Source organism: Bacillus rossius, chromosome 1, assembly GCF_032445375.1.
Source record: "Bacillus rossius redtenbacheri isolate Brsri chromosome 1, Brsri_v3, whole genome shotgun sequence".
NCBI classification, from domain to species: Eukaryota; Metazoa; Arthropoda; class Insecta; order Phasmatodea; family Bacillidae; genus Bacillus; species Bacillus rossius.
In genome coordinates, this window is record NC_086330.1 from 15,883,505 (window position 1) to 17,036,937 (window position 1,153,433).

At 39.8% G+C, this 1,153,433-nt stretch overlaps 3 protein-coding genes across 3 annotated transcripts; all 3 read right to left on the bottom strand.

Moving 5' to 3' along the window:
* Nucleotides 1–257,874: 257,874 nt before the first annotated feature.
* On the bottom strand, nucleotides 257,875–854,758 carry LOC134546148 (zwei Ig domain protein zig-8-like). Its single transcript, XM_063388705.1, has 6 exons — nucleotides 854,462–854,758; nucleotides 548,375–548,535; nucleotides 475,726–475,936; nucleotides 288,442–288,569; nucleotides 265,642–265,810; nucleotides 257,875–259,283 (listed from the first exon to the last, which is right to left on the bottom strand). The coding sequence occupies exons 1-6, from the start codon at nucleotides 854,550–854,552 to the stop codon at nucleotides 259,174–259,176; spliced, it is 870 nt and encodes a 289-aa protein (XP_063244775.1). The 5' UTR covers nucleotides 854,553–854,758; the 3' UTR covers nucleotides 257,875–259,173.
* Nucleotides 263,921–264,808, bottom strand: LOC134528590 (uncharacterized; the record flags this gene model as incomplete). Its single annotated transcript, XM_063362342.1, has 1 exon — nucleotides 263,921–264,808. A coding segment is annotated over one exon (888 nt), but the record flags the coding sequence as incomplete, so codon positions are not given.
* A 125,465-nt stretch (nucleotides 854,759–980,223) lies between the features above and the next one.
* Nucleotides 980,224–996,891, bottom strand: LOC134546156 (uncharacterized). Its single transcript, XM_063388719.1, has 6 exons — nucleotides 996,719–996,891; nucleotides 993,050–993,157; nucleotides 992,730–992,828; nucleotides 990,239–990,349; nucleotides 987,618–987,728; nucleotides 980,224–980,572 (listed from the first exon to the last, which is right to left on the bottom strand). The coding sequence occupies exons 1-6, from the start codon at nucleotides 996,795–996,797 to the stop codon at nucleotides 980,532–980,534; spliced, it is 549 nt and encodes a 182-aa protein (XP_063244789.1). The 5' UTR covers nucleotides 996,798–996,891; the 3' UTR covers nucleotides 980,224–980,531.
* Nucleotides 996,892–1,153,433: the final 156,542 nt, after the last annotated feature.

A 1,153,433-nucleotide genomic window follows, 5' to 3' on the forward strand; every position in this document is an offset into this window, starting at 1 on the left:
GCCACCTTACGGCTTCGCTACATCACCCATGTTGGATTACGTCACTTCCGCCAGCCATACACGCACGAAAAAGTGTCCCGTTACGTTCATCAGCCATGTACGCACGAAAAAATGTCCCGTTACAGTAGTTGGAAATAGGGGGTTCAAGCACAGGCGCAGGAGCCAGGAGCCCGCCATCTTGGATGACGTCATCGGCGGCCATCTTGGATGACGTCATCGGCGGCCATATTGGATGACGTCATCATGACCTTTGACCTTGACCTTTGACCTTGACCATTGACCTTGCTAATCTATGCTAATCTATGCCAATCTATGCTAATCCATGCCAATCTATGCCAATCCGTATGCCAATCTATGCCAATTCGTATGCCAATCTATGCCAATTCGTATGCCAATCTATGCCAATTCGTATGCCAATCTATGCTAATCCATATGTTAATCCATGCTAATCCATATGTTAATCCATGCTAATCCATGCTAATCCATCCGCCATTTTATATTTCTAGAAATTTCCACCAACTTCGAATCGTGACGTCACCGTTGCACTTTTCGTCACGGCCGCCATCTTGGATTCGAATTTTTTTTTCGAACTTTTGAAATTCGATGTAATCATCAGCCGCCATCTTGTTTCGTCTGCTGGTGGCCGCCATCTTGTTTTCGTCTACTGGTGGCCGCCATCTTGTTTTCGTCTGCTGGAGGCAGCCATCTTGCGACGTCATATAGTTCTGTTGGTCGCCACCAGATAGCAGCAGGGATTATTTTATTTTTTTTCAGTGCCGAGGCTGGGATTCGATCCATGGGACGTGAAAACGTCCAGGATGTCGTGGTTACGAGGCGGACACCTTGACCACTAGACCACGAGACCAATTGGGATATGGTGGAATAAATAATCTATATATGCCACGTACTGACGTCAAGTTTTATGATAAAAGGGGGGAGGGTGTCTTTGCCTTCCCAAATGCATGAGATTCAAATTATTATTATACCATCGCCATCTTTAATTCCAGCACAGACTACCAGATGGCGCCAAATTCAAAAATTAGTTGCCAGAGGCGCCGCCATCTTGGTTCTCAAGTTGGCTGGTAGATGGCGCCACCGTCGCCATATTTTAGTTCATACAATCGATACCAGAGTGTGCCACCGTCGCCATCTTTAATTCTTAAAGTTACCGCCGGAGCGCGCCACCATCGCCATCTTTAATTCATAAAAGCACCACCGGCATTAAAGTCTCTCCTGCTGACGGTATCAAATATTAATAAATGAATGCAGTATGTAGGTATTATCATATTTATTTAAATAACCTCGATCGCTACAAAAACAAATTCTGGATTAAAGAAAAATACATACACATCAAACGAATCTATACAACAAAAAATGAAACCATATAGCAAAAATGAAACCATATAGCAAAAATGGAAACTATACAACGAAAATGGAAACTATAAAACAAAAAACGGAAACTATTAAAACAAAAAAACAGAAACTATAAAACAAAAAACGGAAACTATACAACAGAAATGGAAACTATACAACAAAATGAAAACTATAAAAAAATTGAAACTATACGACGAATGGAAACAACAACCAAACTGCCAAACTATTTACAACAAAAACTATTTACAGAAAAAAAATTATTCATTGCCTCCGATATAGCCGTGGGGGACCGTGCGGATACCGTCTTCACAGATTAAACGTTTGTCGTCCTCCCACGTTATGGCTAGCTTATTGCTGTATTCGCTGTACAGCACATGCTCTCTCGACCGTATGGCTCTAACACCTGTCCTCCTTGTGTGGTGGTCTTGCAGGGCATCCAGGTAATCACCGAATGTGATGCGGTTTTTGACCACACAACGCTGGATGCCCTTAGCCTTCTTCTCGACCTTGCCACCGCACCTGTATGCATAGAGTTTGGCCCGCAGACTGACAAACTCGCTCATTACTTCCCCCCCACATTCATCTTTGAATTTGCCAACAACTTTCTTGTTGATGGGGGAGAAGCATGGGTGGTCAGGAGGGTAGCAGCTGGTGTCGAATTCAGACATGAACTTAGGGTCCGCTCTTAGATCATGGTAGAAGTCCTGTGTCTGAATCTCATACACAAAGCTGTCTGTATCCATATATGCCAGATGAATATTTTCCTGATATTTCGGTTTCATAGTATTATAGTGGAAGTCGTACATGAGTGTTTTTGATAGATCAAGTACTGCGAGTCCGGCATAGATCGGCTTGTCGAAAATGATGGTCTCATGGTTCAGGTGGACAAGACTCAAGTTTGGCTCATACATTGTGCGGTCCTTGAAGGACGGACGACACACCAACTTCTTAAATCTCTTCTCAGAGCACACCAACTCCATTTTGAGCCTCCGTCTCTTGTTCTCCATTAGTTTGCCAAATGTCGAGTTCACAGCGAGCTTGAAGAACTCCTTCTCGAACTCGTTGGCTGCTGCTTTGCGCTTGTTGGTGTTCAGCCGAATATAGGGCTCCAACCATGCCGACTGCTCAAACTGAAGAACTTTATGTATACTTATGATTTTTAGACCATGCGATACTGCTTGCTGTAGGTTTTTGTAGTGAACGATGTAGTGCTCTTTATTTTCCAGCGTTGTCATCAGCTTTGATTGCTTTGAGCCGGGCGGACACTGATTTACGGGAAGAAATGGCAGGTCTTTGTGACTTTCGTGGAGTTCGAGAGGGTACTCCACATCACACTCGATAATGTAGCCTGTGGGTGAATTTTCCGGAATAGACATGACATCAATTGATGTGTCTGTCCATTGGAAATGACGAATGGGGAGCGGCAGAGACATCGCCCACCCGTACAAGTTGTTTGCATCAATGTACTCCAGGAATGTGGATGGCTTGGAAGCATCATGTGTTTCTGGTACGTAGGCATTATTGGCTACGCAATGACGTTTAATGCTTTGCGCTACACCACCGCGAATACCAGCCTCCACAAACATATACATGTCATAATCTGTGAGTAGCTCTAGCTGTACACCTGTGGTTCGAAGCATCGCGTCGAAAGCGAACCCAGGACAAGAAATGTAGTGAGACGGATCTAAACTATATGTTTCCAAGCAAAGACTGCGGAAATTCTCGAATACGTCCGCCAAAATCAGAACATCCGTCTTTAGGTACAAGTCAGCATACTCCCCTAAGGTAGCACACTGAAACTTGTCCCAGACATTTTGTGCATGAGCGTAATCCGTCTCTGAAATCCCAGTATCGGTCAGAATATTAAAGAACTCATCGATGGATGGAAGACTAGTATCGTCTAGTCGAGCAAAAGAATCAACGAAGTCGTAGGGGAAGACTCCCTTGCGGGTAACCAACTCCAACTCATCAGGAGCGAAAAACTCAGCAGTACTTATAAACTTGTCTGCAGGCAAGAACTCGGCGAGCGAAGCGAGACCCCGACTCATAAAACGGAACGTATCGACAAACTGAATGCTGAACTTATCATGTAACTTCTTGGAAAAAGTTATCAGCTTCTCCTCTGAATTCGGAATGATGAAGATGTCTTTACTATCATACCCCAACTTCCTGATAATGAAGTTCTGATCGTATGCCAGGTTGTGGAAGAACACAATCATCTTTTTTGGTCTGCGTCTGAGAAGGTTGCAGTCATTACATGCAGGCCCAATAAATTCACCGGTGAAGTGATTGTGGTCACGAACTTTCTTTACAGCCCCTCCAAACTTTCCCCCACAGTAGCAACAACACCTTGCTTGCAGAAAAGCAGTGTTTTGTGCATGTGTGAGCGGAGTCATAGTAACATATGTAGAAAATATTTTCAGTACATCATGACCAATCTCCACAATGCGGGATATGAATTTATCTTCTGCGTCACACCCCCTGTATATTTCAGGCTGTGAAGGAAGTGAAGAAGTTAGGTGTGCAGGAATGACGGAGTTATCTGCTTTCACATAAATGCAGTAGCTGTATGCTTTATGGTTTTGGTACTGCAGTGTGTATGGCTCATCAGGATTCGGGTGACATGTATGGATTTTCTCCAGAATAGCTTCAAAGTCGCAATACACCACGATGGGCATCTTATCACTGTGATGGAAGTTTTTGAACTTCAGAACAGGTGGCTGGTCGTTTTCATCAAGCTGTGGCATCTGCATCATAACAGCAGCATGTTGTTTGCAGAGCTCACTGTGTTTTACCAAACACTGAAGACCAGTGAGCCCGCTAACCCTATCCCGATCATCGTAATGCTTGAAGCATCTTTTGCAAACATGAATAGCATCATGATGTGTAGTGATTTGGGACCGAACCAGGGCAGAAAAATTTTTAATGAATGTGAAATGGGACGAATTGTCATTGACCAAGAGCAGCAGATCGAAATGATGTTCTTTCTCTTCAGGAGCGACTCGTGCAGGAACAACATTCAGATTTTCGTCGATACTGTAAATGTTGATGGAGACTCCAAGGTTCTGTTTTTCAAACAGCAGTATTTGCTTGATTGGAGTAGGGAAGTCAATGTTGTTGAAGTTGAACTTCCCCTCCAAGTCATGGTAGCGCTGGTTGACACGTTCAGGATTCCATCCTTCCACATACTTGACAAGAATTGACCACTTAAAGCACATGTGGTCTTCGAGGTTCTGTGGATTGATCACCGCATGTTTTGTTTCGATGCATGCAGGTAGCTCGATGTAGGAGCTGGCACAGAGCGGATCGAGCTTGTTTATTCGGAGTTGAAGTCGCTTAACAGCCGACAAAGTCCATCCGGACCCCTTCCCCATGTAGTCTTCCTCCTCCTTGCAGATCTTAGAGATGGACTCGGTAACTACCTCCTCCACCTCATGAACTCCGTAGAGGGAGGCATTCATGGTTTTGAAGGCCCTCTTGTCTTCACTGGTATCTACTGGTTTTTCGTAGTCGCACTCGAGCACGATATTAAACTTCAGCGGTCCGTTCTCTTCAATCTCCTCCACAAGTTGGTTTATTATTTTGTCCTTGATGGAGTTCAGGTACGTACAAATGTCCTTGGTAGAACTTGACGTATTTACAGAAACGTAAGTCTTCAAGTTGCCCTTGAATCCCACTTCGGCCGTGATGAAGCCGTGGGTATTGGCCAAGCCCATGCCGGTCACCACCTTTGTTCGGCTGGTCGACGGTTTAGGTGTAACTGCAGGCTTAATTGCTACCATCCTCTGCTTTTTGGTGGGAGGTGGAGCAGGTCCCTTGCATACCTTGATGTGGGCTTTTAACTTATCTACCCTGGAAAACTCCTTAGCACAGTTTTCACATGAATGTGCTTTGCGGTTAGGGTTTAGTCCGCAAGCCGACTTCTCATGGCGTCTGGCATCATTAGCATAGGTGAAGGTCTTGTAGCAGAAGCTACACCGGGTGCCTGATGTCGTGGCGACAGCTCCAGTGCATGATACAAGGTGCTGCTGCATCTTGTCGCTGCGTGCAACCATCTTCCCACACAGGTGGCACTGCTGGAAGTTACGAAGCTGATTCTCAGCACACTGACGCTCGTGCCGGTAGCGGTTGTTGCCTGCCGTGAAGGTAGCAGGACAGAAACGGCATTTCTGCACGGTAGACGTCATCATAGCAATCGGTAGTCCGGTCTCAACGTACGGAACAGGCGAAGGAAGCTCAACGTACGGAGAACTATAACAAACGAATAAAGAAAACAATGTAGCTAGATGTTAAACGAAAAAGTTGCAAACATAACCTCAAAACTCTAACCCTCAATCTTATTAACCCAAACTGTTAGCAATGTTACTAAATAAAAAATTTGCAAACATAACCTCAAAACTCTAGCCCTCAAGCTTACTAACCTAAACTGTTAGCAATGTAACTAAATAAAAAAGTTGCAAACATAACCTCATAGCTGCTCCTTCATGTACAATCCAAAAAATGGTATAATATTTAAAGTACTGGTAAAAGTTAAAGCTGAAAAAGTATTCAATGTTAACTAAAAATGATTGATTACATAACCTCAAAACTATGAGGCGTTTGCCACGCCTCCTTTTAATTTGGTAATTAATTATATCATATGTTTGGCACTTGGTTCATTTTCGTCCTGAAGATTGATTAAAACATAAGCATTACGGACATTCACGGCGCTGCGCTTGTGTGTGTTTCCGCGAGCCAACACCGCGCGGCGCGCGAAGCCTTATGACGTCATGGTGACGCGTTAACCTGCGACGGTCTGCGGCTGGCGAGCGTGGAGACGGTGCTGGCGGCTGGTGGAGTCGACTTCGGCTCGTCGGGTGCAGGCGTGTTGCGCCGCTGCTAAAATGGAAAAGGCTGTTCCATTCACCTACGCATCGACCAGTGCCCAGCCCGGGTTATCGTCCACCATGCTGCGCAACTACAAGTAAGCCTCGACGCAACCGCTATTAACAGCCGGACACCGGGTTGGTTTTTCAAGGAAAAACTATGAGCAGAAAGACTTGACTGATCATAAACTCAAATTCATTATCTTGCTAGTTTCTTGAATCGTAATTGGGCGAAATAAACTCTACTTCTCTTTTTTACGCTACGTGAGAATTTACGTAAACTGCAAGCCAGACTTATCACGTTGCTGTGGTGCGGGATGTGAGACTCGCATAATTACGTCGAAACGAGAGTCCGGTTGGACCAGAATATTCGGAATTGTGCCTAAATAACATTTATAGACAATTACGTCATCCAGGAGTGTAATCAACGGACCTGTTAGGGAAAAACTTATCCTTTATAAATATTTGTAAAATTACCCGTAATATAGTGTTTATAATATGTGATTACATTAGATGTCCTTTTCTTTAATGCGAGATCTAGATCTTCGGTAGATTTGTGTAAATGGTTCTGTATTTTAATGTACCAAGCCGATGCCAAGCAGGAATATTAAATAGTAAACAGGCAGTGATGTTTTCAATTATTATCCAGGTCATTCTTTTTTGCCTAGGGACCGTACTTCTCACTGCATTTAGTTGGTACACCCTTCTGCGGCTCCCGACTTTAAACTCGAGCGCCTTAAGTAAGGCCTCAACTACTCTAATGCACATCCCAAATATGCTAGAATATTTAAAGTACTGTTAAAAGTTTAAGCTAAACAATTCCTGTTTACCCACACATAAGTGTACAGAGAAAAAACTAGCTATCTTATAACCTACAAAAAAGCTGAGAAACATAAAAATATTAACGAAACATGTAGCATACCTCAAAAAACGATGAAGTGGAGCTGCAGAAGATGATGTAGCGTTGACGGTAGGAATCGTGGTAGCAGCGAAACTCACACACGAACTAACTTACTCAAACTCTAAGAACACACTGAAGCTCCGACAGCTAATCCAGGCCTTTTATAAGCAGTTCTGCTTTTCAACAACAGATGACACCAGGTGTTGTGTTGAGTCATAATTTATTTAGTTCTTTTATGTGGTATGCGGGATGCTCACTAACGTTCGCAAAACAAGGATGGCTTCGCTAGACATCAAGGAGAAGGAAGTTTGTCTTTCATGTTAATGCTTCTCAGCTGTCTCAAAGCATATTATTTGTCTGAGTAAAGTTATTATTTTTTAAATCCACCTGATAAAAATATTGTATGTTCTGATTTATTGACAGAATTTCACTGATTAAATGTAACTCTGAATAAAAATGACATGACTCAGTAAGTAAAAAATTCTTCATGCAGAGATAGATCTCTAACAAATAACCAGGAGCACTCGGTGAAAACCATCAGATGTCTAGCCAGGAATAATCAGAAACACTTGGAGAAAGCCATCAATATAATATCAAGATTAATCAGAAGCACTCGGAGAAATTCATCAGATGTCTAGTTAGGTATAATCAGAAGCACACGGAGTAAACCGCCATAATATTGTCAAGAATAATCGCAAGCTCACGGAGTAAACCGCCATAATATTGTCAAGAATAATCAGGAGCACACGGAGAAAACCACCATAATATTAACAATAATAATCGGAAGCACACGGAGAAAATCATCATAATATTGACAAGAATAATCGGAAGCACATGGAGAAAACCATCACAAGTTTTCTTTGATATCATAAAAATACAGAAAAAATATTTAATATATAACAAAAAAAATTAATAAAAAATTTTAAATGACAAAATAAAATACAAAAATACATAAACAGATTCTGCTAGCTTGTGAACTTCTCATTGTTGAGCAAAGCTATAGTTCTAGTACAAGCCAGAATCTGTTTATGTATTTTTGTATTTTATTTTGTCATTTAATATTTTTTATTAATTTTTTTTGTTATTTATTAAATATTTTTTCTGTATTTTTATGATATCAAAGAAAACTTGTGATGGTTTTCTCCATGTGCTTCCGATTATTCTTGTCAATATTATGATGATTTTCTCCGTGTGCTTCCGATTATTATTGTTAATATTATGGTGGTTTTTCTCCGTGTGCTCCTGATTATTCTTGACAATATTATGGCGGTTTACTCCGTGAGCTTGCGATTATTCTTGACAATATTATGGCGGTTTACTCCGTGTGCTTCTGATTATACCTAACTAGACATCTGATGAATTTCTCCGAGTGCTTCTGATTAATCTTGATATTATATTGATGGCTTTCTCCAAGTGTTTCTGATTATTCCTGGCTAGACATCTGATGGTTTTCACCGAGTGCTCCTGGTTATTTGTTAGAGATCTATCTCTGCATGAAGAATTTTTTACTTACTGAGTCATGTCATTTTTATTCAGAGTTACATTTAATCAGTGAAATTCTGTCAATAAATCAGAACATACAATATTTTTATCAGGTGGATTTAAAAAATATTAACTTTACTCAGACAAATAATATGCTTTGAGACAGCTGAGAAGCATTAACATGAAAGACAAACTTCCTTCTCCTTGATGTCTAGCGAAGCCATCCTTGTTTTGCGAACGTTAGTGAGCATCCCGCATACCACATAAAAGAACTAAATAAATTATGACTCAACACAACACCTGGTGTCATCTGTTGTTGAAAAGCAGAACTGCTTATAAAAGGCCTGGATTAGCTGTCGGAGCTTCAGTGTGTTCTTAGAGTTTGAGTAAGTTAGTTCGTGTGTGAGTTTCGCTGCTACCACGATTCCTACCGTCAACGCTACATCATCTTCTGCAGCTCCACTTCATCGTTTTTTGAGGTATGCTACATGTTTCGTTAATATTTTTATGTTTCTCAGCTTTTTTGTAGGTTATAAGATAGCTAGTTTTTTCTCTGTACACTTATGTGTGGGTAAACAGGAATTGTTTAGCTTAAACTTTTAACAGTACTTTAAATATTCTAGCATATTTGGGATATGCATTAGAGTAGTTTTGAGGTTATGTAATCAATCATTTTTAGTTAACATTGAATACTTTTTCAGCTTTAACTTTTACCAGTACTTTAAATATTATACCATTTTTTGGATTGTACATGAAGGAGCAGCTATGAGGTTATGTTTGCAACTTTTTTATTTAGTTACATTGCTAACAGTTTAGGTTAGTAAGCTTGAGGGCTAGAGTTTTGAGGTTATGTTTGCAAATTTTTTATTTAGTAACATTGCTAACAGTTTGGGTTAATAAGATTGAGGGTTAGAGTTTTGAGGTTATGTTTGCAACTTTTTCGTGTAACATCTAGCTACATTGTTTTCTTTATTCGTTTGTTATAGTTCTCCGTACGTTGAGCTTCCTTCGCCTGTTCCGTACGTTGAGACAGGACTACCGATTGCTATGATGACGTCTACCGTGCAGAAATGCCGTTTCTGTCCTGCTACCTTCACGGCAGGCAACAACCGCTACCGGCACGAGCGTCAGTGTGCTGAGAATCAGCTTCGTAACTTCCAGCAGTGCCACCTGTGTGGGAAGATGGTTGCACGCAGCGACAAGATGCAGCAGCACCTTGTATCATGCACTGGAGCTGTCGCCACGACATCAGGCACCCGGTGTAGCTTCTGCTACAAGACCTTCACCTATGCTAATGATGCCAGACGCCATGAGAAGTCGGCTTGCGGACTAAACCCTAACCGCAAAGCACATTCATGTGAAAACTGTGCTAAGGAGTTTTCCAGGGTAGATAAGTTAAAAGCCCACATCAAGGTATGCAAGGGACCTGCTCCACCTCCCACCAAAAAGCAGAGGATGGTAGCAATTAAGCCTGCAGTTACACCTAAACCGTCGACCAGCCGAACAAAGGTGGTGACCGGCATGGGCTTGGCCAATACCCACGGCTTCATCACGGCCGAAGTGGGATTCAAGGGCAACTTGAAGACTTACGTTTCTGTAAATACGTCAAGTTCTACCAAGGACATTTGTACGTACCTGAACTCCATCAAGGACAAAATAATAAACCAACTTGTGGAGGAGATTGAAGAGAACGGACCGCTGAAGTTTAATATCGTGCTCGAGTGCGACTACGAAAAACCAGTAGATACCAGTGAAGACAAGAGGGCCTTCAAAACCATGAATGCCTCCCTCTACGGAGTTCATGAGGTGGAGGAGGTAGTTACCGAGTCCATCTCTAGGATCTGCAAGGAGGTTGAAGACTACATGGGGAAGGGGTCCGGATGGACTTTGTCGGCTGTTAAGCGACTTCAACTCCGAATAAACAAGCTCGATCCGCTCTGTGCCAGCTCCTACATCGAGCTACCTGCATGCATCGAAACAAAACATGCGGTGATCAATCCACAGAACCTCGAAGACCACATGTGCTTTAAGTGGTCAATTCTTGTCAAGTATGTGGAAGGATGGAATCCTGAACGTGTCAACCAGCGCTACCATGACTTGGAGGGGAAGTTCAACTTCAACAACATTGACTTCCCTACTCCAATCAAGCAAATACCGCTGTTTGAAAAACAGAACCTTGGAGTCTCCATCAACATTTACAGTATCGACGAAAATCTGAATGTTGTTCCTGCACGAGTCGCTCCTGAAGAGAAAGAACATCATTTCGATCTGCTGCTCTTGGTCAATGACAATTCGTCCCATTTCACATTCATTAAAAATTTTTCTGCCCTGGTTCGGTCCCAAATCACTACACATCATGATGCTATTCATGTTTGCAAAAGATGCTTCAAGCATTACGATGATCGGGATAGGGTTAGCGGGCTCACTGGTCTTCAGTGTTTGGTAAAACACAGTGAGCTCTGCAAACAACATGCTGCTGTTATGATGCAGATGCCACAGCTTGATGAAAACGACCAGCCACCTGTTCTGAAGTTCAAAAACTTCCATCACAGTGATAAGATGCCCATCGTGGTGTATTGCGACTTTGAAGCTATTCTGGAGAAAATCCATACATGTCACCCGAATCCTGATGAGCCATACACACTGCAGTACCAAAACCATAAAGCATACAGCTACTGCATTTATGTGAAAGCAGATAACTCCGTCATTCCTGCACACCTAACTTCTTCACTTCCTTCACAGCCTGAAATATACAGGGGGTGTGACGCAGAAGATAAATTCATATCCCGCATTGTGGAGATTGGTCATGATGTACAGAAAATATTTTCTACATATGTTACTATGACTCCGCTCACACATGCACAAAACACTGCTTTTCTGCAAGCAAGGTGTTGTTGCTACTGTGGGGGAAAGTTTGGAGGGGCTGTAAAGAAAGTTCGTGACCACAATCACTTCACCGGTGAATTTATTGGGCCTGCATGTAATGACTGCAACCTTCTCAGACGCAGACCAAAAAAGATGATTGTGTTCTTCCACAACCTGGCATACGATCAGAACTTCATTATCAGGAAGTTGGGGTATGATAGTAAAGACATCTTCATCATTCCGAATTCAGAGGAGAAGCTGATAACTTTTTCCAAGAAGTTACATGATAAGTTCAGCATTCAGTTTGTCGATACGTTCCGTTTTATGAGTCGGGGTCTCGCTTCGCTCGCCGAGTTCTTGCCTGCAGACAAGTTTATAAGTACTGCTGAGTTTTTCGCTCCTGATGAGTTGGAGTTGGTTACCCGCAAGGGAGTCTTCCCCTACGACTTCGTTGATTCTTTTGCTCGACTAGACGATACTAGTCTTCCATCCATCGATGAGTTCTTTAATATTCTGACCGATACTGGGATTTCAGAGACGGATTACGCTCATGCACAAAATGTCTGGGACAAGTTTCAGTGTGCTACCTTAGGGGAGTATGCTGACTTGTACCTAAAGACGGATGTTCTGATTTTGGCGGACGTATTCGAGAATTTCCGCAGTCTTTGCTTGGAAACATATAGTTTAGATCCGTCTCACTACATTTCTTGTCCTGGGTTCGCTTTCGACGCGATGCTTCGAACCACAGGTGTACAGCTAGAGCTACTCACAGATTATGACATGTATATGTTTGTGGAGGCTGGTATTCGCGGTGGTGTAGCGCAAAGCATTAAACGTCATTGCGTAGCCAATAATGCCTACGTACCAGAAACACATGATGCTTCCAAGCCATCCACATTCCTGGAGTACATTGATGCAAACAACTTGTACGGGTGGGCGATGTCTCTGCCGCTCCCCATTCGTCATTTCCAATGGACAGACACATCAATTGATGTCATGTCTATTCCGGAAAATTCACCCACAGGCTACATTATCGAGTGTGATGTGGAGTACCCTCTCGAACTCCACGAAAGTCACAAAGACCTGCCATTTCTTCCCGTAAATCAGTGTCCGCCCGGCTCAAAGCAATCAAAGCTGATGACAACGCTGGAAAATAAAGAGCACTACATCGTTCACTACAAAAACCTACAGCAAGCAGTATCGCATGGTCTAAAAATCATAAGTATACATAAAGTTCTTCAGTTTGAGCAGTCGGCATGGTTGGAGCCCTATATTCGGCTGAACACCAACAAGCGCAAAGCAGCAGCCAACGAGTTCGAGAAGGAGTTCTTCAAGCTCGCTGTGAACTCGACATTTGGCAAACTAATGGAGAACAAGAGACGGAGGCTCAAAATGGAGTTGGTGTGCTCTGAGAAGAGATTTAAGAAGTTGGTGTGTCGTCCGTCCTTCAAGGACCGCACAATGTATGAGCCAAACTTGAGTCTTGTCCACCTGAACCATGAGACCATCATTTTCGACAAGCCGATCTATGCCGGACTCGCAGTACTTGATCTATCAAAAACACTCATGTACGACTTCCACTATAATACTATGAAACCGAAATATCAGGAAAATATTCATCTGGCATATATGGATACAGACAGCTTTGTGTATGAGATTCAGACACAGGACTTCTACCATGATCTAAGAGCGGACCCTAAGTTCATGTCTGAATTCGACACCAGCTGCTACCCTCCTGACCACCCATGCTTCTCCCCCATCAACAAGAAAGTTGTTGGCAAATTCAAAGATGAATGTGGGGGGGAAGTAATGAGCGAGTTTGTCAGTCTGCGGGCCAAACTCTATGCATACAGGTGCGGTGGCAAGGTCGAGAAGAAGGCTAAGGGCATCCAGCGTTGTGTGGTCAAAAACCGCATCACATTCGGTGATTACCTGGATGCCCTGCAAGACCACCACACAAGGAGGACAGGTGTTAGAGCCATACGGTCGAGAGAGCATGTGCTGTATAGCGAATACAGCAATAAGCTAGCCATAACGTGGGAGGACGACAAACGTTTAATCTGTGAAGACGGTATCCGCACGGTCCCCCACGGCTATATCGGAGGCAATGAATAATTTTTTTTCTGTAAATAGTTTTTGTTGTAAATAGTTTGGCAGTTTGGTTGTTGTTTCCATTCGTCGTATAGTTTCAATTTTTTTATAGTTTTCATTTTGTTGTATAGTTTCCATTTCTGTTGTATAGTTTCCGTTTTTTGTTTTATAGTTTCTGTTTTTTTGTTTTAATAGTTTCCGTTTTTTGTTTTATAGTTTCCATTTTCGTTGTATAGTTTCCATTTTTGCTATATGGTTTCATTTTTGCTATATGGTTTCATTTTTTGTTGTATAGATTCGTTTGATGTGTATGTATTTTTCTTTAATCCAGAATTTGTTTTTGTAGCGTTCGAGGTTATTTAAATAAATATGATAATACCTACATACTGCATTCATTTATTAATATTTGATACCGTCAGCAGGAGAGACTTTAATGCCGGTGGTGCTTTTATGAATTAAAGATAGCGATGGTGGCGCGCTCCGGCGGTAACTTTAAGAATTAAAGATGGCGACGGTGGCACACTCTGGTATCGATTGTATGAACTAAAATATGGCGACGGTGGCGCCATCTACCAGCCAACTTGAGAACCAAGATGGCGGCGCCTCTGGCAACTAATTTTTGAATTTGGCGCCATCTGGTAGTCTGTGCTGGAATTAAAGATGGCGATGGTATAATAATAATTTGAATCTCATGCATTTGGGAAGGCAAAGACACCCTCCCCCCTTTTATCATAAAACTTGACGTCAGTACGTGGCATATATAGATTATTTATTCCACCATATCCCAATTGGTCTCGTGGTCTAGTGGTCAAGGTGTCCGCCTCGTAACCACGACATCCTGGACGTTTTCACGTCCCATGGATCGAATCCCAGCCTCGGCACTGAAAAAAAATAAAATAATCCCTGCTGCTATCTGGTGGCGACCAACAGAACTATATGACGTCGCAAGATGGCTGCCTCCAGCAGACGAAAACAAGATGGCGGCCACCAGTAGACGAAAACAAGATGGCGGCCACCAGCAGACGAAACAAGATGGCGGCTGATGATTACATCGAATTTCAAAAGTTCGAAAAAAAAAATTCGAATCCAAGATGGCGGCCGTGACGAAAAGTGCAACGGTGACGTCACGATTCGAAGTTGGTGGAAATTTCTAGAAATATAAAATGGCGGATGGATTAGCATGGATTAGCATGGATTAACATATGGATTAGCATGGATTAACATATGGATTAGCATAGATTGGCATACGAATTGGCATAGATTGGCATACGAATTGGCATAGATTGGCATACGAATTGGCATAGATTGGCATACGGATTGGCATAGATTGGCATGGATTAGCATAGATTGGCATAGATTAGCATAGATTAGCAAGGTCAAAGGTCAAGGTCAAAGGTCAAGGTCAAAGGTCATGATGACGTCATCCAATATGGCCGCCGATGACGTCATCCAAGATGGCGGGCTCCTGGCTCCTGCGCCTGTGCTTGAACCCCCTATTTCCAACTACTGTAACGGGACATTTTTTCGTGCGTACATGGCTGATGAACGTAACGGGACACTTTTTCGTGCGTGTATGGCTGGCGGAAGTGACGTAATCCAACATGGGTGATGTAGCGAAGCCGTAAGGTGGCATGATCGGATCCCCGATCCCCAGCCCCCAGCCCCTGCCCCAGAATGAACCAAATACATCTACTAATAGCCTATAGCACTCAGGGATAATGTAGCTTCCTTTGTCAGAATCGGATAAGTAGTTTCAGAGATTACCTTCTATATCCAAACTTACGAACTTTACATCTTTATTATATTAGTATAGACTAATCGTCTTCTCAAGATATTAAACTTCTTTTTAAAGTCTAGATATTTACAAATAAGATATTTATTCGTATGTTTTAAATTATTTAGGATACCAGTTATCGACATTGTAGGGTCGGGAGAGATAAGTTTTCCTGTGATACATGTTGCAAATTTACGCTAAAAGCGGTGTTTTTCAAGTGGTGAGCCTTGGACACATTAGGGCACCCCTAATGTTCTGATAATGTGCCGCGAGGAAAAAAAAAATAGTGTGAAAACAGAGATAAAAACATCCTGCTTGTTGGAAGAGAAGGATTAGAGGCAACGCTCGGTAAAAGAGGGGGAAGGAATTAGAGTGGCGTTCACTTCGACGGCGTAGAGCAATTAGAGTGTCGAAGACTACCACTCGCATGACACTGATTACTTGCTGATTCGTTTGAATCGTTTCTACTAGGTACAAACTGCCCACCGCCAAACATCAGTCAGCTTGCATGCCGTCCGGGTCTCTCATGTGGAGATTATGGAAGTGCTTACAGAGAAGAGGCATCAGCCGTCTGGAGTGGTCTCTTTCTTCACCACTCTTTCTGTTTTTTTTCTCTGTATCTTTCCCTTCCTACACCTGGGCGATTCGCAAGGCTATCTTGCCAAGTATTTATCAAGATTTTTAACAGAATTTTTTTTTTAAATTTTTTGTGTGCTAAAAACGAATATAGGTCGGAGTATCTGCCGGCCGTCAGCCGTTTTGCACTGAAAGACTCCTCATTTTATTGATTTTGTTTTTTGTTTTGGCGTTTCTTAAGTGGTTAAGTGAATTTCGTTTACCTGTTATATCTTTGTTGGGTTCGAAAAAATTAATGTTTTGAAAAATACACAACACGATGACTCGAATGAATGAGAGAAACCAATTCTCGTAGAAAATGTTTTTATATGTGCTTGAATTAAATCTGTTTGTATTCTAAGAAACTATTTTACAAGTACTAAAACCAACCAAAATTTGAAATCTGCTTATAGAAAACAACATGAGGTATTTACAGTATTTGTTTTATTTAATTCTGCAAAATTATTTGACAACAATAAAAATATGTGTTTCAGTAAATATTAATTTATGAATTATTGTTATCACTAACTTCATGTTTGTTACAGCCAAGCTACACAAAATAAGCGTGAACGGAGATTTTTAATGGTATTTGTTATCTCTGTCGTGTAACTTACCCCAAAACCTCAAGTTATCAAAAAGTAAGTCTACGAATCTTTCGAACACCGTTGTTCTCTCTACGGTGTTTTGAAACAACATGTGGTTTTAAGTGTTCGTAAACTAACATCACGTGTTGGTTTGTAGATGACATTTGAGAAATGGGTACCATCGGTAATATTTTTGTTTTTGAGAATTTTTAAATTCGGGACAAGTTACATGTCTTAGTTTCTAACTGTTTTTGTTAACAAGCATGATTTATTCCTTTCATAGGTTCGGAACCGATTTTGAAATTTTTTTTAAATCGCCTGTAAAACGTTATCGTCCATCCCAAAATGCACACTTGTAATAAATAAACTGCAACTACATTGGTACGTGAATTTAATTGTTCCCTTCTTCTTATCTTCAATTTACTCCGATTCCCTAGAATATATGCATATTTTAACTACAGTTCTCCCTAAAAAAATAATAATTATTTTGTTGCAATAGAAAGTTAAGATAGCCTACAGATACTACATCTCTATGTGAGCAGTTTTATTAATCGATGGTATAATTTAAAAAAAGTTAGGACACCAGACATGTGCCGTATAGATTTAATAACAAATTTAAATAATTGACTTATCGTGTTTCTTGGTTATTTACGATCAGAATGTTTGAAGTTTGTTTCATTTATATAATAGATCTCATTTACAGGAAACTATTTTACTACAGGTCACTGTGTAAATTGGCGAACGAGGATAGAACCGAGTCTGTTATAGGAATTGAAGCTTACTTTAACGATGAAGCATAAGTGTTTGGCATTAGAGAGAAAATATTCTACATTTTACTGTCGTTGAGTATAATTATTCTGTTTCCCTTTTTCAGTATTATAAATATCATAGTTATATTTTTTATTCGAAATAAAATATAAATTGACTACTAATTAGTTTCAGTTATGTAGTCATTAATTACTTTTAGTTCTGCCATGTCTATTTCGAAGCTTTCTCTGTCATTTCTGATAAATTTTAACGTTCCTTTTTTCAAAAAAATAAATCTATGTATTTCATTTTGGCACATATTTTTCAAAAATTTATAGAAAGTCGCTGTGTGCTACATGTCGTAAATTATTTTTGAATATTAATTTATTTTTCGGTAGCATACGTTTAAGCAAAAAATTGGTAAGGTAAAACGACAGTTTCACTTGGTGTAACTGTAAGCTAATGTATTTGAGATACCCCTCACTTTCCCCCCCCCCTCCCCGGTTGGAAAGCATCATATCACCCCACCTTCAAGGAATTAATTGAATGTTAGTCCCCCTGGGCGAGCTAACCTCCGCGCCCGTGATGAATGGCGTGCTGCTAAATGCCAACCTTACCCCCTCCACGATACCCCTTCTCCTTACCACAATTCCACGTTGGCTAGTCAAGCCAAAGGCTGAAGTCCAATAACGCGCTCATAACACACACAAGTGCGCTGTAATCTCCAGGATTCGGAGAGATATGTATTATTGGTCGCCGAGGCTATCATCATGTGCTGCACGGCTTTCAGCGACCGTCACACGCTGCTTTAAGCCAGTGGCTGTACAAACAATCTCTGCCCTTCCCCTCTTCGCAATGCGCTCTGTAGGATATCTATAGGGTGGTAGTGAAAGCTGTATTCAACTCATAATTTTGAGACCGAGGTATTTATTATTTTGATTATTCATCACCATTTTTTTTTCCTCTGAAATTCAGAAGTTAATTATGATTGACTTACGTTTTCAATTAATGTGATTTTGCTGGTAATAAATATCTGCTCTTTTTCCCCACATGATGATTACTGTTATATTTGCTATGGTCAACATTCGCATAATTTCATCAAATAATTTTTTTAATGTCATGTGTGTTAAATATACACCATTTTATGAAATCATCCTATATCATCATTATTGTGTAAAATATATAACAGAAAACTATTCAAACTCCGGTTTACACTTATTTTGTGTAGCTTGAGTGTATAAAAAACGTAGAAAAATATGATAAGGATTCAAAATTACTATTTAGCAAAACCAACTTTTTTATATAGGCTATAGCAAAATAATTTTGCATAATTCAATAAAACAAATACTATTTATTCCTAAATAGGTTTTTTTAACTGAAATAATTTTTTGTATCATTTAATGTTGCTTTCTATGAACAGGTTAACGTTTTTGGTTAGTTTAAGTACTCGTAAAATAGTTTGTCAGTATATAAATAAAGAACACAAATAAAAACAATTTATAATAATTGCTTACTGTCATTCCTTCGAATGTTTCAAAACATGTAATTTTACAACCCAAGGACATTACCGGTTAAAAATTGTGTGCGAAGAGTCCAAGGGAAAATTTTTGCTTATTATATTATTCGGTATGTACTTAATAAAATAGTTAACACTGACTGACAGACAACACATGGCTTAAACCGGTGGGCCTATAATCATGACATTTTACACAGGCATTCCTTATATAACTCCGGCGCGCACAAAGAAGGGATTTTTCAAAATTCATCTTTTAAGTGGGTTAAACAGGGGTAACAGTTTTTTAAGATAATTAATTATATCTCCAAATATAATCAAGCATAAGAATCGATATTAGATACCAAGAATAAGCATACAAAAACTACCAACTAAAATTTTACCATTTTGCAAAATTCAACTCCTAAGAGGTAAAAATGGGGTAAAGCCTATATGGTTTTAAAATAATTACTTATGTCTCCGCGTTTTGATGATTTCTGGGATTTTGTTAAAAATATTTCTAGCTTAATAATTACAGAAATTCAACATTGCGGCTAAGACGCCTGACAAGATGGTGGATGCCATGGTATTCTACTGCACTCTAGAGGGTAAAACTTAAACTAATATGTCGGTAGCTCACTCTAGCAGACGAAAACAACACGAGGGATCCAAGATGGCTGCCTCCAAAAGGCGAAAACCAGATGACCGTCATGACGTCATACTGGCTGACTGATGGAATATCTATCTTGGAATTAGTGGTGGGAGGTCAGTCTGTCGGTGGTTTCCGTGGAAGAAGGATCTGTTGCAATGTTTAATAGTCGGGTTTTAACTAAGGTCTCAAAAATGAAAGTACTGATTTTATCAAATGTATTCTATGAATTTTTTTTTTTAATTTTGAAAATTTTTCCTGTTATAATCGGGTAATAATTACGGATTTTTAAGATGGTGGTCGTAACAGAAATTGCAACGTTCTAGAATCCAAGATGGTGACCGTAACGAAAAGTGTGACGATGACGTAATACCTTTCCAAGATTGCGGTAATAACGAAAAGCACAACATTCTAGAATCCAAGAGGGGCGGCACACTAAAATGGTGGAATGAATTTATTACATTTTTTATAATTTTATTATAAATTTTTAAAAATTAGTCTTATTAAAATCGGATAATAATTACGTCATTTTAAAATGGTGCCGTAACTAAAAGTGCAACAATTTCGTCCGAGGTCAAGATCAAAGCTTCCCACCAGCGGCCAAGGGCTGCTAGACCATGGGAAATTTAAACAGCTTTGGGGACATTTTGAATTTTTAAAATTTTTTTTAAATGAAACCCGGAAATTTTCCAAAAAAACCGATAAATTTTTCTTTGTTTTTGGAGAAAATTTTGTTAGAATTTGAGTAATTAAGTGTCATTTTTTGAGTAATTCTGAAGAATATTGAGTCCAAGATGGCCGCCGTGACGTCAGAGGGCGGTCGGTAACTGTCCCCATCACCCAATCTTCCGCCTAGAACCTGTGTCCATAGATTCCAATACATACTACTGTTATCAAAAAAAAAAAAAAAAGAACGGTTCAGAACGTTGGTAAACACTTAGCAAGATAGCCTAGCAAGTGTTATTTGGGAACGGGAGAGGGGAAGCACGCGATACAAGGGAACTCTTGATCAGCTAAAAACAAAGCAGTATCGTTCGCCCGAGGCATTCTCGTACTGGCGGAGTGGAGAACGAGCCAACGAGAAGATATTATCAGTCTCTGGATGGGAGAGGGGGAGGAATTGAAGGCTGCGTGCCAGCCAATACACACACACTCCTGCTCTGGACGTCGTGGTGGATTCTCTTCCTGATCAGCCAGCTTCTTCTTCACGCGCGGGAAGTTCCCGCCGACGCGACGGGGAAGCTCCCGTCACGCAGGAATAATCCATCACCGGCAACGCGCGCGCGCGAAGAATTTATTGCAACCGGCGTTATCCGTGGCTGGCGCCGCGCACCGGCTGGTCTACGTCGTTAGACATTGCAGCGAAGTTCGCGGACTTTCCATCCGAAGAAGTTACCTAAAAAAAATTGGTTGTCTGTAAAGTCGGTTTACGGACGATAGTTTAACGTGACAACGTCATAACAAAACATTGATAAATTGATTGCATATTTTATGAATAAAATTTAATCATTATTATTGAATTACCACTATTTTGTATGGATACAAAGAAGGAGTGAAATGAAATCTACAATTTAATTGATAAATTTACCTTTATTTGCACTCATTAATTAAAATATGTCTATTACTTTAACGAAGAGATTATTTTAACTATAACTTTTATACATGTTAGCTATTTAACTTCTTCCAATCTGTGTTATTCTGTTAAGGATAGGACGATCATAGGAAAAGTAGGAAACGAATGGGAGTGTTTCAAGTCTAATGTACCTCGAAAAAGTCAAATAGATGGTTGTTCCATTCGAGTGGAAGAGAGATAAATGTGGCGCAAGCGTACATGGAGCGTAAAGGGACACAACGTAACGGAAAAATGTGCGTAACGGGACACTTTTTTCGTGCATGCAGCCGGCGTTCATCGATTTATTAGACGTTGTCACGTCAATAAACGAAGAGTTAGTTCTACGATATTATTTTAGTCTTGTTAGTTGTAAAGTGCCTAAGACGCCCGTTGAAAAATGATGAGTATAAAAAACATTTTAATTTAATACACATATATAATTAGTATAATCAGTTTCTTTAAACATGTTACAAATAAAAATTATTTCATATATTTATGTGTGTGAAACCACATATTTGACAAAAAATTGTTTTTAATGAAACACCTTTCGATAATTACGTGTTAATTGGCTCTGGTCATTTAGTAATCTTCCTTGCTGTCTGTTCGTTTCAACATAACACCAAGATGGCAACAACATCAACATTGCGATTAGTATGAATGTGCTCAAATGAATAACATAATGATGCCACAATTATAATGTAGCTTAAAATGATATTTAATCCTATTATTAACGCTGGAAAACTGACAAAACAGTGGTTGGTAGATTCATATTTGTAGGTGGGGGCCAACAATTTGAATTATAGTAAACAGGTACACGTGGCCAAAACGTTGCAAACTAAGCCACGGCTCGCTACTTTATCACTGGAAAATGCTGGAACTATCGGCCTCGTCAAAACATGACGCTATGCCTCCGTGCATATTATCTTTTCGCCATGGACTCGGCAGCAATGCTAGGAAAAACAGGTTAGCAAATTTTACACTTAGGCGCATGAAAACAGAATTCATACAGTGTTTCAGAGTCAGTGAGTCAGTGATGAGCGTATATATATATATATATATATATATATATATATATATAACTGAGTCTTCCTAGAAACAACGCCGTAATTCGACTTCGGAGTTATGTTTTTCGATACAAATAGGGTAAACACACACGTAAAAGAATTAGGCGTATTTTTACAGTAATATTAACCGGTTTTTAAACGTCTTGCTTATACATAGCAAGGTTATTCTTAAGGACCTATATTTAAAATAAGAGAACCTAGTAGCTACCTGTAACAAAACTACGAAGATGAACGGTTTTTTTTTCGAAGATGCCTTGATAATTTGTAACCAGGGATATGGAAAATTAAGAAAAATTTTTTTAACGGTGTAGCGTCAGACAGTTACTGTCGTGGGATGTGCGCCCTAATTGGCGAGGATCATTCCCGCTCGTTTTGCGCTTAAGTGTATTGTTTACTATTGTATTTCCTAAGGGTATTTTTTAAATTTGCTTCTACTCTTTCGTGTTCTTGCATAAGAATTTAAATTTAAAAGGTAATATAGAAAGTACATACAGTGAAACATCCAAAGAAATTGCATTAATAAAAAAGTTACAAAAAATGCAATAATAGAACGTGGAGGGTGAACTTAAAATGGATTTAACTGATTTCCGACAGCGAATAGCATCTCAGTAAAATAATGTTTTCTTTTATTATCACTGTTCTGAAATAAAAATTGTTATGCTTTTTTATATCCGGTGTTAATTTTGACATTATCGAATATTTTATTTTAATGACACGAGTAACTTTTACAGTCCATGGATCTTGCTCCTTTTGTTTGCAAATATATATATATATATATATATACACATATACATATACATATACATATACATATACATATATATATATTTCTGATAACGTACACGTTTTGTGGCTTACTTCAAGAAAAATTTTCAAAAGGTATTTTTAGCTCAATAATAGAATAAAAAAAAATTATGTAAGCAGATTTCTGAGATTTTTTTAAGTAATTGAAACCTATTTCATTCATAAAAAGACGTGCACCTGTTTACATATTCAATACATAGACCAATTATAACAGACTAAAATCTTAAGACTAAAATAAGTTTTGTGTTTTCGAAAGTTAAGCAATTTAAAATAAAGACTACTGTACCAGTAAAAAGGATTACGTACCAAATCTTATTAAGTTGATTTATTTTGTGAAAAAATTGTTAGACGTAAAAAAAGTTAAAAGTAAATATTATTTTCTGCATTCGATTTTAGTCTTTCAGAAATATTTAGATGTATTGCCATTTATTTCAAATATTTTACAGTAATTAAAACAACTAAGGTTTCAGTTAATTTTACCATAGCATAAATGTTTTGACTTACACCACAGTAAGCCAAGCGTGAGTTATGTAAACTTTTGTTATGCTGAATGTAGGACCAAAAAACGGCAGTCAAAAGATTATTCTGGACGTTAAGTTAGGTTTATTCCTGTGATTTAATTTGTTTCTTTGTTTTTCCTTTTTTGTTCTTTTTTATTTATGTAATTTTTATTTGTTTTATATTTGTATTGCGCCATCCTATTTGGATTAAGTCTGTTTGCCGGTGCTTAATAAATGTATAAATAAATAAACAAATAAAAATCCCCTTTATTATAGCAAGAATCAGCCACTTTACTACCAGTAAGATTGTTTAAAATGGAACAGCAATATTCGTTAAAAAAAATACAGATATTTGTTAATCTATACATTTACTTGAAAACAACTGTGTCACTACATAATAGTGTTCGCAGTAAATCTGGGTTCAGATTCTTACCCGGACTTTATGCTTGGTTTGCTCCCAGTACCTCCAATAGTTAAAGATATTTGTAAACCGTTCCCTGAATAGCTTTCCAGTATTAACTGCGCACATACAAAGCATAATAAAAAATAAATAATAAAGTCCAATTATGGAATACTCGATTAGCTTTTCCATTGCTTAAAAATATTTTGCTTGAATGAAACATTAATTAAAATATAAAATTAAACGTCAATTTTAGTAAGGAATACTCAGTATTATCTATAAAAAAAGTGTTTCATATTTGCAAAAATGACCATAGCCACGTGTTTTACAATATTACAATAACTTTCTTGTTGTAGTACCAACTGTTTCTTGCAACTGGTTTCCAAAGGAATCTTTTGTAAAAGTATAGAACATATTTTTTGTGTACCAACTATGTGCTCATTAGTTATAGTTACTTTTAATTTAATTAAGGAATATAAACCTCGACCATTACCATTTGATTAACACCGAGGACACAATTAAAAATATCCAACTATAACAATTCAGAAAAAAATCTGTTTTACTAAATATAATTTCCTAGACAAACGCTAATGCTGGTTTTCACCATTTGAAATAAAAAACCCTTAAGAATGGTTTTAAATGACTTCCAGTTAAACCAGTAATGTCATATGTCCATGGAATTTATTTAGATCAATCTCCTTCCCTACTATAATAATAATCGAGAAAACGTATTTTTTAAATTAAAGTAGATAATATCAATATCCCATAAAAAGGCTTATCTGCTTTAAATACAAGAAACGACCTAATATGTTATTGTTATTTCTACAAAAGAAATCATGAATCATAAAGAGAAACTCGGCCACAATAATTTTGGGTGCATTTATAATAATAATTGTGTTTCAAAGAGAAAGCTTATAACCCTGTTCGATATTAAATTTCCTGGATTGTGAACGTGTGTATTCGGTGGTGTGCAATTACGTATATATAGAAAGGGCAAAAAAAGTGTGAATTCACTCCACATAAAAGAGCTAATTTTTTTAATATACCTTACAATTTTTTTTAATATTCATTTTTACGTCGCTTGTTAATTCATGTAATCGATGCTAGTTTTTGTTTGTTCTTGCGTAACCATTTCATAAACTGAATTCACACAACAATTGGTTTGCTAAAATGTAAGTATAAATGAATATGTACGTACAAACAACATATTTTTATTTACTGTTTTCCCTTCATTCGCGTGTGTTGTGGTTCACAGAAGACTATTTGTAAACACAGTTATACTCACTCACCCAAACGTTAGCATAAATATTTGAAAAAAAAAATATTATCAATCACTTTTCCACATATCTTTTCAAACGTTAAATTTTCTGCAATATCTTTCTCTTTAAAATATTTGTCTGAACTGTTGTTAAAATTAAAAATAAATATACTTGTATAAAGACACATTTCCAGTTCCGAACAACATATTAGGAAATACGATTAAATTATTTGAATTGCTGGCTTACACAAGTGTAGATATCCTAGGCAAGTATAGGCTAGGTGCTTTTCGGATTTATAAATACGTAATAGATGTATATAATGTAAGTAAAAAAAACATCAACAAAAATGTACTGGGAAATTTTTGTCTAACACATAAACATAATTATTAACACATTATTAAAAACATAAATGTTGTATATTTTTTCTCTTCAACTAATTGTCTGCACCATTGGGTAAATATTAAAGATAAATTTTTTGGGTTCTATAATAGCTTATTTGTGGATGCAGGACTTAAAATTCACACCAAGTATGTGTGTAGATTGTGATGCACTGTTTTCAGTAAACATAGATCCAAAAAGTTTATTTTTACAACCATAAAATTGCCCTTTCCTGACAGGTATTCATTTCGTCGTTTTATCATTCGTGGCCTGGAGTGTCACCAAACGTGGTGCAAGAGCAAACGGAAGATTATCAAAGGCTTCGCTGATATATACCTGCAAAATTCTCGTTTTTTTATGGTAGTACTAGGCTGGACGTCACACACTTGTACGCAAACAAACAAATTCCTTTCGTTAGCTGCGGTCACATTACAGTTTCTGTCCGGATTGTACGTGGTTGATTCATATGGATTTTCGTTATTTAATTATTGATTAGCCCCATGTATTTATGGATGGGTCATAAACACACAATCCAATTAAAATGTTATTAAAATGTTTAATAAATAATACCCAAATTTTGCAGTTCTCTAACTAATGTGTTTTACGTATGCACGGTCTTTACAAGAACACATTTCGCTTATTTTTTTTCGGTCCCTAAATGAACATGAAAGAAGCAAATTTGCTGTTGCTATATTTTTTTGGCAGTATAAAATAACAATGCAAATTAAATTTGAGCTGTTTTTTTGGCATGCTATCTGAAATCCATTTTGTAAGCACGGGGAGAACCAAATATATAACATTTTTATTTCATACGTCTATAAAAACGTGACGCCGTTTGTAGCTGGTCACATCCTAGCGTTGTTTCTTTGCGAACGTTGAAAATAAAGCTTTTTTACATCTTCTTTTTTGTACAGCGTTTGATAACGAAAGTGTTCACAACAAGTGGCAGATGGTCCATAAATGGCGCTTCGTGCTCTGGTGGGTATTTATTAAAATGTCTGTTGTAAATAAAATTCATTACATTATGATGAGCACAAAAAATATAAGCCGTAGTAGTAAATTTTAAGCACATGAGAGAGTTTTTAACATGTGATATATTTCCCCCAGTAATTATAGTAATTAAACTCGTTTTTTAATCGGCGTTCAGTATGCATACAAACCCTTTCATCCTTTTTTATTTCACAGTTGAAGTGAACTGTTTTTTTCCTTCAGTAATTTTAATAAAAAGCTCAGGTTATAGATATAAAACAAACAGCACTATCGTCAGTTTTTATGAGCGATAACTTATCTTTCGTAACGAGTACTACAATTAAGACCCATAATAGAGAAACTGAATTTTATTTAGTTTTTTAATTATGACTGCATTACGTTTGAGGCAAAATTAAAAACATGCATTAATTGCCAAAAATAAAAACACATACACTTTATTTTGTATCAAAAATTGCCATAGCTGAATTCGTGAACAAGTTATGAAATGTTAAACTTATTGCTAAGGGAGCGTTCAAGTATTACGTAACGAATTTGGGGGGGAGGGGTGTCATTGTAAAACGTTACGATGCGTTACAGGGGAGGGAGGGGGGTTTGACCTACGCGTTACGTCACATTGTTTTTTTTTTTTTTTAACCCTTCAGAACGGTCGCGTAGAGACAGATTCTTTCACGCATTTTTTAAACCTTTTTTTTTCTCAAAATTTCAAATGGCATGATAACTTAATTTTTTTTACCTTCACAAAATTGCTTCTGCTTGCTTTACAGGATTAAAGAATGTTATTCTTAAACTCCAAACGTAAACCAAAAAATATATATATATATTTATCAACAGCTGTGATAGTTTTTCCCGTCACTCCAGTAAAGTAGTTAAAAAAAAATACCGCTATTCGGATGGTTTCGTTATACTTCGGTTGTCAACGTAGACTCCAATCGCCATATTAGAAATTATATAGGTATTGATATTCAAAATACACGGTTTTCTATGTTTGAGATTTTCTCTCATCAAAACAGTAATGTGGTACGAAAGACGATTGGTCTGAAGGGTTAATAAAAACACTAGTGAATTAAAATCTCCCAAGTTGGCAACCCTTTTCGTTTATTTTTTACGGGGGATTCCCGATTGAATTGTTGGTATTTTGTTCTCCCAAGATGGGAACCCTTTTCGTTTATGTGCTCCAAGCACTTGACCGACTGTATGAAAATTGACAACTAGGTACGATGTTTCGGCGGAATATAGAAACCCTGAAGATAGCTTGCAGAATCCAGCAGAACCTAATATGGCGTGGTATAGCGCTCACGTCCGTGAATCGCAATATTTCTTGCAAGTTATTAAATGCGCGGATGAATCCTGCTGTTCCCGCTTGAGGAGTGCATTAAATTCTGTCTTTCCAGAAACTTTCCTGCCGCCACCCTGCCCAATCCTTCAAACCACAAACAAGCTCGTGGTACCTAATCAGATAGACAAAGGATCATGCAAGTTTTCGCCACTTCTTGTGAGGTGGTCTGTTGATCTGTCGCCTCCTCTATAAGGGTTTAGCGGATGCCTTACGATTTCTTTTGCCCATCGGTACACTCCGACCTAAAGAACCGAGTATGTTCAACCTGTGGGATTTATTTTACATCCCACAAGAGTGTGCAAATGCACAATAGTTTCATGCATGGCAAGACTGCCCAAGACCTTCATGAAAGTCGAGTACGGCCACAGCGACTTGCTGCAAGAAGGGCAAATGAGCTTCTCTGCATTGTGCGTCGCTGTGAAACATCGTCTGAGGATGCCGATTGGCTCGACGCAGACGATGTTGATGCAAGCGGGTTAACAATTCCGGAACCCTCTTCGTCTGCTCTCCGGATGCCAGTAATGAAAGAAACTGAGTGGCTGGCAAGCCCATGGACAGAGGAGCAGTAAAACTCCAATTTAATTGTGTTTTTTTTTACAATCTACTTTTTTAATTAAAGCTAATTTTATTTTAAATGTTTTTCGTTTTCGTTTGATCGTATTCTTAAAAACGATTATATTTTGACAAATATGTTTTATTTCAGTTAGTTTTATGTTTGTAATTGCATTGCCAAAGGTAAAAATAATTATTAGAAATAAAATTTGTTATTTGATTTTAATAGCTTTATTAGTAAAACGCTAAAATAGGAGAATGCGTGAGAAGAACAATGGCGGATAAAGCAAAAAGTGTGTAATGACAGGGCCAAGTCAGGAAAACGACGTAATTAAATGTATGCTAAATGTATGATTGAGTAGTAAACATTTATTAGGACAAAAAAAACATTAGAAAGCTCTTGCTTTTAAAAACAAGACATTTCAAATGTTAATAAATAACATTAAAGCGATTAAAACAATAACAAATGTATTATAGTGACTTATTCCGGTACGTTACACCACATAATTGTGACTTTTAGGTAAAAATGGTCACTTGGGGTTACGTAACGTTTTACTAGGGGGGAGGGGGGTACAGAAAAACGTTACGGCGCGTTACATGGGGGGAGGGGGGTCAAAAATATCAAAAAATTGCTTTACGTAATACTTGAACGCTCCCTAAACACTTAAAAAAATTGTTCAACCGATTTTATTTTAGACGAAATAAATTGTGACTTGAGTAGAGGTGAATATGAATTTCCAATGTGGAGTTCGAGGATCTTGCTATTGCATGAAGTCTTTTCTGGGCTTGAATACATAAGTTTTGAGTATAATAATCAAGTACAATTTCTAATGATGTTTGTGTTGCCAGTAGAAATAGCACAGCCACAAATTTGCTTTTTTCACGTTCATTTATAAACCAATAAAATAATCAAAAATATTTTACTGACATGGAATGAGACCTTGTAAAGATAATGCTTAAAACTTAATGACTAGAGTCCTGCAAAATTCCCTTTATAATTAGGAGACAGTCTAAATTATTTAGATATAACTCATCCATTAAAATGATATTTTCATAGGGAAATGGGTTAATGACGCACCCTTATGTACACACACACATATGTATGTATGAGAATTTCTTAACTTAAATTTTCTTTAAATTTATTCTGAAGGCTTAGTGGATTTGATGGAGCACATGTGGTAATATTGGCAGAAATTTTTCTGAGCTGACTTGCATAACACATGCCAGATGTCTGTGTCACTGTTGTGTCTCAGTGTTGGTCATTTTCAAGCAAACCGTGTTTCTGACATGCTTGGCAATAGATTTCACACAATTGTCCTTCAACGGTTTTAAGATAATTAAATAATGTTTTTCCTCTCACGGCGTGAAGCAACATTCTCAGGTGGTAGCGCTCAGAATTGCTGGGATGAACAGTGCAGTCACGGCCAATGGCTTGCTGTGCAAACGTTGATATGACCTGGAACTTAAACTCCCTGCTTCATTCTGCAGAAAATGTTCTGTAAACTAGTCCATGAGTAGTATTTCGGTACTTCAACGTAGAGTATGATCTTGTCAAATAGATCTTGCTGGCAAAATTGGAAAAAAAAAAACAGTTAATGATGTGTTGGGAGGCAGTTTCGCCCATTATTTTCCATAAAATTTACTCTTTGTCCTTTCTCTAAGTGAATGCTTAAGTGGACAGCGGTTGGATAACCGTTATACAGTGAAAACTAGCTACCGTATGTCCATAAAAAAATTGTGAGCGAATCTTCAAAACTCGCTAGAGATGTGTAAACCTCTAGTATCGGTAAAGATCAAATTAAAGTGTTCTTATGTTGCAAATGCACTTATAATACGAAACTCGGACACGATTTTAAGGTGGAATTCTTTAAAAAAATTGTCGAGAGCGATAAATATATACAAAAATTTTGGTTTTCAACTACATTTCTTGACGTGAATCGCACGTTTTTTTCTACAACCCGCCGCTAGAATGCGCTGCCGGATCAGCTACGTTGACTGTCGAATGCTTAGATTTGCAGAGCGAAAATTTAAACTATATAACTAAACAGTTCCGATAAAAGTCTTGAAAAAAAATTTTTAACACCGGCTTTGGACATGGTTTTCGACAAGGATTGTTAAAATTTAAAATAATGTTTTATTTTGAAGTATTCCTTTGGCTTATCTTTAATTTTTTCAGTTATTCATCCGCATATATGGCCATTATGTGGTTACACATTTCCGTTCCATGCGACTTCCGTTCCACTCAAATATTTACTCCTACAGAATGCCGTTACGGAGAGCTAAGATGTTGCACATAAAAATTGGTTGTCTGTAAAGTCGGTTTACGGGCAATAGTTTAAAGTGACATCGTCATAACAAAACATTGATGAAATGATTGCATACTTTTACGAATAAAATTGAATCATCACTATTTTGTATGGATAAAAAGGAGTGAAATAAAATCTACAATTTAATTGATAAATTTACTTTTATTTGTACTCATTAATTCATATATGTTTATTACTTTAACGAAGAGATTATTTTAAATATAACTTTTATAGATGTTTTCTATTTAAATTCTTCCAATCTGTGTTGTTCTGTTAAGGATAGGACGATGATAGTAAAAGTAGGAAACGAATGGGAGTGTTTTAAGTTTAATGTGCCTCGAACAAGTAAAATCGATGGTTGTTCCAATCGAGTGGAAGAGAGATAGATGCGGCGCAAGCGTACACAATGAGCGTAACGGGACACTGCGTAACGGGAAAATGTGCGTAACGGGACACTTTTTCGTGCGTGCAGCCGGCGTTCATCGATTTATTAGACGTTGTCACGTCCAAAAAAAATGTTTCAGATAATGATTTTAATCCCCCCCCCCCTTCCCGTGGAATGAACGATGTGCTCCCGCCGTGTGCGGGTCTCGCCGCCCGGGGCAACACGGAGCAACGGATCGCACGCCCCGAACGCTCGCGTGCAGCAGGAGCGGGTGAATAATTGATCGAGTTACGCAGTGTCGTCGTCCTGTTTCCGCCCGGCGACGATGAGCGCCGCTGCTGTGTTAATATTAACGCGCTTTCGCCTCGAATTAACGCGCGCGTACGTGCGACGGGAGAGATAGAGCGCGCGCCTGCACGAACGCGATGATCCGCGAGACAGTGGGAGGACGTTCCGTTAACTTATGCGCAGCCAATTCGTACACACAAGGAAAAATTTTTTAAGTGAAACTTTTTCCGGCGCGAGGGGAGCAAAATTTCAAGGCCAAATTCAAGTTGAACCCTGCCATGCTGCAGGGATAGGCGGGTCGCGGCGGTAGGGACCCGCCTGCGCCTGACTTGCTGGCATCTAGTAAGGGAGTGTTTGGGTAGAAGGCAACACAACGGGGTTTGAGCTAATTTTGAAGTCAGTTATAATTTTGTTGTTCATGTGTTAATTCTCTTTATCTCTTCCTGCCCCAAATGTCATAAATTTAATGTTTGTTTTAGTATATGTTGGTAAAATTTTTCACAATTGGCCTGGGACCAAAACAAGAGGAAAATCAGTGTCCACTTGAGATTTCGAAATAAAATAACCCTATCACTCCAAATGAACTATTTTCTCTCTGTGTAAACCCCGGAAAAAGCTAGTAGTATTTTAAAATAAGATGAATTACTATTTAAAATATTATCAGCCATGAATGCAAATGAGTTTTGTAAAATACACACTTCTCACAAAAACCTTTTGCAGAGATAAGCGTTTTAGCAGCCTTCCTGCAACCTTATTTCATTATGTAAGTCTGCATTATCGTGGGTTTGTCTTTGTTATAAATAATGTGAATAGGCTATATTAATATTACTCCAAATCGATTCGTTATAAAGAAAGTTGTACAGTGATAATCAATATTTTTAATGAAGTTAAAATTAAAGAATATATCATTATACTTTGTACTTAGTGTGGACTTAATAAATCCTAAATGCGAAGTATTAACGTGGAAATCGTCGCATACGTCATTAAGGTTTAAGTGTTGCGTAATCGAAAACTGATTTGTCAACGACAAACACGTTTTATGAACATCTACGCGGCTATTCTGTCACCAAATATGTTAAATATGTTTTTAATCCAGAACATCTCTATAAAAGAAATGTTAAGGTTGTTATTAATAGTTGCACACGTGAAAAGAAGGATGTCCAAATCCTAAAACCAGTTTAGCGTAGGTTCTTGTTAAATACAGCGGTCTTTACTTAAATATTTTTATTTTGGTGTTATTTGAATGATATTGAAAACTCGTGCTTGAAATATTTAACCTAATATACGTTTGTAATAATTTAAGAAATAAAAAAATTTAAAGCAGCCATGAGGACTTCCGACAGAAGTGAAAACTTAAAACTATTAACAAACAGTTTTAAATTTTGGATATCGAAATTAATTGTTTGATCTTAAATGAAAACTTGTAAATCAAAGTAACTATTATTATTAATAAAATAATTAAGAATATACAAATATAATTTGAAATAAGAAATACTAACATTGTAAAATATAATTGTGTAACATGTGAAAATATATTTTTTTTATAAAAATCCGACTTTTTCGCAATTTTTAGGAAATATATTATCACACAACAAATTTGTTTTATCACGTTAGTAAAATAACTCCCAAATTAAAATAAAATACGCATTGCATAGTAATTGAAGGTAATAAAAAATAAATAATGATGTTCTTAATTTTTAGGTTCTATTGATACAAAGACTCCGTTTTCTTCGTTATTCAAACTAAATATCTATAAGAGAACATTAATATATTTTATACTCACTCTTTACTGCACAGTAAACGTAAGATTTAAAATAAAAATTGAACATAAACACAATTTGAACACAAATATGAACATGTATAGTGTTATCGTTAACACTTCACGTGACCGTGTCGATGACGACTTACATGAATTTACTCCCTATCCAATCCTTCCCATAGAAGTTCTCACTTCAAAAACTGGTTGTCTGTAAAGTCGGTTTACGGACGATAGTTGAACGTGACAACGTCATAACAAAACATTGATGAAATTATTGCATAGTTTTATGAATAAAATTGTATCATTATTTTTGAATTATCACTATTTTGTATGGATAGAAATGAGTGAAATGAAATCTACAATTTAATTTATAAATTTACTTTTATTTGCCCTCATTAATTCAAATATGTTTATTACTTATAGGAAGAGATTTTTTTAGCTATAAATTTTATACATGTTTGCTAGTTAATTTCTTCCAATCTGTGTTATTCTGTTAAGGATAGGACGATGATAGGAAAAGTAGGAAACGAATGGGAGTTTTTCAAGTTTAATGTGCCTCGAAAAAGTCAAATCGATGGTTGTTCCAATCGGGTGGAAGAGAGATATATGCGGCGCAAGCGTACACAATGAGCGTAACGGGACACAGCGTAACGGGAAAATGAGCGTAACGGGACACTTTTTCGTGCGTGCAGCCGGCGTTCATCGATTTATTAGACGTTGTCACGTCAAAAAAGGCATTATGAACATATTCGGACACACAGAAATACGAAGTATTAAACACGGAGCAATGCAAATGTGTTTTCGAAATGTGAGCGAGGTGTTGGTTGAATCATCGACGAACGAGACACACGTCGCCTCTTCCGCGCCCCATTCTTGGCCACCCCTGAACGAGGAGCGCACCGCAGGCCGGCCAACCCCTGCGAGCTTGGCTAAGCTAAAACCCGGCGAAGAGTATCGGCAGGTTAGAAATCACCTCGCCGGCGTCCACGACTTACTTCTGTCGATTCCCCGGGACCGGAGACAGGATTTAAAAGGATCTCTCCGTTGGTTCTCTCCATCTCTCTCTCTCTCTCTCTCTCTCTCTCTCTCTCCTTCGCCTGACCCGAACCGCGCTCCAGAGTCCGAGGGCAGAGAGGAAGTCCCGACGGAGTGCAAGAGTGGAACAAGAGGGCACTGGATGTTTGGACGACTCAGAAACGGATATACAAAAAAAAAAATCTGTACTTTCTGCAAAAGATTCCTCTGGAAATCAGTTTCTTAGAAAAAGATTGCAATACAAGAAAGATATTGTAACTTTGTCCAACACACCACTATGACTATTTTTTCATGTATGAAATACTTTTTTTTTGAGTTTGTACTGAGAATTTATAACTATTGAAGTTAAAGGGACAACGCAAAGCATAAATTCCAGGGTAAGAATCTGAAGCCAGGAACACTTTCTTGTAGTGATACAGTTGTTTTCTTACATATACAAATATCTGAACTTTTACAGTAATATTTCTGTTCCATTGACAAAAAAATATAAAGGTTAGGATTTCTTTCGCTCAATGTAGAAAAAGCGATTAGCCCCCTCCCTCCTTCTCATCATTTTCCCAACAACAAAAAATACACCATGAGTAATTTGTTCTGAATCCGTACCGTATAAGCAAAATTTCAAATACATATTTTTTCATACCTCTTGAATTTCCAATGTTTAAGTGTGCGTTTTATTTCACGGACTGTCTTAAAAAAAGATGCATGTAATGTTTTAGGTTGTACGAGCACACACAAAATATTAAAAATTACTTATTTTTAAAAATGCTAGATTTTTAGTTTACAGTTTTGAAAATTTTCTTGACATAAAACAAAAATTAAACTTAATTTAACTAATGTATTATCTAAGTACATTAAATATTCTAGGTTAGTTAAAAAAATTACTATAAGAATATACTCATATAAAATCTCTTAGAGGCAAAAAGTCTGTACATTGGCTGAAATCATGAAAAATAACTATTTGAAATGGGTAGTTATATTATTGAGAACTCATACATATAGTTTTTTAAATTTCTGTCTGTTTGTTTGACCATCAGTCGAAAACTACTTGACGGAATTCGATGAACTTTATTTATTAGAAAGGTCTTTGGCTTACTTAAAAAACAAGGTTAAGTCTAAATACAGAATTCCACCCCAAGGAGGGTGAAAAAAGAGGTAAATATAGATTTTATATAAATAATTATATTTTTTAAACCAGTCAAGTTTAAGAAAATGTATTGGGTAAAAATAACACCGGCGAACATGAATAAATGTAAATAAATTTTAAAACTGATTTAATTATTTTTTGGACGCTTAATCTAAATATGGAATTAGTTGTTTGTTTTTTATATCAGCTCTACTTTTTGAGATAAGCGAAGATTGAAATGTGTTCTCCTACACAATGGTAAAAAATATGGTCCAATACCAAATTGTAAACTTTCTCCTCGGACAGCAAAGTGACCACACCAAATATCCTTGTTTCTTGTGCCTCTGGGATAGCAGATACAAAACACACCACTGGGTGAGACAAGAGTGGCCTAAGAGAGAAGACATGGTAGTTGGGGAAAAAAACGTTATTAACGAACCCTTAGTTGAAGGAGAGAAATTCATCTTTCCTCCACTGCATATCAAGCTAGTCCTTCTGAATCAATTTGTAAAGGCTTTTGATAAGGGCGGATAATGATTTGCATTTATAGGAGAAACAATGCCTCTCTTGAGTAAGGAAAAAATTAAAGCAGGAATATTTAAAGGCCCAGAAATAAGAACACTAATTAAGGACCAATCCTTCGTAAATTCCATGAATGAAGCTGAGCGAAAATCCTGGACTTCATTTGTAGCAGTTGTCGGAAAATGTTTGGGCCAACGAAAAACAGAACACCAAGTTGAACTGGTAAACGATATGCTTAAAAATTTCAAATCCTTGGATTCAAAATAAGTATTAAGGTTCACTATTTACACAGCCACCTGGACCGTTTTCCTGAAAATTTAGGGGACAGCAGTGAGGAGAAAAGTGAAAGATTTCATCAAGATATTAAAATTATGGTGTACCGCTATTAAGGAAGATGGGATACGCACATGATGGAAGATTATTGCTGGAGTTTAAAAAGGGACTATTCCAAAATATATTCAAGAAGTTCACGAAAAAGAAGCTTCCAAAGTGTTGAGTGACTAGTTGGTTCCATCGATGACTTTGTACTATTTATGTATACATAATAATATTAGCATATACTAATAATATTTGTATAATATGATATTTGTGTAAGTTTATAATAAGTATTTCATGTTTAATTTTTAAAATTTATTCATGGATTTCACCTTAAATAACATAAAACGTACATTTCACAAAAACGTTATATCTTAGAAAATTGACCTCCTAGGCAAAAACAAATGCCATATTTGAATGCAGGGCACCATATTCATATGAAATCAGTTTCAAATACCCCGGCACCAAAAATACTGTTGACCTGTGTAATTAAAATACGAAAATTACCTACGACAATTGTTTTACGAAATTCAAACCCTAAGAGTAAGTCGTTTTTCAAAAATTAGTAATAATTTTTCCGAATTTCATCAAGCTTAATGAATAGGCAATGAACATCAAAAAAACTTCCGTCCACTAATTTTATTTTGTGAATTTCAACATCTAAGCAGTGAAAAGGGGGTAAGTAAGTTTTAAAGATTAAAAATTAAAGCTCCGTATATAATTAAGCGTAGTGAATGATTTTGGGTACCTATAATGAGCATACAAAAATTTACAACAGTTTTTATATTTAACGAAATAAATTCCTAAGGGATAAATAAGGGGTAAGTATGTTTTAAGGATTAATAATTATATCTCTAAATTAAATTGAGTGTAATTAATCATTTTGGGTACAAATAATAAATATACGAAACCTACCAACCCACAATTTTTATATTGTACAAAATTCAACCCCTTAGGGGTGAAAAAGTGGTATGGGATTATTTAATAAAAATATCTCCAAATTTAATTAAGCGTTATAATGATATTGGGTACCAACAATAAACACAAGAAAACCTACAACCAGATTTTTTAATTTTTTATTTGCTTTATTCAAATTATAAGGTTGGTGAAAGGGGTATGAGTTTTTTTAAAAGAACACTTCCAATTCTATTAGAACTAGAACTAAATATTTTGCTGCTGTATTCTACTTTTAAAGTTTTTTAAGCGAAACATAATTTCCTTCAAACAATTTCAAATAATTATTTGCTGACAAAACAAAGTAATTTAATTGTTTTCGTGAAATAAAAACTATTATTTTCTCCTCCTATGCCTTACTATGAATTCATTTCATTAAAAAAAAACATTATTATGTATCAAAAGGATAGTCTTGTCATTTCAGCATACCTACAGCTAAAAGTTCAATAAGCTTTTTTACCCTTACCTTCGAGCTGTGCATTTGTAAGGAATAATCTTACATTACTGTACTTCAGAACTTACTCGCTGTAACATCCGGAGCACCGAGCAGATACGAAGTTCCTTGTGCCCTCGATAAAGTTGCCCTTAATATTTCATCGCTACTTAGCGCGGCGTCCCGCGCGTGATAATGCCCTGCTTAGGAGCTGAGTTGCGGGTTTCCGGTCACGCAACTCCTCTTAATTAACGCCGCAGCTGCCGTAGACGTCGAGTGGGCGTCTAATCGGGCCTTCGAGTCGAGGACCGCTCCCACCACGTCACTCGCGAGACGCCAGCCGAGATGTCCCGTCTGTGCTCGCAAGTGCGTCTTCAGGCTAACTTACAAACTGCTTCATAAGGCCCAGCTCGATATGCGGCGGAGGAAAGATTATATTCTTTCTCATCAACTAAAGGTTCGTTAATAACTTTTTTTTTTTAACGTGACAACGTCTAATAAATCGACGAACTCCGGCTGCACGCACGAAAAAGGATGACTCATTGTCCCGTTACGCACATTGTCCCGTTACGCTCATTGTAAGCTTGCGCCGCATCTATCTCTCTTCCACTCGATTGGAACAACCATCGATTTGACTTCTTCGAGGCACATTAAACTTGAAACACTCCCATTCGTTTCTTACTTTTCCTATCATCGTCCTATCCTTAACAGAATAACACAGATTGGAAGAAGTCAAATAGCAAACATGTATGAAAGTTATAGTTAAAATAATCTGTTCGTTAAAGTAATAAACATATTTGAACTAATGAGTGCAAATAAAAGTAAATTTATCAATTAAATTGTAGATTTCATTTGACTCCTTCTTTGTATCCATACAAAATAGTGATAACTCAATAAAAATGATTCAATTTTATTCATAAAAGTATGCGATCATTTCATCAATGTTTTATTATGACGTTGTCACGTTAAACAATCGTCCGTAAACCGACTTTACAGACAACCAATTTTTTTTTCCAACGACCATGTCTTCTCTCTTAGGCCACTCTTGCCTAACCCAGTGGTTACTCACAGGTCGTGATGTCTTAGGCAACTTAACCATCTTCTGGCTCACGACTAAGTTTTGCGAGCTCAAAGTCGGTACCTAACCAAGATGTTGAGAAAAACATGTGGTTTTTGAAGTGACGTCGATTTACACCTCATCTAAACTTTCTCTTCGTATATTTTTGTTACCGTATAGTGAATCATTAAGTTTTATATATATATTTATTTATATTCGTATGTATAATTTTCCAGGTGAAATATGTAAGCACATTACTTAGCGCCTGACCTTTTTCTATAATATAACTAGCCTTTAAATCATGCGATATCATCAGCCAGGTTGGAACACGCAATCTAGCGATACTTTTACAATCAAAACCTATTTTTCATTATATCCTCAAAATTTCACGATCAATTAATCAAAACAATAACAAGCAGGGCTAATATTGGATAAAGTTGACTTTTGCAACATACGGGTTTTAAAATTGTAATATACTTATATATTATATATGTTAACTCGAAACAGAATTATTTATTTTAAAAAAATCGTGTCCACATTTTTGCTGTCAGAGATTTACCTTACTCTTGACACAGTTTCGCATTATTCTATATTGTCCTCAAGTTCATAGCTATGTTACGCTCATTGTTCCGTTACGCTGTCGGCGAGTGCAGTAATAATAGGCTATGTTATAATTGACTAAAAAATTATGGTGATTCATATAATTGATGATAGATATTTGATTACAGATTATTTATATGAAAACTTGTTCATAATTGTATTTAAACTTTATAGCTAGACGCCAGTTTTTAAAATTAATTACAAGTCATCTACGCGTGAACTGTTTCGTAGACTGTTTATAAAGTGAAGTGAAAAGTTAATGTGGTTTCCATTGCTTATTACAACAACAATTTCGGCAATAAAGGTTAATTATTCTTGCATTTTAAAAATCCGATTACTAGTAAACCGACTTTACAGACAGCCCATTTTTTAATTAAATTATCACCTCGTCCAAACTGATTATTAAACTTGAATAACGTAGCATTTTCTGCAAATGACTCTTTGCTCGAGATTTGTTTATTATTATCACTGAAAACAACTACGTCCCATCATCACAATGAGACAGATTCAAAGATTCACATCTCAAAATTACATCATAACTCCCCCAGGCAGATAATCCCGTTAGGGCTTGATCCCGGTTAGGAGAAAGATGGATCTTTTACATGCCATGAGACAGCTGGCCAGAGCAGAAAAGCGACAGCACACACACACACACCAAGTGCTGGTCACTCACTTGTTCGATGCCCACCTCAGCCACCGACGCCGCTACGAGCCCGAAGAACTTTTGCGTGAGTCGATGGGTTTTCTCGGAGTGCTCCAGTTTCCTCTTCGCATTCCATCGCTGCTCCATCTCATCGTTCCGACACTCAGCCATCCACAATAACCTCTTTGACAGATTTTTCACGGTTATGAATGCAATTCGACGCCATCACGCGAAGAAATCAGGGACTCGTTATTCTCTTGTTAATGTGATATAGAGCTATAATTATTGGAAAATGAGATAGATTAAATATTTTATTACGTACAAAACTATTCATACAACAATTATGACTAAAATCGTAATTTAAAAAAAATTACTTTGAGATGTTTCTTAAATTAATTTTCCAGGAAAATAAAAATTTTGAACTGTTGTTTCTGTTGTTGAAGCACTATTTATTATTTTTGTTAAGTTCAGAATACTTTTGTAGTACTTCCGGACGCAGGGATGTAAGGTAATAAACTCTGCATCTTACTTCGAGTGACTACTCAAATTTTTTTATTGGTCTCCATGTGACATTCCGAAGATTTTCCGGCTCTCGGCGCTTCATTTCCCTGTCACGTCACGATCCTCCCTCGGTGGGGGGGGGGGAGGGACAGGGGCGATGCGGAGATGTGGAGGGGGAGGGAGAGAGATATGCAAGAAAGGGGAAGGAGGGGGGTACGGACTCTTAGTATGCCGCAGCCCGCCGCGAAGAGGATGCTAAAAGGCGGCCGGGAAAGAGCGCGGCCAGGGGAAAGGAAGGCGAGGCTGAATGATGTGGTTATTACCGCGATGGGCGTGGTCAGATCCTTCAAGGCGCGGCGCCTCGTCTGCCCTGAAGGAGCTAGCGCCCCGCGGACCGCAAGGGGGTGTTACCGTGCCGGCCCGTGTACCGCGGCCCATTCGTTTAAACCACGGGCCGGTGTCCGGGCAAGCCCTTGCCCGAGGGGGTACGTCACGGTTTCAAAAACAGGCATGAGAAACTTCAAGTCTTATGCGAACACTAAAATTTATTGCACTAAAAAAAAAAGTATCTTTTCTTTGTGAACTAGTTGCCCGTCTTCCGTAGTACGAATAAGAGAGTTATAGCGTATGATATAGTTGTTTTAGGAAAGTATTAACATACAAGCATTTAAAAATAATATGAACGTCAAAATAACATTTAGTCCGGTAAAATTAGACCAAAAAATAGTAGTAAAGTTACAAAAATTCGCACCCAGCTGAAAATTGGTAGTATTGTTCAAAACACCATCATAAATTAAATCTTTAAGTCCTCATCGATCCGGTACCTGGAAAAAAAATTTATTCGGGGTCAAAGGTCACAAAAACGGGTTTTTCGCGATTTTCAGCAAAAGGGTAAGTATTATCATAAAATTAGCTCAGATAACAATTGTAGATCAGATAAATATCTATAAAAATGTCTAAATACTATTATTTTTCCTAAGAGCCACCGTTTTCCAGATATAATGATTCAAAAAGTTGAAAGAGTTGTAATCGTCATAGTATGTATAAGTAAACCACGTATATAAATCACTGAATCTGTAATACAGGTAAAAATATTATTCTATCGGTCAGTGTAACTTACACATATAAAATATTATAAATATGAGAATGTCGGGTTTTCAACTAGACCCAAAAGAATGAGGTTGGAAGTTGGTCGACATTACATTAGAACCAGTTCAAATTTTTCTCCCACCTGCGCCGGAAAAACTGCTAAACACAATTTTTTGCAACTGTTAAAAGGTATGTAGTGCTAAATTTGGTTGCAAAAAGGTTGGACTGTTTTGTTCTGTCGTGCTCCAATTTTGATTGAGGATTCATTTGATACTAACGAGGAGACATGCGATGTATCATTATTGGGGCAGTTTACTTGCACCCAGGATGAAGAAGAAGAACAAGGAGAAGAAGAACAAGGAGAAGAGGAAGCAGAAGTATTAGAGAATTATGAATTAGAGGAATAAATTTCCCTATTTTTTTTATTTACACCGCTTTTATCACTTTTGTCATTTTCAACCCTTGGCAATATCTTTAATTATTCAATAGTTTCAAATTAAACAGAATCACAACAGATCCGTGGAACAGGCCTACCGGGGAAACCACATTCTAAAAAAACGCGCTAAGTACACTACCTCAAAGGTGGCGTCGAAACGTGTGCATATTATGACGATTACAACTCTTTCAACTTTTTGTATCGTTATATCTCAAAAACAGTGGCACTTAGGAAAAAACTTATTTGGACATTTCTTATAGATAATTATCTGATCTACAATTTTTGTCTCGGAAAATTTCATGATAAAACTTACCGTTTTGCTGAAAATCGTGAAAACCCCATTTTTGTGACCTTTGATACCGAGTTTTTTTTCCAGGTGACGGATCGATGAGGACTTAGATTTCATTTATGATGGTGTTTTGAACAATCCTACCATTTTTCAGCTGGGTGCGAATTTTTTTACCCTCGGATGTCTAAATTGACCGGACTAATTGCAGATATAACCTTAAATAAATAATACTATCTTCTTCTTATGAGTTAACGTACCTAGGGATAGTCTAACTCGAGGCAATAATACATGCACATTTTTTATTTAATTAAAAAAATAGCGATTACATTACGAACATACATTTCATTAAAGTACGATAATAAACCTCTGAAATTACGGAACAACCTGGTTTGAAAAAAAATATCTTATTTATATCACAACCGTGTTTTCAATTCTCTCTTTTAAACAACAATATCAAGGACACCTATACATTGGTATCAAGTGTTTGAGACACATCTGCAAAAATGACTAAATATCTTCTTATGCTTCAGCTATCCCGCTATACGTTATATTTACGTCATTTTTTATATTGGCAGACTTTCCACTCTATATATATGGTTTAATAAAATTATTTTTGCTGCAAATTTCTGACGGACCGGCAATCCTGACTTCGGTCTCATACGGATTCTCGAAGTACATGTGGTTGCTTTCCCAAAACCCGTGATTTTTTTCAAAGGTGTTTTTCTCTCCAGAATTCTCTGTTCATTAGATGCTCAGCCCAAGAAAATAAAATAAAAATTCATTGGCTAACAAACATTCCATTAAGAACCACATTATGAGATACTGTGCGGATGTCTTTTACCCCATTACAAATTCTCACTCTATGGTGTTATCAGCAAGAATACCGCCGACATTCCCGTTTGAGATTAATATAAAGTTGCTTATTGTTATATTAGGTCATGCTAGTATGAAACTGACCTAAAAAAAGTATGGATTTGATTAGGACTGTAAAGGAAACAGCTGTAAAACATTTTTACGTCAACTATAAAACTTATGCTTCAACAGTAATTTATGAACTGGACAAGGGCATACATGTTACGTAACTGATTGCAGAAAGCTGAGATAAAAATATTTTATGTGGGCTTGTGTGGTGCTGTTAATATGAACTCCGTGAAGTAATATTATTTTAATTCATATAATAACACAATTTACTTTTACTATATATACTTAAGCAACGTAATGAACAAAAGTGTTTTAAAGGCACGATGGAAAGTTTCCTTAGATATGTAGTTTAGCGTGGACTTTGGTTTTAATGTTTAAATAAATTCCGTTAAATAATAATTATTTGAACTCCAGCAGTGACTGTATATATATATACGTAATGGAATGAGCTTGAAAAAAACCGTCTAAAAAGATCGTGTACCACAAGGACGAAACTAAATTAACTCGAAATATTTATGTAAGTTATCTATAAAAACGTAATTAATTATTTTAAATGTTTGATTTAATTCAGTAACAAAACGATTTCATGGATCCTAAATTCTTCATCCAAAGTTACAGTTTGACGAATACAATTCACTGGTAATATTTAAAACAATTAAAGGATATAGTTAAAGTCGATGGTTATTGAGATGCGGTAGGTTTGTGCTGGTGGTAGGGGTTTGTCTCCAAGTAGCGGGCTCTTTGGCGGGCCCACGTTTCACGTAATGTCACCGCTATAGGTTGTCTCATCATTAGTTGGCATTTACTCTCTCTTTCCAATGCACGATTTCTGACATTAGCGCTGTCCTTGTCTTGGCGTGTTCTGCTACCAGATTATATGCAATAGAGCGCAAAATATTTAGACAGAACTTTATAATGTGTAGAATTTTTTTTTAATCCATGCAGAATATTGCATTTTCTAAAGAAAAAAGGGCATTAATAATTTTGGAAATACATTTCAAATGCAATCTTGGTTAAAAAGGTTATTTGTTAAAATATTTTTATGTAATTAATATTAATTTTTTTACTTTGTTTATGCATAATACTTTATTTAACAGTATGCCTTATTGTTTTTAGTGGCCGACTGCTACAAATAGTTTCTCCTTTGAAATAATAACTTGTGTTTAGCATTGGGATTTTTCCTTCAGAATTTCTACAAACTTAATAATATTGTAAAGTGTCAAATTTTTATAGTCTAAGAAATAAAACAAATTTAACTTCAAAATTTAAAGTTATTATAAAATAATATTTTATACGAAAAAAATGCGAGCGACTCTTTCAATACTAGCTGGATATATGTTCCATCTAACTCGGTAACGAATTCAGTTGTTATCACGTTGCAAACACACTTATAATATGAAACTCGGACACGAAATTAAACGTAGAATCAGCTAAAATAATGCCAACTATGATAAATATATAGGCCAAATGTGTTTTAACTACATTTTAAAAGGGAATCACAAGTAGTTTCTTCACCCGCCGCTTAAATTTGTTGCCGGAAAAGCTACGTCGACTAGTGAATCATTTTATTAGCAGACAGAAATATTTTACTATGTAATGAAATAGCTCGGCTAAAAATGAAAAACAGTCGATGAAAATACTAAACACCGGCTTTGGTCCTAATATCCGACAAGGAATTTTATTAATATAGCCTACTGCCCATTTTGTTAAAATTAATTAAACAGTTATACTAAAAAAATTTCCTTGGGTTTTGTGAACTTTGGTACCCACCATCTGCCACAGAGAGCAGCACCGTGGTTTCACATTTCGTCATTCACGAAATTATTCCTATAGAATGCCGTATACCGAGAAATTAAAGTTTGTCTTTTTTTTTTTGCCCCGTATCCATTCCTATACCATCCATCCAATTGCGATGAAACTTTAGTGCGTTGTTATGCGCATGCTCGCGAAGGTTTCTAAATAAGTACAGCCATTTTACAATAGGTGGCACGTGAATCGTTTCAGCAAATGTGTGAGTTTAATGTAACTTAGAATCAGTTCAGGTGTTTTCGGTGAATGAATGCGCAAGCATTACAGAATTATATTGAAATAATTATAAAATAGAAATGGAATGGTATATAATAGAGAGATACAGAGAAATATAGTTAGAGATAGGCATAGAAAATGAGATAGAGGGTTAGAAAAGGAGATATAGATTTATATAGATATATTTATATATATAGGAGAGTTAGAGATGGATATATAGATTGAGAGAAATATGTGTTCATATTTACGTATACATATACTTAGATACGTAAAAAGAGAGAGATGGATTTTATACTTGTAATTAAAGAGATAAAAAAAAAATTGATTGAAGCATTGCAACCCATGCCGGGATTAAATAGTAATATTTTTAATGTTAACCATCCGGGTAGTGTGAATGGGGCAATAGTGGGCGCCATTTACTATTCACCGCATACTAATAGGGAGACACACTTCAGTAGCTGCTACAGCCTGAAGAGGGAGACATATTACATTAGTTGATGCTACGTGTAGGAGGGAGATATTCTACACTATCTGCTGCCTGTAAGCGATAGACAATCTATAGTAGCTGCTGCTACCTGCAAGAGGGAGACACTCTACAGTAGCTGCTGCTGCCTGTAAGAGGGAGATACTTTACAGTAGTTGCTATTGCCTATAATGGGGAGACACTCTACAGTAGCTGCTACTGCCTGTAAGAGGGAGATACTGTACACTTTCTGCTGCCTGTAAGAGATAGACAATCTATAGTAGCTGCTGCTACCTGCAAGAGGGAGACACACTACAGTAGCTACTTCTGCCTGTAAGAGGGAGACACTCTACAGTAGTTGCTATTGCCTATAATGGGGAGACACTCTAGAGTAGCTGATTCTGCCTGTAAGAGGGAGACACTCTACAGTAGTTGCTAATGCCTATAATAGGGAGACACTCTACAGTAGCTGTTGCTGCCTGTAAGAGGGAGACACTTTACAGTAGCTGCTGCTGCATGTAGAAGGTCACAACAAGAACCATGTTACGCCGACAACGGGGAGACTGCCGTCAACAACATACACGGCCGGTATGAAGGGCTGTCCGCATGAAGCCGGTGTCCAGCTGGTTGAAGTAAGAGGGGAGAGGGTATTATGCACGAACCACTGCCCTCTCAGAAACCGTGGCATGCGTTATTCAGGGCAGGGGACACCATATCCCTGCGCGGCTTTGAATTAAACAACGATGCCGCGTGACCGCATTCAAAATGCACGCAGACGCGGTATTCGCGGCTTTTAACCAACCCCCCCCCTCGTAAAAACTTCACCACGATCGACCGTTGCATCATCGTATAAAAAATTCAGTTGACGTTTTACTATAGCAGGCATGGCATACAGTTAGCCGAACTTCAAACGTTTAAGTAAAATAAAAGATTCAAAGTTTTGGGATTTAAGGTATTGAGGCATAAAACCTTAACATTAATATTTATGAACAGCTCCTCAACTGGTTATAGTATCTTACATTTAGTTTCTAAATGCGAGACAACAACATAAAAATGTTACTATCAAACGTTCAGCAGGGTCTTACTTTATTATACATAATCGCCAAAAAAAGACTATTGAGGCGTTTGTCATATCGTGACTCAAGCTCCTCGATTCCTTCTTCGAAGAAGTTAGCTGCTAGTGAATAGAGATAACAGGGCCAGCGCCTGGATCTCCCTCTCCTTCACGACGCCGCTGTAAGGCGGGTGGACTAATTGCGCGGCGCATTGTTCCACGCTATTTGCATCTCTGGCGATACGTCTTGACGCGGGAGCCAGCGGAGCCAAATTTCTACTGTTTGAGGTTGCTTGCTTTGTGGGTTTCATCCGCAACGAAGGAAAATAGTTCACCGCCGTTTTGGTCAACACCGCAGTCACTATATTTAGGTTCAACCCTGCATTATCACAGAATCGCAGTGGTGAACTTATTGCCTTTGACACTGCTAGCCATTACAAGCCAAAAAACCTCAATATTTTCTTAAATTGGCAGTGACGTCCAGAGAATTTCCCGGAATTTCAAGTAAAATAATTTTTCGTATTAGGTCAGTGGAAATGTGAAAGTTTACGGCTGCCACGGTCAAAGTGGGACCACATTGGTCAGTGTGGAGCAAATGACTGTAAACCATTGGCTCAAGACATCAAATTCCGACACGTATTGTTCAGACGTGAAATGTTCCAAAGAGTACATTGAATTGACCACTCATATCTGAATCTAGCTCTCAATTGTACAAAATAAAATAACGTATAAGTATTAAAAATCTTAACTGTGGCGTTGAAATGTTTTGTCCATTAAACATGTTTCCAGAAACAACACATATTATAATTTCTTTATACAATTAAATTTCAAAAGTACAGTAGCTTGGGGAATGGTAACAGGATAGGTACAAAGAAAAATAGTGACCTTGAGTATTTCAGAGGTTATAAATGTTGATTTTTTGACGTGAAAATTCTTGGGGCGATATGGGAGTAAAAATTTTAGGCCGAATTTTAATGTAACGTTTTTCGTGAAACATTGTTGTGAAATGATTTATACGCTAAAATGTTGCGGACGGTGCAGAGAAATCGTTCCATTGAGCAGGCTCCACGTGGCGGCGTGTGGCTCAGGTTGAACCCCGCCATGCTGCAGGGATAGGCGGGTCGCGGTGGTAGGGACCCGCCTGCGCCTGACGCCACCTCGACTTTAGGGAGTATCTGGGCAGAGTGCAACACAACGGGGTTTGAGCTTATTGTTGTGCACCGCGCCACGGGCCATATTTGCAAGAAAATTGTGTTCTTTCAAGTACTTATTATATTAATTACTTGTGTAAATCAGTATTGTTAAACAGTGTTACATGCGTATTGTTTTAGCTGTGTAACAAAAACATTTTTTTGCCGTTATAATGTTCTTCACGCTTTTGTTCAAGTGGTTAATAGTAGTATAGGAAAGTATTTTCTGGCACAGGATTCAGGTTGTGGTGTGTGGTGGGGTCAATGACCGACCGACCTCTGACGTCACGGCGGCCATTTTTGACTCAAAATTCCTCAAAATTGATTAAAAATTCCTCAAAATTGACTCAAAATGACTCAAAATTTCCCGTTTTAAGAAAAAAATTCCCGTTTTCGAGGGAAAAATTCCCGATCCGAGGGAAAATTTCCCGTTTTATTCCTCAAAAATCCCAACGGCTAGAAATGTCCTGATAGAGGTTTAAGCATCCTTAACTCAAGCCTCAGTTAAGCCTCTATCAGGATGTGACCTTGACCTTTGACCTTGACCTTGACCTCGGCGGCCATTTTGGATCCGACATTTTGGATGACGTCATTGTGTTCTAGAAAATTCCGGTGATGTGTTTTCCGCCATATTGGATGATGACGTCATCGTTGCATTTTCCGTTACACGGCCGCCATCTTTAACTTTTTGATTTATTGTCCGATTTTAAAGAAATTTTTTTTAAAAAATATAAAAAAAAATCAAATAATAAAATTTTAATAAAATACTTATAAAAATATACTTTTACGACACGGAGGTCAGAGTCCTCGGTTCGAACCCGGTGAGGGCAAAAAATTAAAAATGGCGCCCGATTCTTCCCTCGTGGAGGGCGCTGGCATACTGACTCCCACCACTTTTTTTCAAAGCATATATATCGTCAGGTAGTATGACGTCATGTCCGCCATCTTGTCTTCGATGCTGGAAGCCTTCATCATTGTATCGTCGGCTAGAGTGCGCTGACGCCATGTTAGTTTAACTCTTACCCGATAGAGTGCAGTAATCATTTATTACTAAGGTGCCCGCCATCTTGAAATTTGGCCGCCATCTTGAAAATCCGTAATTATTTAGCTAGAAATTCGGGAAAAATTCCAAAATTCATTAAATCAATCAATCATTAATTTACCTATCGAATAGTTACTTGGTTCGATCTAGGATGATGCAAAAAATTAAATATAACATCAATTTAACATAATAGTAACAGGTTCGAGGAATTAAACACAGCAAGTTCTTTTACAAACATAATATTTATTACATAATTTCTATTCTACTACAGGATCACTTGCGAAAGCCATCAATCTTTTAAATATTTAGCCCTGCAGCGGTGTGAAATGACTAATTCTTAGCTCCAATCGGTTTATACTAGACAGAGTCCAGCCAGAACCTTTACAGACATAGTCCTCCTCTTCTTGACAGAGTTTCTGGATACCGTTTTTAACAGTTTGCTTCACATCGTTAGAACTGTAAATTACTGCAGCCGATGTCTTGAATGCACACTTCTTCACTTTGTCATCTAACGGACATGGCTTTCCATATAGACAGTCCAACAACAAGTTATATTTTAATGGACCTTTTGTTGCTACGTCATCAGTAAGCTGATTGATTATGTCCTGTCTGATATCATGAAGAAAAGTACAAATGTCCTTCGACTCACCGAACGTATTTAGATAATAGTAGTCCTTCAATGTTCCACGAAATGCAGACTGCGCCAAGTAGAAGCCATTATCATTCACTTGTAATGCTCCGAACACAGTCTTAGATTTATTTTCCTGTTCACACGCCATACCAATCGGTTGCTGCACATCGGTTTTCTTGCTTGTACGCTCACGAGCCTTCAACCTAAACCGAGGAGTCGAAATTTCTGCAGGTAGTTCAGCAGTAGGCACACGGACTTCACCTTTACAGTTTTTCACATGTCGTCGCAAATTATCAATTCGAGTAAACCATTCATGACACTCATCACAGCGAAACTTCATGCGAGAAGGATTCTTCGTGCATTTGCTCCGCTCATGTCTTCGTGCATCATGGGAAAATGCGAACGTCGTATCACAGTAGATGCAAGGATACCGTGGTGATGAAGACGAGCCTGTCAGACCTGATCCAGATACAGGCGTTGCAACAGTAGTACCATTTCCAGGCATACTCTTATGCGCATCGATGCAGCGTTGTTGCGACGAAACCTTTACTTTCTGCCGCACAGCAGGACCTTTGCATGCCTTCATGTGCGTTTTCATATTATCTTTTCTTGTAAATTGCTTGCGACACTTAATACAGCCAAACATTTTACGATATAGGTTCTTGGCACATTCGCTCCTCTCGTGTCGTCGAGCATTGCTGACGTTTGAGAAAATCTTGTCACAGTAACGACATCGATGTTCGTTAGTTGTTGTTGACGATTCGCCATCCATTGAAGTCTCCATCGAGGGTGAAACAGCGTTCGTCGAGGTTTCCTGTACAGTCAGCACTACCGGCATTAAAGTCTCTTCTTTTGGTGGTATCACATCTGTTGAAATCTCCTCCAGTGTTGACGTCGTCGTTGCCAACGGGATCTGCTCCTTCTCCATCGTAGCTGTAGTCAAGGTTCCCGTAGTCGACGGTACAACCTCCATCGAGTTCGACGTTAAAGACGGTAAAGATGCCATCGAGGTCTCAAGAACAGCTAATTGTAGTATAGGAAAGTATTTTCTGGCACAGGATTCAGGTTGTGGTGTGTGGTGGGGTCAATGACCGACCGACCTCTGACGTCACGGCGGCCATTTTTGACTCAAAATTCCTCAAAATTGATTAAAAATTCCTCAAAATTGACTCAAAATGACTCAAAATTTCCCGTTTTAAGAAAAAAATTCCCGTTTTCGAGGGAAAAATTCCCGATCCGAGGGAAAATTTCCCGTTTTATTCCTCAAAAATCCCAACGGCTAGAAATGTCCTGATAGAGGTTTAAGCATCCTTAACTCAAGCCTCAGTTAAGCCTCTATCAAGATGTGACCTTGACCTTTGACCTTGACCTAGAACCTCGGCGGCCATTTTGGATCCGACATTTTGGATGACGTCATTGTGTTCTAGAAAATTCCGGTGATGTGTTTTCCGCCATATTGGATGATGACGTCATCGTTGCATTTTCCGTTACACGGCCGCCATCTTTAACTTTTTTATTTATTGTCCGATTTTAAAGAAATTTTTTTTAAAAAATATAAAAAAAATTCAAATAATAAAATTTTAATAAAATACTTATAAAAATATACTTTTACGACACGGAGGTCAGAGTCCTCGGTTCGAACCCGGTGAGGGCAAAAAATTAAAAATGGCGACCGATCCTTCCCTCGTGGAGGGCGCTGGCATACTGACTCCCACCACTTTTTTTCAAAGCATATATATCGTCAGGTAGTATGACGTCATGTCCGCCATCTTGTCTTCGATGCTGGAAGCCTTCATCATTGTATCGTCGGCTAGAGTGCGCTGACGCCATGTTAGTTTAACTCTTACCCGATAGAGTGCAGTAATCATTTATTACTAAGGTGCCCGCCATCTTGAAATTTGGCCGCCATCTTGAAAATCCGTAATTATTTAGCTAGAAATTCGGGAAAAATTCCAAAATTCATTAAATCAATCAATCATTAATTTACCTATCGAATAGTTACTTGGTTCGATCTAGGATGATGCAAAAAATTAAATATAACATCAATTTAACATAATAGTAACAGGTTCGAGGAATTAAACACAGCAAGTTCTTTTACAAACATAATATTTATTACATAATTTCTATTCTACTACAGGATCACTTGCGAAAGCCATCAATCTTTTAAATATTTAGCCCTGCAGCGGTGTGAAATGACTAATTCTTAGCTCCAATCGGTTTATACTAGACAGAGTCCAGCCAGAACCTTTATAGACATAGTCCTCCTCTTCTTGACAGAGTTTCTGGATACCGTTTTTAACAGTTTGCTTCACATCGTTAGAACTGTAAATTACTGCAGCCGATGTCTTGAATGCACACTTCTTCACTTTGTCATCTAACGGACATGGCTTTCCATATAGACAGTCCAACCACAAGTTATATTTTAATGGACCTTTTGTTGCTACGTCATCAGTAAGCTGATTGATTATGTCCTGTCTGATATCATGAAGAAAAGTACAAATGTCCTTCGACTCACCGAACGTATTTAGATAATAGTAGTCCTTCAATGTTCCACGAAATGCAGACTGCGCCAAGTAGAAGCCATTATCATTCACTTGTAATGCTCCGAACACAGTCTTAGATTTATTTTCCTGTTCACACGCCATAACAATCGGTTGCTGCACATCGGTTTTCTTGCTTGTACGCTCACGAGCCTTCAACCTAAACCGAGGAGTCGAAATTTCTGCAGGTAGTTCAGCAGTAGGCACACGGACTTCACCTTTACAGTTTTTCACATGTCGTCGCAAATTATCAATTCGAGTAAACCATTCATGACACTCATCACAGCGAAACTTCATGCGAGAAGGATTCTTCGTGCATTTGCTCCGCTCATGTCTTCGTGCATCATGGGAAAATGCGAACGTCGTATCACAGTAGCTGCAAGGATACCGTGGTGATGAAGACGAGCCTGTCAGACCTGATCCAGATACAGGCGTTGCAACAGTAGTACCATTTCCAGGCATACTCTTATGCGCATCGATGCAGCGTTGTTGCGACGAAACCTTTACTTTCTGCCGCACAGCAGGACCTTTGCATGCCTTCATGTGCGTTTTCATATTATCTTTTCTTGTAAATTGCTTGCGACACTTAATACAACCAAACATTTTACGATATAGGTTCTTGGCACATTCGCTCCTCTCGTGTCGTCGAGCATTGCTGACGTTTGAGAAAATCTTGTCACAGTAACGACATCGATGTTCGTTAGTTGTTGTTGACGATTCGCCATCCATTGAAGTCTCCATCGAGGGTGAAACAGCGTTCGTCGAGGTTTCCTGTACAGTCAGCACTACCGGCATTAAAGTCTCTTCTTTTGGTGGTATCACATCTGTTGAAATCTCCTCCAGTGTTGACGTCGTCGTTGCCAACGGGATCTGCTCCTTCTCCATCGTAGCTGTAGTCAAGGTTCCCGTAGTCGACGGTACAACCTCCATCGAGTTCGACGTTAAAGACGGTAAAGATGCCATCGAGGTCTCAAGAACAGCTAATTGACACGACTTATGCACCAGAAGAAACAAACTAGGTGATCCTTACACCGCCGTCGTCAGAAACAAACTGAGTGTCCTGCTGTCTAGGAATCGCTTATATACATGCACCGGATGGAATAATACGCTAGTCAAATCAAGAACAATTTATTATAATACTAGAGTCAAAACAACATTAAAAAAATAGAAGCACCATCAAAAAAAAAAGGAAGCACACTTGGAAGCACCGACATCGAAAAGGCAGCACATTTGGAAGCACCGACAACGAAAAAGGCAGCACCATCATCGAAAAGGCCGCACATTTGTCATTGGCTCCAATATTCATTGGCTCCAATATTCATTGGTTCCATCAGTCTATTGATTCTATCAGTCTAGTGACTCCAACAGTCATTGACACCAACGGCCTTTTTCTTCATCAGCTCCAATGATATTTGGCTAGAATGCTACGAGTCTAAGAGACCATGAGGCTACAATTCTACGAGTGTACAAAACTCCTCCAACTACCTTCAAGTGTATAAAGCTCCAAATGCTCCAACAGCTCCAACACGCAATGTACGCGCAATACATGCAATTTACACGCAATAAATATAATGATTACACAGTACACACACAGGAAACGGAACGTACACACAGTACACACAGGAAACGGAACGTACACACAGTACAAACAGCGAACGGAACGTACACACAGTACACACAGGAAACGGAACGTACACACAGTACACACACAGGAAACGGAACGTACACACAGTACACACAGGAAACGGAACGAACACGTAATATTCACGCAATTGACACACAGTACACGCAGAGTACACGCAATTTACACAAAGTACACCCAATGTACGCAATGTACGCAATATATATGTAATGTACACACAATGACTACGCCTCGTTCGCGCAGGACAAGCATTTAATGAAAACGAAGCACGTTTGGACGGAAATTCTATAAAACGAAAGCTCATTTAACGAAAAGGAGGCGCATTCTCTCGTTCATTCAACTTGGTAGGATACGATCTTCAATGATAAGTTAGGATATAATCTCTCCAACAGTCTATGAATCCAACAGTTTATATTTCCATTAGCCATCGACTCCAACAGTCATTGACTCCAACAGTCATTGGCTCCAACAGTCATTGCCTCCAACAGTCATCGTCTCCAACGGCCTTTTGGTTCATCAGCTCCAATGATATTTGGTTAGAATGCTACGACTCTAAGAGACTATGAGACTACAATTCTACGAGTGTACAAGACTCCTCCAACTACCTTTAAGCGTACAAAGCTCCAACTACTTCGGCAGCATTATGTTATAATAGTACAAGGCTACTTGACTACGAAGCTACAAGTCTACATGGCTCCAATTGCGGCATCTGTCTTCGTCTGAATTTTCTCTTTGACTCCAACTCCGCCCGTCAGCATCTCTTCGATCTGCACCTCGATTATGTTTCTGCTAGCTTGTAAACTTATCATTGTTGAGCAAAGATAGACTTCTTGTACAAGCCAGAAATTTATGCAATTTTTTATTTATTTTATTTTTTTATTAATTTATTTTTATTTTTAAATATTTTTTTCCTGTAATTTTATGATATCAAGGAAAACATGTGGTGGTTTTCTCCGAGTACTTCTGATTAATCTGGTCAATATTATGATGGTTTTCTCCGTGTGCTCCTGATTATTCTTGCCAATATTATGATGGTTTTTTCTCCGTGTGCTCCTGATTATTAATGTCAATAATTTGATGGTTTTTCAAGTGTTCTTGCAATCATTCCTGTGGTTTCTTCAAGTGTTTCTGACTATTCTGAGGAACCACTCTCTGCATGGATTTTTTTTTGTCTATTGAGACATGTCATTTTAATTGGAGTTACATTTAATTCGATAATTTCTGCTACTAAATCAAAACTTGCAATATTTTTATCAGGTGGAATTGACAAATATCATTACTCAGTCAAATTAATATTACGCCATGAGACATCTGTGGAGCACCAACATGCAAGACGAACTTCCTTTTCCTTGGAGTCTAGCGAAGCCATCCTTCTTTTGCGATCGTTAGTGAGCATCCCGCATCCCGCATAAAAGAACTAAATATTATTTACCTGCAAGCAACATGTAACGACATCTGTTGTTGAAAAGCAGAACTACATGCATAAAGTACTTTTGCATGAGATAACCTAACTCTCACCACTGAGTGGTGCTATTGTAATCAGTTAGAGTCATGTAGTCTCGTAGTCATGTAGCCTCGTGTCCTGGAAGCTTCGTAGTCCTGTAGCCTCGCAGTCTCGTAACCCTGTGTTCTGGAAGCTTCGTAAACATGATGCATTGGAACCTCGTAGACCTGTAGCTACGTAACAAAGTATCCATGGAATCATATAACATAATGCTGTTGGAGCAGTGGGAGCAAAAGAGAAAATGCTGACGAAGACAGATGATATAATTGGAGCCTTGTAGATGTGTAGCTTCGTAGTCAAGTAGGCTTGTACTATTATAACATAATGCTGCTGTAGCAGTTGAAGCCAAAGAGAAAATTCAGCCAAAGACAGATGCCGTAATTGGAGCCATGTAGACTTGTAGCTTCATAGTCAAGTAGCCTTGTACTATTATAACATAATCGAGGTGCAGATCGAAGAGATGCTGACGGGCGGAGTTGGAGTCAAAGAGAAAATTCAGACGAAGACAGATGCCGCAATTGGAGCCATGTAGACTTGTAGCTTCGTAGTCAAGTAGCCTTGTACTATTATAACATAATGCTGCCGAAGTAGTTGGAGCTTTGTACGCTTAAAGGTAGTTGGAGGAGTCTTGTACACTCGTAGAATTGTAGTCTCATAGTCTCTTAGAGTCGTAGCATTCTAACCAAATATCATTGGAGCTGATGAACCAAAAGGCCGTTGGAGACGATGACTGTTGGAGGCAATGACTGTTGGAGCCAATGACTGTTGGAGTCAATGACTGTTGGAGTCGATGGCTAATGGAAATATAAACTGTTGGATTCATAGACTGTTGGAGAGATTATATCCTAACTTATCATTGAAGATCGTATCCTACCAAGTTGAATGAACGAGAGAATGCGCCTCCTTTTCGTTAAATGAGCTTTCGTTTTATAGAATTTCCGTCCAAACGTGCTTCGTTTTCATTAAATGCTTGTCCTGCGCGAACGAGGCGTAGTCATTGTGTGTACATTACATATATATTGCGTACATTGCGTACATTGGGTGTACTTTGTGTAAATTGCGTGTACTCTGCGTGTACTGTGTGTCAATTGCGTGAATATTACGTGTTCGTTCCGTTTCCTGTGTGTACTGTGTGTACGTTCCGTTTCCTGTGTGTACTGTGTGTACGTTCCGTTTCCTGTGTGTACTGTGTGTACGTTCCGTTCCCTGTGTGTACTGTGTGTACGTTCCGTTTCCTGTGTGTACTGTGTGTACGTTCCGTTTCCTGTGTGTACTGTGTGTACGTTCCGTTTCCTGTGTGTACTGTGTGTACGTTCCGTTTCCTGTGTGTGTACTGTGTAATCATTATATTTATTGCGTGTAAATTGCATGTATTGCGCGTACATTGCGTGTTGGAGCTGTTGGAGCATTTGGAGCTTTATACACTTGAAGGTAGTTGGAGGAGTCTTGTACACTCGTAGAATTGTAGTCTCATAGTCTCTTAGAGTCGTAGCATTCTAACCAAATATCATTGGAGCTGATGAACCAAAAGGCCGTTGGAGACGATGACTGTTGGAGGCAATGACTGTTGGAGCCAATGACTGTTGGAGTCAATGACTGTTGGAGTCGATGGCTAATGGAAATATAAACTGTTGGATTCATAGACTGTTGGAGAGATTATATCCTAACTTATCATTGAAGATCGTATCCTACCAAGTTGAATGAACGAGAGAATGCGCCTCCTTTTCGTTAAATGAGCTTTCGTTTTATAGAATTTCCGTCCAAACGTGCTTCGTTTTCATTAAATGCTTGTCCTGCGCGAACGAGGCGTAGTCATTGTGTGTACATTACATATATATTGCGTACATTGCGTACATTGGGTGTACTTTGTGTAAATTGCGTGTACTCTGCGTGTACTGTGTGTCAATTGCGTGAATATTACGTGTTCGTTCCGTTTCCTGTGTGTACTGTGTGTACGTTCCGTTTCCTGTGTGTACTGTGTGTACGTTCCGTTTCCTGTGTGTACTGTGTGTACGTTCCGTTCCCTGTGTGTACTGTGTGTACGTTCCGTTTCCTGTGTGTACTGTGTGTACGTTCCGTTTCCTGTGTGTACTGTGTGTACGTTCCGTTTCCTGTGTGTACTGTGTGTACGTTCCGTTTCCTGTGTGTGTACTGTGTAATCATTATATTTATTGCGTGTAAATTGCATGTATTGCGCGTACATTGCGTGTTGGAGCTGTTGGAGCATTTGGAGCTTTATACACTTGAAGGTAGTTGGAGGAGTCTTGTACACTCGTAGAATTGTAGCCTCATGGTCTCTTAGACTCGTAGCATTCTAGCCAAATATCATTGGAGCTGATGAAGAAAAAGGCCGTTGGTGTCAATGACTGTTGGAGTCACTAGACTGATAGAATCAATAGACTGATGGAACCAATGAATATTGGAGCCAATGAATATTGGAGCCAATGACAAATGTGCGGCCTTTTCGATGATGGTGCTGCCTTTTTCGTTGTCGGTGCTTCCAAATGTGCTGCCTTTTCGATGTCGGTGCTTCCAAGTGTGCTTCCTTTTTTTTTTGATGGTGCTTCTATTTTTTTAATGTTGTTTTGACTCTAGTATTATAATAAATTGTTCTTGATTTGACTAGCGTATTATTCCATCCGGTGCATGTATATAAGCGAGTCCTAGACAGCAGGACACTCAGTTTGTTTCTGACGACGGCGGTGTAAGGATCACCTAGTTTGTTTCTTCTGGTGCATAAGTCGTGTCAATTAGCTGTACTTGAGACCTCGATGGCATCTTTACCGTCTTTAACGTCGAACTCGATGGAGGTTGTACCGTCGACTACGGGAACCTTGACTACAGCTACGATGGAGAAGGAGCAGATCCCGTTGGCAACGACGACGTCAACACTGGAGGAGATTTCAACAGATGTGATACCACCAAAAGAAGAGACTTTAATGCCGGTAGTGCTGACTGTACAGGAAACCTCGACGAACGCTGTTTCACCCTCGATGGAGACTTCAATGGATGGCGAATCGTCAACAACAACTAACGAACATCGATGTCGTTACTGTGACAAGATTTTCTCAAACGTCAGCAATGCTCGACGACACGAGAGGAGCGAATGTGCCAAGAACCTATATCGTAAAATGTTTGGCTGTATTAAGTGTCGCAAGCAATTTACAAGAAAAGATAATATGAAAATGCACATGAAGGCATGCAAAGGTCCTGCTGTGCGGCAGAAAGTAAAGGTTTCGTCGCAACAACGCTGCATCGATGCGCATAAGAGTATGCCTGGAAATGGTACTACTGTTGCAACGCCTGTATCTGGATCAGGTCTGACAGGCTCGTCTTCATCACCACGGTATCCTTGCAGCTACTGTGATACGACGTTCGCATTTTCCCATGATGCACGAAGACATGAGCGGAGCAAATGCACGAAGAATCCTTCTCGCATGAAGTTTCGCTGTGATGAGTGTCATGAATGGTTTACTCGAATTGATAATTTGCGACGACATTTGAAAAAATGTAAAGGTGAAGTCCGTGTGCCTACTGCTGAACTACCTGCAGAAATTTCGACTCCTCGGTTTAGGTTGAAGGCTCGTGAGCGTACAAGCAAGAAAACCGATGTGCAGCAACCGATTGGTATGGCGTGTGAACAGGAAAATAAATCTAAGACTGTGTTCGGAGCATTACAAGTGAATGATAATGGCTTCTACTTGGCGCAGTCTGCATTTCGTGGAACATTGAAGGACTACTATTATCTAAATACGTTCGGTGAGTCGAAGGACATTTGTACTTTTCTTCATGATATCAGACAGGACATAATCAATCAGCTTACTGATGACGTAGCAACAAAAGGTCCATTAAAATATAACTTGTTGTTGGACTGTCTATATGGAAAGCCATGTCCGTTAGATGACAAAGTGAAGAAGTGTGCATTCAAGACATCGGCTGCAGTAATTTACAGTTCTAACGATGTGAAGCAAACTGTTAAAAACGGTATCCAGAAAATCTGTCAAGAAGAGGAGGACTATGTCTGTAAAGGTTCTGGCTGGACTCTGTCTAGTATAAACCGATTGGAGCTAAGAATTAGTCATTTCACACCGCTGCAGGGCTAAATATTTAAAAGATTGATGGCTTTCGCAAGTGATCCTGTAGTAGAATAGAAATTATGTAATAAATATTATGTTTGTAAAAGAACTTGCTGTGTTTAATTCCTCGAACCTGTTACTATTATGTTAAATTGATGTTATATTTAATTTTTTGCATCATCCTAGATCGAACCAAGTAACTATTCGATAGGTAAATTAATGATTGATTGATTTAATGAATTTTGGAATTTTTCCCGAATTTCTAGCTAAATAATTACGGATTTTCAAGATGGCGGCCAAATTTCAAGATGGCGGGCACCTTAGTAATAAATGATTACTGCACTCTATCGGGTAAGAGTTAAACTAACATGGCGTCAGCGCACTCTAGCCGACGATACAATGATGAAGGCTTCCAGCATCGAAGACAAGATGGCGGACATGACGTCATACTACCTGACGATATATATGCTTTGAAAAAAAGTGGTGGGAGTCAGTATGCCAGCGCCCTCCACGAGGGAAGGATCGGTCGCCATTTTTAATTTTTTTCCCTCACCGGGTTCGAACCGAGGACTCTGACCTCCGTGTCGTAAAAGTATATTTTTATAAGTATTTTATTAAAATTTTATTATTTGAATTTTTTTTATATTTTTTAAAAAAAATTTCTTTAAAATCGGATAATAAATAAAAAAGTTAAAGATGGCGGCCGTGTAACGGAAAATGCAACGATGACGTCATCATCCAATATGGCGGAAAACACATCACCGGAATTTTCTAGAACACAATGACGTCATCCAAAATGTCGGATCCAAAATGGCCGCCGAGGTCAAGGTCAAGGTCAAAGGTCAAGGTCACATCCTGATAGAGGCTTAACTGAGGCTTGAGTTAAGGATGCTTAAACCTCTATCAGGACATTTCTAGCCGTTGGGATTTTTGAGGAATAAAACGGGAAATTTTCCCTCGGATCGGGAATTTTTCCCTCGAAAACGGGAATTTTTTTCTTAAAACGGGAAATTTTGAGTCATTTTGAGTCAATTTTGAGGAATTTTGAATCAATTTTGAGGAATTTTGAGTCAAAAATGGCCGCCGTGACGTCAGAGGTCGGTCGGTCATTGACCCCACCACACACCACAACCTGAATCCTGTGCCAGAAAATACTTTCCTATACTACTGTTAATTATTTCTCATGATTTATTATTTAATTAACTAAATCACTCATTGTATTATAATTATGAGCGTAATGGCATGTAATCATGTTAAGTTAAACAAAGAATATTCAAGTAAAAAAAATTCAAACAAATCCCGTGCGTGAAATATTATTATTTTTTTTTTACTTTTTGGCAAAATTGTTATAATGCAAAGAATTATTGCTTTTAAGAAAGGTCCATGCCATTACGTTTTTGCGTCGCGGAGTGGCGGACATGTCATTGTTCATTCATTCAACAACAGAACATTTTCAATGCTTATGAATGCATTGCAGTATGTCTATGTAGCCTATTGGCAGAATATGTTGCACTATATTAAATGATAAGGTGATATTTACAGAACTACAAAATTAGGCTATAAGAATGATCGATCACATCTAACCTATACCTTACATAAAATTTAATAAAAAAACTAATTTATTATAATCAATCCTAGTTTTGATACTTACTAAACAAGTTTTCTTTATGGTGTGTGTATTTCAACATTTAGTAATATTTATTGTTAATTAATAATAATTGATTAATCAATATATATTTATATCCCGAGCAGTTATTTTGAAGTGAGTAATAATTTTGTTTATTCATGTTTATTTAGAAAATTATGTTCTTTCTCTCTTTCTCTCTGTCTGCCAGTTGACCCGTTACGATATGCTTACGAGTCGAGGTTTGAATTGCCAAATAAGTTTCACTTCTCTCACATATACAAAGTTACGCGCGCTCTTTTTTTTTAATTTAATTTATTTCCTGTGTAATTTTTTCTTTCGAATCTTTTCCCTCGAATATCGAATCATTTTAACACTATGGATCCGATGGTAATTGAGGATTTGATTGGCCCAGTTAAGGAATGCTAGCGGGTTCCTGGCACACAACACCCCACATCTCGGTCTGACGCGGACTCTGGAAGTGGTGCTCACAGTGCCGGCAGACGGTTGCTCGGGTGGGAATACTTCCGCGGCGTGAATCTAGCTTCGGGCGCCCTCCTGAGCAGATTATTCCGACCTTACGGCTGGCATTCTCACGTTCCCCTCCCATATATGCGCCCTAATAGGGTAGGGTTTGAGTAGCGTTCCAGTTCTCTTTTCATGAACATTCCAGAGCTTTTTAAGAAAAACAGAACTGTGAGGGATCGCTCCCTGTTGTTTGATCGGGAGGGTATTAGAGCTTCCGGCAATGACCAGCGGCTGGGGCCACCATCCCAGCATAGTCACCGCCTCAGCCCCTCTACCGCACTCAGCTGACCAGACAGTTGGCTGTGTCCTGCGGCCCTGAGACTACCCGTGTGAGCAGGTTACCTCGTACAACCTCGCTTCTGGGAGTCTGGCGCGCAAACGCTCGGCCAATGTGCCGGCGAATTTTTATTTTTTCAAATTTGCCCGCCGATGGATTTTGAAATTCCCTCTTCTGCTTCCCTCGCCCCCCTTTTCGCTCCGTTGCCACAGGAAAAACCCCCTCCCCCTTAGTACCCTGTCACTGTCGGCAATCGCGAGATGCCAAGGGCGTTTGAATATCACGCCGAGACGTCGTCCTTCGTCATCCTGGCATCCCTTTTCCACCGTGACGCGCACGCACCGTCAGAGACTAAGGTGAGCTCACGGACTTTACAACGAAGAATTCGCCTTGAAACGAAGAAACGAAACGAAAGGTCCTTCGAGATTTCAAATAACTGAATCTTCTCAGAAACCACACGCGCCCTTTTTTCGACTTCCGAGCTGTATGTCTGGTTCTCAACAAAGGTAAAAAATTGGTTGTCTGTAAAGTCGGTTTACGGACGATAGTTTAACGTGACAAAGTGATAACAAAATATTGATGAAATGATTGCATACTTTTATGAATAAAATTGAATAATTTTTATTAAATTATCACTATTTTGTATGGATACAAAGAAAGAGTGAAATGAAATCTACAATTTAATTTATAAATTTACTTTCATTAGTACTCATTAATTCAAATATGTTAAATACTTTAACGAAGAGATTATTTTAACTATAACTTTTATACATGTTTGCTATTTAACTTCTTCCAATCTGTGTTATTCTGTTAAGGATAGGACGATAATAGGAAAAGTAGGAAACGAATGGGAGTGTTTCAAGGATGATGTGAAGGAAAATGGCTTACCCAACACCAAGATGCAGTCAAAAATAATATATTTGCGCCACGGACTCTGCAGCAATGCTAGGAGGAACGGGTTAGCAAAGAGCAATGAAAATGTTACATTTAAATGAATGAAAACAGAATTACGCCACGGACTCGGTCGCAATGCTAGGAGGTTCAGGTTAGCAAAGAACAATATAAAATGAGCGTAACGGGACACAGCGAAACGGTTCAAAGTGGATAACGGGACACTTTTCGTGCGTACTGCCTGCGTTCATCGATTTATTAGACGTTATCACGTCAAAAAAAAAAAGAGTGTTCTTTGACTTCACCCGGTTTTTTAATGTTTGGTTAGTAGGTATGCCCAGAATATTCTTTTAGGTTCATGTTAAAAGTTAATAAAGTCGGTGTCCGTAAATTTACGAAGATCCCTGGATATATTTTTAACCGGCATTCTTCGTAAATTGGAGGTGAAAATTTTTGACAATAGGGTGAAACCGAGGTATGCTAGAAATTTTGTTCGCTTGTATAAAAAACTCTCACAGGCCATATAAGTAAAAAAATTGACACCTATTGTTTATTTTTATCTTCTACATTCAAGTTAAAATTACATTAAATGGGTCCCTGTAAACTTCGTATTTAGTTTTACCTTTAGAAGCAAACTCAAACAATTTAGTAGAATAACTAACGCGAAAACATGCTGCGTATAATTGATCATTCTCCTAATTACTCCCGAGTTGATGACAATGAACTAATTTTAGAAAAATCTTAATGATCCACAATGATTCATGTTTTTGGATGACTTTTATTTATCAAACATAAAAATCAATCGTCATGTGTATTTTTTTGTTGCTGCATGAGAGTTATTTCTATCATTTTACAAATCAATCCTCATTAATTTTTAAACTTTACACTCAAAATATAAGTAATCATACTTATATTTAAATGAAATAATCATCATATATTCATAACCATTTGTGAAATCATAATAAAATAAATATTAAATAATGTTTTTGAATTTTAATTGATTAGCATAAGCATTTTAAAAGTTAATTCATTTCGTACAGATAGACACGAGTGTTTTTCAAAGTTATATTTCATTTAGGTTTCTAATATTTTTGACAGGGAAAATGTTTTTATTTGTATTAATTCGAAAATCACAGACAGACGCTTTGATTTTACTTGTTTTGTATTGATTGAGGATTGAGGAAACGCAGTGATTCGCCATCTGGCGCAGTAACTACTGTAGAAAGTTTACAGTACACTTTTGTACAGGAAGATGCTGGATGTATTTGAAATATTGTTTACATCCGATAAACCAATATAATAACGAATAAAATTGGTTGTCTATAAAGTCGGTTTACGGACGATAGTTTAACGTGACAACGTCATAACAAAACATTGATGAAATGATTGCATACTTTTATGAATAAAATTGAATCAATTTTATTTTAATAATAAAATAATAAATTATTGAAATTATACTAGTAATCAGATTTTTAAAATGCAATAGTAATTAACCTTTATTGCCGAAATTATTGTTGTAATAAGCAATGAAAACCACATTAATTTTTCACTTCACTTTATAAACAGTCGACGAAACAGTTCACGTGTAGATGACCTGTAATTAATTTAAAAAACTGGCGTTTGGCTATAAAGTTTAAATATAATTATGAACAAGTTTTCATATAAATAAATTGTAATCAAATATCTAGCATAACCTATTATTACTGCACTCGCCGACAGATGTTACTTTTTTTAATAATAAAAGAATAAATACTTGAAATTATACAAGTAATCAGATTTTTAAAATGCAAGAATAATTAACCTTTATTGCTGAAATTGTTGTTGTAATAAGCAATGAAAACCACAGATTAAAATTCGTTGAGAATATTTTACAGTTTTATGTCTTCCAGTGCTCAAAATGATATGCAATTGTGGCCCCGGGCACGACATTTCATTTATAATTCATTAATAATAAAGCCCCTCGCGATAAACAAAGGAAAATATTTATTAACGAGTGCCTGGTTGCCGTGGCAGGTAATAAATAGCGCGATTCATTCGGTTCGCGTCCGTCACGGTAGATGGCAGCACCATAGGGAATAATATTATTTCGTTTTTATAATACGATTTTATAACAAATACACATCCCAAATACACCAAAAGTATTTATAATGTGTTAAAATATTTTTTAAAACATTGTGGAAAAGATCCCGGGTGTAATTTGAATTATTATGTGTAACTGTAAAACACCATTGTTCGTACAAATAAAACGTATTTGAAAATTCAACATTACTTTTAAATAACCGTACCGATTGTGCTGAAAATCGGTGGTCGATCGTTAAATTACATAATATTTATAATTCAATCGACGAAAACATGATTGAAAAGGCAAATCGATGGTTGTTCCAATCGAGTGGAAGATAGATGCCGGGCATGTGTACAATGAGCGTAACAGGACACATCTGTAGTGGGACAATGTGCATAAGGGACACTTTTTCGTGCCTGCAGCCGTCGTTCATTGATTTATTAGATGTTGTCACGTTTAAAATACCCTAAATGTCAAATTGAACGATTTTTTTGCCTTGGGTCAACATTAATATTAAGCCATGCAACTGAACTTTTCTCACTCCTATGTATTACAAACCTTAGAACTGAAAATATACAAAAGTACACTGTGACTAGGTACTGAACTTTGCTTTACACTTTCCAGTAATAAAAAAAATCATACTGTTACCATCTACAGTCACATACACTTTGTAATTTTTCACCATCAATTTACGATGAAAAATGGTTACAAGTTATCGAGGGATCTTCGTGAAGTTACGGTTATCTTCGCAAATTTATGGACACTTGGTAAACCAACTTTTAACTTGAATCCAAAAGAATATTCTCGGTTTATTAGCAAAATATTCTAAAACTGATCAAGTCTACAGTAAGAACACTCCTCTTTTGTCCACCTTTATTGGAACGAATCATACTACTCGAAAGTCAAAATACGGTGTTGTTTTTCTATAAAGATTCAGTTATCTGAAATTAAGAAGATGTCTTCGTTTATTTGAATTAAATTCTTCGTGGAAAAGTCCGTAAATGAACTGTAATTTCTAACAGTGTAGTTGCATGCAGCACAATGGAAAGATTATACACTACTATTTCCCTTGCGCGTCTAAACTGAGAGCCGCCGAAGACGTCCTATAATCTTACTGGGACCTTAGGGGTGTTCGCAGATTCGGCGAGCTAACAGTCTAACTATGGATGAAATATACGGGCGGTATTACAAGAAGTTCGGCGGGTACGGTAGCAATAAGCACTGCCTTTCTGGGACCCAAATGTAACCTAACTCACGGACCATGTTCGAGAACATCTACAAATCTAATTCTAGAAATGGTAGCAGATCGGAAGTCGTTATGATAAACGGTGTCCTGCGCTAGGCTAGAAACTGGTTCCAACGCATTCTAGCAGACATTTCGCAACCATTTATACAATTTTTAAGTAAAAATACTAGAGACAACAGCACCATCGCATAAAAATAGAACGGCCTTTCTAATATTCTCAACTACTTTTAAAAAAAATTTAATCTAGGATAGTTTCGCTATTATAAAGTTTCATTCGGTAAACCAAGAAAATTGGTACGAACTTCCTCCGATGACCACAGAAATGTCTGTATACGTGTTAGTACAGCCTGACCCGGATCAGCCATTTAGACGAATCAACGAAATCAACGAAAAAGGGACCTCTAAGCATGCATGGATTTCAAGAAATAGATCGGCAAAGGAAATCTTACCAAAATGATTTCTTAAAAATAAGGGACTAGCCGTGTCTTATCGTGCATTAAGAATATGGTTATGGTACAGATGTAGCATATTCAACACCTAAACTCTTATTTTTGTGTATTGGAATACCGGCCTTAGACTTGTGACCACACCAGCTGTGAATATCCAGTCAGTATTAAGTAAAAATTAAGTGAAATAAATATATTTACTAAAACTCAGTTTTCTTTTAAATTTGTGTAGTAGTTAAGGATTTCACTATTATGTAACTGTGAAAAGCACCATTTTCCTGGCCAATATGGACTCCTTTACGCTATACAGTAAAACAAATTGCTGTACGTTTTGCAAACAATTTTTTGGAAGCTTGCTGCCAAAATATGTTATTGCTATACTGTTGGATAAATGTTGTATATTCTATATTACATTATTAAGAAAAATACAATATGTATGCTGCGTGCCTTTACCTCAGTTTAGATGACGCCAAAAAATTTTGCTTGGATGAACTATTAGTTTGATATATTTAACGGAAATATAAATTGCCAATTTTTCACCTTTATATTAGTGCAAGAAAGTAATTTTCCGTACACTTTGCTTGAAAATCTTTAGTAAATAACATTTTATTTGTTTGTGGTTTGTGGTTGGTTTCTGCAGAGACTTTCAACAAAGAAACCCAGACAGTCTTAGGTAAAAATCACTGCACATTCCATGTAGACCGAGATCTAAGTACAAAAATTAGTTTTTAATTTTCATTGACGCTCATGAGCTGTTAAGTGGGTTGGTCACTTAGACAACACATTTGATTGCTTTGTTCTATCCTTGAGCATGGCTCGAAGTAAATTGCCTAAGTAAGTTGGAGTTCCTTTTGTGTTATGCCGTCTTGTGTATATACTTTTACCCACTTTTACTTTAAGTGTGTGATAACGGGTCTTTTTCTCCTTGATTAAAGCCATTCTTCGAATCCTTTATGAACACAACTTTAGTTTATCTTTTAGTGAGAGACTTTCTTGTTGTGAGCTCTGATTCGTTGCACACTTAAATCCCCGAGGTTCCATGAGTTACCAACAACGTGACTTAATACCATGCCACGACATTTCCTCCTCAGAGTTCTGCATGCTGAATGAGTAATGAAGCTGGTGCCGGCACCGACCTGGACTGGAGGAAAATAAGGGTTTCCAGGTTTTCCAGGGGTTTCCAGGGTTTACCTGAATAATTCCTAGCAAAAGCTTACGTGGTTCCTTATCTTGACTGATACCTTCCTCAGTTGACCTGCATTATGTTCGCTTTATGTTTTCTGTCTCTAAAAAAACTTCGTTTTTGATACAAAATATTCCACCCAGGCCCTTAAATCAAAATAACATTCTATATTTATGTAAAGTGACTCATGATCGAATAGCGGTCCAGATATCCTTATTTTTGTTTTCTATGTCTTCCAGGGAATCACTACAGGCAATTGCCACATTCACGTTATAAAAATTCGTCAACTCTACTGAGTTATGAGTATGATTAAGTGTGTGACCTGACCATTAACGATAAGAAAAGTCTGAAATAATTTACATTATCACTCAGAAGAGCAGTTTGGTAGTCAACACGAAATATATTTGTCAATACAGAATGTATCAAATATTTTGTTATGAAAACGAGATAATTTTGTAGCATCAAGGAAACCATTTATTAGTGTAAACAAATATTGTTGTCACTAATAGGCCAATTAGCAGACATTACAAAATAAATTTAAATATCAACACAAAATATTTGGTGGGATCTATATTAACAACAATATGTAATGGTAACCACCATGGAGCTAGGATCTGTCAGGAGAGTATAGGCTAAGGCGTATTTGAAATAAATTTAACCGCACCATCACTATATTGCAACACCTAAAATATTTCGGAAGTCGTGTTTGACCATGACTGATTGATGTTTAGTAAATACTAATTATAATTTTCGTCGCTGAACACGGTCACGTCCATTATATACAGTCATATAAAATGTTTTTACAATGCGAGCACTACACTTCATCAATGGCCAGATGCATCATTAGTAGAGACCCAGAAAATTCGCGGGTTCAATGACCTCCAGGATAGACTCCAATATCCTCTACACACTCGGGCAAATGCCAACTGTTCATTGGCTGCTGACTTGTGAGTCGTCTCGACTGGGTGGCCTGTGATTCGACACTTCTATGAGTGAGGGTCTCTAATTGGCCCTCATTACTCCAGATTAACAGTGAACCAATGACAGAAGCAGCACTAAGGTATAATTATTTGAATTTTAGCATAAAACGAAATGAACCGGCGAATTTTCCGGGTCTCTAATCATTAGTAGAGACCGGAAAAATTCGCGAATTGATTTCGCGATAGGCTAAAATACAAATAGTTATACCTCAGTGCTGCCTCTGCTATTGGCTCACAACTCACATGGATGTCTCTGGGCCAATGAGAAACGCCCGACCAAAGCTTTATCGAATCACAGGCTGCTACGTTGGGACGTCTCACAAGACAGCAGCCAATGAGTGGGTGGCATTTGACCGAGTGTAAGTAGAACTGTGGAGTTCATCCTAGAGGTTATTGAACCCGCGAAATTTCCTGTCACTAATCATTAGAGTTCAAGCGTGATCTCAAGTCATAAGCTGGTTTGATTATCGTTCGACCACATTTTCTGTTGCACCATTGAGTTGTGAGCGCTAAACTGAGATGTGAACCTACTCTCATAGCAATGATCTCGGATCTAAAACTGCGCCAGCAGACATGGCCGTCATTTTCACGGTCTTTATGCAAGTTGATTGAATCACACTTAACTATTAAAGTATTACTTACAAAATTTCAGATCATATGTAATACACATATCAAAACATTCAATTATTGCTGTTACAGCCTATTCTCACGCGAAGGAATACCCACTTTTCATATATTTAAAATTATTGTTATTTTAATTAAATGTTTTAATATAATATTTAGTCATGGTTACTTTTAATATTAAATAGAAGCTTTTTTTTTGTCAAAACCTATTCATATATCCTACTGCGTCGTTTTGTAGTAACTTTTAAATACCAGGATGTGTTTTCAGTCGTTATTTTTTTTGAGGCAGCGACTGTATGTGCGGTTATCTTGTGTCAATGGCATCAATAATTTGCTCGCTGTGTCACAATCGATTGTAGGGACTTGATGTCTTTGAAGCCACCAATAGAAATGAACCGAACATTCCTTCGGCACTGTTGCTTCATGTTGTCGCAGATAGTGAAGTCCTAGTATGTGTTGCCGCAAAGTTTAGAAGAATGATCTTTATACAATTTTTTTGGGCTGAGATCATTGGATCGCGGTTTAGAGGGTAGAAAGATGTAACTGGCCATAAGAGTCCCGCAATAATGTCGCAGACCATAATGTATGCTAACAAGCACCCTCGGGTGTCACAGTATTTTATTTTGCGTTATAATTAGGTCCCTTCGAACACCTATAAGTAGAGACCGGAAAAATTCGCTGATTCATTTCGTGATAGGCTAAAATTCAAACATGTAAACAATTATGCTGGTTCTGCTATTGGCTCGCAGTTTAACTGGATCTCTCTGGGAAAATGACAGACTATTGACCAAAGAAGCCTCAAAAAATAAGCTACCCAGTGGAGACGCCTCACAAGTTAGCACCCAATGAACACGCGTGTTTGCTTGAAAAATGCTGAGGATAATGGAGGCTATCCTAGAGGTCATTGAATCCGCGAATTTATCAGGTCTCTACCAATAGGTTTCAAAAACACAGCAGTGTTGCACATAGGTACTTTACTGTCGAGGGAGATTAGGCCTTGCAATCTTGGAATTTCAAATATATTTTGATCCAGTTTGCAATAAAGCTTCCGTGATACTTTATTTTTTTTTTGTTTGACATGGCATTGTACTTAGCTTTGGCTACTTGTTGGGTCAACACTTGTCAACTGGTGCGATTATCACGACAGTTGTAGTCACCAGCGTGAAATAATAAGTTATTTCCTCGCGGCGCATACAAACTTAGAGCCTGTTAGTTAATATGTGGTCGCAACAAGGTATAGAAGGTCTCGACGATATGATATAGCCTATGCCTTGACATGCAAAAAATCGGGATGAATAGGCTAGTTAAAAAAAGGGGAATTATAACAAAAAGATGGCGGCCACCGGTCAGTACTGAGTTCCAGTGGCGGATATAGAAATTATTTTGTCTCGCGGGGGGGGGGGGGGGGAGGGAGGAGTTTTTAAGAAATAAAAATTCAAAACACGTGTAAAAAAAAAACATTACTATCTACTCTAACATAGTGAAATATGGGGCTACAGTCGTAGCTGTAGGTGACTTCATAATGTTCGCAGGCTTTCACGGCCATTGTCTGAAGTAGCTTGGCTTCTGGGTTGTAGCCGTGTCCTTTGCGAATAACTCACCTGACGTTTCAGTCGACATTGCAGCAGTCGCCATCATCAGGGAGCAGTTACCTACTGAGTAGTAGTAAGTAACAGTAGGTAACTGCTCACCTGATGATGGCGACTGATATTGTCGACCGAAACGTCGCGTCGGTGAGTTATTCGCCAAGGACACGGCTTAAAACCCAGAAGCCAAGCTACTGCTGCTGTAGGTGACTTTGGTGTCTCACACGGTAACATGCCCGTCTTCACCGCCGAGTTCAAACAGAGCTGCCGGTGAGCGCCGGCGAGCAGGAAAGAGATGCTCACCGAACAGAAGTTATAAACAGGAAGGGGGGGGGCTTAGATCCCCCCCCCCTTCTTGGAGACCACCGCCCACCGCCTTGTACGTACGTGCGTCGGATGGCAGATCACGTGGGCCCGACGGGGAACAGGCACATGGATTCGCCCCTACCGTGCGGGCGACGTACGGCTTTGAATGCTAATATCCTCTCCCTCTCTCGCACACGCGAACCAACGACAGCTAAACAGAGCGCACTATCGTTCTTTATAACGTGTAACATCTTAGTTCCCGGTGTACGGCATTTGGTAGGAGTCATTTTGTGCAAGGAACGGAAGTAACACGGAGCAGAAATTATTCTGAACGTGGTGCTGCCATCTGTGGTGGATGGCGCGAACTAAAGTTCACACAGCTAGAACAAATAATTTAACAGGATGGTCACTATTTTAATAAAATTTCTTGTCGAAAATCAGTTAGTATTTTTGACGTGACAACGCCTAATAAATCGATGAACGCCGGCTGCACGCACGAAAAAGTGTCCCGTTACGCACATTTTTCCCGTTACGCTGTATCCCGTTACGCTCATTATACGCTTGCGCCGGATCTATCTCTCTTCCATTCGATTGGAACAACCATCGATTTGACTTTTTCGAGGCAGATTAAACTTGAAACACTCCCATTCGTTTTCTACTTTTCCTATCATCGTCCTATCCTTAACAGAATAACACAGATTGGAAGAAGTTAAATAATAAACATGTATAAAAGTTATAGTTAAAATAATCTTTTCGTTAAAGTAATAAACATATTTGAATTAATGAGTGCAAATAAATGTAAATTTATAAATTAAATTGTAGATTTCATTTTACTTCTTCTTTGTATCCATACAAAATAGTGATAATTCAATAAAAATGATTCCATTTTATTCATAAAGTAACCAATCATTTAATCAAGTTATGATGTTGTCACGTTAAACTTTCGTCCGTAAACCGACTTTACAGACAACCAATTTCGTTTCTCTCTCATCGGAGACGTTTCATTATATAAATAGATATTTGGGTCTGATAATAAAATGGTTTAGTAACTGCCCCGGAAGCCATTTCTATTGGCCGTTGCGGACACTAGGTGTGATTCGTGTCCAAAAATAGAGTTGGAAACATATTTTGCGTATATTTTTCACGCTCGTCGTTATTTAAAAAAAATATTACGTTAATTTTTGTACAATAAGTGTTTCTGTAACATGAGAAAAACATGAATTTCCTTGTTTCCGAGGTTACATGTTACACAATACTGGTGAGTACGGAAAGACTAGCTCTTTTTTTAATTAAAGGACGCTGAATGTTTAAGGAAAACCTAAGACAGTGTAATTATCAAAACCACGGAAAGGTAGAATACAATCAAGCCGATTGAAACAGATCTTTTAAACTTTGGGGGAAAAAATGATGGCAGTTTGAAATGATGCTTGTAGACGATAAAGAAGCTTCTACATCAAAGATTAAAAATTTATACATTAATCTAAATAAAGACGCTGATAGCTACGATGATTATGATAACTTTAAGGCTGCTGAAAAAAACAGAAGACTTTAGAGATTTAAGGAATGACAGTAGAGGTGGAAATAAGGTGGAAGCAGCAGAACAGAAGGATTAAGTTTCATAGGACGATCCGAATTGTATAGTTGACAGGCTGAGACCTTAGGTTGCTTCTAAATGTGCAGGAGACTATTCTCGCACAATGAGATATCCTTAATACTTGCAGTCCTAAGAGAAGATGGATTCATAGACTAAAGTTATATGTTACTTAGACGATTTTTAATAGAATTTTTTATACTTATGAGGTTAATAAATATAATAATTCAGCATTCTGAATTGTTTTTGTGACCTACTGAGACATAATTTTTTTATCCATGATGACGAATGTGTGTCCAAATGTGGGTAATTTTCGTTAAATGTGCATCAAAATGTGCGTCCTTTTTCGTTTTATATGTATCCTTTTCGTTTAATTTGCGTCCAAATGTGTGTCCCAGATAACTAATGATTGTCCAAATTTATGTTTTCAGTGGAATGTGTGTCCAAATACGTGTCCTAGGTGATGAATGTGTGTTCTTTGTGTTGTATGTGTGTCCAATTGTAATTTTTAGATATCGAATGCGTGTATATATGTCCTTTTCGTTGAATGTATGTCGAAATGTGTGTTCTACATGACAAATATGTGTCCAAATGTTGTCATTTTTGTTGAAAGTGTGTCCCAGATGAATGTGCGAATCACGTCTTTAGTCAGGACTAAAAATTTAATGGTTGATCAACCTCTTGGTCTTGCAGTAGGTGTAAAATATTTTTCAAATATGCTTGTTGCTATAGTAAGCAAAAAACATGCTTAGTTATTTGGTCTATATACTTGTAATAGGTTACATCCATACATATTTTAGGCGTAATGTAGTAACAAACCAACCAAATGTTTAAAAAAAATTTCCTATGGAAAAAAGGGCTTATGAGGTTACATTCCTGTATGCATCTCTTACTTTTTTCTGCTCAAACCAACTTAAACTATATATTACATGTTTGAATTATTTAGCTTATAAATTTGAATTTTGTGTTTTTGGTCAGACTATGTTCGTAATATAAATAAGAAAAATATAATCCCACAATAACTTACAAAATTTGTTTTGTACTTACAGAATATTTTTTCTTTTTTCTTATTTCAATAATATTATAAAATGTTACATGATATTTAAATTACAGAGGCTAAAACACAAAAAAAATTAATTTCATGTAAACCAAATATTTTGATAACAAACTTTCTTTATTATGTTTATTAATTTTACATATTTATAAATTAGTTATTTTTAAATTTATTGATTCGATCTTATCTTTACGTAAATACAACTTTCAAACTTTCTTATTTTAATCATTTAGATTTAATGTTTTCTAAAAAAAGTGTTAGAATATAATTTAAATGCCTTATATTAATCTATTACTACCTTATTTAACTGATGCTCAAGAATTGTAAAATTTGTTTAATAACTTCAGTTAACTTTTGCACCTATAATAGCAATATAGCCGTTTATAGTTCAGTTAATCAAAATTTTACTTTTCTAGTAAATAAGTTGAAAAAAATTTCATTTAAAATGAAAGAAGAATTGAATATATTAATTTACATAAATAAGAATGGCTTCTAGCATTGCAAAACATCTTTAGTAGTCATAGCAGTAACTTGTTTCTTATATAAAAGTAGGCCTATATTGGACATTAAAATACTGCTGTAGCATTGTAACAAGTGTCAGTATTAGTAGGTTGTTATAAGATAAAATTATTAAATTTTATTGAGGCCTACTGCATAAAGAAATAGGGTTGTACTGGGATGCCTAAAGGAAGCAAATAGCATGTCAAGAGCCGGTGGATAACAATATAATCAGTGGGATTAAAAGTTCTCTCTTTCCTTAGTTCCGAGGAGAAGTATGCAGCAGGAGACGAAGTTTTCCTTTTGCTTACTCGAAAACTTCCAGCGATTGAGACTTCAGTCCGACGATCATACTCCTTTAAGTTTTCCATATCTCTCCGCGGATCGCGCCAACTCCGCGCCGTGCTCCATCACGCTGCTGTCAGGAGCACTGGTCGTCCGAGCGAGCGAGGAGTTCCCACGCCCTGTTCCTTCACGTCACACAGGAGAGAGAGAGAGAAAAAATAAACACACCGAGTTTATTTTTTAATTATGAACCTATCGCCGGTACAAAAGAGCGTGTTTCCGGACCTGTTAACCAAAGTGTTGGACTTCAGTTTGGATGTGTGCCGTATATTGAACATATTGAAAATTTGTAAAAAATAACATTGTTAATTGTAAATATTCGAAATTAAACTGTCATGATATACTATTGAACATGGGACATTATTTTGTGAATATCCTATATAATTTGAATTTATGCACCTGAGAGCTGTCATTGAGAAAATGCTCTAATTCTAGTAATCATGTTCAATCTCAGTCTAAAATGGCACAAAATCAATCGAAAAAAGGCTATTTGTAGTTTGCTGTTTGTACTAAAAAATGCAAATTGGCCCAATAAATTGTTCTTCCATAACTGGTCTTAACCTGCTTTTCCTTCACTCTTGCTCAACGAAAGGTGTAATGTAACTTAAATGATATCACAAATGGTTAGAAGCGTAACTCTTGACAAAAATAACATAAAAGCTTAAAATAAGATCCTTAAAACTAAGCGATTAACATTTTTGCTAACTTTGAGAAGAAAAAAAATATTTTTAAACACAATTATAATTTACCATATGAGTATTCATAATTGTAATGCTTTCTTAAAGCAAAGATAAACATTTTATACTAGTACTGGCTTGTAGGTAAACCATTACATAAAATACATATGTAATGGGATCATCGCGTTCCGTGGCCTGATATTGTAGAAATGTTATGTATTTTTATATTATGAGTTACTCACAATTTTGTATTCTTGAACTTGCAAGAGAGCTATTTCGTTCTACATTGTCACCCAGAAAAAAAAAAGTGACACTGCACTTAAGTTTATTGAAAATGTTCACGTTCTTCTTTCTTGGCACCGAATATATCACGTTTTGTATCGTCTATACGCATTTCCTGTGAAATATTGAATGTCTTACACATCTCTGCTCAAAGCCATTCACTCCAAGCCTGGCAACTTGAAAACATTACAAATACTTTTGTCAGCAAATTGGAACAAAATTCCGCTCACCGTTAGGAATATAATTCTTTTGAACCTGCTTCCTCTATTCATAACCTTGGCGTAAAGTTTCAATGTTGCTGCATTGTTATGAACAATAATACAAATCTCTGTTGACAGCTATAATATTTTATGCACAACATTTAATCATAAACATTTACCGTTTTTGCCTATTGAATCAGTAAACAACTTTATGTGCCTAAATTTTTTTTATTGGTTTGCAACACTCTTTTGCATGTTATTTTTAAGTTAATTTTCAATATTTTTTATTTTCTTATTAATCTAGCTCCTTCTCACTGTCTTTAAATTTATTAATTTATTTCCACTGAATTGCTAGTGTATCGAGTTCCCACCTTAAATTTTTCGTTTTAGTTTTAACAAGTTTTCTCTCAGTTTTCCCAGAGTAGTCCCAGCTCTTTTCCTGGCAATGATTGTACGCAGTTGTTTACTTATTTCAATATTATGTGGGTTTGACAGCAACCATGCTGACGTAATAAATCAATTTTTTATTAAATAGAGCGCAAAAAAAACAGTAAAATCTATTTGGGGTAGAAATTATCTACATAAAAAATGAAACACCGCTGTTAAGTAGTAACAAAACGTCAATTAAAAACGTAAACTTATAATTTTTAATTTTAAATTGCCGGTGTAATATGCTTTAAATAATAAAATATTAATAAATTCCTAATTAAAACACTAAAATTCCTTTCAATTCCTTAGCAAGCACAGAAATTCTTACCAGCCCTGTATGAGAACACAGTGATAATTTTAATTGGACAAAAGCCACTGTCATGTTAAATTCAATTTCAGGTTAAGTTAAAATCGGATTTATCTAACCCCTTTAGCCCTCACTCTGAATACTTTTTTGTAAATATTAGGTTTAAAACATGTAATATAAAAGTTAATGGGGGGAGATCCCCTTTTAAAGGCAAGGGCGGTGACCCCCCCCCCCCTTGAATTAAGAATCCTCTCACTGAGGAGGCCCGTGCAAAATCGTGACTGTGAAACGTCGATAAACTTAAAAGTAAAAACTATGTTTTATGGAAAACTTTCTGTACATTTTGAAGGTTTCTTCTTATGCATGCATGTTGGAAAAAATATGGACAGTGCACAACATAAGAGCACCGTAACCAGAGACGACTTGTGTCTCTTAAAAAACAAATTCTCGGACCGCCCACTCCCCCTCCCGTCAACGAATTTCTGTCTTCTCCCCACCCCCCGTAAGAAATACTACATATTCGCACCCTTGTAAAGATCTCTTTATATATCTGGTGTTGTAGCATATTAAACTCCAATTTATCTACAAATAACAGCGGTTCGAAAAAATTTCTAAACTAATATATATATAAGTATTTAATGTTTTCACATAAAAATTATATTTTAAAGGGCCTGTTATGCCGAATTATCCCTTCAAATAATGAAATCTCCGTTTCAGTTGTATAATCCGGTCACGCCCTGATGAGTAAAGCTCACACATAAATTGTCAACCCTTCAACTGATTATCTTTGTACGGAACGAATATTTAGTGTTTAAACTATATCTAAAAGTAGCCAATTAAGAGTTACCAAAGTTTAAATATTTTTAGCTGTTGCCAAGTTTATCCAGTAAATTAAAAAAAATAAAAGTATCTTGGAATAGGCTTCTGTAGTTGTAACACAGTTTTAAAAATTAATGGATGAAATAATGGCGGCAGCAGTTTTTGAGACGAAGAAAAAGGAATTTAGGCATATAAGTTCACACCGTTGAAAGGATTAAATTTTATTTATTTGGAACTGGAATGTGGTTTAAACTACTGACGTATTAAAAATTACGAGAAAAAATTTATGGGAATAAATAAAAGTTTAAAAAATTTACTCCTACAGTATTAATACCACTAAAGTTATGTATTGAAACTAATATAAATACATTTCGTCCAGGAACTTTATCTATCAGATTAACTGCAAATGTATAATTAAGGACATTTTATCTGTGGTGAGGTTATGGCTGTCAAGGCATCGCGTGGTTCACTCGAAGGGAAACGCAGTTAAACATCGCGGAAGCTCGGTTCGTGCGGAGGAGGAAATGACGCGACAAGGCAGACACCCAGAGCCAAAGAAGCGGCGGCAACGGCGTGGGAAGAAGAAGAACCAATAAAAGCTTTTCCTTGCTTCCAAAAACCACGGGATCCTCTTCAAAATAAAGCGAGGCGGGGAAGACATCCACGGCGAAATCAAGTCTTCAATAAACCATTAGCGGAGTCTCTTCTTTTTTTTCCATGGACTGGCTGGGAAATGTAGGCCAGGACACAAAATGGCATAAAAACTTGAGGGGCGTGTGTTTAGAATGACAAAGCCCGCACTTCACTGTTGTTGCTGCTATATTACCATACGGGGTAGGCAGCATATAGCAGTTCCTCCGAGCCTTTGTGCCGGTGCATGGTTCCGGTGCCGGTCTCCGCCATCTTAGTTTTAGACGTCACGACTGCCATCTTGGATAACCTTGACCTTCAAAATTTGCCAAAATTTCGCTAAAATGGACTAAAAAAACCTGTCAAATTTAACAAAAAATTCCCCAAAGCCGCTAATTATCCAGTTTTTAAGGAAAACATTTTCACCAATAATTTTGAAAAATATCAACAATTAAAAAATTTATAATTCTTGAGAATAAAAATTTCCCTCGTCAAAAACTCCAAATTCTAATCTTCACAAAGTGTTTTTGCCTTCCCAAAAATTTCCTCTTTACGCCCACAATCTTGGATAACAAGTCCGACATTTTGTTTTATAGAATCTTATGAGGCGTGTGCCCCGCCTCACGTGAGTTTAACTGTTGTTTTTTTATTAATGTTATTTATATTCTTATTCATTAATATTCACATTTATTTATATATTCTTATTTATGTTATTCATATTCTTTTGGGTAATTAACTTGCACAGAAACGTGGGGGCAAATATTAATTTCACTCGTACCACGCGTTAGAGACTTTGGCTGGGTTGCAGAACCTGAGTGAGCACAAGTGACAGTTGGCAATGATGGAAGAGTTGGTAGCAAGTGCTGCTGGCGGCTGTGACGTCAATGACTGACACCGAGGCGAGTGTGTGGGGCGACGCGCGGCAGTTAATACTTGGGCGCGATCCGCGACGGGAGTGAATGCCCGGCAGCACGGGAGCGAGTTGCCGGACAGCGAGTGTGGTCGCTGAGGACGAGGCGGAAGGAGTCGTGTTGCGAGGCGCACGCGACTCAGACGGCTGCAAGCACACCCAACGGCGCCTGAGCTGTGGCCTTTCGACACTGCAAACTACGAGACATTCAAGTAAGGTTTCGCCATTTGCCCACCCCTCAACTCGTCTTTAACGCACTCCCATGCAATATTACGAGTCGCCGAGATTTTTGAAAAACTTTTTTTTATACTCGTCTGTGCTGATTGAGCGCCGCCTCTGAAAGATTCGCTCCCCGAAACTTTGATGGTTTAAATGATTTAGTGATATTTCTACATTGACTTTAACGTTTGCGGAGTTGATTAGCTGCAAGATTAGCTTTCACGATCAACGTAATTAAGAGAATTCATAATGATAAGACTGGAAGTTTTGTTTAAATAACTTAATTTCTCCACTTCAGTTTTTTTTTGTTAGTAACGAGCTCAACCCATTTAACACCGGTGGCTTCGTGACGTCACTACGTGTAACCTGCGCACCTTTCCAACTGCGAAACGCTGTGGAGAAATCCCTACGCTATGTCACCCAACAAGTAAACTTGCAATAGTTAATCAAAGGTTTTTCAGACTTTGCTTTTCCGTAAATAATCTTGGTACGAGTGCAACCCACGGACTTGGATTATATCTTTGAACGTACTGTAATATCTGTTACTGTTGTGAATCATTTTGTATTCAGACGTGTAAGATCAGGCGTATAAAACCGCTGCTTTTTATGAAGTTAAGCGTTTGTTTGAAAAAATATATCGCAGTCGGAATCCAAGAACAAGTCATTGTATGTTGTTTGTAGGGCCTGTAGGGCCTAACGTTGCGCGAATTGTTCTCATAATATTCTCCGCCAATGTTTTTTTACTCTGCTTGTATGCGTGGGTGTAGACAGCGCGTTTAATTGGTCGATTTTTTGTGAGATTGCAGCTGGTCTACAGCCAATATTTAAGTTGTGGCCCACCCTGTGGGGTGGTTTAAGGCCTCACTTACATCTTAAATCTTAAATGATGACTTCATAACTATTATTTGGTTTGTCACCGTTTTGAATTATGACTTCACTTCCACCATATTGAAAATCCATTATCATTATCAAAAAAAACTTGGGGAAAATTAGAATTTATAAAAACTATCGATTACAATTTAAAAAAATTTAATTAAAACGCACTTACTTCATGGAATTTGGAGTCCCCACTTCAATTGCCGACGAGGGGAAAAAATTGTTCCCCCATGGTGGCTACTAGCAGACTGACCCCTACTGCAAATGCCATGGAATATAATATACATATTCCACCAACTAATTTGACGTCATGGCGGCCATCTTGAGTGTAATCATTTTTATGTCTGCTTAAATTCGCTGCCGCTATAGGCTATTAGTTTATTTTTGATTCGCTAGAGTACAGTAGCATTATTTATCAAAACATCAGTTGTATCATTCGCCATTTTGAACTTGTTATATTAAAAAAAAACTGTTTGAATTTCTGAAAAGCATCGTGAAATATTTAACAAAGAAGTAACTTTAATTTCAACCTACAATTCCATAACATCCTCTTATTAACTGTTACACTCAGTTGGTTACTTATAACTTTCCTTTATTCATTTACGCAGATATTGATGTTTGAGCAAACACAAAAAAAAAAAATTAATCTGTTTTCTGCGAAGCATTTTCTCTCGCAAAAACGCTGCTCGAAGAGGAAATATACTTCCTTTGAAATCTGAGAGCAAAATTTCTTTGTCGTTTGCGTTTGTTTGCTCACAGAAGGAAAACAGAGGGAAACCAGTGATATGTTCCTAACTTCTCTCTCTTTTTTTTTTCTGCAACAAGCTGCTACCTTTGATGAGAGCGCGCATCATTAGCACAACTAAAAAAAAAATATTCACACAGAATACTGCTACGCGTTTACTTTTTCATCTCCGTACGAGGGTAAATATTTTGACATAATTTTATAACGGAAATTAACTTTCATAAAAAAAATGACTTTTTGCAGACGTGTTTCAAAAACAAAACAAACAAAAAAATACAATATAAATAACACCTCCAAGTATAAACCGAGACTCTAACATGCATGGAAATTACTGCACGAAACAGTGGATACAAATTGATTTAAAAGTAAATTTGATTATAAATTGCCAGCATTTTTTTTATTATTCAACTAACGAATTAAATAGTCAATAAAACATGGTATGAAGCTTAAGTTAGTAAAAATAAAAAAAATTGATTTTTAACAAAAAAAAAATCAGTTTTAATATTTCTATATACGTTGTTGGAATAGAATTTATGATTGCTTAATTGTAGAAAATTATATGATTTAAAGGTTCATTTTATTGAAAAATATGTGTCTTATTCATTTTAAACGGTTAGAACTAACAGTAGATGTCTCAGAATGGAGATCCTAGCTAAGCTAAGGAGCATAATTAAGCACTCTCGTGTCTGGGCGGCTGGAGATTGTCGCACAAGGAACGCTGGTTTGAAGCGCTGCCTGTTAGCGTTGGTATAATCGATGCTGGAGCGGCAAGTTCCCTTCAGGGATCCAGGAGCCAGTGACATTTGCTTCGACTTCTATTTGGTTTTTAACATACGTAGTTACTTGATGTAACCTTTTGGACATACGCCATTGCTAAGAACTTTTTCTGTAGAAGAAAACTAAAAAAATACCCAAAAGACAAAAACATTGCTGTAGTCAACAGGATATAAACACCACTTAATATTCCATAACAGGAATATGGTCAACAAACAAAGAAAAACAAAAAATCAAAATTCTCTTAGTCCATTTTTTGTTTTTCTTTGTTTGTTGACAATACTCCTGTTATGGAATATTATGTGGTGTTTATATCCTGTTGACAACAGCAATTTTTTGCTTAATTTGTGTTTTTATCTTTTGGGTATTTTTTTAATTTTCTTCTACAGAAAAAATACTTAGCAATGGCGTATGTCCAAACGCTTACATCAAGTAATGCACTCCCATTGCACAAATCATTCAAAGATAATACACGTAGTTACCTTGCTTAGCAACACACGCATGCAGAATTCAGGTGTCAATAGTTGTATGTTTTGGTTCCTTCTGGCACAGGTTTTCAGGCTGTGGTGAGTGGTGCCGACCGAGATCTGACGTCTCGAGCATTTCTGACGTCACGGCGGCCATCTTGGATTCAACAATTCCTCAAAATTCCTCAAAAATTACTCAAAATCACTCAAAAATTCCCGTTTTGAGGAAAAATTTCTCGTTTTCTTCCTCAAAAATTCAAAAGTTAGGATTTCCAAAAACCTCAAAAATCCTTTGCCTTAGAAAGAACACAAATTCCTAAAAGAGGTTTGAGCATCCATGTCTACAGCCTCCGATAAGCCTCTGACGTCATCTAGGATTATGACGTCACCGTTGCAGTTTCCGTTACGGCCACCATCTTGAAAATCTTTATTTATTATCCGATTTTAATGAAAAAATTTCAAATTTATAAAATAATTCAATTAATTAAATTTTAATAAAAATATTTAACAAAAACATTATTTTACTACATGGAGCTCGGAGTCCTCGGTTCGAACCCGGTGAGGGCAAAAAAAATAAAAATGGCGACTGATCCTTCCCTCATGGTGGCTGCAGGCAGACTGACCCCCACCGAATTTTTAAAAGTATATATTTTGTCACCTAGTATGACGTCATGTCCACCATCTTGAAAATCCGTAATTTGTATGTTAGAAAATCGGGAACATTTTAAAAAAATCATTAAAATAATTAAACAATCGAATTGAATAATTAAAAATTTAATAAAATATTACTTAAAAACCACTGTTGCACATATCGTCACGGTCGCCATCTTGGAATATATAAATGTTGCATGTTTCATTACACCTGCCATCTTGGTTGATTACGATGTCATCGTTACACTTTTCGTTATGACCACCATATTGGATTCTATTATTGTTGCATGTTTCTTTACGGCAGCCATCTTGAAAATCCGTAATTACAATGTTAGATATTCCGAAAAAATTCCAAAAAATATTTAAGAAATTGCCTACTTCAAATGTTTAGTTATTTAAACGATTTCGGTCCTCGGTTCGATTTTCGCCGAAAGTAAACCAGTAATTTATTAATATTTTTAAAAAATTCCCAATAAAAGTAATAAAAACGTCTTTCATCACACCCGACATTTTGAATTGTCACCACTGTATCAATTATCGTTACGGACGCCATCTTGAAAATCTTTATTTTTTATCCGATTTTAATGAAAAAGTTTAAAATTCATTACAAAATAACTTATCAGAATACTGATTGATTCGATCAGTTCCTGTCCTTGGTTCGATACTTGAACAGTGTCAAGTGTAACTAAATATTAAATCAATTTTAGATTCTGTTTTCCATTACCTTTTGCGGAGATTATTAATCTCTCTCTCTTCAAAAATAAAACTCAAGACAATATACCTGTCCGACGAATTAAATACGTTGTCGCATTACCTAACATGTAATAATAATAATATAATAATGTAATAATAATCTGAATAACCTCTAAACCGTTCATGTACAAAGCCATACATACAGGCCAAGTGTCTCCGGACCACAAGACCGAGTCATGAACAATATCAGACGTATAGACTAGTCATTTCCGGACCGCATGGCCTTCTTCGTCGTTAGCTAATTACAGTAAATTAGACCATCGTGAAATTTTTTACACATACTAAAGGACCAAGTGACCTTTAAAAATATTTTAGCAACACTAACAGGTTTTGAACTAGTAAATATTCAGACACTACAGATTTTACTACGCACAATCAACAAAAAGAAGCACCATCAACAAAAAGATACCACATTTGGAAGCACAATAAAAAAAGGCAGCACATTTGGGAAGCACAAACAAAAAGGCAGCACATATTGAAAGCACAATAAAAAAATCAGCACATTTTAGAAGCACCATCAACAAAAAGTCAGCACATGAGATGTTTTCAAACCGGCGTGTGCCAGGTTGTTTTTTTTTACCGAAATTGTGCACAAACAAGTCTGCGTCTTGTCCATTGGATGCTGCCACAATTCAACTTTTGGCTGGATTGCACGTTACTGGGTCGTCTGAAACTTGTGGTGTTTGTTATTGGGTTCTTGTTGTCTTTAGCGGCGTGCCAAAACCACCGATACGTTATTTAAATGATTTATGCAATGTGGAATTTTGATATAATGTAATTTTTTTGGACATACTCCATTGGAGTTTTGTACTGTTTGTCTTGGAAAAAGTCTGAAAAAAAAAATTGCTGCGCTGTCCAGGTTTTTTTGTCTGCCTGCAATTAACATCTCATTGTTAGCACACTGTGTTCGTCATTGTGTTGTTATATTAGTCTTCACGACTAAATTCCTTCAACGGAATTCTTGTGCTGTCTGATATTTAGAGGTTTAACATTTATTGTCCATGCTTTCGTCGTTGTGTTGTCCATAATACTTGTTTAGTTTCATCGTTGTTTCTGTTAGTCCATCAGCTGATTCAGTCATTTTACTGTGAAGATTTTATCTTCATAATTTTTTTAATTTGAGAAATTTTTCCATGACAAACAGTGCAAATCTGCAATGGCGTACATAAAAAAAACTGCATTAAATCCAATACCACCGATAGTTAGAGTTATGTGGTATGTTTGATGAACATGTATTATCTTCCAAATCTTTTCCACAATTAGTTGAAGTTATACTTTTAAAAAAGGTGAATAACTATAGGTAAATATGTATTAAACGGATTAGCGCCAAAAAAAATCGTACAAATATGAAATAACTTTCATTATATGCTATCTTACGTACTCTCTTCAGAACCGCCTGCGGAGATAAAAAATTCCAATTACTTTAGGAGATATCGAATTTTTTAATCTTCATTTTTTGGCGATTTTTTTTAAAAAAAAATTTAAAAATCCGAAAATACCTTTATTCTGTGCTCTTAAACTTCCTCTTTTCATTAAACCCGGCTGAGATAAGAAATTCCAAATACTTTTGGAGATATCTAATTTTTTTAATTTTCATCCTGTGCACTCGTGCGGCGATAACGGTTGCTTGTTTACAAGTATCATTTTTTTTTTATTGCGATATTCCCGAACGGAGAAACCTAAGATACACATAGAGTTCTGCCATTCCCGATTACACCCGAACAATTCACCTTCGGCCAACCTCGGGTTTATTTATTAATATTTCTCTGTTTATTTTAATGTAGCTATACTAACCTAACTAACCATCCAAATGGCTTTAAAGTGTTTTAATGTAGCTAACCTATCCGACCACTTTTAATATTTCAATTCATTTTTTCCTGCGCAAAAATAAATAAATCCCGAGGTTTCCCGAAGGTGAATATTCGGGTGTAATCGGGAATGGCAGAACTTTATGTGGATCTTAAGGACTCTCACGTAAACGAATACATCATGTAAAAAGAAACTTACGTGAGTTTATTCTGTTCATCCTTTTTTCCGGTTAGTTAGGTCAGGTCAGCTACATTATAAATACTTTAAAACTAAACAACCAATAAAATTAATTTTATTATTTTTAATGTCTGTTCAGTTTCAAAGTATTTATAATGTAGCTGACCTGACCTAATCTACCTTTGTCCCATTTTGTTATGTCAGGTCAGTTACATTATAAATACTTAAAACTATACAATATGTAAAATAAATTGATATTATTTTTAATTTCGGTTTATTTTGAAGTATTTATAATGTAACTAACCTTACCTAATGGAAAATTTATGTTATTTAGACATTCACGCGCACACGGCAAAATATAAAATGGCGACGGTCAAATTATTACACACGTCTGGTATAGCAAAATAAGAACGGCCATATCTCCAAAAGTATTTGGAATTTTTTATCTCCGCAGGCGGTTCTGAAAAGAGGACGTAAGATAGCATATAATGAAAGTTATTTCATATTTGTAAGATTTTTTTTGGCGCTAATCCGTACAATACATATTTACCTAACTATATATAGGTATAGTTCTAACATGAAAAAAATATCTTCTAATTAAATTTATTGGAAATGATAAATAAACATACCTTCAGATACCTTCTCTTATTCAATGTTCTCCGAAATATCAACTCATAAGTTGTAACAGGGGTAAAAATGATTTAATAAATAATAATATTATACTAAGCAAACTAAGAATAACCTAACACGTTGGATAATAAATTTTATATCTGTACCCTTTATTTCAAATAAATATGTGATTGTATCTAATATCCTTAAACAGTTGGCTGTATTTGTAATACGGCGAAATTATTTAATTAATCTAAGCATAGCTTAAACCACAGTTAATGAAAGTGTTAGAGTAAATGATGGCACTATCTTAGTTATAATGAAAGAGGTGCGCGTTCAACAATTGTTTAAATTGTCTACCTCATGAAATGATAAGGAGGTAAGTGTGATTTGATCAAAGTAGAATGTATGCTCTAACATTCTTTAAAATCAGATACATAATCTATACTAAAAATGTATAAGTGCTACCAATAACCATTTTAAAAATTTTGTTTTAAAAAAGTTTTGTTATGATATTAATATTTTATGGACTTTACTATTTTTTGTGTCTATTTAGGTATTTAGTAAAAATTTTTGTAACTAATATTTTTTACTTTATCTTTCAATGGGCAGAATTTAGCAATGCCCTGAAATTGCGCGAACGAATCCGCGGATATTAAGCTTGTCTTTAATAAGAATGAACTTGGAATGGGAGCTAGCCTTATGTTGGTTGCACTTGGCTGTGAATAAAAAAAATAATTGTGGTTTTATTGTTATATGTATATCTCCGGCTCCCGTCATTGTAGCCAGATAAAATACATCCCAGTTTTTAATTATAATCAAAAGCTTTGAAAACAGAATTTTTCGATCAAAATCGATCCTGTAGTTTTTTTTTTTTTTTTGCGTGGTGCTCCAACAAACAGACAAACAGACAAACTTCAGTTTTTTCATGACGCTCTGGGCGACGGGCGTAGCGCGAGAGCGAGGAATCCGGAGAGGTCCTCGCTGCAGCTGTCCGTCCTCCGGGTCGACTGTCCAGTGAGGCGGGGCGGTTCCACGGACGTGCGTCCGGCCTGACGGGTCCGTGTGTCCGGCTGTCCACTCCGCGTTCCCTTCCGCGCGGCCGGCTCTCAGGGGCTGGACGGAGGGCAGGTCCACAACCCCTACCACTCCAGCATCCAGCGGTCGCCTCGAACACCCTCGTGCTCACTTACAAATCACACACACGCACCGCGCAGGGGGGGGGGGTCGTTTTGTGGAGGGTGCAAGGGGGTGCTAGAGCTCGGGGAACCTCATCCCCCCCTCCTCCCCCACAAACAACCCCTCCAGTAATTCCAGGAGGCCTCCCGGAAACACGACAGCGCCGTCACACCAGGCGAGCTACCAAAAAACGGCTCGCGGTCTCTTTTAATCGGCGTGAAGTGGCCCACCCTCCTCGCTGTCGTGAGTGGAGTCTAGTTGCTTCCGTGGCTGACGTACATTTTGTATTTTAAACATTTTAATAAATGCCTATGTCATGCTTCTGCATGGTATTTTAAGGTGGGTGTCTCGCACACCGTGTCAATTTTCTTTTCTTTTTTTTTTACTTTTATTGTCACTTCTATCAGTCAAGGGTTATTTCTGTAAATTTGACACTATACCTCTCTTGACTTGGTTTGTTTGCTCCGTTACAAACACATTTCCAGCTGATATTTGCCGAGAAAAAAAAATCGCGCACGTATGTTTTTGTGATTGTTATCACTTGCGTGAATTTTATTTTACAACAATTATGAAATTATATCACACTCTCTTACTAATAGTAATGAAGGGGGAAAAAATCATCAACATGACGTGGGAGACCCCAAATTAAGCTGCTATTTTATAGAAAAGTATTTTTTGTTTGAAGAGATAATACATGTAATGTATTTTGAGACATGAAAGTCAACTGCTTTACTACTTTCCACTTAGAGAGCCATAGAAGTGTCCAAAACTGCAGACTTAAGTGACCTTTCAAGACATCACCATGCATTAATTTTTTTTTCTAAACGGATTTTTCCTTGGGGAATGGGGAGGGCCTAAAATATTTCGTTTTCAAGCTATGCGCCTGTGGATACTGGAGCGACCGAAGGGCATATTCACAATGTCAACAGAATTCCATTTTGTTTTTTGATACTGCCATTTAAACTTCTACTCCGGTTGCACACAAGTCGCCATGACCACGCCAATATGAATTCACCGCTTTTGGCGGGAAGCTATAGGTTGAGTTGCAAGATATAACGCTTTGAAGTTTCTCTAGAAAACATGTATCACTGTTGTTTCCCAGTATCCTCGCCACATTTATTGATGGCCTAAAATAAATAGAGTGCAATGATGGCAAAATAATGATGTAAGCAAAATATCTAACTAGAAAAAATAAATTACTTAATCTCTTCGCGAAATCTCTTTATCGTGAAAGTGATACATTATACCTTACTCGAAACAAGTTATCTTTTTCGTTCATGATACATATTCATTTTAAACTTACTATAGACCTTTTAAGTATAATTATTTACATTAAGTCTGCAATTATTTTCTGTAGTATTTTTTAAGTTTTATATTTACTTTGGGAATACGTAAACTTTTAAAGTTAATAACTGAAACTGCGAATAATTGTTATTCATGCATTGCACATTTACATGGCACTAAATTGTCTAAACAAAAATTTGGACGCACGTATTTATGTTACGCTCGTTAGAAATTATACTTACTTGTCGTAAGAAAAAAAATTACTTAAAATTTACATGCAAATAATTAACAGGAATAAAATAATAAAATGAATGAAGTTTTATTATAAAGTCGGTTATAAAGTATTAATTAATAAAATAAAAAAATAAAAATAAACAAGCCTACTCAGTATTCAACATTAATATAAACACGTGATAATTATTTAATTTAGTAAAATAATCATTATAAATTAAAATTAATATTGAAAATCAATAAATGTGGTGAATGCAAATAGATAATATTGTTACGAACGTGAGCAAGGCTGGGACATGTGCAGGTGCAGAGCTGGCTGGCGGCTGCCGCAACATGACATGCGCCGCGCGCGCCTGGAAGATAACAAGTATTGTCGCTTTCCCCCCTCCTTCCCACCACTCCCTGCGCGGCGCCATGCCTTTGACACGTAACTGACACCTCAAAGCTGCGAGAGATTTCTGCCGTCGGGACGGCGCGGAATGACCCGACTGGCCCCAGCCGTGCTCGGGAGTTCTGGAAGGTGTCTGGGCCTATATATGTGCCCGGGACGCCGGCCTGGGAGTTGAGTGGAGTTCAGAGAGATAGTTAAGTTGGGAGCCTTCCCACGGCGGAGCTTCCGGGGCGATAGTGCCGCGGGTGCGGCAGAGTGGCGAAGTCCTTGGACGAAGGTTCCAGGGCAAGGAGAGTTCAGAGTGAAGTCGGGAGTTTTCCCGCGGTGGAGTTCCAAGCGAAGTTGCGAGCGAGGCGTCGAGTGGGATCTCGGCGAAGGCAAGTGCGTCGGCGGCAGCGGAGTGCGGTGACGGAGTCCCGCGGCTTAGATCCACGAGGAGCGCTGCGGCGAGAGTTGCGCCAGAGGTGTGGCCCAGCGAGGTGTGTGGATTGTAAGAAACGAGTGACTGGTGAAGCTACATTTTTAAGTGCAATTGATTATTTTGCAATTTTATAAGATTTATTGTAAGTGACATAAGTAGTGGCCAATAATAAAACTGTTTGCGATAAAATCTTTAATTGGGCTATCCTTTACGAACCCGCGGTAAATCGTAATAATATATACGGAAACTTAAACTCACAAACGTTCCTATGAAAATGGCCAGTATTTAGTATCAATCACTAAAGTATAATATATAAAAGCACATATTTAATTTTTATTTGTATGTAAACTTAAATCACTTCCAAACCGATACATAAAATCTAGTAGTGGAAAATCTCGGTCGGGTTCGTTAACGGCCAAATTTTTGACCAAAGGAGTATAAATGGGGAAGGTTTCTTTTAAAACAGAAAAATCACTATAAATTCTTTAACATGAATATCACATCCATTTGAACGTATTATTCGGAGGTGTAATACCAAAAAAGGTTTGTAAAATTAATCTTTTCATACGACCAACCATAATTGCATGGGGTGGGAAAAAATGGGTTGGAGGTCAAAAAAACAATAACTCCCTTCGTACACACACCAGTGAATCCGTTCAGATTGTTTATGAATCTTATAATTTTTATCCAAAGCTATTGTCTAGAACAATTTTTGATAAGATGAATCATTGCTGCAGGGGGTTAAAAACACAGGGGTATAATTAAAAATAAATTTATAATTTCCGTACGATGTACACAAACAAAATTCGTTCAAATTTATTGCAAAACCATGAATTATTATTTAATCCTTTTTTTATATGATCTACCATCACTGCAAGGGGTGAAATAAACAGGGTTTAAATGACAAAAAAATTCATTAACTCTGTAAGTAAGCACACTATCAAATCCGTTAATTTTTTTTGCATACCCAACAAATCTTTCCTAAACCATTTGTCTGAAATAATTTCCGACACAACCAACCACTGCAAAGGGTGGATAAAAAGCGGTTAAAATACGAAAATAAATTCATAATTCCCTTAGTAAGCACACTGTCAAATCCATAAAAATATTTGTAACTCTTATAATTTTTATCTAAAATTTTTGCCGGAAACTATTTTTTGATGATACAAACAATTATTACAAGGGATTAAAAACCTTGGTTTGGAATAAGAAAATAAATAAAATTTTCTTACCATGTACAATATTGAATCCATTTTTATTTTAGTTGACTTTCTAAATATTGTCTAAACCTTTGTTAAATTATATTTTTAGCTAATCAACCAATACTGCAAAGAGTAGAAATATCAAGGGTTGAAAACAAAAAAAAATAATCATTACTATTTTTAGTAAATATATTATAAAATCCGTTATAATTTGTTTAATGAATCCTAAACTTTATCTAAAATTTTGGCTGAACAAATTTTTGATGAAACTAATTATTATTGCAAAAGAGAGGTTAAAAAAATTAAAAATTAAAAACTTCTTTATCATCCAATTTGTTCTAAAATATTAAAAAAATATTAATAACACTGTAAACCTTGGTGCAAAGAAAAATTTTATACGTCAACGTTATTATTAGTGCAAGGGATGAAAAATAGTGTTTGAAGGTAAAAAAAAAAAATGGAATATCTACTTGGCATAATATGAAATTCATTCTAAGCTATTCAATGCTAGATGAATTGAGTAAAACCTTCATTTTATTTCCACTGCATGGAAAATGAAAAAAAAAAAATTAATCCATCAATTCGTAATATTGACGAACATAAAGAATGTCATGTAAATATGTTTTTAAAATGTTCCAGAAAATTATAGTTGTTTCCAGAATATTTCCAGAAGAAATAGTTACGTTGAAATCTACCTACGCCTGTGGGCTGTTCCAAAAGGTATTTTTTTTCCTTTCGTAACGCGCCTAACGAAGTATAACGTTAAACATAAAGAAAAACTAACACGGGAATATTTCTGCTCGTAATAGTACACTACTTGTTACTTCACCGTTCGCGTCACCCTGCACCGAGGTGACGGCTGGAAAATAGCAGAGTGAATCTCTGCACGGGACTGTGTCTCACCTCGTGAGGGGGAGGGGAAGCCTTCTTTTCACAGACGGGAGAGCCAAAACGCCCGATAGTGCATCTTCGGTTTTGTTTATTGTTCATTGTAAATAAATATGGCGGCGTTGATAAAAGGATACTATTGGTCAATTCGGTTAGGTAAGCTACAATACAAATACTTTAAAACATTGTGGACGGTTGATTTGGTTAGGATAGCTACATTAAAGATACTGTGAAATCACGTAAACTTCGGGGAACTTCGGGTGTGGCTCTCTCGTCTGTGCGATGAAGGCTTCCCGAGGGAGAGGGGGGTGGTGGTGTGGTGACCAGGCAGTGACCTTCTGTGCCTGGTCGTGATGTCCGCCACCAATCGAACACGCCCGCTGCACTCGCCGCTAAGCCGTCGCGTCGCTAAAAGCAAAGTTGGACGTCGGCAAGAAGCAATACATACAAGGCTCCAAATAAAAATCTGAAAGGTAAAAAAAAAAAAATAATGAGGGATGACAAAAAAAAAGCAACCAAAAGAAAAAGAAAAAAAAAATTCAAGGCCCGCGGAAAATCTATTACGGCAGTATTACAAAAGAAGCCGGGGAGGTTAAAGATAAAAAGTTAGGTTGAAAAAAAAGGAAGGAAGGTGAAGGGGAGGGGGGAGTGTACGCTTCGACGCGACGAATATCGGCCGCTCGGAAATGAGCCCACACATGGAGGAATTTAATTAAAGCCTTTTGCCTCGCCGCTCTGTAGCGATCGGGAGCAGGAAAAGCGGGAAAAGCGGGAAACTAAAAAGGAAATACTGCATCGCCGGGTGGGACTACCCGCACTTCAGGCACGGTGGAGAGGCTTACACCTTTTTGGATCATCTTTGAGAATTTACCTTGAGTGAAGAATAATGAAAGACTTATAGGTACAAAAAAACTAAGAATATTTTAGTCAAATATTTCCAATAAACGTTTCAACATGCTGGAAGGAATTTAAAACACGTAAATTAAGTTAAATTAATAAATAGCTGAAATAAATTAATTGATAAAAATAAATAACATAAAAAATACATTTTGTTTAACTTAGATTTAAATAACATTTTAGTGCATACTTTTTCAAGAAGCAATCATCAATTAGTAAAATTTACATTTACTTCACACCTATAAAATATTTTTTTGAGACTGTTCAACACCTGTAACTAATATTTATTTTTTTGTAACAGTAAAGATCACAGTTCATGATAAACATATTAAATATTCCAGCCTAACGTATCAAGATAATATATTGCGAGGTTATAGACATACATACGAACGTAAGTATAAATACAATGTACGTGTATGATAATTTAGTGAAATATACCTATGGAAAAAAATTGGAAAAAAATATTTAGGTACAAGATGTGATGTAAATGTTTGTTTATAATGTATTTTTAAGTATGAGTATCGATTAAAACAATATACGCATAGTAATCGAACGCGTGAAAAAAAATAATAACCACAAATTTCGGACATCTCTATACCAACAGCATTCATAAATATGCAAAATATAACATTAGTCAGCATAACTAAAATTATGTTTTAGAAATCACATCTTTTATAATGTTTTTAAGTGTCTTTTGACTTATTTTCTGCGTACTGAGAGTTTTTTTTTGTGATAGCCATGTGTTTGAAAATGTATTAACCGAGAATTAGAAGGTTACCTATGTGTTTTTGGCCATAATTTTGGGGCTTAAAATAACACCGAGCTCCCTACTAATCACATAGAAGTATTCAAGTACTAGTATATACTGCACGAGTATGAAGACTTTAGGTGAGTTGTGAAAAGCAACGTGACTTCAATTTATTGAAGTGAGCGAATCTTACCTTGGGAAAGCGCCTGACGATAGGCTAAACGTCATACGCTGGGGTACGTCGGGCGGCATGTGCCTACTTCCAGGCGGTACAGCCATTCCTGCATCACTGCGTTTGGTAAAACAACGAAATATATTTTCCAAACTTACGTGCATGCAGAATATTCTGCCTGGTTTGGTGTCACATATCCAAACGTACATTATGCGCAATAATTGTCGTCCTAACTTGCATAAGTATCAGATGTAACTATGCATTAATTTATATAGGGGAGACCGGGGTAAGTTGGCGAACGGGGTAAGATGACGAATCGTATGTAACTAATCCAGAAACACAGATAGACGGTTGGCGCACCTGTGACCTTGTGTGTCACCATCTGCACCTACTAGGCAGGTGCAGCGGAATTTTCCAGTCAGTTTGAATGTGGCAGTTTTGAGAGGCAGTCTGTTTCGTGAGCCATTGTTGTAATATTGAAGGTACGTATGTTAAGCTATTACGAAAAAAGAGTCCATTTGTTTTAAATGTTTATATATGTAAAATGAAATGCTGACTTTTGGGAGTATTTTAGTGTATATATTGTTGAAGAAAATTTGTTAATGTTGTTCGTGATTTTGGTAAAGCAAAAATACGGCTGCTGGGGCAAGTTGACGGGGGCAAGATGACGAATTCGTAATCTTGCCCCTGCAATCGTCAACTTGCCATAGGTAATGACAGTGTGAGCATTATTTTGTATTATATGTGTTATTTAAACGAATTATGTACAGATATGACGAACATTTAAGTAAAATAAAAATAATAATGAAATTATAAAGTATTATAAATAATTCCTGTGCTAATAGTCGTAACAATTTTGTTTGATTTTTTTGTAGATGCCTAGGCATATTATAAGCGGAAAACGGAAAGGAGGCGTTGGAGTGACTTAGAGATAGATAGAAGAAGCAGAATGAAGAGAAGAAAAATGAAAGAAAAACTAAGAAAACTGAAAAACAAAGCTCTGATCATTCTGTAGCAAAACCATAAAGCCTAAATAGCGTTTCTTGCCCTGCATGTGAAGAAGTTTACGTGGAACCTCCAAATAAAGACTGGATTCTGTGTTCCACATGTTCTGAGTGGTGGCACGAAAACGTTTCCAATTATGAAGTCAAGGAATTATATCAAAATCGTTCAAATATGTTACAATATATCTTCTTTACATCCTGCACGTTGTTTAGTGTAGGATATCTATAAAACTATTGTTTACTTTGTCCATAAATATATATATTTTGGTTTCGTCATCTTACCCCAATAGGTTCGTCAACTTACCCCACTCCTGGGGCAAGATGACGAATGTGCTAACTAATTGGTTACTTGTCAATAACTTCGGAACTACGCAAATTAATACAACCTTTTTACATATTTAGGTAGAAATTAGTATGTACTTCGTATTGGTACCAAATTAGATATTATATATGCTTATTTATCTGTTAAAGGTGTGCCGTTTCTAGGTATGGCACTCGTGATTTTATGAGTAGGTAATTAATTTATTCACATTCCTTTTTTTTTAATCTTTCATGTTAAATAAATTTTAATATATTTATGCAAAGATTGTATTTGATATTTATTTATCTTCACATATTTCATTATCTTAATGTTAAGGTTTTGTGTAGCTATTTAATTAATAATGTTTTAAATGTGTTTGTTTCTATGATAATCAAATGTGTAAGGGAAACACTACTACAATACTGGTTCTATGAATATTTTGTTTTGTTTGTATAATTCTACTTATTGTAAACTCTATGATTTCTGTCGTGTCTAACGAAAAAGACTTACCTTGCCCTTTTCAATTTCTTTTCGGCCATTTGGCATGTAATTTTTTGGTGCGGATGTAAAAACCACCACAAAATGTAATAACTTATCTGTTACCGCCGTTTTGGGTGAGTAAATGTTTCGTCTGTGGGAAAAGTGTATCCCATGATAATTATTTTTTATGTTTGGAGGTTAATATTTTTGTGGTTTCATTCCATAGCGGTTCGAGTCATGGGCCTCATCCTGGCTTTGGTGTTCCAGGAATCTAAATTCATTTTTGGGAATTAACCTCTTCAAAACAAAGGCCAGAAATTTCATTATTATCATTATTATTATATTAAGGTTATGTAACTGTTTTAAACTTCTACGTGATCATCATGCAAGTTTATACTATTGAACTTGAATCAACGAAATAATATTGATTTCTACACTTTGGAACATTTCCGGCAATTAATTTCATTATGAAGAAAGAATTATAAGAAGACTTCAATAATTTAATATTTGTTTGATGAATTATTTTTTTTAATAATATTTGTTGATAAACTTAACCTGTTTTTACTTAAATCAAATATAAATACTTGGTACGTACCTAGTTGTTCACGAGCTCGTTACTTAATATATAATACTCAGTAATATTTTGTTAATATGTTAATTGTTTTATTGATGTTTGTTTTTCATTGTTGTTTTTACAAAGGCCTATAATTACAACCAGCACCAATCTGATATTTGTGTTATTTGTTCCCAGTGGTTTATTCCAATAAGTTTTAATTCCTTTTAACATATTATGTTTGGTTATAAAGGGCAATATATTCTCATGTCTCTATAGTAATTTATACTAATCCTTTGGTTAATACATAATAACATAGTACAGCAAATGTAAACGATCCGACTTATCTGAAACTTTCATGTGTTATAGTGTCCTTGGGTAACTTCCAATGCCACACATTGAGGTTATGTAGGATGCTATAGCAGATGAATACCTTACAGTCAAAAACAATATGTCACAAAAATGGTAGCAGAGCTTGGGTTTGCTGTTTACTATGTTATTATTTTGTTTTATATATATAATTGTGAAGAAACTAAATCATAATTTTAATTTCAAGATTTTATAACCTTAAATGTTTTGTTGTGTTTTTTTTTGTTTAAGTTTAAATATTTTTTTTTTTTTGAGTAAATTAACGAATTTTAAGTTTTCATAGTTTTAACTTTGAAATAAGTTCCAAGCTATCATCTTGAAGTACTGTTTTAACTATTTAATTTATGGTAATTATTGTTTGATAATCTTTTTTATGGCAATCTATTTATTTTTACTTTAAAGTGTTTTCCTTATAAGGTACATTATGAAGTTAGAATTGTCCAAGAGATTTCTTTGATTTCTTATTTTTCTCTCGTTGGTTTTAATCTTGAAGTTCTAATTTTCAGTTTCTAAGGTGTTTTGTCTTCAGTGACATTTAATCTGCAAGAGATCTAAACTTTGTTTTAAAGTATGCATCTTTCTTAATATAAACAAATTATCTATTTACAGTTTCTGGCTATATTTGAATCAGTGTGGTTGTTGGTCCTGTTGTTTACACCAGTGTGTTGCCTTTATCATGTAGTTTACAGGTTATTTTGGGTAGGTTATTAAGTATTCCTTTTAAGTATAATTTGTGGTCTTCAGTTTAAGTGTGCATTGTTTAGGAACGGCCGCCTAACTTTGTGTCCTACTGTTGACGTTGTTTTGTTATTTTTTTTAACACTTATTCCTGCTTTCAGTTGAAGGTCCACCATTCGGGTCCACTGTTAGCGAATTAGTGTCTTTAGGGTCCTTGACTCAGTTGATCGTGGACTCATGACCCACGTGTCCTAGTCTTTGAATCCCTCGTAACTCGAGTCATAAATAAATAAATAAAAAACCATGGTACTAGTTTTTAAGTTGTTGCAACATTTAATTTTTTTAAAATATTATTTCTGGGGAACAAGTTTGGTTATAGGGTTTTCTTAGTTTGAATTTTTATGTTCAAGTAATCATGTGGTTATTAGTTGGTATTTGGGGTATGTATTTTCGTACAAGTTATTTTGTTATCATCTTCATGTTTGGTTTTCATGAGTTTTTTTTTGTGTCCATTTCACATAATTTAGGGTTTGGTGTATCAACTAGATTAATATCAACACTGATATTTTTTGTTTTAGTTAATCATGTAAGATTGAGGTTATGTTTGGTAATTGTCGTTTAATTTGTCGCAAGTTGTTTGAGAGTTTTAAAATTTATATTCCTTTTAACCTATAAATTGTGGTTATAATTTCATAATTTGCATATTCTTTATTAATATAATTCTAAATGATATTTCAATTTTATAAGATTGTAGGTTTTGTTCGTGAGAGAATTTTTCGCATATTATTTCTCGTTTTCATAATATTTCCATGTTTCTGATTTTTTTTGCAGATTGCCATATGTTGAAAAGTCTGTCGTTTCTTCAGTAATATTTAATTGATGTAATGTTTGTTTACTTTAGTGTATCACCATTTGGGGCACGTTTTTCATAATCTAACTATGCTAGGTATATTTTCTTGTTTTGTTGCCATCGTTTAATAAGTTCTTTTTTTAGCAGGTGGTTTTAATAATTTTAATGTTGTTTCCTTGCCCATGTTTTGTTGTAGGTCATCTTGGGTATGTACTTTATCTAATTTCTTTTCAGAGACATTTTGCCGTTTCCTAATATTTTCATTTAATGTGTGTTCTAGTGCTTTCATTGCACAAGTTAATAATTGAGGTAATGAAGTTGTCTTATAAGTATTTAATTTCCAGTAAACTTATCTTTGAATCAAGTATTTGAGTAATTTTTTTTTCAGGTTGTGTTTGATCATCATTTAAATTTTTTCTCTTGAGCCTATTAATTTTTTTCATTTAAATTTCACTATTTTGCTTTGTTTTGTTTTAATTATTTTGTTTCAGTAAGATGCAGTAAAAGGTCAGTGGTTGTCTTGTTAGAATTTTGTCGTTTTCTCTTTTGAATCTTTTCTTTAAGCACTATTATAAAGTTTTATAGTTTTGATACAATGTATGTATGTAATTTTCTATTCTGGGAGTAAGTGACTTCCAGACGATATTTGGGTTGTGTTTTAATTGTGTTGTCGACTTTGGTCAACTTTTTATTTTAGGCAGGTCCTCTGAGCCAGAGCCAGTGAGCCAGTGCCAAGTCCTGTTGAGAAGTGTTTAGGCTTCACCAGCACTTTTCATTTTTTTTGCAGGCCTCAGTCATTTTTTTATCAAACCATATATCTGCCATGGAAGATCCAATCACTCATTTTTAATAATAGTTTAAATTTAGATTAATATGTTTTGTGAGTTTATTTGTTTTTAAATAATAATTAATATTTTTTTTTGGGTGCTAACTTTGATTCAGTGCTTTTCTATTTTGTTTGTCTTGCTAGTGTCATCTTTTAAAATAACATTTTAATATATCCGTTTTGTTTCTTGTCTGGTCATCCAAAACATATACTTTTTTTTGAAATTTCTGTTTTATAGGTTATGTGTTGTTAGTTCATGTAGGTGTTGTGTGTCTTGTACATCTCTCCACACGATACAGCTGTTTCACATGTGTTCCACACATTACACCGTGTAGTGTCATCAACTTAATTATTTTTTCAATTATTTTGTTTTGCAAGTTTTTGGTTTTGAATTTAGATGTTCCTTTTGTTTTAATTTTGGGTACTAGGTTGTTGCTGTATGACATCTTTCCGGTGGGGTGTCTGCTGCATGAAGTTTGCTAGGGTGGTTGCGGCTTCGGCTCGGTGTTGCTGCGACTCACCGTTTCAGCCATCTCTGGTGAATTTCGTGTAGTGGAGCTCTGCTTGGTGGGATTGTCTTATAGTGACACATTCTTCATTGTAAGGTATGGTTTCAACTTTGATTTCTTCTCAAAAATTTTTCCTTTTAATACATTGCAAGCAGTTCTTTTTTTAATTCACTTCACCTTGGCTGAATCGTAACTTTATTCATGTTATATTTTGTGTTAGTGGTCAAGCTTGCTTTTGCAGGTGCTAAATTATCTCTTGAGTGTCTAAGGTATGGGACTTAGTCATTCACCTTTGGACGACCGTTTTCTTTGTTTTTATTTTCAATTTTGTGTTGTCGCTTTGAATAAGCATTTTAAAGATTTTTGTTTCCTTTTGTTCGGGCTCATGTTTATCTTCATGTGTTGTTTGAGCTGCAGTCTTCAGAGCGGTATCATAAGATCAGGATTTTAGTGACCAGGATTTAAGTAGGGGTAAAGAATCCCCAAGTTTTTTTTTATAATAAGAAGGGGTAGAGAATCCCCAATTTTGTTAATATGGAGGAGGTAGGAGAACCCCCCATTTAGCTGAATAAGTAGGGGTAAGGAGTCCCCACTATTCTGAATAAGCCGACGGGCATTTTTTTTTATGAGGTATCATCCTCTTTTGTTGTAGTATGTAACTGGTTGTCCTGGGTACTTGTACCACCATTCTGTCCTGTTTGTTCTACAATCACACATTGAAAATATTTTGGTATATGATCTTCGATTAATTTATTCTTTAGCTTTGAGATTTTTCTCTCGCAGGTATGTGAGCATCCTACGTTCAGCTAATTGATGTTGATGTCGAGACCGAGTTTTCTATGGTATTTTATTGAGCGAGCATTTAAATATTTTTTTTTAATATGAAGGGGTGAGTAGTCCCCATTTTGTTTTAATTATTGTATGAAGAGGTGTATATTCCTCATTGAGTATGGAGTTTATAAGGAGAATATTTTGTTGTTTCTCAGTAAATATATAGGGGTTTTATGCTCGTGTCTGTGCTGTTTGTTTCTTCAGCAGTATAATGATTTATTTTTGATTTCTATATTTGATATAGTCTTTTCTTTTTAACATATTTAATTCTTATGTCTCTTTTTTTTTGGGTAAATTGAATTGTTTTTGATGGCAACTTTAAAAAAAAAAAAATTTTTTTTTAAGACGGTAGCGTCTGTTTTGAGGGGAGGAGTGTGTGCCGTTTCTAGGTATGGCACTCGTGATTTTATGAGTAGGTAATTAATTTATTCACATTCCTTTTTTTTTTAATCTTTCATGTTAAATAAATTTTAATATATTTATGCAAAGATTGTATTTGATATTTATTTATCTTCACATATTTCATTATCTTAATGTTAAGGTTTTGTGTAGCTATTTAATTAATAATGTCTTAAATGTGTTTGTTTCTATTATAATCAAATGTGTAAGGGAAACACTACTACAATACTGGTTCTATGAATATTTTGTTTTGTTTGTATAATTCTACTTATTGTAAACTCTATGATTTCTGTCGTGTCTAACGAAAAAGACTTACCTTGCCCTTTTCAATTTCTTTTCGGCCATTTGGCATGTAATTTTTTGGTGCGGATGTAAAAACCACCACAAAATGTAATAACTTATCTGTTACCGCCGTTTTGGGTGAGTAAATGTTTCGTCTGTGGGAAAAGTGTATCCCATGATAATTATTTTTTATGTTTGGAGGTTAATATTTTTGTGGTTTCATTCCATAGCGGTTCGAGTCATGGGCCTCATCCTGGCTTTGGTGTTCCAGGAATCTAAATTCATTTTTGGGAATTAACCTCTTCAAAACAAAGGCCAGAAATTTCATTATTATCATTATTATTATATTAAGGTTATGTAACTGTTTTAAACTTCTACGTGATCATCATGCAAGTTTCTACTATTGAACTTGAATCAACGAAATAATATTGATTTCTACACTTTGGAACATTTCCGGCAATTAATTTCATTATGAAGAAAGAATTATAAGAAGACTTCAATAATTTAATATTTGTTTGATGAATTATTTTTTTAATAATATTTGTTGATAAACTTAACCTGTTTTTACTTAAATCAAATATAAATACTTGGTACGTACCTAGTTGTTCACGAGCTCGTTACTTAATATATAATACTCAGTAATATTTTGTTAATATGTTAATTGTTTTATTGATGTTTGTTTTTCATTGTTGTTTTTACAAAGGCCTATAATTACAACCAGCACCAATCTGATATTTGTGTTATTTGTTCCCAGTGGTTTATTCCAATAAGTTTTAATTCCTTTTAACATATTATGTTTGGTTATAAAGGGCAATATATTCTCATGTCTCTATAGTAATTTATACTAATCCTTTGGTTAATACATAATAACATAGTACAGCAAATGTAAACGATCCGACTTATCTGAAACTTTCATGTGTTATAGTGTCCTTGGGTAACTTCCAATGCCACACATTGAGGTTATGTAGGATGCTATAGCAGATGAATACCTTACAGTCAAAAACAATATGTCACAAAGGCCATTTCAAAGCTTAACATCGTCAACTTGCCCCGGTCTCCCCTATATGTACGTATACAATATATATATATATATGTATATATCACTAAGGTCAAAATGATTCTGATATAAAACATTAATTTTATTTAACTATATATTTGGAATGTAGGTAACAAAATAAGCTTGTCAATCGTTAAAAATGCCCAAACTCCGAACTTCTCCCAATGATTCCTAAGCAATCAGATTTCAACCACATTTAAGATTCGTGTGTTCAAGATCCCGATATCTTAGTTGTATAAGCATTTTGATTAATATTTTTACACCTTATTATGATTGTAATGTTCTTAAGCCATATAAAATCTTATCAATTTATCAATTATTTATTAATCTATTACTCCCTGACATTTGAAACCAATTATATGTTAGATGCACACAGATAATAGAAGTCAAAAATTTTACCGTCACATATATAAATAAGAGCTTGAATAAACGTTAAATTTAAATTGATAGTTTATAATCGTGTTGATTTGGCTGTTATACTACTGATACAACTTTTACTGTATGCAGAAACGTTTTTTTTTGGGTTCTGAAACATTTTTAATATCAATGTTTAAAATTTCAAATTCGCTGTAAACCAGGTACATTTGGGAACAAAGCAGTGATGAATGATCTGTTAGATCCAATATGAATCGACGGATTATTTTATTTCGTGAATGAATTGCTTTGATTTTATGTTTTATTAAACTTTTTTGAACAGTTTTTTTATTGCTTCGCTCACGTATTCTCGTTGTCCTGCCGTGATCCGCTAACACGTAAACCATTTGTTTCCAGAATTCGTAGTTGAACGGAATATGAATAGATGATATCATTCGGGGGTCCCGTGTGTGTATGTGCGGGTATGTCTATTGTTTTTTCCACGCTCCAATTACGATTACATCGTCGGCGCTGCTGCATTGCGATGCCATTTTTAATAATTTTTTTTTGTGGCGAAAACATCGAGGGTTATGAAGTCGCTGCAGCTTCCGAAACGGGGCAACCACCTTGTCAACATTAATCAATTTATTTATTTTTTTGTCCAGTGAATTAAATTTATTAACTAAATAAAAGGGGGTTGTCTGTAAAGTCGATTTACGGGCGATAATATTACGTGATAACGTCATCAGAAAATATTGATAAAAAAATTGCATACTTTTTAATTTTCAATTATTATTTACAGTTTTTGCAAATTCAATTTAAATAATTTGTTTAAATATAATCACGAACAATGAGTTATAGAAATAAACTGAAATCAAATCAATGTCAATAAATTGTTAATTTGAAATGACGAAATTGGAAAAAATAAATCAATTTTTTTAAAATTGCTGCTTTTAAAAAACCCGCCCTAACCTGTTTGATATTATAGAAGATTTTCTCGCACGGTGGTTGGCCGGTTATAGCACGGTCGGCTCAGGCGGAACGTGACAATGAGTCATGCTTTTTCGTGCGTGGAGCCGGCGTTCATCGATTTATAAGACGTTATCACGTCAAAATATTACGTTCTTGATGACAATGATGTTCGCGTACATAGTAAAGACGAACGGCCGAAACCAACAAAGGTACCTCACATGGTTAGCCACTTATGTTAACATTCATACCATATCCAATCATGTCTAGTGATTTGTTTGCAAACCGAGATGCCACAATAGGGCAACTATCCTAACTTTCGTTATGAAAATCCCAGGTTCTACATACGATGCCAGTGGATAACGTTACGACCTTAGCCGCAAGACCTTTGGATTCTCAGATTTCTCCCTTCGCACCCACAAGCGTATATTGAAGTTTTCAATTGCGTAACTTGAGTCTGTAAAAATGACGAACGATAAGTCAGCACTCATACCATACGGGTAAATGAAAATATTGTTGCGATTTACCGGGTTCGTAAAGGGTAGCCCAATTAGAGTTTTTATTATACTACACAGCTTTATTTATTGCCACTTTTTACTTCACTAACAAATAATCTAAAATTGCCAAATAATCAAGTGCACTTAAAAATGTTGCTTCCCCAGTCACTCGTTTTTACACACCGCACACCTCGCTGGGCCGCACCTCTGGCGCAACTCTCGCCGCAGCACCCCTCGTGGACCTCCGCCGCCACCGTCGCACCTCCCTTCGCCGAGGTTCCACTCGACGCCTCGCTCGGAACTCCGCCGCGCCCGCGACACTATCGCCCGGAACTGAACTCTCCGCCCTAAAACCTTCGTCCAGGGACTTCTCCACTCTATCGCCCGGAGTCTCTGCCGCGGGAAAACTCCCAGCTTCCAGCTGAACTGACTCCTCACTCTCCGCCCTGGAACCTTCGTCGAAGGACTTCGCCGCCCTGCCGCACCCGCGACATTATCGCACCGGAAACTCCGCCGCGGGAGAACTCCCGACCGAACTCCTCCTGACTCTCGTCCTCGGCTTATATATCAGCCCAGGCGCCTTCTCGAATTCACGAGCGCGTCTGGGGGGCCAGTCGCGTCATTCCGCGCCGACCCGACGGCAGAAATCTCTCGTAACACATCGGCAGCTGCCAGGTGGCTCGCGGGACTCCGCAGCTGTGAGGTGTGAGGTGTCTAGCTATCAGTGTCACGCGGGGAGCGGTCGAAGGAGGGGGGAAAGCGACAATCCTTGTAATATTCCAGGCGCGCGTGGTGCGCCTCAAGTTGCGGCGGCCGCCAGCCATTTCTGCACCTGCGCGTGTCGCGGCCTTGCTCACGTTCGTGACAATATAATCAGTTCTAGCTAACAAAAATAAACAGACACCAAATCAGGGAAAAATATCCATTTTGCAAATTGCAGTAATGAACTAAAAAAAAAAAAAACCACACACCAGGAACATTCACAATAAATATAGAATACTTCTTGGGACATGTATTTTTTGTGGAATAATTACGATTGTTTGATTGGTGATGCGATTGGCTGAGTTTCTTTCAGGTACATTTATACTGTCAATACGTCAATCATAACCATTTTGTGCGGAAGCAAACGTGTCCTGAGGGTTGCTGTCATAACGTATAAACACAACACTTAGAAACAAATAACTTAGTAACACATAACTTAGAAACAACCAATACAGAATTTTCTAAGTTACTATATATCTAAGTCATGATTTCTAAGTTATGACGTTCCTAAGTTGTGTGGTTTGGCGTTGTGTGTTTATAAGTTATAACAGTTTTAATATGTGTTTATGAGTTATGATCGCTCTTATTTGTGAGTTTATATGTTGTGATAGTTTTAAGTAATGACTTTCTAAGTTACGAAGTTGATTACACTTGTGCATGGCGTTGTGCGTTTCTAAGTTATGTGTTTCTAAGCTATGATCGTTCTAAATTAAGACAGTTCTAAGTTATGTTATATTCAAGAATTATAACTTATGACTGTTCTAAGCTGTGACTTTATAATTTATGTGGGGATCCCTGTCCGGAATGGCCCAGCCAAATGAGGCGCTTTCATAAGCCTCCAATTACAAAAGAGAAGCCCCTAGAGTAAGCATACTTTATCAGATTTATTTTATTTAAATACATAAATCAAACTAGTTAACTTAAATTAACATAGCAGCAAGACAGGAGGCTTTTTCGTCACACATATCGAAGCCAGGAGATACAAGACTGTCCACAGTGCAGATCTGCTGGGGTCACATCTCATATGTTTCGTGTTCAGAGCTCACAACTACTTCTGGCGAGAAACACGTGAGACATACGTGAGTATTATTGTCCTTCGCGTTGGCACCTGATAGGTCAATATTTCCAGGTTTTGTATTTTATAATTTAACTTCTGTTTTGACAGAATAGCCTAAAGATTCATTTAATATTACATCAACTTCACAGATAAATTATTTCAGACCAGACATACAACGTAATTCATACGAATTGAAGAATTAATCTCGGCCGCTTTAATTTATGGGTAATATCCGACCAAAGACGTAGAAATGATGGTTTTTCGAAAAACAGAAAAATCGCTAGAACTCCCATAATATGACGAATATCACATTCGTTTGAACGTATTACATCTCGTAGTGGTAATACCAAAAGCGTTTTACTGAATACATTTTTGATACGACCAACCATGCCGGCAAGGGGTGGAAAAAACCAGGGTGAGAGAACAAATACATTTATTTATTAGTACGCAAACTATCAAATCCGTTAGAAAAATTTGTAACTGGTATAAAAATGATCTAAAACACTTGTCTAAAACCATTTTTAATAAAACTAACCATTTGAGAAATGAGATTAGAACAAACTTATGTAGAATTTAAAAAAAATGATTTCCGCACCATGTACACTACTAAACTAATGCTAATTTATTGTAAACCATAAATATTTATCTACGACTTTCATCTGATTTTTTTATGTTACCAACTATTACTGCAAGGGGTTGAAAATAGCAAGGATTGAAGTAAAAAATAGTAACTCCCTTAATAATTACAATATTAAATCCGTACAAATTGTTTGCAAACCTTAAAAATATTACCTTATTATTTTTTCTGAAACAATTGCAGATATGATCAACCACTGCAAAGAGTTAATAAAAAGGTTTAAAATACAAAAATTATTTCATAACTCCTTTAGTAAGACACCACAAAATTCGTTCAAATTATTTTTAATCTATTTTTATACAATTTTTGTCTGAAACAATTATATTTTATAATACCAAGAATTATTACAAGAGGTTAAATAAAACCTGAGGTCCTAATAAGAAAAAAAATAAAACTTCACTACCATGTACGCTATCGAATCCATTCTTATTTTGTTAGACTTTCTAAATATTGTCTTAAACTTTTGTTTGAATAAATTTTTATCCAACCAATCATTACTGCAAGGAGTAAAAAAAACAAGGTTTGAAAGTATGCTATTCTAAACATTATTTAATACTTTGGCCGAAAGAATTTTTTATGAAACAAATTATTACAGTAAAAAACCGGAGTTGAAATTTAAAAATATTCAGATCTCTCATAGTATCTAATCCGTTCGAATTTATTTTAAAATATCTTATTATTATCTTCAAACTTGGTGCAAACCAAATTTTTATACGACCATGTTATTAGTGCAAGGGATCAAAAAATAGTTTTTGTGAGGTCAAAAAATTGACTACGTTTGTTGGCATGATATGTAATTCATTCTGCTGGATACACGGAGTAAAAAAAACATTCATTATATTTTTGCTGGATGGGAAATGAGAAAATGTTTAGTTCATCAAGTTGTTATATTGGAGAACATTAACGTGTTATTGCACATTAAGTTCCTAAAATGTTCTAGAATTATATAGAAGTATAAAAAAAATTCCAGAAGAAATAGGTGTTTGGTAATCTACCTAAGCCTGTAGCTGTGCCAAGATGGAAATTTTTATCTTTAAATTCTGACGTAAAGAAATTATTTTATTTTACTTCACTTTCACAGCGAAGTCGTTACAGACGAGATACGTAACGTTATTCATAAGTAAGGGAAGAGAAGTATTACCAGAAAACAGAGATGCGTAACAAAACTGATGGAAAATTTTAATTTAATTTCTATTTCTATTTTAAGTTACATAATTTTTCATTTTACTGTTAAAATATTGATAAATTAATTAATTGTGTTTAAGGGAAAACATGGTCTAAAACGTCGAACGTAAATAAAAACGAACTATCCTCAACTATTATTAAAAATATGTTTACTAGTAGATCAAGAATACTTAAAAATCACTGTCACCTGAGATTACGAAGTTCATTGACATCGGAGTTACGTGGCATGTCAGGAATCCGTTGACCTCGTGACCCTTTGGAACAGGAATCAGAGGAACTAAGTCTTTTTGTACACGTTAACTTTGATTGTGTTGGTCTTTCCTGGCCCCACGGTTCACCGCTTGCTGTCCGCTCTATCCGCTCTTCCTTCTTCCTGTTCGCTAAGTGCTGGTCCTTGCTGCCGGAATCCCCCCAGCGAGATCTTCGAGATGGACTTCTCCGAAAAAAAAAAATCAGAGAAAGAAGTTTTAGGTTTGCGGCCGGCTTCTTGCAGACTGTTATTTTCGAAAACCATTATTGGCGTTGGAACCTGATTGGTTCGCTCTTTAAATTATTTATGCAATGGGTAGAGACCGGGAAAATTCGCGGGTTCAATGACCTCCAGGATAGACTCCAATATCCTCTACACACTCGGGAAAATGCCAACTGTTTATTGGATGCTGACTTGTGAGTCGTCTCGACTGGGTGGCCTGTGATTCGACACCTCTATGAGTGAAGGTCTCTAATTGGCACTCAGTCCTCCAGATTAACAGTAAACCAATGACAGAAGCAGCACTAAGGTATAATTATTTTAATTTTAGCATAACACGAAATGAAACCGCGAAATTTTCAGGTCTCTAGCAATGGGGAATTTTAATTTAGCAAAGTTCTTGGACATACACCATTGCCGTTTTGCACTGTCACAGAAAACAAGCCTTAATCAGCTGATGTGAAACAGATAAACCCATCCAACGATGAAATTAAACTGATGTTAAAGAAAACACCGATGAATAACAGTTGCGACGTTTCGGGAACTGGCAACTGGCGAAGTCGGAACTGTTTTGTCATAGGAAACCTGCTGTGTTCGTCGGTTTTGTCGTTGTGCTGTCCATAATATACGTTTATCTTAATTTTTGTGTTCGTATATTTGCTGCGTTGTCCAGGTTTCGTTGTCTGTCTGAATTTGCTGTTATTGTTGAAACTATCTCGTCGTTGTTAGCTTGCTGTGTTCGTCTGCGCTGTTATTATTTTTTTCATGACTAAATTCCTTCCACGGAATTCATGTGCTGCCTGATATTTTAGTTTGAATGTGTTCGTCTGTGCGATCGTCGTTGTGTTGTTCATAATACCTGCTTAGGTTCATCGTTAGGTTTATCTGTTTTTATCATCAGCTGATATAGGTTTGTTTTCTGTCGGTTTATGCTATCTTTTGACGTGACAACGTCTAATAAATCGATGAACGCCGGCTGCACGCACGAAAAAGGATGACTCTTTGTCCCGTTACTCACATTGTCCCGTTACGCTTTGTCCCTTTACGCTCATCGTACGCTTGCACCGCATCTATATCTCTTCCACTCGATTGGAACAACCATCAATTTGACTTTTTCGAGGAACATTAAACTTGAAACACTCCCATTCGTTTCCTACTTTTCCTATCATCGTCCTATCCTTAAAAGAATAACACAGATTGGAAGAAGTTAAATAGCAAACATATATAAAAGTTACTGTTAAAATAATCTCTTCGTTAAATTAATAAACATATTTGAATTAATGAGTGCAAATAAAAGTAAATATATCAATTAAATTGTAGATTTCATTTCAATCTTCTTTGTATCCATACAAAATAGTGATAATTCAATAAAAATGATTCAATTTTATTCATAATAGTATGCAATCATTTAATTAATGTTTTGTTATGAAGTTGTCACGTTAAACAATCGTTCGTGAACCGACTTTACAGACAACCAAATTTTTATTTATTATTTAGCATTTATGAATTTTTCCCATGACAAACAGTTCAAAACTGCAATGGCGTATGTCGAAGAAACTGTATTGAACCTTATTGCTGCACGTACATCTCTCGTAAGTAACATATTTAATTAAATAATTACTCCAGATTTTATGACTTGCTACGAGCGTAGATTCAATGTTTTATGTACCTACCAGTAGGCCAACGTTTACGAAATTTTAGTTTTCTGTGCGCAAGGCTGTGGAAAGGCAGGGAGTTTTCTCGTCACGCATAGGACAACTATGACATTTGAGTGGTAACCATAAAATTGTAAAGTGGAGAAATTATGATAGAAGATAGACTCAAGGCCCTTTGAGAGCTTTCAAAGAATCTGTACTGGGCGTCTCGTGCTAAAAATTATTCGGAAAACACTTTTTTTTTAGCGATTTTTCACTCACCTGAAACACGAAAACAGCACTTTCGCTCATTCCTTTCAAAACCCATTGCATTTACAACCAACAAGTTTTTATAACGCCAGAAATTATCATTATTATTTTTGGGGAAGATGACACGTAAGGTTTTGGCGGAAACGTCAAACCGAATAAATAAATAAATAAATAAATAAATGAAAGAAAAAAATCCGTAGGCATATGAGCGTGGCTTGCGCTTATTCGCTATAAGTTAACTGCGCGCTCTTTGCTGAGGGAGGGTAGGTGAAGGGTTGGGGGGAATAGCGGGGGCGAAGGGCATAATCGCATTTGGGCTGCAGCGGAGCGCAATTCGCAGGGCGCGCGCCGGCCGGTAAATCAGCCCCACTTTGTGTCGGCATGTGTGTGTGTGGTGCGGAGGGTTGGTAGGGGCGGGGTTAGCGCGATTACAGACCGCCCAGCCGGCGGTAAACACTGCTGCTGTTGCGCGCGGATTCGACCGTACGGGGGCTTGGCGCCTCGGGCGAGACAGCTGCCGGCCAGGCAACCCCCACCGGCGGCGTCATGAATGACCGCACAGGACGAGCTCAAGTCGACCGACAAACGTCGCTTGCAGGCAATTCACGATTTTAATTTAAAAAAAATTAATCGGACTTATGGAATTATCTTTGAAAGATTTGTGCAATGGGAGTGCATGACTTGATGTAAGCTTTTGGACATACGCCATTGCTAAGCACATGTTTGTCTGTATAAGAAAACCACAAAAACACAAAAGAAAAAAAAACACAAATTAAGCAAAAAAAAAAAAAATGAAAAATTTGTTGAGAGACCTTGCCTTAACTAAAAAATTGGTTTTCTGTAAAGTCGGTTTACGGACGATAGTTTAACGTGACAACGTCCTAAGAAAACATTGATGAATTGATTGATCCAGAATAAAAGGAAATATCATATTCGGCCTGAGACTGAGCCGTAATTGGTTTTTGCAACCAAACCAGTTAGGCATTAAAAATATTATATTCTTTGAGGAAGATTTTTTTTTTTATTTTTCTATTTTTGTATGATAAAATCTACCTCTGCATAATTTTATGAATAAAATTGAATCATTTTTATTGAATTATCACTATTTTGTATGGATACAAAGAAGGAGTGAAATGAAATGTACAATTTAATTAATAAATATTCTTTTATTTGCATTCATTAATTCAAATATATTTATTACTTTTGAAATGTTGCGTGCGCCGTATTTATTTTTACAAGTACAAAAAAAATTTCGCGGCTACCGGGATTCGAACAGACAACCTTTAGATTGGCAGTTCAATTCCTGACGGCGCGGCCACGAGGCCATACTTGTAAACTAATATTTTCAAATGTTATATACATAATTATAAAAAATTTGTTCATGGTAGGGGAATAATATTATTTCGTTAAATAACACTATTTTATAACAAATACGCATCCCAAATACACCAAACTTATTTTAATGTGTTACAATATTTTTAAAACATTATGCAAATGATCCCGTGTGTAATTTGAATTATTATGTGTAACTGTAAAACACCATTGTTGGTTCAAAACGTATTTGAATATTCAACATTACTTTTAGATAACCGTACCGATTGTGCTGAAAATCGGTGGACGATCGTTAAATTACTTAATATTAATAATTCAAACGACGAAAATATGATTGAAAAGTTGAATCGATGGTTGTTCCAATCGAGTGGAAGAGAGATGCCACGCATGCGTACAGTGAGCATGAAGAGAGATGCCACGCATGCGTACAATGAGCAAACAGGACACATCCGTAGTGGGACATCCGTAGTGGGACACTTTTTCGTGCGTGCAGCCGGCGTTCATCGATTTATTAGACGTTGTCACGTCAATAATACGTAATTGTAAGAACGCCATTTCCTTGCGAATATACTCCCGTGGCGCGGTGCACAACAATAACCCCGAATCCCGTGTGTGGCAACATGCGCAGGCATGATCCAACCGGCGCGACCCGCCTATCCCTGCAGCATGGCGGGGTGAAACCTGAGCAGTACGCCGCCACGTGCCGGTCGAGTTCTCTGTACCGTCCACAACATACCAGAGAGATGCCACGCATGCGTAAACAGAACACGTCCGTAGTGGGACATCCGTAGTGGACAATTTTTCGTGTGTGCAGCCAGCGTTCATCGATTTATTAGACGTTGTCACGTCAAAAATTGTTGTTGTCAACAGGATATAAACACCACATAATATTCCATAACAGGAATATGATCAGCAAACAAAGAAAAACAAAGAAAAATGGACTAACAGAACTAAAAAACCCCCACAAATGATGACAGCACAAAAATATTGAACGCAAAAAAAAAATTCAGCACAACAGTTAAAACGAGACAACAACACAACAAAACAAAAATACGAAAGAAACACAATAGTTTTTTAAAACAGAAACAAGCGACGTTTCGGGAACTGCTATCTGCTCCCGTCCTCAGGCAGAGACGCACATGGTACGAAAACACAGGTGCGACAGTCGCACAGCCGACTTATGGTCTCAAAATTCTTTCCAACTTTGCCCTTTATAGTTTAATTTTTTATTAATAAATAATAGACTAATTGTTTAAGATGGAAAACGAAGCGTCTGGATACTGCTCAATTTAAAAAAAATGTGTTTGAGTGGAGTTCACGTGCGACAGAAGTGAAACTACTTGCTTATTATGTACTAGCTGCCCGACCCGGTTTCGCACGGCTATACTAATGAGAAAAATTAAACCACATCTCCCATTTACAGTAATGTTAAATTTAAAAAAATTCAGTGAAAATTTATTACAATGCTGTATAATGTACCGGAGAGAAAATGATAGCACAGATGGTTTCTCGACTCGTGCACGCAACGTACAACTGATGTACCCGTACTTCGCTACGGCAGTCTACAGGCAGATCACTCTTGCGCCGCTCATTATACATGCCCCTCCTTGTGGGTACGCCACTGCCGCGCGATGCCCGTTGCCATGGAGACGCAGAAGGCATGAACAATGCAAAATCCTGTTCTCATGCAGACAAAGTACCCACTGTTGCCTGGTTTTAAACACCCATGGGATCTAATTTTCGGAAAATGTCATCCTGCGTAATATCAGGAACATTACTGTGAAGTTTCAAGTCTGTAAAATATATATATACTTGAAAAAAAGGGCACTAAAGAACCAATTAAACAGAGAGAGAGGAAAAAAACAATAGTTGAGGTTTGCGATTTAAAGTGATAAATGTATTTAAATACTAATTGAACTCTTATGAGGGTACTGATTGCTTCGTTGTTAATATCACACGGGTGTTTTTTACTTGTATGGGAAAATTAAGAATGATAAGGCATCTAGTGCGTGGTAACAATGTTAATAGGCAATAGCGCCTGCGGCATTAACACACACTTCGTACGTGTACTGCATGTTGTATCGAACCCCCTCCAACGCATTTGATTATAAATCGGACTGTTAGTAAGGATCTCTAATGTAATTGATAATATAATATAGCCTATAGACTTCCTCGATAAATGTACTATCCAACACTGAAAGAAGTTTTCAAATCGGACCAGTGGTTCCTGAGATTAGCGCGTTCAAACAAACAAACAAACTCTTCAGCTTTATAATATTAGTATAGATATAGATAGAGATTAATAATAGTATTTTGAGCATGCGGGTATGATATCAAATCAAAAAAAGGGGGGGTTATCTGTAAAGTCGGTTTACGGACGATAATTTTTCTTGATAACGTGAGTGGAAGAGAAATAGATGCGTCTCAGAAGCCGAACGCTTAGGCCGATCGTTCCTGTCTACCGCTTGTTCCGCGCTCTCACTTTCGCGCTCGGCTCAGGCGGTACGTGACATTGAGGAATTGCTTTTCCGTGCGTGCAGCCAGCGTTCGTCGATTTATAAGACATTATCATGTCAAAAAAATCTGAGGAGTAGACAAACACAAGCAGCGTTACGAGGATTCCGTAGCATCACTGCTGAGTCATTTCTACCTCTGCTCTGCTGTCTTCCCTTCAGGCCATTACAACTAGCATATAGCATGCAACACTCCTATCCCTCCCCCCACTCTCTTGTCGTTCTTCCCATTCGACCGCTAGCGCATGCGTTGGAGTGGCGTCGCCGCTGACGTACTCTCCTCCTCTACCGGTTCCCCCACCACGTACCTTACTATTCCCCTCATGCGATCGGAATTTTCGTAACAATTGGAAAGAAATTTCACTTCAAAAGTTTCACCACTGCTTTTAAAACGTTTCACTTTCATTAATTTATTTCATTGAAATAATTGGGCGTTACACACATATTTTCCGTACAATTTTCTGATGTTTTTTATCCCCTCCCCAACAAAATTATTTTAAAGAAAACATTTTACAACAGCAAAAGGTTTGTGGAGGTTGTAGAAATTGGTTCAATTGAACGTCGCGCATACTTTGCGTGGTCCGGCATGCTTTGTTGCATTTTCCTTTCTGCGCGATCTGATTGTGATTCTGGCACTCGCACATGTTGAAATGAGTGGCAGCTGAGTGGTGCTTGGTATGATTGAGTGGCCGCCTGGGATGGTTATTTGATGGACGACCGTTCATGCTGCCTAATATTGAAAAGCGTGTAACAGGAATTTTTGAAGTTATACTTCTAATGCGACTTCCAACAAGGTTGCGTTAAACTTTTAACGCTACCATGGAGAATTATTTGCATGCAATTAAAAACTAATTTTTAATGATGCCAAAGAAGTATAAGTTCTCACGCGCGTACCTTAGTACACGCACCCATTTTTTTTTTTTAAACTACGGCCAACCTCTCAGTTATTGAGAGATTTAATTTTTAGTTCTATGGCCTCTGTGAATATTCTTTGATTGTAGTACCAAATGTTTGCATTGTTTACAGTCTGGTCGAAGTAATTTTGAATTTATTGTCAGCAGCACAGCATCATAATTCACTTAGCCCTGAAAATGCGATAAAACCTACACACTAAGCTTACGAAGTTAGAGCAGAAATTACTATCAAAATACTGCAAAAACTTAAAACTTATGAAATGGTTCAATAAAGTTGATTGCGGTTACGTGAATTAATTTAAAATGGTCTAGTTACCGTCTTAAAATATTATGTATATTTATTTAGTTATATCATTTAATTAAAAATTTAATCATACCGTAATTTTTTATGTTTTTTTTACTGTTCTTCTCAGTTGAAAATATATATATATTTTAATTTGAGTTAAGAAGAATTTAATTTTCTATAATTTTGTTTTACTACAGCAACACAAAAACGATTTGAACTGGATTTATTGTTCAATGAATATGTATGTAACTGAGACCCATTGACTACAAATGTGAGTAATATTTATATTCAAATATATAATGGACAATTATAATATTTTTCTTAAATGCTTCTCAAAAAAATTTAATTTTTTTTTCAAGTAATTTGATTGTAATTCACGCAATAAAAGACTAATACCACAACAGTGTTATATCAGGTGAAGGCGTCTTTAGCGTTCGAGCAGTGAGCCAACATTTCAGTCGACGTGATGATGAGTGGTGCTAATTAAGGCAGTGCACTGCCGAGTATTGATTGTTTAACGGTAATTAGAAACTCGCGCTTTGATGAATAGCTTCCTGGATAATAATTATAAGCGATCTACTGCATGGTGATTTTCTCCTTTATTTTTCAGCTATCCAGTGCAATTAGCAAAGCCATATTTCCAGGTCAGACAAAAATAAACCTCAATCTTTATGATTAATTACAATTATGATTGGAAAAGCTCAACATCTACATTTGTTTCTGTGACGTGAAATTACCAGAAGACTGGAAATTAACGCATACTATTTTGTCAAGAAGTAATTCATTAAAAAAATTCTATTTGTTTTAAGAACAATTTAAAGATTGAAAATAAAGAGGAAATATTAGAATAAAATTAATTAATTTGCAGAAATAACAAGCTTTCTGCTGATTCATTTGACGAGTGCACGGATTTAAGTATTAATTGACTTAACACGTTATCTTAACTATGTAAGAATAACTACGCCAAAATTGAAAAACGAAAACACTAATATGCACAATATTTCCTGCATTTTCCATGAAATATTTAAGTTAGGACGATATAAACACATTATTTCGAACCCTTATGTTTGATTCGTCGGTTTTTTTTCACCAGGCAAGTGATATTTGGCCAATGAAAACTGGTATTATTTATTATTATATCTTACCTTCAGAATTGATGACTTATTCATAAAAAAACACTCCGTCGATCATAATTTTCCTTAAATATGTGACTGAAAATAGTTTGTTTCTGAAAAAACGCATCGTAAAGAACTTTACGCAAAAATTGGGTTTTAAAAATGTATAATTTAGAAAAAAAATTGGTTGTCTGTAAAGACGGTTTACGGACGGTAGTTTAACGTGACAACGTCATAAAAAAACATTGATGAAATGATTGCATACTTTTATGAATAAAATTGAATCATTTTTATTAAATTATCACTATTATGTATGGACACAAAGAAGGAATGAAATAAAATATACAAATTAATTGGTAAATTTACTTTTTTTGTACTCATTAATTCAAATATGTTTATAAATTTAATGAAGAGATTATTTTAACTATAACTTTTATACACGTTTGCTATTTAACTTCTTCCAATCGGTGTTATTCTGTTAAGGAAAGGACGATGATAGGAAAAGTAGGAAACGAATGGGAGTGTTTCAAGTTTGATGCGCCTCGAAAAAGTAAAATCGATGGTTGTTCCAATCGAGTGGAAGAGAGATAGAGGCGGCGCAAGCGTACAATGAGGGTAACGGGACACAGCGTAACGGGACAATGTGCGTAACGGGACACTTTTTCGTGCGTGCAGCCGGCGTTCATCGATTTATTAGACGTTGTCACGTCAAAAAAATGTTAGTTCTGTTCTATGTCTTAGACGAAACACCTTTAAATGACAACCAGATTTAAGAGTTAAGAAACCGTTTTCCGGAGATCCGTGTTGAAAAATCTCAAGGGTGAGAGAACGATGCGAAGGGACTTCCCAGATCAGGGCCACTCCGAACCACTTAGCCATCGACTTCGTGTGCCAAAGCTGGGTCGAGGGGGTGGGGGAAGTGAGTGATGGGCGGATCACGTACTTCGATCTGATTCCGGGCGGGTCCATTCAGGATCCTTCGTGTTTTGGGGTAATGTTGCAAGCGTTGCCGCAGGTAGCCAGGTTTTTTTTCCCCAGGGCCATTCCACTTTCCGCACCAATGCATTCCATCACTACTATGCCTCGTCTTTTTATGCGTCATGTTATTTTTTAATGGTCTCGATCTGGATTAGAATTATTCAGTAATAGTTCTTAAATATAAAAAATATGTCAAAACGTCACTAGGTCAAGTTCGTTAGTCGTAGATTATGTGAAAAGAATTCACACTAAAGGTTTGAAGTTCCTCATTCATGAAGTCAAAATTTTAGTTTCAAATTGCAGACGTACTATGTTTTCGAAAACAATGTGCTTAAATTGTTTTCACAAAGAACGTTCGATTTTAAAATTCTAGAATGATCGGACCCTCTCCATCAGGTGTAGCACGGTTTAAAATTTGCTCTTTTCAAAATACTCCATCAAGTTAAGTTTCATAAACTTTCATGTTAATAATAATTAATAAAATATTGAGATGTAATGTTACTTAAAAATAAAAAAAAATATTTTACACTCCTTAAAAAATGTTTATGAATGAATAAATATATAAAATCTTTCAAAATCTTTCAATATTTTATCTTGACTAACGTGGTCGAGCCAGGTCGAGTTGGTAGATTGATCCAACGTTTAGCTCGGCATTGCAGCAGGCATCTTCAAGATTGAGAATCAGAAACAGTTGATTCTCGGGTAGCAGTCAGTAAACCAAAAGTCATTCGACCGAAATGCCGGAGAAATTATTGTCAATCAAATGAAATTTCAGTTAAATTACTTTCGGCAAAATGACTTTCAGGGAAAAGAACTTTCAGGAAAATTTCTTTCGGTCCACTGCCACGGCTAATCCTCGAAATAAATGGTAGTTTGTCAGACAATAGTCGTGAAAGCTTGCAATTTATTTTTAATATGCGTACACAATAGAGGCGTTTGGCACAAATATCTATGTTCCTATAACAGCATTAGTTCGCTGTATGTGCCAAGTAGAACTACAATCCTAGCTATCTGAATTATTCAGGAAACAATCTAGCGCATGCTGTAAGGCACTGAATCATTCCGACTTGCCTGGGATTTGAACTGCAGCAAATCACTGGGAACATTCCCCGTCAAGCTCCAGGGACGACGTAGTACGATCAACTGATTTGGAATTCAGTCACGTTAATTCATTGATAAATATTGCTCTCAGGAGATATGTAACTGGATTCCCATTTTAGACACATTATTTCCAGCAGTTGTTGGAAAACTTTTGCTGGAGGAAAGAGTAAAAATTTCAACAATTTTCTCTTTGGTAGGAAAAGTAAATAAATAATATTAAATGTCTAGTATTGTTTGGAGACACATAATGCCACCCGTTTAGCTGAAGTGTTTGCGGATTTAACCTTCAACGCCAATAATCAAAGTTTAAACCGTTAAGTTACGGAAATTTGAGCTGCTTTAAGTAAAATATTTTTTTATCTTTCAATTTTCTGTTAGTCTTACATAACAAACAAAGCCATTAGAAGTATTGCACTTAAAAAAGTGGTTTTACCGACACAAATCGTCTTGCGTAATTTTCACAATGAACCTTTTTTTTTCTTTCAAAATCGATAACATTTAGTCTAAGATTTTAAATTATTGGAAGTTTAAGTTTAGAGAACTGTAGTTTAGAATTAAGTTTCACAGGGAAGTTTTGTTGGCTAATAATGATTGGTGAGAAATTTTAATCCCTTCAGGATTATTTTTCGACACGAGCTGAAGGGAAAAAAAACGCAACTATCCAAACGAGCATTACCATGCTAATGCCCGGCAGCAGAAGGAAGGCTGTTCGAGTGAAAGTGCAGCCAACTTCTGGGAACGAACTCGTAGGCTCGAGAGTACGACGCGAAGAGCCCACGGAAAAGGCCAGGTCTCGGAAGAGATAACGCGGAATTGAATTATCGCACGCTTCAGTTTAATCAGGACATGGAGACTCCACGGTGTGGGGGGTGGGAGTCCTGCCTGCAACCCTCCCAGGACATGGAGCTCCACGGGGTGGAGGGTAGGAGTCCTGCCTGCAACCCTCCCAGACAGAGGTCCTTGGGGACTTGGGGAGCTGCCCGCCTCTACTGCTCCTGGATCCTCCCGCTCGACTGAAGAGCCGCAGGGAGGAGAGATTGTCCAAAGTGTTAACGTACCAATTACTCGCTTTATAATGGCTCGTCCATTGCACGGCGAGCGGTGAGGAGGGGGTGGGGCGAGGGTGCGGGAGAAACGTGGGGAGGGGGGGGGGGAAAGTGAAACTAGCCAGATTGCCTTAGGGGGGAATTCCGTTCGCGAGTTCCGAAGCCCGAAACAAGGCCAGAAACTTTCCCCCTTCTCCCTTTCTCCCCTTCCCGAAACGTTTGGAACATTCCGAAGAGGTCGCGCTACCAAGGCGTGCTGGAAAGGTTAAAAATTGCAATTTTTAAATGCCTGCTTATTCATAATACTTAATTAAAGATATTTTTTTGTACTTACATGATAATAGCTCAAATAATTGTTATGATGTATTGCGTTTTGGATCAAAATGTATCGTGTCCGATATTGAATTGATCGCAATTTGTAATGTTTGAAACCAAATTTTTAAAAACCTAGCTGCAAATGAATTAATATGATCCTCACTTGCGTGAATAAAATCCACCATAATTAAGAAGTTAAAGCAGAAATTTACACAGTTATCTTTGAAAAACTCTTTAAATATTTTGAAGTATATTAATAATATAAAAATTTACTTCTAGAACCCAACGTTGTCCTGCCAGTGTTTATTAATTTACATCTATATTTCTCAAATGGATGGTATGTATGTAATCTAGCATCTATAAAGCGTTTTAAATGGTATTTAATTTTAAACTAACTCACCAAATACTAATTACACTCACAATTACTATTGGTTGTTATTGAGGATTACGGACAGTAAATATCACAATATACCAATTTTCATGGCGATCGGTTGAGCGGTATAGAAGTTGAAGCGCCGCAGCGCCATTTAGCGGCGATTTATAGAAAAATGAATAGCATGAAAACCTTCTCCAATGAAAAAAAAAAAAAACACTTCAATGTGCCATTTTAATGTCTATCGGTCGGTCATAAGGTATCGGTGTTTTTCGACGTCATACATACATATATACATACATACATACATACATACATACATACATACCAACATCCCGTTTTGTATCTGTAGATTGCAAATAATTTAGTTGATTACGGAAATAATTTACGAGATGCCAGTAAAAATTATTATGTGAGTAGTATATAAATGGACATACTGGCCCTGGTGCCAGAGCTGGTGCTGGTGCCAGTGTCCGCCATCTTGGATTGTAATGTAATGATGGCCAAGTTGGATGACCTTGATGTTTTAACTTGACCCCTGACGTTTGACCTTAACCATTACCTAAGAGCTTAGACCTTGACTCCTATCTTGACATTTGACTTTGACCTTAGTCGCTATTTTGAATTCCGCTATCTAGAAATCGTACTTCCCATTCCACAAACGTCACAATCTACGTTACGTCCGCTATCTTGACATCGAGCCCCTAAATCCCCGAATGTTGTACTTTTAATTACGGTTGCCATCTTGAATTATAATATCATTGCCGCCATCTTGAATTTGATGTCCCAACCACTTTTTTTTAAATTCTGACGACACAGCCGCCATCTTGTTGTCATCTGTTGGAGGCCGCCATCTTGGATGATTTCACAGTCGCATTCTTGGTTTTTTCTGTTATGCTGGAGGCCGCCATCTGGGATATTGACATCGTAAATTGCAACGTTTGTGGAGTGGTAAGTTCGATTTCAAGATGGAGGAATTCAAAATGGTGACTAAGGTCATGGTCAAGGTCAAATATCAGGGTAAACTTTCAAGGTCAAATATCAAGGTCATCATATCATGGCCACAGTGACGTCACAATCTAAGATGGCAGATACCGGCACCAGGGCCAGTATTAAAATTTGTATACTACTTATGTGATATTTTATGCATACTGCCACATTATTTTAAAATGCTGTTAGTCTAGAATTATTATTTTTTAAATTATTTTGTCGAAAGGTACTTGGTATTTTCTTAATGTTATAATTTGTGTTAATATATCTGAAAAACCAGTATAATGTTAACTAAATTTATCGCTATTTTTAGTTAGCTTGTGAACTAAAAATTTTCGGTTCAAAATAAATATGTAATTTTAAGTCTAATAGGACATTTACCTAGACGAAGCGCTAAAAGAGTATGACATTTTTTATCCAATTCGCACAAATCATTCAAGTGAACATAATATCATTCTATATTTGAATTTCTGTTATTATATTATTTTTTATTAGTTCATCTAAAAATTGTAAAATCTAAGAGTCATTTATTTTATTTATACAATTTTTCACAATAAACATTAGTAAAAAATTCTTTACAACATTCATCAAGGTTGAAGTACAAAATTAAAAACTGTTAATAGCAATTTTTTATTTATTTAATTTTATTAGGTACGTTTAAGTTTATTTCAAAAATGATTATTTTTATGTTCGCATGCTAAACAGAAATTCAAGTTATATGAATCATTACATTGTTAAATTGATAAAGTTTGGTACATTTGAGAAAACTTAGTTTGTCTTTTTCACATCGAATAAATTTTTCAATCACACGAAGTCCAAATTTGTTTTATGTATTTAAAAATATGCTGGTTATTTGTTTGTCTTATAACAGGCTTAGGGTGAAACGCAGACTAACTAGTAAACCTAGGTCAGCGCTTGGATATAAACCTTTTGTTAGGAAACCTTACTATCGCTGAAATTAAATTTCCATAACCAAACACCGCGTAACCGCTAGTTCGTAGTTAGTAGAACAAGTGTTTTATTTTATTTTCCGTATGATAGAATTTCACCCCGGAACTCAATTACCCTTGACCTTAACTATCTGGCTTCGTCTCGCCGATAGAGTTGGTCAACTGCTCTTTGATGGGAGCTATTATAACGCAGAACAATAAGTGGCGTTAACAGAACTGTGACCTACTTTGTTACCAAGGTGAATAAGCCATGCGTTTAAGATCTCCTGGCATTATGCACGAATCAATCATTCCATTAGCATAGTTTTTATTCCCATACGATTTAACTCTAAACGTACATCCGTAGTTATTAGGTATTTGAATACAAAAATTAAATAATTTTTTTTGAACTTAAACATAAATATGATAGGTAGTATATGAATATGTTTTATCCAATGAAAAATTTAATTGTGCTTTTGTTACTGCATGCATAAATAATCAAAAGCAGCAGAAAATATGAATTCAAATTGTAGAGTTTATTTTTTTAATATAACAAAATATTTTTTATTTTTATTTTTTAAGGTTGTTGCCTAATGGGTATAAATTTCACATACCGCACTGGTTATGTTTTGTCTGTGCTATATGTACTTACAAGTGTAAGAAATGTTGGAAAACAATCTTGATAGAAAGAAGCAATTTCAGTTAGAACTTTATTCATGTTCATGAAAGCAATGCAAGTTATTAGATGTTTAATTTTCCATGCTTAATGAATATCATTGAAAATATATAACTGGTTTAACGTCAAAGTAAATTACCGATAAATAAAAATTTAAAAAAGAGCAAAAAATCTTAGTATAAAACAAAACTGGGTTATTTAAATTATTGTTTCAATTTAACCAAAACTTATTAAAAATACAAATTTTAATCATTTTTCTCTGTAAAGAGAATAAATTATTTAAATCACGTTCTTTGCCGCAGAAAACGGTTTGACTGTTCAATTACGAGCGTCTGTAAAGCTGACTATACTGCTGCAAACCAAATTGTTTGTATTATCTGTAAGCAAAAGCAATATCGCGATTTATAAATCGCACCATTTAGCAATTTCGCAATTTAGAAGTAAGGTACTGTTTCCATAAAAACAATTATCATTTTGAAAGCCAAATGAATGTAACCTCAAATTAATATAAATGACCAAAGGAACAAAGTGTATCACGTAAAAAAAAATTACTAGCAATAGTCATATAATTCTAAAATAGTATCGTTGATTTAATTGTACATGAAATCAGCAAAAAAATTGTTTTTACGTAAATAAAGTCGTTTTACAGTTTAAGCTATATTCGTGGGAAATGAATATACTGTGTTCTTAGGGTGTTTTCAACCACCACCAGGGCGGTTGTTGCGGCTTGGACTATGTCACTTAATTTCTATGGAACAGACGTTGGTCCGTAGGAATGCCTGCAACCCCTCCCCCTTCGCCCCGAAACACCCTCCCAAGGCCACCAGCAGCGGAGTGTTTGATGAAAAGGGTTGAAAGGAGAAGAATGGGGAGGGGTGTAGGGACGGGAAGGTGGTTGGCGGTTATTGGAATGCGTTTTGGGGCTGTACGACAAAGCCACGGAAATGTTATTAATTTTACGCGGCGGAGCGGTGTGCGAAGAGTAATTTGGCAGGGGGAAAAGAGAGAGAGAGAGAGAAATAAGGGGAGGAGGGGTTAAACGGGTGGCTCGGCAGAAAGAGAAGCGCTTAAGCGGTCGAGGGGAAAAGAAAGCATACGCCAATTTCATTTCTCTTCCCCCTACTCTCACCCACTTTCTACAAATACCACAAGCTTGGTGCCAATTGCCTTGTTTACGAATAATAGGGCGCCATTGGGGGAAATACAATTTTATTTTTCCTTCGAATACTGGGTGTGGTCAGCCACTGGTGAATCAGCAGCTCTTCATCCCAATATCCAATATTATTTATCGTTCTTTACATTAAAACTTAGAGATTGGGTGTACCTGTAAGGACGAAGATCATGCGGCGAAGCTCGTAGACAGGCTTTTGCGAAGGAGGGGATACAGTATAACCATGTTATCATGTTTTATGTTCAATCTTTCTTTATAATCGAATATTAAAATATTGTCACACTAAAATCTCAGGGAATAGTGTACTTTGAGATCTCCAACGTTTATACAAAGAAATTTAAGTATGGATTTTACATGAGAAAAGAAAACTGAATATATTATATTTTATAATTAAAATTTCAAAAATTATTTGTTATTATATTTGATGATTTAGCTAAAACAAGTTATATATAAATGTAATTATTAACATGAACTACAAATGTCAAGTTTGTGCGAAATATGTGCTTACAGTAACGTTTGTGCAAACCAGAATTAAATACAGGCCACTTAGAAATAATATAGTTCAAACCGCAAGTCCAATTATAAAGGGGAGAAATTACAGTATAGTAGACAACTATGGATTACAATAATCCTTCTAAACTAATCTCTCTGTGACCTTAGGTATCTAAGTTGCTGTAATTTTCGTATTATTTCCTCGCTTGCTAGTTTATAAATCCTGACAGGGAAGGGTCTGACGTCTGACCCCCTTTACTCCCCTCTGGCTTCGTCACTGATACGACACAAATGATATTCGCTCGCGCTTCAAGAAACCACTTTTGATAGGCCCCTGTAGTACTCAAGTACTTTGTAACCGGACGTTAAAATTCAACAAAACAATGAACTATTTCTTGCTTCCTATCGGGTACGTAGGTGATAACTGAGTCGTTTGTCCGATTCGGCAGTATTCCCGGAGTAGTAGTGCCAAAATTAATATTTACGCTGTTATTCCATTAAACTCGCTGGCGTGATCATCGGGTATCTTGATAGTGCATTCTATCTCATAAGTTGAGAAGTTCTGAGGAATATGAGTCTGTACTTCTATGATCCTTTGGTAATGCCAGCAACGCTGATAACGTCTAAGAGCTTAGGACGCAGCCAACTGTCTGGTTAGCTAAGTGTGGCAGGGGGTGAAGGTGGAGTCTATGCTAAGATGGGTAGCCTCAGCCCCTGGACATAGCTGGACCTCTAACATCTCTCCTGTTTCGCGTATACGGTGTATACCGTATCCACGCCCGTGGGGGCCCCAGGCCGGTAGACCTTATGCTAAGAGGGCTGGATTAACAAACCAAAAAGGGGAGCAATCCTCTATACAGTTTACTTTACCATACGTAATATGTTTCAACGAATTTACATACGGTTATGCATTTTTTCTCTCCAAACATTTGTCGTCTACTGCCTTTCACGTGGGGTTGATTAAGGTTTCAACAGCGCCAACTAGTATGTCTAAAGCTGCAATGCGTTCAAAGGATGTTCGACACTCATGGCTCGAGACCTGCAAAATTCGCGGATTCATTTCGTGATATGCTATAATTCAAATAATTATACCTTAGCGCTGCTTCTACCACTGGTTCTCTCTTAATCTGGATTAATGAGGGCATATTAGAGACCCTCGCTCAAAGAAGTGTCGAATCACACGACACTCAGTCGAGACGACTCACAAGTCAGCAGCCAATGAACAGGTGGCGTTTGCCCGAGTGTGGAGAGTGTAGTAGAGTCTATCCTGGAGGTCATTGAACCCGCGAATTTTTCCGGTCTCTACTCATGGTTTAGGGCGTGACGTCACCACGTGGCTGGTGGGCAGTAGATCTACTGGCTCGGTAGAGGCACCAACCCCCAGGGACGCCGCTCTACTGTTGACGGAACACCGACGTGTGCAAGAGCGGGTTTATTCGTTAACCACCCGAAACTCTACAGATGCGGCCTTGACATGGCCCATCCCGTTTCGACTCGTTATGTCACACTTATTCCTGGGGTCACGGGACCTGAAGTTTCGTGTTGTTACTAGCGGTGAATCGTCCGTTGGTGTTACACAGTCGTGCAAACACTGTCGTAAGGAGAGAAAAAATTGGTTGTCTGTAAAGTCGGTTTACGGACGATAATTTAACGTGACAACGTCATAACAAAACATTAATTAAATTATTGCATACTTTTATGAATAAAACTGAATCATTTTTATTGAATTATTACTTTTTTGTATGGATACAAAGAAGGAGTGAAATGAAATCTACAATTTAATTGATAAATTTACTTTTATTTGCACTCATTAATTCAAATATGTTTATTACTTTAACGAAGAGATTATTTTAACTATAACTTTTGTACATGTTTGCTATTTAAGTTCTTCCGATCTGTGTTCTTCTGTTAAGGATAGGACGATGATAGGAAAAGTAGGAAACGAATGGGAGTGTTTAAAGTTTAATGTGCCTCGAAAAAATCAAATCGATGGTTGTTCCAACCGAGTGGAAGAGAGATAGATTCGGCGCAAGCGTACAATGGGTGTAACGGGACACAGAGTAACGGGACAATGTGCGAAACGGTACAATGCGCGTAACGTGACACTTTTTCGTGCGTGCAGCCGGCGTTCATCGATTTATTAGACGTTGTCACGTCAAAAAAAAACAATAGCGTAATGATATGTTGAACAGAGATATTGCTTTCGAAAAATTGTCCAATTTAAGACATGTTACATGATACAGATTATAAACTGAATCCGAGTTAACCAATTCAAAGGCAGACAGAACTTTTCGCTTTAATACTAGCGCACTTGTTTTTGAACTGCATGTTTAAAGAACTCAATACTTGAGCTTTGAATTATTGGACCTGGTTGCCCTGTCTGTGATTCAATACTCCATGAAAATTTCACCTAGGTTTAGAAAAAATAATATTAAATAATTTTTCAAGAAAAAAAATTAATTATTATATTATATGTCTTTAATTATCTACTACGTTAACATTTAAAAATAAGTTTTGCCAGAGTTAAAATAATTTTTTTTTTCGTGGCAGCAAAATTTTAATTTATTGATTTAAAAATTTCCAATTATTTGAAAAAAATAAATAAAAATTCGTCATATGTAGTAACGATGCGCTCATGTGGTCCCAAAGAATGCTACCTGCGTGGGTTGACGGACTAATGGTTGTACAGCAGTAACTTACACTGAATGATAACATAAAATAAACAAAACCCTACATCAATATACCAAAAATTACTGTAGTCATCTCCCTCGGATGGCTGCTTAGCACATAACACTAATAACAATGCAGGCATACCATACCATACTATACGATCGGGATTTTCGTAACACTCGAAAATTTTAGCCATCTCAGCAAAGAAGTTTCACCTCAAGAAGACAATAAAACCCTTGCTAATGAACTTGGCGCCGATGCTGGATTCAGGCGAGCCATGAAATTGCGTGTTTCCCAGCACGAGACGTGAGCGGAATAGCCTTAAAGGAACACGTTCGTTCTTCTTGTGTTTCCGGCAGCCCAGGCGCCTTCTCCGCTCGGGTTTCTCCGTGCCCATGGTGAGGGGGGGGGAAGACAGGCCCACGTCCCGAACTTAATTACTTCGTCGTTTAATTACACAATAGCTTCTCGTTTATTTGTGCCCTCCCGTGTCGCCACCGGTTGAACCGCGTCGCCGTTGCGTTGGGGGGGGGGGGGGGGGAGCTGGCTGGTGCCGCCATGGTCTCGCGTGCCTGAGTTCGTTAATCCAGGCGCCGCCCCAACAGATTTTGGGAGGGGGGGCAGGGGGTCGCACGTGCGACCCCGCGATTTTTTTTTTAACCTAACTAAAACTAAGTGTATTTTAGAGGGGTCCGGGTTAGGGAGGGACCTAGGTGCGTCTCAGGCCGAAGCCTATACGCCTAGTCATGCTGGGATTAGCCATGCAGGGAGAGGGTCGCATGCATCATGTGCTAGGAGGGGATTGGCCAGCCATGGCAGCGATTGGCGCCATGACTAACTCCCCTCACTCTTAAATCTAGACTATAACTAGAGATAGGTTGGGCCCAGGTAAAACCTGCATAGACACAGGGAAAACCCTGGGAACATTCATGCGGGATGCAAATTGGCATGCATTACATGTATGAATTTACAGGAGACAGAGGATGGTCTGGATTTAAGTGTTGGACAGAGTAGAAAAGAGTCTACCATGCGGGGGTTGGGCACTTGGACTCGTGGTCCGCTTTTCCAGTTGTTCAGCACTAAATTTAGTGACCAGGGACGCAAGCGCCCCTGGTGGTGAGTGGTTGCACTGACCACTCACTCCGCCGCCAGTCAGCACCTAAAAAACTAAGAAACTAAAACAGAAAAAAGATAAATGACTTACAAACTAGGCATTTCGTTACGAAATATCGCCCCAACAGTTCTGGTCGCTTCGCGCCCGACTGCGTCCGACTGCGTCCGACTGCACCCGACTGCACACGAAGCCACGCCTCAGCCGTCTGCTGCTCGTTCCGCAGGCGCTCAATCGTCGGTCGGTTGTTCTAGCCTCTGTTCCGTTTGTCTTACAGTTTGCAGGCGGTTTAACTTCGTGGTGTGCACGGGATAGCCAGTTAAGCGATAAAACATGGGGATATATATACATATAAAGCCATACGTACTGTGGAATTTTTGAAAATAGTTTTTGACGGATAAACGTCTTATAAATCAATGAACGCCGGCTGCACGCACGAAAAAATGTCACGTTCCGCCTGAGCCAAGAGTGCAAGAACCGGCCAACCAGCGTGCGAGAAAATCTTCTACATATAATATCAAATAGGTTAAGGCGGGCTTTTTAAATAATTGTTCGTGATCATATTTAAGCAAATAATTTAAATTAAATTTGCAAAAACCTGTAAATAATATAAAAAAATGAAAATGTATGCAATTTTTCATCAATGTTTTCTTATGACGTTATCACGTAAAATTATCGTCCGTAAACCGACTTTACAGACAACCCCCTTTTTTATAGGATGTATAAAAAGGTAGTAGTTTAATTACAATATAGCTTAAAAATGTATTATTTTTAGAAAAGTTAAAAATAATTGTTGCATCTATTTACAAGTAATTTTATATCAAATAAGTGCAAAAAATGATCTTAGCTACTGTAATGGAATAATTTTATAAAAAGTTAGATAGTTACATACATCTTTGTCCCTGATATTGCAAATAAGTAAAATTATTTTTTAAGAGTTCGTGACTCTAAAAGAACTTCACAACGTGGGAAGAAGCTGAGTTGTTTCTCGAGAACAGAAACTTTCACACAGGTTATTTAAATACAAAAATAAGTAAAATTTTAGTATTAATTGATAGGTATGTACGCAATAAATAAAGGTACACTAGTTAACTTGTAAACAAGTTTAATTGGTTTTTAAGATCATAAGAAAGCACAAACCATTTAGTGGTATCACAAACTCGAAAACACCTGACTTATACTTCCCAGTTGATACCATCACTAAACTAATCTAGAAAAAAATAAAACTCTTTTTAAAATCATTTTAAAACATGCAGTGGATTAAGTTATATTTAAGATTATTACTATCCCATTTACACAAAAAAAATTATTTTCAACTTTACAATCAAAATGTAAGTAATGAGACTTGCTATAAGATTTTGGTTTACACTCTTTAAATTTATATATTCAGAACAGATTGAGGTATCACAATAAAATAAGCGTGAATGAATCTTAAGGTTGCTGTGAAAAACGTATTTGAAATAAATTTCAACATAATCAGTATTTTTTTGAGTAAAATAATTTCGTGTGGATTGAAAATTTTTCCATCGCTTGATTTGGTTTAGGTTACGTTTTTTTTATAAAAGGAATGTATTTGTTATCAAATAATTACAAAATAATAGACAGACACTTCAATTGTATTATTTTTTATTACAGAGTTCAAAGGTTTAAAATTTCTTCATGCATGCAATGTTATGTTTTTATTTGTACATATTCAAGACAATAATAATTGTATAACGTCAGTTAAATGACCTGTCTGAGACGCGTCTAAGATTCCACAGAAAATCAAACAAATAACCAAATTAATAAATGAATTTTTATATTAAAATTACGCAGATAAAATTATATTTTTAAAACCGTAGATAACTTTGGCCCCATTAAAGAAAAAAATTCTGTTTATAATTATTAGATGTACGTGCCTAAAATACTCAATAGTGTGTCGGTATTACTAAAATTTTAATATTATTACTGTATAAGCCAAATAATACGCAATATGCCACCTCCTTTTTATCAGTCACTGAAATTGAAGAACTGGTTTTTCAGCTCTTCGATTTCAACGAGTAAACTCACAAAAACTAAAAACGAACATTAGTAAAGAAAATTTTATCAAGGTAAATATGTCAATAATCAATAAGAATTTTTTCTTTTCTAAATGGCATATAACTGCACATTCATCATACAGGTACTATAAATAATAGGAAGAAAGATAAAAAAAAATTGGAAGGAAAATACCTCCAGAAATATCTACCAAAAATTGTAGACAAAACTTGGCTCTTTGAACTGCAGGAAACGTGGCCTCTTTCCTTACACGAACTTCTTAGTTGCTTTTAAGCGCAGGGCAACAAAACGAGCTGAATAGTCTTGTTAGAGTTAAATTAAAAGCCCCAATCTCCGGCTTCCTCTACATCGTTCTTTCCTCTTAAAACAGTTTTACTTTACGCTGCTAGCCTCTGTTCCGTTTTTCTTACAGTTTACATGCGGTTAAACTTCGTGGTGTGCACGGAATATCCAGTTAAGCGTTAAACCATAAGGATTTATACACACACACACACACATATATATCTTAATATATATAAATCTCGTGTCACAATGTTTGTCCTCAATGGACTCCTAAACCACTTAACCGATTATAATAAAATTCGCACACCATGTGCAGTTCGATTCAACTTGAGAGATAGGATAGTTTAAATCTCAAATTATAGTCGCAATTTTAATTTAAGTGCTATTTATTTGTCTGTTATTATTTGACAGTCACAATTATCTGTTAACTCCAAATGATTCTAACAGATGTCGATACCTTTCGACTGGGTTGAGTAAGTAATCAATAGATGGCGCTGCTATGGTAAATCTACGAACGTGTCATATAAGCTACATTTTAACAGCATAATTACCACGTGTTGTTGACGCTATAAAATTAATTAAATTTATTTTGTAGTGAACGAAATACCGTATAATTCAGCTAATTATTTGTCTGTTATTATTTGACAGTCACAATTATCTGTTAACTCCAAATGATTCTAACAGATGTCGTTACCTTTCGACTGGGTTGAGTAAGTAATCAATAGATGGCGCTGCTATGGTAAATCTACGAACGTGTCATATAAGCTACATTTTAACAGCATAATTACCACGTGTTGTTGACGCTATAAAATTAATTAAATTTATTTTGTAGTGAACGAAATACCGTATAATTCAATCATTTCCACTTTTTAAATTTTTGGTGTTAGCATGTTACTTAGACTGAAGTGTAAATTGAATTCATATTATAATGAAGATAATACAGTGAAATTAATCCTGTTTTTTACTTATTTGTGCTTCATTGATCAAAAATTTATAATTTAATTTGAATATATGTATGTAAGTATTATCACATAATTATAAAATTTAATTAAAATGTCAATGCAAAAATGATACACAATTTCCTACACTTTTTCAATAGTTGTACAAATATTTTTTTATTGTTTTTATTTAACCTCTATTAAAAAAATATTTAACACTTATTATTTCAATGTGCTATGATAACAAGTTTTTCATATTTTTTTTCTGATTTTCAATTTTTTTTTTCAAATATTTAAACGATTAATTTATTATTTTCAGTCAACTGCCATGGAAAAAATCTAACCTCAACAACGCGAGCACCAGAGAGGCACGACGCAAACGTATTAAAAGAGCCCATCAGTTGGCAGAACAAATTGAATCAAGAAATCCAGCTCAAAGAATCAGGACAGCAGAAGGTCATGCACAAGAATCTCAAGAACAGTGTAACGAACGTCTTCAAGAGAATATCATAAGAACAAGAGCAGCAGGAGAACGAGACATAGCCACAGTAGGAGCACAGGAACAATAATTTCAATTTATACATGTAAGTAATATCACATAGTTTTATAAAAGTTAATTAATATATCAATGAGAAAATGGCACAAAGCTCCCCACACTTTTTCAATAATTGTACAAAAAATTTTATATTATTTTTATTTAACCTCCATTGAAAATTATTTTGCACTTATTATTTCAATGTGCTATGATAACATGTTTTTCAGTTCCTCTTTCTAATATTTAAACGTTTAAATTATTATTTTCAGTCAAATGCCACCGAAAAAATCTAACCTCAACAACGCGAGCAGCAAAGGGTCACGACGCAAACGTGTTGAAAGAGCTCAGCAATTACCAGAACAAATCGAAACAAGAAATGCAGCTCAAAGAATCAGGACTGCAGAAAGTCGTGCACAAGAATCTCAAGAACAGCGTGACGAACGTCTGCAACAGAATATTACGAGAACAAGAGCGGCACGAAAACGAAACATAGCTACAGTACGAGTACTAGATCGACAAAGGCAACGGATCAGCCGCTCATTAACACGTGCATCATTCGTTCGGCTTGCCTTTGAATATGCACCAGATATTAACTACTCAGCGCATTCAAATATTGCTATCGGTGGAATGGATAAAGTATGTCAATATTGTCAGGCATTGAAATTTCGGAATGAAGCAGCCGGCATGTGCTGCGCATCAGGAAAAGTTGTGCTGTCACCTCTACCCGCTCCGCCGGAGCCTTTATTATCCCTTCTTACTGGCAATTCAGATGATTCCAAATTATTTTTGCGTAAGATACGCAAATTTAATTCTTGCTTCCAAATGACGTCATTTGGGGCAACTAAAATTTGCGATCGTGCATCCGATGGACGTAATTTTGAAACTACATTCAAAATTCAAGGCCAGGTGTACCATAAAATCGGATCACTGATGCCAATGCCTGATAACAATCCGAAATTTCTTCAAATTTATTTTATGGGCGATTGTGAAGAGCGCGTGACGACTCGGTGCCTGTATAATTTTATTGAACAAGCAGAGGAAAGAGCAATTGTGATATTATTGGAAAATTTTTTAGAAGATCACAATCAACTAATTCAATTGATCAAAAGAGTTTCGCCACGACTGCAAAATGACAATTATCAAATCGTCATAAAAGCCGACAAAGTACCATTAAGTGAACATGCTGGTAGATTCAACGCTCCAACTGTTGATGAGGTTGCTGTTATCATGGTTGGTGATCCAGTTGACAAAAGATCTATAAAAATTACACGGCGAGACAACACTGTCAGTACGATTTCGGATCTACACCGTTCATATGACGCACTACAATATCCATTGATATTTTGGCAAGGACAAGATAAATATCACCTTAATATCAAACAGTATGATCCAAATACCGGTAAGTTTAACAATTATCTATTTAATTTCTTACTGTATGTATAGAATTTAATTTCGTATTGCATTTTATTATTTATTTTTTTAGGTGATTACAGAAATAATAAAGTTAGCTCAATGAACTACTACGCAGACCGAATAATGGTTAGACAACATCAAGACAATTATATCCTTCGATATCGTCAGCTGTTCCATCAATACATTGTTGATATGTATGCTAAGGTCGAAAGCGAACGCTTGCGATTCCTTCGATTCAACCAGGCAAAAATACGATCGGAAGAATATATTCACTTACGAGATGCTGTTGCTGGAAACATCGATGGAAATTTAAATCCCAATGACATCGGTAATGCTTTCATTTTACCTTCAAGCTACATCGGCAGTCCACGGAACATGCAGGAATACATACAAGATGCGATGACGTACGTACGTCATTACGGCCGACCGGATTTATTTATTACATTCACATGTAATCCGAATTGGGAAGAGATACAAACTTTACTATTGCCAGGACAACAAGCCATTCATCGTCATGATTTAACTGCACGTGTGTTTAAACAAAAATTGAAATCCTTAATTGATTTTATTGTTAAATATTCAATTTTTGGTATCACACGTTGTTGGCTGTATACGATAGAGTGGCAAAAGCGAGGTTTGCCTCATGCCCACATTTTGGTTTGGCTTAAAGATAGAATCCGTCCTGAAGAAATCGATCAAATAATTTCAGCCGAAATTCCAGACCCATTAATTGATCAAGAATTATTTGATATTGTCACCAAACACATGATCCATGGGCCATGCGGTGCTTTAAACATGACGTCACCGTGCATGGAAAATGGAAAATGTAAAAAAAACTTCCCAAAGCCGCATACGAATGACACGATCACGGATATTGATGGTTATCCAATGTATCGCCGCAGAAGTACTGAGAATGGTGGCCACACATTTACAATGCGACTGCCGAACTTTCCAAATCAAGTTGAGTTTGATAATCAGTGGGTGGTACCATACTCACCACTACTTTCAAAAACTTACAAAGCTCATATCAGTTCTGTTAAATCAATTAAGTATATTTGTAAATATGTAAACAAAGGCAGTAATTTGGCCATATTTGAAGTACAAAACATAAATAAAAATGACGAAATAGCACGATACCAAATGGGCAGATACATTAGCAGCAATGAAGCTATTTGGCATATTCTCAGCTTTCCCATCCACGAAAGAGATCCTGCTGTCCAACATCTGGCAATACATCTTGAAAACGGTCAACGTGTATACTTCACTGAAGAAAATGTTCTCCAAAGAGCGTTCGAAGCTCCGAAAACGACTCTAACTGAATTTTTTACATTGTGTCAAAAACCTGATGTTTTTGGCCAATTCGCGAAGACATTGGTGTATGGTGATGTTCCACGTTATTTCACATGGAACAAATCCAGTAAAAAATGGGAGCCACGGAAACAAGGAAAACCACATCCTTCCATTACAGGCATATTCAAAGCTAAGACATTGGGGAGACTTTACACGGTACATCCAAAGCAACGTGAGTGCTTCTATTTGCGTTTGTTATTGGTGAATGTTCCCGGACCAACGTCTTTTGAATTTTTACGAACAGTTAATGGTCGAGTATTCAATACATACCAGAATGCATGTCGTGAACTGCAATTGCTAGAAGACGATAACCATTGGGACTTAACGCTTGCTGATGCTGCGTTGACATCAACACCGAATAACATTCGTCAGTTGTTTGCAATTATTTTGACGACATGTTATCCCTCGCAAGCACAAACTTTGTGGGAAAAATATAAAAATTTTATGACAGAAGACATCTTGCACCGAATTAGACAAACAAATCAATGCCAAAACATAGATTATACACCAGAGATGTACAATGAAGCATTGGTCTTGATCGAGGATTTATGTGTTCTTATTTCAAATTTACCACTTAATCATTATGGTATGCCATCACCTAATCGTCCAGCCACTGACTTAGTCAATACCGATTTACAACGAGAAAATCAATATGACCATGGAAGTTTAGCAACAATTATCATGAACAGTGAACCATTACTGACAGCAGAACAAAAAATTATTTATTATCGGATTATGCTGGCTGTTGCTGCTGAACAAGGCGGTTTTTTTTTCTTTGATGCACCCGGTGGAACCGGTAAGACATTTTTAATATCGTTGATTCTTGCCAAAATACGGTCGCAACAAAAAATCGCATTAGCAGTAGCATCGTCAGGCATTGCGGCTACTTTACTGGATGGTGGGCGAACAGCACATTCAACATTCAAGCTGCTATTGGACGTTCATAATAAACCAGATGCAATGTGTAACATAAAAAAGAATAGTGGAATAGCTGCAGTGTTGCGGAAGAGTTCTATAATAATTTGGGATGAGTGCACAATGGCACACAAATATTCACTTGAAGCATTAAACAGAACTATGCAAGATTTAAACAGCAATAATAAACTTTTCGGTGGTGCTATCTTACTTTTGTCTGGTGACTTCCGGCAGACCTTACAGGTTATACCTCGCTCTACTTTCGCGGATGAGATTAATGCATGTTTGAAACAATCATTCTTATGGCGAAGTGTTGAAACACTTCGATTGACCATAAATATGCGAGTACAATTGCAAAATGATCCATCAGCACAAATATTTTCCGAACAACTACTAGATATTGGGAAAGGTAAAATAGAACTGCAACCAAATACGCAATGCATTAAACTACCAGACAATTTTTGCACTGTTGTTCAGGATAAAAATGAATTGATTCAGAGTATTTTCCCGGATATACAGAATAATTATTTGAATCATGAATGGCTTAGTCAACGGGCGATTTTGGCAGCCAAAAACGTTGATGTTAACTAAATTAACTTCCAGATACAACAGTTGTTACCAGGCGATCTGATGTCTTTTAAATCAATCGATACTGTTGTTGATGAAAATGAAAGTGTAAATTTTCCGATTGAATTTTTAAATTCATTAGATATCCCTGGAATGCCACCACATAATCTTCGATTAAAGATTGGTTCCCCTATTATTCTCCTCCGTAATTTGAATCCACCTCAATTATGTAACGGTACACGTTTGGTCATCAAAAAGATCACCGGAAACATTCTTGAAGCAACCATTTTGGCTGGGAAGTTTAAAGGAAAAGTGGTCCTGCTGCCACGTATTCCGATGATACCATCAGATTCTACCATACCCTTCAAAAGGCTACAGTTTCCAATTCGTTTAGCTTTCGCCATGTCTATAAATAAATCTCAAGGTCAAACAATGTCCATTTGTGGTTTAGATTTGGAAAATCCATGTTTTTCTCATGGGCAACTATATGTTGCGTGTTCACGTGTTGGGAAACCGTCGAATCTATTTGTGTTAGTTAAAGACAGGTTAACCAAAAACATTGTGCACCGATTGGTGTTAAATTAAATTGAAATTGAAAGTATTTATAATTCAAAAAAATAGATATTAATGTTTAAAAGTTTAAGACTGTCTGCCTTGCCTACCTCATTCATGAGTTTAAGCGTCACATGTTATTTACTGTATTTTACTGTAATATACTTATATTTGTTATAAAATTAAATGGAAATATTAAATCTGATAAATTTTTATTTTGTACCTATTGATTTCTGCTTAATATCAAGTGTAAGAACATTTTAATTAATTGTGTTCAACGTACTTCCCCTTCAAATCTCAATCCAGTGAATTTGTATACCAACATCAACATTTTCGTCTTTGTTCGTAAATAATTTCATTGTACTAAAGGGTTATAGTAGTAGAAAGTCAAATAAGGAGATCACCATATTACACATTCTCTTATTGTTCCTCTTAGATTGTTTACTATAATGTAATATAACAAAAACTTTAGCCACAGCAACGCGTGGCCGGGTCAGCTAGTATATATATATATATATATATATATATATATATATATATATATATATATATACATACTGTGGAAGTTTCTAAAATAGTTTCTTTTAAAGGATGTATAAAAAGGCAGGAGTTTGATTACAATATAGAGTAAAAATGTATTATTTTTTTTGAAAAGTTAAAATAAATTGTTGCATCTATTTACAAGTAGTAATATTATATAAAATAAGTGCAAAAAATGATGTTAGCTACTGTAATGAAATAATTTTATAAAATAAGTAGATAGTTATATACATATTTATTTGTTACTGCTATGGCAAATAAGTAAAAATTGTATTTAAGAGTTCGTGACTCTAAAAGCCTTGCTCCAAGAAAACTGAAGCCTGAGATCACCACTCCTGGCTTTATAATTTTTAAACATTGATTGGTTTATTAATCAGTAGCAGCATACTGTAACCACAATAGGTTTCGTGTTAACCTTCACTTAAAAACATGAAATATTACTCTTTGGTTTATTTTATAAATTAGGTTTAAACACTAGGGAACATTAAATTTAAAATTTTTAGTACACCAAGAACGTCATGTTTGAAAGAAACATTAAAATTTAATTTTATAAATGAGTTATTAAGTTTAGTAGTTAGAAATATGAGAAAGAATACTTTTAAAAAATTAAATTTCTTCGTTGAGATACCTCTGACTTATTTTATTTGAATTTCAAAGACGCATTAAAATTTTGGGCAAATGGATTCATTTACTAAGAATTTTGAACATTTAACAGTAATGAAATTAACTTTACGTTTACCAATAAGAATAAACAATAATGAGTTTAAGTCGCTGTTAAAGCATTTCCTTTCTTATTTTTTTTTTACTAGTGGACTTACTAGTGATGGAATTGTTAACTTTTTCTTGAAATTATTAAAGAAAGTGTTAGTATACACAAGTGATCACTAAACAGTTGTAAAAAAAATTAAATTTGTATCATGCCTATCAAAATGTATGTAAAAGTATTTTTAATCAAAATATTTGGTTTTACAAACGACGAAAGTTTTATAAACAAAACCAAAAAGTCAAGTGAATTACTATGAAATAGCTGCTGAAGGTTTACCATCACTTAGAAATTTTTTTGACGTGACAACGTCTAATAAATCGATGAACGCCGGTTGCACGCACGAAAAAGAGTCCCGTAACGCACATTGTTACGTTACGCTGTGTCCCGTTACGCTGTGTCCCGTTACGTTGTGTCATGTTACGCTCATTGTACGCTTGCGCCGCATCTATCTCTCTTCCACTCGATTGGAACAACCATCGATTTGACTTTTTCGAGGCATTAAACTTGAAACACTCCCATTCGTTTCCTACTTTTCCTATCATCGTCCTATCCTTAACAGAATAACACAGATTGGAAGAAGGTAAATAGTAAACATGTATAAAAGTTATAGTTAAAATAATCTCTTCATTAAAGTAATAAACATTTTGAATTAATGAGTGCAAATAAAAGTAAATTTATCAATTAAACTGTAGATTTAATTTCACTCCTTCTTTGTATCCATACAAAATAGTAATAATCTTTATATATATATATTTCTTGTGTGCGTGTGTATGTCACTGAACTCCTCCTAGACGGCTGGACCGATTTTGATGAAATTTTGTGTGTGAGTTCACGGGGATTCGAGGATGGTTTAGATTCACAATGGGATATTTTACCTCGATTCTAAGTTAAGGAAAACTAAAAAAACACGCTTTATAAGCAAAAATTGCAACGCATTATTAGAAGCCATTAAGTTTTGCTATTGTAAGGAACTAAGTAGAGAGTAAGGAAAAAATAAAGATCCTGACAGTTTATAGTGTCGCCATATTTGTTTCAATTTTCAATACCCTTTTTGTAAATTACAATTTAAATTGCAGAAAAAAATCATGTTTCATAGCCACACAAATAGTGAGTGTGTGTCATTTCTCTATAAAATTATTTGTGTAGTTTATTGATTCCATAACGAATTTTTCAATCATTTTTAATAAAAATTATTCATTTTTTAAATAAAAAACTATTTAAAATAAAACTATAAAAAATTTAAAAAAAATTCTATTAAAAATTATTTCCTTTGGAAAAAATTATTCATTTTAAAAGTTATCAAGCAAAAAAATAATTTTTTATCAAATTTACACGTGAGTTTTATAACAACCAACCTAACCTAAAAAATATTTGGTAGCTTATTGACTTCATAACATATTTTTAAATTGTTTTTAATAAAAATTAGAATTTTATAACGTGAGTTTTATAACAACCAATCATTTTTCAATTGTTTTCAATAAAAATTAGAAAATGTTTATTTAACTAATTTTTCATTTATAAGTAGTTGTTAATTTTGGAATGTTTTACATTTGATTCGGTAGAATGCGGTACCATCTCAGCATCAAATATTAAATATTATTATATTTTAATTTCAGTTTGTCCCGACAGTTGGTGCTGCGATCAAATTGAGAAAAATATTTGAAATTTTGTGTTATTATTGTGTTCGTTTAAGTCGTGTGCTAATTAAAATATTAACTATGAATATAAATTGATGTTTGAAGAGTTTTGAAGTGTTCCTAAAAAACGATATATACTTTTGGGGAATTTAGGGTGGAATCGAAGTAAGTATATAGTTTGTATAAATTTTGTATAAATATAAATACATGTGAGTTTTATAACAACCAACCTAACCTAAAAATTTATTTGTGTAGGTCATTAATTTCATAATAAATTTTTTAAATTGTTTTTATTATTCATGTTTTAAATAAAAATAATTATTAAAAAATTAGAAAAAAATTCTATTAAAAATTACATACTTTGAAAAAATTATTCATTTTCAAAATTAATGACTTTATAGCATATTTTTCAATTGTTTTTAATAAAAACTAGAAAATGTTTATTTAACTAATTTTTCATTTATAAGTAGTTGTTAATTTTGGAATGTTTTACATTCGATCCGGTAGACTGCGCTACCATCGCAGCATCAAATATTAAATATTATTCTATTTTAATTTCAGTTTGTCCCGACAGTTGGTGCTGCGATCAAATTGAGAAAAATATTTGAAATTTTGTGTTATTATTGTATTCCTTTAAGTCGTGTGCTAATTAAAATATTAACTATGGATATAAATTGATGTTTGAAGAGTTTTGAAGTGTTCCTAAAAAACGATACTTTTTTGCGAATTTAGGGTGAGTAGTATAGGATAGCCGGTTCTGAAACAGGCTTCAGGCTGTGGTGACTGTGGTGACACCCGCCATCTTGGATTGTGACGTCACGGCGGCCATTTTTGACTCAAAATTCCTCAAAATTCCTCAAAATTGACTCAAAATGACTCAAAATTTCCCGTTTTCGAGGGAAAAATTCCCGATCCGAGGGAAAATTAGGATTTCGAAAAACCACAAAAGTCGTTTTGCATTAAAAACCACGAAATTCCTGATAGAGGCTTAAGCATCCTTAACTCAAGCCTCAGTTAAGCCTCTATCAGGATGTGACCTCGACCTTTGACCTTGACCTTGACCCCGACGGCCATTTTGGATCCGCCATATTGAAAATCCGTAATTTTAATGCTAGAGATTCGGGAAAAAAAATTAAAAATCAAAAAAATTAACTAATCGAATTAAATAATAAAAAATCCTTAAAACCACCGTTGCACTTTTTCGTGACGGCCGCCATCTTGTCTTCGTTGCTGGAGACCACCATCTTGTTTTCACCCGCTAGAGTGCGCTGACGACATGTTAGTTTAGTTCTTATCTGCTAGAGTGCAGTAATAATTTATTACTGTGACACCCGCCATCTTGAAATTTGAACGCCATCTTGAAAATCCGTAATTATTTAGCTAGAAATTCGGGAAAAGTTCCAAAATTAATTAAATAAATCACTCATTAATTTACATATTGATTTGATCCGCTCCTGTCCTCGGTTCGAAACCGGTGAGGGCAAAAAATAAAAAATCATCAGATCCTTCCTTAACACAGGCGCCACCTTCAGACTGACATACCTCCACCAATAACCAGGTATATCATCAGCCGGTATGACGTCATGTCCGCCATCTTGTCTTCATCCGCTGGAGACCACCAACCGGTTTTCGTCCGCTAGAGTGTGCTGATACCATGTTGGTATAATTATCTGGTCACCATACCTTTGTCCTCAACTGTTGACCTTGAACTTTGACCTTGACCTTGAAATTTGACTTTGTCCTTGAAATTTGACTTTGTCCTTGTCCATCACGGACCCGACATTTTATGTTCAGTAGATGCTACCAGGAGCTACCACCTGCTAGTGGTCATTGCCACCATCTTGTTTTCGTCTGATGGAGGACGCCATCTTGTGTGTACTCATCTTACCATCATGCTAGTTTTATTCTAACCCGATACAGTGCAGTAATCATTTATTACTGAGGTGCCCACCATCTTGGAAATTCGTAATAACTAACACATAAATTCGGAAAAAATTCCAATAGTCTCCGAAAAAATCAATTATTAATTTACAAATTGAATCGATGGATTCGTGTCCACGGTTCGATTCTTGACCAGTGACAGTTGTAACTAATTATTAAATAAATTTTAGATTCTGTTTTCCATTACCTTTCGCGGAGTTTATTGTCCATTGACTCCTAAATTCACCTAAAAAATCACCCATTCAAGTAATGATTGATTCGATACTTGGTTCGATCTATGGTCGAAGATAAAAATAAATTTAAATACCAGATAAGTGTAAGGTTCGAGAAATAAAACACTGCAAGTTCTTTTACAAACATAATATTTATTACATCATTTCTATTCTACTACAGGATCACTTGCGAAAGCCAGCAATCTTATAAACATTTAACCCTGCATAGGCGTGAAATGACTAATTCTTAACTCCAATCGGTTTATACTAGACAGAGACCAACCAGAACCTTTACTAACATAGTTCTCCTCTTCGTGACAGAGTTTCTGGATACCGTTTTTAACAGTTTGCTTCACATCGTCAGAACTGTAAATTACTGCAGCCGATGTCTTGAATGCACATTTCTTCAATTTGTCATCTAACGGATATGGCTTTCCATATATACAGTCCAGCCACAAGTTATATTTTAATGGTCCGTTTGTTGCTACATCATCAGTAAGCTGATTGATTATGTCCTGTCTGATATCATCGAGAAAAGTACAAATGTCCTTCGACTCACCGAACGTATTTAAATAATAGTAGTCTTTCAACGTTCCACGAAATGCTGACTGCGCCAAGTAGAAGCCATTATCATTCACCTGTAGAGCACCGACCACAGTCTTAGGTTTAGTTCCATGTCCAGATACCATAGCAATCGGTTGCTGCGCATCTGTTTTTTTGCCTGTACGCTCACGAGCCTTCAACCTAAACCGAGGAGTTGAAATTTCTGCAGGTAGTTTTGCAGTAGGCGCACGGACTTTACCTTTACATTTTTTCACATGTCGTCGCAAATTATCAATTCGAGTAAACCATTCATGACACTCATCACAGCGAAACTTCATGCGAGAAGGATTCTTCATGCATTTGCTCCGCTCATGTCTTCGTGCATCATGGGAAAATGCGAACGACGTATCACAGTAGCTGCAAGGATACCGTGGTGATGAAGACGAACCTTTCAGACCTGATCCAGATGTCGATGTTACTACTATTTTACTATCTCCAGGCATACTCTTATGAACATCAATGCATCGTTGTTGCACCGAAACCTTTACTTTCTGCCGCACAGCAGGACCTTTGCATGACTTCATGTGCGTTTTCATATTATCTTTTCTAGCAAACTGCTTATGACATTTTTCACAACCAATCATTTTACGATAAAGGTTCTTAGCACATTCGCTCTTCTCGTGTCGTCGAGCATTGCTGTTGTTTGAGAAAATCTTGTCGCAGTAACAGCACCGATGTTCGTTAGTTGTCAAATCAGCATCCATTGAAGTCACCATCGAGGTCGAATCGCCGTTCGTCGTGGTTTCCTGCACAGCCAGCTCTGTAGTCATTAAGCTCTCTTCTGCTGGTGGTACCACGACTGATGAGGTCTCCTCCAATGTTGTCGTTCTCGTTGCCAACGGGATCTGCACCTTCTTCGTCGTCGTTGACGTCAAGGTTCCCGTAGACGATGGTACAACGTCCATCATGTTCGTCGTTAAAGTCGGTAAAGATGCCATCAAGTTCGCAAGATCAAGTAATTACGCGACTTATGCACCAGATGAATCAAATTAGGTGATCCTTGCAACGTCGTCGTCAGTAACAAACTGAGCGACCAGATGTCTAGGACTCGCTTATGTACATGCACCGGATGGAATAATACACTAGTCAAATCAAGATAAATTTACTATAATACTAGAGTCATATCATCATTAAAAATAGAAGCACCATCAAAAAAGCAGCACATTTTGGACGCGCCGTCAATAAAAAAAAGCACATTCTACAAAACGAAAGCTCATTTAACGAAAAGGAGGAACATTCACACTTACATTAAACTCGATAGGATGCGATCGTCAGTGTTAAGCTAGGATATAATGTCTCCATCAGTCTATGAATCCACCAGTTAGTAGTTCTATAAGTAATTGGCATCAACAGTCTTTCGGCTCCAATATTCGTAGGCTCCAATATTCGTTGGCTCCAATATTCGTTGACTACAATTTTCGTAGGCTCCAATATTCATTGTCTCCAATATTAGTTGGCTACAATTTTCGTAAGCTCCAATATTCGTTGGCTCCAATATTCGTTGTCTCCAATATTCGTTGTCTCCAATATTCGTTGGCTTCAATATTCATTGGCTCCAATTTTCATTGGCTCCAATATTCATTAACTCCAATATTCATTGACTACAATATTTATTGGCTCCAATATTCATTGGCTCCAATAGTCATTGGCTCCAATAGACATTGGCTTCAATAGACATTGACTCCAATAGTCATTGGCTTCAATAGTCATTGGCTTCAATATTCATTGGCTCCGACAGTATTTTGACTCCAAAAGTCATTGGCTTCTAAAGTCATAGGCTCCAACTGCTTTTTGTCTCATCAGCGCCAAATATATTTGGCTAGAATGCTACGAGTCTAAGAGACTATGAGCCGCAAGACTACAAGTCTAAAAGGATCTAGCTGGTTACGAGTTATACATGCCTGCGAGGCTACAGAGCTACGAAGCTTCTAGAACTCAAGTTTAAGTGACCGCGAGGATACAGGACTACAAGTCTACATGAGTACTTGACTACGAAGCTACTCATCTACAAGGCTCCAATTGTCGCATCTGTCTTCGTCGGAATTTTCTCTTTTGTTCCATCTGCTCCAACAGCATTATGTTATAAGAATTACAAGGCTACTTGATTACGTAGCATCAAGTCTACAAGGCTCCATTGCATCATTACTACGAGACTACAAGCCATGAGGTTACGAGACTATGCGATTGCAAGTCTTAAAGGTTACGTGATCGCGAGGCTAGAGGACTACGAAGCTTACAGAACGCATAGTCACGAGACTGCATGACTAATTGGCCACGTGGCTACGAAACGTCACGTCTCTAACTGACTACAATAGCAATATTCAGTGGTGAGAGTTAATTTATCTCATGCAAAGGTACTTGATGCAAGTAGTTCCGCTTTTCAACATCAGATGACGTCACGTGTTGCTTGCAGGTAAATAATATTTCCTTTATGCGGGATGCGGGATGCTCACTATCGATCGCATAAGAAGGATGGCTTCGATAATCTCCAAGGAGAAGGAAGTTCATCCTTCCTGCTAGTGCTTCTCAGATTTCTCACGGTCCGCCATATTGGAATGCAACGTCACGGCGGACATATTGGATGGGTGTGACTTTGACCTTTGACCGAAACCGCAAGATTGATCGCAAGCACACAGATTAACCATCAAAATATTGATAAGAATAATCAGGAGCACACGGAGAAAACCATCATAAAATTGGCAAGAATAATCAGGAGCACAAGGAGAAAACCACCAAAATATTGTCAAGAATAATCAGAAGCACACGGAGAAAAACGACACACGTTTACTTTGATATCATAAAATTACAGGAAAAAAATATTTAATAAATAACAAATAAATTAATAAAAAATTTAAAATGACAAAAAAATACCAGAAATACATAAAATTCTGGCTTGTATTAGAACTATATCTTTGCTCAACAATGAAAAGTTCACAAGCTAGCAGAAACTGTTTATGTATTTTTGGTATTTTTTTGTCATTTTAAATTTTTTATTAATTTATTTGTTATTTATTAAATATTTTTTTTTTGTAATTTTATGATATCAAAGAAAACGTGTGTCGTTTTTCTCCGTGTGCTTCTGATTATTCTTGACAATATTTTGGTGTTTTTTTTCCTTGTGCTTCTGATTATTCTTGCCAATTTTATGATGGTTTTCTCCGTGTGCTCCTGATTATTCTTATCAATATTTTGATGGTTAATCCGTGTGCTTGCGATCAATCTTGCGGTTTCGGTCAAAGGTCAAAGTCACACCCATCCAATATGTCCGCCGTGACGTTGCATTACAATATGTCGGACCGTGAGAAATCTGAGAAGCACTAGCAGGAAGGATGAACTTCCTTCTCCTTGGAGATTATCGAAGCCATCCTTCTTATGCGATCGATAGTGAGCATCCCGCATCCCGCATAAAGGAAATATTATTTACCTGCAAGCAACACATGACGTCATCTGATGTTGAAAAGCGGAACTACTTGCATCAAGTACCTTTGCATGAGATAAATTAACTCTCACCACTGAATATTGCTATTGTAGTCAGTTAGAGACGTGACGTTTCGTAGCCACGTGGCCAATTAGTCATGCAGTCACGTGACTATGCGTTCTGGAAGCTTCGTAGTCCTATAGCCTCGCGATCACGTAACCTTTAAGACTTGCAATCGCATAGTCTCGTAACCTCATGGCTTGTAGTCTCGTAGTAATGATGCAATGGAGCCTTGTAGTCTTGATGCTACGTAATCAAGTAGCCTTGTAATTCTTATAACATAATGCTGTTGGAGCAGATGGAACAAAAGAGAAAATTCCGACGAAGACAGATGCGACAATTGGAGTCTTGTAGATGAGTAGCTTCGTAGTCAAGTACTCATGTAGACTTGTAGTCCTGTATCCTCGCGGTCACTTAAACTTGAGTTCTAGAAGCTTCGTAGCTCTGTAGCCTCGCAGGCATGTATAACTCGTAACCAGCTAGATCCTTTTAGACTTGTAGTCTTGCGGCTCATAGTCTCTTAGACTCGTAGCATTCTATCCAAATATATTTGGCGCTGATGAGACAAAAAGCAGTTGGAGCCTATGACTTTAGAAGCCAATGACTTTTGGAGTCAAAATACTGTCGGAGCCAATGAATATTGAAGCCAATGACTATTGAAGTCAATGACTATTGGAGTCAATGTCTATTGAAGCCAATGTCTATTGGAGCCAATGACTATTGGAGCCAATGAATATTGGAGCCAATAAATATTGTAGTCAATGAATATTGGAGTTAATGAATATTGGAGCCAATGAAAATTGGAGCCAATGAATATTGGAGACAATGAATATTGGAGCCTACGAAAATTGTAGTCAACGAATATTGGAGCCAACGAATATTGGAGCCTACGAATATTGGAGCCGAAAGACTGTTGATGCCAATTACTTATAGAACTACTAACTGGTGGATTCATAGACTGATGGAGACATTATATCCTAGCTTAACACTGACGATCGCATCCTATCGAGTTTAATGTAAGTGTGAATGTTCCTCCTTTTCGTTAAATGAGCTTTCGTTTTGTAGAATGTGCTTTTTTTTATTGACGGCGCGTCCAAAATGTGCTGCTTTTTTGATGGTGCTTCTATTTTTAATGATGATATGACTCTAGTATTATAGTAAATTTATCTTGATTTGACTAGTGTATTATTCCATCCGGTGCATGTACATAAGCGAGTCCTAGACATCTGGTCGCTCAGTTTGTTACTGACGACAACGTTGCAAGGATCACCTAATTTGATTCATCTGGTGCATAAGTCGCGTAATTACTTGATCTTGCGAACTTGATGGCATCTTTACCGACTTTAACGACGAACATGATGGACGTTGTACCATCGTCTACGGGAACCTTGACGTCAACGACGACGAAGAAGGTGCAGATCCCGTTGGCAACGAGAACGACAACATTGGAGGAGACCTCATCAGTCGTGGTACCACCAGCAGAAGAGAGCTTAATGACTACAGAGCTGGCTGTGCAGGAAACCACGACGAACGGCGATTCGACCTCGATGGTGACTTCAATGGATGCTGATTTGACAACTAACGAACATCGGTGCTGTTACTGCGACAAGATTTTCTCAAACAACAGCAATGCTCGACGACACGAGAAGAGCGAATGTGCTAAGAACCTTTATCGTAAAATGATTGGTTGTGAAAAATGTCATAAGCAGTTTGCTAGAAAAGATAATATGAAAACGCACATGAAGTCATGCAAAGGTCCTGCTGTGCGGCAGAAAGTAAAGGTTTCGGTGCAACAACGATGCATTGATGTTCATAAGAGTATGCCTGGAGATAGTAAAATCGTAGTAACATCGACATCTGGATCAGGTCTGAAAGGTTCGTCTTCATCACCACGGTATCCTTGCAGCTACTGTGATACGTCGTTCGCATTTTCCCATGATGCACGAAGACATGAGCGGAGCAAATGCATGAAGAATCCTTCTCGCATGAAGTTTCGCTGTGATGAGTGTCATGAATGGTTTACTCGAATTGATAATTTGCGACGACATGTGAAAAAATGTAAAGGTAAAGTCCGTGCGCCTACTGCAAAACTACCTGCAGAAATTTCAACTCCTCGGTTTAGGTTGAAGGCTCGTGAGCGTACAGGCAAAAAAACAGATGCGCAGCAACCGATTGCTATGGTATCTGGACATGGAACTAAACCTAAGACTGTGGTCGGTGCTCTACAGGTGAATGATAATGGCTTCTACTTGGCGCAGTCAGCATTTCGTGGAACGTTGAAAGACTACTATTATTTAAATACGTTCGGTGAGTCGAAGGACATTTGTACTTTTCTCGATGATATCAGACAGGACATAATCAATCAGCTTACTGATGATGTAGCAACAAACGGACCATTAAAATATAACTTGTGGCTGGACTGTATATATGGAAAGCCATATCCGTTAGATGACAAATTGAAGAAATGTGCATTCAAGACATCGGCTGCAGTAATTTACAGTTCTGACGATGTGAAGCAAACTGTTAAAAACGGTATCCAGAAACTCTGTCACGAAGAGGAGAACTATGTTAGTAAAGGTTCTGGTTGGTCTCTGTCTAGTATAAACCGATTGGAGTTAAGAATTAGTCATTTCACGCCTATGCAGGGTTAAATGTTTATAAGATTGCTGGCTTTCGCAAGTGATCCTGTAGTAGAATAGAAATGATGTAATAAATATTATGTTTGTAAAAGAACTTGCAGTGTTTTATTTCTCGAACCTTACACTTATCTGGTATTTAAATTTATTTTTATCTTCGACCATAGATCGAACCAAGTATCGAATCAATCATTACTTGAATGGGTGATTTTTTAGGTGAATTTAGGAGTCAATGGACAATAAACTCCGCGAAAGGTAATGGAAAACAGAATCTAAAATTTATTTAATAATTAGTTACAACTGTCACTGGTCAAGAATCGAACCGTGGACACGAATCCATCGATTCAATTTGTAAATTAATAATTGATTTTTTCGGAGACTATTGGAATTTTTTCCGAATTTATGTGTTAGTTATTACGAATTTCCAAGATGGTGGGCACCTCAGTAATAAATGATTACTGCACTGTATCGGGTTAGAATAAAACTAGCATGATGGTAAGATGAGTACACACAAGATGGCGTCCTCCATCAGACGAAAACAAGATGGTGGCAATGACCACTAGCAGGTGGTAGCTCCTGGTAGCATCTACTGAACATAAAATGTCGGGTCCGTGATGGACAAGGACAAAGTCAAATTTCAAGGACAAAGTCAAATTTCAAAGTCAAATTTCAAGGCAAAGGTCAAATTTCAAGGTCAAGGTCAAATTTCAAGGTCAAGGTCAAATTTCAAGGTCAAGGTCAAATTTCAAGGTCAAGGTCAAAGTTCAAGGTCAACAGTTGAGGACAAAGGTATGGTGACCAGATAATTATACCAACATGGTATCAGCACACTCTAGCGGACGAAAACCGGTTGGTGGTCTCCAGCGGATGAAGACAAGATGGCGGACATGACGTCATACCGGCTGATGATATACCTGGTTATTGGTGGAGGTATGTCAGTCTGAAGGTGGCGCCTGTGTTAAGGAAGGATCTGATGATTTTTTATTTTTTGCCCTCACCGGTTTTGAACCGAGGACAGGAGCGGATCAAATCAATATGTAAATTAATGAGTGATTTATTTAATTAATTTTGGAACTTTTCCCGAATTTCTAGCTAAATAATTACGGATTTTCAAGATGGCGTTCAAATTTCAAGATGGCGGGTGTCACAGTAATAAATTATTACTGCACTCTAGCAGATAAGAACTAAACTAACATGTCGTCAGCGCACTCTAGCGGGTGAAAACAAGATGGTGGTCTCCAGCAACGAAGACAAGATGGCGGCCGTCACGAAAAAGTGCAACGGTGGTTTTAAGGATTTTTTATTATTTAATTCGATTAGTTAATTTTTTTGATTTTTAATTTTTTTTCCCGAATCTCTAGCATTAAAATTACGGATTTTCAATATGGCGGATCCAAAATGGCCGTCGGGGTCAAGGTCAAGGTCAAAGGTCGAGGTCACATCCTGATAGAGGCTTAACTGAGGCTTGAGTTAAGGATGCTTAAGCCTCTATCAGGAATTTCGTGGTTTTTAATGCAAAACGACTTTTGTGGTTTTTCGAAATCCTAATTTTCCCTCGGATCGGGAATTTTTCCCTCGAAAACGGGAAATTTTGAGTCATTTTGAGTCAATTTTGAGGAATTTTGAGGAATTTTGAGTCAAAAATGGCCGCCGTGACGTCACAATCCAAGATGGCGGGTGTCACCACAGTCACCACAGCCTGAAGCCTGTTTCAGAACCGGCTATCCTATACTACTAGGGTGGAATCGAAGTAAGTATATATTTTGTATAAATTTTTTATCAAATTTACACGTGAGTTTTATAACAACCAACCTAACCTAAAAATTATTTGGTAGCTTATTGACTTCATAACATATTTTTCAATTGTTTTTAATAAAAATTAGAATTCTATAACGTGAGTTCTATAACAACCAACATAACCTAATAATTATTTGGTAGCTTATGGACTTCATAACATATTTTTCAATTGTTTTTAATAAAAATTAGAATTTTATAACGTGAGTTTTATAACAACCAACCTAACCTAAAAATTTATTTGTGTAGCTCATTAATTTCATAATAAATTTTTTAAATTGTTTTTTATTCATGTTTTAAATAAAAATAATTATTAAAAAATTAGAAAAAAATTATATTAAAAATTACATACTTTAAATCGTTTTCGGTGATAATAAAAAATTTATTTTCAATAAATAACTCATATTCGTTGTGGATTACTTGAGTTTATTTCGTATAAATTTGTTAACAACCAACCTAACCTAAAAATTATTTGTGTAGTTTATTGACTTCATAACAAATTTTTTCAATTGTTTTTAATAAAAATTAGAATTTTATAACGTGAGTTTTATAACAACCAACCTAACCTAAAAATTTATTTGTGTAGGTCATTAATTTCATAATAAATTTTTTATATTGTTTTTTTATTCGTGTTTTAAATAAAAATAATTATTAAAAAATTAGAAAAAATTCTATTAAAAATTACATACTTTCAATCGTTTTCGGTGATAATTAAAATATTTATTTTCAATAAATAACTCATATTCGTTGTGGATTACTTGAGTTCATTTCGTATAAATTTGTTAACAACCACCCTAATATAAAAATTTTATGTGTAGTTTATTGATTCCATAACGAATTTTTTCAATAATTTTTAATAAAAATTATTTATTTTTTAAATAAAAAAACTATTTAAAATAAAACTATAAAAAATTTGAAAAAAATTCTATTATAAATTATTTACTTTGGAAAAAATTATTCATTTTAAAAGTTATCAAGCAAAAAATAAAATACACGTTTTTTTATCTAAAATTTGTTACAATAAATCTTTTTTGTTAATTAATTTAAATTTCGTTCTCAATTAAAAAAACTCATATTCGTTGCGTATTATTTTACAGTATTTTTTTTTTTCAGAAAAATGCCACGTCTTCGAGGAAGAGCCAGAAATATTGGTCGACGTACTCCGAACGCGCAATTGGTCCATGATCGTCGAATAAATAGAACAGATGAAGAACACTCGGCGGATAATGCAAATCTGAGATATCAAGTTGCATCTACACGTGCGAATGAAAATTCAGTACAACGCACTCGACGTCTTCGTGCTAATGCAGTAAGACAACGAGAGGCACGTCAATTAGCGACGGATGCACATAGAGAACGTAACCAACGCCGGATGCAAAATGATCGAGCATTGACAAGAGCACCACTCAATCGCCTTGCGTTTGAATATGATCCTGAAATCAACTATTCGTCACATGCATTAATCTCGATTGGTAGTATGGACAAAAAGTGTCAACATTGTCATGCTTTCAAGTACAAAGGTGAATCAGCTGGTTTATGTTGCGCATCTGGAAAAATTTCACTGCCATCGCTAAATCCACCGCCGGAACCTTTAAAAACACTTTTAGCTGGCACCACATCTCAATCGAAATTGTTTTTGCGAAAAATTCGTAAATTCAATTCATGCTTCCAAATGACATAATTTGGAGCAACAAATATTGTTCATAATGAAGATGGTCGTAATTTCGAATCTACATTCAAAATTCAAGGTCAAGTGTACCACCAAATTGGTTCATTGCTCCCAATGCCTGATGCCGATCCAAAATTTTTACAAATTTATTTTATGGGCAATGAGGAGCAACAATCACACACACGCTGCGCTTACAACTATATAGAGCAGATGGAGGAACGAGAAATTGTGGACATTTTGGAAACGTTTTTGCAAAACCATAACCAGTTGTTGCAATTGTTCAAGACTTTTTCTAGCAGACTGCAAAACGACAACTACGCCATTATTATTAAAGCAGACAAAGCGCCCTACGGAGAGCACGCAGGCACATTATAATGTTCCAACTATTAATGAAGTTGCAGTTGTTATGGCTGGTGACCCATGTGAACGTCGGGACATTTGCATTCAACGCAGAGATAATACGATGCAAATAATTCAAGACAATCATCGTTCTTACGATGCATTGCAGTATCCATTGATATTTTGGGAAGGAGAAGATGGATACCATTTAAGTATTAAACAAAGGAATCCAACTACAGGTACAACTTATAGAGTATCTTACAGATTTTTTTTTTCAAATAATTTCTGTAGCTCTCATATATATATTTATTTGCAGGTGAAGAACTGATCAAGAAGTTAGTGCTATGAACTTCTACGCATATCGATTGATGATTCGTGCTAATGAAGACAATACCATTCTCCGATGAAGACAGCTATTTCATCAGTATATTGTCGATATGTACGTAAAAATCGAAAGTGAGAGATTACGATATATAAAATTTAATCAAACAAAACTTCGTGCTGAGGAGTACATTCATTTGCGTGACGCCATTATTGGTAACGTAGATGCATCTAATGACATCAACAACATCGGTAGCGCATATATTCTCCCATCATCATACATTGGTAGTCCGCGTCATATGCAAGAGTATATTCAAGACGCCATGACTTACGTACGTGCATATGGCCGACCAGATCTTTTTATCACATTTACGTGTAATCCAAACTGGGATGAAATTCAAAGTTTGTTGTTGCCAGGTCAAACATCGATGCATCGCCATGATATCACTGCACGTGTTTTTAAACAAAAATTAAAATCTTTGATGAATTTGATTACACATCACTCGGTATTTGGTGAAACACATTGTTGGCTTTACTCTGTTGAATGGAAAAAACGAGGTTTACCTCATGCGCATATTTTGATTTGGTTGGTGGATAAAGTACGCCCAGAAGAAATCGACAAAATTATTTCAGCCGAAATTCCAGATCCGAATGTTGATCAAGAATTGTTTGACATTGTAACTACTAATATGATCCATGGTCCATGTGGTACTCTAAACATGATGTCACCATGTATGGACAATGGAAAATGAACGAAACGTTTTCCAAAACCATGCCAATCTGATACTATCACCAATATTGACGGTTATCCATCTTACCGGCGTAGAGACGTAGACAATGGCGGTCAATCATGTGAATTGCGTCTGTCAAACGGCGTGACAGTAGATATTGATAATCGCTGGGTAGTTCCATATGCACCATTGCTGTGCAAAACCTATAAAGCGCACATAAACGTTGAACTATGAAGTTCAGTGAAATCTATAAAATACATTTGTAAGTATGTTCACAAGGGCAGTGATAAAGCTGTATTCGCTGTTTAAAATGTAAATGATAATGACGAAATTACACGTTATCGAATGGGTCGATACATAAGCAGTAACGAAGCTATTTGGCGCATTTTTACGTTTCCTATACATAAAAGGGATCCTGCTGTTATACATTTGGCTGTGCATCTTGAAAATGGACAGCGTGTTTACTTTACAGAACAGACTGCACTAACCAAAGCTTTAACGGCTCCAAAAACAACTCTTACTGAATTTTTCAACCTTTGTTGCCGACAAGATGTTGTTGGTCAATTCGCAAGGACATTAATGTATACTGATGTTCCTAAATTTTTTACGTGGAATAAACAATCAAAAAATTGGGAACCACGGAAACGAGGCATTCCAGTCCCAGGATTCACCGACATATTTATGACAAATACTTTAGGTCGAATATATACAGTTCATCCTAAGCAACGCGAATGTTTTTTTTTTTTTGCGTTTGTTATTGGTTAACGTTCCTGGACCAACATCTTTCCGATATTTGCGAAAAGTCAATGGTACTTTATACGACACTTTCTTTGATGCGTGTCGTGAGTTACATTTATTGGAGGATGATAACCATTGGCATCTCACACTTGCAGATGCAGCACTGAGCTCATCTCCACAACAAATTCGTCAATTATTTTCAATAATATTGACAATGTGTTTTCCGTCTGCTTTGTGGGACAAATATAAAGACTCAATGAGTGAGGATATTTTACATCGGATTAGAATTACTAATCAAAATCAAAATATCGAATTCTCCGCAGAAATATATAATGAGTCATTAATAATTATTGAGCATATTTGTATTCTTATTTCGAATATGCCGCTCATCCATTTCGGCATGCCAGCGCCGAACCGCCCAGCAGTAGATACCATCAACAGCGATATTCAACGGGAACACCACTTCGATAGAACTTCTTTGGCTACATTTGTTGCCAATAATGAACAATTGCTCACTGCTGAGCAAAGAAATATATATCATCAAATTAATGTATCAATTGCAGCGCAACAAGGTGGATTCTTTTTTTTGGATGCACCAGGTGGTACTGGTAAAACATTCCTCATTTCATTGATACTTGCGCGCATCCGATCACAAAATAATATTGCATTGGCTATTGCTTCATCAGGAATCGCAGCAACGTTACTTGATGGTGGACGGACGGCGCATTCAGCGCTTAAATTACCTTTGAATGTTCACACAAATCCCGAAGGAATGTGTAACATAAAGAAGCATTCAGGCATGGCTCAAGTTTTGAGAAAATGCAAAATTATTATCTGGGATGAATGTACCATGGCCCACAAGCATTCGCTTGAAGCTCTCGACAGGTCCCTGAAAGATATCAAGGATAATACTAGGCTTTTCGGTGGTGCTCTATTGTTGCTGTCTGGTGATTTCAGACAAACATTACCAGTCATTCCACGCGCGACATATGCAGACGAAATAAACGCATGTTTAAAAGAATCTTATCTATGGCGAAGTGTCAGAAAATTATGCCTTACTATTAATATGCGCGTTCAACTTCAAAATGATCCATTAGCGTCAAGATTCTCTGAACAATTGTTGGATATTGGCAATGGTAAAATTGAATTGTATGAAAATACACAATATATTCGACTTCCAGAGAATTTTTGCAACATGGTGGCTACCAAAGATGAGTTAATAAACAGTATCTTTCCAGATTTGAGAAATAATTGTACTAATCATGGATGGCTACGAGAGCGAGCTATTTTAGCTGCGAAAAATTTAGATGTTGATGCCATCAATTTCAAAATACAACAATTACTGCCTGGTAATGAAACTACATTTAAATCGATCGACACTGTTGTTGATCCTGATGAAGTTGTTAACTATCCTGTAGAATTTTTAAATTCATTAGATTTACCTGGAATGCGACCACATAATTTGCGACTGAAGGTTGGTTCACCTATAATTTTGCTTCGAAATTTGAATGCTCCGAAATTATGTAATGGGACTCGATTAGTTATAAAAAAAATCATGGGCAACATTCTTGAAGCTACTATTTTGAGTGGAAAATTTCAAGGTGAGGTTTTACTTCCACCACGGATCCCAATGATTCCTTCAGATTCGCTTATACCATTCAAACGTTTACAATTTCCAATCCGCTTGGCATATGCTATGACTATAAATAAGTCACAAGACCAAACCATGACAATTTGTGGCTTAGATTTAGAAAATCCGTGTTTTTCTCACGGTCAATTATATGTTGCGTGTTCCAGAGTTGGAAAACCATCGAATTTGTTTGTTTATACACCTCAAGGATTAACTAAAAATATTGTACATCCAATAGCATTAAGATAAATTAAGTTTTTGTAAATTAATAAATAAATGTTATAAAATAGTTTCATTATAAGATTGTTTACATTTACTTAAAACAAGGTAAAGTTTGTATTTACGATGCTGTTATGGCCACACTCCACGGGTAATATCCCAACATGTAATCAGTCATTTCATTCACTTAAAATTTTCGGTGACGCCTAGAAATATCTGTGTCAATAATCATAGAGAGTGGCTGCTATTATCCAGTCTACAAATTTCATCCGTGGAGTGTGGTAATAGATGCATCTTTTTAGTTAACACAGCTTCTACATTTCACTTCACTCATACAGTATATGCATACTTAAACACACACAGTATATACTCACATGCTACCGATCGGTCGAATTTGTATAAGTGTAGTACATGTAATGAAGTTAGATATTAAAATAACTCTTGAATAATAATTTTCATCAAAACAGTCCAGATTGTTACAGCTTATTGAAGAATGTTTGAAATTTTCGAATTAACGACGTGTGTACAGGACAACGTCTGTCGGGTCTGCTAGTTCAATATAAATTATTTAATTTTATTCATAAAAGTATGCAATAATTTCATCAATGTTTTGTTATGACGTTGTCACGTTTAACTATCGTCTGTAAACCGACTTTACAGACAGCCAATTTTTTTTTTCTATGGCGGGTGTAAACTTTCCCGCAGATATGCCACGGAAGGACAGACGAGAATACCGAGCATATGGTAACACTCAGACGCAGTTGTGACCTGGCCTCGGGCCGTCCGCAGAGACAGCAGCATTCCCGGCTGTTCGGACCAGCTCGTCGATCAGGGAGGGGGGTTGTCCGCCCCTGATCGCTTATCTCCGGAGCACACATAGTTGGCCCAACTCCGCAGGCATTCCATAACTTAGCCGATTATCTCTTGGCCTGTGTTCAGGACGCTGAGCTAATGAATTGCAACTTGGAGTTTGTTGGAGGGGGGAGGGGAAGTAAGGGGAAGAGATCACCCGCCATTTCGCAGCAGTGGTGCCAACCATCAACCTTACGGAACTTAAACTAGCTCACGTATAATGCCTGTTCCCGAAACAAAGGTGGTCTAAGTGCTAGTGAAAACGTCATTTTTGTGTAAGTCTCTAAAAAAAAAAAAAAAAACATGTCTTAACTTAGTTACCACTCACACTGCACCAGATCATTATCAAAACTGTCCCCACATTTCCTGTATTTCGGAAACCAAAAGTTTCTAATACTCCTTTTAAAAAAATTTGGTTAAATAACGTATTATCTTTGAAAGATTTGTGCAATGGAAGTGCATGACTTGATGTAAGTTTTTGGACATAAGCCATTGCAAAAACTTTTTCAACCGTTGTGCTGAATTTTTTTGGGTTCAATATTTCTGTGTCGTCATAATTTGTGTTTTTTTTTCTTTCTCTTAGTACATTTTTCTTTGTTTTTCTTTGTTTGTTGACCATATTCCTGTTACGGAATATTTTGTGGTGTTTATATCCTTGTTGACAACAGCAATTATTTGCTTAATTTGGTGTTTTTTGTATTTCTTTTGGGTATTTTTATTTCTTTATTTTTTATTTTTAGTTTTTCTTCAACAGAAATAGTTTTTGCAATGGCGTATGTCCAAAAACTTACATTTAGTAAATAACGTGTCTTAGAGATTTGACCAAACTTTAGTAAAAAAAAATTACAGATCGAGAGACGTCTTTTTGAGAACCAAAAGAATCCTACGATATTATCAAATGTATATTTCAGATAGTTTAATGACATTTTTAGAATGTAAGCCTGTTCAAAATCAGAACCAAATGTTTAAGTTGTTAACTTTGTAGTATCGTGAAGAGAAAGGGGAAATCCACATCACTTTACCTCAATGACGTTAACAATAAGAAACATAAAAAAAAACTATGGCCCTTGTAAAGGGACAGGCAGAGTGCCAGACGTGTTGTGTAACCCCTAAAGAAATAAGCGTAAATATCAGATATACAAAAATACACAATTTTATTATTCTTTAAATCAAGCCCCATATGAATATAGAGGGGCAACATATAACCAGAATTACGAAAGAAATAATAACGTAAACAGGTACTGATGAGCAATACAAATAGCCAATATACAAATGTTATGTGCTAACGTTATTTAAATCATGGTAATAGCAGGTAGAATGCTGTCTGTCCGGACGTGAGAGGTGCGGCGGAGAAAAACGACAAACGCCCCAACGGAAAATGGGTCGAAAGCAAGAAACAAATTCAAATAAATGCACAAGGTGAAACACACTGGCAATGCAAACCAGGAATTACGAAACAAATTCGGTGTCCAGCAAACATTACTTTATGAGGCCAAAAAGGAGGCAAACCAAACATGACGCAGAAGGCAAATTACATAATTATCAAAAAAAAAATAAATGTAAGACACCGACCAGAGAACACCTCCTAGCCAAGCGTAACACGGCGCGACGCCGAAGCACCCCTCACGGCAATCGCTCCCGGAACAGAACAGAACGAGCAAAATAATTACACCCCTATATATAAAAAATCCAGATGGCGCTAGTGTTGCATTCAGTAGGCCAGGAAGGAGGCGCCTACGTCACGCGGATGTCACAAGGAAGTGCGGGAGGGGGCTTTAAGGGGAACGAGGGAAGGGAAGGAGCCGGCGGGCCTCTGAATGCCGAAGCGCACGTTGCAAATTCCCGCCCCCTGGCGAAGCCTTCCGCAGGACGATGAAGCAGATGAATGCGACGATACGAGGAGCGACGAGTCGAGTATCTTGTATGTGGTTTCTTCGAAGTAGAGTGAAAACTCAGCGAAGCCAGTAGGCAGCTGGAGTACAGATGGCTCGCACGCACCAAGTCCAGTCTGCAGACGGGGGAAGCTTCGAGCAGGACTGCAGCACCCGGAGCACCCCAGCAGCGCGGGACGGCGATAAGCAGGAGGAAGTATCTAAAGCACAATCCATGAAGAAGCCGCCATACGACACACAGCGCAAGCGCCCGCCCCCAAAACACCACAAGGGCTGGTGGCAGGCGAACTAGAAGAGGGGGCGGCGGTAACGGAGAATAAGAGCAGGTACGTATCACAGCTTCCGATCCAGCCCGAAACTGCAAGTCTCACAGGGCACCACCGCCTGGCGCAGCAGTGCACGGAGGGGAGGCGGCTCGCAGCGGCGCTCGAAGAGGGGCGCCAGCGTGCTGCCACATCACAAACACTCCGACGAAGCGCGCCACAGCAGGAATCACTGCTCGACGAATCTCTGGGCCAGGCAGGGGCTGCGTAAACAGTACACGGGAGTCTCTAACACTACGAGAGGGCCCACCTCGTAGGAGACAACCAGCAGGAGCGGCGGGCACACCGACGAGAAGAGATGGCGCAGTCACTGTCGAGGCTTACGTCCATAACACGTAGGAAGCAGGAGCCGCGGGAATAGCGTGACGCAGGCAGTGAAGAGTGGACGTCTCCTCTCTTCGCTGGGTGATGACTGAAGAGCAGCGAAGACGGCTCGCCAGCAACAGGATAATGGAGTGGCGGAGAGGAAATTACAAAGAAAAACATACAACACACTGCGCCACCCACAAATACTAAAAATATAGCTTCCCAATCACACAACTTACTTTCCAGTGCACTGGAAAGATTCACATAATTTAGTAGGGAAAAAAATATACAATAAAACATAAAATACATTGTAAAAAAAATAGCACCCCTCTCAGCCAACAACCCTTTTATAGAGCTGGGCTGCCATACTAGTTGCGTACTGTAAACACTTATTCAAAGATTATTAGGACATAAATAAATCATAATATGGCTATAACTGTTAAAATACAAGTCTTAAACTATCCCTAGAAAATAATTCCAAACTTCCATGGGAAAATTTTAACAATAAGGCTAGGCCAGAGCAAACAGCTCCAGATGAATATTCATAAATTACATGCAGGTAAAATCAATAAAAATACAACGGGAGAGAAAACCTGCTAATACTTACTAACAAAACAACTTACACGTTAAGACACATAAATTTTCAGCTGGCTTACATGGCACTTTTTATACCTGGATTTTTTCTTACAATCCTGGAGAAGTACAGTATTACTGCCCAAAAAACGCACAATAGTGAACGGGCCCTCATATGGGGGAAGCAACTTAACATTGATCTGTGCCGCTAAAGAAGGGAGAATACATGAACGCACCAGTACAATATCGCCAACCTTAAAACCATGGGGCTGCCTACTTTTGTTGTACTGCGTCTCGACAATGTGGCGGGCCTTCTGGAGATTACAAGGAACAAGATCAAGAATTTTCTCGAGGTCAGCCTCAGTTAGGGCGGAGCTTAGAGACGGCAGTCCCCAGAGATTCAGGAGAGGGTGAGTGAGCTCGCGGCCCAGAAAAGGAATGGAAGGAGGAAAACCGGTGGCGGAGTGCACAGCAGAGTTAAGACCCATGTTAATGTAGTCCAGATCGGAATCCCAAAGTGTCTGATCTGAACGATAAAAGGAAGTGAGAACCCCCTTGAGCACCTTGTTGACACGCTCTGATTGGTTGCCCTGAGGGAAATATGCCGAACTATAGATAGGTTTAATTGCCCATTCAAAGCACATATCCTTGTAGATGTTGGACTGGAAGTATCTGGCGTTATCAGACACGAGCATGGCAGGGGCTCCAAAGAGCTTCCACACTTGTTCCCGAAGGGCTTTGACAATCGAAACTGCTTTCATGTTTTTTAGAGGTATAAGTATGACAAATTTAGTGAAAATATCGACCAAGACAAGCAAGCATATATTACCCTTACGCGAGCGCGTCAATGGTCCAAAGATATCTAGATGGACAACATGCCAGGGTGCCACTGGCGGGTCTGCACAGTACAGGCCCACCCTAGTGTTTTGGGGTGGCTTCGAAATCTGGCAATCATGACAGGATCTGACAAAGGCACGAACGTCGTTGCGAATATCCGGCCAGTATAAATGCGCAGAAATGCGGCGGAAGGTTTTATCCATACCAAGATGGCCTCCGATCAGGGACGAATGGTAGTATTTAAGTACCATAGGCCTTAATATTAATGGCACAACTGCCTTACGAGCTCGACCCGAGTTGCCAGTAAAATAAATCAGACCCTGTTCCTCCACAAATGGGACCACTTTCTTGTCTCGCAAGTCCTTACGGATTTTCTGACAAACGACGTCGTCAAGCTGACACTCACGAACATTAAGGTAGGACTCCGGGAAAACCTTGCACACACATAGGAGTTCATCGGGACTAGGTGACTCGTTCTCTTCAACCAAAAACTCCTCGGGACAAAACATCCGCGAAAGCGTGTCGGCCACTACATTGTCGGCTCCTCGAACATGATGGATAACAAAGTTAAAACGAGAAAGACGAAGTATCCAACGTCCCAGCTTGCCCAGTTGTTGAGGATGGTTACAGAGCCAGCTCAAAGCCTGATTATCTGTAAAAAGATCGAATTCCCTACAGTCGAGATAACATTCGAACTTTTCCAAGCCGAACAGGCAGGCAAGAACCTCCTTCTCGTAAGTACCTAACTTTCGTTCAGACTCCAGTAACGAGCGGCTGGCGAAGGCTATTGGCCGGAGTTTGCCCTCTTCCAGGTGGTCGAGAACAGCTCCTAGAGCAATGAACGAGGCATCAACAAACAGGGCAAAACGCTTGCTGAAATCAGGCAGGACCAGAACGCGAACGGGAGGAGAGCCCAATTGAGACTTCAGGGTAGCGAACGCCTTTTCCTGTTCCGGGCCCCAAACAAAGGGAACGTCCTTTTTACGAAGGGCATTTAAGGGGGCACAAAGGGCAGCAAAATTCTTGATGAAGCGGGAATAATACCCAAGCATGCCCAAAAAACGTTGCACACCCTTGATATTCTTAGGTCTGGGGAAGGCGACAATGGGGGCAACCTTATCCGGGTCCATGAGCAAGGAGCCCTCGGAAGTAACATAGCCCAGGAACTTCACGAACTTTCGGCCAAGGGAAATTTTCTTAGGATTGACCGTAAGTTTGGCAGCACGAAGGCGAAGGAAGACCTCCCTAAGGTGGTCAAGGTGCTCCTCAAAAGAATGGCTATATACAATAATGTCGTCGATGTAGTTGAAAACAAAACGAAATTTGAAATCACTTAACACGTGATCAAGCACGCGGCTCAAGGCCTGGCTGCCAAAACTGACGCCCATAGGAATTCTGTTAAACTGGTAATGACCGAAAGGGGTTGAAAAGGCAGTATATTTACGGCAACTTGGGTCCAACAGACATTGGTGGAAACTATGATTAAGGTCGATAACAGAAAATATACGAGCCTTCCCCAAGTGCTGTAGAGCACTCTCCACTGTAGGTAATGGCCATCTGTCATCAATAATCTTCTGATTCAATTCCTGGAAATTGTGAACTAATCGCCATTCCGTACTGTCCTTCTTGGGTACCAAGAAGGTTGGGGTACTGAAATCGGATGTAGATGGGGTAATAACATCGGCAGCCAACAATTTTTTTATAATTTCTCTCATGAACTGAAGTTTCGGGGGTGACACTTTTATATATCTGCTACGAACGGGTACCTCATCCCTCACATAGAATCGATAAGGCAGTACATCACACCTGCCAATATTGCGGATTATCACATCTGGAAACTCGCTTACTAAGTCAGCGATAGCCTGGTCGGATTCGTGACTCGTCAGTTCCTTACAGGACATGACAATGGGCACGCGTTTTTCGTGCCGCAGATGAATTTTTATAGATGGCGCAAAACCAAAAGACAACTAGTGTCTATGCAAATCCAACACGCAACGCGTGTTACTAAGGAAATCGAGACCCAAAACAAAATTAGACGCAAGTCCAGAAACCACAATAAACTTTCAACTCCAAGAAAATCTGTGAACCTTAAAGTGTAAAATCACCGAGCGACGGGCGCGCACGATGTCGCCATTGGCCACGGAAATGATTACATCAGGCTCATTGACAACGAAACGCTTCAAATGACGATGCTGGCTAAGCAAACTGTCAGAACATGCCTCACTGATGCACGAACAAGTGGCTCCTGTATCGACGAGAGCGGGGTAAAAATTACCCAGTACAAGTAAGGGAAGAAAATGTAAAAACGCTTGAGGAAAGGATTTGGGCATAACACGACGACTACGACCCTTCCTGCGTGTCGTCAATGCCGGTTTCCCGGACATTGGACTCGGTAATGGCCCGCCTGACCGCAGCGGAAACACCGCCTATCGCCAGCATTAACTCGAGAACTAGTGCACTCGGCCGTAACGTGTCCGAAAACACAACAATTAGCACATCGGCCACGGCCGCGAGTATCAATCCTAGCGGGGAGCGCGGCTGCGTTATTCACGGCCAAGTTCAAGGTCGCGGCAAGGGGCGGCTCGCTTACACGAGCAAGCGCCGCGCCGCTCGACACACCGCGGGGGCTAGCAAGCGCGCCAGGCGGCTCGCTTACACGAGCATGGATACCGCCGGTCGGGCGGCCACGCGGACGGGCCGGCCCGCCGGGAGACTCGTTCACATGAGCGCGTGGCGACATGCGGGAGCAACTCTTCGAACGAATGACGTAACACGTCACTCACTGGGGCGCGTCTCTCGAAAACAGGCGCGGCGTCGCCGTAACATGCACTTCCGTCAGGTGGTCGCGCATAAGTAGCAGGCCGACAGTCAGTCATGCCGACATGCCTGGGGGGAAAATATTCTCTACTGAAAGGTGGCGACTTAGAGTCAGCGCCGCGCGTAGACACGGGAAATTCAGAGCGGTACTTGCTTGCCGCAGCGATACGGCTTTCTACCTCACCGCCCCACTCACGTAAGGCATTCAGGGTAGATGGAGGTGTCAACATAGCGCAGTTCTGAAGCACCACCGGCGCAAGATTACCTAGGATCAACTGCACAAATTCCCCTTCAGGAATTCCCAAACTCAAAGCATCGGCATAATCACTAACAGAATTTACAAACTGAGTAACAGATTCATCGGGTTTTTGAAAGCGAAAAACGAGCTCTCGTTTACACACGTCGAGAACACGGGGCGGACAAACAGTGTGAACCAACTAATTTTTAAACGCCGCGAAATCGTCGCCATGTGAAATAGCCTGCGTAAGAAGTTGCACGTAAGTGCCAGTGCACTTACTCAGTAGGGCTTTCATGAAAGCCTCAGCAGGAACCAAATTCAATTTAAACAATCGCTCCGCGGCGATCACAAAATCCAAAGCGGCACGCGGCTCGCTTCCGCCCAACACGGGGAGCGGCTTTAAGGCTACAAAGAAGAGCTTCTGATTAAAGGAAGCGCCCGTGGGCGGACTCACGTCAGGAGGGGACTGCCGTGTCCGGGGCTCAGGAATGGCTGCACACGAGTCACGCACGAACTGAGCGAGGCGCGCGCGAAGCACCGCCACGGTGTCCGTCGCCGAAGCCTCTAATTGATTTTCTTCGCAATGTTGGATGAGTTCCTCCTTGTGCAGCTTATATAACCAGGCAACCCCCAGCGAAGACATGGCTCTGAAACAGTAAACACAACAGCAAAAACACTCCGCAAGCAGAGTTGCGCAGAATTTGTTGTATCGTGAAGGGGAAGGGGAAATCCACCTCACTTTACCTCAATGACGTTAACAATAAGAAACATAAAAAAAAACTATGGCCCTTGTAAAGGGACAGGCAGAGTGCCAGACGTGTTGTGTAACCCCTAAAGAAATAAGCGTAAATATCAGATATACAAAAATACACAATTTTATTATTCTTTAAATCAAGCCCCATATGAATATAGAGGGGCAACATATAACAAGAATTACGAAAGAAAGAATAACGTAAACAGGTACTGATGAGCAATACAAATAGCCAATATACAAATGTTATGTGCTAACGTTATTTAAATCATGGTAATAGCAGGTAGAATGCTGTCTGTCCGGACGTGAGAGGTGCGGCGGAGAAAAACGACAAACGCCCCGACGGAAAATGGGTCGAAAGCAAGAAACAAATTCAAATAAATGCACAAGGTGAAACACACTGGCAATGCAAACCAGGAATTACGAAACAAATTCGGTGTCCAGCAAACATTACTTTATGAGGCCAAAAAGGAGGCAAACCAAACATGACGCAGAAGGCAAATTACATAATTATCAAAAAAAAAAATGTAAGACACCGACCAGAGAACACCTCCTAGCCAAGCGTAACACGGCGCGACGCCGAGGCACCCCTCACGGCGATCGCTCCCGGAACAGAACAGAACGAGCAAAATAATTACACCCCTATATATAAAAAATCCAGATGGCGCTAGTGTCGCATTCAGTAGGCCTGGAAGGAGGCGCCTACGTCACGCGGACGTCACAAGGAAGTGCGGGAGGGGGCTTTAAGGGGAACGAGGGAAGGGGAGGAGCCGGCGGGCCTCTGAATGCCGAAGCGCACGTTGCAACTTAACAATAATCGTTACGGCTGTCTCTTGCAAGCTCACCGTTGCCGTTGTCTGTTATCAATGAAAAAAAAGTAAGTTTACTGTACAAGACTGGTTTGCAGAAAATAAACATTTTTTTTTGTGAGAAGAGGGAAGGGGTAGAGTTTTAATGTTGATGGATAGGGACCGGAAAAATTCGCGGTTTCAATAGCCTTCAGGATAGACTGCACATACCCCTGTACACTTGGGCAAATAACGCCAGTTCACTGGCTGCTGACTTGTGAGTCGTCTCAGCTGGTTTGTCTGTGACTCGATCCTTCTTTGGTTGAGGGTTTTATAATTGGTTGAGATTCGTACAGATGAACAGTAAGCCAATAGCAAAATCATTTACAAGGTATATGTATTTGACTTCTTGCCTATCGCCGAATGAATCCGCGAATTTTTCCGGTCTCTATTGATAGAAAAAAGATAAAATTTGAATACGTGTGTTTAAAAAATCTTACATAACTACTGACACTAACACACAGACATATCGGCCTACAGTACGTATTAGCCGTAGACGACGTGTAACAGACTGTCTTCCCTGATATTTTGCAAATTTTTCATATCTTACAGGGTGATCTAGCCCCCCTTATCCCACTACTGACGTCACACACATGATGGTCGAGAGACATTGAAATTACCTGGCATCATCTCAGGTGCAAGCATATAAAGATTATACATGATGCCAATAAAAAAAATCTCGGTTTCATTAGTATATTATAACAGTTTAATTTAGAATATTTACAACAAAACATACATAAAATTGAAGGTAAAATAACATTGTATTTTTACAAATGTTCAACATGTGAACCTTTAGTTATACGGCATAAATCCAATCAAATGTACCATTTTTCCTACATTTTGGTTAACAAGTCTGAAGTGATGGAAACAATAGCTTCTACAATTCTGTGTCTCAACTCTGAAAAATCATTAGGTAGCGGTGGAATGGAGACACGATCTTTTATAAAGACCCATAGAAGAAAAATCGCACGGCGTTACGTCAGGTGAACGTGTAAGTCAGCGAAAAAGAACTCTGTCGTCTCGATCATTACGACCAATCCAACGGTCAGGGACCTCGACGTTAAACCACTCTCTTACAAAGAGATTCCAATGAGGAGCGCTGAAATTTCAGAACACAAAACGCTCTAAGCCATTATCCGTAGGTGGTGCTGCAAGCGTGTGAAACAACACAGAAATTTTTGCGCCTGCGCTTATCTAAAACTGTTTGAGTTACTCTTATGTGATCTTGAACCAACACTCTACAATGCTTTATAACTGCAACATTATTTTATGGACTTATTGTATTTGCCTTTGCCTCTCTCGTGGCTTCCTATGCAAAAGGAAGACCTTGCGAGGTGTTAGGAAAGTAAAGGCAAGATTGACATGTTCGAGCGATTGAGCTGACCTCTGGAAGGCGCCAGACGAGTAACTGCTGTTTAGTCACAACAAATAATATTTGTGGTGAATTTTTCTGTGTCCAGTTGCCACGCCACGATAATCTTCGCGTCTCTATTCTGGATGTATTTTAATATATTTTTTTATTAATGTAAAATTGTATTTTGTACTAAAAATTCTGGCAATCCACCTTTAGAATTTCTTTTAATAATAAAATTAATAAAATGACAGCAGTTTATGTTTGTGTTAGGTTTATATAGTTTTATAATGAATTAAGCTTAGAGTTTTGATGAAATAAAATAATATATAAAAACAAAAGCGATAAAGCACTGTTGAAAAATTTGTCACCTTCAATTTACGAAAAACACTGGCTACAAATTATCCAGTAGGTATATTTAAGGGCATCTTCGCGAATTTACTGGCACTGGGTTCACTCACTTTCTTTGAACATGGATCCAAAAGACTATCAAGAGAGCATCACTGGTATACCAACAACGATATAAGTGATATGAACACGAACTTCGATTCCAGGCAAGTGCAGTCTCCCGTCCGACTTGCATTCGCTACGAGCATCGACAAGGCACAGGGTAAATCACTTTGCGTGGCAGCTGTTACCTTGCAGTGGCCAGTTTCTCCGCACATGGGATATCTATGCGTGGCCGCGTGGCTTGTTCAGGCTCCGGACGAACAAGCGAAAAAGATTCCGTACAACAAAGTTTGCGATTAAAAGTTTAAAATGTATAAAAAAGAAACCTTTATTTGGTTATGTATTTTCTCTCTAGGTAAAATCCACTGTACATCAGATTTCGGATAAAAAACTATCCTCATCCCCTCAAAGAAGTCTCTTCACGATTCATACAGCCCTAACAATGCCGAGTAATAAAGCTGTTTTATATATTCATATATATATATATAAGAAGATTTTCCGTTATTTGCAGGTTTATTTATTTATTTTTTTTATAAAAATCTACAGTTATACTCCGATCTCGATGAAATGTTGCACACTTGACATTTAAAACAAGAGAACGGCAATATTTCAGAAAACCAATCCCATTCCCCAAACTAGAATTAAGTTACACCTTGATGGTGGAAATTTTGCCATTGCATTGGTGATGCATTATTCGTGTCCTGGCAACGGCCAGTACGTTTTTTTATGATTTATTCACATTTGGATCTTAATAATACGATATACAACTATGCAATACATAATATGCTAATATATAATAAATAGAGACCGGAAAAATTCGCTGATTCATTTCGCAAAAGGCTAGAATCAAAATACGTTTGCCTTCTTACCGCATCAGTGACTGGGCCACAGTTTATCTGAATGACACTCGGCCAATGATAAACTTTCAACAAAAGAAGTATCGAATCACTAGTGTCCCAATCAACAGGTGACATGAGTCAGTAGCCAATGAGCAGATGTAATTTTACCGCGTGCATAGAGGATCATGTAGTATATCCTACAGGTCGTTGAAATCGCGAATTTTTCCGGTCTCTAATAATAAAGTAAGATAAGCCTCTTCAATCCTCGTAAAATGCGAGAAACGCTGGGTACTTAAACTTGTACAGTAATAAATTAAAATTGTCTGCCTAAGATTTTAGAATTAAAATAGTTACTTATAATTTAACTGTCAGCAAATTAGAAACCGATACAAAAATCTGTTTAAAAAAATTGTCTCAGATACTAATTCAATGATTAATTAAGTTTTCATTTTATGGTCAAAACACAAATGATTCCAATGATTTGATCATAATTACACACCAAAATATAAAAGCAAATAAAATTCGTTATGTTTTGATTTTAAACATGACTAAAATGGCTTTTGGCTTGTAAATAATTAATCAATTTAATTTAACAGTTATAAAACAATAAATTACGAATGATTTATAATTTTAATAAATGAATTCCATGAAATAACTTGGGTCATTGTGGATTAATATAGCTATTCTAAAAAAAGTTTTATAATTTTTTTAAATAATTTAAATTTTGTCGGTGACTTGGAGGGATTAGGTTAATGATCAGGCAAACGCAAATTTTTTTCGGCTAAGTGATTCTACTTAACTTTGTATCTGATCCTTAACGTATAAAGTTGGTCTATATTTTCTTCCTTAGAGAGCCGGGGTGTTTGACAATAGTGGTTGCTTCTTAAATAATTTGCGATTACAAGCTAAAAGTAATTGTGTAATACTGTAATAAGATTCCAAATGCAAGGCTTCCCATGGGATTATAAACCGCTAGGCCAGTATTAACGCTGAAATAATTAGTCACCGTAACACACCTATGTGACTCAAATCCCAACCTCCCAACTTGCGGCATAGAACCAGCTTTACCCTTCCGCTTCGTGACTGAGCCGGGATCAGTGTACATCACGACCTGTGTTGCCGTAGCGCTTGCCCACGTCTGCTCCCGCTCGAGCTACGACGGCTGACGCTCTGCTACGGCGTAGTGACATCCAGCACAGGAACACATCGCTGAAATTTGGAGCAAACCGAAACAAAGATAGCTCAAAAGAGATGTAGTAGTTTGTGAATTAACTTCTTGAAAAAAAAGACTAAACATCTTTTCAAGCCATTTTCACGTAATAAATATTAAGAGTTAGGTGATGGTGTTCAATTAAAAACTAAATAAAAGAACTGATGTATATATTTACGTATACACACATACACTGCAAACCCGTTGTTCGTCCGCAAAACAATCAGCTTTAGGCTATACTACTATGTTAATTCACGTTTACAGACTTTTTTCCTTCAGAATTTTTCACTGACGATACACCATAAAATCATTATTATCTTCTAATAAAAAATACTAACATACTTTTAACTGAAATGCTGCTAAGTTTCAATAGCTTTAACGTATTGTCGATTATTTTTTTTTTTAATTATTGTTCTATATTACAAACTTATATTGATCTCTGCATTCAAATTGATAGGCAAAGGAGCGAAATTCGTTATTAAAACGGTAAAAATCTTAAACTTTTAACATTAAGAAAACGAAATGCCATTTTCTTCTCGGAATTAAAACTGTATTAAAATAAAATTTCAAATACAATCGTTAGAGACGTACTTGCGTGCCAGAGTAAACACATATTTCATTATATATAACAACGAACATTACTGAAGACTTTATTTACCATAGCTACAATAAAATAACATTTTATTTTTTTAAATCTTAAATCATGCCCACGATTAAAAATATATAGAATACACGCATAACGATCTCGATGGAAAATTTTCATTTTTTTACAGGTTTTTTATTTATTTATTTTTGTGTAAAATATATTAATTAATTTTACTATTTTTTTACATTTTTTAAAACACCACTCTTCAATATTTTAAAATAAAATTTAGAAAATAATCTTGGTGTTCTAAAATAAAGTTTAACTTTAGTAATGTTCACACCAGTTTAGCAAACTCCATTACAGTGTCCTGTCACTAAGTGTAGCCAGAAAGTAATTTAGAAAGAAATCTTATACTAATCGAGTTTGCAAGTCAGTGCACCTTTGTTTTAAAAGCCCGATAAGAAACTTTCAAGCAGTTTCAATAACATCCGCCAAGGCGCAATTAACAAGGAAGTGGAAGATTGCCCATTTCACGTAGTCTTCGAAGACTAGCTTTCACTTCGTAATCGTGTTTTTCCAGGTTGCCTACGTTTCTGCTTACTAAATGTTTAAAATTAATTTTGACTGTTCTTAAGCTAATTGTAAAATAAATTTTTTTAAAACTACTATCTTGATATTGCAGCAATCTTGCATTCCCTGAGTGTAAAATAAATAAATTTTGTAGGTTTAATTTGCTTGGTTGAAAAACAAACATAATTAAAAATCAAGAAATTAAAAATATATAATAGTGAACGAGCATTGTCGATTATAAAAAATCTTAACTTTTTAGTGAGTCATGTCGTAGATTTTATTGGATTAAAATACTGTTGGTACCGGTACGATGAAACATTTTTTGTAGAAAACGCTCTCACTTAAGAGGCCCGTCTAGTCAAAGATGTATGAGGCGGGATGATAAGTGCGACGCTCGCTGGTGTTCCTAGCGCGGCATCGCCTCTAAGCGCAAGGCTGTGAACTGGTGCGCAGTCTTCTCGTCATCCATAGGACAACAGTAAATTTTGAGCGGAGACCGTAAGATTATATGGAATAAAAGTGAAGTTAAAGGTGTGATGCAAGTCCCTTAAGTGTTTTCAAGAATCTGTACCGGTTGTTGTATACCTAAAAATTACTCTGAAATTTACGCCTTTTAGACATTTCAACTCTTCCAAAAATACGGTTTGAAATCTTAATCCAAAATCAGAAGTACTTTCAGGCCGTCAGCGAATTATTAAACGCTTTTCGTAAGCTGACCCCACTCGGATGTCTTCAGCAGTTTATAAATTGCGTTGTGTATCCTGAAGCTCTGCGCAGCGCGTGTGTGCTCGGAAAGGCGGAGCCCTTTAGTCTCGTACAAGTCTCTGATTGAATTTATGCTATAAGCCTGTACATCTACGTCCATGTGAAGTATGGTTGTTTAAGCGTTACGAACACGAGGCGATGGAAAGGCAAACAACCTGGCTCATATATTTATGAACCCAGAATAAGTGCCTTTATTGAAGGTCACGTCGTCATAACTATGTGATTTATGTATGACATAGGTGCATATGTGCAAAGCCTTTCAATCTTAATACCTACCCATAATTTTACCTTCAGTGGGGTTGTGCAGTGATAAAACATAACGAACTTACATCAGAAAGAAACCATGTTGAAATCGTACACCAACCATATTAACTAAACCTTTTTTTCCCTCATAATTTTTCCGTTTCCCTAATAGGTTGTTTAGTCTTAACATCCCCAATAACCTCAAATTCCACACATCGCAGAATCAAAAATATATATTTTTTAATTGTTATTAAGGTATTAAAAATAATTAATATTTATAAAATTTTAACCGATTTAAGTTACACAGAATCCTCTGAAATATGTTCGGGTATTGGTAAAAATTTATGACATTAATTATTTCATGCGTGGGATGAAAAAAAAAATTATTATGATTATGGTTTAATATGTGAAGAACCAAACTGTGAGCTTAACTGTTTTTTTTTTAAATTAAAAAAAATAAAATCACCATTATTTGAGTACCGAAGTGGGCAGTTATGAAACTAGAAACTCTAAAAAAAATTAAGTCACGATGAAAGATGTATTAAAATACTAGTTGTAAGTATGCTACCCAACTTAGCTTGCTTCTTGCGATGTATTATGAATAATTTATGTATAGCAGGTATTTAAATTTTTTTTTTATTTCTTTCCGGGGGGTCGCGTACTACTGTTTAGTTTTGCCACCGCGCGAGAGGTCAGTATTACAGCCCTAATTCCCCCCCCCCCCCCGTTTCTTTCCGCAGAGATTTTTTTTTTCCTTTCTCTGCCCTCCCCCCCTCCCCCCTAGCGAAGCTTTTATCGGTATTGCGGGCGATAAAAAAGAAGGAACACACGACTGCAATAAAGCGACTGTAGCGGCGCGGCACGCGGCCTGGCGGTGTGTGCAAACGATTGGCGGCCCGGGTGTGTGCGTCGGGGGGAAAAATATAGTGAGGGGGGAGGCGGGGTTAAATGCACGCCGCTCGTCTGAGGTAATAGGGGTGGGGGTGGAGGTGGTTAGATGGGCCGTGGGGGAGGGGGGGAGGCGGGGACGGATCAATACGCGCTCACGTTATCCCAGTGGTTCGGTCCAGATCGTCCCTCTGAGGCTGGCCCTGGAGGGTGGGGGGAAGGAGGGGGGGGTGCACGTGGTACCACCACCACTCCTACCCCCCACACCACACCACCCCACAGCTGATAGCGTCCAGGTCACCTCGAGATAACAGCGTCGCCACGCAATGCGCCATTTCCGCTCTGGCGCGGGAAGAGTTTCCGACCACGCGGAGAAACAACCGGCGATTTTTTTTTTCTCTCTTTTCACTTCCACTCCGTAATCAAATCGCGCCTGGATCTGACTTAACTAAAAAAAAAAAAAAAAGATAAAATCTACAGACATTCATGTGTACAACACCGCGTAATGCTGGAATTGCCGAAAAGTTTTAAGGTAGTAATTTTCATGATTGAAAACAAATTGCGATGAGTTTAACGCAGGTAAGAAGCTGCGAGTACGGAAAAGGGGGGAATGTGTTTTAATTGTTATTTGTCCGGAGACGTGCGTTAGTAGGTACTGGCTTCTATGGCTCTACAATGACTTGTCATAAGTTTTATTTGTGCTTTTTTTTAGTATTTTTGTCGTGAATTAATTATTTTTTTTAATTCCTTAGAGTTAGAAAATTAAACCAGCAATGTTACACCCAGACAATACTTAATCACCGACAACAGTTTAAGATGAAAAATTTGAAATTTATATATTTTTTTCCTAACTGAACACAGATCATACTTTTGCACACTGTTTGATACTAATAGGCTAGTTTCTCACTGAATATTTGTGCGCATGAATTCGAAAGTATATATTGTGGGTACACCGCGAAAAGTGCCCGAGTCAAAAAGTGGCAAAAACCTATTAAATTGAATAAGTCAGCTGTTTTCGAACAGAATTTCGGTTTGGGCAGATAGTCATTTAATCTAATTTTTGCCAATTTTTGACAAGGTCAGATTTGGCGGTTTACCGATCATATGTTCATTACTGTAAATCATGAACGCATACATATACGTATAATATCGCTGTAGTTATTTTAAATCAATATGATTAATCGATTAACGTTTTGAAATTGAAATTTTACGGTTATTATACGTTAACAAATAAAGTTCTTTACAGAAATTAAAGTTAGGAGTTATTGAAGACACTTATACAAATATTTTCGTATTACTTGGGCACCATAAATGGCTCCCGCGTTCTACACTCGAGAAGAAATGTCCTCACATCGCCAAGGCAACGCCACAAACGCAAATGTTGTACAATGAAGCTCACTAAGTCATCTCGCAGATCTTTTCACATCTCTTCTCTGAAAACGAAATATTGGGGCTAACATAAACAGTGGCTTATATATTCTCGGTTAGCAGCGCTTGTCTGGAATGTTACACCTCTTCTGGTGCCACACACATCCGGAAAAGGTGAAAACCTCCCGTCGCTCTCCAGCCAGAGTTACACGCAAAAAAAAAAAAAACCCGTCTGCATGCTTTCCCCAAACTCAATATTTCAAACGACTTTAATCTTCCTGAACGACGGCAAACACAAAACGATAAAATTCAACGGAATGGGAGCATTAACAATGTAACAGCTGTTGCCGGAAGTTGCAGAAAGCACCAACAATGGATTAGCCAGGAAACAAAGAAATAATCAAAACAAAGAAATAATCGTTGCCAGAAAATAAATAAAACATCAACAATGTAATAGAAAAATGCATTACGTATATACCGAAATTCTGCTTCAAGGGGAGGAAAAGAGTGCTTGGGGTGGCTTTCGAAATATCATTAAGTTTTTTTTTAAGTGAAATGTGTAAAACTTCACCAATATCTAAGTAAAACTGTAAAAAAAGAAACATACAAAAGGAAGCTTTCAACTCTTGCTGAAGTACCAGTCCTTCGCTGAAGTCTGAAGCCAGAATCCTCCTCTTGAGTACGACACTGCCGCGACTCAAATAAAACAATTGGGTGCGTGTACTTACGTACGCGCGTTACAAGTTATAGATAATTGGCGTAGTAAAAATACTTACTAACTTTAATTCTTAATAGAAATAAAATAATAAAACAACTGGAAGGATATTATAAAAACGTATTTTAAAATATAAATTCAAACAAATGAAAAATATTTAGTTAATCACTTAGTAAAAAATATTAATTCAAATGTTGTAATAATTTAATTTTTTAGTTTAGTAAAGTAATCGAGATAAATTTTACTCTAAAAATAAAAAAAATATTTTGAATATTTATTTTAATTTATTAATTTGAATTATCAATTAAATTAATATTAAATAATTTTGTTATTTATAATGCAAATAAATTATACCGACAGGAACATAACATCCCAAATACTCCCATGAAAATGGCCAGAAGACTACTAAACCTTCCACAGACACTCCCATCCTGAGACAATGGAAGCTTACAAGCAACCTGACATCGTTATACATACGGGAACATAACCTCACTTTGTAATTATACTTAAAAAATCACTTGGTAAAGTTAAACAAAAAAACACAATTACTATCAATATAATTTAAAAATATATTTTTTTAAATATATGGACCAGTAATCAATATCAACCATTAAAGTAAAATATTTAATAGCCTTCATATATAAACTTTATTTTAATGCATTTTTTTTAGTATGAAGCCTTTTTTGTAGTACCTATGCAGCCTGATTTTCCACCTGTAAAAATTTCGAAGCATTGTGCGCGCGCATCGTAAAAGTGTGTCTCCTAAGCAGTCATGCACATTGCAATTACTAAAAGCCACATACTCTTGCTACTACAAAGCCATGCAACACTATGAGCTAATTACCTTCTGTAATCTCTCTCTTTGTTTTTATAACGCACCCAAAGAAGTGTAACTTCAAAAATAAAACAATAGCTGTAATATCTGTTACCAGGAGACGCAGACGCATCAACAATGCAATAGTGAAAGTAATAAAATTATGATTCAAGGGGTGGTTCACTTAAGATATCAAGCAGACTGTTAACTTCGTCATGTTTTGAAGGTCAAAAGTGAAATATTTCATGAAGATCGGAGCAAAATTATAGATTTGTATAAGAGACAAACAAACCTACAATCAAACATTCATATTGTTACGAACGCAAGCAGGGCCTTAGACGCGTGCCGGGTTCGGAGCTGGCTGGCGGCCACGCACGGCCACTGACGTCACGCGGCGTCCACTGACGTAAGGCATGCCACGCGTGTATGCGCGGATTACAAGGGTCGTCACTACAAACCGCCCCCCCCCCCTTGATTCCCGCGCGGCGCCCTGCCTCGCGCGAGCTGCCGATGCCCTTCTCGACGCTTCGGGTTTCGGGTCGGCACAGGATGACGCGACTGGCCCCAGCCGCGCTCGTCACTTCTAGAAGGGCGCCAGGGATCTATATAAGCTTGCACGCCGCGCCGGCCTCCGCGACAATAAGTTCCTCGGCGAAGGGGAGTGCGACGGTGGCGACGGAGTACGACGAGAGTTCGGCGACGGAGGTCCACGAGGGGTGCTGCGGCGAGAGTTGCGCGAGGTGTGCGGCCCAGCGAGGTGTGCGGTTTGTGAGGACTTGAGACACTGAGTGCGAGTAATTGATAAGTAGGCATTTTTAAGTTAAGATTATGTATTAGTGTTGTAAATATCAGCAGTCAATAAAACTGTGAAAAAATAAATAATTGGGCTATCCCTATACAAGCCCATTTCTTCCCACACAACGATTATTAAAATCGTAACTATATATATACGTGTGTGTGTGTTTGTGCCCGAGGACCGGAACAGATTGCCGAAACGACCCAACTGTTATCTTAGGAAGCCTACTGTGTTTATCGGTGCTGTTGTCGTTGTGGTGTCCAGAAACCAGAAAATTGGTTTTGTCACATTGTCGAGTTTCGCATGTGCTTCTCTGTGTTATTGTTTGTGTTATCCATATTATCTGTTTAGACTCATTGTTATGTTCGTCAGTTGTCGCTGTCGCGTGGGGTCCAAGGTCGTCTTTGTCTTTATTTACTGTCTGTTTTCCTACTATCTTGTCGTCCCGAACCCACTGAGTCCCTCTATACTGTTATAATTTTCGACTAATTTCTTCCAAAGAATTTTCTGTGCGGTTTTTTTTTACCCTGGCTGATTTTAGCTTGTTTTCCGTGTGTTTGTATGTTCATTGTTTTTTTGTCCGTTATTAAGCTTTACTATAACAAACATAGTAATCAGAAATGGTGTAAGTTCAAAATAACATTTTGAACCAATCTTATCCATTTCAAATACCATTTCAAAACTGTATTGGTATTAGTTTTTTGATTTACGTCTGGTCAGCAGTGAAACGGACACACTTAACTTCAATGAATCGGCCATTGTCAGTATTAAGAAACCGACCCAGCAATTTCCTGGAGTAATATCGAGAAACCATGTAAAACCAAAATCGAAATTTGCTGGACCGGATTTATAATACGGCTCCTCTATAGTGAAACACTGCCACCTCGCTTCATTTTATTATCAGTGTTATTAACACACTTTATTTTACAAGTAAGATAAATTTCAACAGTTTACAAGCTTAACGTAGACTTATAATAAGAAATAAAATCATACATTACACCCACGACACTCAAAACCAGTACTGAATCCATAGTAAACGTCTCCATTACTTTAAATATGTAAGTGAGATCTTAAATAGATTATTTCTCAATTGTCAACAATAAATATCAAAACCTATTGCTTAAGGAGACTGAAAGCCTGGTGTTCTGGCTCCAGAAGAGAGGCATTGCCCTTGATGATGGCCGTAACAAGGCTTGCCGAAACGTTGGACTCATTGCAATTTCCACGGACTTGATCTCAACGAAAAAAACCGGGAAGCAGTTTGTATCACCACGAATCATTACGGTCAAAACTTGAAGATGACTTGTCTTGTCGCATTCGTATAGCCGGATGAAATATACTTTCTTTTATATCAAATTTTAGAAATATTTGTTTATTAAAACCACGACTCAAGGAAAAATAAATCTCAAATAAGGCTGGTTTTAAAATACTTCTTCAATATCGATACTAAAGTGGAAAATACACAGAAATTTAATAAGACTCATTAAAGTACTATTGAACACTACCCTTTAAAAAAATTCGAGGTATTTTTGACGGAATAACGTCTTATAAATCGTTGAACGCCGACTCCACGCACGAAAAAGCATGACTCATTGTCACGTTTCGCCTGAGCCGAGCGTGCAAGAACCGGCCAACCACCGTGTGAAAAAATCTTCTATAATATCAAACAGGTTAAGGCGGGATTTTTAACTAATTGTTCGTGATTATATTAGAACAAATTATTTAAATTAAATTTGCAAAAAACTGTAAATAATGTTTGAAAATTAAAAAGTATGCAATTTTTCATCAATGTTTTCTTATGACGTTATCACGTAAAATTATCGTTCGTAAATCGACTTTACAGACAACCCCTTTTTTTTTTAATGGAACTTTAGAACCACTGATATAGGCGGCATTTGAGAGTGTAATAGAGGCAGTGCCGTGGCCAGCCGCACACACATGCGGGTTGTGCCCGCGGTGTTTCTGCCGAGCCCCGAGGCGCAGTTGCCACGTCTCCGCTCGCGGCTGGAGCACTGCGCCGGCAACAGCGCGCCGGCACGGGAGTGAATTACATACGTCAGCCCTCGCTGCATCGCCGCGCCCTGCCGGTGTTGAGGTGTGAGCGAGTCACGGCTCGTCCCACGTACACCCGCACTGCCGGCAATACTGTTTGTGCGAGACACGACTCGTCCCACACATGCTTGCACTTCTATCAAGGGTATATCTGTAAGTCCCGGCTCCGCCCCACATATAATTGCACTGCTAGCAAGGGTATAAGTCACGGCTCGTCTCACGTACATACGCACTGCTAGCAAGACGATGTGTGCGAGACACGGCTCGTCCCACACATACTTGCACTGCTAGCAAGGGTATGTGTGTGAGTTACGGCTCGCCCCACATATATTTGCACTGCTAGCAAGGGTATAAGTCACGGCTCGTCCCACGTACATACGCACTGCTAGCAAGACGATGTGTGCGTGACACGGCTCGTCCCACACATACTTGCACTTCTATCAAGGGTATATCTGTAAGTCCCGGCTCGCCCCACATATAATTGCACTGCTATCAAGGGTATAAGTCACGGCTCGTCTCACGTACATACGCACTGCTAGCAAGACGATGTGTGCGAGACACGGCTCGTCCCACACATACTTGCACTGCTAGCAAGGGTATGTGTGTGAGTTACGGCTCGCCCCACATATATTTGCACTGCTAGCAAGGGTATAAGTCACGGCTCGTCCCACGTACATACGCACTGCTAGCAAGACGATGTGTGCGTGACACGGCTCGTCCCACATATACTTGCACTTCTATCAAGGGTATATCTGTAAGTCCCGGCTCGCCCCACATATAATTGCACTGCTAGCAAGGGTATAAGTCACGGCTCGTCTCACGTACATACGCACTGCTAGCAAGACGATGTGTGCGAGACACGGCTCGTCCCACACATACTTGCACTGCTAGCAAGGGTATGTGTGTGAGTTACGGCTCGCCCCACATATATTTGCACTGCTAGCAAGGGTATAAGTCACGGCTCGTCCCACGTACATACGCACTGCTAGCAAGACGATGTGTGCGTGACACGGCTCGTCCCACACATACTTGCACTTCTATCAAGGGTATATCTGTAAGTCACGGCTCGCCCCACATATAATTGCGCTGCTAGCAAGGGTATAAGTCACGGCTCGTCCCACGTACACTCGCACTGCTGGCAAGACGGTGTGTGCGAGACTAGGCTTATCCCACATAAACGTGAGCATCCTGCTGGCACGGAAATGGGCAGGAGTCACAGCTTGTCCCACATATACTTCCACTGCTAGCAAGGGTTTATGTGTGCGTTACGACTTGCCGCCCCACATGCTTGCACAAAAACCGAAATAACATTTATATGCACTGCAAGCTAATGCTACTAATTTATAAAAAATCCAAGATGGTGGGGTAGGATCTCCCTTAAGTGTTTATGGGTGTGCTGCTTGACTTAACCAGTAAGAATGTCAATAAGGTCAACTAAAACGCTTTTGCTAAGCACACCTTGACCCTTGTGGCCCAAGAGCGCAGATCTGTGGTTTTTGAAATCGATGACTGACAGTAGTGGATTTCCAAGCGCACTTGTTCGCTGCAATAATGTGTGGGAGGGTCGTGTCGTTGTAGACTTCACAGGTAAGGGGCAATTATTCCTTCAAGGCACTTTGAAAACAATTTAATATTTTATTGTGACGTTTAAAAAAAAAGGATGCGTGTACTTATGTCCGCGCGTTAGAAGTTATACTTATTTGGCGTGATTAAAAACAAACCTTAATTTTACTTGCAAATATGTACCTAATTAATAGAAATAAACTAATAAAAGTACTGGAGTGATGTTATGAAAGTGTTGGTAAAGTGTAAATTTAATCAAATTAAAATTTTTTAAATAAAAACTCAGTATTCATTTTAATAATAAACACATGTTGAATATAAATTATTTAATTTAGTAACATAATAAGGATAAGTAGTATATAATAGGGGCTCCGACGGCAGGATTCAGGATGTGGATTGATGATTGTCGGTCTACCATATTGGATTGTGACGTCACGGCGGCCATCTTGGACGAGCGTAACGGGACACAGCGCAACGGGACAAAACGTAACGCGACACCGCGCAACGGGACACAGCGCAACGGGACAAAACGTAACGGGACACCGCGCAACGGGACATAACGTAACGGGACAAGTAGATCACGGCGGCCATTTTGAATCCACCATCTTGGATCCGCCATTTTGGATGACGTCATTGTGTTCTCGAAAATTCCGGCATTGTGTTGTCCGCCATCTTGGATGATGACGTCACCGTTGCAATTTCCGTTATGTCCGCCATCTTTAACTTTTTTATTTATTATCCGATTTTAATGAAATTTTTTTTTAAATTTATAAAAAAATTAAATTAATAAAATTTTAATATATATTTTTTAAAAAACGTACTTTTTTGACACGGAGCTCGGAGTCCTCGGTTCGAACCCGACGAGTGCAAAAAAATAAAAATGGCGACCGATCCTTCCCTCACAGTGGACGCTGGCATACTGACTCCCACCACTTTTTTCAAAGCATATATATCGTCACCTAGTATGACGTCATGTACGCCATCTTGAAATTTGGACGCCATCTTGAAAATCTTTATTTTTTATCCGATTTTAATGAAAAAAATTCCAAAATTCATCAAAAAATTAACATATTTGAATTCTGTTTGATTATATCTATGAACGTCCTTGGTTCGATTCCCGGCGAGAGTAAACGGTCGATCCTTCCTCCATGAAAGCTACCTAGACTGATCTACCACCAACAATACCAAGGTATATATCATCAACTAATATAACATCATGTCCGCCATCTTGAAATCACCCGCTGGAGGTCACCATCTTGTTTTCGTCCGCTAGAGTGTGCTGATACCATGTTGGTATAATTATCTGGTCACCATACCTTTGTCCTCAACTCTTGACATTGAACTTTGACCTTGACCTTGAACTTTGACCTTGACCTTGAAATTTGACCTTGACCTTGAACTTTGACTTTGAACTTTGACCTTGACTTTGAACTTTGACCTTGACCTTGAAATTTGACCTTGACCTTGAAATTTGACCTTGACATTGAAATTTGACTTTGTCCTTGAAATTTGACTTTGTCCTTGTCGACCATCATGGATCCGACATTTTATGTTCAGTGGATGCTACCAAGAGCTACCACCTGCTGGAGTATGCCATCTTGTGTTTGTACTCGTATTATAGAGTACATTTCCATCTGGTTAATTTTATTCTAACCCGCTACAGTGCAGTAATCATTTATTACTGTGACACACCCCATCTTGAAATTTGGACGCCATCTTGAAAATCCGTAATTTTAATGCTAGAGATTCGGGAAAAAGTTCAAAATTCATTAAATAATTTACTCATTAAAGTAATGATTGATTAAATCGATTCCCGTCCTTGGTTCGACCCCTGACCGATACCAAACAACTTTAATTTTAAAAAATACCACAAAAGCGACAGGTTTGAGATAATAAAAACACAGCAAGTTCTTTTAAAAAATAGTTTTATTACATACATACTACACTACTACAAGTACATAATAAACACAGACAAAGTACTAAAGTCTTGTGGATTCCTCGATTCAAACAGTCTTCTTATTGTACGGACTAAGCCTTTTACATGACTTTAAATGTATATCCGATCCGTTCATCACCGCAGCCAGAGACGGACTGAAGTTCATATCACCAGGGTCCCACTTATATATTCTCATTTGCTGGTACAACACACGAGTCAAATCAATAACCATGTTCATTATACTTCTCGGAGCATTTTTTATAATGAAGAAGTAAGCTATCAAGACGTGAAATTAGTTTTTTGCACTTATTGCACTGAAATTGTATTCTTTTAACATTATTAGAACAACTGCTTCTTTCATGTCTGCGAGCATTTGAGGTAATAGTAATTGATGCGTCACAGTATTTGCACCGACGCAATGTACGCTTTTCATTAGTGGAAGAATTCATTGCTGACGATGAAACTTCGGATGATGGTGGTATCACATCTGTTAAAATCTCCTAAAATGTTGACGTCGTCGTTGCCAACGGGATCTGCACCTTCTCCATCGTAGCTGTCGTCAAGGTTCCCGTAGACGATGGTACAACCTCCGAGTTCGACGTTAAAGACGGTAAAGATGCCATCGAGGTCTCAAGACGGTAAAGATGCCATCGAGGTCTCAAGAACAGCTAATTGACACGACTTATGCACCAGAAAAAACAAACTAGGTGATCCTTACACCGCCGACGTCAGTAACAAAATGAGCATAATGCTGTCTAGGACTCGCTTATATACATGCACCATATGGAATAATACGCTAGTCAAATCAAGTACCATTTACAATAATACTAGAGTCAAATCTACAAATTAAAAAAGAGGATCATTTGATCGAAAAAAAACTTCGATCTCTCCAATATACGCCAGGTTCCAAGAGCTACAATTCACGTCATCAGATCCATCTACATTTTGCTCCTATGCTTCAATTGACCATTAGCTGCAAGTGCTCCAACACGTAATGTACGCAATGTACGCACAATACATGCAATTTACATGCAATAAATGTAATGATCACTCAGTACACACAGGAAACGGAACGTACACACAGTACACACAGGAAACGGAACGTACACTCAGTACACACAGGAAACGAAACGTACACACAGTACACACAGGAAACGAAACGTACACACAGTACACACAGGAAACGAAACGTACACTCACAGTACACACAGGAAACGGAACGTACACACAGTACTCACAGGAAAAGGAATGTACACACAGTACACACAGGAAACGGAACGTACACACAGTACACACACAGGAAACGGAACGTATACACACAGGAAACGGAACGTATACACAGTACACACAGGAAACGGAACGTACACACAGTACACACAGGAAAAGGAACGTACACACAGTACACACAGGAAAAGGAACGTACACACAGTACACACAGGAAACGGAACGTTCACACAGTACACACACAGGAAACGGAACGTATACACACAGGAAACGAAACGTACACACAGTACACACAGCAAACAGAACGAACACACAGGAAACGAAACGTACACACAGTACACACAGGAAACGGAACGTACACACAGTACACACAGGAAACGAAACGTATACACACAGTACACACAGGAAACGGAACGTACACACAGTACACACAGGAAACGAAACGTACACACAGTACACACAGGAAACGAAACGTATACACACAGTACACACAGAAAACGGAACGTACACACAGTACACACAGGAAACAGAACGTACACAGGAAACGAAACGTACACACAGTACACACAGGAAAGGAAACGTATACACACATTACACACAGGAAACGGAATGATCACACATATATTAGCGGAAACACACAGGCTTAGTTAAAAATCAGAATACAAGAAATAAAAAACATTAAATTTTTACTTTCAATATTTAATTACTTCTCAACATTACACAAATACAAGTAAAAGAAGCCATTATTGTATGTAGCCAGCTTTCCTCAGTTCTTTGAGTATGAAGGATATTTCTTTGATGCACGAATAGTTTCCTGCACAAAGCGAGACGTGTAGAAGTCTTAGCCGGTCAACCAATATGTTTGGATCTTTCCATGTTGTGTAATCAATCTCTTCTACCACCATCTTACTTGCTTGTTTATTATAAATACTGTTAATATCACAATCGTCCCAGTGATCATAATAAGCATTATCAGATTTATTTATTATAACACGACGTTTCCATCGTTTCGGTCTCAGGACATCGCCACATTCTTCGATCTTGTCAGCTCTAGGTGCTTCATCACAGTCTATGCCTTTGTCAACAGCCTTAGAGTCACTGTAACAATCACTGTAGAAGACATCTTCTTCACCCAGATTACCGTATGAATTCGCTATCGATGATGTCAAAGTGTCTTCATCGTCTTCATGCTTCCTTTTCAGGAGTCCATCATTTTTACAAAGAATGGAGGATCTACTGAATATAGGCTTGAATGTATTCTCACTTTTCACGGTGTTGTTACTTCCATTAGGTTCAGTCTTCCCGAAGCCATTAGCATCCTTCAATTTATGTTCTTCCTCACGATCGGGTGATCTAATACCATCACGCTCAGGACAAGGAAAATTATTGTCGTAATGCAGATCACTCTTCTTTTGTCTAGTGGATCCATCGGTGTCCTCTATGCCGTAAGTAGTCTTGACTTTACATGTTCTACCATGTCTTTTTAAGCTGTCAATTCGTGTTAACAACCTGCTACAACGATTACAGCTTAACATGTTGCGTAGTGGGTTTCTAGCACAATCATTCTTCTCATGACGTCTAGCATTCCTTCTCATGGCAAAATCCTTGCCACAGTATCTACAGCGGCTTCCTTCCGATTCAGCTGCAGATAACAAACCACGATTAATGGTAGCTTCTGTGACTAATGTTAGATACAAACTGTCAGTTTTCTCCAATTGGAACCATTTCTTAAATAAAGTTTTTGAAATATTTCATCAGTGAGGGTTAAGTTATCTAATGCAAAACAAATTTATGCAAGTAGTTCTGGCTGTCGTCAACAGATGTCGCCACGTGTTGCTTGCAGGTAAATAATATCTATTTCATTAATGTGGGATGCGGAACGCTCACTATCGATCGCAAAGGGAGGTTGGCTTCGATAGTATCCAAGGAGAAAAAAAGTTCGTCCTTCCTGCTAGTGCTTCTCAGATTTCTCACGGTCCGCCATCTTGGATTGTGACGTCACGACGGCCATCTTGGATGGGTGTGACCTTGACCTTTGACCGAAACCGCAGGAATGATCGCAAGCACACGGATTAACCATCAAAATATTGATAAGAATAATCAGGAGCACACGGAGAAAACCATCATAATATTAGCAAGAATAATCAGGAGCACACGGAGAAAACCGCCACAAGTTTTCTTTGATATCATAAAAATACAAAAAAAAATTAATAAAAAATTAAAAATAAAAACGAAAAAAAAAAAATTCAAACATTCTGCTAGCTTGTGAACTTCTCATTGTTGAGCAAAGATAGAGTTCTAGTACAAGTCAGAATCCAAGATGGCGGACCGTGAGAAACCTGAGAAGCACTAGCAGGAAGGACGAACTTTTTTTCTCCTTGGATACTATCGAAGCCAACCTCCCTTTGCGATCGATAGTGAGCTTTCCGCATCCCACATTAATGAAATAGATATTATTTACCTGCAAGCAACACGTGGCGACATCTGTTGACGACAGCCAGAACTACTTGCATCAATTTGTTTTGCATAAGATAACTTAACTCTCGCTGATGAAATATTTCAAAAACTTTATGGTTCCAATTGGAGAAAACTGACAGTTTGTATCTAACATTAGTCACAGAAGCTACCATGGATCGTGGTTTGTTATCTGCAGCTGAATCGGAAGGAAGCCGCTGTAGATACTGTGGCAAGGATTTTGCCATGAGAAGGAATGCTAGACGTCATGAGAAGAATGATTGTGCTAGAAACCCACTACGCAACATGTTAAGCTGTAATCGTTGTAGCAGGTTGTTAACACGAATTGACAGCTTAAAAAGACATGGTAGAACATGTAAAGTCAAGACTACTTACGGCATAGAGGACACCGATGGATCCACTAGACTAAAGAAGAGTGATCTGCATTACGACAATAATTTTCCTTGTCCTGAGCGTGATGGTATTAGCTCACCCGATCGTGAGGAAGAACATAAATTGAAGGATGCTAATGGCTTCGGGAAGACTGAAACTAATGGAAGTAACAACACCGTGAAAAGTGAGAATACATTCAAGCCTATATTCACTAGATCCTCCATTCTTTGTAAAAATGATGGACTCCTGAAAAGGAAGCATGAAGACGATGAAGATACTTCGACATCATCGATAGCAAATTCATACGGTAATCTGGGTGATGAAAATGTCTTCTACAGTGATTGTTACAGTGACTCTGAGGCTGTTGACAAAGGCATAGACTGTGATGAAGCACCTAGAGCTGACAAGATCGAAGAATGTGGCGATGTCCCGAGACCGAAACGATGGAAACGTCGTGTTATAATAAATAAATCTGATAATGCTTATTATGATCACTGGGACGATTGTGATATTAACAGTATTTATAATAAACAAGCAAGTAAGATGGTGGTAAAAGAGATTGATTACACAACATGGAAAGATCCAAACATATTGGTTGACCGGCTAAGACTTCTACACGTCTCGCTTTGTGCAGGAAACTATTCGTGCATCAAAGAAATATCCTTCATACTCAAAGAACTGAGGAAAGCTGGCTACATACAATAATGGCTTCTTTTACTTGTATTTGTGTAATATTGAGAAGTAATTAAATATTGAAAGTAAAAATTTAATGTTTTTATTTCTTGTATTCTGATTTCCAACTAAGCCTGTGTGTTTCCGCTAATGTATGTGTGATCATTCCGTTTCCTGTGTGTAATGTGTGTATACGTTTCCTTTCCTGTGTGTACTGTGTGTACGTTTCGTTTCCTGTGTACGTTCTGTTTCCTGTGTGTACTGTGTGTACGTTCCGTTTTCTGTGTGTACTGTGTGTATATGTTTCGTTTCCTGTGTGTACTGTGTGTACGTTTCGTTTCCTGTGTGTACTGTGTGTACGTTCCGTTTCCTGTGTGTACTGTGTGTATACGTTTCGTTTCCTGTGTGTATTGTGTGTACGTTCCGTTTCCTGTGTGTACTGTGTGTACGTTTCGTTTCCTGTGTGTACGTTCTGTTTGCTGTGTGTACTGTGTGTACGTTCCGTTTCCTGTGTGTATACGTTCCGTTTCCTGTGTGTGTACTGTGTGTACGTTCCGTTTCCTGTGTGTACTGTGTGTACGTTTCTTTTCATGTGTGTACTGTGTGTACGTTCCTTTTCCTGTGTGTACTGTGTGTACGTTCCGTTTCCTGTGTGTACTGTGTGTACGTTCCGTTTCCTGTGTGTATACGTTCCGTTTCCTGTGTGTGTACTGTGTGTACGTTCCGTTTCCTGTGTGTACTGTGTGTACATTCCTTTTCCTGTGTGTACTGTGTGTACGTTCCGTTTCCTGTGTGTACTGTGAGTGTACGTTTCGTTTCCTGTGTGTACTGTGTGTACGTTTCGTTTCCTGTGTGTACTGTGTGTACGTTCCGTTTCCTGTGTGTACTGTGTGTACGTTCCGTTTCCTGTGTGTACTGTGTGTACGTTCCGTTTCCTGTGTGTACTGTGTGATCATTACATTTATTGCATGTAAATTGCATGTATTGTGCGTACATTGCGTACATTACGTGTTGGAGCACTTGCAGCTAATGGTCAATTGAAGCATAGGAGCAAAATGTAGATGGATCTGATGACGTGAATTGTAGCTCTTGGAGCCTGGCGTATATTGGAGAGATCGAATATTTTTTTCGATTAAATGATCCTCTTTTTTAATTTGTAGATTTCACTCTAGTATTATTGTAAATGGTTCTTGATTTGACTAGCGTATTATTCCATACGGTGCATGTTTATAAGCGAGTCCTAGACAGCATGATGCTCATTTTGTTACTGACGTCGGCGGTGTAAGGATCACCTAGTTTGTTTTTTCTGGTGCATAAGTCGTGTCAATTAGCTGTTCATGAGACCTCGATGGCATCTTTACCGTCTTGAGATCTCGATGGCATCTTTACCGTCTTTAACGTCGAACTCGGAGGTTGTACCATCGTCTACGGGAACCTTGACGACAGCTACGATGGAGAAGATGCAGATCCCGTTGGCAACGACGACATCAACATTGGAGGAGATTTCAACAGATGTGATACCACCATTATCCGAAGTTTTATCGTCAGCAATGGATTCTTCCACTAATGAAAAGCGTACATTGCGTCGGTGCAAATACTGTGACGCATCATTTACTATTACCTCAAATGCTCGCAGACATGAAAGAAGCAGTTGTTCTAATAATGTTAAAAGAATACAATTTCAGTGCAATAAGTGCAAAAAACTAATTTCACGTCTTGATAGCTTACATCTTCATTATAAAAAATGCTCCGAGAAGTATAATGAACATGGTTATTGATTTGACTCGTGTGTTGTACCAGCAAATGAGAATATATAAGTGGGACCCTGGTGATATGAACTTCAGTCCGTCTCTGGCTGCGGTGATGAACGGATCGGATATACATTTAAAGTCATGTAAAAGGCTTAGTCCGTACAATAAGAAGACTGTTTGAATCGAGGAATCCACAAGACTTTAGTACTTTGTCTGTGTTTATTATGTACTTGTAGTAGTGTAGTATGTATGTAATAAAACTATTTTTTAAAAGAACTTGCTGTGTTTTTATTATCTCAAACCTGTCGCTTTTGTGGTATTTTTTAAAATTAAAGTTGTTTGGTATCGGTCAGGGGTCGAACCAAGGACAGGAATCGATCTAATCAATCATTACTTTAATGAGTGAATTATTTAATGAATTTTGAACTTTTTCCCGAATCTCTAGCATTAAAATTACGGATTTTCAAGATGGCGTCCAAATTTCAAGATGGGGTGTGTCACATTAATAAATGATTACTGCACTGTAGCGGGTTAGAATAAAATTATCCAGATGGAAATGTACTCTATAATACGAGTACACACACAAGATGGCATACTCCAGCAGGTGGTAGCTCCTGGTAGCATCTACTGAACATAAAATGTCGGATCCATGATGGTCGACAAGGACAAAGTCAAATTTCAAGGACAAAGTCAAATTTCAATGTCAAGGTTAAATTTCAATGTCAAGGTCAAATTTCAAGGTCAAGGTCAAATTTCAAGGTCAAGGTAAAATTTTAAGGTCAAGGTCAAAGTTCAAGGTCAAGGTCAAAGTTCAATGTCAACAGTTGAGGACAAAGGTATGGTGACCAGATAATTATACCAACATGGTATCAGCACACTCTAGCGGACGAAAACAAGATGGTGACCTCCAGCGGGTGATTTCAAGATGGCGGACATGATGTCATATTAGTTGATGATATATAACTTGGTATTGTTGGTGGTAGATCAGTCTAGGTAGCTTTCATGGAGGAAGGATCGACCGTTTACTCTCGCCGGGAATCGAACCAAGGACGTACATAGATATAATCAAACAGAATTCAAATATGTTAATTTTTTGATGAATTTTGGAATTTTTTTTCATTAAAATCGGATAATAAATAAAGATTTTCAAGATGGCGTCCAAATTTCAAGATGGCGTACATGACGTCATACTAGGTGACGATATATATGCTTTGAAAAAAGTGGTGGGAGTCAGTATGCCAGCGTCCACTGTGAGGGAAGGATCGGTCGCCATTTTTATTTTTTTGCACTCGTCGGGTTCGAACCGAGGACTCCGAGCTCCGTGTCTAAAAAGTACGTTTTTTAAAAAATATATATTAAAATTTTATTAATTTAATTTTTTTATAAATTTTAAAATTTTTTTAATTAAAATCGGATAATAAATAAAAAAGTTAAATATGGCGGACATAACGGAAATTGCAACGGTGACGTCATCATCCAAGATGGCGGACAACACAATGCCGGAATTTTCGAGAACACAATGACGTCATCCAAAATGGCGGATCCAAGATGGTGGATTCAAAATGGCCGCCGTGATCTACTTGTCCCGTTACGTTATATCACGTTACGCGGTGTCCCGTTACGATGTGTCCCGTTACGCTGTGTCCCGTTACGCTGTGTCCTGTTACGCTCGTCCAAGATGGCCGCCGTGACTTAACAATCCAATATGGTGGACCGACAATCATCAATCCACATCCTGAATGCTGCCGTCGGAGCCCCTATTATATACTACTAGGATAAATTTTAATTATATATGAAAATCAATAAATATGCTAATAATGTATTGGAATTTTTTAATTTAAATCATTTATTAAACAATAATGTAATAATTTATGATTAATATAAACTAAACATACGGGAAAATAACTTTACAAACACTCCCATGCAATCGGCTAGGAGGATACTAAATTTCCTGAGACACTCCCTGCTAGCAAAAATGGAATCTGACAAGAAACCCGACATCGTAATACATACGGGAACATAAACTCAATTACATAAATACACTTAAAAATACATTTGGAAAAGTTTGGAAATACTATTTTTATCACTATTATTCAAAATAAATAAATTCTTTTAATTATATAGACCTGTATATAGACATGCAAAATTCGCGGATTCATTTCGCGATATGCTAGCATCAAAACAACTATACCTTCGTACCGCTTCTGCGATTGGCCCACATTTTATCCGGGGAACTGTGAGCCAATGGGAAACACTAAACCAAAAAAGTGCCGAATTACGGACAGCCTAGTTGAGACGTCTCACGCGTCAGTAGCCAATGAACAGGTGTCATTTCCGCGAGTGTTTAAAGGACTGTGGAGTCTATCCTAGAGGTCAATGAATCCTCGAATTTTGCAGGTCTCTACCAATCACTAAGGTGTATAATTTAAAAGCATACATACAATATTTAATTCTATGTAGCCTTTTTTCTGGCAATTTTTTTTTGTCTGCTGCGCGTGCTTCTAAAAAATTGATTCTCATTTTTTTTTTCATAACTTGCCTAAAGAATTAAAACACCTCCCTTATATGAAGAGAACGGAAAAAATCGTGGATTCATTTCGCGATAGGTTAAAATTAAAAACGTTATACCTTAGTGCTACCTCTGTTATTGGCTCACAACTCACCTGGATGACTCTGGGCCAATGAGAAACACCCAAACAAAGCTGTATCGAATCACATGCTGCTACGTTGGGACGTCTCACAACACAGCAGCCAATGAGTGGGTGACATTTGACCGAGTGTACGTAGAATAATGGAGTTCATCCTGCAGGTCATTGAACCCGCGAATTTTTCCGGTCCAGACTTATATGCACTTGAAAAAGTTTATAAACACAATTTCTATTAGTGGTATTCGCAAAAAAAAATAAAATTTTAATGATATGGACCAATATTCAATATCCATAACTAAAGTATAATTTTTAAAAGGACATAGATATGTATATTTGTTAGTATATAGCTTCTTTTTTGCATGAAGCCTTTTTTTCATCCTGTGAATATTTCGTTGCATAGTGCGCGCGCATCGAAAAAATTCACTCTAATAATTATTTCATAACGCTCCTATAGGTATAACTTAAAATAAAATAGTCTAGATAACAATCTTGAAATAAACTATCCGATACAACCCTATTTACAACTTCTTCCCTTAACATACAGGAAGATGATACACTGTAGAAACAAATGTACATTCTAGAAGCAAAAATCCTTGGAAACTCAGTTGGCAACGATATCACTTGTAAAGCTGCAAGGCAGAGCTTTGTATAAAGTTGCAAATGGTACAAAGATCTGCCTTGCAATATTACAAGTTCTATCGTTGGAAACTGAGTTTCCAAGAACTATCCTTGTGAAAGTACAAAAATAAAAATTCAATCTGTTTTAATAAACATTGTTTTAGATGCAAACAATAAAAATCCTGCAGTAAGTGATTTCCTGGAAATAAAATAATGCAATAGAGTGTTTCCGATACATTATTGACAGTTAAATTAGCTGTATATATATTTTTTGCGAAAAATATCTCTAAATAAAGTCGGATGCTTACTTTCAAGAAATGTGTGTTATATTTGTGCGCTGCCTTATATTAAAAACCTTCTAACTGAAAATCTGCGCAAGGTGTCAGCCCGAGGTGGCGAATACGTTTAGAAGTAAACCCGAATAAACCAAAACCAGTTTAGGCTTTTGGAACATTTAAAGGATGCCTTGTATTCACTGCGGAGAATAATATCCTCTCGCACTAACGGATGTTTTAGCGTGTGCTGATTTCAGATATATTCTTTTATTCTCACTCACTGCAATAAAGTTGTGTTTACAATAAAAAAAAAACCTTCTGAGCGTGGCACGCGCTCCTATTTTGGCAGAGAGAATTGCTACGCAAACAAAAAATAAGCTGGAAACACTAAAATGTAATATATCCGTAAATTTTAATTCCAAGCTGCTTCATCAAAGTGAACGATAGTAAAATATTAAGATCCTGAGTGGCTTCAAACTCTTTATGTGCACTGTGTAATTTAAAGTGAATCAAAGTATGCAACACGAAAATACGAAAGAATATCCAATGAATCTTCTGTGTTTTCAAAGCCACGCACAAGTAACTTATTAGTCTGCTGCTAAAACATTCAATTTTTATATCTGGCTTCAAAAAGACAGAGATGAAAAATCGATGACTCGTTTAATGTTCACCGCATAATAGTTCTGCAAAAGAAAGCTTAGAGTATTTAATTATTGAAATAGATTTGGTCACGTGAAAACTAGACCACAATTGTTTTTTTTAATTAATAACAAGTCCACAAAGCTTTTCCAATTAACTTTTCTAAAATGGAAATACACTCTTTTCTTGACCACCAAAGATAATTAGATTACCGATTTACCGAAAACAAGTTGAAACAAACCATTTTTGATTATAAACTTAACAACTGCGGTTGATGTTAAAATTAATGGTTAATACAAATGAACTGCAATAACAAAATGTAGAACAAACTGACTTGGCACAAAATTTTAATATCACACGGCAACATTGTTGACACTACTGTTTAGAAGTTAACTCAGTTTGGCAAAAACAAAATTTCGAGGAAAGGGCAGAGAGAATACATTAAAATCTGCAATCAAATTGTATACCGACTTTTACTTTGTATATAAATGTGGTCTCCAAAAAGATTTTTTTTTGAGAATTACCAATAATGGCAAAAATATAATAAATAGTAATATATATGAAACTGCAACCCAGTGCGGAAGCAAATGAGTCTTGAATGCCCCAGCCAAATAGTATAGTAGTTGATTCTTTTGCAGACGGCCTCCAATAACAAGGGAACAATCGATAGTGAGTGCAAACATAGTGGCAGGCATTTTTCACGATAAAATCTGAACGCCCATTAGACCGCCATAAAGTAAACCACACCAGCGATTAATTCCTTGTGATTGGCGGCCATCTGAAAGTCGTTGCCTTATTCGACCAAGCCACTTTGGACACGTTTTACTTCCGAACTAAATCACTGTGATTGGTGTAGTAGCAGTCGACATTGCACCTGAAAGAAACCCACCCATTCACGAAACACAAACGATGCTATAGTGTTTTAACTTGCAGCTAGTCTCGGAATATTTTCGCGAAATATGTATGTACCTATGCATTACCTTATTTCAGTCTAATGAGCAGTCAGATTATATCATTGCTTAACGAAGTCGTCAATCACACTAGCATCCTTGTGAAAAAAAAAATTAATAATATGGATGATGGAATGAGATGATCTTTATTTCAGCCGATTCGAAATTCGCTTTGAAAAATAAAGATTGCATGCCTTATAAAGTCAATATTATCGAAGGATTTTTTGCTCTGTAGTGATCCGTGTATTTGCATTGCACGTGAAATCGGATGCGATTCTTGCGGCAGATGTATATATCTTCATCCGACCAGAAACCTGAGGGTTTGCCTACCCCCAAGGGGTGAGCGGTTTGCTTCGCCGGGAGTGGTTGTTAGTCGGCGAGGGGAGGGTGTAGGGGGATCGTGAGGGGAGAGGGAGAGAATAGGCGACGAGCGATAGTGCGTTGCCAAACGACTCCACTGGTCGCCGTTCGATCGGGGTCGACCCTGGCATCGCGCGGTGAAGCGCTTTTGGCATGGCTCCATTTGACTGCGACCTGCTCCTACCCCCTCCCATCCACCCCACCCATCTACCTCTCCACCCCCTCTAACCACCCCCTTCGACGCCACGCACGCACACACACGTGTGTGTGTGTGTGTGTTTGGCGTTTAGTCGGAGCGGGCGAAATGCAGGCACAAGCGGCAATGCGAACGTTCGGACACGCATGAGTGATACGCTGTCCGCTGTGCCGCTGCTCTCCTGTTCTTTGTTATTCTTTTTATTTGTTTATTTATTTACCCCTCGACGTGCTTTCGAAACCGAGGTGCTTTGAAACCTTCCCTTAAACACCCGCTGCACACAACACGGTGTTTAATTCCCCGTTAAAAAAAAAAAAAAAAAAAAAAAAAAAAACTTTTGTTCTCTCTGTTTTGTTGTCTGCCGATGGATTGACTACTGTGCGCGCGTTTGCATTTAAGGCTGGCCTTCTACTAACGCCACGTTGAATTTTTGTTTTCTTTTTCTCGTAATTTATATTAGTAAAGAGCTATTCCTTTAAGTCATTGTATTTTTTGTTCTGTCACAAATAATTTAATTTTATTATCACTATGTGTAATATCATGGATGTAAAAAAATTACGGTTGTGTTCGTAATGACTATAACTTGCGTGAAAATTTACTGCCATTATATAACACTTAGTAAATACCGATTAAAAACATTATTGTCAAAACAAAAAAATGCGAGAGGTATAATACACTAATAAATTTACCGAAAATAAACTGTCAACTAACAGTAATAAACTAACGACGAGAAAAAAAGACAATATGGCATGTGTAACTTGTGAGAAAATGTTATGTTCTTTAGACATAAATGTTTTGAAAAAAAGTAATTAATAAAAGTTAAAGAAATATTAAATAACATAACTCTCTATTAAATTATGTAAGTTATGAACGTTTTTTCATGGTCATTATTTTAATTAACATGTTAGTAACCTTAAAAAATTTTCTTTGTAGAGGATATATGAAAGAAACTCCATAATACCGGATTCTTAGCGAAAAAACACTGAATATACTTACCTATTCACGAGATGGGACTCAAACTCATGAACCCGGTGTTAGCAGCAAGATGCGCAAACCATCATACTACCAAGTCTTGCACCTAACGATTAAGTGTGTGAGTAAGATCTAGTCTAGGCAATATTTTAATGACTCATTTTGGATTTAATTTATTTTCGTTCTCACACCATACGTTTTGTTCTAGGCTAAACAAGCGTTTCAATTGTTCCCTTGACATATTTAGTTTGTTAGTAGATATAATATTTTTAAGAAAGAAACGCGAGCAGGATTCTGAAAAGGGTTTTACTACGAAACCCGCTGACTTTGGTCGTAAAAGCGATTAAATATTCAACATTTATGAAATCTTCATTTTTTTTATCTGACTCAGCTTGTCAGTAGCCACCTAGCTTCTCAAGAATATTCATAATAACTTAAGGCTTAGACATGAAAAAAAATCTTGCTTATATTATGTAACTCAATGTTTCACAATAACATTTACAACTGTGAGAGAATTATAATAATTGAATTAGACATCTAACCGTCTGAAAAACTTAGTCACAAATCATTGTATTAAGCGTTGTATTTTCTTTAAGAAAAATATATTTTTTTTTATGTGTAACATCTTAGCTCTAGGTATACGGCATATTGTGGGAGTAATTTCGTGAATGAAACGGAAGTTGCATGGAACGAAAATATGTAACTACGGTGCTGCCATCCGAGATGGATTGCACAAATCAAAGTTCACAAAGCCAAAGGGAATCATTATAGTATACTTTTTTTAGTAAATTGTAACATGATAGATAGTATTTTAAAAATTCTTTGCTGAAAATAGAGTCCAAAACTAGGATTAATATTTCTTAAAGTCTTTTTCGCTTTTTTTGGAGACGTTTAATTACATAGTAGTAGAGTAGTATAGCAAGTAGAATGATTCGACAGTCAAAGTAGCTGCTCCGGAAACGAATTCTAGCGGCGGATACGAAAACTTCGTGTGATTCGCGTTCAGATATGTAGTTATAAATACAATTTGCGTAAATTTATCACGTTCGGAATCACTTTTAAGAATTCTACGTTAAATTTCGTCTCCGAGTTTCGTTTTATTAAAAGTGTATTTGCAACATGAGAACACAATAATCCCCTCGTCACCGAGATAATATGTTTACAAATCTCTGGCGAGTACGTACTCGCTCACATATTTATTTTTGAAATCGTGCATCAGCAAAGCACTACATATGCACACTGTCTGGACTCGTAATTAAAGGAGAAAAAAAAAAATTCTTAAAAGAAATTGCTGACAGTCTCTTACATTTGTCGTCTCGACATTTTTAGATCGTTACATTTAACGAGGAAAATCATCTTGTGCCATGAAATTATTTCTATTCCACCGTTACGCTGCAAACGACCTTACCCTGGGACCCATTTGGGCAGACTGCTTTCATTCGCTGGAATGGAGAAACGATGTTCTTCTTTTTTTTACCGTGTTATTACCTGCGGTAAGTGCCATCGAGAGCGGTGCACGGGGTAGCTTAGCATGATAATTGCGAAGCTGTAACAGCGAGCTTGGGGCGATTGGGAGGAAGGAACCGTTTTAATGAAACCGTTTCGAAAATGCTGACGCGAAACGAAGTCGCCAGAAACACCGACAGGGCTGATCTTCTGCCATTCAATTTTTTTGGCGTTGTTTCAGCAAGTAACAATCGTCTATCAGAATTATTTGGATTCAATTCATTATTTCCAGTTTTACTAGAAATAAATTTCTATGAACTAAATATTAAAAGTTCCTTTTAATTGGAGTAGGTGTCTCTGACAACCAGCGAAATTTGACTGATCCGGAGAAAATTTTGCGTTTCAGAGTCAAACGTTAGGCTACTAAATTTTGTTCAAAATAAATTAAAACCTATTAGTTTCTGAAAAAATATAACATTGTTTTCAGTGTTCAGCGCTGGAAATGTAGACCTTTTAGTAAGGTTGGTTTATTTTTTTTGTGAACTGCTTGGCGTTCATTAACCAACTTCGCCTTTCACACAATTAAAAAAACTTACTTTTTTTCGTTCTGTTAGTCCATTTTGCTTTGTTTTTTCTTTGTTTGTTGACCATATTCCTGTTATGGAATATTATGTGGTGTTTATATCCTGTTGACAAAAGCAATTTTTTACTTAATTTGTGTTTTGTCTTTTGTGTTTTTGTAGTTTTCTTTTACAGACATAAATGTGCTTAGCAATGGCGTATGTCCAAAAGCTTACATCAAGTCATGCACTCCCACTGCACTTATCTTTCAAAGATAATAAAAAACTTACGTTAATAAAAACTTTCAAAAATTAGGCGGGCATTTTGCCACTCGGTAAAAGACACGGTGATAATTCACTGGTGATTCTGGAGGATTAGGTCGAGTGATAACAACCTAGACCAAGGAGCCACGGAGTTAATTGCTGCCAAGGACACATTCGCTTGAAAGTTTCAAGAGCCACTGGCTTTCAGTAGCAGGAAATGTCGATCCACAGAGTCTTGGTTCGGTAGATTGAACTCTTTCTCGCGATCTCACTCCCAGATTTCACCATCGCCCAATTTAGCATTACGGTCCTTTGCTTTTAGCTACGTCGAGCAAAACCTAGTCAAAAGATTCAGCAGGCGAGCATGTGATTTACTAACGTACCAACTTTGCGTCATGAGGTTTAAGATACCAAGTACCATCGAGATATATTTGTAGTATATAATTGTCGGTCCTGCTACAGGGTCCAGGATTGAGGATGGGGTCGGGCATCTTGGAATCTGACGTCGCAGCGGCCATTTTTGATGTCAAATTTCCAAGGTGTAAAATTTTCAAAATGGCCGATAAGATGGCAGTTGTCACTACTGAATAGTGATTGGCACACTAGCAGTTTAAAATTGAACTAGTATGGTGGCAGTGCCCTCTAGCAGACGAAAACAATATGTCGGATCCATGACGGCGGTCTCCAGCAGACGAAAACAAGATGGACATCATGACGTCGTACTGACTAATGTAATATTTGCCTTGTAATTAGTGATGGGAGGTCAGTCTGTCGGTGGCTTCCGTGGATGAAGGATTCGTCGCCATTTTTAATTGAAAGACCTCGTACATTTCGAACCCAATAAATTTTTATACATTTATCAATAAAATGTGATCAAGTAATTTTTAAATAAAGTTTAAAATGTTTCCCGAAATTCAAGCTTAAAAATTACGGATGTTTAACATGACTCAAAAGACTTTTGCATTTGAAAAATTAAAAATGCCGCCCCAAGTCGCCGAGGTCATGACTTTGACCTCAACCTTTGACCTTCGAACTTGACACTTGAACTTGACCTATGAACCATGAACTTGAAATTAACTTTTACCTGGAGCTTTCACCTAAGTCGAGATTTCGGGTTCCGTAATCTTGGAAATTCCCTACTCCCTAACGTTGAAATTTTCGTTACGACTGCCATCTTGAAAATCAGTAATTTTTATGCATACAATTCGGGGAATTTTTAAAATTAATAAAAAAATAAATAATACACTTTTAATAAAATCTTTCCAGCATATTGGTATCTTATATCCTAATCTATAATGTTGCAGTTTTTGCTATGGAGACCATCTTGGATATAGATAGTAGAAAATAAAGAAGAATTTAAAAATTAAAAAACGAATTTAATTAATAAAATTTTAAATAAAATTATTCCGCCATCTTGAAATCATACTTAAATGTTGCAGTTTTCGTTACGGCCACCATCATGAGAATCAGTATTTTCTATGCTACAAAATCAGAAAAAAAATTTGTTTGTAAAACTTTAATAAAAATTTCCCGCTATTTTGGAATAGCATGCCTTATTTTATAATGTTACTTTTTTCATTACGACCGCAATTTTAAAATACCGTAAATATTGTCCAAACTTAACGGGAAAATTTAAAACATTTATTAAATAAAAATTTAATTTAAAAGCGCACTTAAGTAATGGGGATTGGAGTCCTCTGTTCTAACCCAGCGAGGTTATTCGATTAAAAATGGAGATGGATCCTTCTTCCACGGAAGCCGCCGGCAGACCGACCTCCCATCACTAATACCAATCCATATATTACATAATCTAGTATGACGTTATGGTGACAATCTTGTTTTCGTCCACTGGAGCTAGGTATTTTGGATCCGACGTACGGCTTTCGTCTGCTAGAGGACGCTGCCGTCATATTAGTTTAATTATTGCCTGCTGGAGTGCAGAAAGTATTTATAACCTTGGCATCCGCAATCTTGTCGGCTGTCTTGGCCGCCATCTTGGAAATTCGTATTTTTTAGTTATAAATTTGGAAACAAATTCCAAAAATCAACTAACGAAATGTGAACAAAAGACTCCATCTCTTTTTAAAGTTCTTCAAATTCGCGTTTTTTTTTAAACCATTACTAGAGACATGCAAAATTCGCGTATTCATTTCGCGATAGGCTAGCATCAAAACAACTATACCTTCGTACCGCTTCTGCGATTGGCCCACATTTTATCCGGGGAACTGTGAGCCAATGGAAAACACTAAACCAAGAAAGTGCCGAATTACGGAAAGCCTGGTTAAGACGTCTTACGCGTCAGTAGCCAATGAACAGGTGTCATTTCCGCGAGTATTTTGTGGCCGGCAGTGCAACACATTTTTACTTGTAATTTATTTTTGTTGCTGGTCTCTAGTTTTATATGGTTTTTTATTTCACGTATTTTTACGCCTTTTTTAATTAATGTTAATTTATCTGTAAATTTTTTTTTTAAATTATATTTGTTTCTGTTAATTAGTTATACGCCGTTTGGTAGCTATCGATTATGAGTTTAAGAACATCGATTGTGTTTCACGTAAATACCACTTGGCGAGCGCCCGGCGGTTGGCTGATGACGTCAGACTTTCGGCTTGCCGGGAGTGAAAATCAGCTGGGGCCGCGTGGAGTGTGTGGCGAGCGACCGTCGGGGACAGAGCCATGTGACGGCGCGGACTGGTGTGCCGGACGGCAACGGGCGACGAAGATTATGGGGGTGGAGGCTCCACGCTGGGTGACAGGGCAATGGTTTGCCCTGTGATACTGAACTTATCAAGGTAAAGAGAGGCCGCAATTTTGATTTTTACCCTCGTGGTGCTGCACTGGTTTTTGGCAAACCTAGTGAACTGTGTATTTTCCCATACTAAATTTTATTTGGACGGAACTTTTATTAGCCTGTTTGGTGAAGAGGCCCATTCGTTTCACACTTTGTTCCAGTGTGCAATTTTTTAAAAAGGTCGCCCGTTTGCCTGTAATTGTAATAAAAGTATAAGTTTGGAAGAAACGAACTTTTTGCAATTTGTTTTTGAGGCTTTGTCTTCGGAATTTGCATACTTAAAGTTGGCTTTAGCTAATATAATCAGCTTGTGCAGTATTATTAAAAGTATGCGATCTGTATTGGACTACATGCGCAGCCTGATGTTGGTTGGTGCGGCCATTCTACGTTTTTATGAAATCATTGGCAAGTTAATAAAGAAGTAAGGCTTTGTTTGAAGCAGATGATAAATACTTCTGTGGTAACATAGTTATGTTACGTGAAGAGTTTTTGCTACATTTCCCTTAAAAATAAGATAATTTTTTTTTGATCATTGTTCACGCCTTTGTGAATTCGTACCTATGGCCCGGCGTGGCATTAGACTCTGGAGTTGGTGAGGAAGGTCAGGAAGCCAGCGCACGCCTAGGATATTAACTTTGTTTTTTTGGCAAGTCTTTAGCAACGAACATCAGAAGAAAGACTAAACCGTTGATTGGGCGTTTAAGAACTTTATTTAAATAAATTTTTTGTACTTCAGTTTTATTATTGTAGAATTTTTATATATTTGTATTGATTGTCTTGTTTGATTTTTGGTATTAGGGCAGTCAGTAAATTTTGATATTTTATAGTGGCCACGCCTCACGCCCTTATATATTTTTATACTTGTTGTTATCAGTATTTATATTTTTACGATGTTTTAAAGGTTACTGTTAGTATCGCAAATGGGGATAAGATGCTGCCATTATTAACGTCAGCTTTTGTAACTAAGCTTGTATGGTTATGTATAGTAAATACTATTTTTGCAAATTTCTATTTTTTAATAACATACGTCCAAAGTCTTGCCTCTTGTTTGTTTAATGGTTACTCTGCTATTATATCCTTTGAAGTTTTTGGCCTGACCCCTGGGCAGTGGTGTGGGGAATTTATATTGTTTAGCTTTTTATGCCTGGTTTTAATATTTATTTTTTCCCTTCGCGCCCAGAGTGAGTCGGGGACGCAACCCCTCTTCCAATTAAGGAGGAAGAAGGGTTTCAACCTGCGCCACTCTGCTTGGCAGAGACTTTGGACTTTTGGGATTTTGCTGACTTCTTTGATTTTTTTAATAATGGCAGTTTCTTGGATTTATAAACTTCCCAAAGAACAGGTTTACGCTAATTTGCAAGCAGCGGGAGTAGAGAGTGGTCTGGAGGATGACATTGATACCTTACGCAGGAAATTAAGAACCCACATTAAAGAAGGGAGGAAAAAACCTGTTGAGGAAAATGTGGAGAATTCGGAGATCAGCCAAGTAAATTCATTGAATACTGCTATGCAAAGTAAATTGCTTTTTAAGGAACTGGATAGGTTGCCATCTTTATGCTCCGGTGGGCCAAGAGATTTAATAAAGTTTTGCTTGGGGGTAGATAGTTTGAAAACTAATTGTTGTTTACAAAATGAGCAAGAATTGTTAAGGTGTATTTCGACTAAATGTAGCGGGATCGCTAGAGACGTTATTACGTCAGGTATAAATAAGTCTGTTGGATGGTCGGTAGTAAAAGAGAATTTGTGGGAATACTTGTGCCCTAAGAGGGTGAAGGACGATCTAATTAAGGAATTGATTTTCCGTTTTCAACGGGAAAATGAAAGTACCTTAGAATTTATACAGGATATTAGAAATCACGTTAATGTATTTGGTCTGCAGTTAGATGATCACCGTTTTGTAGCTATTATTTTGGAAAATCTAAATCCTGCCATCAGACACGAATGCGCATTTATTGGCAGACCTAATAGTGTGGAGGAACTCAACACTTGGGCTATCCAGGTTGATAATATTTTTTACGCTAAATGTGAATTCGATAAGTGTAAAGGCAAAATCAATTTTAAACCGGTTTGTTTTAAAACGCCGGGTAATAAAAAAAGTAATAAGACTTGTTTTAAGTGTAATAAGGTAGGGCATTTTGCTAAGGATTGCTCGGTTTCGGAGGTAAATAAATTTGTTTGTGGTTTTTGTGGCAAAACTGGTCATTCAGAAAAATTTTGCTTTAGAAACAAACCGGAGCAGGAAAGACACAAGACATGTTTTAGGTGTGGCAGCATGGACCATTTGATAAAAAAATGTAATCGCAAGAAAAAATTAGTTTGTGGTTTTTGTAATAAAGATGGTCATAATAGCGGGAAATGTAATTTCCGTAAGGAAGTTAAGAAATATCGATTTAACAATAAGCATAGTTTGGCGGTCATTCAGGCAAAAAGAGGTTTATGTGTCAAAGTTTGGTTGTATGATCGTGAGATAGAAGCTCTACTTGATACGGGGGCTAGTTGTAGTTTCATCCAGCAGAAATTTTTAAGTAATTTGGTGCGCGATCATAAATTTTTGAAAACTAAGATCGTAAGTAGTCAAGGCATTAATGTGGCCATGGCGGACGGGCAAAAGGTTCAGGTAAAGGTGAAAGTATTTTTACATTTTAAATTGGAACATTTATCTTGGACACGTGAATTCTGGGTAATGCCCGATTTGATCCATGAAGTAGTTTTGGGAATGGATTTTTTAAATGATAGTAAGGCTATAATAGTGTGCGGCGAGAAAGTAATGAGGTTCGATTTCAATGATAAAATTAAGATAAAATTGTGGGAGAATAAAAAAAGAAGAAAGGTGGTTTGTGGCGGTATCGAAGGGTTAGAACAAAGGTTGGGTGAGAAGGAAAAATTGCAGATACAGCAATTAAGCGAGGAATATAAGGATGTTATCACTACTAAAATTGGCAAATGTACGCTAATGCCATACAAGATCGTGCTGGTAGATGAAACCCCTATTAAATGTGTGCCGTATCAATGTGCCCCGCCTAAAATGAAAGCCTTTCGAGAAATTATTAATGATTTACTTGATAATAAGGTAATAGTCCCTTCTAAATCCAATTTTGCCTCACCGGCCTTTTTAGTAGATAAGAAAAATAAGGGCAAATATCGTTTGGTCCTTGTCTATCGCCTCCTTAATGACAGGGTAAAACTAGATCCGTTTCCCATGCCTAAAGTTGAAATTGTTTTGCAATATTTGGGAAAAGCCAAGTTTTTTACGGTGCTTGATTTGAACTCGGCGTTTCATCAATGTGAATTAGAAGCAAGTAGTCAGAAATTTACCGGGTTTGTCACTCCTTGGGGGCACTTTGAATGGACTAGAGTGCCTTTTGGGGTGAATTTTGGGGCCCAATGTTTGTCACGAATTTTAGGGCACATATTACAAGAATATCAGTATAAATTTGTAATAAGTTTCTTGGATGATATTTGTGTTTTTTCAAATAGTTTTGAAGAACATATAGAACATATAAGGAAAGTACTTGAGAAACTAAAGGGAGCCGGCTTTACCGTAAATCCGGAAAAAATAGTTTGGGCCCGTAGCGAGATAAAATTTTTAGGATACATAATCCGAGAAGGTGAATTGGTCATGGACCAAGATAAGATAAACCCCATAGTTAATTTCCCGGCCCCCCATAATGTTAAGGGAGTGATGCGCTTTTTAGGAATGCTTGGTTATTTTTCCCGTTTTATACCGAATTACGCTAACCTATGCGCGCCTTTAAATAATTTGAAAAGGAAAGATGTTAAGTTTGTATGGGGGGAAGAGGAAGAACAGGCCTTTAGGAATTTAAAGAAAGCCATAGCTCAACCCCCCATTTTAATACTTCCGGATTTTGAGCAAAAATTTATTGTGCAAGTGGACGCTTCGGGAGTAGGTCTGGGGGCGGTTTTGTTGCAAGAACGTGAGGGAGGTTTAAAACCAGTTATGTATGCTAGTAAATCCCTAAATAAGCACGAGTTAAAATACAGTGTATATGAGAAGGAAGCATTAGCGTCCATATTTGCGTTGGAGAGATTTGAGAGTTTTCTTGAACATGAGAAATTTGAATTATGGACTGACAACCAGGCTTTGACATGGCTTTTTTCCCACCCGCGGCAACTAGGGAAAATAGGGCGGTGGATCATGCGGTTGACGCGTTTTCGTTTTGACCTCAAACATATGAAAGGACAGGAAAATGTAGTGGCCGATGCCTTATCGCGCATGTTTGATGAACATGAGTTTCAGTGTAATGACGAAATGAGAACTGAAGACAAGGAAGAATGTAACATCCTGAGGGAATTCCCTCAAGGATTTATTGATTTGCGCGAAATACAAAAAGAGGATCCTGAGACTAAAGATTTAATAACGCGTTTGGGGCAGGATACTACTATAGACTTAGGAATGAAAGACGGGCTTTTGTGTTAGATGAAAGATGGAGAACACAAAATTTTTGTTCCTAAGGGGGTAAGGAAAATGATAATGCGGTATTACCATGATTCTAATATAGGCGCGCATGGCGGAATCGAAAAAACTATAGATAAAATCTCTAAAGAGTTTTTTTGGCCAGGTTTGAAAAAAGACGTAAAAGATCATGTTTTAAGCTGTGAAGATTGCCAGCGCGCTAAGCAATCTAGACATAGTAAGATAGGTAAATACTCTGTTGAAGCTCTGACTAGACCTTGGGAAAGGGTTTATTTGGACATTTTTGGGCCCCTACCTAGATCATTAGGGGGGAATAATTGCTTACTTATAGCGGTAGATGGTTTTTCTAAATTTTTTTTTTTTTGCCTTTGCGTAATATGAAAAGCGAGAGTATTATTAAGGCTTTAGAAACTAAAGTGTGGGGTTTTTTTGGTAGCCCGGAGCAAGTAGTATCAGATAATGCTACATATTTTAAGAGTAAGTGTTTTGAAGTGATGTGTTTAGATTGGGGTATAAAACATATTACTACCAGCCCCTATTATCCCAACCCTAATTTGGTTGAAAGGGTGAATAAGAATGTCAAAGTGGCCCTCACGATTTTTCATCAACGTAACCAACGGAAGTGGGACAGTGTTATCCACGTATTAAATTTAGCTTTTAACATGACCATGCACAGTGGTACTAAATTCACACCATCGGAAATTTTTTTGGGAAGAAATGTACCCCATCCTTTACTAAATTGTTGGGGTTTGCATCCAGCCCTTTTGGAAACCCGAAGCCCCCGTTTGTTGGAAAAAATGTGAGAAGAAGCAGCCGAAAATCTGCAAAAGATTAGAAAGAAAATGAGTAAGTTTTATAATAAGGGGCGAGTGGATAATGTATTTAAAATTGGTGATGAAGTGCTATGCAGGCAATTTGTTTTGAGTGACAAAGTAGGGTATCAGAGCTCTAAGTTAGAGAATAAGTATGATGGACCGTATAAGATTGTAAAGATTTTAGGGCCGGTTACTGTTTTGTTGGAAGAAGTTGAAAGAAATAATAAAGTAAAAAAGGCCCATGTTAGTCATTTGAAAATGTTTGTAAGGCAGAGTTCCTAAAATGAATGTGGATGACCCTTTTAGGGTGAATATGGCTAAATATTTTTTTATATTTTATTTGGAACTTACTCTGGTATATTTTTTTTTTATAATTTGTAGTTGTGGTTATTTTTAAGATTTTCTTTGCTGTTTAAATTTTTTTTTTGTTCAAGGCGGAGGTTGTGGCCGGCAGGGCCACATTTTTACTTGTAATTTATTTTTGTTGCTGGTCTCTAGTTTTATATGGTTTTTTATTTCACGTATTTTTACGCCTTTTTTAATCAATGTTAATTTATCTGTAAATTTTTTTTTAATTATATTTGTTTCTGTTAATTAGTTATACGCCGTTTGGTAGCTATCGATTATGAGTTTAAGAACATCGATTGTGTTTCACGTAAATACCACTTGGCGAGCGCCCGGCGGTTGGCTGATGACGTCAGACTTTCGGCTTGCCGGGAGTGAAAATCAGCTGGGGCCGCGTGGAGTGTGTGGCGAGCGACCGTCGGGGACAGAGCCATGTGACGGCGCGGACTGGTGTGCCGGACGGCAACGGGCGACGAAGATTATGGGGGTGGAGGCTCCACGCTGGGTGACAGGGCAATGGTTTGCCCTGTGATACTGAACTTATCAAGGTAAAGAGAGGCCGCAATTTTGATTTTTACCCTCGTGGTGCTGCACTGGTTTTTGGCAAACCTAGTGAACTGTGTATTTTCCCATACTAAATTTTATTTGGACGGAACTTTTATTAGCCTGTTTGGTGAAGAGGCCCATTCGTTTCACACTTTGTTCCAGTGTGCAATTTTTTAAAAAGGTCGCCCGTTTGCCTGTAATTGTAATAAAAGTATAAGTTTGGAAGAAACGAACTTTTTGCAATTTGTTTTTGAGGCTTTGTCTTCGGAATTTGCATACTTAAAGTTGGCTTTAGCTAATATAATCAGCTTGTGCAGTATTATTAAAAGTATGCGATCTGTATTGGACTACATGCGCAGCCTGATGTTGGTTGGTGCGGCCATTCTACGTTTTTATGAAATCATTGGCAAGTTAATAAAGAAGTAAGGCTTTGTTTGAAGCAGATGATAAATACTTCTGTGGTAACATAGTTATGTTACGTGAAGAGTTTTTGCTACATTTCCCTTAAAAATAAGATAATTTTTTTTTGATCATTGTTCACGCCTTTGTGAATTCGTACCTATGGCCCGGCGTGGCATTAGACTCTGGAGTTGGTGAGGAAGGTCAGGAAGCCAGCGCACGCCTAGGATATTAACTTTGTTTTTTTGGCAAGTCTTTAGCAACGAACATCAGAAGAAAGACTAAACCGTTGATTGGGCGTTTAAGAACTTTATTTAAATAAATTTTTTGTACTTCAGTTTTATTATTGTAGAATTTTTATATATTTGTATTGATTGTCTTGTTTGATTTTTGGTATTAGGGCAGTCAGTAAATTTTGATATTTTATAGTGGCCACGCCTCACGCCCTTATATATTTTTATACTTGTTGTTATCAGTATTTATATTTTTACGATGTTTTAAAGGTTATTGTTAGTATCGCAAATGGGGATAAGATGCTGCCATTATTAACGTCAGCTTTTGTAACTAAGCTTGTATGGTTATGTATAGTAAATACTATTTTTGCAAATTTCTATTTTTTAATAACATACGTCCAAAGTCTTGCCTCTTGTTTGTTTAATGGTTACTCTGCTATTATATCCTTTGAAGTTTTTGGCCTGACCCCTGGGCAGTGGTGTGGGGAATTTATATTGTTTAGCTTTTTATGCCTGGTTTTAATATTTATTTTTTCCCTTCGCGCCCAGAGTGAGTCGGGGACGCAACCCCTCTTCCAATTAAGGAGGAAGAAGGGTTTCAATTTAAAGGACTGTGGAGTCTATCGTAGAAGTCAATGAATCCGCGAATTTCGCAGGTCTCTAACCATTACCGTGTCCACATGATGGCAAAGATAATAATTACGGAATGATTGTATGAATATCCTAACGAGAATGAGATATAAACAATGTAATTGCCTTTGCAATGGCTATTATCAGGAAAACGTCGAAAAAAGCTAAAACCATAAACTGGTTTAAAAATAATTAAAAAAAGAATTTCAAAAAATTTATTTGTGGTGCATACTTAACCTCCCTCCCCACTTTATTTTTAGTGAGTCCACTCAACAAATTTCACGGCTCCATGTGGCTCTTCGTTTTACTACTACCTAAAGACCGACAAACACACTATATTCTATTGTTATTAATATAGATGGATACTAATTTGTCGTTATGATGCACCAATCCCACGAGGCTTTATGTGTGGAAGTGAGGTGATGTTGAGGTGAAAGATACTTCCACCACGTCACAAAATGCGATATCCTGACAACGTCTAACTCCACCTATCCGTGCATGTGGTACTGGGATAGCTAGAGATCGGGAAAATTCGCCGGTTCAATGACATCCAGGATAGACTACACTATCCTCTACACACTCGGGCAAATGCCAACTGTTCATTGGCTGTTGACTTGTGAGTCGTCTCGACTGGGTAGCCTGTGATTCAACACTTCTATGAGTGAGGGTCTCTAATTGGCCCTTATTACTCCATATTAACAGTGAACCAACGGCAGAAGCAGCACTAAGGTATAATTATTTGAATTGGTAGCATTTCACGAAATGAATCCGCGAATATTTCAGGTATCTAGGGATAGCTACTACTAAAAGGAGGCCTATGATTTGATCAGGGCTTTCCACAAAGAAAATTTTGGTTTAAGCGCGTTACCCCAGCCATAGTTTGTCGCTAAATGCGACCCCGAGCGCTGCCAAGCGGCAGGAACTCAAAACTTGGCGACGCCGGCGGGGCCTCCCGCGCGTCATCACTCGACTCCCCCCCCCCCCCTTGCCAAGAGGCAATAGCGCGGGCGAACGTCTGGCTGCATGAATAATGCATGAGGCGCTCGCGGTGCATCGCAATTCTCCGGAGCGGGGCGCAGTTCGTCGGGCGGACCGCTGATTGCACGCAAACCCGATGAGCGTGATGAAGTCATTACCCACGCCGGGCCGCCTAATTCGGGACAGCGTGGCGAGTCGCGTCGCCTCGGCTGCTCCGGCGCGTGGCCGACTAAACGCGCCGGGGACTGAGTGCGGACAACTGTCGCGCTCAAGGAGACGATCAGAAGAGCACAAAGAAGAACCTGGACAAGTGACAAAAGAATTAGGGGCGGAAGTTTCCCGCAGCTCGACTAAACGCGCCAGGGACTAAGTGCGGACAACTGTCGCGCTCAAGGAGACGATCAGAAGAGCACAAGAAGAACCTGGAAAAGTGACAAAAGAAATAGGGGCAGAAGTTTCCCGAAGTTTGACTAAACGTGCCGGGGACTAAGTGCGGACAGCTGTCGTACCCAAGGAGACGATCAGAAGAGCACAAGAAGAACCTGGACAAGTGACAAAAGAATTAGGGGCGGAAGTTTCCCGCAGCTCGACTAAACGCGCCAGGGACTAAGTGCGGACAACTGTCGCGCTCAAGGAGACGATCAGAAGAGCACAAGAAGAACCTGGACAAGTGACAAAAGAAATAGGGGCGGAAGTTTCCCGCAGCTCGACTAAACGCGCCGGGGACTAAGTGCGGACAGCTGTCGCACCCAAGGAGACGATCAGAAGAGCACAAGAAGAACCTGGACAAGTGACAAAAGAAATAGGGGCGGAAGTTTCCCGCAGCTCGACTAAACGCGCCGGGGACTAAGTGCGGACAGCTGTCGCACCCAAGGAGACGATCAGAAGAGCACAAGTAGAACCTGGACAAGTGACAAAAGAAATAGGGGCGGAAGTTTCCCGCAGCTCGACTAAACGCGCCGGGGACTAAGTGCGGACAGCTGTCGCGCCCAAGGAGACGATCAGAAGAGCACAAGAAGAACCTGGACAAGTGACAAAAGAAATAGGGGCGGAAGTTTCCCGCAGCTCGACTAAACGCGCCGGGGACTAAGTGCGGACAGCTGTCGCGCCCAAGGAGACGATCAGAAGAGCACAAGAAGAACCTGGACAAGTGACAAAAGAAATAGGGGCGGAAGTTTCCCGCAGCTCGACTAAACGCGCCGGGGACTAAGTGCGGACAGCTGTCACACCCAAGGAGACGATCAGAAGAGCACAAGAAGAACCTGGACAAGTGACAAAAGAAATAGGGGCAGAAGTTTCCCGCAGCTCGACTAAACGCGCCGGGGACTAAGTGCGGACAGCTGTCGCACCCAAGGAGACGATCAGAAGAGCACAAGAAGAACCTGGACAAGTGACAAAAGAAATAGGGGCGGAAGTTTCCCGCAGCTCGACTAAACGCGCCGGGGACTAAGTGCGGACAGCTGTCGCGCCCAAGGAGACGATCAGAAGAGCACAAGAAGAACCTGGACAAGTGACAAAAGAAATAGGGGCGGAAGTTTCCCGCAGCTCGACTAAACGCGCCGGGGACTAAGTGCGGACAGCTGTCGCACCCAAGGAGACGATCAGAAGAGCACAAGAAGAACCTGGACAAGTGACAAAAGAAATAGGGGCGGAAGTTTCCCGCAGCTCGACTAAACGCGCCGGGGACTAAGTGCGGACAGCTGTCGCGCCCAAGGAGACGGTCAGAAGAGCACAAAGAAGAACCTGGACAATTGACAAAAGAAATAGGGCAAGATAGGTACATATTACGACTACCCTGCTGTCGAACCGAACACGATTGAAGTATTTTAATATCTATGTATATTTAATCCGATAATATTTACATATATATGAAGCACGAAGACAGAAGCCCATAGAAAATCTAAACTAAAAAGACGGAAAGGGAAGATCTATTGAAGAGTGTCAAACTTTAAAAATAATAAGTAAAAACAAAAAACCCTCCAGTGAACCCAAATAATGTTTGGATCTGGGTGGTGTGCATATATATTGTCTCAGTTGGATTAAGGTTTTACATACACGGAGTTTAGAATTATTAGAAGACAGCATGATTTGGTGTATTTAAAGTGAAGTGGTAAAATTCTAATGTAACTGATTTTCCGTAGATAAAATAATAAAATCCCGAAAATGGTGTTTCCGAACATTTATTATGTTCCGTTAACCAACCCTAAAATAGCATTTGAAAATTCCCACTGGATATTGAGAAACCCACTTTTATGGTTTAAGTGGTGTATTCTGTGCAGTGATGTACCCGCCGCCATGTTGTGCTTTAATAGCGTAGCCAAGAATGTTTTCAACGAGATTTCGGCCTACTGTTTTCTTGATACTAGCTGCAACTTTATCTCGTGATTCTCCAGAGATCGTTATGAGTACAGCGTAATTTCACGTGAATATGTTTTTCAATATTGTTCAATATTTTTCACTGCGTTACTACTATAAAAATTTACCATTCACTTTTTTATCTCTCTATCACCATACTTTGGTGCTTGAACATGTCTCATGATGAATAATTAAGTATTAATTAGAATATCCGTCGTTAAACATAGTCACTTCCATTTAAAACTGTTTTCACAAAGTAATTACTCCACGTCACCCAAAGTTTTGTTCGTCTAATCAACACGGCTTAGTCCATGACCTGAAAATAAATGGCTTCACCCGGTTACCACTTAATCATCCAGGCGTGACCACCCCCTGATTTAATAGTTGATTTAGATAAATTTACTGGAGTTACGCCGTTGATAGTTTACGCTGGGCGTTATAAAACATCTGTATTATGGACATCTTGATATGACAGAGGAAAAATTATTAGAAATATATTGTAAGTTCGGCTAGCGTCACTAATTAATTTTAACTTCTTCCAGTTGGAATATTCAAATTTTTAGCGAGTACAAAGAAAAACCGTTAAGAGTATTATGAACTAAAGAAACTTGAATAAAGATCGGGAAATTTCTTGAAAAAGAATTTTCTTTAACCCTACTAATATTATTAATGGAAAGTGTATTTGTCTGTTTGTTCTTTCACGCAGCAACATAGCAACGGATTGACATGATTAATTGCATTTAGATAGTTTATAGACCAGAGAGTGACATAGATTACATATAATTATGAAATTTCATCTCTAAGGGATTAAAAAAAAGTGGGTTTATTCAGTTTTATGATAGAAAATCATAGAAGGTAGGACATAGACACACAAACAGAGAGTTTGGGTCCATTATCTATGTCCACCAAATGTTATGACAAGGGGTTACCTGCCTCCCCAACAACAGGAGCTGAAAGTTGGTGTCCCGGTTTTGCTGATGCGTAGCCTTGATGCACCGAGATTGTGCAATCAGTGGGACTTTAAAATAAAAATTCTCCTTTTTTCAAGTGTTTACCCCACAGACTTGAAACTCGGCAGTGATGACCCTTATATTACGATGTGTTTAGCCCGGAAAAATGCCGGGTACTTCACCTAGTTAAATATAAAAATAAAACTTTTCCTTGTGTACATATTGGGAGTTTATTCTCATCGAAGTTCGGGTCCTAGATTTGGTATTGAAGGAACAAACATATTACACTGCTGCGCTATTTTCCCAGATTACATCTATGATGATGGGTGAGCTGAAGCAAAGCAATGGTTTCCCTTAAACTCGCAGTAGTGAAATCTGTCTTGGAGTAATCAAATAAAAACTTTAACAATAGGTTTGTAACCTTTATTTATTAAATTTCCCTCGGTAATACATTTTCAAATTGCTAGTGTGCGAAAGCAAGATGATATGATTTTAAAAGCAGTTCGAAAGAAAATATTAAAGTAGCGATTATAGCAAGTTTAATTAGCATAAGGAAAACAGTTAATTCTTTCTGTGCTTTAAACCGATCAAATAAAAACGCCTAGATAAATATTTAGAAATAAATTAATTTATATTTCACGTATGCTGAAAATATAAGAACAAAATGTGGCCATTTTGGTTTCAACAGATTTTCGGTCGTTCATATTTTTAAATGTTAATTTCATTCAACATTCAGCGTAATTAGTAGGGACTGGCTGTTACAAACGGTTTTCCCTGTGAAATCATTGCCGTTCGGTATTAACTATTTCTTAGGAATAACTACAACTATAATAATAAGCTATAAATATACACTGTGTCATATTTACCGTAACGCAGGAAATTTTCATCATAAAACTATAACATTTTGTGACGGCATAAAATCTGTTGAAACCAATATGGTGTCTTTTAATTATAGTCATGTATTTGCTCGGGAATATTTATACACTGCGCTCATCCTGTTTCATCCTGTGTTGCCCTGCCCATGCTAACTGGTCAAATTAAACTAGTCTCGTGTTTGTAGGTATTTTATACTCCACAAAGCTGTGCTACTACGCAGCCCAATCATCGACAATCTAGCATTAAAATCTCTCCACATATAATTTATTCACTCATAATCTGGAGTTCATGTTGGTATTCGGATCTAGAAATTTAGATGCAAAATCATTATTTGAAGTAAATAATATAATATAGTAATATGAAACATAACCGATGCCCGATATTCAAAACCTAACCAAATGGCATGTAACTAAGAAATAACTAAATCTTTAAAAATAGTTATGTAAGCTTCGTGTACATTTTATTGGGAAAAATGTTTTGATATCTTAAGTCATTGGCTTCGATTGTCAAAACCTAACTATATATTAAACTCTAGATACATAAAAAAAAACAGGAAAACAATACATGAGTGAGTTTTTTCAGTATTTGTAAGAGATTATAATAACTAGCTTCGGTAACGAGCTAATTTAAGTGTTCTCGTATTGCAGATACACCTAAAATACGAAAAAGACACGAAATGTAACTAGAGATTTTTTAAATAATGCCGAGCGTGATAAATATAAGAAAATTATATTATCAACTACATTTCTTGACGCGAATCACTCGTAGTTTCTACACCCGCCGCATGAATTCACTAGCTACGTGAACTATTGAATCATTCTACTTGCGGACCGAAATTCTAAACTATCTAATAAAACTGCTACGATGAAAGCGAAAAAGATTTGATAAAAGACTAAACAAAGGATGTGGACCTCATTTCTGACAAAGTATTTTATTAAAACACTGTCCACCTTGTTTCAATTCATCTAACATTTAATATTATAAAGTATTCCTTTGGCTTTGTGAACTCTGGTTCCCGCTATCCGCTACATATGGAAGCACCGCGGTTACACATTTCCGTTCCACGAAACTCCCGTTCCATTCATGAAATTACTCCCACCAAATGCCGCTAAACCGAGAGTTGACATGTTTACACATGAAAAAAAAGTGTTTTGTAGGCGGGGGGAAAAATAATGAAGTCGTTATGTGTACGATTTTTGTGCGCACGACATCCTGCGTAGCGAAGCAACAGCTCGTTATGCACGCGAGCAACAAACAGCCCTTCATCGCGACCTCGCCAGCAACTTATTTTCACAGAGCGTCGTGCCGTGCGCGTGCCGAAACCTAGGTTTCACTGACCACGAGTCCGAAGCACGAAAATTCCACGTTCATGCATTTTATATATATATATTTGTTTTGCTGTTGTGAAGGTATCATCAGTGGCGTCCTGAAACTCTTGCGGAACCCTGAGTCGTTTCATTAACGTTTTCAGAAGCCATAACATTTGATGAGGCTTTCCGAGGGGTCTGTGGATATGGGACTCTTAAAAAAAAATAACATTTTCAAGCCAACCAGTAACTTAAATATCAACGATGGTTTTGATTTTTGAATAACATGTTAAAAATACAACAAATAAATAACGAGAACAATAAATATTATTTTTTGAGTTATTAAAATTCGGATAAATGTCGTATTACGTCAAATAGTGAATTTATAACGATTCTTCTTCTTTATATAATAAAATAAATGATAATTCGAAATTTAATTTTTTTTTCAAATTACTCTTAGCAATTCCAAGTTTAATTAGTATAGTTTTGTTTGTATACTTTTAAATTAACTTCTTAGTTGGATACTTTATCTTTGATTTTCAAGTTTTGTTATAGTCAATTAAAAGTCTACTTTGTAACTTGTGATTTTTATAATTGTAAATTTTAATTTAATGACTGAATAATCTTAGCAGAATACTCCTTATATATGACCAGATTTGATTATGGTATAATTTTGATACCATGTGAAAGTGATCTTTGATCTGTAATTTTGGAATGAAATAATTTGTTATTATATTGTAAACTTGTAAGAGCTGTGTTGATTGGCCAGTACATGCCTGGAAGTAGTTCAAATATCCGAGAGCGTTAGTATGGAAACTTGTGGTCTTGTTTGAAACTCCACGCAGACCAGTTGTGTATCGACGAATTCCAGAGTTCGGAAACATTTTTTCGAACCAACAGGATTGACTTCCATATTTAAAGACAATTTTACTTATGAATGGTTGAAATTGGAGTAATTCCAGAATAAGAATAAGAAGTTAAAATCTATTTTAGTCGTCGTCAAGTGAGCTACGTGCTATAAGGACATTAATATTTTGTCGTGCCAAGCTACAAGTAGGCTAAGTAATAAGAAGTGGCCTAAAATTAGACTTATTCGTAGCAAAAATTGTTTTCTACGAGAACGTTTGGAATTAAGAAGAGTTGGCCCAAGACATCAGTGTGAATAGTCAACGAATTTCATATTTGGACAAACCCATATAGAAGTGTATGTTTTAGACTACATGACGATAGTTTGCCAGCCACATTGAAGAGATTACTATATCGTGTCATTCCACAGACGTTTTGTCGTTGCTGTTACCTGCAAAAAGAAGTCCACTTTCTGGCTGATTGAAGCAGTCGCTGTTACGTAATTCTACAATTTGCAGTGGACATCTACTTACCGAACTTTTCAAACTTCGTTCCCGATGTTCTTGGCAACAATTGGAAGAACCATCGCCTATTTGAGAGAGAGAGGGGTAAGACCTACATGTCTGTTGGATGTCCCAAACGGTAGGAAATGTCTACGGAATACTGGCATGTACCGTGCTAATACCATTGTGGGTGTGTGTAGTCAGCCAATAGGTCTTTCAATTGGTTTCCTTATTAGAATCATTTTAATTTGATGATTTAAAAGTTTCTTATTAACTTTAGATTCACGTTTTGCCCAGAGGTATCCCTGTAGAATGGACGACACATATTTTTGCTCTACCTCTCTTGATTGACTTAGTAATACCTATTGTTTTGGTTTAAACTTTGCTTTTATAGAGTTAATTTAACTGAACAGTTACAATTTGCTCTAAGACATTACTGTCAAATAATTGAACCTTCAGTGGTTGCCGTTGACATAGTTCGATGTTAAAATAAACTTATAACTGAGATAACCAATAGGCATCATGTCCATGTGGCTGCTTGCTAATGAAGCCTTAAGTCAAGTTTACTAAACAGATAAAGTGGAAGAAAAGTAAAAAACATTTTCTTGAGGATCACATCGCTATAAAATATAGTGCATTCCTGATAATTTGAATATCTTGGAATCAACTTCACAAAATTCTCCTCAAATTTAGCGCGGTTTACGTCTGTTCCAACTGTCAGCACTTCAGGGAAGAAAAAAATATTTCAAGCCTTCTTGACTGAAAGAATCCCTTAGAAGTGTTTATATTCATTGTAAACATAAACCTTTTATGAGAGTTGAGAAAATGCGCCTACGTAGAAATAGCTTCATTGTGGCTTATCGTAGCACTGATATAACTGTCACTATACTAAACTATTATACAAAATAGTTTTTGATATATATTACATAAGTTTACTTACATTGATGTAAAATAAGTTTTTGATTACAAGTTTCCATAATGTTAGCTAATGTACAATTTATTTATTATTAAACTTGGGCAGCAGTTTTACCATGTTGCCAAACCACTAAAGCATTTTTCTCCGATCAAGCTAAAGCAGGAGGTGTGTTTGATCAGTGGCATTGCAACGAAGGCTCGCTGAATTGCTGAGATGGCTGCCTGGTGAGGAAGGATGTCGTTAATTTCCCGGAATATACTACGTGTGTTCTGTTCGACATGTCTAGAACACTACTTTTGATGTAACGAAAACGCTCATAGAAATAGACTGAGTACCAACAACGACGATAGGTTTTCTTAGAAGATACGAAACTCCAAAAACTTTAAAACGGACTGACATATTGCAAACAAAAAAAAAATCCTCTCTAGTCAATTTTAAACACGTATTTGAGTGTCAGGCTAGACAAATACTTTTTCTGAGAAAATCAAAACTTTACACGTACTATCCCGTTCACGAGAATCTGGGCAGGCCGACAAAGTTTCCACTGAAATAGGCCCCATATTTTTGGGTATGAAAACATAAAATTTTGCTGAGTTCTTCAGAAACATTTTTCCACCCCTTTCGCGGGATAATATTTACGCATTGTTTGATTCATGCTAATTTATACCAAGTTGAGCAGGGCTCTTTAAAATGTTAATGAAGCTTGACGCAAACAAAAATACAATCCGGGAAGGGTGTATACGTTAGGAATCCTAGTGTTTTATACTGAGCCTCGCAGAAGTGTAGCTGAGACAATCGAACAAATATTTCCCGATTCAAAAGAACAACTTTCTCCTGGAAGTGCTGCCACGGCAGCTATGGCGCCTGCAACCCCTCTCCCTCTTCTCCTTACAGAAGCACACCATTAATTTTAAAACGCTTCGCTTCCGAAGGGTGCGACTTCGTTCCGAACATCTGCCACGCCGTTGCCAGAACACATTAAAAAAAAAGAAGAAAACTAAATCGTAGTCATGGTGTCTTGGGGAAGGTGGGGGGGGGGGGGCAGAGGGTTGGGGATACACGGGAACCCACTCCGAAGAGAACTTGCCAAGAACCGACGACGCTAGACCGAGCAGAAGAACCATGCCAGAAGAAAAAAACTGCAGCTGATTTGTTGGCGTCGTTAGAGCCACGTCGCAGGGAAAGAAACGACGCGAGGCTCACAGCAACAAGTGCAAGCCCAAGTACTGGGCGCTTGTAGCAATAGCTATAGCAATAGTTATAGCAATAGCTTATCCCCCGCTGTTGGGAATCACAGTGAGTTTGCAGACTTTCCAACAAAGATCGCAACTCGAGTAAACAAAAGTCTCTTCGTAGCTCCACACTACTGGATCTTCGAAGAGAAAAAGATACCATACACTGTAAATATATATAGTATAATCACATATACAAAAGTTTAATAATTTTACATTTACGACAAGTTTTTTTGGGTTGTCTAGTACAGTTGGAGTATTTTTACACAACAGTTTTTAAATAACCCAATTGTGCTACAGGATCGGTAAAAACAAACAAATCTTTATCTTCCATTACAATAACTAACGTGTTGAATTACACATTTGGATGTATAGATGAAAGAACACATATATCAGTGTTAAATTAACCAGTGTCCTATTTTTTGTCAACAGAGTGGTACACACCAACGTAATTGTAAAAGTGAAAATAATTGTCAAAGTGAATTTACTACTACCAAAGAATTGAAAACATATAATGTACTTTCCAATCTATACTGACAAAGCCTCACTTAATTTACATAAGATAACTAAAGTGGTATTCCCATTACTTAAAAGTTTATCTGTGGTAAAATGGTTAAGACTGTAGTCTAAAAACCAAAATATTATGAGTTATAAAAGTTTACTTGAACATTTACAGGTTATAATGATACCTATAAATTGCTCTGAAGTACATAGTGTTCAGCTATAAGTTCAATTCATTACAATATTTGGAAGTAGTACAAATTAACATGTTCACTGCAATTGTTAATTTATTTGCTCTTCAATACAGTAAAATTAATTGACAGTTTATGCATACATAATTACGTTGAGGCAAACAAACCTTTCTCTCAGTGATAACAATTTTCAAATATCTAACGATTCTTAGAAGTCAATGTTATATAAGTGAGAAAAGCTCAGTATCGGAAAGTTTTCTAAGAAATCCGTAAATATACCTACTAAGATCCCCAGACAATTTGTCATTAGTGTTTTTCTTTAAGCGGGTTGGATATAAACTGAATTACATTAGATCTTGAAATGATTCATGCAATAGGGAATTTTGAATTATTTTACAATTTCTTGGACATACACCATTGCAGCTTTTCACTGTTTGTCAAGGGAAAAAAATTCATTAATTCAAAATATGAAATAAAAAAATAAGTACATAAAACCCCAGGATACAAGCCTAAACCAGCTGATGTTAAACAGGTTATACCCAACGATGAACCGAAACAGGAATATTGGAAAACACAACGTCGACACCACATACGAACACATTCAAACTTAAATACCAGACAAAACAAGAATTTTATGGAAGGAATTTAGCCGTGAAAAAAATTGTAACAGCACAGACGTACAAACTGGGCTAACAACGACGAAACAGTTTCAACAATAACAGTAAATGCCGACAGTAAACAAACCCTGGACAACGCAGCAAATTTTACGAACCCAACGATGAAGATAAATAGAAGATATTATGTACAACACCGATGAAAACAGTAGGTTTCCCTATGACAAAACTATTACGACGTTTCGGGAACTGGCAGCGGTTCCTGTCATCAGGTACAAACAGACTAATCTAAATTTCAACAGTTTATTGAGCCATTATTAATTTATATGTTTTTAATTTTTGAGATATGGCTTTGTTTAACCATAAAATATATGTAACTTGGCCTGCCTGAGGCTGAGATCGGACTCTGGCAGCTGCAAGTAGTTTTCCCCGGAGAGACATTGGTGTTTGGTAAATAACGCATTTCTGGAATTGACTACTACTGCAACCACACTGTTTATAAACTAAAGTAATGGCATTCCGTTATATCCAAATGGTTCATTTCTTCCTTAATGAACATAACATTTCAATACGGAACGATACAAAACTGCTATGGTGTGAAATGGTTGAATATGGTGTATTTCGGCTTTAATATCACGTTTTTTTTAAAATTTCGGTCTCACATGCCACGTTGATTTTTTTCTTCATTACTTTTATTTGAGATATATATTTTTTTTAAATTTCAACCGTATAAGATTCTTGAATTTGTTGGTCTGCAAAAAACACTTACAACCTATAGTAACTATACGAATTCCTGGAAATATATATATATATATAATTCCATCATTCCCAACAACAAAAGTAAAGACATTTGAAGCAATGCAGTGGGCCAAGTCGTTCTATCAACCCCTCCCCCATTTTACCTGAGAAATGAAATTCTGTGAACGCTCCTGTAAACAAATGCTTAATTAATGCTAATTACGAAGACTTGCGCGCATTTTTTTTACACCCACGATATTTCTTTAAGCGAATATTTCGTTGAATGTACTTTTGGCAGAACAACAAAAAATATAAGGGAGATAAATAGTTAGCAAATTTATAAATATCCCTTAAACAAAAAGTAATGACAAAAAAGTGTGTGGGCGGAGTACGCGCGCGACCGAAGTAAAAATTCTTGATTATTTATTATTAGGTAGGAAACATAATTATCTTTAGCTGAGTTCGCTGATAAACAAAATGCAAGTATGCGAGCGCTAAATTATGCTGTTGCGCAAGTGCGCAAGTGCGAAAGCATGAAAGTATGCAAATGTTCAAGAGTAAAGTATGCAAACATGCATTTGTGCAAATATGCTAGTATGAAAGAGTGCAAGTATGCTGAGTCATTTCTAACTCTTCCCTGCCGTCTCCTTCTCTTCCAGTTCCACCACCGCGTTCCCAACTATTCCCCTTATGCGATCGGAATTTTTTGTAACGCTCGAAAATGAGGAACACTGTAGGTTTCCAATGACAATGCTCCTTGGTGTCTGATATTTAAGCCTGATGTGATTGTCCGTGCTGTCGTGGTGGTGTTGTCCATTAACCCTGTTTAGGTACTTTTTTTGTTTTTTTATCTGTTTGATACCAGCTGTTTAGGTACATTGTTTAATCTGTTTGATACCAGCTGTTTAGGTACATTATTGTTTTATCTGTTTTATACCAGATGTTTAGGTACATTGTTTGTTTAACCTGTTTGATACCAGCTGTTTAGGTACATTGTTTGTTTAATCTGTTTGATACCAGATGTTTAGGTACATTGTTTGTTTAACCTGTTTGATACCAGCTGTTTAGGTACATTGTTTGTTTAATCTGTTTGACACCAGCTGTTTAGGTACATTGTTTGTTTATCTGTTTGATACCAGTTGTTTAGGTAAATTGTTTTGGTTTATCTGTTTGGTATCAGCTGTTTGGGTACATTGGTTAATATGATTTGGGCTTGGTATCTGGGGGTTAATGTTTTGTTTTCATTTTTATTTCTTGTTTAGCATTTTTGAATTTTTCCCATGACAAACAGTGCAAAGCTACAATGGCATATATGTTCAATAAATTGTATTTTATCAGGAATTTTCATAGTTGCATACCTTTAAAGCACGCAGTAATCGATCGCAGTGGCGTGGGTGCTGAACATAGGTCGCGGTGCCAATACGCAGGTTAAACGCGTGCCTGAAGTTCCAACGGGACCATCAGCCGCAGCTCTGACGTTTCGGCCGATATTACCGGCGGAAAGGCAGGGGGAAGCGACGCGTAAATCACACGGGCCGATACGGCCGAAACTCGACCGCGGGTTTATTTGGTTACGTCGGCGGGTCAGGGCGACTCAGGGGTGAAAGGGAGCCCAGCAATAACCACCGCTGCCAGACCCGTCCCTGCGCCAGGCGACCGGAATGTTCATTAGACATTCAAATGAAACCGGCAGGGGGGTTGCGGAGGCGACCTGGGCGGAGAAGGAGAGGAGAGGAAAGTTTGTGACGTCGGCAGAAGGGAAGAGGACGTAGAGACAAGAGAAGGAAAAAAAAGGAGGAAGAGGATGAGAAGGGGAGAGGGGATGAACCGAAAGGGAGAGTGACGCGAATGACAAGTTGAGAGGTCCGGTTCAAAATGAACGCAATTAGGAGCCGGGGTTACACGAACAAACAACGTCTCTCCGGCTACACTCCTCTTCCCTGTGATTCAGGAAGTCTCTCTTCACACACATACACACACGTGCGTTAGTTTCCCCCTCCCCTTTCCCACTCCTCTCCACCCCTCCTCCGGCCAATCCAGAAGCGTAAAACGCGCGATAGAAAGGCCTTTCCAGCGGCGGACAGCCGAGGGTGGGAAGGGGCGCGGTATGGGATTTCCGTGGGGCGAAATTAAACACCTCGCAAAATTCAATTTCCCGTTGTTCCTGGAGTTTCCTGACGAGCCGGCATGTAGCTCAGAATTCATTCACGTCTCGTATTATAGCTGTTTTACATCTCGGGGAACATTTTTAATTAGGGTATTGTGTCGTATTTAAATATTATTACCCCCCCCCCCCTATTTCGAGAAAATAAAAATTATTCGTGAAATGAATACGAGTATCTTAAAGCTAGTTATCACGCGGAATGCCCTCCTGCGTTTTATGTTTAATAATCACAAATTTTGCCACTATATATTTTTAATTGTTATCAGATAATAGTAAAAATTAATGTTGGTAGGTATTCATTTGATTATCATTTTTGTTCTATTTTTCAGCTCAAAAATAACCTTTGTCAAATATATGGTTGCAACATTTGTGATAAAACAACAAATACGACATCGTAATTGATTTACAAGAATAGCCCTTTAGAATAACATACGAACTAACTGCGTGTGATTTGGAGTCTTAAAGTGAATTTAATTTATTGATAATCACATTTGTTGTTGGTTACTTTTGGTGATTTTGGGGAATAATATTTGAATAAACTTAATATTTCTATTTATTTTTATTTTTGAATTATAAAATTCACTTTGATTTCCAGTCAGTGTAATAAGTATTGCAGAGGAATTACATAATTAGTATTTGTATATAATTTTTGTCATTAGAATACAGAAACAATATATGAAAAAAAAAGAATTGATAAACATATAAGTGAAAAGATACTTCGTAATTATATCAACAGAATTATTCGTATGTTACTAACCAATTTAATTAGTTATTAATAATTTATCATGCATTAAATTTTTTGCTTTGAATTAAAAGTGTACATTAATTTGCAGTTAAATAGTAACAATTATTTAGAAATATCTTTTAAATATAGTTTCAACCTTACAAAAAAAATACCTTTCGTAACAGGCAGATTTCAAAGTACCTTTTGTTCTGGAAATTTTAAGAACTTACTATAAATAACATCATATATGTTCGCCAGTATTACAAAGTAATCGATCAAACATTTTCTAATATTCCATGCAGCAGAAATATTTTGAATATTTTAACTCAATGCATCCTGCTTTGAATATCTTAAAGAATTTTATGTTAAGCCTACTAAGGTAGTTATGCAATTATTTTTGACCTTCAAAAACTTTTTTTTTCATCTTTGCACTAATACGTAGTCATATACATTTTTTTTGGATAATGGTTTAAGATAACATTAAGATGGTTAAAAATAAATTCCAACAAATTTGATACTAAGAAAAAATTTAATTTTTAAAATTTTAATTTTTACTGTAATAGTTTGATAATAAATTGTTTCTGCCAAGGGTTTTATAAAGGGGAAGGCGGGGTAACTGCACGCACTTTACTTTGACACATTATATTTCTGTTAATAAAGTTTAAAAAACAATGTAATTAATTTGTAGCAAAGCGACATTAAGTCAGTTTAAATATAGCCGAGTATTAGTACTTTGTAAAAAAGGGAAGTGTGTTTTTTTACTTAAATTATTAAAGTATGTATTGCGTACGATTACCCAACTTGAGTGGGTAAACGTACGCACTATATTGTGTTGCGTACTATTACCCCCTATGCCAATTCTGGTACATAAAAATTTTCCCGAATATTCCCTGAAAGGAAATATAACTTTTTAAATATGGCAATGTACCTAAATATCAAAATACACGTTTTGTACTACACTGGGGACATAAATTTATTTTCTTTTATATAAAATACACACATGACTTGATTTTTATCTAGTTTTTTTATTGTTAATATCAACTAAATCAAACTTGCAATATTGAATTTTTTAAATATTTATGTAGGTTCTTGGATGAAATTATATATAGTTTAGAACATAGCTTACTTATTATTTGCATTGTTAATGTACAGCTAGGGATAGCTAACAAAAAAAAAACACACTTACACACATATGAAAAAATTAAATTTTCTTCAAAATAACTAATCACAGTTGTTTAATGTAACAAAGACGTAGACTATTACAGCATCAAATTTATTGAAATAATTATATTTTTTCTTGACAAAAATTGCATACAAAATTATAGTGATTTTATGCAGCACTACAGTCCCAGCCCGAACACCTGCCACAGCGGTACCACAGTTCTCTGTACTTACCAAGCTCTCCACAAAACATACAGATCTCATTAGTGCCATTTTTGTTGGAAAGATGTAGCCATCATATCCAAATCTTCAATTTCATCATCTTGACAAAGATCTTTTGTATTTCCTTTGTCTTCGATAGAAGAAATGGACGAATCGCTTAAAATATTTTTCTTCGTTTTCTTCTTTTTTGGCCCTCCAATATCATTTTTAGCTTGTGTTTCCGTTTTATTTTTCCTCTTTGTTTCCACTTCTTCCAGCGTCGTTTTTCTTGGAGTGGCTGTTAGAATTTCCGAACGGCGTTTTCGTCTCGGCGCCTTCCTGGTCCCTGTAGTCCTTGATGTCGACGGTTTTGGAACTGGGGAAATTAGTAAACATATTTGTTTCTGTTATTTTTACAATCTACAAAGCCATTTATATGATCTATTTAAAAATAACAGTTACCAAATTTTGCATGGGTGAATGAAACGCAGATGGGGAATTGGTACGCATGCCTGCGTACGAATACCCCTAACGACGCCATGTCAGTTTACTCAGGGGTGCAACAACTAAATTTCTAAAGGGGAAGGGGCAATATACCTTTTTATAAAGAATCATCGATCCCCCCTATTGAAGTGGGTGGTCCGGGGGTCCTCCCCCGGGAATATTTGTATATCAAGATGGAAAATGGTGCTATTTAAGCAGTTTTACTATCTAAAAATTGATTACACAGCACTTACTTTGCCCCCGTTTGCCCCCACTTCAAGGTTTCAGAGGGGGGGCAAAATACCCTTGCCCCCGCCCCTTTTGTTGTGCCCCTGAGTTTACTTACAGTCACAGTTGAAACGAATACAAAGTACCAGCTTTTACCGCGTTAAGTTATAGCAAAAACACCACTTATTATTTATAAACATCTAAAACTCTACAAAAGTATACAGTTTTTTCCTTACCTCGAATGCAATGAATGCAGGATCTTATTGGAAAAATCACCGATTAAAAAAAACACGAATATCCGAAAAAACTTCAGCCGCACATCATCGCCACTCGACTAGAACGAAGTTACTCGTTTCGCCGCATAGCAGCGCCAGCGCTCCCGCTTGCGTCTCCTCTTCTTTAGCCAGATACTGACGTGCGTACCATTACCCACTGCGTCCAGTTACCCCACCTTCCTCTAAATTTTAGGTGTTTTACAATAAATTATAAAGGATATAATAGTATTATCTGTTTAAAAAGTAATGGCTTGTTTTTTGTATTTCTACCCTTGATTTATCCACTGCTTTTAGTAATTGTTTGTTACATAAAATTTATTTTATTAAAACGTTTTCAACAATATTAAAAATGTTAAACAAAAAACTTTAATTCTATAAAAAAACGCGATAGAGAATTTTTATTTATTTTCTAATATCAACTCCAGATTTCTTCAACCCCTCGCAGTAATGATTTGGATTATAAAAACTGTTTAAGAAATTTTTTTGGATAAAATTTTTAAGAATGACAAACAATGAAAAGGATTTGGTGGTATGCATACAAAGGTAATTTTTAATTTATTTTTTTAACACCTCTTTATCCCTCTTGCAGTAATGGTTGGTCGCATAAAAAATATTTCAGACGAAAGTTGTAAATAATAATTTAAGATTTTTCAGTGAAACAGAACGGATATCACAGTGTACATGGTACGGGCTATCTGAAATTTTTTTTTAAAATTAAACCTTTTATTTTTTCAACCACCTGCAACAATGGCACGTGTTATCAAAAGTTGTTCCAGACACAAGTTTTACATGGAAATTATAATATTTACAAACCATTACTCAGGGCGGGAATCCTTCTCGGAGTTGCTGCTCCCTCAGTCCCTTTTGGAGCACGAACTTTCTAAGATGTCGGCTGCAGTCGGCGACTTTCAGTCAGGCGTGGAGATCTCGTTCGCCATTGCCAGGGGGACGACAGAATTGTATCCCCTTGGAAAGGGCACCTTTCAGACTTATGGTGGCTGTAGTGTAGCTGGGTAGAAACTGGAAAGGTACCCTTTCCGATTTCTTAAAATGTTTCGGTTTTAATGCAAATATGTACTGGAAAGGTATCCCCTCGGAAATGGTACCTTTCAGGATTTTCAGTACAATGACACAGCAGAAAATAAACTGGAAAGGTACCCTTTCCGATTTCTTAAAATGTTTTAGTTTTAATGCAAATATGTACTGGAAAGGTATCCCCTCGGAAAAGGTACCTTTCAGGATTTTCTGTACAATGAAACAGCAGAAAATAAACTTTAAATGTACCCCTTACGATTTCTTAAAATGCATATTATTTTCTGCTTTAAAATCGTGAAAGTTATCCCCTCTAACCTATCCTTACCTAACCTAACCTAACCTAACTTAACCTAAACTAACCTTAACTAACCTAACATAAACTAACCTAAACTAAACTTAACTAACGTAAACTAAACTAACCTTACCTAACCTAACCATTCCAAGCACAAACATGTCGCAAACTGGAAAGGTTACCTTTCCAAGGGGATAACTTTCATGATTTTAAAGCAGAAAATAATATGCATTTTAAGAAATCGGAAAGGGTACATTTCCAGTTTATTTTCTGCTGTGTCATTGTACAGAAAATCCTGAAAGGTACCCTTTCAGAGGGGATACTTCTCCAGTGAATATTTGCATTAAAACCGAAACATTTTAAGAAATTGGAAAGGGTACCTTTCCAGTTTCTACCCAGCTACACTACCGCTACCATAAGTCTGAAAGGTACCCTTTCCAAGGGGATACAATTCAGCCCCCCCTCGCCAGAACACTCCAGAGAGGTCAGTTTCGCCAAGTTACCACTACGCCAGCTTCCCCCCTGCTTTAGATCTCAATTTTGGTTTTTAGTTTGGTTGATTGATAAATTTGTGGTGTTGACTCATTGGTAGAGACAAAATTATATGGTGAATTGCGATATAACCGGAATAACACCAAAAAGCAAGTTAATACACCAAGTGGACCGTTCAATCGATCGCCACGGGTAAACAGAAAATCATATGTCATAGATAGAGACCGGAAAAATTCGCGGATTCAATGACCTCTAGGATAGCCTCCATCATCCTCTGCATTTCTCAAGCAAACACGCGTGTTCATTGGGTGCTAACTTGTGAGGCGTTTCCACTGGGTAGCTTGTGATTCGAGGCTTCTTTGGTCAATAGTGTCATTTGTTCGGAGAGATCCAGTTAAATTGCGAGCCAATAGCAGAACCAGCAGAATTGTTGACATGTTTGAATTTTAGCCTATCACGAAATGAATCCGCGAATTTTTCCGGTCTCTAGCCATGAAAAAGTTACAGTGTTTTGTGAAATACCTTGACATGAAATGAAATCGCGAAATACAGGTGTCCCTACTTATTACCATTAGAGTGATCAAATTTCTTTCGTTCAATAATACACGCCCCTATGTGATTACTTAGTGAGAAACGTTTTGTTCTCTTTAATCGGTACGACCTGTTTCACTTACTTCTTTCCTAGCTGGGCATCATTGGCACACTGTCGTAGAGGGGCGTGTCCAATTAAATGTGGTCCAATCATGAACACGAGAAAGAGAGAGAGAGAGAGAGAGAGAGAGAATATTTGTACGCTAGCTTGCGGCCAAATTAATCTGTGAAATGTTTGTACTTCTGTGTGTGAATAGTTAGTCACGTATTTTTTTAGCGAAATGACTTCGAATCTTACTGAGTGTGAGAACACTGTTTCATTGGGTGCAGGCAGTTTTCACGAAAAAAAAAAATTGATTGCCCAATCGACTTCAATTTGAGTTCACCGGCACCAGCGGGTTCTTCCTCGTGATTGGCGGACAGCTACAGCAGGAACCATTGTGTTGTTTGAACGGGCCATTCAGCGCGCGTTTGGATCCGCACTGAATGATTTTAATTGGCGTGCTGACATTAGACATGACCTGAAAGAACCATGACCAATCACTAGGGCCATGCATATTTCGCGAAAAGATTCTGAGACTAGCTGTTAGTTAAAACACTGTAGCATCGCCTGTGTTTCGTTATTGGACGAGTTTCTTTCAGGTACATGACGATTGTTAAAACACCAATCACAGTAATTCATTGCGGAAGCAAATGCGTCCTGAGTGGCTCAGCCAAATAAGGAAACTACTTATCTCGCAGATGGCCGCCAATCACAAGGAAGAAACCGCTGCTGAGGGTATACCTTGTTGCAGTTTAATAGGTGTTCAGATTTATTCGCGAAAAATGCCTGCCCTTACCCATCACTAGAGACACGGAAAATTCGCGGGTTCAATGACCTCCAGGATAGACTCCAATATCCTCTACACACTCGGGCAAATGCCAACTGTTCATTGGCTGCTGACTTGTGAGTCGTCTCGACTGGGTGGCCTGTGATTCGACATTTCAATGAGTGAGTGTCTCTAATTAGCCCTCAGTCCTCCAGATTAACAGTGAACCAATGACAGAAGCAGCTCTAAGGTATAATTATTTGAATTTTAGCATATCACGAAATGAACCCGCGAATTTTCCGGGTCTCTACCCATCACCTCATATGCATCATCGTCCATGCTTCGTGACTGGTCGAGTTTCTTTAAGGCGCATGTCAACTGTCAGCACACGGATCACAATAATTCAGTGCGGAAGCAAACGCGTCCTGTAAGGCAATGGCTTCTCTTCCAGATGGACTCCAATTACAAGGAGAAAAAAACAGCAGTCTAATCGGCCGGACACCAATTACAAGGAAAAAAAACAGCTGTCTAATAGGCCGGACACCAATTACAAGGAAAAAAACAGCTGTCTAATAGGCCGGACACCAATTACAAGAGGAAAAAACAGTATAATATGTTGGACACCAATTACAAGGAAAAAAACAGCAGTATAATAGGCCGGACACCAATTACAAGGATAAAAACATCTGTCTAATAGGCGTTTGGAATTTTTTTTCTAGTAAAATGCCTGCCATTTATTTTTTTGACAGAATCCATCGTGGCAAACTCACATATGTATATATATATTTTTTTCCCAGTACAGGGCCTATATGACCAATTTAAATTAATTGAACGAATAAACAATTCACTCCTCCAACTAGGCCACCACTTAATCTGCGATGCAGTTAATTACCTTAGGGCAAGGCAGGCTTGTCCCTGGCCGCGGCTGGTCTAAAGGGGCCAGGTGTGTGCCCGAGACAGGCGATCCCACCCCCCCCCCCTCCCTGGGGTGCCGCGGGTAATTAGCTGGGCAACACCTTCCCTTCCCCCACCAGGCACCGCCCGCAACCCCGCCGCTATAGCGGGTCTCATGCTTAGAAGGCACTGCAGAGGGAATTGTGACCACATGGCCTCAGCAATACTTACTATCTCCTTAACATTAGGAAATCTTATTTTTAGAGACCGGAAAAATTCGCGGATTCATTTAGTGATAGGCTGAAATTCAAACATGTGCACAATTATGCTGGTTCTGCTATTGGCTCGCAGTTTAACTGGATCTCTCTGGGCAAATGCAGACTATCGACCAAAGAAGCCTCGAATCACAAGCTACCCAGCAGTGGAGACGCCTCACAAGTTAGCACCCAATGAACACGCGTGTTTGCTTGAGAAATGCAGAGGATAATGGAGGCTATCCTAGAGGTCATTGAATCCGCTAATTTTTCAGGCCTCTACTTATGAGAAGTTTAAATATTTCTAAAGTTTTAATTCCATAGGCACGACATTGAAAAAAAGATGCGAGTAAATTATTACGATGCGCGCGAAGCTTGAAAAACAAAAATTGACAAGATGATTAAAGGCTACATAGAAATAAATATTAAATATTTGTTTTTAAATCATATACCTACCTACTTTAGTGTTTTATATTGACGACTGGTATTTAAAATTAAAAACATTAATATTGTGGATATTGTGAATATTAGTGATAGATTTTGTGTTGATACACTATTTGAAGCGTGTTTTCATGTTTATTTATATAAGTGATTTTAAGTTTCCGTATGTATATATTTCCATTATAAATTATAAATTATTGCATTATTACATTAAAATAATTACAATTTATAATTTTAAACTAACACTTGTCATTTTTATTCATTTCCATTATTTATTAAAATTTATCACAATTATTTATTGACAATTATTTAACTAATTTATATAATAAGTTTTTATCGCGTGTTATATTAAGAATTTTAAAAAAAAATTGATTGAAACTATACGTATATAAAATATCACGCCAGTTATTTTATTATTTTAATATTAATTATTTTCTTGCAAATTTAAAGTTAGTTATTTTACTACGCCAATAAATATAACTTCTAACGCGCTTACATATGTACACGTGCCCATATTTTTTAAAAATTTTACTATTTGTAGATCTATCTTAAACCGAAAATAGCGTATATTGGTAGTATTATTACATTTGTTGTCATAATAACAGAAAAAAAAATTAAATCCTAAACACCAATTATTATTTCACAGGTGAATCTATATCTTGTCGCTATTAATTAGCAAGGAATTCAATAAAACTATGTGCTACACTGAAAAGAGCCAACATTTGAAATAATACATTTCCTAAAAAATATTTGTCATTAAAATGGTTAAAACTAAAACGTCATCTTTCTATTACGTTAATTTATTAAAAAAATTAATACTTTTAAATGATTCTCTTAATGAAATACAACCGGAAAACGTATTTCCAAAATTATCATTCCAATTCTTTTTTTTCTTTAAAAATACGTTGTTTCTTATTTATATCATACAAATCTGTGTCTATAAATGTAGCGCTCTATGGCTTGCATCACACAGAGAAACGGACAGCGCTGAAGGTAGAAATGGCGCGCTGGAATGAGACAGAGAGTAGGAACGCACTCTGCAATCCAAGGGCGAGCCACGGTGTAGAGGATCGCGCGGTCCGGCGTGCCGCAGACGGGACGAGGCGTCTCTCAGGGGTTAAGGGGGGGGGGGAGAAGGCGTCGCGACGATCGATGAACGCACAACACCTTCGCCTCACGTCCGGGACAGACGCCTCGCCGCCTCTGACGAGACCGCTACATACCCCCACCCCTCCCTCCATCGGCGAGGTGACGATGTGGCGAGACACCTATACTGAGCAATCCCGGTTCCGCAACTGTTTGAAGTTTCAACCTCAATTAATTCCACGAAGAACGCTGGTCACAAACCATCCAGACATCTTCGTTAGTTTACGTGTAATTATTTTCAACTTGCATCGAGCACAAATCCAGAAGAATAATCTCGGTATACCACAAAAAAAAAATCGTATTCTAAAACTATTCAACAGCCAGAACACCGGTATCCTGTTTGATTTATTTGCAGCGGAGCTCGGAACTAGGAAGTTGGAAAAGGGTGAAGTTTTTTTATTTTATGAAATTTCAGTTATCTGGATTTATGAAGAACATTTCTTTGATAAAAAAAAGTCCGTAAATGTACTGCATATTTTTGCTAACAGTGCAGAACTGTTTCCGATTTTGGTTGCCGACGAAATAACTTCAGCTAAATATTTAATTGGTTCCTTTGGAAATGCCAATGTTAAGCAAATAATTTTTTTTTTGTTGTTTGAAGAAACTAATTTCGTGTAATTTTTCAGAGCTAGATTTTACCTGATAACTTCCGTCACATTTCCAATTTGAGGGAAACCGGGGTGTGATCCTAAGATGAGGTCAAACAATGAATTGACGTACAGGTAGAGACCGGAAAAATTCGCGGGTTCAATGACCTCCAGGATAGACTCCAGTATCCTCTACACACTCGGGCAAATGCCAACTGTTCATTGGCTGCTGACTTGTGATTCGTCTCGACTGGGTGGCCTGTGATTTGACACTTCAATGAGTGAGGGTCTCTAATTGGTCCTCAGTCATCCAGATTAACAGTGGACCAATGGCAGAAGCAGCAATAAGGTATAATTATTTGAATTATAGCATAACACGAAACGAACCCGCGAATTTTTCAGGTCTCTACGTACAGGTTGTATATTTTGGAACGAGACTGGATTCCACGCATACTGAAAAAAATTGTAAAAATTATCTTGCTTGTTTTATGTTGTTTGCGCCATCTCCCTCTTCGACTCATAGCTAGGGACCTGTAAAATTCGCGATTTCAAATCCCTATAGGATAGTCTCCATGATCTTCTATGCACTCGTGCAAATTACATCTGCTGATTGGTTACCGACTCGTAACACCTGTTGACTGGAATGATCGTGATTCGCTAATTCTTCTGTTAAAGATTTTTCACTGGCTCAGAATCCTTCAGATAAACTGTGGCCCAATCACTGAAGCAAAATAATGTCAAAAGTATTTGGACTCTATCCTATCGCGAAATGAATCCGCGAATTTTACAGGTCTCTACTCATAGCAACACAGAATCCGCACACTTGAGACTAACGTCTACAATTGGCTAGAGTTCTTCCAGTTCTTCTAAGGCGCTTTGTTTTAATGCCCGTCGAAAGATACCTTATGAAGACAAACGAATGGCAGATCATAGCATCTTTAACAGTTCGTACTTAGTTCACAATTTCAATTGAGAAAGTTCACTGTTTCAGAGGTCTTCTAGAGGTGGTCTTTATTGCTATTGTTTTGTTTTATTGATTCCGTCTTTTTTTAAAGTATGTTTGGAATTAAATGATTCTTTCTCATTCGATGAAATTAGTAAAGTTTTTATACTAAATTAAGAGCGGAAACTATTTTTCTAGGATTGTTTCTATCCTAAGAATTGTTTATAATATAATATATCATGCAAGTAAACACTTGTAAGCTATACTACTGCATATGAGACTTTGATAAGAAAGTACAATATTGTTAATTACAAGCTGGTGAAGATTAAGCCATGAAAGAAAGAAATCAATTTACATAGCATGGCACTGTTTAAACACATACTCAAATTTATTTATATTTATTTGTTGTGAGATGTAAAAATTAAAGCAAAAATAGTTTAACTTTCAAGGGAAAATAAAATATGACTTCATGCTTATTATTGAACAATAATTTTATTATATTTCGATAGAATAGACCATGATGTTATTCATAGAACGTGGTACATATTTTTCCCAGCTAAAATTTACAAAAAATATATGAGATTTATAATGGAAACTTTAATTTTACTAAAATTACAAGGGTGCATTATAAGGATAAAAATTAACGCATTCCGATGCCCCAACAGTTACTAGAGCGTATTCAAAAATACCCAGTGTTTGTTTTCTTTTATTTGTTTTATTAACTACTTTGTATAAATTGCTAGTATTGTTAGAAAAAGTACTTATGTTACCATAACTGATACGTTTTCGTAAATCAAATATTAACACGATCACAATTTATCAGTTAATACAAACAAATAGCCAAGAGATGTATTTGGCATATATCACATTTCCAAAGGTTTCAATCCATGGACAAGCCATTCGAACATGATGTACTTTGAGCAACGCAGCGATCTCTAAGTAGCATGTTCGACTTGAAGGACTCATCCCGACTTCCCCCCCCCCCAAAAAAAAGGGTCTGTTCCCCAGGTGCACATATATTCTCCAGAAGAGTAGCGAAGAAGAAAGTGAAATAACTTTTTTTCTTCTTCTCCTGCTTCTTCTCACACACTCACACACACAGAGAGAGAGAGTCTCATCCATAGTCATCTCACGGAATCGTGTTCACGAAGTAAAAACTCGTGTGAAGTATCAAAGATTCCGGGACTCCCTAGCCGGAGCCGCGCCGGGATAAGTTTCGGGAACGCCCAAGTCGGCGGAAGCCTCACCGAGCCTTCCTCCTCGAGTTTGCGTTGTCCGGCTTCCGCGGTAGTGCTTATTCCTCTTGGAAGAGAACTTGCACTCCCCGATCGCTTCATAGTCGACGCGACCTGTTTACCAAAAATGACGACCATGGGAACGTTTCGGCGAAAAAACAGAGAACAACGGATTCTTTAACACACGAGGCGTGTCAAACTACTAGCCTTTCAAGTTATTGTCCGAAAACTAGATTTGTGATGCAAGTGGCCTCTTGTGGGTACATTTCCTTTGCAGGTTTAAGTTTCATATAGCCGAACTCACCTTGTCCAACCTACTTGTCGGTTCGAAAGAAGTCTGACTTAATTGGCCGAACGGGAGTTGGCTGGATAGTCAAATGACTCCCAGCTATTGATGTCATAACTACGGGCATGTATTTATCACGAAAAAAGTCTTATCGTTCATTAGATTGTGATACAGTATGCCCGTGATGTCGTTTTTTTCTTTGTAATTGGCGAACTTGTGCAAGAAAAGCCATTGTCCTATTTGGCCGGACCATTTAGGAAGCTTTCTTTCCTCCGTACTGTATAGCTATAATTGGTGTATTTACAGTAGACAGGTACCTGAAATAAACCCAGAAAATCACAACACAGACAATACTACAAGATTTTAATACATCTGGTCTGGAAATCTTTACAAGGAATATATAAATAAATATATATTTGGCTCCAAACTTGGCTATTATTTTGGGTAAGAGATACTCAGTATTTGATTGTTATTCAAGCGAACTGACAACTCTGACTGCTCAATCATAAAATGGAGTGCAAAAGGCTATGAGGGGCAAGAACATAACTTAGAAATATACTACCATATACTTATTATTATCTAGTTAGTTGAATTGTGCACTAGAGAATACCTTATAAACTTATTTCAGTGGTTTTCCAGGGCACTCACTTTCTACGCTGTCAGGGTGTTTGGCTTCATCAGAAAGCAATCGAGTAGAAATACGGTTTTGAGCAATTCTCAAGAATTTATTTCACTTCCTACATAGCATAGCATAGCATAGCGCTTGTGAGTTGAATGTGCTGAAGAAGGGACTCAGAAACCAAATGAATGTGATTTTTCGTTTATTTGCATGCAAACATTTAATTCTTACAAAATTTGGATTTAGAAAAATCACGTTCACATTAAAAGCGAGACAACACACTATTTTACAGCCAGTTTACAGCCAAGTCGCGAATGAAAAAAAGGGTCATCCCGTAGAACATATTAGTAGTTCTACAGGACACTAGCAAGTGGTGTCCTAACTAGACTAAACGTGGTCAAAAGTAAACGGTGGATTGAAAAAATATAGCAACACAGTATATGTAACACCGTATCAGAATATGTGTCAGATTAACGTAGAGGAAGAGTGAAGAACGTGGAAAGGAATTTGACTTAATGGTTTCGATTTGGTTTGTGTAGCCGGATCACAGTGGTTGAGTGGTCAGCTCATTCACCTCCACCAATGAAATTTGGATTCGTGGCGGACTTTGTCATGATTGTGTGGGGTTTTTCTTTTTGGGGCTTTCCCGCTTTACCCACTCACACATTCCGTCACTGTTCTATTCACATATTTACTCCTTATATCTCTAATGACCTTAATTTTGTTGAGACGTTAAGCCACAATTAATTAATTCTTTTGTAAATTATTTAATTATGTTGCATAGTAAAATATGACTAATGGTGTTGTTGCCATTGTTTGTTTTTTTATAAAATAGTTACCAATAAAATAATTTCTTCACTTGAAAAAGTCTTCCCTGATCTTAGTAACAGCTAAACATTTAGGTCATATCAAAACCTAACTTATCTAGGCAGTTGCAAACTATATAGTTTGCTAACCAAGTATTTTAAAATTTACTTTTTATATGATTGTTTTGTGATAAATTTTGTGAATTTTATTTTTTCAAATTCTGGCTTTGGGCATCGGGCTTAGGGCTTCGAATCTATTTTTTACGTAAGCTTTTCCAGCATTTAATCCTCAATGATTTTTGACATAAGGTATAATTTGTGCTCCGTAATTTATAAATAAACTGAACTTGGGCGGAAAAATTTCCTATATATTTTTTTTTCCTGAAAACTGTCTCAATAAGAATTCATTCCCGTTTTCAAATCTTTGGAGCAAACCACAAAACTGTAGCTGCCTGACAGGTTCATCTGCGCAAGATGTTTAATAATAATGATGTGGACTCTCTCTCCAACCATGCCTTCCACTAATTCTCTTTCCAGGATCCCTCTCTTCGCTTTTACTTTCACCCTTCTCTTTACAGTTGCGATTCACCAGAATAACTGACGTACTATGTGGCAAACTCGTCTGTCTCTCTTTCTGTTCATCACATTAATTAAACCTCGCTTCTTCTCGGCTCTCTTTATAATCTCGTCACCACTTTCCTAACTATGGCATTCGTAAGCTCCTTCGTCAACACAACAGCTCGGAATCATTAAGAACAAACTTGCCCATCAAATCCTTCCATTGCATTTACTGTTCAACTTAGATATTAGTAGACTCTCTAATAAACATCTTCTTTGATCAGATTGTGACTGAAAACTGTCAAGAACATTTTTCTTCTTTTGCATAAATAGTATTTATATTTACCAATTATATTGGTCAACATGAACATTTCAATTTAATCTTTCTTCCCACATATATTTTCCTTACTATGCCATTAATTGCCGAACATGTGTTCTGGAGATTATCCTTACCGTTATTTTAGCAGGTTCATCGGAAACAACTCTTAATTTTTATTTTATACCCAGCTGTCTATTTTCCAAAGACTTGCTAACTTATTTCACTGAATGATTTCGAAGGCTACAATGTGTACTCGTAATACAAAATTTTAATGCAGTTGGAAACTGTGTCTTTAGTTCCTCCCTTCACTTTATCATCCCCATATCTAGATCAAAGACGAAGACCAGTTTGAAAAGCAACCATTTCTTGAAACTTCTTTCAAGAAATCTGTTTGAACCCCTTCAAAGTTTTCTGTCCATCAAAAATTTTAACGGAAATAAATAAAACTGAATCGTGTTTTGTGGGTGAATCCACGTAAATAAGGAAGGCAACGAAAATGTTGCATTTCAGTATTTAATTACAGGATACGTCCTTCATAATTGACTGCAGATCAAGTGGCTGTGCTGGATTGCTTGCCCCCAGCACAACACGCGAAGGCCCCGAAACAGGGTTTTTGACTCATGTGTTTTAGTGTGAGTCGACGACAAACCCACCCCTCCCTCCCCCCATCTTTCCGGGCTTCGTTGTGCTCACAGCACCGACGAGCTGCTCAGGCAATTTTTGGCGCTGGCCGTTAATGAGTATTTCGGCGAACTACAACTCTCTCCCCCCCCCCCCCCGCCGCAAGGCTCCAACTGACCACCGTGATGGACGAAAATCGCCCCGTGCACGCTCAACCCCTATTCCAACCCATACTTCCACCGACTCCACTCCTCTCTCGAGCGACTTGCGATGCAAATTGACCTCGAAAATTAATCTAACCTCCTTTTCCGCCCCGGGGAAAAAGGTCAACGAGGACCGCCACGAGGGGGGTGGGAGCAGGGCACGAGGGGGGTGGGAGCAGGGCACGAGGGGGGTGGGAGCAGGCCACGAGGGGGGTGGGAGCAGGGCACGAGGGGGGTGGGAGCAGGGCACGAGGGGGGTGGGAGCAGGGCACGAGGGGGGTGGGAGCAGGCCACGAGGGGGGTGGGAGCAGGGCACGAGGGGGGTGGGAGCAGGGCACGAGGGGGGTGGGAGCAGGGCACGAGGGGGGTGGGAGCAGGCCACGAGGGGGGTGGGAGCAGGGCACGAGGGTCGGTAAAGGGGTTGTAAAGAGGGGTCGTGGGAGGCTTCAGGCCTGGAAGTTGTCCGCGTGGAGTTAATTACAAGGGTTGCCACGTTTGACCCGGCCTGGGGTAGCCCGCCGGTCGCGGGCTTCGAATCACACGCACGACCTATTGCTGAACCGCCGCCTTGCGGACTCATCCACCCTTTCTTGCGCGGTGCGCCCGTACTCTGAGAAAACATTTTTGTGTGTTTTCACACACAAACCAGTTGCCAAAAACAAAAAAAAGAAGTGTGTGGTCTGTAAAGTCGGTTTACGGACGATAATTTGACGTGATAACTTCATAAGATAACATTGATGAAAAAGTCCATACTTTTTAATTTAAAAATATTATTTACAGTTTTTTGCAAATTTAATGTAAATAATTTGTTCAAATATAATCACGAACTATTAGTTAAAAAGCCCTCCTTAACCTGTTTGATATTATAGAAGATTTTCTCGCACGGTGGTTGGCCGGTTCTTGCACGCTCAGCTCAGGCGGAACGTGACAATTTTTCGTGCGTGCAGCCATCGTTCATCGATTTATAAGACTTTATCACGTCAAAAATAGTGGGGTGTGGCTGTGTCATGGACACGGCCGTGTGTTGTACGTGAAAACGCTTTTTGACGCGTATAGGCCGGTATTATAAATATTTATTTTATTTTAACGCCATATTTATTCACTGTAACTATTTTACAGTATTATTTCATATATGCAATCGATAAATTTTGTCGAGAGCTGACGATTTAAACCCAAACGAACGTTGTAGCATCTCCGAGTCAAGAGTTATAGGCCTACTAAATAAAAATCTCGAAACGCAGAAAAATGACCTCAAAATGCCGGCGCTTCCACCTCCACCGCGAGCGATGTGTCTCAGTTCTCATTTATCGTAACGAATTCTTTGATCCTTTAGCTATCCAATGGTGTAATTAAATTTTGTATGGAGATGATGGATATGTAGCTGCAACACCAAAATGTATCCCCCAATTTTGTTATTATTCGTTTTTTGTATTGACTCCCAATGTAGAAGCAATTTTAAAGACGTATTGACGTCAAAAAGAGTTTGTAATACCACAATAAAGATATTGTAACCTTGTAAAACACATTACTTTGGTAGATTTAGCATATATGAAACTCGTTTTTCGAGATTTTACTGAGTACTTCTTAAGTAATTGGTAGAGACTTGCAAAATTTGCGGATTCATTCGGTGATAGGCTAGAATTCAAACATATATACCTCTTAGATAATTTTGCTATTGGCTTACTGTTCATCTGGACGAATTTCAACCAGTTATAAACCCTCAACCAAAAAAGGATCGAATCACAGACAAACCAGCTAAGACGACTTACAAGTCGGCAGTCAATGAACTTGCGTTATTTGCTCGAGTGTAGAGGGGTTTGTGCAGTCTCTCCTGAAGGCCATGGAAACCGCGAATTTTGCAGGTCTCTAGTAATTGGGCACATAATTTTATATTTTATTTTAGTTTCATTCCGGCATGATTTTTAAATAATAGAAAATATAAGCGAATATTTAACAACTAAACTTATTCTGTAATGTGCGCTGTTGATACCGGAAATATATTCAAAGGAACGGTTTACAAATAACGTGTACTATTGAAGATACCGGGACAACACAAAGCATAATTTACCGGGCAAGAATCTGAGCCCAGTGTTACAACAAACACTTTTTTGCAGCAATAAAGTGGTTTTCATGTAACTATACAATTTTACATGATTATTTCTGTTCATTAAAAAATAAAAGAAAAACAGCGTAACTTTTCTCGATCAGGGCCGCACCTGAAAAAAACGGCTCGGAAATCAATTACATACCGTAAACGTGCAATGCGAGCCTTCCTGTGGCCAAATCGAGTCTTTGGGAATGCAGAGTTTGTGGCGGGGTTCGACAGCTCCTTCGCCCATCAGCACCTCCGCTGGAATATAGGGTGGTACAAAAATATCAGTTTTCCGAATGTAGAATTCTAATAGGGCTCGATGCTTGCGGATTCCATGCTCATCATCGAAAAAAATTTAAAGGAAAAAGCACAATATTTCAGTTTTGCGCTCAAAATATAAATTTACCATTGTTTGGTTTTAAATTGCATTTAATTACTTCATTTTTATTTGCTCGATCTCGATTACATAAAAAAAATATATATTAAAAGACATTTACGCATTAAAAAAATTAGGAATTTGAAATTGAAATTTCACTGTTTTTTTAGTTGATGGGGGGGGGGGGGGGGAGAGTACCAAGTTTTGTAATACTACAAGAAAAATATTGCAAATTTATACAACCTATAGCTTTGGTAATTTTTGCATATATGAAATACGGTTTTTTTAGATAACACATGAGTATTTCTTAAGAAAATTGGTGCATTATTTTATATTTTAATTCATTTTTTATTTAAAAATAATTATTTTTTTAACCATTGAAAAGATAATCAAATATTCAACCATTTAACTTTATTTCGTTGAATCGAGCTTATTATGTGAAAAACTATTCAGGGAACGTTTTAATTATTAAATGTACTGTGAAAACATAAAGCATTGATGCCTGGGTAAGAATCCGAACCCAGCATTACTGTTAACAATATTTTGTAGTGGTACCTACAGTTGTTTTCATGTAAATGTAAAAATTAAAAAAAAAAAAAAACATTAATTTTACATGAATACAACTGTTCCATTTCAAAAAAAAAATAGAAACTTGTGTACGCGCTTGCCACTGCAAAGCCGGAGTTCACTACGCAGCCTGCAAGAGGGCTTCAGGCAACATAACAAAGGAGAAACTCTGAACTGGTGCGAATGTCCCAGTGAAAGAGCTCTCTGACGCATGTTTGAAACCCAGGCCGTAAAGAGAATTTTTTTTTTTTTTTTTTCAAAAATCCACTCTTGGCTAAATATTGGATACCGGGAAGCAAGCGCCCGTAGAAATTTTCGTGTGCAAACTCTTTTGTGAAGGAATCTTGCGAGCTCTCTGTCACAGGTAAAACTTGGAAGGGGCACACGTATATGGCTTGTAAGGTTGTAAAGACTTGTAAGGTTACGTATGGCTCCGGAGATTCAGAAATGTAGACGTCACGTCGTCATGAAGTCGGTGCCAATCGAACCACCAATTTATTTACGTGATTCAGATGCTGAAGCGATTAAAGATCTGTGTTTCATAACATAGAAACACCTAACTTTCAAAAACACAGAATCAAAATACATACAGCTATAAACATTGAACTCGGAATAAAATACACTATAAAATTATCTAAGTTTTTCCGATTCTAAGTCATGTGGTTATAATTTGTGATTACTTATAAATTATGAATCAGGGGACAGTTCTAAGTTGTATTTATAAGCTAGGATATTTGTAAGATATGTGTTTCCGAGTTATGATAGTTTTACATACACATAATACAATGCTTAATACAATGCTATTGCGGCTGTCAAAGGTGATCTTAGTACTTTAATGTTCGAAAGCGGGATAGAACTATTATTTATTCTACTTAATAGAACTCTAACTTTGTCTTACAGACAATGGGTCTAGAAGCATAAAATTTTCCATATAATTTCCTTATATAACATAGTTTAACATTAACCAAGAATTTTTGAAAATTGATCCCTAAAGGGGGTTAAATTTGTGAAAACCCAATCGGGCACACGATTTATGATTATAAATGTTTTGTCTGTAATATATACATAAACGTAAACATGGCTAAATAAAAAATGCTTTAAAAAATATCCACAAATTGGATCATTATAATTTCTTCAATAAGCGTAGATTAAAACCGTTTTATGTGCTTTCAGTTTACATAGCACTTGATTGCCTTTTGTTTACCTATACACATTTGATGAAACATTAATTTATTGTTACGAACAAACAATGGAAGTTATATTTTAAGAGGATGCGAATTCTTTATAAAGAAAAAAAATCAGCTTGAAAGTAGAATAACATTAGGGAATATATATTTTTGATAAAAAAAATTTATCTTAATTAATTTTGTGGTGTAAATTTATTTTTATTATTTAATTAAGTAGAGAGTGAATGTGTAAAATTTTCTTTACAGTTATAAACAAAAAAGTTAATTTATCTTTATATGAATAATAAAACATTCCCTTTAGTATACTTATCGAAACAAAACTAATTGCATTTTATCAGGCTTTACTTGAGTGTTTATTGTGACTTAAGGTAATATTTCACAGTTTTTTTCTATGTAAACGACTTGTGCATGGACTCTTATTTGTTGTTAAAGAAGCATAATAATTATTGTCAAAATATAACACTTGAAAGTTTATAATTTCTTGTATTTGTGTGATAGATCTTTTTTTAAAATAACATGTATTTGGAATGATATGTGCCGTCTGCAAAGAAAAAAAATTTATTATGAAAGCGATTAATCAATTGCCGAATGTGTATCGTAGTCCCGAGTATCCCTTGAATCACGCATTTATTTTATATTTTGGTTAAATTACAAGTAATTGTTTCACGGAAAATTCTCAGATTGATAGTTGATAGTTTGAATATTTAAATGTAAAATTAAATTTTGATTTGATTGTTTCAGAACTTTGCAACACCAGTTTTGCAACACTGAATAAGTTATATTTCATTAACCTACAACTCTCTTCTTTTGGACTACACAGTAGTTGAGCCTGTGTTACACGCACCCACTGCCATTAGGCATTTGTGGAGATGTGTTTTTTCCCTAGGGCAGCAGGCTGGTTTCTGACCTTGAAAATTAGTCACAAATATAAACATTTTCGAGATGCAAGTTACTGAGTGAGCATCAGTAGGAAGTAAAGTGAAGTTGTTTGTTGGAATAAATGCGAATTTTATTTTATGTATTAAGATTAAAGATTGATTGTTTGTATTTTGTATTACAAAGTATTAACTGGTAAAAAAAAATTTTCCTTCGAAAATGCAGTTTCTGACTTGTTTTGAAGATTGGCACCACTGGAAGAGCGAGAGAAACTTCGGTTTTTAACGCGTCACTGGCAACCCTGTACGAAAGCTCGTTATGGTTTATCCTCGCAGGGCGATGCGTGAGGATGCGCCGATGTGTGTTCGCGGTAATACCCCGACCGCCCGGACTGGTGTGAACAGGGGGACCCCCGCTAATTAGATTTACTAATTAAACCAGCGCACGTTAGTTTACACGCGTTGATTTCGTGATTACAGCCGCCAGATACACGGCACGAACTCGTTTCGTCTGGAGTTATTTGCACAGACAGTTCTGGTATAATGAACCAAGGTCGATTTAAAAATCAGAAGGAAAACAAATTTTATTAAAACTACTTAGAGTACGACATTCAATTATTTTCATGCTAACACAAAAGTAATTCGGTTAAACATGTTAAAAAATTTTTTAACTATCATGTTAAGCCCATTTCTTAGTGCTATCCACTGTGCTTCATTTTATTATATCTTGACTGTGACAGTTCTGGGCATGACGTAATTCTATAAGACGTAATTCTATAATTTATTTCAAACGTTCATCTGAATAGCATTAAAATATAATATTTTAAATCGTTAGGGCACGTCAGATTTCAATATTCTTTAATGTTTGTGGACAGAAATAATCAAGTTGAGGAAAATATAGATAATATAAAAAATTATTTTTGCCAAATAACAAAATCTTTTTTAGGAAACCGTAAACTTTGCGGCGAAAGAAAACTGGTTTGTCGATATGTATTACGTACTTTAAAAATAATACTCTAGTCATTATTTTGATATTGGGAACGTAACTTCAGCTTTTTCACTAATAAATAAATGGTTCAAACACATCATTTAGGGGTATCCAATGCAATGGCATTATTTTGTTGTAGGCGCATTTCTGTTGACTTTCTCGATAGCTCTCTTGAATGTGTTGCTCGAATCAAATTTTTTCACTTGTATTTACTAAAAGTTATTTTCAAGCTATAAGTCGCCACGTAGGTGATAATAATTACCAAATAATAGCGTTCGGAATACGCAATCTTATTATATCCTCATATATATTATATTATATATTATAACATACATATTTTAAATTTATACATATTATATATAGTCTTTTCTTTGCAATAGAAATTTTTTTTATCCTGTATTTATGTTTTTAGTTGACAAAATAGCACAAATATTTTGGTAAAGTTAATTTGAATTTTAAGGCTGGATACGCAAGTATTTTTTGAAACTTGAAATTAAATAAAGATACGTACCAGTTTTTAAAACATTATTAAAAAGAAAACTTGATTTGTTTGATTATTTTTCAAATTCTACACCGCCATGTACTAGAGCAAATATTTAAAATTTAAAAATATATATTCAACTTATTGAATATTTATTTTTCAAATTATGCACCGCCATGTACTAGAGCAAATATTTATAATAAAAAAATATATTCAACTTATTGAATATTAGCTATGTAGAAAAAACTCAAAGTTACAGTAATAATTTATTAATCAAAATTATAAGGCTTAATTACGTCACCCTTAATTTATAAATGTTTTGAATTTGGTAACATTGCCAAAATAAACGCTGGGGTGATTATAATTATTTTCCAGTCATCCGTAAAGTATCAGTAAATACATACATTTATTGTTCTTTTTTCTTCTTTTATTTTGGTGTTATAAATTAAAAATTTTCCCATTTTTTTCTTACTTGATTAAAGAGCTTATTTTGTTTGGTCCCTTCGTTACTACCCTGCAGAATGCAAGGTTAAACCATCACAAAATCATCTTGTTGATTCTGCCCTAGTAAAAAAATGGCCAGCCACTCGCGTCTGAGAATCTGAGCTAACTTACTGGATGATCAACCCATTGTCATATTTATTATCGTTATCGATAGCCCGTAATGTTGTATTGCAGCAAGCATAAATCTCTCGTCAGAAACATTTTCCCCGGGATTGAATTGTTTTTAACAAATGATAAAAATAAAATGGTGTTAAAATTTTCCTTAATTTTAACTGGAGGTTTTTCAAGCATTGTGTGGTGCATTTAATGCTGATGTTCAAAAACATCATGTGTTACATCATAGCAAAACATAAAAGAATAATGTGGTAGTAATTATATCAGAAACTTTCACGCGAAAATATTTTACAAAGTGCTTAGAATTTCTTTAGAAGATTTCCATGCTTTGTCACATACTGATAACATGTGCAGTGTTTGTATTCATAAATTAATGTTTAATTTAAAATCATCTCAACATGAGAGGAAAAAATAGTTCAGTTATAAAACACTTATTTGAGTTACTATCTATACTTACTATTTGTTTAGTTAAATTCAAGAACGACGGCCATTATGAAACTCAAATACTAGTGTCTTCTACAAATTTTTTCTTATGTGAAAACAGAAGGTACACTGATAATAACTATGTTTTTGGCTTTAACTTCAATTTATTTCGCCACGAAGATAGGAATTATTAAACGGATATATATATATATATATATATATATATATATATATAATTTGCAACACTAGTCCTGTAAGGAAAATAAAATTAGGTGAAAAAAAAGTAAAATGACGCTTGTTGCGCCGAAAAAGATAATATATTAATAGATAAGTATAAAAACTGAAATGAATCTAGAAATATTTTTTAGGTCAAAGAATTTACCTGATGAAACAATGTGAAATATTGTGCCATAAACTTTCGAGTTCAAAAGATAGTGAATTAATATACCAACTCCCACCAAGCATGTTTTTACTTAAAAAAGTCATAAAATAGTGAAAAATCTATATTATTTCCTTCCCTTTTCTCTGATAAATTGCAGACCTCGATTCTTTTACGTGCTTCAGTACCTTCTTTTACAGGAAGACAAATCGACTTTCACTAAAGTGGGTATTAAGAACAGTTCAGGGGAGATATAAGAAATTGATGACTTTCTAATCAGCTTTAGTCTAAGTTTAAAAGTTCTGGTCGAATCAAATTTAAATTTTTTTTCTGAAATATATGAATCAATAACGAAATCATGAGCCAGGTATAACTATTAAATTTCCATTCAGAACTGAAATGAATTTCTTTTTCTGTCACTTAATTACTTGAGAATACAGATTTAAAAAGAAATAAGGTTGCAGTGTAATTTAGCGCTTATTTGTGTTGTTAAATATATTGATGTAAATTTTAACTGTTTAACGAGTCATTTAAACATTAAAAAACATTTTATCCATAGGTCCTATGGCTTTCAAAATGAGTAAATCTAATATATCTAGCAGTAATTTTGTTATTACAGTGAGTTTAAAACAAAATATATAATTTTTACTGCATTTTTCAAACTTCATGAATCACTTAGATTTTAATATTAAATATTAAGTTGTTAAATTTAAGAAACATTATTAATACATCTACTAAAACTTTCTCAGGTTTATATGTTTAATGTGTGAATGATTACTAGTTAATTTGGATTAAAACCATGTGTAATTTTTCAAAACAAGTTTTAATTAAGTTGTAATATATTTTTTAAAATTTGTATCTTATAAAAATCCTGAAAAATTTTGCAAATAGTTCACATTTATTTAAATTTAAATTTCTTCTAAATCGAATTTCCTTTCCGAATGTAGTTTTCGAAGAAATAATTTGATTATCCACTTCATATTTTACTGTTAAAAATAGTCTTTTATTTATGTTAGCGTAGTTTTATACATTTTTGTAATTATGATTCTACATTTTTACACTTGTTTCCTCAAGTGGCGTACTCACGAAACAAGTATATCAAATAAAAACAAATATTTAAAATAATACCTTTCGATTTTGGATTCACGTCTCCACGTTTGTGTCTATTTCTGTTATTGACAACTTGGATCTTATCTGAACGAAAACTCACGTATGCACGTAAGTGGTAAGGGATACATGTGCATACATACCAGAAGTGTTTGAGCTGCATAACATCAAAATACGTAAATTTTGCATAAGATTTCCTTTTTTGTTTTGATACAAGGGTTTTTCATTGTTTCATGAAATGAACTCTTTCATCTACATTCAAGCGATCACGCTTTCACAATTAAAAATATTTTAGATTATTTTTTTTTTGCAGAAATGAAAATGCAACATGAGCCATAAAAGAAATTGTAACTTACTTAATTGTCTTTTAAAATCACATAATCAAACTGAACGCTAACGCTGATTTTCAGTGTGGAATAAAGATTCTTTGATTAAATTTTATTTAAAAATATTTTTTCATATTATTTCGGAATCTCAAGACGGGATCTTCGTGAGATTATCTTTCAAAAGTCACGTTTAGAGACATTTGTTCTTGGCATTTAGCTCCAGCCAGCATTCGTGATGATACTATCTTGCCACACGGCGTGGTTACACAAGCCAAGAACTTCCAAAGTCTTTTTTTTCCCCCGTTCCACCGTCATTATTTCATATTCTTGTCTCTCTGCCAAAAGAAGTGCGGTGGGAAAAAAATCCGTGTGTACTATCGCTTGTTCCTCAGTGGCGTGGAAGAACGACCACACAGAGGAAGAAGATCTGGAGAGCAAACCGTGGGAATGAAAAGTGAGAATGTCAACGTAAACGAAACCTCTTTATTTCTTCATAAAATTAAGGTAAAAAAACACCCTTAAAGAACACGTAAATTCAATTAATAAAAAAAAGGGGGGGGGGCTGTTTGTAAATTTTGTTTACGGACGATGATTTTACGTGATAACGTCATAAGAAAACATTGATGAAAAATTCCATACTTTTTAATTTTCAAATATTATTTACAGTTTTTGCAAATTTAATTTAAATAATTTGTTTAAATATATTCACGAACAATTAGTTAAAAAGCTTGCCTTAACCTGTTTGATATTATAGAAGATTTTCTCGCACGGTGGTTGGCCGGTTCTTGCACGCTCGGATCAGGTGGAACGTGACAATTTTTCGTGCGTGCAGCCGGCATTCATCGATTTATAAGACGTTATCACGTCAAAAAACAAGAAAACTTCATTGTACAAACAATAAGTTAAAAGGTAAAATTAAGATAATATATTTCAGCCATATTATCCTACTTCCCAAAAGATTAATCATTTTAAGTCTTTAGGGTATATTGGTTATGTTGTTGCATTTAACGGTTATTTTAACGGATAATTTCTTTCTGAACAACTTTTTTTATTAAAATTTTTGAATTTTTGTTACTAACCTCATGTATCTTTTCTTTCGGAGGCATCTGCTCAGTGAAACCCGATTTTAAACTATATAGCGCATTAAAAAATCCTGTTTACATCGATTCAGACATTTTACTGGGGATAAATATCACACATAAACGCGGGTGATAACATTAAGATTAAATATATTATTATTGTACCAACCACAAAAATTTAAAGTTAATGTAATAGTATAAATATTTTTTCATATTTAAGCATTAGTTTTGTGGTAGTCATAGGAATCGCCTCGTTGAAAAAAAAAGATTTCATTAGAAAATTGAAACATGAAACTTTTTAAATAAATTATTTTTGTACCTTTAAATAACTGATTAAATATAAATTGAATAAAATAATATGTTTCGTAACGCTTTATGAATGGTATGAAATGTTTTTGAAATATTCTTTAAACATAACTAGATAGATAAATTATATTACGCAGCAAATGAATTTGCATTTTAAAATAAATAAATAAATAAATAAACTGTTGGACCAAAAATCAGAATGATTTTAACTATAAAATGAAGAATTTCACTGCAGTTTAATTCAAAATAAAAAAAAAATGATTCAATCAATTGGTGACTGACGGTTTAAATAATATTTATTTTCTAAGTTGGTACTGTTTGAAAATTCTGTTAAATGAACTTTTTTAACGACATACATATTTTTAACTAACGCGGTGCAAGGTTTATACAATGCACACTTACGAGACAAAAACATATTTTTATTATTCAAAAATTTAAGTAAAATCAAATTTGAACAACACGTATTTATATTTTTACCACCCAGAATAATATTCTCCAATAAAATGTATTTTAACTGTTAAAAATTTGTTTTAAAAACTTTGAATACGTGCAAAAATCAAAGAGCATATTTATTATGAGAGGTGGATGTGTAATATCCTCCTAGGGAAAAATAAAAAGCTTCTTAAGATTCGTTTCCTAATACCGAGGTCTGTCTAAGAATGAACCTGTCACTTGTGGTCACAAAAAGCAGTGAAGAAAGATCGTCTTCAAAAATTGAAGTTAATCAAAAGCAGGCTTTAAAAACCAATGTTAATATATTTTTAAATACAATACTTTTTCGAGTGTCTATTTTAAAAATAAATTAATTCAAATTATCATGCTACGCGTAACCGTTTTCAATTTATATTATTTGACGTGTTTGATAGCGAACAAAATAATTTTAATTTTTTTAGTAGTATTTTATTTATTTCGTTAAAAAGAAAAGGTGTGTTGGTTTTCCTGTGTTGAAATGTTTTTTCCTCGTGGTGTTTCCTCGGAGCAGGTATTCGCAGACTCATAACGGCGGCTGGGGCGGAGTTGCGAGGCAGTTCCTCTCGACGGTAGGCCGGGGGAGGGGGAGGGTTCTCGGTCCGCCGCGGATGAAACGGCTGCGGCGAAGGCGCCGTTTATCAAACCCCCGAACCAATTACGGCCGCTGTACATGTTTCAAAGACGCGCTGCGCGGGCTTATCTCCGGTGGGAGGAAGGTTGTGAGAAAAGGAGGGTGGGTTAGGCTATGGGGGGTGGTGGAAATGGTTGAAAAGGGGGGTGGGGGGAAGCAGCATAGCAGCAGCAGCACCCTCTGGTGTCTTCCGAAGCCCGGAAGCTTTCCTCGAGGCAGCCCGAGCACAGAGCAGGCGATACTACAGAGCCGGAGGGAAGGAGCTTGAATCGAGGTCACAGCGCATCTGGCCCGCTCGTAAAGTCCGTCACACGCAACTTGTCCCATAACTCGACGATTCTCTAAAGAAGGACAGCGCACGGAAATATATATATATATATATATTTATATATTGTATTTTCACAAAAGATTATTTTTTGTAAACCAGTTGCTAATAAATATTTTGTACAGCACAATAAAGATATTGTAACTTTGTACAACACATGGCTATGGTTGTTTTTCAATACATGAAGTACATTTTTTCAAGATAATACCAGGTAGGCCTACATTTTACGAAAATTTACACATAATTTTATATTCTAAGTGATCTTTTATTCAAGCATATATATATATATCAAACCATGGAGAAGATAATTGAATATTAAACAATTGGAGTTTAGTTTGTTGTGTCATGCTTATTATAAGCGCAGTCAATACTGGAAAACTATCAGGGAACGGTTTAAAAATAACCGCTATCGTTTCATTGACACATATTTATTGCCAGCTCGCAAAATCAAAACGGATGCCACAAATTAATTTCTGTTGCAAAATAATATAGTTGTAAAAAAACATTACATTTGTTAAATCACCACGTATCATGGTAAAACAATGGTATCTATTTTCTTTATTTTTTTTCTTAATTTATTTAAAACATAAACTCTCACACCCGACATTCTATTTTCGCGCCTCTGTCTACTTTCATTCTTATATCATTTTAATATTTATGTTTGTATTATTTTCTAAGTGTTTCCGTTTTTCATCTTCAGTTTAACTAGCCGTCGTTTTCTCATTCGATAAGTGTCTTTACAAAGTCTACCCATAACTAATAATTGAAAAATAAACAATGTTAAAAAAAAAACTACTTAAAAATACAAAAAAGTAACATAATTTCACAAAAAAGCAAAAAATTAATGTTTTATACAAAAAATTAATACTTATTTTTTGTATATTCTTATTAGTAAATTATCGTTTATTATGTTATTATTATTTTCTTTATAATTTTGAAGTCAGTGCCTATTGTAACATAAAAATTATATTCCTTACTTGTATAATATAATGTATATAAAGCATCCATTATTTATCGCGAACACACTCAACCAACATAAATGAAGACTGAAAGCAATGACTACACAGCTAAATACCTGACACTTTCTGGAAACCATGGCAACCACTGCACCCACGCTCCTAGCGACAGTTGTTTCCTAACTATCATTACAGCTGATTTTAAACAGTTGTTGAAATTCAGTGACTTGTAAATAACAATTATAGCGTACTTTTGGATTGAAAACTCTTTTGGCGCGATGAGATTATAATTTCAATCCCATTTCTAACGCGAACATTGCAGGGAATAGGTATTTGGCCAAATATATATAACGATAGCGTTAGTATACATAATTATTTGAGGTTTGAAATGCCATTGTATTTTCACTTATAGCACGTGTTCAGAGTAATACCAAATATTTTGTAACACCCGCTCTGATTTTTTTTAATTGGCAGCTACTTCAACAATTAGTAATTACATAATAAACAATAAGTTCCTAATTACAATAAACATAAAACACAATTAAGTATAAATTTTGTGTATCAAAATTTTTTTTTTTGCTTTTTAATGACTTATGGTGCTTTTGTGTATTTTGAAGTTGGTTAATTTTTTTAAACGTTGTTTATTTACAAGTCCATGACTTTGGACTGGCGCCTTTTTTTCTCGCCGTGCATAGGACAACTGCGATATTTGAGCGATAACCATAACATTATATGGCGAAGAAATGAAGATAAATGTGTCCTTTATGTCCTTTGAGAGCTTTCAATAATCTGTATTGGGTGTTTTATGCTTAATAATTACTTTGTAAACACGCGTTTTAACCATTTTCATTCATATAAAAATACAGTACGAAATATGGAAATAAAGGAACCATTGATCTGCTGTCAGAGTACTCTTAAACGCTTTTCATAAACGTACACCTATCTGAAATTCTGAGCAGTTTTCAAATCGCATGGATTTTGCTGAAGCTCTGCACAAAGCACGTGTGGATGGACAGGAGGGGGGATGAAATCTGCTTCATGACTGCCGAACGGGAGACACCAATTATGCATCAAGTACATAAGAGAAAACTGGAAATTTCACTTTTTTTTCTCAGCACCTCAATCGAAAAAAAAAATCGCAAATGGAACTGTCAACGTCAGCCGTTCGCTTTAAAAAAAAAAAAAAAAAAAAAATTACATCAATTGCTTGTAGATTGGGGGGAAAAAGAAGGAAGTATATATTGCAGGATTATTGTGTCTCCTGCAATGCTAACACCTCCAAACATCTATGGATGCAGAGCACGGAATGTCAGTGAAATTCACCCCAAGGCGTTTCCTATAAAAGTGGGATAACGCCATTGACCAAAGTTAAGGAATAATTTGCAGAATAGTGGCCCGCGTATCTGGCCAAAAATCTAAGCATAAAATCGCCAAGCATGTCACGTGCGTGTTTGTAAATCTACCGAACAAAAAGGCTTGGATTTGAAAATAAGCTTTTGTAAACTTAACATTATTGTAAAAGGTGGACTTTAGATCGCCCTCTAGGCAGAAGTAAACTTTTAACCGAACATCCCACTTTGTAAATGGTGTGACATGTTAAACGTATGTGTTGGTGAAAAAATATTCTATAACTAGTTAAATTACGGAACCAAAAATGCATCGAATTGCACAGTAGATGAACTGTAAACACGTTATACTGTAATAAATAGTACAGTCTTTGACTTTACCTAATGTACAAAATAGAATATTATCATATTCTTAAATGTTAAACATAATGTGAGTAAAACATTCAATCCACATAAATCTAAAATCTTATGGAAGAGAATCTTCACTTTCCTATCACGTCAGTACTGGGCACCAGTTAGACGCGTAGAAAATGTGTAATCTCATAATGAGGAATATAAGTGAAAGAGCGTGTAAAATGTACCTTTTTTAAATAAGATCTAACTTTATGTTTCGAAACAAAAATTTTAACATAATGCCATTTTGCTAATTTAATCTATGATACAAGGATATATATGTATACTGTAATGTAGGTCTATTTTACGACATTCTTCTCCAATGTGATGTTTACAATTGCAAAACTGTCGGAATGATACACTGTTAAAATTATTTATCTTAAATTTACGAAGAAAGCTAGTTACCAATTATCCAGGGATCTTCGTGAATCTACGGTTATCTTCGTAAATGTACGAGTGCTTGAGTTACTTATTTTGAACATCAACCCACAACATGGTAAATGAACCAGACATTCGAAAACATGTTGAGGCTACACCCATAACACTTTTCTTCATTCGACGTGTCTATTTACACTGAATACAAATGAACACGTTAGTCAAAAATTCATCGCAGATTCTACCAGTTATTTAGAATTACGAAGTTGTTTTCGTATATGAGATGTCTATACTTCGTCCCGTAAATTTGTTGTAATTTCTATGGGTGCCTGTGTGAAAGCGGATGAATGCCATCGTCTATCGATTAATTCTAGAGAAAACAGCTCGCGAATAATGCAAGAGTAATTTCAGCAGTTGAAGGCAGGGGCTCCTGTGTCTTACAGCGTTATCCGCAGGCAGGTTCGGGCTACCAAAAAGCAATAAAAGGGGAGAGATTGCGTTGCTTCCTGCAGGTTGTGGCATCACGCCAAAGAAGGAGTGGGGGACACCCGATAAATCACCAGCTCTTCCCGGCTGCGGGAATCAATACTCTCCCAGCGCTGGTGGGGGGTCGCGACCTTAAACCAGCTTAGTCACTTAGCGAGGCTTTCATTTCACCCACACAGAAAATTTTTTTTTCCTTCCGTATTTTCCTTTCGGAAACCAGTTTCCTAGAAATAGATACTATAAAAAGTAGCTTGGCTTCTGGGTTGTAGCCGTGTCCTTGGCGAATAATTCACCGACGTTTCGGTCGACATTGCAGTCGACATCATCAGGGAGCAGTTACCTTCTGTAGGTAACAGTAGGTACAGTAAGTAATTGCTCCCTGATGATGGCGACTGCAATGTCGACCGAAACGTCGGTGAATTATTCGTCAAGGACACGGCTACAACCCAGAAGCCAAGCTACTTCAGACAATGGCCGTGAAAGGCTGCGAAAATTATTATATGTTGTAAATTTGTACAACAAATGGCCATGGTTAATTTTGCATGTATGAAATACGTTTTTAGAGACAATACTTACGGATCATTTTACATTTTAATTGACGTTTCATTCAATCATATATTTTTTTGAATATCATGGAAAACATAATCGAATAATCTACAATTTGACTTTATTCAGGGAACGGTTAGCAAATAACTTTCACTATTAAATGTACTTTGACAACACATACATAAATTATCGGGAAAGAATCCGAACCCAGTATTACTACGAGCGCTATTTTGAAGTGATTCAGTTGTGTTCATGTAAATGTACAAATTTAGAAAGTTTGCATGAATATTTATGTTCCATTTATACAGAAAATTACATTGTATTTTACATTTAAAAAAATAACTATTAAGTTCTCTCATTTCTTCCGAAAGAAAAACAGTGTTTGCGATAAAATCAACATATGACGAGGAATAAAATTATATCATTAGATGTAACGTAGCTGTAGGACATCATGTGTAAACTATACTATACATAGATAAATTTCTGAGTGATTGATTAATTATATTAGTAGTTAATTTTTTTATTTCCTCTTTTCAGTCTGAAAGTACTGAAAATAATATTAATAATGATTTTATGACCTGTTGTAATCAAACGGGTTTATGGTTTTTTTTTTAAATTACACGTAAGCCCTATGATATAAAAGTGTGTGCTACCCATAATTTACCACTATAAAATTGGATAAATATAGGCCTATCAATATTTTAAAATGTATTTATTAGAATTTTTTTTGAAAATTAACATTGTAAATTTTATAATCAACTTCAGAGCACAAAAAAGTTCTTCTGATCAACCTGAAAAACAATTTTTTTTGCAAACAATATAATGGAGGCAGTTATGATGGTGATCTGCCCGGGATAAGTCAAAAACTTACCCTTCGTTGTCTTGCTTCAAATATTTTCTTGTCAACTCAAGACGTCGAAAGATTTTCGCCTTATAGTTAAGTATATTGCCTTATACAACTGAGAGCTCAGTTAAAGGGAAGGAAACATATTTTACTTATATTGGTGTAGTTAACGTCAGAAACCAGACCTCTTCTTTTTTAATTTGACGAAATCAAACAATTTTAAAATAACTTCATTTCGACTAGTTATCTTACGGCCATATAAAATAAAATTTGTACTTAGTAGTTACTCATTCATAAGAGTCTTAAAAAATATTTGAGGTGTGAAACTGTCACATTAAAACCAAACAATTTGCAAAAAAGCTTTTTTACCTTGAAGACACTCCTGCAGTATATTATAGATATAGCTGTATAATGCAATTTCAACCACAAAAAAAAAGACCACCCTTTAAAGTTCTTTCTAGTTGCATTCAACAGTAAAGATCTACGATATGTCAAAAACTCACATATTTTAGTTAGAAAATAGTCGGTTCAATAGGTGAGTTACAATTTAAACATTTTTAAACTACTCTCATGAATAATGTGGTTTATTTGTAGAGACACTAAATATTCACGGATTCATTTCGCGACATGCTTAAATCAAAACATTTTAAATTTTATTCTGCTTCATTCACTGGGCCAAAATTTAGCTGGGGAACTCTGAGCCAATGAAGAACCTTACGCAAGAGAAGTATCGAATCACTGGCCTCCTTGTTGTTGGGTCTCTCGAGTGTCAGTAGCCAATGAGCAAGTGCAATGGTGTCCTAGTGTGTAGGGGATTGTAGAGTCTATCCTAGAGAACATCGAAATCGCGAATTTTTTTTCCAGGCTCTAGCTATGTGAAGGAGCAGGAATTTTTCGCGAATAAATCTGAATGCCTATTAGACTGCAACAAGGTATACCAGCACCAGATGTTTCACCCTGGTGATTGGCGGCCGTCTGCGAGAGAAGTCGAAACCTTGTTTGACCGAGCCACTCAAGACGCGCTCACTTTCTCAATGAATTACTGCGATTGGTGTTGTAACAATCGACATATACCTGAAATAAATTCACCAAATCACGAAACACAGACGAACCTACTGTGTTTTAACTTGTAACTAGTCTCGGAATCTTTTTCGCGAAATATGCGTGGCCTTAGTTATGTGTAGAGACCGGAAAAATTCGCGGATTCATTTCGTGATAGGCTGAAATTCAAACTTGTGTACATTTCTGCTGGTTCTGCTATTGGCTCGCGGTTTAACTGGATCTCTCTGGGCAAATGACAGACTATTGAAAAAAGAAGCCTCGAATCACAAGCTACCCAGTGGAGACGCCTCACAAGTTAGCACCCAATGAACACGCGTGTTTGCTTGAGAAATGCAGAGGATAATGGAGGCCATCCTAGAGGTCATTGAATGCGCGAATTTTTCAGTTCTCTAGTTATGTGACATGATATCTTGTGACTCTATCAGGTGCATATATGTGAATATCTACCCAAGGAGCTAGGTGCGAAAAGTGGAACAAGGAGGCCATTCCGCCGGGAGTGATTGATCAGGCGCGCTCCCTCAAAGGAGCCTGCGGTGGAAGTTTTGGGGGGCTGACCTCTGTGAGCGCGCAGGATGTCCGCACCAGGGGCATCCTGGGATAGGTCCTTCGGCAGGACACAGGACTCGCAGTTCCCTTGCAGCGAAGCGGAGCGGAGGAGCTATCCGGCTTCGTTAATGTACTTGTTCGAGAGGAAGAGGTCGCGACCGAGACGGACGAATACCACCGCAGTTCCAGGAGAAGAGAGCATCAAAGCACGCCTTCTGACAGTGTCCAAGTTTCCTTTCTATACTTGCGCCAAAATTCTGCTCGTTTGTGGCAAAGGAATCGATATATCGTTTCAGTTCTACGTAAATGATCGAAAATTTGAATCGTTTGGAAAGTGTTCTGATATGGGAGGTACACTCGTTTTACTGACGTCACTGGACCATTTCTTCTGATCCAAGCTTAGGCTCATTAAATCAAGAAAATGAAACATTAGAAACCCTGCATGATTTAATTTTTAATGTTTACCCTCTTCTTCTTCTTAAGGCTATTTTGGTGAAAGGGAATAGAAGCAACAGGTTAATAATTTAAAATATATTAAACATAATCCCATGATTTTAAATAACATTTCAGGTTTTAAACATAAAAGAAAAAAATTGATTGCAAGCAAATTTATTTGGTTTGCTCTTGTTCTAATGAGATTGTCGGTTAACTGCTTGCGATCATTTATAACGTGTTTCATTTGAATATTTAGAAAATGCAACCTCCAATTTAGAAATGTGGCACATCTTTAGTTAAAAAATGATATTTTATTTTTGTCTGCATCATTACTTCACCTAGAAATTATTGCTGTTAATTGTAACTGAGATAATGAAATGTTCATACCAAAAATGTATTTTGTTCAAGATTTATCTAAGTTCATTGTTTTAAAGCTTTCAAATTATTGGTAAAAAAATTAATTTTAAAAAGTTTTATGTTCCCTTTTCATAAGAATAAATAGAACAGAGAAAACAAAAAAAAAATATTTTAGAAGAGAAAGATGTTTTATATAATGATTTTAAATTTATGTTGGACCAGCATTTTGACATTAATTAGAAGAAAATCCATTTATTTTGGAATATTTAGTTTGTATTTTAAAATATTTGTGTGCTTATGTTTAAGCATTATCTTACAAAATATGTCACAAATACTTTCAAACGAATTTGATTAAATACGCAAAACAACGCCTATCTTGATACACACAAATTTTGTGTAGCTCTGTATATATAAATTTTTATTATTTATGTAAACAATTTTTTTTACAAACATTAGTCTAGTTGTAGGTTATGTTTAAAGTTTAAACTTACAAAACGTTTTCTGGTTTTCAGCGTGCCATTAAGGAGCTCGCCTAGTCAGGGGTGTATCAGTTTTAGTGAGGCAGGATGATAATAAGTGCGACGCTCGCTGTTGCTTCTAGCACGGCATCGTCTTTAAGCGCAAGGCTGCGGACTAGCGCGCAGTCTTCTCGTCGTGCACAGGGCTACTTAGACATGTGAGTGGTGACTGTAACAACATATGGTGGAGAAATGAAGATCCCTCGAGTGCTTTAAAGTACCTATCTATACCGGGTGTTTTATGCATATACATTATTCTTAAAACACGCGTTTTGTATATTATTACTAAAGACCGGAAAAATTCGTGGATTCATTTCACGATATGCTAGAATCCAAACAACTGTACATTTATATTGCTTCTGTGATTGGCTTACAGTTTATCTGAAAGACGTTTAGCCAATGGGAAACCTTCAACAAAAAAAGTATCGAATCGCAAGCGTCCCAGTTGACAATTGTCACGAGTCAATAGCCAATGAGCAAGTGGCATTTGCCTGAGTATGTAGAGGGTTGTGGAGTCTATCCTAGAGGTCATCGAAAGCGCGAATTTTTCCAGTCTCTAATTATTACTCTTCTAAAAACAAAGTTTTAATACGAAATACGGAACGATAACTACTCATAAACCCTGAGCGCAATCTTAAATGCTTTTCGTAAACAGACTCTACTAGCATATCTTGAGCAGTTTCCAAATCGCTTGCTTTTGTCTGAAGCTTGGCACGCCGCATGAGTGCCAAGGTATGTTATGTATGTAGGCTGTTGATAGTGTCTGTTTATGTGCCTTTTAAGTTTAAATTTAAGTTTATGCGGTAGATATCATTGACGATAAATAGAGACCCGTGAATTTCGCGGATTCAATGAACTCCAGGATAGACTCCAATATCCTCTACACACTCGGGCAAATGCCAATTGTTCATTGGCTGTTGACTTGTGAGTCGTCTCGACTGGGTGGACTGTGATTCGACATTTATATGAGTGAGGGTCTCAAATTGGCTCTCAGTCCTCCAGATTATCAGAGAACCAATGACAGCAGCAGCACTAAGGTATAATTATTTGAATTTTTGCATAACACGAAATGAATCCGCGAAATTCACGGGTCTCTAACGATAAAAGAACTATGAAATGATTAAATAATTTTTTTTATCATTTTAGTTCCTAGTGTCATTGCAAATATTTAGAGTCGGGAAAAATTTATGCTTTCGATGACCTCTTGGATAGACTCCACAATCCCCTACACACTCAGGCAAATGCCACCTGCTCATTGGCTACTGACTCGTGACACCTGTCAACTGGGACGCTTGCGATTCGATACTTTTTTGGTTGAAGGTTTTCCATTGGCTCATAGTCCTTCAGATAAACTGTGCGCCAATCACAGAAGCAATATAATGATACAGTTGTTTGGATTCTAGCATACCGTGAAATGAATCCGCGAATTTTTCCGGTCTCTACTAATATTCCTTTTCGCACGATGAAAACATTGACAATAAAAAATAATAATGTCTTATTCATACGGATTTAAAGTATTTATAATAGGCTGTGAAAAAAGCTTTGAAACTTACAAAAAATGCAAACCAAATTTGTTAAATGTGGCACCCGTTTTGATGAAAATAATAGAAATTATATTATTTCCATAGCAGGGTTCCAGGAAGTTGACTGACAGACATATTTTTCGTTTACTTCGAATATCGCAGGAAAAAAAAATTCGTCATGTCTATGAACTTTGGCAATTAAAAGTATATCAATCCATTTAAAGGCACAAAGCCAGTATAAATTTTACATGAAGAAAGAGTGTTTTTGACGGAAATATTACAACAATTGAAAGAAAAACGACTGTACAACGTTTAGCTTATGACAAATGAAGTGCAATGAAGTTATATAATCTTTGAAATGCGCTTTTTGGGATACAAATATTTTTATTCCATTTCGTTTATTAGATGCTCTCCAATACAGTACGTGACCAGCACTTACAGTTTTTGTCTTCACCAACCACACTGATTCGCAATGAAATAAATGTATGATTAAAAAAATTATATCATTACCATTAGAAAAATCCCTTATTTCGTGAAAATATATAATACATTTAAAACGAAGGTCTTTAATGAATATTTATACAATGTATTTTAAAAAAATTAAAAGAATTTCAAATCATATACAACTATTTACATGAAAAACTAAGACCATTAAAACATATAAAAGTACCCTACTGTTAAAACAAAAATAATTCTTTAAGTACAGACGCTAATATAATTAACAGGAAGAGCAAGTTTAAACACAAGAAGAATTCGTGATTTTAAACCATAATTTTTTTTTTCTTGCATTCTAACACAGGTAAGTATAAGCATTTCATTCATTGCACAACAGTCTTGTATTTAATTGTGTCAATTATCACAGAATCATGTTTCATTTTAAAAGGGGGGAAATATGTTTTATCACTGAAACGTAATTTTTCCAGTATGGTCACATCTGATGCCACTTCACAAACATAATTTTCATTATTGTTGTGTATGAACAAACAACATAAAATGTTATACAAAACGTTTATTACAAATATGTTTAGAAACTGTCCAAAAGTGTTTCTTTACTTGTTCTTCCTGCTGAATGCTGTACGAATTTCAAAAATTTATAACGAAACACTACATTCCTCTATATATTTGTGAATACTGTTTCACCACTTTGGACAATCTTTTAAAATGTTAAAGACATTAAATGGGCACAACAACGAATTTCAAATTATCTGTATTGTTTCTACTCTTAAATTAGAGTTAAAAACAACAATAATAATATCCATAAAATTTCACAGAAGAGTTTTGTTTTTAACATTTGTGCCTTTCTGCCCCACATGTACATAGGAATCGTGGTAACATTAACAAAGAGTTTTCGCTTCGTCTTCTTATATGCACACGGTAATTCTTCGACTGTCCCTATGTCGGTGATTTTGTACAGAATTTTTAACAATTAATTACGTGCTAGAACCAGATAAGTTAAAAAATAGTCTGCAACGAATCAGGTTTTATATATTTTTAACCTGTGTACTTTATACTTCGCGGGACTTTTTACGTCTTCGAAATTCAATCGAACAGAATTAGTCGTTAAAAACATAGCGAAACACCCACAGATACATGTCGTAATTCACAGTTTCAGTAGGTCTCCACACGTAGAAACTTTTCTTTTTTGAGTTTTAAAAACCACGATATTTTTCCCCGTAGGGTAGCCGGGAATAATTTAATCAACTTCCATTGCACACGTATCGCGCACTTTCTTGTAGCCTTTCAAGAGAGATCATGCTTCGCTCACGTGTGTATATATAATGTTAAATGGAGAATCGCTTAGAAAAAACCACACGGCCTGCTTCGGACACTTTTTTTCGAAAAGCCGACATTCGTGACGTCATCTGCAGTCGCTGATGTGAGATATTCAGTTATTGTTTCTAACCGACAGTGGGTGAGTTCAGAAACCCCGCGCGGATGGGTGATCCAAGATGGCGGGGCGGGCCGCGCGATGTGACTGGCCCCCGGTGACGTCACGCCGGTGGCCGGCGCTAGACGCGGCTCACGAGCCCGAGGACCACGACGACCCCCGCCAGCGCCCGCAGCGCCGGGCCCCGCCGCGTGCAGCCGCGGCCGTGGTGCATGGCCGCCGGGTGCTCGCCTGCGGCACACCACGTCACACAGCCCGGGTCAGCGGGACACTTAGTCACAGAGTCCGGGTCAGCGGGACACTTAGTCACAGAGCCCGGGTCAGCGGGACACCACGTCACACAGCCCGGGTCAGCGGCACACCATGTTACACGGCCCGGGGCAGCGGGACACTTAGTCGCAGAGTCCGGGTCAGCGGGACACTCAGTCACAGAGCCCGGGTCAGCGGGACACTCAGTCACAGAGCCCGGGTCAGCGGGACACTTAGTCACAGAGTCCGGGTCAGCGGGACACTTAGTCACAGAGCCCGGGTCAGCGGGACACCACCTCACACAGCCCGGGTCAGTGGCACACCATGTTACACGGCCCGGGGCAGCGGGACACTTAGTCACAGAGTCCGGGTCAGCGGGACACTCAGTCACAGAGCCCGGGTCAGCGGGACACTCAGTCACAGAGCCCGGGTCAGCGGGACACTTAGTCACACAGCCCGGGGCAGCGGGACACTTAGTCACAGAGTCCGGGTCAGCGGGACACTCAGTCACAGAGCCCGGGTCAGCGGGACACTCAGTCACAGAGCCCGGGTCAGCGGGACACTTAGTCATACAGCCCGGGTCAGCGGGACACTTAGTCACAGAGCCCGGGTCAGCGGGACACTTAGTCACACAGCCCGGGTCAGCGGGACACCACGTCACACAGCCCGGGTCAGCGGGACACCACGTCACACAGCCCGGGTCAGCGGCACACCATGTTACACGGCCCGGGGCAGCGGGACACTTAGTCACAGAGTCCGGGTCAGCGGGACACTCAGTCACAGAGCCCGGGTCAGCGGGACACTTAGTCACAGAGCCCGGGTCAGCGGGACACTTACATAGTCACAGCGCCCGGGTCAGCGGAACACTTAATCACACAGCCTGGGTCAGCGGGACACTTACAGAGCCCGGGTCAGCGGAACACTTAATCACACAGCCTGGGTCAGCGGGACACTTACAGAGCCCGGGTCAGCGGAACACTTAATCACACAGCCTGGGTCAGCGGGACACTTACAGAACTCGGGTCAGCGGGACACCACGTCACAGAGCCCGGGTCAGCGGGACACCACGTCACACAGCCCGGGTCAGCGGGACACTTAGTCACTGCGTTCCACTAGGGCCAATTGTCATTCCAGTCGTCCACTCTAGTGGAACTCTTCATACCTCCCTCCACAAGGGGGCTTAAGGACCATAAGGCTCACCTTCATCTTTATCTTACTATACACAAAAAATCTTATTTAAAATTCAAAGGAAAATTTTTTCTGATTAAAAAATGTTTTAAGAAACATATAAATTACACCAATGGTGTTAATTAAATTATAAACTTATAAGCTTATTTTAAAAAAATATATTAATCATTGAAAGGGCATAAGTATAATATTCAAAATATCACCAAGTGATGCCAACTTTGATTTCCGAAACAGAAAAAAAAATATTTTCACAGTTTATCCGTTTAGAGCTTAACGTCCTATTAAGTAATTATAAGCCAAGTTAATCGTAAGGTGCCATTGAAAAATTGATGAATGTAACAAGCACATCAATTTTATAACTAAGGCATGTTCTTGAAATGTTACTCCGTTGTTACACTTCCATTTCCTATGTTATACTGATCTCTGTATAGTAGGCTAATATTTGTCCTTAATTATACATTTGTCTCCACGGTATACATATACATAGGTGAAAAGCGGAATTGAAAAACCACACGTTCTGAGAAGAACTTATAACTAAGATAATGGAATAAAATTTTGGTGTTTGGCATGGGTAAAGTTTCGACCTTAACCTTCTGGTTCTATAAACGGTAATCCAGGACGAAATTGAACTAGCCTGTATCCTTATTTTTCACCAGGAAAGCTGGGGAGGGATACCCCGACAAGGTGCATTTTTTCACACCTTGTTCCTCTAATTCCCTGATAATTTACCTGAAACTGGCAATTTAGATGGGAAACACTGGTATGGACCTTGCTTAATAGGCTCTTCGTCAGTCACTTGAATCTTATATGGGAGCAGATCACACCTCCCTAGCCATTTTGTTATAACAACCCCAAAATCTGCAATCACATCTCCCAACTACTTTTTCTGGTCCTCAGTAAGGTATATACTATTTGCCTCAATACCTGAATACAACCTAGCCTCTTTGTTATTTTTCCTAACAAGGGGAACCGCAACCTTCTCGTTGAACTGAAAGTTCAACTCCTGCTTAGCGCAATCAAAAAACGCTCTTTTTTCCTCAAGATAATTAGTCCTAGAACCATACCGCACAGCAGCTTAGGTAACATCCAAAACCTCCTAGCCCAGGATTTTTATTTTATCATAAAAATGCATAAACAAAGAAACTTTGACTTGGCTGCTGCTACCATTAGCCACTATGCACCTGAAATCCTTCCTCAACCTTTAGTTTGTACTTAAACTCAGGCATCTGTTTTAAGTTGCTCCCAAAAACCTGGCTAACAAAACAGTTACTAGCATCGGTATCTACCACAGCTTGGGTAGTTTCCTCTCCAACCTCAACTTCTGCCCAGTAGCTACTGGATTTCCTGCCCGTGGTCCCATACTTAATGAATGCTCCCCACTAACATGCGTGTTACCGTCACCAGGGCCTTTATCGACTCTGACTGACGATTTACAAGTTCTGGCTAAATGTCTCATTTTTCCACAATTAAAAATTTTTCATTTGTTCACCGTTATACTCTTGTCTGCTGGTAGCCTCCTTGGAGAAAGGACCCATCACCATTTTTTTGACCTCACCGGGATCATGGTTTTGGTTTTATGTATGATTATATTAAAATTTTAATTAATTTTTTATATACTTATATTTAAAATTTTCTACTTAAATTACATGTTTACTCTCGCCGGGGATCTAGGTTAAGACCGCGATCGATTAAGTTACTAAATTTTGGAAATAGATAATTTTTTATATTTTTCAGAAATTTTTGGTAAGAACCCGAAGATATTCAACTTTACAAGGAAGGTCAAGGTCATAGACTATGACGGGTTTTCTAAGGAAAATGGCCGCACTTTCAGGAAATGGCCCCTCCGGATTTTTTTAATAGGAAAATATGCTTGGAAAAATTTTCTGGTCTTAGGAAATTTTCCCACAAAATTGAGAATTTAAGAAGATTATTGTTATTATTTTTTTTTAGATTATTTGTGTGAATTGTTGATCTAAAATGAGGGAATTCAAGTCATTTTTACGAATTTGAAGTCAAATTTGGAAAAATCTTGGCCAATCTCAATTTTACGGTCAAGGTTATCCAATATGGCCTCAGGTATATCACCATCCAAGATGCCGGACACCGTCCACAAGCGGATCAGTCAGATATTGTAGAGTATTTTTTGTCTATTACTCCCTTCAACTAAGTTGCATTCTATTTCCACGCGCGTCAGAACATGTACGTATTGGTTTATGGAGTTGCTCTCTGTTCTGAATTTAAAGTCAACTGCGTAAAACCCCGTGATACTGTCAGACTTTTGTTTCAAACACCTTCTAATATATTTTGTTAATCAAGTTGGAAAGTTATGACGTCACCGAAAAGTCACTAAAGCAGCCCTTTTTGTTTGACTATTTGATTGACTCTGAGTTACCATCAAATGTTTTTGCATTTAGGACGGGTTCTAAAATATGTTGGATGTCGCATGCAATCAAACACTCAAAATACTGTCTAGAAAAAACGGAACTGACTTTATTACGTCACAAAGAAAACACATGTGCCAATAAAAAAGTTATTAAAGTTAAATAACTATTTAGCGTTTATATTAATTGTGAATTTTGTATGCACAATAATATTATATTAAAAAATGTTTGATTTTATAACTTTTAAAATACACTGAAATTTTTTTAAATTATGTAAATAGTAGGGTATTGATATAAATTAAATGCACATAAATCATAAGAACCAAAATTATATCCAGTGCTGTGCTGCATTATTTAATTTCAATTTGAGATTAAAAATAAAAAATTTGATATAGCTCAGTCCAAAAAAAAACTTTGTGTGACATGGTTTGAAACATATCTCCATTTGTATTTGATTCAGAAAATTTGAAGCATTTTATCAGTCTAATATTACCCCCTAAACTGTATTGTCAAATATAGTCGGATAAAATAATTTGACTGTGAGATAGGACCTTTAGCAACTAAATAGCAAAACAAATCGTTTCTGTATAAATGTTAATATGATATAAGTTAATTTAATAGTTTGAAAGAAATTCACTAGGAATAATAATAAAAAAAGGGCCATCATGCAGTTAGTATTGAATAACAAACATCGAAACAACATCTGCAAGGAATTATCGTTGAACTTCTGAAGTTGATTTGATCACCAGTTAAGAAGGAGGCAGGGGGTTTGTTCTCATTTTGAGAAGTATAACTACGACAGAGATTTCACGAGGCGGGTGAGGCAAGCGACGAAGGTGAGTTGTATAAGGCAGGTGAGGCAAGTGAGGCAGGTGAGACAGATGAGGAAGGCGAGGCGGGTGAGGCATATAAGGCAGAGGAGGATGGTGAGGCGGGTGAGGCAGGTGAGGCGGGTGAGGCAGTTAAGGCAGATAAGGCAGGTGAGGCAGGAGAGGCAGGCGAGACAGGTCAGGCAGATGAGGCAAGTGTGGCAGGCGAGGCAGGTGAGGTTTATGAAGCAGGTAAGGCAAGTAATGCAGGTGAGGCTGATGAGGAAGGCGAGGCTGATGAGGAAGGCAAGGCAGGTGAGGCAGAGGAGGAAGGCGAGGGGGGTGAGGCAGACGAGGAAGGAGAGGCACGTGAGGCAGGCGAGACAGGTGAGGCAGGTGAGGCAGGTGATGAAAGCGAGGCAGGTAAGGCAGATGAGGCAGGTGATGAAGGCGAGGCAGGTAAGGCAGGTGAGGCAGGTGAAGAAGTGGAGGCAGGTAAGGCAGATGAGGCAGGTGAAGAAGTGGAGGCAGGTATGGCAGGTGAGGCAGGTGAAGAAGTGGTGGCAGGTAAGACATGTGAGGCAGGTGATGAAGGCGAGGCAGGTAAGGCAGGTGAGGCAGGTGATGAAAGCGAGGCAGGTAAGGCAGGTGAGGCAGGTGATGAAGGCGAGGCAGGTAAGGCAGGTGAGGCAGGTGAAGAAGTCGAGGCAGGTAGGGCAGGTGAGGCAGGTGAAGAAGTGGATACAGGTAAGGCAGGTGAGGCAGGTGATGAAGGCGAGGCAAGTAAGGCAGGTGAGGCAAGTGAAGAAGTGGAGGCAGGTAAGGCAGGTGAGGCAGGTGAAGAAGTCAAGGCAGGTAAGGCAGGTGAGGCAGGTGAGGCAGGTGAAGAAGTGGTGGCAGGTAAGGCAGGTGAGGCAGGTGAAGAAGTGGAGGCAGGTATGGCAGGTGAGGCAGGTGAAGAAGTGGTGGCAGGTAAGACATGTGAGGCAGGTGATGAAGGCGAGGCAGGTAAGGCAGGTGAGGCAGGTGATGAAGGCGAGGCAGGTAAGGCAGGTGAGGCAGGTGAAGAAGTCGAGGCAGGTAAGGCAGGTGAGGCAGGTGAAGAAGGCGAAGCAGGTAAGGCAGGTGAGGCAGGTGAAGAAGTGGTGGCAGGTAAGACATGTGAGGCAGGTGATGAAGGCGAGGCAGGTAAGGCAGGTGAGGCAGGTGATGAAGGCGAGGCAGGTAAGGCAGGTGAGGCAGGTGAAGAAGTCGAGGCAGGTAGGGCAGGTGAGGCAGGTGAAGAAGTGGATACAGGTAAGGCAGGTGAGGCAGGTGATGAAGGCGAGGCAAGTAAGGCAGGTGAGGCAAGTGAAGAAGTGGAGGCAGGTAAGGCAGGTGAGGCAGGTGAAGAAGTCAAGGCAGGTAAGGCAGGTGAGGCAGGTGAGGCAGGTGAAGAAGTGGTGGCAGGTAAGGCAGGTGAGGCAGGTGAAGAAGTGGAGGCAGGTATGGCAGGTGAGGCAGGTGAAGAAGTGGTGGCAGGTAAGACATGTGAGGCAGGTGATGAAGGCGAGGCAGGTAAGGCAGGTGAGGCAGGTGATGAAGGCGAGGCAGGTAAGGCAGGTGAGGCAGGTGAAGAAGTCGAGGCAGGTAAGGCAGGTGAGGCAGGTGAAGAAGGCGAAGCAGGTAAGGCAGGTGAGGCAGGTGAAGAAGTGGTGGCAGGTAAGACATGTGAGGCAGGTGATGAAGGCGAGGCAGGTAAGGCAGGTGAGGCAGGTGATGAAGGCGAGGCAGGTAAGGCAGGTGAGGCAGGTGAAGAAGTCGAGGCAGGTAAGGCAGGTGAGGCAGGTGAAGAAGGCGAAGCAGGTAAGGCAGGTGAGGCCAGTGAAGAAGTGGAGGCATGTAAGGAAGGCGAGGCGTGTGAGGCAGAGGAGGAAGGCAGGACGTCTCCTGACCGGCAGTGTTCGCCGCGCCCCCACTCACCGTTGAGGATGTGCACGCGCACGCTGGCCGGGTTCGCGTTGGAAGGGTCGCACGTGTAGAGGCCGGTGTCGGCCGAGATGGCCTTTTGGATGAGCAGGCGGCTGGTGGTGACGGGGCCCTTCTCCGTCACCAGGCTGATGCCGCCCCGCGGCGAGTCGAAGTTGATCACCTGCCGGTCACCATCACGCCCCCGTCTACTAGCTGGCTCAGCGAGACTGACACTAGTTCTTCAAGTAGTTTCAAGCCCAGCCGCTAGATGGTATCTTACATAATATTTATTTTTTTGGTTTGGTTTTTGTTTGCCATCTAACAACTGGACTCCATTTACAGAATGACACATAATTCAAACATATAATACACACATTAACATAAAAACACAAAATTACACAAAAATCTGTTGAAACAAACACTACGGATCTACGTATTAAAATCTCAACAAATTTATGAGTTCTACAGAGTTATGGCGGTTTCATATATTCGGTGAATTTTAACGAAAAACTACTTTATAACATTTTCCTCTTATTTTCCTGATGTAAAAAAAGAATTAATTTTCATAACTAAACTTTGGCCTATACTTAAGTATTAGCTGTGATCGTGGTTACCAAGAGACTGTATGTGACCAGGGCTGCCACTCATGGGGTTTCCCACCCAGATCTGGGTTTTTCCGATGGTGTTTGGGTTTCTTGGTTTTTAAATAATGAATTCCAACAATTCTAGGTTTTTTTAAATAATTTTAATAATTTTTATACGTAAAAAAATTTATGTTAATTTTTGGCGTTACAGTTTGGTCAAATCACAGAATAAATAAGGACATCAGAAGCGAACTAGCGAGTCGGCGCCTTTGATGTCAGCGAACTCGGGCGCTGATTGGCTAGTTATGTCCGCCATATTGTAACTGCGTTCCCGAGGTAAACAACCCATATACGACAATGTACTTTCGTGTGAAATGTTTATCGTCAAATATGTTTTTTCGTTGCGATTGAGATAATTAAAAACAATTTCATAAACACGCCGAAGCTTACGGTTCGTAATAGAAAAACGTTTTTTAAGGAAATGATGCAATTTTGATCTTAAACTTGTTATTTTATTAACCTGCGTAGCTGATGCTGACTGGTTATTTTACCCGAATAATCACCTGTTCTGATGGAAGACAAGTCCTTTTTATCTATTAAATGTTGTTTTGCACGAGTAATAGTGTTTGTTTTTTTGGGTGGTTGCAATAGTTGTGCAGTGCGCGACAGGTATTTTATTGTTAATATGTCCATTTACGAAGTGTAGGATTTCGAGAAAATAAGACATAAAATGCTACTAATTTATTAATACGTATTCAAAATTCATCGGAAATTTTAATGGTAAACGCATATATATAGAAATGCATGTTTTAGTTTGGCAACAGAACACATGTTCGTGATTCAAGGTTAGCACTGCTATAAATGAGTTATGCATTTAAGTCGTTTGTTTATAGTAAATGTAGGCCTACTAATTAGTTTAGTGGTATTTATATAGTAGATATCACGCAGCTTCGTATTGAAAGTGTAAGTTATAATAAATGATTGGCTTGATGAAACCCTACTATAGGAAAACTGGCATATGCTGTTTTCACAACATAAAAATGAGATAAACATAAGTAGGCCTACTTACATTGCAAATTAATAAAGAGGTATTTGTCAATTTCTTCGTGATCCAATCACATCAGTTTGATATAGGTAACCAATTTGTGTACCAAGTGTAGGCCTCTGTTACAAAAGTCTCACGAAAGACTTAAAACTAAAGAAAAGTCCTCACATTTTGGCAATTAAAAAAGCTTCCAACAGCAGAATTCTTTCAAATACCTACCTTATTTATTTTCATAGAATGTCTTGAACATAATTACATGCTTACAGGAACTGTACAGGTAAGATTCTTAGGGTGGATGTGGGGAGGATAGGGAGTTTTTTTTAGTTCAGATAGTTACACAAATCATTTACTGATTAATTTTTATTTATTTATTAATCCTAAATTCATCTCTGGGCTGTTTTACATTTGGTACATGTTATAAATACAAGATACATGGTAATAACATTACATTATGTTAATACAATCCAATTAATAACATTACATTATGCAAATACAACACAATTACAAGAGTACTTGAGAAATTATAGGTATATCAGTTTTCTCTAGTTTTACATAATTTGTATATTACTTAAGGGAAGCCAGGGTAATAAGAGAAAAATTTTTTATTAGATTTAGTTTTATTCATATGTCTTTGATAAAATTTTACATTCACAATTTAAAGTGAAATATTTTTTTTAATTTTATATCATCTTATGTATCCTAAAACCCTATGAGAGGGAATAAGAGACATACTTTTCACTGCCAACTGTATAATAATAAAAACGTAGCAAATAAAATGGACATTTGTAAAAATCTTGCACAAGGACTTTTCCATAAAAAAATTAAAAGTCAAAATTACTGCTAAGAAAATAACTGTAAACAAAAATACCAACACAAACTGAATTACCACTGTTGATGCAGTAACAGATAAAGTGCAACAATCACTTGGCATAAATGCAGAAACTACATAAATATAGGGTACCATGTTTACATATTTATATACTATGAAGATGCTCAACTAATAGATTTAACTGTGCTTTGCTACTAGTGTTCAAAATTTTAAAGACAAAACGTATCTCATGAGAATCTAACAATGATGCAATACAATAGAATACAGTAGAGTAACAGAAATTGGATTAACCAGAGAAAAATTAACTGTACTGTAATTTGCACTGTTTGCCATATACCTGTAATCCAAGAGTACACACACACACACACACACACACACACACTTGTTGAAGCACAATTACCTGTGTAAAACTTTATTGGCTTTCCTGTTTCTTCTCTTCTGAAGTCGTTCGAAATATATTTCTCTGTTGTACAGTTTCACAGAATGGTATATCTTCATTCTTAAAAATAGCTTCATAGTAAATAATTATGGAAAACTGGGGCAAGGATGGCAGAAGTCAACAAGCTCAAATGCTTTCAAAATTGTTGTGTGCAATTACATGTGTCTTATGTTTCTCAAACAACAGCTGGAACAATTCATCAAGTTTAAAAATGAAACTAACAAAATCTTCACAAGGCATCATGAAAGCTCCAAAATCTCCACGATTACTTTAATATGCTCTGAAATAACCTAACAACTGTGAACTGTCAGTGAGAATGGCATTAGCACGTGCATAGTTTTCACATAGGTACTCCACAAGAATGTCGAATGAGAGCTTTAGACATAAGATAGCCACTAATGTAAACTAACGCATTCTGCTCTGGAACATTCAGATGGCGGTAATCTTGAGCATTAACACAACAAACACTTGTTGACACTTCTTTTCTTAGCTTGCCTCCGGTTGTTCGAACAATTAAATGCTGAACAGTACGTTGTCCCGCGAGGCTATTTACGTTTTTACATTCTTCCAAGAATCAAGTCATTAAAAAAATTTGAATGGAAATTCTTGCAGACATATTTACTTGCCTACGAATCTTAGTAGTAAATCCGATTGCACAAAATCACCACAATATTATTCCAAAACAATCTGTCGCTCTTATACACTAAGCACACGAATACGTTGGAAACGCAGTTAGAACATGGCGGCCGTCCACGCGGTCGAGTTCGTGATTGGCCAGTGGAGTTCGCTTCTGATATCCCTTATTTATTCTGTGGTCAAATCATGTATCAATAATTGTTTATCATTAGTTAATGCTAGGTTTTATGGCTGTATGGCTCACACTACACCCACAAGGTAGTGTTTTGTTATTTATTACAGTTCTATGGTCTCTGCATAACCTAAAATAAGCTGTTTTCTGAAGTGTTCTGGCATTTACAATCATACAATTTCCATCATGTGCGACTTTAATTCACCACCAGCAAAAAAAAAGTGGTACAGCCAACAATTTAAACAAGAATGGTTACAAGATAAAGATCTGAAGGATTGGCTCCGTGAGGATACCAATAATAAAGGTAGTAGCTACTGTATCTGTTGCAATATCTGTTTGAAAAATGCAAACAAGTCTATGCTTTTCGCACACAAAAATACATATAAACACAAAACTAGTTTTCAAGAAGCTAAGTCGAATATTAAATTAGACACATTCTTCAAAGTAAGAGAATCATCGGTTGATGAAAAGGTTGCAAAAGCAGAGGTGTTATTTGCTGGCTATTTTGCTGAACACCACGTACCTTTTGCTCATGCAGACCACTTGTTTGAAGTTTGCAAAAAAGCATTTCCTGATATTAAGATAGCTGAGAAAGTTTCAGTGAAAAAAACAAAGATTTCTTACCTGATCCAGGATGGAATTGCACATCATGCAAAGCAAGATATTGCAACTGTATGTCAAAATCAAAAGTTTTCTGTTATAATTGATGAAAGTACTGTTCAGTTACACAAATTTTGGCAATAGTTGAGATTTTTTGACCTGCACAAACTAGATGTTGTAGATGTACTTTTTGATACAGTTTCAGTCGAAAACGGATCTGCTGAGGGTTTGTATGCTGCTCTTAAGTCTCGTCTTAAAGAAAAAAATATCCCACTGGTTAATATTGTTGGCTTTGGCAGTGACAACTGTTCTACTATGATGGGCATTAAAAGTGGCTTTCAAACATTAATCAAATCTGATATTCCATCAATTTTTGTGATGGGATGTGTGTGTCATTCTTTTGCTCTGTGCTCTAGCCATGCTGTCAAGGTGCTGCCTTCTTTTTTGTAGGCATTTCTAAAAGATTTGACATCTTATTTTGCTCGTAGTAGCAAAAGACTAAATAATTTCAAGTTGGTTCAAGATGCAGTCAATTCACCACAGCATAAGATTCCGAAGTTATCACTTACAAGGTGGCTCTCCCGAGAAAATGTAATCAGCATCATTTTAGAGCAGTGGGGTGCTTTATCTCTTTACTTTCAGTCAGAAATTAAGACAGACAAAGTTGATGGGGCAAAAAAAAAATGATAACTTAATGAACCGTGGAACAAAGCACATGCTGCTATTTGTACAGTATATACTGCACAAGGTAAATACTTTGAACACTGAATTTCAGTCTGAATGCTTCAGGCTTCACATTCTTCACTCAAGAATTTCAACAGAATACATGGATATTTTGAGTTGTTTTGTTAAAGAAGAAGTTATCCTTGCTCATAGTTTAAGTGAAATAGACCCATCTGATAGAAGTATTCACAAACCTGTTGACAGTGTTTATCTTGGTGGTAGGGCCATGGCACATCTAGCCAAAGAACCTTTGCATGATTCCATTTCTACGAATCGGTTCAAAACCGATTGTGTGAATTTTCTTGTTGAACTCTGTGTGCAGATTAAGAAAAGATTTCCTCTCAATGACAGTAGTGTTATTGCAAGCTTGAAAGTGCTTGATCCGGTAATAGCAAAGGATCTTACATTTTCACCAGCCTCCATTTGCCATTTAGCACTAAGTTTCCCTACACTTATACCAGAAAACCAACTCAACGAACTGGATGATGAATGGCGATCGTACCGCCTTTCAAAAGATTTAAACATCACTGCAAGAACCATTCCTGAGTATTGGTATAATCTAAGGAACATAAAAGATGGCTTGGATATGTCAAGGTATGGTTTACTGTCTGAATTTATGACAAACCTGACCATTCTTCCCCACTCTTCAGCTTCAGTGGAACGAGTTTTTTCTCAAGTAAATCATGTTAAGAACAGAACTACCAATAGTCTAAAAGAAGAATCTGTAAAAAATAGATTACTCGCCAAACAAGCTATTGCAAGAAGTAATGCAACATGCAGCACCTGGAAACCTAACCAGGAGTTACTGAAGGATGTTATCAACGGCTCATGTCATCGGCGTTATCTGAAGAGGCTTGAAGAACACAAAACCAATGCAACAATTAACATTCAAACCGATCTTGTAGAATCAGACTCTGAATAAAGACTAACGTACATGATGCAGTTTTATAAAAACAATTACCGGTTTAAAGAATGAAGTGATGGTGTTTGTTTTGCATGTATATATTTGTAGGTTTTTTATTATATGTGCTGCTCCAATGTTCCAAGAATTATTTATATAGCACTTTTGCTGCAGTGTGAATTTCATGTTTTGGTTGTATAACCGTTTTCAGTCTTGTAAGGTGATTAATTGTTTTATATTAAAACCAGTTATGTATTTATTTTTGATTTTGTACGCAAACATTTTCAACGATAGCATTTTAGACGCATCTGGGTTTTTTACCCATGTGTCTGGTTTTTTTTGTAGGTTATCTAGGTTTTTCATGAATATCAGAGTGGCAGCCCTGTATGTGACGAAAATTGTGATTGTATTTTAAAAATAAAAGTATGTGTTATCAATTTTAAAGTTTATACTAAAATAAGAACCACATCTATAACATTTTATTTTGTATATTAAAAAAGAATATATTTAGGTTTTATAACAAGTACACTCGGGATTTCATATATTTGTCCTGTGAATCCCACAGTTAAAGCCAGAATAATAGTTTCCATGTTATATGTAAACTCAAACGGCAATTTCAGATGGAATATTCAAGAAGAATGGATCACTTCAGCAATAGCAACAACGCAAACATTTTTTTAAAGCCCGGCCCCCACCCTTTTTCCGGAGAGTACAGGATTTAAGAGCGCCGAATGTTTTCAACTCGACCGTTTCTAATTGACCCATGTGGACGATGTCAGGATACTATGGGTTTTCTCTAATACTCCCGTTTCCTCCCGCACAAAGCATTCTTCACCGCTCCTACCACACCACTTCTATTTTTATCGTATAGGAATCGACGTCAAAGAGACGAGGAAAAATAAATAAAATAATTAAAGAATTCGAGTGGACGGCGATAATCAGCGATAATTACGAACTCAGGTTAAAAGTCATATGTGCGATAAATTATTATTAAAATACCCAAACTTAATATTCATAAAAAAATATTTTACTATTGGCTATTAATAACAAAATGTTTTGTTTGTTATATTTAGCAAGTGTATCCAAATACTATTTACATACAATAGTGTTCGTTGTTTTGATACGAAAATTTCTTCAGCGCGGATTGCTATACCAGTTTTTACTTCACTGATCAACAATTAGGACTACAGTTATGTCACAATTATCGTGTCCGTACCGTACCATTCTGTCCGGTCATTAGGACGGCCACTCTGTTACGGTCCTGTCGTTTCGCTCACAACTTGAGCAGATGGGTGTTTCCAACTCGCCGCTGGACAGCCGCCCAAACTTTGCCCCATTTAACCACGCTAACTCACGTTATGAGCGGGCCGCGCCATTTCGTCTCGGCCGTTACTCGCTATGGCCTCGGCGCCTCGAACACAGTTACAGTTCTTGCTTACTGACCTGCAAGAAGAGCCCTTCTAGTTGTAGCAGAAAACAATGGGCCTTCTAAACATGCTCCTTGTTTCACATCATTGGTAGTTCTTTCATTATTGAAATAACATGGTTTTTTAAAATATTTTTTTTTGGACGCCAAACCGGCTTATTACAAACGTGACATAAACTTTACCTATAATCAAATGGAACAGATAAATATAAATTTTTACGTCACATTTAAATAAAACATTTTTTGTGCATTTTTCAGTTTCAAATGGGGTATTGAGTACAGTATGCAGTTAACATTTCTGAAAGGAAATGTGTCCTCTGGTCATTATTTTTCCATAATAATTTTTTAGACAGCAAATATATTTTTTTCAGGTCGATCAGAAAAATTATCTCTTCAGATATATCTACCTAAAAATAATGAAGGCTCAATACGAAAGGTTATTCCAAAACTGTACATCACATTATTTCATGCTAGGACTGACATAAAAATTTGCCTTTAAACTCATAAAAACCTTTTAATAAGGACATGTTTTATCACCATCATAATAAAACTAAACGTTCATTACCAAAGAGAAAACTTACAATAACTGATTATATCTAATCAATAATGAATAAAATTTATCGACATTGTTGTAATAAATTTATATTTGTAAATGTGATACGACAAAAAAATTTATCGTTGTTATAATTGTTGACGTGATAACGTCTTATAAATCGATGAACGCCAAGCCGACTGCACGCACGAAAAAGAATGACTCATTGTCACGTTCCGCCTAAGCCGAGCGTGCAAGAACCGGCCAACCACCGCGTGAGAAAATCTTCTATAATATCAAACAAGGTGAAAGCGGGCATTTTAAAATAAGCAATTTAAAAATTTGATATGACGTTATCACGTAAAATTATCGTCCGTAAACCGACTTTACAGACAACTCCCTTTTTTTGTTTATATATTGTATTTTACAGTATCGGCGCGTGAGAAATTTCTTCAGTAAGTGAAGGTTCGCGTTAATCTTCTCCAGTTGTGGACGAGCATCGCGTATGCCGTAGAGACCTGCAAAATTCGCGGATTCATTCGGTGATAGGCTAGAGTTCAAACACATATACCTCTTAGATAATTTTGCTATTGGCTTACTGTTAAATCTGGACGAATCTCAACCAGTTATAATATAAAACCCTCAACCAAAGAAGGATCGAATCACAGACAAATCAGCTGAGACGACTGACAAGTCGGCAGCCAACGAACTTGCGTTATTTTGCCGAGTGTACAAACAGGGGTATGTGCAGTCCATCCTGAAGGTCGTCGAAACCGCGAATTTTGCAGGTCTCTACGGGAATGCGGTCGGGACGGGGAGAGAACCACTAGTTGCGTGATGTGCGCCAGCCGAGTGTTTCCAGACCGAAGGGGGGGGGGGGGGGGGTGTTATCGAAAACTAATCAAGCTCCCCTCGTTTTACGATCCCGCGGACGTGTTCGGGTCGTTGGTTCGGTTCTAGGACGCGTGGTCGCGTCCCGTGGCAACAGCCGATCCGTCGGGTTAGTGGCCACCGACGCAGTTGGATGACTGGCCCATTGATAAAACTTTACCATTTGTTGATCCAACTTGATGGAATGACGCTCTTTCAAGGTCAGTTTCAACATTTCCCATTTTGAATAGAGGGAGAAGGCGCCACATTCGCAATTTCAGGTAGACTTCATACTACCTATTGTAGCCGTTACCATGGTGCGACTTCAAAAAAAAAATGTTATATAGTTTTTCGTTTCATTGTCCATAGACCACAAAACCTTCGTCAACTCATAAGTTTAAATATTTTAATATCTAAATATAAATATCAATATCACATTTTTTTGAAACCATAACTGTAGCAATTTTTCTCAAATTACTTCCAAACTGATACATAAAGTCTAGTAGTAGGAAAACTCGGTCGAGTTCGTTAATGGGCAATATCCGACAAAGGGGTAGAAATGGAGGTTTTTTAAAAATAAAAAAAAGACAAATCGTTCTAAGTCCAGTAACATGGAAACTATCACATCCGTTTGAACATTTTTTAACTGGTAGGTGTAATGCCAAAACCTTTAGACTGAATAATTTTTTTAAACGACCAACCATAGCTGTAAGGGGGTTGAAAATCAAGAGTTGGCGGACAAAAAAATCATAACTTTGTTCGTAGGCATAACATCGAATTTGTACCAATTACGTATTAATATTATATTTTTATCTAAAACATTTGTCTGAAACAATTTTTGATGAGACGAACCATTGCTTCAAGGGGTTGAAAAAATAAGTGTAAAATAAAAAAAAAAATCATAAATCCTTAGTAGATAAAATATCAAATCAGTTCAGATTGTTTGCAAATCATATTATTTTTACCTAAAACTTCTGTCGGAAACTATTTTTGATAAAGCAAACCATTATTACAGTGTTGAAAAAGGGTAAAATTTAAAAAAAAAATTAATAATTTACGTTTTACGTACACTGTTAAATCCGTTCTGTTTTACTGTAAAACCTTAAATTCTTAACTCTAAAGTTTGTCTGAATAATTTTTTATATGACCAACCATAACTGCATGGGGTTAAAAAACAAGGATCGGCGGATAACAAAATAATCATAATTCCATTCGCAGGCAAAAAAATCAAAATCATACAAATTATCTATTAATATTATAAATTTATCTAATTATTTTGTCTGAAACAATTTTTGATTAGACAAACAAATACGGCAAGGGTTGAAAAAATATTGGATAGAATTAAAAAAAAAAATTACTTAACTCCCTCAGTAGGTGCACTTTCAAATCCGTTCAAATTGTTTGTAAATATTATAATTTTTACCTAAAAATTTGTATGAAACAATTTGATATAATACAAAACATTACTGAAAGTTGTGAAAATAACAAGGATAAAAAAAATGTCATTACTTTTTAAATACATTTACTTTATTTTTCATTATAATTTATTATCAAACGCTTTAACTGTATCTAAAACCTTTGGCTAGAACATTTTTTGATGAAACGGAGTATAACCGTAGAAAACAGGAGTTGAAATTAAAAAATTAAACTTTTTTAGTATCAAATTCGTTAAAAAATATTTAAAACTTTCTAAATATTACCTTAAACCTTTATCCAAAAAAATTCATTCGGCCACGTATTAGTGCAAGGGATGAAAAATATTGTTTGAAGTTTAAAAGTTGCACGACTACCTTAATGGCATATTATTAAATCGTTAAGACATTCAATGCTGGATGCATTTAGTTAAAAATACATTCAAAATATTTTAGCTGCATGGAATATGAGAAAATGTTAAATCAATAACTTTTTTTAATATTGACGAACATACAGGATGTAATATCAGCTACATAACGTTCTTATAATTTTCCAGGATTTTATAGAAGTTTCCTTAATATTTAGAAAGAAATAGGTACTTATAAATTTACCTACGCCTGTGGGCTGTGCGAAAACATATTTTTTTTATTTAAGAATAAAATAAATTTATTTGAAATTCCAAGATTTACTAAGAAATACTTTTGGCTGATTAAACTTGATCAAAAGTCGACTTATCATTAGCTTTTGCAACATTTCTCATTTTATTTATAAGGGGTAAGCGGGCTAAGCTTGTTTTAATTTTGATTAGATATATCCTAGCGATTTCATCTAATTAAGTTATAATAGTATGTGACAAATTGATGATAAAACGATTATATTTATAAAATACAGAATGTTCCTAATACAATGTCCCAGTTTCATTGGTACCTATAATATAACTGTTTAATTAAAACTATTTACAACAAATCAAAAATCAAATTATCAAATTAAAGGTAAATAAACATAAATTTTTGTTTACAAATGTTCATTATGTGAATCTTCAGTTATACAGTACACATACAAACTAAAGTAAAATTCTTCCCACAATTTCGTTAACACGTCCGGAGTAATGGACTCTCAAATTCTGTGTCACAACTCTTGTTACGTCAGGTGAACGTGTAAGACAGCGAAAAAGAACTCTTGTCATCTCGACCGTGCCGACTAATCCAGCGGTCAGGGACTTCGACGTTGAACCACTCACGAACAAAGAGATTCCAATGGGGAGGGTCTCTCCATCCTGTTGCCAAATAAAGTTTGCAGGCTCACCCTTTACTGATCGTGGGAAAGAACCCATATTTCGCGCATGCAAGCGTGGGAACAATGAAGCAGTACCCGCGCATACGCTTATAAAAAAAAACTGTTTTGAGTTACTCTTTGATTGTGAACAAGAACGAACTAGAGACTGGAAAAATTCGCGATTTCAATGACCTCTAGGATGGACTCCAAGATCCTCTATGTACAAGGACAAATTACACCTGCTCATTGGATAATGACTCGTGAACACGTGTTACCTGGGATGCTTGTAATTTGATACTTCTTTTGTTGAAAGTTTTTCACTGGCTTGGAGTCCTTCAGGTAAACGGTGGTCCAATCACTGACTCAGAATGAAGGTGAACGAGTTTGGAGTCTAGCCTACCGCGAAATGAATCCACGAATTTTTCCGGTCTCTAGAACGAACACTCTACAACGCTTACAGTTGATGCCGTTAAATTTTATAACTGGGACATTCGTTTGTGGACATACTGTAAATTAGTTACGTAGTTGTTGGGGTGGAAGGGGGTGACTACGCAGCCATCACAGATGGCGGGAAGGGTTGGTGACGACGCTACGTCGCGGGGTGAACACCCTCTAGCACTTTACCCCCGCGGGGACACTCGTTCAAGCGGCGCAGATGCCGAGCACTCAAGCTGGTTCCACTTCGACTCCCCAACCCACCTTAGAACCGGGAAAACGCGTGCGCTTTTAAAATAAAGTTTAACGAGGTCGTTACAAAAACAACTCTGTTCCTCATTTCATACCGTGACCCTCTGACTAAAAAAAAAAAAGGAGGGGTTTGTCTGTAAAGTCGGTTTACGGACGATAATTTTACGTGATAACGTCATAAGAAAACACTGATGGAAAATTGCACCCTTTTTAATTTTCTAATATTATTTACAATTTTAGCAAATTTAATTAAAATAATTTTGTTGAAATATAATCACGAACAAACAGTTAAAAAGCCCGCCTTAACCTGATTGATATTATAGAATATTTTCCCGCACGGTGGTTGGCAGGTTCTTGCACACTCGGCTCAGGCGGAACGTGACAATTTTTCGTGCGTGCAGCCGGCGTTCATCGATTTATAAGACGTTATCACGTCGAAAAAAATGGGGTGTGACTGTGTCATGGACACAGGCGTGTGTTGTACGTGAATACGGTTTTTGACACGTATCTATAGGCCGGCATTATATATATTTATTTTATTTTAACGCCATATTTATTCACTGTAACTATTTTACAGTATTTTTCATATATGCAATCGATATATTTTGTCGAGAGCTGACCACTGAAACTCAGACGAACGTTGTAGCTTCTCCGAGTCAAAAGTTATACTAAATGTAAATCCCGAAAAAATTGTAAATGCTATTTAAGGGTCAATATGAAACAAGAGCCGCTCCGCTGGGGGAAGGATGGGACCGTAGGTGCGATGGCCCATCCCGAGGTCAAAATTAATTTTTTGGAGGACGTACAATTACTCTATATTAACATGAATACAAAATCTATAGTGTAAAACTTTTATTACATCTAATTTATAATTAGATTATTTGAGACCATGAACTTATTTACATTCCAAGGCCAATATCTGAATTCTATAATTTCATGTTTTGCAACTGCATCCTTTCATTTTTATCGACAGCCCCTCCCGATAAGTCATCCCGGAGCCGCCACTGACGCGCATTTATCTTCCAGGGGACACAGGCGATGTTGGGTGGAAGAAAAATGAAAACTGATGCTAAGAGGGATCCAATGAAAGTGCGTGGTTGTGGGCGCGGCCATTTTTGCGCTGTTTCCGAACTCTCACGTGCGTTCACTAACTCGAAGTTTTTATAGATGCGACACTCTCTTCCACTGATTCGTCCCTACGCCCATTAGCTTCGGATTTTGTTTTTGTATCTTGTTTGTACATATTATTGTATCATATTTTAGGCATAACTTTAGTTTTAAAAACATTAATAGTTTGATGTATAACTAAAAATAGAGAAAAAAAACTAAATAGAAGTATTAAACGCTTTACCTAATGGAAATTTCAAACTAAGGGATATTTAATACTTAAAATAATTTTACAGTTTATATTTACCAATACTCCTTGTTATTTAAAAATTTTCTGAATATTCGTAGATATCTCGACTTAAAATAGCCGCCTGCACATTAGTACGACCAACTCTAAACAGGCGGTGCTAGCAGTAATAGTATTCGGATACCCTCATTAATGCGTCATTTACATTGCGTTTGCATTTACTGAGAGATGTAATTGCTACGGATGCATCCCTAATTGATCCTGTTACATTGCTCTAGTTGATGCTTTCCTGTTTACTCTACCTGTTTAAACGCTCCCGTAATTTGGTTTAGTAACAATTAGGAGCGTGTATTTTTCTTCGAAAATATTTCGAGACTAACTGCGTGTCAAAATCCGGTATCATCATCTGGGTTTCGTGATCGGCTAAGTTTTTTTCAGGAGCATGTCTATCGTCGGCACACGAGTCAAGAAGGTTTTAGCTTGAGCCAACGCATCCTGAATGGCCTGTCCAAATAAGGCAATGGCTTCTCTTGCAGACGGCCGCCGAATGCAAGAAAGAAACAGGTGTAGTAAAAAAAAGAGCTGCAGTCAAATGGGCGTTAAAGTATTTTCGAGGAAAATACATGTCCCTACTAATAATTCACAAAAGAACACTTAACAAAATAAAATTCAGAAAAGCATCCATGCATGAAAGGTATAGCTAGGGGCAGGAAATTTTCGCGAAAAAATCTGAACGCCTACTAGACTGCAACACGGTATACCAACGCCAGCGGTTCCTTCCTTGTGATTGGCGGCCGTCTGCGAGAGAAGTCGTTGCCTTGTTTGCACGAGCCACTAAGGACGAGTTTGCTTCCACACTGAATTAGTGTGATTGGTTGTTGTAACAATCGACATGCACCTCAAAGTAACTCACCCAATCACGAAACACAGACGATGCTACAGTGTTTTAACTTCCAGCTACTCTCGTGATCTTTTCGCGAAATTTTCATGGCCCTAGGTTTAGCGGATTTTATAAAATTTAATTATTAAAAATAATTGCAGAAATAAATAAAAAATACTCGTATAGAAAAATTAAAGTCTCCAGCGATTCATTTGGCACATTGCAACGGAAGAGCTTTGCTGATTACGCACGTTTTATTTGCCACTGCATTTGCCTCATGTGAATTTCATACACAATATACGCTTTGCTATTAAATTTTTTTGTAGAACATCGGATTGTGTAAGAAAAGTGATAAAACCGGCATTAGCTCTTAGAAATATTTTAAGTGATTCATTTATTTTACAAAATGATTTTAGCGTGAATCATGTTATAAATTTATTTCTGTGCTATTGCCGCACAGCGAGAAAGTCGTAGCGTGAATATATATTGTTACGATTTACCTGCGGGGGTTCGTAAAGGATAGCCCAATTAATAGATTTTATTTCACACACACTTTTATTTATTACTACTACTTGTCACTTACAAATAATCTTCTAAATTGGCAAATAATTAACTACACTTAAAGAAATGCCAATTCCCCAGTCACTCGTTTCACACACCTCGCTGGGCCGCACTTCCGGCGCAACTCTCGCCGCAGCACCCCTCGTGGGTCTCCGCCGCGGGACTCCGTCGCCGCACTCCGCCGCCGCCGTCACACACACCCTTCGCCGAGATCCCACTCGACGCCTCACTCGGAACTTCACTGACTCCGCCGCGCCCGCGACTCTATCGCCCGGAAACTCCGCCGCGGGAAAACTCCCGACTCCACTGAACTTACTCACTCACTGCCCTGGAACCTTCGTCCAAGGACTTCGCCACTCTGCCGCACCTGCGGCACTATCGCCCGGAAACTCCGCCGCGGGAGAACTCACTCAGTCACCGACTGACTGACTGACTGCCCTGGAACCTTCGTCCAAGGACTTCGCCACTCTGCCGCACCCGCGGCACTATCGCCCGGAAACTCCGCCGCGGGAGAACTCACTCAGTCACCGACTGACTGACTGACTGCCCTGGAACCTTCGTCCAAGGACTTCGCCACTCTGCCGCACCCGCGGCACTATCGCCCGGATCTCCGCCGCGGGAGAACTCACTCAGTCTCCCTCTCTGACTGACTGACTGCCCTGGAACCTTCGTCCAAGGACTTCGCCACTCTGCCGCACCCGCGGCACTATCGCCCGGATCTCCGCCGCGGGAGAACTCACTCAGTCTCCCTCTCTGACTGACTCGAAGGTCGGCCCAACCTCCTTAAATAGCCCTTGGGTTCCCATCCAGAACAATCGGGCATGTCTCCGAGATATCTCGCGACCTTCGCCGTCGAAATGCCCAGAAACGCGTCGTGAGTCCTCGAAGGACGCGGTGGCTGCTCTAAGAACGCCGATAAAGGCGTCTGAGTCCTTTTATTCCGCAGTGCGGCCTCTTTTAAGTAACCCGATCTGAGGCAGGTGCGCGCTGCGACGGTCAGGATGTAGCGAGATAGTATGACACGAGATACCAGGGAGAGGATGCGGGTGGAAGGGGGCGCAGACAGGCCGAACGAGTGCGGCGACGCCAAGCACTGCAGCCAAGCGCGCTCGTAACAATATTTTTAAATGTTATTAATGAGTGTTATGTGCAATAAAAATGCCAAGTACCATAAAAGTAGTACCATACGACAGCAGTAATCATATATTTACATTAAGACCGTGCGACGTAGCTGGCTTGCGTAGAGAGAAAGAGAGAATAAACCGAGGAAACCAAAAAAATTTCTCTAGCGCGGTTTTTTTTTATCTAACAAGACTAACAAGCTGACGACTCTAACAAATCACCCGCTGCACGCTGAAAACCAGTTTCAAATATTATGAAAGCCACGAATCTTTGTTTAGGACGTGATAAAAACAGCTCTATACTAATGATGCAGATTAAGAGAGAAAAGTATTAATTTTTTTAATATTTACACATAATATTCCATAAACTAAAAAAAATTAATTCAATTTTGGTTTTACGAACATAAAAGTAAGGTTTAAATTAATTTCTTTTCTCTTTAAGATTACAGATTCATAGATTCCCTGTTAGCTGAAAACACGAAGAGCAATTCAAGCTGGAATATTCAAGTAGAATCGATCACTTTTGGAATAGTAACTACGCAAACATTTCATTAAATCCGCCCCCTCCTCCATTAACACACTGCCGGGAATACTTGCCCTAGGCTTGGCTCTGCTTCGCCAACATTGGCTATAGTATAAATGTTAATAGAAATCGATTTCCAGTTATGGATTCTCTCTCTCTCTTTCTCTCCCTATCTCCCTGAATGTAGACTTTATAAATGTAGATAAGGTTGATACACCGGAGGCCTAAATTTTCAATTTCAATTTATCTACAGCGGTTTTTAAAAACGGTTTTAGAAAAGAAGTAGTACCAAATATGCGACTTTAATTTAAAAAAATTAAATTTTAAACCAAAAATAATTGAAAGTGCTCTAAATACAGTACGTAAAAATGTTTGAAGCTTAAAGTGCAGGTTTTTATTTTAACTCTAAACAGAATAAAAAAACTTTAAGAACGCATTTATCCCTTTATAAAATGGAATTTTTAGTTTTGGTTTTTTAAAAAAAGTATAGTTTATAATTCTATTTGACTTAGATCGATAAACTATAGATTTTATGGCAATAATGCAGCCAGGTTATAAAAACGGGGCTCAATAGGACATTCTATAAGTATTGACCTATGTTCTATTAAACTGATAGAGGTAGAACAGTTGGAGATCCCTGTACACGTTCCAGCGTGTCTTTCCGGCTGCGAGTACAGTGTTTTGGGTACACCCATCTTTATTTCTGTCTTATATCGCCCCCTTAATATTAATACAGAGAAAAGGCTAGGATGACATCTCTACCATACGCTTTAAACTGTATTTCTTCCTTCACATCCCCCAGTTTGTGTTGAATGTGTCAGTGATAAACATATTTGTGCTGTCGTCGAGAATTGGAATCAAATGAAACCAAATCCAGTTTGTTAAGTAGATAGTATACTTAATATTTCATGTTTTTGAAGTGAAAACTACTTTGGGCGCGATAAGAGGAAAATTTCAAGGCCGAAATTTAATAAAACGTTTTCGTGAAACTGTTTGAAATGTTTCTGATTCTAAAAGGACAGAGATTAAGTACTTGGTCAAAAATATATACGTTGCTGAGCTCGTTTTCGTTCTCCTCTTTGAGCGAAGATTCGTCTCCCACAAAAAAAAGAGAGAGATAGATAACAAAACAATAAGACAGAGAGTGTGCGCATGCGCTTGTTTCATAAAATAGATATATGTATCCTACACAGACAGCTGTGAATGTCTTGAATTTTATATTTGCTACCAGCAAGCTTGCGTTCCGCCTTGTTCAACCAGCAGCGTAGAGAGTGTTTTTGAGACAGTCCCTCCATTTCCTGCATAGATAGCGCTAACTGTTATGAATTTCATATTTCGTTCAGAGATTTGGGGTGTCCCAATTGGCAGATTTGTTTCAAAGAAAAAGTAACATGCACAGTTTTTCTTTATGGTGTGAGAATTTAAACAATGAGTAATATTTATTGTTAATTAATAATTATAAGAAAATGGAAATTGTCTTCTTTTTCTCTCTCTATTTCTCTCTCTCTCTCTCTCTGCCGTTTTACCCCTTACGATATACTTACGAGTTGAGGTTTGAATTTCCAAACAGTTTTCACTTCTTCCACGTGTACTGAGTCACATACTTTCTTTTTTTTTAAATGATTTTAAATTTTTTTTTAATATATCCATATTTATTTTTTAAAAAATGCTTTTTACACTAAACAAGTACTTATTTAAAAGTTTATTATAACTCAAAGGCAATATATTATGTCAGTCCTAGCATGTTCCTACTGAAATCATGGAAACGTGTTGGAAATAGATTTGCACCAACTGTTGTTTTGTAGCCTTCGTCTTAAAATAAATAATAGTTTAAAAAACTAAACAACACGCTTTATATAGAAAACCAAACTAAAAAATAGAAAATAAATTTTAATAAATTTGAATTAAGAATAGTGTAAAATGTTTTAATAATTATAAATTAATAATAGTGTATATAAAAAAATGTATTTTATTAAAAAAAAAAAGGGTGGGATGCTTTTTAAGATATTATGGAAATGATAATCCTTCTACTCATACATGTCAATGAAATATTTATAACTATTGACACTATGCACCCCACGCTTTTTTTAAATAAAATACATTTTTTTTTATATTCACTATTACTAATTTGTAATTATTAAAAAAATTTACACTATTCTTAATTCAAATTTATTAAAATTTATTTTGTATTTTTTAGTTTGGTTTTCTATATAAAGCGTGTTTTTTAATTTTTTAAACTATTATTTATTTTCTACTTTTTAGTTTGATTTATTTATAATTTAAAGTGATACTTCTTTATCGACGTATGCAAGAAATTTTATAACAATGTTAAAAAACTTTTAAGATATTATGGAAATGATAATCCTTCTACTCATACATGTCAATTAAATATTTATAACTATTGACACTATGCACCCCACGCTTTTTTTAAATAAAATACATTTTTTTCTTATATTCACTATTACTAATTTGTAATTATTAAAAAATTTTACACTATTCTTAATTCAAATTTATTAAAATTTATTTTGTATTTTTTAGTTTGGTTTTATATATAAAGCGTGTTTTTTAATTTTTTAAACTATTATTTATTTTCTACTTTTTAGTTTGATTTATTTATAATTTAAAGTGATACTTCTTTATCGACGTATGCAAGAAATTTTATAACAATGTTAAAAAACTTATAGTTATTACATCAATTTACTATTAAATTAGATTTTTAATAGATATTGGCTGCAGTTAAAATAAAATCGATAAATATTGTTTTATCTCAGAAGTGTCTCTAGATGTGGCTCAATTTTTTGTTTATTATATGACTTTGCTATTAAAGTGAATTTGAGTAGATATTGGCTGCTTCTGAAATATATATCCAATATAGCGTGTTGAAGAACTATAGTACTCAATAATTTCAATATCCTGCTATGAAAATCAATATATTCGGGAAGTCATTGATGTTTATTCTAATTCAGCATATCTGATGGGTGACCATCCTTTGTTTGCAAATGTCTCACTAAAACGTTTCTCCCATTTGTTCCAGTCCGATTCCATTGTAAGTTTCATTTGCATACAGTTGTACCAAACTACACTGGAGTATTCTAAGAAATGTTTTAAAATTTCTATTTTCTTTTTGTCTTCTTTGATTAGGAAACGTTCACATTCTTTGTTGAAATCTTTAATCCACTGGTAAGCATTTGAGTTTCTGCCCGTGAATTTCTCATTCATTAAATCTTTTGCAATTTTCCCTAAATTTTGAGTTTCAGATATAGTTTTTTTTTTCTTCAAGAAATTTTTCTAACAGTTTTACCAATTTTGTATTTGATCCACTAGCTATAGGTTCAGCACTTTTTTTCCCTCAATTTCTTCCAAGTATAAATCCTTAAACTGTAAGTTTTGCTCTCTATCCAAATATGTTTTAGATGGTATATCATCTATCAAACTTAGCCATATTTTCCGTGTTTTATGTCTTTTATTTAATGATCTACTGACCTTGGCATAGTTTGGAGTATCTGTAACTGCTTGGTGTAGATTTGCAGGTTGGTGTTCGAGTGGAATTTGAAAAATCTGCCCATCAGGTGTAGCTAATGAGGTTATGCATATGGTGTTTGATTTCCCAAACATCAATTTTTCCATGTTTCTTGAAATATTTGCAGAACATGTTGTTTTAAAATAATGTTTCACTCTTGGTTGATTGGTAAAATGAAACAAAGACGTAATTGTGTTTCTCTATTTAACGAAAGAAACAACATTTAAAGCCCTTATTTCAGGATTTTTTTTTTTTTCATATTTTTACAAATATAGATAATATTCTCTTCAAGAAAGTATATTGCTCACAATAAACATAACCCATTCTCACTTTTCATTTAATTAAATGTCACAATATTTAGTAGACTTTGTTTATATCGCCCCAAAGACAAACTGAAAGAAAAGAGTTCGCACATTGTAAAGAAAACCATTTTGCTCATGTGCGAACTCTTTCTTGTGAAATTATATAAATTGACAAAAATCTTATTTTTGAAATTGAATAATGGAATAATCTTATCAAATTAGTGTATTGTCATCGGTCCTCGATAAATCTACAAAGTTTCAATGAAATCTGGCCGTTTAAAGTGGGTCAAAATCGCACCCAAAGGAGTCGGTTACAAAGATACAAACAAACATACAAACAAACAAACATACAGGTGAAGCTAATATAAAGCGTGTAAAAACTGTATTTTTAGGATGTCATTCATAAATCATTTAAAGAATGTTATTTACCAAAGACACAGAAATCTAAGTTTATCAGGATTTTGATAATAAAACCTCTAATTTTTATCAATTTTTATATTATATTTGTATCTGTGCATCTATATTTGAGAGTGGAAAACGATATAAATATCGTAATTGGAGTGAATTTTTGATACTTAAAACTTTTAGTACAGGTATTCATGCAATGTGTTGTTGGTACATGCAACAATCCCTGAAACACATGGAACCATTTTAAACTGTAGTTTAGTAAATTGTGAATACAGGGGACTGTTTCTGGTACAGAAGTGTGGTAACTGCACAACCTTGGTTACAGCGATTTATAAGCAATAGCTAGAGCCAAGTTTGTTTCGCGGATTCATTTCACTTCAGACTGGACTTAACACAACCAAGAAATTTTTTAGAATCCTCACTGGTTGATAACAAAACTAAACTCTTTGCGTATAAGTAGAGTCCCGGAAATTTTGCGATTTCATTTGGTGTCGGGCTAAAATTCAAAGCCTTATGTTTGCAGTACCAACTTTTGCTTTTTCCATTGACGGTTCTCTATTATGTTCTCTTTATTCGGCACTACTCCTAGCTGGGCACCATTCATATACGGTCGTAGAAGGGCGTATCCGAAAAACTGCGGCACGATAATGAACACAGTAAAAGAGTCCGGAGATTTGCATTCTAGCTTGCGACCGTAATTCATCCGCGAAATTTCCTTACCTGTAAGGTAACTAGGAGTATGTATGACGGCTCATTAGACTGCAATAATATACGCCCGCGCCAGAGATTGTACCCTTGTAATTGGCGGCCGTCTGAATGGCTACGATTGGTATGCTGTCGGAATACATGCACCTGGAATGAACGCAACACAGAAAATTCTACAAAGTTTTATGACACAGCTGTTCTGGAAAATTATTCTTCGCGGAAAATACATGGTTAGGGACCGGGAAAATTCGCGGGTTCAATGACCTCCAGGATGGACTCCACAGTTCTACGTACACCCGGGCAAACGTCACCCGCTCATTGGCTGCTGAGACGTCCCTACGAAGTAGCCTGTGGTTCGTTACAGATTTGATTGGAGTGTTTCCCATTGGCCTAGAGTCCTCCAGGTGACAAATATTTCAATTCATAATACATATACAGTTTTGATATTGTATAATAAGAATTTAATTTAATATATTTTAATTATCGTTAGTTAATAAAATTATTTGTAATATAATAAGATTTAAATCCAATATAGATATTAAATACATTAAATAATATAGTATATACTTATTACTACAAAGAGGATATATCATTTATATGTAGGTAAATATTGACTATTAGAATTCCCGCCTATCGCGAAAAGTATCCGCGAACTGTCCCGGTCTGTGCGCATGGCTCGTTGTCGGGGACACACCACAACGCCGAAATACCACAACGCCGAAATGCCAAATTGACTACAACGCCGACAACTAGAAAACTGCTGTGTACCACGACGCCGAATTACCTCAACGCCAAAATACACTAACGCCGAAAAATGTCATTGCAGTACTGCCACAAAGGTTAGGTTAGGTTAGACTAGGTTAGGTTATAGGTTAGGTTAGACTAGGTTAGGTTAGACTAGGTTATGTTAGACTAGGCTAGGATAGGCTAGGTTAAGTTAGGTTAGGTTAGGTAAGGTAAGGTTAGGTTAGGTAAGGTTAGGTTTGATTGTGGTATTTCGGCGTTAAGGTACATTTAGGAAACACACATGAATTAATTTAGTTGTTATTTCAGCGTTGTGGCACATAGCAGTTTTCTAGCTGTCGGCGTTGTGGTCAATTTTGACATTCGGCGTTATGGTATTTTGGCGTTGTGGTCAATTTTGACATTCGGCGTTATGGTATTTCGGCGTTGTGGTCAATTTTGACATTCGGAGTTATGGTATTTCGGCGTTGTGGAAACGACCCCTCGTTGTCCACGGGGGGCTGAGGTCCGCCAAGAGCACCGACGCGACGCGAAGCAGTCCTCGTCAACAGGCGACACCCACCTCCCTGTTGTGGCTCCACAGCATGGCGGGCGGCGGCTCGGGCGCGTACAGCACCATGCACGTCAGGTTGATGGTGCTGCCCTTGTTGATGAACAGGTCGGGTCCGCCCAGGATCTCGGTGATCGGTTCTGCGAACAAAACGCCCAAGCGTCGAACGTACGTCAGGAAACGCCCACGTGTTGAAATGAATAGGTACATAGATCGCTCCCGAACTGAGACCTCGTGATGTTCCTTTTGACGTGATAACGTCTTATAAATAGAGACCGGAAAAATTCGTGGATTCATTTCGTGATGGGCTGAAATTCAAAAATGTGTACAGTTCTGCTGGTTCTGCTATTGGTTCGCAGTTTAACTGGAGCTCACTGGGCAAATGAGAGACTACCGACCAAAGAAGCCTCGAATCACAAGCTACCCAGTGGAGACACCTCACAATTTAGTACCCAATGAACACGCTTTATTTACTTGAGATGTGCAGAGGATAATGGAGGCTATCCTAGAGGTCATTGAATCCGCGAATTTTTCAGGTCTCTACTTATAAATCGATGAACGCACGAAAAAGCATGACTCATTGTCACGTTCCGCCTGAGCCGAGCGTGCAAGAACCGGCCAACCACCGTGCGAGAAAATCTTCTATAATATAAAACAGGTTAAGGCGGGCTTTTTAAGAGCAGCAACTTAAAAAAAATTGATTTGACGTTATCACGTAAAATTATCTTTAGAGACCTGCAAAATTCGCGGATTCATTCGGTGATAGGCTAGAATTTAAACATATACCTCTTACATAATTTTGCTATTGGCTTACTGTTCATTTGAACGAATCTCAACCAGAAATAAACCCTCAACCAAAGAAGGATCGAATCACAGACAAACCAGCTGAGACGACTTATAAGTCGGCAGCCAATGAACTTGCGTTATTTGCCCGAGTGTACAGGGGTATGCGCAGTCTATCCTGAAGGCCATCGAAACCGCGAATTTTGCAAGTCTCTAATTATCGTCCGTAAACCTACTACTTTAAGTACAGGTAAGTACTGACCGATCTTGTCAATTTGTACAACACATGGCCATGGCTATTTTTTTTGCATACATATTTGAAATACGTTTTTCGAGATAACTCTGAGTATTTCTTACAAAAATTGGCGCATAACTTGTCTAAACAATGGAAAAGATAATCAAATATTCAAAATTTTTACTTAAGTTGGTTATTTTATGTTTTTTAATGTGCACCGTTAATAACTTTAAAAACCAAAAAAATATTAATTTTCTGTTATTTATTTACAAATTTATTACTGATATTTACAAAATTAAATAAGGGAATAATTCGGAGGAAACCTATAAAAGTACGTCCTTAAAAATTTTCACTAAAATAAAAAGGAAACAGTTTAAAGTAAAATAAAAAAACTAATAACTAGTGTTAAAATGCAATCAACAACCTACTGACTATATGATATGAAACGTAGATATTTGTGCAAAATTTTTCCATGTTAACGCAACTTCGGCGTGCGTTTTCGTCAGAAATTTCTAGCGACCTCTTGTTTTGAAATTTGCACTAAAGTAAGAATTTTTTAAAATTCATTCAGTAGGTTTAAATGTAAAAAAAAAATATTTTAGTAATGTAATAAATATTTTTAATGATACCCGATAAACTGATTCTCATAAGACTTTGTAAATTATATCCACAACTTGTGTTGATTGCAGCAAACTAAATAAAAAAATTTTGAATATATTTTGGGTTATTATGACTTACAAAATAAAGCCTACGGTGAAAATAATCCTGGGATTACATCACTTATAACATAACACATACTTTCCACAAACTATTATTGTTAGCTTAGTGATTAAGTACGTGATGAAAAATTTAAAATGTTTGGCATTGTATCCTGTCATTGGAGAGTAGTTTTACTTTTACTTTTTCTTATAGGTATAACATTCCATTGTACTTTACCACCATCCCACTAATATTATAAATGTGAAAGTTTGGATGTATGGATGGATTTATGCTTGTTACTCAATAACGCCAGAACGGCTGAACGGATCTGAATGAAATTTGGCCTACAGCAAATTAATAACCTGGATTAACACATAGACCACATATTAATATGAAATTCCATCCCTAAGGGAGTGAAAAAGTGATAATTTCATTTTATAACATAAAAAATCATAGGTCATAGACATACAAATAGTGAGTGTCATTTCTCTATGTCTGACACACGATCATACATATAGTAAGGTCTGGCAAATTCATATTTTTCTCCTTGGTGAGACCAGTCCGCTTAGTGGAGCTCGCAGCGGCGAGAAAAATAAAGGCGCTAATAACAGTTTTGTTCTTAACTTCGTCAATAGATAGAGTTGCCTTGAATTTTAAACGCAACATCGTTTGATGCGTTTGTCATGTCTTTAATTTTTGTTTGTTTGTGCCGTATGCGTTCCTATACCATTTATCCGATTGCGATGAAATTTTGGTGAGTTGTTATGCGCATGCCCGTGAAGTTTTCTGAGACGGTATAAACTACTCTGCAATAGTTGGAGCATGAATAGTTTCAAAAAATGTGTTTATTTCATATTATATAGCAGCACTTCGTCTGTTTTTGTTGTCTAAGTGCGTACGCATGCCACAATTTATTTAAATATAAAAGAGCGACAGAGATAGAGTTATATATATAGAGTGAGATAGAGAGAGACAGAGAGATAAGTTGAGATAAGCAAGGTATAGAGAATGAAATGGGTTAGATAAAGAGATATAGGCCTATAGATGTACAGAGCTATATAGAGATATATAAAGAAGAGATAGAGATAGTGGGAGGTATATATGTATATATGTTGATATAAAGAGATAAATAGAGATAGAGATAAATACATATTTAGAGAGATAGATAGATGATTTGTATATATGAAACTACTTCAAACATATTACAAAACAAAACGGAATGAGGCATTGCAATGAATGCATACCGAACATTAGCTAGCTAATGGAATCTTTTCAATATTAGTAATCTCTTATTTTTCAGCTTTTTTCAAGAGTGCTTTATAGAGTCTAGATTACATACAGACCAACAATTTTTAGATATATACAGGTAAATAACTATACACTGGCAGAACAACTTCTGTCGGTATCTGAAAGTAATATAATTTATTTTGCACGCTTGACATTCAAATTAAGAAGACAATAACTAACTACATCTGATTTCGATAAAGGTCCCCTTCACCCTGTGTTCAGCCCGGGGAACACCGGATTCTGCAGCTAGTAGTTTAATAAAATTTATTATTACTTGTAATTTTTTTAAATAATTGTTACAATAACATTTAGTTCATAACTCAGTCCGTTTGTTAGGTTATTTTCCACTAGGTTGACATATGACATTTATTTTTCACTTAAAATAAAAATAAAACATATAAACACAGGGAATCTGATTAGTAAAGTGTGAATATATATTTATACATATATCTGAAGCAGCGTTTATATTTGTTTGTATGCACGGTGCTTGTTTATTTCTATAAAAATGTACAGTTTTATGCCTAGCTTGATAAAATTATACACATTTGATCTTTAAAATGAGAGGAACGTCACTGCATACATAATATTTATATAAATCACCCTCATGCTTCTTTAAAACCCCTTGAAGCGGAATTTTGGAACTTCTTGGTGAAAATTTGCACAACTGACGTTCAAAAAAAAAAAGGAATATAACCATCTACAATTGATTTAGAAAGGGAAAAAAAAATTACTTTATGAGATTAACGCAAAAACAAATCTCCTTTACCACCTCTAATAGTAGAATTTTTGTACATATTTATTACATTTTGTACACTGACATAAATTACCTTGTAAATATAATTTTGATAAAAAGAGTAGGGAATAAAACTATCCACATAATATTTTGAAGAGCCACCCTATCCTACATTCCCGATTCTAAAGAGAGACTTTAAGTATTACTTGAAGACTTGAAGAACATTTGCACACTTGAGATTCACAATAATATTAAAATTTATGTCTACATCAGATTTTAAAAAAAAATTCCATCTTGCGTCCATCATTAGTTTAAATTTCTGAAGTAAAACATTACATATTGGCATATTCTCTAAAAAAAAATAAGTCTCTTTCCTCTGTGTGAATTCCAGGTACTATATATATATATATATATATATATATATATATATATATATATATATATATATATATATATATCAATACATGTTTGTACTGTAAAATATTTTCTGTAACAAAGTTATTAAAAACATTTTTATTATTTTTGTAAATATTAAACTCAAATAATTTAGTATATTAAATAAAAAATAGTCATAACTTCTAACGCGCTTACATAAGTACAGGCACACTTTTGTGTGTAACATATTAGCTCTAAGTATACGGCGTTTCGTGGGAGTAATTTCGTAAATGCGACTGAAATTATGTAACAGGAAGTAATGAAACAGAAATGTGTAATAGGAATAAATGCGACGGAAATTTGTAACAGGCAGTAGGAGCGACGGTGCTGTTATATATGGCGGATGGCGCAAAACCAAAGTTCAAAAAGAAAAAGGAAAACGATATAGTATTAGCTGTTTAGTAAATTTAAACCAGATTGGTAGTATTTTGTTAAAATTCCTTGTAAATATCAGGTCCAAAGCCGGCACTCAGTTAGTATTTTTAAAGTCTTTTACGCTTTTATTGGAGCCATTTTATAATAGTTTAAAGTTTGCGTGTATTTATCACGCTCAGTATTAATTTAAAGAAGTCTACTTTAAATGTTTTGTCCAAGGCCCAAGTTTCTAATTATTCGCAACATGAGAACACTTAAATTCTCTCTTTAACTGAGGTTAGATGTAACACATCACTGGCGAGTACTAAAAGACTTGTTTTTTTTTTTAAAAAAACTGTTTATTTATTCATTAAAACAAACACTTGACCCATCCATTAACACTTTAGTTACAAATAAATGTCTTTATATAAATATTTTTAATTCAAACTCGTGGTAACATTTCATAAATTGTCATATTAATATGTTGATGATATTTCACTGCAAATTTTTTATTTATACAAACACACTTGCGTAAAAACAGTGTTTTTTTCCCCCACAGCTTTTGTGTTCGTCCTCAAATGCCTCTATTCATACCCCAAAACCCACACAAATGTTTAGAGAAAGCGAAACTCACTGTTTAATGCCAACAGATACAGCCTGTGGGGATGCCCTCTCACAATTACCAAATTAATAGGTCATTAATGTTCGAATTATTGCCACGTGCAAATGAGGATCAGTTCAGGAACGGCATACGCCAATTCAGAATACTAAGAGCGAAAAACAACTGTGTTAAAGGTGGTATATTTTTTTTTATAAAAAAACACAAAACAGTTATTTACGGAGCTGCATAATGAAGTTGGTTCACAAACGACGACTAATCACATAATGCTCGTAATACTCTAAGCTGCATGTTTGCACAACGCGAAATTACAGCTGGTGATTTTTTTATTATGTTCAGGCAAGACCGGGATTGCTGCATTGATAAATCATACACTTTGTGAAGTTCCGTATTGGTTTTTAGTTCGGGAGTTTTGTGCAGTCATTCCACGTAATCGGTAGTGCTATCGATGAAATTGCTTGCTACGCTGAAATGATACGAAACTAGAAAACGTCATAACAGATTATAAATAGCAGGCAAATTAATTTTCTTTTTATTTAAAATCGTTTGCCAAAATAGTTTAAGTAATTCATATTATTTAATCAATGATTTTATATTTGTGTTAAGTTTGTTCAGTTAACTATAATTGATTATTTGTAACACCATATACAGAAAAAGTTTTTTCTTAGAGCATTTGCTTAAAAAGTGTATTACCGTATAGTTTCAATTTTCATGTTTCATTTAATTTTATTGCTTGAATAAATGTTTATAATTTACACAAAATATTGATTTTTTAAAACGATTTTAGGCTTAACGCAAACATTATTATATCATACACTAGCAAACCAATACACTTGTCTGTGCGCTTGTATAATTATACACTAGTAAACGCGTTTCAAATATTTTTTTACCGTACACATTTACTATCTCTCTACCTGTAAATTTTCACTTATAACGCGTGTGATGTCTAAGCACCTAATTTTTGAATACGCTACTAGAAATTACAGTAAATGTACGTACTTTTCAATAAAGAATTTAACCCAAGTAAACGAAGAGATATCCGTAATTTCAAATAACTGAATCTTCGTAGAAACTACGTGTTTCAACTTCCGAGATGTTTTTTTTTCTTCTAAATAAAGATAAACACACATGTGGACAAAAAAAGAGTGTAGTTTTTGAATTTTCGGTTTATATACTAAGCATATTATTTAAGGTTTATGTCCAAAGTAAGTGAACTCAAGAATCCGCAAATTTACGAAGATAGCAGTACATTTACGAAGTTCTCTGGACAATTTGTATCTACGTTCTTCTTAAATTGTAGGTGAAAATTTTAACGTGAAAAAAGTTTCTAAACAGGTTTCCACACGATGGTCCCGTCAGAGTTATAGATGAAACGCTTTTGTTGTCACCGAAAATTGTAATCTATCTCGTGTGTGTGACTCCAAGAGTTGTATCGCCAAGTGTTGTATGTATTCTGAAAATAGACCACTGCACGATGGCTGTCAGTGAACTTACGCCATCGTGCACCAGCGTCATAGAGCGGGGAGGGTGGTTGGTTGAAAAAGGCCCTCGAAATTCACTCCACACAACCAAATAATTAGACATCTCTCCGCAAGGGGAAGGGTTGCGCGAGTGACTTGAGCGTCGTCCTGTAGATGTTGAGGCCCTCTGAAAGGTCAGCCGGGCAGGAAAATAAATAAGTTGTCGAGTGAAAAGTTGTGCAGGGAGACTGTTTACAGAACCGTCTATAATAGCTTGTTCCAGACAACACCGCGCAGTCACAGAGGCGGCGGGAATGTCTCGAGCCTCAGGCTGTTCGCATGGAACCAGATCTCACCATAAGAGCGTGGAGAGGGGAGCTTACCAACAGAGCGAGGAGAGGAGAGCTCACCAAAAGAACGAGGAGAGGGGAGATTACCAACAGGGCGAGGAGGGGGGAGCACACCAACATTGCGAGGAGGGGGGAGCTCAACAACAGAGAGAGGAGAGGGTAGCACACCAACAGAGTGAGAAGGGGGGGGAGATCATCGACAGAGCGAGGGGAGCGGAGATCACCGACAGAGCGAGGGGAAGGTAGCACACCAACAGAGTAAGAAGGGGGGGGAGATCATCGACAGAGCGAGGGGAGCGGAGATCACCGACAGAGCGAGGAGGGGGAGCTCACCAACAGAGCGAGGAGAGGGGAGCTCACCAACAGAGCGAGGGGAGGGGAGCTCACCAACAGAGCGAGGGGAGGGGAGCTCACCGACAGAGCGAGGACGGGGAGCTCACCAACAGAGCGAGGAGAGGGTAGCACACCAACAGAGAGAGGAGAGGGTAGCAAACCAACAGAGCGAGGAGGGGGGGGGAGCTCACAGACTGAGGAGAGGGGAGCTCACCAACAGAGCGAGGGGAGGGGAGCTCACCAACAGAGCGAGGGGAGGGGAGCTCACCGACAGAGCGAGGAGGGGGAGCTCACCAACAGAGCGAGGAGAGGGTAGCACACCAACAGAGAGAGGAGAGGGTAGCACACCAACAGAGCGAGGAGGGGGGGAGCTCACAGAGTGAGGAGAGGGGAGCTCACCAACAGAGCGAGGGGAGGGGAGCTCACCAACAGAGCGAGGGGAGGGGAGCTCACCGACAGAGCGAGGAGGGGGAGCTCACCAACAGAGCGAGGAGAGGGTAGCACACCAACAGAGAGAGGAGAGGGTAGCACACCAACAGAGCGAGGAGGGGGGGGGGGAGCTCACAGAGTGAGGAGAGGGGAGCTCACCAACAGAACGAGGGGAGGGGAGCTCACCAACAGAGTGAGGGGAGGGGAGCTCACCAAAAGAGCGAGGGGAGGGGAGCTCACAAACAGAGCGAGGAGAGAAGAGCTCACCGACAGAGCGAGGAGGGGGAGCTCACCAACAGAGCGAGGAGAGGGTAGCACACCAACAGAGAGAGGAGAGGGTATCACACCAACAGAGCGAGGGGAGGGGAGCTCACCAACAGAGCGAGGGGAGGGGAGCTCACCAACAGAGCGAGGAGAGGGGAGCTCACCAACAGAGCGAGGGGAGGGGAGCTCACCAACAGAGCGAGGGGAGGGGAGCTCACCGACAGAGCGAGGAGGGGGAGGTCACCAACAGAGCGAGGAGAGGGTAGCACACCAACAGAGAGAGTAGAGGGTAGCACACCAACAGAGCGAGGGGAGGGGAGCTCCCCGACAGAGCGAGGAGGGGGAGCTCACCAACAGAGCGAGGAGAGGGTAGCACACCAACAGAGCGAGGAGAGGGTAGCTCACCAACAGAGCGAGGGGAGGGGAGCTCACTAACAGAGCGAGGGGAGGGGAGCTCACCGACAGAGCGAGGAGGGGGAGCTCACCAACAGAGCGAGGAGAGGGTAGCACACCAACAGAGAGAGGAGAGGGTAGCACACCAACAGAGCGAGGAGGGGGGAGCTCACCAACAGAGAGAGGAGAGGGTAGCACACCAACAGAGCGAGGGGAGGGGAGCTCACCAACAGAGCGAGGGGAGGGGAGCTCACCAACAGAGCGAGGAGAGGGTAGCACACCAACAGAGCGAGGAGAGGGTAGCACACCAACAGAGCTAGGAGGGGGGAGCTCACCAACAGAGCGATGGGAGGGGAGCTCACCAACAGAGCGAGGGGAGGGGAGCTTACCAACAGAGCGAGGGGAGGAGAGCTCACCAACAGAGAGAGGAGAGGGTAGCACACCAACAGAGCGAGGAGGGGGGAGCTCACCAACAGAGAGAGGAGAGGGTAGCACACCAACAGAGCGAGGGGAGGGGAGCTCACCAACAGAGCGAGGGGAGGGGAGCTCACCAACAGAGCGAGGAGAGGGTAGCACACCAACAGAGCGAGGAGAGGGTAGCACACCAACAGAGCTAGGAGGGGGGGAGCTCACCAACAGAGCGAGGGGAGGGGAGCTCACCAACAGAGCGAGGGGAGGGGAGCTCACCAACAGAGCGAGGGGAGGAGAGTTCACCAACAGAGCGAGGAGAGGGTAGCACACCAACAGAGCGAGGAGAGGGTAGCACACCAACAGAGCTAGGAGGGGGGGAGCTCACCAACAGAGCGAGGGGAGGGGAGATCACCAACAGAGCGAGGGGAAGGGAGCTCACCGACAGAGCGAGGAGGGGGAGCTTACCAACAGAGCGAGGAGAGGGTAGCACACCTACAGAGAGAGGAGAGGGTAGCACACCAACAGAGCGAGGGGAAGGGAGCTCACCAACAGAGCGAGGAGGGGGGGAGCTCACCAACAGGGCGAGGGGAGGGGAGCTCACCAGCAGAGAGAGGAGAGGGTAGCACACCAACAGAGCGAGGGGAGGGGAGCTCACCAACAGAGCGAGGAGAGGGTAGCACACCAACAGAGAGAGGAGAGGGTAGCACACCAACAGAGCGAGGGGAGGAGAGCTCACCAACAGAGCGAGGGGAGGGGAGCTCACCAACAGAGCGAGGAGGTGGGAGCTCACCAACAGAGAGAGGAGAGGGTAGCACACCAACAGAGAGAGGAGAGGGTAGCACACCAACAGAGCGAGGGGAGGGGAGCTCACCAACAGAGCGAGGGGAGGGTAGCTCACCAACAGAGCGAGGGGAGGGGAGCTCACCAACAGAGCGGGGGGAGGAGAGCTCACCAACAGAGCGAGGGGAGGGGAGCTCACCAACAGAGCGAGGGGAGGGGAGCTCACCAATAGAGCGAGGGGAGGGGAGCTCACCAACAGAGCGAGGGGAGGGGAGCTCACCAACAGAGCGAAGGGAGGAGAGCACACCAACAGAGCGAGGAGAGTGTAGCACACCAACATAGAGAGGTGAGGGTAGCACACCAACAGAGCGAGGGGAGGGGAGCTCACCAACAGAGCGAGGGGAGGGGAGCTCACCAACAGAGCGAGGGGAGGGGAGCTCACCAACAGAGAGAGGAGAGGGTAGCACACCAACAGAGCGAGGGGAGGGGAGCTCACCAACAGAGCGAGGGGAGGGGAGATCACCAACAGAGCGAGGGGAGGGGAGCTCACCAACAGAGCGAGGGGAGGGGAGCTCACCAACAGAGCGAGGGGAGGAGAGCACACCAACAGAGCGAGGAGAGGGTAGCACACCAACAGAGAGAGGAGAGGGTAGCACACCACCAGAGCGAGGGGAGGGGAGCTCACCAACAGAGCGAGGGGAGGGGAGCTCACCAACAGAGCGAGGGGAGGGGAGCTCACCAACAGAGAGAGGAGAGGGTAGCACACCAACAGAGCGGGGGGAGGGGAGCTCACCAACAGAGCGAGGGGAGGGGAGCTCACCAACAGAGCGAGGGGAGGGGAGCTCACCAACAGAGCGAGGAGAGGGGAGCTCACCAACAGAGCGAGGAGGGGGGGAGCTCACCAACAGAGCGAGGGGAGGGGAGCTCACCAACAGAGCGAGGAGAGGGTAGCACACCAACAGAGAGAGGAGAGGGTAGCACACCAACAGAGCGAGAGGAGGGGAGCTCACCAACAGAGCGAGGGGAGGGGAGCTCACCAACAGAGCGAGAAGAGGGGAGCTCACAAACAGAGCGAGGGGAGGGGAGCTCACCAACAGAGCGAGGGGAGGGGAACTCACCAACAGAGAGAGGAGAGGGTAGCACTCCAACAGTGCGAGGGGAGGGGAGCTCACCAACAGATCGAGGGGAGGGGAGCTCACCAACAGAGCGAGGGGAGAGGAGCACACCAACAGAGCGAGGGGAGGGGAGCTCACCGACAGAGCGAGGAGAGGGTAGCACACCAACAGAGCGAGGGGAGGGGAGCTTACCAACAGAGCGAGGGGAGGGGAGCTCACCAACAGAGCGAAGGGAGGGGAGCTCACCGACAGAGCGAGGAGAGGGTAGCACACCAACAGAGAGAGGAGAGGGGAGCTCACCGAAAGAGCGAGGAGAGGGGAGCTCACCAACAGAGCGAGGAGAGGGTAGCACTCCAACAGAGCGAGGGGAGGGGAGCTCACCAACAGAGCGAGGAGAGGGTAGCACTCCAACAGAGCGAGGGGAGGGGAGCTCACCAACAGAGCGAGGGGAGGGGAGCTCACCAACAGAGCGAGGGGAGGGGAGCTCACCAACAGAGCGAGGAGAGGGGAGCTCACCAACAGAGCGAGGAGAGGGTAGCACTCCAACAGAGCGAGGGGAGGGGAGCTCACCAACAGAGCGAGGGGAGGTGAGCTCACCAACAGAGCGAGGGGAGGGGAGCTCACCGACAGAGCGAGGAGAGGGTAGCACACCAACAGAGAGAGGAGAGGGTAGCACACCAACAGAGCGAAAAGGGGGGGAGCTCACCAACAGAGCGAGGGCAGGGGAGCTCACCAACAGAGTGAGGGGAGGGGAGCTCACCAACAGAGCGAGGGGAGGGGAGCTCACCGACAGAGCGAGGAGGGGGGGAGCTCACCAACAGAGCGAGGAGAGGGTAGCACACCAACAGAGAGAGGAGAGGGTAGCACACCAACAGAGCGAGGGGAGGGGAGCTCACCAACAGAGCGAGGAGGGGGGGAGCTCACCAACAGAGCGAGGGGAGGGGAGCTTACCAACAGAGAGAGGAGAGGGTAGCACTCCAACAGAGCGAGGGGAGGGGAGCTCACCAACAGAGCGAGGGGAGGGGAGCTCACCAACAGAGCGAGGAGAGGGGAGCTCACCAACAGAGCGAGGGGAGGGGAGCTCACCAACAGAGCGAGGAGAGGGTAGCACACCAACAGAGCGAGGAGAGGGTAGCACACCAACAGAGAGAGGAGAGGGTAGCACACCAACAGAGCGGGGAGGGGGGGGGGGGAGCTCACAGAGTGAGGAGAGGGGAGCTCACCAACAGAGCGAGGGGAGGGGAGCTCACCAACAGAGCGAGGGAAGGGGAGCTCACCGACAGAGCGAGGAGGGGGAGCTCACCAACAGAGCGAGGAGAGGGTAGCACACCAACAGAGAGAGGAGAGGGTAGCACACCAACAGAGTGAGGAGGGGGGGGAGCTCACAGAGTGAGGAGAGGGGATCTCACCAACAGAGCGAGGGGAGGGGAGCTCACCAACAGAGCGAGGGGAGGGGAGCTCACCGACAGAGCGAGGAGGGGGAGCTCACCAACAGAGCGAGGAGAGGGTAGCACACCAACAGAGAGAGGAGAGGGTAGCACACCAACAGAGCGAGGAGGGGGGGAGCTCACAGAGTGGGGAGAGGGGAGCTCACCAACAGAGCGAGGGGAGGGGAGCTCACCAACAGAGCGAGGGGAGGGGAGCTCACCGACAGAGCAAGGAGGGGGAGCTCACCAACAGAGCGAGGAGAGGGTAGCACACCAACAGAGAGAGAAGAGGGTAGCACACCAACAGAGCGAGGAGGGGGGGGGGGCTCACAGAGTGAGGATAGGGGAGCTCACCAACAGAGCGAGGGGAGGGGAGCTCACCAACAGAGTGTGGTGAGGGGAGCTCACCAAAAGAGCGAGGGGAGGGGAGCTCACAAACAGAGCGAGGAGAGGGTAGCACACCAACAGAGCGAGGGGAGGGGAGCTCACCAACAGAGCGAGGGGAGGGGAGCTCACCAACAGAGCGAGGAGAGGGGAGCTCACCAACAAAGCGAGGGGAGGAGGAGATCACCAACAGAGCGAGGGGAGGGGAGCTCACCGACAGAGCGAGGAGAGGGAGCTCACCAACAGAGCGAGGAGAGGGTAGCACACCAACGGAGAGAGGAGAGGGTAGCACACCAACAGAGCGAGGGGAGGGGAGCTCACCGACAGAGCGAGTAGGGGGAACTCACCAACAGAGCGAGGAGAGGGTAGCACACCAACAGCGCGAGGAGAGGGTAGCACACCAACAGAGCTAGGAGGGGGGGAGCTCACCAACAGAGTGAGGGGAGGGATGTTCACCAACAGAGCGAGGGGAGGGGAGCTCACCAACAGAGCGAGGGGAGGGGAGCTCACCGAAAGAGCGAGGAGGGGGAGCTCACCAACAGAGCGAGGAGAGGGTAGCACACCAACAGAAAGAGGAGAGGGTAGCATACCAACAGAGCGAGGGGAAGGGAGCTCACAAACAGAGCGAGGAGGGGGGGAGCTCACCAACAGAGCGATGGGAGCTCACCAGCAGAGAAAGGAGAGGGTAGCACACCAACAGAGCGAGGGGAGGGGAGCTTACCAACAGAGCGCGGAGAGGGTAGCACACCAACAGAGAGAGGAGAGGGTAGCACACCAACAGAGCGAGGGGAGGGGAGCTCACCAACAGAGCGAGGGGAGGGGAGCTCACCAACAGAGCGAGGAGGAGGGAGCTCACCAACAGAGAGAGGAGAGGGTAGCACACCAACAGAGAGAGGAGAGGGTAGCACACCAACAGAGCGAGGGGAGGGGAGCTCACCAACATAGCATGGGGAGGGGAGCTCACCAACAGAGCGAGGGGAGGGGAGCTCACCAACAGAGCGAGGGGAGGAAGCTCACCAACAGAGCGAGGGGAGGGGAGCTCACCAACAGAGTGAGGGGAGGGGAGCTCACCAACAGAGCGAGGGGAGGGGAGCTCACCAACAGAGCGAGGGGAGGGGAGCTCACCAACAGAGCGAGGGGAGGAGAGCACACCAATAGAGCGAGGAGAGGGTAGCACACCAACAGAGAGAGGAGAGGGTATCACACCAACAGAGCGAGGGGAGGGGAGCTCACCAACAGAGCGAGGGGAGGGGAGGTCACCAAGAGAGCGAGGGGAGGGAAGCTCACCAACAGAGCAAAGGGAGGAGAGCTCACCAACAGAGCAAGGGGAGGGGAGCTCACCAACAGAAAGAGGAGAGGGTAGCACACCAACAGAGCGAGGGGAGGGGAGCTCACCAACAGAGAGAGGAGAGGGTAGCACACCAACAGAGCGAGGGGAGGGGAGCTCACCAACAGAGCGAGGAGGGGGGAGCTCACCAACAGAGCTAGGGGAGGGGAGCTCACCAACAGAGTGAGGGGAGGGGAGCTCACCAACAGAGCAAGGGGAGGAGAGCTCACCAACAGAGCGAGGGGAGGGGAGCTCACCAACAGAAAGAGGAGAGGTTAGCACACCAACAGAGCGAGGAGGGGGGAGCTTACCAACAGAGAGAGGAGAGGGTAGCACACCAACAGAGCGAGGGGAGGGTAGCACACCAACAGAGCGAGGGGAGGGGAGCTCACCAACTGAGCGAGGGGAGGGGAGCTCACCAACAGAGCGAGAGGAGGGGAGCTCACCAACAGAGCGAGGAGAGGGGAGCTCACCAACAGAGCGAGGAGGGGGGGAGCTCACCAACAGAGCGAGGGGAGGGGAGCTCACCAACAGAGCGAGGAGAGGGTAGCACACCAACAGAGAGAGGAGAGGGTAGCACACCAACAGAGCGAGGGGAGGGTAGCTCACCAACAGAGCGAGGAGAGGGTAGCACACCAACAGAGCGAGGAGAGGGTAGCACACCAACAGAGAGAGGAGAGGGTAGCACACCAACAGAGCGAGGGGAGGGGAGCTCACCAACAGAGCGAGGAGAGGGGAGCTCACCAACAGAGCGAGGAGGGGGGGAGCACACCAACAGAGCGAGGGGAGGGGAGCTCACCAACAGAGCGATGGGAGCTCACCAGCAGAGAAAGGAGAGGGTAGCACACCAACAGCGCGAGGAGGGGGAGCTCACCAACAGAGCGAGGGGAGAGGAGCTCACCAACAGAGAGAGGAGAGGGTAGCACACCAACAGAGCGAGGAGAGGGTAGCACACCAACAGAGAGAGGAGAGGGTAGCACACCAACAGAGCGAGGAGGGGGGGAGCTCACCAACAGAGCGAGGGGAGGGGAGCTCACAAACAGAGCGGGGGGAGGGGAGCTCACCAACAGAGCGAGGAGGGGGAGCTCACCAACAGAGCGAGGGGAGGGGAGCTCACCAACAGAGCGAGGAGGGGGGGAGCTCACCAACAGAGCGAGGGGAGGGGAGCTCACCAACAGAGCGAGGAGGGGGGAGCTCACCAACAGAGCGAGGAGGGGGAGCTCACCAACAGAGCGAGGAGAGGGTAGCACACCAACAGAGCGAGGAGAGGGTAGCACACCAACAGAGCGAGGAGGGGGGGGAGCTCACAAACAGAGTAAGGAGAGGGGAGCTCACCAACAGAGCGAGGGGAGGGGAGCTCACCAACAGAGCGAGGAGGGGGGAGCTCACCAACAGAGCGAGGGGAGGGGAGCTAACCAACAGAGCGAGGAGGGGGGGAGCTCACCTACAGAGCGAGGGGAGGGGAGGTCACCAACAGAGCGAGGAGGGGGGAGCTCACGAACAGAGCGAGGAGGGGGAGCTCACCAACAGAGCGAGGAGAGGGTAGCACACCAACAGAGAGAGGAGAGGGTAGAACACCAACAGAGCGTGGAGGGGGGGAGCTTACCAACAGAGCGAGGGGAGGGGAGCTCACCAACAGAGAGAGGAGAGGGTAGAACACCAACAGATAGTGGAGGGGGGAGCTCACCAACAGAGCGAGGAGGGGGGGAGCTCACCAACAGAGCGAGGGGAGGGGAGCTCACCAACAGAGCGAGGGGAGGGGAGCTCACCAGCAGAGCGAGGGGAGGGGAGCTCACCAACAGAGAGAGAAGAGGGTAGAACACCAACAGAGCGTGGAGGGGGGGAGCTTACCAACAGAGCGAGGGGAGGGGAGCTCACCAACAGAGAGAGGAGAGGGTAGAACACCAACAGATAGTGGAGGGGGGAGCTCACCAACAGAGCGAGGAGGGGGGGAGCTCACCAACAGAGCGAGGGGAGGGGAGCTCACCAACAGAGCGAGGGGAGGGGAGCTCACCAACAGAGCGAGGGGAGGGGAGCTCACCAACAGAGCGAGGGGAGGAGAACTCACCAACAGAGCGAGGAGGGGGGGAGCTCACCAACAGAGCGAGGGGAGGGGAGCTCACCAACAGAGAGAGGAGAGGGGAGCTCACCAACAGAGCGAGGGGAGGGGAGCTCACCAACAGAGCGAGGGGAGGGGAGCTCAACAACAGAGCGAGGAAGGGGGGAGCTCACCAACAGAGCGAGGGGAGGGGAGCTCACCAACAGAGCGAGGGGAGGGGAGCTCACCAACAGAGCGAGGGGAGGGGAGCTCACAAACAGAGCGAGGAGGGGGGGAGCTCACCAACAGAGCGAGGGGAGGGGAGCTCACCAACAGAGCGAGGGGAGGGGAGCTCACCAACAGAGCGAGGGGAGGAGAACTCACCAACAGAGTGAGGAGGGGGGAGCTCACCAACAGAGCGAGGGGAGGGGAGCTCACCAACAGAGCGAGGGGAGGGGAGCTCAACAACAGAGCGAGGAAGGGGGGAGCTCACCAACAGAGCGAGGGGAGGGGAGCTCACCAACAGAGCGAGGGGAGGGGAGCTCACCAACAGAGCGAGGGGAGGGGAGCTCACAAACAGAGCGAGGAGGGGGGGAGCTCACCAACAGAGCGAGGGGAGGGGAGCTCACCAACAGAGCGAGGGGAGGGGAGCTCACCAACAGAGCGAGGGGAGGAGAACTCACCAACAGAGTGAGGAGGGGGGAGCTCACCAACAGAGCGAGGGGAGGGGAGCTCACCAACAGAGCGAGGGGAGGGGAGCTCACCAACAGAAGGAGGAAAGGGGAGCTCACCAACAGAGCGAGGAGAGGGGAGCTCACCAACAGAGCGAGGGGAGGGGAGCTCACCAACAGAGCGAGGGGAGGGGAGCTCATCAACAGAGAGAGGAGCAGGAAGCACTCCAACAGAGCGAGGGGAGGGGAGCTCACCAACAGAGCGAGGGGAGGGGAGCTCACCAACAGAGCGAGGAGGGGGGGAGCTCACCAACAGAGCGAGGGGAGGGGAGCTCACCAACAGAGAGAGGAGAGGGGAGCTCACCAACAGAGCGAGGAGGGGGGGAGCACACCAACAGAGCGAGGGGACGGGAGCTCACCAACAGAGAGAGGAGAGGGTAGCACTCCAACAGAGCGAGGGGAGGGGAGCTCACCAACAGAGCGAGGAAAGGGGAGCTCACCAACAGAGCGAGGAGAGGGGAGCTCACCAACAGAGCGAGGGGAGGGGAGCTCACCAACAGAGCGAGGGGAGGGGAGCTCATCAACAGAGAGAGGAGCAGGAAGCACTCCAACAGAGCGAGGGGAGGGGAGCTCACCAACAGAGCGAGGAGGGGGGGAGCTCACCAACAGAGCGAGGGGAGGGGAGCTCACCAACAGAGAGAGGAGAGGGTAGCACACCAACAGAGCGAGGGGAGGGGAGCTCACCAACAGAGCGAGGGGAGGGGAGCTCACCAACAGCGCGAGGAGGGGGAGCTCACCAACAGAGCGAGGGGAGGGGAGCTCACCAACAGAGAGAGGAGAGGGTAGCACACCAACAGAGCGAGGAGAGGGTAGCACACCAACAGAGAGAGGAGAGGGTAGCACACCAACAGAGCGAGGAGGGGGGGAGCTCACCAACAGAGCGAGGGGAGGGGAGCTCACAAACAGAGCGGGGGGAGGGGAGCTCACCAACAGAGCGAGGGGAGGGGAGCTCACTAACAGAGCGAGGAGGGGGGAGCTCACCAACAGAGCGAGGAAGGGGAGCTCACCAACAGAGCGAGGAGAGGGTAGCACACCAACAGAGCGAGGAGAGGGTAGCACACCAACAGAGCGAGGAGGGGGGGGAGCTCACAAACAGAGTGAGGAGAGGGGAGCTCACCAACAGAGCGAGGGGAGGGGAGCTCACCAACAGAGCGAGGAGGGGGGAGCTCACCAACAGAGCGAGGGGAGGGGAGCTAACCAACAGAGCGAGGAGGGGGGGAGCTCACCTACAGAGCGAGGGGAGGGGAGCTCACCAACAGAGCGAGGAGGGGGGAGCTCACGAACAGAGCGAGCAGGGGGAGCTCACCAACAGAGCGAGGAGAGGGTAGCACACCAACAGAGAGAGGAGAGGGTAGCACTCCAACAGAGCGTGGAGGGGGGGAGCTTACCAACAGAGCGAGGGGAAGGGAGCTCACCAACAGAGAGAGGAGAGGGTAGAACACCAACAGATAGTGGAGGGGGGAGCTCACCAACAGAGCGAGGAGGGGGGGAGCTCACCAACAGAGCGAGGGGAGGGGAGCTCACCAACAGAGCGAGGGGAGGGGAGCTCACCAACAGAGAGAGGAGAGGGTAGCACACCAACAGAGCGAGGAGAGGGGAGCTCACCAACAGAGCGAGGGGAGGGGAGCTCACCAACAGCGCGAGGAGGGGGAGCTCACCAACAGAGCGAGGGGAGGGGAGCTCACCAACAGAGAGAGGAGAGGGTAGCACACCAACAGAGCGAGGAGAGGGTAGCACACCAACAGAGAGAGGAGAGGGTAGCACACCAACAGAGCGAGGAGGGGGGGAGCTCACCAACAGAGCGAGGGGAGGGGAGCTCACAAACAGAGCGGGGGGAGGGGAGCTCACCAACAGAGCGAGGGGAGGGGAGCTCACTAACAGAGCGAGGAGGGGGGAGCTCACCAACAGAGCGAGGAAGGGGAGCTCACCAACAGAGCGAGGAGAGGGTAGCACACCAACAGAGCGAGGAGAGGGTAGCACACCAACAGAGCGAGGAGGGGGGGGAGCTCACAAACAGAGTGAGGAGAGGGGAGCTCACCAACAGAGCGAGGGGAGGGGAGCTCACCAACAGAGCGAGGAGGGGGGAGCTCACCAACAGAGCGAGGGGAGGGGAGCTAACCAACAGAGCGAGGAGGGGGGGAGCTCACCTACAGAGCGAGGGGAGGGGAGCTCACCAACAGAGCGAGGAGGGGGGAGCTCACGAACAGAGCGAGCAGGGGGAGCTCACCAACAGAGCGAGGAGAGGGTAGCACACCAACAGAGAGAGGAGAGGGTAGCACTCCAACAGAGCGTGGAGGGGGGGAGCTTACCAACAGAGCGAGGGGAGGGGAGCTCACCAACAGAGAGAGGAGAGGGTAGAACACCAACAGATAGTGGAGGGGGGAGCTCACCAACAGAGCGAGGAGGGGGGGAGCTCACCAACAGAGCGAGGGGAGGGGAGCTCACCAACAGAGCGAGGGGAGGGGAGCTCACCAACAGAGAGAAGAGAGGGTAGCACACCAAAAGAGCGAGGGGAGGGGAGCTCACATACAGAGCGAGGGGAGGGGAGCTCACAAACAGAGCGAGGAGGGGGGAGCTCACTAACAGAGCGAGGTGAGGGGAGCTCACCAACAGAGCGAGGGGAGGGGAGCTCACCAACAGAGCGAGGGGAGGGGAGATCACCAACAGAGCGAGGGGAGGGGAGCTCACCAACAGAGCGAGGGGAGGGGAGCTCACCAACAGAGCGAGGGGAGGGGAGCTCACCAACAGAGCGAGGGGAGGGGAGCTCACCAACAGAGCGAGGGGAGGGGAGCTCACCAACAGAGCGAGGAAGGGGGGAGCTCACCAACAGAGCGAGGGGAGTGGAGCTCACCAACAGAGCGAGGGGAGGGGAGCTCACAAACAGAGCGAGGAGGGGGGGAGCTCACCAACAGAGCGAGGGGAGGGGAGCTCACCAACAGAGCGAGGGGAGGGGAGCTCACCAACAGAGCGAGGGGAGGAGAACTCACCAACCGAGTGAGGAGGGGGGAGCTCACCAACAGAGCGAGGGGAGGGGAGCGCACCAACAGAGCGAGGGGAGGGGAGCTCACCAACAGAGCGAGGGGAGGGGAGCTCACCAACAGAGCGAGGGGAGCTCACCAACAGAGCGAGGGGAGGAGAGCTCACCAACAGAGCGAGGAGTGGGGGAGCTCACCAACAGAGCGAGGGGAGGGGAGTTCACCAACAGAGCGAAGGGAGGGGAGCTCACCAACAGAGCGAGGGGAGGGGAGCTCACCCACAGAGAGAGGAGAGGGGAGCTCACCAACAGAGCGTGGGGAGGGGAGCTCACCAACAGAGCGAGAAGAGGGTAGCACACCAACAGAGAGAGGAGGGGGGAGCTCATCGACAGAGCGAGGGGAGGGTAGCACACCAACAGAGCGAGGAGGGGGGGAGCTCACCAACAGAGCGAGGGGTGGGGAGCTCACCAACAGAGCGAGGGGAGGGGAGCTCACCAACAGAGCGAGGAGGGGGGGAGCTCACCAACAGAGCGAGGGGAGGGGAGCTCACCAACAGAGCGAGGAGGGGGGAGCTCACCAACAGAGCGAGGGGAGGGGAGCTCACCAACAGAGCGAGGGGAGGGGAGCTCACCAACAGAGAGAAGAGGGGGGAGCTCATCGACAGAGCGAGGGGAGGGGAGCTCACCAACAGAGCGAGGAGGGGGGGAGCTCACCAACAGAGCGAGGGGAGGGGTGCTCACCAACAGAGCGAGGGGAGGGGAGCTCACCAACAGAGCGAGGAGGGGGGGAGCTCACCAACAGAGTGAAAGGAGGGGAGCTCACCAACAGAGCGAGGGAAGGGGAGCTCACCAACAGAGCGAGGAGTGGGGGAGCTCACCAACAGATCGAGGGGAGGGGAGCTCACCAACAGAGCGAGGGGAGGGGAGCTCACCAACAGAGCGAGGGGAGGGGAGCTCACCAACAGAGAGAGGAGAGGGGAGCTCACAAACAGAGCGAGGGGAGGGGAGCTCACCAACAGTGCGAGGAGAGTGTAGCACACCAACAGAGAGAGGAGGGGGAAGCTCATCGACAGAGCGAGGGGAGGGTAGCACACCAACAGAGAGAGGAGAGGGTAGCACACCAACAGAGCGAGGAGAGGGGGGCTCACCAACAGAGCGAGGGGAGGGGAGCTCACCAACAGAGCGAGGGGAGGGGAGCTCACCAACAGAGCGAGGAGGGGGGGAGCTCACAAACAGAGCGAGGAGAGGGTAGCACACCAACAGTGAGAGGAGGGGGAGCTCACGAACAGAGAGAGGAGGGGGGAGCTCACCAACAGAGCGAGGGGAGGGGAGCTCACCAACAGAGCGAGGAGAGGGTAGCACACCAACAGAGGGAGGAGAGGGTAACACACCAACAGAGCGAGGAGAGGGGAGCTCACCAACAGAGCGGGGGGAGGGGAGCTCACCAACAGAGCGAGGAGAGGGTAGCACACCAACAGAGAGAGGAGGGGGAGCTCACCAACAGTGCGAGGAGGGGGGAGCTCACCAACAGAGCGAGGGGAGGGGAGCTCACCAACAGAGCGAGGGGAGGGGAGCTCACAAACAGAGCGAGGAGGGGGGAGCTCACCAAAAGAGCGAGGGGAGGGGAGCTCACCAACAGAGCGAGGGGAGGGGAGCTCACCAACAGAGCGAGGAGGGGGGGAGCTCACCAACAGAGCGAGGGGAGGGGAGCTCACACACAAAGCGAGGGGAGGGGAGCTCACCAACAGAGCGAGGAGTGGGGGAGCTCACCAACAGAGCGCGGGGAGGGGAGCTCACCAACAGAGCGAGGAGGGGGGGAGCTCACCAACAGAGCGAGGGGAGGGGAGCTCACCAACAGAGCGAGGGGAGGGGAGCTCACCAACAGAGCGAGGAGGGGGGAGCTCACCCACAGAGCGAGGGGAGGGGAGCTCACCAACAGAGCGAGGAGGGGGGGAGCTCACCAACAGAGCGAGGAGGGGGGGAGCTCACCAACAGAGCGAGGGGAGGGGAGCTCACCAACAGAGCGAGGAGGGAAGGAGCTCACCAACAGAGCGAGGGGAGGGGAGCTCACCCACAGAGCGAGGGGAGGGGAGCTCACCAACAGAGCGAGGAGGGGGGGAGCTCATCGACAGAGCAAGGGGAGGGGAGCTCACCAACAGAGCGAGGGGAGGGGAGCTCACCAAAAGAGCGAGGGGATAGGAGCTCACCAACAGAGAGAGGAGAGGGGAGCTTACCAACAGAGCGAGGGGAGGGGAGCTCACCAACAGAGCGAGGGGAGGGGAGCTCACCAACAGAGCGAGGGGAGGGGAGCTCACCAACAGAGAGAGTAGAGGGAAGCTCACCAACAGAGCGAGGGGAGGGGAGCTTACCAACAGAGCGAGGAGAGGGTAGCACACCAACAGAGAGAGGAGAGGGTAGCACACCAACAGAGCGAGGAGAGGGGAGCTCACCAACACAGCGAGGGGAGGGGAGTTTACCAACAGAGCGAGGGGAGGGGAGCTCACCAACAGAGAGAGGAGAGGGGAGCTCACCAACAGAGCGAGGGGTGGGGAGCTCACCAACAGAGCGAGGAGAGGGTAGCACACCAACAGAGAGAGGAGAGGGTAGCACACCAACAGAGCGAGGAGATGGGAGCTCACCAACAGAGCGAGGGGAGAGGAGCTCACCATAAGAGCGTGGGGAGGGGAGCTCACCAACAGAGAGAGGAGAGGGGAGCTCACCAACAGAGCGAGGGGAGTGGAGCACACCAACAGAGCGAGGGGAGGGGAGCTCACCAACAGAGCGAGGGGAGAAGAGCTCACCAACAGAGCGAGGGGAGGGGAGCTCACCAACAGAGCGAGGAGGGGGGGAGCTCACCAACAGAGCGAGGGGAGGGGAGCTCACCAACAGAAAGAGGAGAGGGGAGCTCACAACAGAGCGAGGGGAGGGGAGCTCACCAACAGAGCGAGGAGAGGGTAGCACAACAACAGAGAGTGGAGAGGGGAGCTCACCAACAGAGCGAGGAGGGGGGGAGCTCACCAACAGAGCGAGGGGAGGGGAGCTCACCAACAAAGCGAGGGGAGGGGAGCTCACCAACAGAGCAAGGGGAGGGGAGCTCACCAACAGAGCGAGGGGAGGGGAGCTCACCAACAGAGAGAAGAGAGGGGAGCTCACCAACAGAGCGAGGGGAGGGGAGCTCAACAAACAGAGCGAGGGGAGGGGAGCTCACCAACAGAGCGAGGGGAGGGGAGCTCACCAACAGAGCGAGGAGAGGGGAGCTCACCAACAAAGCGAGGGGAGGAGGAGCTCACCAACAGAGCGAGGGGAGGGGAGCTCACCGACAGAGCGAGGAGGGGGAGCTCACCAACAGAGCGAGGAGAGGGTAGCACACCAACAGAGAGAGGAGAGGGTAGCACACCAACAGAGCGAGGGGAGGGGAGCTCACCGACAGAGCGAGGAGGAGGAGCTCACCAACAGAGCGAGGAGAGGGTAGCACACCAACAGCGCGAGGAGAGGGTAGCACACCAACAGAGCTAGGAGGGGGGGAGCTCACCAACAGAGTGAGGGGAAGGGATGCTCACCAACAGAGCGAGGGGAGGGGAGCTCACCAACAGAGCGAGGGGAGGGGAGCTCACCGACAGAGAGAGGAGGGGGAGCTCACCAACAGAGCGAAGAGAGGGTAGCACACCAACAGAAAGAGGAGAGGGTAGCATACCAACAGAGCGAGGGGAGGGGAGCTCACCAACAGAGCGAGGAGAGGGGAGCTCACCAACAGAGCGGGGGGAGGGGAGCTCACCATCAGAGTGAGGGAAGGGGAGCTCACCAACAGAGCGAGGGGAGGGGAGCTCACCAACAGAGCGAGGGGAGGGGAGCTCACCAACAGAGCGAGGGGAGGGGAGCTCACCAACAGAGCGAGGGGAGGGGAGCTCACCAACAGAGCGAGGAAGGGGGGAGCTCACCAACAGAGCGAGGGGAGGGGAGCTCACCAACAGAGCGAGGGGAGGGGAGCTCACCAACAGAGCGAGGGGAGGGGAGCTCACAAACAGAGCGAGGAGGGGGGGAGCTCACCAACAGAGCGAGGGGAGGGGAGCTCACCAACAGAGCGAGGGGAGGGGAGCTCACCAACAGTACGAGGGGAGGAGAACTCACCAACAGAGTGAGGAGGGGGGAGCTCACCAACAGAGCGAGGGGAGGGGAGCTCACCAACATAGCGAGGGGAGGGGAGCTCCCCAACAGAGCGAGGGGAGGGGAGCTCACCAACAGAGCGAGGGGAGGGGAGCTTACCAACAGAGCGAGGAGAGGGTAGCACACCAACAGATAGAGGAGAGGGTAGCACACCAACAGAGCGAGGAGAGGGGAGCTCACCAACACAGCGAGGGGAGGGGAGCTAACCAACAGAGCGAGGGGAGGGGAGCTCACCAACAGAGAGAGGAGAGGGGAGCTCACCAACAGAGCGAGGGGTGGGGAGCTCACCAACAGAGCGAGGAGAGGGTAGCACACCAACAGAGAGAGGAGAGGGTAGCACACCAACAGAGCGAGGAGAGGGGAGCTCACCAACAGAGCGAGGGGAGGGGAGCTCACCAACAGAGCGAGGGGAGGGGAGCTCACCAACAGAGAGAAGAGGGGGGAGCTCATCGACAGAGCGAGGGGAGGGGAGCTCACCAACAGAGCGAGGAGGGGGGGAGCTCACCAACAGAGCGAGGGGAGGGGAGCTCACCAACAGAGCGAGGGGAGGGGAGCTCACCAACAGAGCGAGGAGGGGGGGGGAATTCACCAACAGAGCGAAAGGAGGGGAGCTCACCAACAGAGCGAGGGAAGGGGAGCTCACCAACAGAGCGAGGAGTGGAGGAGCTCACCAACAGATCGAGGGGAGGGGAGCTCACCAACAGAGCGAGGGGAGGGGAGCTCACCAACAGAGCGAGGGGAGGGGAGCTCACCAACAGAGAGAGGAGAGGGGAGCTCACCAACAGAGCGACTTGAGGGGATCTCACCAACAGAGCGAGGAGAGTGTAGCACACCAACAGAGAGAGGAGGGGGGAGCTCATCGACAAAGCGAGGGGAGGGTAGCACACCAACAGAGAGAGGAGAGGGTAGCACACCAACAGAGCGAGGAGAGGGGGGCTCACCAACAGAGCGAGGGGAGGGGAGCTCACCAACAGAGCGAGGGGAGGGGAGCTTACCAACAGAGCGAGGAGAGGGTAGCACACCAACAGAGAGAGGAGAGGGTAGCACACCAACAGAGCGAGGAGAGGGGAGCTCACCAACACAGCGAGGGGAGGGGAGCTCACCAACAGAGCGAGGGGAGGGGAGCTCACCAACAGAGAGAGGAGAGGGGAGCTCACCAACAGAGCGAGGGGTGGGGAGCTCACCAACAGAGCGAGGAGAGGGTAGCACACCAACAGAGAGAGGAGAGGGTAGCACACCAACAGAGCGAGAAGAGGGGAGCTCACCAACAGAGCGGGGGGAGGGGAGCTCACCAACAGAGCGAGGAGAGGGTAGCACACCAACAGAGAGAGGAGGGGGAGCTCACCAACAGAGCGAGGAGGGGGGAGCTCACCAACAGAGCGAGGGGAGGGGAGCTCACCAACAGAGCGAGGAGGGGGGGAGCTCACCAACAGAGCGAGGGGAGGGGAGCTCACCGACAGAGCGAGGGGAGGGGAGCTCACCAACAGAGCGAGGAGGGGGGGATCTCACCAACAGAGCGAGGGGAGGGGAGCTCACCAACAGAGCGCGGGGAGGGGAGCTCACCAACAGAGCGAGGAGGGGGGGAGCTCACCAACAGAGCGAGGGGAGGGGAGCTCACCAACAGAGCGATGGGAGGGGAGCTCACCAACAGAGCGAGGAGGGAGGGAGCTCACCAACAGAGCGAGGGGAGGGGAGCTCACCAACAGAGCGAGGAGGGGGGGCGCTCACCAACAGAGCGAGGAGGGGGGAGCTCACCAACAGAGCGAGGGGAGGGGAGCTCACCAACAGAACGAGGAGAGAAGAAGCTCACCAACAGAGCGAGGGGAGGGGAGCTCACCAACAGAGCGAGGGGAGGGGAGCTCACCAACAGAGCGAGGAGGGGGGGAGCTCATCGACAGAGCAAGGGGAGGGGAGCTCACCAACAGAGCGAGGGGAGGGGAGCTCACCAAAAGAGCGAGGGGATAGGAGCTCACCAACAGAGAGAGGAGAGGGGAGCTCACCAACAGAGCGAGGGGAGGGGAGCTCACCAACAGAGCGAGGGGAGTGGAGCTCACCAACAGAGCGAGGGGAGGGGAGCTCACCAACAGAGAGAGGAGAGGGAAGCTCACCAACAGAGCGAGGGGAGGGGAGCTTACCAACAGAGCGAGGAGAGGGTAGCACACCAACAGAGAGAGGAGAGGGTAGTACACCAACAGAGCGAGGAGAGGGGAGCTCACCAACACAGCGAGGGGAGGGGAGCTCACCAACAGAGCGAGGGGAGGGGAGCTCACCAACAGAGAGAGGAGAGGGTAGCACACCAACAGAGCGTGGAGAGGGGAGCTCACCAACAGAGCGAGGGGAGGGGAGCTCACCAACAGAGCGAGGAGGGGGGAGCTCACCAACAGAGCGAGGGGAGGGGAGCTAACCAACAGAGCGAGGAGGGGGGGAGCTCACCTACAGAGCGAGGGGAGGGGAGCTCACCAACAGAGCGAGGAGGGGGGAGCTCACGAACAGAGCGAGCAGGGGGAGCTCACCAACAGAGCGAGGAGAGGGTAGCACACCAACAGAGAGAGGAGAGGGTAGCACTCCAACAGAGCGTGGAGGGGGGGAGCTTACCAACAGAGCGAGGGGAGGGGAGCTCACCAACAGAGAGAGGAGAGGGTAGAACACCAACAGATAGTGGAGGGGGGAGCTCACCAACAGAGCGAGGAGGGGGGGAGCTCACCAACAGAGCGAGGGGAGGGGAGCTCACCAACAGAGCGAGGGGAGGGGAGCTCACCAACAGAGAGAAGAGAGGGTAGCACACCAACAGAGCGAGGGGAGGGGAGCTCACCTACAGAGCGAGGGGAGGGGAGCTCACCAACAGAGCGAGGAGGGGGGAGCTCACTAACAGAGCGAGGTGAGGGGAGCTCACCAACAGAGCGAGGGGAGGGGAGCTCACCAACAGAGCGAGGGGAGGGGAGATCACCAACAGAGCGAGGGGAGGGGAGCTCACCAACAGAGCGAGGGGAGGGGAGCTCACCAACAGAGCGAGGGGTGGGGAGCTCACCAACAGAGCGAGGGGAGGGGAGCTCACCAACAGAGCGAGGGGAGGGGAGCTCACCAACAGAGCGAGGAAGGGGGGAGCTCACCAACAGAGCGAGGGGAGTGGAGCTCACCAACAGAGCGAGGGGAGGGGAGCTCACAAACAGAGCGAGGAGGGGGGGAGCTCACCAACAGAGCGAGGGGAGGGGAGCTCACCAACAGAGCGAGGGGAGGGGAGCTCACCAACAGAGCGAGGGGAGGAGAACTCACCAACCGAGTGAGGAGGGGGGAGCTCACCAACAGAGCGAGGGGAGGGGAGCGCACCAACAGAGCGAGGGGAGGGGAGCTCACCAACAGAGCGAGGGGAGGGGAGCTCACCAACAGAGCGAGGGGAGCTCACCAACAGAGCGAGGGGAGGAGAGCTCACCAACAGAGCGAGGAGTGGGGGAGCTCACCAACAGAGCGAGGGGAGGGGAGTTCACCAACAGAGCGAAGGGAGGGGAGCTCACCAACAGAGCGAGGGGAGGGGAGCTCACCCACAGAGAGAGGAGAGGGGAGCTCACCAACAGAGCGTGGGGAGGGGAGCTCACCAACAGAGCGAGAAGAGGGTAGCACACCAACAGAGAGAGGAGGGGGGAGCTCATCGACAGAGCGAGGGGAGGGTAGCACACCAACAGAGCGAGGAGGGGGGGAGCTCACCAACAGAGCGAGGGGTGGGGAGCTCACCAACAGAGCGAGGGGAGGGGAGCTCACCAACAGAGCGAGGAGGGGGGGAGCTCACCAACAGAGCGAGGGGAGGGAAGCTCACCAACAGAGCGAGGAGGGGGGAGCTCACCAACAGAGCGAGGGGAGGGGAGCTCACCAACAGAGCGAGGGGAGGGGAGCTCACCAACAGAGAGAAGAGGGGGGAGCTCATCGACAGAGCGAGGGGAGGGGAGCTCACCAACAGAGCGAGGAGGGGGGGAGCTCACCAACAGAGCGAGGGGAGGGGTGCTCACCAACAGAGCGAGGGGAGGGGAGCTCACCAACAGAGCGAGGAGGGGGGGAGCTCACCAACAGAGTGAAAGGAGGGGAGCTCACCAACAGAGCGAGGGAAGGGGAGCTCACCAACAGAGCGAGGAGTGGGGGAGCTCACCAACAGATCGAGGGGAGGGGAGCTCACCAACAGAGCGAGGGGAGGGGAGCTCACCAACAGAGCGAGGGGAGGGGAGCTCACCAACAGAGAGAGGAGAGGGGAGCTCACAAACAGAGCGAGGGGAGGGGAGCTCACCAACAGTGCGAGGAGAGTGTAGCACACCAACAGAGAGAGGAGGGGGAAGCTCATCGACAGAGCGAGGGGAGGGTAGCACACCAACAGAGAGAGGAGAGGGTAGCACACCAACAGAGCGAGGAGAGGGGGGCTCACCAACAGAGCGAGGGGAGGGGAGCTCACCAACAGAGCGAGGGGAGGGGAGCTCACCAACAGAGCGAGGAGGGGGGGAGCTCACAAACAGAGCGAGGAGAGGGTAGCACACCAACAGTGAGAGGAGGGGGAGCTCACGAACAGAGAGAGGAGGGGGGAGCTCACCAACAGAGCGAGGGGAGGGGAGCTCACCAACAGAGCGAGGAGAGGGTAGCACACCAACAGAGGGAGGAGAGGGTAACACACCAACAGAGCGAGGAGAGGGGAGCTCACCAACAGAGCGGGGGGAGGGGAGCTCACCAACAGAGCGAGGAGAGGGTAGCACACCAACAGAGAGAGGAGGGGGAGCTCACCAACAGTGCGAGGAGGGGGGAGCTCACCAACAGAGCGAGGGGAGGGGAGCTCACCAACAGAGCGAGGGGAGGGGAGCTCACAAACAGAGCGAGGAGGGGGGAGCTCACCAAAAGAGCGAGGGGAGGGGAGCTCACCAAAAGAGCGAGGGGAGGGGAGCTCACCAACAGAGCGAGGAGGGGGGGAGCTCACCAACAGAGCGAGGGGAGGGGAGCTCACACACAAAGCGAGGGGAGGGGAGCTCACCAACAGAGCGAGGAGTGGGGGAGCTCACCAACAGAGCGCGGGGAGGGGAGCTCACCAACAGAGCGAGGAGGGGGGGAGCTCACCAACAGAGCGAGGGGAGGGGAGCTCACCAACAGAGCGAGGGGAGGGGAGCTCACCAACAGAGCGAGGAGGGGGGAGCTCACCCACAGAGCGAGGGGAGGGGAGCTCACCAACAGAGCGAGGAGGGGGGGAGCTCACCAACAGAGCGAGGAGGGGGGGAGCTCACCAACAGAGCGAGGGGAGGGGAGCTCACCAACAGAGCGAGGAGGGAAGGAGCTCACCAACAGAGCGAGGGGAGGGGAGCTCACCCACAGAGCGAGGGGAGGGGAGCTCACCAACAGAGCGAGGAGGGGGGGAGCTCATCGACAGAGCAAGGGGAGGGGAGCTCACCAACAGAGCGAGGGGAGGGGAGCTCACCAAAAGAGCGAGGGGATAGGAGCTCACCAACAGAGAGAGGAGAGGGGAGCTTACCAACAGAGCGAGGGGAGGGGAGCTCACCAACAGAGCGAGGGGAGGGGAGCTCACCAACAGAGCGAGGGGAGGGGAGCTCACCAACAGAGAGAGTAGAGGGAAGCTCACCAACAGAGCGAGGGGAGGGGAGCTTACCAACAGAGCGAGGAGAGGGTAGCACACCAACAGAGAGAGGAGAGGGTAGCACACCAACAGAGCGAGGAGAGGGGAGCTCACCAACACAGCGAGGGGAGGGGAGTTTACCAACAGAGCGAGGGGAGGGGAGCTCACCAACAGAGAGTGGAGAGGGGAGCTCACCAACAGAGCGAGGGGTGGGGAGCTCACCAACAGAGCGAGGAGAGGGTAGCACACCAACAGAGAGAGGAGAGGGTAGCACACCAACAGAGCGAGGAGATGGGAGCTCACCAACAGAGCGAGGGGAGGGGAGCTCACCATAAGAGCGTGGGGAGGGGAGCTCACCAACAGAGAGAGGAGAGGGGAGCTCACCAACAGAGCGAGGGGAGTGGAGCACACCAACAGAGCGAGGGGAGGGGAGCTCACCAACAGAGCGAGGGGAGAAGAGCTCACCAACAGAGCGAGGGGAGGGGAGCTCACCAACAGAGCGAGGAGGGGGGGAGCTCACCAACAGAGCGAGGGGAGGGGAGCTCACCAACAGAAAGAGGAGAGGGGAGCTCACAACAGAGCGAGGGGAGGGGAGCTCACCAACAGAGCGAGGAGAGGGTAGCACAACAACAGAGAGTGGAGAGGGGAGCTCACCAACAGAGCGAGGAGGGGGGGAGCTCACCAACAGAGCGAGGGGAGGGGAGCTCACCAACAAAGCGAGGGGAGGGGAGCTCACCAACAGAGCAAGGGGAGGGGAGCTCACCAACAGAGCGAGGGGAGGGGAGCTCACCAACAGAGAGAAGAGAGGGGAGCTCACCAACAGAGCGAGGGGAGGGGAGCTCAACAAACAGAGCGAGGGGAGGGGAGCTCACCAACAGAGCGAGGGGAGGGGAGCTCACCAACAGAGCGAGGAGAGGGGAGCTCACCAACAAAGCGAGGGGAGGAGGAGCTCACCAACAGAGCGAGGGGAGGGGAGCTCACCGACAGAGCGAGGAGGGGGAGCTCACCAACAGAGCGAGGAGAGGGTAGCACACCAACAGAGAGAGGAGAGGGTAGCACACCAACAGAGCGAGGGGAGGGGAGCTCACCGACAGAGCGAGGAGGAGGAGCTCACCAACAGAGCGAGGAGAGGGTAGCACACCAACAGCGCGAGGAGAGGGTAGCACACCAACAGAGCTAGGAGGGGGGGAGCTCACCAACAGAGTGAGGGGAAGGGATGCTCACCAACAGAGCGAGGGGAGGGGAGCTCACCAACAGAGCGAGGGGAGGGGAGCTCACCGACAGAGAGAGGAGGGGGAGCTCACCAACAGAGCGAAGAGAGGGTAGCACACCAACAGAAAGAGGAGAGGGTAGCATACCAACAGAGCGAGGGGAGGGGAGCTCACCAACAGAGCGAGGAGAGGGGAGCTCACCAACAGAGCGCGGGGAGGGGAGCTCACCATCAGAGTGAGGGAAGGGGAGCTCACCAACAGAGCGAGGGGAGGGGAGCTCACCAACAGAGCGGGGGGAGGGGAGCTCACCAACAGAGCGAGGGGAGGGGAGCTCACCAACAGAGCGAGGGGAGGGGAGCTCACCAACAGAGCGAGGAAGGGGGGAGCTCACCAACAGAGCGAGGGGAGGGGAGCTCACCAACAGAGCGAGGGGAGGGGAGCTCACCAACAGAGCGAGGGGAGGGGAGCTCACAAACAGAGCGAGGAGGGGGGGAGCTCACCAACAGAGCGAGGGGAGGGGAGCTCACCAACAGAGCGAGGGGAGGAGAACTCACCAACAGAGTGAGGAGGGGGGAGCTCACCAACAGAGCGAGGGGAGGGGAGCTCACCAACATAGCGAGGGGAGGGGAGCTCCCCAACAGAGCGAGGGGAGGGGAGCTCACCAACAGAGCGAGGGGAGGGGAGCTTACCAACAGAGCGAGGAGAGGGTAGCACACCAACAGATAGAGGAGAGGGTAGCACACCAACAGAGCGAAGAGAGGGGAGCTCACCAACACAGCGAGGGGAGGGGAGCTAACCAACAGAGCGAGGGGAGGGGAGCTCACCAACAGAGAGAGGAGAGGGGAGCTCACCAACAGAGCGAGGGGTGGGGAGCTCACCAACAGAGCGAGGAGAGGGTAGCACACCAACAGAGAGAGGAGAGGGTAGCACACCAACAGAGCGAGGAGAGGGGAGCTCACCAACAGAGCGAGGGGAGGGGAGCTCACCAACAGAGCGAGGGGAGGGGAGCTCACCAACAGAGAGAAGAGGGGGGAGCTCATCGACAGAGCGAGGGGAGGGGAGCTCACCAACAGAGCGAGGAGGGGGGGAGCTCACCAACAGAGCGAGGGGAGGGGAGCTCACCAACAGAGCGAGGGGAGGGGAGCTCACCAACAGAGCGAGGAGGGGGGGAATTCACCAACAGAGCGAAAGGAGGGGAGCTCACCAACAGAGCGAGGGAAGGGGAGCTCACCAACAGAGCGAGGAGTGGAGGAGCTCACCAACAGATCGAGGGGAGGGGAGCTCACCAACAGAGCGAGGGGAGGGGAGCTCACCAACAGAGCGAGGGGAGGGGAGCTCACCAACAGAGAGAGGAGAGGGGAGCTCACCAACAGAGCGACTTGAGGGGATCTCACCAACAGAGCGAGGAGAGTGTAGCACACCAACAGAGAGAGGAGGGGGGAGCTCATCGACAAAGCGAGGGGAGGGTAGCACACCAACAGAGAGAGGAGAGGGTAGCACACCAACAGAGCGAGGAGAGGGGGGCTCACCAACAGAGCGAGGGGAGGGGAGCTCACCAACAGAGCGAGGGGAGGGGAGCTTACCAACAGAGCGAGGAGAGGGTAGCACACCAACAGAGAGAGGAGATGGTAGCACACCAACAGAGCGAGGAGAGGGGAGCTCACCAACACAGCGAGGGGAGGGGAGCTCACCAACAGAGCGAGGGGAGGGGAGCTCACCAACAGAGAGAGGAGAGGGGAGCTCACCAACAGAGCGAGGGGTGGGGAGCTCACCAACAGAGCGAGGAGAGGGTAGCACACCAACAGAGAGAGGAGAGGGTAGCACACCAACAGAGCGAGAAGAGGGGAGCTCACCAACAGAGCGGGGGGAGGGGAGCTCACCAACAGAGCGAGGAGAGGGTAGCACACCAACAGAGAGAGGAGGGGGAGCTCACCAACAGAGCGAGGAGGGGGGAGCTCACCAACAGAGCGAGGGGAGGGGAGCTCACCAACAGAGCGAGGAGGGGGGGAGCTCACCAACAGAGCGAGGGGAGGGGAGCTCACCGACAGAGCGAGGGGAGGGGAGCTCACCAACAGAGCGAGGAGGGGGGGATCTCACCAACAGAGCGAGGGGAGGGGAGCTCACCAACAGAGCGCGGGGAGGGGAGCTCACCAACAGAGCGAGGAGGGGGGGAGCTCACCAACAGAGCGAGGGGAGGGGAGCTCACCAACAGAGCGATGGGAGGGGAGCTCACCAACAGAGCGAGGAGGGAGGGAGCTCACCAACAGAGCGAGGGGAGGGGAGCTCACCAACAGAGCGAGGAGGGGGGGCGCTCACCAACAGAGCGAGGAGGGGGGGAGCTCACCAACAGAGCGAGGGGAGGGGAGCTCACCAACAGAGCGAGGAGAGAAGAAGCTCACCAACAGAGCGAGGGGAGGGGAGCTCACCAACAGAGCGAGGGGAGGGGAGCTCACCAACAGAGCGAGGAGGGGGGGAGCTCATCGACAGAGCAAGGGGAGGGGAGCTCACCAACAGAGCGAGGGGAGGGGAGCTCACCAAAAGAGCGAGGGGATAGGAGCTCACCAACAGAGAGAGGAGAGGGGAGCTCACCAACAGAGCGAGGGGAGGGGAGCTCACCAACAGAGCGAGGGGAGGGGAGCTCACCAACAGAGCGAGGGGAGGGGAGCTCACCAACAGAGAGAGGAGAGGGAAGCTCACCAACAGAGCGAGGGGAGGGGAGCTTACCAACAGAGCGAGGAGAGGGTAGCACACCAACAGAGAGAGGAGAGGGTAGTACACCAACAGAGCGAGGAGAGGGGAGCTCACCAACACAGCGAGGGGAGGGGAGCTCACCAACAGAGCGAGGGGAGGGGAGCTCACCAACAGAGAGAGGAGAGGGTAGCACACCAACAGAGCGAGGAGAGGGGAGCTCACCAACAGAGCGAGGAGGGGGGGAGCTCACCAACAGAGCGAGGGGAGGGGAGCTCACCAACAGAGCGAGGGGAGGGGAGCTCACCAACAGAGCGAGGGGAGGGGAGCTCACCAACAGAGTGAGGGGAGGGGAGCTCACCAACAGAGAGAGGAGAGGGGAGCTCACCAACAGAGCGAGGGGAGGGGAGCTCACCAACAGAGCGAGGGGAGGGGAGCTCACCAACTGTGCGAGGAAGGGGGGAGCTCACCAACAGAGCGAGGGGAGGGGAGCTCACCAACAGAGCGAGGGGAGGGGAGCTCACCAACAGAGCGAGGGGAGGGGAGCTCACAAACAGAGCGAGGAGGGGGGGAGCTCACCAACAGAGCGAGGGGAGGGGAGCTCACCAACAGAGCGAGGGGAGGGAAGCTTACCAACAGAGCGAGGGGAGGAGAACTCACCAACAGAGTGAGGAGGGGGGAGCTCACCATCAGAGCGAGGGGAGGGGAGCTCACCAACAGAGCGATGGGAGGGGAGCTCACCAACAGAGCGAGGGGAGGGGAGCTCACCAACAGAGCGAGGGGAGCTCACCAACAGAGCGAGGGGAGGGGAGCTCACCAACAGAGCGAGGAGTGGGGGAGATCACCAACAGAGCGAGGGGAGGGGAGCTCACCAACAGAGCGAAGGGAGGGGAGCTCACCAACAGAGCGAGGGGAGGGGAGCTCACCCACAGAGAGAGGAGAGGGGAGCTCACCAACAGAGCGTGGGGAGGGGAGCTCACCAACAGAGCGAGAAGAGGGTAGCACACCAACAGAGAGAGGAGGGGGGAGCTCATCGACAGAGCGAGGGGAGGGTAGCACACCAAAAGAGCGAGGAGGGGGGGAGCTCACCAACAGAGCGAGGGGTGGGGAGCTCACCAACAGAGCGAGGGGAGGGGAGCTCACCAACAGAGCGAGGAGGGGGGGGAGCTCACCAACAGAGCGAGGGGAGGGGAGCTCACCAACAGAGCGAGGAGGGGGGAGCTCACCAACAGAGCGAGGGGAGGGGAGCTCACCAACAGAGCGAGGGGAGGGGAGCTCACCAACAGAGAGAAGAGGGGGGAGCTCATCGACAGAGCGAGGGGAGGGGAGCTCACCAACAGAGCGAGGAGGGGGGGAACTCACCAACAGAGCGAGGGGAGGGGAGCTCACCAACAGAGCGAGGGGAGGGGAGCTCACCAACAGAGCGAGGAGGGGGGGGAGCTCACCAACAGAGCGAAAGGAGGGGAGCTCACCAACAGAGCGAGGGAAGGGGAGCTCACCAACAGAGCGAGGAGTGGGGGAGCTCACCAACAGATCGAGGGGAGGGGAGCTCACCAACAGAGCGAGGGGAGGGGAGCTCACCAACAGAGCGAGGGGAGGGGAGCTCACCAACTGAGAGAGGAGAGGGGAGCTCACCAACAGAGCGAGGGGAGGGGAGCTCACCAACAGTGCGAGGAGAGTGTAGCACACCAACAGAGAGAGGAGGGGGAAGCTCATCGACAGAGCGAGTGGAGGGTAGCACACCAACAGAGAGAGGAGAGGGTAGCACACCAACAGAGCGAGGAGAGGGGGCTCACCAACAGAGCGAGGGGAGGGGAGCTCACCAACAGAGCGAGGGGAGGGGAGCTCACCAACAGAGCGAGGAGGGGGGGGAGCTCACAAACAGAGCGAGGAGAGGGTAGCACACCAACAGTGAGAGGAGGGGGGAGCTCACCAACAGAGAGAGGAGGGGGGAGCTCACCAACAGAGCGAGGGGAGGGGAGCTCACCAACAGAGCGAGGGGAGGGGAGCTCACCAACAGAGCGAGGAGGGGGGAGCTCACCAACAGAGCGAGGGGAGGGGAGCTCACCAACAGAGCGAGGAGGGGGGGAGCTCACCAACAGAGCGAGGAGGGGGGGAGCTCACCAACAGAGCGAGGGGAGGGGAGCTCACCAACAGAGCGAGGAGGGAAGGAGCTCACCAACAGAGCGAGGGGAGGGGAGCTCACCAACAGAGCGAGGGGAGGGGAGCTCACCAACAGAGCGAGGAGGGAGGGAGCTCATCGACAGAGCAAGGGGAGGGGAGCTCACCAACAGAGCGAGGAGAGGGTAGCACACCAACAGAGAGAGGAGAGGGTAGCACACCAACAGAGCGAGGAGAGGGGAGCTCACCAACACAGCGAGGGGAGGGGAGCTCACCAACAGAGCGAGGGGAGGGGAGCTCACCAACAGAGAGAGGAGAGGGGAGCTCACCAACAGAGCGAGGGGTGGGGAGCTCACCAACAGAGCGAGGAGAGGGTAGCACACCAACAGAGAGAGGAGAGGGTAGCACACCAACAGAGCGAGGAGAGGGGAGCTCACCAACAGAGCGAGGGGAGGGGAGCTCACCATAAGAGCGTGGGGAGGGGAGCTCACCAACAGAGAGAGGAGAGGGGAGCTCACCAACAGAGCGAGGGGAGTGGAGCACACCAACAGAGCGAGGGGAGGGGAGCTCACCAACAGAGCGAGGGGAGAAGAGCTCACCAACAGAGCGAGGGGAGGGGAGCTCACCAACAGAGCGAGGAGGGGGGGAGCTCACCAACAGAGCGAGGGGAGGGGAGCTCACCAACAGAGAGAGGAGAGGGGAGCTCACAACAGAGCGAGGGGAGGGGAGCTCACCAACAGAGCGAGGAGAGGGTAGCACAACAACAGAGAGTGGAGAGGGGAGCTCACCAACAGAGCGAGGAGGGGGGGAGCTCACCAACAGAGCGAGGGGAGGGGAGCTCACCAACAAAGCGAGGGGAGGGGAGCTCACCAACAGAGCAAGGGGAGGGGAGCTCACCAACAGAGCGAGGGGAGGGGAGCTCACCAACAGAGAGAAGAGAGGGGAGCTCACCAACAGAGCGAGGGGAGGGGAGCTCAACAAACAGAGCGAGGGGAGGGGAGCTCACCAACAGAGCGAGGGGAGGGGAGCTCACCAACAGCGCGAGGAGAGGGTAGCACACCAACAGAGCTAGGAGGGGGGGAGCTCACCAACAGAGTGAGGGGAGGGATGCTCACCAACAGAGCGAGGGGAGGGGAGCTCACCAACAGAGCGAGGGGAGGGGAGCTCACCGACAGAGCGAGGAGGGGGAGCTCACCAACAGAGCGAGGAGAGGGTAGCACACCAACAGAAAGAGGAGAGGGTAGCATACCAACAGAGCGGGGGGAGGGGAGCTCACCAACAGAGCGAGGAGAGGGGAGCTCACCAACAGAGCGCGGGGAGGGGAGCTCACCATCAGAGCGAGGGGAGGGGAGCTCACCAACAGAGCGAGGGGAGGGGAGCTCACCAACAGAGCGAGGGGAGGGGAGCTCACCAACAGAGCGAGGGGAGGGGAGCTCACCAACAGAGCGAGGGGAGGGGAGCTCACCAACAGAGCGAGGAAGGGGGGAGCTCACCAACAGAGCGAGGGGAGGGGAGCTCACCAACAGAGCGAGGGGAGGGGAGCTCACCAACAGAGCGAGGGGAGGGGAGCTCACAAACAGAGCGAGGAGAGGGGAGCTCACCAACAGAGCGAGGGGAGGGGAGCTCACCAACAGAGCGAGGGGAGGGGAGCTAACCAACAGAGCGAGGGGAGGAGAACTCACCAACAGAGTGAGGAGGGGGGAGCTCACCAACAGAGCGAGGGGAGGGGAGCTCACCAACAGAGCGAGGGGAGGGGAGCTCACCAACAGAGAGAGGAGAGGGGAGCTCACCAACAGAGCGAGGTGAGGGGAGCTCACCAACAGAGCGAGGAGAGTGTAGCACACCAACAGAGAGAGGAGGGGGGAGCTCATCGACAAAGCGAGGGAAGGGTAGCACACCAACAGAGAGAGGAGAGGGTAGCACACCAACAGAGCGAGGAGAGGGGGGCTCACCAACAGAGCGAGGGGAGGGGAGCTCACCAACAGAGCGAGGGGAGGGGAGCTTACCAACAGAGCGAGGAGAGGGTAGCACACCAACAGAGAGAGGAGAGGGTAGCACACCAACAGAGCGAGGAGAGGGGAGCTCACCAACACAGTGAGGGGAGGGGAGCTCACCAACAGAGCGAGGGGAGGGGAGCTCACCAACAGAGAGAGGAGAGGGGAGCTCACCAACAGAGCAAGGGGTGGGGAGCTCACCAACAGAGCGAGGAGAGGGTAGCACACCAACAGAGAGAGGAGAGGGTAGCACACCAACAGAGCGAGGAGGGAGGGGAGCTCACCAACAGAGCGAGGGGAGGGGAGCTCACCAACAGAGCGAGGGGAGGGGAGCTCACCAACAGAGCGAGGGGAGGGGAGCTCACCAACAGAGCGAGGGGAGGGGAGCTCACCAACAGAGCGAGGAGGGGGGGAGCTCATCGACAGAGCAAGGGGAGGGGAGCTCACCAACAGAGCGAGGGGAGGGGAGCTCACCAAAAGAGCGAGGGGATAGGAGCTCACCAACAGAGAGAGGAGAGGGGAGCTCACCAACAGAGCGAGGGGAGGGGAGCTCACCAACAGAGCGAGGGGAGGGGAGCTCACCAACAGAGCGAGGGGAGGGGAGCTCACCAACAGAGAGAGGAGAGGGAAGCTCACCAACAGAGCGAGGGGAGGGGAGCTTACCAACAGAGCGAGGAGAGGGTAGCACACCAACAGAGAGAGGAGAGGGTAGCACACCAACAGAGCGTGGAGAGGGGAGCTCACCAACACAGCGAGGGGAGGGGAGCTCACCAACAGAGTGAGGGGAGGGGAGCTCACCAACAGAGTGAGGAGAGGGGAGCTCACCAACAGAGCGAGGGGTGGGGAGCTCACCAACAGAGCGAGGAGAGGGTAGCACACCAACAGAGAGAGGAGAGGGTAGCACACCAACAGAGCGAGGAGGGGAGCTCACCAACAGAGCGAGAGGAGGGGAGCTCACCATAAGAGCGAGGGGAGGGGAGCTCACCAACAGAGAGAGGAGAGGGGAGCTCACCAACAGAGCGAGGGGAGTGGAGCACACCAACAGAGCGAGGGGAGGGGAGCTCACCAACAGAGCGAGGGGAGAAGAGCTCACCAACAGAGCGAGGGGAGGGGAGCTCACCAACAGAGCGAGGAGGGGGGGAGCTCACCAACAGAGCGAGGGGAGGGGAGCTCACCAACAGAGAGAGGAGAGGGGAGCTCACAACAGAGCGAGGGGAGGGGAGCTCACCAACAGAGCGAGGAGATGGTAGCACAACAACAGAGAGTGGAGAGGGGAGCTCACCAACAGAGCGAGGAGGGGGGAGCTCACCAACAGAGCGAGGGGAGGGGAGCTCACCAACAAAGCGAGGGGAGGGGAGCTCACCAACAGAGCAAGGGGAGGGGAGCTCACCAACAGATCGAGGGGAGGGGAGCTCACCAACAGAGAGAAGAGAGGGGAGCTCACCAACAGAGCGAGGGGAGGGGAGCTCACCAACAGAGCGAGGGGAGGGGAGCTCACCAACAGAGCGAGGGGAGGGGAGCTCACCAACAGAGCGAGGAGGGGGGGGAGCTCACCAACAGAGCGAAAGGAGGGGAGCTCACCAACAGAGCGAGGGAAGGGGAGCTCACCAACAGAGCGAGGAGTGGGGGAGCTCACCAACAGATCGAGGGGAGGGGAGCTCACCAACAGAGCGAGGGGAGGGGAGCTCACCAACAGAGCGAGGGGAGGGGAGCTCACCAACAGAGAGAGGAGAGGGGAGCTCACCAACAGAGCGAGGGGAGGGGAGCTCACCAACAGAGCGAGGAGAGTGTAGCACACCAACAGATTGAGGAGGGGGGAGCTCATCGACAGAGCGAGGGGAGGGTAGCACACCAACAGAGAGAGGAGAGGGTAGCACACCATCAGAGCGAGGAGAGGGGGGCTCACCAACAGAGCGAGGGGAGGGGAGCTCACCAACAGAGCGAGGGGAGGGGAGCTCACCAACAGAGCGTGGAGGGGGGGGAGCTCACAAACAGAGCGAGGAGAGGGTAGCACACCAACAGTGAGAAGAGGGGGGAGCTCACCAACAGAGAGAGGAGGGGGGAGCTCACCAACAGAGCGAGGGGAGGGGAGCTCACCAACAGAGCGAGGAGATGGTAGCACACCAACAGAGAGAGGAGAGGGTAACACACCAACAGAGCGGGGAGAAGGGAGCTCACCAACAGAGCGGGGGGAAGGGAGCTCACCAACAGAGCGAGGAGGGGGGGGAATTCACCAACAGAGCGAAAGGAGGGGAGCTCACCAACAGAGCGAGGGAAGGGGAGCTCACCAACAGAGCGAGGAGTGGGGGAGCTCACCAACAGATCGAGGGGAGGGGAGCTCACCAACAGAGCGAGGGGAGGGGAGCTCACCAACAGAGCGAGGGGAGGGGAGCTCACCAACAGAGAGAGGAGAGGGGAGCTCACCAACATGGCGAGTTGAGGGGAGCTCACCAACAGAGCGAGGAGAGTGTAGCACACCAACAGAGAGAGGAGGGGGGAGCTCATCGACAAAGCGAGGGGAGGGTAGCACACCAACAGAGCGAGGGGAGGGGAGCTTACCAACAGAGCGAGGAGAGGGTAGCACACCAACAGAGAGAGGAGAGGGTAACACACCAACAGAGCGAGGAGAGGGGAGCTCACCAACACAGCGAGGGGAGGGGAGCTCACCAACAGAGCGAGGGGAGGGGAGCTCACCAACAGAGAGAGGAGAGGGGAGCTCACCAACAGAGCGAGGGGTGGGGAGCTCACCAACAGAGCGAGGAGAGGGTAGCACACCAACAGAGAGAGGGGAGGGGAGCTTACCAACAGAGCGAGGAGAGGGTAGCACACCAACAGAGAGAGGAGTGGGTAGCACACCAACAGAGCGAGGAGAGGGGAGCTCACCAACACAGCGAGGGGAGGGGAGCTCACCAACAGAGCGAGGGGAGGGGAGCTCACCAACAGAGAGAGGAGAGGGGAGCTCACCAACAGAGCGAGGGGTGGGGAGCTCACCAACAGAGCGAGGAGAGGGTAGCACACCAACAGAGAGAGGAGAGGGTAGCACACCAACAGAGCGAGAAGAGGGGAGCTCACCAACAGAGCGGGGGGAGGGGAGCTCACCAACAGAGCGAGGAGAGGGTAGCACACCAACAGAGAGAGGAGGGGGAGCTCACCAACAGAGCGAGGAGGGGGGGAGCTCACCAACAGAGCGAGGGGAGGGGAGCTCACCAACAGAGCGAGGAGAGAAGAAGCTCACCAACAGAGCGAGGGGAGGGGAGCTCACCAACAGAGCGAGGGGAGGGGAGCTCACCAACAGAGCGAGGAGGGGGGGAGCTCATCGACAGAGCAAGGGGAGGGGAGCTCACCAACAGAGCGAGGGGAGGGGAGCTCACCAAAAGAGCAAGGGGATAGGAGCTCACCAACAGAGAGGAGAGGGGAGCTCACCAACAGAGCGAGGGGAGGGGAGCTCACCAACAGAGCGAGGGGAGGGGAGCTCACCAACAGAGCGAGGGGAGGGGAGCTCACCAACAGAGAGAGAGGGAAGCTCACCAACAGAGCGAGGGGAGGGGAGCTTACCAACAGAGCGAGGAGAGGGTAGCACACCAACAGAGAGAGGAGAGGGTAGCACACCAACAGAGCGAGGAGAGGGGAGCTCACCAACACAGCGATGGGAGGGGAGCTCACCAACAGAGCGAGGGGAGGGGTGCTCACCAACAGAGAGAGGAGGGGGTAGCACACCAACAGAGCGAGGAGAGGGGAGCTCCCCAACAGAGCGAGGAGGGGGGGAGCTCACCAACAGAGCGAGGGGAGGGGAGCTCACCAACAGAGCGAGGGGAGGGGAGCTCACCAACAGAGCGAGGGGAGGGGAGCTCACCAACAGAGTGAGGGGAGGGGAGCTCACCAACAGAGAGAGGAGAGGGGAGCTCACCAACAGAGCGAGGGGAGGGGAGCTCACCAACAGAGCGAGGGGAGGGGAGCTCACCAACAGAGCGAGGAAGGGGGAATTCACCAACAGAGCGAGGGGAGGGGAGCTCACCAACAGAGCGAGGGGAGGGGAGCTCACCAACAGAGCGAGGGGAGGGGAGCTCACAAACAGTGCGAGGAGGGGGGGAGCTCACCAACAGAGCGAGGGGAGGGGAGCTCACCAACAGAGCGAGGGGAGGGCAGCTCACCAACAGAGCGAGGGGAGGAGAACTCACGAACAGAGTGAGGAGGGGGGAGCTCACCAACAGAGCGAGGGGAGGGGAGCTCACCAACAGAGCGAGGGGAGGGGAGCTCACCAACAGAGCGAGGGGAGGGGAGCTCACCAACAGAGCGAGGGGAGCTCACCAAAATAGCGAGGGGAGGGGAGCTCACCAACAGAGCGAGGAGTGGGGGAGATCACCAACAGAGCGAGGGGAGGGGAGATCACCAACAGAGCGAAGGGAGGGGAGCTCACCAACAGAGCTAGGGGAGGGGAGCTCACCCACAGAGAGAGGAGAGGGGAGCTCACCAACAGAGCGTGGGGAGGGGAGCTCACCAACAGAGCGAGAAGAGGGTAGCACACCAACAGAGAGAGGAGGGGGGAGCTCATCGACAGAGCGAGGGGAGTGTAGCACACCAACAGAGCGAGGAGGGGGGGAGCTCACCAACAGAGCGAGGGGTGGGGAGCTCACCAACAGAGCGAGGGGAGGGGAGGTCACCAACAGAGCGAGGAGGGGGGGAGCTCACCAACAGAGCGAGGGGAGGGGAGCTCACCAACAGAGCGAGGAGGGGGGAGCTCACCAACAGAGCGAGGGGAGGGGAGCTCACCAACAGAGCGAGGGGAGGGGAGCTCACCAACAGAGAGAAGAGGGGGGAGCTCATCGACAGAGCGAGGGGAGGGGAGCTCACCAACAGAGCGAGGAGAGGGGAGCTCACCAACAGAGCGGGGGGAGGGGAGCTCACCAACAGAGCGAGGGGAGGGGAGCTCACCAACAGAGAGAGGAGAGGGGAGCTCACCAACAGAGCGAGGGGAGGGGAGCTCACCAACAGTGCGAGGAGAGTGTAGCACACCAACAGAGAGAGGAGGGGGAAGCTCATCGACAGAGCGAGGGGAGGGTAGCACACCAACAGAGAGAGGAGAGGGGAGCTCACCATAAGAGCGTGGGGAGGGGAGCTCACCAACAGAGAGAGGAGAGGGGAGCTCACCAACAGAGCGAGGGGAGTGGAGCACACCAACAGAGCGAGGGGAGGGGAGCTCACCAACAGAGCGAGGGGAGAAGAGCTCACCAACAGAGCGAGGGGAGGGGAGCTCACCAACAGAGCGAGGAGGGGGGGAGCTCACCAACAGAGCGAGGGGAGGGGAGCTCACCAACAGAAAGAGGAGAGGGGAGCTCACAACAGAGCGAGGGGAGGGGAGCTCACCAACAGAGCGAGGAGAGGGTAGCACAACAACAGAGAGTGGAGAGGGGAGCTCACCAACAGAGCGAGGAGGGGGGAGCTCACCAACAGAGCGAGGGGAGGGGAGCTCACCAACAAAGCGAGGGGAGGGGAGCTCACCAACAGAGCAAGGGGAGGGGAGCTCACCAACAGAGCGAGGGGAGGGGAGCTCACCAACAGAGAGAAGAGAGGGGAGCTCACCAACAGAGCGAGGGGAGGGGAGCTCAACAAACAGAGCGAGGGGAGGGGAGCTCACCAACAGAGCGAGGGGAGGGGAGCTCACCAACAGAGCGAGGAGAGGGGAGCTCACCAACAAAGCGAGGGGAGGAGGAGCTCACCAACAGAGCGAGGGGAGGGGAGCTCACCGACAGAGCGAGGAGGGGGAGCTCACCAACAGAGCGAGGAGAGGGTAGCACACCAACAGAGAGAGGAGAGGGTAGCACACCAACAGAGCGAGGGGAGGGGAGCTCACCGACAGAGCGAGGAGGAGGAGCTCACCAACAGAGCGAGGAGAGGGTAGCACACCAACAGCGCGAGGAGAGGGTAGCACACCAACAGAGCTAGGAGGGGGGGAGCTCACCAACAGAGTGAGGGGAAGGGATGCTCACCAACAGAGCGAGGGGAGGGGAGCTCACCAACAGAGCGAGGGGAGGGGAGCTCACCGACAGAGAGAGGAGGGGGAGCTCACCAACAGAGCGAAGAGAGGGTAGCACACCAACAGAAAGAGGAGAGGGTAGCATACCAACAGAGCGAGGGGAGGGGAGCTCACCAACAGAGCGAGGAGAGGGGAGCTCACCAACAGAGCGCGGGGAGGGGAGCTCACCATCAGAGCGAGGGGAGGGGAGCTCACCAACAGAGCGAGGGGAGGGGAGCTCACCAACAGAGCGAGGGGAGGGGAGCTCACCAACAGAGCGAGGGAAGGGGAGCTCACCAACAGAGCGAGGGGAGGGGAGCTCACCAACAGAGCGAGGAAGGGGGGAGCTCACCAACAGAGCGAGGGGAGGGGAGCTCACCAACAGAGCGAGGGGAGGGGAGCTCTCCAACAGAGCGAGGGGAGGGGAGCTCACAAACAGAGCGAGGAGGGGGGGAGCTCACCAACAGAGCGAGGGGAGGGGAGCTCACCAACAGAGCGAGGAGGGGGGGAGCTCACCAACAGAGCGAGGGGAGGGGAGCTCACCAACAGAGCGAGGGGAGGGGAGCTCACCAACAGAGCGAGGAGGGGGGGGAATTCACCAACAGAGCGAAAGGAGGGGAACTCACCAACAGAGCGAGGGAAGGGGAGCTCACCAACAGAGCGAGGAGTGGAGGAGCTCACCAACAGATCGAGGGGAGGGGAGCTCACCAACAGAGCGAGGGGAGGGGAGCTCACCAACAGAGCGAGGGGAGGGGAGCTCACCAACAGAGAGAGGAGAGGGGAGCTCACCAACAGAGCGACTTGAGGGGATCTCACCAACAGAGCGAGGAGAGTGTAGCACACCAACAGAGAGAGGAGGGGGGAGCTCATCGACAAAGCGAGGGGAGGGTAGCACACCAACAGAGAGAGGAGAGGGTAGCACACCAACAGAGCGAGGAGAGGGGGGCTCACCAACAGAGCGAGGGGAGGGGAGCTCACCAACAGAGCGAGGGGAGGGGAGCTTACCAACAGAGCGAGGAGAGGGTAGCACACCAACAGAGAGAGGAGAGGGTAGCACACCAACAGAGCGAGGAGAGGGGAGCTCACCAACACAGCGAGGGGAGGGGAGCTCACCAACAGAGCGAGGGGAGGGGAGCTCACCAACAGAGAGAGGAGAGGGGAGCTCACCAACAGAGCGAGGGGTGGGGAGCTCACCAACAGAGCGAGGAGAGGGTAGCACACCAACAGAGAGAGGAGAGGGTAGCACACCAACAGAGCGAGAAGAGGGGAGCCTACCAACAGAGCGGGGGGAGGGGAGCTCACCAACAGAGCGAGGAGAGGGTAGCACACCAACAGGGAGAGGAGGGGGAGCTCACCAACAGAGCGAGGAGGGGGGAGCTCACCAACAGAGCGAGGGGAGGGGAGCTCACCAACAGAGCGAGGAGGGGGGGAGCTCACCAACAGAGCGAGGGGAGGGGAGCTCACCGACAGAGCGAGGGGAGGGGAGCTCACCAACAGAGCGAGGAGGGGGGGATCTCACCAACAGAGCGAGGGGAGGGGAGCTCACCAACAGAGCGCGGGGAGGGGAGCTCACCAACAGAGCGAGGAGGGGGGGAGCTCACCAACAGAGCGAGGGGAGGGGAGCTCACCAACAGAGCGATGGGAGGGGAGCTCACCAACAGAGCGAGGAGGGAGGGAGCTCACCAACAGAGCGAGGGGAGGGGAGCTCACCAACAGAGCGAGGAGGGGGGGCGCTCACCAACAGAGCGAGGAGGGGGGGAGCTCACCAACAGAGCGAGGGGAGGGGAGCTCACCAACAGAGCGAGGAGAGAAGAAGCTCACCAACAGAGCGAGGGGAGGGGAGCTCACCAACAGAGCGAGGGGAGGGGAGCTCACCAACAGAGCGAGGAGGGGGGGAGCTCATCGACAGAGCAAGGGGAGGGGAGCTCACCAACAGAGCGAGGGGAGGGGAGCTCACCAAAAGAGCGAGGGGATAGGAGCTCACCAACAGAGAGAGGAGAGGGGAGCTCACCAACAGAGCGAGGGGAGGGGAGCTCACCAACAGAGCGAGGGGAGGGGAGCTCACCAACAGAGCGAGGGGAGGGGAGCTCACCAACAGAGAGAGGAGAGGGAAGCTCACCAACAGAGCGAGGGGAGGGGAGCTTACCAACAGAGCGAGGAGAGGGTAGCACACCAACAGAGAGAGGAGAGGGTAGTACACCAACAGAGCGAGGAGAGGGGAGCTCACCAACACAGCGAGGGGAGGGGAGCTCACCAACAGAGCGAGGGGAGGGGAGCTCACCAACAGAGAGAGGAGAGGGTAGCACACCAACAGAGCGAGGAGAGGGGAGCTCACCAACAGAGCGAGGAGGGGGGGAGCTCACCAACAGAGCGAGGGGAGGGGAGCTCACCAACAGAGCGAGGGGAGGGGAGCTCACCAACAGAGCGAGGGGAGGGGAGCTCACCAACAGAGTGAGGGGAGGGGAGCTCACCAACAGAGAGAGGAGAGGGGAGCTCACCAACAGAGCGAGGGGAGGGGAGCTCACCAACAGAGCGAGGGGAGGGGAGCTCACCAACTGTGCGAGGAAGGGGGGAGCTCACCAACAGAGCGAGGGGAGGGGAGCTCACCAACAGAGCGAGGGGAGGGGAGCTCACCAACAGAGCGAGGGGAGGGGAGCTCACAAACAGAGCGAGGAGGGGGGGAGCTCACCAACAGAGCGAGGGGAGGGGAGCTCACCAACAGAGCGAGGGGAGGGAAGCTCACCAACAGAGCGAGGGGAGGAGAACTCACCAACAGAGTGAGGAGGGGGGAGCTCACCATCAGAGCGAGGGGAGGGGAGCTCACCAACAGAGCGATGGGAGGGGAGCTCACCAACAGAGCGAGGGGAGGGGAGCTCACCAACAGAGCGAGGGGAGCTCACCAACAGAGCGAGGGGAGGGGAGCTCACCAACAGAGCGAGGAGTGGGGGAGATCACCAACAGAGCGAGGGGAGGGGAGCTCACCAACAGAGCGAAGGGAGGGGAGCTCACCAACAGAGCGAGGGGAGGGGAGCTCACCCACAGAGAGAGGAGAGGGGAGCTCACCAACAGAGCGTGGGGAGGGGAGCTCACCAACAGAGCGAGAAGAGGGTAGCACACCAACAGAGAGAGGAGGGGGGAGCTCATCGACAGAGCGAGGGGAGGGTAGCACACCAAAAGAGCGAGGAGGGGGGGAGCTCACCAACAGAGCGAGGGGTGGGGAGCTCACCAACAGAGCGAGGGGAGGGGAGCTCACCAACAGAGCGAGGAGGGGGGGAGCTCACCAACAGAGCGAGGGGAGGGGAGCTCACCAACAGAGCGAGGAGGGGGGAGCTCACCAACAGAGCGAGGGGAGGGGAGCTCACCAACAAAGCGAGGGGAGGGGAGCTCACCAACAGAGCAAGGGGAGGGGAGCTCACCAACAGATCGAGGGGAGGGGAGCTCACCAACAGAGCGAGGGGAGGGGAGCTCACCAACAGAGCGAGGGGAGGGGAGCTCACCAACTGAGAGAGGAGAGGGGAGCTCACCAACAGAGCGAGGGGAGGGGAGCTCACCAACAGTGCGAGGAGAGTGTAGCACACCAACAGAGAGAGGAGGGGGAAGCTCATCGACAGAGCGAGTGGAGGGTAGCACACCAACAGAGAGAGGAGAGGGTAGCACACCAACAGAGCGAGGAGAGGGGGCTCACCAACAGAGCGAGGGGAGGGGAGCTCACCAACAGAGCGAGGGGAGGGGAGCTCACCAACAGAGCGAGGAGGGGGGGGAGCTCACAAACAGAGCGAGGAGAGGGTAGCACACCAACAGTGAGAGGAGGGGGGAGCTCACCAACAGAGAGAGGAGGGGGGAGCTCACCAACAGAGCGAGGGGAGGGGAGCTCACCAACAGAGCGAGGGGAGGGGAGCTCACCAACAGAGCGAGGAGGGGGGAGCTCACCAACAGAGCGAGGGGAGAGGAGCTCACCAACAGAGCGAGGAGGGGGGGAGCTCACCAACAGAGCGAGGAGGGGGGGAGCTCACCAACAGAGCGAGGGGAGGGGAGCTCACCAACAGAGCGAGGAGGGAAGGAGCTCACCAACAGAGCGAGGGGAGGGGAGCTCACCAACAGAGCGAGGGGAGGGGAGCTCACCAACAGAGCGAGGAGGGAGGGAGCTCATCGACAGAGCAAGGGGAGGGGAGCTCACCAACAGAGCGAGGAGAGGGTAGCACACCAACAGAGAGAGGAGAGGGTAGCACACCAACAGAGCGAGGAGAGGGGAGCTCACCAACACAGCGAGGGGAGGGGAGCTCACCAACAGAGCGAGGGGAGGGGAGCTCACCAACAGAGAGAGGAGAGGGGAGCTCACCAACAGAGCGAGGGGTGGGGAGCTCACCAACAGAGCGAGGAGAGGGTAGCACACCAACAGAGAGAGGAGAGGGTAGCACACCAACAGAGCGAGGAGAGGGGAGCTCACCAACAGAGCGAGGGGAGGGGAGCTCACCATAAGAGCGTGGGGAGGGGAGCTCACCAACAGAGAGAGGAGAGGGGAGCTCACCAACAGAGCGAGGGGAGTGGAGCACACCAACAGAGCGAGGGGAGGGGAGCTCACCAACAGAGCGAGGGGAGAAGAGCTCACCAACAGAGCGAGGGGAGGGGAGCTCACCAACAGAGCGAGGAGGGAGGGGAGCTCACCAACAGAGCGAGGGGAGGGGAGCTCACCAACAGAGAGAGGAGAGGTGAGCTCACAACAGAGCGAGGGGAGGGGAGCTCACCAACAGAGCGAGGAGAGGGTAGCACAACAACAGAGAGTGGAGAGGGGAGCTCACCAACAGAGCGAGGAGGGGGGGAGCTCACCAACAGAGCGAGGGGAGGGGAGCTCACCAACAAAGCGAGGGGAGGGGAGCTCACCAACAGAGCAAGGGGAGGGGAGCTCACCAACAGAGCGAGGGGAGGGGAGCTCACCAACAGAGAGAAGAGAGGGGAGCTCACCAACAGAGCGAGGGGAGGGGAGCTCAACAAACAGAGCGAGGGGAGGGGAGCTCACCAACAGAGCGAGGGGAGGGGAGCTCACCAACAGCGCGAGGAGAGGGTAGCACACCAACAGAGCTAGGAGGGGGGGAGCTCACCAACAGAGTGAGGGGAGGGATGCTCACCAACAGAGCGAGGGGAGGGGAGCTCACCAACAGAGCGAGGGGAGGGGAGCTCACCGACAGAGCGAGGAGGGGGAGCTCACCAACAGAAAGAGGAGAGGGTAGCATACCAACAGAGCGGGGGGAGGGGAGCTCACCAACAGAGCGAGGAGAGGGGAGCTCACCAACAGAGCGCGGGGAGGGGAGCTCACCATCAGAGCGAGGGGAGGGGAGCTCACCAACAGAGCGAGGGGAGGGGAGCTCACCAACAGAGCGAGGGGAGGGGAGCTCACCAACAGAGCGAGGGGAGGGGAGCTCACCAACAGAGCGAGGGGAGGGGAGCTCACCAACAGAGCGAGGAAGGGGGGAGCTCACCAACAGAGCGAGGGGAGGGGAGCTCACCAACAGAGCGAGGGGAGGGGAGCTCACCAACAGAGCGAGGGGAGGGGAGCTCACAAACAGAGCGAGGAGAGGGGAGCTCACCAACAGAGCGAGGGGAGGGGAGCTCACCAACAGAGCGAGGGGAGGGGAGCTCACCAACAGAGCGAGGGGAGGAGAACTCACCAACAGAGTGAGGAGGGGGGAGCTCACCAACAGAGCGAGGGGAGGGGAGCTCACCAACAGAGCGAGGGGAGGGGAGCTCACCAACAGAGAGAGGAGAGGGGAGCTCACCAACAGAGCGAGGTGAGGGGAGCTCACCAACAGAGCGAGGAGAGTGTAGCACACCAACAGAGAGAGGAGGGGGGAGCTCATCGACAAAGCGAGGGGAGGGTAGCACACCAACAGAGAGAGGAGAGGGTAGCACACCAACAGAGCGAGGAGAGGGGGGCTCACCAACAGAGCGAGGGGAGGGGAGCTCACCAACAGAGCAAGGGGAGGGGAGCTTACCAACAGAGCGAGGAGAGGGTAGCACACCAACAGAGAGAGGAGAGGGTAGCACACCAACAGAGCGAGGAGAGGGGAGCTCACCAACACAGTGAGGGGAGGGGAGCTCACCAACAGAGCGAGGGGAGGGGAGCTCACCAACAGAGAGAGGAGAGGGGAGCTCACCAACAGAGCAAGGGGTGGGGAGCTCACCAACAGAGCGAGGAGAGGGTAGCACACCAACAGAGAGAGGAGAGGGTAGCACACCAACAAAGCGAGGAGAGGGGAGCTCACCAACAGAGCGGGGGGAGGGGAGCTCACCAACAGAGCGAGGAGAGGGTAGCACACCAACAGAGAGAGGAGGGGGAGCTCACCAACAGAGCGAGGAGGGGGGAGCTCACCAACAGAGCGAGGGGAGGGGAGCTCACCAACAGAGCGAGGAGGGGGGGAGCTCACCAACAGAGCGAGGGGAGGGGAGCTCACCGACAGAGCGAGGGGAGGGGAGCTCACCAACAGAGCGAGAAGGGGGGGATCTCACCAACAGAGCGAGGGGAGGGGAGCTCACCAACATAGCGCGGGGAGGGGAGCTCACCAACAGAGCGAGGAGGGGGGGAGCTCACCAACAGAGCGAGGGGAGGGGAGCTCACCAACAGAGCGAGGGGAGGGGAGCTCACCAAAAGAGCGAGGAGGGAGGGAGCTCACCAACAGAGCGAGGGGAGGGGAGCTCACCAACAGAGCGAGGAGGGGGGGAGCTCACCAACAGAGCGAGGAGGGAGGGGAGCTCACCAACAGAGCGAGGGGAGGGGAGCTCACCAACAGAGCGAGGGGAGGGGAGCTCACCAACAGAGCGAGGGGAGGGGAGCTCACCAACAGAGCGAGGAGGGGGGGAGCTCATCGACAGAGCAAGGGGAGGGGAGCTCACCAACAGAGCGAGGGGAGGGGAGCTCACCAAAAGAGCGAGGGGATAGGAGCTCACCAACAGAGAGAGGAGAGGGGAGCTCACCAACAGAGCGAGGGGAGGGGAGCTCACCAACAGAGCGAGGGGAGGGGAGCTCACCAACAGAGCGAGGGGAGGGGAGCTCACCAACAGAGAGAGGAGAGGGAAGCTCACCAACAGAGCGAGGGGAGGGGAGCTTACCAACAGAGCGAGGAGAGGGTAGCACACCAACAGAGAGAGGAGAGGGTAGCACACCAACAGAGCGTGGAGAGGGGAGCTCACCAACACAGCGAGGGGAGGGGAGCTCACCAACAGAGCGAGGGGAGGGGAGCTCACCAACAGAGAGAGGAGAGGGGAGCTCACCAACAGAGCGAGGGGTGGGGAGCTCACCAACAGAGCGAGGAGAGGGTAGCACACCAACAGAGAGAGGAGAGGGTAGCACACCAACAGAGCGAGGAGGGGAGCTCACCAACAGAGCGAGAGGAGGGGAGCTCACCATAAGAGCGAGGGGAGGGGAGCTCACCAACAGAGAGAGGAGAGGGGAGCTCACCAACAGAGCGAGGGGAGTGGAGCACACCAACAGAGCGAGGGGAGGGGAGCTCACCAACAGAGCGAGGGGAGAAGAGCTCACCAACAGAGCGAGGGGAGGGGAGCTCACCAACAGAGCGAGGAGGGGGGGAGCTCACCAACAGAGCGAGGGGAGGGGAGCTCACCAACAGAGAGAGGAGAGGGGAGCTCACAACAGAGCGAGGGGAGGGGAGCTCACCAACAGAGCGAGGAGAGGGTAGCACAACAACAGAGAGTGGAGAGGGGAGCTCACCAACAGAGCGAGGAGGGGGGAGCTCACCAACAGAGCGAGGGGAGGGGAGCTCACCAACAAAGCGAGGGGAGGGGAGCTCACCAACAGAGCAAGGGGAGGGGAGCTCACCAACAGAGCGAGGGGAGGGGAGCTCACCAACAGAGAGAAGAGAGGGGAGCTCACCAACAGAGCGAGGGGAGGGGAGCTCACCAACAGAGCGAGGGGAGGGGAGCTCACCAACAGAGCGAGGGGAAGGGAGCTCACCAACAGAGCGAGGAGGGGGGGGGAGCTCACCAACAGAGCGAAAGGAGGGGAGCTCACCAACAGAGCGAGGGAAGGGGAGCTCACCAACAGAGCGAGGAGTGGGGGAGCTCACCAACAGATCGAGGGGAGGGGAGCTCACCAACAGAGCGAGGGGAGGGGAGCTCACCAACAGAGCGAGGGGAGGGGAGCTCACCAACAGAGAGAGGAGAGGGGAGCTCACCAACAGAGCGAGGGGAGGGGAGCTCACCAACAGAGCGAGGAGAGTGTAGCACACCAACAGATTGAGGAGGGGGGAGCTCATCGACAGAGCGAGGGGAGGGTAGCACACCAACAGAGAGAGGAGAGGGTAGCACACCATCAGAGCGAGGAGAGGGGGGCTCACCAACAGAGCGAGGGGAGGGGAGCTCACCAACAGAGCGAGGGGAGGGGAGCTCACCAACAGAGCGTGGAGGGGGGGGAGCTCACAAACAGAGCGAGGAGAGGGTAGCACACCAACAGTGAGAGGAGGGGGGAGCTCACCAACAGAGAGAGGAGGGGGGAGCTCACCAACAGAGCGAGGGGAGGGGAGCTCACCAACAGAGCGAGGAGATGGTAGCACACCAACAGAGAGAGGAGAGGGTAACACACCAACAGAGCGGGGAGAGGGGAGCTCACCAACAGAGCGGGGGGAGGGGAGCTCACCAACAGAGCGAGGAGGGGGGGAATTCACCAACAGAGCGAAAGGAGGGGAGCTCACCAACAGAGCGAGGGAAGGGGAGCTCACCAACAGAGCGAGGGGAGGGGAGCTCACCAACAGAGCGAGGGGAGGAGAACTCACCAACAGAGTGAGGAGGGGGGAGCTCACCAACAGAGCGAGGGGAGGGGAGCTCACCAACAGAGCGAGGGGAGGGGAGCTCACCAACAGAGAGAGGAGAGGGGAGCTCACCAACAGAGCGAGGTGAGGGGAGCTCACCAACAGAGCGAGGAGAGTGTAGCACACCAACAGAGAGAGGAGGGGGGAGCTCATCGACAAAGCGAGGGGAGGGTAGCACACCAACAGAGAGAGGAGAGGGTAGCACACCAACAGAGCGAGGAGAGGGGGGCTCACCAACAGAGCGAGGGGAGGGGAGCTCACCAACAGAGCAAGGGGAGGGGAGCTTACCAACAGAGCGAGGAGAGGGTAGCACACCAACAGAGAGAGGAGAGGGTAGCACACCAACAGAGCGAGGAGAGGGGAGCTCACCAACACAGTGAGGGGAGGGGAGCTCACCAACAGAGCGAGGGGAGGGGAGCTCACCAACAGAGGGTGGAGAGGGGAGCTCACCAACAGAGCAAGGGGTGGGGAGCTCACCAACAGAGCGAGGAGAGGGTAGCACACCAACAGAGAGAGGAGAGGGTAGCACACCAACAGAGCGAGGAGAGGGGAGCTCACCAAAAGAGCGGGGGGAGGGGAGCTCACCAACAGAGCGAGGAGAGGGTAGCACACCAACAGAGAGAGGAGGGGGAGCTCACCAACAGAGCGAGGAGGGGGGAGCTCACCAACAGAGCGAGGGGAGGGGAGCTCACCAACAGAGCGAGGAGGGGGGGAGCTCACCAACAGAGCGAGGGGAGGGGAGCTCACCGACAGAGCGAGGGGAGGGGAGCTCACCAACAGAGCGAGAAGGGGGGGATCTCACCAACAGAGCGAGGGGAGGGGAGCTCACCAACATAGCGCGGGGAGGGGAGCTCACCAACAGAGCGAGGAGGGGGGGAGCTCACCAACAGAGCGAGGGGAGGGGAGCTCACCAACAGAGCGAGGGGAGGGGAGCTCACCAAAAGAGCGAGGAGGGAGGGAGCTCACCAACAGAGCGAGGGGAGGGGAGCTCACCAACAGAGCGAGGAGGGGGGGAGCTCACCAACAGAGCGAGGAGGGAGGGGAGCTCACCAACAGAGCGAGGGGAGGGGAGCTCACCAACAGAGCGAGGGGAGGGGAGCTCACCAACAGAGCGAGGGGAGGGGAGCTCACCAACAGAGCGAGGAGGGGGGGAGCTCATCGACAGAGCAAGGGGAGGGGAGCTCACCAACAGAGCGAGGGGAGGGGAGCTCACCAAAAGAGCGAGGGGATAGGAGCTCACCAACAGAGAGAGGAGAGGGGAGCTCACCAACAGAGCGAGGGGAGGGGAGCTCACCAACAGAGCGAGGGGAGGGGAGCTCACCAACAGAGCGAGGGGAGGGGAGCTCACCAACAGAGAGAGGAGAGGGAAGCTCACCAACAGAGCGAGGGGAGGGGAGCTTACCAACAGAGCGAGGAGAGGGTAGCACACCAACAGAGAGAGGAGAGGGTAGCACACCAACAGAGCGTGGAGAGGGGAGCTCACCAACACAGCGAGGGGAGGGGAGCTCACCAACAGAGCGAGGGGAGGGGAGCTCACCAACAGAGAGAGGAGAGGGGAGCTCACCAACAGAGCGAGGGGTGGGGAGCTCACCAACAGAGCGAGGAGAGGGTAGCACACCAACAGAGAGAGGAGAGGGTAGCACACCAACAGAGCGAGGAGGGGAGCTCACCAACAGAGCGAGATGAGGGGAGCTCACCATAAGAGCGAGGGGAGGGGAGCTCACCAACAGAGAGAGGAGAGGGGAGCTCACCAACAGAGCGAGGGGAGTGGAGCACACCAACAGAGCGAGGGGAGGGGAGCTCACCAACAGAGCGAGGGGAGAAGAGCTCACCAACAGAGCGAGGGGAGGGGAGCTCACCAACAGAGCGAGGAGGGGGGGAGCTCACCAACAGAGCGAGGGGAGGGGAGCTCACCAACAGAGAGAGGAGAGGGGAGCTCACAACAGAGCGAGGGGAGGGGAGCTCACCAACAGAGCGAGGAGAGGGTAGCACAACAACAGAGAGTGGAGAGGGGAGCTCACCAACAGAGCGAGGAGGGGGGAGCTCACCAACAGAGCGAGGGGAGGGGAGCTCACCAACAAAGCGAGGGGAGGGGAGCTCACCAACAGAGCAAGGGGAGGGGAGCTCACCAACAGAGCGAGGGGAGGGGAGCTCACCAACAGAGAGAAGAGAGGGGAGCTCACCAACAGAGCGAGGGGAGGGGAGCTCACCAACAGAGCGAGGGGAGGGGAGCTCACCAACAGAGCGAGGGGAGGGGAGCTCACCAACAGAGCGAGGAGGGGGGGGAGCTCACCAACAGAGCGAAAGGAGGGGAGCTCACCAACAGAGCGAGGAAAGGGGAGCTCACCAACAGAGCGAGGAGTGGGGGAGCTCACCAACAGATCGAGGGGAGGGGAGCTCACCAACAGAGCGAGGGGAGGGGAGCTCACCAACAGAGCGAGGGGAGGGGAGCTCACCAACAGAGAGAGGAGAGGGGAGCTCACCAACAGAGCGAGGGGAGGGGAGCTCACCAACAGAGCGAGGAGAGTGTAGCACACCAACAGATTGAGGAGGGGGGAGCTCATCGACAGAGCGAGGGGAGGGTAGCACACCAACAGAGAGAGGAGAGGGTAGCACACCATCAGAGCGAGGAGAGGGGGGCTCACCAACAGAGCGAGGGGAGGGGAGCTCACCAACAGAGCGAGGGGAGGGGAGCTCACCAACAGAGCGTGGAGGGGGGGGGAGCTCACAAACAGAGCGAGGAGAGGGTAGCACACCAACAGTGAGAGGAGGGGGGAGCTCACCAACAGAGAGAGGAGGGGGGAGCTCACCAACAGAGCGAGGGGAGGGGAGCTCACCAACAGAGCGAGGAGATGGTAGCACACCAACAGAGAGAGGAGAGGGTAACACACCAACAGAGCGGGGAGAGGGGAGCTCACCAACAGAGCGGGGGGAGGGGAGCTCACCAACAGAGCGAGGAGGGGGGGGAATTCACCAACAGAGCGAAAGGAGGGGAGCTCACCAACAGAGCGAGGGAAGGGGAGCTCACCAACAGAGCGAGGAGTGGGGGAGCTCACCAACAGATCGAGGGAAGGGGAGCTCACCAACAGAGCAAGGGGAGGGGAGCTCACCAACAGAGCGAGGGGAGGGGAGCTCACCAACAGAGAGAGGAGAGGGGAGCTCACCAACATGGCGAGTTGAGGGGAGCTCACCAACAGAGCGAGGAGAGTGTAGCAGACCAACAGATTGAGGAGGGGGGAGCTCATCGACAAAGCGAGGGGAGGGTAGCACACCAACAGAGAGAGGAGAGGGTAGCACACCAACAGAGCGAGGAGAGGGGGGCTCACCAACAGAGCGAGGGGAGGGGAGCTCACCAACAGAGCGAGGAAGGGGGAATTCACCAACAGAGCGAGGGGAGGGGAGCTCACCAACAGAGCGAGGGGAGGGGAGCTCACCAACAGAGCGAGGGGAGGGGAGCTCACAAACAGTGCGAGGAGGGGGGGAGCTCACCAACAGAGCGAGGGGAGGGGAGCTCACCAACAGAGCGAGGGGAGGGGAGCTCACCAACAGAGCGAGGGGAGGAGAACTCACGAACAGAGTGAGGAGGGGGGAGCTCACCAACAGAGCGAGGGGAGGGGAGCTCACCAACAGAGCGAGGGGAGGGGAGCTCACCAACAGAGCGAGGGGAGGGGAGCTCACCAACAGAGCGAGGGGAGCTCACCAAAAGAGCGAGGGGAGGGGAGCTCACCAACAGAGCGAGGAGTGGGGGAGATCACCAACAGAGCGAGGGGAGGGGAGATCACCAACAGAGCGAAGGGAGGGGAGCTCACCAACAGAGCGAGGGGAGGGGAGCTCACCCACAGAGAGAGGAGAGGGGAGCTCACCAACAGAGCGTGGGGAGGGGAGCTCACCAACAGAGCGAGAAGAGGGTAGCACACCAACAGAGAGAGGAGGGGGTAGCTCATCGACAGAGCGAGGGGAGTGTAGCACACCAACAGAGCGAGGAGGGGGGGAGCTCACCAACAGAGCGAGGGGTGGGGAGCTCACCAACAGAGCGAGGGGAGGGGAGGTCACCAACAGAGCGAGGAGGGGGGGAGCTCACCAACAGAGCGAGGGGAGGGGAGCTCACCAACAGAGCGAGGAGGGGGGAGCTCACCAACAGAGCGAGGGGAGGGGAGCTCACCAACAGAGCGAGGGGAGGGGAGCTCACCAACAGAGAGAAGAGGGGGGAGCTCATCGACAGAGCGAGGGGAGGGGAGCTCACCAACAGAGCGTGGAGAGGGGAGCTCACCAACAGAGCGGGGGGAGGGGAGCTCACTAACAGAGCGAGGAGAGGGTAGCACACCAACAGAGAGAGGAGGGGGATCTCACCAACAGAGCGAGGAGGGGGGAGCTCACCAACAGAGCGAGGGGAGGGGAGCTCACCAACAGAGCGAGGGGAGGGGAGCTCACCAACAGAGCGAGGAGGGGGGAGCCCACCAAAAGAGCGAGGGGAGGGGAGCTCACCAACAGAGCGAGGGGAGGGGAGCTCACCAACAGAGCGAGGAGGGGGGGAGCTCACCAACAGAGCGAGGGGAGGGGAGCTCACACACAAAGCGAGGGGAGGGGAGCTCACCAACAGAGCGAGGAGTGGGGGAGCTCACCAACAGAGCGCGGGGAGGGGAGCTCACCAACAGAGCGAGGAGGGGGGTGCTCACCAACAGAGCGACGGGAGGGGAGCTCACCAACAGAGCGAGGGGAGGGGAGCTCACCAACAGAGCGAGGAGGGGGGGAGCTCACCAACAGAGCGAGGGGAGGGGAGCTCACCAACAGAGCGAGGAGGGGGGGAGCTCACCAACAGAGCGAGGGGAGGGGACCTCACCAACAGAGCGATAGGAGGGGAGCTCACCAACAGAGCGAGGAGGGAGGGAGCTCACCAACAGAGCGAGGGGAGGGGAGCTCACCAACAGAGCGAGGAGGGGGGGAGCTCACCAACAGAGCGAGGAGGGGGGGAGCTCACCAACAGAGCGAGGGGAGGGGAGCTCACCAACAGAGCGAGGAGAGAAGAAGCTCACCAACAGAGCGAGGGGAGGGGAGCTCACCAACAGAGCGAGGGGAGGGGAGCTCACCAACAGAGCGAGGAGGGGGGGAGCTCATCGACAGAGCAAGGGGAGGGGAGCTCACCAACAGAGCGAGGGGAGGGGAGCTCACCAAAAGAGCGAGGGGATAGGAGCTCACCAACAGAGAGAGGAGAGGGGAGCTCACCAACAGAGCGAGGGGAGGGGAGCTCACCAACAGAGCGAGGGGAGGGGAGCTCACCAACAGAGCGAGGGGAGGGGAGCTCACCAACAGAGAGAGGAGAGGGAAGCTCACCAACAGAGCGAGGGGAGGGGAGCTTACCAACAGAGCGAGGAGAGGGTAGCACACCAACAGAGAGAGGAGAGGGTAGCACACCAACAGAGCGAGGAGAGGGGAGCTCACCAACACAGCGAGGGGAGGGGAGCTCACCAACAGAGCGAGGGGAGGGGAGCTCACCAACAGAGAGAGGAGAGGGTAGCACACCAACAGAGCGAGGAGAGGGGAGCTCACCAACAGAGCGAGGAGGGGGGGAGCTCACCAACAGAGCGAGGGGAGGGGAGCTCACCAACAGAGCGTGGGGAGGGGAGCTCACCAACAGAGCGAGGGGAGGGGAGCTCACCAACAGAGTGAGGGGAGGGGAGCTCACCAACAGAGAGAGGAGAGGGGAGCTCACCAACAGAGCGAGGGGAGGGGAGCTCACCAACAGAGCGAGGGGAGGGGAGCTCACCAACAGAGGGAGGAAGGGGGGAGCTCACCAACAGAGCGAGGGGAGGGGAGCTCACCAACAGAGCGAGGGGAGGGGAGCTCACCAACAGAGCGAGGGGAGGGGAGCTCACCAACAGAGCGAGGGAAGGGGAGCTCACCAACAGAGCGAGGGGAGGGGAGCTCACCAACAGAGCGAGGGGAGGGGAGCTCACCAACAGAGCGAGGGGAGGAGAACTCACCATACAGATTGAGGAGGGGGGAGCTCACCAACAGAGCGAGGGGAGGGGAGCTCACCAACAGAGCGAGGGGAGGGGAGCTAACCAACAGAGCGAGGGGAGGGGAGCTCACCAACAGAGCGAGGGGAGCTCACCAACAGAGCGAGGGGAGGGGAGCTCACCAACAGAGCGAGGAGTGGGGGAGATCACCAACAGAGCGAGGGGAGGGGAGCTCACCAACAGAGCGAAGGAAGGGGAGCTCACCAACAGAGCGAGGGGAGGGGAGCTCACCCACAGAGAGAGGAGAGGGGAGCTCACCAACAGAGCGTGGGGAGGGGAGCTCACCAACAGAGCGAGAAGAGGGTAGCACACCAACAGAGTGAGGAGGGGGGAGCTCATCGACAGAGCGAGGGGAGGGTAGCACACCAACAGAGCTAGGAGGGGGGGAGCTCACCAACAGAGCGAGGGGTGGGGAGCTCACCAACAGAGCGAGGGGAGGGGAGCTCACCAACAGAGCGAGGAGGGGGGGAGCTCACCAACAGAGCGAGGGGAGGGGAGCTCACCAACAGAGCGAGGAGGGGGGAGCTCACCAACAGAGCGAGGGGAGGGGAGCTCACCAACAGAGCGAGGGGAAGGGAGCTCACCAACAGAGAGAAGAGGGGGGAGCTCATCGACAGAGCGAGGGGAGGGGAGCTCACCAACAGAGCGAGGAGGGGGGGAGCTCACCAACAGAGCGAGGGGAGGGGAGCTCACCAACAGAGCGAGGGGAGGGGAGCTCACCAACAGAGCGAGGAGGGGGGGGAGCTCACCAACAGAGCGAAAGGAGGGGAGCTCACCAACAGAGCGAGGGAAGGGGAGCTAACCAACAGAGCGAGGAGTGGGGGAGCTCACCAACAGATCGAGGGGAGGGGAGCTCACCAACAGAGCGAGGGGAGGGGAGCTCACCAACAGAGCGAGGGGAGGGGAGCTCACCAACAGAGAGAGGAGAGGGGAGCTCACCAACAGAGCGAGGGGAGGGGAGCTCACCAACAGTGCGAGGAGAGTGTAGCACACCAACAGAGAGAGGAGGGGGAAGCTCATCGACAGAGCGAGGGGAGGGTAGCACACCAACAGAGAGAGGAGAGGGTAGCACACCAACAGAGCGAGGAGAGGGGGCTCACCAACAGAGCGAGGGGAGGGGAGCTCACCAACAGAGCGAGGGGAGGGGAGCTCACCAACAGAGCGAGGAGGGGGGGGAGCTTACAAACAGAGCGAGGAGAGGGTAGCACACCAACAGTGAGAGGAGGGGGGAGCTCACCAACAAAGCGAGGAGGGGGGAGCTCACCAACAGAGCGAGGGGAGGGGAGCTCACCAACAGAGCGAGGGGAGGGGAGCTCACCAACAGAGCGAGGAGGGGGGAGCTCACCAAAAGAGCGAGGGGAGGGGAGCTCACCAACAGAGCGAGGGGAGGGGAGCTCACCAACAGAGCGAGGAGGGGGGGAGCTCACCAACAGAGCGAGGGGAGGGGAGCTCACACACAAAGCGAGGGGAGGGGAGCTCACCAACAGAGCGAGGAGTGGGGGAGCTCACCAACAGAGCGAGGGGAGGGGAGCTCACCAACAGAGCGAGGAGGGGGGTGCTCACCAACAGAGCGAGGGGAGGGGAGCTCACCAACAGAGCGAGGAGGGGGGGAGCTCACCAACAGAGCGAGGGGAGGGGAGCTCACCAAAAGAGCGAGGGGATAGGAGCTCACCAACAGAGAGAGGAGAGGGGAGCTCACCAACAGAGCGAGGGGAGGGGAGCTCACCAACAGAGCGAGGGGAGGGGAGCTCACCAACAGAGCGAGGGGAGGGGAGCTCACCAACAGAGAGAGGAGAGGGAAGCTCACCAACAGAGCGAGGGGAGGGGAGCTTACCAACAGAGCGAGGAGAGGGTAGCACACCAACAGAGAGAGGAGAGGGTAGCACACCAACAGAGCGTGGAGAGGGGAGCTCACCAACACAGCGAGGGGAGGGGAGCTCACCAACAGAGCGAGGGGAGGGGAGCTCACCAACAGAGAGAGGAGAGGGGAGCTCACCAACAGAGCGAGGGGTGGGGAGCTCACCAACAGAGCGAGGAGAGGGTAGCACACCAACAGAGAGAGGAGAGGGTAGCACACCAACAGAGCGAGGAGGGGAGCTCACCAACAGAGCGAGATGAGGGGAGCTCACCATAAGAGCGAGGGGAGGGGAGCTCACCAACAGAGAGAGGAGAGGGGAGCTCACCAACAGAGCGAGGGGAGTGGAGCACACCAACAGAGCGAGGGGAGGGGAGCTCACCAACAGAGCGAGGGGAGAAGAGCTCACCAACAGAGCGAGGGGAGGGGAGCTCACCAACAGAGCGAGGAGGGGGGGAGCTCACCAACAGAGCGAGGGGAGGGGAGCTCACCAACAGAGAGAGGAGAGGGGAGCTCACAACAGAGCGAGGGGAGGGGAGCTCACCAACAGAGCGAGGAGAGGGTAGCACAACAACAGAGAGTGGAGAGGGGAGCTCACCAACAGAGCGAGGAGGGGGGAGCTCACCAACAGAGCGAGGGGAGGGGAGCTCACCAACAAAGCGAGGGGAGGGGAGCTCACCAACAGAGCAAGGGGAGGGGAGCTCACCAACAGAGCGAGGGGAGGGGAGCTCACCAACAGAGAGAAGAGAGGGGAGCTCACCAACAGAGCGAGGGGAGGGGAGCTCACCAACAGAGCGAGGGGAGGGGAGCTCACCAACAGAGCGAGGGGAGGGGAGCTCACCAACAGAGCGAGGAGGGGGGGGAGCTCACCAACAGAGCGAAAGGAGGGGAGCTCACCAACAGAGCGAGGGAAGGGGAGCTCACCAACAGAGCGAGGAGTGGGGGAGCTCACCAACAGATCGAGGGGAGGGGAGCTCACCAACAGAGCGAGGGGAGGGGAGCTCACCAACAGAGCGAGGGGAGGGGAGCTCACCAACAGAGAGAGGAGAGGGGAGCTCACCAACAGAGCGAGGGGAGGGGAGCTCACCAACAGAGCGAGGAGAGTGTAGCACACCAACAGATTGAGGAGGGGGGAGCTCATCGACAGAGCGAGGGGAGGGTAGCACACCAACAGAGAGAGGAGAGGGTAGCACACCATCAGAGCGAGGAGAGGGGGGCTCACCAACAGAGCGAGGGGAGGGGAGCTCACCAACAGAGCGAGGGGAGGGGAGCTCACCAACAGAGCGTGGAGGGGGGGGGAGCTCACAAACAGAGCGAGGAGAGGGTAGCACACCAACAGTGAGAGGAGGGGGGAGCTCACCAACAGAGAGAGGAGGGGGGAGCTCACCAACAGAGCGAGGGGAGGGGAGCTCACCAACAGAGCGAGGAGATGGTAGCACACCAACAGAGAGAGGAGAGGGTAACACACCAACAGAGCGGGGAGAGGGGAGCTCACCAACAGAGCGGGGGGAGGGGAGCTCACCAACAGAGCGAGGAGGGGGGGGAATTCACCAACAGAGCGAAAGGAGGGGAGCTCACCAACAGAGCGAGGGAAGGGGAGCTCACCAACAGAGCGAGGAGTGGGGGAGCTCACCAACAGATCGAGGGAAGGGGAGCTCACCAACAGAGCAAGGGGAGGGGAGCTCACCAACAGAGCGAGGGGAGGGGAGCTCACCAACAGAGAGAGGAGAGGGGAGCTCACCAACATGGCGAGTTGAGGGGAGCTCACCAACAGAGCGAGGAGAGTGTAGCAGACCAACAGATTGAGGAGGGGGGAGCTCATCGACAAAGCGAGGGGAGGGTAGCACACCAACAGAGAGAGGAGAGGGTAGCACACCAACAGAGCGAGGAGAGGGGGGCTCACCAACAGAGCGAGGGGAGGGGAGCTCACCAACAGAGCGAGGGGAGGGGAGCTTACCAACAGAGCGAGGAGAGGGTAGCACACCAACAGAGAGAGGAGAGGGTAGCACACCAACATAGCGAGGAGAGGGGAGCTCACCAACACAGCGAGGGGAGGGGAGCTCACCAACAGAGCGAGGGGAGGGGAGCTCACCAACAGAGAGAGGAGAGGGGAGCTCACCAACAGAGCGAGGGGTGGGGAGCTCACCAACAGAGCGAGGAGAGGGTAGCACACCAACAGAGAGAGGAGAGGGTAGCACACCAACAGAGCGAGAAGAGGGGAGCTCACCAACAGAGCGGGGGGAGGGGAGCTCACCAACAGAGCGAGGAGAGGGTAGCACACCAACAGAGAGAGGAGGGGGAGCTCACCAACAGAGCGAGGGGAGGGGAGCTCACCAACAGAGCGAGGAGGGGGGGAGCTCACCAACAGAGCGAGGGGAGGGGAGCTCACCAACAGAGCGAGGAGGGGGGGAGCTCACCAACAGAGCGAGGGGAGGGGAGCTCACCAACAGAGCGAGGAGAGAAGAAGCTCACCAACAGAGCGAGGGGAGGGGAGCTCACCAACAGAGCGAGGGGAGGGGAGCTCACCAACAGAGCGAGGAGGGGGGGAGCTCATCGACAGAGCAAGGGGAGGGGAGCTCACCAACAGAGCGAGGGGAGGGGAGCTCACCAAAAGAGCGAGGGGATAGGAGCTCACCAACAGAGAGGAGAGGGGAGCTCACCAACAGAGCGAGGGGAGGGGAGCTCACCAACAGAGCGAGGGGAGGGGAGCTCACCAACAGAGCGAGGGGAGGGGAGCTCACCAACAGAGAGAGAGGGAAGCTCACCAACAGAGCGAGGGGAGGGGAGCTTACCAACAGAGCGAGGAGAGGGTAGCACACCAACAGAGAGAGGAGAGGGTAGCACACCAACAGAGCGAGGAGAGGGGAGCTCACCAACACAGCGAGGGGAGGGGAGCTCACCAACAGAGCGAGGGGAGGGGAGCTCACCAACAGAGAGAGGAGGGGGTAGCACACCAACAGAGCGAGGAGAGGGGAGCTCCCCAACAGAGCGAGGAGGGGGGGAGCTCACCAACAGAGCGAGGGGAGGGGAGCTCACCAACAGAGCGAGGGGAGGGGAGCTCTCCAACAGAGCGAGGGGAGGGGAGCTCACCAACAGAGTGAGGGGAGGGGAGCTCACCAACAGAGAGAGGAGAGGGGAGCTCACCAACAGAGCGAGGGGAGGGGAGCTCACCAACAGAGCGAGGGGAGGGGAGCTCACCAACAGAGCGAGGAAGGGGGAATTCACCAACAGAGCGAGGGGAGGGGAGCTCACCAACAGAGCGAGGGGAGGGGAGCTCACCAACAGAGCGAGGGGAGGGGAGCTCACAAACAGTGCGAGGAGGGGGGGAGCTCACCAACAGAGCGAGGGGAGGGGAGCTCACCAACAGAGCGAGGGGAGGGGAGCTCACCAACAGAGCGAGGGGAGGAGAACTCACGAACAGAGTGAGGAGGGGGGAGCTCACCAACAGAGCGAGGGGAGGGGAGCTCACCAACAGAGCGAGGGGAGGGGAGCTCACCAACAGAGCGAGGGGAGGGGAGCTCACCAACAGAGCGAGGGGAGCTCACCAAAAGAGCGAGGGGAGGGGAGCTCACCAACAGAGCGAGGAGTGGGGGAGATCACCAACAGAGCGAGGGGAGGGGAGATCACCAACAGAGCGAAGGGAGGGGAGCTCACCAACAGAGCGAGGGGAGGGGAGCTCACCCACAGAGAGAGGAGAGGGGAGCTCACCAACAGAGCGTGGGGAGGGGAGCTCACCAACAGAGCGAGAAGAGGGTAGCACACCAACAGAGAGAGGAGGGGGTAGCTCATCGACAGAGCGAGGGGAGTGTAGCACACCAACAGAGCGAGGAGGGGGGGAGCTCACCAACAGAGCGAGGGGTGGGGAGCTCACCAACAGAGCGAGGGGAGGGGAGGTCACCAACAGAACGAGGAGGGGGGGAGCTCACCAACAGAGCGAGGGGAGGGGAGCTCACCAACAGAGCGAGGAGGGGGGAGCTCACCAACAGAGCGAGGGGAGGGGAGCTCACCAACAGAGCGAGGGGAGGGGAGCTCACCAACAGAGAGAAGAGGGGGGAGCTCATCGACAGAGCGAGGGGAGGGGAGCTCACCAACAGAGCGTGGAGAGGGGAGCTCACCAACAGAGCGGGGGGAGGGGAGCTCACTAACAGAGCGAGGAGAGGGTAGCACACCAACAGAGAGAGGAGGGGGAGCTCACCAACAGAGCGAGGAGGGGGGAGCTCACCAACAGAGCGAGGGGAGGGGAGCTCACCAACAGAGCGAGGGGAGGGGAGCTCACCAACAGAGCGAGGAGGGGGGAGCCCACCAAAAGAGCGAGGGGAGGGGAGCTCACCAACAGAGCGAGGGGAGGGGAGCTCACCAACAGAGCGAGGAGGGGGGGAGCTCACCAACAGAGCGAGGGGAGGGGAGCTCACACACAAAGCGAGGGGAGGGGAGCTCACCAACAGAGCGAGGAGTGGGGGAGCTCACCAACAGAGCGCGGGGAGGGGAGCTCACCAACAGAGCGAGGAGGGGGGTGCTCACCAACAGAGCGACGGGAGGGGAGCTCACCAACAGAGCGAGGGGAGGGGAGCTCACCAACAGAGCGAGGAGGGGGGGAGCTCACCAACAGAGCGAGGGGAGGGGAGCTCACCAACAGAGCGAGGAGGGGGGGAGCTCACCAACAGAGCGAGGGGAGGGGACCTCACCAACAGAGCGATAGGAGGGGAGCTCACCAACAGAGCGAGGAGGGAGGGAGCTCACCAACAGAGCGAGGGGAGGGGAGCTCACCAACAGAGCGAGGAGGGGGGGAGCTCACCAACAGAGCGAGGAGGGGGGGAGCTCACCAACAGAGCGAGGGGAGGGGAGCTCACCAACAGAGCGAGGAGAGAAGAAGCTCACCAACAGAGCGAGGGGAGGGGAGCTCACCAACAGAGCGAGGGGAGGGGAGCTCACCAACAGAGCGAGGAGGGGGGGAGCTCATCGACAGAGCAAGGGGAGGGGAGCTCACCAACAGAGCGAGGGGAGGGGAGCTCACCAAAAGAGCGAGGGGATAGGAGCTCACCAACAGAGAGAGGAGAGGGGAGCTCACCAACAGAGCGAGGGGAGGGGAGCTCACCAACAGAGCGAGGGGAGGGGAGCTCACCAACAGAGCGAGGGGAGGGGAGCTCACCAACAGAGAGAGGAGAGGGAAGCTCACCAACAGAGCGAGGGGAGGGGAGCTTACCAACAGAGCGAGGAGAGGGTAGCACACCAACAGAGAGAGGAGAGGGTAGCACACCAACAGAGCGAGGAGAGGGGAGCTCACCAACACAGCGAGGGGAGGGGAGCTCACCAACAGAGCGAGGGGAGGGGAGCTCACCAACAGAGAGAGGAGAGGGTAGCACACCAACAGAGCGAGGAGAGGGGAGCTCACCAACAGAGCGAGGAGGGGGGGAGCTCACCAACAGAGCGAGGGGAGGGGAGCTCACCAACAGAGCGTGGGGAGGGGAGCTCACCAACAGAGCGAGGGGAGGGGAGCTCACCAACAGAGTGAGGGGAGGGGAGCTCACCAACAGAGAGAGGAGAGGGGAGCTCACCAACAGAGCGAGGGGAGGGGAGCTCACCAACAGAGCGAGGGGAGGGGAGCTCACCAACAGAGGGAGGAAGGGGGGAGCTCACCAACAGAGCGAGGGGAGGGGAGCTCACCAACAGAGCGAGGGGAGGGGAGCTCACCAACAGAGCGAGGGGAGGGGAGCTCACCAACAGAGCGAGGGAAGGGGAGCTCACCAACAGAGCGAGGGGAGGGGAGCTCACCAACAGAGCGAGGGGAGGGGAGCTCACCAACAGAGCGAGGGGAGGAGAACTCACCATACAGATTGAGGAGGGGGGAGCTCACCAACAGAGCGAGGGGAGGGGAGCTCACCAACAGAGCGAGGGGAGGGGAGCTAACCAACAGAGCGAGGGGAGGGGAGCTCACCAACAGAGCGAGGGGAGCTCACCAACAGAGCGAGGGGAGGGGAGCTCACCAACAGAGCGAGGAGTGGGGGAGATCACCAACAGAGCGAGGGGAGGGGAGCTCACCAACAGAGCGAAGGAAGGGGAGCTCACCAACAGAGCGAGGGGAGGGGAGCTCACCCACAGAGAGAGGAGAGGGGAGCTCACCAACAGAGCGTGGGGAGGGGAGCTCACCAACAGAGCGAGAAGAGGGTAGCACACCAACAGAGTGAGGAGGGGGGAGCTCATCGACAGAGCGAGGGGAGGGTAGCACACCAACAGAGCTAGGAGGGGGGGAGCTCACCAACAGAGCGAGGGGTGGGGAGCTCACCAACAGAGCGAGGGGAGGGGAGCTCACCAACAGAGCGAGGAGGGGGGGAGCTCACCAACAGAGCGAGGGGAGGGGAGCTCACCAACAGAGCGAGGAGGGGGGAGCTCACCAACAGAGCGAGGGGAGGGGAGCTCACCAACAGAGCGAGGGGAAGGGAGCTCACCAACAGAGAGAAGAGGGGGGAGCTCATCGACAGAGCGAGGGGAGGGGAGCTCACCAACAGAGCGAGGAGGGGGGGAGCTCACCAACAGAGCGAGGGGAGGGGAGCTCACCAACAGAGCGAGGGGAGGGGAGCTCACCAACAGAGCGAGGAGGGGGGGGAGCTCACCAACAGAGCGAAAGGAGGGGAGCTCACCAACAGAGCGAGGGAAGGGGAGCTAACCAACAGAGCGAGGAGTGGGGGAGCTCACCAACAGATCGAGGGGAGGGGAGCTCACCAACAGAGCGAGGGGAGGGGAGCTCACCAACAGAGCGAGGGGAGGGGAGCTCACCAACAGAGAGAGGAGAGGGGAGCTCACCAACAGAGCGAGGGGAGGGGAGCTCACCAACAGTGCGAGGAGAGTGTAGCACACCAACAGAGAGAGGAGGGGGAAGCTCATCGACAAAGCGAGGGGAGGGTAGCACACCAACAGAGAGAGGAGAGGGTAGCACACCAACAGAGCGAGGAGAGGGGGCTCACCAACAGAGCGAGGGGAGGGGAGCTCACCAACAGAGCGAGGGGAGGGGAGCTCACCAACAGAGCGAGGAGGGGGGGGAGCTTACAAACAGAGCGAGGAGAGGGTAGCACACCAACAGTGAGAGGAGGGGGTAGCTCACCAACAAAGCGAGGAGGGGGGAGCTCACCAACAGAGCGAGGGGAGGGGAGCTCACCAACAGAGCGAGGGGAGGGGAGCTCACCAACAGAGCGAGGAGGGGGGAGCTCACCAAAAGAGCGAGGGGAGGGGAGCTCACCAACAGAGCGAGGGGAGGGGAGCTCACCAACAGAGCGAGGAGGGGGGGAGCTCACCAACAGAGCGAGGGGAGGGGAGCTCACACACAAAGCGAGGGGAGGGGAGCTCACCAACAGAGCGAGGAGTGGGGGAGCTCACCAACAGAGCGAGGGGAGGGGAGCTCACCAACAGAGCGAGGAGGGGGGTGCTCACCAACAGAGCGAGGGGAGGGGAGCTCACCAACAGAGCGAGGAGGGGGGGAGCTCACCAACAGAGCGAGGGGAGGGGAGCTCACCAACAGAGCGAGGGGAGGGGAGCTCACCAACAGAGCGAGGAGGGAGGGAGCTCACCAACAGAGCGAGGGGAGGGGAGCTCACCAACAGAGCGAGGAGGGGGGGAGCTCACCAACAGAGCGAGGAGGGGGGGAGCTCACCAACAGAAAGAGGAGAGGGGAGCTCACAACAGAGCGAGGGGAGGGGAGCTCACCAACAGAGCGAGGAGAGGGTAGCACAACAACAGAGAGTGGAGAGGGGAGCTCACCAACAGAGCGAGGAGGGGGGGAGCTCACCAACAGAGCGAGGGGAGGGGAGCTCACCAACAAAGCGAGGGGAGGGGAGCTCACCAACAGAGCAAGGGGAGGGGAGCTCACCAACAGAGCGAGGGGAGGGGAGCTCACCAACAGAGAGAAGAGAGGGGAGCTCACCAACAGAGCGAGGGGAGGGGAGCTCAACAAACAGAGCGAGGGAAGGGGAGCTCACCAACAGAGCGAGGGGAGGGGAGCTCACCAACAGAGCGAGGAGAGGGGAGCTCACCAACAAAGCGAGGGGAGGAGGAGCTCACCAACAGAGCGAGGGGAGGGGAGCTCACCGACAGAGCGAGGAGGGGGAGCTCACCAACAGAGCGAGGAGAGGGTAGCACACCAACAGAGAGAGGAGAGGGTAGCACACCAACAGAGCGAGGGGAGGGGAGCTCACCGACAGAGCGAGGAGGAGGAGCTCACCAACAGAGCGAGGAGAGGGTAGCACACCAACAGCGCGAGGAGAGGGTAGCACACCAACAGAGCTAGGAGGGGGGGAGCTCACCAACAGAGTGAGGGGAAGGGATGCTCACCAACAGAGCGAGGGGAGGGGAGCTCACCAACAGAGCGAGGGGAGGGGAGCTCACCGACAGAGAGAGGAGGGGGAGCTCACCAACAGAGCGAAGAGAGGGTAGCACACCAACAGAAAGAGGAGAGGGTAGCATACCAACAGAGCGAGGGGAGGGGAGCTCACCAACAGAGCGAGGAGAGGGGAGCTCACCAACAGAGCGCGGGGAGGGGAGCTCACCATCAGAGCGAGGGGAGGGGAGCTCACCAACAGAGCGAGAGGAGGGGAGCTCACCAACAGAGCGAGGGGAGGGGAGCTCACCAACAGAGCGAGGGGAGGGGAGCTCACCAACAGAGCGAGGGGAGGGGAGCTCACCAACAGAGCGAGGAAGGGGGGAGCTCACCAACAGAGCGAGGGGAGGGGAGCTCACCAACAGAGCGAGGGGAGGGGAGCTCACCAACAGAGCGAGGGGAGGGGAGCTCACAAACAGAGCGAGGAGGGGGGGAGCTCACCAACAGAGCGAGGGGAGGGGAGCTCACCAACAGAGCGAGGGGAGGGGAGCTCACCAACAGAGCGAGGGGAGGAGAACTCACCAACAGAGTGAGGAGGGGGGAGCTCACCAACAGAGCGAGGGGAGGGGAGCTCACCAACATAGCGAGGGGAGGGGAGCTCACCAACAGAGCGAGGGGAGGGGAGCTCACCAACAGAGCGAGGGGAGGGGAGCTTACCAACAGAGCGAGGAGAGGGTAGCACACCAACAGATAGAGGAGAGGGTAGCACACCAACAGAGCGAGGAGAGGGGAGCTCACCAACACAGCGAGGGGAGGGGAGCTAACCAACAGAGCGAGGGGACGGGAGCTCACCAACAGAGAGAGGAGAGGGGAGCTCACCAACAGAGCGAGGGGTGGGGAGCTCACCAACAGAGCGAGGAGAGGGTAGCACACCAACAGAGAGAGGAGAGGGTAGCACACCAACAGAGCGAGGAGAGGGGAGCTCACCAACAGAGCAAGGGGAGGGGAGCTCACCAACAGAGCGAGGGGAGGGGAGCTCACCAACAGAGAGAAGAGGGGGGAGCTCATCGACAGAGCGAGGGGAGGGGAGCTCACCAACAGAGCGAGGAGGGGGGGAGCTCACCAACAGAGCGAGGGGAGGGGAGCTCACCAACAGAGCGAGGGGAGGGGAGCTCACCAACAGAGCGAGGAGGGGGGGGAATTCACCAACAGAGCGAAAGGAGGGGAGCTCACCAACAGAGCGAGGGAAGGGGAGCTCACCAACAGAGCGAGGAGTGGAGGAGCTCACCAACAGATCGAGGGGAGGGGAGCTCACCAACAGAGCGAGGGGAGGGGAGCTCACCAACAGAGCGAGGGGAGGGGAGCTCACCAACAGAGAGAGGAGAGGGGAGCTCACCAACAGAGCGACTTGAGGGGATCTCACCAACAGAGCGAGGAGAGTGTAGCACACCAACAGAGAGAGGAGGGGGGAGCTCATCGACAAAGCGAGGGGAGGGTAGCACACCAACAGAGAGAGGAGAGGGTAGCACACCAACAGAGCGAGGAGAGGGGGGCTCACCAACAGAGCGAGGGGAGGGGAGCTCACCAACAGAGCGAGGGGAGGGGAGCTTACCAACAGAGCGAGGAGAGGGTAGCACACCAACAGAGAGAGGAGAGGGTAGCACACCAACAGAGCGAGGAGAGGGGAGCTCACCAACACAGCGAGGGGAGGGGAGCTCACCAACAGAGCGAGGGGAGGGGAGCTCACCAACAGAGAGAGGAGAAGGGAGCTCACCAACAGAGCGAGGGGTGGGGAGCTCACCAACAGAGCGAGGAGAGGGTAGCACACCAACAGAGAGAGGAGAGGGTAGCACACCAACAGAGCGAGAAGAGGGGAGCTCACCAACAGAGCGGGGGGAGGGGAGCTCACCAACAGAGCGAGGAGAGGGTAGCACACCAACAGAGAGAGGAGGGGGAGCTCACCAACAGAGCGAGGAGGGGGGAGCTCACCAACAGAGCGAGGGGAGGGGAGCTCACCAACAGAGCGAGGAGGGGGGGAGCTCACCAACAGAGCGAGGGGAGGGGAGCTCACCGACAGAGCGAGGGGAGGGGAGCTCACCAACAGAGCGAGGAGGGGGGGATCTCACCAACAGAGCGAGGGGAGGGGAGCTCACCAACAGAGCGCGGGGAGGGGAGCTCACCAACAGAGCGAGGAGGGGGGGAGCTCACCAACAGAGCGAGGGGAGGGGAGCTCACCAACAGAGCGATGGGAGGGGAGCTCACCAACAGAGCGAGGAGGGAGGGAGCTCACCAACAGAGCGAGGGGAGGGGAGCTCACCAACAGAGCGAGGAGGGGGGGGCGCTCACCAACAGAGCGAGGAGGGGGGGAGCTCACCAACAGAGCGAGGGGAGGGGAGCTCACCAACAGAGCGAGGAGAGAAGAAGCTCACCAACAGAGCGAGGGGAGGGGAGCTCACCAACAGAGCGAGGGGAGGGGTAGCTCACCAACAGAGCGAGGAGGGGGGGAGCTCATCGACAGAGCAAGGGGAGGGGAGCTCACCAACAGAGCGAGGGGAGGGGAGCTCACCAAAAGAGCGAGGGGATAGGAGCTCACCAACAGAGAGAGGAGAGGGGAGCTCACCAACAGAGCGAGGGGAGGGGAGCTCACCAACAGAGCGAGGGGAGGGGAGCTCACCAACAGAGCGAGGGGAGGGGAGCTCACCAACAGAGAGAGGAGAGGGAAGCTCACCAACAGAGCGAGGGGAGGGGAGCTTACCAACAGAGCGAGGAGAGGGTAGCACACCAACAGAGAGAGGAGAGGGTAGTACACCAACAGAGCGAGGAGAGGGGAGCTCACCAACACAGCGAGGGGAGGGGAGCTCACCAACAGAGCGAGGGGAGGGGAGCTCACCAACAGAGAGAGGAGAGGGTAGCACACCAACAGAGCGAGGAGAGGGGAGCTCACCAACAGAGCGAGGAGGGGGGGAGCTCACCAACAGAGCGAGGGGAGGGGAGCTCACCAACAGAGCGAGGGGAGGGGAGCTCACCAACAGAGCGAGGGGAGGGGAGCTCACCAAAAGAGTGAGGGGAGGGGAGCTCACCAACAGAGAGAGGAGAGGGGAGCTCACCAACAGAGCGAGGGGAGGGGAGCTCACCAACAGAGCGAGGGGAGGGGAGCTCACCAACTGTGCGAGGAAGGGGGGAGCTCACCAACAGAGCGAGGGGAGGGGAGCTCACCAACAGAGCGAGGGGAGGGGAGCTCACCAACAGAGCGAGGGGAGGGGAGCTCACAAACAGAGCGAGGAGGGGGGGAGCTCACCAACAGAGCGAGGGGAGGGGAGCTCACCAACAGAGCGAGGGGAGGGAAGCTCACCAACAGAGCGAGGGGAGGAGAACTCACCAACAGAGTGAGGAGGGGGGAGCTCACCATCAGAGCGAGGGGAGGGGAGCTCACCATCAGAGCGATGGGAGGGGAGCTCACCAACAGAGCGAGGGGAGGGGAGCTCACCAACAGAGCGAGGGGAGCTCACCAACAGAGCGAGGGGAGGGGAGCTCACCAACAGAGCGAGGAGTGGGGGAGATCACCAACAGAGCGAGGGGAGGGGAGCTCACCAACAGAGCGAAGGGAGGGGAGCTCACCAACAGAGCGAGGGGAGGGGAGCTCACCCACAGAGAGAGGAGAGGGGAGCTCACCAACAGAGCGTGGGGAGGGGAGCTCACCAACAGAGCGAGAAGAGGGTAGCACACCAACAGAGAGAGGAGGGGGGAGCTCATCGACAGAGCGAGGGGAGGGTAGCACACCAAAAGAGCGAGGAGGGGGGGAGCTCACCAACAGAGCGAGGGGTGGGGAGCTCACCAACAGAGCGAGGGGAGGGGAGCTCACCAACAGAGCGAGGAGGGGGGGAGCTCACCAACAGAGCGAGGGGAGGGGAGCTCACCAACAGAGCGAGGGGAGGGGAGCTCACCAACAGAGCGAGGGGAGGGGAGCTCACCAACAGAGAGAAGAGGGGGGAGCTCATCGACAGAGCGAGGGGAGGGGAGCTCACCAACAGAGCGAGGAGGGGGGGAGCTCACCAACAGAGCGAGGGGAGGGGAGCTCACCAACAGAGCGAGGGGAGGGGAGCTCACCAACAGAGCGAGGAGGGGGGGAGCTCACCAACAGAGCGAAAGGAGGGGAGCTCACCAACAGAGCGAGGGAAGGGGAGCTCACCAACAGAGCGAGGAGTGGGGGAGCTCACCAACAGATCGAGGGGAGGGGAGCTCACCAACAGAGCGAGGGGAGGGGAGCTCACCAACAGAGCGAGGGGAGGGGAGCTCACCAACTGAGAGAGGAGAGGGGAGCTCACCAACAGAGCGAGGGGAGGGGAGCTCACCAACAGTGCGAGGAGAGTGTAGCACACCAACAGAGAGAGGAGGGGGAAGCTCATCGACAGAGCGAGTGGAGGGTAGCACACCAACAGAGAGAGGAGAGGGTAGCACACCAACAGAGCGAGGAGAGGGGGCTCACCAACAGAGCGAGGGGAGGGGAGCTCACCAACAGAGCGAGGGGAGGGGAGCTCACCAACAGAGCGAGGAGGGGGGGGAGCTCACAAACAGAGCGAGGAGAGGGTAGCACACCAACAGTGAGAGGAGGGGGGAGCTCACCAACAGAGAGAGGAGGGGGGAGCTCACCAACAGAGCGAGGGGAGGGGAGCTCACCAACAGAGCGAGGGGAGGGGAGCTCACCAACAGAGCGAGGAGGGGGGAGCTCACCAACAGAGCGAGGGGAGGGGAGCTCACCAACAGAGCGAGGAGGGGGGGAGCTCACCAACAGAGCGAGGAGGGGGGGAGCTCACCAACAGAGCGAGGGGAGGGGAGCTCACCAACAGAGCGAGGAGGGAAGGAGCTCACCAACAGAGCGAGGGGAGGGGAGCTCACCAACAGAGCGAGGGGAGGGGAGCTCACCAACAGAGCGAGGAGGGAGGGAGCTCATCGACAGAGCAAGGGGAGGGGAGCTCACCAACAGAGCGAGGAGAGGGTAGCACACCAACAGAGAGAGGAGAGGGTAGCACACCAACAGAGCGAGGAGAGGGGAGCTCACCAACACAGCGAGGGGAGGGGAGCTCACCAACAGAGCGAGGGGAGGGGAGCTCACCAACAGAGAGAGGAGAGGGGAGCTCACCAACAGAGCGAGGGGTGGGGAGCTCACCAACAGAGCGAGGAGAGGGTAGCACACCAACAGAGAGAGGAGAGGGTAGCACACCAACAGAGCGAGGAGAGGGGAGCTCACCAACAGAGCGAGGGGAGGGGAGCTCACCATAAGAGCGTGGGGAGGGGAGCTCACCAACAGAGAGAGGAGAGGGGAGCTCACCAACAGAGCGAGGGGAGTGGAGCACACCAACAGAGCGAGGGGAGGGGAGCTCACCAACAGAGCGAGGGGAGAAGAGCTCACCAACAGAGCGAGGGGAGGGGAGCTCACCAACAGAGCGAGGAGGGGGGGAGCTCACCAACAGAGCGAGGGGAGGGGAGCTCACCAACAGAGAGAGGAGAGGGGAGCTCACAACAGAGCGAGGGGAGGGGAGCTCACCAACAGAGCGAGGAGAGGGTAGCACAACAACAGAGAGTGGAGAGGGGAGCTCACCAACAGAGCGAGGAGGGGGGGAGCTCACCAACAGAGCGAGGGGAGGGGAGCTCACCAACAAAGCGAGGGGAGGGGAGCTCACCAACAGAGCAAGGGGAGGGGAGCTCACCAACAGAGCGAGGGGAGGGGAGCTCACCAACAGAGAGAAGAGAGGGGAGCTCACCAACAGAGCGAGGGGAGGGGAGCTCAACAAACAGAGCGAGGGGAGGGGAGCTCACCAACAGAGCGAGGGGAGGGGAGCTCACCAACAGCGCGAGGAGAGGGTAGCACACCAACAGAGCTAGGAGGGGGGGAGCTCACCAACAGAGTGAGGGGAGGGATGCTCACCAACAGAGCGAGGGGAGGGGAGCTCACCAATAGAGCGAGGGGAGGGGAGCTCACCGACAGAGCGAGGAGGGGGAGCTCATCAACAGAGCGAGGAGAGGGTAGCACACCAACAGAAAGAGGAGAGGGTAGCATACCAACAGAGCGGGGGGAGGGGAGCTCACCAACAGAGAGAGGAGAGGGGAGCTCACCAACAGAGCGAGGGGAGGGGAGCTCACCAACAGAGCGAGGGGAGGGGAGCTCACCAACAGAGCGAGGGGAGGGGAGCTCACCAACAGAGCGAGGGGAGGGGAGCTCACCAACAGAGCGAGGAGAGGGTAGCACACCAACAGAGAGAGGAGAGGGTAGCACACCAACAGAGCGAGGAGGGGAGCTCACCAACAGAGCGAGAGGAGGGGAGCTCACCATAAGAGCGAGGGGAGGGGAGCTCACCAACAGAGAGAGGAGAGGGGAGCTCACCAACAGAGCGAGGAGATGGTAGCACAACAACAGAGAGTGGAGAGGGGAGCTCACCAACAGAGCGAGGAGGGGGGAGCTCACCAACAGAGCGAGGGGAGGGGAGCTCACCAACAAAGTGAGGGGAGGGGAGCTCACCAACAGAGCAAGGGGAGGGGAGCTCACCAACAGAGCGAGGGGAGGGGAGCTCACCAACAGAGAGAAGAGAGGGGAGCTCACCAACAGAGCGAGGGGAGGGGAGCTCACCAACAGAGCGAGGGGAGGGGAGCTCACCAACAGAGCGAGGGGAGGGGAGCTCACCAACAGAGCGAGGAGGGGGGGGAGCTCACCAACACAGCGAAAGGAGGGGAGCTCACCAACAGAGCGAGGGAAGGGGAGCTCACCAACAGAGCGAGGAGTGGGGGAGCTCACCAACAGATCGAGGGGAGGGGAGCTCACCAACAGAGCGAGGGGAGGGGAGCTCACCAACAGAGCGAGGGGAGGGGAGCTCACCAACAGAGAGTGGAGAGGGGAGCTCACCAACAGAGCGAGGGGAGGGGAGCTCACCAACAGAGCGAGGAGAGTGTAGCACACCAACAGATTGAGGAGGGGGGAGCTCATCGACAGAGCGAGGGGAGGGTAGCACACCAACAGAGAGAGGAGAGGGTAGCACACCATCAGAGCGAGGAGAGGGGGGCTCACCAACAGAGCGAGGGGAGGGGAGCTCACCAACAGAGCGAGGGGAGGGGAGCTCACCAACAGAGCGTGGAGGGGGGGGAGCTCACAAACAGAGCGAGGAGAGGGTAGCACACCAACAGTGAGAGGAGGGGGGAGCTCACCAACAGAGAGAGGAGGGGGGAGCTCACCAACAGAGCGAGGGGAGGGGAGCTCACCAACAGAGCGAGGAGATGGTAGCACACCAACAGAGAGAGGAGAGGGTAACACACCAACAGAGCGGGGAGAGGGGAGCTCACCAACAGAGCGGGGGGAGGGGAGCTCACCAACAGAGCGAGGAGGGGGGGGAATTCACCAACAGAGCGAAAGGAGGGGAGCTCACCAACAGAGCGAGGGAAGGGGAGCTCACCAACAGAGCGAGGAGTGGGGGAGCTCACCAACAGATCGAGGGGAGGGGAGCTCACCAACAGAGCGAGGGGAGGGGAGCTCACCAACAGAGCGAGGGGAGGGGAGCTCACCAACAGAGCGAGGGGAGGGGAGCTTACCAACAGAGCGAGGAGAGGGTAGCACACCAACAGAGAGAGGAGAGGGTAGCACACCAACAGAGCGAGGAGAGGGGAGCTCACCAACACAGCGAGGGGAGGGGAGCTCACCAACAGAGCGAGGGGAGGGGAGCTCACCAACAGAGAGAGGAGAGGGGAGCTCACCAACAGAGCGAGGGGTGGGGAGCTCACCAACAGAGCGAGGAGAGGGTAGCACACCAACAGAGAGAGGAGAGGGTAGCACACCAACAGAGCGAGAAGAGGGGAGCTCACCAACAGAGCGGGGGGAGGGGAGCTCACCAACAGAGCGAGGAGAGGGTAGCACACCAACAGAGAGAGGAGGGGGAGCTCACCAACAGAGCGAGGGGAGGGGAGCTCACCAACAGAGCGAGGAGGGGGGGAGCTCACCAACAGAGCGAGGGGAGGGGAGCTCACCGATAGAGCGAGGGGAGGGGAGCTCACCAACAGTGCGAGGAGGGGGGGATCTCACCAACAGAGCGAGGGGAGGGGAGCTCACCAACAGAGCGCGGGGAGGGGAGCTCACCAACAGAGCGAGGAGGGGGGAGCTCACCAACAGAGCGAGGGGAGGGGAGCTCACCAACAGAGCGAGGGGAGGGGAGCTCACCAACAGAGCGAGGAGGGAGGGAGCTCACCAACAGAGCGAGGGGAGGGGAGCTCACCAACAGAGCGAGGAGGGGGGGAGCTCACCAACAGAGCGAGGAGGGGGGGAGCTCACCAACAGAGCGAGGGGAGGGGAGCTCACCAACAGAGCGAGGAGAGAAGAAGCTCACCAACAGAGCGAGGGGAGGGGAGCTCACCAACAGAGCGAGGGGAGGGGAGCTCACCAACAGAGCGAGGAGGGGGGGAGCTCATCGACAGAGCAAGGGGAGGGGAGCTCACCAACAGAGCGAGGGGAGGGGAGCTCACCAAAAGAGCGAGGGGATAGGAGCTCACCAACAGAGAGGAGAGGGGAGCTCACCAACAGAGCGAGGGGAGGGGAGCTCACCAACAGAGCGAGGGGAGGGGAGCTCACCAACAGAGCGAGGGGAGGGGAGCTCACCAACAGAGAGAGAGGGAAGCTCACCAACAGAGCGAGGGGAGGGGAGCTTACCAACAGAGCGAGGAGAGGGTAGCACACCAACAGAGAGAGGAGAGGGTAGCACACCAACAGAGCGAGGAGAGGGGAGCTCACCAACACAGCGAGGGGAGGGGAGCTCACCAACAGAGCGAGGGGAGGGGAGCTCACCAACAGAGAGAGGAGGGGGTAGCACACCAACAGAGCGAGGAGAGGGGAGCTCCCCAACAGAGCGAGGAGGGGGGGGAGCTCACCAACAGAGCGAGGGGAGGGGAGCTCACCAACAGAGCGAGGGGAGGGGAGCTCACCAACAGAGCGAGGGGAGGGGAGCTCACCAACAGAGTGAGGGGAGGGGAGCTCACCAACAGAGAGAGGAGAGGGGAGCTCACCAACAGAGCGAGGGGAGGGGAGCTCACCAACAGAGCGAGGGGAGGGGAGCTCACCAACAGAGCGAGGAAGGGGGAATTCACCAACAGAGCGAGGGGAGGGGAGCTCACCAACAGAGCGAGGGGAGGGGAGCTCACCAACAGAGCGAGGGGAGGGGAGCTCACAAACAGTGCGAGGAGGGGGGGAGCTCACCAACAGAGCGAGGGGAGGGGAGCTCACCAACAGAGCGAGGGGAGGGCAGCTCACCAACAGAGCGAGGGGAGGAGAACTCACGAACAGAGTGAGGAGGGGGGAGCTCACCAACAGAGCGAGGGGAGGGGAGCTCACCAACAGAGCGAGGGGAGGGGAGCTCACCAACAGAGCGAGGGGAGGGGAGCTCACCAACAGAGCGAGGGGAGCTCACCAAAAGAGCGAGGGGAGGGGAGCTCACCAACAGAGCGAGGAGTGGGGGAGATCACCAACAGAGCGAGGGGAGGGGAGATCACCAACAGAGCGAAGGGAGGGGAGCTCACCAACAGAGCGAGGGGAGGGGAGCTCACCCACAGAGAGAGGAGAGGGGAGCTCACCAACAGAGCGTGGGGAGGGGAGCTCACCAACAGAGCGAGAAGAGGGTAGCACACCAACAGAGAGAGGAGGGGGGAGCTCATCGACAGAGTGAGGGGAGTGTAGCACTCCAACAGAGCGAGGAGGGGGGGAGCTCACCAACAGAGCGAGGGGTGGGGAGCTCACCAACAGAGCGAGGGGAGGGGAGGTCACCAACAGAGCGAGGAGGGGGGGAGCTCACCAACAGAGCGAGGGGAGGGGAGCTCACCAACAGAGCGAGGAGGGGGGAGCTCACCAACAGAGCGAGGGGAGGGGAGCTCACCAACAAAGCGAGGGGAGGGGAGCTCACCAACAGAGAGAAGAGGGGGGAGCTCATCGACAGAGCGAGGGGAGGGGAGCTCACCAACAGAGCGAGGAGAGGGGAGCTCACCAACAGAGCGGGGGGAGGGGAGCTCACCAACAGAGCGAGGGGAGGGGAGCTCACCAACAGAGAGAGGAGAGGGGAGCTCACCAACAGAGCGAGGGGAGGGGAGCTCACCAACAGTGCGAGGAGAGTGTAGCACACCAACAGAGAGAGGAGGGGGAAGCTCATCGACAGAGCGAGGGGAGGGTAGCACACCAACAGAGAGAGGAGAGGGTAGCACACCAACAGAGCGAGGAGAGGGGGGCTCACCAACAGAGCGAGGGGAGGGGAGCTCACCAACAGAGCGAGGGGAGGGGAGCTCACCAACAGAGCGAGGAGGGGGGGAGCTCACAAACAGAGCGAGGAGAGGGTAGCACACCAACAGTGAGAGGAGGGGGAGCTCACCAACAGAGAGAGGAGGGGGGAGCTCACCAACAGAGCGAGGGGAGGGGAGCTCACCAACAGAGCGAGGAGAGGGTAGCACACCAACAGAGGGAGGAGAGGGTAACACACCAACAGAGCGAGGAGAGGGGAGCTCACCAACAGAGCGGGGGGAGGGGAGCTCACCAACAGAGCGAGGAGAGGGTAGCACACCAACAGAGAGAGGAGGGGGAGCTCACCAACAGTGCGAGGAGGGGGGAGCTCACCAACAGAGCGAGGGGAGGGGAGCTCACCAACAGAGCGAGGGGAGGGGAGCTCACAAACAGAGCGAGGAGGGGGGAGCTCACCAAAAGAGCGAGGGGAGGGGAGCTCACCAATAGAGCGAGGGGAGGGGAGCTCACCAACAGAGCGTGGAGGGGGGGAGCTCACCAACAGAGCGAGGGGAGGGGAGCTCACACACAAAGCGAGGGGAGGGGAGCTCACCAACAGAGCGAGGAGTGGGGGAGCTCACCAACAGAGCGCGGGGAGGGGAGCTCACCAACAGAGCGAGGAGGGGGGGAGCTCACCAACAGAGCGAGGGGAGGGGAGCTCACCAACAGAGCGAGGGGAGGGGAGCTCACCAACAGAGCGAGGAGGGGGGAGCTCACCAACAGAGCGAGGGGAGGGGAGCTCACCAACAGAGCGTGGAGGGGGGGAGCTCACCAACAGAGCGAGGAGGGGGGGAGCTCACCAACAGAGCGAGGGGAGGGGAGCTCACCAACAGAGCGAGGAGGGAAGGAGCTCACCAACAGAGCGAGGGGAGGGGAGCTCACCCACAGAGCGAGGGGAGGGGAGCTCACCAACAGAGCGAGGAGGGGGGGAGCTCATCGACAGAGCAAGGGGAGGGGAGCTCACCAACAGAGCGAGGGGAGGGGAGCTCACCAAAAGAGCGAGGGGATAGGAGCTCACCAACAGAGAGAGGAGAGGGGAGCTTACCAACAGAGCGAGGGGAGGGGAGCTCACCAACAGAGCGAGGGGAGGGGAGCTCACCAACAGAGCGAGGGGAGGGGAGCTCACCAACAGAGAGAGTAGAGGTAAGCTCACCAACAGAGCGAGGGGAGGGGAGCTTACCAACAGAGCGAGGAGAGGGTAGCACACCAACAGAGAGAGGAGAGGGTAGCACACCAACAGAGCGAGGAGAGGGGAGCTCACCAACACAGCGAGGGGAGGGGAGTTTACCAACAGAGCGAGGGGAGGGGAGCTCACCAACAGAGAGTGGAGAGGGGAGATCACCAACAGAGCGAGGGGTGGGGAGCTCACCAACAGAGCGAGGAGAGGGTAGCACACCAACAGAGAGAGGAGAGGGTAGCACACCAACAGAGCGAGGAGATGGGAGCTCACCAACAGAGCGAGGGGAGGGGAGCTCACCATAAGAGCGTGGGGAGGGGAGCTCACCAACAGAGAGAGGAGAGGGGAGCTCACCAACAGAGCGAGGGGAGTGGAGCACACCAACAGAGCGAGGGGAGGGGAGCTCACCAACAGAGCGAGGGGAGAAGAGCTCACCAACAGAGCGAGGGGAGGGGAGCTCACCAACAGAGCGAGGAGGGGGGGAGCTCACCAACAGAGCGAGGGGAGGGGAGCTCACCAACAGAAAGAGGAGAGGGGAGCTCACAACAGAGCGAGGGGAGGGGAGCTCACCAACAGAGCGAGGAGAGGGTAGCACAACAACAGAGAGTGGAGAGGGGAGCTCACCAACAGAGCGAGGAGGGGGGGAGCTCACCAACAGAGCGAGGGGAGGGGAGCTCACCAACAAAGCGAGGGGAGGGGAGCTCACCAACAGAGCAAGGGGAGGGGAGCTCACCAACAGAGCGAGGGGAGGGGAGCTCACCAACAGAGAGAAGAGAGGGGAGCTCACCAACAGAGCGAGGGGAGGGGAGCTCAACAAACAGAGCGAGGGGAGGGGAGCTCACCAACAGAGCGAGGGGAGGGGAGCTCACCAACAGAGCGAGGAGAGGGGAGCTCACCAACAAAGCGAGGGGAGGAGGAGCTCACCAACAGAGCGAGGGGAGGGGAGCTCACCGACAGAGCGAGGAGGGGGAGCTCACCAACAGAGCGAGGAGAGGGTAGCACACCAACAGAGAGAGGAGAGGGTAGCACACCAACAGAGCGAGAGGAGGGGAGCTCACCGACAGAGCGAGGAGGAGGAGCTCACCAACAGAGCGAGGAGAGGGTAGCACACCAACAGCGCGAGGAGAGGGTAGCACACCAACAGAGCTAGGAGGGGGGGGAGCTCACCAACAGAGTGAGGGGAAGGGATGCTCACCAACAGAGCGAGGGGAGGGGAGCTCACCAACAGAGCGAGGGGAGGGGAGCTCACCGACAGAGAGAGGAGGGGGAGCTCACCAACAGAGCGAAGAGAGGGTAGCACACCAACAGAAAGAGGAGAGGGTAGCATACCAACAGAGCGAGGGGAGGGGAGCTCACCAACAGAGCGAGGAGAGGGAAGCTCACCAACAGAGCGCGGGGAGGGGAGCTCACCATCAGAGCGAGGGGAGGGGAGCTCACCAACAGAGCGAGGGGAGGGGAGCTCACCAACAGAGCGAGGGGAGGGGAGCTCACCAACAGAGCGAGGGGAGGGGAGCTCACCAACAGAGCGAGGGGAGGGGAGCTCACCAACAGAGCGAGGAAGGGGGGAGCTCACCAACAGAGCGAGGGGAGGGGAGCTCACCAACAGAGCGAGGGGAGGGGAGCTCACCAACAGAGCGAGGGGAGGGGAGCTCACAAACAGAGCGAGGAGGGGGGGAGCTCACCAACAGAGCGAGGGGAGGGGAGCTCACCAACAGAGCGAGGGGAGGGGAGCTCACCAACAGAGCGAGGGGAGGAGAACTCACCAACAGAGTGAGGAGGGGGGAGCTCACCAACAGAGCGAGGGGAGGGGAGCTCACCAACATAGCGAGGGGAGGGGAGCTCACCAACAGAGCGAGGGGAGGGGAGCTCACCAACAGAGCGAGGGGAGGGGAGCTTACCAACAGAGCGAGGAGAGGGTAGCACACCAACAGATAGAGGAGAGGGTAGCACACCAACAGAGCGAGGAGAGGGGAGCTCACCAACACAGCGAGGGGAGGGGAGCTAACCAACAGAGCGAGGGGAGGGGAGCTCACCAACAGAGAGAGGAGAGGGGAGCTCACCAACAGAGCGAGGGGTGGGGAGCTCACCAACAGAGCGAGGAGAGGGTAGCACACCAACAGAGAGAGGAGAGGGTAGCACACCAACAGAGCGAGGAGAGGGGAGCTCACCAACAGAGCGAGGGGAGGGGAGCTCACCAACAGAGCGAGGGGAGGGGAGCTCACCAACAGAGTGAAGAGGGGGGAGCTCATCGACAGAGCGAGGGGAGGGGAGCTCACCAACAGAGCGAGGAGGGGGGGAGCTCACCAACAGAGCGAGGGGAGGGGAGCTCACCAACAGAGCGAGGGGAGGGGAGCTCACCAACAGAGCGAGGAGGGGGGGGGAATTCACCAACAGAGCGAAAGGAGGGGAGCTCACCAACAGAGCGAGGGAAGGGGAGCTCACCAACAGAGCGAGGAGTGGAGGAGCTCACCAACAGATCGAGGGGAGGGGAGCTCACCAACAGAGCGAGGGGAGGGGAGCTCACCAACAGAGCGAGGGGAGGGGAGCTCACCAACAGAGAGAGGAGAGGGGAGCTCACCAACAGAGCGACTTGAGGGGATCTCACCAACAGAGCGAGGAGAGTGTAGCACACCAACAGAGAGAGGAGGGGGGAGCTCATCGACAAATAGAGGGGAGGGTAGCACACCAACAGAGAGAGGAGAGGGTAGCATACCAACAGAGCGAGGAGAGGGGGGCTCACCAACAGAGCGAGGGGAGGGGAGCTCACCAACAGAGCGAGGGGAGGGGAGCTTACCAACAGAGCGAGGAGAGGGTAGCACACCAACAGAGAGAGGAGAGGGTAGCACACCAACAGAGCGAGGAGAGGGGAGCTCACCAACACAGCGAGGGGAGGGGAGCTCACCAACAGAGCGAGGGGAGGGGAGCTCACCAACAGAGAGAGGAGAGGGGAGCTCACCAACAGAGCGAGGGGTGGGGAGCTCACCAACAGAGCGAGGAGAGGGTAGCACACCAACAGAGAGAGGAGAGGGTAGCACACCAACAGAGCGAGAAGAGGGGAGCCTACCAACAGAGCGGGGGGAGGGGAGCTCACCAACAGAGCGAGGAGAGGGTAGCACACCAACAGAGAGAGGAGGGGGAGCTCACCAACAGAGCGAGGAGGGGGGAGCTCACCAACAGAGCGAGGGGAGGGGAGCTCACCAACAGAGCGAGGAGGGGGGGAGCTCACCAACAAAGCGAGGGGAGGGGAGCTCACCGACAGAGCGAGGGGAGGGGAGCTCACCAACAGAGCGAGGAGGGGGGGATCTCACCAACAGAGCGAGGGGAGGGGAGCTCACCAACAGAGCGCGGGGAGGGGAGCTCACCAACAGAGCGAGGAGGGGGGGAGCTCACCAACAGAGCGAGGGGAGGGGAGCTCACCAACAGAGCGATGGGAGGGGAGCTCACCAACAGAGCGAGGAGGGAGGGAGCTCACCAACAGAGCGAGGGGAGGGGAGCTCACCAACAGAGCGAGGAGGGGGGGCGCTCACCAACAGAGCGAGGAGGGGGGGAGCTCACCAACAGAGCGAGGGGAGGGGAGCTCACCAACAGAGCGAGGAGAGAAGAAGCTCACCAACAGAGCGAGGGGAGGGGAGCTCACCAACAGAGCGAGGGGAGGGGAGCTCACCAACAGAGCGAGGAGGGGGGGAGCTCATCGACAGAGCAAGGGGAGGGGAGCTCACCAACAGAGCGAGGGGAGGGGAGCTCACCAAAAGAGCGAGGGGATAGGAGCTCACCAACAGAGAGAGGAGAGGGGAGCTCACCAACAGAGCGAGGGGAGGGGAGCTCACCAACAGAGCGAGGGGAGGGGAGCTCACCAACAGAGCGAGGGGAGGGGAGCTCACCAACAGAGCGTGGAGGGGGGGGGAGCTCACAAACAGAGCGAGGAGAGGGTAGCACACCAACAGTGAGAGGAGGGGGGAGCTCACCAACAGAGAGAGGAGGGGGGAGCTCACCAACAGAGCGAGGGGAGGGGAGCTCACCAACAGAGCGAGGAGATGGTAGCACACCAACAGAGAGAGGAGAGGGTAACACACCAACAGAGCGGGGAGAGGGGAGCTCACCAACAGAGCGGGGGGAGGGGAGCTCACCAACAGAGCGAGGAGGGGGGGGAATTCACCAACAGAGCGAAAGGAGGGGAGCTCACCAACAGAGCGAGGGAAGGGGAGCTCACCAACAGAGCGAGGAGTGGGGGAGCTCACCAACAGATCGAGGGGAGGGGAGCTCACCAACAGAGCGAGGGGAGGGGAGCTCACCAACAGAGCGAGGGGAGGGGAGCTCACCAACAGAGCGAGGGGAGGGGAGCTTACCAACAGAGCGAGGAGAGGGTAGCACACCAACAGAGAGAGGAGAGGGTAGCACACCAACAGAGCGAGGAGAGGGGAGCTCACCAACACAGCGAGGGGAGGGGAGCTCACCAACAGAGCGAGGGGAGGGGAGCTCACCAACAGAGAGAGGAGAGGGGAGCTCACCAACAGAGCGAGGGGTGGGGAGCTCACCAACAGAGCGAGGAGAGGGTAGCACACCAACAGAGAGAGGAGAGGGTAGCACACCAACAGAGCGAGAAGAGGGGAGCTCACCAACAGAGCGGGGGGAGGGGAGCTCACCAACAGAGCGAGGAGAGGGTAGCACACCAACAGAGAGAGGAGGGGGAGCTCACCAACAGAGCGAGGGGAGGGGAGCTCACCAACAGAGCGAGGAGGGGGGGAGCTCACCAACAGAGCGAGGGGAGGGGAGCTCACCGATAGAGCGAGGGGAGGGGAGCTCACCAACAGTGCGAGGAGGGGGGGATCTCACCAACAGAGCGAGGGGAGGGGAGCTCACCAACAGAGCGCGGGGAGGGGAGCTCACCAACAGAGCGAGGAGGGGGGAGCTCACCAACAGAGCGAGGGGAGGGGAGCTCACCAACAGAGCGAGGGGAGGGGAGCTCACCAACAGAGCGAGGAGGGAGGGAGCTCACCAACAGAGCGAGGGGAGGGGAGCTCACCAACAGAGCGAGGAGGGGGGGAGCTCACCAACAGAGCGAGGAGGGGGGGAGCTCACCAACAGAGCGAGGGGAGGGGAGCTCACCAACAGAGCGAGGAGAGAAGAAGCTCACCAACAGAGCGAGGGGAGGGGAGCTCACCAACAGAGCGAGGGGAGGGGAGCTCACCAACAGAGCGAGGAGGGGGGGAGCTCATCGACAGAGCAAGGGGAGGGGAGCTCACCAACAGAGCGAGGGGAGGGGAGCTCACCAAAAGAGCGAGGGGATAGGAGCTCACCAACAGAGAGGAGAGGGGAGCTCACCAACAGAGCGAGGGGAGGGGAGCTCACCAACAGAGCGAGGGGAGGGGAGCTCACCAACAGAGCGAGGGGAGGGGAGCTCACCAACAGAGAGAGAGGGAAGCTCACCAACAGAGCGAGGGGAGGGGAGCTTACCAACAGAGCGAGGAGAGGGTAGCACACCAACAGAGAGAGGAGAGGGTAGCACACCAACAGAGCGAGGAGAGGGGAGCTCACCAACACAGCGAGGGGAGGGGAGCTCACCAACAGAGCGAGGGGAGGGGAGCTCACCAACAGAGAGAGGAGGGGGTAGCACACCAACAGAGCGAGGAGAGGGGAGCTCCCCAACAGAGCGAGGAGGGGGGGAGCTCACCAACAGAGCGAGGGGAGGGGAGCTCACCAACAGAGCGAGGGGAGGGGAGCTCACCAACAGAGCGAGGGGAGGGGAGCTCACCAACAGAGTGAGGGGAGGGGAGCTCACCAACAGAGAGAGGAGAGGGGAGCTCACCAACAGAGCGAGGGGAGGGGAGCTCACCAACAGAGCGAGGGGAGGGGAGCTCACCAACAGAGCGAGGAAGGGGGAATTCACCAACAGAGCGAGGGGAGGGGAGCTCACCAACAGAGCGAGGGGAGGGGAGCTCACCAACAGAGCGAGGGGAGGGGAGCTCACAAACAGTGCGAGGAGGGGGGGAGCTCACCAACAGAGCGAGGGGAGGGGAGCTCACCAACAGAGCGAGGGGAGGGCAGCTCACCAACAGAGCGAGGGGAGGAGAACTCACGAACAGAGTGAGGAGGGGGGAGCTCACCAACAGAGCGAGGGGAGGGGAGCTCACCAACAGAGCGAGGGGAGGGGAGCTCACCAACAGAGCGAGGGGAGGGGAGCTCACCAACAGAGCGAGGGGAGCTCACCAAAAGAGCGAGGGGAGGGGAGCTCACCAACAGAGCGAGGAGTGGGGGAGATCACCAACAGAGCGAGGGGAGGGGAGATCACCAACAGAGCGAAGGGAGGGGAGCTCACCAACAGAGCGAGGGGAGGGGAGCTCACCCACAGAGAGAGGAGAGGGGAGCTCACCAACAGAGCGTGGGGAGGGGAGCTCACCAACAGAGCGAGAAGAGGGTAGCACACCAACAGAGAGAGGAGGGGGGAGCTCATCGACAGAGTGAGGGGAGTGTAGCACTCCAACAGAGCGAGGAGGGGGGGAGCTCACCAACAGAGCGAGGGGTGGGGAGCTCACCAACAGAGCGAGGGGAGGGGAGGTCACCAACAGAGCGAGGAGGGGGGGAGCTCACCAACAGAGCGAGGGGAGGGGAGCTCACCAACAGAGCGAGGAGGGGGGAGCTCACCAACAGAGCGAGGGGAGGGGAGCTCACCAACAAAGCGAGGGGAGGGGAGCTCACCAACAGAGAGAAGAGGGGGGAGCTCATCGACAGAGCGAGGGGAGGGGAGCTCACCAACAGAGCGAGGAGAGGGGAGCTCACCAACAGAGCGGGGGGAGGGGAGCTCACCAACAGAGCGAGGGGAGGGGAGCTCACCAACAGAGAGAGGAGAGGGGAGCTCACCAACAGAGCGAGGGGAGGGGAGCTCACCAACAGTGCGAGGAGAGTGTAGCACACCAACAGAGAGAGGAGGGGGAAGCTCATCGACAGAGCGAGGGGAGGGTAGCACACCAACAGAGAGAGGAGAGGGTAGCACACCAACAGAGCGAGGAGAGGGGGGCTCACCAACAGAGCGAGGGGAGGGGAGCTCACCAACAGAGCGAGGGGAGGGGAGCTCACCAACAGAGCGAGGAGGGGGGGAGCTCACAAACAGAGCGAGGAGAGGGTAGCACACCAACAGTGAGAGGAGGGGGAGCTCACCAACAGAGAGAGGAGGGGGGAGCTCACCAACAGAGCGAGGGGAGGGGAGCTCACCAACAGAGCGAGGAGAGGGTAGCACACCAACAGAGGGAGGAGAGGGTAACACACCAACAGAGCGAGGAGAGGGGAGCTCACCAACAGAGCGGGGGGAGGGGAGCTCACCAACAGAGCGAGGAGAGGGTAGCACACCAACAGAGAGAGGAGGGGGAGCTCACCAACAGTGCGAGGAGGGGGGAGCTCACCAACAGAGCGAGGGGAGGGGAGCTCACCAACAGAGCGAGGGGAGGGGAGCTCACAAACAGAGCGAGGAGGGGGGAGCTCACCAAAAGAGCGAGGGGAGGGGAGCTCACCAATAGAGCGAGGGGAGGGGAGCTCACCAACAGAGCGTGGAGGGGGGGAGCTCACCAACAGAGCGAGGGGAGGGGAGCTCACACACAGAGCGAGGGGAGGGGAGCTCACCAACAGAGCGAGGGGAGGGGAGCTCACCAACAGAGAGAGTAGAGGTAAGCTCACCAACAGAGCGAGGGGAGGGGAGCTTACCAACAGAGCGAGGAGAGGGTAGCACACCAACAGAGAGAGGAGAGGGTAGCACACCAACAGAGCGAGGAGAGGGGAGCTCACCAACACAGCGAGGGGAGGGGAGTTTACCAACAGAGCGAGGGGAGGGGAGCTCACCAACAGAGAGTGGAGAGGGGAGATCACCAACAGAGCGAGGGGTGGGGAGCTCACCAACAGAGCGAGGAGAGGGTAGCACACCAACAGAGAGAGGAGAGGGTAGCACACCAACAGAGCGAGGAGATGGGAGCTCACCAACAGAGCGAGGGGAGGGGAGCTCACCATAAGAGCGTGGGGAGGGGAGCTCACCAACAGAGAGAGGAGAGGGGAGCTCACCAACAGAGCGAGGGGAGTGGAGCACACCAACAGAGCGAGGGGAGGGGAGCTCACCAACAGAGCGAGGGGAGAAGAGCTCACCAACAGAGCGAGGGGAGGGGAGCTCACCAACAGAGCGAGGAGGGGGGGAGCTCACCAACAGAGCGAGGGGAGGGGAGCTCACCAACAGAAAGAGGAGAGGGGAGCTCACAACAGAGCGAGGGGAGGGGAGCTCACCAACAGAGCGAGGAGAGGGTAGCACAACAACAGAGAGTGGAGAGGGGAGCTCACCAACAGAGCGAGGAGGGGGGGAGCTCACCAACAGAGCGAGGGGAGGGGAGCTCACCAACAAAGCGAGGGGAGGGGAGCTCACCAACAGAGCAAGGGGAGGGGAGCTCACCAACAGAGCGAGGGGAGGGGAGCTCACCAACAGAGAGAAGAGAGGGGAGCTCACCAACAGAGCGAGGGGAGGGGAGCTCAACAAACAGAGCGAGGGGAGGGGAGCTCACCAACAGAGCGAGGGGAGGGGAGCTCACCAACAGAGCGAGGAGAGGGGAGCTCACCAACAAAGCGAGGGGAGGAGGAGCTCACCAACAGAGCGAGGGGAGGGGAGCTCACCGACAGAGCGAGGAGGGGGAGCTCACCAACAGAGCGAGGAGAGGGTAGCACACCAACAGAGAGAGGAGAGGGTAGCACACCAACAGAGCGAGAGGAGGGGAGCTCACCGACAGAGCGAGGAGGAGGAGCTCACCAACAGAGCGAGGAGAGGGTAGCACACCAACAGCGCGAGGAGAGGGTAGCACACCAACAGAGCTAGGAGGGGGGGAGCTCACCAACAGAGTGAGGGGAAGGGATGCTCACCAACAGAGCGAGGGGAGGGGAGCTCACCAACAGAGCGAGGGGAGGGGAGCTCACCGACAGAGAGAGGAGGGGGAGCTCACCAACAGAGCGAAGAGAGGGTAGCACACCAACAGAAAGAGGAGAGGGTAGCATACCAACAGAGCGAGGGGAGGGGAGCTCACCAACAGAGCGAGGAGAGGGAAGCTCACCAACAGAGCGCGGGGAGGGGAGCTCACCATCAGAGCGAGGGGAGGGGAGCTCACCAACAGAGCGAGGGGAGGGGAGCTCACCAACAGAGCGAGGGGAGGGGAGCTCACCAACAGAGCGAGGGGAGGGGAGCTCACCAACAGAGCGAGGGGAGGGGAGCTCACCAACAGAGCGAGGAAGGGGGGAGCTCACCAACAGAGCGAGGGGAGGGGAGCTCACCAACAGAGCGAGGGGAGGGGAGCTCACCAACAGAGCGAGGGGAGGGGAGCTCACAAACAGAGCGAGGAGGGGGGGAGCTCACCAACAGAGCGAGGGGAGGGGAGCTCACCAACAGAGCGAGGGGAGGGGAGCTCACCAACAGAGCGAGGGGAGGAGAACTCACCAACAGAGTGAGAAGGAGGGAGCTCACCAACAGAGCGAGGGGAGGGGAGCTCACCAACATAGCGAGGGGAGGGGAGCTCACCAACAGAGCGAGGGGAGGGGAGCTCACCAACAGAGCGAGGGGAGGGGAGCTTACCAACAGAGCGAGGAGAGGGTAGCACACCAACAGATAGAGGAGAGGGTAGCACACCAACAGAGCGAGGAGAGGGGAGCTCACCAACACAGCGAGGGGAGGGGAGCTAACCAACAGAGCGAGGGGAGGGGAGCTCACCAACAGAGAGAGGAGAGGGGAGCTCACCAACAGAGCGAGGGGTGGGGAGCTCACCAACAGAGCGAGGAGAGGGTAGCACACCAACAGAGAGAGGAGAGGGTAGCACACCAACAGAGCGAGGAGAGGGGAGCTCACCAACAGAGCGAGGGGAGGGGAGCTCACCAACAGAGCGAGGGGAGGGGAGCTCACCAACAGAGAGAAGAGGGGGGAGCTCATCGACAGAGCGAGGGGAGGGGAGCTCACCAACAGAGCGAGGAGGGGGGGAGCTCACCAACAGAGCGAGGGGAGGGGAGCTCACCAACAGAGCGAGGGGAGGGGAGCTCACCAACAGAGCGAGGAGGGGGGGGAATTCACCAACAGAGCGAAAGGAGGGGAGCTCACCAACAGAGCGAGGGAAGGGGAGCTCACCAACAGAGCGAGGAGTGGAGGAGCTCACCAACAGATCGAGGGGAGGGGAGCTCACCAACAGAGCGAGGGGAGGGGAGCTCACCAACAGAGCGAGGGGAGGGGAGCTCACCAACAGAGAGAGGAGAGGGGAGCTCACCAACAGAGCGACTTGAGGGGATCTCACCAACAGAGCGAGGAGAGTGTAGCACACCAACAGAGAGAGGAGGGGGGAGCTCATCGACAAATAGAGGGGAGGGTAGCACACCAACAGAGAGAGGAGAGGGTAGCACACCAACAGAGCGAGGAGAGGGGGGCTCACCAACAGAGCGAGGGGAGGGGAGCTCACCAACAGAGCGAGGGGAGGGGAGCTTACCAACAGAGCGAGGAGAGGGTAGCACACCAACAGAGAGAGGAGAGGGTAGCACACCAACAGAGCGAGGAGAGGGGAGCTCACCAACACAGCGAGGGGAGGGGAGCTCACCAACAGAGCGAGGGGAGGGGAGCTCACCAACAGAGAGAGGAGAGGGGAGCTCACCAACAGAGCGAGGGGTGGGGAGCTCACCAACAGAGCGAGGAGAGGGTAGCACACCAACAGAGAGAGGAGAGGGTAGCACACCAACAGAGCGAGAAGAGGGGAGCCTACCAACAGAGCGGGGGGAGGGGAGCTCACCAACAGAGCGAGGAGAGGGTAGCACACCAACAGAGAGAGGAGGGGGAGCTCACCAACAGAGCGAGGAGGGGGGAGCTCACCAACAGAGCGAGGGGAGGGGAGCTCACCAACAGAGCGAGGAGGGGGGGAGCTCACCAACAGAGCGAGGGGAGGGGAGCTCACCGACAGAGCGAGGGGAGGGGAGCTCACCAACAGAGCGAGGAGGGGGGGATCTCACCAACAGAGCGAGGGGAGGGGAGCTCACCAACAGAGCGCGGGGAGGGGAGCTCACCAACAGAGCGAGGAGGGGGGGAGCTCACCAACAGAGCGAGGGGAGGGGAGCTCACCAACAGAGCGATGGGAGGGGAGCTCACCAACAGAGCGAGGAGGGAGGGAGCTCACCAACAGAGCGAGGGGAGGGGAGCTCACCAACAGAGCGAGGAGGGGGGGCGCTCACCAACAGAGCGAGGAGGGGGGGAGCTCACCAACAGAGCGAGGGGAGGGGAGCTCACCAACAGAGCGAGGAGAGAAGAAGCTCACCAACAGAGCGAGGGGAGGGGAGCTCACCAACAGAGCGAGGGGAGGGGAGCTCACCAACAGAGCGAGGAGGGGGGGAGCTCATCGACAGAGCAAGGGGAGGGGAGCTCACCAACAGAGCGAGGGGAGGGGAGCTCACCAAAAGAGCGAGGGGATAGGAGCTCACCAACAGAGAGAGGAGAGGGGAGCTCACCAACAGAGCGAGGGGAGGGGAGCTCACCAACAGAGCGAGGGGAGGGGAGCTCACCAACAGAGCGAGGGGAGGGGAGCTCACCAACAGAGAGAGGAGAGGGAAGCTCACCAACAGAGCGAGGGGAGGGGAGCTTACCAACAGAGCGAGGAGAGGGTAGCACACCAACAGAGAGAGGAGAGGGTAGTACACCAACAGAGCGAGGAGAGGGGAGCTCACCAACACAGCGAGGGGAGGGGAGCTCACCAACAGAGCGAGGGGAGGGGAGCTCACCAACAGAGAGAGGAGAGGGTAGCACACCAACAGAGCGAGGGGAGGGGAGCTCACCAACAGAGTGAGGGGAGGGGAGCTCACCAACAGAGCGAGGAGGGGGGGGAGCTCACAAACAGAGCGAGGAGAGGGTAGCACACCAACAGTGAGAGGAGGGGGGAGCTCACCAACAGAGAGAGGAGGGGGGAGCTCACCAACAGAGCGAGGGGAGGGGAGCTCACCAACAGAGCGAGGGGAGGGGAGCTCACCAACAGAGCGAGGAGGGGGGAGCTCACCAACAGAGCGAGGGGAGGGGAGCTCACCAACAGAGAGAGGAGAGGGGAGCTCACCAACAGAGCGAGGGGTGGGGAGCTCACCAACAGAGCGAGGAGAGGGTAGCACACCAACAGAGAGAGGAGAGGGTAGCACACTAACAGAGCGAGGAGAGGGGAGCTCACCAACAGAGCGAGGGGAGGGGAGCTCACCATAAGAGCGTGGGGAGGGGAGCTCACCAACAGAGAGAGGAGAGGGGAGCTCACCAACAGAGCGAGGGGAGTGGAGCACACCAACAGAGCGAGGGGAGGGGAGCTCACCAACAGAGCGAGGGGAGAAGAGCTCACCAACAGAGCGAGGGGAGGGGAGCTCACCAACAGAGCGAGGAGGGGGGGGAGCTCACCAACAGAGCGAGGGGAGGGGAGCTCACCAACAGAGAGAGGAGAGGTGAGCTCACAACAGAGCGAGGGGAGGGGAGCTCACCAACAGAGCGAGGAGAGGGTAGCACAACAACAGAGAGTGGAGAGGGGAGCTCACCAACAGAGCGAGGAGGGGGGGAGCTCACCAACAGAGCGAGGGGAGGGGAGCTCACCAACAAAGCGAGGGGAGGGGAGCTCACCAACAGAGCAAGGGGAGGGGAGCTCACCAACAGAGCGAGGGGAGGGGAGCTCACCAACAGAGAGAAGAGAGGGGAGCTCACCAACAGAGCGAGGGGAGGGGAGCTCAACAAACAGAGCGAGGGGAGGGGAGCTCACCAACAGAGCGAGGGGAGGGGAGCTCACCAACAGCGCGAGGAGAGGGTAGCACACCAACAGAGCTAAGAGGGGGGGAGCTCACCAACAGAGTGAGGGGAGGGATGCTCACCAACAGAGCGAGGGGAGGGGAGCTCACCAACAGAGCGAGGGGAGGGGAGCTCACCGACAGAGCGAGGAGGGGGAGCTCACCAACAGAGCGAGGAGAGGGTAGCACACCAACAGAAAGAGGAGAGGGTAGCATACCAACAGAGCGGGGGGAGGGGAGCTCACCAACAGAGCGAGGAGAGGGGAGCTCACCAACAGAGCGCGGGGAGGGGAGCTCACCATCAGAGCGAGGGGAGGGGAGCTCACCAACAGAGCGAGGGGAGGGGAGCTCACCAACAGAGCGAGGGGAGGGGAGCTCACCAACAGAGCGAGGGGAGGGGAGCTAACCAACAGAGCGAGGGGAGGGGAGCTCACCAACAGAGCGAGGAAGGGGGGAGCTCACCAACAGAGCGAGGGGAGGGGAGCTCACCAACAGAGAGAAGAGGGGGGAGCTCATCGACAGAGCGAGGGGAGGGGAGCTCACCAACAGAGCGAGGAGGGGGGGAGCTCACCAACAGAGCGAGGGGAGGGGAGCTCACCAACAGAGCGAGGGGAGGGGAGCTCACCAACAGAGCGAGGAGGGGGGGGAATTCACCAACAGAGCGAAAGGAGGGGAGCTCACCAACAGAGCGAGGGAAGGGGAGCTCACCAACAGAGCGAGGAGTGGAGGAGCTCACCAACACAGCGAGGGGAGGGGAGCTCACCAACAGAGCGAGGGGAGGGGAGCTCACCAACAAGCGAGGGGAGGGGAGCTCACCAACAGAGCGAGGGGAGGGGAGCTCACCAACAGAGCGAGGAGGGAGGGAGCTCATCGACAGAGCAAGGGGAGGGGAGCTCACCAACAGAGCGAGGAGAGGGTAGCACACCAACAGAGAGAGGAGAGGGTAGCACACCAACAGAGCGAGGAGAGGGGAGCTCACCAACACAGCGAGGGGAGGGGAGCTCACCAACAGAGCGAGGGGAGGGGAGCTCACCAACAGAGAGAGGAGAGGGGAGCTCACCAACAGAGCGAGGGGTGGGGAGCTCACCAACAGAGCGAGGAGAGGGTAGCACACCAACAGAGAGAGGAGAGGGTAGCACACTAACAGAGCGAGGAGAGGGGAGCTCACCAACAGAGCGAGGGGAGGGGAGCTCACCATAAGAGCGTGGGGAGGGGAGCTCACCAACAGAGAGAGGAGAGGGGAGCTCACCAACAGAGCGAGGGGAGTGGAGCACACCAACAGAGCGAGGGGAGGGGAGCTCACCAACAGAGCGAGGGGAGAAGAGCTCACCAACAGAGCGAGGGGAGGGGAGCTCACCAACAGAGCGAGGAGGGGGGGAGCTCACCAACAGAGCGAGGGGAGGGGAGCTCACCAACAGAGAGAGGAGAGGTGAGCTCACAACAGAGCGAGGGGAGGGGAGCTCACCAACAGAGCGAGGAGAGGGTAGCACAACAACAGAGAGTGGAGAGGGGAGCTCACCAACAGAGCGAGGAGGGGGGGGAGCTCACCAACAGAGCGAGGGGAGGGGAGCTCACCAACAAAGCGAGGGGAGGGGAGCTCACCAACAGAGCAAGGGGAGGGGAGCTCACCAACAGAGCGAGGGGAGGGGAGCTCACCAACAGAGAGAAGAGAGGGGAGCTCACCAACAGAGCGAGGGGAGGGGAGCTCAACAAACAGAGCGAGGGGAGGGGAGCTCACCAACAGAGCGAGGGGAGGGGAGCTCACCAACAGCGCGAGGAGAGGGTAGCACACCAACAGAGCTAGGAGGGGGGGAGCTCACCAACAGAGTGAGGGGAGGGATGTTCACCAACAGAGCGAGGGGAGGGGAGCTCACCAACAGAGCGAGGGGAGGGGAGCTCACCGACAGAGCGAGGAGGGGGAGCTCACCAACAGAGCGAGGAGAGGGTAGCACACCAACAGAAAGAGGAGAGGGTAGCATACCAACAGAGCGGGGGGAGGGGAGCTCACCAACAGAGCGAGGAGAGGGGAGCTCACCAACAGAGCGCGGGGAGGGGAGCTCACCATCAGAGCGAGGGGAGGGGAGCTCACCAACAGAGCGAGGGGAGGGGAGCTCACCAACAGAGCGAGGGGAGGGGAGCTCACCAACAGAGCGAGGGGAGGGGAGCTAACCAACAGAGCGAGGGGAGGGGAGCTCACCAACAGAGCGAGGAAGGGGGGAGCTCACCAACAGAGCGAGGGGAGGGGAGCTCACCAACAGAGCGAGGGGAGGGGAGCTCACCAACAGAGCGAGGGGAGGGGAGCTCACAAACAGAGCGAGGAGAGGGGAGCTCACCAACAGAGCGAGGGGAGGGGAGCTCACCAACAGAGCAAGGGGAGGGGAGCTCACCAACAGAGCGAGGGGAGGAGAACTCACCAACAGAGTGAGGAGGGGGGAGCTCACCAACAGAGCGAGGGGAGGGGAGCTCACCAACAGAGCGAGGGGAGGGGAGCTCACCAACAGAGAGAGGAGAGGGGAGCTCACCAACAGAGCGAGGTGAGGGGAGCTCACCAACAGAGCGAGGAGAGTGTAGCACACCATTAGAGAGAGGAGGGGGGAGCTCATCGACAAAGCGAGGGGAGGGTAGCACACCAACAGAGAGAGGAGAGGGTAGCACACCAACAGAACGAGGAGAGGGGGGCTCACCAACAGAGCGAGGGGAGGGGAGCTCACCAACAGAGCGAGGGGAGGGGAGCTTACCAACAGAGCGAGGAGAGGGTAGCACACCAACAGAGAGAGGAGAGGGTAGCACACCAACAGAGCGAGGAGAGGGGAGCTCACCAACACAGTGAGGGGAGGAGAGCTCACCAACAGAGCGAGGGGAGGGGAGCTCACCAACAGAGAGAGGAGAGGGGAGCTCACCAACAGAGCAAGGGGTGGGGAGCTCACCAACAGAGCGAGGAGAGGGTAGCACACCAACAGAGAGAGGAGAGGGTAGCACACCAACAGAGCGAGGAGAGTGGAGCTCACCAACAGAGCGGGGGGAGGGGAGCTCACCAACAGAGCGAGGAGAGGGTAGCACACCAACAGAGAGAGGAGGGGGAGCTCACCAACAGAGCGAGGAGGGGGGAGCTCACCAACAGAGCGAGGGGAGGGGAGCTCACCAACAGAGCGAGGAGGGGGGGAGCTCACCAACAGAGCGAGGGGAGGGGAGCTCACCGACAGAGCGAGGGGAGGGGAGCTCACCAACAGAGCGAGAAGGGGGGGATCTCACCAACAGAGCGAGGGGAGGGGAGCTCACCAACAGAGCGCGGGGAGGGGAGCTCACCAACAGAGCGAGGAGGGGGGGAGCTCACCAACAGAGCGAGGGGAGGGGAGCTCACCAACAGAGCGAGGGGAGGGGAGCTCACCAACAGAGCGAGGGGAGGGGAGCTCACCAACAGAGCGAGGGGAGGGGAGCTCACCAACAGAGAGAGGAGAGGGAAGCTCACCAACAGAGCGAGGGGAGGGGAGCTTACCAACAGAGCGAGGAGAGGGTAGCACACCAACAGAGAGAGGAGAGGGTAGCACACCAACAGAGCGTGGAGAGGGGAGCTCACCAACACAGCGAGGGGAGGGGAGCTCACCAACAGAGCGAGGGGAGGGGAGCTCACCAACAGAGAGAGGAGAGGGGAGCTCACCAACAGAGCGAGGGGTGGGGAGCTCACCAACAGAGCGAGGAGAGGGTAGCACACCAACAGAGAGAGGAGAGGGTAGCACACCAACAGAGCGAGGAGGGGAGCTCACCAACAGAGCGAGAGGAGGGGAGCTCACCATAAGAGCGAGGGGAGGGGAGCTCACCAACAGAGAGAGGAGAGGGGAGCTCACCAACAGAGCGAGGGGAGTGGAGCACACCAACAGAGCGAGGGGAGGGGAGCTCACCAACAGAGCGAGGGGAGAAGAGCTCACCAACAGAGCGAGGGGAGGGGAGCTCACCAACAGAGCGAGGAGGGGGGGAGCTCACCAACAGAGCGAGGGGAGGGGAGCTCTACAACAGAGAGAGGAGAGGGGAGCTCACAACAGAGCGAGGGGAGGGGAGCTCACCAACAGAGCGAGGAGAGGGTAGCACAACAACAGAGAGTGGAGAGGGGAGCTCACCAACAGAGCGAGGAGGGGGGAGCTCACCAACAGAGCGAGGGGAGGGGAGCTCACCAACAAAGCGAGGGGAGGGGAGCTCACCAACAGAGCAAGGGGAGGGGAGCTCACCAACAGAGCGAGGGGAGGGGAGCTCACCAACAGAGAGAAGAGAGGGGAGCTCACCAACAGAGCGAGGGGAGGGGAGCTCACCAACAGAGCGAGGGGAGGGGAGCTCACCAACAGAGCGAGGGGAGGGGAGCTCACCAACAGAGCGTGGAGGGGGGGGAGCTCACCAACAGAGCGAAAGGAGGGGAGCTCAAAACAGAGCGAGGGAAGGGGAGCTCACCAACAGAGCGAGGAGTGGGGGAGCTCACCAACAGATCGAGGGGAGGGGAGCTCACCAACAGAGCGAGGGGAGGGGAGCTCACCAACAGAGCGAGGGGAGGGGAGCTCACCAACAGAGAGAGGAGAGGGGAGCTCACCAACAGAGCGAGGGGAGGGGAGCTCACCAACAGAGCGAGGAGAGTGTAGCACACCAACAGATTGAGGAGGGGACAGCTCATAGACAGAGCGAGGGGAGGGTAGCACACCAACAGAGAGAGGAGAGGGTAGCACACCATCAGAGCGAGGAGAGGGGGGCTCACCAACAGAGCGAGGGGAGGGGAGCTCACCAACAGAGCGAGGGGAGGGGAGCTCACCAACAGAGCGTGGAGGGGAGGAGCTCACAAACAGAGCGAGGAGAGGGTAGCACACCAACAGTGAGAGGAGGGGGGAGCTCACCAACAGAGAGAGGAGGGGGGAGCTCACCAACAGAGCGAGGGGAGGGGAGCTCACCAACAGAGCGAGGAGATGGTAGCACACCAACAGAGAGAGGAGAGGGTAACACACCAACAGAGCGGGGAGAGGGGAGCTCACCAACAGAGCGGGGGGAGGGGAGCTCACCAACAGAGCGAGGAGGGGGGGGAATTCACCAACAGAGCGAAAGGAGGGGAGCTCACCAACAGAGCGAGGGAAGGGGAGCTCACCAACAGAGCGAGGAGTGGGGGAGCTCACCAACAGATCGAGGGGAGGGGAGCTCACCAACAGAGCGAGGGGAGGGGAGCTCACCAACAGAGCGAGGGGAGGGGAGCTCACCAACAGAGAGAGGAGAGGGGAGCTCACCAACATGGCGAGTTGAGGGGAGCTCACCAACAGAGCGAGGAGAGTGTAGCACACCAACAGAGTGAGGAGGGGGGAGCTCATCGACAAAGCGAGGGGAGGGTAGCACACCAACAGAGAGAGGAGAGGGTAGCACACCAACAGAGCGAGGAGAGGGGGGCTCACCAACAGAGCGAGGGGAGGGGAGCTCACCAACAGAGCGAGGGGAGGGGAGCTCACCAACAGAGCGAGGAGGGGGGGAGCTCACCAACAGAGCGAGGGGAGGGGAGCTCACCAACAGAGCGAGGGGAGGAGAGCTCACCAACAGAGCGAGGAGGGAGGGAGCTCACCAACAGAGCGAGGGGAGGGGAGCTCACCAACAGAGCGAGGAGGGGGGGAGCTCACCAACAGAGCGAGGAGGGGGGGAGCTCACCAACAGAGCGAGGGGAGGGGAGCTCACCAACAGAGCGAGGAGAGAAGAAGCTCACCAACAGAGCGAGGGGAGGGGAGCTCACCAACAGAGCGAGGGGAGGGGAGCTCACCAACAGAGCGAGGAGGGGGGGAGCTCATCGACAGAGCAAGGGGAGGGGAGCTCACCAACAGAGCGAGGGGAGGGGAGCTCACCAAAAGAGCGAGGGGATAGGAGCTCACCAACAGAGAGGAGAGGGGAGCTCACCAACAGAGCGAGGGGAGGGGAGCTCACCAACAGAGCGAGGGGAGGGGAGCTCACCAACAGAGCGAGGGGAGGGGAGCTCACCAACAGAGAGAGAGGGAAGCTCACCAACAGAGCGAGGGGAGGGGAGCTTACCAACAGAGCGAGGAGAGGGTAGCACACCAACAGAGAGAGGAGAGGGTAGCACACCAACAGAGCGAGGAGAGGGGAGCTCACCAACACAGCGAGGGGAGGGGAGCTCACCAACAGAGCGAGGGGAGGGGAGCTCACCAACAGAGAGAGGAGGGGGGTAGCACACCAACAGAGCGAGGAGAGGGGAGCTCCCCAACAGAGCGAGGAGGGGGGGAGCTCACCAACAGAGCGAGGGGAGGGGAGCTCACCAACAGAGCGAGGGGAGGGGAGCTCACCAACAGAGCGAGGGGAGGGGAGCTCACCAACAGAGTGAGGGGAGGGGAGCTCACCAACAGAGAGAGGAGAGGGGAGCTCACCAACAGAGCGAGGGGAGGGGAGCTCACCAACAGAGCGAGGGGAGGGGAGCTCACCAACAGAGCGAGGAAGGGGGAATTCACCAACAGAGCGAGGGGAGGGGAGCTCACCAACAGAGCGAGGGGAGGGGAGCTCACCAACAGAGCGAGGGGAGGGGAGCTCACAAACAGTGCGAGGAGGGGGGGAGCTCACCAACAGAGCGAGGGGAGGGGAGCTCACCAACAGAGCGAGGGGAGGGGAGCTCACCAACAGAGCGAGGGGAGGAGAACTCACGAACAGAGTGAGGAGGGGGGAGCTCACCAACAGAGCGAGGGGAGGGGAGCTCACCAACAGAGCGAGGGGAGGGGAGCTCACCAACAGAGCGAGGGGAGGGGAGCTCACCAACAGAGCGAGGGGAGCTCACCAAAAGAGCGAGGGGAGGGGAGCTCACCAACAGAGTGAGGAGTGGGGGAGATCACCAACAGAGCGAGGGGAGGGGAGCTCACCAACAGAGCGAGGGGAGGGGAGCTCACCAACAGAGCGAGGGGAGGGGAGCTCACCAACAGAGCGAGGAGGGAGGGAGCTCACCAACAGAGCGAGGGGAGGGGAGCTCACCAACAGAGCGAGGAGGGGGGGAGCTCACCAACAGAGCGAGGAGGGAGGGGAGCTCACCAACAGAGCGAGGGGAGGGGAGCTCACCAACAGAGCGAGGGGAGGGGAGCTCACCAACAGAGCGAGGGGAGGGGAGCTCACCAACAGAGCGAGGAGGGGGGGAGCTCATCGACAGAGCAAGGGGAGGGGAGCTCACCAACAGAGCGAGGGGAGGGGAGCTCACCAAAAGAGCGAGGGGATAGGAGCTCACCAACAGAGAGAGGAGAGGGGAGCTCACCAACAGAGCGAGGGGAGGGGAGCTCACCAACAGAGCGAGGGGAGGGGAGCTCACCAACAGAGAGAGGAGAGGGGAGCTCACCAACAGAGCGAGGGGAGTGGAGCACACCAACAGAGCGAGGGGAGGGGAGCTCACCAACAGAGCGAGGGGAGAAGAGCTCACCAACAGAGCGAGGGGAGGGGAGCTCACCAACAGAGCGAGGAGGGGGGGAGCTCACCAACAGAGCGAGGGGAGGGGAGCTCACCAACAGAGAGAGGAGAGGGGAGCACACAACAGAGCGAGGGGAGGGGAGCTCACCAACAGAGCGAGGAGAGGGTAGCACAACAACAAAGAGTGGAGAGGGGAGCTCACCAACAGAGCGAGGAGGGGGGAGCTCACCAACAGAGCGAGGGGAGGGGAGCTCACCAACAAAGCGAGGGGAGTGGAGCTCACCAACAGAGCAAGGGGAGGGGAGCTCACCAACAGAGCGAGGGGAGGGGAGCTCACCAACAGAGAGAAGAGAGGGGAGCTCACCAACAGAGCGAGGGGAGGGGAGCTCACCAACAGAGCGAGGGGAGGGGAGCTCACCAACAGAGCGAGGGGAGGGGAGCTCACCAACAGAGCGAGGAGGGGGGGAGCTCACCAACAGAGCGAAAGGAGGGGAGCTCACCAACAGAGCGAGGGAAGGGGAGCTCACCAACAGAGCGAGGAGTGGGGGAGCTCACCAACAGATCGAGGGGAGGGGAGCTCACCAACAGAGCGAGGGGAGGGGAGCTCACCAACAGAGCGAGGGAAGGGGGCTCACCAACAGAGAGAGGAGAGGGGAGCTCACCAACAGAGCGAGGGGAGGGGAGCTCACCAACAGAGCGAGGAGAGTGTAGCACACCAACAGATTGAGGAGGGGGGAGCTCATCGACAGAGCGAGGGGAGGGTAGCACACCAACAGATAGAGGAGAGGGTAGCACACCATCAGAGCGTTGAGAGGGGGGCTCACCAACAGAGCGAGGGGAGGGGAGTTCACCAACAGAGCGAGGGGAGGGGAGCTCACCAACAGAGCGTGGAGGGGGGGAGCTCACAAACAGAGCGAGGAGAGGGTAGCACACCAACAGTGAGAGGAGGGGGGAGCTCACCAACAGAGAGAGGAGGGGGGAGCTCACCAACAGAGCGAGGGGAGGGGAGCTCACCAACAGAGCGAGGAGATGGAAGCACACCAACAGAGAGAGGAGAGGGTAACACACCAACAGAGCGGGGAGAGGGGAGCTCACCAACAGAGCGGGGGGAGGGGAGCTCACCAACAGAGCGAGGAGAGGGTAGCACACCAACAGAGAGAGGAGGGGGAGCTCACCAACAGAGCGAGGAGGGGGGAGCTCACCAACAGAGCGAGGGGAGGGGAGCTCACCAACAGAGCGAGGGGAGGGGAGCTCACCAACAGAGCGAGGAGGGGGGAGCTCACCAAAAGAGCGAGGGGAGGGGAGCTTACCAACAGAGCGAGGGGAGGGGAGCTCACCAACAGAGCGAGGAAAGGGGGAGCTCACCAACAGAGCGAGGGGAGGGGAGCTCACACACAAAGCGAGGGGAGGGGAGCTCACCAACAGAGCGAGGAGTGGGGGAGCTCACCAACAGAGCGAGGGGAGGGGAGCTCACCAACAGAGCGAGGGGAGGGGAGCTCACCAACAGAGCGAGGAGGGGGGAGCTCACCAACAGAGCGAGGGGAGGGGAGCTCACCAACAGAGCGAGGAGGGGGGGAGCTCACCAACAGAGCGAGGGGAGGGGAGCTCACCGACAGAGCGAGGGGAGGGGAGCTCACCAACAGAGCGAGGAGGGGGGGATCTCACCAACAGAGCGAGGGGAGGGGAGCTCACCAACAGAGCGCGGGGAGGGGAGCTCACCAACAGAGCGAGGAGGGGGGGAGCTCACCAACAGAGCGAGGGGAGGGGAGCTCACCAACAGAGCGAGGGGAGGGGAGCTCACCAACAGAGCGAGGGGAGGGGAGCTTACCAACAGTGCGAGGAGAGGGTAGCACACCAACAGAGAGAGGAGAGGGTAGCACACCAACAGAGCGAGGAGAGGGGAGCTCACCAACACAGCGAGGGGAGGGGAGCTCACCAACAGAGCGAGGGGAGGGGAGCTCACCAACAGAGAGAGGAGAGGGGAGCTCACCAACAGAGCGAGGGGTGGGGAGCTCACCAACAGAGCGAGGAGAGGGTAGCACACCAACAGAGAGAGGAGAGGGTAGCACACCAACAGAGCGTGGAGAGGGGAAATCACCAACAGAGCGAGGGGAGGGGAGCTCACCATAAGAGCGAGGGGAGGGGAGCTCACCAACAGAGAGAGGAGAGGGAAGCTCAACAACAGAGCGAGGGGAGTGGAGCACACCAACAGAGCGAGGGGAGGGGAGCTCACCAACAGAGCGAGGGGAGAAGAGCTCACCAACAGAGAGAGGGAAGGGGAGCTCACCAACAGAGCGAGGAGAGGGTAGCACACCAACAGAGCGAGGAGAGGGGAGCTCACCAACACAGCGAGGGGAGGGGAGCTCACCAACAGAGCGAGGGGAGGGGAGCTCACCAACAGAGAGAGGAGAGGGGAGCTCACCAACAGAGCGAGGGGTGGGGAGCTCACCAACAGAGCGAGGAGAGGGTAGCACACCAACAGAGAGAGGAGAGGGTAGCACACCAACAGAGCGAGGAGAGGGGAGCTCACCAACAGAGCGAGGGGAGGGGAGCTCACCATAAGAGCGAGGGGAGGGGAGCTCACCAACAGAGTGAGGAGAGGGGAGCTCACTAACAGAGCGAGGGGAGTGGAGCACACCAACAGAGCGAGGGGAGGGGAGCTCACCAACAGAGCGAGGGGAGAAGAGCTCACCAACAGAGCGAGGGGAGGGGAGCTCACCAACAGAGCGAGGAGGGGGGGAGCTCACCAACAGAGCGAGGGGAGGGGAGCTCACCAACAGAGAGAGGAGAGGGGAGCTCACAACAGAGCGAGGGGAGGGGAGCTCACCAACAGAGCGAGGAGAGGGTAGCACAACAACAAAGAGTGGAGAGGGGAGCTCACCAACAGAGCGAGGAGGGGGGGAGCTCACCAACAGAGCGAGGGGAGGGGAGCTCACCATAAGAGCGAGGGGAGGGGAGCTCACCAACAGAGCAAGGGGAGGGGAGCTCACCAACAGAGCGGGGGGAGGGGAGCTCACCGACAGAGCGAGGAGGGGGAGCTCACCAACAGAGCGAGGAGAGGGTAGCACACCAACAGAAAGAGGAGAGGGTAGCATACCAACAGAGCGAGGGGAAGGGAGCTCACAAACAGAGCGAGGAGGGGGGGAGCTCACCAACAGAGCGAGGGGAGCTCACCAGCAGAGAAAGGAGAGGGTAGCACACCAACAGAGCGAGGGGTGGGGAGCTCACCAACAGAGCGCGGAGAGGGTAGCACACCAACAGAGAGAGGAGAGGGTAGCACACCAACAGAGCGAGGGGAGGGGAGCTCACCAACAGAGCGAGGGGAGGGGAGCTCAACAACAGAGCGAGGAGGAGGGAGCTCACAAACAGAGAGAGGAGAGGGTAGCACACCAACAGAGAGAGGAGAGGGTAGCACACCAACAGAGAGAGCAGAGGGTAGCACACAAACAGAGCGAGGAGAGGGGAGCTCACCAACAGAGCGAGGGGAGGTGAGCTCACCAACAGAGCGAGGAGAGGGGAGCTCACCAACAGAGCGAGGGGAGGGTAGCACACCAACAGAGCGAGGAGAGGGTAGCACACCAACAGAGAGAGGAGAGGGTAGCACACCAACAGATAGAGGAGGGGGGAGCTCATCGACAGAGCGAGGGGAGGGGAGCTCACCAACAGAGCGTCGGGAGGTAGCACACCAACAGAGCGAAAAGAGGGGAGCTCACCAACAGAGCGAGGGGAGGGTAGCACACCAACAGAGCGAGGAGAGGGGAGCTCACCAACAGAGCGAGGGGAGGGTAGCACACCAACAGAGCGAGGAGAGGGTAGCACACCAACAGAGCGAGGGGAGGGGAGCTTACCAACAGAGCGAGGGGAGGGGAGCTCACCAACAGAGCGAGGGGAGGGGAGCTCACCGACAGAGCGAGGAGAGGGTAGCAAACCAACAGAGAGAGGAGAGGGGAGCTCACCGAAAGAGCGAGGAGAGGGGAGCTCACCAACAGAGCGAGGAGAGGGTAGCACTCCAACAGAGCGAGGGGAGAGGAGCTCACCAACAGAGCGAGGAGAGGGTAGCACTCCAACAGAGCGAGGGGAGGGGAGCTCACCAACAGAGCGAGGGGAGGGGAGCTCACCAACAGAGCGAGGGGAGGGGAGCTCACCAACAGAGCGAGGAGAGGGGAGCTCACCAACAGAGCGAGGAGAGGGTAGCACTCCAACAGAGCGAGGGGAGGGGAGCTCACCAACTGAGCGAGGGGAGGTGAGCTCACCAACAGAGCGAGGGGAGGGAAGCTCACCGACGGAGCGAGGAGAGGGTAGCACACCAACAGAGAGAGGAGAGGGAGCACACCAACAGAGCGAGGAGGGGGGGAGCTCACCAACAGAGCGAGGGCAGGGGAGCTCACCAACAGAGTGAGGGGAGGGGAGCTCACCAACAGTGAGAAGAGGGGGGAGCTCATCGACAGAGCGAGGGGAGGGGAGCTCACCAACAGAGCGTAGAGGGGGGGAGCTCACCAACAGAGCGAGGGGAGGGGAGCTCACCAACAGAGCGAGGGGAGGGGAGCTCACCAACAGAGCGTGGAGGGGGGGGGAGCTCACCAACAGAGCGAAAGGAGGGGAGCTCACCAACAGAGCGAGGGAAGGGGAGCTCACCAACAGAGCGAGGAGTGGGGGAGCTCACCAACAGATCGAGGGGAGGGGAGCTCACAACAGAGCGTGGGGAGGGGAGCTCACCAACAGAGCGAGGGGAGGGGAGCTCACCAACAGACAGAGGAGAGGGGAGCTCACCAACAGAGCGAGGGGAGGGGAGCTCACCAACAGAGCGAGGAGAGTGTAGCACACCAACAGAGAGAGGAGGGGGGAGCTCATCGACAGAGCGAGGGGAGGGTAGCACACCAACAGAGAGAGGAGAGGGTAGCACACCAACAGAGCGAGGAGAGGGGGGCTCACCAACAGAGCTAGGGGAGGGGAGCTCACCAACAGAGTGAGGGGAGGGGAGCTCACCAGCAGAGCAAGGGGAGGAGAGCTCACCAACAGAGCGAGGGGAGGGGAGCTCACCAACAGAAAGAGGAGAGGGTAGCACACCAACAGAGCGAGGAGGGAGGGGGGAGCTCACCAACAGAGAGAGGAGAGGGTAGCACACCAACAGAGCGAGGGGAGGGTAGCACACCAACAGAGCGAGGGGAGGGGAGCTCACCAACTGAGCGAGGGGAGGGGAGCTCACCAACAGAGCGAGAGGAGGGGAGCTCACCAACAGAGCGAGGAGAGGGGAGCTCACCAACAGGGCGAGGAGGGGGGGAGCTCACCAACAGAGCGAGGGGAGGGGAGCTCACCAAACAGAGCGAGGAGAGGGTAGCACACCAACAGAGAGAGGAGAGAGTAGCTCACCAACAGAGCGAGGGGAGGGTAGCTCACCAACAGAGCGAGGAGAGGGTAGCACACCAACAGAGCGAGGAGAGGGTAGCACACCAACAGAGAGAGGAGAGGGTAGCACACCAACAGAGCGAGGGGAGGGGAGCTCACCAACAGAGCGAGGAGAGGGGTATTCACCAACAGAGCGAGGAGGGGGGGAGCACACCAACAGAGCGAGGGGACGGGAGCTCACCAACAGAGAGAGGAGAGGGTAGCACTCCAACAGAGCGAGGGGAGGGGAGCTCACCAACAGAGCGAGGAAAGGGGAGCTCACCAACAGAGCGAGGAGAGGGGAACTCACCAACAGAGCGAGGGGAGGGGAGCTCACCAACAGAGCGAGGGGAGGGGAGCTCATCAACAGAGAGAGGAGCAGGAAGCACTCCAACAGAGCGAGGGGAGGGGAGCTCACCAACAGAGCGAGGGGAGGGGAGCTCACCAACAGAGCGAGGGGAGGGGAGCTCACCAACTGAGCGAGGGGAGGGGAGCTCACCAACAGAGTGAGGAGGGGGGGAGCTCACCAACAGAGCGAGGGGAGGGGAGCTAACCAACAGAGCGAGGGGAGGGGAGCTCACCAACAGAGCGAGGGGAGGGGAGCTCACCAACAGAGCGAGGGGAGCTCACCAACAGAGCGAGGGGAGGGTAGCTCACCAACAGAGCGAGGAGTGGGGGAGCTCACCAACAGAGCGAGGGGAGGGGAGCTCACCAACAGAGCGAGGGGAGGGGAGCTAACCAACAGAGCGAGGGGAGGGGAGCTCACCCACAGAGAGAGGAGAGGGGAGCTCACCAACAGAGCGTGGGGAGGGGAGCTCACCAACAGAGCGAGAAGAGGGTAGCACACCAACAGAGAGAGGAGATGGGAGCTCATCGACAGAGCGAGGGGAGGGTAGCACACCAACAGAGCGAGGAGGGGGGAGCTCACCAACAGAGCGAGGGGTGGGGATCTCACCAACAGAGCGAGGGGAGGGGAGCTCACCAACAGAGCGAGGAGGGGGGGAGCTCACCAACAGAGCGAGGGGAGGGGAGCTCACAAACAGAGCGAGGAGGGGGGAGCTCACCAACAGAGCGAGGGGAGGGGAGCTCACCAACAGAGCGAGGGGAGGGGAGCTCACCAACAGTGAGAAGAGGGGGGAGCTCATCGACAGAGCGAGGGGAGGGGAGCTCACCAACAGAGCGTAGAGGGGGGGAGCTCACCAACAGAGCGAGGGGAGGGGAGCTCACCAACAGAGCGAGGGGAGGGGAGCTCACCAACAGAGCGTGGAGGGGGGGGGGAGCTAACCAACAGAGCGAAAGGAGGGGAGCTTACCAACAGAGCGAGGGAAGGGGAGCTCACCAACAGAGCGAGGAGTGGGGGAGCTCACCAACAGATCGAGGGGAGGGGAGCTCACAACAGAGCGAGGGGAGGGGAGCTCACCAACAGAGCGAGGGGAGGGGAGCTCACCAACAGACAGAGGAGAGGGGAGCTCACCAACAGAGCGAGGGGAGGGGAGATAACCAACAGAGCGAGGAGAGTGTAGCACACCAACAGAGTGAGGAGGGGGGAGCTCATCGACAGAGCGAGGGGAGGGTAGCACACCAACAGAGAGAGGAGAGGGTAGCACACCAACAGAGCGAGGAGAGGGGGGCTCACCAACAGAGCTAGGGGAGGGGAGCTCACCAACAGAGTGAGGGGAGGGGAGCTCACCAGCAGAGCGAGGGGAGGAGAGCTCACCAACAGAGCGAGGGGAGGGGAGCTCACCAACAGAAAGAGGAGAGGGTAGCACACCAACAGAGCGAGGAGGGGGGAGCTCACCAACAGAGAGAGGAGAGGGTAGCACACCAACAGAGCGAGGGGAGGGTAGCACACCAACAGAGCGAGGGGAGGGGAGCTCACCAACTGAGCGAGGGGAGGGTAGCACACCAACAGATAGAGGAGGGGGGAGCTCATCGACAGAGCGAGGGGAGGGGAGCTCACCAACAGAGCGAGGAGAGGGTAGCACACCAACAGAGAGAGGAGGGGGAGCTCACCAACAGAGCGAGGAGGGGGGAGCTCACCAACAGAGCGAGGGGAGGGGAGCTCACCAACACAGCGAGGGGAGGGGAGCTCACCAACAGAGCGAGGAGGGAGGAGCTCACCAAAAGAGGGGGGGGAGGGGAGCTCACCAACAGAGCGAGGGGAGGGGAGCTCACCAACAGAGCGAGGAGGGGGGGGAGCTCACCAACAGAGCGAGGGGAGGGGAGCTTACACACAAAGCGAGGGGAGGGGAGCTCACCAACAGAGCGAGGAGTGGGGGAGCTCACCAACAGAGCGTGGGGAGGGGAGCTCACCAACAGAGCGAGGGGAGGGGAGCTCACCAACAGAGCGAGGAGGGGGGAGCTCACCAACAGAGCGAGGGGAGGGGAGCTCACCAACAGAGCGAGGAGGGGGGGAGCACACCAACAGAGCGAGGGGAGGGGAGCTCACCGACAGAGTTAGGGGAGGGGAGCTCACCAACAGAGCGAGGAGGGGGGGATCTCACCAACAGAGCGAGGGGAGGGGAGCTCACCAACAGAGCGCGGGGAGGGGAGCTCACCAACAGAGCGAGGAGGGGGGAGCTCACCAACAGAGCGAGGGGAGGGGAGCTCACCAACAGAGCGAGGGGAGGGGAGCTCACCAACAGAGCGAGGAGGGGGGGAGCTCACCATAAGAGCGAGGAGGGGGGGAGCTCACCAACAGAGCGAGGGGAGGGGAGCTCACCAACAGAGCGAGGAGGGAAGGAGCTCACCAACAGAGCGAGGGGAGGGGAGCTCACCAACAGAGCGAGGGGAGGGGAGCTCACCAACAGAGCGAGGAGGGGGGGAGCTCATCGACAGAGCAAGGGGAGGGGAGCTCACCAACAGAGCGAGGAGAGGGGAGCTCACCAAAAGAGCGAGGGGATAGGAGCTCACCAACAGAGAGAGGAGAGGGGAGCTTACCAACAGAGCGAGGGGAGGGGCGCTCACCAACAGAGCGAGGGGAGGGGAGCTCACCAACAGAGCGAGGGGAGGGGAGCTCACCAACAGAGAGAGGAGAGGGGAGCTCACCAACAGAGCGAGGGGAGGGGAGCTTACCAACAGAGCGAGGAGAGGGTAGCACACCAACAGAGAGAGGAGAGGGTAGCACACCAACAGAGCGAGGAGAGGGGAGCTCACCAACATTGCGAGGGGAGGGGAGCTCACCAACAGAGCGAGGGGAGGGGAGCTCACCAACAGAGAGAGAAGAGGGGAGCTCACCAACAGAGCGAGGGGTGGGGAGCTCACCAACAGAGCGAGGAGAGGGTAGCACACCAACAGAGTGAGGAGAGGGTTGCACACCAACAGAGGGGGGAAGAGGGGAGCTCACCAACAGAGCGAGGAAAGGGGAGCTCACCATAAGAGCGAGGGGAGGGGAGCTCACCAACAGAGAGAGGAGAGGGGAGCTCACCAACAGAGCGAGGGGAGTGGAGCACACCAACAGAGCGAGGGGAGGGGAGCTCACCAACAGAGCGAGGGGAGAAGAGCTCACCAACAGAGCGCGGGGAGGGGAGCTCACCAACAGAGCGAGGAGGGGGGGAGCTCACCAACAGAGCGAGGGGAGGGGAGCTCACCAACAGAGAGAGGAGAGGGGAGCTCACCAACAGAGCGAGGGGAGGGGAGCTCACCAACAGAGCGAGGAGAGGGTAGCACAACAACAGAGAGTGGAGAGGGGAGCTCACCAACAGAGCGAGGAGGGGGGGAGCTCACCAACAGAGCGAGGGGAGGGGAGCTCACCAACAAAGCGAGGGGAGGGGAGCTCACCAACAGAGCAAGGGGAGGGGAGCTCACCAACAGAGCGAGGGGAGGGGAGCTCACCAACAGAGAGAAGAGAGGGGAGCTCACCAACAGAGCGAGGGGAGGGGAGCTCACCAACAGAGCGAGGGGAGGGGAGCTCACCAACAGAGCGAGGAAAAGGGAGCTCACCAACAGAGGGAGGAAGGGGGGAGCTCACCAACAGAGCGAGGGGAGGGAAGCTCACCAACAGAGCGAGGGGAGGGGAGCTCACCAACAGAGCGAGGGGAGGGGAGCTCACCAACAGAGCGCGGGGAGGGGAGCTCACCAACAGAGCGAGGGGAGGGGAGCTCACCACAGAGCGAGGAGGGGGGGAGCTCACCAACAGAGTGAGGGGAGGGGAGCTCACCAACAGAGCGAGGGGAGGGGAGCTCACCAACAGAGCGAGGGGAGGGGAGCTCACCAACAGAGTGAGGAGAGGGTAGCACACCAACAGATAGAGAAGGGGGGAGCTCATCGACAGAGCGAGGGGATGGGAGCTCACCAACAGAGCGAGGGGAGGGGAGCTCACCAACAGAGCGAGGGGATGGGAGCTCACCAACAGAGCGAGGGTATGGGAGCTCACCAACAGAGCGAGGGGAGGGAAGCTCACCAACAGAGCGAGGAGGGGGGGAGCTCACCAACAGAGCGAGGGGAGGGGAGCTCACCAACAGAGCGAGGGGATGGGAGCTCACCAACAGAGAGAGGAGAGGGGAGCTTACCAACAGAGCGTGGGGAGGGGAGCTCACCAACAGAGCGAGGAGAGGGTAGCACACCAACAGAGAGAGGAGGGGGAGCTTATCGACAGAGCGAGGGGAGGGGAGCTCACCAACAGTGCGAGGGGAGGGGAGCTCACCAACAGAGCGAGGGAGGGGAGCTCACCAACAGAGCGAGGGGAGGGGAGCTCACCAACAGAGCAAGGAGAGGGTAGCACACCAACAGAGAGAGGAGAGGGTAGCACACAAACAGAGCGAGGAGAGGGGAGCTCACCAACAGAGCGAGGGGAGGGGAGCTCACCAACAGAGCGAGGAGAGGGGAGCTCGCCAACAGAGCGAGGGGAGGGTAGCACACCAACAGAGCGAGGAGAGGGTAGCACACCAACAGAGAGAGGAGAGGGTAGCACACCAACAGATAGAGGAGGGGGGAGCTCATCGACAGAGCGAGGGGAGGGGAGATCACCAACAGAGCGTCGGGAGGTAGCACACCAACAGAGCGAGGAGAGGGGAGCTCACCAACAGAGCGAGGGGAGGGTAGCACACCAACAGAGCGAGGAGAGGGGAGCTCACCAACAGAGTGAGGGGAGGGTAGCACACCAACAGAGCGAGGAGAGGGGAGCTCACCAACAAAGAGAGGAGAGGGGAGCTTACCAACAGAGAGAGGAGAGGGTAGCACACCAACAGATAGAGGAGGAGGGAGCTCATCGACAGAGCGAGGGGAGGGGAGCTCACCAACAGAGCGAGGGGAGGGGAGCTCACCAACAGAGCGTGGAGGGGGGGGGAGCTCACCAACAGAGCGAAAGGAGGGGAGCTTACCAACAGAGCGAGGGAAGGGGAGCTCACCAACAGAGCGAGGAGTGGGGGAGCTCACCAACAGATCGAGGGGAGGGGAGCTCACAACAGAGCGAGGGGAGGGGAGCTCACCAACAGAGCGAGGGGAGGGGAGCTCACCAACAGACAGAGGAGAGGGGAGCTCACCAACAGAGCGAGGGGAGGGGAGATAACCAACAGAGCGAGGAGAGTGTAGCACACCAACAGAGTGAGGAGGGGGGAGCTCATCGACAGAGCGAGGGGAGGGTAGCACACCAACAGAGAGAGGAGAGGGTAGCACACCAACAGAGCGAGGAGAGGGGGGCTCACCAACAGAGCTAGGGGAGGGGAGCTCACCAACAGAGTGAGGGGAGGGGAGCTCACCAGCAGAGCAAGGGGAGGAGAGCTCACCAACAGAGCGAGGGGAGGGGAGCTCACCAACAGAAAGAGGAGAGGGTAGCACACCAACAGAGCGAGGAGGGGGGAGCTCACCAACAGAGAGAGGAGAGGGTAGCACACCAACAGAGCGAGGGGAGGGTAGCACACCAACAGAGCGAGGGGAGGGGAGCTCACCAACTGAGCGAGGGGAGGGTAGCACACCAACAGATAGAGGAGGGGGGAGCTCATCGACAGAGCGAGGGGAGGGGAGCTCACCAACAGAGCGAGGAGAGGGTAGCACACCAACAGAGAGAGGAGGGGGAGCTCACCAACAGAGCGAGGAGGGGGGAGCTCACCAACAGAGCGAGGGGAGGGGAGCTCACCAACACAGCGAGGGGAGGGGAGCTCACCAACAGAGCGAGGAGGGAGGAGCTCACCAAAAGAGCGAGGAGGGGGGGAGCTCACCAACAGAGCGAGGGGAGGGGAGCTCACCAACAGAGCGAGGAGGGAAGGAGCTCACCAACAGAGCGAGGGGAGGGGAGCTCACCAACAGAGCGAGGGGAGGGGAGCTCACCAACAGAGCGAGGAGGGGGGGAGCTCATCGACAGAGCAAGGGGAGGGGAGCTCACCAACAGAGCGAGGAGAGGGGAGCTCACCAAAAGAGCGAGGGGATAGGAGCTCACCAACAGAGAGAGGAGAGGGGAGCTCACCAACAGAGCGAGGGGAGGGGCGCTCACCAACAGAGCGAGGGGAGGGGAGCTCACCAACAGAGCGAGGGGAGGGGAGCTCACCAACAGAGAGAGGAGAGGGGAGCTCACCAACAGAGCGAGGGGAGGGGAGCTTACCAACAGAGCGAGGAGAGGGTGGCACACCAACAGAGAGAGGAGAGGGTAGCACACCAACAGAGCGAGGAGAGGGGAGCTCACCAACATTGCGAGGGGAGGGGAGCTCACCAACAGAGCGAGGGGAGGGGAGCTCACCAACAGAGAGAGAAGAGGGGAGCTCACCAACAGAGCGAGGGGTGGGGAGCTCACCAACAGAGCGAGGAGAGGGTAGCACACCAACAGAGTGAGGAGAGGGTAGCACACCAACAGAGGGGGGAAGAGGGGAGCTCACCAACAGAGCGAGGGGAGGGGAGCTCACCATAAGAGCGAGGGGAGGGGAGCTCACCAACAGAGAGAGGAGAGGGGAGCTCACCAACAGAGCGAGGGGAGTGGAGCACACCAACAGAGCGAGGGGAGGGGAGCTCACCAACAGAGCGAGGGGAGAAGAGCTCACCAACAGAGCGCGGGGAGGGGAGCTCACCAACAGAGCGAGGAGGGGGGGAGCTCACCAACAGAGCGAGGGGAGGGGAGCTCACCAACAGAGAGAGGAGAGGGGAGCTCACCAACAGAGCGAGGGGAGGGGAGCTCACCAACAGAGCGAGGAGAGGGTAGCACAACAACAGAGAGTGGAGAGGGGAGCTCACCAACAGAGCGAGGAGGGGGGGAGCTCACCAACAGAGCGAGGGGAGGGGAGCTCACCAACAAAGCGAGGGGAGGGGAGCTCACCAACAGAGCAAGGGGAGGGGAGCTCACCAACAGAGCGAGGGGAGGGGAGCTCACCAACAGAGAGAAGAGAGGGGAGCTCACCAACAGAGCGAGGGGAGGGGAGCTCACCAACAGAGCGAGGGGAGGGGAGCTCACCAACAGAGCGAGGAAAAGGGAGCTCACCAACAGAGGGAGGAAGGGGGGAGCTCACCAACAGAGCGAGGGGAGGGAAGCTCACCAACAGAGCGAGGGGAGGGGAGCTCACCAACAGAGCGAGGGGAGGGGAGCTCACCAACAGAGCGCGGGGAGGGGAGCTCACCAACAGAGCGAGGGGAGGGGAGCTCACCACAGAGCGAGGAGGGGGGGAGCTCACCAACAGAGTGAGGGGAGGGGAGCTCACCAACAGAGCGAGGGGAGGGGAGCTCACCAACAGAGCGAGGGGAGGGGAGCTCACCAACAGAGTGAGGAGAGGGTAGCACACCAACAGATAGAGAAGGGGGGAGCTCATCGACAGAGCGAGGGGATGGGAGCTCACCAACAGAGCGAGGGGAGGGGAGCTCACCAACAGAGCGAGGGGATGGGAGCTCACCAACAGAGCGAGGGTATGGGAGCTCACCAACAGAGCGAGGGAAGGGAAGCTCACCAACAGAGCGAGGAGGGGGGGAGCTCACCAACAGAGCGAGGGGAGGGGAGCTCACCAACAGAGCGAGGGGATGGGAGCTCACCAACAGAGAGAGGAGAGGGGAGCTTACCAACAGAGCGTGGGGAGGGGAGCTCACCAACAGAGCGAGGAGAGGGTAGCACACCAACAGAGAGAGGAGGGGGGAGCTTATCGACAGAGCGTGGGGAGGGGAGCTCACCAACAGTGCGAGGGGAGGGGAGCTCACCAACAGAGCGAGGGAGGGGAGCTCACCAACAGAGCGAGGGGAGGGGAGCTCACCAACAGAGCAAGGAGAGGGTAGCACACCAACAGAGAGAGGAGAGGGTAGCACACAAACAGAGCGAGGAGAGGGGAGCTCACCAACAGAGCGAGGGGAGGGGAGCTCACCAACAGAGCGAGGAGAGGGGAGCTCGCCAACAGAGCGAGGGGAGGGTAGCACACCAACAGAGCGAGGAGAGGGTAGCACACCAACAGAGAGAGGAGAGGGTAGCACACCAACAGATAGAGGAGGGGGGAGCTCATCGACAGAGCGAGGGGAGGGGAGATCACCAACAGAGCGTCGGGAGGTAGCACACCAACAGAGCGAGGAGAGGGGAGCTCACCAACAGAGCGAGGGGAGGGTAGCACACCAACAGAGCGAGGAGAGGGGAGCTCACCAACAGAGTGAGGGGAGGGTAGCACACCAACAGAGCGAGGAGAGGGGAGCTCACCAACAAAGAGAGGAGAGGGGAGCTTACCAACAGAGAGAGGAGAGGGTAGCACACCAACAGATAGAGGAGGAGGGAGCTCATCGACAGAGCGAGGGGAGGGGAGCTCACCAACAGAGCGTCGGGAGGGGAGCTCACCAACAGAGCAAGGAGAGGGGAGCCTACCAACAGACAGAGGGGAGGGGAGCTCACCAACAGAGAGAGGAGAGGGTAGCACACCAACAGATAGAGGAGGGGGGAGCTCATCGACAGAGCGAGGGGAGGGGAGTTTACCAACAGAGCGAGGGGAGGGGAGCTCACCAACAGAGAGAGGAGAGGGTAGCACACCAACAGAGCGAGGAGAGGGGAGCTCACTAACAGAGCGAGGGGAGGGGAGCTCACCAACAGAGCGAGGGAAGGGTAGCACACCATCAGAGCGAGGAGAGGGGAGCTCACCAACAGAGCGAGGGGAGGGTAGAACACCAACAGAGCGAGGAGAGGGGAGCTCACCAACAAAGCGAGGGGAGGGTAGCACACCAACAGAGCGAGGGGAGGGTAGCACACCAACAGAGCGAGGAGAGGGGAGCTCACCAACAGAGAGAGGAGAGGGGAGCTCACCAACAGAGCGAGGAGAGGGTAGCACACCAACAGAGCGAGGAGAGGGGAGCTCACCAACAGAGCGAGGGGAGGGTAGCACACCAACAGAGCGAGGGGAGGGTAGCACACCAACAGAGCGAGGAGAGGGGAGCTCACCAACAGAGCGAGGGGAGGGTAGCACACCAACAGAGCGAGGAGAGGGGAGCTCACCTACAGAGAGAGGAGAAGGGAGCTTACCAACAGAGAGAGGAGAGGGTAGCACACCAACAGATAGAGGAGGGGGGTGCTCATCGACAGAGCGAGGGGAGGGGAGCTCACCAACAGAGCGTCGGGAGGGGAGCTCACCAACAGTGCGTGGAGAGGGGAGCTCACCAACAGAGCGAGGGGAGGGAAGCTCACCAACAGAGAGAGGAGAGGGTAGCACACCAACAGATAGAGGAGGGGGGAGCTCATCGACAGAGCGAGGGGAGGGGAGCTCACCAACAGAGCGAGGGGAGGGGAGCTCACCAACAGAGAGAGGAGAGGGGAGCTTACCAACAGAGAGAGGAGAGGGTAGCACACCAACAGATAGAGGAGGGGGGAGCTCATCGACAGAGTGAGGGGAGGGGAGCTCACCAACAGAGCGTCGGGAGGGGAGCTCACCAACAGAGCGAGGGGATGGTAGCACACCAACAGAGCGAGGAGAGGGGAGCTCACCAACAAAGCGAGGGGAGGGTAGCACACCAACAGAGCGAGGGGAGGGTAGCACACCAACAGAGCGAGGAGAGGGGAGCTCACCAACAGAGAGAGGAGAAGGAACCTCACCAACAGAACGAGGAGAGGGTAGCACACCAACAGAGCGAGGAGAGGGGAGCTCACCAACAGAGCGAGGGGAGGGTAGCACACCAACAGAGCGAGGGGAGGGTAGCACACCAACAGAGCGAGTAGAGAGGAGCTCACCAACAGAGCGAGGAGAGGGGAGCTCACCAACAGAGAGAGGAGAGGGTAGCACACCAACAGAGCGAGGAGAGGGGAGCTCACCAACAGAGCGAGGGGAGGGGAGCTCACCAACAGAGAGAGGAGAGGGTAGCACACCAACAGATAGAGGATGGGGGAGCTCATCGACAGAGCGTGGGGAGGGGAGCTCACCAACAGAGCGAGGGGCGGGAACTCACCAACAGAGAGAGGGGATGGGAGCTCACCAACAGAGAGAGGAGGGGGGAGCTCATCGACAGAGCGAGGGGAGGGGAGCTCACCAACAGAGCGAGGAGGGGGGAGCTCACCAACAGAGAGAGGAGAGGGTTGCACACCAACAGAGAGAGGAGGGGGGAGCTCATCGACAGAGCGAGGGGAGGGGAGCTCACCAACAGAGCGAAGAGAGGGGAGCTCACCAACAGAGCGAGGGAGGGGAGCTCACCAACAGAGCGAGGAGGGGGGAGCTCACCAACAGAGCGGTGGGAGGGGAGCTCACCAACAGAGCGAGGGGAGAGGAGCTCACCAACAGAGCGAGGAGGGGGGGAGCTCACCAACAGAGCGAGGGGAGGGGAGCTCACCAACAGAGTGAGGGGAGGGGAGCTCACCAACAGAGCGAGGAGGGGGGGAGCTCACCAACAGAGCGAGGGGAGGGGAGCTCACCAACCGAGCGAGGGGAGGGGAGCTCACCAACAGAGCGAGGAGGGGGGGAGCTCACCAACAGAGCGAGGGGAGGGGAGCTCACCAACAGAGCGAGGGGAGGGTAGTTCACCAACAGAGCGAGGAGGGGGGGAGCTCACCAACAGAGCGAGGGGAGGGGAGCTCACCAACAGAGCGCGGAGGGGGGGAGCTCACCAACAGAGCGAGGAGAGGGGAGCTCACCAACAGAGCGAGGAGGGGGGAAGCTCACCAACAGAGCGAGGGGAGGGGAGCTCAACAACAGAGCGAGGGGAGGGGAGCTCACCAACAGAGCGAGGAGGGGGGAGCTCACCATTAGAGCGAGGGGAGGGGAGCTAACCAACAGAGCGAGGAGGGGGGGAGCTCACCAACAGAGCGAGGGGAGGGGAGCTCACCAACAGAGCGAGGGGAGGGAAGCTCACCAACAGAGCGAGGAGGGGGGGAGCTCACCAACAGAGAGAGGAGAGGGGAGCTCACCAACAGAGCGAGGAGGGGGGGAGCTCACCAACAGAGAGAGGAGAGGGTAGCACACCAACAGATAGAGGAGGGGGGAGCTCACCAACAGAGCGAGGAGGGGGGAGCTCACCAAAAGAGCGAGGAGGGGGGGAGCTCACCAACCGAGAGAGGAGGGGGAGCTCACCAACAGAGCGAGGGGAGGGGAGCTCACCAACAGAGCGAGGAGGGGGGAGCTCACCAACAGAGCGAGGGGAGGGTAGCTCACCAACAGAGCGAGGAGGGGGGGAGCTCACCAACAGAGAGAGGAGAGGGTAGCACACCAACAGATAGAGGAGGGGGGAGCTCACAACAGATAGAGGAGGGGGGAGCTCACCAACAGAGCGAGGGGAGGGGAGCTCACCAACAGATAGAGGAGAGGGTAGCTTACCAACAGATAGAGGAAAGGGTAGCTCACCAACAGAGAGAGGAGAGGGTAGCTCACCAACAGAGAGAGGAGAGGGGAGCTCATCAACAGAGCGACGAAGGGGGGAGCTCACCAACAGATAGAGGAGAGGGTAGCTCACCAACAGGTAGAGGAGAGCGTAGCTCACCAACAGAGCGAGGGGAGGGGAGCTCACCAACAGAGCGACGAGGGGGGGAGCCCACCAACAGAGAGAGGAGAGGGTAGCCACCAACAGAGCGAGGGGAGGGGAGCTCACCAACAGAGCGAGGAGGGGGGAGCTCACCAACAGAGAGAGGAGAGGGTTGCACACCAACAGATAGAGGAGGTGGGAGCTCACCAACAGAGCGAGGAGGGGGGGAGCTCACCCACAGAGCGAGTAGGGGGGAGCTCACCAACAGAGCGAGGGGAGGGGAGCTCACCAACAGACCGAGGAGGGGGGGAGCTCACCAACAGATCGAGGGCAGGGGAGCTCACCAACAGAGCGAGGGGAGGGGAGCTCACCAACAGAGCGAGGGGAGGGGAGCTCACCAACAGAGCGAGGAGGGGGGGAGCTCACCAACAGAGCGAGGGGAGGGGAGCTCACCAACAGAGCGAGGGGAGGGGAGCTCACCAACAGATAGAGGAGAGGGTAGCTCACCAACAGAGAGAGGAGAGGGGAGCTCACCAACAGAGCGAGGAGGGGGGGAGCTCACCAACAGAGAGAGGAGAGGGTAGCACACCAACAGATAGAGGAGGGGGGAGCTCACCAACAGAGCGAGGAGGGGGGAGCTCACCAACAGAGCGAGGAGGGGGGAGCTCACCAACAGAGAGAGGAGGGGGGAGCTCACCAACAGAGCGAGGGAAGGGGAGCTCACCAACAGAGCGAGGAGGGGGGAGCTCACCAACAGAGCGAGGGGAGGGTAGCTCACCAACAGAGCGAGGAGGGGGGGAGCTCACCAACAGAGAGAGGAGAGGGTAGCACACCAACAGATAGAGGAGGGGGGAGCTCACCAACAGATAGAGGAAGGGGGAGCTCACCAACAGAGCGAAGGGAGGGGAGCTCACCAACAGATAGAGGAGAGGGTAGCTCACCAACAGATAGAGGAAAGGGTAGCTCACCAACAGTGAGAGGAGAGGGTAGCTCACCAACAGAGAGAAGAGAGGGGAGCTCACCAACAGAGCGACGAGGGGGGGGCTCACCAACAGATAGAGGAGAGGGTAGCTCACCAACAGATAGAGGAGAGCGTAGCTCACCAACAGAGCGAGGGGAGGGGAGCTCACCAACAGAGCGACGAGGGGGGGAGCTCACCAACAGATAGAGGAGAGGGTAGCCACCAACAGAGCGAGGGGAGGGGAGCTCACCAACAGAGCGAGGAGGGGGGAGCTCACCAACAGAGAGAGGAGAGGGTAGCACACCAACAGATAGAGGAGGGGGGAGCTCACCAACAGAGCGAGGAGGGGGGGAGCTCACCAACAGAGCGAGGGGAGGGGAGCTCACCAACAGAGCGAGGGGAGGGTAGCACACCAACAGAGCGAGGGGAGGGTAGCACACCAACAGAGCGAGTAGAGGGGAGCTCACCAACAGAGCGAGGAGAGGGGAGCTCACCAACAGAGAGAGGAGAGGGTAGCACACCAACAGAGCGAGGAGAGGGGAGCTCACCAACAGAGCGAGGGGAGGGGAGCTCACCAACAGAGAGAGGAGAGGGTAGCACACCAACAGATAGAGGAGGGGGGAGCTCATCGACAGAGCGATAGGGAGGGGAGCTCACCAACAGAGCGAGGGGCGGGGAGCTCACCAACAGAGCGAGGGGATGGGAGCTCACCAACAGAGAGAGGAGAGGGGAGCTCACCAACAGAGCGTGGGGAGGGGAGCTCACCAACAGAGAGAGGAGGGGGGAGCTCACCAACAGAGAGAGTAGGTTGGAACTCACCAACAGAGCGAGGAGGGGGGGGGGGAGCTCACAAACAGAGTGAGGAGAGGGGAGCTCACCAACAGAGCGAAAGGAGAGGAGCTCACCAACAGAGCGAGGAGAGGGGAGCTCACCAACAGAGCGAGGGGAGGGGAGCTCACCAACAGAGCGAGGGGAGGGGAGCTCACCAACAGAGCGAGGAGGGGGGGAGCTCACCAACAGAGCGAGGGGAGAGAAGCTCACCAACAGAGCGAGGGGAGGGGAGCTCACCAACAGAGCGAGGAGGGGGGGAGCTCACCAATAGTGCGAGGGGAGGGGAGCTCACCAACAGAGAGAGGAGAGGGTAGCACACCAACAGATAGAGGAGGGGGAGCTCATCGACAGAGCGAGGGGAGGGGAGCTCACCAACAGAGCGATGAGGGGGGAGCTCACCAACAGAGCGAGGGGAGGGTAGCTCACCAACAGAGCGAGGGGAGGGGAGCTCACCAACAGAGCGAGGAGGGGGGGAGCTCACAAACAGAGCGAGGGGAGGGGAGCTCACCAACAGAGCGAGGGGAGCGGAGCTCACCAACAGAGCGAGGAGGGGGGGAGCTCACCAACAGAGCGAGGGGAGGGGAGCTCACCAACAGAGAGAGGAGAGGGTAGCACACCAACAGATAGAGGAGGGGGGAGCTCATCGACAGAGCGAGGGGAGGGGAGCTCACCAACAGAGCGAAGAGGGGGGAGCTCACCAACAGAGCGAGGGGAGGGGAGCTCACCAACAGAGCGAGGAGGGGGGAGCTCACCAACAGAGCGGTGGGAGGGGAGCTCACCAACAGAGCGAGGGGAGAGGAGCTCACCAACAGAGCGAGGAGGGGGGGAGCTCACCAACAGAGCGAGGGGAGGGGAGCTCACCAACAGAGTGAGGGGAGGGGAGCTCACCAACAGAGCGAGGAGGGGAAGAGCTCACCAACAGAGCGAGGGGAGGGGAGCTCACCAACCGAGCGAGGGGAGGGGAGCTCACCAACAGAGCGAGGGGAGGGGAGCTCACCAACAGAGCGAGGGGAGGGTAGTTCACCAACAGAGCGAGGAGGGGGGGAGCTCACCAACAGAGCGAGGGGAGGGGAGCTCACCAACAGAGCGTGGAGGGGGGGAGCTCACCAACAGAGCGAGGGGAGGGGAGCTCACCAACAGAGGGAGGAGGGGGGAAGCTCACCAACAGAGCGAGGGGAGGGGAGCTCAACAACAGAGCGAGGGGAGGGGAGCTCACCAACAGAGCGAGGAGGGGGGAGCTCACCATTAGAGCGAGGGGAGGGGAGCTAACCAACAGAGCGAGGAGGGGGGGAGCTCACCAACAGAGCGAGGGGAGGGGAGCTCACCAACAGAGCGAGGGGAGGGAAGCTCACCAACAGAGCGAGGAGGGGGGAGCTTACCAACAGAGCGAGGGGAGGGGAGTTCACCAACAGAGCGAGGGGAGGGGAGCTCACCAACAGAGCGAGGAGGGGGGGAGCTCACCAACAGAGCGAGGGTAGGAGAGCTCACCAACAGAGCGAGGAGGGGGAGAGCTCACAAAATGAGCGAGGGGAGGGGAGCTCACCAACAGAGCGAGGGGAGGGGAGCTCACCAACAGAGCGAGGAGGGGGGGAGCTCACCAACAGAGCGAGGGGAGGGGAGCTCACCAACAGAGCGAGAGGAGGGGAGCTCACCAACAGAGCGAGTAGGGGGGAGCTCACCAACAGAGCGAGGGGAGGGGAGCTCACCAACAGAGCGAGGAGGGGGGAGCTCACCAACAGAGCGAGGGCAGGGGAGCTCACCAACAGAGCGAGGGGAGGGGAGCTCACCAACAGAGCGAGGGGAGGGGAGCTCACCAACAGAGCGAGGAGGGGGGGAGCTCACCAACAGAGCGAGGGGAGGGGAGCTCACCAACAGAGCGAGGGGAGGGGAGCTCAACAACAGAGCGAGGAGGGGGGAGCTCACCAACAGAGCGAGGGGAGGGGAGCTCACCAACAGAGCGAGGAGGGGGGGAGCTCACCAACAGAGCGAGGGATGGGGAGCTCACCAACAGAGCGAGGGGAGAAGTGCTCACCAACAGAGCGAGGAGGCTGGGAGCTCACCAACAGAGCGAGGGGAGGGGAGCTCACCAACAGAGCGAGGAGGGGGAGCTCACCAACAGAGCGTGGGGAGGGGAGCTCACCAACAGAGCGAGGAGGGGGTAGCTCACCAACAGAGCGAGGGGAGGGGAGCTCACCAACAGAGCGAGGGGAGGGGAGCTCACCAACAGAGCGAGGAGGGGGGGAGCTCACCAACAGAGCGAGGGGAGGTGATTTCACCAACAGAGCGAGGGGAGGGGAGCTCACCAACAGAGCGAGGAGGGGGGGAGCTCACCAACAGAGCGAGGGGAGGGGAGCTCACCAACAGAGCGAGGAGGGGGGAGCTCACCAACAGAGCGAGGGGAGGGGAGCTCACCAACAGAGCGAGGAGGGGGGAGCTCACCAACAGAGCGAGGGGAGGGGTTCTCACCAACAAAGCGAGGGGAGGGGAGCTCACCAACAGAGCGAGGAGGGGGGGAGCTCACCAATAGAGCGAGGAGGGGGGGAGCTCACCAACAGAGCGAGGGGAGGGGAGCTCACCAACAGAGCGAGGGGAGGGGAGCTCACCAACAGAGCGAGGAGGGTGGGAGCTCACCAACAGAGAGAGGAGAGGGTAGCACACCAACAGATAGAGGAGGGGGGAGCTCACCAACAGAGAGAGGAGAGGGTAGCACACCAACAGATAGAGGAGGGGGGAGCTCACCAACAGAGCGAGGAGGGGAGGAGCTCACCAACAGAGCGAGGGGAGGGGAGCTCACCAACAGAGCGAGGGGAGGGGAGCTCACCAACAGAGCGAGGGGAGGGGAGCTCACCAACAGATAGAGGAGAGGGTAGCTCACCAACAGAGAGAGGAGAGGGGAGCTCACCAACAGAGCGAGGAGGGGGGGAGCTCACCAACAGAGAGAGGAGAGGGTAGCACACCAACAGATAGAGGAGGGGGGAGCTCACCAACAGAGCGAGGAGGGGGGAGCTCACCAAAAGAGCGAGGAGGGGGGGAGCTCACCAACAGAGAGAGGAGGGGGGAGCTCACCAACAGAGCGAGGGGAGGGGAGCTCACCAACAGAGCGAGGAGGGGGGAGCTCACCAACAGAGCGAGGAGAGGGTAGCTCACAAACAGAGCGAGGAGGGGGGGAGCTCACCAACAGAGAGAGGAGAGGGTAGCACACCAACAGATAGAGGAGGGGGGAGCTCACCAACAGATAGAGGAGGGGGGAGCTCACCAACAGAGCGAGGGGAGGGGAGCTCACCAACAGATAGAGGAGAGGGTAGCTCACCAACAGATAGAGGAAAGGGTAGCTCACCAACAGAGAGAGGAGAGGGTAGCTCACCAACAGAGAGAGGAGAGGGGAGCTCATCAACAGAGCGACGAGGGGGGGAGCTCACCAACAGATAGAGGAGAGTGTAGCTCACAAACAGATAGAGGAGAGCGTAGCTCACCAACAGAGCGAGGGGAGGGGAGCTCACCAACAGAACGACGAGGGGGGAGCCCACCAACAGAGAGAGGAGAGGGTAGCCACCAACAGAGCGAGGGGAGGGGAGCTCACCAACAGAGCGAGGAGGGGGGAGCTCACCAACAGAGAGAGAAGAGGGTAGCACACCAACAGATAGAGGAGGGGGGAGATCACCAACAGAGCGAGGAGGGGGGGAGCTCACCAACAGAGCGAGTAGGGGGGAGCTCACCAACAGAGCGAGGGGAGGGGAGCTCACCAAAAGAGCGAGGAAGGGGGGAGCTCACCAACAGATCGAGGGCAGGGGAGCTCACCAACAGAGCGAGGGGAGGGGAGCTCACCAACAGAGCGAGGGGAGGGGAGCTCACCAACAGAGCGAGGAGGGGGGGAGCTCACCAACAGAGCGAGGGGAGGGGAGCTTACCAACAGAGCGAGGGGAGGGGAGCTCACCAACAGATAGAGGAGAGGGTAGCTCACCAACAGAGAGAGGAGAGGGGAGCTCACCAACAGAGCGAGGAGGGGGGGAGCTCACCAAAAGAGAGAGGAGAGGGTAGCACACCAACAGATAGAGGAGGGGGGAGCTCACCAACAGAGCGAGGAGGGGGGAGCTCACCAACAGAGCGAGGAGGGGGGGAGCTCACCAACAGAGAGAGGAGGGGGGAGCTCACCAACAGAGCGAGGGGAGGGGAGCTCACCAACAGATAGAGGAGGGGGGAGCTCACCAACAGAGCGAGGGGAGGGTAGCTCACCAACAGAGCGAGGAGGGGGGGAGCTCACCAACAGAGAGAGGAGAGGGTAGCACACCAACAGATAGAGGAGGGGGGAGCTCACCAACAGAGCGAGGGGAGAGGAGCTCACGAACAGATAGAGGAGAGGGTAGCTCACCAACAGATAGAGGAAAGGGTAGCTCACCAACAGTGAGAGGAGAGGGTAGCTCACCAACAGAGAGAGGAGAGGGGAGCTCACCAACAGAGCGACGAGGGGGGGAGCTCACCAACAGATAGAGGAGAGGGTAGCTCACCAACAGATAGAGGAGAGCGTAGCTCACCAACAGAGCGAGGGGAGGGGAGCTCACCAACAGAGCGACGAGGGGGGGAGCTCACCAACAGAGAGAGGAGAGGGTAGCTCACCAACAGATAGAGGAGAGGGTAGCTCACCAACAGAGAGAGGAGAGGGGAGCTCACCAACAGAGCGACGAGGGGGGGAGCTCACCAACAAAGAGAGGAGAGGGTAGCACACCATCAGATAGAGGAGGGGGGAGCTCACCAACAGAGCGAGGAGGGGGGGAGCTCACCAACAGAGCGAGGAGGGGGGGAGCTCACCAACAGAGCGAGAGGAGGGGAGCTCACCAACAGAGCGAGGGGAGGGGAGCTCACCAACAGATAGAGGAGGGGGGAGCTCACCAACAGAGCGAGGAGGGGGGGAACTCACCAACAGAGAGAGGAGAGGGTAGCACACCAACAGAGAGAGGAGAGGGTAGCACACCAACAGATAGAGGAGGGGGGAGTTCACCAACAGAGCGAGGAGGGGGGGAGCTTACCAACAGAGCGAGGGGAGGGGAGCTCACCAACAGAGCGAGGGGAGGGGAGCTCATTAACAGAGCGAGGGGAGGAAAGCTCACCAACAGATAGAGGAGGGGGGAGCTCACCAACAGAGCGAGGGGAGGGTAGCACACCAACAGATAGAGGAGGGGGGAGCTCACCAACAGAGAGAGGAGAGGGTAGCACACCAACAGATAGAGGAGGGGGGAGCTCACCAACAGAGCAAGGAGGGGGGGAGCTCACCAACAGAGCGAGGAGGGGGGAGCTCACCAACAGAGCGAGGAGGGGGGGAGCTCACCAACAGAGAATGGAGAGGGTAGCACACCAACAGATAGAGGAGGGGGGAGCTCAAAAACAGAGCGAGGAGGGGGGGAGCTCACCAACAGAGCGAGGGGAGGGGAGCTCACCAACAGAGCGAGGGGAGGGGAGCTCACCAACAGAGCGAGGGGAGGGGAGCTCACCAACAGAGCGAGGAGAGGAGAGTTCACCAACAGAGCGAGGAGAGGAGAGTTCACCAACAGAGCGAGGAGAGGGTAGCACACCAACAGAGCGAGGAGAGGGTAGCACACCAACAGAGCGAGGAGAGGAGAGTTCACCAACAGAGCTTGGGTAGGGGAGCTCACCAACAGAGCGAGGGGAGGGGAGCTCACCAACAGATAGAGGAGAGGGTAGCTCACCAACAGAGAGAGGAGAGGGGAGCTCACCAACAGAGGGAGGAGGGGGGAGCTCACCAACAGAGAGAGGAGAGAGTAGCACACCAACAGATAGAGGAGGGGGGAGCTCACAAACAGAGCGAGGAGGGGGGGAGCTCACCAACAGAGCGAGGGGAGGGCAGCTCACCAACAGAGCGAGGGGAGGGGAGCTCACCAACAGAGCGAGGGGAGGGGAGCTCACGAACAGATAGAGGAGGGGGGAGCTCACGAACAGAGCGACAGGAAGGGTAGCACACCAACAGATAGAGGAGGGGGGAGCTCACCAACAGAGAGAGGAGAGGGTAGCACACCATCAGATAGAGGAGGGGGGAGCTCACCAACAGAGCGAGGAGGGTGGGAGCTCACCAACAGAGCGAGGAGGGGGGGAGCTCACCAACAGAGCGAGAGGAGGGGAGCTCACCAACAGAGCGAGGGGAGGGGAGCTCACCAACAGATAGAGGAGGGGGGAGCTCACCAACAGAGCGAGGAGGGGGGGAGCTCACCAACAGAGAGAGGAGAGGGTAGCACACCAACAGAGAGAGGAGAGGGTAGCACACCAACAGATAGAGGAGGGGGGAGTTCACCAACAGAGCGAGGAGGGGGGGAGCTCACCAACAGAGCGAGGGGAGGGGAGCTCACCAACAGGGCGAGGGGAGGGGAGCTCATTAACAGAGCGAGGGGAGGAAAGCTCACCAACAGATAGAGGAGGGGGGAGCTCACCAACAGAGAGAGGAGAGGGTAGCACACCAACAGATAGAGGAGGGGGGAGCTCACCAACAGAGAGAGGAGAGGGTAGCACACCAACAGATAGAGGAGGGGGGAGCTCACCAACAGAGCGAGGAGGGGGGGAGCTCACCAACAGAGCGAGGGGCAGGGAGCTCACCAACAGAGCGAGGGGAGGGGAGCTCACCAACAGAGAGAGGAGAGGGTAGCTCACCAACAGAGAGAGGAGAGGGGAGCTCACCAACAGAGCGAGGAGGGGGGAGCTCACCAACAGAGCGAGGGGAGGGTAGCACACCAACAGATAGAGGAGGGGGGAGCTCACCAACAGAGAGAGGAGAGGGTAGCACACCAACAGATAGAGGAGGGGGGAGCTCACCAACAGAGAGAGGAGAGGGTAGCACACCAACAGATAGAGGAGGGGGGAGCTCACCAACAGAGCGTGGAGGGGGGGAGCTCACCAACAGAGCGAGGGGAGGGGAGCTCACCAACAGAGCGAGGGGAGGGGAGCTCACCAACAGATAGAGGAGAGGGTAGCTCACCAACAGAGAGAGGAGAGGGGAGCTCACCAACAGAGCGAGGAGGGGGGGAGCTCACCAACAGAGAGAGGAGAGGGTAGCACACCAACAGATAGAGGAGGGGGGAGCTCATTAACAGAGCGCGGAGGGGGGGAGCTCACCAACAGAGAGAGGAGGGGGGAGCTCACCAACAGAGCGAGGAGGGGGGAGCTCACCAACAGAGAGTGGAGAGGGTAGCACACCAACAGATAGGGGAGGGGGGAGCTCACCAACAGAGCGAGGAGGGGGGGAGCTCACCAACAGAGCGAGGAGAGGGGAGCTCACCAACAGAGCGAGGAGAGGGGAGCTCACCAACAGAGCGAGGGGAGGGTAGCACACCAACAGACCGAGGAGAGGAGAGTTCACCAACAGAGCGAGGAGGGGGGGAGCTCACCAACAGAGTGAGGAGGGGGGGAGCTCACCAACAGAGCGAGGAGAGGGGAGCTCACCAACAGAGCGAGGGGAGGGTAGCACACCAACAGAGCGAGGAGAGGAGAGTTCACCAACAGAGCGAGGAGAGGAGAGTTCACCAACAGAGCGAGGAGAGGGTAGCACACCAACAGAGCGAGGAGAGGGTAGCACACCAACAGAGCGAGGAGAGGAGAGTTCACCAACAGAGCTTGGGTAGGGGAGCTCACCAACAGAGCGTGGGGAGGGGAGCTCACCAACAGAGCGAGGGGAGGGGAGCTCACCAACAGAGCGAGGAGAGGGGAGCTCACCAACAGAACTAGGTGAGAGGGGGTGGCCGCCAAGTGAGCGCCGGAGACTGGAGGCGCCGGGCGCTGCTGCGTCGACCAGCACAGAGGCTAGGGCGGCTGAATTCAACGCAAATAATGAAGACCCGACACAGATGCAAGAAGACGAGGCAAATGAAACCTATTTTTAATTGTTTTAAATTTAACGTAAAATAAATATTTATTCACCCTTGATAAATGTACCATTTAATTTTTAGTGTAACTGGAAGAATTTAAATAAAAAAATTAAAAAAATTTGAGTTGAATTTCTTACCACTTAAATTATACCTTATGGTCCACGAGAGAAGTGTTCACGCAAAAATTAAAATAAAAACAGTTACGGTAGTTTAGCGATAATACCCACCCCAATTTTATTTTTTTAAGCAGTGTTTATTTTTTCAATATGAGCATAACGGAGACCACAGCGTCAGAGATCTTGATGTCGTCGTAAACTACTGAGTACGCCGAGAGCGAAAAAACCTTCGAAGACGTGGTGCGTAAACCCTGAAGAGTGGAATTCGTTTTCCCACTCGTCGCTGGGGACGGCGGAGGTGCAAATTGCGCCGCGGCGCTATCTCCGCATCGCCAGAATTTAGAGCTCACGTCACACGGCATGACCATTCTTTCCTTTGAGTGGAATTGCTCCTGTCACGCGGAAGCCGGCAAGAAGTACGAAAGAGCTGAAGAAAGGCAGAAATAATTTCTCCCTCGCTGCAGGCTGCGTGGAGGGGTCGGGCTATAAAATTAACGTCATGTCGAGTCCTCGTTACTTCCAGTCCGTCTTTGTGCCGTTGTAAACTCCCGTTTCGTCTGAAAAATTATTTAACCGTTGGAACCTGCTTTGTTTGAAAATATTAACGTACCTTACCTTGAGTTGTTAAAGATGAGGATTTTAATGAGTTAAAGTTTTTTCGTAATTTTTAAATTAAAATATGAAATTTACTAATTAATTCACAGAGTCACCAAAATTTGTGCTTGTCATCTTTAATATGAAATTTATAACATTAATATTGTTTAAATTATTATTTAAATAGAAAAAAATGCATGGTTTAAAAATAAAACTATTATGCGTTAAAAGTAATAAGCAAGATATTTTAACAACTCATCCAATGTATTGGTACGGGAAAAATTATAGATTAACTTTTAAAATCAAATGGAGTCACACAATAAGAAAATATGTAACCATAATAACTTTGAAATAAGTTACTTCACAGCGCTTGACTTATAATAGCAAAAATCATAAAAATAAAAGTTATAAACGTACTCTGTACATTTGGTTTTCCCACTCAAAATGTGTTTTTTTACACTCTCATCTTTCACCGTTTTGTAAACATATGTAGATTTAGTAAGAATCACACATTACTAGGGGCAGGCGTTTTTCGCGAATAAATCTGAACGCCTATTAGACTGCAACAAGTTATACTCACACCAGCGGTTTCTTCCTTGTGATTAGCGGACGTCTGCCAGGGAAGTCGTTGCCTTATTTGACCGAGCCACTCAGAACGTGTTTACTTCCGCACTGACTCACTGTGATTGGTGTTGTAACAATCGATATTGACCTGAAAGAAACTCACCCAATCACGAGACACATACGATGCTACAGTGTTTTAACTTTCAGCTAGCCTCGGAATCTTTTCGCGAAATATGCATGCCCCTACACATTACAAACATGTAACTTTTAAGTTTGTGAACGAAAGTTAATGCTTTACCTATTTTTGGCATAGTTATATATCAGAGATTTATTTTGAAGTTATTTCGTTGCCAAAAGATCTTAAAATTTTAAAAATTAAAAGTATATGCTATTGTTTATTTCGTTACGTTATTGTTTTTTAGTGTCAATATCCCACAAGATTTACTTTTCTCAGAAAAATTTTGTTATTGGGTTGTGGAGTATCCAGCATCAATTAAAATTAATAAAAAAAAACATTGACATCTGTTTATAGGAGAAAATGAATATGCCACAGATATATTTATTCTTTTTATAGCCAACCCTCTCACAATAAAGTTACAAGTAGAGTCATAAACGCGTGATTATTAAATAATAGGCAGTTAGGAGCCAAACAAACTTGAACTAGTGGGCTTAACATTATCGCAATAATTTAGTTTTTTTTTGTCACCAAAGATATTATTATAGGACTAGATAGTTAAAATTAATGTCGTTCCTAGCTAGGAAACGTTATTGGCAATATTTTAGAGCTTCTTCGCATAATCACTGAAATATCGTTCACGCACAATAAGTAGTATATAAAAGGGGCGCCATAACCTGGAGTCGGACTGTGGAGTTGGAGCTCGCCATTTGGGATTCTCACGTAACGGCCACCATATTTGATTGCCTTGAACTTTGACCTTGATACCGGCCGCCATCTTGGATTCCACCATGTTTTCAGGAATTTTCCGCAATCTTGTATTATTATATTACGACAGCCATATAATGAATGACTTGCCCTTTAAGCGTTCACCTTGAACCCCATTCGCCATCTGGATTTACGCCATTTTGGATTGTGGCATAATAGCCGCCATCTTGTATTATAGTACATTCCGATATTCTGGATTCTGCCATTTTGGATTAATTTTTTTTTTTCCGCCATTTTGGAATTAGATATTTAAAATCCGTTTCAATATAAAAAACATTAAAAAAGATTTAAAAAATATAAAAAAAATATTTTATTACAATTTTAATAAAATTTTAATAAAAATTTCTTACTACATCGTGGATTTTGGAGTCCAATCATTTGATTAAAAATGGCGACGGGTACTTAACTCGTGGTGGCTTCTGACAGACTGACCAGCGACCAGCAATACAATATGCATATATATATATATATATATATATATATATAATGCCCACCAATATGACATTATGACCACCATCTTTTCCGTCTGCTTCATATTTTTATATATTTTTTTATTTTTTTATTTTTTCATGACAAACACTGAAAAACTGCAATTGCGTATGTCCAAAAAACTGCATTTAATGAAATTTACCCATTGCATGAATCATTTAAAGAACGTATCTCGACAATGTTCTTCAAAGGATATCTTATAAACGCAAGCTAACTATTAATTTAGAAATAAAATTGCGGGATACTTCTTTGGCAATGCACGAAATTTAAGTCAGAAAACCATACGTCGTAAGTGATGGCTTCGCAAATTCGTAACTTAGGACTCAACCAACGAACACATATTCTACCAAACGTTTTTTGTTATTTTTAGTTAAAGGTTGTAAAACATTTCTATTTTCAAAACTGCAAAATGTGTGTGAAATATAACAAAAAAATAGGTATTGCCAATATTGTATGTGTCAAATTATAGTACCGATTTTGTAAAAAAATAATAACCTTAAGTACATAAGAATCAGATTATCATTTACAGGTTATTCTATCTATAGATTTACTTAAAAGGTTCAACGGGTTGATTAAGTAGTAATGTATCATAGATGAAATGCAGACAGGTACTTAAAAATAACCATATTTTACTAGTTTTGTATCCTTCAGAATGAACTGAGATATCTTTTCAATGTTTAGTAGATAAATACAAAAGTGACTTCTTGCTCATCAGTTTAATTACAGTTAGATTTTATTTATAAAATTAAATATTTTAAATAGATTTCTTGGTTGTTTATAGTTATCTTACTGGAAAAGCATAGCTATTGTATTAATGTTTCATCACAGTACTGAAAGCGGCTTGAAGTCACATACAGTAAGGTAAAGATAAATGAGTTCTGATTTTTGTAAATTCTCTTTTCAAAAATCATAAAGGAATTGTTTAGTTTTCCTACGAACTGTTTGGTCGATTACCCACAGCTTAAAATATTAAAAATAACTGATTCAAATGAAAGTGTATCCTATTGAGACAGTGATCAGTGTATTGAATCAACTACATGCTTTAAGCATTCGGACACTTGATATAATTAAGTGATTTGTATACAACATTATAAAAGTCTTCTTTATAAATAACTATGTTGTTTTAAATATGGTGAGCTTTTAAAATAGTAACTACTCCGAAGAGTACCATCACGTTAATGCTGCAAAATTAAACGCGCAATTAAAAAATTATCTCGAAGGTTTAAATGTCCGACATATCGTTGTTTTCGTGAAAATATAAAAATAAAATCATGAACGATAACTATCAAAATATTTATTCAACATGAACAACTATATTATCTAAGGTGTAATAATCGAAGTGAAGTTAAAATAGGATTTCAATAATTTTAAGTTTTAAATGTTATGATGTTTTTCAGAATTTTAAAATTCCCAATTTAGTATAATCCGGGAGGTTTAGTGGTGAAATGCTTTTAAACTAACAATTTCTAAGCAGACTCACAGTCTATATGAGATTAAAATCTACGTTCTGAGTGCTGGGTTTCAGCCACAAGAACATTGAGGTTGGCTGATACGTCTTTCAGTTATATTTGCAAGTGTCGACATCAGGAAAGTAAATGGACGTATTATATATATATATATATATATATATATATATATATATGTTTTTGTTTTCTGTCAATAAAATCAAATGAACGTAGCACAATTAAGGTTGCTAATTTTTTACTTATTTTTTTTGTAAAAATAAATTAATGTTGGCTAGTTCATAAATAAACATTTTTTTGTTTTAATAAAGCTACCTAAAGCGAAAACTGTTATTACGTTTGCAATAATGTAACACGTTTTATACTGCTGTACCAGAAATGAATGTTTTATTTTACTGAAAGTAATTTCTTATGGTTTTCTTTTTAGGAGGCTGGAGAGGAAGATTGCACACGATATCGTTCTCGCAGGTATGCGGGTTTATATCGCGGCGGCGACTGCCGCGAGCAAAGCATTCTCCAAAGGCGGGAATCCTCGGATGCCAGCAGGGGATTGGCTAGGGGCTCGGCGAAGGGGGGGGGGAGGGGGGATACTTCCGGCACGAGTCGCGAGGCGCCGCCGCATCCGGCGGAAGCCGGCGCCCTGCCGCGCGGCCGACCCGGGAAGCGCGCAGACAGCGGGGCGCCCGATGCGAGAAACGGAACAGAAGGGAAGCGAGCCGGAACGGCACCGTGGCAAGATGGGGAGGGGGAAAAAGGGGGGGGGGGGGTTAGTGAAGCTCGCGAGCGATGGCAATTTACGAAATTGTGTTTCGGGGCCAGGGTGTGAAGATGAGAGGCGCCACTGAAGACCCGGAAAATGAGAGGCTAGGTGATGAAGATGACGCGACGTTAAAGGGCTGAGCTTTTACTCCCTCCCACCACCACCACCAAAACTCCCGAAAACATCATACGTTCAAAAATTTTCAATTTTTTTTTTAAAGTTAAATATCTTTAGGCGCGTTATGAAAATATGATGAGAGTGAATATTTATGATGCGCGCGCACCATTAAACGAAATTTTCACTGGATGAAAAAAGACTAAATGCAAATAAAAGACTACATACAAAAAAGGGGTACATACAATAAACGCTACATACAAATAAAAAATATATTCGTGCGTTTAAATGTTTTACCTACTTTAGTGATTGATATTGAATTAAGGCCTATATAACTAAAAAAATATATTTATTGTGAATAATACTGAAATATATTTTGTTTAGAAACATTTTTACACAGTATTTTCCAGTGTATCAATATAAGTGAGGTTATGTTTCTGTATGTATAATTTATTTGCTTATAAATTTATTCATTAATATTTAATAAGTAATTCAAACCAATTCATAATATTTATTTAATTTTACTATTATTAATTTTTTTCGTTTTAATTATTTAAATCAATTATATAATTAATTTTTGCACTTGTTTATATTAATATTTAGTATGAGAAATTATTTATTTTATTTTGATTCGATTGAAAATATACTTGACCAAATGTAATTTAAAATCACTTCAGTCGTTTTTTTATTTGTTTCTAATAAATATTTTAATGCAAAATGAAAGTTCTTTTACATTTCGCCAAGTAAGTATAAATTCTAAATTGCGTACATGAGTACACGCACCCAATTTTTTTTCCTCATCATGCAACGCACAGAGTATTCAGACCTACGCTTTTCAATATAAACGGCGGTGTATTTCCAGCGGCCTGTACTTTTCGAGACTAGGGCAGTAAAGTAGTTAAGTAAAACAGCGCAGCTCTCTGACAGAAATAGTTGCTTTCACAAGCCATCGCCAACGCACACACAACACGTTTAATTTTTAAAGGGAAACAGGCTTTGTCCTAGATCCAATGGCTAATCACAAAAAATTAATTGACTGGGAAGCAAAAATATATAATGAAAAATATATAATGAAAGATATATATGTACAACAGACTTGTATTAAAACGGAAAACGAAAAAAAATCTCTTTGTGACAAGTTTTTTGCAGCATGAAAGTTAAACGAAAAAAAAACAGTTATAGTCCTGAGTTGTGATAAAAATATTATAAACTTGTTAGCCAGCCAGAAAGAAAAATTGAATATTCTTGTTAAGACCCTAACTCAAAGCAATAAACAACTACGACATAAAATAACGCATTTCAGTAACTGCAATACACAAATATTATACAAGTATTTCTATACCTGGACGATATAAATATTGTTTGTAAAATAAATGAATAACTGACAGACAACTTATTTTACTGTTCAAACAGTTTAGTGCAAATGATTTTAAAGCTAGAGGTTGTGCCTTCAAGAATGTATAAACGGAAATTTTAAGAGATTAAGTGATTAAGAGAACAGAAGATTTGCAGGAATAAATTTATAATTTATGTGACTCTTTTGTCATTGTATTAAAAAATCTTATTAAATGATAGAATAATTTTTTTACATTTCAATACAGGGTTCATTAAACATAATTTTTAATAAAAATTAATGTTCACGTGCGCAAAACAATTATTTAACATTAGATATAACAACAGAAAAAAATTGGTTTAAAAATTATTTCACTGTGTTTGTAATATAAGGTAACGTATTTAACATTTTTTAATAACCAATGATGTAGTAACATTAGTTAATACTCAAATATTAGGTGTTATAGCTACTTGATGAAACAAAGCTATAGTTGCTTTTCACGAAAAAAAAAAATTGTGGATAAAATTAAGTGTTTAAGGAAGGGTATATATCTCCGTCCATGGGAAAAAAAATATTTTCATGATTGCAACTTTATTAAATTTGAAAGTATATGTTACACTGCCTACAGTTTGATGCACTATGGCCATGTTAACAAACAATTTTTTCTAAATTAATTTGTATAATTATTCAAATTATTGGGCGTTCGGACCGATAAGACAACTTAAAAATTTTCTGGAAAACTTTCCCGCCGTTCAACGTAAAACTCGTACCTAGTACGAAGTCGCAACTTGGGACTAGTGCGCAACTCACGCTGGGCGTTGCGCCTGCGACGGAGCGGTTAGGCTTTCCGCCTCATGACTCGGTGCTGCGGGCAGCATCGTTTCCCTGCCGAGCGCTCGATGGATGACCCGCTACTGAAATGAGGAATGGGCGAAGGTGTTTCCTCCTGCCATGACAACGCAACTGGAAGCGGCGATAAGCGTGATGGAAAGGCGGCGGGGTTGCCAGACGTTGCGTGTTTAACGCAACGAGGTTGGAGTAAGGCTAGGGGGCTGGCCTAGTACTTCTCCGTTCGTGGACGTCGGAGATGTGACAAGCATGTTAAATGTTTGTTTATTTGGATTTTAGTTTTAATTTATGAGTGATTAACTATGGGAACACGCATAAAAATTAGGAAAATTTCGGGGAATAAATCAACCATGGCTTATAGTAAAACATCCAACCCATCATTTCAGGAAACGAAGTAAAACCGAAATCAATATGGATGGATTAGAATTAAAATCCAGCTCTTTCCAGAATGTTTTATCGATAAGAATGTTATACTTCGCATTATGTCTATTATTATTTTTAAACAAAGGGCAGTTTATTTTAAGCAAGGGACTCATACCAGCTTTGTTTGGATACGATCTACGTACTAAATAAAATTTTCGTATGTATAATATTTAAGTGTTTGTTATACCTATTCATCATTTATAAACTGGCGCTTTAGGTCAATTATAACTTTGAATTATTGCTATAATAATTTTAAATACATAACCCAGACAATTGGTTTTCATAATATGTATGCCTATATCCTCTATTTTTACTTATATCAGTAATATTAAATTATTTACGTTTGTTGGGAAAGAAATGTCCATGAAATCGCACAGGTATTTAAAAAAAATTTTTAATTGTAGAACTATAGTTTAGCACTTACATATTATAGTCAACTAACGTGTTGCAAAATATAGAGTATTAATTTTTAATTAATTTTAAAAGGTAGACAATATTTTAATAAAATTCCCGGCCAACAAACAGGTCCAAACTTAGGTTTAGTATTTTCTTTCAAGTTTTTCTTTATGGGAAACATTTCATTATATATATATATATATATATATATATATATATATATTTCACTCTGAAAATTGAATGATTCGATAGCAGATGTAGCTTATCCGAAAGCGAATTCTAAAGGTGGGTACGGAACTAGGTGTGAGTCAGTACAGAAATTTAATTACTGATATTGAATACTAATCCATATTATTGAAAAAAAAATGTATTGTGAATATTATTGTTATATATTATGGTTATAATCAGTTCTGTGTGTTTTTATGTTAGCGAGTTTATGTTCCATTATTAATTTTATAGTTTTTTTTGTTTTTAATAAATAATAAAATTATTAATTAGAATAATCTTTCAGCATATTTATTGAGTTTTATTATTAATTAAAAGTCGTCTTGATATTTACAAAATAAAATACAATTAAATAATTATTTAATACTGAGTATTTATTCAATTAATTTTGTTACAGTAAATTTCAAAATATTTTAGTGTCTTAAACCAATAAGAATTTTAACTTATAACGCACGTAGATAAGTACAAACACCTTATTTAATGACTTGGGTCGTATAATCGTTTATAGCTTAGTTAAAAATTATAAACTTAGATTTAGTGCCAATAGTAAGACATTATTTTATTAATTCTATAATTGCATGTTAGCTATTCCACCGAATTGTGTACTGTATGAGAATATGTTTTCTAAGTTTGATGACGCTAGCTGTCCCATGTCTGAAAATTGCATGTATAGTAAGTTAAATACATTGACAATAAAATTAATTACACACTTGTTGCAAGACTTTATAAATTTCAGAAATATAAGTGTTTCTTTCGACTTTTTTTCTCGTAAATCCACAAGTAATACCTTACATTAAGTTATAAACTAAGATTTTAAATAAAATAAAATTATTATTTTTTATTATTTTCCATACTTTTTGGACAGACAGAATAACCAAAAGTGGTAAGCTTATATGTGTCAATGTGCTTCACAATTTGATAACTATCTGTCAATTGATTAAGTTAAAAAATTTAAACATATTAAGATATTTACAGATTAATGCTCAAAACCCCAAGTAGGAGTAAAAGATTCAAGTCATTTCGAGGGTAAATTAAAGGGGAAAAAACCTATTAACAGTGGCGAAATTCCCCCGATGGGAAGTTTGAAGTTAAACGTGGGGTCCAATCCTTGAACGAGCGGATGTTTGGGGGCGAATCCTCACATGAGGGGTTGTTTAAGGGCGAATTTTCTAACGAACCGTGTTTGAAGGTGAATTCTCTAACCAACGGTGGTTCAGGAAGCCAATCCATCAAAAAAACCGGGTCTTATGGGCGAATACTCCAACGAGCGGGGTGAGTTTATCTTGTATAAAATCTGGATGTAGAACTCGGAAGTCCGAATGCGGCGTTGTTTCAGGGAAGAATTATTTTTCTGAAACCAAGAAGAACCTCCTGGTTTATCCCAGGTGAAAACATTAGAAAATTCAGTAAATTAACTGCAATAAAGTAGCTTGGCTTCTGGGATTAAGCCGTGTCCTCGGCGAATAATACACCGACGTTTCGGTCGACATTTCAGTCGCCATCATCAGGGAGCAGTTACCTACTGATGATGGTGACTGCAATGTCAACCGAAACGTCGGTGAATTATTCGCCGAAGACACGGCTACAACCCAGAAGCCAAGCTACTTCAGAAAACGGCCGTGAAAGCCTGCTTACATTATTAATCAACTGTAATTTCTTACAGGGAATACACAATGCCTGCATAATAACAACAACACAAACGATGGACTAGTTAGGTCCGTGCTCCTTATTCTCAAGACATTTTAACACGATAGTTGCATGAAAAAAAAGTGTATTGTCCGGTGATTTGTAGGTCGCCTACCCTTGATATTAACATGCTCCTGTTCCAAAATTAAATATTTCTAGTCCTCGTTTACAAGAAATCCTCGTTAAATTAAACATTCTATATTTTCTTTTAGTCTTGTAAAATTAAATTTTTGAAGTTATTTTTTTTTAACTCTGGCCATTGCTAGTCATACTTCATGTTATAAATCTCAATAACTTACAAAAAAAAAAGGTTTGAAGTAGGTAACTTCCATCAAGCTTTAAAACTTTAAAAATATTCTTTTGGTTATTAAAATTTAAAAAGGAACCGCCGGTTTCAGAGATGTTGTTGTGTACGGGAACGTGGCGTATTTTCGAATCACGCCGCGTATAATTAACGTCGTGTTATCGCGGGGGTGTTGACTTGGACCGACAGCGCCCCAGCGGCCGCTGCAGGAACCAGGGAGGCGGTGCCGCCTGCTTGACGCCTCGCCCCGGATCGTGACTGCGCCTCGTTAACGGCGCGCCGTGGACTTAATTTACGTCTCGCGGCGCACGCGCGCATGCGCGCGCCGGAGGCGGTTCCATTTGTTTTAATTACACCCGCCCCCGCGCGCTTCGTCGCGGGCGTGTTAGGGGTGAGAGGGAGGGGAGGGTTGCAACTTCCACCCCCTTTTTTTTTTTTTGCGGAGAGGGGGGGATAGGTAGGAAGGCGTGTTCTTTCTCGCCCGAATCCTCGACCGTAGCTAGGTACCATAGGTACGTGCGTATACGTCACTCCCTCCCCCCGCACTTAAACCCTAGCAAAAAAAAAAAAAAATTCCTTCCGAGAAACAATTTTGAATACCTACCTGCGTGAAAATCGCTTCTTGACTTGGTGACTCACGAAGAGAAGAACAGAGAGAGAAAGAGAGAGAGAGAGAGAAGGACGCCCTTCCCGGACTCATTTTAGCGCTGGTAGGGGGGAAAGTTATTTGCCCGTTTCCCCCCCCCCCCCCTCTCTCTCTTCGATGGTTCAACTACCACCGTGCGTTAATGACTCGAGTAATTAAAATTTAAAAAAAAAACTGCCGCAGTTTTTATTTTAAAAATAAAATTACTGTCGCTTTAACCGACGGGGTGTATTGGACACCATAAGTCATTTCGCTGTCGTAAAGTCTTTTTTTTTTTTAGCTCAGAGGATTACAAAATAAAAATAATAATGGTTAAAATATTTCAAAAATATTTTACATGGCATGATAAGAAAATTGTTGTAGCGACTTTTAAAAAAAAATATTCTGAAATTAAGAAAATATGTGAACTTTGTGTCCATATTTTTCAGGGTATTCTGATTATTTGAAGCGTAACTCAGCTTATATCTACTTAATAACTTTAATAACTAGTAATTAATGGAATTATACATCAATTTACATTGTTTGGACACAAATAAATCAATTTCTTATCTATTTCTATCTAGAGTCATGTATTCTACAGTTTATTTAAAATTAACTTGCGGAAAATTAACTTGTGGAAGAATTTTGAAGTACAACGTGAAACGTACTACTTAAATCACATGAATGCATTCTAAAAGAAAATACCGATCTTTTGGTTAGTTTTTGGTGCTTTTTTTAAATTGATAAAAAACCATAACGTTTATTTTCAATTTTAAAATCTCATGAACATAATGCAATCTAAAAAAAACCTGTTTTATTAAACATTTGTGGAAACTTTAGGTTAAAAACTTTTAAAAATAAAGATTTTTTTGATAATTTAGAAATAAGCACGCTCACACCTTCCTCCCCCCTTAAAATTACATTTAATTAACATCGTGTGCGACAAAGAATGAAATTTAAAGAATTCTTAATTTGAACAGGACATAAATAAATTAACGTAACTTGTTTTATTTGACAACAGTATTATATTAAAGATGTTTGTTTGTTTTATAAATTTTAGTTTGTTAGAAAATTAGGGGATGGGGGCTTACACAAGCCCTATAAAACGCTAACGGCAAAGTTGCAGATGTACATGATACAGTTTTGTACATATTTTGAAGACAGCAACACCTACATGATTATAATGAGCAATGAATCATTTCGGGTCCTTCCCTGTGCTCATGGTCATGAGGTATTCCGCGTGATTGGATTCGAACCACTGACCATTATCACGTGACACTGGAATGCATTGGTCGTAATGACAGGCTACCGGCAACGTTTGCCAAGTTTTCTACTTGCGAGAAATCCATGTGTGTCACCACCGAGAATAGAAACCAGGCCTTGGTAGGAAATGGATTTTCTAACTGCTCGACCATTGCAGGCTTTTTCACAATATTGTTACTCAAATGTTAAACGGCATATCAATCAATGACTTCCTTTACTTACACATTATTAGGGACCGGAAAAATTCGCGGGTTCAATGACCAGCAGGATGAACTCCATAGTTATACCTACACTTGGTCAAATGTCACCCACTCATTGGCTTCTGTCTTGTGAGGCGTCCCAAAGTAGCAGCCTGTGATTAGATAAAGCTTTGGTTGGGTGTTTCTCATTGGCCCAGAGTCATCCAGGTGAGTTGTGAGCCAATAGCAGAGGCCGAACTGAGGTATAACTATTTTTTTTTAGCCTATCGCGAAATGAATTCGCGAATTTTTCCGGTCTCTACACATTATAAACCTTCGTCCTCCTAACTATGACATATAGTCCATCAACGCTTTTACAAGACATTGAAGCTTTAGGGTTGGTTTCACGCCATGTTGATTTTTTAAATAATTTTTAATATTAACATCTTAGTTCTCGGTAAACAGCATTTGGAAGAACTAATTTCGTGCACATGGAACTGAAGTCTGTGAACGGAAATATGTCACGAAGATGGCAGACCTACTTGTAGCAACATGAACCCGTATATAGTCACTTTAGTAAACATTAGGGGTCATATCAAACGAATTAGTGTGTCAAATGAAACTGAATGACAGTGAAATCAAACTACCCTGGAACACACACACATATATATATATATATATATATATATATGGTAAACTAAAATAGTCTACATAAACAGAAATTACTTGTATTAAAATACCTAAGACAACTTGCATTACAATAATTATAGAATATCTGCTTCTAAATTTCAAAGAAGCTTACAAGCTCAGTGGTAGATCGCGCGCATGGTAACCTTTTCCTAACAGCATTAAATAATACAATAATATTGGATGAGCTAAATAAGGTTAAATTAGTTTTTGGACAGTAATTACGTATATTTATAATATACACTCAGTGTTTTCATATGGGTTTTAAAAAGTATCAGGTTCATATTTTAGCAATGTCATAGAAGTATGACTTCTAACATGTGCGGAAACTTTATGGTATTAAATATTTAGTGAATTTTATAAAGATGGGCAGTATTTGAACAAAATTTCTAGTTGAAAATCAGGTCAAAAGCCGAGGTATTTATCGGAGCCGTTCGTAATAGTTAGAGACCTGCAAAATTCGCGGAATCATTCGGTGATAGGCTAGAATTCAAACACATATACCTCTTACATAATTTTGCTATTGGCTTACTGTTCATCTGGACGAATCTCAACCAGTTATAAACCCTCAACCAAAGAAGGATCGAATCACAGACAAACCAGCTGAGACGACTTACAAGTCGGCAGCCAATGAACTTGCGTTATTTTCCCGAGTGTACAGGGGTATGTGCTGTCTATCCTGAAGGCCATCGAAACCGCGAATTTTGCAGGTCTCTACTAATAGTTTAAAATTTCCGGTTGTTTCGTGCTGATTTCTACGCGTGATGGTGACAAGCGCCTTTTACGACACAGGCAGCGAATTCTAGCGGCGAGCGTAGAAAGTAAATGTGTGAATTGCATCAAGGAATTTTTGTATTTGAAAACCAACTAATCTATTTATTAGTTTATTTAGCACGCTCGACATTTTTTTTTAAATAATTCCACGTTAAATCTCGTGCCCGAGTTTCGTATTATAAGTTTATTTGCAACATGAACAACATGAGAACACGTGATTTTGTTCGTTACCGAGGTTAGATGTTATACATCACTGGCGAGTACTGGAAGACTTTTTTACGTTCTTTTTAGTCATTACTTTCAGTCGAAGGTTATTATTTTGAAATTTTAACCTAATATTTTACTTATATGCATTTATTAAACTGCCACAAATATTTACAACATATATTCAGTCAGTGTAATATCAAGGGAGTCAAAACGCGCAGTTTTACACCCAAAATGTTACACAAAGTGAATATTTTTTTAGAAATATTTGTGGAAGAAGAACACATGCAAGGTAGGTATCGAGTTGAAAATTTTGAAATAGTCCCTTATATAAAATTAACGACGAAAGGGTGAAATAATCAAGATGCTGTTGTTTTTAGACCAAGCCTAAAAGAGGTTGACAATAATTTTAAAGTAGTTCGGAAAGCGACCTCGACGTAATGCTTTCGGTCGTGTTTCCTGTAACACGCGAGCCTAATGTTCATCCTCGCGGTAACAATAACCGCCGCTCTGGCGGTGAGGGACCGACCCAGGGCGCATTTCAGTTTAATTGGAACACCCATTACGGCCGGCCAGAAGGAGGGAAATCGATCGCAGCCCCAGGGATTGTCATCGATCACAACCCCGGGAGGGTAAGGGGTGGAGGGGGTTAACTGCGGTTGCACTTTCAAAGGTTACCTGCGCCTCCCGGAACGAAAACCAACCCCCTAGGGGAAGAGCGGCTAGAACCTTGCAGGCAGTGAACTCACTTTGAAAGCAAAAAAGGGGGTTGTCTGTAAAGTCGGTTTACGGACGAAAATTTTAAGTGATAACGTCATAAGAAAACATTGATGAAAAATTGCTTACTTTTAATTTTCAAATATTATTTACAGTTTTTTTGCAAAAATTTAATTTAAATAATTTGTTTAAATATAATCACGAACAATAAGTTAAAAAAAAACGCCTTAACCTGTTTGATATTATAGATTTTCTCGCACGGTGGTTGGCCGATTCTTCCACGCTCGGCTCAGGTGGAACGTGACAATGAGTCATGATTTTCCGTGCGTGCAGCCGGCGTTTATGGATTTATAAGACGTTATCACGTCAAAAAAAAAACACGTGAGCGATTCTTTAACCACTCCTAAGAGATGTGTAACTTTTAACCTCGCTAAGGTGCAAAATTATGTTATATTATATTGCAAATAGACTTATAATACGAAAATCGGACACGGAATGTAGCGCAGAATTCATTAAAATTAACGCCGAGCGTGATAAATATGTACGAAAATTGTGTTCTTACTATAATTTTGGCCGCGAATCACACGTAGTTTTCTCATCCGCCGCTAGAATTCGTTGCCACTGAAGCAGCTACCTCAACTATCGAATCGTAATCACATTTGCGGGGAAAAGTTTTAAACTATATAATGAAATGGCTCCGATAAAATTGAAATAGACTAGAAAAAAATATCAAACATCGGCTTTTGACCTGATTTTAGACACGGAATTTTATTAAAACACCATCCATCTTGTCGAAAAACATCAAACGGTTAATACTATAAAGTTTTTCTTTGTCTTTGTGAACTTTGGTTAGCACTATCCGCCACAGATGGCCCGAACCGTAGTTAAACATTTCCGTTCATTGCGACTTCCGATCTATTCACGAAATTGCTCCCACCTAATGCCATACACCGGGAGCTAAGAAGTTTGCACTTAGAAATAATATTTTGTGAAGATTCACCCTGCTGAAAATTCAGCTTTGGCTGAATTGTACCTAGTTAAGTTATTTAAATGTCTAACTGTGAGACCTCATTATAAATAAGCAGATTTGTGAGCTATAGTAAAATTATCAGTGGCTAAAATTTAGCACGGAAGATTAAAAATTTTCAACAAAAATTTGTTAAGTTTTTTAAGGAAAAATTGATCGTATGAAAGATAAAAGTGTCTCACCAAGCTGCAAGAATATAATAAAGCAGTCGAGGGGAGGTTTCCATTGAAAAATATTCGACTTTTCCTTCCGCAAGTCAGGGGTACAAAATCTAATCCTGCAATTGTGATTTCGGTTTTTAAGGTCATACGAAATTATTTAAGAGAAAATATGAAAATGTTCTCTACCAAAAAAGGGCCATGTCTGATACTTTTTCCGTTCACCTTTATCTATGCTGTTCATTGTCTTCCAAAAAACAACACGCAAAATCACAGATTGATGACATTAGTGACGGGAATACAAAAGCACACATATCAAGGATTCAAGTGTGTTTGTGAAATGATCCGCAATGGCCTTGAATGACGAATCATACCAGTATTTTCTCAGAGTGAACGAACACTACCGTTAAAAATTAAAAAAAAAAGAGATTGAAAAGGATATCAGACACGAAATTTCAAGGTTTTGAAATTCTTTGTTCTACACATTCACAAATGTGCACCTTCTTTTGTCATATTAAAATGAATCTTATGAATCAGTTTTATCCGACCTCATTCTTTTTTAAGATCAAATAGTATTTTTTTAGACTAATTCAAGGGCATACACATATGAATTACATAATTTTAAATTTCTTGTAATAATTTTGTTTTAATTAATAATATTTTGGACATTATCAAGTAGTTAAAATATGTGGCATGTGGTGAAGAAACAAAATACAACTATCTTAAAAATATTATATCGTATTCAAAGAAAATTTTCCAATAATAATAATAATAAGAGTTATCATGAACCTATATATATACATATATATATATATATATATATATATATATATAGCTATAAGAATATCATGGCTTCATAACAGCGTTTTCTGACAACTTATTCTACACCAGCGACCCACTCCAGCTTGGTACGGATGCGATCTACTGCAAATGACTGCAAATACTCATCTTTTTAACCAAATTAGAATTAAAAATGGTTAGTGTGATGCATCCTTAGAAGATAAACATATATAATGGCGGACCTTTCTGAAGGCTTTTTTTAAGCTCTACATTTCTGTAGTACATTAATTTGATGTATCTATCATGTATACTTCAGCGTAAGCCAAGAAAGCTCCAAAGTCTTTTAACAACTAGATTTTAAAAAAATAGATTTCTCTTATATATTTAAATTTAATATTGTACTGGTTTCAGCAGTAACTATTTAAATTTATTACATTGATTTGATGAATATAAAATGTTTCTGCGCTGGCGTAGCTACTTACGTAACGAGCATAAGACCACTAACTTCAGACCACTGAGTGAGTAATAAAGGTCCTTATTGATATAGTCCGGAACACCAAGTTTATAACAATTTATATCTTTTATAAAATAATCATCACCATCCCAAATGAACATAAACTTTTATTTTCTTCTGCTTATTCTCCTCTCCATTACATGTAATAACAACCGTTTTCTTTTCTTTTTACCAAAGACAGGTGCCATAGAGCAAAATTTGTTTCTACATATCACAGTACTAATTTTATACCATAAACATAATTACAATTTTGATGCTCATTAACCAAAACAATTAACGTAAAATACTCTGTATGAGTGTAACAGTACAATATGAACATTTTTTACACAAAACCTTCCAAATGAAATTCTCTAAACTAAGTTGAAAATGTCATAAAAGTCCATTGTGTGGTTCAGAAGAAATAAGCGAACGAACAGTTGGACTCGGCTAGCGACTTTGTTTCATGCTATTCAGAGGTTCGAAGGGGAACCCATAAATAACCGGATTCGTAGTGTTCCGCATCACGTACTTGTAGCTCCAGTTTTCGCCGCTAGGGGAGCTGTGGTGCGACCTCTCTTGAGTCAATCTGCCAATTGGCCTCTCCCGAAAACTAGACGAGTGAGGTTTCTCTGGCATTTTTCTGTACGTGTCTTTAGTGCACTCGTTACACACACAAAAAAACACACACACACACACTGTATGGTATGAACAATGCTTGGCTATGAAATTTTCACTGCGTCCTTGCCAGGTAAAAAAAAGAGGCTTTATTTTTGGTTATACTAAAAGACTAAAACACACAAAACTACGCCATTGCTAAGCACATGTATGTCTGTAGAAGAAAACTACAAAAAAACACAAAAGACAAATACACAAATTGAGCAAAAAATTGCTGTTGTCAACAGGATATAAACACCATATAATGTTCCATAACAGGAATTTGGTCTTTGTATGTTGACCATATTCCTGTTATGGAATATTATGTGGTGTTTATATCCTGTTGACAACAGCAATTTTTTGCTCAATTTGTGTATTTGTCTTTTGTGTTTTTTTGTAGTTTTCTTCTACAGACATACATGTGCTTAGCAATGGCGTAGTTTTGTGTGTTTTAGTCTTTTAGTATAACCAAAAATAAAGCCTCTTTTTTTTACCTGGCAAGGACGCAGTGAAAATTTCATAGCCAAGCATTGTTCATACCATACAGTGTGTGTGTGTGTGTTTTTTTGTGTGTGTAACGAGTGCACTAAAGACACGTACAGAAAAATGCCAGAGAAACCTCACTCGTCTTTGTATGTTGACCATATTCCTGTTATGGAATATTATGTGGTGTTTATATCCTGTTGACAACAGCAATTTTTTGCTTAATTTGTGTTTTTTGTCTTTTGTGTTTTTTTGTAGTTTTCTTCTACAGACATACATGTGCTTAGCAATGGCGTATGTCCAAAAGCTTACATCAAGTCATACACTCCCATTGCACAAATCTTTCACAGATAACACAGAACTACTAGAGAAACTACACTCGTCCTTTTCGGGTGACGTCACTCGCTAGACCGACTCAGGAGAGGTCCTACAGAAACTCTCTATCGGCGAAAACTGGTGCTACAAATGCATTAAGTGGAACATAACGATTCCTGTTATTTTTTTTTGTCCTATCTAGTGCGAAGACGGGAAATACTACACAAGTATATCTAAAATTGTTTCATTGTTGAAAGACTATTACGGCGGGCGGATATGGCACGGACCGCTGTTATAAATTACAAAATATTAAAAAAAAATTGCATGGCTGTCGATTGAAAGGTAAATTGATTTTACATTTACACTCAAACACAAATTCACCTAGACACCCTGGACGGCTCGAAACCAGAAAGGAACGTGGAGGAAAAAAAAAGAATAAAAAAATGAAGGGCGCGAATTGGTGGGTTAGCTAAAATGGAATCTCGCCGCGGTCTCGGAAAAGTCACATAAGTGAAACCTGCTTATCTTGTGCCCTAAATTGGCGGACTTTCTATTAACGGCGAACACTTTGACGTTTCTCTCCGCGAAAATATCGGAATGAGTGGCGTCACCGGCTTCCAAAAGCACTTTCCAGAACAATAATAATAATAGTAATAGTAATGAAAGGTTTCTCCACGACCGAGTGTTTCCTCCTGGAGTTGATATGCCGGAGGAAATCGACACCGAAGCGACTTCTCTTCCCGGGGAAATGAAGTCGTTATTGCTCCCCCCCCCCTTCCAGGGGGTGTGTTTTTTTCCCATCCCTGTCACAAGGGTTGAAGAGTGGATGTTGGGCGGAGGGGGGTAGTGTCTAGGGCGGGGCGGGGGCATGCCTTGTGTCAACACAGATAAGACCGCCGGGGTGAAGTTGTTGAAAAGGCATGACGCGGCTCGGAAGATTGCGCTGACGGGCTCCGGGCGGAAAGAGGCTGGCCGTCGACGCTTGGAGAAGGAGAAAGAAGCGGACAGGGGTGGGAAGAAGGAGGGAGATTAACTGGGGATTAGAAGAAAGCGACGTGAAAACGTCAGACAGAGGAAAAGGAGACGACGGACGAGTGACGTAGTCGCCAACCGGAAAGTCCACACACACACAGAAAAAAAAAATTATTCTTCTGTAATTTCACAAAACATTCCTTTGGAAACAAGTTGCCAAAAAATAGTTTGTAATACCGCAGCAAAAATATTGTAACTTCGAACAACACATGGCTATGATTACTTTTGCTTTTATGAAATACGTTTTATTTTTTCCGAGATAATACTGAGTATTTTTTTTTACGAAAATTGGCGTAGCGGATATCCAATAAATTTCATTTTTTATATTTTAATACGCTTCAAATGTTTTGGCAGTTAGTAGTGGAAAGCTGTGTAGGGAACGGTTTACAAATGACTTTTAACTATTGTAGGTACTGGGATAACACAAAGCACGAATGCCTGGGTAAGAATCCGAACCCAGTATTACTGCGAAAACCTTTTTTGTAGTGATAGAGTTGTTTTCGTGTGAATGTACAAATTTTACAAATATCTATAGTTTGAAAAGAATTTTTGTGTTCCATATTTCATTCCAAATATTTGTATTTGTCCCATCGTTACATAACACATACGTGAAACAGTGTTTTCTTATAGAAAACTTTAATAAACAATGTTTACATATATAGAAAATTATATTTTTTAAAAATTCTATATTTTTAATATTTATTTAACACAATGACTTCTTGGAGTAGTATATTTATAACGTAACCAATTGCTTGAAGACACAAAAATTGGTTAAGCAGTCAAGTTGTGGTTGTTTTGGGAACTTTAAATAATTTCAATCACATGTAGCTAACTCCTATTTGAAAAATGAGATAGGTGTATAAAGTTTAACATTTAAGATTCTAATCTTGTACTTTGGAACATAAATGTTTTTATTAAATGCAGATAATCTATGTGAACTGCTTTATTTTGGACGAAAAAGGTTTAATGAAACTGAGATATTTTATCTGCAAATTGTGGTTCCTGCCTATGATCATGTTCAAAGGAACTGAAGACGATACTAAGGATTGTGTGCGTGAATCGCATCTCAATTTAATGATGAAGTTTGAGTTGCTTTAAATCCGAAAAAAAAGTTATCATCTAAATATCCTTTACTGCTTACATTGTCTACGAGCCTACCAGCTTGATATATTGTAGAAAGAATTTCTGGCTTGAAAGTTGTTGCACCCACATTACAAACACTTAATAAAACACAACTTTAAGAAGCAAAAATATTTTTCGCTTTATGTAACTAGCCTTAGACTATGTAACGGAACAATATATTTATATATATTGAAGTTTTTCCGTATTCAGTAGTATTTAATTTCGGTAAGTGATTAGTAAGGATCAAGATTGCAAAATTAAATTGACAACTCTCATTTAAGAAGTATCCAAAACAAACTTATGTGTTTAGCTGAACATGTGGCAATTCCATTAAAATATTTTTGAATAGCTTGACGCAATGCAATATAATTACGGAAGGCGTGTTAAATACTTTTAAATTGAAATATTTTATTGTTATTAATGCAAATTCCTAAATTTCTAAAAAACGTTTCTCGTTTAAAGTGTTCTGGGCTGCTCTTTGAACCAGACGAATCCTCAAAAACATTAACTACTATGTAAAATTAAATTTTATATTTCATTGTAAGGAATGTTTTGTTGACAATATTGTTAGTCGATGGTGGTACACGCGCAGAAGGCGAAAAAAATAATTTACACAATCATTTGTTTGAAGAAAAAAAAAACCTGATGTGCCAAACAAACAGTGGCAGAAACACAGAAAACTGGAGTAGGCTCTGCCTGGGGATGTAAAATAACACTTCACCACTGGTGCATTATAACACGACTGGTGCTGCAATCTGTGATTGCTAGCTCGTAACATCGAAAATGCTGCTGTTTCCCCGACGCGACAGCCACGCTCAGTTTTTTTTCCCGCACACAACCGATTTGTTCCGACAAACAGAACCGTTATAAATTATTTTATGTTGCCGGTCGGTAGTACGTCCATACACTAAGTAACGGTTGTTAGCAGCAGCGAATTCTCCACGAATGCAATGCATGCAATTAATTACCTAGAAGGTATTTTAAAGTAAGTAATTTTTTTTGCTTATGCCGCTCGCTCGTCGTACAAATTACTTTATTTTAAAACTAAATAAATACACCCACACCTCATGATGACTAGCATCACTTTCTATATAATTAAAAAAAATATTTTTTTCACTTAAATAGCTACTCATATGTATTCAAATTCTTTAAGTTATATTTATTCAAAATTTCAAGAAGTAGTGTCATCAATCTTTCAAAAGATAACGTTACTATCGTAACTCAAAAGAAAACTGTAATATTTGTTAAGCCTGGCTGCCATAGAAAGATTGATATGTAAACACTAAGCTCAAATCAAACTACTATTGGACTTTCAACTCAACGAGACTATTAAAACTAATAGAAAAACGTAGTTTGACTATATTTTCTCCGAAAACAATGACAATTATATGTAAGCACATGCTATTCCCAGTTCATACAAACAAAACAAAACTTAGTTACGAAAACTTAACTACAAGTGAAGCAATTTACTGATCATGCACTCGACTGCGGCGTCACGGTCGAACTAGCATTCGAATTCGGTTAAAATAATTAAATCAGTTGGCTTCGTGTTTCCAAATCAACGAAAGAAAAATAACTTTAGTAAGTTATTTGTAATATTGTTCAATAATTACAAATTTACTTTGCACAACTAGTTAACCAGTACAGAAAACAAAGAAGAGAAATTTAACATTCAGGTATCGACTCTGGAATACAGTGAGAAACAGTAAAGAAGTTGACGTTAAAATATGGTCTCAAACAACTATTAGCAATTCACACAAAGAGTTAAATTCAAGCAGCAGTCATCAAAGTTGAACATACTAACTTTACTTAGGATAATGGCTAGTTTCCTGATATCATATAACTCAAAGTTTAACCTGAACAAAAGTGACAATTTTTACATACCTTGCACCATACCTTATTTTTCCACAATGCACTGTGAAATTTGAGGCGAGTCCAACTGTCGTAAATAATTACAACATTGACTTGTGGAGAGAAACAATCTCAGTTTGTCAGTTGACCTCGTGGCTTGCTGTAGTGGTGAATGTTCGATGAAGAGTGCTCTCAAAACCGAAGATGCTTCGAAAACGGTGTCACACCGCAGGTAAAGAGAGTGCTCGAGAATAAACAGTTGAAAAACTCACAGAGCTCTGATGGTCGTCACCGTTATTTCCCAGAATCTCGTGGTTCAAGCGTAGTGCGGCAGTGTGGTTTTGACTTGACCATCCACATTTCCTGTAGAATTTCGTTGGTGGAGAGTATGCCTCGAATAACTCAGGAATCCCCCAATCGACGAAGAATTCTGCTCTAAAAAGTTCGGTTTACAAACAACGATGGTTCTTTGACGGTCATTCACAGAATTAAATTCCGTGCTCTTTCTTTATAATTCTTGTACAAACTTTAAGCACAGCTGCTTGAATTCGCTATCAAATTGAGCAAAACTCTAGTTTTTCAAAATAAGTTATAATTCAACTAAAGTTTCAAAACAGTCGCACAGTCAGTTGTTTGTTTTATTACGCGACATAATTTTATTGAAAAGTGAATTCAACAACAAAAAATAATCTTATAGATCCATTAAATCTCAAAATAACCAGCATGTTTATAAATATTTCACAAAAAATGTTACTCCAAAGGCTAAAAACATGAGTAGTACAACTTGGCAATACTCTATGAGCTTTAACAAAACAGAAGAAAAATAATTAAATATTAATCCATAGTTGTAAGAATATTTCCCCCTTATATATCATACGATTAAACGAGCTATTCTTGGCATCTCGTAAACGGCTGTAACGATTTGGATTAAATTTGGGAATTTGATAACGTTGTGCTTTCCAAGTTTATCTAAATCAATGTCTTCTCTGAAATACCACGATTTTACAAAAAAAAATAAAAATAACACGCCTAGCGAAACTCCGAAGCCAACGTACTAAATATAAAATGTTCCTTGTTAACTCACATTCACATGATAGTGTCCACAAAAACTGATTAATTTAAAAACTTGGAACAAACTCCCTAGTAATATGATTTTTTCTTTTGGACTCGAGGATCGTGTTTATTTCTCCGTAGTTCCTCGAAGTGACGAGGAAAAGCTCTGAGGTGCTTCAGCCATGCTTTCATCTGGCGTGACGTCACAGACAACTCGCGCGATATGAGGAATAATGCATTTCCAGTGATATGGTGCATGCAGCGAGTGTGTAAGTGAATTTAGCGTTTATAGTCTGTGTACTGTGTTGCATTTGGCTTGATTCTTCAACGTGTATTTTATTAAAAATAAGAGACTGTAAACGTCATGTCATATTTATATTTTTAATTCGTTCATCCAATTAAGTTTTAAAAAGTGCCTTATAATGCTTGTTCTTTGTAACGTAGGTAATAGTTTGCTCACTCCGATTGAAAATATTCAAACACTTGTTACCAAAGTTTTCAGAATACTTCAATGGCCCTTAGTCGTTATGTTTACTAAGGACACTTGGCATGCTTATTATATATTGTGATTCATTCTTAACATATTTTCAAAAGTCTGTTTGTAGGCATCATTTGTCATAAAAACCACATAATAGGACAGTAGCCAAAAAGTGAAACATATCACTGAAAACAATGATGGTATTCATGGTTAAACCTAAACACGTAAAAGATTTTTTTTATCTTAAATTAATGAAAAATGTTGGTTACAAATTTTACAAGTATCTTTGCAATGAATATAGGCCTAACTGTGAACATAAACTCATAATAAACATCTTGGAGTATTTATAAAAAACTTAGAAGTCAGAATCTGACGTAGCCTTTAAGAAAATCCAGTCATTTTGAATAATGGAAAACGCTTCGTTCTTTTGAGAGGCATTCTTAGTTGAAAGGTCCTCAAATTTATTTATTTATAGCCTTATTTTAAGTGGCGAAGTTAAGGCGTACCGCCTCGTCTTACACATAACCACATACATGTTCACTAACTAGGTTCATGCAAAGTAAACCTGGTAAATATTATAGCCTAGACACTCCATAGTGTAATCTGACAGTGTAACTAAAGAGGGGTGACGCGAGAAAAAGTAGTTTTCCATCTCACGCAGAGACCGTGGCTGAGAGCTACTACAATAACGAACGGCAAAAAAACTGATGGCATGCTCCAAGAACGGATTAGTGTTTGAAGTACGGGCTCATTTCATTAACGGCCGAGCTGCAACTTTTTCTTTTGACGCGCGCGTGGTTTTCGGGGCTTTATCAGCGGGGATGAAAATCCCGCAAGCCTCTTTATCTCGCCCCCGAGGCGCCTCCGCGGGCGTAACTTCTCGCTGTTGAGAAGGTCGGTGAGAGAACCCTCGAGAGTTGGAGCCTCTCTCATGCTTGTGAGCGTGTGAGGGGGGGGGGGAGGGGGCAGACGCTTTCTCTCCCGATGTTTCATTAAATGTTTCGCGAAAACTTTTAAGGCCCTCTAAATTACCACGCACCAGAACAAGCCCCTCCCTGCTGCCGCTCGCCTTGGAACCCTCTGAGGCATTCATCCGCCAGCCCTCTTCAATCTCAACCTCCCCCCCTCCACCCAGAAACCCCCCCCCCCCCATCCTCACGGGGAAGCATTACGCGTCCCGGAAAGTTGCTCGTAACTCGCCGAGCGGCACGGAGCCGTGTGTGTGAGCGAGCTAACAGACTGCCTAATTAAGGCCCTTCGCAGGTTCCCCAAGCTTGTCTCCGGCTTGTCGTTCCGAGAGCCGGATCCTGTTTTCCAGCAAGCAATTCCAAACCCTTTCCCTGCCACGGATTAGCTGCTCGAGCGAATGCCTTCAAACTTGGAAAATTGTGTTCAGAATATTTATTTTGATTTATTTTATTTACTAGATAATGCCCGGTATGGGTTGATATGTTTCTTTAATTTTTTTTTCTAATTTGCTTGAAGTATGTACACATATATAAAAAGCATGTCTCTCTCTCTCTCTCTCTATATATATATATATATATATATATATATATATATATATATGTCACTCTACAAATCGCACTGTATTTCTCTCTGTATACATAAAATGAGTCTACATCTCTCTATATTTCTATCCATATCTCTCCATATTACTCTAACTTTATATGTTTCTCTAAGTATCTATGTTTCTATCTATATTTCAATCCATCTCCCTACCCGTATTCTCTACATCTCTTTCTCTCTATAAATATATAGCTCTATCTCTCCATGTATACATCCAACGCTCTAGCCCTCAAAATATCTCTATACCTCCCTTTCTTTACCTCTCTCTATATCTCAATTGCTCTATGTCTATATCTTCCCATCTATATATTTATATATACCGAAGAGACGACGAACATATGAACATTTATTAATACATATTTTCTTACCTATCTATATTTCTATCTATCTTTTTACCTGTCACAGTTGTGACATAGGTGTATAAAATCACGCCCATATTTTAATATAAAGTAGTGCCAAAATTTCAAAGCAATCAATGAAGGACTTTCAAAAATTCAAGGTTTCGAAGATAGATATGTAGAGTAATAAATATAGCTAGTGAAATTTAAGGATATATATACATATAGATATGTACATTGATGGATAAAGATATAGAGAATTAGAGAGTGATAGAGAGAAACTTTGTAAATGCGTACCTACTTAAAATAATACCAAAAAAATTTAGTGAGTCATTGCAAGGTATGCAAGGCATTAGCTAGTGTTTTAATAAAATGGATTTTAGAATTTTTTTTGTCGACCATTAAAATAACCTTATATATTTTCTTTACGCCGGATTTCTTACAGAGATGAAATTGGCGTCTATGTTCCTAGAAATTTGTTCACTTCAACAAGGGGAAGTTGAAATGAACAATTTATCAGAATGCTTCGCAGCTGAAAAAACCAGAGACGCAACATGGTCTCAAACTAGTTAAGTATCAACCGTAAAACCGCCGTGAAAACATTTCTCGTTAATATTACTTTAAAGACGAAAATTTTAATTTCAGAAGATTTTTTTTTTTCGGACTCTGCAGTGAAATTACAAGCAGCTGTTCAAAGCAACGTCATGCCGAACGCAAAACTGAAGCACGTAATCCTGAAAACAAACGAGGGACTGCACGGACGACGTCTTCTATTTTCACGCAGGGGTGGAAAATGGTGGAAAATGAGGAGGAAGGGGGGGGGGTAGTTTTCGCACCCCAGCCCTCACGCAAACGCCATTACATTAATTAAATCGACAAAAAAAAATGTATGTGCAGGCGGCGGCGCGCGGCGAGTTAGCGTTCGTCTCGTCGGAATGTCCTCGTCCGAGGTGGAGAGATGCGCAAACATGGAAAACACGACCGTAAGCACCGCGGTGTCCACCCCCTCCCCTACAACCCCCTGGTTTACCCCTCCATGGTACACAACCCAGCAGTGGTCCTTTTCCCCCTCTCTCCAACTCCCTCAGTCCTGCTGCTGTTTGCCAGACGAACTTGCGGTGGGGAAAATGTCGCCCGCGGCTGGATTCCAGGGAAAAATAATCCCCTCTCCCCTCCCTTCCTTAGCAAACTTCTTCAACAGAAGTCGTGCGCACCGCCATTGGAAAACGGAACTCTTATGAAGAGTTTCACGGACCGCTGGATCTCACAGAAACCTCCCCGCATCCGAATGTTTTTTTTATTCTACTAAAAAAAAAAATACTTACTCTGAAAATTATTTTTGGATCAGTCTCGGACTGGCTTCTTTACAAAAATGTTCTGCAAAAGCATTGCAACTTTCTGGGGAAAAAAATTAAAAATTCTGGAAATATAATAATTACAATAATGATGTTGTATGGGCGTGTACAGAGAACTGTAGGTGAAAGGTTTCCGAGGAAAATGTTGAGTTTTAAATATGGACCGACTCAAGTAAATAGTGGGGACAACCGATAAAAGAAGGAGTACATGTTAAAACTTTTCAATGCGTGTTGTGGGAAAACAGTGATAAAATTTTTATGTATATATTTATATATGGCTGACTTTTACGATTCTAAAACAGTCGCCGAAGGAAAAGAAATCTATGAATAATGAAAATAATTAACTTCTGCTCAATGTTGAAGTTGTAGACGCTAGGAGTAAAATGTTTTTTAAGTAAATTTTACAGCCACGTAAGTGAATTTTAAAATGTGTTCGCGTAAATATATATATATATATATATATATATATATATATATATATATATATTGTACTTTACATTTTTAAAATATATTAGTGTATAAAATTAATAATGAAATGTTTCTTCCAAATACTATTAAAGTTGACGCTACCCATTTAAGATGAAGAATTTAAAAATAATAAATTGATTATAATTTCAAAATATTGAAATATATAATTTTTAATGTTAACATTCATTAAATGTAAGCCAAAAGTTTCAAGCAAATTTTTATTGACCTTGTGGAGAGCCAATATTTTAAGGAAAAAAAATTATTCGCAGCATTAATTTTTTACATCACTCTTATTTTTAGGGTTATCAAGCAAAATGTGTATTTCTCTACACATTGTGTGCGGTAAAAAAATCTTCATCTCTAAAATTTGGGGATCACATGGTCTCGTTTCATAAACCGTAACGTATATTTTTAACCACAAATTCAATTGCTAACCATAGTTGAATAGCGTATTTTATGGAGAAAGTTTAACGTGTTTTTATTACTTGTCTAACCGTAGGTTTAATCAACTACAAATTTCTAAACAGTTCGCAGCTATCGCGACTACTGTCTGAATTGGTTTTTGGTAAGTCTGAAGACGTTACGGTTGAAATTGCAGTCTCCTCCTTCAAGGCTAGAGCTCTGAAGTTTGGCGTATGCACCGTCGGCTGAAAAGTCGGATACAATTCCTTCAAAAAATTTATGCGGCAGAAAACCCACGAGGTAAGCAGTTAAGGGGCCCGCCTCGTCAGGGGTGTATGTGTGTTAGTGAGGCGGGATGATAAGCGCGACGCTCGCTGGTGCTTCCAGCGCGGTATAGCCTCTAAGCGCAAGTCTCTGAACTGGCGCGCATTCGTCTCGTGGTCACAGGATAACTGTGAAATTTGAGCGGCGACCGTAACATTATATGGCGGAGAAATGAAGATAAAGGTGTTATGCAAGCCCCTTAAGTGCTTTCAAGAATCTGTACTGATTGTTTTATGCCTAAAAATTACTCTGAAAACACGCGTTTTAGGTATTTTAACGCTTCTTAAAATACAGTTTAAAAACTTAATCCGAAATTAAAAGTACTTTTCGGCCCTCAGCGAACTCTTAAATGCTATTCGTAAATAGCGTTGTTTTTCCTGAAGCTCTGCACACCGTATGTGTGCCCAGGTAGGCGGGCCCCTTAACGACAACTGTTATCTTTAAAAGATTTGTGCAATGGGAGTGCATGACTTGATGTAAGTTTTTGGACATACGCCATTGCTAAGAACTTTTTCTGTTGAAGAAAAACTAATAAATAAAATAAATAAATAAAAATAAAAATAAAAATACTCAAAAAAAGATACAAAAAACACACAAAATTAAGCAAACAATTGCTGTTGTCAACAAGGATATGAACACCACAAAATATTCCGAAACAGGAATATGGTCAGCAAGCAAAGAAAAAAACAAAGAAAAAAGTACTAAGAGAACGAAAAAATCCCCACAAATGATGACAACACAAAAATATTGAAACCCAAAATAATTCAGCACAACAGTTGAAGCGAGACAAAAAACATGACAAAGCGAAAAAACAAACAAATACAATAGTTTTACCTAAACAGAAACTAAAGGACAGAACTATAATACCAATCCCATCCATCATGGAAATGATTACCCTCTGTGTCACCACAACATATTTCCAGTTCAAGGATATTTTCTACAAACAGACCGATGGCATGGCAATGGGCTCTTCTCTTTCACCATTTATGGCCAATATATTTATGGAAAACTTTGAGCAAGAAGCACTTAGCAAAAGTAATAGCCCTCCAAAAATCTGGCTCCGTTATGTGGATGATACCTTCACTGTCTGGCAACATGGACCTGAAACTTTGGAGGAATTTGTGAACCACCTCAACTCTCTGAGGCCATCAATAAAATTCACATATGAAAAAGAAACCAAAGGTAGCATTCCTTTCCTGGATGTACTAGTCAGCATAAAAAACAACAGCCTGGAAACAAAAGTATACAGGAAACCTACGCACACAGGCCAATACCTTAATTTTGCATCCAACCATCCCAAAACAACAAAAACTGGCATAATTCACACACTAACCAACCGAGCTGAGATTATTTGTTCTGATGAGAAATCTATTGCGGTTGAACACAATCATATAAAAAAAAAAAAAAAAAACTCATAGCCAATGGTTACCCTGTCAACACCATCAAACAGCATTTGAAATCCAACAAAACACTCAAATCCACAGAAACTGAGAAACCTGCAGGAACCCTAGTTATTCCATATGTTCAAGGGCTTTCAGAAAAAATAAGACGCCTAGGAAATAAATATGGACTTCAAACAGCATTCCGTTCTAAATCTACTATTAAAAGTATTGTTACCAAGGTGAAACCAGCCACAGAAAAATTACAAACTCACAACTGTGTGTATCAAATCCCCTGTGAATGTGGCCACATGTACATAGGTGAAACTGGCAGAGCTCTATCGACCCGAATCAAAGAACACAAAAACAACTGCAAGAAGGGTGAAACCCTAAAATCCAGACTTACTGAACATACATGGGAAAATAGCCACAAAATTCTCTGGGAAGACTCCACACCACTCATACAGGAATCCGATAAAATAAAAAGGAAAATCAAAGAATCAGCCTTCATTATTAGCAATAAAAATATTTTCAGCCAGCAGAGCATTGAATTATAAAATATGTGGATCCCTTTGATAAAGAGCGAAACATCCCTGCCGCACATAACAATAGCCAATACTCAACCCACCATAACCAATCCGCTTTAACTACATGGTGCACAGCCAATGGGGAGACAGCTCGTCTGTCATTGGCTGAGCAAGCTGTAGCCCTTTCTCTGATAAATACCCTCATTTTCCAGCCCCTTCTCAGTCGCACCTGTGTTTCCGTACCATGTGCGTCTCTGCCTGAGGACGGGAGCAGATAGCAGTTCCCGAAACGTCGCTTGTTTCTGTTTAGGTAAAACTATTGTATTTGTTTGTTTTTTCGCTTTGTCATGTTTTTTGTCTCGCTTCAACTGTTGTGCTGAATTATTTTGGGTTTCAATATTTTTGTGTTGTCATCATTTGTGGGGATTTTTTCGTTCTCTTAGTACTTTTTTCTTTGTTTTTTTCTTTGCTTGCTGACCATATTCCTGTTTCGGAATATTTTGTGGTGTTCATATCCTTGTTGACAACAGCAATTGTTTGCTTAATTTTGTGTGTTTTTTGTATCTTTTTTTGAGTATTTTTATTTTTATTTTTATTTATTTATTTTATTTATTAGTTTTTCTTCAACAGAAAAAGTTCTTAGCAATGGCGTATGTCCAAAAACTTACATCAAGTTAACGACAACTGTTTCATAATTATTAAGCCGAACTTTATCCACTCGTATTGACAGAGGAACAATGGAAAATACTAGGGTCAGTTTAAATACAAAACAGTAGTATTTTTGATACGAAATCGAAAATGAAAGTAAGTTTATAAATACTGAGAGCCGTAGCCTGCAACACCATATTCCCAGCAAGAAACGTTTTCAAAGCCCTGCGTCTCTCCCTCTGTAACCCCCCCCCCCCCCCCCCCCCCCCAACACTTCTTGTTCATGTTTGTCGAGAAACCTTCATTACACGCCGAATACGTGACCTGATTACAGTCTAAAAACGGCTGTTTCGTAGTTTTCTGGGTGGGTGAGGGGCGGGAAACAAAGGAAAGACGGAAACAATGGCTGGTGGCTTCGTAAGTAACTCGGCAATGTTCGAGGAACCAATACGAATTATTTAACAATACATGATTATATTGTTTTTTTTAAATTAATTTTATTTACTTTTTCCAGCTTTCAAAATTATTATTTTCGTTTGGCAAAACTGTGTGTTAATCTTTACATTCCACTTATGCAAGTTCTCCAGTGATTTTAACGATATATATTTTGACATGGAATTAAAAATTAAAAAATAAATATGAAACTTTGAGTTCTAATTCATTAAATCGTTAGTGTTTAAGTCAGGCCTAAGCGTTGTCTTACACAATAAATGCACATAGCATGGATATAAATGTATGTATAAAAACATTTTATATATTTTTTAATTTAATTCGAATAATAAATGCATTAAATAATTTAGTGACGCATTTTAATTTTAAAACAAAAATGTTTTTTTTTCTACTAAATAATTTTGTTAAATGTATAGTATTACAAGTAATTTATTTAAAAAGAGAAACATAATACCCAAAAAAATCATTTTGAAATTAACACTTACAAAAAAGGGTAATTACTAAATGAATTTTTTTTGTCGTTTGTTTTTATTTTATATTGTTTAGATTTGAAAGGTAAGATAATTTGTTGGACACAGGGCATTGTTAATAAAACCTGTTTATGTTTATAGGAAGGTATAAATGTGAGAAATGTTCTTACAGAAGTATTTTACACAAAATAAACGTTTTAAATGCTATAAAAGTCCAGAAAATAAATTTAACTGTTGTTCTATTGACAATACAGCGAAACCTTTGAAACACAGATTCAATTGGTTGACTGCATATGCGCTAGAGAGTCTATGATTCTCTTTGAAGGAAAGTTAGAACTAATACTGAACTTATGATACAAATTCATCAATAATTGTTTTTCATTTTATTTCTACACAACTATTAATGCATATTTAATTAAATTACATAATAATGACTTGTGAATTAATAATTAATTATATTTAAACATTTTAGTTAATTATTAGTGTATGTAAGGTTTCTTTAAATTCAAACGCTGAATAGTTAATCTTACTAGTTTGAGATAAACTTGTAAGTCAATATTTTTTCTTAAGAAAATAACATTATGTAAGTAATATATAATTATTAAGACCATGTACCGATGTTTTTCAAAGGTTCGTGGGCCCGTAACATTTGTGAAATACGTTTTTCAGTTTTTTTCTAAGTTTGCCTCAACCGTGAGTGGACCATTGTCCAGAACAGCTGACCAATAAATTTAATGTTTGTGGACACTGAATGGAGTTTTATACCATCTGTGTCGTTTCGGAGACAGTTCAACAGTTTTACGACCGTATTTCCCGAATGTATCTGTTCGCCGCTCGTAACCTCTTCGTGGCTTGCGGCCATCGTTCAGAATAATGACGTCAGTTATCATTAGGCGAAGCTATTCATACTGCCTTACCATTCTCTCTGAAAGGTCGACAGTTTATGTTGTATTTCACATTATTCGTGCCCTGTGTCCTCTTTTACTGAGTTCAGGGTGTTGCATATCTTCTGACATTCTTTTTCAGTTCTGCTACTTGAAGTTAATTTTTTTGTTTGTTCATAAATTACGCGATTACTTGTAAATATATCTCAAACAAAACATTTTGTTTTAATTGCCACCAATGAATATTCCTTAATAGTAAACACTGCGCTAGGTCATATGCAGAGAAGTCGTAGAATCGTTTTTGATGATTTCTTTTTGCAAAATATGCATGATATTTGCAAATTTTTGGGCATAAATTTAATGGGTGGAAGAGAATGGGACCTTCAATCTTCTATGGCAAACTGCAAAATTGAATGACATCAATTTAACAAAAACGTTTTTGAGATGACTTTAAGACTAATTGCGTTGTTTAAAAACGCACAAAAAATAATTTGAGAAGAGATACATACAACAGCTAAGACTCTGTATTACACTACACACAAGGAACGAATAACGTGAACTATAACTGTACGGACAGACGTATTTTCAAAGAGATTCATTAGGCTAGTTAAATCAAATTGCTTGATTAAACCTAATGTCATATCCCGAAAATATGTTTTTTTTTTTAAACTGTTGTGAATAAACATTTATCTATAGCCCACAGAATTAATAATAGATTATTTTTTAAATGAAGAAACGAGAGGAAGATATGTTATTCAGAATATTCAGACTTTGGGTCTGGGTGCTAGAGAAAGCTTTGATACGAGATCAAGAGATATCTGTAAACGACTTACAAGTACGGCAGCTAGTTGAAAAACGCGTACGTATTCCGTTCTTTCTACGCAAGGGCATTGCACTCAATATCCAGGCGTGCGTAACGGTTATTGCCCGCACTTCCACGCGGACTGTTTCAGCGCGGCAGGAGAAGAGAGAGAGAAAAAAAAAACATTTACTGCTCGGTTTCATGTCGTTGGGAGTTCCCAGACACACAGCCGCTATCGACACTTAAGTGTCTCCATAAATTCCGTCGGTGAGTAAAATTCAGCCATGAATACGTCTCCGGCGGCCGTGATCTATCGCACGATGCGGTCATGCGGCGAAAAGATAGCAGGGTTGGGAATCCAACCACACGCATGAAATCATGCTATTATTAGAGACCCGGAAAATTCGCGGGTTCATTTCGTGTTATACTAAATTTCAAATAATTATACCTTAGTGCTGCTTCTGTCAATGGTTCACTGTTAATCTGGAGGACTGAGGGCCAATTAGAGACCCTCACTCATAGAAGTGTCGAATCACAGGCCATCTAGTCGAAACGACTCACAAGTCAGCAGCCAATGAACAGTTGGCATTTGCCCGAGTGTGTAGAGTGTAGTAGAGTCTATCCTGGAGGTCATTGAATCCGCGAATTTTCCGGGTCTCTAGTTATTATTTATTCCACATAAATTCACCATGTTAATAAATAAAAAATCGGGGCAGTTGATTAATTTCGGACACACAACTGTACAATGTGAAACCCACTTATGTTAACCCGTTGAGTAAAATAATAACCATTTTATAATAACTCATTGTTTCATTACCACTGTTATTAAAATGTGTTGGTTTCATGAGAGATTTTAAATATTTGAAAGCCAGGTTTACTAATACAGACGGGGTGATCAAATTATTGTACTTTGGATAGACTCATGGGCATAGAATGTAACCGATTATTCTTGTTTCTACGTCTTTGGGGCAAAAAAAAATACGTGTTTATACATTTTTTGTCACTCATTTTATTTCTGGAAAAATCAGATTGTACTGGTTGAAGTATGTTGTGAACTAAACCTTACGAATTCCTTTCAGTGTACTTTTGGGTGTACTATTCTGCTAACTTCTTAATATATTCTGTTCAATAAATTTTAAATACCTGTGCATAAAGTTTTGATTTCAAATTATTAAAAAAATATATTATGTGACACTGCTTATAGAATTTAGTCTACTTGTATTGTGAGCATTGGATTTTTTTATTATTAGCAGATACATAATATTTCATGTTTTGTTGGTTTAAATTTACGAATTAAAGCATTCCTATAACAGCAGAATAATAATTTACTACATTTACATATTTATCTTTCAACTTCTCATACAAATACGTAACTTTTTAGTCTCTAAAGCGCTTAAACAATGCATGGTTTCAATATTTTTTTTTTTACATAAACACACAATTCAAGTAAATCAGTGTGAACTATCTCTATTAATTGTAATAAATCAATGACAGAGCATTTATAGTCTGTAGTGAATTTTCAGTGCAATATTCGAATTAAAATGTGAATTTTTGAACTCAGGGTAGCGACGAGTTTCACAATTGCGGTTCACAATTTTGAAGCGGCAAACACTCGCAAAACATGAGTGTTGTCATAACTTAAAAACACGCGAGATATAATTTTATAAGTTAAAACTTTCTAAGTTATGACGTTTCTAATTTTTGTGGTTTGGCGTTGTGTGATTCTAAGTTACGTGATTCTTAGTTATGGCATTTCTAAGTCATGGTATTTATGATATGATAGTTCTAAGTAACGACATTCTATGTTATTATGTTTCTAATTTGTGTATTTTGGCATTCCGTGTTTTCTATGTTACGTCTTGACATTTCTACTTTGTGCGTTTTGAAGTCGTGATAGTTATAATTTGGGTGTTTCTAAGTTGTGGTCGTTACAACTTATGACAAGTTTTGAGGATCTCTCCTCCATTTTTGATAACCCAGCCTTCATATCCTATAAGGACGTTCAGGCTGGGGCCCCCGTGGGCATGGATGCGGATACGCCGCATACGCAACCAGGAGGGCGTTAGAGCCATTAACTATACACAGAGGCTGAGGCTACCCATCCCAGCTTATGTACCACCTCCGGCCCCCTACAACTTATGGCAGTCTAAATTAGTGGGTTTTTAATTTTCAATGATTCAAAGTTATGACTGTTCCAATATGTGACTTTCTAAGTTAAGTGGTGATCCCGCACAAAAAAAAACATCTCATCTGACCACACACTGGGACACGTGACCTTGCAGCGTGGGTCAAGCAGAATCGAACTAATCCCCTCCCTCTTTCGCGCACGCGCGTTTTATTAGGGCGTAAGGGAATAATTACGCTCGTTACGGCGCAAAGCCGCGTGACTAGGGGGCAGGCGCATTGGCCAACTTCGGGCCGGGTTCTTAATTAGTGTATCGCGCGGGATCAAAGACGGAAACTTTTCCGTGCGCCTTACAAAGGCAAGGGTTTAAGGAAAACACAAGGGAGGAGGGGAGGGGGGGCGTTGAACGTGACCCGTGGCGATGCTCTTAAGTAAGTCTTCTTTGCTAAAGGGAATCTTACTCCGCCATCTTTGCTATTTAACATTTAAGCCGCAGCTCGTGGATCGTCGTACATTATTAAAAGTTTTCGACCAACCGGTTGGAATTAGTGATCTGCTGTGACTCTTACCTGACAAGAAGTTACCAACGTTATTTCCTTCCGGAAGAGGCATACTGGATCATGAAAACTGATATTATAAAAAAATGTGAGTGAGTCTTTCAATACTCTCCACTGATGTGTAAACAACTGAACTCGATATCGAGTAGATTCACGCGTTTTCGTGTTGTGAATAACTTATAATATGAAAATCGGACACGAAATTTAACGTATAATTGAAAATAATGCTGAGCGTGATAAATATGAGAAAAGGTATTAGTTTTAGGGAAAAACGATACAAAAATTTGGTTTATTTTTTAATCCTAACTATAATTCTATTTAACAAGATGGTAATAACCTATACGAACTCAACTCAATCCGGTCCAGGTTATGTTAGGCTCATTTCGATTTATTTACTACAATTTTCACAAAGTCTGTGCAATGTTTGCACCTTGGGTATTTTCAGAACAGTTATAATCATTTCGTAATTAGGTTCAAGGTCATGCTAATTTTTTAAAATTATATGATTATATTAAATCACATTAAAATATTTATGTATTTTTTAGCATAAGTTATGATAAATGGTATAGATTAAGTTGCGTATGTTAAAGGTTTACCTATACGATAGATCATAAATTTACTCAAGATTTATTTAGAAAAATTTAATGTCTTTATTTCATATTGTATTATATATGGCACAAATGAAAGGCCATAGGGCACAGGATATAGCAATGTATAAATATATAAACATATATTTTAAATAATTTTAAAACGTATTCATACCACATTTCATTATATTCATTATGAATGAAAAAGTACTTATGTTAAAGACATACCAATGCAAAAAGATTAAAGTTAAATTAAATTTTTATTTAAATACGTTTTAAAACGATTTTTAAAGCAGTTGTTATTATATATATTAAGGATAAATGGAGGAGTATATTTTAAAGTTACACCTCTGTCATATAATGTAGTTATATTAACATTTTAAAACTGTTTTATTACCATATGTTATAATATTTACTGGATAAACGGCGTAATCTGTAAAAATAACTATGTCTAAAGATATAAGCGATATTAAAATTTTTATAAAAATTATTTTAAAATTTTTTGATTCATCAAAAGAATGTAAAGATCATGTCTTAATACAAACCACTGGAAAAAGATAATTTAAAATAACATTGACAAGGGATTATGTCGAAAGACATAACAATGCCTTAATGTTTTGTAATAATTATTTTTATTAAGACCTATTTTTTTATCAAAGGACTCGTAAGAATTTTATTATTTATTAGCTGCACTACCCGACGTTGCCCTGGCTGAACACAGGGTGATATATTGTACTCAAGTTAAAGCAAAATGTATAACGCTGTCTCAATTACTGTTTGTATGTCTATGACCTATGATTTTTTGTTTACCCATGATGATCGGTTTAACGGTTTAGAAGTTGATGCGATGCAGTGCCATCTAATGGCGAGTTATAGCAAACTGGATATCGCGAAAATATTCTCCGTATTCAAATAACTATTTATACCAACTTTTATGGAAATCGGTTGAACGGTGTAGAAGTTGGGCGAGAAGGTGAGTTACAAAAAATGGATAGCATAAACACCTTATCAATCGAAAAACACTTGGATGTGCCAACTTTAATGGCAATCGGTCAATCGGTATCGGGGTTTATCAGTTTCATACATACATACCAACATTTGTTCAAAAAATGATATCCATCCTCTCCTCAGCAAAACATCAGTGAGTATTGCAATGTATCGTGTGAACGACGGGTTTCGCAAATACGCTGAAGGTTATCTATCACCATCACGCCGTCGAATCACAATGTCGTGAGACACTAAATTCTTGCCAACAACCACAATGGCAACTTCATTTAACGTCGGTGCATTGAAGAGTTTTTGATGTTCGTCTGCTGGTCTTTTATCAGCTTTGTTCACTATTTTGTGACTATCTAAAGGCATCATTTATAGCGCAGTCTTGAATAATATAACCAGTTGATGGTGTTCATGCAATATTTGTTGCAGTTGCGTAATAATATCTCCATTTAGGGCACGACTTACGGCATAACACTGATTCATTTCATCATCAATTATCAAGGAAATATATCTGAAAAAAAATTGTAATCACCATTCACTGACGGCAACAATGCTCCTGCACGATGGTGAATTTACCCTTGAATCTGTTAAATATAAAACAAATACTTGATTTATGAGCCTCGGTGAAACGTTGTGTATGTTATGTGTGATGAAGTTCGAAAGAAAAATAAAAGGATTTACCTTTAAAATTGGGTTTGAATCTCGTTATTCAATCATATTCACCCCAAACGATTTCATTAGAAAGTTATTGTTGTAATTTTGTATATTCTGCAAGAAATGCTTCGAAAGAGGTTCTTGGCCAGAAAGCAATGATGCCAGTGGCTCTGGCGGTGGTGTTAATTGTAGTAATTATACCTCCGAATTGTAGGAGTGTCAGGTCATCGATCCCAGACAAGGCTATCAAGAAGGTAGAAACGAGGGAAAGGCGGGGTTGTGCTAGAGATTCTTTTTAAAGCTTGTGTTTACCTTGACAGTAGGTCGAAATTACAATCCTATTCGAAAACCTTAACAGCTGAGCACATTTACGCTTATTGCCTCTGTAGCTTTTACAATCTTAATGTTTTCGATATGTAACATTTTAGTTCTCAGTATAAGGAATTTTGCCGGAGTAATGAAGTGAATTGAAGTCAAGGATCGGAAATGTGTAACAGACATTGCCGCTATCTATGGCGGATGGCGTGAGACTAAGTTCACAAATACAAGGGCAAACTTTATAGTATTAACTTTTTAATAATTTTTACAAGACGAGCAGTATATTAATTAAAATTCTCTGTCGAAAATTTATTGTCAAGTATTTATCTTTTTTTTTTGGGATCTGTTTCATTATAAATTTTAAAATTTCGGTCTGCAAGTGGAATGATTCAATAACTGATGTAGCTGCTCCGGCAGCGAATTCTAGCGGCGGGAGCCGAAACTAAGTGTGATTCGCGTCCAGAAATTTATTTGAAAAACATAGTTTTCGTATTATTATCTCGCTCGGCATTATTTTAGAGAATTATATGTTATATTTCTTGTCCGTGACCCGAGTTTCGTATTATGAGTGTATTTGCAACATTAGAACACTTGAATTTTTTTTCCGTTACTGAGGTTAAGTTAGATGTTTAACAACTCTGGCAAATACTGAAAGAGTCGTTCTTTTTTTCTTCTTTTAAATATTACGGGTAGAGAATTTTAAAATATGTAACGGGGTTGGAGGCGCGTCAGAATTATTTGCGCCCAGACCCTTGGTTTTATCTCAGCGGCCCTGTATCAGAACAAACTGCGAGGTGTGGTGGCAGCACCTGACACCAGATCACGTGTTCTGGAGAGGGGTGACGCGGTGCCGACATAGAAGGCACTGCAAAGCGATCGACTGGTCTTTTCCGACCACACGACAATTATTGCTTTATCTGCTACTGCCTCAACATGGCCGAGTGTATTTCAACTGCGAGCCACGGGAATAATCAGTGCACTGTTTAAGAGCCATGGTTATTTACCCAATTCTGTGAAAACGTGACTATAGAATCAAGCTTAAAAAATTATTAAACTAACGCGTGTGTTCAGCTGGAGTCCAACTCTCCTCGCAAGCTGCTGAGCTAAATGAAACATTATTCTATAGCTTAGTGTAAAAATTTTAATAATTTTCTGAATAAAATGTATAAAAAAACAATGCACAAACTCCCAATATCTAAATATTCAAAATTCAATAACGAATCAGCTTTATCTTTATTTAAGCTTAAAATGAATAACAATTTTTTGAACTACTTAACATTAAATATTTATTTATCAAGAGAATAATTATTGTGTCCACCTGTAAGCCGTGCAGAACCAATGAATCAATTATTTTTATAGAAATGGTGGTAAATAATACATTTTTGAGTCATAACATTTCCACGATATTATTTTTGCGTACTCATAAGTTATTAGCGACCAAAAAAATTTTTACTCTATATTCTGTCAAATTAGGAGTATGTATTGTCTACCAAAATCACGACTGACTGAATTATTCTGTCAAAGCTTACGAAGTCACGAGCAAACCTAATTGTAAATAGTACTGCCCGTTGTAAGATGTGTATATAGGAGAGGCAGTTTTGGACTCAAGTCCCAAGTTTGCGGAACCCAGAATAAAGTTAAACAAAATTATTATTTTTTTTACTTTTGTTATTTGGCAGTGAGTTCTTTTGAAGAATATTTCACACATAAAACTGCAACTGCGAGAGAGAGAAAAAGTGGGAGAAAAAGGAGACCTCCGCTTGAAAGTCATGTCTGTATAATTAAACTGGACTATGGTGAAGTAATTTGAAAAATAAAAGTAATTACCAAAAAAAAACCTATTCCCACAACAAGGAAATAATTTTTCTCCCTCGCAGAGGCCTTGCATGGAGAAACTCGCCATACACTGGGCAGGAAACAAAGCCCACGCAGATGAGAGAGAAGGCTCCGCCCCATTTCGCCCTACCGACCAACCAGAACCTCACTACTCCTCGTCTGCGCCGTGTATTTAAACCGTCTTGTTACGGGCCGCTTCAACTTCAGGCTTCGGTCGCCCCATCGTTGTCTCTCTCTCTATCTCTCCATCTCTCTCACTTCTTCCCCCCCCCCTTCCCTTTTTTTGACATCCTTTTAAACCCGCTCGCTAACACATTCCAGTCACAGGCATCACTTTTTTTTCTTTCCCCTTTCCCCACTTTCTCCCCCCCTCCTCTTCCAGTCAAGTCGCACCATCCTCATTTTACCCCCACCACCACATTCTCCAGCCTCCCCTCCACGAATGAGCGTTCCAGCCAAGCATTACGCTAAATGACGAGATTCTTTTGTGTAATTTTTCGTGGGCGCCGCGTCATGCGAGTCTCCAGGCCCTGGGGGTTGAAGAGGAGGAGGAGGGGGGGGGGTGCGCTCCCGCTTCGCAAAGGAAGAAGACTAACGAAAAAGACAAGAAAGGAGTAATGAGGAGATGAAAGAAGTTGGACTATCTGAACAAAAAAAAAAAGGACCGTGGGAGGGGGTGGAATGAGCTCGCATCTAAGGAAAAAAAAAGACTTAAAGGGTTTGACGAAGAGACGTTGGCTAGGAAATAGGGTGCGTTAGCGGATGGTTGCTAACAATCTGTAGCTAGGCCCTTTTTTTCGAAACTTCGTCGCTGTTTGACGTTGTGATGTTAGTGGTTTGACCTTAAATACTTGTAAACAACTCACCCGAACACGGCGGCAAAGGAAGTCGTCATTTGATTGTTTATTCTGGAAGTTACTTTGAGATGGGCGTAAATATTCAACGTTATCACTATTGCAGATCAACGTTTACAAAAAACGTAAATATATGATTCATAGTACATTGTACACATTTTGAAAATGCTGATCACTAACTGTATGTCTTTCCCACGATAAAATGTTATCGTTTCTCAGCCGTGTGTGTACAAAGTCAACCGTTCCTTTACGTGATTGAACGCGTGAACGCGCCCTCGCAAAACGTCAGAAACGAAGACATTTTTAAACTAGAAAGGAGCAACAAAAATCCCGTCAGAAATGCACCAGCAATTAATTGGCATTACTAGATGTTTCTTATACTTATGTGTTTATGAGTCGCACCTGTGTTTTCGTACCATGTGCGTGTCTGCCTGAGGACGGGAGCAGATAGCAGTTCCCGAAACATCGCTTGTTTCTGTTTTGGAAAACTATTGTGTTTGTTTCTTATTTTCGTTTTGTCGTGTTTTTGTCTTGTTTCAACTGTTGTGCTGAATTTTTTTGGGTTCAATATTTTTGTGCTGTCATCATTTGTGGGGGTTTATTCGCTCTGTTAGTCCATTTTTCTTTGTTTTTCTTTTTTTGTGACCATATTTCTGTTATGGAATATCATGTGGTGTTTATATCCTATTGACAACAGCAATTTTTTTCTTAATTTATGTTTTTGTTTTTGTCTTTTGGGTTTTTGTAGTTTTCTTCTACAGACATACATGAGCTTAGCAATGGCGTATGCCCAAAAGCTTACATCAAGTCATGCACTCCCATTGCACAAATCATTCACCGATAATACGTTTATAAGCGTTCTTAAAAAAGAAAAATTCCAGGGAATCTTTTTTTAGAATTTTTTTTTCCACATTACCTATGCTACCCAGGTTGATCGTTCAACTTCAACTTCCTGCGCGCTCGGCAAGTTCAAGGTTACGTCAGTGAGACGGAAAAGTTGCCTTATGTAGCTTTGACAAGAATGTTTTTTTTTTCTTTTCATGAAAGCTCTCTTTCCCTCTTACCTCCTCCCACTCTTTTTTCCTCATCGGGCTAACCTTTTCAACATCATCAACCTCGGACGCTGTTTGCCACGAGAGATTTATTCGCTCCACAGAACGCGGCGACAAAAGGAAGCAGGGGTGATTCGAGGAACGTGTCCGATATTTTTTTCTTTCTTTCCCCCACGCGTTCCGAGCGTGGTCGTCGAGCACGTGCTGACGCTCGCTCGTGCCACGTGCAGTGTGTGTGTGTGTGCACGTGGGAACCCACGAGTCTTCGTGCTTGCTCGGGTCACGTACCCGGCTGCCCCTTTTCCTCGCCATTTGCCGGAGCGATTTCTTGGGGAACTTGTGACCTGTGCCCTTTCACCCACGACCTCCGCATCCCCACACCCCTTCCCAGCATCCCAACCACTGCCCGAATTGACCAACTGTGGAAGACACAAGGCAGTTTCTGCAGTTTTCTTTTGGAAGTCGTGAAGTTTTTTTTTGTGATACTTAAAAACATCGAAATGGACAGCTTTAAGGTATTATAATAGTCATCGCCAAAATGCACAACATCGAACCTTAATAACTTGCAAATTCGTATGTTCTCGTGTTTTGTAATACACTTACAATACCAAACTCGGACACGGAATTTAACGTGGCATTATTTGAAAATTATTTAAAGTGATAAATGTACGCAAACTAAATTTCTGGACGCGAATCGCACGTAGTTTCCACACCTGCCGCTAGAATTCGCTGCCGGAGAAGCTACGTACACCATTATTCGCAGATCGAAATTTCAAACTATTTTAGTGAAACGGCTCCGATAAAAACGAAAAAAAAAAAATTGAAAAAATTACGAAACCCCTTATTTCGACCGGATTTTCAAGAAAGAATTTAATTTATCTTTGTCTTTGTGAACTTTGGTTCGTGCTTTCCACCACCGATAGCAGCACCGTGGATACACATTTCCGTTCCATGCGACTTTTGTCACATTCACGAGACTACCCCTACTAACAAACCGTATATGAAGAGCTAAGAAGTTACACATCAAAATCCTACCTTCGAAACTTAATGCAAAGAATCAATATCCAATCGTCTCATTACATAATAAAAAGGGGCGTACGCAAGGGAGGGACGGGTAGATGATGGGCTATATCCCTACTCCCCCCCCAAAAAAATATCATAAATAATCCAACTATCTCACCAACAACCAAAGAAAAGAATACGAAAGCAGAAAACGGGCAGAAATGGTTATATGTAAATCCCCCTCCACACCTACAAAATATTTGGCGTACGCTCCTGAAGATAATAGCAAGTTCATCAAAACAAAAGTGGTAACCCCTCATTCTGGAGGAACGCTGGTTCAAATCCAGGTACGGCCATCTTGAATTCGGTTTCCCATGGTTTGCCGAAATAACTCCAGCGGAATGCTGTGATAGTTCCTTGCAAAAGTTCACGGTAGATTCTTTTTCTACTTTCTAAATTTCATTTTTTAATTTTTTACGTCTCAAGTGAGTCTTGTGTCGATGAACCTAAAAAAAAATATCACGAATTAATGACTTCACCCTTTCAGTAATGCGTCATGTTGGTAACTACGCTAGTATGGAAATCAAACGGTCTTTTGCTTATTTTCCTTGGCTCACAAAACAACTGAATATCTTATAGTTCCAATAGTAATAATTTTAAGTGATCAGCCCTTGAAATATTTTTGAACAAGGCTCATAATTTTCTCAAAAAAAAAATACAGGCAGGGACGTAAATCTGTATGACTCGCATTGTGGATATTGGGGAGGGGGAGGGAGTGAAACAGCGCAGTGCGAAAGTTTTGATTGTGAGCTTTAACCGATACAAGTCATCTCTGGATAAGGTGCTTGTATGTTGTACGCAGTCCATATGTTGGCATACATGCATGCAATGAGCAGAAAACTTAAAAATATACGGGCCTCTTTAAGCACATGCGAGACTTCTTCATTTCAGGGGTGCGCCCCTGCCCATCCCTCCTTTAAACGATGTGTACCCATGGATTGAGGTCAGACCTTCTTTTTCTTAAAGTTCTTCGAATCATACAGGTGAAGCGCAAGCTTTCACTCATTGAACGTTTAGCATGATAACATACCACAACTGGCATAATTAAATCAATAAAAAAAATATATAGATTTAAATTTTAAATAAAAGTGCAATATAAGCTCCAATATTTTACACCGACAAATTCCTAAACTTGGTGGGTATACAGGTTTAAAATCTAAAATATGTTTTACTGGTACTCGTAACGCAGTTGGTTAAAGAACTTTGTTCGGCAGGAGAGGTTGCGTGTTCGAATTTCGAGTAAGACATTGATGCGTTTTACGTAATAAGTTTAGCGGGAGCACTAATAATCTCAAAACACTATTTTCATTTAAAAGTTCGTCTTTCTGTTTGATAACTAGAGAAAATTGTACGGTTGCTTTGAGAAAAATATTTGTTTGAGACAAATAACTATGTAATTCATGTAACAATATATTTTATTAGCCACACCAATTTTTATGAGTAACAAAAATTTTTTTCTACTCCTTACAAAATATATAGTTAAGTTGACAAAACCATTTTTTCGGGTCAAACAAATTTTTCCTACAGCAAAATATATGTTTGTATCAACCGTATTTTTTATATTTGGCCATTCACAAGTATTTTGTTGAGGCAAACAAACCTTTCTTTCAGTGTACAAAGTATATTATGGCAAAACAGGGTTCGTCAATAAAATTATTGAATGTAAAGAAGACGACATGAACTTAATATTTAACAGGTAAAAGGCTGGAACATGCTAAGCTCATAATATAAGATTTAGGAGTTGCTTGTTAAGAGGATGTGAAAATATTAGTAAAGTTTCGGATATTTCGTAGTCTTGCGTATCATTTTAAGGTTTTTTTAACTGTGTGAAAGCAAAAGAGCAATAGCTGAATACACTAAAAATATAAATTTACACTATCTTTGCGTAAAATTAATATTATAACAGACAGTAAGATTGTTTAAATGTGAAATTACTTTGGATAGTGGTTGGTGAGGTGTTACATACAAAATATAACTATCTCGATTAGTTTGTTGAAATCGAGTGAACTTACAATCACTCCAAAAAAACATGAAAATTGAAAGAATTAATTTAACCAAGGTTCTGCTACTGCACAAATTATTTTAACTACCCCTCAGAAATGCTTGCCAATAATTCCAGGCATTAACAGTAAATTTACTTTTATGTGACTTAAGCACAGTGTGATCATAAACATAGTTTATATTTTGGAATGGTTAACTTTCTGCCGTCGCTAGTAAACCAGTATTGGTAAGAACATATGTTTTGAAAAATAAAAATAAGGTTTATTCACAAAAAAAGGTAAACCAATCATGTCATAATACAGATAATGTTAACTTTTGGGAAATATGTACATTTGAATGTAATTTAAGGTGACAATGTTTTTTTTTCCCAATCTCTAGTGTTTTATTAATCGTGCCTTTTTTTAATTAACATTCTTAAGTTTTTAAATTATATCATCTACGAATTCACATCAAGTCATATTTTAAATGGTTCTCATAGTAAAGAAATTAATAAATCTGAGAGCAGAATAAATATTTTTTTTCACTCAACATTAAATAATTGCACACTCGCTTCATGAAGGTTTAAGCGGTTCGCGCGACGGTATAACACTGTGTCGACCAATCAGCGGTCTAGATTGCGTCGCTATCGCCGCCTTTGTGCTGCTGAAGGCGAGTAATTAATGTCTCTGCAAATGAGACCTAATCCCGTTCGTGCATCTGGGATTGATTTTACAACCAGTCGTCTCCCGAAGTTTATCACTGACTGGTTACCGCAGTAAAAGGAGCCAATCAAACGGGTTCTATTTAACCCAGTTTACGACACAGTTAATCCTTTTTGTTCCTCCCGACTCTATTTTCAGTTATTTCTAGGAACCTAAGTATGGTGTTACACAAGATAGCTTCTTCATATCTGCAAAGGAGATGATTACTTTAAATTAAATGACTGTCCCAAATGTAGAACAGAGAGGGGTTTACAGTGCATAAAATTTGCTTGAACGGGTATGCTACTAATATAAATAACAAACATTCTCGCGCCATGATATCTATACAATTTGTATTGCTTTGACGAAAGGCAAATATTGGTTAAAATTTGGTTAATTTTTGATATTATACAAGCCTAATCCTTGTGATTGATTTTTTTCAACAATAACATGTAAAAAAATTTCATAGAGCTTTTAAAGTATAACATTACAGTAATTGTTTTGTTATGTCTAATTCGGATTGTTTCCGTTTGCGTTCTTCACTGTGTAAAAACTTTCCGTTTCGCCGTTTCAACCAACTCACCGCTTGTAACTTCCCTCATTAATTGCTGGACTTCATTTCGTTGGCAGCCATAAGCGATTCTTATGGTCCACCGCCTAACATGTCACTTCACAAGTGGGTGCGCTTTTTTCTCGTTATTTAATAAGCTGAAAGCATCCAGGATCTATACGCTATGTTGTATCTGGAATGTGATCGATGATTATGAGATGAGCTGCAGCACACACATATATATATATATAATAAATATATGTATGTATATAAGGGGCAGGTAACCAGTTTTACAATCACTGAAACTTGATGTCACATAACATAAGATAAAACACAAATTCATCCAAGGTTACAAGGCATTTGAAACCAATTCCTGGAATATTAACTCAGCTACTATATGCTATGAACACTCTCCTATCGGGGTTATTTCTCATTATAATTAAACAGGTTTGTCAAGTTATTCAGAATGACATGTCTTACATGCCCGGTTGTTATTGGCTGTATCAACGTTAGCATATCATAGCTATTAAGATGACTAAGGCAAAGCATGCAAATGCAAATGCACAAAAAAAAACGGTAAATTTAATATATAAAGTGATTTATTCTATGTAAGTTATTTGTGTGGTATCATCTACTTACGCTTGCAACCATTGTCCCATTCTAATAAAAACATTCAACATAAGTATAAATATTGCTATCGATTGTAGATATAAACACTCGATTACCAAGTGAACTGGCAATAACTTTCTTTTAGTCAAGAAAATGTTCTCAAAAATGGCTACCTGGAATGGCTATACGAATCACACATACGGTGTGCATAGCTTCACGAGAAACAACACGTATTAAAAAGAGGCTCAAATATCATAGTGTTGTCTGTTCATGAAAAGTATTTAAGGATTCCCTGCTGGCGGATGAGTTTTTTTTTTTTTTCGTATTTCGTTTCCAACCTGCATTTTCAGGAGAGTAGACAAGACTAAAAACATGTGTTTTTAGAACAAGCTGAGGGCATGAAAAAAAAATTGGTTGTCTGTAAAGTCGGTTTACGGACGATAGTTTAACGTGACAACGTCATAACAAAACATTGATGAAATGATTGCATACTTTTATGAATAAAATTGAATCATTTTTATTAAATTGTCACTTTTTTGTATGTATAAAAAGAAGTGAAATAAAATCAACAATTTAATTGATGGATTTACTTTTATTTGCACTCATTAATTCAAATTTGTTTATTACTTTAACGAAGAGATTATTTTGACTATAAATTTTATACATGTTTGCTATTTAACTTCTTCCAATCTGTGTTATTCTGTTAAGGATAGGACGATGATAGGAAAAGTAGGAAACGAATGGGAGTGTTTCAAGTTAAATGTCCTCGAAAAAGTCAAATCGATGGATGTTCCAATCGAGTGGAAGAGAGATAGATGCGGCGCAAGCGTACAATTAGCGTTACGGGACAATGTGCGTTACGGGACACTTTTTCGTGCGTGCAGCGGTGTTCATCGATTTATTAGACGTTGTCACGTCAAAAACAGGTAGAAATTCTTGAAAACACTCAAGGGACTTGCATTACACGTTTATATTCATTTATCGCTGTATGTCATGGTTGCCACTCAAATCTCATAGTTGTCCTATACGCACGCGACGAGAAGACTTCGCGCCAGTGTCCGGAGGCGATAACCTCGCTTGAAGCACCAGCGAGCATCACCAACTGAGACACAACACACCCCTTGACTCTACAAGTCAGGTATAATATCCTCCAGGCGATGGGGCTATGTTGAAGGGAAGCCTAAGATGTACATCAAGTTCTGTCCCTGCCCGAACACGCCCGAATATTCACCTTCGGCCAACCTCGGGTTTATTTATATATATATTTATATATCTCTGTTTATTTTTATGTAGCTATACTAACCTAACTAACCTTCCATGGCGTTTTAAAGTGTTTTAATGTAGCTAACCTAACCGACCACTTTTAATATTTGAATTCATTTTTCCTGCGCAAAAAATAAAACAAATCCCGATGTTGGCCGAAGGTGAATATTCGGGCGTGTTCGGGCAGGGACGGAACTTGATGTGCATCTTAGGCTACTCTATGTTGAAGAACTTCGTCGTCGTCGTCGTCGTCGTCGATAGTTCGAGTCGTGGGTTCGTTCACGTCAGCACCTACACCACGCGCACCGGGGCGACTCTGCAAAACCAGGCGCCCATTCGGCTACTTGGGAGCAGCTCGGCCGCGGCAGAGGGGGGGGGGGAGGGTTTGGCGCGCGCAACTCGCCCAGTTAAGCCCTTGCGAGAGTGCCCAGGCAGCCAGTCTTCGACAAACAACCTGGAGGGCCGTTAGCGCGCCCGGGTTTGACCGCCGTCGCTTCGCGAAGTGCCAGCGCAAACAAGGGGTGGGAAGGTTCCCGCCCCCTCCCCAACCGAAGCGCGGGAACGAGAGCTAGCTGTCTTCCCCCCCTCCAACCGTGAAGCCACCGCGACACCGTCTACTCTTCGTGCCCGTGACAGACACCCTCATTCACACGTCCACGTAGCAGCCTGTCAAACAGTTCAGCCACCTGTCCGAACACGGGAAGCCTACATTTCACAGACGAGAGAGCCACACCCGAAGCTCCCCGAAGTTCATGCTCGCTTTTTTTTTCTCCCCGTTATATCTCATTGTATAAACCGGCATGGCATTAAATTTTGCGGTCGATTAGGATAGGTTGTCTACATACATTATAAATACTTTAAAACATTGTGGATGGTTGGTTATGTTAGGTAAGTATAGCTACATTAAAAATACTGTAAAATCATTTTATGGTTGCATAGCAAATAACTTTTTAATATGTAGCTATCCAGGGATAGGAAACCGTTTACATTATTTTACAGTTTCTTTAATGTAGCTGTCCTGATTAAGGGTGCGTTCACAGAGAAAGCTGGTAGCAAGTTACTTGTTCCTAGCGCTTGTTCCCAGCGCTTGCAAGCGCTTGTGGTTAGTGTTGGGTGTTCACAACAAAAGCTTAGTAGGCTTTCAACTCTCATTGCGATATCATCTTCCTCTAGTGATGAAGAATTGTTTTACTAGAAAATGTAGATTTAAAAGTGCGAAGACAGAAAGTCGGTATACATGTAGGTAATTAACCGCGGTAGAGGAAGATTTGGTGAATACCACCATCTGTTTCCTCAGCTAAAACTGGACAAGGCGAGGTTTTTTTTCTTATGTGAGGATGGAGTTGAGGACGTTCAATTATATCCTCAAGAAAATTAAAATTTGGACAAATGCTGGGGAAACTGGCATAAGCAATCAATTCATCCCGAAGAACGGATAGTTATTTGTTTGACGTAAGTCTTGGTTGATAATAATTATTTTTAGGAACCATTTACTATATAATATTAATTTTTATATAGTTTTTACTATGCACTATTATGGATCTTGTATTGTTAAGATAATCTGCACTTATATCCTGAGATGAATTGAATTAATTATGTAATGGTATCGGAGTGAGTAATGAGGTTTTATTTATGTCTAGTGAATTAATTAAAGTACCACAAAACACAACATAGTTGGAGTTTCAATTATTTATTAATATAAGAACATAAAAATGAGTAAATTAAAGGAAACACAAACAATTGTGAATTTAAATATAATAGTCATGTTGTTGGAAATATTTACTGTTTCTTACACGCATAAAAACTCCTCAACTAGTTATTTTTATTTGAGATTTAATAATTGGTCAAGTCCGTGAAAATACTCATTTGCAGAAATTGGTGTTGCCTCATATTCATCCATGGATGCGCTCTGGTTAGAAGTGCCACAAGGTGAAAATGGAGTGTTTTTTCTAGGTGTAGATCCAACACTGTAAAACATGGAGTATGCAAATTGCTGAACAACTTCCTGAATTCTTGCACGAAATGGAAAAATATGTTCCGGACGAATTTTTCTGACATGTGGTAAAAGCGTCTTGAAGAATAATGAATGCTCGTCTTCATGTTCCTTTTCTTCTTTATTGATCCTCTTTTGTGTTAAAATTTCTAGTTTTTTTCTCTCGATTTCCAGCATTGAAGACGTATAGTCATCAGTTCTTCTACGTTTGATTCGATCCGTTGTATGTTTTCTAATGTTTTGTGTTTGTGAAGTATCACCCTAGTATTCTATTCCGCAAAAACGATCAGCTATTGTGGATATATCGTCATCATCCACGGCATTATCTTGCTGGGACTGAACTACTACCACATCTTCAGACCCAATAACTTCTTCCTTGTCGCCTATATCTGGAGAGTTCCTCTGCTGTTCAATATCTTCAAAAGTATTTTGGCTTTTTACTGTGGAACAGTTACAGAACTCAGTGGAAGTCTCTTTAAAAAAATTAAACAAACATTTATTAATGTTCTTTGAGCAATTGAATCATATTTGAATAGTTTTAATAAAAGGACTGAAAATATTTACAATATTTTAAATAGTATGTACACTTATAACTTTTAATAATTGTCTTGTAAAACTACTATTAATTATTCATATAAAAATTAAAAAATTCGTATTAAAAATCCTGTAGTATACCTATGGTCAAAAGTTAACTATTCGTGCAGTAGTATTCCTTAAAATAACAAATTCAAGTGTCAAAAATAAATTTGCTTACCTTCAATGTTCATTTCCAAACCTATCTACTTCCAACACTTCTCTACGTACACTCTATTCGCATGTTGTTTGAGACGTTTGTCCAAAATAGGTCCTCTTCTAAACACTTGTGAAATAATTTCATCGACATCCATGTTGACTTTACAAGTAGTTGTCAGCGACTGAATGCTGCCGGCGCCGAAAAACAAGTATCAACAGGTTCTTGCTTGCCGTTCAGCGCTTGTAGCAGGCGCTTGCAAGTCGCAACAAGCTTTATCTCTGAACACACACACTTGATACCATTAAAACATTTTCTCGCGCCGGTTAGCGCTTGTCGGCGCTTGTTAGCAAGCGCTTGCAACCAGCTTTCTTTGTGAACGCACCCTAAATCATCCGCCCGGGTTTTTCGCGATTTTCAGCACAAAGGTAAGTTTTATCATAAAATTAGGCCACACAAAAATTAAAGATCTAAAAAAATTGTCTAAATACTTTTCTTTCCTAAGAGCCACCGTTTTTGAGATACAACGATTCAAACAGTTGAAATAGTTGTAATCGTCATAATATGCACACGTTTCCACGCCACCTTTGAGGTAGTGTACATAGCGCGTTTTTTTAAATGTGGTTTCCCCGGTAGGCCTCTTCCACTGAACTGTTGTGATTCTGTTTAATTTGAAACTATCGAATAATTAAATATATTGGCAAGGGTTTAAATAATAAAAGTGATAAAAGCTGTGTAAATTAAAAAAAAAATAGGGAAATTTATTCCTCTAATTCATAATTCTCTAATACTTATGCTTCCTCTTCTCCTTGTTCTTCTTCTTCATCCTGGGTGCAAGTAAACTGCCCCAATAATGATACATCGCATGTCTCCTCGTTAGTATCAAATGAATCCTCAATTGTTGGTGATTCAACATTGGAGCACGACCGGTCTTGACAATTTGTACATGCTACAGAACAAAACAGTCCAACTTTTTTGCAAACACATTTAACACTACATCCATTTTTACAGTTGCAAAAAATTGTGTTGAACAGTTTTTCCGGCGCAGGTGGTAGTAAAGTTTGAACTGGCTGTAATGTATTGTCGACCAACTTCCAACCGCAGTCATTTGGGTCTAACTGATAACCAAGCCACACTTGAACTTGGTAATATACCTGAAAAAGATGTTGATGACCAGCCGCTGAGGTTGGAGGAAGACAAGCTAACTGCACTTGTTTTTTATTGCGAGTATTTTTAACGAAACATGCATATCGAAACTTATCTAAGCACATAGTTTTTTTAGGAGCTCCACACATAGAGAGAAGAAAGCGAATTCAGTTGGTGATAACTTCTTGAAGAGTTCCCAGAATCTAATCTTTAAATGTAAGTGTACTTGTTTGTTTAATTTTGCGGCGAGAATCCAAGGAATATATATATATTTTCATACTTTTCATTCTATTCCTGGCCGCAAAATAAGCATTGTTTTTTAAAACAAAAAGCTGATTCACTTACACGTGCTCTAGTACGAGGAAGACTTTCAGTAGATGTACTGGCTTCTTATTCTTCATGTTGTCTTTTAATAGCTGCAGCAATAGAACACATTCGAGTATAATTTTTACGACACTCCACATGTATGGTCACAGATTTCTGCTCTTTAAGATATTCTGAAAATTCATCAGCTCTTTTAGTACTTGCATTGATTAATGTCTTCATACCACGTTCAACAGTAACAAATTCTCCTTTAGTTAAAAGTTTAGCACAAATAAAACAATATTCTGACATTTTTGTTATAAACCTGAAACCAGCATGAAATAGGTTAAAAAATATAGGTTAAAATAAACACGTGTTTTCACTCCGGAGTGGCACTAAAGACTAATAGTATTGAATGTATTGGGAATTCTAAGATAAATCAGGTATACGAACCTAGCTACGCAGACAATTGAATAGGAGACAGATGTTGGTCAAGGTTACACTGGCGTATAAAATGAGGGACTGGGTTTCTTTTTACCCGACGTTCTCATATTTATAATATTTTTTATGTGTAAGTTACACTGACCGATAGCAATTATATTTTTACTTGTATATATTACAGCTTGATTGATGTATATAAGTGGTGTACTTATAGGACGATTACAACTCTTTCAACTTTTTGAATCGTTTTATCTCATAAACGGTGGCTCTTAAGAAAAAAGAGATCAATACAATTTTTATAGATAATTATCTTATCTACAATTTTTGTCAAAGATAATTTTATGACAAAACTTACCGTTTTGCTGAAAATCGTGAAAATCCCCTTTTTGTGATATTTGACCCCGAGTAAATTTTTATCCAGGTGTCGGATCAATGAGCACTTTTCACATTTAATTTATATTGGTGTTTTGAACAATCCTACCAATTTTCAGCTGGGTCGAAATTTTTGTAACCTCGTCCCTATTTTTTGGTCTAATTTGACCGGACTATGAGTGTGTGTTTTTTTTACGCTTGTAGTTATTTACAGAATACATGTTAGTAATCTCTGTAACTTTACGATGAAAGAAAAGTTTGTCTGGTTAGGTTTGGGGTTCACACCCATATAAAAAGCAACTTTGAATAATTTTAAATGTTTTTTACATATATGACAAAGAATATGTAGACATTTAGCATTTTGAATCCACACTTAACTTAGAAATAAACCACTTAGAGCTGTTATAAATTAATTTTCTCAAAAAAAAACACGTAATTACTTAGAACTGTCATAACGATATGAATTTTGAAACACATAACCTTTTCTATGCACATAACTTAGAAACAATTATCACAGAAAAACACAACTTGGAAACTTTGTAATAAAAAAATACTTGGGACTATTATAAACAATAAATATCATTGAAATAATAATATATTTTAATATTGTGCAAATGAAATTTGTTTCTAATATAGACTATATAAAATAATCAGAAAATATTAAAAAAAAAACCTCTTGAAAAACTACATTGTGTGTTGATTCTCTCTGGTAATTTAATAATCTTCATTGATGTGTATTTAATTAAATATTCACCTTCACTTGACTTATAACTCTTGATCTTGACAAAGCCACACCCAGCTGTGGTGTACGTTTGCACACTGAGACTCGTCAGAGGCCAAAACGTGGCAAACTACATAAGTCACTGCTTACTTGATTGCTGAAAAATTCTTAAACTATAGGCCTCGTCAAAATATGACGCTATTCCCCTATGCATATTATATTTTCGCCACGGACTCGGCAGATATGCTAGGAATAACACATATGCAAAGAGCAATGAAAATATTGCACTGAAAGCGCATGAAAACATAATTCATACATCGTTACAGAGTCAGTCAGTGATGAACGCATTTATATTATTTATCATTTTATGAGCCTTTAAATGATATTCTAGCCCTGTGTTATTTATTATTATTGTAAAGATGCAATGAAATAATTTTATTTTCAATTAGATTAAGTTGAGTAACATTGGCCTGTAAGCATAACAATATCACTAAAATGAAATATAAAATTGCAAATTTTTTATGATTAGTATAGGATAGACATATTTTCGTTGGGGAAGTGGCTGAATTTACGCAATTAATTGTAAATTTATTTATGAATGAAAAAAACTTGTATTGGGGTTATACTATTTATGTGATATTAAATTGTAAATTTAATTGTATAGTTTTTACTAAGGCATCAAGCCAAAATTTATTTATAACTTTAATAGTTCTTAGTTTGTTTACCTTAAATCCTTACATTAATTTGATAATAAATGTAATTTTTTATTACAGGTGGCTAGCTGGGTCACTGCTCTTATCAAGAGGGGAGTAAAGTTACGCTTCAATGGTCCCTCGGTTTCCACTTCAGCGCCTTATCGCCCACACTCGCTTCGAACAATGTCCCTCCCTACCCTCCCCACATCAACAGATCATAAAAAAAGCAACCAAGCGACGTCCGTCAAGTTTCCACACTCAGTTGGAAGAGGCCCGCGTCAATATAAAGAGTGTTTTACGTCATAAAGTTGATTGATTTAACATATATATTGATGTTTCCCAAATTCTTCATTTGTCTAGTCTTCTCGCAGCTATTACACTTTAGTAATTTTCAAAAATAATAATGATAATAGAAGAACCGTTCATGACCATTAATCCTCTATGATAATACTCAACGTATTTTAAAACCAATATCCTATTGTTAGTTATTGAAAATATAACTAAAATAGTATGATATCGACTTTTAATCAATTTCGAGGCACAGATTATATTACCAGATGAAATTAAAGATAATTTTATTTTGAAGAAAACGGTCAGTAATAAGCAAGTCTTGGATAGTATGAGTGTGCCTAAGCTCAGTCACGTTTTAGCGACCAGGAACTCAGCCTCTGTATGTTCTGATACGACACGCAACAACTGCCTCTCGAGACATCACTGGTTCGTAGCACATTCTTTCAGCAATAGCAACATCAATAGCAACCCCGAAACAACATAGAGGTTACTCAAGAATGCGAAACAAATCGACACACACAAGCGTTTTATAATTCAATTACTTTTCAGCTGTTTGTTAAAATTGTTAAATATCACTTTGGTGTTTAATCGACGCAAAAATTGACGGGGTAAACTGTGATGCTAATTCACCTTGTTCAAGATAAGACGTCAAATTTTTAACAATTACTCCCGTGAACATACATAATTTCACGACTGAACATTCTTATAAAATATGTAAAATGTTATTATGATTAATGCCCTTACATGATAATATGATCTGGAGCTATATGACTCAGCATTTGTTTTTCTTAATACGTCACGATATTCAACTGTCAAGGTTTGAGTTTTTTTGTTGAAGCTCCTGACAAATAAAGGGCGTCACATCTTCAACAATGTGTGTGTCCCTTTCCACGAAAGTTTGGTACGTAAAAATAAATCCTCCGCAGTGCATATAGTAACACTGTTTTCGCAGCTAAAATTTAACTTGCGATTTTTTTTTTTTTTTTTTTTTTTACTTTTTAAAATTATCCTGGCATGTGGGTTGCAAGTGCCAGGATCAGGGGAGGAGGGAAATCCACAGAAAGCGGCGGTGGTTGGCTCAGTCACTGCTCTTATCAAGAGGGGAGTAAAGTTACGCTTCAATGGTCCCTCGGCTTCCACTTCAGCGCCTTATCGCCCGCTCTCGCTTCGAACAATGCCCCCCTCCCCTCCTCCAAAAAACACCCCGGCACAATCCCTTCCCCCCTCAACCCCACCAAACCCCAACTAAACAGCCGAATTTATAACGGCAGGAAGCAAGGATGGCGGAGCGCGAATAATTGAGCGTCAAAACGGCAATACGGCCGCGCGCTTTTACAACTGATAATTTTCCCCCGCACCTCGCGTCTCGCCGCCGCGCTCGTTGCGCCCCTGGCGACTGGGGCGGGAACCTCTGGAGAGATGAGCGGCGGCTTCCCGGATGATCCGAACATGCGGGAAGTTTCTGGGAGTGAGTGACATCCGACCGTAAAACGAGTGAACTCACCCCGTTTCTTTGACTGATAGCCGAGTGATAATTTTACACAGATATTTTACACCAGTTGACGTACCTGCGCATCTTCAAATTACAGAAATTTCACTCTCGTAACACAACCAGCCACACACGATAGTTTCCCTTGTTTCTTACACTATTAAATTTAATATTAACTTTCCCTTAAGATAAAATTAAGTACAATAAAAACGGGTGTGCCCTATAGGTACTTATTCAGGCATTAGAAGTTATAATCACTTACAGTAATAAAAAAACTAGCTCTCATATATAATGCAAATAATTTATAATAAGAAAATAAAATAATTAAATCATTGGAGTGATATAAAACGGTTGGTAAAGTATAAATAGTATATTTAATTTAAAAAATTTAAATAAATACTTAAAATTTATTATAAATATAAACAAATGTAAAAACTGGTTAATTAATCTACTAAAATAATCAAAATAAATTTAAATTTAAAATGAAAATCAATATATATGCCTAATGTTTTTTTATTAATCAATTTCATTTATATAATTAATAAACCTAAAAGAATTTTAATGGAAATAAACTATACGTACTGAAATATAACCTCACTTACATTAATACACATGAAAAAGTTTATAAACACAATAAATTTATATCTCTTATATTCACAATGAATAAATATTTTAATTATATTGTTCAATCACTAAAGTATAAGATTTAAAAGAAAAAAATAATTTTAATTTGTATGTAGCATTTTTTTATTTAGTCTCTTTTTTATCCTGTGAAATTTGTGTTGTATGGTGCACGCGTTCCGTAAAAAAAAGTCACTCATCATTTTTTAATAACGCACCTAAATAAGTATAAATTCAATAAAATTGCAGACAAATTTCGTAAAAACTATAACGAGGCTTAAACCGTAATGTTGAGACGACCTAGGGTAGTAAAAAGTAACATAATTGAAGGTATGCGGTAAGATCTATTGTTGTGAGTCTATAAACTTTGTAGCTTTACACACAGAAAAAAGATATTTTCGGTAAAAAAAAATCTCTTCCCCCTCCCTTCGTTTCACAATATTAAATTCATTGGTAAAAATTATTTTTTTTTTGAAAATTTATAATATCACATATTTAAAGTTCGCTAAGGTTTTATTGTACGTTTGTGTGTAAATAACTGGTCTTATTCAAAACCCGCAACTCTTTCGCTAAATGACTTAATACCCCCACACCAGATCAGTCCATCTCCCGGTTCGGACAGCTCAGTCCGAACTGACAGTATGGACTTAATTGAAGCCTCCCCCACACACGATCAGTCTCGTGGATGGGGGAGCTGAATTGTTGCCCGTTGGATGGGCAGCCCTTCAGGATTTTTCTGGCAATGGTTTGTTTGTACAGCAACTGGAAGGGCAGCTCATCCAATTTCTGAAAATATGTTTCTTTAAGTGTTTAAATAATCCTGAAAACTTGCACCTTGGAAGGGCAAGCCATCAGGATTTTTCTTACAGTAGTGTTTTTGAAAAGTTGTCTGAATTGTTGCCCATTGGATGGGCAGCCCATCAGGATTTTTCTGACAGTGGTGTTTTTGAAAGGTTGTCTGAATTGTTGCCCATTGTATGGGCAGCCCATCAGGATTTTTCTGACAGTGGTGTTTTTGAAAAGTTCTCTGAATTGTTGCCCCTTGGATGGGTAGCCCATCAGGATTTTTCTGACAGTGGTGTTTTTGAAAGGTTGTCTGAATTGTTGCCCCTTGGATGGGCAGCCCTTCGGGATTTTTCTGACAGTGGTTAGTTTAGATTAGGTTACGTTAGGTTAGTTAAGGTTAGGTTAGGTTAGGTTAGATTAGGTTAGGTTAGGTTAGGTTAGGTTAGGCTAGGTTAGGTTAGGTCACTTTACAAACTAACCACTGTCAGAAAAATCCTGATGGGCTGCCCATCCAATGGGCAAAAATTCAGACAATCTTTCAAAAATACTGTCAGAAAAATCCTGATGGGCTGCCCTTCCAAGGGGCAAAAATTCAGACAACCTTTCAAAAACACTACTGTTAGAAAAATCCTGATGGGCTGCCCAACCAAGGGGCAAGTTTTCAGGATTATTTAAACTTTTACAGGAGTGTGTTTTCAGAAATTGGATGGGCTGCCCTTCCAGTCTCTGTACAAATAAACCACTGTCAGAAAAATCCTGAAGGGCTGCTCTTCCAATGGGCAACAATTCAGTCGCCCCTCGTTGATACTGCGGTTGTTGGTGTGTATCGTTCCAACGTAGAATATGGAAGAGATTTTGGCTGTTCCAATTGCAGTTTCACTCGTAGTTAGAAAAAGTGAAAAAAAAAACATAGCAAAGTAACCAAAATAGTATAAAAAAAGATTACTGCCACGACACTCAGCTGATGGACTGATTGACGGATTGTTTGGACTGATTGTTTGGACCCGGCGAGACGTTGTTCCCACGGAAGTTCGGACTGGGGACTCTCGAGCTGACAGTCCGATTTGATGGGAAGTCCATAAACTCCGACTGATCAGTCCACCGTCCTTGCACACACACCAGTGGCGGATACAGAGGTTCACCTCGGAGGGGCCACTCCAGGATTTCAGAGTAGCCAGAGATAAAAATGTCTTCAAATTACTTAATTTGTATTTAATCTACTCACACTACACATAACATCCAATCACCAGATTTTATGATTCTGCAAGAAATTCATTAATTATATTAATATATTTAATTGGTTTCAGAAACAATCATTTTTGTCGGCAATATTAATGTAGAAGACAACTGATTTTTCGGGGGGAGGGGGAGGGCACTTGCCCCTTGTGCCCCCCCTTGGATCCGCCACTGACACACACACACGATACTTCGGATCGACAGTTTGGACTGATAGTGTGTGTGTGTGTGTGGTAGCTTTGAATATATATACTGTATAGAAGTCGAGAGTGGATAGGATTAACTCTACGTTTTCCAGAAGCGTATGATGAGCAGCTTGGGAACTTCACCGCTGCAGTGCGCTGCCGTAACGCCCTGTATCGTCTTAGTTGTTATTTACACGTTAGAGCGCAGCAATGTCGCCCGCTGTCATTCCCCGCACCCCTCATTTATCATTCACTGTAGCTCAAGGTCATTCAACGGGATGGGGAAGGGGTGTTTGAAGAGTTCGACACTTGTCCGCTAGGGACCACCACAAGTCTATGCCCTAGAGATGCTGGCGATTGCGGCGGTGAATTAACCAACTACCTCAAAACCGTATTAGAAATTTTAACCTGGTCTGGCGACTTCTATAGAGTATATATATTCAAAGGTGGTAGGGTCTTCAAGATTTTAAAAGTTGTGATCGAGAGGAACTCACCGACGACGGTCAGGTAGACCGGGTGGCCGATGGGCGGCGTGGTCGAGATCTGGCACTCGTAGATGCCGGAGTCCTTCTTCTGCGGGTAGCGTATCCTCAGCGTCCAGTCCTCGGTGTGCGGGGAGTGGATGGCCTCGAACCGCTGGTCGCTGGTGTAGGTGTAGCGGCCCACAGTGAGCAGGTGGATGTCCCGATGCCGCACCCAAGACACCTGCCGGCCACCGACACGCAACCCGGCGTCAGCACGGGAAGCCAGCCTTTTCGCAGATTTTTCTAGCCTAACTAAAACTAAGTGTATTTTGGAGGGGTCCGGGTTAGGCAGGGAACTAGGTGCGTCTCAGGCCGAAGCCTATACGCCTAGTCATGCTGGGATTAGCCGTGCAGGGAGAGGGTCGCATGCATCATGTGCTAGGAGGGGATTGGCCAGCCATGGCAGCGATTGGCGCCATGACTTAACTCCCCTCACTCTTAAATCTAGACTATAACTAGAGATAGGTTGGGCCCAGGTAAAACCTGCATAGACACAGGGAAAAACCCTGGGAACATTCATGCGGGATGCAAATTGGCATGCATTACGTGTAGGAATTTACAGGAGACAGAGGATGGTCTGGATGAAGTGTTGGACAGAGTAGAAAAGAGTCTACCATGCGGGGGTTGGGCACTTGGACTCGTGGTCCGCCTTGCTAATTGTCCAGTACTGGACTTTTCGCAGAGGACAGAGCCAAAAACCCGAAGTTCCCCGAAATTCAGGCTTTATTTCCGTATCTTTAACGTAGCTATCCTAACCAAATCAACAATGTTTTAAAGTATCTATAATGTAGCTAACCTAACCTAATTGACCATTAGTATACTTTAATCAACACCGCAATATTTATTTACAATGAACCAAAAAAAAAACCGATGATGCGCGATCGAGCGTTCGGCTCTCTCGTCTGTTGAAAAGAAGGCTTCCCCGTCAGCACGGGAGTCACCAACACCAGCGATGTCTCCTGACGCGTTGAGGGGGCGCCTCTCACTTCAGATCATGATTTCATATTTATACTAGCTTTTACCCGCGGCTTCGCTCGCATTGAAGCCATCAAATAAGTATCAGAGATCATTACAATATAAATGAATCAATAAAACATATTTCTCTGTAACAAAAATAAATAATTTTGGAATTTTGAATTTTGACCCTCGATAATACAGTGCAACGGTATTACAGTACTCAGGGTTGGAACTTCATAACTGGAATGCTAGATGGCGTTAAAGTAGCTAGATTTTGAGATTTTTTTATCTTTAGTAAAAAAGAATTATTTTTTAATTATTATTAATTTATTCTAATACCTCCGAGAAAATGTATACAAAGTTTCATGATGATCGGTTAAGTAGTTTTCGCGTGAAAGCGTAACAAACAAACTAACATTCACATTTATAATATTAGTAGGGAAGTAGGGATAAGGTTCACAAAGACAAAGGTAAAACTTACAGAATTAACTGTTCAAAGTAATGATACGGGCAGTATTTTAAATAAAATAACTTATCGAAAATCAAGCACCAAAGCCGGGGTTTAGTATTTTTTCAAGTGTTTTTTTTTTTTTTGCTCTGTAAATTGAGTGATTTGATAGTCAACTAATCTACAATCTATATGTAAATTTCTTGCATCCCTACGAGATTGAATTTTATTAAAATGTAAAACTGTGGTTGGTAATTTTCGTAATTTTTGTTGTTGGAGCCTATTGTAAGTTATTACTCTTTTTAATTACATCCTGAGTTATAGTTATTTTCTTAAAAAACAGACCTCCTTTTCACCACTTGGAGCTGAAATCGGAAAATATGAGAATTATTATTGGTAATTTTCGTATGTTTATTATTGGTAGGCCTACCCAATATAATATATTACGCTTAATACTTTTTGGAGATATAATTATTAATATTTAAAGCACACTTACCTAATTTTTCACCGCTTAAGGGTTTCATTTCATAAAATATAAAAATAATGTTTTTACTTTTATTTTTTGTTTGTTTATTATTGGTACCCAATATCATTTGTTACTTTTAATTAAATTCGGAGAAAAAATATTAATCTTAAAAACATACGCACCTCTTTTTTCACTGTTTAGAGTTTTGATTTTCGTAAAATATAATAAAAGTGTTTGGTAATTTTTTATATTTAATATTGATAAGCGAAATCATTCATTAGCTTAAATAAATTCGGAGACGTAATTATTAATCTTTAAAACATACTTTTCCTTTTTTAAACGCTTAGGGATTAAATTCTGAAAAATATAAAGAATTTATTTTTTTTTCCTGTTATTAATTTTTGGTACCTAATATGTTTTCTTGAACTTAAATACTTTCAGAGATATAATGAATTATCTCAAAAACATATTTACATCTTTTCCACATCCTTAGGGCTGGTATTTGCTAATTATGTACAGCTTATTTTTTTAAGTTAGCCATTGACTTTTCTAATTAAAAGAGTGCATCAAAATCCGAAAATATTTTTTGTTTGATGCACGAAAAAACAGACGAAAACCAGAAAATTTATTGTTGAGATCTCAATAACGTCAATAGCCATTTCCAATAGTTTTTTTTTTTTTTTTTCATCATTTCAACTAATGTACGGAATTTTTGGCTCGGGCAGTCTTATTATTAGTGTAGATATACCTAAATAACCATAGCCATGCATTGTACAAAACTGCAGTATCTTTCTCGTAGCTTTACAAAAATATTACTTGGCAATTGGTTTCCAGGGGATTTTTTTTTTTTTTGGTAAAATTACAGGAAAGTTATTTTCTGTGTAATCGAGGACGGGACCTCGCGTGGTGGAACTGTATTATCTTGAAGTCCCTCTCTCGCATCATCAAGTGCCGAAGTGTCTCACTCAGTCTGCATCGACGCTTGGTCTCCGCAACTTTCCTTACTATACAGCTCCTTATCTCGCTGACCAAAAATAAATATATGTATTTAAGCTCCTGTACATGTACTTCCATATAAAAATATATACATGAGTTAAAAAATATATATGAAACTAATATTTAAACTGCTATAGCTGACTTAGTTCTTTTTCAAACCTACCAAGATATATAGTTTGAAAGAAAAAAAATTGAAGCAATAAACAAATAAAACTTAAACTAATTAGTATTATACAAAAATATATATAATTCCTTTCACAGCTTGGACAAGCAGTTAAAAAATAGTTTCTAAAAAACAATATTTAAAAATTTCAAATGCTTCCTAGAAATTTCTCCAAACATTCCAAAGTGGTGAAACCAGCTAGGAAAAAAATGCACGGGTAACTCTGTGCATGTCATGTAAGTCATTTCGAGTCCAATATGGCCGCCATTACGTCACAATCCACAGTTTGAACCCCGGAACATGGCAACTCAGCCTTGAAGCCTGGGCCAGGATCTCCTATTTCAAACTACTAAGGCATAATTTAAAGGGCGTGGGTTGGCACGGGAACGCTATCTCGCTTCCCAATTGCAATATGAAAGAGTATTGTGCTCAAGAAAAATTGGTTGTCTGTAAAGTCGGTTTACGGACGATAGTTTAACGTGACGTCATAACAAAACTTTGATGAAATTATTGCATATTTTTATGAATAAAATTGAATCATTTTTATTTTAATAATAAAAGAATAAATACTTGAAATTAAACTAGTAATCAGGTTTTTAAAATGCAAGAATAATTAACCTTTATTGCCGAAATTGTTTTTGTAATAAGCAATGAAAACCACATTAACTTTTCACTTCACTTTATAAACATTCGAAGAAACAGTTCACGTTTAGATGACTTGTAATTAATGTTAAAAACTGGCGTTTAGCTTTAAATGTAATTATGAACAAGTTTTCATATAAATAAGCTTAAATCAAATTTCTATCATCGATTATATGAATCACCATAATTTTTTTGTCATTTGTAACATAATCTATTTTACTGCACTCTCCGACAGCGTAACGGGACAATGAACGTAACGGGACACAGCGTAACGGAACAATGTGCGTAACGGGACTATTTTTTCGTGCGTGTAGCCGGCGTTCACCGATTTATTAGACGTTGTCACGTCAAAAATAATGTATTCGTCGCCTTCGGCGTAAAGTCGGGTAGTACGTGTCAAATGTCCGGCGATCAGGATCCTGTGAGATCATGCGAGGATCTTCAGCCCGTGGAGCGCGTGCGTGTGGCCAATGGCCCGGGGCGTTGCTTTCCGACGCTGATGAGGACTCTCGACGAAACGAAAATTTTCGCTGGGGGGGGGGGGGAACACGTGAAAGCAGGGAGCTTTTTGGGTTCTCAAATTTTGCTGGGATCGGGTTTCCCCCCCTCATCATTTCCCGGAACCACGAGCCCACCATTATCTCCGAAGGAAGCGCTCGCGAGCCCGGAACAATGCACCCGGGGTCCTGGCGAGACGCGCAGGGACGTACATACAGCCTCTGGAGTCTGGGCGGGCTCCTGTTGCCAGGATGTCTTGCTCCTGTTGCCAGGATGTCTTGCCCGGAAGCGCCTCGGGGTAAGGCGCCGCTCACGTGTCACGTATCGAGTCTATGTACTTTCACCCGCAAAACCACCGAGCTGTGGCCTTACACGCTGTACAGCCCGTCTCACTCCTGGACTCAGCACAGAGCAAATGCCACATCCAGCTACCGGGGCTTGTTAACATTGACATCATCATTTTGTATACTATCGATAATCATAAGTATTAGTATATTTTGAATTTTAAAAAAACTTTTTTTTTGATTTCGTGAGACCATAAAATATTGCTTTTTAATTATTGTAACTACAGTTTTATAGGTACATTATAAATTTAAAAAAACTATTAGTAGCAGTCGATCACTATTAAAAACAAGGCATTCCAATAACTAATTTATATGGTCGATCAGAGCTCAAATTTTTAATGTCAAAATATATTAAAATAATTTATGACAAAAAATTGTCAAAATCAAGATGGCGTCTTTCAGTAGCGGATCTTAGGATTAAAAGTTTAATATTAACAGATTTTGATATTGATGGAATACAAGAAGTTTTATTTCCAAAACGTTCTCATTCCAAAATTTATTATTAAAAAATTAAATCTTTCTTTAATACATTCAGAAACGTTTTTTTTTGTAATTAAAAAAAATTACATGCCAAGGTAGATTTCGAAGTACCTATTTATTCTTGAAATATTTTGGCAAATTATTTATTCATTAAATATTTGCTCATTAATCCATGCAGCGAAAATAAAACGAATACATTTAACTCCTCAGTATGCACCATTGACTAACTTCAAACGAATTCCATATTATATGCCAACTAAGGAAAACACTAATTTTTATCCTTTTTACTAATCACATTGTCGTATAAAAATTTGCTTTCCATCAAAGTTTAAGATAATATAAAGAAGGTTTAAAATAAATTCGAACTAATTTGAAACTGAGAGAATTTCTAATTAATTTAAATTCCACCCCCTTGTTTTTACAGTGATAGTTCGTATCATCAAAAATTGTTTCAGCCATATTTTTAGATGAAGTTTAGGATTCATAAAATAAATTAAAACGAATTTGATTGTGTGTATACATTTAGTAACTATTATTTTTTACTTTCAAACCTTGTTATTTCCACAACTTGCAGTAATGGTAAGTTAGATAAAATTTATTTTATCAAATGTTTTAGTCAGTATTTTGAACATTATACACAAATAAGAATTTATTAGTTAGTGTATATGATACGGAAATTATTAATTTTTTAAAAATTTACCCTTGTGTTTTATAACCCCCTGCAGCAATGGCTCATGTTATCAAAATTAGTTTTAGACAAAAGTTTTTGATAAAAATTATAATATTTACAAACAATTTTAACGGATTCAATCGTGTCCTTACTAAGGGAGTTATGATTTTTTTTCCTTTATACTTTGTTTTACTACACCTGGTAGTTATGGTTAGTCGTATAAAAATAGTTTCAGACAAATTTTTTAGATAATATTTATTCGGTTTAGAAATAATACGATAGGAATTAGGAGTGTGCTTATTAAGGGAGTTATGATCATTTTTGTCTTGCAAACCATGTTATTTTACACCCCAAATAGTAATGGATGTTAATATAAAAAATATATTTGGACGAAAGTTGTGGATAATATTTTTTAAGTTTTACAATCATTCATATGGGAGGAATTTTTTTATTTAAATTTGTTATAAATTTTAAAATTTGTCTTGATTTCCTAGTTCAAAAAGTACGGAATTATCAATATGGCGACCGTAACGAAAATTGAATCATTCAATTATCCAATATGGCGGCCATAACTAAACGTGCAATGATGACGTCATACCAATCAAAGATGGCATGCACAACGGAACATGCAACATTTCTAGAATCCAATATGGCATCCTTAACAAAATGTGCAACGATGATGTATTAATTCAATTCGGCGGAATGTTTTATTAAAATTGTATTTATTAAATTTTTATGAATTTTATATTTTTCTAATTTTTCTAGAATAATAATTACCTATGGATTTTCAAGAGGGTGGCCGTATCGAAAATTGCATCGGTAACGTTATAATATAAATGTTGGCCATTTCTTGAAATCTAAATGGCAGGACGTTCTAGAAAAAAAAAGACGGAATCCAAGATCTTGGATCTAAAATGGCGGATCCAATTTGGTGGATCAAACATGGCCGCCGGGATCAGGGTTAAGTTGAAAGGTCAAGGTCAAAGATCAATGTCAAGGCCATCCAATATTGCCGCCGTGACGTCATAATCCAAGATGGCATTGACAATCCATAATCCACACCATGCAGCCGGAGCCATGGGAACTATTATATAGTGCGTGAAAATGAGAAATGAAAAATATTTATGGTGTAAAAATGATTGAAAAAGCAAGATGGCCTTTTTCAGTTCCTATTTCTCTCCTTAAAATGTTTTAGGCCTATTTCTTTCATTTCGCGAAACATCTCTGCGAATGTCTGTGTTTACCCTCGAACTTTAGTTAAAGTTTCTTCGCGTGTGGAGTAGAATAAACGTGTAACACGGTGGCTCAGTGCGGAGGTTAAAAATAACGACGCCCTCGCAGTGTTGGGCCAGGCCAGCGCAGGTGCGAGCAGTTTATATAATAATGGCTTGTGCAGCGTTAATGACAGGCCCTCCCGGCTGCTTAAAACAACGAGTCCCTTTTAAGTTTGGCCTTCTGGGGCGGCTCTGCCAGAGAGCAGGACAAACCATCCCACACACGGGGTCATTAGCACTGAGCGCTTCTTTCACTTTATCTCGCACTTCCCAGCTTTCGGCGAAGCACGCGAGGACTAACCACGCTTGCACAGAAAAAAAAAACTTTCTAACTTATACAAAAGATTCCTTTAGGAAATTGGTAACCAAGAAATAAGTATGTAGTTTTTAATACAATAAATATGTTATAACTTTGTGCAACACATAGCTACGGTCATTTTTGCATTGATGGAATACGTGCCTATGAAAATTTATGCATAATTACATATTTAATTAATAATTCATTCAAGGATTTAATTTTTTTACATCATGTGAAAATAATCAAAAATTCAATTATTTGACTTAATTTGGTTTTATTATTCTAGAAAGCTATTTAGGAAAAAGCTTACAAAAACTTTAACGTAAGTTCTGGGACAACACGAAGCATAAATTCCCGGGAAATAATCCAAATCCACTATTACTGAAAACACATTGAAGTGATCGAGTTATTTTTATGAAAATGTATAAATTTACAATTATCTTTAATTTTATATTAATATTTCTGTTTCATTTACAAAAATTATAGTGTGGGAGGATAACCATTACATATCTCGTGGTACAATAAAGTAATTTGAAGAGAAATTATATTTATACTAACTTAGATCGGAGACTTTTTTTACATCCATGTTGGCTTCTGGATTGAGGCCACCTAAGTCTATTAGCTGTCTTTCTGAAAGAAACTAGGCTCATTATAAAAGTCAAAACAAAATATAACTAAGCAATATCATATAACCTAGATTATGTTCATACTTCTACTTCCTGGATTTGGTCTTTCTGTTTCGTTTTCAATAACTTACATTAGAAGCAGATTTATTATTTCTTTAATTTAATAATAATTTAAAACATTTTAATATATTTACCTGCATGATGTTTCTTTTGTTTCTTGTATCTGTATTGAAAATTATGAATTCTATAAAGCCTTTATTATAAAACAACTTTTGAAGTGGTTTTTGAATGCTTTCTCAGTATATGTTTGTAATTATTAAAAATGTTAATATCCTTTTAAAAAAGTCGCTTTTCTGTTTAAGTGACAATACTGTTTATTAAACATTTAAAATGTATTTAATACTCATAATTATCACATTCATTAAAGTGTAAATGTTTTTTTTAAATAACCAAATAAATTCCAAATAAGGTATATATATATATATATATATATATATATATATATATAATCACTTCATGAAATATGTTAAAAAATAAATATACGAAACTTTTATATTAACCTCCGATCATCTATAAAATAGACAAATTTACATAACATAATAATTTTATTACCAAAAGTACAGAATGGTCTTACTTATTTTTTTACAAATAATTGCCAAAACGATCGAGGCATTTGTCATATCGTAACACAAACTTCTCGATGCTTTCTTCGAAGACGTAAGCCGCCAATGAATAGACCACTATCTCCCTCACGACGTTGCTGTGAGGCGGGTGGTCTAATCACGCGGCGCACTGGCTCCCGCGCCATGACGTATTGACAGAGATTCGAATAGTGCGGCACAATACGCCGCGTGATTAGTCCATCCGCTTCACATCAGTGTCATGAGGTAGAGGGAGATCCAGGCGCTGACTCTGTGTGTGTCTATTCATTGACGGCTAAGTATCGAGAAGCTTGTGTTACGATATGACAAATGCCTCGATCGTTTTGGCAATTCTTCAAAAAAATAAGTATGTAGGACCCTGCTGAATGTTTGGTAATAAAATGATTGTGTTATGTAAATCCATCTTTTTATAGCCCATCGAAGGTTGAAAAAATAAATAAAAAACAGACCTCGTATGTGTAAATGGGGAAACAGCAACATATCTTGTATTAAGTTAAAGAAAGTTACAATAATATAGAAAATGATTTATGTCTTTGGAAAGCCCTAGAATAAATATTTATAGAATAAAATTGCTAACCACGGAAAACATTTCAGGATATTATAAGAAATATTTTAAAAATCATAAATATTACACTGTATTTTTCACAATATATTTTTTAGTGTGACTAAAAATTATTTGAATAATAATTTATGTTTTTTGGTACAAAATAAAATAATAAAGCTACGTAAAATGTTATACTTGCAGCTTAAGTACTGAGATAAATATCAATGAATACAATGTTTAACACGTCTTTATTAACCTCTATGTTATGAAATTATGTTATCAATTCTTTTTAGTTTATTTTATCCTATTTCTAACTGACGTATCGATTTGAATCTTTGCAAGTATTTGTAATCCGGATGAAAGTACAATAATTTTATGACTATGATCCGTAGTGAGAAGTAGGGAGTGTCAGTGGGACAAAAAAAACTATTTACACTTGTAAGTATGTAATCAAATCTTGGAAGTCAATTTGAACATACTTCCAATCGTCGTGTGGATTTTAAATTATGCAAGTATATGTAATCAAGATGATGATTATACAATAATTTCAAGACTTTGAACTGAAGAGAGAAGAGGGGGTGTCATAGGGGCAAAAACCACTATCTTTACATGTAAATAACAATGTAATCAAATCTTGGATAAAATGGGAGAGTCATATGGCAAATAAGACTATTTTCGAGCTAAGAGGCATAAAAACCACTACTTTGGATCTATGTGCAATAACAATTATTTTTGTGTGTCCATGAGGCTGCGGCATGTTGTAAAATGTGCCTTGGGTTCGACTTATCTAATATTTTGCTACCATTTCACTTCCTTGCTTTTATAGACACACCATTGTTAACATTAACCAACCTTGTTTTTCGAAAGTAAGAAAATTTAAGTAATTTCATGATGTACTCCCGAGGCCTTCGGGCACTATCGGTCCCCCTCGGGCGAGGAAGGGGGTTAATTGACCCCGAAATTTTGTTGACTCTGAAAACTGTATTTGTGGCGCATTTCGGGGAGTATTACGAAGTTAGACTTCGGTGGGTCAACCCTTCCCCTACACCCGTCCGAGGGGGGATGGGTATAGGCCTTTTTAACTTTGATGTTGAATTAGTAGATGAATCATCAGTTATTGCTGTATTTTTTTAAGTTTGTTAGTATGTAATTTCATTTTTGATTCCTATATATAACTTATAATACGTTTTTTTTACTATTTCACACGACTTAAATGCGCCAAACAAAAGTAAAAAATAAATTAAATAAATTGAATACATAATTAAATATAATTGTACATGATGAAAATTAAAAATAAACATTTTAACACTCACATGCTTCCTATCAGTAAGTTCAAATGTCAAAAAAAATATTCTACGCAAACTTGTGCCTTCCTGTTTACTTTAAATCTCTATCGGATGAAAGTTAACACAATGGGTCCTGGAGAAAAAAAAGTACAGTAATATGTGGATTGCGTACAAATCCGTTTAAGTAAACTTTCCCTCTCTTACAATGACTCCGTCAGCAATTGGAGTCGTTCTTTTTTCCTATCTTACCTAAAGAAATCTTCACCAAAGAAATCTTCACCAGAATGCCCTTGTCTAACAACACCAAACGAAGCTCTGTTTATTTTAACTAAAGAAAATTTTTAACATTATTCTCTAATCTCATAGAGATTGATGGATGTTGAATTAACTGCTCTCATTGATCAAAGTACGTAAACTTAAATAACAAACATTGGAGACAAAATAAGTTTATACAGACCTAGCAATTGATATAAATCCTAGCATTGATTTAAAAATTCGAAGAGCTATAAAACTAAACATATACTAAAAGACAAAGACTTGCCACATGCATAGCAACACGGATTAGGATAAAATAATTGTGTGTACTTAAAACATAATAGTTTGACATACGAAATGGCGTATGAACAAAAAAATGTTTTAAGTCAATCTTCCTCATTGCAGGAATCATGTAAAGAACGTACATTTATATGAATCAGTAATTATGATGAAAATAAAAAAAATATTTGTAAAAATATAAGCATTTCTATAACAATTGAAAAAAATTCCTAAAATTATTTATGCATGTTGAATAAAAAGCATAAATATGACGATCGCGTAACAATAAAAACAATTCACGACTTTTCGAACCCTGGGAAATGTACAATTTTTAAATGCGACTCTGCATGCAGCAAAACATCATTGTTGTGTTAGTGTTCTCACTAAAAATAAAAACAAATACAGCTGTTCTGAATGCCCTAATACATATACGGGCGAACAGCAAATAAAATACAAACCACCATACGAAAACAGATAAATGAAATTTTATGAAGTGGGGGGGGGGGGGGGGGGGAAGGAAGAACATCCAAAGTTTCACAACCTTTTAACCCACGTTTTCATTACTTATTAATGAGTTATGAAGTGTTATTTTTTTTCTGTTGTTCTGAACATCCATCCGATCCGTCGCCGTCGGTGCCTAACGAAATTTTTTTTTGGGGTAGGGGGAGGGTGGGGTGAGTTTCGCCGTCCATTCGGGAGGCCCTTTTCATCTCTTCTCTTCTCTTCTCTTCTCTTATCCTCTCTTCCCTTCATTTTTCACGGGGGTCGGCGCTGCCTCGGCTCGAACCAGGCGAAATGAGGAGGGAGATGGATGGTCGGTCCGCCTCTGAAAACTGGCCGGGAACTCCTCGCTCGCCCGGCAGTAGTTCCTTATCCACCGCAGGTTCGCTCGGGTACGCGCGGATGACGGGTACTCCCTGCTGCGGCGACACCTGGCGGTACTATCCGCGCTCCGCCGAGTCACCCGGGTACCCCCGTGCCGCCGCGATCACGAGACACCGTGCGGTGCGTCGCACTCGAAGTGTGCTCGACTTTTGAGTGGACATTCGGCGGTTCAGTGTTGTTCCATATAACGATAGTCTTTGACCCAGCGATGTTGCACTGCTTGCCGTGGTTGGCATTTAAGGAAGAATAAAAAATGAAAGAATGTTTCAAATGTTTCGTTTTAGATGAGTGACCGTATTTTTTACCATGTAACCTCTGTGATTTAACAACATATTGGCCAACTTTCAACTGAAGATTTAATGAACAAAGCAAATTCAATGAATGGCATTAAATGTTCAACTGGAATCAGATACATTACTAGCAACTATTAATAAATAATGCACAAGTTTGTATCACATATATCAGAAAAAAATAATTATCAAATCTATAATTATGAAAAATTAAATTAATTGTTTGTATTATTATATGGACATCCATCACTAAATGTTGTGGCATATTTTTTAAACATTTTGTACAGAAATTTCCTCCAGATTTCAGTTCTATTTTATTTGTCTGGTTTTGGAAGTACCATATTTTAAATGATCTAATGAAGATCGTAGTACAACTATGCTTTATGTAACATGTGTTCATATGGAATGTAGACACATTCCTCTGTGACAGTATGCTGTAACCTCAGATTTTAAAGAGGTTTATATTCGAGAGAAGATTTGGTAACAGTTTGAACAAACGTAACGTGTCCTACAAACTTAAATTACTTTAGACATGTCTTGAGGACGAAGTTAAAACGCCCTGGGACTTGCCAGCGACCCTTTTTCGCAGTCTTGTTTGTGCTTTGTGTGCTCAGTTGCGTGAAATAACCACTGGATTGCTTTGTCTAGGTCTTCTGTTTCCTTCATCCACCAATATGCTGCTTCTCACAGGTGGTCTGCAAAAAACAGACGAATGTCTGCGAATTATTATACCCTCGCTTGATTTAGCGACAAGTATTAAATCAGTCTAAATATCTGTTATTGGACAGACTGTAGATTATATTTAGGACAGCGTGGTTTTATCTTCTATCTGCGGTGTCTCGTTTTACCGCTCTCTTGTTCCCTTTTCGAGCCTTTATTGTTGTTCTCTACTGTGGAATGTGAAATTTAGGATATATTAATTTTGATCATATCCCCGAATTTTTGTCGATGATCGATTAAATTACTTACTACTAACTAATATGTTGGAATGATGTTTCCTTTCATATCTCTTTTCAGTGTTATATTTTGTGTTTAAATCCTAAAGTCTGGTTTTAAGTCTTTAACAATTTTTAGCTACTCCAGTAGTGTATTTGTAGTTAGTCATTTGTAATGACACCAACTCATTTGTTCCCATGCCTTCCTGCATCGTAAGTTGGTTATTTCTGATACACTCCATGTAGAGCATGTCAGGATATTTAATTATGCATATATTTACATATGTATAACCATTTAAAATGTTATTTCTATAACAGTATTATTAAATTTAAAAAAAGAAATTAGGAACGATAATTTTATCTCCTACAAACAAATCGTTTAATCTGGCAATATTATATATACCTCATTTTTTTCCTAAATGCAAGAAAATAAAAACTGCTTGGAAAATAGTAGTTCAAGCAGTGTTAAACACTTCACGTTCAGTTAACGGTGAACAATGGTTACAACTTATACAGGAAGCTTCATAAATATATCGTTATATGAGTAGTTTACGGATACTTAGTTCACTTAATCCTATATATAGTTACGCTCATCAATGACTTAATGATCGCGTAACTCTGTAGGCTATATCATTTAAACTGCTCTTTGCTAACCTGTACCTCCTAGCATTGCTGCAGAGTCCGTGACGCAAAGATAATATTTTGACTCCATATTGGTGTTGGGTAAGCCACTTTCCTGTGCATCATCGGGGAGTTAAGTATCTAAAATGTATGATTCTGCGTGTTGGTTTATTTGTTTAGTTGTGTGTGTGTGAATTCTTATGTGTTTGTCCATTATATTCCCATAAACATGACCATTATCTTTCCATATGTATGCTTATTATCTTCCCTTATGTCGTTCTGTGTTTAAATGAGTAATTTCATAAGGTAGATAAATGATCTCTCCTTTTTTGTTCGTATCGCCTTTATATGCAATGAAAAAGAAAATACATATTTTATGGTTCATTATATCTTCACAGGAACAATTGTATGTGGTTTTGTCACACTCAAGAGTTGCAAGTCAAGAGAAAGTATATTAAATCAATCAACAGCAAGGAAGATTGTTAAATCAAAAGAGACCATTAATATACTTGCAATATATTAAAATATATTAACATAAATTAAATATTTAAAAAAAAATTAGTTGTCTGTAAAGTCGGTTTATGGATGATAGTTTAACGTGAGAACGCCATAACAAAACATTGATGAAATGATTGCATACTATTATGAATAAAATTGAATCATTTTTATTGATTTATCACTATTTTGTATGGATAAAAAGAAGGAGTGAAATGAAATCTTCAATTGAATTAATAAATTTAAAATATTTGCACTCATTATTTCAAATATGTTTATTACTTTAACAAAGAGATTATTTTAACTATAACTTTTATACATGTTTGCTATTTAACTTCTTCCAATCTGTGTTATTCTGTTAGGGATAGGACGATTATAGGAAAAGTAGGAAACAAATGGGAGTGTTTGAAGTTTAATGTGCCTCAAAAAAGTCAAATCGATGGTTGTTGCATTCGAGTGGAAGAGAGATAGATACGGCGCAAGCGTACAATGAGCGTAACGGGACACAGTGTAACGAGACAATGTGCGTTACGGGACACTTTTTCGTTCGTGCAGCCGGCGTTCATCGATTTATTAGCCGTTGTCACTTCAAAAATATTTCGTGTATATTTAATTAAAGTATTTGCTGTAATCATTTTTCAACGGGCGCCTCAGGCGCCTCACAACATCCTAGTGTGTACAATATAATATACAAGAAAAATATTTGTTGTTCAAGCAAAGCATTTAGAAACATTTATAAACTATTGCTAACCCCTATTTCTTCCACATGTGTGTTCACCCTGTTCACCCCGAAAAATAATATTCGAAAGTTGATATACAGAGTCGTTTCTGCGAAGATCCAGTAACGTGAAATTACGAGCTCTTCGTTTCTATGCGGTTAATAATTCTTGGTTGAAAAATAAGTTAAATTTACTGAAATTTCTTACACCGTGTGTTTCAATGTAGATAAATTGTTGGCAAACAAGCAGCTGACACCAAGATGCAGAGTTTTAACTTTTCACGGTTGAGATTCAAGTAGCGTAAAAAAGCAGGTCCTCTTAGATCTCAGAGAGCTATTATACTACTCTGTGAACAACTCGGTGTTAATTAATTAATCCTTCCTGGTCCGGCCTCCTCACCACGCCAGACTGACGTCACACCACTCGCAGCTACGCAGTCTCGGCAACAGAGACCGCGGAAGCTTCATTTCGGATTCTCAAAGGGAATTGCTCGTCGGCCTTTGGCAGGGATCAGCCTGCAGCCGAAATAATATAAGTCTCTGAACATCAATGACACACATTAAATTTTAGGTTTTAAACTACTGCAAATGAGACAAGTTCTCAGCATTTAAAATTTATTCTTCAGTTTTTTTGTATTGTTTATCTTTATATAAAAGTTTGTACTTAAGAATAATTGATACATATCAACTAAAATCTATATGTATATAGCTTTTAATAGATGTTATTTACAGTTGGCATTAGGTGTAGATTTTTATAAATCATGTGTTTTTTAATTGATAACATGTGGGATGGTATGGAAAATTATTTTTCTATTAGTTTGTCAGTATCAAAAGTGTTATATGTATATTTAATGTAAGTTAAATATTTAACAGTTTCTGATGAAAAGTACTAATTTATTAGTTAATAAACTGAAATTCTATACTTACTATGTCCTCTTTCTTTTATTATGCTTAATCGAGAGTTAGATCAGATATTTTTAAGTGGACACGAATATGTTCACATGAATCGAAACTGCTTTTCGATTTCCCCGTATACCAACTCAAGTGAAGATGTATATATGTATATAAATATTAAAAAAATTCATATTATCTAAGGAATCAGTGGAAGTTGACACAATCATGCTAGGTGTGTATGAACTGACATGAGTGTGGGTGGTTTATTTAAAGAAGCTTCGAAGGCCAGAAATCTCACAAGTCAAACTGACTGCTGTGGGCGTATTATCCAACCGCCGTGTAGTCGAACATGGTGATTCTACTTGCTGAACCTCCCACGTTGGCCGAATTACGAGCTGTGTGTTCGGCCGTGCGAATGGAGGGTCTGCAACTTGGCCGAGCGCCGCGGACCGCGCTGTTCACACGCCCGGAACTGAAGCTCGCTGTTCACACGTCCCGACCTGAAGCTCGCTGTTCACACGCCCGACCTGAAGCTCGCTGCTTCCACAGCAAGTGGATCCTGGCTGTGCGACGCCTGGCTGCCTCCAAAATTCGTCCAGGCGTATTTCCGTAGATGTTTTATGTGGTTCTAAGCAACGCCGGGATGTTTGTCCCAGGAGACCAATTTACATGGGCTTCCGAACAGTGTGCAAACCTTAAAAAAAAAAACAATATAGATGTAAAGAAAAGTTTCCATTTGTGTCGTATACGTCTTGATAAAATTTGGCACACTTGAACTTCAAAATAAGAGGAAGGAAACTGTCTTAAGTGATATTTTTGGAAAGACCACCCACATTCTTCTTTCGCAAACCACTCAAAGCCGAATTTAGGTAGATCTTGATGCAAATTTCGCTATTGCATATACTGGGAATGGCTTTTACGTTTTTAATGCTCGCATTTCGTAGATACTCAGTGATTCAAACACGTCTTTAGATTTCAGGCGATTGCAGTTTCCCATTCGACTCGCATTCGTTGTGTCAACAAGGCACAGAGGAAATCAATCACTTGGTGTGGCAGGCGTTATCTTGGAAATGCCATGTTTTTTTTTTTCGCGTGGGACAGCTACACGTGGCTCGCTGAAGGGTCAACACGCTGAACAGCCCCTTCACGATGCCTGAAGTCCGGGCAACGCCGGATACTGCAACTAGTATTTTATTTTAAAAAAATCTGTTCAAAATCTGAATTGATTAATTTTTATGGAAATATAAATGCAGGTTGTACTGAAGTCACAATAGGAGTTCTGTGTCTTAAATTTTCGATGTTAAACTACTTAACTCTATGTATACGGCATTTGGTGGCAGTAATTTCGTGATGCGACGGAAATCAAGGAACGGAAATGTGTAACAACCACGGTCCTGCCGTCTGTGGTGGATGGCGAAAACAACGTTCTCAAATCCAAAAGGGAAAATTATAGTATTGCATTTTTAATTAATTTTAACAAGATGATCAGTATTTTAATAAATTTCCTTGTCGAAAATCAGGTCCAAATCAGTATTTATTAACATTTTGTCAAGGCCATTTCGCATTTAACGGAGCCGTTTCTAAAAGTTTTGAAATTTCCGTTTGTTTTTCGAATGTTTCAATAGTCGACGTACTGAATTTTCTGTTCTCTGCGCGTGATGGTGGCAAGCAATTTTTACGATTCAGCCAGCGAATTCTAGTGGCATGTGCGGAAAGAACGCGTGTGATTCGTGTCCAGAAGTGTACTTGAAAATAATTTCTGGAATATTTATCACGCTTGGAATTGAACAGCACGACGCTTTGAAATGTGGCTTTTCTAAAACCAGGTTTATAAACTACGCAAGAAAAGTAATAACGCAAGTAACGCCAGACGCAAAACGTTCAGCAAATACATTTTAGAGCGCCGGTTTATATACAACGCAAGGCGAAATAACGCAATGCAATTATTGTTAATCTTCCAGCTTTCTCGCATTTTAACTGGAGTTTTCAACGGCCATATTTGAAAGTTAAGTGTTCCAAAAAATTTTGAATTAGCAGAAATGATGTGCATAGAAGACTACGGTGTTGTTTTCATTATAAACATGACGGTTTCCTTTGTTTAATTTTCGCACTGTGGAAGAGAATAACCCTATTAAATAATATTATTGTAAATTTAATATTTTTTCATGATAAACACGACTGAACAAAAGAATTCAGGGGAATAAATTAATTTTCAACTGTTTTACAATTATAAGCTGTACGGTTGGTAACGTCTTGCGATATGCGTGCTTATAAATGCCGTGATTTTCTTGCAATTATGGCGAGTCGCGTTATTGTGTCTTTTCATTCCTTGCGTCTTTTAAGAAACTCGGCCAATACGTCATAAATACGTAGTTTTGATACTAATTCATTCCTGGATGTTATTTGTACAAAATTAGTTTTTATATACAAGTTCTCTAATTGATATTATACTGTCGTTTTAAATTTTGAGTGTCATTCACATTGATGCAATGTTTATTAATATCTTTATAATTGGTACATAAGAAATTAACGAATTAATTTATCTAACAAATAACTTTCTTAAGAATAATAACTTCCTGAATCTATAATTAATTATGTATATTTTTTCCAGGAATAGGTAAATCAAGAGCAGAGTTCGTGCGAGAATGCAGGCCACGTTGGAGTGCGGAAAAATTGCAAAACAAGTGAATTACGATACAAATGATACAACTATTACAATAGGAACTAATTTCTAGAAGTTTTTCGTGTACAGTATCAATAAATAACTTATGAAATATATGTTACAATGTCGCATTGAAATTTTATGTTATTTTCTTTTGATTGTCATGTTAATTTAACATTTTGAAACTGTTACATAAGAAACAAACGAATGAATTATAAAGCAAATAATTTCATTAACAATACTTTCCTGAATCTATAAGATTTGGTTCATTTTTGATATGTCATATCTTAGCTACCGGTATAAACTATTTGGTGGGAGTAATTTCGTGAATGCGACGGAAATGTGTAACAGGAAGTAGCGAGAACCGCGCCATTCAATTTTTCAGTGCGGCCTACAGTCAGCGCTTGGACTGCAGTGTGACAGCGAGCGATAACTTTTCCATGGCTTCTGGAAAAAGAAGTAGAAAGGAAGAAAGAGAAAAAAGACATTTGTTTTGCGTTCGTTCCGCTAACAGTTGTGTTGAACAGCGCTAATCATCGCCATATGGCGTTTCTAATACGTAAAAAATACGTTGTGAAAAAAATACATATAATTTAATAATATTTTATGTGTTGTATTAAAATACGTGTTGTGTTAACACCATTTTTGTAATACAAATTAAGTACCAAAGTAACATGTTACACTCACTGGCGAGTACTTAAAGACTCGCTCGCATTTTTTGTTAGAATGGCAACGGAAAAATGGATGTTTTCAAAAAAAAATAATAACCTTTTCAGTATCACTAGGACTAACTAATTCAAACATTCAGATATATTCATACGCCATAAAATACAACACCTCGAAATTGAAGAGCCGTATTCCAAAAGGTACGGGTGAGGTAGCGAATAAGCCCTGCTTGTTGGGATACAACCTTAACTAACTCACGGGCCGTATTACAGAACGTTTCCAAATCGAATACCACTGGGGGAATTAAAAAGGGCTACGGTTTTAATATCGGGTGCCCTGCGTGAGGCTATAGCAACTGGTTCCAACGCATTCTTGCAGACATTTCTGCAACCACTGATACAATTGTTACGGCTTAAGTCCTAGTGCAATATCGCAAGAATTAAATGGTGTTATTCTAATTTTCTCAAGTATTTCTTAAGTTGCGATTATTTCTTCTTATAACCATTAAAGTATAAACAATATAATCCAGGATAGTTTCACTAACATGAAGCCTCATTTGGCACACCAATAGGTTTAGTACGTCTCTCGATATCACTAAAAAGAATATATACGAGTTAATGGCGCCAGACACGGGTCACATATCTGAGGGAAATTAACGAAAGATTGGGCTCTGCGCATGCGCGGAATTTGGGAAATATATTGGCAACGGATAAGACAAAGAAATCTGTTCCCTAAAAATCAAAGGGACTGGCCGTGTCCTATCGTGCAGCTTCATTTTTGTGCCGAAGAATACACAGCAGAATAATAATGGGCTTCAATTCAGAGCCTTGCGCTTAGAGGCGGTACCGCATTATATTTACTAGCGAGAGTCGCACTTATCATTTGGCCTCACTCTGGCTCCCAATATTGAAGAATGATAATTTGCTGATTTCATGCTACGACTAACGATTCTTTGTGAATAAGTTCTTTGGCCTACGTGTATATTTAGAAAAGAGTTTTTCATTCCACTAATGTTATGCACACTAATACTTTTAATGGAATATTTGATATCCTGACTGGGTGATTCGGGCAGCTATGCTTGTTTATTTATCGACGAATCGACTAGTCTATATTCGCGTTTGAAGACTCTGTAAATGCACCCGCCGTTGTGCGACGAAAACATCTCATCAGTCACCGTCGTCGCTTCCGACAAGACTTCAAATCAACGGCCGCACAAAAAAAAAAGGCTTCTGTGATTCATCACTGAAGTTCACTGAGGTGACCACACGGCTGATCGGCGAGTGTGGTTCGCTGAAGTTAAGGCCATCTTGCACACTCGTGACTGAAGGTGAAGTGGAGTATTCTTCCACTTGATTAAGGCCCCCGCCTACCCGGTTACACATGCCGTGCGCAGAGCTTCAAGAAAAACAACGCGATTTGAAAAATACTCAAGATATCCGAGTGGGATCTGTTTACGACAAACCTTTAAGAATTCGCTGAGGTTCGAAAATAACTTTTGATATTGGATTACGTTTTCAAACAATATTTTTATAAGAGTTGTAATGGCTAAAAGAGATGTTTTCAGAGTAAATTTTAGGCATAAATTAAACGGTGCAGATTCCTTAAAGCACTTAAGGGATTTGCATTACACTTTTACCTTCATTTATCCACCATATTATGTTTTGGTCATGGCTCAGATTCACAGTTGTCCCGTGACGACGAGAATACTGGGCGTCAGTTTATAGCCTTGCGCTTAGAGGCTATATCGCGCTAGAAGCACCAGTGAACGTCGAGCTTATCATCCCGTATCACTTACACACATACACAGACGACTGGACGTGCCCCTTAAACTGACTAGTTCTTGCTTGGACTGCACTTACCTAACTCTGCAAGGCGGCCCTAAGACATCGTCGTAAAGCCTACATTCCTTTATGAGCATTTATAGTCTAATTGTTGCCATGGGAACAAGCTGTCAAAAAAGAAGATATAAATAACCTAAAACTGGCGTGAGGCACATAAACTTGTAACAAGTATACTAGCAAATAGAACTTCTAGTCTTCCGGTTATTCAAAACGACTTACCTATCTATCCATTTTATTTTTTTACCGTTTTCAGGTAAGATTGAAATATCTCAGTTTATCTGTCTTGTATCTTCAATCCTTCAACATGTTTAGTAGAAGACAAATAATTATTCGATACAAAGGTTTTAATAAAGATTTATTTCTATGTACCTTTGTGATACATTTCTGTAACTTCAAAAAAGCGATAATGCCACGTAGATCCATCCAATTGTTCTATACATAGGTTTCATAAAGTTATTTATATGTATCGATTTTGACACATTTATGAAACTTCTAAAAATATTATTCAAAACGACTTTATTTATTTATTGACGTGACAACGTGTAATAAATCGATGAACGCCGGCTGCACGCACAAAAAAGTGACCCGTTACGCACATTATTCCGATACACAGTGTCCCGTTACACACATTATTCCGTTACGCTGTGTCTCGTTACGCTCATTGTACGCTTGCGCCGCATGTATCTTTCTTCCACTTGATTGGCATATGCGTCCGAGGAGAAGAAAGACAGCGGCAGCACACAACTTACATCTACACGTGAACTGTTTCGTCGACTGTTTATAAAATGAAGTGAAAAGTTAATGTGGTTTTCATTGCTTATTACAACAATTTCGGCAATAAAGGTTAATTATTCTTGCATTTTAAAAATCTGATTAGCTAATAGTATAATTTCAAGTATTTATTCTTTTTATTATTGAAATAAAATTATGATTAAATTTTATTCATAAAATTTTGCAATCATTTCATCGATGTTTTGTTATGACGTTGTCACGTTAAACTATCGTCCGTAAACCGACTTTACAGACAACCATTTTTTTTTTTTTTTTACCATTTTCAGATAAGATTGAAATATCTCAGTTTATCTGTATTGTTTCTTCAATCCTTTGACATGCTTAGTAGAAGACAAATACTATTAATTAGTTTTTAAAAAAATTTTAATTTTCAAAATGTTAAATATATTTTTTTAGACAGTTTAACACAAAAACATAAATGTCAGAAAAAACGTATGAGATTATATGTTTTTCTTTACTATAACAATATTCCTTCCTCAACTAGAAAATAAAAATTCAAATAAATTAAAAAATAAAAAGTGAGCGAGTCTTTCATTACCAGCCAGTGATGAGTAAACATCTAACATCGGTAACGATAAAATACTGTGTTTTCATGTTTTTCATGTGGCAAATAAAAGTATAATTCGAAACTTGGGACTCTAAATTTAACGTACAATACTTAAAAATAATGCAGAGCGTAATAAATAAACTGATCAATAAAATATTCCCTTTTTAAGTTCTTAGCAAAATTTCTAGACACAAATCACACACTTTCTGCACCCGCCGCTAGAATTCGCTGCCTAAATCGTAAAAAAAAAAAAAAAAAAAAAAAACAGGAAATTTTAAACTATATCAAACGTCTCCTATAAAAGCTAAAGAGACTCGAAAAGAATCCTAAACCACGGCTTTGGACTTCCTTTTCTAGATGGATTCTTATTAAAATACTTTAAATCGTGCTAAACTTTATCAAACAATTAATACTATACATTTTTAGCCCACGTTAGAAGCTGTTCTACCATGAAATCACTAAAATGTTATTCCTAAATATTTTTTAACATATCATAACACTAAGTATACTTATGTTTGAATATCGGTTTTTGTTCAAACTACTGAAATCAGTTTGTAAATAATTACTACAAACAAATCTTAAAAAAATTTTTGAGCTGATCCAAAATTATTAATAAACGTTTAAAAAAACTTGAATAAAAGTTTTTCCAGCGACGAGATTTCAAGTACGTCTATTGAGGTCAACAACCGCTCGCTCTACTGCTGTGTAACTAAGCCTAATTAAGAATTAAAACGTAGAATATTTTTATAAATAATGTAATTTCGTACGAATTTTATAAAGTAAAATTTGTTTTTACTATGACAATTTTATTTTGCCAAATATATTCCAGGAAATTTTCACTCTGATTAGTAACATTTGGCAAACCAATATCTTTGGTATGGCCCATAATATTTACGAAAGATACTACATATATGATTATGTGCCTACACGTGGGTCCGCTACCTTGTTTACACATTTCCGTTCATCGACTTCCGTTCAATTTTCACGAAATTACCCCTAATAAATGCCGTATAACGAGAGCTAAGATGTTTACACATCAAAAAACTTTATAACCTTGATGGAGCGAAATCGGCATAGTGGCGAGGCAAATTGACTTGCTTTTCAGGGTATCCGAGTGGGTATTCCGGTTTGGACATACTGATTCCGGTTTTCTATGACTTGCCTAAGTACCTCTGAATATTCCTTTCTATAAGAAGCCATAGCCGATTACAATATCCTTGGATTTGGCAATCGTAGTACCTATTTTTATGAACGTGGAGGCAAGGCCGTGACGCGAGAAAGTAACTGAGTGCCTCGCATGGTACCTGACGAAACTCGCGCATACCTCCGGGGGTAGGGTGGCCCGGCCTCTCCCACACCCTGTCCCCTTTCCCTCCTTCCCCGGGGCTGTCATATATCCCTTAGGGGCCTGGGAATTCCGCGGGCTTACCGAGGCCGCCGCGCGTAATGGCGTGAGCAACGCACCGCTGTTCTGGATGCTTCAGCCCGGGACGACGCAGCACGTCCCAAACACTCCAGTCGGTTCCAGAAAGACTGGCCAACGGGTATAAAAGCGGCGACGCCGGCCTCCGCGGGAGATCCAAGAGGCGAGTTGAGTGAAGTGGGAGTTTGGCATAGCGACGCAGGCGCGGAGCGACGGAACCGAGTGGCACGAGTCTGTGTGTGTGTGGACAGGTGTGAGTTAAGGGGTGAGCCATTGTTGAGCCTAGCTCCAGTGAGGAGTACGAATTGTCGACTTGGCAGATATGCAGTAATTTGTGAACAGACATTAAGTGTTTTTTTTAATTAGTAATGTAAATATTAGTGCTAGATAAAATTGTATACAATTAATTGGGCTATCCTTACGAACCCGTTTTCCCTTCACGCATAACAGTATCTAACCGTCTCTATTGTATCTGCTGTCAAAGATACTTAGGTGTATAACCACAAAAACTAATCTAATTAACTAAAACCAATTAAAATTCGGAATCGATAAATATTATGTTCCTAGCAAACAAAAATTGTCTATAATTATTTTATTTAAATTATATCAAATGAAACAATAAATTAAGTAATTACGGAATAAATATTAGTCCAGTACTTGATTAGCCTGTTCGTGTCGTTTTAAAATTAACTATAAATGACTCAACCCATATAATGAAACAAAATTAGACCCCCAATTTTTAAATTCCATCAAGGCTCCAGGATCATGAATGTTATAAAACTTAACAAAATAATTTTCAGAGAGAAGCTGGTGAAAATGAAATTTCTTCCTCACACAGGAAAAAAAAAGCAATACCTCCTTCCTTTAACACAGAAGTAGGCCGGTTATATTCTTGAAACCCGTGATCCTGTTTGATTCTCAGACTGGAGAATTTATACCAGTGCAAATATTATTTTGATTGTAAATGACGCGGGGAAGGTCATTTTTAAAGGAACGAGGTTATTGTATGTGCAGAACATCGACAAGCCAGGTGCAAGGGAACTAATGCGATTGAAGCCATTTTTGCACAAAAAAAAATAGAACCTCTCGAGTGACACATGCGGTGTTTTTCCACCCAGTGCGGTGCGAAGAATAAAATTGCGAAAACTAGAATTTATTGCGTTCGCATCCACAGCGCTAACGCGGGAAGTACTATTTTTTTACGGCAATAGATTCTTCTTTTTTTTTCTGAGCCGCAAAATGCGGGAAAGGTTTTCTCGCCGTGTGAGAGGTATTTCTTACAGGCAGTGTGAAGTTAGCGAATAACGGTTAAAATATTCTGAATTCACGTTGCGTTATTCCTTACAATATAATTATTTACTTAAATTGCAACATTTGCTGAAGCAACATTTTATATTTAACATATAGTCGAGTTTGTAATTTAACACACCAACCATAATTTAAAAAAATTAACCTGTAAGAGATACATTAATATATATTGCATAAAATAACTCAAATCAGATACGAATCTTTTAAAATGTACTTAGTTTTAACACTATGTTAATTTATAACCAGATAATAACCAGTAGCTTCGCTCACAAAACATATTGGTATTGCTGATATTTTAACATTGAAAGAAAAGTATGTGATTACATTTAACCTGTTTACTAATTATGTAGACACGATGATTTGTCAGGCGCATAAACGAATTAATTCATAAACAACCATTCAAAAATTCTATATCTTTTAAATTGATTATGAAGAACCTTTTTAAATTTTTAGTATAAATAAGGTACCTGATTTTATAACTCCAGTTTTAGTGTGTTGATTCTTTTTTATGCTTAGTTTTACTTTAAAAAAAATTGGAAATGTTTTACATGTCTCCTCTTTTCCCGCCAAAAAGCCTATGTTAAAATTCAGCACTAAGACTATATTGCAATATCCTTTAACCAAATAAAACCAACTTATTTTTTATTTTTCCATTGATATAAACACCAAAAAATGATAGTTAACTTACATTGATATATAATTTAACTTTTATTGCCAATACTAGTTGTATATTTTGGGCGCTCCTGACACAGTGTCCAAGGTGTACATGTATGGGTTCAACGACAGACACCCCTGACATCAAGGCAACCATATTGGCAGCCATTTTGAATCCTCCAACTTCGATTCCGCCAGTTTGTATTTCCACCGTTATGAATTATAAAAATTTCCACCATCTAGTAATCGAATGTCCCACTCATTTAAGTTTTTTTTTGTTTGCTACGGATGCAATCTTTAAAATCCTTAAATTTCATCAGAAAAAATCGGGAAAAATATTTACAAATTATAAAAGAATTTATTTAATAAAATGTAGATTTAACAGCATTATGGAGTCCTCGGTTCAAGTCCAGTGAGTGTAATCGTTTAAAAATGGTGATGGATTCTTCCTCCACAGAAGACACCAGCAGACTGACCTCCCACCACGGAGGGACCCCTACGGGGCCCTCAGTCCACCTTTCCCTGTGGTGCAGTGCAGGTAGGCTCTTTCAGTGAGTTTTCAATGACGACCCTAATGGACGGTCTACCATCAGTAGAGACCGGAAAAATTCGCGGGTTCATTTCATGATATGCCATAATCCAAACAACTGTATCTTTATATTGCTTCTGTGATTGACTCACAGTTTATCTGAAGGACTTTGAGCCAATGACGAACCTTCAACCAAAAGAGTACCGAATCGCAAGCGTCCCAGTTTACAGGTGTCACGAGTCAATGGCCAACGAGCAAGTGGCATTTGACTGAGTGTGTAGGGGATTGTGGAGTCTAGCATGGAGGTCATAGAACTCGCGAATTTTTCCAGTCTCTAACCATCAGCAGCTTAGACTTCGATGTCAACGGCGGCGAGGACAACGGCTACCTCGATGGCAGCGACGCCAACAAGTGCAGAGATCTTGGTAGGAGGCCTTGCATCATCGTCGGAGACACGGATGGTAGCGACGCCGACGGCGTCCGAGATCCCGATGGCATCTGTGTGACACCGGCTGCAGAGGAGACATCGGCTGAAGTTCTACCAGGAACCTTGGAGACGCTTCGACGAACGACGGACTTTCGTCGCGCCAGTGCAAACACGCCATTCACTAACAGTCAAACGCTCGCAGACATGAAAGAAGCAAGTCACCCGAATAATGCAGTGCAAAGAATACTGTTTCAGTGTATTAAAAGAAACGAACTAATCTCACGTCTAGTTAGTTTAAATCGACATTATTGTATTTGTACTGGGTCAGTTAAGCGCAAACAAGAACCTATGAACAAATACTGAATTGTTGAACTAATCTTCTGAGATTTTATAACCATTTCTTTAATGAACAAAAACAATTTTAGCTAAAAAAAACAACTTTAATCTTATTTTTTTTTCAATACTATACCTACCATACATAGTTCAAATTATAAAATCATTTTCTGACGCTAACATTATTTTATATAGGTCAATTTTGTTTGCAGTAAATTATTTTAAAATATTTATGTTTCACTAAAATTACAAATATTTAATCTTTTGTTTTTTTTAATCGTAAAAAAAATTAATTTTAATTTTAAAACATCGCTTTGCATTCCCACTTATAAATTTATTCAATAAATAAAGTTTTATGATATACATTGTTGTAAAATAATATAGTCTTTAATAATCCTTTTTATGCACAACTAGCAGAACCCGTCAGAAGTTGTCCTGCCAGTGTATATTTATTTACCTCTATATATCTCAAATGTTTGTTTGTATGCAATCTAGAATCTCTAAAGTGTTAAAAATGGCATTCATTTTTAAACTCGCTCACTAAATACTAATTACAGTCACAATTTCTATTTGTTGTTATTAAGGATTAAGGACAGTAAAAATCACAATTTACAAATTTTCATAGCTTCAGTAGCCAACGTTACCCGGGATGAACACAGAGTGATATATTGCCCGCGAGTTAAAGTAAATTGGATAGCGCCATGTGACAGTCAGAAATGTCACACAACTGCTGTTTGTCTATGAACTATGATTTTATGTTTACCCGTGGCGACCTAATGAACAGTTTAGAAGTTGATGCGCTGCAACTTTATTCAGCGGCGAGTTACAAAAAATGGATATCATAGTAACCTTCTCCATGAAAAAAACTTTTATGTACCAACTTTCATGGCGATCGGTCAAATATTGTCGTAGTTTATCATCGTACATAACAACATTCTATCATATGTGTGTGTGTGTTCACGGCGCAATGTGACAGATTGCTTTAAAAACATTTTTTGTTTTAAATTTCAGACCAACCTAAAAAAACCAAACTATGAAATAAAATGCAAAAAAAGTAAAACACAATTATTTATAAGTGTATAAAATATAACCACAGGAACTCTTAAGTAACAATTCCTTGGAAATTAAAAAAAACTAAACATACAACAAATTTTAAGTTGTAGAATATTTTACTTTCATATGTGAATAATTAAGTGTTTATCATATCTTGAAATGTATTTCAATTTCAAAAGTATATATTTTAATTTTGAACGACAGTATGCCTTAATAGTTCAATAAAGGTTACAGCCAATAGTGAGAAACACGTACAACATATATTTTGTTCCAACCAAGAGCCTATGACCATGGCAGTAACTCAAAACTAATAACACAATTATGGTGAAATTCTTCTTTAAAAGGTATGGATGGGCTTTGAATTTACGATGTTTGTTCTACTCGAATGGAAATATCATTATCAGTGAAACTTTGAAATTTACTGGTTACTTCGTGGCCTAATAAACTACTAACTTATTTGTTTGGCATCGTAATTTAAATGTTCGGATGAAAGTTTTCGCTAAAGGAAGTATCACTTGACCCACTTCATGGTAGCAACGATCTACTTGTAAAGTGTTCTATTGCCAAAAAAAAAAAAAAACTCAAAACTTGACATTTTTCCAACTTTGAAAAATATTACACGATTTTGCATCATGTGAAAAAAATTTTCATTTAAAAGCAATATTCTACAGGTCCAAGGAAAATTTTCATAGTGGTTTCTATTTCCAAATCTTCGCTATAAATTACAACAATCAGACATTTCCTTATGTTCTTTTCTTTGATGCCATGGAAATTATCACAGCAACATAATTCATATAATATATTTACAAGATAAGATGTCTTTTGGTTCTAGCTTGGTATTGAACACATGAAAAAAAAAAACATTACATAATGTTATAGTTTCCAGGGAGTAAGTAGTAATAACTTCCATTTGTTCAAATATTCTTTTGTTAAGAAACAGGATGATAAAACAAATCATGCGAATCATAAGAGTCGGATATTTTTACACTGAAACTTGTAATACATTTAAATGTATTTTATTATTTTAACAGTGTATTAAAACCCGTAAGTTCTCATATAGTGCAGGCACCTTTCAAGGTGAATTCAGTGTTATGTTGGAAAGAGATTTGCAGTAGAAAATTTCCGCAATCTATAATCGTGTCAAAAATAAAATCACCAGTATTACATTATCTAATGACAAAACAGATTCTAGGTTGTAAAATTGCCAAAATGAATAACTTCAGCAGCGTCTATTCGACAAAATTTAAATAAACAGAAATACTCCCTGGTATCATACAAACTGTTCGTTTGTTATACACTCTACTAAGTAGCTTTGTTTAAAGATGTAATCCTTTTTACTTACATGATGATGTTAGTTTGTCGTAAAGCCATATTGCTAGGCTCTCCTTAATACATATATGTAGCGATGATGTCAAAACTCCAAAAAATTAATTACTTTGGTGTAGGCAATTAAGATTTAAATATATTACGTATAGTAAATTCTAAAAGCAAATGACGCAATTTTATAAGTAGAATGTTTATATTCTTAATTATTTTTATATGTAACGCAACTGCGAGCTATAATTTAGATTGATAGTCTAAGTGATGCTCTTATTACTGAGCGAGCAACTAATGACAACCTGAGTCGCACGAAAATTAATGGAGTGTAAAAAAGGATATTTGGAGTGACAGTTGACACCCGACATTTGAGAACAGCTGGACGAGCCTAACACGCCATTGCTCCACGAATATTTTGACGTGACAACGTCTAATTAATCGATGAACGCCGGCTGCACGCACGAAAAAGTGTTCCGTAACGCACATTGTCCCACTACGATGTGCCCGTTACGCTCATTGTACGCTTGCGCCACATCTATCTCTCTTCCACTCGATTGGAACAACCATCGTTTTACTTTTCAATCATGTTTTCGTCGTTTGAATTATTAATATTATGTAATTTAACGATCGTCCACCGATTTTCAGCACAATCGGTACGGTTATTCAAAAATAATGTTGAATTTTCAAATAAGGTTTTGTACGAACAAAGGTGTTTTACAGTTACACATAATTTAAATTACACCAGGGATCTTTTGCACAATGTTTTAAAAAATATGTTTGGTGTATTTGGGATGCGTTTTTTTTTATAAAATGGTATTATAAAAACGAAATAATTTACGGCGACGGACGCAAACCGAACGAAACGTGCTATCTAAACGCTTCCGTGGCAACCAGGCACTAGTTAATAAATATTTCCCTTTGTTTATCGCGTGGGGCGTTATTATTAATGAATTACAAATAAAATTTCATGCCCGGGGCCACAATTGCATATCATTTTGAGCACTGGAAGACATAAAAACATGAAATATATTCGACCAATTTTAATCTCGGCCCCAGCGCACTACGAGCGTCTGGGTTGGAGATTAAAGCCGAAATTCTTTCTTAAACTTACAAATTCTTATTTTATTAATTGCAAGGGAATTTTTATTAAATTCTACGTTTAATTTCACGACGAAAAAACTTCGTTAATAAATGTGTAATTGCGAAAAAGCGTAAAACATTCTCGACGATCTTGAAGTTAAATAGCAAATATGTATAAGATTTAGAGTTAAAATAATCTGTTCGTTAAACTAATAAACATATTTGAATTAATGAGTGCAAATAAAAGTAAATTTATCAATTTAATTGTATTTTTCATTTCACTCCTTCTTTGTATGCATACAAAATAGTGATATTTCAATAAAGATATCAAATTTTATTCATGAAAGTATGCAATCATTTTATCAATGTTTTGTTATTACGTTGTCACGTTAAACTATCGTCCGTAAACCGACTTTACAGACAATTAATTTTTAATCATAAGATTATGTTAGAAAGTATCAAAGGCTTTGCTCATGTTGAAATAAACAGAATAATTTATTGACATCTGGATTTATACACACACATAGGCCTATATATAAAAAAGTGTGTTAAAGACGATATTCCTGATAGAAAACTATTTGGTTTTAAAATGCAATATTTTTTTCGTCGAAAACTTCTAAAATACTACAAAACAAAGGTTTCTTACTAAAATTTAACCGTCAATAATACTTCAATAAAATATATAAGTACCGATAAATGGTTGAACACACAACATCGGTATTCAAACACTCACTGACTGATACACACTTAATTCAAATAATTCAAATTGGTTTGAGCTTTATTTATAACATGGTGGAATGATAATGCTACAGTTACTAAAACTAAAAAAAAAAAAAAAAAAAAATATTTAGAAAAACTCCGTTCCCCCGGAGAAACCCCCGGAATGGCCACCGCATGGGGAGCCCAAGAAAAGAAACGGGCTCCCCATTTGGAAGCCACCTGGAAAGTTCTTTTCTGTTCCACCCACCGGTTCTTTGGTAGCCTGACTTGTTACAAGGGATTGTATTCCTACCAGAGAAAATACCATCATTTTTTCTGGGCAATCCGTCTTGGAGGAGCCGGGGCGCGAACCCGGGTACTACAAATTACAAGGCAGGCGCTCTACGCCAGAACCAGAGTGGTAGAGCGGGTACTTGCAGTCTTCTTAACACTTACATGATGTTATTCCACGAGTTTACTGTAGTTTCATGTGTCATTAACACGTGCAGAACGTGCAGTACCATCTAACTTCGGTAACGAAAAAAACTTATGTGTTCTTATGTTGTTAGTTCAGCATGAATTATGTAATTTTATAACAGTGAAATATAATTTGTATAACTAGTCTGGCGATTTTTTAGTTACTTTCCTGCAAACAAACTTACAATTCCGCTGTACAATAATTATAAAGAAATATAGACCAGAAAAAGCATACGAAAGAGCTTGCACTGTCGATGGTAAAGTTATTTTGAAATAAATGTTAGATATTATAAGAGTGTATTTAGTTAAAATATGTGTGTGCTTACAAGTATGAAGTTATTGTATTTATTTTATTTATTTAGTTTTAAAGCCACAGAAAAGTTATTTTTTATATCACTTTTGGCTTTCTTTTGTTTTACCGTGCTTAAAATGCGCAGCTATGACTGGAAAGCTATTTAAACATCTGTTTGAAAATAATTACTTAAATATTGGAGGTACTGGGGAAACACGAAGCATAAATGGTAACACTATTTTGTAGTGATACAGTTATTTTCATGTAAATGTACAAATTAACAAATATGTAAGTTTACATGAATATTTCTGTTCCATTTACAAAGAAAATTTATGGTGCTCAACGGCAAACAGAATAACTCAAGGTTGAAACTTAACAGATAAAAATTGAAAAAAAAAAAAACAACGGCTATACAGAGACGCACAGGTGAACCCAGCGATGTGAAACCAGCAACATTTGAGTTAAAAAACAGATATTTAGAAAACCACAACGATGATAGAGCAGAATATCACAGAATTGATTCCTAAGAGAACAGTTTTGACGATTCGGGAAAGAGATATATTCCCTACTTAAGGCCATGACATACAGTTTAATGTTGTTTTGTCAGTTGAAATTTTATTTAATGAACTACTCTGAAATTGTTGAAATTCACATACTGACTTTCTCTAAACAGATTTGTGTTTTGTTTGTTTTATGTGTATAATTATTTGTTTACACTTATGTTAACAAGGCACAGGTATTAGTGCAGAGAAGTTTATTCAAAGAGGAACCTGTTTCTGTAACAATAAGTTTCAAGAGCGTAGTAAAAAAAAAGAGAATTAGGATTGCCAGATTTATTTAGAACAAGAATTTTATAAAAATTACAATGGTCGGAATTTCAAAAAAGGACTCAAGGGAACATCAACTAACCTAAAAATGTATTTTCAAGCATTATGTTTGTAAAAGAGTTTCCGGAGGAGGGACTGGCTTCTGCCCTCCCCTTCCACAAATACTATCTACACCCATGGTAAATATGTAAACAAAATCACATGTAGTTACACGCACTAGTACACGATATACTAAAAAGACCTGAATTAAAATTTTGGAGACCGTAATTTTTGATAGTTGTACCTATAATAAGAGATGTCTATAATTTTTCAAGACATGTGATGATAGCCTATGGGCTCCCCATGCGGTGGCCATTCCGGGGGTTTCTCCGGGGGAACGGAGTTTTGCAAAATATATATATTTTTTTCCAGTTTTAGTAACTGTAGCATTATCATTCCACCATGTTATAAATAAAGCTCAAACCAACATATACTTTATTTTGATTTTGTACATGATATATTTAAATTAAGTGTGTATCGGTCAGTGAGAGGTTGTATACCGGTGGTGTGTGTTCAACCATTTATCGGTATATATTTTATTGAAGCATTATTAACGGTTAAATTTTAGTCAGAAACCTTTGTTTTGTAGTATTTTAGAAGTTTTTTACGAAAAAAATATTGCATTTTAAAAGCACATAGTTTTCTATCAGGAATATCGCCTTTAACACACGTATTTTTATATATAGGCCTATGTGTGTGTATAAATCCAGATGTCAATAAATGATTATTTCAACATGAGCAAAGCCTTTGATAATTTCTAACATAATCTTATGATTAAAAATTGGTTGTCTGTAAAGTCGGTTTAAGGACGATAGTGTAACGTGACAACGTCATAACAAAACATTGATAAAATGATTGCATTTGTTGAAAAAAAAAATGGAATCATTTTTATTGAATTAACACTATTTTGTATGGATTCAAAGAAGGGGTGAAATGAAATCTACAATTTAATTTATAAATTTTTTTTATTTGCACTCAGTAATTCAAATATGTTTATTACTTTAACGAAGAGATTATTTTGTCTATAACTTTTATACATGTTTGCTATTTAACTTCTTCCAATCTGTGTTATTCTGTTAAGGATAGGATGATGATAGGAAAAGTAGGAAACGAATGGGAGTGTTTCAAGTTTAATGTGCCTCGAAAAAGTCAAATCGATGATTGTTCCAATCGAATTGAAGAGACATAGATGCGGCGCAAGCGTACAATGAGCGTAACGGGACACAGTGTAACGGGACAATGCGCATAACGGGACAACCAGTGATCCTTTTTCGTGCGTGTAGCCGGCGTTCATCGATTTATTAGATGTTGTCACGTCAAATACCTAACAAAACTAAAGAAAAGAAAATATATGAAAATCTAACACTGGACACAAACATACAATAAATAAAAATGTAAATAAACGAATTACAAACAAAATAAAGCATGTTTATTATCTGGGAAGTAAAAACTACCTATCACGAATATTAAAAACAAAATAAACACGCACACATTAACACAAATTTGAATAAAAATTTAAGAATCTTCCACTACCTATATCTTAGTTATTATTATTTCTTAATATATTTGTAATATGTACTTGACAAGAGGCTATTTGAAAGATGCCTTCAGGGAATTCGCGTCAGAGAGTACACATGTTGTTGTCACTGGTCGCTGCTGTATTCTGGGGAACCTAGCGGTCGAGTCGTCCAACCACAAGGCCCCCCCTCCTTTCCCCCATCAAGGAGGCGGCCCGGGTTCGAATCCAGTCGAGGCCGACGCCACCCCTCGCCGCTAGCGGGACAGCAGGCGGACGTCCACGCCAACACCGCCAACCGTCAGGTTTTCTCCGGGTGCTCCCGTTTACAGATAAGTAAATGCCTCCCCCCCACTCCCCTGATAGCTATCAGTGCCGACCAGCTTGGATTTGCGAAATTGGCACAGCCCGTGTTCCAATTTTTTATTATGCATTTATTTAATAGAATATTTCATGTGGTGGTGTTTAGGAAAAATATTTTAGTATGGCAGTAGGTATAGGAAATTAATCCTACTGGAGACATCCTACTACATCGATCCTGGTGGCTCAGCCTTAATAACAACCACAGAGGAATAAATTTCTCGTATATTAAAAATGGGCGGTCCCGGAAACAGATGTTTCTTCGTCGTTTGAAAATTGTTAAAGGGAAATTAAACTTTATATTTCATACGTTTGTAGTGTTACCAACTGTGAGGCAAGATCGCGACGCAAGCCAGGAACATGAGCGGGACTTCCTGCGGTGGTCTGGTCCGGTGGGCTCACACGGCCGGGAAGCCTTCTTTTCACAGACGAGAGAGCCACACCCGAAGTTCCCCGAAGTTCCCCAAAGTTCATGCTCGCTATTTTTTCCCCGTTCTATCTCATTGTATAACCGGTGTGGCATTAAATTTTGCGGTCGATTAGGATAGGTTAGCTACATTATAAATACTTTAAAACATTGTGGATGGTTGGTTATATTAGGTAAGTATAGCTACATTAAAAATACTGAAAAATCATTTTATGGTTGCATAGCAAATAACTTTTCATTATGTAGCTATCCAGGGCTAGGAAACAGTTTACATGATTTCACAGTATCTTTAATGTAGCTTTCCTGACCAAATCAACCGTCCACAATTTTTTAAAGTATTTATAATGTAGCTAACCTAACCTAACTGGCCATTAGTTTTCATGAGTTACAATGAACAAAAAAAAAAAACCGAAGATGCACGATCGGGCGTTTGGCTCTCCAGATTGTGAAAAATAAGGCTTCCCCACACGGCCACGGAAATCACGCGTGCATACCTTTGGGATTAGAGCGGCCCGCCTTGCCCCCTCCCCCCAAGCCGGCCCGGAAACCCATCTTCCATTGCTCCGTCGTATATCCTACCTTAGCGGCCTGGGAATACTAAGGGCTTACGGAGACCGCGTGGAATGACGTGGTAAACCACGCCACTCTTCTGGATGTTTCGGACGTCCGGTGACGCTCTCCAGTAAGTTCCAGAAAGACGGCCAACGGGTATTAAAGCGGCGACGCCGGCTTCCCGCGGGAGTTTCCAACAGGCGAGTTGAGTGTTGTGCGACTTTGACGCGACTGTGGAGCGACGGGACCCTGCGAGTGCGACCGAGTGGCGTGGAGACTGCGCGCTGACAGGTGCTTGGTAAGGGGCGAGCCACTGTTTAACCTAGCTTCATTGAGTAGTGTGAACTGTGTACTGGACAGATATTTAGTGATTTGTGAACAGACATTAAGTTTGTTCATTTAATTAGTAGTGTAAATATTAACAGCAAATGAAATAGTATTATATCAGTGTATTTATAATCGAAACAATACTTTTTCGCAAATAATTTTGACTTTATGATCATGAAAACTGACTCTAATCATGACAAAAATAGGATACATATTCTATTTTAAAACTGAAACATATTTAATAATAGTGGTCCCATTTATCAGAACATATTTAGGCAATTGCTAGGACAAGATCCTTTAAGAACAGGCGCAACGAGAGAAACCAAAATCCCGATGGGAAATACTTCCCCCTTCCCCCACATCCTTTTATTTATTGTAAAATTTTCTAAACTTCACCATTAAAAACTATCTTAAGACTGTAAAAGCTACCATGACCATAACTGTAACCATGATCTGTGTGTATCGCATTACTTGTAAGGTTTCATATGAACACTACCTACTTAATAAAACTTTAACACTGGCTGACTGACAGACAGAGCACAGCTTAAACCGGTGGCTCTAGAAGCATGAAATCTCGCACAGGAGTTCCTTATATAACGTAGGTGAGTTGGATAGGAAATGAAAGTTTGTTTGGAAGTACGTCCTTTTTGAAGCTATAAATATGAAAATTGGATGTTTAAGCCTCTCTTTATTATTAAAAGTCATTGGTGTCAGCGTTTTAAGTTATTCATCAGAAATAACGATCAGATACCTTCTCATTGGGCACACGGCTAGTTGGCAATAATACTTGTAATTTTTGTCCAATAAGGGTAAAATCAAGCATTGAAATAAATCTCGAAACTCAACCGCGACTCTTCTGGTGTCCAGACCGCGGGGATTTGGCCTCGAGGGCCATGTTTTTTTTACGATATCTCCCAATTGTGTTGTCGGTGAACTTCTCTGACAACATGGTTCTCGACGAGACTTGAAACACAGAACACGCCGCACGCGCTACAAGCGAATATTCTCAGACAGATACACAGGAGATGTGTGTGGATGTGTGTGAAAGTTGTGCAAGTGTGGGAAACTTTGTCGAGGGCGTAAGTACGCAAGTGCGCTGTAGCGAAAAACGTGCCGTCTAGCACCCCAATCCTGAACGTTTCACTTTATGTTGAACTATTTACGCGCTGATAGATGTCATTGCCCCATTAAAAATATTTATTTATTTACTTTCGCCTTTATTGTTGGCGAAGTTAAGACGATACACCTTTTATTACACCTAACCTTATTTTGTGTTATTACATTGTAAATTGAAATTTTACTAAAAGTATAATATAAAAATAATATACTATAATTTTTTTTAATAAGTTAGATAGCATAATTAAGTTTTAACTGAATGTTCAGCATAAATTAAAATTGACAGGTAACTAAAAATTAAGTATGTACATGCAATTGCTGGAAAGTAATCGACACTTGAAAAAAAATCTGGCATTGCCAAAACAATGTAATAAAACGTAAATAAATTAAAAAAATGGAATAAACTTTTGGCAGCATTTAGAATTATTTCGCTGAAATATTTGAACCGTATTCCTGGGTATAGTTTTGATTCCGTCAGTACTTCTCGAGTTCACGATTGGTTATAATTTTTTTTTTCCATAAGAGAACCCTAAAGAGGCGGTCTTTTCGGAACGACGCCGTTGGGGCACGGACAAATGTTTCTCTCCGACTGGCCCACCCTCCCTCCCCCCCCCACCCCTACACCATGACGCAATGGACGACAGCCGGGACTCCATCCCAGCAGAGGGCGCCCGCACCAGTGGAGCATCTGCCGCGCGCCTCATCTCGGCGCTTCATAACTTTTCACAGCCTCCGCCGCACCTGCTGCCGACGCCAGACGCCGCGACGCCATTCTCCCCTCCCCTTAAAACCATCATTCCACCCTCCCACCCCTTATCCTCACCCCCTCCATCCACCAGGGTCAGGCACCGGCAGTCACAAAGTCGCTATCTCTCGCGTTTCAACCCTCTGCCCCCGGATTGTAACCTCTTTGAGCGACGGGAGGAAAAAATAACGAACATGAAATCATGCTTTGGACCACTGTAACTGGAGGGAAAATTTGATGTATTTAACATTGAACACTCTTTAACATGCTTTGGACCACTGTAACTGGAGGGAAATTTTTGATTTATTTAGCATTGGACACTCTTTAACATGCTTTGGACCACTGTAACTGGAGGAAAAATTTTGATTTATTTAACATTGGACACTCTTTAACATGCTTTAAACCACTGTAATTGGAGAAAAATTTTGATTTATTTAACATTGGACACTCTTTAATTTCATGATTCCATGCAATGGGGAATTTTTGATTTTAATACAAAATCTTGGACATGCGCCATTGCATTTGTTTGTCATGAGAAAAAAATTCATAAATGAAAAATGAGAAATAAAATTGAAAACATAAATTCACGGGAAAAAAGCCATGATCTGCTGATGTCAAACAGATGAACCCAACGATGAACCTAAACACAACACAACGACAACAGCACATACGAACACATTCAAACTTAAATGTCAGACAGCACAAGAATTCCATGGAAGGATTTTCGTCGTGAAAAAAAAAATAATAACAGCACATAAGAACAAAGTCCTTTTTTTTTTTTTTTTTTTTTTTTTTTTTTTTAAGAGTTTGTGAATTTTTCCCATGACAAACGGTGCAAAGCTGCAACGGCGTATGTCCAAGAAATTGGATTACAACTTTAACATATTGTTTGCTTTGAACTATTTATAACAATTCTATAAAAGTTTTTAATATTTCAATACAGATGTAATATTTATCAACATTTATGTTATAAATGAGTATACTTACACATCTGTATATTATCCTGTTTGTATTATTCATCGAAAAAATTGTGTTAACATTTTATTTTAATATACTTAGACTATGCATTTTGAGTGTAAGGCAAATCATTTAAATGATTTGTTCAGAATTAAATGTATTTATTAAATAATAAATAGTAGTAGAAATAAATTGTTAAATAATATTATTGTTTGTTAAATATATGTTTTTTTCACGGTAATGTTGTGCCGTTTATTGGTATGATTGGCACAGTTTTTAATTTTTAGGCTCAAATTTTCATTTTTAAATTTTTTGCATTTTTATTCTTATTTAATTTTTGTCAGACTTCTGTACACTCATATCAAACCTTTTTTTTATCCTAGTTCTCTTTCCCTGGTTTTCGGCGCACACTAGTGGCCGTGTCCTTAAGTCTCTCCCTCTCTCTTTTCTTTGGCCGCCAGAGAGCACACTTGTCCCCCACCCCTTTAGCCCCATGCTGGTTGCAAGTCACCTAGCGCGAGATTTGCGAGTCGAAGTTAAACTGAGTTCAACTGCGCCTCCATAGAGCGCGCGGCGCTCGACGGCTATAGAGGTTTTTACCAAGCAACAGACCTTCGTTTTACCTTGCCTCGGACGTCTTCGGCTCCTTTCGGCGCTGAGCCATATCTCCCCCCCCCCCCCTTTTTCGGCCTACCGGGTCCCAGCATCCTTTTTTTTAGACGATCTAGCCGCCATGAGGGATTAATGCGCGGGCTGTTGGGCTGACTACATCGGCGTCTCTGTCGATCTGCTTCTTGAATAATAAATCGCGTGCAGATCTGCCTTCTTCTGCGCTATAGGATGTAATCGTCTTGGCCGAGGGAATTTTTCCCTAAAACTTTTCTTTGTCTTCTGTTAGTTAGTCAGCCAACCCGAATAGCTACGTTTTAGTATAATTATTTTAAATTCTTTTCTTTGTGCTTCCGCGACATCTCCGCGATGAGCGTCCTAACTGGCGATCGCGCAACATGAATGGAATCATCTGTCATCACCCTGCTTCGGTGAGTCTTTTGCATTCAATATTTCCCCCAATTCGCTCCCTTTTAGCGGGCTTTTGCCTGATTGATGGTCTGTCTGCTACTTGGTCTAATCTCTGTCGATATTGGACCTTGTTGCAGGCAGGGTGCAAGAGATACCTACCGATTGAAGAAACACCCCCGTCATCTGAGAGTCACCCCTCCACAAATGGTCATGATTGAAAGTCAATTGAGTGAACCCCAACCAAATTTATTCTGCTCTTCCCGCCGAATTTTACCTGGTCGTGAGTTCTGAACGACAAAATTTCATCAATCTTGGTGTGCCAGTGGACAGGGGAGAAGTTTTTGTGAACTATGTAAAGTTATATCTTCAGTAATTATGGCTCAAGAAGAATTAACCCTTATTGGAAATGGGTATATTGTAATTTTTTTTGCATAAGATTCAAAACCAAGGCAATATATTCTAACTATTTTTGTAAACATTTCACTATGGCTAGAACCTTGTTAAATTTTCGCTAGATTCGCGGTCCGGACTCGCTAGCACTATAAATTGTGTTCATGTTTTCTTCATTAATGATTGCTAAGATGTTAAAATGCTAATTGGTTGATCGATGGTTAATCTGCCTTCAGCTTTTCTGGTAAAATCTAATTAAAGAAAGATTATGCACTATATAAAAGAATATTAATATAAATAAACCAGCAAGCCTATAGATCACATGACTTATTTTGTTGTTTTTATTTAATTGAGTACCTATATGTTTATTTCTACCGATCCACTGACTCCCAAATGGATTGTTTGTAGGGAGTTTCTAAATTATTTTGTTCCCCGCCTCGTGCCACCTCTGGTGATGTTCGAATTTTATGTGAATTTTGTAGCTTGTTGCTCAGCTGTTTCCTAGGACTTTTAAGAGGTGTTATAACACTAAAAATCAAGGGCACGAGGGGCGTAACAATGTCTTACCACCTTATCCCTTCTATAATAACTGCAGAAAAGAAAATTAGCAGTTATAATATATATTACAGTCCATAATAAATAAGGAAAACAAACTTTTAAGCGTTCAGAAAATGTAAAAAATCTGAGGGTTTATGATTATTTATACTCCAATATGCTATATTGAGTTATTTATACCTAGTTCCTCCGTTCAAGCTTAATAAATAGTTGAGAAATGATTATTTCAATATGTACATTCTACAGACACGCTTCTTTCGATCACGCTATTTCAATTGTAGATAAATATACGGCAGTGTAGTTGGTGACTGTATGCGTATACAGTCTCTCAGATACATACACGGTCGTCGGATTCTCCTAGGGACGAGAGCGAAGCAGTCCGCGCGTGGGGGGGGGGGGGGGAGGGGGGTGGAACAGGCGGAGGAAGACCCCATTAGTCTGCTCGCGTACCTTGTTTACATACTTGGAGCTCCCCCCGCGGGTACGTCGCAGCTCGCAACAATGACGTCACGTCCCTGGCTCGAGTGTCCACACGGCTTGTCCCGAGGGCGACTCCAGTCACTGCCCACTACTGGCGCCTCGGGCGAGGAACTCTAGCGTGGAATAAACAGCAGCGCCAGACACACGACACACGAACCAACAATGAGACACACGGCCCAACAATGAGACACACGGCCCAACTATAAGACGCACGACTCAACAATTAGTTGCTCGACTCAACAATGAGACGCACGGCCCAACAATGAGACGCACGACTTAACAATGAGACGCATGACCCAACAATGAGACACACGGACCAACAATGAGACGCACGACCCAACTATTAGATGCTAGACTCAATAATGAGACGCACGACCCAACAATTAGATGCTTGACTCAACAATAAGACGCACGACCCAACAATGAGACGCATGACCCAACAATGAGACACACGGCCCAACTATGAAACGCACGACTAAAAAATTAGATGCTCGACTCAACAATGCTTGACTCAACAATAAATCATACGACTCAACAATCAGACGCATGACCCAACAATGAGACTTATGGCCCAACAATAAGAGATGTTCGACTCAACAATGAGACGAACGACCCAATAATGAGACGAATGACCCAACAATGAGACACACGGCCCAACTATGAGACGAACGACTCAAAAATTAGATGCTCGACTCATCAATGAATCACACGACTCAACAATTAGACGCATGACCCAACAATGAGACACACGGATTAACAATGAGACGCACGACCCAACGATTAGATGCTAGACTCAATAATGAGACGCATGACCCAACAATTAGATGATTGACTCAACAATAAGACGCACGACCCAACAATGAGACGCATGACCCAACAATGAGACACACGGCCCAACTATGAGACACACGACTCAAAAATTAGATGCTCGACTCAACAATGCTTGACTCAACAATAAATCATGCGACTCAACAATCATACGCATGACCCAACAATGAGACTTATGGCCCAACAATGAGACACACGGCCCAACTATGAGACGCACGACTCAAAAATTAGATGCTCGACTCATCAATGAATCACACGACTCAACAATTAGACGCATGACCCAACAATGAGACACACGGCCCAACAATGAGACGTAGACCCAACAATTAGATGCTCGACTGAACAATGAGACGCACGATACAACAATGAGACACACGGCCCAGCAGTGAGACGCACTACAAAACAATGAGACCCACGACTCAACAAAAGCCACGCGGAGAGAAACTCCTCTAATTTCACGAGGCTGAGACCTAGTATTTTTGAAGTAGTTTTGGGCCCACCTTCCAGAATATTGTGTATTTCATATTACACTACCATCATAGCTACATTGATTGTGAGAAGTGATGCATGAGTTACTATCAGGCCAACAAACCAATGAAAATTAATCGACTTTATTTTGGTGGCCACTTATTTTGTGGTGTGACATACTAGAAATACTTCATCTCCTACTTATTTATACAGAACATACTTTTTTTTTATTACAAAACAACATTATGTGTTTCTCGCGCGGTTTGAATCTCTGTTACCAAGCAATTAGTCGTCAGGTAGTTAAATTAACGTTATAAACCTAACACTCTGGATTAGAACCTCCAGTCCGACAGATAGCATCACACGTTGCGCAAAACATGGTTTCAGTTTACACTAAGAGTTGCACTTCTATGGCAAAAGTTTTATCCGACTTCATACGGATGCTTTCATAGCACACAGCAAATTAAGCCAAAATGTAAATGACGCATTTCTATTGAATGGATAGTATTCGAATACTTTTACTGCTAGCAACTCCTGTTGACAGTTGGTCGTTATAGAGTGCACTTCACCATTTTGAGTCGTGATATCTATGACTTTTCAACAAAACGCAAATAAAAACGACCAACTTAAATAAAAAATAATCCTGCGTGACTGTTATAAATATTAGCTAACAAAATAAAAATTTGTTTATAGTGAAAAATATTACCCCTGTAAGTTTAAGTTCACTTTTCGGTAATTTTTATCAAGGTTTTTTATTCGTCTCTATTTAAGTTATCCCTTATGCTTATTACGTTTTAACCAAATCTTATGCCAAAACTTTAAAGTTATATATATATATAATAATTAGATGTTGGTATGTATTTTTGACGTCGATAAACTCCAACACCGTTTGACCAATAACCTTGAAAGTTTGCACATCGAAGTTTTTTTAACGCGGAGAAAGTTTTTATGGTATCCATTTTTCTGCATATCACCGCTAGATGGCGCTGCAGCACATCAACTTCTAAACCGTTCAACCGATCGCCAAAAAATTATATATATATATATATATATATATATATATATATATATATAGTAACTCGGAGAATATTTTCACACTATCAATTTTGCTTTAATTCACCACTAGATAGCGCTGCAGTGCATCAACTTTTATTCCGTTCCCCCGACCGCCATGAAAATTGTTATATTGTGATTTTTACTATCGTTAATCCTAAATAACAACAAATAGTGATTGTGACTGTGATAAGTATTTGGTGGGTTAATTTAAAATGGAATGCCATTTCAAACGTTTCATAGATCATAGATTACATACAAACCATCAATTTTGGATATATACCTAAATGTAAATAAATAAACACTGGCAGGACAACGTCTGACGGATTCTGCTAGCATTATATACAAACCGAATAAAACACGATTCCGAAGCTAATGTATGTAGGGACGTATAAGTGGATGCGAGAGTGTCACATCTCTAGAAACCTCGACTTTAGTGGACGCGTGTAGGGATGCAGACGCATCCCTTGTGTGAATTCGGAAGCAACGAAAAAGATGGCCACGTCCACTACGATGCACTTCTAGTAGGTCCATCAGGCTGGTATTCGGATGGAGCTAAATATTCCACTGTCCCTCAAGGTCCCAGTCTACACGTGCACTCGTACGTCTGTTTTTACAACTGCTTGTGTGGGGTTTGCTACACGCCGAGAAAACCCGCGCGGGCCAGAATAAACTCCATTGAAAGGGCGGTACCAGACTCGGCGTGGTAACCTAATGGATACGCCAGTCAAACGCGGCTCTGAGGTGTTTGGGGAGGGGCTACGACGAGAGGCTGAGGGAACCAATCACAGCATCGTCACATCCACTAACCCCTTTAAAATGTGAATGTACGTGTATATGTATGATTTATTATAAGAAAATGTGTTGCTATATACATCTAAATTGTTTGTGTCGCCATTAGTTTTTTACATAAATATTTAGGTTATTAAATATATTTAAATCTTTATAACTCTAGCATTAGATAGATAAAAAAGGGCCTTTTAATAGTATGCCTATAATACGTTATACTTCAGGTAGCTCATGTGTATCGTATATGCTAATTTTTTTATATTATTTACACATTCGTATTTATATGTTAATTCAGTATTTATTTAAATGTTTTTGTGACAATTTTTGGTATGTGTACCTAGTTAGTAAATATGTATGTGGTTAAGTGTAGGACAAGGTGGTACCCTTTAATTCTCCACTTAAAATAAGGCAATAAATAAATAATTTTTTCTGAAGTAATTTTAAACTATTCCACGCATTGGCCACCAGCATTGCCTTTAAATACCAAAAATGTTCAGTTATTTATTACATTTGTTTCTCCTTATTCATACTATATAAAACTGTTAAAAATTCCTTTTTTGCCAGATAACTATTGCGAAAAGTATGCACTTAAGATATTTTTTTCATTTCCTTGAATTTCGGTAACTCAAAAAGTCTACACTTTTAACCGTGTCACACGTAAAAATAAAATATTAACCAAAAACGGGACATACATACTTCAGGGTCTTTCTAAATTGAACGCAATAACAGGAAGTAATAGTGTTAATGAACATGGATCCAAAAAATTCTGTTTCCAACAAGAGCAATTACCACATATGATGAGGTTTACTGGTTCCCTGTTATGTGGAATGCCTCATCAGTAAGAGTCATAACTCATCAAACGGGAATTTGAAACGCGCAAAAAATGTTCGTCTAGACAGTGTTCTAGTGTATCGCATTGCCTCCGGTAATAGCTTTAGCGATAAAGATAATAAATTTGAAACTTATGTTCATTGACATTTCGGCCACCACTATATGCCCTGAATTTATTACTACAGTTTATAATTTTTTTAACATTCTGTCTTTACTCTCGTGGCAGTAGCTACCAACTGAGAAAGGAATTGTAATTTTATAATTGTTTTATTATTAATAATGTAATATGTTTCCAGTGGCATTAGTCATTGCGTTAGTTGTAAATCGGTTCTTTGCCTGTTTGTAAGCCTTTCAAAATTCGTTTGATGTTTCCCGGGAAAAAATTGCAAAATTTTAAATCAATTTTTTTTTTGGTTGACAGTAGCATGCTGATGAATAATATGACCAAAAAAATTCGATATAAGTCCGAAAAGACACAAATAAGTGCAATAACACAAGATAACCCCTATTCCTTGCAACATTCACTAATATATACTCATTTAACATCATCATAAAAGAAAAACTAATGCAGGTTTTTTGGGGTTAAGTATAAAGTAATTCCTCATACATTCAAATTAAATATTATTCAAAACTTTTGCTCCAGAAGTTATTTCCTCTCTGAAAAGTATTTTTTAACTATTATTCGTTAAATATGTAGTTTGGTATGAAGAATTATCTAACAGTAGGTACAATCTGAATATATATTAATTGGTTTAAGTTTATATATTTAAACATGAATAATATATGTTAGTATAAATTTTTAATATTGTATGTCATTGTGTGCTTTAAATTCTAATGAGAAATGCCAGAAACAATGTATTAGTAATAACCATCAAAGAAGAATATTTTAGAATTAATAGTTTGAAAAATGGCCAAGTACAACTGTTAAAAAACTCAAAGGAAGGTTTGTATTTGGCTTTGAGTATGAGTTGTGCCCGTTAATTAATATTAACACAGTGGACGGAGACTCTAATTATTACAATCGGGGAGCGTAGAGCTTATGCACATCTGCCTTAAATTTTCCGACTTCGTAGCTAATTCCAGAACTACCAACTTCTCGAAGGACAATGATTTCCACCCGAGATCTGCCAATACGCACGCGTGCAAACTCCACTGTTTTATTTCCGTGTGGTTGGTACTGGTGCTGACCACACAGCCGCGTTGGAGCGGGAAAATGCGCGTCAAATCTTGTTTGACGCGAGCGAAACGAAACCTCAAATGCGTTTCAAAAGTGTTCCGTTTCACACGCGACCAAAACTGTAATAATTGGGACACACAGCTATTCAGCACACATTACAGGTTCAAATGAGAGGAATTACCAACACCTCGCTATTACGACTACGGCGTTATTTCAATGTTCAGAATATTACCAAATTTTTTTATACGAGTGGACGCTTATAGCTGAAAGCAATTTCGTGTGACTAAAACTATATAAAAATAAATAAAAGCCAACTAACCAAAATAATATCCACTGGAGACGTCTGACCTGCAATCAATACATTTTAAAATCTTATTTATATAATAAAATGACTACATAAAGAATGTACTTCTTAAAAAAATTACTTACAATTTAAAAAATTAATTTTAAATATGATTAGTGTAACTGTGAATCGATCTGCTTACAATATATATTTAGGAATCATACAGAGCCGAAATATATAATTTGTTTAAAGTAAATACTGATTTAAGTTTAGCCAAAGGTTAGGGAAATGTTTCAAACATCTCTTTAAAATACTTTCCCGAAATAACTTCAGGAAAATGGTAGGATTTGACTTTTCCATAAAATCACTTCCGTTTCCTTCCTCAAACATTCCTGCAACGTGCAAATTGTTGTAAATGTGTCTGTTTTTGGCTATCTAGATGTCAACGAGACGTAGTAAAGCTTAAATGAATTACGAAAAAAATAAGAGTTTACTGTGAACTGAAAGCATCTGCTTAGGTGACTGTAAATTCTTTTGTCAGTTGAACAGAAATATTTATATAAAATTACAGAAATTTGTAAATTTTACAATCATATGAAAAGAACAGAGTCACTATAAAATAGTATTCGCAGGAATGCTGTGATTCTTACGAGCGCATTTAAACTTTGTTTGGTCCCAGTATTTCCAATAGTTAAAGTGATGTGTAACACCTTCCCTGAATATCTTTCCAGTATTAACTGCGTACATTAATAGGCGTTACAATACCAATTTAAGTCCAATTATGAAAGAGTAAATTATATTTTCCTTCGTTTAAAAATTATGCTTGAATGAAACATCAGTAGTATATAATAGCCGGTCCTGAAACTGGCTTCTGGCTGTGGAGCGGGGAGCCGAGCCACATCTCTGACGTCACGTCCATCTCTGACGTCACGGCGGCCATCTTTGACTCAAAATTCCTCAAAATTCCTCAAAATTGACTCAAAATTCCTCAAAATTGACTCAAAATGACTCAAAATTTCCCGTTTTAAGAAAAAAATTCCCGTTTTCGAGGGAAAAATTCCCGTTTCGATGGAAAATTAGGATTTCGAAAAACCACAAATGTCTTTTGCCTTAGAAAGAACACAAATTCCTAAAACTGGCTTAAGCATCCTTAACTCAAGCCAGCGTTAAGCCATTTATAGGATTATGACGTCACCGTTGCAATTTTCGTTACGTCCGCCATCTTGAAAATCCACAATTTTTATGTTAGAAAATCGGAAAAAATTTTAAAAATCATTAAAAAAATTATTTAATCGAATTAAAAAAATATTAAAAACCACTGTTGCAGTTATCGTTACGGTTGCCATCTTGGATTATATAAATGTTACATATTTCGTTACACCCGCCATCTTGGTTGAGTACCATGTCATTCTTACACTTTACGTTACGACCACCATATTGGATCCTATTAATGTTGCAATTATCGTTATGGTCGCCATCTTTAAATTTGGACGCCATCTTGGAAATCCGTAGTTTTTATGTTAGAAAATCGGGAAAAATTCCAAAATTCATCAAAAAATTAATGTATTTAAATTCTGTATGATTATATCGATGTACGTCCTTGGTTCGATTCCCGACGAGAGTAAACGGTCGATCCTTCCTCCATGAAAGCTACCTAGACTGATCTACCACCACCAGTACCAAGGTTTATATCATCAACTGGTATGACATCATGTCCACCATCTTGTCTTCATCCGCTGGAGTCCACCATCTTGTTTTCGTCTGCTAGAGTGTGCCGATACCATGTAGTATAATTATCTGGTCACCATACTTTTGTCCTCAACTGTTGACATTGATCATTGACCTTGGCCTTTGACCTTGACCTTGAAATTTGACCTTGACCTTGAAATTTGACCTTGACCTTGAAATTTGACCTTGACCTTGAAATTTGACTTTGTCCTTGTCGACCATCATGGATCCGACATTTTATGTTCAGTACATGCTACCAGGAGCTACCACCTGCCAGAGTACTCCATCTTGTGTGTGTACTTGTATTATGGAGTACATTTCCATCTGGTTAATTTTATTCTAACCCGCTACAGTGCAGTAATCATTTATTACCGAGGTGCCCCCCCCATCTTGAAATTCGACCGCCATCTTGAAATCATGTAATAATGTAGCTAGAAAAGCGGGAAAAAATCCAAAATTCATTAAATAAATCACTCATTAACTTACATATTGATTCGATCCGCTCCCGTCCTTGGTTCGATACCAGATCGATGCAATAATGTTTAATTTTATGAAAAAATAATAATTTCAATATACCATGTTCATCATTCTTAAAGAGACTTTAAAACCTCTACTAACATCATCCTATCAGACATCAAGACTACCATATTGGAAATTCATAATTGTAATGTTAGAGATTCGTGAAAAAGTTCAAAATTCATTAAATAAATTTGTAATCTATATACTGATTGATTAAATCGACTAAGGTCCTTGGTTCGATCCCTGGCCGATACAAATCAACTTTAATTTTAAAAAAGTACCAGAAAAGTGTAAGGTTCGAGAAATAAAACACCTCAAAGTCTTTTACAAACATAATATTTATTACACAATTTCTATCCTACTACAGAATCACTTGCGAAAGCCAGCAATCTTATAAACATTTAGCCCTGCATAGACGTGCATCGACTACTTCTTAGCTCCAAATGGCTACAAATGCTTCAAAAGGCTCCAAATGCTCCAACAGCTCCAAAAAAAGGCTCCAAATGCTCCAAACGGCATCCAAATGCTTGACAGCCTCCAAATGCTTGACTGCTCCAAACGGCTCCAAATGCTCCAAATGTCTCCAAATTGCTTCAAATGCTCCAAACGGCTCCAAATGCTCCAAATGCTCCAAACAGCTCCAAATGCTCCAAACGGCTCCAAAAGCTCCAAATGTCTCCAAATGCTCCAAACGGCTCCAAATGCTCCAAATGTCTCCAAAAGGCTCCAAATGCTCCAAACGGCTCCAAATTGCTCCAAATGCTCCAAACGGCTCCAAATGTCTCCAAAAGGCTCCAAATGCTCCAAACGGCTCCAAATGCTCCAAATGCTCCAAATGTCTCCAAAAGGCTCCAAATGCTTCAAAAGGCTCCAATTGCTCCAAACGGCCTCCAAATGCTCCAAATGGCTCCAAATGCTCCAAATGGCCCCAAATGCTCCAAATGGCTCCAACAGCTCCAAAAGGCTCCAAATGCTTCAAAAGGCTCCAATTGTTCCAAGAGCTCCATCTTCAATTGATTCCAACTGATTCCAATTACTTTTCTTATCGAACTTGGCATGGTTACTAACATGTCTTTATTAGTATACATTTTGACTGGCAGTGGTAACGTATTTTGCACCTTTAAGTTATAAGTTTTATTTAGAAATCAGATTTCGATAAATGGTAGATACCATTTGGAAAGAAAATATATTAATTTATCTTCAAGTTTATACACATTTAATTTAAGCCATTATTGTATGTAGCCAGCTTCCCTCAGTTCTTTGAGTATGAAGGATATTTCTTTAATGTTCGAATAGTTTCCTGCACAAAGCGATCCATGTAGTAGTCGTAGCCTGTCAACCAATATGTTAGGATTTTCCCATGAGGTATAATCAAACTCTTCTGCTGCGTTCATCATCCTTGCATGTTTATAATAAATATTATTATCTCTGGTGTCTATCGTTTTGACACCAACCTCAAGGTCACTTTCGTCATCGTGACAGTGATTATCACAAGCTTGATCAGGATAATTTATTTTATTACGACGTTTCCATCGTTTTGGTCTCAAACCACCATCACAGTCTTCGCTCTTGCATGCTTTTGGTGTTTCAGCACAGTACTCAATCATGTCAGCCTTAGATGTGTCAGCACAGTCTTCGTTCACGCCAGCTTCTGATGTGTCACCACAGTCTTCAATCATGTCAGCACCACAAACTTGATCAGGATAATTTATTTTATTACGTCGTTTCCATCGTTTTGGTCTCAGACCGCCATCACAGTCTTCGATCTTGCATGCTTTAGGTGCTTCAGTACAGTACTCAATCATGTCAGCCTTAGATGTGTCAGCACAGTCTTCGTTCACGCCAGCTTCTGATGTGTCACCACAGTCTTCAATCATGTCAGCACCACAAACTTGATCAGGATAATTTATTTTATTACGTCGTTTCCGTCGTTTTGGTCTCAGACCGCCATCACAGTCTTCGATCTTACCTGCTTTAGGTGCTTCAGTACAGTACTCAATCATGTCAGCCTCAGATGTGTCACCACAATCTTCAATCATGCACGCTTCAGATGATTCATCATAGTCTTCGACCTTGTAAGCTTCAGATGGTTCTCCATCTTTCTCATTTTCATGGAGACGACTAGATATTGGAGTAAATATATTTTCATTTCTAATGTGGTTACAACTTCCTTCGTTTGTTTTAGATTTTAAATTATTATCTTGATCTAGATCAGTAATTTTAGCATTAGCTTTTTCGCCTTCGTTCCTCTTCCGCGATGTTGTAGCCCAGTCTTCGTTATCTTTATTCATCTTAATTGTACAGGTCTTGTAATGTCTATCCAAGTAATATCTTCTACCAAAGGATTTCTGACACTGACTGCAATGAAATGGTTTTTGACAAGGACCCAAATTACACTCGCTTCTCTCATGTCGTTTAGCATTCTTTCTCAAGGTAAACACCTTGCTACAGTATCTACAGTGATGACGTTTCGATACAGCGTCAGATCCTAAATCGGAATTCATATTAGTTACCGAGACTAATGCCAGATGCAAACTAAGAGTTTTAAATTAGATATATTACTTAAATAGAATTTTTTAATTATTTCATCAGCGAGAATTAATTTATCTCATTCAAAGGTACTTTTTGCAAGTAGTTCTGCTTTTCAACAACAGATGTCGCCACATGTTACTTGCAGGTAAATAATATTTAGTTCTTTTATGCGGGATGCGGGATGCTCACTAACGATCGAAATAGAACGATGGCTTCGCTAGACTCCAAGGAGAAGGAAGTTCGTCCATCCTGTTAGTGCTTCTTAGATTTCTCAGAAATTATTTGACTGAGTAATGATAATTTTTTTTTTTTAATTTCCGCCTGATAAAAATATTACAAGTAATGATTGAGTAGCAGAAGTTCACTAATTATATGCAACCTTGAATAAAAAATGACATGCTTCATTAAGTAAAAAAATCCTTCATGCAGAGATAAATTCCTCATCAGTAACCAGAAGCACTCGGAGAAAACCATCAGATGTATAGTCAGGAATAATCAGAAGCACCCAGTGAAAGCCATCAAAATATTGTCAAGAATAATCAGGAGCACACGGAGAAATCCATCAAAATATTGTCAAGAATAATCAGGAGCACACGGAGAAATCCACCATAATACTGTCAAGAATAAACGGGAGCACACGGAGAAAACCGCCATAATATTGACAAGAATAATCGGAAGCACACGGAGAAAACCGCCACAAGTTTTCTTTGATATCATAAAATTTCAGGAAAAAATAATAAAAAATAAAAATAAATTAATAAAAAATTGAAAAAAATAAAATAAAAAATACATAAACAGATTCTGCTAGCTTGTGAACTTCTCATTGTTGAGCAAAGATATAGTTCTAGTACAAGCCAGAATTTTATGTATTTTTTATTTTATTTTTTTAAATTTTTTATTAATTTATTTTTATTTTTTATTATTTTTTCCTGAAATTTTATGATATCAAAGAAAACTTGTGGCGGTTTTCTCCGTGTGCTTCCGATTATTCTTGTCAATATTATGGCGGTTTTCTCCGTGTGCTCCCGTTTATTCTTGACAGTATTATGGTGGATTTCTCCGTGTGCTCCTGATTATTCTTGACAATATTTTGATGGATTTCTCCGTGTGCTCCTGATTATTCTTGACAATATTTTGATGGCTTTCACTGGGTGCTTCTGATTATTCCTGACTATACATCTGATGGTTTTCTCCGAGTGCTTCTGGTTACTGATGAGGAATTTATCTCTGCATGAAGGATTTTTTTACTTAATGAAGCATGTCATTTTTTATTCAAGGTTGCATATAATTAGTGAACTTCTGCTACTCAATCATTACTTGTAATATTTTTATCAGGCGGAAATTAAAAAAAAAAAATTATCATTACTCAGTCAAATAATTTCTGAGAAATCTAAGAAGCACTAACAGGATGGACGAACTTCCTTCTCCTTGGAGTCTAGCGAAGCCATCGTTCTATTTCGATCGTTAGTGAGCATCCCGCATCCCGCATAAAAGAACTAAATATTATTTACCTGCAAGTAACATGTGGCGACATCTGTTGTTGAAAAGCAGAACTACTTGCAAAAAGTACCTTTGAATGAGATAAATTAATTCTCGCTGATGAAATAATTAAAAAATTCTATTTAAGTAATATATCTAATTTAAAACTCTTAGTTTGCATCTGGCATTAGTCTCGGTAACTAATATGAATTCCGATTTAGGATCTGACGCTGTATCGAAACGTCATCACTGTAGATACTGTAGCAAGGTGTTTACCTTGAGAAAGAATGCTAAACGACATGAGAGAAGCGAGTGTAATTTGGGTCCTTGTCAAAAACCATTTCATTGCAGTCAGTGTCAGAAATCCTTTGGTAGAAGATATTACTTGGATAGACATTACAAGACCTGTACAATTAAGATGAATAAAGATAACGAAGACTGGGCTACAACATCGCGGAAGAGGAACGAAGGCGAAAAAGCTAATGCTAAAATTACTGATCTAGATCAAGATAATAATTTAAAATCTTAAACAAACGAAGGAAGTTGTAACCACATTAGAAATAAAAAAATATTTACTCCAATATCTAGTCGTCTCCATGAAAATGAGAAAGATGGAGAACCATCTGAAGCTTACAAGGTCGAAGACTATGATGAATCATCTGAAGCGTGCATGATTGAAGATTGTGGTGACACATCTGAGGCTGACATGATTGAGTACTGTACTGAAGCACCTAAAGCAGGTAAGATCGAAGACTGTGATGGCGGTCTGAGACCAAAACGACGGAAACGACGTAATAAAATAAATTATCCTGATCAAGTTTGTGGTGCTGACATGATTGAAGACTGTGGTGACACATCAGAAGCTGGCGTGAACGAAGACTGTGCTGACACATCTAAGGCTGACATGATTGAGTACTGTACTGAAGCACCTAAAGCAGGCAAGATCGAAGACTGTGATGGCGGTCTGAGACCAAAACGATGGAAACGACGTAATAAAATAAATTATCCTGATCAAGTTTGTGGTGCTGACATGATTGAAGACTGTGGTGACACATCAGAAGCTGGCGTGAACGAAGACTGTGCTGACACATCTAAGGCTGACATGATTGAGTACTGTGCTGAAGCACCAAAAGCATGCAAGAGCGAAGACTGTGAGGGTGGTTTGAGACCAAAACGATGGAAACGTCGTAATAAAATAAATTATCCTGATCAAGCTTGTGATAATCACTGTCACGATGACGAAAGTGACCTTGAGGTTGGTGTCAAAACGATAGACACCAGAGATAATAATATTTATTATAAACATGCAAGGATGATGAACGCAGCAGAAGAGTTTGATTATACCTCATGGGAAGATCCTAACATATTGGTTGACAGGCTACGACTACTACATGGATCGCTTTGTGCAGGAAACTATTCGAACATTAAAGAAATATCCTTCATACTCAAAGAACTGAGGGAAGCTGGCTACATACAATAATGGCTTAAATTAAATGTGTATAAACTTGAAGATAAATTAATATATTTTCTTTCCAAATGGTATCTACCATTTATCGAAATCTGATTTCTAAATAAAACTTATAACTTAAAGGTGCAAAATACGTTACCACTGCCAGTCAAAATGTATACTAATAAAGACATGTTAGTAACCATGCCAAGTTCGATAAGAAAAGTAATTGGAATCAGTTGGAATCAATTGAAGATGGAGCTCTTGGAACAATTGGAGCCTTTTGAAGCATTTGGAGCCTTTTGGAGCTGTTGGAGCCATTTGGAGCATTTGGGGCCATTTGGAGCATTTGGAGCCATTTGGAGCATTTGGAGGCCGTTTGGAGCAATTGGAGCCTTTTGAAGCATTTGGAGCCTTTTGGAGACATTTGGAGCATTTGGAGCATTTGGAGCCGTTTGGAGCATTTGGAGCCTTTTGGAGACATTTGGAGCCGTTTGGAGCATTTGGAGCAATTTGGAGCCGTTTGGAGCATTTGGAGCCTTTTGGAGACATTTGGAGCATTTGGAGCCATTTGGAGCATTTGGAGACATTTGGAGCTTTTGGAGCCGTTTGGAGCATTTGGAGCTGTTTGGAGCATTTGGAGCATTTGGAGCATTTGGCGCCGTTTGGAACATTTGGAGCAATTTGGAGCATTTGGAGCCGTTTGGAGCATTTGAAGCAATTTGGAGACATTTGGAGCATTTGGAGCCGTTTGGAGCAGTCAAGCATTTGGAGGCTGTCAAGCATTTGGATGCCGTTTGGAGCATTTGGAGCCATTTGGAGCTGTGTTAAGCATTTGGTGGTTATTGGAGCATTTGGAGCCTTTTTTTGGAGCTGTTGGAGAATTTGGAGCCTTTTGAAGCATTTGTAGCCATTTGGAGCTAAGAAGTAGTCGATGCACGTCTATGCAGGGCTAAATGTTTATAAGATTTCTGGCTTTCGCAAGTGATTCTGTAGTAGGATAGAAATTGTGTAATAAATATTATGTTTGTAAAAGACTTTGAGGTGTTTTATTTCTCGAACCTTACACTTTTCTGGTACTTTTTTAAAATTAAAGTTGATTTGTATCGGCCAGGGATCGAACCAAGGACCTTAGTCGATTTAATCAATCAGTATATAGATTACAAATTTATTTAATGAATTTTGAACTTTTTCACGAATCTCTAACATTACAATTATGAATTTCCAATATGGTGGTCTTGATGTCTGATAGGATGATGTTAGTAGAGGTTTTAAAGTCTCTTTAAGAATGATGAACATGGTATATTGAAATTATTATTTTTTCATAAAATTTAACATTATTACATCGATCGGGTATCGAACCAAGGACGGGAGCGGATCGAATCAATATGTAAGTTAATGAGTGATTTATTTAATGAATTTTGGATTTTTTCCCGCTTTTCTAGCTACATTATTACATGATTTCAAGATGGCGGTCGAATTTCAAGATGGCGGGGGCACCTCGGTAATAAATCATTACTGCACTGTAGCGGGTTAGAATAAAATTAACCAGATGGAAATGTACTCCATAATACAAGTACACACACAAGATGGAGTACTCTGGCAGGTGGTAGCTCCTGGTAGCATGTACTGAACATAAAATGTCGGGTCCATGATGGTCGACAAGGACAAAGTCAAATTTCAAGGTCAAGGTCAAATTTCAAGGTCAAGGTCAAATTTCAAGGTCAGGTCAAATTTCAAGGTCAAGGTCAAAGGCCATGGTCAATGATCAATGTCAACAGTTGAGGACAAAAGTATGGTGACCAGATAATTATACTACATGGTATCGGCACACTCTAGCAGACGAAAACAAGATGGTGGACTCCAGCGGATGAAGACAAGATGGTGGACATGATGTCATACCAGTTGATGATATAAACCTTGGTACTGGTGGTGGTAGATCAGTCTAGGTAGCTTTCATGGAGGAAGGATCGACCGTTTACTCTCGTCGGGAATCGAACCAAGGACGTACATCGATATAATCATACAGAATTTACATACATACATTTTTTTAATAAATTTTGGAATTTTTCCCGATTTTCTAACATAAAAACTACGGATTTCCAAGATGGCGTCCAAATTTAAAGATGGCGACCATAACGATAATTGCAACATTAATAGGATCCAATATGGTGGTCGTAACGTAAAGTGTAAGAATGACATGGTACTCAACCAAGATGGCGGGTGTAACGAAATATGTAACATTTATATAATCCAAGATGGCAACCTTAACGATAACTGCAACAGTGGTTTTTAATATTTTTTTAATTCGATTAAATAATTTTTTTAATGATTTTTAAAATTTTTCCCGATTTTCTAACATAAAAATTGTGGATTTTCAAGATGGCGGACGTAACGAAAATTGCAACGGTGACGTCATAATCCTATAAATGGCTTAACGCTGGCTTGAGTTAAGGATGCTTAAGCCAGTTTTAGGAATTTGTGTTCTTTCTAAGGCAAAAGACATTTGTGGTTTTTCGAAATCCTAATTTTCCATCGAAACGGGAATTTTTCCCTCGAAAACGGGAATTTTTTTCTTAAAAAGGAAAATTTTGAGTCATTTTGAGTCAATTTTGAGGAATTTTGAGTCAATTTTGAGGAATTTTGAGGAATTTTGAGTCCAAGATGGCCGCCGTGACGTCAGAGATGGACGTGACGTCAGAGATGTGGCTCGGCTCCCCGCTCCACAGCCAGAAGCCCGTTTCAGGACCGGCTATTATATACTACTAACATCAACTGAAAAAATTATGTGTCGATTTCCGTAATAAATACTCAGTATTATCTCGAAACAAATGTATTTTGTAAATGTACAATAATAACCACAGTTGTGTGTTGTACAACGTTACAATATGTTTGTGGAAGTATTACAAACTATTTTCTTGGCAAATATTGTAAAAGCACAGAAACGTTTTATCCTGTGTGGCCATAATTTACAAGCTCCCCTCCGCGAGTTGTGCGCACGATCGAGGTAACGGAACAACAAACCACGCCCTTCTGCGCGGAATTCGCTTGTTCGCTGTCTCGGCGAGCGTGCCCGGGAGCGAAGGCAGGACTGCGAAAACACGCTCGGGCTCCCACGCGCCGAGCGTAAACACGAGCACGATACACCGAACATACGCTAAATATGGATGATCTCCGCGCTTTAGGCAGGCGTTAACAAGACACCAATTATTAAAGGTTTAGCTGATAAATATACACCAAACACTTTCAGAAATTACTGTAAAGTTACGATAAATTTCAACGAAGAATCAAGATCAAATAAACGAATTGTTCTTTGTAATTCCAAATAACTGAATCTTCGTATAAAATACACTCTATTTCGATTCCCGAGTAGTATCTTGCGTTCTAAACAAGTATAAACACTCACGTGACAAGACAAGAGAGTACGTAACAAGTTTCCGAAAGGTTGTTAATATAGTAAATTGAACACTGTCCGTAAATTTATGAAGACCCCTAAATAATTTGTTACCAGTTTTCTTCGTAAATTAAAGGTGAAAATTTTTTTCAACAGTGTACCCTAACTGTATTCCTAGTTCACGATAGAACACGGTCAGTCACATTAGTTTTTACGGAACGGATTTTGGTGTCTTATCCGTTGCCGTTCTGTTGTCCAAATTCCGCGCATGCGCAGAGCTCACTTTTCCGTTGATTTTGTCCAGATGACGGGCCCGCGTCTTGCACCATTGGCTCGTATATAGTCATTTTCGTGATCATCGGGGACGTAAAAAACGCGCTGCTCTGCCAAATGAAACTTTATGACGGCGAAACTATCCTGAAATACATTTATTATTCTTTAATGGTCATAATAAAAAAAATCGCAACATTAAAAGTACTTGAGTGTATAAGGAAGGCCGTTCTATTTTTGTGCGATGATGCTGCTATCTCTAGTATTTTTTTCCATGGGAATAGTTTCAATGTTTGCGAAACATCCACTAGAATGCGTTGGAACCAGTTTATATCTTCTCGCAGGCACAGTTTATTTAAATGGGTGCTTACCTGTTCCTTTATTAGGATTCGGTTTGTGCACGTCTGGAATACGGCCCGCAGCAGTGCTTATTCGCCACCTTACCCGAGTGTCTAGAAATATCGCCCTTAAAACCTTATATGCCATACGAACCGATAAGAAATATTTCTGAAGTGTAAACATCTTAGCCATCGTTATCACGCATTTGGTAGGAGTAATTCCGTTAATGGAAAGGAGGTAGCATTGAACGGAAATGTGTTACCACGGTGCTGCCATCTGTGACGGATGGCACGAAGCAAAGTTCACAAAACGAAAGGGAAACGTTACAGTAGTAACGGTTTAATGAATTTTAACAGGAGGGGCAGTATTTAAATTAAATTTCTGGTCTAAAATCAGGTTCTAAGCTGGGGTTTAGAATTTTTCAAGTTATTTTTTTTTCTTTTTTTTTTCGTTTTAATGGGAGCCGTTTCATTATATAGCTATGTAAATAGTCGATGTAACTGTTCCGAAGGAGCTTTCTAGCAGCGGGTGCGGAAGCTACGTTTGATTCGCGTCTTGAAATGTAGTTGAACATGCATTTTGTGAAATTTATCACGCGCAGCATTATTTTAAAAAAGGTTAAGTTAACTTTCGTGACTGAATTTCATCTTATTAAGTTTATTTGCAACATGTTAACACATAAATTTGATCGTTACCGAGGTAAGTTGTTTACACCTCATTGCTAAGTACTGAAATACTCGCTTACATTTTTAGGTAGAGTTAAACAAATACTGCATATTGTAGCCTTTACCATGGCGCGACTTTAGGAAAATTTTAATATATATTTTTTGTTTCATGGTCAATAGACCCCAAAACAATGGTCTACGCAAAGGTTTATGTATATGTATATATATATCACAATATTATGAACACTATAACTGTCGCAATTTTTCACAAATCACTACCGAATTTATACATAAAATCTAATAGTATAAAATCTCGGTAGAGTTCGTTAATGGTAAATATCAGGCCAAAGGGGATTAAACGGGGAAAATATTTTTGAAAGAAAAAAAAAACCATAAAAATCCAATCTGTTTGAACGTATTGTAACTCGTAAGAGTAATACCGAATTATTTTGTCTGAATTTAAGTGTTTGATTCGACCAACCGTAAAGGGAAAAGGGTTGAAAAAACAACCGTTAAAGGACAAAAAAATTATAACTGCCTTCGCAGCCACAATATCGAATTCATACAAATTGTATGTTAATCTTATAATTTTTACCTTAAGTTTTAATATGAAACAATTTTTGATTAGACGAACCATTGCTGCAAGGAGTTGAAAAAATAAGGTGTAGAATTAAAAAAAAATTCATAACTCCCTTGGTAGGTACACGATCTTATTCATTCAAATAGTTTGTAATTCTTAACATTTTTATCTAAAATTTTTGTCGGTAACAATTTTTGATAAGATGAACCATTATTGCAGGGGGTTGAAAAATAAAGGGGTAGAATATAATAAATTCATAATTTACGTACCATGAACACTGTTAAATCGGTTCTGTTTTATTGTAAAAACCTTAAATTATTAAATAAAACTTTACCGGAAATAATTTTTCTATACGACCAGCCATTACAACAAGGAGTAGAATGAACAAGGTTTGAAGAACAAAAAAAATCGTAACTCCGTTCGTAAGCACAACACCGAATTCTTTCGGATACATTGTAAATCTTATAATTTTTACCTAAAACTTGTATCTAAAACAATTTCTAAATGCAAAACCATTATTGCAAGTGGTTTAAAAAACGTGCGGTTGGAATGAGAAAATAAATTAAATTTCCCTACCATGTACACTTTCGAAACTATTCTTATTTTTGTTTAACTCTGTAAATATTGACTAAAACTACTGTTAAATTAAATTTGCGTTTACGCAACCACTACTGCAAGGGGTTGAAATAACAAGATTTGAAAGTTAAAAAAAATAAGCATTACTTTTTTTAGATATACTATCATGCACGTTATAATTTATTGTATGAATCCTAAACTTAATTTAAAACTTTGGCTGAAACATTTTTTATGAAATCAATTACTATCGTAAAAACAAGGATTGAAATTCTAAATGTCAAACCTTTATTATCAAATTTGTTTTAATTTTTTTAAACTATTTTCTTATCTCATATCTTTGTGCAAAATTCGCGAGTTCATTTCGCGATAGGCTAAAATACGAATGGTTATACCTCAGTGCTGCCTCTGCTATTGGCTCACAACTCACCTGGATGACTCTGGGCCAATGAGAAACACCCAACCTAAGCTTTATCGAATCACAGGGATGCTACGTTGGGACGTCTTACAAGACAGCAGCCAATGAGTGGGTGACATTTGACCGAGTGTACGTAGAACTATGTTCATCCTACAGGTCATTGAACCCGCGAATTTTTCCGGTCCCTAGTTATTAGTGTAACGGATGGAAAATAATGCTTGAAGGTCAAAGAAATAAATAATTACCTTAGTTGTTTAGTATTTATAAGCTATTCAATATTGCGTTCTAAGCTAATCAATACTGGTTAAAAATATTCGTAATTTTTTTTATGCATGGAAAATGAGCAAATATTTAATTGATAATTTTGTAATATTGGAGGACATAAATATGTTATGTACATTAAGTTCTTAAAATTTTATAGAAGTTAATAGAAGGTTACAAAATATTTCCAGAATAAATATGTACGTATTTAGAAATCTACCTTCGCCTGCAGAGTGTGTCGAAAGGAATTTTTTTAAATTTTTGTTCTTATTTTTAACGAGACTAAGTTTAGGTTATAAACGCCTTATTTGACACTAAACCACAAGGAGGTGGGGATATATTAAAAATAAAACAAGTATTAGTGATGTCCTTGAAAATTACTAAATGAAGAGAACAGCTCTAATTTAAGTTATCGAATGAGAAGTGTGTAGTTCATTTGTTTGAAAAAAAAATTAAATATGCCTCTAAAATATGTCATGGAAGGCATCATTGTGCGTCTTTGAGGTTATAATTTTTGCTTCATTTTGTATGTCCTATTTTCAATCAGAAGGTGTTTGATATTTCATTAAAAATGCAATTAAGTATCTTCCGTATCAAATAATTAATTTAATTTTAAAATAAATAAATAAAAACCTGTTTGATGTTGTATCGTTGATTTACTTATATAAAACGACCTAGCTATGATGAAATAAGCTGAATTGTATATTTTTGTCGGTGAAAAGTAAGTCTATCACTGTCGAGTCTTCGTTTCAATATACGGAACCGTGGTGAAATAAGCCGCATGTCTATAATTTTGTTACGACTGTATGCGGTTACCAAAATCAGCTTTAAAAACTATAAAACCTCTTGACTGTCGGCTGTACTTTTTGTTGGATCAGCTAATGACATAAGAGGTTGTTCCACCAGGAACAAAATCATGTATCACCACATAAAGCAATAATAAAATAAAATTGTAAATTTTGACATACTACCAATTGAATTTTGTGGTGACGATACGAACATTTAGACATTCTGTTGAAAAATTCATGTTCCCCTGAATTTCTAATTAAATTAACAGCCAGAAGCACGCTTAAACATCCCCAGACGTGCGAGCACGAGTCTAATCCATTCCAACTTCCGTCCTCAGTTTTTTTTAATACTCCTCTTGCATGGCTTTTTGGTTGAATGAATGTTTTTATGAAGCGTTTGGATGATTTTAATTAACTTAAAGACGGCATATATATATGTTTTTTTGTGGCGATAAAACCGAGTTTGGGATAAACGAAAGAATGAAGAGGAAAGGAACGAGGGTTATGTTGGTTTTTTGACGCTTCTTTTATATTTTTTTTTTCCTTCCTGAAACATATTTGTGGAAGGAGCGGGAGTTGCGGTATTTTATTTTGTTTCCTCGGACAGCAGAAGAGCCCGCCGAAGTGTGCGTCGAGGTTATGGCAGCGGCGGGGATAAGTGATGTGCGGGAGGGGGCGGGGAGGGGGGTGGTCACTTCGCGCCACCCGTGACCTCTCCGTGACCCCGAGCCTGCTCTGGAAACTCGCAAAAAAACTTTTTTTTTCTTCTTTTAAGTAGAAAAAAAACACCACACGTCGCTTACAGTCCACGTACCTGCTCAGGACCAAAAAAAAAAAAAAATTACGAAAGTGCTTTGTAATATTTAATGGCCTTAATGCGTCACGACTATTTCCGGCATCGTAGCCTAATGCACGCTGTTAAAGAGGAAAGAGCTTTTTTTTTTCTTTTTTTGTGAGGGGATGGTGGTACGTCCAAACACTGGGCACAGCAAGAAAAGTTTCGATGGAATAATGGGTTTTCGGAGCTTGCAAGCGAAAAAAAAAAAAAAAAAAAAAAGGATAGAATCAAGTGTAAACAAATTATTAATTTTAATCAGAAAAGCCAAAAAAACATTTTAGCTCATGATTAAAACTCCAAATTAATTTCCAATAAAATAAAAAATTGAATTCCTGGAAAAAAGTTGTTTAAGATGCTATTTCAATCATGTTAACAAATTTTTTTTTGAACATGGTTACTCTTTAATTAACTATCCCGCTTTTACATTTTTAAACAGTTAATTTTTATTGATTGATTGGCAAAGGCGTTTTATTTATTTTTAATAATTAAATGTGTACAAGCATAAAATATTTTAAAACTTTAACGAATATATGATGGATAGGTAGTCTTTTATATTTAGAAATATTAATTTATATAATTTATATTTATAATCACGTAAAACTATTAAGTAGTAAAAATTAAAAAGTAAAAACTTTTCATAAAAACTATCAATGAAAGACATTTATAGAAAATAAATTTAATTTACTATTTTTATCCAATTGAACTCCAGTAAGCAAACACAGTTTTACAAACAGCAGGTTTTATTGATTCTTACAGCTTTAAATTCCAACGTGTGTTGAAATAATTAACTTACGTGAATTTTTTGTTATTGATCTATAAACAATATAAAATAAATAATACTGTAATAATTATTTTGATAAAGCAGAATGTAATGTGTTTCTTTTACTTTTTGTTTGGTAGCAGGTGACTAATAATTGATTTCTTTCTATAGGTCACTTTTGAGAAAAGTCAATATGGTTTATAAAATCTAATAATATCTGTTATTTTTTTTAAAAAAAAGTAGTTGCCTGTAAAGTCGGTTTAAGGACGTAAGTTTAACGTGACAACGTCATAACAAAATATTGATGAAATGATTGCATACTTTTATGAATAAAATTGAATCATTTTAATTGAATTATCACTATTTTGTATGGATACAAAGAAGTATAATAAAATCTATAATTTAATTGATAAATTTACTTTTATTTTCACCCATTAATTAAAATATGTTTATTACTTTAACGAAGAGATTATTTTAACTATAACTTTTATACAAGTTTGCTATTTAACTTCTTTCAATCTGTGTTATTCTGTTAAGGATAGGACGATGATAGGAAAAGTAGGAAACGAATGGGAGTGTTTCAAGTTTAATGTCCTCGAAAAAGTCAAATCGATGGTTGTTCTAATCTAGTGGAAGAGAGATAGATGCGGCGCAAGCGTATAATTAGCGTAACGGGACAATGTGCGTAATGGGACAATGTCATCCTTTTTCGTGCGTGCAGCCGGCGTTCATCGATTTATTAGACGTTGTCACGTCAAAACTTGTTATCGTCTAATACACTTAAATTTCTATACATGAAATCAAACTTACTGAAGTTTAAAATTAATGACCTACTAACTTCCTTCACTGCACGACTGGCAGTAGAAGATAGCCCTTTGAAACCCACAGAAATGCTCTAACAAGCGCCACGGCTTTCCAATTAACAACTAATTAATTAGCTAACTCGAACAGCAAGTTTGCGTCTGATATATAACAGTGGCTACCAAGATAACTCTAGCCTCTGGAACGAGACTGCGTGACTACTTTGTAAATCACCTTGATGTATTAAAACTCTTGTACATTTTAGCCTTTTGAGGGATTGTTTGGAACCTGTACAAAAAATTATTAAATTAGCGGCTCATAAATAGGTTCTCATAAAGTGTAAAAACATTTCAATTTTAATCATAAAATTTTGAACAGATGAAATAATAATTGTAATATTAAAGTTTGAGTCTTAAAAATCTGCCTATAATTTCATTTGTAAATTTTTAGTCTCAATACTTGCGTTTCATTAGAGCCTTTTTTTTTTTTTTACTGTAAAACTTATTTTTAAACCGATTACTTCAAGAAATAGATTTAAGATAGATTTCAAAGAAATACTACATATTTTAGGCGGTACCATGGTGGGACTTTTGGAAATTTTTTTATAGTTTTTCGTTTCATGGTCCATGGACCCAAAAACCATCGACAACTGAAACGTTTACACATATGTATGACATTTTTATGGACACGATCAAGGCCGTAATTTTTCATAAATCACCTCCAAATTGATACCTATGATATAGTAATGGAAAATCTCGTCGAGTTCGTTAACGGCTTATACCAGACCAAAGGTGTAGAAGAGGGGGCTATTTTTTTGATAAAAGAAATAGCTGTAACTCCCATAATATAACAAATATCACATCTGTTTGAAGTTTTATAATATGGTTGTTGTAATACCACAAACTTTTGTCTAAATAATTTTTTTATGTAACCAACCAAAACTGCAAGGGGTGTAAAAAAAAGTGTTCGAAAAAAAAATCGTAACTCCCTTCGTAAGCACACCATTGAAACCGTTCAATTTGTTTGTAAATCTTATAATTTTTTTCTAATTGTGATAAGACGAACCATTGCTGCAAGGTGTTGAAAAACAAAGCGGTACAATTTAAAACACGTAATTATTTAATTACCATAAATTATGTCCTACAATTTTTTTAGGTCTAAAGATTTTTTTATGATTAAACTATTATCACAAGGAGTTAAATAAACATGATGTTAGAATAAGGAAATAAATAAATCTTTTTAACCATATACACTATCGAATCTATTATAATTTTTTTTTAACTTTCTAGGTATTGTCTAAAACTTTGTTAAAATGAATTTTTATGTAACCAACTATTACTGCAAGTTGTGGAAATAACAAGTTTTGGTAGTAAAAATGTCACGCTTTTTTAATAGATTCGCAATCAAATCCATTATTATTTAATGTATAAATACTTAACTTTATCTTAAACTTTGGCCGAAACCATTTTTGATGAAACCAATTATTAACGTAAAATCAGGGGTTGAAATTAAAAAAAATTAAAAAAAATATTTAATATCAAAATTGTTTGACTGTATTTTAAAAACTTTTAATATTATATTAAATCTTGGTGCAAAGCAAATTTTATATGACCACGTTATTAGTGCAAGGGATGAAAAAAGTATTAGGAAAAAATGGATGAATACTTTATATTAAATGATATGAAATTCGTTCTAAGCTATTCAATGCTGAATATATTAAGTTTAAAACATTTATAACATTTTCGCAGCATAAAAAATGAGAAAATGTTAAATATATCTTTCTATAATATCGCAGATCACAAAGATATTATGTATATTATTTTTTATAATGATTTTCGAGAAATCTATAGAAGTGTCCAAATTATTTCCGGGAGAATTAGGTACTACAAAATCTACCTACGCCTGCAGGTAATTTATTAATGAAACTAATTATTATTAGTTTTTTAATGACTTTAAATGATTTTATTTCATTACAACATATTGCGACAGTAAAATAAATAAAAAAAGTGTAGTTGCCGAGGAAAGCCAGCCATTTGCCTAATAACACTTATTGCTCGAAAAACTACTCTAGTGCTAGGATAGTTTTATAATAAAAAAGCATTTACAAAAAAATTTGTACTTTATGTTTAGTATAAAAGGGTAGATATAAAAGTAGATAGTCTTGGAAGACACAACAAAGAGTCACATGTATTGAGGTAAATTTTTTTCGATATGTGGTGAGCTTCACAAATTTTTTTAAATTGAACTAAAACACATGTCGATCATAAATTACCTTCCTGTCAAAAAAAAAAATTACGTGCGGCATAGTCGACAAATAGCCACATAATTGCCAGTACAAACCAAAACCTATTGGACGGACGGTATAATGCGCTGGTGATACTTCGAAGCAAAGGTCCGAAATGTTTTTGGACAACGGAACGGTGTGTCTTCTTCCCCTGTTATCTTTGTTAGTAGACGTGAGGTTAACAGTGGCGCAGAAAGTCGCGCGCGTATACGAGTGAAAGGATTTCAGCCGCGAAGCCTGATGGGTATGTGACCCGCACGGCAACACAGGAAAATTAAATAGCTGGGGAAAAAAACCCGCAGGGTTCGGTGAGTTTAAGGCCCGGTGCACACGTGCGGACATTGTCCGTGCGGTGCCGTTGCGGCGCCGGAGATGCGTTCTCGGAAGGCTTGACTGATAAGAAGTAATGCACACACAGCTGCGGCGCCGCACGTCCAACTACGTTCCTTAGTACATTGGTGTCAATCGAGCAGTGCACACGTGCGGTATGTTGCCGCAAAGTGAGATGGCAGCATCACGTGAATTTGAAGACATATAAGATGTTGAACGCTTCATCGCAGAAGTTAAAAGTTATCCAGATATATGGAACGTAGCCGTTGAAGAATCCATGACCGTAATAAAAAAAATATGTGCGTGGATCAACATGTGCCGTAAATTTTGCGAATCGTTTGACGAAAAGGATGACAAGGAAAAAAACGAAATATGAAAGTATACATTATACTTTATTTTTACGAATGCCTATATGTTAATCTATATAAATATAGACAAGAAAGTAGTGTATCCAATAAACATTTGTATACTAGGTACACAAAGAATACTCGTTTACGTTTGTACACATCCATCTCGTTAGTCGGCATCATTCAGAGTGTGCGGTATTTGTCCGTACTGTGTGAATGTGTTTCTGCGGCAACGTTGCGGCGCCGCAGCGGCACCGCACGGACAGTGTCCGCACGTGTGCACCGGGCCTGAATCGGACGACACGCGGACGGAAACTTCAGCTCAACGTATTCTAGGTCGTTCTCGGCGTCGTCAACCGCCGTCGATGGCCGCTCTAAAAAATTGGTTGTCTGTAAAGTCGGTTTACGGACGATAGTTTAACATGACAACGTCATAACAAAACATCGATGAAATTATTACATTCTTTTATGAATAAAATTGAATAATTTTTATTGAATTATCACTATTTTGTATGGATACAAAGAAGGAGTGAAATGAAATCTACAATTTAATTGATGAATTAACTTTTATTTGCACTCATTAATTCAAATATGTTTATTACTTTAACGAAGAGATTATTATAGCAATAAAGTTTATACATGTTTGCTATTTAACTTCTTCCAATCTGTGTTATTCTGTTTAGGATAGGACGATGATAGGAAAAGTAGGAAACGAATGGGAGTGTTTCAAGTTTAATGTGCCTCGAAAAAGTCAATTCGATGGTTGTTCCAATCGAGTGGAAGAGAGATACATGCGGTGTAAGCGTTCAATGAGCGTAACGGGACACCGCATAACGGGACAATGTGCGTAACAGGACAATTTTTCGTGCGTGCAGCCGGCGTTCATCGATTTATTAGACGTTGTCACGTCAAAATTCCTCTGGTCTCGAGTGAAGCGGCAGCTAGACGTGTTCAGCAGCTGCGAGACACCGGCTGAGACTAAGAGACCCGGCGTCACAACGCTGTCCACGCCCGTCGAAGGTCAAACACAGCTACGCATAATGCCCTTGTTTGGAGACGTTCACCAAGATGGTCGCAGGTCGATACGTTACGTGGAGTAAAACGTACGGCTTACGTAGGGGTGATTAGACATTTATCGGGTTCGATAGAAGCGAGTGGTGTTTATTACGAGCACGAGTAGGAAGCAGGGGTTCGAGCCAAGCGGACGGAAGGTAAGTGGCGAAGGTGTTGGACTTGCGGCGGCAGACAGACGTTCCTGGACTTTGACTTGGGTGACGGCGTGACGAGTGGTGCGGGAACCCACGGCGGAGTCGGACTTGTGGCGGCAGAAAGACCTTCCCGGACTTTGACTTGGGTGACGGCGTGACGAGTGGTGCGGGAATTCACGACGGAGTCGGACTTGTGGCGGCAGAAAGACCTTCCCGGACTTTGACTTGGGTAACGGCGTGACGAGCAGTGCGGGAATTCACGACCGAGTCGGACTTGTGGCGGCTGACAGACATTCCCGGACTTTGACTTGGGTGACGGCGTGACGAGTGGTGCGGGAATTCACGACGGAGTCGGACTTGTGGCGGCTGACAGACATTCCCGGACTTTGACTTGGGTGACGGCGTGACGAGTGGTGCGGGAACCCACGACGGAGTGCGCCGAGGGAGAAGCTGCTAAGACCCGGGCAGGACGACGTAGTTTTTTTTCGAGGCGTGAGCTCGCCCCGAGCAGGGAGGAGACCCGACGACAGCCAGTCGCCAGCCAGCCCGCTGACGAGTAGCAGCCGTCTAGAGAGTGTCCTCGCCGCCAGAGACGAACAAGAGCTCCGGTCCTCGCCGGGAGAAGAAGCCAGGGCCACTCTTGCCCCTACGACGATTCTTCGGCTGTCCCAAGCACCCAGCATTAAGCGCTCCGCCTGCCCGGGCACACATGCGGTTCGCAGAGCTTCAGGAAAAACCACGCGATTTCAAAACTACTCAAGATATCCGAGTGGGGTGTCTGTTTACGAATAGCATTTAAGAGTTCAAGTGCCGAAAAGTACTTTTTATTTCGGATTAAGTTTTTAAACTCTATTTCTAGAAGAGTTAAAATAGCTAAAACGCATGTTTTCGGAGTAAATTTTAGGCGTAAAACAACCGTTACAGATTCTTGAAAGCACTTAAGGGACTTGCATTACACGTGTATCTTCATTTATCTACCATATAGTTTTGCGGTCACCTTTCAAATTTCACAGTTATCCTGTGACGACGAGAAGACTGCGCGTCAGTTCAGAGCCTTGCGCTTAGAGGCTATACCGGGCTAGAAATACCAGCTAGCGTCGCACTTATCATCCCGCCTCACCAACACACAAACACCCCTGACGAGGCGGGCCCCTTAAGACAGAAGCGAGTTACGTAATTTTCTAAACCGCTTGGTCGGCGTGGTGACGTATAATTGTGCCAACGTAGCTCGCCACTACTAATCAGTATTAAAATCAAGCGTTTTTTCATTGAGCCTGGGTAGTAATTTGAAGTAAAGAACGACCTTGTTACAAAATTTGATAGCTTCAACTGTGAGCGTTGTAGAGTTTTGGTTAAAGGTCACAATTAAAAGATTAACGCAAACAGTTTTGGATAAGCGCATGAGCGAGTAATGATTTGTTGTTTTCTCGCTTGCAGCACCGCCTACGCAAAATGGCGATTAGTAGAGTGTGAACGTGTAAACATTTATTTAACTACATGGATGGCGCCCCTCCCCATTGAATCTCTTTGTACGAGAGTGGTTGAACGTAAAAGTCCCTGAGAATTGGATTGGTCGTAATGGTCGAGACAACAGAGCTCTTTTCCGATGGCCTCCACGTTCACCTGACATAACGCCATGCAATGTTTTGTTTGTTTTGGGGCTTTATAAAATATCGTATCTACGTTCCGCTGCCACCAAATGATTTGCAAGAGTTGAGACACAGAATTGAAGAAATTCATTACTCCGGACTTAACCAAAGTGTGGGAAGAATTGGGCTTTAGGTAAGTATGTAAGTATGAAGAATAACAAAATGTGCAGATATTGTACATTTTTTTGAAAACTAGGTTAGTTTACCTTCATTTTGGTGTATGATTTGTTGTAAATATTCTATATTTTTATGTTTTAATATACCATTGAAACCGGAACAATATTATGGACATATTTTATTTTGATACATTGGTATGGCTCCTATAGACTTTAGTTTAAATATAATTTATCCCAATTGATATTTAATTTTCTGTACAATTTTTATAGTGTTATAATATTCTAGTTGTTAAAGGGATTTCTTGTGGAGCAGTACTTAGCTAACGTGTTTACCTGTGTAATTTTGAGATTCTTGTCATAAATATAATAAGTTTGTTTTGAGAATGCTCATGTAGATATTCACTTTTACCCTGGGTAAAGCGAATAGTTCCCATTTCAGTCTCACGTGCGTAACATACATGCAATCCACAGTCTCCATCTCTAGAGTGCCTTCAAGGTCACCGGTTACCAATTTTATTATCAAGGAGATTTCATATAATAAATTTATAATCACAACTAGTGTTGTGTTCGAAAATAAGTTTCTGTGCACCAAGCATCTCGCAAAATCATTTCCATTGTTTTTAGGGACATCACACATCAATAAATGCTGATTAATAATTGTTAGTACCATGATCATTCAATATTTTTTCTCGTGAAATAATATTGTATCCAAAAAAATTTTGGTAACATCTGTATTCGACCTGTAAGCATATTTTACTGCCCCCTTTAGCCTACCGTTAGGTTGCTCCTTTTTATTTTGTGTGTAAGCTTGACATTTCGTCTTGCATAAGTTTTTGAGATTTGCACGAAAATTATATATTTTTTCATCAGTCTAAAATATCTTAATAATTATGCATTACTAAATGTTTTAAAATACTTTTTACGACTATTGATATAAAAACGGATTTTATTAAACTTGATGAAAATTATTATCTACCATGCAATACTTAGTTAACTGCGTGATATTAAGTGTGAGTTTGGTATGTATTTAAGTAGGATGTAATGAATTACACACTTTGTCATTTTTTAACGTATGATAAACAGATTTTTGTTAAAAAAATATTTAACTTTTTTAATTTTCTGCTTCAGTAAATTAACACGTCTTATGGTAAAATTTTGACAGAACGTTAAATATAAACGCATTTGACCTTGAGGTAAAAAAAAATGTAAATTTAGAACCGTGAGCAAAAAAATTAGCTGCCTCAGCTCAGGTTTGGAAAATAAAAAATTAGGTGAGGTAGCGAAGAGAGGATGAAAAATAATAGAGAAACGCGGAGGTATAGAAAGCAGACATTAGAAATTGAAAACGCGTCGGATTCTCCTTGGCTCCAGAAGACCCTGAAGTGATACATTATTCCTGAGGTACGCGAGAGGGGGGAACCAGACAGGGTAGTTGACACCCTACCTTTTCCGAGTAAATTACCCCACCCGCCACAGCCACACTATGGTGGGAACCATGCACCGCTAGGGATGCCTCCTAGCCCGGCCTTCTTAACTAGATATATGTTGCAAGGGAACTTCTACCCTATCCACCGTTCCTTATCGAGAAAAAAAAAATCCATTTTTTTTTAGCAGGCTCCCCGAGAACTGGGCTTCTTTTGGCATTCCGGAAGTTTTATCGGTTGTTTTTCCCTCTCGTCCCCTGTTTGAGATAAATCCGAACGAGAGGAATTCCGAAAAGAAAGCTATGCGCGGAGCTTCAAAAGAAACGTAAGGAAACGAGCTGAATAAAAGCATTTCCCAGCGCTACGTTTGTTCCCTTTTAATGTTTCCGCCGAGAGACGAATAACTTTGCGCGTTTGTGCTTTTCCTTGTCAGATTCCAATTTGAAAAAAAGAAATTTGTTTTGTACCAAGCGGCCGAAACATTTTTCAAACAAACGTTAGGTTGTATTAATATCTTTTTAAACTGAAATTACTTTACATTAGTTAAAAGTCAATTATCTTGTTAAAAGTTTAAATAGTAAAAAACTTCGAATATAATGCTGATAATTTTTTTTTAGCTGGAACTGAAGCAATCGTGTTATAGTAATTGCGATGAATTTTTGTATGGGTAGTGAGTGGTCCATTTCCCATAGAAAACCAATTTTCTTTCTGTTGCTACATAAAAAAAAAAAATCAAGGCCGAATTTTCATGCAACGTTCGCGTGAAACTTTGTTGTGATACGTTTCTGACGCGAAAAGAACATATAAAAGCTTCTTGGTTAAAGAGATATAAAGAGAGCACTATGCTATATACGCAGCCGGGCTCGTTTTATTTATCCTCTTTGTGCGATGACACGTGCCAAGGCAAAAAAAAATTATAGATATAACCGATAGAGATAGATGAACGAAAGAATTCAACAGAGCGAGTGCGCTTGATCAATAATTATTGATTTCCTAAGCAGTTATTTTGATGTTAGTAATAGTTTTGTTAGTTGATGTTTATTAATTTATATTATTTTCAATCGAATTTCTAATAAATACTTAAAAGTTTAGGATTCTTAAATACTTGAAAACAAATGAAAGTCGAAAAAATCTCGCAATATGTTTTTAAAAAAAATGTTCTTCTTTCTTTTTTTTCTCTATCTCTCTGTGCCGCTTTATCCCTTACGATATATTCAAGAGTCGAGGTTTGAATAGCTTAAGGCGTCTGTCACGTGTGCCGAGTCACAAGGGCTGTTGTTTCCCCCAAGCAGCGGGCACTCACCGTGCGGTTGCCCAGGTTCTTGACGCGGCAGTTGAGGTAGGCCGTCTTGCCCACCAGGCCGGTCACGTTGCCCGGCACCGAGGTGTCGAAGTGCGGGCCCGTGCCGGGGGTCGGCAGCTCCTGCAGGAAGTCCGTGCGGAAGCGGCGCGACCCGTCCGCGCCTGCGCACAACACAAGCACCCGCTAGCCTCTCTCACACACACGTCGTCACGAGCCAGAGATCAGAGAAAGTTTCAGATGGATAGAGACCTGAAAAATTCGCGGATTCAATGACCTCTGGGATAGTCTCCATTATCCTCTGCATTTCTCAAGCAAACACGCGTGTTCATTGGGTGCTAACTTGTGAGGCGTCTCCACTGGGTAGCTTGTGATTCGAGGCTTATTTGGTCAATAGTCTGTCATTTGCCCATCTAGTTAAACTGCGGTTCAATAGCAGAACCAGCAGAATTGTTCACATGTTTGAATTTTAGCCTATCACGAAATGAATCCGCGAATATTTCCGGTCTCTACAGATGGAGCATAAACACAGTTTGTAGGTATCTCTGCTGAAGCCAGGGGACGTAAGGGGGAAGAAGGTCGCCGCCATATTGTGCAATGAAGAAAATCTCATTTTCTCATAAGTAGGGACCGGAAAAATTCGCGGGTTCAATGACCTGTAAGATGAACTCCATAGTTCTACGTACACTCGGTCAAATGTCACCCACTCATTGGCTGCTGTCTTGTGAGACGTCCCAACGTAGCAGCCTGTGATTCGATAAAGCTTCGGTTGGGTGTTTCTCATTGGCCCATAGTCATCCAGGTGAGTTGTGAGCCAATAGCAGAGGCAGCACTGAGGTATAACTATTTGTATTTTAGCCTATCGTGTAATGACTTCGCGAAATTTTCCGGTTTCTACTCATAAGTGATGTATGTATGGTGGTGGAAAAGTGCACGAATATTAAACAAATAAATGCTGTTGACTCGAGAAAAATGATTGTGTACAAGAGTATGCAGTAAACTACATTTCAATACACTATACAAACAATGGCCGCCATCTTCTTACGTGAACAAACTGGCCACAGTGCTCAGAGCTTATGATCAGAGTCCCGGAAATTTCGCGGATTCCTCTGGCCTCAGGATAGAATTCAAAGTTATAGGTGTGCTCGACCCATGTTTACTATCTTATTGGTTGATTTCTTAGCGAGAACATTTTTATCCTTGTTATTTGGCACTACCTGATTCGCTTACTTCTCTCCTAGATGGACATCGTTGGCTCACGGTCGTAGAGGGGCGTGTCCAAACAACTGCGGTCCAATCATGAACACAGTGCGAGAGTGTGAAGGTTTGTATTCTAACTTGCGACTAAATGAATTCGCGAAATTTCCGTGGCTCTACTTATGATCCAACTGTAACATTCTCTAATCTCTGTCATGAGCGCACGGAAAAAAATTTTTTATCAGCCCATGGCCAGCGCCATGTTTTGTCGGACACCCCAAACAAAAAGCATTGGCTCATGCATTGCGGAAAAAGTTTTTCTTTGGATGTCACTAGCTGTAAGTACCCAACCGGCGTTGCCCGGGCTCAACACAGGGTGATATATCGTCCGCAAGTTAAAAGCAAAACGGATAGAGCTACACGACAGTGTGGTGGACACAAGGAAATTACACACAATTGCTGTTTGTTTGTCTACGACCTATGATTTTGCTGTTTACCCATGGCAATCGGTCGAACGGTTTAGACGTTGATGCGTTGCAGCGCCATCCAGCGGCGAGTTACAAAAAAAATTGAAAAGCATAAAAACCTTAATCGTAAAAAAACACAGACACTTCGATCTGCCGACTATCATGGCGGTCGGTCAAACGGTGCTGGAGTTTATCAACGTTATATATAGATACCAACATCCTATTTTTTATATAGGCTACATATTAAATGATAGTATTTTATTGACGTGACTGTCTATAACTACGGAGATTATAATTTGTACTCGTGATGTAACAAATATTCGCAATCTCACTAGCAAAATTTAGGCGACTATTTTGCAAATATGAATATCAGAAAAAATATATATTTTAATGTGAAATTTCTTGTATTAATTTTTTTTGCATTTTATTATAATAGTATTTTCTTATCCCTTTTTAATAAATTATTGTTTTTAACTAACGTCATCTTACAATTAATATATTTTATCAGCCTTTACTATACCACTAGGTAATATATAATAAAGCCTTAGAATTGATATTATAAATAATCTACTGATGTAAACGGCGATAAATGTGTGGTGGTTTCACCGCAGAACCGGTGGGTGACACTAGAGCAAAAATCCGTTACGCTAACGATTTCTACCAATCCTGGTTTTAAAAACTGAATACTCGCCTTCTCATTCGCATTCGTGAATGCCCTTAAATTTGAAATTCAGTGCACCACTAATTCACATTCACCTAACCATCATTAGACGTGGTGAAGCACAATCTCCGCAAAGTTCCGGGCTTGACAGAATGACGATGGCGGAGGTTACAAAGTAACTTCAACTAAGTCACAGCATGCCTTCTCCTGAGAGGTCCTAACTCCATGGTCGTAACCCGCCAGGGGTCTGTTCCAAAAAAAAATTGATTGTCTGTAAAGTCGGTTTACGGACGATAGTTTAACGTGACAACGTCATAACAAAACATTGATGATATGATTGCATACTTTTATGAATAAAATTGAATCATTTTTATTTTAATAAGATTTTAAAAATTCAAGAATAATTAACCTTTATTGCCGAAATGGTTGTTGTAATAAGCAATGAAAACCCCATTAACTTTTCACTTCACTTTATAAACAGTCGACGAAACAGTTCACGTGTAGATGACTTGTAATTAATTTTAAAAACTGGCGTTTAACTATAAAGTTTAAATATAACTATGAACAAGTTTTCATATAAATAATCTGTAATCAAATATCTATCATCAATTATATGAATCACCATAATTTTTTGGTCAATTGTAACATAACCTATTATTACTGCACTCGCCGACAGCGTAACGGAACACAGCGTAACGGAACAATGAGCGTAACGGGACACAGAGTACGGAACAATGAGCGGAACGGGACACCGCGTAACGGAACAATGTGCGTAACGGGGCACTTTTTGCGTGTGCAGCCGGCGTTCATCGATTTATTAGACGTCACGTCAAAAGGTGAAAGTCCTGTAGGTTACAGTTGTAACAAACAAGCACTTGCAATCACAAGCTCCCGCCAACAAGTGTTTCACGTGTCTTTGAGGAAAGAAGTTATTTGACAGTAACAAGAGTAGGTACCAATACTTTTTCCGTGACACGGGTCGTTAACAAGAGCCAGTAACAAGTGTGTCTTGAAAAGTGACATTTTCTTGTAGGATAGATATTACAAGAACTTATACTTATTTTATTTCGGTGAAAGATGTCAAAAACACTCGCAAATCGCAAGCAATTTATGTTCCTCACAGAGCCAACTTATTTAATAATTTTCAAGGACCTACACGAAAAAAAAGCAATGTTGAAAATATGTGCATGAGGAAAGAGCCATTGTAGTCTAAGTGGCGCCAGAAAAAGGCTGGACTTAAAATTTTTAATGTTTTAAGGCATTTCTACGAAAAAAAAAGAGACTTTTATATGCATATATAAATTTTTTTCACATCATACGTCGTTGACTCGTAGAAAACAGATTTTCTTTCTGTTAAAAGTACCATACTTTATTTACGAAATATGTTTTGTGTTTCATAACCTAACTAACCTTACATTAACTCACTTACCTTGTTTCTTCTTACCTAGTCAACCTTAACTAGACCCCATTACTCAATTATCAACTACAAGTTTGGCACCTAAACTTGTCACTAACGAGCAACAACCAATTTACTCAGAAACTTTAAAATATAATCACTTCTCATTGCAGGTAATTACTTGCACCTATGTGAAACAGAGGGCCCAGGTTAGAAACACTCATTTACAGCGAAGGAATTTTTAACCCAATATTTTATGACTTGGCACGTTCATTGACCTGCCAGCAGTCGAGTCTTCTTTTTTTAATGTATTCTGGTGGCCAGGTTGCAATACAGCTCTGCCGATGTTTTTAGTTAGCTGATAATTTATCGTTACTGTCATGTTTTCATTTCAGTATATATTTTCTTGTTTTCTAGTAGCTATGCAACAGTTCACATTTTACGGGTGAATTACATTATGATTTTTTTAAAGAAGGCCAACGCATATTTTTATTTACTTTTATTGAACGGAAGAAGCGTGGTGGGTAAGTGGGGTCGGCCTCCGTAGCGTAGTCGGCAACGCACCGGGATGCGGTGCGGGGGCTCTGGGTTCGAATACCGGGTAAGGCATGGTTGTAATTTGTGTTGTCCTTATCGTCTCCTTAGCGTTTACCCATACACCAACAACCACAACTAGAATTTCACAACGACGCGGGGTTATATAAAAAAAAATAACATTAAGGGGAGGGGAGGGGGGGGGAGATGATTGGCACATTGGTGACTGTCAAACTTGCCGGTGTGCCAACCAACTTTTTTGAAAAAAAAAAAAAAAGTGGTTAGTACACACGTCTCTTACCAGGGCGACCGGGGTTCGATTCCCGGTTGAGTCGAACGTGTATTTTTGCTATTGGAGAACGTAGATTTTCACAATTGGACAGCCGGCTCCTAATATTGTCGGTCCCTTTCCCTCCATGGTCTACATATTACAGCTTGTGCTTGTACTTGGGGCTGACTAACTCTAAAGTGCCCTGTTAACAGAAAACAGAAAAAAACCAGTTTGAAGCTTCTAAATGAAAGAAAAGCATTTCACAATTAAAAATTCAACTGTAAATCCAGTCACTAATCAGCATCAAAAATTGAAATCTCAAATATAGTATGGAAGAAATCATTTAAATGCCAAGAAAAACCAAAAACATAAAAGTACGTCACTTCTAGGTTCCACAGTTGCACATCAACCGACAAATAAAAAAAAATAGACACTTTTTGAGAAAGCAAAATACCTGTTTTAGAAAAAAGGCTTACTTAGTATTGCTGTTTTCGAGACACATTTTCTTCTGTAAAAAGTGCCATATTCAAACTGCCAGCAGTCGAACAGAAGGAGTTTCGGTGTACCATTCGGACCACTACAAATCAGCCAGGTCACTAAAACCAAAGCCATTAAAACACTGAAAACCGTTTCTAACATCGTCATCCTCCCCGCTGAAAATGGCCGGGCCACAGTCTTATTAGAAAGAATAAACTATAATGAAAAATCACTTACTTTGAAAAAACACCGGAGCCCCATAGGTACCAGAAAAAACCAGCAACATCTAACAATACACACCAAAAATCCACAAACAAAGCCTGCAATTGCGATCTATCATCAGCTCTTGTAAATATCCATGCCAAAATATTTCTAAATTCCTGCTAAAAATTATGGAACCACTAACAATCCATTTTGGTTAAAGATTCTGGTCACTTCATTTCCATAAACTGAATACTATCAATAACACAAACCATCATACTCCTAAGCTATGATTTTCAAAACCTATATTCTAACGTGTCCATACCAGAAAATCTTACTGTTGTGGAAAACATATTGGAAAATCACAGCTTCTTGTAAGAAAGAACGTAAATACATATCCCATCACTCATAGAAAAAATCACTCTCTGTGTCAATATAACCAATTTCCAGCTCAAAGACGAATTCTTTAAGTATGGAATAGCTATGGGCTCTTCACTTTTCCCTTTATGGTCAACATTTTCATGGAAAGTTTAGAGCTAGAAATACTGAACATAACCAACACCCCATCGAAAATATTTCTTCTTTATTATGACACTTTTTCTGTCCAGCGAAATGGTCCCGAAAAGTTAGAAGGGTTTGCCAATTTCCTCAATTCACTCACGCGATCGATATAATTTATTTACATAGGAAATGGAAACCGAAGGGAACCTTCCTTTCCTAGACGTCATAGTTTCCAGAGAAAACGGAAAATCACTACTTAAGTATACAGGAAACCAACACATACAGACCAATACATTCCATTCAATTCCTAACCATTCTAAAAGCTCCTAAACTGAAATAAATCACTTTTTACTTAAACGAGATGAAATTTTTTTCCAACTAATAAGCAGTTTCTGATGAACAAGATCACTTAAAATATGAACTTCCATCAAATGGCCACCCATATGACATCATAAAACAGCACATGACAACAAACGAATCCCAAATCACTCAGCAAAAAAAAAAAAAAAAAAAAAAAACACAGACAAAACAAGTGTCACATTATTTATTCCCTATATGTTAGTAGCCTCTCGGAAAAAAATTAAAACGATCGGTAAACAAACACAGACTAAGAACAGTTTTTAAGTCAAATTCCACTATCGAAAGCATGATTACCAGGGTAAAACCAACCATAGATAAGTTGCAATGTCATAACTGTGCTCATAATTTTTCCTGAGAATGTGGTTGCATGCAGATTGGAGAAAGTAGCAGGGACCTTTCAACACGTAATAAAGAGCACCAAAACCACATAAAGAAGGGTGAAACTCAAAAATCTAGACTTGCCGAACATGAATGGGACAATAGTCACAGAATACTCTAGGACAATGCTGCACCACTCGTACAGGAAGAACACACAATTAAAAGGAAACTAAATGAGTAAGCATTTATTGTCAGCAATAAAAATATAAGTAAACAAAGTATTGAACAAAAAGTATACAGATAACATCAGTTAAAAGAGAAAACAATTTACATATAACTCATTGTAAACCAACAAACCTCACAGCAATACACCACCCAATAATAATAGCCACTGGGTGCAAGGCCAATCAGGGGAGCCCTCGCCTTCCATTGGCTGTGCTAGAAGAGGAGATTTAAAATATATAAACCCTCTTTTTTTTTCAAAATTTTCATTACTAAATTCCTTCCACGGAATAATTGTGGTGTCTGATATTTTAAGTTTCAATGTGTTCGTCTTTGCTGTCGTTATTTTTGTCCGTAATACCTTTTTAGTTTCATCGCTGGATTCTGTTTAAATATATACCTTACAGCGATGAAATATAAACTTATATATATAGTTATTTTAACTCGTCAAAATAATTATGGCAGTAGTTGCCTAACAATAAAACGACTGAGGCCGCTTCATTTATATCGAGGAATTCTAACATAATGTAATAGAGAAATTTATGAGTAGCACACATTGTTGGTTAGTCAGTGTTTTATTTTATTAAACAAGCGATTACGTATGTTCAGCAAAATACTGATTTTCAACTTTTTCCTGCAAAAAAAAATAATAATCAATGGCTGGCGATTCAAGTTCTAGTGTTAGAAAATTTTACACTAAAAGCTTTTTTGTTTTCAAAGTACCCATATACACGTTCGTTTGAAAATTGAAATTTTTTTGTTTTTTCTGATTATGAGGAATAAAAAAAATTTAATCATAATTTTCTTTATGTTAAATACAATTAAATGTTGCATTGACACGAATTTTTCCGAGGGTTGATAAATGCCTTTGTTGTACATGTCTGGTTTGCGAAATTAAAGTTTTACTGAAGTCAAAGGTTTGAAATAAAATATTCAAAAATTAAACTGCAATTTTAGTAAAACTAATTGTGTGTTTTAAGTTACTACATGTTTCACTTCAGAAAATTCAAATCTATTAAAAATATAAAACACTTCAATGAAGTTATCTAATTATCCATATTATCTACATTTTAATTAGACCATTGGAATGTAATCTGATATCATGGTGGTGTATGAGGATAATATTATTTTTAATTCTTTAAATATGACATGGGTTAAGAGAAATGTAGTCAAATTAGCATATTGCCGGATAAATAGTAAGCAAAGAAAATATCTTAATTACAAAAATAATAAAAAAGTTATCGAAAAAAATGCGAAAACCCACTTTGTAATTTTCTTCTGATAAAAGATTTCCGTAAAATAATTACGTAAAACTAAAGTGTAAGAGAACTTAAGTTTCGAGGTTTTATTTCGAATGTCGTCTGTGAAGGCGTCGGAGTTGCGCAATTGTCGACGCAGCACCCAGGTCACTGTCCTCCCCCCACCCCCCTTTATCTTCCTTCACGGCTCTTCCTCCACGGGGTAACACCGGTTACTGGCATCTCGCTTGTGTTCCTCGCCACGCGCAACGAGTCAGCACCGAGCTGACGAGTGGTTTTGTAGCCGCGAGGCATCAGGAGATCTCAGGAGAGCTCAGTAAAGTTCAGGAGAGCTCAGGAGAGTTCAGTAGAGTTCAGTAGAGTTCAGTAGAGTTAAGCAGAGCTCAGGAGAGTTAAGGAGAGCTCAGGAGAGCTCAGGAGAGCTCAGGAGGGTTAAGGAGAGCTCAAGAGAGTGCAGGAGAGCTCAGGAGAGTTCAGAAGAGCTCAGGAGAGTTCAGGAGGGCTCAGGAGAGTTCAGCAGAACTCAGGAGAGTTCAGGAGGGTTAAGGAGAGCTCAAGAGAGTGCAGGAGAGCTCAGGAGAGTTCAGCAGAACTCAGGAGAGCTCAGGAGAAGTCAGGAGAGTTCAGGAGAGTTCACGAGAGCTCAGGAGAGCTCAAGAGAGTGCAGGAGAGCTCAGGAGAGTTCAGCAGAACTCAGGAGAGTTCAGGAGGGTTAAGGAGAGCTCAAGAGAGTGCAGGAGAGCTCAGGAGAGTTCAGCAGAACTCAGGAGAGCTCAGGAGAAGTCAGGAGAGTTCAGGAGAGTTCAGGAGAAGTCAGGAGAATTCAGGAGAGCTCAGGAGAGCTCAGGAGGGTTAAGGAAAGCTCAAGAGAGTGCAGGAGAGCTCAGGAGAGTTCAGCAGAACTCAGGAGAGTTCAGGAGAAGTCAGGAGAGTTCAGGAGAGTTCACGAGAGCTCAGGAGAGCTCAAGAGAGTGCAGGAGAGCTCAGGAGAGTTCAGCAGAACTCAGGAGAGTTCAGGAGGGTTAAGGAGAGCTCAAGAGAGTGCAGGAGAGCTCAGGAGAGTTCAGCAGAACTCAGGAGAGCTCAGGAGAAGTCAGGAGAGTTCAGGAGAGTTCACGAGAGCTCAGGAGAGCTCAAGAGAGTGCAGGAGAGCTCAGGAGAGTTCAGCAGAACTCAGGAGAGTTCAGGAGGGTTAAGGAGAGCTCAAGAGAGTGCAGGAGAGCTCAGGAGAGTTCAGCAGAACTCAGGAGAGTTCAGGAGGGTTAAGGAGAGCTCAAGAGAGTGCAGGAGAGCTCAGGAGAGTTCAGCAGAACTCAGGAGAGCTCAGGAGGGTTAAAGAGAGCTCAAGAGAGTGCAGGAGAGCTCAGGAGAGCTCAGGAGAAGTCAGGAGAATTCAGGAGAGCTCAGGAGAGCTCAGGAGGGTTAAGGAAAGCTCAAGAGAGTGCAGGAGAGCTCAGGAGAGTTCAGCAGAACTCAGGAGAGTTCAGGAGGGTTAAGGAGAGCTCAAGAGAGTGCAGGAGAGCTCAGGAGAGTTCAGCAGAACTCAGGAGAGCTCAGGAGGGTTAAAGAGAGCTCAAGAGAGTGCAGGAGAGCTCAGGAGAGCTCAGGAGAAGTCAGGAGAATTCAGGAGAGCTCAGGAGAGCTCAGGAGGGTTAAGGAGAGCTCAAGAGAGTGCAGGAGAGCTCAGGAGAGTTCAGCAGAACTCAGGAGAGTTCAGGAGGGTTAAGGAGAGCTCAAGAGAGTGCAGGAGAGCTCAGGATAGTTCAGCAGAACTCAGGAGAGCTCAGGAGAAATCAGCAGAACTCAGGAGAGCTCAGGAGGGTTAAGGAGAGCTCAAGAGAGTGCAGGAGAGCTCAGGAGAGCTCAGGAGAATTCAGGAGAATTCAGGAGAACTCAGGAGAGTTCATGAGAGTTCAGGAGAGCTCATGAGAGCTCATGAGAGCTCAGGAGAAGTCAGGAGAGTTCAGGAGAGTTCAGGAGAAGTCAGGAGAGTTCAGGAGAGTTCAGGAGAAGTCAGGAGAATTCAGGAGAGCTAAAGAGAGCTCAGTAGAGTTCAGGAGAGCTCAGGAGAGGGTGTGTTTGGCCAGCACCGCGGACGGCTGTAATGGGCCGACGTCAGAGAGAGGGTGGTGTCGCCGGTGGACTAGCGAGAGCGGAGTCAAGCAGGACACTGGACACACGCAATAACCTCGACCGAGGTGCTGGAGTTAGAGGTGGGTCGAAAAGTATCAACCTGATACTTTGGCACTGATACGCGCCTGTATCAGGAACGGCAAACGAGGACACTTGAAAAGTATCAGAGACTTTAGTATCAGTTCAGAATTCAGCTGGAACAACACCACGGCCAATGAATACAGTACCCGATCGCAGATGACGGTCACTTGGGCGGAGCTTGTGAAAGGGGAGGGAGCAGGAACGACGAATAAGGGATAAAGAAGGGAAAGAATGTAGGGGAGGAAGCGCAGGGGAAGGCGTTGAAGCCTTGAAGGAGAGGCGCAAAGCGATATTGTTACAAGCAGGGCTGCCACTCATGGGTTTTTCCACCCAGATCTGGGTTTTTCCAATGGTGTTTGGGTTTCTGGGTTTTTAAATAATGAATTCCAACAATTCTAGGTTTTTTATAATTTTAATTATTTTTATACCTAAAACAATAATAAAGGTAGTAGCTACTGTATCTGTTGCAATATCTGTTTGATAAATGCAAACAAGTCTATGTGTTTCACACACAAAAATACATATAAACACAAAACTAGTTTTCAAGAAGCTAAGTCGAATATTAAATTAGACACATTCTTCAAAGAGGCTTGCAGAACACAAAACCAATGCAACAATTAACCTTCAAACCAATCTTGTAGAATCAGACTCTGAATAAAGACTAACGTACATGATGCAGTTTTATAAAAACATTTACCGGTTTAAAGAATGCAGTGATGGTGTTTGTTTTGTCATGTATATATTTGTAGGTTTTTTTATGATATGTGCTGGTCCAAGAATTACTTATACAGCCATTTTGCTGCAGTGTAATTTTCTTGTATTGGTTGTATTTAACCGTTTTCAGTCTTGTAAGGTAATTAATTGTTTTATATTAAAACCAGTTATGTTTATATTTTTGAATTAGTACGCAAACATTTTCAACGATAGCATTTTAGACGCATCTGGGTTTTTTACCCATGTGTCTGGGTTTTTTTTTTTTAGGTTATCTAGGTTTTTCATGAATATCAGAGTGGCAGCCCTGGTTACAAGTCGTTTTGTTTATTGTCCTACTTCAAAGTACGCTCAGTGCGCAGTGCGTGCACCGTCTCGTTCAATAATAAAACTAATGAAATTTTAATATTAAAAAGTACATTAATACAAGATATAATATTTATATTTGTGCACCTAACAGCTATGAAAATGCAAATAAATTCTCAGTTGACACTAATAACAGATGTAATCAACATATGGACTTTCTTTTTTCGAAAACAATTAGTAACTAGTGTTTTTATACATTAAAAATTCACGATTTTATCAAAAATAAAAAATAAAAAAACAGATAGGTAGATTAGTGAGCATACTATATCAATGTTTACGTTTCAAATGTTTCTTCAGATTAGTCGATGATTTATAACTCAGTTTTTGTTTACACAAATTACAATTAGCAAACTCATTATTTTCCGTGAAAAAATTCCACACAAATGAAGTCTTTTTCGTGCACTTATCCATTCCTTATTTCACTATAAAAATACTAACTACAAAGCATGACAGCCCGCAACATGGTGATACACGGCCAGGACGAACTGCAGTGAATGTTGAACTGATTGATACTGGTTGTATCAGGCGGGCATGAGAGTAACAGAGGTAGAGAATTACCAGGCGTGATAAATAATGTATCAGATTCTCCTTCCGGTCGCACGGTCTGCGTACGCGGAGCTTTGTTGCCTCCTGGGACAGTCTGATACAGAAGTATCAGAGACTTGTAACATGGTACAATGCTGTATCAGTATCAGGTTGGGACAGATACCGAAAATTGCTGTAACAACCCACCTCTAGCAGCTCCCGGCGACCCGACCAAGTAGCGGCCGAACAGAGACAATGCAATGAACGGCATGACTGAAAAGTCTAGTGCGAGAATCGAGAACTCACGGCCCAATCCAATCTCGAACACCTCCCCTAGAGAATCCCAACTCCTGCCCACACCTTTCCCACAACAGTGGGAGCACTGGTGGTGTCAGTACCTGAGGTCAAGCCATCACAAGTGGTACCGTTACAACTGACAATTGGTGACAGAAGCTCGAACCGTTATACAATTTTAATCACAAGTGTCTCAAACATTCTACACATCTAGTGGCAAATCCTTTGTTAGCTTACCTCACACCTAAACTATTGCATGTTAACTATACGTAGACATGCGCCTTGGAATTGTTTTTTTGTCGTGTTTTCCCTCGCGTTTAGTGTTCGTAACAACTATTTTTTTTTTTCATGCTGTGTTTTGACCTGTAATATGGGTGACTGTAATCGATGCATTTTAATTGCCGTTTTGATTGTGAGCCGTGGTTGGCTGTGTCTCGCCGATGAGTTATTCGCCAGTTCAGTTGACCTTTCTGAAATTGTTAACGGTTGTTTATCAATATCACAATGTTCATTTTATAAATCCAGGTAGCGGCGTGTGTGTGTTTTGCTACATTGCGTTTTTAATTACAGTTGGAATGTATATTGGACGACCCCATACAAGCACCCGATGAGGTAAAATCATTAACATTTCTCCTAAAAAAATTTTATAACTGCAATTTCCTTCACTTTTTGTAACATGCCAGACTGAAATAAAATTTAAATGTATTTTTAAAAGATAATATTTAATGTATTTTAAAATAAATAAACCGAATACGAAAAAATATTTTTCTAGCTTAAGTGACAAATAAATCAAGTTATGAGATAATTTTTTTTACATGATTTGCATTAAATGAAATATCTTTATATTCAGGTCCTCAATGTTTCTATATTTAGCCAAACAGCTGAACTAGTTTTAAAGCGTAATATATTTCCATGAGTTAAAAATATAATATTCTCCAAAATGTAATTAGATATAACACAGGTAGTTAAAGTATAAGAAGTTAAAAATTAAAATTTTACAAATAACAGGTTACTAGGTGATAGGACAATTAATAAAGCATACATTTGTATGTACAGTAAATAAATTCCATGACAAATTAATATATTTACAACTAAACTAATTTAAAATTTTCAATGATTATGTACATGTTACCTGCGTGCTTCATTTGATATGATCACATTTTTGTATCTAAAGGCATATGTAGAGTTACTAAAATCGAAGCCGAGAAAAATAAATTATATGGTAATATCGTGCAATACGTTTACCTCGCTAGAATAATGTGCCTGTACTTACAAAGAAAAGTTCTATCATTGTATTATTTTAACTTAAGTTTAAGTTATATTTTAGTGCGTTGAACAGCTCGAGACTGAATTTGACCAAACAAACTTTGACTGAAGGTTCAAGACACACACAAAAAAAAACTTTAAAACACTTTTACGACTTATGGTCTCAATTTATTGGCAAGAATTTTATACGCCTTTGAAGTTGTAAATGAGCAAATGGTTTATTGCAAATAAAGAGAAAGTATCAAAGAAGGAATACTATGCATATAGATAATATTGAATTGCTGTTGTCAACTGGACTTTATTTCGTTGTATCATGGTTTTTACGTACACAATTAACACTGGAAAGGTTTTCACTGAACGGTTTACAATTATGTTTAACTATTGGAAGTTCTAGGACAACAACAAAAAAGTATTAATGCCCGAGTAAGATTCTGAACCTAGTATAACTGAAATCACTATTTTGTAGTAGTACAGTTGTTTTCGTTTAAATGTAAAAAAGTTTACATAAATACGTAATTTCAAACAAATATTTATGTTGTATTTACAACAACAAACATTTCAGTTTAGTGCACAACCTGGCGAGATCGCTACGTTTGCGTTAATGCACGCTCTCCCCCTGCCCCTCCAGGCCTGTTCCTGATAACCAGAACGTGTTAATGAGGGCTGCTTCCTTCCTCCTAATTCCATCCTGATCCGACGGCGCGGACGAATAATTAGGGCAACAAAAGCTGTCGTAAATCAGGCGGCGGTTCCACGGGCCATCCCTCCACAACACGAAGCCCGCGGACAATCTAGCCGCCAGTTAAATTCCATGTGCGCCGTGCGGACCGATAGCATTTGGAAATTTCTGAACTTTAATTTATGCCGCAATAAATTTCCTATCAGGGATTAAACTAACAGGCTTGTATCTCCGGACCGGATCCACTATTTTTTAGGCCCTAATAATCCCCATCACGTCATTTCGTACGTGGATTTTATTTTTATTTTGTTGTGCTTTTACGGTCTAGAAAGCTGAAGGTAACGTATACAATTTATAATGGCTAATTACACGAGGACCACAATATTTGCGTTATTTTTTGGATACATGCTATAGTGTGTACAATTATACGTTTGAATTACATATTAATTGCGTCAATGTTAAATTTGCACCCACCAAAAAAAAATATTGAGTATTTCAGTATTCGGCATTGATATTTAAATTTCTAACCTCGGTAAAGAGCAAACTCATGTGTTCTCGTGTTCATGCTGCAAATAAACTTATAATACTAAACTCAGACACTAAATTTAAAGTTTATTTATCTATGCCAAGCGTGATAAATGTACTGACCAATAACAAACGCGCTTTTCAAGTACATACCAACATTTCTAGAAGCAAATCAAACTCTTAGTTTTTGCGGCCGCCGCAAGAATTCGCTGCCGGAATCGTAAACGATTTGCCACCATCGTCCGTAGATGGCAGCACGAAACAAACGGAAAATTTAAGATATTAGAAACGGCATGTCCCTAGAATAACTTGCGCGGGAACAACTCTTCCGCAATGCAGTGGCACCGCGTCTCAGCTGACGAAATAAGGAGACCTTCGTCTCCACCCGCTCCTATCTATCGCTGGGCGTCTCCATTTCCACATCGCCGCATCGCTAATGGAACCTCTCCAATTCCCCTTAAAGAAACTCCCCCCACCCCTCCCAATCTTTTGTTACTATCCCAAACGTCCTGGCCATTGTAGCAAACACTTAGCACCTCCGCACCGCTGCAAACAGACCTGTCCAACCATGTCAAATAAACCATAGACCAGTACATGACAGCCGCGAGAATTTTGTCCAACAAACCTTTTGATGGGATGGTCACACCAGTCCAATAGATGACAAAATATATGTGCTTTACTAAAAATTGTATTCATGATAGAAACACTTTCGTTTCTCTTTCGTCACAATATCTGGAAATACCCATGAGTAGGGACTGCAGATTCATTGACCTCCAGGACAGACTCCCAAGATCTTCTGCAAACTTGGGCAAATAACACCTATCCATTGGCTGCTGACTTGTGAGACGTCTCAAATTGGGCACCTTGTGATTCGATGTTTCGTTGAAGAGGGTATCTTACTGGCCCAGAGTCATCCAGATTTATAAATGAACCAATAGCGGCACAGTTATTTGAATTTTTAGCATATCACGAAATGAAACCGCGAATTTTTCCGGATTCTACCTATGAACGTATAAATGCTCGTTTTGCTTATAAATAGCTGTGCACCACGGTAACACCCGCGCCCGTGGTTTGACAATTAAATTTAACTATAAATCCGGTCAAGTGTTAGTCAAACACGCGCACCAAGAGTAGCTTACCACCACACTATGCAACGCTTAGCTCGAGTCTAATCACACTAAGGTTGACTAATCCATGTATTACCTTGTTTTATGGTAGAACTCAAACAAAATAAAGGTTTAAATAATTCAGTTATCAAAACCGCTTTATTGGAAAACATTTCTCTCACAATTTCAAGAGGTACTGTATGAGACAGGGGGTTAAAGACTGTTATAGTTTCGGGGTGTTTTGACAGCCAAAATCTTACTGCAATACGTTTCTGTAAACAGTGTTTTGAGACTTATTGTTTTCTGCTTATAATGTAGAAATGTTTGGCTCTCGGTACACGCGAGATGCCAATATATAGCTGTCCGTGCGAGAGAAAAAATGGGGTGCCCAGATGTACTTATGCCATTTTTATTATTTGTCCTTGCTTTTTGTTTACAGTATTTGAAGGTGCCACTTTCAAAGGAAACTTTAAGCGTTTGAACTGGAAAGGTAAATTTGTTGGGATAATGGGAATACTTGGTATCAATAACATCTCTCCTATAGATCCTCTGGTGATAATGGTGACCTGCACAATATGTCTTTTCAGCTCTGTGATGCGTAACCTAGTGCCATTGTACAACCTTGATGCTTCCAGGTTACGCATCAGTATGGCAAGCACATAGAAATTAAGCTCCAACTTATGGGACGGCATCCATGATAACTCTAATGACCTAAAAAAACTTAACAGTTTATGCAGTTGGGTATCATTTATCATCACTGTGTTAATAGATGTATAGATGTTTGTTCTCCTTATCAGGTACTTGATCAATTATTTTTATTGATAAATCCCACCGATTCATTCTTAGTCACCATGATAGCTCTTTTACACAACCAGTCCTCGTTGCTTATGTTTTTTTGAAAGCTTGCAAAACCTTAGCAATTAGTAGAGACCTGCAAAATTCTCGGATTCGTTGACCTCTAGGATAGACTCCACAGTCCTTTAAAAACTCGCGGAAATGACACCTGTTCATTAGCTACTGACGCGTGAGACGTCTCAACTAGGCTGTCCATAATTCGGCACTTTCTTGGTTTAGTGTTTCCCATTGGCTCACAGTTCCCCGAATAAAATGTGGGCAAAACGCAGAAGCGGTACGAAGGTATAGTTGTTTGGATGCTAGCCTATCGCAAAATGAATCCGCGAATTTTGCATGTCTCTAGCAACTAGGTTGTCTTCTGAACTTACAACATTTCAGAAATTGTCTTCAGAATCAATCATGCTTACTGAATCCATTACCATTCGACCTTCGCCGAACTCGGGAAGTTTTTGAGCGAAGAATCCAGGCTCTTAGTCGTTGTAGAGCTGGACACACATCTTGGTTGTGATAGGCAACCATTCCACCTTAGCCTTATATATATATTTATATATATATTTCTTGTGTGCGTGTGTATGGCACTGAACTCCTCCTAGACAGCTGGACCGATTTTGATGAAATTTTTTGTGTGAGTACACGGGGATTCGAGGATGGTTTAGATTCACAATTTGGTCCACTGGAAAATGTTTATTTAATTATTTTTTTTATTTATAAATTGTTGTCGATCTTTGAATGGTTTAGGTTTACAGTAGGTATATATATATATGTGTGTGTTGTGTATTTATTTATGTGTTGTTAATCTTTGGATGGATTCTATGGATTGTTGTTATTACATTAAAATTAAAATAGAATTGCTTATTGAGAATATATTATTATTTATTGAAATAACATTTTAAAGTGTAATTAAAAATATACATTGTGCAAATTTGTGAGGTGCAGTATTGAAGTGAGAAATTTACATTATTTTTTCGTAATTTTAATGATGCATACACGTACATTCAATACCAATCAACTTAACCTACAATTTTAAATCGTCAGGTCTCATTTTATTCTATGCAACTTATGCCGTATTGAACGCCTCTTTAAAAATAAAAATATAAGTTTGTAAAATAAATTATAACATTTATAAAATAAAAATTGCATATAGTAATTAAAGTTTAAAGTATATTTAAAATTTAAGTTTTATATTTGTTAATTTATAGTTTATTTAGAAATATATAATTTTAGGACGTCTGTCGGGTCCACTTTAAAGTGTGTGTTCAGGTAGATTCACAATTCAATCCGATAAATAATATTTTTAATTAATTAAATTAAATTTAGTTGTTTTACGTTGGATGTTTTTACATTGGATCCGGTAGGAAGCGCTGTTATCGCGTTAACGAATATTCAGAAATATTTTATTTTTATTTCAGTTCGACCCGGCAGAGGGTGCTGTGATCAGATTCAGGGAAATTTCCTGTAAATATTTTCAAATTTAAAACGTTTGAACAGAACAACGTGTGTTAGAAAGATAGAGAGAGTTATAGAGATATACATAGAAAGATAGAGAATTAGAGAGATAAAGAGAGATGCTTAGTATACGTTTAAAAAATTACAAAAAAAAAATTGATTGAGGCATTGCAACGCATGCCGGGCATTATCTAGTATATAAATAAACACACTTAATTTTCTATGTTGTTACAGAGTTTAGTAATTTTTAATTTGTTGTTACAGAATTTAGCAATTCCGTGTAATTTTTTTTCCCGGATGAAGGTATTACAGCCAATTTTTTCGGGATAAAAAGTAGTCTTTGTGTTAATACAGCGGGAAGAAGTAACAAACATACCCCACTCACTCAAAAACTTGCACAAACCCCAGACAAGACGTGACAGACGCAACAAACAATAGCGCGTTTAAAACTCATAGCAACATCATCTATTGTCGAAATTTAGAACCAAACTGTTATTAGCGCCGTTAGTTCGCTAGCCTCCGTCAACTTCACTAGGCGGACGTGTCTCATCAAGGAGAAGGATTGGAAGTTGCCAGACCTTTCTGTTAGTATGATCGTGTGGCGGTCATAGAGAAATGACTAGAGACCGGAAAAATTCGCGGGTTCAATGACCTCCAGGATAGACTCAACTATCCTCTACACACTCGGTAAAATGCCAACTGTTCATTGGCTGTTGACTTGCGAGTCGTCTCGACTGGGCAGCCTGTGATTCGACACTTCCACGAGTGAAGGCCTCTAATTGGCCCTCATTACTCCAGATTAACAGGGAACCAATGGCAGAAGCAGCACTAAGGTATAATTATTTGAATTTTAGCATGTCACGAAATGAATCCGCGAATTTTTCAGGTCTCTAGAAATGACACACACCCACTTTTTGTATGTCTATGACTAGGGGCATGCATTTTTCGCGAAAAGGTCTGAACACTTATTAGACTGCAACAAGGTATACCCGCACCTGTGGTTTCTTTCTTGTGATTGGCGGCCGTCTGCGAGAGAAGTCGTTGCCCTATTTGACCGAGCCACTCAGGACGCGTCAACTTCCGCACTGAATCACTGTGATTGGTGTTGTTACAATCGATATGTACCTGTGAGAAACTCACCCAATCACGAAACACAGACGGTGCTAAAGTGCTTTAACTTTCATCTAATCTCGAAATCGTTTCTGGAAATCTTCATGCCCCTATCCATGACCTGTTATTTTCTGTTATGAAAATGAATTTTCCCTTTTTTCGCTTCATTAGGGATGGAATTTCATAGCAATATGTAGCCTATGTGTTAATTAAGGCTATGCGCTAGCGGCATGCCAAATCTCATCCAAATCCGTTCAGTGGTTCGGGCGTTATTGAGAAACAAACATTCACACAGACCTTTGCATTTATAATTTTTATAGTGTGATTCAATAAGTCGTGGGTACCAGTCTCTGTAATACAATGCTTTATCTTGGCCAAGACTTTACACAAGACGATAATTCCATTGCATTTTGCTGCTTTAGGAAACATTAAAGATACAATCCCCATCCTAAATTGTCGACAAGTTACAGAATCTTACAGACACGTTCTTAGAGAAACTGTTCTTTGCTTATCCCACAACATAAGACAGCTGCCTTCTTAAAATACTTACCTGTGACTACCGCACGTACCTGAAATGAACTACTCGAATGAATGAGGCTTCGAAATTCACTTTCGATGTTGAATAAAACATTATTCAGGTACTTACTAAACTCCCATGCTCAGTTTTAGCAGTTCTATGAGTAATATTTGTCTGAATATGCGTGAATGTTAATAAATGCGTATAAATTGTTAGAAAATTAATTTGTATTTAGAATAGTTACAGTCATGCATGGTTTGTATTTATAAACTGTTCTGGTTAACTAATGCTAAAATTATAGTAATAAGTATTTTTTCAATAATCTCTTTTAAATTAAATTTATAATATTTTATATGTTACATCATAACTAATATTTTATTTTTATTTGTTATTTCATACGCAGATTTGTTTATTGAGTTTGTATTTTATCGTAGGGCCTTTATGTTAGTTTTTTTCAATTATTCCGCGCTATAGATTTTCTCAAAGTTATCTTACATTGTAAATATTTATGTGGTTAAGTGTAAGACAGGGCCTTGACTTCACCGTATAAAATAAGTAAAAAATAAAAAATAAATAAAATAATTGTTTGGGAAATTTTATATCTTTATTAAACATTCAGACATTTTTCACATATCAGTGATTTTATAAATCACGGTAGATGTGGACACAATCAGATGATATTACGGAAGCAAGTTTTTACTTATATAACTATAAAGTTACCTTGTTAGGTACATATTTTTTGCTATTATTTTGACGTGATAACGTCTAATAAATAGATGAACGCCGGCTGCACGCACGAAAAAGTGTCCCGTTACACACATTGTTCCGTTACGCTGTGTCCCGTTACGCTCATTGTACGCTTGCGCCGCATCTATCTCTCTTCCACTCGATTGGTCTATGCGTCCGAGGAGAAGAAAGATAGCGGCAGCACACAACTTACATCTACACGTGAACTGTTTCGTCGACTATTTATAAAGTGAAGTGAAAAGTTAATGTGGTTTTCATTGCTTATTACATCAACAATTTCGGCAATAAAGGTTAATTATTCTTGCATTTTAAAAGTCTGATTACTAGTATAATTTCAAGTATTTATTTTTTTATTATTAAAATAAAAATGATTCAATTTTATTCGTAAAAGTATGCATTCATTTCATTAATGTTTTGTAATGACGTTGTCACATTAAACTATAGTCCCTAAACCGACTTTACAGACAACCAATTATTTTTTCACATGTAGGTTATTTAAAAAATATGGTTATGTAAACCTAATAACAAGACCACAATATTCTGCTATGTCGGCAACAAACTTGGCAGAGAAAATTATTTTAACGTAATTGTCTAGCAAAGGGATGATGGAAGGGAACATGCAATCGTGTTCCACAACATATTCTTTGTTTTGATAACCGTCTCGGGAATGACTTGAATGTTTCATCCCCGTTTGTCCGCAGGAAAGCAATTCTATTACAGGGAGCATTTGACGGCGAGCTCCCGGCTTCGTAAGGAGACTCTGAGACGCGAACGGCAATCCCACTCTCCGACGAGCCGAGTGCAAAGTTGCGAAAACGGAGAACGTCAGTCTCGATTTTAAAGTAAGGCCCAATTTTTTTTTTTTAAAGTGGGTGGGGGAAGGGGTAATAGAGAATTTTTTTTTCCTCGCCCTTCATTTCAATCTCAGGCTTCTTCTCGTCAGAAGAATCTTTCATTAACTTTAAGTACCTTGATTACAGGTTCCGTTTTCTTTTCTTCGTTTCTAATAGCCAAGAGGACGAGAGCCTGTTCCAACGTTTCGTTCAAGCTAGAGAAGAAGAAAATGTCCATTTAAATTCGTTCTCAAATGAGCTGGAAGAGCATCCTTTAACTAACAAAAATATTTTCTTCGCTCATTCTTCATGGTTTGTTCTGGAAATTCAGCACAAAATTTCTTACGTTAACGTTACCGTCTTCAGGATTTCAGGATAAAATTTCAAAGAAAGTTTTTTTTCCTGAAAAAAATATTGTTGAATGGGTATTTTTAAAGAACAATCTGTACATTATAAAGTACAACTCATTTTCTCGTATGTTTTTTATTTGTCAAAACTAATATCAGTTTGAATCAGCTCCCAATTTCTGAAGGCTTTATTTACATCCATTTACTTTGCCTGTATTTATTATTTGTTTTTGAAATCCTCAAGTAATGAAACGTAGATTTTTCATTTAATCAAAAGGACATACACAAGTATTTTGGATTTTTATGCACCTTTAATTTGCTCTGAAGCAGCTTAAAACAATTCTTATTGAACAGCTTGAAACAATTGTGACTCAAAAATAACTATAACCTATGTTGGCAAACAAATAAAAAAATTAGTTACTTTCAACTCTCCTGTTGTAAAAACGTACTGACTTATGGGTAGGGGCATGTATTTATCACGAAAAGATTTTGAGACTAGCTGAGAGTTGAAACACTGTAACATCGTCTGTTTTTCGTGATTGGTCGAGTTTGTTTCAGATACATGTCCACTGTCGGCACACCCATCACAATAATTCAGCGCGGAAGCAAACGAGACCTGAATGGGTCGGTCAAATAAGGCAATAGCTTATCTTGCCGAAGAAAGCACTGGCGCAGGCATGTCTAACTGCAACCTACTGGGCGTTCAGATTTGTTGGCGGAAAATTCCTGCCCCGTGCGTATGGGTCTCAACATTTATCAAATGAAGTTGTACTTCGTTTGCTGTTATTTGTAACACGTTTTTACATAACGAAATTAGAACATTTACATACTTGCTTGTTTATTAGTTTTGTTGTCCCCAATAGTGTTACAAGATTATAATAAATTATTATAGCGTAACTTGGGGTTATACGGCGGGTTGATGGCTGCTTCGGTGGCGCCGATGTTGGGATGGGTTTCCTCAACCTTTCGACGTAGCTGTTCGGCTGTCAATAACCATACCGCGTTTGGAAACGGCGTACCCGTTTCTCGGCTCCCAAAGCCCGTGCTCTTGATTGAAATTTATATCAATTCTGGACACGTGAAAGATCCATCCTTCACTCCTTCTCGGGTTTTGCCCTCACGGGAATAGTTACCGGGGGACCGGATTTGCACGGTTTTTGACGTGACAACGTCTAACAAATCGATGAACGCCGGCTGCACGCACGAAAAAGGATGACTCATTTTCGCGTTGCGCACATTGTCCCGTTACTCTTTGTCCCGTTACGCTTGCGCCGCATCTATCTCTCTTCCACTCGATTGGAACAACCATCGATTTGACTTTTTCGAGGCACATTAAACTTGAAAAACTCCCATTCGTTTCCTACTTTTCCTATCATCGTCCTATCCTTAACAGAATAACACAGATTGGAAGAATTTAAATAGCAAACATGTATAAATTTAAAGTTAAAATAATATGTTCGCCAAAGTAATAAACATATTTGAAGTAATGAGTGCAAATAAGAGTAAATTTAACATTTAAATTGTAGATTTCATTTTACGCATTCTCTGTATCCATACAAAATAGTGATAATTCAATAAAAATTATTCAATTTAATTCATAAAATTATGCAATATTTTCATCAATGTTTTGTTATGACGTCACGATAAACTTTCGTCCGTAAACAGACTTTACAGGCAACCAATTTTTTTGAAGACCGTGAGAGACTTGTTCTCACGATTGGTCCGCAGATACTTGGACACGCCCCTGTACGGCCGTGAGCTAACGATGCACAGCTAGGCGAGAAGTGAGATGATCAGGTTGTGCCAATTGATAAGGATATAAAAAAAATATCTCGCTAAGAAATCAAATATGGGTTGAGCACACATATGAATTTCAATTCTACCCTGAAGCAAAAATCTGAAAAAACAATTTCGGGGTCTTTACTTATTAGAAACAGTAATTACGTCATTTCGGGTCGCATTTTATATACTTACTAGAGAATGAATTATGCTCCAATCTTTTTCTATAAAAAACAGATGACAAAGTTAGTACGTTAGTGATTAATCACCCTCGCATAGTTTGCAGACGTGAGGAATTACACGGGGCTGGGTTCTCGAAAAAAAAATTTTTTTTGTTTATTCCGCGGAGACCACACAACCCCAACCGCGCCAACAGTGCCGTTGGTTGTCTGGTGTTGGCCCGTGGGCTGTTTGGCCGAAACAATGGCGGGGGTTGATATTAAACTTGGGATACCGCCCCTCCCCCTCCCGCAAAACTCTCCCACCCCTCGGGGGGTCCCTCGGCGTCAGACCCGTAGACTCCTCACCATGGGCGGGGGGACGGGGAGGGGGAGGGGTTGTTCCCGCAGTTCACTACCCGCGCGGGAAACAAGCAAACAAAGAGCCCCCCCCTCTCTCTCTCCCCTGTCGTGACGAGGTCCTGCTCGTCATGCGGCGCAAACAACGCTCGCTCGTGACTCGACTCGCCGAACGACCCGCGAGAGTGCCGACGTAATACGGCCGCAACACTAACCCCCCCTTCCCCCACGACTTCCCGTCCGTCGAGACAACTCTCTCTCCCGACACCCGCCCCCAGACACCCCCCCCCCCCCCCCACCCATGCGCGCCCGACTGCGCAAACACTCATTCAAAACCCCCACCCCTTCCTCTTTTCCATCAACCCGTCCGAACACGGCAAATGAAAACACAGGGGAATAATTGTCTTTGAAAACAAGGTTACCAAGAAACTGTTCGTAAAAAGGATGTCCATAATGAGCGTCCCAGTTTCAATCACATATATTATGAAAGTTTAATTTAGACTATTTTCAACAAATAATTCTGAAAATTGAAGGTAAAATAACATTTTATTTTTCTTACAAATTTCCAATATGTAGCGACCTGAAAAATTCGCAGATTCATTTAGTGTTATGCTAAAATTAAAATAATTATACCTTATTGCTGCTTCTGCCGTTGGTTCACTGTTAATCTGGAGGACTGAGGGTCAATTAGAGACCCTCACTCGTGGAAGTGTCGTATCATAGGCCCGCGCATTCGAGACGACTCACAAGTCAGCAGCCAATGTACAGGTGGCATTTGCCAGAGTGTGTAGAACATATTGGGAGTCTATCCTGAAGGTCATTGAACCCGTGAATTTTTCCGGTCTCTAACAATATGTGCACCTTTAGTTATATACGGCGCAGAAACAACCTACAGTCCAATTCTTAAAACACTTCGTTCAAAACATGTGGAGTAACGGAAGGAGTAACCTCTTGAATTCTGTGTCTCAACTCTGGCAAATCATTAGGTAGGTGCGGAACGTAGACATGATCTTTTATAAAGCTCCAAAGGAAAAATAAACGCATGACTCTATGTCAGGTGAATGTGGAGGCCAGCGAAAAAAAAAGCTCTGTCGTCTCGACCATTACGACCAAGCCAACTACCAGGGACTTCGACGTTCAACCACTCTCGTATAAAGAGATTACAATGGGGAAAGCTGAAATTAACAGTCACTCTTAACAAGTTTTAGAACACAAACGCTTTACGGTTAGGAGTCGCCATTTTGCGTAGGTAGCGCTTCAAGCGAGAAAACAACAAAGTAGTACTCGCGCATGCGCTCATCCAAAACTGTTTTGTATAACTCTTTAATTGTGACCTTGAACCAAAACTCTTCAAAGCTTGCATTTGATATTAAATAATAAAATGTTATAACTCAGACATTCGTTTCTGTACTACAAGAAATATATTGAAACTATGTTATTTTTACATATATCAAATAAGATTTTAGAGATAATACTGAGTATTTCTTACGAAAATTGCCACATATACTTATATATATTTTATTAATGTTTCATTCAAAAATGATATTTTTTAACCATGGGAAAAATAATCGAATATTCAACAATTTTATTTTATTTTGTTTTACCGTGCTTGGAAGTAACTCAATACCTATGCAGACTGAATTAAATCTGTGCCTCAGAGCCTAAGTGAAATTTTCGAAACTTTTCTGGAGAGTTGGAAGAAAAACATTTTCAGTGGTCTGTGTTTCCCAACATACTTCATGATCGTGTGCCTGACGAGGAGATCTTGAGATTGATTTTAGTCCGTAATTGCGGACTTTTTCAAGCAGAAACAGATTCCTAATACTCTAACTGGACTTCCCGTTTTGACGTAAGCTCTTACAAAGTTCGCTAAGTACGCTCTTTTTGCGATAATTATAAGTCACTGCTTTACATAAAACGTAATTTTAAGATACAATTTGAAATATAAAAAAATGGGTTATTATGGACTTAAAACTGAACTACAAATATCTTGCAATGAAATAATTCTGACATAAGTTGCACATATTCGATTTTGATATCTCCTAGGTAATTAACTGTTATTTAATTATAATTTAAATTTAACCTATAATTTATTCATCCAACAAAACTATTAAGCTGAGCCAAATAATATTCTCGTGTGATTAAATCAGTCATAATTTGGTCACGTTAATAACATATTTGGATATTTGAACATTAACTTTGAAAATACGTTTACGAAATCTTCTGTAGCCATGTGTATTTCAGTTCACTCAAAAAGTGGCGACAATTAAAAAGCAAAATATTGCAAAAAAGGAAACAAGCTAAACATTAAGTTTCTTGGCTTATGGGACTTAACCACATCAGGGGCGGTTTGCCTCACGAGAAGGTTTCCAAACTAATGATGACGACTGCTATGCCAACCGAAACGTCCGTGACGCGGCTAAATCCCACAAGCCAAGAATTTTCAAACAAAGTACCGTGAAAGTTTACACAATTATTTCTAATAAAAAGGCATTCTGATGGATTTATGAAGGTCACTGAATACATTTCAGAATTTTTTGGAGGTGGAAGCATTGGAAGTGTTTAAAATCTATGAAAAAAGTTATATTTTTTTTTGTGATGTTAACATTAAAAAAATACTATTAAAATTAAAACTTCATGCAAATGTTTTAATTGTTTTTTTAAGTTTTCTATCAGAAAATACATTTGTAACTATTTTTTTATTATAAGTTCCCTATATATGTATATTAGATGCTGCGAGCCATAGTGGTATTAATTATTGGATTTGATATTTCTATTCCAATAATAATTTGAACGTTTCAGAGGTGAAATATGTAACTGACGTGGTTTCAATTTTTTTTCTTACACCACTATGTTGCGTATACTCTTATATACATGTCTATGTATATATATTTACTCACACACGTACACAGCAACTGGGAGGGTGCCAATGCCTTGTTAATCGATTGGCAATCAAGCTCTTTGGCATTCTTTTAGTTCAAGGCTACTACAGGAAGGGTTGTTTTGGAGATTCTTCCTTGAAAAACTGATATATTTTTTAATTGTCGATTCCAAAATCCATGGTCTGGCACAATTTATGTAGACAGAAATAACATAATGACTATCATACGGATTATTTCTTTATTTCTGTATATGAATTGCACATCGTTAAGTTTAATGTCTGTACGTTAAAACAAATTGATATGTGACGTGTTTAATGCCATAGTGTATGGACACGTGCTGTATAAGGACGAACATAAAAACCAATGGATAGGGACCGGAAAAATTCGCGGGTTCAATGACCTACAGGATGAACTCCATAGTTCTACATACACTCGGTCAAATGCCACCCACTCATTGGCTGCTGTCTTGTGAGACATCCCAACGTAGCAGCCTGTAATTCGATAAAGCTTTGGTCGGGTGTTTCTCATTGGCCCAGAGTCATTCAGGTGAGTTGTAAGCCAATGGCAGAGGCAGCACTGAGGTATAACTATTTGTATTTTAGCCTATCGCGAAATGAATTCGCGAATTTTTCCGGTCTCTACCAATGGATATAAAATAATATGTTTAGAAAACAACATAAATAGTTTGTTGCAGATAGAAGCTATGTTTTACATTCTACTTCTTGTTCCTATTAGTTGGAACCCCGACCCGGCCATCCTAAAATAGGTAGAGACCGGAAAAATTCGCGGATTCATTTCGAGATATTCTAGAATCCAAAAACGTTTTCCTTTATACTGCATCAGTGATTGGACCACAGTTTATCTGAATCATACTCGGCCAATGAAAAACCTTTAACAAAAGAAGTATCAAATCACTAGCGTCCCAGATAACAGATGTCGCGAGTCAGCAGCCAATGAGCAAATGTAATTTTCCCGCGTACATTATGTGCCGTTAATTAGTAATTTCGACACGATATATTTTAAATTTTTATTATGATTTTAAATTTTTTTTTGTGTGGAAATTTGATTTGCTCTACTATAGTGTGATTTTACTTTGTTAGTCTGGTGTACTCCTCTGAGTTAAACTTTGTCTCAGTGCTCTGAAGCCCCTTTCCCATCGGCGTATCGGATATTTTGCTGGCCTAATCTCTGACTGGCAGACAGCTTACCGTTTCCCCCGCCTTCAGTCACGCCTCAAGCCTGTAATATCATTTCTCTTCGTGACCCTAACTGCATAGACAAGCCTGTAGCTTGCAGACGACCAGTTCTCAGAGACGAGCTGAGATTGGCCTTTTTCATCACGTATTAGTGTTATGTTCGCTCCGCTGCAGCCACGACGGGGCGTAGATTCCCAGCAGCGTTGCATTTTACCCTCCCCCCCCCCCTTCCCAGTTCCAAGTAAGACCAATGACCGGTCGTAACCCCCTGGACAACAGTGACCGTCCCCAAGGTCTACTCGCAAAACGAGTGCGCCAGAACTGATAGCAAGCGCTACCTAGCGACCAAGTCGCGAACTTCTCCACTAGCCTACCCTCTAGGGCGCCAGAGAGCAGCACCTGCTTTCCCTTGAGTTATATGGACGCCGTGGGTGAGTCGATTGTTTTCAACTCAGACCCCTCCGACAGAGTTCTCTATTGTCGCCCAGTGATGCCAACTTCAAAACTCCTGCTAGAGTTTTTTTTCGCCCGCATTCGGGCAAGTTCGGAATCTTTCGGCGGCCCAGACCCCCCCTCCACCTGTAAGAGCCGGCGGCCACTTTTAATTACGAGACGCGGTTTGCCGCGAAACAGATCAACTCGCGTCGCGCCTGCAGACAGATCTCCAGCGAGTATCGGCGAATCGGCAGACTCTGCAAGACTTCATCCGACCGCTAACGACTATGTAGTCGCTTTGTATAAGGGATGCTATCCCTCAAGTCAATCCTAGTAGATTAGTCTGTCTGCATAGTTTAATTATTTGCCTTCGAAATTTTTCTCTTTTAAATGTTATCATGAAGAAATCATCCGCGTCCTGCCGCGCAATTTGCGAGCTCCAGACCCTGGCTGACTCCACGACTGCAGCGTGCTGGGCAACTCCCCTGTTTTGGTGAGTGACAATTCGCGACCCCCCCTTTTTTTTTCCCCTTAAATTTTTTTGGGGCATTTTCTGCCCCATAGACTGCCTGTATACAAGTTCTAATCAGTTTCGATTTGGACTTTTGCAGACAGGGTCGATGACAGGGAGAGACTGATTGCTCCCATCTCGTGGCCCCCCCCCCCCCTCCTGTTCCGTGGGTCACATTAGAAGAAACGTTTCTACTACCCGACGTGATCGTTTGAAGACCCCGGGTGGTAATGTAAATTCAACATTTCCCCCTTACCTAGCTACGAACTATCTTAAGCGGATGACCAACCCACCAGCGACCAGTGTTTTCCTCAAGAACATGTAGAACTAATAGAACTAATTATCAATGTAATCATCGGATCCATCCAATTTTGGGTGTGAAACTCATAATGCAAATGTTTATATTTCAAACTAAGAATGTAAATTGTTTTAAATAATCGCGGGCCGGCCCCTTTTCGTTTTTTTTTTTTTTTTTTTTAATCTTTGAAACTTGTTAAAACCTTTTGTATGTAAAGTAATGGAAACAAGATAATTCATCAGGGCAAATAAAATAGGGAAACTATAGATCAAGTTAATCGTGTAGTTTTTATTTATTGATTTTAACGATCCACCAACTTCCTCCTTGCTTGTTACAGGAAGTTCCTAAATTTTGTTTGTTCCCCACCTCGTGTCGCCTCTGGTAAATCAATTTATTTAACTTAACTTTTTTTATCCAGCAAGTTTCCAAGGCTCTTTTTAATTAATTCAAAATAATTCAATTTTGAGGCACGAGGGGTGTTACAACTTGGTAGCAGAGCGTGTTTTCCTTGGTCTATAGGCATACCTGAATAATATAAGCATATCTTAAATAAAAATAAAAGTAAAAAAAAATTTTTTTAAATTAATTTTTCATAATAGCAATTTTGTAATAATATTGTAAACTGATCGCTGGTACACCCTGTAGTTATATTGCTTTTCAATTTTACAATTTATTTTAAGTTTTACGTCCCACTGTGATTGTGTTTGCGCGCGGTGAGACACCGCACGGCCCCGTCCCGTCGGCGCTACGTCCGTGGAGGCAGCGTGCCTTATCAGGTACGCGTGTCTTTCCTCCTGTCATCCGCTTCACCTCTCCCCTTCCCGCCTCACCGGCTGGTGGAGACAAGGTCATGCCGTTGACCTGTGTCCGGCAGCGTAAATAACGCGTTACAATCTATTTTGTTTCTCACGGCCGACTGTGCCCTGAGTTTGTCTAAATTCCTCCTTTTATCTGTTTTTTTTTATAACACATCCGCCTGCAAACCAGGCCATCTTTGTAAAAAAACTCATCATAGGAGTCCTTTCGGACATCGTGGTATTTTTGTTTTGTCTCTCGGCGCCTTGCGCGCGCCGACATGTTATCTTTCCACATGACAGGGCCGCCAACCACGCGCAACTATTCTCCACTCCACCCACGTGCCACGTATTTTGTAAACAAACTACCCATGCATTGTATGTCCTATTAATATTATTTTAATGTCACCAAGACAGGCACTATAAATAATCTTTACTGCAATAATTCTAGCAGCAAAGTATTTTCTTAATATAGGGAAACGTAAATTATAACATAATATGTTTATATAACTTAAAATAATATTAACAATACAAATAATATGATAATATAAATCTTTTGTTTTAGCTAATGTTAAGAAACTTCCATTGTTTACATTTTCTGAGTATCATAAAATTAACGATTAAGTATTTTAATAGTACATAAAATAAATTTATATAGGGTCCATTCATTACGTAACATAAAATAAGAATATGTTCATAAGTAATATTAACTAGTACTCTAATCCAATTGCATCGTTCACAAGCAACGTGAATATACGTCGACGTACCATTTCATTGTGTTAGTACACACATCCATGTGCCTAGCTTTTGGTTAGATTTATTTCGTGATCACCCAAAGAGAGGTGCAATCACTCATGCCTTTAAGGAAAGGTAACAGAATTAAATTGTTTATGTACACGGGTTGAATCCCCAATACTTTTTACGCTAGCCATGAGGTGAGAAATTTATTGTAAGATAGAGTACTATACCTTTTTTTTAACGTCGAGTTTTCTATGAGCAATTTACCAATTAATCTAATAATGCAAGGTAAAGGATAAATAATATTTTTGTAATTATGGATTTTGAGTAAACAATTTATTAACTTTTATATTTTTTTTGGATCGGTGTTGAATTCCTTTATAAGGTGGTGTACAGCTATGTAATTTTAAACATCTAAATTTTTTTTCATTATCCATTGTTCATCCAAATTCGTTGATCTTTCGGGTTTCGAACCCGAACTAACTCAGGGGTGAAATTCCCTCGTGGGTCTCTCTGCTTCAGCCTGATGGTCTGATGAACCGTCAGAGCTTGAACATATTGAGCCTATGTGAGTTAATAAATGTAGGTATCCGGGACCGAGGTGTACTTCGCTTTTTAAGCAAGTATTAAATTTATCATTTCGTCTGATCCATCGTCAGATTGTGCAGAGCTATGACTCAATGCCTTCGACTTCTTATGGACAGCGAAACCATTATGTACAGGGGTTATATTCCCAAATTTAGTTTGTAAGTTACGGGTTACCATACCCATTTACAGGGGTTACAATCCCCATTAGTCACTGAGTGCTCAAGGACGCATTTCCCTTGTTTCGGCCTCAGTGCTATTCGGCCTCCCTCATAGCGCCCATTTTGTGTTCCTACACGATATCCAATATCTGAGATCAACGGGATGAATTTCATTTCATAATATAGCAAAGACATAAATAGTTGTAAGCTTACAGGTACTTTAAGGTTAAGCTTTAAATTTAATTTTTTATTTATTAAATGATTTTAAGGATTTATTTTAAATAATTCAAACCAAGTTTAAATGGGCTCTATTTAATTATCAACCTTGTCTTGGACTTATAAAGTATTACAGTCAAAGGTCATGTAATTAATTCTGCTTTATTACAAGTAGTAGGGCAACAGGCATTTTTTTATTTTCTTTTGCTCAATAATAATAATATAATCACGCATATAAAAATAAGTTTTTCCCCGAAATTAAGCAGCGACGGGGTGACTAGTCTCATTTTTATATTTAAGGTAATCACCGAGAAGGGTGAAATACTTTCAACCCACAACGAGGGTCCACTTAATTAATTTGGGTATGTTTGAGCATCCCGTTTCTAGGCTAGCACAAGCTAGGTAATTTAAGAAATTTGAATTTTTAATTTTTACATACGTAAGTTCAGTCTTTAACAAGCTACTTGACGTAAATAGTTTTAATTTTTTTTACTTAGAAATACCTCTCTGATTATTTTTCGAATCTTCATTAATCTTGTTCCACGATTTTATATATTTAGTTTCCGATTACGTTCCTTTCTTTTAATAACCATAATTCGTAAAGTAAGCAAGAATAATGTTTGTAGTGTTTTTGTACTGATTTTGCGTTAACACTTGTACATGTTTATTTCTTTATTTTCGTTGTATGTAAATGTGATGTACTGTGACGTACATAGAGTCTGAGCACTGAAGCTGTCACATCTAGCCATTTTTCTTTTTTCTTTTGCATTCTACCCCAAAGTTGGATTTCTTTTACATCGTTATCGATGAGATCGTTTATTTAAGTAAGAGCTACGTGACTTCCAGACGGCAAACTGGTTTCATTTATGTGTTTTTCTAAAATAGGAGCTAGGTCAAGCTAGCCAACGAGCGGCGCAAAAGTTAGGGTCCTCTGAGCCAACGAGCCATGACCAAGGTCCTCTGAGTGAAATATCTCATGACCATTTTCGAGTGTTCTTTGGGTTACATTCCCACCACTCATCTTTGGACGGCCTATGTTCAAACCCCCTCTCAGGCCGTGCGAAACCAATCAGCAGTCATGGAAGATCTGACCGCTCCATTATAATTTATTTCCTTTTTGATTTATAATTGTTGGTTTATTGCATTTTACTTTTTTAAATAATTTAAATTTGAGTGCGAAGAGTCGTTAATTTATCGTTTTGTTTCCAGAATACTTTAAATAATAAATATTAGTTAATTATATTAAACATCAGAGTGGTATGCGCTGAAATTTCTTAATTTATCGAATATTGAATATTTTTACATTCGTTCCTACGGATGGTTGATCTTTTGGGGTTTTCATCCCCAATCATTTAAAATTCCGCCAAGGGAATACCACCCGTAGGCCCTGTGTCACTCCGGGACTGAGGCTCTGTTTCGCCTTCGGGGAAGCAGCAAATTTGACCGTCTTATCCATCGCCTGACTGTGCAGGGCTGAGTCCCAATGCCTTCGGCTTCTTATGGAAAGACTATTGTACAGGGGTTTACATTCCCACTTTCATTATTTTCAGGGGTACACAAATCCCCACATTTCTTTACTGGCACCCGACGGACCTAGTTCCGGTTCCGGCCCAGAGTTTTCGGCCCGCCTCACAGAGCCCATATTTAGAGTTTTTGTCACGTGACACCATTCCCAACATCTGAGATCAACTTTCCTCATGACATCATTCAACGTTAAGGGTAATTAACCTTCGATTTTATCAACATATTTTTTATAAGTAGTAGGATACAGGCGAACCTGGTACTAGTTTTACTGAGCAGTGTAAGTGTTGTTTTTTTTTCCTATATGCTCTGCATTCAAGCGAGGGAGTATGTGCCGTTAATTAGTAATTTCGACACGATATATTTTAAATTTTTATTATGATTTTAAATTTTTTTTGTGTGGAAATTTTATTTGCTCTACTATAGTGTGATTTTACTTTGTTAGTCTGGTGTACTCCTCTGAGTTAAACTTTGTCTCAGTGCTCTGAAGCCCCTTTCCCATCGGCATATCGGATATTTTGCTGGCCTAATCTCTGACTGGCAGACAGCTTACCGTTTCCCCCGCCTTCAGTCACGCCTCAAGCCTGTAATATCATTTCTCTTCGTGACCCTAACTGCATAGATAAGCCTGTAGCTTGCAGACGACCAGTTCTCAGAGACGAGCTGAGATTGGCCTTTTTCATCACGTATTAGTGTTATGTTCGCTCCGCTGCAGCCACGACGGGGCGTAGATTCCCAGCAGCGTTGCATTTTACCCTCCCCCCCCCCCCTTCCCAGTTCCAAGTAAGACCAATGACCGGTCGTAACCCCCTGGACAACAGTGACCGTCCCCAAGGTCTACTCGCAAAACGAGTGCGCCAGAACTGATAGCAAGCGCTACCTAGCGACCAAGTCGCGAACTTCTCCACTAGCCTACCCTCTAGGGCGCCAGAGAGCAGCACCTGCTTTCCCTTGAGTTATATGGACGCCGTGGGCGAGTCGATTGTTTTCAACTCAGACCCCTCCGACAGAGTTCTCTATTGTCGCCCAGTGATGCCAACTTCAAAACTCCTGCTAGAGTTTTTTTTCGCCCGCATTCGGGCAAGTTCGGAATCTTTCGGCGGCCCAGACCCCCCCTCCACCTGTAAGAGCCGGCGGCCACTTTTAATTACGAGACGCGGTTTGCCGCGAAACAGATCAACTCGCGTCGCGCCTGCAGACAGATCTCCAGCGAGTATCGGCGAATCGGCAGACTCTGCAAGACTTCATCCGACCGCTAACGACTATGTAGTCGCTTTGTATAAGGGATGCTATCCCTCAAGTCAATCCTAGTAGATTAGTCTGTCTGCATAGTTTAATTATTTGCCTTCGAAATTTTTCTCTTTTAAATGTTATCATGAAGAAATCATCCGCGTCCTGCCGCGCAATTCGCGAGCTCCAGACCCTGGCTGACTCCACGACTGCAGCGTGCTGGGCAACTCCCCTGTTTTGGTGAGTGACAATTCGCGACCCCCCCTTTTTTTTCCCTTAAATTTTTTTAGGGCATTTTCTGCCCCATAGACTGCCTGTATACAAGTTCTAATCAGTTTCGATTTGGACTTTTGCAGACAGGGTCGATGACAGGGAGAGACTGATTGCTCCCATCTCGTGGCCCCCCCCCCCTCCTGTTCCGTGGGTCACATTAGAAAAAACGTTTCTACTACCCGACGTGATCGTTTGAAGACCCCGGGTGGTAATGTAAATTCAACATTTCCCCCTTACCTAGCTACGAACTATCTTAAGCGGATGACCAACCCACCAGCGACCAGTGTTTTCCTCAAGAACATGTAGAACGAATAGAACTAATTATCAATGTAATCATCGGATCCATCCAATTTTGGGTGTGAAACTCATAATGCAAATGTTTATATTTCAAACTAAGAATGTAAATTGTTTTAAATAATCGCGGGCTGGCCCCTTTTCGTTTCTTTTGTTTTGTTTTTTTTTAATCTTTGAAACTTGTTAAAACCTTTTGTATGTAAAGTAATGGAAACAAGATAATTCATCAGGGCAAATAAAATAGGGAAACTATAGATCAAGTTAATCGTGTAGTTTTTATTTATTGATTTTAACGATCCACCAACTTCCTCCTTGCTGGTTACAGGAAGTTCCTCAATTTTGTTTGTTCCCCACCTCGTGTCGCCTCTGGTAAATCAATTTATTTAACTTAACTTTTTTTATCCAGCAAGTTTCCAAGGCTCTTTTTAATTAATTCAAAATAATTCAATTTTGAGGTTCGAGGGGTGTTACAATAGAGGATCATGGAGTCCATCCTACAGGTCATTGAAATCGCGAATTTTTTCGGTCTCTAAAAATAGGTTCTACAGGATGTCCTGAAGATTCTCCAGAAGAGAGCAGGGATGGTTTCATTCTTATAGTTCAATGACGATACCGTCTGGAACATCGCAATGCAACAAAATATTCATGAAATTAATTATTAATAAATAATAAAAAAATTAATATTTGATACATAATTAATTAATACATATACAACCAAAACTCAACTCAGATTGCAAAGATATTAAATTTAAAATAGTAAATTTTATGAATGTAATTTATTTAGCATGTTATTAGTACAAAAAAAGGTATAAATGTACTAAACAAATTGAAAAAAAAAAATATATTTTTATTATTGTATTGATACTGTTATTTGTAACAAATTTTTACATAACAAAATCAGAACATATAATTGCTTCTTTATTTTTACTGTTCCCAATAGTGTGACATGCTTATTATAAATTATTACATCGTAATAATGCAACATATAACAGTAAAAATATTTTAGTAAAGTAAGTAGTTTTGAATAAATATGTGTTGTATTGGTTGAAAATGGTAATATCTTTATGAATAAGTAGAGATCATAAAAAAATTAACCCCATATCGAAGCAATTTCCTGTATTAGAAAAACAACTGGCTCAACATTAAACCATAAAATCTTTTCTCTAATCATCACTTTCAAATACTTAAAAAATATATATATTTAGTTTAAATTTTTAAAAATTCTCGATGTCGAAACACGTAAGTAAAAGTTATTTTTTTGGTGTTTTGATTTTCTCGCGAATATGGCCCGTAGCGCGGTCACAACAATAGGCTAAAAAAACCGTTGTATTGCTCTCTGCCCAAATACGCCCTTACTATATGCCAGCAAGTCAGGCGCAGGCGGGTCCCTACCGCCGCGACCCGCCTATCCCTGCAGCATGGCAGGGTTCAACCTGAGCCACATGCAGCCACGTGGAGCCCGTTTTTTTTTTTCCTAACCTAACTAATAACTAAGTGTATTTGGGAGGGGTCTGGGTAGGGAAGACTCTAAGTGCGTCTCAGGCCGAAGCCTATACGCTCTAAGCATGCAGGTTATGAACCATGCAGGAGAGGAAGCATGCATCATGTGCTAGGAGGGGATTGGCCAGCCATGGCAACGTTTTAGCCATGACTAACTCCCCTCACTGACTATTCTAAGTTAAAAACTAGATAAGTTGGGCCCAGGTAAAACCTGCATAGACACAGGGAAAACCCTGGGCACTGACATGCGGGATGCAAAATTTCATGCATTAATTACAAGCAGGTTGGTTACAGGAAACAGAAGGATGGTTCTGGAAGAAGAGTTGGACAGAGTAGAAAGACTACTAAGCAAATGGGCGGGAGCTTGGACATTTTGTCCGCATTTAGTTTGGTGGCACTGGTTGTTTCGGGGGCGACTTTAGTCGTTTCCCCCAGGCTGCCAGCCAGCCTGGTGTTTGAGAAGGGGGAAAAAAAAATTTGTGTTATGTATATATATATATACACGCTCAGGCATATATACATATATATACACACGCATACATATCGTTTGGTATGCATGTTGTGTGTGTGCGATGTCACACTAGTTGCAATGGTAGCTGGTATTCAAAATCTCATGCCATCAGAAACACGACCGGCACTGGAGGTGAGGCCTGCCAGGCGAGCCATGCCCATCAGGCATAAAGAGTCAGCCCTAACAACACAGGCAGTGAACCCTGAGGCAGGTTAGAACATACACCTGCGTGCTTCGGACCATTTTGAATAAGCATCATGTTTGGTTATCACATGTATTACAGCCATCTGTGTGTTTATTTAGGTGTAATTCAAAATCTCATGCCATCAGAAACACGACCGGCGCTGGAGGTGAGGCCTGCCAGGCGGGCCATGCCCATCAGGCATAAAGAGTCAGCCCTAACAACACAGGCAGTGAACCCTGAGGCAGGTTAGTACATACACCTGCGTGCTTCGGACCATTTTGAATTATTATAATCATGTTTGGTTATTACATAATCACATAATTAATTGTCATGTATGATAATTAGGGCGCTTATGTTCTTAATTTATTAACTTATACTAAGGGGGTGAAACATTAAATTTATATGAAATAACATTTACCTATTATTTAATTATATAAGAGCTGCCAGCACACATGTGTATTGTGCGCGAGCTTTGTTTCATTTGTCATGCACACACTGCCCTTAATTATGCGGAAGCATAGGCAGATTTGTTTTGCCGGCCTGCCACGAGTCCGTGGAAGGCCGGCGCGGGAGGTACTGAGCTGCTCCGAGCGCCGGCAACTAGTTTTGTTTGGAGGGGGTCGTGCGCTGATTGGCTGTCAGGCTCGGCCAATCAGAGGGCGCCTCGCCCTCAGCTACGGCGGGCGGTGCGCCAGGATTGATTTCGGAAGCTTATACTTCTGTGTATTATTTGGGTCGTAGTTTCCAAGGGAGGAAATATGTGGATTTAAATTATTCACGCATTTATCGTAAAAATTTTGGGTTGTACGGATATAAAAATCTTGCAAAGTTTCAGTGTTAGTTTCGCTGTGCAAGTTCTCTACTGGACAGTATATCGGGGCGTCTGCAGCGATTCGAATGCACCTATTCTGTACTCGCTGCAGTTTTATTAGATGGCAGTATGCAGCAGTAGCCCAGACTGGGGCTGCATACGTGATTATCGGGCGTATGAGAGCTTTGTAGAGCAGTAATCCGTTTTTGACTGTGCTGCCACATCGCCTGCTCATTACAGGATATAATGCGCGCATTCTAACCTGAGCTTGGGTTTGTTTAATGTCAATGTGCTGTCTCCACAGGAGTTTCCTATCCATGTGGACACCTAGGTATTTAACTACGTCCTTGTGAGGGATTGGCTCATCAAATAGGCGTAGTTGCGGCCTGTTGTCGGCTGGCGGGAGGTTTTTGCGTGTAAACACAATCGCCTCAGACTTGGTCGTGTTTACTTTTATGCGCCAGGCTGTACACCACTGTTCAACTTCAGTGAGCGCAGTCTGGAGCCTGGTAGTGGCCAGCTGTAGGTTATGAGATCTGCTATACAGTACAGTGTCGTCTGCATAGCAGCCTAGCTTGACTAGTCTATGTGCGGGGCGAGGCATGTCGCGTACATATATATTAAATAGTACTGGGCCTAGGATGCTGCCCTGCGGCACTCCGGCTTTAATTAATTTTAGGTCAGACGTTGCCCCTTCAGATGACACTCTAAAGGTTCTGCCTGCTAGGTAGGATGCAATGAGTTTAGTGTAGCAATCCGGGAAGTTTGCTTCATACATTTTATATATTAGCCCTGCATGAAAAACTCTATCAAAGGCCTTTTCTACATCGAGAAACGTAGCAACTACGTAGTCTTGGACGTTGAATGCGCTGGTTATCTCTTCGGTAAGACGGACCAGTTGATGGGTAGTCGAATGAGCACTGCGAAAGCCAAATTGCTCATTTGGCAGCAAGTTATGTTCGTGTATGTGTACTTTAAGTCTGTGTAAAATTATGCGCTCCGCAACTTTAGACACAGTACTTAATAGGCTTATTGGCCTGTAATTTTGGGGCAGTGTTTTGTCCTTGCCCGGCTTGTGGAAGACTATTACTTTTGCTTCCTTCCACTGGGAGGGAAAAATATTCAGTCTGAGCATTGCATTAATGCATTCAGCCAGATATTCAAAGGCTTCGTCTGGAAGCTGTTTGAGAACAACTGCTTGTATGCCGTCGTTCCCAGGGGCTTTTCGCGGCTTCATATTCTTGATAGCACGCTTAATTTCTTGGGCCTGGGTGGGGAGAGGCTCAGAGATAGTGGGCTGGTGCAGTTTAGCGCGGAGTTCGCGGTAAATTTGTGCAGTGAATGGCCTGTCACAAGGCTGCAAATTGGGCTGGAATGCTGTTTCTAAGGTGCTTGCGAAAGCTTGCGCCTTGTCCTGGGGAAGAAATGCGAGTCCATTATTTGTTTGGAGGGGTGGAATTTTATCAAATTTATTCAAAATTCGCTTAGTCATTGCCCAGGTACTCCCGTCCTGTACATTGAGCTTCGCGATTTTGGCTTCCCACTGGCTGCTACGCCACAACGAGAGTTCATCTGATATAGCAGTTTGAAGCTCGTTGATTCTGCGTTTAATAATGTGCGTGCGTCGCCGTGTGTATTCGCGGCGCAGTCTGTTCTTTTGCGATATCATATCGCAAATGTATGCTGGCAGCTCGTCATGCATTAACTTAACCTCCTTTTCTGGGATGCACTGGCTAATTCCGTCTTGAATTTTCGCGGTAAAAGTGGTTATAGCGTTTTCTAGATTATCACTATTATTTATTTCGTCGAGTTCTGAAAGATGTAATGACAAAAAATTTTTAAAGCTAACCCAATCTGCATTTTTGTAGTCCCTGACTTTACGAGGTGGGTTCGAGTCGACATTTGCGTCGTCAAAAATTAAATGAACAGGGAAGTGGTCAGACGTTAAGTCGTGTACAACTTCGAGTTCGAATCCCGAGTTCACACGTTTATTAATAACGATGTCTAGAACATCTGGGAGAACCCCCACACGCCCAGTGTCGTGTGTGGGCTCCATGGGAGCATGAATTTGGTAGTTGTGATTTAATTGGTGGTTATAAAGAATTGTACCATTCTGTGTGGCTCGCCTGCTGTTCCACTCTCTATGTTTAGCATTTATGTCTCCTAGAGCGAGGAAGGTCGGGGCCGCCCCATACAGGGCGTCCAGATCAGCCACGCTCAGGGACCTACCTGGTCGCGCATACATAGAAATAATTTTTATGTTTTGCCTGTTAATAGTTAAGTTAATTGCTACTGCTTCGAGATTCTGAAAATCGGGGAGCTGCCATTCAGTGTTTTTTATGCTTTTATGGACAATAAGGGCTACTCCCCCTCCTCTTTGATTAACTCTGTCGCGCCTATAGATTGCATAATTTAGTATAGTAATTCTATCAGTCGGAATTAAGTGGGTTTCATTAATCGCAGCTATTTTTATTTTGTATTTTTCTAAGTGGTGAATTAATTCCGGTATTTTATTTTTAATGCCGCGTGCATTCCAGAATAGGAGGGACTTAAGACTATGGGCCGCGGTTGGTATGCAACACTGGGCCGGATTACGAGCTGCCATTGAGCTTGGCAGCCAGTGTCTGGACGAAGCCCATCATCGCATGGACTTTTTCTGTTAGGGAAACAGATGGGTCGCACCATATAACCATAAGCTGGCACATGGGGACGATTGTGGCCGCCAGATTTTCATCTGTGTTGAAAGTGCGCGACTGCTCGAGCACTTTCTGGAAGTCAGCCAGGCCCGGTTTCGAGGCTGGCTGCTGTTGGGGCGCGGGCGGTGCAGTTGGCAGCACTGGAGCTGCGTCTACCGCCATGCTCGTCTCAGGTGCCGGGGCTACCTGCGGCCGGGAGAGCGCGGTCGTGCGCTTCGCCGGGGCTGGCGCAGCCTTAGCTGCTACGAGCTTATCCTGGGCAGGCTGTCGCGGCCTGTCCTGCCCAGGCTGCGGGGGCCTTTCCTGAGTGGGTCGCGGGGGTTTGCCTTGGCCATTTTTGTGGCCCGTCGGGTGTTTTTTGAACCCCTTCCGCTGCCAGGGGTTGTTCGCCAGCACTGGGTAGTCCAGCTCGTTGTAGCTGGGCTCGCAGTGCTGCTCCAGGGGCGCGAATCGGTTGCCACCTGCCTGCTGCAGGTAGTCGCCGAAGCTCTGGGGAGGAGGGTACCTCGGTGGACCCCAGGGGTTTTGCCTCGGGGGGCCAGAGAAGCCCGGAGGGGGCCGTGGCATCGGTTGCGGCTGGGGCTGCATTGCAGCGCGCCTGTTTTCGCGCAAGTCGCGGCGAGACTGTTGCTCGCGCTGCTTGCGTACCTGGGGCGGAAGGTGCCTGCGGGTCTCTTTTTTATAGACCTGGCAGCCCTTGTAGTTTGCGCAGTGTGCCTCCTTACAATGCGCGCACTTTTTGTGCTCCTGGTTGCCCCCATTGGGGCAGTCGGGAGCGCGGTGTGGCCCGCTGCACCACCGGCACACAGGGGCCGCGTGGCAGGCCTTGCCAACGTGGTTGTAGCGTTGGCAGACGCTACATTGGGAGGGGCCTGAGGGGCGACGGTAGTCGTCGACAAGCACGAGCATGCCGGCGAACTCCTTGAGGCCGTAGATGCGCTCAGAGTCGCAGCTCTGAGGCACCTCTATCACTAGCGCATCGCACTTTTCGCGTCGCTGCCGGTTCTCCAGGAACCAGTGGTTCTGGACCGGCAGATTGAGTGAGCTGAATTCCTCCTGGAGGAACTCAGATGGGGTGTGGCGGTGCACTCCGCGCAATACAAATTTCTTCGGCACTTCGTCCCGCTGAAGAAGGACGGAGTGCTGGGCGCCGATAGCCTGCAGTGCTTTGACTGCCCTGTGATAGTCGGGGACTGAGGCCACGTTGACCTGTATCTCGTCTCGGCCGCGGTTCTGGCAGGTGAATTTTTCCTGCACTGACTGTTTAAGGGCGGTGTACACCCTTGGGTACTGGTGCCCCTGGTCGAGGAAAACGAACAGGGGCTTGATTCGCGGCGCCCTCTTGGGGCTCTCGGTCGCGGTCGCGATTGGTTGCTGAGAGCGGGGGGTGGGGCCCGCCTCGTCGTCGCTGCTGCCCGCACCGGACACCTCCGTGTGCGGACGCTTAGCACGCTTGCCAGTGGCCACTGACCAGCCGCTGGAATCGTCGTTGCTAGGCCCTGAGGGGGCCTCGCTTTCTGTCATCTCGACAGCGTCGCTCATGTCGTTGTAGTAGCCTACGCTCGGGTCCACCCACTGACCGTCCCCCGGGGCTAAGTTAGCCGGGTTCAGGCTAGGCTATAGGGGAGCTAGCTCCCCGGGTGTTGCCGAGTTGTTGGTTGCCAAAACTTACTTTACCGCAGCTCACTCTTACCGCCTGTGCGCATATAGCACACAGGCACCTTTCAATACACCGCTGGGTAGCACTAAGAAGTGCTAACCACAGCTTGGGCGTCGACGATCTATAAATTCACGGCGAGCAGCTCCGGGACACGTCCGTCCTCTACCGAAGCGCAGCTGGAACTCCGTGGAGCCCGCTCAAGGCATCGGGGCCTGACAAGTTCTCTGCACCGTCCGCAACCTATTATCCTTCGCTTTTGCGTCAGAAACTTTAACGCTGTGTCTATGCTGGTTTTACCTGGGCCCAACTTATCTAGTTTTAACTTAGAATAGTCAGTGAGGGGAGTTAGTCATGGCGCCAATTGCTGCCATGGCTGGCCAATCCCCCTCCTAGCACACGATGCATGCTCCCTCTCCCGCATGGCTAACCCCGGCATGATTAGAGCGTATAGGCTTCGGCCTAAGACGCATTTAGAGTCTCTCCCTAACCCAGACCCCTCCCAAATACACTTAGTTTTAATTTAGGTAAGGAAAAAAAATTACTTTAACGCTGGCTGGCAGCCTGGCGGGAAACGACGATAGTCGCCCCCTAACAACTAGTTATGCCCAAAACCCCCAATGCGGACAAAAATGACCAAGTTCCCACCCTTGCTTAGTAGATATTTTCTACTCTTCCGACTCTTCTTCCGGAACCATCCTTCTGTTTCCTGTAATCAACCTGTTTGCCAATAATGCATGAATTTTTGCATCCCGCATGTAAGTGCCCAGGGTTTTCTCTGTGTCTATGAAGGTTTTACCTGGGCCCAACTTATCTAGTTTGTAGTCTAGAATAGTCAGTGAGGGGAGTTAGTCATGGCACCAATTGCTGCCATGGCTGGCCAATCCTCCTCCTAGCACATGATGTATGCTTCCTCTCCCGCATGGCTTAAACCCTGCATGATTAGAGCGTATAGGCTTCGGCCTGAGATGCACTTAGAGACTATCCCATCCCCAGACCCCTCCCAAATGCACTTAGTTTTAATTTAAGTTAGGAAAAAATATATATATTACTTTAAATTTTACTCCCATCGCGCACAAAACAGTTTCACATCAAATTTTACGTCTACTTTCACATGCTAGTGAAGGACAGTGAGAAGATGATGTACGCATAGTGAAACATCCGTGGCAAATGCAGTGACACTAAAATTTAAAACGAGTTTACACTTTGAAGGTGTTGAGGGGGGTTTTGGTGGTTGGGGGGGGGGAGGAGGAGTGTTCCTCCGGTGACTGGACGCTGAATGGTCGGATGTGCACCAACCTCGCTCATTGTTCCCCCCCACCCCTTCACGAGGCCCGATTTAACGCCGCTGACTGCACCTGATATACGCCGCGCTAATAGCGTTTTGTCCTCGGGGTGATGAATCGCGCGCGCCGCGGGGAGAGAGGAGAGAGGCGCGCTGTGTCCAGGCGGCCGCGCGCCCGAAAAGCCCTTTTGTTCGCCGTCCGCGGCGTTCGGAGCACCGCGCGCCGATACGACGGCAACGCGCGCGGGGGCTAAGTTATTTCCGACGCGGTCCTTGCACGAGCATCGATACGCGCCGCTACAACAACGGTCGCGAACCTTTATTAGCGTTTCAAGAGAGAACAAAAAAATTAACAACGATGAATAAAAAAAAAACTGGACAACACAGTGGTTGTAGCGATACTGAAGGGTGTGCCCTAGATGATGATGATGACGACGTAGGGAAAAGAGGGGAGGGAGGTTGGTTAAGCCCTCTCCCGTCCCAGGCCGTCGACAATGAGGCGGGGATAATGGGAATTGTTTGTCCCCAGCGGCGATCAGCGTCGATTGTGCTGGGGCGTGCGCCAGCGTCGCTACTGCTGTCGCCGGCGAGTCGTGGTGCGTCGTTCCAGATAACTGCTCCCCCCCCCCAACCACCCAACACTGCCCATTTCACCCTCCCGTACCACCCCCCGCCGGTGTCCGACTGGGCGCCACTTTTGAGCCGTGACGCGTATCTGATTGGTCACCCCGTGCATTGTTCGCCGGGAGTGGCTGGGCGCGCCTATTCGTGTGCTGCTGTTGGTGGCTGGTGGTTTTCTACAACAAGCGGCGATATCATCCGCCAGCAAAGTTCCGCAACAGTTTTTGAACGATTTACAAACGTGATGCAACTTGTCATACTTTAACTGATAACAGATTCGCATTATACTACAACTGAAAAAATAAAATCTTACTCTACATTTTCCTTCTACTATTATAACACATCTTCATACGGTTGTAATGCAGCATTAAAAAAAAAGAAACTTTTTTAAATAACTATAAAATTTTATTGTCAGATATGTCACTAACAATATCTTGGATGAGAAGTCTTGTAAAGACATTTCAGACATTTCTACTCACAGAAAAATTTTCGGAGTGTACTATTTCAACTAATTCTCACTTTTAATTAAAGAAATTATCCCTTTGGCACACGCAATTTTATCGGCCGAAGAATGCGGCCAATATGAGTCCCGTCTTTTTCCTGATAAACGAATGAGTTTTTTTATGTGTGTATGATTTTGCATGTGAACTTGTATGCGTATGTGTAGCTGGACAGAAGTCACTGATAAAATTAACGAGAGTTACAGTTTGGAGAAAAAAAATGTGTTTAATATGGTTCCTTATGGTTTTACTGTTTTATTTGCAGATGTACTTAAACATCTATTTTTAATGTTATATAAAATATTTTAAAACTATTGAAATTATATTTCAATCTTATGTAAGTAATGACTATTCTCTGTAGTATTAAAACAGGCCAGACTTAAAAAAAAAAAAAAACATTTTCACACACGGCTGCAAAAAAAATTTCAATTAAGAAAATTTACATGTATCGATGCAAACACACTTACACACACACATTCACAAGCACCTAGACTGACATACGTACAGTGAAGACTGAGACAGCTGTACTTTTTGTCACCTTTATTCATCAGACCAGCAAAACAAGCTGTTCACTGCCATCCTACTGGAAAAAAGTCACTTAATTGGGAATTGTTCTTTCAACAGCTCATTTACCTGATGCTCGAAGCAAAATTATTATTTCAGAAAAAGTAATATTCCGTTCATTTTGAAGAATTCTCACACTGCGCAGTGTGGACTACTATTCCTTCCCACCTCCCTTCTAGGAATTTTTTGGTTAACTTCTACGACTGAATAGCCTGTGATAATGTTTGCATTTCCCCATATCTATATCGAACATTCTGTATATGTTGTAATCTGAGAGCCTATTTTTGTTTTGGCTCTCTCCCTCTTTAACAGTATTAATCAAATATTCTCTTTACTTAATATTTTAACAAAACTTGTTATGACTGTTTTGAACGAGCCCGACCAATCTTTGTTTTAATTTTATTTTGCCAAACGTTATCCAAAAATAAATTAATTCTTGTATCTAATTTGCACCGCGTAGATTTTACTGATGTTTTGTTTTTCACTACAGCAAGCAACTTCAGGATTGATTTCTCGGAGAAAAACGACGATATAATCCACCGTTTACAAGAAATTTACAGCGTAATCTACAAGCTACAATTTCCACAAACTTCTGTCCTCCCTTGAACACAATTGTAACAGTACAACTCGATTACTGGTCCTATCGTTCCAACGAAATATTGCCCTTTACGTTTTATTATTGTTCTTTAAGAGCATCCATACATAAAATAAATCATGTAAACGTGTTTACTCGTAGTTTATGAATTAAGGTTGTATGTAAAATTATTAATGTATTTTATAAATAGTGATATTACTTGAAAATGTCGGTAATTACAAATTCCGAAATTTGGAGGTTTGCAATAACCGAAGAGAAGATAAATGTTTGTTTCCAGAAGAAGTAAGGAATTACTTATTATTGTTTCAGAAACTAAAATAATTTGTCAATTATAATTTTGTCTCGTTGTTGAGAGCAAAATACTACTTGTTTCCGTTAGCTGCAATTTATTTTTCCACTATCGAAGCGTTATTTTCTTTTTGTTTATGTAATCTGGTGCTTTGTATTACTGACATATTTAATGTCAAAAACATTTCAAAGTGAATTTTCTACAACAAAATAATATTTTCACGTTTATGTTTATTAAATTATTTTTTTGTGAACGTACAAAACGAATTAGAAACAAAATTTACAAAAAAAAACTTATTTGTTTCTGAAATATTTTGCTTCCCAAATGTGGTTTAACTATTAAAAGCGTGGATTTTAAGGATATCCGTTTAATGTCAGTGTATTTGTACAAAACAAAGTGTAAGTAAATAACCAAGTGCTGAACGTTATAAAGACCCTTATGTTTACTATATGTTCCGTTGTTTTGACGGTGTTGGTTCGCTAGGGACTAGTGATGGGCTCTGGGAAGTGGTTGTGGGGGGGGGGGGGGCCTAGCAGGGTGAAGGAAAAGAGGGGGGGGGGGAGAAGAACGCTGGTAGCGATCGTCTTCTTCCGAACCGATCAATCATCAACAGGGATCGACGCTGCAGCCTGCTAGTGGATTACCAGCTCAGCCTACCACTTCGCAGCACAAGGAAAAAAAAAGGCCCATCCCGGCAGCTTCTGGCAAGAGATTGCAGCCCAGAAGCTTGCGTCAGCCAAGTCTGGCCGGGCAGATTTATTCAAATTCCGTCTGAAAAGAAAATAGGGCCCCACCACCGATAGTACATTTTATAGCTGTCCTAATTTAAAAATAAAATTATATTTCTTACTAGCCCGGGATGCGTTGCAATGCCTCGGACCACTTTTTTTTTGTAATTTGTTAGAAGTAGGTACATATGTACAAAACATCTCTCTACCTCTCTCTAATTCTTTATATCTCTATATATCACTATATAAACCTATATATCTATTTTTATATACTTCTCTACGTATATATCTGCCTCTTACTATATCTGTATAATTTTATATATATATCCATATATCTATATCTCTCTCCTCTATAACCTATAGCGATATATTTCTCTATACATGTCACTCCATAGCAGTAATAAATATTAAAAATTAATGTTTTTTAACTATCTATATTATATTCTATATTTTTACCTGTCACAGATGTGATATATGTATATTAAAACACGCGCGTGTCCGAATGCAAAATTGTGTCATAATTTCAAAGCAATCTTTGAAGAACTTTTGGAGATTTAAGATTTTGAATAGATGCTTAATAACATTCACTTTAAAGTTTGTCTATCTTAAAACAATCTCAGTGCCAAATGTACACAAATTTCAACCTTCAAAATAAACACATCAAAAGTTGTGTGCACATTACGTTTCATTAGTGTAATGCTTTTCATAAGAAAAGAAATTCCATGTATTGTGTTGTTCATATACAAATTATAATAATATGTATGGTGTCATAGTTTTTTGCTGTTTGGCAGAATACATAGTTGCAGAGTCAATATTAAACTGATATACATTTTTTGTAAAATTAATCATTCTTTTGCAAGCTGCTCTTGAAAATATCGTACAATTTCTTTGGATTAGTCATTCATGGTTAATCTTGTTTTGAGCTTTAACACTTCATGAAAATTTCAAAAAAAAAAAAATTGTTGCAGATTAAAGAATAAATTATCGTAATATATTTATGCTTATAGACTTCAATGAAGATTATGTAAAGGAACACATATTTTATTTCTACTTTACTTTCAGACGCATAACATTTCACACAACCCGCAGCCTGCAAAATTTTAAGCACGCAGTAAAAAGAAACCAACGTGACTTCAGCATTACATGAAAAAAAAAAAGGTTCTCTATAAACTCATAAAGACAACCCCTAATCGCTCTGGCCTAAGGAATAACACGACGAAACAAAACCATTTTCAGTTCACTCATGGGCCAGACGTTCATTTCGGAAGCTGCTGCAATACTCTCCGATTCTATAGGAGAAAAATAATTTCCAGCGACAAAGCGAAAGAAATAAAGAAGAAAGGAGACGACGCGAAATGTCATCCGCACCGAGGTTAAAAGGAAAGGACGGTAAAAAAAATAAATAAATAAAAGGAAAACGTTAACCGGGAGGGGGGGGGGGGGAGGCCTTCAACGTCTTGGCAGACCGCCTGACCAACATTCAGATAAAAAAAATATATATTACAACAAAAAATTTCCTCTGTTTTGTCGGTGGGAAGAAGGGGTTTCAGAAGGCAGCATCGTTGTCCTCTAACAAGAATCTTGAGGCTTTTTTCCCTTGGAGGAAGTTGTGCTAGGCTTGAAGAGACGCCATTATTAATGCAAGCCCGTTTCTTTTGAGCACTGCAGTAGAACGCGCACGGCAAGAAAACGAGCATAAAAATAAAATGATAAAAAAAACTCCACCAGATCCTTAAACACAATGCTGACGAGCCATTAGCCTCTTTGAAGGCGCGGGCTTGCAATTTTTCTGTAAGTGACACGATGTGTTCACCTCTACAATAACAAACCACATTCTATTGGTGTCGAAATAAACCAATAGTAACCGAGAGAATTGTTCTTCCTTTCAAATATGTAACTTGTTATTTTTACTTATAAAGAGGAAGATAGTTAGTTGATTTTTCTTTGCCTGAACTGATTTCAAAATTTGTTTTCACTTTCATAAAGTTGCACTATTCTGGATGGACATTGGATATGTTTTATTTTTCTTTAAGGAAGTAGGTTTCCGTAAGATATCGCAACATGTATGGCTTGAACTGGAGAAAAACGACCAATTTGACTGCTCTGTTGGTTTACCTGGTAAAATCTTACAATTACGAACAACGGACTAGCCATGTTGCGCCGGCACTGACGTCTAATTCTCATCTTGTGCACATATGTTTTAGAAATATTGTTCTTATACATATCTGTATATATATCGCAAGTTAACATAATTATTGTATCTTGAATTAGGTCTTCATGCAATTATCTTTTTTATAATATCGAAACAGAATTGGTTAAATAGATTTTATTTGAAGGCCAGATATGAAAGTAAACATTAATATAGATGTCAGTCTTTTTATAGTGATTCTTAAAAGAAAACTTTGCTCTGTTAAAGATTTTTATTTAAGGTTTCAAACCGGGTATCCCAGCTTGTATTTAAAAATATTACATTTATTTTAATGCAAGGAAGAATTAAACTAGTGTAATAGTAGTTATTTAATTAGGCTATAAATAATTTATTTACAAAATTATAATATTCTGGTATTTTTTCTGGTGATCGGAAACTTTTTTTCCCTCAGTTGATAGAAATTTGCTCCTAAGGCAACCCCACTCTTTCCTAACGATATAAAAATGCAACTTTGTCAATTATTAGATAAATATAAAAGCAACAAATATGAAAACTTTAATGTTTCATAAATTTACAGAATACAACATTTGAAAATATTTTATTGAAAAACACAACAGGTTATTATAAAAAAAAGGTCACGTTGCTATTATTAAGTATTCTACATATTAAGTGATTGTAAAGGAATTAGTTACATTTTGTTAGAAAACTCAAATATATATTTTAGTTTATTCTTTTAAAAAAAGTAGAGGATGAAAACCGTTGTTAAAAAGCATTCATGAACTGTAATTTTATTTAGTTATGAAAATGAGTATTAATACTTCACACAGATGTCAAATCTGCAACTGATTTTCTAGAACAAATATAAAATTGAAGGCATGGTTTTTAACGCCAGGATGGTTGTTACATTTCATTGTCGTTATTTTTATTCAAGGGCTTATCCTGTACATTTGTAATAATAGCTGACCTAAATTATATGTGTCGTTTCAAATTATCCATGCAGATATTTACTTAATAGTCATCTAACAGCGATGAAAGGTCAAGCAATAATAATTATAATTATGAACACTTACGTGACCTATTACACCTCAAAATAACGTTTAGCAAATATCTCTTGCACAGAAAAAATTGTCTGTACTTATAAAAAAATTTCATTGGAAACCAGTTGCCAAGAAATAGTTTTTAATACAACAAGAAATATATTGTAAATTTGTATAACACATAGCACTTAATTATTTTTGAATACTTAACGAAATACGTTTTACGAGGCAATGCTAAAGTATTTATTAAGAAAAATTGTTACGTAATATTATGTTTTAATCGATGTTTCATTCAAGCACAATATGAAAAATGGAAAAGATATTCAAATACTTATTCAACAATTTGGCTTTCAATTTTTGTATCTTGCTTATTGTGTGCTTTCTGATTACTGGAAAGCTATTATCTTTGAAAAATTTGTGTAATGGGAGTGCATGACTTGATGTACCATTGCTAAGCACATGTATGTCTGTAGAAGAAAACTTCAGAAAACCAAAAGACAAAAAACACAATTAAGCAAAAATTGCTGTTGTCAACAGTATGCATACATATACAGGATATATACACCACATAATATTCCATATTGTGTTTTTGTCTCGTTTCAACTGTTGTGCTGAATTTTTTGGAGGTTCAATTCATCATTTGTGTTTTTTTTTTCGTTCTCTTAGTCCATTTTTCTTTGTTTTTCTTTGTTTGTTGACCATATTCCTGTTATGGAATATTATGCGGTGTATATATCCTGTTGACAACAGCAATATTTGCTTAATTTGTGTTTTTGTCTTTTGTTTTTTTTTGTAGTTTTCTTCTACAGACATACATGTGCTTAGCAATGGCGTATGTCCAAAAGCTTACAACACGTACTGGAAAGCTATTCAGGGAAACGGTTTACGAATAACTTTAACGATTGGAGGTACTGGGACATCACAAGCATAAATGCCTGGGTAAGAATCCGAATTCAGGGTTACTGCGTTCCATATTATGAATTGATACAAGTTGTATTCATGTAAGTGTATAATTTTACAAATATCTTTAAGTTTACATGATTTTCCAATATATATATTTATATTGTGGTACAATTTGCGACAGCAAAAATTGCGAGATAGCTATCGGAATAGTTTTACAGGATAATCCCTTAATTAATAGAAGAATAGTACTGCCACGAAAATGAAATGATTTGGCTGTAATTCGTAATCTTGATCTCCCTTAACAATTACCGCAGGCGTAATTCCGGTGTGGCAAGGGGTGGCAGTTTACACCACAGAATTAATAAAAGTAATAAACAATGAATCTTATATGGTAGATTGAGAATGTTAGCAATTGTTCTTGTTAGTCCGAAAAAGCTTAAAAAACTAAAACTAATAATTTTATGCTAGGTTTTTCATTTCCCGGGGGAGGAACCCTGGACCCCCTTACACGTGGGGACATTCCATACCCCCCAGAACTCCGGGAAGCCTTGCCCCCCTCCCCCAAGTTAAAAAGCTGAAATTTCGCCTCTGGCAATTACTTCACCAGTTATTCCGTGGGAGTTTCAGAGCAACTTGTTTGTAAAGGAGAATGACTCGACGCAGTATCTGATTGTCATCAGCTGCACGGGCTTAGAGGCAAGAGTTGTTCTCTACGTGTGTTCCCCCTCCTTCTCACGCTCGCCTACCCGTCCAATGGAGAGTGTTCTCCTGTGTAGCAGGAAATGGCACCACACGTCCCTTGGGACCGGGTTATCTCCTTCACTCACCACCCGCCTCTTTCTTTCATGGAAGACTTAACTCGGGCGCTAGGATCGATACAACGGTGCAAAGAAAAAAAACAACTAATTCTGTACTTTTACAAAATATTCCTTTGGAATCTAGTTGCCAAGAAATATCTTTTAATACAACAATAAAGATATTGTAGATTTGTACAATACATGGATGTGGTAACCTTTGCATATTTAAATTTTTTTCTCGAGATAATATCTAAGTATTTATTACAAAATTTGGAGCATGATAAAATATTTTAACTGATGTTTCATTAAAGCATATGTTGTTTAAACTATAGAAAAGATAATTGAATTATCAATAACTGAACGACATTTTGGTTCGGCGAGCTTTATCCTGGCAAGTTATTCAGGGAACGGTTTAATTATTGGAGGTTCTGGGACAACACAGAGTTTAAATTCCCGGGTAATAATTCTAACCCATTATTACAGTGAACAATAATATATAGTGATATAGTTGTTTTAATATAAATGTACGCTTGTACATTAAAAAATATCTGTAATCTGACATTGATGTTTCTATTGCATTTACAAAGAAATATATGCAGTGTACCCTTGAAAATGAAACATTAGCTATCACCTTTTTTTAGTAGAAACTTAAAGGGTTTCAGGATGGCATCGATGATATTTTGCCCGCTATAGTTATATTGACATTCTATTCCTACACATTACCACTTGCTTTACATAAATTGAGAAGTAAATTTATGTATCAACTATTTTTATATTTGTACTGATATAGATAGGCCACAATCTTAAGATATTAAACCAAAATGTGTCCAAAGATGTTTAAAACCAAACCCTTATTTATATCATTTTAGTACCGTATGGAAAAGCAATACCTGAAGCGTACAATATGAAGAAATAAGTTTAGTAAAACTTGTGTCTTGCAAACATAATACAAAACAACATTTAAAAAATCCCTTTCGGCAAAGTCTATAGGCGTAAGTAGATTTCGATATACTTCAAACGGAAGCTATATTTGTTATATTACGAAATTTATAAGGGTTTTTCTATTTTTCAACCCCCCCCCTCCCATATAACTTCTTTGGTCGGAATATGCTGATTAACGAACTCGGCTGATATTTTCCATTAATTATTTTATTTATAAGTTTGGAAATGATTTGGGTAATATAACGGCAGTTAATGTGTCCATAAAAATGCGATATATTTGTATGTGTGTATATAAATATATATACACTTAATAGTTCACGATGGTTTGGTGGTAGAAATTTTTCTAAATATATCTAAAACAGCGCTGTTAATACAATTAGAAACAAATATAATGTTTAATTTGGGTATTGGATTAAATTATTAAACAACAAGTTGCTTTATACTTTAAAGTTTATTCAGGTAAGTGCAAAATTGTATCTATTAATTTTCACCATCGACAAAGAACCCCTCGAAATAATCCTGAATAAAAGGTCGTTGAAATATAAGTTTAAATAAATGCACCTTTCTACATCATCGATTTCATCTCTTGGTTTGGGATAGAAGCGTTCTTACATTTGCTTCTGAAATTTATTTTCTGTTTGTTTGTGCGCGAGCGCTCCAATCACATTTGCAAGTATTTTGACGCATCGGACCATGACGTTATTTAAAATTCACGGCGTTCATGTTTGCCGTCTTCGTGCGTATCATTTTAATTTCCAAACAGTGCTTAAAGATATTTCTCTCTTTATTTTTTTTTTTTTCCATCCACAGTCGGGGTTCGTCACGTCAATAGCTCGGGAAAAAAAAATATCCTTCTCAGTATTTACGCGCCTTGCTGAACATAATCTGTTCAATTGTCGTTGGGGGGGGGGAGGGGGATTGAAGAAGGGGGAGGAACGCCCCAATAAAGGAGACTGCAGAAGAATTGATGTAGCGTGTTTCGGGCGTGGGGCGTTCGTCTTTCGGAACCCGTCCCGTTTAAGCGTCTGTTTCTTCTTCACAGACGTTCTTTTATTAAGTAAGATGCCGCTGTCCGTCGCTTCCAAGGCTCGGCGACAGCGGCTCTTAGGAGCGGCAATAATTCTCCTCGCCTCCGAGGGACGTTTTAATTGTCTCGTTTCCTCCATCTCTTTTCTCTCTCTTTCTTTCTCTCTCTCTTTCTCTGCGCTGTTTCGCCAACAAAAATACGAGTCATTGCTGCGAGGCTCCTGAAACGAGGGCACTAATATATTTCCCCCACGCCTCCCCCTTCCCGTTCCACAGGAAATCGCTTATAACATTTTTTTATTCCCTTGACATCTTATGACGATTATTTTTCTACTTAGTTAAAGCTCAAATAAATATATTTTCTTGCACATTGCATCTGAGATCATTTCGTTATGTTGTAGGTATGTGTAATTTAACCGTTACAAGATTTAAGTGAATAACTTGACTCTAAAATATTAAATGAAAATTTAATGTAGTCATGCTTTTCACCACTAAAAGTACGGATTTTTCTTTCTATAAAATTGTGTACAATTTCATTCCTTTTTTATTAACATTAAATTTCCTCTTTTTTTTTTTCAAGTATGTACATATTTCTTCCTGGTAACTAAGTTTTAAATGTGTCAATTCATCTTAGTGTTTTAATATTTATTCTATAGTTTATCTTCTAGTTGTTTATTTGATTTTTAAACCTCCATTCTCTTTTTCATTTGAATTTCAGTGGTCAACACTGAAAAATACAAAAAAAAAAACATTCATCAATATAAATAAAGGATTATAACACTCCCTGTTGATAAAACGAACATTCGTTTAACAGTGTATTTTTTATATTGATAGAATTTTTGAAATTGTATTTCCATAAATGCTTGTACACTACAATGTGTTCTGATAAGAAAAATTCTGCAAGAATTACAAGTCACACGAAAGAAGAATCCTTACTGTTCCTTAACACGTATGAATAACATCACGTAAAGTTCATAATAAAACGTTACTAGAAAAAAGGTTTAAGGGCTGCTTAGCTCTGGCTATACGACACCTTAAATTACAAATATACTTTGTGTATCCTCATAATAAATTTATAATATTGTAGTCACAAAATGTTTTGTTTTCTTCAATCTTAGTTTTGGTAAAGGCCAACAATGATCCCAAATTATTAGTAGATAGAACGATTCCCTGAACAAGACAAGTTGTTCGTAAGCACAATCTTGAAGTCATGTCCGTAATTTTTGACATAGCTGGTTTTTTATCAGTATATGCACAAGTATACATTTTTCTTGTAACTTCGAACACTTGCTGTGACCACTGGAAACAATTTTTACGTAAAATTCCAAGATAATTCTTCAAACGAACGGACACAGCTAAGCTTCTAGAAGTTGCTGTATCTTTTTTGTTTTGTTTTTGCATTGACATGTTTTATTCATACTTATATGTTCCAAAGAGAACAACTTCTATAATGGACGCCGGAAAAAAAAAGATAAATTCCTAGTCTCTTGGGTCACTTTGCACCGCTAGGCAAGCAACTAAGACTCCTCTGAGAGACATATGATAATAAATGTATTCTGAGCATGCGCTACACCGTTTTTGAAAGTTCTCAGCTTGTATTCATACTTGAAACTTAATCTCCAGGAAATTTATGTATCTGTAAGCTAAATAAAGACCAGACATTTTAATATAAGTTTCATTAAGTAGGTACGTATATAAAAGTGAAAAAAAAAATGTATTTGTTGAATGACAATATGTCCCAAGTTTCCTAAATTTTAAGTAAACCGAAAAATTAAGAATGCTTAAATAATTAGTTGAGCATGTAAGAAATGCATAATTTGCGCAATATTTAACCAGTAAAGTAAAATGTGCCGCAGACTTCTACCGCCACTTTAATAATGTCATGCAGAGATAGCATAGCCCCAGAACAGAGTAACATTGTAAAACGCGTAGGTGTGGAGAACCACAGATACACGAGAAAACTTTCACTAGTCATAGAAAACGTCCACCACGTTAAATACATTTCAGGTATATTTAAGAAATACTACCAATCATAGCCATTACCACAGTGCGATTTTAAAATTTTTAATTACACAGTTACAAGTGAAGGTAATAGAAGCGTGTTAAATAAGAATTTCCCTTTCTTGCATTTTTTTTTTTTTCAAAATTAACCAAAGCGATAGGACAGAAACTGGCCATGACAAACACACAGAATTGCTTTTCACTATCCGGAGTCAAAAGCCGGTTAGTCCGTTTTAGTACAACTTGTGATTTTTTTTTGTTGCTGTTTTAAAGTTAAAAGTGATGCTCGTTTATGTTTGTTACAAAGATATTATATAAAATTTCATAATTTTTTATGTGTAATATCTTAGCTCTCTCTATACAGCATTTGGTGACAGTAAATTTGTGAATGCGACTAAAGTCACACGAAACGGAAATGTGTAACCACGGTGCTGCCATCTGTGGTGGATGGCGCGAATCAAAGTCCACAAAGCCAAATGGAAACTTAATAGTATTAACGGTTTAATAAATTTCAACAAGATGAGCAGTATTTAATAAAAATTCCTTGAAAATCAGAACCAAACCCGAAGTTGAATTTTTTTCTCCAGTCTTTTTCGCTTTTATCGGAGCCGTGTCATTATATATTTATTAATTTTGTTCTGCAATTCGACGTAGCTACCCCGGCAACTAATTCTAACGGTGGGTGCGGAAAATATGCGTGATTTGCGTCTCCTCACCAAAGTTCACAAAGGCTAAGGGAAAATTTACAGTTTAAAAATTTTTTAACGAATTTTAACAATATTTGCAGTATTTTAATAAAATTCATTGTCATAAATCAGGTCCAAAACCAGGTTCAGTTTTTTTAAAGTCTGTTTCACTTTTATCGGAGCCATTTCATTATATAGTTTAAAATTTCGATCTGGAAATCGAATAATTCAATAGCTGCTCCGGCTGCGATTTCTAGCGGCGGGTGGGGAAACTACGCGTGATTTGCGTCAAGAAATCTAGTTGAAAACACAATTTGCTTGTATTTAACACGCTCGGCAATATTTTCAAGGATTCTAAGTTAGTATATGATAGAGTTTCGTGTTATAATAATTGTATTTGCAAGATGAGAACACTTGAACTTATTCCTTACCGAGGTTAGATGTGACACATAGCTATCTGTCGAGTAGTGAATGCCTAGACCACATTTTTTTTACGGGAGGTTAGGCTGTCACGCCATTATTTAATAAAAAAAATATAAAATTTTTAACATTTTTATGCCTGATGCATATAAAATTCGTATAATCGTTTTTTTATTTTTTTGCAATTTTTTTTTATTAATTTCCCCCCCCCCCCCCCCTTTTTCCAGAAAAAATTCGGTTATGGGTAAGTTTTTACACGCCTAAGTTACCGTAATTTAAAATTAAAGGTTGAGTAAAAGCATTATTAATTTTCAAAGCAGGAATTAGTACTGAGCATTGTAATATCCAGACAATTTCAGAACCACAATATGGTTGACAAGTGAGTATTAACCGTTTTCTAGTTCCTTCAAATATCTTCCGACTCCACTCTCATTGGCTGTTGAGCCATGAGTCCGTAACAGATGCGAAATGAATTCCTTTCCCTTCTGTGCACACGACCGTTCTATGCGCTACTGTGAATCAGTAGGTTGAAAAACATGGCGGTCAAATCTTGTGCGCAACAACAACTGTTACTGTTTTGTTTTGACGTGACGTCCCGTTACGCACATTGTTCCGTTACGCTGTATCCCGTTACGCACATTGTTCCGTTACGCTGTGTCCCGTTACGCTCATCGTACGCTTGCGCCGCATCTATCTCTTTTCCACTCGACTGTTTATAAAGTGAAGTGAAAAGTTAATGTGGTTTCATTGCTTATTACAACAACAATTTCGGCGATAAAGGTTAATTATTCTTGCATTTTAAAAACCTGATTACTAGTACTTATAATTTCAAGTATTTATTCTTTTATTATTAAAATAAAAATTGATCCAAATTTATTCATAAAGTATGCAATCATTTCATCAATGTTTTGTTACGACGTTGTCACGTTTAAACTATCGTCCGTAAACCAGCTTTACAGACAACCTATTTTTTTTTCAGCTTAAGGTTTCTCCCGTCGCACACACTCAGCCAAGATATATGCATAAGGGGGAAGAGCGGGGTCTGCCGAGCCGCGCCTGTTTCCCGCCAGGGGCGTGACGGTCGTCTCTTTGCTACAAGGGTCGACCGCCCAGGGCTGACATGCATCCCCAGGAACGCCTCTCCGTCGTCACTGGAAGCTGTGCGACAGCCGCGGTCCGCCCGCGCGACTGGCGGAGAGACATTGCGTCTCCCCGGAGGAGAAGGTTTACACTCGACGGCCTGGTATAACTTACACAGTACCCTCCCATGTCTTCCCTTGGAACCACGGGACAGAATCAGACGATACGTTTATTCCAGTCATACCCACGTGTTCATTTCTAGCTTTAAGAAAGAAAATAAATAAATAAATAAAGTCGGTTTACAGACGATAGTTTAACGTGACAACGTCATAACAAATCATTGATGAAATGATTGCATACTTTTACGAATAAAATTGAATCATTTTTATTGAATTATCAATATTTTGAATGGATACAAAGATGGAGTGAAATGAAATTTACAATTTAATTGACAAATTTACTTTTAATTTGCACTCATTAATTCAAATATGTTTATTACTTTAACGAAGAGATTATTTTAACTATAACTTTTATACATGTTTGGTATTTAACTTCTTCCAATCTGTGTTATTCTGTTAAGGATAGGACGATGATAGGAAACGTAGGAAACGAATGGGAGTGTTTCAAGTTTAATGAGCCTCGAAAAAGTCAAATCGATGGTTGTTCCAATCGAGTGTAAGAGAGATAGATGCGGCGCAAGCGTACAATGAGCGTAACGGGACAAAGCGTAACGGCACAATGTGCGTAACGGGACAAATAGTCATCCTTTTTCGTGCGTGCAGCCGGCGTTCATCGATTTATTAGAGGTTGTCACGTAAATAAAAAAATTATAGCTACAAAACAATATTTTTTTAAATATGTAAAATTTAACTCATGAGATTTTCAATTTTATTTAATTATTTTTATACATTTTAATTTGTATATTAACAAGTTATAATAAAATAAATTAAACTTTAAACATAATTTAAATAATATTTATATACTCTTTTGCCTTTATGTGGTGAAAATATCGCACATGGACAAAATAGCACTTCAAAACGAGCTTATGTTATATTATCTGTAAAACTGGTATTTGAAAATAATTAAAATAACAATTCTGCAGCTAGAACAGAATATATTTGTTAGTATATATTGATTGTGTAAGCGTTTTCTTTTCTGGTCAAATGTAATACTCTTTTCAAAGGAGTTTTCGGTGGACGTTTACGATACGCGTAGTGTTCACCACACCAAGAGTTGCGTGTTCGATTCCATAACCTAGCGTGACGTAGTGTTCTGTAATTCTTGGAATGCTTTGTATTAACATTCCGTCAGATTATTTAAAAAAAAAAAAGGTATGGAAGTAAGGACGATTTACTATGAAATTAAAGACTTAAATATCTAATTTCTTGCATGTTATAATACAGATAATGTTGGTGATATTTGCTAAGAAATTAAATTTTTATAGTTAGATAAATCCTGCGAAGGATTCGAAAGGTTGTTCGAAATAATCATCTGGCAGCTCTCGTCGAAACTTATCAGGACGCGGAAACACACAATATAAAAAAAATGCCATGGCAGGGACTGCACTTGGAAGATATCTGGTTTCTAAGACACAATGTTGTGGCGCCAGGCTCCGAAGATAGGTCCGTGAAAGGGGGGGAGGGGGAGAGAAAAATAGAGGAAAGTTTATGACGCGTGCAACTAGCATTACGGGGGGGGGGGGGGGGGGGGATTTAGAGGTGCTGTGGGGAGTGGGAGGAGATAAGGGTGGTTGTGGTCGTTGAAGTGGCGGAGGAAGGAGTGGGTAGGTGGTCAACTCTCTTGGTGGGGGGTGGGGGATTCGCGTTCAACTTTTCAGGTTCTTTCTCTCTCTGTCTGTCTCTCTTATCTGCGGCTCGCGTCGGGCATGCAGTCTCGAAACCAAGCCTGACCTCTTCGTAATGGTTCCTAGTTCCCTCCTCCCCCCCCCCCCCCCCCCAATTCTCCCTAAGGTTCGCGTCGGGCCATGAGCCCTTCGTACATCTCGTCACTGTGAGCTAGCGGGATCAAGACCGCAGTACCGGGTGCACAATATACTGGATGTTCTTTAGAAGGACACACACACACACACACACACACAATTTGTTGAGGGATTGGATGGTTATTACCCAAAGACCCCATGTCCCAAGTGCCACGTTAATGAGATTTTTTTTTTTAATTTTTTACGTGATATCGTCTTATGAATCGTTGAACGCCGGCTGCACGCACGGAAAAGCATGACTCATTGTCACGTTCCGCCTGAGCCGAGCGTGCAAGAACCGGCCAACCACCGTGCGAGAAAATCTATAATCAAATTTTTCATCAACGTTTTCTTATGACGTTATCACGTAAAATTATCGTCCGTAAACCGACTTTACAGACAACCCCCCCATTTTTTTTTAGTTTATTTTGAACACTACCCGAAATCTCGCCTTTAAGTTGTCCATAACTTTCTTGTTTGTGTTTGTAAAAGCACGAAATAATTTTTGCATTCTGCAATGCATTTCTATTTTAAATAACCTATATCATTACTTAATATGTACAATTCGTTTCAAAAAAATGACTTATGCTTTTCCAAAGTAAAAATAAAAGTTTACATGTTTTAAACAATGTCATATTTTAAATTCATTAAAAAATTATGATTATTTTAGCTTAATATTTTTACAAATATATAGTATACCGGTTTTCCAATGGTATGCTACGTGTCATAAAAATCATTCATTATGTGGTCAAAATACGAAATACGATATAGTTGCCAGCGTCATGGTTAGAAAAAACTTATTGCGTTTATGATGTTTTTATAAAATTTAAGTTACAAATTTGGCTCAAACTGACGTCCTTCATCCCATGCACGATATATATTTCTTCTTCTCTGTATCCAATCCTTTGTAGCAAAACATTTGTAGGAATTTAAGTAGAATACAAATTAATAATGTTCAAAAAGACACATATTTTAAGTTGGAAGAAGGTACGGGGTAGCACTTTTATACCTTTGTGGCAGCGAGGGTTATTTGTAAACTAGTAACCACATAGAACGTTCAGGTTTCTGATGTGTAACGTCTTAGCTCTCGGTATACGGCATTTGGTGGGAGTTAATTCTGTGAATGGAACGGATGTCGCAAGGAACGGAAATGTGTAACCACGGTGCTGCCATCTGTAGCAGATGACTCGAACCAAAGTTCACAAAGGCAAAGGGAAACTTGAAAGTATTAACTGTTTAGCGGGGTAAAGTATTTTTAAAGTCTTTTTCGCTTTTATCGGAGCCCTTTTATTGCAGAGTTTGAAATTTTAGCTCTCCAAATCGAATTATTCGATAGTCGACGGAGCTGCTCCGGTCGCGAATGCTAGCGGAAGGTGCTGAAACTACGTGTGTGATTCGCGTCCAGAAATTCGGTTTGAAAACGTATTTGCTCGGCATTATTTCAAAGAAATCTATTTTTCGTGTTATAAGTTAATTTGCAACACGAGAACACGTGAATTTGCCTCATTACCGAAGCGTGGATGTCTCACACATCATTAGCGAGTACTGAAATATAACTTGCTGACATCCCCCTCCCCCAACAACCCCTTCAACACATTCTCGCCCCTTCAGCGAGGCCCAGTTGCGGACTCCTGCTTCTTCCGACAAGTCCTCAGGGTGATGGGGGGGGGGGGGGGGGGGTTCGCAATAGCGACGTCGCTGGACGAGGCGCGGTTATGTTCGACTCGCCATTGTGTTCCCTGTTCCCCCAGGTGGGCCGGAGGCAAGTCGGTGTGAGGGGGGATGGCTAACGTCGGGAACCACACATTACTTAGAAACACACAACTTAGAACATTCATAACTTAGAAACCTCGTAAAAAAATTCCACGCGACTTAGAACTGTCATAAGTTAGAACGATCATAACTTGGAAACACGCAGCGCAGAACCACACAACTTAGAAACGTCGTAACATAGAAAGTCCTAACTTATAACTATCACAATTTAGAACTGTAATAACTTAGAAACACGCAACGCTGAACCACATAATTAGAACTATCATAACTTAGAAACACACAACTTAGGACACGCATAGCTTTGAAGATTCTATCTTGTGTGTTTCTAAGTTATGTGTTTCTAAGTTGTGTGTTTCTAAGTGGTGACAGCACCCCGCTACCGTCGAGAGGCAACCGACGACAGGGTTGCCTCCCTCCGCTCACCGATCTTCTGGTTTCTCCCGTCCGCATCTTCATGAGAGCAACTGAGAGTGAGAAGTCAAGTAGATTAAGCTCAAAACTAGCATCAACTATGTGTAATTGTTGGGTGTAATGACGGAAAAAGCGGTTAACTTTGGTAATAAGTACCATTATATAAGTATAAGTTCATGTGGTGTTTGTTACTGTTAGCTATAATTGAAAATCCTTCTTTTTTTTTTGTAAAAAATAAATACTGTCATTCGGTTTCAAAAGCAAAACTAGTCTGGATAAGGAGAGTTTTGACAGAAAATTATGGTTAAAAAATTATTTGGGAGTAATTATTTTTCTTTTAAAATATGAATCAACCAATGCTTGAACACTACAGTAATGCTTAAATACACTTTAAAAATATACCATGGAGAGAAATTATTGGATTTATAGGATATGGATATCTTTAAAAAACAATTTTGGTTTTAGACGTACAGATATGAAGGAAAAAGAAAATCTTGCAAACTATTTTAATATTTTCTATATGGCCAGTTTTTTTTTCAATCGTGTGGTAGGATAAAGGAAGTTTGAAAAAAAAAATATTATTTAGATGATTACTAAGTAAGATAAAAAGACGTGGATAGTAACAAGCGAAGGAATGGCTACTGAATACGCGCTATCTTAATTATACCAAACTGATACCATTTATACAAAATTATAGTAATTAATAAAACACATTCGATTATTTTTAATTTATGTAAGAATGGAAAGAAATTATTATAATTAACTAATTCCGATGCACGTATAATACATGTTTTTTAGCATTTAAGAAAAGTAAATGCTAAAGTGTTAAAACATAGAATAGGCAATTCTGTGTGTGTTACACATGGTCAGTTACTGTCCTATCACTTTGGTTAATTTCGAAAAATGTAAGAAAGGGAAATCCTTATTTAATACACTTTTATTAGATTCACTTGCAACCATGTAATCAAATCTTTTAAATCGATATTAATATACTTTTAACTTTCGTATTGGATTGAAACTTTGTAAGTAAATGTAATCCCGATGACAATACAATAATTTCATGACTTTGACCCGAAAAGAGAATGGGGAATGGGTACAGGGGCAAAAACCGCATTATTTTCGTGCTACGGGCAATAACCAGGCTGTTTGTATATCCATGAGTCCGGAGCATAAAGGGAAATTTCCCCGAAGTTGAATGCCCCCCCCCTCCCCTCCCCTCTGATTTTTGGTGGAGGGGTAAGAAAAATCACAAAATTTCGAAAATTTCAAAATTTTATTTTCTTTCGACTTGAAGGGTTTCCGAGCCATTTGGGGTCATCAACTACCGATTTTTTTAAAGTCGGGACAATTAAAGTACGTTAGTATTGACGTGCTTCAGGGGTATTCGAGCACCACCCTTGGTAGGGGAGGGGGGTTGTCAATTGTCCCCTAATTTTTCAGGATTTTGAAAATGGATATTGTAGTGCTTTTCGAGTAATTTGTTAAACAGTGACAGAATTAAACACAACTCTGTACAACGAAATATTTTAATGCATTAGTTTAAAATAAGAATAAAGTAATAAACAAAACCATTAATTTTAATGAAAAAAAGGGGGGTGCATGATATTAGGTGTCTTAAATTTTCTAATGTTTATTCGTTAGGACAGGGTCATTATGAAAATGAATGAAGAGAATACCCCAACGCTTTTTAATTAAATTATTTCTTTTTTATACTTATTTTAAGCTTATGAATTAAAAAATTCGTTATGGAAAATTGTATTTAATTGTATCACTGTAAAAAAATATTTAAATTATAAGATATATTTTTACTTTTTTGTTTAAACAACAATAACATCGTGTTTTTTTAGTTTTTAAAAAAATATTTTTTTTATGTTTAAAGTTCGGATTTCCCCATTGTTTTGCTTCGAAAAAATTACATTTTTGTTATGTTATTATTTTATTATTATCATCATGAACTGAGCTGTCAAGTTTTGGAAAATGTAAAAGATACACTACGTAACTCTTTCTCTCTCTCTCTCTTTGTCTGTCTGTATTACATACAAGTTAATTTACTAACATTTTCCTTTAGTTGATTCGGTGATGTATAAAGATCTTTAAAAAATCAAAGTCGCCCAATGGAAACATATACCTATCAGTTATTAAATGTTATAATTGTAATAACCTATGTTTTAAAATTGGGTTTAAATATTAAATGAAACAGAAAAATTGTGTTTAAGTAAGTATTCAAGCTTATGCATTTGGAAGTAGCGTGAGAAAAAACATAAATCATATTATGCTGTTTTTTAACTTTGATACGTATAATAAATTTTTGGTGTTCCAAGGAGGTTAAATAAAATTGACACCTTAAAAAAAATTATCTTGCCAGGTATATTCAGTGTATTTTGGGAGCCCACTTGTTTTGCATAGGTAGGTAGTAGTAATCAGTAGTCCGAAATGTCGAAGAAACGATTGATGGTCAAACGAACGTTGGTAAAATGACTATTCGGTTTGATGACTTCTGGAAAAAACGATTGTCGGTGCTCAGCTTGTTGGTCAAACGATTTTCAGTCTACTGCATGATAGTGAAACAATATTTTTTTGTTTACTGCCAAACGGTTAAATGACCATCGGCAATACGACGTTTGGTATACTATCTGTCGTTCAATTGATATTTCTTCAACTGCTTGTCGGTTAAATGAATTTCCGCAAAACGACTTTCGGTCTAACGCAAGGATTTCTAACGTTTATGGTCTACTGCATGTCGTTTAAATGACTTTTCGGCAAAACGACTTTCTGTTTAGTGCCAGTAGGTCAAATAATATGTGGTACACTGCTTGTCGGTTAAATTACTTTCGGCAAAACAACTTTCGGTCTAACGCAAGGATGTCAAACGGTTTTGGTCTACTGCATGTCGGTTAAATGACTTTCGGCAAAATGACTCGATTTAATGCCAGTAGGTCAAATGATATTTGGTCTACTGCTTGTCGGTTAAATAACTTTCGACAAAACGACTTTCGGTCGAACGTAAGAATGTCAAACGTTTTTGATCAACTGCATGTCGGTTAAATGACTTTTCGGCAAAACGACTTTCGGTCTAACGTAAGAATGTCAAACGTGTTTGGTCTACTGTCTGTCGGTTAAATGATTTTTCGGCTAAACAACATTCGATTTAACTTCAGTAGGTGAAATTATATTTGGTCTACTGCTTGTCGGTTAAATAACTTTCGGCAAAACGACTTTCGGTCTAACGTAAGAATGTCAAATGATATTTGGTCTTCTGCATGTCAGTTAAATTACTTTTAGGCAAATCGACATTCAATTTAATGCCAGTACGTCAAATGATATTTGGTCTACTGCTTGTCGGTTAAATAACTTTCGGCAAAACGACTTTCGGTCTAACATAAGAATTTCAAACGTTTTTGATCAACTGCATGTCGGTTAAATGGCTTTTCGGCAAAACGACTTTCGATTTAATGCTAGTAGGTCAAATTATATATGGTCTACTGCTTGTCGGTTAAATGACTTTCGGTGAAACGACTTTCGATCTAACGCCAGGATGTCAAACGTTTTTGGTCTACTGCCTGTCGGTTAAATTACTTTCAGCAAGAAGACTTTCGATTCAATGCCAGTAGGTCAAATGATATTTGGTCTACTGCATTCCGGTTAAATGACTTTTGGTCTACTGCCTGTTGGTTAAATGATTTTCGGCAAAACGACTTTCTATTTAATGCCAGTAGGTCAAATGATGTTTGGTCTACTGCCTGTCGGTTAGATGTCTTTCGGCAAAAGAAGACTGCCGGTCTACCGCCGCGGCCTTGGACGGCGCCCGCGGGCCGCGAAGACGCCGCAGTAGGCGCGGAGCGGGGGAGGGCGGTGTTATCTGATAAGCGCGGGCGGCCGCGGTGTTTGCGCTAGCGATTGGCTGCGCAGCCGCCAGCGCGGAGAAGGTAAACACCCCTCGACAGTCATCCCCATTCCCGAGCGGAGCGTTCTGCAAAGTACACAAGCCTGTGGCGTCGTCTAAAGACTCGTCTCTCCTCATGAAACAAGTTGTGTTCGGATGGGATACCACCACTGCAAGCTATGCAAATTCACGCTGCTATATGTAAAACTAACTATGGCACACAAATTTTTTTAATTATTTTTAACGTTTTCGTCAGAATTAAAGTAAGTTATTACAGAATGAGAATTTTATTAATATTAATCTATTAAAACCTTTATAATATACGCCACGTTATTCCTCTTCAGAAAGTGCTGTTAACTGAGTAAAATTTAAAATCCAGTGAAATTTTAAATTTATTTAATCCCGAAAATCTTTTATTGATTAATGTATATTATGTAAATAACTTTTACTCAGAAAATGTTCACTTTATTGAAGTAATGACATTATAAAATAGTATTTTCTTTACTATTACTGTTTATCGACACCACGTCTTCATTACGGTGTGGTTAGGACATTTTTATTTTACCATCATTTCTATTTAAACTACTCATTGATGTTTTAAAGAGTGTACCACAATAAAGATATTATTTTCATTAAAATACAAAGAAGAACTTCTGAGCTGGGCAACGTCCTCTATTGATTTTATTTTGCTAGTTGACATAATTTTTTATGGTAAACTGTATACTGCATTTGGTAGGAGTACTTTCGTGAATGGAAAGAAAGTCGCATGGAACGGAAATGTGTAATCACTGTGCTTTCATGCGATGGAGACAAAGGAAACGTTATAGTATTAAATGTTTAATGACGTTTTTAACAGTGTTTCAATTAAATTGATTGGCGAAAATCAGGTCAGAATCGAGGATGTACTAAAACATATGTGAGCACAGATGTTATTTAATTATTTTTATTTTTATTTCCTGCATTTTATTAATTATGACATCAAAAACAGTATTTTGCTTTGAAATGTAATCCATATCTACGAAACTGAGAACTCTATGACTATTGTTTTTCCAATGTCAAACGCAATACCCTGACCCCTCTGTAAACTGAAATTGTTTTATATTACGAAATGTAACACTTTCATAATACTTTTATTTTAAATCTGTGTTATATTTTACCCTTATCTCATCTTTGTTGACAGTTTATATTGTTATATTCATTTGGGAAAGCGTTTAATCAAACGGTTTTACAGCCAACCAGGAAATAACATTTTGTTCATTTAAGAACATTATAAATTATTGAAAAAGAATGTTTTAGAGTAGTACTACGGTATTATGTGATGTTTGAATACACTGAATTTTATGTGCAAACAAGGATTTTGACTATAAGCAAATATAGCGAAGTGTTTTAGTTAGGTTTTAAAGGGTTTGATATATAAAACAGTGTAATTATTTGCGATACTGTAAATTGAGTTGCAATTTCTGTGAATACATTGTTCTGCACATTTCGCCTCACTTATCCACATACGTTACACTAATTAAATAAACAATATTGATTGTGTATGAGTTTCTCACAATAATAAAACACTGCTAAAACGTGACTTTTAAAAATATTACTTCTCTAACACGTGTATTTTATGAGTGAAACCACAAATTTTGAAAATAAAAATTATCTGTAATTTTTGGATCTTACACACACTCAGTGGTTCTATTGAAAGTTTCCTGTGACTACCACTGAGCCTCAGCTAGCCCCATTTCTTAAAATATCAGTAAACTATTAACAGTGGGTTGTTATTTTAGAATGTTTAAAAACTGACCTAAATTGAATGAAAAATTGATATTTTTAATGTGTCCAACCTATATAAATGTCATTTTATATACATTAGTAGTCATTCGGCAATAAAATATTTATTGTTTTAGGTATTGTGTGTAAAGGTTATATGCAAATGTATTGCATTGAAAGCAACTTACATAACGGGTTTTAAAGAGATCTTTAGTCATACATTTTTACAGTAAATTATGTGTGTGTTCATTATTACTAAAACTATTTAACAAGTACGTAAGTATATATAATTTCATGATATCGGTTTTGTTTTATTTTTCTTATTTGAACATATGTGTTGCTTTTCTCCTCAAAGAACTACAGTAGTTTAACCAATTACAACACACATATTTTTGCTGATCAGTGTGAAACTGTTAATATTCTTGTGTAATCATTGCTCTCAAGTGTAAGATATTCAAGTTATATGAGATTATAATTAGCAATCATATATAAAATATATTGTGTTATGGTACAAGGTTTAGTATTGTTTCAAGTATTTTTCGCTTTTATCGGACCCGTTTCATTATATAGTTTAACCTATCAGTCTGCAAATCAATTGATTCGGTAGTCGACGTAGCTGCTCCGGCAGCAAATTCTAGCGGCGCGGCGGCGGGTACGGAAACTACTTGTGATTCCCGTCAAGAAATTTACTTGAAAACTCAAATTTTGTATAATTATCACGCTAGGATTTATGTTGAAGGATTGTACGTTAAATTTATCGTCCGATTTTTTTAAATTATAAGTGTATTTGCAAGATGAGAACACATGAATTTGCTCATTAACGAAGCTATATATTTGCACATAACTGGCGAGTAGTTACCTACTGAAAGAATAGCTCTCATTTTGATTTTTTGATTTTTTAACATTTCTCCTTACCACACTATTAAAAAACACGAAATTGTATACTTTTTCTGGTAAACCAACTTTAATTTTTTCGTTTACTGACCTCTCAGGAAAAACTACAAAGATAAGAATAACAAAGCTTAAAGGATTTTCGACATATTTGTTTTAAATCCATTTTGTGCCTGTGTTCCGGAAACGTCTGAGTCGATTAACCTAAAGATGGCTATCGTCGTGTGGGCCGAAACTCGATAAACATTTGACTCAGCTGGCTGATCTCCAAGATCCACGTTCATTAGTAACGGACCAAATCGCTGGGATAGCATCTCGCTGATCATTGGTGGCTCCGGACTTTACAGGGCCCTGGACTATTTTCTTTTATGGACACCCTCCCCTGGAAAATTTGTTATTCAACTCTTTCAACCTGGAAATTAAGTTTCGACGATGGTGTTACAAAATTTACCTTAGTAAATTTTAATATTTTTTCAAGTGATATTTCTTCATGACGCGTTATGAAAAAAAATATTAGAGTGAATTTTTACGATGCCCGCACACCATGCAACGTAATTTTCACAAGATGAAAAAGAAGAGGCTACATAGAAATAAAACATTATAAATGCTTTTAAATCAATTAATTAAGTGATTGATAATGAATTCTAGTACACTAAATTAATAAACATTTTTCATGGTGAATATTAGTGACAGAAATTGTGTTTATAAAATTTTTCTATAGTATTTGTGTAAGGGAGTTTATTCCTCGTGTGTATATTTTATTTGCGTTATAAATTATTACGTTATTATATATTAAGTAATTTTAATTAATATATTAGAATAAACATTCAGCATATGTATTGTTTTTCATTATTAATTAAAATATATCTTGTATACTTTACCAAATGAAATTGCTAATTTTTTACACATATTTATATTAAACTTGAAAACTAAGTCTTTAATGATTTTATTTTAAATTTGATACAAATTATACTTTAGAAACCATATTTTTAATTTTATATTAGTCATTTTACTATTTTATTTATTTTTATTATTAACTTTCAAAATTAATGTTAGTTTTTTTTATCACGCCAAGTAGTATAACTTCTAAGCGCGTACATAAGTACACGCACCTATATTTTTTCCTTATAAATTATCCTCGGCTCAGTTTTAAAAACGCTTAAGATCTTATTTCGGCGAAACCACGTATTTATATGTAGCAATAAAATAATTTAAAAGTTTATATTTGAAATTATTAATTGAAATTGTAATTTACCAGTACATTAATTTACACGCTTATAAAATTGTAATTTAATATTTTCCTTTAAATTTCCACAATTTAAAGGGGCCCGTATAGTCAAAGGTGTGTCTCTGTTAGTGAAGCGGGATGATATGTTTGACGTTCACTGGTGCTTCTAACGCTGTATCGCCTCTAAGCGCAAAGCTGTGAACTGGCGCGCAGTCCATAGGACAACTGTGAAATTTGAGCTTTGACCGTAAAATTACATGGCATAGAAATAAAGGTAAAGGTGTAGTGCAAGTCCTTTATGTGTAGAGTCCGGAAAAATTCGCGAATTCATTTCGTGACAAGATGAAATTCAAACACGTGTACAATTCTGCTGGGCCTGCTATTAGGTTGCAGTTTAACTGGAGTTCTCTGGGCCAATGACAGACTACTGACCAAAGAAGCCTCGAATCACAAGCTACCCAGTGGAGACGCCTCACAAGTTAGCACCCAATGAACACGCGTGTCTGCTTGAGAAATGCAGAGGATAGTGGAGGCTATCCTAGAGGTCATTGAACCCGCGAATGTTTCCGGTCTCTACGTATGTGCTTACAAGAATCTGTACCAGTTGTTTTACGCCTAAAAATTATTCCATAAACACGCCTTGTAGCCATTTTAACTGTTATAAAAAACACAGTTTAAAAACTCAAGAGTACTTTTCAGCCCTCGGCGAATTATTAAATTTCTTTTCTTTTTTGTAGCCAGATCCCACTCGGATATCTTAAGTAGTTTTGAAATGGCGTTGTTTATTCCTGAATCTCTGCGCTCCGCGTGTGTGCCCGTGTGGGCGGGGGCCCTTAACAGAAACTGGATAAACAAGTAGAACAATGTAATTGTTTAACGGTGACTGCGAAGCCTGGGCGATTGCCCGGCTTGCCCCGCCCTGGGACCGCCCATGTCGCTGGGATGTTTAACCGGGTAAGGATGGAAACCCGGGGAAGGCAAACACCTAATAAACCACGGTTTGGAGTGCGGACGGAAGCCACAAGGGGGGATACCGACATCTCCGACTGCCTTTCCCTCCACTCCGCAGATTTCCCTCTTGACCCGAGTCGCCGACCCGAATGCAAATCAGGCGCGGCGCTACATGATGATAATATATTCAAATGAATGCTCGAATCCCGGCGCGACATCTGGATGTTTGAATGCCGGAAACTGACGTCTGGGACGAGAACACTGTTGCCAAGGAAATGCCACATGTTCCTTATACAAAATGTATAATTAAACGCATGGATACATCTCCATTACAATTTTTTTCATCTCAGAAAGAGTATTCTCTTTTATATTCTACTCCTCGCATTTCTTTCCTTCAAAATAGCATTTATTAAAATTAAAAAATCAATGATTTATTAATTATTACACTGGCTTACTTTCACCTGAACTAATAATAGTGAGTCGTAATATATTTACAATTAAAGTTCAACTTTAATTAATCATTTAAAGTTTAATTTCTCTTAAAGTGTTTGTGTTTATCCCCGAAATATAATAATGTGAGTATATTATTTTAAGTTTTAACACGATGTTATACACAATTAACTGTGTTCAAATAGCAATACCTAGCTATCAAAATAACTTGGTTCTGAAACAATAAAATATTGTTTCCAATGTATATTTACCAAGTTATTTTTGAGTACATTAAAAAAGTGCACATAAATTATTATCCCAATTTTAAACATAGCTGATTATATAGTTTAGTAATGTTGATCTTACTTCTTACTACTATTGTACACTAGTAGCAATGCAATTTTTGGCGTTCCTAAAAACACTGAACTTGTAGTAGAGTACGTACGAAAAAGAATGTCCCAGGTATAAATTTAAATAATGTCAAATGCAAGCGTTGTAGAGTTTGATTCATGGACACAATTATAGAGTAACTCAAACAGTTATTGACAAGCACATGCGCGAGTGTTTCTTTGATGTTTTATCGTTTGCGGCGCTATCTACGCAAAATGGCGGCTACTGAACGTTGTTTTGTGCAATTTGCTAAGAATGAATCTGTCATTTAAGTTCAACGTGTATTTCGTTTATTCTTTAATTGTGATCCCCCGTGTGGCAAAAACATCCGCCGATGGTGTAGGAAATTCGAGACGACAGATCTCTTTATCGCTGGCCTTCACATTCACCTAACATAACGCTACGAAATTTTTTTTTCATTTGGTGGTTTTATAAAAGATCGTGTCTACGTTCCGTCGCTACCTAATGAGTTGCCAGAGTTGAGACACAGCACTGAAGAGGCTATTGCTTCCATTATCCCGGACTTGTTAACCAAAGTGTGGGAAGAATCGGACTTTATGTTGGACGTGTGCCGTTTAACTAAAAGTGCACGCATTGAATATTTGTACGAAATACTAGGTTAGTTCACCTTCAATTTACTGTATGATTTGCTGTAAATAATCTTAATTCAACTGTTTTAATATGCCATGGAAATTGGGAATATCTTTTATGGACATTATGTGTAGTTATGTAGTTATCAGACGATAATCCAGGAGAAATGTTCTGCAAACATAGCCCTGACAAGGTGTGAGAGAAACGGAACCTTGCAGGTAGAATTAAAATAAATCTTCTTTTGCTTTTGATCGAACTGTGGTGAATGCCTCGACCGAGAACTCCTCTGCCTGAGAAACTGCTCTTGTCAGACTTACCAAGTCGAACAGCTCCACGTCTCCACTTACAGTTACAAATGTTCCCCAACTTAAAATTGCTCGCTGCTTCTTTGTTCCCGCGCTCACAAAGGCGGTTTTGGAGCCGCGCTGCGCTCTCGCGAAAGTTGGCGGTCCTGAGCTCGTCTTTTCGTCAGTCGATCGGTCGGAGCGGTTTGTTTGTCCCCGCGGCGTAGGACTTCGTTACAAATAACGAGTTTGACTTCGAGGTTCAAAGCACCGGCTCTTTCACTTAGTTAGTAATGCTTTCTTGAGTTTGCTGATTTTCTCTGGGCCTGCTGTATCAGACTTCTTGACAAATAATTTGGCACTTTTAGTGGAAAATATTCCGTGATGAATGTTTGCGACAGTGAACCCATAACTTAGGTGCATAGTTAATTAAATACTAGAGGCAGGAAAATTTCACGGATTCATTTCGCGTTATGGTGGAATCCAAACACACGTACCTTCATATTGCTTCTGTGATTGGCTCAAAGTTTATCTGAAGGTTTTAACCAAAACATTTTAGAATCATAAGCATACCAGTCCACGGGTCTCAAAAGTCAGTATCCAAGGAGCAGGTGCCATAATTTGCCCTAGCATGAAGAAGACTTTGTAATCTATCCCAGAGGTCAATGAAACCGCGATTTTTTTAATAATCACTTTTAGATACATATGTGTAGGGGCATGTATTTTAGCGAAAAAATCTGATTGTTCATTATACTGCAATAATATTTGCCTAAGCAAGCGATTGTTCCTTTGTAATTGGCAGCCGTCTGCAAGAGAAGCCATTTCCATAATTGGCCGGACCAGTTAGAACGCTTTTGCTTCACCGCTGGATAGCTGTGATTGGTGTGCCGACAGTAGAAATGCACCTGAATAAACCCAGCCTAGCCCGAAAGATAGACAGCGCAAATAAGTTTTAATAAACAACTGGTCTGAAAATATTTTCTCAAAAAATTCATGGCCCTACTTATAGGACATTTATTATAGGAATTAAAGCAAATATCATCATCTTATGGTCACACATATGATACTTCATTTCATTTTCAGGGTTTATTTATTTTTGTAAGTGATTTATATTTCTTACAAATGTACCAGTTTCTTAAAAAAAAAAAACTTTAAAGGCTGTACTTTTTTCTACCATGTTTCTGTGCTTGACTGCGCAATTAAAAAAAGTTTATTTACTGACTGTTTGAATTTTTAATAAAATTTAGTCTCTTTAAAAAAACGTCTATTACATACTTGCAACTAACTCATTTGTGAGTTTTCCAAGTTATTTCTCCCTAAGCTTATGACCACACAAAAACACTCATAAATCCAATAAAAGTCTAATAACATTATGTATAAATGTATTCATCTTTTAAGGCTGTGTATTTTTAAGACTCAATCCTAAATGGTCATGCATGAGTGGATGTTCGATGGCTCACTCTATAGTATTTATTTAATTCATATAATCTCCTTCTGTTTCTTTTTTTGTGTGATTCAAAAATTTGTATACCACATGATTTGAAGAAAATCATAGGAAAAATAAAAATGTTTTATACAAATTTTTCTAATTTAAAAATTTGTAAAAAAAAAAATAGATTGTATTTTTAAAGTCGTCCTTACACTCATTAGAGAAACAATTTAAAAAATAGTTTTATTATTACATATATTGAAAAAATTTTTTAAAAAATGTTTCATTATTATTGAATTGCCTTTTTGTTCTTTAAAGAGTTACATCTTCATGAAAAACATATTAAGTAATATTGTAAAAATTCTAAATGAGTGCAAGTTTTAAAAAATTGGCTAATGATTTAAAACGTAAACATATTTCACAGTATTTACTGAATCAGTTTCCGACTTCTTAAAAACTGAATGGAATTAGATATTTAGTTCTGCGGTAGTTTTACATGGGCCAATTAATACTTTTGCTATAAAAATGAAATTTAAACGCTTGCTGAACATTTCTAGATCAAAAACGTTTATTAAAATTAATTTAAAAAATATATAATTATAGAACAAAAGTAAATAGTAAAGTCCCACGTTACAATTTTTTTGGTGTGTTTTGTGCGCATAATGTGTAAAATCTATAAAGAAAATACTTTACTGATGGCGAAATTTTATGATATTTTACGAAGATCATACACTTCCATTTTAAAATATCCGCTGGGATCGTGTATCTTTTTCATGTTTATTTTCATTCAGCACAAGCTTGACCTTATTTAGTGTTGGTAATAAACACATCTACCATATTTAGTTTTGGTAATAACACATCTACCTTATTTAGTGTTGGTAATAACACATCTAACCTATTTTCAGTGTTGGTAATAACACATCTACCTTATTTTCAGTGTTGGTAATAACACATCTACCTTACTTAGTGTTGGTAATAACACATCTGCCTTATCGGCGCGCACGAGAGTCGGCCTCAAGGGAAGCTAGTATTGAAATGACAAAGGAGAAGGACTCCGGCTTCAAAGGATCAAGAGTGTCGGGAAAAGGCCGGCCCGAGTTGACCGTTTTCTGAAACGTGACGTGTTTCCGTTATCGCTGGGAGTGTTTTCGTGGGGGGGGGGGGGAGGGGGGGGTGGTCCGTGATAAAAGGAGGGGGGGGGGGGGACGCCGTCCCTTCGGGCCATCGAGTCGCGAGAACACATCGGAAATCCATTCCAGTCCTTGGAAGGGCGTTCGGACCGGGGACACTTTGAGCTCCTGATTTTCTTTCTTGCCACTCCCCTCCACCCTCCCCTTTTTCCAGAGGACCGTCCAACGCTTCGGAACTGCCGATCCCTTTGTTGCAGTGCCTCCGGCGAGCCTGCTCCCCCCCCCCCTCCCCCCCCCAAACCCTAGGAGACATCACGCCGACACCTGACGACCAACACCGCGTGTGAAGCTCGCTTATTAAAACATTTTGGTGTGAATACGTATGTAAATGCATTAAAAAAAACAATCTGTACTTTAACAATACATTAGTTCGAAAACCAGTTGCCATGAAATTGTTTGTAATAACTAGAGACCGGAAAAATTCGCGGAATCATTTCGTGACAGGCTAAAATTCAAACATGTGATTAATTCTGCTGGTTCTGCTATTGGCTCGCAGGTTAACTGGAACTATCTGGGCAAATGACAGACTATTTATCAAAGAAGCATCGAATCACAAGCTACCCAGTGGAGACGCCTCACAAGTTAGCACCCAATGAACACGCGTGTTTTCTTGAGAAATGCAGAGGATAATGAAGGCTATCCTAGAGGTCATTGAATCCGCGAATTTTTCAGGTCTCTAGTAATAACGTGCTATGATTATTTTTTACGTATATGAAACACGTTTATCGATATAGTAGATACTGAGTATTTCTCACGATAATTGGTTGGATGATTTTTTTTTTTAGTTGATGTTTTATTCAAGCATAATTTTTAAACCATGAAAAGATAATAGAAAATTTAATAATTGGACTTATTTTGTTTTAATCGTGCTTATTTATGTGCGCTTTTAATACCGGAAAGCTATTCGGGGAATGGTTTGCAAATAGCTTTTAACTATTGCAGGTACTGAGACAACACAAAGCATGAATTCCGGAGTAAGAATCCTAACCCAGTTTTACTGCAAACACTATTTTGTAGTGATACAGTTGTTTTCATGTAAATGTAAAAAATTAAAATTATATATCATTTTAAATCAGTGATTCTGTTCAATTTATAAAAAAGTACTGAGTAAGCCTTGAAGTTACTAACCCTTCCTTTATTTTTGGTATAGAGCAACCGTTTTAGGTGGTTTGGTGGAGCCGACCCTCCAATGCATTTTTACTGGTTTTGATGAGATGGATTCTGGGATAGAGTCCTGGCTAAAGCACAGAAATAAATTTATATAGTATTTATTGGTAACTAATTGGTAAAAGTCAATGAAACTGGCAAGAAAAACTGTCAGACACACAACAATCACCTAATATTTAGGAAATAAAGGGTGGAAATAGACTGAACTTATACTGCGAGGGAAGGGGGTTATTTGTGGTCTGAGTTCGAATACTGTTAAAGCTATTACAAATTTAATGGTTTCAAAATAATTTTATAGCGAAAATCTTCGTCTGCAAGTTCATCACGGAAAAAAATTGAAAACGTGTACAATATATTTTCCATACATTTTTCGGAAGTGTTGTTACCCAAGTTGTCTTAAATGAAATATTTTACAAGTTTTCCGGCGATTGTAGAAATTCGCCTAATCAAACATTTTTCCAGGCATTCAATTTTCCATCTTAAATAAATCATATATTAATTTGCAATACATTTTAAAGGCGTGCACTACCCTTAGACGCACTAAATACTGTAAATTTTACGTACGTTTTCCATTTAACTTTTCAATAATGAACTTGCACCTTCATTTGGTTGGTTAAATTCTAAATCTTCTTATAAGTATTTCTAGGTTTCACTGAGAAATTTCTAGTTAAAAAATAAAACTTTAACTATTATCATCGTGTTAAATGTTTGAGAAAAGGAGATGTATAACAGTATTACTAACAAACACTAATAAAATTGAAAGTATTTAGAGAGGGAACTAAAATTTTTTTTAAAGACATTATATAAAGAACTAAGCAACTTATAAATATACATTGCTACTGAAATTGAAATTGAAATTTTACAAGACATTTATATATAAATTATATATTTATAAATAATTTTAATTTGTATCTGAGTAATTGATAAAATATTTTCTTCGTATTTCAAACACCATTTAATAACTCACAAATTATTTGGGTTGAATTAGTATAGGTGTTTAGAGCAAGTTATAATCTAGAGTGTTCCTTCTTCTTAAAGCATTTATTGTCAAAATCGCATTCGTCGCAAAACCATTTCTCTAACTCCTCAGAAAGACAGAGCCATTCAAACACCTTATTTACAAGATACTAAAGTTTAAAACGGCTATCAAATTGCCACCAGTTAAGGAAAGCTCTAAATGAAATCTTTTACGGCGGGATACGAGTGTTGAGACTGCGAATGTTATGAAAAGAATTACGAGAGGAATACAGAAAAAAAAATGAGTGCCGTTTAAAATGTTCCGCGCCAGATTCATGCTTCTGTTTATGGTGCGACATAGTCCATAGGATAATTGCAAGTAATTGTGTAACGTCGACACAAAGTCGCTACGGAAGGTCATCTAAAGGAGACCTCGCATCAAACTGAAGGTGAAATGATACACTTAAGGGCTCAGCGGAAGGAGCTTATCTGCTGATTTATGAACCCAGCGCTCGCTACCAGATGCGATACGTAGTGGTTACGACCGACTTTGAAGCGCTGCTATGGCGAGACAGAAGTACTACGTCAAAGAGATTACCGGCTTATTTCCAAACGAGGAATTTCTAATGAAATTGGTTGCTTAAAGTGATTCTGTGCAAGTGGCGTCCATGCGCGGACATTGGAGGAATAAAAAAAGGGCTTATCTGATATAGATGACGAAAAAACACACTAGTATGTTTGAGAGTGTCTCTCTGTGCCTGGGTAGGGAAAGAGGACGATGAGAGGGTTGAAGAAACGTGTAGGTGTTAGTAAATAAAACGTCTGTATGGTATAAAAAGGACCATAAAAGGAAGTGGGAGGTCGTGTAAAGTCAGTAAACTGCTGTCGCGTTTTGACAGGGAATTTCAGGGAAAACTCTCTCTCTCTCTCTCTCCTGATGCACGTGTTACATGCGCATGTAACACGAGGATTCTTCGAAAACCCCATGCATGGTGTGAAAAATACGGATGTCCATTTCACACGTATAACGGGTTTCTGCGAATTCAAAAATGTGGATGGAGAAAAACACCTACACTGTATGTTATTTTTTCTCGTAAAAGGAAAAGAAATTTTCGTGTTATGTCACAGATATTTGTAAATTTGTACATTGACGTGAAAACAAATGTATCGCTACAAAATAATAATGTTAGCATTAATAATTTGTTTGGATTCTTACCCGGGCATTTATGCTTTGTGTTATCCCAGTACCTACAATAGTTAAAGTTATGTTCAAGCCGTTCCCTGAATAGCTTTCCAGTATTAACTGCGCACATTAATAAGCATTATAAAAGAAGGTATATTCGATTTTTTTTTTCGTTGTTTAAAAGTTTTTATGTTTGAATGAACTACCAATTATAATATATTATTTGGCACCAAATTCGTACAAATTCTTAGTTTTATCTCGAAAAAATGTACTTCATATATGCACAAATAACCGCTGCCATGTGTTGTACAATGTAACACTATCTTTCTTTTAGGATTACAAACTATTTCTTGAATCCCGGTTTCGAGAGGAATCATTTTTAAAAGTACAGATTTTTTTCAGTGTTATATTATGTAAGAGGAGCCTATATAACCACGTTTGGCACTGAAAAAGGTACCAGTATGTATAGTGGTGTAGTTGTTTCAGCTGTGAGATATTGTTAATAACTAAAATGTTGTTATTCCCTGGCTGCCGGCTTTTTTTACCATCCAGCATGATTGCATGTGATTGAGTTGTTTGAATTTTGTAATGCCTTATTGTTTTATTTATGGTATTCCGAAGCGTGTCAACACAACCTACATACTCTCTCCAAATAATAATGCAAATTTTACAGGTCTCTAGTTATAATGAATAATGCATTGCAAATTTATGCTAGCAAAGTTTCGTTATTTACGTTTCTGCTTCGTGATTAAAAGCAACTTTGACACTACGAATAGGGTTGCGCGTAAATATATTTACTTATTTTATTTCCATTATAACATAAAAGTGAGTTGTAATTAATGCGCAGAATTTACAATTTGTGTTTCAGTTGCATAATTTCTACATATATCTAATCAATCAAACAGACAGAATTAAAATAGTTTCGAGTTCAGAATAGGAATTTATTTTTCCTTTCTTGTGCACAGATAGTAGAATTATCTCAATTCCAAAAAAAAAGAAAAAAAAAAGACCTCTGAGACAAGAGCAATTGACTATTCTACATTCCTAAAAAAAACTGTGAGACATTAGTAATTGACTTATCTACATTCCAATAAAACACTGTTAGACATGATGAATTGAAATACCTACATTCCAAAAAAAAAACTGTAAGACATGAATAAGTGACTTATTTATATTTAAAAAAATACCGTAAGAGTGAGCAATTGTCTTATCTAAATTCCTAAGAAACTGTGAGACATGAGTAATTGACTTATCTACATTCCTTGAAAAAAAAAAAGCTTCTTCGCAAGTAAAGCATTGTTGTATCCCCAATGTAGTCATTGTTTACTATTTTGTGATTATTTACATTTGTCGCTTTTGAATAAACTTCATAATAGATAAATAAAGACGAACCAATTAGATGGGAGATTAGTCGGTAACCGCGCAGTTTAAGCATGCATTCAGTCCTTAAAACTGCCGATGTCAGACGACAGGGATAGAGAAGGCAGATTTAGAAAACAACATGCAAAATTAAAAACTCGACATGCTTGGAACGGGACTGACACTCACAGCAGCAGAACTGTCCTACCCGAGGGACTTGTTGCTCCGGCCAGCCTTTAGAGTGCGTGGGGTGATAAGGGATGGAGAATGGAGCAGCGGGGAGGAACGGAAGCACCCCGAGGAAACTCACACGCCACGGCAACGTCCGCCATGTTCCCCACTTTGCGAAAATCCGGGTTTCGACCCCGACGGGAATCGAACCCGAACTGATATCGTCGTCGCAGGAGGAAATTATTCTAACCATACAACCACAGCGCCTATGAGAACAAACACCATTAAGATTAATTATTTCAAACTGAAATCATCTGAGTGATGAAGAAGACAATTTTCTTTCTATCTGTAACAGTATTTTTCAGAAGTAGGTAATCAAATTTAGTTCTTGTTTTAGACGATTAGAGATGTATAGGTGTAAACAAATTAGTTGAACGAAAATGAATTTCATTACTTTGTTAAAAAAAAATTGTTGAACATTATTGGTATATTAAATTATTTTCAATGTAATATAGATTTTTTTTTTTTTAAAAAAAAAGGGGGTTGTCTGTAAAGTCGGTTTACCTACGATAATTTTACTTGATAACGCCATATCAATTTTTTTTAAATTGCTGCCTTTAAAAAGCCCGCCTTAACTTGTTTGATATTATAGAAGATTTTCTCGCACGGTGGTTGACCGGTTCTTTGCAAGCTCGGCTCAGGCAGAACGTGACAATGAATCATGATTTTTCGTGCGTGCATCCGGCGTTCGTCGATTTATAAGACGTTATCACGTCAAAAAAAATATTGCGTGCAGTCTCCCCAACTTTTTAGTTCTGGTAATATACATATACATAAATTTAAAATTTCTCTTGCTTTGTTACGACTTTTTTTTTGTTATGTTTATCTCTCGCGAGAGTCGTAAGCGGTCCCGGGTCTCGCTGTTTGTCAAACACGACGGTCGCAAATAGTTCCTCCCTCGGCGACGAGGTGGCAGGTGCGGAGGTGAGAAACGGGCGGACATTTTGTTTCCTCGCCTACTCCCCCCACCCCCTTCCCCCCTAGCCCGGCTGGCGAAAGCGCGAAAGGGAATATCACCGGGGGAATGAGAGGTGAAACTAGGGACAGAATACAAAGTACAAGCAGAGAAGCTTCTCCTATACTTGTACTCGAAAAAAAAAAAAAGTGACAAGTTCTTCTAAAGTGACGCGTGAAAATACTAGAATAACAACTGTAATGTTTTTTTTTTTTAACTTTACGTCTCTTTGTGCACTTCCCCCCCCCCCCCCCCCCCCCCATTTTTTTTATCATTTCACGCTACACAGGTCAGGGTCAAAGAAGGAGCTGGCAATATTGAACAATGCATTGTTTGTTCGTGACGCTAATTATTATACATTGTATTTCCTCCCAGAAACATCAAAAGAAATCCAAATATTATATATAAACTACATTTCTATTTGTATGTTTTTAATTAAGCTAGCATAAATCTTAAATAAAACCTTATCTTCATTCTTTTTATAAAATCATAATAATTGCAGTGGAAAAATTTTGAAAATACTTTATAGTGAATCTATAAGGGAAAGTTTTAAGAGGTTATTTTCTTCTGTGAAATTCTAGAGATGCAGTCGTTAAAACCTTTTCGTAATTTAAGTTTAAAAAGGCTTGTAATGCATGAAACTTCTCCTCGGAGATTCTTTACTCTATACAATGAAATTTTATAAAATATTTTGAAATATACTTTTTAATTTTTTCCAATCACAAGCGTTTTTCTTCTCAACGAAAATTAAGTTAAGGGAAAATATTTTTTAAATACGAGTATTATTGTTGTAAATAAGAAATGAATTTTTCTGTAGAAGAAGCACTTTATCATTGCATAATCTGCAGGAGGCTATTTGCTATATTTTAATTCTTATATTTAAATCTTATATAAAGTTTCCTGCTTTAAAATTAATTTTTATATATTTTAATATGAATTTTTCTTTGATGAAATTTGAGCAAAGAACATAAGTACCTGCGTCTACTGTTAGTTAGAGGTAGAGACAACCTTGATTTCTGTGGACTATTCCAGTTGTCCCATTAAAATGCTTCATCAGGGCTATTGGCGGCAATATTCCAAAAACTAAGAAATTATTTACATAAACGAAACGTTGTGTTTTAGCATTCCACGATGAAAAACTCTAAGGATGTGTTACGTGACCATTTATCCTTTGAATAATAATAAACCTCTCCAATTTCTTTATGTATAAAGAAAATTAGCGATAAAGCTTGCTTTATAAACGGTAAATTGGAAACCTTTGAAAGGTATGCTGCAGGTCACACTATGTCATCTCTCTGGAATCATGGAAGCTTCAAGAAGCTACGATAAAGGTCAAGACAATTACGCTATTCCCAAGGGTTTGCGGGACTTAGTTAACTTCACAAATAGTTCGCCCAAGTCTACTTAGGCCGCGACTAGTAAGTCACCTGGGAATAGTCGCGTGGTAAGATAATGAATTACTTCTGTAGAGTGCTAAGAGAGTTGAGAGATTAAATGTTTGAGTTTAAGAGTGAAAGTTCATATTTGCTAAAACCATCAAATGGTGTTTCCCTGTAATAATTATTTTTAAATGAACAAAATTATTAATGTAAAATCACAGATAATTGCAAATTTGTACATTTATGTGAAAACAACTGTATCGCTACAAAATATTGTTCGCAGGAATACTGGGTTCGGATTCTTACCGGGACATTTATGCTTTGTGTTGTCCCAGTACCTCCAAGAAATAATGTTATTTGTAAACCGTCTCTTGAATAGCTTTTCATTATTAATTGCACACATCAGTAAGCATAATAAATTAAAATATAGTCCAATAGTTTAATAATATATTATATTACTTACGGTTAAAAAAATGCTTGAATGAAATATCAATAAAATTATAAAATTGTGTGCCAATTTTCGTAATAAATATTCAATATTATCTCTAAAAACATATTTCATATATGCAAAAATCATAGCAATGTGTTTTACAAATTTATACTAGCTTTGTTGTAGTATTAAAAACTATTTCTTGGCAACTGGTTTCCAAAGGAATTGTTTTTAAACGTACAAATGGTGTTTTTTTTTCTATGGCGTTTGGCCAGTGAGAAACCTCGGAGGTCTTTTGTAGCAATTGAAAGCTCCAATAAGTATTGCATAAAAAACATAACTGCACGCAAAGCATTTTGTCGTGTCGTCGTGCATGTACACGAGTATCAAGGACTCATAATCATCATCTTTATCATCAGTTTAAAATACGGATACTAATTTATACAAATAAAAAGTGTTATGTATCTTTTTAATTTTAAGATAGAATTATTTTATTTTACTAAAAATAATTTTATGCGCGTTTAGATCGATAAGTTTAGTAAGCAACGGAAATTCTATGGAGGTCGCGCGCAGTAAAGACTAAAATTAAACATGACGAAGTCTATAGCACATGCGAGTTTCTGCTATACCTGCCTACGTGCCAAAGTCTTCCAGACAGACGACCGCGTGCAGAGACCTTAACCTGTATATATTCGCTTACGTGAACATCGGGGGACGAACCAAGCTTATCGGTGTGCCAAATAAATGCAAAAGTTATGTAATGTTTTAAAAAAAATTTTTTAGTTAATTAAGTTTAAAATTGGTTTTGTGTATTAAATCTTATGAATTATAACTTCTAACACGCGTACCTGCACAATTTTATTTTTATTTTTATCGGTACCTCCATCTTCTTCCGACGTGAATTAAAACATTTGCATGATTATTTTTGTTACATTTTTTTTTTTTTTTAAGTTTCTTCGTTGAACATCAGTGGAACTCTGCAGAGGGACAGAAAAGCTTCTAAAAAAAATTCCCAATACATCAAGTTATTGATAACAGTTCCGCCCCTTTATAAGCTCCGAATTTCGCAAAAGTTGACGTGCAAGTTTGCAAGCGGAACAGTCTGTTTGCAAGCGCCTCCCGCTGCGTCGAGTGCATGGAAGGCGCGCTGTTGTCTTCTCATTTCCCGAGACGCGAAAGGCGCTCTTGTTTGTTCGTCTCTGGTCCGGCGCAGCTTCCCGCGGTGATGAGGGCAATATTCATTAGACCTTACCGCCCCGGGCGCACAGATCACTTAACGACCCTCCCCCCCCCCCCCCGGCACTCCTTCCCCCCTGCTCGTCAGGCTCCGACCTCGCCGTGGTCCAGAGCTCACGTCCTCCACTCAACTGCGTCCTCCATGCTCCGCGTGTACCGATCGCACAGAAGAGAAAATTTCGCAGAAACTCATTAAACAAAAGGTTTCTGACGATTGAATCCGCTCGCGAACAAGCTTCTGGATGTGGTTTCGTCCACACATGTTCGAACAAAAAAAAATTCATTCAAACAGTTTTAAATAAAAGGGCGAATTTTCACAATTTCATTTGCATTTTTCTTTAGATAATATCGCGAAATTAGACGTTCTGATTTCATACGATTATTTGGACGTACGCCATTGCAGTTTTGCACTGTTCGTCTTTGACTTAAAACTGTCTCGTCGTTGTTGTAGCCCCACCTGTATTCGTCTGTGCTGTAATATTTAATTTTTGTATGACTAAATTCCTTCCGTGGAATTATTGTGCTGTCTGATAGTTAAATATTGAGGGCGTTCGTCTGTGGTGGCGTCATTGTGTTGTCCACAGTACAGTTTTTTTTCTTTTTTTTTTATCGTTGGTTTTTATCTGTTGGCTGTATTATCCAGGATTATTTACTTTGCATTCTTGAATTTTTTCCATGACAAACGGTACAAAACTGCAATGGCGTATGTCTAAAGAAGTGTATTGAATTTATTCGTAAGCAGGTTGTTAAAATGTTGTTTTTTTTAATACACCAGAAAGTATCTGTAGATAACTCTTTCGATATCTAAGTTAACTAAGGGAGACACGTATTTTATTATTCACCCTTTTTTTGTAACTTCATAGAACAATTGCTTCATTTCCTAGGAGACTAGAAGATTGCAGTAAAAAATAACTTTATTTCGTTTTTTAAATTTTGTTGTGCAAATGCATACGTTTATATACATAAACATATATAAAAGTTATTCAACATCTAAACTTTTAATACGGAAGCATGTCAATTTTGAAGAAAGAATCATTATTTAAAAAAAAAAAATGGTCCTGAATTTTTCTAAAGCTCTAAATTATTGAATTGTGTTATTTTGTAAAGGAACTGAGAGTTTTTTTAGAATGAATATTGCTCAATGAACTTTCTTTGTGACCTCAGAAGAAATTACTGTTTGTTAAACTGGAAAATCTTGCAAAAATGTGCAGGTATTTTATAATTGTTTTGAGGTGAAGAGAGTTACATTAATGTTTATAAGAATATGTAATGTGAGATACATATTTAATTAATTTGATAAATTCATTATTATATTAAACACTTTATTACATTTTACTAAATTACGAAAGCTAGTTACTTTATTTATTAAAACTAGCCACACCAACACATCGGCTGTTTGTGCCAAGTGTGCATTAAAAATGCTTGATCAGTGCTTTTGTTTCTAATATTTCAGAGTCTTAAAACCTTAGTTACGTTAACGGAAACCTTAAATTGACGTTCTGAACCGAAATAGCGACATTGCTAACATATACACTAACTGGAGAGTAAATTTGTGCGTGTTTCTTTTATTTGATTTCCTAAGTTGTACGCGTGTTGGCGTACAGGGCTTGCAGTTACGTTGAAGTTATTGATTTTATTTGTGAATAAATGTATTTAATTAAATTTTTTCAAGTACGGAGAAATTTGTTTCCTTTTTGGAACATTTTCTATTTTGCAAGAGACTGAGGTTGGCAACAATTGTTGGTTAAATTCTTAATTGTCTAAATGATTTATGTTTGTTAATTTTTCACGTGAGAGAATTTTGGTTTGAAGTTATTTAATTATGTAATGTCTCTTAATTTTTTTTTGTTTTTGAATTATTGTTTTTATTGCAGTGTTTGCTTAGGGGTGTTACGCCCTTCATGCCTCATTATTAAATTATTTTAAATTAATTTAAAAAAAAACCTGGAAACTGCTGGGCAAAAATAATAAGAAAAATAAAGTTATTTACCAGAGATGGCACGAGGTGGTAAACAAGAAAATTTTTAACTCCCTGCAGACAGGCAACTTGGGAGCTAGTGGATCTTTTAAAAGGAAATCGGTGAATATGAAACAAATACATCAGCACATAAATAGGTTGGTCTATAGGTTTCCCGGTTTATTCAGCCTAATTAAGTTCAACGTGTTTGTCAATAGTTTTGGATTAATTAAGTTTCACAAAGAAAGGTAGAGACAAAATTTCAAACTTACTTAACGGTGGGCGGGCCCGATATTATTAAAACAATTTATATTATATTAATTACACATCATCAAAGAACAAAAAAAAATTAAAATATTCCACCATATTAGATTCTTTCACTGATTACATTGACTATAGTTTCTAATTATTTTACATATTCTCGTGGATTCAGTTATTAAGTGACTGTTCGCTGGTTTGCATTTAATTAGTTTAGTTCATTGTAAGGGAGAGATATATTTCTAATATCAATATCACCCGGGTCTTCAGAGTATGACGTTGGGCCGGGAAAAATCCTCTTCTTAAGGGGACTCGGAGCTCGAGGTCCCGAATAACATTCTGGGAGCAAATTCGTCCCCCAACACTTGGACCCTGTCTGAAACACAAGTCAACTCAGACGAATTAGACCTGCTTCCAGACAGTCAAACGTAGCTGCCGCAATAGGCCAACCAACGGGAATTCGGGGAGGAAAAAATAGATCGAAGTAACTCACCAAACAGGGTGTAGCTCCAGGGCTCAGGAGATGTCTCGCGCCGACATCAGAACGGCGCGGACCGAGAATTGCGCAGATGACGCGGCAGAAATCATTTAGTAAGATAAAAAAAAAATTAAATAAACTTTAAACTAAGACATGACTTGTTTTCTAATCACTACTACTGACTGGCTACTACAGAGTTTTGAAGCTGGAATCACATCCCTTAACACAGCTGACTACATTCCTTATTCACACGATTTCGTCGTTGCCGCGAAAAAGCCTCTTATCAGAGGGGGACGCCGAGATGACGCGGTAAGTAGCTGAAGTCAGAGTACCAAGTGCCGCGATGGCGGACAAAGCTCCTAATTAAAAACGGGCGGTCGGCCCTAGGGAAAAGAGGGGGAAGGTTCGGCTCTGGGCCGGAAACTTCTGGAGGTGACCGAAGGTGTCCGTAGCCACGACTTCAGTTGTTTGTGCCGAAGGGCGACTGCTGCGGTCTCTACCGGCAGGCACAGAAAGCAACATACAATCGACTATTACAGGCCACGAGGAGGAAGCATAGGGCTTTATGGCGTAGCCGGAGCAGCACTCTGGCGGTGTAAAGGGGAACTAATGGAGGAGGTGAGCTGAACCGGCACCAGGTGTCACGGGCGTTGGCTCTGCTCGCTGGCGACCCGGGCTGAAGAGACCTTTTCTGTCACTAGGTGTCGTGGAGGGCTCTGTAGGGCAAGGGCGAATGTCCTTGGAGTAGGCCACTGCCTTGGCGAGTTCACGTCAGGGCAATGATCCTGGGCTAAAAATCTTAGAATCAAGGGGGGGTGGAGGTGGACTAAGGGGGGGGGGGGGGACAGAAAAAACAACCAGGCTGGGAACAAGACTCCTAACGTGACTATCAAGGAGAGAACCTAAAACGTATGCGTGACGGTAAAAGCTATGGTCAGCTCGTCACTGAGAAATGGTAACAACTCGTCCAGAGCTGTTGTATGCAGTTTTAGTCATGTAGTTAATTAATATTACAAACCGGGGACGTGACTGTAAGTGGGAGAAATGTCATACGGGCTGCTAACGTCTACATTAGACTTGCAAAATATCAGATAGGTCCACTGGCGCAAAGTTTAACTAGGTAGAGTACACCAGCCTAGCAAAGTTTAAATCACCCTTATGTAAGTAAATGATATAGAAAATAAAATTTCCAAAAATAATTTAAAATTATAATAACAATTTAAAAAAAAACGTGCCGAAATACCTAATTTCCGGCACATACTCCCCCGCCTTAATGCCCGAGTGTATATTAGTAGAACTGTCGAGTCCTTCCTGGAGGTCATTGAACCCGCAAGTTTTTCCTGTCCCTATGAATCACTAAACGGTTTTGGGATGAACATTTTGACTACGTGTGTTACACAAGATATGTAGCTTTTCGCTGTATAGTACATGAATTGTATTGCCCAAGCACAATAATTTTCTAAACCCAGATAAGTAAAATAAATTATTAACGATGAAAACTGCGTGCACTGTTGTGACTGCGCTAAAGTGATTTTTATTTTTTTATTTTTTTTATTTTTTTGGAAAAGTTACACACTTTAAAATGAGTTTTCAAACACTCACAGTCACAAGTAATTTGAAATTGCAATAAACAGAGCTATACGCTTTCCCTTTAAAACCTTTTAAAAACATCAAAGGGCTAACCATGTTTACTGCAGTAGATATTAAATTTTTGTTGCAACCTCGTAATGAATCAGAGGAAGAGGAATTGAGATAAATGTTAAAATATTGTGATGTTTTATGTACTTTTTCCACTTTAAATTAAATTAAAACGTGTACAAGTGAATTAGAGAAATATTTATAACGAAAACGTGAGTTTCGCAAATAAAGTACTTCCCGAAGTTTTAACAAACACATTTGGCTGTATGGGTAGATGTTACCTTTTATATCACGGGTTTATTATTCTGTTTCGTAGAATCAGAAAACGAACTAAACTCGAGTGATGAGCGACGGGCCGTTTGAAACTGCATGTTGGGGAAAACTCAGTACATAAATTATTATAATGTACATTGTTGTACGATCCACACCACGTGAAAAATAATTTTTTTTACACTATAAGGTGAGAGTTTTATGAAAATCGAATCACCATGCACAATAGTTATTTTTGATTTAACTCTCTGAAATACCAATGCGTATAAATTCAATAGAAAACTCAGTCTTTTTTTTAAGGTTTGTACGCGTTAAATTAATATGATATGCATCTTACAGTTCAATGTACGTTGGTAAATATATGTGTTTTCTTTTATTTATTCCAGTACTTTTTACTCTTATTATATGCATAGTTTAATTTGATGGTAAACCTACAAATCACCTGGTCTTAACTGCTGTGAAAACAAATGTACACAAACCCAGGTACTTGGTTTAAGTATGCTTAAATGCTTAAAGCGTTGGATGCCCTATGAACTGGAATTGTAACAACTTTTAACATTTGTCTCTATGTTTACTGTTGTTATTTGTATTTTTTTCTTTTATATCAATCTTGTACCTTACTCTTATTGTTACCATACGCTCTACTTACATGAACAAGACACATTGAGCATTTGACAAGAAAAACAAATATATAATTTAATATTTAATGTTTAACTTTATTGATAAAACATTATTAAATATACTGGTATTAATGAAAAAAGTGAGAATCCAACATAATATGCAAGTACAAATCATTTGTAAAACATAGACGCTATACGATTATATACAAACATAATCTTGTTAATTATTTAAATTTATTACACAAAATATTGAAATCAGAAAACTACTCCAAACTTTTCCTTGTAAAAACAATTCAGATGGAATAATAAAATCTCTCTAGCGTTACTAGTAGGATGGGCACACATAAAGCAAAATTTCTCACTTTTCGAAAAGTTCTCAAAATAAAAATGTAATTTTTCAAATTTCATACAAATATTTCTCAGGGTAAATTTATCCAAAGCCCCGGCCAAGTTCAGGCCAGTATTGCAATCAAGTTCTATACCTGGGACTTCTGTAACTGTAATACTCGAAAGAAAAGTAATTTCAAGTGACTGTTTTAAGGTTTTTGACATATGTAAGCACACATACTTATCGTAAAAATTTGCGTTTGTGTTTTTATTACACGTAGAATCAAGTTTCAAATCAACTACACACGTTATATAAGCTTTTGCTTTAACGACGAACAGTATTTTTAATTAATCAGCTATTGCGAAATGAGCAAAAAAAGCAACATCGAAAACTATGTACGTTTGGTTAAGGTATCAATGTTTTGTCTGTAGTTAAATTCATTGAATTACACTTATCAACTATTTGTTTTTTGACGTGACAACGTCTAATAAATCGATGAACGCCAGCTGCACGCACGAAAAAGTGTCCCGTTACGCACATTGTCCCGATACGCTATGTACCGTTACGCTGTGTCCCGTTACGCTCATTGTACGCTTGCGCCGCATCTATCTCTCTTCCTCTCGATTGGGACAACCATCGATTTGACTGTTTCGAGGTACATAAAACTTGAAACACACCCATTCGTTTCCTACTTTTCCTATCATCGGCCTATCCTTAACAGAATAACACAGATTGGAAGAAGTTAAATAGCTAACATGTATAAAAGTTATAGTTAAAATAATCTGTTCGTTAAAGTATTAAACATATTTGAACGACAAATAAAAGTTATTTTTCAATTAAATTTTGGATTTCATTTCACTCCTTCTTTGTATCCATACAAAATAGTGATAATTCAATAAAAATGATTCAATTTTATTCATAATAGTATGCAATCATTTCATCAATGTTTTGATATGACGTTTTCATGTTAAACTATCGTCCGTAAACCGACTTTACAGACAACCAATTTCTTTCTTTCTTTCTAGCATTAGCCAGTCAGCGTTTTGTAGACCTAGGTGAACGCGGGTAAACGCTGAATTCAAATTTATTTCAGTGATTATTAGGACTTTTAATAATGTTCACAGGCTTTAACGGCCATTGTCTGAAGTAGCTTGACTTCTGGGTTGTAGCCGTGTCCTTGGCGAATAATTCACCGACGTTTCGTTCGACATTGCAGTCGCCATAATCAGGGAGCGGTTACCTACTGAGTAGTAGTACTGCTCGCTGATGATGGCGACTGCAATTTAGACCGAAAAGTTGTTGAATTATTCGCCAAGGACACGGCTACAACCCAGAAGCCAAGCTACAACCCAGAAGCCAAGCTACTATTAGGACTTTTCCCAACAAACTTGGATAATGTTAGGTTAACCCGGGTAAATTTAGATTTACTTCTTCGTCTAGTGTTACCCCCAGAGATATTTGCAATTTTTGATTGGTTTGTGTCTGTGCATTTATTTATAAATATGTATACATAATTATTCTATTTTGTTAAGAACAGCTTGCAGACATACTCATTAACAAGCAGATCCAAAATGGTTATAACAAGTTGTCATCGCCGCAGAAGTTCAAACTCCTTGTCAACTCTGCGCGCGACAATCCCGAGTGTGCTGGCGGCGGCGGAGGGATTTCAAAGCGCAATTAGACCCGACTCGCGAGGAATGTCATCGCGAGAGCTCTAGAGCCCAGGCGGTGCTTCATGAGCACACACGTGCTAAGCTCTTATGTCAGGCCTTGTCAAGTCGTTCATTTGCCAACAAATCATTTCCATGGCAGGAAAAGAGGGTCCCTGGGTTAAATTAAGATATGAACCACACTGTTGGAAATTACAGAAAAAAATTTACTTTTCCACGAAGAATTCACGTCGAATAAATGAAGAGTTCTTCCTAATTTCAGATAACTGTGTCTTCATAGAAATAACGCAATTCTTAAACATCCAAATCCTTTTTGTTTCGTTTTCATAAACAGGGAAAACACATCCGTGGAAGAAATGAGTGTGTTTTTGCAGTCGTCTTTATTACTTTTTTAATATTTTTCTTAGATGCTTATATTATTCTTGTGGATTTACGTTCGAAGTGAATGAACTGAAACCCGTAAATTAAAAAAAATATAACAACACATTTACAAAGATCTCTGAATAATTACCATTAATAATAGGTAACTACATTTCTTCGTAAATGTAAAGTGAAAATTTTAACTGAGCAATAATTATATTTCTTGAGAGTGTGATTTCAATAATAAACCCTTTTAATTCAAAACTATTTTCATCTCAATAATAATAAAAAGTATCTTAAATGCTACGATATATATATGAATAATTGCGTGATTTTTTTTTTGCTGAAGAGGGATTTATATATTTGAGTTCTTATTGTATAAATATATATTATATGATTATAAGTATGGCTCACCTGTAAGAAATATTTTTTTTGATATACCTTACTAATATAAATACGTAAAAAAATAGTAAATATGTTTCGCACAAACTCTTGTAGATACTTCTAAGTTTGTTTCAGAAAAAAAAAAACTAATATTTATTTCAACGGTTGTGTATGGTACAATCCCGATGCTTTTTTTTTTTTTTTTTTTTTTTTTTGGATTTATGACTTTCGTTTCATGTTTGCAAAAACTAGCAGACTTGTAGGGCCTAGTCTATATTGTTTGCACATTTACCCTCCTCCTTGTGTTCAGAAACTAATATTTTATCTAGTTATTTTTTCCTTCACAAAAACGTAACTAAATCGACTTGAAGGCTTCAGTCCCTCAAACCCCTCACCCATTTCACCAGTATATTACCCATTACATCATCCACGCTGAAAACATCGATTGTTGCGGTGACAAATGAAATACTGCCAGTGTTAAAGTAATGTTTACAAGTTTCTTGTGTAGTTAAATGTATTTAATCAGTCATTCTATATTTAGGCACATTATATAATCCTTAAAAAATCGAGCCGCTTCCCATCAGATTTTTTTTTCGGGTGTATTCCGGCTGTTGAACTTGACTGCCGACATTTTTAGTTCGTTTAGAATTTATCATTACCACCAGTTTTCCTTTCAGCACAGTGTTTCATGTTTTATAGTGGGTCACATTTCAAATTTCACATTTGCACAGTTTATATCCCCTTTCAATTCGTATTCTCGTTTGATTATCAGGCAACATCGCTAATCCTGACTAAAGACATTTCAGTGTGATCAGGATCAGTCTGAATTCGACCGACAAACTTCTGCTACAGGTTAATAACGACAAAATAAGAAGAAAAAAAAACATATATACGTCTAAAGTGCTTCCTAAGGATAATATACGTCTATGAAGTTGGTGCTAAAAAAATTATTTTATATAATAGAGAAAGTATTTAAGATGGTACTCTGAGCGCCTGGATTATGTTTAATTCAATGAATGTTTACAACTACCGCTAATTTCGGCGCTTTCGCAAAATTATTTTATTAAAATATAACATAATCCAGACGCTATGTGTTCCATCTTTATATATTTTGCATCTATTTAATAACAAAACTCTTTGGTGTAAATGTCTGTAGATTGTATCAAATTTTGACAAAAAAAACTACTGGAAACGACTATTAACATAATTTAGAACTCGAAATAATTAGATTTTAAAATTTTTGTCTGTTGTTTGTATCTTTGTTCCAGCATCGTTCTAAAACTATTTGTCGGAGATTGATGATTATTTTTAGTAAGGTTTTTTTATAACTTAAAACCAAAGCTATGAATATTTACAGCATTTCATCCCTAAGGGGGTGAAAAAGGGGCAAATATGTTTTCAAGTCAATTAATTATATCTTCGAATCTAATCAAGCATAAGAAAATATGTCCGGTACCACTTATAAACATACGAATACTACCAACTGCAATTTTAACATTTAGGAAAATACTCCCCCTAAGGAGTTGAAAAGGGGTAAATAATGTGTTTGAAGATTTTAAAAAAAATTATATCTTTAAATCTAATCAGGCTTAAGAAATGATATCATGTACCAATAACAAACCAACGAAAATACCAAAATACCAACTAAAATTTTACCATTTAGCGAAATTCAACCTCTATGGCAAGAAAAGGTTTTAAGATAGATTGCTACTCGATATCTCCGAATCTGATCATCGATGTTTCAAGCTTATTTTTTTACGTGATCAACCGGCAGCCAGGAATTCGTCGGACGAATCCGTTCTCGCCCACGTGGCGTGCGGACGCGGACCTAGAAGCTGATTTGCCGGGCACTTGGCAGTGAACCCCCCCCCCCCACCCCCCCCACTCGCCCCCCCCCCCCCCACTTTGGGCCTTCAGCCCTTAACACTAGCTGCCCCGCCCAAACCTGGGAGGGGATTACGCTGCCTCGGACGAGCGGATTAACCCCCCACCACCCTCATCTACACAACCCTTCTCTCCCTCAGCAGACGCAGGGGTCAGAGGAAATTGACCAGCCTTTCTATTTAATTGATTAAACGGTTAATGGGGCGGGGTGATAAGGGGGAGGGGGGGGAGAGCGGGGGACGACGGATATCCGGTATCGACGCCTGCGGGAAGAACACACAAAGAGTCCGTGGCCCTCTGGCAGCTGCGTTTTATAAATGTGTGGCACGAACGGGTGACGGCTGCCTCTCCGAGCGTCGAAGGAACCTCCAACCCAATATTGCCAGCGAGTGCCGAGTGCTTGAATCCCCCCCACCCCCAACTACTCTACCAGAAGAACCCTAGTGCGAATCCCGATGAAGTGCGGCTTTCTCGTCCCGCGCAGTCTCGTTCCTTTCGGGCGGGCGAGGCAGCGAATAAGCATATGCCTCGTCGGGACACAACGGTGACCTATAACCCGCGGGCCGTGTTCCAAAACGTGTCCGGACCTGAATCCCAGTTGAAGGGGAATACGGAAAAAAAAGGGGGGGTTGTTTGTAAAGTCGGTTTACGGACGATAATCTTACGTGATAACGTCATAAGAAAACATTGATGAAAAAATTGCATACTTTTTTTAATTTTCAAATATTATTTACGGTTTTTTGCAAATTGAATTTTTAAATAATTTGTTTAAATATAATCACGAACAATTAGTTAAAAAGCCCGCCTTAAACCTGTTTGATATTATACAAGATTTTCTCGCACGGTGGTTGGCCGGTTCTTGCACGCTCGGCTCAGGCGGAATGTGACACTTTTCGTGCGTGCAGTCGGCATTCATCGATTTTATAAGACGTTATCACGTCAAAAAAAAGCCTTTTTAACAAACGGCGCCCCGCGCGAGGCTAGAAACTGGTTCCGAAGCCTTCCAGTGGACGCTCGGCTACCATCAGTACGATTGTTGCGGCATGAGCCCTGGAGACAGCAGCACCCTCGCACGAATCAAACGGCGTTTTACTAATCTTCTAAAGTAGTTTATAACGTGACAACGTCTAATAAATCAATGAACGCCGGCTGCACGCACGAAAAAGTGTCGCGTTATGCATATTGTTCCGTTTCGCTGTGTCCCGTTACGCTCATTGTACGCTTTCGAGGCATCTATCTCTCTTCCACTCAACTGCTTATAAAGTGAAGTGAAAAGTTAATGTGGTTTTCATTGCTTATTACAACAACAATTTCGGCAATAAAGGTTCATTATTGTTTCAGTGTAAACATCTGATTACTAGTAGCTATAATTTCAAGTATTTATACTTTTATTATTAAAATAAAAATGATTCAATTTTATTCATAAAGTATGCAATCATTTCATGAATGTTTTGTTATGACGTTGTCACGTTAAATTATCGTCCGTAAACCGACTTTACAGAAAACCAATATTTTTCTTTTAAGTTGCAATTATTTCTTTGTGTGATGAAAAGGTCTCATTTGAAACACCGATACGTTTGGTACAACCTCCGTTATAACATGAAATTGAATATATACGAGTTAATGGCAGCCAGACGCGGGTCGGCCATTTGGACGAGATCAACGAAAAAGTGGGCTCTACGCATGCGCGGAATTTAGGCAACATATAGGTCACGGATAGGACACCGAAATCCGTTCCCTAAAAAATAAGGTTCTTTCTCCCCCTTGGAGGAACGCAAGTTTAATGATAACAAATTTCGAAAATTTTAAAAATACATTTTTTTTATTTAGAGTGTTTCCAAAGTCGGGCTATAGAGGGAAATGTGCCCGAGTTTTGACTTTCTCCCCCTCGCAAGGAGAGAATTTAATAACCCTAAATTTCGAAATTTTAAAAATTGAGGTATTCGTTTTTGATTTGGAGTGTCTCCGATCCAATAGGTGTGGGTGGTTAAGGTTAAAATGTGCCGGAGGAGGTGTTGGAACATTAAAATAATTAATGCTCCCGTAACCCACCTTGGGGGCTGTTGTTAGGAAAACTCCGTGCTCAATTAATGAGTACGTAATATACAAAACATCCCTGCCGAATTTCGAGTCTGTGGACATATACATGAAAAACGTTCAAATGCTATATATTTACGTAGAACTCACAAATTTAGACCAGTCTTTCTTTTAATTAGTTTTTCAAAACCATAAACTTTGTTATTTATTTTATAATATTTTTTACCTGGCAAGCTAAAACCATCGTCGTCTTAATAATTGTTAATTTTCGTGTTAAGTTAAATTTTTAGACTTAAAAAATAAAATAAACTTATAGTTTAATAAACTGAAAAAAAAATATCGTTCACTTAACTAAAAATTAAAAAAATTAAATTTAAATTTAAGTTTTTTGTCTAACAGCCTAAAATACCACTACAACTCTGTATAACTAAATGTTTGAGGTGCTTGATATCATTTGTCTTAGATTTTCAATAATAAAGATATGATTTGTAATAGATTTTTTATCACTCATTTTAGGATAGCACCCCACGCTTTTAGTTACACAGAGTTGTGGTGCATTATTATTAGGCTGTTGGGAAAAAAAAACTTAAATATAAATTTAATTTTTTAATTTTTAGTTCAACGATTAAACCGGGATATTTGAAGTTTTTGTAAACTATGTGTTTTAGTTATTCCACTCATCAAGCACTACTCAGTTCTCAATCACGAGCAAATTAAAGTTTAAATCACGCAAAAGGTTCTGTTACTTTTAGAGTTACAGCTCTCACTGACTTCAATAAGATGCTCCCTGTAACGTTCATTACGTCATCACTGCAAACGTTAACCGGATGAATTTACGTATCAACCACGAACAAAGTCTTGTCTACTATGATACATTTACTTCAACTCTGTAGCTTTCATAGTTTACTAGTTTTAAGCGGTGTCAAATCGTCAGCCTATGTGACACCTGACCCGAGATTCAAAACCATCATATTCCTGTCGGAAATTCATATTTAAAAAAAATTGTGTGAGTAAATTTCACGCGTGACGGAAGTGAAACTTGATAAAGTATAGATAGAGATATTTTATTAGTATTTTTTATTGAACAAGAGATAGTAATTGAGAATAGTCGGTATGCGGCTATGATCGAAAGAAAAAAAAACAGAGGAGTAGACAAACATAAGCAGCGTTACGAGAAATCCCTAGAACCACTGCTGCTTAATTTCTACCTCTCCCCTGCCGTATCCTCTTCCGAAAGTTTCAACTAGCATATATCATGCTCCACTACTTACCTATTCTCCCCTCCCTCCTTCAGGTTCCCATCATCCTTTTAGACCGCTGGTATATGCATTAGAGTAGCGTAACCTCTGACTCACTCTCCTCCTCTACCGGTTCCACCACTACCTACCTAACTATTCCCCTAATGCGATAAGAATTTTCGCAAAACCCCTCAGCAAAGAAGCTTCACTTCAAAATTGCAGAGAGGGCGTGTGAAATAAACTGTGATCCAGTGACAAGTGCCGTTTAATTTCTCCAGCATCCTGCTCGCGAGATCTCTGCAAGGTCATCCCGCACATGCGCGGGCGCAAATTCCGCAGGTCTCGCGCGTTTACGACCCGTCGTTAAAAGAAAGCAGTGCCGTCTCCTCCCCCTCCTCTCACCAATCCTCAAGAAACCCACCCGGAGCCGGCTCGTATTAGCAGCGCACACGTCGCCGCGTGTGTGCGGGGCCGAGCGGCCGTTGGGCGCATCTGCGCACACGTGCGGGGGGAGGGGGGAGGCAGCGCACACGCACTTGCGCGCAGCTGTGGCAGCTCCCGGGTCGCCTCACGCACACGCCGCGGGCGGTGTTCGTCTCGTCCGTGACGGGCCCAGGACAACTCCTAGCCTCCCCCCCCCTCCAGAACACAACACTGTCCACACTGTCATTCACGTGTTCCCAGCAGTGCTGGGTTCGGTATGCGTGGCGTTGTGCTGTCCCAGCACCTCCAGAAGTTAAAACCTTTCCCTGAATAGCTCTCCAGTATTCACTGCGCACATTACTGAGCATAATCTAACTAAATAAAGTACAATTATATTAGAGACCGGAAAAATTCGCGGATTCATTTCGTGATAGGCTAAAATTCAAACATGTGAATAATTCTGCTGGTAATGCTATTGGCTCGCAGTTTAACTGGATCTCTCTGGGCAAATGACAGATTATTGACCAGAGAAGCCTCGAATCACAAGCTACCCAGTGGAGACGCCTCACAAGTTAGCACCCAATGAACACGCGTGTTTGCTTGAGAAATGCAGAGGATAATGCAGTCTATCCTAGAGGTCATTGAATCAGCTAATTTTTCAGGTCTCTAACAATTATCAAATATTCTATTTTTATTTTCCATTATTCAAAATTCTTTAATGAAACATTCAATAAAAAAATTGGTGCCAATATATGTAAGAAATATTCAATATTATCACGAAAAACGTATTTCATACACGCAAAATAACCCATAGCTAGAGACGAAAAATTCGTGTTTTTGATGACCTTCAGGATAGACTACCAAGTCCCCAGTATATTCGGCGAAAATAACGCCTGTTCATTGGCTGCTGACTTGTGAGTCGTCTCAACGATACGGTACTTCTTTGGTTGAGTATTTCGCATCGGCCCAGAGTCGTTCAGATGAACTGTGAGCCAATAACAAAAGCAGCTTAAAGGTTTATGTATTTGAATTTTAGCCCATCGCGAGATGAATTCGCGAATTTTTCCGGTCTCTACCCATAGCCACAACATAGTGTTAGTACATACCGGAATTCAATTCGTGATATGCTCAAATTCAAATAGTTGTACCACAATGCTGCGTTTGCTGTTGGCTCACAACTCATCTGCTGTACTCTGGGCCAATGGGAAACACTAAACTAAATCTGTAACGAACCACAGGCTACTGCGTTGGGACGTCTCACAAGACAGCAGACAATGAGTGTGTGGCATTTGTCCGGAAGTACGTAGAACTGTGGAGTCCATACTGGAGGCCATTGAACCCGCGAATTTTTTCGGTCCCTAATCACTGGATAGATAATTTTACTTGTAAGAACACGTACAGCATCTTCAGTGCTCTTGGCACATACTTAAAGACCCTGAGTGTAAAGTGTGATGTCACGGTATTTTCTGGAGCCTAGCTTTAATTAGGAGCGTGTATTTTTTTCGCGAAAAGATCTGAACTTTTATTAGACTGCAATATGGTATGCAAGCGCCAGCGGTTACTTCTTTGTGATTGGCGACCGTCAGCAAGAGAAGCCAACGCCCTTTTCTTACCTGGCCACTCCATGTCTGTGATTCGTGTGCCTGCGGTATACACTCACCTGAGTAAATCACAAGCAAACAGGAACCACACAAAGACAACGTGACAATGTTTTACCACACAGCTAGTTTCAAAATATTTTTTGCAAAAAAATATGCATAATCAAATCGATATCACGTGTTCATTGGATGCTGGTACATTTATTTGACTTTCTAATCCGGTCGCACAAGATTCGGTCAGATGGTTATGTAGGTATTTGACATTGGCTTCTTTTGAATCTAGTCTATTATGACGTGTAAAATAACACGTGATCCAGTGACAGGTGGTACTGAAACGTTCCCTATTCATTGGCTGCTTCTACGGCTAATCATCTGGTTAACCTGTGATTCGATACTTATTTCACCGAGAGGTCTCTAATTGGTAGAGACCGGAAAAATTCGCGGATTCATTCGGCGATAGGCTAGAAGTCAAATACATATACCTTTTAGATGATTTTGCTATTGGCTTACTGTTCATCTGGACGAATCTCAACCAATTATAAAACACCAACCAAAGAAGGATCGAATCACAGACAAACAAGCTGAGACGACTAACAAGTCAGCAGCAAATGAACTGCCGTTATTTGCCCGAGTGTACAGGGGAATGTGCAGTCTATCCTGAAGGCCGTCGAAACCGCGAATTTTTCCGGTCCCTACTAATTGGTCAAGAGGTATACGGATTAACAGTGAACCAACAGCAGAAGTACCAGAAAGATATAATTATTTAGTGTATGACGAAATAAATCCGCGAATTTTTCCGGTCTCTAGTCACTGGGGCGTTGGGATACAATTGAACCAATGATCCTCGTCATATGTGCGTGACATAAGCAATCATTGTCACTGTTAATTGAATTCATGCTTCCAAGTAGGTTTTATGGTTATTCGGACAATACAAAATTTTGTATCAGCAGAAGAAGTTCAAAATTGGGGTCATACTAATTTTATCACTGAAAGATGTGGAATTATTATCCAAAAGTTAACTACCGCTAACATTACTTAACTTTCACGAAAGTAATTTATCTTGAGTGAAAGGAACTTTTTGAACGGAATAAATCATCTTGTCCGTTCAGACGAATCTTGCCCGCTTTGCCTTCTTTGCCTGAGACGATAAATGCCGTGTAAATTTACGACCCGAGAGACACTTTACTTACACAATTTGCCACTTCTTTGCTTTTATTCCTCTTCCCCCACCCCTCTTCACCCAAGAAAGAAAAATTTCCCCCAGTTTTTTTTTACTTTTATTTTGTCGTTTTGTTAGATCCCGTACACCTCTTTCCTCCCACACCATTCAGTCGGAGATTGCTAACGAATGCTGTGGCTGAATATGACACTTCACGGAACTTCAGGGTAACTTTCACCCGTAGCGTTGACAGTTTGTAGGTTCCCCGTCGCTTTAATTAAAACCCGACTTTCTTTATTTTTTGGGGCGCGTTTGATGAAATGACGGCAAACACAGAAGTTTCATAAAGAGTTCCGAAAAGCGTTAATTTTCAAAGGAAAGAAGTGAAATGTAAACGCGGCACCGAGTTCTTTTAAATTTGTAATAAATAAAACGAGCTTGACATCTCGGAACAGGAATAAAATTATGAATTCATGCTCATGATTATTTTCTGAAAATAAATGTATTTCTTGTCCTACAAGCCAACTGTGCCGACTTGGCCCATTGCTTAAAAATAGCGGGTTATAGAAAACCAGGGGAGTTCATCGCTTCATTTACTGGTTTGAGGATATTTCATTGCAAAAAACAATTTCTCATATACCTGTTGTCTACACTCAAATTTTTGTTTCGATGTTCCTATTTTATAAAGTGTAAGTTAATAACATATACATATGTATGTACAGAACATGTCATATGAATCAATGGTATGTCTTCTACATTTTTTTCAGAAAAATTCAAATACGTAACTAATATAGCATAGGCCTATTCCTATAGTAAATTTTCTATAGAATCATGATATATATATATTAATTCAATAAGAACTCAAATGTTTTTATTCCACGCAGTTAATAAATACTCGTATACAGTTGGTATTTTTATGTAGATATTACATATAATATTTTTAATTACAATTAGTTTATTATTTAATTATTATTATTTAGTTTATAAACTGTTAAAGAATATTTGTCTGTTCGTTTGTTAGATTGTCGTGCAAAAGCTAGTGAACCTATTTTGATGAAACCTTTTGTGTATAAAAGCTGATGATTAGACTTTAAAAAACTAGTGCATATTATATCTCGCTGTGATGACGGAACCGGATATATTAATAATAAAAACACAGTTTTCTACAAACTAGTGTAAACAATTTAAGGTGAGCTCTATTTATACCAATACTACTTACTTATTATGTACCGATAATAATTAAATTTATTTATTTTATTGCGATCAATAACTATTTCACTGTTAATGATTTATATTTATTGCGTTATCTGATAATTAATGGGGGGAAAATCATCGTGCGATTATTTGAAATGGTACACCCTATTGATTCATAAGTTATATTACAATTTTTAGAAAATTCATTAAAACTTGAATTTGGGACAAAAAGAGCTGCAGAAAAGCAGAGAAGTGATGAATATTTGACTAGAAATGGCGGAGATTGAACAAGAAGAGATGAAGATGGAACAAGCAGAGTTGAAGCGAGACAAAAGAGGGATGAATAAGTGCCGAAAATAGCTGGAGACAAGCCGGAGAAATGCAAAGAAGAGATGAAGAAAGATTAAGAAGAGACGAAAAAAAAAAAAAAACAAGGAGCCATGAAGTTGGTATAAGGAGAAACTAAGAGCAGTCTAGACGAGATTCAGAAGAGCCATGAAGAGATGAGGAAAAGCCAAGAAGAGACGAAAAAGTACCAGGAAGAAATATTTCCAATTTTTTTTTTTTTTTTGCAATGTGCGCATGAAATAATGTTGTAAAGTTTGTACCAGGTGAAAATAGTTGCGTGCGTTTCGTTCGATGTCTGGAAGCGAGATATCGCAAGAAAACTGGAGGCAGTGCCTTCCTGTATGTATTCCGAATACCGCTCGTGATTCAACGCGATCGCTTACGTCACGCCGATCTGTTGCTGCGGGCGCACCTGCCTGTCTCTCGCGAACCGCCTGTCGATAGCAGGGAGCATTCGGTGGCGAGGTTGAGCAACAACGGCATTGCTTTCACGTCACAGAAGCTTCCATCTTTCTCTACAGAAGATCACTCACGCAAAGCCGGTCGGTTAATGCATCTGGAAGCCCTGCTCAGAAAAAAAATATGGGTGCGCGTTAGAAGTTACACCTACTTGGCGTAATATAAAAATAATTTTATATTCTTGCTTGCAAATAATTAAAATTAAGAAAAAAATAAAAATTACTGGAGTAAATTATAAAAATGGTTGCTAAATTATAAATTAAAACCAATTAAAAAAATTAATAAATATTTAATATTCAATTTTAATATAAACACGCGTATAAAATTAATTATTAATTTTGTTATATAATCGAGATAATTTTAATGAATAATAAATATCGCTATATATGCTAAATGTGTTTTCTTATTTGTTAATTTTAATTAATTATTACATTAAATGTAATATTAAATATTTTAAATAGAAAATAAATTATACATGAGCGAACATAAACTCACTTATATAAAGACATTTGAACTTGAAAAAGTTTATAAACACCACTTCTTGAACTAATTTTCACAACAAAAAAGGTTTTTAATTATATGTACCAGAATTCAATATCACTAAAGTACTTGTTTTAAAAGCAAATATGTAATTTTTTAATGTATGTAGCCTTTTTTACATCCTGTGAAAGTTTCGGTGTCGTGCGCGTGAATATTAAAAATTCTCTCTCATTATTTTTTTCATACCGCGCCTAAAGAAGTTTATCATCAAAAACATTTCTGTACTTTTACAAAAGATTACTCTAGAAACCAGTTACCAAGAAATAGTTCGTAATACCACAAAAGGGATAATGTAACTTTGTATGACATTGCTCTCAGGGCACAAATCACAGGAAATAACAAATGAGAAGTAATATCAAGCTCCTCTCACGTTTGCCATCGGAAATTAGATCATTGGTACATTTCAGTGGCGTACTCTGGAGATGATTTCTGACTTTATCCGGCTGAGTATTTCTTTCGAAAATTGCTGCATGATTTTTCATTATAATTGATATTTTATTAAAGCCTTTTTAAAACTATTCTTTTATTTTAACTATTCTTTTATTCTATAATAGGACTTTAATTAGTTTTATTATGCTTATTATTAATGCAATTAATAACGAAAAGCTATTCAGGGAGCGGTTTACAAATAACTTCAAATTTTGGATGTTCTTGGACAACACAAAGCATAAATGCCAGAGTAAGAATTCGAACCCAGTATTACTGCAAACACTATTTTGTAGTGTACTAAATTTACAAATATCGATTCTTTTACAGGAATATTTCTGTTCCGTTTACAAAAAAAAAATTACAGTGTGGCCGCGAATTAGAGGTTCAATAAAACTAGTTTTAAAAATTAAATTAATAAATGTTTCTCATTTATCATTAGAGTATGGGTATTACACTTTTCGCAATAAAAGTATCTGTATTTACTTATCAACGAAGAATGTACCCCAAATAACATTGTTTTTCAAAATAACTGGATCTTCGAAGATCACGCTGGCTTCGGACTGCCGAGTTCCGTGATTTAATTTTAAAAATAATAAACATGACTACAAAGGGGGAAAAATTGTGTTTACTGCAGACGATACAAGTTTCTGACGATTAGTTAGTGCTATTAGAAGATGATTTTGAGATCACACACCTACAGATATGTATTATTTTTATTAATATTTTTTTTGCAAAAATTAAAATCTATATCAGTGGATTCGGATTAATTTTGACACCACATTTGTGGTTGGTTTTGCTGAAAAACAACTTTTCAAATTGTTGCGATAAAAAAATTTGAAGATATTATTATAAAACGCCACACCGCTATGTTTAAAGGCTTAATGCGACGGGGCCTCTAAGAATATTGTAGCTCCTAGCCACCTGGGTATTGACTCTCTGATCATAATTTTGAGTTATGCTCTGCGTCGACATAAGCATGACTACGTTCTAAATCACGTGGCACTTTCAATAGTTTTGTTACCCTGTGGCGTAAGAATGAAGATATTTATTTCTGGAGAGGATTTCAAAAGTAATCGTGTTTAAGAAATACGTCAACAAAAGAGAGTTGTAAACAAATAAGCTTACATTACCATTCTCAAAATGCAAATATGATTTTTGTGATTTCAGGTGTTGTCACAGCTCATATTGTATTACCCAAAATAACATACTGCCTTTACGAAAATTTCGCATTTTTTTTTTCATAACTTCAGAGGGAGGATATACTACATTTGTCTCCCCACCCTTTTCTTTTTTGGTTCAACTACTGTTACTTCCCTTTTTTCGCATACCAAGGACATGTAGGGACTTGTATCAGTGCGTTAATCGCGCATGAATGTTAAATTCGTACAGATTAAGATTCAATATATTATTAATACAATATTTCTTATCACAATTATTTAAAAACAATCTACAGCAGGTTTATGTGGCCTTTCATTCCAAAATAACTCGTTTAGGAATGTGTTAATCTAGAATTGGGCCTATTTTTTCCTTATTGAGAACCAAAATTGTAAATAAACCAGACAATGAACAGTCTGCAAATGTTTGTAAATACACATGTTATTTACTACAACAATCCTTATAACGATAGGTTAAAAACTAAAAAAAATTTAATGTGGCAATCAATTCCAATATAACACGTTTAGTTAAGCGTAAAAAATACAGGGAACTTTTTTTTTGCATGCTGCCATATTATCTGCCGGTAAACCTGGCATTAAAAAGTTTGCTAATGTGCCCCATGGTCGGAAAATTTTTAATTTTTTCCGAAAAGTTGCTTGCAAATGCTTGCTCACGGGAAGCCGATTGTGTTAGCCTGTGCGCTATCTTCCTTGTGTCGTCCTGAATTATGTTTTCAACGAGTTTATTGCTGCTGAGTTCGTTTATGGTTTTTATGTGGTGACGTCAATAGTTGTTTTCCCGTTATTTATCGTCATTGTTTTTCACCATTATTATAATGCGTTGAGTATTTAGACTTGTTTTCTTTCTGTGGACCGAATTTTTCTTTCCATGAACGGAGTTTTACTGTATTTACTTTGTGTTTTTCGTTAACGACCGCTAGTTTTCAGATTATTTCATTTGAATACACGATAATGATTACACAGTTACCAATATTTCGGTTAGTAATTATAGCCGTCATATTCAGGAGATGGTAGTCGATGAAAAATTAAGAAAATTAACTGTGCATAAAAAAAACCTTTCTGCACAGCCATCAGGCGTAGGTATATTTCGAAGTACCTATTGATTCTAGAAATATTCTTGAAACTTGCATTTCCTTTATTTTACATCCTCAGGGGCAGCATAACTTTATTATTCCCATCGCACTTTTCGTTCACCCCAAGCCTTAAATAAAAACAATTTCTCTTAGAAATAGTTTTATTTGTTAAGCCTGATGCCAGGGGAAAAACCTGCATAATTGAGTAGATAAACATATATGAAACCATTAAAACTTATAATATGAGTAGTTTATATAGCATATATATTAATTTACTATGTTTTAGAACGGTTTTCCTTCTACGAATTTTTTACTAAATGGTTATATAATTAGTATAATAAGTTTTAGAACGCGGTATACAAAACTGAAGTTTTTCAAAAGAATGTTTTACTAAGGAAACCCTAATTGATTGTTTCGTTTACGGTAATACTTCTTATTTATCCATGCTTTTCGAATCCAGAAAAAAAGCTATCAAACGTTTTAAGACAAAATTGCTGTATTTTTCAAATTAAGAACACATTTTAGCTTATCAGCTATAAGAGATTAAAGATAAATTGTAGGACATTGTTCTGATTGATTTAAAGGTATCAAAATTGGTGGCGATGATAAAAGCGTGATCAATATCACTTAAAGAAATAGGGTCAAGGCCTACCTTCCTTCATTTACTTAATTCTTTTTCTATGCCTTGGAAGTTGTGAATACCAGCCGAGCAGGTAGTACTTTATTATTCTTTTTTTTAATTTAGGTAAAAACTTTTTAAATATTATTAAAAATTTTAATTATTACATTCATAAATAATAACATAAACATATTCATTTTAAAATTATTTTTATAGATGCTGTATTTATTCGAAATTTATGCTAATAAGAATATACGTTACACTGAATAGCACAAAACATTTCTTTCAACATAAAAAAATAACTTAAGAACTCCATGACTCTTAGCTATAGTACTTTAAACAGACCAAAAATTTCTTTAAAATAATGCGTTATCCCACGTTTGTTTATTCTTATTAAATTTCCTTCTTTTAGAAATCCGTTCTATTTGATTTAAGTTTTAAACAATTTTTCTAAGAACTTATGTTATGGTAGCAAATAATATAATAGTAAGTATTTTTTTGTGAAATCATCGTCTAAAAACATTTGTTAATTATGGAAATGACTCACAAATGTTTAAGGAGTATGAAGGAATACTATATCACTATACAAAAATTTATAATCTTTTATTTTTTTCCAAGCGGTATACTAAATAATAAAATTATTGTTTTGAATAATATGATGTGACGAAACGATTGCACTGATAATCTGGCATACATTGTTTTTCAAACCGAACTGTTTACATTTAAATCACATTTTGAATGTTTGTGTACAAACAGTATTTCGGCCAAATAAAAAACTATCTCTCTTCAGTAAATACAATCAATGGAGTCTAGAGACCGCTTTAATTTAAAATAGCCAAAACCTCTCTAAGGGAAATTTCCCCAGCAAAGAAACTTGTTAAGTGGAATTACTTAATAAACTATATGAACGTTATTCGTCATTATTTTGAAAGATATGTAAAACCTACTATATTTACGGTTTAATGTTACCTGTGTTTGTGTGTTTGCTGCCTCTGAAGTCTGTGGAACACGGCAGCAGAGCTAATCAGAGACGAGCTACGAAGAAACCAATTTTTTTGAACAAACAATTAAAAGGGCAGTGAAAAGTCTCTTGAAAATGAGTTAACCAAGTTGGCAAGCACTGTGACAGTAATGGTGTGTTTTAGATAAAGAAACTAGCACCCATCCTACTTAAGATGCTTAGGGAGTGCTAAACTTTGTACCAGTTAGCTATGGTAACAAGGCATTACTGTGAAGTATTTTTATAGGCATAAATCTGTAATTCTATAAACACAGTGAGTCAGCTATCTTTAACAGTAACCACCATTGTTAGTGACCAGGAGGTGAAGCCTCGTCTCTTGTTCAAACTATAGTGAACTGACACTATTCTAGGCATATTTTAAATTTGACTTAATTTTTTTTATTAATGACAACAATATACTATTTCTATGTAATATTTATAAAGTGCCTACAAACTAAACTTTAAAACAAGACACACTCGTCATCCCATTGGACCTTAGACAAGGGTATTTTTTAGCCTATTACTGATTTTATTTAGTTGGATCCTATAAATAAAACCTAATCACGGAAACAGTAACAGTGCTGTGCATTATAACCTGAAAGAAAAAGCTTTAGCTCAATAAGACTTTTGCTTGGTTTTGTGCCCATCGTTAGCAGCCAGAAATATTATCACGTGTAGGCTGACACAGCTCGCTTATTTATTCAATATTCGGACAAAACGTATGTTAACTGATCATATAAATAGCAATCGGACCGAAGCCAAAGTTATTCTGTTCAAACATTTTAAATTCGAAAATTTACAGGAAATTTCCCTGAATCTTATCGCAGCACGTTTTTCCGGATCGAACTGAAATAAAAATAATTTTTTTTTTGAATATTCGATAAAACGATCACAGCGCTTCCTACCGGATCCAATGGAAAACATCCAAAGTTCAAAAACAACAACATTAATTAAATAAATAAACTAAAAAAACATTATATATCGGATTGAATTGTGAATATAAACAATTTTTGAATCCACCTGAACACACTTTGAAGCGGCCCCGACAGACGCTGTCCTGTTCAAACGTTGTAAATTCAATAATTATTTTTTTATAAAATAAACTATTAATTAAAAAAATAAAACTTCAATTTTAAATATACTTTAAACTATAAATGTTATAATTTATTTTACAAACTTATATTTTTATTTTCGAAAAGGCGTTTAATACGTCATAAGTTGCATAGAATAAAATGATAACTGACAATTTAAATTATTAGGTTAAGATGATTGTTATTGAATGTACGTGTATACATAATTAAAGGTAATGAAAAATCGTGTAAAATATTCACTTCAATACTGCGCCTTACATATTTTACACAAATTATATGTTAAAAACACTTTAAAACGTAGAATAAAATTACAATTTAAATTTGTAGGTTAAGTTGATTGGTATTGAATGCACGTGTATACATAATAAAAATCACGAAAAATCATGTAAAATACTCACTTCAATATTGCACCTCACAAATTTTCACGATGCTAATTTTCAATTAAACTTTAAAATATTATTTGAATAAATAATATAATATTCTTATAAAGCAATTCTATTTTAATTTTAATGTGACAACAACACTATGCTACGACGCAAGCAACCAATATGCGAAAATGCAACAAAATAAAAAAAATCATATAATTCATACAAAGATTAACAACAGCACATAAATAAATACACAACACACACATATATTTACTGTGAACCTAAACCATCCAAAAAATTTATAAAGAAAAATATATTAAATAAAAATTTTCCAGTGGACTGAATTTTGGATCTAAACCATTATCGAATCCACTGGAATACACACAAAAAAATTTCATCAAAATCAGTCCAGCCGTTTATGAGGAGTTCAGTCACATACACACGGACAGAACAATTGTATACATATAAAGATATACCATAATCTGTACTGGCCAAAAGGTAGAGACCGGAAGAATTCGCGGATTCATTTCGTGATAGGCTGAAATTCAAACATGTGTACAGTTCTGCTGGTTCTGCTATTGGCTCGTAGTTTAACTGGAGCTCTCTGGGCCAATGAGAGACTATCGACCAAAGAAGCGTCGAATCACAAGCTACCCAGGGGAGACGCCTCACAATTTAGTACCCAATGAACACGCGTGTTAACTTGAGAAATGCAGAGGATAATGGAGGCTATCCTAGAGGTCATTGAATCCGCGAATTATTCCGGTCCCTACCAATATGATTTATGAACTGGGGAATTTAAGAGTATATACGTATCTGTTGACAAACAACAGATGGAAAATCATCCTTATTTATGTTATCTTTTTATAGTATGGCTATGAAATATTGAAAACAATATTACCTTATGCCTGTGGGCCACAATTCAGTTTAATTTAGTCACCCACATTCTCAATTTCTTAATGAATTTTGTTTTACAAAATCACACACTAGTGTATATCTGTACAAAAACTGCCTAGTAAGATTTATGTTTCAGATTAAATACTATATATAGCACTGATTATTGTGTATATATACTGCTACAGGCGCAATGAAAAGTTTTTTTTAGTAAACTTTATAAATTTAAACGCGCATGCCATCTGTACTTCAGGAGAATCCAGATGTCGTCTTGTGTAAAGCTCATCAACGATTAGTGCATCAGAAAAAATTTATTGTCTGTAAAGTCAGTTTACAGACGATAGTTTAAAGTGACAACGTCATAACAAAACATTGATGAAATGATTGCATACTTTAATGAATAAAATTGAATAATTTTTTTGAATTATCACTATTTTGTATGGATACAAAGGAGTGATATAAAATCTACAATTTAATTGATAAATTTACTTTTATTTGCACTCATTAATTCAAATATGTTTATTACTTTAACGAAGAAATTATTTTAACTATAACTTTTATACATGTTTGCTATTTAACTTCTTCCAATCTGTGTTATTCTTTTAAGGAAAGGACGATGATAGGAAAAGTAGGAAACGAAGGGGAGTGTTTCAAGTTTAATGTGCCTCGAAAAAGTCAAATCGATGGTTGTTCCAATCGAGTGGAAGAGAGATAGATGCGGCGCAAGCGTACAATGAGCGTAACGGGACACAGCGTAACGGGACAATGCGCTTAAAGGGACACTTTTTCGTGCGTGCAGCGGGCGTTCATTGATTTATTAGACGTTGTCACGTCAAAAAAATTACCTAGTCGTGTAATAATGAATACTGAGACGTGATCCCATTGGCAGGAATCTGTCTATACCCACGAGTTCCATTTCTGGTGGTCGCCTGCGCGTAAGCATTATCTCACGGCCCGTCACTTTGATCGTTTGGATAAAAAAACTCTCACAGCTTATTCAAATAAAATCATGGACAGCTATTGTTCTTTAAAACAAACACATAATTTAAAATAGCATAAAATATTCCATGTAAACTACATTTTTTGTTTTATATTCAGGAGCAATTTAATTTTTTTTAATATCAAAAACATGTTAAGAAAACTTGATCATTCAACAACTTACTATTCATTTGTCAAAATTGAATATATTTTAAAAACCACTGAAACTATATTATGATAACAATTCAATAATCCGCAATGAATAAAGTTAATAAAATTTTATTACTAAACGTCATTATGATTTTCAGATCGTTAAAATATAAGCAACGATGCTTAATATAATATTTCAGTATAGAATTATTATAACATTCGAGCCGTTTGAGATATAACAGTAAAATAGTAAAATAAAGCTAATATAATCCTGGAAATATTATCTAAAATCATCTAATTGTAAGCAAGTAGCATTAGCAATTTTTGAGTTAAATTATTTTGTTCAGGCTATAATTTTTTCTATTTAAAACTACAATTACAGACAGATTTTATTGATGTATTGATTTTTAACAGCTGGCTTACACCGAAGTAGTACGCTGTTCTCTGTTATATTGGACGCGTCAACGCTTTTACTAATCAGTGAATATCTCAACGAAGTGAAACACTGAATTCAATCATCCTCAATCAATTTACTCATGGAACTGACATTTAATTTAAAATAGAGAGTTTCTAAGGCCAAACCCTAGTTATGGGTGGGTTCCATTCCTGTTGGTTGCATTTCAGGATATATTACTTTTCTCACTCTCGCAAAATTCTGTCACAGTTCTTAAAGATATGTATTTCCAATTTTGAACCACCAAAAAACTTGCTAAGCATTGGTACACAACATTTCAATAACACCTACAAATATAATAATATATAATGAAAATGTATTTACATATTTATTTACATCCCTTCATCTACGTGTAATCTTGTGTTGTATCCGAAATAATAAAATATTGTATGTATCAGTGTTATCTTAAAAGTAAAATATTGCCTCTATCTTTAAAAAGCTGTGTGAAATATAGATGATGCTATTGCATTATCCAACCCATTATAAATTTACTTAAAATAATATAAATTCTCAAGAAAAAATTATATTAAATATTGTAACTAATAAATGCTAAGAAAACTGGTATTGTTTGTATTTATATATTGACATAAAGACGTGACTAGGAACTGCATCAAGTGTTTTTCCTTTTTTTTAAAAAAAAAACTCTCATACTACTGTAGGGAATTATTTGAAGCTATATGTAGGTAGTTCCATGTATGAAATTATTTGATTGTTATGTTGAACTGCCGGGAGAGTTTCTGGGCAAGTGTATCGTTATGCCATACCACAAACCTTGAAGACGTAACTGTTTTAGAATGAGGGGATGGGGGCAAGAGAAGGAAAGTGGACGGCAGCTTTGCCGAGATCACGATCTTCAGTTTTTATGGCCCCATTCCATTTACCAACCTACCATTTATTTTGCATGCGAACATAAAAGAAGAGATCAAAAAGTTTTGTTTTCTCTGCGTGTGGACAAAATACGTGTTTCGTTTTTGGGAAAGTTGCCCGAAATGGGCATCCCAATATGCCGCATATTTTTACGATAAGAAAGCTCCATAAAGGGTCCGCCTATTAACCATTCTCAAAATGCTTTTCAAAGTACTTAATGCGCAAAATATATTCTTGAGTATTTGAAATATTGACTATTGGTTTGTTTGTAATTTTTCTTCTTCAGTGAATCAGATTAAACTTTTTTTCGACTTATTATAAATATTTCGTTTGAATAATATTTTACCACGTTTAACAATCTTAAAAGTTCATCGGTGAGGGACAAACAAACATTAAAAAAATCTTAGTATTTTTATGTACTAAAATAATGTAGTATATTTTTCTCACGAACAAAATTATTTATTTATTTTACCACCATTTATTTCTAACAAACGTATATGAAATTTTGCGAGATATTTACAATAAATAGTATACAATTTCACAAATATTTTTCCATATCTTGAACAATAAGAACAATTTTTGTTAAAACGATAAAAAAACTTCTCCACATTACTGATATATTTCAACGGTTGGACAAAATAATTGAACTATTAATGAACTCAATGTAGAACCATTCAATGAAATAACAATTTTTTTTCAAGTGTAACGGAATTGAGGAAAGTAATTAAATAACTGTAAATAAATTGTACTATAAAGAAAAATTAGTTCGGTATATTTTTAATTTTCAAACTTGTTATCTATGTTTGTTTCAATCAAATATTTGATGTAATATGTATCTCTCGCGAACTTTAAAAAAAATATTTACGAAGCACTCTACATCTCACTAAAACAACAACGCAGCAATTTCCACACGTCAGGAATTAATATTAAAATAATATATACTTGTTGCAACTGTTCAGGGTTTTACCCTTAAATTAACTTTCTCTATAAAAGCAAAGTGTTTGAGTTCTGTTTAAAGAAAAGAACATCAAAATCAATAAACATGTCTGGATATTGTAAATACACTTGCATTTTAGGAATGCCCATGTTTCATGTTTTGATGTGTAAATATTTTAACTTTTGGTATTCGGCTTTTGGTAGGAGTAATTTCGTGAATGGAACGGAAGTCGAATAAACGAAAAAGTGTAACCACGGTGCTGCCAACTGTGGGAGTCTGAAAAATCTCAACAAAAAAAAAATAATTGCGGAACTGCGTGACTCATCCGTAAACATTTTTTTTCTGAACATCACAGAATTGATACCGCGCATAGGTATTAAAAATGAAACGTTATTAAAATAAAAAAGAACCGTACAACTGACTTTTAACACTATTGTATAAAATTTTTAGTCAAAAAAGTCAAGTTAAAAAAAAACGTTAGAATTATGACATTACAACCCTTAGTTAACATTGAAATGTTTAGATAGCGCAGCGTTCATGATGCTGTTCAGAAAGATAACAAACTGTTTGCCTACATTTATAAGACTAGCTACAGTTCCCGGCTTTGCCCGGGCTGAACACCGGGTGATAAATTGTCCGCGAGTTACAGCAAAATGGGTAGTGATATGTCCAGTGTGGTGGACATTAAGAAATGACACACAATAACTGTTTGTGTATCTGTGACCTATGATATTCTGTTTACCCATGGCGATCAGTTGAAAGGTTTAGAAGTTGATGCGCTGCAGCGACATCTACCGGCGAGTTACAAAAAAATTGGATAGCATAAAAACCTTCTCCATGATAAAATTCACTTTGATGTGCCAACTTTCTTGGCGATCGGTCAAATGGTGTAAGAGTTTATCGACGTCATACATACCAACATCCAATTATATATGTTCTTATATTTCAAAATTTAGGTAATTCACTTTTACGGAAGGAGGGGGGGGGGGGTTGTGATTCAGGACCTTGAATGTTTTGGAACACTCGATCTCGAAAGAAATATTTGAAATTCCTGAAATTTTCGAAATTTTGGGGCTTTGTCCCCAGAGGGGGAGGGGTGATTTCGAGGACCTTGAATGGATGGAAACAATTGAAAGAAAAATATTTTTGAAATTTTCTAAATTTTGGGGCTTTGACTCTTTGTGGCGGGGGAGGGGGGTGTGATGTGGAGGACCCTGAATGGCTCGAAAACACCCCACATGAAAGAGAATAGATTTTCTAAATTTTGGTAAATTTTTGAATTATTGGGTCTTTGACCCCTTGTGGGGGGAGGGTAGTTTGATGACCCCGAATGGATCGGAAACATTCCAAATAGTAAAAAAGTATACTTAAATTAATTTATATGAAGTTTTTCGCAATTTTGGGGTTTTGCATTTCCCCCCTCCCCTCTTCCACATATTTGATGGGGAAGTCTACTTTGAGTAAAATTTCCACCATGCCCCGGACACTTTAGTTCGTAATGACTTATTTTATATACGATTTCCTCCAATTTTTCGAAATTTTTGGGCTTTCACTTTTGTTGAAAAGTGGGGGGGCGGGGGGGTGGAGTTTCAGGACCTCGAATGTTTCGGAACACTCCATCTTGAAAGAAATGATTTTTGAATTTCCTGAAATTTTCGAAATTTTGGGGCTTTGTCCCCAGAGGGGGACGGGGTTTCGAGGACCCTTAATGGCTCGAAAACACTTAAAATCGAAAGAGATAGATTTGTAAAAATTTTTAAACTTTCGAAATTTTGGGGCTTTGAGTTCTGAGGGGGAAAGGGTGATGTGGAGGACCCCGAATGGCTCCGAAACACTCCAAATCGAAATAGGTAAATACCCGACAGAATGGAAGTATTCACACATAAAGCCCATACCAAAAATTAAATCTCTTGAGACAGCTAAAGATTTTCACCCTATAAGTATCTTACCAACTGTCTCCAAAGCCTTTGAACACCTGGTGCACAAGCAAACCTATGATTACCTTTTACAGAGAAATGTTTTAGATACCTTGCAATCAGGATTTAGATCCGGCCACAGTACCACTACTGCCCTCATTAATGTTACGGGTAGCATACGTCATGCTATTGACAGGCGTGAAATAACGATCCTAACGTTGCTTGACTTTAGTAAAGCATTTGATTCAGTAGATCACAATATTATTGTACGAAAAATGTCAATTCAATATAATTTTTCTCATAGTGTTTGTACATGGTTCAATTCCTACCTAGGTGATCGTTATCAACGTGTCGTTCTCAGAAGTATCCACGTGGCTCCCGATAGTAGCAGGTGTTCCTCAGGGTTCAATTCTTGGGCCACTTTTATTTACTATATTAATAAATGATCTACCTAAATGCCTAAAACATTGCCAATACCACATGTATGCCGATGATGTGCAAATATATATTCACGCAAAAGCAACCGATATCAATCAGTCAATTTGTTCTGTCAATGATGATCTCGATTCTGTTTCTAAGTGGGCAAAAGTTAATAAACTCAAGCTGAATGCAAATAAAACCCAAGCAATATTAATTGGTTCTCCTCATAAGCTATCTGAATTAATTCCTAACAAATGCTGTAACTTAACGCTCCAAGGAGTTGATATTCAGTTCTCTAACGTCGTAAGAAATCTGGGAGACCTGATAAACACAACCTTAACCTGGAGGGAGCAGATAATGAAAATATGTAAAAAGGTACATTTTTCCCTTCACTGCTTACGACGGTTAAAAAATTTGCTTCCACTTAGTATTAAAACCATGCTTGTTCAAACATGCCTTACTTTGATTACTCTGATGTCCTCTTTCCTGATCTAACTGATAAACTAGCTAAGCAACTACAGAAGCTCCAAAACTGCTGCATAAGATACATTTTTAACCTTAAATTACGTGATCATCTAACCCAGTACTATCAGCAGCTAAAATGGCTCACTCTCGCACAAAGACGCAAAATGCACATACTTATCCTTCCTTTTAAGGTGCTGCAGCAGGTAACACCTCATTATATGTCAGCCAGTATTAATTACCTACATAGTTACCATAGCCATGAGACGCGATCCACACGCAACCCAATGCTATCTATCCCAGTGCACTCATCCAAATGTCTGTCGGGATCTTTTGCAACCGTGAGTAGCAGGCTCTGGAATAAATTAGACCAAGCGACAAGGCAAACAAAAAATCTAGCTTCCTTTAAGTACAGGCTGAAAAAACATCTTTGTAACAACTGCTTACCATGACCACTTCGCCGCTGCTTGATTCTGTGTGTGAATGTGCGAGTGACTGATTTTAATGTAGTAGTACCTTTTTTTTCCCTTTCCGGTTTTTATACTATTTGCTGTATGTTTAATTACTTTCCTTTTTATGTATGTCTATGCTTAGTTTTTAATTACTTAAAATTAGTTATGGTTTTATCTTTTGTAATAGTTAATATTCGAACTTTCAGCTTAAATTTTAATTTGTTCTTTTAATATTTAGTCAACATCTGCTTATATCATGCTTAATTTTTAATATTCAACTCTTTGATGTAATTGCAGAAAAGTGGTTAAGTGTAAGAAAAGGCGCGCCTTAACTTAACCACCAATAAAGACGATAAATAAAAAAATTAAAAAAAATAAAGGAATATAAGAATGTAGGCATTTACTGTACTCCTATCTACCTTCATAAAAATATTGACAAATAGAACAACTTATTACGTACCTATGAATAATTTTCTAAATAAAATAATAATTACATCTATGTTTAAGAATTTACGTACATGCATAATATTAAACTTCAAACTATACACACAAAAAAAGGATGTTTGTGAATTTTTTTATTTAAGTCATAATGTTTAAAACATTTGTAGGATTGTTTTATATGTAAAACTGTGGTGGCCATATTCCGCTTATCCAAAGGAGTAGAGAAATTAATAGAGATTTCATTCACTCTCAGTACACACCACAAATCTTTGAATTAAGTAAAAAAAACATAGTCCAAAATGAAACAAAATGTATAAATAACGACCAATTTGACAAAAAAAAATTGTACTACTCGAATGACAATGTTAACATCTACCTGAAATTTAATAGGAATAGGTAGGTAAGAAAATATATATTAGAGACTAAATGAAATTAAAACATACATAAATAAAATTATCTCACACTCAACCAAACATTTTTAATATGAAATAAAGGAAGAAGGCAATTACACGTAACTACTCTAATTAATAAAAAAAATAAACCTACCTAAAATAGTAAAATTCAAATTTTTCAACAATGTATGATATAATTGACAAATATTTCTGGTCTTCGGTCTCGGCAGCTCTAAGAGACGCTTGATGCTCAGCAGATAAATTATAAACACTAAACCATACTCCTTGCAAATAAGTAGGTACTGTAAAAAATAACAATATTGACAAATAGAAAAAAATAGTAGGCCCTACCAAACTATGAATAAATTTCGAAGAAATTTATAAGTTTAAGAATTTATGTACCTACATAATATTAAACTTGAAACTATCCACACAATAACAACCTAAGAATGTTAGTGAAACTATTTTTTTTTTATTTGTCATAATACCTAAAAAAAAGTATGTTTCCAAAATGATACAGAAAGTATAAATAATAACCAATTTGACAAAAAATCTGTACAACTCGAATGACATTGAAAACATACACGTGAAATTTAAAAGAATTATGGTTGCGCTAGGTAAGGAGAAATTAAATAAAAAAACATTAATAAACTTACCTTGTGATCAACCAAACAAAATGTAACAATAGAAAAATACGTATTTTTAGAGGTATTTACAAAATTCCACTGGAACCGTACATAAAAATGAGCCTAAGTCACTCTCCAGCCCATAAATTATCTCTATGCAAAATTTAATAGCGTAGCATACAAACACACGCTTTTATAATATAAGTTAGGATGTGCAAACTAGAAAACGATTAATACAAAACTAACAGTGACATCTACTGATGTATTTAGATACTACGATGCAGAGTATAAATTTTCTTACTCTACTCAATTCATTACGATTCGTTCAGCCGTTCAGCAGGGGAAAGGTAACAAACAAACAAACAGACATACAAACAGTCAGAGTTACTTTCGCATTTATAATATTAGTATTGATTACATGAAAAATAAAAGTATTTCGTTGTGAAATTTTTACGGTTTAAACTTAAATGTGGAATAAGCTCACTAAGTTTTTAGGTTCGTTTGAAGGAAGTATTAACAAAATGATTTCTGTCGTTGAAGCTAAAACAAATACACATATTTTACTTAGATTTAAAATATGCATTTTGAAATGTTTCAGGTTAATATTTTTGGTAAAACCATAGAAGTATAATTTATAACGTGTGTATTTAAGAACAAACTTCCCTCCCCTCCTTTTGTTTGTGAAATAAATAGTACCATAATAATAATTAAAAATAATTGTTGCTACGTTTTTATGAAGGAAATATTTTTATCTTTGTTTCCTAAAATAAATACTTAAAATGTTACAGCCATTTTAAAATTATAAAATAACTTCATATAGGTACCCAGAAGAAAAAGGGTATAAGTACACTCAAGAAATAAACGGACCAATGAATCACTCTAGTGCAAAGGTTTGTATATATGTATATATTTGTATTAATTGACTTGTTCCATATCCCGGAGTCCTTACCTCCATATGGGATCTACAGACAAAAATTGAATAAATAAATAAATAAGTAATTTTTTTACAACTAATAGTCCATCTTGGCATACAGAAATATAGTTGGGTTTGAAAATGGAAAAATTTTCTCACTGTTTCCCTAAAACTAATATTTTAAAATTGTTTGACACTTGGGGTTTGGATTGTGTCTGGGATATTTTAAAGTTAAATTATTCTACTTATATATAACTGAAAATATCCCAAAATACACCAAAACCATAAATTCTAATATCTTCTAAACAATTCGTTTATGGAAACAGTCAGAACATGTTTTCCCAATTTAATACACAACTCAAAATTCACGGCGGCTATGAAATCGCATTTAATAAGACGCAATCCAGGTACTCAGTGTTATATATTATAATTTATTTATTATTTATTAAAAAGTATTTTTCAGCTCTTACTTTAAAAGCGTTTAAGACTATAAGTTGTTCGCATGTTTTTAACTTATTTTTTCGTGAAGAACCTGGAGGCAAAGTTTTTGTCAGTCGAATTCAGACTCCAACTGTAAGTTATATATGTAAAACATAATTGTGTTGACTTGTTTTCATGTTTGCTTGGTGGATTAGTGTTTTCAGGTGGAGGGGGGTTGTATCAAGTTAGTTTATACTTTGATTTTAAAAAAAAATTCTTTGTGAAATCAAGGGATTTGTTTGTATAAATTACGAAGTAGATTTGCTTCTGGGTTGTAGCCTTGTCGTTGGCGATAAATTCACCGAAGTTTCGGTCGACATTGCAGTCGCCATCAACAGGGAGCAGTTACCTACTGAGCATTACCTCAACCTCAGTGGGTAACTGCTCCCTGATGATGGCGACTGAAATGTCGACCGAAACGTCGGTGAATTTATCGCCAAGGACACGGCTACAAACCAGAAAAAGAGCTCCTTCAGACAATGACCGTGAAATCCTGTGAAAATTACTGTATAAATTATGTTTGTGGTTTAGTTTAGTTAGGGGTTGCTTTGAGAATTGTTTCTGCGCAGTAGAGCTGGTTTGTTATTTAATTGGAATGTTACAGTAAAATTGTTATTGATTTGAAACATATCAGCTCTCGGTATACGGCCTTTCACGTAAACGTGAAACAACCACGGTTTTGCTATCTGTGGCGGATGGCGTGAACCAATGTTCGCAAAGACAAGGGTAAAAATGAAAGTATAAATTTTTTAATGAATCTTAAAAAGGTGGATTTTTTTTTTTTTAATTTTTTAAAAATCAGATCCAAACCATTTTTCGCTTTCATCGGGGCCCTTTCAATTTTACAGTTAAAAATTTCTTTCTGCAAATTGAATGATTCGATAGTAGATGTCGGTGCTACGGCAGCGTAATGTAATGGTGAGTGCGGATATTACGTGAAGATCGCGTCCAGAAATGTAAATGAAAAACTCAATTTGCTTATATTTTGAACGCTCGGCATTATTATAAAGAATGTTAAGTAAAAGTTGGTGTCCGAATTTCGTAATATAAGTAGAGACCTGAAAAATTCGCGGATTCATTGACCTCTAGGATAGCCTCCATTATCCTCTGCATTTCTCAAGCAAACACGCGTGTTCATTTGGGTGCTAACTTGTGAGGCGTCTCCACTGGGTAGCTTGTGATTCGAGGCTTCTTTGGTCAATAGTCTGTCATTTGCCCAGAGAGATCCATAGTTAAACTGCAAGCCAATAGCATAATCAGCAGAATATTGTTCACATGATTGAATTTTAGCCTATCACGAAATTAATCCGCGAATTTTTCCGGTCTCTAAATATAAGTGTATTTTCAACAAGATAAGACATCAGTTTGTTCGTGGCTGAGGTTAGATGCTTACACATTACTAGCGAGTACTGAACAACTCGCTCTTTTAATTTTATGTGGGTTATTGTGCACTGGTATTTTATGGGCTAGTATTGTGGTTGTTCGGAGAGGTTGCGGGGACTATCGGAAATAAGCGTCTCTCTTTAATTCACTCGTAAGTCCTGGTCATTAGGCTTTGGCCTGGGCACGAGCTAACCCCAGTGACCCCTGATGCTAGGTTGTTGAGGGGACAACACTCGGCAGATTATTGAGAGTACACAGCCGTAACCACGCAACAGTCTGTGGCGCGGTCGACTATCCTGTGACCCCCACCCCCCCCCGAGATAGCTCGGCGCCGGTAAACACCCGTTACATTCGGTTCCTTGGCTTCTGGGTTGTAGCCGCGTCCTTGGCGAATGATTCACCCGACGTTTCGGTCGACATTGCAGTCTACCATCATCAGGGAGCAGTTACCTGTAGGGTAACCCAGGTAGCCCAGTAGGTAAACTGCTCCCTGATGATGGCGACTGCAAAGTCGACCGAGACGTCGGGTGAATCATTCGCCAAGGACGCGGCTTCAACCCAGAAGACAATGGCCGTGAGAGCCTGCGAACATTATTACCCGCTACCTACCGGAACACAGATAATGACAACCTGCCAACAGGATAAGAGGTGGGACGATTTGGTCCACACCAGAAATCATTTTCGGAAGCTGGCGTTCTGAAGGTGGAAATAATATAAAAAAGTAAAAACCTGTTGAGCGACGGTGTTTTCGAGTCGGCGAGATAGTTCTCGAGGGAAAAAATAAAAATAACACGTGATCTCTCGTCTGCGTTGCCGGTTCAGACCTGTCCGGCGCTGGACTCCGGTGCGTCTGCTCGCAAGGCCTGCTGTTATCTTTGAAAAATTTGTGCAATAGGAGTGCATGTCTTGTTTTTTTTTTTTTGTTTTTGGACATACGCCATTGCTAAGCACATGTTTGTCTCTAGAAGAAAACTACAAAAAAACAAAAGACAAAAAACACAAAATAAGCAAAAAATTGCTGTTGTCAACAGGATATATACACCACATAATATTCCATAACAGGTATATAGTCAACGAAAAACAAAAAAACAAAGAAAAATGAACTAAGAGAACGAAAAAACGAAAAAAAACCTACAAATGATGAATTGAACCCCAAAAAAATTCAGCACAGCAGTTGAAACGAGACAAAAACACAACAAAACGAAAATATTGTGTTTTTGTCTCGTTTCAACTGTTGTGCTGAATTTTTTTGGGGTTCAATTCATCATTCGTGGTTGTTTTTTTTTTCGTTCTCTTAGTCCATTTTTCTTTGTTTTTCTCTGTTTGTTGACCATATTCCTGTTATGGAATATTATGTGGTGTATATATCCTGTTGACAACAGCAATTTTTTTGCTTAGTTTGTGTTTTTTGTCTTTTGGTTTTTTTTGTAGTTTTCTTCTACAGACATACACGTGCTTAGCAACGGCGTATGTCCAAAAGCATACATGAAGTCACGGCCTGCTGGCCACACGCGGTGGACCAGAAGGGAACTCTCAGGAGTGAAGTGTTAGACAGGGGTGCCCACAAGGGGGGGTAACGACGCAGACTGCGTCATTAAAATTTCAGGGGGGGGGGGGGGTTAAAAGACGAGACAAATGTATATATTATTTACACTAATTACAGCTTCTAATGTGAAAAAAAAGTTTCTGGTGCTTTGATAATTGAAAGGGATCTTGTAAATCAAATTGGCAACCCCGCACTTTTCTCAACAAAAGCAGTTTGGCATCTGTCGGTTCAGGATGGAAATATTACCTGATATGACCAAAATTATTATTATTAGAAAATCAGTTTTAATTAATGCAAAATGTGATGAAATATAATACTAAAAAAGTATAATATTATAAAATAATTGAGTAAATCATTGAGAAAATAGCAAAAAAAAATTCGGGGGGGGGGGGGGGGGCGCATCATTAGGTTAGGGGGGGGGGTGAGTCATAGTGTTTGGGGTGGGGGGGTGGGCACCTCTGTGTTAGAGAAGCTAGCGCGCGTGCCCATTCATTGGCGGACGGCGCCGAGGCGGGTCACGTGGCCTGGGAGGGGCCGGGACAGACCCACCCCTACCGAGCGCACCCCTATCAGCACACTCGCCTCGGCGAGACATCACCTCCCACCGGCGCCACTTCCAACAGCACTCCAAGTGAAAGCAACGGGGAACGAGATACGCCATATTGATCTCGACTAAAAATTTTTTTTTCCTTCAAAAATTTTTTAATCATCTTATTTATCATTTAATACAATATCATACTAAAAGAGATGTGCAAAGACTAAAACTCATTGTCTGCTGACAGTATTTTTACACAGAAAAAATAAACATATCTGTAGACTACTTTCATAACAGATTCCTTTCGGAAACCAGTTGCTAGAAACAGTCTGTAATTCCTATAATAAAAATATTGTACCTTTTTACGACACAAGACGAAGGTTATTTTTGCATACATGAAATTTTTAATTGATTTATAATTCAAGCATATTTTATTTCAAACCATGGAAACGTAAACGATTATTCAATAAATGGAAAAATATTTTTTTTTTCGTGCGTATTGTGTGGCGCACTTAACACTGGAAATACATTCAGGGAAAGGTTTACGACGCATAACTTATATACTGTTTGAGGTACTGGGACAACACAAAGCATGATTGGCTGGGTAGGAATCCGAACCTAGTATTACTGAGAACACTATTTTATTGTTACACAGTTGTTTTCATGCAAATGTACTAATTAAAAATATCTGTAATATTTCATATATATATTTTTTTTATTTACAAAAATAAATTATTGAAGTGTACATTTGTGTACTAATTCCCCTATACAAATTTAATACAAATATAATACTTCACAAGAGAAACTGTTTGCAGTAGTCAATCATTATTAATTTCATTCATTCCATTTACAAAGCCAAATATTAAAAATCGACTGATAGATAATTTTTATGGCCGAAAATACGTAAAACAAATGTTATGATTAGTTTCCTATAATTCCCTCAATATTCTGTAGGTTTCTAAGGGTTTGTTAAATATATATATATATATAAAATATATAGAAATATATAGAAATAAATTAAATATATATTAAATATATATAAGTCTGTGATAGGTTTCTAACTAATTCCTTCCATGGCAAAATGTGTGCTGTCTTTGCATTTTACATTTGATATCCGCTGATTTTGGCTTGTTTTCATTGTGTTTGTGTGTTCATCTTTGTTGTACACTCTTGCTGTTTCTCTGTGACATACAGTGAAAAATACGGCGTTTATAAATAATTTTTTTTAAATCGTTTAACTGAATTTTATTATTTAATAAATATTATTTATTTTGTTTTATTTAACGTCAAAAGCGAGGTACCTAGAAAGAGACCCAGGAAAACCGGGTAATGATATCAGCCACGAAATATTCTAAGAAACGATTCTAGAATTTTCCTGGAGTAACTTTGTTAGAATCCATGTGAAACAGATTTCAGGATGAATGATACTGGAATTTGAACCCAGACTACGGAATGCCAGTAAAACCTTTTTACCGTCGCGCCACCTCGCTTCAGTGCGTGCAAGTGGATCTGTGTTTACCAATTCAAACTAAATATTCTGTTGGTACGTTATTAATGTTCTGAAATAAATTATTACATCTTTTGCAAACGTTCCACTGCAAACATTTAAAACTGTGCCGTATTAGTGCACATAACTAGGGTCATGCATATTTCGCGAAAAAATTCCGAGTCTAGCTGAAAGTTAAAACCCTATAGCATCGTATGTGTTTCGTGACTGGGTAAGTTTCATTCAGGTACACGTCAAGTTTTACAACACCAATCAAAATAATTCAGTGCGGAAGGAAAATCATCCTGAGTGGCGCGGTTGAATAAGGCAATGGCTTCAATCGCAGGCAGCCGCCAATCACAAGGAAGAAACCGCTGGTGTGCGTATACCTTGTTGCAGTCTAATAGATGTTCAGATTTTTTCGCGAAAAATGCCTGCCCCTACACATAACATTCAAATCTCATTTAATTATAAACTGAAAAAAAAACTAACGTACCGAAAAAAATTATCCACTACTAGTAACCTAGTTTTGCAGACGTCGACTGTGTATTCAGCGCCATGTTTTTTAGACATTTCTATTGGCCAACAAGCCGTCCAATGTTGGGAATACTAACTGAGTTCAACGCGCTATCTTGCATCATTCACTCCTATATTTTCTCTTTGAGTGTAATTATTATAGAAATTCGTTAGATTATTTTTTAATCACATTAAAAGTAGGAGAACACAAGCAAACAAATAAAACACAATTTTAAAGAAACATCCTAAATAAATACTCAAAAAATGTATCTTAAATAACTTAACTTAAAACAGCGTTTCTGAAGGCAATTTTGTTCACCCTAATATTATATAGTAAAACTTTTACAATTTAACTGTGTAACCAGGATTAAATCAAATATGGTAAAAGGGACAATGTATGGGGAACTCACGAGAAATACGCGAGACAAGTTTTGTCAGCGAACCTGGTGGCGTGGAGCGTAACTACGTTTTTTTTAAATGTGTTTTTAAGTGCTTGAAACTAGTTACAGTAGTGGCACCTAGCGGCGTGGAGTGTAGAATAGAAAGAAAAAAATCGGCCAGAGTTTTCCCGTATTGTAGTATCAATGATATTTGGTTAAAGTCATCGACGCAAAAATTAGCGTCGCGTGTCCGATGGTTCGGACGTGAAATAAATTTTGTTGTTTCTAGCGATTCATCTAGAAAATTAGTATCAGTGAATCGAGTCAAGCGAACGTTTCGAAATTAATTATCCCGGGAAATGTATTTTTTTTTCCGTCTGCAATTGAGAGCAGTGGAAGGCGAGCCCTGTCGTGGCTCGGAGATATTCTCGCTGCGTCCCTGGCCTGATGAGGCAGAGCGAGGCGGAGGGATTGTCGCCGGCCGGCCGTAAAGAGCGGGCGTGTTTGGCTGGATGTATTGCGCTGCGGTGGCTGCAATCTAGCCGCGAGAGGGGAGGGTCGGACTCCGTGTGTGTGTGTGTGTAGGGGGAGAGGGGGAAGTTTGCAAGGGGAGAGAGGGGAGGGATCGGTGCGTGGGAGATGAAGGGCCCTGCAGTGCGGCCTCGCTCCCCCACTCCCCCCCGTTCAAGCCTAATTCCCCTCCAACGGTCAACCACCTCCGGGGAAGGTTTCTATTATTCCCTATCAGTCCGAAAACCGGCATTAACTTACTCCGCACCCCCTTCCAAAAAATAAAAATAAAAAATAAATAAAAATTTGCTCGCCGGCTTTCGGTCGTACGAAACTCGTGGAATTTCATGTCGAACGATCATCCACAAAGGTTACGCCGTTACACAGCGGGTTACCTTAGATATGCGACTTTACATTTTGATATATGACTCAGTGCAAAAGCAACGCATTCTTGTAAACTCGGTGTTGTACCCTTTAAAATGTCAATAGTAACGTAAGTATTTTTGGTATTATAATACCAAAAAAATTGCATCCAGAAACGCTGTGTGACATAAGGAGTTTAAAAAATATATTTATAATATTTATATATAATTTTTAAAAACGTTCGAGTTTTGAGTTTCTCGTTTTCTCCTCGTTTTCCTGCATTAAAAAAAATATTTTTAACTACTTTATAAAAAATATTTTAACTGCGCAGAGCTCAGTTTGTATTCACAGCAATGGACGGATCGTTTGCCGAAATAATTGTTCAAACAACACGGAGCTGAATACACAGAGGACACATTGCTGAGGTTACATAATATTGTAGCATTTTGTATGTCTGAGTTTTGTTGTGAAAAATGATCTATAGTTCGTGTAAAGTATATTTTTTAATACTTAAAAAAGGCACAGATTTGTTTGAATACTAAATGCAAAATTAAAATCCACTCAGATAATTTTTAACCTACCTAATTTAGATTGTAATGTTAGCAAATCATAAACGAATGTTATATGCGCAGAAGATCAAAACAGATCTACTTCATTTTTACACCATGGTAACATTCTGTATGTGGACTTAATATAATGTAATAAGTTCCAAATAATTATCTCTAAATGGCAAGGTCATTTAGTTTTATGATAATGGAATATCTTGTGTCACGAAACTTGTCTAAAATTCGATAGTTTTAACCAGTAGTACTATTGGTACCTAAATCCTCAACTCTCACTTACAAAGAACAACCTGTTGTTTATTTACGAACACTAACATCCACAACAAATTGTTTATAAACACTTTTACCAGAACAACAGTGCCTATCCCTGCTCTTTAGTGCATGTTGGAATGTGAGTGGTTTCATTTACTCTCCATACTTCTCTCCTTTGATACTTCAGGCTGTGTGTTTTGTGAGAAATAATGAGGCATCTGGGAAATTTGAGACTACAGCAAAATAAAATGCATAGTTCACTTGATGACAGATCTTAAACTCCGTACTTATGTGCACCTTCCTATTTTTTATTATATGTGTTGAAACTTCACTCCAATTAAAAATAAAGAAAGTAAAAAACAGACTTGATAGATAGGTTTAAAATTTTACTTTTTTTGTGATCTTGGAGATTATTTTAAGAAAAGCCTCACTGAATAACCTTACAATAATAAACTTCATTAGTGCTGCAGATTTGATCCCTTCTTGGTTTAATACAATTGCTTGGACATAAGCCATTGCAATGCAAATCAAGAAATAAAAATGAAAACATAAACTCACAGAGAACAAACCTTAATCAGATATGTCAAAGAGATAAACCAAACGATGTACCTAAACAGGTATTATGGACATCACAGAGATGACAGAACATACGAACACATTCAAACTTAATATCAGACAGCCAAGAATTCCGTTGAAGGAATTTAGTCATAAAAAAATAACAACAGCACAGACGAACACAGTGAACTAACAACGACGATACAGTTTCAAAAATTATAGTAAATGCAAGCAGACAACAGAACCTAAACGACGCAGTAAATAAACTAAAACAACGATGAAGTTAAACATATAGATATTATGGACAACACCAACGAACACAGCAGGTTTATTATGACAAAACAGTTGCGACGTTTTGGGAACTGGCAACTGTTCCCGTCATCAGGTACAAACATACTGCAAAGAAATTGTATGAATTCTAAATTACCCATTGCATGAATTATTAAAAGAATGTATTTGAAATTCTCATTGCGACCCAGTGTCAAATACCCTCGGAAAAGAGCAATCTATGTCAGTAGGTTACATATTGCTTGACAAATTATCGCAAATTTTCTTAAAAAAAATTCCATTCTTATTTGGAACTAGAACCCAGGTTTTAATCATCTAGATATTTATAATGTAAAAAACAGTTTCCCAGCTTTGATTACACCAAAGCAACTATTTACTCTAAAAAATTGGATTTGACGCAACACGGATTATATTTATTTGGATAAGGTGAACGAACTCATAAACTGTTTAAGATTATCGATGGCTTCATAATAGCTGAGAATGAATCATATACAAACAAAACACTCTCCATACTGAGTAGTTGCATGATTGTGGCTACATGACTAAATTATTAGTCACTATGGAGTTATTAAAATATTCTCGTGCAGGGACTTTATTTATCATTATTATTTATATTACCTTAACAGGAATTGTTTTATTTGTATTGTTCTACTGCCTTAACTGTTAGTTATAGTATTCGTTAAATCTATTATTTAATGATTTAGCATTTTTGTCATTCTTTTTTTATATAAGAGATTAATCATATTATCAGGAATAGTAGTTTTGCTAATAGTTTATATATTTGGTGGTAGTATATTGAGATAGTTGTTATTTCCTTCTCCTAGTTTAGTTTTAATACATTTATTTATGTCGTTATAACATCATTAAACAACAACTATCGCGAGAAAATTTATCTTAATTTCGTCCTTGACTGGAATTGGCGATATTTTGTAGTAACAATGAGGTCACTACTGTTGAAAAAATGAGGAACTGTCAATCTTTCACACGAATGAGGTTTCGTTTTAAAGAAATATTAGAAATTTTGTGGGTGGGCCAAATCATGCATCATTCCAAAGGAGTAATACATGCCTGTGAAATTTTTTTTGGAAAGTTTAATAAAGTAAGTTAATTTCATGAATTTCAGGTATAAAAAGAATCCTAGGCTTGCTTATTTTCGAGCTAATATAACGTGCTGGGACAAGTTAATTGCATAAATAGAGCAGAGGTCACGTAAGAAAAAAGCACGCAAGAAAAATAGCAGTTTTCTTCTGCCTCGCGTGAACAAAAACTCCAACGTGTAATTTTAAATTTTTTTCTCCAGTTTAATTACATGAAAGTCGCAGTTACTAGTTTTCTTTCAGACAAAACAAAACCTCCCAGTTAGAGTTATGGCGTTCACCTGGGTTAAAAAATACAATTTAAAGTGCAGCACATTTGAAACAGATTAAAGTGCAGCATGTTTGAAACAGAAAAAACACAATTTGCGTTAATACTCACAAATGGCCACGACTTATCTTATTATGAATATATATTTTTTCGCATTTTTTTCCTTTTCGGGGAGAGTTTGTATATTGTTCCTCCTACCCATTTAGAAAAAGGTGATGTGCATTACCGTTTAATATGAAGATTGAAGGATTTCGTGCAAGTGTTACTAACTTGTTTTTGGCTTCTGGGTAGACACCTCGAAATTGGAAGGATGGTGTGCCCGACGTTTCGGCACGTCTTGTTGCAGCCATCTTCCTTCAAAGGTGATTAACAGCTGAATGCCTGGTGTTCTGGCACAGTGTTCATTTAGTGCTAGAGCACTAGGCATTCAATTGTTAATCGCCCTTGCATTGAAAATGTCTGCAAATAGGCACGCGAAAAATTTTATGTGGATAAAAATAACCCTTATAAATGGGAAAACAATTTGTATATATTTTTTAACATGTCGGCAAGAGAAAAGTGAATAGCCAACACAGTAAACTTAACTTCTAGAGCAAAGCTTTGTTTGTCTCGCTGACCAGGTCCGTAGCCAGGATTTTGTGAGGTAGGCGGTGCGATTTATCCATCTTATCATTTTTTTTATGTGTAAGTTTTCTTTTTAATTGAATTTTTAATAATAACCGATTGTCAGACTAAAGTACAGGGAATAGTGAACTTTTAGAACTCCATCGTTTACACACCGAAATTTAAGCAATGATAAGACTTGATAAAAGAAAACTTAACATTTTGTGTATAGCATTATTGAATAATATATGACCTGTGTTCAGAATATAAACAGAATACATATTATGATTTCTAGATGATTGTACCACAACATTAATTACTACGTGAAGCAGCATTTACTTTCTTCCCGTTGACACAAAATGTATGATTCTTATTTTACCCACTTGTAAAACTTCAAAGATACGAATAGGGAATGGGGAAAACATTTTCAAATATTTCTAACAAAAAAAATTGTACTTTTAATTGCTTTCAATTTGGCTGCATTTTATTAACAATGCAATTCCAAATAAACATTTGCACATCCTGTATAGCTTAAAATGTCGTAGAAGAGTAGTATTGTCGAATAAACTCTCTCAGTTTTTGGAATCACATATTTAAAATATATGGCTGGTATTACGCCTGTATACTTTCATCCGGTACGCGGAAATGTCCATATGGAAATGCCTTCATATTTTTATTTTTTTTTTTATTTTTTAGATTGACGCGAATCGATCCTGGTGAGCATCCGTGTGGCGCGACGCAAAGCTTCCACACACCATATTCGCAGGGCATGCAAACACACATGCATGCACCGAAATAACACACACACACACATACACACACGCGGGCATATTCTCCATCAAAAATCCGGCCGCTTCATGCAATGCAAATTTCCCGCCCGAAAACAACGCACTACGTCCATAGGAGAGAGCGTGGGGGCAAATGTAAAAAAAAAAAACTCAACGAATTGTAATAAATGGAGACATATTAAATTCACGTTATTTGCTGTTGCCAGGCTAGACGCAATTCTACAAAAACAAGTCAATGTATTTTTTTCACAGGCTGCTGCGAAAATTTATTTACCATCTATTCAGATAGCTCATTGATTTAATATGTTTCTTTGGACAAACGTCATTGCTGGTAACACCGTATGCCATAATTCATTTCAATAATAGACAAAGAAGATTATACAAAACAGATGATTGTGCAATCACGTACAAAGCTCATGTCAAAAAATTAAAGAACATGACACAGAAAATTCCTGGAAGGAATCAGTCTAAACCAAATAAATAAAAAATTACAGCACTGGCGTGTACAATCGACTGTCAACGGTGAGACAGTTGCGACAAGAGCAGTGAATACAAACCAAACAACAACTTCTGGCAACACAGTGAAAAACAGGGGAACCCAACTATAATTCAAAACAGATAGTATGGCCAGCACAGCGACAGTAAAGTGACGCACATGCGAACCCAACGATGAAATTAAACAAAAATTCTGACAACACAAAGATGACAACCCACATGAACAAATTAGGCATCTTAAGACACAGTAGTTGCAAAAAAGTATTTTGATAACAACGAATACAGCACACACGAACTAAGTGGGCTTCTTAAGACAAAAGTTGCGACGTTTCGGAAACTGAGATATGTTCCCATCCTTGGGCTCAAAGAGACTGAGGTTGCCAATTATAAACGGCGTAACCAGCAATTGCACATGTAAAAAAATCTTAAATCAAGGACCATTCAAAAAACAATTAGTTTATGTTTGGAGCTGGTAATTTATTATTCTCTTGTTTTATTTTTGGGCGTGTAAAACTACCCATAACTCAATGAAAATATTAATAAATCGTATAACGGTATACATTCTAGCCTGTTTCCAAGTAATACGGCAAATTTTTGCAGGTCTTTATAAATAAAGCAAGACGGATGGATAAGGTGCGATGTACGATGTAACTATCTTGAAAACACACGCCAGCTGCTAGTTAGATGGTTAGATTGCTAATGTCCCGTTGTACGAAAGAAGTAGCCTACAATAAAGCAACTATCGCCGTACAACCACAACAATCACAGTATCTTCATCATGCAAGCAACGTGATAGTTTCTTTCTCGTTCTCGTTACGGCTATTTTACGATAAAATTTCCAGCTAAATAATTACACAATTCCAAGATGGCGCCCAAATTTTTAAGATGGCGGGTGGCTCAGTAATAATAAATGAATGTTGCTTTCTAGTGGCCACAAATAAACTAACATGATGGTAGTGCACTCTAGCAGACGAGAACAAGTTGGTGGCCTCCAGCAGACGAAAACAAGATGGCGGACCTGACGTCATACTAGCTGGCGATATATACACTCTGACCCTGGGAAATATTATTTGTTGCATTACAGAGTACTCAACACATTGCAAATATTGTTTTTAAGATGTTTATTCCTGAGTAGAGATATCTTTAATCTGAAATAGTTTAATAGTTGAGAGGAAACATTAATGTTAGTTACGGAGAGCTGGTAGGCGCATCCAATCAGCTCTCAGGCTCATTTAGTTCAAAATTGTAATATTTTATTAATGTAACTTTCCTATTTTAACTCCTGTGAAATATTATACAGTGATTGCCATTCAACTAATGTCACCATTAAATTATCACAGGAAAACAAAACATGTTACCAAAATTGTGTTTTGTGAAATGGAGTTTAATTATATAAATTTAAGTCTAAATAAAAAAAGGAATATTTTAACTAATCTTATAATTAAGTAAGACATAGAATTAAAAGAACCAAATTTTTTTCTTCTCATTTATACAGTAATTTTTTAACAGTACTAAAACAGGCTGTTTATTGTGGTTTCAAAATAATCCAATGTTTTTGTTGCACAAAATTTGTCAGAAGTGTATTATTACTATCATCCTTAGGAACAAAAAAAAATTTGTCAGTTTCAAGAACATTATTAATATTTTTATATATCAAATATTTCAAAACACAAAACCAAGTGATATATTTACGTTAACACCTACCTCACCAGGGTGGAGTGTGACGTGAAAGTGTTCCTTGATTTAACATACATGTTTACGAAAATTGAAAAATAATTTTTAGCAACGCTTTATGTAATAATTTAACACGTATGCTTCTCTACACGAAAAAAAGAATGTCTGTAATTTTATTAAAACTATTATAAATGGAATTAAGATTAACTTTTAAAATTGAATTTATTAATGTTGAACACCGAACGGAGGCATGATAATTTTCGTAGGTTAAACGCCAGTTCTACTGGAAATTTTTTTTTAATACATGATTGTTAAAATGCAATATTGCTCTAACAACACACAATTTTTTTTTCCGCGTTAAAATGAGTTTCTAGACTTCAAGAGGAATTTCGGCCAGGATAAATTATGAGCTGTGCCTAAATTAATAGAGATATAGAAAGAACATTTTGCAATGACTTTTCGAAATATTACGAATGTATTTTTAACTGCGTGACTCGGCCCGTCAGATGGGTGGTCTCAGCCAGAGATAATCCTACTCAGTTTTTTCCCCTTTCATTCTGCAGTTCCGCTAGCTTTATGGAGTTCAACCCTCCCCCTAACATCAACCCCCCTCCACAACTCGTCATTACAGCTCAGCACATATTCCTCCCGCACTCATCAGACAGGAATTATTCCGAATCCAAATACTATTCTTTCTCAGTATAAAAAAAAATCTGCTATTAAAGAAGTCGTTCATTCTCCCCAAAATACTAAGCATAAACCTTTTTTTTAGGGTATATGCCGCTTATCTATCTACGGTTGTTGTGATGGTTACAGTTTTAAATATTTCCTTAACTTAGTACCATCCCTTATATTGCGGAAGTATGCATATAGAAGTAGCGAAAATTTTTTAAAAGAATGAGATTCTACCAGCACGATAAATTAAATTATTTTCAAATCAAATTGTTAAAAATATTTATTTTTTAAATAAAATCTATTTCAGTACAAAATAAATATTTCCATAATATTCAGGAACTAAGTTTAAATGTTGCTTAAAATATTTGTGTTTGGTTTTTCCGATTATTCACAGCCGTCACCTAGCTTTCGGAAAAAAATATTATATCTGGTTTAACGTAGCTCTATTATACCACTTTATTTGTGTTGTACAAGTAGTCAAGCCGAATAAATATTATTTGTAATAATTTATAACCCTAGTCTTATTGATTAATTTAAGCGTTCAAATTTACAGAATTTAACAACATAATTTAACATTAGAACTTGGTTAAATTACGTACCCAAAATTTAAGCAACCCTCAACACAGAGATGAAATAGCACCATGAATTAAAACAATATAAAAATACAAAATTGTTTTGCAAAAATATATATTATTCATAGATTATTTAGTATCATTACCCTAAAAATATTGTTTATTTTCCAGGTTACAATATTTCTATCGTAAACTGACAAGAGAATGATTTGATTTCCAATTTTTAATCCTATCATAAAAAATTAATGTCAAAATGAAGATTATTTTTATTGTAAATGTTATTTCTGTGTTTTCTCTGTATTCTCTTTACATTGCACTTACAACAGGCACCAATACTGTATAGCGGTACTGCAGGCGTACATAAATAAACTGTTCGTGATTCAGCAAGTTATTTCTATAATGTAAATAACTGGACACTCATCGTTCGCAACTGCACCATTCGCATGGCAGCCAACTCAATTTAGCGCTGTCGTTTCAATAACATCGTCTCTGCCAAAGGCGGGAATAGTCTGCAGCTGTGTTTTAAATGTTTCCTTTATACAATTGTTGTGTATCTGCTCTGTTAGATATGCTTGTACAAGGAACAATGGGTGTTCTAGTCTTGTTAAAAAAAAGTCTAAATTAAACGCGTTTGACTCGCTTCTATTTGGGGAATGCTGTAATTGTTCTGTCCCGTGTCCATTCCTATTAACAAACGTCATCCTCTGGCGCTATCTCGCTCTCCTTCACACTTTTTACCTTGTATCTTTCTCTCTCTCTCTCTATTCCTACACTCTCTCTCCCCCCTCCCCCTCTTTATCATTCTGATGACGGAGTGTGACCGCAAGTGCAATTTCAGTGGTTGCTTTTAAAACCTTGTTTATACTCTAAAGTTCCAATTGCAGTTTGAATAAATGGACTGTCAGAAGTTTTTATATACAAAATAAAAAATATATACTGAAGAATCGTAAACCTAAAACCAACTATAAACGTTGTATTTTAGATAAAATTAACTAGTCTGTCTGTATTAAAATATACAAATATAAAGAGATTAAAACATTTTAACATCATTATTACTACCTAAGTAGGAAATATGAAAAGTAAATCAATTTTATGTTCACTAATTTTTGAATAAAAAAGTGTTTAATTAATAATAATAATGTTATTTGCTGACAACAATATTATTAAAATCATTAGATATTTTTCTTCGGTTTGCTTTGTAAAAACAATATTACATAATATTTACGTTTAAGCTACAAAAGCCTTAAAAAATAAAACATAAATTGTAAAAGCTCTACGTATGTATATTTTAGCTAAACAAAGAGATATGTAATTTTTTTTTAGAAATAACAAAGTTCTGTCGTCTTTTTTATTATTTTTTGTAAGACGTGTTATAAATAATTTAAAAAAATCTATTTGATAGTTTTACGGTTTTTATTGTGAGTATAGCTAATTAGGTATATTAATAATATTGGACATAGTTGGAGTTGAATAGCATTTTTACTGTAAATAATAGATAAATTATTTTTGTTAGAACACTCAGCGTCCAGAATATGGTTCGCTGAATCAAGCTATACAACAACTGCAAATTTTGTGGCTGTCGCAAAATTATTTCTTTGAAATATGTGGGGTTTGAACGCGTTGCAAAAGTATGTTAAATTATTTTAACGAAGTAATTTTGCTACACCGAAAAAATTCCAATTTGTTCAGCTCTAACTTCAATGAAGTAGACCGTAATTGGGAAGCACTTTAGACCGTGAGTTCTTTCTACGTTTTCAACTTATTTTGTCGTGATGACCTGCAGCTGAAGTTTGTCGCTCGAAATCTGACTCAGTCTGTACAGGATTCAAAATATGATTAGCAAACATTTGAAGACGTTGGACATATCAAGCAAAAAAAATTGGTTGTCTGTAAAGTCGGTTTAAGGATGATAGTTTAACGTGACAACGTCATAACAAAACATTGATGAAATAAACGCATACTTTTATGAACAAAATTGTATAATTTTTATTGAATTATCACTATTTTGTATGTATACAAAGAAGGAGTTAAATTAAATCTACAATTTAATTGACAAGATTTACTTTTATTTGCACTCATTAATTCAAATATGTTTATTACTTTAACGAAGAGATTATTTTTACTATAACTTTTATACATGTTTGCTATTTAACTTCTTCCAATCTGTGTTATTCTGTTAAGGAAAGGACGATGATAGGAAAAGTAGGAAACGAATGAGAGTGTTTCAAGTTTAATGTGCCTCGAAAAAGTAAAATCGATGGTTGTTCCAATCGATTGGAAGAGAGATAGATGCGGCGCAAGCGTACAATGAGCGTGCCGGGACACAGCGTAACGGGACAATGTGCGTAACGCGACACTTTTTCGTGCGTGCAGCCGGCGTTCATCGATCTATTAGACGTTGTCACGTCAAAATTGATTACATATCGTGGAAAGACCCCAACATTTTGTTGAAAAGGTTGCGATTTTTACTTGCTTCGCAAGTTGTCGAAAATGTATACCTAAATGTTATCGAAGAAACATTGGACTATACTTTCCCTCGCCACCCTTCACCAAAACCTATAGTTAGGCGATGTCCCAACTTCGCCGTTTCTTCTTCTGTTGATTTGTTCGGACCCCTTTCTCCGGCCTTTTTGGTCTAGTTCGTCAGTCTGCGAGTCTGCCGTCCACTTACGTGGGTGCGGTGGTAGCGCACTAAACTTCGAGCTCGGCTGGGCCTTTATTCCCAGGGCAGAGCACCGAGGATGAGGATGGACCAGTGTTTTCACGGGTTGTCACATGAATGATGCAGCGATTTTTTATTTTATTTGATTTGCATTTTGCCCAGCTCACAGTCGAACGTAATTTGTGATTCGAATGTACGCACACCAAAGGGGTGGATAAACACCAGTTCGTTACCTAAAGACGAAAAAAAATAAAAAAATAAAAGGTAGACATTTTCGGCGTGAACTAATTTTAGGAAGCTGTGAATGCTGATTTTATAAAATTTACTCATACAATTTCATGAGTCTGTTTGGAAACAGTGGCGTGATTCTCCGCAATAATTTTGGCTAGACTAAAGCGAAATGTTTCTTCTACCAATTACAATTTTTGTCCTCGCAAATGTTTTAATTAAACTACGAAATGTTGGCCTAAATTTCACGTTCTTAGAGCAAGTTCCTATTAAAATTCCCTTTCCCAGTTAAGGGGTGCTTTTTTGGCCGTAAAGAAGAAAAGAAGACCCTGAGTTCTAGTAAGAAATTCCTGTTTGATCCTAGAAAGCGTATTTGAAATTAGTTCAACAGAAATATAAAGCATAAGCCCTACGAAGAATAAGATGATTTAACTTCTTAAGACTACACTTTTTTCCCCTTCTTACATTGCTACCTCCCAAATTAATTTTACCAATAAGCATAAAACACTTGTGCTGATACTTCGATTATGGGCAAAATTACAAGAAATTTTGAAGTAAAAGTATTTTATTCAACTTCAAAATTCTTACCATAATGTGACTGCCATAAAAAGTAAACCAACTAATAATGCACTAAAATATTATTATGTATTAATCAAAAAATATATAATACCTTCGCAAAACCCATATAACTTTTATTCCATTTTGCTTAAATATCTAAATTTCTAATACATATATATAACTATGCAAAACCTTCATACGTATCATATAGCTTAAATACATACTAAAAATTGAATTAAAATATATCAAACCACGGGATTCACAGTAATATAATTAGGAAAACAAATGAAATATTTTATTATTAAACAATGTAGTCCAAATACTGAGACTTTATATTGAAATCGATTTCGTAGAAGAGTAAAACGTTTTTTCCTGTTAAGTATCTTGTACCTAACCCTACACCAATAGGGAAAATTTTGTTCGGTTAATTGGTCGCAGTGATCACCAACGATTCGCGCTCATGTGGCGAGAATCACGAGTTCGATTCCAACACCCACACAGAAGAAACCCGTTCTTACGTTTACAAAAGATGCTTTTGGAAACCAGAAAAAAATAAATTATAATACTACATGAATGATTTCGTAATTTTGTACATCACACGGCTATGGTTATGTTTCCATATATGAAATATGTTTCTCGAGATAATACTGAGTATTCCTTACGAAAATTGGCGCGAAGACGAACAAAACAGGATATGCGATCACTTACTTGACGAGGTGTCGTTACTCTACCGTTACGGATTCCACTGCAAATCCAGCTAAATACAGCATTGCGCAGGGCAGTTACATTACATATCGGTCATCAAATAGTTACTGCATGAAACTCAAATTAACAACACTAAATATACAAACAATCCTAAATAACGACATTTTTAAAAGGTGAAATAGCCCCCCCCTTTTAACGAAAAGCATTGAGATCGTAATAAAGGGAGAGACAATAACAATGATTAGTACTTTGAGATCACCGTTCGAACAAGTATACTTTATAACTGTTCACTCACAAAATCTTGGCATATTTTCTCAAAATTTCGTTCAGATATGAAATTAATATTGTGCAGGGCAACTCAATCATGGACCTGTATAAATGAAGAAAAGGAAACTAACAAATTAAACTCTTTCCCCTTAACGGAAAAATTAAGAAATATAAAGAAATTTACGTTTTAAAAACACATATTGTTAGAGTGATATCTAAATGCCTTAGAAGTGCTACTTTTAAGAAAGATTTATTATTTTGAAAATGTCTGGACGGCTGTTTTTGGAGCAGCATTAGAAAATACACTTCGTAGTAAAAGCTTGACGCAAGAAAGAGAGATTCAGAAGAAAGAGGTATAATTTATGACGTAGTCCAAGCATAACCTCATTTTTATTGCCAGTGTAGAAAACTGACAGTGATTAGGACAAAATAATGATTGAAAACATAAGCTTTCTTGTAACATTTGATGCATTAGATATGCAGATGATTTTAATGCATTTTATTTAGAAAACTTCCCAAAAATAATCATTTACAAAAATGTCTCCTCCAATTTTTATGATAATTTTATTTTATTTATTTTTATATTTTTACAAGGAAAAAAGAATAAAAACACATTAAATTGTTTTCCTACTAATACATATTTAAGGCAAACAGTATAAATTCACGTTTCAGTACATATAAGGATTCTTATGTTTTTGAAATCTTCAGGATGCGTAAGAATTTCAAATTGCAACAACTCAATCTTAAAAGTAATGTCCACACAATATATGTATATATTGACGAACTGGATGACATTTTTTTTGTAGTAGACAAGCATAATTTAGTACTACATTTTTCTTTTAATATATTCTACAGAAAGTGTTCTAAAATTTAAAATGTTTAACTTGCAATATTACAAAATAATTATTTAGGAACTAGATTCATGTTTTTGTAAAAGCACGTAGTTTTCTTCACTGTGTACGAGTATACCAAAATGTATACAAATTGGAATACTTTCCAGCTTAAGGGGGTGCCTCCCATTTCAGGTCAAAATATTATATTTACAGTAATTACAGATAAACTTGTAGACTTTTTCAATTGTTTAACTTTCACGAAAGTAAAAAATATATACATCGCATACTTTTTGCATAATTAGCTGCCAAAAGTTACATTTTTAACGTTTTTGTGTTGTACAAATAAGGAGAAATTATTTTATTGCAGAACTGATACTTTTTAGGTTTAACTGCAATGCCACTGGTTACTTCAAGAAGTGGTTTAAATTTCTTTCAGAAAATATTAATTAATTTTACCTGCCATTTAAAAATTCTCAAATTTGTTATGATTTTGACAGCCAAGAAACATGAAATGATTTTTTGTGATAGAAATACAAACCATATCAAGAATTAGCCAGTGGCATTGCAGTTAAACCTGAAAAGTTTCAGTTCTGCGATAAGTTAAATCCTTCTTATTTGTACAACCCAAAAACGTTAAAAATGTAACTTTGGCGGCTCATCAAGCAAAAAGTTTTCGCTGTATAAATTTTTCATTTCGTGAAAGTTAAACAATTGAAAAAGTCGAAAAGTTTATCAGTGATTAAAATATAAAATCATGACTTGAAATGGGAGGCACGCCCTTAAATTGCATTTCCTCGTAAGCAAACAGTAAAGTTTCTTTACGTATTTCGCATATATTTGTAAGAAATTTAAATGGTGAGTGTATAAACAGCCAAGTTTCCAAAAGGCAATAATTTACATCTTAGTGTTGCTAAGATAAAAAAAAAAAAAAAAAACATTTTTTTAATTCGGCAAAAATTTTAATTAAATTTAAATATTTAGTACTTGCAGAGCCTAAATTCCAAAACGAAACAAGTGTCGTCGTAGTTACACAAAGAGATCCAACACACTTCATAAAACCTTTCCTGTTATAATCATGTTGTAGCCTACATTTTAAAACAGGGAGCAATATACAAGGTAAATTAAAGAGATTACACATAAGTTCACACATTTTCACTATTGAAAACACTTTCTGTGGATAACGTAATTAATTAATGAAATAAATGTAAATGTGAAAACAAACAAAAATAGTACTAGTTCAAATTAACTGTTTACCAAAATATGTGGCTAGAATATTCAGCAGATGATAAAGACACACAATTATTGCATTAGGTCATACCAGTCGTAACAAAACCTTTTTTATTTCACTAAATATTCATAAAATATCTGATCACTTTTAAGACACAGCAATTGATTGGAATTTTTTTAATATTGTTAAGTACTCTGCCTAACGTAGTATACACTTTTGGTAGCAGGGCTTAATAATCACTTATTTATATATAAAAACCTCATTCTTTTTTTACTTATTTTCCTTGCAATTATTTTCTATTCTTATACTTTTAAAATATGTTTTTTTTTGTCACTACATTTCCTTTTCCTGTTTATGCGGCTATTTGTTATTTCAGGCAATAAGCATTCCATAGCTCGCTCACAGTTTTCGCTTGTTTGTTTCGTTTCCGAAGACACGAATTCTGATGTTTACCAAGAATTTGTTTACCCATTAAAGTAATTTAATATTCAAATAAGCTCGACAAGAAATCCAGAAATTTGAATAAGTAAAATAAAAAAAATTGCATTTATTTCCACAAACATCACTTAAATTTAATTCTTCCAACTTATGCTAGTAGTATAGGATAGCCGGTCCAAAAACAGGGTTCAGGGTGTGGTGCCTGTGGTGCCGACCGCCATCTTGGATTGGTGACGTCACGGCGGCAAAAATTCCTCAAAATTCCTCAAAAATGACTCAAAATGACTCAAAAAAATCCCGTTTTAAGGAAAAATTTCCCGTTTTCGAGGGAAAAATTCCCGTTTCGAGGGAAAATTTCCCGTTTTAGTCCTTAGAAATCCCAACGGCTAGAAATGTCCTGATAGAGGCTTAAGCATCCTTAACTCAAGCCTCAGTTAAGCCTCTATCAGGATGTGACCTTGACCTTTGACCTTGACCTTGACCCCGACGGCCATTTTGGATCCGCCATCTTGGATGACGTAATTTTGTTTTCTCGAACATTCCGGCATTGTGTTATCCGCCATTTTGAATTATGACGTCACCGTTGCAATTTTCGTTACGGCCGCCATCTTTAATTTTTTATTTTATCCGATTTTAATGAATTTTTTAAAAAAAAAAAAAATTAAATAATAAAATTTTAATAAATTATTTATAAAAATCATACATTAACGACACGGAGCTCGGAGTCCTCGGTTCGAACCCGACGAGTGCAAAAAAAAATGGCAACCGATCCTTCCCTCACAGTGGACGCAGGCAGACTGACTCCCACCACTTTTTTCAAAGCATATATATCGTCACCTTGTACGACGTCATGTACGCCATCTTGAAATTTGGACGCCATCTTGAAAATCTTTATTTATTATCCGATTTTAATGAAACAAATTCCAAAATTCATCAAAAAATTAACGTATTTGAATTCTGTTTGATTATATCGATGTACATCCTTGGTTCGATTCCCGGCGAGAGTAAACGGTCGATCCTTCCTCCATAAAAGCTACCTAGACTGATCTACCACCAACAATACCAAGGTATATATCGTCAACTGGTATGACATCATGTCCGCCATCTTGTCTTCATCCGCTGGAGACCACCATCTTGTTTTCGTCTGCTAGAGTGTGCCGATACCATGTAGTATAATTATCTGGTCACCATACTTTTGTCCTCAACTGTTGACATTGAACATTGACCTTGAACCTTGACTTTGAACTTTGACCCTGACCTTGAAATTTAACCTGGACCTTGAAATTTGACCTTGACCTTGAAATTTGACCTTGACCTTGAAATTAAACTTTGTCCTTGAAATTTGACTTTGTCCTTGTCGACCATCATGGATTCGACATTTTATGTTCAGTACATGCTACCAGGAGCTACCACCTGCCGGAGTACGCCATCTTGTGTGTGTACTTGTATTATAGAGTACATTTCCATCTGAATAATTTTATTCTAACCCGCTACAGTGCAGTAATCATTTATTAATGAGGTGCCCCCCGCCATATTGAAATTCGGCCGCCATCTTGAAATCATATAATAATGTAGCTAGAAAAGCGGGAAAAAATACAAAATTCATCAAAAAAATCACTTATTAACTTACATATTGATTCGATCGATTCCTGTCCTTCGTTCGATCCCTGGATGATGCAAAACATTTAAATTTATATAAAAAATAATTTCAATAAACCATGTTCAAAATTCTTAAAGAGACTTTAAATCCTCTACTACCATCATCCTATCAGACATCAAGACCACCATATTGGAAATTCGTAATTGTAATGCTAGAGATTCGGGAAACAGTTCAAAATTCATTAAATAAATTTTTAATCTATATACTGATTGATTAGATCAACTAAGGTCCTTGGTTCGATCCCTGGCCGATACAAAACCACTTTAATTTTAAAAAAGACCCAGAAAAGTGTAAGGTTCGAGAAATAAAACACCTCAAAGACTTTTACAAACATAATATTTATTACACAATTTCTATCCTACTACAGAATCACTTGCGAAAGCCAGCAATCTTATAAACATTTAGCCCTGCATAGACGTGCAACGACTAATTCTTAGCTCCAAATGGCTCCAAATGCTCCAAACGGCCTCCAAATGGCTCCCACAGCTCCAACAGCCTCCAAATGCTTAACACAGCTCCAAATGGCTCCAAATGCTCCAAACGGCCTGCAAATGGCTCCAACAGCTCCAACAGCTCCAACAGCCTCCAAATGCTTGACAGCTCCAAATGGCTCCTAATGCTCCAAACGGCTCCAAATGCTCCAAATGTCTCCAAAAGGCTCCAAATGCTTCAAAAGGCTCCAAATGCTCCAATAGCCTCCAAATGCTTAACACAGCTCCAAATGGCTCCAAATGCTCCAAACGGCTCCAAATGCTCCAAATGTCTCCAAAAGGCTCCAAATGCTTCAAAAGGCTCCAAATGCTCCAACAGCTCCAAAAAAGGCTCCAAATGCTCCAATAGCCTCCAAATGCTTAACACAGCTCCAAATGGCTCCAAATGCTCCAAACGGCTCCAAATACTCCAAATGTCTCTAAAAGGCTCCAAAGGCTCCAAATGGCTCCAAATGCTCCAACAGCTCCAAAAAAAGGCTCCAAATGCTCCAATAGCCTCCAAATGCTTAACACAGCTCCAAATGGCTCCAAATGCTCCAAACGGCCTCCAAATGGCTCCAACAGCCTCCAAATGCTTGACAGCTCCAAATGGCTCCAAATGGCTCCAAATGCTCCAAATGTCTTCAAAAGGCTCCAAATGCTTCAAAAGGCTCCAAATGCTCCAACAGCTCCAAAAAAGGCTCCAAATGCTCCAATAGCCTCCAAATGCTTAACACAGCTCCAAATGGCTCCAAATGCTCCAAACGGCTCCAAATACTCCAAATGTCTCTAAAAGGCTCCAAAGGCTCCAAATGGCTCCAAATGCTCCAACAGCTCCAAAAAAGGCTCCAAATGCTCCAATAGCCTCCAAATGCTTAACACAGCTCCAAATGGCTCCAAATGCTCCAAACGGCCTCCAAATGGCTCCAACAGCCTCCAAATGCTTGACAGCTCCAAATGGCTCCAAATGCTCCAAACGGCTCCAAATGCTCCAAATGTCTCCAAAAGGCTCCAAATGCTTCAAAAGGCTCCAAATGCTTGACACAGCTCCAAATGGCTCCAAATGCTCCAAATGGCTCAAACAGCTCCAAAAGGCTCCAAATGCTTCAAAAGGCTCCAATAATTCCAAGAGCTCCATCTTCAATTGGTTCCAACTGATTCCAATTACTATTCTTATCGAACTTGGCATGATTACTAACATGTCTTTATAAGTATACATTTTGACTGGCAGTGGTAACGTATTTTGCACCTTTAATTTATAAGTTTTATTTAGAAATCAGATTTCGATAAATGGTAGATACCATTTGGAAAGAAAATATATTAATTTATTTTCAAGTTATACACATACATTTAATTTAAGCCATTATTGTATGTAGCCAGCTTCCCTCAGTTCTTTGAGTATGAAGGATATTTCTTTAATGTTCGAATAGTTTCCTGCACAAAGCGATCCATGTAGTAGTCGTAGCCTGTCAACCAATATGTTAGGATCTTCCCATGAGGTATAATCAATCTCTTCTACTGCGTTCATCATCCTTGCATGTTTATAATAAATATTATTATCTCTGGTGTCTTTCGTTTTAACACCATCCTCAAGGTCACTTTCGTCATTGTGCCAGTGATTTTCAAAAGCTTGATCAGGATAATTTATTTTATTACGACGTTTCCATCGTTTTGGTCTCAAACCACCATCACAGTCTTCGCTCTTGCATGCTTTTGGTGCTTCAGCACAGTACTCAATCATGTCAACCTCAGATGTGTCAGCACAGTCTTCGTTCATGCCAGCTTCTGATGTGTCACCACAGTCTTCAATCATGTCAGCACCACAAACTTGATCAGGATAATTTATTTTATTACATCGTTTCCATAGTTTTGGTATCAGACCGCCATCACAGTCTTCGATCTTGCCTGATTTAGGTGCTTCAGTACAGTACTTAATCATGTCAGCCTCAGATGTGTCACAACAATCTTCAATCATGCCCGCTTCAGATGATTCATCAAAGTCTTCGACCTTGTAAGCTTCAGATGGTTCTCCATCTTTCTCATTTTCATGGAGACGACTATATATTGGAGTAAATATATTTTCATTTCTAATGAGGTTACAACTTCCTTCGTTTGTTTTAAATTTTAAATTATTATCTTGATCTAGATCAGTAATTTTAGCATTAGCTTTTTCGCCTTCGTTCCTCTTCCGCGATGTTGTAGCCCAGTCTTCGTTATCTTTATTCATCTTAATTGTACAGGTCTTGTAATGTCTATCCAAGTTATATCTTCTACCAAAGGATTTCTGACACTGACTGCAATGAAATGGTTTTTGACAAGGACCCAAATTACACTCGCTTCTCTCATGTCGTTTAGCATTCTTTGTCAAGGTAAACACCTTGCTACAGTATCTACAGTGATGACGTTTCGATACAGCAACAAATCCCGAATCAGGATTCATATTAGTTACTGAGACTAATGCCAGATGCAAACTAAGAGTTTTAAATTAGATATATTACTTAAATAGATTTTTTTAATTATTTCATCAGCGAGAATTAATTTATCTCATTCAAAGGTACTTGTTGCAAGTAGTTCTGCTTTTCAACAACAGATGTCGCTACATGTTACTTGCAGGTAAATAATATTTAGTTCTTTTATGCGGGATGCGGGATGCTCACTAACGATCGCAATAGAACGATGGCTTCGCTAGACTCCAAGGAGAAGGAAGTTCGTCCATCCTGTTAGTGCTTCTTAGATTTCTCAGAGATTATTTGACTGAGTAATGATATATTTTTTTTTAAATTTCCACCTGATAAAAATATTACAAGTGATGATTAAGTAGCAGAAGGTCACTAATTATATGCAACCTTGAATAAAAAAATGACATGCTTCAATAAGTAAAAAAATCCTTCATGCAGAGATAAATTCCTCATCAGTAACCAGAAGCACTCGGAGTAAACCATCAAAATATTAACAAGAATAATCAGAAGCACCCAGAGAAAACCATCAAAATATTGTCAAGAATAATCAGGAGCACACGGAGAAATCCACCATAATACTGTCAAGAATAAACGGGAGCACACGGAGAAAACCGCCACAAGTTTTCTTTGATATCATAAAATTTCAGGAAAAAATAATAATAATAAATAAAAATAAATTAATAAAAAATTTAAAAAAATAAAATAAAATATTACATAAACAGATTCTGCTAGCTTGTGAACTTCTCATTGTTGAGCAAAGATATAGTTCTAGTACAAGCCAGAATTTTATATATTATTTTATTTTACAAGACCTGTACAATTAAGATGAATAAAGATAACGAAGACTGGGCTACAACATCGCGGAAGAGGAACGAAGGCGAAAAAGCTAATGCTAAAATTACTGATCTAGATCAAGATAATAATTTAAAATTTAAAACAAACGAAGGAAGTTGTAACCACATTAGAAATGAAAATATATTTACTCCAATATCTAGTCGTCTCCATGAAAATGAGAAAGATGGAGAACCATCTGAAGCTTACAAGGTCGAAGACTTTGATGAATCATCTGAAGCGGGCATGATTGAAGATTGTGGTGACACATCTGAGGCTGACATGATTGAGTACTGTACTGAAGCACCTAAAGCAGGCAAGATCGAAGACTGTGATGGCGGTCTGAGACCAAAACGATGGAAACGACGTAATAAAATAAATTATCCTGATCAAGTTTGTGGTGCTGATATGATTGAAGACTGTGGTGACACATCAGAAGCTGGCATGAACGAAGACTGTGCTGACACATCTAAGGCTGACATGATTGAGTACTGTGCTGAAGCACCAAAAGCATGCAAGAGCGAAGACTGTGATGGTGGTTTGAGACCAAAACGATGGAAACGTCGTAATAAAATAAATTATCCTGATCAAGCTTGTGATAATCACTGGCACGATGACGAAAGGGACCTTGAGGTTGGTGTTAAAACGATAGACACCAGAGATAATAATATTTATTATAAACATGCAAGGATGATGAACGCAGCAGAAGAGATTGATTATACCTCATGGGAAGATCCTAACATATTGGTTGACAGGCTACGACTACTACATGGATCGCTTTGTGCAGGAAACTATTCGAACATTAAAGAAATATCCTTCATACTCAAAGAACTGAGGGAAGCTGGCTACATACAATAATGGCTTAAATTAAATGTATGTGTATAAACTTGAAGATAAATTAATATATTTTCTTTCCAAATGGTATCTACTATTTATCGAAATCTGATTTCTAAATAAAACTTATAACTTAAAGGTGCAAAATACGTTACCACTGCCAGTCAAAATGTATACTAATAAAGACATGTTAGTAATCATGCCAAGTTCGATAAGAAAAGTAATTGGAATCAGTTGGAACCAATTGAAGATGGAGCTCTTGGAACAATTGGAGCCTTTTGAAGCATTTGTAGCCTTTTGGAGCTGTTTGAGCCATTTGGAGCATTTGGAGCCATTTGGAGCTGTGTTAAGCATTTGGAGCCTTTTGAAGCATTTGGAGCCTTTTGGAGACATTTGGAGCATTTGGAGCCGTTTGGAGCATTTGGAGCCATTTGGAGCTGTCAAGCATTTGGAGGCTGTTGGAGCCATTTGGAGGCCGTTTGGAGCATTTGGAGCCATTTGGAGCTGTGTTAAGCATTTGGAGGCTATTGGAGCATTTTGAGCCTTTTTTGGAGCTGTTGGAGCATTTGGAGCCATTTGGAGCCTTTGGAGCCTTTTGAAGACATTTGGAGCATTTGGAGCCATTTGGAGCCATTTGGAGCTGTCAAGCATTTGGAAGCTGTTGGAGCCATTTGGAGGCCGTTTGGAGCATTTGGAGCCATTTGGAGCTGTGTTAAGCATTTGGAGGCTATTGGAGCATTTGGAGCCTTTTTTTGGAGCTGTTGGAGCATTTGGAGCCATTTGGAGCCTTTGGAGCCTTTTAGAGACATTTGGAGTATTTGGAGCCGTTTGGAGCATTTGGAGCCATTTGGAGCTGTGTTAAGCATTTGGAGGCTATTGGAGCATTTGGAGCCTTTTTTGGAGCTGTTGGAGCATTTGGAGCCTTTTGAAGCATTTGGAGCCTTTTGAAGACATTTGGAGCATTTGGAGCCATTTGGAGCCATTTGGAGCTGTCAAGCATTTGGAGGCTGTTGGAGCCATTTGGAGGCTGTTTGGAGCATTTGGAGCCATTTAGAGCTGTGTTAAGTATTTGGAGGCTATTGGAGCATTTGGAGCCTTTTTTTGGAGCTGTTGGAGCATTTGGAGCCATTTGGAGCCTTTGGAGCCTTTTAGAGACATTTGGAGTATTTGGAGCCGTTTGGAGCATTTGGAGCCATTTGGAGCTGTGTTAGGCATTTGGAGGCTATTGGAGCATTTGGAGCCTTTTTTGGAGCTGTTGGAGCATTTGGAGCCTTTTGAAGCATTTGGAGCCTTTTGGAGACATTTGGAGCATTTGGAGCCGTTTGGAGCATTTGGAGCCATTTGGAGCTGTGTTAAGCATTTGGAGGCTATTGGAGCATTTGGAGCCTTTTTTTGGAGCTGTTGGAGCATTTGGAGCCTTTTGAAGCATTTGGAGCCTTTTGGAGACATTTGGAGCATTTGGAGCCGTTTGGAGCATTAGGATCCATTTGGAGCTGTCAAGCATTTGGAGGCTGTTGGAGCTGTTGGAGCTGTTGGAGCCATTTGCAGGCCGTTTGGAGCATTTGGAGCCATTTGGAGCTGTGTTAAGCATTTGGAGGCTGTTGGAGCTGTGGGAGCCATTTGGAGGCCGTTTGGAGCATTTGGAGCCATTTGGAGCTAAGAATTAGTCGTTGCACGTCTATGCAGGGCTAAATGTTTATAAGATTGCTGGCTTTCGCAAGTGATTCTGTAGTAGGATAGAAATTGTGTAATAAATATTATGTTTGTAAAAGTCTTTGAGGTGTTTTATTTCTCGAACCTTACACTTTTCTGGGTCTTTTTTTAAAATTAAAGTTGTTTTGTATCGGCCAGGGATCGAACCAATGACCTTAGTTGATCTAATCAATCAGTATATAAATTAAAAATTTATTTAATGAATTTTTAACTGTTTCCCGAATCTCTAGCATTACAATTACGAATTTCCAATATGGTGGTCTTGATGTCTGATAGGATGATGGTAGTAGAGGATTTAAATTCTCTTTAAGAATTTTGAACATAGTTTATTGAAATTATTTTTTATATAAATTTAAATGTTTTGCATCATCCAGGGATCGAACGAAGGACAGGAATCGATCGAATCAATATGTAAGTTAATGAGTGATTTTTTTGATGAATTTTGTATTTTTTCCCGCTTTTCTAGCTACATTATTATATGATTTCAAGATGGCGGCCGAATTTCAATATGGCGGGGGGCACCTCGTTAATAAATGATTACTGCACTGTAGCGGGTTAGAATAAAATTATTCAGATGGAAATGTACTCTATAATACAAGTACACACACAAGATGGCGTACTCCGGCAGGTGGTAGCTCCTGGTAGCATGTACTGAACATAAAATGTCGAATCCATGATGGTCGACAAGGACAAAGTCAAATTTCAAGGACAAAGTTTAATTTCAGGGTCAAGGTCAAATTTCAAGGTCAAGGTCAAATTTCAAGGTCCAGGTTAAATTTCAAGGTCAGGGTCAAAGTTCAAAGTCAAGGTTCAAGGTAAATATTCAATGTCAACAGTTGAGGACAAAAGTATGGTGACCAGATAATTATACTACATGGTATCGGCACACTCTAGCAGACGAAAACAAGATGGTGGTCTCCAGCGGATGAAGACAAGATGGCGGACATGATGTCATACCAGTTGACGATATATACCTTTGTATTGTTGGTGGTATATCAGTCTAGGTAGCTTTCATGGAGGAAGGATCGACCGTTTACTCTCGCCGGGAATCGAACCAAGGATGTACATCGATATAATCAAACAGAATTCAAATACGTTAATTTTTTGATGAATTTTGGAATTTGTTTCATTAAAATCGGATAATAAATAAAGATTTTCAAGATGGCGTCCAAATTTCAAGATGGTGTACATGACGTCATACTAGGTGACGATATATATGCTTTGAAAAAAGTGGTGGGAGTCAGTCTGCCTGTGTCCATTGTGAGGGAAGGATCGGTCGCCATTTTTATTTTTTTTGCACTCGTCGGGTTCGAACCGAGGACTCCGAGCTCCGTGTCGGTAATGTATGATTTTTATAAATAATTTATTAAAATTTTATTATTTAATTTTTTTTTATAATTTTTAAAAAAAATTTCATTAAAATCGGATAAAAAATAAAAAATTAAAGATGGCGGCCGTAACGAAAATTGCAACGGTGACATCATAATTCAAAATGGCGGATAACACAATGGCGGAATGTTCGAGAAAACAAAATTACGTCATCCAAGATGGCGGATCCAAAATGGCCGTCGGGGTCAAGGTCAAGGTCACATCCTGATAGAGGCTTAACTGAGGCTTGAGTTAAGGATGCTTAAGCCTCTATCAGGACATTTCTAGCCGTTGGGATTTCTAAGGACTAAAACGGGAAATTTTCCCTCGAAACGGGAAATTTTCCCTCGAAAACGGGAAGTTTTTCCTTAAAACGGGATTTTTTTAGTCATTTTGAGTCATTTTTGAGGAATTTTGAGGAATTTTTGCCGCCGTGACGTCACAAATCCAAGATGGCGGTCGGCACCACAGGCACCACACCCTGAACCCGTCCTCGGACCGGCTATCCTATACTACTTATGCTTACTCTGTCCCTTGAAACTTGACAATTTTTTTGAGACTTATCTTCAAGGTCCTGACACCAGCTCGCTTCTCAAGGGAGAAAAAACATTTGCGCGCGGCCTAGCGGCAGTGGTTGCGTGCAACACAGGCTCAACTACTGTGCATTCCAAGAGAAGAGTGTTGTAGGAAACTCAAATGTAACAAATTCAGTGCTGCAAATCTGGATATGTGTCGCGTTTGTCCAATTACTAAGACGATTAAATCTTATGTTATTTCACATATTAAGTTCAAAACATCAACTAACAAACGCTGAAATTTTTCAATCGAGAGATTAATATTGTTGGTTTTTTTTACTAAAATATTTAAGCCTAATCCAAGGGACACTCCTGACTACAACATACATTAATTAGGCTATTGATTTATAGCCTTAATAATATTTTTTGTGCATACCGTACAGATCACGTCCAATACAAGTTATTAGGAAAAAAATGTATAGTTATCAAAAACATGTTATAAAACAGCCCGAGATTATAAACTTTCAAGCGTAATATTTTGAAAACTATGTTTCTTAAAAACAAATAACTACAATTTTAAAGCGTCCTTATTAAACTCTTTTACATAGGAAAAAAATCTGAAATATGGCCTTAAAACAATGGGATTAACATTATTTTATTTTCCTTTATTTATTTATAAGTGCTAAAAATGTTTTCTAAAAGAACATTCTTATTTTAGTGTCAGAAAAAATATATATTTAAGAATCTCTGAAATATGGCCTTAAAATAATAGGATTAACATTATTTTCTTTTTCTTTATTTATTTATAAGTTCCATGAATGTTTTCTAAAAGAACTTGCTTATTTTAGTGTCAGAAAATATATATATCTAACAATTGGTTAACATTTCAAGGAAGTCTACTTTGTACTTTGAAAATATTTCAGTTAAACGATGAAATGTTATTCCCTCAGACGTTCGCACTTTATTAAAATTACATTCCATAAAAGTTCCTCATGTGAAAGATAATAAATGAATACTATCTGCTAGTATTAAAATTAATAATAAAGAATATCCAAAATTAACGTAAGGGCTATACGATAATTATTTTCACCAAAAAAATTTCAGTTGTGGTTAATAGCGTTGGCAAATAAAATACAATTTTGCATACATGAATGGCAAATAATTAACGTTTTAATGTCAACAAAATTCTTACTCCCCACATTTTTTTCTTTGATATGGAAATATCTTTGTGCCAACAAACTGAGAAGCTTCTCTTTTGAATATTAATGCCTCTGGCTCCTAGGCAGTGTCACTTATAAAAGAGCAACCGGAAAAGGAAAGGAAAACAGGTCTAAAGGAAGTGAAAGAGTGAGGAATTATTCACGGATCTCAAATGAACAAACATAAAAGGAAGTTTAAAAAATAAGAGGTCGGCACCGCACCACTGGAATATGGTGAGATTAAAATGCTAAAGAGGAATTACCATATTATCTCTTCGGCTATAGCATTGTTATTTTTAATGAGTGGTTTCATAGAAAAATTTAAGAAGTCTTTACATTTAATACAGTAATGAGTTATAAGCGTTTGGAAGGCCAATTTTAAAGCCGTACTAAATAGACACCACAATTTCTGAAACAATTTCACTTTAGTGTTATCATTGCGAATAAATCACTATAATATATTCTTTTCTGCGGGTAAAAAAAAATATTTGCACTTGTTTGTGACATTTATTTAGGTATTTAACAAAATCATAGGTAAATATTGTGTACGAATATAGTTCGGAAATTAATCACAAAAAATTACCTGTTTATGAAACGCGTATTCGTCTAATGTATTAATAGTGATTTCAATGTTCCGTACCATTCACCATGAATGGTCTCCTATTATAATGGCACTTTAATTTAATGTACACTTATTTTTATTAAAAATTAATTTCTTTTAATTTAGTGCAAATGAAAATTATTTCTGATATACGTAAACATACATATGAAATAATAAAAAAATTACAAAAATTTAATTTGCATCTGTGCTAATTACTGATAATTTTAGCAGCAAGAAATTAAGTGACCACCAAATAAGCCATTCAAACGTACCTTAAATAAAAAAATAAAAAAAGCTGGTTTCTCATAATATAAAGTTCAAATTTATAAATATATATAAAATGAATAAACAATTTCAAAAGGGCATAGGTACAAAATTCAAAATATCATCAAAAGATTCCTAGTGGCGCAAACAAAGGTTTTAAGAAACGGAAAATTTTTCACCGTTTTTCGTTTATAGCTTAACTTTCTGGGATACAAGCCTCTTTAACAATTATAAGCATAGTTATTCGTAAGGCGTCTGAGGCATAATTTAATTTAATAACCAATGCGCATTTCATTTGTGTCGCAGTATTTCAAATGTTACTCTATTGTTACATTTTCTTTTTACATTTAACACACATCTCTATGGAGCAGGTTAATATTAGTTCTTCATGATACGCCTGTCTCCGAAGGTATACATACATCTTTGGAGTTACAGAGTCAGTGAGTCAGTGATGAGCGTAACTATATATGGTATGTCTAGAAAAAACACTCTTTAAGGGCATTTGCACTCTCCTGAAAAATACAGATCAAGAACGAAATACGGAAACACCCAACCCCCAAGCTTATTCTTAAATGCTTTTCGTAGAAATACACCTGTAGGATATCTTGAGCAGTTTTTCAAATCGCGTGGTTCCTTTCGAAGCACTGCACACCGTGTGTGTGTCATACCATATGACAAGGCTAGATTAGTTTGAACACTGAATGGTGGACGCCAGCAGACAGCAGCGCAATTCTGTTGGATTCGAAAGGTGGCGACCCGCAGAAATTCGTCGAGGAGTAGGTGCGCGTGGGTTTTTAACAGACACGTCGTCTCTGGATCCGGTGCTTGTGTTTTGTCCTACATGCATGCAATAATAAATAGACTTGAAATTTACAGAAAGTTTCCCTTAAGACATATTTTTTACATCAAACCCCTTTCACAGTCACGCTTTTGCAAGTTTTCTAACCAAAGAGTGTGATTAAAAAAAACTCGACTATAGGTTCGGATGTGTGCCAGATAACTAAAGGTGCACATTTAGAACATTTGCAAGGAAAAACTAGGTCAGTTTACCTGATTTGTTGATAAATGGTCTAATTCATACAGTTACAATATGCCGTTGAAACTGGAACATTCTTTCACGGACACGCTGTATACAGCACGAGTTGATACACCTGAACTTCTCTTCGAGGTCCAACCGCCCGATCCGGGCCTTCAGTTGTGGAAATAGCTATTAGGCTTCAATTGTGAAATAAACAACGGCAGTTTGGTGACTCTGAGGTGTGTGTGAGTTGGATAAATAGGCGGGGTTGCATTCAGGACTCAACACATCTACTTTGGAGTAAAGGACCATATTGATTCCAGGGGGAGGGAGGCTGTATCTAAGTCCACATCGGCAGGTATGACTCCAGCGTATGAAAGCTGGAGAGGTATCTACAGGATCCACGTCCACATCAGCAGGTGTGACTACAGCGTGGAAGCTGGAGAGGTGTCTGCAGGATCCACGTCCACATCAGCAGGTGTGACTACAGCGTGGAAGCTGGAGAGGTATCTGCAGGATCCACGTCCACATCAGCAGGTGTGACTACAGCGTGGAAGCTGGAGAGGTATCTGCAGGATCCACGTCCACATCAGCAGGTGTGACTACAGCGTGGAAGCTGGAGAGGTATCTGCAGGATCCACGTCCACATCACAGGTGTGACACCAGCGTGGAAGCTGGAGAGGTATCTGCAGGATCCACGTCCACATCAGCAGGTGTGACTACAGCGTGGAAGCTGGAGAGGTATCTGCAGGATCCACGTCCACATCAGCAGGTGTGACTACAGCGTGGAAGCTGGAGAGGTATCTACAGGATCCACGTCCACATCAGCAGGTGTGACTACAGCGTGGAAGCTGGAGAGGTGTCTGCAGGATCCACGTCCACATCAGCAGGTGTGACTACAGCGTGGAAGCTGGAGAGGTATCTGCAGGATCCACGTCCACATCAGCAGGTGTGACTACAGCGTGGAAGCTGGAGAGGTATCTGCAGGATCCACGTCCACATCAGCAGGTGTGACTACAGCGTGGAAGCTGGAGAGGTATCTGCAGGATCCACGTCCACGTCACAGGTGTGACACCAGCGTGGAAGCTGGAGAGGTATCTGCAGGATCCACGTCCACATCAGCAGGTGTGACTACAGCGTGGAAGCTGGAGAGGTATCTGCAGGATCCACGTCCACATCAGCAGGTGTGACTACAGCGTGGAAGCTGGAGAGGTATCTACAGGATCCACGTCCACATCAGCAGGTGTGACTACAGCGTGGAAGCTGGAGAGGTGTCTGCAGGATCCACGTCCACATCAGCAGGTGTGACTACAGCGTGGAAGCTGGAGAGGTATCTGCAGGATCCACGTCCACATCAGCAGGTGTGACTACAGCGTGGAAGCTGGAGAGGTATCTGCAGGATCCACGTCCACATCAGCAGGTGTGACTACAGCGTGGAAGCTGGAGAGGTATCTGCAGGATCCACGTCCACATCAGCAGGTGTGACTACAGCGTGGAAGCTGGAGAGGTATCTGCAGGATCCACGTCCACATCACAGGTGTGACACCAGCGTGGAAGCTGGAGAGGTATCTGCAGGATCCACGTCCACATCACAGGTGTGACTACAGCGTGGAAGCTGGAGAGGTATCTGCAGGATCCACGTCCACATCACAGGTGTGACACCAGCGTGGAAGCTGGAGAGGTATCTGCAGGATCCACGTCCACATCACAGGTGTGACTACAGCGTGGAAGCTGGAGAGGTATCTGCAGGATCCACGTCCACATCACAGGTGTGACACCAGCGTGGAAGCTGGAGAGATATCTGCAGGATCCACGTCCACATCAGCAGGTGTGACTACAGCGTGGAAGCTGGAGAGGTATCTGCAGGATCCACGTCCACATCAGCAGGTGTGACTACAGCGTGGAAGCTGGAGAGGTATCTGCAGGATCCACGTCCACATCAGCAGGTGTGACTACAGCGTGGAAGCTGGAGAGGTATCTGCAGGATCCACGTCCACATCAGCAGGTGTGACTACAGCGTGGAAGCTGGAGAGGTATCTGCAGGATCCACGTCCACATCAGCAGGTGTGACTACAGCGTGGAAGCTGGAGAGGTGTCTGCAGGATCCACGTCCACATCAGCAGGTGTGACTACAGCGTGGAAGCTGGAGAGGTATCTGCAGGATCCACGTCCACATCAGCAGGTGTGACTACAGCGTGGAAGCTGGAGAGGTATCTGCAGGATCCACGTCCACATCACAGGTGTGACACCAGCGTGGAAGCAGGAGAGGTATCTGCAGGATCCACGTCCACATCAGCAGGTGTGACTACAGCGTGGAAGCTGGAGAGGTATCTGCAGGATCCACGTCCACATCACAGGTGTGACACCAGCGTGGAAGCTGGAGAGGTATCTGCAGGATCCACGTCCACATCACAGGTGTGACTACAGCGTGGAAGCTGGAGAGGTATCTGCAGGATCCACGTCCACATCACAGGTGTGACACCAGCGTGGAAGCTGGAGAGGTATCTGCAGGATCCACGTCCACATCAGCAGGTGTGACTACAGCGTGGAAGCTGGAGAGGTATCTGCAGGATCCACGTCCACATCAGCAGGTGTGACTACAGCGTGGAAGCTGGAGAGGTGTCTGCAGGATCCACGTCCACATCAGCAGGTGTGACTACAGCGTGGAAGCTGGAGAGGTGTCTGCAGGATCCACGTCCACATCAGCAGGTGTGACTACAGCGTGGAAGCTGGAGAGGTATCTGCAGGATCCACGTCCACATCAGCAGGTGTGACTACAGCGTGGAAGCTGGAGAGGTATCTGCAGGATCCACGTCCACATCAGCAGGTGTGACTACAGCGTGGAAGCTGGAGAGGTATCTGCAGGATCCACGTCCACATCAGCAGGTGTGACTACAGCGTGGAAGCTGGAGAGTTATCTGCAGGATCCACGTCCACATCAGCAGGTGTGACTACAGCGTGGAAGCTGGAGAGGTATCTGCAGGATCCACGTCCACATCAGCAGGTGTGACTACAGCGTGGAAGCTGGAGAGGTATCTGCAGGATCCACGTCCACATCAGCAGGTGTGACTACAGCGTGGAAGCTGGAGAGGTATCTGCAGGATCCACGTCCACATCAGCAGGTGTGACTACAGCGTGGAAGCTGGAGAGGTATCTGCAGGATCCACGTCCACATCAGCAGGTGTGACTACAGCGTGGAAGCTGGAGAGGTATCTGCAGGATCCACGTCCACATCAGCAGGTGTGACTACAGCGTGGAAGCTGGAGAGGTATCTGCAGGATCCACGTCCACATCAGCAGGTGTGACTACAGCGTGGAAGCTGGAGAGGTATCTGCAGGATCCACGTCCACATCAGCAGGTGTGACTACAGCGTGGAAGCTGGAGAGGTATCTGCAGGATCCACGTCCACATCAGCAGGTGTGACTACAGCGTGGAAGCTGGAGAGGTATCTGAAGGATCCACGTCCACATCAGCAGGTGTGACACCAGCGTGGAAGCTGGAGAGGTATCTGCAGGATCCACGTCCACATCAGCAGGTGTGACACCAGCGTGGAAGCTGGAGAGGTATCTGCAGGATCCACGTCCACATCAGCAGGTGTGACTACAGCGTGGAAGCTGGAGAGGTATCTGCAGGATCCACGTCCACATCAGCAGGTGTGACACCAGCGTGGAAGCTGGAGAGGTATCTGCAGGATCCACGTCCACATCAGCAGGTGTGACTACAGCGTGGAAGCAGGAGAGGTATCTGCAGGATCCACGTCCACATCAGCAGGTGTGACTACAGCGTGGAAGCTGGAGAGGTATCTGCAGGATCCACGTCCACATCACAGGTGTGACACCAGCGTGGAAGCTGGAGAGGTATCTGCAGGATCCACGTCCACATCACAGGTGTGACACCAGCGTGGAAGCTGGATAGGTATCTGAAGGATCCACGTCCACATCAGCAGGTGTGACTACAGCGTGGAAGCTGGAGATGTATCTGCAGGATCTACGTCCACATCACAGGTGTGACACCAGCGTGGAAGCTGGAGAGGTATCTGCAGGATCCACGTCCACATCAGCAGGTGTGACTACAGCGTGGAAGCTGGAGAGGTATCTGCAGGATCCACGTCCACATCAGCAGGTGTGACTACAGCGTGGAAGCTGGAGAGGTATCTGCAGGATCCCCGTCCACATCACAGGTGTGACTACAGCGTGGAAGCTGGAGAGGTATCTGAAGGAACCACGTCCACATCAGCAGGTGTGACTACAGCGTGGAAGCTGGAGAGGTATCTGCAGGATCCACGTCCACATCAGCAGGTGTGACTACAGCGTGGAAGCTGGAGAGGTATCTGCAGGATCCACGTCCACATCACAGGTGTGACACCAGCGTGGAAACTGGAGAGGTGTCTGCAGGATCCACGTCCACATCACTGGTGTGACTACAGCGTGGAAGCTGGAGAGGTATCTGCAGGATCTACTTCAACATCAGCAGGTGTGACTCCAGCGTGGAAGCTGGAGAGGAATCGGAAGGATCCGCTTCAACATCAGCAGGTGTGACACCAGAGTGGAAGCTGGAGAGGTATCTGCAGGATCTACTTCAACATCAGCAGGTGTGACTCCAGCGTGGAAGCTGGAGAGGAATCGGAAGGATCCGCTTCAACATCAGCAGGTGTGACACCAGCGTGGAAGCTGGAGAGGTTTCTGCAGGATCCACGTCCACATCACAGGTGTGACTACAGCGTGGAAGCTGGAGAGGTATCTGCAGGATCTTCTTCAACATCAGCAGGTGTGACTCCAGCGTGGAAGCTGGAGAGGAATCGGAAGGATCCGCTTCAACATCAGCAGGTGTGACACCAGAGTGGAAGCTGGAGAGGTATCTGCAGGATCTACTTCAACATCAGCAGGTGTGACTCCAGCGTGGAAGCTGGAGAGGAATCGGAAGGATCCGCTTCAACATCAGCAGGTGTGACACCAGCGTGGAAGCTGGAGAGGTATCTGCAGGATCTACTTCAACATCAGCAGGTGTGACTCCAGCGTGGAAGCTGGAGAGGAATCGGAAGTATCCGCTTCAACATCAGCAGGTGTGACACCAGCGTGGAAGCTGGAGAGGTATCTGCAGGAATGTCTCGTGTGCCGCTCTGGCCCGCGCGCAGCGATGTCTGAGGAGCTCCGTCGTAGGCCGCAGACAAGAAGAAGCAGAGTGAGCTCTGTTCCCCGACCGCAAGGTCCTAAGCCCCAGGTCGCTCCGTCCCGGGGTCCCTCGTCGCCCTCCGGAGGTCCTCCCGACTGGAAAAAAAAAAAAACCCTGAGATGTTTGTCGGCGGGACGCCATTAGCCCGACATCCTGCGCCAGGCGAGAGAGAACTTCGCGCTCTTCCCGTGGTTCGTTACTGACGTCCTCTCACGCATTTCATTCGGCTCTGTTAAGTCAATACTTCCGAACTTTACGAACGTTAATATTCATTCCTCTTCTTTCTTGTAATTGGTTAAAATTTCTGCCTGGGTAATGATCTCGAAGGAGGATGTCGAAACTACATTAAAAAAAAAAAGGAACTTAACTTATTGTCTAGTAAAAAATATATATATTAGTTTTTTTGAAATATTATAAACACAACGCAAAAGAGGAAAGTACATATCCAATTGAAACTTTTAGGCTAGAAGACCATTTGTGATTTCTTTTAGCGGTGACTTAAACGTTCGCTGCCGCTTAAGAAATGCTTTGTAAAACTCGTAATTCTAAATTTTCTAAAAAGTATTTTGTTTAAACCAAATATGCGTGGTAGCTTTTTTTTTTTTTATCTTTGTGCGTGTCGGGGCGAATAGGCGTTGACGCCGTTATTTGGTGCATTCTATACAAGCCATATAATGATAAATTTAGACGTATGAGATTATTCTTGGGAATTTTCTTAATACAACTGAATGGTTTTGAAACGATTAATGACGATTCGTTATGATTTATTTGAATCAAATATTACGTACAAATCAACAGATGTATAATGTCGCACCGCACAAGAGTCTCTATTCTTGAAGAAAAAACTGCCACTAGACATAGTCACTAGTGCGTACTGTTGCATGCCAGTATAGTAGACTTATTCAAACCAAAGCGAGGCTAGAGTTGCTATTAAAATGGGTCTGGTTCAATCTTTTTGATCACCTGGATTGTATTGGATGTCTTACTTAGTACCTAATGTCCAGAAACAAGGAATAAATTGTACGATTCTAAAGTTCCAGAAATACTTTGTGAATATATTTTTATTTTTTGAATACTATTCACTTAGAGATATTTGACATGTTATGTTTTTCCATCTTTTTACACCTTACTGTTTAATAACACTAATTATTAGTAATATCTTGAGGAAACAACTAATCGGATTGCAATATTTGGAGGAAAAAAGTTAGATTTCATATTGTACTAACTTCTTTCAGTTAAAACGTTGGCCAATGTTTTTTTTTAAATTTTGAATCAAAAGAAACGACATTTTTTTTTGTACTTTTAGAGGATATTAAAAAAATACATAAAAATCCAATTTTACAAAAATATATTCATACCCTGGACTTCCCCTTGGTAACTGGAACGTTGCAATATGATTAGAACTGATACTTGAATTTTATAAAATGAATTTCAAATCAAGTACCTTTTTTAGAACTAGAGGGATTTTAAAAACACCCATTATAAACGATAAAATAGCATTTTTTTTAAATAATTCTGTTCTGCATGTTAAGATATTAAAAAAAACGTGTTTAGTAATAAGCTATTTATAAAAATCTTGTAAATAAATAATCTTTTAATATTAACTAATGCTCTGAAAATTATATTTATGTTTAAAACAAAGACATATTTAAGTGCATAACATCTATATTTTGGTATTTGGGAAAATAAAAGCGTCAAGTAACAAGTAAATAATTTTACGAATATTTCATGCCAATTTTGATTAAATAATCTTTTTTCCTTCATTTTCATAAAACGTAACCCTAGGGTTTAAGATATAGGTAATGATTTTTTTAATTTTTTTTTTAGCTAAATGAACAAAAATAATTGCTATGCTATATAAATCCTTTATGAAGATATTGATATTATTTTTAAAATTTAAACGTTTTCAATTTTAACCAAATATTTTTTTTTCCCCTTAGTGCGTATTTACCATATTTCCCCTAGTAACATAATATTTATTCCTAAGCATGATTCATTACTTGTAGAGGGATAAGTAAAGAGTGGGCAAGTGTCGCGGTCTTATCTCTCGAATTCTTTTTGCGCAAATCTCGAGCGTATAGCGGACGCAAATCTTTCGCTCGTAGGGGACCTCTCAGTCACTTTGCTCTCCCAACCCACTCCCGGGTCACCAATCCAGGCGAAGACCCCGATGATCAGGCGGAAGAAGGGTTGTGTGGTGGGGGTGAGTGGGGGGGGGGGGAGACGATATTGAATGGCGGCAGGCTCGTCGAACGGCACTATCCGATGGCAATCCACCCTCGACTTACTGCTGACTTCACCGTGGCGTATATACACGTGGAGAGGGTGAAGGGGAGGGGGGCGTATCGGCCCCTTCCAGCCTAGTCGGTTAAGAGGCAAATCGTCTAAGACTCGATCAAGATGTAGAGGGGTTGCGTTGACGAGAAGAAGAGGTGGAGGTGGAAGGAGGCGTCTCTGCAGTCCTCTCCTCCGGGTGTGCGGTGCGTCGATAGTCAGCATCGAAGCGCGAGGAAGAGAGAGTTATCCCGACGGCGGTTTATCGGTTAAGGCCCTGCTCTACACGCTACACTGTCTTTTTATTTTTATTTTTGTGAAGGGAACATGAATATACATGTAAACGTGGGTACAGATACTTGTAAACATGTACGTTTATAAGAGAGAATAAAAAAAAAACTTTATCACTAGAAAATAGCGTTAGAATTATATCGGGGATCAGATTCGCATCCCGGCATTTATGCTTTAAGCTCTCCCGGTACCTACTTACAATAGTTAAGGTTATTTGCATACCCTTCCCTGCCCATTAAACATTCAGTTATTCATTCTACTTCAATGAAACATAAATATAATATTAAATTATGGGCCAATTTTCTTAAGAAAAACGTTTAGCAATGCGTTTTACAAAGTTACAAATGTTTCTTGTAGTACTTATTTCAAACTATTTCTTTGGCAGCTGGTCTCCAAAGGAATCGTTTGTAGAAGTAACGGAATTTTTATTTAATAATTTTTTTCGGTTAGAATTAAATTTGCAAAACTTTTTCAGCTGCGAAAACACAGATGACGTCTTGTGAGAGAGCACCGCGTGGTCAGTTAGGCAAAGTTAACTTTAATTTACACCATTAGCTTTGCTGTTTACAACCACCAAATCACATTTGGCAAATATACGGTTGCAAAATTTTGCTATGAAGCCCGAATAAATTATATTTTACCAATACATGGACCTCCGGGCTGGGTCATTTTAGCCCATACCTATAGCAAAAACAAAAACAAAAAATTTAAAACAATGCTGAAATTATTTTTGCACCTAACATAAATTAGTTTTTAATGTCATTATTCAGTTTATTAGTATAATCTCTGTTTAATAAAAATGACATCCGAATTATAGAACTTTTATTTGTAAATCACACTTTTGTTTTGTTTACCAGCCAAATAGTTGTTATTGTCAGTTGTGGCTTTTTCCCTCTCAAACAAACAGAACTAATGCCCACGGTTTGTTTGAATTTTGACAACCCTGGATTATGAAGTGGAACTTTCGTAGAAACTGTCCAGGGTTGAAGAAAATTAAAGTAGCATTAATGAATGAACCACTGAACGAACGGACACAAGGTCTCGTGAGCACCCAGGTTCGTCAGACACGATGGCGGGCGATGAGTTGAGGACGGAGCGTTGACGGAAGTAAATGGGTGTGGACGACGGGAGTACTCGGAGAAAACCCTGCCCGCTCGTGGCAACGTCAGCCACGTTTCCCACTTGCGGAAAAAAACCTCGCCGGAAATCGAACGCAGATGGTTCTCTGGCGTAATACGAATGATTGACAGAGCCATGACATTCATTTCATCTAATTTCAACATATTTAAAAAAAAAACACACACAGTTTTGTTTTTCTTAATAATAAATTATTTGAATGTAAATGTATCTAAATTACAGCATCTTGTTGGTATTTTAAATAAATATGTTACTTACGTTTGCCCCACGTTGGTTACCTAACCAATCTGATACAGGGTTATCAGCGAAAACCAGACAAACTTTAATAAACAAGACTCAAACTACCTATTTAACAAAACTTTTTTCAAAAATCTGGCTTGCTCTGTAAATTCGAAACTTTAAGAGGGAGAGTAACTGAATTAATATCCTTCCGTGATTTGATAGTTTTTTTTTTCCCCATGGTTTGAGTAAAATCAGTAATACAATATTCCATAATAACCTCAATAAGTGCATGTTAAAAGGTTTTTAACTACAATAAAAGTATTTTTATTTCAATCCTCTCATGAACCAAGTGCCTGAAGCCAGATCAACGGCCAGGTATTAATTAATTTGCCGTATAACTCATCAGTTTCAAAATATCATTCTTTAATTCCTTAAATTTGGTTTTACCGTTAAATATGAAAGACTGAATTTTTAATTGTTTCGGGATATCCAATTTTTTGAGAATTGTGACGATGCACTTAGACTTAAGAGTTTCACAAAAAATTATAACACCCAAACGGTTCATAAAAAACTATAGACGACCTGGTTTTAGGCCTTTAATTCATGCAAGGATTGATATTTCAATTGAAGCTCTTAGAAATATTTAGATAATTAATTAAATATTTCACTGAGTTAATATACACTTTAAAAACAATTAACCGTTCCTGTTTTATTAATAGGACCTTCATTGAAATATCATTTCTTTACCTGGAAAAGCCCTCTGTGGAATGACATACCAGACTCCCTTCGGCAGAGCACATCCATCGCTGTTTTCGAAACACGTGATCGCGTACTGCTTCGCAAGAAACAGTCAGCTGAAACCCTGGAAGCGTGACCCGGCCCAGTCAATATTACCAAAGACAATTCATAAGATGCGGTATGATGTATACAAATAAACTCTTACGTTAGTGTTTTTTTTACGAATGTGAAAACAGATTTATTTTATTTATGGAAGGTTGTCATTTCTTTTTCATCTTGTTAGTTATTAACTTTATTTAATGGTTTTATATAGCGTGGTTTAATATTCAGTCCTAACCTGAAATATATATTTTTTTTGTAATATTTAAGAAACACGAAAAAAATATTTGTAAACCGGCATAGTGCTAAATTTTGTTCGTGTGTGAATAAATAAAAATAGATAAATAAGTGTAGATGATGAGCAAAGCCAAGAAGCTGTGGAAATGAAACAATCGGGGAAACCACCCCCTTAAGTGGGTGCCTCCCATTTCAGGTCAAGATCTTTTTATTTACATTAATTACAGAAAAACTTGTAGACTTTTTAAATTGTTTAACATTTACGAAATGAAAAATATATATTGCGCATACTTTTTGCATAATTAGCTGCAAATGTTACATTTTAAATTTTTTTGGGTTGTACAAATAAGGAGAAATTATTTTATTGCAGAACTGATACTTTTTAGGTTTAACTGCAATGCCACTGGATACTTCAAGAAATGGTTTGAATTTCTTTAAGATAATACTAATTAATTTTACCTGGCATTTCAAAATTCTCAAATTTGTTACGATTTTGACAGCCAAGAAACATGAAATTAGTTTTTGTGAAAGAAAAAGCAAACTATATCATGAAGTAACCAGTGGCATTGCAGTAAACATAAAAATGTTTCAATTCTGCAACAAATTAAATTATCCTTTGTAGAAACGAAAAAAGTAAAAACAATGTAACTTTGGCAGCTAATAATGCAAAACGTATGTGCTGTATTCATTTTTAATTTCGCGAAAGTTAAACAAGTGAAAAAAGTCTAAAAGTTGATCGGTGATTAATATAAGTAATATAATCATGACCTGAAATGGGGGCACCCCCTTAAGCAGACGCCGCCACGCCGGGTGGGATTGGGGGGGGGGGGATAGAGGAGGGTGAAGAGGGCGGGGACGCCACGTCACATTAGCATCACAGAGACGGACGCACCGGAGCCTCTCGCAGCGTCCCGACGCCCGTGACAAAGCCCTGCTTGCACCCGGGGAGAACGCCGACTTGGGGCGGCGCCCGGGCTCACGATTTATCGAGTTTTCGGCGTCCCTTTGTGTGCCCCGAAGCGTTCCATATGTAGCAGGACAGGCGCGCCGGCGACAACCGAAAACATGCAGGAAAATGCTCGTGCAAGCACAAAAGGCATATATTTTAAAAGGTTTTCCATGTTCGGTTGGTTTTATGGAAGCGGAAATTACAGAGCACCGTACAATATTTAAATCGCCTGTTCAATAAAATTAATTTGCAGTAAAAATATTATATTTTGAGGAAATTTTTTAAAGCATCCATTCACAGACATTTAAATAACATTCGTTTCTCATGCGGCATGCAATTCCTATCTCCTTTTAAAATGCATCTCAATACACAGTCGCGTGGCCTTTGCGAAGTTTCAAAATCTTCGATTAATTTTATTATTGTATTAGTTGAAGTGTTAATACAATTTCTTGGACATACGCTATTGCAGTATTGCACTGTTTGTCATGGAAAAAAAATTCAAGAACGTAAATTTAGAAGAAAAAAGAAAACATAAACTTACAAAGAACAAACCTAAAACAGATATCGAATAGATAAACCCAACGATAAACCTAAACATGTATTACGGACAACACAACGAAGACATCACATTCAAACTGAAACATCAGACAGTATTTCAAAATTTCATTTGTTCAAGTAACCTTTCTGTTAAAATCAGATGTAAATAGAAGTTTTCTTCTTATTTTTAACGTCAAACGTGCAAAAATTCACCTAGGAAGGCCAAAATACTGTTTGAAGCGGTAGGAAAGGAAAATAGGGTTGTTTTTCGTAATATCTCTTTTACTAAGTGTACTTAATTTTATTAAATGGTATGTTAACGATAAATTCGCCTTCTTGGTTCGTTAACTGTCCAAAAATTTACCAAGGAGAGCCAATAATATAGTTTCAGGGGTAGTAAAATTTAATGGGGTTATTTATGTCTTAAAGTCATGTAGCCAGAGAAAAAGGTAGGTTTAAAAATAATTTTATTTTTATCATGAAGTGTGTAAACTTTCATCATGGAGTAAAAAGTTATCCTAAAGAGGTCAAAAATGTAGATGGGTTGGGGTTTTTTAAATATAATATATTTAGTCAACTATTCTTATGAAAATCAGATGTCAATTGTAATTTTCCTCGTCTATTGAACGCCAAGTGTGCGAAATGTTATGAAGTTGTACCAGTACTATACTTTAAGTATCAGTGGGAAAGGTAGGTGTGGGTGGTTTTTCTAAACCTCATATAATTTGTTGGAAGTAAATTTTTAATGAAATTTTGACAGTTAATTTTCTCTTAACTTGAACGTTGAATTTGCGTAATTTCACCAAGACGTACCATAATACTGGTTTCAGGGTAGTAAGGGGTATTAGGGGTGGTTTTCAAAATCTTATATAGATAAGGGGATGGTAGAATTTCTTTTAATCCAACTTAGACGATTATTTTTTCTTAACTTTAACGCCAAGTGTGCAAAAGTTTACAATAAACAACCAATATCCTGTTTTGAGTGGTGAGAAGGGGGACGTGGTGGTTTATGAATCCTCGTGAGGACAGTGAGATGGGGTGGTTATTTTGAAACCAGATAAAGCAGTACATTTCTCTTGTTTGTAACATCAATTGTGCCTTATTTCATTTTTATGTACATACTCACAATATGCTTAAAGATATTAAATCACGATAATGGTGTGGTTTTTCACAATAATTTTTCAAATATATGTTCAATCAGTAATTTTTATTTTTTCAAATTTTCAAGAAGTATTAAATTTAGGCCTTAAAGGGTTGCGAAAGGGAAATGTTGTGGGTGGTTTTCCAACCTTCAGTTTTTTTCTAAATCATATGAAGACAGTAATTTTCCCCTGAATTTATATTAAAGCATGCTAAATTTAATTTAAAAAATACAAAAATTCTGTTTTAGGGCGTGAGGAAAAAGGGATTTCTTTTTTATTTCATGAAGACCTAGACGATCCCCTTTTAAAAAAAATCAATTATAGACAATAATTTTTCCCTTATTTTAAATGCAAAGTAAACAAAATTTCATTTAAAAAATTCATTTATATATATATATATATAATATGACAACTTCCCATGATTGAGACTACAGAACGTCTAATATATGTGACTTAAAATTTGTCGTGAATTTTAAAGAATCTATGTATTGTATGTGGAAATTGAATTTCTGTTCATGTTATTGATATTGTTACGAACGCTTTGAGACCAGAATGCGATGCCCCTAACGAAAGGCAATGCCACGCACGCCTGGATTTACAAGGGTCGTCACTATCCCCTCTCCCCGCTCCGCTGCTCCCGTAATCGTCCTTCCTCGGCGCTGTTAATCTATCGCTGAGCGGCCTTGGGAATTCCACCCTTCTAGGCTTTTCGGGGCATCGGGTCGGCCAGGGATGACGCGACTCGTAACAGCCACTCTCGTCGGTTCTGGAAACACGACCCACTAGTACTTAAAGCAGTGACGCCGGCCTCCGCGACCGTTCCGGAGTTCCGAGAGCGAAGGTGCGACATCGGCGAAGACGGTGAGAGACTTCCCCTCCTCCCCCCCCCCCAAAACCCAACAAGAGTGACATGACGCGGAGTTCGACGGGATCGTGAGAGTGCGGTGACTGAGTGGCGCGAGACTGTGTGTGTGGACAGGCACGAGGTTAAGGGGCGAACCACTGTCGAGGAGTGAGAACTGCGGAACTAGACAAGACACTGAGTGACTTGCGAATAAACATTTTTTTAGTGCTAGTGATTTGTGATTGGACATATTTTTAAGTAAAATTTTTTTACTAATGTAAATATTGGTAATTAAAAAAACTGAAATAAAATTTTACTGGGCTATCCCTTATGAACCCAGTCCTCCCCACATAAATCGTAACAATATATATAACTATCAGTGTATTTTAGGACGAATGTGTATCATTTATCTTAAACATTATTATGTCTATGTATTGTTTTCAAAATGTATCACAATAATGTTGTAGTAACAATGGCGGTGTATTTAACTTTGCTCTTATAATGTACCTACTTTATCAGAATTAACAGCTAACACACATTAAACGAAAGCACTGACAGGAAACCAGAGCAAAATAAAATGAGATGCCTGTCTATTGTAACTATCATTCACACAGATTTTCTACTAAAAAGGTTTTAAGTTTTAATTTTTTGTCTTTTGTAATTTGTTAGAATTATTATTACATCACAACTGTAAATTAAAAATATTACTATCGAAAAATTGTCTACTTTTTATTTTATAATTTTGTAGTCACAAATGACTTTTTAGGAAGCATATTTTACAAAAAATATTATATTCTTACGTGAAAAAAAAATTGCTATTTCTAAAAAAATTGAGACTTCGTAAACAGACATGTCCATTAGTTGAAAATACGAAAATGTTGGGAACATAAAAAGAGTTGAATTACATTTCTCTATTATGATTTGTTTGAGTGAATTAAACATTTAACACAACTGTTTAAGAGGGTACGAATTTAAAAATCTACACTTTAAAAATACACTGAGCTATAAAGATGTTTTGCCTGACTTACTGACTGCTTAACCAAACGTATTTGTGAGGACTGGATTGTTTAAGTCGAAGGGAATCGATGATCGATACGATTTGACGTAGAGATAACGGGGTAGAGGGGACACTCCGACACGATGCTAAATGACGTCCCCTAATGGCCGATGTCAGCGGGACTTCTATATTTGTGTGAGTGTGTGTGTGTGGTGTGTCCTTTTTTCTTACACAACTCGAGGCACTTTTTCAAATGGAAGGCAGGCACTTTCTTTTCCCTGGCCGCAGGGTGACAGCTCGGGTGGCTGCGATGGTGTGTCACGTGGTTCGTTGGAGAGAGAGAGAGAGAGAGAGAGAGAGAGAGAGAGAGAGAGAGAGAGAGAGACAGAGAAGGGGGGAACGTGGAACAGGGGAGGTGAGGGACGAAGTGTTAACTACGGGTATTAGACGTGTTCGGGTCCACCTCCGTCTTTCTCTTCCGCCAACAGCATCGCCACAAAAATACTCTCTCTCGTCTCTGCCTGGTGGTCGCTCTTACCCAACTCCCCCTCCCTTCACGACCTTTTTCACTTTCTCCTCTCCGTCAACTGGTTGAAGAAGAGGAAGGGCGGGATGGAAAAAGTAGAAAAAAAAAACTTTTCTGCTGCTCCGTTTCGGCGACAAAACTTTGGTTTCCGCCGTTGCCAGGGGCGCCCTGCGCTTGTTTCGACAGAAGGTAAAGGGTTGACGGGGACCCTGTCTGTCTGCGACAGTCGAGCGAACTGCGCCCAGCTACGGCCAGCTTCCGAGGCGAGCGGCTCTCTACAGGATGTGCACGCGTTTGTTCAACACTCCATCCCACAATTATAACAAGTGTTTTATTTCAATGACAAAAAAAAAGTCGGTTTACGGACGATAATTTTACGTGATAACGTCATATGAAAACATTGATGAAAAACTGCATACTTTTTTTTTATTTTCAAATATTATTTAAATTTTTTTTTCAGACTTAATTTAAATGATTTGTTTAAATATAATCGCGAACAATTAGTAAAAAAAAGCCCGCCTTAACCTGTTTGATATTATAGAAGATTTTCTCGCACGGTGGTTGGCCGGTTCTTGCACGCTCGGCTCAGGCGGAACGTGACAATGAGTCATGATTTTTTGTGCGTGCAGCTGGCGTTCATCGATTTATAAGACGTTATCGTGTCAATAAAAATGATTTTTCTGAGTCCTTGATTGTACGAATAAAAATATATATATTACAAAAAAAATCCCTTTGGAAACCAGTTGCCAAGAAATAGTTTGTAATACTACGAGAATGATATTGTAACATTGTCCAACTAATTTTTTTCGATGAAATACTGAGTATTTCTTACGGATATTGGCACATATTTTATTTAAGCCAGGGAAAAATGTAATAGAATGTATACAATAGTTGTACTTTACCTTTGTTTTATGGTGCTTATTAATGTGCACAGTTATTACTTCTAAGTTACTACTGCAAACATTTTTTTTTCTAGTGATACAGTTGTTTTCATGTAAATGTACTAATTTATAAAATATCTGTAATTTTACATGGATATTTCTGTTCTTTTAAAGAAAAAATTTTACAGTGTATAACCCAGCTGGTGGCAACTGTTGTTTCATTGTGATGGCGATCTCTCAGCGTCGTAGCTGCGTGTGGCTAAGTGGATTCACGCCGCCCGCCACACGTCATCACTTCACGGGTAGTGTCGTAACATATTTTGCTTCTCTAATTCCATGCTTTTTACTTATGCAATTTTTTAAATAATTTATGATTAAACTATTCCTAAATAATTAAAAACGTCTTTATCAATCAATTAAGCGTTTACTTTAATGGTTTTAAATCTAAAAGGCTAATAATATTTCAATCAGAGCATAAATTTCAAGCATGAAATCATGTGGTTTGGAATTTCGAACTGACCGTTCGATTACAGTCTTTGTCGAGAAAAAATGTATTTGGTAATATAATCAATCATCAAAAATTTGGTGACCTCAATATAATGAAAATAACATGTCTATGTTTTTTAACACCAAATAATAATTTATTTTATGAACTTTATTCTAAAAAACAGTTTTACGACAAAGGTTGTATACAAAAAGTTTAATTAAAACTGTATCCCACATAATTTATTGCTTTTCTTCATGGTTAGGATTAAAATATAATTTGGCTTTTAAATGTATAAATTTATTTTAACAAAACACTTTTCTCTTTGATAATATGTTTTATAGACAATTAAAGATGGTAAGATAAATAATTTTTTAAAATTTTAATTCGTGAGTAAAATCCTGGATCTATAAAAATTAAATAACTTAGTGTAATACCCCCTTTAGTGTATCTCTTAGGGTTCTGGTCCGTAGTATTGAGCACTCAACTCTCTCTAGTTTTCCGTTAACTGAACCAAATTACTAATTGTGACATACTAGAATAAAATAATTTTTAAAATAACTGTAACAAAAAAAATATATATTGATGGCTATAGAAACTAGTGTTTACTTGTTTGAAAAATATCATTATTTCGCTACATTGACAATATTAAAGTTTTTGAATTTAAAAAGACCATAATGTTTTTGTCTCTTACGATGGGAATACAGAAAAATGCGACGAGGGAGATATACGATATAACTAATATAGATATAAGAATTGAAATATTTTTAGACCATTGCCATTATCTGTTGTTTAATATTCAAAACTGAGCATTCTTAAAACATAGTTTATTATTTAAAATAATTATTTCAGTTAATAGCAGATGGCTGCTACAAACAGATTCCCTGATTATTCATTGGCGTTTAGTAGCGAATTAATTTTTAGAAATGACTACGAAATACTGTCAAAAGTAACTATTTTATGATCCTTGATAATCTATTAATATTTAATCTGAGCATTAAAGAAGGTCTATTTCCAAAATTAAAAGATACAAATATGGTATGGTATAAAACTGATGAAACCAGTAAGGAGGATTATAGTAAATGCAGGCATAGCGCACCCTATAACTGCTATTATTATCATGGGAAATAGAGGAAGAATGAACGCTTATTTAATTAGCAACCAATTTAGAAAAATAGTATATTTCCTTGTATAGGTACATGAAACCGATTACGAAAATCGCTAATTGTTAGAGAAAGCTCTCCTAAAAATCCCACAAATAAGTTTTTAATAATAAATCAGAGAAAAATGTATGATTTAAAATACTTTATATTATTTCTTCAAATAATTTATTTTTTAAAAGATATTTTTATATAACATGTCACTCCAGTAAAAATATCAGTGAAAATTTTTTTTCAGATTATGACAGGGACATTTTGGCATTAATTACTACGGGAATTATTTTGTATAGTTTAAATACTAATGGTTACGGCCGAAAGTGAAAAAATTAATTAATTTTGTTTAATTCAAGAGTAAAATTATTAATTGGTACAGTTGGCAGTCTCTTTTTTAAGTACTGAAAACGATAATCTTTTGTTCAGTTTCTGCAGAAGACTTTTGAAATATTTCATCTCAAACATTTCCATTAAGCTTCGCGGGAGAAAGTGAGAGATATCGGAATCTGAGGCAGCGATCGCTTTCCTCGGAATCATTTTCGACTTCATAAAGTTTTCCGTAAGACTTAAGTTGTCCGTTCATGCACTTTTCTTCCTCGAATCCTGGAGCTTAGTTCGCCAACAGCAAAATCCACAATAACTTAAAAGCAAATGGACGAGCAAAAAAAATCACTGAATAAAAAGATCACCACTGTATTAAAAGATAACCATTAACTTAAAACGTAAGAGGAGAGAAACTTAATTCCCGTGACTACTACCAACCTTGCTTTGAAGCGAACTAGTGGTTTCCGAATAGCTTTGATGTGTACTTTACCGTCGCAGACATTAATAAAAAGATCTTTTAACTCTGCAGCTGCATTCAGTCGTAAACTAGCCGTGGAAAGATAATCCTTAGTATTTTAACGCTAACAAATATATTTAATATAAACTTTTCTCTAGATAATTGTTGGCTTTTACAAATTTTTTTACGTAATTTTTTCGGGTATTTTAAAATTTTTACATATTAATGATAGAGAAAAAGTTAAACATAAAAGAGTCACACAGTTGGCTGGCGAAGCAACAGAATATTGTTAATTTTTTACTAAAGTATAGCGGCACAAACTCCTCAAAGAACAGAAGGATTCATGAAACGATAAGCGACTCGTCCTTTGGAAGGTCGGCACAAATGGCAAACATAAGTTAAAATTTACTCTTCAAGTAATATTTAGGTAGCATAATCCTTTAAAGAGATATTCAGAAACAGCCGTTTCTTTTAAATGCCTCAAGGTTAGACTAGACGAGACATTCCACGTTCAGCAATCCGTCAGAGCGTGTTCGCTGTCCATGACTAACTAATGAGAAACGCGCGATAGCTACCACCCATAATTTAATATTCGTGTCGCAAAACAAAATCTGCTATATCATGAACCAAACTGTTATAGAGACGTAGAAATTCTAGGCTGTTGAAACATTGCTTAGGTAAATATAGCTATTTTATGCCTAAATGATCTTAAATTAACAAAAAAATTAATTCTCATCAATAGTTCATGACCATGTGCATGCATTTAATTATACACCTTAAATTAAATCTACATTGTAAGAAACATTTGTTAACTTTCCTTAACATGTTATGGAATTTAGTAACCTATACACAATTGCATGGGAAATTTACCTCATAAATATGGTACCTACAGTTTCTTTACGTTACCAAGAATTATTTAAGAATTTATTACTTATATTGGCTGCAATAAATATGATCTCCTGACTGCCAAAGTAAGTGGTAAGTCCAAATTTTATTAGAAACTACCGCTGTATATTCCAAAAAAATGGCCATGTAGAGAAAATAAACTAATCACCACACGCCAATAAACTCCTGGGCCTTGTCGATGCCTTGTCAGTTAACAGTTTAGTGAATGCTGGACATGTGGTTTCACGTGATAATTATCCCATGACAAGCAGCGCAGTATGAACAACCTCAAAATTGAACGGCTTGTTTGCCAACGGAGCAGCCAAAAAATGTGTGCCATGCAGGTAGCAGCTGGCACACTTTTGCGAGTTACAGACTGTTGTAACATTTGGTATGTCTCAGTTTCACTACGACAAGTGTTTGATGTGTTGTGACTAGTTACTTTAGGTAAGTACTGCGCCAAGATTAATTAATTAATAAGAGACAGAGTTTGTCGCGGTGACGGCGAGGCAAGTAATTAGTATACACATTTGGTGATCCTGCAGCAGGTAACAGGGTCGTTATTTAGATTACCCACCGCCATATTGGTCTGTGACATAACGGTGGCCATCTTGGCTGACCATGGACTTTGACAGTGACCTTGAACTTGACTTTGAAAATTTGTAAAAATTGGCACAAATTGGCTGAAAATTATACAAATTTGACCCAGAATTTGCCAAAATGAATCAAAACTTCTATTTTTCTAACACGATTTCTTACAAAAAAATCAAAACAATACATTTTTGAAAGAAAAGTACCTGCTTTAAGATTACATTTTCCGTTTTATTCTCCAAAATATTTTGTCAAAACTTTAAAGGTCCCCCAAGAGGCTCAAATTCCCCGTTTACCAGCCCCCAAAAATCTTCTGGAATAGAGACTTTTGATATTGACCTTAACAATGGCAGCCATCTTGAATGACTTTCCGCCATTGTGAAATATGACGTCAAGTTCGCCATTTTATTTTCTAGAACATTCCGCCATCTATAAAATCTGTAATTATTATAAAAAACCGAAAAAAATATAAAATTTATGAAAAAAATCAATTTTTGATTAAAAAAATCTACATCATGGACTTTGGAACCCTTGGTTTGAAGAAAAATGGAATAACCAGGAGCACACTCAGAACACAAATATAGTTTTTGCCAGGAATAGCCAGGAGCACAAGGTGAAAATAAAATAAAAAAATCCAGGAATAACCAGTAGCACAATTTTTTTGCTGGCATTCAAAGTATGATCTTATTTTATTTCTGGGGATCACGCGGGCATAAATACTGCGTGCTGCCGAAGAACATGATGGGCGAAACAGTGAGAGTGGCGTAGTTGTGAGAATCGCCAGGACAGGGGTCGAACCCCGCTCCAGACAAACTGTTTTCGGTATTTCGTTGTAACCATACAAACTTCGAAATCATTACAGCAAATACTCTGGTGCTTCATTGAAAATATACCACGGCTGATTCCTTTCGGCGGGGTTTTTCCTGTGTCAACAGTGGCCACCACAAGGTGCGGAAGGGGGAGTTTGGGGGGGATAGTATAGGGAGTGATATATCCCCCCTGAATCTATTAAGAAATATGCGAGATCTCGGTAAACGCAGTATGTTATCTATGTTGATGCGAGATGAGCTGTTACAACACTTGGAATCACAAACCACAAAGGCAGTGAGTGATGCATGGTGAGAATGATAATGTAAATATATAAACTTCTAACTACTGAATTAACTTATTTTGAATACCAAAAATTATATTTTCAATTTTTTTACTAATCCCCTACCTGTTTTGGTAACTCTACGTCCATGCGGAGATTTTCCCGCGAAAACTTTAGCTAGCGTAAGGTCTAGAGTTATGAAAGGCGACAATTACTGCCAAGACTCGCAAATCCAAAAAAAGCACACGATTGCGTGCAACTGTTCCTGCATGATTGAAACCCAGCGTGATTAGGCGTACAGGGAATTCGACCTTAAATGCACGTAGGGTCCTCCATAAGCCTGGATCATTTCGCAACATATTATATTTTAGAATTTATGTGGGCCAGGGGGAAAAACTTCGCCGTTGACGTAAAGCCACCCATATCACTTCCCTCCAGTTAACCGCCCAACCACTGGCGCACAGAGAAAAAAAAAGTGTTCGTTTACTAACGTACAGGCATTAGAAGTTAAAATACTTGGCGTAATAAAAAAACTAACACTTATTTTGCATGCAAATAATAAATAGAAATAAAATACTAAAACTACTCAAGTAATATTATAAATTAGTTTGGTACAGCATAAATTCAATCAAATTAAAAATATAAATAAATACTGAGTATACAGTATTATATAAACATGTGTATATAAATAATTATTTAATAATGTATAATAAGATAAATTAAAATTATTAAATGAAAATCAATAAATATACTGTTTGTTTATTTTATTTATTTATTTCAATTATTTAATTAATAAAACGTAATAATTTTATTATTTACATATTATGAAATAAAATATAGATACGGAAACATAAACTTAAAATATTTTTAAAAAAAAATTATAAACACAATTTCTATCACTAATAATATATATAAATAAATGTTTTTAATGATATGGACCACTATACAACAACAATCACTATAGTTTAAGATTTTAAAAAACACATGTATTTTTTTTTGTATGCAACCTTTTTTTTCAGCTCGTGAAAATGTTGCATTGCGCGCGCGCATCGTAAGAATTCACCCTCATCAATTTTTTTTATCGCTAACGCGCCTGAAGAAGTTGCGACTCCAGACATGACGGGCAAGCCTGAGGCAGTGATAAAAGGACCCCAGGACAGAAAAAAAATAGACCCACCTGGGCACGAACCCAACAAAAACCGGGCGAGGACCAGGCCGAGCCGAGGAACCGCCGACGCGACCAGACCGCGGAGATAGATGCTAGCGCGGCGCCGAGAGATAGCGCGCGCAGCGCCCAGCCGCAGATAAGCGCAGGAAAAAAAAAAAAACTAGCCGGCTGAGCGAGTACGAGAGCTGGTGGATGTGAACGCGATGAATAATTGCAGTCACGCAGGGCTGCCTGCGTCACGCGTCCGAGGATAACAACGGCGACGTACGAGCTCTCCCTTTGCTCTCAGGTATTTTAGTGTTGTCACGTTCATAACATATTTTTAATTTTTTTTTCTGCAGAACCTTTGCTGATACTTTATTTTTTTTTGACGTGATAACGTCTTATAAATCGATGAACGCCGGCTGCACGCACGAAAAAAGCATGACTCATTGTCACGTTCCGCCTGAGCCGAGCGTGCAAGAACCTGACAAACCACCGTGCGAGAAAATCTTCTTTATTATCAAACAGGTTAAGGCGGGCCTTTAAAAAAGCAGCAGTTTAAAAAATTTGATTTATTGTTCCAATTTCGTCACTTCAATTTAACAATTTATTGACATCGATTTTTTGTCAGTTTATTTGTATAACTTATTGTTCGTGATTATATTTAAACAATTTATTTAAATAAAATTTGCAAAAACTGTAAATAATATTTTAAAATTAAAAAGTATGCAATTTTTCATCAATGTTTTCCTATGACGTTATCACGTAAAATTATCGCCCGTAAACCGACTTTACAGACAACCCCGATTTATTTATTTTTGTTTTGAAACCTTTTCGACCCTACTAGACTATAAAAGAAAATGTGTGGCAAACACTTGTTTATCAACCGAAGAAATTATCATAAATTACAGTTTCTAACGTAAATCTACATCACATTTATGTTTATTGTCTAATTAAATGGTAAATATTTAAAAATTATAAATATCAAGGTTGTAAGTTAATAAGTATTTCCGAACTCTTATGTTACTGAATTATGAGGTCAGATGTGCTTTCAATACGCCAGGGAAGAAAGACTTTTATTTCTACGTACATCTGCCACGTTGTCTAAATGTCACACAGGTGAGGCCGGCGAGATGCTAATTAAGTATTATTGGATGAAAGAGTGCAGGAAGCAATTTCTACCAAAAATTATTTAGCATATTTACATGTGCATTCATTAAAGCTGAATAAAGTAAGCATACATTTGAAAGTTACACACATAGGTACACAGATTAAAAAAAAAAACTACTTTGAGAACATGTCTCCGATAAAAAAACTTTCCTGTCTGGGATATAAGGTCTATTTAATCAAAAATATATTATTTGTTTGTAATTGCAACGATCCCTGCATGTAAAACCACTTTATCTGGGTATGCAAACACTGTGAGCGGATAGGTACAAGTACAGACGTAGAAAAAAAAAATTCTGATTGATAGGGTTACAGGATAAAATACACGCAACTCCAATGGCCCACAAAATATTCTCACTTTATTAATATTTCAAAATACATCTCCTCTTCCCACCCTCCTTAAAAAAAGCTGAGTGTGACTACACTCAAAACGGCCGACGAGGAAAAACTCGTCAAAGCTGGAAAGGCAAAAGCAGCTGATGTAGGGGGAAATTCCGAAGGGTAAATAATACTTAAAAAAAAAATTGTTTAATGACCTCCGACCTCGTTTATTATCCACGCACCTGGCGTAATTTATCTGACGAGAGCAGTCAGCACGTGCGACAGTATGCCGGGCATTTTGCACGCGCGAAGAGCTAGAGAAAAGGATGGAAGGTAGGCTGGCTTGAACAAATAAAAAATAATTCTGTGACGCCTTATTTAATTAAAATATTACCATTTATTATAATTAACAACCATATCAAAGGTAAGTTTAATAATAAGCCAGACGGTACAACCTTTAACTTGTTAATTTCCTGGATTTACGTTGGACATGGCTTAATCAAGAGTCCTTAGTTTGTGATATGGTATGTCAGAATAATAGTAATAATTAATATTTGTATTTTACAATGTCCAGTTTTTTTCTTGCTCAAGGAAAAAATGTTTGAAACTCTTTAATCTAACCGCTGGGTATGAGACGATTTACGTTATGATTACTATTGATAAAAAAATTTATAACTTCAATTCCTTTTGCGTCAAGAATGTGTATGCCATTAATGTACGAACTGACATAATATATAATTTTTACTCTCACTCTAATTAAAAACAAATAATATTTGTACACTTACTTAAATATCCATCAAATCTTCCTATATTGATCAAACATTATTCACCAAAACAACTTAAATCAACATGGCCTTCCAAAACTCTTTCCTTCTTTTTGAAGCCATTCTAGTATTCCTTTTTCCATAGAGGTACATAGCTTATAACACAGCAACAACGATCAAAAAAAAAAAATTAAATGCTGAGAGAAATACGACAAAGATAAAATAAATAAATGAAGTAATCACAAACTGCACAGATATGCAGTAACGACTGTGATGGTGACGTCACAAATTTAAAAAAAAGGAAGGCTATGGTTTCACATCTGTGCGGGGGGATCATCAGCTGGTTTTCGTTCACGCTGCTTCTGCTTTCAAGTCCGGCCTCTGCCATTAGCAGTCGGGCATCGGCCGCTTCTATGGGGCAGCCCTTAACTGTGATGTACCGCAGCGGTTAATTTCGCGCTCGCATGAGCTGTCCCCAGCTACCATTACTTTATTTTTATGATTAAAAATTCTTTTTTTCCAAGGAATTTTCAGGAAAAAAAATCAAATTTATAAGGTGTTCAGGCCCATAGTAAAATGTTTTTTTTTTTTGACGTGATAACGTCTTATAAATCGATGAACGCCGGCTGCACGCACGAAAAAGCATGACTCATTGTCACGTTCCGCCTGAGACGAGCGTGCAAGCGAGAGCGCGGAACAAGCGATAGAGAGGAACGATCGGCCTAAGCGTTCGGCTTGTGTTTTTTTAAATTAAATTTGAAAAAACTGTAAATAATGTTTGAAAATTAAAAACTATGCAATTATTTAATCAATGTTTTCTTATGACGTTATCACGTAAAATTATCGTCCGTAAACCAACTTTACAGACAACCCCCTTTTTTAAAAAAAAATGGTTTGTGGCTTTAAACAGATAACCCGAAATTTACCGGGCTAAACATTAAACACATCATAATATAAAGCAAATCTCAACCGTTTCAAGTCGGTAGGACGTACACTTGAAAAAACGGGAAGATTTTGATTTTAAAATTCCATTGATCGCACAATCTCGCTGCATGTAGGCTACGCATCAGCAAAACTGAGACTCCAATCTTTAGCTTCATTTTGTGGGAAGGCAAGTAGCCTCTTGGTAAGACGTGACGGACGCACCATACAATATCGCGTTACATATTCAAGGCAACGCCATCTATTGACGAAGTTCTAAAGTAAACTGTTATTAGCGCCTTTAGTTCCCTGGCAACCGCGAGCTTCACTTAGCGGATGGCTTTCGCCAAGGATAAGAAGAGGAAGTTTGCCAGACCTCACTATATGACCGTGTGGCAGATATATAGAAATAACCTTAACTCACTGTTCGTGTTGCTATGACCTAAATTATATTATTTTCTATTACATATATTTATATTATGTATATTTTCACTTCCTCAGGGATGTAATTTCATAATTTTATATAGTCTAAGTCACTCTCCAGCAAAAAAACTATCTTTATTTAAAAAAAATCATGTCTATCCGTTGTTTCGTAAAAGGAGAACCGCCAGACAAACTCACTTTCGCAATTATTATATTAGCATGGCTAAACGTTCTTCCAGTAAAATATTCTCTAATCAGGAATTCTATGTTTCAGCACATTTTGTAATCCGGCTACTCGCATAAAATATTTTCTTTCTGGGGGCATTCCAGCCGTAGGCTGCCGGCGCTTTTAGTTCGCTTAGAGTTTATCGTTACTGTCGGTTATATTTCCACAGTGATTTTTTGAAGAAGAGTTATGAATCACTGACCTAACGTGATATCTGAGAAATCTTTTCTAACAGTAATTCTAATCTGTTGGCCAAACAGCCCAGTCAACCAGAAAAGAAGAGGCCAATGATTGGCCAGCGCTCCCAGCCAATCACAGAAGTCTAGATGTTAATTCCTTCACAATAATTTTAGACTATATAACAATAAAGTATAATAATATAAATTAATTTTTACATTCAATTTCTTGATTTTTTGTTGCAAATATGGTATTTAACAATGTTGGATATATTTTTAATAATTTACAAAAAAAAATCCATGCATGGTTAAATTTTGTAATTGCTGAATCTTTTTTTTTAATTAGCTTCAGCTTTCAGTATTTTACAGGAATGGTAGCTTATTGGGGTGGCTAAAGGTTTAGCGATTACAAATGGTAAACTGATATCTTATTTCGGAAATTATTGCGTGCTTTAAGTTTAGCTTTCAGAAATATGCGTTCCCAAATTAAATATTAGTTCCAGTTAGTGCCCATCAATGAACAGAACCTATCAAACTAAGAACTGATATTCAGAGTTCATTATTGTGTGGCCCCCAACTCTAAGTATACAAACACAACCTTTTTTTAAGATGCGTTCGTTTCTTTTTCCTTTTACAGCATTTGTTTCGAAGTTCATTGAATCCCCTATAGCAAAAAAAAAAAAAAACATACGCACGTGGGTAGGAAACATAATACCTTGCATCACGGAAATAACCATACCAAAACAAGTTTGTGCGAGGAGAAAAAAAATTGCATCATTGAGAGCAAAAGGGGGAAAAAAAAACATCCACTCTGCGGAAGTTTCGGTAGCGTTGATTCTTCCTCTTGTGAGGGAGAAGGGTAAGGGGGTTTGGATTTCGGTGAGGTTTGGAGGGGGAATCGGGAATAGGAAGGGAAGGGGGGGGGGGGAGTCTGGTTTCGCGGAAACTTTAAATTTCGCCATTTTGCAATTCAAATGCCGTGCGGATTGGTTGTCTGGCGGGAAGCGTTTTGGAAGCAGAATCTGCAGAATAAACATGAGCGCATGGCTCGCCTTGGATCAGCCCATGGAAGGGGAAGGGGGTAGAGATAGGAAGGTAGGATGGGGAAGGGGAATGGGTAGTAAGGTTGTATTGAGGTGGGGAGGCATCACAGTTCACTGCAGCAACGTCTCCGGAGGCGTAAGTTTTGCACCCGCAGGAGGGGTTTGTGGAGGAAGGGGGGAAGCCCTCGTTTATTGACTGTCCTGCCCCAACCCCGCCTCAACCAACTGTTCAATTCACGTGGGATCACCGCTAGTATAACCAAGCATACAAATTGCGTTTTCACGCCGTCAGTCAGAAACTCATTCACGGACTGTTCAAATTGAGCTATTCATCCTGTTCATTCTACGTTCATGAGCTATTCATTCTACATTACGCATTAAAAAATTTAAAAAAATGCAAAAGTAAGTTAGTTCCAGTGTTTTTTTTTTCAATTATATTCTGTATATTATTGGCAGTACCTAAAAAAAATTAATAATGTAAACCAGTAACGCTCACAAACATTTAGATTTTCTTTTGCAACAATACAAAACCAATCTGTCAAAAAACGAAATAATATAGGAGAGTATCTTTAAAAAAAAGTAGATTAAACATAACCTCACAAAACGTCACTACGAAAAAGCATTTATGAAACTAATTTGCCTGTGTGTTTATTTACTGAAAAATGAGTTATTTTTTATTTTTATTTTTAAATATTTCAGTAATACTAAGCGAATCGCAATGACGAAACACCTTTCATTAAAGTGTTTTAGCAACTTGCAGGATAGTGTATCTGTTCTGTAGTGTGATATACTTATCGGGAACTATTTGTTTCATTTATGACGTAACACGTGTATTAAAACGCTAGTTCTTTCAAGTTATACTTTTTTTCAAGCAATGAATGAAGTCAGAGTAAATCTATTCCGAATTTAATTTTTCTGCAATGTTAATCAAAGTAAATTTGGTGGTGAAATAGAAAATAGGGATGCAGTTTACATAATTTTCATTAAAATATGTAAATTGAAATTTAAAAAAAATTGTTTTGTTCAATGTTTAAGTTATGCTGAAATTTTTGCCTTGACATGTTTGTTATTTGTGCTGCATAATCGTATTGTAACAGAAGAATCAACTCGAAAATGTATACTTCTTTGGATGCAACTGTATTCATTGACAATATTTTGCAGCAATCTCTTGAAAATGTTTTTAAAAAGGAACATTAAAACATTATAACATTAAAAACGCAAATGCATTTTATTTACGACAAACTTGGGAGAAAGGTGTTAATAATATTCGCAAATTTAGTCCTGAGGGTGTTTGAAGGATGGAGTATTTATTCAATTTCACAAAGTTTTATTATCGAACTAATTTTGCCACATCACACTGCCTGCACAAGAATCTGAAATACCAACACAGTTTGTGAGTTTTGTGAACACCAAGCGATCGTTATGTTGCGCCTGATGAGACGTGTGAGCAATTTGCAACAATTCACTGACTGTACATCCGCGCCGTATTTCGTACTTCAGGTCCAGAGTTACAATTTAATGCAACAACGGCATATGTTACGTTATCAACCGGTGACATATTTACACTAAAAAAGTATTAGAGGAAAAACTCTGCTTATTAATTCAATTATTGTTCGCTGGGTAGCCAGAACTGATTGTCATTGAAAAAAAGTAGCATGTTTAGTCCGCATGTACGAAGGGTTAGCCCTTACAATTACAAGAGAATAACTGATCAGTAGGACATTGACGTATTAGTCAGACAATCTTAATAGCATCATTGGATTCACGCTGGATTTCAGTGCTTATGTGTTTCAAGATGGAATTCCGAGTAAGGCATAGTTTTTAATCTGTAATTGTCAAAACCAGTCAAGATATGGTCTGAACCACTAATGAATACATAAACAGTCATGGCGTGGAAGTACATAATAAGTCATTAAAGGGCGGATGATTGCTTTGCTTGTAATTAAATAAATTACACTTTTATTTTTTGTGTGATGATTATACTTTTTTACATTCAAATGAAAACAACTGTATCACTGAAGTAGCTTGGCTTCTGGGTTGTAGCTTTGTCCTTGTTGATAAATTCCCCGACGTTTCGATCGACATTGCAGTCACCATCATCAGGGACCAGTTAACTACTGTAGGTAACTATACTACCTACTACCTACTACAGTAGCATCATATATCATAGGTCATAGCCGAGCCTTCAAGTCGCAACCGATGGGCAGTGGTTGACCCTAGACTTTGCGGGGCCCCTGGGCCATTTTCTTTTAGGAGGGTCCTTTTATTTTGGAGAAGAGCCTTACCGGAGGGCCTCGGGGCGTGGAACAGCCCCCAGAGAAAAGGCGAAGTTTGGCGGGATCAAACAGAAAATTTAAAAAAGTAATTATTAGAATTAATGTTTTGAAGCCAACCTGGAACTGGAATTTTTTGACGTTTGCCTTAATAGATTTATTTTAATAAATATTAATAATTTCCTGGAAAATTATACTGTCGCTTTTGTAAACTTTTAATACAAATAGAAAATATTTATCACATAAAAGTACATTTGATTAAAATTTTTTGATTCATGCTTTGCCATTTATGTCCATACGTTTCACAGAAAACAAGAATAATGAAAAATAAAAAGGGCCGGTACGGAGTCCTGTGCGGTTGCCGGCTTGACCTGTCCTGGAGTCGCGCCTACTATAAAATATGGGTAATAGTTCTCCAAAGCTACTGGTTCTTCTATTTATGGATTTATACCCTAGGACTGAACAAGAGATTTTATTTTTTAAATTTTAAATTTTTTTATTTACCGTCTCTCTCTCTCTCTCTCTCTCTCTCTCTCTCTCTCTCTCTCTCTCTCTCTCTCTCTACGACGGACAACTGCGGGACGGGCGTTTATCCGTCCGGATCGGCTCTCCTGCCTCCGGTGCCATTCTCGAAGTTGCGACGGCGGATAAACAGGCTTCAATAACATCATCGACTAGTAGCTTCCGCGCAGCATCGTCTCGAACGTTTTCGCACGCCGAGCGGACACGCCTGAAGCCCGGGGCTTACGCCGGGAGAGAAAATTGAGTAATGGGGTGATATCCCCTCCCACCTTTTTTTCCCCTGAAATCCTAAAATAAAGCTCCAAAATTGTAAAAAAAAAAAAAAAAAAAAAAAAAAAAAATAAAAAAAAAATAAAACAACGAAAATATATCTCACAATAAAACCAGAAAACTCTTGTCCCTACCAATCATACACTTCGCAGAAGAATGTTTCCCACGGAGGTTGGCAATGCCGGTTCAATCCATCGCGTGTTTCGATGACGTCGCATCGCGCAGTGTGTAGTCGATGGAGTTGTAAATCTCCCGTCCCGGCGTCGCACGGGCCTTGATGTATCCAGCATTTTAGAGTTCCCCTTGATCGGCAGACGAGCGTCACTCTAACGCCTCGTGACTAGATAGCCGCGCGGCGTGGATCCCGGCCTACAGCGCCAAAGACCAATAAGCGACTTGTCATCGCTTTTATTCCACTGGAACCCGTCTGAAACTGTACCCTCTCAACATTCACACCTGTTTTTTTTAAACTCCAATGTATATTAGACTGCCATAAGCCTTCGATATCTATACTAACTTAAAAAAAAAAATACATGTTACGTTATGCTAAAAAAATTGGAACATGAAAACAAGCTATTATTTTTAATTATATCAAACATTTTGCTTAAATAACATCAGAAAAAAGAAATTAAGAAAAATTATCAATATAGTAACTACATTAAAGAAAACTCAAAACGGCCTATCAAATGGGTAGACAGTAAAGAGTATATATAGGTATTAATATTATAATTATAAATTTTAAATGACACAAAAACCATTATAAAAGAACTAAAAGGCAGAAAGGATTGTAACTAACATCATAACGTGGAGAAAATCAAGCGAACAGACGTCATTAATGTTAGTTTTTACTTATTATAAAGAAACACTAGGATTTATTGCAAAGTTTAATTTTTAAATATATCAAAATGTTTGCTTACATAACACAAAAAAAAAGAATTTAGTAGAAACTATCAAAGTAGAAAGTACATTGACCTTGAAATAAAATTGACCGTGAAATCGAGCTGTAACGGTCAGCAGCTGTTCTAAGCTATAAAATAATTAAAAAGAAAGAAGACATGGCGTGTGACGTAAAGTATCATTGAACTTAGTTTTCCACGCGAAGAAATTTGACAGCATGATTCGTCTTCATTTCTGAGTTTATATGTTTACCTATTTACCAAATTCTCCACAATCGTGAAGGTACGTTCAAAACGTGTCATTCTTTCAGAGTTTATCAATGTCTTACAGTGCAGATTTTGTTTCACGTTTTGTGTCTTTACAAAGCATTAGTCATAGATTGTAAAATTTCTTGAAGTTAACTTTGAACATAAATTGTCGCCACTTCTAATTAAATGGTGGTATATACTTCTGTGCCTCTGTTTTTGTTTATTTGTTCTATATTGTATTTAGTTTTTTTTTTGTTTGTCTGACGTCTGGCGACACGGGGGAAACGTTCATTTGAATTCCGACAGCAACGCAAAAGCGTCCCTCTTTGTGTTCGCGGTGCAGTGTAAACGAGGCGCTTAAACTCGGCGGGAGCATGACGTATTCATGCCGCGTTTTCCCCGACCGTTCAGGGACGACTTAGACCGCAAGCCGTTTGCGCAGTCTCTCAGAACAATATGACGAGGAGGCGGCAGTGAATTTTGCGCCCCTTACGGAGACGGTTTCGGCGCGGGTAGAGAACGCGATTAGTTGGAGAGTGCGTGAGGCGAACCCTCTCTCTCTCTCTCTCTCTCTCTCTCTCTCTCTCCGGGTCCCTTTCTTCTTACTCTTCTGGTAATTATGTCTCTCCGGCTGAAGAGCGATGGCGCCTGGGGAGTTTTCCTTTCCCTATTGTCGCTCGGCGAGGAGGAAACCTTCGACCCAATTAATCGCCGGCGTCTGCGAGTTTCACCTGCAGCGCCAATCTACTCGGTCCTTCGTCTGGGCGGACGAAGTAGATCGCCTCTGGTCTCCAGCGCGTGGGTCTGGCCTCACCTCACATACGGGTGGCCGACCGGGCATTCGCCCAGAGCATCAGTTTTTAAGGGGCATAGGATCCGAAGTTCATACAAACAATATTAAAGGAACGGAAAAAAATACGCGTTTTCACTTATGGCAAGTGATTTGATTATCAAAAATTAACCGTCAAGTCATACGATATCAAGATAGTTTTAACGGCCGTACGAAACTGCAAATTAAATTTAAATAAGAAAAAAAGTAAAAAAAAAGGCCTAATTCTTTGAAAAACCTTAGTATTTAGTTACATAATATGCCGTTTTAATACTTATGGTAAATAAGCTTGAATTTATAAAATTCTATGATGTCCAGTGGGGAACTGGAAAAGTAAACGGGTGGCTACCGATTATCTGGCCAGAGCGCTAGCTGCCTGAAATCGGGGCACGATGAACGTGTTTTTAACCAGCTGCTTTCCTCGCATATGCCATAGTTGTTTTGAATTACAACTCGGGATTCGAAGCACAACGTGTGGACACGGATTTGCGAGAACACCAGCTCCACCGGTGAACAATTTTTTATGCATGTCATCGGGCACAACATACCTACTATCCGCTAAGTATTCATACGACTCATACGCGTTGTGTTGCCGTTTTATGCTGCTTTTCAGAGGGAATGCCGCAGCGACTTCAGTTCGATAGTCAAAGTGGCCAACAGCTGGAGACTGATGACCGACCAGCGCCGTTAAGGAGAAGATACGTCTTCAGTTACGGCATCGTCATTCACCATAAAAAAAACTCAAATGCAGGTAGCGAGGATCGAACCCACGACCCAGATTGCGAGCTGGAAATGCCATCGTATTACTTAACACAGAAAAGATCTGACCAGATCAGCTGGTTTCAGCCATCACATTTGCATCTTTTTTGCAACCGGTACTAAAAAAAAAGACACGGGCCTTTTATTAAAACATTTGCTACGATTTTGTTACCAACTGTCGAAAGAGCATGTGATATGCATGTATATGCACCCCTATCCCTCTTTTGTTCATAACATAGAGTGAACAAAAGAGGGACGTTATCCAAATGTGTCTTAGTCGCCGACTAACATTAGATGAGCCGCATTATGCACACGTACATTATTTATTTCGAAACCAAATTTTGACGCAGGATTTTTTCGGTACATTAATCACTAACTATCAAACACTGTCTATGTAAACTCAAAAATGCCGAGAGTTACTAGAATTTGTACCGTCAACAACGTTTCAACTGCGTGTGCAATGACACACATTCGTGCAGTTATATTTGCGAATGAGCAGTGCCATTTCGGGTACACAGTTAAACTCGCCCTCGCAACCCATCACATTATTAATTAATGACGAAGACATTTGAAGAGTGACATGAGTGCAGTAGCGTGGTGCATGCGTCCAAATTTATCGTTTCAATTAAATGGGGCATGTCAAATTACTCTCGATGGAACTAATTACAGCCCAGGCGTTAATTAATATTGGTAGTATAAAATTGTAATAATCGTCGTTTCGGTGCTCACGTAACACAACTAATTAAGGTCCGTAGCAACCTTTCGCATCGCGTAATTTTTTTTCCCTTAAAATTGTAAAATAATTCAATATAGAGCGATCGTGTTTGCTAGCATTTAAAAAAAATACATACATTTAAAGTACATAAATTGTCAAACATATTTAATGAACAACTTGAATTTCAAAAGCGTTTTGCCGTTATCTGTATTTATATCCAGTAAAAAATACAAAATAGTATAATGAAAATTGGAAGATATTTTGAATGCGTATAACATTAAAACATTTTCTCCCGCTTAAAAGAGAGCATAAAAATAACTATTGTAAACATATTGTAAGCATAAATCAAAAACTACTAATTGGTTTCCTCTTACTATAATAATTTATTTTACCGATAAAATTTGTTTAAGATCGTTATAGATTGTTTTTTATAACATAGGGTACAAGAATATTACTTATTTAATATTTGATCAAAATTAAAATTGCCACAAACTAAAGGATAAATTAACCATTAGAGTTTACTCAGCAAAGTATGCAAGTACTTCATACTCATCTGCGGGAATGAGGTCAATTTTAGGCTAACGATGCGGATTTATTTCTTTTGACTTTTTGAACTTTTAGTTTTTCACAATTTTCCTGTTTTATAATGAAATATTTCGAAATAATATTGTAAAGGCGTATTTGTTTTGTGATAACCACTATGCAAACCAATAAAATAAACATTGACTGCGTAACTACAACGCATATACTCAGACAAAAATTTTAATTATGACTTTTTGCATGACGTTTTTCTTTTAATTTGAAAGATAACCAGTAGCCTAGAGCTTTTTATTAAAAATCTTGTTACAGACAACAAAATGTAATGCCTCTACAGGATGATTTCATAATCGCGACGCAAACGTTAGGGGGTTAGAATGCAAATATACAAGTAGAAATCACAAATTAGCATATGCTCGGTACTGATGGGTGGGGGGGGGGAGGTATGGTGATCGAGGATTCTGTATCTTCAGAGCGAGAGGGACTTCACTATTACATCCACACGACTACATAGGTAACGAGAACTTTCTCTTGATTACCGTGTTTATCTCATTCTTAGTATATCCACAGCAAACATTACGCGGTTTGCTGTGATCGGCTCACGTATACTGGCTGTCCACAAATCAATATCCCAGTTTCAATGGTATATTATAACAGATTAATTTCGACTATTTACAACAAATCATACATCAAACCGAAGGAAAAATAGCCTAAATTTTCTTACAAATATTCCATATGTGTACCTTTTAGCTATACGGCTCACATCCAACTTTAAGTCCAATTCTTCCCACACTTTGGTTAACAAGTTCGGAGTATTGGAAGCCTCTTAAATTACGTGTCTTAACTTTGGCAAATCATTAGGTAGCGGCGAAACATAGACACGATCTTTTATAAAACCCGAAAGGAAAAAAAAATGCATGGCGTTACGTCATGTGAACTTGGAGGCCAGCGAAAAAAAAAGAGCTCTGTCGTCTCAACCATTATGACCAATCCAATGGTCAGAGACTTCGAAGTTCAACCACTCTCGTACAAAGAGATTCCAATGGGGAGTATATCCTTCCTTGCGCGAAATAAAGCTTACATGTTCACCCTCTGCTATTCGCCTTTTTGCGTAGGTAACGCTGCAAGTGAGAAAACAACAAAGCAATCCTCGCATATGCGCTTATCTAAAACTGTTTGAGTTACACGTTGACTGTGACTTTGAACCAACACACTACAAAGCCTACAGTTGATACTATTACAATTTAAAACTGGCACATTATTTTATGGGCATACTGTATATTATTTATTGAGGGAAACCAGCTTATTATACATACTGTATATTATTTATTGCGGCTTCACCAATTGGGTTCCGAAAATACATCTCAGGATGACTCATGCTTGCAGAGTTGCGCAGTCACCCACTAACGTATGTGCACCATTAAGTCTGGAGCAACCTGTGTGTAGGGAGAAACGAATAAGACTTCCCAGATGATTGACGGCATCAAACCGCTATGATCCAACTCGGCACGCGATTGGCTCGCAGGTTTGTCCATTTTTTTGACGTGATAACGTCTTATAAATCGATGAACGCCGGCTGCACGCACGAAAAATTGTCACGTTCCGCCTGAGCCGAGCTTGCAAGAAACGGCCAACCATCGTGAAAATCTTCTATAATATCAATCAGGTAAAGGCGGGCTTTTTAAAAGCAGCAATTTAAAAAATTTGATTTATTTGTCCAATTTCGTCATTTAAAATTAACAATTTATTGACATTGATTTAACTTCATTTTATTTCTATAACTAAAATGTTCGTGAATATATTTAAACAAATTATTTAAATTAAATTTGCAAAAACTATCAAAAATATTTGAAAATTAAAAACCATACAATTTTTCAGGAATGTTTTCTTATGACGTTATGACGTAAAATTATCGTCCGTAAACCGACTTGAAAGACAACCCCCCATTTTTTTTGGGCTACAGGCCCTCCACGCTGAAGTCAGTCTCACACAGCCGAAGTGTTTGTGAGCCCTCCTAACAAAAATGGGAGTGATTTTACGGGAGGTTCCTAGTACGTTCCAGGCCGGAGCCTGTAGCTACTCGTTTCGTAGTCAAGTAACAATGGCCTGAGTCCTCCCTCACTTTTGTGGGCGAGGATTCGGCGGCCGGCGTACGCCTGACGCTAGCACAAGGCTGCAGGGGCGCGGAAATTACCGCCCCGGCAGCCATGGGGAAGTTGCAATGTGTTAAGGGGGTGCCTCCCATTTCATGGTAAGATCTTATATTTACAGTAATTACTAGAGACCTGCAAAATTCGCGGTTTCGATGGCCTTCAGGTTAGACTGCACATACCCCTGTACACTTGGGCAAATAACGCAAGTTCATTGGCTGCCGACTTGTAAGTCGTCTCAGCTGGTTTTTCTGTGATTCGATCCTTCTTTGGTTGAGGGTTTATAACTGGCTGAGATAATTCCAGATGAACAGTAAAAAATAGCAAAATTATCTAAGAGGTATATGTGTTTGAATTCTAGCCTATCACCGAATGATTCCGCGAATTTTGTAGGTCTCTAGTAATTACAGATAAACTTGTAGACTTTTTAAATTGTTTAACTTTTACGAAATGAAAAATGTACACAGCGCATACGTTTTGCATAATTCGCTGCCAAAGTTACATTTTTAACGTTTTTGGATTGTACAAATAAGGAGAATTTAATTTATTGCAGAACTGAAACTTTTTAGGTTTTAACTGCAATGCCACTGGCTACTTCAAGAAATGGTTTGAATTTCTTCCAGAAAATATTAAATAATTTTACCTGGCATTTCAAAATTCTCAATTTTTTGTTACGATTTTGACAGCCAAGAAAACATTAATTGAGTTTTTGTGCTATAAATGCAAACCATATCTCAACCAGTTATAAACAGGGACCGGAAAAATTCGCGGGTTAAATGACCTGTAGGATGAACTACATAGTTCTACGTACTTTCGGTCAAATGTCACCCACTCATTGGCTGCTGTCTTGTGAGACGTCCCAACGTATAATCCTGTGATTCGATTGGTTTGGTTGTTTCTCATTGGCCCAGAGACATCCAGGTGAGTTGTGAGCCAATAGAAGAGGCAGCACTAAGGTATAACTATTTGTATTTTAGCCTATCGCGAAATGAATTCGCGAATTTTTCCGGTCTCTAGTTATAAACCCTCAACCAAAGAAGGTTCGAATCACAAACAAACCAGCTGAGACGACTTACAAGTCGGCAGCCAATGAACTTGCGTTGGTAAATATTTACTTGGGCGGTATTTCCGAAAACAAATGTTAAAAATCCGAAAATACCTTTATTTTATGCTCTTCAACTTCCTCTTTTCATTAAAAGTGGCGGAGGTAAGAAATTCCAAATACGTTAGGAGATATCGAATTTTTAAATTTCATCATATGTAGTTGAGCGGTATTTGCAAAAAAAAAATGTTAAAAATCCGAAAATACCTTTATGATATGTTCTTCAACTTCCTCTTTTCATTAAAAGCGGCGGAGATAAGAAATTCCAAATACTTTAGGAGATATCAAATTTTTTAATTTTGCAATACAAGACCTGTGGAACCATTCGAGCGGCGCCATTTTTGTTATTTTGCCGTGTGTTCGTGAGACGTGAATACGTGAATCGTGAATGCGTAATTAATAAAATGGTTGATTAGGTCAGGTCAGTTACATTATTAATACTTTCAAACTAAGCCGACATTAAAATGTATTTTGTGAATTAATTTTAATGGCTGTTTAGTTTTAAAATATTTATAATGTAACTGACCTGACCAAAAAAACCCGGACAAAGGGTGAACAGTAAACTAAAATGGTCAATTATGTCAGGTTAGTTACATTATAAATACTTTCAAACTAAGGTGATATTAAAAATAATGTGAATTAATTTAAATTATTCCTTAGTTTTAAATTATTTATAATGTAACTGACCTTACCTAACAAACCCGTAACAAAGAATGTACAGTAACAACTGACGTAAATTTTTTTGTTACTTATTACTTGCGCAACAATATCAAAATAACAAATAAGACTTTAAAATTAGAAACGTTAAAAACTCACCTAAGTTGGAGGCGGTAATTAAACACCGTTTTAAACAATAATTGAACTAAATAATCACGTATTAGTTAATTTGAATTCTGGCCTATCACGAACAATCACGTGACATCATTATCCAATAAAAAAAAAATACTCGTACGTAAACAAGAAACAATGGTACACGCACGCCACAGGAATGCGCTGGTTTTGTGCTGAAATTTAAAAATTCGATATCTCCTAAAGTATTTGGAATTTATAATCTCCGCCGCTTTTAATGAAAAGAGGAAGTTGAAGAGCATTATTTAAAGGAATTTTCGGATTTTTAACATTTTTTTTCGGAAATACCGCCCAAGTAAATATTTACCCTTGCGTTATTTGCCCGAGTGTACAGGGGTATGTGCAGTCTATCCTGAAGGCCATCGAAACCGCGAATTTTGCAGGTCTCTACAGTGATCAACTTTTAGACTTTTTCAATTGTTTAACTTTCACGAAATGAAAAATATATACAGCGCATACTTTTTGCATAAATTAGCTGCCAAAGTTACATTTTTAAACCTTTTTGGGTTGTACAAATAAGGAGAATTAAATTTATTGCAGAACTGAAACTTTTTAGGTTTAACTGCAATACCACTGGCTACTTCATTATATGGTTTGCATTTATAGCACAAAAACTCAATTCATGTTTTCTTGGCTGTCAAAATCGTAACAAAAAATTGAGAATTTTGAAATGCCAGGTAAAATTAATTAATATTTTCCGAAAAAAAATGTTAAAAATCCGAAAATTCCTTTAAATAATGCTCTTCAACTTCCTCTTTTCATTAAAAGCGGCGGAGATTAGAAATTCCAAATACTTTAGGAGATATCGAATTTTTAAATTTTTTCATATGTAGTTGAGCGGTATTTGCGAAAAAAAAAAGGTAAAAATCCGAAAATACCTTTATTATATGCTCTTCAACTTCCTCTTTTCATTAAAAGCGGCGGAGATTAGAAATTCCAAATACTTTAGGAGATATCGAATTTTTAAATTTCAGCACAAAACCAGCGCATTCCTGTGGCGTGCGTGTACCATTGTTTCTTGTTTACGTACGAGTATTTTTTTTTTATTGGATAATGATGTCACGTGATTGTTCGTGATAGGCCAGAATTCAAATTAACTAATACGTGATTATTTAGTTCAATTATTGTTTAAAACGGTGTTTAATTACCGCCTCCAACTTAGGTGAGTTTTTAACGTTTCTAATTTTAAAGACTTATTTGTTATTTTGATATTGTTGCGCAAGTAATAAGTAACAAAAAAATTTACGTCAGTTGTTACTGTACATCCTTTGTTACGGGTTTGTTAGGTAAGGTCAGTTACATTATAAATAATTTAAAACTAAGGAATAATTTAAATTAATTCACATTATTTTTAATATCACCTTAGTTTGAAAGTATTTATAATGTAACTGACCTGACATAATCGACCATTTTAGTTTACTGTTCACCCTTTGTCCGGGTTTGTTTGGTCAGGTCAGTTACATTATAAATATTTTAAAACTAAACAGCCATTAAAATTAATTCACAAAATACATTTTAATGTCGGCTTAGTTTGAAAGTATTAATAATGTAACTGACCTGACCTAATCAACCATTTTATTAATTACGCATTCACGATTCACGTATTCACGTCTCACGAACACACGGCAAAATAACAAAAATGGCGCCGTTCGAATGGTTCCACAGGTCTTGTATTGCAAAATTAAAAAATTCGATATCTCCTAAAGTATTTGGAATTTCTTATCTCCGCCGCTTTTAATGAAAAGAGGAAGTTGAAGAGCATATCATAAATGTATTTTCGGATTTTTAACATTTTTTTTTGCAAATACCGCTCAACTACATATGATGAAATTTAAAAATTCGATATCTCCTAACGTATTTGGAATTTCTTACCTCCGCCACTTTTAATGAAAAGAGGAAGTTGAAGAGCATAAAATAAAGGTATTTTCGGATTTTTAACATTTGTTTTCGGAAATACCGCCCAAGTAAATATTTACCAACGCAAGTTCATTGGCTGCCGACTTGTAAGTCGTCTCAGCTGGTTTGTTTGTGATTCGAACCTTCTTTGGTTGAGGGTTTATAACTAGAGACCGGAAAAATTCGCGAATTCATTTCGCGATAGGCTAAAATACAAATAGTTATACCTTAGTGCTGCCTCTTCTATTGGCTCACAACTCACCTGGATGTCTCTGGGCCAATGAGAAACAACCAAACCAATCGAATCACAGGATTATACGTTGGGACGTCTCACAAGACAGCAGCCAATGAGTGGGTGACATTTGACCGAAAGTACGTAGAACTATGTAGTTCATCCTACAGGTCATTGAACCCGCGAATTTTTCCGGTCCCTGTTTATAACTGGTTGAGATTCGTCCAGATGAACATAAGCCAATAGCAAAATTATCTAAGAGATATATGTGTTTGAATTCTAGCCTATTACCGAATGAATCCGCGAATTTTGCAGGTAACTATTGATCAGTGATTAATATAAATATAAAATCGTGACCTGGAACGGGAGGCGCCCCCTTGACGCAGATCGCGCCCGACGGACCGGCGAGGGTTCGTCGCGTCGCGGGTCGTCCTGGCGACCGCGGGCTCGGGCGAAGAGGCGCCCGTCACGTGACCCCACAGCGCCGCGACGTCTCCTAGCGACGGCCGCCCCCGGCTCGTGGGACGAGTTATTTATACGCCTGCAAGGGTGAAGCACGGGTTCACCGTCCCTGCACCCGACGTGCGCAGTTCTGACGTGTGAACGGCCAAAACTCTGCGAGACACCCGGCCAGGGCCGCAACTAGAGTTAGAAGGGGGGGGGGGGGGCAAGCGGGGCATACGCCCGGGGCGCAAAGCTGTGGGGGCGCCGAAATCGCTTGCATTGTAATTCCTACTAGTGGGTTCATGCATGGAAGTTACAGTAGCACAGAAACTGTTACATGTAGGTACCGAAAATGCTTAAATAGCACCATTTTTCCATGGGAGGGCCCCCAGACCCCCCGCTTTATTGGTGTGGTATGTGCAAAAAAAGAGGTGGGGGGGGGAGGCGCATGAATCCATTCATTCCCCGGGTGCCAGAGACTCTAGTTTCTGCCCTGCACCCGGCTAACCGCTCTACAAGACTCCAATTACAAGCACGCCAAGAAATGTATTTTTGGAAAGCTTCTAGACATAATAATAATCCTGCTATTTATGACCTGTCTCAAGATAAGTGTCTTGAAGCCCGAAAACATCGGACAATGTTAGACTACAAGAAAATGTATCCCCCATAGGACTTTGTAATTTCTCAATGTTAAAGAAAAGTGTGTTGGTTCATTTAATGGCTGCAATATTTATATCATTTAAATTAACCCTTATAAAAAAAGTTTTTTTCTAAATGACATAATTTTTTACCACATGTTTATATATAATGTTTTTTTTTTTTTTAAAAAGATGTGAACAATTGTTTATTTCTGATATGTACTCAGTTGTCACAGATGTAATGCACACAAAAATATAAAATGTAAAAAAAAAAAAATTCCTCGTCCCATAAATAAAATATGAATTATGTTCTAGAAAATATTTATTTTATTTTTTTCTGATAATTTTCAGAATAAGTAACTTTTTTTTTTCATTTTTTTTTAAAGATCCTCGCTTTCTTATGTGTCACATGAAAGAGCTGATATGGCTGGAGCATGTAATGAGTCACATTGTATTAAGGGTAGCCTCACATACTAGGCACCATTTTATTTTTATTTTCTGTGTCAATAAACTACTTACTTACTTACTTACTTGAGGTCAGTGCACCCCGAGTGGCCTCAAAGAGCTGGTTTAACTGTTCACTGCGTGGTTTGGAACAAATGACTTAACGTTCTCTTTGCGGACATGTTAAGCTATTTAGAGTTAAATAGCCAGGGGGTTGCAGGTCTGTAAGATTACATGGCAACCGGGCGTGGCCTGAATTGGAAAAAAAAACTTTGTTGTTTAATCAACATTTTTAAAATGATTATTATATTTTATATATAAGTAATGATGTAGTATTCGTTTGTATAATTTTTATGTTAAATTTATACTCAGTAATATTTTAGATATACAGGCGGAACTTTGCTTGGGAACTTCGCCGGCATTAGAAGGCGGCGGTGTTTGCTGTGGAAAGACGTAAGAATGCTCCGGCGAACTTGTGCGCGATGCACGATGGCCCGCGCTAAGTGAAGTAGGGAGTCCGGACGTACAAGATCGATACAAGTGCGTGCGGCGAGCACTGCGATGACTCGCGCTAAGCACTGCCCAAGCGACCACACTCGCGCACGCGGTGTAGACGTGTCCGCGTGCGCGCAAGCAACGTCTCGAGTGCACGGCTCGTGACGTCAGGTAGGGGAAGGGGTGGGCTTGCGAACAGACAGGCAAGCGCTCAGCTAAGAGACTAGCTGATCGGCCGCGGCGGAAGTCTTGACTAGCAGTCCGCGAGAATGTTTGTGAACGAGGCGGAGGTCTGGGAGCTGGAAGGATCGGCCTGTAGGACAAGAACTTTTGCTGTGTTTTTTAAAAAAGACTTGCAATCGACGATGAAGATCCTCGACTGGTTTGCGAATGACTTCCGCAAACGGCGACGCAGTAATTTGTGAGTACATTCTGGTCCGATATTATTGTTGGTAGGACTCGACCGGTGTTGGTGTTTGCATTGGCATGAATTGAGCTCCGGAATTATATCACTGTAGACTTTCGAAAGAAGAATCGTTGGTTTGAACAATTTTTCGCGCATACTCCCAGAACACAAGTCACCAGCAAGTAATTTGGCTCGTCTTTCGCACGAAAAAAAAAGATAATATGTTAATCAGCGACACCATCTGTTAAATGAGTATTTTAAAGGGGCCCCATAAAGAATAAACTATAAACTTAAGTTTTAATAAAATAATATAATATAGTAAACTATCATGCATTTTAACATTTGTAATTTTTTGTAGTAACTATAAATATTGGGTTATAAAGATTTCATTTAATCGCTTGTTAGTTAAGTTGCTGTAGATCCATGTTGGTATATATAAAAATTATTTGAAAATCCTGGCACCAGGTATTTTGCCAATTTTTGTAACATCGTAAAAATGTTTACCGGAATAATGTATAGTATTTTTATAATATCTTTCAGAATATAATCTTATTAGGGAATGCTATGATTCAAGTGCCCAATTCACAGATTGATGGTTTTGAGTAGGAGAATTAGTATTTTTACGATCGTGCTCATATAATAAACAGTAGATGGAAATTGTTTTTAACGTTGGATTTCTTTGTACAGTCAGCCCAATCCGAATGCATATCTTTTGTTTGTTACTTTTGGCTCTGCTTTTTGACCCGAACCCCGTCGGAGATATTTTCTTTATAAATTTGTTATATGAAAGTTGGTAAAATAATTGAGGGTATATATGATGCTTCGCGTGGGGTGTACGGATTTTGTGATAGTCCTCTAAGGAGGAGGAGAGCACACACGGGTGAAGCCGTTTTATTTTTCATCTAGTATTCTGTGCCATGTTTGTTAGACTCCAAAATCATTGGCTGAAGTTATATTTTAGCGTTCTGGCAATAGTTTTAAATGATTGTATTTTATGGGAACGACTGTTGTTTTTAACGACGGAGATTATAAATCATATTTTCTTACCATCATCAGGCGTTTTCAAAGATTATTGTACAATATTTTGGACGTGAAAATGGCGAAGTAAAAAAAAATATTACTTAAACTACGTCACAAAATGCCGTATCCTTACATTTTCTGTAGTCATGTAAATAAAATTACATTTAGAAGATATAAACCGTTACTCAGTAAAACACAGCTTGTCGTGCAACATGAAACGAGAAACGAAGGTGGAAATAGACCGGACCCAATCGTAAATGCGGAAAAGTGGCGCCGCGAAAACTCCATGCGGGGCGCGAGGTTAGCGTAATTGTCGATTATTAGCATCGAGATATCGACGCGTTGACTTCGATGGGACCCAGCGGTGTGTGTTTTATTTTTAAAATGGAAAAGGTGTGGTGTATATTTACGGGTTATAAAATATGTAAGCATTAAATATTACATTATTATTTATCAAAGAGAGACATTTTACGAAAACTTAACTTTCCCGCTTATTTTTTTACCTCTTCAGTCATACAATGTAAAAAAAAAATTAATCGTAAATTCATCGAATATTACTGCTTATGAATTTTCCAGAGATATTATGTTTGCGCGTACCTGCGCATATATTCATGTACTGAATTTATGTACTTGGTAGGTACATGAACTGGCAAGTACTATAAGTATATAATATTAGTGCCGGAGACAGGGTTTAAGGAGAGAAGCCTAGGAACCGACTGCCATTTATGACTGTGAAGTCACGATGGCCATCTTGGATGACCGTGACCTGCACCTTAGAAATTGGCCAAAAATGATTAAATATTTTCCAAAATTGGTCCAAAATTCGCCATAATACGCTAAAATTTTTTTTTGAAAACATTTGAGTGAAGAAATTGAAAAAAAAAAAATTAATTCAAAAATTATATTTTCTAGGGAAAAAGCCGTAACAAATTCGAAAAACTTCGAAAGATTTATTTCTGCCTTAGAAAAACCGAATGTCCTAAAAGTGGCTTAAAAGTCCTAACATCAAAATGTCCTAAGCCGCCGAGGTCATGCCCTTAACAATAAGGATGTCCTGGCCGCCATTTTGTATTATGAAATCATCGTTGCAATTTTCGTTATGGCCGCAATCTTGAAAATCAGTATTATAATTTTAGATAATCGGGAAAAAATTTAAAATTGATAAAAATTTAATTAATTTTTAATAAAAAAATTCCGCAATTTTGGATTAGATCATGTCCGCCATCTTGAAAATTCGTAATTTTCATCTAAAAAATCGGGGAAAATTTAATCAATAAAATTTTAGTTCAGAAATAGGCTCTGACAACCGGTAGTCTTCGTTTCGACCCCGGTGAGGGGAAAAATAAAAATGAATACGTCACCTTCCTCCACGGAAGCCACCGGCAGACTAACCTCCCACCACTAATGCCAAGGTATATATATATCGCCAGCTAGTATAATGTTATGTCCATCATCTTGTTTTCGTCTCCTGGAGGCCACCATCTTGGATCCAACATATTTTTTTTCGTAGGCTAGAGGACGCTACCACCATGTGAGTTTGCTTTTTACCAGCTAGAATACAATGATTATTTATTGACAAGGCGCCCACCATCTTGGAAATCTGTATTTATTTAGCTAGAAATTCGGGAAATCCAACAAATTAATAAAAATATTACTTATTAAAATAATGATTGATTCAATCGATTCCTGGCCTTGGTTCGATCCCTGGACGATGCAAAAAATAATAATTTTAGGTAAAAAATATTTATTTAATAAAATAGGACAATTCTAAAATAGGCTTCAATTCCTCTACTATCGGCATCCAGTAAGCCAATTATGACACATTGACTGACATCTTGAAATTCTTTAATTATTTAGCTGGAAATTCGGAAAAATTTCAAAATTCATTAAAAATATCACTAATTAATACTAATCAATTCGATAGAATACTGTCCTTGGTATCCTTGATCAACACAAAAAAATTAATAAAAATTTATTTTTTTTTGTGTTGATCAAGGATACCAAATATCATATCATTTTAACATAAAAGTGACAGGTTAAAAAATAGATATATTTTACAAATAAAATTAATTACATAATTTCTACTTAACTACGGGAACACTACCTAAAGTTAGCTATCTAATAAAAATGTAATGCTGCATTGGCTTGAACTGACTAATTCTCAGCTCCAAATGGTTTACCGAAGACTGAGACAAGCCACATCGTTTTCCTACATCGTCTTTTTCTCCCCGACAGAGTTTCTCGATACTGTGTTTAATGGACTGCTTTACATAGTCTGAATTGTAAATGAGAGTATTCACTGTCTTCAATGCGTAATTCTTCACTTGATCCTTGAACGGATACGGTTTACCGCACTCGCAGTCCAGCCACAAGTTATACTTAAAGGCCTGTACGTTGCTACTTCATCACTAAGCTGATTTATTATGTTCGGCTTGATGTCGTCAAGAAAAGTACAAATTTATTTCGACTCACTAAACGTATTTAGATAATAATAGTCTTACAAAATTCCACGAAATGCGTACTGCAACGCACAGAGCGCGGTCGTATCTTTAGCATCATATGTCCAGAAGTCGTCGCAATCGGTTGCGACATATCTGCATACGAGTCTCCAACCTAAACCGAGGAGTCGAAATGTATGGAGGTAGTTCCACAGAAGTCCCGTGGATTTCACCTTTACAGTTTTTTTCGCGTGTCGTCTCAAATCGTCAATATGAGTAAACTACACATGACACTCGCCACAGCGGAACTTCATACGATAAGGATTCTTCGTCCATTTACATCTCTGGTGTCTTCGTGCATCATGGGAAAATTCGAACGACATATCACAGGAATCATGTAAGCTAGTCGCAACCATTTTTCAGGCAAGAACTTGAACGTTACGGGAGTATTTTACAGGTTCGTAGTAACAATGTGTACTGTCCCCTTGTATCTCTGCTAGTCAGCGAGTTTCTACGCTCGCTTTCTGCACTCTTGTTTACTCCGCTGTGATTTTGGGGGCCCGCCGCTCTCTGAAACGAGGCAAAAACGATTTCCTCTAGCTATGCAGTTTCAGGGTTTCTCTCTTCTGCGTAGGGAAGAGGAAGAGAGAAAGCTAATATAGGAAATGCAACAGCGTTTACACGAAACGCGAAGAAACCTTCTGGAAACATATAACCTAGATCTCCAAGAGAAAGGTATTGGGTTGTTTTGCAGCAACCCTTCCATTGGAAAAAATATACATTTATTTTTTTCTAAAATGCACAGCATTCTACCTACAATTCCGGAAAAAGGTTTTATTTGTATAACATACACAGCGGACTCTAGAATGCGCAGTACGTTTTGGAACTTTCAGCTGGTAGGGCTTATGTTATAAAAAAAAGGAAATACACCGTGTTGGTAGAGAGTGGTATTCTTTCACGAACAAACGCGAACGGTTATTGCTTTGTGGAAGGTACATATCTGCGAAGTGTGCTCCAAGCCCTTAACAACCACACTGTTATGGCAGAAACTTATTTTCTCCATTTTTAAACAAATAGTTTTAAATAACAAACTTAATGTATAAAGTTAAAGAATAACATGAAAAGTTAGGTACGTGTCGGACTTGCGACCGTGTGTTCCATGCGACATATTTGTTTATTTATTTTGACTCTCTAGCAATTTAAAATTAGTTTTATTATTTTATAAAATACCTATAAATTTAAAATGCTCTTCTTTGCCGATTTTTATTGAGAAACATTAAAATTCCAAAATTATTTATGCATCATTAAAGTTAATCTAAAATATAATTCAGTTACGTTCTTCTGAACGAGCCCTTTACAGCGATACAATATTTGTTCATATAAAGAGATTTGTCCAAACTACATTTAATATGCATGGATTGCCTTTTTTTAAAACTATTTTACAAATTTAGGCAATGAAATTTTATTCATCGTTCAAATTAGTTACATATTCTGACAAATTTGCAACAATATTTTCTTGTTCCAATAAAGGTACTCTTAGCTAATTTCATATTAATACGAACACACAGCTTTATACTTTATTAAATTAAAAGATAGGGTATGATTACCTGTCAAAGTAACATTCATAAAGTTTATTTTTGGCTAAAAATTAGAAAAGTAAAAATGCATCACAGAAATAAAACTTTTAAGAAGGAAATAAAATTTTACTGACTTATTAAATATTTTATTTTCTGTAAGACATTATAAACTATGCAATTCCGACATTCCAGTAAAATTTTCTGAACTAAATTAAAATTATATGTATTTATTTATAAAATAAATTATTCATTAGTATTAAATAAATATATGAATAAAAATGGTTTTACATCTGTAATCCATTAAGTTCTTACATAAACGTCCACAAAACGCAAAAAAAAAGTTTAATTTTTGAGTTAGTTATGCAAAACAATACGCTACCATTATTTGTTCCTATTTCATGGGCATTAAATCAGTTGAAAAGTTTACACATTTTACATTGTTTTCCTTAATTATTTCATATTTAGCTTCAGCGGAAACGCATTTAAAGAGCTAAAAGTCCGTGAAATTAAAAAGCCCATTAGAACCTAATGTGATCCGACTAATTTTAATACCGCATTTATTTTGATAAAATAAACGGTAACTTTCTTCTTGAAATTATGCTTGTTGACATTGCTAAACATGTCAAGTGCTTTCTGTCGTGTTTGATTAAACGACCGTTGGAAATAGGGATGTGCGTGCTAATGCATGACCTGAAGTCGCCAGAAAAAAAAGCAGCGCAAAAATATCCTCCAGTTGTTTGTATAGGCCTGGAAATACTACTAAAGTTGCTTTACGGGTCAATTTCAATCGTCCTCAGATTCTGCTGAATATTTTTCTGGAAGGTGGGCGACGCGAGAAGGGCAACCTACTGAATTAGTAAACAGTTTTCTCTCTCACTCTCTCTCTCTCTCTCTCTCTTATCTCACTTCCCCCCTCCCCTCTCCAACAAACAGCATGCACTCCACGAGCTACCTGACGAGTGCCCGAGCCTTATAAATTTTTACTCTACGTGCCAATTACCTCCAAAAGTCTCGGAAGCTTTAATCCTGTATCTAGTGTTGCGTCCTGAATTAAATTCTACCTCAAAGTCGTGTACTTCATACGATCTGAAAATACGTGCTTTATTTTTTTTGTATTTATTAATTTTGTCCTGAGAACATGAAACCTAATGTATCCACACTACGTTGTTATGTAAGTGGAGAAATTTTAAATCTTTGGTATAGATCTTTTTTTTTTGTGCCAATGGTGAAGTTTCTCTTTAAAGTCTAAACTAACTGGTTTTAACCCAGTATATAATAAAATAGGTACATACTCTATATATATATATATATATATATATCGCAGTGCCGAATAGAAATTTTAAAATGCTTTGTTTCGACGAGTTTCACACTGTTTTTAATTACAGTGTATATTTAGTTAATAATAATTGTTGCGTAATAAAACTAATGGTTTGCGATTTGCTGACATTATTTATTGGTATACTGAGCTCTGAATAGCAGTAATTTCCGTCAAGGACAACTTTCGTGCTAAGATATTTTAGCTTCGTTGCCACTTTCGTCTATCAAGCTCTTACGTCATTTAACATTCGGTTCAGTTCAAAACCGTCCATGAGTTCTATTTCTGCTTTTTCTCTCAGTTACGATAGTCCAATACTTAAACATCCATCACGGTTACAGTTCGATGATTGTCCTCGGCACTCCTACACAGAAAAAAAAAATTCTGTACTTTTGACAAGAGATACCATTCGAAACCACTTGCCAAAGAATAGTTTGTAATACTACAAAAATTATATTACAAATTTATACGTACAACACATGACAATGTATTTTTTTTTGTATTTATGAAATTCCTTTTTTTTTTTTTTAAATAATACTGAGTATTTCTTACGAACATTTGCGCATAATTTTATATTTTGATTGATGTTTCATTTGCGCATAATTATTTTAAACCATGGAAAAAATACTCAAATATTAAATTATTTTACTTTATTTTGTTGTATAGAGATTATTATGTGCGCAGTTAATATTGGAAGCCTATTCAGGAAACTATTTACGAATATCTTTACCTACTGGAGGTACTAAGACAACATAAAGCATAAATACTCTCTAAAAATACGAACCCAGTATTACTCCGAACACTATTTTGTAGTAAAGCAGTTGTTTTCAATTAAATGTACCAATTTACAAAATCTTTAATTTTGCATGAATATATCTGTTCCATTTACAAAAAATAAAACATTCAGGGCATACTTTTCGTGCTCGCTTAGTGGTTACATGTACATAACTGTCAGTAATGCAGTAAATTTGATGAAACTTTTTAAAATAATGCTTCTATAATAAACTAATAATTTATTGTTTAGTTCCAGATAAGTGGATTTTAAATTCCTGTTTGGGCGTTTCGTTGTGAACGAGGCAAACATAGGTATTGAATAAAGAAGAACGTGTTTGCTGCTGACGTATAACAATTATTTTGTGAGGGTTTTGTTCATGTACCAATAGGTTACTACTGACAATGTATTTTTTATGGTACTACGACTTCGGGTGGAGCGCTGTGGTGGCTTGCTAATCGTAAAGATTCGGATATTTCCTTGCATGTCTGCCGCTCGTGCCTATGATTATGAGGTCATTGGTCTTGACAGATGACTCCACATCTGCCAACTTGGAATAAGTTACTTTGAAAATCTGTAAATATTTAGCTAGAAATAAAAAAATTCTAAATACATAAAAAAATCACTTATTAATTTCCTGATTGATTAAATTGATTTGCGTCCTTATCAGATAATTTCTCGATTCAAAAAAAAATATTATTTAAGGCAAAAAAATTGGTTGTCTGTAAAGTCGGTTTACGGACGATAGTTAACGTGACAACGTCATAACAAAACATTGATGAAATGATTGATCCAACAGAAAAGGAAATATCATATTCGGCCTGAGACTGAGCCGTAATAGGTTTTTGCAACTAAACCATTTAGGCATTAAAATATTATATTCTTTAAGGAAGATTTTTTTTTAATTTTTCAATCTTTTGCATGATAAAATATACCTCTGCATACTTTTATGAATAAAATTGAATCATTTTTATTGAATTATCACTATTTTGTATAGATACAAAGGAGTGAAATGAAATGTGCAATTGAATTAATAAATTTACTTTTATTTGCATTCATTAATTCGAATATATTTATTACTTTTGAAATGTTGCGTGCCCCATATTTATTTTTACAAGTACAAAAAAATCCAACTGCCGGGTTTCGAACCGACAACCTGTAGTTCAAGAGTAAGGTACGCTAACCACACGCCCACGAGGCCATACTAAGGTAATCTAGTTTCAAATGTAATATATATATATATATATATATATATAAACATTGTTCACGATAGGGGTATAATATTAACACGATTTTATAACAAATACGCATCACAAATACACCAAACTTATTTATAATGCGTTAAAATATTTTTTAAAACATTGTGCAAAAGATCCCGGGTGTAATTTGAATTATTATGTGTAACTGTAAAACACCATTGTTGGTTAAAAATCTATTTGAATTTTCAACATTACTTTTAAATAACCGTACCGATTGTGCTGAAAATCGGTGGACGATCGTTAAATTACATAATATTAATAATTCAAACGACGAAAATATGATTGAAAAGTCAAATCGATGGTTGTTCTAATCGAGTGGAAGAGAGATGCCACGCATGCGTACAATGAGCGAACAGAACACATCCGTAGTGGGACATCCGTAGTGGGACACTTTTTCGTGCGTGCAGCCGGCGTTCATCGATTTATTAGACGTTGCCACGTCAAAAATATATTTTTTTTAAATATATGTTGAAAAATCCTAAAATCGTACAAATTAATCATTTACCAGATTCCAATAGATTCAATCGATTCCTGTCCTTGGTTCGATCATTAGTAAATGCAAAAATAATTATTTTATTAAAACATGGTGAAAAATCCTTAAAAAAAGCTTCAATTTCTCATTCACCTGTCGCTAGTTAACTTCCGATACCATCTTGGCCACCATCTTAGAAATTCGTAATTATTAACCAATAAATTCGAAAAAATTAAAAATAATAATCAAAATAATTACTTATAATAACAATGATTGATATGATCGATAATCCTCCTTTCTTGATCTTTAATCGATTAAAAAGATCATTAATCATAATTACCAATAAATTAGAGTTTCGAGACATTAAACCACAAAATTACAAATAAAAAATTAATATATTATTTCTACTCTACTACAGGAACAAAAAAAAAGCAAATTGCAAGCATTTCTCAATTTCTACAGTCTTCTTAGAAGGCGAAGCGAGTACTTGACATGACTTGACATGTGTTTCCAGGGCATTTCCCATGACAGTCGATTAATCAGGCAAATCAGATAGGTTGGACAGACACATCTAGAAGGTTGATCAGGCACATACAGTTGGTGGCGAGGCACGTCCATTTGGTGGTTCAGGCATGTCTGTTCAGTGGCCAGGCACGTGATCGGTGGCCAGGCACATTCGTTTTGTGGCCAGGCATGTCCAGTTGATGACCATGCACGTGTATTCAGTTGCCAGGAACTCAAATCCAGGAGTGCAAATGGCCATTCATTTAATATAGATTGGACAGGCATGTTTATTTGATGGTCAGGCACATATATAGAGACCTGGAAAATTCGCGGATTCAATGACCTCTAGGATAGCCTCCATTATCCTCAGCATTTCTCAAGCAAACTCGCCTGTTCATTGGGTGCTAACTTGTGAGGCGTCTCTACTGGTTAGCTTGTGATTCGAGTCTTCTTTGGTCAATAGTCTGTAATTTGCCCAGAGAGATCCAGTTAAACTGCGAGCCAATAGCAGAACCAGCAGAATTGTTCACATGTTTGAATTTTAGCCTATCACGACATGAATCCGCGAATTTTTCCAGTCTCTACACATACAGCCAATAGCCAAGTGGTGCAATATTTATATACTTGGAATACCTTTCAATCAAGTCACGAACAATGTTGGACGCGTAGGCCAAGCATCTCCGAACGACGAGTTTTTTTTTTCCCGTCGATATTCGGTGAACATTTTAAAAAGGACACGTTCAATGTCAGGCTTAAAGACCAGGCAATTCTGAACCACGAGGCAAATCGCGTCCTGACTACAGACTTGTCGATGCACATTCGTCAAGAAGAAAGACCATTTTACGAAAAATACGGACATATGGAGGAAAATTCACGTTGGTAAAATACGATCTCATCACAGAGATACGATCTCATCAGAGGGATGGATCTCATCAGTAGGACACAATACTACTGACTTGAATACGTGTATTTAAAGAAAATGTCGTACATTTACACGAACAATTAACTAGGTTGGATGCTATCCTATTGGTAGGATATTATCGTCAATATACAGGCGGCTCCAAGTGCACCAACTATGTCTTTGCCTTCAACTGTCTTTGGCTCCAACTGCTTCAACGACACTTGATGCCACTCAACGGCCGTGGAACAGTGACAAATATACATAACTCATGACTGCCAAACTGCAAAGTGTTGATAACAAAACTCATGTATGATTGCTTAGACAAACTTAATATTTCTAGAAGTTAACACTTATAATATTTTTACTCTTTTTTTCCACGTTGTGTAAATTGACAACTAACACTTTAAAGTCAAAAGTTTGTAAACGAATTGTCAAACAAGAATCCTTTGATTTAATAAAAATAAATTCTGAAACAAGTTATTATATGAAAAAAAAATTCTAAAACATTACAGTCGTAATGTTCACGAAAATAGTTCTCTATGTTTTGACATGGTAGGACACATTTATTTTAAATAATATCCCACTGAATATGCCTGATTTAGAGATAACGCCTATTTTTTTCTGCTTACAGCAGTTGAAAAAACAACAACAAAAAAGTTTCCGTATGTATGGTCAATAATAAAGTAAATGGCCAGGTTAATGTGTAACCCGGTCGAACTAATCACCAGTCAAACAATACACGTGCGCCATCAATATAAGCCTTCGCTGCCAGATCATCGATTTCACGGGGCGAAATCAGTTTTCAGCGTTAATTCCCACGCCGCCGCAACGGAATGATACGTCGACGTGGTTTATCGTCGGGTAACACGTGCGCGCTTCGCATTGGACGCTCCATGAGTTATATATATATATGTATATATATATGTATATATTAGTTTTCACATTTGGTCTCCGCCGCTGCACGTTATTTCGAACGCGGGCCGTCCGCTGCGATCCATGTTTCATCGAGAGGCGGAGGAAATTAAAAGTTGACATGAAAGTTCAGCGGCCGGAACGGGTAGGCCTGGCGAGCAACGGAGTTAAATTAATTAGCTCCGTGGTTTCAGGTTTTTCAGCCCAGAGGGGGGAAGGGGAGGGGAGCATGAACAGGGCATGAAAAAAAAGATAGCTAGAGTAAAATCTATGCGACTCCGAGCTCAAATATCTGCAGTACCCGGTTTGTGTGTCAGGTCGAGGTAAAGGTTGTGTTTTTATAGCAACGTTACGTAGTGCCGGACCACCTTTAAATCCTACGAGGTATGTACGCCTAATGCTAGAAGCACCCAGACACCACGCAGCAGACGTTGGTTTTAAGTTTCGTTGTTCAGTTTGAAAGAAAATTTTTTGTCAAGAGTACATTATCCACAAAATTAAAAATTAAATAATTATAATTTCCTGGAATGGGTTTATACCACAGTCCGCCTTCGTAAAATATTTTAATTTTCAGCCCGTTCTCTGCATGGTAACCTCATTACACGTAATTCGTTGTATAGCCTAATAAAAAAAAAGTTTTTTATAAACTAAATAATTTTTTCAAATTTCATCCGTGTGAATTTCCGTGTCATTGCTGTAACTTTAGAAAAAAAATATTTTGTAAATATTGTCAAGAAATGTAAGTTTTAAAAGTTAGAATTTTCTTATCGTCATGTTTTTGATAATTTGTTATAACAACGAAACATTTCCAAGACCAAGTATTCATCTCTCTTAAGTAATAGTTTTAAATTCATTGTTTCTTGGCTTTGTTTTTGAAAGCAACATTGTAAGCATTGTTCCTAGTTGTCGTTGCACCCTTGAAGATGTTGGCCTACTGAGGGTTGTTTGATACCGATAGCAGTAGTCAGGTCACTTAATCACCATAAGCTGTCCCCAAGAAAACCGACGTCACTAAACAAGTAGCTGAGTGTCAAGAACGTGTTGTTGGAGGAGCTCCGACTTTGAACATAAATATCCTTGTCGCCATCTCTCGCACAGTGACCATCGTGTAACCGGTGTTTTTTTGTTTCCCATGTATTACCTCATTATTAAAGATGTTTTTTTTGGGAACTCCGAAATTAAAGGGTTCTATATAAATTAGTAGGGGCAAGCATTATTTTGCGAAAAAATATCTTAGTGTTCATTATTCTGCAATACGATTTGTCCGCGCCAGCTGTTTCCTTCATTGTGATTGGCGGCGACTGCAAGAGGATCCACTACCTTATTTCACTGGGCCATTCATGACGTGTTTGATTCCGTGCTGAATTATTGTTATCAGTTTGGCGAACGGTCTTAAGCCGTATAGACGCCAAGTTGGTAGTGGTACGGGAAGAATCCATGAAAAATTGAATGCTCCCCCGTTGAGGTTTCCCCCAAGGCCCAGGATTCTGATTGGGTAGGACTCGTACTTGGTAGTGGTGCTCCGATCGCTAAGAGCAGATTCCAAGGGTTCCCTATCCCGATGCGGAGTCGACGTGGTGAGCGACGACACAGCTCCGGTTACTAGCCTGGACAGCTAGCAGAGGTTGAATAGGCCTCCACCGGACCACGGGTTCACTGGGTGTCTTGAGGGGTCCCAGTGTGATGTAGGAGATCGGGGTAGGAACCAGCAGTTCTGAAAAAGTCTTAGGGCTCAGGACACAGACAACTGTCTGGTTAGCTGAGTGTAGTAAAGGGGCTGAGGTGGTGACTATGCTGGGTTGGTGGCCCTAGCCGCTGGTCATTGCCGAAGCTCTAAAACCCTCCCGATGAAAAAAGAGGGGGTGATCCCTAGCAGTTATGTTTAATTTATATAGCTCTGGAATGTAAAAAATGAATTGGAATTTTCCCCACTCCACCCTAATAGGACGTACATGTGGGAGGGATCGTGAGAATTCCGGCCGTAGCTCGGAACAATCTGCCGACAAGAAACACGTGTCTCAAAGAAACTGGACCCTTCACGAAGTCTCGAAATATTTTTTTGCGAAAAATACACGACGCTACTAAATGGTAAGCAAAACAATCAGTTAAATAGCTTGAAATGAACGCAATAGAAAAACATTACAACAGTCATGGGGACTGCCGACAGAAGTGAAAACTTAAAACTTTGTTTTTAGGTGTGTAATATGAAATCATTTCTACATAAAATGTAGGTAAGAAAATGATTTTGGTATTATATTAGTATGATGTCAGCATTATATAATTTATCCTCACAACATTTTTTAGTCACAGCAGATATCAGTGGTATGTCAAAAGTACTTAAAAAATTATTACCTAGCTATGACTCACTAGTGATGTCAGACCTAGGTCATGTATTAACCGGGCAATGCACAGTATACACAAATTAAACTTTTCACGTGGTCAATTTAACTTCACTTACTGCTACTGCAGCATGTCGGTGACGTGAACTCACAAGATTTTACCCATCCAAAAAGAGTCCAACAGTCGAGTATATACAATGTATTAGTGTATAATATACGTGTACATGTACACAGGCCGCTGCGCGTCGCCAGTCTGGCGCAACACGTCACCAGCATTTCGTTGACGCGAACCCATAAGTTTTGCCCCTACCAGAAACCGCTCAACGCGGGTAAAGAAGTTTTCACTTCAATAACTTCAAACAAAAAAATTTCATCATAAATTGATAGAGACCGGGAGAATTCTCAGTTTCATATCGTGACGGGCTAAAATTCAAAATATTATAAATTTTGACTCGTACCGTGAATGTCCCACATCAAACGTTGAGTACTCTGAGCCAATAAGAAATTCATCTACAAATAAATATCGAATCAATACCATCCTCTCTCGGGTAAGAAGCCAATTAACGGGTGGCATTTACCTGAGAACTGTGATGTCTACGATAGATATTACTGAATCCACGAATTTTTCAGTCTCTTAAGTATAGAGTACTGTTAAGCAAACGTGATAAGTAAGTTCATGGATTTTTTGCGAAAATATTTGTAGACCAGTTTTGAATTAAAACCTGTAACATTGTCTGTGTTTCGTGGTAGGCTAGGTTAACTTGTATTTCGCATTTCAACTTTCAGCACACAACCATGGCCAACCATTGCAGAAACATATGCGTCCTGAATGGCCCGCCCAAACAGGCTTCTCTTGCAGACGAAAACACACAAAGGAACAATCTAAGTCTAATCAGCTATCAGATTTTTTCACAAAATATACATGGCCCTAGAGATAAAACAAAACAGTGAGGAACAAGCATAAAAATCCAATACGATGTATTTTTTTTTTTTTGCAAATTGAACAGAAATATTCATGTAAATTTGTACATTTACATCAAAAAAACCTATCACTACAAAATATTGTTCGCAATAACTAGAGACCTGAAAAATTTGCCGAATAAATTATCTCTAGGGTAGCCTCCATTATCCTCTGCATTTCTCAAGTAAACACGCCTGTTCATTGGGTGCTAACTTATGAGGCGTCTCCACTGGGTAGCTTGTGATTCGAGGCTTCTTTGGTCAATCGTCTGTCATTTGCCCAGAGAGATCCAGTTAAACTGCGAGCCAATAGCAAAACCAGCAGAATTGTTCACATTTTTGTATTTTAGCCTATCACGACATGAATCCGCGAATTTTTCCGGTCTCTAGCAATAACACTTGGTTCGGATTCTTACCCGGGCATTTGTGGTTTGTGTTGTTCCAGTTCCTCCAATAGAATTATTAGTAAACCTTTCCCTGAATAGCTTTCCAGTATTTACTGCGCACAATAAAGTACATTCACTTAATATTTGATGATATATTCTGTGGTTAAAAAAAATGCTTTAATGAAACATCAATCTAAATTATAAAATTATGTGCCAATTTTCGTAAGGAACACTCAGTATTATCTCGAAAACGTATTTCATACATATGCAAAAATAAACCATAGCCTATTTTACAAATTGACAATATCTTTCTTGTAGAAGATCAAACTATTTTTCGGTAACTGGCTTCCAAAGGAATCTGTATATATGAAATAGTATGTTGGTATGTATGACTTTGAAAAACTCCGTCACCTTTTGACCGATTGCCATGAATGTTGGCACGTCGTTTATCTTTTTCCAGGTAGAAGGGTTTTATGCAAATTTTTTTGTAACTCGCCGCTAGACGGCGTTGCAGCCCATCAAATTCCAAACCGTTCAACCGATATCCATGGGTAAACAGAAAATCATAGGTTATAGATATAAAAACAGCAATTGTGTGACATTTCTCTATGTCCACCAAACTGTCATATGGCGCTATCCGTTTTGCTTTAACTCGTGGACAATACATCAACCTGTGTTCAGCCCGGGCAACGCCGGGTACTGCCTGCAGCTAGTATTTTTTAGAAGTACCAACAGAAAATATTTTTGTTGACGTGACAACGTCTAATAAATCGATGAACGCTGGCTGCACGCACGAAAAAGTGTCCCGTTACGCACATTGTCCCGTTTCTATGTGTCCCGTTACGCTCATTTTATATTGCTCCTTGCTAACCTGAACCTCCTAGCATTGCGACCGAGTCCGTGGCGTAATTCTGTTGTCATGTATTTCAATGTAACATTTTCATTGCTCTTTGCTAACCCGTTCCTCCTAGCATTGCTGCAGAGTCAGTGGCGCAAATATATTATTTTTGACTGCATCTGGGTGTTGGGTAAACCATTTTCCTTCACATCAACTTTAAAAACTCCCATTCGTTTTCTACTTTTCCTATCATCGTCCTATCCTAAACAGAATAACACAGATTGGAAGAAGTTAAATAGCAAACATGTATAAACGTTATAGTTTAAATAATCTCTTCGTTAAAGTAATAAACATATTTGAATTAATAAGTATAAATAAAAGTAAATTTATGAAATTAAATTGTAGATTTAATTTCACTCCTTCTTTGTATCCATACAAAATAGTGATAATTCAATAAAAATGATTCAATTTTATTCATAAAAGTATGCAATCATTTCATCAATGTTTTGTTATGACGTTGTCACGTTAAACTATCGTCCGTAAACCGACTTTACAGACAACCATTTTTTTTTTGTGGACAGCCAAAAATATTTTAGAAGACACAAAAAAAAAAAGGATTGCACCAGAACCTCTTGCCTCCATGTTAACATCTTAAAGGTATTCACTCGTATGATTGAAGTAGTTCTACTAGGTGCGTGTTACTGATATCATAACCCGTAGAGGATGGCGCTAAAACGCGGAGGCGTGCAGGGGTGTCTCGCGTACTTCTCAGCCGCTTTTAACGACCAGCGTCGTGGTTTTGGGGGGGGGGGGGGGGGTGGAGGGAAGCGTTTACGACGGCGTGTCACCGGCCCTCAAGTTGCTGGTGGAAGTCGTTGGCGCACAAGTAGCGCGCGAGCAGGTGTGTTCCGGGGGTAACTTGGCGACGCGGCGGCGGCCATTCCGATATTATACCTCTTCTCCCTCCGACTACCAACCCCCCTCCCACCATCTTCAACTCAGGACGCATTCCTCAGCCATGCTTCACAAGTACTTCGCTCGCCGCGTGCAAGGTCTTTCCCACCGCATTCGACCCTTCCAACTTTCCTCACGTGCTCCTCCTCAAGATTCATCTAGGGCAAACACATTTTTGTTATTGAAGTTATACTTCTTAGGCACGTTATGAAAAAAATAATTGATGAGAGTGAATTTTTTATGATTCGCGCGCAGCAAGCAACAAAGATTTATGGGATGAAAATAAGCCACATACAAATAATATATATATATGTGCGTTTAAATTCATATTGTTATAAATATAAATTATGTATATTAAAAATTTTCGAGTGTATTTATGTAAGTGAGGTTATGTTCCCTTATGTGAAACATCGTCGCTGGTAGGGAGTGTCTGCGGAAGGTCTCCTGGCAGTTTTTAAGGGAGTGTTTGAGAAGTTATGTTTATGTATGTACAATTTTTTGTCTTATAGATGATAAATTATTTAATATTTTTTTAAAAATCAATAAAAATAATCAATTATATTAAACATTTGATATTTTATTTTATTATTAATCAAAATTTAACTAAATTATTTTACTCAATGAAACCATTAACTTTATACAAGAGTTTTTATTAATATTGAATACTGAATATTTATTAAACCATTTAATTTAATCCTTTCTATTAATTAATTGAATGCTAATTTAAAGTTAATTTTTATTACGCCAGTTAAATATGACTTTTAACACGCATATATAATTACATGGACCCCTTTTTTTCAGTAAAATAACATCCAAACAAAACAGCAGAAAATGCTTGGCGTTAAGTTTTTATCGTCTTATGATGTGCAGGAGACAAAAATTCTAAGTTTGTTTTTAAATTATTGCCGAGCTTTGTGGTCAAGAAAAGTGTTATGTTTTAACTTGGTAACTTTTCAGCGCATTTTAATTTTCTGAGATATTAATACTTATATTGTAGTTGTATGTACTTTTATTGACTAATATATTTAACATTTTTGTCACACTTTAATAGTATATAGTTTTGATATTATGGAATTTATTTTACCAAAATTGAAGTAAAGAAAATACTAAAACTAAACAAAAAAAACACTTTTGTTTAAACAGTTTTACTTCAAGTTTGAATTTACATCTTTTTTTTATTATTATTTTTGAAAACGTTACGTCATGATTCAATTCAGCAACAAACCAAATGTTTCTCCCTTCCTTAATTATTTTCTTAGTATCTGGAGAAAATTATATTAGATTATATGTATATCAACTTATGGCGATATGTTACTTTATTTTATTACCGTGTAGTTAAATGTGTTAATTACACCTTTTTTTGTTAATTTTAATGTTTATTGGATATATGTATTTCCTGTGTTATACGAAAATATGTGGTTGATGATATTTAGCACAGATTTATAACACTTCATTAATTATATCATTTTAAAAGTTGTTTAATAAAAATTTGCACATAATATATATTTATATGTCTGTAAATACCAAATATGATCAATTATTGTATCTTAATGTGCTGTTAGAAATTGAAGTAAATATATACGAATACCTCAACGCAGTATGCTGTTTAAGTAAACGAAGATTCTTCAGTGTTACAGAAAATTGAACCTTCTATGAAACTAAGCTGAATTTCGACTGTGGAGTTGAGTATTTATTTTAAACACGTTAAACATGTAAGCGAAAGGAAGAAGACTATGTATGCTGTGAACTCAGAAAGTTTGTGCAGGTTGTATTGACAGCAAAAATTATTCTGGTGAGTTCTAGTTTAAACTAAGCAAACATTGTGCATTAATTTACAAAATCTCCCGCAAATTTGCGAAGATACCTGGATAAAATTAAACCAGTGCTCTTCGCAAATTTATGGTGAAAATCTTTAATATTTCTTACATCTGTATACTATTCTGCAATGCTCTTTTTATAGACACGCTCGTTACTTTGCGTATTGCTGACAACCACAGAAAAGTTTTATTTGTATTGTTTATGTAGCCTAATATTTTTTTCTCATTTAAAACAAAATGTTATTTTGTGTGTATTGCGGTAGATGATATAAAAAAGTACGTGGGTTGTAATATCGATTAGCATTTGATGTCTGAAAGCCACTTCTCCCCATTCAAGTCAAGGCTGCAACTTACAACAGATTCTCGTATCTTCCATCACATTTGTCGGCAAGATGTACGGCAGCATCTCGGAGATAGAGCTGCTAAAGTAACACACGAGAGAAGAAAGAGGAGTTGAAATCTGTTCTGGTGACAAACAGCCCAATAAAAAAGGCTTTGGGGCGACAAACGGGAAAATGGCGCAAGAGAAGAGAGATATTGAAGCAACAAACGATGGGTCGGTTTACACGAGGCGTTATAAATCCTAAACAAATTTTAAAGTCCCTCTCTTGCAAAGAATGTTTGCAATGGAAATCCATATATTTCTTTTGTATTCATAATTTAACGTTTCATTCCATATCATTGAACTTTATATCCAGTGGCTACAGGGCTCCGTAAATTCCCTTTTATAATTTATTTAAATAAAAAATTTAGCATGTAGAAACACTTTCACTCACTTGATTCGATTTTTTTTTCATGTGAACATAAATTTAAGATGAATTTAAACTGTAGAACGTTTTGATACGAAAACAGATACTAGTTTTCAACATTCAAATTATGTCTATGGTGAAATAATTAAAACAGTGTTAAAAATGTTTTTTTCTACATAAATTAAACATATTTATTTAACATCACCAAAGTCAACAAATTATTTTCAAAAATTATTGGTTCATGATGCATTCGCGTTACCATTTACATCAAATATGACTCTTTATAGATTTTTTCATTATTACTTTCCCGGAATGGATTATTTTTAAGCTCTAATATATCACAGTTTATCCCACACGATTCATAACTGTTTACACTGATGTGAGGTTATTTCAATGTTCCCAAATATTTTGAGTTTTTCTGTGTTACGTCAATAACTGTTTTGTAATATATAAGGTACTCATGTTAATGTTATTAGTTCATGGGAATTTCATTAATCTATAAAAAATGTTTTGTGGATTGGCACCCAACAAGACAATGGAAAAAAATTAATTAACTAATTTAAAAAAATAGATTTTTGAGCATTCGGGTGTATATCATTTTTTTACCGGCTACTGGCTGCCGAGGTTGTCGAATGACATAAGGTACAGTCACAGTAGCAGTGAAAAGCCACTAAATTTATCCATATAGTACAGGCAACCCATGTGTTAGCCCCGCTGATGTTTTCAGATACACTAAATACTAAAATAAAAGTTGTTATTCCTTCACAAAATTATTTGCTCCACCTACAGTTTATAAATACAAAGAAAAATTTACGGTTTAAGGAACCGGAACCAAAATATACACCCACAACCCTACATGACTGTTAGTATTGGAACAATAATAATGTAGCTTAAATATTATTTATAACTGCTACTAAAAAACATGGAACTATTTATAATACAGCTTAAAATTCTCTGTATACAAATCATTCAACTGATGATCATGATGTTTGATTACTGATTCTTTATAAAATATAATTAACAAATAAATAATCTGATGTCCTTTCTAGCCATGTTTCTCAGTGAAAATGAGTTTGGTGATAGATAAAAAAAATGATGCGTGTTCTTATGTACGCCCGTTACAAGTTACATAACTACTTCATTGTTGTAATAGAAACCAACCTTAATTTTGCATGCAAATAATTGATAGAAATAAAGTAATAAAAACACTGGAGTGATATTGTAAATACGATAAGTAGAGTATTAAATTAATGCAATTAAATTTTTACTAATTACACAATATTTAATATTAATATAAACATTTGTATATTAATTATTAAATTTAGTAAAGTAATCGAAATGAGAAAAAATTAGTAATAAAAACAATAAATATGTGGATATTTATTTCAATTTAATAATTTCAATTATTTATTTATTAAAAATAGTAACAATTTATATGCAAAATAAATTATACAAACTGGAACTATAACATCACAAACACTCCAAAGAAAACCACCAGGAGACTACTAAACCTTCCACAAACACTCCCTGCCAGAGACCATGGAAGCTTACAAGCAAACCTGACATCGTTGTACATACGGGAACATAACCTAACAAATACAAAAACTCATAAAAATTAATTTGAGACAGTTGATTAAGACAAATTGTAACACTAATATTCACAGTATTTGATGAAGCCTTTTTTTCACCTGTGAAAATTTCGTTGCATAGTGCTCGCGCATGGTAAAAAATCACTCTAATTTTTTTTTAAACGCGCTTATAAAGTATGACTAAAACAATGGCTTTTCAACCTGAGTGAGAAAAGTGAATAGAATATAAAATTTGTGAGGGAAAATAAAATGGTAAAGTTTCCCTCACTGTTCGGTTCGTACACGTGTCCCCGGCAACCACGGACCCGCTTATCCCCACTCCACCTCATTTGCGTTTCCAATTAAGGTCCCGTCACGGGCGACAGGCCGAAGGGGTCCGCACCAACACGCAGCGGTTTATCTCTGGTGTCGCGCGAAGTCGCTGTACCGACCCGCAGCCAGGAGGGACTGAGGCCCGTGTCCTTCCTTCTTCGCCGACCTCCAATATCACTGCACGCCTGGTAGCGCGGCGCTCCTGGTGTCGCGGCTGTAGGAGCAGGTAGGTCTTGATGGTTGGGGTTTGTTTGTGTGGGAGGCCAGGAGGGACAAGGCCTGTGTCCTTCCTTCTTCGCCGACCTCCGACATCACTGCGCGCCTGGTAGCACGGAGCTGCTGGTGTCGCGGCAGATGGAGCAGGTGGGTCTAGATGGTTGGGTTTTGTTTGTGTGGGAGGCCAGGAGGGACTGAGGCCTGTGTCCTTCCTTCTTCGCCAACCTCCGACATCAATGAGTCTGGTAGCACGGTGCTCCTGGTGTCGCGGCTTATGAGCAGGTAGGTCTTGATGGTTGTTGTTTGTTTGTGTGGGAGGCCAGGAGGGACGGAGGCCTGTGTCCTTCCTCCTTCGCCGACCTCCGACATCACTGCGCGCCTGGTAGCGCGGCGCTCCTGGTGTCGCGGCTGTAGGAGCAGGCGGGTCTTGATGGTTGGGGTTTGTTTGTGTGGGAGGACAGGAGGGACGGAGGCCTGTGTCCTTCCTCCTTCGCCGACCTCCGACATCACTGCGCGCCTGGTAGCTCGGCGCTCCTGGTGTCGCGGCTGAAGGAGCAGGCGGGTCTTGATGGTTGGGGTTTGTTTGTGTGGGAGGAAAGGAGGGACGGAGGCCTGTGCCCTTCCTCCTTCACCGACCTCCGACATCACTGCGCGCCTGGTAGCTCGGCGCTCCTGGTGTCGCGGCTGTAGGAGCAGGCGGGTCTTGATGGTTGGGGTTTGTTTGTGTGGGAGGCCAGGAGGGACGGAGGCCCGTGTCCTTCCTTCTTCGCCGACCTCCGACATCACTGCGCGCCTGGTAGCGCGGCGCTCCTGGTGTCGCGGCTGTAGGAGCAGGCGGGTCTTGATGGTTGGATTTTGTTTGTGTGGGAGGCCAGGAGGGATGGAGGCCCGTGTCCTTCCTTCTTCGCCGACCTCCGACATCACTGCGTGCCTGGTAGCGCGGCGCTCCTGGTGTCGCGGCTTATGAGCAGGTAGGTCTTGATGGTTGGGGTTTGTTTGTGTGGGAGGCCAGGAGGGACGGAGGCGTGTGTCCATCCTCCTTCGCCGACCTCCGACATCACTGCGCGCCTGGTAGCGCGGCGCTCCTGGTGTCGCGGCTTATGAGCAGGTAGGTCTTGATGGTTGGGGTTTGTTTGTGTGGGAGGCCAGGAGGGACGGAGGCCTGTGTCCTTCCTCCTTCGCCGACCTCCGACATCACTGCGCGCCTGGTAGCGCGGCGCTCCTGGTGTCGCGGCTTATGAGCAGGTAGGTCTTGATGGTTGGGGTTTGTTTGTGTGGGAGGCCAGGAGGGACGGAGGCGTGTGTCCTTCCTCCTTCGCCGACCTCCGACATCACTGCACGCCTGGAAGCACGGAGCTGCTGGTGTCGCGGCAGATGGAGCAGGCGGGTCTAGATGGTTGGGTTTTGTTTGTGTGGGAGGCCAGGAGGGACTGAGGCCTGTGTCCTTCCTTCTTCGCCAACCTCCGACATCAATGAGTCTGGTAGCACGGTGCTCCTGGTGTCGCGGCTTATGAGCAGGTAGGTCTTGATGGTTTGGGTTTGTTTGTGTGGGAGGCCAGGAGGGACGGAGGCCTGTGTCCTTCCTCCTTCGCCGACCTCCGACATCACTGCGCGCCTGGTAGCTCGGCGCTCCTGGTGTCGCGGCTGTAGGAGCAGGCGGGTCTTGATGGTTGGGGTTTGTGAGGGAGGACAGGAGGGACGGAGGCCTGTGTCCTTCCTCCTTCGCCGACCTCCGACATCACTGCGCGCCTGGTAGCGCGGTGCTCCTGGTGTCACGGCTGAAGGAGCAGGCGGGTCTTGATGGTTGGGGTTTGTTTGTGTGGGAGGCCAGGAGGGACGGAGGCCCGTGTCCTTCCTCCTTCGCCGACCTCCGACATCACTGCGCGCCTGGTAGCGCGGCGCTATTGGTGTCACGGCTGTAGGAGCAGGCGGGTCTTGATGGTTGGGGTTTGTGAGGGAGGACAGGAGGGACGGAGGCCTGTGTCCTTCCTCCTTCGCCGACCTCCGACATCACTGCGCGCCTGGTAGCTCGGCGCTCCTGGTGTCGCGGCTGAAGGAGCAGGCGGGTCTTGATGGTTGGGGTTTGTTTGTGTGGGAGGCCAGGAGGGACGGAGGCCCGTGTCCTTCCTTCTTCGCCGACCTCCGACATCACTGCGCGCCTGGTAGCGCGGCGCTCCTGGTGTCGCGGCTGTAGGAGCAGGCGGGTTTTGATGGTTGGGTTTTGTTTGTGTGGGAGGCCAGGAGGGATGGAGGCCCGTGTCCTTCCTTCTTCGCCGACCTCCGACATCACTGCGCGCCTGGTAGCGCGGCGCTCCTGGTGTCGCGGCTTATGAGCAGGTAGGTCTTGATGGTTGGGGTTTGTTTGTGTGGGAGGCCAGGAGGGACGGAGGCGTGTGTCCTTCCTCCTTCGCCGACCTCCGACATCACTGCGCGCCTGGTAGCGCGGCGCTCCTGGTGTTGCGGCTGTAGGAGCAGGCGGGTCTTGATGGTTGGGTTTTGTTTGTGTGGGAGGCCAGGAGGGATGGAGGCCCGTGTCCTTCCTTCTTCGCCGACCTCCGACATCACTGCGCTGGTAGTGCGGCGCTCCTGGTGTCGCGGCTGTAGGAGCAGGCGGGTCTTGATGGTTGGGTTATGTTTGTGTGGGAGGCCTGGAGGGATGGAGGCCCGTGTCCTTCCTTCTTCGCCGACCTCCGACATCACTGCGCTGGTAGCGCGGCGCTCCTGGTGTCGCGGCTGTAGGAGCAGGCGGGTCTTTATGGTTGGGTTTTGTTTGTGTGGGAGGCCAGGAGGGATGGAGGCCCGTGTCCTTCCTTCTTCGCCGACCTCCGACATCACTGCGCGCCTGGTAGCGCGGTGCTCCTGGTGTCACGGCTGTAGGAGCAGGTATGTTTTGATGGTTGGGGTTTGTTTGTGTGGGAGGACAGGAGGGTGTACCGCCTACGATAAACCTTTAAACCTCGCAAATTTTTTTCCTTACAAATAAAGGAGTGACCACATTTCCTTTTTTTCCCTCTTGTGGTGTTTGATGGTACATATGGTGTGTTCAGCATTTAGGTAGATCTATATGTTCTTTAAGTCACATTATCTCAGTTGTTTTGGTTTAGTTATAAGTTCAATTTTTTTCTTTCAAAAATGGCGATGTTTGGGTGTACGTTTCTTAACAATCTGTGCCCCTGAGTTAAGGCAGCTTTTCAAATTGAATGTTGTGAGTGTTTTACACACCTGCCAGGCAACGATGTACTTCGTTTTAAATTTTATTTTAATATTTCGCGAAAGCAAGCCGAAATTTTTTCGTTTCTTTCCGCACGTATATTAATAATCAACCTTTAAACGACACATCATTTCTCTGCGTCAACTACATTCATGTTATATATGCAGCTGAACATATAGTTAATTAATAAAACATCAATTGCGAACATTTATAACAAAATTATTTTTGTATATATATTAAAATTTTTTGTGTGTAGTCATGACGAGGATTTTCTAATTTCCTTGGCTTGATCTGTTTCAATTTGTTTTCACTGAAATCACACTTGCTCTCCAAAGTTCTTTTTTCTCAGTGTTACTAAAAACACTATTGTAAAAAATATATATTCTGGTGGGATCCAATTACTCTTAGGTTTTTTCCCCCCATCTAATCCAAGATCGAACGAAAGTTTTACTCTGACTGATTCGGGTCTTAATTAGACACCCAAGTTTTAGTTACTGAGTTTGTTTTTGACCTCGAGGTCTTGAGTTTGAAAGCTGGGGAATTTGCTTCAGTGTGTAATTTTTTTTTGTCTAAAGTTTAACTTTTAAGCTCATTTTTGGTTTATGCCATGATGTATAATTTAAAACGCGTTGATGAAGATGATGATAATTAAGTGACTATCTTGGAGGTGAGTCTGGGATCCCAAAAATCATCATGAGGCGATAGCCACAGCGCGCGACTGCGGCGGACAAGACGTGGTGATTCTGCACTGGCTCTCTACTGACTTCCGCAGTATTGAGGTTAAGAGAAACATAACACACACCCCTGAGCCCAGAAGAAAATTCTCCACAAGTCATTAAGGGGCCCTCCTAGTCATGGGTTTTCTTGAGTTAGTGAGGCGTAATGATAAGTGCGACGCTAGCTGGTGCTTCTAGCGTGGTCTCGCCTCTAGGCGCAAAGCTGTGGACAGAAGAATGGCTATCGTAAGCTCTTTTGAACCTTTTATTGCCAAATGTATGTCGCACACTCTTAGAAATAATATATGTCTTGTAAACTAAAAAAAAATGTGTTCTTTAAACGACTCGCTTAGTCAGAGGTATATTTGTGTTTTTAAGGTGGGTCATTAAATGCGACGCTCGCTGGTGTTTCTAGCGCGGTATCGCCTCTAAGCGCAAGGCTGTGGACTGGCTCGCAGTCCACCCGTCGTGCATTCGGAAAATATGAGATTAAAGTTGTTACCGTAACAATATATGGCGCAGAAAGGATGATAAAGGCGTAATGCAAGTCCCTTTGAGTGATTTCAAGAATCCGTACTGGGCGTTTCATATGTAAAAATTATTCTGATCACACGCGGTTTTAGCCATTTTCATTCTTATGAATGTACAGTTTTAAAAACTAAGTTGAGAAACGTAACTACTCATTCACCCTCAGAGTATTTTTAAATGCTTTTTCGTGAACAGACAACACTTTGGTAGTGGGGTCGGTTTTTAAAATCACGTGGTTTCATCTGAAGCTCTGGATGTCGTTTGCGGTCCCGGGTAGGCGGGAAATGGAAGATTTGGCTCTCCAGCTAGAACCTCTGACCACTATAAAATATAAATAGGCAAAACTTATAATAACTCCTGTTTCTCTTTGTGGTTTGTGTTAGCTGAGAAAAAAAAACAACTTCTCGAAGAGTTATGAACAAAATAAGAACATGTATAAGAATATGTAAACACTTTCATTCGATAATTACAGTAAACTTGAAAATAAAAATCAAACAGTGAGAGCAAACGTAATTTCAGCAATACGTTTTTTTCATTTCCTTTTGAGTAAATAAACCACGGACGAACGAAAAGTTCCACGGATTAAAATGACAATCCAGGCAGTTTAATTATTTTTTTACCAGTCATAAAGAATGGAAGGTCTGGAGAATATTGAATCGGCTAAAATCAAATACAGCTTTAGGCTGTGTAGCCAAAAGATTTTGTCAGCGTGTGGGTACTTTGGCAATATCATCCAAAAAGCCAATTGGAACGAATCTGAGAATTTGCATGCCAGACGTTGAACAAGAGACGTGGACTTCATTTCTCAGGATGTTTCACTTCTCTTCTCCCGCCAATTTCTGCTCTTTCGTGGGCCTGTGTCTTTTCTGCTCCCCCCCCCCCTTCCCCCCCCCCTTTTTCCCAACAGCGTGAATAATGAAAGCAGAGGGCGAACTCGCGTAATGAACGTTGTCAAAGCGGAGTGGACGTGACTGCAGATAAGGACAGGTCGGGCGGAGGCGGCCAGATAAGGAACGGGAGGAGAAAACGAACGGGCGCAGGGAATAATAACTCAGTGGCGATGAGTCCACCGGACGAAGGGCGGAAAGAAGGGACGATAAAGGGGGAAAAAGAGGAGGAGGCAGGAGTGCATAGCAATGAAGTTCAGGCGTTCGTGCGGCTTATTTCACGCACGCGAAAGAAAATTGACGGTCCGCTCGGGGATCAAGAGAAGAAACTTTCTGTTCGCGCTGCAGCGGGAAATTGTCCGGGAAAATTCCTCCAGAAGATGGGAATTAGCGGGTCAAAATTATTCTTTCGAAACTAGTAAAAATGTACATCATTACAGAATAGATTATTCGACTACGGTAATAACATAATAAACTGGCAACTGCATGGCAAAAAATTTGAATATATAATGTATCCATACTAAATTTTAAAAATAATTAGGATAAATATCCCATATACTGAACAAGGTCGTATTTGAAAGAAAAAATATTATTCAAACCTTAAACTTATTAATTGATCAAAACAGTCAGCAATAATATGATAATAAGGAGTCTATCATATAAGTGCTACGTAAAGGCGTTTTTCAAGATTAATTACATTTCAAAATTTTTCTGGCAAAATAATTACAATTTTTTTTTTACATCTCGACCTTATTTCTGACAACACAAACTTCACTTAGATTTTTAACTGTGTTCGTTTAACTCTTATGATTGCTCAATCGAAAAGGCAGGAGGTGGTATACGTTAAACTGACTATGGTAGTTAACGATGCATTAAATCAGAGAAAATATAAATAGGCGCCCTTGAATGTATTAGCATTTAAATGAAGCTCCTGACTGCAACGAGTTAATCACTCCGTCCAAAAGAGCTTATTATTCTTTATTCGTGTATTTTTTTTGTCATCCTCTTTCGAAGCTGAATATTATCATGTGTAAATACTACGTGGTTTTTACCTAGGAGAGCCAATATTTTTCAGTACCGGCATGAGTTACGCGATTGATAAAGATATGCAGCAGTGTAAGGAAGTTTCTATGGTAGGAGAAATATTTTTTTTCTGTGGGAATCCACATTGTTTCTGACAACATAATTTCTCTAATTCATGGTTACGTCCGCGGCGGGAGGGGGGGGAGTGGTGGCGTGGTTAATATATGACCAGGCTTCGCAAGATATTACAAATGTCATTTCAGAGAACAGGACGTTAAAGGGGCAACGCCGAAGACACTGCAGGAGGAAGGGGTAAGAGAGGTTAGGGGAGGAAAAAAAAACTTAAGTCTGACAAGATAACGAAGAATGAATCCGCGGCATGCGAAAAATTGCTGCGGGGCGCGATGGGTGAGGTAGGATAGAAAAAAATAAATGTTTTTTTTTTGGGGGGGGGTGGAGGGGGAGGTGGAATTTTCGCTATGGTCTCCCCGCGCGTGCTCGGACGCTGCGGGAAAAAAAAATACAGCCTCGTGGTGTATGCCGTGCATCACGCACGCTCTCCAGAACAACTGCAGGAATAACAGTTCTCACACTCCCTCCCCTCAACCCACCTGAAAACACCCTCCCCCGGCTCGGAGCCCTTAATTCCAGCCGTCCTTCCACCACACGTAACCTCCTGCCTCACGGAAGCACCCGTGTTACCGTAGCCGCGGCGAGGCATTGTGAGTCATGTCTTCCTGAGTCTCGCCGGAGAAAGGCCTCAGCCATGTGATATTCTTCCTTTCGCGGCGGCTCCAATCTCCCAGGGTAAAAATAAAACTTTTATATTTATTAGTTCTTCACACGATTCCTGAGAAATGGGGAGTATTGATTTAAAACATCATTATTTTCGAACAAACGCTGCACGTCATAGAGAAAACCCTGAAGAATGTACAAGAGAAAACAAAACAAAAAAATTAGAGAAATGTGCAGTTTGGGTCGGTGCAGTATATTTTTTCGTGAAAACGAATGATTTGTGTTTTCTGTAATTCCAAGCATATTTACGAGTGATATGAGGTGAAATCATTAACTGTTTTCGTTATTTTCAATAAATAACCGATTTTCTCTGACATTCAGGCAAATATTTTTATTGTCTCACGGCAAGCTACACACAATGACACCCTAACCAGCGTCCCAACCGAACGCATTTCCACGCTACACCAATATATAACTTTAGACAAAGCTAATTCGTAACAATCACGCGCATAAACCTTAAATATATTATAGATGACGTCGCAGGAAAAAAAAAACAAATACTGGACGAAAAACACGTGCAGGACATGATCCATCCGTTGTGGGCCCAACCATTGTTGACGCACTATTGGTCTCGTAGTTATTAGCAATTTAAAATTGGCGGTACTTTGTCACACAAGAAAGTTCGAACCGACTGTCACAGTAACGAGCCTTTAAACTTTTTCACATCAGAATTGAATGCACAAACACATAGAAAACAACTCAAGATCAGCCGATGTCAAATGTTATGTATAGACAGTACAGAGAATTCTGTGGAAGAAACAAGTCAGACCGATATCACAGCGCAGTAGAACACAGTGGGCTGACAACGACAGGATGGCTGCAAAGAGAACAATTAATTTATTCAAAAAAATTGGTTGTCTGCAAAGTCGGTTTACGGACGGTATTTTAACGTGACAACGTCATAACAAAACATTGATGAAATTATTGTATACTTTTATGAATAAAATTGAATCATTTGTATTGGATTATCACTATTTTGTATGGATACAAAGAAGGAGTGAAATTAAATATACAATTTAATTGATAAATGTACTTTTATTTGCACTCGTTTATTCAAATATGTTTATTACTTTAACGAAGATATTATTTTAACTATAACTTTTATACATGATTGCTATTTAACTTCTTCCAATCTGTGTTATGATGTTAAGGATAGGGCGATGAAAGGAAAAGTAGGAAACGAACGGGAGTGTTTCAAGTTTAATGTGCCTCGGAAAAGTAAAATCGTTGGTTGTTCCAATCGAGTGGAAGAGAGATAGATGCGGCGCAAGCGTACAATGAGCGTAACGAGACACAGCGTAACGGGACAATGTGCGTAACGGGACAATTTTTCGTGCGTGGAGCCGGCGTTCATTGATTTATTAGACGTTGTCACGTCAAAAACAACAACCTTGTTGTTAGACAACACAATGAGAAACACAGGAACCCAGTAATGAAATTATTAATATATGGTAACAAAACAACAACGAGAGCATAGAAAATTATATTTTTACACGCTTTATATTAGCTTCACCTGTATGTTTGTTTGTATGTTTGTTTGTTTGTATGTATGTTTGTAACCGACTCCTTTGGGTGCGATTTTGACCCACTTTAAACGGCCAGATTTCATTCTAACTTTGTAGATTTATCAAGGACCGTAGACAATACACTAATTTGATAAGATAATTCCATTAATCTATTTGCAAAATAATATTTTTGTCAAATTTATTGGTAAAATGAAACAAAGATATATATGTAAACAAAACCATTTCGCTCATGTGTGAACTCTTTTCTTTCAGTTTGTCTTTGGCGCGATATAAACAAAGCCTACTAAATATTGTGACATTTAATTAAATGAACAGTGAGAGTGGGTTATGATTATTGTGAACAATATACTTTCTTGTAGACAATATTATCTATATTTGTAAAAACACCATATGCATAACCTCAATAGCTACACCTGATAAGCAGATTTCGAAGTTCCACTCGAACACCAACCTGCAAATCTACACCAAGCAGTTACAAATACTCCAAACTATGCCAAGGTCAGTAAATCATTAATTAAAAGACATCAAACACGGAAAATATGGACAAGTTTGACAGATGATATATCAAAAAACATATTTGGATAGAGAGAAAAACTTACAGTTTAAGGATTTTTACCTGGAAGAAATTGAGGAGAAAAAAAACACTTTTATAAATAAACCAAACTAAAAAGTAAGAAATAAATAATAGTTTAAAAAACTAAAAAACACGCTTTTTATAGAAAACCAAACTAAAAAATATAAAATAAATTTTAATAAATTTGAATTAAGAAAAGTGTAGATTTTTTTATAAATATAAATTAATAATAATGTGAATGAGAAAATAATGTATTTAATTTTTAAAAAAGCGTGGGGTGCTTATTAAGATATTATCTAAACGATAATCCTTCTACCCATATCTGTTAATAAAATATTTATAACTATTGACACCATGCACCCCACGCTTTTTTTTTAATTAAATACATAATTTTCTTATTTACATTATTATTAATTTATATTTATAAAAAAATTTACACTTTTCTTAATTCAAATTTATTAAAATTTATTTTCTATTTTTTAGTTTGGTTTTCTATATAAAGCGTGTTTTTTAGTTTTTTAAATTATTATTTATTATTGTTTAATTTGCACACGTGTCTTTCCTTCATAGGCTTATCTGTTATAGGATATTTCAGCAATGATTTTGTAATAAATGCTTAAATCTATAGATTAAGGTTCCTCCTTTGGTGTTTAAATTTTATGAACGTTTTCAGGAGTCATCTTGAAAGTTAAGTTTGCTTCTGTATCTCAGAGGAAAATATGGCTGAATAAATGAATCAGTGATTGTGGTCACTTTGACTTCAAAGTAACCAATCCTGGGTGTAGAGTGATGCGATGGTATGGAGCAGAAAGATGCTGGGGAAAAGCCACGAGAAAAACATTTCCTAATCGGCAACGTCCGACACGTTTTAACTTGTGAGAAAAAGAAAAAAAAATACTTGGTTTGATTTCCGCCGTGGTGAGAGGTGAGTGAGTGATCCGACAACTCGACCAGCTAGGTGAAGGATGTGTGAGGATCAGACCACTCGCCCAGCTAGACGAAGGATGTGTGAGTGATCGACCACATGACCAGCTAGGTGAAGGATGTGTGAGTGATTCGACCACTCGACCAGCTAGGCGAAGGATGTGTGAGTGATACGACCACTCGACCAGCTAGGCGAAGGATGAGTGAGTGATCCGACCACTGGAAAAGCTAGGCGAAGGATGTGTGAGTGATACGACCACTCGACCAGCTAGGCGAAGGATGTTTGAGTGATACGACCACTCCACCAGCTAGGCGAAGGATGTGTGAGTGATACGACCACTCGACCAGCTAGGCGAAGGATGTGTGAGGATCAGACCACTCGCCCAGCTAGACGAAGGATGTGTGAGTGATCAGACCACTCGACCAGCTAGACGAAGGATGAGTGAATGATACGACCACTCGACCAGCTAGGCGAAGGATGAGTGAGTGATCCGACCACTGGACAAGCTAGGCGAAGGATGTGTGAGTGATACGACCACTCGACCAGCTAGGCGAAGGATGTTTGAGTGATACGACCACTCCACCAGCTAGGCGAAGGATGTGTGAGTGATACGACCACTCGACCAGCTAGGCGAAGAATGTGTGAGGATGAGACCACTCGCCCAGCTAGACGAAGGATGTGTGAGTGATCAGACCACTCGACCAGCTAGGCGAAGGATAAGTGAATGATACGATCACTCGACCAGCTAGACGAAGGATGAGTGAGGCAAGTCAAGTATGTGCACATCATTATTTCATTTGATCTGTTCTCTGTGATAAGCATTTTCATGAAGTCTTTCTTTGGGTATCTTTGAGGTCCAAATTAACATTAATTAGAAATGATATTATTAAAAAAATTCTGGTTTTCAATTGTCTTCATTTTCTACTCTAGAAATTGCGAAGGTTGCTTTTTATTTCTATGAACCATTCCCCCCCCCCCCCCCCAAATCTGTATTTGAATGAATCAATCTGGACTTTATATTTAAACGTAAGTGATATATATTTTTTATTTCAGAGAATATTACTTTCACTTAATTATTTCTGTCTTTTTTGGCAACTATTTATTGCGAAATTTTTAATACATTCTGTCGAACAAGAGCGCTCATGGTAATATATTCTAACTTTAAAGTGCTAAATAATTTATTTATTTATTAGAACATATGACTGTTAAAGCGATGAAACATGTAGTTAAAAACATCCGAAGATTTACCTGTGTTGCTATTATTTTACTTTATTATACGTGTGAATTTTATAAATTAATTCGTATTTCCTCACTGATTTTATCCAAGGAATCATTTAAATAGTTGATTATGTATGTTTCATATCCTAAATCTCAATCAGCATTTTCTAACTAGCATTGGCATTGATACAAAAAAAAGTTGTCAGACGAACAAAAAGTAAAGTGTCAAAAATTAGGAAAAATTTTGGTTACAGTTTGAGGAGAAAACTTGTTCATTTTTTTAATTTACATTTTATATCCAGAACTAATTTCAAACCAAACTATAGAGACGATACAATAAAATATTTTTAGAGAAGTCGATTTTCACTGTCCCAATGGGCTTTTTATAATGCTATGATGATAATTATTTTTTGATCTCTGTTGTTTTTCTGTGATGTTCGTTATTTCCTAGCGCGTTTAAAATAAACGATACGTTACCTGTAATTTTACCAACTTAAAGTATTTACTCAGTTTTAAATTGGAAACATAATTTTCAAATTAAGCTGGAAATCGTCGTTTAGCTAACAATACCGCCTGACATTTTTAAACGAAATTGACTTTTTAGTTCCAACGATAGAATTTTTACGGCGAAAATCCTAGAGGTAGCAGCAAAATCATACAAAAAATGGAACCGCCCACATACACAAAGCAGCAGGCTCCATGCCGAGGTGAAAGATGGAATGTGGTATTAAAAATAGCATTAAATTAAATAGACATTATACCTACTTGAAAATAAGCAGTTTCTTGAGGCTGTAATGTTGATTAGGCGGGGTTTTGTCAGCTAAGCGACGAATTGATAAAAAAAAATTGGTTGTCTGTAAAGTTGGTTTACGGACGATAGTTTAACGTGACAACGTCATGACAAAACATTGATGTAATGATTGCATGAATAAAATTGATTAATTTTTATTTTAATAATAAAAAAATAAATACTTAAAATTATACTAGTAATCAGATTTTTAAAAAGCAAGAATAATTAACCTTTATTGCCGAAATTGTTTTTGTAATAAGCAATGAAAACCACATTAACTTTTCACTTCACTTTATAAACAGTCGAGTGGAAGAGAGATAGATGCGGCGCAAGCGTACAATGAGCGTAACGGGACACAGCGTAACGGTACAATGTGCGTAACGGAACACTTTTTCGTGCGTGCAGCCGGCGTTCATCGATTTATTAGACGTTGTCACGTCAAAAAACCTTTTCTGCGGATGAAAAAAAAAAAAAAAAAAAAAAACCACTGCGCATTTGGAAGAAGAAAAATAACCTCGTCAAAAGAGAGCCGGGGGAAGCTAATAAGGAACTGTTTCCCGTCGGTCATTCATCAGCGGGTGGGCGAACGTCTTCTCGGCAGCGGCTGCGCCCATGTCTGTCGGGGAGTTATTGGCCACCTCACGCTAGCCCTTGACAGTGGTCCGACTAGATAAGAGCCCTTCCGACCGGCGCGAGCCGCCGTCCGCGACTGCCGAGAGATGGATGTACGGGCAGGAAAGGAACTTTTACAACTGATATTAAAACGAAATTAGTTTCTTATCCCCGATGAAGGAAGGGGGGGGGGTCTTAAAGGGGTAGTCGGACGTGCGAGGTAGCGGCGCAAAACACGCATCAGAGCTCGAACGGGAGGCGCTGCCCAGATAACATCAGACAATCGATTTCTCGTTATCCCGCCGAGAATAGATCCGTTGGCGTAATCTGCAATTGAAGCCAGGAGAGCCGACCTTCGCCTTATTTTGCACAGAGTGAGAATTTATATTTCTTTCTCTTAAAAGCGAAGGTTACCGTTGGTTTTTAAGTGTTATCACTAAATATTAGTCCACCTTATTCGATTAAATTAACTTAAAAATTAATATATATAAATTAGAATTTCAGTGTGCCTATTGTGCACCTAGAATTGGCTATGCCTTTCAGTTGACGGAAAAAATTCACATGAACAAAAACCCAATACAAGTACTGAAACTTGAGAAAATCACTACAAAAAAAATATATAAGTTTTGCAGTTATTATTTGCCCTATTAAAATTTTAAAACGAATTTCGAAACACATAAATGCGATCTGGTGACCTAAGATTAAACCATCGTGAGAAATTCCTAGTGGCTAGACGATTTGTTGACTCGGCTGATGGTGGACTGCTTTAACTTTCTGGAATCACAGGGATGTTAGGTCGTTTAAGTACAAAAATGGTACTTTTGCACATAAATAACGTAACGGATTTTTATAACGATGTACGATAATATAATAAAATGGTACATAAGTAAGCAGTGTTCTTACTTCAGTAAAACGTTTTGCTTCATGAGCTAGCCAAAATTTATTTAATTTACGAGCTGTCGAAGCGTAGAGCAATGTTGACAATGAGAAGTGTTTTATACATTTCCCTTTTCAAAAAACCTTTGGCATCTTTTATTTCGTTTAATCGTTTTAATATTAATGTTTAAAAATCAAACACTAAAACTTTTGTAGCCATAAAAAATACTAGTTTTACACCATAAACCATAAAAATTTTGTAACAGTTCATAGATTTAATTCATATATTTCTTACTCCAAAGAGGTAGTGAGTAATAAATACCAAGCCAAATCGTATATACTACTATAAAAACTACTATGTACACAAAATATTATATAAAATCCTTGTGATGCGCTGGTAGATCACGACGCTCAAAATTAAGTTTAATACGTAATTATTAAATTTTTAATTATAATTATATGTTACAATGACGGTATCAAATAAGAATAAAATGTAGGAAAATAATATATGATATAAATAACGATTTGATTGTATAATGCTAATGCTTGATAACATATTTTGAATAAATAACGTAATTAACACTATTGAGCTATTCAAGTTCAACATTTATTGTTTATTTTTAAATATAAATGATTATTATCGGTTTTATAATTTACCATTTATTATATATTTAATACATTTAAATTATGTATTTAATATATTTGCAAAATTCTGTAGAAATTAAGTTTTTACCTAATACTCTATTGTAACAAATTGCATTGTTAAACAATGTCAATAACTACAGTATTATCTTTGAAATATTTGTGCAATGGGAGTGCATGACTTGATGTAGGTTTTTGGAAATATGCCATTGCTTAGCGATGGCGTATGTCCAAAAGCCTAACTCAAGTCAATTACTACAGAGCATTGTTGTGTAGCTTATCTAATTAATGCTGTAACACAGACTACAGTACATGTCTGAAAATAACTTTATTAGTTTAATTCATTAAGTAGTTAAATAGTTTATATTTTAAAATACCTTATTTGCTCCAAAAACTTGGCCGCATTTACCAATATATTTTTAAAATATTGCAATTTGTTGTAGCAAACCCGAAATATTTATGTAATATTACGAATCAAACATGAAATATTCACACTGCCATTCAGGCTTCAAGTTCTAGACACTAGATTTAACGGTCGCGTGTTTAAATTTGTACGTAAATATAAAATAATTATTTTATTTAAACTGAACATTAAGTTTTTCTTTCGTCTATCTAGTTTTTTACAAATAAAAATGAGGAATGAATCGTCCATTGTAAGAAACTATCTCATAATTTCCCTGTAGTGATTACGTTTGTGTACAAAAAACTTAAATCAAGAAGGACTATCTAGGATTATGATTCGTAAATACTACTGGTTTACATTTTGTTTTAAAATACGACAGGGTAACGTTAATGCAGCAAAGGATGGAAGCCTGCTTGTGACCGAACTGTTCACAGGTAATAAGGTTCATGTAATCCCTCGCCTCAATCAAACCACAACGCATCGTATTTGCCGATGAACCAGAGTTCGTCCTCTGGCCTTCCAAAAGGACCAAATCAATCTGCTGCAATCAAATTGTACCCTTTCTCATTTTGGTATTGATCTGGCAAATAAATAGGTAAAAAAAAAAAAACACACAAACGCACAGGCTTCCGATTCATGCGAGTTAGACCAGTGAAACACGTTCCTTTTCTTAAACTCCGTAAACATACTCTTTGGACTAAAAGCACCTTTTGTTATCACAAAAAAGTTATATATTTATTAATAAAATTATTGCAAATATAAAAAAAGTTACTCAAATATACTTGAAGCTACCCAAAACATGTTAAAGTGAGTAACAAGATAAATAAAACTGTGTACATAATTTTATTGTATCAAACCAATAACTCGTTAATGAATTTTGAATTTTTTAAGCGTTTTCAAAAATGTAATTTATGACAGTGTGTATTAGTTTTATTTTCTCGTATGCAAGTTTGCACAAAATCAATAATTAACATTTTTCTTTCATCACAAAATTAAAAATATATATTTAATTTTTAATGTTCTCGCTTGTGTGACGAGTGTCGTGGTTTCGATACCAGCTCCATGGAAGAACTCATATTATGAGTATTGATATGTGCCTCGTATGGTTTGGAGCCCACAGTATTTTGGAGGTGCCATCGCCTTTGGGCTCTGTTCAAAAACCGTGCATCAGATTGCACGGACGCAAGGTTCCTATAACGTGCTTGAGTCTGAAACACGAACAGCTTGTGTGTCTATAACTTTGATACGTGCTGTACTTATTGGCGAATGACCGGTGGCCAAGTGAATCACGCGTCCTTTTCGCCGGTTGAAGTAGGAATCAGCTGAACTTTATTGGCAGTTGCTCATTCCTTAATCTCAAGTAGAACACGAATACAGCGCTACGCACAAGAAAGTATTTTTTATTCAAAGACTCAAGCTATAGCCTACATGCCATCTGCCTGACAGTGATTAGGTACGTTTTCCATAGTGATTCCAAATGAACCATTAAACAAAAGCATCCAAGAAAGACCAGATTAAAAAGGAATATATTTAATATTATATTCCCATTTGGTTTCCACCAAAAAAAAATCCCTAAAGGAAACAAGTAACAATTCCAAAATAAGCACAAAATTTTGGTTAAACTTCATTAGTGACGTATATAAATAGATTAAAAAAAATTGATCTTATTAACTGTAAGATGTTATCATGTATAACTAATGTACGATAAAATAAAAAGAAATATGTTGATTGTAATTGTTTAGTTTTAATAAAATTATGTTTATTATAATTGCTTCATATTAATAAAAATTATGTTTTATTGCAGTGCGTGACACTGTTGCCATTATCCTGACATGGTATGTTGGTTACATAATTCTGGACTTGAAAGTCATTAGAAAATTTTCAAATCCAATATGGCTTCTTTGGTTTATATTACTTCCCGGTTATGTTAATGTTTATCGAAAAAAAAAAGATCTAAAGTGGATTTTCAAAATTCTATTTAATTTTTCTTTTCATCCGATTATTGTAATCTGCTTTATTTCTATCGTGCGGAAGCTCTGACACGAGATAACGTCACGTGGGTCGATGCAGACGCAGCGACGCGTTGTTGCGGTGTCCTCCTGGCAGTTTCCCTGTTCCGAAAACATTTACCCGACCGTCTGCGACTTCACAAACTCGCGAGAGTTGGAACGTGAGGCCTGCGGAAGGGAACGTTTTTTTTTTGCGAGTGCCTCCGCTGCAGAAAGCAACGCCCCGAGCGATACCGCACGGCCGACATGCTGCGGTCTTCTGCAAGGCTACATCTCCAAGTCCCTTCACTGGCCGGGGGTTTCTGCAGCTAGTCGGAGCAAGGCCTCGTGACACCACAACGGTATTTTATTATTGACGTGACAACGTCTAATAAATCGATGAACGCCAGCTGCACGCACGAAAAAGAGTCCCGTAACGCACATTGTCCCGTTACGATGTGTCCCGTTACGCTCATTTTACGCTTGATGCGCCGCATCTATCTCTCTTCCACTCGATTGGAACAACCATCGATTTGACTTTTTCGAGGCACGTTAAACTTCAAACACTCCCATTCGTTTCCTGCTTTTCCTATCATCGTCCTATCCTTAACAGAATAACAAAGATTGGAAGAAGTTAAATAGCAAACATGTATAAAAGTTATAGTTAAAATAATCTCTTTGTTAAAGTTATAAACATATTTGAATTAATGAGTGCAAATAAAAGTAAATGTGTCAATTAAATTGTAGATTTCATTTCACTCCTTCTTTGAATCCATACAAAATAGTGATAATTCAATAAAAATGATTCAATTATATTCATAAATGTATGCAACAATTTCGTCAATGTTTTGTTATGACTAATTAAAATCATTTCAGCTTTTAAGAAATTAATACAATAAAATTAAATATTTTAAATTTTGAGAGATCTACGAAAACATATTTTAACGCCAACTCATGAAAAAACACCAAGAGGTCATTTTGATACAATTGTCTCATAGTAGGTTAGTCTTTTTAAAGTTATTTTCAAGCTCTCATGCTTTTAATTATGTCGTTTTGGCTGGGGGTAAGAATAGAAAGAAACGGAGATGTATAAATTAATTATTTAGTCCAAAAAAATGCCTGACTGAAGACAAAAGCTCCAGTCTGACATTCAAAGGGCAGAGACGAAAGGGGGGAAATACTCTAACAGAAGGGCAGTCTCTCTTCTGAGAAATGGCGATAGGAGTCCGGACGCCAATTATCACTCGCCTTTGTGCTCGCGCAGCTAATTGTCCTGAACGCGACAGCGCTACAGCGGAGTCCCTTATTTTGTCTCCGTCAATACCAATTAGCCCAGATAACAAATGGCCCCGCAGCATTTTCTTGACCCAGCTACCTCTCGAGCGAACCTCAGAAGCAGTCGATGTATTTCTAAGCTGCGAAACAAAAGCCACAGAACACATTTCGCCTGCCACGCTTGGTTACACAATACATAGGTAGGGACACCTGTATTTCGCGAATACATTTCGTGTCAAGTTATTTCACAAAATACTGTAGCTTTTCTCCTGTGGTTATTGGCTAAGGTCGGTGAGAGGTGTCGTCCCGCTCTTGACGGGGCCAATGAGAATGTGGTCACCGTACTGCTGCACCCTCACAATTTGCCATGACTCTTAGAAAAAACTACAGTGTTTTGTGAAATACCTTGAAATGAAATGAAATCGCAAAATACAGGTGTCCCTATACATAGGTAATATTTTTACGTTTTTCAAAGATTGGCTGTAAAAACTTACGGCCAAAATAAATTGACACATTAAAGTGGAACAACCAGTAGGAGCCTGCAACTCTGAAGATAGTGACTACATTTCCAACCGAAACGTTGGTGAACCCTTCATCATGGACACCGCTAGAATTAACAAGCCAAGCTTCTCTGGGACAAAAAAAAAGATGTTTCCTGCAACTCCATGTTTATCATAATTTAGGAAAATAATAAAATAAAAATTCTTCACGTAAAACTTTGATTTTTGAAAACTTAAGATCCTTTTACTCAACAGAAAGACTAAAAAAAAAAATACTTGGATGAGTTGTGATAGACTCTTTCTAACATCGTGAATACAAAACAAAATACTTATTTTTGAAAACTAACATAATGTGTGTTATGCAAAAATATGTTTAATCTGATTGTATTGACGATTATTTTTTTGTCTTGAAAACAAAAAAAAAAGTTTGCAAATTATGTACTTTTTCAGTTAATCACTTCTTGAATCTTTAATTTCACAATGTTTTTCTACAGACTTATATGTAGTCTTTATGGAAACGCAAACGCTTTGTTATTTAAATTACTTTTTGATGGACACAGGGATAGGTTAAAATTTCTTCCTCCCGAAATAGTGCAATTTTATGTAGCAAGGATAGGAAAGTAAAACCAAAAGAAAGTGACTTTACATTAGGATGAAATGCGAAGATTGAAATTTAATATAAACAACCAACGACGTCTTCTTAAAATATAAATTTTGTAAAATTCACTGTCCAATCTACTTAGAAATTCCGTTATTCTTCTTCTTCTTACACGAATCTTATGTAGGAACAACGGTACGTACATTAATACTATTTTTTTTATTTTTTTACATTCTGTATTTTAAAAGATTTTTTACTGCGTTACTAAACTGAAACATCTTAAGATAATAAAATATATTTTAAGATTTTTTCAACGTGGACAAGGTCTGAATTCTAATACATATCATCTTAATTTATTAACTCTTTAATCATGCGGTTCTGTGTATGGGGTTTCCGTACTAGCGTTTCATTGCCCTTTCACATTCATAAGATTTTGTTGGGAACTGTATAATCTAATTGCAGTATCCACCCTGGTTTATTTTTGCTTACACAAGCGTTTGTTCATATACATAACTGTAGTTTAATTTTCGTGCTGCCAACAAAGGGTGGAAAACATGTTAGGGTGGTAACATCTAAGGGAGGCAACATTTAAGGATGGCAACATCTAAGATTGGCAACATGTAAGGGTGGCAACATATAAGGTGAGTACCTATTAAAAATCTTTAGAACTGCAACAGTGTCTGAAATAAATCACGCCTAATGAAATTAGCGCTACCTCTAACAGCTACTAGTCTTCTCAACTAACGCGCATGAGCTTGTTTACATCACGAAAGCAAACCTCCAACAGCAACGCTCTAAGTATGTAAGTACGTAAGTTGTGTGCAATATTCTATGCATACAAAGGGGGTTTGTGAAAATCTTAACCCTCCAAGATGTTATTTTTAAGACATTCCACCTGCAGCCAAACTTTAGTTCCAATACTCCCTGGAATGTATTATACTTGAAAATTACAATATTTAATGTAAGTAAATAAAAATTAATTGAGTTAGCTTCGTAGACATTTTGGAAAATATAATATTCATTTGCGTGATAAAAATTGATGAAAACATTTGATTATGGTATTATTAGTTTTTTTACAGAAAAAAATATATCTTAATTTTAAATAGAAATTTAATTAATATAATAAACAACTGTTACTAGATCACAGTTTAATTTAAAGTTTAAATAAAACACATGAACTTATATTGTATAATGTGCCCACTCAGCTGCTTACGGGCTGTTCAATTAAGATATTAATTTCCCGCTTGTGACTCCCGAAAATGACGGTTAATTGCTAGTAGTGTAATGTTATAACCAAAGCACATAAATTATTGTGGTCGGTTCTCATTATCGCTATCTAAATACATCCTTTAGAGTGGATGGCTTAACACAGTCCGATCGATGGTTCTAAATCTTTCGGTAATGGCGACGAGCCAAATTTTCCTCTATTAGCCTGGGCGTGGCTCAGTGAAATATCTGCTCTTCTCTGCGATTACCGCTTCCGACCGCGCTGTTCGGGGAGTTCAGGGATTTCAAGGATTTCAGGGAGTTCAGGAAGTTCAGGGAGTCCACAGGCGGCGCGGGGTGTCACGGTTTCCAGGAATCAGTCATTCTAAAATTATAGCAATTTCCAGTTGTCAATAATTCTGTGATTAAAATGATATTTTAAAAAGAGTGGCGAAGTTAATCCTATTTTAATGCATTTATGGAAATTTCACAAATGTTACTGCCGAGTTTCAACACAGATGTATAAATAGTATGTATGAATATACATAAATATATAGGGGAGACCGGGGTAAGTTGGCGAACGGGGTAAGATGACGAATCGTATGTAACTAATCCAGAAACACAGATAGACGGTTGGCGCACCTGTGACCTTGTGTGTCACCATCTGCACCTACTAGGCAGGTGCAGCGGAATTTTCCAGTCAGTTTGAATGTGGCAGTTTTGAGAGGCAGTCTGTTTCGTGAGCCATTGTTGTAATATTGAAGGTACGTATGTTAAGCTATTACGAGAAAAGAGTCCATTTGTTTTAAATGTTTATATATGTAAAATGAAATGGTGACTTTTGGGAGTATTTTAGTGTATAGATTGTTGAAGAAAATTTGTTAATGTTGTTCTTGATTTTGGTAAAGCAAAAATACGGCTGCTGGGGCAAGTTGACGGGGGCAAGATGACGAATTCGTCATCTTGCCCCTGCAATCGTCAACTTGCCATAGGTAATGACAGTGTGAGCATTATTTTGTATTATATGTGTTATTTAAACCAATGATGTACAAATATGACGAACATTTAAGTAAAATAAAAATTATAATGAAATTATAAAATATTATAAAAAGTTCCTGTGTTAATAGTCGTAACAATTTTGTTTGATTTTTTTGTAGATGCCTAGGCATATTATAAGCGGAAAACGGAAAGGAGGCGTTGGAGTGACGAAGAGATAGATAGAAGAAGCAAAATGAAGAGAAGAAAAATGAAAGAAAAACTAAGAAAACTGAAAAACAAAGCTCTGATCATTCTGTAGCAAAACCATAAAGCCTAAATAGCGTTTCTTGCCCTGCATGTGAAGAAGTTTACGTGGAACCTCCAAATGAAGACTGGATTCAGTGTTCCACATGTTCTGAGTGGTGGCCTGAAAACTTTTCCAATTATGAAGTCAAGGAATTATTTCAAAGTCGTTCAAATATGTTACAATATATCTTCTTTACATCCTGCACGTTGTTTGGTATAGGATATCTATAAAACTATTGTTTACTTTGTCCATAAATATATATATTTTGGTTTCGTCATCTTACCCCAATAGGTTCGTCAACTTACCCCACTCCTGGGGCAAGATGACGAATGTGCTAACTAATTGGTTTCTTGTCAATAACTTCGGAACTACGCAAAGTAATACAACCTTTTTACATATTTAGGTAAAAATTAGTATGTACTTCGTATTGGTACCAAATTAGATATTATATATGCTTATTTATCTGTTAAAGGCCATTTCAAAGCTTAACATCGTCAACTTGCCCCGGTCTCCCTTACACAAATTTATAACCATTATATATTAGTATTATTTCGTGTTATTTTTACAATTTTATGCTTGAAAATAAAACATAAAATGGAAATGCGTCCCCATTTTTGTAATTGTACACAAAATTTAAAGGTACGACTTATTTTAAATTGTAATGTGTACGTTTGACGTGAGTTGTTATTTAAGCTGGAAGTAACCAAAAATACATCAAAATTTTGCAAACTAACTGTTTTACATAATTCCCTAGAAATATTCTATTATTTTGAAAGTTAATTAATTTTCTATACGAAACTGTATTTTAATCAAATATGCCTTATACCCAGTATAAATACATTTCTTTGCAAACTAAGAAATATGTTTGTTAAGCCTATAATTACCTAGTAGTGTTTTTCAGGGAAGAATTAAAATAGAGTGCAACAGCTAAATTTCAACTTTTTTTTATTATTTACGGCAGTTAATTTCCAATAATTTTAAGTGCAGTTTACACATTAAATAGGTGCACAGAGCAAATAACTTTTAAAACAAACCAAAACAGAAGAATATTTTGAAATTACTACAAACATACAAACACAACTCCATAATTCACCGCAATACGTCATGCAGTAGTCCTAACGAATATATATTTACGTTGTAAATAATGTAAACATTAAACTGGCCATTAGCTTAATTAAAGCAAATAATCAAACTAAAATATTCTGAAAAAAAAATATAACAAAGTGAGTGCAATAAACCAAATGTTTTTAAAAAAATCGTCCAAAATAAACAGTTTTTTTTTTTGTTTGCGTAGTGGTCTATATAATGTTTTACCGATGTCATGTACCGAAACCACGTTCTGTCACGTAACTTTGTCTCCAATTTGACATTTTTTTTTCCGCCGCAGTTTGTTTACCATGTGGTTGTCGTCGTCCGCGAACAAACATCACGTGATTCTTCGCAAGTGGACATTTTGCGGGACGGGTAAAAACGTGGGACTAATTTATTTTGAGAACTGTCAAATTTGAGCCAGACCCGGCGGACATTTCACGGCCCTGTTAGGGACACGGCCCTACACAGCGACCACTGCGTAGAAAAAACTGCAGAGGTCACCTCCCCCTCCCCCCCCCCCCCACCCCGCAATTCCTCTCCCAAACCACATATCCTGCTTCGGACTTCCCGGAAATTGAGTTCGTGAATAAATGCGCGCAGGCTTTTCATCCCCTTTAGCCGAAAAACCTGGCTGGTCACTGCACGAAGACTCGCGGGACGCACGGAGGTGCGAAGACATGGCGACGCCCCTCAGGTACCAACAAAACCAAAGGTCGTGAGAACTACGAGCGCTAGAGTCCGGCGAAGAGTCAGCTCTTTCCACGCTGTATTTTTCGTTTTTGACGTGACAACGTCTAATAAATCGATGAACGCCGGCTGCACGCACGAATAAGAATGACTCATAGTCCCGTTACGCTCATTGTCCCGTTACACTCATTGTACGCTTGCGCCGCATCTATATTTCTTCCACTCGATTGGAACAACCATCGATATGACTCTTTCGAGGCACATTAAACTTGAAACACTCCCATTCGTTTCCTACTTTTCCTATCATAGTCTTATTCTTAACAGAATAACACAGATTCGAAGAAGTTAAATAGCAAATATGTTTAAAAGTTATAGTTAAAATAATCTGTTCGTTAAAGTTATAAACGTATTTGAATTAATGAGTGCAAATAAAAGTAAATTTATCGATTAAATTGTAAATTTCATTTCACTCCTTCTTTGTATACATACAAAATAGTGATAATTCAATAAAAATGATTCAATTATATTCATAAAAGTATGCAATCATTTCATCAATGTTTTGTTATGACGTTGTCACGTTAAACTATCGTCCGTAAACCGACCTTACAGACAACAAAAAAATTTTTGTGCCGGAAATTAGGTATTTCGGCACGAAATGGAACAGAAATTTTCATGTAAACTCACATATATGTGTACATTTACATTTAAACAACTGTATCACTCGGTGTCCACGTAGTAAAGTCATGCCGAGGACTACAATCGAACCCGGGACCCTGGACATAAGACAGCGCTAAGTTAACGATCACTGGAAAAATGTACCCTAAATGAAATTTAAGAGAATTATGTGTCCCTCCTGAATAGGCGGCATATTTTTTTTACTTGGATGGTTTAACAAAATGTTTCAGGATGTGGTTACATTGTTGAATAGCAATTAAGGAAACCATGCAAAATTTGCAAAGTTGTCATTAAATGTTGCTGCACTATTTTCACACTTCCGAGTCTGGGATGTCCTTGGTTTAGGAAACCCGTACCTACTACTCTCGATACTTTCAGCTGTTAGTTAATGTTTGGTCTATTTTCACAGTTTACTGTCGTGAAATCATAGATGATCTGTCAAAGTTCTTCAAAGCCTCGTTTGAAATATTTTCGTGCATTACGGCCAATTATTTAAAAGGATGAATGAGGTAATTAATGCACTGAAGTGGATGCCTTAAATAAGCCTGCCACTTGAAAGCAGTCGCGTTCTTTCCAGCTTACACATTAAAAATAAAGTAAATAAATTGATCTTTACCTAAAATTTTTAACAAAACAAAATTTAGCTCTGTCATCAAAAATCTACGTGTATGATACATAGTTACATAGCTATAGCGTTTTTCCAGCTTACACATTAAAAAAAAAGAAAATAAATTGATCTTTACCTAAAATTTCTAACAAAACAAAATTTAACTCAATCATCGTAAATCTACGTATATAATTCATAGTAACATAGCTTTATCGTTCTTTCCAGCTTACACATTAAATATAAAGATAATAAATTGATAGAGACCTGCAAAATTCGCGGATTCATTGACCTCTCGGATAGACTCCACAGTCCTTTAAATACTAGCGGAAATGACACCTGTTCATTGGCTACTGACGCGTGAGACGTCTCAACTAGGCTGTCCGTAATTCGGCACTTTCTTGGTTAAGTGTTTCCCATTGGCTCACAGTTCCCCGGATAAAATGTGGGCCAATCGTAGAAGCCGTACGAAGGTATAGTTGTTTTGATGCTAGCCTATCGCGAAATGAATCCGCGAATTTTGCATGTCTCTATAAATTTATCTTTACCTAAAATTTCTAACAAAACAAAATTTAACTCGGTAATCATAAATCTACGTATATAATACATAGTTACAATAAAAAAAATACGTTTTACCCATTACTGGTTGTTGGGAGCACAGAAAACGCCACAATGTTGACAACTGTGACCTGCCTATGCTTGCCCAAGGCAGGATGATTCCGCAGAATCAATGTGAAAGAAATATCACAAACACCCAGTCCTGGACCCAGAGAACAGGTTGGAAATGCCCCCCCCCCCCCCATACAGCTGGAATCGATGCCAGGTCATTGGCCCTCCTGGCAAACACGCTAGCAACTGGAGCGCGTCAGCGGACTAATACATATATATAGAAATAGAAAAAAAAATTAAAAATTGCCAATTTTTAACTTGATGTAAGCTTTTGGACATACGCCATTGCTAAGCACTTTTTCTGTAGAATAAAACTAAACAATACCCAAAAGACAAAAAACACAAATTAAGCAAATTATTAATTAATTAAATTTATATCCTGTTGACAACATAAATTTTTTGCTTAATTTGTGTTTTTTGTCTTTTGGGTATTTTTTAGTTTTCTTCTACAGAAAAAGTTCTTAGCAATGGCGTATGTACAAAAGCTTACATCAAGTCATGTACTCCCATTGCACAAATCTTTCAAAGTTAATGCCAATTTTTAAACACTTTCTACACTTATAAAACAACAGTACCAATTTAAACAGAAATTAGACAATAGTTTTATCCAAACAATCAAAAATCAATAATTTGAAAGCCTTGAGGCTTAAAATCCTTTGGTAATGACATCCTAAATTCCTAATTATTTGAAAATATCTACCCATGTTCAAATAAACCGGAATGTGAGTTCGCTAAAATATTACTGTGATACCACGTCCGGTGTCAACCATTTTATAAAGAAAATAGCTAATGCCTTAATCACTTTTTGTTATTTGTTTGAAGTAGTTACACATCCAAAAAGCAACTCTCTATCTCTAAGGTTAAAAAAATAATTAGTATGCTTACAAGATAATAATTATATCTGCGAATTTCATTCAGCATAAATTATATTTGAGTTCTATTACAAAACATACGAAAACTAACAATAACAATTTTTATGTTTACCGAACCTCTAACATTAAGGGGTTAAAAAGGCGTAAGTATGTTTTCAAAGTTTAATATTTCATCTCCGAAGTAAATAAATAATATTGGGTGACTATAATAAACATACGATTAATTACCAACCACAATGTTAATATTTTGGAAAAAAAAAAAAACAACCCTTAAGTGTTGAAAAAAATTATGGTTTGAAAATCAATAATTTTATCTAAGAATGAAGTTGAAGATAATTAATATCTTGGTACTAATAATAATAAGAAAACTACCAACCTCAATCTTACCATTTTGTGAAATTTTCCCCCTTAGTGGTGAAAAAAATGAAAATATGGTTTAAAGATAATTAATTATATATCCTAAGAAATCGAGAATAACAAAACATTCAATGGACTAATAAAAACACAAAAAAACGCAGAACGCAATTTACTATTTTGTGAAATTCTAGAACTAAGGGGTGAAAAAGGGAGTGGAGATGGTTTTAAGATAAATCAATTTTACTAAAAATTTTATCACGCATAATAAAAATTTTGATATCAATAATAAACGTACGAAAACTGGCAATTGGAAAAAATTTCACATTTGGCGAAAGGAACACCTTAAGGGGTGAAAATGGGTAAGAATGGTTTTAAGATTATTTATTGTATCTCTGAAATAAATTAAGAATAGTAAATTATTTTGGGCACCAATAATAAAAATGCAAAAATACCCACCACAATTATACCAAAATTTAAACCCTAAGGTTAGGAAACGGATTAGGTGTGTTTCTAAAACAAATAATTAACACTTCATATTAAATTAGAATAATAAATTAGAAACTAAAAAAATGTGATTAGAGTCACGAATTCCTTTTTTTTTGCGTTTATGAAAATTTGTCTTAAAAAATCGTATCTCATAATGTAAGAAATAATTGAGTTAATAATGAAAATAATAATCTATAAAAATTTTATTTATCTTATTTTTAAGATCCCGCGCCTATGAACGGTAAAGGTGTAAAGTTTGGTTTGAAGAAAAAAATGCATATTTCTGAATTTATATTCTATATCTATGGGCTGTAAAATAATAATTATGGGCTAGAAATTAAACATACAGCGTTACAAATTGTATTTTTAAAGTTTTACGGATTTAATCTTTTAAGTATGTAAAAAGGGAGTAAATTATGTTTTATCATAAAAAAATTATATCTCCATATAAACATAGCTGAATGTAAGAATCGTACCATAAATAACTTAAATAATTATTAAGTAGAGTACTTTACCTTTTTTAATATTTGACTCCAAAAGTAGTAAAACGGAACCAAGTTAGGGTTTATAGTAAGTATGTTTATCACTACATAGTATAAAACAAATTCGCTTCCCGCTGTCTGTCTGTCCCTATGTATGCATTGATCTTTAAAACTACGCAAAAGATTTTGATGCGGTTTTTTTAAATAGATAAAGTTATTCAAGAGGAAGGTTTACATGTATAATACATGTATAAGATAGTAGAGAAACACTGATAATTTTAGAGTTTTCTAATGTGATGTAAATAAACACATTTTTTTGCTCTTACATTGAAAACGCTGGCTGAACCCTACGGTATAGATCAAAATAATGTACTACAGTATTTGTACACCTTAAAAAGGTCTATCTCTTAGGGATAACCCACAATAAACATTTTTATCCTTTACTTTTTACGAGAAATAATGGCTTATTTACGAAGCGATTTTAAGCAATACAGCATTAATCCTTATCCAATTAAGTACCTTAAATACATTTTGCATTTAAAATAGATCAATATGGCCCTTGACAGCAAGTAATTTAAATGAATATTTTCGAAGATATTACAGATTTAAAATGCAGGGACATAGCGGTTGTGGTGGTACTGGCCGGGGGGCCGATATATAAACATTCTGTAGTATATTTAGTATCAGCATTGCACCCGTGCGAAGCCAGGGTGGGTCGCTAGTATCTAAGAAAATTAAGATGAATGTAAGAAACTAAGCAAGAAAAACGTATAAAAATATGATTTAATATCATGTTTTATAATTTAAAACTTTTCCATATTCGACCGCAAAAGGGGTGAAAAATTGGTTAATTTTTTTACATATAAACGTCGTATCTTTGAAGCTAATAAAGCAGGCTGAAAGTTATACGGTATGATTTATCAACATGTAAAATCTACCAACTATTTTAACAATTTGTTGAAGTCCTACTTTTTAAAAGCTGAAAATTGTTAGTACAGTTTTAACTTAAAAATATATCTTCTCGTCGAATTAAACTTAATTTAAGGTTTTAGAAATAATAAATAAACATATCTTAAGCTACCTGATAATATTCAACGTTGTCCGGAAATTGTAACAGGAGTTAATATTATTTAAAAGTTAAAAGTTATGAAATTCATAAATTAAGTTTTGGCAACGTAATTTTAAACTTAATATAAATGTTTGTTTTTTATATTTATTTTGGAAGTTAAGTTTCCGGTAAAAAGGAAAATACGGGATCAGTTTGTTTTTGTTCGGCTAACGGATCTTACCATATTTACTTAGTACCAAATTTTTACATATGTAGGCAGAAGTGTGGGAAAGAGGACAGGAGTAAAAATTTTGGAATATTATTTAAATAATATTAAATGAACTAAGAATCAAATGATGCGTTGGATAATAAATGTAATATCTTTAGTATTAATTTCAAATAAATATGTATTTGATCAAATGTCCTTTACTAATGGGAGGTATTAGTAATAAGGTGAAATAATTTAATTTTTCTAAGCATAACTTTAAAAATGGTAAATGGAAGTGTTAGTGGAAATTATGGCAAACATATAGTTAAAATGAAATATGAATGTATTTGACAGATTTTAAAATTTTCTATCTCATGAATTGAAAAGGATCTAAGAGTGATTAAAATATATACTTCAACACTCTTAAACAGATGTTTGAAAATCAGATATACTTTATTTGCACTAAAAATTTACAATATTTACGCATAAGTATACACTGAAATAAATATAATCCTTCAACGGTAATTTCATGAAGTAAATCTTTTGTGCACCTAACAAACTTATTGTGTATATTTCTTCAGTAAACATGTTTGGAATTTATAAAGTGATTTTCTTTAATGGTAAGATTTTAGCAATACTTTGAAATCGCGCGAGAAAAGCTGTGTGTTTTAATGTAGAAGGTATATAAAAAAATAATTTCGAATGCAAAATTTGAAAGCAATCAGAGAAGAACTTTCAGAGATTTAAGATTTTAAAAGAACGAACATCTGCATTTTTATTTTAATGGATGGATGCATTAATGATTGCTAGCTATGAAAATAATCCCAGAAGTTTTCATGCATGTAGACGACGTGGCGGATGTTTCCCTGTTTCTCCCGTGCAACTGGCTCGCTAGCCCCGCGGTGTTTGTGCGCGCGGTCGCGTTTCGGCGGTTAATTAACGTCGCGCACTATAGCGGCCACGTCGGCGCCGGTAATTGGTTGACTGCCTTCGCGTACGCACCCAGCTGCCGCCCCGCAGGCTTTTACATGGCGTGCGTGACGTGGCATGTTGGCCACGCCCCTGGCTGGGACCACACACAGCCAGAAGTCACGCTTGGATATTTCACAAAAAAAAATTAGCCAGTCATGAGGACTGTAAACAGAAGTGAAAACTTAAAACTTTGTTTTTAGACGTGTAGTATGACATCATTTCTACGTCAAATGTGCGTAAGAAAATTAGTTCGGTATTATATCAGTACGATGTCAGCATGATATCATTTATCCTTACATCATTTTTTAGTCACAACAGATGTCAGTGGTACGTAAAAATTACGTAAAAATTCATTACCTAGCTATGACTTACCAGTGATGTCAGACCTAGGTCATGTATTCACGTGGTCAAATTAACTTCACTTACTGCTACTACAGCATGTCGGTGATGCGAACTCACAAGATTTTACCCATCCAAAAAAAAAGAGTCCAACGCGCACATGATACAGACGAGTATATACAATGTATTAGTGTATATATGCGTGTACATGTACACAGGCCGCTGCGATTCGCCAGTCTGGCGCAACACGTCACTAACATGTCGGTGACGCGAACCCTTAAGTTTTGCCCCTACCAAAAATCGCGCAAAGCGGCTAAAGAAGTTTTCTTTTCAAAATTATGTTGCGGATTCAGACGTTTTTTTTACAAAAGTATTTTAATACGTGTTTTAAAAGGTTTCAGGTTAGTTTTGTTTTAATGTATCTATTTGAATGTATCTTTTAGTTTGAAATATACTTAAAACATAGCGCCGAGTTTAAATTGCTTTAGAGCGCCAAAAAATAAAGTGAAATATCTTAAATGTTATTTCTGTCACAACACAATTTTTCTGGCTAGTAAATTAAAGTTAATTTATGTTCTGTTTGCAGCTTGTTGTGAATATTCAATATTACAAAATATATTTCAGGATAGTTTGTAAGGTTTAATTTGGCACAGCAATAAGTTAAGTACATCCCCGATATCTGCAAATATTGATATTTACGTATGAATCTTGCCACAAGCGTGTCCGCCATCTTTACAACTTCGGCTTGTCAGTATAGCAGTTTCTATGCGCATTGGACTTTCACCCTGTTAAGTTTCCTTGTGTGTTATTAATTCATATATGCTTTGTTAAAAAGGAAGTTATTGTTTTCTTTCTTTCTTTGACTTTGTAGCACAGGTAAATGCTGAGCGGTGTCGTAACAACCTATCAGATTCAAGAATACACTATAGAAGCCTACGGGGTGAATTATTTACTCTGTGGGTTACGTATATTTAAAAGCGTATAGTTTTCATTTGAAAGGTATAATAACAAAGTATATGTATTGGTAGTGATTTATTAAGTATCGATTATTTCCCTTTTTTGTGAGTGTCCTTCAAAAAATTTGTCATATTCACAAAATATAATTTGAAGATAAACTTAGAAAGTTTCATAAATTGTTTTCTAAACTACGGAAAAACTTATTGTGAGCTAATGTTCATAATTTGTAGACAAAGTTTTATAAATGGTCATAAATAACGCTTATTTCCCCCATCGTGGAAACAATTCTAAGGTTGACGGTGGACTTTATTAAAGAATGAATATCAGTGTCTGAATATAACTACGTACAGGAGAGGAAAAACAATACTTCACATGAAATCCATATATAATGAGGGAAAGTGTTATCCTGGGCCGTTAAATAAATACCGAATGATAAGCAAATCAGGCGAGACGTCTCACAGCTCAGCAGCTAATGGAAAAGTGCATTTTGCCCAAGTAGGCAGAACAATGTGGATTATAATATAAATATAATAATTGCTGACTCAATACATTCTAGAGTTAGTTGATTGACCTCTAGGATTAACTCCACAATCATTTGCATACTTCGGAAAAATTTCACATGTTCATTGGCTGCTGACTTATGAGATGTCCAACAGGGTAGACTGAAATTGGTTACTTCTATATTTCAGGGTATCTTACTGGCTGATAATACTTTAGATAAACTGTGCCCCAGTAGTAGAACAGCTCACATGTGTTTTATCTTATCTTATCATGATATAAATATGTGAATTTTTTTCCGTTTGGTAATAAGAAATCTGCCAAATGCCCGTTATATCCGGTACCAGAATACTATATGTACACATCTTTTACATAAAAAATTTGGTGTCTATTGTCCGCTGGCTGCTTCCAAGTAATTTAATAATTCAGTCAGATTTCATATAATTGTATTACGTGAATTTTGATGATGATGATAATGATGATGTAATTTGGTTTCATGCCCTTAAAGGGGGTGTCAAAACTACCTTTCGTATAATTAGAACAGTTAAAGTGTATAATGGCATGCATTATATACTCTTGCAGACTATCCCCGAAAAATTATGTTTTTTTTTCATTTGGCGAGTGATAGTGGACGACGAGTGACGGTTTCGTGTGCGAAGAGTGGAGCATCGGGACGGGCGAGTGAGTAGTGGAAAGGGGAGGGGGGGAGCGGTGTGCTTGGGCCGAGGTGCTTGGCAAGAACCAACAGCAGAGAGAGCCACTGTCAAGGTCGAGCTCCGGTGGGGAAAGTAAAATAGTGGACTCATTGAAATGTGATTATTTTGTGGACAGTCATCAATTATATTTTAATAAATAATCTCCAGCTAATTAACTTGGGCTATACTTTTAGGACCTGTTCTCTCCACTACTATTAATTTATTTTGTTCGAGTGTTAAATTTTTTGATTTCGCCAGAAAGGTTAATACTGTAACACTACAAGAAATGTTTTCTTTGTCCTGCATTGGTTGTCATGCAATAGACTACTCACGTTATTATTCGTTTGAGTGACAAAAAAAACTTCATTTCAAAACGTTCTGTCCGAAAAGAAGAAGTCTTCTCGCTGCAAGTGGAATGCATGTGCGAGACGTGACGTGATTATCGGGTTTTTCCCAGCGGATGCACCGACCAACCGAGGGGGGAAGGGACGATGCCTCAGTATTTTTTAAAAGGCGGGTTTTTTTTGGAAAGGGGGGGGGGGGTAGAGGTTTGGAGGTCATGTACCAGCTGGCTGCCCCTCTGGAGTGTCCTCTTTTATCCCGCCTTGATTGATGTCCTCGGGGCTCAGCCATGCGGTCACAGCCCGACACTATCGCCGGAACTTCTCCGTCAACTTTTTTTGCGCGCGTGACGCGCCGTTTTTAAAATAAACAGCGTGCGGTTTGGTGGTGCATGCCGCGTAATTTTTTTTCCCCCTCTTCTCATGTCTTTGCTGGCTGGCGAGAAGTATTTTGTTTCGCAGTCACCGAGGTCCTTCATGTCGTGTATTTTTAAATGGAGATTTTTTTTCTAAAGGCATCCACCCAGATGCGCGGCTAGTAAAAAACAAACAGGATTGCTATGTCAAGCTAACCACTCTTACTCCTAATTCTTAATTTTTCTTAACTTTAATCTCGATGAGGTGTATGAAATAATTAAACCGAATCATCTGTACGCAAAAAAAATATATATAAAAAATACGTGAAGGAATCTTTCAGTATTCGCCAGTGATGTGTAAACATCTAACTAACTTTGATAACGAGCAAATACGTGTGTTCTCATATTGAAACCTAATTTATCGCATAATTTTTATAATTAACGCCGAGCGTGATAAATATGCAAAAAGTATAAATAATTTAAAATAAAACGATAAAAATTGTTTTCCTTTTAAAAATACCTAACGATAATTTTGTTAGCGAGATTGTAACATTGGTGTCTCGGTGCTAGCATAGAAACAGGAGTGCTGAACGCATTGCATATAAAAACCTCAACGCTCAACCTGTGATATGTCCTCCTAGACTGGAATTAAAATAACCTGCTTTTTTTGGAGTTATGCTTATTTAGGCACGTTGAGGGTGAAATTGTAGCATGCACCAGAAATTTTTTGAAGGACACTCACAAAAAAGGGAAAGAATCAATACTTCATAAATCACCATCAATACATATACTTTGTTATTATACCTTTCAAATGAACACTATACGCTTTCAAATATACGTAACCCACAGAGTTAAATTTTTCACTCCGTAGGCTTCTATAGTGTATTCTCGAATCTGATAGGTTGTTACGACACCTCTCAGCATTTACCTGTGCTACAAAGTCAAATAAAGAAAGAAAACAATAACTTACTTTTTAACAAACCATATATGAATTAATAACATTTATTTTTATCTAATATAAGCGTATACAGAGCATTTTTAAATACAAATCCTAAAATTTAGTACTGAGAACGCCACACTGTGCGTCTAAAAGAGAAAGCGCTTTAGTCAGCTTCGTACATAGAGTAGCATCACGTTCCTTTGAACTGCCTGTCACTATCGTTCTTGAAGACGGAGAGAACACAGGAACTGGAACGTCGATAGTCTCTAGAGGAAGAGCTTGTACGGAACACTGAAAGAAAATGTCTCAACAAATCACGGTAACAACTATCCACAGCATTTCGACAAACCTCGACGCGGCGCTCTCGTAAGATAAAAAGAAACGTCTCTTTTTTTACTGCTTTATTTACTTGAAAAATAAAAATGCTCAATAAAATACATCTATTACCTATAGCTTCACCAAAAGTAGTTTCCGAAATTGTACGATAAATCCCAACACCATTTCACCTCCATTTCCCGTAAAAAAAAATTAAAAAAATATTAAAACCCGAGGAAAGAATTTCCCGCTTCGCTACGGATATCCTCCCAGACGAAGCCAGCACAGAAAAATGTAATTCAAGAATAAAATGAAACTTTTGCGCAGTTCTAAAAGTGCTGACGATAAGTTTTAGCATTTTTTTTTGAGAAACCAGTTGAGAACACATGTTTATTAATAGTGATTTCAGTGATTCAATTAAACTTTTATTTTGTACCCATCTGCATTCATTCTGTGCTTGGAATTAGTGAGCCCTCCTTAGCAGGTTCACTGTTAGTTTTTCACTGTCTTAATTTTCTTAAATGATAACATAGTGTCTATATGGTGTATTTAGCCACATTGTGAAAATGGGCAGAAGTATTTGTATCTACGATACACGTGAAGCTACAGGAAACTACTTGAACCCTAAGTAGGCTATGATCGATACTTCCCATATAATTCTTAAACTATGACGCCACTTTCCCTTAATAAAGTTTCAACGTTACAATTTTGTATGACGTTACTACGTGGACATAAAATTGCTGTGTAAGCAGATTGACCGGAAAGTGTGTTACATCCAACTCTGCTGCGTGATGTGTATTATAAATACTGAGGTGAAAATGTTACCCTATATCTAAAACATGAAATTTCTTTGAAAAAGGGTTTTTATGAACTATACTTAGGATATTTACACCTCTTGCAAACGATGGGTCTTTTGGGACTCTGAAATTCCGGAATTCAACACATATAATCTGCTATGCAATTTTGATTGCCCTTTAATTGCATTACGTTTACTACTATCGCATTTTAACTGAGAGTTAATATTCTCAGCACGTTCTACCTTCGGACTTATTCACTACCATCTAATTTCCATTTAAGTCATCTTCTTACAATTAGCATGTTAATTATAATTGCATAAAGTTTAATAACTTCGTAATGCTTTTCTTTGAGATACATTGTAAAAAAAATCAGTTACCTTTATTCTTCACGTTGAGAAATCACAAAAAAAATAGGCATTATGGATACAGACGTAACTCGCAATTGCTAACTACTTGAAAATACTTCGCGTGCTAAGCGCTTGTTATTTAACGACACAGCCTGACCTAATTCACGCCATACCGCAGGCAAGATAAGAAACAATAAAACTTTCCGTATAGAAGGAAACAATACAATCGTCGGTTAAGTATTGTTTGGGATATGATTATGGCCCAGTCTTTGTCTGATTGGAGGTTTCCTGTAGTTCTCCTGGTTCACCGTGTGTTTAAATAAAGGGCTTGGCTTGTGAAAGTTTACTTTTGTTTACCCCAGCACAAACTTTGATTTTACAATCATAGGGTTTTTAAGTCCACAGCCAACGCAGAGACATATTTTGATATGACTCAAAAACCAATTAACCCTATGAACAGCCACGCTTGAGTGGAGACTTGAAATAACTGCCACATTGTTTGTGGCAATTTTCATGTGGCGGAACAAATTCGTAGTTGTCTGTAACATATATATTTTTAATGGCCTATTTTAAATCTGATGATATAAGGGAAATATGTCTTGGCATATAAGAAATTAAAGTTAAAAGAAAATATGTAAACATTTTGTATGGCCAAAAGATTTTGTTTAGAGTTTAAACTGTTTCGATATTTTATTTCAGTTAAAACTATAAACACACTCAGATATTTCTCAGTTTTGTGTAATACAGCTTCCCTTTCAACATTAATCTACCACCTCACCACATATATTCTCCATAACTTGCGAATTAATCAAGTCGGTAAGTAACAACTTAAATATAAATGAGACTTTTTCCTAGTATCCGATGTAGCTACCAAACATAATATTTTTATAACATTATTTAAATATATACAATACGATTATTTAAATAATAAACGCCAGATAAAATATTATATTTATTTTAATGATTAGCATTTGAGTAACCCCAAGAATTTTTAAAATACATATACATTTTTAGTAAACAGTTTCAAGCTTGATTTATAAAAAATACTGTCTCTTAAATTAATTGTATTCTGTTCGTTAGCGAGGCCGTTACAAAATGCCCCACTGAGTGTCGTGAGCCCATGGACTACTTTAAACTTCCGCTCGTTGCACAAGTTTTAAGTAGACCAGAAAAGTTTTAATTGGCACGTTGCTAGCCACCGTTCCGAGGGACTATTATACCAATGGAGAGTATATTTCGGTAATTGGAGTTTATTAAATTGCAGAAATTTTCATACTATATCTTCCTTTGTTATTTTTTTAAACAGAAAAGTGCATCCCTTAAAAAAATCTATACTATGTTACAAAAATATGTAATACAAATAGTATATCATTGGACCCTAATTTATATAGGGTGTTTTACTATTAGGAATTTTATATTCATTATTATGTTAACTGTTTGTTTTAATTTTGTACGGGGTCTTTTATTTAAAATAATAGTTTTGGGAATAATTAAATATATATTTTCTTCCTTTGTATCATTAATACTGTTTAATCATTTTTGACCAATATTTTTTAAATAATTTTAATTTAAAACCAGGTAGAATTAGTGAAACTAATTTAATTACTTCGTGACTCAGTTTGTGCATGATGATGGGAACAGAGCTCAGTTCCGGAAACGTCGCAACTGTTTTGTCTTGGAAGGCCTATTGTGTTCGCCTGTACTTTCTGAATTGTGTTGACAAAATCACTGTATAATTTCATCGCTGATGTACCACCTGGTTGTTATAATGGGAGCTTCTAGTCAATACCGCGACTAACTATAAGACAATTATTACGTGTTAGGTAAAGAGAGGCAACAAGAGTGAGTGAAAGTTGGGAGAGCTATAAACTCTAGAATCATAACAAAGGTTTTCACTCAGATAATTTAGTATTAAATTGCTTTTATAATTAAACACTAATGTAAGGCAATGTTGCAATGCATTAAAATAGGTAGTCCAATCTATCTTCTCCCGTCGGGTCCATATGCACTCAATAGTAACACACGCAACAGCCTTCAATTTAAATCCTAGTTTATATGAAAACATTCCATGCAGCTAACAAAATCTCTGTAGTCATTATCCATATTACCTGTTTACTAAATTCACCAAGCAAATAGAGTAGGTATATATAGTTCATATGGGGGAAGGTGAGGGGGGAGGGGGATTGGGGATTAGTAGATGGAAAATGCCGATTCAAGGACAGGCGCAGGAGCCAGGAGCCGGCGGCCATCTTGGATTACGTCATCTAATCCATGCTAATCCGCATGCTAATCCATACTAATCCGTATGCTAATCTATGCCAATCCATGCCAATCCGTATGCTAATCCATGCTAATCTGTATGCTAATCCATGCTAATCCGTATGATAATCCATGCTAATCCGTATGCTAATACATGCTAATCCATATGCCAATCTATGCTAATATGTCCGCCAGTTTGTATTTCTAGAAATTTCCACCAACTTCGAATCGTGACGTCACCGTTGCACTTTTCGTCACGGCCACCATCTTCAATTCGAATTTTTTTTTTCGAAATTTAATTTTTCGAAATCCGATGTAAACATCAGCCGCCATCTTGTTTCGTCTGCTGGTGGCCGCCATCTTGTTTCCGTCTGCTGGAGGCAGCCATCTTATGACGTCATATAGTTCTGTTGGTCGCAACCAGGTAGCAGCAGGGATTTTTATTATTTTTTTTTAACTAATTCATTTTCAGTGCCGAGGCTGGGATTCGATCCATGGGACGTGAAAAGTTCCAGGATCTCGAGGTTAGAAAGCAGGCACCTTACCAACCAGACCACGAGACCAGTTGGGATATAGTGGAATAAATAATCTATATATGCTACGTACTGACGGCAAGTTTATGATAAATGGGGGGGAGGGTGTTTTTGCCTTCCTTAATGCATACCTAAGGCGCCACATTTGAAATTAACATAATTATACAGCCGCCATCTTTAATTCCAGCACAGACTACCAGATGGCGCTAAATTCAAAAGTTAGTTGCAATAGGCGCCGCCATATTGGTTCTCAAGTTGGCTGGTAGATGTCGCTAGTATCGCGGTCCAAATTCAAAAATTAGTTGCCAGAGGCGCCGCCATCTTGGTTCTCAAGTTGGCTGGTAGATGTCGCTAGTATCGCGCGCCAAATTCAAAAATTAGTTGCCAGAGGCGCTGCCATCTTGGTTCTCAAGTTGGCTAGTAGATGGTGCCACCGTCGCCATATTTTAGTTCATATAATCGATTCCAGATGACGCCACCATCGCCATCTATAGTTCCTAGTGTTGCTACCAGAGTGTGCCACCGTCGCCATCTTTTAGTTCATATAATCGATACCAGATGACGCCACCATCGCCATCTCTAGTTCCTAGTGTTGCTACCAGAGCATGCCACCGTCGCCATCTTTTATTCTTTAAGTTATCACTGGAGTGCGCCAAATTCAAATTCAAAAACCTAGTTGGTAGATAGCGTCACTAGCAACCATCGTGACCGGAGAGGTGTGGCATGATGTGTCAAAGTATACGTACCCTTATGCGCATCAGACTCACACACGAAAATTTTCATTGTCAAAGTCCCTGAATGAATGCTTATAGGGAATTACTCGTTTAACTGTATATACCTATTAAGTTAATAACCTAAAAGTGTTATGTAGACAGTCGAGACAAATCGGGAACGAGTCGAGACAAGTCTAGACGGAGTGAGTCTAGACAAGTCGGTAGCCTGTACTCACCAAGTTCACCATTGCCGTCACTGCCACCCGGGTATCTGACGAGTGCTAATTAATATACTCGTACACATCCTACCTCTATGACTTCTACAAACAGAACGACCGTACCTACTCCAAAAGGACACATATATATTACACCCACATGAAAACAGTTTATGTTCAATGTCAGGCGTATAGGCCAATCGTCTCCGAGCTATGATGTCATTAAAGGCTAACTACACACACACACATGAAATGAAACAACACACACACCTACACTCACCACACTAGAAGAGTAATGCAAAGGAATGACTTTTCATTTATATTTGGGACAAACAAGCCATCCATCCTATTACGCAACCTCAAATCATCATCATCATCATTAACATCAACATCATCACTACCACTGCTGAGTAGGAGAATGGCAGTTCGAGCTGCATCATTTTCAGCCTCTGTCCAGGGAAGTAATTAGACTAGGTCCTGAAGAAGGAAGTGTCCTTCGATGCAGAGGGCTGCGGGATCGCTCCCTACGATCATACATTTCGCTGTCGCTGGATGAAGTCATGGTGACAGGAGCGCGGGTAGAGACTAGTCGAACTAAATTATAATTCTGTGAAATACAGGCTGCCAGTCGCAACCCTGTAGCTGGAGCGGTGCTCATGGAAATAAATCCTAGGAACATCCCAAACATTATTCCATTAGCCCAGGAATGTCACAAACAACATTTAAAAATACCCTGAGTGGCTTGGCGAGATGTGAACCCCCCTCAACGACGATTACTCCTGCCCTAACACGCACTGCAGTGAAAGCCTCTTCCAAAGCATAGAATATATTCTACAAAGAACATCGCAGTAAGAAAAAATATGAATTCATCAAGTACGATTCCTGCTTGAATAATATTAAATCCACTACATCAAACACCTCGAAAAACAAGAACTAATGCTAGCTAACAGTATTGGTGCGGTCAGGAGACAGCTTATGTATCTGCTGCGTTAATATCAGACTCTAGCTTCAAAATCATATAGATACGCAGATTTTAAACACAGGTTTAAAGTACACACATTGGATGCATAGTACGTTAAGTATACAAAATATAAATCTATATTCCAGGATAAATGTTGTCATGGATGTTATAGATGTCTATGCAGACACGATGATTCTGTTTCTCGAACAAAGGAATCTGCCGAAGTGGATTGGGAAACTCATTGTTAGTGAAGTTGAACCTTCCCTCCAAGTCATTGTAGCACTGATTAACATGCTCAGATGCTCACCCGCATCTAACTTAACCAGAATTGCACACTTAAACCGTATGTGCTCATCGAAGTATTTACAGATTGACCACCGCATATTTTTCTTTGATGCAGGTAGGTATTTCAATGTAGGAGCTAGCTCAAAGTGGATCAAGCTTGTTAATGTGTAGTTGTAGTCGCTTAACACCAGACAAAGACCATCCGGACCACTTTCATAATTAGTATTCTTCCTCTTTACATATCTTAAATATGTATTCAGTAATGACATCCTCTACTTCAAAAACTGCAAAGAGTGGAACATTTGTGGTTTTAAAGGCCCTCTTGTCTTCACACGTACCCATTGGCTTTTTACAATTACACTCATGCACGTTGTAATACTTGAGTGGACCATTCTCTTCAATTTCCTCCAGAAGTTGGCTTATTAGTTTAACCTTGATATAGTCCAAGTATGTACGTGTGTCCTTGACAGAACTGGTATTATTTTCTACCACACAAGTCTTTAAGTTACCCCAGATCCCCACTTCTACAATGATGAAGTCGTGGATGTTGGTCAAAACCCGCCTCTGTCACCAGCTATGTTCGGCTGGTGCTTGGCTTAGGTATAACTACAGGCTTAAGTGTGACCATTCTCTGCTTCTTAGTTGATAGTGGATCAGGACCCTTGCACACTTTAGTATGTGCTTTCAACTTACCAGCCCTGGCGAATACTTTAACACAGTTCCCACACGAATACATTTTATGGCTAGGGTTGAGACTGCAAGCCCTCTTCTCATGATGAGTGACATGGCTGGAGTTTTCGAAGGTTTTGAAGCAGAAGCTACACCAGGTGACTGAAGTCGTGAGGGCAGCACCAGTACATGTTGTAAGATATTACCGCAAAATATCACTGCGAGCAGCCATATTTCCACACAAATGACACTGCTTGAGGTAATGCTGCTGGTTGTCAGCACACTGACGTTCATAATGGTAGCAGTTATTAACTGCCATATAGGTAGCAGGGCAGGCAATTTCTGCATAATTGATGTCATCACAACAATCGGTAGTCTGTGCTCAATGCACGGAACACGCGAAGGAAGCCCGACGTACGGAGAACTATAACAGAAGTCTTAAGAAAACAATGTAGCTAGCCATTACATGAAAATGTTTGCATACATAACTTCAAAACCAATCCTTAAGTTAGTACTACCTTGACCGAAAATGATCTAAAAATCACTAAAATGTTAAAGTACCATTACCTAAAAGTTACACTGAAGTAGTCAAAATATATTCAAAGTCCTGGTAACTGGTAACATTTACAAATTCTTAAGTACAGAGAAGAATTTAGCTGAAAAATATTCAAAGTCCACACAACCCCCTCTCCACACAAATGTTTAAGTACAGAGAAGCATTAAGCTGAAAATATTTAAAGCCCTACATAGTTACATTTGCACACAAAAGATTAAGTACACAGAGGCATTTACCTCAAAAATATTCAAAGTCCACACAACCCCCTCTCCACACAAATGTTTAAGTACAGAGAAGCATTAAACTGAAAAATATTCAAAAGCCCGCACAGCTACATTTTCACACAAAAGTTTAAGTACACATAAGCCGCTGGCAGAAAAAAAAAGTTCAAAGTTCTGATAGCTAACAAAATTATTTAAAAGATCATATAAAAAAAGAATACACAGCCTCAAATCCACTCATTTACACGAAATCCAAAAATTTAACCCACAAACCACAACTAATAATACTACCCCTCAATATAACAAAGAAGCCCCCCTGCTTGAAACCAACCAAACCTAAAATTTGTTACATTTTTAGCACTAAACATAGCTCATGTGCAGATTTTCATAACAACTCCTGACTTTCGGTAGGTCTGTGATGTGTGAAGGCGTATGGGGTAAAAACCTTTATCAAGAATGCAACAAGTATGATTAACCTCTATAGCTTGGTCCAAGTACAACAACTATTGGCTTTACCAATTAGAGATGGGGTCACGAGGTACTTTCACAATCATGACTCATATCTCAATAATGTCTGAGAGCCTGAGCTATCCACAACAGTCTCAAGCAATTCACGACATCGTGGACCCAAGAGTCCCTCAGCACACAGCCATTATCTACACACACAGTTAACTTCTACATGACAATACTTGACATGGCAAATGTTATAGTTATGAAAGGAAATAGTTAGAAAAATTGAAATCTAATACTTTTTTGGATTCAGAACATACACATACATGTGTGAAACTAAGCATGGGACTTGAGCGAAAACATTAGTTGTTCACGAAACATTTTGTGTAAATAACTTCATACCTACAAACCCACATTAAATCCATAATTCATAGTGATAAATTATGAAACCAACACACAAAACCATCAAATTAATCCGCACATTAGCATATTGCAGCTACCCCCACCACCCTTAGAATTCGGTCTAACATAAAAATCACTCAAATAACACCAATGTAAAAATTACAAGTCTAAAAATTAAGTCATTTCAGGACCGCAGGACCTTCTTCGTCTTTAGATAATTACAGTCATTTAGACCATCATGAAACTTTTATACATACTAAAGGACCAAGTGACCATGAAAAATATTTTAGTAACACCAAGAGATTTTGAACTGGTAAATATTCAGTCACTACATATTTTACTACGCGCAATCAACAAAAATGAAGCAACATCAACGAAAAGGCAGCATATTTAGAAACACCATCAACAAAAAGGAAGCACATTTTGGAAGCACCATCAACAGAAAGGAAGCACAATTCGAAGCACCATAAACAAAAAGGAAGCTCATTTTGGAAGCACCATCAACGAAAAGACAGCCCATTTTGGAAGCACAATCAAAAAGGCAGCACATTTGGAAGCACCATCAACAAAAAGGAAGCACATTTTGGAAGCACAATCAAAAAGGCAGCACATTTGGAAGCACCATCAATAAAAAGGAAGCACATTTTGGAAGCACAATCAAAAAGGCAGCACATTTGGAAGCACCATCAATAAAAAAGAAGCACATTTTGGAAGCACCATCAACGAAAAGGCAGCACATTTTGGAAGCACAATCAAAAAAGGCAACACATATGGAAGCACCATCAACAAAAAGGAAGCACATTTTGGAAGCACAATCAAAAAAGGCAGCACATTTGGAAGCACCATCAACAAAAAGGAAGCACATTTTGGAAGCGCCATCAAAAAGGCAGCACATTTGGAAACACAAGTTACGAAGCACATACTATTAGTTAAGCAAATATAAATGTTACCCCACATATGAATACAAATTTAGTCAATTCGGCAGCAAATTTAACCAATTTTCTCCATCTGTCTACAAATGTAGCCCTGTAGCCTATGTATTCCGATCTTGGTGTATTCATACTGTTTATAAAGCTATGTTATTATGTAGCACGCAGGATGTATACTTAGTGTTCGCAAAAGAAGTAAGGATTCGATAGGTTTCAAGGGAAAGAAAATCAAATTTGTGTTGTCTTCTTAACAAGCTACAATTTCTTATATGTAGCAAAATAGTGAAATTTAATCAAGTTTCATTGTTATTTTCATTTGTTTAAACTAACCGAAATTCTCAGCACATAACGAGTCACATGTAGAAATAATTTGACTATGGTGGATTATTACCCCAGAATTCACTGAAAAATGCTATGTGAGAATCAAATTTTATTTTTAAAATAAGGTCACATTCACCAGTTCTAAGATTAAACATTATGGAGGATGTATACCTGGTGTTCACAAAAGAAGTAAGTATTCGATAGGACACAAGAGAAAATCATCAAATTCTTGTCAGGTAAAAAAGCAGAAGCACACGGGAAAAAAAAAATTCTGACACAGTAAAGTTGAAGCAAACGAAGAAATCCATCGAAATTTCACATGAAAAAATAGGAGCAAACAGAGAAAACCATCAGGGAGAAGATGTCGTTTATACATCATATACTGTATTATAATTTTTTTAATTGTGAAAATCCAATGGGTACGTGTGAAGACAAGAGGGCCTTCAAAACCACGAATGTTCCACTCTTTGCAGTTTTTTAAGGAGAGGATGTTATTACTGAATACATATTTAAGATATGTAAAGAGGAAGAATACTAATTATGAAAGTGGTCCGGACGGTCTTTGTCTGGTGTTAAGCGACTACAACTTCACATTAACAAGCTTGATCCACTTCGAGCTAGCTCCTACATTTAAATACCTACCTGCATCAAAGAAAAATATGCGGTGGTCAATCTGTAAATACTTAGATGAGCACATACGTTTTAAGTGTGCCATTCTGGTTAAGTTAGATGCGGGTGAGCATCTGAGCATGTTAATCAGTGCTACAATGACTTGGAGGGAAGGTTCGACTTCACTAACAACGAGTTTCCCAATCCACTTCGGCAGATCCCTCTGTTCGAGAAACAGAATCATCGTGCCTGCATAGACATCTATAACATCCATGACAACATTTATCCTGGAATATAGATTTATGTTTTGTATACTTAACGTACTATGCATCCAATGTGTGTACTTTAAACCTGTGTTTAAAATCTGCGTATCTATATGATTTTGAAGCTAGAGTCTGATATTAACGCAGCAGATACATAAGCTGTCTCCTGACCGCACCAATACTGTTAGCTAGCATTAGTTCTTGTTTTTCGAGGTGTTTGATGTAGTAGATTTAATATTATTCAAGCAGGAATCGTACTTGATGAATTCATATTTTTTCTTACTGCGATGTTCTTTGTAGAATATATTCTATGCTTTGGAAGAGGCTTTCACTGCAGTGCGTGTTAGGGCAGGAGTAATCGTCGTTGAGGGGGGTTCACATCTCGCCAAGCCACTCAGGGTATTTTTAAATGTTGTTTGTGACATTCCTGGGCTAATGGAATAATGTTTGGGATGTTCCTAGGATTTATTTCCATGAGCACCGCACCAGCTACAGGGTTGCGACTGGCAGCCTGTATTTCACAGAATTATGGTTTAGTTCGACTAGTCTCTACCCGCGCTCCTGTCACCATGACTTCATCCAGCGACAGCGAAATGTATGATCGTAGGGAGCGATCCCGCAGCCCTCTGCATCGAAGGACACTTCCTTCTTCAGGACCTAGTCTAATTACTTCCCTGGACAGAGGCTGAAAATGATGCAGCTCGAACTGCCATTCTCCTACTCAGCAGTGGTAGTGATGATGTTGATGTTAATGATGATGATGATGATTTGAGGTTGCGTAATAGGATGGATGGCTTGTTTGTCCCAAATATAAATGAAAAGTCATTCCTTTGCATTACTCTTCTAGTGTGGTGAGTGTAGGTGTGTGTGTTGTTTCATTTCATGTGTGTGTGTGTAGTTAGCCTTTAATGACATCATAGCTCGGAGACGATTGGCCTATACGCCTGACATTGAACATAAACTGTTTTCATGTGGGTGTAATATATATGTGTCCTTTTGGAGTAGGTACGGTCGTTCTGTTTGTAGAAGTCATAGAGGTAGGATGTGTACGAGTATATTAATTAGCACTCGTCAGATACCCGGGTGGCAGTGACGGCAATGGTGAACTTGGTGAGTACAGGCTACCGACTTGTCTAGACTCACTCCGTCTAGACTTGTCTCGACTCGTTCCCGATTTGTCTCGACTGTCTACATAACACTTTTAGGTTATTAACTTAATAGGTATATACAGTTAAACGAGTAATTCCCTATAAGCATTCATTCAGGGACTTTGACAATGAAAATTTTCGTGTGTGAGTCTGATGCGCATAAGGGTACGTATACTTTGACACATCATGCCACACCTCTCCGGTCACGATGGTTGCTAGTGACGCTATCTACCAACTAGGTTTTTGAATTTGAATTTGGCGCGCTCCAGTGATAACTTAAAGAATAAAAGATGGCGACGGTGGCATGCTCTGGTAGCAACACTAGGAACTAAAGATGGCGACGGTGGCGTCATCTGGTATGGATTATATGAACTAAAATATGGCCACGGTGGCGCCATCTACCAGCCAACTTGAGAACCAAGATGGCGGCGCCTATGGCAACTAATTTTTGAATTTAGCGCTATCTGGTAGTCTGTGCTGGAATTCAAGATGGCGGCTGTATAATAATTTTAGTTTCAAATGTGGCGCCTTAGGTATGCTTTAAGTAAGGCAAAAACACCATCCCCCCATTTATCATAAACTTGCCATCAGTACGTAGCATATATAGATTATTTATTCCACTATATCCCATCTGGTCTTGTGGTCTGGTTGGTAAGGTGCCTGCTTTCTAACCTCGAGATCCTGGACGTTTTCACGTCCCATGGATCGAATCCCAGCCTCGGCACTGAAAATATTTTAGTTAAAAAAAAAAAAATAATCCCTGCTGCTACCTGGTGGCGACCTTAGAACTATGTGACGTCACAAGATGGATGTCCCCCAGCAGACGAAAACAAGATGGCAGCCACCAGCAGACGAAACAAGATGGCGGCCACCAGCAGCAGACGAAACATGATGGTGGCTGATGTTTACATCGAATTTCGAAAAGTTGAAGTTCGAAAAAAAAATTGAATCCAAGATGGCGGCCGTGACGAAAAGTGCAACGGTGATGTCACGATTCGAAGTTGGTGGAAATTTCTAGAAATACAAAATGGCGGACAGATTAGCATGGATTGGCATATGGATTAGAATGTATTAGCATATGGATTAGCATGGATTATCATACGGATTAGCATGGATTATCATACGTATTAGCATGGATTAGCATGGATTGGCATAGATTAGCATACGGATTAGCATGGATCAGCATGCGGATTAGCATGGATTAGATGACGTCATCCAAGATGGCCGCCGGCTCCTGGCTCCTGCGCCTGTCCCTGAATTGGCATTTTCCATCTACTTATCCCCATTCCCCCTCCCCCCTCTCCTGCCCTCATATGAACTGTATATACCTACTAAATAGGTACTGCAAATAAGATTACATAAATAATATTAAAAATAATGAAATAACATAAAATATTATTAAATCACCATGTACATTATCTTAAACAGACTTTATTAATGATTAAAAACCATAAGTCTTTACACAATTACCAAGCAAACAGTGCGCCATAACCTAGCCAGTGGTTTGTTTAGCAATTTCATACTGGTTAGTTACTTGAACATTATATTATTTATCAACATTATTAACCAATTAATAGTTCGACAGTAAACACCTCTAAAAATTTAGAGAAAGGCATTACCATACAACAAAATTAGTGGCAAATCCTGGCTGATTCAGCAATCCTTTGAAATTTTAATTTATTTATAAATACTCTCACAGCCTTATTATTTGTAACTATGCATTTGTTCACCAATAATCTTTCACAGTTCATCCCATCCAACTTATGGAATTTATTTATCGTAAGTCCAAAAATATTGGAAAATCTATCACCAATTTACTTTACCAGCAATAGGATTCTTCAGTCTTTTAACATAAGTAAAAGGCTTCAAAGCACTAAGCTCTTCAAAAAAAATTTCACACCCAGCAAATAGGTGGTCCTGAAATATTTGCAATATTTCAAAATGCTCCTATTAGAACAGTTATTTTTTACTTCAACCTCAGTGATACAAGACCCCATTAAATTTTATGTGTTTTAGAATTTCACTATAAAATGCAGTTGACTCGTATAACCTTATTTCCGTGCGTAGAAGACCGATAGGTATACAAAGTTATTTAGACTTTCGAATTATTTCTACAAAAATAAATATAAATATTCTTCTGCTCACTCAAACATTAATAAATCATAATACCTCATGAAATCGTTTACATCAATTTTACTCAACAACGGGTCAAATAATACAGTAGGAAATAATTTTAATTACTGCTAGATTTATGAAACAATGCTTCTTGCACGACGATAAATGCAGCAATAGTTAATTTTGATGGATCGTCCCCTCGCACCAGTGAAAATAATAATTTAAAATAGGCCTTGTATTTGATGCTGTAATACTTGGACGAGAGCAAACCTGACGATAAATTATTTACTCATAAACTGAGTCAACCAATGCTGCGGTCGACTGGGTGGACCACTACCGGCAATTGTCAAATAATGGACACGCTGTGAATAAATGGGATGACACTCGGAGTCCTCATCGCCATTGGACTGCTTCTACTCACCACCATGTTAAATGTTTTATCTGTCAGCGAACGACACACAGACACCAAATGCGCAAACAACATTAAAAGCACACAAGACATTTTAAAACTGCACGAAGCACCTTCTTGGGGACCGCACTCGAAAGCCTTAACTGCTGTTCCCTAGGCAGCCTCACAAAAAAATAACTCATAAATTGGACTAACAGCTTTCATGCAGTCTGTAGACAGACTCGGTCTCGTTTTACAGGCAGTTAATCTTACGCACGAAATCAACAAAAAACCTCTCTCGTCGTCGCTTGAAACCAACTTCGCCTCACGAAGCTTACACAAATCACTACCGTATATTTGACCGTTGACTATCACAAGTCGTGGCATGTAATAACTCCTCTATCCGCGTGCTAAGCTACACAGCAATTACGTTCAGCGCCAACTCCATCGTACTCGTCACGAACACAACAGCAGATTTGTTTCTCGGTGACTCTCTGAGGCGAGACTCTATCGCAGCGTCGCTTGCGACACTTCCCTCTCCAAGAGTGTACACTCTCTCGGTCGAGCCAAGCCTTTCCGGTAGCACGCCTGATGACCAGTCCCATCACTCATACGCTCAGCCGGCCGCCGACTCAACTGCTCTCAGTGCGCTCACATGAAGCGAGAGATCGCTGCCTACCGCCACTCGCACCCGATACAAGCGCCCGCCAGGTTACACGAAATTCCAACACATAAAGTGTGACAACGCGAAGTCTGACACAGCCACTATGCCTAAAACTCGTCCTCCCTGTCCCCCAGACAGTCAAAAAGAAGAAAACAAACAAATATCGATCAACTCCCCTCAGAACTTATTAATAAACAACATTAAAAACATTAACATACATATATAACCCTTAAAATAAAAATTCTCTTCCCCCCAAAAAAATCCCTCCCCACTAAACAGAAACACTCCAGAAGAAACATAAAACACTCACAAACACTCATGATAAGAAACTCAAGAAGACACAATTCCGTAAATTCCTCACCAAGGGGTCAACCAACATTAAAAACCTAATCTTCAGAAGGGGTGCACTTCTTGTCCACTGACAGCAAACCTTTTTCACGACGCGTTCCTTCTCGGGATCTACAAGACTCACAGTTACTGGGCTGAGGAAGGACTGAACCTTAATGGGACCCACATACGCTGAACTCATTTTCTTGGAAACATAATCTACCTTCTTGCTTTGAATGATCTTTTTGACAAACCACTGGGTCCTCAACAGCAATGCGGCAATATTTTTTTAGAGAATGATACCCCTCTGTCAGACCTGTTCTAACTTTTACCTGGAATTCTCAGAACACGAACTTAAAATTCCAAAAGACTAAAAAGTAGGTGAGGAAACTCCTCCCGAAGAGAACCAAACTAGGCGATTTACCCGTCGCACCATGAGGGACAGGGAATTATGTCGCAATCTCAGAAATCAGCAGTTCGGGGCTTCCGGAGATCTTCCACATCTCATTTTATGAATTTCCACATATTGAGGAAGCCTCCATATCTCATAAGGACATTAAAACAAAAAATCCTGGAAAAGATATCAATAAGAATCAAAAGACAGTTATATCCCTTACTTTAGCGAGGGAAAGGCTCAAATATGTTGATATAGACTCTCTTCCAAACACTTTCCAGCATTTGGACAGGGTAAAGTAAAACCGACCTTGGATTTAAGAGGCTGTTTCGCCATCTGACAATTCTGACATTTCGCAACATATTCTTTAATTTCTAAGTGCATATTCAGCCAGTAGAATTCGCTCCTAAACTTATTCTTATTAAAGCTGACCCATGTGACCACCCAGTGGTGTATCATGGAAGTAACGTAATGGAGTACCATGGCTCTCGCGGCTTTGTGGACCCACACGAATCTCTTCCCCTGTCTGTTTACATAGGAGATAATGTCCTTGACAACAGCGAAATTCTTTCAGCTACCAGCTTCAACTCTTTCATTGATTGCTACCCCTTCAGGGTCTTCCTGTTGCCATTAGGCAATTCTCGTGAACAGCTCTAGAATGGGTTGAACTGTGACACATACATCTTCCTGATTCTCATCCGTCACCTCATGTTCCCCTTGATGAACATGCGCGAAAGCACGTCCGCAACACAACTCTCTCTTCCCTGGACATGTATAGCCTTGAACCGAATCATAGTGAAGCACGTGACACACTGACCTGTTTTACCTGGTTGTCTGGGATGGGAGAACAGAGAACAACCAGGTAAGGGCCTGGTTATCTGTGAGCAAATCAAACTCCGCATGCTCTAGATAACAGGAAAACCTTTCAGTTTCAAAGATACAGGCAAGAGCTTCTTTTTCATAGGAGATAAAGGCCTGCTCATGCTCGTTCATGGTACGGCTGGCGTACGCAATCGGCTGAAGACTACCCTCATTCTACTGCATCAGCACTGCTACAACAACTGAACTACTGGCATCCTCCTGAACAATTAATATATCGTTGAAATTTGGGAGCCCAAGAATATAAGGATAATAAATCGATCAATTCAGGTCTGAAAAAGCCGCTCATTGTTTCTCCCCTCACTGACACACGCAGTTCTTCTTAAGCTGGTTCAGATAGGCGTATCGTTCAACACAATTGGGGATGAACTTAGCAAACTAGTCAAGCATCCCCAAGAAATTTATGACACTTTAAAGGTTATTTGGCTCAGGGAAGCTCACAAATTGGGGCGATTTGTTGTGGGTCCTTGCTAGGTTTCCCATCGGAAAACAGAAAACCCAAAAAATTGATATGATTGGTAACCCACACAATTTTTGTTGGATTGGTGGTCAACACCGCACCTCTCAACTCTTCAAGATACAGTCGGATGTGCTGCAAGTGTTCGTCAAATGTTCCCGAGAATATCAGTATATCAACCAGAAAATAAACAACAGACTGTAATTGATACTTCTACAAAAGGTGAGTTTCAGATGCGAGACAGGCACTACCCACAAAAATTTACACTAAAAGGAACCCTTTACCAATGGCCCTAGGGTGGAACGAAACCAGTGTACCTCTTACTGCTTTCATCCAGCGTGCAGTGGTTGAACAGTGAGTTCGGGTCTAAGATTGTGAAATACTTCGTTTGACTGAGGTACTGAAAAAGATCCTCAATGTTGGGCAATGGGAATGTCTCTATCTGACTAAAGTGTTTTGTTTCGCAATAATAAATAACCCAACTGTTGAGCAAAATTTAAAATTCATTATGCCATATGTTTTGGGTGGGGAGGGAGGGGGGGGGGGGGTTAATTATTTGTATGACTTTTGAGACAAAAATTTTTCAATATGTAACTTTGACTGTTTACATTATAATTTTTTTCTAAGTTAGCAAGTTATTTTTGTTTAACTAGCCATAATTTCAAATATAGTTTTTTTAGTAAGAATAGTCAAATTTACCAGATATAAACTATTTTTGCCGCATAAGTATTCTCAGAGTGGGGTTTAAAAAACTCTTGATAGATTGCGAATAACTAGAAAACTAAAACCCTTTTGAATTATGGTTTTGTGATTCCGAAACATAATTTAGTAACCTATCAACTGTTCTCGGCTTGAATTTAAGCTATGCGACAGTCTGTATTTCAAATCGAAAACCTACAAAGAATTTAAAGTTACGAAATTAATAATGAGTTAACCATAACAATTCCTTCATCTGTTTGTTGCTCGGGTGTAAATTCAGGGTGCAATGTCCCCCTACTCTCCAAACCTTTTTTCTTTAGAGTTTCGACCGAAGTTCCAAACTTAAATTCTTTACAAAAAACTGCGAATTTTCAACATAATATATATTTTTTGAGTCTGAAGGAAAATTCCTGCATCTAAAATATTTTGACCAAAAGTTATACATAATGATTTAGGTTCTAATTAGAATTTATGTTTTATTACTAACTAACTTTGTTTCTAAATTGCAGTTTTTCATTAATAAGCACTAGGAATTAAAGATGCATTAGCATGCTTTTTAAGCTTTAATAATTAATACATCGGCGACTTTCACAATAAGAATGAGTGTTTTGCTTTTGAGACAGACAACCTAGTAATAATAACTTTAGACGGTATTGACTGTGCTAGCGGTAGTTATGGTGCACTCTCGTCAGCAAAAGTAATTGAGAATCCCGCAGCGCTCGCTGAGTACGGGTACAAATTGTAAATCAGCAAATTCAATTTATTTTTTCTCGTAATTCTGTCTGAGCTTGTTCGGATGGGAAACAGAAACGGTGGAAGGGCTGAATCTGCCGGGCAACAGCAGATGCGACAGAAACCTCTCTGGAGGGGTTCGACTACTGAGTCCTGGTGGTGGATCCAAAAGGCAGAGCTCAGTGGCCGATGGAATGGAGTCTAGCGCGCCAAAGGCTGGGCCAGGTGCACCCGGCCCTAAAAGGCGGTAAGTCCCCTGGGCACGGCTGGGGGTGGCCGGGGGACATACCGAGACAACTTCAAGGTCCTCCAGCGCGCTAATGGCAACGGCACTTATGGTTAGCCTGGACACCACCTAAAGTTGGTAGTAGTGCGGGATGATTCTTGTGTGAATGGACATCCCCACTGATGTTCCCTCTTTCAGCCCAGGTTCGCACGGGGTGGGTTTCGCAACTTGGTGGTGGTGTTCCGAACGCTTGGAAGACCTTTAAGGGTTTCCTAGCCCGATGATGAGTTGAAGCGGTGAGCGGCGATACAGCTCCGGCTACCAGCCTGGACAGCTAGGAGAGTTTGGATAGTCCTCCACCGGACCACGGGTTCCCTGGGTGCCTGAGGGGTCCCGAGGTGAAATGGTAGGTCGCGGTAAGCACCAACAGTACTGATAAGGCCTAAGGGTTAAGGACACAGTCAACTGTCTGGTCAGCTGAGTGAGCCAGGAGGACGACAATGGTGACGATGCAGCCTCTCGTCATAGCCAAAGCTCAAACGTCTTTCCCGGTTCGCGTGTACGGTGTATTCCGTATCAACCCCAGGGCGGCAGGGCTGAGAGCCCTGGGTTAACAAAGAAAATCAGGGGAATTCCCTTGATGGTCTACATGTGACAGACACTCTTTCAGTCTTAGATTGAGACCCTTCTCGCTGGGACAGACTGCAGACATTCCAGCAACAAGCAATGCTACTGGTCGCATCCTCCACTCGTGACCTTGCTCAGGTTTGAAGATATTGGAAGCGTAATATTATGTACTTAATTGTTTAAAAACAACTGGTTTAAAAGCAGATTATTTCAATCTTTGTTTTTTTTCTGTACAATACAGAATAGTTATGCAAACATATTTATGCAGTAAACAATTTTAATTTGCGTTGTTTGTTTCATCGCTTCAGTTATATTTTGGTAAGTATGAAGACCTAAACCGTAGAATGCATCGTTATAATATTGAAATTCTGGTTCACAAGCTCCATTACATAAATATTAATATTCTTTAAACAACTGAGCTGCAGAAAAAAAAAACACAATATTTAAAAGAAAATTTTAAGAAAATTACTTTATTGAAATTAACTATATTAATTTATAAGCATTAAGAATTATAACATCCACGAGGTAAAATAATATATAAATAAATGACCTTATATAAAAATAAACTTCATAAATATTTAATAAATCAGCAATGCACTCAAATAATTTAAAAAAAATGGATATGAAATAATTCTATATATATATATATATAGATTTTTAATTAATATCAAGAATTGCGAGGGCATACTGTATCAATACCGACGTCACCAACTTTTTTTTGACGTTAAAATAAATAAGTTAATAATTGAGCTATTGATGCAGGAGCCGGGACTTATATAATTTTTTTTTTGGGAAATTCCTATTCTTGCAGACTCATTATTATTATTTTTTTGGCTAGCTATAGTTGATTTGTTTTTGGTTAAAATATTTACATATAATTTTTATTCGCTAACTATATAGATACTTACAAATCCAGTTTTTTTTTGTTTTTACTCTTACAAAGCATAAACCACGAGAGAGAAAATTATTATAAAATTCTTCTCCCCATTGCACAACTTCCCTGAGCAAAAAGTCCTGATCCGCACACTTTGTGTTTTTTTCTTTTTCTACGAATGTGTAAATATAATTGTGTAGATTGTTATTTAGGTACAGCATCATACCGAAGACATTGAGTCCAAAAAAGACTCCAAAAGACAAAGCAAAATGTTTTTTTAACATTTTACTTTTATTAAAATCATGTTTTTTTCCCCAACTACTCAAAATAGAAACTGTAAATAAATTTAAAATTGTATTAAGGCAAAAGAGCACTGAGTGCTGGAGTGTCCTGTTGTATATACCAAAACTGTAAAGTTCAAAGTATGTGTTAATAAAAACTTTTAAATTGTAATTGTATTGCCTGCACTTGCTACTAGACCCGACAGCCTGCAGATTGGTGTGCGAAGTCCTTCGAGACGCGACGCGACAGTAACGCGACGCGACAGTAACGCGACACGGAGGAGATAAGCGTCGGCTGCTCCCCATACTGCATCCCGCGAACGAGTTTTCACGTAAAGAAGTCCGAGAAACTCGAAGTTTGACTTTTATATCTTCCATTCAGTGGAAAAAGTTCCAGACATCGCACCGACGTTTACCAGGTTATCAAACGATTCTGCACAACTTCATCCGTTTCTCATTTTTATAAACTTACCGTCGTGTAACACGTACCTACGTGTGCTGCGAAAGTAGCAATGTTGCAGAATTCTCAACTAGTTGGGAGTGAATATTGTTTTGCAATTAATGCTGAATAATTGAGCATTCCCAGATATCGCAGACACAAATGTTGGAAATTCAATTATTCCGTGATGACATGTGTGTGTCATGTTTCAATTAACATAATTTTTGAAGCACTGTGTATTTTTAGAGATGAATTCCTCTAGAAGACTGCACATTTGGCGTTAAATTGGAGGTTACCTATAAATTATTTAAAATTATTATTAATACACATGTGACAATGAAACTTTATGCAAGTACAAAATAAGGCAGTAAACACGAATGGTTAGAATCATAGACATGTCTCCCCTGAGTTCTTTATTAAAAATCTTTACATTGTCGTAATAAAAAATCAAATATCTCAATTTGAAGAGAAAAAACTGTACAAAATTCCATACAGGCAACTAAAATACTCCAATAAAACTCGGTTCCTAATTTCTTTTAGTAAATTTTTACATATATTTATCTCCTTAGCAACAAAATTAATTTTTTTTTTGACGATTTAATTATCATTTGCATTTGTCGTTTATAGCACTATTGTAAGATAAGTTGGTGTGCTTCGAATCTAAAGAAGGTTAAAACAATTTTAGCCTTCGCCATACAATAATTTATAATTGTTTGATTAAATCGTACTGCTACCATTAACAATTTGCTTTTTTGGGTGTTATGACTGCGGTTAGTTAAAATTTAAAAATTAATTATACTGCCTTCTAATCAACCATTAAAAGGGTTATTCTTCCTGTATGTTAAAAATGTTGCCTTGTCCTTATTATTTTTCCATAGTCAACATAGTACCGATAATGCCTTATTATTCCCTAGAATTTACAAGTAATTTTATAAAATTTTTCTATATAGAATATATTTCGAGGATAAATATAATACATACCAACAGTAAAAATATATTAGTAGTCATTAAAATATTTGCCACATGTATATAAAGAACAAGACATTAAATACTATAGATGCTGACATTTATAGACTAAAATTCATGAAGTTCCCCAAATAATGATTATTCAATACATCAATAATCATAAAATAAATCTTGCCAGTATTCAGATCACAAAAGCAAGAAGATATATATATATATATATATATATATATATATATATATATATATATATATATATATGTATATACATGTGACGATGAAACTTTATGCGTAACATATAATTTATCGTTAAATATAGTTAAGTATAGGATACACGTATTATTTGTTCTCTCACACAGTAAAATTACATTACTGAAGCTAACTCCGTTTATCGCTCAAGCGCTTTCGTGTTGTTGTTACGCCCGCGGTTGACCAGACAGCTGTGGAGCCTCTGGAAGAAGCTTAGCGCCAGCACAACAACCTCGTGTTGTTGTTGCGACCGTGGTGGACCAGAAAGCCGTGGGGTCTGGGAGAATCCCAGTGCCAGCACAACAACCTCATGTTGTTGTTGCACCCGTTGTTGACCAGACAGCCGTGGAGCCTCTGGTAGAAGCCTAGCACCAGCACAACAACCTCATGTTGTTGTTGTGCCCGGGGTGGACCAGACAGCCATGGTGCCTCTGGGAGAAGCCTAGCGCCAGCACAAAAACCTCATGTTGTTGTTGTGCCCGGGGTGGACCAGACAGCCATGGTGCCTCTGGGAGAATCCTAGCGCCAGCACAACAACCTCATGTTGTTGTTGTGCCCGGGTTGGACCAGACAGCCATGGTGCCTCTGGTAGAAGCCTAGCACCAGCACAACAACCTCCTGTTGTTGTTGTGCCCGGGGTGGACCAGACAGCCATGGAGCCTCTGGGAGAAGCCTAGCGCCAGCACAACAACCTCATGTTGTTGTTGTGCCCGGGGTGGACCAGACAGCCATGGTGCCTCTGGTAGAAGCCTAGCACCAGCACAACAACCTCATGTTGTTGTTGTGCCCGGGGTGGACCAGACAGCCATGGTGCCTCTGGGAGAAGCCTAGCGCCAGCACAACAACCTCATGTTGTTGTTGTGCCCGGGGTGGACCAGACAGCCATGGTGCCTCTGGTAGAAGCCTAGCACCAGCACAACAACCTCATGTTGTTGTTGTGCCCGGGGTGGACCAGACAGCCATGGTGCCTCTGGTAGAAGCCTAGCACCAGCACAACAACCTCATGTTGTTGTTGTGCCCGGGGTGGACCAGACAGCCATGGTGCCTCTGGTAGAAGCCTAGCACCAGCACAACAACCTCATGTTGTTGTTGTGCCCGGGGTGGACCAGACAGCCATGGTGCCTCTGGGAGAAGCCTAGCGCCAGCACAACAACCTCATGTTGTTGTTGTGCCCGGGGTGGACCAGACAGCCATGGTGCCTCTGGGAGAAGCCTAGCGCCAGCACAACAACCTCATGTTGTTGTTGTGCCCGGGGTGGACCAGACAGCCATGGTGCCTCTGGTAGAAGCCTAGCACCAGCACAACAACCTCATGTTGTTGTTGTGCCCGGGGTGGACCAGACAGCCATGGTGCCTCTGGTAGAAGCCTAGCACCAGCACAACAACCTCATGTTGTTTTTGTGCCCGGGGTGGACCAGACAGCCATGGTGCCTCTGGGAGAAGCCTAGCGCCAGCACAACAACCTCATGTTGTTGTTGTGCCCGGGGTGGACCAGACAGCCATGGTGCCTCTGGTAGAAGCCTAGCACCAGCACAACAACCTCATGTTGTTGTTGTGCCCGGGGTGGACCAGACAGCCATGGTGCCTCTGGGAGAAGCCTAGCACCAGCACAACAACCTCATGTTGTTGTTGTGCCCGGGGTGGACCAGACAGCCATGGTGCCTCTGGTAGAAGCCTAGCACCAGCACAACAACCTCATGTTGTTGTTGTGCCCGGGGTGGACCAGACAGCCATGGTGCCTCTGGGAGAAGCCTAGCGCCAGCACAACAACCTCATGTTGTTGTTGTGCCCGGGGTGGACCAGACAGCCATGGTGCCTCTGGTAGAAGCCTAGCACCAGCACAACAACCTCATGTTGTTGTTGTGCCCGGGGTGGACCAGACAGCCATGGTGCCTCTGGTAGAAGCCTAGCACCAGCACAACAACCTCATGTTGTTGTTGTGCCCGGGGTGGACCAGACAGACATGGTGCCTCTGGTAGAAGCCTAGCGCCAGCACAACAACCTCATGTTGTTGTTGTGCCCGGGGTGGACCAGACAGCCATGGTGCCTCTGGTAGAAGCCTAGCACCAGCACAACAACCTCATGTTGTTGTTGTGCCCGGGGTGGACCAGACAGCCATGGTGCCTCTGGGAGAAGCCTAGCGCCAGCACAACAACCTCATGTTGTTGTTGTGCCCGGGGTGGACCAGACAGCCATGGTGCCTCTGGTAGAAGCCTAGCACCAGCACAACAACCTCATGTTGTTGTTGTGCCCGGGGTGGACCAGACAGCCATGGTGCCTCTGGGAGAAGCCTAGCGCCAGAACAACAACCTCATGTTGTTGTTGCGCCCGTGGTGGACCAGACAGCCGTGGTGCCTCTGGTAGAAGCCTGGCGCGGCATAACAATCTCGTGTTGGTGTGCCCGTGGTGGACCAGACAGCCGTGGTGTCTGTGAGAATACCAGCGCCAGAACAACAACCTCTTGTTGTTGTTGCGCCCGTGGTGGGCCAGACAGCTGTGGTGCCCCTGGTAGAAGCCTGGCGCGGCATAACAATCTCGTGAGTTGTATCGCTGGCCCGCTGATCAATACACGTGCAGGGCTGACATCCGCCTTATGACGTTATTATTCACGGCTATTTATAGTGCCGCCTGGCCTGCGTGAATACGAGGTTGGCACACGTTACTGCGACCCAAATTGTCATTGCTGTCGTCGCTGAAAGTATGATAACTTTTGTAATATGTAATATTTGGAGATGATTTATTGCGGAAAAATATAACTAAAATGGTCGCAACGTCTGAAGTTCTTTGTGTTGTGTTTTATAGCCACCTCGAAGGCTAATATTTCACCGACGTTTCAGTCGACTTTGCAGTCACTATTTTCAGGATAGCAGTTACCTACCTACCAACAGTACTTAACTACCTACCTACCTGAAGTAGGTAAATTCTAACCTGAAGATAGTGAATGCAAAGTTGGCCGAAACGTTGGTAAAATCTTCTCCTTCGAATGGAATAGTACCTGTCAGCCGAAAAACTCTGAAAAAGTATGACTGTTTGATATGATTCAAAACACTTTGTATACATTTGTAAATATTTTTTTACGGTTGGCCTTTCGCTCAGCCAATTGGGAATCTCATATAACAACACATAACTTGTGTGATCCACCATAAAATAACTACGCCATTAAAAAGTTATTTTTTTTCAGTCATAAGATATTTAGAGTAAGTTAAGGTTAAAGTGAATTGCAGACTATCTTTGCTCTAAACATATTCATGGTAAATAATTCAATCGAGCTATAATGACATTACAAACGTTTATACATATTTATTTACACTATTTATGGTAGGAAACAAGGGTATGGAAGTAATGAAAGTCCCTGGTACAAAAACGTGAAGTTGGAGCTATAGTTTAACATTGCACACCGAGAGAAAGGTTTTTTTTTTTGCCTGAACAATATTCTTGTTTGTTTAAGATATGGCGAAACAAATATATACTATTGATTGAAAGAAATATTTTGTCGTAGGAATTATTTTTTTGACTCAACAATACTGTTAAGTGAACTGGTGTTATTGAGGTAAACAAAATCAATTTTTCTAAACAGCAATTTTGGTTAGACTAACAAAATTATTATTTGGTTACAGCATGTACATATTTGCTTCGTTATAGAAAAAACACTGTGTGCATTGTTTTCAATAGTCTGGCTTTGGGAACATCAAATATTGAAACAAGCTCCGAACTGCCAGGTAACAGATTATGAATTTATATTTCATTAGCTGTTGGAATATTATGATGGTAATGCATTGTTATTAACATCACCATATGATCATGAAACTTATCTTGCGAGCTTCTCAGAACATATTTTTACTTTTGGCTTTAGTTTTTGTATTCGTAGTAGACTGGGTACGGTTGAAACATTTTAGCTTTTATCGTCCATTGCGTCGGGATTAGTTAAGCGAGCTATGACGGAAATGTACTAAATAAAAGACCATTTATCTGTCTACTAACGAGCAATGTTATTTGAGATCACTTTAATGTATTTTATGTGTAAAATCAAATTTAAAAAAAATGTAATTTGTTTCAACCGTCCCCATGCCAGGGTCGGTTGAAACAGTGCCTGGGGTCAATTGAAACACATGCAAATAATACAAAATATAATAAATGAACATATTTTATTCATCGTGTTATAACATTTACGACTCGCAATGGCACAGTTGACCATCGCAAATTTATTTTTATTAATATTCAAGTCTTTCACGATACTTATAATCTAGTGCGTTAATGTGAATATGTGAAGAGTGGTTATCAATCACAAGTATGACTTTATGTGAAGGAGAAGCATTTGTATGCTTCTGAAAGTGTTCCAGGAAATGAATAAATGTTTCATCCTGCTTCCAGCCAGAAGGATTTGCACATCCAGCAGATCCTATTGGTCCAGCCCAGATAATGTGATCTTGGTATCGCACTTGCGGAAAGACGAAGAATGGAGGAATAGCATTTCCGATGGCATTGACCGCAAATGCTACTGTGACTAAAGTACCCCTCTCGGCTGAAGTCACTGAACCTACTTGACGAGCACCATGTCTAGCAATTATTCTGTCGGGTTTTCGCACAGTAGTTATGCTGGTCTCATCAGCATTATATACATATTTATGGTTCAAATTTATAACGGTCCATGACCGTAACCAAATTGTCGTAGTAAGCATCTACGTTATTTTAGTTAAAGCTAGCCGCCCTAGAAAGGCTTGTAGCCTGTGTTGCATGTACTGACAATTCAGGATTTCTAGTCATTAACATGCGAAACCATTCTTTGCCAGCCATTTCGTTGTCATCCCAAGTCCGAGGTCGTGATAAATCGTACTTGAAGGTTAGTTCGTATGCCAATTTCATAACATAGTTTTTAGTTAAGCCAATATATATGTTTGCACATCTAATTAAATATTTATATAGCTCATGCTCTTGTTCCTGGTTAAACACTCGATTGTGAGCCTTATATCCAATTTCTTGATTTTCATCGCTACCAGTCGCATCTCGTTTATGTACATACCTCAACAGGGAACAGTGGTTCAGTCCATTCTTTTCTGCCGCTATTCTTAACGAAGATCCGGCTTTTACATCTTCATAGGCTTGTTTGTATGTTGGTAAGTCAACCGTACTTCTCGTAGTCTTTCTTTGGCGTACCCTTGGCATCTAAGAAACAAGAAAACTAAATAAATAAACTGTTTCAACCGTACCCACAAAAAATGTTTCAACTGTCCCCAACCCCGCTTTTAGGTATAAAACGGCTGACAGCAAGAATGATAATTAATTTTAATAAAAACTAATCATACATCCATATTCTACAAACGTCAATTAAAACGATGAAAAAAAATCTCAATACTTAACTTTAATAAAACCATAATAATTGCAAAAATAAACGAACAAACAACACTTTTCCGTCACAAAACACAATGGGGCCTCCTATACACAAGCACAGTGCGCGAAGAGCGACGCACCACTAAAATTCGTTTTCCGACTTGTCGTCCGCTTTATTCTCCCCTTGTACCCCTCACCGCATCACGCACGGTGTCGAGATATCCGCTTTGTTTCAACCGTCCACCGTTTCAGCCGTACCCAGTCTCCTACTAATGTATTAAAATGTTTTCAGATTGTAAAAGAAAATATTTCAGTATATTAAGTAACATTCTGAAAAATTTAACTTTATAATACTTAACTGTCAAATAATTACTATTTTGTTTATGAAATTTTTCAACTAATTGGTTTTTCTGATTTCTAAGAAAATGAATGTCAGGCGTCAAACTCCCAACTACATGATAGAGCGATGTTTCATTTCAAAGCAATATCTTAATTGATTCCTGCAGTTTCCAGAATCATGCCTTATTAGGCACCAAACTCAAAATGTTATTTTTTAATATTTAGCTCAATAATTAACGCTCATGAATAGAAAGTTCACACTTCTTATGGGTAATAACTTAGATTAATTTTCATGAATTATACGCGAGTGTGTACGAAAAATAAAATACCTGTTGGTGTGATGAAACGAAATTTGGCATTGGAATATTTCAATCGGCACAACTGAGTTAAATAATCATTTACTACGAAAGACATGTAAGCAGAGAAGCGAAGCATTCGCCGTTTCCCTTGCATGAATGATGGCCCATGATCAATCCAAAACAGTCAAAAAATGCTCGCGTAAAGGTTGACTTTTTCCTCCCTAAATGCAGTTATATCGAACGGAAATAAATCTCCTTTCTACCATAAATCATTCAGCTGACAAGTCCGATATGTCTTTTTCCAGCGCATAGAAAACTTACACGCCAGTCAATATAACAAATAAGGTTGTTTTTTTTTAACTCGGTTAGAAGAACCCAATTTCACTTGCAGCTAGTGCAGGAGTTAGATTATACTTTAACGCCATATTAATTAGTAAGGAACATGTAACCTCGTAGAGGCTATGCTTAGTATTCAGAACTACATATAACAATGCAGTTATAAAGCATTGCTAGAGGTGGTGATTTATAGCAAAAATGTTTTGAGTCAAGTAAGTCTGAAAAAAAGGACAGAGACCTCTGTCTCATTATTTTGATGGAAAGAAATATTTGAAACAATTGTTTAGATACTATGAAGCTAATCGTTGATGTATTAAAATACCAAATTTGTATCCTGATTGGCCTGCAAGTGCAAAATGGGTTCTTCTTCCAATCAGAGCATAACGAGAGAATGAATAGGCATATTTCAGTTTGAACTCTGAACTTATGAAGGAAGAACTTTTTGATATAGCGTAGCATATTCAGAAAGGATTAAATGTTAGGAGAATTTTAAAATTTAACTCTTATATATGCTAAATAATCATGGGTTTGGGCAAAATACGAGGCGCCAAATATCACCCCTGATCAGAGAAGCACATATGGGCGTAACTAGAAAAAATGCTTTAAAGGTCTAACAAGATAAAAGAATTATTCTCAGTTATACGGGAAATGGTTTAAAATAAAAACACAAAATCTTTGAAAAACTATAATTTGTTGTAAGTTGTTCACTAAAACAATCGAGCTTCTTTAAAATAAAACAAATTGCATGGAAGCAATGGAATTGTTTTACGCATGTAATTTTCTGTGAAAATAAAAATTACCACTTAACAGTGGCAAAATGCACATTATTTTTTCTGACATTTGTTATAGAAAAAAATGTAACTCAATTTATTCCTTATAAATATTAAACAAATTCTGTTTATGATAATCAGAATATGAATGAAATATATTCTAGGTATTGTTTTATCCATTAAAATAAAGAAATAAATGCACTCTCATTTGCTCAACAAATTACTCTAAATATTAAAAAAAATTGTAATATTAAATATGGTTTTTTAATTAACAAATAATACGTCAGATTTGACAATGGCGTAAACACGCTAAATAAATAATAACACGTTTTCAAAGAAGAAAAATGTGTTTTTATTTTGATTCAAGACGTTTAATGCAATTACTGCATTTTCGGATTTATTCTTTTAGCTGACGCTTCTGCACAGCAAATAATCTTATAACCATACGATAAAATTATTTGGAACTCTAGTTTCTAAGCAATTTTAAAACATCATTCAGCGAAAGGGTGCAATGAAATATTGGAAAATCCATTTTATTTATGCTTTTACAGGTAAATCATTGCTTTTATGAATTACAAAATAATATATTGTAATCATTACACCGTTTTATTTGAAACTATAATTATTTTTTGAGAAATAGTTTCTACATTGTATGTTTTAATTCTATATACAATAATGGTTATTCGTTACCTACTACATATCTAGTAAAATTATATCATCCTGATATTTAAAAATAATTCATGATAATACAGTGTGAGTGAGCTAAAATCAGTCCCGGAGGTAAATATAAACCGTCCTTCAAATAATGCAGTAATCAGACGATTAGTTTTTTTTTGGAGAGATAATCCTGAATCTAGTGTCCTCCCGGTAACTGCAATTAAAATCCGAAAAAAAATACACATTAATGAATTTTTTTTATGCTCTATACTCTACACATTTGTTCCCCCGGAAACATTGCTAAATATGTTATGGAAGATTTTGACCTATAAATGTGTTATATGTATGGCTGTTTTCAAACGAATATCTGGTTTCAATTACCTCTGGCGTATTTTTTTTTTTTCCAGGAAAAGGAAAATGCGTGATAAATATACTTTAGTTCTAAAGTAAATTTCACACACCATTTTGCATATTGAAAATCTCCATTAAAAATGTATGAATGTTACCAAATTTCTTATAGTGTATAGTTAGTAAACTGCCACACAGATCAGATCATTTTGTTTTTAAGTTAAAGATGTACGGATTTGAATCCGATTCAGAACTTTGTACTTTATAACAATTTGGCCACGAATTAAGAGATAGCTTTCTTTAAAGTTTACTGAAATTCATTTGTGATATGTTATTTAAATCTATATTTGTATGAAATAAATATATAAATATAAAGGTATATATATCCTCTTTTTACCTAATCCCAGCCATCAGGGCCGCAACTAGGGGGGAGCAAGCGGGGCATACGCCCCGGGCGCAAAGCTGTGGGGGCGCCGAAATCGCTTGCATTGTAATTCCTACTACAACTGGTAACTGGTAAAAAAGTTTTTTTAACTTGCATGCCAGGAATGTCTAATCTGATTTACAATATAACGTCTCAACATATTTAATGAACAAGTCTAGTGATTATATGACTACTTTATGGACGTAGTGGGATCATGCATGGAAGGTACAGTAGCACAGAAACTGTTACATGTAGGTATGGAAGATGCTTAAATAGCACCATTTTTCCGTGGGAGGGCCCCCGGACCCCCCGCTTTATTGGTGTGGTATGTGCAAAAAAAGAGGGGGGGGGGGGGGGCCGCATGAATGGATTCATGCCCCGGGTGCCAGAGACTCTAGTTGCGGGCCTGCCAGCCATCACCGCCATAATTATTTGTTTATATTTAAGGCATTCAGTTAGACTCTTTTATAAATTATTATTTAGACAGCGCACTAATCATGAAAATTTAAAGATATTATGCCACTACAGTTGCTCGTGGCACGTACTTAAATTAGTCATGCTTGTGAGAGTATTGTTTTTTATGATTTTGTCGTAACACATTTCTCAAAATATTAATTTATTTTTTCTCTTATATCTATGTAATATCAGTGTTACATGTTACTTTTATATATTTTGCTACAGAAGTACCAAGCGGTTATTAATTTGTAGTGTGTATTACTATTGACTTGATGTAAGCTTTTGTACATACGCCATTGCTTAGCACATGTATGTCTGTAGAAGAAAACTACAAAAAAACACAAATGACAAAAAAACACTAATTAAGCAAAAAATTGCTGTTGTTAGGATTTAATGCCACACAATACTCCACAACAGGAATATGGTCAACAAACAAAGAAAAACAAAGAAAAATAGACTAACAGAACGGAAAAAAAAACACATTTTTGTGCTGTCTGCATTCGTGGTTTTTTTTCGTTCTGTTAGTCCATTTTTCTTTGTTTTTCTTTGTTTGTTGACCATATTCCTGTTGTGGAGTATTGTGTGGCGTTAAATCCTGACAACAGCAATTTTTTGCTTAATTTGTGTTTTTTGTCATTTGTGTTTTTTTGTAGTTTTCTTATACAGACATACATGTGCTAAGCAATGGCGTATGTCCAAAAGCTTACACATATCATGCACTCCCATTGCACAAATCTTTCAAAGATAATGTATTACTAGTATGTTAAAAATACTTTTTGAATATGTAGGTACTTTTACATAAGGTTTAGAATATTTTTAGTTAGATTGTTAAATGTTTAGTGTTACTTTCTATATTAATTAAAAATTAAATTCCTTCAGAAACTTTTAGGACACCATTAAAAAAACCGAACTATTCTCTCTCGGATAATGAAGTTTAAAATAGGAAATAATAAATATTGTTGATTCAAATTTGAATCAAAGTATTTGAACGTTTTTCCCTAGTAATTCCTGAAAGATTTCCGGTTACATTTAATGCTTTAAGCTAAACCTATTGTATGATTTTTTAAGAAAATTTGTAATAAATCTTTATGTAATATACATTTTTTACTAGATATTCAATCAATAACTTTACTTCTAATTTAATCAGGGACATTATTTTGAACAGATATCTTTTTGGAAAGTGGAGTAGAGCTGTGTGTTGGTATTCTAGCACATTTTATTTTGAAGTGAAACTTCTCCATAGCCTTTAGGGTAAACCGAAACGAAGACTCATATAAAGTAACAACTGTGCAACGCTCAAATGTGGCCCGGTCGGGGTACAAGAGAGGCAGACAGCTGAAGATTGTTTGCAGGGTTTTCTTTTACGTAATTTTTTTTTAACTTCATTGTTGAAGTAAATTTTCCTTGTTTAGTTTTATCAATAAGTATGAATATTTTTTTTTCCAAAGTAATATTGTGAAGTTTAACGTTTTATTTTTTAAATTATAGTTTTGGTTTTTTTATATAACTTTTTAAATTATATATTTATTTTGTTTACTTTATCTCTCCAAGAAATCAGATCACCATTTAGAAGAACATATTGAAAAAATTAACTAACTCTTTAATCATACATTTTCTTCTCCATAGTTTAAATCCGTGCATTTTCTTAGTTTAGTGCTTTTTTTAAATATACTTTCTTTATTATTCTGTTTAATGTTTATTTTTATTTTTAAAAGTAATTGTGTTAAATCAATGGTTAATCACAATATAAGGTGGCATCCGCTCCTTAACTTTGACACATGTAAAAATAAGACAAAGAAATATTACTGAAGGCGTGAAGTTTCACTTATTACACGAGGTGTCTTTTTTTTTTTTTTTTAATTTTGGGGCCAGATGGCGCGATGCAAACGAGTGAAGTTTCTTCCGTGTGACCGACGCAACGAGGACCGCGCACGGAAAGGCGAAGTTCACTGATGTCCGGGACGTGCATCGTCGGGAATGTCTGAGCTCCCGGGGGCCGCTAGTCGCGGGAAGGCGCGCGTATTACCCGAGCAGCGAGACACTCAGTCGCCGTTCCATCCCAGTTCGCGACTACAAGATGCACCCCGCTCTGACACGAGCCTCCTTGTCCTGAACTTACGTGAGGCACCTTCACGGGACTTGGAAAGTCCTGAACTTACGTGAGGCAACTTAACGGGACTTGGAAAGTCCTGAACTTGCGTGAGGCACCTTCACGGGACTTGGAAAGTCCTGAACTTACGTGAGGCACCTTTACGAGTCTTGTAAAGACAGTGGAGAGTCACAGTGGCACACAGAAGGAGGAAGGGGAGGGGGGAGAGAATAGGTGACCGCCACAGAATGTGTGGCCAACATATAGCACGCCTAAAACAATACTGCTCAAACAGAAAAAATAAAATATTTTTTTCTAGATAATTACATATGAATATTTTAATTTACAGTTGTAAGTAAATTTTTTTTATGGAAATACTTGAAACTATGCGGTAGGCTATTGTTTAATATTTAAGTTTTTTTTTAAAAAAAAATAGTCCTTTTTTATTTTCTAAAAATGATTTTTTAGGAAATAATTGTTAAACAAAAAAAATGTTTGTTCTAATGAAGCTTCGGTAAATAAAAAACTCATAATTTAATATCGAAACTTTCATTACATTATTTATAGTTCAATTAAAAATAATTTTAAATTTTTAATTATCTTTAGTTGCCTTATTGACAATGACATAATTAGCTGCGGGATATTGGGTAAGAAATTGCATAGACATGACACTGTAGCATTTAAATCCGAAAATAGAACATCCATCCCGACTTCCACATATTTTTTGAACAGACACCACTCGGATATCTTGAACGTTTTTTTTTTTTTTTTTTTTTTGTAAAAAATCCTGTGCGTGCGTCCTTCTGGAGCCCTGCTCAAAGGCTACCCACGTAGGCGGGAGTCCTCAGCACCTAGGTTCTGCAGGGAAGGTTTTGAAACCAAAAATTTCAAATACACACATGCCTTACGTGGGAATCGAACCCAAGCTCGCTAGACACTTCACTTTAGTTGCTTCCGAATACACTCTCAAAGAGCCTTTTTAGCCCTAAGGAACCTTGAAAAGTGCATGTTAAAAGACTCAGACATTTTTGTTTTTTGTTTACTTTTAGATAGCTGCAAGGATCTTTCCTTCACCGGCGATTCTATAAGGATCCTGGTAGCTATCTAAAGGTAAACCAAAATTCCTGAAGTATTTTATGGATAAACATTTCAAGGGTCCTTTAGGCTAAAAAGGCTCTTTAAAGCTGTATCGCCTTCGTTCATGCATCATTTTGGCCCCTTGAGGGTTTTATAGGCTATCTTTTAGTAAAGGTGTAACCATTGTCTGTTGCATACTTGCTAACTGCTCTCTACGTACTTATTTGTTAATGTTTTTGGCCATTAATTGATTAAGTTGTAATTGTCAAAATTGTAGGTAACTGCCTGAAGATAGCATTAAAATTTGTAAACGTAAGCAAACGACTGCCGAAAAGAATTTATTTGTTTATATGCCAGATCGTGTTAGCGTCGAAATCTTTCAGATGTCCATTGACGGCTAGTAAGGCATTGATTTCAAAGGATCCTCGGATTTAGGCTGATCGCCAAATGACACGGGATTTAAGAGTGAGATTTTCAAAACAACTGCAGGACCATTTCACAAATATTAAAATTGTTTACGAATCTAATTAAATAAATTATTATTTTGGTATGTATGACGTTGATAAACTGCGACTCCGTTTGACCGATCGCCATGAAAGTTAGCACTTAAAGTTGTTCTTTTTCACGGACAAGGTTACCATGCAATCCAATTTTTGTGACTCGCCGCTGGATGGCGCTACAGCGCATCAACTTCTAAAAAATTCACCCGATCGCCATGGTTAAACAGAAACAGTAATTGTGTGTAATTTCCCTATATCCACCACACTGTCATATAGCGCTATCCATTTCCCTTTAACTCGCGGACAATATATCACCCTGTGTTCAGCCCGGGAAACGTCGGGCACTGCAGCTAGTATTATATTGGAGACGCTTCAGCAGCTTTTTGACGTGAAAATGTCTAATAAATCGATGAACGCCGGCTGCACGCACTAAAAAGAGTCACGTTACGCACATTGTCCCGTTACGCTGTGTCCCGTTACGCTCATTGTATGCTTGCGCCGCATTTATCTCTCTTCCACTCGATTGGAACAACCATCGATTAGACTTTTTCGAGGCACATTAAAATTGAAACACTCCCATTCGTTTCATACTTTTCCTATCATTGTCCTATCCTTAATAGAATAACACAGATTGTAAGAAGTTAAATAGCAAACATGTATAAAAGTTATAGTTGAAATAATCTCTTCGTTAAAGTAATAAACATATTTGAATTAATGAGTGCAAAAAAAAAGTAAATTTATCTACTAAATTGTAGATTTCATTTCACTCCTTCTTTGTATCCATACAAAATAATGATAATTCAGTAAAAATGATTCAATTTTATTCATAAAAGTATGCAATGATTTCATCAATGTATTGTTATGACGTAATCACGTTAAACTATCGTCCGTAAACCGACTTTACAGACAACCAATTTTTTTTCTATTAAATGTTATTGAATTTCATTAAATGTTCTGTTTGACAATCAGCGTGTACACTACTGAGTACAACGCATGAAGTTTCACGGTAGTGTTTGACACGCTTCGTAAGCTGACGCGAATTCCCCGTTTTCCGAGGTTCGGTTAAGACTCTGCTCGGACGTCAAAACAGGGACCAGGAAGTTACCGTGAAAACAGCTTGAAGCCTAGTTCACAGAGAGTGACAATCTTAGCTCGGATAGGTCGGTGATGGAGGAACATGAATTTTCCTACGTTCTTCAAATGACTCATGCCACGGGTAATTTTGATTTAATGCGGTTTTTTTTTGGACATTCGCCTTTGCAGTTTTGCACTGTTCATCATGGAAAGATTCCGAAAATCAGAAATAAACCAATAAAAATATGAAGATAAGAACTTCACAGAAAACAAGACAGAATTAGCTGCTGTCGGACAAACGGAACCAACGAAACAACGTAATTAAACAAGTATTATGGACAACACAACGACGACAGCACGGACAAAAAATGTTCAACATCGTAATATCAGACAGCACCAGAATTACGTTGAAGGAACTAAGTCATGGAAAAATTAGTATAACAACACAGATTAACATAGTGGGCTGACAACGATACAGATTAAATGCAGGCAGACAACAAACCTGGACCACGCAGCAAACATATAACACACAACGATGAAGATAAACAAGTACTATGGACAACACAAAGACGATAGCGCTGACGAACACATAATATTTCCAGTGAAAAATTTGCGACGTTTCGGGAACTGACATCTGTTCCCGTCCTCAGGCACAAACAAACATTTTTTTTTCTTTTTTTTCGGAATTTTTCCATGGAAAACAGTGCAAAACTGCAATGGTGTATGACCAAAATAAAACTGCAGTAAATGAATTCTCCTCGTGGCTCTTCATAAACTCACCTTTTTACGAATGATTAATGGAATGGAGACAATTTGTGATAATATAAGTTCATGTATATCGTTTCGTTCAGAATGGCTGTCATAGAACAAACTCAAGCGCGGATCCAAAGATGAATACATAAACGGATAACCAACCGATATGAGTTCCATTGTTAAATGTCTGAACATAGCAGAGAATTCCGTGAAAGCAAATGTGTGGTATTCAACACGTTTTTATTAACTCGCTTTCTCGTCTGTTTGTTTGTCCGTTGCAAATTTTGCAATCGATTTTAAACTCACTTACCGATGAGCTAGAGACTTCAAACTTTTAACATAACTCAGAACAGGATGACAATGCACACACAATACTATAAAAGGCAGAAAATTAACATTTAAATAAAATAGGTTTTTAATATTTCACGTTTAAAATGGACTATATGTATAAAATACTTTCTTTTTGCGCCATACAGATTTATAACCCCATATAGATTCTTATCAAAATTTATAATTTAAATTTTTTACTTATATTAAATAACTTGTAAGATTTAAAACGAAAATGAGATCCACTTTAAACAGATAGTAAATGATAAGGAGTGTAGGGAGCAGTTGTTGAGAAAACACTTACAACAGCTCATAAAATGTTCGGTGCAATAAAAGTTTTCGTTTCTTAGTTGAACTATTCATGCATAAATTATCTATTAAATGCGTTCCACATTTTTGATAAAAATCTTACAAGAATTTTCATAGGTATTAAAAATTCCCAATCACAAATTTTCAGGACAAACTCTATGGGGCTAGGAATCTGTATGCTGTTATAAATCTTTATGGGGCTAGGTAAAATTATTTTAATAATTTTAGTTGGTTATAAAAAGTATATTATTTTTTAAAAATAATTTTCTTTATTAACCATGCTTATTGCAATTGATTTGTCTTTTTGACCCACTGTATTTATCTGTGCTCTATTTTTTTCTAACTTAATCCCTCCACGAAATCTGTTACTGTATAGGTTATAACATTTGACATCAGCTGATAATGAGCTGTTCTCCGTGTGGGTGTCTGTGCTGAATTTGAAGCCAGCTGGTTAGCAACTGGATAGACAAAACTTATGTAGATGTGTAAAGGTTATTATGGTAGAAGTTTGTTAAATAGATTGAAAGAAACTCGTAGGAAGAATCGCAAAAATGCTATAATTTAGAGAGTACTAACAAAACCACACAACATCAACAATTATGCAAGTGATTTGCATAAAATTTGCATGTTTTGCCATCCAGATATTCATTTGGTTATCATTTTGACTTCAAGTATATATTAACATTCCAAAGATAACAGCCCAGCTCCTTTATTTCTTACCTCCATGCAATGGCATATGTACATAAAATAATTTAATATCAAATCCTTTGAGGCCTGCAATTCAATACAACCGCCTACGAAGAAGGCAAATAGCAGCATAAGTAACAGTATAGTACATTTGAAGAATAATTGAAAAATATACTATATATAGGCTATGTATAAAAATCCCTGTCGGCACAGCATACAGGCGTAGGTAGATATTAAAGTATATATTTATTCTCGAAATATTTTGTAAACTTTAATAAACTCCTGGAACATTTTAAGAACTTAATGTAGCCAACATAAATATCTTATATGTTCAGCAATATTCAAAAAAGAAAGATTTTAAATTTTCTAATGTTCCATGCAGCGAAAATATTTTGAATTTTTTTAACTTATTGCATCCAGAATTAATTAAATATCTTAACGAATTTCATATTATGCCTACTTAGGAAATTATGTAATTATTTTTGATCTCCTAACACTATTTTTATCCCTTGCATTAATACATGGTTTTCTAGTCAAATGTTTAAGAAAATATTAAGAAGGTTTGGATACTTAAAAAGTTTAAATGTTAATATTTTCAACCCCTCTTTTTATGTTAATAGTTCGTTTCATCAAAAGTAGTTTCAGCCAATGGTTTTAGATAAAGTATAAATGTTTTAAATTGAATTAATTTGGATTTGATAGTATGTATATTTAAAAGTATTGACTTTTTGTCTTTATAACATTGTTATTTCCACACCTTTCAGAAATGATTCTTGATGCAAAAATTACTTTAGACAAAAGTTTTCAACAATAATTAAAAGTTAAACGAAAATAAACATTAAATTGATAGAGTATGTGGTAGGGAAGTTTAATTTATTTCAACCCCAGGTTTTATTAACTCCTTGCAGTATTTAAAAAAATTGTTTCAGACAAATTTTTAAATAAATATTATAAAATTTACAAACAAGTTGAACGGATTTGATAATGTACCTATCAAGAGAGATATGTTTTTTTTTGTCATTCTACCCTTGTTTATTCATACCCTTGCCGTAATATTTGGACATATAAATTATTATTTCAGACTAAAGTTTTAGATTATAATTTAAGTTTTTCAATAAAACAGACCGGATTTAAAAGTGTACATGGTAAGGAAATGAATAATATTTTTTTTAAATTCTACCACCTTTTTTTTTCAAACCCTGAAACAATGGTTGGTATTATCAAATTAACACGTGTGCAACCTGTATGTATTAAATATTACACCCTACTGTCTATATATATTTTTTTTTGTTTTTCCGAACGGAAAATGTGACGGTTATAAACTTAAATATCGCTTCTAAGAGGTACTCTCGTTTGCAAAAAAAACTGTGATAATGATAAGATCTTACGTTTTCGTTAAAATAGTTTGCAAAAAAATTGGAAGTGTTATTTCGCATGTATAATTAAATAAAAATATCCGTTGTTTGAGCTACCAATACCACTTCTGTTTATTTTCCTGGTAGTCTTTTTGCTGTGATCTGGATGGGGTTAATCAAAAGCAAAAAAACGTAATAATTTTTTTTATTGGGAATTGTTTTTGTCGTTTTATCGATTGTGTATCAATTTCAGATATAATGAATGAATTTACTATTTTTGTGATTGTTTACAATATTGTTTTTAATCTGAAATATCTCTCCATGGTAGAGAATCGATACAATTTTGATTTTTGAATGGGATCGAAAGCTGTTACTAAAAATAATTTTGGTAACTTTTTGAACAAAAGTTTATTTCTCTATTAGAACTGGGTAACAAAAACAGCGGTTTGAAAAGTAACAAAATGTTTCCCGTTAAACCATTCTTGCGTACGGTAGAGATGGATATTCCGAGAAAGTTTAAAACGTTTTACAAATTTGACACAGCTGTTGCTGTTTACGCAAAGCTTGTAACAGAAGACTCCACACTTTTTGAGCCAAATTTGTAACGGCGTGATAATTATCCAGTTATTTTTCTCGCCCGTTTCTACTCTCTTGTTTCCATTTCATTTTAATTATTATTATTTTTGCTGTTGCGCGTTGGACTTACGATGTCTTAAAAACCTGTTACCTAAGTAATATAAAAAAAATTCCTGCTTGTATTTATGTACTTTCTTTAGAAGTTATAATTACTCGGCGCAATAAAAACTAACTTTAATTTTGTATGCAAATAATTACTATAAACAGAATAATAATTAGACTGGAGGGTTATTATAAGTACTGTTGGTAAATTATTAATTCAATCAAACTATAACATTTGATTTTTCAGTATTCGATATTAATAATAACATGTCTATGAAATTAAAAATTAAATTTATTAAAAGTAATCGAGATAAATTTTAATTAAAAAATAAAACAATTATATTGTGTTTTTTATCGATACTTACACATATGCGCGATGTAAATTCTGCGTTGTTCACTAAAGCAAAATATACGAATGAATAACACGTGTCCGTCACCTTTTTGAGATTTCTGAGACTTCTTCAGATGGCAGCACCGTGGTAACACGTTTCCGTTCCAATCAACTTCCGTTCCCTTCACGAAATTACTCCTACCAAATGCCATGCACCGATAGCTTAGAGGTTTTCACATAATAAAAATTATTAATTGCTTGACGACATCCAACGATATTTAATGCTTCAGTCCATTGCTGATTTCTTCTCCGAATGTAGAACGCAAAATGAAAATTCTATGCTGTCGTTTACAAAGTTTTTGTATGAAGAAAGAATAAAGTTATAAGCTAAATCATAAAAGCGATACATAATGAGCTAAACAATTTAAATTTTTTTGTAATTTTATGAGCAGGTATACACTTTTTACAGTCATTACTGAGGTATTTACAAAGAAAGTTTAATATTTTACGTTTACGTGGTTTCATCATTATGTTATGTAGATATTTGATGTAAATTTCTGAAAAAAAAAAAAAACACGCACTCGTACCGCATGCGTTTGTTTGGTAGCCATCATGCGTGTTTATTCCACTGAATGTGCTTGGATCGTAGTTAATCATTGTGTCAACTGCATCCCCGCGTTATAACTGTCGATGATGTAGCGAGAGGGAGGTACTTTTATTCTGCTCTTCGTCTGGTCCCGACAGTTCCAAAAGCATTTTGTAAAACGTGTTTTCATAAAAAAAAACACGCGAAACGCATTTGGCGAGCTTTCGCGACCGCTGTGGCACATGGCAGTTGTAAACACAGTCATCTGTCACCGGATTTTTAAAACAAATCCAAAGCACGTGCCGGCGAGTTTACGGCTGGTATAACCTATTTGTTGTGTCTGCGTTAATGACTGCAGTGCCAAGTAACTACATAATACTTCAGGGCGAATCAAATATGTTTTCCGATCGAAATGGAAGGTTACATACAGCAGATTTTCAGTTCCATAATTTATCTATGGTTTAAGTTTTAGTATAAGTAAACAGTTATCGCCAAAGAACCAGCAGGGAGATATATAAGTGACATTCATGCCGTGGAAAACTTAACAATGTTTTGCGCGACATGTGACGCTATCTTTTGGGTGGCCCCATTAATTACTAGCAAAGAAACTCAGCTTAGAGATTCGAACCTAATGTGTTAGGTTTATAATGTCAATTAAACTACATGACGGTTTAATGATAGAGATTTAATTAATGCTAGAATGACTTGATACTTTTTTTGAAATTTAAAAAAAAAAAAGCATGTTCAGTCGCACCTGTGTTTTCGTACCATGTGCATCTCTGCCTGAGGACGGGAGCAGATAGCAGTTCCCGAAACCTCACTTGCTTCTGTTTTGGAAAACTATTGTGTATGTTTCGTCTTTTCGTTTTTGTTGTGTTTTTGTCTCGTTTCAACTGTTGTGCTGGTTTGTTTCTGTTTTGGAAAACTATTGTGTTTGTTTTCGTCTTTTCGTTTTGTTGTATTTTTGTCTCGTTTCAACTGTTGTGTTGATTTTTTTGGGGGGATTCAATTCATCATTTGTGGGGGTTTTTCGTTCTCTTAGTCAATTTTTCTTTGTTTTTCTTTGTTTGTTGACCATATTCCTGTCATGGAATATTATGTGTTGTATATATCCCGTTGACAACAGTAATTTTTGTTTAATTTGTGTTTTTTGTCTTTTGGTTTTTTGTAGTTTTCTTCTACAGACATACATGTGCTTAGCAATGGCGTATGTCCAAAAGCTTACATTAAGTCATATTCTATATGATTGAGTAGGAGATGCAACAATTTATGTTATTCCACCCCACTAAATACGTGGCTAACGAAATAAAGAAAATTAGTTTCCACTGGTTCGTTCGCCTGGCAATAGCTTGTGCACAGATTTATGTCGCTAGCGACAAGGCGACCTGCTTTCGTTTCTCTGCCCAGCCCGTGTTGGCGATCACCCAGGCGCTGTCGGGGATTGTCAAAGCCCGCGAAATCACGCGTGTGATTGTGTTTCAGCTCATAATCGTGTAATGGAAATCACGTGAACTCCGAGCATCAGGGCGGAAATGCAGCCGCACCCTCCCCTCCCGCCCCTTTTTTTATTATTTTAGTCGACGGCTACGGATGCAACTCACGCGTTTTCTCGATTTCTGTCTCGAAATGAGGCAATAAAGTGTCTGGAAACCAGCAAGGACCACAAATTTATGTAGTGACTGATCAACAAACGCTTTCTTGGCAGCCAATAAAACTACACTTGTGTAAGCTTTTGGACAGACGCCATTGCTATGCACATGTATATCTGTAGAATAAAACGACAAAAAACACACATACATACATGTGCATAGCAATGGGGTATGTCCAAAAGCTTACATCAAGTCATGCACTCCCATTGCACGAATCTTTCAAAGATAATAATAAAACTACACTGCCAGCTTCAGCGTTTTATACGTAATATATCTCTTCCAATAATGTTATTTTTATTTGTTATAAAGCATGGGCAGTTTATACAAGTATTTAAAACACCTATCACTTTTTAATAAAGATTTACTTGTTTGTGTATAGTTTAATGTATCTTAATTTGTTTAGAAGTAATTATGTTGGCTTGAAATTTAGGTGTTGCGTAAAACTAGTTCTTTGGAAATGTACGTAATAGTACTGCTCATCTAAGAAATATATAAAAATTACCAGTAAGTTTGTTAAATTTAACATTCTATTTTATTTTCATGTATTTATAATTTCACCTGTAAGTGAAGGATCATGTTAGGAGACAGAGAAAAAACAGTCCATGAAAGTTTTAATTGGCAACACGACCTACAAAATGAAAGCACAGTTTTTTCAGTACCAAAATAACATAATATATCGCGATATTCTGCATGAATAACATTATCCCCGCCACTTTTCTATATTTCCGTATAATTCTCACGCGTGATATATTTTTACTCTTCCCTGCACTCCGGTTACTTTGCATACGTTTTACACGAGCTCCTGAGAATTTGAAAATGAATATATTGTTACAGTGAAACATAATAAATTTGATAGGTAAATAAAATAATCTTATTTTCCTAAAAACAATTTTTTTATGTTTAAACATTGTATTTTTAATAGAATTTTTTTTCGCGTAGAGAAAATCAGAAATTCATTATTTGTAACAATTATGTCTCTAATTGAAATTTTCATTTTACAGTATAACGCTACGTAATTATTTCTAAAAAAATTCAAACAAAAATAAGAATATAATCTTTGTGATTAAAAACATACATATTGATAACAGTGAAATGAGTATTAAAGCAACAAAATCGGAATTATTAGGTGTCATAATAAAATCTTTACTAAATAGCTTACCATTTGTAAATTAATAACTGCTAAATTTATATTTATAGCTAAACTGCAATGTGTTAATGTTCTGCCACGTCTATTTTTATCATTTGTTTCAAAAATTGATAGATAATTAACTCATTATTCATTCCATCAAGTTTCTATTTAAATACTGAACTGTTTAACTAAAGTTTAGAATTTTAAATTTACCACAGTAATTTACATGCTTTTAAATAATCGCAAATATTCTGAACTAATGTGCCTAATAAATACACTTGCATGTGATTACGTATAAAATTAGAGTCCAAAAATATACAGGATTATATTTAGATGGTACATTATGATCCTAGAACCTACTATCTGTGCAAGCATCTCACTGCCATATTATTTACAGCGCGCATATGAAACGCCTGGAAGTAGCCAACCTGCTGATAGCTTAACGCAACCTGCCTTACAGGTCAGTCCAGGTGGGTGGCCTACTTACAAGGCGTCTCACGGATGTCTAACCAATTGTCTTCTGAGTTATTCGTCAGTAAAAATTAATTATTAAACTAGTTTTTAAATAAGCATTTTTAAACAATTTGTTTTTATGTTATTGTTCAGTTTTTCACTCCCTCATTAATGAAAACCTTCCTCGCTGTTAAAAATATTCACTTTAAATTTACGAAGGAAACTGTTTACAAATTATCCAGGAATATTTGTAAATTAGCGAGAGCGGGTTATCAATAAATTTGAAAGGAGCTCACAAGACTAAGCTTTTTTTGTTTACAAGACTTTGTTTACAAGACCGGTCAAGTCCACAGCAAACACAGGAATTTACTCCTCACACGTGCCTGTTTGATTCTGTACTCAACAGAACCCATAACTCGACTTGGCGTCACTTCAACGAAGATACAACTACTACGAAGGACCCTCCGGCTGGTATACCAAGAAAGAAAAAAATTGTTTTTCTGTAGTCGGTTTACGGACGATAGTTTAACGTGACAACGTCACAACAAAACATTGATGAAATAATTGCATACTTTTATGAATAAAATAGAATCATTTTTATTAAATTATCACTACTTTTTATGGATACAAAGAAGGAGTGAAATTAAATCTACAATTTAATTGATAAATTTACTTTTATTTGCACTCAATAATTCAAATATGTTTATTACTTTAACGAACAGATTATTTTAACTATAACTTTTATACATGTTTGCTATTTAACTTCTTCCAATCGGTGTTATTCTGTTAAGGATAGGACGATGATAGGAAAAGTAGGAAATGAATGCGAGTGCTTCAAGTTTAATGTGCCTCTAAGAAGTCATATCGATGGTTGTTTCAATCGAGTGGAAGATATATAGATGCGGTGCAAGCGTACAGTGAGCGTAACGGGACAAAGTGTGACGGGACAATGTTCGTAACGGGACACTTTTTCGTGCGTGCAGCCGGCGTTCATCGACATTAGACGTTGTCACGTCAAAAAGGGTTTAGATGTTGAATATGCTACCTGCACCGTAATCGTATTCCTGGTCCATGACAGGACACGGACAATCCCTTATTTTAAAGGAAATGCATTTCGGTGTCCTATCCGTGGCCGATCTGTTGCCCAAATTCCGCTCACGCGCAAAACTCCCTTTTTCGTTGACTTCGCCCAGATTGCGGACCTACGTCAGGCACTATTAACCCGTGTATGGTCATTTTTTTGATCATCGGGGGACGTACCAAGCGTATTGTGTGCCAAATGAAACTTTATGACAGTGAAACTATCCTGGGATACATTCTGTGTACTTTAAACAAGAAAAAAAAATCGCAACTTTAAAATGTACTTGAGGACATTATTAGAAAGTATGTTTTATTTCTGTGCGATGGTGTTGCTATCCCTAGTACATATTTTTGCCGTTATGGTTGTATCGATGGTTTGCCATACGTCCGCTGGAATGCGTTGGAACAAGTTTCCAGCCTCAAGCAGGGAACCGTTTATTAAAACGGTTGCCGATCTGTTTCCCTACTGGGGTTCGGTTTTCGAATACGGGCCGGGAGTTAGGTTACGGTTCTGTGCCAACAAGGCAGTGCTTGTTCGCCACCTGACCCGAACTCTTGGGAATTATCGCCCTTCGTATATTTAGGGGCGCAGTCTTCGTAGGAAAATATCGTTAATTTCCCTTTTGATTGACAACAGCGTACGCCTCGGGTGAGGAAAAGGCCTGAGTGACGGGGAAAACTGATGACACGTGCGGTGCCACGTCCCTAGAGGCTTCCGCAGCAGCCGCCGCCAGACGCATGAATACGGGAACGCATCACTTAGCGCCGCGCTTTACGAGACGCCTTGTTTCCCCCAGGAGGGGAGTGGAGGGGGGAGGTCCCCCTTCTTTCCCCTCCTCCTCCCCGAGAGGGAGTCCCGAAAAACTTATCCTCCTTCCCGGGCCGCGCCCTTGGAGACTGCTGCAGACGTCTCCGCCGAAAGTCTGCACACGACAAGACTATTTTCGAAGTATAGCATCTTAGCTCTCGGTGTACGGAATTTGTGTGGGAGTAATTTCGTGAATGGAACGGAAGTCGCATGGAACGGAAATGTGTAACCACGGTGCTGCCATCTGTAGTGGATGGCGAGAACCAAAATTAACAAAAAACCAATGTAAACATTTTAACAAGATAAAGTTTTTTTTTTTAAAAAAAATAATTTTTCGAAAATCAGATCTAAAGCCGGGGTTACGTTTTTTTTTAAAGATAAAGGCTTTTTCCCTCCTATCGGAGCCACTTCATTATATAGTTTGAAATTTTAGTCTGATAGTCAAATGATTCAATAGTCGAATTAGTTGTTCCGGCAACGAATTCTAATGGCGGGTGCAGAAACATATTGTAATACGCTTATATAAATAAAGTTTACAACACAATATTCAACTTTGACCTATTTATCACAACAAAACCCCAAAATAAAACTTCGCATGCAGTCGTCATATAATGATTTTAGAAATAAAAAAATTAATATGTTTACGTGTACTTGTAAAATACTTTAGTGAAAAAAATTATAATTTTAAAAACTTTCAGGGCATTACTAAACGCTTTTTATATATGCTTTCCTGACACAACGAACATAACACAAGCATAGCATGTATGTCTTACTGAACTGCAGTCATATGAGAAATGATATGGCAAAGGTAATCCTCTTCCTTCCAAGTTAAACTGGATGTGCAAAAACGATGAAAGATGACGCAAGGTGTGTAGAGGTGTGGTAATATGGTGCGACGTGTTTTCTCTCTCTCTCTCTCTCTCTCTCTCTCGGTCACTGGACTTACTTCCTTCGCCTCTCTCCTTCAGCGAACACAATATGTGCCGTGGAAAAGTTACACACCTCATACGTAAGTCACAAAGTTTGACCTCGTTGCACGAAAATGGCGTTATGCTCTTGAACGTACGTTAACGAAGAGCCGACACACCAGAGCACTACAACTGCCGAAGCTAAATTCATTATCATTAAATGGACTTAATTTTGCCGTTGATTTCACGTTCAAAATTATCGTTACAAGTTGGCACGTTACACGAACATTTTTTTTAAAATAGTTATTTGCAAATTTGTACATTTACGTGAAAGCAACTGTATCATTAAAAAATTAAGTTTTCTGTTATACAGTGCTGGGATTATTACACGTTCATTTATGCTTTGTGCTGTCCCAGTACCTCCGAAGTTAAAGTTATTTGTAAACCGTTCCCTGAATAGATTTCCACTAATAAATGCGTGCATTAATAAGCATGAAAAATCAAAATAAATTATTTTTTTCCATTGTTCAAAAAATAATATGCTTTAATGAAAAATCAGTTTAAAAATAATTTTCTGCGCAGATTTTCGTAATAAATTCTCAGTATTATCTCGAAAAAAGTATTTAATTCATGGAAAAATAACCATAGCCATATGTTGTATAAAGTTACATATATGTTTTGTAGTTTTACAAACAATATCGTGCCAACTAGATTCCAAATGAATCTTGTGTAAAAGTATGGAATTTTAGTTTTGTGCACACAAACTGAACACTCGACCGGAAATGTCCTTGTCTAACGGCGACACCTTCGTGAATTCGGCCTTGAGGACTCGCGTGAATCCACAACACTTTGCTTCTTCCTGTCAGTGTCCCTGTGTGGCCTTGATCGTCAAGGCGTCAACTCGTGTGGAGGTGTGCACTTGAATTTCGCGCTTGATGCGTGTGAATCATGAGCACATCTTGCCATCCAAAAGATACGGTGCCCACTATGACATCAGAACCCTTTTTTAGTTCTCAATCTCATCTGCGAAGTTGCATTTTTAATTTATTTGCTAATTGCAGATATTGACGTGACAACGTCTGATAAATCGATGAACGCCGGCTGCACGCACGTAAAAGTGTCCCGTTACGCACATTGTTCCGTTACGCTGTGTCCCGTTATGAAAATTGTTCCATTACGCTGTGTCCCGTTACGCTCATTGTACGCTTGCGCCGCATCTATCTCTCTTCCACTCGATTGGCCTATGCGTCCGAGGAGAAGAAAGACAGCGGCAGCACACAACTTACATCTACACGTGAACTGTTTCTTCGACTGTTTATAAAGTGAAGTGAAAAGTTAATGGGGTTTTCATTGCTTATTACAACAACAATTTCGGCAATAAAGGTTAATTTTCTTGCATTTTAAAAATCTTATTACTAGCATAATTTCAAGTATTTATTCTTTTATTATTAAAATAAAAATAATTCAATTTTATTCATAAAAGTATTCAATTATTTCATTAATGTTTTGTCATGACGTTGTCACGTTAAACAATCGTCCTTAAACCGACTTTACAGACTACCAATTTTTTATGGAGATACATTCGTTTTATTTAAATCATATAAGCTATTGTCCATGAGATATCCATTTTTAAAAGCACAGAATATAATCTTCCTCTGAGTGAAAATAACGAATATTCAAGAAAATATATTTGGATATGAGTATTCGCTTGAATGTTTACACAGAGGGGCTCATTTTTATAATTAATGTATCGGTAAAATTTGCACAAACCATAATTTTAAAAAAATTTCATCTGGAATATACAGAAAAAAAAAGTGGGTGAAGCCGAAACTTAGATGGGTTTGGTGCTTATTAGTTCATTATTTAATATTTACCCTATTATTTTTTATACTTGTGCTTTTTTCCTGACGTAATTTTCATTCATTTGAAATCAATATCCGTTAAATTTTTTTACAAAGTCACTTGTCAAATACATAATTTTTTACATTAGGGCGGTGTAACCATACGGGAGAAATAAATGCATTAAATTTAAGAGAAATTTTTCAATTAAGAATGCATGCTCCAAGCTACTCTGTGAATATAAAGCACTTGAATAAATTTATGTATGTTTTATAAGTGTCAAAGTTAGGTACAATTATTTAATAATCTCAGAATAAATTAATATGCAACTAAGGTGACCGTAAAAATGTATTAAAAAAATTACACTTTTAATTAATTTAGGTATTAATTACTAAAGAACCTAAGCTACAGTTAATTACCTATGCAAATTCAAGGGATATTTTAATTTTTTCATGAAAATTAGGTTTGCTTATAATGTTTACAAGTCATCGTAAATATAAAATGAGCTTTTGGGTGCTAATCAGGTTTATTTCTTTTAAAAGTTTACTTATTTATCAAAATTATTTGACAAGATTTATCTTTAGTAATATGTGAATTTTATTTGCAAACATAGTTATTGTGTAGGTAATATTTTTTAATGATGTGTATACTATACTCTATTTTATTTCAGTATAAGGAAAGTGATTCTATCTGAGAAACACGTCTTACCGGTTACCTTGCTCGTTGGTATATTGAATCGTGGAATGCTACAATAATTTTGAACTGAAGTTATCTTTGATAGTTTCGTACAGTGAAACACGCCTTGAATTTAGTATTTTTATCCACCAAGACGTTTGACAAGCTATTGCATCACAGCAAGCCTAACTCGCATTACTAGTTTTTTAAAATATATATAAATAAACAGTAATGGAAATAATTAAGACTTTTATTGTTATCACAAATGTAATGTGGTGGTCAACACCTTACGATTTTATATCATATTTTAAAATAAAATGTTCTTAAGATTTATTGCCTCATTCAATGGCAGTAACAGCCGGAATTTTATCGTTAGCATATATAATAATAATAATAATAATAATAATAATAATAATAACCCTAATACGATTAACCAGGAAGGAATATGGACATTTCAAAAGCTAAATAAGCAAAAGCATGGACGAAATTTAAGTTCCAGGTCGGTTTTAAGGCGTTTTTTTGAAGGTTTATTTTTCAAAATTTCCCGGGAAGGCCACCGAACCCATATTTTACCTGGGACCATTCCATTACCCTGACCATCCCCCACCCCCACCACTCTCCTTGGCCCAAAGCTTAGATTACTCTCCAAAATATTTGGGCCCAGGAAATGTAAGTGACCCAGGCCCATCGCAAATTCCAGGGCCAACATTGTATCCTGCTTCTGCTATCTAACTTCACCCCGCCAACCGAATACATGACCGACAGAATGAATGTATATAAGCTTTATTTGAGATTATTATTTGATGTTGATTTGACACGTAATTAATATTACATCTTTTAAATTTATGTTGCATAGTTAATATTATATTTTATATAACTTCTGTCCTGTCTTTCAAGTTTTTGGTCAAATTTCCGTTAGTTTTCCACAGGTGGTAAAATTATCTTTCGTGGTACCAGGAACGACATGCATGACATAAGCCCCCGCGTAAGTGTTCGACTAGCTGATGAACGAATGAAATTGTTTACAGACACGTGAAGCGTCACTTTAAATTAGCTATTTTCTTGGCATATTTTTCTAAATAATGTCCACGTGTTCATCTCGAGCTGACTTGGAGTTAACGCTTAGGATCCAGGGACTTCAGGGCTGCTTGCGGTAGAGTCGGAAAAAAAATTTGTAAGTCTTTCAGTATTCGCCAGTGATGTGTAAAATCTAACCTCGGTAAGGATCAATTTTATGTGTTCTCATGTTGCAAATAAACTTTTACTACGAAACTTGGACATGAAATTTAACGCAGACTTATTAAATAATAATGCCGATCGTGATAATTATACGAAAATTGTGTTTTTCAACTACATTTCTGGACGCAAACAGCACGTAGCTTCCAGACTCACTGCTAAATCTCACTGCAGCTACGTTAACTATCGAACCATTTTATTTGCTGAGCGAAAAATTAAACTATGTAATGAATCGGCTCCGATGAATGCGAAAAAATATGGGAATAAATACTAAAACCTGGGTTTGGACCTTATTTTCAAAAAAGAATTTTATTCAAATACTGCAAATATGGTTACAATTCATTAAACTGTTATTACTTTAAAGTTTCTCTTTGTCTGTACGAAATTTGGCAGCTCCGGGGTTACACATTTCCGTTCCATTCACGAAATTACTCCTACCAATAAGCAGTATACCAAGAGCTAGGATGTTTACACCTAGAGACCTGAAAAACTCGCGAATTCATTTCGTGATAGGCTAGAATCAAAATACGTTTGCCTTTTTACTGCATCAGTGATTGGGCCACAGTTTATCTGAATGACACTCGGCCAATGAAAACTTTCCACAAAAGAAGTATCGAATCACGAGCGTCCCAGTTAACATGTGTCGCGAGTCAATAGCCAATGAGCAAAAGTAATTTTCCCGCGTGTATAGAGTATCATGGAGTCTATCCTACAGGTAATTTAAATGGCGAATTTTTTCCGGTCTCTATTTACACCACAAAAATGATCATTTTTGTCGCGAAATATATTTATGATCGGTATTTATTAACACTTACTGCTAAATTGCTATTAAGTGGTTGAGAAACGAGTTTTTGTTTTGTCACCACCCATTTTTCATAATCACAGTCTTGTTTAAACGTTTTATTTGTTTCAGTACTCGAGTAGCATTATGTATTTCAGTTCAGCGTTAGTGGAATCAGAATGTAAGTTTTTTTTCTGTGGTCCCCTTTGAAATATGCTGCAAGGATCAGATTATTAGAAGAAATAACAAATAAACCTGCATTCTGTATCAGCATTTACAAACTTTATTTAATTTAGCTGTTTACACATTTAAAGAAGCATTACAATCATTAGAGAAAAGATTTCTGGTTATATTATTTTTACTATCATTTCATTATATAAAAAGATACCTTCAGTGTTATCAGATAATTTTCTTAAATTCCGTTTATTTAAAAATATTATAAATGTATATGTAGTATTAATAAAAGTATCTTAAAATTTGTTTGCTATATTAACTGTAATTGTTAAACAAGGTAAATTACTTGTACAATAAATGCGTAGAGCACATTTAATATAAACTATGAAAATTATACTCTTGATGATTTAGAACGCACAAGAATCAACAATAAATTTTAAGCAATGGGAAATTATTTTCAGTACACAAATTTTTACAAATTAAATGTTAACAAAATGGCATTGATTGATATTGGAAGTTAAAGAAAAAATTTAAGTGATTATTATATTATTTTATTATTTTACTGATGTTTTAATGGGCATACTGTGTGCGAACTTGAATTTTGGTGTTATATTGTGACATGACTCTCATTTAGGTTTATTTTGCTTTTTATCTGAACTCACCACAAATAGAGTCACTAATAATTATGCATTATAAGGGTTTTGAGTAATGGTTGTGGTAGACATATTATTACTACTAATTATTTTTGGTGTTTCATTGTTTCTAGTGCATTTTAATATTTAATGGTATATAAAATACGCAAAAATGATTTCTTAAACCTTAAATTTTGACCCCTCAACGAAGAATAACTTCCACACCACCCCTGCTTTATATACGTTTCAGAAATTTAACATGAATTTTGTAACGTTTATGGAACATCACATTACTTTTCAGCAGTGAAGTGTAAATAACGTAGAAACCTTTTTGTGTGCTCTACATTAACACACTATCTTATCTTCAAAAAAAATTATTTCTCACGTGAATTTCATACGTATTTACTGAGGTATTGTAACGTTTGGCAACATCACCGAAACGTTTAGGTGAATGTGTGGGGCGGAAATTTTATTTTTTTTAGGTGTGTATCGACAAACTGTGATGTAGTCTCCCTCTTTTCGAGGGCATATCTCTTTTGAAACAATCCCGTGGACTATATATTATTTTTTTAATAACCTTAGAGCCAGACACATATAAATAATATAAAAGGTTGAATACATTTTATATTGTGGTGTTATTTTGTTGAGTAAGTAAATAATCAATGCAATTTGTTACATGTGATGAAGAAACGAAAAATATTTTTCTTAAAAAATACAGTAATAAATAACAAGCAAAAAAAACTAAGAAGAATAGCCGCGAAACAGTACATAATGTACAAAAATATACAAAAAAAATTTTTTTGTAGTTCTGTGAAAATAACATGGGTTCATTACGGTATCTTCTGACTACATATTTTACATGCGAAAAAAAAAGATCATAAACGACAGTTAACATCATGTTTATTTTAGAAGAGTATTTAAGCGGACCGCACGTATAAAGCAGTCACGGTCTGTTAGATTATTTCTAAGGCTTTGACTCATTACTTCTTTCCGAGATGCTGTACCATTTAGGGTGTTCTGGGAGAATGCTCTAACTTCTCTATGGTCTTAAATTCTGAATCTTCAATTGCCATAAACTGGCTTCCTTGAGACCTTGGGTTTTCCTCCACCGTAAGTTAATGTTTCAGACCTAAAGCTTATTTCGATACCTTCTCTTCATTTATGAAATAAAAAAATTACGTACAAGATAATAAGTTTATATAAGACAACAGAATCAAACTCGCACACATGCGTACAGTGCAAACTGCCGCACCGTACACGGTTGCGGTTTAGTATATGATTTAACCCACTCTTGTGAAGGGCTGCCAAGTCTCTCGCGGTGTACAAGGCCGTGCACATCCGCTATTCTCAGAGGGCAAACCCGAAGAGTGAAGGATGGATCTTTTGCACGTCCAGATTTGGAATTTATTCCAATTCAAGGGCATGGGCTCCAGGGAGCCGAGGAAAGGGTACGCTGTTTCCCAAACGCGGTGTGGTTACTGACAGCCGAGCAGCTGCGTCGAGAGGTTGAGGAGACCCGGCAGCCCCGCCGTGTAACCCCCGGGTTACCCTTAGCGCAAGCCAGCGCGGGGTCGTTACCACAACGCCGAAATACCACAACGCCGAACGTACAATAACGCCGAATACCATAACGCCGAATGCCAAATTGACCGCAACGCCGACAGCTAGAAAACTGCTGTGTACCTAAACGCCGAAAAATGTTGTTGCGAGGGGGGTGGCTTGGGGGGGGGGGGGGGGCACAGGAGCAAAATTAAAAATAAACTGAATGAATTTGCGTATGTTTCTTAAATGTATATTAACGCCGAAATACCACAACCTAACCTAACCTAGGCTAGCCTAACCTAAAATAACCTAACCTATCCTTTGTGGCAGTCCTGCAATGACATTTTTCGGCGTTAATGTATTTCGGCGTTGTGGTAATTCGGCGTTGTGGTACACAGCAGTTATCTAGCTGTCGGCGTTGTAGTCATTTTGGCATTCGGTATTATGGTTTTTAGCGTTATTGTACATTCGGCGTTGTGGTATTTCGGCGTTGTGGTACACATCAGTTTTCTAGCTGTCAACGTTGTAGTCAATTTGGCATTCGGCGTTATGGTTTTCAGCGTTATTGTACATTCGGCGTTGTGGTATTTCGGCGTTGTGGTACACAGCAGTTTTCTATCTGTCGGCGTTGTAGACGATTTGGCATTCGGCGTTATGGTTTTCAGCGTTATTGTACGTTCGGCGTCGTGGTATTTCGGCGTTGTGGTATTTCGGCGTTGTGGTGATTCCCCGCCAGCGCCCGGCGAGACAGACTCACCGTGGTCGGCGGCGAGGAGCGCCGCGACGCCCAGCAGGACCGACGCCAGACGCGCGACGCCACACGGCGACGTCCAGGGCCGCCGGTCCATCGGCGCGGAGGTCGCCCTAGCCCTCCGGTCGCCGCATCTTCCCGTCGCAGGTCCCCGGAGGCACTCGGCGAGCACAGCACGGTCTTCCGCGGCAAACCTCCTACCAGAACATCTCGGTCTCTAACCCGCGAACTGCCCCCCTCTTCTTCCACCCGAACTCCCTTAGCTTCTTCTCCGGCACGAGACAGAGAGAGAGAGAGATAGACGGCGAGGTCGGACGACGCGCGTCTCACGGCATCTCGCGGGCGACTGAGCCGGCCGGGACCACCGCTCATGCCCAGAGCGTCGCGTCGGGCCCTGGAGGAGGAGTGGGGGAAGGGCTGGGGAGGGGATGACGCCGGGTCCTAGGGAGGGGAGGGAGGGGGGGAATCAGCAACGAGACCAGGACTGGCATACCTTCAGCCCTTCACCAACAGGACCAAGCCGCGCGCGTAATGTTTTTTTTTTTTTTTTTTTTTTTTACGCATCCTCTTTCCAGTCCTCGGTAAACAGTCAACACACGACTTTTTTTTTTGTGATGGAGTGAAAGTCGATTCCTCCCCCTTTCCAACTTTTTTTTTTTTCAAATCTCCATCCATCGCCGTGTTCCTAGCTAGCGGGAATGGAAAATATATATATTTTTTTTTTGTTTTCAAACAAATGGTTTTGAAAATTTTTTTGTGCGTCCTCAAGAAACTCTCGTTAAAACTTGATACATAGTTTAAACGGTGATTTACGTGTGTAAAAAAGGGGGGTTTAAACGTTAAGGACACGTGATGTATAATCCGGATTAACACATGGCATTTAATAATCCAAAATTATTATTTTTTGTTTCAAATCAAATATACTTTTTTTAATCATTTTTGTTTGATACACTTTTGAAAATTTTATCTATGGCTTTAAAAGATGTTTCAGATATTTTTTGACGAATGCGTGAATCAGGAAAATTGTTCTTCAAACAGCAAAATATGCAGAGACGTCATAAACGTTAAAATATTTTATACGGCTTCATGTGCATTCTAGGCCAGTTTGGCTAGCATAATTTCACGGATTTTTATGTTCCTGTACAATTTTTAACACGTAAATTCTTTTTTATGACAAAAACTAAATATAAGATAAAAACATAATATTGCCATATATAAGAGTAATAAAGATGCACCTACATAAAAAATATTACAATTGAATTTTATTAAATTATTTTATCTTTGCAGTGTCCGTAAAACAATAATTACAGTTACCGCTGCTGACGTCAGGCACTTCAATATTCCAAGTCACGAGAAACCACATATTTTGAGGAAAAAAGTATTGTGATGTACTCAATTATCGTACCAGATTATTGTACGTACGTACGGAATTATTTTTTATTATTCCCTTGAAGCTGTCACCGATATGTGAATACTTTTCTAGTGAAAATAAAAGATGGAAAGATCATCCATAATGATCAAAATTTTTTATGTGTAATCGACGACCGTATCTGCCTCGTAGATTGCATATTATAGTTAATGATCACATTCGCATGGGCGTGTGCAAATGTTAGCAGAAAAAACTATGTCTAACTGTAATTTAACGTACGTGTGAAGTAAATTATTTTGGATAAAGGGATTAACATCAACGCTTTTCGTAAGTTGCTTAAAGATAAAATAGGTAGGCTGTTATATATCATATTGAGCTCTGACCACAAGAGTTGTTTTTGTTTATCTGTTACCACTATATAGAGGAAAAATCCTTTAATGAATAAGAATTCAAACAAATTGTAATGCTTATATAATCATGTATTTGCCATCGTTTGCGTTCAAACAACGTTTAAAATTATAATAAACTTATTCAAGAATACGTTCTTCCAATATAATCGATACTTCTAATTTTTATAATAACGAATCATGTATTTGTCTATTTAGAAAAAGTTGTTAAAAATTGTGAAAAAATTTTTAAAAAGCTGTTAAAATAGTTTATTGTATTTAAGTCAAAATATTATTTATGAGATCAATTTGATGTACGTTTTTTTAATAAGTGGCTATTAGAAAACCCTGAACGGTAGGAAAGAAACCATTATCAAAATTTATTTTTCCCTTTCCAAAAATGTATTACTTTATTTTTAGTTCTCACCTTAATTTTTATAATGGATGAAATTATAATGGATGTTGTTAGAATTAACGATATAAAAATTACTAGCCCTAAATAAATATAGCCTATTTTCATTTGAATTTATTTTGGCATACTGGACTATCGGGGGATACTCAGATCTCACAAGAAAGATAAATTTTTTCAAGTATTAAAATTTTATTAAAAAATTTTTTTACATCCATAATATCCATTACTAAGTGAATTATATTCCAAGAAAACTATAAACAAGCTTTATAGTGTTGTTACCCGACTGTATCTGTTATTTGAGAAATTTGTTTGTTCATTTTTTACCCACTAGACACAGGGCTTTACGACTTATTACTCTTATTTTTTTATTAAAGATAAACGTCTGGCGCAGTATTTCAAAAGGCGGAAAGCATAACGTTGGAACGAGGACGAAAACAAAAACTCGGCAGAATTAATATTCAAAGAAATTAGCGAAGAGAAGAAGGGTGTGATACGAAAATTCGCAAGCTGCGTGTGTGCGAATGAATAGCACAGCAGAGAACGGGCGAAGAGGCAAGAGTTGCATTAAGAAAAAAAAATTGCGGGGAAAAAAAAGAAATAATGGGAAGGAAGCAACATTAAACCCAATAACTCCATGGCACGAAATACAGGACTTTCTAATGTAACGTATTTGCATTTCTCTGTTCACGTAAACTATGAAAAAAACACCGGCATTAAAATCTTTCGTTAAAGTATTCAAGTTGAAGATATAAATTTTGGCCCTTGACTAATTATACTATAAAAACTAATTGTGCTCCAAGAATTGTAAAAGTGTACGAATATCATTGCGTCATTGAATCGAAGAACAATTTAAATGCACAGCTACAATACTGGAAAATACACTGTATTACATACTTGACTACATTCTCGTTTAATTAATTTTTTAATTGTTATGTTTGTCATTAATAAGGTAATTTTTTCGTAAATCTTTAAACAATAAAGTTTCTCAAGGTAAATAATGTAAAAAGAATTGTTGAGTTAAATTTTAAATTTTTAGTTTTAATAGTTTTAAGAACACAAGTAAATCGTCCTAGCTAAAAGGGCTTCAGCGAAAAATTTAAATACACACATAAATTCAAGTGCGTAGCATATATTTATAAAAAAAAACGATTGTTGAAAACAATAGTTTATAACGTAGCATTATGTGGAACTTATATATCCGACTTGAATATTAAAACCCCTGTGAATATGTATAGATATATTACGTACAAGCTCAAACTCACTTTTCCCATATTATTACTAATTGTAGCCCTTTCTGCATAGACCGAATTAATTGTTAAGCTTTAATACAATAAAACTTTATGTTCAGGGAAAAAATTATAAGATAGTAACCAATGTCACTTTTTTTGCGTAAATTGTATATTTCATGTCTCCATATATTTCCTGCAACTTTAATTACATGCAAACGTAAAAATTTAAATCCTTGTTAACTTTTAACGAGTATTAGATGTTGTAAAATAAGAGAAATTATGAACGATATTATTTTTGATGAATTAAATATCAAATAATATATTATTTGATAATAATTTTTTTTTACTCTATTGTTCATATACACCAAAAATTTCAGATGACTTAACCATAAGTCAATTAAAATCAGGTGTTATCAAAATCTATATATAGTGAATGTACCACTGCTTGCTCTCAGTAATGAGTTAAAAAAAGGTAAAAGTAAAATGTTCATTCAGGTTTTAACATATAAGTACTTTAATTTTTACTCAATAGAGACAACTTTAATTTTAAAAAAAGCTATTTCATTAAATTCTATGATTTAATATCTTGCAGTTGGCCATTTAACGTTTGTCGAAATAGAAACAACTTTGCATCCAAGACCAAGGACGTACACACGTGTTGGCGGGGGGCGGGGGGGGGGGGGTGAGGGGTGAGGGAATATATTCCTCTTCCCCTATATCTTAAAAATAAATCTGCTATAAAATGGTGATCGGTAAAATTCCAATTTTATTGAATTCGAATCGCAGAGAGTACCTCAGAAATACCCCTCGAAACCGAATCTAAGTGACAAGTGTCAAAAATAAAAATAATTACGGTAAATGAAAAAAAATTCACTCTGTTATTGAAACATTCTACTCTTTATACGGTCGTTTCAGAAATCAAGTTTCAAGAATAAAAGTAATTTTATTTATCTAATTACATCTAAAAAGTATAATATCTTCAGGGAATTGTACCAGGATAGGTATGAAGAAAAAAAAATAGAAAAAAAATTAAACTTTAGTAGTTATCAGTGTTAACATTTTGACTTGACAACGTCTAATAAATCGATGAACGCCAGCTGCACGCACGAAAATGTATCCCGTTACGCACATTGTTCCGTTACGATGTGTCCCGTTACGCTCATTGTACGCTTGCGCCGCATCTATCTCTCTTCCACTCGACTGTTTATAAAGTGAAGTGAAAAGTTAATGTGGTTTTCATTGCTTATTACAACAACAATTTTGGCAATAAAGGATAATTATTTTTGCATTTTAAAATTCTGATTAATAGTATAATTTCATGTATTTATTATTTTATTATTAAAATTAAAATGATTCAATTTTATTCATAAAGTATGCAATCATTTCATCAATGATTTGTTATGACGTCACGTTAAAATATCGCCCGTAAACCGACTTTACAGACAACCAAAATTTTTCAATTCACTCTAATTCACTGAAATCTTTTTCCTCGAATATCGACTCCTTGGAATACTAAGGATTTCATGATATTTGAGGATTTGAAGATTTTATTGGCCCATCCCTAATAAAAGTTAATTATTTTCATTAAAATGGGAAAAAATTTTGAAAGCAGGCAGCAAGGGTAAGTGGTTCCTCTGGTTCTCATTCCCTTTTTAACCCCCCCCCCCCCCCCCCCAACCATTGGGAAATGAAATTCTGCGCGTGCTCTGCGGCCCATGTCCTGGACACAGGTCGGCCGACTCGAATACAAACAGGCGGGCGCCTTAATTTGCCGCGCAAACCGGGATCGGACCGTTAGCGACCGCGAGTCCCCGCGCACCGCGACGTGTCCTGGCTTGCGAGGCGGCGTTGCCAGGTCTGCTGTTCCCCCCCCCCCCCCCACCCCCCCCCCCCAATCCTCTATCACTACCTCGGGGCGAGAGCGCGGGGCGGAAACAAGGAAAGCCTCCTGCCGCCGGCTGGTTGGGGGAAAAAGAAGAGAGGTTTGCACTCGCCCCGTGCGACCGACTAACCCTTTTCCACCCCTGGGGGGGCAAAGGGAATGGGTCGATGGAGCGTTGAGGGTGGGGGTGGGGGCGGATAGATGCTAGAGCGCGATGCGTGCAGCGAGTTAAAGGCACGTGATCGGCGTTCACGAGATATGTCCCTCGTGACGCGAATAACTCGCACGGTACGACCCGACCAGCCCACCTGCCGCCACAGCAGACGCGGGGGTGAAGAAGCAAGGCGGTTGTGAACTGTCAGGTGACGTAGTTGCGGTCATTTTTTGAAGTGAAAGTTCTTTGCTGAATGAGGTAACAATATTTGTTGAGCGTTACGAAAAATTCCGATCGCGTGAGAGGTACGCGGTAAGGGGGAATCGATGGAGGAGACGGCAGGGAACGGTATAAATGACGCATCGCACTTGCGCTCTTGCGCACTTTTATGTGAGTGTTGGCGCGTCACGCTATCCCCACTCCGGGGCCGTTGGTGCGGGCGGTGATCGCTGGAGCAGCCTTGAGCGGTCTCCACATGGCGGCGTGCGGCTCAGGTTGAACCCCGCCATGCTGCAGGGATAGGCGGGTCGCGGCGGTAGGGACCCGCCTGCGCCTGACGCCACACCGACTTTAGGGAGTATTTGGACATAGGGCAACACAACGGGGTTTGAGCTTATTGTTGTGCACCGTGCCACGGGCCATATTCGAAAGAAAATATTGTTCTTTCATTTACGTATTTTTCTTTTGGTTTAATTTGTAACGTGTTAGCTTTCGGTACAAGGCATTTTGTAGGAGTAATTTTGTGGATGGAACGTAAATGTGTAACCACGGTGCTGCCATCTGTGGGAAAAGAAACTTTAAAGTATTAACGGTTCAATGGATTATTTATAAAATGGGCAGTAATTTTATAAAAATTCCTTGTTCAAAATCAGGTACAAAACTGGGGTTTAGTATTTTTTCCCAATCTTTATTCGCTTTTATCAGAAATATTTTTCAGAATTCTCCCTGAAAATTTAATGTTTCGATAGTCAAGCATATCTGCTCTGACAACAAATTCTAGCGGCGGGTGCGGAAACTGCGTATGATACGCGTCAAGAAATTTAGTTGAAAATACATTTTGCGAATATATTTACCACGCATAGCATAATTTTTAAAGAATTCTGCGTTTATTTTCTTGTCTGCATTTCATAATATAAGTGTATTAGCTGTAGTACCCAGCGTTGCCCGGGCTGAACACAGGGTGAAGGGGAACTCTTTAGAGATCAGACGTAGTTAGTAATTGTCTCCTTAATTTGAATGTCAAGTGTGCAAAATAATTTATATCACTTTCAGATCCCGACAGACGTTGTTCTGCCAGTTTATAGTTATTTACCTGGTATGTATGTAATCTAAACTATATAAAGCAATATAGAAAAAAAATGAAAAATAAGGGATTGCTAATATTGAAAAGATTCCATAATCTAGCTAATGCTCGGCATGCATTGCAATGCCTCATTCAGTTTTGTTTTGTAATATGTTTGAAGTAGTTACACATATACAAATAATCTATACATATCTCTGAATATATATTTATCTCTATCGACATCTATAGTCCTATATATCTATGTATCTCTCTATCTGTATTTATCTCTTTATATCTACATATATACCTCACACTATTTCTATGCATTCTATATGAGGGTACTGATTGCTTCGTTGTTAATATCACACGGGTGTTTTTTACTTGTGTGGGAAAATTAAGAATGATAAGGCATCTAGTGCGTGGCAACAAGGTTAATAGGCAATAGGAAATAAACTTCTAGCGCCTGCGGCATTGTCAACACACACTTCGTACGTGTACTGCATGTTGTATCTAACCCCCTCCAACGCATTTGATTCTAAATTGGACTTTCAGTAAGGATCCCTAATGTTATTGATAATATAATATAGCCTATAGCCTTCCTCGATAAATGTACTATCCAACACTGAAAGAATTTTTCAAATCGGACCAGTGGTTCCTGAGATTTTCGCGTTCAAACAAACAAACAAACTCTTCAGCTTTATAATATTACTATAGATTGCAAACATGTATTGGCTCGTTACAGACGTCAGTTGTTAAACGTCTCTGGCAAGTACTGAAAGACTTGTTCACAATTATTTTTTTTTAGCCACCGCTAAGTGGTAACACCAGAAACAATGCGGAAATGTTGTTTAACCATGCCTGATGATGGTTAGTAAATAAGAATTTGAATATTTGTCATTAAAGAATTACAAGTAATTTAAAACTATCATGCAGACGTGACCAACGCCTGGTAGTAACGGATTTGTGCAGTCTTTGCCAATTTGATCATATCTTATCTTAATAACAAAACATTTTTGTTATAATGAAGTTTAACGCTAATTTCTTGCTTATGCGTTGGTAACAACTTTTAGTTGACACTTAAGTTCATGAAGGCAATTTTTTGACAATTCTTCCTAACGATTTCCTTTCAAGTTATTAAACAAACTTCTACAAAATAGGCTAAAGCTTTATACCGTTAAGGTTTCTTTTGCTAAATTTCATCCAATTACTAACCAGTAGTCTTCAACTTCAGATTAGACACCTGCTCCACAAATTAATACCACTATGCAAAAGATTGATAAAATTGAGGAAGGAGTCAAACCTTTCGATTATCTTCGTAGCAGCCGGGGAGAGGCCTATCACTATAAGCATACTTTAAAGACTGGGTGTATTCGCACGCCATCTTTGGTCTCGTACGAGAAGGAATGCCCACTCCTGCCACCGTGGTTCACTAAAATCATCACTGTCAGGCAGCTAACCCACAAAACTCCCCACAAATGTTGTTTACTGTTTAATAAGGTACATAGCCTCGATTAGTTCAGTTTTTCTCACTTCAGTCGCTATATCTATTACGTCGGCGAAAAAGAAATTACGTCGCTAAGTGTTTTTTGAGTCTTGAGAGACGATTTCGTTCAGTTTTCGTTACCGAAGGATGCATTTTTCCTATCTAGCGCAGGTGGATAATGTAAGCCTATCTAATGTGCACTAAGAGTTCGATATCAAAGCTACGTCTATTAAACGTTACTAGATAAAGCCGTTTTCCCTAAATTCATCTTGTTTGGCTTTTCTTTTGTTCCCACGCGCTGTCACACAACGTCTACACAATTGAAATGTCCTTTGAAACTGTTGATTCGGAAAATAGTCCTTAGTTGTTAAAATTGTGAAATTAGTAAGAAATTTTTGGGCATTTATATGAGTAGCTGTGCCTTATTATATTATTAATACTGTACAGAAAGCACTATTGATTCAATGGTTTGGACGTGGATACGAAAATGAGATACCACCAGTTAAAATTATCACATTGGCAGATTTACTTCTGCATAACAAATTATTACTTTTAACTTATTTTACATAAATTTACCATTTTTTCCTTGATAATGATAGTGCTGATAATAATATGTCAAAACTTATAAATTTTTATTACTGCAGCATAAGTATTTCATGTATTCAACAAAAGAATTTACATAGTGACTCATATATTTACCAAGGCTTTTCTTGTAAGCAAAAGTGAAATTTGTTATAAATATAAATAGCATAATATTACAAAAGTTTATTTATTTCCGCATAGATAATTTTGGTCTCTTCTTTCCTCTAAAAATGGGTAATTTCATTTTAAAACCGGTGACAGTCATTTCAAATATTTTTTTTTGTAAAATAACGTTTCATTCCTAAAATGGCTATTGTGCTAAACATAATTAATGTGTAAATAATGAAATTAAATTTAAACAATGTTTCAAAAGAATCTAAAACTATGCAATTGTGTAGTATAAAATAATTATTGTTATTAAAATTGAATATGGTACTTAAAACGTTAAAGCACAAGAGGTTTAGAAAAAAGTGTTATTTAAATTAGAAATATTTTCTAAATTAATAAATATGTCTAATACTCATTAATAAATTTATAATCCTATAAAATTAGTCATTTATATATACTATAATATGATTTATTGTAACAGAGCTAAAGGCTAACATTATTTATAAAGATATTCTTAATAATTTTTTTCAGAGGGTCAAATATTATTGTCTACATTCCAGGAAAATTTATGCTAATAGTGCCTATTATTTTTGTTAGTGCTGATTACGGTTGCTAACTATTTGTCACGGGTACCTTGCGTACCAGTTTGCCGAAGAGATTCTCCGCCCCTGCGACCGCCAGTGACGCAGCCCGCCGGACACGGCACAGGCGCGCCCCACAAGGAATGACAGTAGTGTTTTAACATCAGCCGTCGTGTTTTTATGAATGGATGCAAAAAGACAAGGAATTTTATAATCAAATCTGACAAAGCTATATTCTCGTTGCGGGCACGGCGGCTCAAACAGAATGAATAAGTTGTTTCTGGTTCAGGCGAAAGAATGGTACACACCATTCTAAAATTGGCCCATGGTACAACTAAGGCCAATCATCCAGATGCCATAAAATCACCAGTTGACATCTGAATGAAGAGAAAAAGTTAGTGCTCCTGGAATACCCAAACAGGTTCAGTTCCAGGAGAAGGCGGTGGTGAGGCTCGGCCGGGCTTCGGCCCGAAACAACTTGTATAATTATTGCTGTCTGAACTTACGCCCTGGAAAGAGTGAAGGGAGCCACCGAGGAAGTGGGTGACCCTGGACGATCGCTGACCTACGACCGTACCAGAATCACCACGTAGAGCCTACACTGTACACCGGACTTGGTAAAGACAGCTTGGATCACTGTAAGGCTTCGAGGGACCTACCTGTCGCGGAGCAGAGAGAGGTTTCGGACCCAGGTGTCGGTGGACACAGGGAGTGAACACATCTGAGAAAGGCGTGTCACACGGAGCAGTGGACGTAACGAGCTGCTGATGAGAGGGCGAGTTTGGCCGACATGCGGTGGGCTTGAGGCGACAAAGCGGCTGGGACTTGGACGTACAAGTATAATTGTTTACGGCGGGAGTCTTGACTGTTTGGCGTTGTCGAGTTTGTCTCGAGCTCGGGGCGAGGTTTCCGAGTGCCAGTTGCTCGAGAGCTCAGCAGTTCGTGTCCGAACTGCTGCGAGGCCCAGAGGCTGCTGCTGTCGGCGTGCCGGCGCTGGTGGTCCCTGAGCGCGTCTGGGGAGAGTGTGACATTGAGCCACGGCGTCCTGGGGGCCTCAGCGAGGTGTCATCGAGCCACGGCGTCGTGGGGGCCTCAGCGAGGTGTCATCGAGCCACGGCGTCCTGGGGGCCTCAGCGAGGTGTCATCGAGCCACGGCGTCGTGGGGGCCTCAGCGAGGTGTCATCGAGCCACGGCGTCCTGGGGGCCTCAGCGAGGTGTCATCGAGCCACGGCGTCGTGGGGGCCTCAGCGAGGTGTCATCGAGCCACGGCGTCCTGGGGGCCTCAGCGAGGTGTCATCGAGCCACGGCGTCGTGGGGGCCTCAGCGAGGTGTCATCGAGCCACGGCGTCCTGGGGGCCTCAGCGAGGTGTGACATCGAGCCACGGCGTCCTGGGGGCCTCAGCGAGGTGTCATCGAGCCACGGCGTCCTGGGGGCCTCAGCGAGGTGTCATCGAGCCACGGCGTCGTGGGGGCCTCAGCGAGGTGTCATCGAGCCACGGCGTCCTGGGGGCCTCAGCGAGGTGTCATCGAGCCACGGCGTCCTGGGGGCCTCAGCGAGGTGTCATCGAGCCACGGCGTCGTGGGGGCCTCAGCGAGGTGTGACATCGAGCCACGGCGTCGTGGGGGCCTCAGCGAGGTGTGACATCGAGCCACGGCGTCCTGGGGGCCTCAGCGAGGTGTCATCGAGCCACGGCGTCGTGGGGGCCTCAGCGAGGTGTGACATCGAGCCACGGCGTCGTGGGGGCCTCAGCGAGGTGTGACATCGAGCCACGGCGTCGTGGGGGCCTCAGCGAGGTGTGACATCGAGCCACGGCGTCGTGGGGGCCTCAGCGAGGTGTGACATCGAGCCACGGCGTCCTGGGGGCCTCAGCGAGGTGTCATCGAGCCACGGCGTCGTGGGGGCCTCAGCGAGGTGTGACATCGAGCCACGGCGTCGTGGAGGCCTCAGCGAGGTGTGACATCGAGCCACGGCGTCCTGGGGGCCTCAGCGAGGTGTCATCGAGCCACGGCGTCGTGGGGGCCTCAGCGAGGTGTGACATCGAGCCACGGCGTCGTGGGGGCCTCAGCGAGGTGTGACATCGAGCCACGGCGTCGTGGGGGCCTCAGCGAGGAGTGGCATCGAGCTGTAGAACAGGAGGAAGGCGGGTACCTACCCGACTCTTTTTGGCCGCACATTCCGCGCTGTTGTAATTGCTAGAAGAGTGAGGCGATTAAAGGGTGCCGATATTTTCCCTCGCGAAGTTGACATGGTTTGTAAACACACACTTGAAGCTGGCATTCAGCAGTATAACCTGTATTTTTAACATATATTTTGATTTTTTTTAACGAAAGTTTTAATGCAGGCACAGTGTAAATGATAATTTTTTGTAAAAAATTTAATAATATTTTTGGTTTATTCTTGTATTAATATTTTATATATTGTCTTTGCGTGGGGAGGCCAATTATAGTGTACTAGACCTGATAACAGTTTAGTTTTAAGCCATAAACACTGAACGAACCAAGCTTGTGTAACAGTGGTGAAGCGTTGAAACGCCAGTGTTGCTTGGATAGTTATTTTGTACTTATTTTTATATTTAACGGTAATTCATGTGGTAGTTGTTTGCAGTTAGATAAAAACAGTGTACGGAATAAATGCACAGCTAGTTTCGCGACAGACACACACCGCACAACACACTGTTAAGGGTATTCCTTTACTCTTGTAAAACAAAAATTTAATAGATAGGTATTTTATGTTTACGGAGCACGGTTGGGGTGCTTGGAGGCTCATTTTGTGTATGAAGACATTAATCATTTTTGTACAGAAGAGTTCACTGTTTTTTTTTTGTTAAAATTGTCTCATGATTTAATTATTAATAAACCTGACATGCCTCTGAACCACTTGCATCTCATTCGCAGTCGTTCTTAAGACCTTGTAGCGCATTTCTTATCGCTCCTGGTAGGTGTGGTCACAAAGTTGAACACGTTATAGTGATAAAGAAACTGCCTGACCGTGGGCATGTGAAGTCCGGCATTTGTGCGTCGCTCTCGACGCTCTTGACGCACTTGACGCAGTTCCAGGCCGCGGGAGTCACGAGGCGGGACCACTCTGCTCCCGCGGCGTCGAACCCTGACATTTCGCAGGCGGGGAACGTGGCGGACGTTTCCTTGGTGCACTCCAGTCCATCCCACCCATTATTTCCGCCGTTGCTCCAGTTCAATCTCGTCCCCACATGTCCTTATCATTCACATCATTCATTCATACAAAGTTGCTCCAGTTCAATCTCGTCCCCACATGTCCTCATCATTCACATCATTCATTAATACAAAGTTGCTCCAGTTCAATATCGTCCCCACTTGTCCTCATCATTCACATCATTCATTCATACAAAGCTCCAGAATAGCTTAACATTTTTACGTGTGCCGTTTCATGTTTCGGCACTCGTAAAATAGTAAACATATTTTTGTTTTCTGTACCTAATAATTATTTTATATTGAATCTTATAATGTTTACCTTGTGTTTGATTACATTTTAAAATAAATTTAGTTTTTTTAATTTAATTTTATTAATGATATTTACTTTAAATTTTTGTATTATATTCCATTAAGCACACAATTCTATTTTTCGTTTGGCTTCAGTCAAAGCCTTCCATTTCTTCGCCGGATGTTCTGTGCTAGCCTAAGAGTTTTTAGTAACGCCCGCCTATCCGCCGTGTCCCGGCGTGCTGCCCACGTGATTGTCAGCAGTTGCTTGCAGTTTCTCCTCGCTTCTTCACGTGATTTCATATAAAAAATCTGTACTCTAGACCATTTTTTTTCCTGGAGCATTTTTTTTTAGTACCGTCCACGCAACCTGGTGGCAGTTCGGTAAGCTTCCGATGCTCCATTGTTTCATAATTACTTACCCGCTTCGTCCGTTGTTCTCGGCATTCGCCAAGATGGCTCCAGTCAGTGATGGTGGTTGTTTGATGTACTTATTCCCACCATATATTTTTTAGACAATTCACTTAGGATTTGTAGAAGTTGTGTTTTTATTTGGTTTTACAAGATGACGTGAAGTTCAATGTAAATTTATTCAGCCTCCGATTTCGGTAAGTCACGAGAAAGCATGAGAGAGAGTGAGTGTATTTTTTTGTTGTTGCCTTTTTTGATTTAATTTGTGTTTCTCTGCAACCTTATGTTGCAGGAGGTTAACGTTTTGGATCCTCTTCAGGTTATTTACGTTTTGGGTTATTCTTTAACCTACCTTCTAAAATTATGAATTGAATCTACGTCCTTGTCGGCCCGGGAAGCATGGTTCTGCGCCGGCTGCTGTACAAGTTTTCGTCTTGAACCTGTCACGGATATTTTCATCTTCAGCTAAGCCCGTTCTTTTTGTTAATGAATTTTTATTATTTCTTGTCGTCCAAACGTTTCGTCACCTAACGCTTACAAATGAAAAAGACTTTCGTCGCCTAATGTTGGGCAAAAGATTTTAAGTACCTAATGTTTCCAAAAAGACTTTAATTACTTAAATGAAGTATTTTTGTATAATGTTTTGTTTTGTTCCTGAAGAAGTTTTTAATCTACATTTAAAGTTATAGACTCAATTAGTAAAATCTTAATTATGAATATAACATGATATTTAAATTTATTATAAAAACTAAATAACTAATATAAAGTAATTTTTAACATTATTAGCCTGTAATTTGGGTGCACCCTAGGTTTACTATTGATAAAAAACATTCCATTTTAATGATAATTTTATGACTTTTGTTTACCTCTTCAGATGAGTCATTTTTTTGTTTAGCTTTAAATGTATTTTCTAACTAAATATATCACCACTAATGGATGAAGATACGTATGTTGTTGTCATTTACTAAACTAAGTTCCTCTGGACTTGCGTAATTATAATTGATGAGGTGTATTCTGTTGTGAGGCTGGTTTATCCTGACAGGTTTCCAGTCAAGCATTTTACTTACATAAACAAATAATTTTATAATATCAATATTTATTTCATTATAATTTGGTAGCAGTAACAAGTCAAATCAAAATCAACTATTAATAATATAAACAACCAGTAGTCACATACGTCATATCAGATTTCGACATGTAGTGCTTTGTTGAACACGTTCAATGTGGATTACACTAGCTCTCCTTTAATCTGTATATTTAAATTATTTAATTGTTGATTATACGTTTGTTAAATGATACATAAATATAATTTGAAGGAAGTATGTTTTATATTAGGTGTATTTTAACAGTGAATTATAACTTTTTTAAAAATGTAATGCGAAAATGTTTGTTATTACCTGTTGAGAGGTCTATGAAGGTTTTACATTAATATTTGTACAATTTGGCGAACACCCGTTACTGTGTCATCACCCAGTTTTATTCTTGGGCGAGTTGGTGATTTTTCACTTGTAGAAAATATCCCTCCCAAGTAAAGAGCTGGGGAATCACTGGTAAACCACCGCAACTATCGACCTGCCATGTAGCCCCCAGGTGCAACACAGCTTCCTCCACTGCGGTGATGCCTGGGTCGAGGAGGATTAGGCCTCGCAATCATGCGATTTAAAATATCCCAATACCACTTGCAATAAAGCTTCCATCCTAATTTTTCGGTTTCACATGGCATATGACTTGTATTTGGCTACTAGTTGCAGCCAAAACTTGCGAACTGGTGTGATTATCATGATACATGTAGTCGCCCGAGTGAAGTAATAAATATTTATTTCCACGCGGCGCTTACAGACTAGAACCTGTTATTATTAGTATTGTAGTTGCAAATATGATATATGCCTTTACAAGTCAAAAATCATGATAAATAATTCAAAATTATTATTATAGAAAAAAATTGGTTGTCCGTAAAGTCGGTTTACGGACGATAATTTAACGTGACAACGTCATAACAAAACATTGATGAAATGATTGCATACTTTTATGAATAAAATTGAATCATTTTTATTGAATTATCACTATTTTGTATGGATACAAAAACCGAGTGAAATGAAATCTACAATTGAATTGATAAATTTACTTTTATTTAACTAATTAATTCAAATATGTTTATTACTTTAACGAAGATATTATTTTAACTATAACTTTTATACATGTTTGCTATTTAACTTATTCCAATCTGTGTTATTCTGTTAAGGATAGGACGATGATAGGAAAAGTAGGAAAAGAATGGGAGTGTTTCAAGTTTAATTTCCCTCGAAAAAGTCAAATCGATGGTTGTTCCAATCGAGTGGAAGAGAGATAGATGCGGCGCAAGCGTACAATGAGCGTAATGGGCGACAGTGTAACGATACAATGTGTGCGTAACGGGACACTTTTCGTGCGTGCAGCCGGCGTTCATCGATTTATTAGACGTTTTCACGTCAAAAAATGGAAAATAATTCCAAGATGGTGGGGTCTAAACCACATTAACCATGCTTGGACAGAGTATCGAAGTATCATTATCATCATTGATGTCATCAACGGTTAATATTTTGTAAAAGTCAGTATACACATAGAAAGTCTGGAATGTCAGCTACCTGATTCGACCAGATAACGTTAACCAGCCAGCCCACTACTACACGGAAAACAAGCCACCAAGATGTTTGTAGCAGACATAAGAGTTTTTGCGTCAGAGCAGAAATGTGTTCTCTCCAGTTTAAAAGGATTAGCTGCGCTTTTTGAAAGTGAATATATTCGAATTTGCTATCCTTTTTGTTTTGTGTAACGAAAAGCTGGACTCCATTATAATATTGAAGCGGCTCTTCCAGTCTATCTCTGTTGTTAATATGTATAACTGTAAAATAAGCAAAAATGAACTATCTTTGAGTCAGGTAACATGGACAGTTACGTAGATATATAGTTAGAAGGTTAAAAAAATAAAATAATATATTTCAACACGAATTTGGTTACTATTCGAAGTCCAGTTCACGAGATGCGAAATTACTTTAAGTAGACTTTCGTCCTTCTTTAATAACTGTATATTACATAAAATATGCATTTCAAATACACTACGGCCTTCGTGGCACCTGCCTACATATTAATTATTTTGTGCATTTAATAAATAATGTGTTCAATATTTATACGATGTCTAAAGTTGTCAATATTTCTGTCCGTAACAGTACAAAAAATACGTAAATTTACCTGTCTCATGGTAGCAAGTCATAATCTACCCCGAAGGTACGTGTCGTATCTGGAAAACTCTAGATATGTTATCCTTGTTTCTTTTTTATCAGAAAAAAAACCTAGTTTTATTATTTTAACAGTATTTGAAATTTTGTATTTAAAAGCTTTCATTTGCTATTAATAGGTTTTTCAGGATGTAAAAAATAGGAGCTAATATTGTAATAAGGTCTCTCTCTCTCATCCCATGTATATATATTAATAAGATAGTATATTACCATATTTGTAGAGAGATTTATGAGGTACCGATACTTTACATAAGCGTACGCCCGAAATTTTCCCGCTGCCTACCTATCAATGTTATGTTATTTCTGAAATATTCCCAATTTTATGTATGAAAACAATCAATCAGAAATTCTTTTTTTTTTACTTCCTAAAATATTTTTAAATATATGTTTCAAGAAATTACCACTTGCTTACTATTTTAACAAACAAATACATGGCAAAATTCAGTGATGATTTTACTGTGAGACGGAGTCTATTCTAAAATATCACGTCAGCCTAACGGTGGCGACATTAAAATTTTTATTGCAAAAGGTACGAAGCGAGTGTAATTACATAAGTGCTGTCTGAGAAAGACAGGAGCGTGCAGCACTGAGAGACCCGACTGTTCGCAAATGATATTTTCGTAAAGGGGGGAGGGTGGGGAATAACATCTCCCGCTGAGACCCGAGCCTGAAAGTTAACTTTCCATATTTCCGCCGCAGCTCAATCCACCCCCAGCCCTCGCAGCACCGTTTTCACGCCGCGCCCAAGATCTCAGGCGGAGTGGAACTTGATTAATCCCGGCGCGCTACCTGCTGAAAGTAATTAATGGCGGGGAAATTTTGCGTACCGCAAACAGGCGGGTTGGGAAGATGTACCGCGGAGGTTTCGAAGATGGGGGGGGGGGGATGTGGAAGAAGGGGAGAATAGACGGCGGGGAGCCGCGAGATGAATCATGAGCTCCCCGTGCCTTGCGTTCGCGTGCGTGCGAGCTGCGGCCAAGTTCTTAGCCACAACACTCTCATCCGCCGCTGCGACATCGCCTGGCTGCCAGTGGCTTGGCTGTCCCTCCACTCGGTTGGCACTCCTGTCCCGCTGTGGACCACACGCGGACGACGCGAGAGAAAGAAGACGAACCGAAGCAAGAAGATAAGGAATACTGAAGATAAAAAAAAATTGGTTGTCTGTAAAGTCGGTTTACGGACGATAGTTGAACGTGACAACGTCATAACCAAACATTGATGAAATGATTGTATACTTTTATGAATAAAATTGAATAATTTTTATTTTAATAATAAAAGAATATATACTTGAAATTATGCTAGTAATCAGATTTTTAAAATGCAAGAATAATAATCCTTTATATCCGAATTTGTTGTTGTAATAAACAATGAAAACCACATTACCTTTTCGTTTAAATATAATTATGAACAAATTTTCATATAAATAAACTGTAATCAAATATCTAACATAACCTATTATTACTGCACTCGCCGACAGATGCTATTTTTTTTAATGATAAAAGAATAACTACTTTAAATTATACTAGTAATCAGATTTTTAAAATGCAAGGATAATTAACCTTTATTGCCAAAATTGTTGTAGTAATAAGCAATTAAAACCACATTAACTTTTCACTTCACTTTATAAACAGTCGACGAAACAGTTCACGTGTAGATGTAAGTTGTGTGCTGCCGCTGTCTTTCTTCTCCTCGGACGCATAGACCAATCGAGTGGAAGAGAGATAGATGCGGCGCAAGCATACAATGAGCGTAACGGGACACAGCGTAACGGAACAATGTGCGTAACGGGACACAGCGTAACAGAACAATGTGCGTATCGGGACACTTTTTTGTGCTTGCAGCCGGCGTTCATCGATTTATTCGACGTTGTCACGTCAAAAGTCAGTCGGACAACGGTATGGTACGAGATCCTGAAAAAAACAAAACAGAATGAACAATTTATGTCTGAACAGAAAGAAAAGAAATGGTTCAGGACAATGAAAGAAAAGACGTTTCGTGTTATGGTAAAAAATTAAAATTCTAGCCAATTGATCAAGCTGGATCAATTACCCGAATGGTAACCAAGTATATGGATAATACTCAAGAATCACAGAAATAAAGATGAATAACTGTCAGACTAAACAATCCCTAGTTTACGTAGAAGGTGACAATTCAAGAAATGCAAATTTTTCTCTCCGTGCACCAGAGAGAAGCATTACAACTTCAAGACATCGACTGTGAACCTGTATCCATTGTGGTAGGAAATTATGGAGCAATATTTGCTTCGTTATTAATTTGGATTCATAGGAGAAAGACCTTTCTGATCTGGAAGCAATAGTTTTATCTATGTTTCTTATGTAAATAATCGCTCATTCCTCGCTAATGTGTTAACATGTTTGTCCGACAATACTCATCTCATTGTGACAGACGTTTCAGCCTAGATTCCTTCTAAGCTATTTAACAAACTTCTACCACCCGTCTTCTTACAGCTACGGATTGTTTTGCTATCTATATGATGACCAGACTCACTTCAACGTTATAACACAGGCTAATAACTCAACGCCTTTGCCTGTTCTTGAATGTCATCAAAATAATGTGAAAAATTGGTTAAGTTAAAGTTAAGTTGACAATTATTTATGCTTGAAATAATTTTATTAACATGTGTGTTTTTCTTAAAATGCAGACAAAGTGTTTGGTTTTTAAACACATAAAAACAATTTTGTGAGTGAAATACCTAATGGGCTAGGTGGACCATCAAATAACTTTAAAAACCCACAAACGTCTTCATTACTTACCACAGAATGTCTTTACAAAGTCTTAGTGGAAACTATGAAATTATTATTTTGCTGTCATAAATGATTTGGCATAGTGATAACTTATTGAATAAAACGTAAAAAAACCGTTACTTGATTCCGTTATCAGAGACATGAAATTTCTAAATGGTAACTTTATTTCTTTTTTTCATGGTTAACGTTAGTTGTAGCCGTCAAATTTGTATATTCTCTGGTAAGTGATGTGACACAATCTACGTGTCAGGCAAATCCTAGGAAGTATTTGTAACATAGTTTTTTAATAGCAAGTTATTTCAAGACTCCCTGAAATTTTCAAGGTTGGGTGTCTCAGCGTTAATTCGCAAACCCAAAGCAGATTTAAAATTACTTTTAAGTTTTACGCACCTCTTTGAAATTATAATTGTACAATGTTGGTCTAGTAAGCAAAACTCATAACTACAAATTTAGTCAGTTTTGGCCTTTTTTTTTTTTGCATTAAGTTTCTTAGAGATGTGTTATGCAAACCTTGAGAAATCCAAACATAAATTACCTTTGATTTATTATTATTATTATTAAAACATTTATATTAGTGTATCTTTGTATTAGGAGTCAAACGTTATCCCCTAAGTGATGTTTATATTATAAATAAAAGTTATGCTCTAGGAGTTACGAGATATGCATATTGTTCCAAACAGTTTGTTTTTGTCTCTTTTTTGTAGAATTTGTCCTCAGGGAGTTAAGTGGTTTATTTATGAAACCAACGACAAGTAATACATATAGTGTCATGATGCAATTTCCAAAATAAATAAATAAACAAAGTGAAAGAATGAGCATTCAAGAGCTATTAAACTTTACAATCGGTGACCGTTTGCGCTGAGGCTTGAAGCCATATAGAAAATATGAGTGCTCGTGCGACTAAGAGACCCCAGAAGGAGAACTGATAATTTCCGCTCGACTTTACTCGTGAGATCTGATTCATGCCAAGTGGTTCACAGCTAAATTCTTGCCAGGTATTTGGGCGTAAAGATATCACTGAATGAATGTTTTATCATTGATCAACGAGAAATACTTATTTCTTTATTTTGTGTATAAAGAAATTTTTTTTTTTCCAAGCACAGTTTTACAACCACAAAGCTGTACCCACGGATGGGAGACAGTTTGAGGCACCTATTTCTTCAGATTTCTGGTACTCATAACGTATTCATTTATCCCAGCTCAAGTCGATTTATCGCGGGCAAGCAGACGCACGCCCGACCGGGCCATTCTTTCTCCGGAGAACACCCATCTCCGGATAGCGTTCTCCGGAGAACACTCTTCTCCGGATAGCGAGTCTTCCGGAGCTCCATCGCCTATAACTCAGCTTTTATAGCTCCGCCATACAGATCTCCAGCACAGCGCAGCTGCGGATACGAGACCTGACTTTCCGCGACGGAACGTGACTCCCGACCGCGGTTTCAGTAGAGATGACCATTAGTTGTTCCGAAGTGATTACCTACAAGGTGACCTTTCTTACCTGTGATAAACTTTACGTAGAACCTTTTTTTTTTGCTGCACAAAAATAATTGATTTTGTACTTTTACAATGGATCCCTTTGGAAACCAGGTGCCAAGAAATAGTATCTAATACCTAGAGAACGGAAACATTCGCGGATTTATTTCGTGATAGACTAAAATTCAAACATGTGAACAAATCTGTTGGTTCTGCTATTGGCTCGGAGTTTAACTGGATCTCTCTGGGCAAATGACAGACTTTTGACCAAAGAAGCCTCGAATCACGAGCTACCCAGTGGAGACGCCTCACAAGTTAGCACCCAATGAACATGCGTGTTTGCTTGAGAAATGCAGAGGATAATGAAGGATGTCCTAGAGGTCATTGAATCCGCGAAATTTTTCAGGTCTCTACCGATCTGCGATCATTAGAGACCTGTAAAATTCGCGATTTCAAATCCCTAAAGGATAGACTCCATGATCCTCTACGCACTCGTGCAAATTACAACTGCTGATTGGTTACCGACTCGTAACACCTGTTGACTGGAATGATCGTGATTCGCTAATTCTTCTGTTAAATATTTTTCATTGGCCCAGAGTCCTTCACATAAACTGTGGGCCAATTACTGAAGCAAAATTATGTCAAAATATTTGGACTCTATCCTATCGCGAAATGAATCCGTGAATTTTACAGGTCTCTAGCGATCATGCTTCAACGGCGAGTATTGCCTCGGTAAACACTTCGTTGTCGTGATAACTCCCCCTCACACACACACTAACACGCTCCCCTCCACGCTCTGCCACGTCGAGCGGGGCAACAACCCGTCGATACGGGAGCGGCGACAGGCGCTGGAAAGCGAGCCGCTGTGTGACGACGGGACGATCCCGTCTGTGAAACCTTCGACGTGAATGCGTCGGGGCGATCCGCCGCGTAGGTGAAGTGCGCTGCAACTGAGGGACGAACAGCCGGCTTCAATTCCCGCCACTGTGTCCCGGGCTAAAATCTATATAGTTTCATCCATACACGCGGTGTGATTAAAAATATACGGTAAATTATTTCATTACGAACTAGCTGGAGCAGTTCTTAAATGCTTTCTCTGTTATTCACGATAAAATACTTGTTCAGCTACATCTTATAAGACGTACACCAGGCTTGGGAATCTGTTTGGACGATAAGTCTTTTAAAGTTGGTCGATCGAATTCAGACTCTCTCTGTGTATTGTACCTATAACATAAAGAGAAAAAGGGGGTTATCTGTAAAGTCGGTTTACGGACGATAATTTTACGTGATAACGTCATAAGAAAACATTGACGAAAAATTGAATACTTTTTAATTTTCAAATGCTATTTACAGTTTTTGCAAATTTAATTTAAATAATTTGTTTAAATATAATCACGAGCAATTAATAAACAAGCCCGCCTTAACCTGTTTGATATTATAGATGGTTTTTTTCGCACGGTGGTTGGCCAGTTCTTGCACGCTCGGCTCAGGTGGAACGTGACAATTATTCGTACGTGCAGCCGGCGTTCATCGATTTATAAGACGTTATCACGTCAAAAAAAAATTATCCTTGACCACCGGCGCTTCGGTACGGCAGTCCACAGGCAGAACACACTCGCCCCGCTATGTCCCTCCTCCAGAGTGCGCCACTGTCCTTTCCACGGTCATATAGACAGGTCTGGCCACTTCCTATTCTTTGCCTCGGAGCTTCTCGTCGGTTTAGTGAAGCCCGCGGCGGCCTGCGAACAAACGGCGCTACTAGGAGAAACCTAAGATGTACAGCAAGTTCTGTCCCTGTCCGAACACGCCCGAATATTCACCTTCGGCCAACCTCGGGATTGGTGTTATTTTTACGCAGGAAAAATGAATTCAAATATTAAAAGTGGTTGGTTAGGTTAGCTACATTAAAACACTTTAAAACACTATGGACGGTTAGTTAGGTTAGTATAGCGACATTAAAATAGAGAAATATAAATACATATAAATAAACCCGAGGTTGGCCGAAGGTGAATATTCGGGCGTGTTCGGGAAGGGACATAACTCGATGTACATCTTAGGCTTCCCGCGCTACTAGTAGTGGAACCCATAGACCGCATGAATAAGTACGGGAATGAATAATTTTTCGTGAAATAATATGACCGTTTATTAAGACTGCTCTAAGGTGTACCCACGCTAGTGATTGTTCTCGTTTTTAATTGGCGGTCGTCTTAAAGAGAAGCCATTGCCTTATTGGGCCGGGCCATTCGGAACGCGTTTGCTTCCGCACTGGATGACTGTGATTGGTGTGCTGACATTAGACATGCACCTGAACTAAAGCCATCCATCCATGGAGCATAGACAATGCTATATATTTTTAAAACACAGCTGGTCTGAAAATATTTTCGCAAAAAAATAAATACAAGGTCATATGCATACGTATAGATACCGGAAAAATATTGCGGATTCATTCCGTGTTATGCTAACATTAAATTGTGCTTCTTCTGCTTCTGGTTCACCGTTAATTTTTAAAAAATATCTTGGCCTATTAGTAGGGACTTAGAAAATTCGCGATTTTTATGACCTTTAGGATAGACTCCACGATTCCCTACATACTCGGGCAAATGCCACATGCTCATTGGCTAATTACTTCCAAGACCTGTCAACGAGAATGCTTCCAATTCAATACTTTCTTTGTTTGAAGGTTTTTTCACTGGCTCGAAACATATGAGCCAATCACAGAAGTAATATGAAGGTACAGCTGTTTGGATCCTAGCACAACGCGAAATGAATCCGCGAATTTTTCCGATCTCTACCTATTAGTAGAGACCCGGAAATATCGCGGATTCATTTAGTCGCAAGCTAGAATGCAAACCTTCACACTCTCGCACTGTGTTCATGATTGGCCCGCAGTTGCTTGGACACGCCCGTCTACGACCGTGAGCCAACGATGTCCAGCTAGGAGAGAAGTAAGCGAATCAAGTAGTGCCAAATAACAAGGATAAAAATGTTCTCGCTAAGAAATCAACCAATGGGAAAGCAAACATGAGTCAAGCAGAGCTATAACTTTGAATTCTATCCTGAGGCCAGAAGAATCCGCGATATTTCCGGGTCTCTACCAATTAGTGTTCCTAAATCAAAGACGTATCGATCCACATCTTACCCAGTTGAGAACCCTCAGAAGTCAGCAGCCAATGAACAGGTGACGTTTGCCCAATAATTCAGAGGATCATGCAGTATATCCTGGAGTTCATTGAACCCGCGCATTGTTCCGGTCCCTAAGTATATTTACACATAACTAGAGACCTGAAAAATTCGCGGATTCAATTACCTCTAGGATAGCCTCCATTATCCTCTGCATTTCTCAAGCAAACACGCGTGTTCATTGGGTGCTAACTTGTGAGGCGTCTCCACTGGGTAGCTTGTGATTCGACGCTTCTTTGGTCGATAGTCTCTCATTGGCCCAGAGAGCTCCAGTTAAACTGCGAGCCAATAGCAGAACCAGCAGAATTGTTCTCATGTTTGAATTTTAGCCTATCACGAAATGAATCCGCGAATTTTTCCTGTCTCTACACATAAGTGATAAAGTGTAGCTTATCCTCAGTAACAAATTTATCTAAGAAACCCTACATCTAATGAATATATGAGATGAGTTTGAATTCAACCAACAATCTTTGGCTGCAGTTTCATCACGACAAAATAAGCTGAAATCATCTCTACAAATAATTGTTAGGGGCAGGCATTTTTCGTGTAAAAAAAAAAAACCTGAACGCCTATTAGATTGCAACAAGGTATACCTACCCCAACCACCGGTTTATTCCTTGTGATTGGCTGCCGTCGGCGATAGAAGTCGTTGCCTTATTTGACCGAGCCACTCAGGACGCGTTTGCTTCCGCACTGAGTTACTGTAATTGGTGTTGTAACAGTCGACACGTACCTGAAAGAAATTCGCCCAGTCACGAAACAGAGACGATGTTAGAGTGTTTTAACTTTCATCTAGTCTCGGAATCTTTTCGCGAATTATGCATAGCCCTACTAACGGTCTAAAATGCTTCCTAAGGAGTCTCTGTAGATGTAGCTGAACAACAGTCTTATTGAAAATAATGAAGAAAATATATAATACAGAATACTGAGCGTTTGGATTTTATTTAATTGAATGAAGTTCCACAACAACCACGAATTTTTTTCAGTGTTGCAAAATCTTTAATTGTAGTTATTGGCGAAGAATTTTATTTTTCTCATACTTTTGTGACGTGTTACTACTTACAACTATATCATTTAAACAAAAGATCAGTGAAATAATTTTTCAACAGTGAAAAAATTCGCGGTAGTTTTAGAACTTCATTGAATTAAACACAATCCAGAATCTCAGTGGTTACATTTTAAAGTACTTTTTCTGTTATTTACAATAAAATCGTTGTTCAGCTACATCTTCCAAGACGTTTACCAGACTTGGAAAACACTTTAGACCTCAAGTCTTTTAAAGTTTGTGAGTCGAATTGAGACTCACTCTGTATATTGTACATATAACATAAGGAAAAAAAAATTGTCCTTGATAAAAGTAATTTCCATGAAAACGGAATAACCTGGCGAAGCAGAAATCTAAGGGGAGTAAACAATTGTGGATTATTAAATATAATAATTTTTGCGGCAGCAAAACTTTAAAAATATTGAACTAAATTGTATTAGTTGAAAATTTCCCGTTCAGCTAATTTACTTGCCGTAATAGAAATAATACCTCATTTACAAACATATCATAAACAGAAACTGCCGAATAATTTCCATTCCACGTGGTTTAGCCCCAGAGTTTGGTGGGGGTTCATTGAGTTATTTTTCTGTTCTGTCGGGTTGGATATCAGCTCTGTGGACGAATTAAAAAAAAAAATACATGAAAGCCATTCCTCGTGTAGTGGTGATGGCCTGAATACTTCACCGTGTATCTGTGAGGGCTTTAACGAAATGGTGGTTTGAGGGAAGGGGGGGGGGGTTCAAAAGGCACTAAAGCCACACACAGGAAATACCTGCCGAAATCGCACGTGATCCATCAGCCAGAGTACTAAATATTCCCGGAGAATTACTGTTATTCCGGGTAACTATTGTTGCAACAGCAAAGGATTAAAATCTCTTGTGGGTACTCGCCAGACCTCATTTCCTATGACGGTATCATACACGAGGCATGTTTTCGATGTGAGGCCTCTAAAAGGTATGGAATTTTACTGGTAAAACATTTTAAACCTTATAAAGCCCTAGAATATTTAACAAAACTTTTAACTAACTAGCTCGAATACGGTCACCAAAGTTAAGTTATATTTTGAATTCTTTGAGTTTTGATATATATATAGTTTCTTAAAAATTTTATATTTTAAGGTAAAATTACTTTAATAAGTACCCAGTTTACACCAGCCAAAAAAATATATTAAAATTGATTGTGGAAATTTTTAAAAATAATACTCTATTTTCATTGTTTTTCTTGCGTATGCAGTTGATGAGCCAGTTTAAGTTTTATATATAACAAAAAATTATTTTTTTACAAGTATCGAATATAAGATGTGAAATATAATTCGTCACTTTGCATACGGTACTTATAAATAAGATTTTTCTCGGTAATTTAAGTAACCATTATGTTAAATATAATCTTATGTGTATTTCGAAACAAATAGCATAAATAGTGAATTCAAGTAGCTTTAAGAAGCCTTTTTAAAATAAATATATATTTTATCAAAAGTTTCCAGTAAAACTAAAATTATTACCCAAACGAATAGGACATTATTTAAATATTCCTATCAAATAGGCTAAATAATGCAGTTGTTTATAAATACGTCCCTTAATAATATCATGTATGAGAAATAATGATAATGGCAATAAAAGGCACAGTTTCAAGTAAAAACCATTTACTTCAAATATGATGTCAAAAAATTAATTTCATAAAGATAAAATATTTCCTGCAATTATAAAATTACTCCAATATACTTTCCAATTTTCAGAATTTTAAAAGTAAAAAGGTAAATTTTTTACATGCTATACGTTAAGTGGAAAAACCGTTTATCAGCTTTCAGTTGATAAACAGTTAAAAAAGCTTGTCGTTATGCGTCCAAAAAAAAACCTTCATGTCTTAAAAAGAAAAAAAAACAATTTATGATTTAATTTTATGGCATGATAACATTTAATGCGAGATAAGATCAAAACAGTTAACTATATGTTAGTTGAAATCAGATATTTAAGTAAAATCACCTATCCGCATGACAAAAAATTATCTTTAAAAGTGCATTAATACATAATAACACAATTTTATTAGCTTCGCTTCTATGTTATCAAATCTTGAAAGTCGATTGTAACGTACTTCTAATTGTCGTATCGGTTTGAAACTTTGAAATTACAGTATGTGTAACTCAGACGACAAACAATACAATAATTTAATGACTATATCCTGAAGAGGGTATAGGGGCAAAAAACCACTATTTTCAAGCTTTCGGCAATAATCATGCTTTTTGTGTATCCATGAGGCTGAGGCATGGTGGGAAATTGGCCCGTGGGCCGACTGCCTCCCTCCCAACCCCCTCAGGATGTCAACCCCCAAAATTTCGAAAATTTAAAAAAATTCAATTCTTTTTAGATTTAAATTGTTTCCGATCCAAGTGGCCGGGGCATGGTGTAAAATGTACCCGGGGTTCGACTGCCCCCAAATTTTCCGAAAATCAGGAACGAGAATTACGTTGATTTTGACGTGCTCTCGAGGCCTTCTGGCTCTATCGAACTTCCTCGGGTGGGCCCCGGGTTTAAAAAGGGGAGGGGGGTCAATTGCAATCAAAATTTTTGGGACACCTAAAATATATTTTGTGGTTCACTTCGAGAAGTATTACAAAGTCGGACGTCAGTGGATCATCTCCCTCCCCCCCAAATTGGAAGAATGGGTCCTGGCCCTTTTCAGTGAAATTTTCTTTTTCTCAAAAAAAGTGTTCACTGGGTCATTCTTCAAGTCTAACATCTGCGTTCGTTCGCCGGACCACACAAAAAGGTTTTCAGCTTCTGTGTTGTGTTTACCGTTGCTATGTCTATCATGTGCTATGTGGGAATCGAAGAGAATAGTGCGCCGACCCTCAACGAAGCTCTCAACCTTTTGTTGTGGAACCGATGACAATATAATAATGTCATGAGTTTGAGCTGTAATTTTGGGGGATCATAGGGGCTAAAAAAAAGACTACTTTCGAGCTATGGGTAAGGACCGGAAAAATTCGCGGATTCAATGACCTCTAGGAAAGCCTACATTATCCTCTGCACTTCTCAAGTAAACACGCGTGTTCATTGGTTACTAAATTCTGAGTCATCTCCACTGGGTAGCATGTGCTTCGACGCTTCTTTGGTCGATAGTCTCTCATTGGCCCAGAGAGCTCCAGTTAAACCACGAGCCAATAGCAGAACCAGCAGAATTATACAAATTTTTGAATTTCAGCCTATCACGAAATGAATCCGCGAATTTTTCCGGTATCTAGCTATGGGCAATAACCATGCTTTTGTGTATCCACGAGGCCGAGGCATGTTGGAAAATTTGTCCGAAGTCGACTGCATCCATCAGGGGTGGTGGTGAAGGGGTGATGGGGGGGGGGGGGGGGCGGTCAACGTTACAAAATTTCGGAAATTTTAAAAATCAATTCTCTTTTGATTTGTAGTGTATCCGAGCCATTCGGGAACCTAAACCTTCTCCTTTCCTCTTAGGAGATAGATCACTTTCCCCCAGTTTTTTTAAGTCGGGAGAATTGAGGTACGCTGTGATGTGTTCTGAGGCCTTCGGGCATCATAGACCCCCTCGGGGGGCGGGTGACTATTAACCTCAAAATTGTCGAAACTTTAAAAATGGTTTTTGTGTTGGGTTTTTTGAAATTTATGAACAATTTAATTCAATACGAACTAAAAAAAATTGGTTGTCCGTAAAGTCTGTTTACGGACGATAGTTTACCATGACAACGTCATAACAAAACATTGATGAAATGATTGCATACATTTATGAATAAAATTGAATAATTTTTATTGAGTTATCACTATTTTGTATGGATATAAAGAAGGAGTGAAATGAAGTCTGCAATTTAATTGATAAATTTACTTTTATTTGCACTTATTAATTCAAATATGTTTATTACTTTAACGAACAGATTATTTTAACTATAACTTTTATACATGTTTGCTATTTAACGTCTTCCAATCTGTGTTATTCTGTTAAGGATAGGAAAATGTTAGGAAAAGTAGGACAAGAATGGGAGTGTTTCAAGTTAAATGTGCCTCGAAAAAGTCAAATCGATGGTTGTTTCAATCGAGTGGAAGAGAGATAGATGCGTTGTAAGCGTACAATGAGCGTAACGGACACAGCGAAACGGGACAATGTGCGTAATGGGACACAGAGTAACGGGACACCTTTTCGTGCGTGCCGCCGGCGTTGATCAATTTATTAGACGTTGTCACGTCAAAAATAAAACAAAATAAAATTATATTTAAAAGAAATACTACAAGACACGCTTTCATTGTTGTATAAATTAAAAAGTAAAACGTAATATTTATATTTAAGTAATTTCTTCAAGTCTATATAACGTAATATTTAATATAATCAAAATATGAATCAAGTAAAAAACAAAACAATTTATTTTAATGAAATTAAAGTGTGGGTTGCTCTATTCATTAATTTTCATAATGACTCTGTCCTAAAAAATATACATTAGTGATGAAAAATTTAAGACAACTCATATCAAGCATCTTACGCTTTTTTCCATTAAAATTAATGTTTTTGTTTGTTACTTGACTATTTTTAACCTTCTCAAAAAAATTAAGTAATACAATGTTGAACAAATTAATTAAATTTAAAGTCCCTTTTTTTACTTTTTTGGTCATAAACCAATGAAAGCGTTTTTTTTTAGTTTTTTAAAATATTTTTTTTTTATGAGTGGTAATTTTATTATACAAATCTCACTAAACCTTGTCAAAATTTATTTTCCTCTTATATACTCAAGCCTTAAGTTTTTTAAATATAAAAACAAAACTCTATAAAATATATATTGCTGAAAATAAATGTTTAATGTGTGCTTTCAGCAAGTTAGTAAAAATGACACAACGTTTGAATAACGACGTTAATATGATAAGGATGAATGATTTTATATTTTTTTCTCCTGTCGACCTTGAAATTTCATTTGAAAATCCAACAATATGTAACATTTTGTAAGCGAAAGTTGTGTTTGACTTATGAGTTGTAGAATTAGCGAATTTCCTGTAGCGGGGGCATTCCAATTCGACTGCGTGGCAGGTAGAATATGGACTCAATGCAAATTGTTCTTTGCTTTTAAGCTTTCCGCCTGCTGTTTGCCAACCATTGTCCCCTCTGGCGTTTACACAGTGATTTGAAATAGAACTGGACTAAATAAGCATGTCCCTAACTACGCTGTCCTCACCTCTCCCTTCCCCTCGAACCCTTTTTATTGCATGACTACACGGCGTGGCTATGGGGAATTATTCCATTTAATAATAAAAAAAAGCATACGGCGAACGTGTTCCAAAAGTACGAAACCAAGAGCCCTCCATTTGTTGTGTTGAATGGCCATTCATACGAGCTTTGCTCTGGCCACATACAAAGGATTTAATTATTTTTTTTACAGTGCTACGTGAAATTTGTTACCGAAAGCGTGAAAATGGTACCTGTAATGCGTAAACATCGAATGCGTTCAAGTTTAACGCTGGCATGACTATTTCTGTTAACGATTATTAATTTTTTAATTTTTTTTTAGAATTAATTCTTTTACAAAACTACAATTTATAGTTTTTTGTAGTTGTTGTTCACAGCATACAACCGTATACATATACAAATGCCTTCTTCCAAAATTAGTACTTTATACATCTGTTCTATTCTGTTTCACATTTTCTAGCATTTTTATATACTCTTTCCTCACTTTCTAATTTATTTAAATCTGAATTATTGCACAATATTTTCATCCAATCAATTTCTTTTTTTTCGATAACTATCGTCATAACATTTAACACTTCCCTTCACGAATTTATTAGTATATGTTCGTTTTTTAACCTACATACTGACAGAATTTTTAGCATACTATATTTTAATGATTTTTTTGAATACCACTGTTTTTTAATTTACTTTCGTTAAAATTATACATTTTCGCAAAATATTATGGTTAACATTAAAAATTATTTTCTTTATCTGCTACCGAAAACATTACTTCCACTTTAAAATATGTAGGTATGTGCAAATTATTTTAAAATCCAAACCTCTATTGTATTTGTATAGGTCATGCTTTCTGTTAGTGTGTTAGGTTATGCTAACCCAAAAAAATTACAACTAACTTCATGTTTAGTTAACATCTTTTACACATTCTAGGTATTATGAAATACAAGAATTTTGCTGTCTATAACTTTATGCGTTACCTATAGTTGATTCACTTGTTCAAGTTTTTGAAGTTAGAATTCTTTAGGCACGTTATGAAAAAAATGATGACAGTTAATTTCGATACGCACTCTCCATGCAACAAAATTTTCAAAGGATGAATATAAGAATAAATTCAAAAAAAAGGCCACATATTAATAAATATTATAGATGTGCTTTTAAAACTTATACTTTAGCGATTTATGTTGTAAACTAGTCCATATAATCAAAATTGGAAATAATAGTGATATAAAATTTATTTGTAAAATTTTTCAAGTATATTTATATAAGTGATTTCATGTTCCTGTGTGTATAATTTATTCCATTATTAATTATAAATATTGTATTATTATACAATTATAAATAATATTACACATTCAGCATATTTGTTGATTTGTATGTAACTAAATCAAATAAATCTAATAAATCGATGAACGCCGGCTGCATCACGGAAAAGTATCCCGTTACGCATATTGTCCCGTTACACTGTGTCCCGTTACGCTCATTGTACGCTTGCGCCGCATCTATCTCTCTTCCACTCGATTGGAACAACCATCGATTTGACTTTTACGAGGCAGATTAAACTTGAAACACTCCCATTCGTTTCCTACTTTTCCTATCGTCGTCCTATCCTTAACAGAATAACACAGATTGGAAGAAGTTAAATAGCAAACATGTATATAAGTTATAGTTTAAATAATATCTTCGTTAAAGTAATAAACATATTTGAATTAATGAGTGCAAATAGAAGTAAATTTATCAATTAAATTGTAGATTACATTTCACTCCTTCTTTGTATCCATACAAAATATTGATAATAAAATAAAAAGTATTCAATTTTATTCATAAAAGTATGGAATCATTTCATCAATGTTTTGTTATGACGTTGTCACGTTAAACTATCGTCCGCAAACCGACTTTACAGACAACCTATTTTTTTTCAGTAATGTCATAGAAGTATAACTTCTAATGTGTGCGGAAACATTATAGTATTAACTGTTTAGTGAACTTTAGCAAGATGTGCAGTATTTTAAAAATCTCTTTTGCCATAGCCTACAGGCGTAGGTATATTTAAAAGTACCTATTTTTCTGGATATATTTTGGCAAATTATGTAAACTCTTGGAACATTTTAAAACTAAATGTACAGAACATTATAATTAGGTACCAAAAGTAAGCACGCAAACTACGGTAAACTTGTTATCTTTAAAAGATTTGTGCAATGGGAGTGCATGACTTGATGTAAGTTTTTGGACATACGCCATTGCTAAGAACTTTTTCTGTTGAAGAAAAACTAATAAATAAAATAAATAAATAAAAATACTCAAAAAAAGACAAAAAACACACAAAACTAAGCAAACAATTGCTGTTGTCAACAAGGATATGAACACCACAAAATATTCCGAAACAGGAATATGGTCAGCAAACAAAGAAAAAACAAAGAAAAATGTACTAAGAGAACGAAAAAATCCCCACAAATGATGACAACACAAAAATATTGAAACCCAAAATAATTCAGCACAACAGTTGAAGCGAGACAAAAAACATGACAAAACGAAAAGACAAACAAATACAATAGTTTTACCTAAACAGAAACAAGCGACGTTTCGGGAACTGCTATCTGCTCCCGTCCTCAGGCAGAGACGCACATGGTACGGAAACACAGGCCAATATATTTATGGAAAACTTTGAGCAAGAAGCACTTAGCAAAAGTAATAGCCCTCCTAAAATCTGGCTCCGTTATGTGGATGATACCTTCACTGTCTGGCAACATGGACCTGAAACTTTGGAGGAATTTGTGAACCACCTCAACTCTCTGAGGCCATCAATAAAATTCACATATGAAAAAGAAACCAAAGGTAGCATTCCTTTCCTGGATGTACTAGTCAGCAGAAAAAACAACAGCCTGGAAACAAAAGTATACAGGAAACCTACGCACACAGGCCAATACCTTAATTTTGCATCCAACCATCCCAAAACAACAAAAACTGGCATAATTCACACACTAACCAACCGAGCTGAGATTATTTGTTCTGATGAGAAATCTATTGCGGTTGAACACAATCATATAAAAAAAGAACTCATAGCCAATGGTTACCCTGTCAACACCATCAAACAGCATTTGAAATCCAACAAAACACTCAAATCCACAGAAACTGAGAAACCTGCAGGAACCCTAGTTATTCCATATGTTCAAGGGCTTTCAGAAAAAATAAGACGCCTAGGAAATAAATATGGACTTCACACAGCATTCCGTTCTAAATCTACTATTAAAAGTATTGTTACCAAGGTGAAACCAGCCACAGAAAAATTACAAACTCACAACTGTGTGTATCAAATCCCCTGTGAATGTGGCCACATGTACATAGGTGAAACTGGCAGAGCTCTATCCACCCGAATCAAAGAACACAAAAACAACTGCAAGAAGGGTGAAACCCTAAAATCCAGACTTGCTGAACATACATGGGAAAATAGCCACAAAATTCTCTGGGAAGACTCCACACCACTCATACAGGAATCCGATAAAATAAAAAGGAAAATCAAAGAATCAGCCTTCATTGTTAGCAATAAAAATATTTTCAGCCAGCAGAGCATTGAATTAAAAAATATGTGGATCCCTTTGATAAAGAGAGAAACATCCCTGCAGCACAAAACAATAGCCAATACTCAACCCACCATAACCAATCCGCTTTAACTACATGGTGCACAGCCAATGGGGAGACAGCTCGTCTGTCATTGGCTGAGCAAGATGTAGCCCTTTCTCTGATAAATACCCTCATTTTCCAGCCCCTTCTCAGTCGCACCTGTGTTTCCGTACCATGTGCGTCTCTGCCTGGAGTCGGTGGTCGTCTCTCGGGGCGTGCGCATCTCTCTCGCGGGCTGTTGGCTGGGAGTTCCCTGCGACCTATTGGGTAACCGAAGGCTGGCAGTGCGTGTTGGTTTTGTGTGCGTGCTGGGGGCGGCCTAGCAGCGCCAACTGCTACCGACCGCGTCCCGGGGTGGCGGATACGGGAGCCCAGCCCGAGAGTTGCAATCTCGCTGGGGTGGCTGCGAATAACCAATAGCAGTCCGCGGACCAATGGCCGGCCTGCGGAGTCGTTATTACGGCTGTCGGTGTGAAAGGTAGCCTGAATGCAGCTCGGCGCGTGGCAGGAAGCAGCTTCGTCGGCGAAGGCCCGCAGGGGAGCTCGATGTGCTGAAACAATGCGAAGTGTAGACGAACTGCGGGCTGGAACTTGCGGAGCTGTGAACTGCTGCGCGCGCAACGGAATTGAAATGCATCGGAACTCTGAAGGAAGACATCAGGAACCTTCAGCTGGGGCTGCTGTAGGTGTGGCAGCAGTAGCCTCGAGCGGCGCGACCTTCAACCGTCTCGGGGATTTTGGGTGGCGAGGTTGGTTCCCTCCCCCCACCCTGGCTTGAAAAGTACTGCTGTTGACCTGAAGAAGGAAGATGAAGATGGCGCAACGTCAGGCTGCCTTTCGCACCGAGAGCCAGCAGTTCGAGCCGGTTTACTGGCTCGTCTGCCCGCTTCTGTCTTAACTGTGGCTGCCTGGGCAGCTGTGGCTGGGCTGACGTGAAGTCGCCCGCCCCTGGGGGCGCATGCGCCCCTGGCTAATAATAACCCAGGAGCTCCCAACTTAAATGCGGGCCGCAAGGCCCAAGCACCCAACTCCACCAAGGTTGATTTTTCAGCCCCTCCAACTCTTCTTACCTGGACCCTTCTTCCTCTTGTCCAGTAGTTACCTGCTTGCTTAATGCATGTTAATTGATCCCCGCATGAACCGGCCCAGGGTTTTCCCTGTGTCTATGCAGGTTTTACCTGGGCCACACTTAGCTAGCTTTTAAGCTAGGCGACCAATGGGGCGTCAGTCATGGCGCCAATTGCAGCCATGGCTGGCCAATAAACCCCAATAAGCACATGATGCACGCGCCCTTGTCCTGCATGGTTAAAAACCCGCATGGTAGAGTGTATAGGCTTCGGCCTGAGACACACTTAGGTCCTCCCCTAACCTGGACCCTCCCCTACACACTTAGAATTAACTTAGGCTAGGAAAAAAAAAAAAAAAAATTGTCTCTGCCTGAGGACGGGAGCAGATAGCAGTTCCCGAAACGTCGCTTGTTTCTGTTTAGGTAAAACTATTGTATTTGTTTGTCTTTTCGTTTTGTCATGTTTTTTGTCTCGCTTCAACTGTTGTGCTGAATTATTTTGGGTTTCAATATTTTTGTGTTGTCATCATTTGTGGGGATTTTTTCGTTCTCTTAGTACATTTTTCTTTGTTTTTCTTTGTTTGCTGACCATATTCCTGTTTCGGAATATTTTGTGGTGTTCATATCCTTGTTGACAACAGCAATTGTTTGCTTAGTTTTGTGTGTTTTTTGTCTTTTTTTGAGTATTTTTATTTATTTATTTTATTTATTAGTTTTTCTTCAACAGAAAAAGTTCTTAGCAATGGCGTATGTCCAAAAACTTACATCAAGTCACGGTAAACTTGTGTTAATACGACTGCAGATCGTCACTCTACCACTCTGGTTTTGGGGTACAGCGCCTGCCTTGAGACTTGTAGGACCCGGGTTCGCGCCCCGGCTCCTCCAAGGCGGATTGCCCAGACAAAATGGTGGCATTTTTTTTTGGTATGAATACAATCTCTTGTAACAAGTCAGGCTACCAAAGAAACGGTTGGTGGAACAGAAAAAAACCTTCCAGGTGGCTTCCAAATGGGGAGACCGTTTCTTTTCTTGGGCTCCCCATGCGGTGCCCATTCCGGGGGTTTCTCCGGGGGAACGGAGTTTTGCAATTTTCAACCAGAATCTAATTTTTTTTACTAAATTAAATAAGTAATTTTAAACACGGGTTTGTATTTATATTTACTACTGAGTATTTATTAGGATATTTGATTTAATTGAAATTATACTAACCAACCGTATTTATATTATACAGTGGTGCACACAAGGGGGGGTAACGACGCAGACCGCGTCATTAAAATTTCAGGGGGGGGGGGGGTTGCTAAAAGACGAGAAAAATGTATATAGTATTTACATAATTATAGCTTCTAATGTGTAAATACGTTTCTGGTGCTTTGATAATTGAAAGGGATCTTGCAAATCAAATTTGCAACCCCGCACTTTTCTCAACAAAAGCAGTTATCTGTCGGTTCAGGATGGAAATATTAACTGATATGACCAAAATTATTATTAGAAAATCAGTTTAAATTAATGCAAAATGTGATAAAATATAATACTAAAAAAGTATAATATTACAAAATAATTGATTAAATCATTGAGAAAATGGCATAAAAAAATTCGGGGGGGGGGCCGCATCATTAGGTTAGGGAGGGTGATTCATAGTGTTGGGGGGGATGGGGGTGGGCACCTCTGTATTATAACTCCATTCCTTTATTTTATATTATTTCTATTAATTATTTTCATGCAAAATTAAAGCTAGTTTTTTATTACGCCAAGCAAAATATAATTTCTAAAGCACGTAGGGGAGACCGGGGTAAGTTGGCGAACGGGGTAAGATGACGAATCGTATGTAACTAATCCAGAAACACAGATGGAAGGTTGGCGCCCCTGTGACCTTGAGTGTCACCATCTGCACCTACTAGGCAGGTGCAGCAGAATTCTGCAGTCAGTTTGAATGTGGCAGCTTTGAGAGGCTAACTGTTTCGTGAGCCATTGTTGTACTATTGAAGGTACGTATGTTAAGCTATTACAAGAAAAGAGTCCATTTGTATAAAATGTTTATACATGTAAAATGAAACGCTGACTTTTGGGAGTATTTTAATGTTGTTAGTGATTTTGATAAAGCAAAAAAAGGGCTGCTGGGGCAAGTTGACGGGGGCAAGATGACGAATTCGTCATCTTGCCTCTGCAATCGTCAACTTCCCATAGGTAATGACAATGTGAGCATTATTTTGTATTAAATGTGATATTTAAACCATTGATGAACAGATATGAAGGACATTTATGTAAAAGCAAAATAATTATGAAATTATATAATATTATAAATATATTATCTGTGTTAATAGTCGGAACGATTTTGTTTGATGTTTTTTTTGTAGATGCCCAGGTATTATAAGCGGAGAACGGAAAGGAGTTGGAGTGACGTAGAGATGACTGCTGCTGTGAATTTTTGTCGTGATAATGATATTGCGATGGTCGGATTGCCACCACATACTTCGCATAGGTTGCTTCGCATAGGTTGCAGCCATTAGATGTTTCGTTTTTCAGCCCTTTGAAGACATTCTACTCACAAGCCTGTGACAATTATTTGGTGTCACATCCCGACAACAAATGACTGATCGTAATATGGGAAATATCTTCGCTGCAGCTTATTCAAAAACAGCAAATGTAGGCAATGTCATCAAAGGGTTTGAGGCTACTGGGATAGAGCCTTACATCCCTCAGATATTCCAAGAATATGATTTTGCTGCTGCGGCTACATTGTAAGAAAACTTCCCGGAAGTGAAGAACTAATGTCCACTTAAATACCAATTTCATCTCACCATGCCTCAAACGATGTGTGGCTAAATTATATGCCTAATGCTTCAGGAGCTGATTCATTAGCCCAGACAGAAAAAAATAGTGATCTTATCGATGAAGCAGGGCCTTCTTCTGGGAAGGCCAATGCAAGTTCATGTAGTAAAATGGCATCGTTTTATGATTTAAAACCATTGCCAGTGGCCCACAGGACAACCGCGACAAGGAAAAGAAGTACAGGATCAGCTTCAGTAATAACAAGCTCGCCAATCAAGAACATGTTTTTACAAAGAGATAGAGAGAAGAAGCAGAAAGAAGAGAATAAAAATGAAAGAAAAACTAAGAAAACTGAAAAACGAAGCTCTGATCATTCTGTATCAAAACCATCAAGCCAAAATAGTGTTTCTTGCCCTGCATGTGAAGAAGTTTACGTGGAACTTCCAAATAAAGACTGGATTCAATGTTCCACATGTTCTAAGTGGTGTCACGAAAACTGTTCCAATTATGTGTGTGACTATTGTTGACATTATTCAAAGCAAACAAATTGCAGTTTTTCGTTACTATGTGGCAAGGAATTGTATCAAAGTCGTTCAAATATGTTACAATATATCTTCTTTACAGCCTGCATGTTGTTTATTGTAGTTTATCTATAAAACTATTGTGTACTTTGTCTATAAATATATATTTTTTTGTTTCGTCATCTTACCCCAATACAGTCAAGAACTGAAATCCGTATAGTCCCCAATTCCTAGATGCAGGTGCAGGTGTGAGTAGGAATTTCGCCATTGCCACGTCAACGCGATGCACTAGGATGCATTTGACTCAGACTGCATTTGAATTTTTTTCGCCGCAGAGCTAACGAACCCCTCGGCTCAAAACTTAGACTTCAGTTACGTAACGTCGATTATTATTATTATTATTATTATATATTGCTTTATCTTAAAACGTTCGTGACGTTTCTTGAGATCATAGCACGTTTTCCTTGTATGTGTATGTGTGTGTATGTTTACATTGTTTACGTGTCGTACACGTACACGAGCGTAACGTAGGTCAAGACACTGAACACGACGTGAACAGCTTCGCTGCAACGATCGGTCGTCATGCCGGCAGTCAGCGATGATAGTAACGTCAGGCATGCCCCTGCTTGAGACAGCAGGTGTGAACGTCTGATGCGTTTTCCGTATGCTGTAATGTGCCGCAATAGTTGAGACCATGTTGTAATATTGCATGAACATGATATTCTGCGACCATAGCAACCAAACTATTCCAAAAACCTTATCTTGGGTTTTACAAGAACTACGCGGGCTAATTTTAGCTTCATGATTTCGTAAATTCCGTCCCATTTACCTAATAAGGTAAATGTACGAGTCCCGTTTCGGAATGAGGATAACCATAAAAGGTATGTATCGTTTGGTATCAATGTTTGTGGTTAACCGCAAACCACAAACCGCGCTGATATCATTGGGGTTTTCCTGAATTTCAGTGAGTTTGCATCATGTAGGTGTAATCATAAACTATCGCTGGGCGGCAAAGAAGAAGTTGAACAAGTCGTTGCAAGCTCAACTTTTCATACGCGTTGCGACGTGTTCTCTGACGGGCTCGAGCCGCTGGTGATAAGCCTGAGTAGAATACATGGTTTTTTCTCCAAAGATAGCACAGTCGCCGCGACTCGTTCTATCGTGTTACCACGAGCTCCATGCGGCGTTGGAGAGTCACGTGCGTCGCGGTCTTATCGGTAGCTCGATGGTGTGGCCAAGATAGAGAGCACCTGGTTGGCGTGCACGTTAATCTTGTACGGAGTTGGAAAATGTTAGCATCTCAAGACGTATACACTTTGTGCTCTTAGAGTATTGACAACATTAGGTACAAACTTAACTCCAGTTTGAAAATAAACCGCATGACAACATTTATTGAATTATGGTATAAACATGTCGACATTGCAATGACATCAGAATCAAAATATTGAAATAGTTGTACATTATTGCAATATTATTACCATTGTTTCTAATGGGTGACGAATCGACATTAACCGCGCCATTGCGGTTTAACCATTATTAATTAAGGTATTTCAACAATATTGCCTAATTATTTTTCCTTGATTTGCATCATGTGTGAATAATTCCATTGCTCCTTGTTTGGCAACTCTTATCAGTTTTCGACCTATATAACGGCCCTGTATCCCTCATGATATTCATAAGTTCATCGACAGCCACTGCGTGAACAAGTCCTTCCAGATCAAGACTGTGACCAAGCTCCTCCAAAGCAAAGACCCGAACATCAACGTCTGCTCTCTGCTGTAAGTATCCAATATTTGAATTGATTACTCTCTGCATTTTTATACTTGTCCTGCGCATTCCTTTCAGGGATGGAGCACCTCTTTAATGACTGAATTTCATATTTTGTTTCCATTTGCAGCTGTTGAATCGTGACTCCTGAATAAGACTCTACAAGATGCAAAAGCTCATGCTGCTCTGTATGGCTATGTTACTGGCGGCGGATGCGAGGTCAGAACCCATGTCGGAGTTGAGCCTTCTAAGACAAGTGAGTATATCATTTCTCCAAACTGCATCCGTCCGAGTGTCTTGTTACTGTTGCAACTTCTGAGCAAAGAGTTTGTCGTCTGCCCCAACCTTGCGGAGCGTCTTGTAAAAGCTTCAACGAAATTAATATTGATTTTTCTATTTTCAGTACACCGATTCCACGAAGTCCCGCTCGAGAGACGAACCACCGGAAGCAGACCACAATGTTGTCATGATTTCAGGGATGATGTCGACCCGAATTGGATTCCTTGAAGGCCCAGACCTGAATCAACGTTGGCCCTTTGAATCTGAAGTTGTGCCTGACTATGTTTAAGATTTTTGTTATGTATTCACGCTGTAACCTACCGAGTAGTTGATAAGTTTGCTTATTGTAGTGCTTCTTTTTCTTCACTTTTTTAAATAAAGATTATTGCGCAATATTTTTTGGTATCATTGACGTAGAATAAGCTGACGCAACGTCCAGGAGGTATCCCAACTCACCTGTATACCTGGCTGAGCTTAGGTCACGATCGGTCTGCTAGGCTGCATGGAATGTGCATCGGACCGACGTGCAGATGTAGGCTTCACGCAGCAACTTGTGCAACGCGGTTACCCTAGGACTTAAGATCGTTTCAAGATAGAGCTTTGTCTCCTGATTTCAACATGCACTGATGACTGCATTGGTGAGCTCGATGGTGCAGCCAAGACTATCTTGTTCCGGAGCTCAAAAAAGTTAGTATGTTACAACGTTTGCACGTAGTTTTCGATTATTAATCAGATTAGGTACAAACTCTACTCCAGTTTAAACACAAACGGTATGATAACATTCATTCGATTAGGTATACCTATGCTAAAATTCCATTTACGTCCGGCGTGTACAGGAAATCCATTCAATTTGGGCATAACGGTGGACGCAGTAATATTATCGCAATATGACTATATGTTATTATCGTTTATTCACTTATATTTTTTCAGGATTTTTACCTCATTAAAGCAATTTACGTCATTGGTTTTTATTTTTTCTGTTACTATCCGGGAATTGTTCTCTCCACCACTATATAGAGTCCCTAAATCCGTTATGAAATTCATAAGCTCGTGTGCGGCCACTGCCTGAACAAGTTTGTCCATGCAACACTCCCAGACTCTGCAAAATGCTCGTGATACGAAGAAGTGAGTATGTCATTCCTACAAACGCATATCAACGATCCGTTGCAACTCAAAGAGTTTGTCGCGCCAATCCTTCAGAACGTTTTGTAAGCTCCAACGAAATTAATGTTAATTTGTCTATGTTCAGGGCACCGATCTCAGCAGCAGCCGTTGTACAACAGCACGCCAAACAGACAAGCTACCGCAAGCACACGTCGTCACGAGATCGAAGGTGATGGGGACCCGAATTCGATGCCTCAGTGGTTCAGACCCAAATCAATGCTGCAGTTTTTCATCGTCATGAGTAGCCTGATGCTGTTTGAGGTGTTACTTTCATCTTCTGTTCAATTTGTGCGGTTTCCAAGTTTACTTGTTAGTATAATGCTCTTGATTTACTTTTTTATAATAAAAATTGTTATCCAATACTTCTTGGTATCATTGATGTAGAATAAGTTGACGCGACACCGCGTCTAGTAGGTAATCCCAACTCACGTATATGCCTGATCGAGCTTAGGTCACGATCGGTCGGCTAGGCTGCATGTGCATGGAATGTGCATCGGACCGACGTGCAGATACGCTGCAACTTGTGCAAGGCAATTACTGCACTCTTATCGGTTCGGGTTGTACATCGTTGCATGATAGAGCGTAGCCTTCTGCGTCCGAAAATACCACCCCCCGCTACCCCCGAGCCATAACTTGGGAGTTATAGCCCGTAAGTTCCAGTACAACGGACTGTAGGTTCGTCAACTTACCCCACTCCTGGGGCAAGATGATGAATGTGCTAACTAATTGGTTTCTTGTCAATAACTTCAGAACTACACACATTAATACAACCTTGTTACATTTTTAGGTGTAAAATAGTATATACTTCGTATTGGTACCAAATTAGATATAATAAATGCTTATTTATCTGTTAAAGGCCATTTCAAAGCTTAACATCGTCAACTTGCCCCGGTCTCCCCTACATGGGTAAACGCATCTTTTTTTTTTAAATTTTTTTAATAATATCTTGTTAATAATGCCGTATTTGAGAGCCAGTATTTATGCCCGCAAGCCTTCAGAGACTTCATTTTAGCGTTGTGCTGTTACACTCATACAGAGTATTTTATGTTAATTGTTTTGGTTAATGAGCATCAAAATTGTAATTATGTTTATTGCATAAAATTAGTACCGTGATATGTAGAAACTAATTTTGCCCTATGGCACATGATATATCTTTGGTTAAGAAAAAAGAAAACGGTTGTTATTACATGCAATGGAGAGGAGGATAAACAGAAGAAAATAAAAAGTGTTTGTTCATTTGAAATTGTGATGATTATTTTATAAAAGATATAAATTGTTATAAATTTGGTGTTTCAGACTATATCAATAAGGACCTTTATTACTCACTCAGTGGTCTGAAAGTACGTGGTCTTATGCTCGTTACGTAAGTAACTAAGCCGGCGCAGAAATTTTTTAATATTCATCAAACCAATGTAGTAAATTTAAATAGTTACTGCTGAATCCAGTACAGCGTGTTGAATGACAATCACTATTCTAGAAATTGTTAGTCCCAATGTTATCTTACAGCTCATCGAAACTGCGGTCATCTACAGCAGGCAAAGCGTCCTTTGCGCAGCTCACAGCACTGGACTACCTTGACCCTCTTGGGCTCTGGCCTCCGACCTTTACTACTGCATTAACATTTCCCGAAAATCTTGATTGTTGGGGCACCCAGCATGAGCCCGCCCCTCTCAACCTCCTGCTGTTTCGTGAACCACTTGGAAGTTGTTCGAAACTTGGATGGACGATAAAGCATTTCGTCTCGTCACTGATGGATCCCAGGATTAAACCACGGATCCGTTTTCGTGTTCGTTGGAGTCGCAGCTGACTGCGCTGTAGCACAACACAGGAAAAGTGCCGTTTTAGATTAGTTTTTTTTTTTTTGTTTTACTTACCGAAGCGTTGGGAATAGTACCGACGACGTAGTAAATACGTTTCTTCATTTAACACTAACATTCATTTTTTTCACACTAAACGATCTAGGAATACTTTTGTGTCTTAGCATAACCTGAATTTGCAGATGTATGTGGCTAAAAAAAAAGAAATAATTCGTTTTATATGACGTGGATAAATTCTTTGAAGAGGTTGTGTTTAAACTTAAACTTTGATTACGTTAACAAAAAGTTCTTTAAGTACATAATTCAAAATATCAAAAAATTCCCAGTGACGCAAACTTTGGATTTCCAAGAAGGGAAATATTTTCACAGTTTCTCAATTAGGGCTAAACTTTCTGAGATGCCTGTTTGGTATTTAAAAGCATAGTTCTTCATGCAGGCATATATTATTGCATTTTAATGATTTTTTGGAGAAAAAAAATTATGGCTCTAAATAAAAGCATAAACGAATATTATTAATAAATTTAATGGCTAGTTTACAAGTGTTTTAATTTCCACAAGCAAAATATTTATCAACGTAATTTTGAAGTAACCAAGTAGAAAGGATGCATCATATTCGATTGAACAGTAAACGAGATATCATCTCGTACGATTTACCGCAAAAAAAAAATTCCCGTTGTGGCTTTATTTCAAACATGCCATTCAATTTTTTTTTTACCAACCCGCCCACCCACCCACCCTCAACACGTCATTGATACAAATTCGTCTAATCGTTGATTCGGAAAACAGCAATAATTTTCCCCTCCCGCAAATTCCCTATTCGAGGACACCGCATCGTATACGCTGACACAAAAAAAAATAATATGGCATCACGCATCTTCACATCGTCGGGTTTGTAATATCCCCCATCCGTCACCAATTTCCCGCGCGCGTGATTCATACGAGCGGACACACACACCCTCTTCTCCCCCCCCCCCCCCAACCCGAGCTACTGATCCCTCCGCGCGCGCCGCTGCCAATACTGCAAATTTAACACGCCGGCGCGGTGCTGTCGACAATCGACAGTCGACAATCGACAGTCGACAATCGACACGGGCGGGGTCATTATCGGCCGGCCCGGAGGACGAGGACGGTGTGCGGGCTTTTGTCCGTTGTCGATTGTCCGACGTCGGGGCGTTGTCAGCGCCGCGGTGCCGAGGATTGTTTTGGTCCGTGGAAAAGTGGGGAGGGGGGGGAGAGAAACTTCACCCCAACCCCTCTAACCCCCCCCCCCCTCCTCATCTCTTTACCAACAACGTCGACGTTTCTCCCCCACCTGTAAAGGCCCCCCCCCCCCCCTTCGGTACCCCCTTATCATCATCCGTTCGCATGTTCGAGGGTGATTTATACCAGCGGTTAACATATGAACCACCCCCCCCCCCCCCTTGCACCACCCACGCACCGAGCGAAAGCGTTTGGACGACGTTCTCCCCCTCCCCCCGCCCTCCCGACAACACGCGGGATTGCGACGGGCGAACGAAGTGCTTCCACAACTATTATGCAAAGCTTATCGCCTCTTTGGAACGACGCGCGCGCAGATAACTAAGCCCTTCGCCATCGCGTCGTTATTATTTTTTTTTATTCGCGGTAACGTCTCTACGCATATCCGTGTAATTTTCCGATATTAAGTATTTTTAGAGACCTGAAAAATTCGCGGATTGAATGACCTCTAGGATAGTCTCCATTATCCTCTTGCATTTCTCAAGCAAACACGCGTGTTCATTGGGTGCTATCTTGTGAGGCGTCTCCACTGGGTAGCTTGTGATTCGAGGCTTTTTTTTGGTCAATAGTCTGTCATTTGCCCAGAGAGCTCCAGTTAACCTGCGAGCCAATAGCAGAACCTGCAGAATTGTTCATATGTTTAAATTTTAGCTTATGACGAAATCAATCCGCGAATTTTTCCGGTATCTAAGTATTTTATATGCGGCATCTTCACAGCTGGGATCTTATGTTGAAAACAACGGTCCTGAGAGTATATACTGTAAATTGGATACGATGATGCAGTTGAAAAAAAAAAACCTTGCTAAGGAAAAAAAAATAAGGTGAGACGAAATGACGTTGGGAAATATTATTGTTCACAATTCAGGGGAACAATTGCAAATCAAAATTCCATGTAAGGCAAATGTAGTTTTACAGGTAATTAAGGAAAAACCTGCTTCAAGAAAACTGTTGGAGAAAAATAGGGGTAAGAAGTGAATTCCGGACGAAATGGGAATTTGTAGAGACCGGAAAAATTCGCGGGTTCAATGACATCTAGGATAGACTCCTATATCCTCTACACACTCGGGCAAATGCCAACTGTTCATTGGCTGCTGACTTGTGAGTCGTCTCGACTGGGTGGCCTGTGATTGCACGCTTCTATGAGTGAGGGTCTCTAATTAGTCCTCAGTCCTCCAGATTAACAGTGACCAATGACAAAAGTAGTACTAAGGTATAATTATTTGAATTTTAGCATAACACGAAATGAACACGCGGATTTTTCAGGTCTCTAATTATTGTTCACAATTTAGGGGAACAATTCTAAATCAAAATTCGATGTAAGGAAAATGTAGGTTTACAGGTAATTAAGGCAAAACATGCTTCAAGAAACCTGTTAGGGGGAAATAGGGCTAAGAAATTAATTCCGGACGAAATGACAATTTGTAGAGACCGGAAAAATTCGCGGGTTCAATGACCTCCAGGATAGACTCCACTATCCTCTACACACTCGGGCAAATGCAAACTGTTCATTGGCTGCTGACTTGTGAGTCGTCTCAACTGGGCAGCCTGTGATTCGACACTTCTATGAGTGAGGGTCTCCAATTAGCCCTCATTACTCCAGATTAACAGTGAAACAATGGCAGAAGAAGCACTTATGTATATTTATTTGAATTGTAGCGTTTCACGAATTGAATCCGCGAATTTTTCAGGTCTCTAACAATACGTGTCAGGCAGGTGAAATGACGCGAGCTAAGTGCTAGCCGGGACGGATGAACAGTGAGTTCGGGCGAACCCCGGAGGTGACCGCATGCGAGAGGACAGACCCCCGGTAGGACTGGAGACGACACACTCGACGAGCGACGCTGCTATTGGCTCTCGCCCGCGGGAACGTGTCGAGTCACGGGGTTTGTTGGTGAGGGGTGGAGGGAGGGGATGTGAGTTACTAGCCCGTGCAGCCTCATCTGCGTCTGCGAGGGATGGGTGGGGGGGAAGGGGGGAAAGGGGTCCGGAGTAGTTTATAGCCGCTGCACTTTCCCGACGTGAGTTACGGCGCGCGGCGATGACTAACGCTATCTCGTGCGCACGAGGCCCGGTTCGCCGGCGACAGACAACCTGCGAGCGCGGGGGGCGTGAAATTAAAAAAATAAATAAATAAACAAACTTCTGTACCGTAGCGACGGTGGAGTAGAGTAACATCCTGTACTGTAATCCCTTTCCGGCCGTCGTGATTTCCTGTTTCCCGAAAAAAAAAGGTATTCTCTCTTTGAAAACATTCCAAGCAACCTCCGGGTTGTTTACTTACAACATCCCTTCATTCAATGGAAAAATTCGCGGGCTGGTAATTGCTCCTTATTGCGTATGCAGTTTATATCAAAGCATTATTATTTTGGTAGTTGCACAGTTACAAATCATAATTTTTTTCGTTAAAATTATTTTTATTTTTAGAGAGGCTGAAATACCTACCGTTATTATGGAATGGCATTTTTCGTGAAAAACAATTTTCTAAGCGCTTATTAGACTGCAATAAGTTATGCATGCGCCAGTGGATTTTTTTACCTTGTAATTGGTGGACGTCTGCAAGAAAAGTCATTGACTTATTACAACGAGCCACTCAGTGGGTAAGTATCGAAAAACTGAATCACAAGTAGGTCTCACAAGTCGGTAGCCAATTAGCCGGTGCAATTAACCCAAGTATATAGAGTAACCGCGGTGTCTTTCCCAAAGATAATAACGAAACACTGAAGGTGCTACAGTGTTTTAACTGTCAGCTAGCCTCTAAATCGTTTCGCGAAAAATACATGCCCCCTAACCATTATACACTTGAAATATGCTCTCACTGGAGCATATTGCACTTTTGGACACGCCACGAAGTACAAGAAACCATAAATAACATCACAAATTTCAAACACCCCAATGGACAACAGACACCAACCAAAGGACAACAGTCACCGACCAAAGGACAACAGACACCTGCCATTGAACAACCGACATCGACCAAAGGACAACAGACACATACCAATGGACAACAGACACCGACCAATAGACAACAGACACCAACCAATGGACAACAGACACCGACCAAAGGACAACAGTCACCGACCAAAGGACAACAGACACCTGCCAATGAACAACTGACATCGACCAAAGGACAACAGACACATACCAATGGACAACAGACACCGACCAATAGACAACAGACACCAACCAATGGACAACAGACACCAACCAAAGGACAACAGTCACCGACCAAAGGACAACAGACACCTGCCAATGAACAACCGACATCGACCAAAGGACAACAGACACATACCAATGGACAACAGACACCGACCAATAGACAACAGACACCAACCAAAGGACAACAGACACCGACCAAAGGACAACATAGACATACCAATGGACAACAGACACCGAACAAAGGACAACAGACACCTACCAATGGACAACAGACACCGACCAAAGGAAAACAGATACCAACATATTCGTGTTCAAGTGAGTGAAGTTCATACTGGTGCTAAAAATAAACGTTAATTTTTAGATCACTTACGACTGGACTACTTTTATTTAAAAGGCCCTAGACGTTGAGGAGCGTGTAATAAACGAGGATATTGAGTCAATCACATGCATGGACTAACTCCCAATGGAAATACGGTTTCAGTATGGGCGTAAATATTTCAGAAAGAAATTCTGTCTTATTACTTGCAATAATCTATACCCGCACTAGCGATTGTTCCCTTGTAACTGGCGGCCGTCTGCAAGAGAAGCCATTGCCTTATTCGGCCGGGCCATTCAGGACGTGTTTGCTTCCATACTGGATGGCTCTGATTGGTGATCCGACAGTAGACATGGTCCTGTAACGAACTCGACCAACCACGAAACACAGACAAAGCTACAAAGTTATACCACACAGCTGGTCTGGAAATATTTTCGGGCAAAAATTGATGGCACGAGATGAATTTTTTTTACGTGTCCTAAGCTACGGCAGATGTCTTTACAGTAAGTGATGATTATTCATGCTGATGAGTTATGAAAATGAGTGTCAGTTTTACTTGTGTATTTTATGGTATTTGTTGGTTGGGGTAAGCAGGTGCATGTTTAAGAAAGTGTTTCTTAACTTTGGTGGTATGGCAAACAATTGGTTGTTTGCTATAGAAAGGAAAACTGATTTTAATTTTTAATGTGACTGGGAGTGTTCATATACTTAAATCTGGGCTGGCGCTGGGCCCCTTTGGGAGGTATCAATGATATAACGTGTGCCTGCTACGCTGAGGTTGAGTCATGGGTAGAGGCCTGCAAAATTCGCGAATTCATTCGGTGATAGGCTAGAATTCAAACACATATACCTCTTAGATAATTTTGCTATTGGCTTACTGTTCATGTGGACGAATCACAACCAGTTATAAACCCTCATCCAAAGAAGTATCGAATCACAGACAAACCAGCTGAGACGACTTACTAGTCGGCAGCCAATGAACTTGCGTTATTTACCCGAGTGTACAGGGGTATGTGCAGTCTATCCTGAATGCCATCGAAACCGCGAATTCTGCAGGTCTCTAGTCATGAGTGTTGAACGATGAGCTCATTAGGTGCATTAAAGGCCGAGCCATCTTGGTATTACCTCGAGCGAGTGCGTTTGGCGGATTGCCCTGTCTCTTCTGTGGTCCGAGTCCTTAAGGGCTCCGCCTACACGGGCACACACACGGTGCGCAGAGCTTCACGAAAAACAAAGCGATTTCAAAACTACTCAACATATCCGAGTGGGGTCTGTTTACGAAAAGCATTTAAGAGTTCGCTGAGTGCTAAAAAGTACTTTTGATTTTTAAGCTGTATTTTTAGAACAGTTAAAATGGCTAAAACTCATGTATTCAGAGTAATTTTTAGGCGTAAAATAACCATTACAGATTCTTGAAAGCACTTACGGAACTTGTTTTACACATTTATCTTCATTTATAGACCATATAATGTTACGGTCACCACTCAAGTTTCACAGTTATCCTGTGACGACGAGAAGACTGCGCGCCAGTTCAAGGGCGATACCGCGCTAGAAGCACCAGCGAGCGTCGCGCTTATCATCCCGCCTCACTAACACACACACACCCCCCTGACGAGGCGGGCCCCTTGAATACTCCCACGCCTCTAAACATTTTCTTACTAAATGACTTGTTTTATGTAAAGAGTTTTTTTTTTGACGTGATAACGTCTTATAAATCGATGAACGCCGGCTGCACGCACGAAAAATTGTCACGTTCCGCCTGAGCCGAGCGTGCAAGAACCGGCCAACCACCGTGCGAGAAAATCATCTATAATATCAAACAGGTTAAGGCGGTCTTTTAAACCAATTGTTCGTGATTATATTTAAAGAAATTATTTAAATAAAATTTGCAAAGACTCTTAATAATATTTGAAAATTAAAAAGAATGCAATTTTTCATCAATGTTTTCTTATGACGTTATCACGTAAAATTATCGTCCGTAAACCGAGTTTACAGACAACCACCTATTTCTTCCTGTTTTGCTCAAATACATTATTATTAAACCTAACGTCCCGCTGAACTATTGTGTTTCTTTTTCTTCACGTTTCTACCCTGACCTTTGTCCCTTTCCTTTGGTGATCGAAGCTTGGGTAAGCGACAACGGGACACAAATCTTAATAAGATATTTTCGATTACATCCACGAGTAAAAAATTTTATTTTTTGGAAAGAAAAAAATAAAATCAAGTGATGAAGTGCATTAATTAATTCCCCTGAACCGCGAACGGACTAGCCATTTCGGGGAGCTGATCGGTGCGTCTGGTCGGCGTATAACGGAACATGGTCCGTGCGGCGCGGTGCGAGGCTGCCGTCGAAAGGGTCGAGGGACCAAAAAAAAATGCCGGACCTGCAAAAGGGTATCTCGCGGGTCTAGCCTTTGGAAGGCGGGGGGGGGGGGGGGAGGGGGGGAGGGTAGGAGGGGTAGTTGGGTGAAGGGTGGTGCTAGGCCGTATACGTGGACGTACCAGCGCCGCGGGTCATGAATATTGCATGACTGTTTAAAACATAACATACGCATAATAAACAGTTAACGGCAAACAAAAACGGCGTAATTGCCACTTCCCCTGGGGTTTTTAAGGGTGATGAGGCGGTTGGGGGGGGGGGAGACTTGCTGCCACATAGAATGGCTTTCGCTCTTGGCTCTGCGCGAAACACCGTAAATACTTCCCCAGCGTACAAACTTTCATTTAAAAAACTATTAACATTAAAGATTTAGCGACAGAACTTTATTTGTAAGTTTTATTTAGGAACGAAATTATTTTATGAAAGGGCATTCCATATAAACATTAGGGATGGGCCAATCAAATCCTCAAATACCATTAAATATTTCGCTTTGACGGTTTTTAGCACATTAACTCTCACACCCGACAATCTATTTTCTCGCTCCTGTGTACTTTCATTCTTATATCTTTTAATATTTCTGTATATAATTTTTTTTAATATTTTCCGTCTTTCACCTTTAGTTTCAACTAGCCGTAATTTCCTTATTCGATAAGTATCTTTTCAAGGTTTACCCACCAATAAAAATTAAAAAATAAAAACCTAAAAAAATAACTGATTTAAAAATACACAAAAGTAACATTAGTTCACAAAGAAGCAAAAAAAATAACTGTACACCAAATTAATTTTTTATTTTTTTTTTGTTTATTTTATTATGAACTAGTTATTATTATGTAATCATTAATTTTTTATAATTTTGAAGTCAGTGTATAGTTTAACATAAAAATTGTATACCTAACATGTATAATATATTATGTATAAAGCATCCATTATTCATCGCAAACACACTGAACCAACATAAATGAAGACTGAAAGCAATGACTACAGAGCTAATTACAGGACGCTGTTTGTAAACCATGGCAACCACTGCACCCGCGCTCCTAGCGACAGTTGTTTCCTAACTATCATTACAGCTGATTTTAAACAGTTGTTGAAATTTAGTGGCTATTAATAGCAATTAAAGTGTTCTTTTGGATTAAAACTTTTTTGGCGCGATGATATTGAAATTTCAGTGCATATATTCAATGCAATATTTTCGTGAAATATTTTTGTGAAACGTTTCTAACGCGAACAGGCACACCATCGAATTCGTTCAAAATTTGTTAAATCTTATAGTTTTTATCAAAAACTTTTATCTGAAATTTTTTTTATGAAGGCGAATCATTGCTGCAAGGGGTTGAAAAAATGGGCAAAATTAAAATATATATATATATATAATAAAATCTGTACCTTGTATATTTTTGATTCATTTATTATTTATTATAAAACCTTAGAATATTATACTACATCTTTCTTTCGAATTTTTTTTTATAAAACCAAGAATTCTGCTAGGGTGTAAAATATCAGGAGTTGAAAAACCAATAGTATTAACTCCTCATCAAGCACACTATCAAACACGTTGAAACTGTTTGTAAAACTTATAAATATTATCTAAAACTGTTGTCTGAAAAGTTTTTGATACAAACAACCAGTGCTGCTAAGATGAAATAAACAGGGATTAAAGGACAAAAAAATCACATTCCTTACTAACTTTTTAGGTAACTGGTAAAATATATTATAAGTAATTGTTAATCATCAATTAATTATCTAAATTTTTTATTTAAAACAATTTCTGATACGACGAACCATTAGTACAAGGGGTTGAAATAAAAACAAGGGTTGGAAAAAAAATAAATCATCCGTACCATGTACATTATCTAACACATTTTATTTATTTTAAACCTTCTAATTATTGTTTAAAACATGGTCTTATATAATTTTTTTATGTAATAAACCATTACTACAAGGAATGAACATAAGGGTGGAAAGACAAAAATAAAAACATAACTTGCTTAATAGGTTAAATATCAAATCCGTTTTAATTTATTGGAAAATTCTTCACATTATTTAAAACCTTTGGCTGAAACGATTTTTGATGAAACGATATATTGCCGTAAAAATAGGTTTTGAAATATTTAAAAAAATCATTATTTCCTTAACATCCAAATCATTCTATATATATTTTAAACCATCAAAATATTATTTAAACCGTGTTAAAACATTTTTATAAGTCTGCGTTTTAGTGCAAGGAATCAAAAATAGGTTTGAAGGTCAAAATAATTCATAACTACTTTAGTAGACATAATATGAATATCGTTCTAAGTTAATCAATTCTGGATTCATTAAGTTAAAAATATTTGCAAAATTTTTGCTGCATGGAATTTAAAAATTATATTTATCAATCATTTTGGAGTATTAGACGACATATATGATGTCATGTAAATTCAGTTCTAAAATTGTTCCAGAAGTTTATAGAAGTTTCCAAAATAAGTGATACTTCGAAATCAACCCACGCCTGTGGGCTGTGTCAAAGGGATTTTTTTACTTGGCACCGACTTAAAAATTATAAAACAGTTAGTAATTAAATTATAAACAATAGGTTCCTTATTAAAATAAACAAAAATTAAGTATTTGTTTTATGTACAAAACACTTCTTTTTTTTTGCTTATAATGGAATTATGTTACATTTGTGCATTTATATATCTGTTTTTTTAGTTGTATATTTTTAGTTTAAACACAATAGAATCTTAAAATAATTTTACATTGGAATCGTCAGCATTTTGTTAAAATTTTAAGAATTCTTTATATATCTAATTCAATTTTTTTTTAATCTCACAAGTTTTCAAAGTTAAAACATTCTCGGTTTTCTATTGCGTGAGTGTTTTTTTAAAACGTTTGTTTATTCATGAGCGCTTGCCAAATATTCATGAATAAATTGCAATAACCACATTTGAATTATTGATATGTACTGGTAAACAAATATTTTTGTTTTTATTCTTTTAGTACTTTTGTAATACTTAATTATGTTTCAGTTAATACCCAAATATTATTCTTTAACTTAAATAGTAGGTTTCAAAAAATATTTCATATGTTTGTTACTTTAAAATATATTGTCACGTGCACCTAGCCGGTGCCACCGCCATTTCTGTCACGATCCACCTTCAGAGGGGGGGGGCGAGAATCGTAGCTCTTTACATAGAAACAACTCGCTTGGCATCAACTAGTCTTAACTTCATAAAATACTTTACTGTACCTAGGATCATAGGTTCGTCATCCCGTACAGGATGTCTGGTGAGAGCTGAACTAAGGAGATTTTGCAAAATAACATAATACTTAATTAAAATTATTTTATTCTTAAAGTCAAATACTCAACATCATTTTAAAGAACATTTAAATAGCGGGATTACAATTTAAAACAATAATCTCTTTACTTCCTTAACGATTGAACGACCTTACAAGAGAGAGAATGAGAGAACTTCACTAAACACTTCCCTAGTCCTTCCGAATACCTCAAATCATAATTAATACTTAAAATTAAAACAAAGATAAGTCCATACTCACATTTTCCGAAAAGCCTTTCTTGATCGATTACTTTAAAAAAATAACGTAGGGGCCTCTCCTGCCCTTGAAATCCCGAACGAACATTACATTTTAAAAACTATGACGCGTGACCCCTGACGAGGGCCATAGCCTCCGCCCGAAAGCTTGACGACTACATTATGACCTAACTTAAATTAAACGACTCGTGGCCTCTGGCGTCGACCATTGCCTCCGCCCGAAAGCTTGAAGATGACTACATTATGACCTAACTTAAATTAAACGACTCGTGGCCTCTGGCGTCGGCCATAGCTTCCGCCCGAAAGCTTGAATTCCTACATCACGAACGAACTAACAACTCGTGACCACAGGTGAGACGCATAGCCTCCGCCTGAGTGAGCCTGAATTCCTACATCACGAACGAACTAACAACTCGTGACCACAGGTGAGACGCATAGCCTCCGCCTGAGTGAGCCTGAATTCCTACATCACGAACGAACTAACAACTCGTGACCACAGGTGAGACGCATAGCCTCCGCCTGAGTGAGCCCCGAGTCATCACTCACTTGCGCTTAAATTCGCGCGCCCTGCCGCGCCTACCATAACAAAAGCTCGTTATTGAAGTCAAATTTACTAAACAACTAACTAGAACATCTGGGAAGACTACCCCCCCTCTACCCCAATGTGCAGGCCACACCGCGCGGCTTGTTACGACAGCGCGCCCCAGTAACTGCGGCCCGTGGCTGCGCCAGCGCGCGGCCAAACAAACAAACAAAATTCTGCAAGCCCGCAGCGCGCCGCGCCGGCCCCGTGCCCCAATTACATGGTCACGCCACTTGCGCTGACGAGTGAACAGAGCAGCCAGCCCAGAGTCCCGTCAGTAAAGTCCCTAAATTTGATTTCAACAACCCTGCAAAATTTCAACCCGCGACATAACCCTCCCCTCACAGAGCTCGAGCCCCATCGAGCTACCTCAAAATTACAAATTGTCTTTTTCCATTAAACCATAACTATAAATTCCTCATTTCACAAAAATAATAATTTTCTTAGTTCCTTGCTGTCTGAACATACATCTAGATTCTGCATAAGATTTATTTTAAAACAACAAGTATTCATAAAATTAAATGTAAAACTTTTATCTGGTTTGTTCTCACAGGAACCTTCAGAGGCTCGAGTTCTCAATTCTAAAAAAATTGTTCTGTTAGTGAAGCTCTCTTTACAAATTAAATTACTGTTCTTAGTTTCTCAGTATTCGTTAAACAATGTGCAAATTCTTGATAATTATTATTATTTTTTTTTTTTCGGTTTCCGTTTATTACCATACTTCTTTCGTTCTTCAAAAAAAATTAAGTGTCCTTACAGTGTTTCAATTAATTAAACTCTTATCTCGTGAAGGTTGGTGCAACTCCTCGAAGTCAGTGTTGTCGAGAAGAGTAGCTCCCTGGGCTGGCCATCAGCAAACACCACTCAACTCCAACAGCTACTGGACTGGCTTCCAGGGCAGCTCACAACTTCTCCCCACATCTGCTTCGGAGTTGGGCCATCCTCATCACGAACAGATTACAATTCTGAAACATCATCAACAGGCATTACCATCACGCCTGACAAATACAAAACTAACTACTAAACTGCAATCGATGGGCAAGGATGCAAACACACAAAAAAATAAAATTAATTAATTCAACTGCTAACATAAAGTATCCCACCCTTAGCATAATCTAATCAGGCAAATAATTTGATAGGAAAAACTTAAGGAAGGGAAACATGACCTCCAATGATTTTCCCTAACTCTTGAGTCTTGATCTTCTCTATACAGCAAATAGTCCCCACGAAGTAACTGGGTTGAAGGTCACTTCACATGACCCACCCATAACCTCTTCTACTCTTCTTTTCTTCTGGGGGCAACCACAATGCCCACCAATCTCTCTCCATGGTGCCGAACCAGCTATCCCATGAGAGTAAACAACGTAGTCAATAGAAGCGCAGAGGGGAAACACCAATCTCTGGCTTGTCGAGTCATAAAACTGCTTTATCTTCTTCTTCTTCTGAGTAAAAATATCTGACTAACCTTGCTTCTATTCTTCCAAACAGTAAAAGTTCATCAGGTATCTTCATGAAAGAAACATTCTAACTAATAATTCTTCATTTTTCTTCTTCTTTATTTCTGTTAGTTGTAATAGAAGGCCATGTTAGGGAGGTTATAGGGAAAAAGAGTGGCCAATTCCCACCCCATCACCCACCTAGATCATGACTAATTAACTTTTAAACTTTCTATTTCAAACAAATAAAAAAAAACATTTTTTTTTATTCAAACTTTTAAACTATAATTACTTTTACTTCATAACCTCAAAAGCTAATCAATAATTCTAAATGAAATTGTGATTTACTGCATCCTTGTTCCATCCGATCTGTTTGTTTATAACCTTTCTTGTAAAGTATAAAATTTTCAAACATTACTAATTCAAAAAAAAATTAAATTCTGGTGTCCTTTGAGTTACAATTAAATTTACTATTTCTTAGCTTGAAATAATTTAAGTTTTCAAAACTATTTCATTGTCTAATTCACAACACCTAAAAATCAACTCAAAACAACAAATCATCAAAATCAATAAGATCATCTGACCTACCTATCAGTACGGTGAACTTGAACTGTTCGTACACATTTATAATAAGCTATTGTATTTAAATTCCAACCTAAATAAGGTTTAAAAAAAACTACTAATCCCTCTGTAAATTAAGAAAATTAACTTTAAAAATTAAACTTAAGGTATTAGTTCTTTTTGACAGCTACCACAACTCACTAGTTCCATTACATTACTATAACCTAAAAAGTTCTGTAAATAATGTTTATAACAAAAAAACTCCAGTTACTGTCTTCCATAAAAAAATAAAACTTTACATAACCTTATTAATCTCCACTTGTAAGTCCATGGCTGCCAGCTTTCTCTTCTCTTGAATCTTCAGTCTTGGCTCTTGTTTCAGTGATCTTGTATCTTGTCTCTCGAACTCTTGTCATCTTGTAAACTGGACTGCTGCTCAGCTCATCTTAAGGAATCTGTAACAGTTTCAAAAATACATGTTAATTTAAATTACATAATTCCTGTTCTTTGGTCCTAAAAAAAATTGTATTATTAGTACACATTACCCTGAAACAACATTATTATTCATTGTTTATTACTTTAAAAAAATGCTTTACCATAAAATCCTTTTTTGTTCTTTTCATTAGGCCTATTTATTTTCCTTCTTCTTAATTAAATTCTGCTTCAAATGTTAATCCTAACTTAAGACCTACCATCTATTTATTATTCATTACCTACATTATTTATGTTACCCTAAAATTCCCATAAGTTTCTAATACTTCCTATCAAAGACATTCTCTCTAAAAAAAATTTACTTGTGACTCTTAACTTAACAAACTTAAAAAAAACTTTTACACTAGACTTAACTTATTATTCATTCTTAGTTACTAAATTTCTATATGTAAACTTTAGTACTTACAAACAAAAACTGCCTATTTCTCTCTACCTCTTAATCTCTTTCAATTATTACAATAATAATGTTACCTTGCATCTTTAAACTTTCTTCTTTTCAATTAAATTAGACATCTCATAACAATAAAAATTCTGCCTATACTCTTCTTATGGGTGTCCAACCCAACAACAAAATTTCAAATTCTCAAGTTTCCTTATATTTAAATTATGCAATACAAATAACCTCTGTGGTGCCTGTACCCTTTTAGGCCTACCACCTTCTCCTCTCACATCATGACAACTCTTATTCCTCGGGGTCTGTATTCACTGTTACAAATCAAATATCTCAAAAAAAATTAAAAACAAATTTATTATTTTAAGAAAACAAAAATTTACATTGAATTTACTATGGAGCCTGGAAATCTTAATGTCTCACAGCAGCTAACATGACTAAATCCCATGGAACCCCAGGTTTACATAACCTGTGCCCAAAAATTTAAGCATACCAGGCTTTCTCTGCACTGGTTTTACAGCATCACACACTATTTAGGGCCCCTGATCTGCCATCAGTCCCAAGGAGTTTTCCCACAACCCCTCTCTACACAAGCGCCTACCGCATTCCTCTCAATTGGCTATCGGTTTTACGGCATTCTTTTGGGATCCGACCATCAAGTTAGGGCTAATCGAACACTAAACCTCCATACTTCCAAACTAATGTAAATCAATTAAATTTTCTCTGTAAATTCTAAAAATCAAAAAAAATTATTCCAACATGCCAAAGAAACTTCCAAAAAAAAAATTCATAATCTTATCTTCAAACCATTAAAATAAAAATAAATAGATTACTCTGTTTTCTCCTTAATAACTGTAAACTGTCAACAAATATCATGTCGTAAATTTTAACTATGCTTACTGACTCTTAATCATAAAATCTCATTTGTCCTAATTAATAAACAACCGATTTCCTTAAAATCTCACTGTATCTCTCACACTCAAACTTCACTGGCTGAATATCTCAATAAATTCAAAAACAATTATCTAAACTCTTAAAGAAACTCCTCCCCAATTATTCAAATTACTTCACCTTATTTTATTTCATTACTTAAAACACCTTACTCAAAAAAAATTAATTAATTATCTAGCTATCTTCCATTATTATTTATTTACCGAACAAAACTTTCTCCTAAATTAATTTAGTAAAATTCAATTTCACATTAGGCAAGTACACTAACTCTCTACAGCAATGTTTCTCATTTCCCTCCTTCCTAACTGAATCCAATCTTACTTAACCTCCAGGGAATTTACCTCACAAAATAACCAAAAATTTCACTGTAGTGCCTATCTGCTATAGGCCCACTACACAGGGGGCTCTAACCCCACCAACAAACTTCATTGAAATGGTACCCTATCCCATACAGGATAGCCACTTCGGTACTACCATAGGGAACTCCTGCCCCAAACTACTCACAACTCTCAGGATTCTCCTGACCCTTAATTCCGTAGTCAGCCCATCTCCTATGGTCTGCGCTACAATTCCCTTTCTTCCCAGGGACACAACGCCTCACCTTAGGGTCCCTCGCCCTAATGAAAACATTAATTTTGTCTCTCTGTTCTTTTGGAGTAAATTCCCTCTATACACAAAAACTATCCTTCCCACTTTTCTCAATGCTTATCGATTTTATAGTGTACCTCCTTAATAATGTTTACAAATCCCAAAAAAATATTTTTAAAACCGAGGTAGAATTTAACTAACAAAAACATAAACAACTTACAACGAAACACTTCTAGCCTATACATCATACACTTCTTAAAATAAATTACTTACATACTGAAAGTTCCTCTTCTTCTAAAACACACTTAAATTTAAATTTATTTAACCAATAGTCTATTTTCTTATCGCTAAGTTACCGTACAGCTGATCAAAACAAGGTCACGGCCGTCCACGGTCCACGTCTCTGTACGTGCTCGTGACGTCACCGAATTCCATCAGGTGCGCCAACCCTCGCTTGCGGTTCCTCCGTTCTCCGCTAGGTCTCAGCACCTCCCCGTCACGTGTTCACTCTGCCACGTCCACTGACGTGTCGTTCTGAAACAACTCTCAACATTTTTCTAATTAAAACAAAACATCACTATAAATTCTATAACTCTCTTTTACATAAACTCTCGTTTTCTCTTTAATTCCTTTCTAACGTTTATCCTTCCCTCGACTGATTTAATTCGTACGTCTCGTCTCCTACGCGCACGAAAACAAAACAAACTTCTCTTGAAAATAATTCCTATTTACGACAAAAAACTTTATTTTAAATTATAATTCTCTTAACCTACAATCTTAAAATGAACTTCAATTAAATTAAACCACTTGCATTATCTCTATTAATCATTTAAATTATAACGTATTCTCCTCACGTAATAATCCCTGATAAACTCAACGACTTAAAACAACTTATCACTATAAACTTTATCCTTACAAGTATACTCAAATAAACATCTGTTACGTCAAAAAAAAATCTCAAAGACTTCCTCCACTTAGATTAAATTCCGTAATCCTCTCCTCAAGTAAACTCTTAATAACCTGCTATCAGAAGCTGAAACTAACTTAATAATAAACATAAAAATCTACCTCTCTCTCTCTCCAGAAATAGAACCTATCCGGCGAACTCTACCATTTCTGTCACGTGCACCTAGCCGGTGCCACCGCCATTTCTGTCACGATCCACCTTCAGAGGGGGGGGCGAGAATCGTAGCTCTTTACATAGAAACAACTCGCTTGGCATCAACTAGTCTTAACTTCATAAAATACTTTACTGTACCTAGGATCATAGGTTCGTCATCCCGTACAGGATGTCTGGTGAGAGCTGAACTAAGGAGATTTTGCAAAATAACATAATACTTAATTAAAATTATTTTATTCTTAAAGTCAAATACTCAACATCATTTTAAAGAACATTTAAATAGCGGGATTACAATTTAAAACAATAATCTCTTTACTTCCTTAACGATTGAACGACCTTACAAGAGAGAGAATGAGAGAACTTCACTAAACACTTCCCTAGTCCTTCCGAATACCTCAAATCATAATTAATACTTAAAATTAAAACAAAGATAAGTCCATACTCACATTTTCCGAAAAGCCTTTCTTGATCGATTACTTTAAAAAAATAACGTAGGGGCCTCTCCTGCCCTTGAAATCCCGAACGAACATTATTACATTTTAAAAACTATGACGCGTGACCCCTGACGAGGGCCATAGCCTCCGCCCGAAAGCTTGACGACTACATTATGACCTAACTTAAATTAAACGACTCGTGGCCTCTGGCGTCGACCATTGCCTCCGCCCGAAAGCTTGAAGATGACTACATTATGACCTAACTTAAATTAAACGACTCGTGGCCTCTGGCGTCGGCCATAGCTTCCGCCCGAAAGCTTGAATTCCTACATCACGAACGAACTAACAACTCGTGACCACAGGTGAGACGCATAGCCTCCGCCTGAGTGAGCCTGAATTCCTACATCACGAACGAACTAACAACTCGTGACCACAGGTGAGACGCATAGCCTCCGCCTGAGTGAGCTTGAATTCCTACATCACGAACGAACTAACAACTCGTGACCACAGGTGAGACGCATAGCCTCCGCCTGAGTGAGCTTGAATTCCTACATCACGAACGAACTAACAACTCGTGACCACAGGTGAGACGCATAGCCTCCGCCTGAGTGAGCTTGAATTCCTACATCACGAACGAACTAACAACTCGTGACCACAGGTGAGACGCATAGCCTCCGCCTGAGTGAGCCTGAATTCCTACATCACGAACGAACTAACAACTCGTGACCACAGGTGAGACGCATAGCCTCCGCCTGAGTGAGCCTGAATTCCTACATCACGAACGAACTAACAACTCGTGACCACAGGTGAGACGCATAGCCTCCGCCTGAGTGAGCCTGAATTCCTACATCACGAACGAACTAACAACTCGTGACCACAGGTGAGACGCATAGCCTCCGCCTGAGTGAGCCTGAATTCCTACATCACGAACGAACTAACAACTCGTGACCACAGGTGAGACGCATAGCCTCCGCCTGAGTGAGCCCCGAGTCACCACTCACTTGCGCTTAAATTCGCGCGCCCTGCCGCGCCTACCATAACAAAAGCTCGTTATTGAAGTCAAATTTACTAAACAACTAACTAGAACATCTGGGAAGACTACCCCCCCTCTACCCCAATGTGCAGGCCACACCGCGCGGCTTGTTACGACAGCGCGCCCCAGTAACTGCGGCCCGTGGCTGCGCCAGCGCGCGGCCAAACAAACAAACAAATTTCTGCAAGCCCGCAGCGCGCCGCGCCGGCCCCGTGCCCCAATTACATGGTCACGCCACTTGCGCTGACGAGTAAACAGAGCAGCCAGCCCAGAGTCCCGTCAGTAAAGTCCCTAAATTTGATTTCAACAACCCTGCAAAATTTCAACCCGCGACAATATTAATTATATTTTCTGTTTCACTTCGCTGTAAGTATTTATCCATTTTTTATATGTTACTGATCAACGTAAATACAACTATAGATGTTTCATTTATATGTAATAAACAGAATAAAGAGATATATTTAGTGGTTTTAATATTGTACTAAAACAAGTGTTATCACAGATGTTATTTAACAACTTTCTTTTCCTGTATTTTATTATTATGACTTAACAAACAGCATTTGGTTTTAAAATGTAATCCATATCTACGTAACCGAGAACTTTCTGACTATTGTTTTTTCAATGTCAACGCAATGCACAGACCACTCTCAGAACTATTGGTCCTAAAATTTGTTAACTGAAAAAGTTATACTTTATGAAACGTTACACTGTAATTGTACTATTATTTTTAATCTGTACTATTTTAAACTTATCTTATCTTTGTTGATAATTTCTATTGTTTTATTAATTTTGGAAAACGTTTAAACTCATGGCTTTCCGGCCAGTCAGGAAGTAGCATTTTATTAATTTAAGAATATTTAAAGTTATTAAATAAGAATGTTTTGTAGTCCAATATGGAGGTGTGATACGGTATTATGTGATGTTGAATCTACTGAATTTTTTGTGCAAACAAGGATTTTGGCTGTTACCAAAAATAGCGAAGTGGTTTTGTAAAGATGTTAACAATTTTTTCATACATAAAACATTGTGATTATCTGCGATACTGTAAAGTGAGTGGTAAATTCAGTGAGTACATGTTCTGCACATTTCGCCTCACTTATCCACAAATGTAGCACCAATTTATTAAAATTATTGCTTATGTATGTGTTTCTCACCATTATCAAACACTGTTAGATTGTGACTATCAGCAGTAAGACTTATCTAACACGTATATTTCATGAGCGAAACAACAAATTTTGAAACTGAACCTAATCTATAATTTTTGGTTCTTACACACACTCAGTGGACCTATTGCAAGTTTCTTGTGACTACCATTGAACCTCAGCTAGCTGAAGCGAACCCCATTACTTAGAAATATCAGTAAACTATTAACAGTGTGTTGTTAATTTCGAAGACTTATAAACTGACCTAAATTGAATTAACGATTGCTATTTTTAAAGTGTTCGACCTATATACGGAATTTTATATGCTAAAGTAGTCGTTCGGCCATAAAATAATTATTTTTTTTAGGTATTGTGTATAAAGGGTTAATTGTAAATGTATAACATTTAAAGCAAATTACTTACATAACGTGTTTAAAAGAGATCTTTAGTCATACACTTTTACAGTAAATGATGTGTATGTTTATTTTTACTAAACCTATTTAATTTATAATACGTTTTAAACAAGGACCTAATATTAAGTAATACAATGATATCAGTTTTGTTTTGATTTTATTATTTTAACAAATATGTTGCTTTTACCCTCAAAGAACTACAGAACATTGACGTATTACATCGCATATAGTTTTGCTCATCAGTGTGACACTGTTAATATTCCTGTTTAATCATTATTCTTAAGTCTAAGATAGTCAAGTTACAGGAGAGTAATATTAGTCGTCACATATAAAATATATTGTATTACAGTATAATATTTTTTTTCGTTTTGAATTTAATGATAAATGTCAACGCCAATAATAATAACACTCGTAAGACTATTCTATTAATTCTGAATGAAATTTTCATAAAAACTATGAATCAATGAATCAATTCAATAACTGAAATAAATCTCAAGGACACAATTATTTAAATGATGCATTTTTAACAACGCTGCAAATTAATTTCACTTATTTGAAAAAGTTATTATTTATTTAATATGTTCAGAACATTTTGTGATATATATTAAAAATTACACATAACATATATGTATAAGAATCTGACGTGGTGCTTTTAATTTTATATAAAATACTTACTTCCCGTCCTTATTAATTAAAATTACAATAACACACAGTTTCTCTCTTACATTCACTTATTCTTTCATTGTAAAATTATGAGAAATGTAAACAAATTATACCAAGCAATCACACGCTATTAAAACCTCGCAAATTCTGGTAAACTTAAAGTACTGTTAAAGTGGGAAGGGGATTGAACTATAAGGGTGACTTATATATGCACAACTGCTACCTCATCGCCTCTACGCGTAAGAAATAGAACTGGTAAGCTGTCTTTTCGTTCGTGGCAAATACTCGAAAGCTTCAAATGTGGTGACCCTGTAATTTTATGAAGTTATTAATATAAGTATACTACAAAATTTGAAGATAAAGAATTGAGCTTTAAAATAAAAAAGGATATTTTTTTTTAAATATTGGTTCTTAACTTGTGCATTTGGTTAATCAAGAAAATTGCGTTTTATTATTATGGTCGATAAATGCCCTTTATACGTGTGAGTTCGTTTGAACTGCAAAAAGGAAACTAGTGATAAATCCACATCATTATATAAATTTGAATATACTGACAAAGAGCATAATTCTGGTTGTATAAATATGATGGAATAATTCAGAATATCGCAGTAATTAAATTTCGAACTTTTAAGTTGTTTGTTTTTCAAATGGAAACATCGCTCGCAGAGTTGCCTATAATTTACGAATGCGGTTTTAGGCAATATCGTTTTGTAACGTTTTTCGTTACTGAATGCAATCATCCACTTTGTAACCGACACGCAGTATCCATTTATTCGTTGGCCCTTTGAATGTTTGCTGTGTCTCAGCTAGCTGCCGTAACGCTGACCGCTCACCGCGCGAACGATGTTAGCATACAAACTTTGCGATTCGCACGAAGCGGAGATGCGTAAGTATAGATACGAATGAAAACTAGCTCGGGCCCTGTGATTTCATTTTCTCGTAGTTAACTAAAAAAAAAAAATTCAGGCAAATTCTGGGATTGTTCTTTACTATATTCCGTGGCTAGTTACTTTACCTACACCATTGGTAGAGACCGGAAAAATTCGCGAGTTCAATGACCTCCAGGATAGACTCCAATATCCTCTTCACACTCGGGCAAATGCCAACTGTTCATTGGCTGCTGACTTGTGAGTCGTCTCGACTGGGTGGCCTGTGATTGGACACTTCTATGAGTGAGGGTCTCTAATTGGTCCTCAGTCATCCAGATTAACAGTGAACCAATGACAGAAGCAGCACTAAGTTATAATTATTTGAATTTTAGCATTACACGAAATGAACCCGCGAATTTTTCGTATATTTCGTTGTGTGTTAACCGTTTCTAATGACCTCGCTATTCAACGAGACGTGAAATCACAGCAAAAGAAAATGATGTGAGCGAGACTTGTCATTACTCGTCAGTGATGAGTAAACGTCTACCTTCGGTAACGAGCAGATTCATATGTTCTTATATCGCAAATACACTTGCAATATGCAACTATGACACCAAATTTAATGTAGAATTGTTTAAAATAATGCCGAGAGTGATAAATATAAGCGTATTGTGTTTTCAGCTAAATTTCTGGACGCGAATTACACGTAGTTTCCGCACCCGCCGCTAGAATTTTCTGACAGAGCAGCTGCGTTGACCATCAAATTATTCCATTTGAAGAGCGAAATTTGTAACTATAAAATGTAAAAGGCTACGTTAAAATAGAAAAAGACTTTAAAAAAATACAAAACTAATGCTTTGGATCTGATTTTCGACAAGGGATCTTATTAAAATACTGCCCAAGTTGCTGAAATTCATCAAACCGTTAATACTAAATAGTTTTTTTTTTTGCTTTGTGAACTTTGGTTCGCGCCATCCACCACAGATGGCAGCAATGTATTTTTACATTTACGTTCCACGTGTCTTCCGTTCCATTAACGAAATTATTTTCACCAAATGCCGTATAACGAGATCTAAAATGCTACACAAATAAACAACGTATCGTGTAAGCAATAACCTTTATTTTCAAGTATCAATCATATTCCTACGCATTCTATACCAATCAAGGTTGTCAATTCCTATAGAGGACACTCTTTTTCTAGTATATATTTTCCTGTATGGCGATAAAAAAAGGATTTTTCACATCACTAAGGAAAGCTTAACCTTTTGTATGGAAGTTTTCAGACTCAGAAACATTTCTACAATTTACTCATTTAGACTATGAAAATACACTCTCCAAAAAAATTTTTTTTTTCAGAATTGTTTATCATGCCGACCTGAACTGTTAATTTCTTTTTAATATGTTTTTCTCAAACCCTATGGCCCTTTTAACGCTCATAATTCATTTTAATCTACCTAAGTTAGCTTAGCTACAAGAAAATTTAACAGAAACGTGTTATCAAGAAAATATACTATATATATCTCTTAAAAAAATGTTTAACGAATAAGGTTTTGACTGCTTGCAGATTTTATTTGAATACCTAGTGAAAATATTTGTCTGGCTCAATTTTACAGGACTAATATTGTAGTTTTTACATTTAACATTGTAATTATTGTTGAATTTTTTTACTGCTGGCTTACCTAAACTATGTCATTTTTCAGGGATTAATTACTTATTAAAGTTAATTGAATGGCTCTTAGGCAAACACGGATTATTAGAAAAGTTTTAACGTTGGAAAAAAATTTCATTACTTTGGTTTCTAATTATAGCAACCAATTATTGGGAATATTTTTCAGTTATGTAAGCTAATTAATTAAATCCCAGGCCCAGGACAGTGACTGCCAAATATGCTGACATAAAACTTGAACGCTGCGAACAACTAACGTTATTTTCTAGCTGTTGAAAACTTTTTAAATTTAATTTTAAAGAATTCCTGTCACCAAATAGTAACACATGCATTTAGAACTAAAAAAAACATTCAAATAATTCATTTATTCAGCATAGTTGCTTATCATTTGTCTGGAAACTCTTAACTGCGTATTTTATTTTTTTTTATATTTTAAATACAAATGAAATCATGGCTCCAACGCTAATATTAACAACTACACCAATATGATTGAAAATTTACAAAAAGGCAAAGAAAATTTATAAACGCAATAAAATTGCATTTTAAATTGACTCAATTAATACTGATTAAATTCACACTTACATAAATGCATTATAGTAATGTTTAATTTGTCTTATAAAAACGCTTTCAGATAAAAAAAAATCTACTTCAATAGTGTTTAGAAATCATCTTATAATTTCCAGTAACATATTTCAGAGAACAATTGTTTCATTTTTGTGAGTAGTTTTGTTTTTCATATTTATACTGCAAAAAGTATTATAAAAATTTCATTTTTTACAGTTTATTTAGCTTTAAATGCGTTGTTCAAAAATAATAATACTACTTTTAAAAAGAGACCGGAATAAATCGCCGATTTATTTTATGATATGCAGAAATCAATAATTAATTAATTAAACCATTTTGCTGCTTCACAGTTAAGCTGGAGGACTGTGGGCCAATCAGAAACTCTCACTCACAGAAGTATCGAATCACAAGTGACCCATTTGAAACGACTCACAATTCAGCAGCCAGTGACAGTTGGCATTTGCCCCAGTGTGCAGAGGATCGTGGAATCTATCCTGGCGGTCACTGAACCCGCGAAATTTTCGTCGGTTTTACTTGTAAGCTAATGTGAATAATCTAGTTTAAAATTTTATGTTAATAGCTGTGTATAAAAAAAGTGGCTCTAGACTTTAACCAAAGTGTTTTTTTTTTCAGTTTCCTGCCGTTCTATTCATCTTATTTATAAATAAGTGGGTGCGTTAGAAGTTATACTTACTTGGCATCATAGAACACATTGTTACATTGTTTAATTTTGCATGCAAATTATTAAATAGAAAAAATTAAAGGACTGGATTGCTATTATAAGTAGGATTGATAAAGTATAAATAAAATAAAATTTAAAATCTATATAAATACTAAGTATTCAATATTAATTGGAATACGTTTGTTAAATTAATTATTTAATTTTGGAAATTTTTGAAATAATTTTTTATGAATGAAAATTAATGAACCTGCTGAATGTTTATTCTAATTTATTATTTTTAGTAATGTATTTATAAAAATGCAATAATTTTTTAATACAAACAAATTAAACATACTTAAACATAACCTCACAAACACTAATGAAAACGGCCAGGTACGCAGACACTCCCAAGCATCGACAATGGAGACCTACAAGCAACATGGCATCGTTTTACATCCGGGAACATAAACCTCACTTATTGAAATACGCTTGAAAAAAATTATAAACACAATTTACATCACCAATAATCACAATAAATAAATGTTTTCTTTTAAATTATACGGACCAGCGTTCGATATCAATCACTAAAGTACAGGATTTATAAACACATGCATAATTTTTATTTTTATGCAGACTTTTTTTTTGTTCTGTGAAAATTTATTTTGATTGTGCGCCCGCATCATAAAAAAATTACTCTTACTATTTATTTTTTACAGACGTGCCTAAAGAAAGAATAACTTAAAATATATATTATCTACTTTGCGGCACCGCCAAGTCACACGCTGGTGAACGCAGCTGCCGGCAGGTTTCTCCTTGCGACCCGCGTTCGTGCGACGCGATGAACTCTCCCGTGGGGGCAGTGCGGTGGGTTTTATACTCCCATCCCCCACTCCCTTCCACAAAACCATGGTCATGCATGACCGCACTCTCCTCCTCCCCTACCATCCCTACTTCCCCCTACACAGCGAAGCTCGGCGGGCTCGTATAAGGTCTCGGGGCAGCGCACCCTGGCTGCAGTGCGCCATCAGTGGCCGGTACTCGCCGTTTTCACGCGCGGTTGAAAAAAATAAAATAAAATAAACATAAACCATACTATTTGTTTCTACCAGCGCTACGCTTCGCTTTAAATACTCTTTTCCGGTGAAACTGCTGCGACGGTACTTATTTAAAAATTATTTCCTTACAGGAACACTACTGTGGATTTCGTTTCACCTTTTTTAACCCCCCAAAGCTGAATCAAGAAATTTAATTTTAATTGTATTGTCTTTTTAAGTTTGAAATCGTTCACGTTCAAGATTGAAGTGTAAATTTTTGCAAGCTTTTTAAATTTTCTTTAGTGATATAATGTCCTCTTCATGCTAAAAAAAAATTTATAACTCAGTCTACAGGTTCTTGGAAACTTAAAAGTTTTTTTTTTAAGTTTTTGTATCATTTAATATTTCTAAATAAATATGTCAAAGTAAATTTAATTTCTCTGTTGCCAAAAAAACCTTAAATCATTCGAAGTGTTGTATAAGTGGTACTGTGTAACTTAATGAACAATAAATCACATTTTACTGAAAAATATTAACAGTTAATTACGAAACAGGTTTTATTTATATTCTTTTAGTATATTAATACAGTAACGAAAGAATAAACACCATTTAAAGCCGAAACCGTTAGCTCATATATTTTTAAAGAATTGAAAAATTTTATTGCAAAAATCAAATCATCTAGAAGTAGGCCTATATATTGTGATACATGTAAAATGATGTATTTTTAGTAATTGCCAATTTAATAGGCAATTCACTTAATTTTCTATTGAACATAAAGAAGGAATTGGTTGTATCAAAAAAAAATTATTCAACGAAATATGTGAATAAAATCCGTAAGAAAAAATAACTCATTCAGAATTTTCCACAAAATACAGGCGACCTACATGTTTAAAATGTAAAAAAAAAACTGCATGATGTCTTACGTGGCATTGCAAACTGAAATGCATGTACATAAAATAAATTCAAATTAAAATTACGAAATAAATTCTGTAATTATTTCTTCTGGTGGAGTATCAGCATGTTCAACAGCAAGAAATCAATAAAAATGTTGTTATTGCTTCTACAGAGCATAAATAACTCGTGGTGATTGTAAAATACCTAACAACAACAAAAATATATATTTTTTAATGTTCGTGATTTATTTCTGTGTGAACATGAAACGTTCTTCAACTAATTTACCGCGTATTTAATCTAAATACTTTTATAGTTCACAAAGTGTGAGGTGAGTGGCGATGTTAGCAATGACCACTTTTGTTTATCACGCTCCATTTTCTCAGAATGTTCCACCAGTCCGCTGGTGGTAATGGGGAAGAATAAAGCTATAACGAGAAGAAGAAACAGTCTTTAGCGTAAGTAACGCGGGAGTAACGAAAGGAAAAAGGAATTTGCATGAGCATAATCGGCCATTAAGGGCGGAGAAAGAATGCCGGTGAACGCCTGCGTGGCCCAGATTGTAAAATTGCCCCAAGAGCTTTTCGAGCGTAAATACGCAGGCTATAAATAGGCTTTAAAAGTTTTACACTTACGTACCAGTTATAAAAAAATCTGGCACAAGTGGTTGGTACTCAAGCATGCTTAAAAATGAAGATTCCTATCATTTTTTTGTGTATGATGACTTGAATAAGTGTCAAAAGAATGTCCATAAAAGAATTTTCCATTAAAATTGTATATTTTAACAGTTTAATTTACGTGATTTACAACAAATCATGCAACAATTTAAAGGTAAACAAACCTATTTTTCTCTTACAAATAAAAACAATGTGCACCTTTAGTTATCGACACGCATCCAAACTGAAGTCCAATTCTTTCCACACTTTGGTTAACATTTCTAGTGTAATTGAAGAAATTGTCTCTTTAATTCTGTGTCTCAACTCTGGCAAATCATAAGGTAGCGGTGGAACGTAGACACGATCTTTTAAAAATCCCCTAGTGTTGAAGGTTTTCCATTGGCTCAGAATATTTAAAACGGAGTGTTGTCCAATAACTGAAGCGGTTTGGATTTTATCCGGTCGTAAAATGAATCCGTAAATTTTTCTGGTCTCTACTGATAAACTACCTTGGCTTTGTATGATGAGCCACTTCGCAATGGTAGTATGTACCGATGTTTCGCTCTACATTGCAGCAAGCATCTTCAACGCTGAGAGTCACCTAGATCTGGGAGGTGTTAGTCCAATAGGAGCCCTCTCGTAATTGGCCTCCTGAAGAATACCCTTGGCAAGTTTATGTAAAACCCTACCATCTACCGACTCTATTTAAATCCCAACCTTGAAGATGCCTGCTTTTCCACAGAGCAAAACGTCAGTACAAACTACCACTACACCACAAGAGCCAAGATAGTTTGTAAAATGTGTAATCTTTCTCTCTTATATTCTCCAGAAACATGACTGATTATTTCTTCGTGTAGTATTGCAGGAGGAAATTATATTTTTCACCCATATAAAGAGAAAGGTGACGATGGTAAATGTATAGGAGACAGTAAACACTCGACCCATTCATCATTGTGGATATGGACGTAGTGTTGTATAGGTACTGTATGTACATAAGCAGATGACGTATGACCTTGTATAATGTTATAACATAATTCAACGTGCCATATGAAAGCTCCGAAAGGACTCCCTAAGCTTTGATAGCCGTTATATTTAATGATGTAGAAACTTAGCTCTCGGTGTGCGGCATTTTGTTGGAGTAATTTCGTGAATGGAACGGAAGTCGATTGGAACGGAAATGTGAAAACACGGTGCTGCCATCTGTGGAAGTCTTAGAAATCACAAAAATATGGTGGACCCGTGTGATTCACCCGTATATATTGCTTTCAAGAACAGCGCAGGATTTGCACCGTGCATAAGTTAATAAAAAATAAAACTTTGTTACAGTACAAATAACCTTTAGTACTTTATGTTATAATTTACAGCCACAAAGGAACTAATGACAACCTTAAAATACGCTTCACATTTTTGACAATCTTTAGTTAACATTGAAACATAGAGATAGCGCTGCGTACATCATACTGTAGATACGTTATGAATTGTTAGCCTTTATGCATTCTACACCATGAAAAATATAAGAATTTCGTGAAGAAAATTAGTATTTATGGTTAAGTCTTAAACGTTAAATCAGCCCAATAAGGTCAAGGTTTGTTTGTATGAAGTATTTAGAGACTGATTTCAGTCGTTTAAGCCAAAGCAAATATCCAAAAATATATTTAGTGTTATAGTAATAGTTTAAAAATTATTCAGGTTAATATTTTATTCTGAGAATTCTACGTTTAATTCGTGTCCGAGTTTCGCATTATAAGTGAAATTGTAACACCAGGACACATGAATTTTTCAAGTCTTTTTCGCTTTATCGGGGTCGTTTTATTATAAGTATATTTTAAAATTTCCGACTGCAAAAGGAATGATTCGATAGTCGACAAAACTCCTTCGGCAGCGAATTCTAGCGGTTGGTTGCGGAAACTGCGTATGATTTGCTTCAAGAAATTTAGTTGAAAACCTAATTTTCGTTTGCTTGTCACGCTTGTAATTATTTCAAAGAATTCTGCGTTACATTTGTGTCCGAGTTCCGTATTGTAAGTGTATTCGCAAGATGATAACACATGAATTTTCTCATTACCAAGGTTAGATGTTACACATCTTGGGCGAGTACTGAAATATTTTCTCATTTTTATTTTACCTGAAAGAAGTTTATTTGTTCACCAAGAAATAAGTTTCTTAGAGTAAGTACGACGCGCTCACGCAAAAAAAAAGTACTAACGGCTTTGTGATGTAAAATTACAGTTAATCGTAACATGGAGCAGAGCTGACAACCTCCCGAAATGAGATGATGGTTTTGATTGGCCATGATTACTCAGTTGTTTCGCTCATGTTACATATATCAGTTCTTCAGCATTAAATAAATAATGAAGTGTGTAGGTCGTTGAGGTCCCGTCTGTGCATAATCGTGAAACCTTTAACTGAAAAATGTGAATTAATTTTTTTAATTGTTCAGGTTAGATAATATATACTATAAGCAGGTTTCCCTATAGATATAGGCGGTTGCTTTTTTTAAATTTTCGAGATTAACTGAGGGTTTAAACACTGTAGCATTTTCTGTGTTTCGTGATTTTGTGAATTTCTTGCAAGGACGTGTCTGCTGTTAGAACACCAATCACAGTAATTCAGTGCGGGAGCAAACACACCCTCATTAGCTCGGTCTAATAAATCAATGGCTTCTCATTAAAAGGTCCACCAAATTCAAGCAGGGGTGCCCAGCTCCCCAATGTTGATGGCGCATCCCCCCCCTCCAAGAAAAATTAATAAATTGATACTTACCTAGGACATTGAATTATGTATGTACAATGTTAAGGTCTCCGAAATTTCGGAGGAACGAATTTCCGTCTAGTGCCTTTCTGTCTACTGTCGCGTCCCAGTTCGGGGGTCCTAACCCAGGAATTTTAAAACGTTGGAAAAATCGTGTTTTAATTTAAACATAAATCTAAATATTAAGCGAAATATTTCACATTGGGGCAATAAGAATCATCTAATAAACAATTTGGAATTGGTTTTTTTTTTCTATTATTTCCCAAAAGTGTTAAAAAAGTTCCCCACCCCTCTCAAAATTTTTCTCAGTAGCGCAATTTGCGCTATACGTCCTGTATATGGGCAGCCCTCCTTACAAGGAAGAATCTGATGGCGCAGACATGGCACATTGCAGCTTATTAGGCTTTTGGATTTTTTTCCCCGCAAAAAATTAATGCCTGCCCCTACCGATAAGGCTGTTTTAAAAACGTGGACCAACCGCGACAGTCTTTCGCAGTCGCTCTCCCGAAAAAAAAAAAGGCGTCCGTCGGAAATCAAACGCCGGGGTCCCGACCCTTGTTTCAAACTTTTTCCCCCGTCGGGCCCCAGGAGTGCAATTGCGCTAACTGCGTTGCCTCGCGCGCTCTGGTGGGATCTCTCGTCGTCTACTCGCCCCGCCAGTGGGGCGGCCGCCCTCACACCCGACGCTAATCCGCACGCGCCGGTCCTCGGGGAAATAACGCGCGCAAATGTTGGCACCGCTGTCCCGCTCCGGACAAACCCTCTCCCGCCGACACGCTCCTTCTTCAAACCCGACGGCCGCGAGCTGCTTGGGGAATTACCCTTTCCGCCCATTCCCCCATTCCCCCTTCATCACCGAACAAACCCCCCCGGCTGCAGTCCTGCCAACCTTCCAGCGCCACAGCCGCGACGTGCTGCCGAAACTCTGATTTCAGCGCGAACACGACGCGTCTCACACAACCGAATCATAATGTCACGTATTATACGGTTGAAAGTCCAGACGCATAACGCAGACCGCTAAACCCAAATAACTACCCCATGAAGTTTCAACCGTGATAATTATTGCGATTCAAGTAAGACAAAACGAACTTAAATCACTCTAACTGTATTCGCGGAAATAAGGTGAGATTATTTAAGTGAGTCCGCTTAAGATTTTTATTGAGGGCACCTCCTGGTAGACGTTTTGGAAGAGGTTGTCGTATAAAAGTTAGAATGAAGTTCAAAAAAATTAAAATATTGTTAACAATATTTATCGCCCCAGTATTGTACTTCAATAGTTTAATACGATTTTTGATGGAATCAAACACTTGAATTTAATTTTATTAGAAAAGCTAAACCCACCATCAAAAATGAAAAAAAAAATGAAATTAAGGCTTGGGAGGGGGGGCTCACACAACTTTGGAGCTACGCGCGATAGACACACCATATACTATATCGGTAGAGACCGGAAAAATTCGTGTTTTCGATGACCTTCAGGATAGACTACACAGTCCTCAGTATACTCGGGAAAATAACGCCTGTTCATCGGCTGCTGACTTGTGAGTCGTCTCAAAGATACGGTACTTCTTTGGTTGAGTATTTCCCATCGGCCCAGAGTCGTCCAGATGAACTGTGAGCCAATAACAAAAGCAGAATAAAGGTATATGTATTTGAATTTTAGCCCATCGCGAAATGAATTTGCGAATTTTTCCGGTCTCTATATATCGGTTTACCTTCATTCTGCTTCATTCAGTTGGACATAGTTTAGCTGGGGGACTCTAGGCCAAAAAGATAACCCAACACAAAGGGAACATCTCATCACTGGCATCCGTGTTGACGGGTCTCAAAAGTCAGTAGCCACTGAGCGAATGGCATTGACCCTAGTTTGTACATGAATGTGGAGTCTGTCCTAGAGGTCATCGAAATTGCGAATTTTTTCCAGTCCCTATTAGTAGTATACTTGTGTACAGTTAGTAGTCTATTTGCTGGCCGTGGGATCCAGGTGTGGTGGTGGTGCCGACCGCTATCTTGGATTGTGATGTCACGGTGGCCACCTTGGATGACCTTGACCTCTGACCTTGACCCCGGCGTTCATTTTTGAACCGCCATCTTGGATCCGCTATTTTGTTCTTACGAGCATTCCACCATTTTGTTTTCTAGAACATTCCGCCATTTTTAATTGAATAATGACGTCACTGTTGTAATTTTAGTTACGGCCGCCATCTTGTAAATGTTAAGTGGGTTTAAAAAATTCACTTTCTACCAACGAAGGGTGTAGATAGTTATGGCCCTCGGGCGATTTGAGAACATAAATAAATAAAGTCAACAGTTGTAAGTTTATATTAAAAATGAATATTATAAAAACATAACAAACATTGTAATAACCTGCACAAGTCATCTGAGCGTCGAGCAACTGCCACGTGGGCAGTTCCGGCCGAGCATTATCGGTATGAGGTACGTGGTAGAAGTCATTTCGTGAAAATGAAACGGAAATCTATATTTAAATTTTCATTTCTCAGGGTATATTTAAAATTATTATTCGGCCAACTCAGAGCAATAAAACAATAAAACTCCGTTTCTTAGGACCTCTGAACTTAGTTGTCTCAATCTGACTGTTTATCTTCGTGTTGTTTAAAACTAGGCTGTGGAAAACAATGGAAAAGTGTGTAATAAAACATTTTCACGTCTATGCCTCACAACAATATAGTTTCCACTCGAAACACGGCTGTGAAAATTGCCTAAAAACTACGTGGCGTCGGTAAAATGTTAATAATGTTCGCAGGCTATCACGGCCATTGTCCGAAGTAGCTTGGCTTCTGGGTCAGTAGGTAACTGCTCCCTGATGATGGTGACTGCAATGTCGACCGAAACGTTGGTGAATTATTTGCCAGGGACACGGCTACAACCCAGAAGTCAAACTACGTCGGTAATATGTGTTGTAACGACTTTTTAAATATGGCCTACATGGGTGCAGGATACCTGTAACATAAGCCCTTTCACACGCAACCTGGTTATATGCGCGGATCTTGTGAAACTTTCACGTGCAAAAGGTCAAATACACTGTCTCGTCCCGACACAGACGTAAATTCATCCCGCACGCGCAACAATTACCATGCTTTTAGTGCTTCCGTCAGGAGGTCCTGACGGGAAGCTGTATTTCACAAGCTGGACCAAAACGTTCCATTTCCCAGTGTTCCTGGCGCCAAGCGCACTGTTCGAGGCGCCATCAAAGCCTCGGCCAATCACAAGGCGCTGTCCAGGAAATCAAAGAAAATGAGATTTAAAGATCTAAATAAAATATAAAAATAAGTTATTTAAACAATCTGTCACTTGGTAACTTCTGTAAATGTTCCTGAAATAGTGTTCAAAACACAAAGCAGTTTAATAGTTTAATGAAGATAGTTTCCATACCTGTAAACAAATCAAATTGTTACGTCAGATACGAAGCAACGGCAGTCAAAATGTAAAAAAAATTAATGCATGGTTTAAGTGCTCTGTACTAGTGTTATATTACAACACTGATCAAAAAATATTCACCTCTCAAGTATAGACCAAAATTTCTAGGCAAATGACACATTTACTTTATGCGCACTCCGTTAGAATTCATTGCCTGCATCGTAAACATTGATTCCCATCATCAACCGCAGAGTGCAGCATGAAACAAAGTCTCCAATAAAAGAGAAAAAAACTATTTAAAAAATCTTAAACCCAGGTAAATCCTAAAATCAGGTTTTTATGAAAATACTTTCCATCATGTTATAAACTATTATACAGTTAATACCATAGGTTTATGCACACATAAGAAGTTATACTTCTATGTCAATACTATATTATTAACCTGAAACATTTTAAAACGAATATTATAAAACTAAGTATGTGTTTAAATTGTTTTTGCTTAAACGACTGAAATAAGTCTGTAAATAATTACGTCACACAAAACTTATCCTTATTGAGCGGATTAAAAGCGTAGTCAGTCATGGCATTAATCGCTGCCGTGGCTGGCCAATACCCGAATAAAGCACACGATGCATGTAACCTTCTCCATGCATGGCTAACCCCAGCATTACTAAACGTATAGGCTTCGGCCTGAGACGCACCCAGGTCCCACCCTAACCCGGAACTCTCCTAAAAATACACTATATTTTTTGTTAGGTTAGAGGGAGGGGGAAAACGGTCTTGGCGTGGCGAACCTCTCACACGATGCACTCCAAACCACTTTTAATGACTATCACTATCATCCTTAATTTCCAGTGTGCATTTAAACGAATATTGACACTCTCTTCCCCATGCACCAGCGCTGTCCTAGATCCGGTATGCCCTGCTAACAGATATACACCACCGAGCAAAAACGTGTAGACACAATGTATTCATAGAGATCGGAAAAATTCGCGAATTCATCTCGCGATAGGCAAAAATACAAATAGTTATACCTCAGTGCTGCCTCTGCCATTGGCTCAAAACTCACCTGGATGACTCTGGGCCAATGAGAAACTCCCGACCAAAGCTTTATCGAATCACAGGCTGCTACGTTGGGACGTCTCACAAGACAGCAGCCGAAGAGTGGGTGGCATTTGACCGAGTGTACGTAGAACTATGGAGTTCATCCTGCATGTCATTGAACCCGCGAATTTTTCCGGTCCCTAGGTATTGATAATTTTTTTTAATGTGCCTGAAACATTGTATTTAGAAAAGTACATTTTGGAATAAGAATTTTAGAAATACATTTTACTGTTGTAATTAATCAAGAGTACCATCTGATAAAATTCAATTTTTATTTCTCAAGGAGTCGTAATTCATAGATATAATCTTAATTTTAACTGCTTTTGTTTACAATTTTTGATAAGCTTTTATTATTGAATAATGTTGCTCCTTTGAGCATGCCACACCATTTTATGGAATGCCCTGTTATATTTTTCCTGTGAAATAATAATTGGTGTTTAGCAGTGATTTTTTTTTGGGATGACTACAACCGTAATAATACTTTCAATGTGGTCTTAGAAAAATCAACAAATAATAAAAATAATAATAATTACTCATACTTATAAGAATTAAATATGCCATGAAAAGTAAGATTTATAATGTTAACAAGCCTGGTGTAATCTGTCTGGCTATAGTGGTCGCCATTTAATCTGCACTGAAATATAAGCCAAACGCAGACTGTAGTTAGGGACAGGTATTTTTCATGTATAAATGTGACCTCTTGTTGGACTGAAAAAAGGTATATCCGCGAAAGCGATTATTCCCTTGTAATTGGCAGCCGTCTACAAGAGAAGAAATTGCCCTCTTTGGCTAGGCCATTCAGATCGTGTTGACTTCCACACTGAATGGCTGCGATTGGTGTGCAAACAGTAGACGCGCCAATAAAAGAAATTCAACCAATCAAGAAACACAGTCGAAGCTACAGTGTTGAAATATGAAAATTTTGTTTCATTGATAAATTCAATGAGTATTTTGCTTTAGAGTTTATAATTTTTTCAAGCATTTTAACCTATCGGTGATTTCTTTAGTATTACTTAAAACTGGGGGTCAAATAATTATGTGACATCAATGTTGCCAAAGCAATAATGAAACTATAGAAGGGAATACTACAGTAATAAACCTAAACCACAAATATAATTTACGTTAAACTTCTTTGTAAGATCCTTAAAAAAAAAATTGTTATGATAAAAATTAACTCGTGCTATTAAAATTGGACATTATTTCAAAGTTATCAAAGTTAAATCACATTGTTAACTATTTATTTGATTTACATCAACAACTAATACACACGCAGTATATAACATAGCACAAGTGCGATTAAAACCGTCCGAAATGTATGTTCATACTCAAAGATTACGGTACATAATGTCAGAACGTCATCGGTGGTCGGAGTTTAACGTAAAATTTTGGGTTCGTCATCACGCAGCTTTCTCTTGCGGTAATCATCGCGAATTTCGATGTTTACCGCGTCATGTGTTGCAGAATGAGTGATCATAATCAGTAGGGACCGGAAATATTCGCGGGTTCAATGACCTGTAGGATGAACTCCATAGTTCTACGTACTCGGTCAAATGTCATACCCACTCATTGGTTCCTGTGATTTGATACAGCTTTGGTTGGGTGTTTCTCATTGGCTCAGAGTCATCCAGGTGAGTTGTGAGCCAATATCAGAGGCAGCACTGAGGTGTAACTATTTGTATTTTAGCCTATCCGGTCTCTAATTATAGAAGATTTTCTCGCACGGTGATTGGCCGGGTCTTGCACGTTCGGCTCAGGCGGAACGTGACAATGAGTCATGCTTTTTCGTGCGTGCAGCCGGCGTTCGTCGATTTATAAGTAGGGACACCTGTATTTCGTGAATACATTTCGTGTCAAGGTATTTCACAAAATACCGTAGCTTTTCTCCTGTGGTTATTGGCTGAGGTCGGTGAGAGGTGTCGTCCCGCTCTTGACGGGGCCAATGAGAATGTGGTCACCGTACTGCTGCACCCTCGCAATTTGCCATGACCCTTAGAAAAAGCTACAGTGTTTTGTGAAATACCTTGACACGAAATGTATATTCGCGAAATAAAGGAGTCCTTACTTATGACGTCAAAAAAAAAAACCGTTCGTATTACTCCTTCGTCACGACCTCCGACCAACTGATCCACGACGCTGGCAGAAGATGCCATCGGAGTGTGCGACGACGGACGAGCGGCGGGCGCTGCCGTGCGCTCGGGTCGTTCCGGCGGTGGGCAGGAAGACCTCGGGGGGGCTCGGCTCGTGACCCTAAGAGTGGAGGGGGAGGGGGGAGGAGGCTCCCGGGGTCATGCCACAGGCCACGCGGAGGCATCCCGCGCCCCGACATCGACGGACTGCCGTGCGTCACGGCATCTCGGCCTCCCGCCAAGAGGCGCACGGCAATCATTCTTATTACTCTCCATTCCACCAGAAACCTCAATAACGGCCAATAACCAACCCCCCGGCTAAAATCAGCTCATGTGAGGAAAAAAAAAGTGGGGTTGTCTGTAAAGTCGGTTCACGGACGATAATTTTACGTGATAAGTAGAGACCTCAAAAATTCGCGGATTCAATGACCTCTAGGATAGCCTCCATTATCCTCTGCATTTCTCAAGCAAACACGCGTGTTCATTGGGTGCTAACTTGTGAGGCGTCTCCACTGGGTAGCTTGTGATTCGAGGCTTCTTTGGTCAATAGTCTGTCATTTGCCCAGAGAGATCCAGTTAACCTGCGAGCCAATAGCAGAACCAGCAGAATTGTTGACATGTTTGAATTTTAGCCTATCACCAAATGAATCCGCGAATTTTTCCGGTCTGTAGTGATAAGGTCATAAGAAAACTTTGATGAAAAATTGCATACTTTGAAAATATTTTTTTACAGTTTTTTCACATTTAATTTAAATGATTTTATTAAATAAAATCACGATCAATTAGTTAAAAAGACCGCCTTAACCTGTTTGATATTATAGATGGGTTTTCTCACGGTGGTTGGCCGGTTCTTGCACGCTCGGCTCAGGCGGAACGTGACAATTTTTCGTGCGTGCAGCCGGCTTTCATCGATTTTTAAGACCTTATCACGTCAAAAAAAAACATCAAAGAAAATGACATGGTAGGAATTAGTAGGGGCAGGCATTTTTCGAGAAAAAACCTGAACGCCTATTAGATTGCAAGAAGGTATACCCGCTCCTCCGGTTTCTTTCTTGTGATTGGCTGCCGTCTGCGAGAGAAGTCGTTCCCTTTTTTTGACCTGGCCACTCAGGACGCGTTTACTTCCGCGCTTAACTACTGTGATTGGTGTTGTAAAAGTCGACACGTACCTGGAAGAAACTCATCCAATCACTAAACACAGACGATGCTACAGTGTTTTAACTTTCATCTAGTCTGGGAATCTTTTCGCGGGATATGCATGGCCCTAGGAATTAGTCAAAACATTATAACAGCACAGATAGAGACAGTGAACTTACAACGACGAGACAGAAGCAACAGTTAGAGTAAATTAAGACAAAAAAAACGACCTTTGGACAACATAGCGACAAACAGACGAACTAAACAGATAATGTGGGAAACACAACGACGACGGAAAGGCAAACCCAGCGATGTGACCAAAAATATATTCTGGACAGCACAGACTAACACAATAGGTTTTCATTATACAACATTTGTGACGTTTCGGGAACTGACATCTGTTAGTTTACGGAGTGGGTGTCTATTCTTAGGCATTGTCCGAATTCAAGTACGCACTTGTGTGTACCTTGCGTACTTCACTTTCCCGTGTGGCGCACTTGACGCAGTTATCCCAGACAGGTTCGATGTTGGGCCTCTTCAAACTGCGTTATCTGTAGACAACCGAACAGCTTCTTTATATTTTATGATGTGTAACATCTTAGCTTTTGGTATACGTAGATACCTGAAAAATTCGCGGATTCAATGAACTCTAGGATAGCCTCCATTATCCTCTGCATTTCTCAAACAAACACGCGTGTTCATTATGGGTGCTAACTTGTGAGGCGTCTCCACTGGGTAGCTTGTGATTCGAGACTTCTTTGGTCAATAGTCTGTCATTTGACCAGAAAGATCCAGTTAAACTGAGATCCAATAGCAGAAAAAGCAGAATTGTTCACATGTTTGAATTTTAGCCTTTCACGAAATGAATCCGCGAATTTTTTCGGTCTCTAGGTATACGGCTTACGGTAGGAGTAATTTCATGAATGTAACGGATTTCGAGGAACGGGAATGGGTGCCATCACGTTGCTGCCATCTGTAGCTGATGGAGAGAACCAATGTTCACAAAGACAAAGGGAAACTTTATAGTATTATCTGTTTGATGAATTTTATTCAAATGGGCAGTGTTTTAATCAAATTTCTTGTCGAAAAAGAAGTCCAAACCCGGGGTTTCATATTTTTTGAAAATTTTTTCCGCTTTTATCGGAGCCGTTTCATTTAATTAATACCTTCAAATCTTGTTAGGAAAAATATATCTTTAACATTACACTTTCGCGTTTACTTTGTTTACAAGTAACACAATACTCCGAAGCCAAAAATGCCGTAGTTTCTAAAAACAGATCCAGTTAACTGGAACTACGAAGAAACGTTTGTTTATTTGTTGGAATATTTTTCTTGGGGTAGTCCTTGATTCGATTGTAATTTCTAACAGCGTGTTTTCGGTGTCACTGATAAAGTCACTAGTGCACCTGATTTTGTTTGAAACGTTGAGTGACGTATGTTACACATCAAATATTTTAACACGCAACGAGTCCTAAAGTGTGTTCTTGACAGATTTTTTATTTATTTGTATTTCATTATTTTTTATTTTATAAATCATACTAAAAATAACGGCAGGAAAATAAACATCTTAATATCATCAATTTTTTTCATAACATGTTATTTTTATATTCGTATTTTTTTTTTTTTGATTACGTCTTCGTATTGTTATTAATTTAAGGTTTTAGCTAGAATTAGTTAGCAAAATATATTTTATCCTTAGTTTGAATATAATATCTACAGTTCAACCTATATATAAACTATACATGGCCTATAAAGACAGCGAATACTGCAAAATTGCTTTACAAAAAATCATTTTCCTCGGAAGTTAAAAATAATATTGTTGCATAAAAATGTATAATACATTTTCTATTGAAAGCAGGAGTCCATCAGGTTGGCAAAGTTCCAGGAATTATTAATATCGTGGTTAGAGTATAAAAAGGTTGACATTAACTTTGACGAAACTTTTAAAATCTTGATGTGTTCGCATATTAGGAATGGAATTGATAATCATTTGGTTTTCGTAAAACGCATTCAAGCGCCGATTTTAACAAGTAAATTTGAGTGTGTGGCATCATACCGAAAGGCACTTGATCGAAAGTCGTTTAGCCAAAAGTCACTAGATCGAAAAGCACTAGACGGAAAGGCACTAGACGGAAAGTCATTCCTCCAAAATATCGGCCAAATGACCTTCGGTCTAGTGTTTGCTATCCGTAAATTTTAATATTATATTTTCATGATTTAGGCTCGTCTGAAAGGGGGGCGGGAATAGAATCGCCCGCGAACTTTCCCCGTGGTTGACTCGCGCCCTGCGATAGGTCAGGGAGCGACGGCCGGTGCATCCATCTTCGTCACAGCGGCGCGAGGAACGGTCCAATCAGATCCCTCGTCCGTCTCCCTGCGCATTTCGCACCCCTAGCCACCTCCCAGACCCAACCCTCGCAAACCCCTAAACCCCCTCCATCAGTCGCCAGCCAGAGCACTTCCTTCCGGACAGCGCTCTCCTTCTCGCCAGGGGCATGTCGTAAAAAATACTCGTCGCCATTTTCATCTCCCCTTTCCCCCTTCCCCCCGCGAGAGTTCACCGGGTGCGCTTGTCATTCATCCCGCGTCCGAGTTGCGACTCTCTCTTCCGTGCCTTCACAGAGGTTTCCTCTGGAAACCAGTTGCCAAGACATGGTTTGCAATACTACAAGAGAGATGTTGTAACCTTGTACAACACATGGCTCTGGTTATTTATCCATATTTGAAGTACATTATTTTCCAGATATTACTGATTATTACTTACATTAACTGGCGCTTATCTTTGAAAGATTTGTGCAATGGGAGTGCATGACTTGATGTAAGATTTTGGACATACGCCATTGCTAAAGCTCTCTACAGTGCAAAGAGAAGCAAAAAGATAAATTAACCAAACTGACGAGTATGGTGAATATAAAAACACATCCCACAATACAGAAAATTACCACTGTCGTTAATTCATCTTCAAGAAAGCTGTCCAATAGCGAGGAAAATGTTCTACAAAAAGGCCTCAATTTCAGCATTGCTTCACGACACATTCCTGCACTTGACATAGTTTCATCTTTTGAGAGTGCAATATACAAACTTCCCGCCGCCAAGCTTTAGCAATGGCGTATGTCCAAAAGCTTACATCAAGTCATTAACTGGTGCATAATTTGATATTTTAAGTGATGTTCCAATCAAGAATAATTTAAAAAAATTATATCCATGGAATGTAAAGCGAATATTCGATAGTTGGAGTTCATTTTGTTTTATTGTGCTTATTAATGCGCACAGTTAATACTGGAAAGCTATTCAAGGAATAGTTTACAAATAACTTACCATCGGAAATACTGGAACAACACAAAGCACAAATGCCCGGGTAAGAATCCGAATCCAGTATTACTGCGAACACTTTTTTTTTTCCAGCGGTACGTGTAATTGTACATGGATTTTTCAGTTCTGTTTATAAAATCTTTATATATATATATATATATTTCTTGTGTGTGAAACTTTTTGTGTGAGTTCACGGGGATTCGAGGATGGTTTAGATTCACAATTGGATATTTTATCTCGATTCTGAGTTAAGAAAAAACTAAAAAAACACTCTTTAAAAGCAAAAAAACTATGCATTGTTGATAATTAGCCTCCATGGCAACGGGCTTTTGCATTGTTGTTGCCTTCTGCGTAACCATGGGAAAGGTTTTTGGTAACGGCAGTGGCGTGCCCAAGAGGAGGGGTATGTATAATGAGAAGATAAAAAATGTCCAGCGTAGAAATACTTACCGCCATATCCATATCTCACAAAAAGTACATTTGGGCAGGACAATGTCTGTCGGGTCCGCTAGTGTATATATATATATACACTGTGCAGAACCCGTTTGGCACGTGTCAGAGGGGAGGATCACGAGAGAACATTGTACGCGATTATTCATAGTAAAAAATAAAACTTACAACCGAAGTAATCAAAGTCTACAGAGGTTGACTTGACACACCTCCTCGAGGAACAGTATGTGGAAGGAATAGGAGCCCGATTAAGGCCACGAAGTCGCGGGGACGTGACCGACCTTGCAAGGATCCACACTGGGTTTATTCGGTTCTGGGGTGACGAGCCTTATAAGACCAAGTCCGGAGTTTTTTCCTCGGCCCTCGGAGGGCGTGAAGTATGTTTGAAATATTGGATCAAAGTCCGTCTGTTATTTTCAGTTCAATATTTATAATAAGTAACTAATCGGTGTGTTAATTTCTTTGTTATTTCACACACGTGCAGCCAAGTTTAAAGATTCGTTATTTTTTTTTAAATTTAATTGTGGTGTAATTTCGCGACAATAGTCCTGTGTCATTAAATGCATAGTCCAGCAGGAGAAAGGACGTTGAATTAGTGTGAAGGATGTCACAGCCTACATTCGCCGAGAAAGCGGGTTGCTTTTTTAAGTAAATTATCTTCCTGTAACTTGTTATAAAATCTTTTTTGCTTTTTATTTATACTCTCAAATTTTCTGAACAGGTTTTTACCTTATATTATACGATAGATTTAAAAGGTGACGTAAGTGTTTATGATTATGATTTATTTGTATGATCTTCCCCAGTGCGAAAATAATTTTTAGTAAATATCTGGTGGAAAAAAAAATTTGTAACCCCCCACCAATTACGAGAGAGCTACAGGAATATATCCACAGGGAAATAACCCTTGATTAATAATGATGACAGGAAAATGAAATAACTGTAACGGCGCATAAGTCCTGCCGATCCGTGAAAACTCATGAATAGTTTATCTTCCAAAGCACCCGATCAATGCACATAAAGAAGAAGGATTTAGGAAATTTAAAACACTACAATACAATTTTTTAAAAATAATATTTTATCATCCTTATTGCACTAAAATCATTTTAATTGTACTGGTAAATTTGTATTTTGACTTAACCTTCATAAATTTGACAAAATTGGTTGTTTAATAAAAATTACCAACAAAGGAAATTTTGCTTGGTTTTTAAGTAATTTCTGAATGGATTTTTAAAATATATTTTAAGATATTTTTCTATCTGGATACGGTAAATAACTTATATACATAAAAAGTAAATGTTTCGTGCCACAACACAGATTGCAAGGCTTCTACTTGGAGTGCAGAACTTATATGTTTATTTATTTATTGCCTTATTTTAAGTGGCGAAGTTAAGGCGTACCGCCTTGCCTTACACTTCACCACATACATATTTACTAAATAGGTAAATGCAAAATAAACCTGATAAATTTCATAGCTAAGACATTTCCAGAAATGAAAATAATTCATTCAATTTAAAGTCTTTGGTCACAAAAATAAGATAAATTCTCCGTACTTAATCGTCTTTTCCGTTTTTATTTGTCTTGATTTTGCGGTATAGGCATAGTTTACTTCTTGACCCAAACTCACTTGACTTGGCTGTCCGATGAAGCTTACCGATACAAAGGAAATACATTATTTCAGTTTGTTCACACTCAATCATGCTAACGATTAGTAGCAAGTAAATTCTTAATCCAACTGTTAATAACAAGTAAATAAATTACCATTTCTTGCTTCAATTAAAAGTTACTTTAAAAACTAGCCCATATGGATTTCAATAGATGGAAAGCATTTGGTAATTTATTTCCCAATGCTTAAGTGCTTCATAAACAAATCGAGAGTTAAAGGCATTCGGCTCTAACTCGTTCTATACATGTTAAGGTCCGCTCAATACACGGTATAAAATGACGTGCTTTTGTCTGAGGGCTGCCACGCAAACATTCAGGATCTGGTAAACTGTTGAAGTGTGAATATTGATGTTTGGTTGCGTGTTTCCCTGCGTGGCGTGATTTTATTTGCCACACAGTGTACACAAAATCGGAAGAGTTAGGCGGCGACTGCTACCGTTGAGTAAACAGAGCCTAACGGGAATACGTTAAGCAAACAGAGCAGAGCAATCGCAGAGGTGGCCTCACCTGTGTTAAAATGCAAGTAAGCAGGGAGCAGACTCGAAAAAAAGGGGGTCAAAGTTCACAAATGAATGAATCGAGGTAACGTTTCTGCGACGGTACGCACGAACACAAGCAAATAATTCACCGAGAGGTGACGCAGCGCAGAGTAAAGCTCACGTGGTAAAAATTTTACTATTTTGCACGGCGTGCGTGATTCATTGCATTTCCTGCAAACGTATTATTTTGGCATATTTACTTGATTGCCGTTCTGATTAATGTTTACAGATAGAAACGAGAATTTAGTGAATGACTAATGATCGCTTGAAAAAAAAACTGTAACTAACGTAAATTTTCTTGCTGAATGAAATATTTATATTTTTTTTAACAACGTTTACTTTACTATATGTTTATTAATATTTCAAATTCAATTCAAGCGTAACCCCAAAAGTATATTTATTTCACTGCTATTCCTTTTTCTCGCTGACATTTAACTTAAAAATAAATAGTTTTACGTGACCGCCTAGACTTCCATATTAATACTCTGAATGCCAAATTTGCCATATCATAAAATATTAATTTTCTCGGCCTAGACGGGTATCAGAAAAAAATAAATTAATATATAAATAAATAAACCTCAAAAATATGGAAACATATTTGTTTCAAATAAGTTAATTGAAAGATAAAGAAGCCAATTTGTGACATTGAATCCATCATTTTCAAGTTCATAACGCGTTTTAAGTGTTAACATTTTTCATCCATTTGAAAGATGAAATGTTCTCTTTAAACAGTTTATATACTTTTCTTATACATTAATATTTAAAATTAATTAATTTTTTTGAGCTAGAATTTATTTTAGTGCCCTCCCCCCCCACCCTTTTTTTTTCAACAGTGAATCAATGTTTGCCACGGCATAGTTCTAGGTTAAAGGTGAATAATGACCACCAATTTGAATTCTCCAAGCATTTGCAGTCACATCTTGCAGGGCAGTTTACGAGTCACATTTCAAGGTAAGGCATACCTTTGGACTCTTTTTGTAGTCAAAGTTCTTTTAATGGTGTTGTTAATATGATAGTTGCAGTCACCGACATCTATAAATATAAACATCGTTGTGTGTTTGTATATTGCCTATGGACTCCAAAACGGCTAGGTCGATATTTATGAAATTTTCAGGCAATGTTAGGTTTAGCTCAGCGAAGTTTTTTGCAATTTTTGTTATATTTTAAAATTAAATTAATACAAAATTACATTTTTTTCTATTTTTAATTAGATTTTTGAACATTCACAATAAAGAGCGATATTAGGGTCGCTAGTAAAATAATCAGATATTTCTTTTCAGCTAATTCTTAATTCCAAAAAAATATTGGCTGAATGACACACCAATTAAGTTATGAATAAATTTTGATAACTTTAATGTTCCAGAGAACAACACAATTTTTTTTTATTTTGGCGAATGCAAATCGTAACAATATTTTACCGATCGAAACGAGTTTCACCGTTTCATCTTTAGAAAAAGTATGCATGTGCGGAACATGAGTTCGGAGGCTCGAATCAATTTTTTTTTTTTTTTTTTTTTTTTTTTTTTTTAGAAATGAGCCCAACGCTACAAGTATACCGTGCTGAGAATTCCGGGACAGGGAAGGGGGAAGAGATTATTTATAGTTGAAATAACTCTGGTTGTTCACGAGTGCCCTATTATGAACTCCATTTTTTTTTTCGGTTCCATTTTTTATTTATTTTTTTTTGTTTTGTTTTCATCACGAACGCGGATTCGCGCGCGGCGTGTGCGCCCACGTACGACCGCGGTAATCCCTACCAGAGGTGGGGGGTGGAGGGGAAATGGGGGTTCGGGAATCGTGACGGGATAACTCCGGAACGCTACTAGGATGCAGGTATCGACTCGCGCGCTGTTATATACCACCCGGGCACACAACACACACACACAAACACAGTTCATTCTCTCTCTCTCCCTGATCGGAATCAGCGCAGCGGCGCGTGCGTTGTGCGTTGTGCGTTGTGCGTGTGTTGTGCTGAGTGTGTGTGTGTTTGCGATCGCTAATGGAATGGGCCGCGCGACGCCGCAGACCTGCCCCCCCCCCCCCCCCCAACCTGTTCGTTGGACGCGCGCGAAGTATCCGCTCGCAGCGAGAGACACGGGGCTTGATGCATCACGGCCATTAAACCGCGCGTCGCGCCTCGCCGCTGCTGTTGCTGCGACGCTTTATTGAAAATGTCCACACACCGTCCGCCCGGGGGACAACGCCCGAACGCATGCATCAGGAGCGAGAGCACTGTGGACTCCGGGGGCCCGCCCGTATATCAGCTTTTATTAATTTTCTGGAACCGACCTGAGTCATTTCAATTTTGCATGAAACCCTGCGACCAGGTGTGTGAACTCCGCCGCACAAAACATATTATTTTATCTAAGGATTTTTTTTTTGGTTTACCTGTTGGGGAAACAAGGGATTTAGTCGGAGCGACACAATAAAAAAAATAATCATCTGTGTTGTGAGAGTAACACGATTTATTAACATGAAATAACAAAACGATAAGCATGTTCAATACGACTCACTCAAGTTGTCTTGGGATCGTTAATTTTCGGTCTTCAACTTGACCCGCTTGAATACCCCAGGTGGCTGCCAAATTGAAAATAAGGCGTATGTTAGCAATTGCAATAACACATAAAATGCCAGCGTAATTAATTATTACTCATCAAGAAAGACTTGGAAATTTTTTTTTCTTTCCTTTGCTCACTTTACTCCACGAAATAAATAAGAAAAAGGGGCCAGTTACAATGTATTTACGTTAATTAGAATCAAATTGATTACAATAAAAAAAAATATATATGATGCACAACTGTTAACAAAGGAAAAATGACAGGAGAATATCATGGTTGTGATTATGCACAAGTTATCTTAGCAAATATTGTACGTTACATGTTAAGTCCAAGCCTGCCTTGTGGCTTACAAGAGTATTCACGTGTAGCAGACCCCTGGTGGTAGCGGGTCCAATACGGCCGGACGCTCGCCTCAACACTCGGTGGGTCGTCCTGTCCCGGGCGTCGCTCGCAGAGTCGCCACTGGAGTCGTCCAGCGCCCTGCTTCCCTGACGACGCCGTGGATGGACTTGGCTGGTGCACTGCTGTCCCGGAGCCTGGAGTTCCCTCGACATACGCGAAGAGAGGTGCGAAGGACAGGCCGCGAACCCCCTCGGCAGGACTGTCGCGATGTCCGCACCTGTCACACTCAACACCAGTGAATCGTAACTACCAAACAATAACCCGTTCCTGGATGGGCTTTTGTACCGAGTGAACACCCCTACTCGATGTAAAAGTCAAATCTGGTGCACAAAAGTCTAATTCGGGAATTGTGACACATTGCCTCGGTATGCCTGCCTCTGTCTGACCAGAATGTTTAAATGACGTCACATACATGCACTTTCCCGTAATCTTGCCCACTCTGAAATTCCACAAATAACCATATCCTAAAAAATTACGACTGTTTATAAACGGTCTGGTCTTGTCCGACTCTTGTCTCGGACTCGCTATTAACGAGTGCCCTCCTGCACAACTTCTCCAACGAGTCTCTCGGTCACCACAACAGTCGACAACCCGACTCGTTTTTGGTTACCTTTTGGCACTTGGTCGCTGACGATATCGTTGTTCTCCGCTGTTGCTCCTCGTGTATTGGGCTTAGTCCGACTGACGACGGAAAATAACTAAGTCCAGCTTCCCCTTCGCAGAGCTGAAGTCAAATACCGGTGTTCGTGGTTCATTCGGGCGTAGTGACGGTCTTCTTCTCGGTGGTCAGGCACGTCTTCGTTGCAGTAGAGCAGCGCTTCCGCTGGTTGCCGATAGTTTTCTGCTCTTAAGCATTTTTTTTTAATTGCTAACCTAACTAAAACTAAGTGTATTTAGGAGGAATCCGGGTTAGGGGAGGGACCTAGGTGCGTCTCAGGCCGAAGCCTATACTCCTAGTCATGCTGGGATTAGCCATGCAGGGAGAGCGTCGCATTAATCGTGTGCTAGAAGGGTTTTGGCCAGCCATGACAGCAATTGATGCCATGACTAACTCCCCTCACTCATAAATCTAGACTATAACTAGAGATAGTTTGGGCCCAGGTAAAACCTGCTTAGACACAGGTAAAAACCCGAGAACTGTCATGTGGGGTGCAAATTCGCATGCATTAAGTGTAAGAGAATACAGGAGACAGAGGATCGTCTGGATGCAGAGTTGGACACTGTAGAAAAGAGTCTACCATGCGGGGGTTGGGCACTTGGACTCCTGGTCCGCTTTGTATCTTATCCAGGACTGGATTTAGTGACCAGGGACGCAAGCGCCCCTGGTGGTTAGTGGCGACACTGGCCACTCACTAGGTTGACAGTCAGCACCTTAAACTAAAGAAGTAAAAGTGAATAACACAAGAAATATGTTAAAATAAAATAAAAATGCCGCCGTGCAGGGCGGAAGCAAATAACATCATATTCTAGCCTCTTAAGCGCCAAGGTCGGGGGTTTAAATATCCCTCGGGCTACTTTACCCTCTATTCTCCGACCATCCAGAGCCTCGTGTTTACTCCTACTTCAGTGTAGACGGTTGGATAGGAGGGAGGTCATGTGAGGTTGGACACCTGCCACACAAGTACGTAGCACTGGTGACAGTCACTTCAGTGGCAAGTCTATTCTCTCGTTGTGGGGCGCGAAGCCACCACAACATACTGACGAACAGAAAATTTTTCCGTTTGAATACTCTGGGGCTGTCCGTGTCCTTATCCTAATCCGAATGACGTCACACTATCACATGGAAAATATCTCTGTCTACAATTACGATATCTGATGCCCGTATGTACTGAATTATAACCAGAACAGAGAAAATATATAATGCCAAAATAATTATTTTCCGATTGTTTTTTTTTACTACTCTCATGCTTTGTAAATGTGTACGCAGCAAAGTTTTGAATAGTTAGATAACTTGTGAAACTGTGGGAGTTCAATAATATTTATTATTTCTGTATGGAAAAAGTAAATGCTAATAAATGTCCGCTATTATTTTCAGTTTCATTTTTGAATCAGCATTCGGAAACAGCAAGTACCACGAAAGATCATTTTATTATGCCTCCAAAGGACACAAATTGGGACAAAAAATTAAAGCCAAACATTGTATTCGGACCAGAAATATTTGGACCATCGCTCATACCACGCATGACCCCAGAGGATTGCGTGGGCCTATCAGTGATCAGTGTCGGTCGGACACAGTTTAGGACATTGCAATTGTATACGGGTCGTGAGTACCTGGGTACGAATCCCAGATGAGTCATGTGTATATGTGGCTTTCTTAAATTATGGTATAAAGTAAAGTTTTATCCCCCCTAATTATAATACCGTCATAAAACGGGGAACTCTGATAAACCTAATTACTTAAATAATTATATTTCATTCCATTTAACCAAATTAAATTTCCACTTCTTGGCTTCTGAAGATGGCTGCAACAAGGCATACCGAAACTTCGGGCACACCATCAGTTGTACAAAAATGGTCAAAATTCGGAAACAAATTAGTCGTTAGTGAGTCGTACAAAGAAAGACTAAGATCTAGGCTGATTCTCCTTAATTTATCTGGGGGTATGCTTTCAACCTACTGTAACTCTCACTTCTTAAGTGTCTGGGGTTTTGATGGAGCTATTTTGATTGTGTTGTGTTCATGCAGGCTGCTTTATGTTCAAATTTACGATGAAGATGAAGATGGTGATAAAAAGTGTACACGCAGCTTGCACGGCGCCGAGGCTCTCACTTTCACTGTTCGCTGCTCGCTGTTCGCTGTTCGCTGTTCTTAATAATCCGTGCCTCGCGGAGAGCCGCGGCATTATCGGGCTGAGAACGCTCGCGCCTGCAGATTTACGTCCGTCGAGCCGCGCGGGGCGCACTCGGTGAACTTAATTTCCTTTATCTCCTTCGCTGCCCGTTTTCTTCTGTTTGCATCTCGCACACAGTTGGTCGCCATTAAAACCAGCAGCGTCTGTGCTAACAAAAAAAAAATACTTGCTGAATAACCACACAATCGTTTGTTGTTTTTGAACGAACCAACGAACCATTTTATAAATATATTTACTAACTAAAATATATATTTTATAATATGTAGGTACAAACACCATGAAAAAATGTCAAATTATTTGGAATATTTTTTCATCTATAAAAATGAATTCTAGCACATCATTGAAATAGCTATTCACACAATTTATTAATTAGAAGGAAATTAAAAAATAAACGTCCTGGATATGATTAACAATTGTACATTTCTAACTGAGTAAAATTTTCTAATTACTTTTATTAAATTGAGTGTTTTAACACGTTTTTGTTATCTCGCTTTCTTGTCTGTCTGTTTGTTTGTATGTTAGGTACACATTTTGCAATCGATTTTATGCTAACTTCTCGATGAGCTAGCGATACAAACAAATAGGCACCAAAAAGATTTTAATTGAAGTGGTATATGTAATCCTTATAGCCTTATTAAATAAAAGTACGGTTTAACAGAAGTGTTTTTATTTTTTATGTATTAAATTTTTTGGATTAAAATATATCATCGATGTCATATTCGGATGGAAGTTTGGGCAATAAAATATCCGACACAAGATACGGTTTCAGCACCCAAAAATACATAATATTTTGATGTATTTGTTACAAATTATGTTTACAAATATGTTTTGTCTGCCTTTTTTATTTCTTGCATGCGCCGCACGTTTTTCGTTTTAAATCTTACAAGAATGTTCATCGGTATTAAAAATTTATGATCAAAACTTTTCAGGACATGGTGTATAGGGTTTTAATTCCATATGGGTCTAAGAAAAAAAACATTTTTACTTTTCAGTCGTATTTAAAAACGTTGAATTTTTTAAAATTTGAATTGTTATATTAATAACGTATCATTATTTAAAATATTACAAATCCATGCCTTGGCCCTTAAATTATCAGGCATTGAACACTCAACAAAAACTCATCTTCGAGGGGGAGTAAACGTTTCATGAGCAGTAAATACAATTAATTTTAATATGTCTAGGAGGTAAACTATCTGAAAAGAAATATTTGTGAAGGGCAAAGTTATAATGAACGTCAAGAAAAATATCGTTGAATTGTAATGAAATTTTGTCCACTTTACGCTTCTACAAGTATTACTGGAAAAGAGTTAAGATTAAGGGAATTTTTTATTAAGTAACGTCTCTCGCTGGTTTTCAGCATTGGTTATGACGGCAAGTGAAATTCGTCACGTTAAATGGTTTATGACAGATATTTACTACAACACAATATATATTGTTATTTCTTTCAAATGGTAAAGCCTTGTATATTAAGTATAGGTTCTCTTGCAATCCACGTACGTTGTGTCCTCTGCCTGGAAATGCGCTGTACGCAGCCCTGTCTGCAAATACGCTACACTGGTTGCCTACCTGCAAGGCGTTCATCTACGTCATATCAGCAACTCTTCTGGGGTCTGCCACTTTCACACTTCTAGAAGAAAATAAATATGTTCTGTGTCTTGTCTACTTATCTTACCATATTGAAAACCCTCATATAGGTACATATATTATTTGTAAATTTCTTCGATTAATGTTTATTTCAAAATATAAATCATACTGCAGAAGTAAATTTCAATAACACTTCGGTAAATCGTATCATATTTGTTTCTGTGTATGGAATCAATAAAAAAAATGAATAACATTATACAAAATTAAAGAATTAAAAGTATAATATTTATCTTTCGGCAGTGTTTTACACTTTATATATATTTTTTTTTAAAAATGTAGGTGAAATTTATTTTTATTTCAAAAACTAATATGCTGCGATTATGTTATAACAGATAACCTTTAAGATAAAAAAAAATTACGTACTAGTAGGTGGACAAATATACTCCCTCTGAAATTAAAGCGAGTATCCAAACCAAATGGCTGGATAAATAGGGGATTCAATAAATCAAGCTATGATTAAGAGCATTTAACATCAGACAGCTGCGCTCCTGTTTCTGAATAAACAGGAAAAACAATATGAGAAACAAATGTTACTATTTCATGGGCTTAGAACAAATCATAGTCACATATATTAAAACCACCCCAGAAATTTTAAATAAAACCTATACAATTCCTAATGTCCTAATGTATAAATGGGTTTCGCATAAGTCATTTGATTACGGAATATTTTAAATAAATAATATGTAAATATCTAAGACTGTGTTGAAAATAAAAGGCAGTCATTCTTACACACTATATCATAAGGAACCTCACCCCATATTGTTACGTCTGAGGGTCACTTCTGATGATGAGTGAGCGACAGTCAATGTTTGGCTACTTGAAACACCACCTGTGATACCCTATAGATAAATGCAAAGATACGCATCACACCAATCATGAACTATATAAAAGTGTAAATATTCTAAAATTATAATTAAAATAATATTATTTTTAAACAATTAACAACCGACAAAATTGTAGGTATTCATTCTCATTATAACTTAATTCATGCACATTGCAAAACATTTCACTATAAGACACAAAAAAAAGAGTTTGCATGCCAGAGACGGAATAATTAAACAGTGAAAAGAATAATTCAAATATCATTTTTACTCTCTAAGCCGGTATGCGACACATAGATGATTTAAAGTATGTGCATTGTACTTCTAATACGTTGGTGCGTATTTTATTACTGATATTTTATACTAAAAGTATAGTGGAGAAACTAATAGAAAAAATTACTTAAAATGTAGTATAATACCAAGCGCTGCAAACGATGTTTGAAGGCGTAGCGTAGCCAAAAAGCTTGTGCCAAGAACTCGCCGGATGTTGAAAAAAGACGGTGAATCAAAGGAGATATGTACGTGTCTTGTAAATAAACAAGTGACATCCTTTCAAGTTTTAGGTTCGGCAAAGTCTAAGTGAAGACGATTCTGTAGAAGTGCCAAATCGTGATGCGGGGAAAACTAACAACATTTGAAAAATTTACAAAATTTTCAGAATCTGTTCAAAGATCGGGGTTATGCTTTTATAAAAAGTGACAGAAACTGCCAAAATTCCATTACTATAGTCACTCCAGCCTTGGTGGTGAAACATCTTAAATATACATATTGACATTTGTTAAAACTCAAACTTATAGAATGATTACTTAGGGTATGAAATGCGAGTAACATTACTTACTAAATATACAGTTAAATCAATATATTTTTCTATTAATTAAAAGTTTTAAAAGCATTTATGTTAAAAAATATTGGTTTATAATTTTTCAGTCTACAAATACATTAAAATAATTAATTCATGGAAATAATTTTCATGAAAAAAATTATAAAATACTAAAAATTATAAAGGAAAAAATGTTCTAAAACTTTCAATAAAACGCTGGTCATACAAACTTTGAAAGATAATTTTAAAATGTGTGATGAAAAAGGTAAGTTTTAATAAAATCAAATAATTCCATATATGTGAGTGGCTGGCATGTGTTGTTTTTTTCTGAAAGGTTGTAGATGTTATGTTCTATTTAAATCGTCTTCCATTTACCGCTAAATAAAGAACGGGATAGCCTACTACGATATTTATATTTCTGTATTTTACATTATTCACTCGATTCCCATAAATTAAAACATGATAATTTCTTAAGAGTATCGTAACAGTACTTAAAACCATAAAAATTCACATAAACATATAATTTTTAATTTTTCAATTATTCATAATATATTCTACCTTAAAACACCTGTAATTCTGTCAATATAGGTACGAAAAAAAAATTATTATATCTTAGGAATTGTAGGCTATATTAATTTTAGGTATTTAGATACTCATTGACGCCTTCATATTCTAAACATCTACAAGTACTGTATCATATCATTTCTCAATAATTGTGGTATTAAAGTTTGTGGACTTATATTCTTCTAACAAGTAGCGTAATTTATCTGAAACATTAATTAATATAAAAGTTTGTTGTGAAAATTTATTCAGCACTCATTATTAGTTACTAATACTGCTAAGAAAAATAATAATTTAAGTAATCTCAAATTAATTTAAGTCATAGGATAATGTATAAACATGAACATTGTCTTATTTGCAAAATTAGCAGTATACTGTGAACAGTGATCCCTATGACAATAATCGGGCTCGCTGTACGTTTCGTTTAACCAGTGAATAAAAATACTTATCATCCTTATGTATAAATTTTATAATTGAACACAACTAAATTTGTTTATTTTTCATGCATTAAGAATAATCTTAAGATCACTGAGAAAATATGTAATTATCATAAAATAAAAATACAAATAATACTACACTGACTGAACTATAAATGAAAACCAATTTTTTGGGGGGTCAGCTAACAAATATGAATTTTTAATAATAAAGTTTACTATTGTGACTTTAAAAAATGCGGAAATACAATTATTTGGTCAAATAGGTCTATGTTTGTCAGCATTCTATTTTTACGAGAAAAACGTTTTAAGGACAAATTATTATTTACATTTTTTTGTCTATAATTGTGCTCAATATTGTGTCACGAAATGACTGAGCACATTAGATTCAAGATTAACTTTCTTCAGCCATTCAGGAATAAATGTTTTAATCTAATTAATTTATTTGGTTTTTTTATTATTATTTTAAAAAATGTAATATGGTTAGTAGTATATGAATGGGCGTCCGGAAACAGGCTTCCAGGCTGTGGAGCGTGTGGGCACGTCCGCCATCTTGGATTGTGACATCACGGCGGCCATCTTGGTTGACCTTGACCTTGACCTTTGACCTTGACCTTTAATTTGATCCTCAAAAATCGCCAAAATCCGCCAAAATTGGGCAAAATTTGCCCAAAATTCCTCAAAATTCCTCAAAATTACCATTTATGTGGAAATAAATTCCGCCAAAAAATCTCAAATAATTCCACAGTTCAAAAATTAGGATTTCGAAAATCCTCAAAAGTCGCTTTGCCCTAGAAAAAACGAAAACTCCTAAAAGCGGCTTAAAACTCCTAAGAGCTAGCCGCTTATAAGCCGCCGACCTTGAAAATAAGGATGTCATGGCAGCCATATTGGATGATGACGTCACCATTGCAAATTTTGTTACGGCCGCCATCTTTAACTTTTTTATTTATTATCCGATTTTAATGAAAAAAAATTAAAAATTATAAAAAAAATCCATTTAATAAAATTTTAATAAAAGATTTATAAAAATTATATTTTTACGACACGGAGTTCGGAGTCCTCGGTTCGAACCCGGTGAGGGCAAAAAAATTAAAAATGGCGACCGATCCTTCCCCCCGTGGTGTGTGCTAGCAGACTGACTCCCACCACTTTTTTTCAAAGCATATAGATCGTCATCTAGTATGACGTCATGTCAGCCATCTTGTCTTTGATGCTGGAAGCCATCATCAATGTATCGTCGGCGAGAGTGCGCTCACGCCATGTTAGTTTAGTTCTTATCCGATAGAGTGCAGTAATCATTTATTACTGTGACACCCGCCATCTTGAAATTTGGCCGCCATCTTGAAAATCCGTAATTATTTAGCTAGAAATTCGGGAAAAGTTCCAAAATTCATTAAATAAATCACTCATTAATTTACATATTGATTCGATCGATTCACGTTCTCGGTTCGATACCCGATCGATGCAATAATGTTTAATTTTATGAAAAAATAATAATCTCAATAAACCATGTTAAACTTTCGTAAAGAGACTTTAAATCCTCTACTACCATCATCCTATCAGACGTCAAGACTACCATATTGGAAATTCGTAATTTTAATGCTAGAGATTCGGGAAAAAGTTCAAAATTCATTAAATAAATTTGTAATCAATATACTGATTGATTGGATCGACTAAGGTCCGTGGTTCGATCCCTTGTCGATACAAAACAACATTAATATTTTAAAAAAGTACCACTAAAGTGTAAGGTTTGAGAAAATAAAAAACACCGCAAGTTCTTTTAAAAAAACTTTTATTTCATACATACTACACTACTAAAAGTACAAAAAAAAAAAAAAACACTGACAAATTACTAAAGTTTTGTGGATTTCTCGATTCAAACAGTCTTCTTATTGTACGTACTAAGCCTTTTACATGACTTTAAATGTCTATACGATCCGTTCATCACCACAGCCAGAGACGGACTGAAGTTCATATCACTTATATAGTCTCATTAGCCGGTACAACACATGAGTCGAAACAATAACCATGTTCATTATACGTCTCGGAGCATTTTTTATAATGACGATGTAAGCTATCGAGACGTGAAATTAGTTTATTACATTTTATACACTGAAAATGTATTCTTTGAACATTATTAGAACAACCGCTCCTTTCATGTCTGCGCGCATTTGAAGTTCTAGTAAATGATGCGTCACAATATTTGCACTGATGCGATGCACGCTCTTCATGAATTGAAGTCTGGAATGCAGATGGTGAAACTTCAGCTGATGGTGGAACAGCACATATCGAAGTCTCCTCCAGCGTTGTCAGAGGCGTTGCCAACGGGATCTGCACCCACATCGTCGGCGCCGACGTCATGGTTCTCGTAGTCGATGGTACATCCTCCATCGAGTACGACGTTAAAGTCGGTAAAGATGCCATCGAAGTCTCAAGAACAGGCAATTACGCGACTTATACACCAGAAGAAACAAACTAGGTGATCTGTACACCGTCAACGGCAGTAACAAACTAAGCGTCCTGCTGTATAGGACTCGTTTATATACTTTAACCGGTTTGAATAATACGCTAGTCAAATCAAGAACAATTTACTAAAATACTAGAGTCAAAACAACATTAAAAAAATAGAAGCATCATCAACAAAAAAGGAAACACATTTGGAAGAACCTTCAAAAAAGGAAAAACAATAGGAAGCACCGACTACGAAAAAACAGCACATATGGAAGCACCGACAACGAAAAGGCAGCACATTTGGAAGCACCGTCATCGAAAAGGCAGCACATTTGGAAGCACCGACAACGAAAAGGCAGCACATTTGGAAGCACCGTCATCGAAAAGGCAGCTCATTTGGAAGCACCGACTACCAAAAGGCAGCACATTTGTAAGCACCGACTACGAACAGACAGCACATTTGACAGCACCGACAACGAAAAGGCAGCACATTTGGAAGCACCAACTACGAAAAGGCAGCAGATTTGGAAGCACCGACAACGAAAAGGCAGCACATTTGACAGCACCGACAACGAAAAGGCAGCACATTTGGAAGCACCGACTACGAAAAGGCAGCACATTTGACAGCACCGACAACGAAAAGGCAGCACATTTGGAAGCACCAACTACGAAAAGGCAGCACATTTGGAAGCACCGACAACGAAAAGGCAGCACATTTGGAAGCACCGACAACGAAAAGGCAGCACATTTGGAAGCACCGACAACGAAAAGGCAGCACATTTGGAAGCACCGACTACGAAAAGGCAGCACATTTGGCAGCACCGACAACGAAAAGTCAGCACATTTGGAAGCACCGACTACGAAAAGGCAGCACATTTGACAGCACCGACAACGAAAAGGCAGCACATTTGGAAGCACCAACTACGAAAAGGCAGCACATTCTTAAGCACCGACTACGAAAAGGCAGCACATTTGGAAGCACCGACAACGAAAAGGCAGCACATTTGGAAGCACCGAAAACGAAAAGGCAGCACATTTGGTAGCACCGACAACGAAAAGGCAGCACATTTGGAAGCACCGACAACGAAAAGACAGCTCATTTTGGATGCACTATCATAAAGGCAGCACATTTTGGAAGCACCATCGAATAAGGAAGCACATTTGGAAGCTCCATCAACAAAAAAAAAAAAAAAAAAAAAAAAGCAAAAAGGATGCAAAATTTACGAGATCTAAGTCTTAGTTAGAAATCAGAATACAAGAAATAAAAACATTAAATTCTTATAATTTAAATTATTTATTTTATTTCTTTACATTATACAAATGCAAGTAAAACAAGCCATTATTGTATGTAGCCAGCTTCCCTCAGTTCCTTGAGTATGAACGATATTTCTTTGATGCACGAATAGTTTCCTGCACAAAGCGAACCATGTAGAAGTCTTAACCGGTCAACCAATATGTTTGGATCTTTCCATGATGTGTAATCATTCTCTTCTACCACCATCTTCCTTGCACCTTTATAATAAATATTATGATCTCTGGTGTCTTCCGTTTTACCACCAACCTCAGGGTAACTTTCATGTTTGAGACGGTGATCATCACAAGCTTGATCAGATTTATTTAATATATCACGTCGTTTCCAACGTTTCGGTCTCAGGACACCGCAACATTCTTCGATCTTGGCAGCTTTAGGTGCTTCATCATAGGCTATGTCTTTGTCAGCAGCCTCAGAGTCACTGTAACAATCACCGTAGAAGGAATCGTCTTCACCCAATTTACCATAATAATTCGATGTTGATGATGTTGAAGTGTCTTCATCGTCTTCATGCTTCCTTTTTAGGAGTCCATCATTTTTACAAAGTAGGAAAGAACTACTTGAATTCGGCTGGAATATATTCTCACTTTTCACGTTAAGGATTCTTCCATTGTCTTCATTCTTCCGTAAATCATCATCCTCCTTCAATTTTAGTTCTTTGTCGAGATCGGAAGAGCCAAGAAAATTATTGTCGTAATGCAGATCACTCTTCCTTAGGCTAGTAGATTCATCGTTGTCCTCTAGCTTGTACGCAGGCTTGGCGCTACAAGTTCTGCCATGTCTTTTTAGGCTCTCTCTCCGCGTAAACGACTTGCTACATCGAACACAACTTATCATATTGCGCAGTGGATTTTTAACACAGTCATTCTTCTCGTGTTGTCTTTTATTCTTTCTCAAGATAAACTCTTTACTGCAAAACTTACACCTATGTTCTTTCGATACAGCGTCAGATCCCAAATCAGAATTCATATTAGTTACTGAGACTAATGTCAGATGCAAACTAAGAGTTTTAAATTAGATATATTACTTAAATATAATTTTTTAATTATTTCATCAGCGATAATTAATTTATCTCATGCCAAAGTACTTTATGCATTTAGTTCTGCTTTTCAACAACAGATGTCGACACATGTTGCTTGCAGGTAAATAATATTTAGTTCTTTTATGCGGGATGCCTGATGCTCACTAACGATCGCAAAAGAAGGATGGCTTCGATAGACTCCAAGGAAAAGGAAGTTCGTCTTGCATGTTGGTGCTCCACAGATGTCTCATGGCGTAATATTAATTTGACTGAGTAATGATATTTGTCAATTCCACCTGATAAAAAAAATTGCAAGTTTTGATTTAGTAGCAGAAATTATCGAATTAAATGTAACTCCAATTAAAATGACATGTCTCATTAGACAAAAAAAAATCCATGCAGAGAGCGGTTCCTCAGAATAGTCAGAAACACTTGAAGAAACCACAGGAATGATTGCAAGAACACGGGAAAAACCATCAAAATATTGACATTAATAATCAGGAGCACACGGAGAAAACCATCATAATATTGGCAAGAATAATCAGGAGCACACGGAGAAAACCATCATAATATTGACCAGATTAATCAGAAGTACTCGGAGAAAACCACCACATGTTTTCCTTGATATCATAAAATTACAGGAAAAAATATTTAAAAATAAAAATAAATTTTAAAAAAAATAAAAAAAATGCATAAACAGTTTCTGATAGCTTGTAAACTTATTATTGTTGAGCAAAGATAGAGTTCTTGTACAAGCCAGAAATTTATGCATTTTTTTATTTTTTTTTAAATTTATTTTTATTTTTAAACATTTTTTCCTGTAATTTTATGATATCAAGGAAAACATGTGGTGGTTTTCTCCGAGTACTTCTGATTAATCTGGTCAATATTATGATGGTTTTCTCCGTGTGCTCCTGATTATTCTTGCCAATATTATGATGGTTTTCTCCGTGTGCTCCTGATTATTAATGTCAATATTTTGATGGTTTTTCCCGTGTTCTTGCAATCATTCCTGTGGTTTCTTCAAGTGTTTCTGACTATTCTGAGGAACCGCTCTCTGCATGGATTTTTTTTTGTCTAATGAGACATGTCAATTTAATTGGAGTTACATTTAATTCGATAATTTCTGCTACTAAATCAAAACTTGCAATTTTTTTTTATCAGGTGGAATTGACAAATATCATTACTCAGTCAAATTAATATTACGCCATGAGACATCTGTGGAGCACCAACATGCAAGACGAACTTCCTTTTCCTTGGAGTCTATCGAAGCCATCCTTCTTTTGCGATCGTTAGTGAGCATCAGGCATCCCGCATAAAAGAACTAAATATTATTTACCTGCAAGCAACATGTGTCGACATCTGTTGTTGAAAAGCAGAACTAAATGCATAAAGTACTTTGGCATGAGATAAATTAATTATCGCTGATGAAATAATTAAAAAATTATATTTAAGTAATATATCTAATTTAAAACTCTTAGTTTGCATCTGACATTAGTCTCAGTAACTAATATGAATTCTGATTTGGGATCTGACGCTGTATCGAAAGAACATAGGTGTAAGTTTTGCAGTAAAGAGTTTATCTTGAGAAAGAATAAAAGACAACACGAGAAGAATGACTGTGTTAAAAATCCACTGCGCAATATGATAAGTTGTGTTCGATGTAGCAAGTCGTTTACGCGGAGAGAGAGCCTAAAAAGACATGGCAGAACTTGTAGCGCCAAGCCTGCGTACAAGCTAGAGGACAACGATGAATCTACTAGCCTAAGGAAGAGTGATCTGCATTACGACAATAATTTTCTTGGCTCTTCCGATCTCGACAAAGAACTAAAATTGAAGGAGGATGATGATTTACGGAAGAATGAAGACAATGGAAGAATCCTTAACGTGAAAAGTGAGAATATATTCCAGCCGAATTCAAGTAGTTCTTTCCTACTTTGTAAAAATGATGGACTCCTAAAAAGGAAGCATGAAGACGATGAAGACACTTCAACATCATCAACATCGAATTATTATGGTAAATTGGGTGAAGACGATTCCTTCTACGGTGATTGTTACAGTGACTCTGAGGCTGCTGACAAAGACATAGCCTATGATGAAGCACCTAAAGCTGCCAAGATCGAAGAATGTTGCGGTGTCCTGAGACCGAAACGTTGGAAACGACGTGATATATTAAATAAATCTGATCAAGCTTGTGATGATCACCGTCTCAAACATGAAAGTTACCCTGAGGTTGGTGGTAAAACGGAAGACACCAGAGATCATAATATTTATTATAAAGGTGCAAGGAAGATGGTGGTAGAAGAGAATGATTACACATCATGGAAAGATCCAAACATATTGGTTGACCGGTTAAGACTTCTACATGGTTCGCTTTGTGCAGGAAACTATTCGTGCATCAAAGAAATATCGTTCATACTCAAGGAACTGAGGGAAGCTGGCTACATACAATAATGGCTTGTTTTACTTGCATTTGTATAATGTAAAGAAATAAAATAAATAATTTAAATTATAAGAATTTAATGTTTTTATTTCTTGTATTCTGATTTCTAACTAAGACTTAGATCTCGTAAATTTTGCATCCTTTTTGCTTTTTTTTTTTTTTTTGTTGATGGAGCTTCCAAATGTGCTTCCTTATTCGATGGTGCTTCCAAAATGTGCTGCCTTTATGATAGTGCATCCAAAATGAGCTGTCTTTTCGTTGTCGGTGCTTCCAAATGTGCTGCCTTTTCGTTGTCGGTGCTACCAAATGTGCTGCCTTTTCGTTTTCGGTGCTTCCAAATGTGCTGCCTTTTCGTTGTCGGTGCTTCCAAATGTGCTGCCTTTTCGTAGTCGGTGCTTAAGAATGTGCTGCCTTTTCGTAGTTGGTGCTTCCAAATGTGCTGCCTTTTCGTTGTCGGTGCTGTCAAATGTGCTGCCTTTTCGTAGTCGGTGCTTCCAAATGTGCTGACTTTTCGTTGTCGGTGCTGCCAAATGTGCTGCCTTTTCGTAGTCGGTGCTTCCAAATGTGCTGCCTTTTCGTTGTCGGTGCTTCCAAATGTGCTGCCTTTTCGTTGTCGGTGCTTCCAAATGTGCTGCCTTTTCGTTTTCGGTGCTGTCAAATGTGCTGCCTTTTCGTAGTCGGTGCTTCCAAATGTGCTGCCTTTTCGTAGTCGGTGCTTCCAAATGTGCTGCCTTTTCGTTGTCGGTGCTTCCAAATGTGCTGCCTTTTCGTAGTTGGTGCTTCCAAATGTGCTGCCTTTTCGTTGTCGGTGCTGTCAAATGTGCTGCCTTTTCGTAGTCGGTGCTTCCAAATGTGCTGCCTTTTCGTTGTCGGTGCTGTCAAATGTGCTGCCTTTTCGTTGTCGGTGCTTCCAAATCTGCTGCCTTTTCGTAGTTGGTGCTTCCAAATGTGCTGCCTTTTCGTTGTCGGTGCTGTCAAATGTGCTGTCTGTTCGTAGTCGGTGCTTACAAATGTGCTGCCTTTTGGTAGTCGGTGCTTCCAAATGAGCTGCCTTTTCGATGACGGTGCTTCCAAATGTGCTGCCTTTTCGTTGTCGGTGCTTCCAAATGTGCTGCCTTTTCGATGACGGTGCTTCCAAATGTGCTGCCTTTTCGTTGTCGGTGCTTCCAAATGTGCTGTTTTTTCGTAGTCGGTGCTTCCTATTGTTTTTCCTTTTTTGAAGGTGCTTCCAAATGTGTTTCCTTTTTTGTTGATGGTGCTTCTATTTTTTTAATGTTGTTTTGACTCTAGTATTTTAGTAAATTGTTCTTGATTTGACTAGCGTATTATTCAAACCGGTTAAAGTATATAAACGAGTCCTATACAGCAGGACGCTTAGTTTGTTACTGCCGTTGACGGTGTACGGATCACCTAGTTTGTTTCTTCTGGTGTATAAGTCGCCAAATTGCCTGTTCTTGAGACTTCGATGGCATCTTTACCGACTTTAACGTCGTACTCGATGGAGGATGTACCATCGACTACGAGAACCATGACGTCGGCGCCGACGATGTTGGAGCAGATCCCGTTGGCAACGCCTCTGACAACGCTGGAGGAGACTTCGATATGTGCTGTTCCACCATCAGCTGAAGTTTCACCATCTGCATTCCAGACTTCAATTCATGAAGAGCGTGCATCGCATCAGTGCAAATATTGTGACGCATCATTTACTAGAACTTCAAATGCGCGCAGACATGAAAGGAGCGGTTGTTCTAATAATGTTCAAAGAATACATTTTCAGTGTATAAAATGTAATAAACTAATTTCACGTCTCGATAGCTTACATCGTCATTATAAAAAATGCTCCGAGACGTATAATGAACATGGTTATTGTTTCGACTCATGTGTTGTACCGGCTAATGAGACTATATAAGTGATATGAACTTCAGTCCGTCTCTGGCTGTGGTGATGAACGGATCGTATAGACATTTAAAGTCATGTAAAAGGCTTAGTACGTACAATAAGAAGACTGTTTGAATCGAGAAATCCACAAAACTTTAGTAATTTGTCAGTGTTTTTTTTTTTTTTTGTACTTGTAGTAGTGTAGTATGTATGAAATAAAAGTTTTTTTAAAAGAACTTGCGGTGTTTTTTATTTTCTCAAACCTTACACTTTAGTGGTACTTTTTTAAAATATTAATGTTGTTTTGTATCGACAAGGGATCGAACCACGGACCTTAGTCGATCCAATCAATCAGTATATTGATTACAAATTTATTTAATGAATTTTGAACTTTTTCCCGAATCTCTAGCATTAAAATTACGAATTTCCAATATGGTAGTCTTGACGTCTGATAGGATGATGGTAGTAGAGGATTTAAAGTCTCTTTACGAAAGTTTAACATGGTTTATTGAGATTATTATTTTTTCATAAAATTAAACATTATTGCATCGATCGGGTATCGAACCGAGAACGTGAATCGATCGAATCAATATGTAAATTAATGAGTGATTTATTTAATGAATTTTGGAACTTTTCCCGAATTTCTAGCTAAATAATTACGGATTTTCAAGATGGCGGCCAAATTTCAAGATGGCGGGTGTCACAGTAATAAATGATTACTGCACTCTATCGGATAAGAACTAAACTAACATGGCGTGAGCGCACTCTCGCCGACGATACATTGATGATGGCTTCCAGCATCAAAGACAAGATGGCTGACATGACGTCATACTAGATGACGATCTATATGCTTTGAAAAAAAGTGGTGGGAGTCAGTCTGCTAGCACACACCACGGGGGGAAGGATCGATCGCCATTTTTAATTTTTTTGCCCTCACCGGGTTCGAACCGAGGACTCCGAACTCCGTGTCGTAAAAATATAATTTTTATAAATCTTTTATTAAAATTTTATTAAATGGATTTTTTTTATAATTTTTAATTTTTTACATTAAAATCGGATAATAAATAAAAAAGTTAAAGATGGCGGCCGTAACAAAATTTGCAATGGTGACGTCATCATCCAATATGGCTGCCATGACATCCTTATTTTCAAGGTCGGCGGCTTATAAGCGGCTAGCTCTTAGGAGTTTTAAGCCGCTTTTAGGAGTTTTCGTTTTTTCTAGGGCAAAGCGACTTTTGAGGATTTTCGAAATCCTAATTTTTGAACTGTGGAATTATTTGAGATTTTTTGGCGGAATTTATTTCCACATAAATGGTAATTTTGGCGAATTTTGAGGAATTTTGGGCAAATTTTGCCCAATTTTGGCGGATTTTGGCGATTTTTGAGGATCAAATTAAAGGTCAAGGTCAAAGGTCAAGGTCAAGGTCAACCAAGATGGCCGCCGTGACGTCACAATCCAAGATGGCGGACGTGCCCACACGCTCCACAGCCTGGAAGCCTGTTTCCGGACGCCCATTCATATACTACTATGGTTATCAATAATACGGATGTATACTTGAATGTAAGTTATTGTAACTTGCTTTACTATGGTTTCACTTAAACAGTGTACATATAAGATTTCAAATTTAAATATAATGGTAAGTGTTTACTTTATAAATTTTGCTCAGTAGTTAGCAAAACTATAGCCAGTGAATTAGTAGGCCTATATAATAGTCGTACCTGAAACTGAATTTAGAGTGAGGTGTGAGGTGGGGTCAAACATTTTCCTCATAAATTTATATTCAGAATATTAAGTAATTGTTTTGAAACATTTCATAAGAACTCAGCTACGATAGCGGAATGATTTGTGGTTTCGTAACCATTCTAATTTGCATCACATCCATAAAATTCTTCCAATGCTGGCTTTTCTGTGTGGTACTAGTTGTCACGTTCCAGCACAGATAGGAAAGAATGAGGTCCTTAAAAATAGCAGCGCATCGAAAAAAAAAAAAAAAAAAGGCAACTCGTGACCCGAAAAGAGCGAGTGGCATGTGCAGTCAGCTGAAGGATCTGGTGATTGTTTGATTCGTTCGCTCCAACCAGATGGTAATGAGCGAGTTGCCGTCAGCGCTTGGATGCACTTCGACAGATCTCTTCCCATCAGCGCGTCCATTCAGCTGATGCTGTTCTCCTGGAGCTGACAACGGACTCGTTGCTCTCCATGGAGAGAACAGTCTAGCGCACTGTCTCCACTGTCTTCGATGATAACCTCCAGCACAGCCAGCCATCCATTCGAATTTTTTTAAACAAATCCCTGGGAAAAAATTCATTGGAAATAAGAGAAATGACGTGGGTGTAAATTTCTCGATCTGGAAACTTTGTCTGTTTCATCGGTCGTTTTAAACTCAATACGATTGTGGACGTAGCTACTATCTTTGCCTAAACAACACAGCTCCTACCACAACAGTGTGCCTGAGCAACACGAATCATGATTATTATTATTTGATTCCTGAGATTAAATTACACACATTGTCGATCGCTGGTATCGTTAAAGCTCGATAATTCTCAAAAACATTCTATATTTATTCGCATGTGTACTGTGTTTAAAAAAATTAATAAAAAAATATTGCTTGTAACTAAGTACACGAGATAGAAATGACTCTTATTTGGCAATTCGAACCTCAGCTCGTAAGGAGTAAAATGGCAGAGAGGCAGAGAGGAAGAAAGAAGACAATATTCGAAATAAACATGAATTAACAAAATTATTTTTGATGTGACAACGTCTAATAAATCAATGAACGCCGGCTGCACGCTCGAAAAAGTGTCCCGTAACGCATATTGTTTCACTACGAAGTGTCCCGTTACTCTCATTGTACGCTAGCGCCGCAACTATCTCTCTTCTACTCGATTGTAACAACCATAGATTTGACTTTTCAATCATGTTTTCGTCGTTTGAATTATTAATATTATGTAATTTAACGATCGTCCACCGATTTTCAGCACAATCGGTATGGTTATTTAAAAGTAATGTTGAATTTTCAAATACGTTTATGTACGAGCAATGGTGTTTTACAGTTACAAATAATAATTCAAATTACACCCGGGATCTTTTTCACAATCTTTTAAAAAATATTGCAACACATTATAAATGTGTTTGGTGTATTTGGGATGCGTACTTGTTATAAAATCGTATTATAACAACGAAATAATATTATTCCCCTACGGTGCTGTCATCTACGGTGACAGACGCGAACCGAACGAATCGCGCTATCTACCTGCTTACGCGGCAACCAGGCACTCGTTAATACATATTTTCCTTCTTTTATCGCGAGGGGCGTTATTATTAATGAATTATAAATAAAATTACGTGCCCGGGGCCACAATTGCATATCATTTTAAGCACTGGAAGACATAAAAACGTTAAATATTCTCGACGAATTTTAATCTCGGCCCCAGCGCACCACGAGCGTCTGGGTTGGAGATTAAAGCCGAAATTCTTTCTTAAACTTACTAATAATTATTTTATTAACTGCAAGGGCATTTTTATTAAGTTCTACGTTTAATTTCACGACGACCAAACTTCGTCGTTAAATGTGTAATTGCGAAAAAGCATTAAACATTCTCGACGATCTTGAAGTTAAATAGCAAACATGTATAAAAGTTATAGTTAAAATAATCTCTTCGTTAAAGTAATAAACATATTTGAATTAATGAGTGCAAATAAAAGTAAATTTATAAATTAAATTTTAGATTTCATTTCACTCCTTCTTTGTATTCATACAAAATAGTGATAATTCAATAAAAATGATTCGATTTTATTCATAAAAGTATGCAATCATTTCATAAATGTTTTGTTATGACGTTGTCGCGTTAAACTATCGTCCGTAAACCGACTTTACAGAGAACCAATTTTTTACTTAACAATAACTGCTCAGTATATAAATAGATATTTGTTTATCAGTATTGATTAACTAACAACTTTTGAATTATTAACAACATAAAGAAAAAAATTACTTGTTACTGTTCCTTCAGCCAATTCTGCCATTTGGAATATGCTAAATGTTGAAAGAAATTTTGAAATTCATAACAGGGGGATGAAATTCATATGCGGGAAATGCAGGGACTGTTCCAACAGTGCTCTCTACGCTGCTGGTTGAATAAGGAGAAACACGAGCGCGCTGGTAGCAAATAAAAAATTCAAAGAATTCACAGCTGCCTTATAGGATACCTATATCTAATTTTCTGACACAAGCGCAAGCGCACACTCTCAGTCTTTTCCTTTCGTTCATCTATCTCTCTCGCTTATATATATATGTGTGTGTTTAGGTGGGTATCTAATTATCGCATAAACAGGATAATGATAACGAGCACAAAAACGTATATAGCATAGTGATATTTTTTATATCACTTGGTCAAGTACGTAATTTCTGTTATTTTGGTGTCAGAAACATTTCACAATAATGTTTCACGAAAACTTTGGATTAAAATTCGGCCTTGAATTTTTACTCGCATTGCACCCAAAGAAGTTTCACTTTAAAAAATTCTTACTACCGCAGTACCAGAATGATATTATTACTACTTTTGTTAGAGATGGCTGGAGTGCGGGTTGGCCACATTTATCTGTGGGGAAAACCCCGCCTCCGAGCGGGCACCACAAATGTAACACCCGTCTCTAACCCTTCCACTACCACTACATGGAGGCCCCATTAGTGGACCTCTTCCAGTCCCACGGAGTCCAGGATCCTAACTGTCTCTCACTGGAGGGTTCGACAGGTCCCCAGAGCCACGACGGGTGAAGAGACGTAACTAGGAGGTCATTGTCCTCGTATTTTCAAGTTTTAAATCGGGGAATTCTATGACGCAACACTTCGGAGGGCTAACGGCGGCGGGCATAAGTCGACGTCGGCTTAAGTGAGAAAGTCTGGTGGCGATACCAGCGAATTCTTGGAGCGATATAAGAGTAAAGTGATGTAAAGAGTGTGAATGACTCCTTGGCGAACGATAGTGGGCGACGAGGTTGGTGTGCGAAGATCAGAGCATCTGGGTCTGTGTTGCGACGGGAGGGTGTGTTACCACTTCACTCCAGAGAGCCAGGAGGGTGGTCACCATGTCACCCCAGAGGGACAAGAGGGTGTGTTACCACGTCACTCCAGAGGGACAGGAGGGTGGTTACAATGTCACTCACCCCAGAGGGACAGGAGGTAGGCTACCACGTCACTTCGTGCAGGATTGAGACGCTCCAAGAGCATGCTCGCCGTGTGTTTCCAGGCTCGCCCTCTTCTGTTTCGCCCCGGCCCATCCATCAACCCCTGTTTCCGTGTCTGGTCGATACCAGTCAGTGTGGCCGGGTTAGCGCCCCGAGGGAAATAAATTTACGTCGGATTTTTCGACAGGCCTGGGCCAAGGAGCTGATGTGTTCCGTCTTTTGAAATGTGTCTCGTATCTTAACATATATAATTTACAGTATTAAATTATATTATCAATGTAATCCAAAAAAATGGTGATATTTAATTTTTTTTTGTTAATTTACTGTATTTCCTTATACTGCTTCATTAACGCTAACCACAATCACAGAGAACTATATTTAATTTCACATTTTGGAAACGACAAATAGAAAATTATATTTGTAACAAGGATGAATCATTTCAATAGTAAAGCCGACTGAGAAATTTAAATAAATAATGTACATAGTCTATACTAATATTATAAAGCTGAAGAGTTTGTTTGGTTGTTGGTTTGAACGCGCTTATCTAAGAAACCACTGGTCCGATTTGAAAAATTCTTTCAGTGTTAGACAGTACATTTATCGAGGAAGGCTATAGGCTATATTATATTATCAATAACATTAGGGATCCTTTCTAAAAGTCCAATTTGGAATCAAATGCGTTGGAGGGGGTTAGATACAACATGCAGTACACGTACGAAGTGTGTGTTGACAATGCCGCAGGCGCTAGAAGTTTATTTCCTATTGCCTATTAACATTGTTGCCACGCACTAGATGCCTTATCATTCTTAATTTTTCCATACAAGTAAAAAACACCCGTGTGATATTAAAAACGAAGCAATCAGTACCCTCATATAGAATACATAGAGATATGTAGATATAAAGAGATAAATACAGATAGAGAGATACATAGATATATAGGACTATAGATGTTGATAGAGATAAATATATATTTAGAGACATGCATAGATTATTTGTATATGTGTAACCACTTCAAACATATTACAAAACAAAACTGAATGAGGCATTGCAATGCATGCCGAGCATTAGCTAGATAATGGAATCTTTTCAATGTTAGTAATCCCTTATTTTTCAGGTTTTTTTTCTATATTGCTTTATAGAGTCTAGATTACATACAGACCAGGTAAATAACTATAAACTGGTAGAACAACGTCTGTCGGGATCTGAAAGTGATATAAATTATTTTGCACACTTGACATTCAAATTAAGAAGACAATTTCTAACTACATCTGATCTCTAAACAGTTCCCCTTCACCCTGTGTTCAGCCCGGGCAACGCTGGGTAATGCAGCTAGTATATGATAAAGAGACATGTAAAATGTTTTCTTAAGTTTGGTATGTATTCTAGAAACCTGTGCATGATCAAGTCTACGTCACGTGTTCATGGGCTGCTGGCAAACGATTTGGTCAAATGTTTATGTAGGTGTTGTAATTCGCTTTGAGTCCTTCCGGGTGTATCAAATAACGTTTGATCAAATGACCAGTGTAATTCAAACTGTACAAAAATTTTAGTTCCAACCAATAATAAGGGCAAATTAAAATATTATTGGAAAGATTTTCATTGAATAGTGATAAAAGAAATTTTGTTACATAGAACAGGTAAATACATTTTTTTTGTTGTTCAGTATTTTTGTTTCGAACAAGAGAATTTTTAACTATTTTTTTAGAAGTAACAGAGTTGTATTTCATAACCTTTGGTACCTAATTGTTTGTGTAAGTTTTTTTCTTTTTTTTTAGAAACAATACGACATATGTATATGGTACAACCCTTTCAAAGTATGTTCTGAAAACAATAACTCAAGTTGAAACTCGTTCAAAACTGTTATTCGAATCAAAAGGCTTAAGTTAAAAATTCATTCTACAGTAGGCTATCTAGTTAAACCACAGATTTAATGTTTACAATTGTACTCTGAATTAATGTCACAAGAGCGTTTTTTTTAATATTCAGCATTTTGTGTTAACTTAATTACGTGGTTTTATCCCATAGATACACAGAACCAAATTCAAATATGTTTAACAGGTAAAATAATTTATTTTTTAAATTTCATTTCAATGCGCACACTCTTGTAGAGTTCTTATTCCACGTTTTTCCCTAAAGTCTTACACAAAGTATCTGTCTTTAAAGATTATTCTTCATGAACATAAATGAGAATATTAATTTCAAAGTTATTTCTGGAATAATTAGTCTTCTCTAAACAGTATAAAACAAAATCGCTACCAACATCCGTTTGTTTGTTCACTTACAACTTTTAAGCTACACAATGAACTTTTATGTGTTTTCAATATAATTTAGAGAATTACTCCGGAAGGTTTATATTTTATAATTAATTAATATTAAATTTGCAAATAGTAGAGAAATATTGATTTTTAAAATCAATTTGTATAAAAGACGCTTTAATGGCACTTACATGGCTTACACTGACTTATAGTACTCAATTTACAACAGAATTATAGGTCTTTAAAATGAATACATTTGAGCGTTGAGTGCTTTCAACATGGACAGCTACGTATATGTAGCCCTATCGTTTGTGACTTCTAAACAAAATCTGTTTGTTTTGTATCGCGTGAAAAAAGGTGTCAAATTTGTTTACAAATATTTTTTTTTTAAGTTATGGCAGTGCGTGTGAGTAAGTATACAATTTTTTAAAACACCAGACACTTGCGTGAACATGATACTTATAAGTAGGCCTACTTACTTATTAAGGCTGAATTATCCCACATTAGTATGTCTCATCCGTGCGAAACCGGGGCGGATCGCTAGGAAATAATATTTTGAGAAATTTCTTAGATTTAAAAACTTTATCAAGCACATGTGTCGTGTTTTTTCTCCGAAGGTATTATTTTACCATTTTCTATATAGTCTTTTTTTTTGTTGGCTTTATGGAACTATGGTAGTAGAAAATTGATTCTCAATCAGATTTCTGTAAAATTAAATTTTAATTATTGTACATTAGCATTAGTACATTATCAAGGTATCAGTACTATTTCCAAGCAGGATAAACGTAATGCGAGCGTGGAATATGTACGAAGGAATTTAAACTTATAAGCGGTATTCGCTACGCTCGTTGGGGGATTATATATGTTACATAAAAGTTATTTTTACACACGTGTGAGGCAGTTAGAGTCAAATTTGTCAAGCCCATTCAAACACCCAAAAGCTATAAATGTGCCGAATTTAATTATTTCACTGGCCCTATGGAAAAATTGAAAGAAAATGCAGCAAGGCATAACCGATTACGGTACGACAAAACCTTTAAAAACCAGAAAGTTTGTGTATCTTTTCATATTGATTGGCCTGACATGTTTGAAGACTGTTTCTAACCATTGCCAGTGGAAAAGATTTGAAACAGATGTGACAAAAAATTTAAAAAATATATATTCTAGACATAAAAATGCAGCTATATGTACTGTATAAACAATGGAGATCCGATAAAACGTCATAGAATCAAAAATTCCAAATCATGCCAAATAAAATACGATAGGGGAAACGTTTTTTATATGTTGTGCCGAAATTGTTTCAATAATAATTTTTTTGGGACTTTAAACTAAAACAAATATATAAATATATATATATATTTAAAATTTCTGAATATTTTACACCGGCTTAGAGCTAAAAACTATAATTTTGTAAAACATTTTCAAGTTGCTAGCTTATCTGGAAGGGTTAGAGTTCGTACGTATGAGTAGAGTCAGTCAGTTGGTCTCACTTGGGGATGTACATTATATATTATTGGATTTTCGATATAAAACGGGTTTCTCTACGCAGTTCAGTGGCTTTTAGTGTGGATTTAAATGCAATTATTCGCTCGAGTCTTTGCTCGGAGCTCAACAAAGTTGTGGGGAGACGTCATGAAGCCAGTAGAGTGGCGTGGATGCCGCAGGGAGCCAGGGGCGACAATTCGTGCGCAGAAAAAGTACTCAAAGCCATTTTTTATTTGGTTTATTCACGCTAGCGTCACGAGTGTGAACATTAAAAAAATGTCCCCCCGTGCAGAATCACTCAAAGAAACCATTAAAATAAAAAAAAACTTTATTTTAGACGATGCACGCAAGTGGATTTCACTAACGTGGAGGGCATGGGTTGCGAGTCATCTCGAAAGTCGGTCATATTCTCTCACCAGATCCTAGACTTATAACGTGAGGTAGTGATGCAAAGTAGAGCAATAATGTAAGCAAATAAACCGCTGGACTTACTCCTAACATGCCCAACAACATCTTGGGTTTCTTAATGTTTTGCCGCAGTCTGCAGTATAGCTATCGCATTAAATGTTTTAAAAGGCTGTATGGCCTAAATTTAGGCAATTACCAGAATATTAAAGAGCAAAATTCATTTTAGAAAATTCATTTTAAATGAAAAACAATTTCAATTTGGGTTTTGCTTTTGTATTATATGTCGTGTTGAACTGTGTAAATACTGCTGGCAGGTATTCGTTATAACTGAATTTTTTTTAAAGCCTTTGAAATGTCATCACAATTCTTGCTCAAATTGTTGTAAGCGTACCTGCTGCCAAAACAACGTAGATCATCATGTAACAAGGATTAAGGATATTTCGGTTTTGTCAAAAATATTTATATTTAATACCAAAGAAAAATTTGTGGTAAACTTTCCATCGAGAGAAAACATTCGCTGGTCTGTTATTTGTTTTCTACTTTGATGTTGTACCACTGTCTGAGGATACATATAGCAGTAAAATAGGTTTAAAAAAACATTTAAAATTTTGGAAGAGTTAGTGGTTTATCTTGATGCAGTAATAAGTTACGTAATTACTTAAAGCTCGGTCTCTATCTGTTTTAATTATTTCATTTTATAGTAATTTCTGTTACTTAAGGTTTTTTTATTTTTATTCCAATAGCTATATTTGAATTTTTTATTAGGTCTCAAACTGTCTCATTATGTGTTTAATAAACTTTATTTTCAAGCTGTATAAGATCACGTAATGATCTTTACTATGAACACTTTAGTGAATTTTTACTGCTATTAGATAATCTTATAGTTATTATCAGTTGAAAAAGCGCTATAGTGATAATATACAGGGAAAATTTTTAAGTAATAGTAGTTTATGACAAGAAACGAAATTAACAACATGGTATGCGTGGCCTAACCCAATAACTTCAGTAGAAAGAAATCTAATCGTTTTGAGAAAACACTAAAGAAAAATGATACGAAGAAATTAATTGGAACAAAAACTTATTATCGCTGTTATCAAATACGTCAAATTAAGATAAAAAAAACTTTTGTGACTGTATGGTGGCCACACTGATAAAAAAATTTGGAAAGCTTAATTTTAGTTTTGTAATGAGAGAGGATTGGGATAAAATATGTTAATACGAAAAGAAGCCCTGAACTGTCTAAAAGATAATATCAAATGCTAATCCCAGCAAAGCTTGAGATTCTTAAATTGCCCATTCTCTTAATCTTGTTGTAAATGTGTCTGCATTGCGCTTTGCTTTAATGCTTTTATTTTTTTAAAAGTTTATAAGAAGCAAAATGTAATTTTCTTGCTCTTTTCGTTATGTTGATACAGCAAATTAAACGTTTTCGTAACTATTACCTATAAATTTTCAATGACAACAAAAATACACATTTTGATTTGAAATAATTTCTTTCTAAATACTTGGTAACTACTATTATCTATGTTGGAATTTTTACCGCTGCTCAGTTTCACTACCAAGGAGTTAGCTTCGTTTTACATTTTATATAAAAAAACACGGCGGTTCTCAGATATAATTTGTATATTTAAACTTTTTAATATCATTATATTTTGAAATTGCACACTTTACCATAAGAAATGACGAGACATAGCTGGGTCAGAATATTGCGCCCTTTTCTTGGGTCGGACACCGATGGTCAGGGGCGAGTTGGGAGTTCATGCTCGGCTGTGGCTCAGACCCGAGCGAAGCAGCAGGTTCATGCTCGGCTGTGGCTCAGACGCGAGCGAAGCAGCAGGTTCATGCTCGGCTGTAGCTCAGACGCGAGCGAAGCAACAGGTTCATGCTCGGCTGTGGCTCAGACCCGAGCGAAGGAGCAGGTTCATGCTTGGCTGTGGCTCAGACCCGAGCGAAGCAGCAGGTAAATGCTTGGCTGTGGCTCAGACCCGAGCGAAGCAGCAGGTTCATGCTCGGCTGTGGCTCAGACCCGAGCGAAGCAGCAGGTTCATGCTTGGCTGTGGCTCAGACCCGAGCGAAGCAGCAGGTAAATGCTCAGCTGTGGCTCAGACCCGAGCGAAGCATCAGGTTCATGCTTGGCTGTGGCTCAGACCCGAGCAAAGCAGCAGGTTCATGCTCGGCTGTGGCTCAGACCCGAGCGAAGCATCAGGTTCATGCTAGGCTGTGGCTCAGACCCGAGCAAAGCAGCATGTTCATGCTCAGCTGTGGCTCAGACCCGAGCGAAGGAGCAGGTTCATGCTTGGCTGTGGCTCAGACCCGAGCGAAGCAGCAGGTAAATGCTCAGCTGTGGCTCATACCCGAGCGAAGCATCAGGTTCATGCTTGGCTGTGGCTCAGACCCGAGCAAAGCAGCAGGTTCATGCTCGGCTGTGGCTCAGACCCGAGCGAAGCAGCAGGTAAATGCTTGGCTGTGGCTCAGACCCGAGCGAAGCAGCAGGTTCATGCTCAGCTGTGGCTCAGACCCGAGCGAAGGAGCAGGTTCATGCTTGGCTGTGGCTCAGACCCGAGCGAAGCAGCAGGTAAATGCTCAGCTGTGGCTCAGACCCGAGCGAAGCATCAGGTTCATGCTTGGCTGTGGCTCAGACCCGAGCAAAGCAGCAGGTTCATGCTCAGCTGTGGCTCAGACCCGAGCGAAGGAGCAGGTTCGTGCTTGGCTGTGGCTCAGACCCGAGCGAAGCAGCAGGTAAATGCTCAGCTGTGGCTCATACCCGAGCGAAGCATCAGGTTCATGCTTGGCTGTGGCTCAGACCCGAGCGAAGCAGCAGGTAAATGCTTGGCAGTGGCTCAGACCCGAGCGAAGCAGCAGGTAAATGCTTGGCAGAGGCTCAGACCCGAGCGAAGCAGCAGGTTCATGCTTGGCTGTGGCTCAGACCCGAGCGAAGCTGCAGGTTCATGCTTGGCTGTGGCTCAGACCCGAGCGAAGCTGCAGGTTCATGCTTGGCTGTGGCTCATACCCGAGCGAAGCATCAGGTTCATGCTTGGCTGTGGCTCAGACCCGAGCGAAGCAGCAGGTAAATGCTTGGCAGTGGCTCAGACCCGAGCGAAGCAGCAGGTAAATGCTTGGCAGAGGCTCAGACCCGAGCGAAGCAGCAGGTTCATGCTTGGCTGTGGCTCAGACCCGAGCGAAGCTGCAGGTTCATGCTTGGCTGTGGCTCAGATCCGAGCGAAGCTGCAGGTTCATGCTCAGCTGTGGCTCAGACCCGAGCGAAGCATCAGGTTCATGCTTGGCTGTGGCTCAGACCCGAGCGAAGCTGCAGGTTCATGCTTGGCTGTGGCTTAGACTCGAGCGAAGCAGCAGGTTGTTCTCGGGTGCATTAAAACGATTCCTAAGTATCCGCTTCAGTAGATAAGGATGACGATCGTTATAATTATACTGGAGTGATGAGCGCAGAGGCCATGGGAGGATGACCATTGAGGGACTTGGGAGGGAGGCGAACTAGGCGAGGTGAGACTGCAGTGGCGAAGCATTGCCTTTCGCTGTATGAAGGACAAGGGGAATACACGACACCCATACTTGGAAAGGAAACTATCCACAAGGGGAAAAAACCTATACCCGGCTGGGAATCGAACCCCGGGTATTTAAGCAAACACAACACTACTCAGAATGAGTCTTTTGAAAAAAAGATTCTCCGTAGAATATGTGTAGAAAGAATGAATAATTTAGTAACTGTTTGAGTTTTGGAGTTCTTCGAGTGTGTAAGGGATGTTTCCATACGGCCGCCTTGTCAAGGATGTAGCTGTGTTAAAGAGGCGGGATAATAAGTGCGACGCTTGCTGAGGTGTAAGCGGGGACGCCGTTGCTAATGCGATTAGGCGCGTGACAGTAATGGATCATTCCCCACCCGCGGGCTAACAGGCCTGCCGGATGGACAGCCAGGTTACTGGTCCATCCCGCGGTCCTGCCTTCGGTATACTCGTAACAGTATTTTTAACATACAATTTTCTTTTAGTCCATTCAAAAATTTAGATGTCAATTATTAAATTTTTGCGGCCATCCTTGTGGTTTTATATTTATTATTTTCTTTTTAACAGATGTAACTTTTTTTTCGATCTACTTCCTCAGAAGTATGTACCTAAATATATTCGTGGTCATATAAAAATGAAAGATGTGTTTTTTTTCTTCAGGAATATGACTTTCATAAACGGTTTCCAATTATAACTTGACTAAAGCGGTGCACTTTTAAAAGCCCGTTTTATACGACGTAATGCGAAGAGTTAACCTGTTTTACAAAAAAAAAAAAAAACTTTTTATTTGTTAGCTTAGACATGGTGAGTACATGGTTTACATTATTTTTTTTTTTTTCCTTTCCTCTTTCCGAACGGAGATAATCTTTATTTCAGTGTTTGCGTATGTGATTTCGGGCGGCATGTTTGCAGATGTTCTCTCTCCCTCTCTCTTGGATCGTATGATGCATCGACCCGCTTGTGGACTGTGTGTGTGTGTTTGTGTTTGTGTGCGTGCTTGTGTTTGTGTCGACAGCGAGCACTCACGTGCGTCCCACGGACGAGAAGAGAGTCGACCACAACGGGTATTACGTAGATTTCAAAGAAATAGTACCCATTTTAGCCGTTAATATGGTGCGACTTTCGGAAAAAATGTATCTAGTTTTTCTTTTCATGGTCTATAGACCACAAAACCATCGTCAACTCAAAAGTTTATGTACGTTTATATATATCTCATTTTGTGGACACGATAACTGCCACAATTTTTCACAAATTACTTTATAACTGATACCTAAAATCTAGTAGGGGTAATATCTCGGTCAAGGTTGTTAATAAGCAATATCCGACAAAAGCGATAGAAATGGGGAAGATGATTTGAAAAACAGAAAAATCGCTTTAACTCCCATAATATGTAAAGTATCACATTCGTTTGAAAGTATCATAACTCGTAGGAGTAACGCCAAAATATTTTGTGTAAATAATTTTTTATACAACTAACTATAACTGCAAGAGGTTGAAAAAAAGAAGGACTGGAGTACAAAAAAAAATCTTAACTACCTTCGAAAGCACAACATCGAATTCGTACAAAGTGTCTGTTACCCTATAATTTTAATCTAAAACATTTGTCTGAAACAATTTTTGATATGACAAACAATTTTTTCAGGGTGTTGAAAAAATAAAGGGGTAGAATTAAAAATTAATTCATAACTCCCTTTTAGATAAACTATAAAATCCGTTCAATTTGTTTGTAAATTTTAAATTATATCTAAAACTTTTGTCTGAAACAATTTTCGATAAGACGAACCATCATTGCAAGGGGTTGAATAAGCCTGGGGTTGAAATAAGAAAATAATTAAATCTTCCCTACCATGTAGGTACTTTAGCTAATTAATGTTTATTTTTGTTAAAGTTTTTAAATAACTGTTGAAAACTTTTGTCTAAATTAATTTTATATCACATATCACTACTGCAATGGTTGAAAATGCCAATGGTTTATTAGATTTATTATCAAATCCATAAAAAAATTATTGTAAAATTCCTAAACTCTATTTAAAACTATGGCTGAAACAATTTTTTATTAGATAAACTATTACTTTAAATACCGAGGTTGAATTAAAAAAAATTAAAGTTTCTTAATGTCAAATTCGTCGAATTTTTTTAATAATAATCATCTTGACATTACCTTAAACCTTTGTTAAAAAAATTATACGACCATGTATTAGTGCCAGAAATAGAAATTAGGGTTTAGAGGTCAAAAATAATTGGCTAACCACCTTAGTAGACATAATATGAAATTCGTTAAGACATTCAATGCTGGATGCATTAAGTTAAAAAAACTTAAAAATATTTTCGCTGCATAAAATATGAGAATTTTTTTTTTTAATATTGGTGAGCATGTAGGATATTACTACGTAGGCTACATTCAGTTCTTAAAATGTGCCAAAATTTTGTAGAAGTTTCCAAAATATTTCCAGAAGAAATAGGTCATTCTAAATCTACCTGCGCCTGTAGACTGTGCCGAAAAGGATGTATATATATATATATATATATATATATATATATTGTGCTCCTGAGTTCGATCCCAACCATAGGCATATCGAATTTTTATGAACGCCGAGTCTACATACCCAAGTGACATGGCCCTTGCTATAATCTGAGAGGCACAACCTTATGACCAAAACCCTGCCTTTTATACAGCAACTCATAGGATATTACAATACGTACCTAAACGTTTTTAGTGCCACGATTTTAAAAACACAAATAAATTAAAAATTCTCCTTAATTAAATATTGCGTGAGGAATCATACATCTTTGTTATTTATTTCTCACTGCCCATATGTTTGTTCTTGAAATATATTCTCAGCTTCGTTGCCTACATACCTATATTAAATAGTATCTTTGTGGAAAATATTAAGAACATAATTAAGTAATGTTTACTATGACTAAATGATTATTCCAATATGAAAGATTGATTTAATTTTTTTTTATAACTCCATTGCTGATTATACTTACTGCACATCATAGGGATATCTTGAAAATTACCAAAAATTATGAACGATCAAAATGGTAGAAACCCGTGTCTCCAGTACAGACTTTTTTAACATATTATTCATTAGTGACTATTTCAACTTTATGCCTCTAAAAACAATAGTTGCAATTTTTTTGTATTTTTTCCTCTCTTACGAATTTTTATGACAAAAATTACTTGAAGTATTCGAAATGCTTTTTTCTCCGAATTCAATTTTTTAGCTGCCTGAGAAAAACCCGCCAGGTGGTAGCGTCCACATATATTTTTTTTTATATTCTAACAAAAGTTCTCTGCTTCTACTTTTTTACATTTATTATTCAATAGATTTTCACCTACCACAGTAAAAGGTTTTGCGTTTCCGCTGAAGGTCATGAACTCATCCATTACTGTACGAACATACGTGTAAAATTTACTATTTACGTAATCCCTCTATTTTACTAGAAACAAACAAAAAAACGAAAACATTTTCAGTTTGTCTCTAAGTTATTCATCTGGTTTGACAGGGGGATGTACAATAAACAACAACTGATCGTATTGAGGCCATGTAGGTAAGAATTAAGGGAGTGGTCTTGTGTATTTTTGCTATGTTAATAAATAGAAAAAACCCGCTTCAAGGCAGCAAAACATACACACACACACACACACACACACACACATATATATATATATATATATATATATATATATATATATATTTGTGGTTGTTGTGAAGTTTAACTCTAATTTCTTGCGGGTGTATAGCTAAAATTTTTGTTTTATAATACACCTGCCCCTCGAAGTAACAATGTTCGATTTGCGCGGTTTTGAAGTAACGATGCCAATAAATTACTGCATCATTTGAAGTAGCGCGTTTATAGATTCAAAATTTTTCCTTCTTTGACGTGAATTTTTATTTCTGTGCGTTCACGATGGCAATAGCTCTTGTGTAGCATTCGATAAAAAGCCACGAATTAATAATGTGACAAATCAACAAACAATATTTTGCTCTTTACTCAATTTTTATTCGCTTCCTTTATTTCGTATTTTTCTCCGATGACGGTCTGAAATGTTCAGCCAAAGATTATATTTCGCTATTCTGTGTGTCAATAGCACCTCTGGAGAAAAAAGCCAGAAGCTTTAGGGCTAGTTTACCTCGCGCAACCTAGGATGCGCTAGAGGCAAATCATGACAGATAAACATGTAATAAACAACAGAGTTGGGATTACGTTTGCAGGTAAATTAATTGTTTCTAATAAAATAAAAAATTGTTTATGATTTTTAAAATATTATTAGAATTTAAATATAAATACGTCATCAACAAAATATTATTTTGTAACTCATAAATGTTGTTAGCGTATCGTAGGAATGATTTAAAGTAGTTTTTTGGACATATGCCATTGCAGAAGATAAAAATTTCACAGAAAACAAGATTGAATCAGCTGAAGTCGGACAAACGGAACCAACGATGAAACTAAACAAGTATTATTAGAGACCGGAAAAAAATCGCGGATTCATTTCGCGATACGCTAAAATTCAAATACATATACCTTTAAGCTGCTTTTGTTATTGGTTCACTGTTCATCTGCACGACTCTGGGCCAATGGGAAACACTCGACCAAAGAAGTATCGTATCACAGGCAAACCAGTTGAGACGACTCAAAAGTCAGCAGCCGATGAACTGGCGTTATTCTCCCGAGTATACTGAGGACTGTGTAGTATATCCTGAAAGTCATCGAAAACGCGAATTTTTCCAGTCCCTAAGTATTATGCACAATAAACGACGACAGCGTAGACAAAAAAAAAACTTATTCAGTCTTGTTTTCTGTGAATTATTTATCTGCATATTTTTTTTTTATTTTTTTATTTTTTCGGAATTTTCCCATGACAAACAGTGCTCAACTGCAATGGCGTATGTCAAAAAAAACTCCATTCAATCAAAATTCCTCATTGCATGAATAATTTAAAGAACGTATCGTAGGAAAGTTATGCCTATGTCCTATTAGGAAACAATGTGGCCCGTGTATATTTTAATTTAATTTTTAAGGTTTTTTTTTATCTCGAAATGTAACTCAACACTTACTTAAATGTACTTCAAATGTTGTTGGACATATATTGGTACTTTAAATTGAATTTAACGGGAGAAATGCCTTGATTCCAATGTTTGTCAGCAAGCACACTTACCCGACTGGCAAAGGAATTATTTTGATTAACAAACGCTCTCGTGGGGAAAAAAAAAAGTTTTATTTGCGATGTTTTGATTAGCGCTCTGTTTTCCTGGAACGAATTAGGGCGTCACTTTGAGGAGCGGGTTTACTAACTTCCAAACTGATATTTTTTTTTTTATTCTTCCTAACGAGTATTTTTCAAACTAGTAAAAAACTTCCGGCATTAAACTTAATACATCTGCGGTTTGTTTCTTCAACAACTGCCAACCAGAGAAACTCAACTTTAGGACAAGCGGCCCACTCCGTAGTTATGGCAACACTGACTCCAACTTCGCAGTGGATGAGTTCGAATTATGCACGCGTGGAACGATGCTTGTTGTTCGTGATAGCCGGTGGTTTTCATAAAGGTGACAATGGAAATTCAGCCATCGTTGCCCCATTGTTCTGTCGGTCCATTCCTTACGTTCCTATCTGTTCCTCTAAGTTTATCTTCAACTAAAAATGCAGTTGTAGCAACCTTAATTCAGTTCCCACAGCCAACGAACAATGTTAAACCACTGGCAACAATAAGCTGTTCCAGAGTTATATTTTAAAATTGTTTCTGAAGAACAAGGAATATTTGTAATCTATATTTCAGAATGTTTTGTATACAGATTATTCAGTCGATCGTTGTGAAGTCTGGTTGCTCCGACTTTTCTAATGACTTTTAACTGCAACTGGCTCAATGGCTACAACTGCTCCAAATGATTTCAATTGCATTTTGCTCGATCTGGTGCTAACGGCTCGAATAACTTTATTATTTCTCTCCATTTTCTTAGTCATTGGCGATTATTTTAACATCCTTAAATTATAAATTGTACTACGAGGATATAATACTTAAGTTAGAAATTAGATTACGCGGAAAAACTTTATAGTTTTAAGGAATTTTTTATTTTTGTACTGCGCAAAATATTTTTTTTAGTGTGGACTTTACCTTTCTCCACGTAGCCTACTTCTCACCTGAATATATATACGAGTAAATCTTGCCATTTACTTGCGTGTTGCATTAAAAATAATATGTTGTCATGAAATTTGTTAGTAACGTATTTTATTTAGATGGAAAGTGGTAGATCTCAAATGATTATATTCAACATTGGCATACCTACATCTCCAAAACTTCTATTTCCTTTTCTTTTCAGTATTTGAAAACAAAATACGTTTAACACATGCATATTCTTTTTACAAACAATAAAACAATGAACTAACAAAACACTGCCAAAACACGCGTTTTTTCGGTAAGATTAAGCAAATTATTCCAGTTCCAGTCTGTTGTTAGCATTATGGTCCAGTAAACAAATATATATATATATATATATATATATATGTTTACGTCATGATGGTTATTGTTAAATTAAAATTAATTTGCTATTATTGCTGAAGTTTTAATCCTAGTGTTTCAAAATTTAAATTTTTAAACTTTGTCTTCAGTAAAATGTTTACCCAGATAAACGTAAATGATGTAACATAATACACTTGATGGCAAGTTTGTTAGATTGCATTTATCGGCTTTTTCGGCTTGCTGAGCCACAAAGAGGCTGATAAAAATTCTCTATGGCAGTAACACTTTTTTTTAATAGTTTTTCCGACTAAAATATTGTAGGATGATGATGACGCAGCATGTCGCTTTTAATATATGTGCTCCAGATAAGATTGTATTGCGTGTAACTGCAATTTACTTCTTCATAGCCGGGGTGATACAAAGGCAAAACATTGTACAGGTGTTTCAGAGAAGCCTGCTTCGAATACGGGCACGTTTTTTCCTGATTTAGTTTTTCCATGTATTTCCTGTATCACTACAGGCAAATACTGAGATGGTTCCTGGCTGTAAGCAGAGGACTCCCCCTCCTTCAGTTTCCATTTACACTGTAGTGGAGATCATCCATCAAGTATTTTCTCGCTGTCCATGAGACGTGCATACTACATTATATATATATATATATATATATATATATATATATATATATATATATATATATCATGTATTCAGAATACCATTCGCAATAAATTATCACTTTTGGGGTGCGTCTAAGGACTTATTATTTAGAACTACACTGTAAAAATATTAAGTACTTTTTATGATGTAAATCCTTGGAAACTCAGTTACCAACGATATTATTTGTAAAGCTGCAAGTCAAATGGTAGAAAGCTCTGCCTTGAAATTTTACTAGAGATATTTTTACAAACTGAGACAACAAGGACTATCCTTGTAAAATTTCAAAAAAAAAAGGTTTACAGTGTATTGTATTGTAAGCCACGGCAGTTGTATATGGCTTGGTCGTACTCTCTTGTCTCAAATTGTTTATCTGTTCGGTGGCTCCGATTACTTTGATCCATCCGCAGTTACTTCAGCTGTTCTGACATCTGAAACAAAGATTCACTTTGAGACGCACTTTTTTTTTTTTTGCATTTTTGTCAATGAACCTTATTCAAATCACAAGAGTCCTTTCGATTTTCATTCACTTTCTCATTAAACACCCCCAACTTTTATATTAATAATACAAGTGTCATAATAATTCTCGGGCAATGTTTTAGCTAAATGAGGATGAGGCCTCGCCATTTTTCAATTTCCAAAATATCGATACTGATTGCGAAAAAACTCCTGTACTTAAATTCTTTGGTTTAAAATTGCATAGGACTTAGCTTTGGCTACTTTTTGAAGTCAACACTCGTGAACTGGTGTGATTACCATGATTATTGTAGTCGCTCGCGTGAAATAGTAAGTTATTTTCTTGTGGCGCTTACAGACTAGAGCCTATTTGTAAATATGTGGTCGCGACAAGGTATAGAAGGTATGGGAAATACGATTTATGCCCTTACGTGCCAAAAATTGTGATAAATTGTTCAAAATTATAATTATAGCAAAATGAAAGTAACAAATCCATGTTGGCGAGGCCTGATCCCCCTTAAATGATAACGTTCGATACATATGTTAAAATTGCAATATTACTAAGTCATATGGTAAAGCAGTTAAATTTATGTCACTGTGAATAACGATTTTTATTAAACAATTGTTTTAAATTTTTAATTGTTTGTTTTAGGTTGCTGAATATGGAAATATTTGTTTGTTATCATATTTAGAGACAAATTGATTTAAATTAATTCAGTGGTAGATATTACTGCAGTTGTACTTAAAAAATGAGGTTTTCTTAGTTTTTTAAAATATGTGATTTAGAAAATATTAACGTAATCATCTATGTCTTAATAGTAGCATTGTTAAACAACCACAACCCAAAACCAATTTAAAACAAAAATTTTTAAATATTTGGTAAAATACATTTGCTGTTGTTATAGTTACGATTCCATCATAGATACTTTGTAAAGCAAAGAATACTCAAACCTTTAATGTTTGAACTATATTTCTCTCGAAACGCTCTACTCTAACTTGGCGTAAAGTGAATACGCGAAATTATCGTGGCCGTATGTATCATGTGCCAAATGCGGAAGCCATCGCAGAACGAAATACACTCGAATTCAGATCAGCGAACCGATTCACGCGTGAGCATTGTTATTTAGCCGGACCGTTTGTTTGTTATTAAACATTCCAGTTTGCCCGCTTCACGTGCCGCGATGATACCTTTTCCCGATACCTGCGCCATTTGTTTGGTTTGCGCGCGGGGTATTAAAATTTAAGCGAGCAGAAACGTGGTAAAGCAGTCGCTCCTCTTTTCCACAAAGTGAAACCCATTTCTGGCAGCGCATCGGAATAACATACCCTCCCCCTCCACAATACCAACCCACATAACATTCCGAATATCTAACAGGCATCACACTGCAAAACGAAATGCATGCGAAACTAATAAATTAGACATGCATTCTGTTACAGCCAGTTTTATTGTGTTTCTCCCCCCAGCTGCGAAGCACCGCCGTGAATGAAAGATTGTTCGGTAAATATTTAATTTCTATGGTCAACGTTTTCGCGTGCTATCCTACTACGCCAAAATTGCGGCTTCACATGCTTTGCAAATTTGCGAGAGTTAATCCTTAAAAGACACGCGGGATTGAACTATATTTTCAAATAAAATTATTACATCTTTCAAAAGTTTTATTTTATTTACTTTTGTGGTTTCGTGATTTAAGAATGAAGTTGTATACGATTACGCTTCCCTGGTTTAAAAATAAAAAATAAAAAAACAGCCTTTTTTTTCTTTTCTGGACAGTACTTTTAAACCGTGCCAGGTATTCCTGATATTTTCATACCATTGCCATTATTATAAACACTTCCCGTTAGGCAAACTGACTTTTGCAAAAGCCTCATCACAAAGTATGTCGTCATCTAACAGTCTCTGACGCCTGGAAGGCAGGCAGTAAGCATAGTAGGCTATACCATTGTTCATTTTAACACACAAACAAAATAAAAGTATTCAAATTACGTTTGATGTTGAGTTCTTTCAAACGTCAACAAGGAAAAATTGTAGCTGCCAAAAAAAAATTTAGTCCTCAGATACCTCAATATTCAGAAAATCAAACCAATTATTTTTTTTTTTAATTATGAACAGTGAATCCAACTGTATGAACACCAATTATATTTTATGCATGTAAATTTTAATGTACCTCAAAGTAAAATCTTTAAAACAATTTGAAATCCTCCATAGAACTTAATATATTGTCATCATTATACAAAACAATGAAATTTTTAATAAATCAGTTAGTACAATAAGTATGTAATAATTCAGAAAATGTTTACATTATATGTTTAACTAAGAAAACTATTTGCTACTGCAGTTTATTTTGAAACCCATAAATTAATTATAATACTATGTTTTACTCTTAGTCAGCAAAAATGTTTTAACAAATGCTCGCGGACGCCATTACACTGTAAAATTTTAAAAGAAAACGTCAAAAAAATCGGCGTGTTTTTGAGACACCGTGAAAAACCTAATACTAGGATGACGAGACGAAATTCCAGCCTCACGTTGTACCTGCCAATAACCACTCAGTTAATATTAAATTATGAAACATTTCTTGAAAAAAGGTAAATTTTTTAAAATCAAACTTTTTTTTCATTTAAAAAAATTTCTACAAACCTAAAATTAAAAGTAGGTATTTAAATATTTTTACAGTGATAAATTCTGGAAGATTATTATAGTTCATTATCTGAAATCTTTTTCACGTTGTTTCTAAAACAATTATAACTTATAATATTAACGTATAGTTACGAACGTGAGCAAGCCCACGTCACGCGTAGGTGCAGAGCTAGCTGGGCTGCATCACATGCCGCCGTAACATGAGATGTGCCGCGCGCACCTGGGTCGCCGCTTCCCTTCCCTCCAGCACTCAGCTCCCCGCGCGGCGCTGTTAGTTTGACATCCGAAACCTGACAGCTGCGGAGTTACATACACGAGGCGCCGACACGTGTTTCGAGAGATTTCTGCCGTCGTGTCGGCGCGGAATGACGCGACTGGCCCCAGCCGCGCTCGTGAGTTCCAGAAATGACGGCTGATATATAAAAAGAGGACAACGGCCTCAGCAGAGTCAGTTGAGAGTTCAGAGTGAAGTCGGGAGTTTTCCCGCGGCGGAGTTTCCGGGCGACAGAGTGGCGAAGTCCCTGGACGAAGGTTCCAGGACGAAGAGTTCAGTTCCGGGCGATAGTGTCGTGGGTGCGGTGGAGTTCCGAGCGAAGTTTCGAGCGAGGCGTCGAGTGGGATTTTGGCGAAGGGGAAGTGCGACGGCGGCGGTGGAGTGCTGCGACGGAGTCCCGCGGTGGAGGACCACGAGGGGTGCTGCGGCGAGAGCTGCACCCGAGGTGCGGCAAAGCGAGGCGTGTGGATTGTGAGAAACGAGTGACTGGAGGAAGCAAAAATTTTTTTAAGTACAATTGATTAATTGGCATTTTTAGATTATTAGCTAGTAATGTAAATAGTGGCAATAAATAAAACTGTGTGTGATAAAAATCTTTAATTGGGCTATCCTTTACGAACCCGCAGTAAATCGTAACAGTATAGAGGTAATACAATTTAATCGTTAGTGATTTGTAATAAATATTATAGTATCTGTCCTGAAGTAAATATTATTTACTAAATTAAAAATTAGAGGACCTACCAAACGTATTGTTGTCCCAAATGAAACTTTATGATAAGTGAAACTACCATGGAATATATTCGGTGAACTGAAATAGCCATATTAAAAAGTAATTACAAGTTTTGAAATACCTAAGAAAACTGGCCTTTACAATGATTATAAAACATACCTCTTCTTCGACGTTCCTAACAATCTCGGTTGCGCCAACCTCCGTAGCGTATTCGTATGCACCCCGGCTTACGGTGTGAGGGGTTCTGGATGAGGCATTGGAGTAAAATTGAAACTATTTAGATTGGTCCACAGCAATAAAACTGTCAAACTATAAAGGAATGTGGTTGGCTGGTTGGTGATGAATGTCATCAGCCAGGCATGTCTTTATAAATTGAATAAAATTAAAAATGTAAGAAATTTAGCATAGCGATAAAGCATGCGCATGTTTACCTCAAGTGGTGTGGCTCAAATATCGTCACCGTTTTTTTTTTTTTTACTTTTTAATATAATAATTTTGAATCAGCTCAATAAGTTTAAGATTTATTTGTTGCAAGTTTAAGTAAAAAGAATTATACTAACATATACTTAGTGTTATAATATTTATTTTAAATTTTTTCTGATTATTATTTTAGTAGGATAATGCTATATAAGTAAAACATCTTAAGTGTTCGGAAACTTTAAAGTACTAACTTTATTGTGAATTGCATTAATATGGGCAGTATTTTAATATTTTTCGAAGATCAGGCCCAAACCCGGGATTTTAACGGAGCCGTTTCTAAAAGTTTAAAATTTCCAATTGTTAATTGCTAATTGCCACCTGCGTTTAACGATGGCGAGTAACTTTACGATTCATACAGTGAATTCTAGCGGCGGGCGCAGAAATTATGTATGTAATTCTCATCCAGAATTATTGGAATTTTAAAAGCGACCATCTTTTTATCAGGTATTTTAGAATGCTCAGCATTATTTAAAATAATTAAATGTTTAATTTTGTGTCTTGGTTTCGTATTATAAATTTATTTACAGCATGAAATACATGAGAACACATGTCAGTAAAACCTCGTTACCGAGGTTAGATGTTACACATCTCTGGTGAGTATTGAAAGACTCGGTTACATTTTTTTCTTATTTTACACACTATTTATATTACTACAATAATATATCACTCTTTCCTACAACTATATTACTAATTTAATTAATTCCAATTTAAAAAATAAAAGTGTTGTGCCAAAATCCCAAATCACTTACTGAAAAAAATAGCAGCGACTACATACCAAATATTAGTCAAAATAGACCTTATTATATGTTCCTCATGTAATGAAGAATAAAAGTGTCTTCAAAACTGTGGAGTTATGTGAAATATGACAAAATAATTCTTGGCAATCGATTGCAAGCAGTTTTGCAGTATACAATTAGAAATTAGTTTCTACCATAAAAAAAACTTTTCTAGTTCTTTTTTCGAATTTTTACTGTTTTTTCTGTCAATATCAATATCAATTAATCACAATGTTTAAATATTCATGCAATGAAATGTTACGAGTTTATTGAATGTTGAACTTTAAATTCACTTTTTTTACTGACATTAAACGTATACTGGTTTATTAAGTATAATAATTTTTATTTTTACATTTATTCCTGCAAGGTGATTACACTTTGTTGTGTAAATTTCAAACAAATTTCGTTAAAATAGATCACTGCGTGCGTGTTATTTCAAAAATATTAATGGTTATTGGTTGGCAATTACAAGCACAAAAACGAAGTTACTTGGTAGGACATGACTCAAATGGTCATTTTATTTTCAAAACAAGTTTGCATTAATAACACTTGAAAATATTTTAGAGGTTTTTGTGTCGAAGGACTCTGATGAGAAAATATAAATAAATAAAATTAGGATTACAAACAAAATTATTTTAAAATACTTCATATTTTTATAATAACTGTAGGAAGGTTAGAAAAAAGAATCTTTTATAACATTGAAGTAGTTACTAAGATAAATTTTACTGAAAAAAATTGTGGCTTCAATAAATTTTGCAATTTTATAAAATGTTATTAGTTTTTATCTTTGATTTACACGTCTATGAGAAGAATCTTATTTTTACTTAATTTGAAAAGTACCATTACCTTTCGTTTGAATAAAATGAAACAATTTTCTATAATTATTAGCCCTATGTACGACTTACGCAGCGAATTTTATTTTCAATCTATTTAAAGAATTACAGCAACCAATTGTACAAGTTGGAAGTTTAATTCTTATTGAAAGTCTTTCACCAACGGAAAAAAGTGAAAACTCTGCTATTGTATAAGTAATTACGTTCGGCACATTCAGATCACTCGAAGATTTAATTTCCAGATTTAATTTTGGGCAATAAAGTTGCGGGAAATAAAAGTAAATGGTACTAGAATACGAAAACCTACTTCTATTCAGAAAAACACTGCATTTCTTACGAGGCTTGTACGAATTAAAACTTCAGAATTCATCCCAAGACTTTTAGAAATCTTCCCACTTATTGAGATATTTCCTCTAAATTCTCTAGTGAAATGGAGAGAAAAAAATCTGAAAATATAGATTATTAGATTTAACTTGACATTAGAGAAAATGCGTTAAAAAGTTGTCTTCAACATGGCATAATCCGTGAACAGTAATCTTGACGACTGCCTATCATCATAAATAAATGATTTACTTCCTGCACATACGCATTCTTAGTTCTAAAAATAAAATAGGGTTTTTCAAGCAAATAAAAATCAATGTTTCAAACTAAGTAATCGGATTTATTTTGAAATTTTCATAAGGTACTAGGATTTATTTTAATTTCTATTTTAATGAGTAAAAATATCTTTTTAATGTTCGTGGGACATAAAATGGTTTTCAGTTGTATTTAATATTATTAATGTCATTCGAAATGTTCCTTTCCAATGATTATATAAATGCACGTAATGCAAGTAAAAAACTACAAAAATTATTTGAGACAAACATTTTTTTGTATTACTCCTACGAGTTATAAAACGTTCAAACTGATGTGAAATCTTCCGACTAGGAGAGATGATCTATTTAATTGGTAATTTCATAAATAAATCAATCCAAGTAAAATGATTAGATATCAGAAAGGACCACTTTAAAAACCAGTTCTCTTCAAACGATCAAAATCCAAGTTTGTTTAAATATTTGTAACTATTACTAAATGTGAACTTTACAGAGTATGACGTTTACTCCACAAAAATTGTTAAATTTGTAATATTACTAATCACTTATCTCAAAGAAAATTAGTTTAAAATAATAACTTATAAGACTGTTTTTGCTAACGATATATGTATTTGAAGGATGAAAAAAACTTTCAGCAAGAAATAATCTCTTTATAACGTGTTTATTATATTCATTATTTTTTTGGAGTAGCTTTACCTGAGACAGTTATAGATGGCTTGATCGTACTTTCTTTCCTCGGTGTGTTTAAATTTTCATCTGTCCTGGCCAACTCTGATGTTTTCGCCGAATCTTCAACTGTTTCAGTCTCTGAAAGAAAGATTCACTTTAAGACGAGCTTTAATTTATTCTTCAGAAGACAAAAAGTTTGACTGCATCTGATGTCTGCATGACTCACTAAAGTCACGAGAAATGTTCGATATTCGTTCACTTTCTCGTGAACAAAACCCAAATTCAAGATGCATACTTCAAGAAAAATCATGCTTGCTCTCTTGATCGGTTTCAGGCCCTTGTGCTAAGGTTCAAAAACAGATATTCAAAGTGGAAATGATCTATTGTTATGTAAGAGACTTCAGCAGCACACTTTTGATTTTAACTAATTTTTATACATTTATAATTAAACAACACTTTTTTTTAGGTACATTAATAAGAAATATTTGCCTCTTCCAACTTTTGAGGAACTTTCCGAAGAATTAATTTGATGGTAGATAGACAAATTCAGAAGTAATATTTATAATTTATTAATAAATTAAGAGATTTTTAATTTTTTTAAATGCTTAAAATTAAATAAAATAATAATAAATATAAATGTAAAACTACAAGAATATCTGCCATTTACTTAATTTGAATACCGGTTTGAATTTGCGATTGCGAACATGGCAGTGTCATTTGAAACGAATAATACTCAAAGTTTGTTTTTTCAAACGTTCAAATTAATTTTAATTACTTAAGCACTATTATTAAGCGGAATTATTATTTATCAAACATAGCTGTTGAACCGCGTGATCTAACGTTTAGATACATTTCCTAGTAAACCCTCCAATTTCTTTTGGTTTTTAGGTGGCTATTAAAATTCCAGAGAACATAATTTGGAACTGCAGTCATTCCTCTCTTCCGTAGGTAAATTGAATTTTTGACAATGCATTGGAATTTAAACTGCTACTGCAGGCAACGCACTACGAAATTAATGCGTTTAAAATTGAGCAATAAATTATTCTTACATTCTGAAATATTGAAATATTGTTCGTAAAATTTTGATATCTTTGGGTGAACGTTGCTATCCTGCGACGCCCAAATGGTGGTTTCACAAGCTCTCCTACCGTAGAGAGACTTTTACTTTTAATTTTTTCCTTCAGATTTCAAGAACGGTACTCTTAAATTGAAGCATGTGAAAAAAAAATTCCATTCAAATATTACGTTGAATCGTTTACAATTTGACGAAACTTGATTAAATAGTAAAATTAATTATAGGCTATATGATTCAAATTCTTTGATATTGTCTTGCAAGTACTCTTCAGACGCGCGGCAAAAAAAAAAAACTTTCTATTTTCCAAACGCTTTGTTGTTAATATTGTCATCAACTGTCCCTCGCGCCTGGCAGATAGGCCGTAAGCGATGCTTGCAAAATGTCTTGTGCTGCCTTATTCTCAGTGTTGGAATTAATAAATTATAACTTTGTCTTTAGTATATTAAAAATTACATCCGCATGAATAAGAATAAAGCGGATTTTGAATGTAGTAGTCTCCAGTTTTTATTGTAAAATTTGCAACGTTGATACATACTTATAGTAGCTGAAACATTCCGAAATTTCTTCTCAATAAGCAACATTGTGAATTAATGATTACACTTGATGTGATATTAAATAAATAAATTTGCATGCGTTAAAGAAGTTGAACTAAACGTGGGCATAAACTGAGTATTTTCCATTAATAATGTACTGTTTGAAAAAAGTATTCCTAATTCCGTAGTGAGGTTTTTCCAGAAATCCGTCCATTTTTTTGACATGATAACGTCTTATAAATCGATGAACGCCGGCTGTACGCACGAAAAATTGTCACGTTCCGCCTGAGCCGAGCGTAAAAGAACCTGCCGACCACCATGCGAGAAAATCTTCTATAATATCAAATAGGTTAAGGCGGGCTTTTAAACTAATTGTTCGTGATTATATTTAAACAAATTATCTAAATTAAATTTGCGAAATCTGTTAATTATATTTGAAAATTAAAAAGTAGAAAATTTTCATAAATGTTTTCTTATGACGTTATCAAGTAAAATTATCGTCCGTAAACCGACTTTACAGACAGCCCCGTTTTTATTATCACCAAAGTCAATCTCATATTTGACCATATGGTCTTGAATATACAATAGTGTTTTGAGGATGCCTTCCAGGGCTTACCATGAAATTTGGGCGGAAAACTCTCGTTGCTAGAAAATCGTTGCCCCTGACAGCCGTAATCTAACAATCGCGGTCTCGAGTAAGAGTCTGGACGCTACAGCTGTACCCTTAACGATCGATCTCTTATGATGAACAAAGGCTAGAAACGAGCTGACTTCAATGTTTATTCAGTGAGCTCAAGTTTTGTTCCTGTGGTGACGACAGCCAGTTTCAGTTTGTACAAATCGTCCCGGACATTTCTGTAGTATAATAAACTATATAATCGGCACTGAAAAAAACAGTCACTAAGATATTTTTAACTTACGTATGTTACTGGTGATAGATTATAATAAATATATTTCCTGAATTGTAAAAAATAATACTAATTTATATAATGACTTTCTGGAACACAAAATATTTTGAAAAAATAATTTTCTGTACGTACCCAGTTTTTCTCCGATGGATAGACTTTGCAATAAGAATTTCAAAAGGATTTTAATAATTGGCCATATTCTCTTCGCAATAGCTTTAAAAAAGTTCCTAAATAATTTTGAGACTGAAAAAAAGACAAACAGATATTAGAGATCACAATAAACTTTTTATGAAACAATCTTACAAAATATCTAAGATAATTATATTGTTGGGGGGTTTCAGTGGAACTGCTACCTAGAATTATATTATTCAATGTCAGTCTCCATTTCTGTGGCAACTTAATTAATAAATGTTAATTTGCTAGTAAAAACATTTGCTTACATTCACAACATAAATTTACTCATTATAATACTGGACCATTAATCAAAGATAAAAAGCTGCCTAAAGCTAGTACCAGTTGTTTATCGAGATTTATTAGTAGTACATAAAATTAAAACATTTATGCCTTGAACTGCCATGAAACAAAACTGTTTCATACATATTTAAATTAAATAAATGAAATAAGGGTTAACTACATTTTAATACGTTATTATTAACTCGATTTTTGTATGTTTGTATGTCCGGTACAAATATTGCAATCGATTTAAAAATAACTTGAGATAGAGACTTGAAGTTTTGAACGTAGATCATAAATGTATGACAATGCAATATTAAATCGCTTTTTTCAGTTTGTTTGTTTTATCGTTCCAAATTTGTTTATGTTCAGCAAAGCCCCCGGATTCGTGGCATTAGGCTAAGTGCAGACCAATACAGTGTTGCGGGGTGCGTGACGCAGCATTCGCAGGTGGTGCCTATATCACGCATACAGGTATAGGAGAAATGTCCGCCACACCGTCATAAAGTAAGGTCTGGCAACTGCCTACCCTTTATTGGTCATACCCGATCGCTTAGAAAAGCTCATGGCCACTAGCGAACTAATGATTCTGATGAAAGTTTTTAGTTTAGAACTTCGTGAATAGATGGCGTTTCATTGAATTTACACGCAATGTGGTTTGGTGCGTTCGTCACGACTTATTTTGTTACTATTATCTATTGCAAGCGCCCCTCATTTTTTATTTTTAAACCTTACAAGTATTTTACAGGTATATTAAATTCACAATTACAAATTTTGATTATAATCTATGACAGGTTTAAGCATAAAATCAGATACTTAATCTGCACTAAAAATTAAATCAAATTAATTGCAAAATTTCAGACACATAGGACGAAAAAGGGGAAAATAATAATTAAATAAAACATAATATTTAATAAACAAGGTTTTTAAAACGGACTAAAAACAATAAAATAATTTATACTAGTCCTGTAAAATATATAACCGCATACAAATTCCTAACACCATATATATTGTCCTAAAAAATTTTTGATTGTTGATTTTAAACACCTTTGATATAAGTTGTAAGAAAAACGTGGGGCGCATGCAAGAGACATTTTATGCATGAATATTTTACTAAACATTTTATTGCACTGAAAAATATATTGTGTGAGATTTCCCAATGCCAACTACCCCCTACACTGCTTACTATAACTATTGATCGTATGCATCCCACTTTTTTGTTTAAATCTTATAAATCGTATATATATATTTTTCAGCAAATCAGGCATAAAAATTATTTCATTTGTTGTTATACCATATTTTTTAACAAAATAGTACATACAGCTGATGAGTAAATCGAAATGAGCTACCGCGAATTTGTATTTAGTGGAAAATTTTAATAAAACTTTAAGTTAAATCTTTAAAGTCAATTATTTTAGTAAATAATACAATATTTTGTAAAAGTAACATAAAAATTTAAACCAATGTCAGTTCAAAATATTTAGTTTATTTGCGTCTTAAAATTCATTATTAATTTTATCAGAGCAAACAATTTTTGCAAATAAAATAAATTGCTCCTTAGATTGAACTTAAAATAAAAAATTTTTTCTGAAGCAAATAGTGGATTTTGTTATTGGCCTTTAGGTCTCGTCAACAACAAGAAATGGCAACATGGCACGATGTAACTAATTCCAATTGAAGAAGGAAACAGCCATGATGTTATAGCAAAAAAACTATCTGTTTGGATTGAACCTCGAGACACCGTGGTAAATCGAATCCAGAATGATCAGGCGATATTCCAACCTGGGTCCTCCAAAATACAAGCCTCATGAATTATACATCTCACTTTGTATCACTTCATAAATTAAAATCTCAGAAATTTATCTTAATTTTTTTAATAATTTTTAAATATATGTTGAGATGACTAAAACTAAAAATTAAGTAAAATCCTAATATCAATACATTTTAATATCTTTCTCTCCTAATTGAAAATACTTTAACCTCAGTGCTTTGATACAACCACGCAAGTAATAATCAAAAAAAAAACTTACCAAAACGTTGACAGAAATCTCATAAATGGTTTTTATCATAAAGTTGCAGTGATCACTTTATTTGTAACATTGTAATATAAAGTGTTTTTGAAATAAATCTAGATGTAATAGTTAATGCTACAATTTGGCAAAGATCTTACCCGAATCGCAGAAACCTTCGTTTCTTAAAACTAGATTTTTTATGATTTCTGAATTATTGGGTTCTTGAGCGAATTTCAGAATACGCTTCTTAACCATTCCTGAAAAAATAAACAATTTCAGCTCTTTAAGGAGTAATGTAAAAATTTTGTATTATATTTCAACGGTATGAATTTAATAAAAAATAAAGATTATGTTTTACTGGTAAATAAGTCATAGTAAAAAACTGTTTTTTAAGATAAATATATATTTTACATTTTCAGTTAACAGCATGCATGAATTTTTAATGATTTATTAGGCTGCTTATTGTAGTGATATTTACCAAAAAGGGAGTCAGTTTCTATTTTATAGTGTATACTTGATTCGGTTATCTGCTCTGGTTCTTCAGTCATAACTATGTGTACTTTATTTGAATGACTGTAAAGATTTTCTGAAAAAAAAAACACAATACATACATATTTTAACAACAAGACTAAGATTGTGTATAAAATTACACTTTAGCTAATTTTAAAATAGTTAATTATTCTACTGAAGAATAAATTTCTTGTTAATACTTATTTTGAATCTTCATCTATGTTGGTTAGGCATTTCTAAAAGTTATGTATAATTTTTTATTTGATGATATATATGGCATTTGTAAAACTTTGTCATAATTACCTATGAATACCAGTTTTGAGTGTACCACAACACATTATTTAAGAATTCGTCTTGCAGGTGTCTTGAAACCAGATCAAAATAATTTATTTGCGTTGCAAGAGATCATACAATAGGTACTACGACTTTTATATTAGTGCGACAAAAACATTTTGCAGAGTAAATAAATTTTACAGCATCAAATGTTTATTTTTGTACAGGTGTTACTGAAAATTAAATTCAAGGTTATTGTTTTATCTATATGCCACAGCAGTCAGCATCAACCATTCAATGAGATTGTTTGTTGAAGTATTTATAAGTGGAATGTATCAGAATTCTTAATGATTTTTTTAACGTTGAGAAAATAATCCAAAGAACAATTCCCTTACTGAATCCGTAGTCCATATGTTAGATATCAGTAATTTTAAAAGAAATTACTTACACTTTTTGGCTAACGCAAAATATATAAAAAAAAAATTCTCATAATATAAAAACGCAATAATTTTGATACCTGGAGAAAATAAAAATTCCAAAGCATTTTGGTTAACATGAAACAATCATCGTATACATAAACTTGTAAAATAATGTTCAAAGCATAGTATGAATAGTATTAAATAACAATCCATGTTGGTATGTGAATTTAGGTATCTTAATTTTTTTCTAATTTTGAGTACGTACAATTCTGTTAAAGAAATGTAGATACATGTTCAAGTTATTTGATTAGAACAAAATTTACTGTTCAGTGACAAAATAAAAAGATTTCCAAGTTTTTACCATTACTTTCAAACAAAAGTTATGAACATTTCAGGAATTTTATAAAGTACCTTTTATAGCATTAATTTTATATACTAAAGCTGTTCGTCTTCTAAAATAGAAGACAGAGACCTTCTTAAATTCTCTAAAAGCCACTCATGTATGTAAAAAAAAAAAAATTCGTATAGACATTGATTGATAAATTGCTAGTGTTCATTTGTGTCAATGGAATTGCATAAAGATTTTACTTAAACTATTTACCGCACCATTAATCAAAGAGAGCAAGCTGCTTAAAGCTTGTACCAGTTTCTTAGGTAGTACCAGTTTTTGTTTACTGAGATATATTAGCAGTAAATAAAAATTGAAATATTTATTTCCTAAACTGCAATAAAATTAAATTGTTTCATATATATTTAAGTAAAACTAAATTAAATACAGTAAGCTTTTAAAAAAAATTAATATTTATTTCACTCGCTATGGTATGTAATAGTTGCAGACTCAATCAGATTGTAATAGTAATACGAGTCTAAAAATAAATGGTATGTGGGGGAGTGTACTTATTAAAAAGCAAATAATGTGTGAAAAGAATTTTATCAGGCGATTACGTAGTTAACAATTCTGTAAGGTACAAGGAAATAAAGTCTTCTACTCAATTAATTCAGGGGTGTCTTATTCACCACACTGATGTTTTTTCTCAGTAAATCCATCCTGATTGTGTTATTATTGCTCTTATAACCGTAAACCATGTTACAAAGCTGTCTTCGGAGGTTGACAACACAAAATGTTATTACAATCATTTTTTTTGGACATTACACGGGTGATACCTTACTAATGCAAAAGTCAGTTTCCTGAAAACATTTTTTGTCCTTTCAATCAAAGTACGAGGAGCCCATAAGCAACATTGGTTCCAAACCCGCTAACACCGGCCACTATTGAGAACCGTAATGCACTATGGCCTTGCACTGTAAACGTTTAACATTCAAAATATCCCTACAGAATCATAAGTATCATTTAAGAAACAATTACTTAAGTGTATAATTAAAACGGCCTCTATTCAAGTCTAACCCTATAAATAATGTTTTCAATACAAAAAACAGCTAAATCATATCAGCCATAATAAAAGAGGCGAGAAAAAAATATTTTTGACGTGACAACGTCTAATAAATCGATGAACGCCGGCTTCACAAATTAAAAAGTGTCCCGTAACGCACATCGTCGCTTTACGCTGTGTCCCGTTACGCTCATTGTACGCTTGCGCCGCATCAATCTCTCTTCCATTTGATTGGAACAACCATCGATTTGACTTTTTCGAGGCACATTAAACTTGTAACACTCCCATTCGTTTCCTACTTTTCCTATCATCGTCCTATCCTTAACAGAATAACACAGATTGGAAGAAGTTAAGTAGCAAACATGTATAAAAGTTATAGTTAAAATTATCTGTTCGTTAAAGTAATAAACATATTTGAATTAATAAGTGCAAATAAAAGTAAATTTATCAATTAAATTGCAGACTTCATTTCACTCCTTCTTTGTATCCATACAAAATAGTGATAATTCAATAAAAATGTTTAAATTTTATTCATAAAAGTATGCAATCATTTCATCAATGTTTTTTATGACATTGGCAAGTTAAACTATCGTCCGTAAAGCGACTTTACAGAGAACCAATTTTTTTTTAAATGTTTTTAATGCTCAGTTTTTAAACACTTTAGAATATAACGTCGTACGGATACGCAGAGAAGATAAATGTGACAAGAACTTCAAGATTACAGTAGGCTCTGAAACACTTACGAAACTACCCGGCTCTCACTTCTAGTCCACCCACTTTGGCACAGTGGCTAGCGTGTTTGGCTGGTGGGATAGCAGCCCCGGGTTCGGTTATAGTCCGGGGAGGGGGATTTTCCAAACCTTCTCCCTGGATTCATGACAGGGTGTTTGTGCTGTCCCTTTCACCTTCATACCGCGGAAGGCGATGGCAAACCACCGCAGGAATCATCCTGCCTTGGAAAGCATTGGCACGTGTACGTGGCGTTGTCTGTGCTCATGATCCCCACACGTAAACTTAGAAACACACAACTTAGAACAGTCACAACTTAGAAACACCCAACTCAAAAAAAAAACTACCGTAACTTAGAAACACACAATACCGAAACCACGTAAATTAAAATCGTCCTAACTTAGCAACACTTAGACTTCGTATGAAAATGTATTGATAAATTGCAAGTGTTGGAGATTTGTGTCTTTGTAATTGCATACTTAAATATTTTTCATAAAATATTTACTGCACCATTAATCAAGCTGCCTAAAGCTTGTACCAGTTTCTTAGGTAGTACCAGTTTTGGTTTACTGAGATTTATTAGCAGTACATAAAAATTAAAACGTTTATTCCCTAAAGTGCAACAAAACAAAATTGTTTCATACATATTTAAGTAAAAGTAAAATAAATAAAGTAAGCTTTTCATAAAATTTTAGTATTTATTTCACTCGTTATGGTATGTAATAGTTGCAGACTCATTCAGTTTGTAATAGTAATACGAGTTTAAAAATAAATGGTGTACTCATGTGCTCATGTGCTCATGTGCTCATGTGCTCATGTGCTCACCCGGGGCGGGCAGGGCGAGCAGTCGGCCGCACCGGACGAGCGCAGCGGCCAGCACCAGGGCCAGTCGCCCCGCTGTCATCGTCGCCACCGCGGTGTGTGGTCTCCGCGCCTCGGGGTCCCCCGCGCCGCGCCCCAAGTCACCCAAGAACACCAAGTGACTCGACACTACGGCCGTGAAACCCCGCACGCGCGCGCGAGATATCCCTCATAACCGGCGCGCTTGTAACATGACGCCGGCGGCAAATTTCATAGCATCGGTTTACACTGCGTTACATTCAAATCATATCCAACAATTCGAAAAACACAATACCGCTTATCCAAATACTACACGCACACTTAGTGGTATAAATATATATTTTGTTAAAATAAAGATAACATAATGTTTCTGTGGTGCTAAAAATTAATTAGTAGTGTCTACAAAAATACTTGTTAAATGATTCATGACAAATCCGAGTTTGGCCTTACTTGTAAATAAATTATTTTTTAGTGTCCGATATAAGCATTTAAAAAAAAAACGCCTCTTTTAGGAGTGTTGAGAAAAGGAGACCCTTAATTTATTTTAGACGTATTCTTGTACAAAAATGAATAGAACTAACGGTTGTAAAAATTTGCATGGACACAAGGGTAACCGCAAACATATTACTTCTGAAGAAAAATTTATATTTTAAAAAGAATCAGGGTTGTAGGAAATCAGATATAGCTAAATTTGATGCTTGGCTGCAAGTAGTTCGTAAAATTTCACTTGGAATTAGTTTTTCAAAATATTTTATTTTTTTGGGTGCAAGCTCACTTGGTATTCTCTTTAGAGAGAGAGAGAGAAAAACAGTTTTAAAAATTGTTTTCGTCCTTTTTCTCTCTCTTAAGGAAACGAACACCAGCTGTTCGCTGCCGGTTTGGTTGGGAATCACGCCGTGCATATTCAAGTGATGCGTGCACGCAAACGTGAACGTGTAAACTAATCAGGTTCGCCTGACCTCCTCCCTGCTGTAAAATTTACGTTTCCCACGCTCGCTTGTCGCGATTCGAAACCGCGGCGCTGAAAGCATTCGCTTCTGCACCCGGCTTCGCGAGGCAGCGACGGTAACTAGCTTCTAGGGTAACTAGCTTCTAGGGTAACTAGCTTCTAGCTGCTCAAAGAAGCTGGTAACCGTGAAGCTAAGAGCGGGAAGCAGGTGTAACAGGGTCGACGTCGCTGGCGCAGTAAATCTGCACGAACATGTTGGTTCAGCGCGTTTCAAAATAATCTTGAGCATTTCAAGATGATCTACTCACCGTCGTTACGGTCGACAACTGCGTCAAATTCAAATCAGGGCAGGGATATGGGAACCGAAAATTATTTTAATCCCACGGCTTCCGTGTTCCACTTGTGTAGCTGTAGGTATTTGAAATGATACTCTATTCCTAAACTTCCATTCTCTATTTTATACACATCTCTATGGATTGGGCTAACATTTGTGCTTAATGATACGATTGCCTCCAAGGTATACATATATCTTTGGCGTTACAGATTCAGTGAGAGAGGGAGTGAGTAATGAGCGTAACTACATATAAATTTGGCCTTCGTGAAGGTAGATACCGGGGCGTAACTAGAATAATTTCCACCCGGGGCAAGAACCCATCTTGTTGCCCGTATGTTTTTACAAACCAACTAAACCAAACACCAATTCAAATCGCCGCCAATTATTGATTTCGAAATTCCAAATATGTTTGATTCAATTTAGATGGCAAATATATTTATTTGCAGTCATTTTATTTTTAGTTTTATAATTTAGTTCATCTGCCCTCCAACATGTTTTTTTGAGTTCTAAATCTACGATATTCAAGTAAATATCTATAATAAAAATTACTGTGCCAGTTAAGTACAACCCCCCCCCCCCCCTCCCACCCAATGCCGCGGCCGGGGCACAAGCCCCGCCCGCCTGTCTCTAGTTTCGTCCCTTGGCAGAGATCATACAGTAAGACATTTGAATCGACAAGTGCTAAAAGGGCCTCAGTCACAAAATAATGGCAACGTGAGTTAAGCATGAAAATCGCATGTGGTAAGGTACTTATATCAGCCAGGGAAATTCTTAACGTACGCAAAAAGGGTGGCTTAGACACAGAATTATTCATTTTTTCTCAAAACTGGGTTCCTTGGACTGAGGCCGTTTTAGCATGTGCCAATTCATTTACAAACATAATAAATTAATGTATATTGTCAGTATCATTCCCTAAAATTAATTCAATACTAAACGCCAATGACTTTACAGGGGAAAATATTTGTAACAGCCAGTCACTATTAAATTCAATCAATGCATTAAATTATATAATTTTTTTTAACGAAAGCAGATTTTGCAAATCAAGTGACAGAAAATTGTTATTGCCTAAAATTCATTAAAACCAAGTTGCAGTTGTAGGCTTGTTTTAAATGACAACAATTTAGGAAAAAAGTGTTACATTTTGAAGTATTCTCTCCCTGAAGGAAAATGTGCAGTTAAGCTGGAATACAATATATATTACAATAATTTAACAATTCTTTCTAAGAAAATTTAAATTAGTATGGGAAACATTTAGAGATAAGTGTTGTAGATTAAAATCAATGCATATTAGCAGACTAAAATTTGCGTTGAGTTTAGATCTTAATAAAATGTTTTTTTTTTCTAAAAGAAATAGATCAAACATTTGAAAATATAATTCTGCATACGAAAAAATAAAAATGATGTGTGTGTAATTAGCTTAACTAAATAAAGTGAACCAGATCGTTTAAGGAAAGAAAAACGCCCGTGCCTTTGTTTAACGAAACGTTCAACAGTAATATCTGGTTTCATTTTATTAAATTGGTGAAACGTACTTATTATTTTAGAAAAAAAGTGGGTAAGTGAATTTAAAGAGATCGGTTCAAGACATGCTTCGGATATTTACTTTAAATATAAATCACTTACCTTGGGCAGGGTTTGTAACGCACCAAAGTTATCTCTTACGGGACCAGTATGTACTCCCTTGCGGGCAGGAGGACTGATTTGACGCGGCCCCGCATGGCGAGGGAAAGTGGATACGCCACTTCAACGCGGTCAGGAGGTGTTTGGGGAGAGGCTATACGAGGGGAGGCCGAGGGAACCCATCTCGGAATCGACACCACCGCCACTCCCTTGACCCATTCAGCGCAGCCAACAGCAAAGTTACTGGCTAGTCCCTCCACTCCTGCCGCAAATCTGGGACTCCTCAGGACACCGAGAGACCCCATTGTCCGACCGAGGACGGTACCCAGCCTGCGCTAACATGCAGGCTAGTCCCGGAGCTGTGGTACTTCTCAGAGTGGGGACTCCTGTGGACACGCTCTAGCATTCATAACTAGGGACGCATAGTCTCCGCCTGAGTGAGCCCCGAGCTACCACTCACTTGCGCTTAAATTCGTGCGCCCTGCCGCGCCTAGCAATAACAAATCGCTCGTTATTGAAGCCAAATTTACTTAACAACTCACTAGAACATCTGGGAAGGCTACCCCCCTCTACCCCGATGTGCAGGTGCTGAAAGCATCCGTACCCGCACCGGTGCGTTGACGGTTGGGGGGGGGGGGGGGGGGCGACTTCTCGCAGACGTGGCGCGCTCCGCCTGGCAGCGACGGTAACTAGCTTCTAGGGTAACTAGCTTCTAGGGTAACTAGCTTCTAGCTGCTCAAAGAAGCTAGCAACCGTGAAGCTAAGAGCGGGAAGCAGGTGTAACAGGGTCGACGTCGCTTTTTTTTTTTCCCTATAGTTATAGGTAGGGACACCTGTATTTTGCGATTTCATTTCATGTCAAGGTATTTCACAAAACACTGTAGCTTTTACTAAGAGTCATGGCAAATTGTGAGGGTGCAGCATTACGGTGACCACATTCTCATTGGATCCGTCAAGAGCGGGACGACACCTCTCACCGACCTTAGCCAATAACCACAGGATAAAAGCTACAGTATTTTGTGAAATACTTTGACACGAAATGTATTCGCGAAATACAGGTGTCCCTAATCATAACTAACCACTGCCAGTGCTAATCCTCCCTTAACGACCGGGCCTCCATGAGGAAACCTCCCGGGGGGGGGGGGGGGAGGGGGAAACTCCCGCTATCGATTGGGTCGTTCAGCACTACTGCCTGGACTTTTCTTGGCATTAGGGGTGTTTCCTGTCTGTTAGCAGGGGCGGGGTAGTAATCCTGATCCTGGCTGCAGGGTCATTTCAGGACCTGGAGACCCGCATGATGTCCCACCGGCTTGCAGCTTTTATGGCCTGGTCTATGAATTTTCCCAGAATCCCCACCCATAATCAACCTTCACCATTAGGGCCTACGCTAGTTGGATTTTCATAGTGATCCTGGCCTTCGTGACCCCCGGCATGAGGGTCCGGCAGTGCTGACTCCCAACCCCCCCCCCCCCCCCTCTCTTGGTAAGGTTTCCGAACCACAGAGAGGGCTTTTACCTCCTCACCAGATACCTCTTTCCAACATCTGAGGATGTCGAGGAACGAGGACTCCCCGTCAGAGCTCACTTTGGTATACACCCTCGGTACCGCGAGAAGACCGTGGGTTGCCTTGGTGCCGTTATCCTGTAGGGTTCTGCCTCGGATAATAGAGCCGGTAACAGCTCGGACACCTCAACCAACACGCACCTTCTCCCTAAGTACTCAGGACCACTCCCAAGCGTAGCAATAGCTTTAACGACACTAAATCTAGAGTTTAATAATTCAAAACCAAGTTATATTTCATAATACTCGTGTGCATGAGACGTGTGTTTGTACCCTTAACCCTTATCCGGAGACGTGGGGTCTCCGTGACCCCAGCAAAACTTTAACTTGCTGCCATCTATGTACAGTTCAAGGCACTTGCTTGTGGTACCATCTACCTTTCGCTTGGATATCACATCGTCTCCTCCTGCAGTGTCAGATTTGTTTACGCTGTCTGGCGCTAGATATCAGGTCACAAAGATAACTTGGGGTCGTAGTTAGGGTTACCAGACGCAAATATAAAAAAGGAGGACAATCACCTCGCAAAAGGAGGACATTTCACTAAAAAGGAGGACAATATATTTTTTTAAATAGCCATGAATTAATTACAATGGAGTACGATATTTTAAAATGTTTTGGAATTTAATACAGTTTCAGTATAAAGAATCAAACAAACAACGCATATACAGCATATTAAAAACACGTGCTTCTGCATGTGCTGCTACCTGTCAAGCTGTCATATAACTACTTACTAGTGGGGTGACTGCGGACAGCACCGCGCGCTTTACTCAGAGTGTAACTGCAGGAATTATCTCACTTTATAAAAAAGCCGGACATTTTGGAGCATTAAGGAAAATCCGGCCGGACGCAAAAAAATACATAAAAAGGAGGACATGTCCTCCTTTTGCCGGACGTCTGGTAACCCTAGTCGTAGTAGCACCACGTCACCAGTTATGTTTCTATCTCAGAAGTGATAAAATGGCTTCTAAACGAATATGTGTACGTGTGGGCGAACCAGTTTATGACGAAACTATTTCTAAGTGGTTGAAAGATATTTTTAGTGACTTAAGTGATCAAAGTGTGTGTGAAAAAGCAATGTGTGATGATTGCAGAGCAAACATGTGCAAATACTGTACTACAGAGTGACTTTTCGTACAAATTTAATTTTTTCAAACAATGTTCGACTAATATATTTTATGTAAAAATGCCATTTTCAAAATATATAAGTGTGCATGTGCTTTCTAGTTAGCTAGATTATATATTTTGTTGTGGTTTAAGCATTGGTTATGCAAGGAAAATATTTGGGGGGAAAAAAAGTAATTTATTTTTTTGGGAAAATTTATATGTTGTAGATTTTATGAAAAAGTCTTATTATTCGTAGAAGTTTTCTAGATTTTGTTTTGTCACTATATCTATATTGTCGCGGTTCGAAATTTTGCAGGGTTGTTGAAATCAAATTTAGGGACTTTACTGACGGGACTCTGGGCTGGCTGCTCTGTTCACTCGTCAGCGCAAGTGGCGTGACCATGTAATTGGGGCACGGGGCCGGCGCGGCGCGCTGCGGGCTTGCAGATTTTTGTTTGTTTGTTCGGCCACGCGCGGGCGCAGCCACGGGCCGCAGTTACTGGGGCGCGCTGTCGTAACAAGCCGCGCGGTGTGGCCTGCACTTCGGGGTAGAGGGGGGTAGCCTTCCCAGATGTTCTAGTGAGTTGTTTAGTAAATTTGGCTTCAATAACGAGCGATTTGTTATTGCTAGGCGCGGCAGGGCGCACGAATTTAAGCGCAAGTGAGTGGTAGCTCGGGGCTCACTCAGGCGGAGACTATACGTCTTACCTGTGGCAACGAGTTGTTTAGTTCGTAATGTAGTTTAAGTTTAGATCGTCATGTAATCGTCTTCAAGCACTCGGGCGGAGGCTATGGCCCTCGTCACTAGTCGTTTAGTTCTAGTTTTTAAAATATAATGTTCGTTAGGGATGTCAAGGGCAGGAGAGGCCCCTACGTTAGTCAATCAAGAGGTGCTTATTGGAAAATGTGAGTATTGCTTGATCTTTGTTTTAATTTTAAGTATAAATTATGATTTGATGTATTCGAAAGGATTAGGGAAGAGTTTAGTGAAGTTCTCTCTTTCTCTCTTGTAAGGTCGTTCAATAGTTAAGGAAGTAATGAAGAGATTGTTGTTGTAAATTGTAATCCCACTATTTAAATGTTCTTTAAAATGATGTTGATTATTTGACTTAAAGAATAAAATCATTTTAATTTAGTATTATGTTATTTTGCAAAATCTCCTTAGTTCAGCTCTCACCAGACATCCTGTACGGGATGACGAACCTATGATCCTAGGTACAGTAAAGTATTTTATGAAGTTAAGACTAGTTGAAGCCAGCTAGCGAGTTGTTTCTATGTAAAGAGCTATGACTTTCTCTTCCCCCCCCCCCCCCCCGTAAGTTTTGATGCTTACGATTTGTTTACGACTTTTACGATTCTCTTTTTCCCCCAACATTTGGATGTTTACGACTTTTGATTTATTTACGATTTATTCTTACTTACGATATTTTTTTTCCCCTTTGACAATATTGAATAGCAAATAAAACTTTTAGGCTACCATGTGCTTATTTTTTTTTTTAAAGCAATTATTACAAATAGGCATTTATAGATTTATTTGAGCAAGCACCAATGGAAAAAATTATATTTTTTAATTGGTAAATAATTATTTACTAATTTATTTTTTATTTTAATTAATAAGTATAAAAAATGCATTAAATAATTTTACATGGAACAAAAATAATTTCTAATCAGTTAATTTCTACAAAACATTTTGGGGTCTGAGGGGCACCACGTCACCAGATACGTCAAATATTTTCACGTCTCCGGGTAAGGGTTAAATTATAATAACTGCTAGTTCTGTTTATTTAAATAATTTCGTACAGATCAGTCATTTTTTGAAATGTTTTGAATATATTGTTTCAAATAATATTTGTAGTCTTATATGTTTAGTCTTATATAAAAAGTTTTTAACAATGTTCAATAGAGATTTTATTCACCCAGTTGCTCTACCTCCCCCCCCCCTTTTTTTTTCAACTAGTGGTTCAAAGCAAAATAATCTCAACGCAGCCGAAACTCACGCCCAGGGAAAAGATAACAGCAGAGGATTGGCAGCTCATCCCTAAACGTGATGCTGCTTTCTTCCGGAACAGCAATTGTCGAGCAATACGCTCGCGTTTGGCATTGTAAAGCAGGTAAAATCTAATGATTGTGATAATCGGTAAAAAAAAAAAAAAAAAAAATCGTTTCACGAAACTGAAACCGTAATATGCACAAAAAAAAAACAGCAATTTTGTCATTCTTCAATTTGTTGTTCTAAGGATTTTTTTTTCCCCTTCTATCTGCGCTGTCTATGTGTAAAAGCAGCTCTGATGAAGCAGTTTCTTCTTGAAATAAAACTCCACTTTGCTGCCTATGAGTAACTTGGCGTGAAGAAAGGAAAAAGAAAGGAAATATTACACCATACTGATATTTCACTCTTATAGTAGGCTAAGCGTTGATTTTATCTTTAAACACTATAAGCGTGACATCACCTGCAGCCTTTGATAGAAAGTTAATGGTCTTTGAAAGGCCTGCGTAGTATTTGTTTTCCCAGAAATTAAACACACGTCCACGCAAGAGATATTCCCCATTCGGAACTGTAAATCTTAATTATATCATGCAATGGTGGTAGCATTGTTGATGATGTTTATTCGTGTACATGACAACGGCTATTACGCAGTTGACTCTTTAATCGTCTCCATGGAAACGACTACTGCATTTTTGATGCTTCTTTGTCAAGGGCCCGAGAGTCTTGGGCGTATGTTTTTACCGACACTCGTCATCTCTGAACAGGGTGCTTGTATGTTGTAAACTGCCCATATTCTGGCCTATATACATGCAACAAGCAGAAAACTTTATAAAATACAGAAAGTTTACCATACAACATAGTTTTCGCGTTTACATTTCTCCAACTTGTTCCGCCGTTACTATTTTGCAAGCACAAATGGTCCCTCAGTGAAAAGGTTCTTGATTTCGAAGATGAGGGTGGGCATGCTCTATTTTATCAATCTTTGCCATCATACTGAAACGACATTGTTTAGATAAATGCAAATTTGAAGGCGTATTTGGTTTATATTTCTTCCCGTTTATCTAAGTTCAAGTGATTTTGTTTTTGACTTGATAACGTCTAATAAATCGATGAACGCCGGCTGCACGCACGACAAAGTGTCCCGCTACGCACATTGTTCCGTTACGCTGTGTACCGTTACGCTCATTAATCCGTTACGCTGTGTCCCGTTACGCTCATTGTACGCTTGCGCCACACCGACAGATGTGAAAACATAAAACTTTGTTAATTATTGTGTAATATGAAATAATTTCTACGTCAAATGTACGTAAGAAAATGAATCTGATTACTAGTATGCATTTTAAAAATCTGATTACTAGTTTAATTTCAAGTATTTATTCTTTTATTATTAAAATAAAAATGAATCAATTTTATTCATAAAAGTACGCAATCATTTCATCAATGTTTTGTTATAACGTTGTCACGTTAAACTATCGTCCGTAAACCGACTTTACAGACAACCAATTTTTTTAAAGTTGATTTTAAAAATTAGAATCTTTTCCTTTTTTTCGTTGTAGGCGTAGCAGTGGCCTAGTGAGCAGTGCGAGGATGTTCTACCTGCACACTTCCGGAGCCAAGCGCGAGCACATCAGCTAGTGTACACCCGGTGAGCCCTGGATTCGGATTCGGGCCAATCCTGGGATATATATATATATATATATTTTTTTTTTCAATCGTGGAGATATTTCCCTCTCGGGTGGGGTCCGGGATTGGGTTTCGCGTCGTCCCTCCACCGCCGCATTAACACCGTAGATTCGCTATGCCGAGAAAACCGCAGGAGAGAACTGCGGCTTCCTCCACTCCAAAAATGAGCATCAGGTAATCAATCATAACCATCGTCATCATCAAGGTGACTTTTTGACGTGACAACGTCTAGTAAATCGATGAACGCCGGCTGCACGCTCGAAAAAGTGTCCCGTTACGCACATTGTCCCGTTACGCTCATTGTACGCTTGCGCCGCATCTATCTCTCTTCCACTCGATTGGAACAACCATCGATTTGACTTTTTCGAGGCACATCAAACTTGAAACACTCCTATTCGTTTCTTACTTCTCCTATCATTGTCCTATCCTTAACAGAATAACACAGATTGGAAGAAGTTAAATAGCAAACATGTATAAAAGTTATAGTTAAAATAATTTCTTCGTTAAAGTAAAAAACATATTTTAATTAATGAGTGCAAATAAAACTAAATTTATCAATTAAATTGTAGATTTCATTTCACTGCTTCTTTGTATCCATACAAAATAGTGATAAATCAATAAAAATGATTCAATTTCATTCATAAAAGTATGCAATCATTTCATTAATGTTTGGTTATGACGTCACGTTAAACTATCGTCCGTAAACAGACTTTACAGACAACCATTTTTTTTTCAAATGGTGACTTACAAAGTGTTGACATAAGCCCGACGGACTGCAGGCGCGCGTGTGTTCTGTATTTCCCCCAGTGACAGAGTGTGGCACTGCTGACGCCCACTGGCGGCGGAGTTAGTGACGCCGCCACGCGCGGCCGTCCTGGGGTTGGCTAACCTTGTCCGGGGGGGGGGGGGGGGAGCTTTGCTTCGGCCCAGGGCTGTCATCCACCCCCTCCTTACCAACCCCTCAAACAGCAACAGCTTGGTTCCTTTTTTTATCGCGACAATTCACAGCCGTGCATCGCTCCACCATCCCCCTGTTTGTCTGCGGTACAGCTCACCACACCGGACAATAAAATGTACATTTTAATTCTTTCATTTTTAGAAATTCACTCTCCTTCATTTGCATTGGGACCTTAGTCGCAAAAACTTCTAATAATCTTAATCGTTGTGTCTATATATATAATATATATATACACACACAACATATATATATCTTTGTGGGCACGCCATTCTAAGCATACGCAGAGCAAATTATATTTTGATGATATAATATTTAAAAATTATATATTTTTGTATATATATTTGTATATATATATTTGTATATTTCTATGTATATATTTATGTATGAGGTCGATAAACTCCGACACCGTTTGATCGCTCGCCATGAAAGTTGGCACATCGAGGTGTTTTTTCGTGGAGAAGGTTTTCATGCTATCCATTTTTTTTGTAACTCGCCGCTAAATGGCGCTGCAGCGCATCAACTTCTAAATCCTTCAACCGATTGCCATGGGTAAACAGATAATCATAGGTCGTAGAAACACAACAGAAATTGTGTGTCATTTCTCTATGTCCCCCACACTGTCATACAGCGCTATCCGTTTTGCTTTAACACGCGGACAATATATCAGCCTGTGTTCAGCCCGGGCAACGCCGAGTACTGCAGCTATGAAAGTTGGTATATTGCGATTTCTATTATCCTGAAGCCTCAATAACAACACGTATTGATTGTGACTGTGATTAGTGTTCGGTGAGCGAGTTAAAAATTGAATACAATTTAAAACACTTTATAGATTCTAGATTATATACAAACCATCAATTTTAGAAATATAGAGGTAAATAAAATACCATGGCAAAACAACGTCTGACGGGTTCTGTTAGTACTATATAAATATCACACCTACACGGGGTAGTGGGCGTCTTGCATTCAAAATAGTCATGTAATACGAACTTCGTCTATTGTAAATTACCATAATTTAAATCCTCTTAACACCCATACTTAAACAAATATCTGACTATTAATAAGAGATATTATGTAAAGATTAGAGCAATGAGCATTAAGTAAATGTTGTGACTTACGAGACAGGATCAGGGATGAGATGGCGCAGTCAAGAGCAAGAGTACTGGACTTGATGGGATCATGTGTGCAATAATGAGACGGTATGGCCTTATCCATCGAATGGTAAAAGAGAGGCTGCCTAGGAAAATGAAGGAGTTGAAGCCGAGAGGAAAACGTGGGAAGTACAGACAGTTTTAAAATAGTGAAGGTTAGAGGAGAACGAATGGTGGAGTAACACAGGACTTTGCTAACCCGGCCGCAAGTTGATAGCAGTTAAAAGTGATGGTGATGATGATGATGATGATGATGATACTATCATGTTGGTAGGAAGTGATTTATATCAATGTCCACACACTTTTTTTTTCACACATAAATTGAGGAACATCATAATTTCATCATTAAGAAATTAGATGTTACAAACGAGCAATATAACGTTTATGGAATGGTGGGTATGCGGAAAGTGCAGATACGCTCGGTGATCATGAGTCATGGCAGAGGCTCAGCCGCCTCCTCCTCCACCGATTCTTCATTTTTGTTTTGAAGTGAAACTTCTTTGGGCGCAATGAGAGTAAAATTTCAAGGCCGAATTTTAATGCAACGTTTTTGTGAAACAGTTTTGTGAAACTTTCCTGACGCGAACAGGGTAGAGAATAGGTACTTGGCCAGGAGATATAAAATGAGAAATATGCTATATACGTTTCTGGGCTTGTTTTTATTCTATGAGATGATTAGTCCCTCGCTCCCCCTCCCCACCCCCCAAAAAAAACATTACCGAGAGAGTGAGATGAACGAAAGATTACCAGAGTGTGCGCATGAACTTGAATATATATGTATGTATGTATGTATCCTACTAGGTATCTGTGAATGCCTTGAAATTTATATTTGCTACAAGAGTGCTACCGTTCCTTCGTGTTCATCCAGCAGCGTAGAGTGTGCTATTTAGACACTGAATGCATTTCCAGCACAGATAGCGGTACCTGTTTTGAATTGGGCGGGTACCAAATGGCAGAATTGTTTGAAGAAACAGTAACACTCGCGGGTTTTCTTTATAGTGTGAGTATTACAACAGTGAGTAATATTTATTGTTAATTAATCATTATTATAAAATTGTCTTCTTTTACTCTTTCTTTTTCTGCCGATTTTACCCATAACGATACCCTTACTAGTCGAGGTTTGAATTACCATACAAGTTTCATTTCTATCGCGTGTACTGAGTTACACGCGGAATTTCTTTTTGAGGACAACGTCTAATAAATCGATGAACGCCGGCTCCACGCACGAAAAAGTGTCCCGTAACGCCCATTGTCCCGTTACGCTTTGTCCTTTTACGCTCATTGTACGCTTGCGTCGCATCTATCTCTCTTCCACTAAATTGGATCAAACAACGATTTGACTTTTTCGGGGCACATTAAACTTGAAACACTCCCATTCGTTTCCTACTTTTCCTATCATCGTCCTATCCTTAACATAATAACACAGAATGGAAGAAGTTAAATAGCAAACATGTATAAAAGTAAAAGTTAAAATAATCTCTTCGTTAAAGTAATAAGCATTATTGAATTAATGAGTGCAAATAAAAGTAAATTTATCAATTATATTGTAGAATTCATTTTACTCCTTCTTTGTATTCATACAGAATAGTGATAAATCAATAAAAATGATTCAATATTATTCATAAAAGTATGCAATCATTCATCAATGTTTTGTTATGACGTTGTCACGTTAAACTATCGTCCGTAAACAGACTTTACAGACAACCAATTTTTTTTTTTTTTTTTTTTTTTTAGCCTGTGTAGTAGTGCGGTGATCGTGTTCAAGCAGATGGACGGCGACTCGTAAAGCAACGATGGCTTCGTGCGCAGAAGACAGTGCTCGGCGTGCGTCACATATCTTTGGTCGATGGGCTACTCCCGTCTCCTCCAGCCAGCTGCCGCGACCTCGGCTCTCCCCCGCGGCCGTAACTTCGAATTACAGAAGAGGAGCCGGATCCAGGTGTACTCCGGGGAGGTCGGCCCGGCTGTGACACCCGACACGGGCCCGTGGGTCGTGGCTCGTGGCTCGTGGCTCGTGGCTCGTGGCTCGTGGCTCGTGGCTCGTGGCTCGTGGCTCGTGGCCCGTGGCCCGTGGCCCGTGGCCCGTGGCCCGTGGCTCGTGGCTCGTGGCTCGTGGCCCGTGGCCCGTGGCCCGTGGCTCGTGGCTCGTGGCTCGTGGCCCGTGGCTCGTGGCTCGTGGCCCGTGGCCCGTGGCCCGTGGCCCGTGGCTCGTGGCCCGTGGCTCGTGGCCCGTGGCTCGTGGCTCGTGGCCCGTGGCTCGTGGCTCGTGGCTCGTGGCTCGTGGCCCGTGGCCCGTGGCCCGTGGCCCGTGGCCCGTGGCCCGTGGCCCGTGGCCCGTGGCCCGTGGCCCGTGGCCCGTGGCTCGTGGCTCGTGGCTGGTGGCTCGTGGCTCGTGGCTCGTGGCTCGTGGCTCGTGGCTCGTGGCTCGTGGCTCGTGGCTCGTGGCTCGTGGCTCGTGGCTCGTGGCTCGTGGCTCGTGGCCCGTGGCTCGTGGCCCGTGGCCCGTGGCTCGTGGCTCGTGGCTCGTGGCTCGTGGCTCGTGGCTCGTGGCCCGTGGCCCGTGGCCCGTGGCTCGTGGCTCGTGGCCCGTGGCCCGTGGCCCGTGGCCCGTGGCCCGTGGCCCGTGGCTCGTGGCTCGTGGCCCGTGGCCCGTGGCTCGTGGCTCGTGGCTCGTGGCCCGTGGCCCGTGGCCCGTGGCCCGTGGCCCGTGGCCCGTGGCCCGTGGCCCGTGGCCCGTGGCTCGTGGCTCGTGGCTGGTGGCTCGTGGCTCGTGGCTCGTGGCTCGTGGCTCGTGGCTCGTGGCTCGTGGCTCGTGGCCCGTGGCTCGTGGCCCGTGGCCCGTGGCTCGTGGCTCGTGGCTCGTGGCTCGTGGCTCGTGGCTCGTGGCCCGTGGCCCGTGGCCCGTGGCCCGTGGCCCGTGGCCCGTGGCCCGTGGCTCGTGGCCCGTGGCCCGTGGCCCGTGGCTCGTGGCTCGTGGCCCGTGGCTCGTGGCTCGTGGCTCGTGGCTCGTGGCCCGTGGCCCGTGGCCCGTGGCCCGTGGCCCGTGGCCCGTGGCCCGTGGCCCGTGGCCCGTGGCCCGTGGCTCGTGGCTCGTGGCTGGTGGCTCGTGGCTCGTGGCTCGTGGCTCGTGGCTCGTGGCTCGTGGCTCGTGGCTCGTGGCTCGTGGCTCGTGGCTCGTGGCTCGTGGCTCGTGGCTCGTGGCTCGTGGCTCGTGGCCCGTGGCTCGTGGCCCGTGGCTCGTGGCTCGTGGCTCGTGGCTCGTGGCTCGTGGCTCGTGGCTCGTGGCCCGTGGCCCGTGGCTCGTGGCTCGTGGCTCGTGGCCCGTGGCCCGTGGCCCGTGGCCCGTGGCCCGTGGCCCGTGGCTCGTGGCTCGTGGCCCGTGGCCCGTGGCTCGTGGCTCGTGGCTCGTGGCCCGTGGCCCGTGGCCCGTGGCCCGTGGCCCGTGGCCCGTGGCCCGTGGCCCGTGGCCCGTGGCTCGTGGCTCGTGGCTCGTGGCTCGTGGCTCGTGGCTCGTGGCTCGTGGCTCGTGGCTCGTGGCTCGTGGCTCGTGGCCCGTGGCTCGTGGCCCGTGGCCCGTGGCTCGTGGCTCGTGGCTCGTGGCTCGTGGCTCGTGGCTCGTGGCCCGTGGCCCGTGGCCCGTGGCCCGTGGCCCGTGGCCCGTGGCCCGTGGCTCGTGGCTCGTGGCTCGTGGCTCGTGGCTCGTGGCTCGTGGCTCGTGGCTCGTGGCTCGTGGCTCGTGGCTCGTGGCCCGTGGCTCGTGGCCCGTGGCCCGTGGCTCGTGGCTCGTGGCTCGTGGCTCGTGGCCCGTGGCTCGTGGCTCGTGGCTCGTGGCTCGTGGCCCGTGGCCCGTGGCCCGTGGCCCGTGGCCCGTGGCCCGTGGCCCGTGGCCCGTGGCCCGTGGCTCGTGGCTCGTGGCTCGTGGCTCGTGGCTCGTGGCTCGTGGCTCGTGGCTCGTGGCTCGTGGCTCGTGGCCCGTGGCCCGTGGCCCGTGGCCCGTGGCCCGTGGCCCGTGGCCCGTGGCCCGTGGCCCATGGCTCGTGGCTCGTGGCTCGTGGCTGGTGGCTCGTGGCTCGTGGCTCGTGGCTCGTGGCTCGTGGCTCGTGGCTCGTGGCTCGTGGCTCGTGGCTCGTGGCTCGTGGCTCGTGGCTCGTGGCTCGTGGCCCGTGGCTCGTGGCCCGTGGCTCGTGGCCCGTGGCTCGTGGCTCGTGGCTCGTGGCTCGTGGCTCGTGGCCCGTGGCTCGTGGCTCGTGGCTCGTGGCTCGTGGCCCGTGGCTCGTGGCCCGTGGCCCGTGGCCCGTGGCCCGTGGCCCGTGGCCCGTGGCCCGTGGCCCGTGGCCCGTGGCTCGTGGCTCGTGGCTCGTGGCTCGTGGCTCGTGGCCCGTGGCTCGTGGCTCGTGGCTCGTGGCTCGTGGCTCGTGGCCCGTGGCTCGTGGCCCGTGGCTCGTGGCCCGTGGCTCGTGGCTCGTGGCTCGTGGCTCGTGGCTCGTGGCCCGTGGCCCGTGGCCCGTGGCCCGTGGCTCGTGGCCCGTGGCTCGTGGCTGGTGGCTCGTGGCTCGTGGCTCGTGGCTCGTGGCTCGTGGCTCGTGGCTCGTGGCTCGTGGCTCGTGGCTCGTGGCCCGTGGCTCGTGGCCCGTGGCTCGTGGCTCGTGGCTCGTGGCTCGTGGCCCGTGGCTAGTGGCCCGTGGCTCGTGGCTCGTGGCTCGTGGCTCGTGGCTCATGCCGCCGCTCCAGCGCGCTCATGAGCGACGGAGTGCCCTGCGTCCCCGGCGAGAGACTGGGCCGACGGCAGCTGGGTAGCGTGATACAACCTGGGAATAACAACAACAAAAATTGGTTGTCTGTAAAGTCGGTTTACGGACGATAGTTTAACGTGACAACGTCATAACAAAACATTGATGAAATGATTGCATACTTTTATGAAAAACATTGAATCATTTTTTTATTGGATCATCACTATTTTGTATGGATACAAAGAAGGAGTGAAATGAAATCTACAATTTAATTGATAAATTTTCTCTTATTTGCACTCATTAATTCAAATAAGTTTATTACTTTAACGAAGAGATTATTTTAACTTTAACTTTTATACATGTTTGCTATTTAACTTCTTGCAATCTGTGTTATTCTGTTAAGGATAGGACGATGATAGAAAAAGTAGGAATTAATGGGAGTGTTTCAAGTTTAATATGCCTCGAAAAAGTCAAATCGATGGTTGTTCCAATCGAGTGGAAGAGATTACAAAGCCAAATGTGTACTTTGCAAAAGAGAGTTTTCAATAGCACACGGCGGCGAAAACGATGTAAAACAGCATGCTACAACATTGTCACATAGAAACACGGTTCAACAAGCAAATGCGAGTGAAAAAACTAAGATAAACATTTATTTCGTAAAACAAGGCACTAGCGATCAAAATTCTGTTGTAGCATCTGAACTAGCTCTATGTTATCACAATACGAAGCATGGTTTAAGTTATAACAGTTTTGATTGTAATACAAAATTGATACGGCATGTTGTTAAGTAATTTTGTGAAACATTGTTTTTTGTGTCTTGCATCTTGTATATTGTGTACTTTATACCCGAGATGACATTTAATTTAAAGTTGGGTTTGTTTGGTGAAATAAAAAATGAGAAAATATATAATATATCTTAGGCATATAATTATTAAAATTTATTTTTTTAAGTTGCTTGCAATGTTGTCCCTAGTGGTGGTTCCAATCTAAGGGGAGCGGGGGAAGGGCTAAGAGGCTTTAGCAACCTCCCCTTCCCCCACTTTTTTCCTGATCACATTTTGCATTGGAGACAGTTGAAGTTAGTTTACCAATGTTCAATCACATATGAGTTGTCTGGAATTTTTATACTTTGTTAACTAAAAATATATTTTTGTATTAAATTCATCACTCAAAAAAAATTTTAGGCCAATACAAAAAAATTTCATATTTCAACCAGGTGCATAATTTATTTTCAGATACAAAAACTGCGAAAATAGCACCGATTTGCATCTAGAAATTCAAACTTTTCCGGGGGAGGACCCCCGGACCCCCCGCTCTAATAGGTGAAGTTCAGTGTCCCTTATGGTAAGGGTGAAATAGTTGGTAACCCTAATACAAATCCCTATGGAATATGTGCTTCATGATCACATTACAGAGTCAGTGAGCGAGTAGTGAGTGTAACTATATATGGATATTTTGTAAATATCTGGTGAAGAAATGTGTGGCACAACAACAGATCCAAAGTGATCTGTTGGAATAAATTTACAGGAAAAGCCCTGGTGTAATTGTTACTTATTGCGTGTCCAGGTTATATGAAAGTTTTATAACTCAAATTTTCCAAATCATATACTTTTAGTTTATTGTACGGTTTTGCATCACAAACACATTCAAAAGCTTAGTTTATTTTTATATTTTACATTAAAACATAATTGAATGTGTTACTCAGAACTTTGATCTTGTCGACCATATTATACTTTTGCAAAAACTTAGTAATATAGGTATTAAAGACATGGCCTTAAATCTTTTCAAGTCCTATCTTAGTAACAGATGGCAAATCGTAGAAATAAACAATAATGGTACAAAAACTCTATCAAACTTGGAACTTATAAAGACTGGGGTCCCTCAAGGAAGTATATTAGGACCACTTCTATTCCTTATCTACATAAACGATCTGCCAAATAATATTAAATTAGGGAATTTAACTTTGTTTGCAGATGACACTAGTATCATATTAAGAGAAAGTAATACAACTACACTCAGGCAAATTTCAGAAACTGCGTTATCAACATTAGAAAAATGGTTTCATATTAATAGATTAATACTTAATGTAGATAAAACAAAATTTATACAGTTTAACAAACTAAACAAATCCAAAGAACAAATCATGCAAACATATAACTCTAAGCTAATCGAAGAAGCAATTGCAGTAAAGTTCCTAGGATTAAATTTGGATCGAAGACTATCTTGGTCTGAACACATAAAAAAACTTGAAGGAAAACTATCTTCTATCTGCTATTTACTGAGAGCCTTGCGATTGATTTTGGATCCTAAAACATTAAGAATGACATATTTTGCATATTTTCATTCTGTGATGAAATATGGTATCGAATTCTGGGGAAATTCTACAAACAGTTATAAGATTTTTCAATTACAAAAAAAAGCAATACGTATTCTCTCTGGGATTAATTATAGAACTTCCTGTAGACCCTACTTTAAAACTCTTCAAATTAAAACACTCTACACAGAATACGCCATTCAAGCACTCAAATTGATTAAACAAAATCTGAATAACTATAATAAAAATGAAGACATACACACACACAATACAAGAAATGCATACAAGTTGCGGATAACTCAACATTACAGCTCACTCTTTAGAAAAAGTCTATTTCACTCTGGTCTGAAAATGTACAACAATTTACCTAAAAAAGTCACTTCTGAAACTGATATACATAAATTTAACAATAAAATTAAATACATATTGAAAACCAATATCTATATAGTGTACAAGAAATTGAAGAATATATCTTGAGCCTTTGCAAGTACAACATTAAATTTTCTACTTAAATTAATGTGTTTTGCTCGTAACCATTACTCTAGTCTGCTCTATGAAGTGTCATGTGAACAATAATTGCATGAATGTAAAGTTCAATAATTGTGACTGTATAGATAGTTCATAGTGTATAAAATAATGCAAGTGAGTGAATTTTAACTATGATGTGAACTACGGTGATTAATGTGAACAGGACTAGAAATAGATTTATATAATTCTAATGTTTAACAAACTCTGCTCATTAATACATATTTTAATTGTTGAACATAACATCCATTATTATAAAATTGTAATATAACTTTAATGCTAAGTAATGTATATAGAACATAATATCCATTGTGGCCAACTCCCCATATACCGGGGTAGTTGCATACGCCCGCACCCACCACGCCAGTCCCGTGTACGCGTCACCACTGACATACTGATACTGAGAGTGTAAAGAAATTAAGTTTAACAGACGCGCATCGACTGGTCGCAAAAAAAAAAAAATATTAGCATACTAAATTTATCGACAGTCCTGGAAACTCTATCGTGATAGGTATAATAATGAATTACCAAATATAAGATGCTCAAACTTAAATACTGTAAAAAGGTAAAGGGACTTAAAAGGTACATTCTAGGTATCATTTAAATTGGTATAATTGAATTAAAGACATGTAGCGATACAGGCACTCTTGCACTATAATTAATTCTTATCCAAAGTCCCAAAAAAGTATATTACGGAGGAGGGGGGGGAAATAATGACGTTCTTCAGCCTAATTAATCCAACCACTAAATCCCGTCGCCGCACTCTGTTTTCAAAACACATCTTCGGTAAGTAATACCAGCCGGGGAAAAAAGGTACAAAAAATCCAGTTCTCACACTTACTTGTTACTGAAGCATACCTCTGAAGCCGGTGACTGCCGGGGTCGGGTGTAAACCCGACTTACCTTTTTGCTCCTCTTGCATAGCACCGCTTCTGTGGCCCGTGCACTAGGCGCACACTATCGCGCTCTCGTATACCACCACTTATTTCGCTTCGCCAAACGTGTCATGGCATTACCGTCGTATTGCCGTTAATTCTTGTTCACATAACGTAACACAACTTGCCCGTTACTCGGAAGCGATTTCTACTCAGCACGAGCAGTTCCCGGCCGGCGGTCAAACACACACTCCCCCACGCAAAAAGCTGGCAGTCGCCTCCCCTTGTCACGTAAGCTGACGTCACCCCCCTCCTCTACTACCACCCCTCACTCCGCTAGATCGTTCTGGTTGCTTCTTGTAGGTCCCACTACAGAATAAGAGTACTTAACGTAAAATAAACCAAGTATACTATTAAAAAGTTACAATAAATAAATATTAACATACACCATTAAATAATATAAGCACATAAATAGTGTTATAAAAAAATTAACTCATCTTAAAATAAACTTTACGCAAAATAAAAGTAATAATAATAACCAAGACGACTGAGGCCGCCACAAGTGGCCTCACCATTATTAGAAATTTGTAATATAACTTTAATGCTAGGTAATGTATATATTGTACATATATTAGAAATAGTGTATGTAATCATAACCTACATGTATATCATAAATTTTGTAACCATGTTGATAAGCCCTATATTCAGAGAGCCACTGCTCATCAATTGAGTCTATTGGGTGCTAAGAAAATAAATAAATAAATAAATAAACAATGTTTCTCAAATTTTTACACATATTTTCAAAATCAGTTATATTATGGTAACTATTTCTACAGCTTTTCATAATAAACGCAACCAATTCCTTTCTTATTTAATATTTTATTTTAAAATACTACTGGAATCGCAAAAAAGGACAATTACGGTCCTTTTTATAATACTAATAACAAAAAAACGAGATCACAAATACGGCGCATGAGACCGACCTTATGACACAAAGTGAGTTCAATGAGCTTCAGTTTCCGTTCTGTGAAAACACGTCATTTTGCTAATTACTGATGTAAAAGTAAAATATTCTAGATGTTGTTGTTCTGAGCACATACGAATATAAGAGGCTCCAAATAAAGAAAAAAATAAATTCCAAACGGAGTGGTATCACATTACCCAGTGGTATTGGAATTGGTAAAAATCCCTTGACTCTTATTACTTTAAACACAAATAGTCAATTCAATAGCTAATCGACATTTATAAATTAAATAATTTTTTTCAAAAGCGGGAAGAAAATTGAATATAAACAGAAAAATATCCATCTTAGAGCAAAACTATATTGTTAAACTAAGAAAAACATTATTAAGGGTTTTTTAATCGCACTTTTAAATTTCCAGGTGAATAATAGTTTGTATGTTATTACTATTATTTGTTTTATTTTATTTATTTATTTATTTATTTTCTTAGCACCCAATAGACTCAGTTGATGAGCAGTGGCTCTCTGAATATTATATTACTTATTAATACGTTATTGAATGTAGTTTCGACGCGCAATTTCTTTTCGTAGGGAAAAAATTCCCATTCTGATTTTTCGTTTCAGAGAAAACGAATAAATGTTCCATGTTTTACAAAGAGATCAAATTGAATTGATATCTCGGATACTTTAGAAATGTGAGGAAATTTAAAAGGAAACTCAAGCGTCGAAGCCTTGGGAATGAACTAGCCTAACTATCTATTATTCCACGTATTCTGAAGTATACTACAAAAAAAGTATGTGAATTAAAACTACTCTACCGAGACAGCAGACATTTCTTGACTTCAGAGACGTGATATAGGATAGAGAGATGTGAGAATTTCTAGTTTCTTGTACGAATTGGTCCGAGAATGGAAATGAGTATGGGAGAGGGGGAAGGGAGGTGAAGGTAGTTGAAAGGAAGATTCGAGAAGAACAAATTTCAATTTCTCGCCAGAATGAGCTGTGCTGGTACAGTATAACTAGAGAGAAGGTATGACGGTCTGGCAATAGCTTAAGGGTGGAGGGTTGGAAAGGAAGGGGAGTGGGGTTGTTCGTACAACGCCAGAAATAAAGCAAGTGGGAAAATTTTAGCAGTCCTGTATTATTGAGCTTCTAATCTTAACCTCGCAGTAGTATGTATACTTCAGGCGACAGTTTCGTATTATATGGCCTTTAGGTACGGGACAATGCGAGCAATCTAAACCATTTTCATAACTCGAGGAAGAAGTGCCATGCAGAAAGTCGTGATATATTTTCAAGTTTCTTTCACGGCTTTAACTAATTTCATTGCGAACTTCAGTCAAGAAATAATTTCAAATCTTCCATTAATCCTGAGTTTGTACGAGCACAATCTTCTTGAATTTAAACAAAAAAAACTTTAAAACAGAGTTCGATGTACATGTTTTACAAATAAAACTCTGCACAAGCCTGCCTTTGATACGAATGCCTTCGACCAATTAGGACTGATAGTGTTGAGGAACAAAGTAGGCAGTAAGTGATATAAAAATGATGTAATGTTTTACAAAAAGGATCTCAATTATTTGATGAAATAAACAATGTTAAATTACATTTTTGACGTTTAGTTTTAAGTGTTTTATTTTGACCTGAAGTAATTTTTACTGAATTGTTTATCCTGGAGCTCTGAGCTGCATAGAGAACTATAAAAAAAAGTAAACAACAAATTGTAAATGAGAGGCATGAATAGCATTTTCGCAAAAAAGTCTCGTCACCAAACGATGTCATTAAATTTTAAACTTTGCAACAAAACTATAAACGTTTATTAGTAAACACACGAGGTTTCTGTATCTGGCGTTCCGAAATTAAGAAATAGCATTTGAAAATGATAACACTTAAACAAAATATTAAAATACTGAGTAGTGTATTTTTATATTAATATTTTGTTTAAAAATATGTATTTTTTGAAAATAATGACGCTGCAGAGTTTCAGCACGACTGATTATACAACGCATTTAAATTGGATTTTCAGCTACAGTCTTCATTAACATACGCACGTTAGCAACCAATAATTGCAGTAATTCAGAGTTCACCCCCCCCCCCAACCCTTCCTGGTTGACGAGTATGGTTAAAAGGAAATTATTATCTACATGTTACCCATTACTCCCTCTTATACCATGTAATAAGAGTGATGTCTCGCATCAACTAAAAATGTTATATTGGCGGTTCCTTACCCAATCCCTTTGGACTGTCATACGACCTCACTATATAATAAAGTATAATACAGACAAAACGTCATCTATATATATAAAAATGAAACCCGTTTTCCTTGGTCACGGCATCACGCGTGAACGGCTGGACCGATTTCACTAATTTTTTTTTTGTTGTGTTTGCTATTGTCACGAGAAGGTTCTTATGAAAGAAAAAATTTAACGGAAAATTAGAAAATTTAAGAATACTGAACCACCATATATAAAATTATTTCCAAACTAACCCAACACTTTGTACAATATAAATATTTTTAAAGTAACCTTATGACGTTTGACATAGAATTGACAGAATGTTTGCTGCAAATATCTTCAAAGAGGATGTAAAGAAACTGTATCGTTTAGGAAATATTTATCAACATTAACGTTTCACTACATATTGTACCGGTACATTCGGTACAGAGCTGCTGGCGCAGGCTATTCTGGCTGTGTACATTATGCCTAGGCCATTGTCATGCCATAATTCGTTATTACTGTGTTGCAGTTTAAAAATAGAAAAACAAATCAATACATTATGTAAACATTTTCTATGTTTGTTTTTGTGTGATATACTTGCTTATAAAGAAGAATACAACCGTTTTCTTTAATTTACAGTTGAATTTTCATTTTTGAACTTTTTTAATATAACTTTTTGTCGTTTGACATATAATTGTTTTAAAGACTAAGAAGATTTTTGTTTGCTAATAAGTGTTTGTTAATCATGGTAAGTTCACAGCTTAATATTGATTTTTAGAACTTTGTGGTGACTACACAATACTTTAATTTGGTATACATGGTTATACAGAAAATGTATGAGAGCTTTTTATTTTAGTTGGATTTTCGTTTTTAACAATGCCACCAACCAGACGTACAAGCTTAGGCCGCAGAACTCGAAATACGGCAAGTCAAAGAAATATACGAGCAAATCAAAGTGATGAGCAACGCGAAGCGCGAAATGAACTTGAACGGAATCGATATCAAGATAGGAATGTTGTGTTTAATCCCCACAGAGCTGCATTCAGTTATAATGTGGCAATTGATTACAGTTCAGAGCAAATTGTTGCTATTGGACTAATGAATATTGTGTGTCCACATTGCAAGGCATTGAAATTTTAAAATGAAGCCCCTGGATTGTGTTGCACCAGCAGCCAAGTCAAATTCACGCCATTTGTACCGCCACCTAAGATACCTAAGATAGGTCAGCTATACAAAATAAAGTAGTGCATCATTGCTACGCTAAGGCGGTACGAAGTTCGCCGGGTCAGCTAGTATTGAATAAATAACGTGCAGCTTAGTTTGTTTTTAAATTCTATCCTGTGAAATCTTAAGTGGCAATTGTAATAATGGTCAATACTTTAATTTAATACACTATTTACTCGTAATTAAATGTCCATTTTCTTATTATGCAGGAATAAATGAGAATATAATGAGAACAATATATTATGAAGGGGCCTTGTATTCTGCAAATGTGCACTGACAAAAAAAAATACGTTCGTAGGGACCAATTTTCACGCCCCGAAATTAGGTTAACTGATGATAAAGTTATCTGATAAGGGGTCGGCATTGAGTAAGGAGTTGTTAAGAGATGGCGTGCTGTACTAGTTTTATGTAAATTAAACTCACTATCGCCGTAATTTTCCGGCCAAAACATTGCGAGAATCGTGATTGAGCTCGTCTTGTGGTAGTCAGTAAGCATGAGAGACTACTCCGTCGTTAAACACACTCACTTCCATAGAATACAGTAATTTAAGACTGTTGCAAACACTGAACTTCAGCCAATGTTTTGGGGCGTCTGTCAAGGCGCGGACCATGAGCTGAAAAATAAAACGGCTTCACTCGGTTACCATGTAATAGGTACCATGGAAACATGCAAACGTGGCCACCCCTTGGTTGTTGGTACCATGGCGGATAATTTCACCATGGTTGGGACCATACCACTGTTCATGTACCATGTGGTACTGTTATTTCTATGGTTTGTAATTTCATGTACTGAAGTTTGTACCTTTTACTTTGATTACAATATCACGAAAATTTTTGTTTTGTTTTCGTTGCGCATTTTCTCAATGTAACCGGAAGTCAGAAGTTGAACTTACTATTTTATGCACAGTTTTGGAGGAATTTGTTCACAAAATAAATTTTTACTAATTTTTTTTTTTACTAATATTTCACTATGTTTCGTATTTAATTAGTTTTTTGTAAAAATATTTTAGCTCTTGGCATATGGCATTTGGTGGAAGTAACTTCGTGAAAATTGAACAAAAGTTAGTAAACGTAAATATAACACAAAGATGGCGGACTCACGTATACCCACATAAACCCATATATAGTCCCTTTCGTAAACATTAGGATACATACCAAATCTATTAGTGTGCCAAAAGAAACTTTATAATAATGAAAACTACCCTGGAATATATTTGGTAAACTAAAATAGTCATAGTAAAAATTAATCTCAAGTTTTATGATGCCTAATAATATTGGCATTACATTCAATACAATACAAATTCTCCTTTAAATAGATAAGTGGTCACGATGGAACAGGGGTAGAGTGAGCGCTTGTAACCTCAAGCGACGTGGTTCAAATCTCGTAACTGAGAAACTCTTTTTTAAATTTTGTAACAAACGTTTAATATAATAATGTATAATTAGCTCAATAACGTTATCGGTTTGTTTGAAGGAATGGTTTACAGACTTATTTCAGTCGTCTAAGCCAAAACAAATATACAATCATATACCTAGGTGTAATAATATGTGTTTTAAAATTGTTTTTGTTAATATTTTAGTAATGCCATAGAAGAATAACTTCTAAACTGTGCGGAAACTTTAAAGCCGGGGCTTGGGATTTTTTTTTTAAGTCTTTTACGCTTTTATCGGAGTCCTTTTTAATTGTTTAGAATTTCCGTTTTGTTTCGTGCTGCTATCTGCGGTTGATGGTGACAAGCAACGTTTACGATGCGGGCAGCGAATTAGGCCTATAGCGGCGGGCTCAGAAAGCAGGTGTGTGTGATTTTGGTATGTGCTTGAAAAGTGACTATTTTATTGATCAAAGGCATTATTTTCAAGAATTTTACTTTAAATTCCGTATTACACGTTCATTTGCAACATGAACATCGTGAGAACACAAGAGAACACGCGTTACCGATGTTAAGATGTTTTCCACATCACTGGCGAGTGCTGAAATACTGGCTTAATTTTTTTTAAATATATATATATTTTTACGCATTTAATGATAAGCAGTAATCACCCCTGAAACTATTAAACGCCCGGGCATAGGATAGCACAATCGCGATTCGCAAATGCTGGGGGGACATCCATCGGGCTTCTAAGGTTGCGAAATTGCGAGCCAATCAATTCGTTTGATGAGCGTTCGACAGAGGACTCTGCGCGCAGCGTAGCGACCTTGGCCCCTTCCCCTCCTGCACCTCCCCCTTCCACCTATTTTCACCGCCGCTACCCCTTCCACCCCTCACCACATCCACACAGGTGAAAACAATCTGCCGGACAGGTGAATCTGTGCCGGTAGGCGGTCTGGGCCCGCGACCTGCTGGCCAAGTGATAAAATATGCATCAAACTCATCGCGGCCCGTTGTTCGGATTTCAATTACCGTCCCGGCCCGCGCGGAACGGGAAAGCGGAAGAGGGGGGGGGGGGGGGTCTTCAGTATTAAAGTGCGCTGATGATGCAGCGGCTGTGCGCGGTGATTGACTGACGAGCCGCCCGTTCATTATGCATAGCATTGTTTCCAGCAATGGTGATCTGGTTCGCTGCAAAGGGGAAAAAATCAAAACAAAACAAAACAATTCAACGTGCCCTCGAGTAGAAATGTAAGATGTCAATTTGGCTGTTTTTTCTTCTTCGTTAAACATATGATAACCACATTTAATTTTATTTTTGAAAACTTTTGATAAAATGGACAAATCTAAATTTTTTGACGTGATAACGTCTTAAAAATCAAAGAACGCCGGCTGCACGCACGAAAAAGCACGACTCATTGTCACGTTCCGCCTGAGCCGAGCGTGCAAGAACTGGCCAACCATCGTACGATAAAATCTTCTATAATATCAAACAGGTTAAGGTGGGATTTTTAAAAGCAGCAATTTAAAAAATTTTATATGACGTTATCGCGTAAAATTATCGCCCGTAAACCGACTTTACAGACAACCTCCATTTTTTTTTTATCGGATTATTTGTCTGAGGATATTTGAACACAGTAAGCTGAAATATAAATCCACCAAATACTGTTTCTGCATTCTGTGATTAAACAATAAAAAAATCACGTTTATAAAAGAAATATTTGTTTTTTCTAGCATACACATGAAACATCTTGCAATTTCCTTCGGAAGAATAGTTAATAAAGTGAATGTACATAAATGATAAAAAATAAAACGTTGAATCACACAGGAACTAGGAATAGACGCGGGGTTTAGTGGGGTAGCAAAATAATAGTAAACAGCAACGAGAGATCTTTGAGCTTTGACACACGCAGATTCAAGATAATAATAACTTCAACGAGAAAAATAAAGGCTTAAAAGAAAGCGACTTGCAAGGTTAAATTGTTTAGAACAACAAAGAAAAGCACCAATATTTACAAGTGCTGTATAAAAAATATATATATTAGGGAAAGAAAAAGACTGAGAATGAAAAATAAAATATTTCTGCTTATTTATCATCTACAGGTAGTAAATAAAAGCACAGTCAATAACATGCTCGTGATGAGTTAAACAAAAAAATTATTCAATTTTAGATGCATAGACGTGTAATTTAACGCTCACAATTACCCATTATTTTTTCTGAAAATTTTCCTGTATTTCTGAGAGAAAATGCCCATATAAATACACACTAAGGATGAGGCACGATATTATGGCCAGTGCTGTGAGTTCGCGCGCTTCACACCGGTGCATTTTTGCGCATCATCATAGCCATGTAAGCATTGCGATTACATTGATGTAATCATTCAATTGATGTAATTTTTTTTAATCCAAATAACGTAAGTCATCTGCTCCTTCGTTTAATACCCTTTCGTCATTAATATTACAAGGGTCACCATCAGAACCGAATTTGGCAATTGATCAACTGTACACTACAACTGTACATTACAATATGGTATCGTCATAATGATTATGTATAAAAATTAATATAAAAATGATGGAAAACTGCATAAAAATTCTTCCTTGTAGGTATAGAAGCTGAGGATTTTCAGCAGGAAACAATTTCTCTATTATATTATTTTTTATTTATTTGCATAATCTATTTTTCCTGTAAAACGTTTATCTCTTAAGTATAAGGGAGAAATAAATTGATGGTACGACATGTAAAAATGTTGTTTCTATGAATTTAGTTTCACATCCTCTTTTACAAAACATCTGATGTCCTTTATTCAAAATATTGTAACGCTTTACCGGGGTTTTTAAAGGATAGCCCAATTAAAGATTTTATTACACTACGGTTTTATTTATTGCCAATACTTATGTCACTTACAAATAATCTTCTAAAATGTCAATTAATCAATTGCACTTAAAAATGTTGCTTCCCCAGTCACTCAGTTTCCACACACCGCACACCTCTCTGAGCCGAACCTCTGGCGCAACTCTCACCGCAGCGCAACTGTCGCCGCACTCCGCCGCCGCCGTCGCACTTCCCTTCACCGAGATCCCACTCGACACCTCGCTCGGAACTCCGCCGCGCCCGCGACACTATCGCCCGGAACTGAACTCTCCGCCCTGGAACCTTCGTCCAGGGACTTCGCCGCTTTATCGCCCGGAAACTCCGCCGCGGGAAAACTCCCGCCTGAACTCTATCTGACTCTCTTCCCGAGGCCGGCGTCCCCGGCATATATATATAACCCAGGCGCCTTCTCGAATTCGCGAGTGCGGCTGGGGCCAGTCGCGTCATTCCGTGCCGACCCGTAGGCAGAAATCTCTCGAAACACGTGTCGGCAGCTGCCAGGTTGCGCGCGGGACTCCGCGCTGTCAGGTGTCAGTTACGTGTCAAAGGCAGGGCGCTGCGCCGGGAGTGGAGGGAAGGAGGGGGAAAGCGACAATCCTTGTAATCTCCCAGGCGCGCACGGCGCATCTCATGTTGCGGCGGCCGCTAGCCAGCTCTGCACCTGCACGTGTCCCAGCCTTGCTCACGTTCGTAACAATATTTTTATCAGTGTGTTTGCGAGTATCCATGTGTATTTCTCACGAAATATCCTTTGCAGATTTCATTAAACCAACTACAGAACCTTTCTCAGTTAACATCTTAAAAAAAGTTTTTTTGTTGGGAAATAGAGATTTTTGCAGAACAGAGTATTTACTTTCTGCAAATGACTTGTGATCAAAAAATATTAATATTTATACCAAATAATCTGAAATCTAAAACGTTTAGTAGTGTATAAATACATTTACAAGGTACATTTTCCCGAAAAATAAATAAATTATAACATATTTCCCGTGATTTTGAAATACCGTATATAAATTTTCCTCTTTATTTAATAATACATTTTATTTAAGCCTTTGTTACTCTCTCTCACAAAGAAAGAATTCGCAACTTAGTCTGGTTTTGATTCTATTAAAATAACTTGAATGTTTGCAACTCACACAGATAAAACTATTTTTTTTATAATTTGTTGCTTTTTACAATTAAATAAAAAAATTACTAAAAGAAATATACAGAAATAAACTTACAATTTATGCGTATTGGTAGTAAGTAAAGAACGTTCGCATAGTCTGCAAGAAATATGATATTTTGATAACTTTAACATTTATTTCAATCGTACTGAAAACTGGCTCTTATCTATATACGTAAAAATTCATGTCTGTTTGTCCCTTATGCGATTCTAAACCATTCACCCGATTGCATTGAAACTTTGCACACTTGACCTTTGAAACATGAGGAAGGTAACTGTCTAAGTTATCTTTAAAGCAGAATTAAATTATTCTTCATAATATTCCGCCATTTCATTGTTAACGCATCGTTCATCCTATCTCTATGAACTTTTGCACACTTCACCTTTGAAACACGAGGAAGGTTACAGTTTACGTGAGATAACAGGGGACGTGCGAGTCGTATCCATGGAGGCATTAGTCTATGGAGTGGGTTTTTGTTCTAAATGTTGAAGCCAACTGGTTAGCAATTGGATTGCAAAACAAATCGTAGCTTATAAAGGCTAATATATGTTAATGTATATATATATATGTTAATATATATATATATATATATATATATATATTCGTTAGTTTGTACCATATGCGTTCCCATACCATTCATTCAATTTGGATGAAACTTTGGTGAGTTGTTATTTGCATGCCCACGAAGGTTTCTGAACAAGCATAATAATTTTTACAATAGGTGACGCGCGAATAGTTTCAACAATTTTTAAATTTTTATTAAATTTTTTATAGTTTAACGGCAGTTCGTGTGTTTTCGTTGAATGAGTGCGCATGCATGACAGAATTGAAATAAGTTAAATATAAAATGCAGAGATAAAGTGATAGAGAGAGATCGAGTGATGGAGAAACATAAATATAGATAGAGTTCGATATATAGAGTACATAGAGATAGAGAGGTATAGAGAATGGCATTAATAGATAAAAATATAGAGAGAGACATATATAAGAGAGATTTAGAGATATGGGTATATAGTGGAGAGAGATAATGGGATATATAGATGGGAAAATATGGAGAAATATAAATAGAGGTAGAGAGATATTTGTATACATTAGATAGAGAGATATGTAGATATAGCTAGGGAGATCAAGAATTAAAGAGAGAGATATACTTTAATTCTTTGTTTATATGTACCTAATTCATGCAACGCATGCCGGCCGTTAGCTACATAGTAGTTAAATAAATTTTATATATTTATGTAATATAGCCTAAAGTTCACAGGGATGAAAGCCCGAACCACAACCCAAACAATTTTTTTGAATTTTACCGAAGCAAATGATTAGGTTAGGTTCGATTAGTGTAATAAATATTTTTTTTTTCGGGAGGGTAGTTTAGGTTGTTTAAGGTTATCGTAACCAAAATGAAAGGTTGGATAGGTTATGTTATAATTACTTAGAATGCCCATTAGGGTATATAAATCCATGCAGTATGTTTTTTTTTTTTTCACATGAGCGTTAAATTCGGAAAAGTCCGGAAGTGTTCGGGTGTGACTCTCATCCCTAAGAGCATAAGGCTTCCCGTTTGTGTATTGAGCACGTATCCACGGCAACCGGGGAACTCTGGGAGCCCCGAGCATTGGACCCAGCGCGGCTCACCGGGAATCTGTTCCGGACGGGAGCGAGTGGAAGAATACAGGGGCGGCGCGAGGAGAAAAAAAAAAGGAGACCCGTCCATCTCCGCGGGATTTACTTGCAAATTGCCTCCACTTTGGGGTTTGGGATCGATATCATGTTACGTCTCGAGTGTGGCGGATGGAATCCGTGCCCTCTATCCCCCCTCCCCTTTTTTCCCCAAAATTCCTCCACACACGCGCTGGGACGTGTTTCCCGGACAGCGAGAGCGGCCGTGCTTCTCAACAGACCAGTCCTGTGGATTGCCACGCACCGCTCTTGCAACGCAAAGAGAAACTACCTCGAATGCGTGGTGCCGACGTGAAGCTTTGCCGTATTGAAAAACTCTCAGAAGTAGTTGGAAATGGGGGGTTCAAGCACAGGCGCAGGAGCCAGGAGCCCGCCATCTTGGATGACGTCATCGGCGGCCATCTTGGATGACGTCATCGGCGGCCATCTTGGATGACGTCATCATGACCTTTGACCTTGACCTTGTCAATCTATGCTAATCTATGCTAATCTATGCCAATCTATGCCAATCCGTATGCTAATCCATGCCAATCTACGCTAATCTATGCTAATCCATGCTAATCTGTATGCCAATCCATGCTAATCCATCCGCCATTTTGTATTTCTAGAAATTTCCACCAACTTCGAATCATGACGTCACCGTTGCACTTTGTGTCACGAGCGCCATCTTGGATTTGAATTTTTTTTTTCGAACTTTGAAATTCGATGTAAACATCAACCGCCATCTTGTTTTCGTCTGCTGGTGGCCGCCATCTTGTTTTCGTCTGCTGGTGGCCGCCATCTTGTTTCGTCTGCTGCAGGCCGCCATCTTGTTTCCGTCTGCTGGAGGCAGCCATCTTGCGACGTCATATAGTTCTGTTGGTCGCCACCAGATAGCAGCAGGGATTATTTTATTTTTTTTCTTTAACTAAAATAATTTCAGTGCCGAGGCTGGGATTCGATCCATGGGACGTGAAAACGTCCGGGATGTTGTGGTTACGAGGCGGACACCTTGACCACTAGACCACGAGACCAATTGGGATATGGTGGAATAAATAATCTATATATGCCACGTACTGACGTCAAGTTTTATGATAAAAGGGGGGAGGGTGTCTTTGCCTTCCCAAATGCATGAAATTCAAATTATTATTATACCATCGCCATCTTTAATTCCAGCACAAACTACCAGATGGCGCCAAATTCAAAAATTAGTTGCCAGAGGCGCCGCCATCTTGGTTCTCAAGTTGGCTGGTAGATGTCGCTAGTATCGCGCGCCAAATTCAAAAATTAGTTGCCAGAGGCGCCGCCATCTTGGTTCTCAAGTTGGCTGGTAGATGTCGCTAGTATCGCGCGCCAAATTCAAAAATTAGTTGCCAGAGGCGCCGCCATCTTGGTTCTCAAGTTGGCTGGTAGATGTCGCTAGTATCGCGCGCCAAATTCAAAAATTAGTTGCCAGAGGCGCCGCCATCTTGGTTCTCAAGTTGGCTGGTAGATGTCGCTAGTATCGCGCGCCAAATTCAAAAATTAGTTGCCAGAGGCGCCGCCATCTTGGTTCTCAAGTTGGCTGGTAGATGGCGCCACCGTCGCCATATTTTAGTTCATACAATCGCTACCAGATGACGCCACCATCGCCATCTTTAGTTCCTAGTGTTGCTACCAGAGTGTGCCACCATCGCCATCTTTAATTCTTAAAGTTACCGCCGGAGCGCGCCACCATCGCCATCTTTAATTCATAAAGTCGCTACCGGATGGCACCACTGTCGGCCATCTTTAATTCAAGGTATTGTCGCCGGATGGTGCCAAGTTTGAATTTAAAAACCTACAAGTGTTATGCAATGTGTAACCAGTCGAGATAAGTTTGGAACCTGTAGCCATATTATTATTATTATTATTTATTAATGTATGTTTATTAAATATGATAGAGTATTTATAAAATATTGGTGTTGTGTAGAGTCTCTCTCTCTTCTTCTCGTAGTGGCAGACAGTTGTAGCAATTGTAGTCAGTTTGGAACCACTATACTACATCTCGACACTACTTAGAAATTATGCCTCCACTATTTTACCCGGACTTGGCACCGGGCAAGCATGGAACCAGAGGAGTAATGCAAGGGAATGGCTTTTCATTTGTTTGTAACAAACAAACCATCCATCCGATTACATTATCCCAAGTGCCATGCCTGGCTGTGTTACCCCCCCACGAAGCTGAAAAATGAAAACAATTCCCATAAGAACACAAGGGGAGGGTAAATATGTGCAAACATTGAGGGAAAAATAACCATCGCTGAAACATACTTCCCAGCATTAATTACAACAACAAAAGATGACAGCAAAGAGGTTGGAAGGAAGATAATAATAAATTACTCCTCCACTTCAAAATCTCTCGTCATCCATTCATCGTCTATCTCCGCAAACAAATTTTGTAAATAAGCATCCCACTCATATTCCGTATAATTATCCATGTCTACATAATCACCTTCATCATCATCAAAATCTTCGTCATCATCATCATCAAAATCTTCGTCATCATCGCCATCATCGCCATCATCATCATCTTGATCATCATTGTCATCATCAACATCATAATCATCATCATCATCACTACCACTGCTGAGTAGCAGAATGGCAGTTCGAGCGGCATCATTTTCAGCCTCTCTGTCCAGGGAAGAAAGTGTCCTTCGATGCAGAGGGCTGCGGGATCGCTCCCTACTATCATCCATTTCACTGTCGCTGGATGAAGCCATGATGATGAGAGCGTGGTTAGAAGCAGACTACCACGTTAGCGGAGCGATGCTGTGAGGCCCCAGAACTCGATCGAAATAACCTGCACAACACATTCCAAAAACCCGGCGCAGCCTATGGTTGACGACACAAACACCCCTAAGTGGCTCTGCGTGTTTCCTCCTGCCCGAACACGCGCTGCTGTGAAAGCCTCTTCCCAAGCACAGACGTCACTCCCGCAGCAGACAAAACAGGCGTATGCTACAGGAGCTAGAACAATTGAATAACCAAATATATTTAGACTACCCAACTTCATAAATGACATGAGACAATTCCTGTGCGATAATCATACTTTAAATGTTGTAATGTATGGAAATAAATACTCTCCACTCATTTTTCAAAAATCGACACTTAATTCGACATTCATATTCAAAATCAACACTCAATTAAACACTCATTCTCCATCTGCACCCGATACAGAACTAAGTTACAAAATTTAAGATACACCTCTTAATATCAACTGTTTAAATTTTATTAAATCATAAAATACAATTTATAAATATTCTTCATCCAACTAAACATTATTTTATTCTATATAACATCTACATCTTAGAGCATTAAGTATACTGTACATGTTTCTTTGATAACAGACAAATCTTTAATTTAATGATTGCATTTAATTTTTACAGTTAAATAATATTTTGAAAATTAAATGTTGACAAATTAATAACATGTCCAGCGGCCATATTGAAATTTTGTACTGTGATATAAATTTGAGGACAACGATCCTGAAGAAGCTAGTTGAATCATAGATCTCATCCAGTACCCGTGTACTGTGGTCAAAATGTCTTTTGATCCATCTGCTGAGTATGCAGAGGTAACGTCTGGATTCCGTCGTGTGTTCTTCGTGACAGCTGATGGTCAGTTCCAGCTGGAGGTCTGCAACTTTGGTCATCACTGGGTGTCGAACTGTGACGAGGACAACCTATATGTACGCAATCAAGCATGTAGTAAGGTCAACTGTGTTATATATCATATACGACCTGACAGTAAATTTCCCACAAGCTTAGACATACTTAAGGCTGCATCAGCAACCGAAACGTTACGTGTGCGTCCAGGACAAGCGTCAATGAAGTGTGAGTTGCGGCGTAGCACCGGCGCGGTTATCAGTTGGACGGAACAGTGTGACGGGCTTATTCACCACACCATTGAGGAAGAAAGTAATCAAGTATGGTGGGCTTCATGCAACTACCTGCAATGTAACCTACATAGTTTTAAGCCTCTGTACGAACCCGGTAGTTAGTACCACGTGACATCTATGAAATACATGCAAGAGAACCATTTTTGAAAAAAAAAAAAAAACGAAAGTGTTGCACAACAATAAAGTTGGTACAACTGTATGACATTGTTTCCGTCATAATCGTGAAACTAATTATTAAAATATTAAATAAGACTCATGCGCCAACTGTATACAATGAACCACGTACCACCAGTATGCTCTGAGCCATACGCAGTTTACTTATGAAGTGGAATATTTTTTGTTTTAAAATTACAATGTTTGTAACTCGAGAAATTTAATTTTAAAAGTTCTATAAATGGCTTGTTTTTAAAAATATATTATTATTATTATTTGCAATCTGTGGTTGCACGAGTATATGTCGACTTTCTTGTAATAAAAATAATGAATGTATTTCTCGACTTTAATTTAAGTAAACCCCCAAAGTGTATAACTTCAAATTAATATTTATTCGTGTAAAAATCCCTAAAGCAAATAGTGCTTGCTTTGAAACGCAGGTTGAGGTCAACGGTTCGGAGCAGCATGCCAGGCCAGCGACCGGACGGAAAAAGTATTTCCGGGGTAAGGAATTTTGTTGACTGCCTGTGGGAGACGGGTCAGTCTTAAGGTGGTTTCATGCGAGGTCCTTCGTAATGAACAGACCCAACAAATCCGAAATTAATTTTGTAATACGCATGTCTAAAGGAAGTTCAATAATGCATACCATTAGTTTATAATGTATGAAACTACTGGTATGCATTAATACTAAAAATCAAACCACTAAACATATAAAAAAAAATTAATGTTTTTAAAAATATATATTTATAAACAGTCATCATCTTTAGAACCTGTGTTGGAAACCAGTATAAATTTACTCGATTTTTTTTAAAAGCTAACACATCAAATGAACGTTCAGGTGTGAACCCACCCTAGTGACTCGTCCATGACCTCTCTGACGTCACACACAGAAATCCTTTATATACTCGAGCGAGCGCAACTCCAACCATTTGTATCGTGCCTTCATGATCGAGTTCTACCAGTCCACTAGTCCACGTCTTCAGTTCACCGCTGAGGTAAGATGCCCGCTCCCCGTTTATAAAAGAAATATTAGTATAACAGTGCATTGTTCAGATCCATGTCACATTAATATTAAAGTATTGTCATTCGTGCATTTCATTAGTTGTGAAGTAACACTATTCGCGGCTGAAGATTAACGGCTTATAGTAATAACTAAATTCGTTTGCAACTACTTATTTATTTTACAAGAAGCAAAAGCAGTAGTTAAAAATAATCTATATTGTTAACGTCTGTACCGTGGCGTCAACAAGCATCTAGATTTTAAATTTAACTCAAAATTAAAAACATTTTGAATGTCTAGCAATCATTACGATGAGTCAGATTATTCGGCTCTAAAAATCTACAACCTTTCGATAACACTATAGGCATCGATCTGCATTATATATTAGCTTATATATTCAGGTGCATTCAGATATTTTAAAATTGAAACATATTTCCTAAAATAATTCATTAGCGAGAGTTAATTTCCTCTTTTTGCAAAAACCATGTATCTACTAGTTTTGTTACGATATATACCAACACACATCAAATCAAGAGTGTCGTGGTGGCTAATATCTAAAAAACTTTACGGAGAATTACAGTCTCAAGAATAAGTAGAAGCACACTGGGGAAATCCAACACAAATCGTGCACGCTTATGCTTTATTCCTAACACGTCTGTAGGTTAGTTGTAAACTGTTTACATTGATCCCCTCTGCAACTCGTAGCTACAGTGTTGTGCTCCTATCTGGTAGACATGGCGCTCCATAGTCTGTAGTGCGCGGTTCGATACCCATCTCGTCCAGTTTTATGTTATTACAAAAAAAAGTTGTTCACTATATCTATATATTGAAATCTTTCATAGTCACATTTACTGTATACGTTACGTCCAAGTGCAATTCTAGTATCGCATGCATTATTGTCTGCGAGCCATAATCTCGTAAGCAACCATGCTCAGTCCTCTTTCCCTGACTGAACCAAATGCCAGACATGCTCGGGGGGACCGATGACTTTATTTATTCTGACAAGCCACAAATTAAGATGTATTTATTTTAAATAATTATTTCCAATGTAACACTAGTAGGCTCATTATTAGTTTTATAATTTATTGTGCATGTCCTTACACAGTTTTATTCTCTAGCATGAGTAATATGGATTTTTCATACTAGTGTATTTTCACATAGAATAGTTATTTTCGTATTTATTAAACACATTTTTGACCATAGAATAGTTATTTTCGTATTTATTAAACACATTTTTGACTTGAGTGGTAGTTGACGTCTACATAATGTACTGTAATATCCTAGCGGCTTACATATATACCGCTGCTCTCAGGCATCGGTCCTATGCTATAGGGTACGGACAAGTCTTTGACCTCGCCTCAGCTGATGTAACCTGTAATTTTATCACGTCTCAACTGATGAATACGTAGTCTGTGTTAACGTCCTACTGCAGGCACGAGCCTTCAGTCCGCCACAGTCATAAGCCTACACATACTTGTAAAAAGTATTACACTTGTGATTGTTATTTTATGTAGTGTCACATGCAGTTGTAGCCATGAAACCATTTACGATACCCTGGGAACAATGTAGGGACCACATTAGGAAGTAATATTTTTCTTGTTGTACTTATGCTGAAATCATATATCCTAAAGTGTCTAGCCACATACAGAAAAAGGACGCATAGTTGGCAGCACACTATGCTATGAGTAGCAATACATTAATTTATATAGATTATGTTTTTATTTTAAATATCAGTGTAAGTATGTCTAGTATTCCAGCAATAAAACAGCAGAGCTACTTCCTTTCATTATACGTAAATGCTCCCCTGACAGCATCGGGTGCTCGAGACATGTCGGGACACGACTCAGACAGTCATGAAGCGCGCGCCGCCTGTCTGAAGAGAGTGGTGTAAGAGAGGTGGGGGTGGGGGGAGGGGGGGAGCTTCAACATACCTTCTGAAAGGTTTCCATTAGTGCTCTGACCCAGCGCAGAGCTACGTGAAATTATATATGCACTGCGAGTCCATTTCCTTACATCGCGCACGATATTACTGAGTCTCATACCTTATTAAATCATAAATATTATTTATATTTTTGTTAACTCGTTATTTACATTTGCTGCGTATTTCATTACAAATATATTCTTAATGAATAAAGTTTTTTCACGCACGATACCTAGCACTGTATCACGTAGCGGTAGACGGTCTGTTAGAGTCTCGTCGGCTAGTACACACATTTCCTACCAGTACAATTAATTATTATAAAGCTAGTGTGACCTGCTTATGTTCACACAGGAAATATTACAGCTTCAAACTGTTGACACTTTTTTTTTGTCAAGTTCTCAGTAATACATAAAAATTTTTTTAACAAGTTGGTGGTCCTGCTTATACACTTTCATCTGTTTTTATGCAAGTGACTGCTGGTTATTCTTCGAAATAGTATTTTAACTAGTATTTCGTTGGTAGGTATCTACTTCTCCGTCGAACCGCATCGAGGCTTCTCTGCAGGATCCGGAGCTGATAGCAAGATATATAGCATCATCATCATCATCATCATCATCATCCACGTCTGCTGATATTTCAGTTAGTTCAGGGGTAGGCGCGATGGGTCCTAGTTGTCGCTTTTGCAAGAAGTTATTTACGGCCTGGAAAAATGCCTTACGTCATGAACGACAGTGTGCAGACGCACCTAACCTAGAAATGCACCTCTGCGAGAAATGCGGCACTACATTTGCTCGTTGGGGTAACCTACAGTGCCATTTGAAGATCTGTACCGGCACACATACATCTCGCAGCAAGCATTTTCGGTACTGCTACAGGCAGTTTACGAGGACCTTCGATGCTCGTAGGCATGAGGATTCCTGTACTGGAAACCAGGCTCGAGCAGTTAATGCTCTTTGTGATAAGTGCGGAAATGTTTTTGCCCGGCGCGACAATTTAGCAGCACACCGCTTGGTATGTCGTGGGTCTGCGGCGACGACTCCAGCTCTCCCGACTCGGTGCACAATGCTTGTGAGTGATGAGCAGCAAGCCTCTACTTCTAGAGCAGTTCAACCCATGGTGTTGCCTAATACCTCAACATCCCAGGCCACATCAACCATTGAGCCAGAAGATATTAATAATAATAATGATTTCGTTGAAGTGGCTCGTGCATTCAGTGGTAGTTTGCGCACCTTCGTAGCCGGGAACAATTTCGACCGTTCATTGGATATCTGTACATATCTTGAGACGATGGAGGATAGAATAGTTGCGCAGCTAACTGAGATTGTAGAGGCAACTGGGGCCGTAAAATTTAATATGTGGCTCGAGTGCAATTATGCAAAACCAGCACCATTCGACGACAGTGCAGACCTGCGTGCCTTCAAGACCCCCAACATCCCTCTATACAATGTAGATGATGTTGCTATAGCTGTTCGAAATAGTATTTTGAACATCTGTAAGGAGGAGGACGAGTACATGAGCAAAGGTTCTGGCTGGTCGCTGACGTCAGTGAAGTGCATACAACTTCGTGTCAGCAAGCTCGACCCACTGCGTGCATCTTCCTATCTGCCTCTGCCACCATCGATTGCTATCAAACATGCTGTACTTAATCCCCAGAACGAAGATCAAGAATGTTTCAAGTGGGCCATTATCTCCAAGTTTGTTGGGGGATTTAATGTGTGTCGAGTTGACCAACGATACCTGAACCTGGAGACACAATTTAACTTTGACGGACTTGATTTCCCTACACCAGTCAAACAGATTAATGTCTTTGAGCGACACAACCCAACCGTGTCAGTTAATGTCTATACTCTCGGTGAAGAGAATAAGGTGGTCCCAATTCGGGTTGTTGATGAAGAGAAGCAGCAGCATTTCGATCTTCTGCTAATATCTGATGTCGATCACAAGCACTACTGCCTCATTACGGACTTTTCACGGCTGATACGGTCTCAGGTAACCAATCACAATGAAAGAATATATATATGTAAGAGATGCTTCAAATCATTTGATGATCGACTCCGAGTGACTGGAATGACGGGACAACAGTGCCTGGAACAACATAGGAGGTACTGTGTTCCTCATGCACCTGTGCGTGTTGAAATGCCACTTCCCGACAAGGATGGAAACCCACCCAGGTTGGAATTCACCAACTTCCACCACATGGGTAAACTGCCTATAGTTGTGTATGCAGACTTCGAGGCCATGCTAACCAAGGTGGACTCATGTCAGCATGACCCCAATATAGCATACACAGAGAAGTACCAGAAGCATGAGCCATATAGCTATGGTATATACATCAAGGTGGACAATGCTCGTATACCCACACACCTTACAGCAAACCTGCCACAGGAACCGATTATATACCGAGGTGTGGATGCTGCGAGTAGGTTCATGGAGGATATAGTTGAAATTGGGAACAAAGTGAAGGATATATATGCTACCTCCATCCCAATGACACCTCTGACACGGGCCCAGTACATTACCTTCAACCATGCAGCACAATGCTGCTACTGCCACAAACCCTTCACTGCATCAAACTATAGGGTGAAGGATCATGATCATTTTACAGGAAATTACATTGGACCTTCCTGTAATGGCTGTAACATGTTGCGTCGTAGACCAAAGAAGCTAGTAGTCTTCTTCCATAATCTCGGCTACGACCAGCACTTTATTGTCAAGCAGCTTGGGTATGACACTAAGGAGATCTTCATCATACCACACAGTGAAGAGAAAATGATAACATTCTCGAAGAAGCTTGGTGATAGGTTCTCAGTCCAGTTCATTGACACACTTAGATTCATGGCATGCTCCCTGTCTACACTATCACATAACCTACCACCAGCACAGTTTGTCAGCACCATGAAGTTTTTCGATCCCACCTGTGTGTCGCTCGTCATGCGGAAGGGAGTATTCCCATATGATCACATTGATTCCTGGGAACGTCTGGACGAACAACAGCTACCGCCCAAGGAGGCTTTCTTTAACATTCTCACCGACTCTACCATTAGCGATGAGGATTATGTTCATGCACACACCGTCTGGGATGCCTTTCATTGCTCGACATTGGGGGAGTATAGCGATGTATACCTAAAGTCAGATGTTTTGATCTTATGTGATGTTTTCGAGAGCTTCCGCAGCCTTTGTCTTGACACGTATGGTCTAGATTGTGCGCATTACGTCAGTGCACCAGGATTTACTTTTGATGCCATGCTCAAGACTACCCAAGTTCGGTTGGACCTGCTCACAGATTATGACATGCATTTATTTGTTGAGTCAGGCATCCGAGGTGGGGTGGCACAGTGCATGAAAAGGCACTGCGTGGCAAACAATGCCTATGCACCTGAGACACACAACCCCACCAAACCTTCATCGTCTCTTGCATACCTAGATGCCAACAATTTGTACGGTTGGGCCATGTCTTGCCCTCTACCACACAGTGACTTTCAGTGGAGCAATGATACGAACATTGATTTTACCAGCATACCTGATGATAGTGATATTGGCTACATTGTGGAGTGTGACGTCGAGTATCCAGTAGAATTACATCCGTCCCACCGGGATCTACCCTTCCTTCCTAGGAATGAGTGTCCTCCCAATTCTACCCAATCTAAACTTCTCACCACTCTCTCCAACAAATCCCACTACGTTATCCATTACATTAACCTCAAACAAGCAATTTCCCACGGTCTCCGCCTAACTCATATCCATAGAGTCCTACATTTTCGTCAGTCAGCATGGTTGCAGCCATACATAGCATTGAACACTGGAAAACGACAAGCCGCACAGAACGACTTTGAGAAAGACTTTTTCAAACTAGCTAATAATGCTACTTTTGGGAAATTGATGGAGGCGAAACGTAAGAGGCAAGCAATGGAGCTGGTGTGCTGTGAAGAGCGCCTCCGCAAGCTTGTGGCTCGCCCCACCTTCAAGGACTACACAGTCTATGATCAGAGTCTGGCACTGGTGCACCTTCAGCACGAGAAAATAATGTTTGACAAGCCAATATATGTTGGATTTGCCGTTCTTGACCTCTCCAAGACTTTGATGTACCACTTCCATTATGATGTGATGAAACCCAGGTATAATGATAGGCTTGAGCTAGCCTACATGGATACAGACAGCTTTATTTATCAGATTGATACTCATGATTTCTACTCTGATTTGCAGTCTGACCATGCACTGTTAGACCACTTTGACATGAGTGGTTACCCTACCAACCATGTCCTGCACTCTGCGAGCAATTCTAAAGTAATCGGGAAATTCAAAGATGAGTGCTGTGGCCGACCCATGACAGAATTTATCGGCTTGAGGGCTAAGCTGTACGCCCTAAAGTGCAGTGACATTGTAACCAAGAAGGCCAAAGGTGTGCAAAGGTCTGTGATTGAAAACCGAATCACTTTTGAGGACTACCTGCGTACACTACACCAGGAGTCTACATTGCGTGTAAAAGTGCGATCTATACGCTCCTACCACCATGATATCTATTCCGAGTGCACCAACAAACTAGCACTTACTTGGACAGATAACAAAAGAGTTATCCAGGATGATGGTATACATACGCTACCCCATGGCTACGTTGGGTAATGGAGGCTTATCACATGTATTTATACATTTTTTATTTAGGCCTTCTCTTCCCCGTCCTCTTTGCTGTCATCTTTTGTTGTTGTAATTAATGCTGGGAAGTATGTTTCAGCGATGGTTATTTTTCCCTCAATGTTTGCACATATTTACCCTCCCCTTGTGTTCTTATGGGAATTGTTTTCATTTTTCAGCTTCGTGGGGGGGTAACACAGCCAGGCATGGCACTTGGGATAATGTAATCGGATGGATGGTTTGTTTGTTACAAACAAATGAAAAGCCATTCCCTTGCATTACTCCTCTGGTTCCATGCTTGCCCGGTGCCAAGTCCGGGTAAAATAGTGGAGGCATAATTTCTAAGTAGTGTCGAGATGTAGTATAGTGGTTCCAAACTGACTACAATTGCTACAACTGTCTGCCACTACGAGAAGAAGAGAGAGAGACTCTACACAACACCAATATTTTATAAATACTCTATCATATTTAATAAACATACATTAATAAATAATAATAATAATAATATGGCTACAGGTTCCAAACTTATCTCGACTGGTTACACATTGCATAACACTTGTAGGTTTTTAAATTCAAACTTGGCACCATCCGGCGACAATACCTTGAATTAAAGATGGCCGACAGTGGTGCCATCCGGTAGCGACTTTATGAATTAAAGATGGCGATGGTGGCGTGCTCCGGCGGTAACTTTAAGAATTAAAGATGGCGATGGTGGCACACTCTGGTAGCAACACTAGGAACTAAAGATGGCGATGGTGGCGTCATCTGGTATCGATTGTATGAACTAAAATATGGCGACGGTGGCGCCATCTACCAGCCAACTTGAGAACCAAGATGGCGGCGCCTCTGGCAACTAATTTTTGAATTTGGCGCGCGATACTAGCGACATCTACCAGCCAACTTGAGAACCAAGATGGCGGCGCCTCTGGCAACTAATTTTTGAATTTGGCGCGCGATACTAGCGACATCTACCAGCCAACTTGAGAACCAAGATGGCGGCGCCTCTGGCAACTAATTTTTGAATTTGGCGCGCGATACTAGCGACATCTACCAGCCAACTTGAGAACCAAGATGGCGGCGCCTCTGGCAACTAATTTTTGAATTTGGCGCGCGATACTAGCGACATCTACCAGCCAACTTGAGAACCAAGATGGCGGCGCCTCTGGCAACTAATTTTTGAATTTGGCGCCATCTGGTAGTCTGTGCTGGAATTAAAGATGGCGATGGTATAATAATAATTTGAATTTCATGCATTTGGGAAGGCAAAGACACCCTCCCCCCTTTTATCATAAAACTTGACGTCAGTACGTGGCATATATAGATTATTTATTCCACCATATCCCAATTGGTCTCGTGGTCTAGTGGTCAAGGTGTCCGCCTCGTAACCACAACATCCCGGACGTTTTCACGTCCCATGGATCGAATCCCAGCCTCGGTACTGAAATTATTTTAGTTAAAGAAAAAAAATAAAATAATCCCTGCTGCTATCTGGTGGCGACCAACAGAACTATATGACGTCGCAAGATGGCTGCCTCCAGCAGACGGAAACAAGATGGCGGCCTGCAGCAGACGAAACAAGATGGCGGCCACCAGCAGACGAAAACAAGATGGCGGCCACCAGCAGACGAAAACAAGATGGCGGTTGATGTTTACATCGAATTTCAAAGTTCGAAAAAAAAAATTCAAATCCAAGATGGCGCCCGTGACACAAAGTGCAACGGTGACGTCATGATTCGAAGTTGGTGGAAATTTCTAGAAATACAAAATGGCGGATGGATTAGCATGGATTGGCATACAGATTAGCATGGATTAGCATAGATTAGCATAGATTGGCATGGATTAGCATACGGATTGGCATAGATTGGCATAGATTAGCATAGATTAGCATAGATTGACAAGGTCAAGGTCAAAGGTCATGATGACGTCATCCAAGATGGCCGCCGATGACGTCATCCAAGATGGCCGCCGATGACGTCATCCAAGATGGCGGGCTCCTGGCTCCTGCGCCTGTGCTTGAACCCCCCATTTCCAACTACTCTCAGAAATTGTACACTGTTACACGGGGGAAAAAAAAAATTCTGCACTTTTACGAAATATTCTTTTGTTTGGAAACCATTTGCCAAGAAATAGTTTGAGACACCACAACAAAGAAATTGTAACTTTGTACAACACATAGCTATCGTTATTTTTGCATATGCGAAAAACGTCATTCCAGTGAAAAATGAGTTTTTCTTACGAAAATTAGAGCATCATTTCGTATTTCAGATGATGTTTCGTTCAAGAATGTTTTTTTTTTCAACCATGTGAAAGATATTCGAGTGTTCAACAATTTGACTTTGTTTTGTTAAATGGTGCTTATTATGTGCGCAGTTAATACTGGTAAGCTATTCAGAGAACAGTTAACAAATAACTTTAACTATTAGGCGTATAAGCCCGGGTAAGTATCCGAACCCAGTACTACTGTGAACACTATTTTGTGGTGATGCAGTTGCTTTCATGTAAATGTACAAATATCTAATTTTACGTGAATATTTCTATTCGATTTACATAAACAATTGGTTGTCTGTAAAGTCGGTTTACGGACGATAGTTTAACGTGACGTCATAACAAAACATTGATGAAATGATTGCATATTTTTATGAATAAAATTGAATCATTTTTATTGAATTATCATTTTTTTGTATGGATACAATGTAGGAATGAAATGAAATCTACAATTTAATTGATAAATTTACTTTTATTTGCACTCATTAATTCAAATATGTTTATTACTTTAACGAAGAGATTATTTTAACTATAACTTTTATACATGTTTGCTATTTAACTTCTTCCAACCAGTGTTATTCTGTTAAGGATAGAAACGAATGGGAGTGCTTCAAGTTTAATGTGCCTCGAAAAAGTCAAATCGATGGTTGTTCCAATCGAGTGGAAGGGAGATAGATGCGGCGCAAGCGTACAATGAGCGTAACGGGACACAGCGTAACGGAACAATTTGCGTTACGGGACACTTTTTCGTGCGTGCAGCCGGCGTTCATCGATTTATTAGACGTCACGTAAAAAAAAATACTTTGAAAATTACGTAAAATTTACGGACATTTCAACGAAGAATTTACCTCAAATAAACGAAGAGTTGTCCGTAATTTCAGATAATTGGAACTTCATAAGCACTACGCCGTATTTCGGATTCCGAATTCCGTTTTTCTGTACAAACACACTTGTTGAAGATAAAAATTCTGTCTCTCCAGTGCTCTCATTCAAATTTGGAATGTTTTATTTGTATACCGAGATCATTCATGTGGGTTCATGTTTAATGTAAGTGAATTATTACCGGTAAATTTATTAACATAACGATGCATATAAAAGGGTTCCTGGATAATTTGTATCTAGCGTTCTTTTTTAAGTGAAAGGTAATACTTTTGAAAGTGGAAATGCAAATCAAACATTTGAATAGTTTTAAAATAACATGTTAATTATATAATTACTTGTATACGCTGGTAGTTGTCATGGAAAAACCTCAGGGATGGACAAGCCAAATTCAGCTGTTCTTGTTGCAACTGTTGAGTGGTTGTCACTCTCCTGTTTTCGTCTATGCTGTCTTTTTTTCTAAATAAATTCAATTCATGTAGTTTCCCGTGTTGTCCAAACACGTTACATTTGTCATCAGCTGGTATATTGGCTAGTTCTTCTTGTGTTTGTGGGTTTATCTTTGCTGTCCGTTCCTGAGGATTTTATTTATTTATTTTTTTCCTGTGGAACCAGCGTGATGAACCAAGCAGAAATGGCGTACGACCAAGATGTTACGTGAGATTAATATTCACCGCTGGTCTTTTCTTTGAACACTTGGATGAAATTGCAAGGCATGCATCTCATTTTAGTTATTGTCAGTGTTGAGTCGCGTGAGCACATAATGTGCCGAGGGGTGGCAAAACTTTGGACTCGCATTTGGATGGACACGCGCTCAATTCCCGGTCCATGTGTACTGATTTCGATCACTCAAAACGAACGTGTTGTGCAAATCCGTCTCAAATAACATCATTGGCGACGACATTTTTTTGACGTGACGTCTAATAAATCGATGAACGCCGGCTGCACGCACGAAAAAGTGTCCCGTTACGCACATTGTCCCGTTACGCTCATTGTACGCTTGCGGCGCATCTATCTCCCTTCCACTCGATTGGAACAACCATCGATTTGACTTTTTCGAGGCACATTAAACTTGAAACACTCCCATTCGTTTCTATCCTTAACAGAATAACGCAGGTTGGAAGAAGCTAAATAGCAAACATGTATAAAAGTTATAGTTAAAATAATCTCTTCGTTAAAGTAATAAACATATTTGAATTAATGAGTGCAAATAAATAAAAATTTATTAATTAAATTGTAGATTTCAGTTCTCTCCTTCTTTATATCCATAAAAATAGTGATAATTCAATAAAAAGGATTCAATTTTATTTATAAAAGTATGCAATCATTTCATCAATGTTTTGTTATGACGTTGTCACGTTATACTATCGTCCGTAAACGGACTTTACAGACAACAATTTTTTTTTTTTTAGAGGACTTACTTTATTTGTTGGTTAGAGCCATGGTGACGTGTAACTAGTGAAAAAATATAGTTTTTACCACTTACTCCTTGAAATTCGGTGTGCGAAACTTATTTAAAAGTTAAAAGTGTCATACCTTTAGACAATGGAATTATGGTTGTCAGTTCTTACCACGACAGTAACGTCATCGAAATAAAAAAAAAACAATACCTTGTTCATCGTTGGTGACGTACACTGATGAGGTGAAGAGATTAAAATAGCCTACGAGTAAGTAATGTGTATCTTTTGGAGTAAGTATAAAAACAATGTAGCTTCAAATGTTTAAACCTTTCCAATCACTAGGCCACTCATTGCAAAATAAAGTTTTGTAAATTAGACATTTATTTCAAAATAACGTGTTAACTCGTATTTGTTTTTCAACTAGAGAAAAAGTAATTTTGTCGAAAAAAAGAGACGTTTATGCTAAGATTTATACTAGGCTGTATTTTATATAAATAATATTAAAATTTAATATTAAATATCTTTTATATACGACTATCTCATTTTTTTCTGTCACAAATTCTTATTTTTCTGTAAGAAAAATAAACATTTGTAAGTGAACCTTTCGGCTTACTTTCAAGAAGGTTAACATGGTAAAATGCCCAATGTCTTTTTTCTTACGTGTAAAATTTGTTTTTATTTATCGAAATCGCTGGAAGATCTTAATCTACTTTCGTGCAGGAAAAAAATTATATGGTGTTTAATATCGAATTTAATTAAGGAATATATTAACTGATGTAGAAAAATTAATTGAAATTAAAAAAAATCTTTGTATTCTTAAGGCTTTGAATTGTAATTTTAAACGATTCTCTTATTATTACTTTCAAAGAAACTGGCTATCTAACAGTAATATTATATTTATGACTGAAGTTATTCTTTTATTAGTAAATATCTGTGTTACCCGCCTTCCTACAAAATGAAACTGAAGATTGGCGTTCTGGTTTTGATGCACAGAAATTGTGCAATCAATGTAACTTTAAAATAAAAATTTTGTTTTTTCAAGTGTATGTTCTACAGGCTTGAAACTCGGTAGTGATGTTTCTTATATTATGGTGTGTTTAGCCCTGGCAACGCTAGGTACTTCAGCTAGTAAATCATATTTTGAAAATTTCTTCATTGGAATCATCACATAAAAAATATAAGTTTTTCATTTAATTTCATGACTTATATTAACATATTTTAGAAATAAATTTTAAAGAGTGATTTTGAACTTCTCAAAATATTAAATTTTACTACAGAATATCTGCTTTAAAAATTAGGAACGGGGACGAGAAAACACATCCACACAAATACTGGCCATAATCAGATTGTGTCCAGTTTTACTTTTTTCAGTAATATAAAGCGAGATAATTCGTACGCAGTGTTTGTAAATATTCATAAAACACGTTCATTAATTCCAGTCCGAACGAAGTATTTTTATTAACATTTCAATCATAACCGAATTTTGAAGTAATACGGAAATTTATGTCACGCATTCATAAACGCTGTAACAGGAGAATTATTAATGTTTGTGTTAATTATTCAATGGCCCTTGGCCACCATTGGTTTGTTTTCTGGTTCTCGCCGCTAGGATTCGGACTCGATACTTGGATCAGAGCTCGAATTATCACTTGTGACATGACTGTAACATGTGTCAAAATGAACCTCTTAAAAATATAGTTTAAAAAACTAAAGAAACATGCTTTTAAAGATTATCAAACTAAAAAGTAAAAAATAATTTTAAAATTTAATTTATGACAATAGTATATAAGCAATACTAGTATAAATGAGAAAAAAGCTTGAGGCGCTTTGTGCCATATTTTTTGTATATTAAGCGCCCCATGCTTTTTTCTCATTTCGTTTAAAAAATGCCTTATTTTAAAATCTTGTTATGTAACTGTAATTTTTAGTGATAAAAAACTTATTTAGGTCTGTGATTTTTTCACATAATATGTAAAGTTTATTTCCAGTTTATAAGAATAATTAAAAAATAACTATTTTAATTATTTTTTATTTTTTATTTTACTCTCATGCTAACATATATGTTTTGATAATATCAACATGCTCTCAAAGAAATTAAATAAAATGGAGATATTTTACTTGGTAAATTGGTATATTGCAATTTAACCTAAATATTTAATAGCAATATTAAATATGGTTTGATAACTATTAGTACGCCTAAAGCTACGTTTAAGTATTTTGATTAATTCCTACGTTCTTTAGAATTTTTATGCCATGGGAAATTTTGATTTAATACAATTTCTTGGAAATACGCCATGAAAATGAAAACATAAACCCACAGAGAACAAGTTTAAATCAGATATGTCAAACAGATATACCCATTGATTTACCTAGACATCACAACGACGAAAGCACAGACGAACACAGACATCACAATAATTCCGTGGAATGTATTTAATTATGAAAAAAGAATTTCCAAATTTCTTCAACGTTATAAATGCTTATGCTGCCTGATATTAAAGTTTGAATGTGTTCGTCTTTGCTGTCATCGTTGTGTTGTTCATAATACTTGTTTAGGTACATTGTTTGGTTTATCTTCTTGACATAGCTGATTCAGGCATGTTCTCTGTAGGTTTATGTTTTCATTTCTTAATTTTCATTGGAGAAATTTTTTCCCCATAACAAACAGAGCCAAGCAACAATGTCGTATGTCCAATAAATTGTATTAATTCATTAATTCTTACGTATCTCATAACTTAACAATACAGCATAGTAGGCTTCCCAGACATCAAGCTGTAAAAAAACTGTACGCTTTTAAAATGTGAAACTTAGATTAGCTAAATTATTAAAAATATCTATGGCACTAAACACATTAGGAAACGCAAAGTCTAGGGGCTTCTTTTTTTTCCTTTGAAAGTGCACGTAGGGTCGCAAGTCCAGGTTTTTTTTATTACGTATTCAGCCGCTGGTAACCAGATTTGAGGCCATTTGCAGGCCGCGTTCTCATTGCACGAAACAATAGGAGTGACGATAATTAAATCCTGTTTTCCGAGGGCTAAATGTATATTCTCCGGCCAGGTTTATCATTTTAGTAAACTGAGTTAGCGTTGTTTTTCACGTGTGTTTGTGCTCTCTCTCTCACTCTCTCTTTCTCTCTCTCTCTCACCCCCTCCCCCTGTTTTTTTTCCCTTCCTCATTCACAACCTCTTTAGCAACCCCCGTGCTGCATACGAATAAATTAAATAACCACGCAACGGTAGTCTCATGAGTCAGGGTTTATATAAAATAATATATAATTCGTAAACATTCATAATATTTTTATTTTGCCTTTTCATTATTGTATTTAAATTATTTATTAAAAGTACATGTTTAGCAATTTTTTTCAATAGAACAAAAAACTTAAATATCTTTCACTAACAAAATACATTCTCTGTTATTATATTTTGCATAAATTTACGTTTTAGCAAAACGATTCGGTTTCTGCTTAAACAAGATAATGACTTCAAAGTTTGTTGTGCTCTTGATGTTCCTCAGAAACATATTTTATATCTCATATTTTCAAGGCCTTAACAGAAAATCAAAACGATTTTAATTCCTCGTATGTATATAATACTTTTTTTTAATTATTTTTTTGCAGTGAATTTACAGTCGAATTTTGTCGGTCTAGTTCACACACATACATGCAAAATCAGCAAATATGTTTAAAAGTTTATCCAGAAAAAAATTAAAACTTTAGTAATGCAGTTTAAGCATTTTGTATGACAGTAATACTGCCGCATGGGAGCAACTACTTGTTTCTTTATGCTTTAGGCTGTCATGTCTGTAGTCTGAACGTGAAGTATTGTGAGTTTGTTATAGTAGATCAAATATTTCCTTATCCAAGCTGGTCCACTGGTTACATTATTAATGCAGCAAATACCACTAGTATAACTTCTGAGTTTGGTAATGAACAAAATAATTTAACTTAACTGTCAGCTCTGAAGTTTGCATGGGAGGTGTGCCGTGCCACGCCCTGCTTACAACTTCGTTGAACGGAAGATCGAAGATCATGGCTTCTATTCTCCATGGTAGCAGGAACATCCTCCCATCAAATATTCCCGTATTAAGCTTGACGAAATAAGGAAAAAACTATTATCAAAAAATAAATTATATCATAAATGGGCCCCTTCCTCTTTCTGAGTCTCTATATGTTTCTTTAATGGTATGAATTTTGCCCCTATTTGTCTAACATTTCTAAAATAAATTTTTTTGGGAAAATATATTCTCTGCTCCTAATTGGATGTGCGTGGTTCATATTGCCTGTTATAAAACAAATCAATCTGGCAGTGTCTGAAAACGAAGTTTTCTCGGAAAGTTATTTGAAAGAAGTACTACTAATTCAACTATAGGGGACTTTTTACCAATGTTACTACATAAATATTCTGTATTTAAAAAGAGGTGAATGTTTACAGATGAAATTTATCTGTCTATTACAGTTCAGATAGGAATTAAAGAGGTACACAAAGTACAAAGTAGATAAGAATTTTAATGCAGTCTGTTTCAAGATGGGAATTATTTAACGAATTATTTCCAGGGAAGTACGAACTCTTTTTATTCCTTTATTTATGAGTGTGTTTTTATGATGATTATATGTATTTTTTTTTCAAATTTTTAATTCTATTTCCATGTGTGATCACCAGTCAATACCCAAGTAGTTCAAAGTGGTTTAGTATTTTAAATTACTCTTTGATATGAACAACTATCTTCAAGTCTTGTTTCGTTCGAACTGAAGTTGTGTTCAATGTTTTTGTTTTCTATAAAATGTTTCACACAAGTCCACGGTCACTTCTGTCCGATGCACCTGTGGTTTGATACGTGGCGCTCTTAGTTGTGAAATATAGCTTACGTGTTATTAACACACAGAAATATTAAATTTATAAGCTAAGTGGACCTTTTCCGAAAATATCTGTGAGTGGGAAACAAAGTGAAGAGAGCTATTCTGAAAGTAAGTGCAAAATTGCGTGTGAGGTAGTGCAAATGGAGTATTAAAATGCCACATACAATCCTGAGTGGCCATGACCGCTAGTGAGAATCTCTCGTGTATCGAGGGTTTGGGGTACGATCCCAATGCCTGGGTTGACTCATACATATAACAGTTGTGGCTTGCAGTCTCCTATAAGCTTGGATGCCTTGCCGTTTAAAACTGGACTATCAATGATCGGTCGCGTCCGTCTAACGTCCGAGTCATTTCCGCACGACCGTCTTAATATTTTTCTACTCGGATTCTGCCAACTATTCTGGCTTACAAGTTTATCTTGTAAAGATTCCAGCTTGACGATCATGTACGCTAAACAATTATAAATGAAACAAACTATTAAATATTTATAAAAATATATTTTCGAGTTACCGTGCACTTGTGTCTCAAACTATTTTTTTTTTTTCAAATATCAAACTTAACACTTGCTCGTAAGCAAGTTTAAAATAAAAAAAGGAAGCAGCTTATCAAATAAAAAAAACTTTAAACTAAAGAGAATGCCTTTCAGACATTTTTTTTAATCAATTTAATCCATACATCTGTAAAAGTAAAAAATTGGCCAGGTTTAGTCGGTCTCGTGGTTGGAAATTTTCGGGTCATCTGATTGTCTGTATGTCACATGATTTGACGGACGGACGGGTGACGAACGAATGAGACGGATTTTTCTGAGTCCAACTTAAGGGGGTTTGCCCGTTCCAAGTCATTATTTTGTATTTACGTTCCAAGTGGTTAAACTTGTCGATTTTTTGAATGAATGAACATTCACATTGCATAATTAGCAGGCAACGTTTCATTTTTAATCGTCTTAGCGCATTATGGATAAGGAGATTGAAATGGAATATAAAACTGCAACCTTTTTAGGTTTTAAATCAATTTCAACTGGTTACTATGTGATATGGTTAGATTTCCTTCAGAAAAAAAGTAAAATAAAAACAAATAATTTTTTCTTAGAGAAACTATAACCACACCACGCAATAGCCATCAGCATTTAATTTAAACCCAAAAATTTTCAGTTATTTATTCCATTTGGTTTTCTTTATCCATACTGCACAACAATATTAAAGATTCAATTTTAGCAGCTAACTATGCGCAAAGTATGCACCATATTATTTTTGAATTTATACTTCTTTAGGCGCGTTATGAAAAAATGATGAGTGAAATATTAAAATGCGCGCGCAACACTGTAACACAAAATTAACAAGTTGAAGCTGTTCGCTAAACCGGTCATTATGTCTCGAAAAAAAGCTACCAACAAAATAGAAACAGAACCTCTATTAGTCGCGCACGTTGGCACGCTCGTCGCCTCTGATCACTGTTTTCATATTTATAATATTTATCCACATGTTTCTAGTTTCTACATTCACAACACGTGTTTTAGTTTCATATTATATATGTGCTAATAAATTATTTTCAGTAGTGATTTAAACTGAATATTTTGATTAATATTATTTACTATACATAAATATTAGTAAAAAAATTGTGCTTATATACTTTTTCAAGTCCTCCAATATAATTGAGGTTAACTATATTTTTTTTTATTTATATAAATTAAAATATTATTTTTAATATAATTAATACTAAGTATTATTAAATTATTAATATAAAATATTTATTATTGGTTATTGAATATTTACAAAATAAATAAATAAATTTAATAAAACATTTAATAACGAAATTGTGATAAAAATTAAAATTGAACATCAATTTAAAATATTATTTTTAATATATATTATTAAACTTATTGAATAATAAATATTTATAAAAATAAATAAACAAATTTAATGAAAACGTTTAGATAAAAATGAAAAATAATATTAAATTAAGGAAATAATAAATATTTAAAAAATGAATTAACATAAATTAATTTTTTGAATTTATTATTTAATATATTTATTATCTTTTAAAATATTAAAAAATCAATTATAAATATTTAAAATTAAGAATCTATAAAATTTTGTACAAATTATGTCATATATATTTATTATTCTCTAAGTTTTATTTTTTAATTTTTTCAAATTTAAACTTAACTTTATTGCATGTGTTGACTATCTTTTTCCAGCCCTTTTATTATTTTATTGTAATTAAATATTTGCATGCAATTAAAAACTACTTTTTAATGATGCCAAAGAAGTAGAATTTCTCACGCGCGTACATAAGTACACGCACCCATTTTTTAAAGTTTTTTTAATTGAAGTTAGCCCACTAAAAATGTATAGAAGTGTAAACACGTTAAACGTAAAAATAAAATATTGATCTAGAACGTGTCGTAACTTCTTAAAGCTCCAGGACATAACCACAATACGTCTAATCTTAATTTTACCAGTTGTAGTGCACAGAACTAATTTACAGCTATTTCTTGGGCAGTGTTACGAAAATATTCGCAAGGCGAACTCTCTAACATTTTTGTGTAAATTTTCTTTAAAAGTTAAAAAAAACTTACATATTTTTTTAAATATCAAACCTATAGTTCGATAATATTTTACAAACGCATATCTGTCAGCTAAAATTTTCAGCGGTTAGTCCCATTGGGAACCTGTGTCACTATTGGCAGCCGATGTTTCAACGGAGCAACACGATATGTGTTTTAGTCCTCTCTCTCTTGTTGCTCGTGCGCGATTGACAATAAATAGTGCCTCCAACACACCGCAGGACAGGACTGGCTGGTTCAACGCTGACTGTTGCTCTGTCAAATTTGTGATTGAAATAACACATACATGAAAGAACACCATTTTTCTTGCGTATATGGCCCGTGGCGCGGTGCACAACAATAAGCTACCCCGTGTTGTTGACCATTTGGCCACAAGATCTGGAAGTGGTACTTCCGACAGAGCGGTCCCCGCTCACTTGTGACTCAGTATCACTGATCTCTGTCGGTTTGAAATCCACGGTGATGTGCACAGGACTTAAAACACCATGCATAGCATCACGTGAGTTGGACTCAAAAAATTTGCTTTGTCAATATAATCTATATTTTCTTTTCATAAATCATTCAAATTATATAGGGATAAATCAATTCTTCACACAGAAAATTTTAAAGTATACACTAAAAATCTTTAAAACTGTTTCGTTTTGTGCAATTTCTGGCAATTTTTCTGAGTAGTAAAATTATTTTATTTATTTTTTAATTTAAACAATGGCAGAAGTTGCATCATTGCAGAAAACAAATACTACAGTTACACTGAACGTAAATAATTCGGTGATAGCATTTAGTTAGTTGGAAAAAGTGATGCTAAAAGGAAATAGAATAGGTTTTTTTTTCCCTAGCCTAAGTTAATCTAAGTGTGTAAGGGGAGAGTCCAGGTTAGGGGAGAACCTAAGTGTGTCTCAGGCCGAAGCCTATACACTCTACCATGCGGGGTATTAACCATGCAGGACAAGGGCGTGCATCATGTGCTAATTGGGGTTTATTGGTCAGCCATGGCTGCGATTGAAGCCATGACTGGCGCCCCTTTGGTTGCCTAGCCTAAAAGCTAACTAAAGTGATCCAGGTTAAACCTGCATAGACACAGGGAAAACCCTGGGCCGGGTCATGCAGGGATCAAATAATCATGCATTAAATCAAGCAAGAGAACTATTGGACAAGAGGTAAAAGGTAAAAAGATTTGGGCGGGTTCTTGGACAAAAAGATATAAAGAGAGCACTACGCTATATACTTTGGTGGGCTCATTTTCATTCTTCTCTTTGTGCGATGATTCCTCCCCGCCCCCAAATTAATAAATTGAACCGAGCGAGTTAGAAAAATGGAAGAATAAGACAGAGAGTGTGCGCATGGGTTTGTTTCAGAAAATGAAAAGCTGTAAATGCCCTGAATTTCATATTTGCTACCAGCGCGCTCGCGTTCCTCTTTGTTCAACCAGCAGCGTAGAGAGCGCTGTTGAGACAGTCCCTTTATTTCCCTCATAGATAGCGCTACCTGTTATGAACTTTGTATTTCTTTTAGAGATTTGGCTTTTTCCAATTTGCTGAATTGTTTGAAGAAACAGTAACAGGCACAGTTTTTTTTTATGGTTTGAGTATTTCAACTGTGAGTAATATTTTTTTCTTAACTCATCATTATTAGAAAATTCTCTTCTTCCTCTATTTCTCTCTCTCTCTCATATGCGTTTAATCCCTAACGTTATACATTACGAGTTGAGATTAGAATTGCCAAATAAGATTCACGTCTACCACGTGTACTGAGTTACACGCGCTTTTTTTTTATGTGCAATCTATTTTTATTGTTCGCCGCTCGCTAAATCAAGTCAAATTATAATTTTTTTTTTTTTTTTTCGAAAATTCTCAGTCCCAAGTGACGGCCGGGCGATTAGGCGAGCAGCAACAGCGTCGCGGAGGACGGACCCTAAACGGGGAGCGGATGAACGGGACGGGCACGAAGACACTGGGTGGGGGGAGGGGGAGCAGACCTCGGGCAGTCGCTTCGCTCAGACAGAGCTTTGAATATATATACTGTATAGAAGTCGCCAGCCCAGGTTAAAATTTCTAATACGGTTTTGAGGTAGTTGGTTAATTCACCGCTGCAATCGCCACCATCTCTAGGGCATCGACTTGTGATGGTCCCTAGCGGACAAGTGTCGAACTCTTCAAACACCCCTTCCCCCTCCCGTTGAACGAACTTGAGCTGCAGTGAATGATAGGTGGGGGGTGCGGGGAATGACAGCGGGAGACAGAGCTGCGCTCTAACGAGTAAATAACAACTAAGACGATACAGGGCGTTACGGCAGCGCACTGCAGCGGTGAAGTTCCCAAGCTGCTCATCATACGCTTCTGAAAAACGTAGAGTAAATCCTATCCACTCGCGACTTCTATACAGTATATAATATATTCAAAGGACAGAGCGCAGAGTCGTGTTCAAGTGCCTTAATTCCCGCCGATAAATCGCGGTCGAGGTCGAGCCAAGGCAGCGCGCGAGCACGCTAATAAACCCTGGCAGGTTTCCAGACACCGCTGTCGAGGGAGATTCTTTCACGTCGTTCCCTCGGAAGTCAGTGAGACATTACCGTTCTTCGCAGTTAAGTAGGCATTGTGTCCATTACCTTTCATCCCATATCTGGTCACTGCTAACCAAGATATAATCTTTACATTTATCTACATCAGCGTTAGTACTAACGAATATCCTATAAGTAGTTACGCTCATCACCGACTCTGTAACGCCAAAGATATATTGTACACTTTCGAGACAAGCGAATCATGAAGCACAAATATTAGCCCACTCCATAGAGATGTGTATAAAATAGTAAATGGAAGTGTAACAATAGAGTGACATTTTAAATACTGCTACATCAGTGGAATACGCCATAATTATTCAAATGAAGTGTTTTTGACGTGACAACGTCTAATAAATCGATGAAAGCCGGCTGCACGCACGAAAAAGTGTCCCGTAACGCTCATTGTCCCACTACGGATGTCGCACTACGGATGTGTCCTGTTATGTTCATTGTACGCATACGTGGCATCTCTCTTCCACTCGATTGGAACAACCATCCATTTGACTTTTCAATCATATTTTCGTCGTTTGAATTATTAATATTATGAAATTTAACGATCGTCCACCGATTTTCAGCACAATCGGTATGGTTATTAATATCCCGCCTACCACTATAAGAAATAAACATGGCGGACTTCATGCGTTTTTAAAACTTCCACAACACAAAACAAAATTGATATATGTGTAACATCTGAAACAATTGTTTTCAATGTGGCCTCGTGGCCGTGTGGTTAGCATCGCTGACTACCAATCCAACACGTTGACGGAACGAAACCCGGCCGCTGCAATGCTTTCATTTTTGTACTTGTAAAAATAAATACGGCGCGCGCGACACTACAAAAGTAATAAATATATTTGAATTAATGAATGCAAATAAAAGTAAATTTCATTTCACTCCTTTTTTTGTATCTATACAAAATAATGATAATTCAATAAAAATTATTCAATTTTATTCATAAATGTATGCAGAGGTATATTTTATCATACAAAAGAAAGAAAAATTTTTAAAAAAATTCTTCCTCAAATAATATAATATTTTTAATGCCTAAATGGTTTGGTTGCAAAAACCTATTACGGCTCAGTCTCAGGGCGAATATGATATTTCATTTTCTTCTGTATCAATCATTTCATCAATGTTTTGTTATGACGTTGTCACGTTAAACTATCGTCCGTAAACCGACTTTACAGACAACCAATTTTTTTGTATTCATTATTTTTCAACGGGCGCCTTAGGTGACTTACAATCTTTAAAATTTATAAACAATTCACTGTTATAATTTTTTTTCTAAAATCTACAAAAAAACTGGTATATGATTCTTCTGGATTATAAGTAATAATTTATAAAACTTAAAAATCACACTTATTTATTGTTACATTGTAAAAAAACATATACAGTTTAATAGTAGCCATTTAAGAGCTCCACTATGTACCTCCTGGCTCCATCATAAGGCCAGTTTGATGGTACCAAATTACTGTGCTGTCTTCAAGATTACATATATGTAGTTGTTTTGAAATAATGTGAATATTTATAAATAAGTAAGCAAATCTCACAAACAGTGTCATCTAAATTCTTAGTCCACAACTCTACACAAACTGATCGATTTAAGGTCAGTACGTACTATCATTACCTAAAATTCCGGCGATGTCAGTATGAAAATGTATATTTTAATTTTACTTCTCAAACACTATCATAGATTTAGTACTTAATTTAGGATTTTAAAAACTTTTATTTGCAAACAGTTGTTAGAATATTTTTCCAGAATTAGCTGCGCATATTAAGCACGTTAAAACAAAAGGGCCAAAAATTATATAAAAAAGTTAACTTTACTGTGGCCTTAAAACAAAATAAATAAAACGTTTATAATAAAACTTTATGCTTGTAAGCACATACATATTTTAACTAAATGCTCTCTTTTAATATCTAACATTAATTTGAAAAAAAACTGTACCATTGACAGTGAAAGCTCTGAAATTTTTATACTAGTCTATATTTCTATATAATTATTGTACAGCGGGACTGTAAGTTTGTTTGCAGGAAATCAACTAAAAAATGGCCATACTAGTTACACAAATTATATTTCACTGTTATTAAATAACATAATTCATGCTGAACGAACAACATACGAAAACATGAATTTGTTCGTTACCGAGGTTAGATGTTACTGCACGTACTGCACGTGTTAATGACACACAAAACTACAGTAAACTAGTGGAATAACATTTTGTGAGTGTTACGAAAAACTGCAAGTATCCGCTCTACCACTCTGGTTCTGGGGTAGAGCGTCTGACTTGTGACTTGTAGGACCCGGGTTCGCGCCCCGGCTACTCCAAGGTGGATTGTCTCAGGCAGATGGTGGCATTTGTCTGATAGGAATACAAACCCTTGCAACAAGTCAGGCTACCAAAGAGACGATGGGTGGGAAGAAAAACCTTCCAGGTGGCTTCCAAATGGGGAGCCCGTTTCTTTTCTTGGGCTCTCCATGCGGTGGCCATTCCGGGGGTTTCTCCGGGGGAACGGAGTTTTGCAAAAATATTTTTTACCTTTGTATAAGATAATATCATCTCAACATTTAATAAATAAAGCTCAATTAAGCGAGACAAGTTATGTAAAATAAAATTTACTTTGCAAATAAAATACCCAAAAATGTGTGTGTATCAGTAAGTGGGTCGCATGTGGAGATTCGTTTAACTTTGAAGCGTACAGTGACGTCATACCCCCGTCAAAGGGAGCTCCAGCCGGCTACGGAGATAAAATACAAACAGACGTAGAAGTACCAATAAGTCACTACAGGTAGGAACAATGTGAAAAGCGTTACGAGTTGCCCTATGTGTTTCAACATTTAATAAAGGAAAACCATTTCAAAGGCAAGGCATATTTATTAATAATAGATGCAGTAGAACAATTTTAGACAAATAAATTATACTCCACTAAGGTACAATAGTAGTTTACATGGATAAACATAATACACGACTAAGAGACGTAAGAGACGTATGACGTTCAAAGTATTTTTCACACGTAAAGTAACTCATAACGCTCTTCACATTGTACCTACCTGTAGTGACTTATTGGTACTTCTACGTCTGTTTGTATTTTATCCCCGTCGCCGGCTGGAGCTTCCTTTGACGGGGGTACGACGTCATTGTACGCTTCAAACCTGCGCAACTCTACTGTTCTCAAGCAGTTGTCCCCTGTGTTTTCTTGTGTTTCATGCATTATGGCGAGTTGGTCAGCTTCTGTTACGTGGGTATACGCCATGCGGCACGCTGAACTACTCGAGTACCTTAAAGGGCCCGCCTCGGCAGGGGTGTATCTGTGTCAGTGAGGCGGGGTGATAAGCGCGACGCTCGCTGGTATTTCTAGCACCGTGTAGCCTCTAAGCGCAAGGCTCTGAACTGGCGCGCAGTATTCCCGTAGTCACAGGATAACTGTGAAATATGAGGGGTGACCGTAACATTATATGGCCGAGAAATGAAGATAAAGGTGTAATGCAAGTCCCTTAAGTGCTTTCAAGAATCTGTACTGGTTGTTTTACGCCTAAAAATTACTCTGAAAACATGCGTTTTAGCCATTTTAACGCTTCTAAAAATACTGTTTAAAAGTTAAAACCTAAATCAAAAAGTATTTTTCGGCCCTCAGCGAACCTTTTAAATTTTTTTTCGTAAGCAGACCCGACTCGGATATATCGTGTAGTTTTGAAATCGCGGTGTTATTCCTGAAGCTCTGCACACCGTATGTGTGCCCGGGTAGGCGGAGCCCTTAAGGCGAATGAGATACCATTCGAGGACAGCGAGCCAGTACGTGAGTTGCGTTCCAAGCTTATTCGCCACGTAAGAGGGTCATGGGAGTCCGCAGTAGAGGTGACGGAACCCACGTCTGCAAACGTACGTGATGTTCCAGTTTTCTTCCTTTGGGTTAAAGTTATTTTTCTCTACCCTCAAGACGTTGCCTAGGTTGGAAGGTAATGAGCCTAAGTGAGTGCTGGCCTTTTTGAGCAAGGCCACGCGCGTAGCTAGTCTACATATGGTCAGTGATTGAGATTTTTGAAAGCACTTTTATCTAAGTGCGATAGCGCTTACGTTCCTCTCTTAAGTGAGGCCGTTACGAGTGTTGTCCTTTCTGCAATTTAAAAACAATGTTTTAAAGTTTGTATGCCCGCCCAGGGTTATGGAGAGTTGTAAACGTGAGCTCGTTTACCGATCACAACGTCCTGAGGAATCTGTTTTAGAGTTTATTAACTATATTGTATCGTATGCTGATGTCCTCAATTTGCAATTATTTGAGTCGCAGCTTGTGGAGATTATTCTGAGTAATGTATCCCCCATAATTTTGCAACATAGCGCCATGCTAAGTCTATAATCTAATCTACAAGAACTGCGTAGCTGGAGTGGGGAAGTTGAAAATAGACTGTTGACCGTTTTGAAATATCAGGAGGAGTTTTCTTCTAGTCGTTCGTCCAGTGGCTCGAAGGAAAAATCTCAGGTTCTGAAGGTTTTCACGGCCATAACGACGCAAGGCGCTTACGTGCGCCGTTCTGAACGCCGCCCGCCTAGTGTAATCCAGAGGCCCAGTGTAATTGAGCCCGTAGATGCCAGTGAACAGTGAACGAGTGGTGGTGCGCAGTTGTTCGGTGATGTACAGTCTAATTCACCCGCACGAGCTGTGACGCATTTCAGGTGTGCCAACTGTTGCCAGTACGGACATTCTGTTTCCGAGTGCCCAGTACCTGTTACTAGCTTGGATAATCGTAAAGGTTTTCGATGCAAACAGATCGGACACTACCGTTTCCAATGTCTGGGAAACTAACTACGACCACACGGAAAGGTGGTCGACGTGGTCATAAATTCCAATGTAAAAAATCCGCCTCTGCCGCTTATTTTAATTACCTATGTGCAGCTGCATTTATTTGATAAGCCTTATCCTGCTCTGGTTGACACAGGAGCCACACGCTCCTTGATTAGTGAGAAACTTTTAAGGTGGTTCTACACTATATAACAAAAACATGTTATATTTGTAACATGTTATATAACAAGTTACACAACTTGTTTCATAACATGTTACATAACAAGTTAAATAATAAGTTATATAACAAGTAATACAACTTGTTTCATAACATGTTACATGTTTTTAAACATGCATACCAGTGTGGAAAAACGGCCAACATGTTATAAAACAAGTTATTTAACTTCCTTTGATCTTTACCGACACTGCATAGGAAACATATAACTTGTTTTATAACACTTATTTTGTTATAAAACATGGTGTTATATAACATTTTTCTTCATGTTTTCATAACAAGTTATATAACTTTGTTGTATAACTTGTAATATAATTTTCATTCTTTTCATTTTGTAACATGTTGTATAACTTTGTAATATAACATTTTATAACTTGTTTTGTTATACAGTGTAGACTCACCTTTAGAGCCGCCACGCCCACGTTTTGCGCCGCGTGTTGGTGGATAAACGCTTTAACATATGCGTGGCTAATCAGGAAATCGGTGATAATGCCTGCCAAGGTGCATAGATTTTCCTGGAATTGGAAATTCCTGGTTGTTCCTTGTGTTTCACATTGCATAATTTTGGGTCTAGATTTTTTTGGTAGCACTCGGGCCACGCTGAATTTGGCGGCCCACGAACTGACCTTTGGCTTTGCCTCCTCTGTCAAAATTAAGTTGACGTCTGAGCGCGAGTCGACCTTGGTCGCAAGCGCCTATGGTAATCACGAGACTCGTGAGAAAATCATCATACAGGATTTGATTCAGTCATTTCCTGACGTCTTTGCGAAACGCATTGGTAGATGTGATGTGCTGCCATACAAGTTTTATTTGAGAGATAAAACCCCTGTTTATTCTAGATATCACAAAGTTTTACCTCTAAAATTAAAGGTTTTGCGACAGATTATTGATAACCTTTTAAAATCGGAAGTCATTCCTCCGTCAGTCTCTAAGTATAGCACGCCTACATTTTTGGTACCGAAGAAAAATAGCGAGGAATTTCGTTTGGTTCATAACTACATTCCTTTGAACCGTAAGGTTTTAGAAGACAGATTTTGTTTACTCACAGTCGAAAGCGTCCCACAACTTCTGGGAAAGGGAAAAATATTTTCAGTCATCGATTTAAATGCGAGCTTCCATCAGTGCCTCTTGGACCCTTCTTGCCGGAAGTATACTGCATTTTCCACCCCTTGGGGACAGTTCGAGTATAACAGGATCCCCATGGGAGTGATCTTCGGCTGCCAGGCTTTAAGCCGAGTCTTAGATTTTGTCCTACGTGATATCAAATTGAATTTCGTGTTCAATTACATCGATGACATCATCGTTTATGGTCGATTCACACATACCCGTGATGTGACAGTGCCGTGGCCGGCACGTAATTCCACCGGCCGTGATCTCACAATGACGTCTATTCACACTCGAACGTGGCATGACAGACACCAGTCAGTGTTTTGGATTGCAAGAAACACCACGGAAAATGACGAACTACTCGGAAGCTGGTTTATGGATGATTGCTCTTGTTTTGGATGAAGAGGAGGAGCAACAAGTGAGAAAACGGAAGTGGGATCTTGAAGCCTGGAAAAAGAGAAGAACGGAAGGGGAATTTGCAACACTTTAAAAGGAATTGATGGACGATGGAGCAAAGTTTCACGAACACTTCAGAATGTCTGAAAATGCATTGAACATTCTGTTGAACAAACTGGAAGTCAAACTGAAAAAACAGGACACAAAATGGAGAAAAAACTATTTCTCCGAGGCAACGGCTCGCAGTTTGCTTGAGGTATGTAATATAAAATAATAATAATAATAATAATATGTAGGCCTACAGAAGTATATCCATAGAATTTTTATTTGGAACAAAAAAAAATATTTAAACTAAATTTACAAATATTTTAAAATTCTTCCATTACACAATTTATTGTTTCACATAAATTTAAAATTTAAATTACAAATACTGCACAACATAAATTAGTATTGTAATAAACATTCACCAAAAACATTTCCTTAATTAAAAACAGTCACCTGTAAAAAAGTATTTTGGTTCTATTTATTTATTCATTTCCGAAATTCTCAAAATACTGTTGCACTGAATAGTTCAGGGATGTTGCCGGTTGCCTTTGACCAGCAGTTACTTTGGGTTTGATAGATCATGCAGTACTGGATGATTGCACACTAGTTCGATAAGTTTTTCATCATTCATTTTTAACTTCAAATAAAAAAACCTTAAACTTAGAAAACTGTCATTTTGAAACAGCAAGTGACGCGGCCGTGAAATGAGAAGATATCGGCGGGGACTACTCTGACGACCACGGTACGGCGACGGTGGAGCACTGTCTGCACTGCCACGGGCGAACGCCGGGCAAGTGTGAACAACAACACCCAGTTTTCTAGAAGAATATTTTCAGGCGCGCCTGTGGCATCACGTCACTGTCACGTCACGGGTTTGTGTGAATCGACCTTTATAGTTCGAGTTTTGACGAACACGCGAAACATTTGCACGAGGTGTTTTCCCGCCTTAGGCAGGACGTACTTACTTCAGCACCCCTATTAGGTCAGCGCACCAATTCACTCAGGGAACTGCCGAACTGAAGAACAAAGAATCTCATTAGTTACTTGTGTAAAACTTGTGAAAATCATATGGAACAGATAAATTATTTATTACATTTAAAGTTTATGGAGATATTGTCCTCATTTGGTAAGGAATTCGTTAATTTATTTAGGAAAATAATGGTTGTGTTTCGCAGTTTCGAAAACTTTTGGTGGCCTAAATACCGCACCAAATGATGTACATAGGTTAAAAATTAATTTCAGCTATACACTGCTCTGACGCCTTGATAACAACAGTCTGTGCACACCAAGTTCTTCCATACCACCCAAACTCCTTGGATCATATGTCAACTCAGGTGGACATAAACGTGCCTAAATAAGCCTGAAGTCTGAATCCACCTGTTCTCCGCTTTTGCAACAGCTAAAACGTCGCTGTAAATAGCTTGGAACGGGATCCCAAATCATTTGCGTTGAATATTGTTCACACTGTCTAAAATTCAAGTCGTTTTAGAAAATAGTAAGATACCATATCAGTAAATTTTATTGTGTATATTATGGAAAACTATTGTTAATCTACGCGGAAAACCTTTCATCGTATAAATATTATTTCCAAAATATTAAAGTAGGAGATATTTTTGTGATATAAATTTCCTTGCAACATCGTCGATTTATGGTGCCATAATTTTTTTAAATTAATGTATATCTTTTAATTACGTAGTACAGTATATGAATTTAAAAAACGTTAAAACGGAAGTAAAGTTGTTTGTAATTCAATTAATGCATATAGTTTGGAGCACAGAACTCATTTCATTTTTCTAGTTAACAAATAATAACGAGAAGCGAGAAAGGAAAACGAAATCCGTTGGTGCACGAACGATAGGCTGCGTAACAAACCATGATGACAGATTACGTAGGTACAAGCAATAACTGGACTCCAGCAGACACACAATGACAAGAAAACCTTTCCCGCAAAAGCTAACTAAGCCATAACCACATAACGCTTCGCAAAAAAAAGTATTCGCTCCGACCATCTACTATTTGCAACACGTGACCAGAACCCCAGCGCGCAAAAAACGTTTTCCTGGGGAGGCCAGCTATTGTCAACGGACTAGAGACGGGCTCGCGCCTGCCGGAGCTACATCTAATAGTGTAAGCCAGCCTTGTGATGACGCGCAGCGCTTCGTTACTTGCGCCGAGAGTTCGAATGCTCCCGACGTCAGCGGCAACCGCGGCAGGTGTGCCAACTGCTGCGCTTTCGGGCATTTCGTGAGCAGTGCACTAGTCTCCGTGTTTCATATGTAAAGCCGCCGTTCCTTGGTTATTCCTTAAATAATTATTGTCTAATAATTTATTATCATTTATTAAAAAATTTAAATAACTCATTTTTATTATTTGAACATGTGTTTTCAGTCATCAACTGTTACTTAAATTTTGTTTATTATAACTCATTAGATTTCGTTTAAAGTTATCTTAGCGCTCAAATAATTAACGTTATGCTTTCATTTTTGTTGCAAGCGTTTACTAATATTTGGGTAAGGCTTTCCTTATATTTTTAATTATTATATTTGATGTTTTTTATGTTACTATTTAAATAGAAAGGAATTTGGACGTAATATTTTAAGAGATTCAAACTATACTCGCTTGGATAAGCGCAACTGTATCTAAATGCCCCTTTAATATGTATGCTTATACATTAAAAAATATTCAACCGATCATTTTAAAATAAGTTAAAAGTTTTTTTAAATAACGATTTCTAAAATAAAAAATGAATAATAAAATCTCACGGCTAGAATATTCTAGACATAACAGAATAAACAAAAGTTACACCTACAATATAAAAACATGTGTGTACAGCAATATTTTTGAGAACCACGTATCAACAACTTGTAAAATAGAAGCGGAGCAAAATGTATCCATGTTCCCAAAATAAAAACACAAAAATAGCTCATATAACGTTCAATTTCGCGCAGATTTTGTAATGAAAAATAATTCCTTACAACTGAAATTAAAATAATTTACTTAATTTGAATTTAAATATTTAAATTATGCACATAATGAAAATTGCAATGATCATTTTGTGTGGGCACAATCCAAATTCCATACGATATAAAGTTTATTTCAATTAATTGAATATTATATAATGGTGGTATTTAAATTTAAATTTGAAATAGCACGCAGTCGTAGTATAATTTTAATTAATCGAATTTAAATTCCAATTATTGTGTGGCCCATTCACTTTTTTTTCCTGCAATTTAAAAAAATTTTAAGTTGAAAAAAAATGCATTAAAGTTTTCTTATACCATAATAAAAATGAACTAAAATTATGTCTTGACTAAATATAATTCTACGATTTCAGTATCTTTTCCTGCATATTTTGAATTAATTTTATGTATAGACTTAAAATTCTTCTTTTACAAATATGTATGAAATTTGATATACAAAAAAATTTTTATGAGGAAAAATTTATCATTTAAATTTGATGAAATACACCATTTAATAGGAATAATATTTAAATTTTAATTTTCATCTTAAAAAGAATTTGTAATAATTTTATATACAAATAAATTTTTGTGAGACAAAAATATTTAAATCAATTAATTATATCAATTAAATTTATGTCCATACACAAAATTAATTCATTATTTTTTACTTTTGACTGAAGAATAATGTTTTCGGAAACTATTAGTTTCTGCTAAAAGGAAAAATTGTTTTTTATTTATTTAAGGTTCACTATTTTGACAATAAATAAGAAAACGGCGTGCCATAAGCATCACGATTCGATTTAAAAACGGCGCGATTATACGGCAATAAATACAGATATACTAGGTTTTACCTGTGGCTTCGCTGGCGTTGATGTCAAATAAGTATCAAAGATCATTGCAAAGAAAATAAAATAATATGGTAATTGGTTTTTTTTATTGCGTGACTGGGATCATCAGTATTTAAAAATTCTAACAAACAATTTATCTTAAAAAAACTGAAATCCTGCTTTATTGAAATATGTTTCTCTATTACAAAAAATAAATAATTTTAAATACAACATTTTAATAAGTTAAAAGAATTAAAGTATAATAAATTAATTTTACTTTAAAAGAGCTTAAATGAGAGTATTATTCAAGGATGCTCCTGTATACTATGTTAAATTATTTTCTGTCCGGTGCAAATATGAGAAGATTTCGGGCATTGGACACATGCAAATAGACTACATATAGTTGTCCATGGGAAAAGCATGGTTTTTGCAAATGCACCCCTGCTTCCTGCAATTTTTGTATTTGCTCTTTGTTGATGGTAACAGGGATAGTTGGAATTCGAGGTATGATAAAACTTTCCCCTTTACCGACAGCGAAGCACCGACCTCCGGTGCTACTGTATTTATAAACCTTATTTTTTTTAACTTTCTTAAATTACGCCGTCAGACGAAGCTCATCATATAAACATTATTTCTGTACTTTAAGAATACATACTGGGATGGTTTAAACATATTTGTATTTTTTTATTGGTTTATGTGTTTTTTTAATGAAACCTTTTTATAATCTTATTTAGGGCCGGCCCATATTTTTTTTCTTTCTGAATATACCTGAGAGCTCTTCAAGTCAACGTAATTGTTATTGTATGTTAATATTTTTTAATGTCTGTTATAAGTTTCCTAAGTATGGTGTAATTATATTCAGACGGAATCACACCTTGGTTCTGTTCATTTTTCATATCATTGTGAAACCTTAAAGATCCCCAGCACACGATTTAATATGACAAGAGTGTCAGCGCGCGGATTATTAACAAAATACCCCGATTGCCGAGACACCGTTGGCACGGCACGCACTCAGCACAGCCGTCCAGGACACCTTCTATATTTTACATTGTCGCTTTCGTACCGGCCGCTCCTCGGCCGGCCAATCACGACGCAACATCGCGGAAAGGCTGTTGAAGTTCTAATTTTACTGAAAATGGCTTAAATGAGCGCAAATAAAACGTGCAAATGTATTAAAAAATAAACTAAATAAGTCAGGAATGTTAACTGTTTATATTTGTAAAAAATTTTTTTTTTGCTAGGCAACGACGGTAAAAACGTAACACGCGGCGGGCGGACAGTGTTATAATTAGGTAATATAGTATATACATATTACGGTGGACTGGAATTCCTTCGATTAGCTTTTTCCAGAGAGGTTGTCTTTTCAGCGGACCCACCTGGCTCAGTGCGAAACTGATCAATCAATAAATAAAACAACTCGGCACATCCCGACGCTGGGACATTGTCCTGACGCGACGTAGTCTCCCAACTGCGGAGCTGATCCATCACGTGGCGGCCAGTGGCATGGGCACTGGCCATCCCTTAGCGCGCACCATGTACACCGGGCCGTGACAACTCTTACCGCGCATGCTGTAGCTGAGCAGGGCTCGCAACTCAACTGGCACAGCCGTAGCCAGAAATTTTTTGAAGGAAGGGCTCCAGTATAACAGTATATCACTATTTACAAATAAGTATTCTTCAGAATGGAATTTCTGTAATTTTGAAATGAAAACTGTTTGTCACTCTAAAATTTCAGGGAAAAGTTGAAATTTTAGTAGGCTTCTCCAACGTTTCAACATAGAATTTTCAAGTTATAAATTTGCTTGAGAAAATAAATCTGGACATTTTATAATTTCATTATTGTTATTTAATTGTTTTAATACTTTGTTCTTGAGTCAACTGTTTTATTTATTTGAGACATGCATGTTAATGTGAATAAATACATAAAACACACATTTCAAGTTTGTGTGAAAGATATACATACACATGTGCAAACTGGCACTGTGTAGGAGGGCTGTAATATGAAAGAACTAGCAGTGCCCGCGACTTTGTCCGCGTGGACTTTGTTGGGGGGTATTGTGACTTTCTGAGATAATATGGTAGATGCACAGTTCTAGGTTATTCTCAAAACACTCATAACCAATGGTATATTAAAGTACTTCTGCGTAAACTATATTTTTAGTTTTGTCTTCCGGCAGAAGTATAAATTGATTTTCTCCCGAAACAGATCTCGATAGAGCAACATATAGTTGCCCGTGCGAAAAACACTCTTGGCGTAAATCTATTCCTACGTACTTAAATGTTTGTCCCTGGGCCTTATTAATTGTTACCGCAAACGATACCTTCACCGTAAATTGAATTCGCTTTAAGTGAAAAGGCAAATCCGTTGGCATCATAGGTATGCGAGGTATCAGCACTGTTTGCCCTACTGCTGGACCAGTCAATACTGTAGCACCAATCACGTTATCGCGAAGGAATTTTACTTGGAGTCTGGTTCCGTTGCATAAATTTGGTGGTTTAAGATTCCTTAGCAGCACAATTGGACAGCCAGTTTTTAATTTGAGTGAATTTGAGGGAAGGCTACTTGGATTTAAAGAATTTAAAAATTATTGTGGATAATGTAACGCATCTTCTTGATCCATTACTTTACCAATGGACCTGTAGTTCACTCTATCTCCTGGAAGTTTACCCAGTATCATGTTATTGATGTCGTCAACGCTAATGTTTCTAGCTGCCAATATTGCCCTTTGACACATCCACTGGTAGTCTATGTTTTCTATATGGACTACATCTGGGTACACTTTAGAGATTAGGACTTCAATGCTAGTCATACATGCTCGTGCAATACTTAATACTTATTTGGCTACAACACTATTACTTATATTTTAAATATCGCGATATCTTTTGAATGAAACGTCCGAATTGAATAATTCAAAATGTTCTGGATAGGTATTGAATACGTCTTGCATATGCAGTAATTAATTTTTATAAGGATTAATACCAAGGTACAATATAAAGAGTTTTTGAAGCGACGGCATTTTAATTATTTAAAGAAATAAAAGAAAACACTAATTGTGAGATAACTACAATAGTTAGACATATGGTTACGCGATATTTTTTGAAGACAATTATATGTTCTGGAAAGTGGTAGTACATTGTTTTGTTCTATAATCAATAGGTTTCGCAGCGCACGCCGTGTAAGGATTTTTTCGGGTCATTTTTTTACACTTTAGGTTACCTTATTGGACTTTTAGTAAGGATCCCTAATGTTATTGATAATATAATATAGTCTATAGCCTTCCTCGATAAATGTACTATCCAACACTGAAATAGTTTTTCAAATCGGACCAATGGTTCCTGAGATTAGCACGTTCAAACAAACAAACAAACAAACAAACTCTTCAGCTTTATAATATTAGTATAGATTACACAAACGTTGCCCACTAAGGATTATAATATTTCCAAAATAATGTATTTGTAATCGTATGTAGCTAAATTGCAGTTATTTCATAATTGTATTTTTGAATATTTATTTATTTTCCTTTCAAATTCCGGAAGGGAAGGTTCCTGACCACCAGGGCCTACCCCCTTCCCCCCCTCCCGTTGAAACAATGCAACAAGCCCCACCAACTTGCTTCCGACAAATACATTTGTTCCTTTCTTTGTTTAGGCCGGAACTCCAAGACACAATACAAGGGTTTAGGTGTTGATTATTCCACACCAGTTCCCTAACCGTATTTATAGTGCATTATAGCACTCGGCTAGTCCCTTATTTTTAGCGAACGGATTTCGGTGTATTTAGTTACTCTCTGATGATTCATCGACTGTAAAAAGTATCTCTGCCAATACTTATACCCGTTACACTGTAGTACATCCCTGCTATTAAGCGATGTTGATCACCCAGATTTCTGAGTCGTTGAATTTATAGGCTGCCGTAGGGGTGGAGTTCGGGGGCTATAAGGGCGTCTCTGCCTAGCGTTTCAACGGTCTCATCGCCTGTAAGCGCGAGGTCCCGAAATTGCACGCAGTCTTTTTCTTGTCGCCTTTTTTAATCTCGCTTTAAGTGATAGAAGCGAAAACTAAGAGAAAACTTTAATTAAGCTTCCGATTATTGCTTTTCACGTAGTCTCTTGTAAATTGCACCTAACAGAATGCTCGGTTTAAAATTCGTTAACCATACTTGACTTAATGAATCATTTCTCGCTATTTTTATTTAGCTCTAGATCCAAGCTACGAAAAACCAAACGACATAAAAAAATTCACGCTATGCTGTGCTTGTTAAATTGTAATCTTTTTAATCCTTTGCAATGTTTATTTCAAAAAATAACATAAATGACGGTTATTAACTCTAATATTAAAAAAGTTTAAAAAAAAACTGTATTATTTGGTTTTCATTGCTGATATTATAAGAGCGTGTGTCTCGTTGCCTAATACAGGTTTAATTAAAGCAGTAATAAACCAAGCAGGAATAATTTCGAATCAATTTACCTTAAATGTAATCAAATAAGATAAAAATTAATGAATCCTATTAAACACGAATTTTCACGTGAGTAAAAAACGCCAAGCTTTCCAAATACACCAATATATATTTACCATACAGATGTTGGTTTGCGTAAAATGTTTACGAACTTCGTTTACGCATACTGACTGTTACCATTTCAATATTTGTAGGTTGTAATAAACAGAAAGATATAAAAAACAAACATGCAATTAAAGAAGAAATTGACAAACAAACTAATAAACTTGTTGCCACGTGTCAGCGCATATTTCAGTAGTGTAAAATAGTAGACATGTGGTGTAAAAACAGTCTGATAACATTACTCACGTCAACAGATCGCCACGCGCGTTTTAAAATTAATTTGTATTTTTAATTACTTTATTCCTTTGTTTGCTTATTGATTTTAACAGTGAACTAAAATAATCGAGTATTTAAAATCATTTAAAGCACAGTGCTGGTATTTATAGATATTAATAAATGTTCTTAACAAATGTGCGTGTTAGATAGATTTCAAAGAAATGCTGCCTATTGTATCCGTTACAATGGTGCGACTACGAAAAATGTTTGACGTGACAACGTATAAACATGGGTTTGAATTATATATATATATATATATATATATATATATATACACACACACACATACATACATATATCATAAGTTTATGGACAAGATAACTGGAACAATTTTTCACAAAACTCTTCAAAACTGATCCATGAAATATAAACATGAAAAAAATTGGTTGAATTCATTAATGGGCAATATCCGACAAAAGGGGTATAAATGGGGATGGTTTATTGAAAAACAAATAAAACGCTATAACTCCCATAATATGATAAATATCACATCCGTTTGACCGTATTATAACTCGTAGTAGAAATAAATAAACCTTTTGTCGAAAATATTTTTGATACGACCAACCATAATTGCAAGGGAAGGAAAGAAAAACTATGTTTGGAAGTAAATAATAACTTTACTCCCTTAGCAAGGACACAATCGAATCCGTTCGAATAGTTTGTAAATCTTATAATTATTATCTATGTCTTTTGTCTGAAAAAAACTTTTGATAAGAAGAGTCATTGTTGCAGGGTGTTTAAAAAAGGAATAATGAAAAAAATTCATAAATTTCGTACCATGTACACTATCAAACTCGTTATAATTTATTTTAAAACATTGTATTATTTTCTTCACTTTTTATCTTAAGTAAGTTATATGGGACTTACCACGACTGCAGGGGGTGGTATAAACAGGGGTTGAATGACAAAAAATTCATAACTCTTTTAGTAGGCAAAGGGTCAAATCCGTTCAAATTGTTTGTAAATCTTATAATTTTTTACTAAAACTTTTGTCTGAAATATTTTTTGATAATACAAACCATTATTGCAAGGGGTTAAAAAAAACTGGGCTTATAATGAGAAAATAATAAAACTTCCCTACCCGGTACAATATAAAATTCAATGGAAATAACAAGGTTTTGAAAGTAAAAAATTATTATTATATAATAAAGATACTATAAAATCCGTTATATTATATTGTACGAATCCTAACCTTCATCTTAAAATTTAGTTGAAACAATTTTTGATGAAATGAATTATTACCGTATAAACATAGGTTTAAATTAAAAAAATTAAAAATTTTCTTAGGTTAAAATTCATTCCAATTTATTTTAAACCATCTTAATATTATCTTAAAATATGATGCAAAGCAAATTTTTATACGACCACGTTATTAGTACCAGGGATGAAAAATAGTGTTTGAAGGTCAAAAAATAAATAATTATCTTAGTGGGCATATAATATGACATTAGTTATAAGCTATACAATGCTATGTTCTAAGCTATTCAATGCTCGATACATTGAGATAAAAATATTTGTAATAATTTCGCTGCATGAAAAATGAAAATATATTTCATCGATCATTTTTTAATATTGGAGAACGGTACATTAAGCTCTTAAAATATTCCAGAAGTTTATAGAATTTTCAAAAATATTTCCAGTGTAAATATCTAGTTACTTCGAAATCTAAAGTAAGTATCCAAAACAAACTGGCTTCTGAAGTTATGGTACGAAATTTAATAAGTATTTCATTACGTTTTTAGTTCTATGTAAATGATTGGATTATTTTAATAAGGCCAAATGCATATCTCACGCTACTTTACAAAATTGTCAAATTAAAATTGTTTAATAAAATTTGCTAAAGGGTTATGCAGGTTTGAATATTTTGAACAATATCTATGTTTATTTATTAGTGATGTTTATGACAAAGACGTATCCGACACACCTTTTTTTATTATTGTTATCGATTCGCAGTTTTGTAGTTGTAGAATTACCGTGAGGAAGTTCTATTTAAATTGAAATAACTACATCCAGCAATTTTTTGTAACAAGTACTTACTAATATATTTTTCCTCCATACAAAAAATTGGTTTTCTGTAAAGTCGGTTTATGGACGATAGTTTAACGTGACAACGTCATAACAAAACATAGATGAAATGATTACATAATTTTATGAATAAAATGGAATCATTTTTATTGACTATCACTATTTCGTATGGATACAAAGAAGGAGTTTAAATGAAATCTACAATTTAATCGATAAATTTACTTTTATTTGCACTCATTAATTCAAATATGTTTATTACTTTAACGAAGAGATTATTTTAACTATAACTTTTATAAATGTTTTCTATTTAACTTCTTCCAATCTGTGTTATTCTGTTAAGGATAGGACGATGATAGGAAAAGTAGGAAACGAATGGGAGTGTTTCAAGTTTAATGTCTGATAGATGCGGCGCAAGCGTACAATGAGCGTAACGGGACACAGCCTAACGGGACAATGTGCGTAACGGGACACTTTTTCTCGTGCGTGCAGCCGGCGTTCATCGATTTATTAGACGTTGTCACGTCAAAAAAAAAAATGACGTATTTTGTGAACCCCCCGAAAGATTCATCCGCCCGATAGCAGCGCGCGCTTCCAGAAAGGAGATAAATTATTATTTTTTTTGTATCCGGCGAGGGGATGCGCGTACCTCCGAGTGCTGCGCGTCCCTCTCTCGCTCTGTGTCCGGTCTGTGGTAGACTCGCCGGGGGCACAGACTGCCGTGCGCGGGCTTCCATCACTGTCACGCGCAGACACGGGCTCCCGTGTGCTGCGGCTCCGCGCCCGGCCAAAAATCGCAAACCCATTCATCTCAATGAACCACCCGCAGTTATGATTGTCGGAGGGAGAGAGAGAGAGAGAGTGTGTGTGGTGGTGGGGCTGGAAGAGCGAAGGGCGTATGTGCGCGCTAGAGAGAGAGAGAGGCCTAGAACAGGGCTGGAAACGGCTGACGGCGCACAGAGCTGCGCGCCGGTGTGCGAAACTCTCTCCCGGCGCTGTCAGAAATGTTTCCCCTCACAGTTCGCGGTCGAACGCTGGTAATAACGGACAGAGATTCGACTGAGAGTGTTCTCGATTGAATCCGATTTGAAGATATTAGCTGGTAAATAAAACTGTATTCAATCAATAATTGGGCTATCGCTTCACGAACCCAGTTTTCTCCCTCACATCTTCGTAACATTTTGATGTCAGAAGTGCTTTCACTAATATATTAAGTACACTGTTTTTTTTTTTTTTTAACTAAAATTTAAAAAAAATTTTTTATCACAAATTTAGTTATTCGATAATTAAGTTTGTTTTAATAACTGTAGTAAGTGTTAGTTTTGAATGTAATTAAGTTATTGTTAGTTTTGATTAGAAGTTTAGGCCAGGTAATAAGTTAAAACTAAGAGCATTAAAAGAAATAAGTTATTATTTAGTTTAGTTAATTAGTAAAAGTGGTAGAAAGAGATGGCTGCTGAAGAGGTTAGTGTTGAGGATCTCGGGAAGCTAAGGGTTGCCATAGAAGAAATATTTAGATAAATTGATGATTTACCACAAAGAAATGAAGAGTAAATGGGAGAACTTCGTGAGTGAATTGACGATCGATATGAGACAATTCGTTCATTATCCAGAAATCATCGTAAATTTCCGGCTAACTTCGTGAATTTACGGACACTGGGTTATATTACTTTGAACATGAATCCAAAATAATGTTCTTATACATTAACAAAACATCCAAAATCTGGTGAAGTCTAAGTACTCTTCTCGTGTCAACCTTTGTTAAGAACGTAACATAGAACTTGGAAGTCGTAATACGGCGTGGTTTCCACGAAGACTCATTTGTTTTAAATAACTAAGAAAGCTTCGTTTATTTCAGGTGAACTCTTCAGCGGAAAGTCCGTAAATTTACTGTCATTTCCATCAGTGAGTCCCCCAGGGCCGGATTCAGAGGTCTGGAGGCCTCGGGGCAACAGAGGAGCGGAGGTACCCTGGCCCCAAATTATTTTACAAATAAAATGAACAATTTTTTTCAGTCGAGTTTTCCAATAAATAATTTATTGTGAATATTGTGTTAATAACAAACACCCGTTTAATTTTTAAAAATGAAAATAAAACTAATGTATAATTTTTTTTTTTAATTTTTAAATAAATTGATTGTATTATTAATTTTTTTCTTTCCTTGTTTGTGTGTTAATAACTATGCTTTATTAAATTCAGCCATAGAAGCCGATGCAGCTATTAACTTTGGGTCAAATTTTCTTTATTTAAGCACACCGCCAGGCGTGCAAAGAAAAAAACAGACGTTGAACGGAGGCAAAAATCTCAGTTAATGAAAGCCATCCATCCAGGCCGATTATTTTCCGCCCCCTTTCGACGGGGAAAGGGGGTTGCAGACTAGAAAAAGAGGGGCGGAGGGAGGGAATGACGACGACTCGCATTTGTCTTTGTCGCTCCGGCGAACAAACAGTCTGTAGCGACAGACGACTTCATTACACCGCGACCGCAGTCCCCGCGGCTCCGCAATGCATCAACACGCTCCCGCAGTGGGTTTCCCCCGCCCTCTGCTGCGGTGGGCGTGGCCCGGGCGGCTAATGTAGGGGCGCGTGGGTGCCGGGATCGAGTCCAGCGGCGGACGGACAGCGAGTTTGGTTGTGGAGGGGGGAGAAGGGGGCGGACAGACACCGGCCTGGCCGCTGTCAGGGGGAGGGTTTGTTTGAGAGGGGGAGGCTATCCCTCGGGTCGTGTATGTTTCCCCTCGTCCCGTCACTCGTGTGTGGACGGTGCTCTGACATACCCCACACCCCCACCCCTTCATTACCACCCGACCCCTCAGTCCTCTCACACATACACGGACAACCAGAGATAGATTTAAGGGGTCGAAGTCATCTTTTAACTTATAATCCCCTGTAGCTCTACCTTAAAATTGAAAAGAATTAAATATTTGTTACTATATTTATTTTTCTGCTGGAGTGCAATAAAAAAAATTTGCAAGTGTTTAAAAAATCACGCAAGTTGTGGCTTCACATGAATTATTCGGTAGCGTTATTTGTTTTGTACGATACAGTGGATGATGTCTGATGCTGGGAAAAAAAAAAATCTTCAGTCAGACTCAGCCCCGTCCAACTTTCAATTTAATAAGTAGAGACCTGCAAAATTCGCTGTTACGATGGCCTTCAGGATAGACTGCACATTCTCCTGTACACTGGGCAAATAACGCAAGTTCATTGGTTGTTGACTTGTAAGTCGTCTCAGCTGGTTTGTCTGTGATTCGATCCTTCTTTGTTTGAGGGTTTATAATTGGTTGAGATTCGCCAAGATGAAAGTAAGCCAATAGCAAAATTATCTATATGAATTTGAATTCTAGCCTATCACCGAATGAATCCGCGAATTTTGCAGGTCTCTATTAATAAGTATAACATATGTAACCGGCAATTCGAACAGACACCTCTTCATTTTCAACTCGTGCAAAAAGTCGTATAAAATGGGGGCGGGAGAAGGGGAAGAGGTGTTTCTTTCAAAAAGATATCCTCTTGCCACATGAAATCTCTCGCTCTCATTTGCTGGAGCAAACAGCGCGACAAATATGAGAACGCGCGCGACCTACACGATTGTCTCAACAAGGCACGGACGAATCAGACCCGTATGTACACCCCCACCTTCATACATTCATCTCTGATCGTCAGTACACTTGGTTCCGGTACACCGCAGCTACTGCCGTCTTGTGTAGTTATGGCAGTTTTTTTTAACACGCCTTGGCAATTATTTTCAAACTAAACGTGGGCGAGCTATAGATGTAGCAGCTCCTTTCTAATTCATCCTTTCAAATGCGTAATCAAGATTTATTCGTCGATCGTAGACTAGCAAAGAAAGGATCGTTGAAGACTTGAAGGAAAAAAAATTAATCGAAGCTTAACAAGCACTAAAATTTACCCACGATAAAAACTCAAACTCTGCAACGAAATAAATGCTTATTTAATTATCTGCAACTGCACTAGACCAGTTCGCTACTAAAAAAAACATTTCAACCGTTTTGTGAACAATGCTGCATTTGCTACGAAAGCATATTACATATAAGATTGACTTTACTAAACTGAAAATAAAACTGTTTGTTGAATATTTTCACTTGTGCATATATAAATACATCAAATATACATACATATAATTACACTTTAAAAAGAATATTTTCATAATGACTTCAAAAGTTATATAATAAATTTTAAAAATGTCAGCGAATCTTCCAGCACTCGCCAGTGATGTGTAAACATCTAACCTCGGTAACGAGAAAACTCATGTGTTCTCATGTTGCAACAACACTTTCAATACGAAACTGGCACAAGAAATAACATGTAGAGTTTTTTCGACGTGACAACGTCTAATAAATCGATGAATGCCGGCTGCACGCACGAAAAAGTGTACCGTAACGCACATTGTCCCGCTACTCTGTGTCCCGTTACGCTCATTGTACGCTTGCGCCGCATCTATCTCTCTTCCACTCGAATCGAACAACCATCGATTTGACTTATTCGAGGCACATTAAACTTCAAACACTCCCATTCGTTTCCTACTTTTCCTATCATCGTCCTATCCTTAACAGTATAACACAGTTTGGAAGAAGTTAAATAGCAAACATGTTTAAAAGTTATAGTTAAAATAATTTCTTCGTTAAAATAAAAAACATATTTGAATTAATGAGTGCAAATAAAAGTAAATTTATCAATTAACTGTAGATTTCATTTCACTCTTTCTTTGTATCCATACAAAATAGTGATAGTTCAATAAAAATGATTCAATTTATTCATAAAAGTATGCAATCATTTCATCAATGTTTTGTTATGACGTTCTCACGTTAAACTATCTTCCGTAAATCCACTTTACAGACAACCAATTTTTGAATAATGCCGAGCGTGATAAATGTACAAATATTATTCATTTTAAGAAAAAAACGCTTAAATGTTCACCTCTTTTAAAACCAAACTATTTATAGTTATGTTTAACAAGATGGTACTATTGATTTCTCAGGACCAGCCGAACAACAGAAGTACCGAACAAGTTGCATGTAAATTCCGCAATGGTGAACCGGTGACATTTCCCCCTAGATCGTAATTATCATCACCTGCGTTTTTTAAGTTTTACTTATTTAGGTGCGTTCTGAGTGAAATTTTCGTATGCACTAGAAATTCAATTAAACAAGCGCGCATTACACAACGGAAATTTTAACAGGTTTTAAGTCAAATGGGCGTGCGTGCAGAAACTGCTGTAGCCACGAGTCGTTGTCGTTTAGATTGTGGACCCAATGTGCCAACATGACACCGTGTAAATTAACTTTCGCGAACAATGGGGTGTGTTCTTAACGTGTTGGTGTGGCAAAGTAAACTTTACGGTAGTGAACCTATACTGGAATACTTTTTGTAAACTTTAATAATAGCCACAACAAGGTATAATTGCAACTTAAAAAATAAATATAAATTATTAGCCAGGATAATTTGTTCTGGAACAAACATGGCGTCAAAGATAGTTAACATTTCGTTGATTCTCTAAAGCATTACTATCGCAGCGCTATCATTTAAAGGTTTTTTTTTCAATCTAAATGTTGCAGCTCAATAGTTTCATTAAACCTTAACCTCAAATATTAAAAACACATATAACACTATGTAAGTATATGTATGTATATTTGTTTTTTGCTTAAATGACAGAAATCAGTCAGTAAATACTTTCTAAAAGTTAACCTTAACCTTATTGAGCGGATTCGACACTTAAGATTTAGCAGTAAAATTTAATCACTAAATTATGTTATTCAACATGGCGTCGAATATATGTAGGCTAACAATGTATTGTGTTGCTACAGTTTGACGAACGCTGCGCTATGTCTACATTTCATGTTTACTTAGAACTGACAAAATTGTAATACCATCATTTTAACGTATTTTTAAGTTGTAATTATTTATTTTTATGACTATAAATTATAACATATGGTATAAAGGATAGTTGTACTATAGTAAAGTTTAGTTTGACACACCAATACGATTCGTACATCCAACTATGTTCGCGAAAGTTAATATAAACGAATTAATCACGTGGGTCCGCCATATTTTCGAGATTTCTGACACTTCCACAAATGGCAGCACCGTATTTAGGGACACATTACTGTTCCAACCAAATTCCATTCCATTTACGAAATTATTCCTACCAAATGCCGTATATCGATTGATACGATGTTACCACATCATAATTTGTTTGTGTCCTGCATTTTTTTTTAAATTCAGTCACAAAACAATAAAGTTTAACATTTCCTACGTGCTAACGGATTTGAGATTGCGTTTATCAAGCATCCAAAAGAATTGCTTTGCGATAAGGAAAAGATTCCAGTTCACGATTAAATGTTAAATTTTAACCTCCAAACTCGCAGACGTAACTCGCATGAAATCCAGTCTACGGATAAGATAATCTCGGTTAAGGAGGTTTTTTTTTTTTTAGGGGAGGCAGATAAAGGCGAGAGTTTTATTGTGAGGTCTCGAACCACGCATTGTGCTCTTACGACGGGATTCCCCTCGGAACGAAAAGAGAACAAAAAAGTGATAAAAGACAGACTTTATAAAATGCTTTCGTGCGTGTGTTTCGTCCATTCCGGAAGGCCTAACATCAGATAAACTGATTGGGGTAGTTAGAATTGCGGTAGTTGTTGGCATTAATATATTTTATTTTTCTTACGGACGCACGGCGCAACAGCAAATGGGAGCAGATTAGGGTAGCATTTAGATATGATATAGGAACTGTATACTTTTGATTTTGGGGCAGGAAGGAGCGTACGTGGAATTTCATTTCGGTAAATGGGAAATTAATTTTTTTAAAAATTTGTTGTCTGTAAAGTTGGTTTACGGACGATAGTTTAACGTGACAACGTCATAACAAAACATTGATGAAATGGTTGCATACTTTTATGAATAAAATTTAATCATTTTTATTGAATTATCACTATTTTGTATGGATACAAAGAAGGTGTGAAATGAAATCTACAATTTAATTGATAAATTAAATTTTATTTGCACTCATTAATTTAAATTTGTTTATTACTTTAACGAAGAGATTATTTTAACTATAACTTTTATACATTATTGCTATTTAACTTCTTCCAATCTGAGTTATTCTGTTAAGGATAGGATGATGATAGGAAAAGTAGGAAACGAATGGGAGTGTTTAAAGTTTAATGTGCCTCGAAAAAGTCAAATCGATGGTTGTTCCAATCGAGTGGAAGAGAGATAGATGCGGCCCACGCGTACAATGAGCGTAACGGGACAAAGATCGTAACGGGACAAAGAGTCATCCTTTTATGTGCGTGCAGCCGGCGTTCATCGATTTATTAGACGTTGTCACGTCAAAAAAAATCCATTCTAGGTGCCCACCTTCGTTACATGAGTAATTCCAAAAAATGTCAAGATTATAGATCCGTTGTCTGTCAGTAGTCAGTGTTGGCTTCAACCACAGAACAGACATCCACTCCACAGACTAACATCAACCACGGGTTCGGCACGCTTCATCGCTCACCAGAAGATCTCCCTCCCTCTCGACTGAAGGAGTTTCCCGCTCGCCTTGCACTCGTGGTTAGACGGGTTTTTGGCAAGGGGGGGGGGGGGGAAGAGCTGGGACAGATTCAGGAAGATGGCGCGGGGCATGATCCATGGGGGGGGGGGGGGTGAGCGGAGGCATTTCCCTAAACCGTTTTGTCGGCTCGCGTCGCGTGCGTGCGTGTGTGTGTGTGTGTGTGTGAGAGAGAGAGAGAGAGAGAGAGAGATAGAGGGTTGGTGCACCTATTCTCCGAGAGAGCCAGGGAGTCCGTAATTCACGCTGCAATGCAATGTTGGCGCGGTCTCCCGGGGTCCCGCTAGCTATTCAACTGGGGCGTCCCAACAGCGCCGGACCTGTGGGCTGAGGGTACAGAAGGGGGGGGAGGGGTTAACCCCGCGACGGACAGGAAGGAAGAGCGTTGCGGACACGGCGACCTGCCCCGAAAGGAAGGGCAAGGAGGGGTCGAAAGGTCGGACGGAGGTCTGCATTGTGTCGGGTGCGGAGCTCTGCCGCCGGTGATTCCAGCCGGTGGGATGATGCTCCCCCGAAAATCGTAAGGCTAATGACGACGATGAGATTAGACCTCGCCCGCTAGTGCTCCAAGCGTGCGTGGACGTAGACCTCGGGGGAAATTGCGAGGCCCCTCTGAGGATCTAACAGCCCGCTGGCTGTGCCGGCAATTATTGTAACTGTGAACGGGCATGAAAAAAGCGTTAACAAAGACGATAAAACAACTATTTCCCCCCACCCCCCTCATTCAGTCATGCTTTATCATTTTCTAAAATAAAATATTGATATTTTGTATTTAAACTGAGCGATGTTTTTGTTTACCCTTTCAATTTTTCATAAATTATAAATTATATATATTTTTTTTAAATGTGAGTGATTATTTCAGTATCTACTTGCCAGTGATGTGTAAAAATATAACCTCGTTAACGACCATTCTGAAGTGTTCTCGTGTTTTTCATGTTGCAAAAAAAAATTATAATACGATACTCGAACAAAAAAAATTTAACGCAGAATTCTAAAAAAAAAAAAAAAAAAAAAAATCTCAGCATGGTAAATATTTGCTTTTCAAGTAGGCCTACGTACCAAAATTTCTAGACGTAAACCACACACTTACTTTCTGCGTCTGCCACTAGAATTCTCTGCCTGAGTCGTAAACGTTGCTTGCCACCATCACGCACAGATAGTTTAAAATCCCTAATAAAAGACATGGAAAAATATTGAACCCCGGCTTTGGATCTCATTTTCGACAAAGCATTTTACTAAAATACTGCCATCTGGTTAATAGTCACTAGATAGTTAGTACAATGCAGTTTCCGCGCAAGTTAGAAGTTTTTTTTTCTTGTATGACATTACTTTAATTATTTTAAAATACATTATAACACTAAGTATATGTTTGTATATTTGTTTAGTTTTAAACTTCAGAAATCAGTCTGTAAATACTTTCTACAAACAAACCTTAACCTATTTGAGCTTATTCAACATTAAAATTATTATATAGATAATTTTATTTACAAAAAAGAAAAATTAAAAGTAAAACAAATTCATCCAGTGATGATATTATTTGAATAACGTCCCTTGAGGTTTACAAGCGCTTTATACCATTGTGCTAATGAGACTTTGTATTGGGGAACCGGAAGGAGACGATGTAGTATCAACAGTGTAATGCTAATTTTCTTAGATATTTTAAAACTTAGGATTACTTTTTACTGTGACTATTTTTGCTTACCAAATATATACCAAGGAAGTAGCACTGTCACATTTCCGTTCATCGACTCCAGTTCCATTTACACGAAGTTACTCCTACCAAATGCCGTATGCAGAGAGCTAAGGTGTTTACTCATCAAATTTTTATTTGTGTTCCTGTCGTCGGAAACACATAAATAAAAATAAAACTATGTATTTTATTGTATTCACAAGGAGGATGCCCTAAAGCTATTTTACAATAAGTAACAGAGAACAAAAGTAAAAATTATCTAACTCTCAGGAGAGTACGCAGAGTTTCATTTTGGGTGGAGGGAGGGAGAGATAGAAAGGGGGAGAGAAAGAGATAGTGTAACCACTTTGCCTGCTGTTTCTTTTAAATACTTTCCTTTTGTTAGTGGCTATGCTAGATTTTTAAGTATTTATAAATTTCCCCCCTCCCTCTTTCAAGCCCTTATTTATCTCAATGGTTACCAGCTACTCGATGCAGTCGCTACTTTCTCATGTGCTGTAAAATCAAGTTAATATATTTCTGGACAAAACAACGGTAGCTAGAGCTGTTTGGTATCCAGTCTCATTAATGTGGTTACTAGCAGACAGACTTGGGACCACGGTGTTTCGGGTTTGATTATAGGCGGGGTATACTGTAGACCTTATCATTCAAAAGTGGGATATGTGTCGGACGTTGCCATGCTCGGTGAGTGTTCTTGGGATGCTCTGGTTACCACGCCCATTCTCTCCGTCTATGCTCCATTAGAAGCTAATCTCATCTGCTTTTACTGTCTGTATTAACTTTGATGTCGATGAAACGTTATGTTCAAAACATTTCCCTAATTTCAAGTAAGCAAAAATGGGGATAATGGCCTATAATAAGATACCGTCCCAGAATTTTCTTGAAGAGATTTCGAACACACGTGGGAAACAAAGATGAATGGAGAAGAATTCCAATCCGAATATTCCTGAACGCAAGTTCCTTTTTTTTTTATGGAACCTTGTCTTGCAAAGTTTATAAAAAATTCAATACTTTACTTTTTTACACTTAAATCAACTGCTCTTGACTTACCTAAACAGTTTTTTAAACATATAAATTAATGACAATTTTATATGAACCTACACAGTGGCAGATACCCCCCCACAAAAAAAAATTATGAAAAAATTTGCAAAACTATCAGTAAAGACAGTATATTCTATGTGAAACGCCTCGTTGCGTAAGGCCTATGTGCCAATATTAAAGTGTCAGTGGTATGTAATGTGTGTTTTTTTAATACACGTGTTTAAATTTTAAATTTTTCTGTATATGTATATATATTTTTTTTTCAAAAATTCCCGAATACATCACTGACTTACACTGAGTTTAGACATAAAACAACAATTTTTATTTAGCCTATATGACATAAATTTGGGCATCATCATTTTTTAGTGTTGCTTTTACATTTTACACAGACGTTGTCTGATGTGTCATTACCTTACTTTCACAAACTGATTAAGAATATCCAGGTTTTTTCAAAGAATTATATTACTTACATATTATGAAATATTAACATGTGTTCCTTGTGTATCGTAATACCCCGATATTTTCTCATGTGCTTCATTTATACTACAAATGTATAAATTTTCCTTTGCAAATTCTAACAATGAGGATATTCTTCTATCACTCAAAATAAGTTTTGCCCGGCTTTTGGATTAAATAAATATTGCTACCAAAGTTGCACGAGCGAGGGGTGAACTTCGGCAAACTTCGGCGAACTTCGGAACTGCTCGGGAGGATCTAAGAACTACTGAGTTGTAGGCAGCGGAATCTCACTTAATCAAGCTACAGAGAATTCAGAATAAGAGTATTCGTATTGCGACAGATGCGCCTGTGTATTGCCCCGTAAGGGCTATGCACAGAGAGCTCAAACTCGAACTTTTAAAACATTATTATTTCCGAACTGCGCAAAAATTCTATGATAAATGTGCCATAAGCAGAAACCCATATATTTCATCACTGGGCGAACAAGATCCAGAGTTGCATGGAAAATATAAAATGCCAAATTCAATCTTGGCTCACAGACCTCCGTAGTGTGCTGTGGCTGGCTGAGCGATCGGCCAATCAGTCTCCCGCGAGTTGAAACTTAAATTATAGACATTAACGAATAATTTGCTTATTCAAAATGGTCCGAAGCACGCAGGTGTAGGTTCGGCTCCCGGGAGTTCACTGCCTGTTGTGTTAGGGCTGACTCCCTATGTACGATGGGCATGGCCCGCCTGGCAGGCTTCACCTCCAGTGCCGGTTGTGTTTCTGAAAGACATGGGATTTTGAATTACAAGCTTGCAACAATGCCAGAATGCGAATAGGTCTTGACTTAATTCACCTGTAACTTTATACACCGACAGTTCCTCTATATTTAACTAGTAGTATAGTAGTAGATATTAGAGATTTGTAAATTAGTAATTAGTCCTAGATACTAAGTAATAGTCATCAAAAATATATATTTCTAAAATAATAATAAAAAATCTAAAAAAAACTATTAAAAAAATTTTTTTTAAAAAAATATATATTTTTAGTTCTTATTTTAGTTTTATCTTAAGCACTGCACGTCCATCCCTGAGTTGGGTGTTTGCATATTTCGTAACGAAATGCCTAGTTTGTAAGTCATTTATCTTTTTTCTGTTTTAGTTTCTTAGTTTTTTAGGTGCTGACTGGCGGCGGAGTGAGTGGTCAGTGCAACCACTCACCACCAGGGGCGCTTGCGTCCCTGGTCACTAAATCCAGTCCTGGATAAAAAGCAAAGCGGACTACGAGTCCAAGTTCCCAACCCCCGCATGGTAGACTCTTTTCTACTCTGTCCAACACTTCATCCAGACCATCCTCTGTCTCCTGTAAACTCCTACACGTAATGCATGCCAATTTGCATCCCGCATGAATGTGCCCAGGGTTTTCCCTGTGTCTATGCAGGTTTTACCTGGGCCCAACCTATCTCTAGTTATAGTCTAGATTTAAGAGTGAGGGGAGTTAGTCATGGCGCCAATCGCTGCCATGGCTGGCCAATCCCCTCCTAGCACATGATGCATGCGACCCTCTCCTTGCATGGCTAATCCCAGCATGACTAGGCGTATAGGCTTCGGCCTGAGACGCACCTAGGTCCCTCCCTAACCCGGACCCCTCCAAAATACACTTAGTTTTAGTTAGGTTAGGAAATTTTTTTTTTTTTTTAAATCTGAGTTGTAGAATTCCCGCGGCTGGTGCACGCTTAGAGACCATAAACGTAGCAGCACATACCTCCACGTGCACATGAGCTGGAGAATGTCGCATACTTCTGACCAACACAAACAAACATAACCTAAAATATTTTCAATAGAAATACTTAAACGATATTAATGAATACATAAACCGTTTCACACATAAAATAACTTCCAGGGTACATTAACTATTATAAAGTTTCATTTGGCAAATCAATAGGTTTTTTTAAAATCCCGTAATGTTTACGAAAGTGACTACCTGCGGGTTTATGTTGCTATACGTGAGTCCGCCATCTTTGCCCCACATTTCCTTTGATCGACTGCCGTTTCATTTTCACGAAATTACTGCTATCAAATGGCGTATAAAAATTTTGAGCTAGTCTTTCAGTAAGTACTAGCCAGTGATATTTAAATATATAACAATCATCGCGGGAACAGTATATCACTTGGTAAACACTCCTACTAAGACCAGATAGCTAACATAAAGATACACGCTGGGTTTATCTGGCGACGAGCACAATAAATTGCAATACAATTTTTTGGATCGTACTTAACATTAGCTGCCATCTATCGGCATAAAGATCAACCTCCCGTATCCATTGACTATGGTATGCCTGCTTAAGAAATTTTTAATTTGATTGATTTTATACTTAGCCAACCGTATCTATAATATCAATCCATTGATTTTGTTATTTTATTTTTTTTTTTAATTATTTTCATGAAAACTTAAAGTTAGTTTTTCACCACACCAAGTAAGTATAACTTCTAACGCGCGTACATAAGTACACGCACCCATGTTTTTTTTTTTAACATTAATGCAATATTTTAAATAAAATATTTTTAATGATTATTTGCAGAACATTTGGTGGCTCAAACAAATTCAAAATGTATATGAAAAATAAAATGCCTTATATCACATGTACATTTCTACGCACACACGAAAAAATAAACTATCAACCTCAAAAAAAACATATTCGTGTAATATGTAACCATACCAAGTATTCTTTCGTTTACAGCAAAAATATTGTCTATTTTCAAAGAAAGGGCATTTATACTGTCAGCAAAAATTTTTGTGGTCACTAGTTGTTGGCACTGACCATTTTGATTGGTTATCAACGGGAAACAGATGTATTTAATTACACTATATTGCTACCCTACCTTTGTTTTTATAAACCTCCTCCACGTGTTTCGTAACGACTTTTACCTTGGCGAGCGTCCTGCACGAATCACAGTTGTTAATTCTGGCCCTCAGAGCCTGTGAGATGAACCGCGGTGTCTGTATCCAAGAGAGGGATTGCCGCGTCATAGACGCGTCACCCGGCGACTGCGACGAGAATTTCGAGCCAGGCTGTGGTCGGGAACACACGTGTCCCTGCGTCGGCATTCCACTACTCCTCCGTCCCGCTCCCACACCCTCAGAGTAATTCGAGGAGGAAAGCTGCGCGGATAACAGCGACACTTGTACGACTCAAACCCCCTTCTCCGAAAATCGCTTTCTAGAGGCGCCTCCCCTCTCTTTCCCAACCCCCTCCACATACCTTCTTCCCCTCGCACACTTGTTGTCTCTGAGTGGGATTCATTGGCACGGAGGTCGGAGAAACCACCGCACTATGCGGAATGAAGGGGGGAGGGGGTAGTACAGGAGAGTTCGCAAACAGGAAAATTCACCACAACCCCTTCTCCTTCCTCCCTTTTCGAAAGGATACCTAATAGCACGCACCGGTGCGCAAACCCGCAATTAACGATCCCATTTTCTGCTAACCCCTCCAACTACCGGCACATACCCCCCTTCCCTTCCCCCACCACAACCCTACCCAAGCGCAAGTTTAATGAAATGAAAGGTTGGCGGGAGGGCAGGTATCGCCAGGCAGAACGGAATTTCCCTTCCGTCGCATGAGGGATTGCCTGGAACAACAGTGTGGCTGCGAGTAGTATTCCTCGCAAAGCCCGGGACGTGAATTCGCTCACAGAGGAGGAAAATTATTCTGTTCCGAATAGCAGAAGCACGTACTGGGAGAATAATATTATACATGTAACCGATGGTATTTTAGGGCTGATCGAAAATACACAACAATACTGGTTCATTAGGTAACGTTTAACAAGTCGTGTTTATTTACTTTAGTTCTTGTAATGCAAAATTTCCCCACAGTTAAATGTACGCATGTTATTGGGGTGATGGCTTGCAAACAGTTGTAATTACGGCAAAGTCTCGATTAATCGAGTTAATGTGGAACGCGCCAAACTCGATTAAGCAAAATCTCGAGTAACACAGATATAATAAGACAACCGTCTTGGTTTTCAGCTGACCCAATGGTATCGTTTTTCGAGGTTATATTTTTCCAGTACAAATTGTATCATTGAGGTAAACCTTATGAATACTTTCGGCAATAGTTAGATCATATTCTAGGTCCTCAAGCAAATTGTTCAACAGTCTTTGTCGGGAATCGCCCTTTAGGTTGGCTCGGATAAAACGAAACATCGATGAATCGAAGCTCGGTTAATCGAGATTATAATGCATTCCTAAACACACCCGTAGACCTTAACCACAACCCAAGATTTCAAAATGGCAATCGTTAATTTTGATACTCCTGCATATATCTGTAGTGCGCGAGCTGACCTTTTGGCACCGTGGTTGGGTCTACTGGCTGGAAAGCCAAAAGGGTCCTGTGATCGATTCCTGGTGGGGACGTGAAAGGCAGTGATAAACCACTGCAGAATCATCTAACCACGTATATCCCAGTCACATGGAAATGGCTGGGGTTCCAACCCTGCATACGGACTTATCACGTCATCATCGTACATAACGCACTTTTTTTTAGAAAAAAAAGAGAGATGTGTTTACGTATGAAGCTTCTACACGCTTATGCTGACACGGTCTCAGAATATGGCTGATCAACCACAAATTGTATAACCCTGGTATGAAACTATGAGCGCTTTTTGATGCCAAATGAGTTTCGTACATTACTTTTCGAAGAAGAAACAATTCTACTCCGGCATATTTACAAACGGCGATAACACCATTGCTTACAAGCATCCTCCCATCTGTAATTCACTGCCGTGAATTATGAATAAAATTTTTGCCATTGCAAATAGTAAAACAGCTTTTATTTCCAGTCTAATTTCCAGCTACAAGATTTAGTGATCACATGATTTATACTGTGAAGAGGGATATCCTAATACGCTGAAAAAAAATCTGAGGCATCAATCGGACTGAAGCAGTACATATAATAAAACTAACACCAAACCTAGAACTCTACTTTAAAGAAAAGCTTTTAAAGAAATTTTAATTATGTACATAACTGACTTCATTAAAAAATATATCTGTGGGGAAATACATGTTTAAAACATCCTTGTACTTACTGCACGTAAGTATAATTCCTTACAGGACACTTAAGCAAAAAAAGTCTTTGTAAAGTGCATCTTAAGAATATCAGCCATTCTTATTATGTGCTGGATAGTTGCAAGGATCCTTACAGAATCGTCGATGCAGCCTTTTGTGAGAATACGAGTTTTTAGCGTCTTTTAAGCGTCCTTCCAGTGGCCTTTGAAGGGTTTGTGACCTACCTTTTAGTACAAACTATGTAACGTTTGACTTTAGCTTAGCCAGACGACTGCCGTATTAAAGCTTGTTTGTTTATATAATAGGCTACTGTAAATCGTTTAACTTTAACGTATAATGTATGAAAATTAAATAGTTGCAACCTTTCGGGACCAGAGATCTATTCCCGTCTTCTGGTACAACCAAATGAATAAAACAGGTGGTTTACATACATTCGACCTCCTCTCGTGGCGCGGCAAATGACAGGTGAACACTTCTCTGATTGGCCGTGCACCTGAGAGCTGATATTATTGGATGGTGTCTTGCCACGAGGGTAGTCGTTTAGCTATTGTTTTTTCTTGTAGCAAATTGGTTTCCGTTTTTAATTAAAGTTGTTGAGGGTAGTCAGTCCATCTTCACGGCCCCTGGAAGCAGCCGAGGTCAGATACCACACACACTCTGTGTGGTTGGTCTTCTGGTTCCCCACCTCCACATTTCCTCAGGGCGCTTCCTCGTTTCACCAGAGCGCCAATAGCAGCAGTGATGTCCTTAGTTTTGTGGTTCCGCGCACGTTCGCTCGAATCAAACATCTCGTGGGGGGGAACTTTTTCCCAAGCACCATCCCAGGTCGAACATCCGCCCGTCGACACCTCGCCGGCAGCGCCCGTGGTAAGTGTTCGATCGGAATGATGAAAAAAAAAAAAAAAAAATCGGACATTACAAGGCGATTTGGCTCACAACCAGCCTTAATTCACACCCTACCTTCTCCACTCCATACCTATTTTTTATTGCTCTCTCTCTCTCTCTCTTTCGTGTTGGCCAAAAAAAAAAACTACTTTCTCCACTTTCTCTCCTCTTCGGTTATCCTTCCCGCTCTTCATCCTCGGCGAGAAAAACCCCTTTAGCACCCGTTTCACGTTCCCTCTGCTTTCACGTCGTGCTTCCTTCTGCTTTCCTACGCACCTTTTTTTTCCCCACCTGTCTTCTTATTTCTTTTTTTTTTTGTTTCCTCTTCCACCGCCTTCCCCCTTCGAGAATGTGCCGATTCCCACGGAAGAAATGGGCCACGCCTCTCCCGCTTGTGCGAATCATAAAAAGGAGACCGCGGTTTCGTGCCGAATGGCCCTCAGCGATCTTGAGGGCGGAATAAAAACCCTTCGTACCTTCTGCGCACGCGTCCCCCCCCCCCTTCCATCAACCCCTGCACCCTTACCTCTTGCACAGACACACATACACTCAAACACGCCCATTATCTGAAAGTTCGACAGTATAAATCACGATGGAGGTTTTTCGCAATAACTGCATTATCATTTATAATGGATTTTTTTTTTCTCTCCCACCCCATCTCGCGCCTTGGGGAGTAAAGTGCGGCGAATGGGCATCTTCAAACGTTTTTATGTCGGCGGTTTCCGGGAAAAAATTAAAATAAAATTGCCGGTGCGTGTTTTATGGTAACGCGTTCGTGACGACCGGGCCATTTAATTCCGTTGAACGGTCCAATGGCTTCGCGAACGTTTATTTTTTTGAGTAATGGCCCCCGGGTTATGACGGTGTGCTGTTCCTCCATAAGAACACCGGCATCGATAAAAAAAACCCACCCCAGAACTACGAGTAAAAATGTTTCTCTGAGATCACTGAGAGTTAGAGGTGGGTTGTTACAGCAATTTTCTGTATCTGTCCAACCTGATACTGATACAGTAATGTACCTAGTTACAAGTATCTGATATTTCTGTATCAGATGGTCCCAGGAAGCAACAAAGCTCCGCGTACGCAGACCGTGCGACCGGAAGGAGAATCTGATACATTATTTATCACGCCCGGTAATTCTCTACCTCTGTTACTCTCATGCCCGCCTGATACAGCCAGTATCAATCAGTTCAACATTCACTGCAGTTCGTCCTGGCCGTGTATCACCATTTACATTGTTGCGGGCTGTCATGCTTTGTAGTTAGTATCTTTATAGTGAAATAAGGAATTGATAAGTGCACGAAAAAGACTTCATTTGTGTGGAATTTTTTTACGGAAAATAATGAGTTTGCTAATTGTAATTTGTGTAAACAAAAACTGAGTTATAAATCATCATCGACTAATCTGAAGAAACATTTGAAACGTAAACATTGATATAGTATGCTCACTAATGTACGTATCTGTTTTTTTTTAATTTTTAATTTTTTATAAAATCGTAATCTTTTAATGTATGAAAACACTAGTTACTAATTGTTTTCGGAAAAAAAAGTCCTATTGTTGATTACATCTGTTATTAGTGTCAACTGAGAATTTATTTGCATTTTCATAGCTGTTCGGTGCACAAATATAAATATTATATCTTGTATTAATGTACTTTTTAATATTAAAATTTCATTAGTTTTATTATTGAACGAGTCTGTGCACGCACTGCGCTCTGAGCGTACTTTGATGTGGGACAATAACCAAACGACTTGTAACAATTTCGCTTTGCGCCTCTCCTTCAACGCCTTCCCCTTCGCTTCCTCCCCTACATTATTTCCCTTCTTTATCCCTTATTCGTCGTTCCTGCTCCCTCCCCTTTCACAAGCTCCGCCCAAGTGACCGTCATCTGCGATCGGGTTCTGCGCACATTGGCCGTGGTGTTGTTCCAGGCGAATTCTGAACTGATACTAAAGTACCTGATACTTTTCAAGTGTACTCATTTGCCGTTCCTGATACAGGCGCGTATCAGTACCAAAGTATCAGGTTGATACTTTTCGACCCACCTCTACTGAGAGTCCTATCAGCAATGTCCAGGAATTTGATTTGCTAATCGCAGCTCAGTTCATCATAACAATGCATACCATGCAGACCTATTTAACTTATTTATACAGCAACTACACAAGAAAATATTTTCTCAAAGTTTGCTTTCAACTTTTTTTTCCCATGTACACCCGAAAAGGTAAGTTGAGGTGATGACGTCATCATAGCGTAATTAAAATTAGTGTTAAAGGAAGTGTAACGGTCAGGAGGCGAGTGGTGCAATTGCATGACGCCATTTTTGTTCCGCTAGCACTTCTATGGTAAGATCGAGCTACTGGGCGTGTCTTCGGATACGTGAATCGCACAATAAACAAATATTTCCAAAACCTCTTAACACTTTTTTGATCTGAATATTCAGGTTTATATTAATTCTAAAACACATTACTTACACATAATATAGAATTATACAATACTGAAATAAACACTAAAGTCCCTGGAATCAGGTATTCTTGTTTCATATTTTAGCTCTCTAGTTATCTTTCTTAAATCAAGATGAGAGAAGTAGTGCTTCATGCAATACCGATAGAGATCTGACTAAGAAAATTAACCAGTTTGTGAAGTTTCACTTCTAACGAGCATGACGTCTGCACGCCTATTAAAGATTGCTCAAAAATTTCTTTGATTTTTTTTATTTTACTTTTATTAATAACTTTGAATTAATTATTTATTGAAGGTAGTCATACTATCTATACACTGGCTTAAAACGAATTAGTTTTAAAATTGTGTTCGAAGTTTATTTCGGTCCATGGGTAGGGCCTTAACATGTAGGTGAAGGGATTTAACATTTTACTAAAGAGGGTGTGAGCTTTTAATGATATTTTAAGACGTATGATACTGTGTAATAGTGTGCAATAATTAATTTTGTAGTACTGTTGATAAAACATTTGAGTATATACTTGTCTTTCGTTTCTCTTCAAAATTATTTTTTTATTACAAAGTAGTAACAATAGAAGCCGAAGAACGTAAATATTGTTTCTATTAGTAGAAGTCTAAATTTTTTTATTTATTTTTTTTTGTCTCAGCCTCCAGGCACAAGCAGATATTTAAGTTCATATTTCTGAACGTTAGGACGAAAAGTATTAAAGTCCAATTGAACAACTTGTCATAATATTCAATTTTAATTTGATTTTTAATGTTTAGTGTAAAATTAATTTTTCCAAGTCTTACTTGATGATTTAGACATGTTTTTGACTACATTATAGTGTTAACGTTATTTATTTTTACAAACATTTCAGAAACTTCTGAAAAATTCTAGAAAATCTTGGAACATTATGGAATTTTATTTCCAAAGTACACTATGTGATCTAGAGTATTATAAAATAAAATATAGATTTTTTTTCACATATTGCTTGCATCTAAAATATTTCTTTTTTTATTTATTAGATCAAGAACCTAAGTTTAGATTTATAAATTATTCTAAATAAGAATGACATAGTTATGGGCTTGACATTGTCCTGGCGCAGGTTAGTAGGTTCTTTGCTGTGTCGTTAAGGATTATTCCAATTAAAATTACATACTTATCTACTCCAATAAGCTGAGCATAAAGCAAAGTATTTGACCAAATATTTTCGCATTAGTTCGAAGATTAACGCCAATTTTTTTACGGGCTCGATAGTTTGTCTGCTAACGGAGTGTTATTTTTTTCTTCAATGCTGTTTTTTCGAACTCTTGAGCTAATAGTTTTCAAACAAATCTTCCAAAAGAAAGGTCACAGTAGTATTATTCAAATGTAATATAGCTTCGAAACGGATGCAATGTGTGTATGCATCAAGGAAGTTGGAATTTTTTCCGAATGTCTAGATAATAATAATTATAAATTTCTAAGATGGTGGCCAAGACGACCGATAAGAAGGTGGTTGCTTTGATAGTAAATACCAATGCACTCTAGCAGGTAAAATTTAAACCAATATGGTGGCAGTAAACTCTGGTAGACGACGTGACACTAGTGCTCCTGGTAGAAATTACTGAAAATAAAGATGGCTGCCTCCAGCATTCGAATACAAGATGGTGACTCTGATTTCATAATCCAATATGGCGCCCTCGGCAGACGAAAACAATATTGCTGTTGTGATGTCATTATCCAAGATGATGGCCTCCAGCATACGAAAACAAGATGGCGGACGTGACATCATACTAGCTGCGATTATATATACATTGGCATTAGTGGTGGGAGGTCAGTTGTCGGTGGCCTCCGTGGAGGAAGGATCTATCGCCATTTTCATTTTTGCCCTCACCGGGTTTGAACTTTGGACTCCGAGCTCAATGATGTAAATCATTTTAAGTTAAAATTTTTCTACAATTTTTTAAAATAATATATTTATTAATTTTAAACTTTTTCCAGTTTTCTAGCAATATAAGATTTTTAAAATGGCAGCCGTAACGAGAATTGCAACTATGGCATCATTATACAAAATGACAACTAGTTTTTCATTAAAATTTAATTAAAATTAAATTAATTTTGTTATAAAATTTAAAAATTTCCCCAATTTTTCCTATAATAAATAGAGATTTTCAAGATAGTGGCCATAAAGAAATTTGCAACAGTGAAATCACAATTCCAAATGGAAGAATACAAGATTGTGGCCAGCAAAATTGTGGATGTGATATCATAATTCAAAATGGCGGAATATAAGATAGCGGATCCAAAATGGCAGATTCAAGGTTACAGATCCTATATGGCCGCAGGGGTCAGGGTCAAAGGTTGAGGTCAAATGTCAAGGTAAACGTCAAAGGTCATGTTTAATGTCAAAAGTCAAGGTCAAAGGTCAAGGTCATCCAATATGGCTGCCTTGATGTCATAATCCAAGGTAGCGGACATCGGCTTCCGGCTCCACACCAAGAACCCAGTAGCCGGACCTACTTCACTATACTAGCAGTATCACAAACTACTTCTTGGTATCTCGTTTCCAAAGGAAGATATAGTAAAAGTACGGATTTTTTTCCTGTGAACACCATTGAAAAATTAATATACAAGTTGTAATAAGCTGTTCTACAGAAAGAAGAAAAAGTACAGATGAGCGTTTTTCTTAGAAAAATCATTACGGAAACATATCTGTGAAATACGAAATTAAACCCGCTAGATAACAGGAAAAGCTAAACCGAAAGGAAAACTGACAGAAACTATAAATTCCGAACGAAATGAAAACGCCCACTGGGCAGTTACGCGCCTGAAACCACTCGAAAAAATGTTGAACTCAAGCGGTTCGATTTGTTCCAGATTACATGATGTGATGAACCATAGAATGACGGATTAAATACTTTTAAGTTTTAAGCTTGTATTAAACTATATTGCAGCTTATTTCAATAGCGGTGAGAATTTTAACACAGTTATAATACAGATGAAGTGCAAGTGTGGTAGGAGTAATTTTGTAAATGGATCGGAAGTCGCATGGAACGGAAATGTGTAACCACGGTGCTGCCATCTATGGCTGATGGCTAGAACTGAAGCTCACAAAGCCAAAGTGTAACTTTATAGTACTAACGGTTTTATTAATTTTAACAACATTGACATTATTTTAATAAAACTCTTGTCAAAAATCAGTTCCGGGGTTTAGTATTTATTTTTTCAAGTCTTTTTCGTTTTTATCGGAGCTGTTTCATTATACAGTTTAACATTTTGCTCCACAAACTGGAATGGTTCGATGGTCGACGTGGCTGCCCCGTCAGCGAATTCTAGCGGCGGGTGCGGAAACTACGTGAGATTGGCGCGCAGAAAACACAGTTTGCATAATTATATTTATTACACACGGCGTTATTGAAGTGAAACTTCTAATGCGACTTTCAAAAAGGTTGTGTTAAACGTTTAACGCTCCTGGGGAGGGGGAATAGAAAGTGACAGAGCGAGAGTGAATGCGTGTTTCATAGACACATAAATAGTGAGTGTGTGTCATTTCTTTATGTCACGAGGTTTCGCCACGTCAATTTTCTCCTTGGGGCGAACCCGTCCGCTTAGTTAAATAAACAGCCTTTATGGTAGAATGATTTCATGATTTATGTTAATTTGATTTGATACAAAATGATTTCACTAAAAACCAATTTCTACCCCTTCCTATTTTCATTTCCAAATTACGAAGTTTCACTTCTTCCGCGCGGAGGGACTCCACGCACTATTTTTTTTTTTTTTTAATAATTTTACTTTAAATATTATTTTTCCCGAGTTTCGAGTCATAAGTTTCGTAATATACGCGTGTTTGCAACCATGAGAACACGTTAGTTTGCTCGTTACCGAGTTCATATGTTCACACATCTCTGACGAGTAGCTACCGAAAGACTCGCTGACCTTTTTTGTTTTTGCTGTTGCTAATTTGGCAGAGCTGGGAAGGGATCACAAAGCAGCAGCAGACAGCTGCGACTTGTTTTGTTTGTTTCGGACGCTAATATTCTGTCGTGTGCGCGTGCGGTCGACCCGACGCTCTGCTCTGTCAATTGGGGGGGGGGGGGGGGGAACCCACCCCCTCCTCTAACTCCTCCTCGGGGGTGGAGGAATTCAGTTCTGTGTGAATTACAGACCTTCCCCCCCCCTTTCCCGCGTTGCGGGGAGCGGTTTCGTTTGAAGTTAAAGCGCGTCTGCTCGCTGGAAACACAAATACAAGAGAACAGCAGAGGAGGTGTGCGGTTGGTTAGGTAGTGGGGGGGGGGGGGGGGGGTGTTTCGTTGGTTTTTGGGAAGGGGGGGAAGGGGATGACGAAGTGCGAATAAAGTTTCTAAAATGTGTGAGAGACGTATGAGTTTCGCGGCGGGCGGGCAAAGGCCTGGCAGGGGGGGTATCAGGTCTCCAACTCGTCGACGAAGGAAGGGATGTGGGGAAAGGCAATTAATTAACTCCACTATAAATCTGTTGTAATTTTTTTTTCACCTCCCCCCCCCTCTCCCACAAGGCACTTGTTCCGCTCGACGGGAGAATATGTGCTGCGGTGAACGGATAAGTGTCACGGCCATCTGGGGACATTCCACCGACAAGGCCATATTTCTTTCCTCGCCGCTGGACCTCTATTCCGCGCGCCGTTTTTTTTTTTTTGAACCGGCAGATTAATAAAGGAATAAAGTTCGCGACGAACATTCCGTATGGCTCGCACATCCTGCAAGCAAAGTAGCTACTGTTGTTTTTGGCAGGCTGGTCATTTAATTTGTTTTTTGGTCTATCTGTAATATTTAGCTAGTGGTTTATTGATACAACCACAAAAAAAAATTAAATTTTTTGCAGTATTGCTCGAAGAGGCATTAAATTTTTTTTACGGTTTCTTTTAAGACTATTTTTAAGTCACTTTACGTCTTCAATCATTGATTTATTATTCTTTACTCTCTTTATTACTCAAAAGCTTTTCTTATTAAATGTTACTCAAAAACGTTTAGCCTTTTATTAATTTTATATCGCTGTGTGAGTACTGCGGGATTTAGTACTCACGTTTTGCAAAATGCATTAGATTACAAATAAATTCAAATCACACTAATTATTGAAAAGTTTAGTTTAGCTTTAGTTATATAGCTTATTTCATTCGTCTCAGATGTATGACTAGAAGAAGAAATTTGGCGAGTTGTATTATACGTAGTATATTTAATATTTCATGTTCCTTAGCACTGTTTGTGGGGTCAACCATTCGGATATGACTCTTTCTGCATGGAGTTACACCTGTCCTGTGATGTTTTAAGTTAAAATATTTTAAAATTATAATTTTGGTTACTTTGACCAAATCATTAATTTTAATATCTTACGAAATTGAAAAAGTCATTTGAGTAAAGTTTTTAAAGAATAATAATTTGGCCAGTACTAACTCGTACTAAAACAGTTACACCCTTCTATCCCTTCTATAGCACGTATGGACATAATGGTAACTCAGTCACAGCATTTCTTATCTCCACGTTAGTAGCGAATTGGTTCAAATTAGCCGCCTGTAACTATTTAAAGCCGATTGGCACACTTTTTAATAAATATTTTATTACGTAAATATTTATGCTTATAAGAACCGTCATTTGCCAATCTTCATGTGTTGCAAACGACAACACGACTTTTATTTTGTTTCAATAATTCTATCAAACTAAAGCTGAATTAATGCACTCGGTGTCTTACTGTAAAGGTTTGATAAAATATTTTCTGACATGTAGCCAAACAAAGCTACTGTCATTGCTACAAAATCTTATTGATTAATCTAAATTTGTTGTGAATTAAAATTTTACTTACAATTCATAGCTTAACCAACCCGTTTGATTTGGTAAAGAGAAAATATTTAGATAAGTGTATTTCATGTGAAGGGTTATTACTCAAGTTCTTTCTAAGTTTAACTGTATGATTCAAGTTAAAAACATGCAAGTTTGTAAAACACTAAATTAAACATATACCACCACCGCAACTCAAAAATTGGATGGCAATAAGAATGTACTAAACTCTCGTCAGCAAGACTGGCCAAAAATAATCAACATGTGGTCGTGCGAGAGGTGTATCTGCCTGCGTTTGACGCAGAAAATGAAGCAGAACAGTTTGGTTGTGCGTGAAGGTTACGGAATGTTCCGTGAATGCTTCGTGTGACGCGTATAAGCAGTTTGTGCGGTGATGCGACATACGCATCGAGCAGTAAAAAAAGTTGATACAGATGTTTTTTTCCTTTTTTTCAATTCAGATGAACCTCCAGCCTGCGACATTATTGCTAATATTTAGAAGTGTCGATAGTAAAATGTCTGTAGTGATAATATAAATACTGTTGGTAAAGTATAAATAAAACTCTCAAATTAATTTTTTTAAATAAAAACACAGTATTCAATATAAGTACCAACACGTACTTAAAATCCATTTTTAATATAGTATAATAGTAGAGATAAATTTTAATTATTAATAAAAATCAAAATATATGTTCTGAAACTTTATAATAATTTTTTATTTTCATTATTTATCCTAAATTAATGTAATATTTTATATTTAAAATTAATTATGCATAGAAGAACATAACCACACTTATTTGAAAAAGTATATAAACATAATTTATATCACCAATATTTACAATAAATAAATGTTTTAGTTCTACGGAACAATATTCAATATCAATTACTAAAGTATATGAATTAAAATTACTTATATATTTTTTATTTGTATGTCAAAATCCACCCTCATAATTTTTTCGTAACGCTCCTATTGAAGTATAGCTTAAAAAGAATCAGTAAACAAGTATACTCAATTAAGGGACCGCTTTCATCCAGTGATTGATAAATGTACCAGGAAATGTTTCACCAGTTTTGGCTATCGTTGAAACCTGCATGAAATTTTTGAACCACGAGATCCGTTACATACCTACTCGACTTTTACGAAATGTGCTTTTTTTTAACACTAGCTGTTTGATAAGCTAATCTTAATATGCGTCTTTCCTTTATGTATTTATTATAGAATAATCAATTTAACGCGTCAAAAAAACTCGATTCCGTTAAAATTGCTTTGAAATTTATTTAAATGTGTGATGTCAGCAACAGATGAGTCGTGCACAACCCGAGCTGTCGCAACACGTGAAAGACCTGCCGAAAAGTGTCGCAATGAATGTCTGCAACTCAGCGGACTGCGTCGCGAGAGCGCGCCGACGACAGCTCTCGGCTCGTTCTCCCCAACGGGGACGCACCACAACGCCGAAACACCACAACGCCGAAGTACCACAACGCCGAACGTACAATAACGCCGAAAACTGTCATTGCAGGACTGCCACAAAGGTTAGGTTAGCTAAGGTTAGGTTAGGTTAGGCTAGGATAGGCTAGCCAAGGTTAGGTTAGGTACACAAATTCATTCAGTTGTTTTTCTTTTTGCTCCTGTGCCCCCCCCCCCCTCCCTGGAGCAAAGTTTTTCGGTGTTATTGTATTTCGTCGTTGTGGTGCACAGCAGTTTTCTAGCTGTCGGCGTTGCGGTCAATTTGGCATTCGGCGTTATGGTATTCGGCGTTATTGTACGTTCGGCGTTGTGGTATTTCGGCGTTGTGGTAACGACCCGTCTGAAACAAGCGGGACGACTTCGAGGCAGGGGTCTTCCGTCTTTTTGAGGTCCACCCGCATTCCCCAGAGGCGTCGGGGCGCTTGAGGGAGGGGGGGGGGGGGGGTGGTCGCCGAGCGTCGAACCCCATGACGAGTCGGCGAGGAGGGGAGGTACTGCCCGACGGGTGAGTGTGGCGACGGCAAGTGTGCGACAGAAGCTCAAACACAGTGGCGGATCCAAGGGGGGGCACCAGGGGCAAGTGCCCCCCCCCCCCCGAAGAACCAGTTGTCTGCTACATTAATATTGCCGACAAAAATGATTGTTTCTGAAACCAATAAAATATTTCAATATAATTAATTAATGAATTTCTTGTAGAATCATAAAATCCGGTGGTTGGATGTGTATATGTGTAGTGTGAGTAGATTAAATACAAATTTAGAAATTTAGAACCTCTGGATCCGCCACTGCTCAAACATATCATTGCAGCGCCCTCTCTGGTCACATCCAAGCTGCAAACAAATGCTGGTGTACTCATACTCCTCTGCTTAAGCGTGTGAAAGTACAATTGCACAGGTTCGGCAAATGTCATGGCTAAATAATGTTCGCAGGCTTTGTCTGAAAGTAGCTTGGCTTCTGGGTTGTAGCCCGCGTCCTTTGCCGAATAATTCACCGACGTTTCGGTCGACTTTGCAGTCGCCATCATCAGGGAGAAGTTACCTACAGTTACCTACAGTAGGTAACTGCTCCCTGATGATGGCGACTGCAAAGTCGACCGAAACGTCGGTGAATATTTCGCCAAGGGCGCGGCTACAAACCAGAAGACATGCTACTTCAAATGGCATGGTCGAGATATACATTATTGTATGCTTCCGTGTGTGTATATTTACCCAATCTGTCAGTTACTTTTTTGTAATGTATCGTTGAGAAATTTCACCATAACTATGAACATGATTATTTGTACTACTTCCAATAAAACCATATTATGTAACTTGAAGCTGTTAAATGAATAACATTAAAAATGTTCTCACTTTAATTGACCAGGTAAGCACTTCTAACGATCAGGGTCACTTATCGCAGTATCGAATCCACGATCATATGACCGTAAGTCTATCGTCCTAACCTTCCGTCGATCGTTTACACTGATGAAGCAGTGTGTAATAAAAGTACAATTTTTTGTAACCTGGTGTAAATTAAATGGCATTTGGTCACTATAGATTGCAAAATAATTGTTTTGTTTTTTTGTAGTTACTTGATCGTTGCAACTTAAATGTCAAAAATATTTTTCACTTTCACAATTAACACATCTGTGTGCAAGCAAGTTCAGTGTACTTCCCGGCAAAAAAAAACAGGACACTGTTTAAATATTAAACACTTGTAAGTGTAATTTCATCTACACATCAAAATGTGTAATTTAATACGTAATATATTGTAATATAGGTGTACATTATTGTATTTTTACCAAAGGTTGTAGTACTGCTTGATTTTTTAAAACTTTTCTTTACAAGTACACCAACTTTACTATTTTTTATTTATAAGACAAAAATTATATGTACTTTTACAGTGTAACTTGTAAATTATATTGTATAGTGTTAATATGTATCAGAACGATGAAAAATAATGATTTTAATACTTCATATAAAAAATCTTAAATCTAAATGTATCTTGCTTTATTCAACCTCATAATTTTTAATCATATTTATAAAAATTAAAGAGTTCTAATTTTGCATAGAGAATTTAGAATAAAAAAAGTTTTCATTAAGTTTTTATCAAATGTGAAGGTTGTCAAAGAATCCTGTAAATTGGCGAAATTGTAAAGGTGTGAACTGTATTGCGTACGCTTAGTTAATTAATTGAAATGTCTGGTCGTATAATTATGCCCAACTAAAGTTAGCGTCACTTGAAGTACAAAAACGACATTAAAAGCTAAACACTTACTTCTTTTGTGTATATTTATTTCAATTATCTTCACTTAAATAACAAGCATTAAGATCGATGTATTTTACACGGTAATCCTAAGGGCTTCGTAAAACACAGGTAGCCTCTGACGACGCTTAAAATGACTTCTATTGACTGACCATACGCTTCACGATGTTGAACCTCATCCCATTTATTCCACTTCTTACCTACATAGATTTTTTTTTTTTCCTTTTTCCTTCACGGTATCTAGTAGAAGAGAAGTTTTTGATTTAAACACCAGCAAGGCATAAAGTTTTCATTATTATTGGAGTATAAAAGTGTGCCAAAGGGGAAGCCGAATTCAAAAAGGGGGATGGGTAGATGTAATATTTCTTTAGCTTAATAAAGTGGAGGGAGAAAACACAGACCTCAGACTTAAAATTTCCCAAACGCAGGAAAAAAAAATTCAAGGAAGAAGCAGCGTTATTTAATTTACGATACGTACTTTCAGTTATTGGCCTTTTGTTACAAATTTGCCGGCATTTAAATTCCACGTAGGATGAAGAAAATTTAAATTAAAACAGCAACCAACTGACCTGTTACCTGCCTTCCGGGTAGTCTCATCTCTGTCTTACTTATACAGTAGATCAGCGTATGGTTAAAAAAAAAGTTTTCTCAATCAACAAAGTTTCTCAAAAACATTTTGTATAAATTTTGCTTACGGCAAAAAGAAAACTTGTTACTGGCCAGCTATTTGGTGAATACAGAATTCTAAACTTTTCTCTTTGCGAAAATGCTTCACCTTTTAAAATTAAATAAATACTACGTGTGGAATATACTCCCTTACAGCTGACAGTTGTCATCTGAACAATATCATCTTGTTTTATAGAAAAGCATGTAGATAAATAATTTATTTTATAAATTAATTATTCTTTAATAATTGTAAACAATGGAAGCTCAAAATTAAGAAAGAGAATAACAAAAAATGCTTATTTAAAGTATACAAATTTAACAAAACTTTCAACTTATAGAAAAAATGATTGACACACATTTCACGGAATTAATTCTGTATCCTGCTTACGTAATCAAAAGAGTCTGGTAATGGACTGAAATTGAATGTGGGCCCAGATAAATGATCATTTGACCTTAAAAAGTCACAAAAAATCTTGCTTCATTCGCCATAATAACACAATACAAGAGTCCACATATATACATAAATACATATATATAATACGCTAATGTACAAGGAATTTTAAAGTAACTGATTACAGAGCGTTGAAATGAAATTCAATTGTAGTTAGAAGACTGCGAGTTTGGTATTTTAAAGACAAAATCGTTACAATACTCTACCACTATCGCCAGAACTCCAAATTGACGAGCTTCACAGAAAATATATGAATATGGTTGTCATAATACATCTAAATATTTTAACCAACAACCAAAAAAAAACTGCTACAGCAGCAACATAAACTCTGGTATTTATGTATTAATATTATGAACTAATTTCTAAGTAAATTTTTCAGTCACTAACCAAAACGACAGTCTAATGAACACTGAAAGAAGTTTTATTAATGTTTTTAGCAAGTAAAGGGAACCATTAACCTACAATATTGTATGTGGAATTTACCATACAAATTTTATATTTATATATAATATTTAAATATATACACATTCCTAGGGATTTGGCATTTTCATAAACACATTTAGAGGTAAAACAATGGTAATTTTTCAATACAATTGTTCAGATTAATAGCTTCCATTACATTTTTTGATTGTTATAAAACATTTCTTGGAGTAACGTAATGCTATCGTTGGTCACAACAAGAGACTTTAAAACTTCAAATATCCAAGTTCCATTTTGTAAGAGAAAAAAAAACCACTGATAGCTACAAAAAATATATTTAATTCAGAACATCTAGATTCACCGTGGTATGATATTTTTTTGACGTGACAACGTCTAATAAATCTATGAACGCCAGATGAACGCACGAAAAAGTGTCCCTTTACACACATTGTCCCGTTACGCACATTTTCCCGTCACGCTGTGTCCCGTTACGCTCATTTTACGTTTGCGCCGCATCTATCTCACTTACACTCGATTGGAACAACCATCGATTTGACTTTTTCGAGCCACATTAAACTTGAACACTCCCATTCGTTTCCTACTTTTCCTATCATCGTCCTATCCTTAACAGAATAACACAGATTGGAAGAAGTTAAATAGCAAACACGTATAAAAGTTATAGTTAAAATAATCTCTTCGTTAAAGTAATAAACATATTTGAATTAATGAGTGCAAATAAAAGTAAATTTATCAATTAAATTGTAGATTTCATTTCACTCCTTCTTTGTATCCTTACAAAATAGTGATAATTAAATAAAAATGATTAAATTTTATTCATAAAAGTATGCAATCATTTCATCAATGTTTTGTTATGACGTTGTCACGTTAAACTATTGTCCGTAAACCGACTTTACAGACAACCAATTTTTTAAGAAAAAAATAAGACCTAATAACATCGTTATGCAGGAAATGTCACCGTAACCATTAGGCTTCCTCACGTAGTTACTACCTACTCCGGACCTTAGATCACCAAAGATCGTTCTTCACGCAGCTTTGCTATGGTAAAATTACTGATATCCAGGAATGGAAGGGGGAGGGAGATAACTGTGATGGGGAAATGGAGGATACATCCCAACCCCTATCCCCGAAATCCCAAAAGGAAAGAATTTGAAAGCAAACAGCAAAGAGGTTCTATCCCCCACCACCCCCCAACCAAGCGAAAACTCATTCTGTTGTCGGAAATTTTCGCCGGTTTCGGACGGGAACAGCTAAAACCATCTGCGAAGAATGAAAAAGCTCGCCAGATCGGAAGTAGCGTGAACGTGACGGAGGGATAGAGGGGAAGCCTTTTTTTCACAGACGAGAGAGCTAAAACCCGAAGTTCCCCGAAGTTCATGTTTTTTTTCCCCCGTGTCTTTAATGTAGCTATCCAAAACAAATCAACCGTCCACAATGTTTTAAAGTATTTATAATGTAGCAAACCTAACCTAATTGACCATTAGTAGGTATCATTTTATCAACACCGCCATATTTATTTACAATGAACAAATAGAAACCCGAAGATGCACGATCGGGCGTTTGGCTCTCTCGTCTTTGAAAAGGATTCCCAGCGGTGGTGTGGTGGAGGGGGTGGAATGGTGGAGGGGTGGAGGGGTGGAATGGTGGAGGCGTGGAGGGTTTGAGGGATGGTTGGTGTGGAGGAGGGGGAAGGGGTCAAGGAGCGGAGGGCATGAGTGATCGAGACAGGCATCGCGTCGCACGAACGACGAGCCGGCCGCCGATGGAAAGAAAACTTTCCCCGCACGAGGTCGGCAAACGGACGCGGGAAACCGGGAAGCGAAACACAAACAGCTCGTGCGTGTCACTCGGGAAGTTGATAATAAAGGAGCGGGTGGGGAGGAGGGGAATGGATTGTTGCGCTTCGCTGGTGGGAGATGGACGAGCAGATAAAAGGACAGAGGACCCTGGGTAGAAGAAAAGGGCTGTTCCAATAGTCCGTCGCTCACGTGGAGCGTCGGATCCAGTGGCCCACGTCAAAAGTCCGTACGTTTGGGATGAATTTCATCGCACGAACACCCAAAACCCTATTCCACATGTCACCTAATTTATTGGTCTTCAGCATTTCTCCTTTCAAATATCTTTTTTTTAACTGGAGCAAATTATAAGTATGCTTTTTTAGCACAGCTACCTACCAAGTAGCAACCATGTCCATGGGCGTTTATCAGGGTAAAGGAGGGGAGGGGAGGGGGAGGCAGCCCCCTCCCCCCCCTGGAATCCCGGAATTAAAAAGTTTATAACAAGCGCCTACTTGAACTTGCAAAAAACGTGACACTGACTGATGTCAAAACTATGTATGCTTTATGGGAAACTTTCTGTATATTTTAAATTTTTCTGATTATTGCATTCATGTAGGCCAAAATATGGGCAGTGTATACCCTACGGACAGCAGAGATGACGTGTCGGTTAAAACCCACGTGCAAAAATCTCGGGTCGCGCCCCCTCACCACTCCCTCCGGAAATTTCCATGGAGCCCCCCCCCCCCCCCCCCCCCACCCCTTGAGAAGCCAACAGGTTTGCGCCCCTGACCATGTCGACAAATTAGACATACGTACAAACATTTCAACTCATGCCAAAAAATTTTACAATACTAATGACCACAAGATGTATTAATTATCCAAACGACTTTCAGTTTCGTTATACAGGACCCGGTGACTTTAAATCAGAAACCAACTAGAAAAGAGCGTGAACTTCGGGTCATAGATTTTGACGTACCTTACCGAGAGTAAAGTACTTCACAAAAGCAATCTATTCTATAAACGATAAAAAAAACAACTCTCATTGGTCCTCGAGAAATAGCCCATCGAAGAACGGAAACATAAATTATATTTCGGTAAAGTTGCAATTGAAATCGTTTAGATAAAGTAGCCCAGCGGTAAGAGCGTCGCTGGCAACTAGTATTCTGTCCCAAGTTGTATTTTGTTTTCTTTTTTTTTTTTACCGATTCTTTTATCGATAAAGTGAAAATTCATGTTTATTTTAAACTCTATAGAGAGTACATATTTGGAAACAATTATCATTCCCTATGTTAAAAAAAAATTATTTATGTTTATCATAGATTCGTTTGGCGGCCAAATGGATTCACTTTGCATTTTGGTTTTTTTTTACCAATGATAGTGGTGGAGCTAACTGCACCCTCAAATTAATTCCACTAAAGTGTACCTACGCCTCGTTGTTTGCCGCGCAATTTGTATTTTTACCATCAATGTTTAACTTTTCATGAAAATATTGCAAACTTCCCTTATTCTATTACAAGAAGAACGGAAAATAGCTTCACTCGAAGATGACATCAAAATAGTACGTTCACTAGTTCTTCACCAATTGAACGCTCCACTAACACGTTAATTTATGCTTTATATGCTGCAAAACTGAAAGAACCACTAGTCACATTCCAAAATGTTAACGTTTATATATCATATCATTAAGATTATTTGAGAAATTGCGCAGGTAAATCAGAACAAACAGAAGCCGGCCGAATGAAAACGAGACTGGCGTACGAAGGATTTCGTTGCTTCTGAGCTACCAACTGGCAACCGTATGTGAGTTACTTGTCGCTTGACTAGCTGTCGTCATTATTTAGTGCGTGAGAATTTTATGAACGTGTTTGATCGACTTGCCCCAGACATGAAAATCAATGCCGACGATCCTGGTTTGATTTGACTTGATGTAAGCTTTTGGATATACGCCATTGCTAAGCACAGGTATGTCTGTAGAAGAAAACTACAAAAAACCCAAAAGACAAAAACACAAATAAGCAAAAAATTGCTGTTGTCAACAGGATATAAACTCCACATAATATTCCATAACAGGAATATGGTCAACAAACAAAGAAAAACAAAGAAAAATGGACTAACAGAACGACAAATCCCAAAAATGATGACAGCACAAAAATATTGAACCCAAAAAAATTCAGCACAACAGTTGAAACGAGACAAAAAAAACGTTTGATTTCCGTGGCGTAGTCGATCTCGGACTTTTTTACAAGTGTGAGACTAAGCTAAAGTTTCAGTGAGCAGTTTCTTTTAATGTGTAACAGCTTAGCTCTCAGTATACGGTATTTGGTATGTACGAGTAATTTCATGAATGCAACGGAAGTTGCATGGAACGGAGACGTGTAACCACAGTGTTGCCATCTTTGGCGGATGGTGGGAACCAAAGTTCACATGGTTCAAGGTAAACTTTATAATTTTAACTGTTTAAGAAATTTTTAAAAAAATTGGCGGTGTTTTGATAAAAATATTTTTTTAAAAATAAGTTCGAAAGCCGGGGTGTTAGTGTTTTTGAAGTCTTTTTCGCTTTTATCAGAGCCGTTTCATTATATAGATGAACATTACGGTCTGCAAATTGAATGATTCGATAGTCGACGTAGCTGCTCCGGCAGCGAATTCTAGCGGCGGGTGCGGAAACCACGTGTGATTCGCGTCCATCAGAAATGAAGTTCAAAACACGCAATTAGCCTAACTATATTTATCACGTTCGGCATTATTTTAGTATTGTCCATTTAATTTCATGTTCAATGCTCGAGTTTCGAATTGTATGTGTATTGTCAATACGAGAACACATGATCACGAGGTTAGATATTATATACATCTCTGCCGAGTACAGAAAGACTCGCTCACATTGTTTGTTTTTTCCTCGGGGTGTTCCCCATTTCCACCACTGACGCATTCCTAAAATGAACTTTCGTAATTTCATCACCCATCACATTCCGATACCGCCGAGACGGAAAAACTTAATTCATTCATTCACGACGTTGGACAGTACTCAATTACATTTAAACAAAAAAAATAATTGGTTGTCTGTAAAGTCGGTTTACGTACTATAGTTTAACGTGACAACATAACAAAACATTGTAAAATGATTTCATACTTTTATGAATAAAATTGAATCATTTTTATTTGAATAATAAAAGAATAAATACTTCAAATTAAACTAGTAATCAGATTTTTAAATTGCAAGAATAATTAATCTTTATTGCCGAAATTGTTGTTGTAATAAGCAATGAAAACCACATTAACTTTTCACTTCACTTTATAAACAGTCGACGAAACAGTTCACGTGGAGATGACTTGTACCTAATTAATTTTAAAAACTGGCGTTTATCTATAAAGTTGAAATATAATTTATGAACAAGTTTTCATATAAATAAACTGTAATCCAATATCTATCATCAATTATATGAATCACCATAATTTTTTAGTCAATTGTAACATAACTTATTATTACTGCACTCGCCGACAGCGTAACAGAACACAGCCTAACGGGAAAAAATGAGTGTAACGGGACACAGCGTAACGGAACAATTAGCGTTACGGGACACAACGTAACGGAACCTTGTGCGTAATGGGACACTTTTTCGTGCGTGCAGCCGGCGTTCATCGATTTATTAGACGTTGTCACGTCAAAAAAAAAACAACATTGTTTTGGTACACAGGGTTGTTGCTGTCAAAGTAAGCGAGTATTTATGTCCAAGAACATCACGAGAGCGGTTAACGTAATCACGTTCACAACCAAACAACTATACACACCTGAATTCGGACACAAAACACTCAACAGTCTCGTTCGCGTGTATCCGCGTCCATTACCGACACGTCAGAATCTTCAGAAATAATCATAAATCCTTTAACGTCGATTAAAATATTTCTGGCAATCAGTTTCAGCGTCCTCTAAGCTATTTTTTTTTTCGTTAAAGGTATCGTCTTAAAAAAAAACCTTTTTTTTTTCCTAGTGAAGACCAGAGAGATCAAACGGCCGAGACATAAAGGGCAAATGTCCCTGTGTAGGGGGGGGGGGAGGGGAGGGGGACAGAGAGAAGTGACTCTTGGTCGCAAATGGAGACGGGAAACGGAACGGAGGCAGCGGTGAGTAACGCGCTGCTATGCGGACCGCGTTGCGGAGATACACTCGAGTCCATCTTCGCTGGCGGAATGAACCTCGGACCGGGCAACAAGGGCACAAGTGCCTGCGGGAGGATTCCTCTCGCCGTCCGGGATTAACGATGCGCTTCGATGCGCCGCTGATGCGAGGCAGTGGTACGAAATGTACCCTTCGAAAGTTAAAATTCTAATATTTTTTTTCTAATAAAACTTTAATAAATTTATAACAGAGATCTCAGGTGTGATTAAATAAATGTTTACTCAGAAACTAGCCATTTAACGCTAGGTCTCACATGCAAATCTGATGATTTAATTTTTATGGCATTACTTATTTCTAATGCATCATGCAAGAAAGGTATTGAATAGAATTTACAGACATAACCTTTTACTAATTAATTGTAAAGTAATAAGAAAAAAATAAAATTCAACATAGCGTGTGAGACCAAGTCTTAAAATATATTTTTTCTTCTCTTAAAATTATCCACTAAATTAAATAAACATATTCATGTTTACATTTTATTTGTTTGTAAAAGTTGGTTTTCAAGTAAATAACATTAAAAGTTCTTCTGAATGCAGTGAAGAGGACCTCTCAGATCCGCCTACGACAACGCCTAATGAAGAAAGTAGTGATGATGACTGTCAGAGGCCTTATTGCCTTGGGAACCTTTTCTAAGACCTAAAATGTGAAACATATATTACATGCACTAAGTGAAAAATGCAAATATGGTGCCATGATCTTAACCCACAACTATGAACATTCTTTGTGATTTTTGTTTGTACTAATATACAACCATTATTTCCAATTCTATGTGTTTCAATGTAATTTGCATTTATAACCATTTTTGGTTCAGATTTATCTTTATCGTGCATTGTCTCAAATTATGCGATATTAGGCTCTTTATTTTACCCTGTGCTCTATATGTTTTGTTATCTTTTTCGTTTAGGATTTATATTTCTTGTAGGTTTTTAACAACAATAATATAACACTATCATCAATTATTTTTTGTGAAATAAAATCTTTCAGTTATACAACGTTGTTATAAGAAGTAACAATTTTGAATGGGTATGATATTATCCAAACTTCCCCTATGCAATGAGCTTATATTATATGCACCATATTATTCGAGCTAAATTGTTTATCCTATGCTGATGAATTTTCTCAATTCTCGCATCATTCATTGGTTAACCTTGTATAAATTCCATTCAGGTCATATTCTGCGTGCAGTAGGTAAGTTATTGTTCAGGTAAAAGATAACATTGTTCAGGTAGGCAAGAACGTTAGTTACAAACATAATTAATACTAGTTATTGCAGATTAAGCAAAACAAATTTAGAAGATTAGTCAAATACTTGCTATGTTCAAAATAGTTTTTTTTTTAGATAAAGGGCACTTTAGGGTTGACCTTTCAATAGCTTAGTGTGTGAGGGGACAACGGTCAAGTCCAGAAGGTCTGATGGCATCTCATAGTTTCCACTCTACCAATCCTAGCCTCCGATTTTTTACTTCTTTTTTTTTTTGCTTGTACCCGGGGAAGCAGTGAAAATATTGCGTTTTATTGCATTCCGGCAAAGTGCTGTCTACACTGAAAGTTTAATACCCATTTGCCAGGGTAGCTTTTACAGCCAGGCGAAACTAATCAAGTTAAAGGAGTGCGTGGCGTTTCTCTGGCTTTCTCTTGCACTTATTCTCTCTTTCTCTATTTCCCCCACGTGCGCAAGAGAGTGCCTCGTCCCTGCACACCCCTCCCCCCTTTAAAAACCAACGCATTCCACCAACACACACACACACCTTATCACGGGATGGAGGGATGTAATAACTGTAGCAAACCGCGACCTGGGAAAATGGCACGCGAGCATACCGCCTCGTGCGGATGTCGTGTTTGAACTCCGTGGACTCGTGGATGACGAGGGATGATGAACGAGGGAGGATTGGTCGACGAAGGAGGTTGGACGAAGAGGGATTTTTCATAGTTGAATGACATTGAAACATATATAATTGTAAAAAATGGTTTGTATTAGTACAAACAAAAATCACAAACGAATGTTTTATAGTTGTGGGTTAAGATCATGGCACCATTTTTCACTTAGTGCAAAAATTACATATTTTACCTATTAGGTCTGAGAAATTAGTTCCCAAGGCAATAAGGCCTCTCACAGTCATCATCACTACTTTCTTCATTAGGCGTTGTCGTAGGCGTATCAGAGAGGTCCTCTTCACTGCATTCTGAAGAACTTCTGAAGGGGCGAGTGCTGACGAGGTTGGTCGATGAGGGAGGGTTGACGACAAGGATGGGTGGTTGACGAGGGAGGGTGGTGACCAGGGAGGGTGGTTGACAAGGGAGAGTGGATGACGAGGGAGGTTGGTGGACGAGGAATGTTGGATGAAGAGGGATGTTGTTCGACGACGGAGGTTGGACGATGAGTGAGGGTGGATGACGAGGCAGGTTGGTCTTCCGGTAAAGGTGGGATTCTGTGCAGCGGCTGACACAAACTTCAGACGCAGTGCGTCAGACTCAGTACGGCTGACGCATAGTTGGCGATTCCTATAAAGCGTCAGCCACCGTCCGGTCCTGGTACTGAAAGGTATGAGTTTGTTGTTTAATTTAATGTTGTAAAATGTTGAATATAAAGAAATTCTACTGCAAACATGCGAAGGGGCTGCTGAAACAACATTGATTTTCAAAATAATGACTGTGAAAAGCTTTTTTTTAAACATCTACCCAATCGAGTCGTGTTGGAAAAAAAATGACAAGGTGAAGAGGCATTTTGATTACATCCAAACACCTAGGAACCATTCTCTCGTAGAGTGCAAGTACTGACGGTTTCTCATGTTGTCTAGCTGTGAATCGTACCTTTCCTCAGTGCTGGAGCGTGGCTGTGTGTACTCTGCTCTCTAACGGTGATTCCGCGTGGCTCTTATGCCGTGGCGGCTACCGCGAGCAGCTGACGCATCATGGGAAACATTCCCATGACATTTCCTTGTAGCAGTGCTCTGCGTCAGAAGCACTGCGTCTGACGCGTGCGTCAGCCGCTGCATAGGAATCCCACCTTAACAGTACTCTTCAGCGTCTTAACTCCACCAGTGAGATCTGCGACTGAGTTTTGACTGTTAAATAAAAAAAAGGCGGTAGGGCGTGGTTGGGGATAATTCTCTCTTGGCGTATAGTCCTCGACTCAGCCCTTCCACCTCGTTTTCCCATCTTCTTCCCACTCACATTATCACTGTGTTCTGTTCCTCCTTTTTTTTCTCTCTGTCTCTTTTCCGCGCTCGTTTCCGTTCCGGTAACAGCTGAAAAATAAAAAATAAAATACTCGGCCATGATAAAACATTGTTTTGCCAAGATTGGGCAACATAAAAAGGACAAAACAATCCCGTCAAGCGCCAAATTTCTCGGAAAATTGAGAATGGATTACACCGTTGTCTTTTCCTTCTCGTCTTCTGCGGTTAAGCGCGAGTTTTGTTCGTTCCTTTGTTCGGCCCTTCCTGAAGAACAGGAGCGAGAGTTTCAGCGTGAGTCGGGGGAGGGGGCAATTCGAGGAAGTGCGAATTTAATCCATCATGAGCTGCTCTCTTTCTGCAAGATAATAAAAGAAATAGATGACGTTTATGAATTGAAGGTTTTTTTTTTTAAATATAATTATAACAGTCATTATCGCAGTGAAAACGTTCAAATATATATTTTTATATAACTTAAAAAATTGTGAATCAAGGAAGTAAGGAATCTCCTATAAATATATTACAAAAATACATTTTTGTATTAACACTCTACAAATTAAAATATATTAAGTCTTATTTTCTCCTTTTAGAATGTTGAGTACAAATGACGGCTCGTCACTGCTAGTTTATTTATATACCAACTTGCACCTTGTCTAAGTACACTGTACATAAATAATCACATTGATCTCAGTTAAGAAGGTGGAAGGTCAGAAATCATTTTCTGATAATGGCCTATTAAAAAAAATTAAAAATTCACAGATACTATCTTAAAAAGATTTTTTCAGGCTTCACTAATTTTCTAGAACGAAGCATGAATATTCATTTAACTAATTGCTTCTGCAAAGGCTAGTATTTTTAATCTTCAGTTTAACTGTGGTTATTTAGTAAGCTCTCTTCATATGCTATGTAAAGAGCTTAACTAAAACAAATGTCACAAAAAAATTTTAATTAACAAAAAATTTTGTATAAAAATTTTTTTTAATAATTATAAATTCATTTGCTGCTCATGAACGGCTCGTTTTATTCCCTTCAGTGAGCTGGGAGACATGCTTTGTGTTAAAACAAACAGATTAATTTTCATCATGTACGCGGGGTGTTCTGAAACCACTGCTTACGTGCAACAGTTAATTTTTTTTAAATCTATCCTGGTCCAAATGAGAAAACTGAAAATTAATTCGGCCAAAACAGGCCTCTCCCACACGTATGTAATGCTAACGCAGAAGGTCGTGAAGTTGTGCATGAGGCTTCTGTTAAGTCCCTCAATAGGACACATCTGTACCATTGTAGGCATGGAGTTAAAACTTGTCAGGAGACGGCATACTGCAACGTAGTTAAAGCCACTTTATGACCTCACCATCGCCACACTGTTCCGCTCAAAATATAACGAGAATGGTGCTTGAATAACGTCTGTTGATGGATCGTAAGTATGAATTAAATTCTCCAACGTTAAAAACAGTAACTTTCATTTTTAAAATAAGTTATTTAAAACTGTTTCTACACTGCCAACACTACAATTCCGCCAATGTTTTTAGGGGGACGCACCACAACGCCGAAATACCACAACGCCGAACGTACAATAACGCCGAAAACCATAACGCCGAATGCCAAATTGACTACAACGCCGACAACTAGAAAACTGCTGTGTAAAACAAAGCCCAACTACCACAATGCCGAAATACATTAACGCCGAAAAATGTCATTGCAGGACTGGCACAAAGGTTAGGTTATGTAAGGTTAGGTTAGGTTAGGCTAGGTTAGGCTAGCCTAGGTTAGGTACATAAATTCATTCAGTTGTTTTTCATTTGGCTCCTGTGCCCCCCCCCCCTTCCCCCAAGAAAACATCTTTCGGCGTTACTGTATTTCGGCGGTGTGGTACACAGCAGTTTTCTAGCTTTCGGCGTTTTACATTTACGTCTGATTAAAGTAATAACCCGCATAAAGTCCGCAAAATTTGATGTCTAACAGCATGTACATTGTAGATTTAATACTCGTATTCATTAGCTGTATCTCCCATTCAGAGAATGACGAAGGAAAATCATTTTTGGAAGAGTAATTAAGGCGGCCGGGTTTAAACACACCACCAACCCACGAATGCGGTTTGGGTTTTCACCGCATAAACAAATTCGTGCCAAGCGTTTTATATTTATTTGTTGAAAAGTTTATTCTGACAAACAAACCTATGAAGTACAGTGATAAAGCGTAATGAAGACAGAGTTTACGTCCTCGACATATATCCTTGAAGACATCGTGGGTGAACTGCTATAAACTAATCTTTAATTCATCCCTTCTTGGAGTTTAACTCAAATGCATAATACTATAACTAAATTGACTTAATGCATGCCTCTATTTCGTTTAGGAAAAAAAATTAAATGATTTTACTATTGACTCTGTGAAATCGGTTGTAACGCAACAAAAGTTTTTAATAAATATTTTTTACTTATTTATGTGTAACGTTAAAGATATTGGCATACGGCATTTAGTAGGAGTAATTTCGTGAATGGAACGGATGTCACATGAAACGGAAATAGGTAACCACTGTTCTACTGCCATCTGTGGAGGATGGCGTGAACCACAGTTCACACAGACAAAGGGAAACGTTATATTATTCACTGTTTAATGAATTTAAACAAGTTGGACAGTATTCTAATGAAATTCCTTCAATAAAACCAGGTTCAAAGCCGAGTTTAAATATTTTTGTCAAGGCTTTTTTTTTTTTTTTTTTTTTACTTTTATCGGAGCCCTCGTTCTGCTGATTAAATGATTCACTATTCAATGTAGCTGCTCCGGCAGCGAATTCTAGCGGCGGGTGCGGAAACTACGTGTGATTCGCGTCTAGAAATGTAGGTAGATGAAAACACAATTTGGTGTCATCATCACGCTCAGCAAAGAATTCTACATTTCATGTCCGAGTTTCGTATTGCAAGTGTATTTGCAACATTAGAACACATGAATTTGCTCGTTACCGAGGTTACATGTTACACATCTTTGGCGAGTGCTGAAATACTCACTCACTTTTTTTTTTCGAACACGAATATTAATTGGAAATATCAATTGCATATAAATTATTTTGTCATCTACCATTTGTACGTACGCACGAAATTATTCAATTATTTTCACACCAAATAACATATTCGACATCGTTATTACCTTGAATGTTAATTATCAGTTTTCACGGTGAAAACTGAACACAAGCGGTAAAAAAAAAAATGGGGGGTAAACAAATATACAGGAAATTGAATTCCTTTCGATTAGCATTCCAGAAAATTGTGGCAGATTTTTTGCCTTTTGTTCCGTCGTAACCTCTTTCGCAAAGCGCAGAGCTATAAGTAAAAAAAACAAAAAAACAAATCTGCTGGTAAAGGAGCCGAAACGGAAAAAAAAAAAAAAAAGAGGGGTTAGATGGCGGAAGGGAATGAAAAATGAACCACTTTGAAGCGTTAAGCCGTCGAGATGGCCAGACGCATTGTTTCCCCCCACCCCCTCCACCACCTACACAGACACTCTTCAGAGCGTAGGCAGTGGTGTGAGGGAGGGACCCAGCCCGAGGCGTGACAAACGCTTCGCGACAGACGCGTTTGACGCCGCCGGTATTTCAACTGCCGCAGCAATAAGCCACGCTTGCTTGTCACACCCCGTATAACGAATCCACGCGATCGCGACGACATCTGGGTGGCGCGGCGTGTGAACACACCTCCTGCTGTCGAGAGGTCGAAAAGTCGTCACCGACCACGCGCAAGATGGAGATAAGAGAACCTCTCTCCTAAATAAATTTAAAATACTTTTATAGAGACCTGTAAAATACGCGATATCAAATCCCTGAAGGATAGACCTCATGATCCTCTATGCACTCGTGCAAATTACATCTGCTGATTGGTTACTGACTCGTAACAGCTGTTCTGTTGACTGGAATGATCGTGATTCGCTAATTCTTCTGTTAAAGATTTCTCATTGGCCCAGAGTCCTTCAGATAAACTGTGGCCCAATCACTGAAGCAAAATAATGTCAAAAGTATTTGGACTCAATCCTATCGCGAAATGAATCCGCGAATTTTACAGGTCTTTACGGTCATTCCGTATGCCTGCCTGTTTGGCTCACGGTGGTTGGAAAGAAACAACATTTCCGTACATTTACAAAATAATTCTACAAGGAAGATATTGTAACTTTGTACAACACATGACTATGATTATTGTTGTACACATGAAATACGTTTTTCGAAATAAATATACTACCAATTCTTACGAAAAAAAGTTTTTAAATATTTTAATTTATGTGTCATTCAAGCCAAATATTTCTAAACAGTTGAAAAGATTATAAAATATGATGTAATGGAACTCTACTTTGTTTTTTTTTATGCTTATTAATGTCAGCAATGAATGTTCACAATTCACAGAATGGTTTTCAAATAACTTTATTACTATTAGAGGCACTTTTACACACAAAGTACCGGATGAGAATCCGAACTGAGTATAACTGCGTAAACTATTTTGTAGTGATATAGTTGTTTTTATATGAATGTAAAATTTACAAATATTTTTAATTTATACAGGTATTTCTGTTCCATATACAAAAAAAATTACATTGCATAGGTTCCATTTCCGGCCGAATGTGAGATTTTCCACTTATGGTAAATATCCTTCGTGAGTTCAGTATCATGTGTTGTGTTGGCCCTTGATCTTCATACTCCGGAAGGGAATGCGAAACCATCACGGAATAATCTCACATAGTACGCCACGTGATCGTCGTCTACTGGAGATTCAAACAGGCATCCGGGCCGATGAATCCATCATCTCATTATTCCGCTTTAAAAAAAATTTAAAGCGCTGTATTCATCGTTTATGCACTTAAGTTCGCGAAAACAGATCTCAGTTTTGAACAATGATTAACTTCGTCGTAGTTACTCGATGTCTCAAAAAATTGCATCAATCGCTGTTGGCCACTCAAACAAAAGAAGAAAAAGTACATTTTCTTGCGGATTCACAAACTTCGTGGGATTTTATTTTGCGCATTTAAAGTTGCCAGGTATTTATCGGACGCGGGGGGGTTGCTACGCCTGTTTAAAATATGTACGGTCGCAGAGGACATTTGTATTCTAGGGGCGAGGAGGTTCGCGTTTAAGATCTGGTCGCCCTAGTCTGGCGTGTTTATCGAAGTACGCGGTGTGGTATAGGTGATTTTTCTTCTCCCCCCCCCCCCCCCTCGTCGATATCCGCGGCGGATATCGGAAACCTGCCAACCGCGCGGATGACCTTCCAAGGAGCATGGCAGGAGGGGGGTGGGGGGAGAGGTACTGCAATCCGAAAGAATTCCCCTCTCGCGGATCAATAGCGGCCAGAGAAACAGTCGCCGCATGCGATATGAGCCATAAATCACGCGGCGCGTCAGGAGCCGAGGGAAATAGACCGAAGATGAGCCGTGTGGTTTCGGGAGGCCTCCCCTTCCCTTTTCCTGCTGCTCCGGGGGGGGGGGGGGGGTTTCCGGGGCGATGTAGCTAGTGGCCATACCCCTCCCCCTCCCTTTCTCATCACGGGCCCGCGGTCAAACACTCTAGGAGCCACCCACGCGATACCGCAGCAGCGCGCGTTCCGCCGGCCGACTGGAGCGAGTCCGAGGGTTTGAAATATGGCTCGTTACTAGCATACCCCCTTCCCCCCCCCTTCCTTGACCGATCCCTTCTCCCTCGCTCCCGCGGCCTTGGCGATCCGCGCAACATCGCCACAAAGGTCCTCGATGGCCGCTAGGGGTCGCGGGTTTGATCCCCGTCAACCCCCCGGGCCGCGACTCTGACCACCCACCGCCGGAGTTCGGTGGGTGCCCACTTGCGGTCGCGTTGCCTCGAACCCTCTGCGGGAAAACATAGGAACAAATCAAGCAGAATAAAGGAATCACTCTTCAGAAATCCTCAAAACCAAGCTCTGCATCCAACGATATACATCGCCTCTAATTTACCAGACAGCCCGGCCAACCAGAAGAGAAGAGGCCACTGATTGGCCAGCAGCTCCAACCAATCACAAAGGTCCATCTCCTATTGGTCAAACAAACCAGCCAACCAGAAGAGAACAGGCCACTGATTTTCCAGTAGCCCCCAACCAACCACAGAGTCCCAGCTCCGATTGGCCAGAACAACAGCCAACCAGAATAGAAGAGGCTACTGATGGGCAAGCAGCTACAACCAACCACAATGGTCCATCTCCTATTGGTCAAACAAACCAGCCAACCAGAAGATAACAGGCCACTGATTTGCCAGTAGCCCCCAACCAACCACAGAGTCCCAGTTCCGATTGTTGAAAACAACAGCCAACCAGAAGAGAAGAGGCCGCTGATTGGGAAGCAGCCCCCAACAAATCACATAGTCCTAGTTCCGATTGGCCACACCAACGAGCCAACCCAACTCGGGAGGAATTACACCCTTCTCAGTCGAGAGTACATATTTAAAGGCAGGAGAATATCCAAGAACCTCAACACCAGATGGTGAATTGAAATAAATTGAGCCAAGTCCACTGCTATAATTTCTAACAAGAAACAGTCCCTGATTGAAGACTAACAATTTTTAATCACGCCATCACCTGTGTTTGCTCGATGAAATATTTAGCCCTCACCCTGGACACGAGTTTCACTTAGATAAAACACACCGCCAGGACCGCACGGATAGCCACAGGAACCCTTAGAGACCTGTACCAGTTGCTAAAGCCACCACACATCCCCAGGAGAAATGAAGTCCAACAATATCTGCAAATTGTATACGCGTGCGAGATCCGGGGGCATTGCAGCAAAATACAACATACGCACACTCCAGATAACTCAGAATAAATTTCTCCGAGTCATTGCAGACTGCGATTCATACATCAGCAATGTCGAAAAACAACAGGAGGGAGCATGGTTCGGATTTGTTTTTTACTAAACGTGAAAATAAATGCTTCTATCGGCAGCTCCCCAACAATGCCAATGCTTCGATGCAAACTATACCCGTAACGTAAGTTTTAAATGACATTAAACGATTATTGCAATTGAAAATTGTTATGATTAAAAAAAATAAAGGGCATTCTTAGTTTATATTGTTATTATATTTTTGTTATTATTACATATTATGGCAACACGGAAAAATTTAACACGTGAAGAAAGGTTACAGAAGAAATGTGAAGCAGAGAGGCTACGATATCAAAAGATTAAAAATGATCCAAAAAAGTATGAATTGCAAAAGCAAAAAGAAAAGGAAAAATCTGTAAAAAAAAACAAGATTAAGGAACCATAAAAACTGTCGAACAAATGACTCCTAGAGAGTACCGTAAGGCAAAACAGACATGGAAAAAGAAAGCAAGAGAGCGTAGGCAACGACTTGCTCTTCAAAATATATCTAATATTCCAGCAACACCATTATTTTCAGATGTTGATCATCAGATGCCTCAAAGTAATTTCCGTAGAAGAGTTATTGCCAAACTTAAATCAGACCGAGCTAGAAGACAAAGATATTTAATAAATAAAAAAAGATGGGACTCTAAATAAACTAAAGACTAAATTAGCACGTTACAAAAAAATGGTTGTCTGTAAAGTCGGTTTACGGGCGATTGTTTAACGTGACAACGTCATAACAAAACATTGATGAAATGATTGATCCAGAAGAAAAGGAAATATCATATTCGGCCTGAGACTGAGCCGTAATAGGTTTTTGCAACCAAACCATTTAGGCATTGAAAATATTACATTCTTTGAGGAAGAATTTTTTTTTTATTTTTCTGTCTTTTGTATGATAAAATCTACCTCAGTATACTTTTATGAATAAAATTGAATTATTTTTATTGAATTATCACTATTTTGTATGGATACAAAGGAGTGAAATGAAATGTACAATTTAATTAATAAATTTACTTTTATTTGCATTAATTATTTAAATATATTTACATATTACTTTTGCAATGTTACGTGCGACGTATTTATTTTTACAAGTTCAAAAAAATATTTTGCACTTGCCGGAATTCCAACCAACAACCTTACAATTAGAAAATAGCGCCGCTGACCGCTCATCCACGAGGCCGTATTTAGTAATTGATAGTTTATAAAAATTTTGTTCACGGTAGGGGAATAATATTATTTCGTTTTAATAACTCGGTTGTATAACAAATACGCATCCCAAATACACCAAACTTATTTATAAGGTGTTACAATATTTTTTAAAACATTGTGCAAAATATCCCGGTTGTAATTTGAATTATTATGTGTAACTGTAAAACACCATTGTTGGTTCAAAACGTATTTGAATATTCAACATTACTTTTAAATAACCGTACCGATTGTGCTGAAAATCGGTGGACGATCGTTAAATTACATAATTTTAATAATTCAAACGACGAAAATATGATTGAATAGTCAAATCGATGGTCGTTCCAATCAAGTGGAAGAGAGATGCCACGCATGCGTACAATGAGCATGAAGAGAGATGTCACGCATGCGTACAATGAGCAAACAGGAACATCCGTAGTGGGACATCCGTAGTGGGACACTTTTTCGTGCGTGCAGTCGGCGTTCATCGATTTATTAGACCTTGTCACGTCTAAAAGGTTACAACGAATTTTAAAATATGATTAAAACAGGTTTATTTAATGAACCGTATACCAAATGTGCCCGAAGCGCATAGGTATAGGCAATATGAAAATTATCCTCATTATCCAAGACTGATTATCACTTAAAAAGCGCTAGTCTACTTAATTAGTATTAATAAAAGAATATTGTATTATTTGTTGAAGGTAAAATGTCATGTTAATTTATATATGTGAATTTTTATAAGTGAGACGTTCTTGTCTTAGAAATAAAGGCTGTAATATGATAGACTGATTAATATTAATATTATAGTCTGATAAATATGATAGTCTGATTATAGGTATGAAAAGAACAATGTTTAATAAAAGTTGATTTTATTGATTATATTCATTATTTTATTTTGTCCAAATCTCTCCCCTGGTGAAATAAGTATCTACCCTGATCTTCATGTCGCTCCCCTGCCTGATGTACGTATTTACCCTGGTCTTCGAAAAAGTAATAAAATGTGTATAAAGTGACTTGCCCTTATGTGAAAAGGTACATAAACAGGATAAAAATCGTAATTTAAAGGTTATGTGAAAAAACACCAACTTTTCTCCTTCGCCGTATTCTATATGTAGGCGTGAAACCTCCTTTCGTAGAACTACCCACATATTAATTAAAATTAATAAATGGAATAAACATTCAACATCATTATTGATTATCCTTAATAATTAAAAGTAATCTTGATTAATTTAATAAAATTAATTTTTATGACGTGTTTACATTAAAATGAATACTGAGTATTAGACTGATTATATTTTTGTTACAGTAACTATCAAAAATGTTCGGTGGCTTAAACCAAAGAAGTAGGTATAACATCAAACGCGAAAACGTTAAGTACACACACCTTTTTTTTTGTTCTTTTTTTTTCTTTTACGCGCGATACTCGGTGCTTAGTAGTAGTCCGAAACGGAACGAGAATGGCTTCGCTCTCAGCTAAAGGAGATCCAGGACGCAGCGGAAGGGCGGAACGTGGGGGATCGCGTTTCGGGTTTGTCTTGGCGCGGGCTCTTTGAGCGCCGGGAGAAGTTTGCACAACCCGGCGGCGCGCATTTAAGACCCGGAAGAGTCGAGCGAGCCGGGCGGAGGAAGTTTCGCGGGCGAATCGGAAGTTGTTTTGCGGCCCCAGAATAGAGGGATATATATATATAAATTTTTTTTTGCAAGCGCTTTTGCTTTCGGGGGGGGGGGGGGAAGGGGTGGACTTTTGCCAGCCGCCGCCTCCTCGCTTCTCCTTCATTCGCGTTCCTCAATTTACATAGCCAACCCTCTTTTTTTTATCCCCATGCTTCTCACCACCAACCTTTTCTGAACCCACCTCTCTCGACGAAACACTCTGCCATCTTCCACCCTCCCCCCTCCCTCCTTTCTCAAGCCGTCCATTCGCCCCGCCCCGTCAGCAGCTCCGCTGCCGCGCCAATTCCCAGATCAGCAATCCCTGCGCTGTCAGTTTTTTTTTTTATTCAAAAGCATCTCGTCGTAATCTCGGATTCGAGTAATCTAGTTCCGGCATCTCGATTCCCCCTTTCCCATCCGCGCGCCCTTTGCTGCTTTACGACTTGCGCGCCTTCAGCCCGAGCCAGGATCGTGCAGGCGAGCTAAGGTGCTGCGCTGCTCCGCACACCTGCATCGGGAGTGCGTGCGCTTTCATTCAGCAGTCAGCTTCCTGTAGAGGTTCATTCCGATCTTCTCGATTTCGGATCAATTTAAAATTTGTAACGTGTAACAAAGTATTGGTATAATAGTTGTTAAAAATAAATGGTTGTCTATAGAGTCGGTTTACGGACGATAGTTTAACGTGACAACGTCATAAAAAACATTGATGAAATAATTGCATATCTTTATGAATAAAATTGCATCATTTTTATTGAATTATCACTATTTTGTATGGATACAAAGAAGGATTGAAATGAAATCTACAATTCAATTGATAAATTTACGTTTATTTGCACTCATTAATTCAAATATGTTTATTACTCTAACGAAGAGATTATTTTAACTATAACTTTTATATATGTTTGCTATTTAACTTCTTCCAAATCTGTGTTATTCTGCTAAGGATAGGACGACGATAGGAAACGTAGGAAAGGAATGGGAGTGTTTCAAGTTTAATGTGCCTCGAAAAAAAGTCAAATCGATGGTTGTTCCAATCGAGTGGAAGAGAGATAGGTGCGGCGCAAGCGTACAATGAGCGTAACCGGACAATGTGCGTAACGGGACAATGAATCATCCTTTTTCGTGCGTGCAGCCGGCGTTCATCGATTTATTAGACGTTGTCATGTCAAAAAATTGCCTGTCTGTATGCATGAGCTCTATAAGCGTGAATTCGCTAAGGGCTATAAAGTCTATTCTATTTGGTTCTCCTTATACATAATGCAAAAATACGTTAAAATTAATCATTGCCTACTAATTATGCAAAAAGAATGCAATTCATATAGCTATATTTCATTTTTTTGAGGTTCGGTCACTTAAAGAGTCTGCAAGTTTAACTGAATTTAACGTAAATATTAAATGATGACCTGTAACGGGACACTCCCTCTTAAAGATGTGATTGAGGAAAAAACACAGAAACATTCAAACATCCAAACTTCTTACTTTCATATATTTGTGGTAGGATAGGATACTGTAAATTAGTCAGGGAATGACTGCCAAGCTACTCGCGTCCCCCTCTGCTCCTCCTGGTGTGTACGCCACTTCCTCATACGTCCGCCACTGCCATGCTGCATTAGTCTGACTCTGTTCCTCCTCGTGGGTACGCCACTGCTATGCTGCCGTCCTCGATGTACGTCACTGCCCGTCCTTGTTGGTACCACACTGCCCGTTCTTTTTGGTACGTCACTGCCGGTCCTTTTTGGTACGTCACTGCCCGCTATTTTTGGTACGTCACTGTCCGTCCTTTTTTGTACGTCACTGCACGTCCTTTTTGGTACCACACTGCCCGTTCTTTTTGGTACGTAACTGAACGCCCTTTTCGGGTACGTCACTGCCCGTCCTCGCGCCTCGTGACCGCAATTTCAATCAGTCATTTGTTTTCTGTTTTTTTTTATTATGATAGATTTTCGACGTGCACGCAGTCAACGCCGCAGCTATGCCCCACGTGCTTGGTTTCTGTGACAACTGAACGATTGAACCAGAATATGTAAGAAACAGTATCCGTGTGCATCGTTCTTGGTCCAGCCACCTCGAGGTAGAGACCAACCCCGGTAGGTACCTGTCAGCTTTCCTGCCAGGTTGCACCATCCATCCCCTTTCATTCTGCCCTTCCGACTGTGAATCTGCGCGCAGCCTTCCAAAAACAGCAAACAAAGCGGTGACATGAGGCAAACATGGAGCAAAATTCATTTGTCCTAATGGTTTCCCTGTCTTGACTCTTGTCAGGAGACGAGGAATCGAGGCCTGTTAGAAGGCCCCGCCTAGTAGACACACATCCGACGATGCAGAGCTCTAAAGGAAGAAAAAAAGCTATTTAAAACTGTTCAAGACATCCAAGTGAGGTCTGTTTACCAAAAGAATTTGAGAATACGCTGAGGAAGGAAGAGAAGTTCTGTTTCCGTATTTCGGTTTTAAACAGCATAACAGTATAAATGACTAAAGTGCATATTTTCAGAAATATATTTAGGCTTGGAACTCCCGGTAGAGGTTCTTGAAAGCACCCAAAGGACTTGCACTTCGCCGTTACCTTCGTTTCCCCGAAACGGCTACCGCTCAGATATCATATTTGCCAGCACCATCAAGCGTCGCTCCTAACATCCCGCCTCACCAACACAAATGCACCCTCGACGCAGTCTCTCCCTTGGTAGTACCTAATAAATATTCACTTTCATTTGTAACATAAGTGTGCGGAGCGGGTATGCGTTAGACTTTATAAGAAAGTATACTGTTCTACACAATCATTAATTATTTTGCTGCTCGTGAGTTTTCGCTGTGACGTATTGCGTCGCGTCAAAGTTCCACTCTTCTTCCGTCTCTGTGACGTCGTCGATGTGAGTGAGACGTCAAACACTGCCTCATACGTTACTTTCTATATAGATCATCTTACTCTGAGGTTGCATAACAGAGAAAAAGGCGGGCTCTGTTGCCAGAGTGATACTGCTATTATTGTTTACACCATAGTAAATCATATGAAGATTTTAATTTTAATATTTTTCAATATTATAAAATATCATATTTTGACGTGACAACGTCTAGTAAATCGATGAACGACAGTTGCACGCACGAAAATGTGTCCCGTTACGCACATTGTCCCGTTACTCTGTGTCCCGTTACGCTCATTGTACGCTTGCGCCGCATCTATCTCTCTTCCACTCGATTGGAACAACCATCGAATTGACTTTTTCGACGCACATTAAACTTCAAACACTCCCATTCGTTTCCTACTTTTCCTATCATCGTCCTATCGTTAACAGAATAACACAGATTGGAAGAAGTTAAATGGCAAACATGTATAAAAGTTATAGTTAAAATAATCTCTTCGTTAAAGTAATAAACATATTTGAATTAATGAGTGCAAATAAAAGTAAATTTATCAATTAAATTGTAGATTTCATTTCACTCCTTCTTTGTATCCATACAAAATAGTGATAATTCAATAAAAATGATTCAATTTTATTCATAAAATTATGCAATCATTTCATCAATGTTTTGTTATGACGTTGTCACGTTAAACTATCGTCCGTAAACCGACTTTACAGACAACCAATTTTTTTATATATAGTTTTGAAGGCACTAATTTAATTCTAAATGACAATTTTTTTCCCACGAGAATTTATTTAAAGTACAAATGAGTGTTTATTTAAGACATTTTATTTAACAATGGACTATGTTCGATTTGAGCAAATATTTTAATATTAAATTTTAAAACAAAATATTTTTTGACAAAGGCATTTTAAAACAAGATGACGAACTTCGTTTGTGTCTCCTTAGAAGTAATAATTGTATTATGCTTTTCACGAAATACGACATGAAAATGCATTATTTGCCAAATTCTTCTCAACGTAGCATGCAATATCTGATTTATTTAAAAAAAAAAATTTCGTGAGCTAACAGAAAAGATGTTTTCCTAGAACACTACAAGGTTGTGTCTAAAACTTTTCTGCTCAGTGGCCTAAATCTGGCAACAACGCGCGCCAGAACAGGGTCAGAGCTAACGGCGGAAAACGTGAGTTGGAAAGAGGGATTTTCACGCCGCAAACTAAGGCTTGGATGCAATATACAGCCAAAACACGGCGCTGATGTCTGATCTAGCGGGATGATGAACTCAAAGGTTGGTACGACCGCAGCTGGCCGGGTGGAAACTCCTCGGACGCAGTACTGGTCAGTTGCGTGGTCCTATCACGTATGTACCTCGGAAGACCACGTCATGGAATCACACTGCCGCTAACCGCAGCGGCAATTTTTTTTTTCTTCTTGGGCGCAACTACGCACAGAACAGCCGCCCAGAACGACGTTGCCCCTGAGGTGTAGGCAACGGGTCGCCGTCGCGAGCATCGCATTTTGCCCACCTGCCAGGCGTCGCCGGCGATCCGTCTTCCTCGTTGAGTGGAAAGAGAGGGGGAGGAAGGGGGAGGCCTAAAAGTTGTTCGTGTCGCTGCACGGCCCATTACCCGCGGTGAGATAGCGGCGGCGGTCCCAGGAAGTGCACCCTGAGCCCGACCACGCCACGGACATCAGCTCCCGGCGAGTGGCCGAGTAGGCTCCGGGCCAATCCCCGCCTGCCGTGATGACCCCCTGCGATTCAGACCACGTGACCCTCCTACCCCCTCCCCCTCTTTTCAACCCCCTCGTCAGCCACTTCCCGGATGATGAATTGCCCGGTCCCCAGAGCGAGAGAGCCCAGATGAATTATAACTCCCCCTCCAGCGGTGGAAGGGGATAGGGGTGGGAGGCGCAAGGGTGGAAAGGTGGGGGCGAGTGATATCCATCTGCGAGCTGGAACCCCGGCTGCCGGTCGCGGAGGTTTTTTCGGCTGTTTTGATGGACGTTTAGCGGCGGTAAGTGAGTTCCCGTGCCGTCTCCCTGGCCTGCTCGTGTTTCCGAAATGCTGCGGTCGTCCGCGCGCTTACGCAGCGGGACCAACGCAACGTTTCCACTGATGCTTCTTTTTTACCTTTATTTTCATTTTTTTTTGCTTTGGAGGTTCCCCTAGCGCAGATGCAATTATTGCTGATCCCTGCCGTTATTAGCGGGTAACGTATTCCCCAATCAACCAAACATGCAGCACGCTAAAATAAAATTCTTGGCAGTTTTCGAAAAAATAAAAAAATTGGTTTGAAAAATAATCAAATAATATCATGATATATTTGGATGTAACGTATGGCCTCAGTTAAATTTTTCAAAAGTGGGTTCATGGTTTTTTTTTGTAATGAAATCCCATCAAAATTTAAAGTAACCTACACTCAAAATCGTGTCCCATCGTGGCAGATATGTATATGTATTTGGAAGATGAGAAACATCATTACTCCATCATTGCAAATGAAACCGCACGGTGATTCGTAAACACCTGATTGCAACCTGCCAACTCACGCATCGTCGAATTTGTTGATTCTCGTCGTTTTCTGCATTACTGTCATAAACTACTAGGGTAACACCAGCTTTGTTGTCATGTTTTACTGTTAGTTTCTGTGTACTTAAATCATAAACCACCTGTAACGAACGTAAATTTATATTCTGCATTAGCTAATGCACAACATGCGTTGCAATGCCTCATTAATTTTTTTGTTGCAAATTGTTTGAAATAGGTACACCTATACAAAGCATATCTCTCTCGATTTCTCTCTCTATACAAATCTATATATATATATATCTTAAGCTCTATTTTCAATCTACATATATATCAAAATTTCTCTACATATCTCTATCTCGCCATCTTTCTCTCATTATATATATATATCCTTCTATATCGCTCCTATAATTACATATATGGGTAAGAATATTATAAATACATATATACATATACCCATATACACAAATACATATTCATATCCTTATATTTTGCTCTATCTCATTCGCTATGCCTCTCACTATCTCTCTCAATTACCCTCTATGTCGCTTTATCTCTTTATATATCTCTATCTCTCGCTATACCTCTCTTTATCTTTATATCTATCACTCTATCTCTTTCTTTTTATATTTTATTCCATTCAATTCTGTCATGCGTGCGCACTCATACACCGAAAACGCGTGATTTGTGGCTAAACTATATAAAATACACACATTTGTTGAAACGATTCAAGTGCTACCTATTATAAAATGGTTGTAATACTTTCATAAAACCTTAGTGGGCATACGGATAACAACTCACCACCGTTTCATCACAATCGAATGAACAGACAAACAAACATTCATTTATATATATATATATATATTAGCTTTTATTCAGCTAATATTTGTTTTGCTAACCAATTGCTAACCAGTTGGCCTCAACTTCAGAACAGATACCTTTTCCATAGATTTATGCCTTTATGGATACGATTCGCACGCCACCATTATTATTATTCGGACCATAGAAAAGAGGAGATGTCATAAAACATTTACTGGTAATTATCCGCTCCACCTACTGTATTTTATCTCACCTGGACAGTAAACTTCCTCGTGTTTCAAAGGTGAAGTGTGAAAAAATTCATACAGATTGGATGAACGATACGTTAATAATTACATGGCGAAATATCATCAAGGATAATTAAATTCTGCTTTAAAGATTGGCTTATTCAAAATATCACCTAGATAGTGACTTCCCTTGTTCTTCAAAGGTTAAGTGTAAAAACATTTCATCGCAATCGGATGAATGGTTTAGGAACGCGTAAGGGACAACCAAACAAACATTCATATATATATATATATATATATATATATATGTTTGCAATTTTTATGTAAATATATTAATCCAAAGCCAATATAAATGTTTCCTTGCAATAAATCATATCCAGCCAGCACTCCGCGTATTTCAAAGAAAGCGGCTGGGTTATCCTCAATATATAGTATTTGAACAAGTATTAAAAACACCATGTTTAATACCTTTTTTAATTTTGAAAAACGAGTTCTTTGAGACATGTGATGAATAAATATGTACATACGATTCCAGTGTTTTGTTATTACTGTGGATTCAAGATTCGATATCATGCAAAAAGACTTTACGTACTGTCGAGAAATATCAGCGACAATTTTTTTTACGTTGCACTGTTTCGCTTTTATGATTCGGTTTAAGAAAAAAAAATTATTTGTGTCAACTTCATATGAACTTAACTGAAGATCACGTAGTAAAACAGTAATAAATGTGTATATATAATACACGTTAACTTTGTTACTTTATGAGTACGTGGAACTCTCGTTCCTGTATCTGTTACCTTATTATTATCATTATTATTATTAATATTCGCGTGATGCACTGTTCAACTGATGCTCTTTTATAAAGGATATAATTTTTTAGAAAATGAAATAGCTGTTGCATATGTTTTACGTAAATATATTGTGCAACTAAAAAAAAATTAACCCACTAATGTTTATGTTATTTCTCATTATAACTATGTACATATTAAGCCTCTTGTTTTTCTTTGGGTATTATATGATTTTAAATGTATGATTTTTTCTGAATGTCAAGAATGGTATTTATGAGCTGCCTATAAGTGTTCTTAAGCGTAATTAACGACCAGAACCTCCTGATTACATCGTGTTCGTACGTAGCTTTAGTCAAATCGAAATAATGCAAGGAAAACGCGCATCACCTCTTGTAAGTAAACATCCCAGAATTTGTGCGATGGTTTAAAGGAACCGCGAAAAATCTAAATCAAGATACTCTAGCCCGGGATTTGAAGTCGGTTCATTTCTTACCATTGCGCAGTTTGCTTGGCTTACGCCAGAAACTGTAAAGCTTTTTTTTTTTTTGCTGCTATCTACTTAAAGGTTACCATAAATTACAAATTTTTCGAGTCTGAAAAAATCTTACAAAGACCTAAGAATGCTGTTTATGTTCTTTGAATATAAGGTAAACGTGGCGCACGTTGCTGTGAGCAAGTTGTTTTCCGGTTTCTCCGGTTCGCCCCAAACATCCACTTTATAAAAACTTCAAAAATTATTTAAATTGTATCAGTATGTATATAATAAATTATCGTGTTAAGTATATAATTTACATTAACTGTGACTAGTATAAGGGAAAGAGGTAAAGAGATATAGAGATAGAGAGCGATGGTTATATTTACATGTATATGTAGAGAGAGATATAGAGATATACATTGAGAAATAGATAGATAAATTTGATCAGTATGTACATAATATATTTGCGTGTGTCTGTACATAATTTACACTAGCTACAGTACCCAGCGTTGCCCGGGCTGAACACAGGCTGAAGAGGAACTGTTTAGAGATCAGATGTAGTTAGTAATTGTCTTCTTAATTTAAATGTCAAGTGTGCAAAATAATTTATATCACTTTCAGATCCCGACAGACGTTGTTCTGTCAGTTTATAGTTATTTACCTGGTCTGTATGTAATCTAGACTCTATAAAGCAATATAGAAAAAAAACTGAAAAATAATGGATTACTAATATTGAAAAGATTCCATTATCTAGCTAATGCTCGGCATGCATTGCAATACCTCATTCAGTTTGTTTTGTAATATGTTTGAAGTAGTTACACATATACAAATATATATCCATGTCTCTAAATATATATTTATCTCTATCTACATCTATAGTCCTATGTATCTATGCATCTCTATATCTGTATTTATCTCTTTATATCAACATATATACCTCACACTCTCTCTATATATTTTATATGAGGGTACTGATTGCTTCGTTGTTAATATCACACGGGTGTTTTTTACTTGTATGGGAAAATTAAGAATGATAAGGCATCTAGTGCGTGGCAACTTCTAGCGCCTGCGGCATTGTCAACACACACTTCGTACGTGTACTGCATGTTGTATCAAACCTCCTCCAACGCATTTGATTTAAATTGGACTTTTAGTAAGGATCCGTAATGTAATTGATAATATAATATAGCCTATAGCCTTCCTCGATATATGTACTATCCAACACTGAAAGAATTTTTCAAATCGGACCAGTGGTTCCTGAAATTAACGCGTTCAAACAAACAAACAAACAAACAAACAAACTCTTCAGCTTTGTAATATTAGTATAGATTAACTATGACATAGCCGTAACCAATTGAACGATTTTGACGTAAATTAACAACACGAGGGACCAAGTTTGAAAATATTTAATTCTAAACATATTTAAGTGGGCTTAGAACGACATCGCTATCGAGTCAACACTCTTAACGCATCAGAAAAAAATTAGCGCCTCATTTTTCGAGTGGCAAATATCGCCGCTGTTGAGTTGACCTTGAAAAAGACCGCGACCGTTAAAGACGGATCGAGTGCGGCGTTCTCTCCGTCGGATACGCCTCTTGTTCGGTCTGAACACCGGGCACACGGCGAGCCAATAAACATCGAGCAATTAATAACGTGGCAACTCAGCACCGAGATAAGTCAGCTGTGAAATATGGCCGGTTTCTAAATCCACGTTGCTCTGCCTCGAAAACCCCTGCATCCTTTCACACTGTCAAAAATGTGTTTGTTTTTCCTTCTTTCGCGCTGCTTCGGAGCAACGGATTGACATAATAATTTTTTTTTCATATATATAGTAACATAGACTTCATATAATTATTAAATTCAATCCTTAAGGGAGTGAAAAGGGTGTGAATTCAGTTTTATTATAGAAAATTATAGGAGGTAGGTCACAGACACACAAACAGTGAGTTGGTGTCATTTCTCTATGTCCACCACACGGTCATACAGTAAGGCCTGGCAACTTCCTATCCTTCTCCTTGGCGAAACCCATCTTCTTGGTAAAGCTCGCGGATGCTAGCAAAATAAAGGCGCTAGTAATAGTTTAGTTTAGAACTTCGTCAATAGAAGGCGTTGCTTTGAATTCGTAAAGCGCTATCGTTTGATGCGTCCGTAACGTCTTGCCTAGGGGTTACATGCCTCCCCACAAAATGAAGCTGAAGATTGGCGTCGCAGTTTTATTGATGCGTAGCCTTCATACAACTAGATTAAGCAAAAAATGGGACATTAAAAATCGAAATTTCCTGATTTTCAAGTGTAATGTCCTACGGACTTGAAAATCGGTAGTAATGTTCCTTACAACATGATGTGTTTAGCCCGGGCAACGCCGGGTAGTCCAGCAAGTCCAATATTCGCAGAAGCTACTCTGTATTTCCCCTACCAAATTTAATGTTTCCATCTAAACAAAGATAAGCACATACGTGGGAGAAAGAAGAGTATTCTTGCTGCAGATTTAACTAATTTGACGTGACAACGTCTAATAAATCGATGAACGCCGGCTGTACGCACGAAATAGTGTCCCGTTACGCACATTGTCCCGTTACGTTGTGTCCCGTTACGCTGTGTCCCGTTACGCTCATTGTACGATTGCGCCGCATCTATCTCTCTTCCACTCGATTGGAACAACCATCGATTTGACTTTTTTGAGGCACATTAAACATTCCTACTTTTCTTATCATCGTCCTATCCTTAACAGAATAACACAGATTGGAAGTTAAATAGCAAACATGTATAAAAGTTATAGTTAAAATAATCTCTTCGTTAAAGTAATAAACATATTTGAATTAATGAGAACAAATAAAAGTAAATTTATTAATTAAATTGTAGATTTCATTTCACTCATTCTTTGTATCAATAAAAAATAGTGATAATTCAATAAAAATGATTCAATTTTATTGATAAAAGTTTGCAATCATGTTATCAATGTTTTGCTATGACGTTGTCACGTTAAACTATCGTCCGTAAACCGACTTTACAGACAACCAAATTTTTTATTGTTTTTTTTTACATACCAAGAATATTCTTTTGGACTCACGTGTATAGCAAGTGAACTCAAGTGTCCGTAAATTCACTAAGTTCCTTGGATAACTTTTCTCCAGCGTTCTCTTTTAATTGAAGGTGGAAATTTTTCAACAGATCGCCCGTATCATCCCATTCACTACTACGCAGAAAAAGAGTGAATAGGGATAAAAAACCTTAAGGACATCGCTGATTTTTATAAAGTTGAGAATGCGAGGGGAACCATACACCAGACCTGGGACCGAGCACCGCCACGCTGGTAAAAAAATGTTCAATTAAAAATTACGAATAATTTTGGTCACATTTCCTCCAGGGACCTTAGTTAAATTTACATACAGGTGAACACGACCTTCGCCATATGAGCATGACAACATAGCCATTATGGTCATCATTATTTCTTTCTAATACAAGGGGAAAAAAATTCTATATAGAGCTGAATATTGTGTGATAATATTATGTTAATGTACAAATTATTTATTTATTTAGAAATGTTCGTACTCTTACAAACAATTAGTTGATTCGTTAAAAAAATTTTTTTGCAGTATATTTAAAATAAAATAAAACTACTAGTATCGTATGAGAATCCCCGACGAAGAGTCTACTAATGCCAAGTGAATCATAACTGATGACTTACAGCTATCCGGGAGGTCTGTGTAAACTAATGAGAAAAATAGATATACCTATTATTTTGATTTTAAATCTAATAGTTTATCTCATTGTTTGCAGGATATTAATCAACTGTGAAACTACACCGTAATTGCAGTTTTATTTTATACCATAACATTTATCTAGGAATAATTCGAAGGATGTTCCGATGTATAAATATTACTTAATAATAATCATATACAGTAATTTTTTTGCTACAAGAATTCTGCCATTTATAAAAAAGCTAGGTGAATTATTCTCAATTAATTAATTTTTTTTGTATGACCAAAAGCATTGTGGGTGCTCACTAGGATTTCCTTTCAAGATTTTCACAGTTGAGCAACAGACACAAAATATTCTAGTAGTTCACCCCGAACTGAGACCTCACAAATTTACGTTATTTAAGCACCAAATTTAGTAGTACCTACTTACTTATCATCAGAACTCCATCTTCTGTCCGTCCATAAAACTGTCTTTAATTCGTTATTTTACCTAATTTAATGTGCAAAATTCATTATCGAATGCAAAACTTTATTCGGCAGTATACATATAATTCTGTTATATTTAATTTCTTGTTAATTTATTTAGTTCGCGTTGAGGCATCAGTATCATGATCCCTATGTACATCATCCTCGTTGGATTCCAAGCCAGAAATTAAAGTAATGCGATTGATTTTGAAAGCTACAAGTGCATTTTTTAGTATGTCAAAAAACCCCGACGGTTTGCTCAAACATGAACTTAATAATTAAATTGGCCATACCTGCCTACCTACCGAATTTTACGAAAATCCAATCAACAACGTTTCGAAATTATCGGCGGAAAAAGATCACGAACATAAATAGATACAAACGCCGATCGCACTGGTTGTTACGGATACCTCGCTTCGCTCGGTCGAATAAATAATCTAATTTTTGAAAAAATTATTTCATAAAAAATTGAAAAAAAAATTAACAAAGCAAATATTGAACTCGGCGGGTGAGGCAAAGCCTCGAGCCAAAGCCTATTTCCGCATCAAATCAGTTTGAAGAGCCGCTTCGAGGCACGCACTTCTGTAATGAATACGTTGGCGCTAATGGATCAGCTGCAGGATTACCAACATAAAGACCGGCTAAATCCCGGCATTAGGCGCCTTGACGGGCGCTGGAGATTGATTGTCGAAATATATCACGTGCGCCGTCTCCCACTTCCGCCCAACGGCTGTGATTCGTCCGCGTGACGTCAGCAAGTGAAACAGCTTGGGACGGATGCATGAATGAATGCAGCATTTATTTTTTTTTACTTTTACAGTAAGGTAGCGATTATTTTCCAAATTCTGAACACGGCAGTGCAGAAATAAAATCTTCCCAAGTTTTGATAACTTGTAAATTCTATATCTATAGGCCTACTACTTATATAACTGATCGAGGTAAAACCCATTGGATGAAATAATAATAAAAAAGAAGCTATTGGAATATCTCCGAATCCAACCAAGCGTAGTAAAATATATTGGGTAGCATTAATAAACATACGAAAACTACCAGCCACAATTTTACCAATTTGCGAAATCAAACCCTAAGAGGTGTAAAAGGGTGTGAGATCATGAAGTAAGAAACTAAGAAAAGACAACTTGCATCCAGAGTTAAGTGTTGCATTTTTTTTTTAATTGTTTGAACTTCGCGTTTCAAGAGAATGATAAGGTGTTGAGTTTAGATTTTTTTGAAAAAATCGTGTCTCCAAAACTAATTAAGTAAGACCTAAATTTTGATAAATAAAATTAAATAATAAACTTTATATTATTATTTTACTCATTTGCTAGATTCCAACCCTAAGTATTGTAAAAGGTTTATGTTTGGTTTAAAGACAAAAATGCGTGTTTCCGAATCTATAAGATCTATGATATAGATGTTTATTTATAATAAACACCGAGAATATTTTTATTTTTATTTTTCTGGAATTCGAAATTTAAGACGGTCAAAGTGATGTTAAGTGTTGATTTATCATAAAATTAAATCATATATCCAAATAAAATGAAGCTATATTTAAGAAACTGCATGAATAACTCAAACAATTAATTACGTAGGGTGTTTTTACCATTTTTCGATATTCGACTTTAAATGCAGTGAAATAGGGGCACGTCCTTAGTTTTTATAGTAATAAATCATATATTCAAGCAAATTAAGATGGCGGTCAGAAACTAAACAAGAATAACAAATATTATTATATTTAATAGAATGATTTTTTACCTTTAACATATTTCTGTATTCGATCGCAAAATGGGTAAAAAGGCGTTCATTTGTTTTATTATAAAAGTCGTATGTCTGAAGCTAATTAAGCGCAATGTACTTTATTCCACATGATTTATAGGCATACAAAATCTATCAGCTTTTTTAATAAGTGTTTAAGTTCTACTTCCTATGGGATGAAATATTGTAATGATTTTATCATTAAATAACATCTACTAAAGAAATCAAATCAAAACCTGAAAACGCAGTGAATACTGTGAGGTAACAAGATTTCTCACACAGTAATTCTGTTTATTATTATTTATTTTTATTTAAGAGTAATGAATTATGTTATGTTTATTTTCCACATTTGTATGTTTACAGCTACAGACTATATTTTACAAACACTAATTGTTCCAGTACTACGATATAATAACAGTTGAAGATATTTATTTTCGAACACTAACCTATAATATTGTTTGTTATTGTATTTGTTTTCAGCACAAACTTTTCATAAGTTTGTAATATCTTTGGGTCAAGTATGTTTTAAACTTAATTATTTTTCTTTTAAATTTAATTATATCTTACCTGGTTCTTTGCCGCGGGTTGTTGTCTGAAGGCCATATGTTTTAAATGTTCTTCAGCCAATCAGCAGCCAGTTCAGGTCAGGGAGATTAATTAAATTCTAATTGTTAGTAAGAGAATGTAAAATAAGGCGTCTTCATCGTATGGTTTTGACCAATACGTCACTTATTTTGGTGATTGAACATGAAAGTTTTAACTTCAGTGTTCTTATAGATATTTAAAAGAATTCACCAGACGTCACATAGTTTTTGTGAGTATTAATTATGACATCATTTGACAGTTCAGTCACGTATTTAGCAAATACGTTTTCGCGTCGTAAGGAACGTGATTTGGAACATTATCCTGGACATTTATACATGTTAATTCATCCAGTCCTCACATGAATTTCCAACCAAGTAGAAACATTATATGTTTTTGAATAAATCCATTTAAATTGTATAAAACATCAACATTTTCAGTTTGAAAATTGGAATTTGAAAACCAGTGGTCTGATTTAATAGTTTCTCGAAGCTGACCCTGAGTTAATAGCCGTGGTAATAATAATTAATTTTCATCGAACCCTCAAATATTATAATAACATTTCTAATTACTACAACCTACACCGTGAATGGAAGCAATAGGATTTAATGATTTTTACTAATAAACTCTTGAATTTGTATTTCTGTGCCGACCTTAATTCCTGCAATTGATCCAGCTAATAATTCAACCACATGTCATGAATTTCAAGTTAATTGTATTAATAATTTAATTAACCATTTTATGGAATGTTTACTACCTATATGTGTTATGGTAATAAATAATAGGTTATCATAGAAATTACATAAAAAGTATCCTTGCTATTCTTCCTACTTCTGTATGTGTAATTGTAAGGTTAATGATTATTTATGTTTATCAACCCATTCATTATTCTAATAGTATTATTAATATTAATAATAATACTAATAAAGACCGGTAACGTTGCAATACATGAACACAACGATGAAGATAAATACAATATAGACAAACACAACGACGTCAACACGGACGAACACAGTGGGTTTCCTATGAAATAATTGTTGTTTTGTTGTCTGTCTGCTATTGCGGAAACTGTACTGCTATTGTGGAAACTGTACTGCTATTGCGGAAACTGTACTGCTATTGTGGAAACTGTACTGCTATTGCGGAAACTGTACTGCTATTGTGGAAACTGTACTGCTATTGCGGAAACTGTACTGCTATTGTGGAAACTGTCCTGCTATTGCGGAAACTGTACTGCTATTGTGGAAACTGTACTGCTATTGTGGAAACTGTACTGCTATTGTGGAAACTGTACTGCTATTGTGGAAACTGTACTGCTATTGTGGAAACTGTACTGCTATTGTGGAAACTGTACTGCTATTGTGGAAACTGTACTGCTATTGTGGAAACTGTACTGCTATTGTGGAAACTGTACTGCTATTGTGAAAACAGTACTGCTATTGTGGAAACTGTACTGCTATTGTGGAAACTGTACTGCTATTGTGGAAACTGTACTGCTATTGTGGAAACTGTAATGCTATTGTGGAAACTGTACTGCTATTGTGAAAACTGTACTGCTATTGTGGAAACTGTACTGCTATTGTGGAAACTGTACTGCTATTGTGGAAACTGTACTGCTATTGTGGAAACTGTACTGCTATTGTGGAAACTGTACTGCTATAGTGGAAACTGTACTGCTATTGTGGAAACTGTACTGCTATTGTGGAAACTGTACTGCTATTGCGGAAACTGTACTGCTATTGCGGAAACTGTACTGCTATTGTGGAAACTGTACTGCTATTGTGGAAACTGTACTGCTATTGTGGAAACTGTACTGCTATTGCGGAAACTGTACTGCTATTGCGGAAACTGTTCTGCTATTGCGGAAACTGTTCTGCTATTGCGGAAACTGTACTGCTATTGTGGAAACTGTACTGATATTGTGGAAACTGTACTGCTATTGTGGAAACTGTACTGCTATTGTGGAAACTGTACTGCTATTGTGGAAACTGTACTGCTATTGTGGAAACTGTACTGCTATTGTGGAAACTGTACTGCTATTGTGGAAACTGTACTGCTATTGTGGAAACTGTACTGCTATTGTGGAAACTGTACTGCTATTGCGGAAACTGTACTGCTATTGCGGAAACTGTACTGCTATTGTGGAAACTGTACTGCTATTGCGGAAACTGTACTGCTATTGTGGAAACTGTACTGCTATTGTGGAAACTGTACTGCTATTGTGGAAACTGTACTGCTATTGTGGAAACTGTACTGCTATTGTGGAAACTGTACTGCTATTGTGGAAACTGTACTGCTATTGTGGAAACTGTACTGCTATTGTGGAAACTGTACTGCTATTGTGGAAACTGTACTGCTATTGTGGAAACTGTACTGCTATTGTGGAAACTGTACTGCTATTGCGGAAACTGTACTGCTATTGTGGAAACTGTACTGCTATTGTGGAAACTGTACTGCTATTGCGGAAACTGTACTGCTATTGCGGAAACTGTACTGCTATTGCGGAAACTGTACTGCTATTGTGGAAACTGTACTGCTATTGCGGAAACTGTACTGCTATTGTGGAAACTGTACTGCTATTGTGGAAACTGTACTGCTATTGTGGAAACTGTACTGCTATTGTGGAAACTGTACTGCTATTGTGGAAACTGTACTGCTATTGTGGAAACTGTACTGCTATTGTGGAAACTGTACTGCTATTGTGGAAACTGTACTGCTATTGTGGAAACTGTACTGCTATTGTGGAAACTGTACTGCTATTGTGGAAACTGTACTGCTATTGTGGAAACTGTACTGCTATTGTGGAAACTGTACTGCTATTGTGGAAACTGTACTGCTATTGTGGAAACTGTACTGCTATTGTGGAAACTGTACTGCTATTGTGGAAACTGTACTGCTATTGTGGAAACTGTACTGCTATTGTGGAAACTGTACTGCTATTGTGGAAACTGTACTGCTATTGTGGAAACTGTACTGCTATTGTGGAAACTGTACTGCTATTGTGGAAATTGTACTGCTATTGTGGAAACTGTACTGCTATTGTGGAAACTGTACTGCTATTGTGGAAACTGTACTGCTATTGTGGAAACTGTACTGCTATTGTGGAAATTGTACTGCTATTGTGGAAACTGTACTGCTATTGTGGAAACTGTACTGCTATTGTGGAAACTGTACTGCTATTGTGGAAACTGTACTGCTATTGTGGAAACTGTCCCGTCGTTGTTAGCCCACTGTGTTCGTCTGTGCTGTTTTTTTTTCCATGACTAAATTACTTCCATGGAGTTCTTGTGCTGTCTGATATTTAAGTTTTAATGTGTTTGTCTGTGCTGTCGTCATTGTGTTGTCCATAATACTTGTGTTAGTTAATCGTTGGGTTTATCTGTTTGACATCATTTGATTTAAGCTTGTTTTCTTATTTCTGTGGTTTATGTTTTAAATTTTTTTATTTCTAATTTTGCCGTTAATAAATTTTTTCCCATGGTAAACAGTGCAAAACTGCAACGGCGTATTGTCGAGGAATTGTACTAGATCACGAGCGTAAGTGACTCGACTTTCAACTTTCACGTGTAAAGTACCGACGTCGATTGGCCAAAAGAACAGCTTTTTGGGGATACGTATCTGCAGATACAGGTGTTTCCCTGTACAATAGAAATGTACTGATATGCCATGCCCTGTCGCAGCACTCGTTCAAGAGCACCAGTGATGAGTACAAAGAAGTCTCTCCTGAATGGGCAAAGAGTCAGCCGATGGAGTTTGGAGTATGTCATACCTAATCCCAAATGGAAATCATTTTTATTTTAACAACTTTCTTCCCAATCATTGGATACCATTATCTGTAGTCGTTTATCGTAATTCAAAACATAATAAATTAAAGTTAACTCAATTTTGTTATTGGTTTTTATTTACTGTTTAATGCCATTTGTTAAAAAGGAAACAGTTATATTCAATGTAACTTGTATTCCAAGTTTTTTTTTATCTCGTTTTTACCTTTGCATTTTAGTCTCCCTCCTTTTGGTGACTGAAAGCAAGGTAGCAAAAAATTATTCTTTCATTTTTTCCATTAACGCATAAATAATGGTAAACGCAAATACGATTATGACATACGTCGCTGGTCAAATATGAGTGGCGTTAACTACAAGTGACGCCACTAAGGTGTTTTACACGTTGCGTCTGGAGGTTTTCTTAGCCAAATTAATTGCGTCGTTTGCATTTGAAAGAACTTCACCACACCTACAAATATACTTTTAAAAATACTTTTCTTCCAAAATAGAAAATTCTCTGCCTAGCCGGGAATATAACGGAGAGCATTTTTTCTCTGACGACTGGACGAAATTACTGGTTATGGTTACTTATGGTGTATGAAAGATAAATATAGGCCTAGCTTATAATATGGTAATGATAAATAAAAATTATATAATATAGCCAATACACCTCATATTAACATAATCACCAGGTAAATCAATAATTAGGCTACATACGAATATATGTTGCAATCACGTATATTTTATACTGATTAATGTCTGTTAATGATTCTGTTTGGTTATTTTTTTACAATTTTCGAATTTACAACTAATCAGAAACGTGTAAAATTAGGTTTTATGAAGTTTTTTTTAAGTTAGATTTGTATCTATTAATGTTTTAATTCTGTGAACTGTAGTCTTGGCGAATGAAAGATTTTCAATCGTAGGTGTGCAGTAGAATATTTTACTTTCATGTCAAACATCTTTTGACCTCACTTCTACAGACATTTCGTAAAGTTAGAGAAAAAATATGTAAGTGAAATTTCAAAAATTATTTCTAAATTTTATAAAACAAAAAATCTTTTACGCTTTTTTTTTTTTATTTTAAGTCCTGGAGTTAACACTAAAACCTTTCCTATGTTCTTGTCATATTTCATTTTTAAAAAAAATACTTTTATCACGAATCCCTTTTGTGCCAAAATATTTCTCAAAACGCAGAGTTTGCCTCTTAATTTATTATATGGTGATATACGTTCGCCACAGTGAGTGGCATAGCTTCGTTGGGCTTTTAAAAGGGGGAAATAGCCTAACGCACAGACGGCGGCTTATAACGAAAGATATACTGCAGACATGCCCACACAATAGTAAAACCATACATATGGCGGCCGAGAGTTTTCGCAATAAATCACTGTCCAACTGTATTACATATGTGTGTCGTGAGTGCTGCTGGCTTGCAGTAAAAGATAAAATAAAATCGGAAATAAATAGTTTCATTGTGTGCCTCATTCCACGACTCAATTTCGTTGGAGCTAATTAATATCCGACTTGAACTCGTGACTGGAGCATTTAAGTAACTCTACTTGTCCTGTATTTCAGATTCAAAAAAATATATTGCTAATGAGTTCAAAGCACATTATTGTAAACACATTGCTTACTTTTTAATACCTCGATGTAGCAGTGTAACAATAAATTAATGTAGTACTGTTTGTATAAAATGAAATCATGTCGGTCATCCACCTAGTCTGTAATTTAAGCTTAAGTATGATTTTTCTGCATAGCCGTCAATAATACATAGCTCTTTAACTGTAACAAGTGATGATATGTTTCGCGTGTTGAAATTAATTTAGAACGTCTGTGCTTGAGTAAACCAGAGCATGGTGTCACCGGATAAGTATGCAAAAATTGCATTTAATATAGGCTGCAAAAAACTGTTCAATAAGTTTCTTGCTGTGCAATGGCTTATTAAGATAAATTAACCATATTAACACACCACTTACAGGACGTGTTTTAATTTAAAGTTATATTATCATCCTTAGAGTTTTTAAATCATTACCATGTACAAACGGCCTTTAAAATTGGTCGTTGCCCATTGAGCACAATGATTGTGGTATTATGTATGAGTATTTATAGTTTCAAAGAGAGAAGGGTCGGATTTTGAGATCCATTGAGCAGTTTTAACCAGCATCCGTGTTTCAATTATTTATAAAACTATTTGTTGAGAAACAAGGAAAGGAATTTCGATATTTCTATATACAAAATATATTTAAAATTTTCCTTAGCACAATTGTTTTGATAGTGTTGAAACTATTTTGAAGTTAATATCTACTGAAGAAAATAAACACAATTTTAAATCGATTAAAAAAAAAAAAAAATTAAGATAGACGAAATTTTAGTTCCCATGACAAAATATTCGACAGGATGGATTGCATCAATTAGGCAGTTACCAAATAGTTCTTATCGGTTTCAATTTCAACTGTTTGTTATCTTTCATTAACCTTCGTTCTTAGCCAAAGACTATTTGGTGCATTCTAGCTTAGCTTTGCGTGTTCTGTGAGCAGAAAACTTGCTTGTACATATGTGTTCTGCTGGTTATGCTGGACCTCACATTTTCGTATAAATACTGCTGTGTGTTATGGCACCGTGCTTTCGCGATTTGGCCTGGTCGTTTCAAGAGGACTCTCATGGTACGCTGCTTGAAAAAAGGTTTGGGGTGTTGGGTTGCTCGGTTTACTGGTGGGGGGGGAGGCGGTTGCGATAAACAAAGTGCAGAAGTGTTGGAATTGTATTGTATTACGCGGAGTGGAAGCGTTCCGGAGACAAACAATTCCGGTCGTCCATAAATTTTCAGTATGAATAGTTGTTGCTCGCGCTAGACATCCTTCTGACCCAGTGTGAGAACAAGCTTGGAGATAAAAAAAAAAAAGGATGCAGACACATAAGTCTTATTTACACTCAGCTGACAGCTCAAGATAGGTAAAAACACATTGCCTATGCAGTTCCATAAATTTATTCGTAGGTGCAGTTCCTTTGTTATTGCAGTTATTTACTTAAAATAAAGCTTAATATTCATTTTATGTACAAATTTGCTGGCGAGCTATTTGACTAAACTTTCTTAGCTAGCACAAAATAAAATTGCTCATAGAATTGAACAACTAAACATGTGATATACATAATAGACTTTTTATTAAATTAATGAAGTACAAATGCTATTAATAAATATAAATGCATAGAAATACATTTTATTCGTGCTAGAAAAAATATGCACCAATGACAAGTTACTGCAAAAAGTGGAAACAGAAGTTTAAATATTTGTTACGTAAGCAGTGTTATTTTATCTTGCATACAACTTGTCCAATCATTTCTAGCGTATTATTTTCATTAAATATGTTTACAGTATTTTGAATTATGTTTACAGTTTACCCCACTTTTTTGTCTGCTATCCTTCCGAATTATAAATGTGTGGATTAATTCAAAGCAAACACTTTTAGCCAGTTAACAAAAGTATTTTTTAGCCAACTTATTCAGAGTGCAAAATATAACGAAAAAAAATACACGTACGGCACAATAGTTGCAGAGATGCAACCAGGATTATTTCTTCAGAGAAAAATTTCATATGCTGAAAGTATGCAGAGCAAGAAATAAGTTTTGATAAAGAAATTTTTCTCTGTGAGAGAATTAGTGAGATATTACGCATTTCATTAGGAAAGTAGTAATTTAGGTCCTAAGTAAAATGGAAGTTTTTGCAAATTAATGTTTACTAACTGTAGAAAAGTCAAATCGGTAGGGGAAAAACTCTTAGCTATCAGAAGAATCTAAGTTCATAGAAGCGAGCACACACATACACCATACCAACACACACATCTACACACAAATTGATAAACCTACAAAAAGGCTACAAACATCCGATATGCAGAAAGGTGATCTTATGAGCCTTTAATACTTCGTAAAATAATATAAATGATAGAAAAGTAAGAAAAAAATAGCAAAAACTATAAATTCAGTCAGCTTCAAGAATATGGGAGTGAGATTAATTCTTCACATTTCAACGTGAATAGAATCAGCAATCACGTTTGGGATTGGAGAAAATCTTTAAATTTTTAAAGTGTATTATTGAGAAAGAAGTGTACTACTGGTATTTCAGCTGCAAGTCACTATATACATCTAAAAACATCAACTCTACGGCAATCAATCAAATTTCTATCTTCCTTGCTACGAATAAAATGATCTAATTTGTAAATACTATATGTTCACACTCAGAGAAAGGTTTGCTTGCCCGAATACAATATATGTTTTATTTATTTACAGGAATAAATAAATAATTTTCGTTCAAAAAATTTTGGAACTTATTTTAAAAATCAAACAAAATTATTTATTCTGCTCAAATGTACACCACAGTGCACAAAATCAATTTACATACGAATAATATTTGGTTAGGTAAACCATACAAAAATTGTTGCAGCAAGTAAATAATTTTCTTTCAGTGTTGACAAATAGATATAAATATATCTATCGAACAAACTTTTTTATAATTAAATTATTTTTGTTTGTCTTTTTTCTGTAGTTTTGCAAAAAGTATCCCACCCATAAAAAATTGGTTGTCTGTAAAGTCGGTTTATGGACGATAGTTTAACGTGACGTCATATCAAAACATTGATGAAATGATTGCATACTTTTATGAATAAAATTGAATCATTTTATTGAATTATCTCTATTTTGTATGGATACAAAAAAGGAATGAAATGAAATCTACAATTTAATTGATAAATTTACTTTTATTTGAACTCATTAATCCAAATATGTTTATTACTTTAACGAAGAGATTATTTTAACTATAACTTTTATACATGTTTGCTATTTAACTTCTTCAAATCTGTGTTATTCTGTTAAGGATAGGACGATAATAGGAAAAGTAGGAAACGAATGGGATTGTTTCAAGTTTAATGTGTCTCGAAAAAGTCGAATCGATGGTTGTTACAATCGAGTGGAAGAGAGATAAATGTGGCGCAAGCGTACAATGAGCGTAACGGAACACAGCGTAACGGGACAATCTGCGTAACGGGCACTTTTTCATACGTGCAGTCGGCGTTTATCGATTTTTTAGACGTTGTCACGTCAAAAATGTATTCAATGATCCATAAGACTACGTTTCCTCGTCTTTTTCGATTCAAGAGTGCTTTTAGCCCGTTTTAAAACGACACAGAAGTGGAGACGGATAACGTAAACGGAGACGGATCTCACGGAACAGAGTTAATACAACGGCACGCAGACGGAGACGGACCCGCACGGATCAGCTCGGCAATGCTGAGCTCTTCCGTTTACGTTGCTCCACGCGAACAATAGAAGCAGAGTACCTGGCTGCGGTGGTAGCCATGTTTTTTTATGTTCTAAATACGTTAAAAAATTAGTTTCAAATACAAGAATACCCAGTGTTCTATTATAACTTTGTAGATAATTTTTATCATTTACTTATATAAATTCTGCTCGTGCTAAGGTTTGGAAGCATAACTAAAAAAAATTTTGACGTGAAAACGTCTAATAAATCGATGAACGTTGGCTGCACGCACGAAAAAGTGTCCCGTTACGCACATTGACCCGTTACGCTCATTGTACGCTTGCGCTGCATCTATCTCTCTTCCACTCGATTGGAAATACCATCGATTTGACTTTTTCGAGGCACATTAAACTTGAAACACTCCCATTCATTTCCTACCTTTCCTATAATCGTCCTATCCTTAACAGAATAACACAGATTGGAAGAAGTTAAATAGCAAACATGTACAAAAGTTACAGTTAAAATAATCTCTTCCTTAATATAATAAACATATTTGAATTAATGAGTGCAAATAAAAGTAAATTTAGCAATTTAATTGTATATTTAATTTCACTCCTTCTTTGTATCCATACAAAATAGTATTAATTCAATAAAAATGATTCAATTATATACATAAAAGTATGCAATAATTTCATCAATGTTTTGTTCCGACGTTGTCACGTTAAACTATCGTCCGTAAACCGACTTTACAGAAAACAAATTTTTTATCATTTATATAAATTCTGCTCGTGCTAAGGTTTGGAAGCATATCATTATATCTTTTTTTAAAAAAATAAGTTAATATTTCGTAATCTTTAAACAAAATGACCGTTTGTAACGTTGCCCTTGCATTGTTGAAGCAACGGACGTGGTAGCTGGATGTTCCGGGAGATGCTTATCCTTTTACGTTTACGTGTCGTTGTGGAACGGGCCTCGGTCGCAGCAGCACAAATTCTGTTTCTACGGCACAAATTAGCACAAATCGAGCACTAATTTTTGACAAATTTTGACCTTGAAATTCCAATGTGTGGTCGCCAACTTGACACACGTGCCTCGGTGTCTCCCCTCACGAGGAACTTTTGTTTTGTTGGCGCGCGTTTGCGAGGTTAGCCAGCCTACTCGTGTAACTTGGAGCCCGGGCGCTTTTTATCCTGCCGCTATCTGCCGGAACTAATGTCCTGTCGGGGCTGGCTCCCGGCCGCTAAGCCAACCCCTCGCGCGCGACACGTGCGGGTTTCGTGGGCCTCCGCCCCTTCGGCCCCGTCCGAAAATAAAAATACTAGCGTTTTATTTAAACACTTACTGTGGTACCCATATTGGCAAGAGTAGATCAATATTTTTTGCATAGCAAGTATTTTTTTTATTTAAGAATTACTATAAAGAACCTGATATCTACTTTTGTATAAAGTTCCAAGTTTTTTTTTTTTTAATATTGTGTCCATTTGATGGCAAAGATTACTACAGAAAGACTGGATTAAAGTTCGAAAATTATGTTCATATATAAGGGATATAAGATAGCCTGTTTCAAACGCACGTTGTTATATTTAACGGTTTCATAAAAATTAAGCTAAGAAATAAGTCAATTTGTGGTCAATTTGTCCCGGTTTTAGTTACAAATATTGGAATATCTTACCAAAAACTTTTAATTTTCAAAACAAAATATAGCCAATGTTCATTTGGAATAATGTAGCTATATAACAGTGAAAGCATTATTGAAATAGGTTCAGGAGTTTACTTCTTACGAACAAACAATATATATATATACTTTATAATATTAGTAAACAGAGCAGTTGAGACTAGTTACCCCTTAGATCCTTCATTTGCCATTGATAGTCATAATTTTTGTTTTGTTTTGAAAAAGAGTCATTTCAAGTTTATCTACTCAATATTTAAAGTCTCATCGAGTGCATGAAAATATTCACCCTTCTTAGGGTAGTTGGTTTTACAAATGTAAAACAGTTTATTGGATTCATGTTTTTCCTTAAGAATTAAAGAATTAATTTTAAAATTCACCAAAAGTCTTTAATATACTATGAATGAATACTTTTTCTTAGATGTTTCTTGGTTTAATCACGCTATCTAAATATTTTTTTCAAACAGATATATTACTGAATACAAAACTACGTTTAATTTTCTCATGGGTTCTTTCTTGAAACTTATGTTACATCAACTGCATTCCAATTATTTGGAGACTTAAGAATCATTTGGATAATAATGGGTATGATGAAAATTCTTGTCCTTATGTTGTTAATGTAATAAATTCAGAGTGGTTGGTAATTATTTCATTTTAAAGTTTTTTGTTTTTTTGTTTTGTTTCGGTTTTTGGCGGTTTTGAGGGAGGGAAAATGGGTGAACAATATAAATTATTTTCTTGAATGGAATGTTTTGAATATTATAGTAAAGTGCGTCAGGGATTTTCAAGGATTGGCCTCTTATTGGCCTAAATTTTTGTAGATTATAGTTTGTGCCATTCCGCCAATATATTCCAAAGGATTAAAATTGCTTTTGATGCACTGATTTATAGAAATAACCTATAATTACATGGCTATACTTTAAAAACCAACTAAATTCACAGTTCATGATCCGTATACCAATTTTTATAATTCATACATAATGTGCTTAATTTAAAACCACCAATGACATTTGTTTTAGTTTTAGTAATATGCCTAGTTACTTAAGCAAGTTCCGGATTTTATTTTCTGGTCCTGTTCGCCCATTTCTTACAAGCGGTGATATTTATTAAAAAATTTCAAGTTTGCATTCCGCTGAATATAAACGATACGAGGACATTAGCAACATACATCTGAAAATATACACTGTTCGAAAAAACTTTTCGGTTTTTATGCTTCCATTAACATACGTCCCTCCCGCAAAAAAAAAAAAAAAATTATATAGCTATTCGCCGCGTGTTATAAATGGAGCGCCTACACTGATATCTTTGACAGAAGCACTTTATGATTCGGAGATTTCGGGAGAGGCAACAAATGAGCTCCGGCAGCACGTGACAAACTTTCTTCGCGGAAGAGTTTTCGTTGGGAAGAAGTGGTGGGGAAAGGGGAGGGTAACCATCCTGCCCCCTCCCCCCCAAACCACCCGCCTTTACCATGAACCAGCGGGGCCACGAAACTCCAGACCCCCCCCCCCCCCCACCGCCCGGTTTTTGCTCTTCCGAAACCCTAGCTCCTTTCTATCGCGTGCTCGCTATCTTTCTCTCCCCCCCCCCCTCCATCCTTCACCCTCCATTTCACTTTTCCCTCCCGCGGTCGCGACCGCATCAGTGTGTGGTATATTACCACGAGAGGTGATTGATGAACTCTCTACTTTGTGTTATAATTTCCCCTCCCGGACCCCTTTCTCCGCAGTCCGCAACCCGCAAGCTACGCAGACAACCCCCCCCCCCTTTCCCCCCAGGGACTATGTTTATGCCAGTGCAGCGAGGATAATACGAAGTAAGCCCGGATAATGCGCACTTTGCCGGGGAACCATCGATTGCACGGGAGAGAGCGCGCGTGTGTGTGTGTGTGTGTGGGAGTAGTCCGGCTATTCACGATCCAGTGGAGAGACTTTCTTAATGAAGCTGAAGGCGACACTGACCACCAAACAGCATTAAGCGATCAAACCTTTGACGCGGTCATTATGCCGAAGTCAACTATTACTGACACCTACTCTGGAAACATTTGATTTAAATAGTTTCAAACAATTCTAATATTACGATAACAAAAAAATAATTAAGACCTCAAATTTTGTGATTAACAAATTAATTTTTTACTTTTTATTTTATCAACAAAATGTAAATGGAAAAAAAAAATATTTTTGTGGCAAATAATGTTTATACAATGTATGTTGAAAAGCCTTTTTTGTACAAATGTATGTTTTTTTTTACAACCTGCACGTTTAATTTAAGATAGCGAAGTTACTACAAATAATTATAATATGAATGTAATGAATTGTAATAGTCAGTTTAAAAATAATACTGATAACTTTTGTTTCGAAATACATCGGTCCACACGTTAAGTGTCATTGACACTTACTGTTAACTGAAATGCTCGTAAATAACTTTTTACTTATTCAATTAACAGGATATGGTTTCAAGTGTATTGTTCAGGGGATAATGCCCTGCCATAATTATTATTTTTACTAAATACGAGATCAAACCCCTCCTTGTTTGTCAAACACCAAGCGCGCAGTTTGCTTCCGTACGATATTTACGGCTCGGCATATCACAGCTATGGAACCTTTTGGCATTGCACCTTCTGGACTGGCGCAACGGTTACGACAGTTATTCCATTTTAGTAAAAAAAAAGTCTACGTACCCTACTGCCACTGTTCTGTTAACAGTGTTTGTTAACAAACATAATGTGTTGCTTTGCAAATTACATTTGGGAAATTTCCCTTTTGAGATACATCATTAAACATCTGGATATGGCATAAAAGCTTTGATAACTGTTGGTTATTATTTACGATCCACCATGTCAACGATTTGTACAAATAACTCGAAATTGAACGTACAGCATAAGATGGAACCATCCAATACGGCCAGGGACGTAACTAGAGTAGTTTTCACCCGGTGAAAGAACATAACTTGGCACCTCTATTTTTTTTCAAACCAACCAAACCTGAACCTTTCTCGACAACACCTCATGCGCCATCACATATTTAATTCCATTATTCCAAATAGATCTGATTCAACTTAATTGGTAAATAAATAGATTAATTTGGGGTCATTTAATTTTTTTAAAACATAGCAAGTTATAAAGTGAACGGGAAAAAAATCAGGTTTGTTTTATATATTACGATATACATGTAGGTACTACGTAAGTATCGTTCAGTAGAAATAGTCAGTTCATATGTCCTCTGGTATTTTTTTTTAAATTTATAACACCACGATATTAAAGTTTATATATATATTGTAAAAAATTACTCTGCCAGTTTAGCGGCAAACCCCCCCCCCCCCCCTTTTTTTTTCATAGTTACGTCTCTGAATGTGGAAGGGGCCTCGTGTCACTTAAACCAAATACGTGCTTGCCGAAACAAACACCACAGAGCGGCTGTAAACAACGGACAATTTTTTTTTTTGTTTCCCCGCCCTTCAACGAAAACAATTTTAAAACAATTTAACTTCTCTTCGTCCCGTGAGCTCGGCGTAGAGTCCTGTTCCTCCATTTGTCCGTCTTCCTGACCCCCCCCCCCCCCCCCTCCTTCTTGCTGGTAGGTGCTTCCTCGTTTCCAGCCGATAGCAGGGCACACACACACACACACACACACGGAGCAGCAAGCCACCTCCGCGGGTAGAACGGTAAATCATCGGGGGCGGTGTGTTGGTGGTGGCTCCTACACTCCTACACTCGCCCTTCTATCGTCTATCCGAACCCTGCACTCTTCCTCAGACCCTACTACACCGCTCCCTCGCACACACACACACACACACGCGCCCTTTTATCCTCTTTACTCTCTTGCACGAGGGGGGGGGGGGAAGGGGGCTTTCAGAGCCCACCTAAAACAGCCGCCGCGTCATGCCCTGACAAGATTAATAGCGCCCGTCGAAGGGTCTAGGGCGAGGGAGGCGGCGCGCGAAGAAAGTAGACGCGATGTGACGAGGGCGGGAGGCAGGCGATTCATAACACGACACCTCGGCGCGGGAAACACGCCGCAAACAAGCTCGCGATGTCCCAGGTGCGTGTCAGGAAACGTAACGTTGACTTACGAAAAAAAAAAAACTCCTTTGCTGTGAAGTGTAGGAACGGAAAGACGCCATATTGATTTACATTGTTTTGATACCATAGGCGTACCCGGGGGGGGGGGGGTGTTTTGGGGGTTACAACCCCCTTTCCCCCCCCCCCCCTCAAATAAAGTCAAGAATATTATGAACACTCATGTCATTCGAAACTCATTTTCTGAAGTTTCACACCGAGCGAGGAGAGAGAACGTCACCAAGCAGCCCAATTGGTAAGTTAACGTAAACAAATTTGAATTGCGATAGGTTGGTTCATGATTGGTCAGTCTAAATTCTCAAATCGTGATGATTGGTCTATGGAATAATCAGTTCAACTCTACTTTGATTATGTTTTAGATTTGCTTTGTAGAATTTGGCATTGAGTAACAGTAGTGATTGCGACCTATTCTGCGGAACACCATATCTCAGGACAGACTGAATGGATTGGCCTTACTGAATGTCCACTACAACATACACATAGACCCGGGGAATGTGGTTTACTGAATTTGCCAAAAAAATAGAAGAATTCTTCTGTAAAAAGTTTGTAAGCTTAAAAAAGTTTATTATAAACAATTATTTTTTTCTGTTTATGGAGTTTTTCTTAAAAATCAGAAGCCAACTCCCCCCCCCCCCGCCCCCCCCCCCCCCCGAAATATATCTGGAATAACCCCCCACCCCCCCCCCCCCGAAAAATATCCTGGGTACGCCTATGTTTGATACCATGAACATTTTTTTATGTGTAACATCTTAGCTCTCGGTACACGGAACAGAAAAACGCGTGGGACGGAAATGCGTAACCACCGTCGGTGCTGCCATCTGTGGCGGGTGGCGTGAACCGAAACTCACAGAGACAAAGATAAACTTTATAGTATTAACGGTTTTATGAATTTTTAAACAAGATGGGCAGTAGTTTTATGAAATGCCTTGGCAAAAATAAGGTACAAAGGCTGGGTTTAGAATTGTTTTCAAGTCTTTTTCGCTTTTATAGCAGCCGTTTCATTACATAGTTTATACATCGGTCTGATAATCAAATGATTCAATAGTAGACGTTGTTGATCCGGCAACGAATTCTAACGGCGGGTGTTATTGAAACTACATGTGGATCGCGTCAAGAAATGTTGAAAACACCATTTTCGTATATTTGTTAGTTGTTACGCTCGGCAATATTTTAAAGAATTCTACGTTAAATTTCGTGTCCGAGATTCGTATTATTAGTGTTTTTGCAACATGAGACACATAAATATGCTCGTTGCTGAGGTAAGATGTTACAATCACTGGCGAGCACAAAAAGTATCGCTCACAATTTTTTGTAATTTGTAATTTTAAAAATTGGTAATATTTAAGTCTTAAGGCATATATAATATAGATTTACTGATTTTCAAATGCCGTGAAATTAAGATCATTGACAATATTTTCCCTGGTTTAGAAATTTTTTAAATTTAACTCAGTATCAAATGCCTACGATTACACAGGGGAAAACTATGTGTAGCAGCCAGACAGTTCCACTGCGTTATTTACTCAGTTTAAAAAAGTTCAATTTCTAAAATAAAACAATAACAAAATTTTATGGCCTAAAAACTATTGAAACCAAAATGCCATATTTTGGTTTCTACCCAAACCGTTAATGTAATACCTATATCTATTCGTTCACTAATCCTAGCAGGTCTAACATCTTTTTAATAACATAACTAAATATACAGTTTTGGTTTTATAGTGTTGTTTATGCTTGAGTTAAAGAGCTATAAAAAACATTTTTTTCGGTACGAATATGCATTGTTTAAGTTTAATTTATTACTATTATTACTAGGTCCTGTTTATTTTTCTACTGAAAGAAGACTTGCCCAAATGTATTTGTTGAGTCAGACATAAAATTATATATTATTTTTATTTATAACCACGCCGATTGAAATTTTAAAATTTCAAATAAACAATGATATTCTTATTTTGGATTAAATTACTAAAACTAAAAGGTAGCGAAGATAGCATTCTTGCTCTATGGACTCACGCCGGCATACTTTTTATGTGATGATACTGTAATGAATATGATTTATGAAAATATATCTGTAGCCAACGTCGGAGGCATAAGACACTACGTCATATGAACCATATTTTTCATAAAAGTGTGCCGTGTATTAGGGATTTAGGCACGTTTTATTTAAAATTTTGTAATATTAAATATTTTTGGAAATAATTTTTTTTTCCTCTTATCTTATTTTCTTTACGGCCAGGCCCTCAGCCTCTGATCTCAGAGGCGAGCTGATTCTCTTTCCCAGCCTCATGCTAGGCTAGCATTCTGGCTAATATTTCTCCCGCCTCCAGGCACGTCGGGGCCGGTAACTTTATTTCTTCGCGTGACTACCTTTTGCCTACAGCAGCTTGTGAAGCAGTGCTGAGCCCTGCTAACTCTGTCACGAATCGGTATAAGGTTCACTAGCAGCAAGACACGACAGGAGGATCCCGTGGGCCTTGTGTCCCAAAGACCATGCATTTTTTGAAGCCATCCTCCTCCTCCTGCTCACCCACCACTTTCTTCTCAGAAGTGTGGCTAGGGGCGACGACCGCACGGGTACGTTAACCGAAGTCAAGGCCATCTCAGGCTTGACAGCCGCAGTTACGATTCTGGACTTTAGCGACACCTAGCGACGGCTGTGGTAACTAATGCCACTTGTGAGGCGTCGGCAGCGCCGACACTACCGCGCTCGCGCGGAGGTAACGACAACCTCTCTCCCCTCCTTATGTCTCAGGCCGCTAGGTGGCACCACTGGTTACTCCATTAACCCCCTAGCTTAACACTCTCGTCGGCCACAAGTCGATTTATTAGTACTTCTGCTCGCCACCAAAAGATAGCGCCTCAGTCGCGCAGTCACTCCAGTAAGATCTAATTTTTTTATGCCGGACACCTTCGGGTGGACTCGGTAATTTTCGGCTCAGAGCCTAACCCCCCTCCCATTCTCTAGAGACCCCGCGCTTATGATATTCTGGTGATATCCCGCGCTGAACTGACTTCGGTGCGCGCCTCCTGACTGACTGGTACCGTTTGTATCTGCAATCTTCGGCGAATCATCGACATTGTATATTATGTAGTATTCTCAGACTAAGGGATGGAGTCCCTATCTAAAATTATTATTAACCAGTCAGTAGTTTAGTTAATAGTTGAGAAACTTAGTATTTTTATATAAATTATTTTCTAATTAATCATGATGACTTCCGTGGCTACCGCGAAACGTGGTTCGAGTTTGCGGAGACGAGACGCCCTATCCTGAGCGCCAGGACCAACACCCTGTTTTGGTAAGTCTTGACGTCATCCCCCCCCCCTTTTAATTTCCCTCTATTGGCCTTTTGCGCCATTTAAGTATACTGTCTGGAAACAGGTCTAATTCTTTGGAATTTGGAATTCTGTTTCAGACAGGGTTCCAAGTTTGGGGCAACCAAAATCCTCTGCCAGAACCTCTGGAGTCGGTTCCTGCGCAGAATCCAACATCATTAGGCCTACTACCTCGATCACCGTCTACCTACAGCCCTGGGTGATACCCGCATAATTCTGTCTTTTTATTCACGAACTCAGAAATAGTGTAACCCAGTTAAGACAGCGGACAGTAAAAAGCAGTTCGAGGAGAAGAAATTTATATTATGTTTTGGAAGGACTATATGTACAACCTTTAAAGTTACCAATGTTGATTTCATTCATGTTTTTAAGTATTGTTATTTTTGTTAAACATTCAGGGCCGGCCCGATAATCAATAAGTTCAAAAAATATATATAATATAGTCAGTGTAATTGTGAGGGATTTAAATAAGATCACTTATCAATAAAAAAACCGATGTAACTAAGGAAAAGTCAATCTATAAAAAAGAAAGAACAATGATTAATAAAATAAGGAAGTCTATAGACGTAACAGTTGTTTTTATTTATTTAATATATAATAACGATCCTTTTACTCCCAAGTATTCGTAGGGAGTCTCTAAATTTTCTTTGTTTACTCCTAGTGTCGCCTCTGTTGTTGACTTTTATGGTTATTAATTGAGAGCCCCAGTAATCAAAGTTTCCAAATCTTTTTACCTTATTATTTAATTATTCTTTAAGACACTTGGGGTATTACAAAAGGAATTTAA

Bases quoted from the DNA above. Each gene is read 5' to 3' on its own strand.
- LOC134546148 (XM_063388705.1), bottom strand. From the start codon at position 854,552: ATGGACCGGCGGCCCTGGACGTCGCCGTGTGGCGTCGCGCGTCTGGCG. The intron at 475,937-548,374 runs GTGAGTGCCCGC...GGTGGCCGGCAG, and splicing joins AGAACCTGGGCAACCGCACG to GTGTCTTGGGTGCGGCATCG. The intron at 288,570-475,725 runs GTGAGTTCCTCT...TTTTGTTCGCAG, and splicing joins GGTCTACCTGACCGTCGTCG to AACCGATCACCGAGATCCTG.
- LOC134546156 (XM_063388719.1), bottom strand. From the start codon at position 996,797: ATGACAGCGGGGCGACTGGCCCTGGTGCTGGCCGCTGCGCTCGTCCGG. The intron at 993,158-996,718 runs GTGAGCACATGA...TTTTTTTTTCAG, and splicing joins GCTCGCCCTGCCCGCCCCGG to AAAATCTTTACAGTCATTCA. The intron at 990,350-992,729 runs GTAAGATCTTTG...TCTTTTTTTCAG, and splicing joins CGAAGGTTTCTGCGATTCGG to TCTCAAAATTATTTAGGAAC.